A 1,153,433-nucleotide genomic window follows, 5' to 3' on the forward strand; every position below is an offset into this window, starting at 1 on the left:
TGTAAAGGTCTTGAAATAATTTATGTTGGGCTTTATAAGAGTTGTCGTATTTTAAACACAAAACCCATATTTTGGGCTTAGAGTGCCCTCTAAAGATGTGGGCCAAAATTATCCAAAGTGTCTGCCTAAAGTTAGGCTTCTAAATCTAATTGTAGGCAACTAAATTAATGACCTGATAGTTAGAAATGCTGTGAATGAGCCCCCCCCCATCCCCTGCCCAAAAAAACATGACATCTACTGAAGCTTCAAATTCTGTTAGCTGATATTGGTTTGTTTGATCAAAGCCTAAATAAGTGGATGTATCATGGCCAAGATCTTTTAAAATTAGTGTTGAAAGTTAGTCTAGACGCAATAAATCGACCCCCGAGCGTTCTCCTGTCGACTCCTGTACTCCAGCACTGCGAGAGGAGCAGGCAGAGTCCGTGGCAGCAGTCGACTCACCGCGGTGAAGACACCACGGTAAGTCAATCTAAGTACATCGACTTCAGCTATGTTATTCACATAGCTGAAGTTGCGTAACTTAGATCGATCCCCCTTCCCCCCCAGTGCAGACCAGGGCTATGTCTATATTCAGGCACCCAAATATAGGACCTAAATTTCTTTCCTAAGCTGGCCCACCAACATTAAGTTTTAGTGCAGAATTAACGTTTAAAGAAAATTTATAAGCCACTCACAAAAGCTGGTTCATTAGGACACTGAATAAAGAAAAGCAGTGGGTGTAACTACACAGAATATGTGTTATCTCATTATTGTTAGTTAACATAAAGTCCAGACATGCACCCTTTAGATAAACAGCGGTTGGAGTCTAATATTCCACTGCAGGGCATTAAGGCTTGAGGCCAGAATTCCAGAATTTTTCAACTTGTTACTGCACGCAGCTCGCAAACTGGTGGGTAACAACTTCATGCTAGGGAAGACAGGTAGAAGCCTGCATAGGTGTCTCTTACTCAGACAGTGATCTCAGAATTACTCAAGAACTGATAATTGTTGAGGATCTAAACAGTGAGCTGGTTCCTTTCTCTTCTACACACAGACCACCCATGCTTGTACCAAGGGGAGTGAACAGACACCTGTGGGCCACATTTTCTGTGAGAAAGTACCTGCAGTCCTGAATAATTTTATTGTTAACAACTGCTGGGTGTGAACCAAAAGCTTCCCATGGTGGACAACAGATGGCTGTCTATAATATTTCTCTCTGAAAGCTGATGAAATGTGTGAACTAGTTTATAAAATGTAATCAACACAAAACAGTCTCAGGGGTACACATACAATATGTACACAACATACTGTATTTAACAATCAGGACTAATAATAGACTGTCCACAAAGACTATTCCACAGAATGAACTCAATACTAACATCAGTCAGGCAAAAGCATGAGATATGGGCCTTACGCCATAACCTGAAGGTCAACAGGGGGAGTGAGTTCTGGAGCAGAGGGCCCTCCACTGGGAAGTTCAACCAGGAGTCTCAAACCATACAATTCTAGGGAGCACTAGCAAAAGCTATCAGATCTCCAAGTGTTACACTAAAGTCTGTCCTCCTTCTAGTGACCCTACCCCAAAAGGAAAATAACTCTGCAGAACATCTCATTTCTTTTGTGGGAAGAAGATGATACTGAAATAGAGATGGAGAAAGAAGTTTTCCCCAAGTCCATTTGTAAAGAGCATTTTTAGTTTCCATAAGTCAGTATAGGGTTTTAATAACAGGACAGTGGTGCCTTACATTTTTATTACCAACTCTCCCTCCAAAGGATCCCAAGGCATTATATACACTATGGGATTTACATAAAACATTACTGAACTGCAACTGTGTCTGAGATGAAAGGGGCATTGGCGGCTCCTCAGGGTAAGCAGTGTGTAGACATTACTCACCATTACAAAATGGTAGGATACAGATACAGCAGGATTTTTGGCTGCTGCTGTAACTTGACCCAGAGAACATCTTTACATTTCAGTTTAGCCTACTTGATTTCAAAAGTCACCAACAGCCACAGAGCACACACTTCAGTGCACAAGTCAGGGGAAGAGCAAATTTTAGCCAAAGTCACCAAAGTCATCCTATCACTTCCAAAGAGGAACAAGGGATCTTTAGTGTCCACCAAGACCAGATGACATTTCCCCCTTTTTTAGGATTTGTCCAAAGCACCATTACTATAGTAACTGCATGATCTGTTTGCCTACCTCAGAAAGATGAATGGCTGAGTGCACATTGCCAGCATGCAAACCTAGGATTTCTGGGAGCCTACCTATTTTGAAAACCAGGCCTTCACGGTAGTACACCATTATACATTTAGCTCTAAAGCTAGTGGTTATGAGGTGACATACCTAAGATGGAAACTAACTACCAAAACCATCATTCAAAGGAATGTGATGAAAAATGTCTAGATAATAGGACAAAAGTTGGTAAAACCTAATCAACAGCAGCCATTTCAAAGCATTAAAAAAACTAAGTGCAGATGGATGGCTTAGTGCTTCTTAGGAACAGTGTAGCTATCCAGATTCAGGGCTGGGTTTAGCATTCTATTATTGTGTAAAAATTTATGAGAAACAACACTTTCCTGTCACCTCAATGTGCAGCTTCTGCTCCAAAATCTGTCTCTCTAGCCTCACTGCCATCCACAGTTCTTGTGGCTCAGTGACTCCACAGCAAATCAGGTAAGTTTGCAAATAAAAGATGTGCACATATGGTTTTAAACTGCCAGCCTTGCAGAGTCAGTTTGGGATCTGAAAGTCCAGATGGGCTCTTTCTAGTTTCTGCACCACTAGTACTAGTTAGTGACCAGGTCAAATTTGGCCCTCAGTTATACCTACACTATCCATTGTCTCCAAATTATTGCCCAAGTGTAACTTGAAAGAGAATTTGGGCTGCAGTTAGAATTTAGTGAAACAATTCTGTTGCTAATGTACAGCAGGATTACTCCAGTTCATTGTTAGCGCTATAGGAATAGCTGTAGTAAAAACTTTAGCTATTGAAGTGAGCGGATGCTCTGAATACACACAGAACAGATCTGTGTAGTAAGAAGGTACCACTTCAACAAGGATCTCAATCAAGCCTTAATCAAGTTTACTGTCAGCCTGTGATGAAGTGGGGATTTCCCTTGTTATGTTGTATGAGAGTCTTACTGTTGAGCCTATGTGAGTTTTACTGTTTTGCATGAATACTGTGTGTGCCTCAGTTTCCCTGTGTGCTGCACCAATACCTCGGTGATGGGAATAGGGGTGTGCGACTTTGGCTGAGACCTCTGGAGGAGGTGAAGCTGCTCCAGCTGTCTGCACATATGCTATGACTGGTGCCCTTTGTAACCTGAGACCCAGGAGGGGGATGCAACCAACCAGGTGACTGCCCAGAAAGCAAGACAAAGAGAAGGAGGAGCAGCAATGGGGGTGTCTGAAGTCAGGTTGCTGGAAGCTGGCAGTCTGTTTGGGGGGACTGGGAGAAGGGGAGTCCAGGGTGCCTGGCTCAGGACTCCCCAAGACGGACTTGGTTGAAAGTCACTGATTTCTGTGCCAACAAGTTTTGTTCTACACTGTTGACCAATAAACCTTCCATTTTACGCTGGCTGAGAGTCACATCTGACTGCGGAGTTGGGGTGCAGGGCCCTTTGGCTTCCCCAGGAGCCCCACCCAGGCAGACTCGCTGTGGGAAGCACACAGTGTGGAAGGGGATGCTGAATGCTCTGAGGTCAGACCCAGAAAGGTCGAAGCTGTGTAAGCATCTTGCCCTGAAGCCAGTATGCTCAGAGAGAGGAGGCATGCTCCCCCAGAGTCCTGTGTGGCTTTATACGGAGTAGTCCCAGAGCATCACCCTGGTGACTCTATGACAACTGGTGGCAGTGGGGGGATAAACTGCACCCGATGGACAGCGCATCCTGCAGTAAGTGACTGGGGAACAGTAGAACGAAGGGGGATTAGTGAGAGACGGGTGGGACGAAGGCTCTGAGCAGTGTGGTTCCAGGAGGTGGAGGAGCCTACAGCTTAACCCTGAGAGAGAGTGGACCCCGAGAAGGGCTGTCACACTGAAGGGATTTTTGATGCATGGCTAGAAAGGGTTAAACATCCTGCAAAATAATTAACCCACAGAAGACATGTGGGGAGATAATGTTTGTGGTTTTGTGTATTTACATATGTATGAGTAAGGTGGACAATGTAATCAACAAACCCTGTCTACGCTGATACAGCGGGCAAAAGAACATCCTATCATGTAAATGAATTGTAAACACAGGATGTCTCAGTATTCATCGCTCTAGAAATGTACTGTGAATGGTGGAGGAACAAGAAAATGGCCTTAAGTTAATTCATCTAGCTAAGTACAGGTGATGGATCTCCTTCAAAGTCATCCTAATTACCTTCAGTTCCCTGAGGAATTCCAACTTGTTAAAAGACATTAAATTATATAAAAGGTTCTTGGGTTCTGATTCTGTCATTTCAGATCTGCTTAGGCTTCGTCAAGGGAGTCACAAAATATGAGTCACAATTATGCTGGTACGCCCTGAATATGAGATTTGGACATTGGACTATATCCTATGAACTATTTCTAAAATAACTCTTTGCAATTACAAAACTCACCATCTCTGCTATGAATCTGCACCTCAATGGACTGAACTCATGTCTGTATGTATAGTGAACTTTTAAATTTTAGTTTAGTTAATAGGAACTGGCTGTAGCGTGTATTTGGGTAAGATCTGAAACATTCATTAGCTTTTAAGGTAATGTGTCCGATCCTTTGGGATTGGTAGAAGCTTTTCTTTTATATGAAGAAATAAGATTTACAGAAATTTTCATCATATTTAAGGTTGGTATCTGGATGGTGGCCTGAGGCTGGATCACTTTAAGGGAACTGTGTTGTTTGGACTTCTGAGTAACTAGTAAGGTAATAAAAAGCTGTTTTATGCTGGCTTGGTGAATCTAAGTATTGGAATATCCCCCAGCTTTTTGGGGTTTGGCTGCCCCATTCTTTGCAGTTCACCCTAATTGAATGACCAGAGCTGGCTTCCCATTAGGACCCTGGTCACAGTAGCGTAGTTGGCAGGATACACATTACCGCAGGTTAATTGGGTTTTTGGATCAGAACCACATGCTTGTCGAAAAAATTAATTTTGATAGTGGAGAGTTTAAGGATTAAAAATCAGCTACAATAGGTGTGCAACAATCATATGAAGAACTTGATAGAAAAAGCCTTGAAGATTTTTGCTTACAAAGAGGGTTGTCTTTTAAGAAAAAAAACAACAGATCAAGAACTGAAAAATCTGCTAATGGCAAATGATCAAGAAGCAGACCCAGTGAGAATGCTTGCAATAAGAAACAAACAACAACTTAAATTTGAATAGAAGCTTATGGATCTTCGATTACCAAAGAAGCAAAAGATAGCTGATATGGAAAAGGAGGCTAAAGAAAGGATTGATAAAATGGAAAAAGAGGCCCATTTAAGGCATATAGAATGGCTGGCTGCTGAGGAGAAGGCTCACTGGATGCAACAGGAATCTGCCAGACTTCAGCTCCAAGTGTTGGAAGAGCAGAAAAAGCTGCCACAACCTGGAAATCCATCCCCTCTGGACAACAAACATTGGGAAAGAATTTGCCCCGTTTACAAAGATACTGAGGACATAGAGGAATTTCTGTCTATTTTTGAACGGCTTTGTGAAATTCACCATATCCCAGAGCATCAGTGTATGCCTGTCCTGCTGATCAGATTAACTGGGAAAGCCAGGGAAGTGTTCAATGAAATAGATATGGATGAAGCTTTGACTTATGTAAAATATAAATATACTGTGTTAAAACGTTTTAAGGTTACCTCTGAAACATACAGGTTGAAATTTAGAAATTTTAAAATGTCCAATGGTATTTCTTATGTGGAATGTGCTCATAAACTGTTGGATTTTGTCAGTAAGTGGATTACTGGTGAGAAAGCGTGGGGTAATTTTGAACAGTTAATGCAATTAATTACACTTGAACAAATGTTAAATTTGGTGCCAGATGAGGTCTGGGCTGCTATATGCGATGGAAAGCCCAATTGTGTTTTGCAGGCTGCTGAAATTGCACTGAAATTGTCATGAAAGAAGTAAGCTCCTGGGAAAGAATAATCACTATTTACCCCAGTTTAAAAGAAAGGAAGGGTCTAGGCGTAAACCTAAACCCAGTGTGGATAAAAAAGCTCATGGGAGCCCAGAGTTCAAAACCTCTTACCCTAAAGGGAGGCCAGTTACCTGTTACCAATGTGGAATGCCTGGGCACATAAAGCCAAATTGTCCAGAATTCCAAATTACTCCATGACCTGATATCCCTGTGAGTGCCAATGCCATAACTATGAGTGCAGATGCTAACCTTGTAAATGTTAACGTTATCTCCCTAGCCCCAAAGGAGGATGTAGGGGAAGGACAAGGTCTTGTGAATTATGTCAGAACTGAGTCTTGGAGGGGTATGATGAATTTATTAGAAATGCAAAGGTGAATAGTGTGGATTGTTGTGTTTGGCACGACACAGCGTCAGACATTACTTTGGTTAAGAAGTGTTATGTCCAAGAGGAGGACGCATTGGCAGGCAAGAACATAACTCTTCTGGCTTTAGCCAGGTTTCCTGTAACTATTTCTTTAGCTAAGATCCACCTGGAGTGGGGGGATTTTAGTGGTCAACTGACAGTAGGCACTCGAGATAAACTTCCAGCAGATGTTCTTATAGGGAATGACATTATGAGTAAGTTTAATACGGTTAATGTCATAGCAAAGTCTCAAGGGAAGTATGGTGCTGATGCCTCTAGCTTGCCTGATGTCAGTGAATAGAGCTGCGAAGGGGAGGAGATGGCCTCTAGCCCTTCAGCTATACAGTCTGGCAGCCCCAGGCAGGAGGATCAGGTGAAAATATTCCTGATGTATCAGAGATGGTTCTGAATTTAAGTGAAACTCAGAAGGAATTTATTGCACCCCAACAGAGCGATGTTTCATTGGAACAGGCCAGGGCCAGTGCTTAGAGTAATGCCCCACCTGAGAAAGGAAGAGGTACAGTCTTGGTAAGTGATGGATTGTTGGCAAGGTTAGTGGAACATGAATATCCCTATACCTTACCAGTTACCAGTGTGGAGAATTGTGACAGTGAAGGAAATGTTCCTGTGTCTGTTAGGGGTAATGACTTGCTACCCCAGTCTCCAAGCAGTTGTCTGTGAATAGCTATGTGTGCTGAGACAAAGGAAAGGCTATCCCAAGCTGTTTGTCTGTTAAAGGGGAATGTTTCTCCAGCTCTTTTCTGTTTGTAGAGCAGACAGAAAAAGCCTGTCAGCCTATGGTGGTTGAAAATTTATCATTTGACTCAGAGTTGATTATGGATACAACTAAAGCCCAGGAAGGAAGTTGTCTTAAATTTATGTCTGCTAGGAATGATAACATTGCAACTAGGTTGCATCCAGTTAATGTCATAAATAGCTCCTGGAGACCAAGCGATTCTGGTGCTTCTATTTTGCCTGTTGCTAGTGTGTTGCTGGGTAAAGATAAGACAACCTTGTCTGATCAGGGTGATATCATAGCCAGGGCACAAGAAAAGCATGAAGGTGATTTGACTATGTTACTCACTGACAGTGTAGAAATTTGTAATAAGGAAGCGAATACTTCTAATCTTGTGACTATGAAGTCTAGCAGTTTACCTGAAAGGGTTTTTGTGAAAATCCTCCTAATGGGACAGAGGTGATTCTGGATTTAAGTGAAGCCCAGAAAGAGTCTGTTGTTGCTCAGGAAAATGTTCCTTTAGCGCAAGCCCTAGGTGAAAAGGGTAAGGGCAGAATTTCTGTGAAAAATGTGTTGTTGCTTAGAAAGATTCCTGAAGAGAAAAATCTTCAGGGTAATTTTTGCAAGCAGTTTGCTGCAACTGATGGGTGTGGACGTGATTTGACCGAGTAAACTCAGAGTGAATCAATGTATAGAGAAAGCAACAGTTTGTTTGGGAGACTTGTTCCAGTTCCTAACTGCCAGAGTCTTTCTGAGGTGTATAGAGCCACTAACCAGCTTGTTGGGGAGACAATGTTGTTGGAACATGAATGTCTCCACTTTGATTCTTTAAGTAAGCTGTCTGTGACTCAGGTACTGAGGAAAGATCGGGTTACTGGTTACAAGGATGCAGGGGAGAACTTTCATCTCTAGATATTTTGGATATGACTTGTAGTCTCTTAGTGGACTTGACATCTGATTCCATGTGGAAGCAGAGGCTGGTAATGGAAGGACAAAGGAAGCTGGAGTCTAACATGCTAGTGAAAATGGATGGTATCTCTTTAAGACAGAGGCCAGCCTTGGAATTGGTAAAGCTTGAGGATTTGAAAACTAGTAAACAAGCTAGTGTCTGTATTGATGCAAATTGCCTGACTGACTGGGGCGGGGGAAGGACGTGCCCATAGCCATTAGCAAAGAGGACGTACCCAGGCAGCCAATGGATTCTGTTACACACAAGAGTTCAGATTTTGACCCTACTGGACAGGGAGGAAGGGAAGGATTAAAACTTGAAAATAAAAGCCACAGGTTAATCCTAAAATACCAAAACTCCAAAGAAGTGGTTAAACTGAAAGCCTATGTTAAGGAAGACCCGGAGGTCAAGAAAAAGCTACAAAGATTCAAAAGGGATATTGAACAAGATGACCTAAAGAATGATTTGTCTAAACCAAAGGTTTGGCATGACAAAAATGATTGTAAATGTACACGTATGATAAAACTGATGTTACTGCTAATGATTGTAACTAACTTGTTGCTGATACCATGAACTGTAAAAATGTACAATATGCATGTTTTTTTGGAAAAACCCTTGGCCATATTGGGGGTGATACGTAAGAACTCATTACTGTATGTTGTAAAAGCCTTCATGGTTATACTGTTTCATTACACTATGCTAAAAGACCTGGTGATACTGATATTTCACAGTTAGTGCCTGTATCTAATCTTGAAACTTTACACAGCAGAAAAACCACTACAAGCTTGAACTGCTGTGCACAAAGGGAAACTGAGGTACAACATCTCATAGCCTTCATGGCTGAATGCCAGAGTAAGTGCTCTCTAATGAACATTAGCTGCCTGTATGTAACCAGAGCCCTGGAGCTGAGTGGAACAGAGAGATATTTCCTGCCCCCCCTGCACATGGGGGAGGTGGCTCATGCTGGCTCTGATGCTGTGAGCAAAGCAGCGGGCTCACTGCCTGCCCTCACTGGGACAGCAGGGGTAAAGCTGAGCCCAGGGGGATCGGAGACCCCAGCTGAGTGTAGAGAACCACTGCCAGGGCGGGACAGCAGCTGACCGGGGCTGGCTTGTCCAGAGGTGCAAAAGGCCAGGAACAAGGGTAAAGCAGCCTTGAGACACCTACCTCTCATAGAGGAGCCTTTTCAGACGGTGGCCCTGGACTTAGTGTGGGACAAATGGGAGGGGAAGGCCTCCCTTGATGGAGAATCAGTGGTGGAGTATATACTGACTTTCCAGGAAAAGCTCACTGAGTTTATGCGTCCAGCCAGGGAGAAACTAGCCAGGGCCCAAGGGAGGCAGAAGGTCTGGTACGACCACTCAGCCTGTGGCACTGGGGACCAGGTGAGGGTTCTTGTCCCAGTGAGGAAGAATAAGCTGCAAGCTGCCTGGGACAGACCCTTCAAGGTCATTAAGTAGCTGAATGAGAACGATGTGGTGGAACTGCCCAAATGGGCTCACAGACACCAAGGCTACCAGGTCAACATGATGGAGCTGTACTGTGACAGCGAGAGGCTGGTACTGGCCACGTGTGGCCATGGGGAGAAGGGGGAAGATCCCCGGTGGGTCTCTTCCCTGAGACAAGAGCTAGCTCCTTGCTGGAATCAATTCCCCTCTCTGACCAGCTACCCTTTGCCCAGCAGGCAGAGATCAGAGAGGCACTGCATTCATACCAACAGCTGCTTTCCAACTGTCCTGGGCTCACTAACTGAGCTGTCCACTGGGTGGAGCTGGGAGCTGGCCCTCCCATCAGGTGTTACCCCATTCAGAGTAACCGGGAACACAGCCCAGGCCCTGGAGGGAGAGGTCAGAGCCATACTAGCTTTAGAGGTGATCCAGCCATCCACCAGCCCCGGGGCCTCTCCCGTGGTGCTGGTCCCCAGGAAATGTGGGTCAATCCGATTCTATATGGCCTATTGGAAGCTCAATGCCATCACCATGTCTGGTGCCCGCCCCATGCCTAGCCTGATGAGATCCTAGACAAGTTGTGGGGGGGACTCGGTTCCCCCATGACCAGGGATCTCACCAAAGGCTACTGGCAGGCGCCTTTGGATCCAGATGCCAGATTGAAACCTGCTTTTATTACCCCTTTGGGGCTGTACAAATCCCTGGTCCTACCTTTCAGCCTCAAGGAGGCGCCCGTCACCTGCCAGCGCCAGGGGAATCAGTTACTGAGGGGGATGGAGAATTTTATACTAGCAGACATTGATGATATTTGTGTTGTTATCCAGACCTGGGAGGACCATGTATCCCAGGTAAAGAGGGGGCTAGGTTGCCTCCAGGATGCAGGACTGATTGTAAAAGCTGGCAAATGCAAGGTGTGGATGGCAGAGGTGTTGTACCTGAGCCACAGGGTGGGGAGAGGTTGCCTAAAGCCAGAGCCGGCCAAGGTGGAGGAGATCAGAGACTGGCCTGCTCCCCAGGCTAAGAAACAGGCCCAGGCCTTTATTGGGATGGTTTGTGCTCCACTTTAGCTCTGCGTCAGCTCCCATCGCTGAGCTGTGCAATAAGTGTAAGACTCGCTGCACGCTGAAGAAGGATCTGGTCAAGGGCCTGGTGCTGGGAAACCCAGACTTCGACAAACCCTTTATGGTGTTCACTGATGCCTCACACACAGGGCTGGGCGTGGTGCCAAAGCACACTAATGCAAAGGGGGAGAAACACCCCATCATACACCTGATCAGGAAGCTATTGTCCCAGGAGCAGAGCTATGCAGCCATAGAGAAGGAATGCCTAGTCCTGGGGTAAGCTCTTAAAAGCCTGCAGCCGGATCTATTTGGGTGCCACTTCATTGTATGCACTGACCACTCGCCCTGCTGTGGCTGCGCTAGATTCAAGGGGCCAATGTCAAGCTCCTGAGGTGGACTTTGTGCCTCCAAAGTATGAGATGGAGGTGGTCTATGTTAAGGGGAATGCAAATGTTATAGCTGATGCTTTGTCCCGGAGAGGGGGGCCTGAACTTCCCCAGGCCACTGGCTAAAGTGACCCCACTCAGTTCGGTCTCTCGGGGGGGAAAGATGTGCCAAAGCAGGATTTTCCCTTGTTGTTGTATGTGAGTCTTACGGTTAAGCCTATGTGAGTTTTACCGTTTTGCATGAATACTGTGTGTGCCCCAGTTTCCCTGTGTGCTGCACCAATACCTCGGTGGTGGGAATAGGGGTGTGCGACTTTGGCCGAGACCTCTGGGGAAGGTGAAGCTGCTCCAGCTGCCTGCACAGTGTGGAAGGGGATGCTGAATGCTCTGAGGTCAGACCCAGGAAGGTCGAAGCTGTGCAAGCGTCTTGCCCTGAAGCCAATATGCTCAGAGAGAGGAGGCATGCTCCCTCAGAGTCCTGGCTGGCTTCATATGGAGTAGTTCCAGAGCATCACTGCAGTGACCCTGTGACACAGCCATTGACATACTGAAAACCAGTGAAACCAAGGCCAGCAGTGTACTGCATGCTGCAAAAATCCTATACCATGAGGCACAACTAGCTGACAAACCTCTAAACATAATCAATAATACCTTGCTCTAGCTAGTGCCTTCACTACAAATGAAAAACATCAGGTGGGTTTTTCTTGTATTCAAAATTCTTAGCTATTCAAGCAACAACAGCAGATCCTTACTCCATCTGTTGGGGCTGTGTGCGGGGGGTAAGTAGTTGAAATGCAATCATCTTAAGTTGCTCTGATATTGGCCTCATCAGCTCAGGAAGGTGCCAGTCATTGAATCTCAGCTATCTCTAAAGGAGAAGCAGATAATCTCAAGGAATTAGGTACATTAGTATGCTGAGCCTCTCTATTTAGAGAACGATCTGAAATTATTCAACATTTAGGTAGCTTTAGACTGGACTGTAAGAGATGGAAACAAAGCTTACATCATTAACCTATCTACCCAACCCTTCAAGCTAATACAGATGGTAGTCCTTTAGCAGACAGAAATAGCTCTAACTCTTCCTTAAGTCTCATTTAAGCTAGAATTACGCTTGCTTGCTTCTGAGTGCCTCACTTTAGTATATTAATTTGGTTCATAGATCAGGACAGAAGGAAAATACTTTAAACAATACATGCAATTCTTTTGTCAGCATACAGATATATTCCAAGCCCAGAAAGTCAATTCACTACTTTTGGGTGTGGTTTTCTTTTAAACCACCCTCTGTGGGGCAGGCTTGGAACGGAGTTCTAATGACCTGATAAAGAGGGAATTTAGATTATCAGGGAGGAGCAGCCTGCTATACATACACAGGACTTCATGTCTTGACATGGCTATCACTAACTTTCTAGAAGACAACCCAAGTGACTTAAAAGTATCATGAAGAAGAAACTGCAAATTCACTTTGTTGTACATTTTAATGACGGCAAACACCCTTCTAACTTTTTTTAATGAACAATTCCACAAAGCTTAATTGTTGGACTTTACTTTTTTTTTTTTAAAATATCGTCAGGGTTGTGTGTGCCAACTCCCCCTATTGGTACTCAAGTGTGGACTGCAATGTATCTTTTCACCATATGAATCCCTTCTGCGTTCCTTTTCCTCCCATGTTGCAATGGCACTTATTTGTATTTTGCATTGTCATAAGAAGAGGTGCAAAAATTGCTAAGACGAGTAGCAGTAGAAGCAGAGAAGCTAGGTCTAAAGATATCACACGAAAAAGATAGAAAATGGTGACATTTAAGTCTGTTGAAAAGGCAAAGATATTTCCCACCAAAATTTGAGGTGGCATTGGAGTGCATTGAAAACTTCAAATATCTGGTAGTACACCTCTACCTCGATATAACGCTGTCCTCGGAAGCCAAAAAAAAATCTTACCGCGTTATATTGAACTTGCTTTGATCCGCTGGAGTGTGAAGCCCCGCCCCCCGGAGCACTGCTTTACCGCGTTATATCAGAAGTCATGTTATATCGGGTCATGTTATATCGGGATAGAGGTGTATGACTACCAGGGACACTAAACAACTTTTAGAGACCGGACATAGAACTGGACTTGCAATTGCTGTCTAGCAACACTCACCCGATTTGGAGGAGCAAAGGTATTCATGAAGTTAAAATGAAACTACTGCAGTCTCTTATCTTCAGCATCTTGCTTAATGCATGCAAGACATGGATGCTAAGAAATAAGGACATTAAGAGGTTTTCTGCCTTTAAACTGAAATGCTATAGGCGATTGCTCTCCATTAGCTATACCTCCCAAATGAGTAATGAGGAGATAATTTCCCAAATTAAATGCATAACTGGAGTGTTACCAAATATAAAGAATCAGACAAAGAAAACTTCAGTTTGCAGGTCATGTGGGTTAGAGAGCATGTTTTGTAGGGATTGGTGCCAGGTGCAGGGCGGGGCCCCATGGCAAGTGTGGTTTGACGATGTGGCTTTCAGGACGGGATGCGGAATGGCACACTTCTCAAGGCCATGAGAAGACTGTGAACCATGCAGGAAGATTGCTGGCCAATTACTCCTGTGTATTGTGTTTACTGTGGTCTATGGTGATTTACACTAAGAGAGAATGTTTGTATATAGTACCTATAGGGCCCAATCAAGGACCAGGGCCTCATTCTGCTACGTGCAGTACATGCATATAATGAGCCAGGACAGTCTGTTTTGAACAGCTTACAAGACAAAAAAAAAAAAATAGTGGATACAACAGACAATAGGTGCATAAGGTGTAATAGGTAGTGGTCACAGCACACCACCCACCTGCACATTGTTAAAGTGTTTTGTAGGCATCACGGCCAAGGTGGGTTCTATAGAGATTTAAAAGGAAGATAACATAGCAATCTTGCAGATTGCTGGTGAGGGAAATCTTGTTTCTCCATCATCCACCTCCAAGAATCTAAAATGGTCACTTTTAGTGTGCACCAGATTTGGGGCTCACATTTCAGTGATCACTGCAAAGTCCCTCTCAACTCAAGATTTTTATGTGGCAGCGTCCACTCAGGGACAAACAACTAAATCTTAGTTTTAAAGTATGAGCAAAGGAAGATGCCAGCAGCTATGTGTTGTGTCATTCTAGTATGCACACCTCTAGGAGCAAAGTGCAACTATATATCTTTTCTTCATTAACTATATTTATTGAAACGGTAACAAGCTCTGTTCAAAGTTTCCGTTCTCTAAAACAACCTATACAGACAAAAGCAAAGGAAACATCATCCACTGAGCCACATTTGCATTTATAAATTGTATTAAGAAAAATATTTGGATTTCTTTTAAACCAAGGAGATTATACTTCATATATATAAACAAACTGCTTCCATTCCAAAAGAAAACTGAAGTCTCATTGCCCCCTTCAATGCCTCATTCATACTACTATAGAACATGTGACAAGAAAAAAGAAGTCTGAAGTTAAATATCCCAGAAATTTATTGAATATTTGCTTGAATACATTCTGTGTAGAAGTGTTAGGCTCACTTGGTTTTGGTGCTCCCAGGAAACCTCACTGACAAAGGTACTGACCTGAAACAGTTGCCAATCTGGAGTTGTTAGATATGAAAATGTTAAGCAAAGGTCTATGATCCCTCCCTGGCCCACTGGATTTGAGTCTACAGTGAAAGTAGGTACCTTCCTTTTGAAGAACTCAATTTGTGCAAGTTCTATACAAGAACAAATGATGTTTAAGAGATGGTTCCACATGTTGGTCTGTTTAAAACATTCAAATATTTTAAGAAGGTATCTGCTTTTGGAGTTTTTGATACTGGAAACTTTTAGTCCAGGGTGTTTGTATCTGGGTGTCTAATTTATCATATATTCTCCTTAACTGGTACTCATCCCAGGAAATTTAGTCTTCAGCTTTAGCTTCCATTTCCTCAGCATCATCATCACCATCCACTTCAGCATTTTCCCTCTCCAGCCTTTCCAGTTGCCTTGCAAGCTCAGTCTCATCTGTGTCAGTAACCACCTTGGGCTGAAAGACAGGACACGCACATGCCATTAACATTTGGTTTTCTTTAACCTCTTATATTTTGTGCAAAATATCACAGATAGGAAAGAAAATAAACCAAATTATTCTGTTGGTACTCATCTTAAAATGTATAGCAAGAGATCAAACTGATTCAAATTTACACTATGAAAAACAAAAATTACTACTACTCAATATGATTGTGACTTTTTATGGTTTCAATATTCCCTGCAGTATTGGAAACAAACACTTGCAAACCTGGTCTGACTGGAAATGCAAAAAAATTAAACAAACCACTTCTACCTAGCATTTAAAAAGTTTCTAAAAATCTGAATTTTTATAAACAAAGTTTATCAAGTTTATTTTGGTAAATAAAGTTTGTTACTGAGAGTTTATGTTTAATCAGGAACAATATTTGTTCAATTCAAAGAAGGTACCACTTATTTTTTGGTAATGGTAGTTTTCCACTGAGATTTCTTCCTCTGCTCTAAAATAGTTAGGAAAAAAGGTGCATTTTAATACAGAAACAGTTCTCACCTCCATCTGCACATTGAAGACTCCTCTCTTCTCCTCAATCTTTTCTTTAATGACAGCCATGGCTTGGTTCAGAACAGAGAGGCCTTCAGTTCTCTCCAATGTTGTGGTGGTCATCACATAACGAGGAGGAGCTATCAGATTAATCTATAAAAATTGAAGAAAAAAAGGCAGATTCAATGATAAAGAAACAGACAACAAACTGAAGCGACCAATATTGCCCTTTTAAAAAAGGATTGACATATACCACAGTGCAAAGAACATGTATCTGTTATTTCTCAAGTGGCATGAACCACTTATGATAAAACAACTAAGCTTTTGGTTTTAGAAGTATACAGGAGAATGTACAGCCCTGTCTACTTCTCTATATTCATCATTAGAATAGTAATTCTTATATAGTGCCTTCTATTAGGGAATTTATCAAAGTGGGCAAATTTTAGAAATGGGCAAATGGAAGACCAGAGTGACAAAGTAGCACATCATATACTTTTTTCAAACAACTGATGTTTGAAATGCTGAGGTAATGACTACATACTTTTCTGAGTAGATTGGGTAGGTGGAGTTTACTTGCTCTGTTAAAAGAAATTCTAGCTGCTCCCAGAAGATAAAAGGTGATTCAGGGTCTTTGGAAAAGGATTAGCCATGAATGCACCCAGTATACTAAAACTTTTCGGGCAGAAGACTGTGTGTGATTGACTGGGTGCAGTGACCCCTTTGAAATTCAGCATGAGAACCCAAACCCTCTGGGGCTAAAAGTATCCCCTCATTTCCCAAGCTGGTCCTTGGAAATAAATACTGCAGGTATATATCCAGGAACAGCAGGTGTTAAGAAACAGGGTTTTATCTAGAACATGGCCTGCCTTGGTTATCCCTGTCAGCTAATTAATAGAATGGACTCTGAGGTCCCTTCAGAGACAAAGGAATGACTTGTCCACATAGCTGGGAAGAGGGTGAGAAATGCACATAATAAATAGGCACCCTGATAAGACACTAAACTACTTCCTGGCATCAGTCACCTGACATAGGTCAGAGTCACTTACTTTAATTGGCATGTTCTCGGTGGAACAGTTCAAACCAGCTCTCAGAGCTTCTTTCACTGCATCAATACCCTCATAACCATAACAGGCAACTTCAATGTCTAAGACAAAGAAACAATTAATGTAAGGAATAATACAATATTACAAAATCCCCAATTATAGAACACTGTACAATCTTTCAAGGAAAATTATTTTTTTTTAAATTAATCACTACTAGTCAGCTCTCAGGACAGCTTCAGTACCCTTTGAAAATGGGATGCCCAGGAATATTGCAGTTTCCCTATCTATAAAATGATGAAAATACTTACATAACTCATAAGAGTTCTTTGATGATTAACAGTCTTTATAGAGTGCTTTGAAATTGTAAGATACTGAATAATTAATAAAAAAATCTACCAAATTAAGTCAGTAACCATATAATTGCATTTCATAAAGTGGAAAGAGACTTAGCTGCAACTTCAAAATATAAAAAAAGCGATAACAGAAGTCTGCAAAATGAAAGCACTGTCAAAAAATTTCAAACTAAAGGAAATGTCACCTCAAAACCAAGAAATTCTGCCAACATTAACGTCTGAGGCCCCTCCCCAGCAGTACTGGGAGTTTTCATACTATCGTATTAGTTTACAGTAGAAATGATTACCATGTTGGTTTTTTTGTATTGTCTGTTTGAAGAGGACTCAGAACCATGAAGCTTGCATTTGCTAATTATTACCTGATTAGTCACCAGACAAAGGTTTTTGTATGTCTATATCCATATATAATTGCTGCACAAAGCAGTCATTTGTAGATTAGTCTCTGACCCAGGTGATTCACAATACCCCACCATTTTTAGTGGTTGCAATTAAATTTGGATAACAAAGTAAATATCTTAGTCAGCCTTAGATTAACCTCTAAAAGCCCACAGGAAAATTCCTTATTTCCTTACAAGACAAAGAGTTCAAATCCAACGTAAGACTGTCAAAATAACACAACAGGCTATCGAAACTAAATGAGGGAACATTCATTCCAAGTCATTTTATGAGACTCTAGTCAAAGTGCTTTTGTTCTGGTGATTTAATTCAGTATATAAACAGGATCTGGAAATCAAAAATCTATGCAGCTATGTAAAATACTCATTTTAATTCATATGGTGCAATGAAGTAACAGCTTTAGGTATTAGCACAGTTTCACTCCCCCACACGTTGAGCCATCCCCTTCACCTCCCTAAACCCAGATATGGCTTATTCTCTCCACCTCAACCAAAACAATAAAAGCATAATGCTCCATAATGCTTTACTAGAGGCATTTTCTATCCCTTTGTGACACCCTGCCATTTGTTTAGTTGGTAACTGTGCTTGTGGCGTGTTCAATTATATGGCTGAACAGCCAGATTAATGCTTTTAGCAAAGCACACTGGGCTCAATCATCCTGTCAGGGAAGACATAACAAGCAGCAATGAGCTTAACATGCAGTCAGAGAAACTAACATTTTGGGTAATAGGAGAAGCTGTCAAGGGAAGTTGTAAAATCATCATCACTAGACAGGTTCAAAGGTGTAATCCAGGGGTAGGGAACCTTTCAGAAGTGATGTGCCGAGTCTTCATTTCTTCTTCTTCTTCACTCCCTGTGGAGCATAAGGCGCCAACCACTCTCCACCATTCATTTTGTTCTTGAGCGAGACAGCAGAGTTCATCCCACTTCATTCCCATATCTTTCATTTCCTCTTCAATGGTCCTTCGCCACGTCCCCAATGGTCTACCTCTCCTCCTTCTTCCTTGTGGTGTCCATCGTAGGGCAATACGAGGGTGTCTATCAGCATCCATTCTCAACACATGCCCCAGCCACCTCCATCTTCGTTGTTTGGCTTCATCCACTATATTGTTGATGCCTGTTAATCGGCTCACTTCAACATTGGTAATACGCTGCGGCCAATGTATGTTAAGAATTCGCCTAAGACACCTTCCTTCAAAGCCCCGAAGCCGACTTTCTATCTTCTTGTTGGTCCTCCATGTTTCCACCGCATAGAGCAACACAGAGTGGACGTTCGACCTATAGATCTCTACCTTGGTTTTCATTTGCAAGATGGTTGACCTCCAAATATTCTGAAGTCTATAGAATGCATTTGCTGCAAGACCGATTCTGGTAGATATCTCCTTCTGAATATTGCCATCAGCCGATATGTAACTACAAAGATACTTGAAGTCGTTCACCTCCTCCAATTCTACATCACATAACACTGTCTTCATCGAGCTGGCTGTTTTTACTTTCATTATTTTGCTCTTACCGGCATGGATATTAAGTCCTACGCACCTTGCTACTCTACCTACTCTATCAGTCTTCTCTTGGAGGTCCGTCTGAGAGCTCGAAATCAGGGCGATATCATCCGCAAAGTCACAGTCTTCAATATGACCAGAGGGTCCCCATGTGATCGCTCTTGGCCTATCTTCAGTGGTTTTCCGCATCACCCAATCTATGACCACAAGAAATAGGATGGGCGAAATAATGCACCCTTGTCTAACTCCCGTTTTCACATGGAACCACTCGCTCTGCTGTCCTTCATGGCGAACACAACACTTATTGCCGGCATACATATCTTTGAAGATGTTAATCACTTTCGAAGGGAATCCATATATTTTTAAGATATTCCAGAGAGATGGATGGTGGACGCTATCAAATGCCTTCTCAAAGTCGAGGTAATTAATAAACAGTGGCGAGTTCCATTCAAGAGATTGTTCCATTATCGTACGTAGTACAAATATCTGATCAACGCATCCTCTCCCACTCCTAAATCCTGTTTGTTCTTCCCTCAGGATCTCTTCTACTGCTTGTCTTATTCTCTGTAACAGAACTCTGCAGAAAACCTTCCCGAGCACTGGTAGCAAGTTTATACCTCTCCAATTACCACACAAAGACAAATCACCCTTCTTTGGTAATTTCACGATGATACCTTTCTTCCATGCTTCAGGTACCTTCTCTTCTTCCCACACCTTGTTGAATAGCTCCTTTAGAATCCCAGCACTCGTATTCAGGTCGGCTTTTAGCATTTCTGCGGTTATTCTATCTTCACCTGGTGCCCTGTTTGCTTTTGTCTGTCTAATAGCCTCTTCTATCTCTCGCTCTATGATAGGCCCACATTCTACCTCCGTCTGAAAACTCTCTTCCTCTATTTCAACTACCTCTTCAGGATTTGATCTATTTAAAGTCTCTCTAAAATGCTCTGCCCATCGATTGATTTGTTCTCTCTCGTCTATCAATATTCTCCGATTCTTTCCTCTAACCGCTGTTGACCTATTGCTGAACCCTCCTGTCAAAGTCCTCGTGATTCTATACACAGTTCTTGTGTCGCCCCACGCGGCTGCTGACTGTGCCTCTCTTGACAGACTGGTAATATAATCCCTTTTGTCTTTTCGGGCACTTCTCTTCACAGCCTTGTTTTTCTCCCTATATTCTTTGTTCGCAGCTTTCTGTTGTTCATCCCTTCCAGTTAGCATGCGTAGTTTTGCTGTCTTCCTCGCCTCAATAATTTCCATGTGTGATCTGAAATCCATACTTTCCGCTCTCTTCTCTTGTAGCCAAGCACTGTCTTGCTGGTCTCTACATATGCCTTCTCAACATTGTCACAAAAAGTGTTTATATCACCAGTTCGCAAGTCATTTAGAAGTTGAAACTTTTTCGAGAACTCCAATATGAACTGTGCCTTTACCGGCGGTTCTTCCAACTTCCTTGAGTCGAAAATTTGTTGCCCATAAACTTTCTTCGTCTTTCTCAGTTTTATCTGAAGCTTGCTCAATACAAGGTGATGGTCACCACCTACATATGCACTTCTTAATACTCTAGTATCCAGCAGTGACCCTCTCCACTTCCGATTGATTGCAATGTGATCAATTTGGTTCCTGGTTTTCCCATCCGGTGACATCCACGTCAGCTTGTGTATTGTCTTATGTTGGAAGATTGTTCCACCTATCACCAGTCCATTCTCAAGACATAAGTCTACAAATCGTTGACCGTTGTCATTTCTCTCTCCAACTCCTTCCCGCCCCATGCATGCTTCATACCCGGCATTGCTGGAACCGACTTTAGCATTGAAGTCACCCATCAAAATCAGGATGTCGTGGCATGGGGTCTTAAGTATCTCTTCCTGAAGTCTGAAGTCTTTTTCCTCCTCCTCAGCTTGTTCAGTAGATGCATAACATTGGATGATGGTAGTCTTCACATATCTGGAGAAGAATCTTGCTCTTATTATTCTGGAGGTAACAGGACTCCATCCTAACAAACTCTTTCTCGTCTCTTTGTCGACAATGATGCCCACCCCTTCATGGTGATGTCCATCTACGCGTCCTGAATAAAAAATTGTCTCACCAGAGTCCAGTATTAACATACTAGTGTCCGTCCACCTCATCTCACTGATCCCAAGAATGTTAATGCCATATTTTCTCATTTCCTTTGTTACTGATGCTGTTCTCCCTGTTTCATACATTGTTCGAACGTTCCATACCGCTATCTTTATTTGTTTTTTGAGTTTGACCAGAGACTCCATTGAAACAGGGACTTCCTTTCGGCTTCGATCCCTGTTTGTCATATTTGGCATTACTGCCTTTTGAATCTCTGGCTGGCTACCCACAATGTTATGAATTTCTGAAGATTTGGTTGACGTTTCTGTAGCACTTTTTTTTTTACGTGGTGGGTTGCCAGCCCAACGCACAACCCTCCTCCTTTCGCATCTTGGGCTTGGGACCAAGCAATGGCGGAGTCTTCATTTAGTCACTCTAATTTAAGGTTTCACGTGCCAGTAATACATTTTAATGTTTTTAGAAGGTCTCTTTCTCTAAGTCTATAATATATAACTAAACTATTGTTGTATGTAAAGTAAATAAGGCTTTTAAAATGTTTAAGAAGCTTAATTTAAAATTAAATTAAAATGTAGAGCCCCCTGGACTGGTGGCCAGGACCCGGGCAGTGTGAGTGCCACTGAAAATCAGCTCGCGTGCCGACTTCGGCACCCGTGCCATAGGTTGCCTACCCCTGGTGTAATCAATAACAGCTGATGAATATTTTAATCAGTCTTGTGCCAGTTCAAGGAGATGGACTGGATTACTTATCAAGAAGCTGCTTTCAGAGAAGAGGATTCTGTGATTAGCAATACGAACATTCAAATCTCAGAAAGAAGCCTATGGAATACTTAAGGGAGGAGAGCAATGTTTCTTAGATTGGACTAGTAGGTAATCCACTGTTAATGTCATTTCAGCCTGCCTTAGCCACAGTCTCTCTCCTCCAAAAAATATACAAAAGTACTATGGGATTTAGAGGTAGGAGGACATGGACACTAATCTGAAAGTCATTTTATTCAAGGATAGCCAATTCTGAAACAGCAATTTCATTCAAATATTGTCACTATGAGGTAATTATTTTAATTGGGTTTATAATTTTACATTGTGCTTGGTTTCAGTGATTTCAGTGACTGTGTGTTGTGTATAGGGGCTCTGGTCTTCAACTTATTGTCCATTTAGGACTCACCAGCTCGGATTTTGACCGCCTGTGGTGTCAGACGTCTATTTATGTTGTCAATCAGCACACGTCTCTCATCTTCTGTCAAATCTAGTCCATCCAGAATTGCAGGGTCTCTGAGTCAAACAAAGCAATGTTAAACATATCAATGTTAGTGATCTATAAACTATACAAACGAGGACAGGACAAGACACAAGCAGCAATATTAACATGTAGTACTACTCCTATAGTGTTATGTGTAACGACAAAGTGATCTGCTGTGCAAAGAGAAAGGGGAAGCTTCGTTAAGAAACCATTTAAACAATGGAGAGAAATAAAGGCATCCACTTAAATATACCTTTGCTGTGGAAATATTTCTTGGTAAGGGAGGAACACAGTTGCCTCGGCCTTGCATTCAAGTTATGTGGAGGAAATAAGACTGCATGACAAACTCATTTTAATCAAAAGGGGGGAATAACTTCTGTCTGGCATCAAATGTACATTATATTTGCAGTGAAAAATGCCCACACCCACTCAGTATGGCGCTTTGACTCCCTCTTGTGGTAGCTGCACCACACATGGCTAACAGACATAGGTCTTTTTAGCTCAGGCAGTACAGTTGATGCTTTAAGATCCAGAGCTCCAGGGTACAATTGCTGCTTCTGACCTAGACAGGGGTGAGGAGTAACAAGTGGTAGCATTTCCCCTTAGTGCTGCTTTGCTTCCATTCAGCACACTGCTAAAATGCACAGCATAGCCCACTTAGATTGCAAGTTCCTTGGGGCAGGAAGAGTCTTTTTTTGTACAGCACCTAGCACAATGGGGGCCTGCTCCATGACTAGGGCAATAATAAAAATACATAATCGTGTAACTAATAATAACTGATAAGCTCTTCACAGACAAGTTTTCCCCATTAGACCCCCCCATGTTATTTCACTGCTGCATAAGAGCAATCTCCTGAGCAAGTCATCCTCTATTGCCTAAGAAGCCAACATCCTAATAGCTCCCTTTGCAAGCCCTGATTAGTCACACCAAAAACGAATCATGGTTCTCTGAAATGCAACACGAGCCCCACCTGTAACACCACTAGCTAGGACATATTAACTAGAATGCTTTGCACAACAGACTTAATTTTGAACATCTTATGATGCAATCTTTACTGATTTTACATGTAGAAATATAGCATAAGGGCATACATGATCAAACTATAACCAATAGATTTTATGTTATACTGTTTATATCCTGAAAAAGATGAATTTATACGGGGGAATATGGTGCCCTTGTTAAGTCTGAATATCCAGTCTCCTAACTTACAGCCTGATCCTGCACATACTCCAATTAAAACGTCCACAAAATTCAAAAGGCCCTTAATGAGCATACACTTGGGGGTAGATTTAAGTTATTTAGATACTTAAAGATACAGAAAGGCACCTACTGGGATTTTCAAAAGCACGTAGGCACCAATCTGCATCTTTAGGTATCTAAATGGTATGCTATTATGTAAATGATATATTTGTTTTGAGGGTTAATTTGTCCTTGTACACACCAAGAAAGATATGATGCCACAGCCAATCACTTTTCAGTAATCAGAAGAGAAAAAATCAAATTGATTATATGTTCAGCCCTTGAAAATGTAAACCAAAATTTGAGTTTATACACATGAACAGTGCAAAGATTAAAATTTAAGACTACAGTTGATGAGAATGCTTACTGCACCTAGTGCACATACCGATACCAATAACTGTTGTTCCTTCGTTTGCTTTCAGAGTAGTTTGTTTGGAATATATATTCAATTATGCATTTTGGTTGCACAGTTAAACTCTCAAAAAATCAGAAGGCGTCAACTTTGCCTGTAGAATCTTAACTCTGGCCTTTCCACATATGTATTAAGATAAATTACATGATTACATACTGACTTCTCAGATACAATTTTTTTCTTATAACCCTTTTAAAAGTTCTGGGGTGGGTTCCCCTAACCCTAATTCTGAAAATTAGATTTGAGCAATGAGTTTTCCAGGTTTAATCCTCAAAATAGCCCTAGTTATATAAAGGGCTCCAGGTCAATTCCGCAGTGTTTGTCTCTCAGTATGACAGTGAGCTTTGGGGTCCCTTTTGGAGCAATGTGCCCTGATGGTCCATTAATCAGTGAGCTTCTCTTCATTAAACTAAAACTCTCTCTCCATGGGAGCCTTGTTAATCAACTGTATTGATTATTGTATTAATTATTAAGTATTGTCAATTGATCTCAAAACACAATACACAGATACAATTTAAGGAGGATTAAAAACCAGTAATAAAAGCCCTGAATATCCAGCTGGACATAAGAAAACACGCACAGATTGAAATAACCAGTCACTGACACCTAGAGGTAGACTGAAGTTACACTTCTCTAGATTTTGTATTTTAGAATGGGAAGAAAGAAGAGGGGGAAGTATTTTCTGATGAATCTAATTTTGGTTTGCCAATTGAGCCTTTTGTGAAGGCACTATTAAGAGGAACTGCATGTCTTAACAAATCAGTCTGTAAGTGAATGGCGTGCATATCAGTACAAACTATTTCAACTGATGCACAGCTTCTGCTTCCAATCCCTTAGATCAAGTGTTTCTCAACAACCAGCCCATGGACCAGTGCCATCTCAGAGATACCCCTGATACAGTTTAGGAAGGCAGCAAGCCAGTCCCTGGTATCAAAAAGGTCGAGAAATACTGCCTTAGAGGAATGACAATGCAACCTCATTGATACATTTGAAAAGATGGTCTAATCTAACAAACCTGTAAGATTACAGGTAAGCAACATCTACTTCAAACAGATCAACATCAATACACTTGTGTTTTTGTATTACAGGCATATACTTGGGAACACCTAATTTGGAGACAAGTGAAATGAGATCTAGTTGATGCACTAGGGAACAATCTGGCGTATGTAGTTTCTGAAAGTCATTAAAAAAAAAAAATGACAACTTGCAACGACTATAGGGGCCCTACCAAATTGACATAGCATTTTGGTCAATTTCACAGTCACAGGATTTTAAAAATTGTAAATTCATTATTTCAGCTATTTAAATCTGAAATTTCACATTACTGTAATTGTAGGGGTCCTGACCCAAAAAGTAGTTGTGGGGTGAGGGGGAGGGGTTTCGCAAGGTTATTGTAGGGGGGGTTGCGGTACTGTTACCCTTATTTCTGCACTGCCGCTGGTGGCGGCTCTGTGTTCAGAGTGGAGCAGCTGAAGTGGCGGCTGCTGGCCGAAAGCCCAGATCTGAAGGCAGAGCCGCCACCACCAGCAGCGCTGAAGTAAGGATGGCGTGGTATGGTATTGCTACCCTTACTTCTCCGCTGCTGCCTGCAGAACTGGGCGCCCGGCCAATAGCCGCCACTCTCTGGCCACCCAGCTCTGAAGGCAGTGCAGAAGTAAGGGTAGCAATACTGTGGACTCTCCGCCTCCGCCCCCCAACTCCCTTTTGGGTCAGGACTCCCAATTTGAGAAACGCTGGTCTCCCTTGTGAAATCTGTATAGTATAGGATAAAAGCACACAAAAGACTGGATTTCACAGTCCGTGACGCATTTTTCATGGCTGTGAATTTGGTAGGGCCCTAGCAATGACCACAAAAGAAAACAAGTTAATGAGGCGCTTGATTTAAGTGAGCTGGAAATTGACAAAGACAGAAAGGCTAAACCCTTTACTTTTTTTTGGTGCGTGAAAAGTACTGAAAGGCTCCTTAATGATGCCATGTTTCCTCCAGACTGGCAGCACTTATAAACTCATTCTTCTGTGTTCAAACACCTTACTCCATACCAAGGACAATTATTTTTCAAAACAGGCCTGTGCAAAGTGACACGCTCGAGGGAGAATATGGCAGAATCCTTGGAATCTAGTTCCCAATGTTAAAGAGCTCCAATGAGAGAACTACATTGGTGCTGCCTGAAACAGTCGTTATCTAAAATAAGCAGGTGGCAGACAAAAATTGGGAATTGTGAGACTTATTTGACCAGTGTGAGACAAACGCTGCCAGTTGTCCAATGGGCTAAGAGGAAAATCTTGATGGCTCTATTCCGAGACACACTTGTCTGCAGCTATGGAACTAAAACAATAAGAGTAAAAAGGTGCCCTTACGAGACTGCATGCTTGAATGCATCATAAGCACCATATCCTGGTCTTTTGTACTTGTCATCAAATACCCAGGCAGTTCTCTGGAACAGACTCTCCAGCTGCTCATCCTTGGTGTATTCCAACACCTCAGCAACATGGCGAAGGATACTGTAAACCTAGGATAAACAAAAAAAAGAGGGAGGGGATGAAGGACCTCAGTGACGAATATTACTTAAATTGTACTCTCTTCGGCACAGGGATTATCCCCCTTATTATGCGTTTGTACAGCGCACAACAGAGCCTGCTCTTTGTTGGAGCCTCCAGGTGCTACTGTAATACAAATAGTAAGAGTAAAGAATGTTCAAATAAAAGAGAGCAATTCTAAAGAGTTATAAATTGAAAGCTTTAGGGTGCTGACACCATATGATTTTTCCCTACCCAGCACTGCATAGGGCAATTATATACTAAACCCTATGCAATTATTAAGTATCTTAAAGTGCTGTATCAACATTAACCTATACTGCACATGTGAGAGGGTGATATTATTTATACCCATTTGAGGAGTGTTATACTAAACAACATGCTTCAGTCAGTGACGGAGGTGAAAACAGAACCCAGGAGTCCCAGCTCCCAGTCTAAACCCCAGCCATATATTTTGAAGTGTGTTAAAGGAACTAGAATGGCATTTTATTTTCACAACAGTTCAGCTCTCTGTGGTTTTCTTGGCATGGAGCTAGTTGGCAATGTACGTGGTTAGAAGGCAGCAAAGTAACGTAAAGCACAGACAACAACTTACAGTTTTTGATTTGGTGAATTTGTCTTCACATTTGATTGCCTCCTCTGGGGAAACTCTTCTTTTTGACAAGTCAATGTAGCCTAACGGGGGGCAAAACGTTTTGAAAGATTCAATTTCAGTGTAGTTCAGCGTACAGAGTACAAACACTTCACTTATGTTAGTGACAAATGCCAATCCTCACCACCATAGCTGAAAGTTTTTACTATTTCAAGGAAAAAGCTAGCAATATATTTTGCTTTTGGATCAGGGCTTTCCCTTTGCCTTCTCTCCATGCCTTACACATCAGCCACTGAGATCAGTTACAAGTGAAGCAGAACTTTCAGAATAATTTAATCAGAGATGAACAACATCAAGAGTGAACCCGTTTTTGTATATTAAAATTTGTTCTTTTTATTGTAAATCAACTTAAAACAGCTACCTTTCATGTCACCAACATTCTTTAAATAATGCTTTCATTTAAGAGCATTTACGCCAAAATTTAGTACAAGTTTCTCCTTATGCTCTACTTCAGCGATTAACTAGCCACTACTCTTCCAAGAACTGTGCACATTCTTAGTGACAATGACGCCGGCACCCAGAAAAGAAAATTAAAAGGGATATTTTTTGGTGGCATTTCACAAGAAACCATTTGAAGTTGGCATTCTTGGTAGTTTAGATGTGTAAGGCTCTACAGTATGATAGCCAAGATCTGGGTTCAATTTCTGTTGCAGTTCCTTGACCACATCTATATAAGAAATGAGAGCACAGCATGCTCAGATACTACAGGTAGGCATGTCTTTCGTTGCTTAATCCTGTCTGATTAAATAGCAGCACTGATGGGTTCCAAATGGCATACCAACTAGTCCCTCTCAGGAGTTTCTCTGAGGGTTCAATAACGGACACAGATAACCCCAAGAGAGTTTGTTAAAAGGAGGATGAAATCTGAAAAGTAAAACGTATCCTTCAGTGCAGCTTCTCTCATCTGGAACAGACTTTCTGCATCTCTTCAACTCATTTCAAATCTCATCTGAAAATGTTTCCTCTCCCTTAATAACCCTCTTAATTTCTCTCTCTGCTCTTATCTGTGATTCAATTCTGATAAGTATTTTAGAAATACATTTTATATGAAAGACTATATCAGGGTGACCAAACTGTGGCTCTTTTACAGTTAAAGTACAGCTTGTGAACCCCCCCCCCTCCAGACTTGGGGGGTGGAGGAGAGAGAGAGAAGAGAACACAGGACCTTTGCTTTGCAGTGGGGTGGTGGGATAGGGGCTTCTGCCCAGTGGGGAAGAGGTGTCTTGGGGCTTCAGCCCACGGGGTATGCCTGCCAGGGCTTGGGGCTTCAGCAGGAGTGGGGTTGAAGCCCCAAGCCCCAGCAGGTGTGCCCTGACTCTCCAACTTCTGAAGCTTGTTGTACATGGTTCAGAGTGTCAGTAAATCTGTCCACCATTGGACTATACAAATGAAAAAACTATATTTTCCTGTTTCTAAAAGAGGATGCTTGTGTTTCATTAACTACTTAGGTCAGAACACAGATGTCGCACTGTTATCTGAAAATATTCAGTGGATTGCTTGTATGCTGTATCCTATACCAAACGCATTAAAATAACTTTCAAGTTGTAATGCTAATTATTCAAAAATCACGAAATACCAAAGCTAAGGTTGCCTATGTAACCTTACTGTGTGCACTATACGATGCAGTCCAATTACATGATCATATAATATTGTGTACACATTGCCTTTGACTTATTTAGTGCACAGGATGGACTGTGTGGTGTGAATGAGGAAATTGTTCATTATTTACGTTTATTCTCACTGCACCAGTAGTATCGATGGTCACAGTTTTCCTCACTCAGTATCAACAAGCAGAAGCATTATTGAGCTTTCAAAAGAAAATGCCATTTCACTATGGTTTGTTGACCAAGTATGAACTTTAGAAGTCTTAAGGCCTGATCCTGCAAATCTTCCTTGACAGGACTTCTCCTCACTCCTATAAGCAGGCCCTCTGAAGCCAACAGGACTACTTGCCTGAGTAAGGATAACTCACAAGGACAGCAGCTTGCAGGATCAGGCCCTACTTTGTACCACTGTATATTTAAAAAAGCCAATTACAAACTCAGAGTAGCTAGGGTTCCAGGTTTAACAGCATTGTTTTTTACAATTACAATCTTACGTGTCATTCCACCTACTTTCCCAACATACCTTTCTCTTTGTCGACTCTTATGACCACAACACACTCATTCCTGCCTATGCGGATGAGTTTGTTTATGGAGCGGATACGTCTCCTGGATAGTTCACTAAGAAGAATCATGCCTTCAATGTTGTTGTATTCCAGTAGGCTGACATAAGCTCCCATTTCAGCAATGGATCGAACATTGACCATCACTACATCTTCCACCTCTGGAAATTTATGCTGGTAGAATCTACAGCTTAGTCCAGGCATGCTGTGATTTGAGTAAAAAGAAGCAGAGCTTATTATTCATCTCACTGCACTGGCCACCACTAATCCACTATTGTGGCAAATATTGAGATTTCCACTTCTGGTGGAGGATGAAGAGAAATGTTTGCCTGTTTGTCCATAAATTCTGGCATGTAGAACTTATGCTTGAGTATTAGTAGTACTCATTAAGCCGTATAAATTATTAACAATTTTAATATTAAACTACACCTCTACCTCGCTATAACGCTGTCCTTGGGAGCCAAAAAAATCTTATCGTGTTATAGGTGAAACCGTGTTATATTGAATGTGCTTTGATCAACTGGAGTGTGCAGCCTTCCCCCCCCGGCGCACTGCTTTACCACGTTATATCCAAATTTGTGTTATATCGGGTGGCGTTATATCGAGGTACCGGTGTATATCAATCCATTTACCTATCTGGTCATCTATTGCCAGGAAATGTCCAACCAAAAGGGTTTTGGCTATTCAATTAAAAACTGATATCTATGTTAGGAGAATAATATGAAAAACAAAACCATTAAAAAACTGTTAAGGTTGTTCCAGGGTACAACCTGTCCAACCACCCAAAACCCTGAAAGTAAGGAAATACCATGTTGAAGAGAGAAGTCTGCCCTGAGCTTGTCACTCAAGCATCACATTATGTATAAAACACTATGCCTCACCACTGATAGGGAACTTCAAAAGGATAGAGATACAAACTACTCTCCCTGCATTCACCTGATTCACAAAGTGACACAAAATCATAACTCAGATGTTAATAACACTAGCATCAATTAGAGATGAGATAGTCAAGATCAGAATAAGAGATAGAATTCAGAAGGCATCAGAAAAGATATGCTCATCCCATGATTGCACTCCCTGCCCATGCTTGCCCCTGCCCCCCTGCCTTCCCAGGCTGCCTGCCCCTTCCTTCCCCCAAGAAAAAAGGAGCGAACCCAAAATCCAGGAGGGCCAAAACCAATCTTCCCCCCAAATGGAAACCTCAGGCAAACCCTCTGGAAAAAAGCCACAAATACCATTGAAAACCATTGACATATTATTGTACATACAGCCATTGTACTATTGTACTACCATCCTATGTGGCCATATCATCCCTGTAGCTCTTCCTATCATATCCTCTCCATCCAATCTTTCTTAATCTTAGGTCCTTTCATCCAGTCCTCCTTCTGGTCCTTCTCTTCCTTCTGTGTCGGTTCTGATCTCTCCTTTATCACTCCTCCCTGAATTCCAATTATTTTCCCTCTTCTTTGTTGAATGAGTTTACATCCTTCTGTCCCTTTTCTCCCTTTTCAGTTCCTTCTAATTATCCTCCTTCCTATTCCATCCTATATGTAATCTATTTTCCTCTTATTTTCTCATTCTCCCTAATCTCTCTTTTTCTTAAAGGAAAACCTTCCTTTCCTTCCATTCTTCTTTTCAGCCTTCATTCCTCTCTTCTCATTTTAGGCTTCCTTTTCCTCTTTTCCTTTTCATCCTTCCAAACATCCTTCTAAAATCCTTAAACTCCAAATTCCAAACTCACACACAATCATCTCTAACACTCTACTCCCTATCCCTTATACTAATACTAATGCAACCTCGCCTAACCTATAAAATAACTAGACCGCATTAGCATTTTGCATTTTAATTTTTCATCCTACTTCACCACAGTCATCACTTATCACTCCTCCACTTCCCTCCTCCTCCTCCTCTCCTCCTCTTCCTCTTCCCACTCACCCCCTTTTATAATAACTATTCCTACAGTTATAACTTAATCTTCCACTATTCACCTTTTTATCACATCTCAATTTCATACTAATACTCCATCTCTCATCATAATCAATACTCCAATCCCCAGATCAATCCCCATCCCCTTCCGAATTGGCAATACTCTTCAACTCAGCCTCATCCGCAAACCTTCCAACACCCAGGTCTCCAATTCAATCCAAAATAAAAATAAATAGAAAAAATAAAAAAAAAATTGACCAACCAAAAACCAACAACTCCCTCTGAAACCTCCACCCCCTCCTCCAGTCCCCAGCTCCTTCTCCCCCTCCCTCTCCTCCTTCTCCATTTCTTCTTTCCCATTTTTTCTTTTTTTTTTAATCCCCAATTCTTCATGCGGTAAACGTATTTCTTTCAAACAATCCATATATATTAGAGATCTGAAATCCAGATAGATAAAAAAAAAAAAAAATACTTTCTCAAAAGAAGGTTGGTTTCAAGTTTGTTCAATTCATCATCTAAAATCTCCATGCTATGCATCCCCCATTGCCGGCCCATCCTGCTCTCCAACCTCCTCTTTTTTTTTTTTTTTTTTTTTTTTTTTTTTACAGATGTTAGACTTAGACTAACACTAACATACATTCCACTTTTTTTTTTTTTTTTATAGAATTGAATAGGAGAATAGTTAATCTAATCCAGTCTTTAGTCATTTAAATTAATTATTTTTTTTATTTAGATTATTAAGCAATAATATAGCAATATCCTATTCTATTTTAGGAATAAATTAGGATCCTTATTTATCCATTAACCTGTTACTTTGTTAAGCTGTTCAAGTTTGGCTACCTAACTTCTACCCCGTAATGTTCTCCATCCATTCATTCCCTCTATCTATTCCCTATCACTTAGCCATTAGCATTTCATCCCAAAAATACCGAGGCAAATTATAGATTATCCAAGAGATTATCCCCAAGATTATCTCTAATCTCCACTCGTTTTAAAGTTTTTTTCTCTCTTCTTTCTCTTCTTTTTTGGTTTTTTTCCTATTTAAAAAACTAATTGCTATTGGTTTTAATTTTAACTCCGGTCCTCCTCCACCTGCTCCTGCCCTTCTCACTCACCCCTGCACCTCCACCCTCTGACCTCAATAAGGTTTTTTTCTTTTCCCTCCCCTCCCTCCTCTTTTCTTTTCTTTTTTCTTTTTTTCCCCCTCTCCCTGCTTGCTCATCAGCTCAGCTCGCTCTCAAAACTACACCTAGTTTCCCCCTCCTCGGATACATGCCTCTCCCACAACTCCTGCAAACTCAAAGTAACCCCCCCCCCCATGCCCTGCCCTTCCCTCCCCTAAATATGTCTCCACAGTCCACTCCTTACACCTTAATTTTAATAAATTAAAATTTTGAAATTGAAATCCCTAGTCTCAGATGCAGATGCATATATTTATTTTTATATATATTTTTTTTGAATTAGCTCATGATCACATCACAACCCTGTCCCCCCAACACACAATGTCCAACAATGTCCTCAAGTCCAAAATCAAATCAAAAAAAAATGGCCCCCCCCCGTTCAGCAACCACAGCCACCTGATTGAAGAATTCATCATCTATTATCACTAGGAAAAAGATTATTATTATTATTATTATTATTATTTGTTTCCTAATCTATATCCGTTAAGTCCCCCCATGATCAATCAGTCAGTTTTATTGTTTACCCCTTAAAAAAAAATAAAGAAGCTCTATCCATCTCTAAGCTAGAGATCTGTGTCTATAGCACCCCCAATATATCTATCGGGTGAGGCTCTGGTAGTTTTCTTCCCCAATGTGACCATTGCCCAAACAGACTCTGTATTGTCCATTGCAGTGCTAGTTATCTCATTACATTTCACCTCATTATTGATATACAGTGCTACTATAGAATATATGCAGGGAAAACATCTGGAGTCCAGCTTACTGGGCAACACATAAAATGGTGTAGGGAAAGTAGGAGGCTGGAATTAAGGTTTTGCATTACAAGTCAAGGAGGAGGATTCTGGACAATGTAGTGCATCTCTGTATCTCACAGGGGAACATCCCAGGCTCAATACAGAGTCTTTGGAAAGACCCTCTAAAAACATCTCAAAAGTGGCACTTTTGGGGGGTCAGAGCACAAGGATCCAAAGGAGATGTCAATACAGAGGATTACACTAACTGGCCCAGATCTGATGAGGCCCTAGACCGGGGTCGGCAACCTTTCAGAAGTGATGTGCCAAGTCTTCATTTATTCACCCTAATTTAAGCTTTCGTATGCCAGTCATACATTTTAACATTTTTAGAAAGTCTCTTTCTATAAGTCTTTAATATATAACTAAACTATTGTTGTATGTAAAGTAAATAAGGTTTTTAAAATGTTTAAGAAGCTTCATTTAAAATTAAATTAAAATGCAGAGCCCGCCCCCCGGACCAGTGGCCAGAACCCAGGCAGTGTGAGTGCCACTGAAAATCAGCTCGTGTGCCGCCTTTGGCACGCGTGCCATAGGTTGCTTACCGCTGCCCTAGACAAAGAACAGCTGGCTCAAAGAAAGCCTAAGTAAGGAAAGGTGATGCTGATCAGAGAGGGAAATACCAAGAACCAGCTGGGACTCTTTCCTCTCCTTCCCTTGAAGGCAACCATCATCAGCATGGAGCGAAGCACCAAGACCCCATTAGAATCCTCACTAAACCTAGATGATCAGATGGCATCACTGGAAAAGAAAATGCCTTCTACTACCTCTAGCTTGCTAGGAAACTTTGCTCCTTCTTCCTGTATGAAGATCCACATGCTTGTCACCCCTAAACTAGATTACCATAACTCAGTGTCCGGGCCTGAATATTTAATGCAGAGGCTTCAGACCATGCAGAATGCAGCAGGCCACGCCTCTGTTTTTACACCAGGCCTGTACTCGTATCCACTAGCTCTCACTCTGTTTCACCTGTTAGTTCAAAGCTTTGGCCCTGATCTCGAAAGCTGCCCATGGGTCAGGGCCCAGCTAGATCAGTGACCATGCTGCCACTCAGGACCTCCCTTGAGGAAGGAGGAGGCATGTAAAGGAACAAGCCAGCAGGAAGATCCAGAGCCGGGAAAGAAAAGCGAACAGCCTAACGCTGACTGGGCATCTTAACCCGGCGAAACATTTACGCTAAAAATCTCTCTTGACCCACGAGTGACTCTGCGCAGGGACAACCCCACAGCAGCGCTGCAAAGACGCCGCCAGCCGGGGCCCTCGTGCCCCGCCGCCCGCCCCGACACCGGCCTCCCGAGGAGCCAGCGCCGCCCGCAGCGCTCGGGACAGAGGCCGGACGCGGGGGGGGGGCTCCCGGTAGCCGCGTCCCCCGTCGCTGCGCCCCGCCCCCCAGCCTGCTCGCCTCGGACGACATAACGTCGCCCGCGAGCTGGGGGCCCCGGCGATCGCGTTACCTGCTCGGTATCCGGGTCCCGCTCTCCGCTCCGGGGCGCTCGGGTTAGTGCCTCAGCGTGCGCCCAGCCTCCCCCTCACTGCGCAGCCGCGAACCCGCCCCTTCCCACCTCACAGCGCGTGGGACCTGCGGCGCTCGCGCGAGATCTCACACGCCTCACCATAGAGTCTCCGCGGCTGCCGGGCGGAATAGAGGGACCCTGGAGGACCCATCATAGAGTGCGAGATCTCTGGGACGCACAGACCGGCTTAGGAACTTCCAAACCCGATGGAGGACCGGGGGGGGGTCTGAAAGGGACGCACGCAAGAACGCGCACAAACCATAGAGTGGAGGACCTCCGGGCGGTACAAACCGGCCTAGGAACAAGTCATGCATTTTCCTTTCTGTCACACGGTGGCGCTGCGGCGAGTGAAGGGCACGTGACTACCACTGCCCATTGTGCGTCAATCCGCGACATAGGGAGGCGACGGAGTCGGAAAGGGCCCAACATCCGGGTCTTTGCGCCCGGCGTCGCTGCGCTGGGGTGGAGCCAGCTGCGGGAAGCGGAAGCGGAGTCCGCCCCCCCGCCGATTACCGGTCGTGGTGTCACACGTGACCCAGCCGGGTGGCAGCGCAGGCAGCAGCGGGTCGCGAGCGCCCTTAGCCGCGGTCAGGATGTCGGCCAAGGACCGGATCGAGATTTTCCCCTCGCGGATGTGAGTGACCGGCCCGGGCGGCGGCAGCTGCCGGGGCCCCTCCCTTGCCGGAGCCGGGCTCCTGCCCCGGGGGCTCTGGCGCGGCGTCCCGGGCAGAGGCGGCTCCGGGACTGGCGCAGTGACCGGGGAGCGGGCGGGCGGCGTCACGGTGGTAGCTCCGGGCCCGTCAGGGAGCAGCAGGGCCCCTGCTCGGAGCCGCGGCCCCGGGGAGCCCGCCCGTTTGCTTCGCCCAGCGGCCCTGCCCGTCGCTGCTTTGCCGATGGGATTCCGGGGGGTGGGAGCCACGTCGGCTCGAGCGTGTCGCTGTTCCCGGCCCCCTGCCCCACCCGCCCGTCACGCTGCCCCCGGGAACGGCCCAGGCTCTGACACCGGGGTGGGGGATTCCGCAGATGTTGGGTTTGCTGTCTGGGTGCAGGGGCTGCGAGGCGCTGAGGGTGACTCGCCCCAGCTTTGTCACTCCCAGGTTCCAAGGTCGGAAGGGACCGTTGTGATCATCTGGTCCGACCTTCTGTGTAACCCTGGCCTAGGACTTTCCCGTGTCAATTCCTGTTTGAACTGGAGCTTGTCTTTTAGAAAAACATCTAGTCTTGATTACATCTGACTTGGGTCGTACAGGGCAGCTGGAAACTGGGGTCCCTGCATTTATTAGGAAAAGTGCACAGCAAGGAAGGGGTTTGTGACAACCACGATGACGGCTTGTAACATTTGACTTGGTTGGTGAGCCACTTACTCCATATTGAGTAAAACCTCAGCCTTGTTGAGGTATGTCTGAACAGCTGTAAGGGATTGATTTCCTGCAGAAATTGAAACTCATGATACCTGTGCTAAAGGTTTTGAACTGAGATCCTGGCTACTCTTTCATGTCAAATTCTGCTAATTTGTGCCAGAATCTCCAAGCATCTAACATGTTCTTGTAGTTCTCAGGCCAATACTGAAACCTCTCATCCTTAAGCATATCCGATGGAGAACCCTATACCATACAATAGCTTGCTGTCTGGACATCAGCAGTTGTATCAACACAAGTTTCCATTACATCTACTCCATCTTTTGTCAGTTTTGTCAGTAGCATTCCCTCCAAGTATCTTCAATGCATTTGCAATCTTTTTAATGAATCCATTCAACTGAGTATCACCGAGGAACTTACAAGCAAATGGGACTCTACAAATAGTCTCCTACAAAACTCCATCATTAAGGCCAAAATTGTAACTGGGTTCAAAAAGTGGTTAAGAGTGCAACCCAAATGCATTGGTTGTCCTTAGCTTCTAGCACCCAGAAGCTTGAGACTGGACAACAGGATGGATCACTTGATAATTGCCCTGTTCTGTTCATTCTTTCTCAAGCATCTTGCACTAGCTGCTGTTAGCAGACAGGATACTGAGTTAGATGGCCATATTGGGTCAGACCCCTAGTCCATTCTTATGATTTAAAAAATGGCCAGTGATGGAGAATCTTTTATGTTCTCTTTATGGAAACTGTGTTAGGAGAGGAGCATATGGCCAGTGAAGATGTGACTGTAGTTCCCCATCTCTTACAGAGACAAGTGAATTATGACATTGCAAACTAACTTCCCTTTGTCTCCTTATAACCAGAGCTCCAAGTAGCTTGCTTTTTGTAGCGTTTTTATTGAGTGGTACAAATTCCACTGAATGCTACAAACATATAGAAAGAGAATCCTCAGAACCAACAGTTTTCTGGCTGTAAAAAGCTTGGGTCACATTAAGATATCTTCCATTTTATTCCCTTTTTTTATGGCAATCCCTTTTAAAATTAAAGGAAAAAACAGTCCATCACATAATGTACTGGATTGCTCTGGAGTTGATCTCTGCAAACATTTTTCTGTTAAACACACAACAAAAAATACAGACCTCATAAACAGAGAGGTCACATTTTAAGTTTCCTGATTTTGCCCGTGCTCTATTCGTATTTGTGGACTGAGCATGAAGTTGTGAAACTAGATCAATTCTTCCTGGAGAAACCATCTCAGGATTGAGACTAGTAATGAGGCAATCAAGGCATCTTAGAAATTCAGTGACCATACAACTGGAGATTGAGGCCAGGTCTATGCTAGGAATGCTTTGCCTGGCATAGGCAAAATAAGCTATTCTGGACAAAAGTGTAATTTTTCCAGGATAACTGTATTTACAGTAAGGACTCTTGCCAGCACAGCGATGTCTGTCACAAATCACAGCTTATCAGAGACTGTAGTGTAGAGCTGGCTTAAGCTTTTATACAAACAACTGCTAAAGAACCGGATGGGGGGCAGTAGAAGAATGTATTGGTTTTGCTTTTACTTGAAAGAGGATAGCTTTATGTAAGTTGGAAAACAAGGCCTGTGTTGGGGGCAAACTCCATGCTTGGTGTTAAGCAAAGCCATGTATGAAGGCAGAACTTGACATTTACAGTCTTTGATATATAGCTGAGAATGGGGACATTCCCTGACATGCGTTTTTCCTTTAATTTCAGATTGTTAATTTCTATGTCCCAGCTATTGTAACCACTGCAAGTGGGATATGTAGGGTTCACAGCTAATTGTGTTGACAGAGGAAGTCAGCTAAATAGAGTATAATCCCTATTCTCTGTAATTTTCCAGGTGCTGACAGCAAATGATTTGTCATGTAGTCAGATGTCTTTGACAGAGCATGGCATATGGCCATCATTACAGCAGAACGCAAGACAATTGAAAGTTTGAGTTATGAAACTGCTGTCTTGTAATGTTTCTACTCAAACTGTTCAGATTTCCAGGGTAGGAGCAACCAAACTTGGCCATGAGCAGGAGAGGGTCATTCTTAGTCTTGTATAAAATTGTGCTGATGGAGCTTCTGTCAGTGTTAATACGTAGGTGGGTTCCGGCACATTATATTTCATCTTGATCTAAGTGGTCAGTTTGTAGTCTCTGCCTACGTCTCCTTGTTGAAGTTGAGAATAGCTGTGTGTGGTATATGTGGCCCTGGGAGGTTCATTGTTTGTTTGTCTAGATATCTCCTTTTTCTATTGCTCGTCACTCCTGAAGCACAGATCACTAAACGTTCTGCAGATGTGGATGCAGGGACTCCCCAGGTTTACAATAGGTGTGTATCTCCAACATACTTCCAGAAGAATACGACCGATTCTGAACTAGGGATATTTTGATTAAAAAAAAATTCTTTTGAAGTTCCATTATGCAAAGTGAAACATCACTAATCCCTAGGGGCCAGAGAGCAGAACACAGGGTCTTTCCATATAGTATTCTGAGTACAAATCGCTCTGGGAAAGAAGGGTTAATGCTATGGGAAGGCATTTGGGAGTCTGGAGTTCTGGATTCCGTTCTTGACTCTGTGGCTGACTTGCATGAACTTAACTCCTCTGGATTCAGTTTGCCCTTATGTAAAACGGGGATAACATTCATCTTCCTCACAGTAGAATTGTTTTTTAAAAAGCACTTTCTGAGATCCTTGATCAAATTAGTGTGCAATATTAATGTACAACAACTGAGGCATAACTGACTTTTTTTTAAATTTTGAATAAGAGCTGTTGTATTCCAGATCTTTTTTAAAGGAGACATCTCTGATTAAGATATAAAATGCATCCTGTATAGAAAGATTATTATACTTAAACATAGCAGGGCTTGAATTCATAGCTTCATTCATTCAAGCTTCATTCATAGAAATGCAGAATCGTAGATGCTGGACACGAAGATAATCTATTAGGTTATCTGCCTTGTCTGGTTGCTGCTACTGCATTATTCTCTTTACTTTGTTCACTAGTGCTCTTGTTCAGTTAAATTTTAAATGTCCCAAGTGATGGATCTTCCATTACCTTTTTTGTAGGGAGCCTATTAGGTAGGTGATTTTTTTTCACTGTTGTGAGCATTTTTGCAGTCTTTATAGTTGTCTAGAATAATATTTCATCCTGAGAATTATACCTTAGTTTGAGAGCGCACGCTCGCTCTCTAAAAATGATGAGCGGTGACTTGACTGGGGTCTCAGCAGAGAAGTAAACTCAAAGCAACTTCTGTTAATAAATAAAGAGAAACCCTGCCTCTAATCTATCTGTCTTTTCCTCAGTTTAACAGAATTTTTTACTCCATCTTGTTGTTAGTAAAGTTTCTTATTGGCATAAATCTTTTCTACATCAAAGATGCTTGGTGAAGTCTTTTGTTCTAGCTGTTCTGGCTTTTTCTTGATGGTAAACAGGACTGTGTTTAATGCAAACATGGAGTCTGTTAAATCTTGCTTGGACTAGAAAATGAGCCAGCCTTTGATAGTTAGACCTTGGAAAAAGCCAGTTGGTGCACGACTGTTAAATCTCTGAACCTGTGTGAAATTCCAGATATTCAGTTCTTTTAAAAAGCAGGCTTCATTTTTATTCCCTGAATTACAATCTACTGTGAACATTAAGAAGTTTCAGTGCAAGTTGGGTTCTTGTCTGTTTAGGAATTTATATGGCCCATGTTGCTGTGGTATCTCAGTGTCTCACAGACATGAATGAATTTATTGCCCCAACGTGCCTGTGAGGTAGAGAAGTGTTATTTCTTACTTTATAGATGTGGAACTGATGTAAATGGAGATTAATAAGGCCATGTCTACACTACCACTGTTGTCGGCAAAACGTATGTCGCTCAGGGTTATGAAAAAAACACCCCCCTGAGCAACATAAGTTTGGCCGGCATAAGGGGTAGTGTGCACAGCGCTATGTTGGTGGGAGAACTTCTCCCACCAGCGTAGCTACTGCTGCTTGTTGTGGGTGGTTTAATTTTGTTGACGGGTGAGCTCTTTCCCGTTAGCATAGAGCAGCTACACAAGCAATCTTACAGCAGTGCTGCTGCTAGTGTAGACGTGGCCTAAGTGTTTTTCCAAGGTCACACAGGAAGTCTGTGGGCTTGCCTTCACTGCAAAGCTAACTTGAGTTATAACTCAAGTGTGCGTGTTATGCATGCTCTCTCTGTACATAGGCTAGGCCAGAGGTTCTCACAAATTTTTTGGTGGCCTCAGAGTGCGGCCACCAACTCTTGCTGGTGGCTGCTCACACTTCCCCGCCCCACCCTCCTAAAATACTTGATTAGTTTTAGGAAAAACAAATAAATATGCACATATACAGGTCCAAATCATAATGTATTTATTGCTAGCTAGTAAGTCTGCTGTGAACAGTGATATTAACAAACTTACAAGTATCACTGTTCATATCACTGTTCACAGCAGACTTACTAGTTAGCAATAAATAGATTACGAACATACAAGTATCACTTTTCACAGTAGACTTACTCAGCCCCAGCAAGCCTGGGGACAAATTAAGCCCTGGATGGGAGGTCGGGGTAGGCAGCAGGGGCCGGGGTGATGGAAACGGGGGGCAGAGGGAGACAGTGGGGCGCCAGAGACCGAAGCCCTGTGGCTGGGGGATGGGGGCAGAGCCCGAAGCTGCATGGCCTGGGGCCTGCTGCCATGCAGCCGGAGCCTGCCGCCCTGCCACCCCAGGGCTGAAGACCATAGCCTGAGCCCTCCCACCCCTGGGAAGGTGGGGAACTCACCATCTGCCTCCTCCTCCAGCGTTGTGCCCAACTGTCTACAGCAGGGGTTGGCAACCTTTCAGATGTGGTGTGCCAAGTCTTCATTTATTCACTCTGATTTCAGGTTTCGTGTGCCAGTCATACATTTTAACATTTTTAGAAGGTCTCCTTCTATAAGTCTATAATATATAAACAAACTGTTGTATGTAAAGTAAATAAGGTTTTTCAAATATTTAAGATGCTTCATTTAAAATTAAATTAAAATGTAGAGCCCCCCAGACTGGTGGCCAGGACCCAGGCAGTGTGAGTGCCACTGAAAATCAGCTCGCGTGCCGCCTTTGGCACGTGTGCCATAGGTTGCCTGCTCCTGTCTACAGAGATGGGGGGCAGGGCCCAACCCCTGCTTGCAGCCCCAGTAGCCAACATCAAGGCGGTGCATCCAGGAACAACAGGGAAGGGGAGGGGCTGCTACTCACCTCCTCCCCCTCCCCCCCCAATCACTGCCCAAGAGGCTATGGCCACAAGAAAAGTCCCTGGTGTCTGCATTTGAGAAACGCTGGGCTATGCTATAGCCAAGTTAGCACAGCTTGTCAGCTGCTAACACAACCATTCTGAGTAGCTCAAGTGTTCCACGGTGTGGTCCCTCTTGCTTCAGTAAGGCTAACTCAAGAGGTGCTAACTCTGCAGTGAAGAGACAGCTTATAGCACCGATGGAAATGGAACCTGTGACCTTGGTTTCGGTTCTCAAGTCTTCCACAGGACTGAGTTAATTCTCAATCTGGACCTTTCAGAGGTTAGTACTTGCAAATTAGGATCACTTTCACCTGTCTCCACTGACTTGGAAATCTCCTCCCATGGGATTTTCTGGACAGTGTTTGTTCTTTTCCAAAGGGGAGAGTGAGCTGCTGCTGAAAGTCTGGCTGCTGTTTCATCTTACCTGTTGCTGTGGGGTGCGTGTGTGTTTTATAAAAATGTACTTGAGACACTTTAGAAAAGCCAATTCTCATTAGTCTGTCTATTGAAACCAAAGTCTCATGAAGAATTGGGTTTTTTTTGTTTTTTTTTATGGTGTTTGGCATTTGAGAAGCGTGAGAAACCAGAATATTAGAAAGTAGAACATATGTCCTCAGGATGACAATGGGCTAGTTTTGGTTCCTATTGAGTGGCTCTAGAGAAGTTGTATTCCAAAGAATTTTGCTTGCTTATTGTGTGGCTTTCTATAATGGAATGGCTGAGCAATGATCTGAATAACAGTGCGCGTATGCAGCACTTGTCAGCCTATTGAGATCTTCAGCTTTACAAACACTAATTCTGTGACACCCACCCACCCCCATCTGTGAGACAGGCAAGTATAATTCCCATTTTTACAAATGGGGAAATGAACCACACCAAGTGGCTGCTTGTGGTCAAGGAGACCAAGAAGACTAACATGTCTTCAAATAATTCCTAATGTCTCCATCATTTTCCATGACCGAAATGATTTTACTTTCTCCTGATCCTTCTGAGTGACAGAAAAAAATCTTTTTCCCCTGCTTAATAGGGCTCAGACCATCATGAAGGCTCGTTTGAAAGGGGCCCAGACAGGTCGCAACCTCTTAAAGAAAAAATCTGATGCTCTGACTCTTCGATTCCGACAGATACTAAAGAAAATCATTGAGGTAGGTGAATTCAGTTTCTACCATGTCTGCCTTGCTCTGTTAGGAAACTATCTATGTTGTGTAAACCATGCATTTCCATAATGCTTCCATTGAGATCACTTTCACATCGGTTAGAATTTGGTGCAATTTTGCAGGTAGTCTGCAGTATGGTAAACAACACTGAATTGGTTTTAGTTTTTCTATCTGAAGAAGCTGCGCAAGGGGCCTAAGACTCTGTTTAGAAGTTTAAACCCCTCTTTCCAATCAGCCATAAACCTTGCTTCCTTCTGTACCCACGTAGCCGGTTGCCGTGCTTTCCTGAATTTTAGAAAACTGGCCAGTCCTGATGGTGTTAAACATTACGAGACTGACTTTAACCTGCTTCCTTCACTCTGTCTGGCTTGGGGAGGATGCTGTGGACCATCAGGATCAGCTGCATGGTTAAACAAACTGCTAAGTAGGGACAGCAAGCTCTATCCAGCTTGATCTTATCCTTTTTCTGTAAAGGCACAGTGTTAATATGGGTTTATGTGCAATCTGCAGCAGTAGGAGCAAACCCAAGATTTAACCATGGTCAGGTGAAATGACAAACATAATCCATGTTCAGCATCTACTCTTATAACTGAACTGTTAACACTACATTAGCTACAATTGTTGCTGACATCCAGGATTAGCAATGTTTCCATTTTATGGTCTAGATAAGGCCTCTGTATCAGGTTTTGTGCAGACTCAGTAAGGCAGGAGTGCACTGGCTTATACTCAAATTTTTGGCTTCAATAGTCTGTAACTATCTGGGCTAGAAATGCTTAAGTCTTATCTGCACTGAGAAAACTTGGAAAAAACAGATTTCCCGGTAGTTCAGCTGAATCACTGTAAGAAGTTGTTGGAGCCCTCTTGTGCTGTGCCCATTTTTACTACCATGCTAAATCCTGGGATTCTCAGTTTACAATAATATGGTGGTCTTACAGGGGCATGCCATAAGCAGTCTTATATTGTGTATCCATCTTAAAGATAAAGTCACCTTTACATTTTAGTTTTTTGTGCTGCCTCCTTGGTGGGTGTGACCCACAGTTGGGAAACACCGGGACACAGGATTCTTCTTCATTTGTCTTTAACTAGATACAGCAAACAGCTGCCGACCAGTAACATCCCACTCTGAGGTGACTGCATTTCAGCTGTAGGCTGACTGATTTTTGCTAAGTTTTAAAATTGCATCTCTGTTCTCTTTATAGACTAAGATGTTAATGGGTGAGGTGATGAGAGAAGCTGCATTCTCACTTGCTGAGGCAAAATTTACGGCCGGAGACTTCAGGTGAGGACCACTGATTTGTACTGTACTGTACTGCTACATGAAGAATCCCCAACTTTCCTTTTCCCAGGAAGAGAAGACAACCAGCAGGTGGTAGGCTCTACTTTTAGGAGAAGAGCGGAAGAAGGGAAAGTTCTGTAGTAGATGCTAGGAAAGGGAAAGGCAGCCTCATGATAAATTGGGTACCATCAATCAAGGGTGGGAGCATAAGGTGGGTAAAGGAGAGAAACAGTTTGACTTCCAAAGTGATGACTATTTCCTCATCACAAACAAGCACATCAGCTGGTAGAAGCGGCTTTCAGCTAAGTGTAAGTGTACATGTAAATCCTCAGGTGAGCCAGTGGTTGCTTCTGCAGCTTGGAATTTAAAGTGTAGGGAAAGTGTAACAGAAGGCAGGTCTAGTTTCTCTCTTGCTCTGTATTGCTGAGTTGTAGAGGCAGATTCTCCTTTTCCATGGCTTCATCACCTCTCAGTAACTCCCAGGGAGATTTACCATGCTGATGACTGTCTAGGGCAGTGGTCTCCAATCTTTTTACACCCAAAATCACTTTTTGAATTTAAGGGAAACCCAGGATCTACCCCGCCCGACTCACTCCTCCCCCCTTCCTAACTGTCAGGGTGGTTAAGCACTGGAATAAATTGCCTAGGGAGGTTGTGGTCTCCATCACTGGAGATTTTTAAGAGCAGGTTAGACAAACACCTGTCAGGAATGGTCTAGATAATACTTGTCCTGCCATGAGTGCAGGGGACTAGACTAGATGACCTCAAAGTCCTGTCCAGTCCTATGATTCTATGCACAGTCACACAAAATCCAACTTAATGCTGGAACCTTGCCCCAGATTTCACATTTTTTGGGTTCTCATGTAAATTAGAGCCATAATATTACTAGAATATTTTGTGTGGTTTTCTGCCAGATAAATAACTGTTTTCAGGAATTGATTTGAGGTTGGAAAGAGTCTTGATGGGCCAGGTGTGTAATGTGCATTCTAGATACTCAGCGTCTTTACATTTACAAACAGATGCAGTCTCCGCACTTAGTTTCATAGCTCTTTTGTGTTACCTTTTGATTTCTATGTAAAAGCTTGCTTCATTGAACTGCTAGTGTGGGTGAGCTAATCTTCAGAAAACTCATTGCCAGAACTGGAGACTTGTTCCATGAATCCTTGAAGCAGTTTGATTGCTGCTTAACCCTTGCACACAACAATGAATTCATGATTTGATTTTACCCAATTAAGGTGCATTTTCTTCTCTTCAGTACCACTGTGATCCAGAACGTGAACAAAGCTCAAGTCAAGATCAGAGCTAAGAAAGACAACGTAGCAGGTGACTATCTCCCCATCTTAGCAAAGTACAAGTATGTCACAGGCCCATTTATGTTTCCTGGAAAATACATTGATGGTTTGTAAACAGAATGTATGTCTCCTCTTCTGCATTTCTCTTCTCCCCTCCTTTTATTACTAGGGACATTTGCATGTGAAAATAAGAACTTGGTGGACTACAAATTCATTTGGTCTCCGTAATTGTTACAGTAAGAGACTTTGCAGTCAGGGAAATAGGGAGGATGGCCTCGGATTAAGTCATTTAGTCCACTTTTGCAGGTGCCAGGTATAGTTTTCCACTGTAGCCTATTCTTCAGAACTTTGTCGAGTCCAGTTTTAATGTCTCAAGCAGCAGGGCTTCCACTGCTTTCCTCAGGCCAGCTGCACCACGTTCTAGTAGATATCTCCTGTGTGGAAGCTTTTTAGTATATGCAGCTCTAACTTTTGTTTGATTTCATCCCGTTATTCCTAGTTATACAACCTAGACCACATTGAACAGTTTCTTTCAAATACTTGTGCAAATATATTCCCCTCAGACATCTCTTAACCCAACTACACACATTATGTAGCATCTTTTGATGTTTCATCAGATCATTTTCTCAAACCACTTAATTTTTGCTCCTCTTCTCTATGCTTCCTCTAACTTATGACAATATTTTTAGTATCTCATCAGCTGTATGAAGGACTTATCACCAGTTTGTTTTGTAACATGCTTCTGTATACAACCCTTAAAATCTCATTGGCTGTTTTTGCTGCTGTATTCCATTATGGACAGAAGAATGGCCATGCTGGGTCAGACCTATGGTCCATGTAGCCCAATATCCTGTTTTCTGATGGAGGCCAGTGCCAGATGCTTCGGAGGGAATGAACAAAACAGGGCAATTTCGAGTGATCCGGTCCCTGTTGTCCTATCCCAACTTCTGGCATTTGGAGATTGAGGGACACCAAGAAGATGGGATTGTGTTCCCAACTATTTTAGCCATTGGTGGACCTATTAGCCATCTTCCATGAACTTCTCTAATTCTTTTTTGAACCAGCTTATTACTTTTGGTCTTCACAGCATCTCATGGCAATGAGTTCCATGGGTTAACTGAGCACTGTGTGAGGAAATAAACCTGCTGCCTATTAATTTTGTTGGGGGACCCCTAGTTCTTGTGTTATATGAAGGAGTAAATAACACTTTCCTCTTCAAGAACTTGTATTTTATCCCTCTTAAATCTCTCTAAGCATCACTGCTTCCAGATGTCTCAGAATATCCTCAGTTATACTGTGTGTGCATGTTCACCACTTCACAATAACCAGCTGCACCCCAAATGCAGGATTTTCCTTTTAGAAAGGGAAGAAGGATCTATAAATCCAGTCCCTCACCTTGCCTAAATGAAGTGGGAGTACATAAACTGCTGTCTGGTCAACTTTTGATGATCAGACAATGCATAACTATTGGGGTGGGGTGTGTGTGTCTTCTGGACTCTAAAGATACATGGTTATGCCAGAAAATTCCATGCAAAGTGCCAACACAATACATTTACACTGAAAAATTGCCATCGGAGTCAGGAAACAGAGTTGAATGCTCAGTGCATACCTTAAAACGTGGGTCACCATTTATCAACATAATAATCAAATAATATCAAACTGAATCTACATATCTGAATTTCTAATGCAACTTCGGGACTTCTTTTTAAAACGCATTCTACAGCGATGTGCTATGGACACTGCTTATCATAATCTCACCATTTGTGTTCACCCGTTGTTTCATTTGTACTTATCAGCTCTTTGGGACAGAAATCATTTTATGTTTGTCTGGGGCCTAGCACAATGCGGTGTCTGGGGCCTCTGAAGGCTACTGTAAGACAAATAATAAATCCTACTACAAGTCCAAATTCTTAAATTTAAATGCTTGTCTTTAGAACGACTAGACTGATTTTCTTCGAACAGCTATATCCTGGGTCTCAATGAGATCTAAAAACAATACGTGTTTGCAATTTCTATTTTCAGTCATTTGAGTTACCTTTGTTCACAATTTCTGACTGGAAGATAAGAAAATCATCACTTTTCATATGCAAGTGTCTAAGCCAAGTTGGTTCAAACTTTTTTTTTAAATTGACTTCTAGCAGGGAGAGCTCCAGCTCCCAAAGAACTTAATGTTAGGAGCAATTATGGGAGAAGGAATAGACTAGAATTGAAGTTGAAATAACATTAGCTATAGCATGTCCTGCCTTTGTGTGTTTAAAACAAACAAAAAAAAACCTGTAGTCTGAGAACCAAAGAAAACATTGTGATTTTTACACAATCTCTTGTCTTTAACAGGTGTAACCTTACCAGTGTTTGAGCATTACCAAGAAGGAGGGGACAGTAAGTACAAAATGAATGTTTTATGTCTTCAGGTGCTTGTGAAAAATACCTGGGTGTCCTGGAAACCCTTTATCAGTGAAACCCTGACAGCACAGGAACTGATAATTCAAGCTTTCTCCATGTTGCTCTGCCAACGCTGACCTGCAGGGGTTGCCTTCGGGGCCAGAGGGGAGTGTAGCTTTGGTCGTCACTAAATCTTTGGTCTGTGCTGAAATTGCTAATAGGAGGTTGCTCCTGATGCGCAGACACCTGTCTGCAAGCAACTAGGTGGGATTACAGACTTCATAGACCACTGCACAGCCATCCAACAGTAATGATGGTCAGTAACTACTAATGTTTTCTAGATTAGAACTGCTGACTGAGAGGTGAAGGATTCAGCATTCCATTAGCAGTCCCATAAGCATCCCTGTACTTGTAGTGCTCTGGCAATTTTGTTGAGGGGCTTCATTCTTGCTAATGCCACTGTTGTTTGCTGGGTTATTTCAGGTTATGAGTTGACTGGTTTAGCTAGAGGTGGGGAGCAGCTGGCAAAACTGAAGAGGAACTATGCCAAAGCAGTGGAGCTGCTTGTAGAACTGGCCTCGCTCCAGGTAGGTGGGAGCAGAAGATGAGCTAAAGGGGTTCAGTTGTTTAATGGACAGTCTTGGTGGCTAAGGATGATGTAACCCCTTGGTCTCTGAGCTGTGTGTGTGGAGACCAAAGGGCTGCAGGTTTCTCAGTATACTGCACTTCTTTTTCAGTCTGTCTTCTCTCATCGGGGGCTTGAGCTTCTTTCCTTTTTCTACCCTACCTCTCCCACACCTGCAGCTGTTCCTGGCAGGCACAGACACTGATTGCATGTTAATCTCTCCTGTGGATCCGCTTGGTCTTCTGCAGCCTCTCCTCCTGAAAATGTGTGAGAAAGAGACTGAATGGCTGCTTTAGCTACTCACAAGTATAGCTCTGCAGGGGCCTTTTTGTGGCCAGTTTTCTCACTGTTATTTTGAACTCTTAAGATGCCTGGCCAGTAAATGCCCCCCTTTGGGTTACTGACATGTGTAACACTAAGTTAGTTACAGCAAATATTTAGGCACAGCGTACAAACCTGATGTCCATGAGAATGTACCTGTTTGCACAAAGACAGGGCAGAATTCAGCCTTTAAAGCAAGCATGCTTGGCTCCCTGAAGCCATCTATGCTTGTTGGATGGTAAAAATACTGACTTTCATTTGGTTTTGTATTATTTAATCTCGTAGACTTCATTTGTTACGCTGGATGAAGCTATTAAGATAACGAACCGGCGTGTGAATGCTATTGAACATGGTGAGTGAGTTGAAGCCTTTCCTCTTTAAGACACTTAACTGATTTTGAGCCTCCTTAGGAGATGAAGAGCAGCATAGAGTCCTGGCAACTGTTGCTCTTTGGTGGTCTGCTTTGCTGTTATGGGGATTTCTGCCATGATCAAGAGTTGCTATAACAATATTACGTAGGTGGAGAATAAACCAGGAACTATACTGTAATAAAAATGCCAGTGTGGATCAGGAAGGTTGCAGGTCTTGCAAGGACTAGATGAGGGAGCTGTACTGTAATCCATAGAGCGTTTGCTGGTGCTCAATGGATACCTGTCTAGCCCCGCAATGCCGACTCTCCCCCTTGTTTTCAGACATTACATTGAGATGTACAAATATTACCTTTGTCATTTTTCTATATAAGCGATTGCTTTTATTGTCAGAGGGATGTTAAGAGATTTGGAATGGGAGGTGGTCAGTCATAGATCCTAGTAAGATCCCTTTCATGGCCCCCCACTGAGACTTCAGTGAGTGGAATCCAAGCGTCTGTGCTTTAGATCTCCTGGGGTGTGTTAAGCTTCTAGACCCTGAATGGATCCTGGGGTCCTTCTGTTTAGCATCCCCCTTCTGAGTGTTGGAACCCGCGGTCCAACTGTCTCGCCCTGCTGGGCACAGCGCTGACCCTTCAGACTCCCCAGTACTCAAACAGCCCTGTCTCCCAGAACTCCACCCAACAGGTGTGAAGCTTCTGGTTTTACAGTTTAACTCTCTCCAGGGTACACAGTAGTTGTGAAGCAGGCAACACTGTCTCACTTTGTTCAGTCTGTCAACTTCATGCTTTTTATATTTAATCATGTAGAGCACAGGACAGATCACACAAAACAATAAAACCTTAAACATAATGTTCTCACTAGCTCACCCTTCCTTGGGAGATCTGTGTTATATCTGTCAGCAGGCAGAGTCTTTCACCCCCTTGCCTACCTCTCATGGTACTCTGGTGCCAAATGGCTCTCTTACACTTCCCCCCACACACACTCTCACTCTCTCACCCATTCTCCTCTGTGATACCCTTCAGACTCCTGTTGGGATCACCTGTTTCCTTTGTTCTGCCTCTTGGTGATTATTCTATTACTGCCAACTGCTTTTCAAACAAGAAAGGTCCTTGCCTGGTCCTCAGCGTTGAGCTGCCAGGCTCTGCAGAGCTCAAGTAGTTGGTTTTTCATCAGCTGTTTAAAATTCATTTTCACCCGTCTCTCTTCACTATTCCTTTCCTGAAAAACCTGAGACTTTTCTCCCTGCTTTTCCCTTCTGCAGTACTTGCCTTCACTGTTGTGGCACTTACAGCAATTCACACTGTCACCAGATATGTCAGTCAGCACAATTGTCTCATGGACTTTTTTCCTCCCATTACCAATTACTTTGTTACTATGTTCTGAGGAATTTTGAGAATTCCTTATGCAGGAAAGAGAAGACTCTGGAGTTACGATTGGGTTACAACTATCATTAAAGTAATTTTAATGACATGCTTTGTCTCAGCTTCCCTCTGGTAAATCTCTCAGATGTCCAGGGTAATGAGTGCTATAGAAAAGCTTAAGTCAGATTTTGCTTCTCCTAGGAAAGACATGTTTTTTAAACACAATTTCATATCCTCTGTGCCAGTGCATAACTCCTATCTCTCATTTGCCTTTGGTGTCATCCCTGGCTCTGAACTCCTTGTCCTTCCTGTTCCTGATGTTGGCAAATCTGTCTTTTGCCATTCTGCTGTGTTGCCTGTATACAACCCTGCTGCAGGTCCCTCTAGTAAGCCAGCCAGTTTTAACCTCCTGCCACTTAGATGATTTCAAGGGCCTCCTCAAGACGCAGCTCTTCAGACTTCTTTTGCCTTTTCAGATACACAAAGAAGCATGACGTTGAACTCCATCCTCAACTCCTTTGCTGCACTGCTTACTTCAGGATTCAATTCTAAACTGTTCCCTTTGTTAAGCAATGCAGCTTTCCATGGACTTGCTCCGTCAAACTTAAAGATCATGTCTTTTCTTCCCCTCACTGCTCACTCATTTAGCAGTGGCCTCCTCCCTGGTCTTCCAAACAAGCTTGACGCTGTTTGTGAGAGACCCTTCTCCTTTGCAGATCCTATTGTTGGCAGTAGTCTTTCAGAATTGACTAGCTCTCGTGTCAAAGCTGTGCTGAAAATGTCATCTCTTGCTCTTGTCCTTATGACTGAATTTAATTTGCCATACCATGCTGCTGGACCACATACTGTATGACATCCTTGTATCTGTTGGCATACAATTTGTGTGAAAGATACTGCGCAACACTTAAATTTATAGCACCCTTCATCCAGGAATCTTATCATGCACAACTTAAACATGGCACTGCAAAGTTTAACTTCGCGCAGTGATGCTATGCAACCATTCAGGATAGGAAGTAGTGGGCAAAAAAGTCACATCTAACAAACTGCTGAAAGAACCTGTGGTAGAAGAACATATGGCAGAAGAATGCAGTTTCTAAAATTGAAATTTGGCCAATACACTGGGGTTAAGACCTTCATTGTTATGGAAATGGCCTAGGACCTTGACCTCCAAGAGTTCAGGACATTAGCGGTCAAAGATCTTGTTACATCTTATCCAAGAGAACACCTATGGCAGCACAGTACTCCACTCTCAGGGATATTGATTCCATACCTACAGAACTGGGATGGTCTTGCAGGCCTCCTGTGTGAGGGCTGACCAGGCCTGGCCTTTTTCAGCCTCGTCTGAGGAGATCACAGTATAAAATTGTATGGATGTAGAAAGAAAGCAAATCATTGTCTCATTATTGTAGGACAAGGATGTGAAACTGTGGAATGAAAAGTTTAAGTTGGACATGGAGTGCCGGGGGGGGGGGAGTGGTCCACAAAAAATTTGTTACTGATCTCACTACTTAGTTCTCTTCATTCAACCTCCATTGGAAGCCAGTGCAAGCTGGCTCCAATGAATTATTGGTGCAGGTTATGAAACGCTAAGCCCTGTTAAAGAAAAGCGTGTTGTTTGGTTACTCGCTCTTAATGAAACACTGCAGTTCTTTCTGTCAAAATAAGGGAAGCATTTAAACTCTGACAAGCAGATCACTGGGCTGACTTTGAATGTATGTGCTCTCTCCTCACTGTACAGGCTGTGTTTGCATGATTAATGTGGTAATGATTATTTGTATGTCTTAGTGATTATTCCCAGGATTGAGCGCACACTGTCCTACATCATCACGGAGCTGGATGAGAGAGAGCGAGAGGAGTTCTACAGGTAAGTGATGTGAATGGAGGAGGTTGTGCTGGCCCCCTCCCTTTCTTCTCACAAATGGACTCTTTTGAGACATAGAAATAATGATGAGGTAGAGAAGGAGAACTGTGCAATAGGCTAAACTATTGATGTTCTGCTTTTAGAAACGATCCAGTGCTGTCCAAGCACAGGTTCACAGCCACTTCCCTCCTAGATGGGAGTACCTCAGCCACTATGCTGTGGTCCTTGACACCTTGTGCAGAGGCCTTGGGAGGGAATGGTGGAGCACTGCAGTGCATGCTGAATGTCCTGCTTTAAGGACCTTTTTCTGTAGATCTAGTTCCCCTCTCCTCTCAGATGCCATGGGAATTTGTTGCTCTCTGCCACCCTAGCTGGTGTGGCTGCTCCTGTGTATGCTGTTTGCAGAGCCTTGACAAGAGAACTGATGGAGCCACTAAAATCAAACCTTAAGCAAAATGGTGCTTTCCTTGCTTCCAGCTAACAGAAACAGAGCAGGTGCAGGTGTGATTCTTTCAAAAAGATAGTCTAGTGAAAACTTAAAAAAACCTTTAATGTGGGAGGACATTAGTACCAGGTTAAAGGAGGCATAGCTAAACATGAACATCTTTCTGTCCTATGTGAAATTCAGCTTGAAGGAAGCTGGCTCATCCATCTATTGTACTCATTTCTATTTACTTTTATTTTAGCATTAAGCTTTCTCAGATAATAACTTCTGAAAAGGCTCTCTACCTGTCTCATGCTTGCTCTTTCCTGATTTCTGTTCCTTTGCACCTTTATTCTTTCCTTGTGCTGACTCCTTCCCCCAGATCCTGCCTGTTCTCCCATGAATCCCAACTGGTGGCCTGGATAGAATTTCTCCAGTCACTGTGGGAGGGTTCAGAGGTTCTCCAGGCCACATCCCAATCAGTCCACTCTTTTGGTGGCAGAGGGATGGCACTCTTTGTGGGGTAATAAGACTCTTGTTAAGCTGAATCTATAATTGTGTGTGTAGTCCTGGGCTTTGTGCTATGGGAAGGAAATTATTGCCTGTTAGAGGCAGGTGATCTGGTGCCAAGAAGCTGAAGTTTGAGGAAAGGTTAAAAGAACCTGGTCTCTTTCTTGCTGGGGGAAAATGTGGGTTTGGGGGGGGGGGGGGGGAAGAGGTTTTAAGGTTGTAATTGTAGCTTAAAAAATTGGAGGGTAGCTGAAGCCAGTTGCTCAGTTCAGATCTAAGGTTCAAGCTAAGAATAGGAAAGTAAGGCGTAAACTGCAAGCAGGTTGAACTAGTTCACTCCAGAGTAACATGCCTATAGAATACCAAGTGTATACAGGTCAGGTGTCTCTTTTGCTGGAGTAGGAATTGAGGTATCTTCAGACAAGATAGATTTTTACAGGTCAGCATATTGGGGCCCAGAGAGCACTTTGCTGTACCTACATAACAGATGTATTGCATCATCTGTCTTTCCCAGAGGACTGATGGAAAAGCCAAACTGTTGGAGCACATCTTAATTTCTTAGAGGCACCATCAATGCAGACATTAAATATCACCCCAATTCTCTCACTGCAGGTTAAAGAAGATCCAGGAGAAGAAAAAAATATTGAAAGAGAAGAATGAGACAGAGCGGGCCTTACGGAAAGCTGCTGGGGTGGAATATGAACCTGCCAATCTCCTAGCAGAAGAGAAGGATGAAGACCTTCTCTTTGAGTAGCTCCGTTGGAGCAGGAGACCCAGATGGCAGTGTGTTAACTGATCTAATTCTGGACATGCTTTCTGGATACTTAGTGGCTCTTCATTTGGTGTATTAGCCTGTGAGCTCCATTGGTTGTGGTTTTTCCCCAAGATGAGAACTCTGGGAGTGTGTTTTGGTGGGGTGTGGAAGCAGAAAAAGGAGACTAATAGGAGTCTGGTCTCTTTGGCAGTAGGAAGAACCTCTCCCTTACACCAATCTACCACCATCTGTTTGCTTTTTAATGGCTACTGAATCTGTACTGCTGTTGATTAAGGATGTATTTATAGCAATCATACCCCCTTTTCTCCCCTTCCTACCTTTAAAACAGTGGAAAACATTCCTTGTAAGGGAGGGAAAAAACCTATGTGCATGTTAACAGGCATTGCTACAATTAACTTGCAAACTATTAATGATAGAAAAGCTGGATTTGTTCAGGCTAACCTTGTTGCAGAAATCCACACACTTGTTACCACGTGCCTGGAAGACATCTTCCATGTTGTGTAACTGTGAGAAAATGTCTGTGCTGTATGATAGTAAAATAATTTTAAATGTTACTGTCTAAGGTTTTGCTAAGTAGGAGACAGTGTTGCTACTTTCACAACCCTGGAAACTGTGGCATAGTAGGTTCTGTAACAGTGCAAGCTTTGCCCTTGCTTTCTAGCAAATGTACCTTAATCCTGAACCAGAGGGGACCACTTCTCTCATGAGGTGATCGTGAAGGGGGATAAGTACCGTGGATCACATTCTAGTGTAACCTTAACTGAAATGGCAAAGCCATTTTCTATAGGCCACCAAGCAGCTTTATAGAGGATTCTAAAGTCCCTGTTGTGCTAAGTATAGGTAGACAAGGCAAAAACAATCAATAGGTCATTCCTATTATTCTTCTGCTGTTGAGGGGTCAAACACAGCAGTACAATAGCAACATTATTTATGGTATTTAAGTTTGGAATGCATGAGTTTGCAAGCTGAATGTAGGTGGGAGCAGGACTGTACTCAGTCTTCTCCAATATGTGGTACTGTATAGGATTACAGCTAGAGCTCTGGGGAGTTGGAACCTCAAGCCCAGGGGTGTGTGTGTGGCTGCTGCTGGGCTTCAATTCCCACTTGACTATGAGCACAGCCCTAATTTGCAATCTTCACTATCAGCTACATGCATGCCCCTGAGCTGTGCCCACACAGTTAAGACACTTATGTTATTTATTATGAGCTTAAGGGGCACTTAGTGCTTTTAAAAAAAATTACTGAAGAATGGAACTCTTCAATTGAAATACTTCAGCACTTATGTTCACAAAGCCCAAAGCAGCCTTTGCTTATATGCTTGCTGAGCAATGGCAGAAAAGATTCAAGAGTAGCTATGTCAGATAAAAATTGATTTATTTTGTCTAAATATTTTACATTTTTTACATAGTGTGCAGTTCATGAGGTCTCCAAATACAGAGTGCAGATACAGAAGTACAAGTTGGGGCTAACCACGTCACAGTAAAGTTCTTAATTGTCAAGTCCACATCTTATTATACACCTATTCATAATCCTTGTCAATATTTGTGTTCTTTAATTCAGATAGAACAATTTTTTCAATAAATCTGGATTGGTAAAAATGAAGATACCTTCCCCTTTCAGCTGGCTATTAAACAGGTGAAAATGCCTGTGTTTTCTGCCAGTAATCAAGTCTGTTTTAGCCTTTTAGCCCTGAGGGGACTGAAAGGACACTCTTCCTTCATGACAAAATGGTAGAAAATGCTTTCCTTCTTACTCCATGTTCAGGCAATTCAGGGTCAAACTCTAAAACTGGTGCTAGATACAGAGCACAGCTGGGTATCAGTCAGTTCAGTGAGCCTGGTCTGTTCCTCAGTGCTGCTCCAGGATGCCCACATAATTGGCTACAAAGCCAACACTGACTCCTATGGTCTTGATCATTTCACTTCCATAAATGGATCTCTGTGAAATACCACAACAGTCCCTGCATACTTCAAAAACAAAGAGGGTACAACTAAACATCTCACAACCTACTATAAACCTCCTGCATTCCAAAGCCTGTTCAAAGTCTTCTGAGGAAATTCAGGGGAAGGGTAGGACAGAAAAAGGGGGTGAGATTTACCAGTATTCACAGCATTATTTATTAACACAATGTAACATTGATTGTGTCAGAGTTCAGTAATAGAGTGAAATATTGATAATTCACCTGTGACATCTTTAAAGATGCCTCTCTAAAGATTGCACTTTAACAACTTTTCACTCTCTCAACTGATTAGCTTTTTTTTTAAACAACCTAAGAGATGTAATCTAAACTTGGAAGGGCAGAATTGATAGACAATGGTGTAGGCCCCCCCCCCGTCTGGTGTGAGACAGCTACAGAACTCAAGAGTTAATGCACCTGCAATGTGAGGCAGGGAGCCACTACTTTAAATACTTGACTCAGAGCTAATTTAATAACATGCTACCTGTTGGCCCAAATATGATAGTTCATTTCAGTCTTCCAACACCTGCCTTGCTGGAGGTATGTTAGTGAATTATGATTCTTCTGTCATAGCATGTTCAAGATAATATGTACCGTGGTTTTAAAACCCAACTGAACAGCATATAACTTCTCTCCATAGGCAACCAAGTTGCTTGGGGGTCTTCTAGGTTAACTGCAGACAGAGATTGTACTATATTTCACCCTGCAATACAGGAATGTTAGTGTACTAAAAGTGACTTAAAACAACCGTTTATACTCATTCTCTATGTAGCCTAGAGATCTTCATTCAGCTATGGCTGCACAGAAGGCAAAATAGTTTTGCCTGGATTTGTTCTTTGAAGAAAATATATACACAAAACAAGACTGAAAAACTAACTTCGTTCCTCACTGGTACATTGAATTCAGCTACACATTGACATAACTCCAGTGTTTAACTGTAGGAACAAGGAAACACTGTGGCTAAACAAGAAGAGAATCAACATTCAAGACTGTTCATGCTTCCCCCAAAACAAATAAAAGCTAAAGGTAACATTATTTCATTTCAATACTTGGAATAGCCCTGCTGCAGATTTGACAGCTGCACAACTTTCACAGCTCAGGCTAGTCTGTAGGGACATGCTGAACTTAGAACATGCTAGGAGATAGACTTGGCAATACATGTGTTTCCATTTCTCAAGTTCTTTCGGTAAGGTTACTGGTTTACTTACAGTAGCTACATTCAGCAGTTTTAATTCTAGTTAGTTACCTGTAGGACCATTCACCACAAGACATACCAGGGCCAAAAATAAAAAGACACTAACCACAACTGCCCACTCAGTCAGTATCCTTTATGTTATAAACATAACTGTTTACATTATCAGGAAGAATTTTTTAAAAATCTGCATGTTTTATAAGAATTTTTTTTTTTTAAATAAAAATATAACCTCTGCCTTCTAAACATCTCTACAAATCTGTGGGGAGCAATGGCTCCTAAATCAACTGATAAGCTTTAAAGAAAAACAAAATTCCATAAAAATATCACATCTAAAAGATCAGTACATATTCCTTTTTCATTGGACCTAAAGTTAATGTGCAGTCAAATCTGATTTACAAAGTCTGACTAAAAAGACACAAAGGGTTGAAATATTTACATTATACACATTTTCCAAATTACAGTGCTCTCAGAAAGTGGAATGTAAATAATTAAAAAAATAAATTCAAGCCTAACCAGGCAGCTTCAGACCAAAGCGGCACCTTATTCTGTGTATTTTTAAGAGGGGAGAATATCTCATAAACCTTAGTGTCTCATGTAGATTATTTCTCTGCCCAGTGTTTTTGTAAAACTACTATCATGTCCCACAAGGTCATTAAGTTAACAGTGTTAAATAATATTAATATTTATAACTATATGACAACATGGACTATATATATACATTCTTTAAAAACTAAAGATTTTAAATGTAAGGTGATTGTAGATAGAAAAGAAAGCAGTTGCTAGAAAGGCTAGTTAAATTGTTAAAAATTGTACTGGCTTGTTCAGAGCTTCCATTTCTAGTCCAAAGATGAGCAGAAAACCCAGACAATGTTTAATCAGTACATCATTCTGTTCATGAACTGCCTACTGGATTTTCTTCACTAATACACCAACTATCAAGGGGTGCATCCACGGAGGTCTAGAGCTCAAACTGCCATCTACTATTTAAGTTGTATTGATTCATGTGCAATCTCCCTTTGACAGACTGCTGGATAGAAGTCTGCTTGTCCCTTAGAACTGTTTTTTCACCGTAACCAGGTGGATGGCACCCACTGCGGTTCCGTGTCAAGTTTGTTTATTAAACGAAGTAGCTCTTGATATGCCTTATCAAGATCAGAATTCACAATCGCTGTGTCAAAGTAGTGGCCATTGTTCTGTTCCATCTCTCTGGTCTTCTCTATGATATCTCTTAGTTCTTCTGGCTGTAATGAAAACATAGGAGGAATTAATTCATGTGGTATAATTATATGTACATACACACACTCCACCTGAATGTTCACTGTGAAAAAAAAGGTACAAAACTACTTATGAGGGGATTGTAAGGTCTTATACCCAATTTTCATGGCACAGGGAAGTTTGGCCTGGAAACTGCTACAGGGGGCTAGAAAAATGTAATTCCACACACAATGGTTAAAAATGTATGAAACTGTACTACTACAACAAATATTTTTAAAGCAGCCGTGTATTTTAATAAGGGCAAGATACGAGACATTTCTGTGCATTTTAATAACTATCCAAAATTTGGTACTTTTGTTATGTGTGTTCTAAAAGACTTTAAAGTCTTTAGCAGTAGTTGGTCAGGAAATTCCACTGATCATGCCCAGTCTTATTGCATCACTAGATGATGATGCAGTATTGAGTGAAAAAATGTTTACATACACAAAAAGAAAATGATTTATTGCAATTAACTGCCCAGCAAATAAATGCCCTTGAAGGAACCAAATAAGAGGAAAAAAAGAAAATGTTTCATATAAAATAAAGGGTAAGATTTTCAGAAGTGCCAAAGTGATGTATGAGCCAAATTAATTAATTTAAAAAAAAAAACAAAAAAACCAAAAACCAAACCAGTGATGTGAAAGAGATAGTGTTGAGATACTTTATTTAGATTAAAATTTAGATTACATTACAGAACTAGGAAGAGGAGGTTACTCACCCTGAGCAGTAACTGACGTTCTTCGAGATGAGTGTTCCTGTGGGTGCTCCACTCCAGGTGTTGGTACATCCCTGCGCCTTCGCTCCGAGATTTTTGCAGTAATACTCGTACTGGCCACGCATGCGCAGAGCCTGTCTCCCCACTCTGAGTATACCGTAATAGTACGCATGCATGGCCGGTCTCCTCACTTCCTTCTCTACAACAGAGGCTACCCCAACTCTGAAGTAGAGGGGAGGAGGGTGGGTAGTGGAGCACCCACAGGGACACTCATCTTGAAGAATGTCAGTTACTGCACAGGGTGAGTAACCTCCTCTTCTTCTTCGAGAGATGTCCCTGTGGGTGGCTCCACTCCAGGTGACTTAAAAGCAGTGTATATCTCAAGGAGGTAGGGTAGCTACAGATCTAGTGGAATGAGTTCTGATGGAGGCTGGAGGTGTAACTTGTTTTATCTGATAGCACAGTTAGATGCAGTCAGAGATCCAGTTTGAAAGTCTCTGGGTAGAAATAGGTGTCCCTTTGGAATGCTCTGTAATGGAGACAAAAAGTCTAGAAAAGCTTCTAAGAGGTTTGGTTCTATCCAAATAGAAGGACAAGGTCCTGCGTACATCTAACGTATGCATTGTGGCTTCGAAAGAGTTTGAATGTGATTTCAGAAAGAAGGTCGGTAGGTGTATTGGCTCATTAATGTGGAATGAACCTTTGGAAGAAATCTGGGGTGTAATCTAAGGGTAATCTTGTCCTTGAAAAATAGCGTATATGGTGGATCTGCCATAAGGGCTGCTATTTCTCCTGCCCTTCTGGTGGAGGTAATTGCCACTAAAAATGCTGTTTTCATAAAGAGGTGTAAAAGGGAACAGGTGGCTAGTGGCTCAAATGATTGTTGAGTTAGGCAGGATAATACTAAATGAAGGTCACACAGAGGGGTAGGCGGTTTAATGTCTGGGTATAGGGTTTGGAGTCCCTTGAGGAAACGCTTGGTGATCGGATGAGCAAAGACAGAGGGTATTGTTGATTCTGTCATGAAAGGTTGTAACACCTAAGTGGACTCTGACGGAGCTGAAAGAAAGGCCAGATTGCTTAATGTCCAATAGGTAGTATGAGCGGGAGGGGTATGGACGTGGGAGAAAGTTGTTTAGCTGAACACCATTGTGTGAATCGCTTCCACTTTCGGAGTTAGGTGGTGCGAGTAGATTGTGTTCTGCTGTGTAGGAGCACTCTTTGAACTTGGGCAGAGCAAGCTAGCTCGTTTTGGGAGAACCATGTAGGTACCAGGCTTTGAGGTGAAGCATGGACAGATTGAGGTGAAGTAATCGGCCGTGTTGCTGTGATAAGAGGTTCGGAATGAGGGGCAACAAGACTGGTGGTCAGATTGACATTCTGGTGAGGAATGGAAACCATGGTTGTCTGGGCCATGACGGGGCAATCAAGATCACCGTGGCACGATCTGTTCGTATCTTTGTGAGAACGCTGTGGAGAACCAGTATAGGGGGGGAAAAAGCGTAGAGTAAGTCCCATTGCCATGAGACCATAAATGCGTCTCCCAGGGAATGCTTGCCGAGTCTTGCTCTGGAGCAAAATTCGGGACATTTTGTGTTTTTCGCAGTTGCAAAAAGGTCTATGGTTGGGTGACCCCAAATGCAGAATGTGTTGCAGATGATTGACTCATTTATCTCCTATTCATGATCCCAGGGAAAGCGTCTGCTTAATTCGTCCGCTGTGGTATTCATAACTCCAGGAAGATAGGTGGCCAATATGCGGATGTTGTTTGCAAGGCACCAATTCCAGAGCTTCATAGCCTCTGTGCAGAGCGAGTGAGTGTGAGCGAGCTCCTCTCTGCCTGTTTACATAGAACATGCAGGCAATGTTGTCTTATTATGCGTACATGTTGATTCCTGATTAGTAGGAGGAAGTGATGGGAGGCATTGCATATGGCTCCAAGTTCTAGGACATTTATGTGCAGGGAGGTTTTGGTGGAAGACCATAGCCCCTGGACTGTGTGGTGAGACATGTGGGTGCCCCACCCTGTGAGGGATGCATCGGTAGTCATTATCAGGGATGGAGTGTTCTGGAGAAAGGAGACTCCAGAGCAGAGGTTGGAGGGAACTGTCCACCATAGTACAGAGTCTTTGACTCGGAAGGGTATGGAGAGAGGCTTGTTTAGAGAGTGCACGTTTGGTTTGTAAACCGTGGCCAACCAAGCTTGGAAGCACCTCATGTACAGACATACGTTTTGGACCACGAAAGTGCACAAGGCCATGTTGCCTAGTAGTTGTAGGCAGTCTCGGGCAGTGACCTGGGGACTGTTGCGAAGTTTTGTGGCCAGATGTTTTGAATCAGTGTTGAATTGGTCAGGTGGGAGAGATGCCAACCCCGTTCGGGAGTCGAGGTCCACTCCTATAAACTCCAGGTGCTGGGTAGGACGTAATGTGGATTTGTTTTTATTTGTAGGCCAAGAGATAGGAAACAATTGATGGTGAGTTGCATGAATCGGAGAGCTTCGTCAAATGTCAAGGCTTTGAGGAGGCAATCGTCGAGGTAAGGAAATACTATGACCCCTTGTTTCCTGAGGTAGGCAGTGACTACAGCTAGGAGCTTGGAGAAAACCCAGGGGGCGGTGGAAAGTCCGAAGGGTAGAACCCTGTATTGAAAATGTGTCAAGCCGAGGGTAAAACGAAGGAAACGTCTGTGGGCCGGATGTATAGTGACATGAAAATAGGCATCCTGTAGGTCGAGAGCTGAAAACTAATCACCCTGCTCCAGCGCTGGGATTATGGTGGTGAAAGTAACCATCCTGAACTTTTGCTTTTTGATAAATTTGTTGAGCTGCTTGAGATTGAGGATCGGTTGCCATCCCCCAGTTTTCTTTTCTATTAAGAAATAATGGGAATAAAAACCCTTCCCTCTCTGTTGTTCGGGCACAAGTTCCACTACTCCCAACTGAAGGAGATGATTTACTTCTTGGAAGAGTAGTGACTCGTGAGAGGGGTCCCTGAAGAGGGACGGGGAGGGTGGGTGGGAGGCAAGGAGAGGAAGGGAATAGAGTAGCCCATTGTGACGAGCTCTATAACCCACTTGTCGGTGGTAATGCTCTGCCATTGGTGGGAGAATGGCCGTAGGCAGTGTCCAAAAATAGGGACATAGGGTGTAAGCGCTGAAGTGGGAACGTTTCCTAGGTCCTCGACCAAAACTTCAAATCTGCTTATTAGTTGGAGGGGGTTGAGGTGTTACCGAAGAACTGAGATGGCGTTGCTGCTGTTGTTGCTCCTGTGATCTATGGAAGTGCTGTGTATATGCGGGGTAGTGTGGACGGTGGTAAGGTTGAAATCTATATTGTCACCTTCTGGTCATAGTGGTTTGGATTCCTAAGGACCTGAGGACTGCCCTTGAGTCCTTCATTGAATGAAGTACGTCATTCGTGGTAGAAGCAAAGAGTTTGTCGCCATCAAAGGGAAGATCTTCAATGGTACTCTGGACCTCTCGTGGAAAGGAAAAGGAGAGCCATGAACCTTGGTGCATGGACCACTGCTGTGGCGGTGGATCTTGCTGCAGTATTGGCTGCATTGAGGGCCGCTTGAGAGCGGTATGTGATATGATTTGTCCCTCAGACTAAAGCAGTGAATTGTTGGCTTCTTTTAATCTGGAATGTCCTCAATAAAGTCCATGAATTTGTTATAGGTTTTGTGGTTATATTTTGCGAGAACTGCAGTGTAATTAGCAATACGAAACTGTAGCGTTGAAGATACATATACTTTACGTCCAAGGAGGTCCAAGCTTTGGATGGGGTGGAGTGGGAATACTGCTGTTTGGCCACGTCTACCACCAATGAGTTTGGCGCTGGATGGGTAAAAAGGAATTCAGAGCCCTTAGAAGGGATGAAGTACTTGCGATCCGCTCGTTTACAGGTAGGTAGGTTTGTAGCGGGGGTCTGCCAGATGACCTTAGCAGGTTCTAAAAGGGCTGCGTTGATTGTTAATACATCCCTAGAGGAAGAAGAGGGCTGTAGGATGTCTGTTAGCTCATGCTGTTCTGGGACCTCCGCCAACTTAATTCTCAACTCACTAGCAACTCTTTTAAAGACGTCTTGAAATTGAGAGAAGTCATCCGAAGATGTTGTGGGAGGGGGAAGCAAAGCTTCTTCAGGTGGTACCTCCGGAGCAGGATGTGATTGATCCTGCAGTTGTGACAATGCTGCCTGGTGTCTTGTGTCAGTGGCAGGTACATCAGCTGGTGGTGCTAGGCAGGTGTTGCACCTGGTTGAGGTGGAGTAGCGAGTGTGTTCTCGAGCATACGCTGCCCATGGGGCCCAATATTGCCATAGCAGTGGGAAGGGCATAGGTGGTGCCATCCAAGGGTTCACACACCATGGAGCAGGATCTTGAGAGAAGAATGAGGTAATTTTTCTGTGATCTTTGTTGACAGGGGTCTGAGGATGGGAATCTTGATAGGGTGAAAAATCCCCTTGTGGTCCAGCTTCCTCATCACTGGAGGAAGGCTGTGCAGACCCTGAGTCAGCCATTGGAGAGAAGTATGCATTCAGTAGGGGTGACTGCAGGGTAGGTGACACGAGGAGGTCCCCTTGACTGAGTAAATTGCAGTGCTCAGGATTCTGTGTGAGGTGAAGGCTGTGCAGGAGGAATCTGCTGAGAGGAAAAATTCCTCTGCACCGGTGTTTTGAGCCTCAAATCACTGCTGGTCAGCTCAGTGGGTGTCAGTGTCAGAGCCGGTGCCGGGAGATCAATATCAGCTTGCGGGGGGTCAGGCAGGTCCTGATATGTCAGCACCGTGTCCGTCCTGGTGCTGAATGGTGCCAGAAGAGAGGCAGGCAACTGGAAGCCTGAAGCCTCGGCACTGGAACTTTGCGCTGCCGCCGCAGGCGGGTTTCGCATGGTGCCGGAAGAGCCTGGCGTGTGAAATGTACTCAAGCGGGGAAGCAGCGGGAGGGAGGCGGTAGACCGTAGACCTGCCCGGAGACAGCTTATCCTGCAGGGTTTCCTTCATAGATGACTGAAAGTGCCCTCTTTTTGAAGTTTTTTTGTTTTCTTTGAGGCCGAGGGGGGGGGGGTTTGGGGGGGCTGTGGCAGGCAGCGGAGCCGGAGTCAGCGCCTGGGTCTGAAGCTGACCCTAGGGATCTCTGAAGGAGCAGTAGTTTTAGTCTAAGCTCCCTGTCCTTCCGTGCCCTGGAACTAAATTTGCTGCAGTGGGCACATTTTTGGGGGATATGGGTCTCCCCCAAACTTTTTATACATTGTGAGTGCCCATCTGACAGGGGGATAGACTCCTTGCAGCTAGAGCAGCGCTTAAAACCAGGGGAGCCCGGCATGTCAGAAGCCGCTGCTGACAAACGAAGAATTTTTTTTTTTATTTATTTTTTTTAAAGAGAAAAGGGTAACTAACTAACTAGAAGGGTAATTTTAACGAGAGGAAGCTAGTTCTTAGCGAGTCTGCTGAGCTCCGTCTCAGGCCGGGGATGGTAGAGAAGGAACTGAGGAGACCAGCCACACATACATACTATTAAGGTATACTCAGAGTCGGGGGGCAGGCTCTGTGCATGTGTAGCCAGTACGAGTACTGCTGCAAAAATCTCAGAGTGAAGGCGCAGGGACGCACCAACACCTGGAATGGAGCACCCACAGGGACATCTCTCGAAGAAGAACCATGACTTTGAACATGTAACAACACATTACAAGAATTAAAACAGAGTTTAGAAAAACATTTAAAATATGCAAATCTTTACAAAACAAACAAAAAACCTACAGGAAAAGGGACAAGGGACAGAGGCCTCATGATAAGAGTTACCATAAAAAACACACCAGGATAATGAGGAAATGTTAAGAGCCACACAATGCAGAGTTGCTGAAACCAGTTCACCATCTAGTAAATGTTGCAATAGAAACAGAAGAGGAGTTCCAGAGGAATGAGAGAGCAAGTGGCAGAAAAGCAGGAAAATTGCAGATGGGCTGGAAATGAATGTCCAGGTAAGAGAGGCAGAGGGAGAACTGGGAAGGAAGTTAGCAGTGGAATGGGATCATTTTACTTCAGGATCATCATCAGTGTAAACAGATTACAGAAGCATGACAGATTTGTCAAAACTTCCTGTGCTTATTCCAGTGCAGCATTAACTAAGGCAAAAAATATTGTTTCCCTATGATACTTGAGATAAGAAGTAAGGCAAGGATTTTCAAAGGGGCCTAAAAGAGATTTTAGGATTAAACCTGATTTTTGTTAGGCTTTAATTAAAAAAACCCAAAGTATTTTTGAGGAAAGGCTAGAATAGAAGCTTCCACAAAAGACAGGGTTACTCACCCCGTGCAATAATCGAGGTTCTTCAAAATATGACCCCCTATGGGTGCTCCATTGTAGGTGTGGCAGCACCCTGTGCACCTGGGATCAGAGATCATCATCAGCAGTGCCCATCAGATTGCACATGCACACCTTCCGTTTTGCGCCATGAGCGGGATGTATATATAGCGGTGTGGTCCGACTGCCCCCAGTTCCTTTTCTGCAGCAGAGCTAACGTTTCAGCTCTAATGCAGAGGGGAGGAGGGTGGATAGTGGAGTTCCCACAGGGACATATCTTGAAGAAGTTAAGTTACTGCATAGGGGGAGTAATCTGCTCTTCTTCCTCAATTGATGTCCCTCAATTTATGTGCTCCACTGTAGGTGACTAGAAAGCAGGGCCCCCTAATTAGAAGGCTGGGGCTTCGGAGCGGTATTTACTGCAGATGATAGGACACAATCTGCTGAGGCGTCCTGAGTAATGGTATCGGGACTGGCAAAAGTGTCTGCTGATGGCCATGTGGCCGCTTTGCAAATGTCAATAATTGGGACATTACTGAGGAAAACAACAGAGATGAAGAGTGAGCAGGTGGAATGTGCTCTAGTTCCAGGAGGAGGTTGTCAATTATGTAGGTGGGTAGGACTGATGTATACTCAGAGATCCATTTTGAAAGGCCTTCCTTAGAAATGGCTGCGCCTTTGGCCATTGAGAGGAATTAGCACGATGATTTTCAGAAGGGTTTAGTTCTGTCCAAGTAGAAAGCTAATGCTCGTCTGACACAGAGGGTATGCAATCCTGTTGGTTACTGTGAGGCTTTGGGAAGAAGCAAGGAAGGTGGATAGGATTGATTGAGGTGGAAAGAGGATGGTACCTTGGGTAAAAATTTAGGATGTAGACACAGAGTAACCTCGTCTTTGTGAAAAACTGTGTACAGGGAGTATGCCACAAGGGCTCCAATTTCACTGACCCATTGGGCAGAGGTGATTGTGACAAGAAATGCCTTTTTCATAGATAAATGAACCTAGGAACACATTGCTATTGGTTTGAATGGTGGTCTCGTAAGAGAGCACAGAACGAGGCAGGGGTTCCAAGCAGGGGTTGGATCCCATTTGTGAGGGTAAATATTTTGGAAGCCCTTTAGGAAACATTTCATGAGTGGGTGAGTGAAGACAGAGTGGCCATCTATGTGGCAGTGAAAGGTTGTGATAGCTGCCAAATTCACACAGATGGAGCTGGTGGATAATCCTGATCATTTTAGGTGTAAAATATAGTCCAGGATAAGTGGTAATGAGTATTCATTGCGTCAACCTAATGGGAGAGACACCAGCATTAGAACCTAGTCCATTTATGGAGGTAAGTGTGTCTAGCTGTGTCGTGTCTGTTGTTCAAGAGTACTTGTTTAACTGCTTCTGAACAGGTAATTTCTGAATCCTGGAACCATGGAGGAGCGATGCTTTGATGTGGAGCAGCTGTGGATTGGGATTGAAAATGTGATCCACACCCTGAGAAAGGAGTTGCAGAGTCAGGCAAAGAGAGATTGGAGGGCATACTTCCGTAAAGGAGGTAAGCATACCAGACTTGTCATGGCCATGTCAGAGCTATACGGATGACTCAGGACTGGTCCCTCTGTATCTTGTGGAGTACACAGAACAGAAGAGGAAAGGCATAGAGTAGCGGAGCATCCCATGTGAGGAGGAATGAGTCATCCAGGGATCTGTGTCCCAGTCCTGCTCGAGGAAAATTGAGGGCAACAGGGGTTTTTACCACACTGGAAAATATCTATGGTGGGTGATTCTCAGCAGTTGAAGATGTGCTGAAGGGCTTGCATATCCAGTTCCCACTCATGATCGTGGGAGAATTGCCTGCTTAATGAGTCTGCAATGGTGTTCTGGTGTCCAGGGAAATATGCACCTGAGATAGTGATGCTGTGTTGGATACACCAATTCCATAATTTCAGTGCCTCCAAGCATAAAAAGAGCAGGATCTCTCTTCGCCTTGCCTGTTTATGTACAACATGCAGGTGATATTGTCTGTCATGTCTCTGATGGCGCGATGTGCGATCAGTGGGAGAAAGGGTCGGTAGGTATTGCAGATTGCCCGTAGCTCCAGGAGGTTGATGTGCTGGGTGGATTCGGTGAAAGACCATCTGCCTTGGACTGCATGATTGCGAAGGTACGCTCCCCAACCAATCAAGGAGACATCGGTTGTTAGAATCATGGATGGTGCTGGCTACAGGAAAGGAATCCAGACAGAGACATTTTTGGGTTGAGTCTACCAAAGTAATGAGTCCTTGACTGTCATGGGCATGGAAAGGGGTTTGTGTGGACTGTCTGTGAGGGACATGACTGTACATAGCCATGCCTGAAGATATTGCATGTGTAAATGTGCATACTTCACCATGAAGGTGGCTGCCACCATGTGACCGAGCAGCTGGAGACATCTCCTGGCTGAGATCTGGGGGCAGGTTCTGACCTTGGATACAAGATTGACTATCAGTGACAATCTAAGATGGGAGGAAGGCTCTGACTTGTATGGCATCCAGTTATGTCTCATTGAACTCTAGATGTTGCATGGATGTCAGTGTAGATTTCTGTAAGTTTATGCGAAGGCTGAGGCTCGAGAAAAGATCCATTATCATACGGATGGTGTGAAGGGCATTGGTTTCGGATGGGGCCTTGAGACTACAGTCCAAGTATGGAAAGATGATGATGCCCTCTTTTGTGTAGGGAGGCAGCAATTGCTGCAAGGACCTTGGAGAACACACAAGGAGCTGTCGACAGTGGAAAGGGCAGTACCTGGTCCCCATGATGAACTGGAGGAACCATCTATGGGCAGGGAGTATTGTGATATGAAAATATGCATCCTGGAGGTTGAGGGCCAAGAACCAGTCCCCCCTGTTCCAGTGCTGGTATGATGGTGGCGATGATAACCATCTGGAAGCGTTCCAGTTTGACGAACTTGTTTAGGTTTCAAAGATTCAGGCTCTATCCGCTGGATTGTATCAGAAAGTAATGAGTAAAAACCCTTTCCTATGTGCTGGAATGGAACTGGTTCTATGGCTCCTAGTCATTTATTTCTTCTTGTAGGATGGGTTTGTGAGAAGGGTCCCTGAAGAGAGATGGGGTGGGATAAATACAAACTGGATGGAGTATCCTTTCCAGATCTCTACGACTCACTGGTCCGAGGTAGTTAGCCTCTGTGATGGAAAGAACAGGGCTGAATTGGTCGCCAATCAGTGGGATGTTGAAGATGGCTGATGTGACAAACAGAGAAAGGCTTCTCAGTCAACTATGGCACTCTGTACCTTAAAGAAACCGCATGAAACCCCCATATTCACCACCGTCATATAATAATATGTTTTGTACAATGTATGCCTTGTGAGGTATCATTTTGAAAGTCTTGATCTGCTGAACATTAATATCCAATTGGATTGTATGTGCTATCATTGTATGTGAAGTTATGAAGTTCTGCTATGTGTGTGTTTCTGAAATATGTTGGGAGGTTGGGAACACCCACAAACCAGCCTTTCAGGCACAACAATGGAGTAGCCAGACATGCTGATGGCCCATTAAAAATAATCCACTATCCCAGAAACTGTATACAAGGGAAACTTCTCAGAGAGCACGTAGGCAATGGAGAATACTTGACCAATGGGGATGGACCCCCTCCCTCCACCATGTCACAAGCAAAGATCTTTTCAGCAAGCTGGAAGAAACTATAAAGAGAGGAAGTGACACAGTGACTTGGCCTCACTCCCCGCACACCACCACCTGGAAACACAGCTGAAGGACAAAGAGTTCCAGCCCGTGTATTGAGGTTTTGTGACCTGTTTGAATCAAGCAGTATCTCACTCTGATAGATGGTACAAATCCTGTTTAGTTTATAGAACTCAGATTGCGAATTTACTTTTATTTCTTAGATAACCAACTTTGATCTCTACGCTTACTACTTATCACTAAAAATCTAGCTTTCTGTAGTTAATACATCTGTTTTATATTTTACCTAAAACAGTGTATTTTGGTTGAAGTGCTTGGGAAATCTCAACTCAGTTTACAACAGCTAGTGTAAGTCTTCTCCACTTAGAGGGAGGGTAGACTGGGTAATGAACTTACGCTGGTTAGGCTTCTGACCAGGGCAAGATGGTACAGTTCTGAGGTGCAATGCTGGGGGGAAACTGGCTGGAGCCTCTCTATTTTTGATTCATGAATGGCTGGGAGAAGCCTTCATGTAACTCAGTTGGTTGTGTCCCTGCCTGTGGATGTCTATGCACTACCTGCCAGAGGTTTGTAGCTTGCCAACTGCATCACAGAAGAGGGGCTCAGCGGTCCCACAGTTTAGGTTGCACTCTGGGGACCCCGCCACATCAACCACACTTCCAAAATAGCTGTTTGGGTGGAGGTGTGTGACAAATAGCTCTCTGTGGAGTTGTATGTCTGCATTTGGTAGGGGGCTTCTGTCAACGCCGTTGGGTATCATACTGTCGCTGGGGAGTGTATTACAGTGGTTGGGATCATGGAAGGAGTTGGTACTTTCTTGGGCGTCTCTTTGGCGCTGCAGTGTAAATGCCCAGAGAGTGGAGGGTTGCTCGAGAGTCCTTAAGCAAGTTAAGGGAATCATCCGTACTGCATGAATGGTTTGTGGCCCTCAAAAGGGTAGGCATTCAGTGGTGTTTTGTACCTCTTTAGGAAAGCCCGAGAGGAGCAACCATGACGTCCATCTCATTACAACGGCAGTTGCAATGGAGCAGGCAGTGGTATCCGCAGCGTCTAAAGAGGCTTGCAGAACTGTTTGGGCCAAAAGGTGTCCTTGAGCTATGAGTGCCTGGAGTTGTTCTTTATTGTCATCAGGAAGGTCTTGATAGAATTCCTGTATTTTAGAATAGCTGATGTAATCATACTTAGCCATGAGTGCCTCGTAACTGGATATACAGAATTGGAGAGCAGCAGATGAATAAGATTTATGACTGAACAAGTCCAATTGTTTCCAGTCTCTAGCATGGTGTGCTAGTCGAGATTGGTATTGGTGTCCTTTTTCTGGCGTAGGAACCAAGGATTTGGGGTGGGGTGAGTTGGTGGGATGGATGCTGGGGTCTGCCAGAGAACCTTGCCAGGATTGAGAAGGGCCTCATTTATAGGAAGGGCTATTTTGGAGGAGGATGTGTGCAGGATGTTGAGCAGCTTATATTGTTGATCCTTCACCTCCTCCAAAGGACTGGGGAAGGAGTCTGCAATCCTGAGAAATAGCTCCTGGAAATGTTTGAAGTTGTAAGCTGTGGTGGTGGTGGGGGCACATGATAGCCTGATCGGGGAAGAAGTGGAGTGGTAGTGGAATTTTCTCCTCTTGTTCTTCCTCCTCATCTGCTGTAGGGAGAGGCTCAGTCTCTGGTGGATGAGAAACTGGTGGAGAAGCAAAGGTATAGGTCTCCAAGCTTTGCTCCATGAGAGGCTTCCCAAACTGGGCTTTTGTAAATGGCTCAGGGTCCCAGTTTGGCCAATGTGAAGAGAGTGGAACATGGGGCTGCATCCACGGTGTCTATACCAGAGTTCTGGTTCAGGTGTGGATTGTGAATAGTGAGAATGTGTAGAGGAAGTTGTTTGCTCCTGTCTCGAGTAAGAAGGAGTGATGGAGCACTCCTCTTCTTCTTGGTTGTCACTGAGGAAGGAGGGTGCCAACCTCGAAGAGGAAAGGGAAGAACATTGTTAGTCTGGAGAAGAAGGTGGAAGTGGGGGGAAGGTCATGTTTGAGTAATGATGACTCAGGCGTATGAGATACAAGTACATCTTTAGGGTATCTGAATTTTGGGGAGGAGGTAGGAGCATCATCGGTACTGGTGTATGAATTGATGCTGAGAAACAGGGGCGGCTCTAGGCACCAGCAAAACAAGCTGGTGCCTAGGGCGGCAAAATCTAGGGGGCGTCCCCTGCGGCCGGGGCAGGCTGGGCCGGCGGACCTGCCGCAGTCATGCCTGCGGGAGGTCCACCGGAGCCCCGGGACGACTGGACCTGCCGCAGGCATGACTGCGGAGGGGGCGCTCGTCCCGCGGCTCGGCTGGACCTCCCACAGGCATGACTGCGGCAGCTCAAGCGGAGCCGCCGGACCCGCGAACCGTCCGCAGCCGCGGGGGTCCAGCCGAGCCACGCGGGACCAGCGGTCCCTCTGCAGTCATGCCCGCGGGAGGTCCGCTGCTCCCGCGGCTCCGGGGCGCCTCCCGCGCATGACTGCTTGGGGTGGCCAAAAACGTAGAGCCGCCCCTGCTGAGAAAGAGATGCATTCTCCTGAGCAGCCAGCAGGTGGAGCTGAAGAATTGCTCGGTACACAGGGTTGTAGGTCTGCCTGGTTAGGATCTTTAGACCGCTGTTTCATTCATGTACTCTGAAGGGCCCTGGAGCTATGTCCCCTGTCGGAGAACGTTGAGGTGTCTGACCTCGCAGGGGATGATTTTCTTTCTAGTAGGTAGTATCTCAGTGACTGATGAGGGATACCATTTCTTATTGTCAAAGTGGGAAAGAGATGACTCTCTCTTAGAGAGACGTGGGAGATGAGAATCAGCAGATGAACTTGCAGAGCAGGGAAAGCTGAACAGTGGGAGAGTCCAGGCCCAGGTCTGATTCTTGACAGAGTGCTTTCTCCATGAGGAGAAGTCATAACCAAATGTCCCAGTCTTTTCTGGTTCTGGCAGTCAAATTGTGGCAGTGGGAACACTTTTGTGGGATGCGTCCCTCTACCAGATGGTGAATGCACTGAGGGGGCTGTCTCTTATTGGGAAGGCAACCCAGCAAGACACTCACCTCTTGAACCCAGGAGATCTGGGCATAAGGGTGAGGGGAAAAAGCTTCCAGGTCAGGAAGCAGAGAAATGAAAACCTAAGCTATGAAGTAATGAGTACGGTAAAGTGAAAACAATTTGGGGGAGGGGGGGGTTGCAGGAGGAAGGGGATACAGAGGAAAGAAGAAGAAATTACTAAACTAAACTGAACCTAACAGGTAAGGCACTATATCTAAAGGGTCAAAAAGGAGAAGCAGGCTCTGCTGCGGATTCCATCTCAGGCCAAAGGCGGCAGTGAAGGAACTGGGGGGTGGTCGGATTGCACCACACTATATATACATCCCGCTCACAGCACAAGACAGGGAGGTGTGCATACGCAGTCCAACGGACACTTTTGATGAATATCTCCAATCCCAGGCGCAGGGGAAGCTGCTGCACCTACAGTGGAGCACTCAGATTCTTCAGTGGAGCACCTATAGGGACAATACTCGAAGAACTACTAAAATATTCCATCCTGTAACTCCAGTGGGAATAAATCAAAGAAAACAGAGATGGTTTGCAAGAAAAAAATATTTTGATTTATTTTTCCTATCACCAACAGCCAGAGTGGATAAAAATTGATGATTTAAAATTTTTTTTTTTAATTTAAATTAGAAGTTTTTCTTTTGAAAAATAAACCTGTTTGATATTTAGTTTTAAATTCAGATTTAATTTTATTCTTATAGCTCTTTCTGTAACCCGTTCCAAATTTTTAACATCCTTTGAGGCATGGACACCAAGACCTGAACATAGAACTCCAATAATGGTCTCACAAATGCTGAAGAGATAATACCATCTCCCTATTCATATTTGATATTTTGCTACTTATGTATCCCACAGTCACGTACGCCCTCTTAGTTACAGCAAAGCACTGACAGCTCACTGTCAGCTGGTTATCGACCATGACCACCAAGTCCTTTTTCGTATCACTGCATTCCAAGATACAGTCTTCCACATTGTGCAATCTATGGCTTTATTTCTAGATGTGCAACCTCGCATTTGGATCATTAAAATACTTGTTCAAATGAGTCCACTTGTTAACTGAAATCCTGAATCCTATACCCTGAAAATGTACAGAAAATGGAGAGTCCAACCAGAAGACAAGCCATCTTGCATAACTATTTGAACTAGACATAGAATTCTTCCCACTCAAGTTCAAATATTTAACACAGATATAGCATCTGAAATCCCATACATACAGAATATTCTTAATTAAAATCAGTTTATTTTTATTTTTGTATACCCTTCATTACTATTAAAATTAACCAAAACAGATATTAACATGAATTAATGGAGCTTGGGGTTTCTCCCATAATCTTAATTTTACTGAGCTTCCAAAACAAGAAACTGCTAGTAAAACACTTAGTTTGCGCTCTAATTTTAATTCAGGAATGTCATGCAATCGGTGTGCCACACACTGATCCTTTTGTTCAGTGGCATGTGCTGGGTGTTTTCTATTGCAGCTCGGATTCTGAATTAATACATTAAGATACCTCTCAGTGACTGGTGTATTATTGTAGTAAAATTACTGAACAGTCTTTGCCTAAAGTATTTTTGTCTTAACGCAAACTACAAATGCTTTCAAACGTATTTATATTCTACAAAATAGCATCCAGTCTGCATATCTGTTCAGCAAACTACTTCTGCAGTTCAAATATGATCTGACATTTGGATATATGCGGCCGGGAGGTGGGGGGGGCACCCACCTTAGGAAGCTAAGATTAGGTTTGTAATAAAAAAGGATTTCAAACTCAAAACATCTAAGGCATTTTTAACCAATAGGATCGAGGCACACAAATTTTGCAAGTTAATTGTACTTTAAGACTGGGCAAATTACTTCCAATGGCATGAGTCCATCGCTGTAGTGTTCAACTCCATGCCAGCTGCTCTTGGGAAATGTCTGACTCCAGTAATGTTTACTCATGACCCTGATCTACACTGACCAAAACACTGTCTTTAAAACTATATTAGATAACACAACTGCTCGAGGTTGTCTTCTAACACAAGCTGGTTTTCTAGGGAAGACAAACCCACAGAGAAAAGTGGCAGAAGAGCGAACAGTGGCATGAGAAAAGGAGAAGGGTATAGAGGTGGTTAGAACTGAAGCAGGAATGTACACTTGTCCCATATGAGTCATTGTCATATTTTAAATCTTTTCTTGTTTTCCTTTGCACACTTTGCTAGTTTTTTATTCTTTAAATTTTAAGTATGAAAATAATAGTTGAAGCCCGCTTGCTGGCCCATTCAAGTATTTTTAACTGGTGGCTCACCATAGCTCTGGAGTTAAGCACTTCAAAGCTTGACCCTTGACTCTTTGGCATGCATGGAGTAAAAGCACTAAAGCAGCATCTGATCCCAAGTTAAAAAGCAGATCTTCAAGCCCAAAAGAATGTCAGTGTCAGTTGCTCAAAGCCACCAAGTGTTGCAGGCTGGATAGTATGCAGTAAATGAGACATGTAAATGAGATAGTATGCAGTAAAACACCCACTAATTAATTTGTTTTTATTTAGATTTTTGTTTTTAAACGAAAGTGACAGGAAAGAGAAATATACCATAGAACTACATGCTAGACCAGCACCAGATTGCTCTCTTCCCACATAATGCACCACTCAATGAGGCCTAAATTCCTAAAAAATATTTAGATTTAATTCTCTGGGCCTAACATTTTTCATATTACATATTTTAGATTGCATTAGTAATGCTTAATATTTTTTATGCCAAATTCTTTGGAGCTGCCTTTATCAACAGAGCTCCAGACTTGTAAACAAAGCCCACTTACTAAGAAATGTTAAATTACCTTTGGATTTTTACCCTCTTTGGCCAATAAAGCACGTAGCCGCTCTTGCGAAGGTGGTGCAATGAAGATAATATATGGTTTCAAGTCTGAATTGCGTAGGGTCTTCAATGACTGAAGAAGAAAATGTTCCATTTATTATTTCAATCTCATTAATATTTGTAAAGGAAAAGTATAGATGCACTGTTCACATAATGTTCTTAAATGCTAAGGTAACTCAGTATAAATTTAAAGAGTTTATTTAAAGTTGTGACATTCCTTAATAGCAGCATTATTGTCTGGCTATGCGGTATTGTTAATCATCACTAAACTCTGGTGCCATTCACCTTTTCCTATGCAATTGGTATTACAATTTTTTTTTCTTCCTTATGGAACCTCAACATTTACTCTTGCTCAAGAGTTCTCCACAGAAAAATAGGTCAACTGTTCACCAAACTTGACTTGGCAGAAACTAAATATATGAACTCAGACTAATTACACTTCTTTCAGTGTCCAAAGTACAAATAGCCTTAAACTACAGTTGCAATTTCTCCATATACAACTGAGAACCAGTATATAATGTGTCTTGTTACATACTGTCAAAAATTCCATACACAGCATTAACCTTAAAATTAGAAAAACAAACTAGTTATCCTCTCTCAGTACCAAGACACAGCAAGTGCATTAGTGATGTGCTAAGCATCCATTTTGCAGTTTTGTGGTAAGATCACAGGATAGGGAGTCAGGAGAACTGGATTCTATTTCTGGCTCTTCAAAGGACTTCCTTCTTTGTGACCTTGGAGAAGTCATCACCTCTCTGTGACTCAGCTTCCTCATTTTCAAAGTAAGATTACTTACCAGCCTCACAGAGTGTGTTAAGAAGTTTAATTAATTAATTTTTAATTATGTGTTTTGAGATCCTCTCATGGACCATCCTAGAGAAATATGGAATATTACACTACACAGATTGGAATGCACAGTCAGTGTAAATGTGACTTTTTAAACTTCTGAAATAGGGTTAAAGTTCTCCAAATGTATATATTTAAAAGCAAACAATGGAAATCATTTACGTAATTCCTTTGTAACTACACCAATGTGATTTCCCACTATTTGTATTTGATTATCTAATTGCTATTTTACACACGGGCTTAACAAATACAGGGCAATTATATGTGATACTGTAGCTGGCATAACTAGACTATAAAAATGCCCTGGGAAATCTTTTTGTTTTTACTAAAAGTTAAATTCTAATGTGCAGTTTTACCTGTTAAGTACGTACGTGCTCTAGTTATTGTACACAGAGCTGACCAAAAATGGGATTTCTGATTTGCAGAAAGTTTTTCTTTTTCTAAATTTGGATTTGTTCCAAATTGGAATGAATTCAAGTTGTTTCAAAAGTTTCTAATGAATTAGAAATCCCCCAAATATTTCATGAATCAGAAAGACTGATATATGGTGTTTTCTAAATGAAATCTGCTCCCCAGTACCCTGACAGTGGCTGAGTGAAACCAACAAGAATGTCAATTTCACTTAGCACCTGTTAGGGTAGTGGGGTCTGTGCTTCTGGGGCAGCCCTGCCATGTGGATCTCCCCACCCTGGGGCAGTCTGCATGGTGGAGCAGCCCCAGAGATGCACATCCCAGGTATTCCAGGTTCTGCAACAGGGAGCTTGGAAGGCCCGAGAGCCCCAGGATTAATAGGTGTTCTACGGTCTTCCAGGCTCCCTTCAGTAGAGCTGGGGGTCAAGCCCTGGTTAGAGCTGGAGCTCCTATGGGTTTCAGGCTCCCAGCTTCAAGGCAGTGAGCATGGAAGTTCTGGCATGTCTGCCTGCCCCAGAGCTATGGAACCTGCAAGACCAGGTCCTCAGGCTCGTGGCAGACCATAGGCTGGAGCTGTCCCAGAGTCACTGAACTTGTAATACACTGGCTCCCTAGCAGACCAGCAAGCTGGCAGGTTTCCCATGGCCCCATCAGAACCTTGCCTTTGATTCACCAACAACTTACCTGACCTGAGAGGTTTTCACAAAATATTTTGGGTTTGACCAATTGGCATTTTACAATGGAACTATTTCATTGGAAAATTTCCAACCAGCTCTAATTTTACACCACCTTAAATATCCCTTGGTAGATTCTTGAAAAATAAATGTTATTTCTTAAAGTAGTTAATTACTAGACAAGTGAAGTAAGTACTTTGCTAATCATAACTCCTCGGCTATTGCAAGTTAATTTCCCCGCTGAACCAAACCAGCACAAAATATTCAGTCACATTACAGATCAATTATTCTACTCTATACAAGTTCTTATACTGCACTCATCACCGTAGTGAGCACCTTCCCATGTTTGTCTCTCTGAAATAAATCCCACCAGCATATGAACTGCAGGAGTGAAATAAATTCTGAATTTCAAAACCACTAGATTTTTGTTTTAAATAGTTTTTCTTTTAAAGTTATTGTCATTTAATTGGAGGAAACCCCACCTCCTCTTTTCCAAGCATTTGATGAAAGTTTCCCCTCTAAACTGCATGCTGAGTTTCAACTTGAGCTGTAGTTTTACCATATGTTTCAAAATATGTTTAGAATGAAACAAGCTTGATCCCTCAAAGTACAAAACACCCTTCTTTCAACTTTCACTTAAGTCAAGGGTCTCAACTACACAGATTTATTCCACATGCAATTAAAGCACTAGCACTGGCCCATGTTTAGATGGTATGTTATTGAGCATTCACGCTGTCAATCCTATTTCACCTGCATTTATCCCCGGATCAACACACACATACAGTGAAGTGATGCAAACTCATTGCCCTCTGTGGTACAATGGCAGGAGGGCTCATAACATTTTACAGCCTTTGCTGTAATTTTACAAAATAGCAAAGGCTAAAAAGAGGTCATATCAGTAACTAGAGTAGTTTAAAAGTATTGCTATATATTCCACCTGCTAGAGCTGTTCTTTCTGGGGACTGCATGAGCACTCCCTTGCAAATCAGTGCCTTAGGTTGAACAGAGAGGTACCGTCCCCAAACTACTCCACCATCTGCAAGATTTCAGAGTCCAGACAGTAAGAGAATTCCACAGCAGTGGGGGAAGGTGGGCATTATCAACACTCCTTAAAAAAGTTTAAAGTACTTAGGGCTTCAGTTTCCAGAGCACTTTTCACAAGTACTATTTATCTACAGAACAGATATGGATCAGGCTGTAGATATACAAGCTTCCTATACCTTATCTGCCAGAATGCCTGAACAATATATAAAAGGGGCAGCCCTAGGGATTGAACAGGCTACATACAGACGGATTAGTAGGAAATGGATTGTGACCAGGTGTTCGTTTCACACAGGCCACCAGTGTGGTTTTACTAATACCAGATGTAGTTCCTTCATTAACATGTTCAGTTTTCATAACAACTGCTGCAATGAAATGTAATACCTGTGTATGGAGATTTAAAAGGCATATCTTGCCAGAGTTGATTACTTGCCGCACCGAGTCTATGCTGGTACCATACAGATTCTTCTCAAACTCGCCATGCTCAATAAATTTCCCTGCAGCTATGTCAGTCTCAAATGCCTGCCGTGAGATGAAATGGTAATCTCTGCCAGCTACTTCATTCTCTCGCCTACTCCGAGTGGTATCTGAAATTAACAACAGCCAAACTGACGTTGAGAAAAAATGGGTGTACTTCTCAAATTCCAAATGGTTCAGGAGTAACACATCTTTTCAGGCTATAGTACTGAGCAATATCCAATGAGACAAAAGGGCAGCTATTCTCTTTTCAAAAATAAATATCTTTGAACAGATTAGTCTGTGTCAATTGTATGATACTGATCTTGCATTTAGTGATTTTCACCCAGAATGATCTGGAAACTCTTTACCAACTAGAAAAGAAATCCCTTCACTATGCAGCCACTTTGGATGGAAAGCTCCAGCTGTTTAACAACACACAGCAACATAATTCAGGACACGTAGTGGAGAATATCGTATTGAATGGAAACTGCAGGGGGAATTTAGGAAAGCACAGTATAATCATCCCAAATTGGAATTTAGCCAGGACCCCCATGTTAAAATCACTTACTATTGTGAAGTGTTCCATGGGATTTTTGACTACTGTAAGTGTCCCAATTTTATGTCCTATCTGGGAGGAAAAAAAAGGAAAAAAAAAAAAAAAAAAAAAGCACTTCCAGCAGCACCTACCACCATGCTGGGGCACCGTTCCAGTACTGACTTATCAAAGCCACTTTCTGCACACAAAGGTTATCTTTACTGATCCTCTAACTCAGAACTGATCTTACCCTGCTTAACTTGCAATATTCATTAAGATCATAGCCTGAGGTGATCTGGTTGTAGGGTATATTTAGGCTGGTGGTTATACAGTCTGATGGAAAACACCCCTGTAATCACACCCTACAAACTACTGTAATAATCTTTGTACAAGGTATGCCATGTAAGGTATCATTTTAAAACTCAATTTGCTGGTCAGTATTGTCCTGATAAAATATATGCGGCAACACTGTATGTGAAGCTTTAAGACTTTTCTATACAATGATATTAACGTATGTTCCAAATCACACAGCCCTGCCCAAGCAGAAGTTGGCAAGTTAGGTTGGTCCTAAATGAAGGAATGTGTGCTTGCCTTGATTTGCATTTAAGCAGTAAACAGAGTCATCAAGCAGGAAGGGAAAACAAAGGAAGTTCAAACAGGAAAGAAAAGAAAAAAACCCAGCAGGGAATATTCTTCCACACAGAGTCTGTCTCTCCTAGTTCTCAGCTGGAAATATGTTTCAAGAAGGGGACTGGAACTGAAAAGCAGGGACAAACACCCCAAGGGACCTCTCTCCCCCCCCTCCCTGCACATCTCTTTTTCTGCACCTGAGAAGACAAAAGGAAACAGCTGTTGGACTTTGGGGAGGAGCCCTGACCTGAAAACATGGTCAGTAATCTACTGGAGCATGTGGTGAGAAAGTTTGCTTTGCAACTAAGATAAGCATTTTCTCTTTATTTTTCTTGTAACCATTTCTAACTTTTATGTATTACTTATACTCACTTAAAATCTCTTTTTATAGTTAGTAAACTTATTTTATCTAATACCCAGACACTTCAATTTCAATGCACTGTAACTATTTAATAAAATGGCATATTATTTCCTTAAAGGAATAATGGACTTAATGTATTTGTACTGTCCAGGAGAAGGCTAGGCAGTACAGGACATACATTTCTGGAAGTGTGCTGGGGTCAGAATAACAGAGGCTGTTGAGAGCCAGGGTGTAACTGGAAGGCTGCAGTTCCACACTGACATTCAGGGTGTTGCTTGCATGCTAGAAGGCTGTTTGTGAGGGGCCCAGGTGGGAATTACTTCAGCAATGCATTGTAAGGCACCCAAGGTTGCAGAGCAGGGGTGACAGCCCCCCACTAGTCTGAATTGTACCCCATTGTGTCACATCCTCCCTTCAAACTTACGAGGAACTGCAGCTGCAAAGCGATCTACTTCATTATTCATTAGTCTCTGACGTAGTTCATTCTGGCCGCAGTTCTGTGGGCCAATCAGGACAATGGGCCTTTTTCTATTTGCTGGCTGGTGATACAGTGACATTTCCTCATAGGTTAAAATTTCTTCATTGTCATAATCTTCAGAGAAACAAACAAAACAAACCTCATGAAAAACATTATTTAAAACAAAGAGGACAACCAGATATAGACATGACTGATGTTATTACTACATGACAAAGTGGGTGAGATACTATCTTTTATTGAACCAACTCTCACAGGCCTCTTCTTCAGGTGTGGAAAAGGTAACCAGAGTGTCAGAGCTAAATACAAGATGGGACAGATTGTTGAGCGTAAGGGGTTAACACATTGCAGGAGATCACTTAAAATGAAACAAGAAACCCATGGATCATCACACTTACCTCAATTAAACATCCCAGATACAAGGAGGAATCTTATCTGAGTGCCTGGCTGTAGATACTACAGAATATGCTCAAGAGAACCTGCTTCAGTACAGGAAAACAAAACAAAAAAAACAAACAAAAACAAAAAACCCCACACACCTCTACTCCATATGGGGTATCAACTCATACCCCCAGCCTTTTTAAGCTCATCATCAGAAGCAAGCTTTCCACAGACCAGGATACACTAACTCAAAGCAGCACCAGACCCTGCCAGACCAACAGACGCAAAACCTGCGGACCTATTTCTATGGTTACAATGATTAATACCCCCCCGCAACACACCCTTCAAGACCTATGGATCCTAATATGCCAACCACAACACGCAGTGTACCTCATCAGTGCATCAAATGCCCCAGCAACAACTATCTATCCTCTCAAATAAACCAGACAATCTCTATCCCTCTCAAATAAACTCTCATAGAAATATGATAAAAAGACAAACATCCTGTGGTTGAAAACTTTTCACAAAGCAATCACTCCATCTCCGATCTCGCAGTCCTCATCCTCCCAAGAAAACCTATATAACCCCTTCAAAAGAGGAGGCTGGGAATTTGAATTCACAACTCTACTAGACACTAAAAATCATGAACTCAATGGAGACATTGTTTTTATGGCTCACTACAACAATTTTTAACCTAATTTAAAAATTAAATTTTAACCAAATTTTAACCTATGACTGCAGAGATGTTAATTGCCCACTTCATTTTAAGTGGTCTCTGTGGCATTCAAAAGCTTCTTTTTTCCACCAACACAAGTTGGTTCAATGAAAGATACTACCTCACCCATCTTGTCTCTCTCATATCCTGGTACCAACATGGGTATAACAACACTATTACTATATGGCAGTATTAAATGCAGTGTGAGCCTGACACACAATGTATGGAGCTTAGGGAAACCCATATCCCTTCCCTTCTCACTGTGCACCTCTCACTTGAGTCCCTCTGACAGGTGTATCAGCCTTGTGGCTGAGAACTGGAAATATCTCATTGCCTCTGGTTATTTTTCCAGGATTGTGCTATTCAGCGATGAAATACATTCCTCTTCCTGTCAGAAGAAAGTGTGCTGCCAGGCCCTAATGACACGGGCTTAAGGAATAAATTTGCTGATATGTGTATAAATTAGGTTTCTAATAAAGAAACAGTAATTCAGCGATTATTTCTTGGTATTTATATCTATAACCAAAATTAATTTTTTTTCAGACTGTGTCATACATCTAATTTGCATTTACCATGAATCCCAAAGGTACTTTTGTATATAGAACTCCACTGGAAGGAACTTTCTGGGGACACAGTTTCAGTCTCATATTGAATATGCATATAACATTCAATATGAAATAGCAGGGACAAGCTTTATGCAGCACATAAAAAAAATGAGTTTGTCATTGTTGTAGCAAGGCAAAGAATGTTCAGGACATTTTAACTAGATACACCGCTACCTCAATATAACGCTGTCCTTGGGAGCCAAAAAAATCTTACAGCGTTATAGGTGAAACCGTTATATCAAACTTGATTTGATCCGCCAGAGCGAGCTGCTCCACCCCTCCGGAGCACTGCTTTATCACTTTATATCCGAATTTGTGTTATATCAGGTGGCGTTATATCGGGGTAGAGGTGTAATTCTAAATCTGGCATACAGTTCACAGCAGGGTTATTACTACTTACCATCGTTTTTATTGGCATTGTACAAAACTTTTTTCCGTTTCTTTTTATTTTTCTTTGCACACCAGAGTTTTCCTGAAAGTCAAATTAAAAAATCACTAGAATCAGAAATGCACATAAAACCAAAGCTTCTTTTTCCTGACTGTGTACTTAAAGATGGTAGGCTACATTTTGTCTTTCTACATATTTTATCTGTATTTAAGTAAATTAAGAAATAGAAGTTTCTATAGAATACAGATATGTAGTATTTGATTCATATAACTCCTACAACATGATACCAAGAGCCTCCTGCATTGCTCAGACTCGTTACCTGAGATCATCTAACTCTTCTTGCTCTCTTACCTAATACATCCAGTACATCAAATACTCCCACCTTTTCTTCCACATTTCCAAGGGCCACCCTTTCTGTTAGGTCTTTACTGTTAAAAACTCTTGACCATACACTCTTATTTTGTGTCTTGACTATTATAAACTCTTACTCTCTGATTGCCTTAATATCCCTCATCTCCCTGCCAATTCATACAAGACAGTTGATAAGAACCTCCTCTTTGTTGCTTTGACCAGACTTTATCCACCCTTGTCTAGTTAAGGTGGTCTCAGAGTGCACAGATCTTTAGAAGTTTTCTTCTAACCCACCTCTGTCACTATTGTAGCAACTGAGGGGTGGTGGATGAAATTCCTCTCAGAGACAGTGAGAGGCTCATCTCTTGCAGCTCTCTTGAATTACTCCAATGATATCTGCATGTGCTATGAGAACACCATTTGAGTATTAACAAGTTCCTACGCAAACTTCTTGCCTACATTTAGAATTTCAGAGAATTATCCCATCTGTGCTAGATCAACAGGTGGGAGAATTTCCTAAAATTCTGTATGTAGACAAGGCTCCAGAGTCCCTGTGACAATCAGAGTCCAGACTCTCCAAGGAGAGAATGGAAGGTTTAAACCCTAACAATGAGCAGTTGAACCAACTGACTGCATACTGTATTATGGTACTGTAAAAGCGTATCAAGTAAGGTCTTTTATGAAACCTTGTCATGTTCTGAACTTAATGGTCATTAGGACACATCTACAAACTGTGGTTATGAATCTATGTATTTATGTACATAGAAAAATGCATTCATGACCTGTACTACAACTTCAACTATACCCAAGACTGGTCTTAGGGAAAATGGCACCCTGGGCAAACCTGTATTTTGGTGCCCCACATCCATCATCCCTGGCTCCCACAGGCTCCCCACTTCCATCACCTCTGGCCCCCACTTCCTCCCCCAGTATTTAATTTGTATTGAAAGAGATGACTGAGTTCAGCCCTGGCCCAATTTAAGCAGTGGCAGGACAGCCTGATACCGGTGGGTGCTGGCTGGGCGCCCAGCTCTGATAGCAACGCCACCGTCAGCAGCAACGCAGAATTAAGGGTGGCATCTTGCAAGAGCCCATGGCCTTCGTGCAGCCCTCTGGCCACTCCTGGCTCACCTGGGCACCATTCAGATTTTACAGGGTGGGAGGGAACTTTAACCGTGATTCCAGCGACTACTTAGGCATCTGAAAACTGTGTGTGTGTGTGTGTGTGTGTGTGTGTGTGTGTGTGTGTGTGTGTGTGTGTGTGTGTGTGTGTGTATATATAACTTAGGAGTTAGCTGACAGGAGCATTACATCTAACTGCTATATAAAGAAAGAAAAAATAATATAAACTCCAATTAAAGCCACATTGAAAGTTTATATGTAAAAGATCAGGAAATAATACAGCAAAATATTCCCACTCCCAAGCCATGAGGTATCAGTTCTGGAGCTTTCATACATATCAGAAACCCATGGTTGATACTTTGTACACTGTATCTAGTAAAGATAAATAAAAAAATAAAATCTGCTTACTTTCTCAAACGACACACATTGTGTTACTGCCATTATCTACTTTATTTTAGTTAACTGTTTTTCATTCCACTAAAAACATACATAATTTTAACATACATGATTAAGGTCCCCCCCACTCTTTTATTAAGAAAAGGAATTTGTTTTTCTAATGATTTTGGCATTTATGTTTACTGATCATAATATACGTGACTCACCAGCACATGACTCCATCATTGCTATTGGTATCATAATTGGAACTGCATTTACTTTCATGCAAATTTTAAGTTATTTTACGATACAACTAAAAAATAAGCAACCTTCATCTGCCCAGTGTCTAAAGTTATGTTTAGCTTATGTTTTTTAAACTGGCACTACTATGGTTAGTACAAGCTAAATTTACATTATGGAAGGATACTATTATTTGATTGTACCACTTTAAATAATGAATGACAAAGCACAATATGATAATAAAAGTAATAATAATTAATTACTCCAGCCAGGACAGGTTAGACATTTTATAACTCATTACTCAAAGAACTGAATGTAAATATGAGAGAAATAAAATTATGAAATGCACACACCAGTCAAAAAACTGAAAGAATAGCACTCTAATCCTTAACAACTTTGAAAGAATAAAATTAGAGAGACTGCGTGCATTGCAGGAAATACCAAGAAGTAATAATAATAATACAAACATGTATTGGGGAGTGTGTCAGAGAGAGAGAGAGAGAGAGACTCTGTGTGTGTGTGTGTGTGTGTGTGTGTGTGGGAGATGGGGGACCGTATGAGAGACAGCGTGCTGTCCCTTTAAGCAGAGCAGCACTCACCAGTCTGAAGGCTTGTTCAGACAGCAGCACTTCCAGCAGCGCCATCTCACTCCTGAGCCCTGTCTCCCTCCTCCTCCACTCTGTGGAGATGGGGTACACGGGCAAGGGGGGGGGGACACACCCTGACATCAGCATTCCCCCTCTCCCCAGCAGACAGGAAAGCTCCCAGGAGCAGCTGGTTAGGGCTGACTCCAAGGCAGGGAGCAGGAGCAGCACGACAGCAGAGCAGTTGTGGGGGGATACCCCTGCTCATAATGGCATCTCAGGTTTTCACCGCATTGGCCTGCAGCTCAGCCTTTGACCAGGCACTCAGGGCAATTGCCCAGGGCAGTGTACTGAAGCAGGTGCCTTTGATACCTCCCACCTGACCTGACCTGCCGACCAAGAGCCACCTGGGTTTACGGAGGCAGCCAGGCAGCGAGAGAGAGAGAGACATTGCTGGAGAGGGCAGCTCCAAGCTGCAGCTTGACTAGGCACTCAGTCAGGTAACTCCTCCAGTGAGCAGCAGAAGTGGGTGCCCAGGGCTCCCCACTCTCCCCAGACAGAGGGCTCCCTGTGTTAGAAGCCATGACGAGTGGGGCTGGGCTTGAAGAAGCTCCTGATCGGATCTCTGGGATGGGTGGCTGAGGTTGAGTGGAGGGGGAGGGGAAGGGATGGGATGTGTGTCCCAGAAGCTTGCCTCTGTGTCCCAGATTGGGGCTTGGAGCAGCCTTCCTGCTATCTAGGTTGTGGTGGGGGTGGGCCTGCTGTACTAACATTCCTTAAGAGCCTGCCCCACTTGTGCAGAAAAGGGCTTGCGCTTTCCACCACCGCCAGCAGGAGCACACACTTAGCTCTGCACAGGTGAGCACCAGGCTAACCAGGGGTGCTGCATTACCTGTAAAGGGAGAAGCAATCCATAGGGTTGCCATGAACATTATTGGTTCATTCCCTAAGCTGTCCAAAAATGGGAAAAAATATATATTGGTGGTAGCTGACCCCAGATACCCAGAGGCAGTGGCCCTCTCTAATATAGAGGCAGAAACAGTGGCAACTGCACTCATCTTCACAGTTGTTAGAGTGGGTTTTTCCAAAAGAAATACTGCCAGTTCATGGGTCAAATTTCACATCCCACATATTCTCTCAACTGTGCAAAAGGTGTGGGCTAAAACAATTAAAGTCTACCCCATATCACCCAGAAACAAATGGGTTGAAAGATTTAATGGGACACTCAAATTCATGCTAACAGTGTAGGTACATAGGAAGGCAAGGGACTGGGACATGCTATTGCATTACCTATTGTTTGCTTATAGAGAAGTACCTCAAGAATCGACAGGGTTTGCCCCTTCAATTTCTTATACAGAAGAAAGGTCAGAGGGCCCACTAGATTTGGTCTGATTTGTAGGAAGGGAACAATGACTCAGAAGGGCAACCTGTCACTGAACTGGTATCCAAGTTCAGTGCAAAGTTAAAATCCATTATGGAGCTGGTAGAGCATAACCTTGAAAGAAGCCACGCTGTACAAAAAAGTGTGCATATGAAAAAGCATGTGAAAGGGCCTTTGATACCAAAATATTAGAGACACCACTTGAATTAACATTGGTACGATAGTTCAGAAATTTTCTTTAGAATATATATCCAACCTGATTTCTCTGGCTCCTTGTCTTCTTCTATGGTTTGCTTCATTGCTTCTCTTTGCTGTTGAAAGCTCTTTCCTTAATGTACAAAAAAGGTACATAAAAGCAGTTAGCATTGGGAAACAATGCCTATTTCCTTTTACAAGCGAGATGCCAGTTTTCTTTAACTAATTTCTCAGAATTACACAACTACATTATCATCATACCTCTCAATCTGCTAAGGCCCAAGTGATACACACTGCATGACAAAGATCCAAAATGAGGGACAATGTTATACATGACACTTAAATTCTATGGAATTCATTCTTTTAGGGTAAATAACTTTCTATAATCTCAGTTTCATTACTACAGTTAATGTATATAATTTTAAACCATGAAAGTAAGGAGATGGTGAATTTGTGTGGAACGTAGGTAACTGACTAAAGTGTAATCCTTCAAAATAAGGGATATTTGGACATGGACTGGATGATCCAATATGATTTTTCCATCTTTAATGTCTATGATTCTCAAAGAGCTGAATCCTTCCATTTCAGAAGTACCATGAAAACACTTATAAAAGGATAAAGTTATTTAGAAAACTGTCATTCACTGTAGCACAGTGGTTCTCAAACTTTTGTACTGGTGACCCCTTTCACATAGCAAACCTCTGAGCACGTTCCCCCCCCCCCCTATAATTTAAAAACACTTTTTTATACATTTAACACGATCAGAAATGCTGGAGGCAAAGTGGTGCTTGGAGTGGAGGCTGACAGATCACGACACCCTAGGTAATATCCTTACAATCCCCTGGGGGGTCCCAACCCCCAGTTTGAGAACCCGTGCTATAGCGTTCCCAACATACACCTCTCAAGGAAGAGAAGTGTATCCTTAGTATCACTCTGAGCAATTCTGTTTTGAAGAGTGATTATAGAAGAACTTCATTGTTTCTCAATGATTTTCATATTAAATATGCTCAGTTTGCAAGTAAAAAATGTGGGGTTTTTTCCAAATAAATTCCAGCCCTGCAAAATCAGCCTGGACTTAAAGAATCAAACTGGATTCCTTTTCATGTCATGCAAACATCACAAAGTAATGAAGTCACACTTGTGAAACACCTGTCTTCAAAATTATTTCTTGTTCACCATATTGCTGCCAATGGATTTGCATTGCACGGGTGTAACAGATAAGATCTTAATAAATAACACTCTTGCTGATGCTCCACAATGGAAGGTGAACACTGGTTCCAATGATTGACAAACCAATTAATCTGAAGCTCCCAGCAGTTTGAAAGAGGAATTTCTCTATCTACTTCTCTCTGTATTTACTGACCCTAAATTTGCTTTCTCAGAGGATGGCAGAGTAAACTGGGGTTAAAGTGCAAGTGTTGCTGCAGCAGACAGCAGAGGAAATTTGAACTCAAAGGGAAAAAAGAAAAAACTGGTGGAATGATCAGGTCTAATCTGTGATTGGCAGACATACCAGTGGATGCCCATCTATGAGAAAATTAACACCAGCTTGCTAAGAAATAGGTAACTATTTTTGAACATGTAAATTAATTTCTGTATCACAAAACCATCATAGTGGTTCTCTCTGCTCAAAAGAAGTTCAAGCAACAGATGGACATTTAACCAGCCAAACTTCAGGATATAAAAGTCTCTTTCAAGACTTTTCACCTGCTGTAGTGGCTTGTATTCCAAACAATGGCACCTCAAAACTTTTGCACATCTGTGTTTTTGGTTACATTGCACTGTACCTGGGACAAGGCCTGCCAAAGGCTGATTGTCTTCATCTCCATCTCGGTAGGCCTGCCACCAGTTTGGATCTTCTTGGCTGATCACATGGAGTATATCTCCCTTTTGAAAAGACAGACCTAACTCTCGGCAAGGTACGTAAGGATCATCAGAAGGATCATAGTCAAAATGTGCTTTCACGTGTATCTAGGAAACAAGAGATATAAAAATAAAAGGGAAAAATATTTAGTAATTCCAATGATTCATGTCTCCTAAAACATTCTCTCCCTTTGGCTGTGAAACAAAAGCAAAATTGTGACAAGTTGCAATTTCAATATTTCAGTCAGTCTCCTGTATGCAGGTATGGACGGCGTTACTAATGTATCTATAATGATGGGGAAAATAAAACTACCAATTTGGGGGAAGTTTAGAAACTGAAGATGAAGGCATGAAAATTCTTTCAGACAAATGACTATGCACCTAAAACACTGGGGTGAAATAGTTCAATCCAGTTAATCAAGTTAATGGAGACACACGTAGGGGTTTTGGTGGCACTTTTAAACACAAATTCCTAGTTTTGCTACTTAATTTTGGCTAAAAGGGAAGACTACTTATCTGTAGTTCTGCTTCTCTGAAGACATCATTACACTGGACTCTGATTCTCGTGTTAGCACTTCTTATCACAAAGCCTATACAACTTCCTTAGCTCAGATTTTTTCTCTGACCAGATAATGATTTAATTTCTTGAGATCCTGGAAGCGTCAGGGTCCTCCTGGCTTTTTTGCTTATCAGGAAGTACTTAGAATAAAATCCATTTCCTTTTTCACGACGTGGCACAAACTGATGACGGTCTTTGCCAGGAGGGATTGGATTTCCTGAAGCATTTTTCCTGATACTGAGAAGACAGAGATCATTCTTGGGCACTGACAACCTGGAAGTATTCCTGAAAGCCTGATTCAGTTGCTTCACTGAACTTGCACCACATGTCCAAGGTGGCCAGAGACGACTAGGTATAGAAAGCTTTTAAGTTTGCTCCTAGCGGGGATATCCTGGCAGGATAGTGAAAGTAGCACATAGGGTACACATTCTGGAACCCTACAGCTTTTGCTGCTTGTAGGGACTGGGCTTAGAACCAGTCAACTTCTGCAGCTGATGAGGTGACCACCCTGGAGTTGGGATCCTTTGAAATCCGCTGTAGATGGCTTATAAAAAGAGAAACTTTTCGTTTGCATCTTTTAAACGAGGGCCACGAGGGATACGACACAGGCCCAAGACACTAGTGTGCATGTTATTTTTCCCCTCTGTAAAGAGGCTTGCATCTGCTCCCCAAACAGGTTCTCTTTGGCATACAGCAGGTCCTTGAATTTCTTCTGCTGCAAACAGGGCCGGCTCCAGGGTTTTTGCCGCCTCAAGCGGCAAAAAAAAAAAAAAAAAAAAAAGGCAAGATTGCGATCAGCGCCTCCTCCACCACACCACTTTCTTCTTCCGCGGCAATTCGGCGGCAGGTCCTTCCTTCTGAGAGGGACTGAGGGACCCGCCGCTGAATTGCCGCCAAAGAGCCCAATGTGCTGCCCCTTCCCCTTGGCCGCTCCAGGCACCTGCTTGCTGAGCTGGTGCCTGGAGCCGGCCCTGGCTGCAAATTAGATATCTGCAGCCAAGCTGAAGGAATCCACTCAGAGTAACAGCCTTTGCAGCCATACCCTACATTAAAGGATGCTCACACCTGACATAAGGCAAAGTCTACACCCTAATGGATAATTTCTCTGAGTTCCTGGCAATTCTCTTTGGAGGAAAATCAACCAGGGCAAAGGCCTTCTACAGCTGCCACTGGCCTCACAGGCTGTCACATAAGGAATATGTGATAAGGTGAAGTAGGCTAAAGCACAGATGTGTAAAAGCCAGGATACTCAAGGTGGCAGAGAACTGAAATTAAGTGTGCTGAAAAGGTGTGCCAAGAATAAATGTACCAAATCACTAACATTACAGCAACCGAACAACAAGGCCCTCTAAGCAGACAGCCCGAAGCACTGGAAAATGTACTGCAGCACAGAGCTAGGTGTCACAGAGCACAAAACCCAGGTGTCAGCCAAATTAATAAGGAATTTAGCTAACAAGTATAATAGATATGCCTGTTCTTATAATAGCCACACAAGACTAATCACAGTAGGGCATTTCTTCCTTAGGTGTGGTCAAGAAGGAACTGGCCTGGGCAGAGGTATATGTAGTCTGTAGTGGGTAGTACTGCTATTCCTCTGCAGGGCCAAAAATTACTATGCTAAGGGAATTCTGTCAGCTTTCTGCTAAGGAGCACTAAACTTGTGAAAAGCCTAGATCCTGCCCACAGACAAGGCAAAACTCCCCACCAAGACAGTTGAAGGGAGTGGTACAAGAGGCACACATTTTTGCTTTCCCCACCGTGCTGCATTCTATATAGGTAAACAGGGGTTCCAACTGCTACAGTATCTTTGGGAAGGAAGGAATCTATTCCCTTTGCCAAAAAGAGGTAATTCTGGAATACAATTTGAGAATCTGTAGCCAAATTAGTTCCTTAAACAGGAAAAAAGTCTTTTTAAAAAGTCTCTGAAGACAGGAAGGCCTGGAACCATGCACCCACTTCTGTGAAGGCAAAAATGAAACTAGTGGGCTCGTCAGAGGAGGGGCATAGTCACTGGCAGGAAGGCTGACTGGTCTGACTGTGTCTCCAAGCTGCAAACAGTATGAAAGTCCACTGTGATAGACTATGGACTTTAGTATGATGAAAATCATGCCTCTATCTAATTAATGAAGTTTACCAAGTAATATTAGTCAGTTATGTGGCAAAACAAAAAATCTCACTTCACACTGCTGCTGCTGCAGCATCCATCTTCCATTATATAACTGTTTTTCACTACGTAAAAATTTAAATAGGAATTATCATCACAGAATACACGCAGTAGTTCCATACATGGTGAAAAGGTTGGTGAGAAGAACTGAGAACACACACTCCTTTTACAGAACGTGGAAATACAGTCAATTGCCTATTTTTATGAAGGTAAAGAAAATCCTTAGAGGCAGTATTGTATGTGCAGTGGAACCTGCTTATAGTCAAATAATGTTTTTGGGGAAGAGATCACTTCATTAGTAGCAGAGTTTTATTACTGTCTGAATTACAGTTTTCAACACAATGATGGCTATATGTAAGAAACAAATTGACAGATTATAAATCATAAAGCCAGAAGGAACCACTGTGATCATCTAGTTTCCTGCATACCACAGGCCTTCTGTGAATTAATTCCTTTTTGAAAAACATCCAACTTGATTTAAAAATTGCCAGTGATGGAGAATCCACCACAATCCTTGGTAAATTGTTCCAATGGTTGATGTCTTAACTTTTTTTAACCTTATTTCCAGTCTGAATTTGTCTAGCCTCAACTTCTAGCCATTGTATCTTATTATACTTTTCTCTGCTAGATTGAACAGCCCATTATCAAATTTTTGTTCCCCCTGCTGGTACTTACAACATATGATTAAGTCACCCCTGAACCTTCTCTTTGTAAAGCTAAATAGATTGAGCTCACTGAGTCTCTCACTATTAGTTTATAGCACGTTTTCCAATCCTTTAGTAATTTTTGTGGCCCTTCTCTGAACCCTCTCCAGTTTATCGACATCCTTCTTAAATTGTGGATACAACAGTCCAGTAGTGGTCACATCAGTGCCAAATTTACAGATCACTGATCATTTATTTATGATTTCACAAGCTCTCCGATTTTTCTTTAAAAAAAAAACAAAAAAAACAAGAACAACTTTTATTCTTTGTCATTTTTCTGGGTTTTTCTGCTCAACCCCCAGAAAGATGTTTTACTAATATTTTGGAAATTTAAACTGGATTAGAAAGATAATTATAGGTCTCAGGTTACCTTTACTGACCTTCAATGACAGCAAAAAAATCTACAGGCACGAAGAGTAGTGAATGCAGTATTAACTATTCTGCTTGGTCAGCGTCAAATGACCAAAATTCCTTGCAACTAGATTTGTGTTTCATTATAAAAGTAGTACAACTCCATAGGAATGCATTAAAGATAACAGAGATTTAATTTTTACTGAATTATAGGTGAGGTTTCATTGTAAGTGACACTTGCTTATCAGTCTCCCATCATGTCACTGCAATTTAAAGGTTTTGTTCATCTTTGAATAAATGCTGCATAACGCTTTACCTAAGCTGCTATAGTCCAAGTTAAAGATAACTCAAGACACCGTTAGCTAGAGACGGACATTTTAGAAAGATCTTCAATTTACTGCCTTTTTTTTTTTCAGATAAGTTTTGCAAGTTAAGGCACAACCCACCACTTTTTAATTCCACCCCCTATCTGTAATGGACAAATGGATATTCTCAAAAGAAAAAAAAAAAGATATGGAACGTCAGAAAATTTCAGAAGTACAAGCATCTCTAGATTTAGTATTTCTTACTTGTATATGTTTAGTGACTGACAGTAAGCAATGATATATAGGGTAGGTCAACATTTGCAGCAGCATGTAGAGTACAGACACTGGATGCCCAGCTAGCACAGGTATAAACAGCAGTGTAGATGGTGAGACACTGCTTAGGTAAGTAGAGTACAGACATGCCAGAACACTAACCTATATAGCCTGCATAGCTCTCTACATACCCAAGCAGGGCCTCCCAGGTCTGCACTATTTTTAGCAGTGTAGGGTCCTGCTGCTTCCCTGTTGCAGTAAAAGATTCCAGCATCAGGGAGCTGCTGGAGCCTTCCCCTGCCTCAGTGAAAGACTCCCCTGCCTCCTCCCACTAAAGTCTTTCATTGTGGTGTGTAGTTACATGCACTTTACATGTCGCTGCAAGCATAGACAAGGCCATAAACTGAGCACAAATGATCACATTTTGCTGGAATTCCCAAGGCCTTTCCAGACTACTGTACCACTTTCAAGAGTCTGATTTGTCTTGCGTACCCCCAAGTTTCACCTCACTTAAAAATGACTTGCTTACAAACTCAGACACAAAGATACAAAAAAGTGTCACAGTGCACCTATTTATTGAAAAATTACTTACTTTTTCATTTCATTTTGTCTGTATAAAATTTTAGTTTGTACTGACGTCGCTAGTGCTTTTTATGTAGCCTGTTATAGAACTAGGCAAATATCTAGATGAGTTGATGTACTCCCTGGAAGATCTCTGTGTACACGGACCCCTGCTTGAGAACCACTGCCCTAGGCAGTCACCTGTGATTATTTTCAGCAGCGTTACTCAAATCTTTGATGTCTAAATCAATTTCTTTTGTTTCATCCTGTAAAATGACCCACAACAGACCTTTGTAAGCACTAGGTGAAAAACAATGGTTGTAAGATTAACATAGATTTCACTTACAACTGTCTCCTTGGCAGGAGGTGGCTTGCTCTGTTGACTGGGTATCAGCACAAATGTCAGAGTGCCATGCATGTCAGCCTATAACAAAAAACAAGACTCCAGTAATCTACAGCATAAATACCTGACTGATTGTTTGAATTAGGGATTCCAATAAATAACATTTACTGTTTTCAAAGTGCAATACAAACTTCAAGAAAATCCAGGCCCTATAAGCAAATGCATCATTATATCACTACGTGGGTTAAGATTTATAATGATTCCAATATACATGCATTCCTACAGAAAAGTCAAATAGTAGGATCCAACTTTTTTTTTTTTTTTTAAATAGGAGTGGCAACTTTAAGATTCCGGGGGGGGGGGGGGGCCCTTACCAGCAAGTCAAAAACTTCATTAACATCTTTTCCACGAATCTCAATGCCATTAATTTCCAGAACTTCATCCCCTTCATGTAATAACCCACTCTTCTCTGCAGCACCCCCTTTCACTATTCGACTAATGATGACAGAATCCATTTCATTGCGCACTGTAGCGCCCTATACAATTGCAAATAGATAATCTCAATTTAAAACAAATATGAAACTCATGGATATATACTGCATATATTTTAAACCAGTGGATAAAATTTCATATAGTACAAATGAAAAACAAACTTAGATGAACACATCTAAAGCTTTGACTTAAAAATAGATTTTAAGTTCATAAAGCTGAAAGAGGAACTTCTAATCTGCTCAACAGTGATTAATTTTGAGTTGTACATTATGACAGAAATTTTTTAAATTACTTTTTTCCAATATGTTTATGTAGAACATGAAAAACAGAACAAGACAAAGGTAAAACAATGCAGTTGTTGGAACAGCAAGGATTAAAAACTCAGTTTCAGCAAATCCTGAGATACTGCCTTCTTTAGGAAGGCCTTCTTTCAATCCCATTGACTTTTCAACAGATATAGTACTGACTTTGCTCTAAATGGCAGCAATTTAGGTTTCCATATTAGAATAAATTAATATAGCCTCAGTATAAGAAATTTGCATCATCCATAAACATGTTATTTCATGAACCAAAATTACAATTAGCTCTCAAAGTTTAAACCACATATCCATGATAAAATTCCAAAACATTAATAATAACCTGCAAAAGGGGAAAAAAAAGTTTTTTCCCCTACTTCATCTGTAAAGAGAACACACACCTCTCTCTCAATTAAAAAAAAAAAAAAAAAGGTTTGAACACTACTATTAGGACAACTTCCCCCACAAGGGAGTCTGGAAGAATAAAAGTAAATTGGACAGTTCTAGCCTTATTTTCTTCCAGAACAAGGGATCTGCTGTCAAAGTAACAATACTTACCAATGGAATATCTCGAGCCTTCTCAATGCGAACTATTTTCACTGTCTCCCCTCCATACAGGCCAAAGTTCTCATAAACCTTTTCATTTGTCACTGGCTCTGGCTGCATTTCTTGCTCTGCAACCTTATCATGAGCTAATAAAAGTGCCTAGTGTTAAACAAAACAGACAATGCAGTTTAAGGAAATCATGCCTTTCATGCCAACATGAAGCACAACAGAAATTCACTAATTTATACTAAGTAGGATACCCATTGCAAGTTAGAAAATTGTGCAAATTATCTAGTAAACGAATTAAAAAATCCTAAAGATGATCTATCACAATAGCATGGTTAAGTTTTAATTATACTAATTCATAGTGAGATCCAGATATATTCCACAGCTGCAGAATTCACCCTTGCTGCGAAAGTGTGCTTCAGAATCTTAGTTTTTAAAAAGCTAATATTCTAGCCCTTATGATTAAGAACATAAAAAGGGCCATACCGGGTCAGACCAATAGTCAATCTAGCCTAGTATCCTGTCTTTTGACAGTGGCCAATGCCAGGTACTTCAGAGGGAATGAACAGAGCAGTGATTCACCCCCTATTGACCATTCCCAGCTTCTGGAAAACAAGCTACGGACATTTCAGAGTATAGTTTTGCATCTCTGTCCATCCTGGCCAATAGCCATTGATGGATCTATCCTCCATTAACTCATCTAGCTCTTTTTTGAACCCTGTTACAATCTTGGCCTTCACAACACCTTTGGGCAAAGAGTTCCACAGGTTAACAGTGTGTTGTGTGAAGAAATACTTCCTTTTGTTTGTTTTAAACCTGCTGCCTATTAATTTTATTTGGTGACCCCTAGTTCTTGTGTTATGAGGAGTAAATAACACTTCCTTATTTACTTTCTCCACACCAGCCATGGTTTTATAGATCTCTATCATATCCCCCCTAGTTGTCTCTTTTCCAAGCTGAAAAGTCCCAGTGTTATTAATCTCTCCTCATATGGAAGTTGTTCCATACCCCTAATAATTTTTGTTGCCCTTTTCTGAACCTTTTCCAATTCCAATATATCTTTTTTGAGATGGGGCGACCACATCTGCATACAGTGTTCAAGATGTGGGTGTACCATGGATTTATATAGAGGCAATGTGATATTTTCTGTCTTATTATCTATCCCTTTCTTAATAATTCTCAACACTATTAGCTTTTTTGACTGCAGCTGCACATTGAGTGGAAGTTTTCAGAGAACTATCAATGATGACTCCAAGATCTCTTTCTTGAGTGGTAACAGCTAATTTATATGTATAGTTGTGATTATGTTTTCCAACATGCATTACTTTGCATTTATCTACATTGAATTTCATCTGCCATTTTGTTGCCCAGTCACCAGTTTTGTGAGATGATTGCAATGATAACCTGGAAAACATGAAGTGAATATAAACTAATCTTGTGTTGTCCTCCTGAGTTTGCTGACATTCTGAATCAATGGCTCTGAGGGGTCTCAATACCCCATTTTACATCATATGTTAGCCCTGAAACCTAAAGATGACAACATTGTTAATCTGTAGTTTACTGAACATATATGTTGATAACAAAATAAACTGATTTTGTCATTAGAACTAACGCAGGGGCTGCTGTACTGCTTGAATTCATTTTCATATATAATTAAATACAAACCCTCCAATTTTAATGTTTGAAGCAGTAACTGTATTTTGATTATTTCCATTAAAGCACTGCAAAAATTAGGGATTCTGCCACAAAATTTAAGTGCAGCTTGTCAGAGTAAACTTGGCCTTGTTCAGAGTATACTATTAAATACATATATTTTTTTAAATGTAATGAAGTTTTAGTAACAAGGGACCTCACTGTAGCACTCTACTATTAAATCTCTGCCAAGAAGTGCAGTCGAAGCTGTTTTACTTATAAGTTGCAAGCAACGCACATTAACCGCATTCTTCTGTAACCGACAACTGTAAATTTCACTAGTTGTCAATTCTTGTTTGTACAATAGAGATAAATGCTGGAATTTATTCCTGTTGTTTCAGACTCCCCCACACTCCCAGCACACTTTTTTTTAGGGGGAGGAGGGAAGAGTTGGGAAGGAAAAGGAACCCTTTTCCCAATAAGACCACTCTACTCCAGAGTCTCCAAGCTCCAGCAGTCAGCCCAAAGGAACAGCAAAGATTCCCCCGAACAGCCAGAAGTGGCAGAGAATGATTACACTCAGCCAGGGCCCCCTATCCAGTTAATACTTCCACAGCACCTCAATGCCACCAATAGCAGCAAGCCCCCCCCCTTTTTTTTAAAAATCCATCTGAACTCTGGACATTATTTTGCATTTGATGAATGGCTGTTTGCCCTTAATTTATCTTAGCTGCTTCCCATCATAGGTCCTCTGTTGCCAGTCTCACTCTCCCTCCACATAAGCCTTTGTATGCCATACTTTTTTCCCTTCCATTGTTTTTTTGTGTAATTTTGGATAGTAAGCTGTATGGGGCAAACGTCTGTCTTCCTATATGTTTATACAGTGCCTAGCACCATGGAGCCCCAATTCTGATTGAGTTTGGGCAACAATGCGGAGGAAAATAATACTGTATTATACCCAGGCACTCAGTGCAGCTTCGCTCTTCCAATGATTATGTTTGAAGTCAATCTTCTGCTTTGTGCATAAACACTGAAGGTTGGCTTACAACGTATGCAACTAAGTACACCTGAAGACTGGTGGGTGGCACTGAACCTCAAGTGTGCATTTAATTTTAAATAGTAAATTTCATTAGTAGCAGGAAGTTAGAATTTTTTCCCCCATGAAACACATTAAGTTTTCGTTTTTCAATCACATGGAGATTTTCCATATATACTAGGAACACTCAGTTTTTAGCCTTAAGAAACAAGTTTCAAACCAGTGTTTTTAAGGTGTTTGCAGGAAATAAAATACATAAAAACATTTTTAAAATCTACATGGTGTAGATTGCACAGTACCAGCTTTGTCTAATTTTACCTGAATGTGAGGGGCATTCAGCAAAGCACTAAGCTCCTGCCCATCTTTCTGGTGACTGGGTTTCAAAACACACTGTACCTAAAAGAGACCAAACAGTGAAAATCTGCTTTGCACAATGGGCTAATTTAGCTCTGACTAAAGGTATCTTTAAGAAAGAAAACTAAACGTATCTAGCTATTTTACTGAGAGAAACAAAGCAAATCTGTATATTTGTTACTCTCCCTCAATATATTTATACAAAAAACTTAAGAAATAAGACATTTATGCAACGAGAATACATGAACTATTCTAATATGTCAAATCAGAACTGTGCCTCTCTATCTAGGCTGTTATCCAGTCACATTAGAGTGACATGAGCAGAGATTATTGATGGACTAGGTTACAATAGGGAATGAATAAAAGATTAAGATCTGTAAAAGGAGGGCAGTCATTAAAAAAAATGTACACATTCCCACAAAAGGTAGTCTATTTACCAAACAACAGCATACCATTACAGACATGTCTAAGGTATCCATCTGGGTGACTCACGAGTTACAGAACATTCCAAATTATTAATGTATTAAACTGCTTAGACTCCTTTTCCTTAGGAGTGGAAAATGATCTTACTTTGTTCAAACTGCTGTTTCCACTGGCAGCAGAAAAACAATGATTCTGATGCAGGGTTTCAACAGACCAGGTCAAAACCTTCCCTCAGATCCTGATAGAGTCAGACTTCCTCATCTGGTTCTGAAAAATCCCTGTTGACAGGAAGGGCTGCCCTTTTCTTCTGCAACTCAAGATGTCAAAAAGCTTACGAGATTTACTTGGGAAAGCTGCCAAATATGTAAATCTCATGCCATCCTGACTACCAGGTCCTGATCTGCCATTGCTCAGACGGAAAGACAAAGCAGTAAGGATGCCATTATCTGGTGAGGAGGCTGAAGGGGGTTCCATCCAAGGCCCGTATTCCTAGTCTCATGCTCTTCTGAGAACACAAAAATATATGGGTTCAGAAGCACAGATGACATTGAAAAGTCAGGTGAAAGTGACTGGAATGTCATTGCAAGAGCCTTCCCCCTTTTAGGATCAAGAGACTGCTCTCTTCCAACTTTTGGGATATTCTTGCATCCTCCACTCTTGCTGATGATTTATCAAAAGGTGCTGGTAGAGGGTCTGATACCCAGAAGCGCTAAGAAAAAGAGCAAAACAACTGAAGATCCCAGGAAGTTCTAGTGCAAGGTTTGATTATGAAGAGCACCTGCAGCAGTGCTAGGAGCTCCTCTCTCATATCTGGTCCCATGGTAAGGGCCACATGGCTATGCCCTTGGATCTTTGATCAGCCTCGCTGTTTAAAGTCTCCAAGTAGTTAATCCTCCATGGTAGTGAGAGGCAGAGCTGAGATAAGCAGGGATACTTGGTATAAGAAGTAATTTGTTAGGTGTACATGAGAGCAGCTAACAGAGTTACCTAATAGAGTTTCAGAGAGAGTTTAGACAGGGCATGAAAGAGGCTTTCCTTCCAGGTTCAGCTCTGTGTGATTTCAATATGGCCAGCAATGAAATAAACAGAATGTACAAACAGAATAAAGTACAGACCAATTATATACATTATATATATACACACACACACACGGTACTTTGAAAGGGATAATTTCACAAAGCTGAAGAAAATTATGAGCCAAATCAGCTGGGAGGAAGAATTTAATCAGAAAAATGTGAATGATAATTTGGAATTGTTTATAAACACTTTCCTAGATCTTCAAAAAGCCACAAATCTACAAATCAAGGAAGAAAGCCATCTTGGTAAAAAAAACTGACCTGGTTTAGAGGGAAAGTGAAGGCAGCTATAAACGAACAATAAAATAATATATAACAAAAAGAAAAAATTGATAGTAATTAATATAAATCAGAAGCCGGGAATTGTAAAAAAAAAATTGGTAAGGGAAGCCAAGGGCCACAAGGAGAACTTTATGGTCATCAGGGTTAAGGACAATAAGGAGGAGTTTTTTCAGGAATAATATGCTCAAAAAGAATCCTTACAATGGTATCGGTTCATTACTATATGGAAATGGTAGAATTGTAGAAATGTTCAATTAATATTTCTGTTCTGTATTTGAGGGGAAAAATAGATGTAGTCATAAGATATGACAACACTTTCCATTCCGCTAGTATATCAGAAGAATATTGAACGGCATCTACTGAAGTTAGACATTTTAAAATTAGCAGGTCCAAATAATTTGCATCCAAGTTTTAAAAGAGCTGACTGAGGAGTTCGCTGAAACGTGAATGTTGATTTCCAGTGAGTCTTGGAACTCCGGAAGTTATTGTTTTGTCAATATTTAAAAAGGGTAAACAGGATGACCTGAGTAATTACATGCCCCTCAGTCATCATTCCAGGAGAAGGTAATATAGAGGCTGATATGGGACTCGAATGACAAAGAATTAATCATTTTAGAATATGATTATAATTAATGCTAATCAACATAGATTTATGGAAAATAGATCCTGTCAAACTAAATTGATGTAATTATTTGATGAGATTACAAGTTTGTTTGATAAAAAGTAGAGTGTTGATTGGAAATAAAGCATAATTTTTTTTTAACTGTGTGGGTAATTAATCATTGGAATAATTTACCTATGATCATGACAGAGTCTCCATTACTGGCAATTTTAAAATCAAGATTGGATGTTTTTCTAAAATATATGCTCTAGGAATTATTTTCGGGAAGTTCTATGGCCTGTTATACAGAAGGTCAGACTAGATGATCACAATGGTCCCTACTGACTTTGGAATCTATGAAGCTGACATCCCCACAGCAGAGCCAAAAATCCATTAGCACCAAAGCAGAAGCCTCTGGACAGAGATTCCCACAGCACCTAGCTGCCAAGGAGACACTGAGCCCAAAAGGAAGTAATCAGAGTTTGGTACTGAGAACACTGGTGAACCCTTAGAGCATCTCCACTGAGGTGTTTTGGGGAGATCAAGCAAGGGGATCTAACAAAGATCTCAAGAAGGATGGAAATGACACAGCTCAGAGCTGAATATATATATATATTTTAATTCTTTGCAGAGTCCTGAGGTTTGAGGGAAGTCAGCTGCACCATGGCCTGGTGACATCCATCATTTGAGGTAATATAAGACTCCTTCCTGTCAGTGCCATATGATTTCTTAGAGTTGCCAGAAACCTGAAGAACTTCTGCCAGCTTTGTCTGAGGATCTTGAATCTTCAAGAGTCTGTTGCCATGAGGAAACCTCTTTACAGGATGTATTCTCCAGAAAGCAACCTCTCTCCATCTGTTTTGGCTTGACAGATTTTTGCACCCAAACTTCACAGAACCAGTACTTGTTTGAGGTCCCCCCTTTTTCTTTGCCACAGGAGTCTCTGCCAATTCTGAAGTAATCTTTTGTGTATAGATTTATTCTCTATCTTATTTAGTGGTCTATTGTGAACACGTGGCAACAGTAACTTTTTACTGGCCTCTGTTGCAGTGGCTTAGTTTTGTAGTTAATAAATCCACACCATCTGTCACATTATTCTTCTACCCCATAAATGCTTTGCAAAAAGTCTGCCATATTAAAAAAAAATTCATTCTACCAAAAAGATTTAGTTCTGTTTACAAGGTATTAATTTGGAAATGTAAAACAATACCAAAACATCCAATTTTAGCTCAAATAGCTACAGCAGAGCCATGAATGTGCATGGCAAATTATACACCACAATTTGAGACTCAACATTTCAAATGCTGAAGAACAGTTTATAACTGACTGTGAAATCTGGTCTTTTGTGTGCTTTTATCCGATACTACACAAATTTTACGGGGGAGAGCAGCGTCTCTCAAATTGGGGGTTCTGACTCAAAAGAGAGTTACGGGGCAGGGGAGGGGGGCAGGAATGTCACAAGATTATATTAAAAGGTTGCAGTATTGCCACCCTTACTTCTGCTCTGCCTTCAGAGCTGGGCAGCCGCAGAGACGTGGCTCTTGGCTAGATGCCCAGCTCTGAAGGCAGCGCCCCGCCATCAGCAGTGCAGAAGTAAGAGTGGCAATACCATACCATGCCACCCTTACTTCTCCGCTGCTGTCTTCAGAGCTGGGTGGACAGAGAGTGGTGGCTGCTGACCAAGGGACCAGCTCTAAAGGCAGCAATGAACAAGTAAAGGTGGCAACAACATACCATGCCATCCTTACTTCTGCACTGCTGCTGGTGGCGGTTCTGCCTTCAGAGATGGGCTCCTGGCCAGCAGCTGCCACTCTGCGGCCACCCAGCTCTGATGGCAGCACCACCACCAGCAGCAGCGCAAAAGGACAGCAGTACCACAACCTCACCTACAATAACCTTGTGATCTCCCCCCCCACCCGCCAACTCCTTTTTGGGTCAGGACCCCTACAATTACAACACTGTAAATTTCATGATTTCAGCTATTTAAATCTGAAATTTCACAATTTAAATCCTACAATTGTGAAATTGACCAAAATGAACTGTGAATTTGGTAGGGCCCTATTTATAACAGAACCAGCAACTCAGTTTTAATCTTAACTTCCATATTAATGTAATCTTATTTAAAATAGGATGTATGCATAAGTAAGGCTATGATTTAGTCACGGGTATTTTTAGTAAAAGTCATGGACAGGACAATAAACAAAAATTCACAGCACCGCCACCACCAGGGGTTGCCCGGGAACCACTGGGGGGGAGGCGCGGGGGGGGGACAGTGGCAGTGGCTACACCAGCCACCCTGGGACCACTGCTCAGATGGTCCCGGGGGCCAGCTGTCTGGGGCTGCCCCAGCAGCGCCCAAATGTGGCTTTCCCTGGGGCCACCTGAGCAGGTGGTCCCAGAGCCAGATGCTTGGGCGGCCCTGGAGTCAGCCACACTCGCCCCCGCAGAAGTCACAGAGGTAGCAGGAAGTCATGGAACTCGTGACTTCTGCGAACTCCATGACAAACAAGGAGCCCTATACATAAGTAGTAAGTGTTCAGTTAAGACCATTAAAAATATTGGTCTAATTTCATTGTTTACATATATTTGGTCTTGCAAAAAATTAAAACTTTTAAATTTTTGAAACATTTAGAATTCATCCCATATAAACAGGATCAAATTAAGTTTAATTAGTCCAGGTTTAGAGAGAGAGAGTTCTTCCTCATGTTCTTTTTTAGATGCTCTTCTATGCCAAAAATTATGAACTGTATTGAATGTTGTATCAAACGCTGTTACAGCATCAACATTTAGACCATGTTCCCCTAATCCTGGCTCCCATTGTTATCAAGTTTAACTGATTTTAAAATCAATGTAATGACATTTGATTAACACTATTTTTATTCAGGAGTCAGAGTGCACCAAATTATTTTAGGGAGTTAATCTCCAGACAAATTCCTTAAGTTTGCATGCTTTACTCAGCCTTTTAATTAAAGTAAGGTGTCTAGAAAAACAGATAAATCATAAGTTTTTGCTGCCTGCTTATCAGAATTACATATGTGCTCCCACAAACACTCCAGTTGAACTGCTAAAACTAGCATAGTACAACTATGTAAAGAAATTCTAAAATGTTCTAAAAGATAAAGCCAATAATCCATTACAAATTTTGCAAATTTAAAATAAGAGTGAAGAAGCACTAAAAATTCTTACAGCAATTTTAGTTCACCCACATTGCTTATACTGTATGTTAAACTATACATTCAACTACTTAAAGAGTAATCCAAAATATGTACAATGTGGCAGATAAAATAGGAGTGCCAGATCACTTTTTTCTATTTCAAATTTGTGACTAACAATGAATTAATATACGTTTTGTTTTTTACTTGTGTGTTTTCTTTAAAAAAAAAAAAAGAACTGACATTCACACACAGCTGCTACAATTCTAAGTTGGGCAGCCCGAACTCTATAAATTGCAACCTCCTTTTGTTAGATATACAAAAACCTAACCTCCGGAACAATGGAGTTGCACATTTATGTTCTTCTCCCACTCCAAAAAGAATCAGAACTGGCTCTGCCCAATTTTTTCTGGTCCTTAAAGGTTTCAAGTTGGACTTAAAACAGGGAAGGAGGGAAGTGGGAGAATGGCACTATGAAGGGTGAGCTTACACAAGTTTTCCTGCATTAAGAGGGCTCTGTGACTCTCCCATTAAGGATGTGGAAGAAGGTTTTGGCTTGCAAGACAGTAAAACAAGAGCTGGAAAGGAGGTTTTCTTCCCAGAAACTGCATTAGGGTTGAATAAAGAGTATCTCCAAACAGTCTGGATTCCTTGAAGGGAAGAACAGGAACTTCAATTTGAGGACAGGTTTCTTTCCTACGGACACATCCACAGGTCCTTGCATATCATCACAAATACTGGCTTCTATGTGGCTTCTTAGTTGGAATTGCAGACATATTTGTCCTGCAATTAATATTTGGAAGAGGTCCCCAACAATCAGGCACCTTCTCCACTTTCTTCTGAAAAATGGTTTTCCACTCATCTTCTAGCACTGTCTCCCACAGCTCATGAAGCTGAGGCCTATTTGGTGGCGCTTATGGATAAGGCACACTTAGCTTTCCCTCAGCAAGGCAGGCTCTTACAGAGAAGGAGACAGGGGGTGCGGAGACACCTGGATGCCAAAGCTGTTTTTACCCAGTTTTCAAGCAGTGAAGATACGAACATTAGAGGATGGAGATCAAAAAAAGCATCCATGCTGTAAAGCTAAGTAAAAGGATGGGGAAGAGAAAGAAAATTACTAAGCAGCTCCTAAAAGACTAGCCATATCTTTATGGCTAAAATGGTTTAAAGTTTGTGTTCAAATTATTTGTGAACAAAAAATATGAATGTCCTATACTCTCAAAAAATGCAAGTAATTCACCTGTGGCCAAGAGCAAAAGATTCACACCCAAAAGTTGTAGTTAATTGGATCATAGGAAAAAACAAAAACAAAAAACAAACCTTATGAAAATCTGCATTTTTCCAGTCTGCTGGGTCTATCTGACCTTTAACAAATCCTGTTAGCAGGGGACTGAACTAGATGACCTTTCAAGGTCCCTTCCAGTCTTACAATTCTATATGATTTCTAAAACTAGAAAAAAAGTGTCAAAAATTAAACTAGACTGCTGTTCAAGTGCAGTTTGAGAGTTACTTTAAAAATTCCAAAGGAATATCAGGTGCTCACTTGTTCCTAAATGGTATGACTTTGGTAAACATGGTGACTGGGGTACATGGCTCTCAAAATTTAAATTACTCTGTGATGGAGTTGGAAGTTTGTTGCAATCAATTGCAGTATTCATTTATTGGCTCAATATGCATTTTTCCAGTCTCTTGGTTCTGACCTTTAATAGATCCTGCTAGCAAAAATCCTTTCTTCCCAATGAGGCCCCTTAATGACAGCCAAAATTATTTCATTAATGCAAGGACTTCTAACAAATGAATGTAATATATTCTATTGTCTCCAAGCACAATAAATTCAGTCTTGCTTATTTTGTACAATATTTCTTTTGTCTACAGATAAATACTCTTTGCCTAGAACAGGAGGATTGCAGAATTGGCAGAGACCTGATCACAGGGACTATTTTGGGATACCTGGGGGGTGTACCAGGGGTGGGAAGGGATATGACCAGTTTTAAGTTTTATGTCCTGAGTATTCCCTGGTCATTACAAAATCAGAAGGTGAAGGAGGGGAACAACCTGCTCTAACCAGTGCTGGGGGCTGACCTGGTCCCTGGCAGCCCCAGGATCTAAAGAAGCAGGGAACAAATATACATACCACCCCTTTTAAATTCATGTACTGGGCTTTTAGCATAAGGATAACTCAAAACTGTCCTACATTCTTAAACTAAATTAGGAGTCTAAGCAGCTTTCAACCAACTTTTCAGGAAGCCTCTCTTTCTGACCATGCCTTGAAATGAAAGCTATTTGGTGACTGATAGCCATAGGAACTCTGCAACCCTATTTCTCCTGTGATACCTGGGATCTATTAGGATAAAATAATCATCTTGATTTTAAGTGACATTTTTAAATCAGTAGTTAAGGTAGGCATAGACAATATCACCAATCCAGATGACTAAGCAACACTTAACTACTGAGTTATATACACAACAGAATCTTTAGTCCCAAGATGCAAACACCTCAGGATTGGGACAGTTAAAGAACTTTAAATATAGTTAAGTTTACTTTCTTCAGGAATTTCATTTTGATCCACTTTCAGGGGTATCCTCAAAGTACTGTTCAAAACTCAGAAGAATGCCAAATCCACTGGAAGTGAACAATATCTACTGATATGATGCACTGTGAAAAATGTCCCCATTATTGCTGTAGCACCCTTCCTTTTATTGCACTTAAATGGTGTAATATTTTGCACTTAAGTACTGTTCTTTTTTTGCTGTTAAATATCTTACTATGAAAAACTGAGCTATTATCTCAAAGTTTAAAGGTATTTCATTCCTGGATGTAATGCTTAATACTGGAAAAAATGGATGCAGTAATCAGTGACTATTCATATATTAAGATTCATTTTATTTCAACTTTGATTACTAATAACTCAGACAAGCTTGATATACACAGATAAAACTGAATATATTTCCAATGATACAATTACAAGTTATAAAATATATCACGGAGATGTATACTATACATACCTCTTGTGCTAGCTCTTGCGCATTGGAGATAAGAGGATACGGAGGGCTGGCTTTGTTCATGTGCACTGTGACAGCATTGTGTATCTTAAATGCATTCTGAAAATCAGTATTTTGGACAAGTTGTAAAATGAGAGAGATATCCTCTTGGCTCTGGGGGTCTACCAAAGTGTGTTGGATATGTTTAAGAGAAGCTAACAGTTCTTCCACTTCTGGACGGGGGGGGGGGAAAAAAAGATGAGAGAGTTAGGTTAAGCTTATTATGTTATGCACATTCTAAACTTCTAAGATTTGTACAAAAGACAGCAGTTCAACCTTGACTGAATGAGCAATGATGCATGCACAACTGTTCGTTATTTAGTCCACTAATAATAAACCTCACACTGAAGAGCAGATCATAACTAAAGAAAAAGGAAAAATCAATGTAATTAGGAGCAATAAAAAAGCCAATTAAAATCTTTGCAGATAAGTTCCAGATCACAGCAGCAATTCATTCCTCACATTCTTTAGCTTCTCCAAAATAACGGGTTGCTATAAAAGGGTGTGATAATCAAAACCCATTAATAATAGATTGTGAAAGATGGGAATATTTTACAATATGAAAAAGTTAGCAGCTTTGCTAAACTAATCTAGATGCTTTATTGAATATTCATAAATAGGGTTCTCTATTTCAAATACAATCTTCTTCACACATTCACAATATTTGCATTAAAAGCTTTATTTTTGTATTAGGTATATATGTGCCATTTCCTCTTTATAGAGTTTATTTCTGACAAGAGCTAAATTAAAAATTATATTGAGCAATTCTGAACGTAAAGGTTGGAGGACAGGGGGGGAAGAGGAAAAAGCACAAAAAAAACCCTCTTACCATACCGAATTCTGTATGTTTTTAGTGTGTCAGAGAAGGAAAATTCAGACAAGTCACTTTACCTATTAGGTTTTGAATTCTATTTGGAACATACATTTTTAAAAGGGTTTAATAACTTTTAGTATTGCATTTTTATACTTTACTACATTTGCTTTTTGGGGAGAGTTTAAAAGGCCTTAGATTTCTTAGCAGAAAGTAGAATTTTAGGACTGTTGCAATAGTGTGATATTTCAATATACAGTATTTAAAACTAATCTTAATGTTTTCATTTTGAGTGACTATAAAAAGTTAATTAGCTGTGTTACAAACGAAAATGGAACCAATCCTGTAGAACAACTTTCTCTAGCAGGCAGTTGAGGACTGAAGTTGGAAGAAGGATAAATAAGAAGGTGACAATGCAGTATTCTATATTGAACACAGGTTAAACTAAGAGTAATCTGAATAGCATTTGAACCACATGAAGGCAGATTAAGACTATAAAAGCCTCTGTGGAAGACGCCTTCTCTCTTTTGAGATTGAGGATCAGGGAATTTCTGACTATTCCCCATTGGTCATCCCCTGCCTCATGCATTTCTTCATCCTCTGGGGTGTTCTAACTTTACAACTCTTGGTGCTCCTGATAAGTCTCTGAAGGGCAGATCCCAATCTGGTAAGTACGGTCTTGGGCATCAATGTGTGCATGCATATTTATATTTTTGCTCATAAGATGTGCCCATTGCTCAATCATCTTTCTAAAGTGGTAGTTTCTGCTCTCTCTAAAGGCTTTAAAAGCCCTTTTCATCATAAATTCTGAGGAGGATTCTGGGTTGAAGTCCCTCTTGTAGGCTATAGAAAGCATCTGGCACTGTGTGCTGCTTAGAGTGTTTATCCATCACAGAATCAGAGAAAGATAACAAGATATTTCTGGGGTGGAAGGGGTGAGTTATTCTAGCATTAGAGGAAGATAGAACAGGGAAATGCCTTGCATAAGGGTTGGAATTAAATTTGTCGCTTTTCTAATGCTCCTCTGAAGTCTTGTAGAGCAGCAGTGATTGTCTATTTTGTTTAGTCAGACCACTGAGGAAGGAGATGAGTGACACTGAGTATGGAGTGGAGGCAGTAGACCTGGATGAAGGTGTTTTGGGGGAGATGTAGGCAACTGTCCTCCATGTGAAACCGAGGCATGCTGTTGTACCTTTGGACCTTGAGGAACAGTGTCTAGGATTAGGCAAAGGCAGATCCCTGGAGGAAGGGGCACTTTTTTGCAAAGCACAGATCAAAGACTCTGATTGTAATGTCACCATTTTATCCCTTTTCATGACCCTAGTGTCCCCTTTACCATCAGGGAAATTGGGGAAGGGGCATGCTGCAGCAGCTGCACAGGAGTCCAGCACCAGCTGTCCAGTCTCATCCCCATGAGAGAGACCATGGAGTACAGGTGGGTTATAGTATTACTGGGTATTTCATACACAAGGCCAAATGCATATTGGAATAAGGTATCCTAAGGTAATCAGTGTCTCAGCAGAAAACTATAGATGCAGCTATGTAAAAAACCATGCTCCTGATCCCCAGTCCCAGAGTGGTACCTAAAGTTTGTTCTTTACTTTTCCATCCAGATCAGCTGGCAAGAGTATTCACCAACAGAGCACTGTCAAATGGCAAACCTCTTGTAAAGTGAGGGATGTAGATCACCAAAATGGTGACTGGTTCTGAAGAACTAAAAAATTTGGACTCTCACAGAAAAGTGAAAAATTCAGGTGCTATAGCATGCAATTTTTTAGAAATATCTGTCCTATTAGCCTTGTTACATACCTAATTATATTCAGCAATCTGACTTACATTCTGCCAGTGGGACACTAACCAGACAAATACACTAAATGTAACCTAAACATGGTATATCTTTCTCTTTCAAGTTTACTTTGTTCCATTACTCTCCATTCACTCTCCTTGTCTATTATGTACTTTTCCTCCCACTTCTATTTATTCTCTCTAAATGTTCTTTTTCTCTTTACAAACCCCAAAATTCTCCCTCTATACAGGCCACAGCTGTACCCACATCTGCCCACTTCCTGGCTACTTTTACATTCCCTCACCCACTCCAGAAACAGTTGACTGTTTCCATCTCCCCTTTTTCTTCCTACAAAGTCTTGCACACCATGTGTCCATCACACTCTCCTCCTTCGGCAGTTATTTTGCCCTGATCGTGCACATATGTTAAAGGCCAGAGTTCTATTCTGTCTGTGAGACACACAAAAATAACATGGAACAGCGAGGAAATGGTGGGAAGAGACTTCATGGGCAAATAAAGGAGGAATGGGAGTGGAATTAGGTATTCCCACAGGGCAGGCACTTTTAAAAGATAGATGCCTATACATACCAAGTTACCCAATTAATAAGTATTTCAGTCATATACATAAAAATCTATAATGATCTTACTGGAAACTAGGATTCAGAAATATGAGTCTGGGAAAATATTAGATTAAGGGATACATCTGTGTACAGTATACCTAATAAGCTCCAGTTCATTCCCCACTACTGTGTACAGTATACCTAATAAGCTCCAGTTCATTCCCCACTACTCGCCAATGAGAAATCAGTCTATTATATCCACTCCCACCTTTGAACATTTTTCAATTATAAATATTTTCCTTAAGACAAAAAAGTTACTATTACTTAAAGAAAGGTAAACCATCTCTACTCACAGAGAAAGTGAGGCTTCTTTTTGAAACTGCAGGTCCATTATATATCAAAGACTATTTCTCCACCCAAATACTCCTTGTTTTATTCCCCGTTTATGAGAAAAGTTGCAGCCTTTCCTGCTGGTTTAAGAAATGGCAGGGAAAATGTCTGAGCACTATGTAACGTGTGTATTAATCAAAAGCCTGGCAGGAGAAAAGAAATACGCAATTGCAGGGGAGGATTCCTGTTGCAGTTTGACATGTTAGCAGATTAGAAAAGGAGGGAAAGGAAATAATAGCTGTCATTTGTTATTTTAAATATAGGTTAAATACTGCATATACCTCAAAAATACAATATGGATAGGAGCCACGATATTAACTGAGACATGTATTTCTAATCTATGCAAATTGTTTATGTCAATAGATTAATTTATTTCATTTTTTTTTGGGATCTCAAGTTCTCATTAATCCTCTGCAGTACCTAGACATCTGGGTTAAGAAACAGCTATGGTGCTTTCTAATCAGAATATGTTAAAATCCAAATATATTCTCTTGCTTAAATCTCTGTATGTCACCTGGCACTAAAAAGGCATTAGAGTATAAAACGAATTCTTTTCAACAATGAAAAATGAGGACTGTTTATATTAATCGGGCCAGCATTGCTATTTGTGCCCAGCACTTGTTCAGAGTTTCATTAGGGTTTTAAAAAAGCCTATAAAATACTGATCCACTGTTCTTGTAGATTTTTAGTCACTAAATGATAACAGTTTAATATTTTCTTGTATATTAACCCTGACTAAAATCAGTCATAATAATCATTTAAGGATTTTGGTAATACTTCTGTAAGAATTACATGACAGTGACCCACTCCTGGACAACAAGAGTTGAGTCAGGAAGAGGCCAAGCAGCTAATGTAGCATTTTTGGCAGATTACCAGACATGAAGTAATACTGTAGTTCAGTGTTTCTCAAACTGGGGTCCGCAGACCCTGATCAACTCCTTCCCCTCTCTCCAGTGCTGTCTGCATGCCGGGGAACAGCTGTTCAGCGGCATCGAGGCGGCGATGGGAGGGAGGGGGAAGAGTGGGGACAGGGTGCGCATGGGGGATGGACGAGGTGGGGAAAAGGAGGGTCAGGGGTGGAGCGGCAGTAGGGACTTGGGGAGCCGCAAAAAAATTTAAATAAAGACGTGGGTCCTCAGGTTGCTAAAGTTTAAAAACTACAGCAGCAGTTCTCAAACACATCTAATTCTTTTTTGTTGCTGTTTTAAAATCATTGACTATGAACCTCATGGCAACTGAAGCTGTTTATTATTAAAATTAGCATGATGGCCTCTGAAAGGCAGGCATTCAGTATGTTTTCAACAAAAGAGCTGAACTGTTCATAATGGACTCCCACACTCCCCCATCATATCTGATTTTTTTTTAAATGTATTCTTAAACTAGCTTTTTTTCCCCACCCACTAAGCTTCAGAATGAGACAGTCTTATTTTGAAGTTCAGCAAAAGTATCAATTCTTAGATGAATCCAGAATGCGGGGGGGGGGGGAGGGGAGGAGACATGCATACAAGTTAACAAAGCCCTAAGAAAGGACAGTATAATTGTTGTAGAGCCTTTTTGTTGGTTACTTTCTTGTCTTTTCCATTATATTACAACTTGGAGATTCTAGCTGTATTAGTGGTTGAATATGATTCCTCATGGACTATTACAGAGTTGAAGGTTACACCATTTAAACTGAAACTCAGTTTTCCTTAGATTTGCAATAGCACCTCAGATTTGACCTGTGAACTCAATGTCATCCTAAACTGGGTATTAATCATATACAACTACTAACATGTTGTCATTCCTTAAAATCAGGCTGAAATAGTTGCCTATGCAACCTTGATTCAGCCCTTTTCTGTGTGTACATTCTGACAGTCTTTAATAATATGATCACACTTTTTTCCACAAGACTCCACCTCTTTCAAGTGCACAAGACTGTGCTCAATTAATGAGTAACTAATCAATACTTTGTTTTATCCTCTTCAATGTCTGGTCCTAGGCCTTATTTACTGAACACAATTCAAACCCTGCTTTTCTAGAGCACTTATCACTATGGTATCCTAGTGCTCTAGTGCAATATTTCTCAACCTTTTTGATACCAGGGACTGGCTTGCTGTCTTCGCTAGTCCATGGACTGGTCATTGAGAAACATTGCTCTAGTGGACGAGTGCTAGAATGAGACGAGACACACTTAACCAGAGGATTTCACAAACATTTGATGACACCAGAAGAATAGTGAGACTTAGGAAGCTTGGCCTCCATTCCAGTCACTAGAAGTAAGTGTGCTCTTGTGGGCACAAACTCTTCTGCCTGTTTCCTCCAACTCTGACCCCTCTCCCCCATTTCATCTAACTGGTCCCAGTCCTCTCTCTTTTCTGCCCCAGATCCTTGTCCCAGTCCTAATCGCCACTCCTCCGCAGGTTCATCATAGTCCCAGTACCCCTAGCCCAGTCAGTTTATTCCCCTTTCAGCCTAGCTGTCAAAGTCCAAATTCCCCTGGCTCACAGTCTCTTCCCCTCCATGTACCCAGTCCCCTCCCTCCCATTCCAACTTCTTGTGCCCCACTCTCCTTGCCCCCAAATTCCTCCTCCTTGAACCTGATTTGATTCCCCCCCTCCAACTGGTTCCCAGTTCCTCTACCCTCACTGGGCTCCTCATTAACAATCTGTCATTCACACGTTCCTGTCCCAGTCTCTTTGCCCACCGAATACCAATTCTATCCCAGCTCTTCATCTAATCTCAGTATGACCCTTCCCATTTCTCTCACCAGCTCCCAGCCTATTGCTCAATCTCTCCGAGCTTCCCCTTCCCCCCAAGCTCCCAGTCCCCTAGCCAAATGAGTTGCAGCCTGCCCTCAACCACGACCCAGCTCTCAATCTCCTTCCTAGCCAGTCCCAGTCTCTCCATTGCAACTCAGTCACTGTATCTCTTCTTTCTCTCCCCTCCCCACCCGATTCCAGTTGCAGTCTACTTCTTTCCTTTCCTGTTGGTCCTGCTCTTGTCTGCTCTACATTCTAATTAGAGGTTTTCCTCCTCCTATGCTAGCTTGGGGGAGAGGAAGAAGAGAAAGAGAAGGAATTCATTCAGAGCACAAGAGAGACAGGCTCTCTGCTCCCAGTTCCAATGCTTGGCCTCACTGAGGGCCGGATAAAGTCCTTCTGAGCCTCTACAGCCCTGAGTTGGAACATGCTTAGCCACTCTTTAGGGATGGCATATGCAGAGTCTGGTCACACACAGGAACTGGGAGGGAATGGAACATGCTCAGCAATGATGGAATCAGAGATTTTAGCTGTTAAGCCTGAGCAAGTCTCTACTGAGCATGCATGAATTGTGATTTTTCTTATAACAGATTTTCACAGGAACAGCAAAAAAAACCCCTGACAACAGCCACCCTGCCTGACAAATTTCAAATCCCTGCTCCAATGCAGAGAAACCTTCGAGGATTTCAAAGAAAAGGTTGCCAAATGTATTTTTAACATGGACAAAACCTATTTTTCCCCAGCTGTTCTCAGAAATGGCTGAAATTTAAAAATCTGCCTGACGCAGGCAGCCAACATGAAAAATTTCAGCCCAAATTGTTTGTTTTCCAAAGTTAGATGCAACAGAAAACAGGGTCTAAATACGGAGAGTGTCTGGCAACATTAATAATAGCCAGTACTTCCAGCCTTGCCTATAATAAATATTAATGGACTGCCCGCAGATCATGGAAGTGCCCAAACAAGTTTTGGTAGCTCATCTCTAAACTTTGTTGACTCTCAAAATTCTCAGTGGAATACTGTGTGGGATTGTCACTTTCCTAACAACTATAGGCCTCTTCCTATTATATGTGGTTATTGACTGGCAGATATTCAAATTTCCATTGTACTGCAATCAAGAAATGCTTCCAAAACCATAGCACATTACATAAGGGATACCTTACAATGGATGTGCATTTCTGACAAAAACATCCAAATAGTTTAAAGCTAATCTCCCTTTCTCCAAGCAGAAACTGCAAATTGCTACACCAGACTAAAATCTATCAAGTGCACTACAATTAAATCCTGCCTGCATCTCAAAGAAATAGCAATTTATGCTCTTGATATCCAACTATTTACTGTACAGTGTCTTCCTACTCTGTGCTCTGGAAATTCTAATGTCAAAAAGGAGATCTCACTAAGAAACTAGAATGGATTCAAATGACAAAAAGCAAAAGAAGTGGGGAGGTTGTAGTAATTTAAAATGTAGTTTGCTTAAACTTACATAGCCCAATCTCAGTCTTACCTTAATTTGAAGATCCAAAAAAAAAAAAAAAGTACCTCCACATTGAGGACCCAACTCAGTTTTTTTTCCAAATCATATGGAGAAACTGATATGTTCCCATGTGTGAAGATGAAAGATCGTCAAAACCTCTTAATCAGCTCACCATTTTGCCACCCACATCTACAATTCACAGCAGGAGTGTTGCAAATGGCACAACTAACAAAAGCTGAACTTAAATTTGAACCAATAGATAATAGAAGTGAAAATCTAATAAAATTTCATTCTGTGAAACAGACTTTTTATCTTGCTAGAAAGAGAAAACAAAGAAGTTACCTAGCAGTAGATATGATGCAGAATGAACAACTGATTTTCTGTCTCCTTACACTCTTCAATAGCAACCTCTACATCTAATTAAGAATAAATGTACTTTGAAAGGAATCTCTTTACTAGAAGAATGATGGCTGCAATGCAGGGTTTGAAGATATGAATGAGTTAGGCTGGTATCCTATGGATCCCCCACTTTATAGTTATAAGAAATTATAAAATTGCCAGTGATGGACATACCCTGAATATCCAGCCAGACTACTTTGAGGACTTAGCCAGAGATTGATCCAGGTAGCACTTGATGTGCAATGTGGCAACATCCCTTTGGGCTTTGCCACAATGACGACCTGGGTTGGTGGGGAAATAGCTCAGTTGTAGATGTTCAGGATTATTTTCTTTTCTCTGCTCATAAATATGAGCAAAGAGGGAAAGAGTGGTACAAAGAAATGTAAGAGAATCTCTGAACCTGATTTAAAGGGACAAGAATCTATTATGATTAGGATGGTCCCAGAAGCGTTTCTTTAAACACAAGGTTAATCTTTACCTGAACTAGATTGCCACAGCAGCAAAGAGTCCTGTGGCATCTTATAGACTAACAGACGTTTTGGAGCATGAGCTTTCGTGGGTGAATACCCACTTCGTCGGATGAGCCAACGAAGTGGGTATTCACCCACGAAAGCTCATGCTCCAAAACGTCTGTTAGTCTATAAGATGCCACAGGACTCTCTGCTGCTTTTACAGATCCAGACTAACACGGCTACTCCTCTGATACTAGATTGCCACAAACTCCTAATGATTCTTTCTGGCTTGGAAAACACATACAACTAATAGAAGTAGCGGACAAACCTTTTAATGCAAACAAAAACTTTCTGCCCAACAGAAGGAAGGCAGGAAATAGTTATATAAAAGTTTAACAGTTAAGTTCTGGAATGAAATTTATTTTTAGTTATCGCTGGTTAACTATGTTTGCATTGTTCCAGTTTAAAAGCTAAAAACATATTTCAGCAATCTAAAAAATTTCCCCCCATCCACTAATTTAAAAAAACAACGTTCATTAGGAAGTTACACAGGCAAGAGCTAAAAAAAATTACTTATGCAGAGCCTACAAAAGCTCAGCACATCAGCATTTGAACCAGAGGTATCTGGCTGCACATAAGTGACCACACGTCATGGGCTAGAAAGGGTTCAGTAAGAACGCGGGAAGCTTGGGGGAGAGGGGTGGAGGAGAAGAGAGAAAAACAAACGGACACTAGTTTTTGCTAACCTGATTGGGAGACAGGGGGAGCGCCTCTAACCAAGATATGGTCACTTTAATCAAAGTCACCTTTTCAGGGGTGTACTGTTTTCTCTGAATACAATTAAGAGTTAAGGAGCTTCTGTGGTAAAGAATCAATTTGACTTCTAATTTTCCATTGTCAATGTGCAAATACTACTTCCCTCTCCACATGCATCTTATTTTATGCTCACCGTGGCTCTCCTTTTGAAAATGAAAGATTCTGAATAATCTGCAAGAAATTATTGATAACTCAAATAACTCAAAGTGAGCATTAGCTGCAAAAAGTTATATTAATTCAGCATACTATTTACATGTGATTTACTGTCCAGTTGTAACAGTGTGACTCTCAAACTATAGGATTATGGTAGTCTGTATTCTTAATTTACAACAGGATTATGCTTGAAATGTTAAAATAAAATGATTTACTGTCATGAAATATGACCCTGCCTGCATTAATAATATACTTTGATGAGTCTAAAATGGGACTTGTGTGTTTGACTTCTAAGACTGTATGCTAGATTAACAAAAGGGGCTGAAGGAACCCCATATTCTCATATATTTTTCAACACCGTCACCCACAGCGGAGACAGTTCTAAATCCAGTGATTACTGAGTCTGAATGAGTCCAACTGTCCAAACAATGGGACATCTATCAAAGATGTATTCTCCTGGATAGGCACTGTAGGTGCCCTGGTTGACTGGGAAAAAACCTGTCTCAGGCACCAGGAGACACACTGGACCCTGAAAACAAATGCTGCTGAGCAATACAGTATTGGGCTCAGACACCTACATCGAAAGTGAGATCTTCCTTAAACACAGTGTGTGAGACAGAGGGGAACACAGAAAGAAAAAGGGAAGATCAAGAACAGCAGGGCATGCTGTTAGCTGTGACTTCTTGGCCTTCAAGGAGAATGTGAGTTGGGTCACTTCTGTTACTGTAATTTAAGAGGGTAACAATTTTTCTTGTAATGAAGCATAACATCTGATAAAACTAAATATGCACATAAACTGTTTGTTGCTTTAAAACATTTGTTCTCTAATGCTTTGATCCAACTGCTAAATAAACTTTTAAGAAGGCTGTTGGGTCAATATCACTGGTCACAGATTCCTGATGAGAACAAACACAGAGCCTAAAACCCATTCAGGCTTGCAGGGAGACAAGCAATCATGGGGTAGTATACCTGGTTCCCAACAGAAGAGTGAACGGGTCACAAGATTCCACTCTGAGAAAGAAGAGGAGACCCTGTAACTGGAACACTACCCAGACATTAAAAATTGGTTAGGAATGTGTATCTTATTAATGGTCATGAATGGATACTCCAGCAATCAATTGTTTACTACAACTCCATTAGGAGCTATAACTTAAATACAGTAACTCCTCACTTAAAGTCGTCCCGGTTAACAATGTTTCATTGTTACGTTGCTGATTAATTAGGGAACATGCTCATTTAAAGTTAGGCAATGCTCCCTTCTAACGTTGTTTGGCAGCCGCCTGCTTTGTCCACTGCTGGCAGGAAAAGCAGCCCGTTACAGCTAGCTGGTGGGGGCTTGGAACCAGGGTGGACCGGTAGCCTCCCTATCAGCTCCCCGCTCCCCCTAAGTTCCCTGTGCAGCAGCTGCCCAGCAGGCTATCAGTTGCTGGCAGTTCAGCTGTCCCTCCCCCCACTGCCATGTGCTGTCCTGCTCTCTGTCTTGGAGCTGCTCCCAGAGACTCCTGCTTGCGGGGGAAGAGAGGGAGGAAGAGGGGGGCTAATGTCAGAGTGTCCCTCTCCCCCCTGCTCCTGCACCCCACTTACCCCATCTTCCATAGAGCAGGGGGGACACATGACAGGGCTCAGGACAGAGGGAGCTTGCTGGCAGCAGCTGCGGTCACAGCAAGCTGATCTAATTAACAAGGCAGTGTACTTAAGAGTAGGTCAGTGTACTTAAAGGGGAAATGTGCATTTCTCTCTCACACACAACGTGTGTCTCTGTCTGCGATGCTGTCTCCCCTCCCTCCATTCCTGCTGCCTTGTAGAGTGAGAGTTAACCCTTGAGGGCTCAGCCAATTGCTAGTTCATCGTTTAACAGTAAGGGAAATATCCTACCCTCTGACTCCTCCACCTTGACCAAGCTTCACAATCATCATCACTATGTACCAGTATTAAATTGTTTGTTTAAAAAACTTATAGTCTGTCTGGTGAAATCAATTTTCCTGGAACCTAACCCTCTCATTTACATTAATTCTTATGGGGAAATTGGATTAGCTTAAAGTCGCATTTTTCAGGAACATAACTACAACATTAAGTGAGGAGTTACTGTATACATTTGAAGGTAGTCAGACACGGACAAACTCAAAATATTTTCCAGCAGATCCTAAATGATGAGGACAAAAAAAAGTAAAATTAAAATGTGTAATTTATACTACTGATCAAATTTCCATCACTAACAGAATTTTGTTGGATCTGTACTATCTTCAACTTTAACCGGAAAATGCAGGCTGGAATATAAGTGTTTCTTTCCACCAACAGAGGTTGAAAGTTGTGTCTCATCGCTTCAACTCTCTCATAAGCCTAACCAACTAATGTTTTCTGGCCTAAAACAAGTATTTTCCCTCGAGTTTGTGCTTTTCACCTACCTAGTATTTTTACAGCATAATGAGGACTCTCCAGAATGACTCCTTCTTCTGTGTCAAACATAGGATTATCTATTCCAGTTTTGGGAGGAATCTGCGCTAGTTTCTTAAGCCTCATTGAAGCAGTAAGGTCTAGTTCTTGTTTCTTTCCTTCTTCTTCTCGCCTGCGCCTCATGTCCTCCTGTTGCTGGCGAATCCGCTCAAGTTGAGCACTTCGTCGTACTGGCATCATCCTGGACCCCAAATCCCCAGGGCAATCAACAGCCATCTCTCTATGCTTCTGAGGTTCCTCAGGAGATGCAAGCTCCACATTTTTTGTTTCACTGTCAGAATCTTCTGTAACATGTCCATTCATATGAGAAGTTGTCATGGTTATTTATAGTAATCTGTACCACTTCTCACATACAAATTCTGTTACAAGGCCAGTTTTCTTCATGCTCCCACTTAAAACCCATTATAATTTCAAAGGATATTGCATCAGAAGACCAAGGTTGAAGAAATAGCCAGCAAAGAAATCTAGTGAAAAAACTGAAAAACAATGAATAATTGAGTTACTAAACAAGAAAAACAGTAAGTTTTATAACTTCCTGACCCTGACATTTTTCTCTACGGTTATATAGCACACTTTTCCCCAACTCAAGCATTATTCAATGTAGCAGCCACATAATTAACAGTTTAGTAGTCTTCACGCACCACTGTTTATAAAAATTAGAAGACTGTTCTGTTAAAAAATTAAAGTTCATAATATTTCCAGATAAAGTGGTAGAGATTTTGCACTTAATGTACAAGATTGCAAATTGGCAGTTTTGTGAAACTTGCCATTCACAGTTCTTACATTTTTCCTTTCATTCTGAAGGACTGCAAGACATTTCTCAAGCTATTCCACCAATCCTACAAATACTTACATATGAATGTGGTCACAGAGTTTAATGAGGCTATGCACATGTGTAAAGATATTCACGTGTATGTGTTCCAGGGACTGGGGCGTTTCCATACAAGCATTACTTCATCTATCATTAAAGGCCAGGTAGAAGACAGCTGCTGTTTGAAAGGGAACAGCATAAACTACACAACAGTTTTGAACACACAGTAAAGGATACTGTATCCAGCTGAAATGGAAAGGGGAATTAAGTGAACAGAATGAAATTCACTAGGACTGGTGTTTGACCATTACTGATAACCCTGTTTTCATGAAAAGTGTTCTGAGGGATGTAACCATCAGTTGTCAGGACCCATTTTCACACTTCATGTAAAATTTTATATCTATCCTATACAGGTTCTTATACCACACTTATCACTGTGACATCTGAATGCCTCCCAATAGTGTATTAAGTGATACTACTGACATCTGTCATGTGCAGACTGTTCTCTCTCTCTCTCTCATAATTCCCTACAGGGAGAATTATCTGTTCAGTGTAGTGATTTGGTATGACTTTTGTTGTCTCTTACATTTCATTTTGTTTTTCCTTTGTTATGTCTATTGGAGATGGCAAGTCAAAGTGTGCATATCAGTTGGAACAAAAATGATTAGAGATGGGTGAATAAATGAATATTTTGGTTCTCTGGCAATTCTGGAAAAAGTTTCTGAACCAAAAGCAAAAATTTTTGGTGAATCAAAAAAAGTCAGAAATATTTGGGTCGGGTTGAAACAAAGTTTCATTTTGACCTAACTCAATTTTTCATTTTGAAAAGCAAAGGAGAACTGGATTCACAAAACAGCTGGAAGAGGAAAAAGGTGTGTAATGCTCTCCTTATAACTTTTAACTGGCTGGCTAGGGCACTCAGAGGGGATGTGGGAAATCCAGATTCAATTCCCCCTTCTGGCTGATGTGCAAAATGGATCTGAACTTGGGTCTCCCACATTGAAGGAGAGTGCCCTAGCTCCTGGGCTGCCATGGGATATTCTGTTATGGGGCTCTCTCCATTTCGCCTGTTGAAGTCATTCCACTTTGTATAAATAAATAGTCATTAATGCAGAGTCTTGAATTTGGATCTCCATATATTTGTTGAGTGCCCTAACCACCAGGCTGCAGAGTCATTTTTACTCTTTCCTTGATCCAGTGATGAACAGTGAACTCACCAAAGATGTAGGAGACCCAAGATCAAAACCTGCTCCAATGATTACTTATTTATACAAAGAGTAATTGCTTCACCAGGCAAAACGGAGAAAAAACTATTACAGAATATCCCATCACAGCCCAGGAGACAGGGCACTCTCTTGCAATATGGGAGATCCACGCTCAAATTCCTTCTCCACGAAGAGGGGAATTGAATCTGGGTCTCCCACACTCCAGGTGAGTGCCCTAACCACAGGGCTAAAAGCTATAAGGAGGACACCTCTTCCAGCCATTTTGTGAATCTAGTCCTTCTTTGCTTTTGTTAAAATTCCTGAAATCTAAATGAAAAGTTTTGAGTTATGTCAAACTGAAATGTTTGGTTTAGACATTTCCAAAACATTTTGATTTTTTTTTTTGGTTTGGTTGAAACTATTTGGCCAACTTGACATAAATTTGCAAACAGTTTAAGGTTGACTGAAACTGCATTTTTCAGATACTTCTAGCTGTGATAGACCTGAGTTTTAAATATTAGTTTGTTCCACAGTCCCAGACTAGTTCCCAAGAAAACTGTCTCCTGCGCAGACATGCTTTACCTCATGGTAGAAAGTTCCAATCCCTGAGGAATGGAGTTGTCAGCAATGGTCCTATTGCTGGAGCTTTAGGTCTTTTTTAAGACATCCTGGCCTAAACACCTAGAAGATAAAGACTGACAATTCGAATTTCATTGTGCTGCTGGATCAGTTATATGATTAATACATTACATCATATATATTGGTTGGTTGCAAAGTAAAATGATGTTGACTATGACTGGCTGAGTACTACTAATGAGAAGTGAGATGGAGACAATTCTTCCTCTGAAGCTCAGGCTACTTTCTCTGAAGTGCACAGAAGCAGTCAACAATCTTCCACTTCCCCTCATTTACACTTTATGAGCAGTCACTATGGTGCAAGTCCTGGTTCTATTGAGCTCCACAGTCCAGCCTCTCTGTGATCTAACAGTGAAATAAAGTTCTAAAGGGGAACTTCCCAGGAAAGGTGGCTGAGGTAGGGGCAGCACACTGACAAATGGCTATGTGAAACAGGGAAAGCTGGGAGGTAATGACAACAGTAGGCATTCAGAGGTATAAGCTTCCACAGTCTCTGTTGAAAACAGTGCACTGAACCACTCTCATTTCTTCTTTCCTCATGAGCACCTGGTCTCTTTTACATAGTCCCTCTCATTCTCCCCCGGGAATTTTATCTCCCCCCACCTCTAGGCTGGGGAGAGGAGGATGGAGCCCAAGGTTCTCTCCTCCAGCTGGGGTGGGCTCATCTGGATTCCTGAGAGACTAATAGGGCTTTTCTTTCTGGAGCCCTAGGGAGAGGGACCTAGAGGGTCAGCTGGCTGTCATGCAACTTGACATGCAAAACTCTACAGTGCACTTCCTGCACATCTCCAACCAGCCCCAAGCTGGGAGGGAGAAGGAAAGACAGCAAGACCCCAAAAAGCTAGACACATACACTGAGGAGCCAGGCTGGAAGAGAAGCTATGTACATCCTGCTACTGCTCCTGTCATTTTACTGAAGCGTCTCAAAAACTGAGCAGGCAGTTCAGCAGTAGTCCTATGTCAGTTCCAAGCCTAGGCCTGGTGCAACATTCCCTTTTGTACCATTTCTACATGTACAGAGAGTTGCAACTTTACCCTAATATATAACTGCTACACAAAATATCATGTGTTTAATGGCCAGTGTTTATCATAGGTGGAGCTACCACCACCACCTCAGGTTGCCCAATAACTTCATTATACAGCCCTGTTTTCAGTTGCTCATAATCTTTGCCAAACTATCTGGGCTTACTATCACTTGGACATAGGGTGACAAGACGTCCTGATTTTATTGGGACTGTCCCGATATTTACTTGTTTGTCCCGCGTCCTGACCGATGTTCGGTCGAGATGCCAATTGTCCCGATATTTTGCCCTCTGGCGCACAGGCAGAGAGGGCTGGTGCCCCTCCCCCCATTGGATCCCTCCCCAAATCCCCGCCCTGGCCCCGCCTATTCCCCAAGCACGCCGCATTCCTCCTCCTCACCCCTCCCTTCCAGGCTTGCACCAATCAGCTGGAGGGAGCGGGGAGAAGCAGGACGTGGCAGCCAGCTCAGGGGAGGTAGAGGCAGAGCAAAGGCGAGCTGGTGCGGTGTGGGGCGTGGAGCTGCCGGTGGGTGCTCAGCCCCCAATTTTTCCTATGCTCCGGCAGCTCTTGGGTGGTGTTTTTTTTTTTTTTGGGTTGCTCTGCCAGCACCCCCCGCCCCTGATATTTCATGTCTCTCATCAGGTCACCCTACTTGGACATTCCCTGAAACTGCAGTTCCTGGTCACTGTGGTGCAGGGCCAGATGAAGCACCAAAATTGAAAACAATAGGACTGACTGTGCTCTCAATGACCCTCCCACCCGCTTGCTGGTGCCAAGGAAATATGGAAGAGGGAGCTGCCTGACAACTCCAGAGTGGTCAAGAGGGCTAAGTGGGAGGCCATTGACAGGAACATGGAGGGAGGGTGAGTGAAACTAGTAATGGCTGGACAAGGAGACAGTTCCAGTCTTGCTCTCCCCGCTTCCCAGTTTCCTTGCCCAACTAATTCTCAGTGTTCCATCCCAACCCCAACTTCTCCTCTCTCCTTTCCCAGTCTCCCTACCCTAGACATCTAGAATGTGTGGGGAGACTGGGATAAACATCCAGAGTGGGAAGACTGGGAAAGGAGAGTGAGAAATAAGCTGGAGATGGGAGGGAACGCAGAGTGGCGGCGTAAAGAGACTGGTATGAGAAGCGGAGACTGGGACTGGCTAGGTGAGAATAGGAATGGAATGTGGAATCAGAAGAGTGAGGAAGAAACAGGACAGTTTAGAGGGGACAGCAGAAGGGAAGGATCAACCTGGGGGGTGGGGAGGTGGAGGGGGAAGAGAAGAGGGCAGAAAAGCCTGTGCATACTAGAGAGCACTCCCCTACAAAGCCTGGAATGGAACTCAAGATTCTAGAGAGAGTCTCCCCCTCCTTCTGCAGTCAGGAAGTGAACGTAAAACCCACTTGCAAAACATGATTCCCCGCTATTTCGGGTCCACAGAAGATAACAACCTTCTACTGCTATCATTAACTTCATTAGTTCAAGTGGCAGATACATGCAGTAGATCTAAAGGTTCAAACCCTGATGATGAGTTATGCAGGTGTCTCAATATTATTCTACATAGATGGAATTTCTGGTTTTCTAGTTTGCTTTTTTAAAACCGAGAAAATTACACATAAAAATCTACATTACAAGAACACTGAGGTTGCAAAGTCAAGCACCCAAAAGTTAGGAAATGCCAGAATTAAGCGTTCCTGTGCTATCTAGGCTTTAATTACTTGATCACAAAGCGTGAGCACATGGCTAGCAAATTAAGACAACCTTAATTCTGGCATTTCTTAACCTCTGAGTGCTTGACTTTGTAACCTCAGTGTTCTATTAATGTAGTTTTTGTGTGTGGTTGAATTAAATGTCATATCAATAAGAGATTTACTTTTCTGAACATTTAGTTAGTTATTAGTAAACTTCTCAATCCAACTTGACAAATGGTATCTACTTCTGCTTATGTAATTTGCACACTAAAATTACTCTTGATAAATTCCTGCTGCTGAAACAATAAAAATACATTATATTCAACTTTTCATGTTTATGCCCAGTAAAATATGTCTTTTTTTTTTTTAAATAAAAAGAGGTCTGATGGAACAAAAGGAATTAATTTATGTGAGGAAAAATGACTGTCTCAGAACTCCATATTGCAGACAATGATAGCTATTTCTCAAGCCAATACACCACATTTATGAAGCACAATCAAATATCTGCATAAAACAATAACAAAGTTTGAGAAAAAGGTGGCTATAACATGAGCTTACTCTGCGCACATTAAAGGTCTGAGGACACTGTGCCAGCACAATTCCCTGTCATTTGTGGCACTTTCTTAGATCAAGACCACAGCTCTACCTGAGCTTCCTTTTATTGATTTATGTGCATGTGGAAGCCAATGAATTCCACAAAATGTATGAGCAAAGGATACAATGGCACACTGGAGAAGTTTCCCTGTGTTTCCATCCACCCATCCAGAGAGAGGCAGAGCATCTGTGCAGTTAAAAGCAGAGACACCAACAACACTGCAACTCCAGAACGAGCCACGTTGCCAAAGAAGAAAACAACCACAACCACAGGGCTGAAAGTTTGTTGGACTGATAAGATTCAGAAGCCACAAACTGTCACCTTCAATTGAGGGCCGCATTTACAGAAACCCATAAGGTGTAACTACATTTTCCTGGGCCTGTTCCCTCAGCATAGTTTTAACAGGAGATGAACACCACAGTCCCATAGTTACCATTTTACCATTTGGGAAGCCTCTTGCAGATGTCCTGGTGAGCTCAACAAATTGCAATTCTTCAGCAATGAGAAAAGGCAGCCTAACCTATTTCTTACAACTGCCAACATCTGCTCTTCTGCATTCTGATTAAGTCAGGAAAAGTATTTTTTGAGTTCTGATCTTCCTAAAAGGACAACTTGATAAACAGCCACCCCAGTGAAGAACTCAAATTTCTCACTTTCTTTAAAGAATGTTTTAAGGAAATTTGCAGCAATTATACTTTATACAGATAAACATTAAAAATATATATTGAGTAAAACATTAAAAACTGTTTTATGATACAGTAGCTCCTTGCTTAACGTTATAGTTATGTTCCTGAAAAATGCAACTTTAAGCAAAACCATGTTAAGCTAAACCAATTTCCTCATGTCTCTCTCTACACACACAAAGTTTTAAACAAACAATTTAACACTGTACACAGCAATGAGGATTGTGAAACTTGGTTGAGGTGGTCAATGGGATATTTCCCAGGGAATGCCTTACTGCTAATGATGAACTAGCACTCGGCTGAGCCCTTAAGGCTTAACAGTTGTTAATGTAGCCTTACACTCTACAAGGAAGCACAAATGGAGGGAGGGGAGACAGCATGGCAGACAGAGAGCGAGACACACACACACCCTGGTTCCAACCCCTACCAGCTAAACTCCAACGGGCTACTCTTTCTGCAAGCAGTAAACAAAGCAGGCAGCTGCCAAACAACCTTATAAGGAAGCATACTGCAACTTTAAACGAACATGTTCTCTAATTGATCAGCAACGTAACAATGTTAACCGGGATGACTTTAAGTGAGATGTTACTGTAACTATTTCAGTATCTCCCTAACTGAACATTCAGTAACATTTTCCTGATACTTCCGTAGTAGAAGGCCCAGCTGCTAAGGCTACGTCTATACTACCCGCCCGGGTCGGTGGGTAGCGTTCGACTTCTCAGAGTTCGATATATCGCATCTCATCTAGACGCGATATATCGAACTCCGAACGCGCTCCCGTTGACTCCGGAACTCCACCACCGCGAACGGCAGTGGCGGAGTCAACGGGGGAGCCGCGGACTTCGATCCCGCGGTGTCTGGACAGGTGAGTAGTTCGAGTTCAGCTACGCTATTCGCGTAGCTGAACTTGCGTACCTTAGTTCGACCCACCCCCAGTGTAGACCAGGCCTAATAGAAAGTAGGACACTGGAAAAGTCAGAATACCTTTTAAAAAATTGAAAATAAATTCTATTTGCAGTTAAAAATCAATTTTTAAGAATTGATGGTAACTCTGAAAGTCCTTTATGGCCCACATATTCAAATAGTGGACTCCCTCGTCAAGTCCCATTCTATACCGGATTGTCAAGGTAGCAGCTTCTTATTTGAATTGATTCAAATTTTGAATTCCTAAAGAATTATCAACGTATCATACTTATAATATTAGTGATTCATTCTTTTCTGTCATTAAATGTAGTAATTAAAAACATCTTTGATATCACACTGCAGTTTTCCTTCAACTTCTTTTATTGCTAGGCCAATGGGCTGGATACAACATTACTAACACATCTGAGGAGGGAAAAAACAGTAGAAAAGTGACATGGCAATGCCAATTAAGCCTTTCCCCCTTTTTTTTAAATTTTAAAAACCCTCTGGTTTAAACTAGTCAATGCCCTTTGTTCTTAAATAGTTAAATATCAGTACTTGAATCTCAGAGGGTGGGTTTTTTTTTAAATATAGTATGCGTTCAGACTAAAACCCCAGCTTGTGTTTTGTTTTTAAGGAATGTTATGAATTTGGAGGAGGCTACTGAAGTTCTAAATAATGCTGAAAACTAAATGTAAGTAGTACAATAATGGAGGAGTGGCAGTAACGCCTACACAAGTTTCTGCCAGCTTGCACTTCCAAATCTGAAGTGCTGCGTTTCATTTTAATGAAAAGCAATGTACAAATATTCCTGGGGGAAAAAAAATCATCTCTTTAGCTCTCCTGCCTAGCTTTCGCTGCCAGAGTAGTTACTAAAACCATTCAATTAGTAAACAGTTTTGGCACTTGAATAGCAATGAAGATTCATTTCCCTTAAATATCGGGCAACTCTCTTTCAATATCAGAGGGGTAGCCGTGTTAGTCTGGTTCTGTAGAAGCAGCAAAGAATCCTGTGGCACCTTATAGACTAACAGATGTTTTGCAGCATGAGCTTTCGTGGGTGAATACCCACTTCTTCGGATGCAAGCAGTATTCACCCACGAAAGCTCATGCTGCAAAACATCTGTTAGTCTATAAGGTGCCACAGGATTCTTTGCTGCTTCTCTTTCAATAAGTACTAGGGCTGTCGATTAACTGCAGTTAACGCAAAAAAATTAACTGTGATTAAAAGAAATTAATCGTGATTAATCGCACTGTTAAACAATAGAATACCAACGGAAATTTATTAAATGTTTTTGGATGTTTTCTTCTACATTTTCAAATATATTGACTTCTATTACAACACAGACGCCCAGCAGGAAAGCCTGGTCCACTTGGCCAGGTAAGTCAGTCTAGTTGAGGGCTTCCTACTCCCCAGGAAGACCTGTTGGACTCCTTCCGAACAGGTCCATTCCTCTCGGTTCAGCCATACAGCATCCATGCCGAGAGGTGGAGGGATTCAAGGCTGGGGCGTAAGAGCTGACCGTGGTCCTGTGATGGCAGGTCCGGTCATTTGGGCAGGGGCCAGGGAGCTTCACGAGCGTGCTGAACCAATGCTGAGGAGGCCACGCTGGGGCAATCATGACAACCTGCACCATGCCTCTCAATCTTTGCCAGGACCCTGCTGATAAGTGGAATCAGAGGGAACACATACATCAGGTTCCCTGACCATGTCAGGAGGAAGGCGTCAGAGAGGGAGCCGTTGCTCAGACCTTGCTGAGAACAAAACCGGTGGCATTTCCTGTTCTGTCTGGTAGCAAACAGTTCCACTTGAGGAATTTCCCACGTTTGGAAGATCATGCAGGCTATCTCTGGATGGAGCGACCATTCGTTGCAAGAGAAGAAGTCCCTGCTAGGCTGGTCCGCAAACATATTCTTGACGCTGGGATGGTGACAAGCTTCCAGGTGAATTTCGTGGCTGATGCAGAAGTCCTATAGATGGGAGTGCTCTTGACAGAGAGCTGATGAGCGCGCTTCCCCCTTGCCTGTTGATGTAGAACGTTGAGGCTGTATTGTCCATCAGGACTCATACCACCTGGCCCAACAAGTGGGGCAGGAAGACTCCGCACACCAGTCAGGCTGCTTGGAGCTCTTTGATGTTTATGTGTAACTTCACCTCCTCCAGGGACCACATCCGCTGCGTCTGGAGGTTGCCAAGATGCGCACCCCAACTGAGACATCCGACACCAACTTGATGGAGTGAGGAGGGTGTTGTCAAACGGAACCCCCTCCAGGACTGTCCTGCGGTCGGTCCACCATCGCAGTGAGATATGTATCGCCTGGGGAATGGTAACGATCTTTTCCAGGAGGTCTCAGGACTGGGAATAGATCACCCCCAGCCATTGTTGCCGGGGCCACATCTGGAGCTTGCTATAGCGGACCACGTAAGTGCACACTGCCATGTGACCAAGCAGGTGCAGACAGACCCTGGCTGTAGTCAGAGGGAATGCAGAGACTTCTGCAATGAGATTCGTCAATGTGTGGAACCTTTCTAATGGCAGGAACGCTCTGCTGCAGGTCGAGGACCGCGTCGATGAACTCTATCTTCTGTACTGACACTAATGTCTACTTTTTGGCATTTACCAATAGACCCAGAGAGTGGTTCATGGCTTGAAAACCGTGACATCCCTTTGGACTTGAGACCTGGAGCTGCCCTTGACAAGCCAGTCATCGAGGTACGGGTAGATCTGGATACTCCGATGCCTGAGGTAAGCTGCTACCACCAACATGCACCTGGTAAACACTCTTGGTGCTGTCGCCAGGCTGAATGGGAAGACCACAAACTGGTAGTGGTGGGGCCCCACCGTAAACCCAGAAAAAGCATCTGTGTCCTTGAAAGATTGATATGTGGTAGTATGTGTTCTTCAAGTCGAGGGCGGCATACCAGTCTCCCAGACCCAGGGAAGGGATAATAGAAGCCAATGAAACCAGGCAGAACTTTAGCTTCTTTAGGTACTTGTTGAGGTCTTGCAGGTCCAGGATGGGCCTTTGGGATTAAAAAGAGACTGGAAGAGAACCCCTTGTTCCCGTATTCAAGAGGAACTTCTTCCACTGCAACCCTTTTACCTACTGAGCAAGGAGACTCTTGTGAGACGGGTCCCTGAAGGAGGACAGGGAAGGCAGGTGGGAAGGAGGGGTATAAAAGAACTAGAGGATATAACCCTGCTCCACTGTGCTGAAGACCCATCAGTCTGAGGTTATAGCGGTCCAAGTAGGGATGAAAAGGGAAAGGCGGTTGGAGAACACTGGGACAGATGGATTCGGGGAATAGTCTGGTAGGTTGCCCTCAGGCACATCCTCAAAATGTGCGTTTGGCCCCTTGCTTGGTAGGGGTCGAGCCTGACTAGGCAGAGGGTGAAGGCGGGTGGCTCGGATGGTGCTTGTAGCCTTTGGCTCATTTGTGGAGCTGATCCTGCTGAGGCTGGCTCCCTGGCCCTGAGGCTGCTGAGGTTTGAACCGCTTACACACTGGGGCTGGGATGTAAAGACCCAGGGTTTTCAGGGTGGTGTGGGAGTCCTTGAGGCCATGCAATTTGCTGTCTGTTTGCTCCGCAAATAGGGCTCAGCCATCGAAGGGCAAGTCCTGCATTGACTGCTGAGCCTCAGAGGACAACCCAGAAAGGAGTAGCCAGGAGGCTCGTCTGTTGGGGCCTGGATGGCCGCCTTGGCTGTGGTCATGCCCTCATCAAGGATCGCTCAGAACTCCTTCTTGGAAGCCTCAGGAAGCAACCCTTCGACCTTGGCCATAGCTTGCCACATATTAGTCATACTGGCCAAGGAGGGCTTGGTGGTTGGCCACTCTCAGCTGAAGGCTGGAAGACTAATAAATCTTACGTCCAAAAAGATCCAGCCTCCTCAAATCTTCATTTTTTGGGGTGGCCTGGGTTGTCCTCACCTCTCTTTGTGGTTAACCACCTCTACCACAAGGGAATTGAGGGCAAACGGTGAGTATAAGTACTCATGCCTCTTGGTTGGCACAAAGTACTTGTGTTCAGCCCTCTTAGAGATAGAGACCAGGGAAGAGGGGGGGTCTGCTACAGGGCATTAGTGATTTTGGAAAAGCCTTCATGAAGGGGTAGGGCTATTCTGGCAGGAGCCGAGGACGTCAAACAAAATCTGAGGGCTCTTCCAGTTCCTCTGCCTGAAGCCCCAGGTTGGAGGCAACCCTCTTCAAAAGTTCCTGGTGCGCTTTGGCATCATCCTGAGGAACTGGGTGAGGGGGCCCCGTGATAGCTTGGTCTGGCAATGATGAGGACGATGCCAGTGCTGCGGCAACCTCCACTTCCGTTGGCAGAACAGCAGCTTGCTCCCCTGGGTCTTCCTGGACCTGTGGGGTCTTACCCACCAAAGCCACGAGCACCGGAGGGGGACGGGATACCAAAGCCGCTGGCCTCTCTGAGGCTCCCAACACCAACCGGGCAGCCTGGGGAGGTTAGGTGAACCCCCAAGGATTCCACGGGTACCATGATACCATCCACTGCACTTGGGGCCATGGGACAGGTTTCAGTGATGATGGTGTAGACAGCACTGCAGGTACCAGGGCTCGCCCTGCAGTGAGGGAACCTCGCTCCATGCCGGAGGTATAAATGGAGCGGTCAATACTGGGTGACCAAGATCAGGCAGAGAGGTGGCTCTTGTCCGGCCGATGCCAGTCACTGCATCCCAAAGCCAACCTGTCCGAGCGAGACAGGCGTCTTGGTCAGGATCTCAGGGACCGACGGCATTCAGCAGATCTGCATCTGACACCTGGCGATCCATGACTCGCACTACTCGAACGGTACTGGGATGTTGAACGGGACCGGGAGTAAATATGGGCCAGTTGCCAGGAGGATCTTCCTGAATAAGGTGAACTACTACTTGGAGATGGGCGATGACAGTCTGTCGATCTGTGATCTCTGATCCTCGATCAGTCCTGGGCCTTTGGAGATGGTTGGGACCGGTCCGGGAGTTCTTGCCAGGTGGTGCAGGCCTCAGATGGTCTGCACCAATCTACCGGCAAGGTACGCCTCGAGTCCCTCGATCGATGGCCCCTGTGTGGAGACCGCAGAGGGCTCCACTGAGCCTGCTTCTCTAATCCTGAGATGTGATGGCTTTAGGTGAGCAAGCGATGGCGGGATGTCCCTCTTGATGGGGAATGGTGCCTCTGCGGTGGGGACACACGCATAGGTCCCAATGTGGGTATTCCCCAAGACTGGGGTAATGCTGGAGCCAATGTGGGCAGCACCAGGAGCATCAGGATCTCCTGAGCTGCTTGTAGGGCTTCAAGCATCAATAGCACCAGAAACTGGCTGGGGCCTGCACCGCTATCCGGAGCTGCAGGCAAAGTATGGGATGGGCTGCACCACTCTACTTGAGCTGGAGCCAGACTTCCTGAAGGGGGTGTTGAGCTGCCCGACATAGGTCATGGCTTGCCCCCAGCCCTCTTCTTTCCCTTATGGGCGGTAGGAGATCTTCCCTGCACAGTCTTTTTTGTCTTCTTGATCAGAGCTGTAGAGGAAGACCGGTGCCGGCTCGTGGATGGCACCGGCGGAGCACTGCGCAGAGGCTGCGGTGCTCGGTGAGGAGTTGGACCGCTGCCGGAGTGAACGTCAACTCCATTAGAAGCGCTTTCAGATGGATATCGCGCTTCTTCTTCGTCCTAGGTTTAAAGGACTTGCATATATTGCACTTGTCACTTATGTGCCCTTCGCCTAAGCACCTTAGGCAGCTGGTATGTGGATCTCTGATGGGCATAGGCCGTTTGCAGCAATCACTGGGTTTAAAGCCTGGGGACCGGGGTATGTCCCATCCCATGGCTGAGTCCCCTTTCAGATGAACAAAGAGTTTGTGAACTACTACTAAGGGTAACTAAAACTACCAACTATATAAAACTATATTACAGGTTTTCAACGTTTGCAAGAACAGAGAACAAAACAATGCTAGCTGAAGCAGCAAACATTCCAGCACCATCACTGGTGGCAAGAAGGAACTGAGGGAAGGGGGAGCCGGTGGTACCCCTTATACCGCGCCATGGGGGTGCCACTCAGAGGGCGCCAGAGCTGGTCCACTACAGATACTGCTGAGGGAAAAGCTTCCAGCACCGGTGCATGTGGCAAACACACACACCTAATATGGAATGGACACGCACAAGCACTCGAAGAAGAATATCTGTTTCTGGAAGACTTGATTTATAAGGCTAAAGCCCCCAGGCAGTACAGTATTTGCTGTTGGTTTTGGGGGTCTCCCCTGCTGCCTCATTGATTACTTCCAGTTCCAATGTGTCCGGTTGACTGGTAAGTCCGTAACTCTGGTGTTCGTATCTTTGAGGTTCTACTGTACTAGACATTGCATCACGTTTTGGGATTGGGTTGATTGCATTGCAAGAAACAATCCCTGTGCAGCATGCTCTGTACATGCTCAACCTACTCTACCGCCTCATCTCTACATTCCTTACTTATCTTGTCCATAGTTATTTTATTCAAAGTAAATGGTTCCTTGGGTGTTCTACCTCTTATCTCAACTGGTGCAGACATTCTGTCTTTTTAGCCTACTGAGCTATTTACTTACCTTATTTAGCACAAACGCTTTTTTCAGCCTAATGATCTGTTTATCTCCCTAATTCTATCCTCCAAAAAACGAGGCCTCCCTCCATGTGTTAATTGCTCATGTCACTTCAGGCCTCAGCTACAACAAGGAATGGCAGCCCAGTCCCCCACTCGAGTACAAGTACAAGCACTTCCTGTTTCTCGTTGTGGAGAACAGGTCTATTTGTGGGACACCTCAATAATGAAATATGCAATGGAGTACAATGGGATCTATCACCCATTCATGATCCTGAGAGCATCTGCAGCAATGTTTCAGACACCCAGAAAGTAAGCTCCTGAGAGGCTGATCTAAGTTCCCTCTAAGCTGTACGGCTGTATGGCCGGGCCACGCACTTCAGGTGTCCCTCTGCCCACTGCCATGCTGCTCCTGCCTTCTGCCTTGGAGCTGCTGCTGGGAGCCTCCTGCTTGCTATGCAGAGCAGGGAGGAAGGGGGGTGCTGATGTCAGGCTGTCCCCCCTCCCCCCACCCCTGTACTCCATCTCTGCAGAGTGAGGGGGACAGGACACAATAGGGCTCAGGAGTGGTATGGAGGGAGCTTGCTGGTGGCTGCTGCTGCGTCTGCTTTGAGTGCTGATAAACTTAAAATGGCAACATACAGCAGCAAATCATAGGGCTGAAAAGTAATAATAGTGCTCAAGATTTTAGTGAGGCTCCACCATTTGGAGTGATAGTGATCAGGGGACCCCTGAACAAAAATTTGAGAAATGAGAAATCTGCATCACCACCATTTTCAACATTACTTTGTGGTAGTAAAGTGGAGCAGTAGTAGAAAAAGGTGGTGACTCTACGGGTATCAGGTGAATGTCTGCCTAAAGGTCCTTGGTACCAAGGATGGATTATTACTGAACAAGGGGGAGTCAGGCATCTGGCAGCATGAGGTCTCGTAAAACCTGAACTCTTGCAGTACCAACATGGTGGTCAGTACCCAGGTAGCAGTGTGAGCAGAGGTGATTGTGGCAGAGGGAGTCTCTTTCCCCTGTAGGCTTATGTGCACTGAGGACTGTCCACTAGGATAGTCTAGCCTTCTCCTGTACTGAAATGGTAGGTATTGAGAGTCTGGCTGATTCTATCAGTACTGACTTAGAAGGGGCTGTCTTCTCCTTGTTGCCTTGAGGTTGCCTGACGGTACTGATGATCTTCTGGAGCTGGAACCCTTAGATTATTTGGGTATAGTGGTGCTTGGAGTACCTGAGGAACCTGCAGACTTGTGAGTACTGTGTCGAGAACCAGCGGGTGCTGAGGTAGTTGTCTCAATCAGTGACTGGGGTTTCTTTGAATTAGATATCTTAGCTAGGGAACCCAAAACTCTGTTTCCTAAATTCTTTCAGAGAATTCTTGAGTTTTCCTCTTAGGGTATGTCTACACTGGCAAGTTTCTGCCCAACAAGTTATACCACTTTTATTAAAGTGCTGGAATTAAACAGCTGTTGCATGTCCACACTGTGCTCCCTGGGACAGTGGAGCATATCCACAGTAGGAGCTCTTGCAACAGCAGAGAGAGAAGTGCACTGTGGTCAGGGTGAAAGTAACTTACAGGACTTACCAGTACTGCCGGAGTCCTGAGGGGGTGTGGCCTCAACCGGAAGAGACGGGGCCTCTCATGATTTAAAGGCCCTGGGGCACCGGCTATGGCTGGGAGCCCCAGGGCCTTTAAATCAACCTGGGGCTCACGGGCAAATTAAAGGGCCCAGGGCTCCGGACCCCTTGGAGCTCCGGCCCCTTAAATCCCCACCGCAGCTCCAGCTAGGATATATGGGGGGGGGAGGAGGGAGACTGTTTTGGGGGACAGAGTGTGTCAGCATGCTGTCTCATAAGTTCAGACAGCAGCAGGAAGCAACCAGTCCTGAGGCAGGGGGAGGGGGAAACCCCGACATCAGCCCCCGCCCTCCGTCCCCAGCTCTCTGCACTGTGTGTGTACGCACACACACACTCGTTCAACAGCATGAGCATTCCACAATTATGGTTTGCTTTGTGTCCCAGAGCAGATCAGCACAGCATGAAAGGGCCGGCAGTCAGAAACGGAGCATTGAAAAGGGAGGGGTGCATGCCTTCAGGGCAGCCATACGAGTTCAAAACAACAAGCAGAGCTGCCATTTGAGGGATTATGGGACACTTCTGGGGACCAATTGATTGCTTTCTGCGCTGTAACGTGTTTACACTGCCAGTACAGTGCTGGATCCTCTGCGCTGTAAGGTTTATGACTCTCATTGAGGTGGTTTTTTTGCAATGCTGCAACTGAGGAGTTTCTGTGCACAAAGTGACTTGGCAGAGTGTACACTTCAGGAGTTACACTACAGAAATCTGCTTTACTGCATAGAAACTTGCCAGTGTAGACAAGGCCTTAGAAACGCTAGGGGAATGTTGTGCTGAAGTGGCTGAGGCACTCAATTTGCTCGGTGACTGGTGTACAGGGAGGGTCCCCTGGCGTGGGACAGAGGCGAGACATCGGGAACGCTCCATCATCATGAGGTACAATTTAATCTTCAGTTTCTTTATGGCTTTCAATTTTAATGCCAGGCAAAATTATACTTTTGGGGAATGTCTGACTCCCCAAGGAGCGCCTGTCACTCACCAAGATAGCTTCCTAGCACAATAGGCAACATTGAAAGCTCAGACAGTCAGGCATACTCTCCAGCAATCTAAAGTTCCAAAAAAGACAGAAAAAGGACAACAGTCCTTACACTACTATTACTCACTAATAGCACTACTGTAACTAAGGTAAGTAAAACTACATTTGACGTAATCTCAATTCAGACACTGCTGAGGCTCTGTCTTGAATCAAGGAAGTTGAGAAGGAACTGAGAGCAGTTTGCCCATGCAGCTTTATATGGTGCGGAGCACAAGGCAGAGTACAGCATATGCACAGGCCGAATGGGCACCGTGCATACACACCTCAAGTGGAGCACCCATAGGAACATTACTTGAGCAAGAAGGATGCTTCTGCATGCTGTACATGCCAATATGGTTTTTGGGTCTCCTAGTGTCAAAGGAACCTTAGTACTTAGGTCATCTGATACAGAGGTTTTGGTCATTACTATTCACTACTTTATAAAAATGGGACAAATGTGGATTCAAACAAGCACAACTACAAGCTATGCAGATGCAAAGGAAAGATAAGAAGAATAGTAGAGGACCAATATGGCTCCATCAGGGGCTCCATCAGGAGCTCCTTAATGACCTGAATATTAAAAAGAAATTAAAACGAAACCCTACAAAAAGTGGAAAAATGGACAAGTTGCTAAGGAGGAGTACAAAAGCATATAGGAACAAAATCAGAAAAGTTAAGGCACAAAATGAGTTACACATAGCAAGGGACATAAAAACCAAATACAAAGATTCTTTAAATACATTAGGAACAAGAGAAAGATGAAGGAAAGTGTAGGTCCTCTACTTAGCAGGGCTAACAACTGATGATGAAGACTGAGGTGTTTAATGTCTATTTTGCTTAAATCCTCACTAAAAGGGATAATGGTGACTAGATATTCACCAATTCATATTAATAAAGGGAGAACAAATTAAAGCTAAAGTAGGGGGAACAGGATAAAGGCTATTTAGAAGATACAAACGTGTTCAGGTCAGCAGGGCCTGATGAACTTCCTCTTAGGGTACTTAAGGAACTAGCTGAAGTAATCTTGGAACCATTAGCAATTATCTTTGAGAATTCTTGGAAGATGAGTGAGATCCCAGAAGACTACAGAAGAGCAAACATAGTACCTATCTTTAAAAAGGAGAACGAAGACGAAACAGGGAATTATAGATTAGTCAGCCTAACTTCAATACCTGAAAAGATATTGGAACAAATTCTTAAACAACCAATTTGTAAGCATCTGGAGGATATTAGGGTTATAAGGAATAACTAGTTTGGATGTGTCCAGAACAAATGATGTCAAAGCAACCTAATTTTTTTCTTTGCAGGGTGGATAAAAATCAATGATTTAAATTTTTTTTTTTAAAAATTGGATTTTTTTGATAAATTGCTTTTTGAGGAAAAATCTAAAGATAAAGATACATTATAGCTCAAAGATCTCATCATGGAACAGGGATTACAAATTTTGATTCTATAGTATGAGATAATATATTCATATAATGTTTAAGAAAAGTTTTGTAAATGAGTTCCAATAGTTAATGGATTAGTGACCCAATCTTATGGAGGTCCAGGGGCTTCTGTATAGATTATTTAGGTTAATCTTTCTATCTACCCAGTGGGACTCCGTGCTCAGTCTAGAAGATACCATCAGAGATGCTTAGTTTTGCAGTTCTCAAACTGTGGGTTTGTGTCTCCAGAGTTAACAGCAAAAATGCTTTTTAAAAATAAATAAATAATTATATAGAGGTGAGAAATAACAGACCTCAACTCTATTGTCCCTCTGCGAATTTGTGTACACAGAGTCAATGCCTTACCTCTCTCTAAAAGTGCAACATTTCAAAAAGTTCAATGAATAGAAGATTGTTGGGGCCAGAACAGATCTGGATAAGTGAAACTGTTTGAGCAGCATATTCCAGATGTCTTGGGGTCTTTCTGAGTGTAGCCTTCATTGATTTGAGATCTATCATACCATTCTCTCACTAGAAGGGGAAAACCTATAATGGCAGCAGGCTGTAAAAGAGACCCAGATTAGGCATAAGAACCATTCAAGAAATATATGTTTGCTGATGATGTTTTAAAGAAAATTACACCAGTGAACTGGAAGTCACTTAAGCACTTGGATTCAGAGACTGCTGAAGTGATAATCTCACTTTTAACAACAGTAGCTTCTTCTGCTGGTGTAGAAAGAATATTTTCTTCCTTTGGACTAATTCATTCCAAATTGAGAAATCGTTGGGGACCTGAAAAAGCAGGAAAGCTTGTTTTTCCTTTTCCAGATTATGAACAAACAGGAAAATGAAGGTGAAGATGACTGAGTTAGCTGCACAAGCCAATATTTTAAGTTTCTCATGTTGACCTGGCTGACATAGTCGATTTAATTTGTTTTTGTTTAATATTTCATTTAACTATTTTAGTTAAACAATTTAAAAAAACACCTGATTTTAAAAAACTTGAACGTTTAACTAAATTCAAAATTCATAGGCTTGTTTTGTTAAAATATTATGTTGTTTGCTGTTGAATACATAACACAGTTTTAGTTAAATAAAATAATTTAAAATGTGTGTCTGGTGATGTTCTCCTCCTAATACAGCATGGCAAGAAAATCCTCCAAATATTAATGATTAACCTGTTGAACTGGACATAGTTCACCTCCAAATGACTTCAATTACCTTTGGTAAATGAAATAACCAAACAATCATTTTCTGATATACCTGTAAAACGAATCTGAAAAGTTCTCAAAATAAGTCACTTAAAAAATGTATAGGGTGTACCTTCTAAAAATGAAACCAACATCTATCTCTGAGTTGTGAAGAATATGTATTAGGGTTATAACAACCAACAAGAATTCATTTTTATGTAGAAATCCATGATTAAATCAAGTCTTCCTGACTAGTGATTTAAATCAAATCCACCCTGTTTCTTTGGCAGCCCTAGAGGATAGGGAGGAGGTTGTAGATGTGCTATAGCTTCATTTTAGTAAGGCTTTTTACACAGTCCCACATGACATTCTCTTAAGCAAACTAGAGAAATACCAGTCTAAATGAAATAACTAAAAGGTGACTGCACAGCTGGTAGAAAGACTGTACTGAAAGAGCTATCAATGGTCTGCTGTCAGGCTGGGAGAGCACATATAGCGGGGTCTCAGAAGGGTCAGCCCTGGGTCCAGAACTATTCATATGTTCATTAATGACCTGGCTAATGGAGTGCAGAGTATGCTTATAAAATGTACATATGACACCTACAGCTGGATAGAATTAGAATTCAAAACAATCTTGATAAATGGGAGAATTGGACTGAATTCAACAAGATTAAATTCAATAAAGATAAATGCAAACTACTTCATGCAGGAAGGTAAAAATCAAATGCACAATTACAAAATAGGGAATGCATACAAAATCATAGGGTCTTAAATTAGCTGTTACCACTCAATACAAATCTTGGATTCACTGTGGATAGTTCTCTGAAAACATCCATTCAACGTACAGCTGCAATCAAAAAAGCTAACAGTGTTAAGAACCATTAGGAAAAAGATAGATAAGACAGAAAAATATCATAATGCCTCTGTATAAATCCATGGTGTGCCCACATCTTGAATATTGGGTGCAGATCTGGTGGCCCCATCTCAAAGATATATTAGAATTGGAAAAGATTCAGAGAATGGCAACAATAATGATTTGTGGTATGGAACAGTTTCTGTATGAGGAGATATTAAAAAGATGGACTTTTCAGATTGGAAAAGAGACTAAGGGGGGATATGATAGAGGTCTATAAAATCAGGACTGGTGTGGAGAAAGTAAATAAGGAAGTGTTATTTACTCCGTCTCACAAAACAAGAACAAGGGGACACCCAATGAAATTAAATAGGCAGCAGGTTTAAAAACAAACAAATATAGTGCCAATCTATAAAAAGGGAAATAAGGACAGCCCAGAGAATTACAGATCAGTCAGCTTAACTTCTGTACCCGGAGAGATAATGGAATAAATAATTAAGCAATTTGCAAACATCTTGAAGATAATAAGGTGATAAGTTAAAGTTCATTAATGATCTGGATGATAGGATGGATTGCACCCTCAGTAAGTTTGTGGAGGACACTAAGCTGGGGGGGAGAGGTAGATATGCTGTAGGGATAGCGTCCAGAGTAACCTAAACAAATTGGAGGATTGGGCCAAAAGAAATCTGATGAGGTTCAACAAGGACAAGTGCAGAGTCCTGCACTTAGGACGGAAGAATCTCATGCAGTGCTACAGGCTGGGGACCGAATGGCTAAGCAGCAATTCTGTAGAAAAGGACTTGGGGATCATAGTGGAGAAGCTGGATATGAGTCAACAGTGTGTCCTTGTTGCCAAGAAGGACAACGGCATATTGGGCTGCATTAGCAGGAGCACTGCCAGCAGATTGAGGGAAGTGATCATTCTCCTCTGGCACTGGTGAGGCCACATCTGGAGTATTGCGTCCAATTTTGGGCACCCCACTACAGAAAGGATGTGGAAAATTGAGTCCAGCAGAGGGCAACAAAAATGATTTGGGGGCGGGGGCACATGACTTACGAGGAGAGGCGGAGGGAACTGGGGTTATTTAGTCTGCAGAAAAGAAGAGTGTGTGTGTGTGGGGGGGGGAGGATTTGATGGCAACCTTCAACTACCTGAAGGGGGGTTCCAAAGAGGATGGAGCTAGGCTGTTCTCAGTTGTGGCAGATGACAGAACAAGGAGCAATGGTCTCAAGTTGCAGTGCAGGAGGTCTAGGTTGGATATTAGGAAAAACTATTTCACTAGGAGGGTGGTGAAGCACTGGAATGGGTTACGGAGGGAGGTGGTGGAATCTCCATCCTTAGAGGTTTTTAAGGCCTGGCTTGACAAAGCCCTGGCTGGGATGATTTAGTTCAGTTTAGTCCTGCTATGAGCAGGGGGTTAGACTAGATGACCTTCTGAGGTCTCTTCCAACTGTCAGCATGGATTTGTCAAGAAGAAATCGTGTCAAACCAACCTGATAGCTTTCTTTGACAGGGTAACAAGCCTTGTGGATAGTGGGGAAGCGGTAGACATGGTATATCTTGACTTTAGTAAAGCTTTTGATACTGTCTCGCATGACCTTCTCATACACAAACTAGGGAAATGTAACCTAGATGGAGCTACTATAAGATGGGTGCATAACCAGTTGGACCATGGCTCAGATACAGTATGGCAGTCCCTATGTCTCTGTTAGAGCTTTCAATACAAAAAACAGTCCTTTCAACCTACCCACTTTATATCCAAGTTAAAAAAATCAAACTGAAAGCTGCCAACTTAAATTATCTTTGTATCAGTGATTTGTTTTAGAGCCCTGCAGCGGGACTGGGATTCTGCAGGTCCTACTGCCATAATAGCAGGAATGGGTAAAATGTACTTTGTTGCGGGCGGGATTGGGTGAGCAAAAATAAAAACAGACTGCAGTAATTTGCAGGAAAACAAAAACGCAAGTTTAGGAACATCTGCTGTTTAAGTTGACCTTATTGTCCACTTACTTTAAGCCTCTTTTTAAAAATTATTTCTATCAAAAACCTAGTGCTGTGAGCAGTTTTTCTATTAAATGTTTTTTAGAAAGCAATAATACTTCTGATATAAATAACTTGAATGGTATCTTTAAAAGTTCTTAAAAATGGTGATTAAGAGGATTTAAGAAGGTTAAAAAATTCCAGTTTTTATTAAACAGCTTACTTTTTATCATTAAGAAAATCTGCACCTTTTAAGGCAAAATTATGGTGCAATTTAAACATTCTGTGTAATATACAAAAAAGCAGTTTTTCATAAGCAGAATTTCACCAATGTAAAGCATTTTTTTTAAATAAAAGTTTTAATACTTAAATTTAAGTGAGGGATAGAAAGATTTGATGTCTATTATAACAAGAGTTAAAGTATTGTTTTTTACATGGTTTAAGCAAGATTTGTTTATTCTTTTAATAGTAAAAATTGTGTCTGAATTCCATTTTTACATATAAACAGATTTTTTGTGCGTGCACGCTTTTTTTTTTTTTTTTTTAGTAACATGGGTGAATCTACATCCTGCAAATTCTGCAATAAAGGCAAAGTTTTTGCGGGTGGGAGCGGAATAAAAATGCAAGAAACAATGCAGGAGGGGGTGGGAATGGGTATTGCGGGTTGGGACGAGACCAAAAAAAGTCCGGAACAGGGCTCTAATTTGTTCTTTGTAATTAGATGTGATTAGAATATCTTTAATATTGAACTGATTTTTTTTCTTGAATATCCAGTTGACTCTTAGTACCAGTGCTCATTTTAAATCCTTTCAGGCATAGTAACTCAGTTTAAATGTGTAAATATCTCATGGAGCTTTTAGATATACCAAAAGGTTTTAACATTCTGCAGATCTTGCAAATTTTATGGAAAATGAATCTAATTTAAAACAAAGAAGGGTTAACTTGTAAGGAAAGGAAGAAAGGAATTATGAGTGGTGCTATTTTCCAAGAAGTGTCTGTATAAAGAGAAATCAAAGAATTGTAATAAACAGTGTAACAAATTTCACTAATCTCTATGCAAACTGGACATTTCAAATCTTTGCAATAACTATGGCTAGATTGGATATTAGCTCTGTGCAAAAACAGAGGCCAATGTGCAAGATTGGTACTCCCAGGATCACAGATCAGAATAAAATCCAGATTCCTCTGTAATGTTACAGTTTAGTAGAAATCACTAAGCTCTCAGATTTAAGAATCATGAACTACTTTATGTAAACAAACCAAACAGAACTCCAAACGCTTATCTGGAGATTTAGTGATAGTAGCTAAAAAAGTTGCAGGCAAAATGTTGTCAAACCTTCACCAAAAAGACCCAAAGAGCTACAAAATTTACTTGTCTAGTGGAAAAAACTGTAACCAAGACGTTTAATATGGAAAGGATGGTCCCATTAAGACCTATCAAGTCCTATCAAAAGCAATGGCCAGGTCATTTGGATCAATATGCAGCAATTAGTGGTTGTGACTTGTCTCCATGGGCTGTCTCTGTAGTGAAGATGAACAGAGGACACCTTTTAGTTATAGGCTAAATTTGGCTCACGGACAACTTTTTGTGGATCCAGATCTATTTTATTGTAGATTTGGAAGCATAAGAAGTTGCCTTATGAGGCAGTTTAATTAAAAGTTAATTTTATTTTATCAAGTAATTTTCACTTTAATACCACACTATCCATCCATTTTGGTAATTAATGTAACTTAACAAGTTACTGTACTTTTTATTAAATTAATTTTTTTAATAGAGGGCATTGTCAAAGGCTGATCAAATGGCATGCCAGTTTTTTCTTAACCTTAGTTCCCCAACATGACAAAGACAATAGTTTGGCTAAGACATTTTCAGCGCCTTGAAGCAGTGATGGAAGATTTCTAATTACTATCAGCAACTGTAATAGGATCTCAGTCCCAGTTATGTATTTGTCAAGTATCCAAAATTATGACACCAGAACAGATCAGACACATTCATCTAGAACACTGGGATGTTATTTCCTCTTCTTGTTACTCCCTCTTAGAACTACCTTTGGACAAAAGCTGCAACTCCTCGTATCAGATTAGCATTCCATTTGCATTCTCTGGAGCTGGACTATCTGTTTCTATAGCAACAGCTTTGTCAGATAGCATGAAATTCATGCAAAGAGTTGAGGAAAGAACTTGCATCATACAATCAGAAATGTCTTCCCTCAGTTTGCACACTCAGCTGCCCCTCCTCTGGTTTTAGGCAATAGTGGTTAGTCTTCTAAATCTGTTACATAGAAAATTAGACCATTACTCAAATGCAGAGCCATAAAATTCCTTTCTGCTAACTATCAAGCTCAGCTGGCAGATGGCTAAAGCCTCCCAGTAAGCAGCAGTAATTATACCAATAAAACCTCTAAAGAGCAGTGCTTAAACTATCTGCTCTACTTATGTCAATCATTTGAGACTACTTAAAGCCTGAATGACTCAAGTGAGTTAAATCAGTTTAAGAGATATGTAAGATACACAACAGTAGATTCTTTTTAAGAATACACTTCCATTCCATTAAATTCAGCTATGAAACTAATGCTCCTTATTAGCATTTTTTTAAACCTTAAAAAAATAGTTTGTGGTTCCCCTCACAAAATAGACTACAATTACAGATCATTCACACAACAAGGTAAGACCACCACTAAGCTCTATATTCACTTTATATATAATCAGTCCTTACTATGATTTCTGTATAGGATGGGGTAAGCAATGGTATGCATTACACTAGGAAACTGAACCTTCTCTGACAATTGACAGCAATGGGTCCCCTTGAACTGATGCGGAGGTTAGTTTAAATGGTAGAGCTAAGACAAGACTGCTGAAAAGGATTACAGGAAGCATGAGTCTTACACCTGGTCTACACTGGGAGGGGAGGGGGAGGTTGATATAAGATACACAACTGCAGCTATGAGAATAGCGTAGCTGAAGTCGACGTATCTTATTTCGACTTACCTCCCGTCCTCATGGCACGGGATCGACTCCGCTTCCGCCTCTCGCCCTGGTGGAGTTCTGGAGTCGACAAGAAGCATGTTTGGGGATCGATTTATTGCGTTTAGACGAGATGTGATAAATCAATCCCCGATAGATCGATCGCTACCCACCGATCCAGCAGGTAGTGTGGACATACCCTTAGCAATAACTTTCTATTGAAGTGTTGAATAGTTTTGTTCCAGTAACAGTAGCAACTAAACTGTTTTCAAACCTGGTTCAGGGGAATAGCTGATCACGTCAGCAAAGAACAATCTTAATGTCCCAACTCCATCTCTAAATATATTTTAAATATATCTTAAAATTCTTAGACAAGACAAAAAAGGTGTAGGTGTGAGAAAGAGAATATCCTGACAACAGAATTTCAGTAGAGCTGCCTACCATTATAGCTTTAAAAGAAAACTTTTCAATTGCTCAAGTTGTTGACAATATTTTTGAAGTTTAGCTTTTAAAAAACTCACAATTTTGAGACTGAAAATAAAGACTAGTGTCCATGTAATTAAGGCAAATTAGGAATTTAACATTGTAATGCCTTTTGACCTCTGCATTTTATCATCTTGTGCTTCCCCTAACAAAGCTCATCTCTAGCTTAACCCCTTTAGCGTGGCTTCCACACCTTACTAATCATAATGCAGCTAGTGCTCATGAGAACTAATCTCTGTATTAGTGAATAAACAGTGCAGCAGAGGGCAGTCTCCACAGTAATTAAAAGAAAGACTGAAAAGGACAAGTTAGAGATGGAGATGAACATGAAAGGCAAAGAAAAGTCTGTTCAGAGCAAAAAATTTTATATTAACTAAAAGGAGACCATACAAATGAACAATTATAAAGTTTATTAAGCATCAGAAAACCCCCAGGTAGTTCATATATACTCACTTTGGGCTGCTCTGCTAGCTTGCATCATGAGAGAGTAACAGGATAAAAATGTGTGCACATACAACTACATGTCTAATTTCACCACTGAACTCTGCCATACCAGCCCTTTGCTCTGCCATCAATATACTGTAGATTGCACTGGAGAACAAGGACCATTCTAACAATCCAAAATTAAAAAAAAAATGCTCAATTTAATTTTCGGTTTCGTTCATTTTTATAGCATATATCCCAATTTGGAAAGCCTCAGAGCAGAAGGGCACTATATAAACACAGTAAAGAAATTCTTAGAATTCCCACTGGATGTTAACAGACCTCAGAGGAAAACAAGAAGCTTGATAACAGTCAAGTTATTTTCTTATCACTTGTACACAGACAGTTAAGACTTCAAATTTCATTGACTGAAAAGTAAACATGTCTGTCTCAATTTCAAGCTGTGGTGGCATTCTCTCAGAAAAATTAAAATTAAATACCGTTACTGTTCTGGTTATCTAAAGGCATTTCTCTGTATTCTGCTTGTCCTGTTTTGGACTGTTGTGACAAGGTCTTATTTTTATTCCCTTGTTTTTAATGTCTGACTCTCACTTGATCTTATGTAAAGTTTTGTCCTTTCATACAAACCATTTAAAATGTTGTCGGTACACCAATCAGAGATTGTGAGTTGGAACGAAGACTATGCACATTTATTACAAGTTCAATATGAATATTTAATCTAATTTGAAATCTAGAACTAATATAGAAGGGCACTAGTCTAGTCTGGACTAGTATCGTTTACTGTTGAGTGCTGTGATACTGTGCACAAACAGGTTTTGTTCCTTCAAATCAGTAGATGAATCTGGTAAACCAGCTACATTTGGGCCATTTATTCATATCTACATCAAGTCTAGGGAATGTGTTTTGCTGAATGTGCGCGCATGGGCTTATTTTAAAATTTGTTATGGAAATCCATAGTTCTACAAGACAATGAGAACAGCATTTCCACTGAAAGCAATACAGTATATCCTGAATGATACGTGGTTTGGTGTTTTGTTAAACATATGAATAGTCATTTGTCATGAATTTGATGCAATTTAAGTGTAATATTAGAGATTACCACTGCCATACAACACTCTTCTTCTCCTCATTCAATGCCTGTGTAAGGCTGACTAGAAGATTGAGGGAAATCAAGGCACTGAAAACCTGTAAGTGGTGGTTGCTGTAATCTGGTGAGTCTGGCATCCATATCTTTAAGGGCAGCTTCAGGCATATAAATCCGATTTTCCTGCAGCTTTGCCTCCAAAGACCCTGATGTGTTTACTACTTCAAATCTGCAAGCCCATATGAGGAAGAGACAAAAAGAGCTAATATTGTATTTAACGGCTGCAAGTTTCGGCAGCCTTTAACAATAATCCTTGAAAGACATTTGACTCATAATGGTGATTAAGTATATCATGAAACACTATCATGCCCTGATCAAACTGAAAATGCCCCTATCTTGGGATACATCTCCCAACTCAGTTTCTGCAATATGTTCTAAAGGTGTGACAGCCAAGTGATCCATTTTTTAATCCTTATCTTCAGTGCTCTGGCTAGCTAATAATTACACCTATCTCCATATAACTCAGTTTTCTTCAAATTGAATGAGCAAGGGTTTCAAGTTGCCACTGTCTTTTGGGACTTAAATAATAAAATTTGAAGATATCTTTCAGAATAGATTAAAACTCTTTAAAGCTATAATCAATCTTTGAAATCCAAAATAGAAAACTCAAGGTTGCATGATTTACCCCAGGGGGAATTCTGTGCCACTGTGTGCACTCAGAAAACACCCCCCTACCCCCGCTTTCTTTGCTTCTGTGCAGAAAGTGACAGGGAAGCAAAGGGAAACCATGAGCTGGGGGTGGGGGGGGGCGCGGACTGGAGATGCCCATGGGCAAAGTTGGGGGGGGGGCACTGACCTCCCAAACAGAGGCAAGGTGGAGGGCACACAGGGTCATGTGCCACTGCCACCCCTCTTCCCCCCATATTTCTGCGAGCACAGAGCTGCTCAGATGAAGGAGGGTGCCACTTGGCTCTGCTGTTGCTGACTTTGCAACTGGACACCGCCTCCTGCATCCTAGTGCTGGTTGTGCTCCCCTTCTATGTGTTGGGAGCCATCCTGTTTTCTGTATAACAGTGAGTGCCTGAGATGGGGCAGGGCATGGGCGTGGGCGGGAGGAGGTGGGAGGAAGAGGCACTGCGGAAGGGAAGGGAGTGAGGGAATTGGGCGGGGGGGAGTGGGAGCCTGGCATGCAGCATCCCCTTGGCTGCAGCTGGGACTCCCCTGTTAAGAAATCCCATTGGGTGCCCACCCCCAATAAGCCCCCCCTCTCCTGCACCTGGACCACCCCAATGAGCCCCCTTGCACCCAGAACCCCGAGACCCAGTGCATTCAGGGCTGAGCAGGGCTGGAAGCCTGGACCCTGTCTGGCAGGGGGCCTGCGCTGGAACTCCAACTGGAAGCAAGGTGAGTGGGGCTGCGGGGACCCCGGCTGGCAAGGGGCCAGCAGCCAGAACCCCAGAGCCAGTGGCAGGCTGACCGCCACTGCTCTGGGGTTTCCACCACCGGCTCCTGCCAGCTGGGGTCTCAGCCCGCTGCCAGCCTGGGGTTCCTTCCCCCAGGCCAGCAGCGGGTGCTGAGTGGGACCCCAGCTGGCAAGGGGCCAGCAGCGGGAACCCCAGAGCAGCAGCGGACTGAGCAGCTCAGCCCGCCGCCGCTCTGGGGTTTCCACCACCAGCTCCTTGCCAGCTGGGGTCTCAGCCCGCTGCCAGCCTGGGGTTCCTTCCCCCAGGCCAGCAGCTGGCACTGAGTGGGACCAGGCAGGACCCCGGCTGGTAAGGGGCCAGCAGCGGGAACCCCAGAGTGGCGGCGGGCTGAGCAGCTCAGCCTGCCCCATGTGCCATGAAAAATCGGCTCGCGTGCCACCTTTGGCATGCGTGCAGTAAATTGCCGACCCCTGCTCTAACCCCACTCCTGCATCCTCCCACACTAAGCCCCTCTACATTTTGATCCTGCTGGGTTAAGCCTTCCTGCCCAAACCTGGTGCTCCTGGCTCAGAGGGGCAGGCCTGGCCCTTGTGCTGTGTCAAACGCCGAGTCACTGTCCTGGGGAGAGCCCTGCAGGGTGATCTCCCACTTCCATGCAACCAGTGGCCTGTGCTCCCACTGCCATGCTAGAGCCTCCACATTTATTGACAAATAAAATTTGCAGAATTTTAAAATATTATATGCAGAATTCTTATTTTTTGGCACAGAATTCCCTCAGAAGGAATGACTGGTATAGTACCCAAAATGTGAGTATCTTGTTTAAACATGGCTTTACATACTTTATACAGCCCATAGTCACTTCTGCACCATCTACATTCTGACCAGAATTTTATTTGAACTCTTTTGTTTTGATGTCCACAACTATTCTTTCCTGTAAAATAGCATCAATAGCTTCAAATTCCAAGTCTACTATGTCACAGATACAAGTTTTCCCTCCTGCACAAATCTGATGTAAACTGAGAGCTTGTCTACACTTACAGCACTGCACTGGTACAGCTGTGCCACTGTAGCGCTTAGTTCAGATGCTACCTACTGTGATGGGAGAGTTTCTTCCATCAGCATAGGTACAACCACCTCTCTGACACAATCTGGCCCTGAGAATTTGACCTTAAAAATTTGCTGCAAAACAGAAGTAGTGGAAAATAGGGTTGGCAAGTTCTTGGGAAAAACTAGTTTAGGACAGAGCATTGGTAAATACTGGATTAAACTGGGGAAAAAAATAATTGCATGAGTATCCATTCAAAACTCAGGAATAGGCTTGGTTTATCCACTACATCAATGATCGTCTTCTGCTACAAATTGCTGCATGGCCAATTGGGCCTGGATTTGTAGTCTGCAATTCCACATGCTTCCGACTGCTTAATGTTCCAAGACAACAACTCAGGCATTACTGTCTTTCACATAATCAAATGTTTTCAACTTTTGTTTATATAATATTGAAAACTGAAATGTATCATGACATGTATAACTTTCTTGGAGAAAATGTTGTATACAGACTCTGATGTTCACTATTATAATTACATATATTGATATTACACCCACAGCAGTTTTACTTTTTATTTGTACAATGCTAAAAAAAACCAAAAAACCTACTGTCTTATGTAATCCCAATTTGAATATGTAACTAAAACTAAGTGTAATGTAGTGTACATTAATGAAGCAGTTGTTAAAATAAAAATCACCTTAAACTGGGTCTAATTAGTTTTTCCTGGAATGGTTACAACAATGATGTTTTTAACTCGTATAAACTACCTCTGGTAAATACCATGCCATCACTGACAGAAAAACAGCTTAATTAAAGCCATGCACAGATCCATCAAATGCAGGATTTAAAAAAAAAAATAAGCAAACTATAGACCTTCAAGACAGACAGGGAGCAAACCAGGGATGTAACCTTAGCCCAAACTTCAACATTTACATCAATTACCTACCAATCCATATAGGAAAAATTGCCACACCCATACCTCCCCCAAAATGACTCAAATAATGTGTGATGTCTGCTGATTTAGTCATACTATCACCAAAGAAACATACACCTTCTAGAAACTTAACTCTCCCAATAACACAGTTTAATTCTACTTATCCTACTACATGGAAGTGAAGTCTGGGGCCTAACAAACTAATTACACTGACAAGAATAAAACCCTGATAGAAATCTTACATATTCATGTCTGCAAACAAAATACCCCATGTGCAGAAGGAACTCCAGCAACAATGACTGTTGAGCAGAAGATCTGGGCTAATTCCCTTTGCTAATCAACATACAGCAAGAAATATTAAACTTCTAGTGTCATCTCCTCCAAAGCAGCAAATATTATTTCCACTGCAAAGCACTAGAGGATCAAAAACTGGAACCAAATGAGATCATCCACTTTTGTATCATTGCTCATCAGGCATAAATTTTTTTTACCTCCAGTTCTGTGGAACACACAACCCTGCTCAAAGCCAAAAAATGGTCAAGATACTAGACCCAGCACCAAAATCATCAATATAGAAGTCACTGGGAACAGCAAGTAAAAGAACAGCAATAAGCTAGACTGCTGAAGATCCTTGCACAGGACTCATTACCTCACTGCAATGAGATATGCAAATTAGGCAGACTCTCTCCAAATACAGAATCAGTGAACAGAAACAAGAAGTTGGGAGGCACAAAGCAGCAGTCTACACAAAGGCTATGTCTCTACTTACTCTGCTACAGTGGCAGTGTTGCACCTGCACTGCTGCAGGCACTCCCTAGAGCAATGGGAAGGGTTCTCCCATCACTGTTGTTAATCTACCTCCGCAAGAAGCAGTAGCTAGGGCAGTGGTCACCAACCGGTCAATCACGGTTGACTGGTCGATCCTAGAGGATCTCCCAGTCGACCACGATCTCCGGTGGCACAGTGTGGCTGCCACTAAGGCAGGACTCCCTGCCTATCCCGTCCCCACGCTGCCCCCAGAAACAGCCAGTGCAGCGCCAGGGCCGGGGGGCAGGGGTCTCCCTCTGTGTGCTGCTCCTGCCTGCAAGCACTGCCCGCGCAGCTCCCATTGGTCGGAAGAGCTGTGGGGGCAATGCTTGCAGAGAGGGACAGCACATGGGGCTGCAGGAGCGCATTGGCCCTGTTCAGAAGCAGTGTGGGGCCAGGGTAGGCAGGGAGCCTGCCTTAGCCTCGCTGCACCCACCGCTGACTGGGAACCGCTGGAGGTATGGGCTGCCTGGCGGGAGGCCACACCCCAAGCCCCATCTCTGAGCCCCCTCCCAGAGCCAGCACCCCATACCCTCTCCTGCATCCAGAAACCCCTCTGCACCTCAAGCTCCAGCCCAGAGCCAACCCCATTCCCAGAGCCAGCACCCTGTACCCCCTTTGGCACCCTGTACCCAACACTCTGCCCCAGCCCAGAACAGCCTCCTAGAGCCAGCACCCGATACTCCCTCCTACACCCCAACCACCTGCCCCAGCCCAGAGTCCCCTCCTGCACCCAAACTCCCTCCTAGAGCTTGCACCCCTCACCACCTCCTGCACCACAACCCCCTGCCCCACGCTCAGAGTCCCTTCCCACAGTGCAAACCCATTGGCCCCTGCTCCAGCCTGGTGAAAGTGAGTGAGGGTGCGGGAGAGCGAGCGACGAAGACGTAGAGGGATGGAATGAGTGGGATGGGGCTTTGGGGAAGGGGCGGGGAAGATCCTGGGTTGCCCTTAGAGTCAAAAAGTGATCTTGGAAGTAAAAAGGTTGGAGGCCACTGAGCTAGGGTGATGGAAAAATTTTTCTGTGGACCTAGCATTGGCTACATTGGGGTTTAGGCTATCTTAACCATGTTGCTTGGGGCGTGGTTTTTTCCCCACAGCCCTGAGCAACGTAGCTGGGTTGACCTAACTTTTTAGTGTAGACCTGGCCAAGAGAGGACTCACTGATCAGCCAATATAACAGAGACACTTCCTACTCCAGTTTCCAAAAAAGGAGGAAGAGGAATATTTCTTCAAATTATCAGTAGCCACAGAAGACGACAGTGATAATAGAAAAATATAGTTTAACCAAGTTTTTTCCCCTACACTTTAGCAAGGTTCTTATAGCTTATATACTAATTACATCTCAGTGATTTAAAGTTGAAAGTTTTAAATATTGCTTGATTTTTGTTATAAAAATTTAAGTCCTTATCTCTCAGATCCTATGATGGCTGGAGAACCAGTGAAATGATCACTATAAAGAGCAAAAGAGATTTTTAGCCAGACGGCTTAAAATTTAACAGTATTTAATTTCAATGAATAATTGAGAGAAAAGCAGCATGTGTTAATGACTCACCACCACCAAACCTTAAATTAATGAATTAAAATTAATATACAATTTTTGGAACTCTTGACATGTTCCACAGAAAGATCAAAATATTCCCAAATATTTCTAAAAAAAAAAAAAATCTCTTTTCTAAGAATAAGTAATGGAAACCCAAAAGACATGCATGTGGGGATACTGAAACTCTGATCCTTGTCCTTTCTGCCTCATGTAAGAATGGTAGAGGTCTTATATGTTCCCCAACAGATTTTCAACATCTCTTTTTAAGAAGGAACTCCATTCACCCATCTAAAACAAGCAACAGTCCAACTGGCACTAAAGAAACTTTATTCCAGCAACTTTAGAAGCCACAACATAGCTTCCAACTCTTTCCTCTCATCAAACTGATTGAAAACATAACTAAAAAATAGTCTTCAATGCCACCTTTCTGGTGGATTCCTGAGACAACACTGGTCACTCTGATAGAGGACTTCTTTTTCATAGAAGAAAATGTCCATACTTATCTGGCTGAACCCCATTTTTGCTCTTAATGCTGTTGGCCAAACTCTGTCCCCCACCTCCTGGAGGCTGCAGAGGTGAATGGAAATGCCTGCAAACAGTCAGATCTTTCTACCTAGACCAAACCTAAATGAGTTTATTAGAAGTAACTGCAACTATGGATTTTTAGCCTCTATTCTTGACTACTGCAATTGTCTACATCTAGGAATGAAACCACATATCCTGAGAAAGCTCCAGTTGGTTCAGAATGCAGCACTCCTCCTGCTCAGAAACACAGGTTACTCAAATACCCCCTTCTTTGGACTCACTCCCCAGTGAGCTCAGAGTCCAGTTTAAGGTTGTTGTCCCAATTGTCAAAGCCTTGTATGGTCCTAACCATCAGAGAGTCTCTTCACGATACCAGCTACCTACTTTCCACTACAACAATGTCAACCAATAGTAGGGAGACTTGTGACTGCAAGAGAAAGAATCAGGACTACAGAACTCATTGCCAGGGAAAATAAAAATGAATGACTAACCAACTCTCATCACTTTCTGTAAAAGTGCAAAACTCACTTCTTCAGTCAAGTTTTCTTCTCAGGGTACTCCTACTCTAACATATCTAATTTAAAAAACTCAACAAATTTGCCTTTTGCCAGAAAGGAAGGAAGCGATTGATAAAAAAGGTATGAGGTACTCAGAAGCCAGTCCTCCTTCTTGAGAGAAAGCTGGTATCATTGATCAAATTCAATGAAGTTGGAATTGAAAGTGGGAGATAACTATGGCTATGTCTACACTACAGCCAACGTCTGCATAACTTATGTCGCTCAGGGGTGTGAATAAACCACCCCTTTGAGTGACATAAGTTACACTGACATAAGTGCTCGTGAGCGCAGCTTCTGCCATTTGCAGAGGTGATTTTATTATGCCGACAGGAGAATTCTTTCCCGTCAGCATAGCATGTCTTCACCAGACATGCTGCCGTCACCTAATTATACCACCAAGGCACAACTTGCCCCTCCAGTAAAGACTCAAACAAATCTGAACTGCTCTTTTTTTGTATTTTTTCCATTACATATAATGAGATAGGGAAAAATTTCTTGAATTGGTGAATGTAGGATAAATTTGAATTTTAATCGCCCAGTGAAGTAAACAGGATAGATATTTATACCAAGCAGAGGTAATCATAACAATTCCAAAAACGGTTTTACTGAGCAACACTTCATACAAGATATATATACACACACACACGCTCGAACACTTCAAAAGAAATACCTAACGTAGGATAGATGTAAACAAGCTTATTTTCATTAAGCAAATGGTTAAATCTCAATGTTTCCTTAAACAGAACAGTTTATTTCTTTGTACAACTTCCACCAATACTTTAAACTCAATCCTACATATTTCAGAGTTGGGAAGGGGGAATTCCAAAAATAAACCTGTTGACAAACCTAAAAATGTCACCATAAGGCAACACCCACTTGAGGTAGAAGTGCCTTCATTAATCATCTTTTTAGTTTCATGACGAAAGAATCGACATAGTACTGTAGAAGTATAAGCCTCATAAGAACACAATGATGCCATCCATTTGACGATAAACAGCTATTAAATTAAAAAACCTTAGAGCCAGATTTCCTTCAATTAAACTAATCTAATAACATAAGCTGGGTATTTGGCAGTTGTATGTTGGGTTACTGAGTAATGCCTTCAGTAAATAGGACTTTAACAAGTTTAACGAGTTTTACTACATTAATCCTTTGAATGAAAAGGATCATTTTACTGGATTCTCCCTTCCTGGGTCTCATACCTCCAGCATTAATCATGCAGACTGGTGTGCTTTGCACTAGAATTGAGGCCCAAGTGTGGAAATGTTATGACTGTTCAGTGTTGTCATTTTATATTAGTTGTCCTGCATCATGTTATGGATAGTACTCAAATATTTTATTAAACTGTAGCATGCTGTCCCCTGGAAGTTTGATTAGAATATTTACATCCCATGAAGCTACTTCAATGCGTGAAAATTTGTAATATTAACAAAATATGCTGTGGCTCTACACGTTTGTCATCCCGGTAGATACTGCTGTGGACACAAAGGGTCCAAATATTGTCTAATAATTTTAATGAAAAGAAAGCCCCATGAGCTCCAACAGAACATGCAAATTGTTGCTGCAAGAGTACACTTAACAGTTTTAACTTGTTGGTTTGGTTGTGATTTAAAGCACAGTTTATATTTAAGGTAGTGCTGAACTTTGTAACAAACCCTCCAATTTAAAGAATATTAGGCTTATATAAACAGAATTCTACTCAGGCAGATTTTAGGCCATGCTAACAGAGTTTACCCCTGCCGTGGCAGCCAATCCAGATCAAAGATTTTTCATACCCAGTCCCTTATGCAAGCAGGCAAAGTTTTCCCCAGTTGACAGAATCTAGAGCTGGGGGAGGGGAACACATTGGTTAACCTGCCACTGAAAGCCATAAAGGCTCAGCAGAGGGCAGAAAATGGGGACTGGGGACAACATTTGGGGAAAAGCCTGTCAGGACCTCTGGACTAAGCAGGTCCCTCCTTCCTGCAGGAAGCAGCCTTAAGCATGTGGAGAGAGGACACTTCAATATGCTCTACTTGAAGGCTGAGTTGGCTGACAAAATGTAAGACTGAGATGAGAAAACAGGTGTAGAGAAAGTACCAGGTGGCCACCTAGCAGAACATCAATAGTGAGATTTCCACACACTGCCCAGGAGGTTGTCACTGCTCTAATGGTGTGAGCATAGAGATTTTCAAGGCACAGGATTCAACTTAGTAGCAATGCTTGATGCAAACTGCAATCCATAAGGGAAGGACTTATCTAGAAGCCTTTGCCTCTTTGCAAAAGCCCTCAAAGAGGGACCACGATTTTATAAAGATACCTGCCGGGGATAAGTATTTGTTAAGGGCTCACCATATGTCAAGGGAATGCCATCTAATTTCTATTTTGGCTTCAGGATCAGGGCAATAGTGGAGAAAGAACGGTTACTTTTTTCAGAATCACAGGGTTAGAAGGGACCATAAAGGTCATGTAGTCTAAACTCCCTGCCAAGATGCAGGACTTTGTTTCTAAACCATCCAAGACAGATGGCTATCCAGCCTCCTTTTGAAAGCCTCCTGTGAAGGAGCTTCCACAACCTCCCTAGGCAGTCTGTTCCACTGTCTTACTGTTCTTACAGTTAGGAAGTTTTTCCTGAGATTTAATCTAAATCTGCTATGCTGTAGTTTGAACCCATTACCTCTTGTCCTGCCCTCTGTGGCAAGAGAGAACAACTTTTCTCCAACTTTTTTATGGCAGCCTTTCAATTATTTGTCCCCCCCTTAAGCGCCTCTTTTCTAAACTAAACATACCCATTCCTTCAGCTTTTGCTCATATAGCTTGCATTCCATCCCTGATCATTTTTGTTGCTCGCCCCTGGATCCTTTCCAGTTTCTCTACATCCTTTCTATACATTGATAACCAAAACTGGACATAGTACTCCAGCTGAGCCCTAACTAGCGCCGAGCAGAGCAGTACTATCACCTCCTTTGACCTGCATGTTATGCTTGTTAATGCAACCTAAAATTGCATTTGTTTTTTTTTGCAACAGCATAAAACACTGCTGACTCATGTTGAGGTTGTGATCCACCACAACTCCCAGATCCTTCTCAGCCGTGCTGCTGCCAAGCCAGTTATCTCCGATTTGTATTTGTGCATTTGTTTTTTCTTCCCTAAGAGTAGCACCTTATATTTGTCTTTGCTGAATTTCACTTTGTTGTCTATAGCCCAGTTCTCCAATTTATCAAGATCCCTCTGAATTTTAGCTCTATCCTTCAAAGTGCTGGCAGGCCCCTCCCACAAGGTGTGTCTCATCTGCAAATTTGCTGAGTATGCTCTCTATTCCTACATCCAGGTCATTAAAGATGTTTAACACCTGATCAAGAACAGAGTCCTGTGGAACCTTGCTTGATGCCTCCCCTCCAGTCTGACATTTCATTAATAATTACTCTTTGTTTGTGGTTGTTTAACCAATTATGTATCCACTTAATCTTAGTTCTGTTGGGTCTGCATTTCTCCAGGTTACTCATCAAAATGTCATGTGGGACTGTGTCAAAGCCTTGCTGAAGTCCAGGTAGATTATGTCCACCATATTCCTCTTATCCACCAAACTAGTTACCCTGTCAAAGAAGGAAATCAAGCTGGCTTGGCATGGATTTGTTTTTGGTAAGCCCATGCTGGCTGCTAGTGATTACCCCTTCATGTTCCAGGTATTTGCAAATTGAATGCTTTATACATTGCTCTAGTAGTTTCTCAAGTATCAAAGTCTATAGTTTTCCCAGCTCCTTCCCCACCCCCCACTTTTAATGACAGGCACTACGTTAGCCCTTCTCCAGTCTTCCAGTACCTCTCTGGTCATCTGTTAATTTCCAAATATTATTTCCAGTGGCTCTGAGATTTTTTCAGTTAATTCCTTCAGTAAACTCAGGTAAATAGCATCAGACCCCACTGTTTTGAATTCAAATTGGTCAGAAGATCTGACATTTTCTTTACTTATCCCAATCTGCATCCCTTCCCCTTTATTGTCTATAGTAACTTCACTAGTTGTCCCATCACATGTTATTTGAGAGAAGACTGAAGCAAAGCAGGCATTGATCAGTGGACCCACTGTCCTCGATCTTCCTTTTTTTGTGTGATATATTTGAAGAACCCCTTCTTGTTGTCTCTAATATTCCTTAGAGTAATAACTCATTCTTTGCCTTGACTTTCCTGATTTTGTCCCTACACGCTCACGCTATTCCCATGTATACATCCATTATCACATGCCCCTCCTTTCATTTCCTGTATGTATCCCTTTTGGTTTTTAGATAGCTAAAAAGCTCCTTATGCAGCCACACTGACCTCCTGTGGCTCTTCTCATCTTTCCTCTGCAATGGAATATCTTTTTGTTGAGCCTCTAGTATTACATCTTTTAGAAAATGCCAGCCCCTTTTGACGCCTTTTCTTCCTAATTGGTCTTTCCATGGGACCTTGCCTACTATTTCTCTGAGTTAGTTGAAACCTTCCTTTCTGACGTCCAGTGTCCTTGTTTTAGTATTCTCATGTCTTCCTTTCCATAGGATCTTGACTTCTATCAGATTATGATCCCTGTCTCCCAAGTTCTGACCATCTTCATATCTGCCACTAATTCATCCCTGTTAGTCAAAACCAGATCCAAAATTGGTGACCCCATAGTTATTTCTTCAACTTTTTGAATCAGAAAGTTGTCCCCTAGACATGCTAAGAATTTGCAGGACATATTATGTTTTACTCTAAGAGTTTTCCAAGGGATATCAGGGAAACTAAAATCCCCAATAGTACTAGCTCATGTGTGTTAGCTAATCTTGTTACCTGTTTGTAGAATGATTCATTCACCTCCTCGTCCTGATTTGGTGGTCTATAATAGACCCACACAATAACATCGCTACTGTTCCCTTTTTATCCTCACCCAGAGACTCTCAGTAGGTCTGTTGCTCACTTCCTCTTGGTCTGCAGAGAAAGTGTATATATCCTTGATGTACAGCGCAACACCTCCTCCCTTTTCCCCCATACCTTTTTTGGAACAAGCTATGTCCCTCAACATTGGTACTCCAATCATGGGAGTTGTCTCACCAACTTTCTGTAATGTCAATTAAGTCATAATTTTCTTCATATACCATGACTTCCAGTCCATCCTGCTTGTTCCCCAGACTCATCGCATTTGTGTACACGCATTGAAGATATTTTGCAGACTGCCCTGTTGCTTTTCTTCTTGCCTTTCTAATATAGGTGTGATTTCTAGTTCCTTCTCCAGAAATTAGCCTCTTCTCATCTTCAAGCCTAGATGTGCATTGGCCAGATTTGTCTCACTATCCCCCATAGGACCTAGTTTAAAGCTCTCCTTATCAGGTTAGCTAGATGACGTCCAAAGATGCTCTTCCCAGTATTTGATAGATGGAGCCCATCCCAGCAAAGTAATCCTCTTTCCTGGAATATCAGTTTGTTGTCAAAGCCAAAGCCCTCTCGCTAACACCAGTGATAAAGCTGTGCATGAGAGAAGCAGCCAGAAACATAACAGAAGCAGGCAGAAAAGACAGCAGAAAGCCAAGGACAGCTAGAAAAAAAATCACTTATTAATATGACCCTGAGAAAAAGCTAAAAGGTTTTTGGGTAGAGTACTGGTTGGTTTAGAATGGGAGCAAAAAACAAACCACATGCCTCTTGTTTGATTCCTACTATGTTGAAGAAAACAGGACTTTATGTACATTCTTTCTAAATAAACGGGACTGCATCAAACAAACACCTGACTCCATTGTCAATTTCTCCTATTGGAAATGGAAACAATCTGCAAGCAGTGTTTCCTCTAATTTTTCCCACCCATGTGTGGAATGAATTTTGTTATGTGCACCAATATGGAGGTGATGTGTCACATATCACCTCCATATTGGTGCACATAACAAAATTCATGTGGCAGGGTGGGGCCAAGGGGTTTGGAGTGTGGGAGAGGGCTCAGGGCTGGGGTAGAGGGTTGGGATGCGGGGGTGGGGACTCCAGCTGGGGTGCAGACTCTGGGGTGGGCCTGATGGTTTGGGGTGCAGTGGGGCTCCCCAGGGTTACAGTGGGGAAGAGAGGACTCTCCCCTCAGCTCGCTCTCCCTGCGGCAGCACTTGGCCTGGGAGTGGGGGAGAGGCACCTGGTTCAGGGCTGGGCTGGGTCGGGGCCAGGGCGCTGGTCCCCCGGCTACAGCAGGTTTGGGGCACCTGTCCCCGGGCTGTGGCAGGTTTGGCTCTGGGATGGGTCAGGGCCAGAGCGCTGCGGTAGGTCTGGGGCTTGGGGAGAGGCATCTCTCCTCACTACAGCCCTGAGCACCTGTGAGGTGCTTAATAGGCAGCTGCATGGCTGTGCAGCTTAGAGAAGGGGTGGCTCTAGACATTTCGCCGCCCCAAGCAGGGCGGCACGCCGCGGGAGGCACTCTGCCGGTCGCTGGTCCCGCGGCTTCGGTGGACCTCCCGCAGGCACGCCTGCGGAAGCCGCGCGGGACCAGTGGACCCTCCGCAGGCACGCCTGCGGGAGGTCCACCAGAGCCGCCTGCCGCCCTCCCGGCGACCGGCAGAGCACCCCCCGCGGTATGCCGCCCCAAGCACGCGCTTGGTGTGCTGGGGTCTGGAGCCGCCCCTGGCTTAGAGGAAACTTAGCCCGCAAGACCTCATATACTGGCTAACCGCTCAAGTGAAAAACGGTAACTGTATTAAATGTGATTAATTGTATCAGTGATGGTGTAATCTATACAGAGAAGTATATTTATAAGTACCAGTTGCATGATAAAGTACAGTATAATAAATAGTTCATTTGTGCAATATAATTCTATATTAGTACTGACAGTTTTCAACTATTAAAAGGTAGCATAGAACAACTTCTGCAAATTCTAACACAATCATTGATATAAAAGCAGATGGACCTACACTTTTAACATAAATCAGACGACCTTGAGGCAAGCAGGCCCACTATTTTTGGAGCTACTTGTAGTGGTAAGCTTATTTGTCTTGCCTCCATGAAGATGGGTCAGGGAACAGTCATGTCATCTTGTTAACCAGATCGTCTCTGGATCTTGTTCCAGAATACCATCTGCTACTCAAAGACAGGCTGAAGCTCTTCTAATAAATACTAATTAGGAACAGGAACAAAATTTTAGAGACACTACCTTATTTTGTATTATGTAATAATTGAGAAAAGTCAATTGTGCTCTAATTTAAGAACATTTACTAGTCTCTAAAAAGTTTAACCATGCCTTTTGTTAGCAGCTTACAAAACTCTAACCATAGAAAAGCAGACAGGACTCCCTAAAAATTTAAAACTACTCTATTGTAAATAGTTCATTTAAAAAAAAATAACCACAAACTACACATGAACCTAGGAGACAAAGCAGCAGTTTTCAATAAATATCAGACTTTTCTTGGTTCATGCGAGAATTCAGAGAAGAGTAAGGATTCCCAAGATCTTAATATTTCTAATACACAAAGAATACACAAAGATTTTGTGTCTTTTCAATTAGACTCTGAAAGGGAATTTCAGACTGAATCAGATATTTACCTAATGGGACAGTCTCTCTTTCTGGACTCAGACTATTTGGTCCTTTTCTTTTACCATCTCTAGAATCTTGGAGAGACCAGATAGGGAGCTGGCCAAGGTGGCACAAAATTTAGATGATAGATAGGCATCTGCCCTTCTGAACCTGTTAATAGTCTGTCATAACAAGAGTCATACTGGGTCAAACCAATAGTCCATCTAGCCCAGTATTCTTTCTTCCAACAATGACCAGTGCCAGATACTTTGTAGGGAATGAACAGAACAGGGCAATTATCAAGTGATCCATCCTGTCATCCAATCCCAGTTTCTGGGAGTCAGAGGTTTAGGGAAACCCAGGGTAGGGGGTTGTTAATAGCCATTGATGGACCTATCCTCCATCTATACTATAGAAGCTAATTCCTTTTTTAAATCCAGTTATACTTTTGGCCTTCACAACATCCGCTGGCAACGAGTTACACAGGTTAACTGTGCACTGTGTGAAGTATTTCTTTATGTTTCTTTTAAACCTGCTGCCTCCTAATTTCACTGGCTGACCCTTGGTTCTTGTGCTATGCAAAAGGGTAAATACGTATTTACTTTCTCCACACCATTCATGATCCCCTCTTAGTCATCTCTTTTCTAATATGATCAGTCCCAGTTTTTTCAATTTCTCCTGACCTGGAAGCTGTTCCATACCTCAATCATTTATATTGCCCTTCCCTGTACTTTTCCCAATTCTAATATATCATTTTTGAGATGGGACAACCAGAACTGCATTCAGCATTCAAAGTGTGTCTAGATCCATGAGATTGGGTGAAGAGGCTGGGCCCTAAGGAAAGATAAAAGTCCTTTGTGCACGGGTCTTCAATACAAAGAGCCGGCTGAGAATGAAATCTGAGCAGGACAGTGACCTGTATTCCTAGGGATAAACAGACTCAGTTCAAGACCATTCTGGAGCAAGAGTGCATCTGCCCAAGGAGTGCAGGTCAGAAAGAAAGAGAAAGACTGGAAGCTGCAAATATTGAAAAGTGACTTGTTAATTGAGTTCCCTTATTTGGCTGACAGCCCCCACCAGAATCACAGTAGTAACCTGCATCTCCAACTTCAGCTGAATCTCATCTATAGATGTGCTAGGGATGTGCATCTTGGGTCCCATTTACAAAAGATGAGGCTTGGGCTTTGCCTGGAAGACAAGAGCTGTGAAGTAAACTAGAATATTCTGCCTAAATGTAGGCGAAGAATAAAAGTCACTCTCTATACTTAGGTTAAAATGTAACAATTCATATGCTTTGTCGCCATTTGTTTGCGCTCGTGCCCCCCCCCGCCCCCGCCAGCTGCTTGCCTCTAGAAGTCTGGAATACATTTCAGTGGAGCTTCAGGAGTAATGTTAAGTCTGTGCACCTTTTTATACAAAAAAACAGAGTAATATGACCTACTTACAATTAGGAATTTAGAGAGTGAATGGTTGGATCTTTCGTTGTGTAAAAAGGGGGCTCTAAGTCACCGTGTCAGTTTCAGAGACAGATAAATCTGGGAAGGTTTAAAGAAGTGCTGTTTCAGTGCAAACAAATAAAGAGTAATACTAAAATATGCCATTGTATCAGTCAGTGACATTCGCCCCTGTAATACAGAAAAAAATTCTGCTCATCCTGTCTCAAGAGAGATACAAGGGATCAAGAGACTTACAATGAAAATCATTAGAGATATGGCAAGATTCCCAAGTGAAGATACTGGAAATATTGGGGCTGTTAATTTAAAAAGAGGAGACAAAGAAAAGGTTACATAAGTATATAAAACAACAAGGGGTACTGAGAAGTTAAATCAGGCAACTCCAAATACAAAAGCAAAGGACATGCAATTAAACTCAAAGGCAACAAAGCGTTTTGTATATTAGAGGCCAGTAGCTCAGAAGGATTCAAAAATACATTTATAGATAATGGGTACAATCACATTTAATTTTAAAATAGGAATACACAGGGATATAAACCCTCATGCTTCAGGGGATAAGTTAATACCCAACTAAAGGGTTTAGGAAGAAAAATCCCCTAGAAAGAGATTATTCCATAATTCTTGCACTTTTCTCTGAAAGTTCTTATACTGACTAACTAATGTTAACCAAAACACTAACGGCACATCTTCACTAGCAACATTAAAGCTTTAACGTGGCTTGAGTAGTCATGGCAGAGCACTGGAGAGAGAGCTCTCCCAGTGCTATGAAAAAACCACCTCCATGAGGGGAATAGCTACGGTGCTAGGAGCACGGCTAAACTGAGGCCTTGGCTACACTTACAAATTTGCAGTGCTGCAGCAGGGTGTGAAAACACACCCTCTCCAGCGCTGCAAATTGCAGCGCTGCAAAGCGCCAGTATGGTCAAAGTCCCAGCGCTGGGAGCCGCGCTCCCAGCGCTGTACGTTATTTCCCACAGGGAGGTGGAGTACGGACAGCGCTGGGAGAGCTCTCTCCTAGCACTGGCGCTTTGACTACACTTAGCGCTTCAAAGCGCTGCCGCGGCAGCGCTTTGAAGTGCAAGTGTAGCCAAAGCCTGAAACTTGCAGCGCTCAGGGGTGTGTTTTTTCACACCCCTGAGCGAGAAAGTTGCAGCACTGTAAAGTGCCAGTGTAGACAAGCCCTAAAATAGATGGTCTGTTCAGGAGAGAAAACTACTTGCAATTTTACTTTTCTTAAGATATTTTGCAGGATTACTACTGCTGAGGTCTCATTTGCATATTATGATTCATGCAAACATTTGCACATTTAAACCTGTAGGATGACTTGAAGATTCTGTCCTACTAAGCGTACTCCAAACCTTAGTACCTAAGGACTCTTTCCCATGCCACCAACATCTGTCAGTTTCTTTTAAGACCAGGCAAAAACAGCACCACTAATATCCAAAAATATAAAAAGGAAAAGAATTTATCCCTCTCCACTCCACCACTTTTTTTAAATACAAAAAGGAGCCATTCCTGAAAACAAACAGACACCCTCAGGGAGTACCCAGATCATCATTTAAAGCCCAGATCTCTAAAGGGAGGTGGGTGAATGAGCAAGTTATCTTCAGAAAAGCAGAAATACAATGCAAGTAATTTTCTCTTTTCCAAAAATATCACTTATACTGGATTCTCACTCCTGGAGAATAACAGATGTCCCAAGGGAAAATACCAGCAACAGTTACTGAAATTTGGCATAAGATGAACTGAAACCAGCAAAGACCCGGGAAGAGTTTCTAGATTTGACCAACTGAAATGAGATATTGTGAACCCCCTCAACCCCTGCCCCCAAACCAAAAACAAAATACTCCAGGATAGGGAAAGTTTTGGCCCTATGCCTCTGATGCAAACTCAAAACTGTAAGAACAAGACTGAAACATAACCAGGAAACTAAATACAAGCAGTAGAGCTTAAAGAATATATTGGACATGGCCATGTGGTCAGTCAGTCTCTACGTACAGTATGTATGTAAACATGCATGGTGTGCCACTGCCATCCTGCAGTAGGATTGTCAAGTCTCCAGGATTGGCCTGGAGTCTCCTGGAATCAGCACTGATCTCCCGGTGACTACTGAAAGCAATCCAGGACATTTTAATAAGATATTTTAAGAAAATGACATTATGTCATGTTGGGGAGAAAAAAAAATCTCTCAGAATACCTTCAGTCAGAGTTGGTAAACCCTAACCTGCTGGCTGGCAGTACTGGCCACCTCCCCTGGCACCAAAAAAATCTTGACATGATCCTCTACTTTTAGACTAGCCTAGCCAAAGTAGACAGAGCAGATATTAGAATTAGACTCCAAAAGTGAAGACATACAATCCAAGTGTGGGATAATTCCCAACCACTGAACGTTCAAAAAACAAAAAAAAATTCCAGTTAGCTCATTTACTCATATATACCATGCATAGTTGCTGGAACTAGGGGTGCTGCCGCACCCCCCTAGCTTGAAGTGGTTGCCACTATATACATGGTTTACAGTTTGGTTCAATAGCTCTCAGCACCTCCACTATAAAAATTATTCTAGCATCCGATATCATGCTTATGGAGCTCTACCTCATCAAGAATTAATATGCCAGGAAAATGAACCTTGTGTTCTTGAGTTAATCCTGATCAACAATCCAAACTGAGGTCTTCATCTGACAGAAAATACCCTCATTGGCTATCTAGAGGAGATGAGACAAAACTTTCTTTACAAGGCCAGCATGGATTCGTTAAAATACCAGAACTTTTGTCCAAGTTCTGCCAGAAGAACATGCTACCAAAAGGGCTGGTAAGCTGGTATACTGGAGTGTCTACTGTGAATGAGGAAAGAATGTCTCACTAATCAGGTCAATACTCCCGGACAGAGAGATTACTTTTTAAAAGAAGCTTTCAGTCTGTGTGCTAAGCAAATATCTGGCAAGGAATTCGCAGATTCATAGGTTCCAAGGCCAAAAGAGGGCACTGTGATGATCTAGTCTGAACTCCTGTATAATACAGGCCATACAACTTTTCCAAAATAATTCTTAGCACATCTCTTTTAGAAAAAACATCCAATCTTGACCTAAAAACCTGTCAGTGATGTAGAATCCACCACAACTCTTGGTAAACTGTTCCAACCATTAATTCCGCTGCTAAAAAATAAGCCTTATTTCCAGTTTGAATTTGTTTATTTTCAACTTCCAACCTTTGGATTGTGTTATACCATTCTCTGCTATATTGAAGAGCCCATTATTAAATATTTGTTCCTCATGGAGGTACTTACAGACTAGAATAGTTACCTCTTAACCGTCTCTTTGTTAATTTAAGTAGACCGAGCTCCTTGAGTCTAAGGCACATTTTTCTAATCCTTTAATATTTCTTGCGGCTCTTCTTTAAATCTTCTCCAATTTATCAACATTCCTCCTGAACTGTAGACACCAGAACAGGACACAGTATTCCAGCAGTAGTCACACCAGTACCCAACAGAAAGGTAAAATAACCTCTCTGCTCCCCCTATTGGAGATTCTCCTGTTTATTCATCCCAGGATCATACCAGCTCTTCTGGCGACAGCATCACACTGGGAGCTCACACTCAGCTGGTTATCTGACATGACCCCCATATCATTTTCCTGCCTCCCAGGATGGGTGGGGCTGTAAGTGTGGCATATATTCTTTGTTTTTAGAGGTAAAGATTTACATTTAGCCATATCAAAATGAACACTGTTTGCTTATGCCAAGTTTACCAAGCAATCTAGATCACTATGTGACAAGTTCTCTTTATTATTTACCATTCCACCAATCTGTACGTGAGCTGCAAATTTTATTAGTATGATTTTATGTTTTTTTCGAGGTCATTAATAAAAATGTTAAGTAGCATAAGGCTACTGATCCCTGCAGAACCCCACTTGAAACATCCATTCAATTATTATTCCCCCTTACAATTACATTTTGAGCCACCTTTTAATCCAGGTAATTTGTGCATTTTAGTTTTATATCCTTCTAGGTTTTTTTGTTTTTTTTTAAAATCAAGATGTCATATGGTACCAAATCAAATTCCTTCCAGAAATCTAAGTATATTACATCAAAACTATTACTTTTGTCAACTAAACTTTTAAGCTCATTTAAAAAAAAAAAAAGATACCAAGTTAGCTTGACAGGGTCTATTTTCCCTAAACCGGCATTGATTGGCATTAGTGATATTACCCTCCTTTAATTCTGTGTTAAGTGAGTCCCATATCAGCCACTCTATTATCTTGTCTGGGATCTATACCAGACTGACAGGCATGTAATTACAAGTCCTTCTGAAGTTTTAACCCACTCTACAATTTTCTAGTTGACTGACCTTGCAAAGGCCTTACATTGAACTTGATGGCATTTCTGGGTTAGTCTGTCTGTATATAATGTGATAATCGTTAAATGCCAGATCTGATTATTTTCAAAATTTCAGGAAATGTTCTAGACATCAATGGCAAAAACCCTATTGATTTTTGGGAAAAAATAAAAAAAATTGAAAGGAGAAAATAGGGGACACATGGAGCCCCTCCCACAGCTTTAAGCATCTCTGCAATTGTCTATAGATCAAACTGGTTGATGGCACCGATTAATGCCTTCCAGACTAATAATCAATACCTCTGCTCATCCTCCCAATAGAGTTTAACATGTTGACAACCTGAATGACTTATCTCCCAGACAAATAATGGGAGAAAAGGAGAATAGTGCATACAGAGCCTGCGGAGGGGCAGGAATGGGTGAGCATGAAGAACCCCTGGTCAGAGGAGACTGGGGACAGAGACCCTGGCATTTGAGGGGAAAAGGGAATGGAGGGCATGGGGGTGCACATGAAGCCCCTGACATTTGGGGGAAAACAGGAGGCACACAGAACTCATGGCAGGAGGAGAACAGGGGAGTTGCAGGGCATCCCTGAAATAGATGAAGATGAAGAGTGGCACATAAGAATCTTGTGAGGTAGAATGGAGGAATACAGGGAGCCTCTAGTGTGTACAATAAGCTCAGCCTTCAGAAGCTATCAAGTGCGAGACCCCCTTTCATGCAACATTTATTTTAGAATGTTATAGCCTCAATATTTTCCAGGACTCTGTTCCTAAATTTGTATATAGAAGAGTTCTTACTCTAGAAGTGGCCACTGAAGTTGATTAAAGTGAAATTAGTTTTGTATTTTATTTTAAGACAAAAAGTCAGGAAATTCCAGATTGAAACCAATAGATCACTTGTAACAAACCTCTTGAGTTAGGGAGACAGTGTCAGCACTGGCTTTACATTACCATAAAATGACAAAACCTAGGAAAATATTTAAGGTACAGGCTGAAAATATAACTTATTCCAAGAGCATACCAAAATAATGTTTCAGCTGTTAAATATACACTCAGTCATGAAAAATATAGGAGTCTCCTAAACAAGAATTGCAACATTGTTCACATGCCAATTACTCTGAGCAATCAGCTGACAACCCAGGTCACTGAGTTTGATTGCCAAATATCAGTCAACTTCACATATGAGGCAAATCAAAGATTGTAAACCTAACTTTCAGCCTTGACATTTCTAAAGTTTAGCACCATTTCTTTCCATCTATACCTCACCAGCAAGTTGCAACGGGTTTTTTTTTTGGGGGGGGGGGGAGGGGAGATGGAGGCCTTCCTACTGTGTATGATCACTGCTTTTGACAGCTCCAGATTGAATTACTGCAAATGCATTCTACATGGGTTTACACCTGAAAACAATCTGGAAACTTAAGACAGATGCACCACTTAAGGGCTGCTGCATTGTGCATTAAGTGGCAGCAAATGACAATCAGTGGGTATTTAATTTTCTGCACTGTTTGCTGTTTTCCAGAATGAATTTAAGGGGTTTGTTTTAAGCTATTAAGCTTTAAGGGTATGTCTTCACTGCAGAGATAGCCTGGGTATTGCCCTAGCCCTCTTCTATCCACACAGAAAAAACTCTAACTTGTGGGTTTAAGGGTGCTTTAAACCAGAGCTAGCAGACATGGTGAAGGGCATGGGCTGGAGCTCAGATTTCAATAACAACTCACTTATTTTGCAGAGAGAATGCAGACTAATCAACCACAGGTGCAGTCTGCCCTCCTATCCTATCCCCAAATTTTTATCTGGGCTAAGTCCTCTTTTTCTACACTGTGCTTTAACTCTGTATTTGCCTGTTCCATGTCTGTTGCACTTCCACACCATTGGAACAGAGATGCCATCCAAGAAATCCTTCTCACATGCTGCTAGCTGGCCAGTAGCTGACACCAGCCTTATGGTAGAGCTGAGAAGTAATCATCAGAAAGACCCACAAGAGCACTTTCACAAAAGAACCCAAAAAAGGGTAACTAAGTTCTCCCAGAGTACACTGAATGAATTCATAGACAGATGCAGTCTAAAGCACCACTAAAAACTTTGGATATGCTGCCAAAAATCCATTCCAGCACATGTGCTAGTACAGCACCATTGTGGACACAGTCACATAGGTCTGGCAAGGGTAGGGTTCTGCAGTAGGAACACTCCACCCATTCTAAGTTAAGTCAGGCTAACACTGCAGTGAAGACATACCCTAAGCCAGAGGTCCTCAAACTGTGGGGCACTCCCCCCTAAGGGGGCATGGAAGAACATCACTGGGGCACAGCAGGGGTCAGGGCAGCCCCCCAGGGAGGCAGCACCACCCAGTCTCTGGTGCAGCTCCACTCCCAGCCCGGTGCCAGCCCCTAGCCTCAGCCCTGTTCCTGGGTAGGGCAGAGGCTGGAGATGAAGCTGGGAGCAGAGCCCAGCTGCGGCTCTGCCCCACCCCCACCCCCAGCCTTGGCTCCTTTACCCATCCACATCCTGTTTCCCAGCTGCCCCCAGGTGTGGCTTCAAGGGGTGGGACATGACCCTCAGAACTTTGGACTGCTACCCTAAGGTTATGCCTACACTGCAGCTGGGAGAATGCTTCCCACTGCAGATAGACAGACACATGCTAGCTCTATCTAAGCTAGTGCATTAAGAACAGCAGAGTGGCCACAGTGGTACAGGTAATTCCCCTCCTCCCTCCCCCATTGAGTAGGTGCTTAGGTGGCTAGCCACCATCCATACCACCACAGTCACATTACTATTTTTAGCATGCTAACTCAAGCGAGAGTGAGTGTGTCCCCATCCCACCTGCACTGGAAATCACACTCCCACCTGCAGCATAGCCATACCTTAAATGGCTTGGCACCTCCCTACTTGAGAAACTCTCTCCCCTTATGCTTGGTCCTTGGTCAGTCAATAGAGCAACCTGAACTTTTAAATTCCCCTTGTTTTAAAAGACATGGGGCTATTGATAGAGCACTCTCTGTGATGGGCCCTGAAACTCCAGAACAAAAGCACTCTGATCCATAACAGTCCAGTTTTGTCATTCTTCAAAACACATTTATTTGCATGGGCTATGGTAGAGGGTATGGTTTGTTCAAATATGGGAAGTCAGATGTGTTTTGCTGATCATTTAATTTTTTTAAATTTCACAGGGCTGTCTGGTGTATTAGACACACACATACCTTTTTAAAAACAAAACTTTTGTATACTAAAGTAAAATTTAAAAATTGTGAAAAGACTAAGAAAAATCTTTGCTGGAAGTTGACAAAACTAGTATTGCTTATTAGAATGTAAAAGCTCCTTTTGAGTTTTCCCACCTACTGTATTAGGGTAAATATGTATTTTTGATTGTTTACAGGTTTACTTGGGATAAAATTTGAAAGAGTGGTGGTGGTGATGAATTGACTATGTCCAAGACCCATTTTCAAAAATGACTTATGCTGCCAAGTGTCTAAGGCATTTTTGAAAATAGGATTTGGTATAGGTACACTGCTAGTCACCCTAAGTTTTAGAAATAAACCAGGCCCTTGGCACTTTCTAAAATTTTACTCTTGATCTTTTTTGCTAGATTATTAATAGTAAAGTACATCTACTAGTTTTGAAGGTTAAAGTACAACAGACACAATGTGATAAATTATCTCATAATTGCCTTTTCATATACCCGTTCACTCACAGCATCCACTTTTGTTCTTGCTAAATTCTATAATCCACAAGTACCATAAACTGATTACAGGCTTCCCCCTCCCCTTCAGTTTAAACATATTACATGTTTCAGAACCAAAAGTCTACCACAATCCCACTTACTCAAGAAGTTTTAAAGTCACGAAAATGGAATTTATGTGAAGTCAGTTAATGAGATTTTTGTAGATCACAACATTTCATTTTCTAAAAACACCTCTACCCCGATATAACGCTATCCTTGGGAGCCAAAAAAAAAAATCTTACTGCGTTATAGGTGAAACCGCATTATATCGAACTTGCTTTGATCCGCCGGAGTGCACATCCCCACCCCCCCGGAGCACTGCTTTACCGTGTTCTATCCGAATTCACGTTACATCGGGCTGCGTTATATCGGGGTAGAGGTGTATTGTCCCAGGTACATCAGTAGTTTCTGAAGTAGAACAAGTGTACTCTCCATGGACTGTAAAAACCAAGTCTAAAACTTGGAATGTGTCAAAAAGCATCCTACTTGGTGGGGGGTTACTTTTAGTAAATTGAAACCATGAATCTCTGAAGTATGTTCCCTGGTCAATAGCAGTGTAGACAGTTGAGTAATACTTCCATGGTTCAACATCCTGGGGAACTGTCATTTCCCTTCAAGAATCCTTAAAGTCTTCTCTTTTTAGAGAGCCTTTCTAGTAGTCCCTGATCATTCCAGTAGCTCTTCTCCGCACCTGTTCCAGTTTGAATTATTCTTTCAGGAACACAGGTGAACAGAACTCTACCCAGAATATCAGATGAGTTTTTACCAGTGTCTTGTACAACAGCATCAATACTTTCCTCTCACCTCTAGAAATACTTCCTAGAAGCAGATTTGTCTTTTTCATGGCTACACCATGCTGGTGGTTCATAACTGATCATGGGATGACTAATACACCCAGGTCTTCCTCCTCTTCCTGTTGTTTCCAACTGATGAACTCCCAGTTTATAGCAGAAACTCTTGTTATTAGTCCCTGAATGCATAACCTGGCACAGTGTATTATTAAAAGTCATCCCATTTCTATTACTCCAGCCTCAAGGTCATCCAATTCTTCCTGTAAAATATTTTGATCCTCCTCTGTATTGACAATGCCTCCCAACTTTAGGTCATCAGCAAATTTCATTGGCACACCTACTTTTTGTGCCAAGATCATTAATGAAAATATTAAAACCAGTTCCAAGACTGATCCTTGAAGAACTCCAATAATAACCTCTTTCTAGCCCAACAGTTCTCCTTTCAGCTCAACACACTGTTGTCTCCCCTGTTAGACAGTTCCTTACCCATCTTTCAATTCCTGTACTAATCATCCACTTCTCTAGTTTGACTAATAATTTCCCATGTGGTCCTGCAGCCAATGCTTTACTGAAGTCCAGAGAGATTAGATCTAATGCATTGCCTTTGTCTTAAAAAAATCAGTTATCTTATCAAAGATTGATATTTATTAGTCTGGCATGATCTACCTTTAATAAACCCACACCGCACTTTATTCATTTTGCATTTACTTCTCTGGCTTCAGTAATTCTTTCCTTCCAAATGTGTTATAAAGACTTCCATACTACTGAGGTCAGATCAGTGGGTCTGTAGTTGCCCAGATCACGTCCTACCTACCCTTTCTTAAATATAGGTACTATGTTTATTGTTCCCCAGCTATATGGTACCACACTTGCTCTGATAGCAAGGATTTTTAATAAATCTATCAGACTTGCAAGTTCATGTACTAGTTCAATCAGTATTCTGGATGGAGATTATCCAGTCCCTCAGACATCAGTTCTTTAAGTTTTGCTTCCACAATGGATGTGGTAATTACCATTTCTGTACACTCATTCCCATTACCCATCCTACCTTTGCCCCTGTGTTCCATTAGCATCCTTACTGAAAACCAAGGTAAAGAATTCATTTAGTTTTGGGGTCATATCTAGATTATCTTAAATCTCTACCCTGCCCTCTTTACAAGAAAAATAAGGATACTATGGTAAAAGCAACAAAGAGTCCTGTGACACCTTAAAGACTAACAGATGTATTGGAGCATAAGCTTTCGTGGGTGAACACCCACTTTGTAAGATGCAAGCTTATGCTCCAATACATCTGTTAGTCTTTAAGGTGACACAGGACACTTTGTTGCTTTTTACAGATCCAGACTAACACGGCTACCCCTCTGATACTTATTTTTCTTGTTCTCTTTATTTATAAGGTTTAAGTTAAGTTCTTGGTAAGCTGCGCTGCTGTGCAGCAGCCTATTTAGTGCCGCACAGATGCTCAGAGAGCCCACCTTGTGGGGACATACCGCGGCCAGTGGAGGGGTGCCCCACCCCCAGTCCCAACTCGGCTGCGGGAGGGGCGCCTATCCTGTGGCCCCAGCCCTGGGGCTGCCGCAGCAGAGAGGCACCTCTCCCCCGCAGCCCAAGTGCTGCTGTGGGGGGAGAGAGAACTGGGGGGAGTCCTCTCTCCCTGCTGTAGCCCCAGAGCACCCTCCTGCACCCCAAATCCCTCATCCCCGGCCCTACCCCGGAGCCTTCACCCTCTGCATCCCAACCCTCTGCCCCAGCCCTGAGCCCCCCATGCCCCAGCCCCACCCCAGAGCCTTCACTCCTAGCCAGAGACCCCACCCCAGAGCCCACACCCCAACCCTCTGTCCCAGCCCCTCATCCCTGACTTCACACCAGCTGGAGCCACCACCCCAGCACCCCAACGCTCTGCCCCTCCCTCACTCTGAACCCCTTGGCTCCACCACATGAATTTTGTTGTGTGATACATCATCTCCATATTGGTGCACATAACAAAATTCATTCTGCACATGTGTGGTAAAAATAAGAGGGAACACTGGGTTTAAGAACCTTATGTTTTAAAATTTCCTTTGCAAGATCTAACAGTTTGACTTTTGACAATTCTCACTTTATGACCTCCAAGATGTAGCTTTCTCTACTGATCAATCCCTTCTTTCCATTCCTTGTATGCTCTCTGTTTATTCCCAATATCCTTTTTGAGGTGATTATTCATCTAATTTGATCTGGAGCCCTCTCCTACAAGATTCCCCCCCCCCCCCCAGCTTAGGGTACAAATTCCAGATAGCTTTCGTAACTTGGATTTAAAGAAATTTCAAGCCTCCTCTGCATTTCCCTGAGCTCCACTGCAGTCGACTTCATTACCTAGTTCCTTTAATTTTTCAAAGTCTACACTTCTGAAATTAAAAATCTCAGTTTATTGAAGTGTTTTGATTATTATTCCATTCAATTTAAACTGTATCAATTTATGATCGCTCAATCCAAGAGTATTATCTACAACTAGGTCTTCTATAACGTCTTCACTACTTACCAAAAGCAAGTCTAAAACAGCATCACTTCTTGGTGGCTCAGTGACTAATTGGTGAAGAAATCTATTGTTGTTACATCCAGGAACAACTCAGCCTTACAATTATCTGTAGAATTTATTCTCCAATTATATCTGGTAAATTAATGTCTTCCATAATGACTATTTTCAGTATTCTTTACCTTTCTAATAATATTAGAGAGATCTCTATCCATATCCAAAACCAAATCTGGAGGCCTATAGCAAACACTTAACACTGCCCAACAGAACCTCTTTTATAATTCTTACCCAAAGTGATTTTGGACGAGACTATTTTAGCCACTTATTTCTTTACAGTTTACCACATTATTGATGTACAAATGTTACCCCACCATTTTTACCTTTATTTCTTTCTCTCCTGGAAAGCCCATACCCTTCAATATCTGTATTCCAGTCATCACTGCTATCCACCATGTTGCTGTTATCCTTATAATACCCAGTTTCACACCCCGCACCAGTAGTTCTAAAGTTGCTCACATTATAACTTTTAGCACTTTATCTGGCTCGTTCAATAGATTTTTTAACATTTTTAGATGTTTGCTTATCTATTCCCCCACAACACACTATTAACTTTAGTTAGGCTACTAGATTCTATATCCCACCACTGCAGTTTGTAAAAAACAAGGAAATAACCAGTGAAGTCATCAACAAACCATCTTTGCTTTCCTTCCACCTCCCACAATCCTCCCTTTCCTGAAGATTTCAATTATTTCTACACGAAGATTATCAAATTTATAAGTCACTAGTATAGATCACTCATTCATATAATTTTTCCTGAACACTGCAGAAAGACATTTTACATCTAACATGCCTTACTTACACACACAGGCCAAAATAAAAACCACATATAGAACTACATATAATGAAATTTATGAAAGACAGGTGGTCCCTAAATCAATTAATCAACATAAGCATGGTCAGAGTCGTGGCTGAATGTTGGTTGGTGTATTTTCCTGTGCTCTCTTTCTAAGAATGTACTTTTAGTTACAGCTTAAAAGAAGTATTCCTAAGTGAAACATGAATGAAAAATAAATAAATACTGAGTATAAATAAATAAGAACGTTCAAAAGAGTATTGACTGAAGCCTCTTGTATTACGGATCATTTTTATATTCAATTTCCATTGCAGAATTACAGTCTCACCATTTCAAGAACAACCAAAACTGGACATTTTTACAGACGCTTGTAATTTGTATTACAGTAAATGTACAGAGGAAGAGTTTAACATCAAGCTTCACTTCTTGTACTTCAGTGGAAATCAAATCTGAAGCGCCAGGTGACCATCTAATGGTTCCAAATAGGAAAGTTTGCATATTTGGAAGTTTAGTTGGTCTAGTTTGTAACGAGATGATAAGAAATTGTAACTGGAATTTTCTCTATTAGACTGCAAGCTATCCAAAGCAAGACTATTTTCCTGTGTGTGGATAACGCCCATCACTTTGCGGGTGCTGCCGGAATACAAATACAAGTCTTCTTTAGATAGACAACATGAAGATTAAAGAGCCTGATCCAAATCCTAATGCAGTTAATAGGGAGTTTTTCTACTGATTTCAACTGAAGTTGAATTGGCTCTAAGGAGTCAATACAGAGTTATTAATACCCACATATTGAATATATCACAATCTAGAAGAAAGGGATATTAAAAGGCACATATCACCATGGTATCTAAGCATACCTGCTAGAGAAGAAAGATCCTGAAGAAATTAATGGCAAAGAACATTAGAGCTATATCTACGGACACCTTAACAGTCATTTGTATACTTGACAAATTTAGTGATCAAAAACTATGCATACTAAAGAGTAGATTTTCAGAAAGAAAAACATTTCATATTTTGAGAATCACAGTAGTAATGTGAGCTGTAGCAGCGATGTCCATACAGGAATAAACATGTCTATTGGTTAAAGAGGAGACTGGATATTAGGATTCTGTTTTTGTTTACAACTCTGCTTCAGAATTTAGGCCTGGTCTACACATAGAAGTCACGCCAACATAGCTACATCACACAACACAAAATAAAATTGATTTTATTGAACAAAACCCTAAATATTTTGAATACATAAAATTTCTCTTATCAAAAGATGTTTCATGTTTACAGCTAAAATATTTTTTAAACAGTGGGATTAACTGTAGTTAATGAATTAAACTGATTATTTCAGGTAGGCCTGGGAAAATTTTTAAATATGCCTAAGTGAAAGTTACTAGAGCTTAAGTTCCTATTGCCTAAGTTTCTTGACAATTAGACAGTCTTCTAAGTTATTTTGGCTGAGCTACTCTGCCATATTTATTAAGCTTGAACTCAGAAGTTAAAATAAGGAGGAAAACATCTTTCTTTATACAGAAAAGCAGTCTTTAACTCAAAGTTTCTGATAAAGGCTCATGGATTTAACACATTTTTATTTAAATGTTTTAAGAGATCATAAATTTAGGCCTTTACATATTTTGCATTAAATTCAGATTTCATTTTAAAACAGACTTTAAAAAAGAAAAAATATGATTTAAATATCAAAAAATCCAAATTAAATTTAAAAATATTTTTTAAAACCATTGATATTTATCCACCTTGATTTCAGGTGCACAGCATGATACACCTTAAAGAGGTCTGATTTTTAGGAAGTGCGGCAGACCCACCCTCTGAAAAATCAGATCCCTATAAGCTGTCTGAAGTTGCGTACACTACAACTGAGGCACTGAAAAATTACTTGTCACTTTTGAAAACCTTGGTTGATATCACCAACGCAGGAGTAAACAAGATGTAACAGCATCATCACTGGAAATTCATCTATCAAATCCTAGAACGGTACATAAAATTAACTATGAAGGATTGCAGTTATCACACTGAAAGCATTTTCATTTCTAAACGTAAAAAGACTGCCATGTCCAAGTCTCTATGTAATGGTTCTCAAGAAGCAGGACAATAAGAATGGTGTTCCAGGAAGATATTATTTTACTATATTGAAAAAAAAATTCCAATTGGATCAGCTGCCTGTGAGATACATCTGATCATCAGAGTTCAGGCCAAATTCACACCAAAGAAGCTACAATGTGTAACAAAGACCAAAAATTAGACTGACCTAGCCACATTGCTCAGCACTGAAAAATTTCAAGCCCTGTGAGATGTAGTAAGGTAGACCTAATCACCAGCGTAGACACTGGTAGGTCCACAGAAGAATTCTTCCATCAAGCTAGCTACAATCAACATGGTCAACAGTAGTAGAGCTGCAGCACCGTAGCTGCGCCATTGTAGTATAGACATACCGTAATCAAGACCACTAACACCAGGCAGTTGCAATGCATTCATGAAGATCTTTGACTACAACTCAGACTCTTATCATTCCAGAAGTGCTTTCTTTACAAGGCTCTAAACCAGGGGTCTCAAACATGCGGCCCTCGGAGCTCTTCCCTGTGGCCCGCGGAGCTCCCCCAGTTACTTCCTGTCGCCACCAAACTCCCCTCACCCCCGCCCCCCTCCCCGAGTTATTTTCTGTGCCTAAGCTCCCCGCATGCTGCTCCCCAATGTTTGGGGCCGGGTCTCTCCCCTGGCCCCACCTGCCGCCCCCACGCGCCTCCCCCCAGTGTCTCCCGGCCCCCACTTGCTGCCCCCTCACCGCCCGGGAGCCTGCCCGGGAGCTCACGCTGACTCCACTCCTCCGCTATGCCGGCTTCCGGCATCACCTGCTGCCGCAGGGTCCTAGCGCCCCCCTGCACTAGGGCCAGGGCAGGCTGCCCTTCCCCTGCCCTTCTGCCCTAGTCCTGAGACTCTCCAATGCCCCGAGCCTCTCCAATGCCTCAAACCCCTCACCCCTACACCCCACAGCCCTCACCCCTGCACCCCCTCCTATCCCCAAACTCCGTCCCAAAGCCTGCACCCCCACCCCCTGCCGCAGCCTGGAGCCTGCACCGAGCACAGAGCCTGCACTCCAGACCCCCTCCCCCACCCAAACTCCAGCCCAGGGCCTGTACTCCAGACCCCCTCCCCCACCCAAACTCCCTCCCAGAGCCTTAGGCAGTAAATCTAAGTGCGTGTTTTGTCCTTTGAGGTGCATTACTGAGTGTATATATTTATTAAAACTGCTTGGAAATGACTTCGTCAAAAAAAAGAACACTCATGGAAGAAAAGAGAGTTTTCCAAGACAAATGGGAGAATTTATATTTTTTCACAGAGGTAAAAGATAAAATTCAATGCCTTATTTGTCAGCAAACGATTGCTGTTCCCAAGGAGTATAACGTGCGTCGGCACTATGACACGATGCACCGTGAAAAATATGATGCATTCACCGGAAAAAATCCGAGAGGAAAAAGTTCAGCAACTTAAAGCAGCATTTGCCAAGCAAAGACATTTATTTTCAGGGATTAACAAGTCTAGCGAAGATTCAGTAAGAGCAAGTTTTGTGATAAGCGAAATGATAGCTAAATCATCGCGACCTTTTACAGAAGGCTTATTCATAAAAGAATGTCTTATGAAGGCCAGTGAAATTTTATGTCCTGATAGGAAGAAAGTTTTTGAAGGCATAAGCTTGTCTGCAAATACAGTTGCCTGCAGGATAACGGATTTAGCTGATAATGTGCAAAAACAATTGATTCAAATGGCAAAAGACTTTGAAGTATTTTCAATTGCTCTGGATGAGAGTACAGATGTATCAGATACCGCACAGTGTGCAGTGTTCATTAGAGGAGTGGACTGCAATTTGAATATAACTGAAGAATTGCTAGACTTAATGCCACTGAAGGGTACCACAACGGGATGTGACATATTTCAAGGATTGGAAGAGTGCATTGAAAAAGCTGCGCTGCCATGGAACAAACTCGTATCTTTGGCTACGGACGGTGCGCCATCAATGTGCTCTGAAAACATTGGTGTGGTTGGATTATTGAAGACCAAACTGAACAGCCTCAATATACCAGGAATTAGCTTCACCAGTATACATTGTATTTTGCACCAAGAAGCCCTGTGTAGTAAAAGTCTACAAATGAAAGAAGTTATGGATGTAGTTGTTGTTAAAACTGTTAATTTTATACGTGCACGAGGGCTGAATCACAGACAGTTCACTTCTTTTCTAGCAAGTATGGACAGTGAATATGGGGAACTTCTGTATCACACTCAAGTTAGATGGCTGAGTCGTGGAAATGTTTTGAAGCGTTTTTTTGCACTTAAAGAGGAGATTGATTCCTTCATGAAAATGAAAAACAAGGAGGTTCCACAGCTTGCTGATTCCACTTTTATCTGCAACCTTGCTTTTCTAACAGATGTAACTGATCACCTGAATGCACTGAACTTGAAACTTCAGGGTAGAAAACAGGTGATAACACAGATGTATGACAGTATTAAGTCATTCAAAGTCAAGCTTACTTTATGGGGGAAACAGCTGACTGCTGGCAATTTGGTCCATTTCTCAACTCTGAATTCCTTAGGAAAAGTTGAACCCAAATCCTTGAAAGAATATGCAGAGATCATTTCTAACTTACACAAACAGTTTGATGTGCGGTTTAAAGATTTCAAGGCACTTGAACCACATTTTCAACTCTTTTTCACACCATTTGCTGGTGAAATTGACAATGTTGCAGAGGAAATGCAGATGGAGTTAGTGGAGCTTCAGTGTGACACGATTTTGAAGCAGAAGTATACAGATGTTGGAATTCCAGAATTCTACAGGTTTCTTTCACAAGAAAGATTTCCCATGTTATTCTCTGCTTCTGCAAGGATAATGGCAATGTTTGGAAGTCCATATATATGTGAACAGTTTTTCTCTTCCATGAAGATTAACAAATCTGTGTTAAGGTCAAGGCTCACTGATGAACATTTGCAAGCAACACTGAGATTGGTTTCGTCTCAGGATATCAAACCTAATATTGATGCTCTGGTTGATGCAAAACGCTGCCAGCTAAGTGGCCAAAAATGAAATGACTGTCAAAATTAGCACTGACGTTTCACATTACAGTTAATAAAAAAGTTAATAAATTGACTTTTAATAGCATACTATATTTTAATACTATACTATTATATTACTCTTCATTTTTTTTTCTGCCTACCTCCAGGCGCTTCCCGCCGCCAAGCCGCCAAACAGCTGTTGGTGGCGCTTAGCACTTTCCAGGAGGGATGGGGGAGGAGCGGGGAGCCGCGCGCTTAGGGGAGGAGGTGGAGAAGAGACAGGGCAGGGGTGGGGCCTCATGGAAGGGGTGGATTGGGGATGGGGCCAGGGGCAGCAAGGGGGCGTGTCAGTGATGCAGCCCTCGGGCCAATACACTAGTCCTCATGCGGCCCTCGGGGTCATTTGAGTTTGAGACCCCTGTTCTAAACAAAAGATTGCCTAGAACAAAGTTACATAACAAGGCAATAAACAGGGAAGCATGCTTTTATTTCAGAGTTCAAATTAAAAGATAAAACCAACATGTTTTGAGTGCATTTAACAGCAAGATCCTCAAGATTTTGATTAAATATCTTCCGTGGCCCTACAACAAACTCGATTTTTAAATTTACAATAAAAACATACTAAATTTTTAAACTACAGATTATTTTATTTCTTGTGCATTTAGAAGAATTTAAGGGTTTTTCTATGCCTCTGCAACAACTTGAAACTTTCATAGAAACATGCACAAAACATTGTCAGTGGGACCTGGTTCAGCAATCAAAAAATATATTTAGACACACACTGCTCATCACTTGGACAGTATTTTTAAACAGAACATTATAGAAGTCCCCCATTTCAAGGGCACCATTAGATATGAAATCCAACATTTGCTTCTATCACAGAATTCAAAACTACTTTAACTCACACTCTGAAACAGACATTTTAATGTCCCGTTTTAAAATTAAATTGGATTTTACAATTCCTCACATCCCTGTCATTTTGTTTTTATAACCACACTCTCCTATTTTTCCTATTTTGTCTGAGTGAAAACCCACACAAAACAGGGAAACTAACTAGACAAAAAATACAAAATACCCCAAATAAAACTGAATCGCGTCATCCCTCATGCCAATCTATTTCAGATACAGTAATTTTAGAATTTTTGTAAAAAAAAAAATCTGTATATCCAAGACAGTGAGGACACTTTGTAAGAGATTGTTTTGGGTCTGACCAATACCTGTTACCTATTGTGGAACGCTGAGTGTGTTGGTTTCCAAGCCACTTTAACTTAATCCTGCAAAGCCCCATAAATCACTACAGGGCAATCTCTTTACAGGAACATCATTTCCAAACACTGGCTTGCCAATAGATGGTTAAGAAGAGCAGGATTAAGTGCAGTCCATTATTAAAATAAATATATTCAAAAAGTAAAAGACAACACTCAACAGGAGTCCTTATTAATACAACTTTAAGGCCCAAACTTGCAACATTCGCCCAAGCGAGTAAGCCCCGTGTAGGATCATGTGGGCAAAGCTACAGGATGGGGGATCCCTAGTTCGGACAGGAGGGGGACGGATACACAAACTGCAAGGCCGCCACCCCCAAAATACACCCACACACTCCCGACAGCACGGACACGGGCGGGGAGCGGGTCACGCCGCAGGGACCCTGCCAGACAAAGTTCACGCTGAAAGGGGAGGTGGGAAAGCAAAGCCCGCACCGCGCCTGACTCCCCCCCTCCCTCGGGAAGCCAGAGGCCAGAGCGCCCCAAGGAACTCGCCGCACCCCGCCCCGGCCTTCCTCACCCGGGGAGTCGATCACTGGGGTGAGGGTGGACTCACCTTCTACTCCTGCCGCTGCTCCCACCGCTCCCTCCTCCTCGGCACTGACGCACCCAGCAGCACTAAGCCCCTCACGCACGGCCCGGAGACACCGGAGACAGCCCCGGGTCGCTCTCCCCACGGAGCTGCGCAGCCGCCACGGCCACAGACCAGGAGACAAACACCTCACACCGCCGCGCCCGCCCCGCCTCCCAGCGGTGGCCCCGCCCCAACGGCCGCACGCACGCACGCGCTCCACCCGCCTCCCACCGCCGCACGTCCTCATTGGCTGGAGGGCGGTAGTTTGGGTGCGCGCGCTCCGCCCGCTGCCTATGCCGCTGCGGGGGCCGGTTGCCCGCCGGCGGAGCGGCTGAGGGACGCCTGCTCGCTGCGCGGGGGGAACGGGGGTGAAGTGGGGGCTGTGGCGCGTGAGTGGGGGATGACGAAGGGACACGGGGAATGAGGGGCTCCCTTGCTGTCCCCCCGCCCACAGTTATGGCCCCTCTGGACCGTCTCTTCCCTACCCCGCTCATCTCTCATGACCAGCCAAGGCTCCCACTCGCCGGAACGGCAGCTCCCTCAAAACGCCCTTGTCTGGGCTAAGTGCCGCTCCCGCCCTGCTCTCGTAGCGTCTGAGCCCTTCTCTTCAACCACCAGCTTCTTCAGGCTGGACTGGCCGCCGGTTAGCTCCTCCTCTGCGCTGCCCCTCACTCCCGTTGCATCTACCTCCTTTACGCCTCTGCTGCTCTCAGTCTTGCTCCTGCCTGTAGCCTGATCAGTGGAACTGGAGTCAGAGGGCCAGAGTAACCCCAAGCTAGTTTTCACAGCTGATTCTGAGAGACTGTTGCACAAGGCTATTTTCGGGCTCAAAACTCTTGTTAGCATTTTTGACACAGATGCGTACCCCATCATGGTTGTAAAACAGTCCAGCCCAAGCACTGACGGGACAAAAGATCAAAGCACTAATACCAGTTAGGAGAGACCTTTGGCAGCCAGAAGAATGGGGATACTACCAAGAGGAGATCAATCAGAGAAAGCAGGAATTAGCTTATAGGGCAGCCAAGGACCTACCAGCTTTGCAGATAGGCACTACTTTGAAGATCCGGTTATTAGACCCCAGAAGGAAGGGACTAACAGAGTTGTGAGGGATGCAGTGGCATCCAGGTAATACAACTCATTATGCAAGAAGGACAAGTGATTCATAAAAACAGGAGACACTTATGAGCCAGTAGACATAACACCCAGCTCATCACAGAACAGAAACAGAACCATCCAGAGGCCAACCTCAAAGGGAGGAAGAAGACTCCACTAAAAGATAGTTTGCTACAGTCAGTGATAAGTGACGGGGAGACAGAGATAGGTCACTCTTGGTATAGTCACCTGTTGAGAACAGATTATCTCAAAGACTGCATAACCAGTGAAGACAAGACTCCAACTTGGCTATGTGCAGCAATCTCTGGCTAAAAGGACACAGGGTGAGTGTCTAGGCATCAATTATTTGTTTTTAATGTTTATATTAAAATTGCAAAATAGGAAAGATGTATCATGATCAATGGAACTGGAGTCAGAGGGCCCATGTTCTCTGGAGAGACTGTTCTTTGTAGACACAGTACCAGGACCAGGTAGCAACTGAGCCACACAGACAAAGCAGTCCACAGGGTTAAATCCATATGTTCAGTTTAACATGCATTCAGCTTCACTCTTTGCTAATGAAACACTCCTCTTTTCTCCTCCATTAACTATTGGACAATTTCACTCCACTTTCAATGAAGGGATGAGTGTCTAAACAAGATTTGGGACTCCAGGGTCACATTATTTTATAGTCTTCATATTTTGAAGGGCAGGATAGTGATTAGGTAGGAGGTGGGGGAGTAGAGGGTGGCTAAGGACACAATGTCAGCAAGTGTTTCTTGGACCACAAAAAAGTCAGCAAACAGCTGCCTCTTTAAATCTTTTTCCATCTGCTTCAAGTTCACCAAATGCTTCATGTAGTTTGTCATATAAGTGTCCAGCCACTTTTTATCCTCTTGCCTATACTTACCCTGTCTGCCCATATTTCCTTTGTATCTCTGTTTTTCTGAAACCTATATACTCCATTGCTCTTTCAAAGTCAAACAGATCCTCTTTGTTTTTTCTTTTCTTGGCATGTAAACTGCCCAGCTAATCCTCCATTACTGTGGACCATACCAAGCTGTGTGCTTGCCTTTCCACAGAAGCATTAAAAAGCTCTAGTTTCTAGCCTTTTTACATTGAAAATGTTGTGTGCCTTTTAAGGCACCCCTCCCTTTTGTATTCCATTTTTTGTGCAGCCATGTGTTACAGCTGCACGCCAAACCAAGGATTTCCACTCTGATTAGTAACGGGGGTCCATGTGTCAAATGAGCGAGATGGGAAAGACACTTGGGGAATAATGGGATCCAAATTCAGGCAGACAGCAGAACTATTATGCCTTCTGTAGAGGCATAAAAAGGAGGAGTGGCAGAGTGAGGGTGATCAGTTATGGCAGAATAGAAAGAGAGGTGGATACTTCTGCTGGCCTTGTGTGACCTAGATCCATGATTTTATGAGTACTAATGGAAGCGAGTGTAAGAATCCACAAATTACTTCCTCAAACCCTGATGCTTGCATGGAAGTGGCACAATGGCTAACTGGATGCTTTTAGCAATAAAATGCTGCTTACTGGATGCAGAAATTCCATCTTCCTTTGAGTTGTCCTCGTCCAGCTTGATCACCAGCTCTGTATCCAAGATTTACACAGAGAAGTCCTATGAGCCCACAAGCTCTCAGTTCAGGCTTCTGTGTGTGTAGTTTTCCTAGATGGCAGAGACCTTCCTCTCCTTCATAGGGAATCTTGGTGCCTGGGTTTGCTTGCTGTCCAAGAGCAGGTTCAATTGAGTGGAGGGACACTTCTTCAGTATCTGTACAACTTTTCATTGAGAAGGCAAATGTAGATACCAGCCTTCGACTTTGTTTCTGTTTGTTGCTTTCTTATAATTATATCTGAGGGGTTTGATCCTCTGCCAGTATGAGTTGGCAGACCAGGTTAATGCCGAGATCTCTAAGGCTCCAGAATATCTGGTTGAAGACCTGTTTGTTTCTTTGGTAACCATCCATCTCCTTCTGGATCTCAGCCTACTCCATAACGCTAAGAAAGCATTAATGTTGGCCTTTAGCCAGCTAGCAGCACATTCATAAGATGCTTGGCTGAGACATACTTTTTAGTTAAATTATCCAAAAGATGAAAAAGTTTTATCAGTAGAAGGTGTCCCCTACATATATGTCTCACAACAGAGCACAGTGTTAGCAACATTATTTGTATAGGTAGGTGGGTCATAGGCAAGTCAGCCCCTAGATAGTGTAGTGCAAAAAGATGACCAGAGAGGCTACTTCTGCAATGAGCAACTTCTGCAGGATATATCTAGGCAGCAGTGAGAAGACTATTTGCACTTACTGTATTAGCATGATAGGAAACTTGACCACACCGGCATTAAAATAACTGAGGCAGGAATGACTGGGACTCAGTTGTGCTTTAGTTCCCTCAAAAACAGTAGTCCGGAACATTTAACTCCATTAATAATTGATCAAAGTTCTTTTGTGTAAGAATTCAAGATGTATATCAGTCTATATAGGAAGAAAAAATGTTACCTTATCTATTGTAAACACGTCCATAGACATCCAGGAGGCAATGCAGCTACAATATTTGAATCAAGTGCTGCTTGTGGACACAGGACAGAGTTGCACCTGAAACAGGGTGGCTGGTGATGGCACTGCACCGCTGGAGTGTGTGCCAATGCAATTATACAAGTTTAATTAGCATTGGTATAATTCTGTTGTGTCAACAAGGCCCTTGGAATCTGTTGGAAAAGAATTGACTGCCTAACATTTCATAGACATATATTGTGATACATATATGATTTAGCATGATCCCATCAACTCCTGTTACGATATGTAGTCATAGGATATTTCCCTTCTGATCTATAATGTACAAATACAAAGATGTAAAATCCTTCATTGTCTTACAAACACTATATTGTAGCTATTAGTTTTAAAATATCTTCCTATTTGAAATTAGAGAAATTAATCAAAGGTATATATTTTTTCTTCCTGGTACCACAATACATATTTTCTAGTGATTAGAATACATTGTCCATAATAAATTGTTAAACATTTCCAGTTATATTTTCTTTTGTTCCCTTCAAACTGGTAAACATATTAACCCTCTTTGTAGCACTTTTTCAAGCCCTTATTTTGATTATTGCAGCCTTTTGCTGGCCTTGTTTACTGAAGCCTCAGACTGTGCAGGTCAATTCAAATTGCTACTGTTAAAATAATCTTCCCAGACTGTGGTTCTGACCAGATTACCCCCCTGTTTTGGGTCCCTTCGTTGGCTTTCCCTTCTCCACATCAAATACAATCTTCTCATCCTTATGGTTGTGGCCCTAGCTGCTTTATTATTGTCACTTGTCACCTGTCCTTTCTCCAGAAATGTAGGCTATCTGACCCCTCTCTTGCCTCAGGTATTTATCTGCATATACTGTGGATGTAACCCGATTCCTCTTGGAGTCTGACCAGGGAATGTGCCCCCAGCCCCAGCTATTCTATTTGCATTTTGATTGACACCATGCCTTGCCAGTCTGAAGCCACCTGATGATGGCTGATCCAGCCCTTCTATATTCAAAGCCATACATTTTTCCATAAGCAAAGAATATGAACTATAATCTGACAACACACCTACAACCAGCACCCAACCCTTCCAGGGTCTGTATAGAAATCCAAGCTGTATGTAAATCAAAGGCTTTTACACCAGGAACCTTAATTGTCATTTTACACCCTGGGAACATTTGTTGGAGTTTCATGACATGTTGCTTAACTATGGTCTTAGCAGTCCCCATAGCTCTCCAGCCAATAAATGTCTCCCCATTAACCACCAATCTTCTGCTCCCACTGGCAATGTGATATATCTTTACCCAGGAGGGTGCAGCATGACATGTACACTATGGTATGGGCTGTGAATGATACAGCATGAACATTATGTGCCATTGGCAAACTGCCAGTGTGACTCTCTCTCCTGACTGCTGAGTCACAGAGTTAACTTTATGAGTTTGGAGTGCAACTGGCCTTTCCAGCACTGCACTAGGACTCAGTGGGCTTCAGGAAAAGTGACCCCACTGGCTACATATGGCTCACCTCTTCTCCCCCCTCATCCGAGGGCTCCTGAGGGCCATTTCCCAGCTATGGTTACATTTCTGGGCTTTTTTTCTATTACCCATGGTTTGAGGTCAGGGTGGCAGAGTTCGTAGGCTTGTTCTATCTCCATTAACTCATAGGCCTCTTTGACCATGGTAATTCCTCAACCAGTTCCCAGGTTCCTTACATAACCCCTGAGTTGAAACCTCAGCATAGGCCATGACTCCTTTTTTTCTGAACTCCCTGAAATCTTCTCTTATACACTTCAGGGATTAGCTTAAATGTTTGTGTAAGTGGGAGAATAGGCTCGCTGTTGTGGAGCACTTTCCTGGCTTATACACTACCCCGGTGAAATGGGATAGCAAAATAATCTGAGTTCTTGCTCCCACTTCCTTTACCCATAGGCCTGCCTGACCTCGAGGGCTCCCCTTCCACTCTTCGGTGTGGCAGAGTCCTTGTTACCCCGACAAGGCTGGGTCCATTATTCCTGGGGTCTCGACCCCCAATCTTGGGGTCACTTAAGGCAACAGCTAGGGTGTCCCCCCTCAGGGGTGCTTTCTCCACAGTGGATGCTGCCCTGACCTACTGATCATTACATACAGTTCAGAGCAAATACAATTTATTAAACAGCAATCAATTTTTAAAAAAGAAGAAAAAAAAGAGAAAGGTTAAAGGAAAACATATAACCCTGCTCTGTGGCACGGGAACATCACAAACAGCCATCTCTGGAATGTAGGGGGAAGTTCACAGTCTGTTCCTCACATGTCCCAGGCCCCCTTCTCTCGGACACTTGCTCTGGTGGTGGCTACACGTCTTCAGGCTCTAGGTGGCAGGATCCTTCGTACCAGTGTCAGCTCCCCTGTCGGGGTTATGATCCCACTCCAAGTGTAGCCTGCAAGGCCTCTTGGCTGGGGGTGTCTTCCTGCACTAGGCCTGCTGCCCAGGGTCCCCGCTCGCTCTCTCCAGCTGCTCACCACACCCAGCTCCATACTGCTCCAGCTCCACTCTGCCTCAGCATTGCTGCTCTGCCTACAGCCCCCTGGGCTGCTTTTACTGCCCTCTCTCCGGCTGTGGTTGCTGCAGTTCTCCTCCCAGTACAGGTCTACTCTCTGGGCTGCTTCTGTGGCTTTTGTTGCTGCAGCTCTGCTCCCAGCATGGATCTACTCCCCAGGCTGCTTCTCAGGTTCTCTCTGGCCAGCACAGCTCTGCTCCCCAGCTCAGCTCAGGCTCCTGCTCTCTCCTTAGCTTGGCCCCACTCTGTCTGACCCAGGCAATTCCAGCTGACACAGAGGATGGAACCCCCTGGCCTCCTGACTCCCTCATTAGTCTGCCCGCCCTGTCAATCAGGCTGACCTGGAACGTTGGCCTCTCCCCATTGCCCCTGGGACTGTCAGTCTTAGGATCCTGATTTCCCATTGAACCTTCCCCTTTCTTTTGGTACTGGGAGCTAGTCAACCAAAAAACCCCATTGAGTTTTAGTAAGGGGCCAACAGTCCCCTTAAATTTGCAACAAAACTTGTTTACAATCATCCTAATCTTTACAGTCTTCACTTTCCATAAGGGGAAAATGTCCAAGGCCTTTGTCCCAGACAGTAGTGGAGCCAGGTACCTTACCACATCCTCTCTTCCCACTTTATTAAAATCACATCCCATTTTAGAAGCATGTAGGAACACATCCATGTATCTCTACACCAGTGGTTCTCAACCAGGAATCTGGGGCCGCAAGAAGGTTTCAGGGGGTCCGCCAAGCAAGGCCAGCATAAAACTCACTAGGGACTAGGGTAGAAAGCCAAAGCCCTGCTGTGCAGGACTGCAGCCTGGGACCCCGAACCCCAACACTTGTGGCTGAAGCTGAAGCCTGAGCAACTTAGCTTCGCAGTGCCCCCTGTGGTGTGGTGTGGTGCGGTGCCCTGGCTAACTGCCCTGCTTGCTATCCCTTAACGCCGGCACTGGCTTTTATATGGAGAAAAACAGTTGTTGTGGCACAGGTGAGCCATGGATTTTTTATAGCATGTTGGGTGGGCCTCAGAAAGAAAAAGGTTGAGAACCCCTGATCTACACCAACAACTGGGACAGGTAGCTGGGGACTAGCTCCACCTACCAGACTATGGTTCTGCTGGTGCAGTCTCTCCATCACGAGCTGATACTGATGCTCAGTGTCCCGTCCCCCCCATCTACCCCCTACTGCTGCCACTGGTTTTCCTTCTCTTCTCTCTTGTACTGATAGTGCCTTTCCTGAGCTGCTCTCTGCTGGATTTCCAGATGCATTCTGTCCCTCTCCAGCTGCAGCTTCTCCTTCTCCAGCTGTTGAACTGTTCACCACTCCTGTTGCGTTAGTGTGCTTGGTCTGGACAGAACATAGTTACTGTCCCTGTCAGCCTCACCCCTCCAGGGCATTGGCTTCAAGAGTGTTGCTGAACCCTTTGCCAGCAGGCTGGAGGGTCTCTGTGAGCCTGAACCATCATTCCACTACTGGTCATTAGACTATAGTAAATTTACTAGCTATGATTTTGTTCTGTACTGGGCTGATCTGCCTTTCTCTGAATAGTTCACCCAGCTGATTTTTTCTTCAGCTGTTCATAATTCATTTTTCCCTGCTCTCTTTTCACTGTCCATTTCCCAAAAAGGCTATTGAGACTTTTTTTCCCTTTTTTGAGCATTTAAATGAGTGGATCCCAAGGAAATGCCATTAGTACTCTGGGGAATATAGTTCACTGGTATACTGAAGAACACAGTACTGTCAATCAGGTAGATACCAATATTTATCTTTGATAAATACATTTGTATGGAAATCTGAAAGGGATCCTTTGGCTCCTAGTAAATTGCCAATATAGTCTTTAATGTCTCTTAATCCAATTGACCCTAATCTACACAAAAAGGAAACGGTGTCCACAAAACCCATTGCGTGACAAGATAAATAATTTTCTGTGAAACTGCTGCCCTCTAGAGAGGGAATGAAAAATTACAGAATGATTAAATTTCAGAGTGGTAGCCGTGTTAGTCTGTATCAGCAAAAAGAATGAGGAGTACTTGTGGCACCTTAGAGACTAACAAATTTATTTGAGTATAAGCTTTCGTGGGCTAAAACCCACTTCATCAGATGCATGCAGTGGAAAATACAGTAGGAAGATATATATACACAGAGGACATGAAAAAATGGGTGTTGCCAGACTAACTATAACAAGAGTAATCAGTTAAGGTGGGCTATTATCAGCAGGAGAAAAAAAACTTTTGTAGTGATAATCAGGATAGCCATTTCCAACAGTTGACAAGAAGGTGTGAGTAACAGTAGGGGAAAAATTAGCATGGGGAAATAGGTTTTACTTTGTGTAATGACCCATCCACTCCCAGTCTTTATTCAAGCCTAATTTAATGGTGTCCAGTTTGCAAATTAATTCTAATTCTGCAGTTTCTTGTTGGACTCTGTTTCTGAAGTTTTTTTGTTGGAGTATTGCGACTTTGAGGTCTGTAATCGAGTGACCAGGGAGGTTGAAGTGTTCTCCGACTGGTTTTTGAATGTTATAATTCTTAACTTCTGATTTGTGTCCATTTATTCTTTTGCATAGAGACTGTCCAGTTTGGCCAATGTACATGGCAGAGGGGCATTGCTGGCACATGATGGCATATATCACATTGGTAGATGTGAAGGTGAACGATCCTCTGATAATGTGGCTGATGTGAGTAGGTCCTATGATGGTGTCCCCTGAATAGATATGTGGACAGAGTTGGCAACGGGCTTTGTTGCAAGGAGAGGTTCCTGGGTTATGGTCCACAGTAATGGAGGATTAGCGGTCAGTAGGTTTCCAGTATAGGGTTGTGTTTATGTGACCATCACTTATTAGCACTGTAGTTTCCAGGAAGTGGATCTCTTGTGTAGACTGGTCCAGGGTGAGGTTGATGGTGGGATGAAAATTGTTGAAATCATGGTGGAATTCCTCAAGGGCTTCTTTTCCATGAGTCCAGATGATGAAGATGTCATCAATGTAGCGCAAGTAGAGTAGGGGAGTTAGGGGACGAGAGCTAAGGAAGCATTGTTCTAAGTCAGTCATAAAAATGTTGGCATACTGTGGGGCCATGCGGGTACCCATAGCAGTTCCGCTGACTTGAAGGTATACATTGTCCCCAAATGTAAATAGTTGTGGGTGAGGACAAAGTCACAAAGTTCAGTCACCAGGTTTGCTGTGACATTATTGGGGATACTGTTCCAGACGACTTGTAGTCCATCACTGTGTGGAATGTTGGTGTAAAGGGCTTCTACATCCATAGTGGCAAGGATGGTGTTTCTGGAAGATCATCAATGGATTGTAGTTTCCTGAGGAAGTCAGTGGTGTCTCGAAGATAGCTAGGAGTGCTGGTAGCATAGGGCCTGAGGAGAGAGTCTACATCGCCAGACAATCCTGCTATCAGGGTGCCAATTCCTGAGATGATGGGGAGTCCAGGATTTCCAGGTTTATGGATCTTGGGTAGCATATAGAATACCCCTGGTCAGGATTCATGGGGTGTCTCTGTGCAGATTTGTTCTTGTTCTTTTTCAGGGAGTTTCTTGAGCAGATGGTGTAGTTTCTTTTGGTAACTGTAGCGGGGTGGCTACCCGCTCCTGCCCTTTTGGGGCTTTAAAACAGCCCTGGGAAGGGGCTTTAGGCTGGGCTGATTGGAGAAGTGGCTGCAGCTGGGGCCACGCCCCAAACAGAGCTACAGGGCCTTATAAGAAGGCCAGGGAAGCCAGCAGGAAAACAGTCTCTCTCTGTTTCTAGAGGGAGATGGGCCTGGCTGCACAGAGCTAGACAAGGTACCTAGGGTGAAGCAGGGCTGGGGAAAGGCTGAGGAGCTGGGGAAGCTCCAGCCTAGAAAACCCCAGGCTGCGGCCTAGCATAGGGCAAGAGGTACTGGGAGTTGCAGGGGGGCAACCTAGGGGTAGGCAAAGGCAGCAGGTCCAAACCCCCTTTGCCAATGATGAGTGCTGGATACTGCAGTCTGCCCCAGCGAACGGGGGCTAGATAGAGACTGGGCAGTAGCCAACACAGAGGCGAAGTGGGGATAGTGGGGTGGGGGTTCCCCTGGGAGGGGGAAACCCAGTTAAAGGGGCATTGGGGTCCTGGGAGGGACACGGGGGCCAGGAGCAGACAGGGGGATCACCGGCCTGCAGAGGGTGCTCCTGGGCTGGAAAGAGCTAATTCCCCAGAGTCATCAGTAGGAGGCGCCGCAGGGGTGAGTCCAACCCGTTACAGTAACCCTCAGTGGGATCAGAGGGTAAAGGTCTGTAGAATGTATGATTCCTTTAAAATGGTTATAGTGAAGGTTAATCCCAGGACACAGTTTCATCTGTAGAGGCCCTCATGATGGAGGAGAAACAGGACCCAAGTCCTCTAAACAGTACTATCCTCCTGCATCTGTTGAGAGTGTAGCAGAATTGTCATTTTCTAGACTTGTGGAATTTGGGAATGGTCTCATGACACATGACAGAATGTGTATACTGGGACACCCAGAATCACAGTGGAGGTGCTGGGAATGTCAGTATTGTTTGGTGTGAGATTAATTCCCATCTGTCTGCCCCATTAGCCTCTTCACCTTTATCTCTAAACTCTTTATCTCTAAACTCACTGAATAATGCAATCTGCAACAGATGCACTTTCTCCTCCAACTTCATCTTTGATCCCTTCCAATCTGGCTTCAGCCCTCTCATCTGCTGACATTGCTTTCACTAAGGTTTCTACTTACTTCCTTCTCACCATATCACAAGGTCTCTATTCCACCTGCCACCTCCTCAACCTTTCTGCTGTTTCTGACAATGTCCATCATCATCATCATCATCATCTCATTTTCACTGGGTTTTTGAGATTGTTCTCTCCTTGTCTTTCTTTTATCTCTGACCACTCAGTTAGCATCTTTGTAGGTGGGTCCTTCTCCCACTGTCCTTGGGGCTTCCCTGGGGCTCTGTTCTTGGCCCTTTGATATTGGCCATTTGTACCCCATCTTTGGGCAATCTGTATAAGTCTGTTAGATAGCATATGCTTAGTGGTGCCTGGCCTGTTTATTACATTAATGGGACATATCCTGGTAACCATTAGGTGCTGTAAGAAATGGTGTTTGTGTTTCAGTCAATGGCACTCTTCTCCTTGAGTCAATATTGAATTAAAGCCCTGACCTAGAGAGAATGAGCACCGTGTTGCTGGAGGGATCCCTTCACTACTACAGCTCTCTGCCATCCTGCTAACAATGGAATATTGGTACTGTTATGAGCTGGATGAAAACTTGTTATAGGTTGGGTTAAAATCCCTTTGAGGTTGGTAGGTGTGAACTCACCCTTCAAATAACACAGCTGTAAACATAAGCCTTACCTAACACAAAAAGTGTGTGTGAGAGAGTCCTGGCACTTTTGGTCTAAATAGTGTTTTGGGTAGGTGTATGTGTGTGTGAGAGAGAGAGAACACGCAGAAATTGAGGACACAGACAAGAACAGAGAGAGGCAAAGGAAAAAAAACAAGAAAGCCTAAGAGTAGCCACGGAGCACGGTATGACCCTGGAAAAAGCTAGAGAGAGCATTTTGGGTCTGTTGGCTAAAGACACTTGGGGTGTAATCCAAGAAACTGCTTCTTGATTCTTTTCTTTCTGACAAGAAGCACATTTCATCACATAGAAATGTGACATATATTTTGGCATAAGTATTTAAAATGGCCATTTCATATATCATGAGAAAAAATGGTCTCATATATCTCACTGGGAATCTAGAGCCCACCGTCAGGGACCAAAACTAATATCTCTTTTGTTGTTCATATTGAATTAGAAAAATAAAGAGATAGTGTTAGTGTTTCAACAATGTTTAATTTCATAATATTAAAACGTAGGAGACAGTTTTGATGTTTCTAGGGTTTCTTTCCTGCTCCAATTGTATCTCATCTTCAGACTGCTTTGCTTTGTTTTTTTCAATTCTTTCTTGTTGATAAGACCCTTTGACTACTTGCAACAGATTACTCCGGATTTACTGCCACTCTTTTGATTTCCTGTAAAGAAACAGCATGAGCACGAGGAAAATAAAGCCAGGAAAGCAGGGAATCCAAAGAGAGAGAGAAAGAGAGAACACACAAAGATACACACACACAATTCAGGGCTATGACATTTCTCTTTTCATCACCGCCTCTTAAGAGGTCACAGCATTGTGTTCTGGAACACACTGCTTTGTGTTCCATAGTAGCGTGTCCCTACACCTATTACCCTTCAATTTCTCCCACAAGCCACTTCTCAGCTGTTAACTTCACACCAGAAGTAAGTGAGGTTCATTCTCCGTGGAACAGCTGAGAGATGTAAAAAGTCTGTGCATACCTGACACCAGTTGACACCACCTGCAGGGTGCTGTCACATTTTTCAGTTGTTAGGCAGGGTTTGAAGATCATTTCTGTTCCTGCTAAAAACTGACCAATAATTGAGAAATGTGCACAGTTTGCTGGCCACAGCTGGCTCAGGATGAGGAGACACTTCCTCTGCCTGAGAGTGGCCTTAGGAAGGAGAGATGGAAGAATCACAGAACAAATGAAATGAGAGCAGAGCAAGGAAGGAAGAAAAGAAGAAGGGAAAATGGCAGAGGGGGCAACACAGAGAAGGAAAAAAACATTTGGAGGAGGAAACATGAAGGGGAATTCAAAAAAGATGGAAGGGAAGAGAAAGAATATGGAAGGATAAAAGACTTAGAGAGGGAAAGGGGAAAAGGAAATGTTAATTAGAGAGAAAGCTGAAAAACTGTAAATTACTGAGGAAAAGAAGCAATTAGTCACAGGAGGAAAAACAATGATGTGAAAGAAGAGAAAGGGAAGAACCAGGGGAGATAAAGTCAATCATTCTTTATAGTTTATAAAAAGTTTATGCAAAAAACACTACACAAAATACATATAAATGATTGGTTTTATATATCAGGAAATGGAGACATGACTGTTGAGGAGAGATGCTCAGAAAATCTGGTAGTGAAGAGGCAGGTGGACCTGGGAACCCGTTGTTTCAAAATAAAATCTGCTTTGGTTTTTCATGGCTTTTTGCAACATTAATGCTTTTGTGTGTGCAACATTGATACTGTTTTTCTTAAGGCTTTAATGGGTTTGTGTGTGTGTGTGTGTGTGTGTGTGTGTGTGAGAGAGAGAGAGATGCAAAGGTATTTTGGTTCTGGTGGCTTTGGTACATGTTTGTTAGGTATGGTTAAGGCTACGATTTGTCCTGGAGGTCACGGAATCCGTGACTTCTGCCCTGGTGGCTGGGAGCTGCAGTGTCCCGCTGCCTCCAATAGCGGCAGGGAGCTGTGAGGTACCCCCGCTGCTTAAGGCAGTGGGCCCCCAAGCTGCCATGGGCAGGGTGGGTGCCCTGCAGCTCCTGGATGCTGCCGGGGACAGAGGGATCCCCGCAGCACCCCGCCAGCTGTGTTGGCAGGGAGGACCCCCGCAGTTACCCAGCCACCGCTGTGGGGCAGAGGGACCCTAGTAGCTCCCCATAGTCGCCAGGGGGCAGGGGGACCACCACAGCTCCCCGGCCACTGCCGCAGGGCAGGGGGACCCCGCAGCTTCCCATCGCCATGGTGAGGCGGGGGAGCCCTGCAGCTCCCCACCGTAGTGGCGGCAGGGGGAACCTCACAGCTCCTCTCCACTGCAGGGGGCAGGTGGACCCCTGCAGCCCCCAGCCACCATGGGGGACAGGGGGATTCCTGCAGCTCCCCTCTGCTGGGGAGGGAAGGGGGACCCTGGAGCTCTGAGGCTCCATGGGTTCAGCTGCCCAGTCCCTTCCCATTTTATCATGGATATTTTTAGTAAGTCAGAGACAGGTCACGGGCTTCCATGAATTTTTCTTTATTGCCCTGACCTGTCTGTGACTTTTACTAAAAATATCCATGAGAAAATCTTAGCCTTAGATATGGTATCTTATCAGAATATAGTTTACTGTAGACCCAATATTCCAGGATTGAATTCTATTTGCTGCACAATTTATGTCAAAGTTAACATTTTCTGCACAATTTATGCGTGATTGTCTTCAAATCTTCTAAAATGTGGGGAATTGCACTGAAATTAAACAATTTCTAAGAAAGGGTAATCCCAGACCCCTTTTAATTTAATACTTTTCACATAAATGTTAATGCTGGAGAAATGTAAATATTCTATATGTATATATGGTGGAAGGATTGAGATAGTGTGCTGAATATGTGCTGTTTCACATCTGTCCATAGTCCTTGCCCCAAGTGGGCTTGAATGGCTATTGTGAGAGATGGAGGAAAGAGAATCATAGATGAGACAGTCACAAAGATTCACATACTGTACATAACCTTACTGTACATGACTCTTAGCCAGCTAGATGAATGGACAGGAACTAACACATTAAGTGGGTGAAGGAAAAACAGATTTGTACAGGCAGGCAATGTTTTCAGATTATTATAATTTAAAAAAAATTAAATGTGGGTGCATAATAAAACACAATAGGATCCCGAGAGCCATCCATGCCAGGTGAGCCCTTGCAAGATCACCACACAGCAAGTAGGAAAAGGAGTGGCCCATAACCAAAAATCCAGGTAGAAAGAGGTGGACAGAGTAACAGCATAAAATATTCAAAGAGTGACTTCCACTCATTCCAGTTTCTGTGGCTTGGCTGAAGGAGAAAGTTCATGGGGGAGGATCACAAAAACTCTGGTTCAAATCTCTGCTTTACTAGTACACCTCTACCCCGATATAACGCAACCCGATATAAGAGGAATTCAGATATAACGCGGTAAAGCAGTGCTCCGGGGCTGCGCACTCTGGTGGATCAAAGCAAGTTCGATATAATGCGGTTTCACCTATAACACAGTACGATTTTTTGGCTCCCCAGGACAGCGTTATATTGAGGTAGAGGTGTATGCAGGATGCGCACACCGCAAATTCAGCCATGGGTTGGGGGAGTTCAAGAATGTATTAAATTTGCTCTTAGTGTCTTGCTACCATTTGGCAGGCAAAGACTGCACCACTTATCCACTAAAAATATAGGAGAAAATATTAACACAGGGAGTTTTACAGGAGTAAATGCTATGAGACAGCTTATTGTCCAGGTGCCAGATTCTTCCAGAAGGAGGCATTGCTGGGAAGGATGTAGAAGTACAGGGTGTCAGGAAGTTCCCAGTGACTAGATACCCAACTTCACTCTGCACGAGACACTGTATGGCATGGTCTAAGCATCCTGACTATGGGGAACTCTTAGGTGCTCCAGTCCTAGCTTCTCCCAGCAGAAATCACCATAGGCCATGGTGTAGAAATCCTGGCTGTAGGGACTCCCCACTACTCAAGGTTCAGCCTTTCTTGTGCACACTCATTGTAGGAAATAGTGTAGGAACACAGTTGGTGGGGATGGAGAGGGGAATAAATATTAAAACATTTAATTCATACCTGAAGCCTGCAAATTGTTTTCTGTTTTATACTCTGCTACATTTTCCCTGGAAACAGAAAGTTAAGATAAAATCTTGCTCGGTTCTGTCACAAATAGTCACAAGAGGATTACATAATATGTTCTGTTATTTTAAACTCTCTCTGCCAGCAGTTGGAAGGTGCCCTGCTAACTCTGTGTAACAGTGCTGCCCTTGAAATGTAGGTGTAATAGAATTTTCAGGAAATTTAGATGCTATGAACTGCACTTATGTAACATGCATCTGAACTATTTAATCCTGTTAATGTGTGGTTATGGCCTGAAAAGCAACTACATAAAAATCTCCTTCTCACTCCATATATAGGACCAGATTATCCTTGGCCCTTGCATGGGTGCCTACGTGAATGTCACAGTAAGTTTTCACTTCTCTTCCACTTGCCTCCATGCATTCAGGAGTGCAAATAATCTGCTCCTTTCCTATATCCCCAGGGGTGCAATAGCCCCAAAGAGGGTATGGAGGAGATGGGGCTCCTACACCAGATCACAGAGCTGGTCAAGCAGAGAGAGGAAGTGGGCTACACCTACCTAGGATGGTGCATCTTGTATGATTCCCTTGTGTACTGGGAAGGTACAATCCCTCATATTATTGACACCAGACCCCACAATGCCACATTTACAAAGCTACTTTTTTGCTTCTAATCACATGCTAAAGAAGAAGGACTGGCTAAACCCAATTGGCAGAAATGCCAGTGGGACCGTACCCCTGCCTAACTAATGAATATGTTACATAAATGTGCTAATGAGCTGCAAACCATTGTATATAAAATTAAAAACTATCCATTGCAATAATATTATTAAAATATTTGATTATTAAAGTGTGTGTTTGTGTGTCTGAATTTAGTGTTAGTGAAAAGTGCCAGACTGACATCCTCAGAAACTGAAGTCTGTTCATCCACAGGTGCAGCATGAACAGTGGCAATGCAGTCTTCTCCCTCACTGCTGTGACATTTCATCTAATTCCTGACCTAGAGGGATCATCTCTTGGGGTAAGAGGGAAAGTTAATCTCCCTAACTTTATAAATCCTTGGTCTCTGCACTGAAACTACACTCTTGGGAGCTAATCATGGGGGTTGTTTTATGATCTGAACACCTCGCTTCTAGAAATTGGACAAAGACCCAACTCATTTCAGAGAACCAGACTAAATGTGAGGTTTGCAGCATGCTCATTTGAACATATACATTCAGATAGAGTGATGTGCACAAAGCCCTCCACTCCTGCCCCAGGTGATAGGTTTCTGAATGTTCTGAAGATATGGTGCATGCTCATGGCTTTCCATGTATAATTAGATAGTGCTTTATTCTCTAAAAATAGTCTGCTACAGCACCCAGATCTCCTCTATTCTTTATGTGCATTGTATCTGTGTTTGGATAATTGTATAGTTAATAATGGGGGGAAATTTCAAGGGCATGAATGTAATGTCAGTGGGAGCGGGGTAGCTAATTGTTTGTGTGCCTTTGTAAACCTCTCCCAACACTTGTAACTGTCAACACTTAGGTAAAGATAAAGGTAATCAGATTTCACACTTCTGGATGTAAAACACCTGCAGGGTAAAGGCAGGGGATGGGAAGAGGATGGAATTTCCCCAATCAACTTCTTGCCATATGGCACAATTAGGTGCAGTATGGGTGTGTGGGGGGTTGTCTTGCTCTGAACCATAAGTCAGTGGGCACTGCTAGAGGCAGGAAATTAGTTAGACTAGTAGTCTGCTCCAGCACAGAAGGAGGCAGGATACTGAACTCCATAGGCCAGTATGTAGTTCAGGACACAAGATACTGGACCAACTGTATCCCTGGCTTGATCTAGTATGGCAAATAGTATGGTAAAAAATTTCAAACATGGGTCTCTAAAGTTAGGCACCTAAATCGAAGTGGCCTGATTTTCTGATATTCTGAGCATTTGCAGCTTTTTCTGCAGTCAGGGTAAGCAATGGGTGCTCAACATCTTTGACAATCAGGTCAGTTTCATTTAGGTCCTAATTATGGATTTATGGATGGGATTTCCAAAAGTGCCTGTATGACTGAGGAGCCCAAGTCTAGATGCTTTTGCAAATCCCTCTCTATATTCCTAAGCAGCTCAACCTAATACAGCAGCAGAAATATCACAGTAATTCTAAAGTGTTGCTGAAAGAATAACCTCCCTAATGACAGGAACATGCCACTTCTCATTCTCTAAAGTTCAGCTGTGGAGACCCTCTGTCTTAGCATCAATATATCCCCAGCCACACATACCTGGATTTCTTCCTCTCTGTGCTCTTGCTCTTCTTTACCTTCAGGTGATCTTTTCTTTGTTGTTTCTCTGACTGCACGCTGGGATCTCTTTTGGTCTCTTTTATTATGGAGCTGCGTGAGGCAACTGCCAGTCCTCTCTTGCTGCTGCCACACTCTTCAGTAGGACCCACTATGCCAGAGATGGTGACTCGCTTGGAGGATGCTCGCTTAGCAACTTCCTCCTTCTCTGATTCTGAGATATCAATAGAATTCAGAGTCTCTAGCTGGGTGTCTCTCTGTAGGGAATAAGGCAGACACCCAACAAATAAGACAATAGGAATGGGCACAAAGTAAAGGCTCAGGGTGGAGCTGATCAGCACCACTGGGCCTTTGAGTGGAGGTCAGAAAATAATATCATATTTATCAACTCTTTAGTTATATTGAATTTAGTGTTGGTTATGAGTGTCAGACTGCCAGTCCCGAGAAATGGGACTACTTACCCATGAGACCAATACATCAGGGACCATGGCAGTGAAAGCTTCCCCACCCTGGCCATCAGGCACAGCCCCCAGCTAAAACCTCTCCAGCACATCATCAACCATCTACAACCTATCCTGGAAAACGATTCCTCACTCTCACAAACCGTGGGAGGCAAGCCAGTCCTCGCTTTCAGATAGCCCCCCAACCTGAAGCAAATACTCACCAGCAACTACACACCACACCACAGAAACACTAACCCAGGAACCAATCCCTGTAACAAACCCTGTTGGCTACTCTGTCCCCATATCTACTCTAGCAGCACCATCAGAGGACCCAACCACATGAGCCACACCATCAGGGGCTCATTCACCTACACATCTACTAATGTGATATATGCCATCATGTGCCAGCAATGCCCCTCTGCCATGTACATTGGCCAAACTGGACAGTTTCTACGTAAAAGAATAAATGACATAAATCAGACATCAGGAGTGATAACATACAAAAGCCAGTAGGAGAACACTTCAGTCTCTCTGGATATTCTATAACAGTTTTAAAAGTAGCCATACTTCAATAAAAGATCTTCAGAAACAGACTTCAAAGAGAAACTGCAGAGCTACAATTCGTTTGCAAATTTAACACCATTAATTTGGGCTTGAATAGGGACTGGGAGTGGCTGGCTCACTACAAAAGCAATTTTCCCTCTCTTGGTATTGACACTTCTTCATCAATTATTGGGAGTGGACCGCATCCACCCTGATTGAATTGGCCCTGTCAACACTGGTTCTCCACTTGTAAGGTAACTCTCTTCTCTTCATGTATCAGTATATTTATGCCTGCATCTGTAATTTTCACGCCATGCATCTGAAGAAGTGGGTTTTTTACCCACGAAAGCTTACGCCCAAATAAATCTGTTAGTCTTTAAGGTGCCACTGGAATCCTCATTGTTTTTGTGGATACAGACTAACACAGCTACCCCTCTGATACTTCCCCACCCTTTGCCACTGACTATTGACCAATATGGCAGGCCTGGTCCAATACCCTGCCACTTGGTAGGGTCACACTCCGAAAAAGTTATTAAAATAGAAATAGATAAAGATAACTCATGTTGATAATTGCTTTTAGTTTCACCTGGAAGTTTCCTTTTCTTTGACTTGTCAGATTGGCATATCTACTCTCCAGCTGGTGAGTAAGTGCTCCTCAGTGCCATTTTCCCTCACCCGGACAAGTACCAGCAACCACCAGACTCATACGTCTCCAGCCCCTCTTAAATGCAACCAAGTGGTTCTACACTTGTGCATGAGGCTTGCTGGATTGCTGCGCCAGAGTCTGGACTATGGGGGTGTGAATTGTAGAAAGCACCAGTTGCTCTAACTCCCCTGTGTGGACCCTTCTGGTGTGCCCTAAATGTTCCTTAGTGCACATTAATGTAGTCCTGTTTGAAAGAGGACTGCATTAATGCACACTAGCAGAGTCTACATGGTGAATTAGAGCGCAGCACCCTGGAACACTGTATAAATCACACCCCCAAAGTGTGGACTGACTTTGGGGTGATGAAGACAAGCCTGAAGATTCATGGGAAATCCACAGACCAGATCCGGCCCATGGGTCGTACATTTGACACCCCTGAAACCTCTTCTGGGCATGAGTGAGGAGTTCATTCTCCATGGGATAATGGAAGTCAGTGCTGACCAAAATTAACCTTTGAGCACTGTTTAATGACCTACATTGCAAATTTTTTTTCCTTACTTCATCCCATCTATATCCAACAATCATTACCCTGGGTTTTCCTCTGTCTTTGCTCTGATCTGGGAGCAGATAGCAGGTATTTCTCTGATGGCTAAGGTTTAAGGGGTCTGGTTACTTCTCAAGGAGATGATATAAAAGTCACAACTGCAATTGCAAACTATCCCAATGCAAAGAAAGTATAGGAAGAATAGTAAGAGGCCAATATGGCTCCATCAGGAGCTCTTTAATGACCTAGAAATCCAAAAGGATTTCTATAAAAAGAGGGAACATGGACAAATTGCTAAGGACTACAAAAGAATAGCACAGGCATGTGTAGATACAATCAAAAAGCGTAAGACACTGTGATAATGTGTGCACCCCACATAGATCCTGAATGGGTTAATGTGGGCCTGAGAGGCCAGTTAAGTTATATGGCTGCACCTGGAGGGAGAGCCAAGCTTAATGGATCATGAAGCCCAGATGGGCAGCAGGAGCAGGCTGGTTAGTATAAAGAGAGGAAGTTTGTAGCAAAAGGGGTCTGACTGGAGAAGCACTTATAAAAGTAGAGATAAAACTATTAGAGCTAACTTTTTGGGCAAAGGTAAGAGGGAATCATGAAAATGGTAGTACATAACAGATTTATGGGGATTGCTGGGAGTTTAGTAGACAAAATGATATGGATTGCCACAGACTTCCTCATAATATCAGGGTCAAAAATGGGTAAAGGAGATATGTAAAAAAGAGAAATTGAGAGAACAAAACATTTTTAGTCAGGGAAAATCAGCTTATAACTGATCACTTACTCCTCCATATGTGGATTTGGAATTGTATGAAAAAAACAACAACAAATGAAGGACAAAAAACACACATTATGACCAATGACGTTTATGAATGAATGAATGAAAAATGGGGCCAGCTTTGCCAAGTCTATAGAGATAGATCTAAAGATGACAGCAAAGGTAGAGTAGGAACAGCCTTTTGTGCTCCTAGTATTAGAATCCAGAAACTAAAAAGGCTCTGGAATTTCTGATGGCTGAACTAGTGGGGATAATGTTGGCACTAACCTGGATAAGAGATTTCTGACCAGCTGAAGCTGTAATTGTATATGATTTCTTGTCAGACATAATGACAATCAGAACAGGGAATTTGGAAAGCAGAAATGACACAAGAAGTGAAATAACATTCCTATCTATAGAAATAACTCAAATAGATATCTGTGTAACAGTAGCATGGATTCCAGTGCATATCGGAATACCTGGAAATTAGTTGGCTGACAAAGCAGCAAAACATACCCTAAAAAATGAGGAGGTGGATATTAAGATATTCTTAAGTACACAAGAGTTTAGAAGTGTGGTCACGAAGGAGCCTGCAAAGGAAGGGCAAGAACTATAGCCCAAAGAAACAAAAGGATGAAGTTCTATGATGTATGACCAAAAATCAAAGATAATATTACATTCCTTTGACATGACAGAAAAAGTGAAGTAGCCATTTTTAGAATGTTAGCAGGTCATTATGCCTTAAATGAAAAGTTAAACTTATTAAAAAGACATAAAGATGGGCTGTGTAATGTGTGCAAAACTAAAGAAACCGTTGATCATGTTCTATGTCATTGTGGGCAATATTCTATGGAAAGAAAGTTTATTTATGAAAAATTGAGTTGGCTTGGAATTAAAGATTTTTTCCCTAAAGGGACTAGTGAGAATGTCAGGGAAATAGATTAGTGCAAAAAAAGCCTTACTGCATTTCCTTAAGGATACTAGAAAGGAGAAAACCTGACCTCTGAGGAAAGGTTAAACAAACTGGGCATGTGTAGTCCTGAGAAAAGGAGACTAAGAGGGAAGACCTGATAACAGTCTTCAAATATGTTAAAGGCTATTATAAAGAGGACTGTGATAAATTTTTCTCCATATCCACTAAAGGTAGGATAAGAATTAATGGGCTTAATCTGTAGCAAGGGAGATTTAGGTAGATATTAGGAAAACTTTCTAATTGTAGTTAAGCTTTGGCATAGTCTTCCAAGGGAGGTTGTGGAACAGGCTGGACAAAAGCCAGTCACTTGTGTGCATGTGTCTCTCATCTTCTCATGGCCCTCCTTCTGCCAGGCTGAAGTAGGGGCTTGCATGGGTGGGGCAAAAAAGAGAGATGTGGAGGTGCCTATGCCGAAAGTCTCTGTTGCTTGCATGGAGCTTTGGGTAACACCTTTAAAAAGTCTGTTCAGGATCAGCAGCTATCCTGGTCTCCTTGCTAAGTGTGGACCAAGAGCAGTGTTTCCACCAATTTTGCTGATGAAAGCCCAGCGTATGAATATATTGTCTTCAGCTCCTCTACCAAGAGCCCTCTGTCCCTCCCACACCTGCTCCCTCTCTGTCTCTCAGTTGTAGCAAGTGGAGACCTCTGACCTTTCTAGCTCTCCACTAATACATCAACCAAGAGCTGGAACACCCAGCCCCCTCCCAACATGTCAACTGTCTAATGCACCTCACCCATCAGCTACCACCTGTCATGTGAAGAACTCAGCTATGTTATGCCTCTTCTGCTCTGCCCTTTGCCCCCACATCAGAGGAGAAATTCAGAAGGGAAGCATCACTAAAGGCCACAGCAACCCATTCCCCAAAATATCAGGAAAATGAAATCCAGGAGAATGGTGTCAGGTACCCCACTTCTTGACATCCAAATAACCAAGCAGGGCTGCACTACTGGGTGCCACCTGGCTGCCACCACCCTCAGATTCTGTACGGAGCTTATGACAGGCCAGTTATTTTTATATAAGCTCCTTATAAACAGAATCATAACTCCTTTGAATTCTTGTCTATTGCACAAGCTTTGACTTGTGCAATAATAAGGAATGGTGGAACAAGCATGTGAATTTTTTTACAAACCACTGCCAAAGACTCACGCTGTCTGACTGGTTCCTTGTGCCTTCCATTCTCTCAGCTTGCTGCCCATTAAAATTCTCATACACTACATTGACTTGCGTATTGTTGTACTGGTCTTGGGGAAGTTTCAAGAGAGAAATGAGCCGCAACCATTGACGGAAGAGGAGGCACTGCTTGCCTGGTGGGGCACAGAGCTCCAGGTAGAAGGAGCGGCCATTTGCCAGCTTCAGCTTGAGGCGACGCTTCTCAGCATTGTGAACGGTGATCTCCACAAACTTCAAGGGGAAGAACCTACAAGAAAACTCAGGTGTGAGACCAGCTAGAGGGTACGTCTACACTACGGGATTATTCCAATTTTACATAAACCGGTTTAGTAAAACAGATTGTATAAAATCGAGTGCACGCAGCCACACTAAGCACATTAAATCGGTGGTGTGCGTCCACGGTCCGAGGCTAGCATTGATTTCTGGAGTGTTGCACTGTTGGTAGCTATTCCGTAGCTATCCCATAGTTCCCGCAGTCTCCCCCGCCTCTTGGAATTCTGGGTTGAGATCCCAGTGCCTGATGGGGCAAAAATCATTGTCGCGGGTGGTTCTGGGTAAATGTCGTCAGTCATTCCTTCCTTCAGGAAAGCAACCGCAGACAATCATTTCGTGTCCTTTTTCCCTGGATTGCCCTGGCAGACGCCATATCATGGCAACCATGGAGCCTGTTTTGCCTCTTGTCACTGTCACCGTATGTGTACTAGATGCCGCTGACAGAGGCGATTCAGCAGCACTACACAGCAGCATTCATTTGCTTTTGCATGATAGCAGAGATGGTTATCAGCCGTTCTGTACCATCTACCATGCCATTGTAAATTGGCAATGAGATGACGGTTACCAGTCCTTTTGTGCTGTACCATCTGCTGCTGTCATAGGTGCCCCTGGCTGAGATCGGCCGGGGGCGCAAAAGACAAAAATGGGCATGACTCCCCAAGTCAATCCCTCCTTTATGGTATCTAAAAATAGAATCAGTCCTGCCTAGAATATGGGGCAAGTGTACTAGAGAACCAGTGTATCAGAGAACCAGAGAGCACAGCCGCTCCGTGTCAGATCCCGCAGAAATGATGAGCTGTATGCCATTCACAGGGGGTGCCCCTGCAACAACCCCACCTGTTGATTCCCTCCTCCCCCAGCCTTCCTGGGCTACCGTTGCAGTGTCCCCCATTTATGTGATGAAGTAATAAAGAATGCAGGAATAAGAAACAGTGACTTGTTAGTGAGATAAAATGAGGGGAAGGCAGCTTCCAGCTGCTATGATAGTCTAGACAGGATATTAAGCAGTGTGGGGGAGAGGAGCCCAGCATCCCGCTGCTATGATAGTCCAGGCAGAACAGAATCTTTTCTTTACACATGAAAGGCAGGGGCTGATGGAGCTCAGCCCCCTGTTGCTATGATGAAGATGGTTACCAGCCGTTCTGTACCATCTACTGGGAATGATCAGGAGTTTTTTACCCAGGCGCTCCCAGCCGACCTCACCGGAGGCCAGCCAGGAGCACTCACGGGCTGATGATGAGGACGGATACCAGTCCTTTTGTACTGCACCATCTGCCACAAGGCTGATTATGACGATGGATATCAGCCATATTGTACCATCAGCCACCCATGAGGGGGGGCGAGGATGTTGCCGTTGACTGCTGCAGCATCGCGTCTATCAGCAGCATTCACTAAACATAGGGTGACATAGAGAGGATTTTTTTCCCTTTTACTTCTGGAGGTGGGTGAGGGGGGGAAATTGATGTGTTTGACACTACAGGCATTGGGAGCTCAGCCAAGAATGCAAATGCTTTTCGGAGACTGCAGGAACTGTGGGATAGCTTGAGTCCTCAGTCCCCCCTCCCTCCCTCCATGAGCGTCCATTTGATTCTTTGGCTTTCCGTTACGTTTGTCACGCAGCAGTGTGTTGAGTCCCTGCTGTGGCCTCTGTCTGGAGATTTTTTAAAAATGCTTTGGAATTTCGTCTTCTATAACGGAGCTCTGATAGAACAGATTTGCCTGCCCATACAGCGATCACATCCGTACGGTCCATGCTGGAGCTCTTTTTGGATTTTGATTTCGGACTGCATCGCCACCCGTGCTGATCGGAGCTCCATGCTGGGCAAACAGGAAATGATATTCAAAAGTTCGTGGGGCTTTTCCTGTCTACCTGGCCACTGCATCCGAGTTCTGATTGCTGTCCAGAGCGGTCAGTGGTGCACTGTGGGATACCGCCCAGAGGCCATTACCATTGATTTGCAGCCACACTAACCCTAATCCGATATGGTAATACTGATATTAGCGCTACTCCTCTCATTGGGGAGGAGTACAGAAACCGGTTTAAAGAGCCCTTTATATCAATATAAAGGGCCTCTCAGTGTGGACGGGTGTGGCGTTAAATCGGTTTAACTCTCCTAAAACCGATTTAAACACGTAGTGTAGACCAGGCCAGAGTCTCTGCTTACAGAAGGCACTATATCCAGTGCGTGATTCAGAAAATGGGCTGCAGGGGGAGTAGTCTGAAGGGAAATGCACGCAGACTTTTCTCAAAGAAGGCATTGTGTCTGTCTTCTCTGGGGGCACATCCCGGCTACAGGGGAGAAGTCTGTTGGGAACAGGGGTGAAAGTAACTTACAGGACTTACTGGTACTGCCGGAGTCCTGAGGGGGGCGTGGCCTCATCCAGAAGAGGCGTGGCCTCTCAAGATTTAAAGGCCCTGGGGAACCAGCTGTGGCTGGGAGATCCAGAGCCTTTAAATCAACCAGGGGCTCCCAGCTGCAGAGGTGGCTGGGAGCCCCCCGGGGCTCAGGGGCAAATTAAAGAGCCCAGGGCTCTGGCCGCCAGGGGGAACCCTGAGCTTTGCGGGGCTGGGGCAGGGATTTAAAGGGCCCAGAGCTCCTGCCACTGAGGGAAGCCCAGAGCCCTTTAAATCCTGGCCCCAGCCCGGCCGCCAGAGCCGTGGCCGGGATTCAAAGAGCTCTGGGTTGCCCGCAGCGGTGGGGAGCTTTGAGCCCTTTAAATCCCAGCCCAGCCCAGCCCTGGCCTGGCCGCCGGAGCTGCGGCCAGGATTCAAAGGGCTCTGGGCTGCCTGCAGCCACGAGGAGCTCTGAGCCCTTTAAATCCCGGCCCCAGCCTGGCCACCAGAGCCCCAGCCCGGCCACCAGGGCCCGCAGCCGCAGGCAGCCCAGAGCCCTTTCAGTCCCCGCCGTGGAAGTTGATGCGGTCCAGCACAGAGTACTGGCTCTTGCCGGTTCGCCGTACCGGACTGTACCGGCTTACTTTCACCTCTGGTTGGGAATAGGGTGACCAGACAGTAAATGTGAAAAATCGGGACTGGGGGTGGGGGGTAATAGGAGCCTATATAAGAAAAAGACCCCAAAATCGGGACTGTCTCTAGAAAATCGGGACATCTGGTCACCCTAGTTGGGAAAAGCATGGTGAGTGTACCCGGAGACTCTCTTTTCAGAGGCCACTATGCCCTTTGTGGGAGAGGTGCTCTGCAATAGCTCACAGCACCTATGACATTAAAGCCTGATTTTTTAGAAAGGGCACAGTATATTGACTAGGACACTACAATTAACCCCTATTCTTTCTGAAAAGTGCCCTTAAGACTTTAATTTCCAGGTATGACAATTCCTATGTTCCTATGATCAATCAGTAGTCTGTGTATTCACTATTATATCCTACCCCATCCTTTATATGTCCTAACATTTTGTTTGACTTCTTGATTGCTACTTCACATTGAACAGAGATTTTATTGCGCTGCTCACAATGATGTCCAGATCATTTTTCTAGGTGGTTAACAATTAATATATAATCTAGCAATTTGTGAGAGTAGTTTAAATTATTCCTTCCAACAATGAATTTCATCTGTCATCAGATTGCCCATTTAGCTCCTTCCATTAGGTTCCTCTGGAGTTTCTTACAGTCTTCTCTGGTTTTAACTAACCCAAATTATTTTGTGTCAGCTGCAAATTTTGCCACTTTAGTGTTCACTCTTTTACAGATAATCAATAAATATATTAAACAACACTAGTCCGCGTATGAAAACTTAGAGCACCCCAATATTAGCTTTTGGTGATGTTGAAAATTCACTAATTTATTCCTACTTTGTTTTTTGCATTTCAGCCTGTTTCAAAAGCAAGATAATAATTCACCTCCTGCTCCATAACTATTTAGCTTCTTGTGAGAAAATTTGGTAGAGGCTTTTTAAATTCTATCAACCAGTTTTCCTTTATCCACTATTTTTCTGACATGCTCAAAAATTTGAACAGTTTAGAGAAGCATGATCATGTGTTTAATAATTCTATTTTTCATTATTGTTTCAACCAGTTTTCCTAGTACTAAGTTACAGCATCCCTTAATTACCACCCATAGGGCCTTTATTGAACAAATAGCAACAACTTTTGTTACTCTCTGGTCTTTTGGTATGGTTACTGATTTTAATGAGAGATTGTATATTTTATCAGCTCAACCACTTAATTCTTATAGATTCCACAGTCAGAAACTACCATTGTGATCATCTAGTCTTACCTCCTATATAACACAGGCCATAGAACTTCTCAAAAAATAATTCCTAGAGCATTTCTTTTAGAAAAACATCCAGTCTTGATTTAAAAATTGCCAGTGATGGAGAATCCATATGACCGTTGGTAAATTGTTCCAATGGTTAAATACTACCACTGATAAAAATTTATGCCTTATTTCCAGTATCAATTTGTCTAGCTTCAGCTTCCAATCACTGGATTGTGTTATACCTGTCTCTGCTTGATTGAAGAACCATTAAATATTTGTTCCCCATGTAGATACTTATAGACAGCAATCAAATCACCACTTAATCTTCTGTATATTAAGATAAATAGATTGAGCTCTGAGAGTCTTTCACTGTACGGCATGTTTTCTAATCCTTTAATCATTCTTGTGGCTCTTCTCTGAACCCTTTCCAATTTACCACAACTCTTGGATGTATTCCATCCATTCCTGGCGACCTGTTGCTCTTTATCATTTTGTCCCAACACCTCCTCTATTGACACTTCATTTTTATTACCTGAAAAAAGTATATTTTGAGTAGGTGTCTCCCCAGCATCCTTTACGGTAAAAATTCATGCAAACAACATTAGCTTCTCTGATATGCCCTATTCCCCTTGATTGCTCCCAGCAAGTCCACCAATTTTCTTACAGGCTGTCCTGTTTTTAATATTATTTATTATTATTTGTATTCTGGCAGTACCTTGGAGCCTAGACATGGACCAGGAGGCCATTGTGTTAGGCACTGTACAACCACAGAGCAATCTGTGTATAAGACGAGAGACAATTTCTTTGATAAACTTACAGATTTACTTTAATGCCTTTGGCTTGGAATGGCCACTGGAGATTGGCCAAAGGATGCATATTTTAGCTAATGTTTCATCCAAAGGACAACATTACTAAATGGACACTAGTGGAGAGACACCTGGTTACAAACCTTTGTCCAAAATATGACCAAGACTTACAAAAAGCCTTTGTGGAAAGCGTGCTCTGTGAACTGACCTTCATCCCTTCTTATTGTTAACTTACCTGCTGAGTACTAGCTGCTCCATGGAAGATGGCTGCTTTGAGGCCTTCCGGGGCTTTGACACAGCTTCCTGGGAAGATGTAGGCACTGTGTGTGCTAGCAGCATCACATTGGGCAGTGATAGGCTGGGGCTGGATGCACAGATGCCTACAGTCACACAGTTGGGGCGGTTATGAACATAAATTGGTTCACCTCTCCTATTAACCTGCATACAAAAACAAAGTCATTACAGTATATCATGGAGCCATTACATTGATAATACATTACACAGACCTATTGTGGTACCACTTGCCTCGGACTCTCACAAGTCGGGTGATGAGAAGATAAGGGAACATAAAAGAATGAAAGGGGCATGTGTATGAAGAAAGGGAAAGGGAGGAGAAGGAAGTGAGTCAGAATGAAGGGGTTGGAAAGGTGGCATAATCAGCTTGCTGGACATACATTCAGCTATTAGTTCTTATGTTGTGCCCATCATTGTGGTATCTGAGTGCCTAGTATCCTTGGGTGGCAAAGAGCCATCTCTGAATTACCACTTCTCATGGTCCATGGTGAAAGGGGCATGGGAAGGGTGCTGCAATGCTTTGTTGATCCATTATTATTATTAATAATTATTATTTATTTGTTGATTTGTATTACTGTAGCACCTAAGCGCTCCAGTCATGCACCGAGACCTCAATGTTCTAGGTGCTGTACAAACAAAACAAAAAGATGGTCCCTGTCCCAATGAATTACAATCTAAGTATAAAGACAAGAGATAACAAATAGAGACAGACGGACCGGCAGGGTAGTACAAGGAATATATGACACAATATTGGTCAGCATGATAGGCAATGGTTTCAGCACGTCAACAACCTGACGGTTGTCAGTTTTTTTGTACGCATTACAACAAAGGAGAGTTTGAAGGAGAGTTTTGATGGAGGATAATGAAGTAGGTTTTTCGATGTTTATGGGGAGCACCTTGCAAAGATGAGTGGGCAACACGGGAGAAAATACTAAGATGTTTGTTTGAAAATTTAACCAGAGGGTGATAGAGGCTGGTATCAAGGGCTGATTGGGGGCAGAAGTCAACATCTTGATAGCAAATAAGTGATGCAAGATAGGGTGGGGATAGATTGTGAAGACAAGCAGCTTATGTTTGATGTGGGAAAGGGAAGGAAGTGGAGGGATGCAAAGAGATGTGTGACTTGCTTAAAATGATGGGCTAGGAAAATGGTCTTTGCAACAGCATTCTGAATGAATATGAGCAGAGCACGATTGCATTTGTCAAGGCCAAAGAAAAGGTTGTTGCAGTTACTGAGATGCGGGATAATGAGAGCCTGGGTAGGAGTTTCAGCAGTGCTGATGGATAGGAAAGGCTGTATCTTAGGGGTCTTATGGAGAAAGAATTGGCAAGATTTAGACAGCCTGGATGCAAGGACCTAGAGAAAGAGGGCAGAGTCGAAGATGACACTCAGGTTATGGATCTGAGTGACAGGTAGGATGGTGGTGTTTGCCACAGTGATTGAGAAAGGAGGGAGTGGGGAAGGTTTTTGGTGGGGGAGATTAGGAGGTCTGTTTTTGCCATGTTGCTCTTGAGCTGACAGATATTTATGAGGAGATACAGGCCAAGATTTGCTAGAATGATCACTTAGGAGCTGTTGTAATTGGGTGCAACCTTAAGGCTGCTCTAAATTGCACAAGGGGTTGAATCAGCACCCAGTTATTCCCAGACAGAATAAGGGTGTGGAAGAGAGAAAAGGTCTCAAAAAGCCACCTTTGCTCTCCCCTCCAGATGAGCTGCGTGCAGCACTAGCATAGCTAGGTATCTGGCCCAGTGTATATGAGGGGAGAGTAGGATAAGTGTGTATGAGAAGGGGAATATACACATGTTGGCATGAGACAGAGAATGAGAATAGTGGGAATGAACAAAGGAGTGGGCAGCAACCACACTGGGGGATAAAAATGGAAATTCTCTATGTAAGTAATGTCAAACCATCAGTGCCAAACAATTTCATTTAAATGATGTTTACCTGGACAAAGTTGCTCTCAAACATGGGAGCGGATGTGAAGGGGGCATATTCTCCTTTGCTAAGAACTCTCTGAAGATCTCCCATAATGGAGATCTGGCTTCTGGAGGCTGCACACACACTGAAGCTCCTAAAAGAGAAGTAGCTTCTAATGTTGTCTACACACAAAACAGGAAAAAATTAGTAAGTTAAGAGGGGTGGTTCCAGAAAAACACAAATAATCAACTGATGGGGAAATAGCAGAAGATAGAAAAGCCTGTGTCTGTTCAATTTCCTATCACAGGCTGCATCAGGTTATTCGAGAGCAAAAACCCACACAAATGTGCACATCCCTTCAAGGTATGACCTTCCAAAGGCACTCCAGAAGCTGGACAGGATTTGGCGATGGAGAGGGGATCAGCTTGGGGAGCTGATCAGACACAGAGGCAGGCATATAGGCAAGAAAAAAGGAACTATTTTTACAAAGTAACCTCTTGTCAAAGCCCACCCTTCAGTGCCTTTGTTGTTCCGTTTCTCTTACATGACCTACTCTGTTGTCTTCATGCTTTCCTCCTCTTCATCATCAAATCTCACATAGCATAATTCTATGAATAAATATAGATAGTTCATATATGAAACTTGCACAAATACAGTTGAAACACAAACTAGATCACATGTGCTATGCCGTATTTCAGATTGTTCTCCTTGCTTATAATTAAGTGAAGAATCTTAATATAATGGTAGGATTGATCAAAATACTTTTTTGCCATTGTTAGGGTGATGAGGATAACAACAACATTTTACCCTTTCATGTGAGCATACCAATGTATCTTGCAAATAATGGGTTAGATCATTGGGTCTGCTCAGCACAGCTCAAGAGGGATAGGGGAAAGATGACTTGCACAATCTTAGTGCCCCCTGTTCATGTTGCTCCCAGGTGCTGGTCTGGTCTTGAGATGCAATTTAGTACTGCTCTAAATTGAGTCAGTTGTCTAAAACTCAAAAGGGATATTCCAGCAGTCAGGAATCCTTGGGGCAAAGGAACACCCCAACCATGTCTAGTAACCTGTGGACATGCCTCCTGTGCTTGGAATGGGAAGAGGGTGTCCTCTACCAGCTGGCTAAACTGACTTTAAGGCACAAACAGAAGATGGAGCAACATAAAGTGGTCATGCTTCAGGAGAGGCTAATAATTAATTGAACTTCATAAACACAGCACCCCTCCCCCACCATCTTAGGTAGGTAAACATCATTATTCCCATTTATGCTTGTGAATACAGAAGTTACTTATCAGGGGATAAGTTAAATGACTTTTCCAAGGCCACATAAGTCAGTGGCAAGGCCATGAAGAGAAACAAGATGTCTTGTCTCTCCTTTTTTAAATACTGGGTACATTCCCTAAGTAGACGCCTACTTCTAGGAATTCATTCCTCGTTTTACTGAAACGAGTCCATTTCTTACATGGAGGAGTCTACCGAAGAAAGAACAAGATACAAATGCTCTAGCTTGTTCTGAAGAGCTCTCTAGAAGTCTGCTGCACTAGGAACCCATGACTGGCATATTCAAGTAGATTTTTGAATAGCAAGTTCCCCCTCTTGAATTTCCTTAAACAGTGGTGATATGTCAATGCCTACAGGTGAGGCAGCAAATCATGTCATAATAGGAAGACAGAGTCGGGCAGAGGCTGCTGGCATCATAATCCACTGGTATGGTCTGTGTGCTCTCAGAGGACACTGAGACCAATTAAATTGCTTGACTAAATCAGGGAAGCGTGTGGGTGATATGAATTTACCCAGTCCAGACATGTTGTATGTATATAGGTTACTCTATATTAGGGATTTTTGCAGAAGCATAGCTCCCCCAGTGCAAACCCATAGTGATGAGCTGCACTAATATAAAATGGGGCTTGCACTGGTGAGACTGAGGTAAGTCACACTGAGTGCAAACTCCATACTACACTGGTAAACTGCATTTGCACTGGGGGAACTAGACTGATGCAACACCCTGGGTATGAAGCCATTGAACCGGTTGAAATTTTTTTGACAAAACTTGTCTGTCAAAAATGTTGTTTTGTCAAAATCAAAACCTCTCACTGTCACCCAATTAATATTTCATTATTTATACAAAGTGGAATAGTTTCAATAGGAGACACTGAGAGAGACTGACTGTATAGCCCAGTGGCAAGGGCACCCACCTGGGCCATGGTCAGCCCCAGCGAGTGTCCTAACCCTCATGCTAATTGCTATTCTGGGGTCTCACTCTCTTTCTCTCTGTCTAGTTTTTTCACAAACAATTTTAAAAGGTCTAATTTTTGTTTAATTGCCAGGGGTGGGGGGGAACCAAAACTACATTTTGAAACCTCTAATTTTTTGCAAATCAGAATTGTTTTCTAGCCTGACCTAGTCATCAGCCCTTAGGAAACTCTAACTAGTATGAACACAACAGTGCATTTCCTCAGCAACACAGGCTGCCATGAGCACATCAAACCTGTCTTTCGCTCTCTACTCTGGCTCCCTATAAAATATTGAGTCAAATCAGTTGAACTTGGCCAGTGAGGTACAAGTTTCAAAGGGGCCATTATGGAAAACACTCTGCCAGCTCCCCACTTTCTCTTATGTGACCTCAGGTGCCACTGCACACACACAGACAGAAGGTCTGTCTGATAAGTAGGTCAGAACCAACACCTTAAATTTTACCAGTAGCTAACAGCTAGCCAGTGGAGACCCAAAAGCACTGGTATCATGTGCACCAGAAATGCACCCAAACAAACAAGCTGCCAAATTCTGCACCAGCTTCAATTTGCTCTACTATAATTGAGTACCACTGTGCTTACCCCCTTGGCATGCACCAGTTTTTCACCAGATGGCTATTAAGTGCTATATTCTCAGCGGGCTCCCACCAGCCCTTACCATGAAACTGCCTGCGCAAGGAGCTCATCCACAAACATGGAATGTACAGAAGAAGATGAACTTTTTCTTTCATGAACTTTTTCTTTCATGTGTCCATTTTGCCTAGGCTACCACCTTACTGGATTGGTGGCAGTTCAGAGTAATGTAACAGCAGCTCATATCACTAGGCTGCCAGTGGACAATCCAAATGGCTGTAACCGTGCAATAAGAAGTCGGTATTAAGAGAATATCAATGATACCAATGTAGCATAGCTGTAAAGAGGGCCTTTCTGCACAGAGCAGAACTGATCCTCAGCTGATGTAAATCAGGGTTGTTCCACTGACTGAAAATTTGGCGTAATGCATTTCAGAGTAAGAGAAGGTTCCCAAATAGTAGGGGTCTTGCCAAGCTTTGATAGTCTACCATGATTTCAATCTCCACTTCAGCAGATGACATTCCTGTGTTCCTTCAGGGTGGTTATAGTTTGGGTCAGCAGTAAGTAGCTGCCAGTGTGGCAAAGATTTCAACTCCACTCCATCAGTGCCTCCTGAGTGGTGAGGTAATAATACCTCAGTAGAATGCTGGAGTCAACAAGGATGTGGGGACTTATTTACCATTTTTCTGGCATCCTCTTCCACCTTTCGGGCAGGACAAGTAGGAGTTTTGCACAGATTTCTCATGTCTCCCATAAGAGAAGTCAGAAATTTTCTTCTAAGGGAAACATCCAGGCCAAGAGGCCTGCTCCAAGGTAACTGTGGAGAAAAGTAGGAGACCCTGTAGCCCTAAGGAGAAGGAAACTGTTAAATGTATTTCTGAATGATCCATTATTTTCATAATCATCCTTCAAAAGACAGTACAAGTACACATTAATATTTGGAATTAAGTGGTTTAAGATCATGGACATTTTCCTTTGCCCTCAAAAGTGATCCTTCCCATTTAGCCCAGGCCATCAAAAGTTTTTGGGTTGTTTTAGCCACACAAGGTAGCTCTAAATCCATTTAAATTGTCAATTAAGATAGGTTTATGGCTGTTTTGGGTCATCAGAGTAACATGAAGCAGCTAGAGCATACCAGTGAGTCTGGCTGTTTAATTCTATACATGAAGCAGGTATCTCCAATCTTTTAGAAAAATATTAGATTGAGATTTTTTAAAGGAGACTTAGTGATAGGCACTCTTATTGATTAACTCTTTTAGGCTCTTTAGAAAAATCCCAGCCTTGATAAATAATATTTTAAATAGTATTAACTCCTTAAGTAAAGGAGAAGTTTTGGTTTCAGGGGCAATTGACTACATGTGGGCATGTCCGTTTTAAACACTATATTGTGTAATGCTGCTTAGTGCAGGCTACACACACAGTGCTTAAAACACTGGTAGATGATGATACCTTGTCTACACTACACTTTTGGTACCACCCGTAGAACCAGTGGTAGCAATGATGGGCAATTTTAGTGGTGTAAATTTAATGTAGATGAGGTCTTAGATGGGCCAGGATCAGTGTGAATGGACTTTAAAGCCTCCAATAGTACTCCAACTATCCAGAAGAATTGAAAGCCCATTCTGTTTTGTGATAGTTATTTCATCTCCTTGTATGTATTAAAATTTGTAAAGCTGTGATATGCAGTTCACTTCATACCTTTATGAAGCATTACTCTCTCAACTCTGGAGCTAGATCAGATGTGCCAGTTTGGGTAGGGGGCTGTCTTTCAATCTCTCTTCAGGGACCAGCTCTGCTCTCATTTACACAGGTATAAATCCAAAGTACTTTCATAGATTTCAATAGAATTACTACAGAAATACACAGGTGCTACTGAGAAGAGAATTTGGTCTTTAATATTTCTCACCCACCCTCTTAGAACAGCAACACCTACTTAGCCTTCTGCTATGGAGATCTGTGCTGTTGGAGTAAGTGCCCATGTGCCAAACCACTCAGTCTTCTTCAGCCTTTGCCTACCCCATCTCGACCCTGGTCCTCAGTATCTTTGGACTTCATCATAAAGACACCCTACTCCCACAGTTGCATTGTCATCCTTGTTGCTGTCAACATCCTCACTAAGGTGGCACACTTTATTTCCATTCACTCCCTCCCAACTGTCCAGGAAAACAGTCCACCTTTTTTTAGATCATATTTTTCAGTGCCATGAACTGCCAACGGGAGTAGTCTCAGATCAAGGTTCACAATTCACTTCCTGTTATTGCAAACTCTGCAAACTCTTAGAAATGAAATTTCTTACCTTCTCAGCCTATCACCCGCAGACCAACAGGTAGACAAAACAAGCGAACCAGGTCCTTGAGCAACTTCTCTATTGCTTTCTCAGTTATTGTCAAGGCGACTGGATTGTCCTCCTGCCATATGCAGAGTTTGCATATAATAGCTCCACTCATGCATCCACCCAACATAGGTCTTTCTATGCAAACTACAGTTTCCACTATAAACTTACCGGTAATTCAGCTGCACCTCCAGACTCCCAAGTCCCTTCTACAGCAGATCTAGTTGCCCACCTTCACTGGGTCCAACGAGAGCTTAACGAACACCTTGAAGTCATCAAGAAGATATATAAACACCATGCTGACCAAAAACGCCAAGCCACACTGGCCCTGTTTGTTGGAGATAAGGTCTGGTTGTCCTTCAAACAGCTAAAATCCACCTGTCCCTCAGCAAAATTGGATCATCAGTACCTAGGCCCATTTAAGATAGCAGAACCAGTTAACCCTGTAGCATTTAGGCTCCAGTTGCTAGATGGTCCTCCCAGTTTTCCATCTATCTCTTCTGAAATCCAACATGGAGAATCCCTTTCCTGTTCACTCCACTCCACTCCACCACTCCACTCCACCAACAGGAGTATGAGGTCCAGGAAATTCTAGAGTCCAAGTGGCAAACACTATTATCTGGTGGACTGTGTGTGCTATGGATCAGAAGCACAATCATTGGAGTTGGTAGAAAATGTTCATGCTCCAGAACTCATACATGCGTTCCTTCAGAAATACCTCCTGAAGTTAGGTCCTCTGGCACCCTAGCAGGCACCCTTGAAGGAGGGTTACTTTTAATGTCAATACTCAACCATGGCCACCAGAAATTCTGCTGCTCTAGGTCTTAGGTTTTGAAATGGCTGAAATGGCTGGCAATTGGCATCTTTAACACCTTGAGTCTGGGCTGGCTCTCTGGGGTATAAAGGCACCTTCTGCCATACAACAGACCATCCTTCAAATGAAATATTGAGTGGGGCAGAATGTTAGGAGCATCTAGAGTCTGATAGCTCTTAGTAGCTTGGAGGTCTTGGGGAAGCAGGGAACGGAAGAGGGGTATCAGATTACTGTTTGCTGTCCCTTGAAGAAAACTTGATGGGTGTATAATGGTACCAAAGGGAGCTATGTCTTACTCAGCATATTAATCCTTGCAGGACAGAGCATCTGCCTTCCCATTCTGTGATCCAGGGCAGTAGATGTCAACAAAACTGAATCTTGCAAAGAAAAATGACCAGCAGCTGTATCACTAGTTAAAGTTATGAGCAGTTCGAAGATATTCCAGATTTTTGTGGTCAGTAAGGATATGGACCAGGAACCAAGCTCCTTCTGGAAGGTGTCTCCATTCTTCAAAATCTGCCTTTATGGCAAGTAACTCTTTGCTCTAGATATCATAACTCTTCTGAGCAGGGGTTGGGGGCACAGGGATTGAATTAGTTATGTGAGCCAGTATGTTGTGTCAGAATGGCTCAGATGGCAAAGTTCAAAGGATTTGCCTCAATGGCGAAGGGCTGGGCAGGATCCAAGTACACAAGAATGGGAGCTGAGGTAAAAGATCTTTTTAGCTGATCAAATGTGAAGTGTGCTTCTGGCAACCAGACGAAATGAACTCCCTTTCAGAGAAACACAGTTATTGAGGCAACTAGGTGAGAGAATCCTTTGATAAAATGCCTGTAGAAATTGGCAAACCAAAGAAACTACTGAATGCCTCTTATGTTCTTCAGGGCATTCCATCCAGAGATGGCAAATATTTTCCATGGATCCATTGTTAGCCCTTTGGGGAAAATGGTATACCTGAGGAACTTGACTGTGTCTTTGTCAAACTCACATTTCTCCAGTTTGGAGTACAGATGATTTTGGTGGAGTCTGTTAAGCATGTGGAGCACATGTTGATCATACAATGCCTGGTTTTCAGAAAAAGCAAGAATGTCATCCAAATAAATAACCACAAACTGGTCCGATATGTCCCCAAAAATATTATTGATGAAGTTTTGAAACATTGCCAGAGTGCTACACAACCCAAAAGGCATGACTAACTCTTCAAAATGTCCATATTGGGTGTGGAACAGTCTTCCATTCATCACCTTCTCTGATTCAGACCAGGTTGTAGGCCCCATGTAGGTCTGACTTAGTAAAAAATCTTGGCTGAGTAAAGCCTCCCAAAGTAGCAAGGGGTAGCCGTTTCAGACTGTCACCTTGTTCAGAGCTCGATAGTCAACACAAGGGTATAAGGAGCCATCCTTCTTTGCCACAAAGAAGATTGGAGCCCCCACTAGAGATATGTGTGTGGGGGCAAATTAACCCCCTTCTCTAAGGTGTCATGGAGGTACTCCCAGAGCATCTGGAGTTCGGATTCTAAGAGAGATTATATGTGGCCAACAGGAATCTTGGCTATTGGTTGCAGGTCAATTGGACAATCATAATTATGATGGGGTGGCAGAGCATCTGCCCTCTTTTTATCAAAAACATCGCAGTAATCCAGAATTTTCACTGGGATTCCTGAAGCTACCAAAGGAGTTGCAGGGATGGTGGCAGTCCCCTTCAGTGTACCTCCTTTGGTCTCTGAATTCTCAGGTAGCTGGCAAAGATTGCAGGGGGTTTCTGGTCCAGTACATGTGTTTGGGATGCAAAATTGATGGTGGAGTCTTGATGTCAAGTGTACTGTGCCTGGCCCCCAGTGGATGCACGGATTATGGGTGATGAGCCAAGGAATGCAGAAGATGATGGAGGAGTGAGGTGCGTGGATCAGACTGAACTGTAAAATATCCCAGTGACGCTGGAGCATTGTAACCATCAAGGGTGCTGTTTGATGAGTAACCAGGCCAGAGGAGAGAAGGGATCTGTCAATAGACTCCATCAAATTGGGGATGCTTTCCTGCTGAGCTGTAATGTTGTGAACCTGGGCAAAGTTTAAGTCCATGAAATTGTTGGAAGCCCCTAAGCCCGTGTGTGCCCTCAGCTTGAGCTCTGTTATGGTAGCATGTTGTAGCCAAAGGGGGAGTTGGAGGGTACTGGCATGGCATTCGTCCACAGTCAGGATGCTGGTAGACAAGGAGCGATTCAAGGTCCTGGTGTGAGGGAGAGAACACAGGCTCAGCCCAGATCTCCCTTTATTGGAGCTGAGGCCTGGAGTCTTTCTGGTGAAAACACGGCTTGGTTCTCAGTGTGGCATCCGTGGCATAGCATCCAAATTCCCCACAATACAGGCATAAGCCCAAAGCATGACGCCAGTCCTTCTCTGTATCAGAGAGGCAAGGCCAGAACCAGCTGATCTGGCTGGGCCCTCGTGATGAGAACAGGAAGGAGAGCAATGCCTCGACTCTCTCTCCAGCCAGCGTTTGGTCAGGCGGTCATCAATACTGATACACAACTTGACCAACACATCCAGGTTGGGTGGCAGCTCCACCTGTGCCAGCTCATTCTTTATTTCCTTGCTTAGGGCACATTGGATATGGTAGCACTGTGTCACCTTGTTCCATTTAGTGTCTGCTGCCAGGTGCTGGGACTCTGCGGCAAACTCAGTGACTGATCTGTTTCCCTGTCGCAGCCTCTAAAGTGCATTCTTGGCAGATAGTGTGCAATTTGGATAATCAAACACAATTGCCATAAGTTTGGATGAACTCTTCGAACTGCTTCAACAGAGGACTAAAAGTCTCCAGGAGGGGAGATGGCCAGGCCAAGGCATCCTTAGTTAGTAGTCTAGTAATAAGTCCTACTCAGGTCTGGTCAGTGGAGAATGACTGGAGCCAAAGCATGAACAGGACCCCGCAATGGTTCCTGAAACTGCAGATGTTGTTATGGTCCCCATCAAACTTATCTGATATTGGAATCCCTGGCTCCCTAGAAGCCAGGGCAGCAGCTATGGGCAGGACAGTTTGAGCATGTAGGGTTGCAGTTTGTACCTGCAAGGTCATAACCTGGGCCTATAAGGTCTGCAGAATTGCCACGATGTCTAGCAGAGACACAACTGCCTCTGCAGAATCCATCTGAAGGGCAGTCCAATCATTACCCGCACTCGTTCAATCTTTTGAGCTGCTCAAAGTATCAGTGATTGAGCTGTGAGTGGTCTGGCTTAGTGTCTGGAGCAAGAGTCTGGCCTATCAGGTAGAGCTGAATCCAGATGGGGCAGGTCCAGGAGTCAAGCCAAGAGTCGTAACCAGGAGTCAAAGATCAAAGCCTAAGATGAAGGAGTCATAGTCAGAAGGTGGAGATGAAGTTCTGAGCCGGAAGTCAGAGATCAGGAAGGAGCTGGGAGCTGGAGTAGGAGCGGAACTAGAGACAGTGGAGGCAGAGACAGGACCAAGCACAGTTGCAGGGGACAATGTGAGAAGAGGAGCCTTTCGATGTGGGCAGGCCCACACCTGCCCATCCCCAGTGCTTCAATAAATGCAGGCTAGAATGTGTTGAATGGCCATTGGACTGGTGCTGCTACTGAGTGTAAGTGTCAGCCTGGAGCGAATCAGGTGGCGAGGTTAATTAGATAGCTTCTTTCAGGGCCAGCTTTCATTGGATTGCCAGGAGACTGGCTCTGCTGCAGGCTGGCCCCAGACACCAAGTGCCTGAAGATATTCCAGGGAGCGCTGCAGCTCACAGAGCAGCATGGGGCGGCTGCTGTAACTTAGATAGGCACTTGGGGTTGGCAAAGATATGCTGGGGGACTCTCTAGCCTCTGGAACAGCCAAGGATCAGGAGGGAGCAAAGGTAACTTAAAGCTCCCTTAGCCCTCTCTCCCAGGGTCGAGAGTTCCCAGGGTTCATTCTTACGTTCTAAGGCATAGTATCTCAAAACTCACACCATCATATAAACGTTTCATTCTATGAACTTAAGAGGGAAGGAGAAACAACAAACCCCTCCCCTCTCCAAAAACTGTTTTCTTAAATGGTCACATTAACTTCTTATATTCACAATGCACAAAAATCAGTCTCCCCAAGACAAACAAGCACAAAAAGAAATGCAAAAAAGCAGGGGGACGGGAAAAATGCTCTTTTACAGTCAGATGTGGGTTGAAGCTGGTATCTCCTTATTCTTGTCTCAGTCCCTGGTTCATCTGAGATCAGGCTGGAAGACTGATGTAAAGATGAGGCTGGATGTTTGACTAAGTTTCTTCCTCTTTCCTGTGGCCAAAAGCCAGCTGAGCCAGTGTCAGATGAGCAGGCTAATACTAATCCAGGACTGGCTAGGGTTAACATTCTTAAAACCCAAGGAACAGTTTTGACCTGATGTTCAATAAGCTTCATACCACTTAGATCTTATAATATAAATAAGGATAGGAAAGAAAAAAAAAAGATATTGAAATGTCAATAGACCAAAGTTGGCAAAAATGCTACCTTCACTTCAGAATCCTTTAGTTTTTTATAACTGTATAGTCCTTGGAAAACTTCTCAGTCATTGAAAAATTCTGGAAAGAATTTCTATAATCAGTCTTTTAACCCAAATAATTGTAACCCAGAAATATATCAACAGTCCCAGTCTCAAAAAAAAAAAGGCTTAAAACAAAAGTCCCAGTATGTATTAGGTTCCTCTTAGATTTAAGGTCTTTGGACTATGCACCACCTAACAAAAGTCATGCTGTTACAGAGTCTCTCTTGGAGATAGGTCATGTCAGTTGGCCTCATTGTCACATCAGGTTATGAGGATGGTTGGGCACAACAAGGCAGATTGGGAACGACATTCTGTGTGTGAGATGTGGAAGACAGCATAGGAGAAGTGAACCATTGACCAGTCTAGGTGGGCACTATTGGTGGAGTGGAGGAAACTGGGGTGAGGAAAGAAATTGAAATTGCTGGTGATGATTAGAGAGGGAAAATGTGGTTACTCAAAGTAGAATTTGGCCAGGACATGGGGGCTATGATCCCAGCTCATGATAAAGGACATGGAAATATTTAGTAATCATAAGTGTTGAGAACCTTGGTTTGAACCCCCACCTCCCCAAAACCAACCGACCCAAACCTACTATCTGCAGCAGCTTGGCATCATACTGGATTCAGTACTGACTCAGAGTGAAAAGCTTACCTACTCACCAAAATCTCATTATTTTCTGGCAGAAATATTTGGTCCCATCTATCCTCCAGGCATCTCCTCCTTCCATCTCTGCCTTTGTTGTCGAATATCATGCATCCTAGCCTTCAATTAGACATAAAGTATAAAGTCCCCCTCTGGACTCTAACTCACCACTGAAATTCAGTCACTCCTTGGCAATCACTATGGAGGAAAAACTGACAGATTCTGGTCCTGGGCTGCATTGAAGCGAATATGAAAATAACAGGAAAGAAATATCCTGGAACGGAAAGTAAATGCAGTGATGTAACTGCTGGGATACTACAGTTTTTAAAAGTTACTGTATGGCTAGTGAAAGAAGCTAAGCTGACATCTCTGATTTATCTGTGCAAGAACTACATCATAGGCAGCAGCAGAACGAGCTTCTTCACACCACTGTGTGTAGTGGCTCCATCTCTCCCCATAAAAGAGTTAAGTCCTTGGCTTGTTTGCTCATCCTGTCAGTAACAGGGCTTTGGAGCTGTGCTCCGGCTCCGCTCCAGCTCCAGGCAAAAACCTGCAGCTCCACTGCTCCAGAGCTGCTCCGCGCTCCAGCTCCGGGCTCCGCTCCAAAGCCCTGGTCAGTAATGTAGTCAATTAAACTGGTGGTTTCTGTGTTGCTAATATCTGTCCTTTGGGAACTGAGAAGACCCTTCCTCCAATACAGTTCATATAGCCCACCAAGGAGCCTTCAGCTGATAACTTTCAGTCACAAACACTTTAGGCCAGATTTGAACTAGTCACAGAAAGGTTAAAGATTAATTTTCCATTAACAGTCCTCCGAGTCATTCATTTCCCTAAAGGCAGCTGATCTCTTCCATGTAACATGAGGGTTAACATAGTTGAATATCACTCTACAGGATAGAATGAAGGTTGTAATTGTTGTACTTAAAATCTTACAGATTAGTAATGGAAAAGATCTATTAGGTCATCTTATCCTTCCACTTGTCCAATTCAGTGCAGCAAATTTCTATATGTGATATTACCCAGAGTCCCAGTAAAGGTTCTGGTATCAGGACGCTAGTAAGCACATAAGTCACTGTAGGATCCAACTGGATGAATAGGACTCAGAAAGACTCTTGCATAAGCTTCTACTGCCGAGCATCACCTTGTATACATTGCTGAAGAAATCTCCAAACTACAAGACAAGTGGGGAACCAGATCAAAAAAGAAACAGAAAAGCCAAAATACAAGCCCTACCTTCTGTCACTTTATATATTTTCTAGTATTACATTGAGTTATGATGAATGTTACCCTGTTGATAGTCCTGGGACTGAAATACTCTGATTATCCACTGGAGAGGTAAAATTAATGCAAATACCCTTCAAATTGGCCTACCACTTTCTCATTCCTGAGCCTGTATAACCACATAGTGTGAGAGGATTGAGACCCATCATTCCTTGACTTATTTTCTGAAGCTGCCAACAAGACTGTAAGTTATGATGTGAACATCTGTCCACTCGGAACTGTTCTGAGTTTATCAATCTATTTTACAAAGGCCAAGAAATATTGTTCAGATAATAATGCTGTTCAGTCACTATCAATCTAGGCTTGGTAGAAAGTGATTTAAAAGTCTCCGCTGCCCTTTACCAACTTTCCGAGCCACCTACACAACACACCCTGTTGTCCTGGACACTAAGCCACATGTGAGGGGATTCTCAGAAGCTTTGATGGAATAGGGTCTGGCCAAACATGAATAATGTGCCAAACCAGTTACTGTAGCTGCAACATGACTGTTCCCTGGCATTTTTACCTTTAAATATTTTAGTTATACACAATAATGGTTAGCTGGTTGCTGAGATGAGTTGGCTTGTTCTACACTGACTGATACATACATTGCGTTAGTTAACATGCTTGTTCACAGCCATATTCAGATAGAGTGAAATTTTGTAACATAGACCAGGCCTAAGATGGCTACTTGTAAATTTTCTGGAGTCTCGCTATCGTTCTCTGTAACAAAATGCTCCAACACTATGAACAACCTGCCATCAAATTGTTCTTAGTAATGTGGTTAATAAATCTTATTTTCTATGCTGCCTGATATTTGCCTTGTAACTGATATAATAATTATTTGTCTGCATCATATTTAAGAGTCTCCCCTTCCAGAGCATTTTGCAAAGGCTTGTTACTTTAGGTCTCTCTCACTAGGTATTTCTATGGTCCCCATCATTGCAGAACCAGTGTCTCAGCATCTCATAAATGTTAATGTATTTATCCTGGCACCATCCCTGTGAGGCAGATAAATATTATCTCCATTTACAGCGAGGGAACTGTGGCACAGAGCAATTAAGTGTGCCCAAAGTCACACAGTGGCAGAGTCTGTGGCAGTCAGGAACTGAAACCAGATCTCCTGAGTTCCCTTCCAGCACCTTAACTACAAAACTACTAGCCAGAATTGGTCTGACTTCATTAATGGAGCAGGCATGATAGCACCAACTCCACAGTGTAGGATCATTCTAAAGCAGTGGTTCCCAAACTTTAACAACCTGTGAACCCCTTTCTCTAAAATGTTAAGTCTTGCAAACCCGCTCCTAAAAATTAATATTTCCAGGGATTTTCTCCTTTACCTGAGTATAAATTATAAAAGCAGTGATATTGGAAATATAAAATTTGTTTTTATGACATGCTTATTACACACAATTTATTATTATTTATCACTACAGTATTTTTATTACATTATGAAAATGGCAACACTCTTCCAAGATCTCACTTTCGTAGCTTGCATCACTTTGAATAAGCCTGTTATAAGACAAGGCTCCTATGTTTCATCAAGGAGTATCAGATGTGAAACAGCATGAAGGTATTTAAGAAGCCAACTCAAAGAGTTCCACCTACACAAGGATTCAGGTCTTGAGCAGTCCAGGCTAGGGTGACCAGATAGAAAGTGTGAAAAATCGGGACGGGGGGTGGGGGGTAATAGGCGCCTATATAAGAAAAAGCCCAAATATGGGGACTGTCCCTATAAAATCGGGACATCTGGTCACCCTTGTCCAGGCAAACAACACACGTTACAACAAAGCTTAAACTTGTTCTTCATAATAATTTTAAAAACAATACTAGCTGCCTATTTAATTTTAAAAACAGCAAAAAAAAAATCTACCTCCCTTTCCATTGCTTATAAGGAGTCTTGAAGTTTAAGTCTCCTCTGTGTGATAGATATGCTTAGCTCTTGGAAGTCCAGGGGCTCCGGGCCCCATGCTGCCTGGGGTCCCTAAGGACAGCTCTGTCTGCCATTAGGGAATTTTTTCCTGAGAACCCCATGTAACATTTCGCAACCCCCCAGGGGTTCATGAACCCCGGTTTGGGAACCACTGTTCTAAAGGGATGTAATTTATGGACTCTGTAGCTATACATGGAACCCCAGAGCACGTAATTTGGGCAAGTTGTGAATTGACAAGGTATTAATCAAAGATTCATGAAGAGGAGAGAAAGGACCTATAGTACTAGGCCACCTCTAGTACATCTCAGGGGTTAGTGCAGAATTGTCATGCAATTCAACGCAAGCACAGCATATTCTTCAGTGCCTTTTCTAGTTTAGTTTTAAATAACCCAGTCATGGGTTCTTCCACCTCTTCAACTGGGAGACTATTCCACAGATCTTATATATCGATACCTCGATATAACGTGACCCGATATAACACGAATTTGGATATAATGCGGTAAAGCAGTGCTCGAGGGAGTGTGGGGGGGAGGCGGCCGTGCACTCCGGTGGATCAAAGCAAGTTCAATATAACACGGTTTCACCTATAATGCGGTAAGATTTTTTGGCTCCTGAGGACCGCATTATATTGGGCTAGAGGTGTACTTAGAACAGTCTACATTTCCTTTTGGTCTAATTTCAGTTCACTCATTATATCATCCTAGACAATTCCTTTTATCCCAGCCATTCCCCCCCAAAACTGAAAGAAACATTATTCCCTATTTTCAAACAACAAGGCTAAAACGGTGAAATTTTAAATAATGATCAAGGAATTTTTTTTATTCATTTAAGTTTCAATATCATTACAGAAAATGTTATGGTACAGAGTTGTTTAACATTAGTTTTATTTCTTTGCTCATTTGATTTCCACATGAATGCTGGTAACATTAATATCTGTACAAGATCAGTCTTTGATTTTTTTTTTTTAGGTTTTAGTTCTGTACATCTTTAAATGTATTGGTTAAAAAGGCTGTCAGCACTTAAGGAAGCAATTTTTGTTGTTGTTCAAATAAAAGGTATCCAGTTACTGCCCAAGAGTACTGAGCCGGGTGGCTGCTGGGCCGAGAGATATCCCTGAACGCACAGCGAGGGGGGAAACCTCGGGGCTTGGTCGGGTTCCCAGTGCAGCCACTCTGCTTTTGGCACTGTGCACATCAACACGAGATACAAGATAAAGAACAAGCAGAAGCTCTCTGTGAAGCAGTTATGAAGCATACTAATAAGGGAAATCCAAGTGTTGTCTACGCTAGTATAAATAAGCAGACAGCCTTGTTTTAAGAGCATAAGTAGTTGTATCTTAAAGATGAGAAAAAACACAAGTTCTGCAGGCACCTACTGCTGTCTACTAAAAGCTACTGCTATCAGAACTAGCATTGAACACACAAAGCAATTGCAAGAAAGGAAAAAGTTGCTTTGATATAATCAGAATAAATTTCTTTGTTAAGATTTGTTTTTTTAAAGTTTTTTTAAAAGGTATTTATTTAAATTCCATTTGAAATATAGTTCAAGATGTTGACTATACTGATCAACTTTTATCCAATTCAGAAAAACTAGCTGTGCCGTTGCATATTACAGGATACAGTCAATGATATGTGGACATGCATCAAAGCTTCACTCTTGCTGGTGACATCATAGCCTTCCAATGACCATGACATCCACCACCTCGCCCTTGTGAAGCTCCACATACTGCTCTGTCTTTGGAGGTAGCATCAACAGTCCATTGGCACTACGCATACTCATCAGACGACTGCTCATCTGATTTCCTAGAGCAGAGTGAGAGAAAGACTGCGGTTAACAGTACTACTACCACAATACATGAAGATGGAAAAAAGGGCTATTCTTAGGAGGAGAATCATGGAGCTAATTTAGTCATGGAGCATGGAGTCTGGATACTTAACGGACACATGGCAAATACCTACAGAGTACCCAGGAGAGAGAATTTGGCAGCCTACTTTTTCCAGGTTCTCCAAACTTCCATTCACTCACTTGTCCTCCTTGCTATTCGAGCTCCCACATTTCTTCCCCTTACTACCTCACCTTTCCATCAATGTTCTCAAATCTTCCTGTTTTCAGATTGCCTTCCCTCCAGTTTCCACTGACACCATAGTTATCTTACAATGTATAAGTGTGTCTAATCCATTTCGTACAATAACTAAAAACCTAGCACAATCTACATAATTCATCCACTCATAAGAACTCTGAACTCCCACTCCCATTTGACACCCTCAGACTTGCAATATGTTGTGAAAGTGAATAATTTCAGCTCTGCTGGACCAACTGTGAAGCGAAATACAGCGGCAAAAATCCCGACAGAGAATACCCTGCCTTTGGCTTCTTGGTGTTCAAACCTAGGGACTGACAGTGAGAGCATTCCAGTTGGTATCAACTGTCTGCCTGGAACATGAGAGAAGAGGTAGTGCATAAAATAACCAGGAACTAAACGATGTAAAGCTTTACAGATAAAAATCAGCATCTTGAATTGCACCTGTAGAAGTGCCTGTTCAGACTTTGGAATCAAAGGTGTAGAGCTCCATGTGCGAAATCTACCTACGTAAGCAGTGAGACACAATCAGTACTAACAAGTCTCCAGGTAGTCTCCAAGGAAAGCTTCATGTAGGATGTATTGTTTTAAACCAATCTGAAGGTGACAAAAGCACAAGTAGCTGCAGCATGATCTAAATCCATCTGAGAGAGAGGCAAGGTCAACCTACTAGCCACATGCTGATGGAAAAACTACTCAAGTACTGCTTCAACCTAGAAATCTAGGAGCAGCTGAGGATCGAACAGCACCCCAGATTGCAAATCTTGTGTAAAAAGTGGCCATATCCTCTTGATTGAGAGAATAGATACCACCCTCAGCTATCTCTACTGAATGTTTCTCCCATTCAGCTAGCAACATCTCTGTTTATTTGGCATTAAATTAAATCACCCAGCTCCCATCCATGCCCCAACTTGTATTTAGTAAATGTATGAGTGTGGAAGTGAGCATGTGAGGAAGTGCATGTCTATGAGAGAGCACAAACAAGTATGAGTGAATGTTTATGCAAAAGAACATGTAAATAGGCAGGCTGTGTATATGCAAATGAATGTGTGTCAGGGAGCATGAAGGCAAGCAATTGTGTTAAAATTGGCGTAGGCTAGCAAGTCTGTGTTCTACAGCATCAGTGAACTTGCATGTAAGTATGTGCAGGTGTGTGTGTGTGCCTGTGTATGTTGGCAAATGTGCAGTTATAGGCATAAATGTGTAAATATGTGTATGTGTTTGATTGTTTGTATGGTGGATGTTTGGGAGCCTGTTTGTGGGTGTGTCAGTCTACGTAAGTGGCTAACCTGTACTCTGTGCCCAAGGCAGTGGTTCTTGGTGATGCCAAGTCAGTATGCACCGATGGTATTCTGGGCGAGGATCCAATTTTACATCACATGATAACTGCAGGAGAAGCAAAGAGAGAAAGAAGATACAGGCTTTCATTCACATGTCATTCAACAAGCTAGACTTTATTCTGCCTTAGTCATTGGCAATAGGATTGTCAGCTCAGTTCTGACTGTAGAATATTTACTACTGGTGAAGGTTGGGTAAACTCACACAGCTAATACTTTTTATTCCAAGTACCTATCCACCTCTGGGATGGAACACAAAAGATTTTTTAACTGCAGAGCAGCATTATATAACTGTTTAGGACTAGGACTGTAGAGTAATTTATGCAATTGAAATTGTAGGGAGAATTAAGATTGGCAGGAAGTAATTATCTCAACCGGATAAACCCAAGAGATAATATTCCCTACCACTGTCAAAAATTCCATGGGCAAGTCAAGTGGTCAGGACCTCAGGCTTACATCTCATTCGAAAGATGGTGCTTCAAACAGTGCAGCTCCCACTAATGACACTCTGTGGTATTGGTTGGGTATTGACACAGAGGGAAGAGTGGCATCTAGTTAATCACCATCAGCACTTCCTGCAGCCCAATCCTTGTGAGATCTGATAGGATCCCTGGACAGAGTGGCATGACTGGTTAAGAGGCAGAAAGAACAGAGCTTGCTGTTGAGATCGCAGGTAGTGTTTGCAGCACTGACTGTCTACAAGTCCATAGATTTTTTCTAAACTGAGCAAATTTGAAACAGACATCATTAAGAGGAGAGAAACATGGACACAACAGTGATTTTATAGACACTACCTCAAAACCTTCCTATTTTCATTCAACATTCTGATGTGAATAGAGAGGATTCTGATAGGTTAAGTAAGTTGGGTTGACTATATGTTTCCTGCATCTCTAGGTAATCCTTCTACACAAACTTAACAGCTGAGAAAAGCTTAACAGAAATCCCCTTTGCTTTCCCCCTTTTTCTTTTCATCATTTCAGTCCACGTGCTTGAACTCACCACATCCTGTGCCCTCCCATAGGCAGTTCTTCCTGCAATTGTCTGAGCTACTCTTTCAGGCACTGCCTTTCTTATGCTCTTATACTATGTCTCTGACCCTCCTAGATTCTATGTGTACTCAAAATTCTGGTAAAAAAGTCCATCCTCACCCCACCTCACCACCATAGTTCTGGGCTTTGGACAGTCAGTTCTTTCAAATGTAACATCAATATGACTCAGCAGAACATTTCTTGATATCAATGACCTTTAAACATTTTAGTACATTATGTCAGCTGCAAGCTTATGGGTGTCAGCTTGGAACACTAGCTAGGATTGCTTTTCTTATCCTTGTTGGATTAGATATAAATGCAGTACTTTTCGACTTGCTTCAGTACTGCTTAGTGGACCATGTATATCTTCAGTGTTGCCCTATGCAGAGCTGGTACATTCAATGAAATGGCAGCACTTCATAAAAACACTGCCATGTTCTACAATTACACAGCACCAACAGAAAATTCCAGCCTGGAAGAGTTTAGCCCCCTTCCAAATCCAGAAAATGACTGGAGGAATGAGCTAGAGGGAAAGCCAGCTGCTTATGAAATGCATAAGTGTTAAATGGCCTCCTTTGCTCAGTGAGTTGCAACCTGCACTGTCAGGAACATGCATGAATGAGACTGATATTACCCCATATTCAAAGTAAAGGGTCTGGGAAAAATGAAACAGAGATGCAGCAATGTGTAAATGAAAAACAGATCCATCTTGCAGTGAGTTCAGGAGCTAAAATGATCATAAAATTAAGCTAGGAATGATGTTAAATGAGCAAATTTGCAAGTATGTGGATGGGCTGGTTTGATAGGCCTAACAGGACTCTCTGGACTGTTATGCAGGAAACTGGGAATTGCTTGATTCCTTGATCCAGTCTTCTCTTTCCCTGGGCTGACAGTAGCTTGGAAGAGGCATGGTGAAAATTTTACACTCAGCCCTGGGGTTGGGGAGGAGACTGGAGAAAGGGCCTCCAATAGCAACCTCTAAGCCAACCCTAAACTATTCCTGTCCTTTCTCAGTGTAAGCACCCATTACATCTTTTCAAGCAATTGTCTTATGACCTTTAGTTTTTGTTTAATCAAATCCAATCTATATTTAGCTTTTTGCAATCTTTCCAAATCATTCTCCTTTAGTCATCTGATCTATTCTCTGCTGTGAATTCCCTTCAATTTATCATCATATCTCTAGTGCTGAGATATCCAAAGTTAGACAGAGTATGGGTGGTGGTGGCGGGGGCTGTCAGACAGCAGGATCTCAAATATATTTTTCAAATATCCTATATTTGAAAGTCCTTACCCTGGCTTTGATAATGGTGGGCCGAGGATCCAGGATGCCTTGCATTTTCCTCAATGCTGGTACAACAAAGAGATTGCAGGTGACAACAGCTGATACAGGATTTCCTAGAGAGCAAAACACAACAATAGTTCACATGTGAGTAATTCTGAGTTAAGATGTGAAATGATGAAAAATCTCACATTTCCATAGCAACTTTCATCCTAAAGGATTCCAAAGAGCTTTTCACACTATATACACTGGAAAAAATGTCACTTAAATCTGGAGTGGCATATGGCAGTTGTTAAGCAGTAAACAACTATACTACTCAGGAGTTTAGGACAAGAAGTGAAGCAGAATATTGTATTCAACTGAAATTGAAAGGGAAATTTAGGGCCACAGAAAGGACAGTTACCTGTTCTGTAACTGGCGTTCTTTGAGATGTGTTGCTCAGGTGTATTCCACAGTAAGTGTGTGTGCTCGCCATGTGCACTGGTGCCGGAAGTTTTTCCCTTAGTAGTACCCGTAGTGGGGGAGCACCGCTGCGACCCCTAGAATGGCGCCTCTATATCACGCTATAAAGGGAACTGTACACTCCCCCCATCCTCAGTTCCTTCTTGCCAGACAACTCCAACAGAGGGGAAGGAGGGCGGGATGTGGAATACACCTGAGCAACACATCTCGAAGAACGCCAGTTACAGAACAGGTAACTGTCCTTTCTTCTTCGAGTGATTGCTCATGTGTATTCCACAGTAGGTGACTCCAAGCTATATCTGATGGAGGTGGGTAGGAGTTTAAGGGTTTCCGGGATGGAGTATCGCCCTACCAAACCCGGCACCATCTCGTGTTTGGGAGACGATCGCATAGTGCGATGAAAAGGTGTGGACAGAGGACCACGTGGCAGCTCTACAAATGTCCTGAATAGGGATGTGAGCTACATAGGCGGCTGACGAGGCCTGAGCTCTCGTAGAATGTGCCTTCACGATAGGTGGCGGGGAAATCCCTGCCAGCTCGTAACACGTGCGTATGCACGAGGTGATCCAGCAGGAAATTCGCTGGGTAGAAACCGGTTGCCCCCTCATGTGTTCAGCCGATGCAACGAAAAGTTGCAGGGATTTCCGGAATGGCCTGGTTTGGTGTAGGTAAAAGGCCAGTGCCCTACGCACATCTAGCATGTGTAGGTGTTGTTCCTCATCAGAGGAATGGGGCTTGTGACAGAGTATCGGAAGGAAAATGTCCTGATCCATATGAAAAATTGAGACCACCTTCGGCAGAAAAGCAGGGTGTGGGCAAAGCTGGACCTTATCCCTGTGGAAGACCGTATATAGGGGTTCAGAGGTTAGGGCCCTAAGCTCCAAGACACGCCGGTCTGAGGTGATCGCCACCAGGAACGCTACCTTCCATGATAAGTGGGACCAGGAACACATGGCCAAGGGTTCAAAAGGGGGACCCATGAGGCGGGAGAGCACTAGGTTCAGGTCCCATAGTGGGACCGGGGGGCCTGGCGCAAGGGAATGCCCGATCCAGTCCTTTAAAAAACCAGGATGTCATGTGATGGGAAAATACCGAGTGACCATGCACTGGAGGGTGGAAAGCTGAAATGGCCGCTAAGTGTACCCTGACCTTGGCGGGAGCTAGCCCCTGGGTTCTAAGGGACAGGAGGTAATCGAGAATGAGTTGGAGCGACGCGGATGATGGGGAAGTAGCCCTTTCTCTCGCCCACCTAGAAAATCTAGACCATTTGGCCAGGTAGGTCCGTCGTGTGGACAGCTTTCTGCTTTCCAGCAGAACTTGCCTGACATCCTCCGAACACCTCCCTTCCTCCTCGTCTAACCATGGAGCAGCCACGTTGTCAGATGAAGCGTGGCCAGGTTGGGATGGAGGAGGCATCCTCCCTCCTGGGAGAGGAGATCCGGCCAAAGCAGCAGCCTGCGCAGGGGGGCAGCTAGAAGCTGCAGAAGGGTTCTGTACCAATATTGCCAGGCCCAATCTGGGGCTATGAGGATAACCCTCGACTTGTCTGCCTTCACTTTCTGTAAGACCTTGCCTATCAGGGGAAATGGCAGAAAGGCACAGAACAGGTGGCCTGATCACTGAATCAGGAACGCATCCGAGATTGCCCTCCTGCCCAGGAGCAGAACTGCGGGCAGAGACGATTCTGGGCGGTAGCAAAGAGATCTACCTGGGGAGCTCCGCAGTCTCGGAAGAGTTGCTGGGTGACCTCCCAGTGGAGTGACCACTCGTATTGGTGGGAGAAAACCCTGCTGAGGTGATCAGCTTGCGTACTGCGAGTGCCGGATAGGTGAAAAGCCCTCAGAGAGATATTGTGGGCTATGCAGAATTCCCATAGGTCCAGGGCTTCCTGGCACAAGGCTGAGGAGCGCGTGCCCCCTTGCCTGTTGATGTAATACATCACGGCCGTATTGTCCGTGAGGACTCTGACCATCTTTCCCCGTAGGTATGGGCTGAAAGCTATGCACACCAGGCGTACCGCCCTGAGTTCCCTGACGTTTATGTGCAGGGATAATTCCGAGGTCGACCATCTGCCCTGAGTTTGGAAGCTCCCTGTATGGGCTCCCCACCCCAGGTCTGAGGCATCCGACACCAGATCTAGTGAGGGAGGGGTCTCTTGGAAGGGAATCCTTTGTAACATGTTGCTCGGGAGGGACCACAATTGCAGGTCGGCCACTACGTTGGGAGGTAACGTGACCACCTTGTCCAGGTCGTCCCTGGCCTGGGAATGTTGGTAGGCCAGCCAGAGTTGGAGGGGCCTCATTCTGAGCCTGACATGTCGCACCATGGAGGTGCATGCTGCCATGTGGCCTAAGATTTGAAGGCACACCCTTGCCATCGTCACTGAAGCTATGAGACTTTTGAGTGTCTCGAACCTGTCCTGGGGGAGAGAGGTCGTGGCCACCACCGAGTCTAACAGCACCCCTATGAAGTGTATGTGCTGAACCGGCACTAATGTGGACTTGTCCTCTTTCATCACTAGGCCTAGACTCTCACAAGTGGCCAGCAAAAATTCCATCTGGGCCTGCACCTGGTACCGAGACTTGCCCTTGAGGAGCCAATCGTCCAGGTAAGGGAAAATTTGCAGCCCGTTCCTCCTGAGGTGGGCTGCCACTACCGTCATGCATTTGGTAAAAACCCTGGGGGCCGTGGAGAGGCCAAAGGGAAGGACCGTAAACTGATAGTGGTCCTGTCCTACCCAGAAGCGGAGGAAGCGCCTGTGACCCTCGAAAATATGGATGCGGAAATACGCATCCTGGAAGTCCAGGGCTGCGAACCAATCCCCCGGGTCTAGGGATGGAATAATAGAGGCCAGGGAAACCATACGGAACTTGTAATGTACCATACATTGGTTGAGGTTCCGCAGGTTGAGGATGGGCCTGAGCCCGCCCTTTGCCTTCGGAATCAGGAAATACCAGGAGTAAAACCCTCTTCCCTGGAATTCCCGAGGTACCTTCTCCACCGCGCCCAGGGTGAGGAGGCGCATCACTTCCTGGTCTAAAACGAGGGCATGCACTGGGTCCCTGGGGACCTCCAGGGGTGGGGGATGATGGAGGGGGGGCGAAGCAAACTGCAACATGTAGCCCTTGGAAATGGTGCTGATGACCCACTGGTCCGACGTTATACGGGACCATTGCACTAGGAAGGCAGATAAACGGTTGCAGAACACAAACTTTATTAACTGGGGGGCTTCTCTGGCAACAGGCCCAGTGGCCCCCCCGCAAAGAGTCAAAAGCGCCTCTTCCCCTGCCTCTTGCCCTTTGAGGGGCCAGGTTTCCGGGCCGAACGGGACTGGCGCTGGGACCTGCGTTTCTGCTCCCTCAGCCTCTTAGGTAGGGGCTCATATCTGCCTCCAGCTGGAGGGGCCGAGGTCTGTGGCCTGGGTTTGTCCTTTGTGGGCGGGACATATAGGCCCAGAGTTTGCAGAGTGGTGCGGGAGTCTTTCATCCCATGCAGACAGATATCTGTCTGATCTGCAAACAGGGCCTTCCCGTTGAAGAGCAGGTCCTGCATGAGGGACTGGGACTCCGCGGACAGCCCCGACAGTGAGAGCCATGACGCCTTGTGCATGGAAATGGCCAAGGTCATCAAATCGGCTGCTGTATCCGCTGTGTCCGAAGTCGCTTGAAGAGCCGCTTTCGCCGCTGTCGCTCCTTCGTCAACCAAGGCTCTGAACTCCCTCTTGTCCCTTTCCTGGAGAAGAGGTTCAAACTTTGGCAGGGACCCCCATAAGTTAAAATCGTACCGGCTCAGTAGGGCTTGGTGATTTGCCACCCTGAGCTGGAAGCTCGCCGATGAATAAACCCTCCTGCCGAAGGTATCCAGTCTCCTGGCGTCTTTATCCTTAGGGGGTGGGCGCGGGTTGACCATGCCTCTCTCGGTGGTTTACAGACTCCACCACCAGAGAGTTGGGTGCCGGGTGAGAGTACAAGTATTCGTGCCCCTTTGCTGGCACAAAATACTTTCTCTCCGCCTTTTTAGAAATAGGTGTCAAGGAGGCCGGGGTTCGCCAAAGCGAAGTCGATATGTTGGCCACCCCGTGGTGGAGAGGTAGGGCCATACGGCCCGGTGCCAAGGAGGACAACATGTTGAACAGGGTGTCCGACAGCTCCTCCATCTCCTCAACCTGAAGCTGGAGATTCAAGGCCACCCGCTTAAGGAGCTCTTGGTGAGCCTTAAAATCTTCCTGTAGGGCGGGTGGTGGCGCCGCTATGGATTCCTCCGGTGCCGGAGAGGGGACCGGTTCTGCCCCCAGGGCGTCATGCGGTACCAGTGGTTCAACCCAGGTGCGATGCCGTTGGTTCGGTACCAGTTGACTTTTCCCAGTGCCGGGGTGGGGATGTAGAGTGCACCTGTGATGCCCCGGTCACTGAACAGGGTCTCGCCGGTGCAGGTAATTGGGGCCACAGTGCCCACTGACACCACTGCCCTTGCCAAGGCACCCCTTGCCACTGACCCGCTTGGGGACTGAGCAGAGCTGCTTGATCGTGGGGGGTGGCGTGGCCTGGGGATGGGCGGCTGGGTGCCGAAGTTGCTGAGGAACGCCCGGTGCCGTACGAGTGTCAGGAGCATCCACGGCCATGTCAGCACCGACCTCAAGATTTAGACCTTGACGACGAAGACGTGTACCCGTCAGAGGTGCTGCTTCTAGATTCCCCCCGGCGACCATGGCTACGACGCCTGGGTGCCGATGACGGTCAAGGGGCGTTCCGAGCATGACGTCTGTCGGAGCGAACACTCGAATCTGAGCGTCGGTGCCGATGGCGTCGAGACCTGCTCCTATAACTTTGGTGGGAAGAGGAGCGTCAACACCTCTTGTCTCGGTACCTGCGACCTCTGTGGGTAGTGGAGGACCCTTGAGACTCCCTCTCAGGCGAATCGGCCAATGGAGTGGAAGTCTGGTGTGGGCTCCGGGATGGGCCCCTCGGAACGGGTAGGTATCTTGTCCTCGGAGCGGGGGCTATGCCGGACTGGGGAGGGTTGATGAGCTCCCAGTGGTGGCTTCTCTCGGGATCAGGGGCCCGTCTCAGGCGGTGCACCTGGCACCAGAAGGGCGAGGATGTCATGTGCTGCATGTGCTGCCTCCAGCATCGACGGCATTCTCACCGCAGGAGAGGCATGTGTGGACAGGACCGGACTACTCCGCTCAGCATGAGTCGAAGGTCTGGTTCCTGAGGGGGATCGTGGGCTGCTCAACTCGGTTCTGGCCTCACTCCTGTCCTTCTCTTGGCGCCACTGAGTCTTCCCTTGCTTCTTGGCAGGGGAGCGGTGCCGACTGGTGGATGGAGCCTTGCTCTGCACCGATGACGCAGTGCCCAGCGCTGAATAGGGTTGGCGTGCCGGTGCCAATGCCGACTCCATTAGCAGGGCCCGGAGTCGGATATCTCTTTCACGCTTCGTTTGAGGCTTGAATGATCTGCAGATTTTACAACGCTCACTTACATGAGTCTTGCCCAGACAGCGAAGGCACTGAGAGTGTGGGTCGCTCCTGGGCATAGAACTGCAACAGGAGTCGCATGACTTGAAGCCTGGGGCACGGGGCATGCCCTGAGCCAGGCAACTAACTAGAAAAGTAATCTACGAAGAAGAGTTGTACTACTAAGGCTAGAAGCGCTACAACAGAGCTGGAGCACGAAGTTCCGACTACCTTCACTGGCAGCAAGAAGGAACTGAGGGTGGGGGGGAGTGCGCAGCTCCCCTTATAGCGCGATATAGAGACACCAGTCTAGGGGTCACAGCGGTGCTCCCCCACTACGGGTACTGCTAAGGGAAAAACTTCCAGCACCGGTGCACGTGGCGAACACGCACACCTACTGTGGAATACACCTGAGCAATCACTCAAAGAAGAATGTAATTTATCAGATTATAGTTTAGACTAGACATTAGAATAATACCTGTACTCTTGTAAAAAGTGTCATGGGATCTTTAATGACTGCACATGCTCAGATTCTTTAGGTATTCATTGGGAAGTTGGTTTTTGGCAGTATAATGCCCCCTAACATCATGCCAGCAAATTGTTTTAGTACTAATTCAGAGGGACTAGCACCAGCTACTGAGATTTAGTATTGACAGAAAGAAGAGTGCCACCTACTTTTTACAAACAACACTTCTTGCCAACACCTGGGCTGTCCTTGGTGACAACTCTAATAATATACATTATACAATCAGGTAAATGCTCTTCTCATCTCTCTCCTGAAAACAATCAATACAGGAGAGAAAGAAACCCTAAGCACATATCTAAAAAAAAAAATTACTATCTCATGAAGAAGTGCAGTTCTTTTGTGGTCACAAACGCATGCAAGGCAAACAGAGTAAAGCAAGTTCTTCCTAGCTTCAGAATATGCAGCTTCCTGTCCACACTGCTAATGCAACACTGAGGGTAGGTCTATACTACCGCTTAAGTCGATGTGGCTTACATCTCTCAGGGGTATGAAAAAGACACCCCACAGCCATGCAAGATATATCGACCTGAGCACTGTCCACACCGACACTATGTCAGCACATGCAGCTGCACTGATGTAGCACTTCTAGTGTATACCTGCCCTCATTCTGTGCATATTGGTTTTCAAAGAGATACAGTGAAGTGAGTCAATAATGCCCTCTTTTGAGTCACACAGCTTGAGCATGCAGTGTTGTTGTAGCTGTGTTGGTCCCAGGATATTTACTCCTGGAGGAATTCTGAGCCACTGCGCATGTGCAGAATTTATGTCTCCCACAGATTTCTTTGCTTCCCTGCAGAAAAATGACTTTCTGATGGGGAAGCAAAGGGAAGCCACAGGAGCGGTCATATGACCCTCCCCAGCAGTGTGTTTTGGGTGCCCACAGCAGCCGGCAGAGAGGTAAATCACTGTGAGGCAAGGGGTGGGACTGGGGAAGACCCAGCTGATGGCTCCTACTCTGGGCCAGGCTCAGCTGCCAGTCCCTGGACTGGGGAGGATGGGACTTCCTCTTCCCGTGCATGGCATCCAGGGCCATGTCAGACCCACACCCAGATTTCTCCCCTGGCTGTAGGAAGCTCTGCACACTCCTCCCCGCCCCCTGCTTCCTGCATCCATCACTCCTCAGCTGCAGGGGGAGGGATCCCTGTACAGGGAGCTGCTCCCCCATCCACCCAACCCCTGTGCATCCAGACCCTCTGATGAGCCCCACTCCCCCTGCACCACCTCAACAAGCTACTTGCGCCTGAATCCCCACCCTACCGAGCCCCAACCAGATATACCTGGATCCCCACCCCACTGAGCCCCACTCCCCCCCACACCCACACACCCCAGCTAAGTTCTATCCCCAGACCTAGACCCGCCCCCCCCCGCTGAGCACCAACCACCTTCACTTGGACCCCCTGCAGAATCTCATTACTGTTGCATGCAGAAACTCCCCCAACAAGCACCTATGCATCTAGATCCCCCCCACACCCAGATCCCCCACTGAGCCACCCGCTCCCAGACTGCCCCACACAGAACCTTCTCAACCCATATGTGGATCACGCACACTAAGCCTCTTCACACTTGGATCCTGCCTTTCTGAGCCTGTCCACCTGCACCTGGCACAGAGGGGCAGGGTCCTGGGGTGCTTCTGGGGCAGGCCCGGTCCTTGCGTTGTGTCAGGGTTGGGTGCGGCCTCACCGCTGAGTCTGTGTCTCGGGAGGGAGCTGCATAGTGATCTCTCACCTCTGTGCAGCCAGTGGCCTGTGCTCCCCAGTGCCATGCTGGAGCCTCCACATTTATTTGACAAATAACATTTGCAGTATTTTAAAGTATTGTGCATAGGATTTTTATTTTTCTGGTGAAGAATGCCCTCAGGAGTAAATATTAGAGAGACAAGGTGTGTCCAATAAAAGACATTACCTCATGCACCTTGTCACAGCTTGAGAATGACAAATAAGACTACAGTTCTGTGACATATTCTGGGACTGTCTAGTTTTTGTATATATTAGTGGTACGTCAGATTCTGTGATTTAACTAACACAGATATTCCTGCAGAGAATATCCATTGGGAGGGCGGGGAAATAGGAGGAAAGGACAACTGCACTATATTCTTTAAAAAGACAAAGGAAGTCTCTGTACAGAACCACTGTAGGTCCTGTGCTCCATCACATGGTTAGACAGAGGTAAGAACTCTCTAGCATACCCTCAAATAAACCCTTTCCTGAATAAAAATTGGTGGGAAAATCTCAAGTGTTTTGTGCTTAGGAGAGCAAGTGCCAGGCCTCTGACCTTCATGAGGCATCCTGGTTTTATTTTATGGATCTCTGTACCTGTGGAGAGCAACAAAAATCATTACAAAAATATCTTACCTGGCAGTGCAAAGATTATTTTTCGTACACCATCAATATCCAAAGTTGCAAATGTTGTTGGCAGGCTAGGGGGGAAAGAAAGTTGTTTAATAAATACACTGAACTCGTATCTAACGTGGCTGTGCTATTATAATGTACAGATTCCCGTCCATTCCTTTCATAATCTGAAATTTTCCTTCTCTCCTTTATTGTCACTGCCTTTTTAACCCTTAGAGCACTGTGAGCATAATCATCCTCATTACATTGTGTTGAAGAATTTAAGCTGATTAAATTCATCTCCTTGTCCTCATCCCTCCCTCTATCCCAACAATCACCTTAACCTGCTCCTCAAATGCTGATCCTTCTCCCTAGTAACCAAATCTCCTCCCAGTTTCCTGTCCTCGTGCTAATATCCTTTCCTCCTAAATTGTTCTAGTATTATTAATACTTATTCATATTGTAGTAGCCCACAGAATCCCAATAAAGGACTGATTACTCTTAACCATACAACTTCCACTGCCCACTCTGGATCTCTCTCTTCCTGCTGACTCTTGTCTCAATTCCTTGAGCCTCTGGGCAGCCACTCTCAAATGACCCAGCCCCTAGCGTAGTAACTCAAACACAATCTCACTCCCATACTATTAAAACACAGAGTTTCCAGGTGTCATACACCTGGGACCTGCTTAATGTTCCAAGGGTAAAGGACTTGCCAAATGCCTTCATTCTATTTAGAAAAAGTTCTGCTGCTACAACAGGTATTTTCTGTTTTTCATACCTGTTCTTTATTAGTAAGAACTAGCCAACCAACCAGCCCTGCACCAGCTTTAGCCACAATCAGAATTTAGAATCCTGAACAACCTAGTGTGTAAACAAACCACCCTCAATAGTTATTGAGACAAGGACCTGAGAAAAGACTCCATAGTCTTGGATTTGGAGAAAAGAATTCTCTGCTCCCAGAAGACCCACATTTTTCAGTGTCTCCACAGAGCACAGTACTAGCACTACAGTGAAGTAGTGGTGAGGCAGAAGTAGTACATTCTGTGTGTTTATATATAAAACAAGCACATAAAACATCCCGCATCACTTCAGAATTCCTATATGCAACATTTAGATAACAAGGAGCATTACAACCTAGATCCTACTCCACCCTTCTCTTATTTAAAAGCTCCTTGTTGTACCAATATGGGTGATGTGAATTCTGAAGTGAAGTGAAATGCTTAATGAGCATATCAACAGCCAGAATGTCCGTCCATTTCCCAGCTGCTTCGTAGCAAAGCTGGTGTCTGAGCTCTGGCAACATATTTAGGGCTCTGCACATTTTTGAATGTGTTGATTTTTTTCCTGTGAGTTCCAACACATAAATATCTGTTGCTAATCAGCAGTAAGCTTTCAATTCTGGTTAAATTCACTAGCAATGGTAAGGACTGATTTAGTTAGGGTTAATATTACTTCTTTCCCATATCCAACTATCCAATAGTTTATATTAGGTTTTAAAATAGCATCTCTACCAAAACAGAACAAAAACCACATGTAGCAGATTTGGCACAAGGTAAACTCAATCAGGGCCACAAAATGAAAAAATATTTCTTACCCTGGTTTCATAAAAACTCTGCCAAAGTGAATCTGTGCATGAAGGTCAATGTCCAGCACCTGTTTAAGATAGTCCTGTTTACATTAAAAAAAAGAAAAAAAATTAAAGTAACATCAAAGTTGTTTACAGTGGTTTACAGCATCAAAGATGTTGTGTACATGGTGGCCCTGTTTAAAGTGTTATAAACTAGTAGGGAATTTCCAATACTAGAAAGGAGTAACTTGCAGAAAGATGAGTGAGGAAGAGGGAGCTATAACTCTTTTAGACTCTGAACATGCAGTTGACTCAGTGTGGATACAGGGATCCTTGCACAGTCAACTGCAGTACTGGCATCTTCAAAGTGTCCAAAGATATTCACTACAGGAAATTTTTAATGCCAGCTTGTGAAATCTGGTGCATACATTCCAAAGACAAAAACATTTTTCTTTATAAGTCAGGGCCAAGACTCAAATCCAATAAAACTACTTTTCTTTCGAGACTGTAAATTAGCTACTAGTGGAATTCAGTGATCAGCCAGTACCTTTCAGAACTAGGATGCACCGTAGACCTCAAAGTCTCTCAAGAGGTCACTGTAGTTCTTTGCAGTGTTATTGTAGCCACGTTGGTCCCAGGATATCAGAGAGAAAAAGTGGGTGAGGTAGTATCTTCTATTGAACCAACTTCTGCTGGTGAGAGAGACAAGCTTTCAAGCTTAAAGCTTGTCTCTCTCACCAACAGAAGTTGGTCCAATAAAAGATATTACCTCACCCACCTTGTCACTATATTTTCTGTAATTTCTTGGGGACAGCATATAATTCACAGCTATAGGTTATTTAAAGTTTCTGTAAGAGGGAAATTAGTGAGCCTACGTTTTCTATGCATTGTTATAATATAATATAATATAATATAATATAATATAATATAATATAATAATTCAAGTTAAATTATTTTGGATCAACACAATCAATCCATTAGTTCAAGAAGTCCGGAATCCCTTATGCTGTCTCTCTCTTGATAATAGCTGTTCTCACAGATGTGTATCATAACTGAAAATAACAAGCCTGTATAAGTTTATTTCTACTAGACTCCATGCATCTTAAATTAGGTTATCACCTGCAAGAATGGTCAGTAAAGAGAGACTTTAGAAGCAATGAACCTGAGATCCCTACACAGATTTCTGACTTTTATTCTTAAATCTATTTTGTCCAAAGCTGTGACCCTTTTTCTGTCATGACACAAATTCTTGATTGTTGACTCCATTAAGTCCTTGTCTTTAATTTGCCATATAAATTCTCCTTAAGATGTCTTCAGATATTTAATGTACACTACCAAGAGTCCAATAGAAAAAGGATGGATGCGTCAAGGAACTGGTAATGAGATATGGAGCCTTTCAGCTTTAGGCTGCTGTCTCAAATTCAGTCTAGATGGAGAATGACCAAAAATTATAGGCATCCAAAGGCTGTTCAGATGCCTTTGTGAAAAGAGGTGGTGGTCTCAATTCAGTTCTTAGTGGCCATGTGTCTGCATAACACCACTGTTCTAAAAATTCATGGATCAATCAACACTTTCCTTCTGATCACAGTTCCAGGGCCAGTGACTGTGGACTTTACAGAGCCTGAAAGTAATTTTTACTGGTCCAACAAAATGTTTCTAGTTCTCCCTTAATGCAAGATTCTAGACCTTTGAAGAGAGGACCTGCTCAGAAAACTGACTCTAAAAATGGAACCATTGAGCTTACTGTTTATCATCTCTCAGTGACTCCATATAAAATCTGCTCTGTTACACCTAGGTAAATGTTTATTTTAACTGCCTTTCCTGCAAACACAACCTAGGATAAAAAAGTCATTTTGAGTTTTGTCCTTCTCATATGTCACCACAAGTTTTAAAGGTTCTGCAGGCCCATTTATGCCCTTTGTGACATCTGTCTTCACTGATTTTGCACAGGTACTACCAACTGCAATTTAGCAAACAATTCTGTTGATGATTCACAAGAAGGCAAATCATCCACTTCACTGTCTTTTCTGTGTGCTGTCTCTGCAGAGGTAAGAGGAATAAAACACAACAAAAACTATTTTAAGGTCAGCAGATATAGCTCTGATACACTCAGAGAACAAATCTTTCAGTAAGAAGGAACCAGTTTTACACATTCACTTGCAGAGTAGCTTGCACTGCTACTACTCACATTTTAGCTACTCTGTGGATAAAAAGAAGTCTTCAGTCTTCAGATGCTGTCAATCCAGCACCTTTCACAAACACTACATTTATATGATCACTCCTTAAATGAAAACTAGGTACAAGAAGATTTTGGAAAGGGCTGATTCCAACAACACTTAGAATCTTCCCAGCAATATCACACACCCACTATAGTATTGAAACAAAAGCATAAAAAAAGGACAGTATTAAAATTATTTTTTTAATTACTCCACCAGCGCTGGGTCCAGGGACCTGGAATGTTCTGGTAATAATCATGGATACATTAGCAATTGCCATCAGGACCTCCTGATCTCATGCCTGGTATACTTATTGAAATGTAGTAACCATGCTTCAGCTTATACCTTTTCACCCATGGACACGCCTCCTGATGTGATGATAACGTCCGCACGGCTGATACCCTCATTCAATGCATTCAGTAAATCATCTGGGCTGCAAGAAAATCAAAGCAAAGAGATTAATGGCCAGGGAAATATTTTTAGGTACTGCATAAAGTAAAACATAAATAGATCTTTGCACACACAAAATATGAGGTAATCATAGAATCGTAGGACTGAATGGGAGCTCAAATGGTCATCTAGCCCAGGGGTCTCAACCTTTCCAGACTACTGTACCCCTTTAAGGAGTCTGATTTGTCTTGCATACCACAAGTTTCACCTCACTTAAAAACTACTTGCTTACAAACTCAGACATAAAAATACAAAAGTGTCACAGCACACTATTACTGAAAAATTGCTTATTTTCTCATTTTGTCTGTATGAAATTTTAGTTTATACTGACTTTCCTACTGCTTTTTATGTAGCCTGTTGTAAAACTAGGCAAATATCTAGATGAGCTGATGTATTCCCTGGAAGACCTCTGCATACCCCCAGGGGTATGTGTATCCCTGGTTGAGAACCACTGATCTAGTCCCATCCCCTGCATTCATGGCAGGACTAAGTATTATCTAGACCATCTCTGACAGGTGTTTGTCTAACCTGCTCTTAAAAAAATCTCCAGTGATGGAGATTCTACAATCTTCCTAGGCAATTTATTCCAGTGCTTAACCACCCTGATAGGAAGATTTCCTAATGTGCAACCTAAATCGCCATTGCTGTAATTTAAGACCATTGCTGCTTGTCCTATCGTGAGGTTAAGGAGAACAATTTTTCTCCGGCCTTCTTATAACGACCTTTTATGTATTTGAAAACTATTATCATGCCCCTCTCAGTCTTCTCTTCTCCAGACTAAACAAACCCAATTTTCTCAATCTTCCCTCATAGATCATGTTTTCTAGACCTTTAATCATTTTTGTTGCTCTTCTCTGGACTTTCTGCAATTTGTCCACATCTTTCCTGAAATGTGGCACTCAGAAGTGGACACAGTACTACAACTGAGGCCTAATCAGCGCAGAGTAGAGCGGAAGAATTACTTCTTGTGTCTTGCTTACAATATTTCTGCTAATACATCCCAAAATGATGTTTGCTTTTTTTTGCAGTAGTGTTACACCATTCTCTGTTTTCTTTCATAGGACTGCACAGCCTTCTTAAGTAGATAAGCCAGGTTTACTCACGAGCAAGTGATCTAATCAAACACCATGGAATTTGATACAGTTCTAGCTAAGAGGTCTATGAGGATCATTGGTAGAGGTCTATAAATGTGCAGGACTAGAGCAATAGGGGGCACTACAGGTTAGGACTGAGGTGTACTGGCAGAACAGCATAAGGGGATTTGGCACTGGAAAAGCAAAATGACCTTCAGGTTAGGATTTAGGTGCATTGGAACATTGTTTGTGGGAAGTTTGCATAGTGCATGACTACACTTTGCCAGGCTCTAGTCCACGCTATTAGTCTCCCATTGTCATGAGCAATAAATCTATTCATAAAGATTAAAAAGGTGAGAGTGATCCCTTTGCTTGGTCCTCAGCACATTGTCCTCAGCACATTTGGGAATCTTTCTTAAATAATACAATATAGTATAATTAATTTTTTCTACAACATTAGATATACAAAAGTAACACCATCTACTGTACTGTACACCAGACAGAGAGTCCACAGACATCATTTATATAGCAGATATGTAGAGAGTGAGTGACCTGCCAGCACTTTTCCACAAACTTCCATAACTGGTGTGGCATAATGCAGGTGTTGTTCAGCGATGTGGTATTTTCTCTTTAGGAAAATGCAGTGAGAGTAGGGCTGGGTGGAAAATTATTTTCCTAACTTGCAAATATTTTAAAGATTTTGAAATGTTTCTCAAATTGAAGAGACAAAAAGTCAAAATCTAGAAAATATTCACGCATAAAAAATACCCCCTGCCCCCAAAACAACAAAACTTTGGGTCAGTTGAAACACTTTATTTTGATAATTTCAAAATATCTCATTTTGATTTTGAATGTTTAAAAAACTTTTTTCAATCTAATTAGTCTAAGTTTCTAAATGAAAAGTCATTTTGAACCAAAAAACCCCAGATTTTGTCTGAAAATCTCAAAACTAAATGTTTTTCTGTCTAACTTAACTTGGTTTCATGAACAGTTTTTGATTTGTCGAAAAATTCCTGCCCAGCTCTAAGTAAGAACTTTTGCCCCCTGACTCACTGCACTCCTGCAGACAGATTCATGGAGTGGAACTAAGTGCTGGGGTGGAATGGGGTAGAAGAAGAAGAACATGATACATGCTCATTTTCCAATGTGTCAGCTGGAAGGATAAAGGTCTGTAGCAGGGAGAGAGGGATTAGAATGTAAGGAAAGAGAAACCAGCTGTGACAAGAAAAAAAAAAACACACAAAAAGACAAAATCTCTTTCTTTTAGTTAAATAGCATCTGTGTGATTTAAGAAGTGGGAGTGGAGGATTTTGATCTCAATATAAACCACTCTTACTATTTCAGTTTCATATGGTGGCCAAGATTTCAAAAAATAGGAGTCTAAAGTTTGTCTCCTAAATCCATATTTAAGTGCCTAAATAAGAGGCCTGAATTTCAAAAGTGATGAGCTTCCAGCAGCACTCACTGAGATTAATGGAAGTTGCTGAGTTGTCAGAACTTTTGAAAGTCAGATCACATATTTAAGTACTTTAATATGGAATTGGGAGTCTAAATTAAGGTTCCTGTTTTTGAAAATCTTGGTCAGAATGTCTATACTGCTCTCTAGTGGATGTTGTGCTTTGTTTTGATTTATTAATTGAAATATTAATTATGAAATCACACCAAGATTATTTAGCCTGAGTTATTTGCAAACCAGCTAATGAAATTTGTCTATCACAGTTATGAAGCCTTTATTTGTGTAGAATCTAGGCTCTGAATTCAGAATTCCTATTAACATCAATTTTAGGCCATAACAGACCCTCTTCTTGCCATCTTTCTGAGTTAAACATCTGAATCTTTTCCCCCTTTCTTTGCCTCCACCCCCCATATATTATCATTGTAAGAAGACTTCTGCAAAAAAGGCAGGTTTTTAATTAAGCTTAAAAGTGGTCATCCCTGAGCTCATTCTGATTTCCTCTGATAATGTGTTCACATACGAAGATCTGCTAAAAATGCCCTAGACATTGATAAAACTGATAATAGAACAAGATCCCATCTGCAAATACTCATTTCCAGGAGGCTGTGAAGAATAGCGGGCCATTATGGTGGAACTAAGGAATTGCCATACTTTATTATACACATGGTCCATCTAGGTTAGTATTCTGTCTCTAACAGTGACCACTACCAGAAGCTTCAGAGGAAAGTAACAAAACCTTGCAGTAGGCAGATGTGAGAAAATATGCCCCCACATTGCATCTCATTCTGATTTCTAATAGTCAGAGATTGTCTTAAGACGTGAAACATGAGATTTAATATCATCCTTTCCCGAATATTTATCATCATGAAGGAGAGGTTACTTTCCTTGTACAGTAACTGGAGTTCTTTGACATGTTTTGTCCCTATGAGCGGTCCACTTCAAGATGTGCATGCATCCATGCACTCCTGATTGGAGATTTTGTCAGCACTGTCCATCAGTCTGTGCCTGAGCCCTACATAGCGTCATGCCCTTGTAAGAGGATATATAGGGATAGGTGGACCTGCTGCTGCTTCAGTTCTTTTTCAACCATGATGTCCATAGAAAATGACTCAAAAGTAGAGGGGAAGGAAGGCAGGTAGTGGAGCATCTGTAGGATAAACATCTCAAAGAACTCCAGTTTCTGAACAAGTTAAGTAACCTCTTTTTCTTTGAGTTATTGTTCCTATCAGTGTGCCACATCAGGAGATTCCCAAGCAGTACCTCAATTATGAAGAAGGATGTTGAAGAGACAAATTCAGTACAGTCTGTAGAATAGCCTCACCAAAGGCCATATCAGCTCTAGAAGCATGCATGTTTGCATAGTGCTCGGAAAATGTGTGCACTGAAGACTAGGTGGTGGACTTTGAAAATGTCCAAGATGGATATGGTCTTCAATAAAGCCACAGAGGTAGACCGAGCCCTGGTGGAATAGGCAATCACCCTAAATGAAGGATGCGTATCTGAGGCGTTGTGACAGGTTAAGATGCATCTCGAAACCCATTTTCACAGTCTTAGGGTGGACACTGGGTGTCCTTTCACTCTTTCCATGATGGAAATAAAGAGTCTGGGAAAAGCCCTGAAAGGCGTAGTCCTATCAAGTAAAAGGCGAGAGCTCTTCTTACATCCAGTGTGTAGAGACTGGCTTCTCTCTCTAATGTAGTGAGGTTTGGGTCAAAACACTGGTAGATCAATGTCCTAATTAATGTGAAATTATGATGAAACTTTTGGTAGAAAGCGAGTGTGGGGATGTAATGTCACCTTGTTGCAGTAGAACACCCTGTATAGTGGGTCAACCAAAAGTATCCTACCCAACTCTTCTGGCCATGGTGATGGCTATGAGGATTTAAAAGAAAAATGAAGGAGAGAACAACTCCCCATAGGTTCAAATGGCAGTTTTCTCTTTGAGGTCACATTGTGGAGGAGGTTTTTTGATGGGAGGAAAAGGTTAAATAGACCCTTAATGAATCTCACAGTGGTTGTCTGAGCGAAGACTGAAAACCCCTTGATGGGGAGAGGTGAAAGACTGTAGTGGCAGCCAGGTGAACCTTAACTGAGCTCAGAAATAAACCCATGGTTTTTAAATTTTGCAGGAAATCTAGAATGTGTGCGAGGAAAGACTTGAGAGAAGGTATGGATCATTGGGCATACCACACTTGAAAACACTTCCATTTCTGAAGGTAAGTTGTCCTTGTGGCTGGTTTTCTACTGTTCAGCAGAACTATTTGAACCTCTGCAGAGCAAGCCTGTTCTATGCTAGAGAGGCATCAGGGAGCCAGGCTTTGAGGTGCAATGATGGGAGTTTGGGGTGGGTCATGGTGCTTAACCCTTGAGTCAGAAGGTTCACTGTCAGAGGAAGACAAACAGGGAGCTTCAGGGATAGGTGAAGTAGATCTGGGAATCAAACAAATCTTGGCCATGATGGTGCTATAAGAATGCACATCAATCTTTCTTGTTTCAGTTTGTTCAGGAATTTGAGGAGCAGTGGCATGGGGAGTGGGGTAAGCATACAATAGGACACATAAGAAGGGCATCTCCGAGAAAGTTGCGACCATGTCGCCTCCTTGAGCAGAAGTGCCGGCACTTCACATTGAATGGTGTTACGAAGAGATGGAAATGGCTGTTCCGGCAGTCTGCTATGGCATTCTGTAGCCCTGGTAGATAAATCGCTGAGATCTCTATGCAGTAGGATATGCACCAATTCCATAATTTTATGGACTTTGCATATAAAGCCTGGGATCTTGCACCTCCTTGTTATTTATAAAATACATTGCAGCCCTGGTTGTCTAGCACAGGGGTAGGCAACCTATGGCACACGTGCCGAAGGTGGCACGTGAGCTGATTTGCAGTGGCACTCACACTGCCTGGGTCCTGGCCACCGGTCCAGGGGGCTCTGCATTTTAATTTAATCAGGGAGGCGGTGGTGGTGATGATCTTTGTGGGAGAAGAACGTGCGAATGGAATTTCCACACAAACCTTCAGGGGATCCTTCCACTTGCTGAGGCAGTCAAGGAACCTCACAGGTACTGACACCTACTTGGACATGCTGTGCTTGTTGTGCGTGTAGGCAGACCTGAGCTAGGTGTGGAGACATAAGAAGTGTAGTCTTGCCAGGGGTGATACAAACATACACGCTGCCATCTGGACCAGGCGTTGAAGACAAATAAGATAGAAGAGTAACTAGTTGGGTCAGCTAGTAAGCTGACACTGTGACTCTCCATCTCAAGACACAGGTGATGGAGAAGGAACTGGAGTGGTGGTGCAGGTCCGCCCCTCCCTGTTTATCCTTGCATCAGAGTATGAGGGTGTGTTGAGCACAGGCTGGATCTGTGGACATGGCTGACAAAATCTCAGATCAGGCGTGCACAGGCGCATGCATGTCCTGACACGGATCACCCATAGGGAAACTTGAAGAAAAATTACGAGTCTGGATATCCTTGAGATCCATATGAATATACAATCACGTTTGAATCTTGCTAAATTCTTATGGCAATGAGTTCCACAGTCTAGTTATGTGTTATTGAAAAAGTATTTCCTCTGATTAGTTGTGGATTTGCCACCTTTTAATTTCATTGAAAGTCTTCTTGCTCTTGTGGTACAAGACAGGGAGAATAGGTGTTCCTGGTCTACCTTCTCTCTACCATTCATTATATACTTTTAGCATGTCCCCTCTTATTTGTCTCCATGCTGGTGGGAATATTCTCTCTGGGAGACTGGATGGCTCCGATGGAGGGTAATAGGCTACAGTCTCTCATTTTTATTCAATTTAGGTTAGTAATAATCAAAAGTCACCAGTATCTGATGGCTAGTCCAGCCTATAGAAAATTAGCTAAATTAGTTTTGTGCCTCATGGATAGATAGCCACATCACGATACCCACTACATTAGGCACTAACTGGCCATCTTGCTGGTAGTCTCAGCAGACAGACCAAAGAAATCAGATGACAGGCTTCATAATTAGTGATTCACTTACTGTGTTTATGATCTTTAGTATTTCTTAAACATGACATTTCTTTAATCTCAGTATTATTTTCCAGAGACTCACTGTAGTAGGAAGAAACTGTATGGTGCACAAAGCAAACCCATTGATTAAAATATTACATATTGTAATCCTGTTCATCACCAGTCCAATTTGTTCAATATGTACAACAATGGAACCAAAACACGACATAAATAGGCATAGAAAACCCTTCAACTTTATTTTGTCTGAAACTTGCTTCTCATCTCCACTAGAGGACTCTGATAAAGCCATTCACATATCTGCATTCTCTATGATATATACACTTTTACACATTCTGCTACACGTATTTCAAGCCTCTCTGTACTTTTTATGGGAAACAGTGTGGTGGTGGGAAAACATGTTGGTATAAAGACTCTCCATATTTGAGGAGTCTGATGTGCTGCAACTAAAAGACAGATATTGAAAAATGAAAACAAACTCAATTCCTAATTCTCTCTCTAATACACCAGCAATCTTTTTCTTACACACACACTGACATTTTCATTTTTGAAATGTTGATCAGCTAGCTGAGGATAATGACTAACATTAGTTCTGATGCTACTATGTGAATTGGGAGCATGGAGGGGTGAAGCTTCTTACTAATACAGACTGCACACAGCAGAGCAGAAAGAACCATACAGAACTTCCAAAATATTGAAGTTAGCTAATTTATAATCAGTTTACATCTACAGCATTTACATGTGAGTTCCTTTAACATAAAGTAGTGCCCCCACCCCGAAACACATATACGGTGTATTGAACAATCCTGAACCAATAGAAGATTGACTAATTTCTGTGATTGTGTGCTTGGCTCCTCTGCCACAATACTTCTTATTCAGTAGCTACTAACCACAAAGTAACTGCCAGTTTTTGGGTTGAACTTGGATATAGGGAGTTTGGAAACTCATCTCATGGACCAACCACTACCTTGATTCAATATGAGGGATACCTCCCCATCTGAATGAGCATCCTGTTCCAAGAGTCTGCCTTCAGAAACTACTCAAACCTGAATATTTCCAGAAGGTTTGGGAGAAAAAAGTTCCTCTGATAGACCATTCTCTATCAGTGGTGGTGGCAGCATCCTCCACCATCAATCAGGTGGCCCTCATTCACCCTCTCCCCAGGCTTTGGCCTTACAGGTCACCTTGGTTTATAAATAGCTTGCAACAAAGTGAAGCAGGAGGAAAGACAGTTAGAGTGCTGATGGTACCATGTAGGCCACAGTAAATCAACTGTAACAAAGATTTTTTTAAAGGTGGCTGCATGGGCGGTGCATGAACCGCTCGTTGGGGGAGGCTGGCCACCCCCCTTCTGCCCAAGGCCTCGCCCCTCCCCCACCCTTTCTGCCCCCTTTCCGCCACTGGAGCCCAAAGCACTCCCACCATGGCCACCGGCACCCCCATCCCAGCCCCAGGCCACCTGAGCAGCCCCAGCCCTAGAAAGCCAGGAGGCGCAAGCACCGGCCCCAGCTGCTCTGAGTCCTGGCAGCAGGCCAGCCTGCTCCAGCTGTAGCCTGGGCCACAGGGGAAGAGCGGGAACTGGGAGCAGGCAGGAGAGGGCCTGGGACAGAGCATGGGCAGGGACATGCCTGGCTGTTTGGGGAGGCTCAACCTCCCCTGGCCTGTGATATGCACCACCCAGGGGTGGCTGTGTGCGAGGCATGTGATTCCATGACAGCACCTGCAAAATATTGATTAGCAGGTTTGTTTTTACTACTGGGCAGCCTACACTTGGTGGCTAATTTAAGTTCCACTTGTGAAGAAATTTATTTTTAATTTGCATTTAAAATCGCTCAGATTCAAGCAAAACTGTCTCCCTCTGTGTGAAAGTGTGTGTTCTTGAGAAGACAAATGAAAAGGCTTCGCTGATGGGAGTTTTGGCCAGTGTCACCCTCTAGAGTCTAAGGTACTAGGATCACTTTATTCAACAACCTGTGCTTGAGACTCAGGTCTTTCCTGGTTTCTTGAGGCCAATGAGGAAGAACTGTTGATGGAAAATATCAGTGAATCCTTGAGGATGAGTTGAATGCCAGCTTCCCTTGAAAAAGCACACATGCAGTTGCTGTTCATAAAACAACCACGTGATTTTTGGTGATGTGGCCAATTATCACTCTGTATCTAATCTTCCAATTTTGATTAAGATAACTCCCAATATCTAGTTGTCCCAGTTCTTCTTGACCCTTGTCTGCTTGGGTACAGACTGAGATACAGATACAGCATGGAGGTTGTGGGGGTTGCATTCTTGGATGAATCTCCTCCTAGCAACAGATAACTGTCATGTGTCCATGCTGATATTTTCAGATTTAACAGCTGCCTTCAGTACCACTGAGTATGACGTGGTGTCGACTCACCTGCAGACCCAAGTGAGAGTATGTGGAACTATTTTGGGTGGCTTTATTCTTATCTTTCTTCATTTCTCAAAGGCTGGTAGTGGACTGTTCCTCCTTCTGCTTGAAGATATTCTAAATTAGGGTTCTGCAGAATTTTATTTTGTCACCCCTTTTGTTTAATGTGGCTATTTGGCTGTTGGAAGAGTTAATGAGAAGACATGGATTGCTGGGCCTTCTGTGTGCTGATGATACCCAGCTCTGAAAACCAGTCATATCAGACCCAACCAGAGAAGTGAATTGCCTTACCCAATGTCTGGCTGATAGAGGAATGGGAGAGGTCTACCTGGCTGAAACAAGGTCTGTGTAAGACTGGGTTGTTTTTGGTTGGCTGGTGGAGGTGATCAGAAGATATAGTAAGGCTAGTATCTGCCCCATAGTTTGAGGGTTCATGTCCTGTTTTTGTTGTTCATGTCCACGATCTAAGGATTGGGCTAGATTACCAGCTGGGACTAGGTGATCAGGTAGTAGCAACAGCAAAGACAGCTTTTTTTATTTATATATGACCAGGATATTGTGAAGGTTTCTTTTTTATATCTATGTCTCTTCCTATGCTATACCATTGCAGCTGTGGTCAACAGAGGCTTGAGTTAGAACCCTCTTTTTATAAAAGAGAGAGAGTTTTTAGCAGGGTATTCTCATCAGGGGCTCATAAATTTAGAACCCATCTCCACCCTCAGTCTAAAACAGCCCAAATCTATTCTCAAGGGAATGCTGCAAAGCCCATCTATTCTGACTGGCTTTTGGGAAGGAGTAAGGAATTGTAAGCATAGCAAGGTGTGTGGGTTAATAGCAATTTGGTATTTATTAGTTATTGTTGGAGGGAGTTGTAAAAAATGTGTAAATGCATATTTAGTTGTCAAAGTCACTTAGAGCAATGGAATAGGAGCTCTTTTAGTTATTTTTATGTATAAATCAAAATAAATACATAAAGTAACAATGATAAAGGAAGATGAAAAATAACCCCCATTAACAGTTCAATTCACCACTCTTACTTCAGTTTTATGATGGCATGGCCTGGGCTACACTAGCGGGGCGGTTCGAACTAAGGTACTCAACTTCAGCTACGCGAATAGCGTAGCTGAAGTCTACGCTATTCGCATAGCTGAAGTTGAGTACCTTAGTTCGAACCACCCCGCTAGTGTAGCCCAGGCCATGCCATCATAAAACTGAAGTAAGAGTGGTGAATTGAACTGTTAATGGGGGTTATTTTTCATCTTCCTTTATCATTGTTATCAGCGAATAGCGTAGCTGAAGTCGAAGTATCTTAGTTCAACTTACCTGGCCGTCCTCACGGTGGCAAGTCGACTGGCGCGGCTCCCCTGTCGACGCCGCTTACTCCTCCTGCCGAGGTGGAGTATGGGCGTCGATTAGCGGATCGATTTATCCCGTCCAGACGAGACGTGATAAATCGATACCTGATACATCGAACACTACCCGCCGATCCAGCAGGTAGTATAGACGTACCTATAGTGCCACTAATTTCAATGGACTTATGCCATTTTACAACTAGAATAATTCAGGGGTAAATTAAACTTCTCTAAAAATTTGAAAGTTTTTCTGTAACATGAGTCATATAAAAAGTCCTTGACTGTTTGATTTGTGTAAGGGTTTTATTCCAATTCTTTTGGGATGACCTGCATAACTCACCCTTGGCTTCACCAACTGAGCAATATAGGGATCCACAGCTCAGACCTTATAAAATCTTTATAATGACACCATTCCACATTCCTTTTAGCTATGTTTGCAAAATACTTTACAATCCTTGAGGATGAAAAACACTACATAACATATTATATTAATTTATTATTATATTAATTTATTAATTATTATTATTATAAACTGAAGGAGTTTTCTGGCTGAGTTGTCATTATGAAGGCAAAGCTTTAACATTTGAATGGCATTTTAAAAAATATTTAAATCACAGCCAGACAACAGCTGTTAATTTTGTCTCTTGCTTCATCTGCTGTACAAATTATGAACAGCTTCATTCTGGATAGATGGGGAAAGAAAAAGTATTTGGAAAGTACTTGAATTCTAAAATAAAAAGCAAAATAACATTTGTAAGTGGACATATTAAGAACAGCATCAACATCATTCTTCAGGGCATAATACAGCCAATGAGAAGTGCAGGATAAAAACCCTGCTGACACCACTGCTTAATTGGGCAGGTACAGATTGGAGGTTTTAGACTTACTCTGAAAACACCAACTATTGGCCACTGCTGGATTTCCTGGATACTGGATTTAATGGACTAATGATCTGATCTGATCTGGCATGGCAAATCATTTCATGTTTGGCAGAAAATGCCATTCCTGGACATTTCCTTCACTGAGAAATTGACAGGTACTAAGATATTATGGTGAAGAGGAGCAGATAAGTAGCTTACAACTAAAGGAGTTTTCCATGGAAAAGTCTAATCTCCAGGTAACAAAACTACTCACCTTCAGTTGGTGATCTGCACATTGAAGGTGATATTCTTGATTACATAACAGAAAAAAATTCAGCTTTACTGATACAAAAGGACAGTACATTGGTCATACTGATTCACAAATCATACTCTTTGTATTGCTCTTACTCTTATTGCTACTTACAACTTTGTATGTACTGGAGATAGAGCTGATGAGAGTATTTTCTCTGTAAGGAAAATATGAAATTTATGAAGCTGTGTATGTATCTAATTAAGCAGAGATACAAATTTCCCCTGGATAATTAGAAATCCCCACTTTCAGCAGATTGCTTCTGCACTAAGAAGCAGGGATGTGCTTTGTGTACATATTTCGGAAACTGCAGACACTGCGCTTTGTTTAAAGAGTCAGTGTTCTGTTAAGTCTGTTTTAATATTCTCTGCTAACTATGCCAAATTTAACAAGCACATCACCAGGTTTGCTGTGCATTTTATTGCCCCTCCTCTTTCTCTTCTGTAGAGAGCATACATTCTGGTATGGAGATTGAGGATAGGCTATGTGAATTGGCAGCAGCAACATGCAATACAAATCTAACAAGCTGATACATGACTGCAGTAGAAGTGCAACTTGATTTAATCAAATTGGAAAAGGCTAGGAGGCATTTTTCCAGAAGGGGAATCCTTTCTACAATCATGGAAATCTTCCAGCCCTCCAGGTCAGTCTGTAGAAAGCATATATCAACAGTTATGACTACTGAGCTGTCTTTAAGCTGACCCAGAAAAGTACAAAGGAACTCAATAGCTTGAACCAGCAGCCTGACTGGAAAGTGATGCAAACATCAGCAAAACGTACACCACACTTGCAAAAGGTTTTATTTTATCTTGATGAATAAAACTGCACCAAATAATCCTTCAATAAACAATTCAGTATCTAAAAGCACCACTTTAAAGTATCCCCACATTTATAGTACAATTTTATTTGACCTTCAGATAGAGACCAAAGTCGGCTAGACCGCTCATTTTTGCTGATCCTGTTGTTGATTTATGAGATTTTACTGTAACATTTTTTAAAGCAGGTAATCCCTTCTGTGATACAACCCATTATATCAGCAGTTTGAAACTCATGCAGTTAGATCATTCTGTTATGCTACTTAATCTGGAAAACAAGTAACAACACAGACAGCATGCCGCATCACCTACCATTCTGCAACAGGAGTAGTGGAGTTTGCAAAATTGAACTGGAGCATTTAGCAGGGATTTAATTATCAAGGTGCTGTCATTCTACAACTTCCAGAGCTTGTTACAGATTTCCTGGACCATCTCCACAGAATTCTCTTTTGCACTACTCTCAGTATCTGTTGGTTATTTCCTATTCTTTTTGTTAACATGTTGGCAGATTACCATGCTGCTATTTTGGTTGGATGACTAATGAAACCACTTATGACATTCTTACTCCTTTATGCATCAGCCATGGCTTTATACATCCATGTTTCAAACACTGAGGGGACTCTTTTGGAAAACCGTACCAGTAAAATGTGTACATTTACCACTTTTAATTTATTGTGATGGGTGCTTTACAAATTCATGAGAGAGAGAGAGACAGAAGGAGAATTGCATGCAAAATAGGTACTGTAGATGTATGCCTGTGTATACGAAGGCAGAATTGGGTCATCTTTCTTGGCCTCCAGCTACTGTACTTGAAAACAAGACAGTTACAGGTTGAAAAAATTAAATGTTTTTTTCATAAGATCATAGAAAGTAGAGCTGTAGGGCTGGGTACACCCTGGGGGCCGTGAGGAAGCTGGTTGCAGTGATGCCGGAGCTGGTTCTATATCAACTTCAGCATAGATCAGAGTAGCTGGAGGGCTATTCTAAACTTCACCAGCTGGCTATGAGCCCCAATTTGGGGATAGCCAGAGTGTAGTATACTCCAGCCACACCCCTTTTTCACCCCTCCTCACCTCCTGTACTGAGGATTGCAGATAGTTGTCTGACCAGAGAGGTCGGGTGTTTGTGGTATCTCCAAAGGCCCGTCCTAGGCTGCAGGTCAGGTCCAGTGTAAGAATCCAGAGACAGCCTGACATAATCTCATGGTTTCTTTGTGAACCAGGAGATTAAATACTAAGTTATTCCTGGTCTTTGAACTGAATTTGAGATCAGTGACCCTTGAGGATTCCAGCACAATACTTACCAGCAGGTCCCTTAGTTCTTTCAAAAAGTTAGCAGGGTTTTCACCTATGAGTCTCGAGACCATTAAGACTGTTAAGTTCTTTTTTGTCCTTTTCCTCACAGACAATATGGATGCACTCAAATGTTTTCATTTCTGAGGTGGAACATTTTCAGCTGTGGTTGGAAGGGAATGTTACTGATGATTGATACTACACGAAGTAATAACACCAAAGAGGTTGCTGGCACTAAGAAAGATGACAGTGCACAGGTGGGTCTAAGACTAGACATGGTGCCAAAGTTGATGTTCTTCCAGAGCCCTCATGCAAGATGGGATAGATGCCATACATTCAGAGATGGCTGCAAGACAAAAATGGGGCTGATAATTTAATCAGTGCCAAGTTCTTCAAAACAACAGACAACGGCACAGAAGCCTCCTCATAGTCTAATACAGCAACTGCCTGTTGGGCTCTATAGAACAGGATTGGCTGCTCCCTGGGACCCCTGACCCTTAAAGGGGAAGACCATGCTGCTACAGTTTTGAGATATGCACAACATAGTGAGAGATTCTGATAGGGTTGATCTGTTCAGGTAATTTTATGATGGGAACACAGAGCTATGATAATCTTGCCTTAGCAAGTGCAGATACAAGATCAGTGGGTTGTTGAATTCATCCACATCATCTAAGGGCTAAGGATATTATTCTTGAGCCAATTATGGGTGCAGAGAAGATGTGTCTTTTCTGTGAGATTTTTCATATGTTGTGCAGATACCTTGTAATCAGAAGGAATGGCTACTGGCTAATTAATGGCCCAGCCCTGCAGCCTTTACTTATAAAAGTAGTCCCCTTAACTTTCATGAGGCTACTCACAATTAATGGTTTCAGGCCTGGAGTTTTAGTGCTTTTCATGAGTTTTCTAATTATTTCTGGTTTCTTGTCTCTTTAAGTAGAATTTAAAATTATGCTAAAGGTTCTCTTTTGTTAACAGAAGCTATGATAGGTTGCTTTTGCCATCTTTTATCACTGTCTACTGTAAACCCCGTATATGACAAGAGTATAATCATCATTCACCTTGCATTATTTCCTAATCCAGACTCCAAATAAGATCCAATATATGACAGTAGATGTATTTCAGGGCAGAAACCACCCTGGATAGTTCCATGGACTCCATGAGATCTAAAGTTGACCTACTGGAGTAATTATCAGCACAGGCATGATAATGAGTGGCATGATATGGATGTGATTATGACTAAAGAGTTGTAATAATGACTTCAGTGAAGTAGCACCCTTCTGGAATGCCTCCATACCACATCATTTATTCCTAACTTGCACTATCTTTAAAAGGTAGACTCCTGAAGGATAAAGTTGTTTCCTGGTATGGGTGAATAATATCAGCATTCTCAGTACTAGCACAATGTGAAACAGTTGCAATACCATTAACTTTATCAAAGTCTTGGATGCCATAAACATTCAATTTGGTACTAGCAGTCCTCAGCACCACCGTGGCAGCAGTATCTAACTTCTTAACCAGCGAGGATAAAATGTTATTTAGTATAACAATAACTGGTATTTTCCATGCTCAAAGCTTTGCACAAATAGCCTCTAGTTTTCCCTGCCTCTGCTAGCATGCATGTGCCTGAACGTTTCAAGTGTTTTTAAAAATGGTGCTCACCAATCTGGTAGGCCTGTCTCCGCTGTGTTCTGGAAGCTCTGTGTCCCTTCTTCTTTAAAAGCATCTGGCTTCCTGAGGGTAAAGGAAGCAGAAGGGGAGTAAAGAGCCTGGGAAGAGGAGAGGCTCCTGGGGAGAAAGGAATGGTCTAGGCCCAGCCACATTCCCCTGAGTGGCTCAGAATGTTCAAAGGGCTGCTCACATGGATGAAATGTGAAGAAGCCATGGAAGCATTTGAGGACTTTGAGCATGCCCATCTGCTAGCAACAGTGCTGCTGAGCATAATGAGCATGTTTTGTTTTCTTCCAGAGTCTAGGAAGAAACTTCTTCACTCTTGACTTCAAGAGAAATCAAAATGAAGGGTGCTAAGCGCACAGATTTTTGTGAAGGACCTCAGAAAATGGACAATCTTTGGAGAAGGCCTTCAACTAAACAGTTAACTCTCACATGCCTAGTGGAGGCATACAAAGGTAAAGTAAGAGGAAGGGGAAAGCAAACTTTGGGTCAGACCTAAAGTTTTGTGGTTTGTGCATTGAATTGCCATGCAGGAAACCTAACTTGTTCCTCAGGAAATGGGTTCAAAGGCATGTAAATGTCATGTTCTTGATTGCAAGGAAGAAAGGTGCAGTATCCATCCTGCTTCTCTACCTTAGTGATTGATTACAGCACCACTTCATTCTCATAGGAGTCTGTCTGATCTCCTCTACTAAACTATCGGATACAACTGCTGTTATGAGGGAGAAGGACTAATAGAGACAAAAGTATCCAGAATGAAAGGTAGCTGGTTTTAGGACCCAATTTGAACCAGCTGATGTCTTACTTTAAATTGCTACCTTATGGAGATGGTGTTCCTATTACCATGTACCCTGGTCAAGTCAATTTGGCTGGGAGACCCTGTTTTCAGATGCTTGGGGCCCTTTGTGCTACAAATATAAAACAAACCAAAGTCCATTTTTCACTCTGTGGTATCAGATGACAGATGAGTACATTTCATTTCCCTCACAAAGAAGAGTACTTTTAATCTCTCTCTCTCTCTCTCTCTCCCCCTCTTCTTTAAGACAATTAACTTGATAATGAAATCTTTAAAATGCATCTTCTGGAATATTAAAATAAGATGTTTGAAACCAAAATGGACACAGCAACCATAAGAAATTGTTTTGCAACCCTTGAACAACAAGAAGTTTAATACTTTTCAGGGGCCAAGGGATGCTGCAGAAGAATATGGCAGATACAATCCATCTTCTCAAAGATTTTTTCAGGTATATTGATTTAATGATATGTAGCTTGTCCTCATTAGCCATTCCAGCAAAGATTTCTGTTATATGTGATCAGATACTTGCTAAACAATGTCAGCATGCATGAAAAAAATCCCGAAACTAAGCTGTTCTGAAAAACTAGAAGTCTATATATCTAGACTTCAGTTTCTCTTTGACGGGCTTCCTTGGACAGCCATCCTTGAAGAAAGCTTTAGTCTTAGTGTTTTATTTCTTATTCCACTGCTTTTGTCAGAGGGCAACCTGTACCGGTACTTTCATTTCTAGATGTAGGCTCAATGCAGCTCAGGAGGTGTAATAAGCCACCTTCAAAGTTCCCACCTGATCCTGGTCACTGCTCCAGTCTCCAGCATAAAGGAGAGCAGCATCAAGAACCAAATTTATTTTTTTTCAGTTGGGTTGCTAAATTGTCTATAGAATATTCTGTTCACAGTGCTGTAGCTGTGTTGGTCCCAGAATATGCTGTAGTTGTCTTGGTCTCAAAGCAACCATTCTATACCTGATCTTTCAATACTTGTCCTTAAGGGAAACCTGCACAACCCCTCAAAAGGTGAACCTGGGAACTTAAATTCATAACTGTGCTAAACACAAAAAATCATGGACTTAACAGGGACACTGGTTTTATCGCTCACTACAATTTGAGAAACACAAAATTGGTTATAAGGGAATCCAAAGCATCTTTTCATAGGCCAAGAAGTTTTAAATTCATTTGAAACAGAGCATTTCAAAAGAACCAAAGTCTAATATCCAGTATTTAGTATTTAGTATCCTTCTAAATCATTGCCATATTATTCATCAATTGTTAACCCTCTCAGTGCTGATTTTCTTCTGAACCTGGTATACTACTATCTATTATCCATTAACATATGATTGAAATCAATGGAATGTTAGTACATATAGGTACTATATTCCATAATGCAGCAGAAGCATTCTGCCTGGTAGATACAGAAGCAGTCAAATGGTTAAGAAGTTATTTGCTGTTAAAATATCCTAAAGTGATAATTTTTTAAAAAGTAAACTTGCAACATTGCTTTAATATAATAACATTTTTCAACGAGAAGCAAAGGGCTTTGTGTTACTGTCCTCAAAAACAATTTAATACAATGACTGTAATTACGCTACACTATTTAAATAGGTCAAGATTAGAAAAGCTTGACAGAGGTGTTTGGAAACTGATATTTACAGTCTCAGGAAAAAGGAAAGAGAGTGAGAGAGAGGAAAAAAAGAGGAATTTTACTTTGCATTTAGCCCTGTCATCTTTCACCTCATAATCTAAATATGACTGCTTTTTTAATGCAATAGCTGACCCTTGCATAATAGCTACTAGAAGGAAAGAATGTTATTGATTCTCAGATCCTAGAATGAATTTGCAGGGCTGACAGTTAGAAAAACAGCTTTATATTGTAAACAGAACAAATCTGATCTGGAGTCACTGAGAGGGAAAAAACACTGAACCTCACCATACCATTTTGCAGTCACTTTTTGTTAAGAACAAGGCTGTGGGCAGGGAGGCTAGCCTAGTGGTTGGAGCAGAAGTCACCAAGCTTAGTGGTCAGCACCTGAATCAGGAGCCAAGTTATCAAGCCCAGGGAATGAGCTACAGCTGAGAGCCAGGAATCAGGAACCGAATGTCAGAAGCCAAATACCAAGTCCAGGGAGCAAGCCAGAGGCAAGAATCAGGAGTCAAAGGTCAGAGCCAGACTATCAGCCAGAGCAGGGACAGGAGTAGAGACTGGGAGCCAGGGGAGGAAACCAGGACTGTGAGCCAGGAACAAGGAGCATGGGACAGGAGCAAGGAAGGCACTGAGAGCAGGATCAGAAACACAGCTACAGGCATGGAATACTGTTGAACAGCCAGAGACCCAGACCTGCTGCAGTATTTCAAAATGTGCCTGCTAGGGTCTTCCGCCAATCAGAAGTCCAGATTCATTAGCTGAATCAGCTAAGAGCAATGAGCTGGGTCTGGGTTCAGCTGTGGGTTCCTGACACTTTTCATGGGAGAACTTCACTTTCAGTTTTTTGAAGTTGTGAGACAGTATGTTCTGGAGTATAGGTGTGGAAGTCAAGAAGTCTTGAGTTCTAGTCATCAGACTGTCACTGACTTTGTTGAGTGAGGAAAAGAGGTAAAGTGGCTTGTTCAATGCAAAGTTCTACATCTGTGAAATAGTGATAATATTTAGCTATCTCACAGTCAATGTCAATGTCAATACAGGGCTTTGAAGATGTAAGAGCAATAGTTAAATTAAGATATTATTATTTTATAGGGGAATTGTAACCATTGAAAATCAGAGATCTTGGATTTCTCCAGAACTCCCTGAAACATAAACTTTAAGTTATATGAGTGTTATTCTTTTCCTTTTATTTAATAACTGCTGCAGAATCCTTTTTCCCTCCTGCCACTAGGAATTCATCTAATATGATTTTATTAACTCAGAAGAAAGTAGAGAATGCACCACAGTCAGACAGGTCCTTAGATTACTTCTGCCAAACAGGGAGTGGGTGTTATTTTGTATTATGTTGTAATTTCACAATCTTGGACATGAGAAACACTACACTAAAACGGGAAAACTGTGTTATGCTAATTAATTAATTTGTTTTGTTTTTTTATTTGAATTATCAGTACCTGTTTTTAACATTTCAGTGTAGGCTAATAGAGATTCTGGTAATTTCTCAGCAGGCTGCTTTTTCATATTTCTTCTCTACTTTTTGCCAGGTTTTTCAAATTAACCTTTTCTTCTCTACAAGAAGGAAAAGATAATCTCAAGTAATCTTTTCTACTTCAGATGGTTTTGCACCTTCATTCTTGTGAGAAAACCTTTTTAACTGCCCCCTCAAATTCCTACTTATCTACTTTGTTCCATCTAATGGACACCATACATAAAATTTTCAAAAGTGCCTAAACGATTTAGGAGTTTGTCTCATTTTCAAAAGTGAAAGTCAATGGAACTTAGGCTTCTAAGTCCCTAAGTCACTTTTGAAAATGGGACTTAGGCTCCCAAGTAATTTGGTGGCTTATGAAAGTTTTACCCCATGCCTCAAAAGCAGATTGGAGTTGTGTTTTTTTTCCCACCATGGAGGTGTAATAGCTAAAATTGTAAAGATTCATGGTACCATCAAATATAGCAAGAGTGGTACCTTCCTCACTATTTACTTGCTGTTTGTTGCTGTGCTGTGCTCTTCAGAAACAGTTTTCCGAAATGCTAATTCAGGGAGAAATTCATGCCTGTGTGAGGACCATCAAAATGACTGGTCCTCTTTATAGGTGAAAATTTCACCCTCAGTGTGTGCCACATTGGATAGTTTGTTACTTGCTATAGAAGATAACCTGTTGCACAGAAATCTCAGTTTTAGAAGCTCTTTTATTTCTGACCTTTAGATGTTACTCTGTGCTTTCAGGTTCAAGTACACACATTAAAACAAGATGGGTGGTCACATAAACAGAGAGGAAGGGATGACATCAGAGTGACATTTGCACTAAAGTTTGGTCTAATGATCATGAAAAAGTTGTGATATGTACAAAACATTTACGCTTGGAAAGGAAAATATTCTGGTTGACAGGGCTTAATAGAAGAGGGAGCCTCCATGTCTCATAGAATCATAAAATGTAGAGTTGGAAGGTACCTCAAAATATCATCTAGTCCAGCCCCTTGCACTGAGGCAGGACCAAGTATACCTCCTAGACCATCCCTTACAGGTGTTGCTCTAACTTATTGTTAAAAACCTCCAATGACAGGGATTTCACAAACTCCCGTAGACACCTATTCCAGCACTTAACTATTCTTATAGTTAAAAAGATTTTCCTAATATCCAATGTAAATCTCCCTTGCTGCAGATTAAAGTGATTATTTCTTGTCCTATCTTCAACGGACATGGAGAACAACTGATCACCATCCTCTTTGTAACAGCCTTGAACCCTCAACTTTTTTCAAATCATTACTGGGTTTGGGTATCCCTGGATGCTTTAACTTATGACTGAAATCTATAAAAACAATGTTGTTTGAGCAGATCTAGAAGTGAAGACAGTTTTGTAGAAACTAACAACTCAGCACTTGAATTCCTGCCTCTCCACTATGTCTAACAGATAGTAGTAGCCTTTGTTTAATCATACTCATAAATATCATACTATATGGAATACCTATTTAATTTTGTCTTATGTGGACATCAGACTAATATTTAGTGCAGACAAGATCCTACAGTTCTGCTGCCACATTCTGTATGTTTGCTTAACCCCAGGGTGATATATATTCCAGTGACAGGTGCCTTAAAATGTCACACACACCCCTGAGTGATCTTCATGGTCTGTGAATTAAAATTTTGGTAATTACATGCATCAGACATAGCTACAAACATGGCAAACATAACATTCAGATAGACTAAAATCCTGGTATGAGTCAGGCCTTGGTATTCCTTCTAAAACACAGAAGGAGCTTTTTCAAAGCTTTTCGTTCTGGGGATATCATTAAGTGATGCTGTCATAATAGCAACAATGATTTTTAAGATTTAGATGTCCCTTGGGAGCTTTATGTCAAACAATGTGTCATTATAGAACTATATCATCAGTGTGGAAATAATTACTTCTGACACAAAAAAACCCTATATGTTGATTCTTCACACAAAGTAAAAGAGAGGCTGCCTGTGAATTTATGACTATTCTGATAAGAAATATGTGCAATATTTTTTAGCAATTCAACAAGGCGCATTTAATGTAAAGTTTATGAAGTATCTGATGAAATTCTGTAGCAATTCCCTTTCTATCCATTATGAACCTTCATGATTGCAGGATAAAATACAGATGAAAGCAATTAACATTACACAGCTGCTACAGTGTAAATGATCAGGGGAAACAACAGTTAGGGGAAAGAACCCATAGAAGGGGCAAATTTTCTCATGTAAACAGGAGGTAAACAAGAGAGGTAAACAACAGGAAAAGAAATTAAACTCACCAGGCACAGAGGCTAAGATTCAGAGGTCCATCAGTAAACTATTTTAAAGGGGCTCCCTCAGAAGAACTTCTAAAAATGGAGCGTGGTTATGTTAAAAAAACCCTTTGCCACACTGGCCTAATTTATTGCACATTTCCCCAGAGCTAAGCTGTACAACTTTTACAGAAAGTAAATACAAGGAAGGCCACGAACAAAACTTTTAAAAGCAGCAAACACACACACAAATTCCATGATAAATAATTAATGGCAATCAGCTACTCAAAACAAAGATGCACATATTTTTAATAATAGTTTTCCACAGAATCAGATGACAATTTCATAGATTATGAGCAAATTAAATGCAACTATAAGCCTGTTTTGACCCTGTTCATGCAGAAGAAAATAGTCAAAAGTAGCATTTGTATATCACCTTCAGCATGAAGGTCACCCTTAGACTATATTAGCAAGAAGTGGATCTGGGAAACCAGAGGGCTGGAGATGTAGGAAACCAGGTCAAGAACAAAAGATAAAAGATTCTAGGCTTCTGGGCTTTGTTGCTGTGTGCTCTGTTTTTGGGCTTGTCTTGCAGGAGTTTCTTTTCATTCTGCCTCACCTCTTAGAATAACTTTTGAAATGTCTGCTCCTCAAACAATATGGTTTCATATACCGGGAGGGAGGCTTAGTTTTTAGCCTAGGTTCAGTCCCACTTCATTCTCAGGTTGGTTCTTCTTCTCTGGTATTCCAGACCTCCTGAACTTTCACTGCAGATAGACGTGTTTTGTGAATTGATATTTTGATTTTTTTGCATACCAAGTCTTATAAGTAGGCCAAGAGAATGGACACAAACAATGGAGAGAAGCTCAGAAATTGTTTTAATAACACTGAAATAAATAATGAAATAATGAAAATAAATAAAATGTAGGTATAGATTTGAAGTCAAAAGATAGAGTAAGTGGCAAAGTACTCAGCGTGGCTTTATGTCCAATTTTGAGTGGACCATTGAAAACTGCACAAGTGATAAAAATGATTTTAAAGTGCACTGCAGTGACCATCATGATATTCAAGCATCTCCTGATTCTTTCAAATATTTGACTGGAATGTGCATACATTCACCGTACAGTATTGGGCTATGGAGTAGCTGCCAACAGGAATATCCTTAATCTGGATGAGCTATTTTGTTAAATTAACACCTGTGAATGGTTCATAAAATTGAGTTGAAAGAGAAAAATACTTACCTGAAAAACTGTTTCTCTGCAGATATCATTCCAAAAGGATTCTCACTCTTGATTTTTAGCTCCTTAATATGAGGTTGGTAGAACTTCTACAGTCCTTAAAGAATTCTGATCTTGGAGAGCACCATTAAGTTACATTAGGATCTGTGCCCCCTACTGCATGTTACGTGCCAAACCCTGCAGTATATAAATGTTGTCCTCTAAACCTTCCAATCAGTTTGTTCAGTTGCATAGGAAGTGACGCTCCCGTGATGATAAGGTAATTCAAAAATTATTCAAGTTAAAAAAGTATGCCCCAGAAAAAGAAAAAAAATAATAAGTAGGTATAAGCAGGGAAATACTAAAAGAATATAATTCCCAAAATGTGAAGGGAGAATTGTGTCACAATAATCTCTTCAAAGAAGCAGATGGAATTTCCTCTCTCTAAAGATATCTCCCAGGATTTATATAAACCCTAGGCTTTAGATATGAGGGAACCGAGGCTTTAACTATACCAACTAAACACATTAGAGGCGTATTTGCCTTGTCTACATTAGGCTTTTAACATGTGTTAGCTAACTCATCAAAATCCTGCTCTAAACAAGGCCTCTGAGACACAGTAGTCACAATCTTGCCTGGGACCAAATGTGTCTTGATGTGGCCTTCCGGGGTTAAGTCAAATCATGTCATTACAAAAGGAAACACACTCAAATACCCATGTAGACGCTGTCTTCTTGGTAACAGCACTGCACCATGAATTAGCATAAAATGTTAAAAAAAAACAATTGGGTGGTTTTCTAAAGTAAATTGTTTGACCCTAGAAGAACCCCAAGGACATTTTGACAAATATACAGAAAAAGCCTCCCCAAGCATGGGCATTTGGTGTGGAAATAATGTTATAAGGACGATCAGGGCTGGCGCTTCCATTAGGCGACACTAGGCAGTTGCCTAGGGCGCCAGGATTTGGGGGGCAGCATTTTGTGCGCTCCCCACGGGGCGCACGGGAGCTTCCGGTTCTGCTCCTGTTGCACCGCCGAAGAAGGACCTTCTGCCGACGTCCCGCGGAAAACAGCAGCAGGCAATTGAGCAGCTCAATGACTGCTGCTGTTGCCTGCGGCATTTCGGTGGAGGGTCCTTCTTCAGCGGCACGATGGGAGTGGAACCGGAAGCTCCCGCGCACCCCATGAGGAGTGCACAAAATGCCGCCCCCCGAATTCTGCCTAGGGCGCCAGAAACTCTGGCGCAGCTCCTGAGGATGATAGGCTCACTTAAGTGGAATAACGTTATTTGATGAGGAATCTCAGCTGAGTCCACAGCACCAAATAATAAAGTTCAGTAGTCATTCTCTAGATCTGGAAGCTTAGTAATTCTTTAGGCTGTACTAACCGCGTCCAGGGCTGATCAGAGTGGAGAAAAGGGAGAACAACTGTACTGGGGCCCTGCACTCAGGGGCCAACTCAAAATGTCTGTAAGTAGGTTGAAATGGGAGGAGGTGGGGATCCAGCAAACATGATGTACCGGGGCCCCAAATTTCTCTTGATGGGCTTGACTGTCTCCAGAAAAATGACTTTCCAAGTATCAAACTCAGTGGTTGAAACAGATGTTCATCAGCTTAGTCAGGATCATATTATTATCCCAAGACGCAAGGGGCTTTTTAATGGGGGGAGGTCAAGGTCAAGCCCCTCATGAACTTGAGAGTAAGGGGCTGCAGAGACACTTGTTTACCTTTGACTGAGAGGCCTAAAAAGCGGTGAGACATACTTGGATGGAGTTTACTTTGTTTTAAGCTAGGTTCTGACAAACAACTTTTGTGCTTGAAAAGTAAAGAGGTTCCCCAGGGCCAAATTATATCACATTGCAAATTTTCTTTTCTATTTGGAATTGTAGGTCCTTGCAAAAGGTTTCCATGATGGCAGGAGGACATGAATCACCTGCTTAGACACACTGTGTATACGAAGCTCTACCCTGTCAGGACAAGGGCTTCCTGATTGGGATCGCGTGAGGCGCAATGGTTTTGCATGATGATCTGAGGTCAGAATCTCAGTTTGATGGAATCCCCTTTAGCCAATGGCAAAAGATTTTAGAATCAGACCTGTTTGGGACAGTATGGGGCTAAAAGGAAAATTAAGCATTTCTCTCTTCTTAGGTTTGCCAGAGCTGGTGCTGCCAGAGGGACTGATGGGCAGGAGCTTCATTATCAGAGGATGGAATCCACTGCTAATGCAGTTTCTTTTTGGTGCCATGATGAGAACACTGGCAGTTTCTTGTTCAAATGAGTGGCACCTCCAGTATCCCTAGATGGAGGAAGAGCTGATCTGGCACTCCCTGATCCAGAGACCGCTCAGGAGGATCTGTTACAGACTAACTCAGCCTGTGTGTCATTTTCTCCCCTGTCAGGTATGGAATGTGTGATCCTTCTGGCTTGGTTATGTAAAGTATGGTGATGCGATTGTCCATTTGAACAAGTGCCACCTTCTGGGATATTAGGTTTGTGATCTACATGATTCCACTTATGTCCAAATAATTTATGTGCAGTTGTTTCTGTAGAGATCAGCTTCCCTGCTTGTAGAGTCCCTTTGTGTTAGCTCCCTATCTCAGGCTGGAAGCACTGATGGTCACTGTGATTTGAACAGGAGGGTTTTAGAAGCCCATTCCTGTTTGAAAAGTGCCCTGGACTTCCACCAGGCTAGACAGGTTCAAAGGAGATCCATTATCTGGATTTACCTGGATGCAATGTGAAAGTCTTTGTGAGGCGTGCTTCCACTGGGATCTCAAGATCCACTGTGGTTACTGCATATGGAGTTGTCCTATGAATACAGATGTGTTTTCTAGAAACAACATTCATATAGTATGTTTCAAAATGTGACCTGCTGACTTATCCATATCCTTTCTGCCAGACTGGTGATATCCTGGATCCTGTGTTGGGACAGGGAGGTTTTGAGTTGAGTTGTTTCTAGCAGGGTTTCTAGGTACCCCAGTTGTCTGCTGGGGACAAGTTGGGGCTTTGGGTAGTTTATCGTGAACCCTACTAACTCCAAAGCAGTGGTGATAGCTATTAATCTTTTGATACACTAGAGAATGGTGTCCTTCATCAGCCAATCATCCAAGTTGGGGAACACATTAATTCCCATCCTGTGCGATTAGGCCATGACAACTGCCAAAGACCAGCCTATACTGGTCTAAAAGGCAAACACATAAAATAGGTTATGCTGTTTCCTTCAAGAAATATGAGGTACTTCTGTTGCTTGGGAAATATTTCTGTGCACAGGTCAAGGTCCTAAGTACGCTGCTGTTCATGCTCCCATAGAAGAGGCTTTGGGGCTCCCAGGGTGACCATTTCTCTTTGACTACATAGCGATTCAGTTCCTTGAAATTCTGGTTAAGCCAAAGTCCCCAGATTTGACTATCAAGAAGCACTTGGAATAAAACCCCTTATTCCTATCACCTCATGGTGCAAATCTGAAGGCTTTCTCTTTCAGGACAGATTGGATTTCCTGCATCATCTTTTCCTGATCTAAAGGAGCCCAAGAGCATTTTAAGATGGGGCTGCGGGTGGGAAAATCTGATCTTGTAGCCTCAAAGAACAATGCTCATGACCCATGTGTCAGAAGTGACCAGGGCCATCATGGGTAAAAGGCTCCAGGTCAACCTCTGACAAATAGGTCCTGGCAGACTACTGGTAATTGAAGGATTCTGGAGCATTTAGTTAACCTATAAAAACCCTTTGGGTTTTGATGCTTGCTGAAAGAGGCTGCTGAAGCCAAGTGTCCTGTGCAGGTGAAACTAAGCATCCTTGAAGCCATATGTTAATCTGAGACCTGGGTTTTAAAGTGGAGACTTTCCGTTTCCTCCCTTGAACAAGGGACTGAAAGGAGAAGACACGGGTCCAAGAGAACCCAATACAGCCATTGTTTCCTTTGTCTTCTGCAGTGAGGTTCCATTTGATCCCCAAAACAAATTCTCTCTAGTGTATTGTAGATCCTTGGGCTCTCTCTGAACCTTTTGCTGGAATTCAGAGGTCTGCAGCGAAGCAAACTTGTGGGCATCCACCTCTAGGCAGTGGTCTCTGAAATGATGTCACTCACATCAAAAGCTGCCCAAGCTAAATCTACACCTTTCTGGATTAGATTACAGGAAGGATGAAAAGAACTGAACAGCGTAAAGGCTTTCTTTGATAGTTTCATCTGACTGTTGGATATGAAGCCTTGGCAGTACATGATCTGAAGGGTTGTAACCATAGACTGGTAAACATTTATTCTGAATGAATCCAAAGGCACAGCATTGGATTCTGGGGCACAGTACTGTAATTCAACTAAAAATCATCCATCTTGGATTTATGTCAGAAAAACTAGGGAAAGGTAGTATCATCCCATGAAGAGTTACCTTCTTGGTGCTCCTCAATTCAGAATATGTATTTGGCATCAGATGAATCCTCTCATGCATTTGATTTCAGACAGCTCTTTACTGAAATATCCAGATTCTCTAACACCCCCTCCCACATACATATTCATATCCAGAGACCGGGCTGATGATTCCAGAGACTTAGTATATACTCAGCCGCCATGATCAGTCATGATGATCTATGAGGCTGCCACAAAGTGCTGTGTACCAGCTGAGCATTCCTCTTGCCCTGTATCAGCAGGTGTAGGATCTCTTGGCACAGCTGGACCTTTTTTTGTACTGAGGCACAAGCTTGCATCCTGAGAATTGGTGCTCCTGACATGGAAGCTCTGGATTCACATTGACATATCTAGCACCTTTTGCACCAAAGGCTGCTAACATTTCTGCTAGAGCTCTCAAAAGCAGAACTCTCCTAGTTAGAACCAAGGAGAAATTATTGTCAGATGAATAAAAGGACTTGCTCTCAGAAGTGTAACAGCAGTCAAAACAGAGAGCTCACTGGAGGACAGCACTGAAAAACTTTCTGCATACTCAGATGCATTTCTGGAATTCTGTTTTAGCAGTACCCCACAGTCAAGAGTGAGGCCTTGTCCATAAGACAGTAATTCGAGAAGTCTGACAAAAAGTTAACCTTCTAAATTAATCTTAATATGGAAAATAAACTGTGTGACAGACACCTTCTTAAAGATCAGGAACTGGAATTTCTGTAGCATATATTCCCCAGATGCAGGTTCTTGCCTTATTAAATACAGTGTGCTTATATCCATGATAAGGCTGCATCAATAGATACCAAAACACTTCACCATTCAACTGCTGGTGGTGTTATCCTGTCCTAATTTATACTCAGCCCATACTGCAGGGAGTAGAGACAATGCTAGAATTGTACAACAAGAGGAGGACTAAACAAGATAAACATCTCTCACTAAAAACATCCTTATCAGACTATTCCTCTTACTACTAAGATGGGGCTTGTTAAACTCTATACTGGGAAGAAAAATAAAAATACTCCTCCTCCAAAATGAGCACTCTCACAATGCTGTGGCACTTGAAGTGAGCTGCATAGTGAATGCAGCTTCTGCCATATTTTCTTTCCCCACTGCTGCGTTAAACTGCACTACGTGAACATGAAGTGACAACAAATGGTAATCTTTATTAACACGTGGTACTTACTTATCTCCCACAATTCCCAAGTTGATTGTTGGGTAGCCATGTTCTTGAATTGTAGCTAGGAGAGTTGAACGGTTACTGTCTCGGATCTTTCCTGGTAAGAGGTCATCCTCAGGATTCAACAACTATAAAACAGAGCCACATTACCAGTCAATCTCCTCAGAGTGTTATGTGCCTTTGCTCATGGGAAACTTCTTGCTTTTGAAGTAGGATATGGTTCCTGCTGACAGACACCTATGACAAGTCAGAGTGTGTCTGTAAATAGGTTCTGTGAATTCAGACTATGCAGCAATTTAAGCCAAAAAGACGTGGCTGAGACACTGGTAAAGCAAAATAATTAGTTTTTCTAGGATTTTCGCTCTTAAATTGTTTCAGTGCATCCATGTCTGCAAACCCTCTTTTCATGGGGTATCAGGCTTCCAACCCCACGCAGTAAAAATCAAATCACAAACTCTAAATTTGTAACTATTTCCAGGTTGATGGACAGATCTGCTTGTTCTTATCTTACTAAAACTTTAAGGATCTATGTTGATGCTGCAGTGACCAAGAATAATAAAGTCTACTGTCTACTCACTTTGAAAGACACATTTTAAATGTGGAAACATACAGTAGCCTAACAGATGAAAACGTAAGCACAGCTTCAAATGCCAACCATGTAATTCACAACATAACATCTATTTTTAAGGGGTAGAAAGCTGGCAATGATGATAATGATGATCTTCCATTTACATAGCATCTTTCATCTTGAAGGATGCCAAAGCATCTAACAAACATACAGACACGTTTTACACTAGGAATCCTTTCAGCCATGTCTGAAACACCTCGGCCTTTGGGATGGACCGTAGTGCTGATTAACAGCATGCAGCAATGCAGCTGTTGAGGACAGGAGGTGAAGGAGAATGCTATTTCAATTGAAATTACAGTGAAGATGTTAGGTAGAAAGAATACAATAACTCAAGTTTGAACTTGGCTAGGTCACAACACTGTGACTAGCACCCCGTTCTTGTGAAAAGTTCCACAGGATGTTTAAAGAACACAAGCAGGCAGGATCTAGGTATAAAATGTTATATAAAAGATGCTCACAGGAAAGAGTCTCACTTACTAACTCATCACCACTACTCCTTGGGGCACCCTGGACTTTCTCTGGAGGTATCTACTGCCCAGCTTACTCCTGCCTATCTTAGGATATCTGTTAAGATTGCAGCCTAAGGTGGGTTGGCATTCTGCAGTCACAGAATAACTTTCACTGGGGTTGTGTAAGCATTAAGTATTTCAACAGGATGCATCAACCAGAAATGGTTTGGACAAATGTGAACAGAGCTTTATTTTTATGGCTCTATTTTACATATCAAAGATTTAAAACTTAAACACATCAAAGGCTTTCAATAGGATGAGAATACAGCCAGGGGTTTATATTAGTGTTTAGACTTCAAAAGGTTTGCCTCCGAAGAGCATAGTCAAGATGTTAGGTCAAAATGCACGTTTGAGGTAACTGAATTTTTTAAATACAGCACAGTTGCTACAATAATAAAAGTGATCTTCTAATTGGTAAAGATGAAGACTTTTAATTCAATTAAAGATATAAATTGTCCTTTATAGAGATTGGTCCAAATCCATCATCTTCCACACCAGGCTATTGCCCACAAGTACCTAAACCAGGTGTTTAAAAATTCCCCTGGTATTAGTATAAATCCTTTGAATGGAGTGTTGTTGTAGCCGTGTTGGTCCCAGGATATTAGACAGCAAGATGGGTGAGGTAATATCTTTTATTGGACCAACTAAGATACTACCTTACCCACCTTGTCTTTCATAAATCCTTTGACAATCATGTTTCTAATTTTGAAACTTTTGCAAAGAGTATTAGAAATAAGAGAACAATTACAGGCCAATTGGATGCTGTTTATATTTCTGTGAACATACTAGAAGAAATAACATCTAGTTTTACTGAGGATTTGGGTTTTATAGTGCATTTGAAGCCTCTGCAAACAAAACATGTGTAGGACTACAGTTATTGTATCATACGCTAAAAAAGATATTCTGGCAGAGACCAGTCTCATGCACAGCTCCTTCCTACACTATATACCTGCTAAGAGTAGGCATCATCTCTTTTGGGACCTGTGTGTAGAGGGTTAGGGAGCTTTTATACATAAACATGTGAACTGCTTCCCTGATCCTTAGGTGCTCAGCACCACTAAAACAGGCCCAATTGGAATTAGGATGGGAATTACTATCCAAAATACTACTCCTGTGCCTGCAGAAGAAAGTAATTTTAAAAGTCTTGAGTTTAAAGATATTTTTCTTACCTCATTCCCTGTTGACATGACTGCAACGACTGGAAATTTGTTAACTTCTACTTCTGTTACCCCAACAGTCGCTAAGAGACCAATCTCCGATGGACCCATGTGGGTTCCCTTAGCCAGCACACATTCACCTCTTTTAATGTCGTGTCCTATAGGTCTGAAAACCATATCATAAAAAAAGAAAAGAAAAATAGAATATAATTCAAAATTACTCTCGTTACCTGGTCAAGATCCATGCGAGGAGTGTGCATCTGTGCCCTGGTCATAAATTCAAAATTTCAGTGCTATTGTAAAACAATGACTATAAAATGCACTATGCATTATATTCTCTAAAGAGATATTAGAGTATTTTAAAACTAGGTTATTTACAGACCTGATATCTTGACCCGGTCGAGCCTGCACCAGAATTCGTACTTCTAGCTCTTCAGTGCCCTGTTTTAAAAAAAAAAAAAAGTCACACAATTCCAAATGTGTTAACCAAACAAAATTAATCAGCTTTTATTTCTCACCAGTCTTCACTGTTTCTTAATGGTTCACAAAATGGCCATGCCACAGTCTGATCTCTTCACAGCAGCGATTATTCTGTCATATTATGGTTCAAGTATCCTCTTGGTTCTCTTGATCTGCTGATCATGAGTGCATTACAATGTGTGCTCTAATTTAAAGAGTTTAAAATAATAACTTTCCAGCTGAGCTCACTGGAAGGGACCTGCACTGAATACATAGTTTTGCCTTGCTTTTTTATGACTGCTGTTTATGTGTCTTCCCCATACAATATCCTTGGATTGTGTGTTGATCTTTTTTACCACAGGGATTCTTTCCCCTTTTCAGAAGTAGCCTCTTCAGGGAGAAAATCAAGAAGCGTAGTAAAGCATATGGCACTACGCCAACAGATAGGCAATAAGGAAAAACTCACCCTAGCAACCACTCATGGGCCCAAATTTCCGTGGGGTTATTTGGAATTTCTGTAGTGCAGGGACCTTTTCTCATCTTCAGAACATCAGAGAGCAGTTAATATGTCATGTTTATGTACTGCGAACAAGACAGTGGTAGGAAAGCCTGAGCTCTGATTTCTGATAGAACTTTTGTGTTCACATACTCAGGATTTCAATGCTCTGGTGATTTGCTCAATGCCAATAAATCCACTGGGGCAGTTTAATTTAAAGACTACAAGATACGTATAAATATTTAATTTTATAAACTTTGCAAGTGGGTGGATGATAGAAATGCTCAGCTGTGAGAAAGTGGTAGGTTGTCAGCAGCACTGAATTTGTACTGTGCTGAAAATGGAGAAGAATTTTATTTTTGTATTAGCACCTTTTGTACTTGAGGCATCCCAACACCATGAGTTAGACACTTGTTTTACAATGCAGGCAAACATGGCAAGCCATTATGTGTTCAGAAATACCTACCTTGCCATGTGGAACATTAGAACCTGTTTTGTGGAGTAAGCCCACTGTGATTATCCTTTACTTTTCTAAAAAAAAGTGCCAGAGAATCTGGCGTTTTCATCAGGACAGACATCAAAGAGAAGCAGAAAGGATTTTGGTTTAAATTAAACACACCTAAACACTGTTGCAGAGTTAGTTTCCCTGTGATGTCTTGTACTCTCCCAGAATATGGAGATTGGCTAATCGTAAACCTCTGAAAACCAATAAATTAGGAGTTATGATAATGTAATCTTAATCTTCTGACAATGAATAATTACTTACCTCATAGTAACTGTGGTTCTTCAAGATGTGTTGTCCACATGGATTGCACTTTTGGTGTGCATGTGCCCCATGTTTGTGAGATTGGGTTCTTTTGTCTAGCAGTGTTCACTGCGATCATGCTTGCATCCTGGGTGCCCTCAAGTTCCCCCCTAAACTGAAGGCATGAAGGGTGGAGTGAGCCACACTCTCTCTCCATTCTTTTGACAACATAGAATCCCATTTGGGCTAAGACTCCATAGTAGTTGGAAAAGATAACAGATCATGGAAATCCAGGTGGATAATTTATCTCGAAGAACCAGTGACTGTAAGATAAGTAGTCGCTCTTTCTTTGAGTGATTGTCCATAAATATTTCACTCCAGGTGACTTGCAAACAGAGACGCATAATCAGGACATGGGTGCTAAGAGTCTTAAACATTGATTGCAGGACACCTCTGCCAAAGTGGGAATCTGATCTTAAGGCCTCAAATAATGAATAATACGAGATGAAAGACTGATCCCATGTTGCTTCCTTGCAAATTTATGAAACTGCTATGGAGGAGCTGTTGAAGCTTCCTAGCCCTGATGGAGTGAGCTCTAACCTGCACGGGTGGATCACCTCTAGCTAACTCATAACGTGATCTAATATTATTAGATAGACATATCAGCAGTCATTTTGTCTTTACTGAACACTGTTTACAGTGGATTAGCCATGAGAGCCTGAATCTCCCCTAACCTTAGAGCTGATGGTATAGCTACTACAAAGACCATTTTCATAGATAGATGGTATAGACAGAACATAAGAACATCAGAATGGCCATAATGGGTCAGACCAATGGTCCATCTAGCCCAGTATCCTGTCTTCCGACAGTGGCTGGTGCCAGATTCTTCAGAGGGTGTGAATAGAACAGGGCAATTTATCCATCCCCTGTTGTCCAGTCCCAGCTTCTAGCCATCAAAGGTTTAGGAACACCAGAGCATGGGGTTGCATCCCTGAGTATCTTGGCTAATAGCCATTGATGGACCTATCCTCCATGAATTTATCAAATTCTTTTTTGAATTCAGTTATACTTTTTGCCTTCACAACATCTCCCAGCAATGAAATCAACAGGTTTACTGTGTGTTCTGTGAAGTACTTATTTATGTTTGGTTTAAACATCCTGCCTATTAAATTTCATTGGGTGACCCCTGGTTCTTATGTTATGAGAAGGGGTAAATAACATTTCCTCCATACCATTCATGATTTTATAGACCTCTACCATATACCCCCTTAGTCGTCTCTTTTCCAAGCTGAACAGTCCCAGTCTTTTTAATCTTTCCTCATATGAAAGCTGTTCCATACCCCAATCATTTTTGTTGCCCTTCTCTGTACTTTTTCCTATTCTAATATATCTTTTTTGAGATGGGGAAACCAGAACTGCACACAGTATTCAAGGTGTGAGCACACCATGGATTTATGTGATATTTACTGTGTTATTATCAATCCCTTTCCTAATGGTTCCTAACATTCTGTAGGCAAAGGAGGAGGAAACAGCACTCCTTTGCATACCTGGAAAGGGTCTTCCACCAAGATAGCAATTAGAGGACTTCTTGGGGCGATCTGCATTCTCATGTCCACATGCTATTCTGCATGGAACATAGGTCAAGTCCGGCCTGCTGTATTACATAAGTGCATGAGGTCATATGATCCAGAAGGAGAGCTTACTCACCCTGTGCAGTAACTGTAGTTCTTCAAGATGTTGTCCCAATGGGTGCCCCCCTTCAGGTGCCCACACACCCCATGTGCCTTTGATAAGAGATGTCAGGTAGCAGTGCTCATTCGGGCCACGGACATGCTCTATTCCACCTCGTGTTCTACACCATGGCTCTGTAGAGCTGCACAGGTGAACTTCCCTCAGTTTCTTCACTACCACAAAGCTCCACATCAGAGAACTCCGAAGTAGAGGGGAAGGAGGGAAGGTAATGAAGTACCCATAGGGGGACACATCTTGAAGAACTACAGTTACTGCACAGAGTCTGTAACCTCTCCTCCTTCTTTGAGAAGTGTCCCTATGGGTGCTCAATCTGGTTCAAGCAGAACCCTCTAAGTGGGGGGCACTTTGGAGTCAAGTCCAAGATCAAAGACAGCACAGCATCAGAAACTGAGTCATGAATTATTGCATAATGTTCAGAAAAGGTGTGTATGGAGGTCCAAGTTGTGGCTCTACACACCTCAGCAATGGGAATATTCATAAGAAAGGCTACTTAAGTAGCAAGAGAGTTGAATGGGTTAGTACTCAAGAAGGAGGTTGGAGATCATTAGATTGATAACAAAAAGTAATATAGCCAGATATCTATCTAGAGAGTCTTTGCTTTGAAACTGGAGCTCTGTCCACAATAGACAAAGAATCAGGGAAATTTTCTAAATGACTTAGCCTTTTAGTTGGACAGGACTAATACACTTCTGACACTGAGTGTATGTGATACCACATCCTCCTTGTTCAGGTGTGGTTTAGGAAAGAACACTAGAAGATGAATAGACTGTTTAATGTGGAAGTTAGATGACACCTTCAGTAAAAATTTGGGATGTGGTCACGATGTGACCTTGTCCTTGAAGAATACTGTGAAGGGGGGATATGCCATCAGAGCCCCTAACTCTCCAACTCTTTGTGAAGAAGTAATGGCTACCAGGAAGGCCATTTTTCTAGATAAGTTGATAGGTTGCCACTGGATCAAAGGGAGGTCTCATAAAGCATATAATCACCAAGTTAAGGTCCCAAACCTTGGCAGGATGTTTGGCTCGTGGAAAGAGATTCCCCAGACCCTTGAGAAATCTCCCCATCATCAGATGTATGAACACTGAGAAGCCCTCCACTGAGAAATGGAAGGCTGTAATGGCTGCCAAATGTATCCTAATGGAACTCAAAGACAAACCTGGCTTCTTCAGTTCTAGGATGTAATCTAGTATATCTGACAGTGAAGAGGATGCAGGAGAAAGGTTTCTTAGGTCAAACCAGTGACTGAATCTCATTCACTTTTGTAGCTATTACAGATAGACTGCTTCCTATTATGTAACAATAATCTCACTTCTCACTTCCTCCCGCGAACCATTGATCAGCCATGCTCTGAGGTGAAGAATCTTGAGGTTGGGTGAAGAATTTTACTGGCATCCTGAGAGAGAAGATGAGGGATGGTCAGGAGGGTGATCAGTTGGTAGGCAGCCAACTGGATGAGGTAAGAAAACCATGCCTGTCTTGGCCATGTTGGAACCACCAGAAGAACTCTGGCTTTGTCTTTCCCTATCTTGATCAGCAGCTTGGATATTAGGAGTTGGAGGAAACACATACAAGAGACTCAATGTCTAATGAAGGAGAAAAGCATCTCCCAAGGAGTGGTGACCCAGACCCCCTCTTGAGCAGAACTGGAAGCACTTCCGGTTTCTGATCATGGTGAACAGTTCTATCTGTGGGATGCCCCAACATTGAAATCAGTGGTGGGGCAAAAGGGAATCCATCTCCCACTTGTGATCCTGGAGAAGCGTCTGCTAAGGGTATCTGTGGTGATGTTTCAAATGCCCAGAAGGTAAGCTGCTGATGTGATTTCATCTGCACCAATTCCAGAGTCTCATTGCTTCAGTGCAAAGGGAGGGGTGATCTTGCTCCCCCTTGACAACTGCTATAAACCATGCATGACTCTTTATCCGTCATGATCTTAACATATTTGCCCCGATCAATGGCATAAAATGGAGACAGGTATTCCTGACTGCCCTGAGTTCCACCAAGTTGACGTGTAGAGTGAGTTCGTAAGATAACCATCAGCTCTGAGAAGTGTGTGTTCAGATTTGCTCTTCCTACACCAAGAAACAGTTACTCACCTTCTTGTAACTGTTGTTCTTCAAGATGTGTTGCTCATATCCATTCCAATTAGGTGTGTATGTGTCATGTGCACAGTTTGCTGGAACGTTTTTCCCCTAGCAGCATCCACTGGGTCAGCTCTGGAGCCCCCTAGAGTCGCACCTTCATGGTGCTGCATATAGGGCCCTGCCGACCCGCCACCTCTCCAGCTCCTTCTTGCTAAATACTCAAAAAGAGGGGAAGGTGGGTGGGTTTAGAATGGATATGAGCAACACATCTCGAAGAACAACAGTTACGAGAAGGTAAATAACCGTTTCTTCTTCTTCTTCGAGTGCTTGCTCATATCGATTCCAATTAGGTGACTCCCAAGCCTTACCTAGGAGATGAGGTCGGAGTTCATAGAATCACTGATTGAAGCACAGTCCTGCCGAATACTGCATCGTCACTGGGGTAATGTGAACTGAAGGTGTGGATCGAAGACCACGTTGCCACTCTACATATCTCCTGGATCAGTATCTGGGACAGGAAGGCTGCTGAGAATGCCTGAGCTCTGGTGGAGTGCGCAGTCAGAGTGGGGGCAGGGACCTTTGCCAGGTCGTAACAAGGCCAGATACAGGATGTGATCCATGATGATATCCTTTGTGTGGACACTGGGAGGCCTTTCATCCTGTCTGCTACCGCAACAGACGGCTGGTTCGACTTGCAGAACAGCTTAGTTCATTTAATATCAAATGTTAGTGCACGCCGCGCATCCAGGGAGTGGCGCCTCTGCTTGCGGCTATTGGCATGAGGTTTCAGGAAAAAAGACCTTGTGAATCAGCGGTAATAGAAGGGAACGTGTAGAAAAGACAGTCCTTCCATGGAAGCAGAAATATGTCTGCCAACAAACCTGGGCTGTGGTTCAGAAAGAGGCAGAATTGTAGGCATTTCCTGTTGGCCATTGTGGTGAACAGATCGATCTGGGGAACTCCCCACTATTGGCAGCTATTGCTTATTACATCTGGGCAGATAGACCACTTGTGATTTTGAAAAGACCTGCTGAGATAGTCTGCTAATTTGTTCTGTGACCCCGGAAGATAGGACACTTCCAAAAGTACGGAGTGTGCTATGCAGAACTCCCAGAGCTTGAGGGCTTCCTGACACAGGGGAGAGGCACATGCTCCCCCCATCTGTTGATATAAAACATCACTGTTTTATTGTCTGTCAAGACCGATATGCACTTTCCCTCCAGGAGAGGCCGAAAGGTCTGACATGCCAGCTGGACTGCCCTGAGCTTCCTCACATTGATGTAAAGCATCAGTTCCTCTGGAAACCAGAGGCCATGAGTTCTGTATTCTCCAAGGTGAGCTCTCCACCCCATGGCTGAGGCGTCGGTGGTCAGACATAAGGAGAGACGGGGTTTGGAGAATGCAACCTCTGCACACACCAAGTGTGGGTCGAGCCACCAGTAAAGAATACAGAATCCTATCTCTCCTCTGAGGATGTGCAAACAAGTGGGATATTTGGATCAGCATTATCTTCCTTGTGCTAAGAAGACCGAGGCAGGCCCTCAGTGCGAAACCTGTAATTACCTGCCACTAACAGAAATTTATATCAATGCAATAGATGATTGAGGCTCCGAGTGGGCATGCAACTAATATAGAGTCTCAAGTTCTCAGTGCATAAAGAGTTTGCAGCATTTCAAAGCCCAAATCAAGATACTGGAAGAGACTAAATAAGCCTTCAACAGGAATGCATGGACTAGGATACTACGTGAAGCTGGAATATTGAGAGGTTTATGAGATTCCAGGAAGAAGAGTGAGGTATATCGTATTTGACTCCTTCTGGATTTGGTACTCTAATTTTAATAAATAGGGCAAAAAAAGAACGAATGGCATGGCCGCTATGACCCAATGTCCCCCTGGAGGCCACTGTATTGCAGAATGATTCTCTGAAATCCCTAGTGCCATGCTACTGCACACAGAACTACTAGCACAATGAGTTTTTAGTTCTGACTCACATCATCTGATTCCCTGATGAGTTCTGTGTCTTCTACTTGCACCACAGCATCAGCACCACAGGGGATTGGAGCTCCTGTTGTAACCCGCATTACCTGACCAGGCATCACAGTCTGAGTTGGCTGAAAAAAAACCACAACAAATGATGACAACTATTTTACTTTTAACAAGGGAATGGGAAAGCCTGAAAACATTTGAACATTGCAGAAATAGACTGGAGAGTAATAAATCCTTTTCATAGTGTGTCTTATTTTCTTCTTGATACATGTTAGTGGAGTTAATATGGGTAAACCCCATATTAATTAAAGAATAACACAGGTTCAAATCTGACTCAGGTCACTAGTAATTGAAAGCCATTATTATCTGATGACAGTATGAAATAAACTGGTAGTTATTTTTTGTGATGTGGACACCTGTCTTCTGGGAAAATGACTGAAACTATCACAATGGGTAATAAATTGGCGCCCTTGCTGGTAAAGAAGCCAAAGAATGATTAGATCAGGAGAATTAACTCCCCTCTTGTTGTGTATTTAGGTTTACAGCTCTGTGTCTCAAGTGATTTCTTCCTAAAACTGCTGCCCCCAAGGATACAACACCTATCGCACAAAGAGGTGGTCATTCTGAGTTGGGGATGAAGCACACAGGCAAAGAGCCACTGTGGTGGTATACGCTCTTCGAATAGAGGACTGCGGTCTCCAGGGCTGCAGACTTTCACTAGCACTAAAATGCATTTTTGAAAATGAAAGAACTAACAAAACTGGTTAGGAAAAACTCTTCCTGAAAAAACATGTCCCAGTGCTTGACTTTTAAGCAGGTTTCTCCATTACTGTGAGGTGGATCAACTCCAAACATTGAGGTTTGCATGGGGCATCTACCCTCATGTGGATCTATTTGCTGAGGCCTAAAATTTATAATGGAGTTAGAAGTTGCTCTATAATAATCACACAAAACCATGGTACAAGAACAAAGTCCTAGCAGAAACAATCTAACTTCATAAGAAGCATGCATTATGTATTACAGAAAAAATAACCACTAGCAACATGAAAAAATAAATTATGTGAAACAAGTGGTTTTTTAAATTTATCACTAAGAAATTTTTTATAATATAAATTTTCCAAAATCCATAGTAAAATCATCATTTGACCCTAATCATCTGAGAAAAGAATAAATAAAGAAAAAACCTCGCTAATAAAAATCAGCTGGAAGCTAATGGGGATGGATGTGCAAGTTTCCTTGTTCTGTGCAGAGCTCCTCATTTGCTCTGTCCATCCTTCTGCTGTAGTCTCATGTGGTGATATTCCTTAAAGTGCCAACATAAATTTAGAATATCAGTAAGACAAAAGTTGATGTACCTTGTTCATTGGGGCAGTACTGGGGGAGGAGGTGAGATTGACCTGATTTATCAGGCAGCATCAAAGTGGTTAAAATATCTACCAAGATAAAATTGAGAGTTCAGGCTGCATTTAATTTTGCTTATTCTAAGGACAGAGGAGATCAAATGTTTTTCAACAGGGCATAAATAAAATGGTAATGAGAACTAAAAAAGGCACAATTATCATGTACCATCTGGAATTCCACTAACCACAGAATCATAGAAATGTAGGGCTAAAGGGACCTTGAGTAGTCATTTAGTCCACTGATTCTCAGCCTTTTTCCATTTGCGGACCTCTACAAAATTTTGAATGAAGGTGCGAATCCCTTTGGGAAATCTTAGACCTAGTCTGCGGACCCCTATGGGTCCACGGACCACAGGTCGAAAACCACTGTTCTATGGTAATGACAACCTTTTCCTGCCCCTAGACAAAGTCTGCGGACCCCCAGGGTTGAGAACCACTGATCTAGTCCACCTCTCCCTGCGGAGACAGGATCAAATAAACCTAGACCATCCCTGCCCCCAAGGGGCAGAACTGGAGTCAGAAGCCAGTAATTGCAGCCAATGATCAAAGCAGGGCTGGGAAAGACTGGAGAAGAACTGGAACAGGGCAGGAGCAGACTGGAGCAGGACAGGAACAAGGCAGGAGCAAAGCTGGGAACGAGGCAGGCACAGGGAGCAATTGTAGCTGCTGGTGTCAGCACTGAGCAGCTAGTGACCTGCTGGTGAGCTTAAATGCAGACCTGTTGGCTCCTTTCAGCCACTCAGGTGGGCTGGCCAATCAGGTGAGTCTGCTGCAGCCACTGGGTTCATTAACCTGCCTAAAAGCTGAACTGGCTAGCTGCAGACTTAGCTGAGGGTACTCAATCCCTTGGTTCCTGACACTCTGTATTGAATTTCATTGTGCTAGTTTCAGACCAATTCTCCAATTTATCAAGGTCCTTTTGAATTCTAATCCTGTCTTCCAAAGTGCCTGAAATTCCTCCCAGTTTGTTAACATCTGCAAATTTTATAAGCATGCTCTCCACGACATGATCCAAATCATTAACAAAAATATAGAGTAGTACCAGACCCAGGACAGGCCCCTTCAGGACCCCACTAAATAGACCCTTCCAGTTTGATAGTGAACCATTAATAACTACTCTTTGAGTTTGTGTTTTCAACCAATTGTGCATCCACTTTATAGTAATTTCATCTAGACCACATTCCTGAGGTCTAGATGATTATTATAGAGCAACTTTTTACTGTTGATGAGAATGACACAGCCCTACATGACAAAAGCCTGGCTAAAATCAAGATATATCAAGTCTGCAGCTTTCCCTTACCCAGTAGTCATCTGATTCAATCAGTATAGTAATCTTAAGGTTTTAAGTTATTCAAGATTTGAATCCAGAACATTGCTATGCATCTTACAAATTTAGCAAATTCACAGGTGGCTCAGATTAAGACATTTTGTGGGTTCTTCATAGAACTCTTCCATTTTAAGAGATCTTCAGGGAAATATACTGACCCAGGAACATAGGACTTGCCACATATGCTTTATTTGTCAGTAAATGTTATCTGAAAGTCTTTTAAAAATAGTCTTGCCTTCTCCATGCAGACAAATGGTCCATCTAATCTAGTAGCCCAGAAGTTCTCAAATTGTGGTCCATGGACCACCAGTGGTCTGCGAGCTCCATTCAGGTGGTCCGCGAATAGTTCCCTCTAAGGTGCGGACCTGGGTTGACGCACACGAGAGAAGGAAGGTCCACCCACCTAATTAGTGAAGCCACACAGGCGTGGCTCCACTAATTAGGTGCCTGGACCGTGGAGAAGACACACATGTAGGTGAGGTGGTGGCCTTGAGGGGAATAGGGGGTAGGTTGGAGGGAGGAAGTGGGGTGAGAAGAGGGGATGGGAGAATTTGGGACGTGCAGGGCTGTGGTGGCCAGAGAAAGAGGTGACTTTCCCCAGCTCCAGAGCTGTGGCTGCCGGGCAGAGACGGCTTCTTCCCAGCCTCAGCTCTGTGGCTGCTGTGGTGGGGGAGATAGTTCCCTCCTTTCCAGCCCCAGCTTGGGGGCTGCCACGGTGCGGGAGAGAGGGCACATCCATCGCATTAGAAAGGTAAGAGTACTGATATTAAAATATGAGTTGTGTGCTTTTATTTGTAGAACAAAAAGTTAATTATTATTAAGTTTTTTTTTATATATATATAGCACTTTTATCCAAAGCGCTTTACAATAGTTAGCTAACGGTACAAATAACATTTGGAAAGATCATTAAGTGGTCTGCTGAGATCCTCAGCAATTTTCAAGTGGTCCGCAAAAAAAAAAAAAGTTTGAGAACCACTGTAGTAGCCTATATCTGTTTTTCTCCTGGAACAGATGCTTCAAAAGGCTAAACCATTATTTTATGCTTGGAATCATTACAGCCCTTATAACCTTTGTCCTAGCTATACTGTAAAAGTACATACTATTTTTGTTCACATAACTGTCTAATGGTGTTTTAAACTTACTAAGCTATTTGTCTCCTATAGCAGCAGGTTTCACAGGTTAATTGTATATTGCATAAAAAAGAATTTAAATTTCCTCCCAATTTAAACGTATTGCCTTTTGGCCTCATAAGGAACATGTGTATGAAAATGTCAGAATTCAATGATTAGGGTCAATTGTTGTAAAATGTGCTGCATTTTCAGCTTTTTGCCCAGTGAATAAGCATAATTACTCTTTTCTGATTTATAAACCTCCAATGATGTAAAGTATCCAAACACAACTGTGAATGTGATTGGGTGTTTTTTTTTACAGTAAGCACTGTTGCCTGTATATTTATTATCTTCCATTTCTTTCCTTTTTAAAATTGAACATATTCATTTGTTTTTATGTATTTGTATTTGAGAGAGTGGTATTCTATTGTGTTTTATTACATTAGTTTGCCTTTATTCTTTTCTGCACCACCCCAAGTGCATGGGCACTGTAAAACAGAATGAATAAACCTATTGGTACTACACAACATATCATTATTTATTATTATATTTTTGTTATAATGTTGTCTTCACCCTCAGGTAATAGCCCAGATTCTGCAATCATCAATATGAAATATACAACTAAGAAAATGGCAATTAAGATGAAAGACGCTGCTTTAATACAGTGAAGTTGTAAAATACGTAGTAATAATAATATTTGCACTTCTATAATGCCTTTCATTTTAGAACCTCAAAATGGGTTACAAACATCAAAATCCCATTTTACAGATGTAGAGAAACTAAGGTACATAGAAGCTGTGTCTTACCTATGTCAAAAAGTGATTCTGTGGCAGAGATGAAAACAAAACCCAGGAGTCTTGCCCGTGTGTTCCCTGCTCTTGCCATTAGAGAACATAGACCATTAATAATTATTCTAATTAAAATCCTCAGTTGTCTTAGACAATTACAGTAATCAGATCAAGCTAATGCTGAGCTTAGAATGTACCCCACTTTCATTGTGTCCTGGGGCATTTTTAAAACATCATAAGGACCACACCCTTTATTCCCCCCCAACCAAACTTCCTACTGTGATAAATGTACTTCCACTCACAGGGAAACAGATACAAATCCTTTCATAACTTAGCTGCTTTTCTCCTGAACCAAACAAAGGGAGTCACTACAGAATGATATGATGTACTCTTGCTCCTCACTCACACTAAATGTGCTGTTTCCTTAGCAGCCCTTTGTTTGTCCAGCAGCAGGCGATCTAACCAAGTTTTGAAAATGGACACACATTTCTGCTCCTGCCAGAACTAGGGTAGCTTGCACCACATGCTGTCTTTCAGAACCTATCCGAGACTGTAGATGTCCACCAGTATGTTACAAGTGGACCCAATCACTGGATCCCACATGCTCCTAAGCCAGCAGGGTCTGGATAGAGCCAGTCACTATTCCTAGCTTTGGGTCTCTAAGGCATATACCCAGGTGAAGACCTCATATCTGCCACCCTTCCTTAAGACATGAGATTCTGCAGCCCCACTGCCTTAGATTCCAAAACCAGTGCCTCAGCCCACCAGAGCCCCCAGTGGCTTATGCACCTTCCCTCAAAGTTCCACTTCACTGTGGATGCTCTGAGCTTCTTGATTAACCCATTCAAGAACAACATGGCAGGCAAACAAGGAACACAGGCTTAGTCAAGAAACTTCTTACCCACAGTCATTTTGCCCTCAAGACATCACTAGAGAGTTACAAATCTTTGCAATATATCAAATGGTCCTGAAATGCTGTGTGTTATATGATTGAAATATGACTATATATATCAATAATTTTGCCACTATTGAGACAATTGCAATGAATCTTGTACAAAGTATAGCATGTAATGTGTCAGTGGAAAAGTTATAATTTGCTAAATAAGATTATCCTGTTTAAATCCATGTATCATCACTGTATCTGAAGTTATGGATATTGACTATATACCTGTGTCTCAAATGTGTTTGTTCCTGGGGTAACACCCACAAGGTAGTTTACATCCAGTCTAGCCAGCACATTATGAATGGACTATCAAGTTTGATGGCCCATTAAGGACACTTCACTCTAACAATGGGTCACAGAAGAAACTCATTCTGACCAGATAGATCTTCCCGTTGATGCCTCAGCACAGATATGAGCAATGGCTGGCTCTGTGAGTCATCAAAGCATGTAAGGACATGTGATTTGCTCATGTGACCTTGGACTCAGAGCAGTAACTTTCCACAAACTAGGCTGTGAGCTTTGTTTGGAACAGAAAATTTCCAGGCATATGGTAAGGAGTACAAAAGACCCCCGGGATGAGTCAATTTTGCCTCCCCTGATTCTGTGGACCGTAGATTTACAACTAAAAGGAACATACTGAACTATGGAGCGAGGGCCTTCCAATCTTTTGGAAGTTACCAAAGAGACTTTACAAGTCAGAAGTCTATAATATCTATATGCTATAAACCTGATATAAGGACATTACAATTATTGAAGGTATATGATCTATTAACCATTGTAACTCTCTTCTTTTTTTAATTAATAAACCTTTAGATTTTAGTTACTAAAGGATTGGCAGCAGTGTGATTATTGGGTAAGAGCTGAGTTATATATTGACCAGGCTAAATGGCTGGTCTCTTGAGATTAGAAGGATCCTATATGTATTGAATTTGGTTTCAGTAACCACTCTTCATTGAGTCCAGTGTCTGGGTGGTCAGAGAATGCATTTTTGACTTCTTTTTAACCAATGTGGGGAGACAGAAGTTTCCTTTTGTTACTGGCTTGGTATATCTAATGATAGAATAATGACCAATTTGGGGTGAGTCTGCTCTATTTCTCAGCAGTTTGTCCTGAATCTGGTGAATAGTCTCAGCTGGGCCCCACTGAGACACAGTGACAGATGCACCCCCATTAGTCTGATTTCACTCCCAACCCTTATGTAAATCTGACGCTTGGTCTACACTAGGAACTTATGTCAGTATAACTATGTTGCTCAGGGGCCTCGAAAATCCATACCCCTGAGTGACGTAGTTATACCGACCTAATCCCCCGTGTAGACAGCACTATTTTGAAGGGAGGGCTTTGTCCATCGACATAGCTACTGCCTGTCAAGGAGGTGGAGTACCTACACCGATGGGAGAACCGCTCCTGTCAGGTAGGTAGTGTCTTTACTAAGCACTATAGCTCAAGTGCTGTAAGTGTGGACAAGCCTTGAAGTCTGGTCAGCATTTTAGGCTAGGTATAGTGTCCTTCCTGCCTTCTCCTTCTTTCCAGCCAGGGGATGGCACCCGTCCTGAATACCATCTCTGACTCTATTTTGTCATGTCCCCAGGCTGGGAAATTCTAGCTCCAGGCCATGCGAGTCCCATATATAGAAAACCATTGTCGCCTGAGGTGAACCAGTCATTCAGAGTCATACAAAGTTGCATTCCAAAATAAAACAATGTAAAACTTTAGAGCCTACAAGTCCAATCAATCCTACTTGTTCAGCCAATCGCTCAGACAAACAAGTTTGTTTACATTTGCAGGAGATAATGCTTCCTACTTCTTAATTACAATGTCACCTGAAAGTGAGAACAGGCGTTCACATGGCACTATTCTAGCTGGTGTTGCAAGGTATTTATGTGCCAGATGCGCTAAAGATTCATATGTCTGTTCATGCTTTGGCCACCATTCCAGAGGACATGTTTCCATGCTAATGATGCTCATTAAAAAAATGTGTTAATTAAATTAGTGACTGAACCACTTGGGGGCAAACTGTATGTCTCCTGTTCTGTTTTACCCACATTCTGCCACATATTTCATGTTATAGAAGTTTTGGATGATGACCCAGCACATGTTCATTTTAAGAATACTTTCATTGCAAATTTGACAAAATGCAAAGAAGATACCAATGTGAAATTTCTAAAGATAGCTACAGCACGTGACCTATGATTTAAGTATCTGAAGTGCCTTCCAAAATCTGAGAGGGATGAGGTTTGGAGCATGCATTCAGAAGTCTTAAAAGAGCAACACTCTGATGTGGAAACTACAGAACCCAAGCTACCAAAAAGGAAAATCAGCCTTCTGCAGGTGGCATCTGACTCAGATGATGAAAATGAACATGCGTCGGTCCCACTGCTTTGGATCATTATCGAGCAGAACCTGTCATCAGCATGGATGCATGTCCTCTGGAATGGTGCTTGAAGCATTAAGGGACATATGAATCTTTAGCACATCTGGCATGTAAATCTCGTGCAACACCAGCTACCACAGTACCATCCAAACACCTGTTCTTACTTTCAGGTGACATTATAAACAAGACGCAGGCAGCATTATCTCTGCAAATGTAAACAAACTTGTTTGTCTGAGCAATTGGCTGAACAACAAGTAGGACTGATTGAACTTGTAGGCTCTAAAGTTTTACATTGTTTTATTTTGGAATGCAGTTTTTTGTACATAATTCTACATTTGTAAGTTCAACTTTCATGATAGATTGCACTACAGTACTTATATTAGGTGAACTGAAAAATACTCTCTCTTTTGTTTCTTAGAGTGCAAATATTTGTAATAAAAATAAATATAAAGTGAGCACTGTACACTTTGTATTCTGTGTTGTAATTGAAATCAATATATTTGAAAATGTAGAAAACATCCACATATCTTTAAATAAATGGTATTCTGTTACTGTTTAACAGCACGATTAATCGTGATTACTTTTTTTAATCGCTTGACAGCCCTAGGAAAAAGTCATCTACTTCAGGGAGACTGAAGAAGGGAAAATCACTTACATGTAATTCTGCATATTTTAAGACTTCTTGGACAATTTTCATTTCTTGGTTTGCATGTTCATCATATCACTTGCACACACAAGTAACAGCAAAAATTCAATATGCAAGTGATTTGTGCATGTACAAACAGATGCTGGGTAGAGGTCCGTTTGAAAGTTTTCAGTGACAAGTGGTTAGGATTTTGGTTTTCTATCTTTTCTGTAAAATTACACCATCAACAACACAGCAACCCTCAACACCATCCTAAGGCATTGGATCATTGCTTATTCATACATGAGACCACCCATCTACTGAATCACCAACACTACCACCTAAAGTATTCTGGGGTTTCCCTCTGAGTCTCTCATGCAAGTACTGACCTGATCTTACACTACTTAGCATTTGAGATCATGTCCCAAGTTGTATGGCTGCAGGCTAGACAGTGCACACAACTTTGTAATTATTTAGTGTCAACTTCAGTAACAAATACAATCTTTGGGGCACTTTTGAGGATTCCAGAGCACAAATGCAAGGCACAAATTAAAAAAAAAAAGTCAGATCCTTAGTCCTACAAGAGAAGAAAAACAACTTAGCATAAAAAGAGAAAAAGAAGAGGAGAAAAGAAATTGCACTCACCTGCTCACCAGCTTGGGATTCCCCAATGATGAATCGATCCCCAGGGCCATCAGCAGCTGTAGGACAATACAGAAGAAAGAAGATGATAAAATGACTAAACCATTGCAAATGAGAAAATAAGAAATCAAGATTGGGAGAACCTTAGAATAATCCAAGATTTAGTTTAGACTTGCTTCTTTAGAACCTGTATGAGAGGATATGAATATTTTGCAAAACATTTTGGACTTTTAGGTTTAAGATGTATTTATTAATTTCCTAATCACAGGTTATATAATAATATTTTCTACCACAAAATTGCTCAGATATACTCATTGTTCCTAGTTCTTGCAAGGGTATGCAGAAGTCTGGGAGAATGTAAAAGGAAACCATTGAATATTATCTTCATATCAAAGGTTTCCAATTGTACATAAGATTCTTAAGATAAGAGCCTCAACTTCATGAGGTAGAGGTAACAGCAATAGTTGATTATCCTCTCTGTGAAACTGCCACTAGACGGGAGGCCATGATATATATATATTTTGCCAGCATGTTACATAACTGTTTGGAAGACAACAGCAGAATTTTGGATATCAAGATTTCTGGGTTCCCTTCCTAGCTCTGGGAGGAATGTGATTTAATGATTAGTGCAGTGGTTACAGACAGTATAGACAAGCATGTACATCTGACGCATTCACTCTGAAAGACAGTGGGGCTAAGTAGATGTGACTCACACATGCCACGTTAGAGACTTGGGTTCTGTTCCTAGCTGTCAGTGTCAGAGGTGATATTTGAACTCATCATTTCCTCACTCCCAGCCCAGTGCACCTTCATTTAGACAAAAGGGAATTTTGACGGGGGAGAGCAGGTGGGCAAAGGTTTATGAGTACTGCAGTTGGACCAGTCTTAAAATTAAGGAACACATTTTACTGTGTATGTTCAAATAGCAATTTCCCAGGGCTACTCATTTGTCCATATCTGGACAGATTTTCAAGGGGACAGCAAAGATACTTCTGCTAACAAATGCTGAGTTTCTGCTTTGGAGGCACTAGAAAGGTCCGAAGAAACAATTGAGAATAACTACCATATTTTCCCTGCTCTTATTCTCAGAAACTCTTAAACTGTTTTTGCTGAAACTGAATATATAATTCTGAGGCAGAGACCAAATACAGAAATTATTAATGTGAACAGCTGAAGTTTGAAGCAACTGAAATCGTGTAAAGTATTAAGTGTTAGGAGGTGTATAGGTGTCGCTATGTGTTCTGCCTGTAAGAACTGTATTTATGCTTTTATAGCACCTTTCATTTGAGGATCTCTAAGTGCTTAAGGAACGTTAATTAATTAAACCTCACAACAACCTTCTGAGGTAGGTGTTATCAGTATTACAGAAGAAGAATCTGAGGTACAGGAAGAGTAAGTGACTTGCTCAAGGTCTCATAGCTAGAGTCAGGAACAGAATCTGGGAGTACTGACACTTAGTTACCTGCGCTAACCATTTGACCATGCTACACCCCAAAGTGATTATATCTACAGGCAATGTCATCCTAGAGGAAGAGTACAAGATTGGAAGTCAGGAGACTTGGAATCTAATCATCCACCCTCAACGCTGGCTTCTCACAGAATATCAAGTCATGTTCAAGTTGTCTTTCTCTTTATCTTCAAGGCACTCAGTACTTTGAGGCTTGGGCCCAACATAGCTAGAAGATTGCCTAAAGCGCTGATGTGATGACCAGGGCAGTAACTCCACTCCTCAGGCACAATGAAGCTTTCTACCATAAAGGTAAAGTTAATCTGTGCAGGAGAGAGAGTTTTCTTGGGGACCGGTCTGAGACTTGTGGAATGAACTCCCACAGGAACTACGAATCGTCACAAACCTTACCACCTTCTGCTTCAAGTGCCAGGGTATTTCTTTGACCTGCTGCAATGGGGCAGATAGGCCCCCCGCTCTCAGGGAGGGGGTAAATAAGAGCCTGTGGGCACAACTGGCCCAGCCCCACTACGCTTGCAGCAGTTCTCGGGACTCAAGAAGGGTCCTAAAGGAAGAGGCTCAGCTTAGTTAGGGAACTGACCAAGGAGAACAGAGAGCAGCACTGTGGGTCTTCCTGGATGAGGAAGCCTTGTTCTAGCCAAGATCCTGCCTGGATGAGACTCCCAGTGGATGGGATCACTGGACCCACAAAGACTGATAAAAGAGACTGGCCACATGGAGACAAGCCTTGAGTAGAAGGGCAGGGTCTTGCTGACAAATCCTTGGATGACCTTGCTTTTGAGTTGTTTTCCTTTTATTCTGGACTCTAATGCCCTGGAAGGGGTGTGACTCAAGTGTGCCATGGCCAGTGGGCTAAGACACCAAGGCACTGGATCTATGAAGGGTGACACCCGACTGTCAGGGAACCACAGCTGATTGAGTTGTGCCTTGATGGGCCACAAAGGGGTGTCTTGTAGACAACCTGGTTGGCACCTGTCTTCTCTATTCAAAACAAAACAAAAAACCTAGCCTAAACAGAAAACTTACCAAAACAAAACACTATGCTGCATGCAAAATTCTCCCCCTAAGGAGAGGATAAGAGAGAGAACAAACCACCTGTGACAGCTGTTAGTCATGTCACTCAATGCACTATTGGAAGGGGCTCCGAAACTATAGTGATGAGGGTAGCATAAGAACCTATCTAGACTAGACTAGAAATCCTGCTCCCACTGAAATCAGAATTTCATCATTTACATTAACTGGAACAAAATCTAGTCCCTGGGTTCTAATTTGAGCTCTGAAAATAACTTAATTTCTGTTACTCTCAGAGACCCCATCTGAAAAATGGAAGTATTTACCATACCTATGTCCCCAAGGTGTTGTGATGTTTACTCAACTGTGGTCAGTGTCTTTCTCTCTCACACTGAATAATACCTTACTTCATAAGTAGCCTCACTGATTTCACTGACAGTTCACATGGAGTAAAGTACTGCTCATCACAAGTAAGGGCCAAAGAATCAAGTCTTTTACAATGTCACCAACTCATGAGAGTCTATCACGAGTCTCACAATATTTAGTATTCTAGAATGGGGAGGGGGTTTGATAGCAGCCTTCAACTACCTGAAGGGGGGTTCCATAGAGGATGGAGCTAGGCTATTCTCAGTGGTGGCAGATGACAGAACAAGAAGCAGTTGCAGTGGGGGCAGTCTCGGTTGGATATTAGGAAACACTATTTCACTAGGAGGGTGGTGAAGTACTGGAATGGGTTACCTAGGGTGGTGGTGGAATCTCCATCCTTAGAGGTTTTTAAGGCCCAGCTTGACAAAGCCTTGGCTGGGATGATTTAGTTGGTGTTGGTCCTGCTTTGAGCAGGGGATTGGACTAGGTGACCTCCTGAGGTCTCTTCCAACCCTAATATTCTATGATTCTAAAACACTATTGGGTTAAGAAATGTGCTTTAACCCTTAAAACCTATTGGAATCAAGAGATTACATGTAAATGTGATCTCTCATTAAAGAAAAAAAGTAAGTTTTTAGCCTTTTTGATGTATAGAAAAGCTTGAAAATGTGAAATGAGTGCATCCTAAAGAATCAGAAATCAGGAGGCAAATAAAAAGAATTTCAGATTTATAGTTTTAAAAAAATCTCATGATTTTTGACTATTTGAGGCTGGCAATCTTTTTGAGATCCTTAGATGGAAAATACTAAGTATTATTATTATTATTATTATTATTTATTATTACTGTAAGTACCTATTGACCCCAATAAGGGGCATTGGAAGTGCTTTCTGCCAAATCTACAGTCTGTTGCAGTGGTGAATTAATTTCATGAGTCTATCTGTATCTGCTATTTCAGACAAACCTCTTGGGTCTGCATTACATAATAACACTGCCCAGTAAAATCTTCATTTAATTTTAAATGAGTTGTGTTGGCTATTTTCTTAGCTAAATAAAATCATATTAAAAATGTAATCTCAAAATCAAACCAGATTTTTCGTTAACTAACTCCTTTCCTTAAAAAGTGGTACTCAGCTGTTAAATAAATAGCTTTGCCTACCTCTCAGATCTCCTGTATACATATTATCTTGTTCTCCAGGAAAACAGGCAGTTTGTTTCCTAGTTGTTCATCTGCTTCTACTGCTCATTCCTTACCTAATATCCACAAGTGGTTGCTTTGGGACTGATTATGATGTATCTAATGGAGGGTTATAACATAAGATGAGCTGAGGAAAAGATAACAGGAGCAGATGAACAACTAAGAAACAAAAATCTTGTTTTCATGCCAATATTCCTAGCAGGGAAACATGACGTGGGGAAAGAAAGACAGACAATATATGATATAAGCAGATCTGTTTCTAAATAAAATACATTTCAGAGTTTTCCATGTGCCACCAATTACTATTCAGAAGTCACATAACGGATTAGCTCAAAAGTGCACTGGGGAGGACCGGATTTCCAATTGGGCACAGCAGGCATGTCTAGAGGCACTGGCACTCATTGCCAAATATGTGATTTTCTAGCCCAATTGGGCTATTTTAGCTGGAAGTTGCCAAGGTTTTTTAGCCGCTGCGAGTTGCGGTATTTTGGGCTATTTTGCTGCCCTGCTGCTGCTGGCCACACTGCTCAGCTCTCGAGAGGGAGGGAGCCTCCTGATCAGTCCCGCTCCCTGCCGAGATGCCCCACACACCACTTGTCTCACATTGTGCCCCCTCCCCTTAGGTGACATTTGCAGCATGTACAGAATTCTTGTCCAAGGGAGGCAGAATTCTTTTCCCCATGAAAGAAAATGTGCTTTCGCCCACCAGAGGCCACTGTGGCACCAGAACAGCCTGAGCTGGCTAAGGCTAACTGGTCTGGTGGGTGGCAACAAACAGCTAGCAGGTGAGTGGTGTGTGCATTTTTTCCTCAAGTGAAAAGTCACAAAAGCCTTCTTCAAGCCAGGTTAGGAAACAGAGTGGGCCACACAGGGCTGCTGGGGGGCTCCAGGGCCACATGGGAATGCAGGAGGGGAGGAGGTCCAGGCAGGATCATATGGAGAGGTGTGAGGGGGGCTCCAGGCAGGGCCACACGGGGGGAAGGGGGGGGGGCTCGTAAGGTGTAAATCTGGCCCTGCACCAGGGTTTATTGATGAACTGAGAACCATGAGGTGCATTTCACTACTTTTCTGCCAATATGGTAGTAAATGATTTCAAGTTAGCATGAATCAAGATGTACTTCACTTCAAAAGTAGATTTAACTTTTATTCAAACTGAGTGAGTAGCCTTGGTTGATGTGAAACACACTCCGTGCTGCTGAAGTGCATTTCTTCATTATCTCAACAACACAGGGTTCATAGGCACATAGAGATTGCCACATTGAAACAGTAGTCTGGAAATCCATCTTGGACAAGCAGTCAATGCTAGATATTTCAGAAAAAATGCAAAGAAACCATAATGCATCAAATTCTGCAGTACTAGATACCATAAAAGGAAATTTCTACTGGACCCCAGTGGGTAGTTCACAGTCTAGAGCATAAAAATTTATAATCTTTGTAATTGTTCATGTTGTTATTTGTATAAATATCTAATCTTTATGAAAATCTTTGTGAGCTGTTTACTTCTGGAGTTTCCTGTGAAAGTGAGTTGCATAGTTTAATTAAACATTGGATTGAAAATATGTCCTTTTATCCATTTAAATCTGTTGCATTTCAAAATATTCCCAGTAGTGAATATCAATCAATGACAACCTTATCTAGTAACCTTTGTTTCATTTCAATACCCCAAAAAGTCACCTGGAAACATCTAGATTCCCTTACCATTCTGAGACGAATTGCTTTCAGGAAGAATGGCTACTCTGCGGTTGGCTACATTTGTAATGGTTTATTGAGTTCACATTCTGAAACCAGTCTACAAATCTGCCGATGAAAGCCTATTGAATTTACTAATTTTTGAAGGAAAGATTAATTTCACTTTAAAAAAAACTCCAACCAAGTCCCTTAACCCTTGACTCCAAACTCTCAAATACCAAAGGCTGAAAATAACTCAGCAAAGTTGAGCCAAAACTTTCCCTACCTTTGTTCCTAAGAACAGTCACTGATGGCAAGTGGTCCTGGGGCTAAGATATTCAGCTCTGAACAGGTGTTCTCTTGTGTAACAGGGTATTATATAACTGTACATATTTCCTTAAACTTTCAATATTAGATTTTATTTTATTTTTTGGAAATAATTTTCATTTTCTGAAATAATAAAAAAAAAAGTTAAACTACAACATAAGGAATGTGACAACCTTTGTCTCATATATAAGCCTATTTTTAAACAGTCTTACAATAGTGAGGACACATTAGTGAGGCCCATATTCAGTTTGATCAATGTGTACTGCACACTGAAACCAGATTTAACTTTTAAGGAGTGTCATCACTCCTTGTAAATGCTGTCCAGAATTGCAGCTCCCATGTTTTTGGACTGCAAGAGCAGCTACTGAATTGCTCTCCCTCTCTCTGGAAGAAACTTACTGGAAAGGGATCTGAGAGTAACGGAGAGTAGCAAGGGTCATGGTTCTGTTAACTAGCCACCTGTGCAGGAGGGAATTAGGTACCACGTTTAATGAACTAGTCTCTCTGCCCCATGTTACCAAAGACACTGTGCCTCCCTGAGGCAGAATGCCTATTGATCCCTCTCCCCCCCCCCCACCCGGATTGTGCAGTTTTCACCATAGCAACTACAGGACTATGCCTAAATGCCAAAATTTAACTCTTATCTGGGAACAAGAAAAAAATCCATGCATTACACCTCCATTTAAATAGCTGCTAATGCCTCATAGGAAACTCTGTCCTGCTCCTTTACCTTGAACTCTCGTCTCAGGGCTCAGATCTGCGAATCAACCTACCATTTTATCACCTCTGCAACAATGCCTTTAAATTTCACTGCCTGGAATCTACCTCTGCTGAAATCTTCATCCATTCCTTCATCTCCTCTTGCCTCCACTACTGCAGCTCTCTTCACTATAGCCTCCTAAATTTCCAACTCTCCAGAGTTGAGCATGCACAGAATGCTATTGCCCACCCTCTTTCACATAGTGCAACCATATCACTCCCATTCTCAAATATCACCATCTTTTTCTGAAATGGAATGTGAAAAACATTTTACAAATATTAATACTACTACTAATATCTGTATGGCCTTTGACCTGAACACTTGGCCAAAATTCTGGGTCTTGCAGGTTTGTATGTTAGGAGGAAAAACTGATGAAGGAGTCAGGTATTGTCTTGATGCAATCCTGTTTATTTACAAATAATGTACACAATAGTACTGTTTTCTTGGACAGAATAGGAATCAAGCAGCAGGAGATAGTTTTGTTCACAAATCAAAGCCTCTTTCCCAGGGCCGCCCAGAGGGGGGGGCAAAGGGGGCAATTTGCCCCGGGCCCCGGGCTCCGCAGGGGCCCCCAAGAGAAGAGCGGAGGCTCCCGCCTCCGCCCCTCTCCTGGAGCCTCGGCGCATCAAGCGCCGAGACTCCGGCCGAGCCCCTGAGCCCCGCCCCGCTCAGAGCCGCATGGTGAGGGGGCGGGGCTGGGAGCTCCAACGGGGCCTGAGCCCCGCCCCGCTCAGAGCGGCGTGGGGAGGGGGCGGGGCAGCTGCCTCCGCTCGGCGTGGAGTTCACAGCCCCGCCCCCTCACCACGCGGCTCTGAGCGGGACGGAGCTCAGGCCCCGCCGGTGACGCGCTCGGTAAGGGGCCGCGGCCGGGAGGGCGGGAGAAGCCGGGGCCGCGGCCGGGCGGGCGGGCGAAGCCGGGCCGCGCCGCGGCCGGGCGGGCGGGCGGGAGAAGCCGGGGGCGGGGCCGCGGCCGGGAGGGCGGGGGGGAGAAGCCGGGGGCGGGGCCGCGGCCGGGAGGGGCCGGGGCCGCGGTTGGGCGAAGCCGGGGCCGCGGCCAGGCGGGCGGGAGAAGCTGGGGCCTGGCGGGCGGGAGAAGTGGGACCTGCCGCCGAAGCACAGCCCAGTCTTCGGCGGCGGGGGGCCCCATCTGTTCCGGGACCCGCCGCCGAAGTGCCCCAAAGACCCGCAGCGGGGGGCTCCCGCCGCGGGTCTTCGGGGCACTTTGGCGGCGGGTCCCGGAATGGAAGGGCCCCCCGCCGCCGAAGACCCCGGGCCCCCGGAATCCTCTGGGCGGCCCTGCTCTTTCCAGCCAGCACTCTATCGAAAAGCTCCTGCTTTTAATTTTTTTTCAGGGTCACACTACAAGTGTTTCTCTGGGTGCATCTGGGGCTTTCTCGCTGCCTTCTCTGTGTGCTTCTGTCCAGCGGGAGGAACATCCAGTGCTCTATATTAACTGCAAACTATTTCCCTGGGAATTGGCCTATTTTGTTATTGAAAAAAAGGGCTTGACTGTAAAATAGGCAATAGATGCATTTCATTATTACCTGCTTGGAAACCCAGTCATCCTGGTTATGGATCATGCCCCCTAAGATGGCTGAATGTGACAAAAGACCCCAAACTCTGATCGATGAGTTGATATCTGTCCCTTCAGCCATATGCCTCCAGGCTGAGCACGGAAGGGACAGCTGAATGCCAACTTCTTCTCTTGGGAAGGGATGTGGGAGGTGGATTTACATCCAGTCCCCCAGGATCTGGCTTGAGCGGGAGGGTGGGTGTTGGAGTATACTAACGCCGCACTAATCCAGCAAGGGCTAATGTGCTGCTGTGAGCCCACTCAACAAGGACTGTTGCTCAAGAATTGGACTTTTTAGCCACTTGCGATGCTGCAGCATGACACAATAATTGAACTGCTTTGGCGCTCAAACCATTGCCTTTTGAGATAGATGGCTGCCATTCAATACATAAAGACGACTGTAATGTCTGGGACAGGCCTGTGGGGCCTAATGAGACTGTTCCATGGAACCCCTGCCCATGGGACATTTGGGGAACTGTCTCAGTCAATTCAGTGGATTTCTGCCCTTTACTGAAGTCTGCCCTATAGTTTGTCTTGGATCATAAAGAGCGCAGTCACAATGTTGGAAATTAGCCTCCTGAAAAGCATCAGCATTACCATACTTGTGCCCAGGCCTGCATGCAACTATGAAATCGTAGCTCTGTACCTGGGAACTGGCCCCTCAGGATTCCTGAATCTAAACAGCCATTGCAGGGATGCATGGTCTGTCCTGACCACAAATTTCCTCCCATATAAACAGTGGTGAAAATGTCCTATAGATTTTACCACTGCTAGGAGTTCCTTTAGGGTGGTGAAATAATTTCTTTCAGAGAACTTAGATATTTGTTGTAATACCCTCCAATATCAAAGGGGTTTTAAAACATGGGTAGGCTAAGACAAAAGCAGTCTCAAGAGCCTTTTTCAACTCCAAAAATGCTACATCACACTCTGCTGACCTGTGAAATAGTTTCTCTTTCTCACCAAACCTATACAATTGTTTTTCATATTGGCAAACTCACAAATAAACCTTCTGTAATAGGTGCACAACCCTACAAAACTCTGGTCATCTCTGAATGTCTGGGAAGATGGCCAGTTCTGCGTAGCCTCAGTTTTCTCTTTGTCAGTGGAAATTCCCACCTGACTGGGTGCTCAAGGTAAATTACCTCTTTTTGAAACAACTCAAATTTCTTTGGGTTCACTTTCAGATTGGCAGACTTAAGTTTATCACAGACCATTTGTAAATGTATCAGTTCCTGTTCAAATGTTTAGCATGCACCAAGATATCATTATCCCCATTTTACAGATGGGAAAACAGAGGCACAAAGGTGAAGTGACTTGCCCAAGGTCACTCAATAGGCCAATGGCACAACTAGATTGTCTAAGTCCCAGATCAGTGCTCTGTTCTCTAGGTTATACTGCCTAAGGAGTCTTTACAGGAAAGTTCCTAGGAAAACGTTCACTGTAATATAAAAAATATTTTAATTGCTACATCTAATTACTCTGAAGCATGCATTCCCAGACACAATTTTGAAAATGATCAACTGTAATAATAAAAAATAATTAATAAACAAACAGTAAGATGGAATTGTAACAGTCTGATAAAATATTTGATGTATAGGAAACACTCAATAATAAAAATTCTAAAAAACAGGAAACTCTTTGAAATTCTCATGTCTGTCTCATACAAGAACTGCATTTCCTGGGTCTCATCTATATCATGAGGCCAGACTTCCTGCTGGAAGTGGTAGCAAAATGGCAACTTTCATTGAAAGGGCTACCAGACCCAAGAACAGTTATAGAGAGTAAAATATTGAAAGGTTTTACTAAACATGGCTCTGTAAATATGCATTTTCACTCCCCTTCTCCCTGTTCTCCTCATTTAAAGAATCAGATCTCATCACTGCAGTCTTCCTTTAAAGTGGCTGAATTTTACACAGCCATGATTTCAGTGATGATCTAGACATCTACAAATAAAATGTATAACAATAGTTATATCCAAGAAAGAAGTGCTTCTAACTGGAGCATGCAGGTGTACTAACAATCTGGGGTAATGCTGAGTTTTCAAAAGATGCACTGCTTGCCTAGAGTTAAAGCATTTACCTCTGACAGCGTATCCATCTTTTACCGATGCTGGGAAGGGGGGTAGGTTGTCTTTTGCATAAACATCTTGAGCAAGAACTCGGCCCATTCCATCTAAAAGGGAAGAAAGAAAAAAAAAGACCATGTTCCATGTCAGTGAACATACTCAAAGGGAATAGACGGTGACAGCAGTGTGCTCCCATGGATGAAATTCATGTGTATGTGACACATCTTGTAATCAGGTCTGTCAAGCTTTTGATTTCTCTCCAAACCAATAGGGAAATAAATGGAGAGATGCAGCCTGGAAGCAGAGATGAAAGATGTGGTTCAGTCAACCTGCATTTCTGGTTAGAACAAGGTTGTTGGCATTGGATTTGGATGTACAGTATCCAGAACCAGAGCAGTCAGCTGAGATACAGACTGTGGCCTGGTCTACACCACAAAGTTAGGTTGACATAAGCTGCCTTGCATCAACCTAGTTGTGCGTATGTCTACACTTAAATTTGTCTCCCGCTGATTTAAGTGCCCCATTACAGTGATGCAGTAACACCGACCTTCCCAAGTGGCAGTGAGACACATTGATGTACTGAGGTCAATGCAGCATGAATGTAGATACTATGTTACTTATGTTGACTCCAAGAGTCCTCCAGCCACTGCCCCATGATGCCCAACACTGACTGCTCTGCCCAGGGGTCATGGAGACCAGAAGGCCTCCTGCCCCTTTAAAGCCCCAAACATTTTTGAAATGCCTTTTGCTGATTGTCCAGCTTGGCGAGCATACCTATCTGCTTCTCCCATTGGCCCTGACTTCCCTTCGTGGGATCCTGATGCAGTGTAATAATCATAAATGTAAAGAAAGCACCACAATATTGATAGGCGCATTGATGATGTTATTCACAGATGTACAGCAAATACCACACAATTCCTAGCAGACCCCAAATCAGCAGGGCCAGGTACAGTGCAATACACCACAATGCATTACTGTGGCTCACTGTTAAGGTGATCTTTCAAAGCCTCCCTGAGCCATATAGCTCTGGATTCAGATCTTCTAAGAGTCCTTGTGTCTGGCTGTTCAAACTCAGAAGACAGCCGTTCCACCTCTGCGGCAACTTTTCCCCCTTTGATTCACAGATATTTTGCAGGACACAGCAGGCAGCTGTAACCACTGGGATATATTTTTCCACTGATATCCAGTTTTGTGAGTATACAACACTAGTGTCCCTTCAATCTACCAAAAGTGAATTCAACTGTCATTCTGCACCTGCTGAGCCAGTAGCTGAATCTTTCCTTAGTGCTGTTGAGGTGGCTAGAGTACAGTTTCATGAGCCAGAGGAGCAAGGAGTAGCCTGGATCCCCCAGGATCACTACTGGCATTTCAACATTGCCAGTGATACTCTGCTGGTTGGGAAAGTCCCTGCCTGTAGCTTTCTGAACAGTCCTATGTTCTTAAAGATGTGAGCATCATGCACCTTCCCTGACCAGTAAACAATGATGTTGATGAAGCATCTCTGGTGCGCCAATACCGCTTGCATAACCGTAGGAAATTAGTTCTTTCTGTTGATGTACACTGTGGCCATGTGCCAGAATAAGGGCTGGTGTCATCTACCACTCCACTTCAGTTCAGGAACCTCATTGCTGCAAATCCAACCATTATGTCCTGCACATTGCTGAGAGTCACAGTCCTGCATAGCAGGACAATTAATGGCTCTGCACACTTGCATAACAATGGCCCCAGCAGTGGATTTTCCAATTCCAAAAGCATTTCTGACTAGTAGCACTTTGGCATTGCAAGTTTCAATCAGTGCAACTGTTACTCGATTCTCCACTGTCATTGCAGCTCTCATTTTGGTGTTCCTGCACTGGCAGGCTAGGGTAAGCTCAGCTCACAGATCTATGAATGTGGCTTTGGGCATCCAAAAGTTCTGTAACCACTGCTTGTCATCCCAAGCCTCCATTACGATGCAATCCCACCAGTCAGTGCTTGTTTCTTGAGCCCAGAAGTGGCACTCCACCATCTGTAGCAGCTCTGTGAACACCACCAACAAACTTGAATTGGTTCTTGCTATGTCCCACAGCAATCTGTCCTCAAAGAAATCATCATGTTCCTCCCAGTTTGATTCTTTGTATCCTGTACTTGAAATGTTTATCACACTAATGTAGAGTTGTGCAGGCTCCATGCTTCTGTCAGCGATGGCAGACAGTGAGGACGGCTGCTGAGGTTCGTGGGATTTTTTTTTAGAAGGCGTGAAAATTATGGGATATAGATGACATTATGGGATGGAGACATTTGCATGCTGGGAATTCGACTCCTTGCTCCCAGTCACCCCAGCGTGGCTAATTTCTGTCCCACCATGCCTTGCCAGAACTTCCCAAAAGATAGCGCACTGGATGGTGGCAGGCTGCACACTGGGATACTTACCCTGGTGAGTATGCACAGTGCTGACACAAGGAGCCATGTATGCAGGTGCACAAGCGATATACTAACTGTGGCGGCTTTATGCCAGTATAATTTGAATCGACCAAAGTTAGACATGGCCTATGAAACTAAAACAAATGTTTGCATACATTGAGACATCTTAAAGAAACACTATCTTTTTTGTATTTGTAAAGGAAAAATCTTTAACCTTTTTTTTTTAAATAGTATTTTTTAAAGAGAATTCTGCATTGGAGAAAGGTGCTGGATTGAGCCCTGAATACAAACATGATCCATTCCTGAACATATTTTTATGAATTGGTGTAAAAATCATGCTATAAAGTAGCTTTACGTCTAATAATATTTGTTTTATTAGAGGTAGATGGAATTGTTTTGCTCAGTAAGAAAATATGGTTGTTTGGATGTCCATATGCTATGGTCATGGGCATTATAAGAAACTTTAGCTGGATGGAGAGACAGACAGATTTTTCAGGTACTCCTGAATTGCTAATTGAATTTTGTTACAAGGACACAGTTAAAATTGGTTAGGTGCCAGTCTTGCATGTGTGTGTGTGTGACAGAGAACGTTGGTGTCAGAATTGTTTATGTAATCTTAGCTTGTGATTGGAGTTGTTTGCTGGCACATCTCTCAATTGCACTTCGCAACCATAACCAAACTATTGTTTTTGAATATATTAGGTGAAGTTACTGATATGTACTCTCAAATTTGGAAAATATATCTAAAGACAAAAATGACATTAAAACAGAGTGAAAAGAGTACGCATCAGTAATTTAGGAGTAGAAAATGATTACAGGAATGTTCTGATTATCCAAAAATCAAACATTAAAAACCCAGGAAATTCAGAGTTAGGCTTACACTTAAAAGAAATCCAAAAACATTAAGATATGGAAATGCATAGTTAAGGCACCCAAAACAATCTTAACTCTGGCCCTAGTGAGACCATGGAATAATCGTGCAGTGATGATTAATGCATTTTAGTGTTTGTGATTCCAGTATAAACTAATTTTTAAAGATGAATTGGGGTTGTTTTCATATTTTTCCCTCCCCTTGTTGGCAGTAGAGGTGATAGTATTGTTTCATTCTTTCTTTGTGATCTCCCATCTGTTGTATCCAGTCTTATACTTAGATTGTAAACTCTTCAGGGCAGGGAATACCTCTGCTCCAGTTAGCCATGTGAGGAGGGCAGAAGACCCTGCCACCTCCCTTGAGCAGGGAATCCTTTGAGGGAAGGTGGCCCAAAAGGAGGAAGGAGTGAGGAGGACCCAAGTGCTCTCCATTTGGTGCCTTGTAAACAAGGATATGGGGAACCACAGACACTGCCATACTTCATAGCAGCCAGGGGAACAGAATCCCCAGTTTCTACCATCTTAAATGGGGGGCCCCACAACCTGGAGGGGGGGGCATTGCCATAATGTAGAGGGATGGGGCCAGTGTACAGGAAGTCCCCCATGTGGGATATGCTTAAGACCCTGAATATCCTTAATTCAGCCTGAAGTGTCCCCCAGCCTAAACTATTTAGCCCCCAACCCTGGCTCATGTTCTATGTCTGCTTTTGCAAAGGCAGCAGAGGAGAAAGAAGCTCCAGCTTCTGAAAAGCTTATTCTTCTGCTGCTGGAGGCAATGTGGACAATTGGGGAGGCTGCTTAGAGCTACTCCACAGTCAGGTTACTCTAAAAAAGAGTGGGAGAGGGAGAGACAGGAAGGAGGTTCAATGTATGTGAGCGTGGGGGAGAGTGCTGTGTATGGGGTGAGGAGTTACCAAGGGGGTTGGGGTTTGGGTGCCAGCAGTCTGAATTGGGGAGGGGAAGACTCATCTAAGGATGAAGGCTCTGTGTGTGTGTGTGTGTGTGTGTGTGTGCGCGTGTGTGAGTGTTAAATTGCAGAGGGTGCTGTCCTGTACGTGAGTGGGAATCTTAGCACGTGTGTGATTTTGTTGGGAACAACCTTGGCAATGTGGGTAGTTGTAGATGTGGAAATTTAGTGGGGGGACCAAGTGAGAGCCTCAGACAAGACTGTGTGTATGTACGTGTATTTCTTTTTAAGGAAGACCGGAGTATGTGTGTGATTTGGGGATAGGAGGAGAAAGAGAGAGAGAGAGACTGAGTGCGACATTTTTGAAAGGGAAATGGGAAAGTGCAGGTGAGTTTAGTTTTGCACAGCAGCAGGCCAAGCTTTTCAAACCTGTAAGTTAACTAAACCTTGATATGTGTGAATACTGGTGAACTGGACTTCAGTTAAATGGAGTTGTAATGTAAATTACAATTTATATATCCTGGAGCAAATATTTATGGTGCATTTTAGAACTTCTGCTTTTATAGTAGGAATTAGCATGTAAATGCTGACATATTCTTCACTATAGCAGCTAGAAAGGCACCTTTGATACTCATTAAGAGTCTCCACATTGTCTTATGTGGAAGTAACTTCTTTTTATTAGAAAGCTTACTACAAAGCTTGAGTAATTGTAGTGAAGGGGAGAATACGACACACACGACATTTTTATTATAGCTGAGAAATCAGCTTTCAGAGAAATAGTGAATGCCCCCTCTCTTCATACAGGCACAAATCCAATGCAAAAGTAATGCTTCTAATTTTAGCAGGTAAGCTGTCTTCATTTTATTTCTTGTCTGCATGCAAAAATCACACCAATTAGAGAGAGATGGTGGACAGTATGTTCCTGGCATCCTGCCATGTGCTATTTGGGGTGAACAAATGGACAGCCAGCAGCTAGAAAGCATTTCATTAAGGAAAGAGAAAGAAATAGTAGTGTTTGGTGAAGCTTTGGGCATTTAATTCAAAAAAGTAAAGACACTCTCAAATATATTTTTTTACTCTCTTTTGTTTGCACTTTCATCTTGGAAGTCTAAAAATCTTTTTTGCCCTAGTGTTTATGACTAATTTTGATTTTTAAAAATAAAAGTTCTGAAATGTCTTCTGCGTCTTCAGACTCCTCTTCCTTGTGGTGATAGCTTTTTGGTGTTAACAGAAAAGGCCTGTAAATTTTGTTTCTTTGAAAATATCACTGTAATAGGAGTCTTAGTTTTGTGTCTTTGTGAAACTTGCACAGCTGTTAAGAATTTTGATGCCTCAGGGCAGTGGTAATGGGATAAAGTTGTGAGCCAAGCCCCCTAACGGATATCATGCACTACCCCATCCCATGTTATAAATGCTTTCCCTCCCCAACAGTTAAGTGTTTTTCTGCAGTTATGCAGAAGGCAAAGCTAAAATAAGCTAATTAGAATTATTAAAATATTAGAAAAGTATGCCCAAGTAATAAATAAATTAGGTGTAAACAGAGAAACACTAAAAGTATATAATTCCCAAACTGTGAAGGTAGGTGGGTTGGGTTAGTGAACATTGTATAGCAAGGATCGTCTTCAAAGAAGCAAAATTACAGTTAATATTCCCATCTCTAAGGAAACTATCTGTCAGGATTCCAACTCCTGTGGAATGAAAAGTTTGAGGGAAGTCCCCAAAGAAAAAATAGTGAAAGCTGCAATGAGCAGCAACAGCACGGCCATTGCCAACAATGGGCAGACCAAAATGGTCATGCTTGCAAAAGGAAGCAGAGACGTTGGGGGAAAAAATTTTAACGCAAAAACAGGGCCAACTTAAAATAAGGGACAATCTGAAATAAGACTTCATTGAGGTGGTAATGTTTGGCCTTCTTTACCTTGAAAACAACTTCTGGACAAAGGAGAGTCTGAAATGGATTTTCCAGTCAATAATGCTTAGTGTGGAGAGAAAAGGACCATGTCATTGTTTTATAGATGTCTGCTATGGGACATCTCTGGAATAAGCAGCAGAGATAGCTTTTCTTTCCACTGACTGAGCCTTAACGTGGCTTTCCAGCTTCTAGTCAGCCAGATTATCATAAAAAGAAATCCACTTGAATATCCATTTAGACAGTCCTCTTGGTAATAGCTCAGAGATCTAGTTTCAACAGAAACAAAGAGTTGGATGGATTTTCAAAGCATTTCAGTCTACTCCAAAGAGTAGTACCCCTAAGAACTTTTTGTGGAGAAGGGTCCACTGTGAGATGTGGACATGAGATGAAAGTTTATCTTATTTATATGGAACCATGATGTTGTGCTGGGGAGAAAATCTGGTTGAATCCACAGCACTGCCTTATTCTCATAAAGCTTGGTATAGGGTGGATCAGTCACTGTGGCCTGAAGCTCTCACATATTAAGTTGAAGTCATTGACAACAGGAAAATAAACCTCCATGTATGAAATTTCAGATCCCAGGAACTAAGTGGTTCAAAATGAGATTTTTTTCAGCTTTGTCAGAATGAAATCTATATCCCACACCACAGGGGGTATTTTAATATTATTGTTTTTTGAAGTCACTACATGGACCTAACCGACAAGGGACTGCATAGAGCAGGGGTAGCCAACCTGAACCTGAGAGGGAGCCAGAATTTACCAATGTACATTGCCAAAGAGCCACAGTAATACGTCAGCAGCCTCCCATCAACTCCCCGCTAACCCATCAGCAACCCTGCTGATCAGCACCTCCCCCTCCCTCCCTGTACCTCCCGATCAGCTGTTTTGTGGCATGCAGGAGGCTCGGAGAGGGAAGGGGAGAAGTGAGGGCAAAGAAGGCTCAGGGGAGGGGGCAGGAAGGGGTGGAGTTGGGGCAGGGCCTGTGGCAGAGCCAGGGGTTGAGCAGCGAGCACCCCCCAGCACACTGGAAAGTTGGCGCCTGTAGCTCCAGACCCAGAATCGGTGCTTATACAAGGAGCCGAATATTAACTTCTGAAGAGCTGCATGTGACTCCGGAGCCACAGGTTGGCCACCCCTGGCATAGAGAGTGGTTCACCTTCACTTAGAATTGCTGAGAAATTTAGTCTTTATGTAAATTCAGGTGGTTGAAGAAAATAGTCAAGCAGTTTTGAAGTGGGTCAAGTGAAGGGGTCACTTTGGGCTTGACTGAACCAATCTGCAACCCTTTTCTATTTTAGGTCTGTCTGGGATTTCAAGATGAAAGAACACAAGACACCGGCTCAGATGGAAGTTACAGTGCTCCTTTACTGGATGGAGCAAATGGCCCTGGTTCTGAGGTTGAAGCCATATTCTCAACTTGGGTGGACTGGCTTTGCCCATCCACTACCGAGTTGTGAACCAAATCTATCTGGATCAGTTTGAGGATATTAGGATCATCAAACCTTTGTTTCTCCTTAGCATTGACAGGACCTTTGCTACCTGGCTTTCTGAAAACCTGTTCTTATATCCCCATTGAATACTGCTCAGGAACCATGTATCCAAGGTACCAGAGGCCATTGGGGTAAAAGGCTGCCAACTGGCCTCTGACACGAAGAACCATGCAAAATATTGGTAGCGGCAGGCTATCCTATATGCTAAGGATCTACATTCCCTCTAAGCTGCGCGGCCATGCAGCAGGCTATCAAGGCACCTCTCCCCTGACCCCAGCCCTGGAGCTGCTGTGGAGAGGTGCCCCTCCCCCAACACTAGCCCCAGAGTTGCCACGGCTGGGGAGAGACGCCTCTCCCCTCGTCCCCAGAGCTGCCCTGGTGGGCAGAGCCGCTCTCCCCTGGCCCCGGGCTGCTGCAGCAAGAGATGGCTGTGGGGAGTCTTCTTTCCCTGCTGTAGCCCCAGGGTAACCTGTACCTCAAACCCCTCACCCCCAGCCCACCCCATAGCCCGCACCCCCCCAGCTGGAGCCCTCACTCCTCCCCGTACCCTAACCCTGAGCCTCCTCCTGCACCCTGAACCCCTCATCCACAGCATCACCCCAGCGCCCGCACCCCCAGCACCCCAACCCTCTGTCCCAGCCCTCAGCCCCCTCCCACACTCCGAACCCCTTGGCCCCACCCCCGCCACACATCACCTCCATATTGGTGCACATAACAAAATTCATTCCACATATGGATGTAAAAAATTAGAGGGAACCTTTGTTTTCTAGATGCTGAAAGAGGGCTTAGGCTCATTTGGGTTTTGATGTTGAGGCCAAGTAACCTGTGCAGGAAGGTACTGAGTAATCTTGAAATCACTCATCAATCTGAAAGCCATCTTTTGACATAGAGCTTTATCCTTCCCTCCCTCGAAGGAGAGGTCCACGGTGTGAGGTCTGAGAGAATGTAGCATGGACTTTTTTTCCCTTTCCTTTCTGTAAAAAGGCATTTACTTGCTCCCCAAACAAGCTCTCTCTACTGTAAAACAGATTCTTGATCTCTAGCTAGACCTCTTGGTTGCATTTGTATGCCTGCAACCAGGCTGACCTGTGGCAATGCAACCCTAAGGCAGCAGTCCTTGTCACTGTATCTGCACATCACCTGATGCTGCACTATGTCTACCCCATTGTGGATTATCTTTTTGAAGCTTTCTGCATTTTTCTTGGGGAAGAGAATTGACCAGATTGGAGGTTTTCTTCCATTTCTTCCTGACATTTGGTCATGAAGACTCAGTAGTCCACAATGCAAAGGGCTGCAGCCATGGATTAATCCTAATGTGGCGGCTCAGGATTCTGGGAGACAGTACATGAGTATTGCCACATCATAGGGGAGCCAATGTTTTGGTTTCAAACTATCTTCATTTCAGCTTTTCAGGGCTTGCACTACACATGGCTGAGTCAGCTCAAGCAGGAACCACTCAGTAATACATCGCATGAACAGTTTTACTTCAGCTTCAACTCAGACATCATGATATTCCATAAATTCAGTTATAGATGTCCAGCAGCTTTCTAGGCCATGTTCTTTTTTTGGTCTCCATCTTGGATGAATGCCTCATAGCTGAAATCTGTGTACCATGATCATTACTGAGCAAAGGGAAACAATTTAGTGAAGAATAAAGTTAGGGTTGAAATGCTTGAAAAGATCAATTGGGGAACATGATGGAGAGATGTGTGGATTTCAAGCTGGTCTTCAGAATAAGGGCAAGAGCCTGACTGATGCCAAATGTCTGTATGTAGCAACACACTTAGCACTATTACTGTGTATACTGAGATATATTTAGGAATGCGAATCAATTAGATTTGTTTTCTCCTCTTTTATTTTGATGTTTGTACGAGTGTATGCACTTTATTTATAAAATCAACAATAGTCCTTGAACTTTAAAAATTCCACTTGTCCTACAGGCTAGGTGAATTCCAAGAGCTCAGTAGTATTAAATTTAAAAAAAGACACTCCTTTTTTGTGGAACAGGTCAGAATTCAAAGCTTCAGGACTACAGTTGAACTCTCTTCCTGAGGAACAGGTATATCAGCCTAAATAAATGAAGACTTAAATATTAATTAATTTAAACAGAACGCATTCTTATGAATTAATCTAATTCTAGCAAATGTATAGGAAAATTATATGTATGTTTGATTGTGTAGTATTTTTATGGAAATCATTAATCACTTGTGACATAGAGGTCACACCAAAAGATCAAAGTCTACGATCTTATTGCATATCTTGGGGAAATAATATTGCCAGTGAGACTAACATCAACTCCCGCTATGTATAGAAGAACTCCAGTACAATAGTGAGAATCCTCAAATGATGTACTGTATACGATAAGAAAATATTGATAAAGAAGCAACCAGATAAAGGAAATCAAGTACCAGTATTAACATTAATCCTAGGCAATGTATATCAAACGTGAAAACTGAAAGGTAATTAAAATCTTGAAAAGGCTTTACTCTAAAATGATTTGTTAGGTTCTTGCTAACATTTTCAAGCAGGCCACCATTATTCTATTATGCCATAAAGCATCCAGGGCCAGTTCTAGGGACAGCCAAGGAGGGCGGGCAGCTGTAGGTTTTGGGGTTTTTTGCTCCACTCTGATTGCCAGCTTTGCTAATTGGCTGGCCTTTTCCCCTTCTGCCTTAGTCAGCAAAATGGCTAGGGCTGCTCCTGAAAGTGGTCAGGTTGGTTACAAGGCAATAACTCAAAAGAGCTTATGGGTGCCAAAATGTGTTCCTGATTTGTTATAATGAATGTACATTCCCAAAGTACAAGGAAGATAGCAGACTTCCTATTCTACAGTACACCAGTAAAGAAGTGGTATGAGCAGCAGCTCCTTAACATACACCTGAGAAATACACTATTTACCAAGCTAGTCATTTTTGAACAGAAAAATCAGGAAGGTGAAGCAGAAAGGAGTGAGGCTGATGAGAGGACCTCAAACCACACTGCAGAGGCCTACAACCTTTGAGGAAAGGGTCTGGAGCCCTAATCTGCACTCAAAAACAGTTGAGGTATTCTCCAAGGTGTCAGTAGGAACTTGGGAGCCTGCAGTAGTGAAAAAGCAGCATGTCTGAAGTCTTTATGGTTAGAGAAAGATAGACAACTGAGTCCTGTTCAGTTCAAATATCAAATAGATGATAGGAATGAGAATTCATATGTGGGTATACAATCATGTAAACACGTGGAATAAGATCACTGATGTATAGATAAGTAAACAGGATAGAAAGTTTCCATCTAGTGAGAAAGTCCATGAAGAATTCCAACAGCAGTCACTATCTGGTAGGTGAATGTGCCAACAAAAAAGCAATGAATTCCAATACTTTACCAGGCTGGTACCTTTGAAGGAAAAAGGATAGTTTTGACACACAGCTGATCTACTTTATTGTAAGTAGACAACCATTATAATTAGGGCTGTTGATTAATCGCAGTTAACTTACGCGATTCACTAAAAATAATTAATTTTGATTAAAAAAATTAATCGCGACTTCAATCACAGTTTTAATTGCACTGTTAAACAATAGAATACCAGTTAACATTTATTAAATATTTTGGATATTTTCCTACATTTTCATATATATTGTATTCTGTGTTGTAATTGAAATCAAAGTGTTTTTTATTACAAATATTTGCACTGTAAAAATGATAAACAAAAGATATAGTATTTTTCAATTCACCTCAGACAAGTACTGTAGTGCAATCTCTTTCTCGTGAAAGTGCAACTTACAAATGTAGATTTTTTTTTGTTACATAACTGCACTCAAAAACAAAACAATGTAAAACTTCAGAGCCTACAAGTCCACTCAGACCTACTTCTTGTTCAGCCAATCGCTAAGACAAGTTTGTTTACATTTGCAGGAGATAATGCTGCCCTCTTCTTGTTTACAATGTCACCAGAAACTGCGAACAGGCATTTGCATGGCACTTTTGTAGCCAGCATTGCAAAGTATTTACGTGCCAGATATGCTAAACCAGGGGTCGGCAATCTTTCAGAAGTGGTGTGCCGAGTCTTCATTTATTCACTCTGATTTAAGGTTTCATGTGCCAGTAATACATTTTAACATTTTTAGAAGGTCTCTTCCTGTAGGTCTATAATATATAACTAAGCTATTGTTGCACATAAAGTAAATAAGGTTTTAAAATGTTTAAGAAGCTTCATTTAAAATTAAATTAAAATGCAGAGCCCCCTGGACCAGTGGCCAGGACCTGGGCATTGTGAGTGCCACTGAAAATCAGCTCGCATGCCGCCTTCGGCACGTGTGCCATAGGTTGCCTACCCCTGTGCTAAACATTCATATGCCCCTTCATGCTTTGGCCACCATTCTATAAGACATGCTTCCATGCTGATGATGCTCGTTAATAATACACTAATTAAATTTGTAACTGAACTCTTTGGGGGAGAATTGCATGTCTCCTGCTCTGTTTTACCCGTATTCTGCCACAGGGCCGCCCAGAGGATTCAGGGGGCCTGGGGTCTTCGGCGGCAGGGGACTCCCGCTTCGGCGGTAATTCGGCGGTGGGGGGTCCTTCTGCTCTGGGACCCGCCGCCGAAGTGCCCCGAAGACCCGTGGTGGGGGCCCCCTGCCGCCGAATTACCGCTGAAGACCCGGCACTTCGGTGACGGGTCCCACTTCGGCAGTACTGTGGCGGTGGGGGGGGGTCCTTCTGCCCTGGGGTGGAAGGGCCCCCCGCCGCTGAAGACCCAGAGCAGAAGAAACTCTGGGGGCCTGGGCCCCGCGAGAGTTTTCCAGGGCCCCTGGAGCGAGTGAAGGACCCCGCTCCAGGGCCCCCAAAAAACTCTCGTGGGGGCCCCTGCAGGGCCCACGGCCTGGGGCAAATTGCCCCACTTGCCTCCCCCTCTGGGCGGCTCTGTTCTGCCATATATTTCATGTTATAGCAGTCTCAGATGATGACCCAGCACATGTTTATTTTAAGAACACTTTCACTGCAGATTTGACAAAATGCAAAGGAGGTATCAATGTGAGATTTCTAAAGATAGCTACAGCACTCGATCCAAGGTTTGAGAAGCTGAAGTGCCGTCCAAAATCTGAGAGGGATGAGGTGTGGAGCATGCTTTCAGAAGTCTTAAAAGAGCAATACTCCAATGCAGAAATTACAGAACCCGAACCACCAAAAAAGAAAATCAACTTTCTGCTGGTGGCATCTGACTCAGATGATGATAATGAACATGCATCGGTCCGCACTGCTTTGGATTGTTATCAAGAAGAACCTGTCATCAGCATGGATGCCTGTTCCCTGAAATGGTGGTTGAAGCATAAAGGAACATATGAATCTTTAGCGCATCTGGCACGTAAATATCTTGCAATGCCGCTACAACAGTTCCATGAGAATGCCTGTTCTCACTTTCAGGTGACATTGTAAATAAGAAGTAGGACTGAGTGGAGTTGCAGGCTCTAAAATTGTACATTGTTTTATTTTTGAATGCAGGCTTTTTTTAACATAATTCTACATTTGTAAGTTCAACTTTCAAGATAAAGAGACTGCACTACAGTACGTGTATTAGGTGAATTGAAAAATACTATTTCTTTTGGTTTTTTTTCAGTGCAAATACTTGTAATCAAAAGTAAATATAAAGTGAGCACTGTACACTCTGTATTCTGTTTTGTAACTGAAATCAATATATTTGAAAATGTAGAAAGCATCCAAAAATATTTGAATAAATCGTATTCTATTATTAACAGTGCAATTAATGCGATTAATTTTTTTAATCGCTTGTCAGTCCTAATTATAATACCTTAAGAAAGGAGAGGATGTAGTTTCTTAAAACAAGACAGTTGTGATTACTGAAAAGTCTTTAGATTTATTCAGTTAATGCTCTAATGATATAAAACATGAATGATTTACTATCACATGAAAATGTGGGAAAGTTTATCTATGAATTATTATGAGCTATTACCTGTTTCAAAAGGCAGGTTGAGCAAAACATGATAATGAAATCTAGATATTGCTATCTCAGAGTAGGCCAGGATGACACCTTGCAATACAAAGGTGTGCAACACCAAGAAATCAGCTATGCACAGTCAGACCTTAAGGATGAAAGACTTCACTCATCTATGACTCCGTTCCTGATTTGTTTGGTGGACAAGAATACGTGACTATGTACTCACCCTGGCAGAAGCCTGGTGTCTTGGAATTTTGGTAACAATGAGAGGCTTTTAATGAATGCCATGTATTTGAGACCAAGTGAAGACCTGTGTTGATATAACTCAGTTTGATACTGTCTTTCACTGATTAAGTCGCAGTTTTGTACAAACTACACCCTTCAATATGTGCTTACATTTCTTGGCTCAATACCTACAAGTCTCAGATGGAAATGTTTTCTGTGATCTCTCCATGAACAACATGCACTGGTTAATACTTCATTCAAACCTAACTTATTGGTTCGCTGCTATTGTGCTACAAGGGGTAGCTGTGTCTGGACCACATACTTGAAGCATCTCAATCCATTGAAGCTGTTTACCTTATATGAAGGATGACATCCCCCTAAGCCAGCATTTCTCAAACATTTCTAAGCTGCTTGGTCCTTCTAGAAAATAAAACCAGTCAAACTCTCCTTCATCCCCACTTTATTACCAGGGCAGCTTGGGGGAAACGTACACAGTCACTGTTCCAGGTCCCTGACTAGTCCTTTAAACCCTCAAAGTGAGCATGCCCCATATCCTGGGAACTGCTGCCCTAAGCTATGGAACATTGATTTGACCATGAAATACCAATAGGTAATCCATAGTTGACACTCCTGGGTTCAAATTCTTCCAGATACTGATAGCTTTATTTGGGTAAGTGCAATCGTTCCCATATGGGAACAAAACATTGACTCGACTTGCAACTGCTATTTGAGGTGGCATGTATCAAAGGGGAAATGACTGTCTAGGAAGGAGTGCTGCTGAAAGGGATCTGGGGGCATAATGGACCACAAGCTAAATATGAGTCAACCGTGTAAAGCTATTGCAAAAAACACAAACATCCTTCTTGGATGTATTAGAAGGAGTGTTGTACGCAAGACACAAGAAGTAATTCTTCCATTCTACTCTGTGCTGATTAGGCCTCAACTGGAGTATTGTGTCCAGTTCTGGGCGCCACATTTCAGGAAGAATGTGGACAAATTGGAGAGAGTCCAGAGAAGAGTGACGAAATGATGAAAGGTCTAGAAAACATGACCTATGAGGGAAGATTGAAAAAATTGGGTTTGTTAGTCTGGAAAAGAGAAGACTGAGAGGGGACGTGATAACAGTTTTCAAGTATGTAAAAAGTTGTTATAAGGAGAAAGAAGAAAAATTGTTTTTCTTAACTTCTGAGGATAGGACAAGAAGCAATGGGCTTAAATTGCAGCAAGGGAGGTTTAGGTTGGATATTAGGAAAAACTTCCTATCAGGGTGGTTAAGCATTGCAATAAATTGCCTAGAAAGGTTGTGGAATCTCCATAATTGGAGATTTTTAAGAGAAGGTTAGACAAACACTTGTCAGGAATGGTCTAGATAATACTTAGTCCTGCCACAAGTGCAGGGGGCTGGACTTGATGACCTCTTCAGGTCCCTTCCAGTTCTATGATTCTATGAAAGCTACTTGTTTTTATGTAGGCAAGCATAGATAGCTTTGTTCCATGGATGACTGTGCGTGCACTAGACAAACAGGGTCTGAATCATGACTGCTGTTTTGAAGTGTCTGAGGATTGAGGGTCCTGCTTTATGAAGTGGTTCTAAACCAAGGAAACTTAGCAGCATTCAGTGTCTTGGCTACCAAACTTTAAGCAGCCAAACTTGATACTGTAGTCTACTGTTCAGCATATAACAGCTTGCTGTTTCCAAACACAAGCACCGAAGAATGGTACTGGGCCAACAGTACCTGTCTCACACAGAACTAGGGTGACCAGACGTCCCAATTTTATCGGGACTGTCCCGTTATTTGCTTGTTTGTCCCGCGTCCCGACTGATGTTCGGTCGGGACACGGGACAAACAAGCAATTTTGCCTTCCGATCCGGTGCATAGACGGAGCCCGGAGGGGCTTTCACCCCCCACTTCCCCCGACCATCCCCCACCTTCCCCCATTGGACCCCTCCCCAAATCCCTGCCCCGGACCCACCCCAACCCCGCCCCTCACTGCCCCACTGGATCCCTCCCCAACTCCCCGCCCTGGCCCTGCCTCTTCCCCAAGCACGCGGCATTCCTCCTCCCTGCCAGGCTTGTACACGGGCCATGGCCAGGGCTGGGAGCGCAGCACGGAGGCTGCTCCAGCCCTGCAGCCTGCAGGGCAGTGCAGAGCAGGCAAGGCCTGGGTGGAGACACGCGTGGGGCGGACACGCTCCTGCCAGGAGGGGCCGGGCCCAGCTGCCTGGTTCGCCCCCTGCCCGGGGTGGGGGGTCCCCAAGCTCCCTGCAGCCGGAGCGGGGCTGCCCGGGGCGAGTGTCCCGGGCGGGACAGAGTGGAGCAGCCTCTGCTGTGGGGCTGGTGCAATGAAGCCCAGGAGCGGCTGGGCCGGGAGCTGCAAGAGGGGCCCGGAGCGTGGCTCGGCTGCACAGCTCGGAGTCCAGGCTGGGCCCAGGAGTGAGGGGATGGGGGAGCTGGGAGTGTATCGGGGGTCAGAGCCGAGAGTTGGGTGGAGACGGCGCTGTGCCACTGCCGCCTGGTGGTGGGGGGCGCTCCGGCTTTTTTTTTTTTTTGCTCCCCCCCCCCCCGCGTCCCGATATTTCATGTTTGTCATCTGGTCACCCTACACAGAACAGTATAAACATTGTGAGCACAGAAATATTGCAGTATCAATTCCTGCAAACTGAACTTTGGGTCCTGTGGTGCAGCTCTGCTCTGATGCCACTTACTTCAAGTTCCATTACCTTGATCTCTCTTCTGTCAAAGGACTGCTTTGTGCTGATGAACAGACTTGAGGTCTGAACCAATATGCTGAACCAGGTCTTCTGGCATTAAATCCTCTCTGTTAGACAAAGATGCAAGGCCACACTTTGGATACAGGGTCAAATAACTGCTTTGAGGCAGGTGCCTTCAAAAGGCTCGAGGCCAGCATATATGTTGGATTCTAAGGAGTCTGTCCTTCTGGTCGACTCTTGCTCCCATTACAGTCAATGAGAGTTTTAACATTTATTTTAGTGGTACAAGTTTGGTCCCTTAGAGGCTTCTGGATATAAGAGTTAGCTTAAGCTCCATGGCCTTGATATATCCTGTGTCAAAAGGCTGCTTTTGCCCTGACATGTGAATTTCCGGTATGAAGGACAGTTCTGAGTGGATATCCAATACCTTAATGTATTCCTAGGTTGAAGCCTCTCTATGCCCAGAAGAATCCCAGTGAATGAACACTCTGGCCAGCCAGTTTGGAGATATGAATTTAAGATAAAGGCCCAGTTGGCAAATGATCTGGTGTGTGTGTGTGTGGTTTCCCAACAACTGGGATCATCATGAGATTGCATGAAGTGGGAGTGGAGCAGCAGCCACGATGTGAAGGGAGACAGGAGCGCTAGTAAATAGGGGTCAAGTGTTAGGGACAGGGCAGGGCAGAGACCAGGGTGGAGTTGCTTGATTAAGAGAGGAGGAATAGAGTGCTGGAGCGGCCTCTGAGCCAAACAGGAGCTGCAGAGGTAGGCTGAGAGGAGGAGCTGGAGACATGGATGTAGAAAAGTACAGAGTAGACCAATTAATGAAGTGACTGAACTTCTGCACCCCCTTGAGCTTTTAGATTGGAAAAGGTTTTATGAGTCCCACAAGGTGAGAGCACAGGCCAAAAGGATTCAACATAGAGAGGGTCCAGTTGCCCCCTGTTATATCCACCCCTGCTCCCTTAGACAACTGATATTTTTTAATTTTCCTGTTGCTCTTTCCAGAGTATACAGAAGATTTATTTTTTACTTCATTGCAATTGTTCAGGTAAGACCCAGAAGCTGTAATCTATTCTCAGCATTTTTTTTATACTGTGTCTAGGACTATGTCACTTTTCACAAGTGCTAATTTCATTTTCAGAAAAATTTCTATGAGAAAAATAAAAAGCCCTGAATTCAAGTAGGTAAAATGTGGACACCAGCTCTTATGAAGGGAACAGCATCAATTATGTTGAACACTCTTCAGTAGTTGAACCCATCTCTGTGAATTAAATGTTTAGGTCCTGACATCAATTCTAGTTCATACCTGCAACAGAAATTTTCCTATTATCCTTCGCTGATGGGGTATATTAGTCTTTTCTTTCATGGACAGAAACAGAATTGAATCATTTTAAACAGGTGTTCTGAAACTAGGACTCTTTGTTAGCAATGGATTCCAATCATAGGAAGATCATAGTTCCTTCAGGAAGAAGCACTGAGCCCAACGCACACCCTTCTGATTTGGTAAAGAGAGGCCTGCTCTTTGCACTTCCCTTTCTAAAACTAACTCCACTGGAGGAGGATAGAGTGTTGTCCCTGTCCCAAGCACCTCCCAACAATTACTAGAAGTCCCCATGTGCTTAAATTGATTAAAATAAAGGAAGTAATATTCCCTAGCCCTAATTTAAAAGAAAAAAGAGTCCAACTAAATGTGAAGTACCTCGGTAATTGATGATTTCTGTTCCGAGCACTGGGGTCATCTCCAGAACTGTGATGAAGGCTTTGTCCATAGATGTCAATGGGAATGGAGACATGCGATGTCTTCTGGCCACCTTGGTAATGTCGACGGCACTGTGACCTGCAGAGAGGGAGAGCATCCAGTTTAGAAAATATTCCATGGCACTGCCTTCGAAGCCTGACGGGATGACTTACATATATTCAACAACTTTCACTCAGAAGAATAACATAGTGTTTTACAAACTACATAGAGGAATAGCTTCAAGTTCACAGCATTTATAGCTAAAAAGTGAAAGCTACTGTATCCATAAAGTCACAGAGTTAAGGCCAGAAGGGACCACCAGATCATCTAGTTGGACCTCCTGTATATCACAGCCACCAATACAATATCCAGTATCCAATATCCAGCTGTGGCCATCTCTAATGCCTCAGAAAAAGGAGACTAAAAAGCCTTCCAGAGTACACTAAGGGACAAAAAAAATCCCCTCAGCTATCCAGCGGAAGCCTTGAAGCATAAGCTCTGAAATTAACTGAAATTACAGGGGAAATTTAGGGAAACAAAATATAATTTTCAAAACTGAAAATGATTACAGTGGTTAATATCCCTGCTCTTATGAAAAATGCTCTGGGAGATTTAATGATGACAAGGGAACAGTAAATCACTATTATATATCTTTCAAAAGATGGTGCTATATTTGACACCATGGATCATGATGTGAGGCTGATTCACCTACGGGAGCAAGCTAGGGGCAGTGGCAACCCCCTCAGATGGTTCTGTTTCTCCTGGAGAGACTGCCCCCGGAGTGTTGTGGTGAGTAACTGCTCTTCAGGAGTCAGGGCCCTCATCTGTGGAGGAGTTCTACATGTTTCTTTTCTTTCTTCCTCTCTCATTCAACATATATGTTAAAATCCTTGGAGAGATTGTCAAATGCCAACAATATGCAGATAACACTGAAGTATAAATCTACTTGATCTCAAATCACACCTCTTTCCAAGCGATCCTAATGCTTAAATGAGATCAGTGGCTGAATGAGGAACAGCTGGCTAAATTAAATCCAGGGATGACACATGTGATGCTAATGGGTAGAGGGAGATACTCTGAAGCACCAGTCAAAACTGTTCCCTCATCCTCAAAAGAAGGTGTCTGTCCCACCATCATTAAAATGGTATGTAACCAAAAAGTCCTCCTGGACTCTTTTTAAGTCTAGACCAAGTAACAACAGCAGCAAAAACACTTTCTTCCACCTTTGGCTTGCCAGACGATTACTTCTCATCCTGTCAGACACAGACTGGGTGATGGTGATCCATGCATTTGTGACTTCCAGGTTTAATTACTGTAATACAAAGTGTGACAGGTCCCCCAAAGAACTTGCGAATGAATCCATAGTCACTAAAGACAGAGACTCCTCTTCACAGTAGGAATTAGAGGCAGCAATGACTGCAGCAGTGGGGCAGTGGTGTATGGTCCCGTTAGGGCTCCTCTGCTGCTTCTAAATGTGGAGGAAACTGGAGGCATCCTCTCCTACAAGGACACCAGAGCTCAAGTGCCACCTCCCTCTTCAGGAGGAAGGAAAAATAGGAGGAAAAAAAAGAAGGCACTCTAAGGACTCGCCTGGGTGTACTGTTGGCAGCAGAGTGGCAGGGAAAGAGGCCGACCTGGGACTTTCATGCCCTCCTCCTTCCATGCCCTCACAACCTCCTATTTGCCGGTGATAAGTGATCTTACTAGACTATGTTTTTTTCCACTCAGAATGGTCTTACTTTTTGCCGGGTGGCCATTTGCTCAACCGTCCTGTTGCCCCAGTCCCTCAGTCACTCTGTTGTCAGCTTCAATCTCCTTGCCCTCTATGCTCCTTTCCATTCTTTCCTCCCTCCTTTCTCTCCCATCTCACTTTCCCTCTTCAACGTCTCCCATCCACTCCCTTCCTCCTATTAACTCACTCCCACCTGCCTTCCCTTCATTCCATACTTCCTAAAATAGGTTTAAAAAACAAAAGCTGAAGCATAAATACTGAAAAGGAAATTTGATTTTTAAAACCATTTCCCTTGCAATAATGTGTTATCAGTAACACAGATTAGGTATTTTTAAAAATGCCTTATTTTATCTCTGGTGTCTCTATGGCTACCAAGCTCCCTATTTGTTGCTTTACGTATCTTCAGTTCTTTTAAAAAGGTTATTTGAAACAAGAGAGGATGTCTCCATTGTGGTCTGCTGTAAAAGTACTTTATAAGCACACTGCCAAAAACTGCCGTTGCTCAAAGGAGGAGGATGCTGAGTCAGTACAGTAATGACTGAGTGCACAAAACTTCCTTCAATGTCAACACATCCTCACTCACATGACTTATGTAGGACATTATTTATGAACTAATTTCTATAGCTGATGATTACCTAAAGGTATAGCAGCCTCTCAAAAGCTACATGAAGCAATCAAATCTTATTACTAAATCAAAGTCAATATCATTTTTTATAAACAGGCAAAAGCCCCCATTTCCTTCTGACTCCTCTTGTGCTTGGCTCAGAATAGCATAGGAATTAAGTTCCCCCAAGTAATATCTATGTTTTCCAGTTAACCTTTTGTCCTCTTTTCAAAGGGACATTTATTATTTACCACGCCCAAGAGACTGACAACTCTGAAAGGGAAGCAGTTTGAAGAGAGAAAGACTACTTCAGATTCAGAAAATCCTTTAGTGTGTAATTGCCATTAAAAGAAACATTGGTTAAAAGGATGACAGAGGCTCCTGCAGCCCTGGGGGATGCCAGACTGCACATGTTAACAAGTTTAAGTGGACTGTATAAGATGTGCATTCTTTTGCAAAGGAAAACTGAGAAATGTGAATGGGAACACTAGGAAAGAATTGTCCTGGCAGTGACAGCAAAAGGGAAAGTGCAATGTATCAATTTCCCTCTATTCCACTACCATTAGGCTGCTGGAACACCAGCTGCTACTGCATCACTAAATAGAAATCCATTAAAAGAGAACATCAACTGGCTAGTCAAAAGTTGTTCCAAGACATGTATATAAATCTTTACAAGCACATTGCCTGGAACTACTCAATCTTTTTACTGGGCTCACACCAATATGCCCAGGCTTAAAAACAACAACAACCAGGAGCAGTAAAATATTTTCACAGCTGCTGTAATTTTTTAAAAATTATTTTAAATTAATATAGGTCTCCTGGTGATGGTGCCAGGCTGTGACTATCAGGAACTTTCAGTATACTTTAGACTTTTCAACTTGCTGCTCCAGCGCTACTCATAAGCTTTTTGGATTGTATGGGAGTAGCTTGTGCTTAAGATGTGTTTCCTAGAAAATCCAGCATTTGATAGCTCACCCATACAAAATAAATTTTATAAGCAGAATGACTTTGCAATCTTGTGTATAGAGTTTCCAGATCTAGTTCCATATATATCTTTGGACTTCATGTCTCTTAGTATACCTATCATTGGGGACACACTGGTTTTTCATCCTGTTTTTTTTTTAAGGGGTCATGATTTCAATGTTTCTATTTACATATTGCATATGTAATAACAGAACTGAAATGTCATATGATTAAACACTCCAAACAAGATGTAGCATGATGACATTATGTACCACATCATAATGAGATCTCTATCCCAGTCATGTGTGTACAGGTCAGAAGAATATAAGAATGCTCATACTGGATCAGACCAATGATGCATGTAGCCTGGCAGAGGCTGGTGCCAGACACTTCAGAGGGAATGAACAGAACAGTGCAATTACTGAGTGATCCATCCTCTGTTGTCCAGTCCCAACTTCTGGCAGTCAGAGGCTTAGGGATGCCCAGGGCATGGGGTTGCATCCCTGACCATCTTGGCTATTAGTCTTTGATAGACTGATCCTGAATGAACTTATCTAATTATTTTTTGAACGCAGTTACACCTTTAGCCTTAACAGCACCCCTTGATAATGAGTTCCACAGGTTGACTTTGCATTGTGTGAAGAGTACTTCCTTTTGTTTGTTTTAAACCTGCTGCTTATTAATTTCATTGGGTAATCCCTAGTTTTTGTGTTATGTGAAGGAGTAAATAACACTTCCTTATTCACTTTCTCCATACCATTAATGATTTTACTGACCTCTATCATATCCCCCCTTATTTGTCTCTTTTCCAAGCTGAACAGTCCCACTTTTTTTAATTCCTCCTCACATGGAAGCTGTTCCATACCCCTAATCATTTTTGTTGCCCTTCTCTGTACCTTTTCCTGTTCTAATATATCTTTTTTGAGATGGAGCGACCAGAACTGCGTGCAGTTTTTAAGGTGTGGGCATACCAGGGATTTGTACAGTGACATTATGATATTTTCTGTCTTACTATCTATCCCCTTCTTAATTGTTCCTAATATTGTTAGTTTTTGATTCCTGATGCACTATAAGGCAGATGTTTTCAGAGAACTATCTACAATGACTCTGTTTTTTTTCTTGAATGGTAACAGCTAATTTAGACCCCATGAGTTTGTATGTAGTGTTTGGATTATGTTTTCCAATGTACATTACTTTGTATTTATCAACACTGAATTTCATCTGCCATTTTCTTGCCTAGTCACCGAGTTTTGTGAGATCCCTTTGTAACTCTTCACTGTCTTCTTTGGACTTAACTATCCTGAGTAATTTTATATTGTCTGCAATCTTTTCTACCTCACTGTTTACTCCTTTTTTTCCAGATCATTTATGAATTTGTTGAACATCATTGGTCTCAGTACAGATCCTTGTAGGACCCGACTATTCACCACCCTCCATTCTGAAAACTGAACATTTATTCATACCCTTTGTTTCCTGTCTTTTAACTAATTACTGATAGAGAGGATCTTCTCTCTTATTCCATGACAGCTTACTTTGCTTAAGAGCCTTTGGTGAGTGACCTTGTCTGAAAATCCAAGTACACTATATTCACTGGATCACCCTTGTCCACATGTTTTTTTGACAACCCCCCACCCAAGAATTGTAACAGGTTGGTGAGGCATGATTTCCCTTTACTAAAGCAGTGTTGGCTCTTTCCCCCAACAAATCGTGTTCATTTATGTTTCTGCTACGTCCATTTTTCACTATAGGTTCAACCAAATTGCCTAGTACTGAAGTTAGGCTTATTGGCCTGTAATTGCCAGGATCACCTCTGCAGCCTTTTTAAAAAACTGGCGTTACGTTAGCTATCCCCAAGTCATCTGGTATAGAGGATAATTTAAGTGATAGTTTACATACCAGAGTTAGGGCATGGCTACACTTGCAGATGTAGAGCGCTTTGAGTTAAACCAGCCTTCGTAGAGCACAGTAGGGAAAGTGCTGTAGTCTGTCCACGCTGACAGCTGCCAGTGCACTGGCATGGCCATATTAGCAGCTCTTGCAACGGCCACAGAGAGCAGTGCATTGTGGTAGCTATCCCAGCATGCAAGTGGCTGCAATGTGCTTTTCAAATGGGGGGGTGGGGTGGGGTGGAGTGTGTCAGGGAGTGTGTTGTGTGTATGTGGGGGGAGAGAGAGTGGGTTTTTGGGGGGCTGAGAGCATGTCAGCATGCTGTCTTGTACGTTCAGACAGCAGCAGACCTCCCCTCTTTCCCCCCGCCGCCTCTCTCTCACACAGCATTCCACAGTAATGGTTGCTTTGTCTCGGAACAGATAAGCATGCTGGCTGTCAAACAGAGCTTTCAAAGGACATATCCAAAACAATGACAAGGGGATTATGGGACGTTTCCGGAGGCTGATCAGAGTGCAGTAATGCAACACCTCGTTCACATTGACACTGGGAGGCTCCAGCGGGGGTGCATCAAACATTATTCTATTCGCTGAGGTGGAGTACCAGGAGCGCTCTAGCCATGGAGTCAGAGTGCTCTACGTGCCTTGCCAATGTGGATGGGTAGTGAGCTAGTGCACCCGGAGCTCCTTTAATGTGCTGTAACTCACAAGTGTAGCCAAGCGCTTAGTAGTTCTGCAATTTCTTATTTGAGTTCCTTCAGAACTCTTGTGTGAAGACCATCTTATTCTGGTGACTTACTACTGTTTAATGTATTGATTTGTTCAAAAACCTCCTATATCAACACCTCAGTCTGGGACAGTTCCTCAGATGTGTCACCTAAAAAGACTGGCTTGGGTGTGGGATTCTCCCTCACATCCTCTGCAGTGAATACTGATGCAAATAATTCATTTAGCTTCTCTGCAAGGGCCTTGTCTTCCTTGAGTGCTCCTTTACCACCTTGACCATCAGTGCCCCCACTGATTGTTTGTCAGGTTTCCCACTTCAGATGTACTTAAAAAAAATGTTGCTATTTTGTATATCTTTTGCTAGTTGCTCTTAAAATTCTTTTTTGGCCTGCTTAAATATATTATTATTCTTGACTTGCCAGAGTTCATCTTCCTTTCTATTTTCCTCAGTAGGATTTGACTTCCAATTTTTAAAAGATGCCTTTTTGCCTCTAACCGCCTCAGGCCCCCACAAGAGTTTTTTGGAGCCCCTGAAGCAGGGTCCTTCACTCGCTCCGAGGGCCCCGGAAAACTGTTGCGGGGCCCGGGCCCCCAGAGCTTCTTCCGCTCCGGGTCTTCGGCAGCAATTCGGCAGCAGGGGGTCCTTCCGCTCTGGGACCAGCCGCCGAAGTGCCCCGAAGACCCGCGGCGGGAGGTCCTTCCGCCCCGGGACCCGCTGCCGAAGTGCCGGGTCTTCAGCGACAATTCGGCGGCGGGGGGCCCCAAGCCCCCTGAATTCTCTAGGCAGCTCTGTTCTATAGCTCTATTAACTGCAGGGTTAACAGGAGTAAAACATTTTTTCCTCATTGTGATGGGGCAGATAGATCCCACTGACAGGGTTAATGAGGACCCGTGGACTTAGTTAGCCCTGCCCCTCATTTCACCTAGAGCAATGTTAGGCATGGAAAGGGGAAGTTAAAAGGAGATCTACCCCATTTCAGCCCTGTCCAGTCTCCCGATGTGAGAGAAGCCTGTCTGCAGCTCAGAGACTGCTTGGAGGAGCTCCTGTTAGAAGGGATGAACAAACCCTGTGCAATCACAGGAACCATGGACTGTTTGAAGGCAAATCCTGAAAAGAAGGGTTCACCGAACCTTCATTGGATGACTGTTTTGAGTTGTGATTTTCTGTTCCTTTTTTCTTTTAAACCATAAACTAAGGGTAAGATTGAAATGTGCCTCTAAAGAAGGATAACTACTTAACATTGAGAGACAATACAAGCACACCATGTATTTGTTAGACATTCTAGTATACATGTTTTCACGGTTTCTGAGGTTTTCTGTTTTATAAAAGTTATTGATAAATATTTTAGATACCACAATTTCACCTCCTAGACAGGGCCGCCCAGAGGATTCAGGGGGCCTGGGGTCTTCAGTGGCGGGGGACCCCCGCTTTGGCGGTAATTCGGTGGCGGGGGGTCCTTCCGCTCCGGGACCCGCCGCCAAAATGCCCCAAAGACCCGCGGCGGGGGCGCCCCACCGCCGAATTACTGCCGAAGACCCGGCACTTCGGCGGCGGGTCCCGCTTTGGCAGTAATTCGGCGGCGTGGGGGGTCCCTCCACCCCGGGCAGAAGGACACCTCCCCCGCTGCCGAAGACCCGGAGTGGAAGAAGTTCTGGGGGCCCGGGCCCCGCAAGAGTTTTCTGGGGCCGCCGGAGCGAGTGAAGAACCCCGCTCCAGGGCCCCCAAAAACTCTCGTGGGGACTCCTGCGGGGCCTGGGGCAAATTGCCCCACTTGCCCCACCCTCTGGGCAGCCCTGCTCCTAGAACCCCTGGAGTGCCACACTTAATGTATACTCAGTGTCCAATCTTTGAATGGCACCCACATAGCTGTGAGAATTCTCTGGAAATGAAGATATACATGATTTTGTGGAATTCAAACCATGTCAAACAGCTGTCAATTTGCTTTTTTTATGTCAAATATCCAAAACAATCTGTTAAAAATCTAGGGGGGAAATGTCTCTAAATTACAAATATTATTTTTTTTAAAGCAGAAGGAAATCCACCCATCTTGCAAATCTTTAAAATCACAGATGAAACAGCAGTCATTACTTTTGCAACCCTCCCCACCAAAAGACACAAACCAAACCAAAAAATAACCTCTTCTGGATCTACAGCAGCCTCTCATAATGCTAAGGCATAAAAGAGGAAGGAAACATACAGAGCTATCATTCTTTTTCCCCTATTGCTTCTTAGCACTGATTTTTCTTTTTCTTTCAGATATGTCAGATATTTAAAAGCAGAAATCTTAAATTCCTGTTATGTTCGTGGACAAGTCCAACTTATAAAGATTTTGGTTTTTAATTCCCAGTTATGAAATAGTAGATTTCTTTTTTTACAAAATCTAGATGATAAACAAACAAATAAATAAATAAATAAGCTTCAGCCCTCACAATCTTCCACGTGAGTATCGCAAAGTGCTTTTAAAGACAACCATTTATATCTCACAACATTCTACGTGATAAAATAATGCTGTACTCATTCCAGAAATGAATACTTTGAGGCACAGAAGTCAAGTGATTTGCCTAAGGCCACTCAGCTAATCAGATGGAGAGCTGGCAACAGAACTCAGGAGACCGAACTACCCGTCTTCTGTTTTGACCACTAAACCAACTTCCTATGTAGAGTGTAATACGTTTAAGGTAGGTTAAATTTTTGGGGCACATGAAGAGAGGTCTTTAACCTGGAAGGTTACAAACTGTAATTCTAGAAAGAGTTAATTTGTGTAAATCCTTTTTTTAAATCTGACATCTAATTTTTTTTCCTCATCTACCTCAGCATTTCTTAAAACACTTCAAGCTCAAAAGTGAAAATCATGAATATTTACCTTCCCATTATTTGTGTGTTGATTCTTTCCCCCTGTGAAATGTGTACCTGCACTATTAAATGCAGGTACATCGCCCACGATGTGGTGATCAACAGGTGGGCTGGTGACTCCAAAGAAAGAGGATAAAAGCCCAGGCAGGAACTGCACTATGATGCGGTCTCTATCATTTATCACACTATACATAGCTTAGACTCTAATGTCATGAAGAGAAATATCACGTGGAAAAGAATTAAGAGGAAAATACTTATTAACACAGACTCTAACTGCTATTTTAGAAAGGTGAAAGCTGCTAATGTTTTCTTTTTTTCTTCTTTTTGGATTGAATTTCATTGTCCTATTTCTTTTTCTATTCCTGCTGTAAAGTCATATGAACCCTCTCTCATTCTTCTCTTTCCGCACCACCAAAATATTATTCTAACTTGCTCTCCCACTTCCTAACTAAAATGGGGGTCATGATTCAAAAGTACATCAGGGAGGCAGCAATACTTACTGGCTCTGAGGATGTTCTCCTTGCTACTGCACCTGGACTGGACCTGCAGAGAAAGCACAGACTCTATGGGCTACAGTAGATAACAGGCACAGCAAGATGTGGCGATTTAATGGGCAAGCTCCTGGGATCTAGAATCAGAGGCTCTACGTATATGACACCTTAACAGTTTTATATAGTGTATATATAGGATACATATATTCAAGCAGAAAGTTATTGGTTGACAGTCTGAATCTGATATAAGCAATTAAAAAAACACAAACAAGCCAGCATAAAGGACAGATTTTTAGGTTAAGAAATGAATATACAGCTTTCAAAGATACATATTAAACTTTCAATTTTACAATAAATTCCAAGTTCATTGTATATAATTGTGACCGCAGTGATCCTGAACCTAAGTCCTTGTGTTTTATGTGCAGACCAGAATAATAATATGTCTGTATTAATATAATCTGTTTGAAGACTTGATTATTGCTGCTTTCAGTGCAGTCTCTGAGGTTTCTTAGAGAGAAATTCAAAATGCGAACAAGTTAGATTGTGAAAACATTTAGCAATTCTGCTTCACAGCTGCACAAACATCTTATGGCTGGAGACAGATGAATTTGTTCAGCTGCCTAAGTCTAGTTTAGAAAAGTACTATGCCTAATATGCTTTTTATAGTGTAGATCTATTTTGAAAAGTGATTATGTAAAAATAGCATCTTCTTACTCAATAGATCTACTCCTTGTGGGCCCGATTCCCACTGTGTTACTCCAGTTTTTGGTGTAATATTGAAGTAACCGTGCTGAATCATGTCTGAGTATTTAGAGTCATATCTGCTTGCTATGGAGACTAACAGAAGTTTTTGTTTTCAAATACTGTTAGCCCTGCAGAGCCAACACAATATAGGATATGTCTTCACTGCAGAGTTAATTCAAGTTATCTACACTCAAGTTAACTTTTTTCATTCTTGCTTGAATCAGAGCAGTCACACCGCGAAATAACACTTGAGCTGCACAGAATAATTGGATTAGTAGTTGATGTGTTGTCATAATTTGAGCTGTGGCCTATACACCGAGGCCAGCCAGCTGTTAAAAGTTAAAAAGCACATCAAACTTTAGTTCAAGGTTTTTGTGTGTGGATGAGACTCAAGTTAGAGGCAACACTAATTAAAACTTGTTATAACTCAAATTAACTTTGAAGGGCAGATAAGCCCTATGAAAGTGTGAGACGTTTGAGCTGGATTCTTTTCCTTCATGTGCTTCTTCAACAGAATTGTTCATTAAAACTTCAAATACAACACCAATGAATTACACCCGTGCAAACCTATTTACAGCAATAGGGTTGCACAGGTGTCATTGAGGGCATATTTTCCTTGTAAAACCTCTTTTAGTGTTGAAGAAGGAAGGGTAGGAAGGAAAGAGACCAGCTTACCTTTTGGATATGAGGTTGAGTTTGTGGGGGTGGGAGCTAGAAAAATATCTTCCTACAAACTGAGCACACACGATCTGGAAATTATTGATGAGTGATAAATGTGGAACCTCAAAGCACCATTTTTCAGTCTCTTTTCAGACTTCTTCAGCCATCTTTTAAGTCTGAAACTAATCCTTCCTTGTTTTCTAAACCTCTTTCTTTCATTCCACAGCAGCTTGCCCCAAACGCATATTCACACAAGTTGGATACTACAGCGTAACACAGTCTACTCATTGTAATGAAAAAACGTATGACAGTAATGTTGCAACTTAGAGTGGGTTATGGTTGTCCTTCCCTGAAAAAAATGGTTATGTTTAAAAATTAAAACCACCCTCCTCCCCATCAAAAATACTACACAGGTAAACTTCAAAATGTCAGTGATGCCCTGATTTGGCCCAGAGTTGTTTTTCCATTTTTCAAGTACATGATAAAATAAAATCTCATTGGAAGAGGAAAATGTTTCTCTTTGAAGGGCAATTCTGGACCAAAAAGGAAGGTATAATGATGTGTGTGTGTGTGTGTGTGTGTGTGTGTGTGTGTGTGTGTGTGTGTGTGTGTGTGTGTGTGTGTGTGTGTGTGTGTGTGTGAGAGAGAGAGAGAGAGAGAGGGAGGGCTGGAGGAGTGAGTGGGTCACAGTTGGGGAAAACCCAAAATGTGTATGCAAAAGGAGAGATGGGCCTATCTGCATAGGATATTATTTAAAATTGAAGAGGCTCTGCTATTTCTCATTGAAAACCATATGGAAAGAGAGAACAAGGAATGGGCAAGTTGCAAAATAATCAAGACATTCAGCAAACTTTGGAATGAAACCTAGTGAAACAACAACACAGTCTTAAAGAAAAAAACAAACAAAAAAACCCACACAAACACTCAGAAACAATCTAATAAAACAAACTAAGTAAAAATATGATTCAAAGGACACAGATAAAAGCTACTAGGGAGAGGAAAAATGTTAGTGGACAAAGACAGTGCTAAAGAAGTAAAATGGAAGTCAAGAGAGAGTCTTCAACAAAGTGTGGGAACAGGATCCCAAACCCATAGCGCAAAGCAATGTTTGCGAATGGAAAGCTACTCCTTTGAGCAATAATAGTTACTCTCGAGTCGTAGCCTCTATTCCTCCTGAGTTCATCTTTAAGCCCTTCCAATCTATAGTGGAGCTAGTATATGAACAAAAACAAGAAATGTATAATGAACAGAGCAGCTGAGACTTGCCGATCTAATATAAAAAAATGTGCTGAAAGAGTACCACTCTTACAACGTCCAGATGACAATGGCAACAAAAAACAGCTGGCTTCAAACATAGCTCTTGGAGGTATTTTTTTATTCTATGAGCACAGAGGACTTCAGATGACAAAGCTAAATTGTGCTTTGCAGTGTCTCATGGTGACCTAATGTTTATCACTTTATCACTCACCTGATTAGCAACATATGCACTGGGGGAAATAATTTGCTTTCCACAAATTTTAAGAGGAATCCATAATTGTGAAAAAACACTCAACTAGACTTGATCATTTCCCATCCTATGCTCTCAGCTGCAGAATACAAACCGTGCTTCAACACAGCTGAAGGATTAATCAATTAGCCAATACTCCCATTTACTGTATATTGCACATTCATAGCCTGTCTTATTTTTTTAACATTGTTCCATTAAAAATTATTTTAAATTTCAAAAAAAGTAGTGTTTTCTAGCCCAAACATTTAACCTGCTTTAGAGCTTTGTGTAAATTGTCTTTTTCATATTTTATCATTTGTATATATTTTGTACCTGTGATATTTTTAAAATCTGTATGTACATCAGGGTTACATGATTTTTAAAATCATGTAACCCTGAAGTAAATATTCTGGTGTACCATCATACACCATATCATGACTTGCTGGGACAGATGGTTTTGGAACAACTGTAATTCTTCCCTCACTCACAGGCTGCTCCAGAGATGATAACCTGTGCCTGTCTCCCATATCACAGGAAGTCTTACTGTTTCTTCTGTCTACATTCCCCTAGCTGCCAATATATTTTGGCAGAGAAGCTCTGAATACATTGGGATCTCATCCAGTATCATTCCCCAGGGTGGCTCAGGAGGAAACAATCAGAAAGCAGAGCATCCACATTCCACTGCCCTGACCTTTACGTCCATAGGATTTTATTATATTTAAATTATAATTGTATTGCCTTGTAATGCAGAGTAAGCCTTGTTCACATGGGCATAAACACCAAACACTATGTGAAACAAAGCATTTTAAATTAAAATAAACAGAGGGAATGGTAAAAACAAGAAACCTGCTGACAATCTCTATCTATCAATCATGACTGGTCTGAGACATGAAATCACTTGTTGCAACAGATTGGATGTGTTTAAATCAACATGATATGTTTTGCAGCAAATCATAGCATCTATAAGGGTATCTTTACAAGTAAAATAGAAAATGACATGAAGAAAAGCTCATGCTACAAGTGAAGTAAAAGTAAAATAAATAAAAGAGGAAAGAGAAGCCTTTACTACATGACCACAATCTTTAGGAATGGTTAGAGAAATTACTTACCTTTTATACGTCATAACAAGATTTAGCACAGAGTATTAAGTCTGCTCTTCATTATGGGAGGTACAGTTAAAAGCCATAGGTTATAGTAAAATGAATTGCTACACAAACATGAAGAGTTTCCAGCCAAATATGAAAAGCTAAGTCTTATGGGGGAACATTTCAACTGAGGTTTAATGCAACATGAAGAACAATTTGTAACAACATCAAAACACATGATTTTACCACCAGCAGTAGAAAGAACCCATTTCTCAAGAACACACAGGACCATAGGAGGCTAATCCATAATCTAGTTACAGGAAAGCATATTCCATTATTAAGACAGCATGCAAAATGTGGAACCACTAGCAGAAACCCAACAGGGAAGGGAATGGGTTGGCCAAGCTGCAATGAAGGAAGCAGGACATGCGAAGCACAGCAGCAGTTATGAATTTGAGAATTGTCTTCGTTTAACTGCCCTATAAATGTCAGACTCATTTAAGAAGTAAGGAAAAGACTATTTTCAGTGTGTTCTACAAGTCATGACTACAGGTTAGTGTGGAACTCTTATCACCTTTTCCTGAGACTTCAATGCCTGTGTAGAAACCAGTTGTACTCTGTGAAAGATTTGGTGCAGTATACTGTTGCTGCCTTTTCCCATCTGTTTCATGAAATAGGCAGAGTGGATAAATTGTATATAATCCACTTTTGGAATACAAAACCTCCAATACATTCAAAACACTTTTCAGTATAAGACTGTCAGCAGCACATGAGTGAGAAGAACCTTAGCACCACTCAAGCTTTAGTACATACTACTGCTTGGCTGTTCAAATTCTGCTAACTTTCACATTTTTCTCCTCATACTTACCTACAGTTAGTAATTACATGATCTCAGTTCCACAAAATTTACTGTGTGTGGATCTTTTGGATGATCCCTCCAATACTGAAGACCTGTCTACTTTCAATTGGTATTAAATATACCATTATTCTATTTTTAGAAGCAGAGGTATACTCTAGTGCCCCTTGGCAAAAAATTTCTCCTTGCCCCATGGTGAAATGTATACATATTTATAAGTAAGTAACATAAAATCACAGCATTTTATAACAAATATCCCAACTCTATGTTATAACTTTGTAAACTGTAATGTTTTGGACTATTATTGTAGGATATTATGCATAAGGTCATGGAGCATAAAGTCAAATTAAATATATGGAGATATCCTATCTCATAGAACTAGAAGGGACTCTGAAAGGTTGTTGAGTCTAACCCCCTGCCTTCACTAGCAGGACCAAGTACTGATTTTTGCCCCACATCCCTAAGTAGCACCCTCAAGGATTGAACTCACAACCCTGGGTTTAGCAGGCCAATGCTCAAACTACTGAGCTATCCCTTTCCCCCTTAGAGTAATGTACTAGGATTTGATGGTTTTAGAAAATATTGTTTTTTATTTTAAACCTATTCAAAGGAACCCCGAAAACTATAATTGTTTTGGTTGAATTAAAATAAAATATAAAATAATTTTGTCTAAATAGGTTATCCATACACATGGCAAATATATATATATAAAATTGTAACATTTTGGTAACATGGTAACATCACATAATGTGGTCAAGAGATTCAAAAGCCTTGATATTCAGGAAAGCATCCCCATTTAGGAAAGTATTTAAGAATGTACTTAACTTTCTTCCTTAATTGGAGCCAAAGTCAGTACAAAATTAAAGAAAATTCTTTATCTGTATAATGGAAATACATTTAAAAGAGACAAAAGAAAAGTGACTTCAAGGGAATATGGTTGGGGCAAATCTATTATTTTCTAACAAATCTTAAAAAGAGGAATATGCTCTTTTCCAAACACTATACATTTCTAATAATAGATTAATCAATAGCTCTAATTTTTAATTTTAGATTTATTATCCTCAAAGGAGATTTAAATGACAAAAAAGTTACAATCAGCTTAGTGTATCCCCAAATCAAAAATATTTTAAAAATAAATTCTTTAGGATTCCAAAGAGGAGAAATTATTTTAGGATATTATTCTAACATTAAATGCTAGATTGGATAGAGCAGACACTAAACAAAAGAGAGATACAAATCTTGATCATCTTTATAAACACATGATGACAGTTTTATCTGTTCTCATTTTATTCTCATCCACATAAACTTTATATGATGATAGATTTAATTTTGATCACTAACACTGGCCTGGTCTACACTGGGCTGGGGGGGGGGGGACGGGATCGATCTAAGTTACACAACTTCAGCTACTCTGCCAATGTGTCTTGCTCCAGTGGAGTACTGGAGTCGATGGGAGAGCGCTTGGCGGTTGATTTATTGCGTCTTCACTAGACCCGATAAATCAACCCCCACTTGATCAATCGCTCCGGAGGTAAGTGTAGACATGCCCATTGTCTTCCAACAACCTATAAACATAGAATTACATGGTCAGCTCTTGTTCCAACCAAACTAACCTTTAATTTGGAAGGGGGCGGGGGAAATCATTCTCCAAACAGACTGGCAGACTGAATTGTTTCCTGTTACAAGATCCAGACAGAGCAGTCGTTTAAAAAAAGATATTACTCATATTTTGAACATAACAACAAAGATTACATACTAAGGGGGCTATCTTTGCAAATAAAGCAGTTATGAGAGGTCATCTTATTAACAGTCTCTTAGTTGAAAAAGTGAGACTTCAAGATAGATTGCAACTGGTACATGAGATGCAAAACCAAAAATCATATAATTAAAAAATAGTTCAAACAAAATCGTACAAAAATTCATCAACTTAAGTTGCAAGCTAAACACCTTGCTAAATGATAAAACAGAAAAAGCTCTTCAGATATACAAAATACTTATTCAGTGAAAAGAGGGACAAAAGGGAATAAAGGGGATAAACTATTAGATAGAAAGCTAAAAGGAAAGCAAACTACCAACATAATCCTCCATGCACGATTAGGAATGAAGAGAGGCAAAAGAAATAGGAGATGTTTTTTCATATTAAAATATTTACAAAAGTTATTTTTGCATTAGAAAAATAAAAATTATGAGCTAGATTGTGCCTTGAGGTAAAGTCCAGAGTATGAGACAGTGAACAGATGTGCTGCCCCAAGAGGCACGCTGGGAAGGCATAGTTCTCAGAGACACTTGTTAGGGATGGGTGAGGGAATACTGATGGGTGAGGGCAATATTTGTGCTTCCCCTGTATGTTCTGTGCTGTCAATTACAAACTGTAAGATCCATATGGTTGCTTGGGGTTATTGGGAGGGGATTGGGCAGCCTTATTACTTCTTGTACTCCCATACAGCCACAAAGGATGACACATTTTAGTGCTAAGTAACATGAACCTCCTCATATTTCATTTAAACATAGCTCTGCTTGAATAATTCATCAGAGAGGAAAAAATGTAGTATTTATAAATGATATGAAAAAATGGTAAAGTCCTGGATTGAGATGGGTTACCAATAAAAATATTATAAATGTTTATAGGGAAATTGGTAGGTCCTCTTCCAGCTACAACAGCTGTTATTCCCAAACCTGGAAAGAACCTTCCATCATATAACCCAATTTCTTTATTGAACTGAGATGTAAGATTCTCACCAACATATTGGTGAACAGACTACATCACAGAGACAATATTAAGTTATCAGAGACCAAATAGGTTTTATAAACAATGCAGATAATCATATATGGGTACTAGGAACATTACTCTCACTAAGATAAAAAAAGAAGCCTCTACTACTCTTCTAGTTAACTGCTGAAAAGGCCTTTGATAGGGTTGAATGAAGTTACTTTTATAAAACGGAATGACTTGGGAATAAGTTCCCAGTTTAAGAAATGGATAATATAAACGGGAGCAGATCTAATACCTTTTCTTTCCAAAGAGACACAGGAAAAAGATGTACCATTGTTATTCACCATTAACAATGGATCTATTTGCCTAATATATATGCAATAACACAAGGATAAAAGGTGTGGCTGAAGGAAAAGAGGAAGTTAATCACCTTGTGCAGTAATGATGATTCTTCAAGATGTGTGTCCCTGTGGGTGCTCCACTGTAGAGGTATCTGCATCCCTGCCCTGCTGATCGGAGAACTTTAGCAGCTGTCCATTCAGCCCATGCATTTGCTGCCCCGTCGTTCTCTGCCATGAGGCTAACCAGCGCTGCACGGGTGAATGCTCCTCAATTCCTTTTCTACCGCAGTCACTGGCAAGAACTCCGTGGTAGAGGGGAGGAGGGTGGGTCATGGAGCACCATAAAAACACACATCTCGAATAAGCATGGTTACTGCACAAGGTGAGTAACTTCTTCTTCTTCTTTTTTGAGTAGTGTCTCTATGGGTGCTTCACTGTAGATGACTCCCAAGCAGTACCCACCACTGAAGGCTGGGGCTTCAGAGTCAAGTCTGTTATGGATGATAGCCCCAGGGCAATGAATATGGTGTCTGAAGCAGAGTCCCCCAAGATGGCATAGTGCTTTGTAAAGGTATGTGCAGATGCCCAGGTAGCTGCTCTGCAGATTTCTGATATAGGGACACCCTTGGAGAAGGTGATGGATGAGGGGGCTGATCTTATACAGTGTGTGCGTATTGAAGATGGGGGTGTTACGGTGAAAATCTGGTAACAGAGTTTGATACAGTTTGAGACCCTTTTGGAGAGTCTTTGAACAGAAATCGCTGTGCCTTTTGACCTATCAGCAATGAAGAGGAAGAGTCTTGTTCTGTCCAAATAGAAGGCCAAGGCTCTCCTCACATCGAGCATGTGGAGGATGGCTTTCCTATTATCCTGATGAAGTTTGGGATAAAAGGTTGGAAGGTGAATGAATTGGTTCATGTGAAATGCAGAAGTCACCCTGGGAGTGAACTTTGGATGTGGTCTAAGCATGACTTTGTCAGGGAAGAACACTGTGTGTGGGGGGGTGCGCCATCAGAGCTGCTATCTCTTCTATCCTTCTTGCCGAAGTGATGGTGATCAGGAATGCTGTCTTCACGGAGAGGTGAGTTAAAGGACAAGGGGCCATAGGTTCAAATGGCGGTCTGGTCAGTCCTTTTAGTACTAGGTTAAGATCCCACTGTTAGAGCCCTGTGCGGATACAAAATTTATATCCGCAGATGTGGATATCTGTAGAGTTGCATGGCTGTAGCGACAACGAGTGAGATCAGCAGGGCCATAGCCAGTGACCGGGCAAGACCCACAGTGGCAAAAAGCATCAGCATGTTGGGGCACCACTCGCAGGAACCAGCATCCAGCTGTCCCTTCCATGCAGCAATGTGCATCTCCTGTCCGGGAGAGTGCGAGCCGCTTGCACACACTAGTGCAGTGGTTCCCAAACTTTCAGCATCCTGCCCCCTTTTTAATTTTTGAGAAACTCTCACACACCCCCACCTCTCCTTTACCATCATCCAACCCCCCCCCGATCCTTGTCCCCTGACCGCCCCCTCCTGGAACCCCCTGCCCCTAACCACCCCCTCCCGGAACCCCACCTCCTATCCAACCCCCCCTGCTCCTTGTCCCTTGACTGCCCCCTCGGGAACCCACCCCCTAACCAACCCCCCTGGTCCCTGTCTCCTGACTGCCCCAACCCTTGGATCCACACCCCCACCCCGTGACAGGCCCCCCCAGGACTCCATGCCTATCTAACCCCCCCTGCTCCCTGACTGACCCCGGGACCTTCTTCCTCTTATCTACCCACCCCCCACTCCTTTACCAGGCTGCTCAGAGTGGCAGGACTGGCTTATTAGAAAGCCTGAGGGGTGGGCGGGCACAAGCTGCACTACCTGTGTGGCGGCATAACTACGGGGGAGGAGGGACTGGAGGGGAGGGGCTGGGGGCTAGCCTTCACGGCCGGGAGCTGAAGGGCCGGGCAGCCTCACACCCCCCATGGAATTTCTTCACGCCCCACCAGAGGGGCGCACCCCCCAGTTTGGGAACGAATGGACTAGTGTGACCAGGGACAGCTATTTGTGAGCCTGATGCCTGCCCCAGTAGGCAGGGCTGTGAGTGGTACAGACATGCTGGAGGAACTGCCCGGGCTGCATGCTGGCTCCTGCGAGCAATGGCCCAACACTGCTGATGCTTTTGCCACTGCAGTTCCTGACCTGGTAGCTGCAAGCCCTGCTGATCTTGCTTGTTGTCACTAAAGCCCTGCAATTCCAATGATATCCACTTTATATCCATGGATATCCGCATCCGTGGATATACATTTTGTATCTGCGCAGGGCTCTACCCATTGTGGGGTAGGAAGTCTGGGTTGAGGAAAGAGGAAACTTATTCGTAGTTGGGTGGGAGAAAATGGAGTACCCTTCTACCTGCTGGCGGAAGGTTGCAATTGCTGCCAAGTGGACTTTTAGCAAGCTAATAGAGTGTCTCAATTTCTTGAGAGTGAACAGATAGTCTAGGATTACAGGTAGAGTGGCTTCATCCAGGGTGGTGCCTTTGGGCTGTCACCAGATCTGAAATCTAGTCCACTTTTGTAGGTAGGTACGACAGGCAGTCTGTAAACCGAACTGAACTGAATGCTTGGGCATCTCATGCACAGTCTGGCGTGAGCTATAACCTATGTGCCCATGGTCATATGCCCCAGATGCTGGAGGCAGTGTCTGGCTGAAAGTTGGGGGCTGGATTGCACTGGCTCTAGAAGCATGGAGAGGCTTAGGAATCTGGATGTGGGAGGAGCACCCTCGCCCAGATGGAGTTGAGGCTGGCTCCTATGAATTCTAACCTCTATACCAGCATTAATGTCAAATTTTTGTGCATTGATTTATAGGCCTAGACTCTGGAATAGATCCATTGTGGTATGGGTGATTTGTTGAGCTTCAATGAAGGAATTTGTCCCGAAGAGAGAATTGTCCAGCAAGAATAAATCATGATGCCCTGGGAGCGTAAGTGGGCTACCACTACTGAGAGAACCTTGGAGAATATTCTGGGGGCCGATGAGAGGCCAAAAGAGAGTACTCTGTACTGGTAGTGGTCTTGGTCTAACGTAAACCTGAAGCATCATCTGTGACTCGGTATGATCGAGATGTGGAACTATGCAACTTGAAGGTCGAGGGCCAAGAACCAGTCTCCTTTTTACTAATGCTGGAATAACTGTTATGAACATGACCATCTTGAACTTCTGAATCTTGACAAATTTGTTGATCACTCTGAGGTCTAGTATGGGACTCCATCCTCCCTTTTTCTTTGGTATCAGGAAGAAGTAGAAGCCTTTGCCTTTTAGATGTGTGGGCACTGGCTCTATGACTCTTATGCTGTGGAAATGGTTTATCTCCTGTTGTAGCAGGCTCTCGTGAGAAGAGTCAACTGATTATTATAGTGTATTTGTTGTATGGTGTTCATTAGATAAACAAAGTCTAATATCTTCCCTTAATTATCTCATACAGAAAACTTGGGGTGGAGACTAGGGAGTTCTGCATCCTGTGTAACCAGTACACTATGATGCAGTCTTATGCAGTCACTGGTAAGTTGACTGATGAATCACTTGGTTTAAGGACTGTCTTGTTTGTTGTCCTGTCTGACCACTATTAAGACATGTCCAAACACTTTGCCTGTTCTAATTCAATTGCTTTTTAACTTAGTGTCTGTCAGGAAGGCTGAAACTCCAATAGTGATGTAAATAAACTCTTATCTTCTGGCACAGAACGAATTGCTCTCTGACCTTAGCACACATTAACAGGACTAACATTTTTAATAGCGCTCCAGTCATCTTTCTTTCCTCATCCCTTGTTTTTAAATGAGGCTTTCCGCTACTTTCACAGTTCTCTCCCTTGTCCACAGTAATAGTCAAATAAATTATAATACCACAACAACCCAATTCAGACAATATTGCTCGAAATGGAAACTATTTCCTCACCTGTTTTAAAGGGATGACAGTGAAGTATATTTTTAAAAGGGTTTATCAAATTTAATATAAATTCCCTACAAGAATATATATAAAAACATTATTAAGGTTGCAAAGTCAAGTACTCAAAAGTTAGGCAATACCAGAATTCAAGTTATCTGTGCAATCCTATTTTTTCCCATAATGAGTGTATGGATTATGATAAATAAATTACATGATAACATGCATTTTTTTTCACAGGAGACCTGCCAGAGATGGATGATGATAAATGTGGGGCTGGCTGAAAAACAAGAATTCTGCTTTGTGAAAAATTCTGAGATTTGAGAATTTCATTTAATTTTGCATTGGGACAAAACTGAAACTTCCTGATTTTTGTTTTTAAATTAAAAATGAGAGACACTTATCCCAGAATAGCCAATAGTCCAATGGTTAGGCTACTCACCCGAGACAGCAGAGTTCAAGTCTCTACTCTGCCTTATTTAGAGCAGGGACTAGAACATGGGTCTCCCTCATCCAAGGCCTAACCACTGGCTATTCTGAGACAGACCAGTTTCTCTGTCTCTCGTTTTGACCAGGAATCCCACTCTGGACTTTCCCAATGACATTTTCATAGAAACCGATACATTTCTGCAAAAAGTGTCAGGTTTGATGGATTGGCATTTTCTGACAAAAAGCCTTTGTCAAAAAATTCATAACCAGCTCCAGTTAATTTAATGAGGCAGTTGGTCAATATTTCTTTTTATCTCCACAGTTCAATGAGGGGGTCTCATGTTTTGCTTATCGTACAGCATCGTACACCCTGCTCTGAATACGGAATTATTTTATTCCATCATGGGTTTTTCCATTGCATTTAGCATTGAAGCACTAAATACCTTACAAATAGAAAGGCATTTATCTTAACACCATCCCTGCGAGGTAGGGAAGTACTTCCATTTTACAAAATGGGAAAGAAATGTATTTAAACCAAACTTTTCAAGAGTATCTATTAATTAACTTGAGACACCTAGGACTGGATTTTTTTTGGAGGTATTGAGCACCCAGAGCTCCCTTGACTTCAGTTGTTTTTGTGAATGCTCAGCTCATGAAAATCAACCACTATGTGTCTTAGGAAAGACACCCAGAAAATGCTGGTTTAAGTGACTTGCTTGGCATCATGTAGGAAATCTGTACCATAGCAGAGACAGGGATAGAACCCAGTACTCCTTGGAACCAATCCAGTGTCAAACTACAATATCATCTTCTCTCTTGCTGAAGCCCATTACTCATTTGAACCTTCTAACTTCTGCAATTAAGTCATCTGACAACAGCGTCATTCCCCATCCATTTTGCCAATTTTGCAATCTCAATCTAAGATTTTGCCCTGTAACAAATGAATAAAAATATAATTGCAGAAAAATCTGCTTTTTGTTTAGTTAACACTTATTTGTTGTCAATGTCTGAATAAACAGCTGACAGGGAAAGGGAGAGATCTCTTTATTCAAAAAACATTGTTCCGACCACTTCTGTTGGGGTCTGATAAAAGGCCTATAGGAGTCAATAGGAATCTATCTTTCCATTGACTTTAGAGGGTTTGAATCTGATCCTTCATGTCTGAGAAAGCTCACAACCTGCATCTTACATCTTCAACTAGTCCTCCAGTAAAATCAGCACAGACTAGATGTGACATTCCTGACACTTCTGAGGTAAGGGGGTGAAAAACTCTTTAAACCTGAACAACCAACCTTTCAGACCTTTGTCTTATAAGGAAACAAGAAAAGATGCACAACCCCTTTTTTTTTTTATTTTGCAGGTCACCTTTAAGGGCAAATTCCAGCTTCCCTTCTAAGCCTTCTTTTTACAATGCTTTCTCAAACAATTTTGGGGAGAAATTTTGTATGCGTGGTGACAGTCCAAATGAGATTTGTAGACCTTGAGGAAAACTAGTTGGACCATTTTTCAGTTATTTGAGAATGAAAAAACACACTTTTCCCATATAGTCCAATCAGAAATTTTGAACTCAGATAACTTTAAAATAGTTGAAACTACAAGTCTTGAATTTATCTTGTTTTTGCACCTTTCCAAGAGACTTAAAAAACAGCAAAAGAGCTAACACACTGCTCTACTTATATGTTCTGTTTGAAAATCATGGCTCCAGCTTCTGCATTATCACTGCATTGCACTTGTGAGGCATATATATGCTCACCATATTTTTTTCCCAGGGGAATATTTCTACATAGACATTAATTACAACAGAATCTTAGCGATAGGAAATTTCCTACAACCTATGCATAAAACTCAGTTTCCAATCACTTATAACTTCACTATTTAAAAAAAAACAAAAAAAACCCCAACTAGCCTGGAGATCAGTCTTTAGTGAGAACAGGACATAAAAAAAGTTTGTAAACATTCACCTGTTCTGATTCATAAGTCATAATAAATAAATAAATAAATAAGCACTAACAGATATTTGCAATGCGAAAAATCACATTTTTCAACCTTCTATAACTTAATGGATGAATGGATTTTGCTCAGACTTTCTCAACAATATTTTCATTTAGGCTGGGAGGTCTAAGTGTGGGAAATTTCAGGCTATAAAGAAAAACATCCGAGAAAGATTCGAGTGAGTAAAAATAGGATATGAAAATCCCAACTTAATTTTAACTAGAGTGGTCATTACAATGATTGATATATGTAGTACTCTTAAGAGACAAGCACACAGTACATGTACACTGTTAAATATAAGGTGTGATAGCGTCAGGCCAGATGGTTACAGGAGAGTGTTAGAAGGCAGATATATTAGTCCCAGATTAAGTAGATCCCCTTTCCCTGGGTAAGATAACAGGGGCAGTTCCAGAACAAACAGGAACTTGCTGGAACCAACTAAGGCAGGCAGGCTAATTAGGGCACCTGGAGCCAATTAAGAAGAAACTGCTAGACTCAATTAGGACAGGCTGGCTAATCAGGGCACCTGAGTTAAAAAGGACCTCACTTCAGTTTGTAGTGTGCATGTGAGGAGCTGGGAGCAAGAGGCACTAGGAGCTGAGAGTGAGAAGGCATATTGCTGGAGGACTGAGGAGTACAAGCATTATCAGACACCAAGAGAAAGGTCCTGTGGTGAGGATAAAGAAGGTGTTGGGAGGAGGCCGTGGGGAAGTAGCCCAGGGAGTTGTAGCTGTCGCCCAGCTGTACCAGGATGCACTCTAGACAGCTGGGGTCCACATGGCCCTGGGCTGGAACCCGGAGCAGAGGGCAGGCCTGGGTTCCCCACAAACCTTCCAACTCCTGATCAGACACAGGAGGAATTGACCTGGACTGTGGCTTCTCCCAGAGGGGAAGGTCTCTGGGCTGTTTCCTGATCCACATGGTGAATCTCTGAGGTGAGCAAATCTGCCAAAAAGTGCAGGACCCACCAAGGTAGATGAGGAACTTTATCACAAAGGATGAATAAAACTCCTTTCACAAGGAGTAAACAGATTAAACAGAGTAAAGTACATGAATCATCAAGAACTGTTGAGAAAGTAAAAATACATTATGTGAATCTGCTTTGTGTCCAGTATAAAGTATAGTGAATTTTGCTTTATGAAGAGGCAATTATTCATGGAGAGTGCAACAATGGCCGTATTACCTTTGTGGGGGGCGGAATGCTTAAAGTGAAATCAGGATCATCATGGCTGAATAGCTGGTTTATTTCAGAGAGTTTGTAACGGGTACAGGATGAACAGAGGCTGAAATGGAGCAAATGCTGCTCTAAGAACTATATTGTCAAGTGTAAGTTACAATAGCATTCTAAAAGTAATCATTAATAACAATTGCAGGTAACAGGATTTGCATTAGAAGTCTGCCAAAACGAAAGACCTATAGGCAATTTGCCAGGAACTGGAAGCCTGAAGGCTTTGCATAACATTGATCAGAATCCTCTATGACCATCTTGAATATGGCAGTGCAGCCTGCAAAAATCACAAGGCCCAGCATAGATTGCTACAACTTGAGCCAACAGGTGTTCAGACCTGTAGCTAAAGTTAAAGGTGATGGCAACCATAAACTGCACTGTAGAAATCATTGGGCTGACTGATGGACTACATTGAAAACAGAATATAGACTTGGCTGGGTTTCAGGCAACACTGATTCCTAGAATTGATTACAGAAAGAGATATAGAAGACAGGAGTTAACATGCTAGGATTAAGCATATTCCTTTTTTCTTTAAATGCATTTTTTCATGAAATCATAGATATGCAGACAGAGAGGCTTGGGGAAAAATCTTTTTTCCATGTTAGAAAAATTTTCTTTTTTAAATTGCAAAATAGGAAGTTAGTGTAAACATTGATAAGGACAGACTAACATTTGTATTATAAATTACTGACATAGAAAAAGTTGTACAATATAGAAGCTGACAATATGATTTATTAGAAACAGTTTCTATCCGCTACAAACATGAATAAATTAGGTCACATTTGATATCATTTTAAATTGGATGATTGTGCCAAGAAATCTTACAGCAATACAATTAAAGTCGGTTTTAATTTGGTTTAATTATTTGTATTTCAGAGATGGAGCCAACTTCTCAAGGATGCTGCTCTTGAGGCTGACACAATTTGCAGTTTAATACATCTTTTTCCTGGATTCATTTTGGTTTTGGTGTCTAGCACCTCACTTTTCCTCCTTCCTAATCCCCAGAACAGGTGTCCAATGTCTGGTGAAGACATCCACAGCTATAGGTACAGACACAGGTCACAGATCAAGCAACAACTGTATGAATGAAGTGCCAAGATCGTTATGATTTCCTTCTCCTCTCATTCTCAGGAGGAGTCCCTTTGCTTTGCCAGGCTCTGAGAGTTCATGGCTAATTATTGCAGCTGCAAACCTAAATCTAACTAGTTAGATTACAGCTGCATTAACCATTGTTCCTGAACAACTGTGCAGAAGCTGGCACCATGATTTTCAAACAGAACATATAAGTAGAGCAGCCCAAACAAAATCACTGGTAACTGCTGTATGCTGGACAGTAGCAAGGTGCTCAATAAAGAGAAGTTAGTGGCTGGCTAGAATAGAAACCCAGGATACGTGCTTGACCAGGATTATTCTGCCCTGCATGGTGCAAGGCAGGGTAAAGCATAGGGAAATCCTATGAAAATATATAATTTAACTGGATGCAATTATGAGCAAAGGGAGAAACTATGAGACTAGTTGTGGAATCTCCATCATTAGAGATTTTTAAGAGCAGGTTAGACAAACACCTGTCAGAAATGGTCTAGATAATACTTAATCCTGCCATTAGTGCAAGGGACTGAACTAGATGACCTCTCGAGGTCCCTTCCAGTCCTATGACTCTATGACTATGAAATGTGAAGCTAAATCACACCCGAGTCTAAACCATATCCACTGAATCAAAAGAAAAGACAAAAAGGTCATTTTAGATCTTCTAGTCCACCTCTCAGGCAAAGTCAGTGCAGTATTGTTCCCTATAGGGATTGCTAAGAGACACTAGTCTCAACCACAGTTAAGGATGAAATGTCTTCCTGCTCCAAGGAAGGAGAAAAGAGGGAGAAATGTACAGATGAACAATTTTAGTTTAATGATTTGAAAATAACAGAACTTGAGAGTGCCAAGTTGAGTACAGTGGAGAATTCTTCCTCAGTTAAATTATTTTTGATAATGTGGAATATCAATATTAGGTATTATGGTATGATACGATATGCTATATATTTCTCATTAATTTTTTATTGCTTTCTTATTGAATATTCTGAGTTTTTATTTCATCTCTGTTTGATAAATACAGAGCTGGGACATTATGACAAAAATATAAGTATATTACTTTGAATAGATATGACTTCAACAAAAATCTAGATTATGAAGAGACTTCCTTTATAAACCCAGTTTTTACTATCTCCCTAAATCTAAAATTGATCCATATAAATTATCATAGACATTTTATGCCAGGATAGATTTTATTACTCAAGTCAGAGGCAAAATGAACAAGGCATTTGTAAGATGGGTAATTGAAAAAAAAATGGTGTTTTCATTTTTGGGAATTTTCCTAACTTTCTGGAGCATCCACCCAGGAAAAAGGTCTAGTCCAGAAAGATTTGTTTTAATTGGTTGTACCTGGCTAGTACTGCTTCCTTAGACAGAAGTCACAGTAGCTCTCTGAGCAGAGCAGCAGTAGGATTAGGCCCATATTTTCTTTCTGTCTTGAATGTGGGATATGCCAGTGGGTCGAATTAGGGCTTAAGCAGTGGGCACTCTGAAGGGACCATATGAAGCTGAAAAGATATACTAGTACAAACATAAATGCAGGTGTTTTTTTAAATGAATTTTATGGTCCACACCAAATAGATTGCACAAAATCTTTAATGTCAGCAATAATACAATCATTTTCACTTTCAATTTAACATAGGAGAATTTAGATAAATATCCATGCATGAGATAAAGTCAATGCCCTATTTTTGCAATATAGCTAGTTCTTATATCAAGAAAGGCTCTCTATCTGGGTATGCTGAAGTGAATTCCACATGTAGGATTTTCCCTGAGACTATTGATCCTAACATGGAAGTGAAGGTGATAGTGTTAAGCGGTTCTGGTCACTGTTCTAGTCTGTACATTCTCTTGGGTAGGCTGACTGGATCCTAGGTGTGTCATAAACTTTTGCATTTTAGCACGCCATGAAGGGAAACACAAACTTGCCTACAGGTTGCAACTTTGATTTACTTCATCTCTTAAGCTTCCAAAATAAAACAGCAAAGAATCCTGTGGCACCTTATAGACTAACAGACGTTTTGGAGCATGAGCTTTCGTGGGTGAATACCCACTTCGTCGGATGCCGTATTCACCCACGAAAGCTCATGCTCCAAAACGTCTGTTAGTCAATATAAAAGGTGCCACAGGATTCTTTGCTGCTTTTACAGATCCAGACTAACATGGCTACCCCTCTGATACTCAAAATAAAACAGGTGATTTCAACAGCAAAATAAAACATGAACCAACGAAAGAAAAAAAAATCAAGGAAAATATAATGATAAAAATGTAAATCACTATAAAGGGAAACTGTCAAGTAGTTGAGACCCAAACTTGACCTACTGTTTGAAACTGAAAGAGAAATTCCGATGAATTCTAATTTTACTTAAAAATACTCTTATTCTATCAAAAGGTATTTAAAAAACAAAGCAACGAAACAAGAACAGCGAGCATTCACATAATTTCATGCATAACATGTAGTCTCCTTTTGAACTCACACCCCTCATTGCTGAGTCACAGGTGTGTAAAAGCAGGTGTCATTCTTGTTTGCCCTTTTACAAGTTGAAGATGTTGTCAAAGGACAAAATTAGCATGTAAATTACAATACAGTGAGCTCAAAAACAAAGGGAAGAAAAGCAATATTCAGCCAAATGAAAGCAGCACTAGCTTGGAGAAAATAAATGTTATTTTCAAGCTTTGAAGAGCATTTTTACAAAGAGTAAGTATTCACCAGGGCACTCTGGGTGGGCAATGCTGATTTAATGTAACATGTCCAATGATGGATTAGTAGTTCTGTGATGGGGCTTAATCCCCATCACTTGTAAGACAACAGAAAGAACCTGATTAGTTATGCGCTATGCCTGGGAGATTAACTAATTGCCTCTTGGCTAGAAGAGGTGGAGCTAGGCTGAACAAGAAGCTGAGGGAACTCAGATAAGGGGAGATCTAGAAGAGAGGAGCTAGGAGAAGTATTCTATCCCTTGGAAGGTCCTGGAGGCAGGTCTGCTGGTTTGGGACTGGCTCTGGCCAGGATGCAGCACTACAGAGTAGGCTTATCTCCTATGGGGGACCCTAAAGTGGAGATGAATCCCAAGCAAGGATCTGTGAGGACTAAAGAATGAGGCAGGAGGCTGTGAAGGGTGGAAAGCCAGTTTAAGTGGTACTTAGATTCCCAGCAGGAAAATCCTGGGATGTCAGTATCCTGACAAGGGGAGTATTTTAGAGGCAAGGATGTGCATCTACAAGCTCTAGTCATGTTCACAGAATCATAGGGTTAGAAGGGACCACAAGGGTCATCTAATCTAATCCCTTGCCAAGATTCAGGATCATGGGTGGCATGTATAAGAGGTTTGGGGTGCCTAAGCATCCCCAAAAAAGGTTGGCCATGCAGGAGGGCAAATGCCATGGATGTGGCATCTGTCACCTCCATTTGGAGGTGTGCCAGCCTGCCGCTTTTAGAGTGCTGGAAGCCAAGCTCCCTAGAAGTGGGTGTGGGGCTACTGGTGCCTGAATTGTGACTATGCCTGTGTTCCACCCAAGGCCCCAACCCTGCTTGGCCTCTTTCCCCCCTTCCCCTCAAGGCCCTGCCCTCACTCTGCCTCTTCCCCCTAGAACCTCTTGCTGGCTGCTCACTCCTCTCCACCAAGGGGGAGGAAGCAGAGAGAAGTGAGTGGGAGGCTCGAGGGATGGGGTGGAGTGGAGACAGGAAGAGGCAGAGTGGGAGTGAGACCTCAGGAGAAAGAGGCGGAATGCGAGGAGGGGCCATGATTCATGCAGTAGTGGCCCCCGCACTTCTAGGGAGCTTCTGGTGCTTGTGTGTAAGCCTCCCCCAAACAGAAGACTCATGTGCTGCCTATGTGCAGGTTGTGTTAGACATTTAAGACACCCCAACTGAGCTCTGCTTGGGTGCAGCAGAGAAGAGGAACCTCAAAGGAGTTTTTGTCTCATTGATCCTGGGCCGCTTAGCGCAGGCATATGATAGAGCTTCTAAAGAGCATTGGACTGGTGCATGGTCCCTCAATGCTCTTACAGCAACAGAGGATCAGGTGTAGCACTGCTCTGACATGCCACTGAAGCATTCCTTCCCTCCCCCATTGCCAACACAGGGGGTGGGGGAGCAGTTGGCAAAGGAGGTGGCTACACTACCAGCTTTCTGCCAGAGAAGAGCTCATGTGGGCACAGGGAATCCTCCACTGGTTATAAAGACTGAAAAGTTAAAAGCAAATAAATGAATAAAGAAAAACCACTAAAACAAATTACTGCCCTTTTACATGTGACTAATTTTTTGTTTGCACTTTTCCTTTCATCACAGTCAAAGTAATTTCTGTTTGCTTAAGGATTTATTATGTGCCAATCACCATGACAAGTTGGCATGTTACATTATCTAAAAACAATGCATTAATCAAGACAGTCTGCAACAGAGTGCAAAAATTGCCATTCTTTGATAAAATCCCACCCAAGATAGAAACATATAATTTCCTCATTACACATGAAAGCAAAAGACCATGCACATTTTACATTACAGACCCAGTGGAATACTGGGAATGAAGTCCTATTTTCTCATTAGATAGTTTGCTGGTCTTCAAAAAGAGCACTAAAAGCATATCTACGGTAACATGCAATTCAACCTTTAGATTTTATTTTTTGTAATAGCTATTAATTTAGTCTTTGCCTTTATATTTAAAAATATTTTCACGATTTCAAAAACTAATGATTTCATAGATCATACATTTCCTGACAACTAACAACTGGCTGAGGCCTCAACTCCTGCAGTCACCCATTAATTGCCCTAACAATTATCCATATACATTGCTTCTAATATCTGGCAGACAATCATTGAAAAGTTCTACATAATTATAATATCAAAAGGAACCACCACTGACATTAATTTGCCCCCTTGTTGGCAGTATCCCAGAGAGGGCAAGGACTAAATGAGCTATGATGATGAACTCACCCTTAATTTCTAGATAGGGTTTCTTTAGGTCATACCGAAAGCATATTGACATGTAGGGACAATATACAAGAAGCTTGCACTATATTGCTCATGCTGTATCTTCTGTTTATAAACAAAGGACATTAATGTTGTAGTAGTATCCAGGGCTGTTAATCTGGCACCCTTCATTGGTGTTAAAAGTTCACTTGAAAGCCATTTTGCTCAGGAGAAACAGCAAATACCATCAAACATATTGCCCTAGGGGAATGTAGGGGTAATTTTTCACAGGGCAGAGGCCCAGCTTCCTTTTTTTGTGGGGACCACTGGACCCTGTAATCAGAGATGCAAGTACAATCACTTGTGCCCACAATTGAACAAAAGGTGAAGAATGTGAGTGCAAATTTTGCAACCACAGATTGTACCTGCAAAAACTGAGGTCACCCTTTTGATAATTTGCCCCATAGTTATATGAGCAGTTCCTTATTACCCTGTCAATCTTTTGTCTTCAGGCATTTCTCCTCTGGGAAGAGGATGTGCTCACTCCATTCAGAAGCAAATGTGCTAATTGTGTAGTCTCTACTGACATGCAGAGACCAGCACAATCACTTTATTAATGACAGAATCAATGCCCCTCTCCCACCATAAATTAAAAACATTTATGATAAAATGTGGGGTGCAAAGATCAAAAATATATCTCCTACTCTATAGATATTTCATTTGTCCACTCATAGAGCAAGATTAGCAGAGTCTGTTTACCATACAACTTCCCAGGTTTTCAGTTACAGGAACATGTTACTTTATGGCAGCAGAACACTGGTTCATCAATTTCAATATTCTGCTTTAGAAACAGGCCAATATTTGATACTTCAGAGGAAAGGGAAAAAAAACATAATGTGCCTAGCCAGCTGTACAATGCTACATTTGTAGGAGAAACATTTACTCCTACCCCAGCTTAGTTCTAAAAACATAAGATTCAATTATTCACAACTTGGCACATATAACTATAAATGTAATTAAGGGCTATAACTTTATCCAGCCCTTTTAAAAAGCCCCACACTGTATTTGACTGAATGACATTCTGACACAGGAATTCCATAGATTGATTGCATATTCTATGAAATAGTTCTTTTTCATTCTGCTAATCTTACTAGCTCTTAATTCCATCAAATAGCCCCTTTGTTCTTGTTTTGTCAAATAAGGATAACCTATAGTATTTTACTATAAAGGGTAAGCAGACAACCAAATCTAATTAATCAGTTTCACAATCAATATATATTCCATAACTACCCTTGCTTGGGGAGAGGAAGAGCTATACATACCCTTACTGCAGATTTCCCATAACACAGATAATCTTGTCTCCCATCTATGGGACATATCTAACAATACAGAGAACACGTGAGAACAACAGTGCACACTTTAGTGCCTCCCTCTTTGCAACTAGTTTTTCATGCTCCACTGTTTTTGGAAACTGGGGGATGACATTATGATGAATATTTGATTGCTGCTACACTTTCAACAAACATATTGAAAGACTTCCTTCATTACTTTCAGCACACATAGCACATGCAGAAGCGAGAGCAAGAGCAAGAGAGAATGACAGTGATAGTAAAATGGCTGAGATAAAAAGAAAGATAAAATAATGGGGCCATTGAAAAACTAAGTGTTGTTTTATTAATTTAGCAGGCTTAGTTTTATACTTTGGGTACAGTATTTTTAAAGCACAAAACTAAAAGCCAAGTACTTTTAAATGTGTAAGTGCAGCCAATCTGGTCTAATTCTTGAAGTGAATAATTATTACTATTTAAAAAAATAAAATGTTGCTTGTTACATTTTGTAATGACTGTCTAATGAGTCAATGACAGGCACAGTTATACTGGATAACTGCTGAGTCAGCACCATTGTTAGCTAATATATTTCCATCTTTCATACCTAACCAACAAAAAACCCTAGTTAACATTAATAAGAGTTAAAGGCATGAAGCTTGAGGATTTTCACCAATGGGGAAAAACTTTAACAGCAACAAATAAAACATACATTTACATAGTTTGTCATAATATAGTCTTAGAGCATTAAAACTCCACTTCTCCTAAAACAAGGAAATCTCTTTTTTTCAAGGAACTAGAGAACAGAAAAGTCCCACTAGCTAATGTGTATGTGTACTATCACCCTATAATGTCTAGAGACTAACAGACTCTAAAAACCTAGAAATGGCTAAGAGTAAATAGACATTCTGATGAACTGTTCTTTCCATCAGTATGCAACAAATTCTTAGGTTGGCCATGCTTATAGACACTCAGAGGCAAGTCACTGGTGAATAGTTTTTGGCACTGAGGAACTGTGTCACATGTTCAGTTTTCCACCTGTATCTGGCAGAAGCAGCTTGCTGAGCTGTCTTCACTTGGAAAAGGCCACAGACTCTGAGATTTGCAGGTGGTGTTCCTCACTTATCTTTTTTTCTCTCTCCCTCCCTCCTGCGAGACCCTTAACTGACACATGTCAGAGGGCGAGTGGTAGGAATAGGCAAATGCAACTAGTCCTCTATACACCAGTGCCCGTCTTCTCCAGCTGTGAGGGATTGGCTCTCCCTGAACCACCAAGAGGGACAGACCTATCCTGGCCCCTCTTAGGAAGCAGTGTAGTGCATTTTAGGAGACAAAGGAACAAACACCTTCAAGGTGGTCTCTGGCAGAAAGGCGTTTCAGACAGCTCTTTGTATCTTCTACTGGGTGGAGAAACAAAGCCTAACCGTGTCAGTCTCCTGTATACAGGGAAAACTTAACATTCAGGACACCTGGTTGAGTCACAAGGTTTTTTTTTTCAGCAGAGCGGGAACTGAACAATACTGTATTTCTGTGAGTCTCCTGGAGTGGCGGATTCTGTATATTGACTTATTTGTAACAGACCTCAACAAAAAGTTGGCTTCCCTCTGCTCCTGATATTTGGAGATAAGTATATGTATTTGAATTCAGCTGATGAGACCTTCAGACCTTTTCCTGTCTTAGCTTGGGTGGTCAAGAAAATCAAAGTAGATGGGGCATATTCCTAATGGCCTTGTATTGGCCTTACAAGCCCTGCTTCTCCCATCTGTGGGAAAATCAGTTGTCCCTCCCTCTCAGTTATTTCTCATCGAAGATCTTCTAATGTATGTAAAATGCATTCTGTTGTCAAGACATGGACAAGATCAAACTGGTGGCCTGTAACCTGAAAGGCTGGACCATTGAGATTTGGGTTACTCTGATCAATTAGTAGGTATCTTGCTTCAGTCCACTAACAATGCCACTTCTGTCATATTTTAACGTTATAGTGTTATGAGCCCACCTTTAAGTTTACATTAGTATAAACTGATCTTTCTATTACATGGATTCAGTAAAGGATCCATGTGGCTAAGTTGGGAGTCATTGGGTATCCTCTGGGAGATAGAGTCTCGTATCGCACCATGCTATTTAATTAAAGCAATGGCAAATTTTCTTCTTCTAGTCAAAACACCTGTTTCCAGATATAAGCCGAATTTAGTAATGAGACAATTGATAGAACAAAAACTAGGCTACTACTTCATTGTTTTCCTGCTGAATAGAGAGTGACTTTACCTCTGCAAGAAGGAACAGTAAACTGAACGCCGTGGATATCAAGAAACCATTTGTCCAGTGTTTTCTTTGAGTGGACCTACAAACTACATTCTGATTTTACACCCACATAAGCTTCTCCTTAACTCAAATTATTATTCCTGTTCATTCTGCCCCAACCCTTCCCACCCTTAGGAAGTAAAGTGGCATTAGTTGGGTGTCTATTTGGCTATAAAATTTTATTTAACAAATCAGATTTTCATCACACAAGAGGAGGGGTGGTTTGTCCAGAGGTTAGATTGTTAGCCTGGGACATGTGAGATGCAGGTTCATTTCCCTTACTGTGTTATCTTGGGAAAACCAGAGCTTCTCTGTGCTTTAGTTTTCCAGGAGTATAACAGTATTTCCTTAACCCCCAAGGGTATTGTGAGAATAAGTATATTAAAGGATGTGAGCATGAAGAGACTATAATAAAGAGGCCATAAAATACCTAATATAGATAGCATGTGCTTGTAAGAACAAAGACCGTACTGGTGGATACAGGCAGCAATTCCTGAATCATATACATAGACTGGTAAATCACCGTCTTCTGCCTTAAGAGCATTCTATAAGATCATTTTCCACCTCATGAGCACAGAGTAACAGAACATCTTTTGAGAAGGTTGGTGCCATTTGCCTAAGATGATACCTTTGGGTTTTGCAGTTTTATATGCTCCCTTGATTTCTATGTTCACTAATTTTCCCTCCCTTCCTCCCTCTTTTCTCTCTCTGTGTGCGTGTGTATGTCACAAGATTTTAAGTGTTGGGAGTTGTCTCCAGGTCTTGTGGCTCAGTCCCTGAGCATATATGAAGGGAAATTAGATGCCAATACTTCAGACCTGACAGCTACCATGGTGAGTGACTATTAACATGGTCAACCCAATAGTCCCTTCTAGACTGACAAATTACTGATTGCAAGAAAACTAGATTGTAAGCAGTTTGGGGCAAGGACTGTTATTTACCATACGTTTGTACAGTGCTTTGAGCTACAGTGTCCCAACCTGGTTGAGGCCTCTAGGTGCTAATGAAATAAAAATGATCAAAACTAACTATTCTTGTTTAGTTCAAATGGTAGAGGGCTTTGTTTTTGGGGTTAAAGATCTCACTTTCTATGTATGGTTGAGCTGATAAACGTGATGTCAGTACATACTGAACCAGAGGATTCATTTATCAGTATATTATAGAGTCTGGTTTAATCCTAGGATGATGTCCCAGTGGATTAAGCTAGTGACTAAGGCTTTTGTACTGTAATGAGCTTTATGCGGGCACAACGGTCCACTCATGTGGAGCTCACAGAATATTGAGGCCTGTGCTTCTACTAATTATGGCTTTACAACATGAGATAGAGCGAATTCTCTTCTTAGGAATTCTCAAAGGCTCTTTGTAAAATATATAATGATGGCTGCTTTGGCTCTAGATTAACTCAATATGGTGTACAAGATCAAGTCTATCTCCCTGGTCTTCATTAACTTCCTTAATTTACTGTAAGAATTTTTCAGCTTCCCTTGCTTACACCTTACCTCTCTGCCACTCCAAAAAGAATGTGAAGTAAAAGGAGCAAATTTTATACCATCACTTTTCTGACTGTAACTTCAATTTAAAGTATTTTCCTTTTCAGGTTTTACTAAATTGATAGGATCCCTTTAACATATACAAGCTTTACCCTGAAGCAGATGTGAAAAGTAGTGAAAAATAAAGTGTGTTTTGGAGATAAGATGACCTCAGACAGTCTTTGGGGAAATAAGCAGGGCCCTTTTAATGTAAAGATAAACAAACTTTTTTTTTTTAAATGCATTTCGTTAGAGGAACCCAACTCATGACTTTGCATTACTGGACATTTCTTGTTGAGGGAAACTTGCTTAACTGATAGAAAACAGAAGAATTAACTGTATAAGGAGCAAGGAAAGAAATATGTTTAATGAAACAGTCAGTGGTTGTGACACCTGCTTGTGAAAATCTCAGGAAAAGATAAAGACTGCAATATAGTGTAACTGTACATGTTAGCCTCCATTAGTAGCAATGAACTTTAGAAATCCTTAAAGTAATTCATATGTAAAGAGACAATTATTAATCAGAGTGCAACAGCCATTTCTGAATAGCCTTTCAATTACTCAAGTTTCAGCTATACTACTGAGCACAAGGTAAAATGGTTAGAAAGGCTGACAAAAGTGTCTTGCAGTCTGAGCATTTCTGTGTCCATCATGTGAACAGTCTCATTATAAATTAATGGGTAATTAAATAAGTTTTCTTTATATAAGCTTAGATCATATGTAAGTAATAGTTGCTTGGTTGTTCTTTACACCATGGTGGTCTCAGACTGACATGGTGATACTGAAACCATGCTAGACATGGTTGCAGAGTGAGCATGCAGAATCTATCCCCAAAGTGTTTTCTCATTTGTGCACAGTACAAGGCAAAATAAAATAAAATAAAAAAACCCCTCAAACAAGGGTGATAGGTGAGCATGTTGACTGCGTGATAAAACGCGTGCAAAGTATACCTCAGAAACACTATAGGTGGATGAGCACGAAGGGAGTCGAGCCTGGTTGTGCAGCGGGGAAAAGAAAACATTGTTAAAAAGGAAATGGTGGCACAGTAAGGGTCTCAGAAGGTTTCTGTATACGTGGTTCCAGCACTGAGACATTAGAAGGGGGTTCATTTAGTTTCTGAGACCAGAGACTTCTGTGTAAGAATATCCCATAATTTAGTCATTTAAGGTGGAAGCTTCTTTAAAAATATTGTAAAATAATGGTTATAAACTAACAGTGAATTTGAAGTAAGGATTCAATCTTTCCTCCTCCAGAGAGGTGGTAATGTGATAATACCCTCATTAGGATATTCTGGAATGAGGTTTTCCAAATATCTCTCATTTAATCCTATAGGTTTTATTCTAGCTCTGCAAAGCTCACAGTGTGGAACACATTAGAGACTCTCTCCTTTACTGTATAGCCTACTGATGTCATTTGGTTAGGTGCACAGTGCCATTTTTTGATACCATCCACTCCTCCAAAGAATGGGAGATCATTACCATTCGCAAAAGCTATGTCAGTAAAAATAAAATGCAGAAAGAGTCTCAGTTTATTCATAGGAAATGTGGTTTTCCTAGTAATTTGAATCTCAACCCCCCTTCCCAGATGGTAAATATTTCATTTTTCAGATACAGCATAAGAATTCCAAGGGCTACATTCTGTTCTTCCTTACACACCATGTCTTTGGTCATCAGTTAATTTGAATTTCAAGAAGTGTTGCAATGTAGATTTCCCATCAAGTTATGCCAAGAACTGGATGTAAAGATCCAAAACAGTCAAATAAATTAAAAAAATCAAAGAAAGAAGAGAAGGTGGCTTCTACAAGTGAGTTAAAAATATCCTGTTTTGACTTTTATGAAAACCTAGATAAATGAGTGGCCTGATTTTCAGAAGAGCAGAGCATCCAAAAAGTCAATTGATTTCAATAGAATCAGTAAGTGTTTCGCACCTGTTAAAAATCAGACCAGACACATTAAAGATGAGAACTTCTGTGTATGCTACTTGTTCTCATGGAGCACTTGCTGACTTAGGTAGCTTGATGGAGTGAACTGGGAATACAACTCCAATGTGTAAGTAACATGGTGGCTTTCTTCAATATTAGGCATGTAGATCTCATAATTCCATTTACTTTTTTCTTCATCAAAACTATAAAATTCCAGAAAAATCCCACCCTTCATGCTTAGCCATGTTCCCTTATGCCTTGATTACAGAATTCTACAGAGCTGCTCATGAATCTTCTCATGAGCTGCTAGAAATATTTAAAAATTCTGTCCAAACCAATTTTGCTAGCATTCTGCATATCATGTATTTCCCTTGCTCTTCCTACATTCTATTACTAAAGAAATCCATATGGTTAAGGAATATTTTAAGTGTGCATGTCTGCCTGACACTTATTACCTTCACCTGATGTAATAATTCTTTATGACAACATGGAGCAGCAGATTGTTTTGGAAAATGATTATGTCACAAAAAGAAAATAATGACTTCAGATGAATACAAACAGCAGAAGATGCACCCTGAAGATGCAAAACATTCTTCTTCCTACATCCTCTTTTTGCAAAATAATTAGTCAAGAAACAAGTAAAACAGGATACAAAGCAAGATTGTTTCTAAAAGGATTATTTTTCAAAGTTTTCCATGAGAGGTTGAGTGTCTTTTCATTTAATTATAAAGCATGGTATTTGGTTATTCATACAGCTTTTGATGAGTCACAGTCAAGATTTCAATATATATTTTCCAGTCATAGTTTCCATATTTTGGTTTTGGAGGGTAGGGAGAAAGAAGATCCATTAGCTTCAGCTTAGTAAGTGACGATCCAGAGAACGCAGTATTAAAAAGTAACTTCATAGCAGCAGCTTTTCAAACATCAGAAATTAAATAAACAGGAATAGCAGAATGAGGGGTTTTCGAAGTTTACTCATCAGGGCTGGAAAAGATCTCCTGGATCATCCTATCTACTCTATTCCCCATACTACTGCAGGAGTTACAGTTGCATAGAGTCCAAGGCCAGGAGGGACCATTGTGATCATTTAGTCTGACTTCCTGTATAACACAGGCCATAGAAATTCCCCTCATCTCTATACTAAACCAGTGTGTGCTTTATTTAGTCTCTTCTTAAACATCTCTTGTGAGGTGGCCTCCCTTGTCAAATTATCCTATGGCTTAATTCTCCTCACTCAGATATTTTTTCATCAATATATAATTTAAATTTATGCCTTAGCTTCAGGCTCTTATTCCTGCTGATATTTAATCATATTAAAGCATTCCTTATTCTTGCGTTATAACTTTTAAAATATTTACAGGCAGCCAGTAATATTCCCTGTTCTAAAATGTATATGTTAACTTCCCTTAATCTCATTTTATGCACAATTTTTTCATCATTTTATTCAACCATGTTTAGATTTCCTTTAATTTACCTGTGTCATTTTCTTACAATGATGAGCTCTAAATTGTACATAGTGCTCCAAGTGTGGCCTTACTATGGCTTTATGGAAAAAAACTTATTATCTCCCTGCTCTCACATGATCCTCCATATACACATTCCAGTATAACTTCTGCTTTTTTTTTGGAACAGGATCACACTGTGAGCTCATGTGTAATTTGCTGCACACTGATAAACTTCTGGATCCTTTCTGCATCACTGCTCTCTGACTAACCACATCCCATTTTGAACTTATGACTTGTACTAGTATTCTCTTAGGGCATTACTCTGCATTATCTAAATGATATTTCAACCCATTTCTCCATTTTTCTTTAAACTCTCTTGATCATTCAGTAATTTCTCTCTAAAATCAGTAGTGCTTTCAATCCCCTCCTAATTTGGTGTCATCTGTAAATTTGAATGATGGACCTTTATGCATCTCCTTCTGGTTAAAGGGAGGAACTCTCCTCATTTCACATGACACCAAACAGCCCCTGCAAATTACTTGAGGTGAAGCTACCCAGGGTGTACTAAGAATTGAGCTTTGTTATATCACAAACACTCAAATAAGGGGCTAAATCTTCAGTTGCTGAAAACTGGCATAGTTTCAGACTTTAACTAAGCTGTGCCCACTTACAGCAGCTAAAGACATGACTCAATGGCTGCATTAGTAACTTGCCATGAGCCTGATGCATAATATACATATTGCATCTGCTCTAGTCTTTATTAATAAGACACAGTCAAAAGGGACTGAATGACCCATAAGTATAATCCTTCATCATAATCAAAGGCGGCAGCTTACTCAGATCAAGATGAAACACTGCATGTTGGGGCCCCAAGCCCTCATGGGCTACCATTCTATAGGAAAGATTTTTACAGCAGTCCAGGCTTCATTATAGAACATCCATGGGCGATATTTGGCCTCCATGATGCATTTGGGCAACTCCTACCTTGATCCAAAAAAAGGGAATCTTTGAAATGAAATCCATGTTTGTCTAACCTGCACACAGAGGCTGATGGACACATTGTTTCAGGAAATTGTGTATGCAGAATTTCCATGTATTTTCAGATTCAGTATCTCCTTACAGAATTTAAATGTTATCAGTATTTTTCTGAGGAATTTAAACAAATTAAAATAAAATTCTAGCCTGTGTTACAAAGAAAACCTAAATACAAATTGATGCAGTGCTCTTTCTGAGTCTGCATGAATTGTCTGAGCCACCTCAGGCTATCAATTCTGAAAATTAATCATGAGCTTTAAAATAACACTGCTGTTAACTATTTCACTGTCGATCATTTGAGTAGCCAATGTGCTTTTATCCAGTGTAGCTGGATTCATCTGAAAGAACAAAAATAAGGCTGAAAATTTCAAAGTTGGAAATGACTAACTATTCTATGAAATATATAATTTTATTTAAAGAGAAGAGAGAAGATCTAAAGGTAACTGGAATATCTCCAGATGAAGAGAAAAAGACGGTTACTCACCGTTGTAACTGTTGTTCTTCGAGATGTGTTGCTCCTATCCATTCCAGTTAGGTGTGCGCGCCGTGCGTGCACGGCTCTTCGGAAGATTTTTACCCTAGCAACTCCGGCGGGCCGGCTGGGCGCCCCCTGGAGTGGCGCCGCTATAGCGCTAGATATATACCCCAGCCGGCCCGTCCGCTCCTCAGTTCCTTCTTGCCGGCTACTCCGACAGTGGGGAAGGAGGGCGGGTCTGGAATGGATAGGAGCAACACATCTCGAAGAACAACAGTTACAACAGTGAGTAACTGTCTTTTCTTCTTCGAGTGATTGCTCCTATGCATTCCAGTTAGGTGATTCCCAAGCCTTACCTAGGCGGTGGGGTCGGAGTGAGACGTGGCAGAGTGTAAGACTGCTGAGCCGAAGGCTGCATCGTCTCTGGATTGCTGCACCAACGCGTAGTGGGTAGCGAAGGTGTGGACAGAAGACCAGGTGGCCGCTCTACAGATATCCTGGATGGGTACATGGGCCAGAAAGGCGGCAGACGAGGCTTGCGCTCTTGTAGAGTGAGCGGTGAGGCGGCTAGCTGGCACACGAGCAAGCTCGTAACATGTCTGGATACAAGATGTTACCCAGGAGGAAATCCTCTGAGAGGAGACCGGCTCGCCTTTCATGCGATCAGCAACCGCTACGAACAGCTGGGGCGAATGCCGGAAGGGCTTCGTCCGCTCTATATAAAAAGCGAGGGCTCTGCGGACGTCCAGGGTGTGAAGCTGTTGCTCAAGACTTGAGGCGTGTGGCTTCGGGAAAAAGACCGGAAAGAAAATGTCCTGGTTTAGGTGGAAGGCCGACACCACCTTAGGGAAGAAGGCCAGGTGTGGTCGAAGCTGCACCTTGTCGCCGTGGAAGACGGTATACGGTGGACCAACCGTTAAGGCACGGAGCTCGGAAACTCATCTCGCTGAAGTTATAGCGACGAGAAAGGCCGCTTTCCATGAGAGATAGAGCAGGGAACACGTGGCCAAGGGCTCGAAGGGGGCTCCCATCAGCTTGGCCAGAACTAGGTTCAAATCCCAGGACGAGGCAGGACGCCGTACCGGCGGGTACAAGCGGTCTAGGCCCTTAAGGAAGCGGGAAACCATCTGGTTGGAAAAAATGGACCGTCCTCCTATGGATGGACGAAAGGCGGACACGGCTGCCAGGTGTACCTTCAAGGAGGAGACCGCGAGTCCTTGTTCCTTAAGGGACCAGAGGTATTCCAGGATCGTAGGAATAGGGACCAGGAAAGGATTAAGGCCTCTCTGATCGCACCAGAGCGTGAAACGTTTCCATTTCGTGAGGTAGGTTGAGCGAGTGGAAGGCTTTCTGCTTTCCATCAGGACTTGCTGCACCGCCGCCGAACAGTCACGCTCCGCGTGGGTCAACCACGCAGGTACCAAGCTGTAAGATGGAGGGACTGTAGGTCCGGGTGGCGGAGCCTGCTGAAGTCCTGCGTTATGAGGTCCGGCCATAAGGGAAGGGGAATGGGATCCCGAACTGAGAGCTCGAGCAGCAGAGTGTACCAGTGCTGCTGTGGCCAGGCCGGAGCGACGAGTATGAGGCAGGCCCTGTCCCTCCGAAGCTTGAGAAGCACCCGGTGTACGAGTGGGAATGGAGGGAAGGCATACGTCCAGGAGCAGAGGAATGCGTCCGACAGGGAGCCTTGGGAGCGACCCTGGTAAGAACAAAACTGGTGGCACTTCCTGTTCTCCTTGGAGGCAAACAGGTCTATCTGGGGAAACCCCCACCTTCGGAAAATTGTGTGCACCACATCTGGACGAAGGGACCACTCGTGGGAGAGGAACGACCTGCTGGGATGGTCGGCCAGCGTGTTCTGCACTCCTGGAAGAAAGGACGCTGCCAGGTGAATCGAGTGGGTTACGCAGAAGTCCCACAGGAGCATCGCTTCCGTGCAAAGCAGGGAGGAGCGAGCCCCGCCCTGCTTGTTGACATAAAACATCGCCGTCGTGTTGTCCGTGAACACCGCCACACAGCGTCCTTGAAGATGGGCGTGGAATGTCTGACATGCCAATCGGATCGCTCGCAGCTCCCTGACGTTGATATGTAGGGAGAGCTCTCGGGGCAACCAGAGACCCTGGGTGTGTAGGTTACCAAGGTGTGCCCCCCATCCCAATGCCGAGGCATCCGTGGTCAGGGTGACGGATGGGCGAGGAGGGCGGAACGGGATTCCTGCACACACGACCTCTGGGTCCAGCCACCAGCTGAGCGAAGCGAGGATTGGTTTCGTGACCGTGACCACCATGTCCAGGGGGTCGCAGTGCGGACGGTACACCGACGCAAGCCAAGTTTGAAACGGGCGAAGGCGCAGCCTCGCGTACGTGGTCACGAACGTGCAGGACGCCATGTGGCCCAAGAGGCGTAGGCAGGACCGAACCGTTGTTGTGGAAAAGGATTGCAGGTCCCGGATGATGGAGACCATCGTCTGGTGCCGGGGTCGAGGGAGGCAGTCCCTGGCCAAACTGGAGTCCAGGACCGCTCCGATGAACTCCACCCTTTGTGATGGAGCTAAAGTGGACTTCTCGGCATTTATCAGAAGGCCCAGGCACTGAAACAGGGCTAGGATCTCGGCTATTTGACTTGCTACCAGCTGTCGGGATGGCCCACGAACCAGCCAGTCGTCGAGATACGGGTACACGTGCATGCGACGACGGCGGAGGGCTGCGGCAACCACTGCCATGCACTTGGTGAAGACCCTCGGCGCGGTGGAAAGGCCGAAGGGTAGCACCGCAAACAGGTAGTGCGCGTTGTTGACTACGAACCGCAGGTAGCGTCGATGGGGAGGGTAAATCGTGATATGGAAGTACGCGTCCTTCATATCGAGGGCGGCAAACCAGTCTCCCGGATCCAGGGAGGGAATGATGGTCCCCAGGGTTACCATGCGAAACTTGAGCTTGAGCAGGTATCTGTTGAGCTCTCGGAGGTCTAGTATAGGTCGGAGACCTCCCTTCGCCTTGGGGATTAGGAAATATCGGGAATAAAAACCCCTGCCTCGCATGTCGTTTGGCACCTCCCTCTATGGCACCCAAGCTCAACAGAGACTCGACCTCTTGTAAGAGGAATTGCTCGTGAGAGGGGTCCCTGAAGAGGGATGGGGAGGGGGTGAAACAAACTGAAGGCAGTAACCAAACTCGACCGTATGAAGTACCCAGTTGTCCGTTGTTATTTGGGACCACGCCGGGAGGAAGTGGGAAAGACGGTTGCAAAATAACGGGGAAGGATCCGGTAAATAGCCTGATGGGCCGTCCTCGGGCGTCCCATCAAAATGCCTGCTTAGGCCCTTGAGGGGCTTTGGAGGGCGCCTGGGACTGGTTACGCCGGTTGCCCGATGGTCTACGGCAGTTTAGGCGGCCTCTGCGCCCATTATCAGGCCATGCCCTGGCCTAAGTAAATTGCCGGTACGGCTGCTGCCGGAACGACCTCCGCTGGGTAGCCAGTGTGTGCATACCCAGGGTGTGGATGGCGATTCTACCACCTTTGAGGGTCTGAATCCTCGAGTCCGTTTTCTCGGAAAAGAGACTCAGTGTCAAAAGGGAGGTCTTGCAGGGTGTACTGGACCTCTGGCGGCAAGGTGGAGGACTGCAACCAGGCGATTTGTCTCATGGTCACTCCCAAGGCCAGAGTTCTGGCTCCTGAGTCTGCTGAGTCCAGAGCAGCCTGGAGGGAGGACCGGGAGGCTTTCTTGCCCTCCTCAAGGAGGGCTGAGAATTCCTGTCAGGAGGCTGTTGGGATCAGCTCCGTAAATTTGGAAAGGGACACCAAAGTGTCATAGGTGTAACGACCAAGGAGAGCCAGCTGATTTGCAATCCGGAGCTGGAGACCACCGGCCGAATAGACCTTCCGGCCCAACAGATCCATTCTCCGTGCGTCTTTGGATTTTGGCGCTGGAGCGGGTTGCCCATGTCTCTCCCGGTCATTCACGGACTGCACTACGAGGGAGTCCGGAGTTGGGTGCGTATAAAGGTATTCGTACCCGCTGGGAGGGACCGAGTACTTGCGTTCCACCCCTCGAGCGGTGGGAGGGACGGACGCCGGCAACTGCCAGATGGTAGTGGCATTTTTCTGGATGGTCCGAATAAAGGGTAGGGCCACCCGCAACGGGGCCTCAGCTCCAAGCACCCTGGTCACCGGGTCGTCATCCTCAGCGACCTCTTCAACGGGGAGGTCAATAGCCTGTGCCACCCGTCGAAGAAGGTCCTGGTGGGCCCGCAAGTCAATCGGTGGGGGGTCCGATGTAGATGCCCCCGCCACCGCCTCATCCGGCGACGAAGACAAGGACAGGCCCTGGACCATGGCTTCTGGAGGTGGTTCCTCCAGGGGGTGGGAAGCCGCCGCAGCTACGGGATGCTCTGCCGCTACAGGTGGCGGTGGAGCCTCAACCGGTGGTGACGGAGGAGGCCTGCTGACCGAGGCTTCCGGCACCCTGCATTCGGAGCCCCTGGGTCGCTGAGGGAAGGAGAGCCCTTGAGCCTCGTGGTAGGCCCAGGGGGCCCAAAAGCCCCACTGCTGCGGTCCGTGGTCTTGCCCTTGGGGGTCAGCCCGGAGATCTCCACCGCTGTCCGCCAGGGAGGCGACCGAGGGTTGGCGAGAAGGCCATGGGGGGGCAGAGGCGCTCAGGGACTGTGCCGTCGATGCCGCCGGTCTGTCCCTGGACGGTGCCGGGGATCAGTGCCGGTCGTGACGGTGCCGGGAGCGAGAGCGGGACCATCGACCGTGCCGGTGCCGTGAGGTCGACCGCAACCTCGACCGATGTCGGTGGAAGCGGCTTCGTGAGTTGCGGTGCCGGGAACGGTACCGGGATCCGGACCTCCTTCGGTACCAGGATCGTCTCCGGGAGTGTGACCGGTACCGCGATGCGGAGCGGTACCGGGACTGTGACCGGCGCCGAGACGGGGAGCGGTACCGGGATGGTGATCGGTGCCGGGATCTGGATCGGCGCGAAGGCGACCGTCTCCGGGATCGGGATCGGGACCGGGACCTGGAATGCCTTCTATCCCGTCTGTCAGGGGAAGGTGGCCTCATCATAGCCGGCTTGCCCACTGACTGTACAGCCTGCACCGGCGGTGCCGGGGGCCGGAGGCTCGGTGCCTCTGTGAGCTCTATGAGCTCTCTCGCCGTCGAGAAAGTCTCGGGCGTCGACGGGAGAGGCAGCTCGACCGCGGTTTGCACCGGGGAGCAGGGCGGTACCGGACTCAATGGCTCTTGCGGCACCGGAGTCGACGGTACCGTGCCCGGTCTGTGCACCCCCACAATAGGTGCCGGAGGCGGCTGGGCGAGCGGTCCCGGTGCAGGAGGCTTGGAGGCCGTCTGCGCCGCCTTCCGCTTCTTCGTCGGAGAGAGGGAACGGTGCCGGGACGCTGGTGCCGGCTGTAGAGTTTTAACAGTCTCGGTGCCGGACCGGCTCGGGACTGCTGGTGCGCTGCGTGCCGAGGAGGACTTTGGAGCCGCTTGGGTTGGCCCTGCAGGGCTAAGTGCCGACTCCATGAGGAGCTGCTTCAATCTCGAGTCTCTCTCCTTCCTAGTTCTCGGCTTGAATGCCGTGCAAATTGGGCACTTATCTGGTCGATGGGACTCTCTGAGGCAGCACAGGCAGGAGTCGTGAGGGTCACCAATCGGCATGTGCCGCTGGCAAGCCGAACAGGGCTTAAAGCCCGGTGCCTTGGGCATGAGCCCGCACCGGTTGTGGAAAAAGAGGGGCTAGCCCCCCTAATTCCCCTTAATACACTAACTAACTAAATTATTTAACTATCTTAACTAACTATATACACTTATACAAGGAGATAAACTAGGGTTGTGGAGGTCAATGGAGCACTCCACTGTTCCAACGGCCGTCACGAGCGGTAAGAAGGAACTGAGGAGCAGACGGGCCGGCTGGGGTATATATCTAGCGCTATAGTGGTGCCACTCCAGGGGGCGCCCAGCCGGCCCGCCGGAGTTGCTAGGGTAAAAATCTTCCGAAGAGCCGTGCACACACCTAATTGGAATGCATAGGAGCAATCACTCGAAGAAGAATGGGAAGATATCTGATTGATGATCTCAAGGGGGAAAAGAGAGATCTCAATTCAGGATAACTTTTTTTTTTAAAAGAAAAGATATGACTGATTATATAAAACATCATTTTTTAATTAAAACTAACCAATAAATATACAAATGTGTTTAATTTGCTAGTATTTGCATTTATGTTTTGAGTTCATATGCTTTAAAAATATCTGGCAGATTTCCCAACAATTTCAGCAGAATCTGGAGGAAAAAATTCCACAGAATCTGGCAAAGTTTACTACAGATTTCCAGTGGATCTATCAATGTGAAAGACATGTATTTGAAAATCATTATTAATCAAAGGTTCCACCTTAATAGAGTACAGAACTGTGCAATAGCAAGGCCTCTTAGTGAGAAATTAATGCTAGCAGCTACTACCTATTCCCTGTCCCATACCAGTCAATACGTTTGCTCCATCATAGTCATGTGAGCAACTTTTATTTAAATCCCTTTCCAGAAACAGGGTGGAAAATATGAAAATTAATTTGAAAGTGCACTTATAAACTATTCCCTCACAATTTTCTTTTCAGGTGCACAGCATTTACTGAAGGTTTATGCCACTATATGGTCTAAGCACTGACACTGGTCTCTTCTCCCTCAGAAAGTTGCCTCATGCAAAGCATCCATTATTATGACACTCATCAGCATATATAATTAAGGTGGGGAAACTGGCTGCAGATTTTGCCTATTTAATATCTTTCTTGCCAATGATCTCAGTCATTAGAGGAAATTTAGGGGCATCTGTGGCATCTACAGTACATATCTGGGATCAGACTCTGTCCTACCTACTCATCTAAAATAATTGCCCTTCAAATGGTACAGGTCATGATGTGACAGGTAATATGGCATGGAAGAAGAGGGCAACTTAATATTAATCAGTCTCCCAATCTTGAGTTATCTACTCAATCAATTCTCGAGATATCTACGGTTACTGCAGACACATATTTTCACTTTGCACTTGTCCTTGTATGGCATTTTGTGGGCGGATGTATAGTCAAGTACAACTTTTGGTAGTATTCATTTTCAATATGCACTTTTTGCTAGCTATATGTTCACCCACTAATACTGTGGATTTGGGATTGAGAATCCTAAAATAAAAGAACCATCCTCTGCCCTGATAAGACCTAAGAAGTTCAATGTTTCACCAAATTAAAAAAAAATTTGCATGTGCACAATTAGACTGGCTGCTTAGAAATGTATGCCAGTGAAATGACATGAGATGCAAAGTGCTCATCAAACCGATTTTACAGAAAGCTGCTGCCAATCAGCAGCTCAATATCCTTGCATCTCACTTGCTCAGGGACTTGACAATGAGCAGGGATTATCTTTATGTCTGATATTTAGCTGAAAATTGAAATGTTCAGATATACCAAAAGTAATAGGTAAAATGATCAGTCTGAAGCTCTCCCTTCTCTTTCACAGCACCATATTGGATTTTGATAACTGTAAAGCCAGCTGCCTCAGTGTATGGGGGAGACAAACCAGGACAAGGATCTACATATGATGTTTTGCGAAGAAGACTCATGCAACTAGTCTTTTTGCATAAACAAAGACATAATTTGCTATGCCTGTCATGCTCATGTTCTTTCCTTATTTTCATACAATATTGCATGGTGCAATTTGCCCTTCAAATTCTATCATAAAGTCAAGAGGCAGGTCTGAAAATGTCAAGGCGACTTCTCTTTTAGGAATAAGGTACTGTCTGTAATGCTCTACTGGATACTTTGTTGTAGATTTCTTACAGAGGTGTCATGAATTACATCCTGGACACTAATCCTTACTTCATATGATTTTTTGCATTCTAAATTTTTTTTTTTTAATTAGAACACAAATATGATAAAAATCTCAGAAGGTGCTGCACGTTTGTTTATTAAAAGTATTCTACTAACTCAAAAGAAACTGTGAAATTTGATTAGCTGCGCATTCAGCATTAAAATTTCTATTTTTTTTCTTTAGCTCAAATGAGGGCCCAAGAATCTCAAGGACAGAACTATATCTGAGCCAATGCATCTGGATTATCTTAAACCAGCCCATAGTTTTCAATTCAACTACAGCTTTTTTTAGATATATGGCTGCCCTTCAAATAGGGGATACTTACTGGATTTAATTTAACTATAATGTTCAGGAATGACCTACAAATACAAATTTGATTTTGGAAAGGGAGTTTTTGTAGTTGTTTAATCATTTGCTGCCATTAATACCCACCAGAATATGGTCAAAATTAATTAAAAAGGCACTAGGGTTTTCTTTTAAACAAACCCAATAGATACGTTAGAATTCTCTCATACATTACAATGAAACCCCAGCTAGAAAAGAAAGAAACACATAGGGAGAAAGAGAGAGAAAGGAAAAAGATGGAGATGAGAGGACAAAACCAGTCAGATTTGGTTACCAACCAGCGGAAATTTAAAAATAAATATATCACCGAGTGAAATCGTACATTTACTCGGAGAGAGCATCCTTTGACATTGCCTTCTAGGTGATCTCTGAGCTCCTCCAGCTTTCGATGGAGCTACATGTAAACATCAGAAAATGAATTGAAAAAGCAATCTGTTCTCTTTTCACTTTTTTCTTTTTTCTTTCTTTCTTTTTATCTTTTTAAAAAAAATAAGATCATAGCATAACACATTTCTCACTGTCTTTGGCAAAACATTACAAGATGTCAAAGTTCTTTGCACAACAGAAATATACATGCTCAGTAAACTCTGAAGTTGGAAACCAGCTATTTTTCTTGATTAACAATGCTCTTTTTTCAGTATGGGAAAGATAAATACAAGTACATGGACACATCATTCTGAAGATATTTGCTATCAGCAAGATTGTTTACATGTTTTATTTTTGGCAAGGTAGTCTGTTGAAAATTGTCTAATCACAGAAAACTTCTTTTTGGTGAATTTTCAAACTTGGGGATCTCAGGTACAGTGTCCAATTCTATATTTAAATGTTCATATTATACTCTTGTGCCTAAATTAGCATTTTAGGTAGCTAAGTTCCAATTTGAGCAGTCAGATATAGAACTGGGAACTGTAAATTAGGTGTTTACATTTGAAAATTGAGTCCCATGGTTTTTTTTAAATTGACATTTGAGCAACACTCATTTAAAAAAATTGAGTCCCAACCCTAAAAGGCTTTATTTTACTCAAATTATACATACATACATGTTACACCTAAGTATATGCATTAAGCATATACAGTTATAATGCAGGGTTCCACTCACAAGCAGAAATCAGAGGTAGTTATATACATATACAAGTCCCACAACACAGTAGAAACTGTGTTGCTCTCATTTTTTCCCTTCTGTGAATTCATACTGTGTTGCATTGTCTACAGCTGAAACAACAGTGCATCATTAATGTAGTGTTCCCTCACTTGCACTGTAACTGTAACTTCCTCCCAAAACTAAAGAAGGAACACTAAAACCTCACAGAGATTGACAATGAGGAATGCTACAGATGCCTCTAGGTATCACTGGCATTAACAAATAGAAACTGGTTTCTTTTTCTACACTGAAATCAATTTAAATGGTGTCATTACCAGAAATAGATGCATAATTAAACCTTTCCTTTCCCCTCTTTATGCTCAGTGAAATAACATTTTCACAACGAGCAGCTGTATAGCAGTGTTAGAGAACAGAGAGGATGGCTTGTCCTGGAATAAAGGCAACACGCAGACATATAAAAATAAAATAAAAAGCAAAAACCAAAAAGGCCGGAGAGGCGAGTAGAGTGCAGAAGGAAAAAAATAGTGCTTCATAAAGTGCTGAAAAGAAAATAAAGTGAAAAAAGTGAAATATTAAAATGATTTAAAAAAAGGTATTGTTGGGGCTGAATCTTAACAGGGTAGCCTATATTATGTGCCTTCAGCATTTTGGTAAATTTGGATTATTTAGATATGTCTTTTAAATACAATAGCATTAGCAAGAATGTACAATAAAAGAAATTTTAATGTGACACATTGTATAAGAGAGTGCACTGATTTAGATGCTCTTTATATTTACAAAGAAGGCAGAGAAATGGCCTAATACTATTAGCTAAATGGTGGCTCCATTCGTATTAGGCACAGATGGATGGATCTCTCTCTCTCTCGCACACCTTTCTGATTTTCAAGCATATAAATACTAAATAAATTAATCAATTCTCATAACAATGATCTTTTCTGGAATTAATTTCAAACAGTGAGAACACTAAAACAACAAATTAATTACTCTTTAAAGGGGGAAACTATACTCTGAAAATGAGTAAGTCTTTTTCATACATAAGAGGCACTCAACACGCACTGAATGACATCAATCAGAGAAGCCGTGTAATCATGACCCCAAATTATAGGCACCTTAAGAAGGCTATCATCTCCTAGTTGGGGGGGGGGCATTCAAAGCTAACTACTTGGCAACTTGCCTTCAGCTGGTTCTTCTATGTGTAGCACAGAAACAAACAAAATGTGAACCCACAGTGATAAAAATACAGAAATAAAAACAATGGGATGGTGAGAAATGGAAAAGCCCCCTCCCTCCCTCCCCTCCCCTCCAAAAGGAAAAGTGAAGGCTATAGAAGAAAACTTGCAAAATAAATGTTAGAAACATATTTACTTTGAGGGATCCAACTCTACTAGCAACTCCTTTGCTTTCATCCGGCCGTCTAATTTGCTACAATGGGGGAAGATGGGTAAAAAGACAGAAGAATAAAGAAAACGTGAACTTAAAAAAATTTCCACACAATCAATTAGCAGTACATGCAAGACATTAATTTGACTCTCTGAGACATCTCTAGAGGACAAGAACACAGACTCTAGTTTCTGGAATAAGTGATGCTTTAACAAGTCATCTTAAACTTGTTTTTGTTGAGATTTTTTTTCTTTATATTACCAATTTTGCACCAAAATTTTGCATGCTGAATTCACTATCTTCTTCTTCTTCTTCTTCTTCAAGGATAAATATCACTTTGTATTTTGTGATTGTCCGGATTTGGTTCATAGAGAAAGTAAGGTCCTAACACACTGATGGAAAAAAATCCTGTATATTTCACTCCAGTTAATGTTTTAACTTTGTGGTATAAACTGAAGTTAGAAGATGTCAACCATATGATCAGAAACACAGATGTGCTGTAAATGGAACTATCAATCCTGACAAGTATCATTGCTGATACCTGACAGAATAAAATACAGTTGCCCATGACTCAGAAGTAGAGGTTTTAGCCGCTGCCATTAAGATTCCCAATTAAACAATTGTGCTGCCCAACCAGAAAATTTTAATGCCAGACCAACATTAGATTTACTGTAGTACATATATTTTAACTCCATTCCCAACACCTCCTCCTGCCTTGTTCTTTTCCCTTAATTATAGTAATCCTTTTCTAGATTATGTAGAGGATGGAAGAAACAAATCTGCTGCTTCAATCTTTCACATTGCTATTAATATGTAAACACAATTTTCAAATGCCAGATGAACTATGACCTGAAAAAATCCATTTACAGTAAAAGTTTCATCCAGAACTATTGAATCAACTAAAGAACTCTTTCTTTCTGAACTGAAATTAAAACTAAGCTAAATCATTTGAGGAGAGGCGAGAGGAAAGAGGAGAGAGAGTTGGATAGCACAGAGGGTACAGAGTTTTTCACCTCTTAGTGGCTGGTCTGAATCTAGCCTGGGTTGGCAGTTGTTGCCACTTGATGGCTGTTCCATGTAAAACAGATTGTTGTATCCACTACAAACTGGACTGAGACACACCACAAATGGCATTAGCTGGCATCCCTTTTAATAATCTCAGAAGAGAAGCCAAAGACTTAATAAGCCATGGAAACTCAATTCCCTGCTCTGTGTTTGAGGTGATGTTTCCAGGTCAGGGCTCAGGCACAATGGCAGGAGTGCTGATGATGTGTGAACATGGGGGCTGGTCTACATTGAAAAGTTACACTGGCATAGCTACATCTCTTAGAGGTGTGAAAAAATCCACACCCGAGAGATGTAGTTAATCTGACCTAACTCCGGTGTAGACAACACTAGGATGATGGAAGAATTCTTCTATTGACCTAGTCCCATTTCTCTGAATTTTGCCTTCAAGAAATCTGAACTCTGGAGCCTTGCACTTTCTAATTGAAAGGCACCTTCATAAACTGAATCAAGAATGTTCTTTGCTTCAGAAGGGCAAGGTCCATCAGCATAGACAACAAACAGATTACAAATAAATAAAAGAAAATCCTTTGGAATTTTAATATTCTTAAATTGCATTTTAAAATTTTTGATGAGATTGTTTTGGAATTCTTGCATCATTGTCCTCAAGGTTTCATCTGTAGCAACAACACACAATGTGGGAAAGTCAACATTTATTCTGTTAAATCAGTCTGAAAGATTTCAAGATTCTTCTGAAAGGCACACATTTTTTCAAACAAATTCCCTACACTGCTTGCACTGCCTTGGAGCTACATGTTGAGGGGATTCAAGTGACCAGTAATATCGCACAGAAAAGCTACCTGTGACATAGAGGGGACATCATGAATATTGTTGGTCTTGTGGTTTGAAAGAAATTCTATTATTTCTCTTTGAAGTGCACAAAACCTTTCTAACATACACACCCTAATTAACCAGTGAACATCATTGTGCTGCAACATGTCACTGTATTTGGCTGAAATGTCTTGAAAGAAAGCTTTAAAAAGACAATGTTGCAAGCTAGAAGTTGAGCGTATGTTGTTTACTAATCTCATCACAATACCCATTGATTTTTCCAAGTCCCCATACAATTTACCACACAGTGTCCTAGTGAATGATGCAGTGAAGTGTATTTAATGAAGGGTGTAACACTGCAAACCGTGAAGCAATGCCCTTCTCTTTCCCTGTGATGGAGGGACTTCTGTCTGTAGCAAGCAAGTTTACGTTCTGCAGATCTAAACCATTTTTTTCAAAAAAAGCCTTTTGCCTTTGCAAAAACGATCACTCCAGTGGTGTAGGTTTCTAATAGTATTAAGCACAAAAATTCTTCCTTGAAAATTTCACCATTATAAAATCTAACAAACAGTGATACCTTGGCAGGGCCGGCTCCAGGTTTTCTGCAGCCCCAAGTGGGGGGGGGGGGGAAGCTGCGGCAGCGCGATCGTGCCGCTCCACTCTTCTGCGGCAATTCGGCGGCAGGTCCTTCATTCTGAGAGGGAGTGAGGGACCCGCCGCTGAATTGCTGCTGAAGACCCGGATGTGCCACTCCAATAGCGACCGGAATGCCGCCCCTTGGTATTGGCCGCCCGAAGCACCTGCTTCTTTAGCTGGTGCCTGGAGCCGGCCCTGTACCTTGGCAATGTCACTTAAATCACTTGATTCATCCACTGCAAGAGACATTTGGCATTTTTAAGATTGGAAAGCAGTGCTGACAGACAATCCTCGTAAATTACCTCCAATTTTCGCACTGAATCAGACAGGGGAATTTGCTTTACACGGTTTACAATGTCATCTTTGTTTTTATCTCCAGAAAAAAACTCCTCCAGCATATCCAATGTGCACTACTTTAGAAGCTTGGCATCCAGGAAAGGCTTTTTCTTTTTAGTTAGTACCCACATTATCCGAAGAGAAGCAGCTGTTGCTTTTTCCTGTACAGTTGCTGATGTTGTGAGAATGACATTTGAAGTGTGATACGAAGACTTCAGATTTTCAATTTTGTCACATCTTGCAACACTGTCAAGAGGATAGGCTGTGTTGAAGTTACTGTGCTTTGATTCAAAGTGGCGTCTCATGTTGATGACCTCACAGACAGATACAGTGGTTTGGCATATTAAACACAAAGATTTTGCATTTAAACAAGGTGGCATATTAAAAATAAAATCCTCTGTCCAGCTTGGGTTAAAAGTTCAGTTTTTGCTGTTGACTTTGTGATATTTACTCCCACTCATATTCATTTTTTGCTCCATTTCCATCACTAATGAAAAAACAGGTGGTGTCCTAGCTCAATCATAGACGATGCTATTGCGAGAACTTAGACCCAGTAAGTTACTTACTAAGGAAGTAAAGTGACTGAAGAAAAAAACTGCAAAGCCCTTTAAAATGGAAGGGTTTTAAAGTGAAACATATCCAGAAACTGAGGCCAGCCTCTAGGGGGGAGGCTGTCTGTTAAACGCTGGATCCCCCCTATAAAGGGTACACTGTAATAAGGCAATAGGTAGCTTGTATGAAAAAAGAGATTTTATCCAATATACAAGTGTAAAGCCTGAGGTTACCTCTATATGTTTCTTTTCTATGCAACTTGTATATGTTTGCTCTCCCTTACTATTTAATCTTTGAATCTGTGTTTTTCTATTAAATAAACCTTTTGTTTATTTTTACTCCAAGCAGGCCTCTGCCATGCTACTATATGGAGTGTGTGTGTCAAAGGCAGCTGATAACTAGTGGGGTGGTTTCACACTGTCAGGGCGATGAACCAAAGGGGGAAAGTCCAAGTGTCTGGTAGTTAAGATCTCAGGAAGTAGATTTAGGGAGACTTGGAACTGGAAGAACTGTTGATATTACCCTGCAAGGAATGGGCTGGTGAAATCTAGAGTGAGACCTTGTGCTTGTGGGCAGGTTATTGATATCAGGGATCTGAACCAAAGATGTACAGCATTAAGTCATCACAAGGTTACAGGCAGGCAGTGACAGAATCCAGTGTATGATTTCCAAAATGTCACAGTAAGTTGATTTAGGTTGACCTAACTTTGTAATATAGACCAGTCCTGGTTTACTGTATGTCATACACTTATTTCTAAACATATGTCTGTGACTACAGCTCTCAGGTTTAAAGGGCCCAGACCTGTAACACGTGCACTGGGATATGCACATGCATCCCCAAACCAGTGCCCTTACAAAATACTGGCTAATTCACAAACAGTTCAGACATCCTGTTAGATACAGACAAAGTACCCAAAGAAAGCTCTTTGCAATAGTGAATCCATAAAGATTTTAGCCATTTTTTATGGCCAGTGCAGGCAGTCTTAGAGAATAAGAGCACGGCAATCAAGAAGCAGGTGTATACTGCGCATCAACGGAGCTGGTTTAGGGCACATGAGAGAAAGGTGATACTGTAATACTTGACTTCCACAGGCTTTGGATGAGCTGCTCAGAAAGTATTTGTCAAAGTTCCACAGTATAGGTACAGGACAAATCGAAACTGAGCTAAGGACTGAGCACTAATAATGGGTCAGAAACATGGAAGAAACTGTCAGGCTTTTGAACCTGGCAAGAAGTCATTTTAGTTAGCAGAGTGCCTGTTAATACATTCATCTTGGGGGATTCTGATTGCAACATCTAGACAATATAAGGAAAATTATTCAAATAAGCTCTCATCTCCCGCATCCTTGCTTGATTGAGAAACAGCAGCAAATACTGGTAGAGGAACTGAAATGCAGAGACACTGAGAATACGGTTTGTACTCACAATTCTCTTTGAAAAACAATATCTCATACCGATAAGTACTTTTTTAGTATATTAGTATATTATGGCAAATCCATTCCTTTTTTAATTAAAAGCTAAACATATTTCATTAATTGCTATAACTTTTCCATTCATCCATAATAAAAGCAAACTTGTTCCTGAAAAAGCTTTTATTTATACAAGATATAGACCACATAAACACCCATTAGGTGGTGCTTCCTAAATAAATGGTAAGGGTTTTCAAGAAAAGGGGATTGAAAATTCCCATAACAAACATATACACATATACCCATGATAGTGTGGCCTGGCATAAAGGTTTTATTGTCATGAGTTTGGAATTGCTGTATTACAAGTGGTTTACAATTTACAAGTTTTGTAAATTAACCCAACTAAGTGCCAATAAAGCACTGTATCACATCATCATGTATTTTCTTCTTCATGCCATCTATGTTTTTAAACTGTTTTAAAGCTATTTTAAAAGTTGGTAATATTTTTCTTATCACTCTGCCTGTGGCCTCAGGCTTTACTAGTAAATGATTCCAACACTATAATAGGCCTTCTTGGGGAAAAAAGGAATAACTAATAACTTCTAAAAACTTACCTAAAATAGACTCTTTAAAAATAAATAATCAGTATTTTAATTTTAAGGTGAGCTATTTTACAACCTACCAGGACTAGAAAAAAGTGCTATATTATTCCATTGGAAAGGGGGAGGCATGTGCATAAAAATCAAAACATTTTTCATTTCATGATAGTCCATGAAATATGGGGCCTTAAACTTTTCATTGGTCCATATCTGAATATTTTTCATCATATACTCAAACCACTGTAAATTTTAGGGAAATGGAGTTGGAAAGACAAAAACTTTTGTAGTAAGATTTTTAATTTCTTAAAAGGGTGTCTATTTGAAGAAATTTTGAAAGAAAGAAGATGTTATGGTAGAGACGGATTAGTTTACAGAGTGCAGTCAAAGCAATTAAAGGTACAAGATAATGCAATTTATCATGTGAATATTACCACCAGATAGATCCCCTGTTAATATGTAGAATGGAAAACAAAATATAAATATGTCCCTATAAATCATATTATGTAAACGCATTAGTAGTTTACACCTGTTGTGCACTAAACTGTTTTCTTACATATATCTATTGACTTCTCTAGATCAATCAAGCTTAACTATCACAGTCAAGTTCATCAACGTGAAAAGCTCTAATTAGACCAGGGAAAAGTTAACTCACATGGCTGACAGCTTTCTACACCAATCCTTCATTTACATTTTCAAAGCCTGTTCCTCTGCTGCTGTTAGTAATATTTAGTTTGCTCATTTTAAAAAAATATTGTTTTCACTATTTAATAATTTTTGTAGGTGCTTCCTGAAAGTTTTGTTAATTCAAAACTGTTTTCATTTTAGAAGTTCAAAATTGGCAGTTACAGTATGTAGTCAAAAATGTTAAGAAATAAATGAGTTATAAAAGAATAAAAAAGTCACACACTATGTCACTGTTGCTAACAATTTAAGAGCCTGATTTTTTTTTTGCACCAGCCTTAATGGAAATGAAAATAAGACCCTCATTGTACACAGTGTAGTTAATCAGACCTATTTGTTTTATGCAGAAATCCGAAGAAGATATAAAAAATAAGTAGCAGAACTAGATGAGTATTTTTGAAAACATGATATGAAGCCTGATCAGAACAGAACAGAAGACTGAAATGAAATGAAACAGTCCCATTGACTTCAAGGAATATTGGAGTTGGCCCAAACTTTACTGTTTGAATTTTTGTTTACTGCCCATGACCTGTCCATGACTTTTACTAAAAATACCCATGACTAAAATGTAGTCTTAATTATAATTAAAGGAAATTGAGCATCCAAATCCCTTAAGTAGCTCTGAAAATCTCAGCCACAGAGTTTAGAGATTCTCTGAGTGAGACACTGAATTTGGTTTCATCCATTATGTTGTTGATAGTAATAGTTAAATTAACATAATATACTGAAACCTCAGATCCCCGCTTCTTTGAAAATACGATTTGGTAATGAGACAGCAGTTTGGTGAGGATATTTGAGAAAGCTGGCAAGCCATAATATACCATTACCCGAGTCTTTCAACTTCAATGCATCCAATTTGTATGCAGTATATAAGATGCGGATGGACTCCTTTGATGAGACTATCAGTGGACTACATGAAGCAGATGATAAATTGAAACGAATAACATTACTGTAATTCATGGTACTCCCTACCATTTTACTCCATCTATAAATGCAATATCTGAATGGTGCAAATTCAAACTGAGTATACAAATGGTTGATAAATCTATTGACTTATATAAAATACATTAAGGGAATTAGCTAAGTCTTGTGATTTGGATAACTGAATCAGACATGATTTGAGATCAACTTGTGGAGAACCAAGCTCACAGAACAATACATGACAGAATTTTGTAAACAGAATGGTTTAACTCAAAAGAGCAGTTACAATGACATGATTGTATTAGTTAGCATGGGCGGATCTAGATTTATTTCCGTTGTGCCTGCAGAAATGAGCATTTACACAGTTGTCTCACCTTACAGCTAACAGTCATTTCAATCAAAAGATGATGCTTTAGCATAGGAACAAAATTAGAATTCTACCACTGCACATGACAATTGTACCTTTTATCATTGTAGACTATCTACACAAATACAAGATAAATGTGGAATGAGGAACATTAAATGTATGTCCTGTAAAAAAGTGGATGCTATGCTACAGTTTGCAGAAGGAAAGTAAATAATGAAAAAAATGGACAGAAATTCTAAATTAATGCAACATCAAGTAAAAAAGGGAGTAGGAGAGATAATAAGGCCAATTCATAGTCAGAGCAGTGTGTTTATTTTGTTAACTTGGAAGTAAGAAAGACTATCACTGTTAATGGACAAAGGAGATTGTGGCTCCCTGACACATGGAGGCCTGACCCCAGTGGTAGTTACAGCAGCAAGGAATAATTTAACCTCCACCACAGGTATAAGGTCCATAGGATGAGATGCAGTGGAGTTCCACTCCAACATTCCCCCTCCTGCCTATTCCTTGCCTCTGGTGTCTCCCTGATGCAGAGATGCCACTGCCTGCTTTCTGCTATCGAAGTTTCTCTATTGCAAATAGGATTCTCAACCAGACAACTTTGGATTTTTAAAGGCCATTTTACACAACTCAGTGAAATTGCCCTATAATGTGTAGAGCAGGGGTAGTCAACAGACAGACCATGACTCCAAATCTGGACTGCCAGACACTTCTGAACAAACCCCAAAATCTTTTTTTTTATTTATCATAATTATTGCTGTTATTTTTTAAATTATTTTCTCTGGAGTCTGGACCTTGACTGTACCTTGACCAAGAAATCTGGACCTTGACAAAAAATAATTGACTACCTCTACACATTATTGAAGGGTACAGTAAACCCTTTATTACGTTGGAAAATAAGCTTTAATTCACACATACTCTGGTAGGCACATGGTATATAGTAAATTCCAGAAACCTGTTCAATAGATTTGTCCAGGAATATGATTCTTTATTCAAAGACCTCAGGGAAAATAAAATATATTGTCATAAGATTACATAAGTGACAAAGTCACACCAGAACCCTAAAGACTGCAACATGTTCCAAATGCCCTCATAGAAGCTGTGAACCAGGAATTGGATAAAATGCTTGATGACAGAATTAGTAGGAAGCACACAAGGGAACAGAATGAATGTCAAATATATTGATTGTGCCCTAAAAGAGATTGAAGAGCAGAGGTGTTGTATGGGGGAGAAATGCAGGATCATGTGCCCCCCCAGACTGCTTGTTCACATGATGTGGCTGAGCCCCCTCCCTGTGAGGTAGCTGAGCCTGTGAGTTTTATGTTGCACAGGGCAGGGAGAGGCAGAGGCAGGAAGAACAGCTGGAAGTTGCAGAGAGGGCTTCTGCTTTAACTCTGCAGGAAGAGGCAGGAGGAACAGCTGGGAGCTGTAGGGAGTGGCCACTGCTTTCCGAGAGGGGGAAGTTTGTCTGGGGGGGCATGACTCGAGCTGTTTCGGGGTTGTGTCCCCCCTCAGCCCCCCGCCCCTCCCCACACTATCAGCAAGGCATGGGTCATCTCTATTGAAGAGATTAGACTTTATGTAACTCTAACATAATTAAATAAAGCTGTGGTTAGAGAACATTATCTTATATCTACAACTTACAATATTTTTCATGCCATGAAGGCTCAAGCATTTTCACTAAACTTGCCATTAGGAAATGTTTCTGTCAAATAGTGGTATCACCAAAATCCAGGAATTTGACAGCCTTTATTACTCACTATGATATTAGAATCTGTAAAGTTCCTTTTGTACTTTCCAATGTTTCTGAGGCTTATCACCCCCTCCCTACAGTATATTCAATATTCTACTTTATAATTAAACCTTTAAGTTAATATTTTTTCTGGCATTCATTCTACAGTTTCCTATGCTCAGTTCCATCCCATTGTTATTTGTTATACTACCTATCACTCTAAACAATATCTATCTTTCCATTTTGAATCACTGAACTGAGATTATTAAATCATAAATGGGAACAAGTAGATATAATAGTTAAAAGAATATTTCACAAACAAAATATAGTGAAAAATCTCAGACATAATTAAGGAAAGCTTTTCCCATAGAAAGTTCATTCTAAATGAAAGAGGAAGCTATAAAGTGAAAAGGAAAAAAAAGAAAAAAGAAAAATTATAAGAAAATAGTACAGAAGGAATATAATTTAAAAAAAACTCAACCCAACACTGTCGTCTTGACAGCCACTAATGACTTGGATAAAAAAAGAGGAACTTACACCTTTGATTCTCCCCATCCTTAAAGATTTCTGTTTCTTAATGTTTAAAAATCTAGTGAAACATATTACTATTTATAATATATATTGCAATAGCACCTAGGAGCTTCTGTTAGGGATCGAAGCCCCATTGTGGCAGGCACTGTACGCATAACAAAAAGACAATCCATGCACCAAAGAGCTTAAAATCTCAAAAATCATCTATTCCTGCTGCTGTTCTTAAATACCTATTTCCCACATGAGTTTGCTAAGTAGAAATAAAAGGAGAAAAAATAATTAATTTTTCTGTCCTGCAAAGTTAATTCCTGTAGCCACATGAGCTTAATGTACTGCCATTCAAAATTCAGGTTTTGATAATATTTTTAATAAAAATTTTGGCTAACGATGTAAAAAAAATTATTTGTGAAAAACAAAATAATTGAAAAAAAAATCAAGTTTTTCACAAAAATGTCATTAAAAAAGGCTATTAACCTGCAAAAATTGAGCTGGGTTCTGGGAAACTCAGTTGCCCTTTATTAGGAAAGAAAGGGTACTAAATTTGGATCTCCCGGGTGGCACAATTTTTAATAGACTAAGAACTATTAGTGTCCCAATTAGTGCCTGAAATAGAGAAATTCTTGTCACAGAATATTCTAAACGGATCGGAAACAGATATATAAGCCTTTATTTTTTCTTCCAAACAAACAGACTTGTGTACTGTTGAAGTGCACCATTGAGTAAATGTGACTTATCTTATTCAAACCAGGGGTTTCAGAAACAACTAGTGAGAGGGGATAATCTTCATTTTTGACGTTTAAAAATTAAAATAAAATTACCGGTACATACATTTGGTTTAATACCACCTCACCCCAAACAACCAACACTATAACAAAATTAATTTCAGACAGTTAGGAGCACATTTTCAGGGTGTATACAAGGTGATTTAGCCATCTCATTTACATTAACATTAATGTAATATGCTAAATACATATTTATGGCCATATTTACCCTGTGTACCTGTGAATGAGATAATGCCCTCACGGTTATACATTTTTGGAATTACATCCATATTAATACATGGCTGACATAACAGCATCAGAGATATGTCATGGTTTGTTTGGTTTTGGTCAAGTTTGGAGGAACAAAATGTAGATGAACTCAAATAGCTATTTTCTTAGAAAATGTCTTCTAGGATCAGTCATATAAAACTGGTTAGACTGACAGCTGGTGTTCAGAACAGGTCAATTCTCTATAGCTCTAGCACACAACTACTGTGGGGACCAACTATGGGAGCAGTGTTTAACAGAAAGTGGCAATTCTTTAGATGCAGTCATATCACTTCACACAGATAATGTCAAACAGTCACTGCTTGCCTACAATACGAAAAGCTGGAGAAATGTTACCCACATGTTAAGTGGATGAAAAAGTGGTGAGTTTTTGTTACTGAAGTGGGGAAAAACCAGATGGGGACTAGAAGAGTGAGAAAATTTCTATGTAGGAACTATATTTAATTGAGTGGAGAACTTTATTCAGAAATCAAACGGTCATTTATAAGTAAGGCAGACTAGAGAACCTTAAACTGAGCATAAGCTTTCATGGGCTAAAACCCACTTCATCGGATGCATGCAGTGGAAAATACAGTAGGAAGCTATATATACACAGAGAACATGAAAATGGGTGTTGCCATACTAACTATAAGGAGGGTAATCAATTAAGGTGAGCTATTATCAGGAGAAAAAAAACTTTTGTAGTGATAATCAGGATGGCCCATTTCCAATAGTTGACAAGAAGGTGTGAGTAACAGTAGGGGAAAATTAGCATAGGGAATAGTTTTTACTTTGTGTAATGACCCATCCACTCCCAGTCTTTATTCAAGCCTAATTTAATGGTGTCCAGTTTGCAAATTAATTCCAATTCTGCAGTTTCTCATTGGAGTTTTTTTGTTGGAGAATTGAGACTTTGAGGTCTGTAATCGAGTGATCAGGGAGGCTGAAGTATTCTCCAACTGGTTTTTGAATGTTATAATTCTTGACCTCTGATTTGCGTCCATTTATTCTTTTATTCTCAACGCAAGACAGTTTTTGCCTTTTTTAAAATTAAAAGCTTTGTTACAATTACAGATAATTATTTTTGGCTCAGCATGTCTTGTCAGTAAAGCTGATTTTCTACATATCAAATTCCATTTGTAAAAATGGATTTCAGATTGGCAATTGGGTTTTTCAAAACACAATCTGTCTGTATGGTGAGCTTGAATCTCTGAGTATTCAATGGCTGACTCCAGGAAGGATAGATGCTAGCTTGCAAAGTGCAGTAGGAAGGAAGTGGGGAACAGAGAAAATTGCATCTTTTTATTGTATCTCAGCACAGAGGAACCACACCAGTACAGGTACAGCGCGCGCACACACACACACACACACACACACACAATTATATAATACAGCAGAACATTTGCTCTCCTCCCTTCTTACAACCAATAACTAATGGATAGAAATTTGATACGAGAATGTAATTTCTCTTATAGCAAAAGAGAAAACATTCAGTGACACTGTAAATTCATTCTCAAAACCTGTCAAGGGAGGAGGAGAATGGTATATCTCGAGATAAATCCTGAAAGCACTGGAAATATTTGGGTGATGCAGTCTTTCTTCTTTAGATGGGCAAAAAGATGTTATGGCTATGCCCTGGTTTAGATGAACCATGGAGCTGACCTTTAGCTGAAAAGTATGGTATGATTCTGAGCCCTAACTTACTGAAGTGGAGAGAGTTCTCAAGCTTGTCTGATTGACTTACGAAGAACAAAACTTTGATAGAAAGGAGTCAGACTGAAAATTTCCAAATTGATTTGAATGATAGTCTGTGAGGGTATTCAGCACTAGGTTGAAGTCTACAAGTCTTCCATTTCCCGTTATCAGGTTTCTCAGTTGCTCAATGACCATGAAGAAGCTAGAGCTGTCTAGATGTACATTGAGAGGTATAGGGTTTATATAAACTCTGAATCCTGCAACTGCCACTGTTTAAATATTCCAACAAATTATTCTAATAAGAACACATCCATTTCCAGGTTCAGCTTTTCTTTTAGTTAGTTCAGGATAGCCAGTGTGACTACCATGGATTTGATTGTTTCTGTTGTCACACTAGACTGAGAATGTTCTTTATATTTTCATATACATATTAAAGTAGACCAATTGTTTCACTCCAAAGGGTAGATTTCACCTTGTCTGAGAGGTACTTTTAATAGGCATGCCACAAGATTGAAGTAAGAAGGATCCTCATTCATGTGCGATTGGCTCTTGGATCATAAGCTAGCCCCATCTTGACAGACTGGCATTTGTAGCCAGGTTAACCATTGATAGGGTTCTGTGATATTCTTTCAATAGACTCTTGTTGCAGTGCATTCTGATCAGGAGCAAGCAGATAGCTGAAACAGTTTCTTGAAGTCCTTTCACTCTGATTTTCACTGCAGGAAAGAAAGCCGTGCAATGGCCTCAAGTGGAAGTAGACCCAGAAGACTACTTCTATACTTGCCACAGAGCCTAGAATTTGTACGTAATCCTACATCCAGACCAGTGATAAGTGAAGCAGTGCATGTGTTTGATATTGTTGCTTTTCCTCATCTGTCGTGCATCAGGTAGATGCTGTCTGCTACTTTATTGAATTGGTCTTCTACGTACATGAGCTTCTGCAGTGGAATCAATGACAAATTAGCCATATAACTCTAGGAATATGCCCACCTGGGAAAAGGCTTACTTTATCTGAATTTCAGTTTTGGCTCTCTCAAACAAAAATCTGCTGCTAGGACAGCCATCACTTTTGAGAATGTTCTGGGTGCTATATGCACACCAAATGAGATTGGTAGTATTGTTTCAGTATTGTGAATTAATGGATGTCAGAATTGGGATGTGTATCAATCAGTGAATACTCTCCCAAGTACACTGCCTGAATAATCAATTTCAACGGCTCCATCTTGAAAGCCACAACTGAATACAGAACTATTTTTGGAAGGCAGTGAAGCAGATGGTGTGTATTCCCTATCCACTATGATCCTCTGGTAACTGGGATGATGGGTTATTTATAAGATGGTTGAGAGTATCCTGAACACCTTGATGCTTAAAGAGCTCCAGATTGAACTAAGATTCTGCTGTAGGGTTTGGAAAACAATTCTATCTAGAAAAGATGCTATGTAGTCCAGAACTCACAATTCAAGGTTATGTTGGCCTATGCAATTAAGAAGAAATGGAGGCATCCTCTTTTTATGTTTGTGAATAGATAAGCTGACCCTGTCATGCAGTGTGCCTATAGGTAGGTGCTCTGGTCTCTCAGGGTCTTTCTTATCAGACCTCCCTGGCTGAGACAATTTAGGATCTCTGAACTTGCCTCTAGGTGACTGGAATGAAGAATGCCTTCTACGTCGTCTATCCTGCATTAGTCCTGAATTCTATTTGCCTGCAAAGGACTTTGGCAATTTTTGAAGTTCTTCTTCAAGAAAGAGTAAATCCTTAAAAGGGCGTTGTTATTGAAGGACATGTCAATGTTACTTCAGTGAGGTATGGTTGATATGGTATATTACAGGTTCAGTACCTTTGCAGCCAGACATCTCAAGAACATTGAGCCAAATTAATTCTCATTTACATCACTTAATATCACTTTGGCAGTATAAATACACCTTAAAATGGATGCAAACATAATTTACACCTGCTTTACAACTATTTCATATTGCTAGACCAGTGTACATGAGAACCAGGTTCATTTTGTAGAGATTGGAGGAGAAAATGAAGGCAACACTGGCTGAAGTCATGCAGTTCCCAAGCAGCAGGTGATGTGGAGGATTCTTGTATCACTGATGAGCCAAAACCACAGCCAAATGAACCACATGCCTGTACTGATGACTTAGATTAGATCAGCGTCAGGGTGGCTGCTGTTACATACCATGATTTATAGCTACTGAGGGCTAAGAACATGAAGCACATCAGGAAGGACAGGTCTCCTGTAGAGGGTACGTGGACTTATAATTCAGCAGGCAGACGCAATTTTTTTTTCTTTCTAGAAACCTGCATTCATGAATAAACAAAAATAATCCAGGAGGACCAAGGAAATAATATAATGATGCTCTGAGTTCTCCTTAGGAACTAAATATTTTGAGAGAGTGTGCAAGTTTACAAATGTCTTAATTTTACCATAGCATGATATTGATTTTTAATACTTTTTCATTCTTCCTTCTCTGACAACACCCAACTTCTCACATTCTTAGTGCCATTTTCTGAAAATGTCACCAGCATAAAATAAAATTGCAATGTTGGTACAAACTGATCACAATGTTCTAGTTAATTGTGAATACTGCCCACTAGGAACCATACTCAAGAAACAAAGACATCATTTAGCTGTTGCACTTTGGAAGTCTCTGCAAGGCTGGGCATCTTCCAAAGCACTCATCATTTTCAGAAAGGAATTCAGTTCATATTTCTTTGTGCTTTTACTTTACACTGCTCACTCTCTGCAGTCAGAAAACCCTTTGTTTTTTTACGTAGCCATCAAAGCGAGCATTGGCAGGAGAGATTGAGTTTTTATATGGGAAAATTATTCAACAGTAACTCTTTTTGATGTAGTCCTTGTAGTGGGGTGAGCACCCACTCCGGCCCTGGAGGGGTTGGAAAAGCCCTGCAGAGGGCTGGGGCTGGGCAAGGTAAAACCCTGGCTGATTGGGGGAAGTGGCTGCAGCTGGGGCCATGCCCCAAACTGAGCAACAGGGCCTTATAAGAAGGCCAGGGACGCTAGAAGCAGCAGTCTCTCTCTGACTGGAGAGGGAGACAGGCCTGGCTGCTGGGGAACTCACCCAGGTGACTTAGAGTGAGGCAGGGCTGGGGAAAGGCCTTAGGAGCTGGGAAGCCCTAGGCCAGCAACTCCCTCAGGCTGCAGAGCCTAGTTCTAGGCCCACCTAGGTATTGGGCTTGCAGAGGGGCAGCCTGAGGGTGGGTAAAGGCAGCCAGTCCAGACCCCTTTGCCTATGATGAGTGGCTGATACTGCAGTCTGCCCCAGTGAATGGGGGCTAGATGGAGGGTGGGCAATAGCCAAAACTGAGGCGAAGTGGGGATAGTGGGTTGGGGGTTCCTCAGGGAGGGGAGACCCAAATTGGTGGGGTACTGCCAGGAGGCAGCACCCCAGTTAAAGGGGCACCAGGGTACAGGGAGGGACACGAGGCCAGAGGACAGGCGGATCACCGGCCTGCAGAGGGCACTCTGGAGCTGGAATGAGCTAATTCCTGGAACAGACCAGCAGCAGGCGCTGCAGGAGTGAGTCCACGTGTCTACAGTCCTCTTCTCCCACCTACTACAGAGACATTACGGACATTACTACAGTCCTCTTCTCCCATCTACTACAGAGAGTGTTAATGGTTTAATCTACTAGAAAGCAAGGTGACAATACATTTGTGAAGAGGAGCCTATGACAAATAAAACTGTCAAAATTAATTCTTAGTCATACTTCCCTTCTTCCCATAACCTATCTTGGACACAGTAGGATGGTCAGTGAATGTAATAAGAAATACCCAAGGAAGAAGGGATTATATTATTTTGCCATTTCAAGGAATTTAAGACCTAAGGAAGTATCCTAAGATGCAGTGAAATCCAGTTAGTATAGTAATGCCCTATAAACTTGTGAGGGGAAAAATAAGTTGCTGCCTTGCACACTTCAAATCTGAATGACTATGCTCTTACTGCCCAGAAAGTGGAGGCTCCTCTGGAGAAGTGGCATGACTGACTGAGCTGCAACTGAAATAAATTCTCTGGCCCATATGGCCCATTGTGGCAGCTTTGCCTTTGTGAACACAACTGTGTGGCTGTCTCAAACTCTTGTGAAAGAGGTACATAAAATTTCAGAACACATGTAAACATCTAACATCCAACAAATGTTGGTTTTTGTCCTGGGAGAAAACCAAATTAAGACAATGGATGGAAAAAAAATGAGCTAACTGATACGAAATTCTGTATTTACCATTGGGATGAAACCCTGTTGGACGAGTTTGGGGGACAGGAAGCCCTGAGTGTCTGAGAGAGGGCCAGGACCAACCCCCAAGGGCAGCTCTATGTTTTTTGCTGCCCCAAGCACGGCAGTCAGGCAGCCTTCGGTGGTGTTTCTATGGGAGGTCTGCCGCGGTCATGTGGATTCGGCAGTGATTCTGCGGGAGGTCCGCCGGTCCCTCACAGCGACCGGCAGGCCGCCCCCTGCGGCTTGCTGCCTCAGGCACGCGCTTCCTGCGCTGGTGCCTGGAGCCGCCCCTGCCAACCCCGAATTCCTGATGGAAGGGAAGGGGGTAAAAACAGGGAAACACCCAGGGGGCTGTGAATGGTGCAAGGACCTGTGCATTGCAGTGGAGCTGTAGGGCCATCCACCCCCCCATGCAATGTAATTTCAGGGGGGGGAAGGGAGATGAATGAACCCCACATGGCAAACTCTGGAACTGACCCAAAAGAGGGGAAAAGACTCCCACATAGAGCCCCCCCATTAGAGGAAGAAGAGAACACAGAGGGGCGACCCTGGCAGTTGGAGAAGGGGGGGAGGTGTGTGACAGGGTGCTGGGCAAAGGGTTGCTGATTCAAACCTCTGTCATGCCAGCTCCCATTTAGGGGGATAGATCAGAGCTGGCTGGAGATAACCTGGCCCTAATTGGGGGGGGCAGAGACAGCTGCCACCTAATTAGCCTGGGGCTGTATTAAAGCCTCAGGAGAAGAAAGCCGGGAAAGAGCAGAAAGAAAGGGAAAAGGCAGGGAGTGGAAGCAGGGAGGTAGCTCTTCCCTCTCTCCATCCTGCAGATGGTGAAGGGCCAACTGTATGTGGTGAAATGGTGGTGGGAACAAGCCTATGAATAACCTACACCTGTGGTTACTAACCCCAGGGTCTCAGAGTGACTTTGTGGACATAGCAGAGACAGGAGCCAACGGGGGGGTACCGCACTCTGCTGCACATACATATCTGAATTTTTTTTTACACTGGAAATATGGTCTCTCTACCTTTATTCAGGGAATATAAACTTTAACTATCATTAAAAGTGATAAGTGATAAGGAAAATGAAGTTCTTATTAAGCCTACTAAGAACCAATAAGAAAGTTACAGAACCGTCTAGAAACCTTGAGAGGAAGGGGAATGGGTAGCCACCAGTAATGGGAGAGGATGATGTAGTCAGTTGGCAGAATCAATTGTCCTTAGATACTAAAGAGAGGGGAATGGGTGGAGCTGTGAACTGTGTAAAGACTGGATTATGTGGAATCTAAAAACTTCTGTAAGATTAATAGGGCATGATAGTGGGGCTCCATCCAAACCTGGCTTCCTCATCTTATCTTTCAAAGTGGTGAATTCACTGGTTTGTTCTTTCTTGTTATACCTAGTAAAAGTGAAAGTCGCTGCTGACTACTCCAAACAGGAGTGAACATATTACCTAACATCAGCATACAAATATATCTGAGTCAAGGTCCTAAAGATGAAGGACAGGGTAAGCAACAAGAAAAGAAGGGAGTGAAGTAAAGAAAACAGATAATTTTTAAAAAAATAAAATGTAAAAATTGTCAAGAGAAAAGCAAGATAGCAAAAATGTGCTCATCTCAAAAAGTGCAGAAAACTGGTTTCTTTGGATTCTTAATGATTACACATGCCATTGAATGAAACTTTGTTTATTGAAGTGCAAGAGCAAAAAAATTATGAATTTGATGATCCCATAAGTAAGATGTTGTTGATATCATTGCTGTTTCTGGAATGTATTCATGATGATAATTTAAAACCCCTGTCCCTAGTCTTCTTGCAGCTCTTCAACATCTACTTTGTGACTCTGACACACAAAAATGGCAAAAAATGAAATACTGATTCTGTCATTAGAAAAAATGAAAGGGAAAGATTTGAACTTGAAAAGAAAAGTTGTGATTTTCTTTACTGGTAACAGCATAGAACTGTGTGCTCCAAAATTAGCAGCTTAAGGACATAATTTAAGCATTTGCCCTGGATATGCTCTTTGAGATAGTAGATGGCAAATTAAAATCTGTGAGATGCTGCAGATGAAGAAAACGGAGGAAAAACTAAAGAAAAAATGAACATTGACATTTAATTCAAGGTGATTGGTTAAACAAAAGAAATTACTCAATAAAGGCTACAAGCAGTCTCATAGGGGAAAATGCGTTCCTACTTAATGGTATTGCTTCTTTATATGAAAAGGATATTGCATCTAAATTGGCCAAAATGCCATCCAAGAATATAGAGATTATTATGATAAGGAGATCTTGTGATTTGCTCAGCCAGTGAAAGTGATATGGAAAATTTGAGAGAACTGCTTAGGTATTATCATCCTATACTTTTAAGATATGGATATTCAGAACACAATTTAAACCTCTTGAAGTAAGAAGTAATACTTAACACAGGCTTAAAGCACACTCTGAAAAAGTTAAAAAATTATTCTGCACCCTAATGAGGTTCCTGGTTGGCTGATTGAAAAAAGAGGATTGATACCTCAGTTTGCCAATGTTTTTTTGGTGAAACTCTTAGAAATGTTGTCTCCACATCTGCAACCAACTACCATAAATATGTTGACATTTGCACTGAGCCCAAAGAGGGCTTTGTTCAAAACACAGTTTGCATTTTACACAAGGGATTCTATAGAGATGCACCAAAACCTTATCAGAGCAACTAAAGGAGCTTTTTGGGGCCTTGACTGATTACAGGCTGATGACCCTACTCCTGCAGTCTCAGTGAAAATCCAGCTTCATAAACAACCAAGAACTAGATTAACACAGGGACAAAATTTAGGGATAATTTAGGGAAGCAATAGAACTTTTGATGACTGATTCTAAATACATATGTGGAGCTCATTAGTCTATAGTTAGTGCTGTGTTAGTGGCAAAATTTCAGAAAATGTGGGAGAAACTGCAAAAACTGAGAAAATTAATGTTTAAAATATTTTGACTTTTAAAATGTCTGACCACATGCTATACATGCATATATAATATATACATTTTTTCAAAATAAGCTTATGAGAGGTTATACACTTTTCCTTACCCACCTAACCAACCAAGACTATCAACAACCCTACCCCATAATCCTAACATACCTTTCATAACCCATCCCTTCTGAATCTGCATGTATATTAATCCAGCATAGTTGTTACTATAATTGCTGAAGCTTGGTCCTTGACTGAGAGGGTCACATGATCTTTTGCTAAACCAGCAGATTCAGTTAAGAGTTACTGAGGTTGTGGTACATAGGACAAAAATACACTTTTAATGGATATAATAAGATAGACTGGAGTTTGTAGCTCATAAAGAAATCTTTTGTCCCGTACCCTTGAGGAAATAGTTTTCTATGTTAATATGTTGATGGGAGTTGTGATTTATGTGTATAATTATGTGGATTGTGAGCTGCCTTCTGCTAAGGCTTCTCTATTTTACACTACAATCCCTGTATGTGTGTGTTTAAGATTCTCCATAATCTAACGTGAACTTCAAAAACAGGAATATGAAATTATACATATGTTAAACACTTGCAGATTAAAATAAACAGATTCTAACAAATCAATTGCATGTTACAGATTAGAATTTATAGTTAACCCCATTACCTGGGTGAGTCAAGAGCTCTGATATCAGCTCCAGCGAAATTTGCATGCATGTTGTATGATTAGAAATCCAGGTTCCAAAGGAAAAAATAATGAAAATTGTAGAGATACCAAGAAACATGAGTATTCCCTAAGGAACGGGCAAGAACCGTATACTCTATTATATTTGGTAGCTATCCGTTTCTTGAAAATTTAGCAGGATTTAAAAGATGACAAAACATTTATATGGATAACAAGAATAACCTTAATTTTTACGGTAAGGAATAAAAAAAAACCCAAGAGCTTTCTATGGGAAATAAGATATCAAGTTTTTAATCCAACCTCTAAATATTGGGGATTAAGAAAGTTTTCCAGTGTGCAAATTATTCCCAAACTGTCTATTGCTGGGTTTTCCTGAACCTTCCTCTGAAGCAGCTTGTACTGGCTACTGCTGGAAGTACAATACTGGAATAATTGGACAAGTGGTCTGATCTGGCACAGCAATTCTATCTAGAAGGTGCTCAGTGATTTAGCCTGTCTTGAAAATACAGTTGAGTTTCCGGTAAGAAATGACAATTAAACATGGGCTAAATTACGTTTACAAAATGGTGGTCCTTGTATAGTGGGGACTTATTCCAACCAACTTCATATGGAAAAACTTCAATCTCACCATGTGCTTCGCGTTTCCCTCTAGCTTCCTTGTATAACCCCATATCTCATGAAGACTGTCCAATAGTGTGGATTCTGTTTCAGAGTTGGCACACTGTGCTCCTTCCATTTGCCATATATTGCTTTAACTACTTCAATTTCATTGGGAGTCTCTCTATAGTATAATGAATATTGTTTAGGCCTTTTATTGGCCTCCTGTGCTTTTTTTGTGTGTGGCCACTCCTGCTTCAAAATCTTTTCAAAAGGCACAAACTCTGGGTATTGGGCCCACAGTTTCCCTCTCCTGGCTTGTGCATTCCACCTCAGTCCTGGGTATTCCTATTTAATACCCTTCCAGACTGTATTTTAATGAGACCATCCTGTAAGTGACAGTTTATTTTGGAAAGCAAATGCAAGAAACAAAATCAAGCAAAGCTGAAGGTTTCACTGAATCTTGTTTTGAAAGCAATGAACTGCTTAGTGAAGTCCACCACATGCTTGCACCAAAATTCTATTATAGTCAAAGCATGCAGTTCATAAAACTGTCAAAAATGTTAAACTGAGACAGCTCCATGGGTGGCTACAGGTTAATCTAAATTGCTGACAGAAAAGAAATGAGATAGCAAGAAAAATGAATAGTCAGACATCTGCAATCATTTTAGCAAGCAGAATAATCTCTAAGGATCACGATCAATTAGATGAGAAGGAATGCTGTTTGTCATTTGCTACAAGTCTTTTAACATGTTAGTATAACATACATCAAAAAGAGAACTTTGTGATATGAACAACACTAGCTGAACACAAATAGAGAACTCTCCAGCAGAAAGTAATCATGATCATTACTGGTCTTGCAACTAGTTCATTTCCTTAGCTTCCAATTTACTGTCTTTAAGGTCTGATATAAAACATATATAAACGGAGTTCACCTTAATAAATTAAACCAGCATGGAATAATCTGCAAGAATTGAATAACAATCTCAAAAGGTTGGCATTAAAACTTTCTTTCTAGTCAATTTAGAGTTGTTTTCAAATATCAGGCAGCAAGTATCCAAGTTAAAGCAAAACAAGTTGGCTCCAACAAGCAAAACAAGTTGGCTTCATCAGTATTATATTGAGGCAAAGAGCTGCCCCAGCCCAGGTTATAAATATGCACACATCCTTTTAGTGAAAGTACTCTATTAGTTTAATCCTGTTATTCAGTGGCAGAGTTATCTGCAGTATTCAGCAAACAGAGAATTTCAAAGGATTAACATTCTCATACTCATAATCAATATTGCAATAGATAACAGAAGACAAGTGCTTTCATATATGTAATATGCTTCACTGTTGGCAAATAGGAGCTGCAGCAATGGTTCAATACAGGAGCCACAAAATTATACAAGACCTTTCGTAACCTATTGCTAGCCCCACACTGTAATTTGTGTAACAATACACATAGGAATGTACTACACTATTTTTCATTCATTTGTCATTGTCAACAGCATAATCTTGCATGCGATCCTACCTTCACCAGCGGAAGGGAACTATCAATCAGATTATACATCTGAACACTGGGAGATGGCAAGGCACTGCACTTACTTTTGGTGTTGGGCAGGATGCAGTGGAGAGACGAGAGGTGGCCTGGGCACGAGGAGATTCTGAAGGAGTAGTGCTGAGAGAGGCTGTGTCTCGTGGGAGCACCTGAACACCACGAGAAATGATGGAGTCTGGAATCTGAACAGGACAAGAGATGCAGTTAACAGTCCAAAATATATTGTACTTAAAAATTATTCAAAATCTTGCATCTGAATCCAAAACTACTTAAAATACCCCATGTCTCTCTGCCCAGCCTTCTTCAGAATTCTGTTCTGGTGGCAAGAATTGCACCTTTGTAGTTCCAAAACAATCTATCAGCAAATATAAGGTCAGACTCTAACCACAGATGCATGGAACATACCACAATTTGTCTTGAAAAATTCAGGACTGAATTCTGATACACCACAATATAAACAAACAAACAATTCAACGGGGGAGGGGACTAAAAGGGTCAGGGGACTGGCAGCAAGACATGCAACTTTTTGCCTCTAGAACTAAGGTTCAAATCCAACACAAGCCAATAATGACCAAAAGATTACCACCACACAACGGTTCTTTCATGGCCTGTCTAAAGGAGTTAAGACTCCCAATCCAGTTCCTAGTGGACTGTTGTCCCAATCACAAAACCAGTACCACACGAAGCATTAATTGATCCTCCTATTGACAATCTAAGAACAGAGGTCAAGAACTGAATACATATTCCTTTTTATTCCATGTAGTGAAGTTTTTGTTTCTTCTAAAAAAAAAATTAAGTGAATTTGGTGTTGATGAAGGGTGCTGAGTTTATAGCTCTGGAACTTGAAGTATTATATTTATCCAGAGAGAAAACAGAGCAAGGGCAGCAGCACAACAAACTTTATCTTTACCAACCCATTGCTGTGCCTTGGTCTTTTGTTTTCCATATGTCATTTGTTTTCAAATACTCTGGCCTGCCATTTATGAACTGCAATTTAAGGGCCAGATCCTTAGCTGGTGTAAATCAGTGTAGCTCCTTTGAAATAAATGGGACTATGATGATTTATACCAGTTTATGAGCAAACCTAACTATTTAATTACGCATGCTGGGTTATGAAAGTAAATCTAGCCTTTAGTTTTCTCTTTCTAGCTCTTTTGTTCAGTTTTCTATCCAATCCCAAGGACAAGTGGAAACACAGTGAATTTAAGAAACAGATTTTCTTGCTTCTAAAATAGTAAGTTTCAGAAAGCTTCTATCTTCCTATCACTGTAATACTTAGATCCAATCAACCAGAGATACAAAATTGTCTATTATAATTGGACTGCCTGTTCAAATTATTCATTCATTTTTTCATGTTTTTATAGTCTTGTAAGACATATAAAACATGACTTTTGAGTTCCAAAAGTCAGAGAAGTGAGTTCTAAGAGCTGTGAGGGCTGGTTCTACAATATATTCTGTAATATATTTTCCCTATACCGTATAATGTTTTCCCTACAACCGTCTTCAAAGTCGCACTCCATTATTTTAATCTCCTCCTTTTTCTGAGACAACTTGGCTATTTGGCCAAATTGCCCTTATTTAGTGGTATTTATTCCCCAATCACAACTGACAGTATGGTGTAGAGTTGATCATGGAACACCAGCTACAATACATTAGAGCTTTAGAATAATATTTTTTAAATTTCGCTCCTCAATGAGAGTTTCACAGTCTAATCAATACAGTATCCTATTTTCAATTTCCAAAAGAATAATCATCAGTTTCCACTAGCCAGAGTACAAGACCTAAGACTAGCCAAAGGCCAACATGAAAGATGTTTCGGTGGTGGGCACAAGTGAGAACAAGGGGCAAAGCCTTGGTGAGAAGCCAGATCTCTACCTTCAGGTGCTGTGAAAGAGGTGGGCTTGTCAGGGTGCTGCAATCTGGATCCTATTCAGGCATCTTTTTAATGAGCTTCTGGCTACTAGGGGCTGCAGGGCAACCAATGAATACCCCCTTCACAAGAGTTCTTGACATAAAGGGCATCTGAATTTGGAGGAGAAGTGGAAGCAGAGCAGAGAAAGAAGCAGGTAGACTGGGGACAAGAAGCGGCCTGGCCAGGGTATTCTTACTGTACTGGTGACTTTGCATCTGAAATGGAATATAGGGCCCACTGAAATGGGGGTGCAATTTGAGTAGCCTTGATGCCTGTCCTAGCCTCAACAATGGACCTTAATAGGAAAGGCATAAGCTGCCTCCTCTTAGTCCCTGTGCTGGTACATACCCCACAGCAGGAATGAATTTAGCCCTAGGTGTCTGATAACTATGAAGCTTCCCTTTCCACTCCCACCCTCCACTGATGGAAAGTAGAAGGATCTCTCTTTTCCTCACCGTGTTCTTGACAGTCTTCTTGACTATCACAATGGTAGGGAGTTCTTCATGAATGTGTTCCTCCTCTCCTTTCCTGCCTTCTGCAAAGGAATAGTTTTCTCCTACTCTGCCCTTCCACCAGCCACCTTGCGGTTGCAAGGATGAGTTGTTTATGGATATCTCCTCCACTCCTGGTATCCTGGATGTTAGGTATATGGGTTTGTATGTTTGAAGTGATGGCCCCCCAGCTGGCCAGGTTCCTTCTTTGTATCCTCTAATGATTAGCTTGAGTGCCTGTCTTTTCTGTTGCTCACAACTTTCCCAGTCAGCAGGGTGATATGGAGATAATTCTGGCCCGTTTCACTGCTGAACACAGGATTATGAATTGGTGACACTGACTGCAGCTGAGTTAATTTCATTCTGCTGGCATTTGTGAAAGCTATGAGCAGCTAAAGATGCATTGGAACCCTCTGTCTACAGATTGAGAAAGATATTAATGCATCTGTTCACATTCAGAAGATTATTGTCACAGCCCATATGGCAAGATACCTAACTAAAATACCTAATAAAACAGATTCTCTGGAAATTAATGTCTGAGGACCCACTGGTTGGGGAAAGAAATAAATGAAGTAGTGGGTTTTTCAAACCCTGAATTAGGATGAGGGCCAGTGGGCCCAGGAACTACCTTTCATTATCCTAAAAACCTTTTCTTAGACCTTCTTATGTCTATAACACATGCTTTTTGGAAATACATTTTATTCTTATTAAAAATCAGATTGTCATAAATGTGCAAATAGTATATACAGCAACCATATGGACATTAAGGTGATAAGTATCAGTCATCATGGATTTGTCAAAAACAAATCATGTCAAATCAACCTGATAGCTTTCTTTGATAGGGTAACAACCCTTTTGGATAGGAGGGAAGTGGTAGATGTGATAGATCTTGACTTTACTAAAAGCTTTTGATACTGTCTCGCATGACCTTCTCATAAACACACTAGGGAAATGCAATCTAGATGAAGCTACTGTAAGGTGGGTGCAAAACTGGTTGGAAAACCGTTCCCAGAGAGTTATCAGTGGTTCACAAACATTCTGGAAGGGCATAACGAGTGGGGTCCCACAGGGATCAGTTCTGGGTCCAGTTCTGTTCAATATCTTCATCAATGATTTAGATAATGGCATAGAGAGTACACTTATGAAGTGTGCGGACGATACCAAGCTGGGAGGGGTTGCAAGTGCTTTGGAGAATAGGATCAAAATTCAAAATGATCTGGACAAACTGGAGATATGGTCGAAGTAAATAGGATGAAATTCAATAAGAACAAATGCAAAGTACTCCACTTAGAAAGAAACAATCAGTTGCACACGTACAAAATGGGAAATGACTGCCTAGGAAAGAGAACTGCAGAAAGGGATCTGGAGGTCATAGTGGACCACAAGCTAAGCATGAATCAACAGTGTAACACTGTTGCAAAAAAAGTGAACATAATTCTGGGACGTATTAGCAGGAGTGTTATAAGCAAGACACGAGAAGTAATTCTTCCGCTCTACTCTGCGTTGATTAGGCCTCAAATGGAGTATTGTGTCCAGTTCTGGGTGCCACATTTCAGGAAAGATGTGGACAAATTGTAGAAAGCCCAGAAAAGAGCAAGAAAATGATTAAAGGTCTAGAAAACATGACCTATGATGGAAATTGAAAAAATCAGGTTTGTTTAGTTTAGAAAAGAGAAGACGAGAGGGGATGTGATAACCGTTTTCAAATACATAAAAGGTTGTTACAAGGAGGAGGGAGAAAATTTTTTCTTGTTAACCTCTGAGGATAGGACAAGAAGCAATCGGCTTAAATTGCAGCAAGGGAGGTTTAGGTTGGACATTAGGAATAACTTCCTGTCAAGGTGGTTAAACACTGGAATAAATTGCCTAGGGAGGTTATGGAATCTCCATCATTGGAGGTTTTTAAGAGCAGCTTAGACAAACACCTGTCAGGAATGGTCTACATAATACTTAGTCCTGCCATGAGTGCAGGGGACTGGACTAGATGACCTCTTGAGGTCTCTTCCAGTTCTATGATTCTATGATTATTGAACTGATGGCCCCAAAAGTTAGAGATACACCACCTCTCTGATAGTGATACAATCTTGATAAATCAGACACATGGGATCAAAAAGTAACCAATAATTTGTTGAGGCAATGTATTGACTACAGTGGGAACAAAACACTACACAGTGTAATTACATGGAAGAAGACTGAAATGCTAAGAAAAACATTCTTAGGGATGCTTCAGAGGAATGAAAATAAACAGTTTAATAAAAATGAATGGAAAACAAAAAAGTATTAAATTGATGACTTAGAATCAAATGAAATATTAACACAATCATGCAAACTTTATTCAAATGAATAATCCTTACTCACAAGTGTAGTTTACTAAAGTCACTCCCCAAGAGGGCTTTCAGGGTCAGGCCCTAAAATTACAACTATCTTTTCTTTATAATCCCACTTGTGACCCTTCTATCACTAATTTTATCAAAACAAAATCTCTCCACCTGAAATTTCTGATGTGTGAACTCTTGCCAAAGGAGAATTTGGGGGAAAGTTTGAGATTAATTAAGAAACTCATTTGTGAAATATGAGAGTCTGAAAAATAAAGGTAATCCAATTTTACATGTGAAATATAATGGGAAGATGTAAAATAGCAGCTACTAAAGCTATACATTGTAAAAATCAGAAAGTCTGGATAACTTGCATCCAAGAGTTTTAAAAGAGTTGGCTTCAGAGCGCGCTGATTTTCAATAAGTCTTAGAACACTGGGGAAGTCCCAGAATACTGGAAAAAAGCTAATGTTGTGCCAATTTTAAAAAAGGGTAAATGGGATGACCCAGGTAGTTATAGTCCTGTCAGCCTGACATTGATCCCAGACAAGATAATGGAACAACTGGCACAGGATTTGATTAATAAAGAATTAAAGGAGAGTAACATAATTAATGCCAATCAACATGGGTTTATAGAAAACAGATCTTGTCAATCTAATGATATTTTGTTTTCCTGTGATTCCAGATTGGGCTGATATAGGTAGAAGTGTTGATGTAATATACTTGGACTTCTGAAAGACATTTGACTTGGTACCACATGACATTTTGATTAAAAAACTAGAAAGTATGGCTGTTGATTAATCACAGTTAACTCACACAATTAACTCACAAAAATTAAATACGATTAAAAATATTAATTGCGATTAATCACACTGTTAAGCAATAGAATACCAATTGAAATTTATGAAATATTTATGGATTTTTTTCTACATTTAAAATATATTAATTTATATTACAACACAGAATACAAAGTGTACAGTGCTCACCTTATATTATTTTTTATTACAAATATTTGCACTTTAAAAATGATAAATAAAATAAATAGTATTTTTCAATTCACCCCATACAAGTACTGTAGTTCAATCTCTTTATCATAAAAGTGTAACTTACAAATGTAGATTTTTGTTTGTTACATAACTGCACTCAAAAACAAAACAATGTAAAACTAGAGCTTACACGTCCATTCAGTCCTACTTCTTGTTCAGCCAATTGTTAAGACAAACAAGTTTGTTTACATTTACAGGAGATACTGCTGACTGCTTCTTATTTACAATGTCACCTGAAAGTGAGAACAGGCATTCACATGGCACTTTTGGAGCTGGCGTTGCAAGGTATTTACGTGCCAGATATGCTAATCTACATAATTCTACATAAGTTCAACTTCCATTATAAAGAGATTGCACTACAGTACTTGTATTAGGTGAATTAAAATATACTATTTCTTTTGTTTTTTAACAGTTAAATATTTGTAATAAAAATAAATATAAAGTGAGCATTGTACACTTTTGTATTCTGTGTTGTAATTGAAATCAATATATTTGAAAATGTAGAAAACACTCACAAATATTTAAATAAATGGTATTCTATTATTAACAATGCGATTAATTGCGCTTAATTTTTTTAATCATGATTAATTTTTTCAATCACTTGACAGCCCTAGTATAAATTGTTTGGTATTCATTTAAATATTGATATATAGGGTATAAGAGTGTGTTTTTAAAGGGTCTTTGTTTTAAATTCTCCAGAGAGGTGTGCAATTATTATTTAATATTATACTGAATATTGATTAAGTGGAATAATGGAATCCAAACAGGGTTGTGACAGTCTTATGAATATTCCCCTCTGGTTCAAAACTCAGTCTCAAAGAAACCTTAAGAGGGAAGGTTAGAGTCTGGGATGAGTCTCGATAGGGACTGAAAGGCTGCCATAAGGAATTTAATATAAGGAGATAAGGACTTTCCGTCTCTGCATAAATCTTGTCAGTTTCTACAAAGAAAAAAAATCAGACACAGAGCCCCCCCTTCTTTTTATATCCATCCCCCATCACTCTTTCCTCCTTTGCCTCAGTCACAGACATTGGGGCTGCTTCCCAGGTTTTTTCTCTAACCCCTGCACCTGCTTCAGTGACTCCATCCCCTTCCATCTCTTGAGTTCCCTCACCCCACTCTGACTCCTACCTTTACCCTTCTCAACTTTTCATTCTCCTCAGGGTTCTTCCCCTTACAACATAAAACATACCTGGTCTCTTCCATCTTAAAAAAGTCCAGCCTTTACCCCTTATTTCCCATAAATTATTGTTTCATCCCCTTTCACCACTTAGTCTCTAAGCTACTAAGACAATACTCCTTGCATGCTTTTCTATTTCAACTGCCTACATTGGCTCTCCCTTTTCCATAGCACCAAACATGAACTTCTTGTTCTAACTTTTCTAACTCTTGATAATCTAGTTCTGTCTACTTGTTCAACTTTTTATCTTATCACAAGGTAAATTCACATCTTTTCTCTGCCAGTGATATCAGCCATGATAGCCCATTTCTCTGAAAAGCACTTTCACGCTTTCTCCATGCTGCCTCTCACAAGTGGGAAAAGCTCCCAGAAAAATCTGAAGAAACATCACCTTATCCTTAAAACTCACCTGTTCCATGGTGCATACAGTAAACTGCAATCTGAAAATACTTAGCGAGGTGGCAAGTTGTGATTATTGACTTGATTAGTTAAGACTTGTGCACAGAGGAGCAGTGGCACAGGAGCCAGAAAACAGAGCTGAAAACAGAGTTTGATTGGAAGTTTAGGGGAGGGGCTATGCATTGGTCTGCTTTTGGTTTTTGCATTTGTAGGTTTTTTTTGTTTTTTTGACAGGCGCTTAGGAGGGAAGGCCATGACAGCTGCAGAAGTATAAATGGTAGGGTCCTGAAGAAGGGAAGAGACAATGAAGATGACTGGATGTGGCACCTGTGGGATGTACATTATTCTGGAGAGGGTACCGGAAGTGCCACTTGACAGATCTGATGGAAGAGAAGATTTGAGGTATGTAGATGCAGCTAGAAACTAGAGCAGTGGTCCCCAACCTTTTCATCTGGCAGGTGCCAGACAAAGGACCGTGGCGGCGGTTGAGCATCCACCGAAATGCCGCCGAATTTCTGCGGCGTTTCAGCGGCGATGCCTCTCGATGACACCACTTGCCGCCAACAAGTGACATCATCGAGAGGTGTTGCCGCCAAAATGCTGCAGAAATTTGGTGGCATTTCGGCGGATGCTCCACCGCCGGCCAGGACGTGGGCGCATTTAGATGTCCCTGCGGGCGCTCGGGGACCCCTGAACTAGAGTTTCAAAGGGGAGTGGAGCAGATGATGGAGGGAAGGAGATAGAAGGCTAAAAGGAAAACTCAAGACTTGCAGATGCAAGCTGGACCAGAGGACTCTGAGAGCAGACTGCTGGATTAGGAAAGTGGCCAGTGGAAGCGTGTGACTATGAGAACAAGGCAAAGGAAAAGACTGGCTAGCGAAGGAGAAATAGAGTTAAGGAGCAGGTTTGCTGAGTTGGAAAAGGAAGGGGAAAGGAAGACAGTACCAGAACATGAGAGAGCAAAAAAGAAGAGAAGAGCAGCTAGTCTTACAAGAAGAGAGGAAGAGCCAATGGAGATAGCCAGAGTTTGGAGCCCCAGGAGGATAGAAGATGAATTGCAAAGATTGCAAATGACAACAGAAAAAAAGACTTGCAGCCAGAAAGAACAGAAGGGGGAAGGCTGGAAAATTGTACCAACAGGAAGGGGTAGGTTTACACTACTGGAGACTCCCTACTAGGAAGAACAGACAGGCCTGTCACCAGAACTTATCTGGATCACAGAAGGGTATGCTGTCTGCTAGGATCTAAGATACAGGATGTGGACCGGAAGCTGAAGAGGATCCTAATGGGAACAGGTAAGAATCCACTGATTGTCCTTCATATAGGAACAAAAGATACTGCTTGATTCCTGCTGGAATGCATCAAGGAAGACTACACCACGTTGGGGAAGATGCTTAAAGAAATGCTCTTCAGGTGATCTTCAGCGGGATTCTACCTGTCTGTAGAGGAGAGTGAATGTGAGATAAGATTATGATGATCAACAGATGGCTCAGGCTATGGTGTAAGTGAAAGCTTTGGGATAATCAACTGCTGGGAGGCATTCATGGACAGAGAACTGTTCTTTTGTGATGGACTCCACCTGAGTAGGGAGGGAAATAGACATCTGGGATGGGAGATGGCCCATCTGATTAAAAGAGCTTTAAACATGGAAGTTGGGGGAGATGGCTGGGAGATGCTCATGTAATCTTCCCATCTGATTCTAATACAGAGCAGGAGAAAAATCAAATAGGAGAGGATACAGTAATGGAGAAAGGAACAATAGAAGGTAGTAGAAAGAACAACATGAGGAAAGAAAGTGTGAGTACCACTTACAGTAACTGTCAGTTAGGCAATACTGGCAGTAAAATGTACCTGAAGTAAGGAATCTGGGCAAAGCCAAGCAGAAACAACTAAGATGTCTGTACACCAATGCAGGGAGCCTGAGTACCAAAATGGATGAACTAGAATTACTGGTGCAGGAAGTAAAACTAGGTATTGAAGGGATAATAGAAACATAGTGGAATAGTTGTCATGACAGGAATATAGATATTGAAGGATATGTGCTGTCCAAGAAAGACAGAAATAGAGGTAAAGGTGGTGGAGTAGCATTGTATATTAACGATGAGGTAGAGTATAAGGAAATTAGAAGCGATAGAACGGATAAAATAGAATCTTGGTCAACATCACATGGGGAAAGAAAGGTAACAGAGGCTGCACTGCGACACTGTGTGGGGGCTGCTACAGACTTCCAAGATTTGATTTGGATATGGATAGTGACATCTTTATTATTTTTAATGAAAAATATTGGAAATTTTGTGATTATGGGAGACTTTAATATGCCAGATATTGATTGGAGAACAAGTACTACTAATAATGGTAGGGCCCAGATATTTCTGGATGTGGTAGCTCATAAATTTCTTCACCAAATAGCCCTGAAATGAACAAGAGGTGATACCATTTTAGATTTAGTTTTGGTAAGTACCAGGGACCTCATAGAATAACTGGCCGTAGAGGACAATTTTGGTTTAAGTGATCATGAGTTAATTCAGTTTAAACTAAATGGAAAGATGAACAAAAATAGATCTGCAACTAGAGCCCTTGATTTCAAAAGGGAAAACTTAAAAAATATTAAAGGAATTAGTTAGAGAAGTGGACTAGAACTCAAGATCTGAATGTGGAGGTGGCTTGGAATTACTTTAAGTCAAAGTTGCAGAAGCTATCTCAAACCTGCATCCCAAACAATGGGGAAAAATTGTAGGAAAGGGTTGCAGGCCAAATTAGATGAACAAGTATCTCAAAACAGGTTATTAAGAGAAAACAGAAAGCCTGCAAGGAATGGAAGAAGGGATGGATCAGCAAGGAAAGCTACCTCTTGCAGGTCAGAAAGTGTAGAGAAAAAGTGAGAACTGCCAAAAGCCAAGCAGAGCTGGACCTTGCAGAGGAAATGAAAACCAACAGTAAATGTTTCTTTAGCCATATAAATAAAAAAAAACAAAGAAAGAAGAAGTGGAACTGCTAAATACTAAGGATGGGTTGGAGATTAAAGATAATCTAAGCATGGCCCAACACATAAACAAATATTTTGCCTCACTTTTTCATAAGAGTAATGAGAAACTTGGGGGCTGTGGCAGGGTGGCTAATGGGAAAAGGGATATGGAAGTAGAAATTACCACATCTGAGGTGGAAGAGAAACTCAAAGAAGCTTAATGGGACCAAATTGGGGGGCTTGGATAACCTCCATCTAAGAATATTAAAAAACTTGGCACATGAAATTACAAACCAAATAGCAAGGATTTTTAATTAATCCATAAACTCAGAGGTCATACCCTATGATTGGAGAATTGCAAATATAGTACCTATATTTAAGAAAGGGAGGAAAAAGGGATCTGGGAAACAACAGGTCGGTTAGTTTGACCTTAATTGTCTGCAACGTCTTAGAACAAGTATTAAAGAGAGAAAGTATTTAAGGACATAGAGGTAAACAGTAATTTGGATAAAATACAAATGGTTTCATAAAAGGTAGACTGTGCCAGACCAACTTGATCTCTTTATTTGATAAGTGAGTTTCTAGACAAAAGGAATGCAGTAGATCTAATCAACTTGGATTTCAGTAAGGCATTTGAAACAATTCCACATCAGAAATTATTAAATTGGAAAAGATGGGGATTAATATGACACTTGAAAGGTAGCTCAGGACCCTGGTTAAAGGGGAGACTACAACGGGTTGTACTGAAAGATGAACTGTCAGGCTGGAGGAAGGTTACTAGTGGAGTTCCTCAGGGACTGGGATTGGTCTTGGGACCATTCTTATTTAACATTTTCATTCATGACCTTGGCACAAAAAATGAGAGTATGCTAATGCAATTTGCAGATGACACAAAGTTGGGAGGTATTGCCAATACGGAAGAGGGCTGGAATATCATACAAGAAGATTTGGATGACCTGGAAAACTGGAATAATAAAAATGGGATGAAATTTAATAGTGCAAAGTCAGGGACTAAAAAGAAGAATTTTTGGTATAAGCTGGGGGCACATCAGTTGGAAGCAACAGAGGAGGAGAAAGACTTGGTGAATTGGTCAGTCACAGGATGACTATGAGCTGCAAACGTGATGCAGCCATGAAAAAGGCCTAATGTGATCCTATGATGCATCAGGCGAGGTATTTCCAGTAGGGAAGTGTTATTACCATTACTCGACTCACTACTGAGACCTCATTTGGAATACTGTGTGCAATTCTGGTCTCCCATGTTTAAAAAAGATGAATTTAAACTGGAACAGGCGCAGAAGAGGGATACTATGATTGCTCCCTAAATACATCAGAGGGAGAACACCAGGGAGGGAGAGCAGTTATTTAAGTTAACGGCCAATGTTGGCACAAGAACAAATGGATACAAACTGGCCATCAATAAATTTAGGCTTGAAATCAGATGAACCACCCGAGAAGTGAAGTTCTGGAACAGCCTTCTATGGGGAATAGTGAGGGCAAGAAACCTAACATGTTTCAAGACTGGGTTTGATAAATTTATGGCAGGGATGGTAAAATGAGATTGCCTACAATGGCACATGGCCCATCTGCAACAGCTGTTAGCAAATATCTCCAACAGCTGGAGATGGGATACTAGTTGGGGAAGGCTCTCAGTTACAACAGAGAATTATTTCATAAGTGGCTGGCTGGTAGGTCTTGCACACATGCTTAGGGTCTAACTGACCACCTATGTGGTGTCGGGAAGGAATTCTCCCCCAACTGAAATTGGCAGAGACCGTGGGAGGTTTTTGCTTTCCTCAGCAGTGTTGGGTATGGGTCACATGCTGGTTTGAGCTACAGTAAATGGTGGATTCTCTGTAACTTGAAGTCTTTAAATCAAGATGTGAAGATTTCAGTAATTCAGACAGAGGTTGTGGGTCTATTAGAGGAGGGGGTGGGTGAGGTTCAGCGGCTTGCAATGCGTAGGAGGTCAGCCTAGATGATCATGATGGTCCCTTCTGCCCTTAAAGTCTATGAATCTATGAGTCTACGTGCTATTATTTTTGTTACTCTGTCTCCTCCAACTTGACCCACATGTTTGTCTCATCTACCTGCTTTGCCTTGTTTTTAGAGTACAAACTCATTGCGGCTTATATGTTTGCACAGCACCTAGTACAATAGAATTCTGATCTGGTTAGTCTCTAGGCACTACTGCAACATAATGTTAAATAATATTAAATTATTAATTATTATTTACATGATATCCAAATAGTGCTAGATACTTTACAGATGTAGAATAAGGCTCCTGTCTTGAAAAACATAATTAACTGAAAACATTCCAACTAAATACAGCCAAAGGAGTAGGGGAAGGAAGCAAACAATTGACAAAGGGATACAGAGGGGAAGAAGGAATATATGGAGGGTCAGAAATTAAATACTTGAGTACAAAGACATGAGGCAGGCATAGAAAAAACACTTGGATAAGGGAATGTCTGTGGTGTAGAAAATGAAACAGCAGTGGTGTGGGTGAGTAGAAAATGAGATGCTGATCAGTGGGAAGGATTTTAAATGGTGGTGGGGGTTGGCAACAAGCTTATTGAAGAAGAAATGTTTAGAGGGAAGGGGAAGGGAAACAAATTCAACTGGAATGGTGGGCAGAGCAAAAATTAATTATGGAAGAGTAGAACAATTGAAATGAAGGGGCTGTGAACTGATTAACTGGGGAGTGGTTCTCCCCTTGGCCAGGGGAGAACTCCTACCCCTTTCCCTTATCCTCTTTCTCTCTCATTCCTTTCCTTTCCATCCATCCAGCTCACTATCCATCATTTTACTACGCACATTTATTCTGATTCTGAAGGACATCTAACACCACCTTTTCTGGAAGTGGTTTTATACCTATCTTCTTACAATTTCTCTTGTTAATTTTGAGATCAAAGAACCAAGTGATGACAAGAGAGGAAAAAAGGCAAAGGGAAAAGCTCCTTAGTCTCTTTCCTCCAAGAGGATCTGAAGAGAGATTGACAGTAGTAGCAAAGTGTTAGTCAAGTGTATAAACTGCTGATTGCAATTGTCATGATTGTCCAAAATGAATAAAAAGAGCAGAAGCATCTTGTAGACAGAAAAGACAAAAGGCATACACACTAAAAAAGTTCTTATAAACTAGCCAATTCGTATCCTGACCCACAAAGATCAAATTAAGGGGGGGGATGACGATATCATCACGAGAGTTTAAAACAAGCTAGCCAAAAACCCTGGAACTAAGTTTAGATGACAAATTGTTAGTGTATTGCTGAGAGAGGTTGAATTCATTATTTTAATAATAATGAAGAGTGTACACTGGGGATGATAATGATATAGATGCTTATTACAGTAGCATCAAGCAGAGTGTCAGTACCCATACAAGTTCATATATTGGACATGGATTCATCATCTGCTGTGTTAACTCCAAAAGAGTCCTTTCTTCATTTTATAAATTACATTTTTTAACATATCATGTCATGTCTGAAATACAGACAAATTAGACTATTTGATTAATGGTTTGGCTTATCATTTGTCTGAGGAGACACCAAAAAGTGAAAAATTAAGTGCAACACTGTGCAGTCTTTGCCAACAAGACTAATGTTATGATGTCCAGAGAATTTTTACCGATAATAAATGAGAAAACAGCTTGCTGTTTGATCAGATCAGCTAGTCCAAGTCTCTCCAAACCAATTGTTTTTCTTTGGGCTCACTAATCTCTGGCTATGAAATATGATAAATTATATTTTTCTGATGCCATCTTAGCTCAATCTTTTACCTTGGAATCTAGTCTGAATTTTTTTGGGGTAAGAAAAACAGCAAATTGTATTGCCAGACTCTTAAATATGGCCTTCCGATCTAAACTGTCAGAGCAGCTGTCTATCCTAAATGTGGACTTGTCATGTCACATCCTTCCTCACTTTTGCCTGTTGTTCATTGAAATTCAGCAATAGCTATAGTAAAAGTCCTTTTTATCCTGCATCCTCAATTTTTGCCCCTACATTCTGGGAAATCCTGACTCTAAACACAAAATATTAGAATTTAGTAGAATCTATAAATGATTAAAGCATAAACAAGCAAAATATGAATGGCTAATACAAATGACACACTAATTTAATACACTCACCAATGAAAAAAGTATTTAAAGAGGCAATGCAACTTGATGGGGAAAAAGCCACCAAGATTCCAAGACTCCAAAGCAATAATTTTAAGAGATAATTTTAATGAGGTTGGATAATTTATTAAATATATGAGATGATGAAACAGACACAGGTTTCATAGCAATGAACATCTTGGCATCCAAATGAGGATACTCATTGACACAACCCACAATATCTTAATCCTCAACTGAATATTTTGATATTTTGGCTATAGGATAGATCTTATTAAACTCTGTGTCCTTGATAGAATAGGCTCAGTGGCTTTTCATATATTTAATTTTTTTTTTAAAGAACCACTGTATGTCTGCTAGAATAAAACAAATAACATCTCCTCTTTACACGCTAGGAGAGGAGGCAGGCAGTATACTTGCAGATACTATTAATGCAAAAGCCTCTTGTAGGTGTGTCTTACCGGTTCTCCTGCACTGCCTGCTGCGTGATGGTAATAACAGATGAGACCCGGGATGGGCTGTTCACCTTTTGCCATGATAACAGCAGAACTGGTGTAGGATGGATGCTTCTAATGTACAATACATAACAGCTATGAATACAGTGACAGGAAAACATGAAACTATACAAGCAAAATGACTGAGAGGGAACAAGGGTGAATACAGGTGGGACACCGAAATGCCAAGTGCTTAGAAATTTATATGAGCACAATCAGTTTAGATCTCAGGTATTTTCTGCCCTTAAAAAATTGCACTAAATACTTAAGTCTTTGGCGATTTCAAAAGAACTATTTGACTTAATTAGACATTACATTTAAATTAATATTAACAAAAATTGCAACTTACAGTTGATAATTTACATCCCTTTTCGCTTTTAGTCCTGCAAACCTATATGTAATCAGGATTTTTTTATTTATGAGAAAATGATATTAGGTTGGAGGCATCATGGAAACATAATGGCTCAGTCCTGAACTTCATCTTTTGGGAGCAGGAATGCTGCTATTGTGTTTTAAATAAAAAGTGGTATACTGTCTTTTTGATTTACTTAAAATTAATTCCTTATCTGGATACACTTGTCAACAGCAACTGAAAAACAGCAGTTTAGCCAGTTGTAGGGTGGATGAACTTAAATAACCTTTCACAAGCATCTAGAAACATACAAAACTTAAATATGTATAAATTGAAGGCATGAAACAAAGGTAAAAGATACAGTGCTGCAACTAAAACAATACTATTGATTTGGAAAAAACAAAATTATAGAGAAAATAGTATTGTAACCATTTTTGACATATTGAAATAATAAATTCTTCCAAGTACTATTTTAACAAATTATTGTAAGTCATTTTTCTTTTATACTCCAAAATTTCTAATCCTAGTCTTGGTAACATTTGCCTAATCAAACTGGCTAAAATAATGAAATCTAAATAGTAATGAGACCTATTTGTCGCAGCAGAATTCCACATCACTATGCCCCCATAACATGGATGTATATGGGGGGGAATACCAGTAGCCTGGGTAGAATATTAGCTATTCTACAACCTTCTTGTCATATTTTTTTCCATTTTAGCTTCGGCAAAATCAATATTGTCCTTTTTAACAGAACTTTGTGATAGCAGGAAATGAAGTACCACCTACTGGAGGTAATACAGTCAGGCAGGGCAGGTGTTTTAAGTAAAAAAAAATAACAATTCTAGGACTTCAGAAAATGGTATTGTAAAGTCCACAAAAGCATTAAGATAAAAGCAGGGTATGTGTGGTACCTTACAAAGTTTGTGATAACTACCAAAACAGGGCTCGCATATTGTTGTGGAGCTGGATGGTACTGATTTTTAGGCTAAAATCCACCAGTTTGTAAAAACCAAAAAACAAACATGTTCCTAAAATGCAATTGGATGTTGGTGGAAAGTACCTGAGATAGAAACCTAAGTGCCCCTTATGCATATGGCTTAGACTCACCTTAGCTGCAATGGCTGCAGCAGTTATATGTGAAGAGGAACTGTCCTCTGTTGAGGCAACTCCACTATCCTTCTTCTCTTCCTCCTCTTCCTCGCACTGTACACCTTTGTCTTCTGTCTGTTTGTGTGGGCTGGTGGTTGGAGGAGGAGAAAGAGGAGGTGGCGGTGAAGGTAGGTCTTCAAGTTCGTCGTGTACCTCCTTTACTTTTACAATGGCATCCCGCAAAAGGTCAATGGCATGAGGTAGGGCTGGCAGTATAAACTGAAAACATTCCTATGTACAAGAAGAGAAATGACAATGAAGAGTTACCTACAGACGAAAATAGGGATTTGACTTCTCTTTCAGTAAGGAGTATTTGGGGTTTAGATCAGATTTTCCATCCGATCAAAAATTAACACCCAATTTCTGATGGGAGAAGAATCAAGTGAAAAATCTAATAGATTAATCAAAGGTGAAGTGGGCGCTATACAGTATTATTTTTCATAGGATCATACACAAGAACACTTTGTTGTGCAACAGTTAAAACTGCTAAAATTAACCAACCAATATTACAAACATAAAAATCTAGGATATCAACAGTTCAGTCATTGTACACACCATCCAGTAACCAATCCACAACAGTTTATAGAATGAACAATCATTAGCCAAACCACAGAACACATATCACAAATATAATATTTAAACAGAGATTAAAAACATAAACAATGTTTATTGTACCCCTATAGTGACTCTAGACTCAAACTGTCCCCATTTTGTTCCTTTCATACCTAGAGAAAGATTCTTCAAATCCTTATTCACACCATTAGGGGTTTCTATAATCATGCTTTCACATTAATTTTTATTCTTGGACTTTTCCTATGGGCTGGTAGAATGACAGACTATCATTAATGTCATCATAATTTTTTATAACTTAGGATAATTTTACAGTGACCATATAAAATCTTTCCTCTAAACCTCCCATTGTCCTATGTTTTTCTAAAAGATTGTAAGAAGTTTCCATCCCATGATTGGAGAAATTGAAAAACTGCAGAGACCCTGTAACTGTACTCCTTGTACCTGTAATACCAGTCATAAGTGTGATGCATTGCAACAACACATATACAAACAATACCTATGTATTTAGGAATATTTTAATAAAATTAAAACTATCTAGTTGTCTCAGATCCACAGGACTGGTGCTTTGGCCCAAGCTTTGGAACAGTCTCGAGGAGGAACCCTTTCAGCATTCCAGGCCCTCACTTGTCCTCCAGGCTCAGCCACATGGCTTCACTGCCTCCTTAGACTGGGCCTCCTGGGCTTCAGCACTCCTGCTTTACACCGTAAGCTCTGTTCAGCAAGTCCACCTGAGATAGACTCCTGGTACAGACTTGTATGCTCTTCGGGGATTAATGCACCTCAGCAAGCATTTGCAGTGACACTCAAAGAGCTTTGTCAAAACAGTACAGTTTCTTAGTCAACTGGAACATAGCATAGTAAGTCTTTAGGTTAGCACAGAGAACTGAAGGTTAAAGCATAGACCATTCTGGTTAGCCCAGCAAAGCTGTATAGAACCCCATTATTCAAGCTGTGTGTGTGTCTGCGGCCTGGTCTACACTAAGTTATGCAACTTCAGCTACATGAACAACGTAGCTGAAGTCGATGTACTTAGATCTACTTACCGTGCGGTAAGTCGATGGCTGACACTGTCCCATCGACTCTGTCTGTGCCTCTCGCCCTAGTGGACTACTGGAGTCGACAGGAGAATGCTTGGCGGTCGATTTATCGCCTCTAGACTAGACACGATAAATCGATCCTCACTGGATCGATTGCTGCCTGTTGATGTAGACAAGCCCTGAGGTTTGGTCTACACTACTTACTTACTTCAGTATAACTACATTGCTCAAGAGTGTGAAAAATTCACATTCCTGAGTGATATAGTAATACCGACTTTAACTGCCCTTGTAGACAGTGCTATGTCAGCAGAAGAGCTTCTCCTGCTGACACAGCTACTGCCTCTCACGGCGGTGGAGTTATTAAGCTGATGGGAGAGCTCTCTCCTGTCAGCTTAGAGCATCTTCACCAGATGCACTACAGTGGCACAGCTGCACCAATGCAGCTGTGCTGATACAAATCTGTAGTAAAGACCTGTCCTTAGTCTGACCTCCTTGGTCAGACTCCAAGTGAGAACCCTGACTCTTTCCAGCAGCTAACTCTTATTGCCTGCCTCACACCTCCTAGCCCTTTGTTTTCAAGCTGGGGAATGTTGCTCAACTTCCCTGCTGAGAAATGGGGAAATCTATATTCCTCTGGATCAATGGTTGCTAGGTGTCAGTGTTCTGATATTGTCTTCTCAAATGTTCCATTGATATGGGGACTAAGGGCCAGACAGCTAGATAACATCCATACCCATGTCTCTTAGAACATAAGAACATAAGAACATAAGAAAGGCCGTACCGGGTCAGACCAAAGGTCCATCTAGCCCAGTATCTGTCTACCGACAGTGGCCAATGCCAGGTGCCCCTGAGGGAGTGAACCTAACAGGCAATGATCAAGTGATCTCTCTCCTGCCATCCATCTCCATCCTCTGACGAATAGAGGCTAGGGACACCATTCTTACCCATCCTGGCTAATAGCCATTTATGGACTTAGCCACCATGAATTTATCCAGTCCCCTTTTAAACATTGTTATAGTCCTAGCCTTCACAACCTCCTCAGGTAAGGAGTTCCACAAGTTGACTGTGCGCTGCGTGAAGAAGAACTTCCTTTATTTGTTTTAAACCTGCTGCCTATTAATTTCATTTGGTGACCCCTAGTTCTTGTATTATGGGAATAAGTAAATAACTTTTCCTTATCCACTTTCTCAACATCACTCATGATTTTATATACCTCTATCATGTCCCCCCTTAGTCTCCTCTTTTCCAAACTGAAGAGTCCTAGCCTCTTTAATCTTTCCTCATATGGGACCCTCTCTAAACCCCTAATCATTTTAGTTGCTCTTTTCTGAACCTTTTCTAGTGCTAGAATATCTTTTTTGAGGTGAGGAGACCACATCTGTACACAGTATTCGAGATGTGGGCGTACCATGGATTTATATAAGGGCAATAATATATTCTCAGTCTTATTCTCTATCCCCTTTTTAATGATTCCTAACATCCTGTTTGCTTTTTTGACCGCCTCTGCACACTGCGTGGACATCTTCAGAGAACTATCCACGATAACTCCAAGATCTTTTTCCTGACTCGTTGTAGCTAAATTAGCCCCCATCATGTTGTATGTATAGTTGGGGTTATTTTTTCCAATGTGCATTACTTTACATTTATCCACATTAAATTTCATTTGCCATTTTGTTGCCCAATCACTTAGTTTTGTGAGATCTTTTTGAAGTTCTTCACAATCTGCTTTGGTCTTAACTACCTTGAGTAGTTTAGTATCATCTGCAAACTTTGCCACCTCGCTGTTTACCCCTTGCTCCAGATCATTTATGAATAAATTGAATAGGATTGGTCCCAGGACTGACCCTTGGGGAACACCACTAGTTACCCCTCTCCATTCTGAGAATTTACCATTAATTCCTACCCTTTGTTCCCTGTCCTTTAACCAGTTCTCAATCCATGAAAGGACCTTTCCTTTTATCCCATGACAGCTTAATTTACGTAAGAGCCTTTGGTGAGGGACCTTGTCAAAGGCTTTCTGGAAATCTAAGTACACTATATCCACCGGATCCCCCCTGTCCACATGTTTGTTGACCCCTTCAAAGAACTCTAATAGATTAGTAAGACACGATTTCCCTTTACAGAAACCATGTTGACTATTGCTCAAGAGTTTATGTTTTTCTATGTGTCTGACAATTTTATTCTTTACTATTGTTTCAACTAATTTGCCCGGTACCGACGTTAGACTTACCGGTCTGTAATTGCCAGGATCACCCCTAGAGCCCTTTTTAAATATTGGCGTTACATTAGCTTAGGCTCTGTCTACACTACAAAATTAAATCAACTTAAGTTACGTTGATGTACAGCCACTACAGTAATTAAACTGCTGCTACATGTACACACTCCTTGTGGCGTTGGTGTGCATCCACCGTAGCAGCACTTGCATTGATGCAGAGAGCAATGCATCGTGGGTAGTTTCCCACTGTGCACCTTGCCACCATCTAGCACAGGGTGGTTTGTGAATGGTTTCCAATGCCTCATGGGTGCAAACGAATTGCATACTCAGCACCCAACGTTCCAAGGTGATGAGGAACCACAAAGGGCTGAAGTAGGAGAGTCAGTCTGAAAACAAAAGGGGGCAAGATCTGGTATGGGAACTGATATAACACTCTTGGATGCCCCTTCAAAAGTTCTGCTTGGGGCCTCCCAGGTATCTGTGTGGACCTAGTAGTGGGGATGATGAAGAAGATGGCGGCTGCCTGTGATTATAACTCCAGCTTTGTTTCTTAAACAGGTCTTGGCACAGTGGTGGAGCTGAGAAGTAGACCTGTTATTGAGGTCTGAAGTACTTCCTCAAAGGTACCGGGGCATAGAGGCCCAGGGACTTGAGAGTGGCCCTAGAATCCTTCAGGCCATGGAATTTTGTGTCCATCTGTTCTGAGAAGAGAGATGTTCCCTCAAATGGAAGGCTCTGAATTGACTGCTGAACCTCTGGTGGTAGGCCCGAAGATTGGAGCCAAGAGCACCTTCGCATGATTACTGCCAATGCCAGGTTCTAGCAGCTGTGTCAGCTGCATCCAGGGCAGACTGGAAGGAGGCCCTGGCTATAGTCTGTCCTACCTTCACCTGAGAGGAGAATTCCTTTCTGGACTTCTGAGAGCAGCGAGTCCTTGAATATAGACACAAGGTCTCAGATGTTATAGTCATACTGCTCATGCGAGGCCTGCTAGTTGGAGATGTGGAGCTGTAATCCACCAGTAGAATAAATTTTTCTGCCAAATAGGTCCAGCTTCTTTGAGTCCATCACCTTCGGGGTCACACCCTGCAGCCCTTGCCTGTCTCTTTTGTGTGTTGCTGCGACCACAAGGAACCTGGGAGGGCGATGGGAATAAAGGTATTCATACCCTTTGTTGAGGACAAAGTACTTTTTCTCTGCTCTTTTTGAAGTAGTGGGGGGCCGAGAGGACAGAATCTGCCATAGGGATCTAACTGGACCCATAATAGCCTGGTTGAGGGGTAGGGCCACCTTTGAGAGGGCTGCTCCGGCCAAGATGTCAATCAGGCTGTGGGAGGATTTTTTAAGCACCTCCACTTCCAGCTGTAGGTTAGACACCATCCTTTTCAGTAGCTCCTGGTGAGCTTCAAAGTCATCCTGAGGCGCCGAGCCACTCAACTCCAGCACAGCTTTGTCTAGGAAGGGGGAGGAAGCCTGAACCAGCAGGGGAGCTTCCTCCTTTTCTTCTGCCCCAACCATAACATGTAGCCCCAAATCCTGAGTATCAGTACCATGTTTGGTACTGGAGTCCGGGTTGGGTGCCAGACAGTGCAGTGGAAGGGCCCTTCTCTTGGACCCCACTGAGTATGAACAGCTGGAAGATGTCCCAGTACTGGGGGAAAACCCCATGGATTCCAAAAAGGCCATTGGACCTGCACAGGCCACTGCCCACTGGACCAAGCACTTGGAGGGGCACCTCCACTGGGATCCAACGGAACATAGGCCAGGTACTGGTATCGGCCCCTTGGCTGGGTGCATAGCTCCACCTCCAACTCTGATGACAAGTTGGCTTGCGGGGATCATGGGTGGAGGTACCCCTTGCTTCCACCGACCGATGCCGAGGGTCTGGGGAACGGTGCCAGAGCAGGGAAGCCTTTGCCGACATCAGCAGAGTCTGTTTCCTTCTGGTCAGTACCAGATGACCCCATGCTGGATAGGAGCTTGGGGCACCATGCCCCCCTTCTGCTTGATATCCTCGCCAGTGCCGGATCTTGCTCCGCAGGGGTCAGCGGTACCAAGACTGCCATCAGGTTCCTGGCTGCAGCGAATGCCTCTGGGGCGGACAGCACCATGAAGCCGCTTGTGCTACGATATCCCCCCAGTGTCAAGTGGTTGGTCCTGCACCAGACTCAACAGCACCTGTGAGCATGGAAGAGTTGATGGTGCTGCTTGCAGGGTGGAGGTAGAGAAGTGGCCTTATGCAAGTCACACACCGCTGCACTCCCCGTGTTTGTCCTTTCTCAGATCTGGGGAACATCCCCTCTTGGACTGTAGCTTTTTGTGTTTCTTCCTCAACACTAATAAAGGGGAACAGTGCTGAGAGATGTGCCGCCAGAGGAGCACTCCACACTCATGGCGAGGTATTTGGTGCCAAGTCTGACTAGCTTGGCTCCAACGCCAGTGTGAGTGCGGCTTCCATCAGGATGGACCTTGGTCTAGCTTCCCTGTCCTTCTTCATACGAGGCTTGAACTGGCAGTAGACCTGGCAATGCTCTTGTACGTGAGCTTCCACCAGACACTTCAGACAGCTGGAATGTGGGTTGCTCACCGGCATTGGCTTGCCACAGGAGGTACAGGGTTTGAAGCAGCATATAGGGGAACCCAAGGCACACATGGGATTCATAAAAATATTACAGAAAATTCCCACTTTGTCACACTAGTACTTTGTGTAATTTGAAAAGAATGGGTGGGTGTGGGTATGTATTTGATTGGCAGTGTGATGGGGTGGCCACAGAGGAGAGCAGCCATGTGGCAGGATGGCCATAGGAGCAGGGTAGGGAGGGAAGAAGACAACACTGCATTTGTTATATTTGGTGCTCATTTTCCAAGTTTTCTTTGTAAACAGAAATGCAAAAGCAAATCTTTTTAAAATGAAATCTCCAAATCTGAAGCATCCATTCAACAACAAATAGTTGCCAGGAAAAATGGTTATAATAAATATTGCCAGGAAATAAAAAATGATCACATTAACAAAATAAAAAGTAGCCTATCCTTTTAGATGATGCTAGACTCTACACATGAATCAATTTGCCAGAAAGATTAAAAAAGTCTCAAATGGTGCATTTGAATTACAATTCAAGCTAATTAACAGGTTTACTTCTAAATTCTTTGAAAATTAATTCTGTACTCAATGTAAGTGCTTTAAGTTAGGCGAGAATACAGATACACTACATTAAACATATATACTAAAAATAATCTTTAAACTCTTGCTACTGTTTCTCCAAAAGTATTATTTTTTGAAAAACAGCCTTGGAAATACCAAAGCACACAACTCTCTTTATTTAAATAAACTCTAAACCTCAAAAAGTGAAACAGGATATAAGTGGTGAACAAGGACAGGAAGTTGTAAGCTGACCAAAAATGAAAAGCAGTGAATCTTTGAGGAAGTACACAAAGAATTATTAACACATTAGAAAAGTAAACAGGCTGTTTTGGGGAAAACAAAGCAAGCAAACAACCAAACAAAACCCTGTTTGGTTTAAGTATTGACAAATAGGTTCCAAAAGAGAGTTCTAAATCCCACACTATTTGTAGTATTCAGAACTTTTACTGGCAAACATTAAAAACACTAGAGGGCAGAATCTCTGCTAGTGTAAATTGTCATAGGCCCAGTGACATCAGTGGGCCTATGACAATTTACACCGAGTGTGTACCTCAGGGTGATCTGTCCTTCTGTAGCTGATACAATGGTTTAAGTTAAGAAATAAGCTGAAATTAGGTTTTGGGCCTAAGTTAGCCTAAGTGTAGAGGAGTATGGGAAATTGAATTTGCTAGTGTGAGAGTTAAAGATAAGTTGGACACAGAATATAATAGGAAAGTAAGAGTTAGCAAGGACATGACCCAGGGTTATTTTGCTCATTACGTTTAGGCTATAACTAAGCAAGGCTTTAATGAGTTTTTTTGAGAATTGTGAATGTTTATTAAAATGCTATCTATACTGATAGTATGGGAAGGACTTTGGTGCAGATGTTAATTGAAATAATGTGTAATGTAAAGAGCCAATAAGAAGGTGGTCAAAGTACAATTATAGGAAAGATCAGTTTAATGTTAATTAATATTATAATAGCTTATAAAAGGAGTAGTTTTGCTAAATTGTCAGTGAGCTCCAATTAATATAAAAAAGTTACCATTAGGTTCTAAGATTATAAGTATTTGGTGTCAGTGGACTGATCATCCATCAATACAATATTTAATCTTTGGGCGCAGGTGTAATTGTTGTACAGTGTAAGTAGCAATTGCATGACTGTTTGCTTAACTAATCATTTTTTTAAATAGTTTGGTTGTATCATTCGAAGTGTCACTGCATGGTCCTCTACTAAATACATTTTCTGCAACCAGCCTAGTGGCTCGAACCTGAATACTAAGATGGATTTTATTGCATCCTTATCTTTAACAACTTAACGCTAACTGAGAACATTTCAACATAAAGGTTATAAAAGATTATATCTCTTTCTTTTGTTGAGGCCATATTAAATAAAGGAATGGGGCAGGCAAAAAGTAGGCGAAATCTCCCACAAATCTTAATTGTGAGGCACACTGTAAAAAAGTTTTCTGAACAGTACATCCCAGCACCACTTATATCTTTCCTTTTGCTCCCAGACCTTATACACCATCACTGCAGAGAAGAGTGCTCTCTAAAGCCAAGTGAAATATTCAGTGTGCCTACCATTACTTAGAGTGTTCACAACCACAGCACAGAAATACTGGGTAAAGTACAGCTTCTTGTGGGTACAAGTGTTTGTTTCTTCCCCCACTATATTGCTAAGGCAAACATACAGTTGCCAATTTTGGTTGGACATATTCCTGGGGGTTTCATCACATGACATAATCTTTTATTTCTGAAAACTCCTGAACAATCCTGGAGGTTTGGCAACCCTGGTACAATAGAGTTTACCAAACAAATTGCTCCTCTTAAAAGATGACTAGAGCCATTTTATTGCACTAACAGTTTAATCTCTTTTAAAAAATATCTTTTGAAATATCACACTTCTTTTCATTTATCTACCGAAAAGTAACAATCAGTATAGTCGGAAAAGTGAATATAAAATACCATGGGAGGTCTGCTATTTATTTTCTCTTCATGATTTATTCTCCTTCCATGATAAATATGCAGAGTTTAAAAGTAAAAAAATGATTCTGTCTAATTGTCAGGGATATAAAATAAATAACAGGATCTAAAAATCCAGCTGGGTACTTTTTCTGTCTCATATCGTTACCAGTAATAAAGATTCTGCATTTGGAATTTAGCTGCTCATTCTGTTGACAGTGAGACTTAAATTTACAGCTCTTTATATTGCTGTCCTGGTCAGAGCTAAGTACATTGTCAGTGCTTAAATAATTTATTAACTAAACCCAAGGTTAATTTATTAAAATAGACTCCAGGGTCCTCTCCTGTAGCTGTGCAACAGAGCTGAGAGGAATAAACACTTCCTTGCACAAGAAGTTGGCAGTTGTGAATCATAAAATATGAAGGAAACATATACAGAATAAGAATGAATGATTTTTACACATTTACTTTTTTGACCATGATGGCATTTTAACTTCTCCCGTTATTAGGGAAATTGCAGTCTTGCATGTTTTCCAGATCTGAATGTTAACAACCACACACCCTCTTTTTACCTTCCAGTGATATTTAGTAAGGTTATTTTAATGAAATTAAAAGGGAAGTAACAGTTCATAAGACAAAGTAAATCCTCATTTGATATCTCTGTAACAAACTCATTCAATTTGGTTCTTCAGGTTCCTACATCCCAGAAGTATATCCTCTCTATCATGGGTCTTAATAACCTTTGCTGAAATCTAAGAGATCTTGACTTCTTAAACTACATTAATTGAGGGGGGGGGGAACAGAAAGACAAAGAAAGCACATCAGGTTACAAAAACACTTCCTTTATGAAATTTCACTACATATTTTTTCCTTTATTTTTCAGTAGATCTCATACTTTATCACTTGCACATATTTCAGGTATTTGTTAAAATAACTATTTCTCAGTATGTTGTACCCCTTTTCATCATCCTTTGTCTATTTATTTGCCTATCTTTACATTGTGAGTAACTCAGGGCAGAGATCGTGCCTTCTTTTTGTTTGCATAACACCTAGTACATTGTGAGTCTACTGGAAATAGTAAATAAAAGTTATCAAAAAAACAATCCCACTCTATCTCCCCCATAGTTTAACACATGGGACATCAATCTCTAGAATCTAAAAAAGGGGCAATATAATATGTTGAAATAATGTTGTCTCTTTGGGATTACCATCTATAAATTGTCCAAACTTCTTAATATTCATTTTTTAATTTTGCTTAAACAATGGAGGGAAAGGATAGCTCAGTGGTTTGAGCATTGGCCTGATAAACCCAGGGTTGTGAGTTCAATCCTTGAGGGGGCCACTTAGGGATCTAGAGCAAAAATCAGTACTTGGTCCTGCTAGTAAAGCCAGGGGTCTGGACTCAATGACCCTTCAGGGTCCCTTCTAGATCTGAGATAGGTATATCTCCATATATTTATTTCATAGTAAATGTGGGTTAAAATTCTTATTTTGATGTGAATCTTTCACAGCTGTGACAGAAACTCTAAAATATAACATAATTAGGGTAGTGTATTAGAATCAGGAAATGAAAACAACTTAAAATAGAAAACTGACCAGCTAGTTTCACTGTCCAAGCTGAGTGAAAGGCAAAAAGAAAACAAAATGCATGAAGGGTGAAAAGTAACTTTGAGTTTTAAAATTCTTTCAGTTGTAATAACTCTGAAATTCAATAACGAAAGAAGAGATTGTTTGGAATATATTTATCTTCATAACAGTTTAAAAACTGTTGCCCTACATCTTTTTTTCCCCTTTCCTGACCAAAATTGGTAGTAAGAAAGAAATGAATTCCTCGTACACAAGACTGAGCTGGATCTCCTATTTCACCCTGAGAATCAGAATGTAGAGTCTTGTGGCTGCAGAGAGCAATGCGCTTGATCCTGTTTTTGGCTATATTAACACATATATACATGGACTTTTGTAAAATTGGTTGTACAGCTAATTTTCTGCCATGTCAAGCAATGTGAAGTCCTTCTTATAGGATGGCAGCAAGCTCTAAAGGTAGACTCAATATAAACACTTCTTACCTGTGACCCTTTCTTGCTGCCTGGCAGGTTAATTATGAGAGTTTTTCCTCTGATTCCACATACAGGTCTGAAAAGAAAGAGAAACAGGGTGAAATGTATGCAAGTGCCATCTTTCATGGGAAAACCCCATCGTGAAAGGGCAATTATAACTAGTCACCAGTGCCTGCCAGTTCAGTTTGCCTGCTCTCCAAATGCCTCATGGTCACATTCTAATCAAGGATTGAATTAGGACAGGGGTTGAGATGTGCTCAGAAGAAACAGGACCAGAAGCAGCATCAGGTAAGGCAGACAATCAGATTTCCACATTTGATCAAGTGTAATATAAAGACATTGATTGGGCCAGAGCCCCATTTGGCATAAATCTGTTTAGTGCCATTAACTTCATTGTTTAGCTACATCAAATAAGGATCTGGCCTATTTGCTCAAATGCTTTGGTTTGTGTACAACTTGAGTAATGGTTCCGGAAAATTATTTTGACTAGGAGCTAAAAATAACAATAGGTCACTCCAAGTTCCATTTGTTCTATTTTATGTTTTTTTAATTACAGTATAAGAAAAGAACAAAAGGAAATAATAATAATTCTCATATATAAAAATTTAATCAGGAGGACTGTTAGAACAGCACCCTGGATAGAATGGTATCATATTCATTTCAAACCTAAAGGGCAATTTTCAAATCTTATTCTCCCCATGAGTCTGCTTTGCACTCCCAAGAGGCATATTCAGCAGTGAAAAAGCCAAAATGAAGTGATGATTTGCAGCAGAGAATTTGAGATTAGAGCCTATCTCATCAGCATGGAAGATCAAAAATGAATAATACTACTATTGCTAAGCAGTTATGTAGATGACTTAACATTTTCAAAGAGCTTCACAACTTTAACCATTTATTCCTCTGGCATCCCAGATTACAGCTCCATTTTAAAGATGGGGGAAAAAGGAAAAGAGATAAGTGATTTGCAAAAAGACAAAGAAAAAGTTGGTTTCCAGACCTCGGAATCAGCCTGGATCAGGCTCTCAATCCTGTTCTCAGACAATGTCTCTACCGTACAATATAAAATATGGGATATATAATAAATATTACTTTTATATTTCAGTACCACATTCGGTATGTCTACACTGCATTGTAATCCTGGGTCTGTGGGACCAGTGCATGTGGACTTGGTGTTTCCAAGCTCATGCTTGAAAAAACCTGGGTTTACAGTTGCTGGACCTGGGTCTCACAACTGTGCTAATGCATGCATATTGCACTATGCAGTCCTTCTGACTTGAATCTGTGGCTTGAGTTGTGTCCACACTGCAAAATGACAGGGCTCGGATGTGAGTCTCAGCAGTACTCAGGATCCAATCCCCAGGTGGGTCCTGGGATCAGGGTCCTGAGTGCTTGCTGACCCAAGCCAGACAGATTGTGTGTGGACAGTAGGGGGAGTTGGGCTAAAAACTGAGACTAAGCCTGGGTTTACAATGCAGTGTACACATACCTCTAGATGCCTGAAGTCAGGATTGAGGCCCTGTAGTGTATCTCTTTGCAGAAAGAGGTAGGCAGAATACCTACCCCTAAGAAAACAAATGATATATAAAGGGAAGAAGAGATGAATACATCAAAATATATATAGGTAATTATATACAATGTACAATTCCTTTTTAAAAACATATCCTGCATTATATCTATATCTATTCATTAGATATTCCTAACTGTCCCAAACCCTAACTATAATTTACAGGTGAACATATGTAGGCATTTATGTCAAAAGTGGGTTCTGAGAGGTATTTGAAAACGGAGGGTAGTGGCCTTAAGGATCAGTTCAGGAAGGATGTTCCATGTGTAAGTGGTGTCATGGAAGAAAGTGATAAGGTGTTTTGGGCAGTAGGTAAGTGGGTGGTCAATGATGACATTATTAGCAGAGCAAGGGAACTACTCATGTTTGTACATATTTACAGGATCAGCCCCTAAATTCAAAATTTTACCCACAGGTATCTATGAGTGGAGACAGTGAATACATCATAGGATGGAGTTTGCCTTGACACTGAAAGTAAAGAAACATTGTGAGCCTTGCACAAATGATGCCCCAGATGTACATCTGTAGCCCAATACAAAGTCCATTAGCATCACCAGAGTGCACTACAACCTATGGGACTATGAAGCGTTATCAGGAGAGGTTTTTTCCCAGAACTCAGCTAAAGAACATTTAGTCAAAACCAAGAGAAGAGGGAGAAAAGTTGCAAGTCCTAGAAGGTACCTGCCCTTCACCAGGCAACTCCAACATAGTGCAAATCAGTCTACTAGCAATTTAGATGCAGTGATGTTATGTATTTGTGGCACAATTTGTCCTTATTTATGCATTAGGGAATCCCATCAGATACGAACAGATGCATATTTTCCTCATGACTTCCTTTCAATATAATAAGGTGCCATGGGGTATCCTGAGAGTCCTTTCCAACCTCAGTCACTGACTACAGCTGATACAGGTCTGCTTAACCACCACTGTGCTGTATTATATATTACATTTACAATCATTGCCAGCTTCCCCACTAGCTGCTGAGGAAGGGTACAGTAGCAGCAGCCAGTCCTGTTTACTTTTGTCTTCCTCTCCTCCCAGCACTTCCATCCTGTTTACTTATATAGTCCTAGCCTCTGGATATTTCTATCCAGCTAGCCTCTCAGCTGTATCTTCTCTCATTTAATTGGTTTTAGAGTAGCAGCCATGTTAGTCTGTATCCGCAAAAAGAACAGGAGTACTTGTGGCACCTTAGAGACTAACACATTTATTTCAGCATAAGCTTTCGTGGGCTACAGCCCACTTCATCAGATGCATAGAATGGAACATATACTAAGAAGATATATACACATACAGAGAACATGAAAAAGTGGAAGTAGCCATACCAACTGTAAGAGGATAATTAATTAAGATGAGCTATTGTCAGCAGGAGAAAAAAAAACACTTTTGCAGTGATAATCAAGATGGCCCATTTTAGACAGTTGACAAGAAGGTCTGAGGATACTTAACACGGTGAAATAGATTCAATATGTGTAATGACCTAGCCACTCCCAGTGAATTAATAATTTGCAAAGAATTTATACCACAAGTTTTGTTTTTTTTCTATTTGTTAAATATTTGAGAAGAGATTGAAAACTTCTTGTAATTTTAGATTACATTGTTTACAAATAACATTTATTCTATGGCTTGATATGCAACATCTTAAATTTTCAGCTACACAGCCGGGTTGTGATTGGTTTCTCTCCAGAGCGTATAAATCTTGTTTCTCTTCTCCGACTGAAAGATTGAATTTTGGTATAAATGCTTTCAAAAAGTAAATCTAAGTGAGTACTCAAGCATGTGAACCTAAAGTTCACTTCCTACAGACATTCATACTAGTAAAACTGTTTTGCAGGAAAGTCTGCAGAAAACAAAGACAAAAGCGGCATGAAAATAGCAAAAGCCAACTCATGTAAAAAAAGTAGGTGAATTGTATTGACTGCCTGATTGCAGCACTTACCCAGCTCTGAACATTGTTCATTAAAAGAATTGGACATATGATGTTTGCTTTTTACAATTTAGTTGTCTAAAATGTTAGTGGTAGCTAAAGGGCAAAAGTGAAGCCACCGTGAAAACTGCACACTGTAAATGCACCAGGAGTCCGGTGGCACCTTAAAGACTAACAGATTTATTTGGGCATAAGCTTTCGTGACTAAAAAAACACTTCTTCAGATGCACATGAAGAAGTGTTTTTTAGCCACGAAAGCTTATGCCCAAATAAATCTGTTAGTCTTTAAGGTGCTACTGGACTCCTTCTTGTTTTTGGGGATACAAACTAACACAGCTACGCCCGATACTATCTCCAAAATGGAAGCACATAGTCAACCAATATGTGAGTAGTTTTAATTGTTCCTGTAATTAAGAATCACTGCTGTAGGCCTTGAGTCAGGACAGCCCTTACGTGTTGTTCTGAATAGGGATGTTTTCTTGAATCAGCGCCATAGGGAGGAGTTTGCCTGTTCTTCTTTTTAGTAAAACATTTAAAAAAAAATACAATGATTAGATGTTGCCATGGAGTCATAAGAGTACCTTCCAATTTTATATAGCAAACTGAACACATTTTTAGTGAAAATCCTAGGGTGTGGTGGGAGGGAGCAAAAAACAAACACACCTAGGTAAAAGCATCATTCTGGAAAAAATAAGGTGTCACAATTTTTTAGCAAATGAAAAGGTAAGCCACAGAAAATGAGAGGAGGAAGGGGAAAATATATTTCTTCGTGGGATGTTACTGAACATTTAGAGCCAAGGACCATAGCTGATTTATGAGGGAGGGAATTTCCCTGGCTTTCTTCCTACACAAATAATTCACTGTCTTAATGGCACTTCGAGGCTGCACTGCATTTTCTGGCAGGGTTACAAATTTCCTAATGACAGGTGTCAAAATGTTCAGCATTAAAGGGCACAGTAGCTTTTCAGAGCCTCAGAATGAGCCTTTCATGTCATTGCTAACTTGACTCACAGAGAACACGAGTCTTGCTGTGCAGTTCAATTGTGTTTTATCTTATAGTCTCTGTACTGCCTCATGCATTAGCATATTTCAGGTGCAATATTGCTCAGTTTAGAAATCTCTTCCAAGGGAACTGAGTAACAGCTTAAGGTTACTAGATATCTTGCAAAGAATCAAGTGGCAATTTGTCCACTTGACAACGTGAATTGCATGTTTAACAAGAGATAACAATATTTCCTTCCTCATCCCTTTCCCCTTCCTAGTCTGTCACAGGAAATGGCATGGCATGAAAAATGAAGATTACATTGTGCATGTAAAATTACAACATTGTCAACTCTTGCATTTTTTCATGAATGATAGCATTTTGGGTGGAGGTGGAGCCAGTCTTACAATGAGTGAGAAAATATCCAGCCCTCTTTGAGCAGTGGTTCTCAACCTGCAGCCCAACAACCACACAGCTGCTGCCCATGTGATATCCTCAGGGCCATACAGGTAGTGTATATATGTATATGCCATATATGCAGCTCTCTATGTGTTATGTGAGCTGCATCCACATCATATATAGGATGCATGCCACAGCAGTAGATTTTAGAGGGCTTCCAAACAATAAGCCATACATCTCCACCTGGCAAGGCCTAGGTGGGATACAATGTATAACAAAACTCCACATCACGCAGGAAATTTAAACTGTTGTGGACTCATTCCTTTCGTGCACATAACTCTTTCTACAACCTCAATTTCATAATTCTTGAATTTTGATCTAAATAATTTCAACAATGAAAGTGAGATGATCAACACTGCCAACCTCACAAGTTCAAAAGCAGACTAAAGCAGCAGGCAGCAAGAACTGCAGTGGCCTCTATTGGTGACAAATGGAACAGCAGCCCAAAGCTTAAAGTTTAGGTTGCCAAGCGTGGCTTCTAGCTGGTGAAGCCAGATCTGGACATCAATTCCAGCTCAGCCTGAAGTCCTGAGCTACCCATAAACTTCCAGTGAGACCATGCAACGCAAATAAAAGTGCTCCAAAATTGTAGGACCACAAAAATACTGTGATAGTTGGCAACTCTAAAGCATACCAAATTTCTATGGATACTTGGTCGTTTTGGTGATAAATGAGTAATATCCCTCAATGAGGTACACTTGAAAGATATGCAGTGGGCTACAGGCTACCTTCAGCTGCATGAAGAGGATAGCAAATTGTTGCAAAAAAGGAGACACGCTGAGAAGGGGATGTCCAGATACTGGGACTAGAATCTAGTGGTGGAGCCGGGGTGGACGGGTGGGTGAGAAGAAACAGCAGTACTGAGGATTGACTGGAAGCTGTAGGGAAGGGAGAGACAAATCATATGAGAGCCATGGAGGTCTGAGACTAGCTGGAGAAGGAGAATGGGAACAAACAAATCAGGGTGGGGAGAATTGTGACTGCTTGGACAAGGAGACGGACTGGGATGAGAAGTCTGAGTGGAGACTGGAACTGTGTATGTACCTAGCCAATAATACTTGGTGATTACCTATACAAAATCGTAACCCAGATGTTGGGTACATCTTTTCCCCAACTAAATGAAGTTTTTTAGTGTCCCTGTTTGGATGTTGATTTTATATGGCCCTGGTTTAGGGTGACCATACGTCCTGTTTTGGCCAGGAGAAGTCTCCTTTTTCAGCTCTGCCCCAGCCGTTCCTACTTTTTCACCAAAACTGGGCGTTTGGCCCAGCTGCAAGGCAGAGTGGAGAGTGGCAGCTGCTGCTCAGGGGTCAGCTGAAGGCAGCACTGCCCACCAGCAGCACCGGATAAATTTGCTGCTCGTGGGCAGCACTGCCTTCAGAACTGACCCCCACATGTGGCCCAGAGCTCGGGCGCTCAGCACCATCTGCAAGCGGTGTGGGAGGGTTGTTCTGGTGAGCCTTGTGCACAGTGGAGGGGGAGGAGGGGAGGATGCATGATATCCATTGGAATGGTACGTGGTAAAACTGTGTCCCTACAAAGTGATCTGAATCTCAGAGGGTTGGGGGGAAGTGACTTAGAGGCAGGAGGGATGCCCCAGGAATTCCAATAAGGCACTGCAGGAATGGATATGGCACTGGGGCCCAATTATGCTGACTCCACTAAGTTCTCTTGACCTGGTTCTGTACCCATTTTCATGGCAAGTTTGAGAGGATGTCCGCAAAGATTCCCAGCCCAGAACAGCAGATGACATTAGTCTCAGTGGTTTTGTTGACAGTACCAGAGTTGATGGTACCAGGGAACTTCAATCCAGGGCTCAAGCTCTATCTTTGGTACCCAAGCAATTCTGAGAGGGCTCTGATAAGGGTTGACAATGGTCTGAGACCTTCTTGCTGGAAGAGGAGCTCTTTTTAGCTTTCGATGGCCAAGGTGGAGTTTTATCTGTATTGCTCTGCATCAACCTTCCAAGTTCAGAGGCAGGTCTCAAAGCACACTCTATAAGAAAATCCCACAGCCTCACCTCTCTAGATTGTTCAGTCCTATTTTTGAAGGATCTCACATCTGGCACTTTCTCTCTCCCAGACACTTTAAGAACTAGGAATGAGGGCTGCTAACAGGTGCTAACAGGCATTGTTACTCTGAAGATGGAATAGTGCTTAAAACTGGGTGACTTCAGCATGTTGAAGCCCTGGTACCAAGCTACTGCTCAGAACAGAAACCAAGACAAATTTTAAGTAAATTATTCTAAATGGGACAACAATAGTACTAGCTAACTAACAATTATATACAACTAACTATACACAACTAGAAAAATACTTCTTGATAGAGGTAAAAACTCTGTGAGCAAGAGCACATGTGAGGCTCCAACTACCAGCCCTGGGTGTCGAGAAGAACTGAAAGTGACTCCCTCTTTATAACCTTGGCTGGGGGTGCAAGGAGGATCAGAGTGAATTCACTGCCCCAATGGGCATTACTGTGGCTTCAGTGCACAAAGTATGCATGCATTTAATGTGGAATAGACGTGTAATCACTCGAAGAAGAATGGGCTTTTGGTATAAAGGTGGAGGCTGAACTGACTTAGGGGCCCTCTGTTGATCCGCAGATTAACATAAGACTGTTACTAAGACGGAAAAACCCTGCTGCAAGAGTTGAAGGACTGGAGACATACCAGGGTCTTGATGTGGAAGATAGTGACACCTGGTAAGCCTAACGTGTGCAGACTGTATATTGTTTTGCTGTATGTTTTCCCTGCAATGCTTTTGTAAATAAATGTATTGTGCTTTTGAAAGCTGGCTGGTCATCAGTAAAGACTGTCACAGACCCTTAAGACAGCAGAATGGGAGGTTCTGCTAAAACAGAATGGGATGAGCACAATGAATGGCAGGGGGACTGCAAGACTAAATCCTCGGCCTTGAGGAAGAGGGATGTGGGTTCTGACCCACAGAGAGGTGATGGCTGGGATGCCCTTGAGCAAATCACAGAGGGGACCAAGAGTGCAGTTAACCCTGGAACTGACAAGAGGCATCTCAAATTGGGCACCCAGAATTAGTGTATACCTTTGAACTTCATTTCAATATGCCTCAGTTCCCCATCTGTAAAATGAGGATAAAAATACCCCTTTATCTCACAAGTATTGTGAAAATAAATTCATTATTTGTGAAAAACTCAGATATAATAGCAATGAGCACCCCTAAAAAGCCCATGAAGAAATTAATCATTTTGTATTCGGAGCAGGGTTTGAATAGTGTGCAGTACGGCCTGGGGCCATACACTGAATAAGGAAAAAACAAAAAAATAAATAGTTGTTCATTAGGTGATCATCCTTTATTGTGTGCACTGAATGAACCTGAGTCAGCTGGAAAAAATAGTATGTGATCATGTAATTAATGACTGTATCATCATAATGCATACACAGAAGGGAGCCAAATTAAGGTTGCATGCACAACCTTAATTCTGGCATCTTCTAACTTCTGAGTGCTTGATTTTGCAACCTTTATATTCCTTTAATATCATTTTTTCTGTGTAGTAATATTAAAGGAAAACTGCAGATGAATTTTAGGGGGGAAACAGATTGAAAAACCTAATATGACTGCAAGTAATGCTATCTTAGTGTAAAACATTTTGATGAAAAAATTATTTTTGGATTTCAACATTCCCTACACAGTGCTGGAGAGCCAAACCCAATCATGCTAGTGGATGAGAATCAGAGTGTGAAAGTGACTAGACCCAAAGTGAAATTAAACAGTCTCTTTCACAGTCCAAGCTGAGTCAAAGAGACAATACATTACATTGTAAAAACTAACCTTGATATTTAAAATTATCCATCTTAATAATCCCATGCGTCATAAGTAACTCAAAGAAATATTTTTAAACAAAGAATATAATTCTTATATTGACAGTAGTCCAGGGGCTTGTAAAATTCAGTGCACAATTTCAAAGCTTCTCTGTATTAATGTGAACCACTGCATGCTTTTTAGATTCTGCCTTAGTTTATGTTCTTTCACTGAGCAAGATATTTTGTATGGAGAAGCTTTATAAATTATTCCTGATATGTATTCATATTACAGTTTTGCCAACCCCAAGACTTCAAAAATCCTCAGTCAGGCCCCAAAAAATCATGAGACTGACTTAAAAATAATTTTTTTTATTTGCCTTCTGGCTTTTGATCCTTTAGAGTACACATTGCCAAGCTTTCCTCTGCAACCAGGAAGTCTAGAAACTTTTATTTTTAAAAATGAAAGCTCAGATTCTGACATAATCATATGATTTCAGGAGGACGAGATTCCAGAAAACAACAAATATTGCAAGACTTGCAATAAAACTGCAAGAGCTGGCAACAATGTGTTTAAATAGGCAATTAAACACACTGGGGGCAGGCCTGTAAATGAGAAGATACAGTGATAGACTAGCACACAGGAACAGCAAGTTACCCAATGGAGCTCCTGCTTGGCAATCTACTTCGTTCCTCATTTATAGATATGGAAAAAAAGACACAAAACTCTGCTGATCTTCTTTTCCATGAGACAACTATACCATAATAATCATATCTTACATTTATTTAGCATCGCAAAGGATCCCAAGTAGGAATCACTTTTTACATGGTACTTAAATGCAGCCAAGTCTAGGGTGGAATTCAGTAGCCAATTAACAGTACATGGAACCATTACACTACAGTTTATAAGGGAACATGAAAAATAATACCATAGCCAGTTGGAATGAGAGAGAATTATTTAGAATTGGCCAGAACATGATGTTAAACATTTGTTATTATACAAAACAGTGCCATGCAATTCTTTATTTACAAAAATGGTGAGCATCTTTGTGCTTCCTAGCATAATGCTGGAGCATTTGTGCAGCACTAACACATAAGAAAATGACCTACTGATTCACTAATACAATTTTCTGCAGCACCTGTGGTTTTCCTGAGACTTGATGGTGTACATGGCCTGGAGTTAATCTAGCTGGGAACTAGAGGGGCTAAGAGAAACCATTTGCTGCCTCAAAGGGTTGGTGTGTCTTTTGGCAGACCTGGGGCATCAGTGCCTGTAACCAGTATCACCAACCAAGCCAAAGGTAAGTATTGTAGCATGTGAAAGTAGCATGTAAAAAGTGATTCCTACTTAGGATCCTTTGCGATGCTATCTAAATGTAAGGTATGATTATTATGGTGTAGTTGTAAAGAAGTGTACCAGCTGCATGGACATTCTATTAATGTTTTGAAAAAGGTCTAATTTCAAAGGCCTGTATAATAAAGCTCTGTTTCTCAAGATAATGTGAAAGACTTTAAGATCAATGTCCCAGCCAATTTCCTGCTTGTCTGCTAATTTCTGTATTTAGTGCTTGAATTGGGGGAGGGGGGAAAGGAAAGGGTTGAGGGGGAATTGTCTGGAGCAAGAGAGAACTGGTATTCTCTTTGAAACAACCAAGTACAATAACTGTATTTGAGACACCTAGGGATGTGTTAGTACGGAAGGGGCATTCCACCCTTCTCCCCCACAACACTTGGGAATGGCTGAAGTTAAGGGACACTTTCTCCTCTTCCACTCCATGTACACAGGAGAAAGGACAGCATGATGCATTCTCTCTGATCAACATTAAACATTATATCCCTGCTTTTAGCCATGTTGTCCATGTGACTCACCAAAGCCTGACAAGCTGTGCAAAGTCAGCCCCACTGTAATCCCCACCTTACTGGTCAGAGCTGACAACAAAGGAGCTAAATTATCCCCTTCCTCTGCTGAAATCCGTGTGAATCCAAAAAAAGAAAATTATTTCTCCCAACAATATACAATAGCAGATATAACAGATATGGAAATGAAAACACTGGGTGCAGTGGACAGAATCTAATTATGCTAATATCGTGTTGCCTTTTCGGATACCCACAATGGGACAAAGGTTTAAATGGAAACTCTCAAATCACTTGAGCCCTCACAATTGCAAGCATCTGAGTAAGAATTATCCTCAGATTTTAAAATCACTTTATTATTCATGATTACAAGACTTGTTTTATCCATCACTGTAATTGAGAATTAAATAAAATAAAAAACATTGCAGTCATTGTTTCGGAGTTACCCTGACATATTTTTGCTTTGCTGTTTCAGAGACATATAAACAGCAATCACATGTTAACTAAGGCTTTGTCCACACCACACAGCTTTTAGCAACAAGGCTGTGCTGCTAAAAGCCGCGCAGTGTAGCTGCTGTTTGTCAGCAGGAGAAAGTTCTCCTGCAGACAAAAAACTTCCACGCCCCAAGAGTGGCACCAGCGCTTTTCGTCCGTAAAAGGTAAAACTTTTGTCGCTCAGGTGTGTGTATGTTTTTTAAGACCCCTGAATGACAAAAGTTTTGCCAACGAAGTTACAGTGTAGACAAAGCCTAACAAAAACTTGTTGATTCTATTCAAGCTCTGCCATTATAGAAAAAGATCAGTCATGATACTGAGAACCTCAAGAGAATAAATGGTAAAACCTATGTTTCTTTTAGGGCACACATGCAAACATAGGATTGTGGGAGAAGTTGTTGTTTGAAGGAAAACACCAACAGGGAAAGAAAAATTATCAAGCATCAGATAGTAAATTCCAAAATTTAACAGTTAAATGACTAAAAACTAAGCACATGTGACAGTGCCACTTTTAACTTTCTGTATTTTCATACAGATGTTCTTTGCTTATGCTGGAACATGCTGGATTGTCAAAATAATACTTTTAAATTTATTGTACTAAAGGAAGTGCTTTGGTGCTTTACAAGCTACATATACAGGAATTACTTCACTCATCCCTGAAATGCAATTGCACTGGGTTGGAATCAAGCAGCTGTTTAACAATACAGTTTGGAACAGGATGTACAGGAGGATACATTAACCAGCAGAAACTACAGGGGGAATTTAAGGAGGCAGAATGCAACTACCAGACATGGACTTGAGACCCCCTTTTCTTAAGATATGTGCCAAGCATCAGTTCTTTTCTGTGCAGTCATTCCACCACCTTGAATATTTCTAGGGAAATAGTTCACTTTGTATTTTGTTGGTAACATTCTTACCTAGAGAGCATGCCCAGAGGAGTAACATTAAGTGATCCCATCAGCATTGCCAGGGCCATCCCTGGGGCCTCTCGCTCTATTACTTCTTTAGTGGCCTGTAATCAAAGATTAAACAGCAGACTGAGTGAAAACAACGAAAAGAAATGAAAAGAAATGTGAAACTAACTAAAGTTTGTATAAGAACATTCCCCTTTTTTCTTAAATGTGATCAGCATGAAAGTTTCAGCTGTGAGTGTTACAAACTCAGAGCAGAGACAGTCAGCTTTCCTGAGGTCTTCCCCTCTTGCGATATAGAAGATGTCCATGACAAAGACTGGATTCTGAAATTCATCCCCTAAAGAATATTTTCTTGCTCGTGTAAAGAAAATAAACATAACATGGAAAATACAAAATCACTGTTAGATTCAGTGTAACAAATTATTGTGAGAATACTGAAAGCCTTGTGCTCTGGGATCTTCATGTTTGCAGGGACTATTAAATTCCACTGCATGAATAATGACAACTTCCTCTATTAGGAATGAAATAGCATTTGGCAACTAAGCAAGAAGACTAGTTCTAAATGCCCCCTCATTATCATCATGTGAATTTTCCTGTTGGCTTTTTTCAGGGGAATAGGAGGGGGAAGTATAAAGCAATCTGAACAGGAGCAGGGAAAAGAACCTGCTAAATGAAGCCCATGTAGCAGACAAACAGGAAAAATAGTGAAAATGAAAATGATAATGGCCAGGGGATGGCAGAAAGCTGCAGCCTTCCCTATCAATTACATCAGCAAAGTGGTGGTTCCAAACAAGCCAGTGGCATTTGTTCAAAGGCAGCCCATATGTATTAGGCATCAGAGGATAGTGGTACAGTCACAAAATTTTCACAATGTTTTGCATGTAAGGAAATAGGTGAGAAATTATTTTTAAGGGATATGCATACTTTTCTGCTGCCACTTCATAATTCAGGATTTGTCATATAGGATTAGATTTATCTATTCTAGTCTCGAACATCTAGCACTGGCCAATACCTGATACTTCCAAAGAAGTTTCCTTTCTCTCATTCCTTATACGTGGGGGATAAAAATCTCCCGATCCTTGCAGAGACCCGTTTATGATCTGAATCATGTTACTGGATTACCCTTTTCTTACCATAAATAGTTATGAATGTTACTAACTCTCATAAAATGATCAAACCCATTTTTTAAAAATGCAACAAAACTTCTTTGTGCAGTGATCAGTAGAAGGGACAAGGAAGCAAGAAACTCCTTGTTAGGAAGGTCATTGTCAATATACTAAATATTCTTTGCATAAGACTTTGCATTTTGACACACTGAAAGAATTAAAATAAAAAATAATAGGTAAACGATTGCATGGAAAAGTAATATATTACAAATCAATTACATTTACCCAGCATGTTTCATTCAGAAGCGGCAGACCACAAATTGCTTTGCAGGCTGTGGGGTAAAATCTCTCTTTAAGTCCCATAAGAGAACATGTTACAGGGCAAACCCTAAAAAAAAGAATATGCCTATTGCATATTGCTTACGCAACAGGCATTACCACTAGCAACATCTTCCAAAGGTAAATATAATGTCAACAGACATAACATATAACCACAAAGAAAAGACCCCAATCTCTCATCAAGATGCAAACTGGTATGTGCACTCAGTCCTGGAAACTAGAAGCTTAGGCTTATGCTAAACTAAAGAATTTGAATGCAATAATAGAAACAACATTTCCCTTCAATTCATGCATATAGTATACGTTGTACAATATCTGCCATCTTCCCTTCAGAAACAGAAAAGGCATAAAAATGCAGCTTCATGTTTTCATTGCCGCAAAAAGGAAATGGGAAGACATGAGTTGGAAACAATAGAAACAAAGCTCAGATCTCTATGTTAAATAAGATGTTCTGCCAAAAAATATACCTGGTTTCAATCACTCACTGAAAATCTAAAAGATTTGGTGCGTTTTACAGTATGGAAGAAATATACATTACAGTGTTGGGACAAGTTACTTAAAGTGCACCTTACTAAGAATGAAGAAAGTAGGCCCTCTACTGAATTGTGTATATATGTGTATATAAAATCACATACACCTGTATATATTATACACACATATGCCTTTTACCTTCAAGTAATAGATATTTTCTAAGTTATTGAAAATTAGTTTTAAACATAATTTATATATTGAGATCCCTTTTCTTTGCCCTTGAGCACAGTGACACTTTGAAGATGTCATTAGTTAACATTTGAAAGAGGCTTCAAAGATAGTGCAAGATACAAAAGAACGCCACAAACAACGACCTTGCGGTCCAGGGAATCCTTCAGTGAATTCAAGCACATTCTTTAACTTCATAAGAAAAATTATCTTGACAAAAAGTTATTGCTAGCAGGCAGACTGATTATTAAATATGCATCGTCTACACAACGCTAAAATCTGAAAGGGCAACAAGCCCAGATAAACCATCTGACCTTTGTACAAGCCACTAAATATACTTCATTCTTAGTATGTATGCCTTCATCTATTATTACAGGCATACTTCTGCTAACAGGAGAACATTGCCTGTTCTCACAGCATAGCTAGATGGATTTAATGAAAATGCCTGCCACTAACATTCCTCCCATCTGCTGTTTAAATCAGCCACCTGAGACTCCACTCTTGGGATGTCTTTAAATAAAACATAGATACGATATGTACAAATCAGTGAGCAAGAAGAATTGCAATCTTCCTGAAACTGAGACGCATGCAAGTTAAGTAGTTGTACATATGACTGAAATAACTGGGCCTGAGATAGTTTGCAGACCATTTTGTGTTCATCTGTAACACTCTCTTTGTTGTTATTTTCAACTAGTTATTTTATTAGAGAGCTTTTAGCCACCTTTCCTAATCCTTCCTCTGTGGACTGGGGCAGGAGGAGGAATGTCAATATAACATTTACATCTGTGTCCAGCTTAAGAGTTAACAGGCAGATATATTTACTCTCTTGCATACAAATCACTAACAAAATAAGGTGACTCAGCATCTTGATATTACACCAATACTCTGGGAGTTGCAGTGAGGCAGTAAAACTCTGTTTGATAAACTACTTTAGATAATTTCCTGAAAAGATAAGCAACCAAATATTAGGCCTAATGAAGCCCACCCCTTTATTTTACATCACAATTCATCATTTTCCTTCTTAACCTGACAGGATTGAAGGGCACTGGTTTTGGGACAATCTGCCAGAGGCAGAACATGAAGACATATTTACACTAGAAAAATTAGTATCTATAGTACAGCAACAGCCAGAAATAGTGCAGTGGCACTGGCACTAAGCCACTCATGTAGATGGACTTTAGGTGTTTTTACAACATCAGAATTGTCAACTATCATGGTTTTAGTGTGTGTCTTGCAATATTTACTTTTTGAAATTTTAGTATCACATTTTCTCATGACTGCAGGCATTAAATTTGTGAATTTTACTTCATTCAGAAGGCCAATGTCTCTCATTACTTTCATTGGGGCTGAACCTCAGTCAAGGCAGCTATCGTTTCCTTCGTTCTCTGTCCATGGAAGTGAGTATGTTTGTTATGGTCACAGTTGGGCTTCTGCGGTTGTGGCAGTACCGGGGCACTCACCAGGAGGAAGACAGGGAGTATGAGGTGCTCACTGGAGGAGACAGGCACCATTCCAGCAGATCCGCTGATCCCCGCGTCTGACTGCGCATGTGGGCGCATAGCCTCCTCCATCAGATACTTGCAGAGGAGAAGTTCTCTAGCTTCCCAAGTCCAAGGTGGGAACCAGAGGCAGATGGAGCTGCGGGAGATGATGTGGGCTTTGCTGAGGCAGCAGAGACAATGTTGGTGCTCGTCACTCACAGAAAAGCTCACAACTTTTGAAGCCGGCTTGCTAGGGCATAATTCCCAGCAGCTTTGGTGGGGGAGGAACAAGTCCTAGAGGGGAGCCTAACTAAGAACGTAGCAAAGCCAACTATATACAACTAAAACACAACTATATACAATAAGTAGGAATGGGCAAGAGTTCTCTTAGCAAGCTAAGAGCACCAAGGAACAGGGGTTCTGACTCTGGCCATGCAGCAGTAAGAGGGATCTAGAACAGCGTTGACCCACATAGCCTTGGACGCAACATGTGGACTATGCATGATGCATGTGTGGGTCAATGGACACTACTGCAAACAGTTCCAGCTCTGGTGCATGGCAACACATGTGCACCCATGACTGGAATACATATAGGGACCATACTCAAAGAAGAACTGAGAGGAGACAGTGGAATGTGGGCTGCAGGTAAGATTGCCACCTGTCTTGAATTTCACAGAACAGTTTCAAAATTGTAGTGACTGTCACACATCCCACAAGGCTGTCAATCAGGCATGTTAAAGTTCCAATTTTGAGTGACAGCAGCCTCTCAAGATTTCAGACCCTGTTAGACCAGTATGGAGCTAGCAGAAGGCCTGGAATGAGCTCAAATAAAGTAATACACAGGGCGGTAAACATTGAGTGAGAGAGGAGGTTTTGGGTGGCCTTACCTTCAGATAGTCTGCCTGCAGTAGCTGCCACTGATTGAAAATGTGTCAGGAGTTGAGTTTGTTCATCCCCAACTCCCATGTAACAATAATGGTGGCAATTCCTTGGGGACACAGAGTGGCAGGATAGGGGGAACAGAATAAGGAATGCAGAATGGTGTAGGGACTTCATTCACAGAGCTATCAAGTTGAGGCCTTCAGTAGCATTACATCTATACTTCTATTTAAAGTATTGAAAATCACTGGCAAATACAAAATTTAGTCAATTTGCATAAAATGTTCATACAATAGGATCGTACGTCTTCCTAATTTCCCCACCTAAAAGGTGGCAATGCTAGGTGCACAGGAGAAACAGAGGGAATGCAGGATGCAGGCAGGAGACAGAAAGGCCCAGGAAATGGGTTGTTTGCAGGCTAATATAGGGTTCATGGGAGACACTGAGGGGCACAAGAATGTGGAGTGCAGGGAGGTAAGCTTAGAGGTTTCAGTGGAATGTGGGGGCTGCAGACTAAGAGGGATCGGAATATGAGCAGGAGGGAGACTGAAGAGGTGCAGGGGAATGGAGAGTGGCAGAGGGGAAACATAAGGACTAAGATACTGTAAAGGGAAAAGGTTGGAATATGTGAATTAAGGGTTTGGTCTGGGAACAGAACACTATGAGGGAGCATGGAGGTGAAATGGGAGTGGGAAGGAGACTGGGTGGAATAGGGAGGGACATGAAGAAGGGAGAGAGACAGGATATTGATAGGAGAGGAGGGAATGGACATAGATAAAATGATAGCTTCTCCTAACCCAGGGACTAGGAGGGGTTAAGTGGAGGCCAGTAATGTTTATTTCAGAAAATGGGTTTTTTTTATTTCAGTAATGGGTTCCCTAAAAGCAGGGGTGCCATTTAGGGAGGGGCAGCCCACCCCCAGTTTCGTACAGGTCTACTCACCCTAGCCCCAGATGGAGCTTTTAACTACAACATATCTTGAGCGTAATAAGTGATGAGTTCGGAAGCTGGGAGCAGCACAGCCTTTGGGGCAGGGAGTTTGTTTAGAAACAGAGTCAGGGTGATTAAGATAACAAAAGGCTTGTCATTAAAGTACATTAATGATCCTTAGATGATCCTGAAAGCACTGGCAGGCACTCCAGTTAAAAGATAGGAAACAAAGGGTAGGAATAAATGGTGAGAATGGAGAGAGGTAAATAGTGGTGTCCCCCAGGGGTCTGTACTGGGACCAGTGCTGTTCAACATATTCATAAATGATCTGGAAAAAGGGATATGCAGTGAGGTGGTAAAATTTGCAGATGATACAAAACTACTCAAGACAGTTAAATCCAAAGCAGACTGCAAAGAGTTACAAAGGAATCTCACAAAACTGGATGACTGGGCAACACAATGGCAGATGAAATTCAATGTTGATAAATGCAAAGTAATGCACATGGCAAAATCTAATCCCAACTACACATACAAAATGATGGGGTCCAAATTAGCCGAACCCATCAAGAAAGAGATCTTAGAGTCATTGTGGATAACATCTGCTCAATCAAAAAAGCTAACAGAATATTGGGAATCATTAGGAAAGGGATAGATAGATAATAAGACAGAAAATATCATATTGCTTCTATATAAATCAATGGTACGCCCACATATTGAACACTGCGTACAGATGTGGTTGCCCCATCTCAGAAAAGCTATATTGGATTTGGAAAAGGTAACGAGAAGGGCAACAGTTTTTCATGAACCCTAGTGATACCAACACTCTGATGGTGAAAAAGACCTATAGTCAGATGTACTCAAAAGTGGTGTCCTTTATAAACCAATTGTCCAACTGTCAAAACACTCTAAGCCTGCATAGGCAGGCCACAACTACTGGCAGGCATTTCATGAAAACATCAGGCACCAATATCATCCCAAAAGGCAAAACATGAAATCGATAGTGCTGTTTCTGTATAATAAATCTGAGATACTCCCCAAGCACCAGAAGTATTCCTATGTAAGTGTAGGCATCTTCAAAACCCAAAGGACAAAACCCAGTCACTTTCCCCTGAAGAGGCATGATGAATCCCAAAAAAGCCACTTTGAACTTTTTTTTTAACCAAATATTAATTCCAAAAGTGCTTGAGATCCCAGATAGGCCAGAGACTGCTAGATTATCAAGAAGTATCTAGGATACTTTTTAATCCAATGACATTGAATGATGACCCTCTTTGCCAGGAGTGTCTGGATTTTCTGCAACATCTCTTTGTGATCAGAATGTGTCTGAAATCATTTTCAAGCCAGGAGTAGCAGAGAGGAGCAATTTGGAGGGGTTTCTGAAATGTTCAGTACTCTTTGCTACTATCCCAGTGTGATACAAGCAGTCTTGCATCTTAACATTTTCATCTGCATGAACTACAGTCACCTATGAAAGCCTTCAGCAGAAAGGTCTGGCTACATCACTTTTACTATTACTGAAAGAACCCTGTTCACTGTTATATCAAGATCAGAAATAGCTGGGTTTTCAGTTCCAGTGTAGTAAGGAAGAAGTTCATTCAGCAGCTTGATCTTAGGGAACTGGGACTTGGGGATCTAAATTTGAATGACCTAGTACTTTTAGTGTGTAGGACTGACAGTTACCAATTAAAGTAGAACTAAGGGTATGGCTACACTTGAGATTTGCAGCGCTGGGAGTACAGCTGTGTAGGGAAAGCGCGGGTGTGTGGCCACACTCACAGCTACCAGCGCTGCAGTGTGGCCATATTTGCAGCGCTGTATTGAGAGGTGCATTGTGGGCAGCTATCCCACAGAGCACCTCGTCCCATTTTGGCGCTGAGTATTGTGGGAAGGGGAACGAAGGGTGCGGGTCATTCCGCTTCCTGTCCCAACGCCCCATGGTGCATCGCTTCACATCCCAGCAGTCACAGTTTTCCTGTCCACGTTTCTTGCCATTGTGAGTGCAGCGCGATTTCTGTGTGAAATGGAGCCTGAGCTGCTGAGGACTTTGCTCATGAGTGTCGCCAGCACATCACATTTGGCAGTTGAGCTATTCCTTCAGCTCCAAAGTGACAGTGAGGAGTCCGACGATGATCTGGACTCACCTGACGCGTGTGACATGAAATTGCTTGTGGCGGTAACGGAAATGCTCAGCACCGTGGAACGCCGCTTTTGGGCTCGGGAAACAAGCACTGAGTGGTGGGATCACATCGTCATGGAAGTCTGGGATGACGAGCTGTGGCTGCAGAACTTTCGCATGAGAAAAGCCACTTTCATGGGACTGTGTGCTGAGCTCGCCCCCACCCTGTGACGCAAGGACACGAGATTGAGAGCTGCCCTGACGGTGGAGAAGCGGGTGGCTATTACAATCTGGAAGCTGACAACTCCAGACAGCTACCGATCGGTCGCGAACCAGTTTGGAGTGGAAAAGTCGACCGCTGGAATCGTTTTGATGCAAGTTTGCAGGGCCATTAATCGCATCCTGCTAAGGAGAACCGTGACTCTGGGGAACGTGCAGGACATTGTGGATGGCTTTGCAGAAATGGGTTTCCCTAACTGTGGAGGGGCGATAGATGGGACGCATATTCCTATTCTGGCACCACCCCACCTAGCTTCCGAGTACATTAATCGGAAGGGGTATTTCTCTATGGTTCTCCAGGCGCTTGTGGATCACCGTGGGCGTTTCATTGACATTTACACAGGCTGGCCTGGAAAGGTGCATGATGCACGCATCTTTCGGAACAGTGGCCTGTTCAGGAAGCTGCAGGACGGGACATTTTTCCCAGACCGGAAGATCACAGTAGGGGACATTGAAATGCCCATTGTGATCCTTGGGGACCCCGCTTACCCATTAATGCCTTGGCTCATGAAACCCTATACAGGGAAGCTGGACAGGAGCAAGGACCATTTCAACTACAGGCTGAGCCGGTGCCGAATGACTGTGGAGTGTGCTTTCAGCCGTTTAAAAGGGCGCTGGCGAGTGCTTTATGGGAAGCTAGACTTGGGGGAAAGCAGCATCCCTGCGGTTATATCCGCGTGCTGTACCCTCCATAATATTTGTGAAGGGAAGGGTGAAACATACAGCCAGGCATGGACCAACAAGGTACAAGTCCTGGAGGCTGAATTTGCACAGCCAGAGAGCAGGGCTACTAGAGAGGCCCACCACAGGGCTACAAAGATTAGGGATGCCTTGAGGGAGGAATTTGAGGGTGAAAGCCAACAGTAATGGTTTTTGCCTTAAACGGGAGTGAAGTGCAGTGGTTACAGTGATTTTAAGTGCCTGTGTTTTCCTTGGGGTTTGTTATCTTTCACTTTATGCAATAATAAAAACTGTTTCATAAGCCAATAAATCATTTATTAAAAAAAAAAGTCAGTAAAAGGGCAGGGGGGTTGGTTGTTGAACTGTACATTCATAGGTTTGCATATGTACTGCCAGGAGTGCTGTGCACTTCAGGATTATAATGCTGCATGGTGATGGGGGTTGAGTGCAGAGGGTAAGGGTCGTAGTTCTCTGGGCTGATAGGTGACCGTACAGGTGTCGGGGGCAGCTGGTGGTGGTGTAGGTAAGAACCTGGATGCTGGGGAACGGGGTTTGGAGCTGACATTGGTGCACAAGGGCAAGAGGTTTGGGGGTGGGGGGGTTGGCACGGTAGTGCTCTGCCTGCATGGCTACCAGTGACTGGATACATAAGCCATGAGGCTTATCAGCTGACTCGTGGTTTTCTTCAGCGACAACTCCTTTCTCTTCACACTGGTTTGTGTTTCCTTCCAGTGCTGAATTTTGTCTCTCCATTCCTGCGTAGTTTTACTGTCTCTGGCACACTGATTCATAACTGCCTTCACCAAATCTTCCTTGCTTTTTTTAGGTTTCCTTCTTAGGTTTTGTAGCTTTTTTTCAGTCTCTGATAAGGCCGGTCCATTTCTAGGACTAGTCAAGGACACTAAAAAATACAACAAATGATACATTTTAAGAGAGCCAGCATTGTGTATAATCACAGTGAGGTAGTTTCCAGTCTCACACTGTAGCATTCCTCACACATTCCAAACACAACTCAGAGAATTCACAGCCTCGCAGACATGGTGAGTAAGGGTAAATTAGTGTAGAAGTTTATAAATCCTGGAAGATATCTTCCTGCCGCGGGTTGCCTGGGAAGGGGGGCTGATTGGTTCAGGGCTGCACTGGTGTTTCTGTGCTTTGGGAAAAGCAGAAAGCTGCTGGTGGGACCTGCAATGAACACTGTCCCTCCATTTCCCACAGGAGTTAATCCTTGAAGATATCTCCCTGCTGCGGGTTACCTGGGAAGCAAGGGAGGGTCTTCTACAACAATGCGGATTCCGCCCTGGCCCCTATGCAGCTTGCCTGTGTGCAGCAATGGCCCCCCCACCCCTCCTGGAGCAGTGGCGCGGACGCGTTAGCCTGACTGGGACAAAGACCACACTGGCTCTCCCTTTAAACTTGCTCAAGCGCATTGCCCATGCTCTTGCTGAAACTTTTGAAGAGATTACCGAGGCCGATTACCGCGACGTGATAGACCACATCAATGGGATATTCCACGTCTAGGCATGCATGCATGCAGCCATACCCCCCCCCCCCTCCCAAAACATTTCCATTGCAATAAAAGCTGCTTACCTGGAACCTGCTCCTGTGATTCTTCTTCACCAAGTTCCAGGTGCTGCGACTGGCTAGCTTCCTCCTGGCTTGAGAAGAGCTCCTGACTGCATGCCTCCTGGGACTCCGGGGTGTCTCCCCCCACCCCAGTACCCTCACTGTCTTTTTCCATCCCCCCCTCCATCTCCCTCTCCTCTCCCTGCTCTGAACTGTCCATCGTGGTCCTCGGATTTACAGTGGGGTCATCCCCATAAATTGCGTCCAGCTCCTTGTAAAAACGGCAGGTCGTGGGGGCAGCGCCAGAGCGGCAGTTTCCCTCGTGTGCTTTGCAATAGGCACTCCGCAGCTCCTTTACTTTAACCCTGCACTGCAGTGCGTACCGGTCATGGCCCCTTTCCAGCATGGCCTTTGATACCTGGGCAAAGGTATCATAATTCTTACGGCTAGAGCGCAGCTGTGCCTGCACAGATTCCTCACCAAAAACACTGATGAGGTCCATCAGCTCACCATTGCTCCATGCTGGGGCTCGTTTGGCACGTGGAGGCATGGTCACCTGGAAAGATTCACTGATTGCACTCCAAACCTGGCTGAGCAAACAGGAAGGGGATTTTTAAAATTCCCGGGGCATTTAAAGGGCGGGTCACCTGAGGCCAGGGCAGTAGAGTCCGAGCTGATGAGCAGAGTGGCTGAACAGGCATTCTGGGATATATCCTTATACCCTGGAGGCCAATAACAGCGCTGGTGTGTGGCCACACTTTACGACCAGCGCTGCAATCCTTATACCCCAAGCAGACCCAGGTGTACGGCCAGCGCTGCAGCCAGGGAGTTGCAGCGCTGGATGTGCCCTGCAGGTGTGGACAGTTACTAATTGCAGCGCTGGAAAGCCTCCACCAGCGCTGCAAATCTCAAGTGTAGCCATACCCTAATGTAATGTGTAATGTAATGTAATGTGAAGAAGACAGGTTTGGGAAAATAATATCACATTTTAAAGAAATTCAGTTATATTTTAACCCAGTAATCATTCTCTCAGATTATTTAAATTTTCGTTAAAATCAGTAAATGGAAAAGCCAGCTAACAATGTTGTTCTTGCAAAACAGCCAAAACCACTCAAGCTAGCTAAAAACTCTCACCTCCACCTTGTAATCAATCAAATCAAATCAAATCAAATCAAATCAAAGGCTTTCCAACAGTGAAAAGATCTTTCCCCCCTTTATGCTGCTTCATATAGAACACTGTATTGCATCTCTATTATTCTTCCAATGTAGTGTATGTGTAAAAGTCAGTTATTGTGTGCCCTATAGGAACAGAGCAATAGAAGTTTGCAGATTATGCTGTCTGAAGCCAACAATTATCATCCACCTACAATCAGACCATGAAAGGAGATCTGTTCTTTTTTCTTCTTTCACTTCTCCTCTTCTCTTTTATCTATGTTGTATGTCGTTTTGCTAGGGAAACTGACTTCATAAAACCTGCAGTTTTGTAAGTAAGCTGTGAACAATTTGGTTGTAACTACACTAACATTTTCATCATTTAAGAAAAGGATTATGAAACAAACTTGCTTTTTACCATTTGATATTCCGCACACTTAGGGCCTAAATTCACTTAGGCACACTTTAGTTGGCTAAATACTAGGGCTGTTAGTGATTAAAAAAATTAATCGCGATTAATCATGCTGTTAAACAATAATAGAATACGATTTAGTCAAATATTTTTGGGTGCTTTCTACATTTTCAAATATATTTGTTTCAATTACAACAGAATATAAAGTGTACAGTGCTCACTTTGTATTTATTTTTATTACAAATATGTGCACTGTAAAAAACAAAAGAAATAGTATATTTCAATTAATCTAATACAAGTACTGTAGTGCAATCTCTTTATAATGAAAGTTGAACTTACAAATGTAGAATTATGTACAAAAAATAACTGCATTCAAAAATAAAACAATGTAAAACTTTAGAATCTACAAGTCCACTCAGTTCTACTTCAGCCAATGGCTCAGACAAATAAGTTTGGTTACAATTTGCAGGAGATAATGCTCCCCACGTCTTGTTTACAATGTCACCTGAAAAGGAGGACAGGCATTTGCATGGCACTGTTGCAGCCAGCACTGTAAGATATTTATGTGCCAGATACACTAAATATTCATATGTCCATTCATGCTTCAACCACCATTCCAGAAGATGTGTGTCCATGCTGATGACAGGTTCTGCTCAATAACAATCCAAAGCAGAGCAGACCGATGCATTTTCATTTTCATCATCTGAGTCAGATGCCACCAGCAGAAAGTTGATTTTCTTTTTTCGTGGTTCGGGTTCTGTAGTTTCCGCATCAGAGTGTTGCTCTTTTAAGACATCTGAAAGCATGCTCCACACGTCATCCATCTCAGATTTTGGAAGGCACTTCAGATTCTTAAACCTTGGGTTGAGCCCTTAGAAATCTCACATTGGTACTTTCTTTGCATTTTGTCAAATCTGCTGTGAAAGTGTTCTTAAAATGAACAACATGTGCTGGGTCATCATCAGAGACTGCTATAACATGAAACACATGGCAGAATGTGGGTAAAACAGAACAGAAGACATACAATTCTCCCCCAAGTTCAGTCACAAATTTTATTAATGCATTATTTTTTTAACAAGCATCACCAGCAGGGAAGCATGTCCTCTGGAATGGTGGCTGAAGCATGAAGGGGCATATGAATGTTTAGTATATCTGGCACGCAAATACCTTGCAACGCCAGCTTCAAAAGTGCCATGGGAACACCTGCTCTCACTTTCAGGTGACACTGTAAATAAGAAGCAGTCAGCAGTATCTCCCATAAATGTAAACAAACTTGTTTGTCTTAGCAATTGGCTGAACAAAAAGTAGGACGGAGTGGACTCGTAGGTGCTAAACAGGGGCGGCTCTACATATTCCGCCGCCCCAAGCAGTCATGCGCGGGAGGCGCCCCGGAGCCCCGGGAGCAGCAGACCTCCCGCGGGCTTGACTGGTGAGGGTCCGCTAGTCGCGCGGCTCGGTTGGACCTCCCGCAGCTGCGGGCGGTTCGCTGGTCCGGCGGCTGCGGTTGAGCTGCCGCAGGCATGCCTGCGGGAGGTCCAGCCGAGCCGCGCGACCAGCGAACCGTCCGCAGTGACGCCTGCGGGAGGTCCACTGTAGCCGCGGGAGGAGCGCCTCCTCCGCAGTCATGCCTGCGGCAGGTCCGGTCGTCCCGGGGCTCCGGTGGACCTCCCGCAGGCGTGACTGCGGCAGGTCCGCCGGCCCAATCTGCCGCCCTGCCAGCAAGTGCCGCCCCACGCGCGTGCTTGTCGCGCTGGGGTCTGGAGCCGGCCCTGGTGCTAAAGTTTTAAAATGTTTTGTTTTTGAGTGTAGTTATGTAAAAAAAAATCTACATTTGTAAGTTACACTTTCACAATAAAGAGATTGCACTACAGTACCTGTACGAGGTGAACTGAAAAATACTATTTATTTTGTTTATCATTTTTACAGTGCAAATATTTGTAATAAAAATAATATAAAGTGAGCACTATACACTTTGTATTCTGTGTTGTAATAGAAATCAATACATTTGAAAATGTAGAAAAACATCCAAAAATATTTAATAAATTTCAATTGGTATTCTATTGTTTAACAGTGTGATTAAACATGGGATGCTTCGGGGAATGAAAATAAAGTTTAATAAAAATGAATCAAAAACAAAAAAGTAGTAAATTGATGACTCAGAATCAAATGAAATATTAACACACACAACCCAGTTTCCAAAACTTCAACATTTCTCAAATAGATATTTAAGAATTTTCAGTTGGAACCATTGCCAACATGCAAACATTCATCCCAGAAATTACAGCAGATTGCCAACCACCTGCTTCTCTGCTATATTACAAAGCATTTAATATTCTGCTGAATTTACTGACTCTAGTCTGTCAAAGTGGCAGGAAAAGGTGATAAGTCTGAGATTAGAGGGAAAAAATGTTAGTTTACTACAGCCATGGAGGGAAAAAAATCACATGGATTCTGTAATTTAGAGGGCAAAACAAGCTATTAGAAAGATCCCTCTGTTTCTCCTTATTAATTTAATGTCTTAGTATCTCTGTTAGATTTTAGTGGTGGCTTCTATTTCAGGAACCATGGGAGATGAAAGCATTATATTGGTGAATAGCTTGACAAGTAGTTTTTAAAAGAAATTGTGTCACTAGGCATGGCTTTATATTTATTTAGCCGTACTGTACAGTAAAGAGCTCAGCCTGACTCTGGTGATGTGTCATCCTGATCCTTATAGAAATGCCTTTGTTCCTATTGACACTAAATAGTGCTATCTGTGCATTCTGCTTAAAGAAACAACTATTGTGAGCGAGCTCTAGTCTATATATACACACAAGGAAATTCAAAGACTGGTAATTCAGTTCAGCACCAACACCATGTTTCCACTGTCACAAACCATGGCATATCTGAATGCAGTTGGGAATTTCCCATGTCTTTGACGCGTGCACACTGAAGACCAGATTTCCATGGTTGTAGAGTGGTGTTCAGACCACATTAATATCAGGGGTCCGTATTGATCTTATCCATGTAGGGAACAAAAGTATCATAGCAGTGACCATTGTTTGATAAATTGGAATGTGGGAAAAAATGCACTAGTATTCTTCTGCCTTCTCTTTCTCTTCCTGCATCCGTCACCCCCTGCTCTCCTGACAAGCATCCCCATAATCCTCCTCACTCTGCCATATCTATTCATCACCTCATACACCCCTCCCTTAGGCCTCGTGCATCAGACCCAAAAGCAGGGAGCCAATCCAATGTCCTTCTTGTTTGTGAACTGAGAACTTTTGACATACGAGTACAATTCCCCTCACTTTGTCTACTCATTTCAATCAAATTATAACATGTAAATTAATTGGAGAAAAAATGTGATGACTTGTTGAGTTACCACTGGTGTCATAATGACAATACTTGAGAATGACTTGAGCTCTGACCCAGTTCTGACTATAATCATAACAGTTAGAAACAATTATTAATAACTTTTCTTAATTAACTTTAATTTCTCCAAATGTATCCTATTAATAAGTTGTCAATTAATATTAACTAAATGGAAAGTGTGAAGAATTTAGGGGGAATTAAAGGGAAGAAATAAGACTCAGAGCAACATTTTTTAAAGAGCCTGTTTTTAAAACTAATTATTCACTTGATAATCTTCAAAAAAAGAAAAACAATCTTTACTCAGATTAAGATCACATGCTATAAATTTGAAGAAGATACACTGTATTCTTTATACAAAAGAAGGAGGCTGAATACTTGTTTTATGGGACAATGTCAAAAGAAGTTTAACTATGACACTGTGACCAGAGTCTCTGATTCTCCTTGATAAGTTTTGGTTTAAATTCTTAGGTAGCCATGCTTGTGGATATTTGATTTGTATGCATTTCAAGGACTGAAGTCATGTCTGTTTCCTTTGTGTAATACAAGCATTACTGGAATAACTACAATCAGCTATCACAGTGATATTCACCTTATAAGTATTATGAATAATAAATATTAAAATCAACAAAGAATCCTGTGGCACCTTATAGACTAACAGACGTTTTGCAGCATGAGCTATCGTGGGTGAATATTCACCCACGATAGCTCATGCTGCAAAACGTCTGTTAGTCTATAAGGTGCCACAGGATTCTTTGTTGATTTTACAGATCCAGACTAACACGGCTACCCCTCTGAAATATTAAAATGAATTTTAATACTCATAACATTTGTCTCATTACTCCCAGTAAATTTGTCAGATTGTAAAATGTATATAACGTCTACACAAATTGTACATAATTTGATTGTATCCCGCACTCCCATCCTTTGTCATATAAAATAATAAAATTGTAATTCTCTTCATCAGAAAAAAATCAAGCAAAACACTTAATAAATGCTTTTATCCACTTGAAGGGTTGAATAAAGTGCATGCAGGCATTAGGAAGATCTATACCGCTTGCCAGATGCACTACATTACAGATCTGTGGGAATGTAATATACAGCTTGATGATGATGTGCACTAAGCTAGTGTCAAGAGACTTGGTATTTGCACAGGGAGAGACGTTAAGAGGATTTGCTTATTACACAGTTAAAATAATGGTTGGAATCTAGCTACCACAGTTGGCTCAAACAAACAGATCAAATAAAAATATTATTTTCATAGTCATATTTTCCCACTCACAAATTGCTGTGCTTCCCACCTCAGCCCCATTTTATGGCAGACTGTATCAACAAGCCCCTAACTTTTAAAAAACTTATTCCACTTAAGGGAGATTGAAAGGATAAAGGCAGTGGTGCAAGTATAATATCGTACAAACTCATCTTCAAAATGTTATTTTATCTTTACTTTCTTACCCTCTCCATCCTTCCACAATAGCTTTATACTGATCACAATTTTACCCAAAATGTTTATTCATTTCAACTTTTGAAAGATTCTTTTCAGTCTTTCTTTTAACGTCTGAATTGTTAAAGAGCAAATACAATTCACTTCAGGGAAACTTCCCTACCATTTAGTAGAGGAGGTAGAGAAACTGGTAAAAATCATAGAGAGTCTCTGCTTCCAGGCATGTATCCTGCTTTCCCTTAAAGCATATTGTTAACTGTGATAAATACAGAGTGGGGAGGAGAAATAGGACAGTGCAGTTTACAGGATTCAAAATATTGAAGGATTTTTTTTTTTAGAGGAAGAACAGAACATAAGAATGGCTATACTGGGTTAGACCAAAGAACCATCTAGCCCAGTATCCTGTCTTTCAACAGTGGCCAATGCCAGATTCATTCAGAGGGAATGAACAGAACAGGTAATCAAGTGATCCATCCCGTTGCCCCTTCCCAGCTTCTGACAAATAGAGGCTAGGGACACCATCCCTGTCAATCCTGCCTAATAGCCACTGATGGACCTATCCTCCATGAATTTATCTAGTTCATTTTTGAACCATGTTAATATAATCTTGGCCTTCACAACATCCTCTGGCAAAGAGTTCCACAGGTTGACTGTGCATTGTATGAAGAAATACTTCATTTGTTTTAAACCTCCTGCCTATTAATTTCATTTGGTGACCCCTAGTTCTTGTGTTATGAGAAAGAGTAAATAACATTCCTTATTTACTTGTTCCACACCAGTCATAATTTTATAGACCTCTATCATATCCCACCTTAGTTGTCTCTTTTCCAAGCTGAAACGTCCCAGTGTTATTAATCTCTCCTCATATGGAAACTGTTCCATATCCATAATCATTTTTGTTGCCTTTTTCTGAACTTTTTCCCAATTCCAATATATATTTTTTGAGATGGGGTGACCAGATCTGCACACAGTATTTAAGATGTGGGCGTACCATGGATTTATATAGGGGCAACATGATATTTTCTGTCTTATTATCTATCCCTTTCTTAATGATTCCCAACATTTTGTTTGCTTTTTTCACTGCCGCTGCACATTGAATGGATGTTATCAGAGAACTATCAACAATGATTCCAAGATCTCTTTCTTGAGTGGTAACAGCTAATTTTGACTCCATCATTTTATATGTATAGTTGGGATTATGTTTTCCAATGTGCATTACTTTGCATTAACAACATTGAATTTCATCTGCCATTTTGCTGTCCAGTCACCCAGTTTTGTGAGATCCCTTTGTAGCTCTTTGCAGTGCAAAAAGCAACCAGAAGGCATGTAAACAATGGTGTGGAATGAGCATAGATCAGATTCTTGCAGGCGAGGAAAAGGAGACAAAGGGAGAAGAGAGCAACTCAAGATTAACAGGTATTTATTTTTTCCTTTGCAGTGTTACAAAGAAATACAGTAAAATCAGAGATTGGAAATTAGATATATCAATACACTATTTTAGTGAAGTTGAATGAAAGTCCCAAATTGTTTCAAACATGTGCAATTTATAGTTTCAATTAGGATGAAACTTCTCTTACAGTGAAGTCATTTTCAGGGTGTGGGGATGAAAGTGAGGCTCTTGAATATATAATGTATATTTCATCTCTGTTAGTCCAACACAACAGCGAAAGACGTGTAGATCATGCTGTGAAACATCACTCATAATATCAATTTAACACCTAGTGAAGAGATGGTTCTCTCACCCAAGGTTTTCAGAGATAGTAACGCTATGTAAATTAGGTGAAATAGTGGCTCCATTGAGGTTCATGGCAATATCCTGACTGCCTTCAGTGGAGCCAGGATTTCATTCATTTTGTTTATTATTGGAGTTGTTAGATGATAACCACAGACTATCAGTTGATTGTTTCTTGTTTGTTTTTTCCCTTTGGAAATAATTGCAAGTTCAACAACTCCAAACAATTTGTTACTATCTCTGAAAATCTTGGGTAACAGAATCTTCACTAGGTGTTAAATTGATGTTATAAGTGATATTTCACAGCATGATCTACACCATACTGACTTTCTTTCACTGTTGTGCAACAGAGGTGAAGTATACAGTAGACATTGAAGAGGCACTGCCAAATTCGAGAATAGAGAACAGTAGAAGTCTTTTTAGGTGTTTTGTTTGTTTGTTTGTTTTTTAACCTTCTGTGTTGTTACTATTTCATGGAATCGTATGATAGGATTAAAGATGTAGGGGCTAAATAAAGTCCTTCTGAAATGTGTCATTCACAATTCTACAATGAGTGTGACTGGTTTAATAATGAGTGGTAGCTCTGAAAAAAATGCACACCCTAATACGGGGTGTTCCATCTTAATTTGGTGAGTTTATAGTCTGTTCAGACTACATTTACGTATTAGAGATAAGTCTGGCTAGTTTGCTTCATTTTATACAAAATAAGTCCCACTCTTGGACTCCTGGATAATTACCAAAAGGGACCTCAGATAGATAAAAAGTGGGGACCCTGAGCCACATATTCCAGCTACCTTAACAAGAAACAGGACTGTCATTTTTGCTCAGTAGTGGCCTTAATTCTCATGAAAGGAAAGGACCTTGTTTTTTTGGAGCCTCACCCCTACATCCACCAGTCAAGAGCGCTATACCAAAATATCCTTTCACGGTGGACACAGAAAAAATTAAAAATCTTTCCCTGTAATTATTCCTCTCTGAAGATATCTTGCAGGATTCTTACTCCTGGGCATTAGCTCCTTAGTTTCAGTTATAAGTCCCTTAGTTCATAATGTTTTTCTAAGGCCACGTCTATACTTACCGTCTGGGTCGACGCGGCGAGTTCGACTTCTCGGAGTTCGAACTATCGCGTCTGATCTAGACGCGATAGTTCGAACCCCGGAAGCGCTAGTTCGAACTCCGGTACTCCACCGCGGCAGGAGGAGTTGCCGGAGTTGACCTTGGAGCCGCGGAGTTCGCTTCCGCGGCGTCTGGACGGGTAAGTTATTCGAACTAGGGTAGTTTGAATTCAGCTACGTTATTCACGTAGCTGAATTCGCGTACCCTAGTTCGAATTAGGGGCTGTGTGTAGACCAGGGCTAACTTTTAAGGGCAGCAGTAACATGGTAGATAGCAAGCTTGGTACCCTACCCCTACTGCCTGTTGTTTGCTAACCTCTGCCAAGTACAAATGTTGCCTATGAATGTTCCAGTCATTTCCTTCCATTACATTGGTAGGGAAGCTCCCTCAAAGAAAGGGGCATTCAAAATTTCAAGATGACCAACATAAGATGAAAAATATGGCTTGGGCGGTGGCACTCAAAACTCTGAGGGGATGTGGGCAGGTGAGTGAGTACTCTGCAAGATAGTATCTTCAGAGAAACAGAATCATGCTTAAGTAATTTTCTCTTCTCTAGAGATTCCACTTGTGTAGGATTCTCACTCCTGGGGTCAAGAAGTATTTAATAATAATGGCTTTATAGTAATAATGGTAATAGACAACTTTGCCTCTCCCTGCAACCCCATAGTCACCACTCCTCAGCCAGATCCAAGGATCTGATCTATTTGCTAAGAGATTAAAGAGCTTGTCCCCTTTATCTCTAAGAGGAGTTACAATGGCTTTTATATCCTGGGGCTTGTCTACACTACTACGTCGACTCCCAAATGTCGACAAAACAAAAATCGCCAAAGGGTGTTCACACTTGCTCCCTCTGTTGACAGATCATGTACATATTGGGGACACCATCATTGACAGGGTGAGCAATGCACTGTGGGTATGTATCCCACAGTGCAATGTTGTGGGAAGGAAGAGCTGATCGCTGCACATCTTGGGATTCTCTCCCAGTTCTCCCACAGCCCCATAGCTGCTGAGAGCAGCATCATGAGCAGCTCTATGAGCTCTCCATGCTGAGGAATGGCAAAGCAGCACAGCAGTCTGTCCCCCTTCCCCTGCAGCAGCAGTGTGCTTGCTGCTATGTTCATAGTGCAGGGCAGAACAGGAGCATTCCAATGATTTGCTCTTTGTTTGTTCCCTGGAGCTTTGAAAGGGGAGGGGCATATGCCTGCAGGGCAGCAGAGATCAAAACACTGAGCGCAGCAATCAGGGCAGGCATTGTGGGATACTGGTGGAAGCCAGTTCTGTCAACAAAACAATCAGCAGCTTCTACACTGGCTCTTTGTTGACAATAAAGGGAGGGGAAAAGACAAAAGTCTCTCTTACGGGTAGAAGTTTTTTGTCGCCAAAACTGGGCGTTTTTCGCTACAAAAGTCCCATTGTAGTGTGTACACTCCTGCTCTTTTGTCTCCAAAAAACAGTTTTTTGGCAACAAAACTTGCCCCTGTAGAAAAGCCCCTCGTTGAAACTAAATTCAATCCACTTGTTATTGCACTTTTAGGCCAATGCAATTTTGAGCTGCAGACACAAGCTTAATTCTGGCATTTTAACTTTTGAGTGCTTGACTTTGCAACCTTAATGTTCTTTTAATTTTTTTTATATAATACATATAAATACCATAATTATCATTAACATAGTTACAATAATGCAGTTTCCAAGTGTATAAGTAAGGCCTTGTGTGCTGTGAGGCAAGTTGGACCTAACTTCAGTAGTAAGGTTCCTGGATACTGGAGTGCTGTGGTGCAACAGACTGCAAACTGTACAGCAGCTGCATTTATATTTAAAAATGTTACCTTTTTAATTAATGAAATATCCCCCCATTTTCACTTTTCAGTATGATAATGATTTTTATTCTGAAGGAGCGTAACTACATCATTGAAGCTGTCAGGAGAAAGTGGTGCTTTTAACCCTTAAGGAGGAAGTACAGGATTGTGGGATAAGCACAGAGCAAAGAGATAGTCCTTCTCTCCATATACCTTGGATGTAAACACTTCTGGAATATTGCATTAAATTTTGGGGATCTTATTAACAGAAAGCTATTGACAATCTGAGGGAATTTCAGAGAACAACTGCAATGATCAGGGGTCTGGAAGGATTAATTCATGACCAAAATTAAAAGAGCAAAATATGTATGTGTGTGTGGGGGGGGGGGCGGGGGGGGGGGAAATGAGGGCGATACCTGCATTATTTTGTATGAATACTATATGTACCTTAGTTTACCAGCCTGATATTATTCAGTCTGACCACACAGAGTTAAATCAAAGAAGGCAATAAGAGAAAACCAAGAAGGAAACAAAATAACAGAGATGTTATCTCTGAGGAAAATACCAAGGGGTCTACAGAGAACAATGGGGGAACTATTAATTGGAAAATGCCCACAAGCCTGGCTCCAGCCAGATTAACAGGTTTACTTTTCCCAGGCCAGAGCCAAAGATCACAAGGAAACTTAATTGTTAAAAACTCCTGCTTAGAGAGGGATGATGGGAGTGAGGCACTGCAGGAGAGACACTGACAGAGAGAGAGAAAATATTGTGGGGTTTTTTTCGTCTTTCCCATAAGTTAGGGGTGTTTGGGCTGAGCAGAACTTATGAAAACTTGCGAGAAAAAGACTCAGGTGGATAGACCTTTTGTTGTTTCAAACCTCTTCTCTGAGTGCTTTGTACCTTTGGGTGAATGAATAATACTTTATTTTGAAGAAGCTGTTTTGAGTCCCTCTATTCAGCTGCTGGTCACATGTTCCCACAGAAAAGGTCTTGGAGGTGCTAAATGCATGGGCCTGTTGTTTTTTCATGGGTATTAAACAGAGGGGCTGCAGCCCAGAGACTGAGACATATTAGATGATAGGACTATGTGGTTCCACCCAGAATGGCTAAAGGTAGCAAAACCTTTCATCAGAGGCATGCACTTGAGAGGGACTGCAAAGGGGTCTGTAACTGTGAGAATTTGTCTAAGTAACCATTAAAGGAAAACATAACAATATTTACAAATATTTGAAGAGTATACAAAACAAGCATGGAGAGGATTAATTAAGGTGGCTATAAAGCACTATAACTAGCAGTAAAACAATTAAATTAAGCAAAAATTCAGGAAGAATATCAGATAAATCTTCCTGATCATGAATTCTATTAGGCTGTTTTCAGTCTTCCAAGAAAAATGGTAGAAGTCTCATCAAATTGAAAATGTAAAATTTGACTGGACAAAACAACTGAAAAATGTGCTGTAGGGAACAATCCTATATTGGCCACTGGAGGTTAGACTAAATGACTATTAGGTCTTCTTCATTTCTGACTTCTCTAAGTCTGTTGTTTTAATTACCTGAGGCATCTCACCTACCTGAAGCCTCAGGTTTTATTTCAGGGGAAGGGAATCAACTCAAGACTGTACTATGATTATACTTCTTTCACACTTACAAATGTGAAAAAAACTTCACTTACTGTTCTAGCTACACTCAAAGAAGAGACATCTTTTATGAAAGGGAGACTGAGAGTGTGTAAGGTTTTTGATTTTTTTAAACCCTAATGTACAGTATATGTAATAGCTAAAAAGTAAAAGAAACAGTTGGTGATAAAATGTGATGCTGATCAGAAAAGTAGTTATGTAAATATGGCACCTTCTTACTCAACAGATCTACCCACTAACTGTGTTAAGAGGTATTTGCTCATTTTTTTCAGACAAAAATAGATTTGTATTCCTTTTTGTCCCACAGAATCAACAGAGGTGACAGAGAGAACTAGAGTCTATTCTATCTGGTAGATCAGCAACAGAATTGTTAAATAAGTTCTGATTGGAAAAAAAATTTACTACTGGTGATAATGCACGAGTTATAGTTAACATTTTAGGTGGAGACCGAGGCACCAGCATTTAGAAAAAACATCTCTCAAATTTGATCTGCAAGCCATTGAGACATGGAATTCTATAATGCAACTTTTACAGAGTCAGTTTGCAGAGTATACAGTGACTTCTCTTCAAAAAAGGAGAGATTCTAGTGAAGGGGTCGGCAACCTTTCAGAAGTGTTGTGTCAAGTCTTCATTTATTCACTCTAATTTAAGGTTTCACGTGCCAGTAATACATTTTAACGTTTTTTAGAAGGGCTCTTTCTATAAGTCTATAATATATAACTATTGTTGTAAACTATTGTTGTATGTGTAGTAAATAAGGCTTTTAAAATGTTTAAGAAGCTTCATTTAAAATTAAATTAAAATGCAGAGCCCCCCGGACCAGTGGCCAGGACCTGGGCAGTGTGAGTGCCACTGAAAATCAGCTCACGTGCCACCTTTGGCACGCGTGCCAAAGGTTGCCTACCCCTGTTCTAGAGAGACTGAAAGCAGTGAATTTCCATGAAGGGGATCAGGATAGTGTTGTGCTTTCATTTCAGGTTCAAGAGGAAACATAAGTGACAAATAGTTACTTTATTTAGAGAGAAACAGGGTGCTGGTCTGCATTAGTCTGGAATCAGTTTTGCAGGAATGACAGTTAAAGAAGCCAGGTGTTCAGATATTACAATGATGAATGCAGTATAAATGCCTAGATACCTATGATTCCCTTAAAATAGACAAATCACGGGAGATTACAGGAAGTGAACAAAGCAACCAGAAAAGCAAGAATGTAATTTAAAATTGTTGCTAGCTTTGGGAAAGATTGTGGAGTACTGCAAAGTAACAAGAGACCCTTTATTTAAAATTATGGAAGTAAGAGACAAACAGGAAAGCTACCAATCCAAAAAGTTTAAAATCTTTTACTGTACGGAAACTCTCTGAGGATGTGTAGTACGAAAACACATGGAAAAAACCTTGCTGGATGACTGATAGAAGTACTCAGGCATGCAAAGGACATTTCAGTGGATGATGTACATTAGATATTCAAAAATCATTTGACAAGATTCCATTTCAGAAATAAGTGGTGAAGGCAAAGAGTTCATTAATAGGAAATACAATAGGGAGAAAAGTTGACTGAGTTAGGAAACACAGAGGTGCTACACAGGGAAAGTTTACAAGTTTGAAAGACGGTGAGCTAAACATCTCAAAAATTAATTTTAAGACTCTTCTTGTTGCAAAGTGTACAGCTGCTCTAAAGAAGCTAACTCATATAGGGGTCACTTTATCAGAGGGGCAGAATGCCAAAGCGCAAAGATGATGATAGGACTTGATAAATAGGATTTCTGCTTTCGTGCTTTTCATTGCTTTTGGTATTTTTATTGGCTCTTTAATCAAATTATAACTCAACTGTAGATGTGAAAATGACTGGATAAATATCTCTCTGAAATGAACACAAAATCTTTTAAAATAAATTGGTTAGAATTTTTGTTAATTTGAACATCACACCTGCAAGACTGACTTGCCTTGATAGCTTGTTAAGAAGCTGCCTGGGGCAGTTTTGTCCTAGTTTTCTTGCTAATTAAAATTTTCAGTTGAAAAAACATATAAAGCTCTTAACACTGAAAAAAATAGCAAATTCTGTGGCCTCTCAGTGAGTTGCTTTGGTGGCATTCTATTGGTATTTGATTGATTTAGAAGTTAGAAAATCTGAATAACATTTGAGAGACAGCTGTTTTCGAAGGGGTAATGGAGAGCCACTAGTATGCTATGCTAGAAGGAAGATTTCTGGTTTATTGGGTAGGAAATGAGTTCTAGATGCATCCAACAGTCCCTCTACTTTATTGGAGGAAACCGTCTCTCCACCATTCTAATGTTATGTCTCCTTTTGATACCCATTCCCAACACCAGGCTAGGAACCAGCAAAGGGAGAAATGTCAAACTGGGAGCTGAGACTGGGAGTTGGGATAGAACTGGAATGAAAGCTGGCATTGAGATCAGACAGCCCTGTTACTAGGACCTCCAGCAACGCAAGGTTGATGGGGAGTGAGATGACATCAGCCTTCTACGATTGTGAGCTTGCAGAGTAAGTTTGGGTACTTGATAAAAGAGGTGGAAGGACTCTTGTGTTTGGAGAAGGGAGAGCAGGTGGAAGGACAGAGGGTAGAGGAGGAGCAAGATTACTGTGTGGGAGTGGAAGTAATAGTAATAGTAGTGGTCAGTTTCTCAGTGTAGAACAGTTTCTCAGTTTTCTAAGGGTCAAAGTGAAAACCAGAAAACTCACAGGGAAAGTCCTGGTTTGACATTATCCGAAATACTGTTTGTAATGTTGAGAACTATCCTACAAAAGGGAAGTGAATGTCTTGAAAAATCTGATATTATAAAAATTGTTTGCTTGATCCCATACTGTGCTGGGCTCTATCCCAGAGGACAGAGATTGTTGCCTTGAGGAATGTTATCCTCTGACTTTATAAAGCAATTGTTAGACCTTTTCTATAATAATTAGGCACTCTTCAAAATAGCACAAGTCAACACAGGTAACATCAAATCTGAAGAATCTAAGTTATTAGGAAAAGTTATGGGAGATCAGTTGTTTTAATTGTAAGAAGGACGACTTTAACGCAACATAATTATTTTCTATGAAATTATGACAGAGATGAAAGGAGTGCATAGAGACAGAATGTTCACTCTGGTACTGGGTTCAAAAAGCATGATCCAAAACCAAGAAAATCAGGAGTAACTGAGTCCAGGAGAAGGAAGCAGGATATCCTTATTTCTATTCTAGGCTCTGACAATGACTTGTCTCATTGAGCAAATCACACAGGATTAGATCCTGGTCCCTGCTCTATGCAAATAGGCCAAAAAGCTGCCATAAATGGGCAGCTGAAGATTCTCTCAGCATTGAGGATGTGTTAGGGGCACGTCTGAGTGAGAGGGAATATGCTGCACTCTGACAATTTCCCACTGCTACAAAGGCATCTTTCAGCCAGTTGCATGCAGCATTGTTTAGAGCATCAACCTCAGAATCAGGGAGCTGTAAAAGAATCTTTTTTTAGCTTCTTTCCTCCATTGTAAATGGGGAATCATTGAGTGGGGGTCTTTCTAGTGGGGTCCCACATGGATCAATTCTTGGGCTCCACACTATATAACATTTTTATGAATTACCTGGAAGAAAACTTAAAATCATCACAGATAAAATTTGCAGATGACACAAAAACTGGAGGAGTAGTAAATAATTAAGAGGACAGGTCATTGATACTAGGTGATCTAGATTTCTTGGTAAATTGGGTGCAAACAAACAATATGTGTTTTAATATGGCTAAATGTAAAAATGTAAATACATCTAGGAACAAAAAACATAGGCCATACTTACAGGATGGGGACCTCTATCCTGGGAAGCAGTGACTGAACATGAGCTCCCAATGTGACAGTGGCTAAAAGGGCTAATGCGATCCCTGGATAAACAGGGGACTCTTGAGCAGGAGCAGAGAAGTTTTTTACCTTTGTGTTTTGCATTAGTATGACTGCGTCTGGAATACTGTGTCCAGTTCTGGTGTCCATCATTCAAGAAGAATTTTGATAAACTGGAGAATGTTCAGAGATGAGCCATGAGACTGATTAAAGGATTAAAAAACATGCCTTATAGTGATGGACTCAAGGAGCTCAATCTATTTAGCTTAACAAAGAGAGGGCTTGGGGTGACTTGATTACAGGTTATAGGTACCTGCCTAGGGGACAGGCAGGTACCTTTGATAATGGGTTCTTCAATCTAGGTATGACACGATCCAATGGTTGGAAGCTGAACCTAAACAAATTCAGATAGGAAATTAGGTGTAAATATTTAATAGTGAGGGTAACTAACCATTGGAACAATTTACCAAGGGTCTCGGTGGATTCTCCATTATTGGCAATTTTAAAATCAAGATTGGATGTTTTTTTCTAAAAGATATAGTGTAGAAATTATTGTGGGGAAGTTCTATGGTCTGTGTTTTGCAGGAAGTCAGACTAGATTATCATAATGGTTCCTACTACACTTGGAATCCATAAACTGTGCCAAGTGCCTACTGGGCACAGCTGAGCATTCAGCCCTTAATGTCTCTGAGCCTCAGCAATATGTGGCTAATAGTTAATTACCTACCTTACAGTGGTACTGCAAGAATTTCTGTAGATGTTAGTAAAGTGATTTTAGACTGAATAGCATTGTATAAATGCTATGTCCTGCAAACTGTAATATACCTACAGAATAAGTTCCCAGATGAGGAGATTGCAGCAAAGAGTTTAAATGAGATTACTGCATCTCTCAATCTTTTCTAGGAGGAGAAGGGATTGAGTAATCCTATGACAAAGCAGGATGAAGATAGAGAGGTCAATATTAAAGTGCTGGTATGTTGGGTTGAAGCAGGGCACACTGGAGCCAGATAATAGCCCTTTCCTGTTCCTCACATTTCCTATGATTTTTTTTTCAAATTGTGCTTATTTGGAAGTGAAATCTAAGCAGGTAGGCAGGACCGCAGGAGAGAAATGCTAGGAAAATAAGCAAGTGGACAGCGCAGCAAAAGGACAATGTCAGTATATAATCAGACTCAAGGGTATAATGTAAGCTAGAAAGCAGGTGGAAAAGCAGAAGGGAAATGCCAGACACTCAGCAAGTCAATAAAGCAGTATCAATCAATCAGCAGATGCACAAAGCAGCAGGACAGCAATTGCAGGAAGTCAACAGCTGCACACAACGGAAGGAGGGCAATACCAGGCACTCAAGAAAGGAGGCAGGACAACAGGAAGTCAATACCCATGTGCAATCTGATGTAAAGAGCAAGAAAGCAATGCAAGACACTCAACAGATGGATAAGGCAAAAGATAGTCAATGTCAGGGAATCAGGTGGTCAAGAGGGCATAGCCATACACTCAAGCAAAATGCCAGGACCTCAGGGAGCCAATGCTGAGCTGCCAGCAAGTAGACATAGCAGAAAGAGAGCAATGAATGCCAGGCAATCCCTAGGTGGACAGGGCTAGCAAGAGGGCAATGTCCATTAATAATCAAATACAACTGCCGGCATGGAGAAAATGGAAGCCTGATAATAGGTTGGCAGCAGGATGACAATGCTTTTCAGATACTGGAGAACAGTCTGAGCAAAACACTCTCTAATAACACCATTAGATTAACATAGTAAACCATGAAAATCCAATAGAGAACAGTACATAAATGGAAATAGCAGATGAATCTGAGCCCTAGTGCCTGGGGAGGCCACAGGACTCTCCTATTAACAGAACTGTGTGAATCCACAAGGAAATCAAACAAATGGGAAAAATGAGCCTGAAAGCTGTTTCTGATGATTTAAAAAAACAAACAAACAAACAAACAAAAAAAACAGCAAAGAATTAGTTTGGAAATGATTGGCTGGAATTGAAGATGTTGCTTACCCCTCTCTGGAGCCCACAAAATGGGAATGTTGGGAATTTCTGCAGCAGAAAAACAGAAGAGAAAAGGGATTTCTGACTCCCTGTATGAGGAAAAGCAGGTCAATTTAGGGCTGGGTGAATTGTTTTGGGCAAAATAAGAACTGGTCTGAATCTCTGCCTCTCTCTGGAACCAAGCCTTTACTGAGGTCTGAGAAAGGTTTAAGAAGTCCACACCACTTTCATCTCATGATATCCCACCTCTACTTCCAAGAACCATACTTACCTCTAGGGTAGGCTGTGCAAGCGGAGATAGGAGACAGCATCAAGAGCTCACTCCCATATCCACTGGAAGACTGCTAGTGAGGACAGACACCAGCGCCCCAAGGCTGATGCAGGTCATTTTATGGGATACATTAAAGAGGTTCATTAACCCCAACTCACCTCTAGCAAAGGCTGGTATTTGAAGTTCTCCAGATAATCACTTCCCAGTATTTGTGGGAATGGCCCTTTTCTTCTCCAAAAGCAGTTGCTATATTTGGGGAGATTCAGCAACGCCTTCACTGTACCTTGATGCTGCTATTCTCTTGCAACTCAAGGGCTCTCTGGGGCCTCCCTTATATTTACATCTCAAAGTATGTTTCAGATATCTCACCAGCTGTTTGGTTTCAAAAACACACTTTAAAATCTGAGACGTAAGTGCTAAGAAAGTCACAGAAGCAACCAGAACCAGTGGAAATACAACTGCATCTTTTGATCTAGTTGGTGTTGTTGCTTGCCAGATTGGAGTGGGGATTTGACTGAGAATTATGAGGACCTGCCTGGGGAGGGATGAAGGGGACCACAAATGTCAACCTGAAGACTGATCTACACTTCAGCAGGACACCTACATCCCCTTAAGGGTGAGCAGGCAAGTTGGGGTGAGGGAGAGGCTTTACCTGAGGGGACCTAGGAAAATTCTCACTATAGGCTTGAAGGTTCAAAGAAGTATCCAAACTTTCATATATTTATCCAAACCTCCAAAAAAGACAATTACCTTTTCCGTAACTGGTGTTCTTCGAGATGTGTTGCTCATGTTCATTCCACATTATGTGTGTTTGCTTGCCACATGCACTGGTGCCGGAAGTTTTCCCCCTCAGCATTATCTGTAATGGAGCTTCTCTGGCACTCTCTGGAGTGGTGCCCATATGGAGCAGTATAAGGGGCGCCGCTGGCTCCCCCCAGCTCAGTTCCTTCTTGCCAGAAATGCCAACAGTGGGGAAGGAGGGCGGGTCATGGAATGGACATGAGCAACACATTTTGAAGAACACCAGTTATGGAAAAGGTAACTGTCTTTTCTTCTTTGAGTGCTTGCTCGTGTCCATTCCACATTAGGTGACTCCCAGCAGTTCCTGTGGAGGCAAGTAGGAGATCCTAGCTGGGCAGATTGTAATATAGTTCTGCCAAACCCAGTGTCATCTCTGGCCTGCTGAGTGATGGCATAATGAGACGTGAACGTGTGGACTAAGGACTACATCGCAGCTCTACAGATGTCCTGGATTGGGATGTGCGCCAGGAAGGCCGCCGAAGACACCTGCACTCTAGTCAAATGGGCTCTAACGAATGGGTTGTGGGACCTTTGCTAGCACGTAACAGGTCTTTATGCAAGAGGTGATCCAGTTGGAAATCCTTGCAAAGAAACCGGAAGGCCCTTCATCCTATCCACCATAGCGATGAAGGGCTGGGTCGATTTACGGAAAGGCTTGGTATGCTCCAAGTAAAAAGCCAAGGCCCTCTGGACGTCCAGCACATGCAGATGCCTCTCCTCGGCAGTCTTGTGCGGCTTGGGACAGAATACTGGCAGGAATATGTCCTGGCTCATGTGGAAGGAAGACACCACCTTTGGCAGGAAGGCTGGGTGGGGCCACAGCTGGGCCTTGTCCTTACAAAACACTGTGTAAGGTGGTTTCGAGGTCAAGGCCTTAATCTCTGAGACTTGTCTCATCGACATCACCATGACCAGGAAAGTGACTTTCCAGGACAAGTAGGAAAGCGAGCAGGAGCCCAGCGGCTAAAAAGGCAGGCCGGTGAGCCTTGAGAGGACCAGGTTAAGGTCCCACTATGGGACAGGGGCCCGTACCTGTGGGTAAAGCCTCTTGAGGACCCTCAGGAACCTGACAGTCATGTCATGAGAAAAGACCGTCTGACCTTGGATCGGCTGGTGGAACACGGAGATGGCCGCAAGGTGCACTCTGATGCAAGAATGTGCCAGACCCCGGGTCCTGAGCTGCAGTAAGTAGTCCAGGATGGACTGCACTGAAGAACGCGAAGGAGAAATGCTGCGCTCTGACACCCAGTGGGAAAACCTTGTCCTCTTGGCCTGGTAAATTAGTCTCGTGGATGGCTTCCTACTTCCGAAGAGAACCTGCTGGACCTCCTCTGAGCAGGTATGCTCCTCCAGGTTCAACTACTGAGCATCCACACCAAGAGGTGTAGAGACTCGAGGCTGAGGTGTTGGAGCCAACCGTGATCCTGTGACAGCAGATCTGGATGGTAGAGAAGGGGCCAAGGAGGGGCCAACGCCATGTTCGTGAGCATGCCGAACCTGTGCTGATGAGGCCATGCAGGGATAATCACGATAACCTGTGCCTTGTCCGTCTTGATCTTTACTAGGACCCAGCTGACCAGAGGGATCGTGTACATCAGACCCTTGGCCCATGACACGAGGAAGGCATTGGAGAGGGAGCCCTGCTGGGAGCAAAACTGATGGCACTTTGTTTCACCTGGTGGCAAATAGATCTACTTGGGGAGTTCCCCATCTCTGGAAGATTATGCAGGCCACTTCCGGGTGGAGCAACCATTCGTGGTGAGAGGAGAAGTTCCTGCTGAGGTGATCTGCTAGGGCATTCCTGATGCTGGGGAGGTGACCAGCTTTCAGATGCAGAAGTCCCAGAGATGAAGAGCCTCTTGGCAGAGAGCCAATGAGCGTGCTCCTCCTTGCCTGCTGATGTAGAACATCAAGGCCGTATTGTCCGTCAGGACTCTCACCACTTTGCTGTGGAGAAGAGGACACCAGAGGATGCCAGAGCCACTCCCCTATGGATACTGCTGAGGGAAAAACTTCTGGCACTGGTGCATGTGGCGAGCACACACCCCTAATGTGGAATGGACATGAGCAAGCACTCAAAGAACGTATAAAATTCACCCTTCACTGGTTCCAGAGTCCCTACTTTGACAAGATCTGCGTTGTGCTCCAATTTTCTGGGTCATGTCAGAGGCAGTAAATTCAAAGGAATGGACAAAAAGCCTCTGAAAAGACCCCAATGGATGCCAGTCTTTGGAATTCCATCCTCCTCCTTGAAGTGGTCTTTGTCACTCTGCATTATTTCTTCTATCCTTCCTTCTATTAGCCAAATTATCTTCTGCTCTCAATCTCCACCCCACTAATGGAACCAGAGTCCTCTCCTTCAACTTCAATCCAAATCACAGAATAAGCACTCTCCTTCTTTCTCAACCTCTGCTGGGATCAGGACTCTATTTCCAGCTATCAAACTTGCACTCACCTCCACAGTTTCCAAACTCCTTCACAACGATGGAGTAAAGCTCTCTCCCTGGTTCCCAATGTCTGTCCTCCACATCCCACAGTCCTGTAGTCCAGGACTTCTCCAAGCCTCCTAACCTCCATTACCAGACCCTAAGCAGATTTGGTGCTTTCTTGAAGGCTCCTAACCTCAATTCTTGAAATATAATTGTTGCCTTTGCTTGACTTCCAGCTTGCATCCCATTCTCACCAACTGAATTAGGGTCTTTTCTCCTGACTGTCAGCTTTCATCTCCTTTTATTAAGTCAGCACTCTCTCCCTAGTGTCATGGCTTCCCTGGCTTTCTACTTTATAATATCTCTTCTGGCCAAGTATTATAGCCATTGTTTTATCCTGGTCATTGTAAATTCCAGTTCAACTGCTTCTAATACAAAGCAAAGTATTTTTTTAACATGTAGTCAGCCACCTATGCATCAATTTTATACAGCAAGATTGAAAAATACCTACACCCCATTTTGGATAGGTAATATAATCCAATAAGGGGGCAATCTTTATCTCTTCCCCAAACTGCAGAGAAGTTCAGACACAGGAGAAAGATGCACTAGTTGTATTGTGTGGTGCTGAGCCAAGATTTGGGAAACTCAGAAAAGTCACAAAGCCAGCATCCACAGGGATTTGCTGTGCATCCTTGTGCAGCAGGGTTTGTGAGCACGGTAAGACAGTGACAGGCTGTAGCAGATGGATCAGGGTCTAATGGCCATAGAAGTGGAATGTCTTTCTTATCCTCCCCAAAACAAGTCCCCCATATCAAGCACTGTTACTTGGGTTTGGAAAAGTGTAGAGGAAAATTTAGCCCTAAGAAAGGAACCAAGAGTAACCAGTAATATGATATGATAAGTAAGTGGCAAAAACTAGTCAATTATAGTTTATTGTAAGAGTGGCCGTTAATATTGTACAGTAAAAAAAGATACTCAGACTAACTGTTGGCAGCTTCAGCAGCTCATGTGATATTATGAGGAGATGTGGCCAGAGTTAGTTGCATTGCATCACAAACACAATGGCTAGCATCTTTTCTTTAGGGGGGAGATTCTACATAAGACTTCAGTGGGAATGAGCTAGAACAAATGACTCTCAGGAAACAATAAATGAACTTTCATATATGAAGCAACTGAACAGGGTTAAACAATGAAATGTAAGAAATGGAAAGAGGTTTGAAATGTGGATAATATAATAATAAAAAGAGTAATTTAGGATTATATACATCATGCTTAGATAATCTTATTACTAAATATATGGGACAGAGTTAGGCTTTGATGGAAAAAGCCTGGAAGCTATCGGTCAGATCACAAGATGTAATAATGGGCACAAATGGTTTGAAGGTTTTATAAAATATTTATTTTCTTGCCCACTATCAACAAGAGTTTCACAATTTGAGAAGGAAAAAACAGTCCCTGTGAGCACAACCACAAGTGCCTAATTAGCAGGAAACATTTTAACACATGAATTATTTTAGTATAATATTTATAGGGATTAATAAAGGCAGGGCGATTAATGACCTACAACTGAGATGCTAATATTTCCTAGAACACAAATAGAAGCAAACTACTGTCTGTTCCCTGCCTAGTCCCTCTCCTCACTGTGGTGGGAAGAGAGTTCTGATGTGGCAAAGGGAAGGATTACATGAGCAAACAATAGTCTGATGCTGTAATTCTCCCCAAGGCTCAAAATAACAACAAAATACACAACCGAGGAGACATTTTGTAAAGGGTTTGGTTCAAAACGATTCACTTCTGTATTTTGTTTACCTTTCAAGTAAACTTTTGTCTCCTAGTCCTTATCTTTTTAATCTTCCCTCATATGGAAGTCTTCTATGTCTCTGCTCTTTTTTGCTTCCTTTCTCTAGACTATTTCTATTTCTGTTGTATCCTTTTTGAGAAGGTGTGATGAGAACTGAACACAGTACAAGGGTGACATTTAATTACTTAGCAGGTTTTTTAGTATTATTCTCTATGTTTTTCTTAACACGATGTAATATCTTGTTCACGTCTTTGGCCACTGCTGTGCAATGAGCAGATGTTTTGACTGAACTATCCACAATGATGTTAAGAACAAAGATCCAAAAGACCCGTTCAAGATGAAAAGTCCAGCAATATGGTCTTTGTGGTAAACATCTTGTTCTTCCCCTTCTCCATTTAACTGTAAGAATCCTATCAAAGAGCTTTTAAAGTCAATATATATAAAAATGAAATAGATGGATTACTTTGCATGTATTGTACTTGGTACTAAAATAAGAGAATAGTAAGTGAGGAGTAAATAGATTGTAAAATAGATTGTACTTGAATACACAGAGTAACAAATAATGTTATTCACAATCATAGAAACTAGAGAAGGAAAATTCTTGTCCATTCCCTTTGCCAGTACATATTGTTCCCTATAACATAGTTTTCAGCGCTTTCTCTAATCCAGTTGTAAAAGAGGAAAATAAAGAGGTTTCTAACATTTCCCATGGGAGACTATTCACAGTCTAACAGAGAAGGTTTCCTGATACGCAGTCCACATTTTCTTTTAATTTCATCCATTATTGTTGACAATGTCCTAGCTAATGACTATATATATCATGCTGAGGCTGCACAATCTACCAGGTATAGCATACTAGGTAAAATACCTCCAGTGCTGTCCATTGTAGCTGATATTGCTCTCTGAAGCACCAACATTCCAATACGAGGAATCACAACATTTTGTTATAAAAGAATAATAGAGAATAATAGAGAATAGAAAAAAAGGTCTCCTGGAGTTCCACCATCTGGATTAACAGGATCCAAGCTCCTAATGTCAACTCCTCTACATTCTAGTCCTTCCCTTTTTGATAAGTAAGGAGGAAGACAATGTGAGGAATATTCCCAAAATGCCACCTCAGGAGTTCAATGCAGCTGGGCAGTGTAGAAGCACTGGCTGCCGGCATGGTGAGAAGTGCCCAGGAAACTTTGTTTTGGTTATTATTAGCAGTAAATATGCCCAATGGCCTGTGATGGGATGTTAGATGGGGTGGGATCTGAGTTACTACAGAGAATTCTTACCTGGGCGTCTGGTTGGTAAGTCTTGCCCACATGCTCAGGGTTTAGCTGATCGCCATATCTGGGGCTGGGAAGGAATTTTCCTCCAGGGCAGATTGGCAGAGGCCCTGGGGGGTTTTCACCTTCCTCTGCAGCTTGGGGCATGGGTCACTTGCTGGAGAAGTCTCTGCACCTTGAAGTCTTTAAACCAATTATTGAGGACTTCAATAGCTCAGACATAGGTTAGGGGTTATTACAGGAGTGGGTGGGTGAGATTCTGTCGCCTGTGTTGTGCAGGTCAGACTAGATGGTCACGATGGTCCCTTAAAGTCTATGACTCTATGAACATGAAAATTCACAGCTTCATTAGTGGTAGCAGTTGCCAGAGCATACAGAGCATGGGCCTATTCCTTCTGGGCTGGATAGTAACAGCAGAGACAGTATGAAGAGCTGGAATCGGTGAGTCTGCATTCTGCTGCAGTATGTCTAGGGTGACCATATTTCCTTATACTGAATATCGGACACCTGGTAAAATTACTTGCATTCAAGTGAATTCAACAGCAATCCATCAGAACTACGCAGTACAAATGTTCAAATTAACATCAAGTTTATTGAGCCCTTGTTAAAAAGAAATACTGCTTAGTTGGATTCTTTTTATTTACATTCTTATCTTTAAGGTTTTAGGGTTCACACGAGGAGAAGTCACACACACGCACACTCCTGTACACCTCTCTCACACAGGGGGTGACTGACCAACCCAACCCTCCCTGCTGGGCGCTCTCTGCCCTCCATGCCTAGCTGGGCCCCTGGGATGGATCCACCTCTCCTGGTAGCTGGAACTGCATCTTCCTGAGGCAACACATGAGGTGGGGGCATACAGGGTCACATGTTCTTCCCAGATTCATGCCAGGATTCACCCCAGAATGTGGCCAGCGGCAGCCTTTCAGCACTGTGCGGGAGGGAAGGGTCAGGAGCTGCTTCCACCCGCAGGGGAGGAGGATGGGGTGAAGGGATGACCTGGCCCATGTCTTTGCAGAGGTTCAGGCTGCTGCTGGCCACCGACATAACCCAGCCACCTCTGTCCCCTGGCTACAGCACGGGTAGGAAAGGGTTAAGCCCTAAGAATGCATTGTGCACCAGGGCCCAGGGAACCTGACTGCAGGGCTTCAGCGTGGCTCAGCAGGGGAGGGTGCCTAGGGGACGGAGCAATCCCGCGATCCCTGGGGGCAGGACCCAGGGCAGGGGGCCGGGTGAAAAAGGTGCTAAGCCCTTGCCTGGGGGGTTACTGTGGAGCCTGCAGGACTGGGGCATGAACAGGCTGGAAATCGCTTCCCCTCCACACCATTCCATAGCTTAGCAGAGGGGCAGAGAGGCTTCCCTGTGCCAGTGCTGTGTGGAGCTTTGGCACATTCAGGGGTTGGTGCCTCCTGGCCAGTGCCCCTTGGGCTTTCCTGGGGTGTCAGCCCAGCCAGAGGCAGTGGGGGAAGGAAGGAGCCTGACGGCCAGGCTGTTGATGAGCTGAGTGCACCGACCAGGGGCTGGTTCTCCGCACAGCGCTGAGAGTGGGGCACGCCCCACTGGGGGAGGGGGGAAATATGGAGGAACAGCGGTGCTAGAAGGGACAAAGCAGAGAGAGGACAGGGAGAGGGGGAGCATGTAAAAGGCTGATGGATGGGCAGCAGAGGCAAAACAACTGGCTGCTGCCTGGTGCCTGCCTGCACTTACCAACCACTGCAACTCTTAGCGCGCAGCCAGTGCCAGGCGGAAACGGGACTGGGGGGCAGGGCCCTGCTGGCCAAGAGCCGGCATGCAGCAGGGTCTGCACTGACAGACCAGCCAAGGGAGCGGTTGGCCCCACGTGCTGCATCTTTGCCCCGCCACCAGCCTTGCACACCCATCCCCATCGTTGGCCACTGGACCCCCAAACTCACCACTGGTGGGCAAGCAGCTGATGAGCTGGGATCCGGCCAGCAGCAGGACCCACCAGTACTGGGAGTGGGGGGAAAGACAGAAAAAATGGGACACGAGACACCTGCAGGAGAGCTTAAATACGGGACTGTCCCTTTAAAAATGGGGCATCTGGTCACCTTGAGTATGTCCCCCTTCACATTTGATTGCAGCAAAAGAAAGAACTCCTGGCAGCAAGACCCTGTAGCCGAGCAGTTTGATTCAAACTCTCCTGCACAATAGAACATCCACTAGTTTTGATGCTCCAGAAGGCACTGCTGGGATTCAGAAGCACAGTGCACTCTTACGGCACAAATACGAGGATAGCCTCAGATAGCAAGTAAGTATGAATGGAGGCAAAACTTACCCAAAATGACTGCTTCCAGACAACAATGGCCATTTTAGTTATTCTTTTATTCATGTATGTGAATACCTCAAAATAAACACTATAAATACCTCGGAATTTCAGGCTTTCAGTTAAGAAACAAATACAAGCAGAATAGCCCTGGTTCTCCATTGCACTGCATCTTGTGTAGTCGTTTACACCTTTGCTATGTGATTGCAAAGAGGGAGTGAGACACAACCAAATAAAATAGTAGCATTTTACACCGCTTTGCATTCTTGCAAGAGGCTGCACAAGGTGTAAAGCAGTGAAAAATCAAGCCCAATATTTTAATCTCCCTAATTCCAAAACAGCGTCACCACTTAAAGAATGTGGCTAAATCACCAGTGCTTTGCACTGCAAGAACACCTTGAGAACACCTGCAAGCTGGTTTCAACAAGCCCATTAAATCCTGGGTTTCAACAAACCCATTAAATCCTATGCTAACCTACACATTTTATACGTGAACACTGCAAGATCCTATCCCTTTTTCTATAATGTGCAAGCTTTTATGCAGGGTTTTACTCCCACATCCTCCCCCCAAATCAATTATTTATATTCTAATCCCTAAACATTCAGAGTTATGTGGAGATTTTAGCCTGACAACTGACACTGACTTTTGCAGTACACAAAATTTGCAGTGTACATGTTGATTAGACTCCCATCCAGCACTGTGTTTTCCTGCAGACACACAATCTCTTTGTGCATAAACAAAGAAACTCACCTAGAGTCCCCCTTTTGTCTTTAATATTTCAGTAAAATGCAATCATTAACATAACTCTGAAGTGCACAGTGAACTGAGTTTTATGTTTTTCATTTATTCATGACATAGCTATGAACGTTATATAATGAAAGTATCAACATATATCCATATTGTGGCAGAGCTCTGACCTTGCCCCCTTGGGTCCTGCGCTTCTAGGCGGTTTATGCTAGCCTCAGAGGCTCACTGTGACCCTCCACGTAGCCCTTCTCTCTCTAGGGCCAGGGTTACAGTCTACTGAGCCCTTTTCATCATAGGCCAGCAAGGAGGTTGGTGAGAGAACTCCCACAATCTCTACTGTCAATATTTAAATAGGGCTTTAGGGGTGATCCCAGCAATTACAGACCAGTAAGTCTAACGTCGGTACCGGGCAAATTAGTTGAAACAATAGTAAAGAATAAAATTGTCAGACACATAGAAAAACATAAACTCTTGAGCAATAGTCAACATGGTTTCTGTAAAGGGAAATCGTGTCTTACTAATCTATTAGAGTTCTTTGAAGGGATCAACAAACATGTGGACAAGGGGGATCCGGTGGACATAGTGTACTTAGATTTCCAGAAAGCCTTTGACAAAGTCCCTCACCAAAGGCTCTTACGTAAATTAAGCTGTCATGGGATAAAAGGAAAGGTCCTTTCATGGATTGAGAACTGGTTAAAGGGCAGGGAACAAAGGGTAGGAATTAATGGTAAATTCTCAGAATGGAGAGGGGTAACTAGTGGTGTTCCCCAAGGGTCAGTCCTAGGACCAATCCTATTCAATTTATTCATAAATGATCTGGAGAAAGGGGTAAACAGTGAGGTGGCAAAGTTTGCAGATGATACTAAACTACTCAAGATAGTTAAGACCAAAGCAGATTGTGAAGAACTTCAAAAAGATCTCACAAAACTAAGTGACTGGGCAACAAAATGACAAATGAAATTTAATGTGGATAAATGTAAAGTAATGCACATTGGAAAAAATAACCCCAACTATACATACAACATGATGGGGGCTAATTTAGCTACAACGAGTCAGGAAAAAGATCTTGGAGTCATCGTGGATAGTTCTCTGAAGATGTCCACACAGTGTGCAGAGGCGGTCAAAAAAGCAAACAGGATGTTAGGAATCATTAAAAAGGGGATAGAGAATAAGACTGAGAATATATTATTGCCCTTATATAAATCCATGGTACGCCCACATCTTGAATACTGTGTACAGATGTGGTCTCCTCACCTCAAAAAAGATATTCTAGCACTAGAAAAGGTTCAGAAAAGAGCAACTAAAAAGATTAGGGGTTTAGAGAGGGTCCCATATGAGGAAAGATTAAAGAGGCTAGGACTCTTCAGTTTGGAAAAGAGAAGAATAAGGGGAGACATGATAGAGGTATATAAAATCATGAGTGATGTTGAGAAAGTGGATAAGGAAAAGTTATTTACTTATTCCCATAATACAAGAACTAGGGGTCACCAAATGAAATTAATAGGCAGCAGGTTTAAAACAAATAAAAGGAAGTTCTTCTTCACGCAGCGCACAGTCAACTTGTGGAACTCCTTACCTGAGGAGGTTGTGAAGGCTAGGACTATAACAATGTTTAAAAGGGGACTGGATAAATTCATGGTGGCTAAGTCCATAAATGGCTATTAGCCAGGATGGGTAAGAATGGTGTCCCTAGCCTCTGTTCATCAGAGGATGGAGATGGATGGCAGGAGAGAGATCACTTGATCATTGCCTGTTAGGTTCACTCCCTCAGGGGCACCTGGCATTGGCCACTGTCGGTAGACAGATACTGGGCTAGATGGACCTTTGGTCTGACCCGGTACGGCCTTTCTTATGTTCTTATGTTTGTCCCTGGGGGCTTATTTCAGAACAGTTTAGCTTCCTGTCCTGACAGGGGCCTGACTTCCCCTCCCAGAAGATGTTCCTGTAGTGGTGGGTTGGGGGGAACCTGAGTCCGCCCTATACTCCAGGTTCCGGCCCAGGGACCCTAATGGTAGCAGCCCTTGGCAGCCAACCTTTCAGTCCCAGAGTTGCTACATTTCCTTGGGCCACTTCCCCACAGCTCTCCTGCTTCTCCCTTCTTCACCCTTACCTTAGGGCGCCCTTACCGATGGTTTGAGGGTGTCTTCATTAACCAGCCCTTCAGCCGCACTTCCTCTCCCCTGGCTCCCTGGCTCTCCTCTCCCTGACTGGAGTGAGCCCTTTTTATAGTATCAGCGGGGCTTTAATTAGAGTCAGGTGTTCTCATTAGCCTGGAGCAGCCCCTGCTCTGGTCAGTCAGGGAAAGGAAAACTGTTAATCCAGTGGCCAGTATATCTGCCTTCTGCTATACCGAACTGGCCTGGGTCTATCACAATATGTGCAAGTGTCCTTTTCCCATTGCATTGAAGGGTGTCATTTCCATTTTTAAGTAGTTGTTTTCTCCATATTTCTTGATTTTGCATAGTAGTTATAGTAATAGTCCCTCCATGCATTCATTTTCCCTCTCTCTGCAGAAATCACTTGAAGATGGGACTGGAGGAGTCAGATGACCTTGGAAGCTTGTGTATATACATTTCTGCCAAGTCCCATACATATTAATTGCTGGCATCTTATTATGCTAATAGTGCCTAATCTTTTTCCAGTCAACAGCATGGGAAACTTTTCTAAATACATTATTTTTCTGAGGTTTTAAAACTTTCATGCCAAAGATGTATTCAGAAATTCTGGAGATAGGAACTTTAAACACTATTCATGTTATAAAAAGAAAAAATATTCCTAAGGCCAGACTACTGGATGGTTCAAGAGATTGGTAGTGGGCTGTATGGCTTTTCACTGCTAAATTGCTAGTTCAAATCCCAGGCAGATCAATAATGATTGAAAGATACTAGCACCTCCTGACTAGTTGATGGACTATTAGCAATAAGCTCAGTATTTATACACAAGAATCATATATGTATTTATTTCCATATAGAGAGACTTCAGAATTTTCAGCATTGCATTTTGGTACTAATAGTGATCACTACATTCTGTGGAGCAGCAGCAGAGACAGGAATGCTAGGGCAGCAGTGAGTGAGTGCCTTGGGGAGCATCTCATGGCAGTTGGGCACCATGGGCGGCGCCAGCCAGAGCAAGGCTCCTTCAGGAGAGAGGCAAGAGCGTGTCAGGGGTAGTTTGGAGCTGTGCTGCCTGCCCTGCCTGGGGAACGCCAGCCATACAGAGGTAGCCCAGCTCGGCTCGGGGACCAGGACAGGGAGGGCTGCAGAAAAGCAAGCCAGCGCCCTGGCTCCCACAGCATAGAGAGCCAGGGGCTCAAGTGGGCTGGGCAGTTCTCACCAGCTTCTGATCTGCTGGGTCCTGGCAGGAGGCGATGCTTTTCAAATTGTAGGGCGCACTCCCTTCTGGGTCACACCCCCATTTGAAAAACTTGCTGCTAAATGGAAGGCAGAAATATGGGGAGGCACATGGACACTTGCTGAGAATCAAAAAGTTAAAATTTTATAACCATTAAAACACAAATTGTCAACATCACATGTGAAAATACTAATGCTTACATCAAACGCTAATAAGTTTTCAAGCAGCATTTTTCTTACTTTGCCTGTCTTTGGGGAATGGAATGTGACATGTGCATAATGTTTGAAAGGGGCCTCGTCCCCATAGAGCAAAAGTACAGAATGGGATCTGGCTCCAACACTAATTAAAATACAAGGGAAGGTTTTTTTGTTCTCACATGTAGTTTTTCAAAAAATTCCACGGCACATCTGTTCAAGCCTGATGGCACAACAGTGTGCCACGTTATACCAGTTGGGAAACTCTGAGTTAACACATTTTTCAAGAGACTATTCAAGGTGAAGTGGTCGATTCATACCCCTCCAGTCATAGGGAGGAAAGGAAGGGGGGGCTGGAAGCAGTTTGGAGGGTTTGTTAGTGAGTTACAGATTGTTGTTATACAGGGGCGGCTCCAGGCACCAGCGCTTCAAGTGCGTGCCTGGGGCAGCAAGCCACTGGGGGCGCTCTGCCGGTCGCCGCTAGGGCGGCAGGCAAGATGCCTTCGGCGGCTTGCCTGCGGAGGGTCCGCTGGTCCCGCGGCTTCGGCGGACCTCCCTCAGGCCTGTGGGAGGTCTGCTGAAGCCGCGGGACCAGCGGACCCTCCGCAGGCGTGCCTGTGGGAGGTCTGCTGAAGCCGCGGGACCAGCGGACCCTCCGCAGGCGTGCCTGTGGGAGGTCTGCTGAAGCCGCGGGACCAGCGGACCCTCCGCAGGCGTGCCTGTGGGAGGTCTGCTGAAGCCGTGGGACCAGCGGACCCTCCGTGCTTGGGGTGGCAAAATGTCTAGAGCCGCCCCTGTTGTTATAGCGGGTTCTATATTTTAACACACTAACAACCTTGCCAGCTGCTTCCCCTCTTCCCTTCCCAGACCTGAAGAAGAGCTCTGTGTAAACCTGAAAGCTTGTCTTTCTCACGAACGGAAGTTGGTTCAATAAAAGATATTACCTCTCTCACCTTGTTTCTCTAATACCCTGGGACTGACATGGCTACAACAACACTGCATATATTAACCCATGATTGTCAATTAAGCCAACAACAGCAATAACACAGGTAGCAGGGGAACCATTCTTTTTCCTTTTCTGTAGAAATAAGTCAATTATAACCACATTACTCTTTCAGTATTAGCCTGGAAATGACCAATTATCTATTTATGGGATATGCAGAGTCTTCTTCCCACTTCCATTTTCTGGTGTTACCATGGAATAAAAATCTTATTCATAGAAGTCAAATTAAATCTATTACAGGCCAGAAAAATAGGATATCTCATGCTTTTATCTTTCAATGTACATGAAACATTCAAATCTTTGTAGTTTTATTCTAATTTGAGCAGAGGATTGTGAATATCTTAAATACAATGGGAAGACAGAGGTGCGAATTATTAGCTTGCTTTTTAATGTACCAGGGAAAGCTGTGGTAAAGCAAACAAAACTATTTATCAAAGGGGCAAAAATAAAATAAGCAACTGGACTGGTGGAGGATTCTAACCTAGGCAAAAAATGGTACTATAAATATTCAGAATCTGGTATTCTGTATCTTTTAACCTCCTCATATTAATAGGTTCACAGAACTGATTAAAGATTTGAAAGGTATTTTCATCATCACATCCTGTGCAGATATTATCAGCTTTCTCACATATCCAAGAGAAAAGGTTTGTGACCATGTCAACCTCTCATCCTCAAACAATTCCACTGGCTATCCAAAAGTCAGGATGCAGTTAAAAATTGCCCCTGTGGATTTACTGCAACTGACCTCATAGATTTTGATTAATAGATTCATATGAGTTTAAGACCAGAAAGGACCATTATATCATCTAGTCTGTCTTGTATGTCACAGGCCATTAAATTTCACCCAGTTATTTCTTCATTTATCCCAATTATTTCTGTTTGGTTAGAGCATATCTTCCTGAAAGGCATCCAGTCATGATATAAAGACACCAAGAGATGCAGACTCCACCAGTCCTGTTGGCAGTTTATTTTGGTGATTAATCACCTTCACTGTTCATTTGAATTTGTATGGCTTCACTTTTTAGCTACTGATTCTTGTTGTGTCGTTCTCCGCTAGATTAAAAAACACTTTAATACCCAGTAGTTTCTCTCTGTGGAGGTACTAATACACTATACCCAAGTTACTTCTCAATCTTCTTTTGGCTAAGTTAAACAGATTGAGCTTTTAAGTTTGACTTTACAAGTTATTTTCTCCAGCCTTGGAATCATTTTTGTGCCTCTCTTCTGCACCCTCTCCAAATTTTCAACATCCTTTTAAAAACATGGACACCACAACTCTACATGGTATTCAAGTATCTGTCTCATCAATGCTGTATACAGAGGTAAAATCACCTCAGTACTCTTACTTACTACACCCTTGTTTATTTGTCATATTCAGACTTGTCCATGTCTGGAAATCTGTAGAGAAGCTACTTGGAGTCATATGCACACCTTTCTATAGCATTACTCTCTCAATCTGGCCTCTCAGTCAGATATTCAGTTTGGGAGGGCAGTTTTACAATTGCTGTTTAACTGCAAGCTTTCAGCTTGCCTTCCCGGGGTTTTATTGCTTGCTAAATTCCCAGCAGCAAGAATACGTGAGCCCATCTTGAAGAAGAAAGGTTGTTTACCAATAACTGGAGTTCTTCAAGAGTATTGTCTCTGCATATTCATTTTCCCTCTTCCTCAGAGTCCTGCCACTCTCTGGTCAATGTCATTTCAATCAATGGAACTGAGGCAGAACCTCCCTCCCTAATCTCATATCCTGCTACAGCTGCTTTGGAGCTCATAGGTGTCCCCAGTGCAGTGTCTGCTGCTGCTCTGATGGCAGCAGGGCAAAGTTTTTTAGATGTTCAGTGATTCTGGCATGCTGCCAAAATTCTCCTGAGGAACATAAATAAGAGAAGGGAAATTGCTATTTTTAAGCTTTACAATTTAGCTAAATCTGACTGGAGTTTCACAGGACAAAGAAAAGGCACTTCTTTAGCCTGAGGAAATACCAAATAGCAAAGGTTTGCTGCAAAGAATGGAGCAAAAAGCATTGGCAAGAATTCTTTATCATGAAAAGTATTAAGTAAACTAAATATAGCAGTCACTATCAGTTCCCCATAAAAAAATCTTGCCTTACAATTTTTTAAAAAGAATTACAAAATTGGTGGACTAAAGGAACACAGTATACATATCATATTTGGATTTTTGATACAGTATATATAAAGTTTTTGATCAGTATCTCAAACTCCTAATTGAATTGAATTTAAAAAACCCAGAAAATTAGCTTGGATAAAAATCTATTCATAGTGATTGAAAACTGTCTACCAGTACTGATAATTACTGATGGGCTATAACAGGGTACTGTACGCATTAGGATTAGTCTTTGTAACAGGATTGTCTGTGCCCTTTAAGCTAGTAATCATTTGCGGCAAAGTGACCATGTTTGCAGGCTTGGGCCCTTTAAGGGCAGGCATGAGGAGGGATGTACTTTGTTGGGGGATCTGGTTAACTGTTGCTCCCTAAGGGCCAAGTGACAGTCATGTGACCAGCTGTGATATATAAGGGTAGCCTGTGGATCAATCACAAGAGGGACATTCACAGAGAGTGGAATAGTTGGCTACAGCGAGTGAGAAATTTTGGAGAGAGGCAGGAAAATTTTGTCTTTTTTTTTAAGGTATGCAGGAACATGTATATTTGCTATTTTAGGTGTATTTTGCAAGATAGTCTATGACAAAGAAGGTACATGGAGGTGGGGGGAGTACATAGAGGATATGTCTATACTAGCACTTTTAACCTTAAGTTATTTGATTGCCATAAGCAAAATATGTTTTTATATCGGAATGAACTATAATGATCTACAACAAATTATCACATCAATGTTTTAAAATAATTTCTAAAAAGTCTAAGGCAAAATATCATTAACTTTCTGTTAAGATTTTATCTGCATATCAATTAAATAAAAACATTATTATCTTGCAGTTCTAGAAAAAAAGGATTACAAGGCTGGAAATGTAAAACTGAGGTTCCACAAATAACCTTAACTCTCAACCATCCCCTAACATCAAGCCACCATAAAGCCAAATAACAATTTCACACCACATTTCTAATATGCACCCAAACCCTAGTATCCCAGTGAACACAGTAAAGATATCAACAACCAGAGTTACATGATTATCTCAGCAATGCAATTCCTGGCTTTTGGCTCCAGTTCATATCCAGGCTGTAGATAAGAAACTACCACCCTCACCACCACCATTCAGGATCACCTACAAAGACAGACTGCTTCAAATTTAACCACCCAGTGGCAGTAAGAAACATCTAACCTTTGATCTCTCCATATGCAGTCCATAATTACTGTCTCATAGCCACTATTCCTTATAAGGCAATGAGCACAATCTTCATCCTTCAAAATATATATTGATTGGGTTACCTCTGATAATTGCAATGACCTGATGTGATTAAGATACTGCTCCAAAAAATATGTGGACCATAGGTGGGATACAATGTCACAGTAAAGGTTGTTTGTGAACCTTAATTATGAATTTCCTATGTCACAAACTTTTATTTTTAATAACTCCAATATTCTAGTAAAATTATTTTAATTTAGTTGAAATTTATTTACAAAATTAAATACATCTTAACAACTGGTTTTTCTATTATGCATTTGCCTTCCAGTTATCTTCAAAGGAAAATAATTCATTCTGGGGCTAAGTACTCTTTTTTTAAACATGCTGATATCACTTAAATGCCAACAGACAGGGTTTTTTCCCTTCAACATTTGCTAAAAAGAACCCTTAGAAATGACAATATTATGGAGGTGATGGCAACAATTTCATAGTTAAGGCAGTTTCATTTTGCAATTAAAGTAGGGATTCAGCCTTTTTGTTATATATGAAAAATACAACGTATCCTTCCCAAATGTAAAGCTCTTTCTCTTTGATTATAGAATTTTCTGAGAATTTATAAGGAAATGTTAAATATCAGGGGGTAGCCATGTTAGTCTATATCCACAAAAACAACAAGGAGTCCGGTGGCACCTTAAAGACTAACAGATTTATTTGGGCATAAGCTTTCATGGGTAAAAAACCTCACTTCTTCAGATGCATGGAGTAAATAAATGTTAGTTTGAGTTAAAATTAATTAAAAACTGGGCCCTTTGAGAAATGTAAGGCAGTCTTTTCTTTTTTCATAGACTCACGGAATCATAGGAAAGAAAGGGACCTCGAGAGGTCACCAAGTCCAGTTCCCTGCACTCATGGGCAGGACTAAGTATTATCTAGACCATCCCTGATAGAGGTATATCTAACCTGCTCTTAAAAATCTCCAGTGATGGAGATTCCACAACCCCTCCGTGGCAACTTATTCCAGTGCTTAACCATTCTGACATTAGTTATTTTTTCCTAATGCCCAGCCTAAACTGCCCTTGCTGTAATTCAAGTCCATTGCTTCTTGTCCTATCCTCAGGGGTTAAGGAGAACAATTTTTCTCCTTCCTCCTTGTAACAACCGTTTATGTATTTGAATACTGTTATCATGCCCCCTCTCAATCTTCTTGTCTCCAGATTAAGCAACCCCAATTTTTTGATCTTCCCTCCTGGGTCATGTTTTCTAGACCTTTAAACATTTTTGTTGCTCTTCTCTGGACTTTCTTCAGTTTCTCCATATCTTTCCTGAAATGTGGCACCCAGAACTGGACACAATACTCAAGCTGAGGCCTAATCAGCACAGAGTACAGCAGAAGAATTACTTCTCGTGTCTTACTTACAACACTCCTGCTAATACATCCCAGAATGTTTGCTTTTATTTGGAACTGTCTTACCCTGTTGACTCATATTTACCTTGTGATCCATTATGACCCCCCAGATCCCCTTCTGCAGTACTCCTTCCTAGGCAGTCATTTCCCATTTTGTATGTGTGCAACTGATTGTTCCTTCCTAAATGGAATACTTTTTATTTATCCTTATTGATTTTTTCCCAAATGATTTTTAATAACAATAATGCAGACACTTAAAACTTTCCATATAGTTATAATCAAATGAAATCTTGTGAATAAGTTATGTTAGAAGAAATTAAGTTGCAATCATTCTAAATTGTTAATGATTTTTGTATCTAGCTGTCATGATTACATAGGATCAGGGACAGTCAGTTCAACATCTCCGATAAAGGGCCATTGTGGTCTCAGCGTAACTCAATCAATCGTCATCGCCATTCTATAACTAATTTAAATGTAATAATTCTTTTGGTTTTAATGACTCTGTGGTATGAGGGAGACTGTACATTTGTGTGAAGAGTTTTCATTGGTAGATTACTTGGCACAACTGCCACTGCCCTTTGAGATTCCATAGCTCATTGTGGGCGACATTGCTTGAAAGGCTCCATGTGACTCTGCTGCCTCTACTCCACTGTGCACCAAGGCAGTATTGACTAGGGAACTAGGCAGGAGCAGAGGTTAAGCCCTTAAAGTTCAGCAATATCAGAACCTGGGAATTGGGCTCTCCCCTGCCCATCTTTTCACAAAGAGTTATCTGTAATACAGTCCTCTAAACCGATAAGTCAATTGCAAAATGATGGCCAGATTCACCAGTACATTTTGGCTACTTTGTGGTGCTCTGACAATGCAAAGCAGGTGTAACTGGCCAGCACTCTCTGGTTGCTTTGCAGTGCTCTCATGTCCCAGTGAATCTGCCTTAAAAGTTTTAAGAATATATTTAAGTTGATACTACATATCTGAATAATCAGAAATAGCACATAACATTTTCTTTGGGATTCTTGTTTAGTTTTCTGACATTTTTAATGACCTTTAGCCCCCCCCCCCCAAGGACATTTCCAGACAAACAACTATGTTAAGATGGAGTTGAGGTTGAGAGTACTTAACATCTATTTCAGAGTAAAAAGCATTATGGAGATGTTATAATCAATCCAAAATCAAGTGTTACAAACCCAGGAAATTCAGAGTTAAATTAGCACTTAAAAGAAATCCAGACATGCTAAATTACAGAATTACATATTTAAGGCACTTAAGCAACCTTAACTCTGTTCTCTAGTGACACCGTGAAGGGAAAAAGTGCAACCTCTCTCCCCCCACAGCCGCCAGTGATTAAAAATATCAGGTTAATTTAACTCTAACACTAAAATACCTTAATCATAATCATATAGTTATTGCATGGTGTCACTAGAATGCAGAGTTAAAGGGTTTTTTTTGTTGCCTTTATTGTGACTTTCTTACCTTAACATATTTGGATGTCTTTTAAATGTAGCCTTAACTCTGAATTTCTTGGGTTTGTAATGCTTGGTCTGGAGTCAATTACCACTTCTCTGTAATGTTTTTCCATTTAAATTACTGAACTATACTCTCAACCCTAACTCTATTTTAATCTCCATATCTGACTGGGAATTATATTATATGATTCAAAACACTGGAGTAGATTGTGGTTTTACCATAAGCCCCAAGCAAGAGCCAGTATGTAGTTGCGCTTTCCTGGGAGTAGAAGAGAAACCACATCGTGAATGTCATAGTATAGTTCCTGATTCCTCACTTGCTCCAGGAGAGAAGGAAACGGTGCCAGCTTTTTACCTGGTGCAGATTCCTTCCACCTCTCCCTTCTCAACACAGCGGAGCAGGCATAGTGTCAAAGTTCTGGCCAACAGTGTAGGAAGGGCAGTACCAGCCTTGCAGAGGCTTCTCTTCCCTCTATATCACACATATTGTGACCTGTAATGTGTGTATCCAATATTGGAGAATAAAAGGGATGTCTTATATCTCCTTTCTCCCTTTTACAGGCACATAGTGCAGGTCACATTGTGCCCTTTATTAGCACTAGGGTAACTGTATAGTGGAATAATTAAATGTAGAGTTTAGGAATATTACTCCCGAATACTATAGTATTTTTTATTTTTGTATGAGGGATGGAACTCTATTCTGTACAATGACAAGTTTTAGTCAAAAAGCCTTTTTTTTGGTCCTCTGAAGACAGGGCTTCACAATGTAAGCTATGAGAGACATTCATCTGTACTTGTTCCCTATTGCTGCTACTGCTCCTTTGCTGGGTATCACCCAATCTGTCCAGAGATACTGCACAATCAGGTCAATGAAGGAAATTTCTAGAAGTCAGGAAGTTTATGTGCTAAAGGGCAGACTGTTGTGCATCCAGGATATCTCACCTCTGGAGTGACGTCTCGTGGTGCAAACCCTGTTCCTCCAGTTGTCAAAATCAAGTTAAGTTCCTTTTCATCACACCAGTCTATCAGTGTCTCCTGAAAGAGAATATCAGCACTGTCAGATTTGGCATATAATGTTAATACAGAAATCTGAAAAATGCCTAAGACTTAAAAATCTTCAAGTACTAATAATTAAACTCAGCTTCATATATTCAATGAAGAGAATTTTTAAGACGTTCCACATGACAATTTATACGGATACTTTTCTCTCTCTCTCTTTTTGAGTTTATGACCAATATATGACAGAGTAATTTGGGCACCAATACCAATGTGTTTTGTAAATGAAAATTGATATTGATTCTCAATGAAAATTGAGAATTCTTCCCGAGTCCCAAACGAAAATAATTTTTTAAAATTTTAACACTTTAATAACTTTTCATTACAATACTGAACTACACACACATATTTCAACATAGGTCTGAATAGAAGTTAGGAATCTAGATACCTTTGAGGATCTGGGCCTAAATTCCCCAGCATATGTCAATATACTATTCCTTGCGGTGACTGTGGTTTCCATGCTCTAATTTCAACTGGAATGGCCTGATGATTATCAGAGCAACACTGCTGTAAGCTTCTCGGTGGAAAGATTCAAGAATACAAATTAAGTGAATGCTGTATGCCTAAAAGAGCAGCAGAAAGGTGATCACTGCTTCTCACTCACCTTTTCTCTGCTCCCTACTACACATCAGCACTTTCAAGGACCCAGTATGGTTCCAAGACTGGACTGAGAAAACTCATAGCTCCATGATGAAAATTCAATACTGACTTTTAGCACTGGATGAAAATTTCATTCAAATAAAACAGAATTTGTATTTTCTATCAAAACTGCATTTTAAACCAACACATGGACTGTACCACAAACTCAATATAGGCAGGAAATGGTTCAGGCATGACCATACTGATATCCTTCAAAACCTGCAATAGGCACAGTAGGGAGCAAAATGAACCCTTTAACATGGTGTCTTCTTAGAACTAGGTATTACATGACATGTTTTCATGGGGTGTTCCCATCTAAACTGGTCTTTATAGGTTCATATTGTCCCTTTAATAAAACTTGTTAGTGTAGTTTTTTAAAGTGAATTTCTAGGCCAGCAGAGATGGTTTTATTTGTTATCAAATATTATTCAGATATTTCTTCTCAAATTAAGTTGGACTGGGGGGCCAGTACTTAGTAATAAATCCAGATGCTGCTACAGTAATCACACCAGACTTCTATGCAAGAAGTGGCAAAATATTCCCCCCCCCAAATAACATTATGCATCTATTTATCTTCAGTATGTCTAATGTGCCCATCATCATAGTATCTAGAAACTATTCAGACTAGCATTTCATTTAGTCAGATATCCCTACCCTAGCAGTTGGACTTGATTCTTCAGAAAAAGGTGAATGCATTGTCATTTTTCTATAATGTTATATGGGGAAAGGAAGAACTATTTTTTGTGACTGCTGGCGACAGATAAGGTGATGACTTGAAACATGAGATTAGATGTGAATACTGTCTTGAGTCTGAAAAAGGCTAAAAGAGTATTGATGGTCATGAAACTAACCATAATGTTTTGAAAGAATGCCATCAATTTAGCTTAAGCCCCAGATATATGTTTAATATAACTTTTTTAATAAAGGATTTTACAAATCCTATGGTTATTTTTTCATGAAACTTCTTTTCCCCCAATTAAATGAAAATAGTTTCATTTGAACCTTTCCCTGTAATACTGGAAACCCAAATATAATATTACTATTAGAGCTGACTGGAAAAGTTCAGCAAAACATTTTCTCATCAAAATTTGCCTATTTGTCAAAATTGAAAAATTTTGCACAGATGTTTCGATTTCACCAGAGTTCCAGTAGAACCCAGGTAAGGGTCCAATGGAATCCCACCTACCTGGTTTTCTGCCAGATCGCCTGACCAGTTCCTCAGCAGCCATGCAGACTGCCTCAAAGTTGGTAACTCTACAGTTTCCAGGGTCTGAGGTAGCCTGCCATGTGGACTGCCTCTGATACCATTCCAAATCAGAAGGAAACCAAATTAAAAAAAGAATTAAATCCTCCACAAAATGGAATTACCTTTCTCTTCACAGCTCTAATTGTCATGGATTTGCCTGAAAATCAGAGAGTGAAAGTGAACAATCTAGTTTCAGACCTTCAAAGTGTCATTCCCCATGCATGATCCTTGCATTTGGCAGATCTGTCAAACCTGCCCTCATCTCAGGTAACATAGAGACAGAGAGAGACTCTCTTACACAACACCCTTTGGCCTATAGGAAGACACATTAGACTGGCAGCCAGGAGACCATGGAATATGATCTAATCTCTTTGATTAAGTGCTGTTAATATTTCTGTGCAGCTCACAACCCTTATTACTGATCTAGGCCATGAGGCAGGCAACTATGATTTCTCCTGTTTTACAACCAAGGTAATTGGGAGGTTGTACAAGGCTACTTCATCCCTATATTGAAAACTTCTTCCATTTTGGAGAATAAATGTGTCTGTTGGAATCCTTTTTGCTGTGAATGAGAATGTTTTTAACCCCTGAGGAACATATTCTTTCTGATGAAACCAGTCAGCTAGCGTTCATGCTGTGAGATGAAGTGTGTATGTATCAGAATGCAGGACTTGGCCACAATTCTGATGTACCAGGTCTGGTTTTAGAGATAAGTGTATCAGAGATTGAATGGAGAGATTTCAGAGATATAGGTACCAAAATTGCCTTGGACAGGCTGGGGCTATCATGATCATTTTGTCAGATTCCTGCTTGAGCTTTCTGAGAATCCTGGGTATTAATGGAATCAGGGGATATGCATAACAGAAGGCCTAAGGACCATGCAATCAGGAATGCATTGAAAACAGATGGCTCTGACCCTTTCTGAAGCAGAAGCGAAGACGCTTCTAGTTCTCTCTGTTAGCAAACAGGTCTATGGTCAGGAGATTCCACTTGAGGAATATAGTTTACAGAATCACTGTCATATATGGACTACTTGTGGTCATCTACAATTTCTCTGCCAAAGTGATCTACCAGTATGTTCTGTATTCCTGGTAGATGAACTTCCCTCAGTTGCCCTCATGGTGGATGCAGAAGTTCCAAAGTCATACAGCCTCTTGACATAGTGGAGTGGATTTTGCGCCATCCTGATTATTTATATAAGACACGATCATAGTGCTATTCATCATGACTTGTATAGTAAGACCCTTGATGGCTGGGAGGAAAACTGAGCATGTTTAATAAGTGGCTTTTAAATCCAGGATCTTTATGTGAAGCTTTTCCTCTTGAGCAGTCCATAACCCCTGTATTTTCATTCAAATGGCATTCATCTCCAGTCTTAGATGGAAGTGTGTGTAGGAGAATGGAATCTACTGCAAACTTTTGTGGGGTCTACCACCACTTTAACGATAAGATTAATGGTGGAATATGAACTAGCATTTCCAATTGATGTCTACTTGGCTGATATACAGCCTTCAACCACCCTTCCATGCAGCACATATGAGGTTTGGCATGCTGAATCATGGAGGTGCATGATGCCATGTGGCCTAGCAGTCTGTGGCACACTCTAATTGATGTTCTGGAGTCTGGGGAGGGGTACATAGATCCAGAATGGCTTGAAATCTTTCTGAAGATAGATAAGACATCCCTATCATGGAGTCCAGAATCGCTCCTATGAATTCTGTTTTTCATGTTGGAGCCATCTGCACTGTTGGTTAGACAGACTGATCTTTTTTTAAGCAGAAGTTTATAGTTATATGCAAATTATTTCCATATAAGAATATTAAATAATGTGCATAACATGTCACACATGGAGCAGCACATAACTGGGCAGTTACGAAATTTGATCTTCCAAACTGAGTGAAATGTCGTCCGTCTCTCCCCCCGTCCCCGAAAAAAAAAAGCCCCAAAAATCAATAGTGACAGCAGATTAAACCTTAAAATTCCTTAAATTTTAATAATCTAAGATGTTCATCAGCAAAACAGATAGGAACAATTTGGTTTTTAAAAAAAAGATGACATTTTGTCAGAGCTTCTTTATCACCTAGCAACAGTATTTGTCTCAATTACTTTCAATAGTATTAAGTCTCATATGATGACTCAACAGGACTTCAGTGGAGTAATGTTTTTTTTGCAAAGTTTTATATTGCACATTTTCAAAAAAAGTCTATCATGAGCAAAATCTGTCAGTGTCAGAATAGCAGGAAGAGGAGTTTATATTAGTTTTCTTAACACAGCATCTCCATTTCATCATCTTATTTAGACAAAAAAAAAACTACAATCAGCTTTATAGAATACATATTTAATGTGCTTCAGTTTTGCCATCATTCAGTGACACATTAGCTATGTCTATACTTGGAACTGGGGATATGATTCTCAGTTTAAGTAAACATATGCTACCCCAATGACAGCAAGGGTGCTAAAAATAATAGTATACCCACGGCAGCATATACAGAGGTGAGCAGCAGCACTAGGTAGCCACCCAAGTATGTACCCACAGGATCTAGGTAGGTTTGTAATCAAGGTGGCTAGCCCATACTACCATTCACCACTGCCCATTGATATAGTGATTACACTTCTATTTTTAGCCTGTTAGCTCAATGAGATCTAGTGTGTGTATCTCTATTCAAGCTGAGAATCACACCTCCAGTTCCAAGAGTAAGCGTAGCCACTGACCACATTTTAAGGCATTGCTAAAAAAGAAAATAATACATTTAATGTGACATCATACAATGTAGCCAAAGATAAATATTTTTTTTTAAAGCGGTTCTTTATATAAACTAAACGGTAAGTAACTAGATATTATAGCTGTTCCATAAATATGCTGAGGTACAGTTATAATTCTTAACTACTGCCTACACTAAAGAAAAATCAGTTCCTTTATATCAGGCAGCAAACCAGAATTTCATTCTACTTTAGAAGCTTTAATTGGACCACATAGATCTTTAAAACCACAAGGAAATGTATCCTATGTTGATTTTAAATGTATTTATTTTCTCATTTCCAAAATACTGAGAGAAATGATAACAGGTTGTAATTATGTGTTCATCCAAATTACAGTAAAAACACTTCATAGAATCATAGACTTTAAGGTCAGAAGGGACAATTATGATTGTATGGTCTGACCTCCCGCACAACGCATGCAACAGAATCTCACCCACCCACTATCAAACCCCTAACATATGTCTGAGCTACTGAAGTCCTCAAATCGTGGTTTAAAGACATCAAGGTGCAGAGAATCCTCCAGTAAGTGACCCATTGGCCCCATGCTGCAGAGGAAGGCAAAACCCCCCCAGGGCCTCTGCCAATCTGCCTTGGAGGAAAATTCCTTCCTGACCTCAGATATGGCAATCAGCTAAACTCTGAGCATGTGGGCAAGACTTGCCAGCCAGACACCCAGGTAAGAATTCTCTGTAGTAACTTAGATCCCACCCCATCTAACATCCCATCACAGGCCATTTGGCATATTTACTGCTAATAGACAAAGATCAATTAATTGCCAAAATTAGGCTATCCCATCATGCCATCCGCTCCATAAACTTATCAAGATTAGTCTTGAAGCCAGATATGTCTTTTGCCCCCACTGCTGCCTTTGGAAGGCTGTTCCAGAACTTCACTCCTCTGAGGGTTAGAAACCTTCATCTAATTTCAAGTCTAAACTTCCTGATGGCCATTTTATATCCATTTGTTCTTGTGTCCACATTGGTACTGAGCTTAAATAATTTCTCTCTCTCTCCCTGATATTTATTCCTCTGATATATTTATAGAGAGCAATCATATCTCCCCAGCCTTCTTTTGGTTAGGCTAAACAAGCCAAGCTCTTTGAGTCTCCTTTCATAAGACAGGTTTTCCATTCCTCGGACCATCCTAGTAGCCCTTCTGCGCACCTGTTCCAGTTTGAATTCATCCTTCTTAAACATGGGAGACCAGAACTGCACACAGTATTCCAGATGAGGTCTCACCAGTGCCTTGTATAACGGTACTAACACCTCCTTATCTCTACTGGAAATACCTCACCTGATGCATCCCAAGACCACATTAGCTTTCTTCATGGCCATATCACATTGGCGGCTCAGTCATCCTGTGATCAACCAATACTCCGAGGTTCTTCTCCTCCTCTGTTACTTCCAACTGATGCGTCCCCAACTTATAACAAAAATTCTTGTTATTAATCCCTAAATGCATGACCTTGCACTTTTCACTATTAAATTTTATCCTATTACTATTACTCCAGTTTACAAGGTCATCCTGGTCCTTCTCTGTATTGGCAATACCTCCCAGCTTTGTGTCATCCAAAAACTTTATTAGCACATTCTCACCTATTATCCTGGTATCTACACTACCCTTCCTCCTTATGTCCATTCTCCTACCCACAGCTGTATCCTTTCTTACTTCATTTTCTTCCCTCTCAATGTTAAAAATTTGGCGTGGAGATTACCTGGACATCTCCCAACCATCTCCTCCCAATTCCTAGTTTAAAGCTCTCTTAATCAGTTTGTGCCAGCCTCCATCCTAAGAAGTCTATTCCCTCCCTACTCGGGTGAAGTCCATACTGAGAGAGCAGTCCTCTGTCCATGAATGCCTCCCAGTGGCCATACATCCCAAAGCCCTCCTTATAGCACCACTGCCTGAGCCATCTGTTGATCATCATAACCTTGTCACACCTTTGTTGCCCTTCTCTAGGAACAGTCAGAATCCCACTGAAGATCACCTGAGCCTCAATTTCCTTAAGCATCTTTCCCAGCCTGGCATAGTCTCCCTTGATACACTCCAGTGAGTATCTAGCCATATCATTTGTTCCCACATGAAGGACAATCAGTGGATTTTTTCCTGCTCCCATTTGGATCCTCTTCAGCCTCAGGTCCACATCCCATATCTTAGCACCCAGCACATCCTTCTGTTCTCTGGATCAGCTCTGGTTACAGGTCTGTCTATTCTTCTCAGTAAGGAGTCCCCAATCATGTAGACCTGCCTTTTCATGGTGATGGTGCGATTCTCTGGTCTATCCCCTGTTCCCTCTGGCTGCAAGTCCTCTCGATTCCTATTCTCCCTTGCAATCCTCTGCAACCCATCCTGTAACCTCCTGGGGCTCATATTTGGTGTTATTATCTCCACTGACTCTTCCCCTCTTCCTTTAGGACTAGCTGCTCTTCTCTTCTTCCTTGCCCTCTCACCTTCAGCGACCACCTTCTGTGCCCCTTCTTCATTTTGCAACTCCGCAAACCTGTTCCTGAGCTCTATTTCTCCTTCACTAGCATGTCTTTTCTTCTGCCTGGTTCTCTTAGTCACATGCTTCCACTGTCCACTTTCCTCACCCAGCAGTCTCCCCTCATAGTTCTTTGGTTCTGCTTCCATCTGCAAGTCTGAGCTTTTCCATTCAGACTCCTCATGTCTTTGCTCCATCATCTGCTCGAACCCCCTTCTAAACTCAACCAGAGTTTAACCTGCATCTCCAATCCTCGGATCTTTTCTTCCATCAGCTCTATCAGGTGGCACTTCATCCAGATGAAACTCTTTTCAGGTACCCCCTCCAGGATCATGTACATGCCACAGCTTCCACATCCAGTCATCTTCATTGTGTCTTCCACTGCCACTGCTACCTCTGTATCTGTCATAGGCTTCCCGCCTAAATCCTGTAAATCCGAGAAACACAAACCAAACCACACCTCCACCACCCACAGCAAAACAAACCCCCAACGAGCACCAAAACACTGTCAGAACACCACACACTCCTTTCACTAGCCTGTCTGTTCCTCTGCCTGCCTCTTAGGCCTGGTCTACACTACACGTTTAAACCGATTTTAGGAGCGTTAAACCAATTTAACGCCACACCCGTCCACACTAAGAGGCCCTTTAAACTGATATAAAGGGCTCTTTAAACTGGTTTCTGTACTCCTCCCCAACGAGAGGAGTAGCGCTAATATCGGTATTACCATATCGGATTAGGGTTAGTGTGGCCGCAAATCGACGGTATTGGCCTCCGGGCGGTATCCCACAGTGCACCACTGTGACCGCTCTGGACAGCAATCTGAACTCGGATGCAGTGGCCAGGTAGACAGCAAAAGCCCCGCGAACTTTTGAATATCATTTCCTGTTTGCCCAGCGTGGAGCTCCGATCAACACGGGTGGCGATGCAGTCCCAAATCCAAAAAGAGCTCCAGCATGGACCATATGGATGTGATCGCTGTATGGGCAGACAAATCTGTTCTATCAGAGCTCCGTTACAGAAGACGAAATTCCAAAGCATTTTTAAAAAATCTCCAGACAGAGGCCACAGCAGGGACTCAGCACACTGCTGCATGACAAGCGTAACGGAAAGCCAAGGAATCAAATGGACGCTCATGGAGGGAGGGAGGGGGGGACTGAGGACTCAAGCTATCCCACAGTTCCTGCAGTCTCTGAAAAGCATTTGCATTCTTGACTGAGCTCCCAATGCCTGTAGGGTCAAACACATTGTCCGTGGTGGTTCAGGGCATAGCTCATCAATTTACCACCCCCCACCCCCAGAAGTAAAAGGGAAAAAAATCGTCTCTTGACTCTTTTAAATGTCACCCTATATCTACTGAATGCTGCTGGTAGACGCGATGCTGCAGCAGTGAATTGTAGTATCCTCTTTCCCCCTCCCTGGTGGCAGATGGTGCAGTATGACTGATATCTGTCATCATCATCAGCCTTGTGGCAGATGGTGCAGTGCAGAAGGACTGGTATCCGTCCTCATCATCAGCCCATGAGTGCTACTACTTCCCAGTAGATGGTACAGAACGGCTGGTAACCGTCTTCATCATAGCAACAGGGGGCTGAGCTCCATCAGCCCCCGCCTTTCACGTGTAAAGAAAAGATTCTGTTCTGCCTAGACTATCATAGCAGCGGGATGCTAGGCTCCTCTCCCCCACACTGCTTAATGTCCTGTCTGGACTATCATAGCAGCTGGAGGCTGCCTTCCCCTCATTTTATCTCACTAACAAGTCACTGTTTCTTATTCCTGCATTCTTTATTACTTCATCACACAAATGGGGGGACACTGCAACGGTAGCCCAGGAAGGCTGGGGGAGGAGGGAATCAACAGGTGGGATTGTTGCAGGGGCACCCCCTGTGAATGGCATGCAGCTCATCATTTCTGCGGGATCTGACACGGAGCAGCTGTGCTTTCTGGTTCTCTGATACACTGGTTCTCTAGTACACTTGCCCCATACTCTCGGCAGGACTGATTCTATTTTTAGATACCATAAAGGAGGGATTGACTCGGGGAGCATTCCCATTTTTGTCTTTTGCGCCCCCGGCCGACCTCAGCCAGGGGCACCCATGATAGCAGCAGAGAGTACAGTACAGAAGGACTGGTAACCATCATCTCATTGTCAATTTACAATGGAAGCAGATGGTACAGAACGGCTGATAACCATCTCTGCTATCATGCAAAAGCAAATGAATGCTGCTGTGTAGCGCTGCTGAATCACCTCTGTCAGCGGCATCTAGTACACATACAGTGACAGTGACAAAAGGCAAAACAGGCTCCACGGTTGCCATGCTATGGCGTCTGCCAGGGCAATCCAGGGAAAAAGGGCGCGAAATGATTGTCTGCCGTTGCTTTCCCAGAGGAAGGAGTGACTGACGACATTTACCCAGAACCACCCGCGACAATGATTTTTGCCCCATCAGGCACTGGGATCTCAACCCAGAATTCCAAGGGGCGGGGGAGACTGCGGGAACTATGGGATAGCTACGGAATAGCTACCCACAGTGCAACGCTCCAGAAATCGATGCTAGCCTCGGACCGTGGACGCACACCACCGAATTAATGTGCTTAGTGTGGCCGCGTGCATTCGATTTTATACAATCTGTTTTACTAAACCGGTTTATGTAAAATCGGAATAATCCCGTAGTGTAGACGTACCCTTAGTCTTCCCCCCAAACTCCCCTTGCAAACTCCCACTGTTAAACTCCCCTGTTTATAGCTCTGTTTGCTGATTCTTGTGCCGCTGCAGCTGTCTTTATACACTCACAGAACACTAGGGTTTAGCCAGCTAACCCTGGAACACTGAGAACTGGAAATTCTCATCCAAGAAGCACTTTAACCCTTCCCCCCAAACTGTTGATTTTACTGGTACTATGTTTAATATCCCTCTGCCTGTAAAGTAGGCTCCTTTAGTACCAAGCCCACTGCTGAGACCTTAGAGAGGGAGAAAAACAAGAAATCCTTTTTAGAAATCTCTAAAAATTATTCAGAATAGTATTTCCAATTTAAAATTATAGCCCCCCCACCAAATAATATTTAAAGAAAAGTTGTAATCACTTGAAAACAAGATTCTCAATCTGCAGTGCAACTAAGGGCAGGAGAGACAAAGGGACTTACAGCCTCCTTTTTGCCTGCCCTGCATAGAATTGTACCTGCTGTGTTTTCAGACTATAGTCCCTCCAGGTCAGGAACATGGTATTTGGCAGAACTCTTTAGTGGTGCTATAAAAACAATTTTATAAACCTCAAACAAACAAGACTCCTTGGAATAATATTTGTACATCTTTCATTTATGTCGTTTGACTTTGTTTACAATTCAGATGTTCCATACAAACTAAAATTGAGGGGTAAATTCACATATTATGTAAATCAATGTTGTTCCTTAGAAGTCAATGCAATTATGATTTTTCATACTAGTGGAGGATCTTGCTCTAGAAACATAATTGTAAAAATGACTATTACATTCAAAAACTGCAGCACATGTAGAAAAATGAATCCAATAAAAATCTTTGTCCTTTGTAACAATTATGAATAACAAATCTATTTTTAATACTCATCTCTCCCCTGCTTCTGTGGTGAAAGGGTCAGGCAAAGAGAAATGTGGTTTATGTTTAATTCCTCTAGACTAATTTTCACTCCAGAAAATCAAATCACAATTGTACTTCTGACCTGTTTAGTACTTCACTGATGTGCTTGAATCACTAATTGTTGCTATATTTTTGTGCTACACAGAAATAAAGCATCTACCCAGTTGTCCTTTTACGCTTCAGCTCAGAACTGGTGTATAATTTTATCAGTCCATTTCTTAGGGCTGCTTCCTCCACTTCAGTAGCTACGTTGTGTGTCTTAGGTCTACCATTCCATTTTATTTCCACCTCACCTCTTACTCCTTTTGAACATACTGCTTGATTTCTTTGATTTCTCCTACATCTAGAGTACAATTTTTTTTCTCTTTTTTCGATGGCATTTCAAGAAACTGTTGATACTTTTCTACAGCTCAGTTTTGATCAATGGCATACGGAACTCCTGTGAGCATCGCTGCTAAATGTATTCTGCTTTTTGAGAGAATTCCCTATTCCAAGGGCTCTTGATGTATAGGCATGATATAGATCAGTTTAATATTTAATTGGCACATGTTCATTAGTCATGCTTTCTGGCTTTTTTACATAATTTTCTCTGTGTGCTTAGCCATCAGATAACAATTCACTTTGCTCCCTTCATAACCTGAAATGACTTGCTCCCTTCATAACCTGAAATGACTTGCTGGGCTATCCATTCATTGTCCAGAGCTGAACTGATTTCAGTTTTATATTGGTTACGTAGGACTTCGCAACTCATCTATGGTAGAATTTTCTCATGACCAAGTTGCTGATTTCACCAATGCAAAAATATCTTCCTACATTCTTTGCTCCTCTTCTTCATGATTATAAGTCACCAACCTGCTTTCACACCTATATTTACATTAATAGATTCACAGATTTTAAGGGCAGAAGGGATCAGTAGGTCATCTAATCTGACTTCCTGTATAATATAGACTATAGATTTTACCCAGTTTCCTCTGCATCGAGCCCAGTAACTTGTGTTTGGCTACTGCAGAACTAGATGATGGGTGTGTATGAAAATATCAAAACTCTCCTTGATACAGAGTTTGTCCACTTTTTTGGATCAGGTTGGACTGAAGAAGGATTTGCCCAGATTGATCTTTTATGTTGTAGAAGTCACCCATGAAAGGTGATGATATTCTACCTGAAGATTGATTACCCAAGATGTCAAAAATTGGGTGGGCTGTTACCTCCTCAGTGGAGGTAAGTAGCTTCAAAGTAGCAGCCATTCTCTGCATTAGCTCTTGGAAAGCTACGGTATCCTGCAAAAGAGAAGTGGCTGAAGAAATCCCCACATTCCTGTCTGGTGATGTTTACACATCCGTTTCAGGATCTAATTCTGGGAATTCCTGAATGACTACTTGCTCTTCATCATCTGAAAATGATTCTTGGTGAATTGCCAGAGATTTTTCACTTTGTCTGGTTAATAATATTGGATCACTGATCATGGTGATCATCAGCAAACTTAATCAGTGATGATTTTATGTCTCCTTCCATTGATAAAAATGTTAAATAATTCATAGCCAAGAACCAATCCCTGAAGGCCACCACTGGAAAAAGATCCACTTGATGATGGTTCCCTGTTAACAGTTACATTTGGAGACCTACCAGCCAGTTTTTAATCCATTTAATGTGTGCCATGTTAGTTTTATATTATTCTAGTTTTTAATCAAAATGTTATGTAGTACTAAGTCAAATGCCTTGCAGAAGTTTAAATATATTATATCAACATTACCTTTATCAACCAAACTTGTAATCTAATAAAAAAAATCAAGTTAGATTGAGAGGCTCTATTTTCCATAAACTTCTGTTGAGTTGCATTAATTATATTATCTTCCTTTAATTCTTTATTGAGTCCTGTATCAGCTGCTCCATTATCTTGATCAATGTCAGGCTGACAGGCCTGTAATTACTGGGTCATCCAGTTTACCCGGTTTTAAAACCTGGCACATTAGCTTTCTTCCAGTCTTCTGGAACTTCCGAGTGCTCCAAGACTTACTGAAATATCTAGCTGGGCAACTGGATGGCATCATTGCTGGAGGCAAAAATTTTGTTCCTCCACTTTTCTGCTCTTCTTCATAGAAACAGCGTCACTGGAACAGTGTTACTAGAAGACACTTTCCTTTTCCCAGAGTCAATATTTCCTGGATCCAACATGGAAAACTTTTCTGTCAGTATTGAAGATAAACACAGCTATACTAAGACTAAAATATCAAATATATTTACAACTATGAAATCTATTCTGTATAAAACTATTTAAAACTCACATAGTAACCATGGGTCACTACCCTATAGAAGGGATTCGGGTTCTTTCTGGAGTAGTTGCTGATTCATCATGGCTGGTATTTGGAAGGAACCAAGGCAGCTGAAATGCTCTCTCCCTTACCCCTTTTATAGCTATACTGCTAGAATAATTTGGAACAGTTAGGGGAGATGCAGAAGGGCATGTGGAGGCTTCGACAAGTTCTGCTAACATAAGTTCCACTGTTTGAGCTGCATGCAGCTGGTGCATCTGAAGAAGGGAAATATGCAGAGGCCACTATAAGAAGAACTGAAATGTTTTGCAAAACATTTTCATTTCAGTGAACTGGCATTTCCCAATGAAAAGCCATTTGGTCAAAAAATTCCCAACTAACACTATTTAAGACAGTGGTGTTGCACAGATATCACTGATGGCATAACTAGGCTTCCAGAATCTTTATTACTGGTGCTGATACAGAAGAACAAAAGAACCTACTTAACTCTCAGATCCCAGGTTGATTTTGCATGGCTCAATGTTAGAAAAACAAACCTTTTAATTTATAAATTGACCAACACGTGCTATTTTCAGTCTCCTGTAACTTTCAAAGATGCAACTTTCGGGATGAAATTTTCCAGACCTGGTCTTTCCTTTAAGGTGAATATTTACAGAGCAATGAATTATTGCCTCATTTATCTTTGTAATGGTGCATAGTGAGGATCTTGATAAGGCACCCTTCACTCATTCACTTTGCTTATTGTATGTGTTTAAAAATGACTTGATAATTCTGTCTGGTGTTTAAAGATACTATAAATAGTATATTTGTATCTGAGGTTATAGAAAAGTGTATGAGATTATACTGTATTTTTAAAATAGTTTTGTGATCATGTAATTAAAGTTCATTTACAATTACTATGCACAAAAGATCCAATTTAAGGTTGTGCATGCAATCATTATATTTCTATTTCCTGACTTTTGAGTACTTAATCATACTCCTTAAAAATTTTCTAGCATAGTTTTTGATTGAATATAGCAATCATTAAGGGTGAAATCCTGGCCACACTGAAGTCAATGAGATTTCATCTTAAGAGAAAAACGAAACTCGACAATGTCATTTTTAGGTGGGTGAGGTAATAACGCTTTTTAGTCACTTTTCAGAGTAATATCACATTACATTGTAAATGATAAAATGATAAAATTATCTGCAAAAGTCACTGATGTCTGTAAGGGACAGGGGTCCTCTCAAGTTCCATCCACACCCCGCTTCCAGTCCTTATATTTTCTTTCTCTTTCCCACCCCCTACCCCAGTGGATGAGAAGTCCTCTCCCCTCTTTCTTCCCTTGTGAAAGAGCAGAGTCCATAGGAAAATAAAGAGAGGTAAGGATAACCTGGATCTCAGGCAGTCTTCCTGGGTCAGCCCTTTGGGCTTAGTAAAATGGGGTCTACTTCCAGCCCCTCCTCATGGGGCATACTGCTCTGAGCTTGGGTTTTGCAGCTTCAGGAGAGGTGAGGTTTGCTGCTGTCTCTCTCTCAGTGAACTTGTCTCAGCTGTCTGAGGTGGAGCAGTCCTCTTCCAGTTCACCGCCCCTTTCTGTGGCAGGTTTTCCCTTTAGGCTCCCATCCCCACTACCCCAGGCAAAACAAGCCTTGCGGAGCACTGTGTTGGCGCTGAGCAAACATAAAGGAGCTCATTAATGTCCTTTCCACCAGTGAGAGGGCATGCCTTAAACTGGACAGGCCATCCTGGGGTGGTTTGTCACCATTCCCAATCTCCTGTGAAAATAAATCATTGTTAGCATGCTTCTTTTCTGCCCAGTGTAGTATTCTGAAACTGCAGGGTTGTAGTGCAGGGTACCATCCCCTTATGCATGGCTTTGTGTCTTTCATGGTGTGAATCCAGCAGAGAGGAGTGTGATCTGTGACCAGGAAGAAGGGGCTACTCAACAGGTAATACCTAAGGGAATCCATAGCCTATTTAATTACTAATGCCTCCTTTTCAATAACTGAGTAAACCTTTTCTCTAGGAAAGAGCTTCCTACTCAGGTAGAGGAATGGGTGTTTTCTCCCAAAGTCTTGTGAGAGTACGGTGCCAAGTTGGATGTCTGAGGCATCTATCTGCAGTATAAACTCCTGAAAAAAATTAGGGCTGAGAAGCACCTGCACCCGGCATAGTCGTGTTTTCAGTTCATTAAAAGCATCTTCATTTTCTCATCCCACTAGATCTTCTTAGAGTTGTGACACGTTAGGACATGTACCTTTGACCACTAGTTTCATCAGGCTGCCTCTTATGCGGTACCCCACGCAGGTTCCTTCACCTATGGCTAACTTACACTTTGCAGGGTTGGCTGTAAGTCCCACATCCTGTAGGGCTTTCAATATTGCCTTTAAGTGCTGTAGGTAGTCTTCCCAGGGAGAACTATGGATGACAGTGTTGTCTATGTAGTCTGCAGCATATTCATGGTGGGGGCTGAGGATTCTATTCACAAGCTGTTGGAAAGTAATGGCAGCTCTGTGGAGGTCAAAAAGTATAGCCTTGAATAGGGGGCGTGCCCAAAAGGGGTGGAGAAAGCTGTTTTCTCTTGTAAAAAAGGGGATAAAAGGACCAGCAAATACTCTTTTGTTAAGGTTAGAGTGCTCAGGTGTTTTGCAGGTCCCAGTCACTCTAGAAACTTGTCTACCCCTGGCATTGGGTAGGCATAGAATTTGGAGATGGCATTAAGCTTTCTAAAGTTGATGCAGAACCAAACAGAATAATCTGGTTTGGAACAAGAACTATGGGGCTTCTCCATTCTCTTTTGGATTCCAGAATTACCCCCATATCCAGCATTGACCACACTTCTCCTCAGGCTGTATTTCACATCCAACATGGCAATGGCCTAGTGCTCTCCCTGACCAGCTGGCCCAGGGTGATTTCCAGATCTTGTTGGATCAACTATGTTCTCTCTGAGTGGGTGGAGAATAACACTGCAAAGTCCTTGATCAATTGGAGCGGCTTCCTTTGTGCAGGGTAGAGCCCTCCCTGGTATACTATTGTTGGTTCTTGGCTGCTGGATACTTGGAGTCCTAAATCAGGTTCTGGCAGAGAGGCTGTTATCATCAGGACCTCCTGCGTCTTCTAAGGCTTGAGAAGATTTATATAATAGATCTTGGTTTCTTTTCTCCTCCCTGGTAGTCCTATTTCATAGTCTACTGGCCCGATCTGCCTCACCACTTCAAACACATCCTGCCATCAGACTTGGCTGAGGGTAGTAGCAGCAGGCCACAGTCAACGAGGATGAAAGTCTGTAGTTGTGCCCCTCAATTATAATTTATTTCCTGAGTGTGTTGAGCCATTCTCAAATTTTCTCTATGTTTCTGAGTTGTTCCCTTAATTGCAAGATATACTGGGTCGTGCTTAAGAACCCTACATCTTGTTCCTCCCAACCTGCGCATAGCAAGTCCAACATTTCCCCTGGTTGATGACCACAAAGCAATTCTAACAGAGAGAACCCCATAGAGGCTTGCAGAACCTCCCTTATGGCAAACAGGAGAAGCCGGTCCAATTGTTTGGGGTTGTCACTGACAAAGCTTTTCAGCATTTTATTAAATTGCTCAGTCTGTGAGTAGTATGCCAAAGGTATCAGGGACACGGCCTTCAGAAGGGAGAACAGTTCACTCATCACCTTGGAGGTGAAGTTGGTCCCTTGATCTGCTAATATTTCACAGGGAAGTCCCACATATTAGAAGAGCTTCAAGAGTTCCGGAGCTATCACTGTAGCTTTCACTCAATGCAGAGGAACAGCCCCCAGGTACCTGGCTGCATAGTTAATGATCACTAATATATATTGATGCCATGAGGCAGTTTTTTCTAGGGGGTCTGACCATTTCCACACTGATTCTCTCAAAGGATGTCTTGATCAAGGGAAGAGGGACCAAGGGTGACTTAGGGGCTGCTTTGATGCTGGCTAGCTGACATTCTGGGCAGGAGGAATAGTATTCCCTTACCTCAGTATGCACACCTAGCCAGTAGAACTGGCTAATACCCGACACAATGTCTTCTCCCTTCCCAGGTGTCTAGCACATGGGATATGGTGTGCAAGTAGCAACTTCACCCTGTGGTTCCTGTGTAGCACCAGCAACTGGGCCCTCACCACCTCCATTTGTTGATCCTTTTCAATTCGATACAAGCGTTCCTTGAGCACAAAGTGTGGGTACTGCTCACCCTGCTGAGGCTCACTTTTTATAGTTGTTCATATACATGGCTCAGTATAGGGTTGTTCCTCTGTTCTTGCATGAAATTCCTGCTCTGTAGGATGGTTTCCAGGTCCCGACTAATTACCTCTTCTTTCCCCGAGGGTGTTGGCAGCTGAGTATCTGGTTGTAGCCTGGATCCTCACCTGCTATCCACGCTTATGCCCTAATGACTTGCCAGAAAAAGGGCCAGTCTTGGTCTATGATTATGGAGTAGGTCAATTTTCAGCTAAGGCTACTGTTTGTTACCTCTGCAGTATGGGCTCCCATTGTCAGTTGTAGTTGCTGGCTGGGATATGTTTTGACATCACCATGTATACACTGCAGGTGGATCATATGTTGGGGAGTCATGGTATCCCACTACAGAGGCCTGAACCACTGTCTGACCGCAACTGGAGTCCAAGAGTCCTTCTCTTGGACCACCACCAGGACCATCAACTTAAGGGGAGTCTTTTTTCCATGCCAGGGTTTCTGCCATCCAGCCCTGGGCATATTTGCATTCCATAAGAGGACATTTCCTCTTTGTGTGTCCAGTCTGCCCACAGCATGTTAACGGGCTGGCACTACCAGCATCTTTCCTAGGTGAGGATGGGCCCGATTATGGGATGGCAGCTGGATTCTGGTCTGTGAATTCTGCTCCTGTTGTCTGAGGTGCCTGGCAGTCCCTCTGCACCAGACCACCTTGCCTTCCTGGAACTTCCCCGGTCCAATGGGTGGTCTGACCATCTGGAAGGACCTCTTCACAGCTAGGCCTCTCAGGGAGATTGTTGCTGATTCTGCCCCTAATGATCCTTTGGCTCCTACAAAGTCCTTCATTAGCTTTACCATTTCTGGTAATGTCCCTGGCCAATGTTATAGCACTCACTCCTTGGCTTTCATGAATAATATCTTTATGAACTGTTCTATCACAACGGCCTCAGCCACCTGGGCTCCTGATTGCTCCTCCAGATGGAGCCACTTCCAACACTGTTGTCTCAATCTTTGCACTACTATCCAGGGTCTTGCCCCCTGGGGATAGCTCTCAGTTCTAAACCGTTGCTGGAGGGTTTTCTTGGAAATATTCAAGTAATCCAAAATGTTGGACTTTACTTGTTTGTAGTCTTTTGTCCTCTCTAAGTCCAGCTATGATAGGGTCGCCTGGGCCAGACTTGTAAAGTATGGGGCCAGGATCAAAGCCCACTGTCCTGCGGGCCACTAGGCTGCTAGTGTCACCCTCTCAAATATAACTCAAATATAGGAAGGCTTCAGGGTCATCGTCCAGACCCATCTCAATTAGCTTTACTGATACTGGCAGAGAAATCCCCTTGGCAGACAGATGACCTCCTGGGACTTCCAGGGGGCATGGGGCTGGTACTATCTGCTGCATCATCTCCTTTTGAAATGCCTGCTGCTGGGCTATCAGTTCCTTCAGCAACTGTTGTTGTGGTCTGAACTTGTTTCTGGGTAGTCCACTGCTGCAGCAATTTGCTGTTGGAATTGCTGTTGCTGAGCAGCTTGCTGCTGCTGTATCTCTGCTAACCACTTATACCACTGCTCTGGTTCCAGCTTGCATGGAGCATCTGAACTGTATTCCCTCTAATGCTTTTTTTTTTAACCCCTTGTATCAGATGTAGTTATGTCTGCATTCTCCACCATTTGTGGGGGGCAGCATTCCCCTCAAGTCCCATCCACACCCTGCTTCAGGTCCTTATACTGTCTTTATCCCCATCCCACCCCCCAGGCAGATGCCCAAGGAGATTCTTGGACAAAACAAACAAAAGAAAAGTCCTCTCCCCCTTTTCTTCCCTTATGAGACAGCTGAGTCCGTAGGGAAATAGAGAGAAGTAAGGGTGACCTGGATCTCAGGCAGTCTTCCTGGGTCAGCCCTTTGGTCTTAGTCTAAATGGGGTCTATCTCAAGCCCTCCTCATGGGGTATACTGCTCTGAGGCAGAGGGCTTGGCTATACTTGCAAGTTAGACCTCATTAAAGCAGCCCCAGGCGCCCTAACTCCTGAAGTGTCCACAATGGCAAGGTACTTAGAGCAGCTGGACTCTGCAGCTGGAGCACTCCTGGTAATCCACCTCCACGAGAAGCATAAAAGGGTGTCTGCTGCTGTCTGAACTTACAAGCATCCATGCTGACATACTCTCTGCCCCCCAAAACACACTGTCTCTCCCCCTACATACACACAACACACTCCCTGTCACACTCCACCCTCTTACCCCACATTTGAAAAGCACGTTGCAGTCACTTGCACACTGGGATAGCTACCACAATGCACTGCTCTTTGTGGTGTTGCAAGAGCTGAAAATGTGGCCACGCCAGTGCGCTTGCAGCCGACAGTGTAAACACACGGCAGTGTTTTCCCTGCTGCGGTTTAACTCCCAGCGCTCTACATCTGCAAGTGTAGCCAATCCCTTAGTGTTGCAGCTGCTGGAGCGGTGAGGCTTGTAGGCTTGCTGAGAGGGAGACAGCAACATCAGCTGAGCTGGAGCAGCTCTCTTCCTGTGGCAGGCATAGGTGCTGGAACTTAGAGGTGCCGGGCGGGAAGGGGAGGAGGGGAGGGTCAGGGTGCTGCCACACCTCCTGTTTTGAAGTGGTTTCCAGTATATACTGTGATGGAGCAAGGCCGGATGGCTACAGGAAAGTACTGAGGAACAGGTATGTTAGTCCCAGGCTAAACAAATCCCTAGTACCATGGGAACCAAAATGGCAGTTGCTCCACGGTTATCAAGGCACCTGGGGCCAATTAAGAACTTTCTAGAAGGCACCGGAGAGAGCTACATTGATTGGAGCACCTGCAGCCAATCAGGACAGGCTAATCAAGGCACCTGGTATAAAAAGGGGGAGCTCACTCCAGTCTAGGGAGGAGGAGCCAGAGGAAAGAAGTGCGCATGAGGAGCTGGGAGCAAGAGACACAAGGGACTAAGAACTGAGAGGGGGTACTACTGGAGGATTGAGGAAAACACCATACAATCAAGCAACATCAGACACCAGGAGGATCCTGTGGTGAGGATCAAGAAGGTGTTTAAAGGAGGCTATGGGGAAGTAGCCCAGGGAGCTGTAGCAGTCAAGTAGCGGTTACAAGTAGCACTATAGAGACTGCTGCAATTCACAGGGCCCTGGGCTGGAACCCGGAGTAGAGGGCGGGCCCAGGTTCCCCCCTAGCCCCACTACTCCTAATCAGACATAGGAGTAGTTGATCCAGACTATGGGTTTCATCCAAGGGGAAAACCACTGAGGGGAAGAAATCCGCCAATAAGCGCAGGATCTACTAGAGGAGAGGAGGAACTTTGCCACAATACAGGGTTTAAGTTTGGTTCAATGGCTCTCAGCACCCCCAGTATAAAAACTGTTCCAACACCCCTGGTGGCGGGTTTTCCCTTTTAAGCTCCGCTCCCTCCAGGTAGAATGAGCCTTGCACATGCGCTTCTTTGCTGTTCAACTGGCTCAGAGGACCTTGTTAGTCTCTGTGAGGCCATGCCCCCTCACACAGTCTGATAACTTCTTGCCAACAGGTACTTCTAGTATTTTGACATTTCATGACCAAAATGGATTTTCAAACTGCTCTAGAGTATATTCAGGGATCAATTTTGTAAAATCAGTAACTGGCTGAGTCTTGGTTACAACATATGTTAGCTATAAATAAGTCTCAAGTGAGTTCTTTTTTGGTATGTTTCACACACTTATCTAGCTTCTAGCTTGTCAATTTTAATAAATATTTTCCAGCATAATCAATACATTATGCAAATGTTCTGTTCTGAGCAGTGTTTCAGAGATCATTTCTTAAATGTTTCTTAAGACTGCCTTGATTTCTTTTACCTGGGATTCCTATGGAGCCTTTGTACCTATTTGGGAAGTAGTTTGCATCCCACAAGTAAATTAAGATATATGTATTGCTTTTATTCATCACAGTCCGAAGTTACTTTTTTCCACAGAAAGAGAGAATCTATGGACTAACATCTTACTGCCTTTTGAAGATTTCTGAAGAGGGCTAAGCATGGAGTATGACGGGATCCCTGGGGTTCAGCCTGGCACTGTGAGACCGCTGTGCCTCCTTAATTTTCGAGCCTGGGCTGTCTCTCACAATGCTTTGCTAGTGATAAGCAGCAAACCCCATGCACACGCTGTTATCACTCAGCACAACTGCATGTGGAGCCCCACATCCAGCTAGATTGCATGAATGCTTCCAGAGCCACTTATGAATCACACAGAAAAAGCCACCAGCCAAATCTGCCCTGCTCCCAGCACTGTACCTCAGGAATATACCATCAAGATGAGAGGTGCAAATTTATTAATTGGTTCACCAATTCATCAATGGAAAGTGAATATACAGTAGCCTTTGCAAACCTGAGCAGATTTACCACAAGATTCAGGCAAACCCACTCGTAAAGATAAACAGTAAAAGAAGTTTATTGACTAAAAAGATAGATTTTAAGTGATAGGCAAAAAATCAGAGTTAGTTTCCAAAAGAAAAGAAAAAAGAAACATGCAGTCTAAACTCTCAATCCTATTAGACTGAGCAACATCTAGATTAAGCAGTTTTTCTCATGCCACTGGATATTACAGTCTTTAATATACAGGTTTGTCCCTTAAACCTTGGCCAGTCTCCTCTGTTGGAGTCTTCAGTCTTCTGAGTGTCTTTGTTGCTTGCAGCATAGGTGGGGGCAGGAGAAAGGTCAAGCATGAGCCTCCTGCGTTCTGTTACAAGTCCAGGCATGTCTGGGAGGGCATTGTTGAGTCCCCAGGCAAGGTTGAACAATTCCCCTGGTGTGTCCATATGCAGGTGAGTCATTGAATTGTATCTCCCTTGCTGGACAATGACTGTTGATGGCTGTTTGACACCCCGCCCGGGCGCTGGTTACTCTCCTTGCTGTTCTCTCTGGGGATTCTGTGGCCTGCGTTGTGCAGGAGGTCAGACTAGATGATCGTAATGGTCCCTTCTGACCTTAAAGTCTATGAGTCTATGAGCTAATATCCGGCTGATTCTCCAATGTACAGCATGTTTTAGTGACAACCATACAACACAATCTGATAACGTCATATACACTAAAGATATACATATTTAGATAGAACTGTGACTTTCAGCTGATCATAAGCTTTTCCCTGATATCTCACATAGCATGCTTTATACGCAATATCACAATTATATATAGATGAAGAATGTGGGGGTTACAAGACGCTCCCCCAAGGCACAGTATGTCACAGGGAGGTTCAGTAGTTTTAGCACTATGCAGGTTAAAATGAACAGTAAGTCGTAGGTACAAAGGTTCCAGCCAAAACAAGCATCTTCCCATTGTTGTTGCTGTGTTTGAATCAGAGAGTAAAGTTCAGCTGAGTGTCTGAAATTTCTGATGCTTCACAAGAATAGAAAGTTCCCTGCTCAAGCTTGAGTTAGTTTTAGAGATGTGAAACCATGGAAAGCCCTCTGGGCTAGGAAGTGCTCTTTCTTTCTCTCTGTCTTTAAGAGAAAAATACACACAGTAACCTTTAAAAGAATCCTAAACTATTTATATACCTTAAATAACACCAGTTTTAGAAGTGGTGAGGCCTTTTCTCTATATGTCATGCCATGCCATCTAATTTTCTATTATTGCCTCTCATTTGTGTTCTGTTAGGTGAACATGTTCACCTACGTAAGTATCTCTAAAACTGGTAACAAAAACGCCCTCACTAAATATATTACAATCTCATTATTTTTATATATATTTGCAAAATCATGCATTCATGTGGTTCAGAAGCAATACATCTGGGTAATAATTAAAAATATAATCCTATAAGTTGTATAATGCCTTTCATCCCAAAGCACTTCATATATTATATAGTGTATATCAAGTATTACTTCACCCACTAGGGAAATGCAACATTTTGAGGTGGAAGAGATTCTTGTAGTTTTGCTGCCATTGGGTGAAATCACAATGTTCAGTACAGACATTGAAAAAGTATACATTATTCCTATTGGGAAGGTGGTCTATTGACTGCATCTTTAAACTAGTAAGGATATAGATTAAACAATATTGAAAGGACCATGCAACAACCATGTAGAGAGGAATGGGAAGTGCTAATGTACCTTTGCTATCGCAAGTTAGTGTAAAGCTTTTTTTTTTTATTTAAATGCACCCACCATTTCAATATTTAGAAGTATGTTACCTTTCAGATAAGATGCAAAACTGAGGTCCTGACCATCTATTGTCATTAACAATCCTATGGTACTTTTTGTAAGACTAAGGTATTAGCTCCAGTGTCCTACACAACTTCCAACTTGTTTTCTTTAAACATGGCCTCTCCCCCTGTACAGCTTCATCTGGAGTACAGTATTCTTAACTTCCTACCCTAAACTGTTGTGCAGTGTTGCTCTGCTTCCCTATGAAAGAGAGCTAAGATTTTAAAAACTGTCATCTTTTGTACCCTATTCAAAAGTGGTAAGTATCCAACTGCTCCCATTGACTTCAACTCTTATCCTTACTTGTTCAATACATAACCAACAGACCACCGTCATGAACAGGAAGAAGCCAAAAGAAGTTTTTCTGATGGCGTATTGAACATTACAAATTATTCTAGTGGAATGGTACATAGGAAGTAAGGATAATTGCTTCTCTCACTGTAAAATGTTCGTGGAACACAGTGAAGCTGTTACAATATTTGATAGTCTAAAAATTCAAGGCAACCCAAAGAAGTTATGGACAAAGAGGTTAACAGCAGTAAAACAGAAAAAAACAACCCTAGAAGTGTCAGTCTAAGGGCTGGTCTACACTAGTGGGGGGAATCGATCTAAGATACGCAACTTCAGCTACGTGAATTGCGTAGCTGAAGTCGAAGTACCTTAGATCGAATTACCTACCGTTCTCACGGCGGGGGATCGACGTCCGCGGCTCCCCATGTCGACTCCGTTACCGCCGTTCGCGTTGGTGGAGTTCCGGAGTCGACAGGAGCGCGTTCGGGGATCGATATATCGCGTCTAGATGAGACGCAATATATCGATCCCTGAGAAATCGATTGCTACCCGCCGATATGGCCGGTAGTGAAGACATACCCTAAGTGCAAATAGTGAAAGCTAATATAAATATCACCTTTACAGAGTTACTAACAAAGTTGAAGACATTTCATCTACCCTTATTATCAATGAAGACAGAGTAGGCACCTGAGACTGAATGCAAAAGTTTCTGATGGAACAAACCTAAATATCCTTGTATATCCTGTATCAGAGGGGTAGCCATGTTAGTCTGGATCTGTAAAAGCAGCAAAGAGTCCTGTGGCACCTTACAGACTAACAGACGTATTGGAGCATGAGCTTTCGTGAGTGAATACCCACTTTGTCGGATGCATGTCATATGCATCCGACGAAGTGGGTATTCACTCACAAAAGCTCATGCTCCAATACGTCTGTTAGTCTATAAGGTGCCACTGGACTCTTTGCTGCCTGTATATTCTGTGAGTCAACTATTTAAAAAGTAAAACTCAGCCACCACTGCACCTCTATTGATCTCTGATGACTCACTGGCATTATCTCCTCATACATTTCTCCAAGGATTATTAAGCCAAATCATTTCTGAAGTCCTACTGGTAATTCAAAGGTACACATAAAAACATGGCCACAAGAAATCAAATAAAAAATCTAGTTTTTTTACCATTTTATCACCAAGATAGTTTGTCTCAGTATCCAAAAAAAAAAAAAAAAAAAAATTGAATGCACAAATATCAGAATGCTGAAAATTAGGAGCATTGTATTCTAATCCAGTATTGTTGCTCCATGTGAAAGGAGGCTGTGATGGAATATACAAACCCTGCACTGGAAAGCAAGGGATTAAGGAACAGCTCTAGGCCCAGGCAGCCCCATTCAGCCCCACCTGCAAAGCCTGCACAAGCTGGAGGCAGGGCTTTAAAAAAGGGAGCAGAGCAGTTCAGAGGCAGGTGGTAGAAGGGAGCTGATTGCTGCTCTGAGGGGAAAGTACTGCCTAGGAACTCACTGCCTGATGCCTGACACCACAAACCTGTGCAAACCCACAAAGAAGAGGTACATGACTGAGTGCGCATATCAGAAACTTGATTGGAGTGACTTACTCTGGGAAGCTAAAGGAGACTGTGGAAGGAAGTGACTGGAGAGGGGGAAAGGGGGACACAGTGGCTTAGCACCGCAAGGTGTCAAGTGTAACTGCCCACCATTGGGCCCTAGACCACAGCCTGTTGGAGATGGTGGTCCTGGGCTCTGCTACCTGCTCCAGAAGGATGTTATGATTGCAACAGCCTCCAGCTAGGGTGAGGGGCCAACTGGAAAAGACCTCGACTGTTCACGGGCTCAGTCGCCAAAAATCCCTGTGCTAAAGGGGAAAACTGGAAACCATTGGGGTGGAGGTGCTGAAGGACGAGACTGTGTTTCAACAGGAAGATGACCTGTCAATCCCTGCCTGATCTGTCAATGATTGTGCATCTTATATAGAGCCATATTGGGAAGAGAGGCTTCCCCTAACTGGATAATTCCATGCATACCAGGAATTATTTTTCTGGCTCAAAGTTATTGCAGAAGTGCAAATATTTTGCCTTTGTCTGTACCACATTTCAACAAATGTCATCTAAGTTCTCCCAGGTGAGAGTACCTTGAATACCTGTGGTCTTCATGTCTGCAAATTACTCAATTTGATTACAGTCCAAGAGTGAATTATTGCCTTATTCCAAATAATGTGGGAAGACTTGTTACTTACCTTACAGCAGGGGTCTCAAACATGTGGTCTGCGAAGCCCTTCCCTGCCGCCCCCCAAGCTCCCTGTGCCCCCCCAGTTACTTCCTCTCACTGCCAAACTCCCCTCACCCCCGCCCCCTCAGAGTTATTTTCTGTGGACGCTAAGCTCCCCGCGCGCTGCTCCCCAATGTTTGGGGCCACGTCTCTCCCCCTGCCCCGCTTTCCGCCCCCACGCACCTCCCCCCAAGTGTCCCCCAGCCCCCACTTGCTGCCCCCTCACTGCCCCGGAGCTGCAGCTCACGCTGACTCCACTCCCTCTGCTGACTTCCAGCATCACCTGCTGCTGCAGGGTCCTAGTGCCCCCTCCACTAGGGCCAGGGCAGGCTGCCCTTCCCCTGCCCTTCTGCCCTAGTCCTGAGCCTCGCCAATGACCCGAACCCCTCATCCCCAGCCCCACAGCCCTCACCCTTGCACCTCCTCCTATCCCCAAACTCCATCCCAGAACCTGCACCCCTCACCCCCTCCTGCACCCCCACCCCCTGCCCCAGGCTGGAGCCTGCATCCAGCACCCAAACTCCATCCCAGAGCCTGCACCCCAGACCCCCTCCCCCACCCAAACTCTCTCCCAGAGCCTTAGGCAGGTGGGGGCGGAGTTTGGAGGGGGCAGGTTCTGAGCACCACCAAAATTCTACAAACCTGCCACCCCTGGACGAGGCAGGGCAGGGGTGGACTGGTGGTGCAGCCCAGTGCAGGGGGCTTTAACAGAAGTAAATATAACTAAGTGCGTGTTTTGTCCTTTGAGTGAGGTGCATTACTGAGTGTATATCTTTTCTTAAAACTGCTTGGAAATGACTTAGTCGAAAAAAAGAACACTCATGGAAGAAAAGAGTTTTCCAAGACAAATGGGAGAATTTATATTTTTTCACAGAGATAAAAGATAAAATTCAATGCCTTATTTGTCAGCAAATGATTGCTGTTCCCAAGAAGCATAACATGCGTCGGCACTACGACATGATGCACCATGAAAAATATGATGCATTCACCGGAAAAATCCGAGTGGAAAATTAAAGTAGCATTTGCCAAGCAAAGAAATTTCTTTTTGGGGATTAACAAGTCTAGCGAAGATTCAGTAAGAGCAAGTTTTGTGATAAGCGAAATGATAGCAAAATCATCGCGACCTTTTACAGAAGGCTTATTCGTAAAAGAATGTCTTATGAAGGCCAGCGAAATTTTATGTCCTGATAGGAAAAAAGTTTTTCAAGACATAAGCTTGTCTGCCAATACAGTTGCCTGCAGGATAACGGATTTAGCTGATAACGTGCAAAAACAATTGATTCAAATGGCAAAAGACTTCAAAGCATTTTCAGTTGCTCTTGATGAGAGTACAGATATATCAGATACCGCACAGTGTGCAGAGTACCACAACGGGACGTGACATATTTCAAGGACTGGAAGAGTGCACTGAAAAAAACTACGCTGCCATGGAACAAACTTGTATCTTTGGCTACAGACAGTGCGCCATCAATGTGCTCTGAAAACGTTGGTGTGGTTGGATTATTGAAGATCAAACTGAACAGCCTCAACATACCAGGAATTAGCTTCACCAGTATACATTGTATTTTGCACCAAGAAGCCCTGTGTAGTAAAAGTCTACAAATGAAGGAAGTTATGGATGTAGTCGTTAAAACTGTTAATTTTATACGTGCACGAGGGCTGAATCACAGACAGTTCACTTCTTTTCTAGCAAGTATGGACAGTGAATATGGGGAACTTCTGTATCACACTCAAGTTAGATGGCTGAGTCGTGGAAATGGTTTGAAGTGTTTTTTTGCACTTAGAGAGGGGATTGATTCCTTCATGAAAATGAAAAACAAGGAGGTTCCACAGCTTGCTGATTCCACTTTTATCTGCAACCTTGCTTTTCTTGCAGATGTAACTGATCACCTGAATGCACTGAACTTGAAACTTCAGGGTAGAAAACAGGTGATAACACAGATGTATGACAGTGTTAAGTCATTCAAAGTCAAGCTTACTTTGTGGGGGAAACAGCTGACTTCTGGCAATTTGGTCCATTTCTCGACTCTGAATTCCTCAGGAAAAGTTGAACGCAAATCCTTGAAAGAATATGCAGAGATCATTTCTAACTTACACAGTTTGATGTGCAGTTTAAAGATTTCAAGGCACTTGAACCACATTTTCAACTTTTTTCCACACCATTTGCTGTTGAAATTGACAATGTTGCAGAGGAAATACAGATGGAGTTAGTGGAGCTTCAGTGTGACACCATTTTGAAGCAGAAGTATACAGATGTTGGAATTCCAGAATTCTACAGGTTTCTTTCACAAGAAATATTTCCCATGTTATTTCTCTGCTTCCGCAAGGATAATGGCAATGTTTGGAAGTACATATATATATGAAGTTTTTCTTTTCCAGGAAGATTAACAAATCTGTGTTAAGGTCAAGGCTCATTAATGAACATTTGAAAGCAACACTGAGATTGGTTTCGTCTCAGGATATCAAACCTAATAGTGATGCTCTGGTTGATGCAAAACACTGCCAGCTAAGTGGCCAAAATGAAATTACTGTCAAAATTAGCACTGACTTTTCACATTACAGTTAAAGAAGTTAATAACAAAGTTAATAAATTGACTTTTAATAGCATACTATATTTTAATACTATACTACATCACTCATCATTTTTTTTCTACCTACCACCGCCAAGCCGCCAAACAGCTGTTGGTGGCGCTTAGCACTTTCCCGGAGGAAGGGGGGAGGAATGGGGAGCCGCACGCTCAGAGGAGGAGGTGGAGACGAGACGGGGCAGGGCCTCATGGAAGGGGTGGAGTGGGGGCAGTGAGGGGGTGTGTGTCAGTGATGTGGCCCTCGGGCCAATGTATTAGTCCTCATATGGCCCTCGTGGTCATTTGAGTTTGAGACCCCTGCCTTACAATAACGGCGGGTTTTTTAGGTATTTTGTCCATGTTGATCCCACTTATGGTGCTCATGAGCCTCATGGGCCAGTTTTTCTTAGAGCAACACCTAAGTCCTGCATGTCCACATGCCCCCACACTCAAGGACATAAAGGGCAGCGCAGCCCCAAGTGCCTCAATTGCCTCACTAATACATAATCCCAGTAAAGATGGACTCTGAGGTATGGAATACGGGTTGTGAGAGTCTCAGAGAAAAAACAATTCAAAGAATAGGAGTTAAGTAATCATTCTTTCTTCTTCAAGTCTTTATCTGTATAGATCCCATTTATGGTGACTAGCTAGTAGTTCCCAGATTAATATGTGGAAAAACTGAGTCATCCTAGCTGCAGCTAGTTAAATAAGATGGCAGAACTGCTCTCCCAAATTTGGCATCTGATGTAGTCACCAAATCCAGGCTGTAACGTTTGGTAAAGGTATGGTTTGGTTCAGATCCAAGTGACTGCCCTGCAGAGCTTTGGTATAAGCATTTTCTTAGGCAAGCAGAAGAGTTTCCTTTCGCTCTAGCTCGGTGGACCCTAATACCCAAGGGAAGGGGATATCTGTTTGTTGGTAACAGATTGTACTGCACTTAATGATCTACATGAATAATTACTGGGAAGAGATGACCTGACCTCCCAGTCTTCTGCAATGCCACAAATAAACACAGTGATTTCCTAAATGATTTTTCCCTGACTAAATAATAATTACGAGCTTTGGAAATATCTAAAATATGGAGCATAGTTTATTCTGGTTTTGACTGTGGTTTGGCGAAAAGAATGGGGAAGTTGATGGTTTCATTTAAGTGAAAATCAGATACCATCTATGTGAGGGACTTAGAGTGGGGTCTCAGCACCACCTTATCCCTGCAGAAGAAAACGTAGGGAGGATCTGTGGTTAGTGCTGTAGTATGAAGAGAGGCTGAGACATAAGCCCTTGTATCAGAGGCCTGGTATGAGGCCTGAGTTAAAGGCAGTAGTCAAAAAACTTTACTGATATAAAACAAAGATAAGCTGTAAGCAAAAGGCAAGCCCTGCTCACAGAATCTGACAAGAACAGGGCTATATTGCAAAACACACATTCCTAAGAGGTGCTAGGCACAGAGCACTCATGCAAACACATTCCAGAAGGATGGTACCAGAACACCTCTATACCAACACATTTCCTAAAGGGAATAGGAACACGCTGACCCATCCTAAAGGTAAGGTCAGGATGACAGTGTAATGGATAAAGATATACAAGGTGATGGGTGGTAACCAGCTATGTCAGAGGGTGTCAACTAACTATGTCAGAGGGGCAGTACATAACTTATTTGTATTAATGTATAAAATGGAGTCTCAGAGGGAGTGTCTTTGTCTAGCCTAGGGAGGAACGGAAAGTCCTGCTGTTCACTGAGCTGGTCCATTATTACAGGCATACACATATTGGTGGTCCGGTAGAGTCTGCGGGATGCTAGTACCGTGCTTCGTCAACAATAAACCTGGCCTGCTGCCTTCGTTCCTTGACAAATCTTGTGGTCATTGGGTGGTTTTCTCGAGGTCTGCTGTGCTGTCTGTCTGCGCAGAGATGGGGCAGCACACAGGAAAAATTCACACATGCAGCCAAACATCTAATCACAAGTGCTTGAATCTAGTTTATTCTCCTGGCTAAGGTGATAGCTATCAGCAAGGTGAGATGGTGAAGAGAGCATTTGGGTAAGGGTTCAAAGAGGAGTTCCATAAGGCTCATAGGAACTACACAAAAGTCTCAGGACAGCGACGCTCCTGAATGGGAGATAAGCATGAACCAGACTTTTTAGAAAAAATCCTTTGAAAGAACTGTTTGTTTGTATTTCTCTGGGAATCCCACAAGATTGTAACCTGGGTGCCCTTCTGATGGTGATATCTGTTATTATGGAAGAGGGTGCTGTATCTGAAGTACCCAGGGCTGCTTGGAGTGAAGTCTTGGTTACTAGTTATCTCTCCAAGCGAGGCAAAGAATTGGCCCTGTTAGCCTGTCCAGGATGATCATGTCTCCAGGATCATGGTTTAGCAAAGTAAAGTGGACTCTGACTCTTAAAATTTCTTTGATATTTCCTTTTCCAAGGAAGAGGAACAATTTTATGAGTTGCCCTTAGAGGGGAGCTCAGTGCCTTGAGGTGGTGAAGGCAGTCCTGGGCTTTGGAACTAAACTCCTAGCCAGTGCTGAATTCTGTTTGGAGGATCAAGGATGGCTGAGTAAAGGGGTTGCAGATTCCTTTTCAGTACCAGTAACAGAAATCTTCAAGACAAATTCCCAATTTACACGGGTGCTGAACGAGTGGGGTCTTTGAGAGGAGAGTTCTTTTCAGAGTTGAAAGAACTTTTTTCTGAATCTGATACACCCCACATAGATCACTCCAGCAGGCAGAACTTTAGTGAAATAATAATGGAGCAGAAAGTTCTGGTGGAGAAGGGCTATCAGAGAGTACAATGGTCACACACAAGGCCCGAAGGGAATAAGATGGCTAAATACCTGAATAGAGAGCCCTGCGTAGTGGGGAGCCAGGGATTAAATATGCTGTTCCTGCTCCCTGGCTATGGAAGTCACAAAAGAAAAAAAATTGTGGGCTCTTGGGCCCCTTACTGGCCGTTGTCTCAAGTATCTTAGCTTTCCTTGGTTTTGGAGTGGTGTTTGGAATGGATGGGTGGGGACTCAAGTTGAGGAGTTTATAGGGTGATGGCATCTTCCAGCAAGAGCTGGAGCCATTAGCCCAGATGCCTTGGAGCCTTTTTTCTCTGAGCTGGGGGAAGGCTTCTTTTTGGTCTTCTGCTCTTTCCTGTAGCCTGCTGCTGGTGGAGTGGGGAGTAGTGATTGCCTGCCTTGGCACAGCATTATTGACTATGACCCCTTGCTAAGTCTGATAAGCAGAGGGCTATTCCCCACAGAACATACAAAGGTCCCAGTTCAAACATTCCAAGAGAAGAGGTGTACCCGTGGCAGAATTTTTGCCCCTATTTCTGCTTCTATGCCATAGAGTAGACACATGGCTGGGAGGGGAGATGCTCGGTCCCCTGATTAAAAAAATCACTGAGGAGGATAGGTAAAATTCTCCTATAGATCTTCCCTTGACTAAGATTCTGCACAGGATAGACCCAAAAGCCACATTTAATGATTTCTTCTTCTTGCTGTTCTGAGCAGGACATCTGGTGGAGCTTGCCTGCCACTGCCTGAGGAAGAGTGAAAACCATCAGAGTCTTCAACTCTTCAATGAGTTGGCCACGCCCATCCTGCCCTGAGTGACAAGTCTGCTTCTGCTTATCAGCAAGCTGCAATGGGAGACCCACTGCAGGATCTGCGGATTTTCCTTGTGCAGAAGAAAAATCTAGGCAGTGTGATGGTTTCTCGTGTAAAGTTGGTTCTTGTCTGATGAAGTCTTTTTTTTTTCCCTTGGGAGAATGACTAGCATGCCCATTGCCGTGTTCACCAACTTCAGATACGATGGATGAACTGAACAATTTAAGCCTATGCTTACAGAACCCCATCCTGAAGACCTGACAATTTTCTTCACTGGTCTTCAAGGTAAGGGAATACCTACTCCAGTCTAAAACCTATTTGTGCAATAAAGGAACTGTCCTTTGGTCCTGCTGAAAGAGACGGAGGTTCATCACACCATAAGTACATCTCATTGGACATTTCTAACTCATCTCTGCCCCATTCCCCAGGTTTCCAAATAAAATTAGTTCAGCCTATCTATTGTATGTTTTTTGTTGCCAGAGATATATATGGCTCAAATTATATGCCATATCTCTGTTAACATAAACCTAACATTCTCTGTAAGCAGATGAGTAAGATTTATGGCTGAGAGCCCCATTATGTTTATCTTTGTTTATGGTTGAAGTAGATTGGAGTCCTGATATTATCCTGTTGCTGCTGTCTCCATACATGTTGATATTTGTGGCAGGTGTCATGTTGCCTAGCTGTACCTTGACTGCCTTCCTCTAGAGAATGGACTGAACATCTAACTGAGCTCATTGCATTTGTTTCTAAGTTGCTGAACAGAATAGGTGAGGTACCCAAAGATAAATGCATGCATCTGTGGTCATAATTTTTCACTTCAGTGGCACTAGAGGACAAACACTAGGGGAAAACTTCAGAAGGCCACTTAAGCCAACTTCAGTGCTACCAGAGCAGGACCAAGGATCTTGCCCACATACTTAATAAAATGTAAAGTCCACTGTCTTCTATCCTATTCTATATAGTTCTTATACCATGCTCCTCATTGTGATATCTCATTTAGCTAGATCTCTGTGTCTCTACCGATCAAGGCACCAGGGCAGTCAAAAGGCCTCCAACCACATGATTTGACTTATCTTTTTATATTTTCAGTCTCTCCCTTACTTTTTTACTTTCTTTGGGAAGCTCAAACCAAATAGGGTTTTCTGTTTGCTTTCTATTGGAAGTATCATGTATTACCTACTTTGTTTTGTTTAGCTGACTCTATGGATGACTGGACAGTTGGGATGATATCATAAAAGCAAGCAAGCTAGAGATAACGTTATCTCTAGCTTGCTTCTTGCTTGCATATATATACCTGCCCCTGGAAATTTCCACTACTTGCATCCGAAGAAGTGGGTATTCACCCACGAAAGCTCATGCTGCAAAACGTCTGTTAGTCTATAAGGTGCCACAGGATTCTTTGCTGCTTTTACAGATCCAGGCTAACATGGCTACCCCTCTGTTATAATCAGAGTATGTTTCAGCTTATCTTCCTATAGTAAATGTTTTCTGTTTCTACGTGATTGTGAATTTAATTTTTCTTACATCAGTAGATAAGAAAGCAATCAATGTAAATCCAAAGCCCCAGTGCCAATCTCCCAATTATTGTACATTTCCTATGAGTGTATTTAAAACTTGCAGTAAAAAATATGAAAATACATTGCTGGAATTCAGCCAAACTCCTGAACATCTCTATCAAACTTCCAGAGTCTGAAGCTCCATTATTGGCAGAAGCTACACAATGAAGTAATATTTCACTGTTGTAATTTATAGTCAGAGCTTGTCTACCTGGCATGGCAAAGAGCTCTTACAGGGTGTGATTTATAGGGTGTGCTAACATGCTGCACTGTAAGGGAACGTCTACACTACAATAAAAGACCCACAGCACAACTGTGGCTGGTCCAGGTCAGATGACTTGGGCGCATGGGGCTCAGGCTACAGGGCTAAAAATGGCAGTGTAGACATTTGGGCTTGGGCTGATGTCTGAGCTCTGAAATCCCACAACAGGGGGTGGGTCTCAGAGCCTTGTATCCAGCTTCAGCCTAAACATCTACACTGCAATTTTTAGCCCACAGCCCGAGCCCCACTCGCCAGACCCAGGCTCTGAGAGTTAGTGCTGTGGTTTTTTTATTGCAATATAGACATCCCTAACTGCCCATGTAGACCCTGCTGGTATGAACTAAACGATACCTAGGTTGCTTATGTTAATCCAAATTAGGTGCCCTTTTGTTCGTTTCAGCAGGGACTAAATAGAGCAGTTAAAGCATAGCACATTAGTGTGTGCCACAATACACACCCATCTAAAGCACTTTGCCAGCCATATAGATAAGCCCTCAGTGTGTGAAATAGAAATGCAAAATAAAAATAGAGAGGGAAAACTGGAAATGACCTCCAATCATAATTTTAAATCAGACAAAAGTTTCTAGGGATGGAATTGTCCATAAGCTTTGCTCGCTTAGGGCTCAATGCTGTTAGGTGCCAATCATTCTGACTCTGATTCAGTAAAGTATGGAAGCCTGTGAGTAGTCTGAGGGCTTGGCTACACTGGAGAGTTGCAGCACTGGTGGTGGCTTTACAGCACTGCAACTCACTCACCGTACACACTTCCAAGGCACATACAGCGCTGTATCTCCCTGGCTACAGCGCTGGCTGTACTCCACATCGGCCTGGGGAATAACGACTGCAGCGCTTGTGATGCAGCGCTGCTCCGCCAGTGTGGCCACCAAAAGCGCTGTTATTGGCCACCAGAGGTATTTGGAGGTATCCCAGAATGCCTGTTCAGCCACTCTGCTCATCAGTTCGAACTCTACTGCCCTGGCCTCAGGTGACCCGCCCTTTAAATGCCCCGGGAATTTTAAAAATCCCCTTCCTGTTTGCTCAGCCAGGTGTGGAGTGCAATCAGTGAATCTTTCCAGGTGACCATGCCTCCACGCGCCAAACGAGCCCCAGCATGGAGCAATGGCGAATTGCTGGACCTCATCAGTGTTTTGGGGGAGGAATCTGTGCAGTCCCAGCTGTGCTTCAGCCGTAGGACTTACGATACCTTTGGCCAGGTATCAAAGGCCATGCTGGAAAGGGGCCATGACCGGGACACGCTGCAGTGCAGGGTTAAAGTGAAGGAGCTGTGGAGTGCCTATTGTAAAGTCTGTGAGGGAAACCGCCGCTCCGGCGCTGCCCCCACGACCTGCCATTTTTACAAAGAGCAGGACGCGATACTTGGGGGTGACCCCACCGCCAATCCAAGGACCACGATGGACACTTCAGAGCAGGGGGGGGCAGGGGGAGGAGGAGGGGGGGAGGAGGAAACCGAGAGTGTGGGTACTGGGTTGTGGGGAAGACACCCCGGAGTCCCTGGAGGCATGCAGCCAGGAGCTCTTTCAAGCGAGGAGGAAGGTAGCCAGTCGCAGCAGCCAGTACTTGGTGGAGGACAAACAGAGGAGCGGGTTCCCGGTAAGCGGCTTTTTATTTTCAGGATGGAAATTTTTCGGGAGAGGATGGAGGGTTAGGGCTGCATGCATGCATGCCTAGTGGAATAACGCATTGATGTGGTCTATCACGTCGCGGTAATCGGCCTCTGTAATCTCTTCAAAAGTTTCAGCCAGAGCATGGGCAATGCGCTTGCGCAAGTTTATTGGGAGAGCCACCGTGGTCCTTGTCCCGGTCAGGCTAACACGTCCGCGCCACTGTGCCGCGAGGGGTGGGGAGACCATTGCTGCACACAGGCAAGCTGCATAGGGGCCAGGGCGGAATCTGCATTGCTGTAGATGACCTTCCTGCTCTTCCCAGGTGACCCGCAGCAGCGAGATATCTTCCAGGATCAACTCCTGTGGAAAATGTTGGGAGAGTGTTCAGTGTAGGTGCCCCCTGCAGCTGTTTGCTTTTCCCAATGCCCAGAAACCCCAGTACAGCCCTGAAGCAATCAGTCCCCCTTACTCACCATTTCGGGGCTCCTGTGGGTTCTGTGCGCTCTCTTTGGTATGGGAAAATTATGCTATTGTGAAGAATGTTACTCCTTCACTGTGTGGGAATAACTATCTGAGATATAAACAATGCTGCCTCTGTTAAGTGTATTCTTTTTTGCCTTTCCACAAGCAACCTTGAATTCTCGGCTGCCCGTGTTATCAACAGCTCAAAGGCTCCAAAACCTCTGGAAGAAGCCGCGAAAAAGCAAAGACGACCTGCTGCAAGCAGTTATGGATCACTCTGCCAGAGAGAATAAAAAAGTGCAGGACTGGAGGGAAAGGGAAAGCAGGATCCGCCGGAAAAACGCAGCGGCCAGAAAGAAAAGCACAAAGCAGCTGATAAGCATCCTGGCGCGCCAAGCAGACTCTATCGAGGCGCTCGTAGCCATGCAGGAAGAGCACTACCGCGCCGCCCCCCACCCGTCCCAAAGCTCTTTCCCTTGTGCCCCAATGTCAGCTCAAAACCCCTTTCCCCAGCATACAGTTTCTTACCACCACCAGCTGCCTCCAACACCTGTACGTTCACCAACCAGCCTTGAGAATTACGACCCTTACCCTCTGCACTCATCCCCCAATACCATGCAGTATAGGCATCCTGAAGTGCAGCAGGCATTGACAGGACATATTCAAACCTGTGACTGCACAGTTCCCCACCCCACCCCCCTGCCCTATTAGGTTCCCAAAATGTTGGGTGTCTGTCAATAAAGTTATTTTCTTTTCAATAAATGAATTCTTGGCTTTGAAAACAGTCTTTATTATTGCAGAAAGTCAAAGATACCTTAGCCCAGGAAAGAAACAGGCACTGCAAATCAGCTTAGGAAACACAGATTCCTACTAACATTGTAACCACTGCACTTCACTCCCATACAAGGCACCAAACATTACTGTTGGTTTTCAGCCTCAAATTCCTCCCTCAAGGCATCCCTAATCCTTGCAGCCCTGTGCTGGGCCTCTCTAGTAGCCCTGCTCTCTGGCTGTGCAAATTCAGCCTCCAGGCGTTGAACCTCAGAGGTCCATGCCTGACTGAATCTTTCACCCTTCCCTTCACAAATATTATGGAGGGTACAGCACGCGGATATAACCGCGGGGATGCTGCTTTCCCCCAAGTCTAGCTTCCCATACAGAGATCGCCAGCGCCCCTTTAAACGGCCAAAAGCACACTCCACAGTCATTCGGCACCATCTCAGCCTGTAGTTGAACCGGTCCTTGCTCCTGTCAAGCTTCCCTGTATACGGTTTCATGAGCCACAGCATTAACAGGTAAGCGGGGTCTCCAAGGATCACAATGGGCATTTCAACATCCCCTACTGTGATCTTCCGGTCTGGGAAAAAAGTCCCTGCCTGCAGCTTCCTGAACAGGCCACTGTTCCGAAAGATACGTGCGTCATGCACCTTTCCAGGCCAGCCTGTGTTAATGACAATGAAACGCCCACAGTAATCCACAAGCGCCTGGAGAACCACAGAGAAATACCCCTTCCGATTAATGTACTCGGATGCTAGGAGGGGTGGTGCCAGAATAGGAATATGCGTCCCATCTATCGCCCCTCCACAGTTAGGGAAACCCATTTCTGCAAAGCCATCCACAATGTCCTGCATGTTCCCCAGAGTTACGGTTCTTCTTAGCAGGATGCGATTAATGGCCCTGCAAACTTGCATCAACACGATTCCAATGGTCGACTTTCCCACTCCAAACTGGTTCCCGACCGACCGGTAGCTGTCTGGAGTTGCCAGCTTCCAGATTGCAATAGCCACCCGCTTCTCCACCGTCAGGGCAGCTCTCAATCTCGTGTCCTTGCGTCGCAGGGTGGGGGCGAGCTCAGCACACAGTCCCATGAAAGTGGCTTTTCTCATCCGAAAGTTCTGCAGCCACAGCTCGTCATCCCAGACTTCCATGACGATGTGATCCCACCACTCAGTGCTTGTTTCCCGAGCCCAAAAGCAGCGTTCCACGGTGCTGAGCATTTCCGTGAATGCCAGAAGCAATTTAGTGTCATATGCGTCAGGCGACTCGCTATCATTGTCAGACTCCTCATCACTTTGTATCTTAAGGAATAGTCAACTGCCAAACGTGATGTGCTGGCGAGACTCGTCAGCATACTCCTCAGCAGTTCGGGCTCCATTTCCCACAGAAATCACGCTGCACAGAAACCGTTGAGAGAGTCAAGATGGCGCCAAACGTGGACAGAAAAACAGGGATTGCTGGGATGTGAAGCGATGCATCACGGGGCACTGGGACAGGAAGCAGAATGACCCGCACCCTCCACCCCCTTCCCACAACCCACGGCGCCAAAATGGGTCACCTTTCTGTTTTTTAAAATACAGGATCATGTGAACCTGTTGAACTAGTTGGACAGTACTTTTTATTGCCTAAAACTTTATTAAATGCCCCACAACTTCAATAATGCAGAGTTAAGTAAAGTTGCCCAGTGATGCTTCATGGCATTCCAGAATGTGGAGAGTGGGTATAAACCCCTGAAGACCAGGATATACAAAGTTAAGACACATGCTATCCCTAAAACAAACCTTAACTTTGTCCCCTGGAGCTGGCAATAGCCACTGATAGTGGGTCAGGGAGGAGGGCCAGAATAAGGATACTTGAAGAAACTCTAGGAGAATGTGCCATTATTTGTGTTGTACCCCACAGATTTGAATCCAGCGTTTATCTACATGCACTCCAGCAGCCTTCACTGCGTTAGGTGTATCTGTATTGAATAGTGAAGGGATTAGTTGAAGCAGTTTGGAGAGCTATGATTGTGTATGACAAGAGTTGCATTTGTACTCCAAAGGCTAAAGTATGGATCATTTCGGCACTGAGTTTTGTAAGTTGAGTCCACAGAGGTGTACAAGGGTGCCATGGGGACTGTCAGCAGTCTGGTGGGATATGTCATAGTGATCTCCAGGGCTTACTGAGGGGTTAGTGAAGGGAATATTTCAGAAGGAATCCTTTGGCTAAGATAGAAGGGGAGGTAACATTTAGCAAGTCTATCGTGGTTTGAGTGGAGGAGGATCAATGCTTGAGTGAAGGCAGCTCTTGTTTGCTACACCTGACGTAAACTTGAGTTTCACTGTAGCAAAAAGAATGTTAGACTTTGTCCTATAGTGTTCATATGTTCTGTTTCCAGTGTTTTATAGCATGTGTGAGGGTAGTGTGCTAATACTGGGGCACTGCTCAAAGATGGCAGAGTTAAAGTACCTTGAGGGGATAGCATATACTTTAACATTGATTTTTTTGGCTTTCATAGGTTTATGTTTGTATTACCTTAATTCTTGAGTGCCTTCGTTTCCAGTGGTTTAAGTTTAGCCATTCTTCATGTTCTGGAAGAGCACAAGCAACTACTGGGCAATCTTAACTCTGTGTTAAAGTTTTCGTATCAGAGGGGTAGCCGTGTCAGTCTGTATCCACACAAACAATGAGGACTCTGGTGGCACCTTAAAAACTAACAGATTTATTTGGGCATAAGCTTTCGTGGGTAAAAAAACCACTTCTTCAGATGCATGAAGTGCAAATTACAGATACAAGCATAAATATATTGGCACAAAAAGAGAAGGGAGTTACCGTACAAGTGGAAAATCAGTGATGACAAGGCCAATTCAGTTAGGGTGGATGTGGTCCACTCCCAATAATTGATGAGGAGGTGTATCAAGAGAGGGAAAAATGCTTTTGTAGTGAGCCAGCCACTCCCAGTCCCTATTCAAGCCCAAATTAATGGTGTTAAGTTTGCAAAAGCCAGTAGGAGAACACTTCAATCTCCCTGGACATTTGCAAACTTAACACCATTAATTTGAGCTTGAATAGGGACTGAAAGTGGCTGGTTCACTACACAAGCAATTTTCCCGCTCTCCTCTTGGGTGAATACCATCTGGTCCTGGTGACTTATTACTGTTTAGTTTATCGATTTGTTCTAAAACCTCCTTTAATGACACCAATCTGGGGCAGTTCCTCAGATCTGTCACCTAAAAAGAATGGCTCAGGTTTGGGAATTTCCCTCACATCCTCAGCTGTGAAGACCGATGCTAGGAATTCATTTAGTTTCTCCGCAATGGCCTTATCGTCCTTGAGTGCTCCTTTAGCATCTCAATAGCCCAGTGGCCATACTGGTTGTTTAGCAGGCTTCCTGCTTCTGATGTACTTAAACATTTTTTTGCTATTACTCTATGAGTCTTTGGCTAACTATTCTTCAAGTTCTCTTTTGGCCTTCCTCTATGGACTCACTACCTTGCCCAAAATCTCTTTTATGCAGTTTTATTCCCAAACTTAAAACAACAAACAGTTTCTCCTTTCACCGATTGTATCTCAGGCTTTTACTGCCTCCACTCCCGGTCTTTGGCAGTCCTGCCTCTCTCTGATTCACTCTGAGCCAGTTCCTTCTTGCAGCCTGTCCTCCCTCACTCAAACTCCATCTAATGCCTCAGGTCCAGCCCTGCCCCCTTACCTGGCCCAAGTGGGAGCACAGAGGAGCTGGAGCTACTTAAGTAACAGGGGCCAGACACCCTGTGACAGAATTGTAAATATATTATTGCTAAAACTGATTCTACAACACAGAACAGACCAGCAACTTTGTAGACTTAGAATTTAAATAGTGCACTCCACGTGAATACTTTTTTCCACTTTCAAAATGAAAATACAAAACTTTATTTTTTGGCGGGGGGAGGGTTGAGTGGATATTTAAATATATATAATACATATAAGGGAAAAACCTAAGACCAGTAAACAGCCAATGAAACTAAAGCAATTTGAATTAATTAATCCATCACAAACTTCATTCCAGGAGATGAGAGAGTCCTATCTAATATCATCACTGTCTCTTCTTGTGGAACATGATTAAATGAAAATCTGCTAAAACTGATATTTTTTATTAATTTTTATTTATTCTTGAGAAGTTAAAGGATAATCCTGTTCTGCAGAAGGATTTTCTCATTTTTTTATTCTAAGTGCTGGACAAACAGGTAAATAATCTTGGCTGGTAGAAGAAATTGGGATTTGAGAGAAGCTAGCACATTTTAAATAAAATATTATGTTTTTTTTTAATCTATCTTGGAGAAAATTGCATAATACATACTGCTGCTGGCAAAGCAAAATTAACTGAACCATGTTTGATTGTATTACAATTGAAATCTGATAACTGACAGTCAACTAAAGTTATAAATGTGTTTCCAAACAGAACCATCCAAGCCTATTGAAGCTGATGATTTCAGGGAAGGACTCAGCACACATTCTCTCCCAGGAATACTAAAAGTACTTTTAGAAGGTGCATTTTCATGCTGTCATTCCATTACATGCTGAATGAGGTAGGCCTTCATAAAATGATACATACAGGAACCCTGTGCTAAACAATAAGCTATTTCCTTAATAAGTCTGCTCCTTCCTATGGTCCCATATAGCATTAGCATGCAGCAAACTGAATTTGCACAACCTATTTAATGGATTGATAATCATGTGCACATTTCTACTGATATGGTGAGCAGATTTTACTCTTTTAACAGGTTTGTATATTATATATATAAAACATTACTCATACAGGTTTAATAGGTACTTGTCAGACATGTTTCACCTGAATACCTTTCCCAGACCTGAAGAAGAGCTCTGGGTAGCTCAAAAGCTTGTCTCTTTCACCAGCAGAGGGTAGTCCAATCAAATATATTACCTCACCCACCTTGTCCTGGGACCAACACGCCTACAACAACACTGCAAACAATAAATCATCTATCACGTTCAGGTTCCTTCCTCTCCCAATGTGGTAGGAAGCAGACATTAGAGATTTTGGTTATCTCTAGTTGAGGATGTTAACTGCCATAGCCTTGTGGTTCCTTCTCCTACAGAAGAAATTTAGAGTTTTATTGCTGTTGAACCTCAAAATTAACAGATTAGGTATGGTCTACCCTGAGATTTCAACAGCAAATCAAAAACCTCAACACACAGGCCCAACTTGCCTGATTTATTGACTGCTTATCTTGTGTGCTTAGACTTACAACTTTCCATTTACATTGTGAACATACAGGGATGACATCTTGTTCTCTGACCAAGAGAGCGGAAGGCTGGAATCCCACTGTTGTGTCAGTGACCTGGTTCTTTTCTGACCAATAATGTAGGCTGTGAGTGCAGTATTATCAATCATCACCAACATATTCCTGTAGTGCATCGATGCAGTCAGCTCCCTGAGGGCCATACTAACGATTTATACTGTCTGCTTTCTAATTTGACCACCCCAGACTCCTGCCACGCGGCTGCCCTGGGGGCCTCGTGGGGCCACCAGGCTTCCCTAGGCCCCCCATACATACACACTCACAGAAGAACAGGAGTACTTGTGGCACCTTAAAGACTAACAAATTTATTTTAGCATGAGCTTTCGTGAGCTACAGCTCACTTCTTCGGATGCATAGAATGGAACACACAGACAGGAGATATTTATACATACAGAGAACATGAAAAGGTGAAAGTATGCATAACAACAGGAAAAGTCTAATCAATTGAGATGAGCTATCATCAGCAGGAGGAAAAAAAACTTTTTGAAGTGATAATTAAGATGGCCCATAGAAGGTGTGAGGAGAACTTAACATAGGGAAATAGATTCAATTAGTGTAATGACCCAACCATTCCCAGTCTCTGTTTAGGCCAGTGTTAATTGTATCTAATTTGCATATTAATTTGAGTTCAGCAGTTTCTCTTTGGAGTCTGTTTTTGAAGTTTTTTTGTTGCAAAATTGCCACCTTCAAGTCTTTCACTGAGCGGTTAGAGAGGTTGAAGTGTTCTCCCACTGGTTTTTTAATGTTATGATTCCTGATGTCAGATTTGTGTCCATTTATTCTTTTGCGTAGAGACTGTCTGGTTTGGCCAATGTACATGGCAGAGGGGCATTGCTGGCACATGATGGCATATATCACGTTGGTAGATGTGCAGGTGTACGAGCCCCTGATGGCGTGTCTGATGTGATTAAGTCCTATGATGGTGACACTTGAATGGATATGCACGAATATGCATGCAAGCCAGGAGTGGAACCAGCCTCATCCTGGTAGGGGGCTGAGGTGGGCCTTAGCCCCTTCCCCTGTGGTCCTGCCTCTGCTCCTCTTTTCCCGCCAAGGTCCAGCCCCCTGGCCCTGTCGGATGCTGGAAGCAGGGGCCAGGTAAGAGCTGCCCGGGCAGAGGACTGGGCTCCAGGGCCAGCAGAGCCTTCGGGGAGCAGTGACCACAGGGGTGGGGGGGGGGGAGAGGCGGACAGGAGCCTGGGCTAGACTGGGTCAGTCTGGGCCACTGTGGGGATCCCCAGATCCACCACCTGCACTGGGTGGCACGTCCCAGCAAGCAGGAACACAGAACAGGGGCTAGCACCCTTGCCCCCCTGCCTAGGCTTACTTCTCTGTTGCTGCTGGAGCTGGGCACCTGGCCAGCAGCTGCCACTCTTTCCATTCCACCTTCAGAGCTGGGTGGCTGGAGAGTGGCAGCTGCTATGGGGTGGCTACAGGGGGACCAAGGCAAATTTTGGGGTGGCTATAGCGCTCGCAATCCCCCACCCACCGAGTGCAACTGCAATGCAGACACACACAGTACATGGGAACTCAAATTATACACACATAGAGAGATGGGTATACAGCAGTGATTCTCAGACTTTTGTACTGGTGACTCCTTTCACATAGAAAGCCTCTGAGTGCGACCCCCTTTATAAATTAAAAACACCTTTTAATATATTTAACACCATTATAACTGCTGGAGGCAAAGCGGGGTTTATGGTGGAGGCTGACAGTCCGTGACTCCCCATGCAATTACCTTGCGACCCCGAGGGGTCCCGACCCCCACGTTTGAGAACCTCTGGTATACAGCATATAACATGCACACTGTACACACACACAAAGTATATGCACACACTAGATGGCCATTCATATACACCCCCACAAAAGAGGATATGCAGCATAAATGCACTGTAAACACTCAAGGTCAGGCACAAACTATAAGCACACATGGGTACACAGTAAGCACAAACTTCATACATACACACTTTGTGAATTCTTTTACACTTCTACCCCATATTAACACTTCTAGAAAAAGACGGTTACTCATCGCTGTAACTGTTGTTCTTCGAGATGTGTTGCTCCTATCCATTCCAGTTAGGTGTGCGCGCGCTGCGTGCACGCTCGTCGAAAGATTTTTACCCTAGCAACACTCGGTGGGTCGGCTGGGTGCCCCCTGGAGTGGCGCCGCTATAGCGCTAGATATATACCCCTGCCGACCCGTCTGCCCCTCAGTTCCTTCTTGCCGGCTACTCCGACAGTGTGGTAGGAGGGCGGGTCTGGAATGGATATGAGCAACACATCTCGAAGAACAACAGTTACAACGGTGAGTAACCATCTTTTCTTCTTCGAGTGATTGCTCATATGCATTCCAGTTAGGTGATTCCCAAGCCTTACCTAGGCGGTGGGGTCGGAGTGAGACGTGGCAGAATGCAAGACTGCTGAGCCAAAGGCGGCATCGTCTCTGGATTGTTGCACCAATGCATAGTGGGAAGCAAAGGTGTGAACGGAAGACCAGATAGCCGCTCGACAGATGTCCTGGATGGGGACATGGGCCAGGAAGGCAGCAGAAGAGGCGTGTGCTCTTGTAGAGTGAGCGGTGAGATGGCTAGCTGGAACCTGAGCAAGCTCATAGCATGTCCTGATACATGACGTCACCCAGGACGAAATTCGCTGAGAAGAGACTGGCTTGCCTTTCATGCGATCTGCTACCGCTACAAAGAGCTGGGGAGAACGCCTGAAGGGTTTCGTTCGCTCTATATAGAAAGCGAGGACCCTACGCACGTCGAGGCTATGAAGCTGTTGTTCCCGATGTGATGCGTGTGGCTTCGGGAAGAAAACCGGGAGGAAGATATCCTGGTTTACATGAAAGGCCGACACCACCTTAGGAAGGAAGGCGGGGTGTGGCCGAAGCTGCACTTTGTCCTTATGGAAGATGGTATACGGCGGGTCAGCCGTTAGGGCATGAAGCTCAGAGACTCGTCTTGCTGAAGTAATAGCAACGAGGAAGGCCGTTTTCCAGGACAAATAGAGAAGGGAACACGTGGCCAAGGGCTCAAAGGGGGCTCCTATAAGCTTGGCTAAGACCAAGTTCAAATCCGAGGTAGGTGTTGGGCGCCGTACCTGTGGGTACAATCATTCTAGTCCCTTCAGGAAGCGGGAAACCATCTGATTAGAGAAGATGGATCGTTCCCCTACGCTGGGCCTAAAGGCGGAAATGGCCGCTAGGTGCACCTTCAAGGAGGAGACCGCGAGGCCTTGCTCCTTGAGGGACCAGAGATAGTCCAAGATCTTGGGAATAGGCACCAGGAGAGGGTTCAGATCTTTCTGATCGCACCAGTGTGCGAAACGCTTCCACTTGGCAAGGTAAGTTGACCGAGTGGAGGGTTTCCTGCTTTCCAGCAGCACCTGCTGCACTGCAGCGGAACAGTCACGCTCCGCTCGGGTCAGCCTCGCAGGAGCCAAGCTGTAAGGTGGAGGGACTGCAGGTCTGGGTGGCGAAGCCTGCCGAAGTCCTGTGTTATGAGGTCCGGCCATAACGGGAGGGGAATGGGATCCCACACTGAGAGGTCGAACAGCAGGGTGTACCAGTGCTGTCTCGGCCACGCCGGAGCAATGAGAATGAGGTGGGCCCTGTCCCTCCGGAGCTTGAGCAGCACCCGGTGTATGAGGGGGAACGGCGGGAAGGCATACAGCAGTTGATCCGTCCATGGCAGGAGAAACGCGTCCGATAGGGAGCCCTGGGAGCGTCCCTGGTAAGAGCAGAACCGGTGGCATTTCCTGTTCTCTCTGGAGGCAAATAGGTCTATTTGGGGAAAGCCCCACCTCTGGAAAACTGTGTGGATAACATCGGGATGAATCGACCACTCGTGGGAGAGGAATGACCTGCTGAGATGGTCTGCCAGCGTGTTGTGTACTCCCAGAAGAAACGATGCTACTAAATGTACGGAGTGGGCTATGCAGAAGTCCCACAGTTGCATCGCTTCTGTGCAAAGCAGGGAGGAACGTGCCCCACCCTGCTTGTTTATGTAGAACATCGCTGTTGTGTTGTCTGTGAAGACGGACACGCAGCGACCTTGGAGGTGGGAGCAAAAAGTTTGGCACGCCAAGCAAACCGCTCTCAGTTCCCTAATGTTGATATGCAGGGTCAGCTCGCGGGGTGACCAGCGGCCCTGGGTGTGTAGGCTGCCGAGGTGCGCACCCCACCCCATGGCCGAAGCGTCTGTGGTCAGAGTGATGGAGGGGTGGGGAGGGCGGAATGGGACTCCAGCACACACCACCTCTGGGTCCAACCACCAGTTCAGAGAGTCGAGGGCTGACCTCGGGATCGTGACCACTGTGTCTATAGAGTCCCTGTGCGGGCGGTAAACCGACGCTAGCCAAGTTTGAAAGGTGCGAAGGCGGAGCTTCGCATATAGGGTCACGAAAGTGCACGCTGCCATGTGGCCTAGGAGGCTGAGGCATGTGCACACCGTTGTTGTCGGGAAGGACTGCAGGCTTCGGATGATGGAAGCCATGGACTGGTGCAGAGGGAGGCAAGCTCTGGCCAGATTGGAGTCCAGGACTGCGCCAATGAACTCTATCCTCTGCACTGGAGTCAAGATAGACTTCTCGGAGTTGATAATTAGGCCTAGCTTGTGAAAAAGACCTATGACCACGGACATTTGCTGCGTTATGATCTGCTGGGACGTTCCGCGGACCAGCCAGTCGTCGAGATACGGGTAGACATGTATCCGACAACGGTGGAGGGCCGCGGTGACCACCGCCATGCACTTGGTGAAGACCCTCGGTGCCGTGGAGAGGCCAAAGGGGAGCACCGTGAACTGGTAGTGCTGGTGGTTGACGACAAAGCGAAGGTAGCGTCGATGAGGAGGGTAAATGGCGATATAAGTACGCGTCCTTCATATCGAGGGTGGCAAACCAGTCTCCCGGATCCAGGGAGGGGATAATGGTCCCCCAGGTCACCATGCGGAACTTGAGCTTCACCAGAAATCTGTTGAGCTCTCTGAGGTCTAGGATTGGACGCAGACCTCCCTTCGCCTTGGGGATCAGGAAGTAGCGGGAGTAAAAACCCCTGCCCCTCATGCCTTCTGGCACTTCCTCTATGGCACCCAAACTCAACAGAGTCTCGACCTCTTGCAAGAGCACTTGCTCGTGAGAGGGGTCCCTGAAGAGGGACGGGTAGGGTGGGTGGGAGGGAGGGGGTGAAACAAACTGGAGGCAGTAACCAGATTGCACCGTGCGAAGTACCCAGCTGTCTGATGTTATCTGGGACCAAGCCGGTAGGAATTGGGAGAGACGGTTGTAAAATAACGGGGAAGGATCCGGTAACGAAACTGGTGGGCCGTCCTCGGGCGTCCCATCAAATGTTCTGCTTAGGCCCTGAAGCAGGTTTCGAGGGTAGTTGGGACTGGTTCCCCTGATTGCCTGACTGTCTGTGCCGGTTCACTCTGCCCCTGCGCCTATTGTCCGGTCGCGGCCTGGGCTGGTTGTAAGGACGGTATGGTTGGGGCCAGAAGGACCTCCTCTGGGTCACCGGGGTGTGCATGCCCAGGGAACGGATCATGACGCAACCATCCTTAAGGGTCTGCAGCCTTGGGTCAGTCTTCTCCGAAAAGAGACCTTGGCCGTCAAAAGGCAAGTCCTGAATTGTCTGCTGTACCTCCGGCGGGAGCGTCGAGGCCTGGAGCCACGAAATGCGCCTCATGGTTACCCCAGAGGCCAAGGTCCTGGCTCCTGAATCTGCCGAGTCCAGAGAGGCTTGGAGGGCCGACCGGGACGCTTTCTTACCCTCCTCCAAAAGGGCCGTGAACTCAGGACGGGATTCCTGTGGCACAAGCTCGGTGAATTTAGACAGAGACACCAAGGTGTTAAAGGTGTATCTGCTCAGGAGAGCCAGTTGACTGGCAACCCGTAACTGAAGGCCACCGGCTGAGTAGACCTTGCGGCCTAAAAGGTCCATGCGCCGCGCCTCCTTGGACTTAGGCGCCGGCGCTTGTTGGCCATGGCGTTCACGGTCCTTGACCGATTGGACCACCAACGAGCATGGAGCAGGGTGAGTGTAGAGTTACTCATAGCTCTTGGATGGGACCATGTACTTCCTTTCCACTCCCCAGGCGGTCGGAGGGATGGAAGCCGGCGACTGCCATATGGTATCCGCAGTCCGCTGAATAGTGCGGATAAACGGCAGGGCTACCCGAAGAGGCGCATCCGCCGAGATTATATTCACGACTGGGTCGTCGTCTTCCGCCACCTCCTCAATCGGCAGGTTTATGTTCTCGGCCACCCGCCGCAACAAGTCCTGATGGGCCCGAAGGTCAATCGGAGGAGGGCCCGAGGCGGATGTCCCTGCCACAGCTTCATCCGGGGAGGAAGAGGATGACAGGCCGGGGACCAAAGTGTCCTGCGGAGGCTCAGAGAGCTGCTGAGGAGCTTCATCAACAGGAGGAGGCTCAGCATCCGCGGACGTCAGTAGCACCTCTTCCTCAGCAGTGGGAGGAGGTCTGCTGACCGTGGCCTCAGGCGCTCGGTGGTCGGCGGGCCTGGAGCGCTGAGTGGCAAAGGGGGCTCCTTGTGTCTCGTGGTATGCCCACGGAGTCCAGAAGGCCCATTGAGGAGGATCTTGGTCCTGACCTTGAGGCTCGGTGCGCTGGCCAGCTGCACTGTCGGCCTGGGAGGAGACGGATGGCTGTCTCGAAGGCCAAGGCGGTGCCGAGAGACTGTGCGACTGAGCCGCCGACGCTGCCGTTCTGTCCCTGGACGGTGCCGGGGAGCGGTGCCGCTCTTCACGGAGCCGGGAGTGAGACCGGGACCATCTACCGTGCCGGTGCCGGGAGGTCGACTGGGATCTCAAGTCCCGACGGTGAGAGCGGCTGCAGGAGCAGTGGTACCGAGAGCAGTACCGAGAACCGGATCGGTGCCGATATCGCCTGTCCAGAGACCGGGACCGTCTCCGCGAGTACGACCGGTACCGCGAAGGAGAGCGGTACCGGGACTGCGAGTGGTGTCGAGATCGGGAGCGGCGTGAACGGGAACGTCTCTGGGACCGAGACCTGGAGTAACGTCTGTCCTGTCACCCAGGGGAAGGAGGCCTCATTATGGCCGGCTTGCCCGCTGATTTAATAACCCGCACTGGCGGCGCCGGGGGTTGAGGTTGCGTTGGCTCCGTCAATGCTATAAGCTCTCTTGCCGTCGAAAAAGTCTCAGGCATCGACGGGAGAGCGAGCTCGACCACGGTGTGCACCGGGGAGCAAGTTGGTACCGGACTCGACAGCCCTCGCGGTGCCAGAGTCAATGGTACAGCGCTAGGAAGTTGCGCTGTCGGTGCCGGAGGCGTAGGTGCCGGTGCCGGAGGTCGGGCGACAGGCCCAGGTGCAGAGACCTTCTTGGTCGAGGTCGGTGCCGCCTTGCGTTTTCCTGACGGAGAAAGGGAATGGTGCCAGGGAGCCGGTGCCGGCTGTTGTTTCCGCTGGACCTCGGTACCGGAACGAACTGGAACCGCAGGCGCACTCCGCACCGAAGCTGACTGTGGAGCGGCCGGTGCTGGCACCGCAGGGCTAAGTGCCGACTCCATTAGGAGCTGCTTCAAGCAAGAGTCCCGCTCCTTTTTTGTCCTCGGCTTGAAAGACTTGCAAATGCGGCACTTATCTGGAAGGTGAGACTCTCCTAAGCACCGCAGGCAAGAATCGTGAGGGTCTCCAACCGGCATCGGCTTCTGGCAGGCCGAGCACGGCTTAAATCCCGGTGCCTTGGGCATGGGCCCACACCGGGCTGGGGGAAAAAGAAGGGGCTAGCCCCCCAATTTCCCTGAGTAACTATATACTAACTACAACTAAACTATTAACTAAATCTAACTATACTAATCAAACTATATACAACAACTATGTAGAGAAAACAAGTGAGAAGCTAGGGCTGTGGAGGTCAGCAGTGCCGCACTCCACTGTTCCAATGACCGTCACGGGTGGTAAGAAGGAACTGAGGGGCGGATGGGTCGGCAGGGGTATATATCTAGCGCTATAGCGGCGCCACTCCAGGGGGCGCCCAGCCGACCCACCGAGTGTTGCTAGGGTAAAAATCTTCCGACGAGCGTGCACGCGGCGCGCGCACACCTAACTGGAATGCATATGAGCAATCACTCGAAGAAGAACATATATTATTACTAATCTCATAAAGATACTTTTCAACCTTGAGGATAATCAAGGCTGAGATGGCTTCTCTTCCTCCATGAAGTCAGTGACATAGTGGAGGTCTCTGTTTACCATATCTGATATTCAAGTTATTGAATTCAAAAGTCAATAGGATGGTATTTTCCTCACAAACTACTTTGAGCTGTGTAAGAGGTCAACCTAACACTTATACTGGAAAACCTGGAGAAGCTTTCAAGCTTGAGGCACGCCTTCTGTAAGTTTTGTCCCCAATTTTCTTCTTCATTTTTCATAATTAGTATTGTTACTGAGAAAACCCGCTTCTTTTGCCCATCAGGGAGCAGGGATCACTCTATAAGGCTAGTAAAGGGCAATCTGATTATTGTTCAATTGCCCACCCTTCCCCCATCCCAGAACAGTCAATGGAAAACCATCAAAACACCTGCAAACAATCAAAACCACTTGGAGGTAAAAAAAGGAACATTAGAGCAGACTAGGGATCACCCAATCTATGAATAAAGACAAAGAACTATTTCAGCATAACACTGAGCAGGGAGAGGCACTCTGGATCTGTTCACTGATAGACAGCCTATTGAGCAGGGGTGTTTTTTCATGAAAGATTGGACCCTGGTTTCTCTGAAGCCAGCCAGCTCTGAACTTTGGGGGGGGAACTACTTTATTATGTAGGAAAGGTAAATATTAATAAGTGTAGGCCCTAGTTCATGTCTTCTTATTTTGTTTTGTATTGTAACCACTTTTTCCCATCACCCTCTCTTGTTTCTAGTGGAATCGCTACTCTTTCTTAAATAAACCTTCTTTTGTTTCTTTACAATTGTTGTGTGTTATACAGGAGGAGTGATTTAAGGTAAATCTGGTAAAATGGGGTTACACTGCTTTTAGGATTCAGTGTCAGGGGATGGAAATCACAGGGGACTGATTTGAGGGGACTTGGGGAGTGGGTCCACCTCTTGTTAACCTGCAAGGCAAAGAAAGGGCTGGCATAGCCCACAAGAGAGTGCTTAAGTGACTGAAAAGCTGGTGGTTTTAGGGAGCCTACATCCAGTTACCTCAAGCAGGACTTTGTGACGCTGGAAGCAGGGATAGCAAGGGGTGTCACAGACCCAAGTACTTGGAGAACCATCACAACCCTTTATATGTTTAATCACTTCTGTTTTTCTGTTTATCCTCTCTTCTTTCTCCTGTTTTCTTCTCCCATTACCCTCTGTTTTCTGCCTCCTTTTATAGGAGGACTTCAGAGAGAATAAATTTCCTCTCTTTACTGCAAGAACACTCAAGCTATCAGTTTCAATGCTGATAGTGAACCGGTGAAAGAAAAGCGCTGATTTATGTACTCACTTCCACAGGCATCGGAGTGTATTCACATTTGCAGCACTTCCATCACCGATGAGAGCAGCGCACTGAGGATAGCTATCCCACAGTGCAGCCCTCTCCATTTTGACAATAGGTCTTGTGGGAAGGGGTGGGGGTGATCGTTTATTTTAATTATTGAATGGAAGTGGATGTCAAGATTAAAAATTAAAGTTTTATAGCCATTAAATCAGAAACTGTCAACATCGCATGTCAAAATATACAAAATAAATATCCTTAAATCAAACTCCAATAAGTTCTCAAGCTGCATTTTTCTCACCTTTCCAATCTGTAAATTTTGATTATCAATGGAAATATTTTTCTTTGGTTTGGGTGTGTACAGTGAAATCAATGCTTACCGAATTTACTGATAAAAAACTAATCCTTCCAAGCCTACGTATTTCTAAAATGTTAAAAAAATTAGGCCAACATTTTCAAAGTCAGATGTCTAAAGTTAGGCTCCGGAATCTGTAAACATAAATGGCGTGAATTATATAGGTGCTATTGCTAAGCATCAACACATCCTGCTAAAGTCAATGAGAGCTGAAGGTGCTCAGCACCTTTCAAAACCAGGTCAGTTCTATTAAGGTGCCTAAATATGGATTTCGGAACCTAACTTTAGGCAGTCATGTTTTAAAATTCTGGCCACAAACTATAAAGCCTGATTAAAATTGTTGTACTATAAAATACCCCAATCAGTTTCAATAAAGGTATCAAGTCAGAAATTAGAAGGGAAAAACCTTATTGAGTCTTTTAGATTCTGTCAGGTTGATTAAAACTATGTTTTTGCCCTGTGGCGATATAGATAGATGAATATAGCAAATATAATCTGTCATGCTCAGTGACAAAAAAGGACTTTAAAATGTATAAAAAGGACAAAAATGCATTTTTATTTTCATGCTGTTTTTAATTTTAGAGACTGCTCCAAATGGCAGTCAGGTCATCTATTCAATATTTAAAATTATTTTTTACCATTTCCAGTATTTATCAGGTAGGGTATTAAGAGAAGGCCATACACACACTATGCATTCCAAAGCACAAAAGAAGGGAGGAGGGCTTTTTCATGTAACACCTTAGGAATTCTCCCCAGCAAAACACTTCCAGTGTTGAAAGACAATAGTAATACTGTACCTTGATTTCTTCAATTTCGTCTGGCACTATCTTGTATGCAGATATAGTCCCACCCAACCTGAAATTGGGAGAAGAAAATATTCTCATAACCAGTATCACAAAGCATGGAATGTTGTTCATGTTGTCACTGTTATTTCTTAGTATATTAGTTCTGAGTGTTAACTTGGTATTTGAGCAGTTCAGAAAACCTTTAAGTAGTTAAAATGAGTATCAGAAGTAAGGTGTGCTTGGCCAGCCTTAAAGGTAAGATTAGGTCAACCAAGCAGGAATTACCATCATTAGGGCTTTATTCTTTACTTCAACTGTCATTAATTACCGGATTCTACAATTTTTTTTAAATTATAAAAAATAAAATATAATATACCCTGGGGAGTTGGCAAACTAATTTCAAACCAGACCTAAAAACGGGGATAACAAGCTAGTAGGGAGGGGCTGGGAGGAAGGACCTAGGAGATATCAACAGGAATATGCAGTTATTCAGCAAAGAGAAGTACACAGCATGATGGAGCAGATTTTTTGGGGGGTAAAAATAGTTAAATAAAATGGACATGTAGAAGATCTAAGGCTATGTTTTAGTCACAGATATTTTTAGCAAAAGTCATGGACAGGTCATGGGCAGTAAACAAAAATTCGCTGCCTGTGATCTGTCCATGACTTTTACTATATACCCCTGACTAAAACTTGGGGGGAGGGGAGACAGCTCGGGGGGGGGGGAGGGGACGCAGACCAGAGGGGGCTGCAGGTGCTTGGGGTGGGGTCCGCTGCAGGTGCTCATGGTGGGGGATGCGCCACGGGTGCTCAGCGTGGGGAGGGCAGCCTGAGGGGCACCACGGGTTCTTGGGGAGTGGGAGGGGAGTTTGGCGGGGCTGGGACAGGTTCCCTACCTGGCTCCTGGGAAGCAGCAACCTCCAGCCCCAAGCTCTATGTGTTACCTCTGTTCCGCCCCAAACCCCAGTTCTGCAGCTCCCATTTGCTGGGAACCACGGCCAATGGGAGCGGTAGGCGCAGTGTCTGTGGGTTGAGGCAGCACATGGAGCTAGGAGCTGAGGGAAGGGAGTTCCTGTCGTCCGTCCAGGGAGCCCCCCACAGGTAAGCATTACCCCAATCCCCAGTCCTGAGCCTCCCCACACAGAAACTCCTGCTGCTGGGGGGGCTCGAGACTGCCCCAGCAGCAGCCGGTGTGACTGCTCAGACAGCCCCTGGGCCAGGCACACCGGCTGCTGCAGAAGTCACGGAAAGTCATGGAATCCATGATTTCTGTAACCTCCATGACAAACACGGAGCCTTATTAATTAGTAAGTTTCTTATAGGTATTGTGGAAGACATGGATCTTCAGGAGGTATTGAAGAGCCTGATCCAAAGCCCTTTGAAGTTGGAAAGACAACCATTGACTTCAATGGACTTTGGCTGGTATCCCATATGAAGAGAGAGGGTAGCGGCTTTATGGACCAACTCAGGAAGGGCATTCCATATACAGGGACCAACATGGAAGAAAGTCTAGAGATAATTGTGGAAGAAAGAGACAAACAGAACAACTCATTCCTCATAGACCATCAAGAACTACTGGATAGTAAAGCCTACAGAAGGTAAAAACTTCTGGCTGCTATAACTCTGAGCTAGATTTGAAAAAGCAAACAAATATTGAACATGCCACAAAAAAAGCCCCTCAGCCATACACTCCTAAGGTAGCATTGTTTTATGATGGCACTTCCGTGTTGATGTACATTACCAAATATGTGAGGCGGCAGTAGAGATTCATTTTGCTCCACATACCTAGCATACAATTTGGCAGTAAAGGAGTTATAGCAATTCATTTAATTGCCATGGTCATGTAGTTATGTTTTTTTTAATAGTTCACATTTTTAAAAATCCTCCAAAGTTTGAAATCTCCACTTAGAAAATTGCAAATTAAATTTCATCTCCTTAATGATTCTGTGATTTCTTTTATAACTACTTATTTGGGAAGCTTTAATAGATCTACATGTAAATATTAAAAATGAAAAAATTAATAATTACAACACTGAACTTATCATTTTGTTTAGAGAAACATCATATAGTAATATAATCATAACATTTCTCTATTTAGCAGGGCCTTCCAATATTACAGAGTGACCCTCTTTACATCACCTGGGAATGTTGTTTTTGGTTATTTTATTAAATGGAATGAAACTATTGACTCTACTCATATTTCTCAAACCAGGGGTATCTATCAAATGTTAATATTCAAAAAAATTGTACAGGTCTGCTGTTTTTCAGGAGAAGATATTTTGAGTATTAATAAATGGTAACCAAAGACCTGAGTATCTATTTGTCCTTTATTTTGCTGGGTACATAAATGTTGTGGCTTTTTTTTTTTTTTAAACAACATGTCCACTGCATATGCATACAATCTTTTTTTCACAACAATTTCTCCAATATTTATCCTCATTCAGTCTCTATTTTTTAACTAGACTGGTGTGAGGTACCACTGAAAAAATATCTTAAAGAAATTTTATTTTTTTATACTACAAACTAAGGTTGATGGTCCTCATCTCCAGATCAAAGCCCATTTCTCTGGCATAATTTGCCTGTCCAAATTCTTTCCCACCATATCATGCATTGCCATTTTTTTTAAAAAAGAAAGTTGTCTGGAAAGATTGATATGTTGGTTTTAACTTTTGTGTTTCTTAATCAAAGCTTCTAATAAAAATATCATTCTGTATAAAAGATACTTTTTTTAAAAGTTGAGAAACATCATGCCTAAGTAGAAGGTACTGGTACAAGGGGAGAGCGAGCCAGTTATAGTTTTAGTTTCTAAATAAATTAGAAAAGTTTCTTTGGTAAACAGCTGGCCAACTGTACATAGTCTATGGCTTTCCCTACCCAAAGCCCCTGGAGTAGCCTTTGTAAAGGATGTGTATTTGAAGAACATAAGAAAGGCCGTACCGGGTCAGACCAAAGGTCCATCTAGCCCAGTATCTGTCTACCGACAGTGGCCAATGCCAGGTGCCCCTGAGGGAGTAAACCTAACAGGCAATGATCAAGTGATCTCTCTCCTGCCATCCATCTCTATCCTCTGACAAACAGAGGCTAGGGACACCATTCTTACCCATCCTGGCTAATAGCCATTTATGGACTTAGCCACCATGAATTTATCCAGTCCCCTTTTAAACATTGTTATAGTCCTAGCCTTCACAACCTCCTCAGGTAAGGAGTTCCACAAGTTGACTGTGCGCTGCGTGAAGAAGAACTTCCTTTTATTTGTTTTAAACCTGCTGCCTATTAATTTCATTTGGTGACCCTAGTTCTTGTATTATGGGAATAAGTAAATAACTTTTCCTTATCCACTTTCTCAACATCACTCATGATTTTATATACCTCTATCATGTCCCCCCTTAGTCTCCTCTTTTCCAAACTGAAGAGTCCTAGCCTCTTTAATCTTTCCTCATATGGGACCCTCTCTAAACCCCTAATCTTTTTAGTTGCTCTTTTCTGAACCTTTTCTAGTGCTAGAATATCTTTTTTGAGGTGAGGAGACCACATCTGTACACAGTATTCAAGATGTGGGCGTACCATGGATTTATATAAGGGCAATAATATATTCTCAGTCTTATTCTCTATCCCCTTTTTAATGATTCCTAACATCCTGTTTGCTTTTTTGACCGCCTCTGCACACTGTGTGGACATCTTCAGAGAACTATCCACGATAACTCCAAGATCTTTTTCCTGACTCGTTGTAGCTAAATTAGCCCCCATCATGTTGTATGTATAGTTGGGGTTATTTTTTCCAATGTGCATTACTTTACATTTATCCACATTAAATTTCATTTGCCATTTTGTTGCCCAGTCACCTAGTTTTGTGAGATCTTTTTGAAGTTCTTCACAATCTGCTTTGGTCTTAACTATCTTGAGTAGTTTAGTATCATCTGCAAACTTTGCCACCTCACTGTTTACCCCTTTCTCCAGATCATTTATGAATAAATTGAATAGGATTGGTCCTAGGACTGACCCTTGGGGAACACCACTAGTTACCCCTCTCCATTCTGAGAATTTACCATTAATTCCTACCCTTTGTTCCCTGTCCTTTAACCAGTTCTCAATCCATGAAAGGACCTTTCCTTTTATACCATGACAGCTTAATTTACATAAGAGCCTTTGGTGAGGGACCTTGTCAAAGGCTTTCTGGAAATCTAAGTACACTATGTCCACCGGATCCCCCTTGTCCACATGTTTGTTGACCCCTTCAAAGAACTCTAATAGATTAGTAAGACACGATTTCCCTTTACAGAAACCATGTTGACTATTGAATGTATACTGCAAGACCTTACTGTCATTTGCTGTTCCTGTTGAAGCAACTGGACTAAAACTCACAATAATAAGTACTGAGGCTGGTGATATGCATTTGCAAGATTAGGTCTCTATTTTACAGGCACTGATATTCTCCCCCAAGGACATGCTACCCTGGTTCTGTTCATATCATGAAGCACCATCACTGATAATGACAGTACAGCTCTAAGAATATAATTAATTAATATTCCCCCTGCTGGCTCAGCTGTAGACAGAACTAATTATTTTCTAGGTCCTACAGAAGTGAAACCCATTTAGAAAAAAATGCAATGACAAAGCAGTGGAGAATTATCAAATATTTATACAGTTAAATTCTCTCTCTTTTACTTGGCAGAGATGTTTTTTTCTTTCAGCTAGAAAGATACACATGCAGTTAAAATATAATGAAATAGAGCTTTAATTTATTATACATTTGCTTTTTTAATAAAAACATTTTTTTTAAACCAAACAAGATTTGGCTTGTGTGTTCTGGCTATACATCTCTCTACAAGCAGGTCACCTTTAAAAATGATTTGTTTCATGTGGAGTGAAACTGCTTTATGAAAAAGATGTAGGCTATGTCACGGTAGGAAAAATTATTCCTATAATTCACCACTGGTGCACGTTCACTGGTGGTAGCAAAAGTGGATACTGAGGCATAGACAGGATACAGGCATTTTCACCATCATGGTATTTATCTTATGAGCAGTTAGATGACATAGAGTATGTCTACACTGAAAAAAAAAATCGGCTTGCCGTAGGTTGCCGACCCCTGCTACAGCTAAACATTACCAATTCTGTCTGCAAAACATTTCTTAGATATGACCTTTCATAGAATCATAGAATATCAGGGTTGGAAGGGACCTCAGGAGGTCATCTAGTCCAAGATGACCAATTGGTCCTCAAAGCAGGACCAATTCCCAACTAAATCATCCTATCCTATCCATCCACACAGCTAAAACTCTATCACACCTTGAATACTGCAACAGCCTTCTCTCTGACTGTGCCAAATACAAACTTGCTCTGCTCTTTTCCATTCAGAAAAGAATGCTGCAAAGATCATTTTCCTGGTCAACCATAACCCCTTTATTTCAATCCCTCCACTGGGTCCCCTTTCCCTACTGCATCAAACATAAACTTCTTGTATTTACTTTCAAGACCTTTCATAGTCTGCCGCTTCTGGAGGTGACTCTCTCCAGGTTATCAGTAAGTCACATAGGGGGTGGGGGAATAGTAGAGGGATTTACTCTTTTACTGTATTGTAATGTATCTGTTATACAAATAAAGAATGAATTTTGGTTTCCAGGACTGTCTACTTGGCACCTTTCACCAGTGTAAAATTAACATACACCGAAAATTAAAACGGTATCACTAGTTACTAGCCCTTTCTTGAGTGCACTTTCACATAGAGTATGAGTCACTACTGGGCAAAATGCAATACACAATTCTGTGGCCATAATGACTTTGCAAGAAATGGGCAGAACCAATCATTAAAATTCTGTGCACTTCACACAAGAGTAGTAAAAACCTGCCTAGTCTGATCTGATAAGTGCTCCGAACAGGAAGTTAAAGCAGAACAGAAATTGTTCACTTTTATTGGTGTTAGTTTAGCTGTCTTACAAACCTCCCCCAAACAGACAGCCCCACCATGTGAGAATTGGGGGGAAAAGAGGGGCTACACAATGTCACACACATACAGACAGAGGATAATTAAAATGTCAAGAGGAGTGATAAGAAAACAGCATGTCTGAAGAACATGAAAGGCAAACCAAGACTGCAGGCCAGCCCAAGAATCTGTGCATCTGATGTGAACGAAATTGAAAGATATGATTTTAAGATTTCTCTGAAGTACTTTCAACTGTCACTGCCAGCACAACCTCTGTCTGGCAGTGTATTTATATTTTTTAAAACACTAATATTCTGAAAATAAGCCAAAACATGTCAGAATCTCTTTGTATACACCAAATTATTTTCTGTGTAGTTTGCAAGTTAGAATTGTGATGGGCTTTCCCTGTCATTATCACCCTTTTCAAATATCATTTAGAAATACATTTATTCTTCGATGAAATACATATACATTTTTAAACTTCTTAGGTGGCCTTGGACTGAGGCAGTGTTGTTTTGCTTTCATAATCTTAGCTCTGACCAAATATGTCCTTATATGCAGTTCTATGTTTAGGGAGTGTCATGAGAAGCTAAGCTATTGATTCATCTGTTAAACCTTAATAAATGAGTCATGCTCAATGCAATGTAGTGTTCTAAAAATAACTGCAGACAGCTTGGCTGCTGTCATTTGCAGAAGTTCTCAGATGCCACTTTAATTAACATTAATCTTTTCTCAGCAGATCATGCTGTCGAAATGATGCCAAGGCTTTCACAGCTATTAGAAAGCTACATGTCATCAGTGAAATTGTGCTTTCCTCTTTAAAAAAAACAAACAAAAATCCCTCTGCTCATGTTTTTCCAGACCTATTTTACAATTACATTCATGCTATTTACCAAAAGGGAACTCTCTCTTTTGATGTATTTATAAACGAGTCAGACTATTAAAGACCTGAAATGTTATTGGAGAATGAATGTGTGATTGTAAGCAGATCAGAGGACTGGGAATCAGCATTCTTAGGCTTTATTTCCAACTCTAACACTGACTTGTGCAACCTGAGGCAAACTTCCTTAGCCAAATCTTCAAGTCTAGCTGAGCCACATACAATGCAGGACTTAAGGGGGTTAGGCAGCAAACGTACCCTAAAGAAAGGAAGCTGTGCTCTTCCCCAATCCTGGGGGCAGAGATTAAAGCAGACTCAGACTGATCTAATTTATGCAATCTTGTAACGGCCCCCTAGTAACTGTTAAACCTTCCAGAAATTGTCATAGCACATTGTTTTGGCCATGCCACCTACACAACTGAATGTTGGAAGGTACAGAGCTCATATAGATGGCTATATGCCAAGCCAGAATTTCCCTATGCAAAGGAAATGCCCACCTGCCCTGGGAAGGCAGTTTTACATCCACTTTGAGTTGCAGGATGTATCGGATGCTAAGGATCTTCCCTAGCTTCACTCTAAGATGGCTATAATAATTAGGCATGTGACAACAATTTTCTTCTAATTTTGAGCCCACAGGAACATTTGGGAATCTAAATTAGGTTAAGAAATTAAATGATTTGAAGTTCATGTTCTATCAGTTCCTGTCTGTTGCTGACAATAGCAGACAGAGTTAGCTAGAAAATATGATTTTTTCCCTCATGAATGTTCATGGGAAAAATCATAATACAAAAGTTTCCAGTTGGGAAAAAATGGTTTTCCTTTGAAAACAAATGAAAATTAAGAAAGTGTGGAAAAACCTATATTTTCTCCCACCTTTCTACTTTTTTTCAATTTTTGATCATGGTAAAACAATAACAACGTGTGAAAATGGGTTTCCCCCCACTTTCTGACAGTTTTCCAACTGGAAAAAATGCCAGTAATACTTTGTTACTTTCACTCACTTAAAGAAAAGATTAAAAGTAAAAGATTCCCCACTTTTCTAAGGGAAAAAGAAAAAAAAAGTTAAAAAAAGAAGAGGTGGGTATTTTCCCACAATTTCAAAATGGAATAGTTTAAAAGTACTGAAAAATGATGTTTTCCCTCCCTTCAGAAGGGGAAAGGAGCGTTTGATATCCTGCTCTTACTTCCTCCCATAGGGAGAGATCATGGAGATACAATCAACTCCACTTAGTTCCTTCTAACTCTAGAAACCTGCCCATTATACATCTTTGATATCTTCTGCAGTGACGGTGGGAGGCTGATAATAAAATAATAATAATAATTGGAGATATACCTATCGCCTTGAACTGGAAGGGATCATGAAAGGTCATTGAGTCCAGCCCCCTGCCTTCACTAGCAGGACCAAGTACTGATTTTTGCCCCAGATCCCTAAGTGGCCCCCTCAAAGACTGAACTCACAACCCTGGGTTTAGCAGGCTAATGCTCAAACCACTGAGCTATCCCTCCCCCTTCTCTACTTTGGGGTAAGAGGCTGCTCCCTCCCTAATCCTGCATCCTTGGTAAAGATGTCAAGGAGGCCATTGTTCTCCTCCTAATGCAAACAACAGTGTATAGGGGGCAGGTCGCCTTTGCTGCCCTGCATTTGGCAGCACTAAGACTAGGAATAACTCTTTCCTGTCTTGCTGCAATGACCCTTTAAGCACATGGACCAGGGAGGACCCAAACTACACTAAGATAAAAGTCACTTTTACCTGGCTAAGGGAAACCCCACTTCTGTACAGGCCTGAGTGTGGTTTTCCTATGTATGGATGATACCAGAGCAGAGTTTTCCTTAAGAGAGGGTTACTCACCTTATGCAGTAACCGAGGTTCTTCGAGATGTGTCCCCGCCATGGGTGCTCCACTGTAGGTGCGGCAGCGCCTTTGTGTCTGGAGTCGGAGATCTTCAATAGCAGTGCCCATCGAACCGTACATACACAGCTCCCCTCCTTCACGCTGTGCGCAGGATGTATAATATAGCGCTCTGTGGTCCAACTGCCCTCAGTTCCTTCTCTACCAGAGCTTCATGTTACGCTCCGAAGCAGAGGGGAGGACGGCATGTAGTGGAGCACCCATGGGGACACACATCTCGAAGAACCTCAGTTACTGCACAAGGTGAGTAACCCTCTCCTTCTTTGAGTGGTGTCCCCATGGGCGCTCCACTGTAGGTGACTACAAACAGTGCCCCTTGCTGGAAGGTTGAAGTGTCAGAGCTGCTGGTATGACTGAGGATAGGACCTTACGTACAAGGACAGTGTCCATGGAGGAATCTTGCATGATGGCATAGTGTTGGGCGAATGTATCTGAGGACGCCCAGGTGGCAGCCTTGCATAGATCTATGATGGGAGCATTACTGAAGAATGCAATGGAGGTGGAAAGAGCTTGTGTGACGTGTGACCTGATAGAGGTAGTTGGTTGCTTATTGTGAAGTTCATAAGCTAGACACATGCACTGTAAGATACATTTAGAGAGGCATTGTTTCAATATAGCTGTACCCTTAGACCATTTGGCGGTGGATATAAAGAGACGCTGAGGTTTTCCAAATGGCTTGGTTCTATCCCAGTAGAATGATAATGCACATCTCATGTCTAAGGTGTGGAGAGCCACTTGAAAAATAATAATAATAATTGGAGATATATCTATCCCCTAGAACTGGAAGGGACCTTGAAAGGTCATTGAGTCCAGCCCCCTGCCTTCACTAGCAGGACCAAGTATTGATTTTTGCCCCAGATTCCTAGGTGGCCCCCTCAAGGATTGAACTCGCAACCCTGGGGTTAGCAGGCCAATGCTCAAACCACTGAGCTATCCATCCCTCCCCCCACTTCCTGTTGATTTTTGTGCAGTTTGGGAAAAAGGGAGGGGAGATGTATGGGTTGATTCAGATGGAAGGATGTTATAACTTTTGGCAGAAATTTAGACTGTGGACGAAGAGTTACTTTGTTTCTATAAAACACCATATATGGTGGGTATGCCATAAGGGCCGAGATTTCTCCCACACGTTGTGGGCTACAAGAAAGGCCATTTTCATTGCTAGATGTAGATGTGAATATGTTGCCATTGGTTTGAACAGAGGCCTAGGGAAAGGGAAGAGAACTAGGTTGGGGTTCCAGGGCGGGATAGGGACATGTATGTGTGGGTATAGATTTTGAACACTCTTTAGAAATGCTTAACTAGAGGGTGTACGAAAACTGAGCATCCTTCCACAGAGTAGTGGAATGCAGTAATTGCAGCCAAGTGTATGCACAGACTATTAGTTAATCCATTCTGTTTCAGCTGAAGGAGATAGTCCAGTATGAGAAACAATGGGGCATGAGCCACGTCGACCTGCCTTGCAACACACTAAAGGTGGAACCTGGTCCACTTATGTGCATAGGTTCACCTGGTAGTGTTGCGCCTGCTATTTGTTAGTATGTGTCTTACTGACTCTGAACAGGCTATTTCCGGACCCCAGAGCCATGAAGGAGACACACTTTTAGGTTGAGCAGTTGCAGATTGGGGTGGCAAATGTGCCCCATGTCTTGTGAGAAGAACCAGGATGTTGGAGCAAGGATGATAGGCCAACATAGTGTCATCTGAAGCAGGCAAGTGAATCAGATTTGTCGTGGCCATGCTGGGGCTATTAGTATAACCCGAGCATGGTCTTCCTGTATCTTGCATAAGACTCTGAACAGAAGGGGAAAAGGAGGGAAAGCGTAGAGAACTGGTGCATTCCAGGTTATGAGAAATGCATCCCTAAGTGAGCCACGTCCCAGACGTGCTCAGGAGAAAAATTGAGGGCAACAGGTATTGCACTGAGTGGCAAAAAGGTCTATAGTAGGGTGACCCCATTGATGGAATATGAGTTGGAGCACTCTTGTATCTAGCTCCTATTCATGCTTGTGTGAAATAGTCCTGCTCAGGGTGTCCGCGGTAATGTTTGGGGAGATATGCAGCCAACATGGAGATTTTGTTGCGGATACACCAATTCCATAATTTGATTGCTTCTGAGCATAGGGAATGGTATCTCGCTCCTCCCTGCCTGTTGATGTAGTACATGCAAGCGAGACTGTCTGTCATGACTCATAGAGTCTGATGTTTTAAGAGTGGTAAGAAATGACGGCTGGCATTTCAGATTGCCCTCTGTTCTAAGAGGTTGATGCGCAGGCTGTATTCAGTGGGTGTCCATCTGCCCTCTATGGTGTGTTTGCCGAAGTGTGCTCCCCAGCCAATGAGGGAGGTATCAGTGTTTAGCATCATGATACTTGAGGGCTGGAGAAAGGGGAGTCCGGCACAAACGTTTTTGGGATGTGTCCATCACAGCAGAGAGTCCTTGACCTGACATAGCATGGACAGAAGTTTTAGTATGCTGTGTTTTGGGGGGAGGTATAAAGTATGAAGCCAGCCCTGAAGACATCCCATATGGAGCCTTGCATGCTTGACAACAAACATAGCTGCAGCCATATATCCCAGGAGGTGAAGATTTGGAGATATGCGTGCTGAGATTTGGGGGCATATTTGAGTGCTGGGTATCAGTTCTGTTCTGGCTCTGACCCTGTGAGGTGGGATAAAAGCCCCTGCTTGTATGGCATCGAGTAGATCACCAATGCACTCTAGCTTCTGCACATGTCACTGTGGATTTTTCAAGGTTGATGAGGAGACCTAATCTTGTGAAGAGAGTCATTGTTGTATGGACTGCTTAGAGCACTTCGGCCTCTGAAGGAGCTTTGACAAGGCAATCATCTAGGTACAGAAAGATGGTGATGCCTTTTTTCCTTAAGAAGGACACGGCCATTCCGAATACCTTGGGAAAAACTCGCAGTGCTGTGGATAGTCCAAAGGGTAGCACCCGGTATTGATAATGGCCATTGCTGATGACAAATCGTAGGAAGCATCTCTGGGCGGGATGGATGGCGATGTGAAAATATGCATCCTCCAGATTGAGGGCTGAGAACCAATCCCCCTGTTCCAGTACTGGGATTATGGTGGAGAAAGAGACCATCTTGAATCGTTGCAGCTTGACAAACGTATTCAGATAGCAACGGTCCAGGATAGGATGCCAACTACCAGATTTCTTCTGAATAAGGAAGTAGTGGGAGTAGAAACAATGTCCCCTGTGTTGTAAGGGACAGGTTCTATGGCTCCCAGTTGAAGAAAATGTTTCACCTCCCCATCAAGGATGGAGATGTGAGAGTGGCCCCTGAAGAGGGAGGGGGGTGGCAGGGTGGCGTAGCTGGGAATGGGATAGAATATCCATGATGGACTATTTCCAGGACCCATCTGTCTGAAGTGATGAGCATCCATGATGGTAAAAATGGAGCTAGCAGGTTACCAAACTGTTGATGTACTAGAGATGTTACAGATGGGAGGGATGGTAGGTTTGACTGGAGCTGATGAGAGGTTCTCAGGACCTTGACCACATCTTCAAAATTGTTGTTTAGCGGAAGATGTATGAGATGGTGCTCTTTGTGCGGATGGTTGTTTGCGCCTGGTGTGGAGTCTTTCGTGACAACGTTGGTTATCAAACAGTTGTTGTGGATAGTATGGTTGGGGTCGCAATTGTGGGGGAAGCTGGTATTTCCATGATTTCTGTTTTGGCTGTGGGATGTATATTCTGAGAAATCGTAAGGTGGCACGGGAGTCTTTTAAGTAATGTAAGGCATTGTCGGTACATTTGTAGAAGAGTTTTTGTCCCTCAAAAGGCACCTCCTTAGAGAATCCCGAAAGGTGTACCAGGATACACATCTCATTACTACTGAGGTAGCAATGGATCGAGCTGCCATGTCTGCTGAATCTAGGGAGGTCTGCAGAGCTGTATGGGTTATTAGGTGGCCTTCAGCTAACAGGGGAAGGAATTGCTCTTTTTTTTGCCTCTGGTAGGTCTCAAGAACTGATCAAAACTGGAGGAGCTTTGTTATAGTTCTACTTGGCCATGAGGGCCTCATAATTAGAAATTCAAAATTGGAGGGTAGTGGACAAATAAGATTTCCTGCCAAATAAATAAAACCGCTTAATTTTTTTTTCACTCTGGCAGACAATCTGGCATCCAAAATACTGTATAAAATATAGCCATATGAAACACCATCTGAAAATAGTCATTCTAGGACAGGGGTCAGCAACCTGCGGCACGCATGCCAAAGGCAGCACACGAGCTGATTTTTACTAGCACGATACTGCCAGCTGGGGTCCCAGCAGCCAGCTCTGCTCAGCCCACTGCCGGCCTGGGTGAATGGAACCCCCAGCTGGCAGCAGGCAGAGCAGGGCCGGCGGCCAGGACCCCAGCTGGCAGGAGCTGGCTGCTCAGCCTGCCGCCGGTCTGGGGTTCTGTCCGCCGGCCATGCTCAGCCCACTGACGGTCTGGAGTTTGGGCCGCTGGCCCCTTGCCAGCCAGATCTTGGCCGATAGCCCCACTCAGCCCACTGCCGGCCTGAGTGAACAGAACCCCCGGCCAACAGCAGCTGAGCGGGGCCGGCGTCCAGGACCCTGGCTGGCAGGAGCTGGCAGCCAGAACCCCAGACCAGCAGCAGGCTGAGCAGCTCAGCCCGCTGCCAGTCTGGGGTTCCAGCTGCTGGCCCCATGCCAGCCGGGGTCCCGGCCATCAGCCCCGCTCACCTCACTGCTTGTCTGGGGTTCCAGCCGCCCAGTCCCCTGCCAGCTGAGGTCCGGGCCTCCGGCCCTGCTCAGCTCTCCTGCCAGCCTGGGGTATCGGCAGACAGCCTAGGGCTCTGTTCCTGGCCTGGTCTCAGCGCTCTACAGTGCTTATCAAAAATTACTCTACAATTAGTTTAAAAACTTAAAAACTTTGTATATTACAGTAATCGTTAAAAATGTATAATGTTAATAAATACGTAAGTTTGATTAAACAAAGTAGTTGTACTTATGTGCCTGTGCTTAATTTGTGTTTTTTAAGATTTATCTTCTAACAAAATCTCAGATGTCTCGCACCCCCAGAAAGGGCATTTTGCACCCCCAGTGGATGCGTGCACCTCAGGTTAAGAACCACTGCACTAAACTGATAAGATCTGCATTTTAATTTAATTTTAAGTGAAGCTTCTTAAACATTTTAAAAACCTTGTTTACATGCAACAATAGTTTAGTTATATAATATAGACTTATAGAGAGAGACCTTCTAAAACCATTACAATGTATTACTGGCACGTGAAACCTTAAATGAGTGAATAAATGAAGACTTGGCACACCATTTCTGAAAGGTTGATGACCCCTGTTCTAGGATAAGAACACCATACATAAACTGCTCTTCAAATGTTTTCTTAGAGGGAAGATCAGTATTTCATGGTTTCTAGTGCCATGGTTCCAGTAGATTACAAAAAGAGAGGGTGGTACTGCATCTGAACTGGGCTGCAAGGATAGCTCTTTGCTCAGAGTTTCCAGTTTCTAAACAAAATATCATTTTAATCTGCTTTCAAATGCAGAAAGAATCTTAAAAATGTACTGCCATATAGAAGAAACAATTTGTGTGTTGGATAACTACATGTTTACAGAAGCGAGTAAGGATTTTAGACTGTTCCATCTGATTGGTAATTTAACTATGGAAGTCATACATTAAATCAGACAGACAGGAATGTCAACTAGGTTTAAGGAAAAATGTGCTCAGTGACTTTGAAAGTTCCCACTAGGGCATCACATACTTGACTGGCCAGCTCATTAAACAACATGAGTAGGATTTTAAGCTTCATGAAAGAAAAAATATGCAGAACCAGACAAATCATCCTCATAAAAACAGCCATAAATTCACATGGTTTAGACAAAGAAGAAAAGCCTTTCAAAAGCCATTAGAGATTTAGGCCATGTCCACATAGGGATAAAAACCCAAAGCTGGCCTGCGTCAGTTGACGCAGGCTCATGGGGCTCCAGCTCCAGGGCTGGAAAACTGCTGTGCAGACATTCAGGTTTGGGCTGGAGCCTGAGCTCTGGGACCCTGCAAGGGTGAAGGGTCCAGCAATTTTTAGCCCTGAAGCCTGTGACCGTGAGCCCATGACAGCTGACCTAGGCCAGCCACAGTTGTGCTGCAGGGTTTTTAATCCCTGTGTAGATATACCCTTAGTTTGTAGGCTGAAGACTCCAGAAAGCACAGTGGACTATTACAATAGGGGCAAAGGTAATACATTCTTCTTTCTTATTTTGCCTTACAGGAGGCACTTTTTCATTGGGTTGGGTATTTTTAAAGTAAGTACATTTCTATGAGGGGCACAGAGAATCTGCAGCAATACAGTCAGTACTGGATCATCATGGGGCAGTCACACATTGCCCAAGTGAAGGGAATTTGTTGGGTGTCTGACAGTAAAATGAAGAGTACTTGAGGCACACCTTAGAGACTAACAAATTTATTTGAGCATAAGCCCTGGCTACACTACTATTTTTAGTACGCTAGATCGAGGAAGAGGGTAAATTTTGTTCAAAGAAAGGTAAAAAAATAAAGGTGTGTGTGTGTGGTATACTGGAAGTATAGGCTTCTGAGATAAAAAGTCACAGGTACTGTTGGTGTTGGAGGACAATCTGGAATGAATCATAATATTTAGATGGAAAAGATGTAGTCTATTCCTCATTCATGCCAGGCAGGTTTGCGCCCAATAAATCTATCAATGCAACATAACATCAATGATAGTAAGATGACAGAACAAGATGACTAACTTAGGAGAGTGTGTGGAGGGCATGTGCAAACAGTTTAGGGTCCAGATTTAAAATGAATAAGACACAGGGTTCATAAGCGGCAAAGAGTTCTGTGGCACCTTATAGACTAACAAAGGTATTGGAGCATGAGCTTTCGTGGGTGAATACCCACTTCATCGGACGCATGTCGTGGCACAACATGTCGGATGCATGTAGTGGCACTATATGCATCCAACAAAGTGGGTATTCACCCACGAAAGCTCATGCTCCAATACCTTTTTAGTCTATAAGGTGCCACAGAACTCTTTGCCGCTTTTACAGATCCAGACTAACAAAGCTACCCCTCTGATATAAGGTTCATAAGGTACTCTGTATCAGAAGCTGTTTAAGGGTATGTCTTCACTACCAATGTTAAAGCGCTGTCATGGCAGCGTTTTAACATGGCTATGTAGTCGTGGCTCCAGCTCTCCCAGCACTCTAAAAAACCCACCCCCATGAGGGGAGTAGCTCCCAGCTCCCAGCACTGGTGCACTGCCACTTTACAGCGCTGAAACTTGCATCACTCGGGGAGATGTTATTTCACACCCCTGAGTGAGAAAGTTTCAGTGTTGTAAAGTGGCAGTGTAGACAAGGCCTTAGGTAGTTCCTCTTTAAAACACTTCCACACCTCAGTAATTACAAGAAGGATCTTGGACTCTCTTAAAGACTGGCAGCATAGCAATGATTTGGGGGATTTAACCCCTGGATGCTAATCCCAGCTCTGAGACTGACTTGCTGCGTGCTCTTGAGCAAGTTAGGTTCACGTCTGGTTGCCCTCTTTATTCTCTGCTCCCCATCTCCAGCCAAAAGTCAATCATCTGGAGTGTACTCACACACAATCCAAAACTATATGTGTACTTTACATGCAAAGTTAGTTTTTCTGCCTTGTCACTTCAACCATATAATCTCCTTTTTCTCTTTGCATCCTTCTACTGGTTCCCCCTTTCCCACTGTATCAAATAAAAACTACCTGCCTTCATTTTTAAGGTTCTTCATAGTCTATGTTCACCCTACCTATTGCTTCTTTGTACACAGTTGAAATGTTGACTCCCACCTCCATACTGCCAACAATGCTAGTCTTCATTATCTATCTGTAAATTTTCTAACCATCACACTTTCTCCCCCTGCTTCTCTTCTGCACAGGAAGAGCTCCCCATAAAACTCTACAAAGCCACCACACTGTTCTCCTCCAAATTCTTCCTTAAAACACATTTCTGCCACAATGATCACCAAAAGCTTAACACCACAAAATTCTGAGAAACTCCATTAAATGAAGATTTGTTCAGTTTGTCTCACTCAGGTATTTAAAGATGTAACTGTGACAGACTGACTACCTGAATAAACTATACTGAATTAAGTTAAGCGTTAGTGAATTGAGTTTGTCCTTGATGGCCACTGTATTGAAAATGCAACTGTTTATGTGTTATTGTAGGATTGTATGTGACTCTTTAAAGGACTTGACTAACTTAAAAGTCAAGAACTTCAAAAGACTTTTTGGGATAATGCATGTAAAGTGGATTTCCTAGGAAATACCTGGGGAGTGAGGGGAATGCAAATAACCCACTTCAAACCCACACTTTTGAAGCTAAGCCCTGGGGAAGAAAACCCATTGTCTATTAATTACCTCCTCCAGGAAGCTCCACATCAAAGACCCCTGAACTGTACAAAGGATGGATTAAACATGTTAGGAGTGTGCGTGTTCTGAGCTGAAGCTGGAATGAACTTGTGACTACATAGGAAACCCTGAAGATGGGGTGCTGAAGGACTGCTTTTGCAAGAGCCCATGTTAGGATTGGGGGGGTTCTCTGGTAAGCTTATTAGTATGTGTGTAGGTTCTTTTATTGTTTTTAATCTGTTTTCTCTATAGTGTTTTTTCCTTATTCAAACCTGTTTTATTCTTAAGAAGTTCTGTGCAGGTAACTTATAATTGTAGCAATGATACCTGTTAGCCATCTCTAAGAAAAAGCAAGCAAGTGTGCTGAGGCAGACTGTCTCTGCTGGGAATAACACAGTGAAGGGAAGGAACTGTGCAGCCTGGGAATATCCTGGTCAGAAAGGAGTGAAATGTGGGTTTGCACTCAGGAAAGCCAATTAAAAGGGGAGCTAGAAGTTTGAGAGAGTATGCGCCCTTGCTGGTCCACTAAGGGGAAACACAGGTGCAGTTGCCCTGTACTGAGAGAGTAACTACTTCTCATTTGTAAGTAATGTGGATTTTGTGTGAACAGTGTCAGAAAGAAAACAAGATATCTTACTTGTAGTTATAAATCACACACCTTCCATATCAGCTACTTTCACATGTCAGTTAGTTAGTGGGAAAGAAGTGAAAATGAGACATTCAGAAATGAGAGGTAACCTAGGTGATCCTTCTCTAGCTCCATTTTATCTATGTTTTTTCTTTCTTTTAAATGGTTATTATCTGTATTATTTGCATTTTTAGAAAAGAACAATTACTCACCTTACAGTAATTATGGTTCTTGGAGATGTGTTCTCCACATGGATTCCACTCTTTCTGCGCATGTGCTCATGCACACCACACTGGGATTCTTTTTTGTTACCAATGTCTGTTGAGGCCACACCTGTGCTCTACATGCCCACATGCTCCCCCTTCCCAACACCCACTCCTGAGAGCATAAATGGCAGAGAAGGCCCAAATGTTCCTCAGTTCCTTCATCAGAATTTGAAAGCTGCACGACTCTGTAATAGCAGGGAAGAAGACACGATCCCAGGTTGTCCACCGTGCAACTGCATTCTCCAGTCAAGCTCTTAGTAAATCTTTAACTACATGTGACTTGTGTAATCCAAGTAAAAGCTATATAAATGTAATGTTTTGAGCTGTTTATGTTGGACAGAATATAGAAAAAACCTTATTTATTTTGTAAAAAACAAGCTGCAATATGTCAAGTTTAATTCTCACAAGTACAATGGTGTGTTTCACTGCAAAGTAACCTAGCAATGTATACACAGTCCGCCATTTACAACTGTAAAAAACGGTAAGCAGTATTTCAATCTGACGTGGATCAATTTATTTTTAGAAAAAAAGAAGGGCGCACTGGTGGAGAAGATAATGGAAGTCCTGGACCATCAACAGCTACACAAAATGAGCCAGTAAGAAAATATGACAGATACTTGAAGTTTAGATTCCCCTTTACCGGACTGGATGATCACCCGTTGCTTAAGGGTGTTATAATATAACTGTTATTTTATATTTTTATTTGCAATATTTTATTCTTTTCTAATTAGTAGAGTGTAGAGTTGGGTCTTTACTTACATAGCACAGAAATTCAGATTTTATATTTCTTTAAAAAATGAAATCACAATATAGTGTTAAAAGTTGGACAACTGTTTTGTTTTAAAATCAATTAACACCACCACAATGGTTTTTCTTAACAATTTTGTTAACTTTGTTGCTTATTGTTCAGTTTTGTACATTGTAGATTTATATAGTGTGTTTTCCCTGGTTGAACACCACATTTTGCTCTTAACGTTTTTTTAAAGTGTAGTTTTACTAAAACTGTTTTGTTTCAAAGCATTGAAGCATTTCTTTGAGCGCATATTGCTAGGGATTTCTATCATTATAATTGTTTACAATAAAATGAAAAGGAAACATACATTGTTTATTTACAGTATTATAGTTTATAGCTATGCAATCATTAAAATTATTAACACTTCTTGAAGAAAGTTATTAGTGGTTCGCACTGCCTATTGCAGCTGCAGAGGTGGACCTCAGGGAAAAAGTTTGGGAACCCCTGCTGTAAGGTATGTAACCATTCTTTCTTGTTTGAGTGATTGTCTATATGGATTCCACTTTGGTGACTTATCAGCAGTTATCTGCATGGAGATTAGTAATAGGAATACAACTTAAAATAATGACTAGAAGACAGCCCTACTAAAATGGGCATCTGATCTGTCTCCCTTAGCTCATCCAGTTCAGCCCATATACGGTCTCTGAGGACTAGGAGCTCCTTGCATCGAATGCATACACATGCCATCTGCCCATAGGGCAGGTAATCATACATGATGCACTGGGTGCAACAAACTCCGTTGCTGGACTTCTGCCTGCATTATCTTATTACTCCTCAAGATTTTTCCTTTGTTGTTGTTTTGTTTTTATCAGGGGGTGTTTTTGGTTGTAAGTTTAAAGAAGTTTAAGGAATGTCAAGTGCATCTAGGCCCCTCTGCACAAAACTTCCTCGCAACCCTTCCCTGTTCACAATCTTGCAGCATTGCTCTGTCAAAGCCAGCATCGTCTCAAGCCTGCTGGGTAGTGTGATGAGAATGTGTGGACGGACGACCAGGTGGCAGCCCGACAAATTTCTTGGATTGGCACTGGCACCAAGAAGGCTGCCGATGACGCCTGCGCCCTAGTCAAATGAGCCGTCATGATCGCTGGCAGGGACACCTGTGCCAGCTCACAGCAGTAGCGGATGCAGGCCATGATCCAAGACGAGATTCTCTGGTCTGACACTGGGCAACCTTTCATCCTGTGAGTGACAACTGTATTGACTTATAGAACAGCTTTGTTCTATCAATGTACAAGGCCAGTGCCCATCTGATGTCCAGGGTACGCAGCATGTGTTCTTCCTCCATCAAATGAGGCTTTGGACAAAGGATCGGTAACTAAATCTCTTGACTAGTCTGGAACTGGGAGATGACCTTGGGCAGAAAAGCCAGGTGCGGACGCAGCTGGACCTTGTCCTTATAGAAGACCATATAGGGTGGCTCCGATGTGAGCGCCCTGATCTCAGACACCCTACGGGCCCAAGTTATAGTGACCAAGAAGGAAACCTTCCAGGAGAGAAGCAGGAGGGAGTAGGAAGCCAAGGGTTTGAAGGGGGGAACACATGAGCCTCGAAAGCAGAACATTCAGGTCCCAAGGGGGACCAGGGCCCAGACATGCAGGTAAAGGCACTCCAGACCTTTCAGGAACCATGGCATCATGGGATGGATGAAGACCGACCAGCCTTGAAATGGAGGGTGGAATGCCAAAATGGCTGCCAGGTGTACCTTAATCGAAGATAGCAACAGTCCCTGGAGCGTAAGGTGCTGGAAATAGTCCAGGATGTCCTGCAGCAGTGCCTCTTCTGCACAAATATGTCGGTCCGAGGCCTAACATATGAACCGCTTCCACTTTGCCACATATGTAGCTCTGGTGGATGGTTTTCTGCTGCCCAGCAGGACACCAGCAGAGCACTCCCGTTCGTCCATACTTAGCCACACAGCAGCCAGGCTGTCAAGTACAGCAACGCCAGGTTCGGGTGCAGCAGGTTGCCATGGTTCTGAGACAGCAGATCCAGCCAAAGAGGTAGCTGCCGAAAGACTCAGCAGCATGCAAAACCAGTGATGGCGAGGCCACACTGGGGTTATGAGGATAACAGACGCTCTGTCTTGCTTCACCTTCAGCAGTACTTTGAGGATCAACAGTATTGGTGGGAAGGCATACACCATTGCTCCCAACCGCGGAATCAGGAAGGCATCTGACAGGGAGCCTTTGTCCCTGCCCTGTAGAGACAGAACATGTGGCACTTTCTGTTCTGCTTGGACATAAGCAGGTCCACCTGGGGAGTCCCCCACTTGCAGAATATTAGGGTGACCACCTCCGGATGAAGCAACCATTAGTGGCGAGACGAGAAGGTCCTGCTGAGGTGATCTACCAGGACGTTCCTGGTTCCAGGCAGGTGGGCGGCCACCAAACAAATGCCATGACACACACAAAAGTCCCAGAGACTGAGCGCCTCCCGATAAAGGGCCGAAGACCTGGCGCCACCCTGCCTGTTGATATAATACATTGCAGCTGTATTGCACCACCCTGCCCTTCAGGTGGGGCAAGAATTCCTGGCATGCCAGGCGAACTGCTCCGAGCTCCCTGATGTTGATATGAAGGGCCAGATCAGTGTGTAGCCAGTGGCCCTGGGTGTTGACCTCGACATATGGGCTCCCCAGCCCAGGTCCAACATGTCTGAGACCAGGGTAAGAAACAGAGATGGAGTCCGTAAGGGAACCCCCTGCATCACCGATTCGGGATCCAGCCACCAGTCCAAAGACAAGAGGATGTGGCTCGGCACCATGACCACTCGGTCCAGGGTGTGCCTGCTGGGGAAACAGACTGAGGCCAGCCACACCTGCAGAGGCCGTAGACAAAGTTGGGCATGGCTGACCACATATATGCACCAGCCATGTGGCCCATTAGTCACAGGCATGTGCAGGCTGTGGCGAGTGGATGGCACTTTATGTGGGAGATCAAGTCCAATGTGGCCTGAAAGTGTGCTTCTGGAAGGAAGGCCCTGGCTCATGCTGAGTCGAGAACTGCTCTGATAAACTCTGTGTGTTGGACTGGTGTTAATGTGGACTTCTCTGTGTTTATTAACAGGCCCAGATCATTGCAGATGGACTGCACCAGATCAAAGCTTCATTGCACCTGCTCCAGAGACCTGCCCTTGATGAGCCAGTCGTCAAGATATGGGAAGATCTGGATCCCTTGACGTCTCAGGTAAGCCACTACCAGTGCCATACTTTTCGTGAACACCCAGGGGGCCGAGGACAGGCCAAAAGATAGCGCTGTGAACTGGAAGTGGCACCTGGACGCTATGAAATGCAGGAAACAATTGTGGCCCGGGAATTTGGAGACATGAAGGTAAGCGTCCTTTAAGTCGAGAGTGGCATACCAGTCCCCTGGATCCAGGGAAGGAATGGTGGAGGCCAGGGAGACCATGCGGAACTTCAACTTCTGGAGAGACTTGTTGAGGCTATTCAGGTCTAGGATGTGTCTGAGGCCCCCTTTGGACTTCGAGATTAAGAAGTAACAGGAGTAGAATCCTCTTCCCTCCCTGTCCTGAGGAACCTCCTCCACAGCCCCAATCTCAGGAGCTTCTCAACCTCCTGAATGAGGAGCTGCTAGTGAGAAGGGTCCCTGAAGAGGGATGGGAAAATGGGAGGGGGGGGGGTCAGGAAGGAGGGTCAGCCAAGAAGTGTAGGGTATAGCCCCAAGCTACTATGTCCAGGACCCAGCGGTCTGACGTAACCCATGACCAGGCTGAGCAGTAGCCAGAGAGACAGTTGAAGAAAAGGCAGGTAGGATCTGGTCAATTGACTGGGGCATTGCTCTCAGGTGCATCCTCAAAACTATCGCTTCTGGCCTCCTGGGCTGGAGAGTGAGAGGAAGAAGGGCGATGATTACTAAAATTAGCGTCCCTTCTCCTTGTAGATCCCTGATGGGGTTGCCAGGTCTTGGAGACATTGGTGGCTGGGCTGCTTGCGGCATGTGCGTGCCCAACAAGAAAAGGGTAGCTCTAGCGTCCTTCAGTCCATGATGTCTGGTGTCTGACTGATCCAAGAACAGATCAACTCCATCAAAGGGGAGGTCCTGGATTGAGGCCTGCATCTTCTGGGAGAGGCCCGCCATTTGGAGCCAGGAGCTGTGTCGCATGACCACCGCCAATGCAACCACCCTTGCTGCCGATTCTGCCACTTCCCATGCCATCCCCAGGGAACATCTGGCTACTACAGTACCTCCTTCACCAGGGTGCCAAACTCTTGGGCCAAACCATGAGGAAGGGATTCCTGGAACTTTCTAAGACCATCCCAGAGATTAAAATTGTACCGGTCCAACAGGGCCTGATGGTTTGCCACTGCAAATTGCAGACTGGCGGTTGAATAAATTTTTCTCCCAAATAAATCAAGTTTTTTGGCCTCTTTGTTCTTGGGAGTTGAGGAGGTGGGGACCTGCTTGTCTTTCTTGCTGGCTGCAGACACAACCAGTGAGCCCGGGGGCGGGGGGTATAAAAGTATTTGAAACCTCTGGCCAGCACAAAGTACTTTTTCTTGGCCTGTTTCGAGGTGGGAGGGATGGAGCACGGGGTCTGCCAGAAGGCCTTGGCTATTTTGAGGCTGATAGAACATTGAAGAGGGTGTACTCTGAAGAGGATGTCCTCCTGCTTTGCCATCTCCTGCACCTCGAGCCCAAAGTTCTCAGCCACACACCAGAGAAGGGTTTGATTTTCCCTAAAGTCAGGCTAGCTCTGGAAGGTCCTGCAACCATGTTGTCCAGGGATGACGAGGAAGGAGGTGGTTTAGGGGTGGGCACAGATTCCTCCACCCCAACCTCAGAATGGGCTTCCAGTATCAGGCCCAGTGGGGCTGCTGACCAATGCTCCGCCACGGCCACCAAAGAGTGCTGCAAAGGAGGCATCGTCACAACCGGTATGCCCCACGTGCTCCAATAAGGCCACTGTGCTGGCTGCTGGCCACTGGCAGTGTTGCCATTGCAGTGCCGTAGATGAGGGAGCAGGCTCTAGAGCCCAGTCATGCCAATGAGACCTTGGCAATGGGCTGGACTGGCCCTCCATACTGGAGGAACCACCTTCCAGTCACCAGGGAGAAGCTGTCAATGCCTGCATTTGCTTACTGCTCGTGGCTAATGGAGACAGTTGCCCAGGCGTAACTGACCAGTAACTGTACCATGGAGAGTGGTACCGGTGCCGGGGAGACAGGTGCTGGGAACGTTCCCACTGCTCCAATGATAGAGACCAACACCTAGAGGACGACTGGTGAGAGAGTGAGTGGCGCCAGGAATAACGTCAACTGCATGCCAGTGAGTAGCACTGAGGGGATATGGAAGTTTGCCTGGGTGACTGATGACGTGACTGGGACCTGCCCCGGGATCCCAACATGGTAGAGAAGATCGACGTCTTCTGTCCAGTGACCGGTGGTGTTCCTCTCTCCCCTGAGGAGTCTTAACGGTGGGCTTTCCCTTTTGGGGTGCCTTAGCTGGGTCCTGCAGCTCTGGGGTCGTCATCAGAGCAGGTGGAGACCTGTGGTCTCTCTGCACTTGGGGAGCCTGGGATGGCTAAGGTGCAGGCAGGAGTGTGGGGCCCATACAGCTCCCAGGATTCGGTGCCGGGCCTTTAAGGGGGCTGGGAGTCCCAACCAGGGAAGAATGATCACGTGGCTCTGGAGTAGCCTGGCGGCCAGGCCCAGGTCCCTTGGTAGAGGACCCCTGGGCCTTCTTGCTCAGTGCCAGGGAGCACTTTTTGGCCTTCTTCTTTGGCACTGGTCAAGGTGAACGGTGCCGGGAGGAGCCAGGTGTCGGCGGTGCACTGTGCACAGAGGCCAAGTGCTTGTTGCAACCTGCCTCAACAGCTCAGAAGCTGGGTGGAGGGTGGACTCCATCAGGAGAGCCCTAAGGCAGATATCCCGCTCCTTTTGGGTACAGGGCTGAAAGTTTTTGCAGATCCGTCACTGCTCCTTAACATGTGACTCCCTTAAGCACTTACGGCAGCTGCTGTGGGGATCACTCTCAGGCATGAGCCTGCTGAAGTCTTACAACTACTTAAAACTTAAAACTATTAAACACAAACTATGTACAAAGGCCCCAAGGTATGACGTTCAGAATGGAAAAACCGTTAGCTCTTGCTAAGCTAGAAAGGCACTCCAACTGACCACCATAGGTGGTAAGAAGGAACTGAGAGGAGATAGGACTGGTAGCGCCTGATATATTGTGGCATGAGCGTGGCACTCCAGAGAGCGCCACAGCCGGCTCTATTGGTACCACTAAGGCAAAAATCTCTGACACCTGCACACGTGGGTACACGCACACTTAGAATGGAATCGATATGAGCCAAGTACTCAATGAAGAAGAGCAGTTCCAGTGGCAATTTTGGGCAGTAAGAAGGAACTGAAGGGGTTTGGGGTCAGCTAGGCCATTTATATCGGTGACAACAATGTGAAGCAGCAGAAGGCACTCAAGTTTCCCTGATGGGTACCACTGAAGGAAAAATTTCTGGCAACTGTGTGCAGGGTGTGTGCACACCAAGAGTGGAATGCACATGTGCAATCATTCAAAGAATAATAATTAAATAGTCATTGGAGCAGGGGCTTGAACGTGGGCCTCCCACATGCTAGACGAGAGTCCTAACTGCCTGGCTATAGAGTCATTCTTACACTTTCCCTGACCCAATGACTATTCATTGTCATTCATAGTGGCAATTCATAATCAAATTTCTACCAGAAAAAATCTGTTTTTGGGTCAAATGCAACATGTTTTGTTTGACCCAAAATTGATTTTTTTTCAATTCACTTAAATTTTTCACAATTTTTGGATTCGGTTCGACCTGAACCCATTTTTTGTGCCGATTTTTTAGAACTGCCAGCAAACTGAAAAATCAGTTATTTACCCATCTCTACTACTGAAGTATTTACTTTGTATTGGGGTTCCCCCTTCACTCAGCAGCTCTGCTCCTACCTGATCTACTTTTAAAGAAAGAACAAGAAATATAATGGGATGAAAAATCAATAATATGCAAGACACTCAAGCTACTGTTTAATTGAGATAATTGATAGCATTAATAATGATGAAGCATATGAAGTTCTATTAGCCTTCATTCATATCCCACACCACCAATTTAAGAGTCTTAATGCTATAAAAATATTTTTAAAAGTATGACTGAAATAAGCCCATTATACAACTTTCCTTGTTTTTCAATGCTCATTTCTGAAATTAGAACAAATCGCCTTTAAGAAAGAGTAAAAAAATTCAAGTAGGGGTTTTGTTTACTTTTAAACATCTGAAGATTTTATCTGCCATTCTCATAATTATAAACTTTAAGTTTTTACTATTATTCACTAGATATGAATTTTGCAGCAAATACATTCTGAATGAACACCTGCTATAAGCTGTAAAGATATTAAAGGTATGAGACATTTCTGGATGGAACAGCTCCAGATGGCATGTTTTATTAGTAACATTTGACATTTCAAAACCATGTAAACTTTTCTATTTTATGCATATGTCCCATATGTTTACTATTTATATTTTCTAAACAAACCTCACACACACCATAATGGTGAGGGATTTAAGGCAGGAATATTAGTTCTTGAGACCTTTTCAATATTTTAAATATAAAACTCTGTAATGTTCAGTCTATTCAGGATGACATAATTTTAAGGAAGGGTGGATATGCCAGGCAGCAAAGAAGTTTACCAGAAACAATGCTTCTCGTATAGACTGTTGGTATAAATCCACACTTAAAATGAGAGAAATATAAAAACCAGTGACCATCAGGATTTTGCACATGCTGCTTCATACACGCAAACATTCAGTGCAAGGTTATCTTAGGATCCATGGTCCCAAGTACCCTCAGTTCCTTCCACATAATCAGAATCCATATAAATACATGGAAGAAGTAGGGCCAGAATGTGGGGGAGTGTGGATTTAATCAAAGAACCACAGTTACGGATAAGTAAACATTCTTTTTCCTTCAAATACTGTCAATATCCATCCCAACTCTTGGAAGATTCATTAGTTAAAATAAACCTCTAAAAAAGGTAAGTCTGAAGAAACCCTAGTTAAAGAAACAGGATTATCCTGAATAGACATCAGACCTAGCTACTAGGTCAAAAGAGTAATGGTTGTATGTAGGAACTAAGCTACACTACAGCATTGCACAGAAGACACACTGAAGGCTGCTTTAGATCTGGTGGAATGTGTGCTAAAACTTCAGGCACTGATTCACCTGCAAGGTCATACTTGGAATACAACCATTTGATTGGCTTAGCCAAACTATGAGCAGAGATTACATCCCTCCACTCCAAGACTTTTCTCCACATACCACAAAATATGTGCATTACATTAGATCTCGAAGGCCCCTAATCAGGATTGTTGGCTGTACATACAGGTAGACACAGTCCTTGCCCTGAACTATTTACAGTCTAAAGATAAAACGCAACAAGAGAATGTAACAAGGGACAGGATGGGGGAGAAATGAAAAGTATATAGCTACAAGCCAAACAATATGAAAAACTTGATGATTCTCAATTATTTAATATTTTTAATTAAGATTTTAAAAATTCTCTACCAATCCAGGCAGACTTTTCTTTGGCTAAGATCTGATTAACTAAATTGTATGCACTATGTCCAGAAACCAGTCCTCTGAAAGGTATTTGGGATAGGAAATTGATGGTAACTCCTGTGAAAGTTACCACCTGACTTGGTATAAATGTTTCTTTTTTGTTGTTGATCCACTGCCCTAACAACTGAGGGCGTCTTCACTACTGGGAGATCGACGCTGCTGCAATCGAGGCAGCGGGTGTCGATTTAGTGGGTCTAGTGAAGACTTGCTAAATTGACGGCAGCGCGCTCTCCAGTCTACTCCAGTACTCCAGCTCCCCAAGAAGAGTAAGGTAAGTTGACCAGAGAGCGTCTCCTGTTGATGCAGCACAGTAAAGACACTGGGGTAAGTCAACATAAGCGACATCGACTCCAGCTATGTTATTCACGTAGCTGAAGTAGTGTAACTTAGGTCAACTTACCCTGGTAGTGACAACAAGCCCTGAAACAGAAAGCAGATTCCCCGAAGGCAGTGTGCTCCTGTGCCCTTATCAGCCAGTCAATCAAATAGGTGTAGACATTTATCCACTGGTATCTTAGATTAACTGCTACTACAGCCAAGCATTTGATGTGCTGATCAGATGGGTACGTTTGGGGAAGTACACATTGTTGAGGCTGGAAGCCCCAAACAGCATTCCATAGACTTGAACAGCAATTCTACAACCTGCTCAAATTGTAAGTAATTTTTTCCCAACTGCCAGCCCTGCAAATTCTCTTTAGGTACTGAAAGCTGGTTTGCTTGTTTCCCATGCATTATCACCATCACCAAAGGTTCTGACGGCCAAATACCTTCCTCATTTATACTTGTGCATCCTCACTGGATATGTCTAGATTAACTTAAAAAGAGTTTTTTAAGAACATGTTAGCTGTTATGTTTAATAAGGCAAGCTGTGCTTCAGCACTTACTAGCTGGTTGAGTTGAAGTCTATGATGGGGAGAAAATATTGGTAATAGAAATCTTTTCTCCTGTATACCTATGAAACTTACTGTATTACTCCCAACTGAAGGAGAGAAGCCACTTTTGTCCATCTAGACTTTCTCACGAAACAGTTTCTAGGAAATGGATAGGGAAAAGCATTTGGGTGATGATTTCACTTTTTAACATTAAAACCACATGGTAGTCTCTTTTTAGCCTGGCCTGGGGTTGGGGGTGCAGTGCTGCATGTCCACAGATCATCAAAACACTGTGCCTCTACCCCGCCAGAATCCTGAATTCCTTCCAAATAGGTCAGAGCCCTGTAAGTCTCAGCGTATGTCTATAATACCGGCCGGATCGGCGGGTAGTGTTCGATGTATCAGGGATCGATTTATCATGTCTCATCTGGAAGCGATAAATCAATCCCCAAATCGACGCCTATACTCCACCTTGGCAGGAGGAGTAAGCAGAGTCGACAGGAGAGCCACGGCAGTCGACTCGCCACTGTGAGGACGGCCAGGTAAATCGAACTAAGATACATCGACTTCAGCTACGCAAATAGCTGCGTATCTTAGTTCAAACGCCCCCGCTAGTGTAGCCCAGGCCTCAGATAGCCCACCTCCAGAGCCCCACCTCTCCTAAATGACTTAATGTGTCACACCCACCCATACAGGTGCTGACTTTCTCTCTACCTGGGGGGTGCTCAAGCCCCACTCAGTTCCAGGCCTGCCTCCACTCTATCCCTTCCTCCAACCCCACCCTGCCTCTTCCCACCCCAGGCCCTGCCCCATCTCTTCCCCCCCCCAGGCCCTGCCCCATCTCTTCCCCCCCAATCCCTGTCCCGCCCCTTCCCCCACTCCACCCCTTCCTCTAAGGCCCTGCCTCTTCCTGCCCCTGCTGCATCGCTGCCCCTCTTCTTCCTGCCCCCTCCCCTGGGTTTGCCCTGTCCACATTCCTCCCCCACCCTCCCAGCGCCTTAGAACAGCTATTCACGGCATACAGGAGATGCTTGGAAGGGAAGGGGAGGAGCTGATCAGAAGGGCCTCTGGCGGGCAGGAAGCACTGGGGGAGGAGGGGAAGCTTGTCTGCCGGTGGGTGCTAAGCACCTGCTAAATTTTTGGCGCATATGCTCACCTATGTTCCAACCTGTCTGATCCTCCCTGCAATCCTCTAACCTCACCATAATCCACTGTTTACCACAGTCCTTCTACAGTCCCATTGTGAGTTTGACAGAAGATGCCCATAGATCAATGACATCTGCAGACCCATGCTTACTGTACAGCCTCTGCATGGATCTGGCTACCTGACAGTAGTCTTCTTCAAGGTGGAGGAGAGCATAGGAATACCTTTTTCACAGAGCAGACAAAGAGAATACTAGGCAAATGGCCAACTTCTGGTGCAGAATTTTGATTATTGTGTTTGTCAACAATTTTCTCTGCTGCAGAGTGAGAAACAAAGACACATTAAGCCTATTCTTTTTCCTCATTGTCACACATGGATGGATATTTGGAGACCAATATAATTGGAGATATACCAATCTCCTAGAACTGGAAGGGACCTTGAAAGGTCATTGAGTCCAGCCCCCTGCCTTCACTAGCAGGACCAATTTTTGCCCCAGATCCCTAGGTGGCCCCCTCAAGGATTGAACTCACAACCCTGGGTTTAGCAGGCCAATGCTCAAACCACTGAGCTATCCTTCTCCCCCAATATAAAATCATCAAAGTTAAATGTTAGATCCAAATTGGAAAAAGTGCAAAGGCCATTTCTGCTCTCTAAGCTCTGAGGCAAGCTAGGAAGTTTGAAACCCAGGTTTGAGGCTGAACATTTTGCTGAGTCTTTGTTAGGCTGGGCATAGACCTTAGCCTCAGTGCAGCAGATCTAGCTTTGCACCTATCAGAACAGAGAGTTAGAAAGCCCATTGTAAGGCCTGAGAAAGTGCAGGAGAACATGAACTGTGATGCATAAAGTAGGAAGATAACAGAAGTAATGTTAATCAAGGAGGATTACAGCAGACTATAAGAAAATTATTTTAGCAAAATTATATGTACTGAATTCCTTGGGAATATCCAAAAGCAAATTTAAGTATAATTAATACATTTCTGCTTAACTTACATAGTAATAGACAATGAGAATAAGATTCAGTAGAATAAATTGCAGCAAAAAAGTACAAAATACACTATTTTTCTTAAGTAAGAGAATGAAAAAGAATCAGAAATCATGTTTACAAGGATACTACCATATTATAGGGATTCTTTATATTTTCTATTTTCTCTTACCAAGATATTGTTTTTGTTCTTCGTAACATACAGTGTGTGTTAGGGTGACATCATCAGTGCAAATTTCAAAGAGAGCCATCTGCAGACAGATATTTGGGGAGATAGAGGGACAAGAGAACCATGGAAAGCAAACAGAATATTTGGAGATAGAAAACTGAAACTGCAGAAATGGACTATTTCCAGGAAATGGACTATTTCCGTGATCGCAAGGCATATTATAACCAAGTGGCGGATGATGATGTATTTGGCTTAGCCAGGGGCAACTTAAAGCCAGAATTCCGTGCGATCCACAACCTCAGTGGTCAAGAGGTAGCTGCTACGAACGGCATCCTGAACGACAGATAAGGCCATCCATGTAAATCAGATAATGACATCCTCTCACACTCAGTGGAACATTATCACAGTGCCCTAAACCACCCTCCAGCTGCTGCTTGCTCAGAGCTGGATGATCTGGTAGCCACTGCAGTTCTGGACCCAGACACTTATACTGATGCACCAACACTGGATGAAGTGAAGTGAGTCATCCATAAACTGAAAAATGGATGCCCAGCTGGTGCTAATGGCATCACCCCAGAGCTGCTAAAATGTGCTATTGACTCTATAGCAGAATCACTTCTGGCCATCTTTCATCTTCTCTGGAGAACTGGAACCTTGCCAACTGCCTGGAAGGATGGTACTGTGATCTCACTTTCTAAGGGCAAGGGACTGTGCAGTGAATGTAAGAGCCATAGGCCGATCACCTTGCTGTCCGTTACAGGGAAGGTGTTTGCACATGTTCTGCTGGAATACTTAGAATCTCTGCTACATCAGAAGCGTTGCCCCCAACAGTCAGGCTTTACGACGAACAGGTCCACATTAGATGCCATTTTGGCACTCCACTTGTTGTCTGAGATACACCTTGAGTTCAGGAAGCCCCTGCATGTAGTTTGTGTTGATCTTAAGGCTGCATTTGATTCAGTTGACTGTATCGTACTATGGAAGCCCTTAAAGGCCACAGGTGTCCCTATTACTGTGCTGGACTGATTAGAGAGCTGCATAATGGAACCACTGCTCATGTACATGTGAAGAATTGGATGTCAGCACCTTTTAAATCAGTGTCTGATGTCAGGCAGGACTGCATCTTGGACTCTGCACTCTTTTGTAAAACAATGGATTTAATAATGCAGCATTCCATCAGGCCCATAGGCATTAAGATTGGTGATCTCTCACTCTCAGACCTTGGCTATGCTGATTACATTGTTCTGCTAGTTCAGAGCCCTGACAGGTTTCATCAGGCACTCCAGCAAATGGAGGAGGAGTCGGCTAAGATTGGCCTCCATGTTTCATGGTCAAAGACAAAGCTGCAAAATCTAGGACAGGTCTACTCGTGACCCCAATCTCTTTGAATAAAGAAACTGTCGAAGTAGACTCCAGCTTTTGCTACTTGGGTTCTATTCTCAACAGTTCCTCCAACTCTCACATGGAGGTTCTCCATCGGACTGGCATCACAGCATCTGCCAGGGGTCGTTTACAATTAAATGGAATCAATATCATCTCAGCACAATAACCAATTTCAGGACCTATTTGAGCTGTATCCTCCCCATACTATTGTATGGCTGCAAAAAACGGACACTACGCCGCTCAGACTGGGCAAAGCTGGCGACTTTCCAAACAAAATGTCAATGTCATATATTGGGCATAAAGTGGAATCACTTCACCTGTAATGCAGATGTTTATGGTCACTCTGGTTTACAGACTACCGGGGCCATTGTCCACAGATCACGCCTTACGCTTTTCGGACATGTCACAAGAATGCCACAAGACGTTTCAGAGAACACCGTTCTCTGGGTGGCTTGTAACATTCGGGATAAGATTCCACCAACTGAGGGGTGGGCGCACAGGCAGACCCCCTATTACATGGGTTCATTAAGTCTGTTCCAATGTTGGACTCTCTGGCCGTCAAGCCCTTGCAGCCACGCATGAATGGTCCAAATGGTGAACAATTTCTATGGCCGACTGTTCGGCTAAGCGTGAAAGAAAGAAAGAAAGAAAGAAAGAAAGAAAGAAAGAAAGAAAGAAAGAAAGAAAGGAGAAGCCTGTGGTAAAATGGAAAAGAGAGTGGGAGTCTGGGAATAGGGTGGACAGATTCAAGAAATTAGAGGGAAGAAACCATGGATGTTTATAGGGGGACAGTGATGAGGGAAAAGAAAGAGAAAGAGAGAAAGAAAGAAAGAAAAGATAGCTAGTTTTTGAAAGGAGAGATTCAGGAAACCTTTATACCCCTTGATTTTCAGGCCATCAGGCCAATCCCGAGAAGTAATTTAGAGGAGCCTTCAAGTACTTTGCCCATATTCCTTTTCCCCAAGCAACAACTCCTACACTTGGAGGGGACAGGATACGGTAGCAATGAGTTGTCACATGAGTTGTCACACTGGCACTTCACCATTTGGATATTTCCCCCTTGCCACAATATCCCCAAATGGTTATGTATGCTGGATTTCACGCTGCTTTATGGCACTGGACCAAACTACAACATCCTTAATGTAGATGAGTATGTGGCCCACTGTCTCCCAATGACTAGATATCAAACTTGCTCAGTTTACAGTACAATAAAAATAGTTTTTTTTCAATCAGACAGCTAATGTTAGGATCTGAAAGTTAAGTTTTATTCTTTTTGGCTCAATCACCACCTCCAGTAATAAAGATTGTACCTTTAATCACATCTTTGCAACTCTATTATTTCAAAATATATTCTCAGTGACACCTATATAACCTAGTTCCTTCAGTGATATTGCACAGGTATAACTGAGGACTTAAATTTTAGACAATGAGGTTTCACATTGGAACTTAGTTAATAAATTCTGTTGATGATGTATGAGCCAGGAAAGAATTCAGCTCACTCACAAAGACCGGCATTGGTTCTGCAAGACTACTCAGAATAACAGACAATGAAAACTTGGGGGGTTTTTTCCACAGGAGTAATAAAATATGACTATGATCACACAGGTAACAATTTTGTTTAGTGGGAGGATGTCATCTTTACATAGTTACTTTTCTGAGCAGAAACACATTTTAAGGTATTTTTCTGCACAACCACTCAATGCAATTCAGATAAAGTGTCAACAACTGTAAGCTAATTTATATTACTTAAGGTTTGAATGTTAATGATGAACTTGAAGTCTGAGAATACACAGTGGAAGATTATGTGCCAATATACTTCCACAGGACAAAGTTATCTGGAGTACCGGGGTCCATGGACCCCAGTTTGAGAGATGCTGTCCTAAGTAACCTGCTTTGATCTGTTTGCTATCACTTATAATCACTTAAAATTAGGGCTGTCAAGTGATTAAAAAAATTAATCGCGATTAATCACACTGTTCAACAACAGAATACCATTTATTCAAATATTTTTAGATGTTTCCTACATTTTCAAATATATTGATTTCAATTACAACACAGAATACAAAGTGTACAGTGCTCACTTTATTTTTATTACAAATATTTGCACTCTAAAAAATAAAAATAGTATATTTCAATTTGCCTAATCCAAGTACCCCCGTAGTGCAATCTCTTTATGATGAAAGTTGAACTTACAAATGTAGAATTATGTACAAAAAATAACTGCATTCAAAAATAAAACAACGTAAAACTTTAGAACCTACAAGCCCACTCAGTCCTACTTCAGCCAATCGCTCAGACAAACAATTTGCAGGACATAATGTTGCCCACGTCTTGTTTACAATGTCACCTGGCACTGTTGTAGCTGGCATTGCAAGATATTTACATGCCAGATATGCTAAAGATTCATATATCCCTTCATGCTTCAACCACCATTCCAGAATATATGCATCCATGCTGATGACGGGTTCTGCTCGATAATGATCCATAGCGGAGCGGACCGATGCATGTTCATTTTCATCATCTGAATCAGATGCAACCAGCAGAAAGGTTGATTTTCTTTTTTGGTGGTTTGGGTTCTGTAGTTTCCACATCGGAGTGTTGCTCTTTTAAGACATCTGAAAGCACTCTCCACACCTCCTCCCTCTCTAATTTTGGAAGGCACTTCAGATTCTTAAACCTTGGGTTGAGTGGTGTATCTATCCTTAGAAATCTCACATTGGTACCTTCTTTGCGTTTTGTCAAATCTGTAGTGAAAGTGTTCTTAAAATGAACAAGTGCTCGGTCATCATCCGAGACTGCTGTAACATGAAACATATGGCAAAAGACATACAATTCTTCCCTAAGGAGTTCAGTCACAAATTTATTAGCACATTATTATTTTTTTTTAACACGCATCATCAGCATGGAAGCATGTCCTCTGGAATGGTGGCTGAAGAATGAAGGTGCATATGAATGTTTAGCATATCTAGCACGTAAATACCTTGCGATGCCGGCTACAAAAGTGCCAGGCAAATGCCTATTTTCACTTTCAGGTGACACTGTAAATAAGAAGCAGTCAGCAGTATTTTCCACAAACGTAAACAAACTTCTTTGTCTTAGCACTTGGCTGAACAAGAAGTAGGACTGAGTGGACTTGTAGGTTCTAAAGTTTTACATTGTTTTGTTTTTGAGTACAGTTATGTAACAAAAAAATCTACATTTGTAAGTTATGCTTTCACGATAACAGTACTTGTATGTGGTGAATTGAAAAATACTATTTCTTCTATCATTTTTTACAGTGCAACTATTTGTAATAAAAATAATATAAAGTGAGCACTGTACACTTTGTATTCTGTGTTGTAATAGAAATCAATATATTTGAAAATGCAGAAAAACATCCAAAATATTTAATAAATTTCAATTGGTATTCTATTGTTTAACAGTGCAATTAACCACTGTTAATTTTTTTAATCATAGGGGTTTTTTTTTAGTTAATCGCATGAGTTCACTGTGATTAATCAATAGCCCTACTTAAAATCTATCTATCTGTAGTTAACAAACCTGTGTGTGTCTTTGAGTGAAGTGTTTGGAAATCAGCTCTGGTAACAAAGGCTGTTGCATATCTTCCCCACATTGAGGGAGAAGTGGACTAATTTAAAGAGCTTGCACCGTGCAGACTCCTGTGTAGTACAAGACAGTATAATTTGGGGGTTATACTCCAGTAGGCGTGCAAGACTGGGGAGCTGGGAAATTGGCTGGTGCCTCTATTGTTGGTCCATGAGTGGCTTAGGTAAAGCACTCAGATGACTCAGTTGGGGGTATGGCGCCACCTGCTGTCATGTTGGGTAATAACAGTCCCTGGATGGGCTGTCTGAGAGTCACCAGTAGAGCAGACAGATAGGCCAACCCTGAATTGTATAGCTTCCAGGCTTCACCCCAGGGATGACAACCCGTCACAGATTCTTCACTCAGAATGCCATGTCTTCAAGCCTCATACATATTAACCTAGTTATTGTCACCTTGTGCACGCCGGCCGATCTTCATTATTGGAGTGTAACATGAAGAAAGGAGCAGTCTCTGATATTCACAACATCCATATCTCAATAAGTATTATACAGTATGTTAAAATCAGCAACTTGAATGGCACACTGAAATGGAATGTAAGTTAGCACAGTTTAAGGAACCCTAATGTGACTGACTCCCACAACGAAGCGCCGATGAGTAAGGAGGTAGTTCCATCCCTCACTAGTTGAAGTTTTTGAGTATCTTTCAAGTTCTAAATAGAGCAGATTGCAATAATTCTGTCCAAAGGAGACAAAACAAGGACGACTATAGTGATACACAAGAGGAACACTCACAAAATCAATGCCAAGAAAAGATAAAAAAGCACTCTTGGCCACTGTCACTATGCAGTCAACCAGAAGACCCTCGGATTATGAAAACTTGTTTTAAAAGTGGGCAAATCATGCTTCTAGTAGCTATGAAAATGACTTTGACCATTAATACTTTGCACTTCAAAACCACTTTTGCACTTCAAAACCAATCCTTAAAACCTTTTGGTTCAACACAAAAGAGAACTGGAACAAGTTCAAACCCTTTCCCAACCTCATTTGGGACTTCATCACAATTTTTTTTTCCATTTGAAGAGAAAATAAACATGCAAATTATATATTGTGAATTATTGTACTTTTTGGCTATTATATAAACCTGAAAACTGTCATAATATATTAAACCTACTACTAAAAAAAATTGACCCAGACCATAATAAATCCTCTACCGAGGACCCAACCTTCATTAGGTATCCCAATATCTTTAGCAACCACCTCAAAGTACCTCCCAGGTTTTCGGTATAATTCTGTTCACCCTTTAATGACTAACCCTTGACTGGGGAACTGAATTTAGCTGGTCCCTTCAATTCTTAAAACTGATTTAACCGTGTTATAGTTTTATCTGTCCAGCCTCCCCATTTCCCAGAGATTAGTTAATCTAGTGGGTTGCTGCTCCCACTTAAATCAGTGGCATTTGCCATTCATTTCAGTAGTAGAAGAACTGGGACCATAGTTAGCAACAACTGACTGCACAGTGAACACGAGTAAGGAGTCTGGTGGCACCTTAAAGACTAATGGAAGTGAAGAAGTGGCTTTTTACCAACAAAATCTTATGCCCAAATAAATCTGTTAGTCTTTAAGGTGCCACCGGACTCCTTGTTGTTTTTGTGGATACAGACTAACACGGCTACCCTCTGATACTTGACACTATGCAAGTGAAAACAGTGTGCTAAGCCATTTAGGGATGGGGAAGAAAATACTCATTATTCATTACCCTTGCTGATTAAAGAGAATAATTTATGGATTATAGGCTACTCAAGGGGGTTTACAGCTGCATAAGTGGGGATCCTTAGGACACGGATGCAGGTGACTCACTTCGGGTAGCTGGAGACTCAATATCATTAACCATCAATTAGGCTGCCTACTCCTATGGTAAAACCCAAAGGATGGAGTCTAGGGTGGGGAGTGAGAGGAGTTTTTCAAGCAAAAAGTAAATTTTATATTTTCTGACTTTATGAATTATTTTAGGTACAGTATCTTTGACTAGAGATTTTAATACAAATTACATTAATGACATCGAAACAGACAGCTGTATTTTAATCTAAGATATTTTATGCAGGCCATAAACAGTAATGTTATCACCTTGTAGCAGCAATCAAAGCCTGAGCTGCTGGTTCTCTAAGCCACCTCACCCTACCTGAAATGCTCACTGGTTCATAGCACTATCCTGGATAAATGTCAAGATATGTTTCATAGAATCATAGAATCATAGAACTTAAGATCAGAAGGGACCATTATGATCATCTAGTCTGACCTCCCGCAAGATGCAGGCCACAAAAGCTGACCCACCCACTCCTGAAATAATTTTCTCCCTTGACTCAGCTGTTGAAGTCCCCAAACCCTGATTTAAAGACTTCAAGTAGCAGATAATCCTCCAGCAAGCGACCCCTGCCCCATGCTGCGGAGGAAGGCGAAAAACCTCCAGGGCCACCGCCAATCTACCCTGGAGGAAAATTCCTTCCCGACCCCAAATATGGCGATCAGCTGAACCCCGAGCATGCGGGCAAGACTCTCCAGCCAGACACTCAGGAAAAAGACTTTCAATATCCCAACAATGACCCTCGGTACTAATTACCAGTGGTCGCACGTTATTGACCTATTGACATTCATAGCTGTACTCTTTCCATACCTTAAGCTGCTAAGAGTGAATGTTTCGCCAAACACAGTATGGCTCTTCAAAGATGGCAAAAATGGTTATCAAGACAGATTTTTTTGGTCTGTGTAAACCAGAGGATGCAATTACAATACGTCTTATCCAAAAAAACAACAACAAACAAACAAAATCCTCACACATTTGGATGTTATATTCCAGATGTTCTAGTCTTATGGATAGAATGCTCCCACCTCCCCTTTTTTGTCTTAATTAACAAAAATTATACAATTCTACGCATTCAGTGGAAAAAATATGCTCTCACAGTTTCTTTCATCTTTACAGAGCTGTCATTTATAATTTATTAAAAACAAATTCTAGCCAATTCGGAACTACTTGTGACAAATGAAAAGGTATATGAATATCAGTGGCAAAAGCCTATAGTGTGTGTAAGATGCAGTGGTAGTTGGCATAGTTGCATATAGCATTCCTGACATATGCCTTCCATGGTCTACTAAACTAAACCAAACCACATTTTTACTCTTGTTGACTGTAGAAAAGCCAATTCACACAGGGGGGAGTAAAACGGATTCTGTTTTGCCTCATCCATAAAAAATAATTGCCAGTTTAATTCTCATTGCAGAATCTATAGTACTGACTATGATGTCAGAGGCTGAAACACCACAGGTGGACTTTCAAATCCAGGTTGAATTTACAGTGGTGGCAGCTAGAGAATTTGTATTTTGATTTGTAAAATGGGCAAAATGACTGTGTATGAGAATATAAGGATTAGGAAACTGAATGAGTCAGTCTCTCTCTCTCGAGTGTACAGTGACATGGAGCGTTTCCCATTCAGGCTGCCTGAATTTGTCCCAGTGGTGGCAGTGACTAAGAGTTTTTCTACATGAACAATTAGTTCACGAAAAGCCAGAGTGTGACTCTACCCTGAGCTAGCCTGCCTGGACTAACTATCCCTGTGGACTCTGCTGCTGTGCATTAACAGTTTGTTAATGTGTTTTGACCTAGTCCCGTTTCTTTTATTACTGGATTTGGTAAGATTCTCTGAGCTTCTGTAAATCACTGAACAGTTAAGTGTACTGTACTATAGAGTATTTTGTGAATTGAGTGGAAGATATTTGAGTCAGAACAGAATTAACAATGTATATATACAGTTATTGATTAAAGAGTTTTACATTTCAACAGTACAAAAACATGCTGCATGCCCCAGCAGTTAAAATTGAGCCACTGCAGATAGTAGGCTAAATTGTCTTCTGGCAGAACTTTCAGTGAAGCCAATGGAGTTTTGGCAGTTTGAGATCTCCTGTATTTGGAAATTCTATGGAGTTGGATTATTAAGCTAGATACAAATCTATTACCTTTACCCTTTAGCCCCTCTGCATTACTAAACACATTTTAATGGGGAAAACCTGAGGGAATGCTACAATGGACAGGACGAAGAACATATGCCATTGGGCTATAGAAGATCTCTTGGATACAAACTCCCTGCCTGTTCTGCACTTGGGCAAACCTCACCTACACACAGAGAATAATCCTCCTATCGCAGTTTCCCTTCCCCTTGACATCTATCCCGGGGTTTTACACAAGAGAGGGCAATTTGACTTATGGTTAATGATACTGATCCTTCAGCCACATCCCCAGCTGATTATCATCACAATCCTAGAAATCAGAAATGGAAAAGACCATTCAAATAAAATCGACACCATTGTCCAGGGGCAGTGCAGGATTATTTCCTACAGTATATTTTAAGGTATTTTATTCAGCCTAAATGTCTGAGTTCTGGGGCTTCTGTCACTAATAATCCCATGGATTTTGATGGAATCTCATTAAGGAGTAGGTGTGACATTATTGACATAAACTGTGACCATATAGATCATTGTTGCAACCAGGGTCCTATGGTTGCACCGGTTCTTGTACAGAGGAGGCCAAGTGGCGTGTCTATGGAAAGGTGGTTGTTTGCTGGTTGTGACTGTGCTGTCTCTATGTGTGTATTATTTTTGTATTTGAAGTTGTGAATATTGACCATGTACTTGTTTGATTCTAAATAGCCTCAGTGAAGCATTTGGTCAGCTTCTTGAGAAAGGACTATTCTCAGTAAGTGTCCAATCAAGAAACAATTAACTGACAATGGACTTTGGGAGATGCCCAAGCCACATCTGAGCTTTCCTGGCAATGTTCAAACTAACATGTAAACAATGGCATCGGCCTGCAAAAAGTTGAATCATTCATAGACCTGTGACTTGCCCAGGTGGCTACAGACTCCATCTTGTTGCTGTGATTTTGCACAGGAGAACAAAGGGGTTTCCACCCACAAGAGAAAGAATATAAAGGCCCTGGAAACACCTCCATGTTGTCTTCAGCTAGCTCAAAAGATTGGGCTGGAGAGGCTAAGACATGCCTGAAAGAAACTGGAACAAAGGATAGTAACTATGGGAGTGTGAGTGATTGCTGGACCCAGACTAGGAAGGAGTCTAGTCTGTGAAAGAAGCTTATTGGAACATCTCTGAGGGTGAGATTTACCTGCATTTAGTTTCCTACTGTATTAGGCTTAGACTTGTATGGTTTTGTTTTATTTTGCTTGGTAATTTACTTTGTTCTGTCTGTTATTACTTGGAACCACTTAACTCCTACTTTTTTATACTTAATAAAATCACTTTTTGCTTAATAGTTAACCCAGAGCAAGTAATTAATATCTGGGGGAGCAAACAGCTGTGCATATCTCTCTATCAGTGTTACAGAGGGTGAACAATGTATGAGTTTACCCTGTATAAGCTTTATACAGAGTGAAACATTTATTTGGGGTTGGGATCCCACTGGGTGTGTGGGTGCTAGAGACACGAGCACTTCTTAAGCTGTTTTCAGTTAAGTCTGCAGCTTGTGGGGGACATGGTTCAGGTCTGGGTCTGTGTTTGTAGCAGGCTAGCATGTCTGGCTCAACAAGACAGGGTACTGAAGTCCCAAGGAAAACGGGCTCAGAGGTAGTCTCAGCACATCAGGTGGCAGTCCCAAGGGGGTCTCTGTAAACCAACCCGTTACAGTAGGGAACTGATTTAAATGACACTGACTCTTGTTTTGACTTTCATCCTGATCATTCCAAAGTACTCAAACCTTGTTTACTGTGTCAGGCATCAAACTCCTACAGATTTTTGGGAAAAAAACAACCCTAAATTTAAAAGAAAACTGTTCCAATGGGTATATATCATACTATAATACACCAGTTCATGCAGCTTTTAAGCTCCCTCTAGCAGATGGTTTCTAGGAAAACACCATCCCCAGAAGAGGTGAGCACTCTCTTCTTATGATTCAAGCTATATAATGCAAATATGGATGGGTAGACAGAAAAGTTCAGGATTCTTAACACAAATGATGTAAAGTATTATTGGTACTTCCAACTGGCATCTATAACACTCAGAGGTACTCATCTCAACAGATGGCTTGTTTAGCTGAACAGTTGTAGCTGTATACTTTAAACAGAATGCCTCTGCAACAGAATGGCTTCTGTGATAACAGAGTAGTCTACTAAAGCTATTTTGGTGGGTGGGAATGATTTGGTGCTTTTTATATGCAAAATTTAAAAAGTTCTACCACTATTTCCAATTAGGCTCCCCATTCTTCTCCTGGCCCTTTCAGGCCCTGACCATTATGTCTCCCCATCAGCCATTGTCCATCTCTCTATTAGCCTATCTACTGTGTCCCACACCACTCGCGTACTGGGGAAGCACTGAAGCAGCTAGCCATTATTATTTCTATTACAGTAGTGTAATATTATTTCTATTACAGTATAGTGCAGGACACTATATATACACATAAGAGACAATCCCTGTCCTAAAGAACTTACATTGTAAATACACAAAACAGATAAAGGGCAAGAAGGAAAATGGAGGCACAGAGAGGTGAAGTGTAGCCAACCTGACTGTCAGTAGTCAGGCCTGGTAGTTGAAACGGGTGTCCAGGAACAAGTCAAGGTTCAGTACCAGAGGGACAGAAACTAAATGCCAGAGCCAGAGAGCAAACCTGAGTCATAGACCAGAGGTAGGGTTGCCAGGTGCCCAGTTTTTGACTGGAACACCCCGGTTGAAAAGGGACCCTGGCACCGCTGACCAGACCATTAAAAGTCTGGTTGGCAGGGCTCCCAGAAGTGGTGATATGTCCCTCGGCTCCTAGACGTAGGGGCAGCTGGGGGGCTACACGCCACGGCCACTGGGAGCTGCGGGGGTAGGGGAGAGCAAGCAACACAGGGAGGGGGAATGGAGTGAGCAGGGGGTACTTGGGCAGGGGCGGGGCAAGGGTGATCAGTTTTGTGTGATTTGAAAGTTGGCAACCCTAACCAGAGGCGGAGCTAAGGATCAGTAGTGGAGAGACAGAAGCCAAATGCCAGAGCATCAACCAGAGTCATAAGCCAGAGGTGGAGTCAGGGATTGAAGCCAGAGGGAAACAGGGGCTGGAGCAGAGTTAGAGCAGGGACTGGAAGGAGGCTGGAACAGAGCAGGAGCAGGGACTGGAAAAAGAGCAAGTCCAACTGTAGGCAAAGTACATGTTAAGGCACCACTGATCTGCTGAGGGGGCCAGACTTATTAGCAGGGTTGCTAAACCAGCAGCCAATCAGGGACTGTGACTACTCTGTCAGTTCCAAGGCAATGCAGCTGGGCTCATAAAGTTTCTTAGAAGCGAAGTTAGTCAGAGACCAGGCCAGAAGCTGGTCCTAGCTGGTCTGGCCCCTGACATGAACTGACTTGCCCAAGTTGCCAGAACAGGTCAGTGGCTAAGTCACCCTGTACTTTTAAGAAACAATATGGTATCCTAGCTACTATCCTCTTTCAAAGTCTTCTCTCCAGTTCTGGCTGTCTTCTCTCTCATGCTAGCTTAGGATCAACTGGGGGAAACTGTGAGAACAAGAGACAAGCAGCCTGGCTGCATGAAATCTGGTCACATAGCAACCCTCAGGGACCAAGAGGAAGAACTGCAGGGTAATCACTGGTGTAGTTCAACAGACCTGCTGGATGTATGAGAATGCAAGAATGCATGACAGAACTGAACAACCTCCATGATTTTATGAGGGACTTCCCATGCAACTAGCACTGAGCTCTGGCCCCATAGAAAGACTCATGAAGCCATTTCCTTAAAAACAATTTAAATACAATTTCAGTTTTTGCAACTCCAGTATTTGCACCACAGGAATGCAAAAATAATAGGATAAACTATACAAATAGAGAGAGGAGGGAGGGAGGGGAGGAGTTCTGAAGTGCTAAGATTCATAAACAGTTTCACAAGTTTAAACGTTTTTTCTAAACAGAAATTTGTCTACATGGTGTTTGACAATGTGTAGGAAGATTTCAAGGTGACAATCAGAAGTACCTGAGATCTGAATTTTGGAAAATTAGTTGTTGTAATGGAAATATTGGCAGAGTCTTAACTCTAGGAACACATCATTAAATAACTTCTAGATACCAACTCAACAGGGCAGTTGAATGACTGGATGACCATTCCCCACATGCAAGATCACTGGATATGATATTGCATACACAGGTGAGCAGCATAACTACATTAGACTGGGAGTTTGCACAGTCTAGCTACACTCACTTTGCATTTGTATTGTAATTGTCAAAATTCTTTGAGATTATAGTGATCGAGATTAGTGTTAAGATTCCTTATTTTATTTTGTCTGTTGTAGTTTGTGCTATTTACAAAATAGGCAAATGAACGAAATATTCACCTTTTAAAGTCAGTCCCAGTCTGTTTTGCAATTGAACCCTCACAAAAGCATAACAATTTTTTTATATGCAAGTTAATGGTATTTTTAAACAAGGGGCTGGGAGAAAGCCAAAAGATACAGAAGAGCACAGGGATCAGACAGAGACATCCCATAGGGGAGGATTTATTATAGAGGATACTCTTTATCCTAGTAAAGAGGAGAGGATAAAAGTTGATAAAGCACAAATAGAAACTGAAGAGAAACAGACAAACAGAAAAGAGTTCAATTCAATTACATCACATGAAGACAGTCAACTAAATATTGAAATTTTATGAGTACTTGTATACAAATGCTAGAAGTCTAAATACTAAGATGGGTGAACATGAGTGCCTGGTATTAAACAAGAATATTGATATAATAGGCATCACAGAAACTTGGTAGAATGATGATATTCAATGGGACACTAACATTAGGGTATAAAATATACAGGAATGACAGAGTAGGTCGTGCTGATCAGGGAGTGGCAACGCAATAAGATTTTTAATGAAACAAACTGTACCATAGAAATTCTATGGATAGAAATTCCATGCTTGAATAATAAGAGCATAACAGCAGGACTATATGAGCGACCCATCTGACCCAAATGGTAACAGTGACTGTGAACTGCATAGGAAGTTAGAGAGACTACAAAACCAGAAAACCAAATTATAATGGGGGATTTCAATTATCCTCACATTGACTGGGTATATGCCACCTCAGAGAAGGATGCAAAGATAAAATCTCTAGACACCATAAACGACTGCTTTTTGGAGCAGCTAGTCCTGGAACCCACAAGGGGAGAGACAATTCTTGATTTAGTCAAAAGTGGAGCATAGAGGTGAATATAGCTGAACCACTCAGTAACAGCAACCATAATGTAATTAAATTTAACATCCTTGCAGGGAGGAAAATTCCAAAGAAAGCCACCGCAGTAGCATTTAACTTCAAAAAGGGGAACTACACAAAAAAGAGAAAGCTAGTTAAATGGAAATGAAAAGGAACAGTCACAAGAGTGAAATGTCTGCAAGCTGCATGGAAACTATTTAACACCACCATAACAGAGAGACAAAGTAAATATACACCTCAAATTACAAAACAGAAAAAGAAAACAGTAAAAGGATCAAAAAAATGCCACAATGGCTAAACAGCAGAGTAAAAGAGGCAGTTAAAGGCCAAAAGGAATCCTTTAAAAACTGGAAGTCAAATCCTACTCAGGAAAATAGAAAAAAAGCATAAATTCTGGCAAGTCAAATGCACAGCCAGTGATGGGACATTAGATGGGGAGGGCTCTGAATTACTACAGAGAATTCTTTCCTAGGTGTCTGGCTGGTGGGTCTTATCTACATGCACTGGGTCTAACTGATTGACATATTTGGGGTCAGGAAGGAATTTTTCCCTGGCTCAGATTGGCAGAGACCCTGAGGGTTTTTCACCTTCATCAGCAGAATGGGATACAGGTCACTTGCAAGTTTAAACTGGTGTAAAGGATGGATTCTCTGTAACTTGAAGTCTTTAAATCATGATTTGAGGACTTCAGTAACTGAACCAGAGGTTAGGGGTCTATTATTGGAGTGGGTGGATGAGGTTCTATGGCCTGCAATGTGCAGGAGGTCAGACTAGATGATCATGATGGTCCCTTCTGACCCTAAAGCTTATGAGTCTTGAAGTATAATTAAGCAAGCCAAAAAAGAATTTGAAAAGCAACTAGCAAAAGACCCAAACACTAACAGCAATTTTTAAAAATACATCAGAAGCAGAAAGCTGCCAATCGATCAGTTGGGCCACTGGATGATCAAGGTGCTAAAGGAGCACTCAAGGAAGAAATGTCATTGCAAGAAGCTAAATTAATTCTTTGCATCAGTCTTCACTGAAGAGGATGTGAGGGAGATTCCCACACCTGAGCCATTCTTTTTAGTTGACAAATCTGAGGAACTGTCCCAGATTGAGATGTTAATAAAGAAGGTTTGGGAACAAATGGGTAAGTTAAACAGTAGTAATAAGCCACCAGGACCAGATGGTCTTCACCAATGTTCCTTCTAATTTTTTCCATCCATGTGCGGAACAAATTGTATGTGCACTGAGGTATGTGTGGATGTGCACCACCAGTAGAAACAAAAAACTCAGATCTAATATATATTTTTAAAAATTTACCATAGGGATAATTATTCCAGCCAGGACAGGTTAGGCATTTTAGAACTCACTACTGAAAGAATTAAATTTAAGTGTAAGAGAGAATTAAAAATTAAGAAATGCACAGACCAATCAAAAAACTAAAATCACACACTTTGAAAGAATAAAATTACAGAGAATATATGTTCACTGCAGGAAGTACCAAGAAGTAACAACAACAATAATACAAGTATGTGTTGGGAAGTGAGTGAGAAAGATTGTGTGTGTGTGTGTGTGTGTGTGTGAGAGAGTGTGAGTGTGAGTGTGTGTGAGTGTGTGAGAGAGAGAGAGACAGACAGACATATACACACACACACACACAAATAGTGTGTGTGCTGGCTGCTGGGGAAGTTTCTGACAGATGCGATGCACTGTCTCTATAAGGCACTCACTGAAAGCTCTCCTGCTCTGTCCTGAGCCCTTGTCTCCTCTCCCCCACTCTGCGGAGACGGGGTACATGGGCAGGGGGAGAGACAGAGAGAGAGATTGTGTGAATTGGCTGCTTGGGAAGTCCCAGAGACTGTGCACTGTCTCCCTCAAGCACTCACTCATTGGGAAGGGAAGGCTGGTTCAGACCTCAGAAGCTCTCTTCTGCTCCGAGTCCTGAGCCAGGCTGTCCCCTCTCCCCTGCTCTGTGGAGATGGGGTACAGGGGCAGGGGAAGGGGGACACGCAGACATCAGCACCTCCCTCCTTCCTCCCGCTCTGCACAGCCAGCAGGAGGGTCTTGGGAGCGAGCTGCAGGAACAACATGGCTGCACAGTGGGGTGGGGTGAGGGGGACACCTGGCCACACACTGCCAGCTGTGCACGGCTCTGCTAATCAAGTGCATGGCACTTGAATCACTCCTGGGTGCCCGCCCCACCGTGCGGCTTAGAGGGAACACAGGTCTTTACCCAAGAGTTATGAAGGAACTCAAATGTGAAACTGCAGAACTACTAACTGTGGTATGTAATGTACTGCTTAAATCAGCCTCTGTACCATATGACTGGAGGGTGGCTAATTTTATTACTATTTTTTAAAAAGGCTCCAGAGGCAATCCTGGCAATTACAGGCAAGTAAGTCTAATTTCAGTACCAGGCAAATTGGTTGAAACTATAGTAAAGAACAGAATTATCAGACACACAGATGAACACGATATGTTGGCGAAGAGACAATATGGCTTTTATAAAGGGAAATCACGATTCACCAATCTATTAGAATTCTCTGGGAGTATTAATAACAAGCATGTGGACAAGGGTGAACACATTTGTCTGGAGTGGTACAAACTAAAGAGGCGAGCAAGTCCTTCACAGCCTTCTTCCAGGAGGAATGGGCTTCCAAACCAGCAGATCATTTTTGCTTGCAAGAGTGATCGGACCACCCTGGTGGTATTTGGAAAGAAGTTTCTTGCCACAAAGGAGTCAAAGTGCAGAAAGGACTGATTCTGGTGCAGCTGAAAGTTTTATAAAGTCAAAGTTTAAGGCCAGAAGGAACCACTAGATCATCTAGTTTGACCTCTTGTATGTCACAGGCCACCAATACCACTGAACACTCCCACACTAAACCCAACAATGGAAAGGAGACTAAAGTAAATGAGACCCACAGAAGACTACACTATTATGTGCCACAGGAAGAGAATAGGTGGAACCCAAGGTGCACCAGTGCTCAAGTCCACTGAAATGGCACGGAAATGATTAAATGAGATATACCCAGATAACCTTACTTGCATGCTGCAGAGGAAAGTGAAAACCCCCCTAGGTTACTGGCAATCTGACCTGCAATTAAAGTGCCTGAAGATCACTTGAGAGTCTCTGGAAGAAGATTGGTTGGGTGTGCTCTTGTTAAGGTCTGAGGAATCTTTTAAAGCCTTCTTGAAAGGTGCTCTAAACAGCTTTACTCCACTGAAAGTTGCTCCTAAAAGGGGTGGCAGTGTCCAAGGCCCTACACCAGTTATTGCACTTGGCTAAGGTATTGCTGTGGAGGGATGTGGCAGAAAACTTTATATCATCACAAGTGGTGTCGTACAAGAATGCTAATGCTAATATGATAGATTTTGGCTTCTTCTTCAAATCTCTGTCCAGAACCCTGCACAATGTCTTCAGTTTCTAGTGTAGCAATAAGCAAACAATAGACAGCAGCTCAAGCTGAGACATCAGAAGACATGGTTGCTTGTAAGGTGATAGAGGAAGATTTGAAGCCTCTTTTTAGAGAGCTCTCAATTTTCTGGTCCACAAATGTCTTGGGAGCTTGTCCCCAATAACTAAAAAAATATATAGTACTTGTATCAGTTAGGTTCAATTATGCAAAATCAAGAAATATACACAATGCAGAAAAAATGATAGAGTCTAAGTAAAACCACAATTAGGGGAAATATGGTGAAGAGTGGGACATACAACACATCCTCCATTGCATGTGCAGGTCTGTAGGATACAGGAGCACTAACAATATCCAATGTAGTTTAACTACAAATAGGCTGCATGTCACATATTACTAATTCATTGATGTAAAAAACAAGTTATAACAGAAGGATAATTTACAGCTAGAGTGGGGAAAACATGCCAGTTCTTATGTACAGAAATAATAAGGGTATAATAAAAATATTTTTCATTTAAAATTGGCTCAAAACTAAGATCAGAGCATTCTTATCCAGGACATCATCTAGTGCCTGAAGTCAATCTCATTTTGAAAAACTGGTTAAGGATAGAGTACAAAAAGGCACCAACTCCATGAAGAAGGAAGAGCCTAATTGATCATATGGCACAAGTTTCTCTTTTCTAAAGTTTTAGTTGACAACTTGAAACAATTCTGTTTTCCAATGTAATAAATGTAACCTGAACTAAATGAACTCCAGGGCTGAAAGCGGATGTATTTATTAGTCTATGGCACAGTTATTTATAAGTTAACCGGAAGTATCCTGAAGTCATCACTACACTGAAATGTCTGCTTAAATATTTTAAACATAATTAACATATACATTACATATGTAAATATATAAATAGCAAATTCTGAGAGCAGCAGAACATCAGCTTTCAGAGATTTTTATTTTGTACAGTTACTGAACACTACCATACACATAGAAGTAAGTAACCTAACCATACAACATCCCTGTATTGAGACTGGCTGCGACCACACCAAGTAAATAGCATTAAGGTTAACTTGAACATGTTCCATGGAGAGTTTTAAGTTCTAACTTCCAATTTCAAACTAGAAAGGCAAAAAAAAAAAGTATTTAGAACTGTTTTTTTATTTACTGATCAAAACAACTTCTCATGAGGGCTGCTCATAACTGAAGTCTCTTATGTAATCCACCATTGGTACTCAGACTCATGCCACTGCAAATATTATCTGATTTAAAACTGCGATGGTTTTAATTAAATTTTAGATTTTATTAAATCCTAGATGTTTGCCTGAAATGACAGTTTATATTCTTTCTGGAAAAAAAACTAATATGATAACTAAGAGCAAGGAAACCAGAAGAAAAGATCTTTAATTGGTACCAGAGCGTATACATACTACTGTCAGTTGAATCTGAAGAGTCATATTCATATTTTTGCTTGTATTATGCCATTCTGGGCAGAATTGATTCGTATTTTAACCAAGTTTTTACTTTTTGATAACCCTTTAATAAATGTTATCATTTTATAAAAAGAAGGTTACTCACCTTGTGCAGTAAGTGAGGTTCTTTGAGATGGTTGTCCCTGTCGGTGCTACACTTTAGGTGTCTTGGCGCCCTGTGCTTGTAATCAGAGATTTGTAGTAGCAGTGCCACAGTTGGTTGTGCATGCGCAACAGCCGTCTCCGCCACTCTGAGTGGCTACTTGGCATGAGCAGCCAACCGTTCCCCAGTTCCTTCTCTACCCCAGAGGACTGGCCTGAAACTCCGAAGTAGAGAAGAAAGGGGCGGGTCGTGGAGCACCACCAAGGACAACCATCTCGAAGAACCTGAGTTACTGCACAAGGTGAGTAATTCTTCTCCTTCTTCAAGGAGTATCCCTGTGGGTGCTCCACTTTAGGTGACTGTTGAGCAGTGGCCCTCAGTGGAGGGGAGGGTCTCTGAAGTTGATTTATTAACAGTTGATAACACCGTGAGTCCGAATTAGATAACGCTTTGGTGGAGTGTGTGTGAACTTGTGACGGAGCTAGAGGATTGCTGTTTTAATAAAATAAATGGATACAGCCAGATATCCATATGGATAGTCTCTATTTCGAGATTGTTTGACCCTTTGAACGTTCAGTTGTAGATACGGAGAGGTGAGATAATTTTCTGAATGTTTTTGTTCTTTCTAGATAGAAAGCTAGCGCTTTGTGGACGTCTAGCATGTGAAAGGCGGCCTCCCTTTTGTTGGCATCCAACTTCGTGAAAAATACAGGTAAGCAGATGGATTGATTTAAATGAAATGGGGAGGCAATTTTAGGCAGGAACTTAGCATGTGGCCATAGGACCACTTTGTCCTTAAAGAATGTAGTATAAGGTGGGTATGCCATTAGGGCACCCACATCTTGCTGACGTGATGGCAATGAGGAAGGCTGCCTTCACTGACAAGTGCAACAAGGAACAAGTTGTGAGGGGTTCAAACAGTTTGCCCATGAGACTGAGGCACAAGGCTGAGATCTCACATGGGGGAGAGGGTCTCTTAGTGTGGGATAAGTGTTTTCTATAACTTTAAGGAAGTGTTTAGACATGGGATGAGTGAAGATAGTGACTCTGTCCACCTTGCCATGGAAGGATGTTATGGCAGAGAGATGCCCTCTGAGTGAGATGGTGGATAGACCCAATTTTTAAACTGTTAATATGTAATCAAGGATTCTAGGTAATGGGGTTGACTGTGGAACAGTGAATGATAACGTGAAAATAAGCGTCTTGAAGGTTGAGGGCTGAGAGCCAATTTCCTTTCTCTAATGCTGAAATTATTGTGGATACAGTCACCATCTTGAAACGTTGTGTTCTTACAAATTTGTTGAGCTTTCGTAAGTCCAGGATGGGTCTCCACCCGCCAGTCTTTTTCTGAGTAAGAAAGTAATGGGAGTAAAACCCTCTCCCCCTGTGTTGAGCTGGTATGGGTTCAACAGCACCTACTTGAACAAGATGGTTTACTTCCTGCTAACAGCTGCTCGTGAGAGGGGTCCCTGAAGAGGGATGGTGTAGGGAGGATAGGGTAGGCGGAACAGAAATAAAGGGGATGGAGTAACCCTTCTGGATGGTTTTCAGCACCCATTTGTCTGTAGTGATGTTGTTCCAGACTGGGTAATATGGTGACAGGTGATCTCCGAATGGTCTGGAGACTGGTTCTAGTTCTGGAAGTAAGGAACTAGACCACACCTCCAAAATGATTGTCTGGAGGTGGATGGCTGAGACGTGGAAGATTGATCTTGGTTCTGCCGGCACCTCACCTGTCTCTGATTTCGTTGTTGGTCGTAATGTCTTTGGGCCTGGGAGTATGGGGCAGCCCGGAATCTTTGGTTGTAAAATCTGCCTTGTTTCTTTGTTTGCAGGTACACAGATGCCCAGAGTTTTCAAGGTGGCCCGTGAGTCCTTTAAAGAGTGTAAGGACACATCGGTGCTTTCTGCAAACAATTTTTGGCCTTCAAAGGGCAGGTCAACGGTGGCCTGAACCTCCCATTGGGAACCCTGAGAAGTGGAGCTCGGATGCCCAACACATGACTAAAGATGTAGCGCTGTACTGTGCTGTCGTGTCTGCAGAGTTGAAGGAGGCCTGGAGGGCTCTCCTGGTGATGAGAGACCCTTCAGAAATGTTTGCTTTGTACATTTCTCTTTTGTCATCTGGTAGATGTTCAATAAAGGTTGACATTTTAGAAAACAGGTTTTGTGTGTATTTGGCCAGCAGGGCCAAGTAGTTTGCGATGCAGAATTGTAGCGCAGCAAAAGAATAGGCTTTCCGCCTGAAAGCGTCCAGTCTTTTCCAGTCCTTATCACAGGGGGTGGTTTTGGACTGATGTTTTTCCCCTTTGACTGACCGCCTCTATCACAAGCAAATTTGGTGAGGGGTGGGTAAATAGAAACTCAGCCCCTTTAGCTGGCAAATAATACTTTTTGTCTGACCTCTTGCAAGAGGGAGGGGCTGTGGCAAGTGTCTGCCAGATTGTTTTCGCAGGGTCCATTATGGCAGCATTAATAAGCAGCACTATCTTTGCTGTTGGGAACGCCTGGAGTATTTCTGGTTTCAGAGTGGTAGCTGTGTTAGTCTGTATCAGCAAAAAGAACGAGGTGTACTTGTGGCACCTTAGAGACTAACAAATTTAATTGAGCATAAGCTTTCGTGGGCTAAAGCCCATAAATTTGTTAGTCTCTAAGGCGCCACAAATACTCCTTGTTCTTTTTGGAGTATGTCTGTGAGTTTATGTTGTGTCTCTGGTAGCACTGATAATGAAATATCCAGGGATTTGGCTACCCCCTTAAAGAGATCCTGAAAAGATTTAAAATCATCTCCCACCATGGGGTGTGGAGGCATTATTGTTTCTTCCAGAGACGAAGGCGAAATATGTATGGGCGGCAGTGTATCACCTTCAGGTGCATCCTCAGGCTCTTCAGCCTCTTCATCCTGTGCCTCAGAGAGTGCTGGATCCGTTGGCGATGTTGAGTCTGCCAGCCTCGCACTTCCACATGTGGTTGGTGATGAGAGGGGAGGTGCTAAGCCACCAGGAGTAGTCATTCTGCTTGGTCCCAGTCTTGCTGGGGTACCATCAGTACTGAACAGAGGAGTTCCTGGTGTCGAAGTAACTGTCAGATCCGCCTGTCTCATGAACTGGTGCGGCACCATGAAGCTCAGTGCTGGGGACAGCAGCGTGCTCTGACTAGGAATCAGGGCCAGAGCTGTTGGTGCGATGACTTGCTCTGTTGTGCAGGTACTGCAGCTGGTGTCACTGCACTACTTGGTGCTGAGGTTTTCTTCGGCTCTGTCGGTGCCAAGCTGGGAGGTTTGGCTTTCGGGCGCATACCTCCATGACAGCTTGCTCACATCAGGTCCTTAGCTCCTTGGGAAGTCTCGGTACCAGACGTTCTCAGTGCCTCACGGTCTGACGCTCTCAGTGTCGTTTGTACGGGGGCAGATTTTTCACTCAGAGATCACTTTATTTTGGGCAAATCTTGTTGTGGGGAAAAGCGAGACCGCTTTTTAGTAGCCTTTTTGGGAGCAGGTTCTTTAGCAGACGTTTATGAGGTAGAACCTGTCAGATGCTGGCGACCGTTGGCCAGGAGATACCCTGGACTCAGGGTCAGACGCTAGCCTGAGGAATTTCTCCATCATTAGGAGTTGCAGCTGAAGATCCCTGGCTATCCTTCTCCAAGCAGTTAATTTTTGTAGTGTGGACACTTTTGAGCAATGTCTCTCACCGAGGCAGTGGACACACATTGCATGGCCATCTGAGATGGGTATCAAAAGTCTGCAGGTCAGGCAGCATTTAAAGCCAGGAGACCTGGGCATGCCTGAGAGGATACTTGTTTTGGAGAATGAAACGGGATAAGCCCATTTATATTTCTCTCATCGTTTTTCAAGCCAGGGACCCGCCGGCATGGCAGGTGGAGGGAAAGGTAAAAATGAAGGAAAAGGGATTTTTTTGGGAGAAAAATTTAAGTAAATATAAAATATAGGGTCTATAAATAACAAAATGGATAGGCTATTGCTATCAGGAAAAACAGAAAATATTAAGCTATCTGAAGTTAGAGAGGCGCTACTGTCACTCCGACTCAAGACAAAGGCGGTAGAGAAGGAATTGGGGGATGGTTGGCTGCGCAGGCCAAGTAGCCACTTGGAGCAGTGCGAGACGGCCGTTGCGCATGCGCAGCCATCCGGGGCACTGCTACTAAAAATCTCTGATTAGAAGCGCAGGGTGCCAAGACATCTAAAGTGGACCAGCCACAGGGATACTCCTCGAAGAACTATTAAATTCAGTGCTTTAACTATTATCTCAAATTTTCTCTTTGAATAATGATTATCATTAAAAGCAGCAAAGAGTTCTGTGGCACCTTATAGACTTTCAGACGTATTGGAGCACGAGTTTTCGTGGGTGAATACACACTTTGTTGGATGCATGTAGTGGAAATATCCATTAAATATTCATTAAATATCCCATCAACAAAATGTCATCACACTTTCACACGATTACACTGCTTCAAGTAGAAAGTGAGGAAAGATCCATAGCCTGGAAAATATAATTGTTAGCATCCTTAACTTCACTTGATTTCTTTGCTACATTTACTTCAGCCACTATATGTTAACATTTTCACAATTTGAACACCAACACGTTGGGCATTGTGAAACCTCATGACTTCATTTTGGAGTTTTTCTACCATATTTTGCTTCTCCCTACAATTCTCAGTGGAAGGTAACATGTTGTCCACTCTCTGCTTCTGTTAAAAATACATTGAGTGAAATCTTGGAACCATTCAAGTCAGTGAGTTTTGCCAGGATTTTATTCATTGATTGTTGCTAAGAAAGTGGGAGCAGCAGTGCACACATTTCTTTGATATATGGAAATTACTGCAAGACTATACATTAATATTAATTGCCTCTACTAAAGTACACTATTAAGAGCTTATAGCACTGTCAAATTCTGAGGTTCAATCCAGACCAATGGGGTTTTTTCTCATAGCCTGCCCAGTCAGATTGGGTGACTTAAATGCTCTGCTGCTACGGTTCACAGTGTGCACACCAACAGCTAGCAGACGAACAAGCACTGAGTGTCTGTGTGTTAAATAGCTCTGGTTCAGCAATTCTGATTCCAGCAATCTGCTTGCTAAATCTCAGCCACACTCTAGGATCCACCGGCTTTGGTTACACATGGCAAGATGACCCCAACACTCTCCAGTCCCAAATTTTCGCAAAATCATGTGTTCTGCAATATCCAATCCTTTCCTGGATCATTCAGAGGAATAATGTTAGTTTTCTCCTCCAAAAAGACAAAAATGCACAGCTTATCACTTTAAATTATCAATTACTTCAATTCAAACAGAGCACTGGGTTGGGTTTAGATTAAAAGTAGAACAGGTTTATTAAGAAAAAGAGAGGATTTTTAGTGATACCAAGTAGAAGGAATAAAGTTTGAAAGAGTTGCAAACAAAAGTAAAAATACACTTTCTAATGCTAAGACTTTAACAAGCTATTGTCCAAATATTAGGTAATGTTCTTACCACACACTTCTTTGAGCAAGATGGCTGACCACCTCTCTAGTCAGGATCTCTCTCCAAAGACGAAATGCTTTCTTTGCCTTCTTAGGTGACAAGATAACTTGGGGTTCTTTGCCCCTCTCTTTTATAGTCCACTGAACCTCTGAAATGGATTCTTCTGAAGGCTACCCCCCTCCTCCCCAAATAAAGTTTATTCAAGCTGGGAAGGAGCAGACATGGCATCTGGTTTCTTCCTCCACTGGTGTTTGCTAAAATGCAAAGTGATCTGTTCCTGCCTTCTCCAATGCAAATGAATGGGCCCTTGACATGTGAATACTAATAGATTCTGACACATGCTTGGCGGCAATGGCTTGTCCTTTGTCTGGGAGAAACCTGCTTATCCTCTCCCCAGACTTTTCCTTCATATTTGTATGGTCCCTTGGGCATTTATCATATACATATCATGCAAAAATATTATGTGTTATTTTGTTTTCCAGTTTTACATGACACATTTCGGATAAAGTTTAGGACATTAATGAATTGTGGTACACTGAACCGGCCAGGCCAGCTGAAATGCACTACCAGATACCAGTTAGTCCCTGGCCCTCTTGCACTTGGATGCTGTTAGTCACAAGCCCTACTACAAAATCAGATTAACAGAAACTATGATTATACTCTTATGTCTGCACACATGCATGTGTGGATTCAATTATTTATATCTAAGAAATGACTTTGCATAGACAATTTACTTAGAAATTAAGAGCAGACAAATGAAAAATAACTTGAGTTTAAGTAGGTCTTACAAATCCAGCTTTAAAATTCAAGGAAATCCATAACGCAATCTTCATGTGACAAATCACTGACAAACTTGTAGCAAAGTCATATGCAAACAAGCACCCTGGCAAAGCCTCAGGAGTTGATGCAGACCTAAAATTAGCCCGCAACAACGTAACAGGTTTGGCAAAAGAATTCTAATTTGGTTCTCAATGGTCATCCCATCTACAACTAAGACAGACCAGGAAATCATTGCACCAGGAAATCATTTTAGGGTTCTCTATGCACCTAAGTAGAAAGGTAACTTGTTGATGTACTGCCAATAAGGCTGAGTGATTTTTAGAAGACTATTTCTTCCACCTTACCAAAAAACAACCTGTGCATATTTTAAATTATTAGCTTAAAGACATCAAGATGGAATGTTCTGCAAGTAACTTATATCTGCAGTATTTCATCTTCACTTATTCATCTTTCTGTTCTAAGGTGACTGCCATTAAAATATACAATAATTCACAAAAATACAACTATATTCAAGGTCACCAATTAGCCCTTGCTAAGGATCCAACTTTGCAAGATAAATAGCTTCCTTTTAGTAAGATGAAATGCTTTATTCATTTTATAACTGCAGTATGTCACTTAATATGAACTAAACCAAAAGAAATAAAACTCCACAAATGCAACTTAATGAGTCTAAGTAGGTTAAAAAGTCCTTCAAGAGCTTTGGTAGCACCTCTGCCCAAATGGAAACACTAGTCTTAAAAACATGAGTTTTCCTTTCATTTACACACAGAGAAAGGATAACTGCTCTTTTTAAATGTGCATGTCTATACATTCAAATGTTTGATTTTTTAAAAAGTATTACATTAACTCTGAATTTCCTGGGTTTCTAATGCTTGGTTTTTTTATTACAACATTCTTATAAGGAGTTTTACCATTATGACAATCATATATACTCCCCATCTTAATGAATTTTCGTGTGTGGAGATCTCCTTACTTTTTTTAAAGTTTGAAATATTTATAGGGAACAGAACACCTTACCCTAAGGTGCAGATTGCAGTGGGGCAAGGGAGCTTCATAACACACTACAAACTATGCAGAAACAGAGAGCAAGAAAGCACATGGAACTTAGGAGCCCCACATAATTATGGATCCATTGCCAGTTTCTGTAAGTCAGCTTCCTACTACTACCATTCCTAGTATCACGCTGTCTGGAGTGGTTCACAACTGTGAGTGCCTACCTCAGGACAGATTATCATAAAACAGGGCAGATAGCCCCAGCTTGTATTCTATCATTAGATTTCACCAAGCCAGTAACAAATTTGAAGTCTTGGATCACTATACCAGTCTTAAGATGGAGTTACAGAGAGTCCCCTAACGGTCTCCAGCCTACTTTGTCACCCAGACAAATTGGACTTTGTGATAAAAGGTCACTTAAACCAAAAAATCACACCACATCAGGTTGCTCCCAGTTCCAAGAGACCAGCACTTGCCCCAGATCAACTGGTACTCTAGATCAGAGGTGGGCAAATTATGGCCCGCGGGCATGTCCTGCCCAGCCCTTGAACTCTTGGCTGGGAGGCTAGCCCCTGGCCCCTCCCCTGCAGCCTCAGCTCTCCGTGCCGCCAGCACTCTGTGAGGTGGGGCTGCGAGCTCCTGCTGGGCAGCACGGCTGCAAGAGCCGCCGGGTGTAGTGTATTAAATTGTTCCCCATAGGAATGTGCTATTTACAGAGCACCTAGACTGGCAGCCGTACGTAAGTAGCACATTCCTATGGGGAGCAATTTAATATGCTATACCCAGGTAGGGAAGGCTGTGGCTCCCCAAACAGCCTGGCCCTGCCCCCTATCCACCTTCTCCCACTTCCCGCCCCCCTCAGAACCTCCGACCCATCCAACTCCCCCTGCTCCTTGTCCCCTTATTGCTCCCCCGGGACCCCACCCCCATCCAATCCCCCTGCTCCCTGTCCTGACAGGCCCCCTGGGACTCCCACGCCTACCCAACTGCCCCGTTCCCTCTCCCTTGACTGCCCCCTGGGACCTCCTGCCCCTTATCCACTTCCCACCCCCTTACCATGCTGCTCAGAGCACTAGGACTGGCAGCCGTAAGTAGTACACCATAAGTAGCACATTCCTATGGGGAGCAATTTAATACACTACACCAGCCCTCCATACACTTTCAGAACCCCGATGTGGCCCTTAGGCCAAAAAGTTTGCTCACCCCTGCTCTAGATCTTAACATCAAAGACAACACTGGTAGCCAATTCTATAGTAAAATAACTAAAGAATTATTAGCTAAGAAAAGGAAATTACAGTTGTTGAGATGTTAAAGCAAGTAAAGCATATGCACTTGTGAGTCACAGTTTATAATTCCAAATGGTGGCAGTGATGTAATAAACTGCCAGCTTCCCAAAAGTCTTTTCAGAGTACCCAGATTCTCTGTCGATTTCCGCTTTGCATCTGGTACACTTCCCTGTAACAGTCCATACAGTCCAGAGATCAAGGGTCTTTCCTTGAATCCATATTTATAACTTCTGACAGAAAACAAGCTGATAGTGTCTCTACCCAGATGGGCTTTTCTTTGATGACAGTGAACGAGGAATGCACTTTGAATCTTTGACCTCTAGTCATCACACACAATGGTCACTTGCTTTGAAATTAGCACTATTCTGTTAAAATCCTTCATTAGCATTCCACAAGGCTTCTTTGATGGGTTATTTAGTAACATGGATATACACAATGTAAATGTTTGCTGTTGCATTGTAACAGGATTCAAATAAGTGAAAACAATGCAAGTAACATCCCGTTAGTTTTATGAAGTTTAAACACCAAATACATTCTTATACCTTTAACAATCACTTTGATCTAGGCTAATACACAAGTGAATTAGCCTGAATACACTCTAGCACAGGGGTTCTCAAACTGGGGGTCGGGACCCCTCAGGGAGTCAGGAGGTTATTACATGGTGGGTCGCGAGCTGTCAGCCTCCACCCCAAACCCTACTTTTCCTCCAGCACTTATAATAGTATTAAATATATTAAAATGTGTTTTTAATTTATAAGGGGAGTCGCACTCAGAGGCTTGCTATGTGAAAGGGGTCACCAGTACAAAAGTTTGGCCTGGTCTGCCAGCATCACATCCTGCTTTGCATTTTTCTGAATTCTGCAAGACTTTCTGTAGACCTTATTCAGTTAACAGGAACAACAAACACAATGTACACTCTACTAAAGAAGTCTGTGTTAGGTTTTGCTGATGCACTACTGTTGCCTCTCACCAATTCAACTGTACACATAGTGGCACTTTGTAATGATGCTTACGGAAGTAATAAATTTAATGATTCACCATCTTTTTCTTTAGCCTCATCATTTTCCCTTTCCCTCAATTAAATCAAAGTGGTTCTATTACTATGGGGTAAGATGCCACCACATGTATCACTGCGGTTTTCAGTGTGAGAGAGAGAGAAGATTCTGCAACATATCGCCCTGGATAGGAGAGATATGGAAAGATTTTACTGCAACCTGTCTTTCTTATAGGATGCTGAAGACTATACAATCACATGCTCTCTGCATGAAAGAGGCTGAAGACTCTACCACTGGAGAAATACAGTAGTATCTGTACACGGTTGCCTCTGAAGTGACTGACTGAGACAAGACTGCAGCTAAGAAGCAAATATGGGCTCAGCATTTCTAAAAATCAGAAACATCTTTAGGATGTCTTGAATTGAGGACCCAAAAACTGAAACACCCAAAATCACTGGGAGTTAGGCACTTAAACATATGGTATACAGTGACACTGAAAAGGACTTAAGAGTCATGATAGACAATCAACTAATCATGAGCTCCCAGTGCAATGGTGTAGCTAAGAGGGTGAATGCAACCCTTGGATGAATAAGCAGGGAGATATCAGCAAGAAGTAGGGAGGTGGTATTCTATATTCAGCCAAGACTATTACTGAAGTATTGTGTCTAGTTGTGGTGCCCATTCTTCAAAAAGTATTATGAAAAATTGGAAAGGATTTTGCAAAGAGCTACAACAATAAATTGCGGTCTGGGAAACATGCCTTAAAATGAGAAAAAAAAGTTCAGTCTATGTAGTTTTAGTTTATCCAAGAGAAGGTTAAGCTCTTTAATCTAGCAGAAAACACACAAGAACGATGGTTGGAAGCTGAAACTAGACAAATTCATACTAGAAATAAGATGCAATTTTTAAATAGTGATGGTAATTCACCATCTTTAAACTCTAAGGACATGAATAACTCAATTTATAAGAAAACATTACTAAAAAAATTGAAATAAACTATGTCAACATTAAAAACACCTAAATCTAAAAGAACTAAGACCCTTTCCACTCAATCTATCCCTCAGAGAAAATGTAGATAAATATACAGGCCTTGCAATATGCCATAACAGTCAAACGAGAACTCTGTCAGAACAAGTTAAGGAGGTAATAAGTTCCAAAGAAGAGGGTCCTCCACTGAGAATGTCCTTTCTGAACACATCTAAGCTAGGGAGAACAGATGGTTCTGTGGTCAAGGCAGCAGAATGGGACACAAGAACTCCAAATCCAGCTCCGTGCTCTGTACACACTTCCTGTATGAATTTGGGCAATTCACTTCACGTCTTTGTGCCTCAGCTTCTCATCAGTTATATGGGCATTAATGTTAGTGAGGTGCTCAGATACTATCATGATGGGGGAAATTTCTATATAAATACCGAGATAAATAGCAGGAGCGTGCCAGCTGTTATCAACAGATAGGTTAAAATTGGAGGAGAAAGGCAGATTCCGATATTTTCTGTAAATTACAGAGCTTTGCCTACTTTTGTTTAGAAGGACAGAAACAATGGGAATTGTATCACTTCCCTTGGGAAATTATTCTGCAGTCTAATAGAGCTTACCACTAGGGAAACATTTTCTTGATAATGAACTTCATTTTTCTATTTCTTAATGCTGGAAACCTAAATCTGTTTGCTTCCATGACCACAACTCAACCGAACAATATCAGAATTACAGAGCCAAGTTTTTAATTTTATTAAAGTGCCCATAAACCATTGATGCATAAGAGATACTCACTCCTGGCTTAGAAAGAGAGTCTGTCTCTGGAAAAATCACACAAATCAAATATATAGAAATACTGGCCCCAATGCACACTGTTCTCTAGCAAAGTCTGGCGGCTCATAGTGAAGGTGTCTTGATCCCACAAGTGAGAAATGGCAGATCCAACCCAAGAAATAATTATGACAACCCTATTAGCAGATTTAATCCCAGAAGAAGTGTCATACACTATGGCTTTGTGCCAGGTCCTGTTAAACGGTGGATCTCTGAGTAATAAGTATATTCCTTGGAAGATATAGATGGAAATCTACTCTTTATCGTACCTACTTCTCTGCCCCTATTAGCATGGGATCCCTTCCAAAGGGTAAAAGACTCATCCAAAAAGGGTAGAATTGTAGGACAAAGCTCCCACCTTCTTATATTTTACTATCTTAATGCTCAAAGCATGTAATTTTGTTCTCTGGAATTAATTCTTCTATGCAATGAAGCTATAAGTTCACAGCACAGAGAGTCATATTTCTTTTATTTATTATCTCATATAGTACTTATAATAAAAATATCTAATTCCAGTAGAGTGAACCATAATAAATTGAAAATGACTATGTCACACTTCTATAAAAGCTCATTCAACACAATGCATCCAATAAAAGCAAAAGAAAAATATTTTGGATAAAGTTTGAACACTATAAATCTTTACCCCAAATTCAACCAAAACTTGTGCAGGTTCACAAGATTTTGGGAGAGACAAAACTTCAAAACAACAAGAGTATTTCAGTAACATTCAGTGTGACTTAGATAATTTACTTTTAAAAGAGTTGTATTTGCTAATTATGGATGTAAATTACGGGGGGGGGGGGTTTAATACAATTTCATCTGTTGAATTGGGAACTGCAAGGACAATCGTAAATGGATTGACAATTTTTTAAATCTGCTTTCACTATAGTTAACTATGACAGCCTTTCTATTCTCTGCTGAAATGGAGTTTAACTTCCTATAAATGACACTGTTGAGTGTACACTTCTTACAGTAACAAGATTGTCACAGAGTGACTGGCTCTCTGAGATGGGCCCAATCCCTTATCTTGCCTCTTCAGATGGAGAAAATGAGCAAAGTCATATGACAGGTGGGTTATGTGGCTAAAGCAGGCCTTTGGGGGTGAGTATAAGACAGAAACCTGTGAAAAACCAAAAAGAGAAGAGACACACTGGTTAGGAAGCCCAGGGAGCTGGTGCTTGGTGGAGCCTCAAAGGAGCCCAGAAGGGGCTGAGAAGAGAAGAAGGACCTTCAGGAAGGAGAGACTGGGCCCAGCTTGAGACTAGGGCTGAAGAGCATTTGAAGTCTGAAATGGAAACAGACCCTTAAGAAGAAGGGGCTGATCCCCACCTGAGACTGGGGTGGAAGTTTCTTGTGTTTGTTTTGGATGCCCTGGAATTTGATGACATTTGCATTAATCATTTAGACAGACAGCCAAGTCACTGCAAAAGTCCCTGCAGCATGTAAACCAGAGCTCCAACCTGAGTGAAAACTGAGACATCAGCTAGCCTGAAGCCAGATCAGGTAGACAGTGCTGAAACAAGGAGACTAGAGTTCACTATTTTTCCTCTGCCTTCAGTAGTGAAATAACAGTATTCCTATAGCAAATGTGCTCAATAAGGTCACTATCTCTCTGTAAATACATCTCTACCCCAATATAACTGTCCTCGGGAGCCAAAAATCTTACCGCGTTATAGCTGAAACCGCATTATATAGAACTTGCTTTGATCCGCCAGAGTGCACAGCCCTGCCCCAGCCCCCAAGAACACCGCTTTACCGTGTTATATCTGAATTTGTGTTATATCAGGTTGCATTATATCGGGGTAGAGATGTAGATACAAAGAAGTCCTGCACATGAAGTTCAGACTTATAAAGGCAAACACAATACTTGATATTTCAGCCTCTCGAAAGTCTAGTTTTTTCCTTGATGAAGGCTATAATTCACTTCTTAGATAGTTCATGACAAATCTTAGTGAAAATGATGGGATTCTTGAAAAACTTGAGAGGTAAAAGGGTTGAAGCAATTACAATTTATTTGGAAAGGCATCAGTAAAAATGAACTACAAAACAAACCTCATTTGCACTTTTGGTCCTTGCTACAACTAAAGGTGATGCAAAGTACAGTCAGACTGATATTGAAACTGAAAGCTAGGAACTGTTCGTGCCGGGGGAAAATATGAATTCTTCAAGAGTATTTTACTTGTGGAAATCCCTGACCCTTATTTCTCACTTTCCAGTGTTATATATACATATTTCAGTATGTACTTTTGTCTTTCTGGTTTATTTTTAACAGTTTCTTTAGTACAATGCATCATGTTATATAACACACACAAGGAGAGCACTCACGACATTTTTTAACAATTCAAGCTACAATATATTTGGAGACTAATCTCGGTTAATGCATGGAAGAAGGCCTCTGGTTCATACCTCCAAAACTAGAAATCAAGGGCTTATCTACACCTGGAAGCTTACCAGCAAAACCACAGCAGAATAATTATACCACTATAGCTATAACTCTCCAGCTGGATACTCTATTCTGGAATAAAAGTGATTCTATTCCAGTATAATTACTCCAATTTAGATGTAGTTAGGAAGATCTGGGTTCCGTTCTTGACACTGCCATAGTCTTGCTCTGGTACTTCTGCAAGACATTTAACACCTCTCTATCTTAGACACTGTCTACACTTAAACTGCTAAAGTGGCACAGCTGTAACTGTGCTGCTGTACTGCTTCAGTGTAGAAGACATTCATTACAGCTGAAAGGTGGTAGCTAGGTCACCAAAGAACTCTTCTATCAACATGCACTGTCTACAATCTTGTCTAAACTACAGGTTACTTCAGTATAATTTATGTCGCTCAGGGTTGTGAATAATCCACACCCCTGAGCAATGTAAATTACACTGACCTAAAGGCTGGTCTAGACAGTGCTATATCGGCGGGAGAGAGTCTCTTATCACCTCTTGCAGAGGCAGGAGTTATTAAGCCAATAAGACAGCTCTCGCTAAGAGCTCCTGTCAACTTAGAGCGTCTTCACCAGAAGTGCTTCAGGGCCACTGTAAGTGCTGTAGTGTAGATGTAGCCTATGTGGAAGGTTAAGTCAGTTTAACTATGTCTCTCAGGGATTTTTCACACCCCTGAGCAACAGAGCTGGATCAATTTAACTGTTTAGTGTAGACCTGGCCTTAGTGCCTTAATGTGTAAAATGCAGATAATAATAATAATAATGTTATACTGAAAAAGTGCTAATGGTCATAATCAGGGGATCTTGGATCCAAAAACAATTACAGAGCTCATTAAGGCCAATAGTTGTGCTAAGCCCTCTTTCAGGATCAACAGAAAGTGTAATCAAGCCCCTTTATATAGTAGAAACAATTGCATACAAATAGGGGCTATGGCTCAAGAAACTAGGTTGCATGATCAGAGCAGAGCTAAACCAGATGAATGAACAATGTAGACTGTGTGTGTTGGAAGGATAGGCCAGCAGGGATTATGAGCACGACCCCGAAAGGAAGTGAAAATACAGAACTTCTTGGGCACAGTGCTTGTGAGAGGGGTGCATTTGAGATCTCTGAGCAAGGAAATTGCTTGCTGTTTGTTTCTACTGTTTTCATGGAAACAGGATTTTGTGTAAATTTTTTGTGAATAAAAAGATTATACTAGGACTATATCTGACTCTTTTCACTGATTTCTCATCCATAAGGAAACAACCCTTTACAAAACATAGCCCAAACAAGGCTTTAGCAAAGCTTTTGATACAGTCTCCCACAGTATTTTTGCCAGCAAGTTAAAGAAATATGGATTGGATGAATGGACTATAAGATGGATAGAAAGCTGGCTAGATCATCAGGCTCAACAGGCTTGATGTCTAGTTGGCAGCTGGTATCATGTGGCGTGCCCCAGGGGTCAGTCCTGGGTCCAGTTTTGTTCAACATCTTCATTAATGATCTGGATGATGGGATGGATTGCACCCTCAGCAAGTTCTATTTCATCCTTACCCATAACAATTTTATATTCAACAATCACTTTGTCCAAACAATGGGAACAGCCATGGGTACTAGGGTAGTTCCCCAATATGCCAATCATTTCATGGGCCACCTTGAAGAATTTCTAGACAAATACATCATAAAATCAATGATATACCTGAGATACATCAATGATATTTTCATCCTCTGGACAGACGACTTCAGCTACCTCATAGATTTTCACCACAACTTCAACAACCACCACCCATACATTAACTCACTCAGGAACACTCCCACACTAGCACCATCTTCCTGATCATGATCAGCTTCAACAATGGAACTCTATAGACAACTATATACAAGAAACCCTTGGATCACCACACCTATCTTCATAGATCCAGTAAACACCCCAAACGCACCAAAAAATCTGTTTTCTACAGCGAGGCACTCAGATACCACAGAATATGTTCCACGCTCAAAACCGCCTTTACCAAACAAAGACACTCCACCAGAGAAGTAGATCGCATCATGGAATGGTCCACCGAAATACCTCTGCTTCTATTCAGAAATAAACCCTCCTGCAACCACATACCCCTAGCTGATACCTACCACCCCACATGGGAACCCATACAGAGTATCACTGAAGAACTACAACCTATACTCGATGGGGACCCCATCTTGAAGGAAGTCTTTCCTGAACCCACTCTTCTGGCCTTCAAACAACCCCCCGAGCAATCCAAGCTCATCATCTGAAGCAAGCTCCCCACAGACCAAGACACACCAGCTCTAAGGGGCACCAACCCTGCCAAAACCACAGATGCAAAATATGCAAACATATCTCCACAGCTACAATGATCAACACCCCCATAATACATCTTTGAAGATCCATGGGTCCTACACATGCTTATCACATGTTATAAACCTCACTGAGTGCACTAAATGCTCCAACAACAACTATATGGGTGAAACCAGACAATCACTACACTCTCGAATGAACTCACACAGGAAAATGATGACAAAAACTCTATCACCTGCAGCTGAACGCTTTTCACAAAGCACTATCTGAACTTTCAGTTCTCATGCTCAAAGGAAAACTGCACAGCTCTTTCAAAAGACGAGCATGGGAGCTTAAATTCATAACTGTTAGACACTAAAAAGCATGGTCTTAATAAAGACACTGGATTTACAATTCATTAACAACGATCTGTAACCCACTAGCCCCCCGTTTTAGTCCTATGACTGCAGGGGTGTTAGTTTAACATAAGAAGTGAGCATGTATTCTATCTGTTTGATCTTGTATTTAGTTGTGACACTCTAAGTACCTTTCTGAGACCTGAGGAAGAGCTGTGTGTGGCCGGAAAGCTTGTCTTTCTCATCAACAGAAGTTGGTCCAATAAAAGATATTACCTCACCCACCTTGTCTCTCTAAGATCCTGGTAATGACAAGGCTACAACTATACTGCATATTTAGATGTAGAAACAGTCCCATCAGAAAATTATTAATGTACAACAGAAATTCCCAAATTGTTGCCTGTGGACAGCAGGGCTGTTGGCTCTGCCCACTTAATTCAACTCCAGCCAGGAGCTCTGTGGAAGGGAAGAGCTGTCACTATAAAAAGCTGCTGTTTGATAAAACAGATGGTAATTGGGCCAGAAGCTACAGAGCATGGAGCTGGGGACCAGACTGGGAGCGAAGAGTGTTGAGCTGGTCCAGGAGGCAACAGTGTAGTCCATGAAAAAGCAAGGAGTTAGGGGACAGAGTCAGAAGGCAGGAGTGGGAAGCTCAGAGAGAATATGAGCTGGGAAGACAGCAAGTGGGAGTAAAGAAGGAACAAATCATATAAGCGTAGGACTGGAAGGGACATCAATTGGTCATCTAATCCAGTCCCCTGCAGTCAAGGCCTGATCCCATTCTAATATCTTGCAAGAATGGGATCAGGCAGGAGGCAATCCAGGAAAATTAAAGAGGACAACAAATCGGGAAAAGGGAATGGTTTAGGAATGTCCGAAATTAAACTGGTTGTGTACATGAATATGGGGTGAGGTGGAAACAGATTTTTTTTTCTTTTTGTTTCGGCTCCTGCGCCCCCTGAAGTTGCGCACTCATGGTGCAGTATATAGGGGCCTGTTGGACCCCCCGCCCCTGAAGTTCCTTCTTGCCGGCAACTCCAACAGAGGGGTAGGTGGGCAGGTCTTGGAATGGACATGAGCAACACATCTCTAAGAACAACAGTTAGAGAAAAGTTAGTAACCGTTTTTTCTTCGAGTGTTTGCCCATGTCCGTTTCATTATAGGTGACTCCCAAGCAGTTACTTTGGAGGAGGGCTTGGAGTTCATTTGCATGCTGACTGAAGCACCGCTCTGCCAAAGCCCGCATCATCTCTGGCTTGTTGAGTGATAGCATAGCACATCACAAACACGTGGCCCAACGACCATGTCGTTGCACTGCAGATGTCCTGTATCGGGACCTGTGCCACAAACGCAGCTGATGACACTTTTGCTCATGTAGAGTGTGCCATTAGTTTAGGAGCTTGAACTCCCACCAAGTCACAGCAAGTATGGATACATGTTGTGATCCGCCACAAGATTCTCTGTGTTGAGACTGAACTGCCTTTCATTCTGTCTGTGATGGCAACACAGAATTGTGTGGTCTTCCAAAAGGGCTTGGTCCTCTCTAAATAGAAAGTTAGCACTTGTGAGATGTCCAATGAGTGAAGCCTGTTTCTCCTTACTTGCATGGGGCTTTGGATAGAAGACTGGGAGGAATATGTCTTGATTACTATGGAATTGAGAGATCACCTTTGGCAATAAGGATGGGTGGGGTTGTAGCTGCACCTTTTCCTTGAAAAGGACTGTGTATGGTGGTCCACAGGTAAGTGCCTGAATCTCCGAGACACTCCTAGCTGAGGTGATAGCCACCAGGAATGCCACCTTCCATGACAGATAAAGTAAAAAGCAGGACACTAGTGGCTTGAACGAAGGGCCTGTCAGTCTTGCCAGTACTGGATTAAGGTCCCAACGAGGCAGGGGTTGGCAAACTTGTGGGTACAGTCACTCCAGTCCTTTGAGGAACCAGCCACAAATCTGGTTTGAGAATATTGACCGGCTGTTCACCCAGGGGTGAACCACAGAGATCGCTGACAGATAGACTCTTATAGATGATATTGCTAACCCTCCATGTTTCAGATGGAGCAGGTAATCCAAGATAAGGAGCAGTGAGACCACAGCGAGAGAGATCCCTTTTGAAGCAACCAGGTAGAGAATCTTTTCCATTTAACCAAGTAAATGGCTCTAGTCGATGGTTTTCTGCTCCCCAAGAACATTTCCTGCTCTCATTTCGAACACAATCATTCCATCTGGTTCAACAACTGAGCTTCCACATTGGCAGGTGAAGGGATTCGAGGTTTGGACAGAGCAGGTGACCATGGTCTTGTGAGATCAAGTCCAGGAGCAGTGGTAAGGTGATAGGTCTGTCCACTGAGAGGTCCAGTAAGGCTGTGAACCAGGTGTAGCCAAGCCGGTGCTATGAAGGTCAGCTGTGCTTGGTCCTTCTTGACTCTGAATAGGACTCTGTGAATCAGGGGAGTAGGAGGGAACATGTACAGAAGCCTTCCCAGCCAGGGGAGGAAAAAGGCACCCGTGAGAGAGCTTGGGTTGCGTCCCTGAAAAGAGAGGAACTGGGGGAATCTCCTGTTGAGTCTCCTCGCAAACAAATCCACCAGGGGAAATCCCCACTTCTGGAAAATCGTGTTTAAGATGTCTGGGTGAATGGACCACTTGTGATGGTTGGTAAAGGATCTGCTGAGATGGTCCGCCAACTCATTCTGCAATCCTGGCAGTTAGGCTGCTTCGAGGTGAACAGAATGGGTTATACAAAAATCCCACAAACTCAGAGCCTCCTGACATAGGGGAGAGGAGCGAGCTCTCCATTATCTGTTTATGTTGTACATCGCTGTTGTGATATCCATGAACGCTGATACCTGGTTTCCTGCCAAATGAGTTCTGAAAGCCAGGCAGGCCAGCATACCTTAGCTCCCTCGCATTGATGTTACTGAGTTCCAATATGACCCAGGAAGCTCCTAATACATTGAGAGCTGACAATATCTAGAAAACCAATTATTCTGTATCCATTTGGTGGCTGGTGGGCTCTCTACCCAAGCTTCCAGACTGGTATGATTGAACAGAAGAACTGGATTTTAAAACAATTCATCTTTGATTCTACAGAAATTGATTACACTCACCTGGAAAAGATTCCTTCTTACTATAGGTGAGTGATTTTTCATACAGACAGTTGCTTTAACAGTTGCATCAGAATACTGTACACTAATTTCTGAGGAAGAAAATGTAATGCACATACTTAAATATCACTAAAATGTGCACCAATTCTAAAGATAGATAGATAGATAGATAGATAGATAGATAGATAGATAGATAGATAGATAGATAGATAGATAGATAGATAGATAGATAGATAGATATAATGGAACTTGTTTGCTCTAAACTCCGCTACAGAGCGAACTCCATTTACAGTTAAGTCCTTCAATATACAAAAGGCAATTGTGCTTGTAGTAAATCCCTCTTTCAAAGTTGCTCTATAAAATAAATGGCTTCACTGTTAGAGGACCCAAGGGCAATTCTGACCATTAAAAATTGTTAAACATTATGTGATAATAACTCAGAGTTAATTGAACAAAATAGGATATGCCATTATGTGGAGTTATTGCAAATGTTACACTGTTTGGGGGAAAATTATTAATCCTCTGTTGCCTGGAATTTTAAAAAAATCCATTTCACCATAACAGCCTGCCTTAACACCAACAGATAAATGCAAGCTACCTATAGCTATGACTGCTTTCCATGTTTCTCCCCGCCCTCTTCTACATAGTTTGTGATCCAAGAGACCACAACATTGCTCAATCAAGCACACTAACTGGTAAATGCTACTGCAATCCCCAGAGTATTGAGGGATTTCAGCTCTACCAATAAGGTCGGGTAGTTTCAGTCACTATCAGCAAACTGACTTGGGGGCAAAGAATCAGGGAAATTAGAATAAAATTGACTCAGATTTATATTTAGATGCAAATGTGTTCTCTTTTGTTGTCTTTCATTCCCTAATTCCAACCGACCAAAATATATTTCAGTCAATCCCATGTAATCTGCACTAGCAGCAAGTGTATGAATTAAGCAAATTCCTCCCTTCAGAAACCTGTCTCCTCCCCCAGGCCCCATATGTAAAATTAGCAAAGAGTCCTGTGGCATCTTATAGACTAACAGATGTTTTGGAGCATGAGCTTTCGTGGGTGAATACCCACTTCATCGGATGCACGTCATGCTCCAAAACGTCTGTTAGTCTATAAGATGCCACAGAACTCTTTGCTGCTTTTACAGATCCAGACTAACACGGCTACCCCTCTGATATGTAAAATTGTATGTCAAGGCTGGTTTCTGCTCAAGTCTTTGAACAAACATCTATAAACCTTAGTGTAAAACCTATCAGCCTTAGTCCAGTGAAAAAGAAATCTCAAAGATTAAAGTTTTGGCAGTAACTAAAAGAGGAACACATGATATGCACTTATCAAGTATTTTGTTTTAAATGGATATATTCCTAAACTGTAAGCCTTTTGGAATAGAAATGTGTCTGTACAGTGCCTAGTATGAGGGAGTCTCCTGATCCTGATGGGGCCTCAATAGCTGGATCAAAAACTTGCCAAAGAGTAAATGGGAACAGGGAGCCATCATGAAATGGGGTGTTTCCAGTGGAGGTTCTGCAGGTATCAGTACTAGGCCCAATGCTATTCAATATTTTTATCAATGATCTGGAAATAAATATAAAACCACTGATGATAAAATTTGTGGCTGACAAAGATTTGGGGAATGATAAATAACGATAAGGACCGGACAGTCAGATGAAGCGATCTGGATCACACATAAGCTGAGCCCATTGAAACAAAATGTGTTTTAATACAGCCAAATGCAATGTCATTCACCTAGAAACAATGAATGTATGAGGACTATATCCTGGAAAGCAGTGATTGAAAAGGATTTAAGGGTCAGAGTGGACAAGCAACTCAACATGAGCTACTAGAGCTGTGGAGAAAAGGGCTATCCCTTGAATATTTAACCTGGGTATTACTGAAGTGCTTTTACCACTATATATTCGGCACTGGGATAATAAATACTGCATACTGTTATAGGATGTACATTTTCTAAAGGATATTGAAAAATTGGAGAGGATACAGAAAAAAGCCTAAAAAATAATTAGAGGGCTGGAGAAAAGGCCTTGCAGTGAGAGATTTGAAGAGCTAGATATATTTAGCTTCTCAGAAAGAAGACTGAGGTGTGACTTGATTTAAGTGTATAAATACCTTCACAGGGAGAAAATACCAAGTACAAAAGGGCTCTTTAATCTAGTGAAGAAAAGTGTAACAAGCACCAAAGGATGGATGCTGAATCCAGACAAATTAAAATTAGAATTAAGGAAGAATTTTTTTTTAAACAGTGAGGGTGATTAACCACTCAAACAATATTACCAGAGAAGTGGTGTATTCTACAACTGTTGATGTCTTCAAATAAAGACTGGATGCCTTTCTAGAAGATATGCTCTAGTCAAACACAAGTCATTGGTCTAAATGAAGAGGTAAATGTGTGAAATTCTATGGCCTGTGTTATACAGGAGGTCAGATTAGTTGATCTAATGGTCCTTTCTGATTTCATTCTATCAAATGTTCCAGGACTAAATTAAACTTCCAGTTGGCCACCAGAATTGATACAAGAACAGATCTTTGCCACTATTTTGTTAAATCTGACAACATGAGGATGAGCAACTAAATTCTCTTTTCTGGAAGAAGCCCAGAGAGCTTAAAATTCAATCACTTGAGGCCTTAAGGACTGAGGCTCAGTCCTTCAAAGCAGCCATTGAGCAAAAGGTGAAGATAATCTTGACCAATACTGATTTTTCTCTGAGACTGTGTCATCCCAGGGTTTGAAAACATGACAGATGCAGTAGTAAGCCTTTGGATGGCGAATCCTGTAGAATCCTCTCTAGCTTGAAGGAGGTCATTCACCAACTGGTCAGGATAACTGAAGTCACAATGGTTCACCCGTTTCTGTCTGCCAATTGAAAGGTAGCAGCATGTCCTGGCTCCATGACAGATTACCAACCTATGCTGTTGCAGCAACTGGTTTGCTCTCAGGGTGAGCCAAATAACTTTTTGTCTATATTAGAACATGATCAGAAGGTTTCCTAAATAGTGGAATACATTAATTCACTCCTTTCTCAGGCACTTTTAGCACCACCAAAATTGTGACAGTTACTGTATTCGAAAAGGTGCTTCCCAAGTAATTGGTTGTACTCCCACTCTCTTTAGAAAACAGTCTCCAAGAATAGGATCCATGAGTAGGATCTCAGTCCTGTGGGGAAATGGCTCCATCTCACTACAACAGCTACAAAAAAAACCAAGAAGTAAAGTTCAGCTGAAAACGAGGCCTCTTGAAGTTGTCTCAAATTGGACACCCAAAACTGAGGCACCTAAAATCTCTAGTCATGTTTGAAAATTTAGCCTCCTGTTTCTAACCATTCAATAACTTCTCAGGCAATGAATGTATGCCTCCCCAATTCTTCTTTTTATTTTTCTGTGGTATGAATGATCATACACTAAATACGTTATGAGCTAGTTCCCTCAGTTTGAAACTTCAGGACCTTGATGTCGCTTTTTCGCTCTAGCAATGTGACAAATTAATTGGCGTGCTTGCATCTATCATTAAAAATCTTCCATGTTTGAAATAAGGTTTCAAACATGGCCTCTTCTTTGCTGCTTCTCAACCAATATTGAAAACTTTTTACCTGTTTATGTTGATAGGGCCAATCATGGTCAATACCTATTATAAAAGGAACAACCAACTCTGCTAGAAAGAGAGAGGACCACATTTTGTTACAACAAACACTTGGGCGTTTATCTATAGCAATGGAAAAAGCATTTTTTAATATTACTTCAGGAGGAACCTGGGAAAAGCCATGTTTGACACAATATTAAACATGGCTTCACTTCCTAGTGACAGGGCTTGCAAGGGGGAAATATGATTTATAGAAACAGGCAGACAGTCCTATATTGGACTATGGCTGAATGGGAGGATGTGTGCATTGGTCTGGTCACTAAACAAGTAAGATTAGAAAGGATGACCACATAGTTTTGTGCTTCTTTGGCCTCTTGTCTTAGACTTTCAAATTTGGTGTCTGTGTTATGGGATGAAGAAGGGACTGTAACTGACCTGTTTTAGTATGAAGTGAAGTTGCAAAAAATTTGTTTGGCATAAATAAAAAGTACTGAAAGAAACAGGAGTTTTAAAAAAAATCAGCTGGAAGAAAATCAGATCAGATATAAAGAAAACAAAGACTTCCAAGGTAAAGAAAACTCAGAAGTAAATTCAAAATCAGGAGATTAAAATCTAGTTATATAATGTTTTGTGCCTATAAAAAATGAAGGAAGAGGACATGGGTACAATGTGTCTTCCTTTACAACAAGAACCCTGCTGCTGACAAAGTGTTCCATTTATTATCTGTGCTCCTTGGGAGTTAAATCAATGATGCCATTCTTTTTCCTCTGTCTCCTCAGAGAAAGACACAATGTGGTTCCAGTCATATCTGTCTGTATTATAGACTCCGCACATGGTATACAGACTGCTACAAAAGCAAAGTGTGCTTCATCATATCTAAATCTGTCCTAATTACAATCACATACACAGGATATAATAACATAGCTTTTCTATGCTCAGCTGTAGCAGCCAGATACTCACAAAGATGGGTCTTGGACCAGATCTTTAAGGTTTATCCCACTGCGGTCTTCAGCAAGGTTCCTGAAGCAACTGTCGCTCACTAAAAAAGAGAAACACAAGAAATGAAAATTTGAGAACAGTGTACAGTTTTTGTTAGACAAATAATATTTGTTTGGCAGACTCTTTGGGTACGTCTACACTACGGGATTATTCCGAATTTACATAAACCGGTTTAGTAAAACAGATTGTATAAAATCGAGTGCACGCGGCCACACTAAGCACATTAAATCGGTGGTGTGCGTCCATGGTCCGAGGCTAGCGTCGATTTCTGGAGCGTTGCACTGTGGGTAGCTATCCCATAGTTCCCGCAGTCTCCCCCGCCCCTTGGAATTCTGGGTTGAGATACCAGTGCCTGATGGGGCAAAAATCATGGTTGCGGGTGGTTCTGGGTAAATGTCGTCAGTCATTTCTTCCTCCGGGGAAGCAACGGCAGACAATCATTTCGCGCCCTTTTTTGCCTGGATTGCCCTGGCAGACGCCATATCATGGCAACCATGGAGCCTGTTTTGCCTCTTGTCACTGTCACCGTATGTGTACTAGATGCCACTGACAGAGGCGATTCAGCAGCGCTACACAGCAGCATTCATTTGCTTTTGCATGATAGCAGAGATGGTTATCAGCCGTACTGTACCATCTACCATGCCATTGTAAATTGGCAATGAGATGACGGTTACCAGTCCTTTTGTGCTGCACCATCTGCTGCTGTCATAGGTGCCCCTGGCTGAGATCAGCCGGGGGCACAAAAGACAAAAATGGGAATGACTCCCCGAGTCAATCCCTCCTTTACATTATCTAAAAATAGAATCAGTCCTGCCTAGAATATGGGGTAAGTGTACTAGAGAACCAGTGTATCAGAGAACCAGAGAGCACAACCGCTCCGTGTCAGATCCCGCAGAAATGATGAGCTGTATGCCATTCACAGGGGGTGCCCCTGCAACAACCTCACCTGTTCATTCCCTCCTCCCCCAGCCTTCCTGGGCTACCGTTGCAGTGTCCCCCCATTTGTGTGATGAAGTAATAAAGAATGCAGGAATAAGAAACAGTGACTTGTTAGTGAGATATGAGGGGAAGGCAGCCTCCAGCTGCTATGATAGTCCAGACAGGACATTAAGCAGTGTTGGGGAGAGGAGCCCAGCATCCCGCTGCTATGATAGTCCAGGCAGAACAGAATCTTTTCTTTACACATGAAGGGCGGGGGCTGATGGAGCTCAGCCCCCTGTTGCTATGAAGATGGTTACCAGTCGTACTGCACCATCTACCAGGAATGATCAGGAGTTTTTTTACCCAGGCGCCCCCGGCCGACCTCACCGGAGGCCAGCCAGGAGCACTCACGGGCTGATGATGAGGACAGATACCAGTCTTTTTGCACTGCACCATCTGCCACAAGGCTGATGATGACGATGGATATCAGCCATATTGTACCATCAGCCACCCATGGGGGGGGGCGAGGATGCTGCCGTTGACTGCTACAGCATCGCGTCTATCAGCAGCATTCAGTAAACATAGGGTGACATTTAAAAGAGTCGAGAGGATTTTTTTCCCTTTTACTTCTGGAGGTGGGTGAGGGGGGTAAATTGACGAGCTATGCCCTGAACCACCGCGGACAATGTGTTTGACACTACAGCCATTGGGAGCTGAGCCAAGAATGCAAATGCTTTTCGGAGACTGCAGGAACTGTGGGATAGCTTAAGTCCTCAGTCCTCCCTCCCTCCCTCCATGAGCGTCCATTTGATTCTTTGGCTTTCCGTTACGTTTGTCTTGCAGCAGCGTGCTGAGTCCCTGCTGTGGCCTCTGTCTGGAGATTTTTAAAAAATGCTTTGGAATTTCGTCTTCTGTAACGGAGCTCTGATAGAACAGATTTGCCTGCCCATACAGCGATCACATCTGTACGGTCCATGCTGGAGCTCTTTTTGGATTTGGATTTCGGACTGCATCGCCACCCGTGCTGATCGGAGCTCCACGCTGGGCAAACAGGAAATGATATTCAAAAGTTCACGGGGCTTTTCCTGTCTACCTGGCCACTGCATCCGAGTTCTGATCTGATTGCTGTCCAGAGCGGTCAGTGGTGCACTGTGGGATACTGCCCGGAGGCCAATACCGTCGATTTGCGGCCACACTAACCCTAATCCAATATGGCAATACCGATATTAGCGCTACTCCTCTCATTGGGGAGGAGTACAGAAACCAGTTTAAAGAGCCCTTCATAACGCTATAAAGGGCCTCTTAGTGTGGACGGGTGTGGCATTAAATCGGTTTAACACTCCTAAAACCAGTTTAAACGCGTAGTGTAGACCAGGCCTTTATTTAAAGGAAAGCACAGAGCTCATCTATTAAATTACTTTTCAGTGACATTTCACCTAATTTAGATATGTTGACTAAAACACAAAAAGGTCAAAAAACTTGTCATGAGGCGGATCATTAAGTGCCTCAGCTAGGTCCCTCAATACTCCTAAATCCCTTGTTCTGACAAGCCAACCACATAATCTCATCAAAAGTGACATTGGAGGTGTTAATATACACAAATAGGACAAATTATAGTGCACTTGTGTCAATCACACAATTCAATATGCTAAAGGGTTGGAAATATTGAGAATTGCTATATTTTAACATTTCATTTTAAGTTTTCAGTAGTTTACAGTATAAAGTTTACTTGAATTGCAGTTAAACATACAATAATTTAGACAGTATAATTATTAATACAACTTATAAATGATAATAAAATTGTGTTTAAAACAGTTCCAGTAGAATAATCCACCTAGGAGATTTACCATAATAATTCAAGACACAACGAATTACACAGGAGATTAAGTTTAAAAGAACATTATTCATGTATTTTTGTTTTGTTTTCCGAAAAACATGTTTGTTGTTTGAGCCTGGAGCCCAAAAGCTACTGTTTGCATAATTCCCTCCTCACATACACACCCTCAGTACTCTTTGTAGCATTGTTATAGTGTAGTACTTTGCATTTGTACTTACTGAATTTCATCCCATGTATCTCAGACCATTTCTTCAATTTGATTATTTTGAATTCTAATCCTGCCCTCCAAAATGCTCCCAACTTGGTATCATCCACAAACTTTATAACTGTACTCTCTGTGCCATTATCTAAATCATTTATGAATACATTAAACAATACTGGACCTAGGACAGATCCCTGTGGGACCCCACTCAATATGCTCTTCCAGCAGTTGTGCACTCACCTTATAGTAACTTTGTCTAGGCTATATTTTCCTAGTTTGCTTATGAGGGGATCATGTGAGACAGCATCAAAAGCCTTACTAAAGTCAAGATATATCACATCTACTGCTTCCACCCCCAGTGTTGTTACCCTGTCAGAGAAGGATATTAAGTTGGTTTGACAGGAGTTGTTCTTGACAAATCTAAGGCATTACTTATTAACTTTTAGATGCTTACAAATTGATTATTTATTCATTATCTTTCTGGGTACCAAAGTTAAACTGACTGGTCTATAATTCCCTGGGTGAGCCTTATTCCCCTTTTTATAGATAAGTGGTATATTTGCCCTTTTCCAGTCCACCAGGATCTCTCCTGCCCTTTATGAGTTCTCAAAGACAATCACGAATGGTTCAGAGATCTCTTCAGTCAGTTTCTTAAGTATTCTAGGTTGTATTTCATCAGATGATACTTGGAATCATCTAACCTGTCTAAATAATTCTTAGCTAGTTCTTTCCCTATTTTAGCCTCAGATGCTACACCACTTACACCGATGTTCAGTATGTTAGTCATCCGTTCACTGCTAACCTTTTTGGTGAAAACTGAAACAAAAAGGCATTTAACCCTTAAGCCATTGTTGCATTTTCTGTTATTGTTTTTCCCTACTCATTGAATAACGGGCCTACTCTATCCTTGATCTTCCTCTTGCTTCTCATGTATTTGTTAAAAAAAAAAAAAAGTTTAACCCTTAATGCCCTAGCAAGTTTAATCTCATTTTGTGCCTTGGCCTTTTTAATTTTGTCCCTATAAACTTGGCTTTTGTTTTTTGTTTTTTTCTAATTCAAAACCAGTTTATTGTGCTAGAAATTACTAAGTGAAATTATATCCTCTGTGTTATGCAGGAGGTCAGACTAGATGATCATTACAGTCCTTTCTGGCCTGAAAAATCTATAACTATCACACTGGTCTCTTAGGGCTATTGGTAGCCGATGCAAGTTAGAGCAATCCTGAATGCAGACAGACAGCCTAAGATCCTTGTGTTTAGAGTCAAGTTCTCAGAGACTTTGAACAGGATATTTATGGAAATGAATTCCCCAGGAGAATATTTGCTATCTTGATTCAAAACAGGGCTTTGGAGCTGTGCTCCGGCTCCGCAAAAACCTGCGGCTCCACTGCTCCGGAGCTGCTCCGCGCTCCAGCTCTGGGCTCCGCTCCAAAGCCCTGATTCAAAATGTAATGTTTATTGAAAGATGCTGATTTTTGTTACAAGTGCATGTAGAGTTTTAACTTAAGTGTTCTACAATGCATGTTTTATGGAGTATCACAGGATTATTAAGCTGCATCTCTCAAATCACTAATAGAGTAATTAGCTAGGCTTCTGATCTGAACACAGCATAAAAAAACACTTCCTTGTACATCTGGAGAAAGCAAAACAAAGATAAATAATTAAAATGTACTTGTGCCACTGAATATTGCACGCACATTAACCAATCAAAAGATGCTATAGAATATAAAAACAAAATAAATGCATAAAATAAACATGCAAAAATGAAATACCTACATAAATATTGTGAGCATAGATTAAATTTGTTAATCTTAACTAGGAAGGAACTACATAAAAACTTCACATTCATATACAGATTATCGGCCAAGGGTTTGTATGCTTACAAATCCTATCAAATGAAGCAATGAAACCTGCAAAGCAGAAACACCACCACACAACAAGGCACCTGGAGTATAAAGATAAATCTAGACTTTTTTCAATGAAAGAAGAATACAACTGACAGAAAACTCAAATGACAAACATAACATCGGTTCTGGAAAAGGCTCTGAAAGCATCTTTCTTAACAGTGCTTCGGACTGCAAAGAGTAAAAATCCCATACCATTGGAAAAGTACCGATTCTTCCAGCTGCTGTAGAAACATGCAAAGAGATAGTAAGTGAAGATGCAGCACAGAAACTTAAGGTTATAAAGTGGTATAGCAATACAGTTTGTAGGAGAATTGAAGAGCTTTCAAATGATGTAAAATGCCAACTAACTGAAAGTCTACGTACATGTGAAGAGTTTGCAATTCAGTTTCATAAGACAACCGATGGTAATGCAGCATAATTATTAGTTTTTGTTTGTTAGGTTTGGCTGGGGGGGAATTTTAGATGATTTTCATTTTTGTCAGGAATTACCAGAACAGACAACAGGTCAGGAAATAGTCAAATTATCGGATATTTCAAGAAAGCTGAATTGCTGAATTGGGAGAAGTGTGTTGCTGTTTGCATGGACGGTGATGCTGCTACAGCAGGCAATAAGAGTCATGTTGTTACAAGAATATGAGCCATAAACCCACAGGTAATTGTAACACACTATATGTTGCATTGCCAGGCCCTTGCATCAAAGAAAATGGAACCCGAATTACAAGATGTGCTAAATGCTGCTGTGACAGTTGTGAATTTTGTAAAGCCCTGGCCTTTGAATTCATGCCTTTTTGCAAAGCTGTGTTTAGAAATGGGTGTAGGACATGACAAATTATTGTTTCATTCAGAAGTGTGTTGGCTATCTCACAGCAGAGTGTTGGAAAGAGTTTTTGAGCTTCACAAAGAGCCACTGGGTTTTCTTTCTGTGCACAATCCCAAGATCGCCACAAACTTTTCTGACCCGATATGGATCATGAAGCTGGCATACATCACAGACATTTTTAACTAGTTGAATGCACTAAACCTGTCCACACAAAGGGGGTGATACAACCATACTTGAGGTGAGTGACAAGACTGCAGCTTTGCAGAAAGAAATGGAGATTTGGAAAACTAGGCTGAGCAGTGGAATCTCAGAGATGTTTCCACTATTGACAAAATTTCTGGATACTAATAGCATCACAACTGTCTGCATGAGAGACAGAATCATTGCTCAACTTTCAATAATATAAGCATGGAGGAATATAATTGAGTTCGGGATCCATTCTCAACTTTTGCTATGTCATCTTGCCATTGGAGTGGGAAAGCAGGACATGAGCTGCTCGAACTATCCTGTGACTGCACAGTGAAAATTAAGTTTCAGGAACAGACAACTTGACAGTTTGGGCCAACTGTTGCTGCAGAGTACCCAATTTTAGTTACAGAAGCAATGAAAGTGTCACTACCTTTCCCAATAACATATATATATGAAGCATCATTCTGTGCCATGACAGCTATGAAGACAAAGTTCAGGTCCCGACTGGAAATGGAGAACGATTTATGAGTTTACTTGTCAATCATCACACCAGGAATAGACAGACTGCAGTAAGACGTAGGCACACCCATCTTACTGATTATCTATAAGTACTCCTATACTCTTTTTCTTAAAGCATTACTAATAGAACATGTTTATATGAAGTAAACATATAATTTTGTCAATCAGTTTCTCAGTTGGGGGGTCCATGATTAACACTGCATTTGAAAAGGGTACGTCAACAAAAAAAGTATCAGAACTTCAGCCTTAGTATAAAGACTTTCCTTACAATAAACAGTATTTTATGATGATTAAATTTTTCTTATAAATTACTTTTTTTTTTAAATGTCAAGTACTTTAAATCATATTCTTTTTAGGAAATTCTATCTTAAGAAAATTTCTTGATCTTTTTTGATCTAGCTGTCTCCATGGTGTTCTTCTGTGAACGTTCCACAGCAGAATTTGATTTATTTTGCCTTTATATAGAATTTTCTCTTAGAATCATCATTTGTATTACACTATTGCCCAGAAGTCCCAATTCAGATTCAGGTCCCATTGTTCTGGGCACTATTCACATATACAGTAAGAGAGAGTCCCTGACCAAATAAGCTTACAGTCTAAAGTCCTGATCCAGTAAATGCTTGTGTACATGAGCAGCTCCTCTTTAAGATGCATCCTTTTGTAACAAGAAGTAACTGCTTTTGGAACCCAGATCTTAGGCGCTAAACAGAGATAGCAGTAGGTTTCTTTTCCAAATTACAAAATGCCTCTTCCAGAAAGGCTACTCTTCATCAGCAATAGCATTCCTTGTCTTATAGGTATGTCTTTACAAAAGAATAGCCTGGGACTGGATAGTACGGGTAGCTGAGGACTCCTTCACCAGCCTTAAAGGATCAGTATATCCCATTATAGCAGCTTTAAATTAACTTTGCTGACACATTTGTGTGACCAGTGGATGCTAATCTGGCACCTGAAGGCTGCTTCTACATCAGATCAGCTAACTGCCCCACAGACAGTTTTGTCAGCCAGAGTTCATGCCCTGTCTATGTTCCCTTTCCTGTGGCATATACAGGAGTCATTATGCAAGCCTTATCCCATAGAGGACTGTCCCACATTCTTCACTGAATGTGGTCCAGGGACATTAAAGTCAACAAAACCTGTTTTGAAAATTGCGCTGAACTACCTGTACAAGCAATCACAATGCATCTCTTTAGATCCATGGAAGTACAAAGGAATTGCAATGCTAAGCATTGCGGTACTTAACTTTTAGGTGCCTAGAGAGAGTCACAGAAACAACACTGCAATTCACAAAGCCTAAGTTCGACACCGCAGCTCCCTAATACTATGAATGGGGAGAAGTAGGCACCTAAGAATGCTATCAAAAAAGCCACCCAGCTGGGTGCTGACTAAACTAGCCAACGGGAAACACTGGTCAGAGATGTTTTTGCTGGTCAGAGGGATGTGTGCCAAACCCTCTCTTGGCAACATGTGCATAAGTCCAGGCTGCAGGCGGGGCACGTAGCTTCCCTAGTGATCCATGAACCAGGGGAAGATAGGAGTTCAGCCACCTAAGTTGCAGATGGAGACCAAAACAAAACAGAAGGGGGATGCGCGCAGTGAAACAAAACCGGGGGGAAGGAGGAAGAGCAGCAGCTATAACTTTTAGTCTAAAAGACAGGATACTCACCAATCCCACTTGAATCCCCAATTCAAGTTCCCCCTCATCCTGAGGGGGAGAAGAGATTTGAACAGGGGTCTGCTACCTCTCAGGTAGCATACCCTAGCTACTGGGCTATGGGATATTCTGATATGGGGCTCCCTCAATTTCTCCTATTAAAGTTGTTCCACTTTAAACAACTGAATAATTAAATATTAATTGGGTCACAGAAAGTTAGAATGACTCTAGAGTAATGGCTACGGCACTCACCTGAGAGATGCGATCCCTGGTTAAGATCCCTTCCCCCACTCAGGTGGAGGGATGACTTGAATCAGGGGTCTCCCACAACCTGGCTGAGTACCCTATTCATTAGGCTAAAGGTTCTAAGGAAAGTCCTCCATCTTCCCGCCCTGCATATAACTTAGGTGATCAAATGCCTATCTTTCCCAGTTTGTGAATTGCTCTTGGGCTTTGGTGGGAGATAGATATCTCCAGATGCCTATCATGAGGCAGTAGTGCACATGCTCAGGCAGGAGATTGGCACCTCAGCACCTAGAGAGAAGCTGCAGGCACATATCCATAGAGGAAAAAACCAACAACAAAAAACCACCCTTAGGCACTTAGTGAGTGTAAGTGCCTACCTGGTTAGGCCGTAGCTGAGTGGAGGTTTAGTGGATCATGGTGGTGCCTAAAAACAGAACGTAGGTGCTGAAGTACTTTTGTGGATCCCACCCTGACAGACTTAATCAGAGAAATGTAGGGCTGAAAGGGCTCAGAGAAATGTAGGGCTGAAAGGGCTCTTGAGAGGTCATCAAGTTCAGCCCTCTGCACTGAGGCAGGAACAAATATACCTGGACCATCCCTGACAGGTGTTTGTCCAGCTGCTCTTAAAAACCTGAAAAGAACTAATGTGCAAGATCGTCATGCAATTTTCAAATGTTCAGAATGGTTAAAGAAAACCAATTATTTTCAAACAAATGCTCTATTTATTTACTTTTGCTACAGGCCTGTCTAAAAAAAAAAAAAAGTTTGGCTCACATTTTTCAAATGGGAAAAAGCAATTTATTTTAATCTCACTCTACTAAAAATTGTTGTGTGAAAACGGAGTTAAAATGGAAACTTTTGCATCTTGAGGATACCAAACACCTGCCATAACAGAATTTGTCGCATCATCTCAAAATATATTAATTAAATAGGCACTGTCTGTAATATCTGATGGAAAACATTTCATAGCATACCACAGCCAATTCAGAAAAACAGTTTAGTAACAGAAAGGTGTGATAGCTACAGTAATTAATCAGGCATTTTATAAAAGCTGTTTAGGTGTGCACATAGTCAATTATAGAAGACATAGTACTATCTTGGCTTCTTCCAAGGGTTTACATATTCTGACATGAAAGCTGTAGGAAACAGGACCAACTAAGATGTGTTTTCCTTAATTGGACCCATTAGGGAGAATTATCCCTTTGCTGACATAGATATTAGATCACATTTATATGACTCTATCCCTCTTTTTCCAACATGGTTTGGGTAAAGATGAAATCTTTGTAATCAGTGATAAAAAAAGAAAATGATTACTTTGGAGTTCAAACAATGTCTAAGCAATATGCATGCACAAACTCTTGGTGACAAGACAGAACTAAAAATGCATGAGATATTTTGCTTCTGCAACAAAAAGTTGCTTAAATATTTTTGTTAATAGAATTACAAATATTCACTATAGAAATTCTTGCTAAATTTACTTGCACTTCATATGCAGCAAAAACTCTGACAGGGAAAGTTTATGGCTCATTATATCAAAAACAGGCTCAAGCAACAAAGATAAATGTTCATAAATGTTAATGAATGTTTTAAACTGAAAAGAAAATGTTTAAAATTCAAATAATACAATACAGTGCTATTAAAAGGATAATATTGTGATATTAAGTAAAAAAATTATATTGTTTCTATTCAGATATTCACTTCATCTTGATTGTCAGAACATGTACAGCGAGCTGCAGTAATTCCAGGAAATTGAAAGCCTCTGGGGCAATGTTCTTGGTGAGTTCTCATTTGTCCATAGCTGGCAACAAGCCACTGGGCATAGTTTTCTTCCAGAATTAGCATTTTCAAGTCCATACTGATCTCAGAAGCACTGCTGGCCTTTGCCAAATTGAGAGGAAATTTAGTACTCATTTTTCATTTCATCTTTGAAAAGTTTGTCATGTGAGAATTTTAGAGCCTGAAGTCTGTGAAAGAAGGTGGAACAAAGACTAGCATAATCTCACATTGCTAGAGTTTTGTGAATAACTAATCCATAGTGCAACCTCTAAAAAGATCAAGTATTAGCAATGCCTCATTTTCCTTAGGAATGTACTGCTTAATATTTATAAAAGAAAAATACTCATTGTACTCCATAGAACCATAGTTTTAACATCAGAAAGCAACACTATGATCTTCTAGTCTGACTTCCTACAAAACAAAGAGCACAGAATTTCATCCAGTAATTTTTGTAATAGAGAGGAATTTTTCATCCCTACAATATAAATGAAAAATAAATCAACACAACTATTTTACCCAAATGGTTTGTGTTATGTAAAATCTGATGGACCTACACAAAGTAAGGAAGAGAAATCACTGTTCTGCCTCTGTAAATTACCTGAGGACCAAATTAGCTCCCAGCAAGTGTGCAGGGAAGGATGAGGGGCACTCATCATTTAACACCAAGCCAATGACTTCCACTTGCTTAGTCTTGTTTATTTTCATTGATCATTCTGAAGACATGATACTGAGAAGAGTTTTGTTTTAATATTTTTTTAAATGAGCTCTGAGCTGAAAATAACATTCAGATTTAAAAACTTCATCCTCAGCAATGGAAATTTTGGTTCCCTTTTTTTAGATTAGTGCATTTGTCTTAAAAATATCCAAGCCCATTATATAGAAAGAAATATACTGTACTACCAATAATTCTATTGACAGTGAGCCTTACTCAAATCAAGAGCCACAACAAGAACTCAGATACTAAAATTTCTTTAAGAGCACAAATTGCACATAATTTTCTTCAATTAAAAATTGCCTCCTCCATAAATATTACTGGACATCACCTTTACTGGGAGAAGTGTGGAGTGAGTGGAGTTTGGAGGCTAATTAGTGAGGTTAGGAGTAATTTTGTAGCTTGTTTAGGAGGTCCAGTTTAAATTTACTGCCAATAAATACATTAACAGTTCATAGCAGAACATAACCCATCTCAAACCTAAGTTCAGCTGAATATTTATGGCCTGACTGTCAAAAGATCCTGAGTAACCTAATGCCACTGACTCAATGAGAACTGAAGCTGTTCAACATCTTTGAAAAATTAATGTATTCCCTTCTGTATTTTTTCTTGGTAATAGAGGTAGAGCGAGTAGTAGATTATAGTTTATTTACAGAAGACTCAGCTACTTAAATGGAAATGTCAGATGTATAAGAAAAATTACTGAGATCCACATCTTCTACAAATGAACTTCCTGATTTAAGCTAATGTAACCACTTCAGAAGAGACATTTCTGAACAGCAGCAAGGTGATTGCAATTAACTCATCTCAAACACCAGCCTCTCCTCCTACACCCAGTGCAAGTGCTTCTGTGTTGCTACTGACATTTCAGTGTCAGATCAGGCTATGCATGCTACCATAATGATAGTAGACAGTAATACCTGTGGCTCATCAAACCCACTGCCTTGTGGGTAGCCCGGGAGGATGTAAGGCTAAGGGAGCAACCCCTGACAGAAAAGCCCCACTGTCTTGTGGGTGAATTCGGGAGAATGTAAGGCTATGAGAGTAAACTCAGATAGAAAATCTGGAGTGGAGCCTCAAAGGCAGTTAGGTACTAAGATCTTAGTATCTTTCCGGGCAACTCCTGCAGCAGATCAGGAACCAGATTTATTGGTTCTTCCTCTCTTCTGGATTTTACCAGTGACACCGAGAGGGGGGTCCTGATGCATGGGTATCTCAGGACCTCCATATCATCTGCCCAGGCTTGCCCCCTGGAGAGGTACTCCAGCTTCACCTCAAGCGTCAACACAACACAGGAGGCAGCAGTCACCAGTTCTAAGTTCTTACTCAACTGGTGTAGAGTTGGGCGGCGCGGGCTGTCTCCGACAGTGGGATAGATCATCATATCTCACGGGACAACCACCGGCCACCATAAAACTGGGCAGCCCCCAGATAATAGGGTGTTGTCCCGCCACAGTCTGCCCGCTTCAGTGGGTGCTCGGAGCTTAGAGTTCTATAACTTGACAAGTGGACTGTAACCAACACATCAGGCAAATCAAGTAAAAGAAAGAAAACATCCTTAAAGACAGGGTTCTGGAATGTTCTCACTGTGACAACCGGATTATTAGAGGACCTTCAAGAAATCAACTATGTATGTAAAATGGCCGTAATCAATAACAAGCTGAAATGACTCAATGAGGATATTGCATCCTTCCAAGAAACACAGCTAGCATCAAGTGGATCTCTCAGGGAAAAAGACTACACATTTTGTCTGGCAGGGAAAAAAGCGCTGAAGAAACAAGAGAGCACGGAGTGAGATTTGCCATCAAGAACTCACTTATGGGGATGACTGAGGCACCTATAAATGGATCTGAGAGAATTTTGGCACTACACTTGTTCACATCTGATTGACCAATCAACCTTGTGAGTGTGTATGTCCCAACACTCTCCTTGTCTTTTGACATCAAGGACCAGTTCTATGACCAGCTGAACACCACTATCAGCAGGATTCCAAATTACAAATATATTTTCCTGCATGGAGCAGGTCCTCAAGGAATCAATTCTGAAGCACTTAGAGGAGAGGAAAGTGATCAGAAACAGTCAGCATGGATTCACCAAGGGCAAGTCATACCTGACTAACCTAATTGCCTTCTATGAGGAGATAACTGGGTCTGTGGATGAGGGGAATGCAGTGGATGTGTTATTCCTTGACTTTAGCAAAGCTAATGATACAGTCTCCCACAGTATTCTTGCCAGCAAGTTAAAGAAGTATTGGCTGGATGAATGGACTATAAAGTGGATAGAAAGCTGGCTAGATGATAGGGCTCAACGGGTAGTGATCAATGGCTCCATGTCTAGTTGGCAGCCGGTTTGAAGCGGAGTGCCCCAAGGGTGGGTCCTGGGGCCAGTTTTGTTCAATATCTTTGTTAATGATCTGGAGGATGGCGTGGACTGCACTCTCAGCAAGTTTGCAGATGACACTAAACTGGGAGGAGTAGTAGATACGCTGGAGGGTAGGTATAGGATACAGAAGGATCTAGAAAAATTAGAGGATTGGGCCAAAAGAAACCTGATGAGGTTCAGCAAGAACAAGTGCAAAGTCCTGAACTTAGGACAGAAGAATCCCATGCATTGCTACCGACTAGGGACTGAATGGCTAGGCAGCAGTTCTTCAGAAAAGGACCTAGGGGTTACAGTGGACAAGAAGCTGGATATGAATCGACACTGTGCCCTTGTTGCCAAGAAGGCTAACAGCATCTTGGGCTGTATAAGTAGGGGCATTGCCAGCAGATCGAGGGATGTGATCATTCCCCTTTATTCAGCATTGGTGAGGCCTCATCTGGAGTACTATGTCCAGTTTTGGGCCTCACACTACAAGAAGGATGTGGAAAAATTGGAAAGAGTCCAGTGGAGGGCAACAAAAATGATTAGGGGGCTGGAACACATGACTTATGAGGAGAGGCTGAGGGAACTGGGATTGTTTAGTTTGCAGAAGAGAAGAATGAGGGGGGATTTGATAGCTGCTTTCAACTACCTGAAAGGGGGTTCCAAAGAGGATGGATCTAGACTGTTCTCAGTGGTACCAGATGACAAAACAAGGAGTAATGGTCTCAAATTGTAGTGGGGGAGGTTTAGGTTGGATATTAGGAAAAGCTTTTTCACTAGGAAGGTGGTAAAGCACTGGAATGGGTTACCTAGAGAGGTGGTGGAATCTCCTTCCTTAAGAGGTTTTTTAGGTCAGGCTTGACAAAGCCCTGGCTGGGATGACTTAGTTGGGAATTGGTCCTGCTTTGAGCAGGGGGTTGGACTAGATGACCTCCCGAGGTCCCTTCCAACCCTGATATTCTATGATTCTATGAGACGTCAATGCAAGGGTGGGAGCTGATCATGAAGCATGGACCAACTGTCTTAGTCAACATGGAACTGGTAAGATGAACGGAAGCCATCAGAGACTGCTAGAACTTTGTTCATATTACAACCTCCCTGTAACAAACTCATTCTTCCAGACAAATCCACAACGCAAAGTGTCTTGGAAACATCCCAGATCTGGCCACGGACATCAACTGGATCTTATCATCACAAGGCATCCCAACCTTAATACTGTCCTCATTACCTGCAGCTATCAAAGTGCAACATAGATCACTCTCTGGTATGCAGCAAGGTCAAACTTACAGCAAAGAAAATACAGCCAGTTTTCATATGCGTTGGTTTGTCAAATCTTTGGCATCTCCTGGAGGGACAGAGTCACCAACGCTGAGGTGCTCAAGTGGGCCAGCATACCCAGCATGCAAACAGTCTTTAAACAGAGATGCCTTTGCCAGCTTTGGCATGTGTGCCAAATGAATGATGGGCACATCCCAAAGGACACATCCTCTATGGTGAATTGGCATCTGGAACAAGACCCAAGGGGAGCCCAAAATTGCATTTCAAGGATGAGTGCAAGTGAGACCTCAAAGAAATGGACATGGATGTGGACAATTGGGAAGATCACACTCAAGACCTCAGCCTTTGGAAACAAGAGCTTAACAAAAGGTCTCCAGAGTTACGAGAGGAAAAGGAGAACAGAGGAGAAAAGAGCTCGCAGAAGGCAGAGCCCAAAAGGTCAAAACATCACCTTTAAATGTAATAGATATGGCAGAGACTGTCTCTCTCGAATAGTCTCTTGAGCCATAGCCGCAGCTGCCATAAAATCAACTGAGTAAATTCTTTACCTCTCAGGGGTGCATACCCATGGTCTCTCGAGACTGAAGGATGCCTACTATTCTACTGACATGTCAATCAAAAGCATCACCATGCATACCTTCCACCAGTTATTTCCAACAAATAAAGTTAGCCCATAGGGCTAAACTATTCATAAATTGCATAGACTTTGGGTATGTCTACACTACAAAACAAAAAGCAAAAAAAAAACAACCCAGACCCATAGCAGCACATCTCAACTGCTACAAGGCTAAAATTAGCAATGTAGATTATCCCAGGCAGGAATGTCTACATTGCTATTTTTAGCCCCATAACATGAAGCCTGTGAGCTTGAATTATTTGTCCTAGGCTCTGATACTCACTGCCATGAGCCAGATTGGGATGGGATGATTATTTGAAGTTTCAAAAATGTTCCCAGGAGGGAAAAACATTTCCTACTCAGCTCTAATTTTCCAACTATGTGCAGCTTCGTTTAGGTCTCATTTGCTTCTACAAAATGAAAAGAAAACACCCAGGCAAAAAATACCACAGGTTTAGTGGGCCAGCAGCTCAGTGCTCTCAGACAACAACAATATGAAAATAAATAAATAAAAATCAAACATTGCTGACATTAAGTTACTTCCTCATTCATCTGTGCCTACGTAGCCTTAACTGAAAGGGTTACAAATCAAATGGGCAAGGTATTGCAACAGGTGAGACAGACATAGAAAGTCACAAAAGAGTTAGACGCAAATCTAAACAACTCTCTCACTTCACCAGAAAAAAACAAAAATAAGTATTGTAAGTCAACAGAAAAAGAAGCAGAGGTAAGATTAGAAGAGAGGGAGATGGAGGAAGAGCAGGTCTGAAGAAGAGTTCACACTTCCAAAGTGATTGAGGCACTTAAAGGGGAGAGGATTGACTGGGGCCTATACAGAAATCACCAATCACCTACCAAATCACGAATTATTTGCTTCCTTACTTCCTAGTAGGGGGAAGCACAGTGTCATCTCTCCAGAAAGTCTCTCTCTGACAGTACTTGAAAGTAGGGACATATATCAACAAGGCATTAAAAAAAAATCAAAACCAACAAGATGTGTCCATGGCAAACAAAGGAAATAAGAGCTCTTATAATGTCACAACCTTCAACCTCTCTTCTCCCTAACCTTGCTTACTACCACTCATGGTGCTACGTCTAAATTTAAACTGTTAGTTCTTTGGGTCAAGGACCATCTTTCGTATGTTTGTAAAGTACCATGCACTCTTGTGGCATTGTATAATAAAATATTCTCTTTTGGACTTTTCTGTTTATAGTTTAGGATCTCTGAAGAACGTATGTGACATCTGTATTCATTTTCCAATATCATGTATACCTCTGTTTATGTGATTGTTGTGTTTCAATATGATGGGGACACAGATGACGTGTCTGCAGGGTAGCAGAATGAAAACCAGTTCCCATAGGCAGGAATTCCAGGAATAAGTAGGACCTACCTAAGCTTTGATGGAAACAAAGCTTAGGCTAAGACATGTGTTATGTCATATGGGCCTTTTATTGTTTTAATCTTTTCTCTCTGAATGCTATGTTCCTATGTTTAAATAAATACTTTGTTCTGAAGGGACTGCTTTGAGTCACTGCATTAACCTATTAGACATAGCTCCCAAAAGGAAGTCTCTTAAAGGTGCCAAACCCAATTGGACCCACTGAGGAAACACTGTTGGTAAAGAGAGATGCTGTAGTCCATCAGTGCGATAATCACAAGATTCCAGTAGGGTTGCCAACTTTCTAATCGCACAAAACTGAACACCCTTGCACCGTCCCTTCTCTTAGCCCCTGCCCCTTCTCCAAGGCCCTGCCCCCATTCACTCCATTTCCCCCCCCTCGTTGCTTGCTCTCCCTCATCCTCACTCACTTGCTCATTTTTACTGGGCTGGGGAAGGGATATAGGAGGGGGTGAGGGTCCCGGCTAGGGGTGTGGGCTCTGGGATGGGGCAAGAAATGAGGGGTTCAGAGTGTGAGTGCGAGAGGGGGCTTGGGGCTGGGGCACAGGGTTGGGGGGAGGATATGGGCTCTGGGAGGGAGTTTGGGTACAGGAGGGGGCTCAGGGCTTCCAAACCCACCAACTGGAATTTTAATGGCCCGGTCAGCATTGCTGACCGGAGCCACCAGGATCCCTTTTGTTCCAATCAAAAATTGGACATCTGGCAACCCTATATTCCACCCTGAGAGGAGTGAAGGCCCAGCGCTTGTCACTGCGCTAAGGGTACATTTCAGAAAGTCTGAAGAGGTTTCAAAGGTGCAGATTACCCTGTATCTATGACAGTCTCATTCATAATTCTGCTTCTAGAGCTATAAGTTAGAGAAATAAATCTAAGGAACTACTCTGTACAAAATTATGGTTATCCATTATTACAGAGGAGCCCTCAGGTCATCATACAGATTTTTTACAAAACACTTACAATAAGAACAAAAATAACTTATGAAATAACTTTTATTGAAATTTAGATATCTTCTCCCTCAGTGTAACCTGAAAATGGGAAAAAACCCAACTGTTATCATGGGACAGATTCAAAACAGATAGCTGCCCAGTGGGAGACAACTTTTAGATGCAAAGTCACAAAAAGTTCTGAATGGTCAGACAGTTTTATTTACCACACAATCCCCTAAATGCTGTTGAATATATTTAGAAAGACATAGTCTGCACATTCTGAAACTCTTAAAAAATACTCCCAGACTTCTTACATTCTAACATTAATTAAATGAGACATTTATCCTTTGTGTTCACTGACCCCATAGATTACAACTGTTTCTAATGATGTATGTCAAACCTTACAATGTTTATGTGGCCCATGGCCACTGAACTTATTTGGTATTTCAAATCTCATATTCATTTAATGCATAATTCTCATTTGTGCTTCAATTCAACTGTACTATCCTCTTAATAGTGGTCAGGCTAGAGTTTGAAAGGATAATTCAAGGCTATGAAGAACATCCAAACCTTAAAGAGATTTAATAGTAATGATACTTATAATAGACTTCATGCCACTGTAAATTCCCAGTGCATTCTTATTGGACTTTGTCAGTTTTTAAAAAAATTCAATATTCTTATTTCAACATGTATTTCCATTTAAAAGGTCTCCTATGCTACAGATACCTGGAGACCTAAAAGAGAAAGGCTGAGCATCACACAAGCATTCCCTGAGGCCTGGTCCACACTAGGACTTTAATTCGAATTTAGCAGCGTTAATTCGAATTAACCGTGCACCCCTCCACACCAGGAAGCCATTTAATTCGACCTAGAGGGCTCTTTAGTTCGAATTCGGTACTCCACCCCGACGAGGGGAGTAGCGCTAAATTCGACATGGCTATGTCGAATTAGGCTAGGTGTGGATGCAAATCGAACTTACTAGCTCCGGGAGCTGTCCCACACTGCACCACTCTGTTGACACTCTGGACAGCAGTCCGAGCTTCGATGCTCTGACCAGCCACACAGGAAAAGTCCCGGGAAAATTTTAATTCCTTTTCCTGTCTGGACAGTTAGAATCTCATTTCGTGGTTGGACATCGGGGCGAGCTCAGCAGCACCGGCAGCGATGCAGAGCTCTCCAGCAGAGGAGTTCATGTAATCTCTGAATAGAAAGAGGGACCCAGCATAGACTGACCGGGAACTCTTGGATCTGATCGGTGTGTGGGGCGAGGAGTCTGTGCTTTCAGAGCTGCGCTCCAAAAAACGGAATGCAAAGACCTACGAGAAGGTCTCCAAAGCCATGAGAGACAGAGGATACAGCCGGGATGCCACGCAGCGCCGTGTGAAAATCAAGGACCCCAGACAAGGCTACCAAAAAATCAAAGCGGCAAACGGACGCTACGGAGCCTGCCACCACTGCCCCACCAGTGACCATGGACTCTGACGATGGGACAGTGTCGACGGCCAGTTCCTCGGCAATGTTCGCGGACGGGGAAGATGAGGAAAGGTTTGTGGAGGACGAGGCAGGCGACAGCGCTTACAACGCTGGTTTCCCCGACAGCCAGGATCTCTTCATCACCGTCACGGAGATCCCCTACCAACCGTCCCCGGCCATTAACCCGGACCCTGAATCAGGGGAAGGATCACTCGGTAAGTGCTTTAACCATGTAAACTTTTATTCTTAATATAACAGGAATCTGAAGTATGTGAAAAGGAGGTCTCTCTATATATGGGGATAGAACAGAAATCCTCCTGGGAGATCTCCACAAAGCTCTCCTGGAGGTAATCGAAAAGCCTCCGCAGGAGGTTCCTGGGGAGAACTGCCTTATTGGGTGCTCCGTGGCAGCACACTTTTCTGCGCGAGGCTTTCATGAGGTACTCAGGGAGCATTGCCTCCCTGAGCATGGCTGCATAGGCCCTGGTTTGTGCTGGCTTTCACGCAGCATGCGCTCTCTATCTCCTTCAGTGACCGTCCTCAGGGTGATCTCGCTCGGAGAGTCCTGCATCTAATTAGGGGAATTACTGTAATGTTACGCCTGGTCCAAAGTATTTTTCAAAAAACTCCGGACAGACGGCATAGCACAGACTCAGCACGCTGCTGCGTGACGAGCGTAACAGAAAGCCAAAGAATCAAATGGACGCTCATGGAGGGAGGGGGGACTGAGGACGCAAGGTATCCCACAGTTCCTGCTGTCTCCGAAAAGCATTTGCATTCTTGGCTGAGATCCAAATGCTTCTAGGGTCAAACACAGTGTCCGCGGTGGGTCAGGGCATAGCTCGGCAATTTACGCACCCCCCGACCCCCAGAAGTGAAAGGGAAAATAATCCTCTGTTGACTCTTTTACATGTCACCGTATCTTTACTGAATGCTGAAGATAGATGCAATGCTGCAGCACTAAACACCGACATCCTCACTCCCACCCCGCCATGGGTGGCTGACGGTACAGTATGACTGATATCCATCGTCATCATCAGCCTATTGGCACATGGGGCAGTGCAAAAGGACTGGTAACCATGCGTACTAGCATCAGTGAGGTCGATCAAGGGCGCCTGGCCCTAATTTTTCCTGGTAGATGGTGCAGTATGGCTGGTAACTGTCCTCATCATAGCAACAGGGGGCTGAGCTTCATCAGCCCCCACCCTTCATGTGTAAAGAAAATATTCAATTGCCCCTGGACTAGCAGCAGGATGCTGGGCTCCTCTCCTCCACACTCCTTAATGTCCTATCTGGACTATCATAGCAACTGGAGGCTGCCTTCCACTCATTTCTCACTAACAAGGCACTGTGTCTTATTCCTGCATTCTTTATTACTTCATCACACAAGTGGGGGGACAATGCTATGGTAGCCCAGGAAGGCTGGGGAAGAATGGAATGAACAGGTGGGGTTGTTGCAGGAGCACCCCCTGTGAATAGCATTCAGCTCATAATCTATGCAGGATCTGACACAGAGCAGCTGTGCTCTCTGGTTCTCTGATACAGTGGTTCTCTAGTACACTTGCCCATATTCTAGGCAGGACTGATTCTATTTTTACATACCAAAAAGGAGGGATTGACTCAGGGAGTCATTCCCAATTTTGGCTTTTGCGCCCTTGGCTAAGAGCAGCCAGGGGCACTTATGACAGCAGCAAATGGTGCAGTGCAAAAGGACTGGTAACCATGCCCATCTTATTACCAATTTATGGTATGGTAGATGGTACAGTATGGCTGGTAACCATCTCTGCTATCATGCAAAAGCAAAAGCATGCTGCTGTGTAGCGCTGCTGGACCGCCTCTGTCAGCGGCATCTAGTACACATACGGTGACAGGCACAAAAGGCAAAATAGGCTCCATGGTTTCTACGCTGTGGCGTCTGCCAGGGCAATCCAGGGAAAACGGGCTTGAAATGATTGTCTGCTGTAGCTTTCCCGTAGGAAGGGATGACTGACGACATTTACCCAGAACCACACGCGAAAATGGTTTTTGCCCCATCAGGCACTGGGATCTCAACCCAGAATTCACAGAGACAGACTAGACTGTGTTCATTGTTCGCAAAAATTTATCTTTGCAAGTAATTCACTCCCTTTTTCCCATCACACAGCTTTGACTGTCTCCAGACCTGCCACAGCATCCCCCTCACAGAGGCTGGCAAAGATTAGGCGGCGAAAGAAAAAGACAGGGGACGAGATGTTCGCTGAACTTATGGGGTGCTCCCGAGACGAGGCGGACCAGCAGAGCCAGTGGAGGGAGACCCTCTCTCTGTACAAGCGCTCACACAGCGAACGGGAGGAGAGGAGGCGTGAGGAAGACAAGCAGTCGACTCAAACGCTGCTTGGACTAATGAGGGAGCAAACGGACATGCTCCTGCGCCTTGTGCATGTTCTGCAGGACCTCAGGCAGGAGGACAGAGCCCCCCTGCAGTGTATCTGCAACCGCCCTCCCCCGCCACAAAGTCCCATACCCCCCTCACCCAAAATAACCAGAAGGAGGGGCGCCAGAGGCCGTGTAAACTGTCACTGCACCCCAGCAGAGTGCTCAAGTACCGAAAAGCTCTCATAGCCTAAATTTTGAGAAGTCCTTTCCTTCCCGCCTCACCCAAGCCCCCATCCCAGTTTCATCCCCTAACTGTCTAGTTGATAATAAAAAATACTTTTCTGTTAATTACAGTTTCCGTCATGTTCTTTTAGACGAGACTGTGTTTGAAGGGGGAGAAGGGGGTTGGTAATTTGACAGGACAATCACCTTTACCAGGGTACAGACATGGGGGCAGGATCAGCAGCAGGTCACACACACACTGCAGTCAGTATGCACCCTGGTCGGTATGGGAGGTGGTTTGCAGGTTCTGTGTGGGTGGGGGGGTACGTGACTTTGTAGCGGGGGAGGGGGGTTACAGATCTCATGCAACGGTCCCTGTCCTGGACCACAGAGCCACGCAGCAGAGGAATCTGTATCCGTCCTCCCCCGCCAAAAGGCCACATAGCCCCCGCACACACAGTCCCAAAAAGGAGGGATGGCAGGCTCCGTTGAAACATCCAGTACGGCACTGCAGACCGCTCTGGGAGCAGGAGCCTGTCATTCCTCGAGTTTACAGGCAGTCTTTACATCACTGCACACCCTACCCAGCACAGTCCGTGTCCCAGTTTCAACCCTGTAACGCAAAGTCATCAATAAAGAAACCTTTGTAAAGTTACAGTGGAACATGTATTTTATTTTTAAATGTGTGTTGGAAGTTGGGGAAGCGGGGTGGGCGGGGTATGTAACTGCAGATGCTAGTCAACAGTAACTTGGTAAAGAAACAGGGGCAGGTTCAGCTTCTCTGTAAAGAAACTGAACAGTCACAGGTCACGCTGCTCACTGCTCGCTGGTACTTGAAGAGTTCCTTGTCGCTGTGCAAGGCGCCTGCACAGAGCTTCACGAGCCAGGGCATTAGTGGGTAGGCTGGGTCCCCAACGATCACTATAGGCATCTGCACATCCCCAAGACTTATTTTGTGGTCTGGGAAGAAACTACCTTCCTGCAGGCGTCTAAACAGACCAGAGTTCCTGAAAACACGCACGTCAGGAACTTTGCCTGGCCACCCGACGTTGATGTTGGTAAAACGTTCCCCATGGTCCACCAGTGCTCACAGCACCATTGAAAAGTAGCCCGATTTCTCAGCAGCTGACTGTGGAAGAGGTGGACGATAAGGTGCGAGGAGTTGACCATGGCCATAACTGCAGCGGGATCCGTGCTCAAAGTGCTGTGGCGCCCGCGCTGTCACTGAGCAGAAAAGTGCACGAACAGATTGCCCGCAGGCGCTTTCAGGGAGGGAGGGAGGGAGGGCATGATTGACGGTTCAATGATGACAGTTACCCAAAACCACCCTCGACACATTTTTCCCCCCAGCATGCATTGGGGGGAAATCCCAGAATTCAAATGGGCAGCGGGGAGTGCGGGAACTGTGGGATAGCTTCCCACAGTGCACTGCTTCCAAAGTCGACACTGGCCCCGTTACTGTGGACTCACACAGTCGAACTAGTGTATTTAGTGTGGATACACAACTTCGACTTCATAAGGTCGATTCCACAAATTCGAATTAAGTTGATTCGAAATAGTCTTGTAGTGGAGACATACCCTGAGTTATCAATATAACAGACCAAAACATTTGTTTGTAAGTGAGCAATTAATAGCACACCAAGGAAACTGGTCATGGAGGAGATCTTATACGTTTATCCCCATTCTGCCTCACAACACACACCCAGGGCAAACATGAACTTATTACAACTTAAAGTCAGCGTGTGCTGTATTTCAATTGGTCTACCTACCCCCAGATCTCCGGAGTTCCAACTACACAATATCTCTTTTCCCCTCCCTCCAAAAATAAATAAATAATTGTGCATTTCATCTTTTTTTTTGATCTAAAGTAAACCATTCACTCTACTTTGTCTCTGTCTTCTCTTCCTGTGTAATGTAACTTGCTGGAGTATTTCCTTCAGACAGCATGAATAAAATTTGTTTGATTCAAACATAAGAACCAAATGTGTTGTGGATTTCAGCAAAAGAAACACTTTAATGAGAAAAAAGGTTGGGGAGCTGTTAATCAGAGATGACAAGTAAGGCATGAATAGCTTGCAAATTTGAATGCTGAAATACCAAGTATTTCCGGGGGGGACGAGGAGGGGGACACAACACCAAGAAAACCAACACAGTACAATGACTCTTGCATTTTTACACTTGACAATAAAATGTTCTGGACAAGACAAAAGACCATCTCTTTCACATCTGTTTCAATGGATAGTGCAACAGCTATGGTGGCTCCAAGTATAGAATATTCTTAATGAGAGCTTAAGGGTTTCTATGGTTCAGTTGGGATAAACACCTAGGGTAAACTCCTGACCTCATTGAATTTAAAAGCAAAACTACTGTTGACTATAATGGAGTAAGGATTTCGCCTCTAAACCTGACAAATTGGGATGAAAATCACACAAGAACAGTTTTCCATTCTTCCTACTTAACAGGCTGGAAGTTTTCTGAGAATAGCTTGAGGTAGTTTGCAACTTTCACATTTGGGAAGACGCAGAAGAGCTGTGGAATTCAGAAATAAAAACAGATATAATAAAGTCGGCGGTTTTGTTGATTGGTAGTAGTTTTTAAGACTAGATCAAGTTTGGAATCCTTGCAGTGAGAGCTAAAATATAGCAAAAAAGCCAAGGTATATTTTCAGGTCCAGTACCCTTAAATCACCACCTTTTTTGTTTATCTATATGTAATAATTCTACCGTTAAACTGCACAGCTTTATGTCATGTTAATACTTAATTACTAACTACTGTTTTGTTAACTATTGAATATTGTTTTGTCAATTAAGAAAACAACAGCCCACTTTTAACCCCTACTTTTCCCTCATAATTACCATTTGGTAGCTTGAAATAGATGCCTGTTTCCTTACTGAAATGCTTTTCCACCCTGATTTCCATGCACTCATTTTTTACAGAGCTCCTCCTGAGCACTGAGTAGCTGACTTTAAAAAAAAAAAAAAGTGAATTTACCCCACACCAAGCAAAATGGCACTCTGTAGCCAAGAAAGGGGAGAGACAGATCAAGTGTTGGCATTCAGACCTAAAATTGTGTCTATGTTAAGAGTTAAAATTGTTAGACAAGAGATCATGTAAAACTGGCATATTCATGTGATCCTTGTGTCTCGAAGTCACAGCTACTGACTTCACTAAGAGAAATAAGTTTCTAATCCTATCAGCCTTGCAAGACAACGCAGGTGTGGAATAATGTGCTAGAGTCTATTCTGCTCATTTATCATCAACAGAATTATCTGTTAAATTCAAATTGTAGGATCTTCATTACCGGAGATTATATAAGAAACAGAAAGAGCCTCTTAACTTGACCAATTGTGACGCAGACACCATTTTAGGGTATATAAATAAGAACCCACATCGTCATTTACAGAGTCAAGTTTCTGAGTATAATATTTTAGCTATTTCATTATGATGAGAAAGATAAAAATATTAAAGACTAAAATATTAATTTTATATTTTTAGTTTTATTATCTAATTATACCATGAACAATGAATATACATATATAGAAAATTATGCATATTGCAGTAAAAAAACTAAGTTATAAGAATGTTTAGGTTGCAAAGTGAAGCACTCAGCAGTTAGAAACTGCTAGAATTAAAGTTGCCCACCTGTTTACGCATTATTATGATAAGGTCTTTAATTACACAACAAGGTATTTTTTTTTTGCAAAGGACCCTTCTCTCATTCAGTGCTCAAACAATAAGGCACATGGTTCAATATTTTTTATTCTTCTCATTCAATGTATAGACCTATCCTTTATTTACTACACACCATTCACAGCCTGCTCTGAATACAAAATTATTCCTTTCCTCAGTCTCTTCTATCACACTTATCACAGTGGTATATAAGTCTAACAAAAAATTAATCTTCAACATACCCCTGTGAAGTAGGGATGATTTTTCACAGCTGGAGATCTGAGGCACAAGGAGATTAAGGCTGAAATTTGCAAAATTCTTAATTTTTGATGCCTCAATGATCAGACATTCAATCTGAGACACACAAGGTCTGCTTTTTCTGAGTACTTAAAGGGGACACTCTACCTTGTCATAGAGACTTTACTCAACAGTAAGGATTGTGAATTAACAACGGTCAGGAGAAATAGTGAGTTTTGAATTCCTCATATCCTGATTCAAAGCAAGAGGATCCATTTTGTCTATGTTCCATTTGGATGTCCTGTGTGTATAGCATACTGAAGTGAGGCAGTGCATGAACAGTGTGTGACATACTATACCTTGGAGGAGCATCTTGTTTTTAAGGTCAGGCTTGATAAAGCCCTCGCTGGGATGATTTAGTTGGGAATTGGTCCTGCTTTGAGCAGGGGGTTAGACTAGATGACCTCTTGAAGTCCCTTCCAACCTTGATATTCTATGATTCTATGATATTCCTCATCTGTATATAATTGTGATATTACATATAAAGCATGCCTTTTAAGGTATCAGGGGGAAGGTTATGATGTAATTAAAGTCATCTCGCTATCCATGTATGTATATCATTAATACATATGAAGTTACAAGAATTGTGTTGTATGGTTTTCACTAAAACATGCTGTAAGTTGGGGAATCAGCCAGATATTAGCTCCCTAGAGGCAACGGCAAGGAAAGTAACCAATGCCCGGACGCAGTGTCAATCAACCCATCAACGCTCATTGTCCAGCAAGGGATCTACAATGCAATGACTCAACTGCACTAGGGGAATTGCTCAGCCTTGCCTGGAGACTCAGAAATGCCCTCCAGACATGCCCAGACTTGTGTTCCCCAAGCACATGGGACTGACGGTATAAAACAGAACACCAGGGCCCCCTGCTTGGCCTTTTCCCCTTTCCCCACCTACACTCTGAAGACTCCAACTGAGGGGACTGGCCCAGGTTTCAAGGGTAAAATCTGCGTACTATGTATTGCAATATCCAGTGGCATGAGAAAAAGTGCTTAATCTAGATGTTGTCCAGTCTAGTAGAATTGAGAGTTTAGACCGCGTGCTTATATTTTATTTTATTTTGGTAACTAACTCTGACCTTCTGCCTATCATTTAGTATCACTTAAAATCTATCTTTTGTAGTCAATAAATTTGTTATACAGCTAATCTTTACCAGTGAGTTTGCCTGAAGTGTTTGGTAATCTGTTCAAGTTACAAAGACTAGTGTATATCCACTTTGCATTGATGAAGCGGTGAACCAATTAATAAATCTGCACTGTCCATCTCGAGCAGTGCAAGACCGTGTATTCCAGAGGTACAGTGCTGGGACGATTTGACTCTGGTGCCTTTCTGTGTAAGATTCATGAGTGGCTCTGGGAGCATTCATGCAATCTAGCTGGGTATTGGGTCTCCACATGCGGTTGTCCTGAGTGATAGCACCTGGACGGGTTTGCTGCTGGTCACTAGCAAGGCATGGTGAGAGACCGCCCAGGCTGGAGAGAGTTAAGGGGGCACAGCGGTTGCACAGTCCCAGGCTACACCCTGGGGATCCCATCACATAGTGCTAACTGAATATTCAGTTTTGGCAGCTATTTTGGAACAAACTGTAGTAAGCAAAACATACAGAAAATTGTGAGTATCAATAGCTCATGAACCTGCCAAATCTGTCTGAATTTACAGAAATTTACGCAGCAAAAGGCTGCTCACAGATCCCAGGACTATCCCTCTGTAAACTTTGAATTCCTCCTTGTAGCGAGGCATAAGATGGGCTCTTCTGGTTTCTGCCCCTGCTTCCCTCGCAAATCAGTCAGGACACCTCAGGTTTATGCAAACACCAGTGCTCTTTATTACAGCTGTTTCCCACCTTACTATCTATGTACAGGTTTTTCACAGCCAAACTTTGCCAGCAGCAGACTAGAGGACTGGGATCTACCCCCCTTGTGCCTGGCCTTTCTCTTCTCCCCTCCTCCTCTGGCTTCCTTCCTCCCAGCCTTTATAGCCCCTGGCTGATTAGGCTGGCAGCTGTTTCTCACTGCCTGGCAGGCACAGGACTGTTCAACCAGCCCCAATCCATTCCCCTTGATTGGGGCTGGCATGACAGGGGTCTGATTAAGTCCTCCTTACTCAGCACCCTGTCACACTCCTGCAAAGAATGAAGTGCTAGAGTTGTGAAAAAAAAGTGTGAACAATGTTCACAATAGAATGTGCTAGGTAAACTAAATGGGGGCTGCAGCTGCTTCCTCTATAATAGATAAGTTATATATGATGGTGTAGTATAGCACAAAGGCCATAAATAAATGACTTTGGTATGGCCATATTACTCACAAGTGGTAATGCCATGAGTGAATTATACAAGTTATCCTATCAAGTACAAATAAAACTTTTATACGACACCATACAGTCACAGTTCATGGCTAGCTGTATCTCTAGCCCCTCTCAGTCTCTCATTAACTGCAAGCCCCTTAGGTGACAGGCCTCTTGCCTTCACCTTCAGAGGGTGGAATCTTGTGATTCTCCCACTATCAGAACAGGATATTAGTCTACCACCTCCTGTATACAACTTGTGTTTGTTCAGCAGGCTCAACTAGATTCAGCTGCCCTTCAAGCCTTCCCTTTGGGAGCTGACAGCAGAGTGTACATAGTGACCCCAAAACAGCCTTTTCATACCAGAGTATAATTTAATCTGAGTAGAAGGAATGAAAACATAACAAGAAAAGATTTTTTTAGCACAAATACTATACATGCATAACTGTCTTACCCTAAAGTTTAAATAGGTTTAGTTTATCCAAACATGCCCTCACATTGGTTTGGGAGGACAGTCTGCTTCCCAGAGCATACTCAGTGAGAACCACTGCTACATTGTCTTTTATGTACTGACAAATGAGGGGATGAAGGGACATAAGAGGTGTCTGTTTGCCTACCTGTCTATCTGACAGTCAGCACATGGCTGAATTGACCCTTGGTAATCATATAGCAACCAACACAAAAATAATCAAACCAATATTTGAATAAAGAATATTCATAAAATAATACACATCCTTCACACATACTATTGTGTATTCTATATGTGCCACAAGTGACACAAAAACTATTTCAGAAGTGTTTGACAGTTTTTAAAACATTTTGGAACTATTTTTCATGTACCTCTGCCTGTAAATCAGAACATTCAAGACAATGAGTCCAAATATCAAGGAGAGAAAAATGCATAACTAATTAATGTCAGAAACATAAAAATAACCCAAATTTTTATTTTTTTATACACACACACACACACGTATTGTCATGGAGCAAGGCCAGATGGCTACAGGAAAGTACTGAGGAACAGGTATGTTAGCCCCAGGCTAAGCAAATCCCTAGTACCATGGGAACCAAAATGGCAGTTGCTCCAGGGTAATCAAGGCACCTGGGACCAATTAAGAACTTTCTAGAAGGCACCGGAGAGAGCTACATTGATTGGAGCACCAGCAGCCAATCAGGGCAGGCTAATCAGGGCACCTGGTATAAAAAGGGGAGCTCACTCCAGTCAAGGGGGGAGGAGCTAGAGGAAGGAAGTGCGTATGAGCCAGAGACACAAGGAACTAAGAACTGAGAGGGTGTACTACTGGAGGATTGAGGAAACACCATACAATCAAGCAGTATCAGACACCAGGAGGATCCTATGGTGAGGATAAAGAAGGTGTTTGAAGGAGGCTATGGGGAAGTAGCCCAGGGAGCTGTAGCGGTCAAGCAGCGGTTACAAATAGCACTATAGAGACTGCTGCAATTCACAGGGCCCTGGGCTGGAACCCAGAGTAGAGGGCGGGCCCGGGTTCCCCCCAAGCCTCGCTACTCCTAATCAGACATAGGAGGAGTTGATCCAGACTGTGGGTTTCATCCAAGGGGAAGACCACTGAGGGGAGGAAATCCGCCAATAAGCGCAGGACCTACTAGAGGAGAGGAGGAACTTTGCCACAGTATCTACGTAAACTATGAAGTTTAAAAGCTTAGGATCTACCAAAACTAGAAGCGGCCAGGGATGGCGTCCCTCTGGCTGGCTGGCCCAATGCGGCCGACTGCCGGAGTTAACGGTTAAGGTCCGGTTAACCGTAACCCTAATGCTTACTGGTTAATCGGTTAACCTTTTACGTCTCTAGAAGCGAGTGCTATATCCCATTGAAAAGCTTGGAAAAGACAGTTACTCACCTTTGTAACTGTTGCTCTTTGAGATGTGTTGCTCATATCCATTCCAATTAGGTACGCGCGCGCAGCATGCACATTCGTCGGAAGATTTTTACCCTAGCAACACTCGGTGGGTCGACTGGGTCGCCCCCTGGAGTGGCGCCGCTATAGCGCCAAATATATAACCTTGCCAACCCAACGGCCCTTCAGTTCCTTCTTGCCGGCTACTCCGACAGAGGGGAAGGAGGGCGGGTTTGGAATGGATATGAGCAACACATCTCGAAGAACAACAGTTACAAAGGTGAGTAGCCGTCTTTTCTTCTTCGAGTGCTTTCTCATATCGATTCCAATTAGGTGATTCCCAAGCCTTACCTAGGCGGTGGGGTCGGAGTGAGATGTTGCAGAATGCAAAACTGCTGAGCCAAAGGCTGCATCATCTCTGGACTGTTGGACCAGTGCATAACGTGAGGCAAAGGTGTGGACCGAGGACCAGGTAGGCTGCGCGACATATCTCCTGGATGGGTACATGAGCCAGGAAGGCAGCAGAAGAAGCCTGAGACCTGGTGGAATGTGCAGTGAGGTGGCTCGATGGAACATGGGCCAAGTCATAGCAGGTGCGGATGCATGACGTCACCCAAGATGAAATCCTCTGGGAGGAGACAGGTAGGCCCTTCATTCGGTCTGTCACTGCGACGAAGAGTTGGGGCGTTTTACGAAAGGGCTTTGTCCGCTCGATATAAAATGCGAGCGCCCTATGGACGTCTAGGGAGTGCAATTGTTGCTCCCTTCGCGATGAGTGTGGCTTCGGAAAGAAGACCGGAAGGAAAATATTCTGGTTGATATGAAAGGCCGACACCACCTTAGGGAGGAAGGCCGGATGTGGTCACAACTGCACCTTGTCCTTGTGAAACACAGTATATGGTGGGTCCACCGTGAGAGCCCGAAGCTCGGAGACTCACCTAGCCGATGTAATGGCTACGAGGAAAACTGTCTTCCAGGACAGGTATAGCAGCGAGCAGGTTGCCAGCGGCTCGAATGGGGCAGTCATAAGTCTGGTTAGAACCAGGTTGAGGTCCCAGGTTTGGGTGGGGCGGCGAACTTGGGGGTATAAGCGCTCCAAGCCCTTGAGGAACCTAGAAACCATAGGGTGCAAGAATACAGAGTGGCCACTCTCCCCTGGGTGGAAGGTAGAGATGGCTGCCAAGTGCACTCTCAATGATGACACCGCCAGGCCCTGCTGTTTGAGAGACCAGAGGTAGTCCAAGATGGAATGGATCGGGACCTCGGTGGGAGTAACATTGTGCGCTTCGCACCAGCAGGAGAAACGCTTCCACTTGGCCAGATATGTTAACCGAGTGGAAGGTTTCCTACTATCCAGGAGTACCTGTTGTACCGAGGCAGAGCAACGTAACTCGGATCGGTTTAGCCATGAAGCAGCCATGCTGTGAGGTGCAGGGATTGCAGGTCTGGTTGGTGAAGTCTGCCGTGATCCTGCATTATGAGGTCTGGGCGAAGAGGCAGGGGAATCGGGTTGGCTATCAACAGGTCTAGCAACATGGTGTACCAGTGCTGCCTGGCCCACGCTGGAGCAATCATGATCAGGTGCGCTCTGTCCCTGCAGAGTTTTAGCAGGACCCTGTGAACCAGCGGGAATGGTGGAAAAGTGTACAGCAGATGGCTCGTCCACGGCATCAGAAAAGCGTCTGAGATCGAGCCCGGGGAGAGGCCTTGGAATGAGCAGAATGTCTGGCAATTCCTGTTCTTGTGAGAATCGAAGAGGTCTATGCGGGGAAAACCCCACTTCCGGAAAACAGAATGGATAACGTCCGGACGAATCGACCACTCGTGAGACAGGAAGGATCTGCTGAGGCGATCCGCCAGAGTGTTCTGAACCCCTGGCAGAAAGGACGCTACCAGGTCTATCGAGTGGGCTATGCAGAAGTCCCAGAGCTGGATGGCTTCCTGACAAAGAGGGGAGGACCGTGCTCCTCCCTGCTTGTTTATGTAATACATGGCCGTTGTGTTGTCTGTGAACACTGAGACACAACGGCCTTGTAGGTGCTGCTGAAATGCCTGGCATGCAAGGCGGACTGCTCTCAGCTCTCGGACATTGATGTGCAAGGCCAGCTCTTGAACTGACCAAAGGCCCTGAGTGCGAAGCTGACCAAGGTGAGCACCCCAGCCAAGAGATGAGGCGTCCGTCATCAGGGACACCGAGGGGTGAGGTGGATGGAACGGCATCCCTGCATACACCAGGGAGGGCATCAACCACCAGAGAAGGGAGCCTAGGATGCTCGGGGGGATTGTGATGATCATGTCTATGCTGTCTCTGCCCGGTTGGTATACCGAGGCGAGCCACGATTGGAGGGGACGGAGGCGTAGCCTGGCATGTTTGGTCATGAACGTGCAGGCAGCCATGTGACCCAGGAGACCGAGGCAAGTGCGAGCCGAAGTTGTTGGGAAGTTCCGTAGACCTTGTATAATTGTTACCATCGCTTGAAACCAAGGCTGAGGTAAGCAGGCTCTGGCGAGACTGGAGTCCAGGATGGCCCCAATGAATTCTATTCTCTGTGTGGGAATCAGAGTGGATTTCTCTATATTGATCATCAGGCCTAGACACAGGAATAGGTCCTTGACGATGCCCACATGACAGGTGACTTGGGCCTCGGAGGTCCCTAGAATGAGCCAATCGTCTAGATACGGAAAAACGTGTATCCGGCGGCGGAGGGAGGCGGCGACTACAGCCATGCACTTTGTGAGTACTCTTGGGGCTGTAGAGAGGCCAAACGGAAGGACCGTAAACTGGAAATGTTGACGGTTGGCCACAAACCGGAGGTACCTTCTGTGTGGAGGGTAAATGGCGACGTGAAAATATGCATCCTTCCTATCGAGGGTGTCATATGACCGCCTCGGCCACGCCTTCTGCCAAAGTCCTCTCTTTGTCTAGGCGCAGGGTAAGGGCGGTGAGGTTGGGGACGGAAAGGCCTGCGCAGAGTTACCGGCGTGTGCACGCCGAGAGAGCGCATAATGACCCTGTTGTCCTTTAGGCTTTGTAGCCTAGGGTCAGTCTTTTCAGAAAACAGGCCTCTACCGTCAAAAGGCAAGTCCTGTATGGTATGCTGTAGCTCCGGCGGGAGGCCTGACACCTGAAGCCATGAAATGCGTCTCATGGCAACACCCGAGGCCAGAATCCTGGCTGCGGAGTCAGCTGCATCCAACGAGGCCTGGAGGGAAGTTCTCGCCACTTTCTTCCCCTCCTCCAAGAGGGCGGCAAACTCTTGACGGGAGTCTTGAGGGACTAACTCCGTAAATTTACCCACTGCTGCCGAGGTGTTATAATTGTAGCGGCTAAGTAGGGCTTGTTGGTTTGCCACCCGGAGTTGTAGGGCCCCTGCCGAGTACACCTTACGGCCCAGTAGGTCCATACGCCCAGCCTCCTTCGATTTTGGAGCTGGCACTTGCTGGCCATGGCGTTCCCTCTCATTGACAGACTACGAGGATGCAGGGAGGAGGATGCACATACAAGTACTCGTACCCCTTAGAGGGCACCATGTACTTGCGCTCAACACCCCTGGCAGCGGGTGGTATAGAGGCTGGAGACTGCCAGATGGTATCAGCATTAGCCTGGATCGTCCAGATAAACGGTAAAGCCACTCTTGTGGGTGCGTCAGCCGATAGGATATCTACTGCCAGGTCCTCTATCTCCGGGACTTCCTCCACCTGGAGGTTCATATTGAGTGCCATCCATCTCAGGAGGTCCTGATGGGCCCTCAGGTCGATTGGAGAAGGGCCCGAGGAGGATGTTCCTGCCACCGCCTCATCTGGGGAGGAGGAAGAAGAAAGGCCGGGGACAAGCGGGTCCTGTGTGGGCTCTTGTTCCTGGACGACCTCCTGCTCCAGGTGGAGCTGGGAGTCTGGTGGCTGAATTGGAGCGTCCACCGTACCGGTCGGAGGGGAACGGCTAACAGTAGCCTCTGGCACTCGGTGCTCTGATGAGACAGAGCGAGACGGAACTACCGGTACACCTTGGGCCTGGTGGTACGCCCAAGGTGTCCAGAATGACCACTGATGGGGGCCTTGGTCTTGGGCCTGGGTCTCCTGGAAGACTCTGGTGGGCACATCGGAATCACGGTCCTGAGCATAGGAACTGTCCGCATGAGACGACACCGATGTGTGTCGAGATGGCCATGGAGGGGCTGAAAAGCCCTGGGCAGAGTCTCCCTCTCTGACCAATCTCGCTCTACTCGGCACCGGGGATCGGTACCGGGAGCCATACCAGTACCGGGAACGAGATTGGGACCTGCGACCGGAACGGTGCCGGGAGGTCGACCAAGATCTCGAGGCTCAACGATGGGAGCGGCTGTGAGAGTCACGATGCCTGGAGCTGGATCGGTGCCGAGAGTATCGGGCCGGCGAACGGGACACTGATCGATGCCGCGAGTGCGACCGGTACCGAGAAGGAGAACAGTGCCGGGACTGCGAGCGGCGTCGGGACCGGGATCGGTGAAAGGACAGAGAACGTCTGCGGGACCGCGATCATGAACGGTGCCGCTCTGCGGTGCCGACAGAGGGTGGTCTGATCAAGGCAGGCTTGCCGATCGACTATGACCCGCACCGGCGGTGCCGGGGGTTGAGGCAGCGCAGACTCTGTCATTGCGATCAGCTCCCTCGCCGTGGAAAATGTCTCCGGCGCGGAGGGGACAGTGAGCTCAACCACGGCTCTCGCCGGGGAGCTTTCAGGCACCGGATTCGACGGCCCTTGCGGGACCGGAATCGATGGTGCCGACGTTGTCGGTGCCGGGCGGTCCGACCTAGTTGAGTGCTCTGGCTGCGGTGCAGGTGTCACAGAAGCAGCCGGAGTCTTCTGTCTCTTCACCCTCGGGCAGAGGGAGCGGTGCCGAACAGACATTGGTGCCGGCGACGGTCGGTGCCGAGAGGCCTTAGTGGTACCGGTGCGGTCTGGTGCCGAGGAAGCGCTTCTGGTTGTAGACTGTCCAGCGCTCGGTGCCGAAGGTGGAGCAGTAAGAGCCGCCTCCATCAGGAGCTGCTTGAGTCCCGCTCCTTTTTTGTCCTCAGCTTAAAGGCCTTGCAAATACGGCACTTATCTGCGAGGTGAGATTCCCTGAGGCACTTAAGGCAGGAGTCATGGGGATCTCCTGTTGGCATCGGCTTGTGACAGGCCAAGCACGGTTTGAAACCCGGTGAACCGGGCATGGGCCCCGGCACCGGGTGCGGGGAAGGGGATAATCCCCGAACCCCTCTTAACTATATACACTAACTATGTTAAGAACTAATAAAATTAACTACAACTATAGAAATTTGAACTATATACACAAGAATTAACAAGATAACTACGAGTAGCTAGGGAAGTGGAGATCAGCTAAGCCGCGCTCCACTGTTCCAACGACCGACATGGGCGGCAAGAAGGAACTGAAGGGCCGTTGGGTCGGCAGGGGTATATATCCGGCGCCATTGCGGTGCCACTCTAGGGGGCGACCCAGCCGACCCACCGAGTGTTGCTAGGGTAAAAATCTTCCAACAAACGTGCACGCAATGCGCGCGCGCACCTAATTGGAATTGATATGAGCAAGCACTCGAAGAAGAATCTCTGCTACTCAAGTTATAAACCTCCTTCTAATTCTTGTCACTAAAGGTTTCTGAGACATTAAATCTGTCACTAATCCAAGAGTGAATAGTGCCAATCCTAGGTCTTAGGTCGATGTAAATTATGGATGGGGAAAAAAGGAAACATTTCTCCATCAAACTATTTTTTTAAATAGTGTCTGTTTGAAGCTATTTCAGATTTAGAATATTAATAGTGGTCTTCCTGGAAATGCATTAGTGAACAGAGTGCAGGCTGAGTGTATTACACAGTCTACTACATGGTCCTGCTATTTTCACACTGATATCACTATCAGATGTGTGTATGTTATATACACATAGGTATATATACAAATATAACATACACATAATGTATGTCAAACATGCATACATTTATAATATTAACTGAAGTAATTTATTCAGCTAGTGATTTTTGTATTCTATTAAAACACCATCAGATATATTCTGAATTAATTCTGCTGCACCTTCCATTAATTATGCCCATTCTCCTTAAAGGGAGCCAGGCAGATAGGAGTTATAGAATATACGAAGAGTGGAATATATTTCAGCTTGGAAAATATGACATTTGATATTTTAGGAATTATTCATCAAAAGATAGGTAGTGGTTTGTCATCAGTAGAAAATATGTACATTTTCCATTAAACATGTTTTTCATATTGTAGATAGAACAAAGCCCCAAAATAGCAATTAAGTTTAAATTGTATTAATTATAATTTAACCTTTATCTTACACAAAACACAAAAGCATACTTTTTCTCTGAAATAAAAGATATTAACTTTGTATTGCATTTTTTTTTCAAAATTATAAAAAGGTTTCTGTTTCATACATGGCTTAAGTATTAATGTGAAAACTTACTTCCACACAAGGAAAAAGTGAGGCCATTCAAGCTACATAGGATAATCAAACCTCAAATTACACTGCCCTGGAAAAGGAGGAAGCAGAAAATTCAATTATATTAATTCAATTGAATCTTCTTATAGATTTGCTAAAAATCTATCTTTCTTTTATGATTGCCAACTTTTCATCAACACCCAAATGCTGGGTTTTGCCTGCAGCCACACTAATAGGTGCTGTGATTTTTTTTAAGATAAGAGTGGCCATATTGAGTCAGACCAAAGGTCCATCTAGCTCAGTATCCTGTCTTCCGACAGTGGCCAACGCTACGTGCCCCACAGGGAATGAATAGACTAGGTAATCATCAAGTGATCCATCCCCTGTCACCCATTCTCAGCTTCTGGCAAACAGAGGCTAGGGACACCATCCCTGCCCATCCGGGCTAACAGCCATTGATGGACCTATCCTCCATGAATTTATCTAATTCTTTTTTGAACCCTGTTATAGTTCTGGCCTTCACAACACCCTCTGGCATCCTTTTGTTTGTTTAAGACCTGCTGTCTATTAATTTAATTTGATGACCCCCTAATTCTTGTGTTCCGAGGAGTAATTTTTACTTATTTACTTTCTCCACATCTGTCATGATTTTATAGACCTTTATCATATTCCTCCTTAGTCGTCTCTTTTCCAAGCTGAAAAATCCCAGTCTTATTAATCTCTCCTCATATGAAAGCTGTTCCATACCCCTAATCATTTTTGTTGCCCTTTTCTGAACCTTTTCCAATTCCAATATATCTTTTTTGAGATGAGGCAACAACATCTGAACACAGTATTCAAGATGTGGGCGTACCATAGATTTATATAGAGGCAATATGATATTTTCGGTCTTATTATCTGTCCCTTTCTTAATGGTTCCCAACACTGTTAGCTCTTTTGACTGCCGCTGCACATTGAGTGGATGTTTTCAGAGAACTATCCATAATGACTCCAAGATCTCCTTCTTGAGTGGAAATAGCTAATTTAGACCCCATAATTGTATATGTATAGTTGGGATTATGTTTTCTAATGTACACTACTTTGCATTTATCAACACTGAATTTCATCTGCCATTTTATTGCCTGAAAGCAGGGGTAGCAACCTATGGCATGCATGCCACAGGCAGTACGCGAGATGACTTTCAGTGGCACTCACACCGCCTGAGTCCTGGCCACCGGTCCACGGGGCTCTGCATTTTAACTTAATTTTAAATGAAGTTTCTTAAACATTTTAAAAACCTTATTTACTTTACATACAACCATAGTTTAGTTATATATTATAGACTTATAGAAAGAGACCTTCTAAAACATTAAAATGTATTACTTGCACGCGAAACCTTACATTAGAGTGAATAAATGAAGACTCGGCACACCACTTCTGAAAGGTTGCCAATCTGCCCTAAAGGATGTGAAATCAAAGAAAATATGGACTATGTTCACTAGATTTAAAAGTCGTCAGAGACTAGGATGTGGGCACTCTGGCCTAATGACTAGAGCAGTAATTGATAACCAAGAATAGGAGCCAAGAGTAAGATCCAGAGGCCAGAAACCAGAGCAAGGACCAGAGCTCCAATCAGAGGTCAGCAATCAGAGCTGACTGTCAAAACCAGGTTACCTGGAGTGAGGCAAGGCTGGAGCATGGCTTGAAACTAGGCTGGAACATGAGCTATCACAACCATGGGCAATATTTCAAACAGCTGCTTCTGCTGGGTTTAAGAGATTAGCTGCTGACTCTTCCCACCAATCAGGCAGTGCAGCCACTAAGGCAGCCTACTAAAGGCCAACTGCGCTCATCAGGTTGCCCAGAGCCTGCCTCTGCTGCAGGCCCTGATAGCTGACAAAAAGACTAAGAGAGATTTGCTAGTTTTCTTTCTAAAACAATTGTTGCACTACAGAAGTGGTATGAGTCATATGACACATGGAAAAAGAATATTGAACAATATAATTACCTAACCAGAGTATAAGTGAATTTTTAAAAGAAATTGCTTAAAAAGAGAGGCATTCCAATTAATAGTTTGGCTAATACTCAAATACAGTCCTTGAAATAAATCAAACATAAAAACCCTCTGATAAGAGAAGGACTGAAAAAAACTTATTTACCACCACCACCATCTACTGGTACTGATGAAAGCAGAAGAAAAACTGAGAGCTGAAATCAGTTGGCCAGGGTCTAATAGAAAAGAGAATTGCCTTCTTCCAATAGCCTCTGAAACGGGGTATATAAACCTGATGTCACAGTGTGGTATCCCAAAGCTTTGCTGAACCCCTGTGGACAGCCTCTTCCGTTCCCCTCTGGACGAAGCAGAGTTAAGTGAATGCACAAAAAAGCTGCAGAATCCCGAAGTGCTACTAATGCTCATGCCAGTCATGTGAAAAGGACTCTTCTCTATTCCACGGTTAACAGGGCTGTGAAAAAGGAGTAAGATTTCATTTCAAAGTCTATTTCTCTTTCTGTTCTTTAAATATAAGTAACAAAAAGATATCTTGTTGATTTCTACTCTTTTTAACAATGCTTCAAGTAAACATATTTTTTATTTTAACTAACTCATGCTATATATGCATACTCTCCTTTGTATGCCCAAGCAAATTGGCCTAAGAGAAATTTAAACAACAGCTTTAAGCAGTTGCTTTTGATAGTTTAAACTTGTCTCTTTCATACCACACTATTCAAATAGCAGGGACCACATACTTCAGAGTGCTTTTAGGACAAGTACATCTTTACTCCTTGGAAAGGTACTAGAAGTGCAATAAACATATTAAAAATACTAAAGAATTGATAACTATTATTATAATGAAATGTAAGGAGAAATGTTGTTAATTTCTATTGTTATATGGTGTAACTGCTGAGCCTTAGCCCTAGTCTATGACAACTGACAATTTGCGTATTCAGTTACATGCCTAGAACCTTTGTTGCATATACACTTGATTGATGAACAGTTCATTGCATACTCATGAGGTCCTAATCTTGTACCTTAACCATTAAATCATCCTTTCACAGACAGAGAACCATGAGCTTAATTTGCCTTTTACTTAACTATTATATCTAGGAATTTTGTTCTACAATTTGCAAGAGAATGCTACACTTTTCGGATAGTAACTTCCTAGCTTTACAAGACTATCAGAGTGCTTGATACTCTCTCAATATCCCGCATGCTGACAAGTTACTTATGAATAATTAACAAAAAAACCCAACACTTTGGTAAAGTAATAATGAGATTTTTTTTCAGTGGGAAAGCCATTAAGTCATACATTATGTTTAACATACTGTTTCCTTATTTGGTTGTTGTTATTTTGTGAATTTAATTTAAATTGTGATTTAAGTACAATTATTAAATTTAGCAAGTCTAAAATTTAACTTATTTACTTTGTAACTTTGGAAGGAGGGTCCAGCACCCACCGCTGCTGGGGCTCCAGGGTTCCCCTCACCCCTGGTGTCTGAGAGTGAGGGTCTGAGCGCCAGAAGCAGCCTGGAGCTATGGGATCTGCCCATGGTGGCTGGGAGCTGCACAGACCTGCCTGCGTCCTGCTGCAGCAGCAGCTTGGGGCTAACAGGGGGGCCCAGCACCCATGGTCACAGATTCTGTGACTTCCATGACTGCCGTGACAAAATGTTAGCCTTACCTATAACTAACATTAAGGATCTGGAAAGTTCATGAAAGCTAGAAAATTCAAACATGAGTCTGAAACAACTTTTATTCTAGATGTTTAGGTACAGGAAAGTCCTCAGTGATATATCAGATATAAATCTTATATGACACTACCATATTAAAAACAAACAAGCAGTACAAGTTTACATAAATATTATTCAGAGAAGACAACTTGACTCCTATTTCATCTTTTTACCCAGTAGTTGAATAGAATCAGCTACAGTAGAACAGCTGTATTCTCTCAAACAATATTCATGAAATTCACATTCTCATTAATGTCCTTTGGCTCTGTTTGATGTTCTCTTGGATTACTTGCTATATAGGGATTTCACCCAAAGGGCAGTAAGACTCTCTTTTGTTTTTTACCTATAAAGGCAAAGCCTCGCTGAAATGTCAGGACCAAAAGCAGTCAACGTATCATCCAGAGCATTAAGCTTCAAATTTAACCAATGAATTAATCTTGTGAAAGCAAGCATGCAATTTCCTATTCAGCTGTTAGAACAGGGGTGGGCAAACTACGGCCCGCGGGCCACATCCGGCCCGCAGGACTGTCCTGACCGGCCCCCGAGCTCCTGACCCAGGAGGCTCACCCTTGGCCCCTCCCTTGCTATCCCCCGTCCCCCGCAGCCTCAGCTCGCTCGCTCCGCCGCTGGCGCAATGCTCTGGGCGGCGGGGCTGCGAGCTCCTGGGGCAGCGAGCTGCGGAGCCCGGCCTGACCCAGTCTCTGTGCTGCACGGTGGCGGCGGCTGCGTGGCTGTAGCGCCGCCAGCCAGCGGTGCTCCAGGCAGTGTGGTAAGGGGGCAGGAGACAGGGGGGGTTGGATAGAGGGTAGAGGAGTTCGGGGTGGTGGTCAGAGGGTGGGGGTGTGGATAGGGCAGAGGTGGGCAAATTACGGACCGTGAGCCACATCTGGCCTGCGGGGCCATCCTGCCCAGCCCCTGAGCTCCCAGCTGGCCCCGGCCACTCCCCGGCTGTCCTTCCTCCCCCGCAGCCTCAGCTTGCTGTGCTGGCAGCGCGGCATCCTGGCTGGCTCCGGGGCTGGGCGGCGCAGTGCAGGGGCAGATTTACAAGTGAACACAGGGTGCCCTGGCAAAGGCCCCCCAACAACAGGGGGACCCAGGGCCGGGCACTCGGGCAACTCAACACTGGCTGCACTGAAATCATATGCAGGCGGGCGGTGCAGACGGCGGGAGCGCAAGGAACGCAGGCGGAGGACTCAGGGGGAGCACTGGGAGGCCACGCAGCCGGCCAGAGAGAAGCGGCCCTTTGAAGGGGAAACCACCGCTTCTCTCTGGCTGTGCGGCTGCCCCTGCTCCTGTTGAGTCCTCCGCCCATGTTTGCGGGGCCACATTCCGAAAGGGGCTGGGGGGGGGAAGATGGATAAGGGGTAGGGTCCTGGAATGGGGCGGTCAGGGGGTGGGGGGGTGGATGGAGGGGGGTCGGTTGGGGACAAGGAGCAGAGGGGTTGGATGGGTTTGGAGGTTCTTAGGGGGGCAGTCAGGGGGCAGGAAGTGGGAGGGGGTGGATAAGGGGTGGGGGGCAGGCTGTTTGGGAGGGGGCACAGTCTTCCCTACCTGGCCCTCCATACTGTTTTGCAACCCCAATGTGGCCCTTGGGCCAAAAAGTTTGCCCACCCCTGTGTTAGAACATACCTTTTCTAAACCTTACAAGATCTGAACAAGGTATTTCTAGAATTTAATTTGAAATCCACCCCAACAAGTTACAAAGACGGACAACTGCTCTTACAGCTGTTCATTGTGGTAGGTGAAAGAGCTGCTTGCCAGATCTCTCGAAATTACATTCATTGTCAATTCAGAGGATTGGATTGAGACACGGACAACGTTTGCAAGAAAAAAAAATATAAATACAGTCTGAGTATGTAGAAAAAAAGGAAGGGTTCTTTTGTAGACTTCCTATTTTCTCCTTATTACTTACTTCCCTCCCTCTTTCAAAAGATACCATGTCACAGAAATCTTCTCATTTCGTTTGGCCAAGGACAGGACAAAACTTCCTTCAGAACTAGTCTACTGCTCAAAGGGTGGGTCAAAGTGACCTGCAGCACACCCGCAAAGACTGAATGCACAGCCTAATGAGTTTCTAAGACACAAACAACATTTTTCAACACAGGCTTTGATGTTTATCAAGTTTCCATTTAAAATTGATTTTCTTTTTATATAATCCCATAATGCAAGATGGCAAAATAGATGTACGTGTTTCTTAAAATGTCATTGAAGTGACTCTTATAAGAAAATGGTAGTGCGTGCTCAACATCTCTGAAAGTCAAGCAACTTATTTAGGTGGCTTAATATGTCTTTTGGTCCTTAACTTTAGGCTCATAGGTTTGAAAATACTGGCCCTAATGCATACTGCCAAAGGTCAGTAGCCACAATATAATCCCACAGGTGCAAAAACAAACTACAAAAGGAATGAATTGTTTGAAGCAATAGAGATTAAGAGCCCAGAAGAGAGTTCAAAAGTAACAAATGAGTTTAATAAGAATTTAATTAAAATTGTATTAGTTCTTGATTTTCATAGAATTCCATAGAACTCTGCATAATATCCAGTGATAAATGCAATCAGTGAAGAACCCGTTTGAAGCATTACATCAGCTGAATGAATTCCCACTGTCTGATCGTATACTGAGGGCAGAACACTCTGTCTGAAAGCGGTCTTTCCCAAATTATTAACAATTTACTGGATGTTACATAAGAGAAAAAGTTTTAATTTTCCCCATAACATCACTGCTGAAGTATTATATGTAAAAAGGTGGGCATTCAAGGGTGCATTTAAGAAGCTTAAATATTGCACCTTGAAATTTACACTGAGGTGCCCTGCAGTTCTGGAAGTTTTCTGAGAGAATCAAACATGTTTCTTTAGTGAAAAAAAGGCAGGAGAGACTTACTTTCACAAACAAGACGACAATTGAAAACAGCAGAATTGATACAGATCTGCCTATCTTTCAGCATCTTGAATCAAACATGTTGAGTTGCAGTTTTATAAAACGTGTATACTGCAAATCTGGTTTTTAGGCTAAGCAGCATGGGAGAAATTATAGTTATGCAGCATATGCAACAATGTAAGGAGTACAACAATTTACCAATGTTCACTGCCTGAATGACTGACTATAAAGACTCCATCCTAAGGCTCGGGAACCTGAGAAAAGCACTGACCATTTTCAGTACAAGTTATAGCTCTCCTGGTGAAATAAAAAAAAAATTATTGGGCTCCTCCAATACATTATGTTGAAGACCTAATTGCCTGACATTTTTTGGGCCCAAATACAATCTTACCATGATTATTATACTTATTTATGGTGTGTATTAATATAGCCCCATTAACTTGAAGCCCTAGTCATGGACCAGGACCCCACTGTGCTAGAAGCTGCATGAACAAAAACAATTTGCAATCTAAGTATAAGACAAGAGACAACACATAGATACAGACAGACAGACTGGGTAGTACAAGGAAACAATGGTCAGCATGACAGGTTGTGGTATCACCCAGCAGCCTAACCGTTGGCAAGTATTTTGTAAGCATCCTGGAAAAGGAGAGTTTTAAGGAGAGATTTGAAGGAGAATAATAAGATGTTTGTGAGGAGCTTCTCCCAAGCGTGAAGAGCAGCATGAGAAAAAGCACAAAGGTGCTTGTTTGAAAAGTTAACAAGTATCATTAGCTGATCAGAGACATGTGTCAACAGCTTGGTAATGAACAAGATGATAGGTAGGGAGGGGACAGGATATGAAGGGCCTTGAAAATAAGACAAGCTTAACCAACAGGTATGTATACCTTCAAGCCAATTGTTTCACGTTTTCAGGCATTCCCTGTGTTTTGTTACCTCTTCTTTGGTGCAGAAAGGAACTAATGCTGTGGAACCATCCTATGCTTATTTTGAGTCCCGTTGCCTGATCAGTAGAAACCTATAGCTCTGAATCTGCTCTTTTCTAGCTCCTCTTCAAACAAGGTTTGAAGGGTAAAGCAGGTAGCCTAGAGGAGTTATCTGATACCTACTGCTTCACCCACATGGACTTCTTAGGTGAGTCCAATGAGGCAATGCAGTGGGACATCAATCTAAACACGACAAAAGTGGCACAAAAGATTAAATGAATTCAGATTACTCATCTGTAATTTATGTGAGCATTCACTCTAGAGTTCTTAGTCAAAACACCCGTTTATGCAAGTCTGAGATGGTACAAGGCCATTAAAGTCCTTAGACGGAATCTTTGGGAAGAGGGGGTATGAAACTATTTTAAACACAGCCAAAGATTACTGCTACTAATCAGTCTGAAAAGTGACAGTCCACTGGCCTGAAAACTGAAGGAGACTGCCCTCTGAAGACCTATGCTCCTCAAAGAAATGGAAAGGGGAGCCAGATGTTCTTGATGGAGGTCATGATGCAAGATTACCCTAAATTGTTTCTGGCTCTTCTTCCCTTTCTTTTGAGAAGTTAATCTGCAGAAACTGGTATACAAATAGCCTTAAAAAGACAGCTGAGATTTTGATGAAAGACTTCAGTCCTTCCCTCTGTTGCATGTATGATGGCAGGTTTTGGGGACTTATCCCTTGCCTTAAGTATTTTTTTTTTTGGTCCAGGAGCTCTCCAAACACAGTTTGGGACATTACTTGTCTACACATTGGAACTTTGTTGGCAAAACTTTTGTCGTTCAGAGATGTTAAGAAAAACACACACACACACACACCCCGAATGACAAAAGGTTTACTGATGAAAAGCACCAGTGTGAACAGTGCTTTGTTGGCAGGAGCACTCTCCTGCCAACAAAGCCGCTGCTGCTTGTGTGGGGTGGAAGTTTTTTTTGTTGGCAGGAGTATATTATGTCAACACTTTATTAACCAAACTACTGAAGTCACTTATTGTGAAAGCAGGCTTTTGAAGCAGAGCCTTTCCTTTCCCTCTGTTGAAAGAAAGGCCTGAAAGGATGAAAGATGAAACCCAGAAGAGCAAAATTAACAGGTCTATGTCCCCTTCTCACTTTGTAAAGAGGATTCTACCTACTCCTCCAAAAATGCATCTCTCCTGTTAGGCAGCTCGTTGAGCTTTTTCTGGCCCTCTTTTTGGAATCTGGATGTCTGAAGCCTAGAATATTTGTAGACATCCACCTCTGGCACAGCATCCCTCACCACAGTATCAACAACACCGAAGACACTTCGGTGTCTGATAGCAGACCAGGCCAATGAACCTGTAGTCTGACTTCCAAAACTTCATAAGCGCCCGTCATTTCTCTTGGGGAAGGGGACTGATCAAGGTGTCTCCCTCTTTTGCTTGAAAGCTTGTCTCTCTCACCAATAGTCCAATAAATCTTCACAGACCTTGTGTCTCTTTTGCCATAAAATCTGGTAATCCAGGATTTAACAGGTTATGGCAATAAAATGGGTAAACTCTTTTTCCAAATGAATCCTATTGCCACAGTTCAGGATTCTAGGATACAGTACCATAGGCATGCCCAATCTTCCCTTTAGCCATTGCTAACTTCACCCTTACGCTCTCCTGATAAGGTGTAATGTCTTACAGGGAGATCCTTTGCTGACCAGTGAAGAAGGAACTGCTTGGAAAATTCAGAACACAGCATCTTTGGCAGCAGATTGCACATGATGACCAGCAGCATGTCTTGTATACATTCTACTATACCACTGTAACCCCTTAGGGGTTTAGAGAGCATGGCTCCTTTAAATCTTTTTCCTAGGTGGGAGGGGGAGAGTGAGAAAAAAGGAGGAAAACTCTAGGGAGCTCTCTGGAGCTGGGGGAGGGAGAGAGAGGGAGCAGCCCGCAGGCCCTCAAAAAGGAAGAAGGAGAGAACCTGCCTGAGGCCTGGGAAGGTCAGGGCGGCCGATCGAGGACACCCCAAGACAGGAGCCAGGAGGAGCACTGTGCCAGGGAGGAATTGCCCAAGAAGGACAGGCTGGAGCTGGAACCAGTATCACGGCTGGCCAGAGCTGCATGGGGCTGTGAGTACTAGGGCTCTTGACTCTGCACTGGGAACAAGGAGGGAAGTTGCTAGGTAGTTAAGTGGGGAGGTGGTTGCTCTGTGTGGCTTTGCAGAGAGCGGCAGAAGAGGGCACTGGATGGGTTTGTTGGGGGAAAGTTCACTGGCGCCGAAGACTACCAGGAACACCCAAGACTCACCACTGGACTGGAACTTTGCTCAGGACTCCTGAACTCTGTGTGCAGACACATTGTTCAATGTCTGCCCTGTCAGACTGTGCTACCATTGGGCCTGTGGGGCCTTGTTTTGGAGGCACCCCTGTTTTACGGCTCCCCCTATACTTCCCCTTGTTGTTTTTCTCCTCTCATCCCTCTGTAAATAAATATCTCCCTTTGTTATAGCCATTGTACTTTTCCTGTGGGTGTGTGTATTCACTCTGGGGGGTTTGGAACAGGTGCCCCTGGGATGGAAGGGATTTCTCCTGCTGCATTCCTGCGCGCGCCTTTTCTTGGCCAGAGCTGCCTGCAGAGCAGACTCTATCTTGGCCACGAGGGCGCTAAAGTTACACTTGGTGGCCCGTATGGGGAACTTTGCAGTACACACACACACACACACACCACGTTGCACATCCTGGGCTCTCCTTCACAGAGCAAAGAAACTCCTGAGTGACTTTCATCTCTGTTTAAAAATAAAAAAATGGAGATAGGATTATTAGAAGACCTGTGCCGAAGGGCACGAATCCCAGTAACCAAAGCTGTGCTGGTGGTGGGGTTCCCAGAAGAGATGGAACCAAATGAAATTGAGGAGAGCCTAGATGCAGCTGAAATACTGGGGAGGGTAAAGGTCCACACCCATATTTACAACCGCAAAGTGAAGGGCATGGTAGCATTATGTACTCACTACAAGGAAGCAGATCTTGATAAAGTGCCCAAAAAGGTGCAAGTAGAAGGTATCCCCTGGACAATTCTGGGGGCAGAGCAGTCCCCTCCTAGTGTGCCTGTGTCACTTGAGGTGGATTCTTTAGCACAGAAATTGCAAGCTCTGATGGTGGATGAGAAGCGGACAAGAGAAGAATTAATTTTGGCATTAGGAGGGGCTCCAACACCTGCAGCACTCAGCCTGGTGGGATGGGCCAAAGAGCTGGGAAACACTCTCAAAGGTGCATTGAAGCCAGTATATGACAGTGCTCCATACAAGTGGTTACGCTCTTTCTCGGGGGTGTCACCTGTACCCTCAGGGGAGGATGATTACGAGACCAGGAGGGATTTTACGGTGCCACTTGTCCAAGAGTGGGAATGCTCTGATGCTGAGAAGCGGAAGCATGTGCTTGAGAGTCTGAGGGGACCTGCCATGCGACTTATCCGAGCCCTGAAAGACTCCCAACCAGCTGACACAGTGCAAGACTATTTAACCACTCTTGAGAGTGTCTACGGTGCTACTGATAGCAGTGAAGACCTGTATTATCGTTTCCGCCATACCTATCAAGAGCCCCACGAATGATTGTTGCATTTCATCAAGAGACTAGAGGATTTGCTACAGCAGGTAGTGTGGAAGGAGGGCATCCCCATCAAGTGCATTGATTCTGCTAGGTTGGACCAAATCCTTCAGGGCACTCGACAAGATGGGTTGATGTTGTGGCGACTGCAGCTGAGGGAGCGGGCCCAAAACCCACCCCCATTCCACAAGCTCATTCAAGAGATACGTGAAGAGGAGGAGCAACTGTTGCAAGTGGATGCAGTGATGCAGCCGAAGATGGCAGGGAATTACACCACCACAGTGCTTGGAGAGATGGAAGACGCCCCGTCAGTGGCCGCAGCACTGAGAAGTGGCCATGATGAAGGCTCAGGGACATACTGTGCCATCCTCAAGAGGGGAGAGTAGCAGGAGGGGTGATAGCCGGCGAGAAGGTTTCTGTTATACCTGTGGAAGAGATGGTCACTATGCCTTGGACTGCCAAAACAAGACAGATCATGCAAGGGTATCTCAGAGATTGAAGCAAACCATTAGGACGTTTCAGGGAAACACCAACAGGGCTTGGGAAAGGAGCAAGCCAAGATCCTTGAAATTCCAAGGCTCCCCAGAAAAAAACACAAACAGGGGTTACACCACCACTGCCACGAGTAAAAAAAAAAAAAAACCATAAAAGTGAGAGGAGTTCCACCAATTTCACTCTAAGAATCCAAGAACCAGAGTAAAAAAGCCTGCACAAATGGTATCTTTATAGAAATATTTTTGTTCATTTGTTCGATTTTGAAAATGCTATGGTATTTCATCCAGCATTGCTCTCAGACTTTGTGTAACGGTCCAGAGTGTTTTAAAATTCAATGACAAACTTAAAGCATGGACTGATTTGAAATGAAGGATGTGATCTACAGATAGCATGTTAATTTTTAATTACTTTTGTCAGGGGTCAATTTTCTTTTTCTAAGTTGCAATGGGATGATGTTATCTTTGTCTATATAGCAATACTGTGAAAAGGAAGAACAAGTTATCATTTAAGTATGCACATGCCTCAGATGTGCTGTAGGATCACAAGTCAAAACAAAGTCTGAATAGAAACAAATGCATTGCTAATATTATGACAAAGTAATGAATGGAGGGTTTTTTGTAGCAAACTGATATTGCATCCAAATCTCATCTCCAATAACTGGTTCCACAACTGCTTGAAAAAAATATACTCAAAAGAGTATGCATCAATAGTTTGCTGTCAAACTGAAGGACATATCTAGTGGGATCCTAATACTATTCATTATTTTGATTAATTACTTGGATAAGGGTGTGAAGAATATGCTTATAAAATTTGCAACTGATACCAAACTTGGTGAGGGTTCACTTTGTGTGACAGGATTAGAATTCAAAAGGACCTTACAGAATTGGCCTGAAATCAACATGATGAAATTCAGTACAAACAAGTGCAAAGTACAACAGTTAGGAACAAAAAATCAAATGCACTATTATAAAATGGGGAATAACTGGTTATGTTGTAGTACTGCAGAAAAGAATCTGGAGGAATACACTCCATCACAAGCTGAATATGAATTAACGATGTGATGCAGTTGCGAAAAAGGCTGATGGCATTCTGGGGCACATTAACAGGTGTGCTATATGTAAGCCCCAGGAGCTAACTGTCTCACTCTACTCCGCGTTGGGTGAGGCCTCAGCTGGAATACTGTGTTCAGTTTTGGATGCCACGCTTTAAGAAAGAAGTGGAAAAAATGGAGAGAGTCCAGAGGAGAGCAACAAAAATGATAAAGGTTTCGATCTGACCTACGAAGACAGATTTAAAAAAAATTGGGCAAGTTTAGTCTTGAGAAAAGAAGACTGAAGGTGAACCTGATAAGAGCCTTCAAGTATCTTAAGGTCTGTTATAAAAAGGATGATGATAAGACGGTTACTCACCTTTGTAACTGTTGCTCTTTGAGATGTGTTGCTCATATCCATTCCAATTAGGTGTGTGCGCGCGCCGCGTGCATGTTCATTGGAAGATTTTTACCCTAGCAACACTCGGTGGGTCGGCTGGGTCGCCCCCTGGAGTGGCGCCGCTATAGCGCCAAATATATACTCCTGCCGACCCAACGGCCCTTCAGTTCCTTCTTGCCGGCTACTCCGACAGAGGGGAAGGAGGGCGGGAATGGAATGGATATGAGCAACACATCTCGAAGAACAACAGTTACAAAGGTGAGTAGCCATCTTTTCTTCTTCGAGTGCTTGCTCATATCAATTCCAATTAGGTGATTCCCAAGCCTTACCTAGGTGGTGGGGTCGGAGTGAGATGTTGCAGAATGCAAAACTGCTGAGCCAAAGGCTGCATCATCTCTGGACTGTTGAACCAGTGCATAACGTGAGGCAAAAGTGTGGACCGAGGACCAGGTAGGCTGCGCGACATATCTCCTGGATGGGTACATGAGCCAGGAAGGCAGCAGAAGAAGCCTGAGACCTGGTGGAATGTGCAGTGAGGTGGCTCGATGGAACATGGGCCAAGTCATAGCAGGTGCGGATGCACAACGTCACCCAAGATGAAATCCTCTGGGAGGAGACAGGTAGGCCCTTCATTCGGTCTGTCACTGCGACGAAGAGTTGGGGCGTTTTACGAAAGGGCTTTGTCCGCTCGATATAAAATGCGAGCGCCCTATGGACGTCTAGGGAGTGCAATTGTTGCTCCCTTCGCGATGAGTGTGGCTTCGGAAAGAAGACCGGAAGGAAAATATCCTGGTTGATATGAAAGGCCGACACCACCTTAGGGAGGAAGGCCGGATGTGGTCACAACTGCACCTTGTCCTTGTGAAACACAGTATACGGTGGGTCCACCGTGAGAGCCCGAAGCTCGGAGACTCACCTAGCCGATGTAATGGCTACGAGGAAAACTGTCTTCCAGGACAGGTATAGCAGCGAGCAGGTTGCCAGTGGCTCGAATGGGGCAGTCATAAGTCTGGTTAGAACCAGGTTGAGGTCCTAGGTTGGGGCGGGGCGGTGAACTTGGGGGTATAAACGCTCCAAGCCCTTGAGGAACCTAGAAACCATAGGGTGCGAGAATACGGAGTGGCCACTCTCCCCCGGGTGGAAGGTAGAGATGGCTGCCAAGTGTACCCTCAATGATGTCACCGCCAGGCCCTGCTGTTTGAGAGACCAGAGGTAGTCCAAGATGGAATGGATCGGGACCTCGGTGGGAGTAACATTGTGCGCTTCGCACCAGCAGGAGAAATGCTTCCACTTGGCCAGATATGTTAACCGAGTGGAAGGTTTTCTACTATCCAGGCGTACCAGTTGTACCGAGGCAGAGCAACGTAACTCGGATCGGTTTAGCCATGAAGCAGCCATGCTGTGAGGTGCAGGGATTGCAGGTCTGGTTGGTGAAGTCTGCCGTGATCCTGCATTATGAGGTCTGGGCGAAGAGGCAGGGGAATCAGGTTGGCTATCGACAGGTCTAGCAACATGGTGTACCAGTGCTGCCTGGCCCACGCTGGAGCGATCATGATCAGGTGCGCTCTGTCCCTGCGGAGTTTTAGCAGGACCCTGTGAACCAGAGGGAACGGTGGAAAAGCATACAGCAGATGGCTCATCCATGGCATCAGAAAAGCGTCCGAGATCGAGCCCGGGGAGAGGCCTTGAAATGAGTAGAATGTCTGGCACTTCTTGCCAGAAGCGAAGAGGTCCATGTGGGGAAAGCCCCACTTCTGGAAAACAGAATGAATAACGTCCGGACGAATCGACCACTCGTGAGACAGGAAGGATCTGCTGAGGCGATCCGCCAGAGTGTTCCGAACCCCTGGCAGAAAGGACGCTACCAGGTCTATCGAGTGGGCTATGCAGAAGTCCCAGAGCTGGATGGCTTCCTGGCAAAGAGGGGAGGACCGTGCTCCTCCCTGCTTGTTTATGTAATACATGGCCGTTGTGTTGTCTGTGAACACTGAGACACAACAGCCTTGTAGGTGCTGCTGAAACACCTGGCACGCAAGGCGGACTGCTCTCAGCTCTTGGACATTGATGTGCAAGGCCAGCTCTTGAGCTGACCAAAGGCCCTGAGTGCGAAACTGACCAAGGTGAGCACCCCAGCCAAGAGATGAGGCGTCCGTCATCAGGGACACCGAGGGGTGAGGTGGATGGAATGGCATCCCTGCACACACCAGGGAGGGCGTCGACCACCAGTCGAGGGAGCCTAGGATGCTCGGGGGAATCGTGACGACCATGTCTATGCTGTCTCTGCTCAGGTGGTACACCGAGGTAAGCCACGATTGGAGTGGACGGAGGCGAAGCCTGGCATGTTTGGTTACGATCGTGCAGGCAGCCATGTGACCCAGGAGACATAGGCAAGTGCAAGCCGAAGTTGTTGGGAAGTTCCGTAGACCTTGTATAATTGTTACCATCGCCTGAAACCAAGGCTGAGGTAAGCAGGCTCTGGCGAGATTGGAGTCCAGGATGCCCCAATGAATTCTATTCTCTGTGTGGGAATCAGAGTGGATTTCTCTATATTGATCATCAGGCCTAGACACAGGAATAGGTCCTTGACGATGCCCACATGACGGGTAACTTGGGCCTCGGAGGTCCCTCGAATGAGCCAATCGTCTAGATACGGAAAAACGTGTATCCAACGGCGGCGGAGGGAGGCGGCGACTACAGCCATGCACTTTGTGAATACTCTTGGGGCTGTAGAGAGGCCAAACGGAAGGACCGTAAACTGGAAATGTTGATGGTTGGCCACAAACCGGAGGTACCTTCTGTGTGGAGGATAAATGTCGACATGAAAATACACGTCCTTCCTATCGAGGGCGGCATACCAGTCTCCAGGATCGGATGATGGTCCCCAGGGATACTATGCGGAACTTCAGCTTTATCATGAACTTGTTGAGTTCCCGCAGGTCTAGGATAGGTCTGAGACCTCCCTTCGCCTTGGGGATTAGGAAATAGCAGGAGTAGAACCCCTTGCCCCTTTCATCCTTTGGTACCTCCTCTATAGCTCCGATGGCGAGGAGCGTCCGCACCTCTTGCAAGAGGAATTGCTCGTGAGGGGGGTCCCTGAAGAGGGAGAAGGATGGAGGGTGGGAGGCGAAATGAACTGGAGGCGGTACCCAAGTTCCACCGTGCGTAGGACCCAACGATCTGAGGTTAGATGGGACCACGCAGGGAGGAAAAAGGAGAGGCGGTTGTAAAAGGGAGGGAACGGATCCTGGGTAATAACTGGTACGCCGTCCTCGGGCGTGCCTTCAAAAGTTTGGCTTTTGCCCCGCTGGTGGTTTAGAGGGCCCCTGATTTTGGCCCCCTTGGGGCCCTGACTGACACCTACGACCGCCTCGGCCACACCTTCTGCCAAAGTCCTCTCTTTGTCTAGGCGCAGGGTAAGGGCGGTGAGGCTGGGGACGGAAAGGCCGGCGCTGAGTCACTGGCGTGTGCATGCCGAGAGAGCGCATAGTGACCCTGCTGTCCTTTAGGCTTTGCAGCATAGGGTCAGTTTTTTCAGAGAACAGACCTTTGCCATCGAAGGGCAAGTCCTGTATAGTATGCTGCAGCTCCGGGGAAAGGCCCAACACCTGGAGCCATGAAATGCGCCTCATGGCAACACCCGAGGCCAGAGTCCTGGCAGCGGAGTCAGCTGCATCCAACGAGGCCTGGAGGGAAGTTCTTGCCAGTTTCTTCCCTTCTTCCAGGAGGGCAGCAAAATCTTGACGGGAGTCCTGAGGAACCAACTCCGTAAATTTGCCCACCGCCGCCCAGGTGTTGTAATTGTAGCGGCTAAGCAGAGCTTGCTGGTTTGCTACGCGGAGTTGCAGGGCCCCTGCTGAGTACACCTTACGGCCCAGTAAGTCCATTCGCCTAGCCTCCTTTGATTTAGGGGCTGGTGCCTGCTGGCGATGGTGTTCCCTCTCATTGACGGACTGGACGACAAGGGAGCAAGGGGGAGGATGTACATATAGGTACTTGTACCCCCTGGAGGGTACCATGTACTTGCGTTCGACTCCCCTGGCCGTGGGCGGGATAGAGGCTGGAGACTGCCAGATGGTATCCGCATTGGCTTGGATCGTCTGAATGAACAGTAGGGCCACTCTAGTGGGGGCGTCAGCCGACAGAATGTCTATGACCGGATCCTCTATCTCCGAGACTTCCTCCACTTGGAGGTTTATATTGAGTGTCACCCGTCTCAGGAGGTCCTGATGGGCCCTCAAGTCGATTGGAGGAGGGCCCGAGGAGGATGTTCCTGCCACCGCCTCATCTGGGGAGGAGGAAGAAGAAAGGCCGGGGACAAGTGGGTCATGCATGGGCTCGTGCTCCTGGACGATCTCGTGTTCCAGAGGGATCTGGGAGTCCGGTGGCTGAACCGGGGCTTCCTCCGTACCGGTCGGAGGGGGACGGCTAACTGTCGCCTCTGGCACCCGGTGCTCGTACGCTCCAGAATGACCACTGATGGGGGCCAGGGACCTGGGCCTGGGGCTCCTGGAAGACTCTGGTGGGCACATCCGAATCACGGTCCTGCGCGTATGAACTGCCCACGTGGGACGATGCATGTCTGGATGGCCATGGAGGAGCTGAAAAGCCCTGGGCAGAGTCTCCCTCTCTAGCTGACGTCGCTTGACGCGGCACCGGGGATTGGTACCGGGAGGCATACCGGTACCGGGAGCGAGATCAGGACCTGCGACCGGAGTGGTGCCGGGAGGTCGACCGAGATCTCGAGGCTCGATGTCAGGAGTGGCTATGAGAATCACGGTGTCTGGAGTGGTGCCGGGAGCTGGATCGGTACTGAGTGTACCGGGCCAGCGAATGGGACACTGACCGGTGCCGCGAGTACGACCGGTACCGAAACGGAGAACGGTGCCGGGACTGCGAGCGGCGTCGGGACCGGGATCGGCGACGGGACCGAGAACATCTGCGGGACCGTGATTGTGAACGGTGCCGCTCTGCGGTGCCGATGGAGGGTGGTCTGATCAAGGCAGGCTTGCCGATCGACTGTATAACCCGCACCGGCGGTGCCGGGGGTTGAGGCAGTGCAGACTCCGTCATTGCAATCAACTCCCTCCCCGTGGAAAATGTCTCCGGCGTGGAGGGAATAGTGAGCTCAACCATGGCTCACACCAGGGAGCTTTCAGGCACCGGACTCGATGGCTCTTGCGTAGCCGGAATCGACGGTGCCGCTGTTGTCGGTGCCACGGCAGGTATCGGTGCCAGGTGGTCCGACTTAGTGGAGCACTCGGGCTGCAGAGCAGGCAGCGCGCACGCAGCAGGAGTCTTGTGCCTCTTCACCCTCGGGGAGAAGGATCGGTGCCAAGCGGATGTCGGTGCCGGTGCCGGCCGGTGCCGAGAGGCCTTGGCGGTACCGGCACGATCTGGTGCCGAGGGAGCGCTTCTTGAAGACTGTCCAGCGCTCGGTGCCAAGGGCGAAGGAGTGAGAGCTGCCTCCATCAGGAGCTGCTTGAGACGAAAGTCCCGCTCCTTTTTTGTTCTCGGCTTAAAGGCCTTACAAATGCGGCACTTATCTGTTAGGTGAGATTCCCCGAGGCACTTAAGACAGGAGTCGTGGGGATCTCCTGTCGGCATCGGCTTGTGGCAGGCCGAGCACGGTTTGAAACCCGGTGAACCGGGCATAGGCCCCGGCACTGGGTGCGGGGAAGGGGATAATCCCCGAACCCCTCTGAACTATATACACTAACTATACTATAAACGAATAAAGTTAACTACAATTATATAAATCTGAACTATATATACAAGAATTAACGAGAGAACTACGAGTAGCTAGGGAAGTGGAGGTCAGCTAAGCCGCGCTCCACTGTTCCAACGACCGACACGGGCGGTAAGAAGGAACTGAAGGGCCGTTGGGTCGGCAGGGGTATATATTCGGCGCTATAGCGGCGTCACTCCAGGGGGCGACCCAGCCGACCCACCGAGTGTTGCTAGGCTAAAAATCTTCCGACTAACGTGCACGCGGCGCGCACACACCTAATTGGAATCGATATGAGCAAGCACTCGAAGAAGAAGAATTGTTCTCCATGTCCACTGGTGGTAGGAAAAGTAGTAATCAGCTTAACCTGCAGCAAGGAAGATTTAGGTTGCATATTAGGAAAACCTTTCTAAGTAAGGATAGTTAAGCAATGGAACAGGTTAGTTACAAAGGGAGGTGGTGGAATCCTCATAATTGGTGGTTTCAAAGAACAGGTTAATCAACAATTTTATTTTAAATTTCTAATTCCTGTCCTTTCACTTTTTAATGCCCTTATAGACGATCCTTGTGATCGTTGATGGCTCTAGTCATGTATGAATAATGTTATTTAATTTGTTTTTATAACTAGTTTTTTTTTATCTGAATGTTTCCAATTTGAAAAATTCAGATTATTTATTATTTGGCCCATAAAGGACTACCATGTAAATGATCTAATTCTGTTTTTTTAAAAACATTTTTATTATGATGAATCATACTGCCAGGTAATACATAATCAGACATAATGCTCAAATTCACACAGTATTCCAGCAAATTTCTACAAAAGCCATGCTAGTTTGTTGGCTTTAGAAAACAAACAAACCCCCTTTTTTTCACATCCAGGCTCTGTTTAAATCTTCTTAGTGCCAGTATCCAGAAAGAAGCAGCAAGGTCTGGCCTTTCCACGCCATCACATAACTAAAACTCTTATCCATGCCCTCATCATCTTAATAAACGGCATCTTACTACACTTACATCTATTCAAAACATTGGTGCAAAGAGCACTTTCCTGGTTCCTCTCTCTTTGTTTCCCTCCACTGGCCACTCCTTCTCCACCACATCAAACTCAAATTTCTTTTTTTCATTTTCAGCGCCCTTCACAACCTGCCATACTCTACCTATCATCTCTTATATGCTGACTCTCATCTCAACTCTTCCAACACCACCACCTGTTTTTATCACTTATTTGTTAAATTTTTTAAACAAGTACCTTCACTCTTCTTTCACATGATGCTCCTCATGCATGGGAAGAGCTTCCTATGAATATCCACAAAGCCACCTCACTTTCCTACTTCAAATCCCTCCTTAGCAGTAATGCCAACAAATATACAACAGCTGGTGTGCTGTGACCACTGCTTGTAGTTTTTCGGTTTCACAGTCCCCCTAATGCTTAATAACGTGCGTTATAGCCACTATTCTTCCAGATCAAAGGATGAGAACTCTCTCAAAAGCTTAACACTGGTGCTCCTTATATAAGCTATTGGTATCTGGACAATGTGCGACATTTTCTCTCTCATTTTGGGAGCTAAGTCACCATCTGTCAAACAGTTAGTTAAGGGTTAAGGTTTTTGTCTACCTGTAAAGGGTTAACAAGCAGTACCTGTGGACACCTGACCAGAGGACCAATGAGGGACAAGATTATTTTCAAATCCGTGTGGAGGGAAGTTTTTTTCCCTTTTCTTTGTTTTCTTAGAGAGTCTCTTTTGGGAATTAAGAGAGTCCAGACATCTTAATCAAGTCCTCCCAGGTTTCTGCAATAAATTCTTCTATTTAAGCTAGTGAGTATTAGCAAGGAACTAGTATTCTTATACTTTTATTTCTGTATTTGCAATTCTGTGTTTTGCTATAGAATTCCTTTAAGTCTGTACTGTGATTGCTTTTACTGAGAAAGAAAGGAGGGGGAATTCTCTCCAGAGATTAATAAGTTGAGACCCTGTATTGTTCCATCTTGGTTACAGAGACAGTGACTTTTCTTTTTTTATTCTTTAATAAATTCTTTTCTATTAAGGACTTGGTTGGTCTTTCCTTGAGTGGATTCTCAGGGAAAGAGGAGGGGGAGGTATCCCTCTGTAGTTAGATCCCGGTATCTCTCCTAGGAAAAAGGGAGTGGGGAGGAAGCAGGGGGAAATGGTTTATTTCTCCTGGGTATAAGAACTCCATGGATTTGGGGCTCTTGGGATCCCCTAGGAGTTTGGGGAAGGATTGTGTCCCAATCCACGTAACTGATTGGGTGGTGGCAGTTTTACCAGATCTAAACTAGGATTTTAGTTTAGAGGGAAACCAAGGCAGGTCCCCACATTGGAACCCAACAGCTCTAAGTGGGGGTGAGACCTATGACATGGTGGCAGAGGTGGGAACCTGGCAAGGCATTTCTACCAAAAGGCAGTTTTGAAGCAGTTTTCAGGGTTAGAAGGAGTTTCAACTACATTGGCTGAAGGGAATACAGTTTTTCTAACCAGGCTTTTGATACAAGGAACTCCCTGCTAAGAGGGTACTTAGCAATTGCAAGAGAGAGTTACAAGACAGGTTTCCACCTTCTTGGGAGCAAGGAGTGGGAGATTGTTTTTGGAGCTGGTTTTTTCTTTTCGTTTTCTTTCTGGTGGCTTAGAAAAGCATCTTGGAGGAAAAGGAGGGGTAAGGTTTTCTGACAAGTCTTTGCTTCAGGAGACCCCATACTGAGAGCTACTTAGCAAGGGCGAGAGACACTGGTTAAACCGGTTTGTCTTGCTCTTGGGAGGAGGGGGAAAAAATTTTTTTTCTTTCTCGATCAAAAGCACAGTCATCCCCACAGAACACAATTTGCAAAACAAAAGATTTGATTTCTCTTTGTTTAGTCAATAATAGACAGGGTTAGGAACTGAAGTAAGCAACACAAAAGTTCACTGACTGCAGAGGGGTGTGGCCAGCACCAGGACACAAACACAATGAGTGCCAAGGCCGCATCTAAACTGGAAACAAGACAAAAAAAACTGCAATTACAAGAACAGGAATTACAATTAAAACTCAAGGAGATGGAAATAAATGAAAAAGCCAAAGAGGCTGACCACAAGAGAGAAATGGAGAAACTACAAGCCAAAGAAGCTAACCAAAAAGCCACAGAGGCAGCCAGAGAGGCTGAGCACCTAAGACAAATGCAGTTAAAAGACAGAGAACTGGAGATCCAAAGGGAGGCCCACCAGCAGGCTCTGGAATTAGCAAAGACTAAGCAGCAGGATCCAACCAATCCAACCCCTCTTCCAACTACTGATCAACCTTCTCGGAAAAAATTTCCCGCCTACAGGACAGGTGATGACGTTGAGGCCTTCTTAGAAAACTTTGAAAGGGTCTGCATTGGGTACAGGATCCCTGAAGACCAATACATGGTAGAGCTGAGGTCACAGCTCTGCGGAAAATTATTACTGGTGGCAACTGAAATGCCTAGGAACAAAATGAACGACTATAGACTGTTTCTAACCAAGGCCAGATACAGAATGGGCATAACCCCTGATCACGCCCGTCAGCGTTTCAGAGCCCAGAAATGGAAACCAGAGGTGTCATTTCCAAAACATGCCTCCTACCTTGAAAAGGATTATTTTTCCTGGTTATCAGGAGCCAATGTTAAATCCATAGAGAACCTAAACCTCCTGATAATGATGGAGCAGTTCTTGGATGGTGTTCCTGAGGACATTACACGCTACATACAAGATGGAAAACCAAAAAATCTCACTAAGGCAGGGGAGATTGGAGCCAAATGGATGGCAGTTGCAGAAAACAAGAAAGCTACTGTCAAGGGGAGCGAATCCCACAGGGTACACACCAACACTAAACCCTACCATCGAGGACCAATCAAGCCCACACCTACAACCCAAGGACAGCCACAACCTACTTCTTCTTCTACCTCACCAGTCTCCAGTAATCCTCATCGGCCCAGTGACCCGTCAACTGGGCGATGTTTTAAATGTAATGAACTGGGGCATATCAAAGCCAAATGCCCAAAGAACCTAAACTGAGTGCAACTCATTGCACCTTCACACCAAAGAAACCCAGACCTAAATGTCTCTCAAATACCCTCACACCGTAGAGAAACTTTGAGAGTGGACGGAAAGGAGGTTATCGCATGGAGAGACACTGGAGCACATGTGTCAGCTATCCACCGAGCCTTCGTGACCCCAAAATTCATCAACCCAGAGGTCAAAATCAAAATTTCTCCATTCCTGTCAAAATCGGTAAGCTTACCTACAGCTGAATTGCCTGTCCAGTACAAGGGCTGGTCAGGAAAGTGAACTTTTGCTGTCTATGACAATTATTCTATCCCCATGCTACTAGGGGAAGACTTAGCCACCCACGTTGAGCACCCCAACACAGTGGGAGTGGTTACATGCAGCCAAGCCAGACGAGCTGCTGAACCCATCCCTGTTCCTAAGCCATCCACCAAGACCCCGTCTGTGTTACCAGAGACCCAGACAGAGGTGGTGCAACCGAATCCCATGCCAACAACACAACTACAGCAGCCATAGTACCTCCAGTCCCAGAACCGGAACTGGAAGAACAACCAGTGTCAGCACTAACTCCAGCACTTGCAACTCCACCACCAGAGGGCACCAACGAGCCTGAACTGGCAGAAGCAGCAGACAACTCTACCCAAGAGGCTCAGCCAGAGCCTGAAATATCACCTTGTGCACCAGCGGAGAGCGGTCCACAGTCAACAGAAACAACCGCTTCACCTACATCGCTTCCAGAGGGATCAAGCCCAAGTCCACAGTCTATGGAGAAACTGGTGTCTCCAGTCTCAAGGGAACAGTTCCAGACTGAGCAGGAAGCCGATGACAGCCTTAAAAAAGCTTGGGCGGCGGCACAGAGCAACCCACCACCTCTCAGCTCTTCTAACCGATCCCGGTTTGTTGTAGAACAAGGACTTTTATATAAAGAGCTTCTTTCTGGTGGACACCAGGAAGGCTGGCATCCTCAAAAACGGTTGGTGGTTCCAACTAAATACCGGGAAAAGCTCTTAAGCTTAGCCCATGATCATCCCAGTGGCCATTCTGGGGTGAACCGAAGCAAAGACTCAACATAATTCCCTCCCCAATGTGAACCTGGACTAGTACAGCTACATTCCAGCCTCTCTCTAGATTGTGAAATTACAATCTAGCCCTCAACAAAGAGATTATATTTTATCTGCCACAGTTGTTCTTATAGAATGTTGCAAAGATAAGTACTCAAAAAGTCAAGACATTTCAAAGTTAAGGGGGCATGCACAACTTTTGTATTAACTGTTATCAGCAATGGATCAATTTACCAACATACATGGGGCCAGAGAGACAGGAGGGCTTCAGAGTGAAAATTCCTTTGAAATTAAGAGAGGCAACTCAAACCTTTCTTTGCTGGAACAGTGGCAGCAGAGTAGCTCCACTGCTGAAAGCTTCAAATATTTATAAGGATTCCTTCCCCACTTTCAGTACCCCCCAACACCTCCCTGCCACAGAGTCAAAATGTTTTACCTATGGACTGGGTCCAGCATTTGGGCCTTAAGCACTCCACACCTCTATTGCTCCAAGCAGATTCAAGAAGATTACAGTGGGTCAGGTCATATTTGGAAACTTATCTTCCAAAGTGCAAGAGCTAGAATATATATTTTTTCTCAAATGAAAGTTTATATTTTGCAGACGCTAATGGTGAAGCCAGCTACTTGCCTGGAAAAATTTCAACATGCCGTTGTGGAGTAATATTTTTCAACCCCTAATCTACTGCAAAATATTTGTAGCACTGTCTCAATTTTTATCGCAAATATGCATATTAATAGCCTTCAACTGTTAGTATCTATGATATGACTCTCTGTCATAACACACAGAAACATTCTTAAACAATTTGCATGCCAATAAATCATTAGTCTAATATTAGATGTGCATACATATGGAAGAGAAAATGGTATGGCAATATTGCTAAAAAAGGTAGAGTAAGTTAAAATAATGTATCGTGTGTGTGTGTGTGTGTGTGTGTGTGTGTGTGTGTGTGTGTGTGTGTGTGTGTGTGTGTGTGTGTGTGTAATCAGCACTTTCCTTGCTCAGCCATCCGATGTTCATTATGAAGGAGAGTTTTCACACTTAGGTTACTTGCTTCCTTTCCTTCCCCCCAGGACTGACAACTTTCTAACTGCACAAAATCGAACATCCTAGCCCCGCCCCTACCCCGAGGCCTCACCCACTGCCGCGCCACTTAGCCAAGGCCCCACCCTCCGCTCACTGCGTTCTCCCTCCCTCAGTGGCTCGCTCTCCCCCACCCTCACTCACTTTCACTGGGCTGGGGCAGGAGGTTGGGGTACAGGAGGGGGTGAGGGCTCCGGCTGGGGATACAGGCTCTGGGGTGGGGCCAGGGACGAGGGGCATGGGATGCAGGAGGGGGCTCCAGGGTGGGGGGGTTCGGCCAAGGAATTCAGAATGCAGGAGGGGACTGCGGGTTGAGGTGGGGTTTCAGGTGCAGGAAGGGGTACGGGGTCTGGGCTGGGGCCAGGAATGAGGGGTTTGGGCTGCAGGAGGGGGGTCCAGGCTGGAGGGGTGGGGCTGAGGGATCTGGACTGCAGGAGGGTGCTGTGGGTTGAGACAGGGGCAGGGGGTTGGAGTGCACGAGAGGATACAGGCTCTGGGCTGGGGATGCAGGAACTGGGGTGGGGAGGGGATGAGGGGTTTGGGGTACAGTAGGGGACTCGGTTGCGGGAGCTCAGGGCTGGGGCAGGGGGTTGGGGCTCGGGGGTCTGCCACGGGCTTTCCTCGGGCGGCTCCTGGTCAGCAGTGAAACGGGGCTAAGGCAGGCTCCCTGCCTGTCCTGGCTCTGTGCTGTGCCCCAGCAGTGGCCAGCAGGTCCGGCTCCTAGGCAGGAGGTCCAGGAGGCTCTGCACACTGCTCTCGCCCAAAGGTGCTGCACCCCAAGCTCCCATTGGCTGTGGTTCCTGACCAGTCGGAGTGCACAGCCAGTGCTCAGAGCGGGGGTAGCGCGTGGAGCCCCGTGACCCCCCAACCTAGGAGCCAGACCTGCTGGCCACTTCCGGAGCGCAGCGCGGTGCCAGAACAGGTAAGGACTAACCTGCCTTAGCCCTGCAGCACCACCGACCAGACTTTTAATGGCCCGGTTGACAGGGGTCCTGGCACCTGGCAACCCTACCTTCCCCCTCAAAACATCATAACAGGCTGACGTCTACACCAGCACTGACTTTACAAGATTTTTACAGTTCATGTGAAAGAAAGTTAAATTAACAATTCAGGACAAAAGCAAGTGGCAATTTTTGTAGAATATTTTAAAAGCTGAATCATTAAAAGCGGAAGTATAATAGCTGACCAATATATCTCCAGCTAGAAGAATCCTAGGCTTTTTCATTCACTTAAAAAAATACAGTGAAAAAATGATACTAAAAGAATACTAAATTTACATGTATCAGAGGGGTAGCCGTGTTAGTCTGGATCTGTAAAAGCAGCAAAGAGTCCTGTGGCACCTTATAGACTAACAGATGTTTTGGAGCATGAGCTTTCGTGGAGGAATACCCACTTCATCGGATGCATGTAGTGGAAATTGCCAGGGGCAGGTATATATATGCAAGCAAGAAGCAGGCTAGAGATAACGAGGTTAGTTCAATCAGGGAGGATGAGACCCTCTTCTAGCAGCTGGAGGTGTGAAAACCACGGGAGGAGAAACTGGTTTTGTAGTTGGCAAGCCATTCACAGTCTTTGTTTAATCCTGAGCTGATTGTGTCAAATTTGCAGATGAACTGAAGCTCAGCAGTTTCTCTTTGAAGTCTGGTCCTGAAGTTTTTTTGCTGCAGGATGGCCACCTTAAGATCTGCTATCGTGTGGCCAGGGAGGTTGAAGTGTTCTCCTACAGGTTTTTGTATATTGCCATTCCTAATATCTGATTTGTGTCCATTTATCCTTTTCCGTAGAGACTGTCCAGTTTGGCCGATGTACATAGCAGAGGGGCATTGCTGGCATATAATGGTACATGAGTTTCTACCAGAGCACTGCAGAATCTAAGCACCCTAATTATGTCTTAATTATATTTTTAAAAACCTACATTAAAATAATTTTATTTAGATTGCAAAGTCAATCACTTGAAAATTAGGAAATGCCAAAATTTAGGTTGCCTGTGCAATATTAATTCCATCCCTTTGTGCATTTGCATTACAATACTATCATTAATGTTCAATATACCTTTTTTCTACCAGACCCCTGCCTCATTCAGTGCATTAATTGGATGTTGCTCATTGAGTGTGTAGCAGTATTTATTTTATGCTCATTTAATGTGAAGCTCAAAGCTTAATTTACCAGCCCGATCATTCATTAAATACACAATTATTAATGTCCTCATGGGCTTTTCAAAGGCAGTCATCACTCTAGCATCTAACTGCTTCACAAACAGCAATGAATTTTCTTTTCCATGAAATAGGCAGGTATTACTATTCCCAATTTACTGATAGGAAACTGAGGTACAGGGAGAACAAGGCCTCAGATGTCAAAAGCATCCACTAATGTTGGATGCCTAATTTGAGACAACTAGATTTTCAGAGTTGTGACACTTTGTACCTCAAAGCAGCATATGGAAACCCCCATATTCACCACTGTTATATAATTACATGTTTTGTACAAAGTATGAATTCTGAGGTATCATTGAACATTATCCTGTCAGATTGCTGTGCTATCGTTGTATGTGAGGTTATGAAGTATTGCTGTAAATATTACTGAAATATGTTGTGAGGTTGGGAACACCCACAACCAGCCTTTCAGGTACAACAACAGAGTAGTCAGACAGTGTTAATGGCTCATCAGACCCGATCAAGGAAAGAATCACTATCCTATAGACTACAGGCAATGGAGACTGCTTGACCAATGGGGATTGCCTGATGGCCATGTCACAGCAAAGATCTTTCCAGCAAGTCTGGCCTCTCTTCTCTCCTCTCTCCCTGCCCCCCAACTCAACACCTGAAGGAATGTCTGGAAGACAAAGACTTTGAACTCTATGCTTGCTACTTATAATCACTTAAAATCTATCTTTCTGTAGTTAATAAACCTGTTTTATATTTCATCTAAAACACTGTGTTTTGTTTGAAGTGCTCGGGAAATCTGCTCAGGTTGCAAAGGCTGGTACACGTCCACTTTCCCTTGAAGAAGTGGCAAACTGGATAATCAACTTACACTGGCCAGGCTTCTGAGCAGTGCAAGACAGTATAATTCTGGGGTGCAAGACTGGGGGAATTGGCTTGAGCCTCTCAATTGTTGGTTCATGAGTGGGTGGGACAGCATTCATGTAACTCAGCCGGATGTGTCCCTGCCTGTGGATGGACCACAGCATCACAGTGTGAGGGTCAGCCCAGGTTGGTGGGTTCAGGGGACTCAGTGGTTCCCACAGGTTGCACCCCGGGGATCCCTTCACAAGATTACTTAATATTTTATATCACTACATATTCAATCATTGTGTGGTCAACGATGTAGCGAAAATAAGAGATTGAATCATTTGAACAGGCTCAGATCATCATATGTTGTCAACGTATAGTTTTGAGCACAGTGCCTACAAAGACCGTGTCAAGAGATGCCAGAAAACAAAGGGAAAATGGCACTTCAACAAAGAGGCATTTGTACAGGAAGTGAAATGAACCTCGCGTATAAAGTCAACAAGGGCATCGATGAAGACTACGAGGAATTTATCTTGCAGATAATCTCAGGGGCTAAGAAGGCAAAGGCATAAAAAATGCTGGGACGCAGACAGAGGATCAGCAAGGAAATTGTGAATCTGATGGCAAGAAGGGCACACATGAAATTAGAAGGAAAAATGGGCAAAGAATATAGAACACTGTGCAAAGAAATTTACGTGAAGATCAAAGAAGACTACGAAGACTTCAGAAAGAAGAAATTCAGAGAGGCAGCTGAAAAGAATGAGAGTCTGAAAAAGGTAGAAAGAGATGTTAGGCTGAAACAGGTTACCCCAGCAGTGCTGAAAGATGATAATGGTGAAAGGACATCAGAAAGAGCAAGATGTATGAAATATGTACAAAATTCTACAATAATCTGTACTCCTTGCATGTCAATATCCAGTGTACACCATTAAGGCAGCAGGCTACAGAAGAAGTTCCCAACGTTATGTGGGAAGAAATCGAATACACAGTTCGTAACATAAAGAGAAGGACGAGCCCAGGAGTAGAAGATATTTGGCTGGAATATCTCAAAGCAGGGGAAGATACTCTCTTCAAAGCGTTGGCGCAATGGTTCACCATCTACATCAATAGCAAGCACGTTCTAGATGCATGGAAAAAATCTAAAACAATACTATTGAAGAAAGGCAATCCAGAAGAATTGAGCAACTACCGTCCAATCAGACTCTTCTCACAAGTATATAAAGTCTTCACCCGCGTTATACTCAATTGGATTAAGAAGGATCTTGGAATGAACGAAAGCAGAGAACACACTGGTTTCTGCTCAGGGTATTCGACAATTGATCATCCACTCAGTTCAGCATCTCATTGAAAAATGCAAGGAATACAAAGCACCATTGTGTCTTGCATCTGTCGACTACAAAAAGTCATTCGACTTGGTGGAGATTAATGCTATACTCAATGTGATCAACAAAATCGGAATCAACCAAAAGTACATTGACCTGCTGGAAGAAATTAACTGCAATTGTTTGACAGAGATAACATTATTCAATGTCCCATGTGTTATTATTATACATAGAGGAGTCAAACAAGGCGAAACAATCTCACCAAAGCTGTCCATAGCAGTACTGGAGTTGCCGTTCAAGAAATGGAACTGGGAAGAAGGAATCAGAATTGATGGAAAACAGTCCATCAGTCTTCGCTGATGACTGTGTAATATTTGCAAAGGACACAGCAGAACCGGAGAACAAATTGCAGCAACTGCAAACACTTTGCCATGATATCTGGTTGGAAGTGAACATGTCGAAGTGGATGTGGAATGAACATTGTGCAGCAGGAATCATCGCTGTAAATGGAAAAGTAATCAAAGAGGTAGACAAATATATTTATGTGGGTCAGCAGCTGAACAGAGACAACTCCTTTGAAGGGGAATGCAGTAGGAAGGGAGAAAGGTGGGGTGGGCAAGTTTCAACAAAATAAAGACTTCTCTAACAGAGGATGAAGTGTCCATGAATAAAAGGAAAGAACTGTTTAACTCCACTGTTCTGCTAGCAATGATATACAGAGCAGAAAGCTGGTCCATGACGAAAGCGGAGAAAGAAAAATTAGCTGTCACCCAAAGAGCAACGGAAAGGCGAATGTGTAAGATATCACTCCATTATCACATACCTAATGAGGAGATCAGAAGGCATACAGAGGTGATAGATATAGTGCAGGCGATGTATGACAGAAAGCAGAGATGGACAGGTCGTGTAGTCCACAGGCAAGACAATAGGTGGACAACCCGCATCAGTGACTGGATCCCCAGGGACCACAAGTGACCACTGGGCAGACCGAAAATGCGCTGGGCCGATTCTATGACAAAACTCTTTGCCCAGAAATGGAAATAATGTGATTGCAACAAAACGGAATGGTGTGGTGTTGACTTGCATTTGTGGAGGGATGGAAGAGGACAAGCTCAGACCAAGGTGATGTATTCAATGCCATGCTCTCACTGACTTCAGCTGCAGTTGTGAGTGATCTGCATTTTTCCAGATCAGGCCCCAAGGGTCTGAAGTGGGTGCTCAGAAAACAAAGAACATCGTTGGTGATCCCTCAGAGTTTGAGGATGATTGTCTTCCATAAAATGATTGCTGGTGGACCTGCAGGTGCCTAATGAGACCAAACCGGGATCCACAGATCTTGTAACAGTTGGGGAAGATATTTCCTGGTGGAAAGGGTGTATCTGAATTGTTGAGTCAGGCTGCAACACATTCCTTTCTCCTTCCCCATTTCTCAGTTTCCTGTTGTCTTTGTTGGCTCTTGAAATACTGGGATCCCTGCCACAAGGTGTTTTTCCATTTTGGTTGGTCAAGGGCCTGAAGAGGTTGGCTCCATCTCTGGAACTAAAGCAGGTTAGCCCTTGGGCCATGGGTCCGTAGAGGGCTTTGATGGCATTGAAGAATCTACATCTCGGGAATGTCAGCAAGTTGTTGGATCTCCTTTGCTTTGTTCTCCCACCACTTGTTCTTCATTTTGTGGGTTTTCCTTCAAACCTCAGCTTTGAGTTGATGGTGGACATATTGCTTCTGCTTGGAACTGATGTTATTTTGACAAGCACAGAAGGCTTTGCACTTACTGTCATTTGTATTAAAATTAAAAAGGAGTATGAGCTTGTCCTCTTTGGGGATGGTGGAGAGAACCTGGTCATAGTTGGTATAGCATCTTCTTTGGTTTCATCATCAGTATCAAGGGTTGGAGTGTATGCACTAATGAGTGTTGCATGCTAGTTCTTGGCAAGTTTAAGATGGAGGTTCATGAGTCATTCATTGATGCTGCCAGGTAGTTCCAAGAGTTAGCTGACCATTTCACTTTTGATGGCGAAACCAATACCATGAATTTTCATTCATCATCTCCTAGTTCTTTCCAAAAAAAAGTGTAACCACCACCTTGTTCTTTGAGCTGTATCTCTCCTGCACGTCAGGTCTCAGTGCAGCAATGTTAACATCATGTCTCCAGAGTTCTCTAGCTGTTCTTTGCCCTGGCAGGTTACTTTTCGGGTTGCCCATCATGAACGTTCCAGGTTCCAAATTTCATTGTTCAGTTTCGACTGCAGTAAGGTGATCCCTCTGGATGCAGTTATCCAGTTGGGGGGAGGTGAAGTAGACTATGTTTAGGGCACCTTTTCTAGCCCTCTCCCCATGTGGGTGAGCAGAGTGAGTCTTAAAATGGGCTGCTCAGTCACAGTTGCAGCTGCCGAGTTGCATGCCTGCCTCCATCCAAAATGATCACCTGACAGCCGCCGCCTGCAAGTTGGTCCATGACTAGAGGCTTCTGGTCATCTCTGTTCTGCTCCTGTCACCAAGTGTCAATCCGCACAGGACTTGGACAGCTATATGGAAGACACCTATACATGATTTCTTTTAACATGGAGGCACCATTACACACCAGTGTCCACAGAGTGCTTGACATAACGAGAATCATAATCCAACGTCAAGGAAACCAAGACAATTGGAGACCTTTATCCTGCTGCATCCTTCATTCGCCTTCACAGCCATTGAGAGAAATTGTCTCTTTGTCCACCTCCTCTTCTGTTGAAGACCTGAGGGGGGAAAATTGGATTTTTTGGTCTGGAACCTCACTTTGCCACCTTGGATGACCCTGCCAGGAGTGCGAGATTCCCAATGGCATCCTTTCTCTCCCCACCCCCACACACAAACAAGGAATTCACAGTGGACAGATGTGAAAAAATTTGGTTTAAGTCATGAGTTCTCAACCTTTTTCTCTGAGGCGCCCCTCGACATTCTATAAAAAGTCCAGGGCCTAGCGGGGGTGCCTCAGGGCAGGGGCCTTGGGCAGAGGTGTAGTTTGACTTCTATTTTGGGGGAGCAGGAGCCACCTCTGTATGGTGGGATCCAGAGAGGGAGTGCCACCTCCAGCCCCTGACTCACCTCAGCAAGCCACCCAGCCTGTCTGGGGTGGGGGCAGGGCACCACCAAAAATTATAACTCAAAAGTGTGGGGCTTAGCTCAAAAAGTTTGAAAACAGCTTAGGGTGCAGGGAGGGGATAGCTAGGGGCTATGTGCACACAGTGAAGTAGCTCAGGGTGCAGGGAGGGGAATAGCTGGGGCTGTGTGCTGACAGGGGTAGCTCAGGGTGCAGAGAGGAGGGCATTAGGGGCTGTGTGCTGGGAGGACTCCCCTGTGGTCCTTGTTCCCAGAGGGGTCTGCCAGCCATGAAGCCAGGTCTCCCCACCCGGGCGGCTCTTACCAGCTGCCTTTGCAGGAGCAAAGGGGGCTGGGAGCTGAGGAGCAGCTTCAACCCATGGGAGGTGGGGCGGGCGCTAGCAGGAGAGGGGGGAATGCTGAGGCTACCTGCTCCATGGCACCAGCCAGAGCAGCAGCTGCCTGCACTCCCCAGTGTAACACCAAAAACAGCAGACAGCACATTTTCCCACCAATAGCAGTTACCTACTGAGCCTGCTCAGTTCAGGTGAGCATGCTCAGTACAACCTAGATAGGAAATTCTTCTGCCTGGGCGCTGTTTGTGCCACTACACCTCAGCCCCACACCTCCTAGCATTGGCAGGGATCGGGGCTTCAGCCAGCAGGGATTGGGACTTCAGACGTGGGGCCCCACGGCCCCCTTGAAAGGGTTCGCAGACACCCAAGGAGCCACAGACCCCCAGTTGAGAACCGCTGATTTAAGTCATTTGTCCAGCATCACATAGAAAGTCTGCTGCGGGGATAGAATCAAATTCTCTAGGCTTGCACTCAACTTTCTTCACCAGGAGCACACCCCTTCTTTTCCTACAGTTCCCTGCCTCATTCACTACATACATCATCTGTAACAAAGACTGATGCAGGGGTCTGGTGGAAAAAACAGTAAGTGATCATGTAATTAAAGACTATCATAGTGCATAGGCACACAGGAGTTGAACTAAGATTGCTTGGTCAACCTTAATTCTGGCATTTCCTAACTTTTAAATGTTTGATTTTGAATCTTCAATTTTCATTTGATATAGCTTTAAAAACATAACTAGGAATTATATACAAAAAATTAACTGAAAGAGTAGAAATTCTATCACGTGGAACTATACTGACCCCCACATGGATCATAAGCAGAACTGGAACCTTTAGATTTATTGCACAGGCCTCCACCTCTCGAACTAGCAGAGTAACTGGTAGTAATAATACTAGCCTGCAGGTTAGACACTAGGGGGGGGATGAAACAGAGTGGGTTTGTCAGTGGGTTTCACAGATATTTCCTGACAGCAGAGGCACATTTGGACTCAGGGATCCTGAGTTCTAGCCCAGGTGGTGCCAGGGAGTGTTTTCTAGTGATTTGCAGGCCTTTCTGCTCCTGATCCCTTCAGTCCCTGTCCCCACTATTTCTATCCCCTCAGCTGTCCATCCTAGCCTATCCTATTCACCCTCTGTTTCTGACATTCCAACTTCTGGACTGTCCCATTCTCCACCTGCTCATGTACCTCCTCACCAGCTTGTCCCATTCTCCCTACGCTCTAGCTCCAGTCAGTCCTATTCCCCCTTTTTATATTTCAGCCTGCTCATGCCTATTCTTGGTCCTGGCCCCTATGAATCTGAGTCTGGCTGCTTCCTCCTTTACCTCCAAGCCACCTGGGTGCCAACAGGGAGAGAAAAAAAGTCTCCCTGCTCTCAGTTATGGTGCTTGGTGCCACAAATGTCAATTACAGAGACAAGATGGATGAGGTAATAGCTTTTATTGGACCAACTTCTGTTGGTGAGAGAGACAAGCTTTTGAGCTTACACCCGTCTCTCTCAACAACAGATGTTGGTCCAATAAAAGATATCACCTCATCCACCTTGTCTCTCTAAGATCTTGGGACTGACACAGCTACAACAATGCTGCATATAAATGTAATTATCAGCAACGGCAGGAAAAATTCTGTTCGCCCTCTGGTTACTTGAATGTTTAATGAACTATGTGGGGGGGGAGGGTAAAGCATGTTCAGTGTGGTTAGTACAGAGCTATGTGGAGGTGGAGCATACTCATAGGAGATGAAGTGTTGAGAATTTTTCTGCCAGCCTCTAACAATCCTCTATGGACCATGTGCAAATAATGATTTTCAGAGATTTAAAATCTGGCCAAATTTAGGTGAATTTTCACAAGGATAGCAAAAAGGCTGCTCTCTAACCTCATTTCTTTAGCTTCAAGTCCTTGCTTCAAAACATGTAGACATACTAGAACCTCTCAAAGAAACAGCTGTAAAACATTTTTATCATTGGCAAAATAACATTTTATCCTAATCTCATTCTCAGAAACAGATGAACCATTTTTGCTTAAACTTCCAAAATAAAAATTTAGCCTGAGGCAGACAAATATTAAAAATTTCAGTCTGGAATGATTAAAGTTTGTAAAAATTATAGCAACTGACTGGAATGGAAAGGAAATCTAAAGTTAAAAAAATATTTCTAGGCAGGTTGGACAAATGACCTATAAAGCAGTAAGGCACTATGGAAGTCACTGCCTCAAACTAAAAGGAAATTGTTTTCTCTATAACTTACAAATATTGTTCTACATATGTTATCATACTTTTAAAGATATATTTTTGTCCTGAATATTAACAGATTTAATTATCCCCTGATAAGGTATCTATTTTACCTGAGAGCGACTTTCAACCAATCACAGACTTCCAGCAACAATAACTGCAGCCATATTACATAAAAGAGAAAAAATGTACTCTGCTTTTACAGTGTCACTAGCTCCACAGTAACTATGAAATTGTTTTAATTTTACAAATTGCAGGACTCCTTCAGTGGTCTAGGAATGTTTAACAGTATATATTCTCACTTACTGTCACACTAATTTTTGCTTATTTTTCCCCCAGGATTTATGTTTCTAACAATGTGTCTAATGCTATGTCTTCACTGCCCTGTAGTTCACATTATGGGGTGTGAATAGTAATGTTCACCAAAGTGCTGCCTGTATGGACACTGTGGGCACAAAATAAAGAGTCCTTGTTCACATTAAATTTAGCCCTGTTTTAAGGGGACTACATTAATATGAGTTAGGAACCTTTTAGTTCGTGCTCTCAAGGGGGTGTTACAGCACAGTGTGCACACTGCTATTCATGCTCCTTTAGTCTCAGCTGTGGGGCAGTGTAGACAAGCACTAAGAAGCCTAAAAAATAGGGCACAAGCTTTTAAGTACAGCACTAAACCTGTCCTGGACTCAGGCTTTTTTGATTCACAGAGTCATATGAATCAGCTCAGCAAACAGGCGGTCAGTTGGTTTGAATAATCTAGCAGAGTTAATCCATTTTTTTGGAAAACTGGCTACGAGAAACCTTGATCTTTTACCTCACTCCAATGTATTTATAGCGTACAGAGAAAATAAGAACAGGATCTGATGCAGTATTGCACATATAGGCAGTGCAGTGCAGATATATATTTGGGGCACAGCAAGAAAAGGTATTTGAAGTGCTCAGTAAGATTATGCTAAATAAAGACTTTTCAGGAAGAATTATTTTGACAGTATAACCTTTTCCTTTCTTCTCTATGAACACTTTAAAGTAAGTTTCTTAACAGCTTTACCAAAAACTGATATTCCTCAATATTATTCCTACATTCCTCCTCAATAATGTAGCATTAAGGGAGAGATGCAAGAGAACTCATTATATCAGAGTTTGCAGAGCCAGTTTCAAAGCTCTTCATACCAAAGATGGTATATGGTTAAAAAAGAATTTGCTGGGCTATAGTAAGTATTCTCATAGATTGTAGAATAAATAAAAGTAAATCTCTTTCCTTTCTTAAACCATTTTCCAAACAAAGAAAACATATTAATCAAAACATTACTGTTCAACGGAGTATTATTCATATTCTACAATCTCAGAACAGACACCAGTCTAGAGCTGATGGAATGAAGGGTTTAGTGACAAAAATACCAAATCCCTTCAAAATTGACAAAAATAGAATCTACACTTACAAGACAGAAACTACAAATAACTGGAATGTATTGTGACAAACTCCCTCCTCTGCCTTGGTGGGTCCTGTGCTTATTGGCGGATTTGCTCGCCTCAGAGATTCACGGCAGCCCTCAGTTTGGCCACTTTTGCTAGTGGTTCAAACCTGCCATTCACTCAGCTAACCTCATCTCTGGCCAGCATGGGGAAAAGGAAGGAGAACAATCCCCGAGTTTCTGCTGATCCACCTAGTGGGTCGGCGGACAGGCCAGGGACCTTCCACTCTGGTGGGACCTACAGTCCCGGTCAACTCCTCTTATATCCAATGGGGTGAGGGGAATGGGGGGAACCCGGACCCACCCTCTACTCCGGGTTCCAGCCCAAGGCACTGTGGATCACAGCTGTCTATAGCGTTTCTTGTAACAACTGTGTGACAGCTAAGACTCCCTGGGCTACTTCCCCATGGCCTCCTCCCAACACCTTCTTTATCCTCGCCACAGGACCTTCCTCCTGATGCCAGATAGCATTTGTACTCCTCAGTCCTCCAGCAGCACACCCTCTCACTCTCAGCTCCTTGCGCACCCCTCACTGACTGAAGTGAGGTCCTTTTTAAACCAGTTGCCCTGATTAGCCTGCCTGTCTTAACTGATTCTAGCAGCTTCTTAATTGGCTCCAGGTGTCCTAATTAGCCTGCCTGCCTTAATCGGTTCCAGCAAGTTCCTGATTGTTCTGGAACCGCCCGTTACTTTAGCCAGGGAAAAGGGACCTGCTTAATCTGAGGCTAATATATCTGCCTTCTATCATTCTCCTGTACTCATCTGGCCCAACCCTGTCACAGTATATACATTTTTCTTGCATTATCATTAGTAATCATGAATATTTAAACACTTCTGTGTTAATTTGAGTAAGTCAAACTGGTGGCTAGGGCAGGCTAAGGGTTTCTGTTCAGCTGGCCTCTTTTCTTCCTCCCACTCACAACATGAATTGATATGAGAGTTGGGTGAGAAGATAGTGTTAAACCTACACCTCCCTGGGTCAGTTTTTATTTTCAGCTGTCAGTGCTGGACTGTGTTGCCTTTAAAGGGACACTGTCTACTTGAATGTCCTTTTTTTCGTGTGTGTGTGTTAATTTTAGGTCTTCCTGACACTAACTTCTTCTGCCAGTATTTTTGGATTTACAAACATTTTCTATTTTGTTTTTAAATACTTTTTCCCCTTTCCTGTTCCTATCTAAAACAAACAAACAACCCCCCACCCCAAAAATCACCAGGGGGATGATTATTTACAAAATGCCATCAAATGGTCAAAGTAATCAAACTGACAAAGTTACATTTTGTTTGAGAGTGGGATGATTTAATTCAAAGCCATTTAAATTAAGGGATTTAATAATGATTTAAATCAGGAAGCAGGAAACCTTGATTTAAATAACTGATTTTAATCTTGTTCTGCATTTGTACTTTTTAGTTATTTTCCTGAAGAAAGGTTGACTCCCACTGATCAGTAACCATTAAAACATGTTGATTTTCAACAAAAATATAGCTTTCACACTAAATGTAGTGCTTCTTTTTGCTAATCAAATGGATGGACTACACACATACATTTAAACAATTATACACTTTAATTTACATTTTATTCGGATTCTTACTTTTTAGCTTTTTAATTATGTTCGAAAATGGTAAATGGTGAATGATGCCTTTTTTATTTTCACTAGTTGATTACTTTTTTACTTGTGATTTGTTTCAAGGTCTAACTGGATGGAAATTTAAATTTAATTAAAAATGCACAAAAACAGCCTTTAATTTTTTTTTTATTAAATAAAACTACCTTAAACATGTTTGATACATATAAACAAGTTTCCCAAAACAAGTTTTGTATGTAAAACTAACTGATTTATTAAACAAAGGAAATATTACCTTTAGCAAAATGAACTGATCGCTTCTGGTCACCATGTCCTTCAAGATATGAGAAGTACTGGAACTCATCCTGTCACATCTAGTTCTTATTCATACATTGGAAGAGGAAAACAAGCCTTCTTACTTTTTCAACTCTCAGCTGGTTTCTTAACTTTGAACTGAACTAATCTCTCTGCACCTGATCTCAAAAGTTGATTTAGCTCTTCAACACACTGGTTTCAGGTGATTAGCCAGTGACCTTTCACTAGTTCAGCGGTTTGACTTTCTCCAAAATTTTAGCAGCAAATTGGTATTACTTAATACCTTTTATGTATTTAATTTAAACACATTTAATAGATTATAATAAATGTAGGCCTTAACACAGGTTATTATAATTTCAAATTTAATATTAAAAAGGTTTAATTTAAATAGAAACATATGATTTACATCCACCCTGTTCTGTTTTCTATATCTTCCAGTTACAGAACTCTTACATGTTTCTTGTAATAAACGTTGGGGGAGGGGGAGGGGCGGAATTCTGATAGAAATGTGATTCTGAAATTCACTCTGTCGCTTTAATACTATAGATATCTCAAGGGATGTCAGCATGGCCAAACATTTTCAAAGCTGATCAAGTTTATCTCCACCCAATGTTGTTTGATTCCATCATGCTGTACTGTAACAATGTCAGGTAAGCATAATCATTTTATTTGGGATTAGAATTATTGGGACACAGTACTGTTTTATTTATTGAACATTTCAGATTTGTCATTGTTTATTATTTTGACTGTTTAACATCATTAATCATTTGTGGTACTGTAGGTGCCTCCCTCTTTTTTTTTTTTTCTTTACCATTTATGTTTTGTGAAGCTCTCACTTAAACACTACAAGTAGAGTATTTAAAGAGATTTAAGCGCTCCCTATAAAATAGTATAATTAATGTCAGAACCTCCCTAGGTGTGTGGTGCGATGTTTTATGGAGGAGGTATGATGTAGGATTAATGGGTGATTAGATTAGATTAGATAAAATAAATAAATATGCCCACTAGGATTAACAGAAACAACACATTCCCCAGTAACTCTAGCAATCCCAGCAGTTAAAGGATAGGTTCTTGCACACCACTTGTAACACACGAGACCTGGGCCAAAAAAAAAAAATAAAAATCCCAGCACCACTAGATCTTCTGAAGAATCTCATGATAAAATACGGGGCTCTGGAAGGTGCGGCCATTCAAAACTCAGCTAAAGAAATTAGTAATCAATGTATTTGATATGGAGTATCAAAGGCTTAAATGTTAATATAATGATTAGGATCACCTGGAGGTCACCATGGGTATATCTACACTGCAATGTAAGCTCAGGGTTAGTCGGACTTGAGTCAGCTGACCTGTTTAAGAAACCCCTGGGCTTAAACATCTATGTTGTATTTTTCGAACCTAGGGCTCAGGCATACACACTGCACAAACCTAAGTCAAAGTAACCATATCCCAGAGTCCCCATATCCCTTCCCCCACCCCTCACCCCAGTGTGGTCACTCTAGCCCTCTTCAAACAGGATTGCATTAATGTGAACTAGGAACATTTTTGTTCACGCTGGCAGAGTCTGAAATAGAGGAGTTACAGCGCACACTGCAGTTCACACCTCTGTAGTCTGGACTGCAGGGAAGTGTAGACATGCCCTACACAAAATACAAAGTATCCTCCCCAAACAGATGGCACTTTGGGCAGAGAATGGATTTTCTGAGAATTTACATGTGTTAATTAGCTTAAATTAAATTTAACTGAAAAATAGGTGCTTTAAAAAACTTAGTATCCATGTCTTTTTAATTTGTCCCAAATGACCTTAACAAAACAATACAAACTCTTCAAACTTTCCACGTAAAGTTAACTGAAATCTTACGCATAGACTATATTTCAAGAAATTAGGTTGCAATAAGCTACATTATATTTAATTGTTAGATTACATACACTACAGATAGAGTCAGGAAATTCTTTAAGAGGAGTCATTATGACATCAGAGTAATTAAACAAACCCTCTCTCCATGCTAATCTGCATGCAACAATACTATGGGTTGTAAAGAATCCATAGTATAAGGGAGATTGGACAAGTATCAAGAATTCGCATAGACAGATTACTTAGTCAACTGTCAGTGCCCTTTAGATTCCATGGCTGCTTTCTATCTTGAATATCAGTGCTTGGAAGTCTCCAAATGACACTGGTACTTCAGCTCCACTGTGCACCAACATATTCCAGAAACATGGGAAGTTCTTAAAGTACAGAAATATTGAGATTCAGAGGACTGGGATCCCCACATCCACGTCACATAGGGTTGGTCTCACTAACACAACTCTCAGAGTAGCAGCCGTGTTAGTCTGTATCCGCAAAAAGAACAGGAGTACTTGTGGCACCTTAGAGGCTAACAAATGTATCTGAGCATAAGCTTTTGTGGGCTACAGCCCACTTCATCGGATGCATGCAGTGGAAAATACAGTAGGAAGATTTTATATATATATATATATATATATATATACATATATATATACACACACACACACACACACAGAACATGAAACAATGGGTGTTACCATACACACTCTAATGAGAGTGATCAGTTAAGGTGAGCTATTACCACTATTGTAGTGGTAATCAAAATGGTCCACTTGCAGCAATTGACAAGAAGGTGTGAGGTGTGGGGGAATAAACATGGGGAAATATTTTTACTTTGTGTAATGATCCATCCACTCCCAGTCTTTATTCAAGCCTAATTTAATGGCATCCATTTTGCAAATTAATTCCAATTCAGCAGTCTCTCAGAGTCTGTTTTCGAATTTTTTTTGTTGCAATATTGAGACTTTTAGGTCTGTAATCGAGTGACCAGGGAGATTGAAGTGTTCTCCGACTGGTTTTTTAATGTTATAATTCTTAACGTCTGATTTGTGTCCATTTATTCTTTTATATAGAGACTGTCCGGTTTGGCCAATGTACATGGCAGAGGGACATTGCTGGCACATGATGGCATATATCACATTGCTAGATGTGCAGGTGAACGAGCCTCCGATAGTGTGGCTGATGTGATTAGGTCCTATGATGGTGCTGCCTGAATAGATATGTGGACAGAGTTGGCAACGGGCTTTGTTGCAAGGATAAGATTCTGAGTTAGTGTTTTTGTTGTGTGGTGTGTGGTTGCTGGTGAGTATTTGCTTCAGGTTGGCGGGCTGTCTGTAAGCGAGGACTGGCCTGTCTCCCAAGATCTGTGAGAGTGATGGATCGTCCTTCAGGATAGGTTGTAGATCCTTGATGATGTGCTGGAGAGGTTTTAGTTGGGGGCTGAAGGTGACGGCTAGTGGCGTTCTGTTACTTTCTTTGTTGGATCTGTCCTGTAGTAGGTGACTTCTGGGTACTCTTCTGGCTCTGTCAATCTGTTTCTTCACTTCAGCAGGTGGGTATTGTAGTTGTAAGAATGCTTGATAGAGATCTTGTAGGTGTCTGTCTCTGTCTGAGGGGTTGGAGCAAATGTGACTGTATCGTAGAGCTTGGCTGTAGACAATGGATCATGTGGTGTGGTCTGGATGAAAGCTGGAAGCATGTAGATAAAGTATAGTGGTCAGTAGGTTTCCAGTGTAGGGTGGTGTTTGTGTGACCATCGCTTATTAGCACTGTAGCGTCCAGGAAGTGGCTCTCTTGTGTGGACTGGTCCAGGCTGAGGTTGATGGTGGGATGGAAATTGTTGAAATCATGGTGGAATTCCTCAAGGGCTTCTTTCCCATGGGTCCAGATGATGAAGATGTCATCAATGTAGTGCAAGTAGAGCAGAGGCGTTAAATCAATGGATCACAATAAGGGTCACATTTCCCCACTATACTTCAGCTGTACTGCATTGCGCTGGTCATGCAAAGCAACAGTAAACCCAGCTTAACTGGCCAATGTGCTCTAAGTGCTTTATGTTGCTCTGGCATGCCAATGAACTTGCCCTTAACTTTTAAAATACATTTTTAAAAAAGCTGATACTGCACAATTTCAAATCATTTCAAATATCACATGATAGCCTTCTACTTGGGTTACTTATTTAGTGTTAGTATTTAAAGTTTAATTATTTTTAAAAAAAACAACAAAAAGCGGCCACTTCCAAGACACAAAACTACATTAAAATGGCCTTAAGGTTGAGAGCACATATCCGTGTCTTTAGAGTTAAATTTACACTTTAAAGAAATCCAAACATGTTATGGTATGGAAATGAACATTATAGTACCTAACAACCTTAACTCGGTCCTGCACTGATATCATCGGGGAAGAAATGGGAAGAAATGTGAAAAAACCTTGAATACGTCTTTAAAAAGCAATTTAATCTAATCTAGAACCACAAACACTAAAATGCCTTAATTATATTTGTATTATTATTTTATTATTATATTAATATTATTATTATTATCATATGCTGTCATTACAGGTCAGAAGCACAATGGAGGTCAACCAGAACTCAATGTGGTGATGCCTCAATGGTATAGATAAAACAATGTGCAATATCTAACTTCTCTTGTTGTCCAGTTATATTTGGAGAAACCAGCAACCAAAGAAGGCAACCAAAGAAGGAATGAGCAGAGAAGACATGGAAAAGAAGAATCATTAGCCTACCAAAGCATCATGAGCTGGGTGGGCTGAAATATTTTTCTAGAGTTCCAGTACCAGTTATAGTAACAACAAAACTGACATCCCAATGTTGAGGAACAGTGGAGGCTAACAGAGGGAGTTTGCCTGGGATCTGTCCGAGAGGAGGTATGCTAAGTGCTGCACTGGGGGGCTGTGTTGGTCAGTATCTGAGTGTCTGTTGCAGGGACAGTATGTCAGTTGACTGTGTGCTTGATTGTTTGAAAAGTGTGAATTGGGAGTGCTTTGTTCCAGGTGGGCGTTGAGTGGGCCTGACAGTTAAAAAAAGGCAGTCAGCAGCGAACCAGCTGAGCAGCGAACAGCGGAGGCTAACAGAGAGAGTTTGCCTGGGAGTTCACTTAGGGAGAGCACCCTGAGGCTTTTATCTCGCAGGCTTCTCTGAGTAGTTACTGCAATAGCTGAGGAAGCTCTTAGAAGGAAGGAAATATGGATGGTGAGCATTCAGCTGTTGTTACCTGCACAGGACGTGCCATGTTTGTCTTTCTTCCACAGGACAGAAGCGACTTTGTCTGTACAAAGTGCAAGCTGGTCTCCATATTGGAAGAGAAGGTTCGAATTCTGGAGAAACAAGTATCAACCCTGCGTTGCATAAGAGAAAATGAAGATTTCCTGGACAGACATCAGCATATGCTTCTAAGGGCACAACATTCTCAAGAATCAGAGCAGGCTGCGCAGCGGGGATAGAAGAAAATTTGGCAGCATGTAACCTCCAGAAGAAGAAAGAGGAGCGTCCATGTACCAGCAATGCAGATACAGGTGAGCAACCGTTTTCATGTTCTCTCCACAGGTACCAATGTGGAGAGTGGACTAGATGATACATCCAAGGGAAGGGAGCAGAAGGAGACTCCACCGTTTGGAAGGCATAAGATGCACTGTCCTAGGGTGGGGGTTCCACAACCACCGCTCCCAAGAGAAGGAGATGGGTGCTAGTGGCTGGGGACTCCCTCCTCAGGGGACTGAACTGGGGGTGGTGTGTGTAGACCAGTAGACCAGGGACCAGACCAGGGGGCAGGAACCAACAGGCCTTCAACTAACAACTAACAACAGATACTGGCCCTGGTTCCCCCTTTCAATCACTGCTGATCCTGCAATACAGCGGTGCACAGACACACCAGGACAGACAATCCAGAGACAGAGGAAGTTTTTGGAAAGTTTGGTGCAAGTGCTGCTGGTGTGGAGGGCAGAACTAGGGGCTAGGGGCTGATCTCTCTGAAACCTGCTGACAACCGGGAGGGAAGGAAGGGAAAAAGTGGGGGGGTGGGAAGGAGTGATGGGATGAGAGATGATGAGATGAGGAGGTGAGAAAGGAGAAGGAAGAGCAGCAGGGGGAGGAACCAGTTCAGAAAGAAAGCAGACTTGACTCTCAGGGAACTGATGGGGGGGAGGATGGGGGGAACACAAGGGGGGAGGGAGTCCAGGAGAGGAGGCTGTATTTTATTGAAAAGAATGAGTTTGAATTGAAAAAAATCCCCATGAAAAAAAAAGAAACAAATAGAAATAATGCAGACCAGCTGGCAGCAGAAGAAGTGAGTGAAATCCTGATCTGCAATAAATGCACAAAAAGAAAAAAAAGAAATTGGACAAATGACCATGGAAGAGTATAAAAATAAAAATCAGGCATGCAGGAGGAAAGCAGGAATCAGGAATCACATCACACTTGGAGTTACAGCTAGCAAGAGCGAAGTAAAGAAGAAAAAAGTTCTTCATGTTACGTACAAGAAGAAGAAAAGAAAAAAGTGTGTGCCTTTACCCCCTTGAGGAATGAGAACTGACAGAGGAGGTGGAAAAAAAAAAAACACTCTCTCAATGCTTTTTGCCTCTGTCTTCACAACAACAAGGTCAGCTCCCAACTTTTTTGCTGGGCAGCAGCATGGGGGGAGGAGGTGACCAGCTCTGTGAAGAAAGAAGAAAAGGCTAATGTAGTGCCCATCTTTAAAAAAGGGAAGGAGGAGGATCTGGGGAACTACAGGCCAGTCACCCTCACCTCAGTGCCTGGAAAAATCATTGAGCAGGTCCTCAGGGAATCAATTCTGAAGCATTTAGAGGAGAGGAAAGTGATCAGGAACGGTCAGCATGGATTCACCAAGGGCAAGTCATGCCTGACTAACCTAATTGCCTTCTATGAGGAGATAACTGGGTCTGTGGATGAGGGGAATGCAGTGGATGTGTTATTCCTTGACTTTAGCAAAGCTTTTGATATGGTCTCCCACAGTATTGTTGCCAGCAAGTTAAAGAAGTATGGGCTGGATGAATGGACTATAAGGTGGACAGAAAGCTGTCTAGATCGTCCAGCTCAACGGGTAGTGATCAATGGCTCCATGTCTAGTTGGCAGCCAGTATCAAGCAGCGTGCCCCAAGGGTAGGTCCTGGGGCCGGTTTCGTTCAATATCTTCATTAATGATCAGGAGGATGGCGTGGACTGCACTCTCAATAAGTTTGCAGATGACACTAAACTGGGAGGTGTGGTAGATACGCTGGAGGGTAGGGATAGAATACAGAGGGACCTAGACAAATTAGAGGATTGGGCCAAAAGAAACCTGATGAGGTTCAACAAGGACAAGTGCAGAGTCCTGCACTTAGGACGGAAGAATCCCACGCACTGCTACAGACTAGGGACTGAATGCCTAGGCAGCAATTCTACAGAACAGGACCTAGGGTTTACAGTGGACGAGAAGCTGGATATGAGTCAACAGTGTGCCCTTGTTGCCAAGAAGGCTAACGGCAGGCTGTATATGTAGGGGCATTGCCAGAAGATCAAGGGACATGATCATTCCCCTCTATTTGGCATTGGTGAGGCCTCATCTGGAGTACTGTGTCCAGTTTTGGGCCCCACACTACAAGAAGGATGTGGAAAAATTGGAAAGAGTCCAGCAGAGGGCAACAAAAATGATTAGGAGGCTGGAACACATGACTTATGAGGAGAGGCTGAGGGAACTGGGATTGTTTAGTCTGCAGAAGAGAAGAAAGGGGGGATTTGATAGCTGCTTTCAACTACCTGAAAGGGGGTTCCAAAGAGGATGGATCTAGACTGTTCTCAGTGGTACCTGATGTCAGAACAAGGAGTAATGGTCTCAAGTTGCAGTGGGGGAGGTTTAGGTTGGATATTAGGAAAAACTTTTTCACTAGGAGGGTGGTGAAGTACTGGAATGGGTTACCTAGGGAGGTGGTGGAATCTCCTTCCTTAAAGATTTTTAAAGTCAGGCTTGACAAAGCCCTGGCTGGGATGATTTACTTGGGGATTGGTCCCGCTTTGAGCAAGGGGTTAGACTAGATGACCTCCTGAAGTCCTTTCCAACCCTGATATTCTATGATTCTATGAACATTGTTGGTATTGCCTTTACTAAAGTGCAAGAAGGTGCTACAAGTACTCAAAAGGTCAAAATTCTTCAGGGCTGGAAGAAGAGGTCCAAGAATGAGAACCTTATGAAAGTATTTTTAAAGATGACAACCGTCCTGATAGTATTACTTGTTCCAAGACAATATGAGCTACTAATTCAAAGAAAAGTGCCTCCCAGCACCATGAAAGCCTATGACATCAGCCAAGCCTGTAGGAGCAACCAGAGACATCTAAGAACTGTATGGTTCATCCAGACTGCTAATGGCAAACATAATGTCTTTATCTATTGACTCACTCAGAATGAAAAGTACAAACACATTTAGTACACAAAATCTTTTTAATTCTCTTGAATATAAGCAAAAAAAAATACTATGTTAAAGTATAGTTATTTTTAACCCTCACGACACTATTACTTTTGGAGGCATCTGAATGGTCCCAATTCCTCCCAGGAGTGGAAAGTGTCTACTTCCTAGGAGCAAGCCCCCAACCCCCATTTGAAATATGCATAAAAATGTAAAAGTAAAGTATTTTAAAAAATTCTATATATTTTAAAAGCAGCAAAGAGTCCTGTGGCACCTTATAGACTAACAGACGTATTGGAGCATGAGCTTTCGTGGGTGAATACCCACTTGGTCGGATGCATGACTACCCCTCTGATACTATTTATTTTGAGGTCCTAAATTATTTTAGTAGCCAGAAGCCTCCCAAAATTTAAGAGTGTAGCTCTGGAAAATTACTACACTTTAAAGTTAAATTTGTTCTTACCTGGTGTGACGCATGGCCAGAAAGGTTAAGCATCCTACAGGATAAATTATCCACATTCAACCTTTAGGGACATATTGGTAGATAATGTTTGTGTTTTTGTGTGTTTACATATATATTGTTAAGAGGTTAACAATGTAATCAAACAGTTCCTGTCTATGTTGTATTCTGTTAATTGAGAGATCAAAAGGAGATCTTAACATTTAAATGAACTGTAAATATAGTGATATCACTGTATTGATCTCTCTGACATGTATAGCAAATCATCTGCGAATGGTGGAAAACAAGCAATTGCCTTATGTTAATCCGTGCAGTTAATTACTGGTGATACTTAGGAATTTGGTCTACTTCAAAGTCTTCATGATTGCTTGTTGTTCACCTAAAGACTCCGACTGCCAGGAGAAGGCCTGGAACTGTATTAAAAACCCTTGGGTCCTGATCCTTTTTATCTCAGATCTGCTTGATGATTTACGCAGGGGAAGCCTAAGTCGTAAGACTGAGATCTTCAGTCCCATGTGGATCACTCTGGATATGAACATTGGATTGAATCTATGGACTAGTTCTAAGAACTTTTTGTAACTCCAAAGCTCACCATCTCTATTATGAAACTGATCTCAGAACTATACTCATGTCTGTAATGTATACTGATCTTTTAAACAATACTCTCTCTCTCTCTTCTTTTTTAATAAATTTTAGTTTAGTTAATAAGGATTGTCTATAAGTATGTATTTGGGTAAGACCTGAACTATTCATTAACATGGGAGGTGATGTGTCCGATCCTTTGGGATTGGTAGAACTTTCATATTTGACTTGGGTGTCTGGGCAGAAGCCCAAGGCTGGGTTGCTATAAGGCAGGGGTCCCCAACCTTTCCCGTGGGGGGAGGGGGGGCACCAGATGACTAGCCACTGAGGACCATGGCCGCCGGAGAAGCAGCCACTGAAATGCCACCGTGAAGCTGCAACGTCAAGAGGCACTGCCGCCGAAATGCCGCTGTGAAGGAGTGTCATCAAGAGGCATCACCACCGAAATTCGGCAGGATTTCGGCGGTAGTGCTTCTTGACATTGCCACTTCTCGGCGGCATTTCAGCGGATGCTTGTCCAGCGGCCAGTAGGCGGGTGCACATGGATGGCCCAGCAGGCGCCACGGCGCCCGCGGTCACCGCGTTGGGGACCCCTACTATAAGGGAACAATGTATTGGCTTCTGTGCAAACCAATAAGGTATTGTAGAAGCTGTTTTGTGCTGGCTTGGTAAATCTAAGTATTAGAATATCCACCAGCTTTGGGGATTGCTTGCCCCATTCTTTGCAGTTTTCCCTAACTGAGTAAGCTCAGTGTGGCTCCCTGGTCACACCTGGTCATTTCTTTTCTCTGAACAAAAAAGTCCACTATTCCAAGTTTGCAATTTAGGAAGCAGAACCACACCACACCGGGAATAAGACTTAGGCCTTAGGGATAGCTCAGTGGTTTGAGCCTTGGCCTGCTAAACCCCAGGTTGTGAGTTCAATCGTGGAGGGGGCCACTTAGGGATCTGGGGCAAAATCAGTACTTGGTCCTGCTAGTGAAGGAAGGGGGCTCGACTCGATGACCTTTTGGGGTCCCTTCCAGCTCTATGAGATAAAATAAAATATGGAGATATATCTATTTGCCTACACTACAGGGAAAATTCGATCTAAGCTATGCAATTTGAGTTACATGAATAGCGTAACTCAAAATAACGTAGCTTAGATCTACTTATCGCAGGGTCCACACTATGCAATGTCAACGGGAGACACTCTCCTGTCGACTCCCCCTACTTGTCTCGATCCAGTGGAGTACAGGAGTCGATGGGAGAGTGATCTGCGGTCAATTTAGCGGGTCTTCAGTAGACCCGCTAAATCAACCGCCAATGCATTGATTGCCACCCGTCAATCCCCCGGTAAGTATAGACAAGCCTTTAGATCCACACTTGTTGTAGAAGTTGCCTAATGAGATTTACTTCAGTGAATCAACATAAGCAGTCCCCAGACTTCCTGCCTGCTGCAATACATAAGGAAATATTTTTAAAATATATCTTTAATTTTATAAATTTAAGCCTTTTTGTCCTGGGTGAAAAAGCTCTTTGGTTTTTAAGATCCTGTTCTTCTCACACTGTTCTGCTCAGCTTCTGCAGAAAATCCTTCTTTCAGAATTACAAAACGGCTGCGATTCTTACTCAGTCTCCAAACCACTTCCTTTCTCAATAAGATTCTAGTTCCTCTTTTCGCTCCCACTCATAATATAATATATAATATAAATCATATTATATAATTTATACCACTACTGAAATAACAAGTGTGTGTATGTTCTCAAATTCATATTTGTTCCAATAAAACATTTATACATGTCACTGTATATGCATAAAAAGGAATGAAATTCATATGATAAATTTATTCACTCATCTCGGACAACCTCATCAGCACCATGTCCACTAATCCATCTCCCTGAGACCATTTTCAATCCTCCAAACATTTGAGCCTCTACATATAGACTCCCTTTGGGGAACCCCTCACCCCCAAAAAGCAGATAGATAAATTTTTCTTTCCTCCCCATAACATTTCACTGGCCCAAGGTGAAGGATGGTCAATATTCAGTCTTAGTCCAGTGAAAAGATTTAATGTATGATATTTTGCAATCCATTATATCTAGAAATTGGCTGAATACTGCACCATTATGGGTTCTGCATATTTTTGACACATACACACACACATATAAAGGTGCTTTTAGATAGCTTCAAATGCCACAAGAAAAGATCAAACTCCAACACATAGAATCATAGAATCAAGGCTGATGGTGACTAAAATTGCCTCTTCTTCGCTGAGAAATGGGAAGGGACTCTGCTTTGTGACCTGTGAGAGGGTGGGCCCCAACAGGGCCAGTACAGGCATGGCAGCAGGTTGTATTGGTACTTGCCTGACCACACAGTGCCCACTCATTACTGTGCTGTTGCTTGCTGAACTCAACCAATTGCTGTTGACATTCCTACATCCCCTGTGACAAGCAAGATTCTCCCCACAATCTCTTTGCCTATTGAGGAGTTCCAAATGAATCAGCAGGACTAGTCCTGCCCCATGAGTTAGGAGCCATGAAGATACCCACATCAGTCAGTGGAGCTTTATTAAACAGGTTTGGTCATGCAGGTGTTCTGGTACACTACCCTCCAACTCAGGAGGTGCTGAGACATCCCTACACCTGGGATCTGAATGATGAAAGAAGGGCCAACTAGAAATGACGGTTGGCACATCACCTGGAGGACAGAGTCAGAGAGATACTAAATGAATGAAGATCTAAACCAGAAATCCCTTATAGCAGTGCTTCTCAAAGTCTGGCCGCCGCTTGTTCAGGGAAAGCCCCTGGTGGTCCGGGCCGGTTTGTTTACCTGCCATATCCACAGGTTTGGCCGATCATGGCTCCCACTGGCTGCGGTTTGCCACTCCAGGCCAATGGAGGCTGCAGGAAGCAACATGGGCCGAGGGATGTGCTGGTCGCCCTTCCCGCAGCTCCCACTGGCCTGGAGCCACGATCGGCCGAACCTGCGGACGCGGCAGGTAAACAAACCAGCTCAGACCGCCAGGGGCTTTCCCTGAACAAGCGGCGGACCGGCTTTGAGAAGCACAGCCTTACAGCATCCAGTGTGCTGTCAAGGGTACACCACACAGGGCATCACGGTGAGCAGCAGCAGCAATGATGGAAGCCCAAAGAACTTCATGCCCACTCCAGCTGAGCTAGCTGTGTTGTGCTTTAGGTAGCTTACCATGTGAGGAGGAAGGGTATGAGTAACCTCTGGATGCTGTTTAAAGCAACTGCTTGTTTGGCTCTGCTCCTGCCTGGCCTGAGGTGTCTTCAGGGATAGTTGGCTGGTGGAGCTTCAGAGGATGGGTCTAGATGCCCAAACAAAGAGAGCTCTATTCCCAAATTCCACAAAGGGGTGGGGGGGAGGAGAAACAGGAGATACAGACCTTTCCTTTCTCCTTTCTCTTTGTTTGTCTGCTATGTTTGCACTTACAGGGGTGCTTCAAGGGAAATAGCTGCTGCAGTGTTCAGTGGAAGAAAACAAAAAATAGGATTCAAGAAATGCCCTCAGAGAAACCTGGCCACACAGCTCTAAAGAGACACAACTGATTGAATTAAATGTTCCTCACCACTCTTGTTTTCAATTTCTGTTCTGCAAAAGGGAGGTCTGGGGGAGAGAAAAAAAAAGAAAAAAAAGCTTGCCTCTAAGGAGGCAGAAGAAAAAAAAAAAAAAAAACTGCTGGGCTCTTCAGCAGGTAGATCTCTCCCATCCTACTCCATAGTGACTACCAGGTCTGGTTCTGGATAAAGACTCACTTTCAAAGACACATGGAACAGATGTTTCATAGACATTCCAGATTCCATACTGGAGTAATGGGAGTCACTGGAGCCCCCTCTATGCCGCCGCCACACAAGGGGAAGCTGCTAGGATTACTAACTCCCATGTCCTGGCTTCTGGGGGTGGCAGGAGAGAAGGGAGTCTATGACTTTGGCTGCCAGTACTTGAATTGTGGAGTAACTGAGGGTTGAGTCCTATTGCATAAAGGTGAACTGCTGGCAAGCCTGATGACTCTCCTTCTCAGCACCTGAAAGCATAGGCAAATTGTCCAAGCAGTGGTGTAGCGCAAAACCAGACACAATTTCTTTGCCCCCTCCTCCTCACCTTGGTTTTTTTTTTCCCCCATTCATTTTTGGGTGAAGATGACCCGTGTGCTGATGTTTTGTTTTTTTAAAAACAACTAAGGCAAAGAAGCTGCTATTGCTATATAACATGGGCAGAGCTAGGCCAAAAGGCATCCAAATCATCAAGCCAGTAGCTGCATGCTACATACTAGGGTCCGAGAAAGAACCCAGACATTATAATTTAGTGTCTGTAGCTACATAATTAATACTTATCTATTTTCAGAATATGAATATTTGTACAGCATTTTCAAGTTATAAAGCATGACCTAAATGTTAAGAATTATACAATTCTAATTAAATGTAACTTATGTCTGAATTCTTTATCATTTGCACTTAATACAAATACATTACATGGAGGGAACAGCATAGTTCAGAACAACAAAGTAAAATAGCAGTTTTTCATTTTCAGACCATTCTCAGTGAAAAGTTAACAGTGAATTCATGTGACTTGCAAGGTCACCTCTATCTCCTGATCATAAATTCTATAGCCCAGCTCCTGCCCTACCTTTGGGGAGCTTTGAGCCAATCAATGAGTGCAATGCTGGTGAGGATTCTCTCACTATACATGGAGCTGCCATAATGGTTCCTACAGCACCATTACTCCCTCTGACCAGTATAGGAAGCTTGTCTGGAGAAGTAAAGAACAACAGTAAAGACTACTGGAGTAGTCAAGACATTATGCTGTCCCCAGATACTGGAACAGTCTCTCTGGTCTTGAGCATCTGGCATAAATTAGAGCAGCCTTACGTTGCTCCAAGTTATATCTGAGTTTTGATGAGGTTTAGGTTCCTCATCCTATCCCAAACCTATACCAAGTACTGCTTGGCCATCACTCAGGGTCTGGCCCCATATCTTCAGTAGAAAGAGAGAGGGGAAGACTACATGATAGTGTGATGTGGTGTAAAGGTTTTATCTGGAATTTGGGATTTCAACATTACTCCCAATACTGAAACCAAAAGTGAATAATTCATATAATTTCGAGTGCTAATGACATTTTATGCCTAAGCACACCGTCATGCATTCTGTGCATGCCACACATATTACAGAGAAAATATTTTAGGAATTTAAAGCTAATTGGGAACTATTTACAGCCTTCTACCTGTAAAGCTAAGTACCTTTCGCATCATGCTTCTAACTGTTCAGGGCTCATAAGGAGAGTAAAATTGCAGGTATTAAGTGTCAGGAACCCATAAAAATAACTTTTGTATAAATAAAAGCACCACAATACTAAGCTCTGTTATCCCAGGACTCTATGGAGCTAGAAACATGTCTTGTGATTCCCCACTTCCTCCCAGTGAAAAGTTATGAATCTCCCTTTTCCAATCATATAAAGCTTCTAGTTGAGAATTTCAAAGCAGCATAGGGGATGGTTGAACGGGAACATGGTAGGTGAGTTGCTCCGAAGTGCGTAAGTTAATTTATCACATGGCTTGCAATTTATCATTACTCTACAAATCAATCACTTGACTATCACCTCCAGATATGTGGGATGTGTCTGTACATACAAGCGCTTATATTTTTGTACAAACATTTAAAAAATAAAGATACAATGAATGTCATATTAGATAGTCCAGGTGGTGGATCTGGCCCACATTCTGAGACAGGAGATGTGGTGGTAGAAGAAGAGTGTGTGGTTGGCACACAGCCAGCTTTGAGAGGTAAGAAAATCATGTTTGTCTGGGCCATGTGGGGACTACCAAGAGGACTCTGGAGTTGCAGAAGAGTGGGCACTTGGTATTTTCAGTTGTCGTCAAGAGGTCTATAGTTGGGAACCCCCAGTATCTGAATATGTTCTGTAGTACTCTGGTGTTCATTTCCCACTTGTGGTCCTGGGAGAATTTTCTGCTCAGTGCATCTTTGGTGGTGTTTTGGCATCCTGGTAGGTTGGAGGCTGAGAAGCCTGTATTGTGGCTGAGGCATCAATTCCATAGTAGCATGGCATCTATGCATAGGGAGTGTGACTGTGTCCCCTCCCTTGTCAGTTTATATATAAGACATACAAGCGACGTTGTTTGTCATAACTTTTATGGCCTTGTCCCTGATCATGGGAAGTGTGAGCATGCACTGCAGACTGAACACAGATCTAGCAGATTTATCTGTAGCTGTGATTGCAATGGGGACCAGTGGCCTTGAATCATGTAGTTGTGTAGGTTTTCTCTCCAACCTACCAGAGAGGCGTCCATTGTATCATTAATGGAAGGTTCTGTGTGAAAGGGACTCCCACACAAACATTGTTTGGTTGAGTGCACCAATGTAGAGAGTTCTTTAATTTGGTTGACATCGTAAGATGTTTACTTATGCTGTATCTGCATGGAATATATACTGTTCCAAGCCAGTCTTGCAGTCTGGCATATTTTACGACAAACATCGTTGCTGACATGGGACCTAACAGTTGGAGGCAGATCCTGGCCAATGTCTGGGGGCTGGCTTGCGTTGTGGTGATTAGATTGACTAGAGTGGTAAACCTGTGTTAGGGCAGTGAGGCTATAGCCTCCAGAGAGTCAAGGTGGGCCTTAATGAATTCCAGTCTCTGCACCAGTGTGAGTGTTGATTTTTGTTCGTTTATTTGAAGACCCAGATGTGTGAAGAGAGCTACTTTCTTTTGGGTAGCTTCTAGTATCTCTTCTCAAGTCGATGCTTTGAGTAAGCAATCGTCCAAATAGGGGAATATTACAACTCCTTGTCTGCGGAGATGGGTGACGACCACTGCAAGAACTTTAGAAAATACCTGTGGAGCCGTGGATAATCTGAAAGGAAGTACTTTGTACTGGAAATGATCTGAGAACAAACCTGAGAAACCTCCTGTGTAAGGGATGTATCGTTACCTGGAAAGATGTATCCTGGAGATTGAGGGCCGAGAACCAATCTCCTCTTTCTAGTGCAGAATTATCGTTGTTAGCATGAACATTGTCAATTGTTGGGTCTTCACGAACATGCTGAGTCTTCTTAAATCAAGAATGGGCCTTCATCCTCCAGTTTTCTTCCGGGTTTGAAAACTGTGGGAGTAGAAACCCTTCCTCTGTGTTGTATTGGTACTGGTTCTATTGTGCCTAGGTGTTGGTTTACCTCCTGTCGCAGTAGGTGTTCTTGAGAAAGGTCCCTGAAGAGGGACGAGGAGGGAAGAGGGGGAGAAAGGGAAGTAATCTGGATGGAATAGCCAGTCTCAATGATCTCTAATGCCCATCTGTGTGACATGATAGTCTGCAAAGCTGGGTGGAATGGTGTCAGATGGTCTCCGAATAGATAGGTGACTGTGGATAGTTTCAGCACTTGAAAATGTGGGAGGTATCTCAGGCCCTTGACCAAACCCTCAAAGTTGTTGTTTGGAGGAAGGTTGCTGGGATGTCACAGGCTGGGAAGGGAGTGGTTGCCGTTCTGCAGGACTCTGCTTCCACCTTTGACAGTCATATTGCCTCTGGGTTTGTGTATAAGGCATAGATCTAGATTTTTGTGTCAAGTAATACTTCCCCTGTTTTTTCTTCTGCGTAGGTGTGTATATGCCCGGGAATATCTAAGATTCGCCCTGGAGTCCTTCAAGGTGTGAAGGGACTCATCTGTTTTAGCTATGAACTGCTTGGGGCCTTCAAATGGAAGATCCTCCACAACTGATTGCACCTCCTTGGGAAAACCGGAGAGATGGAGCCAGGAAACTCGTCACACTACTATAGCTGTAACGATGGAATGTGCCACCGTGTCAGCAGACTCCAGTGAAGCTTGTAAAGCTGTGCAAGCTAGGAGCTGACCCTCAGATATAAAAGCATTAGGCCTGGTCTACACTGGGGGGGGGGCGCGCGCGCACAGGATCGATCTAAGATATGCAACTTCAGCTACGGGAATAGCATAGCTGAAGTCGACGTATCTTAGATCGACTTACCTCCCCTCCTCCTGGCACGGGAAGGGCGCCCAGCATATCCCTCGGCCCGTGATACTTCCCGCAGCCCCCATTGGCCTGGAGCGGCGAACCGCAGCCAGTGGGAGCCACGATCGGCCGAACCTGCAGCCATGGCAGGTAAACAAACCGGCCTGGACTGCCAGGGGCTTTCCCTGAACAAGTGGCAGCCCGACTTTGAGAAGCACTGCATTAGAGCCTTGTTTACTGGGAGGCTGTCCAGCAACTTACGTTGGGATTCTGCCACTTCTTCAAGGGAATCCACAATCTTCTTAAACAGTTCCAGGAACTGTTTAAAGTCATCCCCTGTGGTGGGGGCATGACAGCTTTGTCCAAGGATGAGGATGAAAAGTTGGCAGCTGATGCAACGTTCTGATCTGAAGTCTCCTCTAATTCCTCTACTGGAGGTTCAGAGGGTCCGGGTACAGAGCGTGAAGGAGAATGTCTCGGCCTTACCCTGGGTGGAGTGGAGGCTTAGGATAGTGTTGGTGGTACGCTGCTCATGGGTCCCAGTAAGGCAATTTGGTGGAAAGACTTTAACTGATATATTAAAGAAGACAAGTCAAAAGAGAAATATCACGGAGTACCGCATATACTCAATCATAAGCCAGTTTGTTTATAAGCTGACCCCCCAAAGATGGGTAAGTAAAAATGGAAAAATTTTATAACCTATTCATAAGCCGACCCTATAATTCAGGAGTCAGCAAACTTTGGCTCCCGGGCCTTCAGGATAAGCTGCTGGTGTGCCAAGATGGTTTGTTTACCTCGAGCATCCGCAAGCACGGAGGTAAACCTAAGTAAATAAAGTGTCCTGGCATGCCAGCTGCTTACCCTGATGTGCCGGAAAAGCAACTGGTGGATAAAGTTTTTGGGAGGGAGAAGCTGGGAGTCAGGAGAGTAACCCTTGTGACCACGCCCCCCCCCCATGACCCCACCCTTAGCTCAGGACCCCCACACTCTCCCCATACCAGCACTTCAGGACCCCCACACTCTCCCCATCCCATCCCTTCCCACCTTATCTGGGGAGAGCCAGGGGAGGATGTCTCTGACCTGGCTGGAGCTGCTCCGGCAGGCTGGGCAGCGCAGCCGCAGCCTGCTCCTGTGGGCCAGACCGGGTGGCACGGCAGCAGCATGTTCCAGCGCCCGGGTGGCGCGGCCACAGCCTGCTCTGGGGGGCAGGGCCGAGCAGCACAGCTGCAGCCTGCCAGCCCCGGAGCTGCAGCTGCTTCGGAGGCTGGAGGGAGAGCAGCGTGGCCAGAAGTGGAGAGACTCTGGCCCTGTCTCTTTCCTTCTGGCTGAGCTGCCTCTCCTTGCTCCCTCTTTTGTGGGGAGAGGCTGTGTCCCACCTCTCCCTCTCTATACCCGTTCATAAGCCGACCCCCTTATCTGGTGCTTCCCTTTTTTACTAAAAAAATTCAGTTTACGAACGAGTATATATGGTAATTTTGAGAACTGGTATACATGTAATCTAATGATATAATAAGCAGTTTGATTTTTAACAAAATCTCTTCAGATCTTTCCCTTACACTGAGATTTCTGTTGTGAGCAAAGCATTCTAATATGGGCACTACTGGTATTGTGACAGTTTATAGAAAATGGATGGGGCACAGATTACAGAAGTGTCCTCTCACTGAAACCTTCCCCTGGTCTTTCAGTCTCCAATGTCTATACCTCCACTTACTTGCTATACAACATTCTGATCCTATAGTTTTTGCCGAGTCACTGCTACACTAAAAGATAAAATGGAAATCCAGATGAGTTCAGCTCCTCTCCATTAAATTCTAAGATAACTACAAGTTATTTATATATGTCCATTGATTTCTAGGTCACCATGTTAGTGCTCATTTTACATAGGTTAAATATGAAAATAACTAGCCACCAGGTTCACCAATACTTGGTGGTATGCTGAAATGGAATTCTCAGCTAGCAAATGACCAGGAATGCTTTACAGTTTCTGAAGCATAATTCTACTTTTTTGCTTGCATTCTTATTGGTTGAAGGTGTCTACCTTGCATAATCACTGTATATTTATTTCTGAATAACCACATATCATGGAAATCCCTGTATTCCACTTGGCTTATAATGGATGTCAGCCAACCAGAATCCAGGTATTTACATAATCACTACAGCTATTTCACAATACTCAAACTGTGAATATGCAGCTCTCTGTTTAATCACTATACTTCTCTACTAAACATTTGGACAGCACATTAGGTTTTTCAGCCTGAAGCCAATATAGTGTGCTGGCTAACAGGTACTGGGTAAATGTTTCAAGCCTTGTTTATAGGTACCTTCCTGTTAACTTGATGGTGAAAATATCCTTTGCTAATGGACAGACTAGATCTTGGCTTCAATTTATTCAGCCAAGGATACAATTGTTACCTCAAAAGAGGAAGCAGCCTTAAAGTATTATCACAATACACAATAACTTCATCATTCCAATCCCCTCTCCATCAAGTATATAAATAAGAAAGGGGAAAGGAAAGTAACAGTAACAGGAAATGCATGCATGTGCTTCCTGCTGTTCTAAGAGGAGACGGGGCCAGAAGTACTGGTGAGTGCTTTGCACTGCCCATGCAACAGCTGAGAGGATATAATCTGTGTAAATATCATGGTCATTGAAAGGATATGAGATATTTGCACATACCAGCAGCTGACAGTCATCTGTGGTGTGGAGCTTCCATCTTGTCAAAATTTGCATTCTACACCACATCAACCGTGGGTTGTGGGTTTTTTTGCCTTCCTCTGACATTACCACACTCAAGTGTGTCAAAGCTGAAGTATGTGGGTACAGGGCAGTTGCCAGAATTATTTGGCTATATCCCATTTAATAATTTCCCTGCCATTGCAGGCCTCAGGCATTGATGTACCTTGGTCCCTCCTATTCTCTGCATGTGGCACACAGATTCATAGATTCCAAGGACAGAAGGGACCACTGTAATCATCTAGTCTGACCTTGTGTATAAGACAGGTCAAAGAACTTCCCCAAAATAATTCCTAGAGCATATCTTTTTGAAAAAAAAAATCCAATCCTGATTTATACATTGTCAGTCATGTAGAATCCACCACGATTCTCGGTAAATTGTTCCGATGCTTAATTGCTATCACCATTATGAATTTATACCTTATTTCCAGTTTGAATTTGTCTAGCTTCAATTTCCAGCCTCAAATTTTAGCTCAGCCATGTCATAACCCGATTCTTGTTTACCTGAAAGTGAGAACAGGCATTCACATGGCACTGTTGTAGCCGGCACTGAAAGATATTTACATGCCAGATGCGCTAAAGATTCATATGTCCCTTCATGCTTCAACCACTATTCCAGGGGACATGCATCCATGCTGATGACAAGTTCGCCTCGATAACAATCCAATGCAATGCGGACCAACGCATGTTCATTTTCATTATCTGAGTCAGATGCCACCAGCAGATTGTTGATTTTCTTTTTTGGTGGTTAGGGTTCTGCAGTTTCTGTTCTTTTAAGTGTTGCTTCTTTTAAGACTTCTGAAAGCATGATCTACACCTCATCCCTCTCAGATTTTGGAAGGCACTTCAGATTCTTAAACCTTGGGTCGAGTGCTGTAGCTATCTTTAGAAATCTCACATTGGTACCTTCTTTGCCTTTTGTCAAATCTGCAGTGAAAGCATTTTTAAAATGAACAACATGCTGGGTCATCTTCCGAGACTGCTATAACATGAAATATATAGCAGAATGTGGGTAAAACAGAGCAGGGGACATACAATTATCCCCCAAGGAGTAAAGTCACAAATTTAATTAACGCATTATTTTTTTAATGAGCATCATCAGCATGTCCTCTGGAATGGTGGCCAAAGCATTAAAGGGCATATGAATATTTAGCATATCTGGCACATAAATACTTGCAATGCCAGCTAAAAAAATGCCATATGAATGCTTATTCTCACTTTCTGGTGACACTGTAAATAAGAAGAGGGCAGCATTATCTCCTGTAAATGTAAACAAACTTGTCTGTCTTACTGATTGGCTGAACAAGAAGTAGGACTGAGTGGCCTTGTAGTCTCTGAAGTTTTCCATTTTTTTGTTTTTGAGTGCAGTTATGTAACAAAAAAATCTGCATTTGTAAGTTGCATTTTCATGACAAAGATTGCACTATAGTACTTGTACAATACTTTCATGGTGCTCAATAAAGAGCCCTGCGGACCTGACACTCCCTCAGCTCCTTCTTGCCAGCTACTCCGACTGCAGGGTATGTGAGAGGGTATTGGAATGGACATAAGCAACACATCTCGAAGAACAACAATTACGAGAAGGTGAGTAACCGTTTTTCTTCTTCAAGTGCTTGCTCATTTCAATTCCAATCAGGTGATTCCCAAGCCTAAATTCTGGAGGTGGGGGTCAGAATTTAAATATCCACTAATTGAAGCACCACTCTACCAAAGGTTGCACTGTCTCTGGCCTGCTTGGTGATTGCATAATGCAATGTGAAAGTATGTATCAAGGACCACATCACCACTTTGCATATTTCCTGGGTTGGAACCAAAAAAGGAATGCTGCTGATGAAGCCTGCATCCTGGTGGAGTGCATGGTTAGCAGAGGGAGAAGCACATCTGCCAAAGTGTAGCACTCTTGGACGCAGGATGTGAGTCATGACGAAATTCTTTGGGAGGATTTCTTCATCCTGTCTGCTACAGCAACAGACAGCTGGATGACTTTGGGAATGGTTTCGTTCAGTCGATGCAAAAGGCTAACACCCTATGAACGTTCAATGAGTGAAGTCTCTGTTCCCTGCCGCTTGAGTGCAGCTTAGGATAGAAAACTGGGAGGAAGATGTCCTGGTTGATGTGAAACTGGGAGACAATCTTAGGGAGGAAAGCTGGATGTGGCCTGAGCTGAACCTTGTCCTTATAGACCACAGTGTAAGGAGGTTCTGATGTTAAGGCCCTGAGCTCAGATACCCTTCTGGCTGAAGTTATTGCTACCAGAAACGCCACCTTGTATGAGAGATAGAGCAGGGAGCATGTCGTCAGTGGTTCGAAAGGTGGCCCTGTTAGCCTGGAAAGGACCAGGCTGAGGTCCCATGTCAGGACTGGCTGATGGACGTTCAGATATATCCTGTCAAGGCCTTTCAAGGAACAACTGGCATGAGGTTGGCAAAGACCAACCGGCCCCCTACACCTGGATGGACGACTGAAATAGCAGCCAGATGAGCCTTTATTGATTACATGCACAGCCCCTACTGTTTGAGGTGGAGAATGTAATCCGATATGAGAGGTATGGATACGAGTGATGGCGACAGATGGTATAGCTCAGACCAGCTTAAAAATCTCTTCCACTTAGCCAGGTAGGTAGCCCTAGTGGAGGGCTTCCTACTGCCCAGGATGACTTGTCTGACTAGGTCTGAACAAGCAAGCTCCATCAGGTTCAGCCATGGACCTTCCACGCCATGAGGTGCAGCAACTCGAGGTTTAGGTGCTGGAGGCGGCCATGATCCTGAGTTATCAAGTCTGGGAAGAGCAGCAAGGTGATTGGGGCTTCCATGGACATTTCCAGGAGAGATGTGTACCAGTGCTGACGGGGCCAGACTGGAGCTATCAGTATCACCGAGGCCTTGTCCCTCTGCACCTTGGGGAGCACCTTGTGAACAAGAGGAATGGGAGAAATGCGTAGAGGAGGTGACCCTCCCAGGGGATGAGGAACGCATCCGTGATGGAGCTCAGACTGTGATTCAGGAAGGAGCAAAACTGTTGGCACTTCCTTTTGCGTTGCGTGGCGAACAGGTCTATCTGGGGAAACCCCCACTGTTGGAATATGGGGACTGGAAACTTCTGCTCCTACTAGAGCAGATGACTCCACTTCCAACTCCGAAGACTCCATATAGGAGGACCACAGAGGAGCGGAGTTCATCAGTGCCGGAGATTGATGCCGTGGGCTGGAGGACCAGTGCATCTCCACTGCGAGGGCGGCGGGTGCCGGGGGACGGTGCCTGGGGGTGGTGAGCATGGTCCCATCATCACTAGCTTGCCCCTTGACTGCACTGAGGGTCGAACCAGCACCAGTGACTTCTCCCACCTCGGAAGGGAGGATGGCGCCGTGAGTGCCAGAAAGTCTGTTGCTGCCTCAAACACCTCCAGCATGGAGGGGAGCTGCAGCTCTCTACCGTGGTGGGTCGGTGAGCGGTGGCAGTCCGGACTTGACTGACCCCCCGTGAGGGCAGGAGTCAATGCAACCCTTGGTAACTGGACTGAGGTGGCTTGGCCTGACGGGGGTTTCTGTCCTTGGACTTGGTCCTTATACTTGGCTAGAGAACAACCCCTCTCTGGTCTCCTCTTTTTCTAGGGCACCAGGGATTGAGACCGGTGCCTCACAGAGGTGTGTGCCGGGACTCTGTGGGCGGAGCCATGGCCATGCCTAGGGTTTCCGTATGAGTCCTTCCTTGGCGCCGGTGCATTGAGGAGGAGCTGCTTGAGGCTGGCTCCACCGAGCCAGGGTCCGATTGTGGATGGAGCGTTGCCTCCATCAGCAGGATATGAAGGCGCTGATCCCAGTCCTTTATGGTTCTGAGGCAGAACCCTCTACAAATTTTGCAGCGCTCTTTGAGATGACTCTCTCCCAGACACTTCAAATACGAAGTGTGGGTCGCTCTTGGGCACAGACTTGCCACATACCTCAGAAGCTCTCAATCCAGGGACCGAGGCATGCCCTTGTGCCGGGAGAGAATGGGGCGAGTGAGGACCCCCAACTGAAACCTGTAGACAACTAAATAACTAATACTAACTGCTAACTACTACATATAGAAACAGAAAAAAACCTCACTGCCAAAAGTGCAGACACTTGCCGAAGCAAGAGAATGAACGTTCCGGCTAACTGTCACTGGTGGTAAGGAGGAACTGTGGGAATGGCGGGTCGGCAGGGCTCTTTATTGAGTGCCATGAAGGCGTGACTGCAGGGGGCACCCAGGACAACCCAACCAATACTGCTAGGGGAAAAGTTTTCCTGCTATCATCCACGCAGCATGCGCATACCTGATTGGAATTGACATGAGCAAGCACTCAAAGGAGAATAGTATTCGTTTTGTTTATCATTTTTACAGTGCAAATATTTGTAATAAAAAATAATATACACTTTGATTTCAATTACAACACAGAATACAATATATATGAAAATGTAGAAAGCATGCAAAATATTTAATAAATTTCATTTGGTATTCTATTAACAGGGCGATTAAAACGGCAATTAATCATGATTAATTTTTTTTAATCGTGATTAATTTTTTGAGTTAATTGCTTGCATTAACTGCAATTGACAGCCCTACATCTATACCAATGCTAGGAATATGAGTAATTAGCAAAAGGAATGGAAATTTTTGTTGACTATATGAAATGAGATAACTGGTATTACTGAAATCTGGTGGGATGCATCTCATGACTGGAATATTAAAATCACTGGTTACAACTTTTTAAGGAAGGATCGAGCAGATAAAAAAGTCAGGGAGTGGCACTCTGCATTAGAGATGATAAATCAGAGCCACAGGCTCATGAAAGCATATGGATCAACATGCTAACTAACAAAGCCCAAAATGGGATACTGGTGGGGAGGCTTTTACAGACCACCAAATCAAGCTAGAGTTGCTCCTTAAACACATATCTGTAACATGTGGAATAAGGAATTTGTTATCACAGGGAACTTCAACTGGAAGACATATACTAGAAGTCACACGCAACCAGCACTGTACAACCACATAACAAGAAAACAGTCCCTGGTCCCACCTCCCACAAACAACTTACAGTTAAGTATGACTGTGACTGCACTGAATGAAAATGCAGTGGGGAAAGGGCAAGCTTTCTATACAGTAAGTTGTCACAACTGAAGGCAGTTGAAAGCAGAAGCAGAGTAAAAGTGGAGGGGCACTTCTTGCCCCTCTTTCCTGACCTCATGTTTTCTCTTCTGGATTCTTTTGGAAGCACCAATCCTTTAAGATAGTGGAGAACAAGGTGTCAGCTGCCTTTGCCCCAGCTGAGCCAGGAGAAGAACTGGAGAGATGAGAAAGACAGCTTGCAGAGGGAGAAGGAGCTAGCATCAAAAAAGCACATCCAGTTTTGATGCCACCTGGGCATCCACAGCACACACACTGATGGGCAGTCATATTTTTTTTAAAAGTATTCCTTATAGTTTTTCTTTATGAGACAGAGAGACCTTCCTCAATGCTACCTAAATTCCCTGGATATGTCAGGTGATTAAAACTATACACAGTATTTCAATTGTAACCTTAATATCTTCTATTAAAGTATTTTTTCTGTTGATCCTAATTTACCTCCTTATTTATACAACCTAGCATTCCACTCATTCTTTTCTGCAGTCATGCACTATGACCCTACCTGTTGCTGTGCAACCCACCATTCTGAAATAGGACATGCTTAAAGCTAGGTGGGACTTTCCCCTAATAATCTGTCTTCATAGTTTGACAAAAACAAGTTTTAATTATGATTACTTATGCAAAACTGACACAGTCACAGAAAATCAAGTAGGATTCTCTTCAGCTTCATGAACTATCAAAAAATGGCCAGCTACGTTCCAATTCCTAAGTCTTTATTTTTGGTAGTGAAGTATGAAGCAGAAACGGGTTTATTTTTCAATGCAAGCTCACACTGCAGTTAGAAATATCTGTCTTTGATATGTAAGCAGAGCAAAATGGACGTGGAAGTCACTGCGGAGGAATCAATATTCAAAGCAGATGTTATTTTTATTGAGTCATGATTCTGACAGTTACCACATTGTAATATAGCAAAATACAACCCAAGTTCAACTATCTCTGTTCACTGTAAAATAATCCAAAGTCCATCAGTGCTGGTGGCAGTTTCTTAGTACACAGGGAATTTATGAAATTGTATGTCACTGTTACTAAAACATCCAAAATGTCACTAGTAATTGGTTTCCTACAAAAGCTTGTCTCAAAGTCAGAAGACGAGTGAAAGCAGTTCTTTCAGAAGGCTCTTTCTCACCTAAATTTCAGCTCCTCTAAGCAAAAAGAATTTTTACAAAAAAAATGAAGGGAATGGCCTAAAAGGGAGTTCAGGTGCAAATTCAACAAAAGTTTCCACTTGTATATGTCTTAAATGTTTTTTTAATTAGCTCACATTCTAGCCATTTTTAATGAACCTTTTATTATTTATCTATTGCTTGAGTTAATGCCATGCTGTCAGATGAAGAACAACAACAACAAAAGGAAGGTGATGTCAAGGGCCACAGGTCTTGAACCCTGATCCAAAGGACTCTGGAGCCAGTATGTTGTAACCCACTCCTTGTTAACAAGTTGCCAGAATGTGAAGCTCAACTTTAACAGAGAACACCAGTCCTGCTTGATTGGTTCCTTGATTCTATTTTTTCCCTGCTTGTGGCTGCCTCCCCTGCACTACCTTCTCCGGCTGCCTGATCCTGACTTCCTGCTATACTGAACCTGATACCCAGTCTGCCCTCTGGCCTGCCTCCTAACTCCCAAGTCCTGCACCAACCACTAGGTCAGATCGCCCATGTCTCAGTCATGACAGGCACAAATTAATTAAATTGCAAAGAAACATTACATAAAACAAGGAGCTACCTTAGCAACTAATGACCTAAGTTCCCTCTAAGCTGCATGGCCACGCAGCAGCCTACCAAGGGCTGCACAGGTGCTCAGGGCTGCAGTGGGGAGAAGTGTATGAAGGCGCCTCTCTCGCGGCTGCCAGTCCAGGTGCTGTTGCAGTGAGAGAGGGCTGGGGGGAGTCCTCTCTCCCTGCTGTGGCCCTGGGGCAGTCTGCACCCCAAACCCCTCAGCCCTGGCCCCAGCCCAGAGCCCACACCCTCAGCGGGAGCCCTCACCCCCTTGCACCCCAACCCTTTGCCCTAGCCCTGAGCCACCTCCCACTCTTCAAACCCCTTGGCCCCACACCCACCACACATCACCTCTATATTGGTGCACATAACAAAATTCATTCTGCACATGCATTGGGAAAATTTGAGGGAACATTTCACAACTGTCATAGCATATAAACAGTCATATATATTTTCTGTAAAAAAAAAGAAAAAAGAAAAAAAGAAATTTATTATGTGGATTCTGGTTAACTTTTGATTGTTTTGCCTCCATTAGGCTGTTTTATTGGAAAACTTGGAAGGAAAGCTGCTGTTATTCTAAGTGAATCCAAATAAGCCTGCAGAGGAATTCAAAGGATCTTTTAAATATTAGGCAGTGTCAAATACAAACTCCTCCACTAGTATTCTGACAGATGATTAAAATTGAGGAGGGAAATCTGTCTAATGAAGTCCAATTTGCAAAGAACTACTTCCCTTTATTCTTTCTTCTAATTTTCATACAGAATGATTATAGATAAATGCTTCAGTGTCCAATTACAGCATTTCATGTCTGATAAAAAGACTATCAAGAATGTTGTTTTAGTTATTTTCATAAACTTGAGAAGTTCAAAACAATGTATATCATATGTAAACACATACTATATTATTATACAGGCTGGTGCCAAAATAACTACTTACCTACTTCCAATTGTGTCCAGTTTGGGCACTGTACTTTCCAATTTGCCCACATCATTTCTAGACAGCCCAGGAGAGCTACAAAAATGATGAAAGGCTTAGAAAAGAGGAGGTTACTTACCCTGTAACTGGAGGTTCTTTGAGATGTGTGGTCCCTATCTGTATTACATTCAGGGTTATATGCATACACCATGTGTCCGGAGCCAGAGATTTGAAAGTAATAATGTCAGTTGGTCTGCACATGCATCCTTGCTCTGCCTCATGGTTTCGTCCAAGGCGATAAAAAGCAGGTGAGACTGACCACGGCCTCAGTTCCTTGCCACCGCAAACCAAAAAATCCACAGCACAGGAAAAGGAGGGACATATTAGAATATGGATATGGACCACACATCTCAAAGAACTCCCAGTTACAGGTAAATAACCTCCTTCTCTTCTTCAAGTGCTGGTCTCCACTGTATTTCACTGAGGGTGATTAACAAGCAGTACCTAGCTAGGAGGAGGGTGAGAGGAAGATGATGGAACTATGGAATGAAGAACAGCCACACTAAACAAGGCATCCATCGCAGAGTCTTGCACCAAGGAGTAATGGGAAGAGAAGGTATATACCAAACTCCACCTGACTACATATGTCCGTAAGTGGTACGTCGTGAAGCACAGCCTTGGTCAATGCTTGCACTCTTGTGGAGCGGGCTCATACACCAAGGGATGGAGATAACTGATAACATAGTGTAACGCACCCCGAAACCCACTTAGAAATCCTCTGAGTGGCGGTCACTTGCCCTTTAACACTTTTCACTATAGCAATAAAAAGTCTCAGCGACTTCCTAAATGATCTCATCCTCGGCAAGTAAAAAGCCAGGGCCAAGCAGACGTCAAGGAGATGAAGGTGCCATTCTTTTGGAAATAAATCAGGTAAGTGTATGGATTGTTTGAGATGAAATCAGGATACAACCATTGGCAGAAACTTGGGGTGCAAGCACAGTGAAACTTTGTGTTTATGGAATGTAGTTAAGGGGCGGGGGGGCTGCCATCATGACCCTCAGTTCACTAACCCTTCTTGCAGAAGTAATAGCTATCAAGAAGGCGACCTTCATGCACAGGAGAGACAGGGAACAGGAAGCCAGAGGTTCAAAGGGCGATTTCATCAATGCCATGAGGCCAAGGTTGAGATCCCCTTGGGGAGCGAAGGATTGAATGGGAGGGTAAGTCCACAGGAGACTTGCTCTTCCAAAACCTCGTAGTCAAGGGATGAGTAAAGAGGAGGAAAGGAGATAGTCCAAAAGAGGAGGGATGTCCATATCTTCAAGGGCAAGACCCCTCTGTTGGCCCCATATTATATATATATATATAGTGAAACACTTCCAGTTGGCCCTATAGGACCACCTTGTGGTCTCTTTTCTGCTACTCGAGACAATGTCTTGTACTTCTCATGAACATTCCCACTCAAGCGAAGAAACCCATCCAAAAAACAAACTAGAAGGTGAAGAGTCTGTGGATCGGGATGCCAGATCCTTGCCACTGCGTTGCATGAGGAGTTCCGAGAAAGCTGGCAGTGGAAGCAGGGAACATGCTGACACACACAGAAGAAGGGGAAACCAGAACTGGCAAGACCAGAATGGGGTGATCAGAATGACCGTTGCTCTCTCCCATCCGATCTTCGATAGGACACGCAGCAGGAGCAGTAGGAAGGAAAGCTGTAATTGATCTGGATTGACCAGTGGATGACTAGGGGTTCATGTTGAGAAAGGGCACCGAGCCTCCCCTCTCCCCAAAGCAGTACTGGATGCATTTGCTGTTGGCATCGGATGTGAAGAGGTCCCTGACTGGAGTCCCCCAGTGGTCAAAAATGTTGGTGACCACAGTATCATGGAGATCTCATTCGTGGTCAGTCATGAATTTCCTGCTGAGAGAGTCTGAAATTACATTCTGAGGGCCGGGAAGGTATGCTGCCGACAACAGGATCTTGTGGGCAATGCACCAATCCCAAAGATGAACGGTCTCCGCACAAAGCGCAAGCGACCTCATGCACCCTTATTTGTTGATGTAGTAAACAGTGGTGAAATTATGAGACCATGTCAGGTCTGAAGGGATGGGAAAAATGCATGACATGCTCTCTGCACCACCCAAAGTTCCAAGTTTGCCCATGTTGATGGGCATCCGGGATTCCCAACCGGTCCATGTGCTCGCCCATGTGAGTGCCCCATCCAACAAGCAACGTGTCTGTTATGCTCATTATGCTTGGGAAGGACAGAAGAAATGGCATCCCGGTGCAGACTTGACCTGGGTCCATCCACCACTGGAGGGAGGAGAGAACCTTATGGGGAACCGTCAAGTAGGAAGTCCATGGTGTGGCATGTAGAAGAATAGGTCCCCTGGCATCATAGCAGCGAAAGCAGAGATGAGCAAAGGCAGTAATGTAGGTGCAAGCCACCATGTGGCCAAGAAGAGAAAGACAAATCCTGGCCGGAACAGGAGGACTAGAAATCCCCTTGAAAATCAGCTCTTGTAAGGTCTGGAACCTGGTAGGTAGGTACATGCCAACATCATGTCAATGAAGGCCCCAATGAATTCTAGGGACTGTGTGAGAGTCAGAGTCAATTTTCAAAGTTTACACTGACCCCCAAGGAGGAGAGGAGTGTGAGCAGCATAAAGGTCGAGGCGTGAGCCTCCCCTTTTCCCCTGCTGCTAGCAGCCAATTGTCAAGATAAGGTAATATAAGGACCCCTTGGCACTGGAGGTGGGCCACCACTATCAAGAAAACTTTGGTGAAGACCCATGGAGCAGTGGTGAGTCCAAATGACAGAACACTATATTGGAAGTGATGAAGGGACACCATGAATCTCAGAAAATGTCTGTGGGTAGGATAGATATCCATGTGGAAGTAAGCTTCTTACATATTGAGAGCCGTAAACCACATGCCTCTTTCTAATGAAGGAATGATAGCTGCTAGGGTGACCATATGAAACTTTGGCTTGCGTATGAAGCAGCTGCGACAGCAGAGGTCTAAGATTGATCTCCACCCACCCTTCTTCTTGGGGACTAGAAAATGGGTGGAATAGAATCCTAAGCCTTGGTAGGTTGTAGGAACAGATTCTATCATTCCCCTGTGCAGTAGGGAGTCTACTTCTAGTGAGAAGATACTGACATGAGAGTGGTCTCTGAGGCAGGGCCAGGGCAGAGAACATGGATGAGGTAACCTCATGAACTCATATAGCCATGTCCAATGACATTCAGAACCCATTCCTCCATTGTTATCAAACTCCAAGCTGGTAAAAAGAGTGTTCGATGCCCCCAAAGATGTTGGGTGTACAGCATGATCCAAGATGGATGGCAGCTCTCTAGGTGCACTCAGAAATATCCTTTCTGCAAAGACTGATGCTGAAGGTTGTGACAATAAACCCAGAGGGCTGGCCTGTTACGTCTTCTGCCGTTCGCGAGGAGGATCATAGGACCGCTGATGGAAGAATTGGGGAACTCTAAAACATTGTGCCAGTAGTGAGCAATAAAACTTGTGCTTGGGTGCTGGTGTGTAGATACCCAGTGACTGCAGAGTGGCTCTGGAGTCTTTGAGGGAGTGGAATGAATCGTCAGTTTCTAACTGAAGAGATAAGACTCATTGAAAGGGACATTCTCTATGGTATTCTAGACTTCGCTTGGAAAACCTGACTGGATGGAGCCATAACTCCCTCCAAAAGATGATCCCCATAGCCATTGTGCATGAAGAAGTATGCCACATCCACTGTGGCCTAAAGTGTTGTCCTCGCTACTAGTTTCACCTCCTGTAGGATAGCCTGGAAGCGGGCTTGATCCTGCTGGAGAAGTTTGTCTGCAAAGAATAGATTTAGCTGCCAAAAGTTACAGCATGCCCAAGACAGTATTAAGTTTTGAACACCTGTCTTAGGACTCTGGCATTAGGTGGGCAACTCAACCTCTACTCTCCCATACCAGAAAATGTCCCAACCCACCACTCACAGCTCCAGTGGACTTCACATCCAGGTAAGCGCCCCCCAGGTAAGCACCGCCCAAATCCCACCTCACCCCATCCCATGCCCCAACCCTCTGCCCCCTCTCAAACTCAATCTTTGCTGCTGCTGGGTAGGGGAGGCACCGAGCCAGGTAGGGAGCCTGCTGGCCCCACCAATCACCCCCCCCAGCGTGGGTCCCAGTCCACGCGCCACCACTTGTGCCTCCCCAGCACGAGCAGGGATCTCAGGCCAAGCACCGCCACCCGCCCCCAACCCCAAGCAGCCAGGCTACCCTCTCGCAGCACTCCCAGGAAACACCTCCCACCCAAGTTTTATTCACTGGTATTTTTAGTAAAAGTCAGGTCACGGGCCTTGAATTTTTGTTTACTGCCCGTGACCTGGCCATGACATTTACTAAAAATACATGCAACTAAAATGTAGTCTTAGTTATGAGCCTATCTGAATATCCTTCCTCTTTTCCTGATTCATCTCAAATACTATCATATACGTTCAACTTTTGAGATTTCTGGGGACCACTGGGCTCAGACAAGAAGCTCTATCCTACATAGTAGAGAGTTGGGCAGGAGGACCCCAAGACTAACCAGACCCAAAAGCCACGGGCCCCATAGCCAGCAGCCTTGTCTCCCTGTCTCCATACTACCTATATTGTTACAAACAGTATGGCTACAAACCAATCAATTGTTGTAGCTCAGCATTAAACCCTTTCCAATTTACCATAATCTTTTTAAAGTATGTACACTTGAACTGAAATCATTATTCCAGTTATAGTCTCATTAATACTCTATACAGTATAAAACTTCCCTACTTCTACTTGATATTCCCTTCCACATAGGATAGCATATGCTCTCTTAGCCACTGCATCACACTGCAAGCTCGTGTTCATCTACTTATTCACCATGACCTTTAAGTAGTTTTCTGAGTCAATTTTCCAAAACGCAGTACTCCATCCTATGTTTTAGCTCCTAGATCTATGAACTTTCATTTTGCTGTATAAAAGTATGATGTTCAAGTGTTCCCAGCTTATTGTGCAATTCAGATCACTTTGTAGAATCAACCTTTCCTCATCTATCAATTTGTGTGTTGTCTGCAAACTTTACCAAGATTGATTTTAAGCTTCCTTCCAGATATTAATCAAGATATTGAATAGCACTGGGTTCAGAACAGTGTGTGTACCCCCCTAGAAATGCCTCTACTGGATACAAAAATATTTACTTTTTTAGTAAAAACATCTGGGGTGGCAACAAGTGTAAAGGGTGAGGAGACGTACTTGAAAAGTCACCATTTTTAGGCAACACAAAGAAACTCTCGCGGGATGATTTTATAGAAATGTGTAGGCCTCCTTCAGGTCAATTAGTGTTAGAAGATCTCCTTGAAATAAAAAGGCTAGTGTGGAATTGAGGGTTTCCATTCCCAACTCTGGCTTTCAGAGGACTCTGTTCAGGATCTAGTTCATCTGTCTTCCTTTGACCACCTGGGAATCAAGGAAAAGATGGAGTATAAAACCCTATCTGTTGTGTGAAAGCTGTCTGAGGAAGGTATAACTGTTTTCATGAGCTTTCTGATTTCATTTTGTGTTTTTTATTGTTCAGGGGAAGAAGTAGTGAGGGTAAGATATTGTTTGAAGTTGGGAATGTTACACACCTGCATCTCAGAGCCAAGATTACACTTGAAACAATACTATCATGTAGCCTTGGCATCGTAGGCACAACACCCGTCTGTCCATCATGGTACAAATCAATTTTCTTGTAGTATTCAGTAATCTGCCTCCTAGGAGAAGCTCCATTTTGGACTAGTCTGACCTAGAATTATGTTGACTGCCAAGGTAAGGTCAAAATTCTCCCCAAACTGTCCTCTATTCCACCAGCCCCAACAAGCTTTTTTGTCTCACTTATATGCCTTAGGAGAACAAGTAGAACAGTGTAGGCACTGCCTTATTATAAATCAAGTATTACATTCCCTTTTAAATCCTGATAGTGGTCAAGGTTGTCTTCAATTTTTCCAAGGATTCTCCTATGACCTTACCCTTAGGATTCAGGCTCTTTCCTCCATGGCTGTTGATGGAGAAAAAGGCTGGAGTCGTTAAGTGGTAAACTATGGCATTCCAGAGAGGCTGCAAGAACCAACCTCTGGAATATATAACCACATATACAACATCCCATTTCCCAAGAACAGCAAACAAGCAGTACTTTCCCACAGCAATGAGACAAGCAAATTTTGACAACAGAAACTTGTTCCACGGCTGCTAAACACAAGTGCTAGGAATCCCCATCTCCCAAGTAGAGTAAGTCATGAATGTAGATCATAAGTTAGAGAGCTCCCAGTAAGAAGTGGAGTGGAGAGGGCATAGGATCAGGTGATAGAAAACTGCCACTCCCAGAATGAGAGAAATTGGTGCCTTAGAATATAAGTCTCTTTCCTCAAAACTGATCCCTCACAAGCAACAAAGTGTGCAACCTTCTAGTCAGCTTAATCAGAAAAATGGTATTAAGAGACACTGTGTGAAATCCAGGCCCCATTCAAATCAATGGTAAAATTTCCATTGACTTGAATGGGGGACAGGATTTAACCCCATCTGCTGCTGCTGCAGTCAATAATAGAGAGTCTTGTACCTGCTCTACAAAACTTTAAAGTACAGTATTAAAAATGTGTATTTATATGCACAAAGTATTCTCTCCTTTACAAATGTAAATTGCTACATAAACTATATATATGCTAAGCTGCTGGGATCCATCACTATAAGTGAATGGAACTGGAGATCAAAAGATGGAAAACAGAGGAAGGGAAGAAAAGAAAAAGTGTGGGAAAACCAGAGACATTTCCAATCCTCCCTGCTCTACAGTCTCATTTATTGAAATGGAAGTTTATGATAGGCTGCCAAATTTCAGATCTATACGCACCATCAGACTTTCCTCTTACAACATTCACAAAACCCTTGCTGGCGCACTCTAACACTTAATTGACCTTAGAATTACTTCTTTTTAAAAGTCTATCTTCTAGGCAGGGTATGGTGAAGGAAATAACAGTTCATAAAGTGTAGAAAAGCAACTTGACATATTTAGAAAAGATTTTCTACTATTTATAACAGACAGTTGAAAATGCTGCCTGATGTTTTCTGAAAATAATGTCAGTTTGTTTACAAGCAACTTAGAGGCAGGTATTATTTTTACTGCTCAGAAAGTTAACAACTGTAGTTATTATTTATATTACATTAATATCAAGAGGCCCCATCAGGGTCTGGGCATGACTGTGTTAAAGTAAAAACACAAGGTAGATAAGGTCCCTGTCTTGATCTTGAAACCTAATTTTAAAAAGTATATAGTTCTGTCTCAAATAAATGTAAGGAAATTATACAAGTGGAAACAACACATTTTGTACAATTTATCAAACTACCATTCATCTTTTTTAAAAAACAGTGTTTGTTAGTTGATGTTTAATATTATGTCCTGTCAAGTTTCTTCAAGCCCCTTTAGAAATATTTCATATGTTAAGAAAAGACCTTGCAAAATGACTAGACATTTACAAAGAATAGTTTTCCAAAAGTAAGGTGGTTCAAGAAGTTCAAATATAACAAAATCAAGGTGTGCACACTAGCATAAGAAAAAATTACATATTGCATGCATGCAGGTGGTCTTAGGTTGCCTTTAAATATCAGCTTCCTGGGTCAATTATGAAATACTTCAGCATAACACCAACCTGCCAGCAGAATACAGTGATTTGTAACCAACACCATTATTATCTGCAGTACAAAGCATATCATAAAACTTAGAAATCTGTGTTAAATGAGGTACATGCTTCCACAATTAGGATTCATTTGTGTTCTACAGTGGTTGTTAAATGGAAAAAAAGAAAATGTAGTGACAGCTTCAACTTTTATCTTTTAAAAAAATGTATGTCATTAAGATATCTAAAGAGCCACTTTGCAGATTTTTAAAAGGGCTGAGAGGGGTGCAACTCCAAGGAAATGAAATACTATATATTTTAGAGAATGTCCTTAAAGTGAAGATTTACTCTGAAAAATTACTGTAAAAATAGCACCTTCTCACTCAGCAAATCTGCGCAGTGTGTATTCATGGACTATTTACCTTCATAACAAGGTATGGCATTTTCAAAGGAACCTAAGAAAGTTAGGAACCCAACTCTGAAATTCTTTGGGAGCTGGATTCCTAACTCCCTCAGGCTCCTTTGAAAGTCTTAGCAAGAGTAATATTTTTCCACAGTCAGCCCTGCAAAAATAAACAGAGTTTTAGGAGAGTGAATAGGATTCTTTTCCAGCATGTGCATCATCCTTAAAATTGTTAAATATGAACCAACTGCAGAGGCATCAGAGCAACCCCATTGTCTTCAAATGATGCCCTACTGTTCAACCTCAAGTGTAATTAAGGGGAGAAGATGAAGATAGTTGTGTTATATAGATAAAACTGATGGCATCATTTGGCCTGAATCTTCATTACTGTTGAGGATGTGCAAGCTAGAAGGAACAAAGGTAGGTTTTCAGAATCCATGCTGAGTTTGCAGGCTGGCAGTTAGAAGAAATATATTTTTTTTATCAATTGATTATATCAGATATTAAGTCATTGAGACACAAATGTAGAACTCTGATGCCATATTTACCAAGTCATTGTCAGAGCTAAAACTGATTTTAATACTATGCTCCCACCAAATACACTTCACTCAATTCTAGAAAATAATGGAAGTCTTATAGCAGTTTGTCTTATTCCAAAAGTATAGCCAGACAAGGCTGAGGGCAGAGGGCAAGAAGAGAACATGAGCGTTTGTTACCTACAGAATTGCATATATTGTTGCTTCTGCAGGTCGACTTCACTGCAGATATTAAGGGCTACTTGCATCACTCCATAAGCTCCCTGTGCGCTACCTTCCCATCTGCCTTTATTCCAAGGACTCCCTGTACCCCATTCCTCAAACAAGGGGTTCTGTGTCCTGACAGTTTACAGTCAATTATTTATCAAATACCTTTAAACCAAAGCTATTCTTCTTTTAAACTGATTACTGTAGTACAAAGAACTTTAAATAATTTCATTAATTATACAGTAAAGCTAGACACTGTTTGACAGATACCAACTACAATGCAAAAAATACTGATGCTATAGAGTTTTCGTTAACATCAGGAACTCCAAATCACAAGGTCTGAAAATCTAGAAGTTCAGCAAAATGCCAGGTATGAATTCACATACCACTAGTTGTCCTCAGTGATTTGTTTCATAGAAATTAATCATTAGCATTTTTTCTCTTTCTAAACTTGTTAGAACATTTTAGTACCCAGTCATATACCACAATTCTAGCACAGAAGCAGTTGATTAAGCACTACACAATTAGAACAGCAACTTTCAAGACTACGCTGGAATATTTTTCTTAATAAACTGGAAATGCCTTGCACTAAAATGAAACAAATTATTTTTTCTAATAGAAAACTTCTTGAAGTATCTTATCACAACTAACAAACTCTGCTAATTTCATGCAGGGGAAAGTGGAACACAGTAACATAGGTGTCATGGTCAGACTTTTCAAAACCAAAATTGATAGCTTGGACATCTAACTTCTTCCTTTTTTGGCATGGGGGAGGGGAGTCTCCTGGTATGCATAGTATTTTCAAAATATAGTACACCCTCGCTATAACACTCTTCATTATTACGAATCTTTGGCTATAACAAACCCGGTCCCTGGGTCCCAATTACATGTACAGTACAGCCTGGAGCCCCGCCTGGGGCTGACAGACCCTGGGCAACGGGGCTGGGACTTGGGGTGCAGGAAAAGGAGAGGGATGTGCAGCAGATGTTTGTGCCTCTCAGACAGCAAACTGAGATGCTGCACACTCTGGTAGACCTGCAGGTTTAACAATTCCATGCTCGCCTCCCTCTCCATCCCATAGAGAACTCAGTATCAGGACCTCCCTATACAGCCTCCCTCCCCAACATTCCACGTGGCATCAATACCCTTACCACTCCACCCAGTGGGACATTAAGAACAATCACAGCTTCATATACGCTGACCTGTGAAAGTTATGGTTGGTGTACATGTACCTGAAATGCCAAGTTCTCCCCCCCTTCATAAATTCTGTTCCATTAATTTATTAAGTTTTAAATATTTTTTTTTAGTTGCCTGGTTCACGTTTCAGATTAAAATTCTATTTTTTGGAACAAAACTCATCTTTATTAGTTCACAGCATATGCTATCTGTTGCTGAGCAGGTCTGATGCTAACCAATTTCCTATTACTTCACTTTGTCACAGAATGGATAATATCATTCACAGACAATATTAATAGGTGCACTGACAATGTTGTATTCCTACCTACAGAGCAATCACTACGAGATTGATGCCAGGCTGCAAAGGAGCAAGGCCAGGAAGACCACACTGCAGCAACACACGCTACTCCGGCTCATTATTAAAATGGTCTTTCAAAGCCTCCCTGAGCCTTATAACTCCCCATTGAGCTCTTCCAATAGCCCCTGTATCTTGCAGTTCAAAATTCAGTAGACAGCCACTCTACCTCTATGCTGGTGAAAATTTTTCTCTCTTTGCTTCACAGATATTACGCAGGACACAGAAGGCAGATATATCACTGGGACATTTTTCTCACAGGGGGGCAATCTTGTAAGTGAACAATGCCAGCTTCATGAGCCATGGAAACAAGGGGTTGGCTGGATCTCCCAGGATCACTAATGGCACTTCAACATCCCAAATGGCAATCCACTGGTCTGAAAAGAAAGTCCCGTGTTCTTAATGATGTATGTGTCATTGACCTTCCCTGACCAGTCAACACTGATGTTGGTAAAGCACCCCAGGTGATCCACCAGTGCTTACAGTACCACAGAAAAGTAGACTTTTCTGTTAACGTACTCTGTGGCAAGGTGGTCTGGTGCTAAAATAGGATGTGTGTGCCATTTATCATCCCACTGCAGTTTGGGAAGCCCACTGTTCCAAACCATTCACTGTGTCCTTTACATTGCCCAGAGTCATAGTCCTCTGTAGCAGGAGACAATTAATGCCATAGTTTTGTAATGCAGACATGGACTTGGAGGGAGAGTGGACAGACACTCTAGGCAAAGATGTGCAACTGATCAGTCACACAGTAATGGCTCCAAGTGCCATGCAGTGATTGTAATCACTATGAAAGGATTTGTTTGGGCAAGTCACTAGATCAAGCATATTATCAAGTATTTTTATGCTTTTTTTTCTTTTTTGTACCCACATAACTGCCCCTACTCCCATGCTGAAAAGAGGATTGAGTAAAGAAAATAGGAAGTCAGTAGGAACCAGTTTGTTTAGATAGAATCTTTATTCCCTTGGGTAATTATCTTTTATCAGTGAATTGCAAATTAAATACAGGCATAAGGGCTGGAATGGTAAACATATAACCAGGGTAACTCCTCTTCCTGTCTTCTGTTCTCCCTATATTTGTTAAACAAACGACTGTCCGAAAAAATAAAATAACACCCCATCATATCATCAGTTCAAACCCAGAGATGTATGCTATGACATATCAATAAAAGAGCAAATAATGAAAAGATTAGCAATGATTTTACAGATGCTGTCTGCAGTGGTGTATATGCTCACATAATACTGTAAAAGAGCTGTGATTTGTATATTATAGATAGACTGGGGGAATAGAGGAACCACTTAAGAGACCCTAATATGTCCCAGTGAATTAGAAAGAGAAGTTACATTACTATATTGACACTGAGGAAGGATTCAGCCTCTTCTTCAGGAATATATAACTGGTGAAATACATGGACCCCTTCCTGTCTGAGAACTGCTACACCAACAGCATTTTATAAATATTTGCAGTGATTTTACAAAACTAATTGGGCAAGGGCCTTTACTGGTAGTGTCGTGATCTGAAAAGAAAGCTTAGCAAGCACCTGTTTGACTGTCAAACTGGGATACACAGATAAGTGGCCTAAAATCTACTGATGAATGGAGTTTGTTGTTTTGACAGCGACTAGTGTGGATTTTAAGGTCTCCATTTTGAATTTTGATTTTTTCATATACCTACTGAGGTACTTGAAGCAGAGAACTGCACTGTAGCCTTCTGAACTTTTTTTTTTTTAAACTCAATACAATATGAAGTAAAGGGCTTGTTCTGTAGAAGAGGGACAAGTTCTGTTGCTCCCACTTGTAAATCTAGGACAGCTGTCTGCATGCCTTGATTGTTCTTACTTAGGGAAAAGGCCTTATACCATGTGATTTTTCATTTTTGGTAGGATAAGGGACAATATTTGCAATACTGTCCACCTATGACAACACTGCTTGTGAAAGCAAATGGAGCATTTAGGATGACAGATAGCTCATATTTGTTGGTTTGTTTATTCTTGTTGGCCTAATGCTCCCCAGTAGTTTTCATGACCAACAGAGGGGGCTAAGACCAAGACTGCCTCTGAAGGACCTGTATAATGAGGAAGTCACTCTTTCTAACTAGGAGAGATTTTTATATGAAACAAGCACATTTATCTTTGTTTAATGATACAAGGATAAATTTTGATTGGTGCCTGCTAAAATACCTTCTGGCCCTATAAAACAGAGAGGTGGGGTGGGAGGGAATAGAAAGAAAGAAATGATGGGCCAAGAAGCCTCTTACTTCCGGCCAATTCTTCCATTTCTGGACCGCTATCCCTCTTATCACTCCATAGCCATCTGCTGGGGGCAGGAGATGGTAGCAAGACATGTAAGCCTGCAACAGAGCTGGGAGCAATAACCTGGATTTGAGGGCATAGTGACCCACAGCGACAGCAGGAAATGACAACCTGATATTTTCTCACAGTCTTTTAGGTGAGGCAGGAAAATATCTATCCTATTATTACACTCCCAGGGTGCTTGAGGAAGAATAATTAGCTATAATTTGTCTAGGAAATCTGCAGGAATCATAACAGTTTCCAATACTCAATACACTCTCTATTCTCTATATCATATTCTGGTCTTTTTGGTTAAAGTATTTTACTATTTGATTCTCTAACTCTGATTTGGAGTGCTGGCTTTACTATGCTAACAGGGAAGAATTCACGGAGGGCGGGAGGGAGAAGAATATGTACACCCATAAGAATCAGCACATGTCCATGGCCTGGGTTTTTGTGTTTTGTTGGGGTTGTTTTGCATTGATTTTCCATGCTGCATTCCAGGAAGGTGAACAGGTGACCCAAGCACTGAAGATTACCTGCCCTGCTGCACTCTGCAGATTCACGCAGATTCAGAAAAACAGATTTCACTTTATGCCTCTTTAGAGAGACTCCTAGAGGAATTCCCTTAATCAGAGTCTTCTGAAGATGAAGGGAATAAGGGGGTTCTTTTTCTTCCCTCAGTGTTTTTGTTCAGGCAACTAGATAGCTCTGAACATCTGTGGGACCTCTTCTTATGCCTTCCTGGATCTTCCTCTTCCTCCCCAGAAAGGAAGACAGAAAATTTAGACTAAATTATCTTGGGAGGGGGAAACCTTATGGTTACTCTTCTGGGAAGCTATTTTGCCCTAAGAGTAGGTTCAGGCTGGAGATTTGTACTGGACTGGATTCAGGAGGGGACTTCCCAGTATCCCACTTTTTGTTCAAGGGAGATTCATGGACGTGGCCTGGAAATAGGCTGACCCAATGCTTGGGGTGCCATGCTCCAAGCCAGGAAGTTCAAAGGGGTTTCTTAGACCACCTGCTGTGCTGGAAGACAGAGTGTGACAGGCTGACATTGGTGCCAGAGAGTAGCCCTGAGCCACTGAAAGACTGAGAATGGGGGAGGCATGCTAAGGAATGGAGGGTCCCTTACCAGGTTCTCCCTGCTCTGTCTACTGTGGATCCCTGTCAGTGACATCACTGAATACATCTCTACTGCACGATGGAAGGCTGTTATAGCTTCTAGGTGGACTCCGAGATCTTAGGGACAGTTCCAATCTTTTTAGGGCCAGAGTATAAACTAAGATGTGTGGAAGAGTCACAGATGACAGGGAGATCTGTTGGGAAGTATACCAAATTTGAAACCTGGACAATTTTTGCAGGTAAGTACATCATGTTGAGGACTTTCTACTGTGTAACAATACCCTCTCACATGTCCTTTAAACAGGCGCTTTATAGGTGTTTGAACTAAGAAGGAGCTATGACTTGAGGCAGAGAACCCCCAAGTTGGCATTTAGGGTATCTTGAGTATTAGGAAATAATGAGCGTAGAATCCTTTGCCTTGTAAATACTGAGTTACTGGTTCTATAGTTCCTAATTGGAGGAGACGATCTACTTCTTTTAGTAAACTCTCATGAGAATTGTCCCTGAAGAGGGACAAGGAAGGGTGTTGTGGAGGGGGGTAGGGAAGTAAAATGGACAGAGTACTCATTAACAATCTCTAGGTCCCATCAGTCCAATGTTATGTATTCCCAGGTGCTGCGGAACACTGCGAACTGATGGCCAAATGGGTAGGTAGTGGTGCTCGGTTGTAGCAGTTGAGGGGAATGGTCTATTGGCACCTCAACCAACACATGAAAACTGGTGCTTGGACATGAATGGCTATGATGAGGAAGATTGCGGACTAGATGGTTTATGCCTCAAAAATTTAGATCTCTTCCTCTGTGGCTCACAGTAGCGTTGAGCTGGGTATTGGGCGGTGCGTGGCTTATGCTGGGGCTGCGAACTAAATTTTCTCTTCTGTCCTGGCGTGTAGATGCCCAGCAAATGGAGAGTGGTCTGAGAATCCTTCAGGGTGTGAAGAGACACATTGGTCTTTTCTGCAAAGAGCTTAGTGCCCTCAAAGGGAAGATCTTCAATGGTTGACTGTACCACCTTCTGAAAACCTGACAGATGGAGCTAAGATGCATGTCACATCACCACCACCGTGGAGATGGACCAGGCCACAATGTCAGCTGCATCGAGGGCAGATTGTAGCATTGTCTTTGCTACTAACTGTCTCTCCTGAATGATGGCCTTAAATTGGTCATGATATGACTGGAGAAGCTGTTCAATAAAATCATTCAGCTTTGAATAATTTACATAGTCATATTTCGCTGTGAGGGCTTGGCAGTTGTCAATTTTGAAACTGAAGCATGGCTGAGAAGTACGCTTTCCTCTCAAAAAGATCCAAACGCTTCCAGTCCATCATAGAGAGTGGACCTCATCTGATGTTGATGGCTGCAGGAATTAATGGCATCCACCTCGAGGGAGTTGGTTGGAGGATGGAAGAAGAGGGATTCAGTCTCCCTTGCTGGGACATATATTTTGTCTGTCTACTTGCAAGTAGGGGTCTGCCAGATGGCTCTTGCCAGGTCTACAATGGCCTCATTTTTTAGGAAGAGGATGAGTGGAATATGTCAAGGAGACAATGGTGAGTGTCTTTGACTTCTTGTAGCAGTACTTGGAGAGCATCTGCCACTCTCTTTGCTAGGTCCTGGAAGAGGCGAAAGTCACCTGCCAGAGATGTCAGGGAAGGCATAACAGCCTCATCGGGGGGAAGAAGGAGGAAATGGTCCTTGGGGTCACTTCTTCCTCAACACCACCCTCCTGTTCCTCCACAATTTATTCAGGATGTTCTGAAGCCCGGGACACTGTGGCCAAAGGGGTGTGTTTCAAGGGCTCTTGAGTGGGGCCAGAGGCTCAAGAGGCATGATAGTGAAATATAGAGCATGCCAGAGAACGTTTATGGCTACCTCTTGGCTCATTGTGGGGACGTCTTACTGTCTTTTTTGATGATTTGTGAGACAGGTCAGCGACTTGTTTCTTCAATTCACAGCCTTCAGATGTTGAAGATTGTGGGGAAGACTCACATATACCAGGTGACTTGTGGTGCAAGTCTGGAGCGGGTCGTAAAACCGCCTCCATGAAGATAATCTTCTGCCTGAGCTCTCTATCCTTACGAGACATGGGCCTGAGTTGCAGCCAAAGACCAACTTTTGTTGAACATGGCCTTCCCGAAGCAGCAAATGCACTGTAAGTGCTTGTCTGCAACAGGGACTGCCTATTTGCAAGAGAGGCACTATTTGAAGTCCGGTGTGCCAGGCATACTCCATTGGGGGAAAGGTCCCCAACAAGCAAATAAGCAGGAAAAGAAACTAAAGGGTATTTTTATTATTTATTTTTAAGGGGAAAAATAAGAAGAAAAATACCCTACAATTAGGACTACAACAAATACTCCTGGGGGAATTCTGCACAACTGCGCATGTGCAGAATTTATGCCCCCTGCAGATTTCACTGCTTCCCAGCAAAAAAATGACTTTCTGACAGGGAAGCAAAGGGAAGCCACAAGAGCAGTCATATGACTCTCCCCAGCAGTATGTTTTGGGTGCCCAGGGCGGCCGTCAGAGAGGTAAATCACCGTGGGGCAGAGGGAGGGACTTGGGGAAGACTCGGCGGCTTCTACACTGTGCCAGGGTCAGCTGCTAGTCCCAGCTGGGCTGGGGAGGATGGGACTTCCTTTTCCTCTGCATGGCATCCAGGGCTGGGTGAAACCCTCCCCCAAATTTCTCCCCAGCTGCAGGAATCTCTGCAAACTCCTGCCTCCCACACTTCCTGCACTCATTGCTCCTCAGTTTCAGGGGGAGAGATTACTGTACAGGAAGCTGCTCCCCCACCCGCCGAACCCCCGTGCACTCGGACCACCTCATACCCAGACCCTCCCACCGAGCATCACCCCCCGCACCCAGACCCCATGAGCCCCATTCCCCTGAACCTGGACCATCCTGTTGAGCCACCCACCCACCCACCCACAGATCCCGACCCCACTGAGCCCCAACCTGCTGCACCTGGATCCCCACTCCGCTGAGGCCCACTCTCCCAGCATCTAAACCCCACCACTGAGCCCTCCACATCCAGATCCCCACACTGAGCCCCAACCACCTCCACCGGAACCCCCCTGCAGAGTCCCATTACCGCTGCACCCAGAAGCCCCCAACAATCCCCTGTGCATCCAGATCCCCCATTAAGCCACCCACACCCAGATTGCCCCACACAGAACCCTCTTAACCCACACCTGTATCCCCCCACACTAAGCCCCTCCTGCCTTGCTGAGCCTGCCTTCCCACCCACACCTGCTGCACCTACCATGGAGGGGCAGGGCCCTGGGGTGTTTCTGGGGCAGGCCCAATCCTTGCATTGTGTCACAGTTGGTTGCAGCCTCACTGCTGAGTCCGTGTCCAGGGGGGAAAATGCACAGTGATCCCTCTTTCTGCAGCTAGTGGCCTGTGCTCCCCAATGCCATGCTGGAGCCTCCATATTTATTTGGCAAATAACGTTTGCAAAATTTTGCAATATTGTGCACAGAAATTTTATTTTTTTGGTGCAGAATACTCTCAGGAGTAAGCAAAGAACTAAGTGGTTAACTGAATTCAAATTGAAGTAATGATCCTAACAGACTGTGAACAGCTCCATCTCTAGCCAGGGGCAGTTGAGAAGGAACTGAGCGGGGTTAGTCCGTGCGCACTGACTAACCTCGTGGTATAGCACAAGGAGAGACAGAGCATGCTGCCCTCACCCCAAGAGCCACTCCACAGCTCCCACTGGTCAGGAACAGTGGCCAGTGGGAGCTGTGGGTGTGGCACCTGGGGACAGGGCAGTGCGCAGAGCCGCACCTCTGCGTAGGAGCTGGAAGAGGGACATGCTGCTTCTTCCGGGAGCTGCTTGAGGTAAGCACCACTCGGAGCCTGCACCCCAACCCCCTCCCATGCCCCAACCCCCTGCCCCAGCCCTGATCACCCTCCTGCCCACCGAACCCCTCAGTCCCACCCAGGAGCATCCTCCTACACCCTAAGCTCCTCATCCCCAGCTCCACCCCAGAGTCTGCACCCCAGCCGGAGCCCTCACACACCCATGCACTCCAGCCCCCTACCGCAGCCCCCTCTCGCACTCTGAAACCCTCAGCCCCAGCCCAGAGCCCCCTTCCTGCACCCCAAATCCCTTATCCCCAACCCCACCCCGGAGCCCTCACCACCGCCCCCTGGAAACCCAACCCCCACCCCAGAGCCCCCTCCCACACCCTGAACCCCTTATTTTTGGCCCCACCCTGGAACCCACACCCCCAGCCCAGAGCCCGTACCCTCTCCCACACCCCAACCCCCTGCCTCAGCCTGGAGCCTCCTCCCATACTCCGGAGCCCCCTCCTGCATTTCAAACTGTTCATCCCTGGCCCCAGCCCAGAGCCCACACCCCCATCCGGAGCCCTCCCCCCTCCCCTCAACTCCCTAAACCAGCATGGTGAAAATGAGCAAGAGAGGTAGGGTGGGGAGAGCAAGCAACAGAGGGAGGGGTGATAGAGTGAACGGGGTTGGGAGTGGGGCCAGGATGGGGCCTTGGAGGAGAGGCAGGACAAGGATGTTCAGTTTTTTGCGACCAGGGACTGCTAACAGGGAGTTTCCCAAGGGACTTCTCCAGGTGAAGGAGGAGCAAATACAGCATCTGTGGGGTAAGTGACTGTCTGTAGTGTGTGTTTGTTTGTGTTTGGGGGTTACTTGCTGTGTGCCGAGCTTGTGTTTGTCAGTCTGTTTGTTTGTTTGCAGGACCGTGTGCTGTGGCTGGCAGTTGGAGGCTGTGAGCTTCAAAGGAAGGTTTGAAAGCTAGAAGCCTCTGGTAATTGGCTGAGCCTTAATCAGTGGGTGGGGCATTCGCACGGGCCAGGGCTTTATAAAGCCGCGCACAAGCAACCAGGGAGCTTTGCGACCAGGGGCTGCTAACAGGGAGTTTCACAAGGGAGTTTGGAAATGGAGTGGGAAGGGAGCGGAGGTCCCTTGTCGGTTCTATCCGTGCCCCTTTAGTCCCCTTAAAACCTATAAACTAAACTCCATTCAAAACTTCTTCCTTTTTGAACATCCCTTTCATTAACTAGGAGGCAATGCAGGCAGAAGCCCAGCAGCAGAGTGGGGGCTATCCAGTTTATTGCACTGAGTGTAGCATGTATGATTACCTGCCCTGTGGGCGGGTGGCGTATATGTGCAGTCGGCGCAAGAAGCTCCTGGCCCTCAGAGACCACGTACGGACTTTGGAGGCCAGGGTGGCGGAACTGGAGGAACTAAGAGAGGCAGAGAGGTATGTTGATGAGGCTTTCCGGGACACTGTAGAATTGTCCCACCTCCAGTCAGACAGCCCCTGCGCTGTTGAGGAGGATGAAAGGTCCAGGGAAGCAGAGCAGTCAATGGGAGCAGAGGGAAACCTTCCCATAGTTGGGACCCTCCTTCCAGATGGTGCTGGGGTTGCCTCTCGCACTGAGGTTACCTCTCTGGGGAAGGGAACTCCAGTTGCTAGCAAAAGGCAGGTGTTAGTAATGGGAGATTCGATCATTAGAAACGTAGATAGCTGGGTTTGTGATGACCGGGAGAACCGTATGGTGACTTGCCTGCCTGGTGCAAACGTTGTGGATCTCTCGAGGCATCTAGACAGACTTATGTGTAGTGCTGGGGAGGAGCCGGTGGTTGTGGTACATGTAGGTACCAGTGACATAGGGAAGGGTAGGAGAGATGTCCTGGAAGCCAAATTTAGGCTGCTAGGGAAGAGACTGAAATCCAGGATCTCTATGGTGGCATTCTCAGAAATGCTCCCAGTTCCATGCGCAGGGCCAGGTAGGCAGGCAGAGCTTCAGAGTCTCAATGCGTGGATGAGACGATGGTGTAGAGAGGAGGGGTTTACGTTCATTAGGAACTGGGGAAACTTTTGGGATGGGGGGAGCCTATACAGGAGAGATGGGCTCCACCTAAACCGAAGTGGAACCAGACTGCTGGCAGTAAACATTAAAAAGGTTGTAGAGCAGTTTTTAAACTAGGAGATGGGGGAAAAGCCGACTGCTGCAGATGAGCATGTGGATCGGACAGAGACTTCTCTTAGGGGAGAGTCTAATGATAGAGAATCTCCAGGTTATAGTCAGGAGCAGAGGATGGAAGAGGCTAATGTAAGGGCCAGATCAGATGATAAACAGTCACATAAAAAAGAATCTGACACATCAGAAATGGGCAGACAAATAAACAGGGACAAGTTTTTAAAGTGCTTGTACACAAATGCCAGAAGTCTAAATAATAAGATGGGTGAACTAGAGTGCCTTGTGATAAAGGAGGATATTGATATAATAGGCATCACAGAAACCTGGTGGACTGAGAGCAATCAATAGGACACAATCATTCTGGGGTACAAAATATATCGGAAGGACAGAACAGGTCATGGGGGGGGGGGAGTGGCACTATATGTGAAAGAAAATGTAGATTCAAATGAAGTAAAAATCTTAAGCGAATCCACATGTTCCATAGAATCTCTATGGATAGAAATTTCATGCTCTAGTAAAAATATAACAGTAGGGATCTATTATCGACCACCTGACCAGGACAGTAATAGTGATGATGAAATGCTAAGGGAAATTAGAGAGGCTATCAAAATTAAGAACCCAATAATAGTGGGGGATTTCGATTATCCCCATATTGACTGGGAACATTTCACTTCAGGACGAAATGCAAAGATAAAATTTCTCAATACTTTAAATGACTGCTTCATGGAGCAGCTGGTACGGGAACCCACAAGGGGAGAGGCAACTCTAGATTTAATCCTGAGTGCAGCGCAGGAGCTGGTCCAAGAGGTAACTATAGCAGGACCGCTTGGAAATAGTGACCATAATACAATAGCATTCAACATCCCTGTGGTGGGAAGAACATCTCAACAACCCAACACTGTGGCATTTAATTTCAAAAGAGGAAACTATGCAAAAATGAGGGGGTTAGTTAAACAGAAGTTAAAAGGTACAGTGACTAAAGTGAAATCCCTGCAAGCTACATGGGCGCTTTTTAAAGACACCATAAAAGAGGCCCAACTTCAATGTATACCCCAAATTAAGAAACACAGTAAAATAACTAAAAAAGAGCCACCGTGGCTTAACAACCATGTAAAAGAAGCAGTGAGAGATAAAAAGACTTCCTTTAAAAAGTGGAAGTCAAATCCTAGTGAGGCAAATAGAAAGGAGCATAAACACTGCCAAATTAAGTGCAAGAGTATAATAAGAAAAGCCAAAGAGGAGTTTGAAGAACGGCTAGCCAAAAACTCCAAAAGTAATAACAAAATGTTTTTTAAGTACATCAGAAGCAGAAAGCCTGCTAAACAACCAGTGGAGCCCCTGGATGATCGAGATACAAAAAGGAGCGCTTAAAGATGATATAGTCATTGCGGAGAAACTAAATGGATTCTTTGCTTCAGTCTTCACGGCTGAGGATGTTAGGGAGATTCCCAAACCTGAGCTGGCTTTTGTAGGTGACAAATCTGAGGAACTGTCACAGATTAAAGTGTCACTAGAGGAGGTTTTGGAATTAATTGATAAACTCAACATTAACAAGTCACCGGGACCAGATGGCATTCATCCAAGAGTTCTGAAAGAACTCAAATGTGAAGTTGCGGACCTATTAACTAAGGTTTGTAACCTGTCCTTTAAATCAGCTTAGGTACCCAATGACTGGAAGTTAGCTAATGTAACGCCAATATTTAAAAAGGGCTCTAGAGGTAATCCCAGCAATTACAGATCGGAAAGTCTAACGTTGGTACCAGGCAAATTAGTCAAAACAATAATTAAGAATAAAATTGTCAGACACATAGAACAACAAACTGTTGAGCAATAGTCAACATGGTTTCTGTAAAGGGAAATCATGTCTTACCAATCTATTAGAGTTCTTTGAAGGGGTCAACAAACATGTGGACAAGGGGGATCCAGTGGAGATAGTATACTTAGATTTCCAGAAAGCCTTTGACAAGGTCCCTCACCAAAGGCTGTTACGTAAATTAAGCTGTCATGAGATAAAATGGAAGGTCCTTTCATGGATTGAGAACTGGTTAAAAGATAGGGAACAAAGAGTAGGAATTAATGGTAAATTCTCAGAATGGAGAGGAGTAACTAGTGGTGTTCCCCAAGGGTCAGTCCTAGGACCAATCCTATTCAATTTATTCATAAATGATCTGGAGAAAGGGGTAAAAAGTGAGGTGGCAAAGTTTGCAGATGATACTAAACTGCTCAAGCAGCCAAGAGTCTTGTGGCATCTTATAGACTAACAGACGTTTTGGAGCATGAGCTTTCGTGGGTGAATGCATCCGACGAAGTGGGTATTCACCCACGAAAGCTCATGCTCCAAAACGTCTGTTAGTCTATAAGGTGCCACAAGACTGCTGCTTTTACAGATCCAGACTAACACGGCTACCCCTCTGATACTAAACTGCTCAAGACAGTTAAGACCAAAGCAGACTGTGAAGAACTTCAAAAAAATCTCACAAAACTAAGTGATTGGGCAACAAAATGGCAAATGAAATTTAATGTGGATAAATGTAAAGTAATGCACATTAGAAAATATAACCGCAACTATGCATACAATATGATGGGGGCTAATTTAGCTACAACGAGTCAGGAAAAACATCTTGGAGTCATCGTGGACAGTTCTCTGAAGATGTCCACGCAGTGTGCAGAGGCGGTCAAAAAAGCAAACAGGATGTTAGGAATCATTAAAAAGGGGATAGAGAAGAAGACTGAGAATATATTATTGCCCTTATATAAATCCATGGTACGCCCACATCTCGAATACTGTGTACAGATGTGGTCTCCTCACCTCAAAAAAGATATACTGGCACTAGAAAAGGTTCAGAAAAGGGCAACTAAAATGATTGGGGTTTGGAGAGGGTCCCATATGAGGAAAGATTAAAGAGGCTAGGACTCTTCAGCTTGGAAAAGAGGAGACTAAGGGGGGATATGATAGAGGTATATAAAATCATGAGTGGTGCGGAGAAAGTGGATAAGGAAAAGTTATTTATTTATTCCCATAATACAAGAACTAGAGGTCATCAAATGAAATTAATAGGCAGCAGGTTTAAAATAAATAAAAGGAAGTTCTTCTTCACGCAGCGCAGTCAACTTGTGGAACTACTTACCTGAGGAGGTTGTGAAGGCTAGGACTATAACAGCGTTTAAAAGAGAACTGAATAAATTCATGGTGGTTAAGTCCATAAATGGCTATTAGCCAGGATGGGTAAGGAATGGTGTCTCTAGCCTCTGTTTGTCAGAGGATGGAGATGGATGGCAGGAGAGTGATCACTTGATCATTGCCTGTTAGGTTCACTCCCTCTGGGGCACCTGGCATTGGCCACTGTCAGAAGACAAGATACTGGGCTAGATGGACCTTTGGTCTGACCCGGTATGGCCGTTCTTTATGTTTTGTGGGAGTAGGAAGTTGGCAACCCTAGTCTCAAATGTGTTTGTTACTGGGGTAACACCCACAAGATAGTTTACATCCAGTCTAGCAAGCCATTGTGCATGGATTAACCAAGCTTCATGGCCTATTAAAGACACTTAGCTCTCACAATGGGTTATAGAAGAAACTCATTCCATGCAGATATCAATTCCTGCTGACACCTCAGCCTCCAAGCAGCCAATGATGCCTCTGAGGCATCAAGCCTTGTAAGGACATGTGATATGTTCATGTGACCGTGGACTCCATCTTCTGCCATTAACTTTTCACAAACTGGGCTGTACACTTTGTACGAAACATAAAATTTCCAGGCACATGGCAAAGGATATAAAAGACCCCTGGAATGACTACATTTTGCCTCTTTCCTGCCCTGATTTTCTGGACTGTGGATTTACAACTAAAAGGAATATATTGAACTATGGACTGAGGATCTTCCAATCTTTTGGAAGTTACCACAGAGACTTTACAACTCAGCAGTCTATAACATCACTGCTATAAACCTGATATAAAGACACTGCAATTATTGTAAGTAAATGATCTATTAACCACTTTAATTCCCTTCTTTTCTTTTATTAATAAAACTTTAGATTTTAGTTACTAAAGGATTGGCAGCAGCATGATTATTGGTAAGATAAAAGTTATATATTGACCTGGCTAAGTGGCTGGTCTCTTGGAATTAGAAGGACCCTATATTTGATTAAATTGGTTTTCAATAATCACTTATCATAAAGTATAGTGTCTGCCTGATAAGATAAGAGCTAGAATGCCTAAGGAGACTGGTTAATAAGAAGTCAAAAATGCAATGTGGTGAGAGAGTTTATATTGGTACTGGCTTGGTATAACCTAATGATGGAATAACCACCAGTTTGGAGTGAGTCTGCTCTATTTCTCAGCAGTTTTTCCCAAACCTGGTATTCTCAGCTGTGATTCACTGAGGCATGGTGACACCTTCATGGAGAGAAAAGACCAGGTACTAAAGAAGAATCTAGAGAAAAGTATAATAAGAACCAATCACTGGAACATGAAGCCAGACAAATTCAAATTGGAAATAAGACACACTTAACAGTGACAGTAATTAACCATTTGAACTACCACAGGAAGTGATGGATTCTCCATAACTTGATGTCTTCAAATGAAGACTGGATGACCTGGAGTCATGCATAGTCCTTTATTGCACCCAATAACTAATAGTGTAAAATGTAATGGCCTGTGATGTACAAAAAGCCAGACTAGATAATCTAATGGTGCCTCCTGGTATTAATTAAAGTCTGTGACTGGACACTGCTTTTCAAGGTATTTCTACAGCTCAACATCGGGGGCACCATATCCCACAAGAGGGAATGAACAGAAACCCTTGAAGTGGCATCTCAACCACTTGAACATCCACGAGAGGAGTTTTGAACAAATTATTTAACTACAGGATTAGGGACAAACTATGAAAACAATTATGGGAAAAAAATAGGTGATATCACTGCCAAAGTAGTAAAGATAGAAGTAAAGAGAATATACTGAAACCTACTTCCATTGCCTAAGTTAAACTACAAACAGATAGCTCTGACACTGTTTAAATTTTGAAGAAATTTCATGAAACACCACAGGAGTTTATTTTAGGATAAGGTTAAATTGCAGGCACTGAAGAAACAGATTAAACAAAATTATTCTCTCTTTACTTGCAGAAGAGGTTACTGCTATCAAAAACTTCTTTAATACTTCAATAAACTCTAGTTACAGGTGCACAGCCAGTGACATCCACCAGTTCTGTGGACTGACTTTCTTTAAGACTTTGACTGCAAACATGTACTGCTTCAATATTATTTTTTATGGAATCTAAACTATTTGACAGTTGAGAAATGAACAGGTAGTTTAAAAACAGGGAAAAAATGTTTTCCAATCTATTAATAAAAGCTAGGTGTGACAGGGTAAGATCTACCAGTTACAAAATCTTGAAGGATATGGTGATCAGAAACAATCAGTTCAAAATACTTTTTGGTTAATAAATCAGTCAATTTTAAATAAAACTATTTTGATAAGAAAAAAGTAACTTTATGTACCCAATTAATTTAAGATTGTTTTATTTAACTAATAAAACTATGTAAAATGGTGTGTTTTTAATTCAATTCCAATTTCCATCTCAATGCAGCCTGACTCAAATCACGAGTAAAAATTATTTTGTCATTCTCTATTTTCTAACATAATAAAAATGTAAAAATGAACAATCTGAATAAATGTTAAGATAATTATTTAAATAAGAGTATAGATGTAGTGTATCGTCCTGGCTAGCAAAAAGTACAATCAAATTATACCAAACAATGAGAATCAGCCTTTTTGGGGGAAACTAACTAAAAAGTACAAATGCAAAACAAATATAGGCTCTCTCTTTGCTGATATAAGTCAAGACTAAAATAAGTGATTTACATCACTCTGATTTAAATCAATCTACATCCTGCCCCTCCCTCCCCCCCCCCCCCACTGGTCCAGGGATAAGACAGGCACTATTTCATGTCCCTTTAGGACTAGGAAAAGGTGTTATTCACAACTGGAGAGACTTTTAGCTTTCCAATTACACAAAGCCCTTATTTATATGTCATAGTATATCCTGAGTCAGCAAACCTTAAAGGTGACATTACTACGTATGAAAAAACTATTTTAGGTAGATTTTAGGTTTCTAAATATTTTTCCTCTCTCTCACAGGTTGGTACAGCTGGACTCTGATTCTCATGAGTGGCAAATGCAGTCATTCCAAAGTCATCATAGTAAAATATTTAAATACGCATTCATCTCCTGACCCACATTAAACAGGGTATATGTGTATGTATAAGAGTCCCAAATCTGCAGCAAAAGAATGTGAAGACCTAAGGATTCCCTCTCCGCACATTTTCTAAAAGTGCAAAATGAGTCAGTTTATCTGTGGTGTATTCACACAAAAAAATCTTGCTAACCCACCCCAAAAGTCTTAGGCTGGCACTGCCCTTAGTAGTGTGATAGTGATGGACAGGAATCACTTACCTTTTGTGGGGGGTTCTGAGAGTTGGGTGGATAGGGTGACCATATTTCACAAAGTGAAAATGAAACGCCATGCAGGGCTGACCCGAGCCCCTCCTCCCACGCCTCCACATAGGGTGGCCTGAGCCACCTGGCATCGCCACTTGTGCCCCAAAATGTTCCTCCATGCCCCCTAGGGTGCACCACCCATCTTCTGTCAAACAAGTGGGGATGTCTGGGACAGGGCTTAAAAAGGGGACCGTCCTGGCCAAAACAGGATGAATGGTCACCCTATGGGTGCAAGATGAGGGGTATAAAATTTAGTGACCTGCACAAAAATGCTACTGCTTTTAATACATTTAGCCATCTCTGAGGCTTGTCTTCTATCATTTTTTTTACTGCAGTAGTGCAGAGGCACAGCAGTATACAGCAGCCCCAGCGCTAAAACACTGTATGAAAATGTAACAATACGGTCTTTACCACAAAGAATTTACAATCTAAGGGCTTGTCTACACTGGCAATTTACAGCGCTGCAACTTTCTCGCTCAGGGGTGTGAAAAAACACCCCCCCCAAGCACAGCAAGTTTCAGCACTGTACAGTGCCAGTGTAGACAGTGCACCAGCACTGAGAGCTACACCCCTGGTGAAGTTGGTATTTTTAGAGCCTTCGGAGAGCTCTCTCCCAGCGCTCTGCTGCGACCACACAAGCTACGTTAAAGTGCTGCCGCAGCAGCGCTTTAACATTGCCAGTGTAGACTAGCCCTCAATGAGTACATAACTGTCACTAGACTTTCGTACTTTGAGTTGATTGCCAATTAACTTGAGGTATTTAACACAGGCTACCTTCCCTGTTAGTTCCATGCTACAAATGTTTGTTCTTTAGGGATCAGCCTAAGTACAAAAGTGTAGGTGTAGACATACCCTCTGAGACTCGGACTGAGGTGATCACCATTCCAGTAGGCTGCTCCAGTGGGTATGCCCAGCATTGCTGAAGCCACATGGCTGCTCAAAAGGCAGCTCCTGTCTTCTGTCATCCACCAACAACATAGTCCCCACAACCCATCACTAGTGTTCCAACAATGCAGGAGGAAAGAGGAAAGGTGGCTGGGCCAAGTTGCTGCTGATGTACTGAGTGAGTGGGGAATTCTGTCACTGCTGTAACCTGCTTCTCTGTAGGCCACTAGCTAAATTTCCACTCTAGTGTTTGAAAAACTGATTCTAGGAGACAGACTATATAGCCCAGTTTTGCTCTGCTAACACCCAGAGGGGATTTTTCTTGCCTCCCAAAACCACCACCCCTCCATGTACACCAAGCAAAGGATGATCTATTCCAAGAAAAAATAGAAAAGAAACAGGCACTGGAGTTATTCACATGGAAGGTGGATTCAAAGTCATAGGCTTGGGAAGCATTGCCACTTCTAACAGTAAATCATGAGTTTCATGATACTTAGTCTTTTTCCTTCAGGAGTCATTTGTTTACATAAGAATCTCAGCTCTCATTTAAAAAAAAAGTTTCAAGCCCTCATGGTTGTGGAGAAAAGTTTGAAAACGTGACCTCTGTGGTCCATAATATCCATTTCCATAGAAGCTTGGTAAAACTCTGAAAGTTGGACTAATTTCATAGCATGTCCATAAACCTCACAGCACATTTTGAGTACTGTATAAACAACAGGAAAAACATATGGAAAGATGACCAAATTTAAAAGATTTTTTTCTGAACCTATCATTTTATTTTCTTTGAGCTCTTCTATGCCTGTCAGACATCTGGGACCTCCCAAAGTAATGCAGTGCAGTAAGCAGTAACTTCTACCCCTCAGCTACCTGCAACATCCTTTTACCAATGCCCAAACATTGAACTGTTGTGTTTTAAAATTAAAATGGTAGAGAATATGTAAACCAAGGTGGCTACCTTGCACATCTCCAGCAGCAATTCAGAAAAACTCTCAAGCCCACGTAACAGCTAGCATTTCAGCATAGTGGGCTTTGGAAGTATCTTAAAAAACTTCTTTGCTACACTAAAGCAAACGTACCTAACTACCTGGTTAGATTGATTTAACTTACAGCAATTTAAAATCACACTGTACATTTGCATGCAGGATTTAAATCACTGATTTTAATCTTATTTTGTATTAGTACTTTTTAGTTATTTTCCTAAAGAAAGGTTGATAACCGTTAAAACATGTTGATTTGCAACTACACAGTAGAACCTCAGAGTTACGAGCACCTTGGGAATGGAGGTTTTTTGTAATTCTAAAATGTTTGTAACTGAACAAAATGTTATGGTTGTTCTTTCAAAAGTTTACAACTGAACATTGACTTAATACAGCTTTGAAACTTCACTATACAGAAAAAAATACTGCATTTAACCATCTTAATGTACATGAAACATGCACAGAAACAGTTGGGTTTTTTTTTTTTTTAAAGATTTGACAAGGTAAGACACTTTCCCCTTTTTTTTAAGTAGTTTATGTTCAACACAGTACTGTACTCTTTCTTGTCTCTTCTGCTGCCTGATTGCATAATTCCGCTTCCAGTTCATAACTGGAAGCGGAATTATGCAATCAGGCATAATTCCGCTTCCAGTTATGCAATCAGGCATAATTCCGCTTCCGGAATTATTTCATGGCAGAAAAAATATTAAAGACTTCTTGAAAGAAATAAGTCTGTTACATGGAACAAAACTATATTATAAGTATGATCAATACCATTGTCTCAAAGAGAGATTGTGAAATGGTATTGTTTTCCTTCTCTCTCTCTGACACTTTATCTTAGAGAACGTCACAGAAAAATTAATTCTATTTTTGAACTCCAGAGACTGTTGGTTTCTTTGTATATTTTCCTTGCTACATTCCAGTACTTTTTGTTCAAAAGATTAATTATAAGAAAGTGTTTGTCATTTCTGAAAATAAATTCCGAGTGGGAATACTTGCCATCATGATGCTGTAACTCACCAGAAAGGTGTGAAATAGCACTGTTTTATTCTAATAGCACCCACTAGCCTAGATATTGTCAAGTATATGTCAGCATCTCTGTGAAATACTCTTTGTAATTTCAGAGCTATCTTACTCTTAGCTACAAAATTCCACTCAGGTTTCTGATTTAGTTCATAGGGTCTCCGTTTGGAAATAATTTTCTTAAATAGCAATAGTTGGTGGGTTTTTTTTTTTAATAAAAGTATCAGAATACTTATCACCTACATAGCACCTTTCAATTTTAAATCTTCTATAGAAGTCTCACTGCCAAGATTAAGATACAAATTAAGTTCCATGCAAAATTCAAGTGGAACTACTTATAAAGACACAACCAACAATTCACCATATAAATATGAGGGTGAGAGAAGAGAATAAACTACAAGAGGGAAGTGAAAGTGGCTTTTTACCCATTTTTGTTTGTTTGTATCATTACAAGAAGGCTTTAAAGATTGTTGTGTTTTTGTTTGTTTAGTTAGGGGTGACGGGCGGGATTTTATCCAGATTAGAAATTCAGGTTCTACCTAGCCTGTTTTTCCTGGAAAACAAAATTTATTAAATCTGAGATAATCATGCAAATGAAACCTGATTAAATGAAATGGAGATTTTTTTTTCCAAACTTTGAAATATGCTGTTTGTTTGAAGTGTTAAAAATTGAAAGAAAGTCTGTCTTTGTTAAATTATCAGCAACTCCACCCTTTCAAGGATGCACTGATAAATCCACAGTCATCCAAACATTTCTAAAGAGTTAAAATATTGAAGAAGTTTAAAAACCCACAAAATCCCATCATTAGGCCTTTCAAACACATCATAAAGTAGTACAAAAAGTGTAAGTTCTTTGGAGCAGAGACCATCTTTTTGCTCTGTTTGTACAATGGAGTTCTGGTCTATGTCTGGGCACTCTAAGTGCTACGGTACTAAGGGAGAGAGACAGACAGACAGACATCCATTTTTCCTCTTTTAATAGGAATAGAAGTTATGCACTACAGTTCTGTAACAGCACTTGAGGAGGCTCACACAATTCCCTTGTCAGACTCAGCCTTCTGGCCCCATGAGGAATTATATCAGTTTTCATTTTTAAAAACAGTTTCAAGTCCTCTCCTTCTGAATATAATCTTAGAACTGTAAACCAGTATAAACTGATTCCTTAAGATTGAAATAAAGCAAGAGGCTGAACAGACGTAAAGACTCCTTGCCTCTCCTAAAGGGCTTCTAACGGTAGAGAACAACAGAGACACAGATGGGGTAGGCTATTTATACCTTTGTTTCAGGAGCAGAATAGTTCAAGAGACTTTGTGCACTCCCACAACCACTCAATGTTTCTAAATAGTTCCAGACTTGTGTAGCTAGACATACAACTCAAAGCTGGATTCTGTGGAGTCAATGTCAAAACAGATAACAGAAACAAGATTTGCCTTAAAAAATTTAAAAAAAATATAATTGCTTCTACTGTTATGTTTAATGAACAAATCATAACATTCCAAAACAAATACTTCCAAAACTGATGAAACAATTTTTTTCTTACTATAGAGTTCTCGTCTCATAACATGAAGTCCACTACTCTGGAATACTCTGATGGCATTCAGAATGCTATGAATATACAGAGGCAACTCACTAGTGAAGAATTTTGGTACCATCTAACTCTCTGGAAAGGATCCAAGCACGGGGAAGCCAAAACAAATATGTCCCCTTTAAAAAGGTCTCAGAGACAGAGCAGTTTAACTAAATTCATAAGTCCCTCAGGACCCTGGTTCAGAGCTCCCAAACTTAGCAAATGAAGTCTCTAGGCTAGTCCCCTAGAGTCTGAAAGACTGACCACAACCCATAGCAGCCTGCATGGCTTATAGTCTCCTCTCTCTTTCTCAGCTTCCTCTTCCTATTTAAATAACCCAGCCCAAAGCAAGGACAAAGGGATCCTTCACTATGCCCAGGCTTGCTTTGGCTGTAAGCTACAGATGATTCCTTAAAGCAGGGGTTGGCAACCTTTCAGAAGTGGTGTGCCAAGTCTTCATCTATTCACTCTAACTTAAGGTTTCGCGTGCCAGTAATACATTTTAACCTTTTTAGAAGGTCTCTTTCTGTAAGTCTATAATATATAACTAAACTATTGTTGTATGTAAAGTAAATAAGGTTTTTAAAATGTTTAAGAAGCTTCATTTAAAATTAAATTAAAATGCAGAGCCCCCCGGACCAGTGGCCAAGATCCAGACAGTGTGAGTGCCACTGAAAATCAGCTCGCGTGCCACCTTTGGCACACGTGCCATAGGTTGCCTACCCCTGCCTTAAAGGAATAGTACACTCCACCACATTCTTCCTAGTATCCCTTCTGCTATAGCCACTACAATCCACTGCAGCACAGGAAGCATGCAAGGAGTGAGAGAGGGCAGATTAATGTACAAACTGGTTGTTGAGCAATTGTGGCTAGCACCACCCCCATAAGAACATAAGAACGGCCGTACCGGGTCAGACCAAAGGTCCATCTAGCCCAGTATCTGTCTACCGACAGTGGCCAATGCCAGGTGCCCCAGAGGGAGTGAACCTAACAGGCAATGATCAAGTGATCTCTCTCCTGCCATCTATCTGTTACAGCTCCATTTTGTTCTTACAGCTGTCCTGTCCCCTTACTCCATTTTGTTCTTGTTTTCCTCCTGTGGCCGCCCCTCCCTGGCTGTTAAGTTGTTTACCAGGGCCTCTGCCCTTCTCAAAGGGTTAGTCTTGTTATCACCTTGTTAAAACCTGGGCTTGGTGTAGGGTGGCCACTGTCCAGAGCTGCAAGACCTATTGTGTTTTTAGGATCCTGGGCATGAGTCATACCTCTGGGCTCAGGGCTAGTCCAAACATGCCTCTGTGGCTGCCTGCAGTTTTTTCTCTGCCTCTCTCCTCCCTGTAAGAGGGGGAGCCAATCAGAGTTACTGGTGGGAAGCTGCCAGGGTTTGCCTTTAAAAACAGACATTTTTTGAACAGACTTCAGAAAGGTTCTTGCATTGCTGCCTGGTCTGATCAACCAGGGGTTCTGGGGGTCCTTTCTCTGCTCTCGTTTTATTTTTGAGCGTACCCCCATTTTTGAACCCCCCCCCCACGAAGAACGAATTGCTGCCTGAGAGATCTCCTGATTATCAAGACTGTACCGAGCCTTCTGATGTGCTTGCTGTTTCTGCCTCTGCTGCTGCCTTGGGGGATGGTAAGAATCCCTCTGTGAAACTTTCTATACTTTTATTTTATTATTTTAGCTGCTGGCTCTGTCTCCCCAGCACACAGACTCAAGCTAAACCTTGGTCTGTGTCCTAAAACCTCTCTTACAACCCCCCCGCCCCATCCTGGCTGCTGGCTCTGTCTCCCCAGCACACAGACTCAAGCTAAACCTTGGTCTGCGTTTTAAAACCTCTCTCTTAAACCCTGTGGCACTCTGCCACTGAAAATAAGTTTGTGCTGCTGCTAAGTTCTGCTCCTGTGGGCTTTGCCTTGGACTGTTTTCAGCTGTATCCACTGCTGCAGTCACCCCCCACTCTTTGGAGCTGTGTCCTGGACACACACCACTCAGCCCTCTGGAACTATCCTTAGCATAAGGTGCACCCATTAAGTTAAGTTTAGCATTATACTTTGTAAGTTAGGCTTAGAGAATTGTTGCATTGTGTTTTAATTTGTGTAGTCTTGGTTAAGTTAGCTCATAGATAAGATTTTGCTGTGTTCTGTATAATTGTAATTGTCTGTCTTCCCACTGCAAACACACCCCCCCCCCCCCAGCTTCTCTGTGTCTTTCTACCTTGTTGCACTCTCTCTGCTGCTTAAGCTTGCAGCCTGTTTGCTCTGTCTCACCAAGTTTAAATCTCTAGCATAAAACCCCATTGGTTACTTTCTTCCTTTCCGATACCCCTCACATTCTACATTTACACCACTGTGACACATTTTTACCTAATATTGTTTGTTATTTAACACATTTTATCCATAACTGTTAGTTGGTTATATGCTGCTGTGACACACCTTTTTACATAGAAATCGCTAGCTACCTGTTACATTTATACCTCAGTGTTAACTGATTACCCACTGTATTGTATCCTACTGTGTTGTACCCCACTATTGAAACCACCTTACTGTTCACCATAAAGAAACCCCTCCCCAATTGTCTACCTTAACTTAATTTTCCCTGTTTTTGTATTTTCTTAATAAAGTTTATTTTGCACCCCACCCGTGTGGTAATTGCTCCCCAAGATCCCATATACCTGCTGGCAGGGACACCATCCATCTCCATCCTCTGACGAACAGAGGCTAGGGACACCATTCTTACCCATCCTAGCCATTTGTGGACTTAGCCACCATGAATTTATCCAGTTCCCTTTTAAACATTTTTATAGTCCTAGCCTTCACAACCTCCTCAGGTAAGGAGTTCCACAAGTTGACTGTGCGCTGCGTGAAGAAGAACTTCCTTTTATTTGTTTTAAACCTGCTGCCTATTAATTTCATTTGGTGACCCCTAGTTCTTGTATTATGGGAATAAGTAAATAACTTTTCCTTATCCACTTTCTCCGCACCACTCATGATTTTATATACCTCTATCATATCCCCCCTTAGTCTCCTCTTTTCCAAGCTGAAGAGTCCTAGCCTCTTTAATCTTTCCTCATATGGGACCCTCTCCAAACCCCAATCATTTTAGTTGCCCTTTTCTGAACCTTTTCTAGTGCTAGAATATCTTTTTTGAGGTGAGGAGACCACATCTGTACACAGTATTCGAGATGTGGGCGTACCATGGATTTATATAAGGGCAATAATATATTCTCAGTCTTATTCTCTATCCCCTTTTTAATGATTCCTAACATCCTGTTTGCTTTTTTGACCGCCTCTGCACACTGCGTGGACATCTTCAGAGAACTATCCACAATGACTACAAGATCTTTTTCCTGACTCGTTGTAGCTAAATTAGCCCCCATCATATTGTATGTATAGTTGAGGTTATTTTTTCCAATGTGCATTACTTTACATTTATCCACATTAAATTTCATTTGCCATTTTGTTGCCCAATCACTTAGTTTTGGGAGATCTTTTTGACAGTCCCACAACTCACTTCAGTTAGCAAATCCAACTGCTACCTCAATCCTGCCCATTTTAAGTAAAAATTATGTTAAATGACTACCCATATTCCCCAAATGCATTCAGCGTTGTACCTCAACAAAACAAAGAGCATGGAAATGAGATATAACTGTGCTTCCTGATATACAACTATTAAAAGGGCTTACTTTTAATTTTTTGTTTTTAAACATCAAGTTGTATGTTGTAAAATAACAGAAAAGCTGAAACAGTCTGCTTAATCCATTTGGAAATAGTTTATTTAGAAACTTTACAGCATTTATGCCTCTCCCACATGGAATACTTATTGATTCTATTTTTCTCCTCGTATTGGCTCTGTGTAAATAAAACGTTAGTAGCTCATACCACATTGAACATATGTGGATCTCTGGCAGAGGGAATAATGAGATTGTTCCCAAGAAGAATACAGCATCCCATCTGAAACAAAAACCAGAACCAGTTTATCACAGGGAAAAACTACATAGTAGAAAGTCTCCACCTGAGAAACCCACCTTTATTCTCAGATAATATAAAGAAGAGTCTGTTTAGGGTTTGAAAAGAAGATTTTATAAAACCTTGAAGAATCAGGTGAACACACCATGTTCCACTGGATTTCACTGAGGACTGGTCTTCATTGTCGGATCAGCGGGTAGTGATCAATCTATCGCATTTCGTGTAGACACGGATATATTGATCCCCAAACACGCTCCCTGTCAACTCTGGAACTCCAGCTCACGAGAGGTGGAAGCGGAGTTGACGGGGGAGCGGCAGCAGTTGACTCGCCACCGTCCTCACGGCCAGGTAATTCAACCTAAGATACGCTGACTTCAGCTACGCTATTCACATTGCTGAAGTTGCGTATCTTAGGTCAACCCCCCGCTCCCAGTGTAGACCAGGGCTGAATATCTGAAATGTAAAGCTGAATGCCAGATCTATCAGAAAGGGACCTTGGAGAGTCCCTATTCATTTTGTAGTAAGAGTTTGTGCAACACTTGCAAGAGATGAAGGATAAAGAGGTCAATCAGCTCACTTACCTGCTCCAGTGGTGCTGGTGCAGAAAAAAATGTGGAGGTATGCAAGTCTGCATGGATTATCATAAACTGAATGATGTCACTGTAAAAAATGCCCATCACTTGCCCTGGATTGACAACACATTGAATCTCCTGGATAAAACTTGATGGTTCTCCATTCTTGACCTGGCAAATGAGTACTGGCAAGTGGAAGTGCATCCAGAGGACAAAGCTAAAACATCATTCTACACTAAACAGGAATTTTGTGAGTTCAACATAAATGTTGTTTGGTCTGTGTAATATGCCTGGTACAGTCAAAAGGCTCATAGATACCTTCTTAGCAAACTTTCAGGGAACATCCTGCCTAGTGTACCTGGTGATATGTTAGGCCAAACCTTTGAAGAACACCTGAAGAAACTGAAATGAGTACTCAAAAAGTAGAATGGTGACAATTTGAAAGTTAAGCCTGCTAAGTGTCATTTTTTCTGCGGGGAGGTGAAATATTTGAGGCATGTGATTTCTACAATGGGAGTAGGCCCAGATCCAGAAAAGGTGGAGGCCATACATGGCTAGTACCTTCACACATGACTGAAGTACGCTGTTTCTTGGGTTTGGCCTTTTACTACAAAAGAGTCATAGAATACTTTGCTTTACACAGAATTTTGGAGAAGGTAAAGTGCCTCTGGATTGAGGAGTGTCAAGACGCCTTCACGGAGCTGAAGCAGTGGCTGATGTCAGCTTCCATCCCAGTGTATATAAATCCTCAAGTGCCTTTCTTGCTGGATACTGACGTAAATGAGGTTGGTATTGGGGAAGTTCTGTAACAAATGGAAGACGGCCAATAGAAGGTGATAGCTTATGGTAGCTGAGCCCAAAGTAGAGCGCAATTCAAGTATGTGATGATAAAGAAGGAGCTGCTCACTGTGGTGACCTTTATCAAACAAACACTTTCAGCATTTTCTTCTAGGGAGACGGTTCACATTGAGAACAGATCACAGTTCTCTCCTACACAATTTCCATTACCTGGAGGGCAATTAGCCAGACTGTTGGAACAGCTGACTCAGTTTGACTATCAGATTATATACTGCTCAGGGAAGCAACACCCGAATGCCAATGCCTTTTCCCAGAGGCCTGATTTGGAAGAAGTTGAACCAAAGACTGAGGTGGTGGAGATGCTGCGTGCGTGTCAACCAGGGTTGTAGCACTCAGAGATTCATAAAAGATCAGTGGGTCAGTAAATTGGCATTGGAGCCAGAAGGAAGATACTGATATTAAAAAAATGATTAAAAAGAAATGGTAACAGGGAGCTCCCAGAGGAAATTCAGCATCCTCCCCGACTCAAAAGGTATCAGACCGTGTGGCCTGAGCTGAGAGTTAGACAGGGGATACTAGTGTGGACACTGTCAAGATCTGAGCAAAGGTCAGAACTTGTTCAAGTAGTGATGCCAAAGGAGAAAGTGCCAGGAATTTTGAGGACTCTTCATAATGTAAATATGGGGGGGGGACATTTGGATATAAAAAAAGTTACTCATAAGGTTGTGTCCCAGTATTTCTTGCTGGGATGGAGGAAGTCCATAAGGAACTGGTGTAGGTTGTGCAAGGTGTTGGGGTCTCAAAAAGAAACAGGAAGTAAACAGAGGGCTCTAATGACCTCCACTCAGGCCAAGCAGCCCCCTGAACAGGTAGAATAGGATATCCTGGGTCCTCTTCCCATTAGACCTCGAGGAAACAAATATGTGCTGGTAGTGGATGACAGTTTTTCAAAATGGGCAGAGGCATACCCCATTCCTGATGAAGTTCAGACAGTAGCAAGGGCATTTGTCAAGAGGTTTGTGTGCTACCATTGGGTGCCTCAGTCTTTGCATACTGATGAGGGGAAAAAATCTTAAATCCCGATTGTTCCAACAGTTGCATAACCTTTTGGAGACCCCAAAAAAAAAAATCCACACTACTCCTTATCACCACCAATCAAATGGGTTCGTCAGGTGATTCAACTGCACGTTTGTTAATATGTCTTCTCTGATCAGACAATCAAAGTAAGTGGGACAAAATTATCCCCCTGCATTATGATGGCACATTGGATCAGTGTCCAGTCTTCTATGGGATATATACCCAATAATACAGTGTTATTTGGGCAGAACTGCCTACCTGTTAAGCTTATATCTGGGATAGATATATAAGAAAAGTTCAGTAATCTATCCGAGTATGGCACATAGGTAGCAAGGTAACTGAGTACCATGAGACAGACTGTTAAGAGGCATCAGGCTAGAGCCACATGCAAAAGGAAGGAATACTATGACCTCAGGGTTGTCAGGACGTGTACAAGCCAGAAAAGCTGGTGTGGGTACAGGACCAGACTAGAAGAAACAGGCAATGTAAAAAATTTACACAAAATATTTAATGGTCCCTATATAGTCCTTGGAAACTGTCCAGAGTGGTGTATGAGTTGTAAGTTGAGCCAAGTGGACAATCTTCTGTGGTACACTACAACTGGCTGAAGGCTTATGTGAATTCACAATTCAGGGACAATGATCCTACACTGGAGCCCTGGGTGGTACCACTCAACCTCAGCCAACATATTCTCGGGGATCCCGTATTACATCCTCCTGCAATTCTAATACGCAACCCGCACGGAATGTTCCTGGGTCAGAAAGCTTAGCTTGGGTACCCTGGCATGATGAAGATGGTAATGGTAAGGGCAAGTAAATGCTCAATGTGGTGGCAAAGCAAGCTATGGCAGAGGAGCATTCCTGAAATTCACCTCTGCCATCTTTGGTTCCAGTCTCAGAACCCCAGGGCAGATCACAGTGCATGCACAAACAGGCCAGGTGACTTAAGGACTATCTGAAGTAACTACAATAGGATGTGGGGATGCAACCTCAGAGAGAGGATAATATAATAAGCCAGCAGATGGCACCTAAGTCCTGGATCAAGCAATCAAGTCCTGGAGGATCAACTGCCTAGAGGGGCAAAAAGGAGGAGGATTCCATGACAGTTGGGAGGACCAGAAGGGTAGGTGCCATCTTGGCCGCAGTAGTGTGTATATGGGACCTCTGTGAAACAAAAAGCTGAATGCAAGTGTGCGTGAGCCCAGAGGATGAACTTGTGATGGACACTGCTAGACAGGCTTGTGAGCATTTTGGATTTAGACTCACCTGTGTCCCAAAGGAAGATAAAGGCAGAGGAGCAGAGAAGCAACATAACCAACAAGGCTAGAGATCCAGACTGAGCAGCCACCAGAGGAGCAGCTCACCAGGCTAGTGCATCTCAGTTTTATGTGCTGGTGCGATTAAAGGCCTCAGGTGGGGACTAAAGATTTTGCTCACCTCCAGAGGTGGTGGAAGGGACTGTGCTATTGTTCTTTTCTCAAGACTAAATATGCCCAGTTTTTTTAAATCTGTCCTTATAGATCAGGTTTTCTAAACCTCTGTTTGTTGTTGCTTTCCTCTGGATTCTCTCCAGTTTACCCACATCTTTCCTCAGGGGGCTGCTTGGCCTGAGTGGAGGTCATTAGAGCCCTCTGTTTACTTCCTGTTTCTTTTTGAGACCCCAACACCTTGCACAACCTACACCAGTTCCTCATGGACTTCCTCCATCCCAGCAAGAAAGTGTGGCACCCAGAATTGGACAGTGTACTCCAGCTGAAGCCTCACGAGTGCCAAGTAGAGTGGAAAAATTACCTCCCATGTTTTAAATATGATATTCCCGTTAATACACTCCAGAATGATATTAGACTTTTAGTGGACATTTAATCTGAGATCCACTAAAACTCCCAAATCCTTTTCATCAGTACTATTGCTTAGCTAGTTATTCTCCATTTTATATTTATGCATTTGGTATCTAAGTATTGTACTTTGCAGTTGTCTCTACTGAATTTCATATTGTTGATTTCAGACCAATTCTCCAATTTATCAATGTCCTTCTGAATTCTAATCCTGTTCTCCAAAGTGCTTGCAACCCTGCCCAACTTGATGTCATCCACAAACTGTATAAGCCTACTCTCCACTCCATTATATGAATCATTAATGAAAATGTTGAGTAGTACAAAACCAAGGACAGACCCCATGTGGGACTCCACTTTGACAGCAAATCACTGGTAACTAATATTTTATCATGATCTTTCAACCAGTTATACACCCATCTCATAGCAATTTCATCTAGACCCCATTTCCCTAGTTTGCTTTTAAGAATGTCATGGGGGACTATGTATTAAGCCTCACTTACGTCAAGCTATATCATGTGTACTGCTTACCCTCATCCACTAGGCCAGTTACCCTGGAAATTGGATTGGTTTAGTGTGATTTATCAAAAGCTATTGAACAAGTTACTTTAAACTGTGCATTGGTCCATTAATTGTGCCTTGCAATACCATGAGGAAAACCAAAATTCAATTTCCAGTCCCAGACTCCTACTTCCTGAGGCCAGAAATGCTGTAGATAGTATAATTAGCTCCCCTAATGGTAAGGAACAGAGGAGGAGGAAATATACCTCTACCCCGATATAATGCTGTCCTCGGGAGCCAAAAAAAAATCTTACCGCATTATAGGTGAAACCGCATTCTATCGAACTTGCTTTGATCCGCCGGAGAGCGCAGCCCCCTCCCAGAGCACTGCTTTACCACATTATATCCGAATTCGTGTTATATCGGGTCGCGTTATATTGGGTTAGAGGTGTACCTTACATTACTCAATGACACTTATCGCTGACTACAGAGAGAAAAGTACCCCAAAATGTCAAGAAGTTGTGGGCCTAATCTTAGAAGGCATTAAAATCATCATGAGGAGGAAGACATAGAATACATATTTGAGTAGACACTGGATTCTTTGAAGAAGAAAGAAGGGTTGGATCACATGAGCATTGAAGGAAATAAGGCATATATGTTTAACCGTGAGAGGAATTAACCACTGGAACAACTTACTAAGGGTCGTGGTGGATTCTCCATCATTGACAATTTCTAAATCAAGATTAGATATTTGTCTAAAAGATATCCTCTAAGAATTATTTGGGGAAAGTTCTATAGTCTGTGCTATACAAGAGGTCAGACTAGATTATCACAATGGTCACTTCTGGCCTTGGACTCTATCAATCTTAGAATCTATGAAAAGGGTAAGGGCCAAGATCTGAGGACTGATTTGAAGATGACAAAACATGACTGCTTGTGTCCTGAATTCCCAGAGATAACAAGAAATCCTGTTACAGATCCAGGACCAAATGTGTGGTGATACTGACCACAAAATCTAATTAGTCATCCCTCCCTTCTCCAAAAAGCCCATAAGCACCATATACAAATATTTATACAAATCTCTGACCTTTTAACCCACTGCATAATTAATTCCATGTGCCTGTGAAGATTCTCAGCACCCAGAGCCAATAAGCACAAATCTAAGATTTTCTACTTTATTCCCCTACATTAGGATCAGGGAAGTGTACTTTTTTTAGACCTGAACTGCCTGATTTCCTTCAATGCCAATGGGCGCACCAAATAAGGTCTGCGTCAGGATGATTACTGTCAGCCTACTATTTTTACTAGAAGCAAGTGCTTGGGTTGAGTGAATGTGATAGATGAATAAATGTCAGGGAGAACAACAGCCTTTGCTCAGGAAGGAGAGACATGGATGTGTTGATCATGATAAGTCCTTTTTATTCATAATAGCTTTTTGATACCAGAGCACTTTTTAAAAATGTAAATATTAACTCTGTTAAAGATAGAACTGTACAATCCAAAGCACAATGTTACATGTTTGTGATACATCCGAAGAAGTGGGTATTCACCCACGAAAGCTCATGCTGCAAAACGTCTGTTAGTCTATAAGGTGCCACAGGATTCTTTGCTGCTTCATAGGAACTAAGTACAGACAATACTGTTTTTGTCACCAGAGTATTTCTTTGAATTAGCTCACATGAATAGGCTGATGAATTAGCATAAACCGTTCTGCAATAAACTATAAAACTTTACCTACAACTAATACAGAATCAGCAATAGAGAAAACTAATAAAAAATGCTAAACAATCCAATAGTATGAGAATCTGCTGTGACGATACTATATAAACAATTCATAAAAGCACTATGTTGTAATTCAGTTAAGGACGGACTACGCATGACATACAAAATTGAAATCAAGAAAATGAAAACTTAATACAACCAACAATAGATTCACTCTACTCTCCCCCTCCCACAACATCCAATTTTACCAGCACAACCACTACAGACACCAGAAAAAATACAAGAGCCTTAACTCTGTACCAGTGTGTATGCCAAGATTCCAACATACCCTTCCACAAATTCAACCATCCCCACCACTACAGACAGACTTCTTCCCATCCTCGCCAAATCCCTTTTGCAGTTATGTGAAACTGTGTGCACTAAGGCCTAAGAGGGTGCACAAGGAACAGGAAAAGTTACTGTGTTAAAAAGAGTCTGTTCCTCATGAAACTGTTCAGCAGCTCAAGAGCTTCACTCCAAAATTGGCTGAACAGCAAAATCTTACATTTTCTAAGAAAAATGGGGGCTAGGAGTGGTTATGATTTAAAAAAGGCTTAAAAACAAAATAATTTTGCAGTAACAATTAGATTTTTCTGCAGTTTCTGGTTCTGATAATATTGGACTAAAAATTTAGCTTGTTTTTCATTTTGGTAGTGTTTTGGGCTTCATAGTGAGATATTGTCTTTCTATTTGATTGTCATTTGTTAGGGACCATCACAGGAACTAGTTAGCCTGTGTCCATTTTTTGACCATGTCCCTAGAGTAGCAAAACCCATTTTCCATATACTGTGTTAGCCCTCAGTTTCAAACACTGGGAACATTACTGAGGACATGTAACAAAAAACCATGTTCTATGCCTCTTCTAAATGATTCAGAAAGATTTCTGTACACAGCACAGAACATAAGTAGCTTACAAATCATATTCTCCAATGTTTAGGTAACGTGCATAAGGATTTAGTTATGGTGACTAATACTAATAAACCAAAAATTACCACACTAAACAACAAACTCCCACTATGTGGAAAGTATTATAGTTTGTAAGTTTTTAAGATGCTGGAAATCCCAAAAAATCATGAGTCTCACAATATGAACTTTTTTTAAAAGGACAGTTTTTCCATTGATTAGTACTAGTTAAAATTCCTTGAAAATCCTCAGAAAATTCAAGTTTTACTTAGAGACTGTGTGGAAAATTTCAGACAGTTTCACTGTGCTGTTCATACAAAACAAAGTGATTGAACTCCTGTCTTAACTATTTTTGCATTTAACTATTCTGAAACTACCACCCTCTCATAAGAGGAGAGCCAACACCTTCTTAAACTAGGGCTTGTCTATAAACAGACTTTGTGCACAGCAAGCCAAGGCTGAACTTTGCAACCACCAGCTCACCGTGCACCGGCCAGCCACACGGACTCTACTACCTCACACCAAGTACACGATACAGAACTTTTAGTACACAGCAGCAGGGTCCATACAACCAGAAGTGTGTGGCAAGCTAGTATGTTGCAAATTCACATCCTGACATGCCACATACCAAGTCTCCATCCAGACAAGCCCTTTGACAGTTTCTAGTCAATGATAAACCTTTTACTTGAGACCACTAATATTCATCAAAAAGTTATAATCAAGTAAAATTCCAAAGACCTTAAGGCCAGTTTCAGATGCAGTGACTGAGGCTACGTCTACACTGCGTGCCTTACAAGGGCGCATCTCTGCCACTGCAGACTCACCATTGTAAGGTGTGCTGTGTGGCTGCTCTTTATCGCTGGGAGAGAGCTCTCCTGGCGACAAAATAAAACCACCCCCAACAAGGTAGCTTCATCAACTGGAGCGCGGTTTCTGCCAATGAAGCGCTGTACACACTAGCTCTTTTCGTCACTAAAACTTTTGTCATTTGGGGCAGGGGTGTTTTTTCACACCCCAGAGCGACACGTTTTAGCAACGAAAGTGCCAGTGTAGACATGGCCTGAATAACTGGGATCTAGGTCACTATGGATGGTAACAACTCCTTTCTCAGATCATTAGCAATTATTGGTTTTGCTGTTGCTCCTAGGTTTTATCACTTGGGTGCAGGGCAAATGCATATTGCTTTTGTCCTATGCACCATCTCATTTTTTGAAAGGAAATAAAACAGCAGCTTTTTGCATGAATGGCTGGGGACAGTATAATTATGTTGTTGTTTCACTAATTGCAAGTCAAAAATACATTGATAAACACTGTCAGATTTAATCTTTTAAAGTGTGTGGGGGGGTAATTATTTTGATTGATTCTGTGAAAAACTCTTAATTTGTCCTATATTTTTTAATGTTCAGGTTAGAACTGCTTTATGCACACCGGATTACATGGATATATATCTAGGGCTTGGCCTGATATTTGTATATGTTGCTCAGTTATATTTTAACTGAAAGGGACTCAAAGTGGGTATTTAATATTTAAAGCAATTGGAAAGTAATCTTCCAGAATCAGCGGTCCTATTAGTACTGCAACTGATTTTCTTGTTTAAAAGCTTCCTGTTGTAACCCAACCAAACTTCACACTACCACCACTTTACACCCTCCCCGCCACGTTTAATCCCAGATAGCTAGAAAAAATACTCTTCCTCTTCCACGCACAAAGAGAGCTGTGTTAAAACTTCAAGTACTTGGATTAGGGTGAATTTGCCTTATACAAAATTGACCAATGATATATAAACAACCTTTTGGTCAGACACATCAGCCAAACTAAGAGGCAACATGATGTTTGGATGTCTGTATAGTGGCAATACTGTTACAGAAAATGGATAGTCCCTTTTTATACCATATTAGTGAGGCCATTCCAGGAATGCGATGTATACTTCTTGGCACCTCGATACCAGCAATGGGTCAATGAATTAGACGGAGATCAGAGCATGTAGGAAAATGTACCTCTGAAGTGAGCACCTGGTGCTTTTGACCCATTATCACTGGGTGCTTCACCCAGCTCTTCAATGTCATGTCAGCAAGAGGAACTGTTGATAATTGTAGCAAGATTAGAGTTGCCCAAAGAGCATTAGGCAGGCCAAATTCAGCCCGTGGATTTTGAAAATGTGATCTACAACTATCTTTGTATTTTTTGTTTTTAATATGGAGATGTGGGCCACATAAAATTGCAAGTCCCAGCATGTACTGTTCTATCTTGATCTAAGCTGCCCAACAAGACAGAATAGTATATGCTGTGTCCCCATAGTCTCCACAGGTCATAATACTGTATTAAAAGGAAAATGGCTGCAAACTGATCAACTTTATGAAAATTAGGTGATTACTGGGCAAGTTGCTTATATAGATTTCAGTTATGCAAAAGTCTAGGTCTCCCTGTATTAGAGCAAAACAAGAGAGGGTTATTCATCTTGTGCAGTAAATGAGGCTCTTCGAGATGTTAGTCCCTATGGGTGCTCCACTTCAGGTGATTTGCCCCTGTGCCTCTAGTTGGAGAATTTCGACATCAGTACCTGACTGGGCTGCACATGCACTCTCCCCATTACACACCTGCAGCGGCAATTAATTAGTGCTGTGCACCTCCCCCCTCCAACTCTGATAGTGCAAGGATCATGCCTGCCCCAGAAACACCCCAGGGCCCAGTGCTTCCATGCCAGGTGCACCAGGTATGGGCAGGCAGGCTCGCTCAGCAAGGAAGGATCCAAGTGTGGAGGGGCTTGGTGTGGGGGGAATCTAGGTGTGGGTTGAGAGGATTCTGCGTGGGGCAATGTGGGTGTGGGCAGCTCAGTAGGATATCTGGGTGTGGAGGGTATCTGGATGCATAGGAGCTTGTTGTTGTTTTTTGGGTGCAATGGTAATGAGACTGTGCAGGGGGATCCAAGTGAGGGGGGTTGGGGCTTAGTGGGGAGGGCGGGTCTGGGTGTGGGGGGACAGAGCTCAGCAGAGGGGTCTGGGTGCCGGGGGCTCAGTGTGGGGTCCAGATGCTGGGGAAGTGGGACTCAGTGGGGTGGAGATCCATGTACAGGTGGCTCGTTGGGGTGGTTCAGGTGCAGGGGGGTGGGGGATCAGCAGGGGGTGAGGCTCAGCAGGAGGGTCTGGGCATCAGGGAGTATGGATACATGGGGGTTGGCTGGATGGCGGAGCAGCTCCCTGTACAGGGATCCCTCCCCCTGCAGGTGAGGAGTGATGGGTGCAGGAAATGTGGGGGAGAGTTTGCAAAGCTTCCTGCAGCCGGGGGAGAAATCTGGGGGTGGGTCTGACCCAGACCCAGATGCTATGCAGGGGAAGAGGAAGTCCCATCCTCCCCAGCCCAGCCTGGACTACCAACTGAGCCTGAAACAGGGTAGGAGCCACCAGCCAGGTCTTTCCCAGTCCCACCTCCTGCCCAACTCCTGCGGGCTGCCCGAAACATACTTCTGGAGAGGGTCGCATGACACCTCTTCTGACTTCCCTTTGCTTCCCCATCAAAAAGTCATTTTTCTGCGGGGAAGCAAAGAAATTTGTAGGGGGCATAAATTCTGCTCATGCGCAGTGGCAGAGAATTCCTCCAGTAACGTTTTAGGAAAGAAAGTGGGGAGGTGAATGGGTTGATTAATGCAGAATGAAGAAGGGACTTGAGGTAGAAACTTTGGGTGTGGCTTTAGAGTGACTTTATTCTTAAGAAAGATTGTATATGGTGGGTGTTCCATAAGGGCCCTGAGTTCTCCTACACACCTTGTAGACATGATGGCAATGAGACAAGCAACTTTCATGGACAGGTGTAGTAGTGAGCAGGTAGTCAAAGGTTTGAAAGGGGAAGCTGTGAGAGATCGAAGCACTAAAGTGAGGTCCCATGGAGGAGCTGGGGCTCTGGGTTCCATGTAGATTCCCTGTAGGAATCTTTTGGTAATTGGATGTGGAAAGACCAAGACTGCATCTACTTTGTGGTGGAAGATTGTGATTGCTGTCAGGTGAACTTGTATCAAGCTCACCAAGAGGCCTGATTTCTTAAATTGTAGTAAGTAATCCAGGATTAACAACAGGGTAGAGGTAATGACTTCTATTTGTTTGTTTAGACACCACATGTGGAATTTCTTCCATTTGTGGAGGTATGCTGAGCGTGTCGTTCACCGTCTGCTGTTTAACAAGAGGTCTTTAACTTCCTCAGAACAGATCATCTACTTGCCTTGGAACCACTGAGGAGCCAAGCTCTCAGGTGGTGTCTCCATGTTCAGGTGCAAGGTAGGGCCTGTATCCTGTGATAAGCGGTTTGGAAAAAGTGGGAGGACATGAGGTGGACAGGCAGACATCTGTTGTAGGTTAGGATACCAGGTTTGCCTGGGCCAGGCTGGGGCTATCAGGATGACTTTGGTGTGGTCGGTTCTGATCTTGTGGAATAACCCTGGCCAATAACAGGGTACAGGGAAAGGCATACAGGAGATGAAGAAGGCATCACCCCTGGATCTTGGTCCCAGGCCTGCTTTGGAACAGAACATTGGACATTTGCTGTTCAGACTCGTGGCAAATAGCTCTATTTGGGGGAAGACACACTGTTGGAATGTGTTGTGAATCACTGAGGTGTTTATTTCCCACTCATGGTCATGGGAGAAATTTCAGCTTAACATATCTGCAGCGATGTTCTGAGATCCCAGTAAGTAAGTGGCTGATATGGAGCTGTTGTGTTGAATACACCATGTCCACAGCCTTATGGCCAATATACATAGGGAATGTGACCTTGCACCTCCTTGTTTGTTTATGTGGAACATGCAGGCCACATTGTCCATCATGATCTGTATAGCCTTGTTTATTTTATCAGAGACAGGAAATGTGCTCAAGCATTGCAAACTGCTTAGAGTTCCAGAACATTTAGTGTTGATTCCGAAGAAGACCATCTGCCCTGGATGGTGAGATTGTCTAAGTGGGAGTCCCACTCCAGTAGGGAGGCATCTGTTCTGATTATCAGTTCAGGGGGAATCTGCAGAAAAGGGACATCTGCACACACACTATGCAAGTGGGTCCACCACTGAATGGAGTCCTTGACTTTTGTTGGCATGTTTAAAAGTTTTTTCAGACAGTGTTTGTGTGGAAGGTACACTATCCTGAGCCACCCTTGCAGGCAGCACGTGCGCAGTTTGGCTTGTCAGATGATGTAAGTGGTTGCCACCATATGTCCTAGTAGTCGGAAGCAAGTCCTGGCAGATGTTTGTGGGCTGCTCATCATGGTATTGATCAGGTTCACTAGGGTAACAAATCTCTGAAATGGTAAAGAGGATTTTGCTTCTAACAACTGACGTTAACATTGACTTTTGAAGGTTTATTTGCAGGCTGAGGCTTGTGAAGAGTGACATGGTGGCTTTGATGGCTTCTTTCTGACTGGGAGCCTTGAGGAGGCAGTTGTCTAAATATGGGTATATTATGACCCCTTGCTTGTGTACGTGGGCTGCTGCCATTGCTAGAACTTTGGAAAACACTCAGGGAGCCGTGGAGAGGCCAAAGGGCAGTACCATGTATTGATAGTGCCCAAAGACAAATCCGAGGAATTATTTGTGTACTGGATGAATAGTGAGGTGAAAATAAGCATCTTGCAGATCAAGGGCTGCAAATCAATCCTCTCGTTCTGGAACTGGAACAATTGTTGCTAAATTAACCATCTGTAATTGTTGCGTTTTGCCAAATTTGTTTAGGCTCCTGAGATCAAGAATAGGTCTCCATCCCCCAGACTTTTTCAGGGTTACAAAGTAACGGGAATACCCATTCCCTCTGTGTTGTAGTGCCACTAGTTCCACTGCACTGAGTTGTAGAAGGTGCTCTACTTCCTGTCTCAGGAGGAGCTCATGAGAGGGGTCCCTAAGGAGGGACATGGAGGGAAGGTGGGTAGAGGGGATGGAGAAGAACTGGATGGAGTATCCTGTTTTGATGATTTCCAGTACCCATTTGGCAGAAGTGATAGTTTGCCATATTGGGTAGGATGGTATTAGACAATCTGTAAATGGATGGTTGAAGGAGAGTGGTTTCAGCACTGGTAATTGGGGAAGTCTCCAAGCCCTTGACCAAACCTTCAAATTTTGATGTTTAGGGGTAGGTTGTTGTGGTGCAGTGGGTTGAGTAGAGTTTTTTCTACGCTTGGGTGGTCTTTGTCTGCGCCTCTGGGGATCGTACTGCCTCTGGGGATCGTACTGCTGGTGTATATATGCCAAGAGATCTGAGAGTGGCTCTCAAATCCTTTAGTGAGTGGAGGGATTAATTGGTTTTACCTGCAAAAAGTTTTGCACCTTTGAAGGGGAGGACCTCTACTGTGGATTGCACCTCCCTTGGAACCCCGACAGGTGAAGCCAGGAGGCTTGGTGCATTACAATGGTGGTAGTGAGGGACCTAGTTGCCGTGTCAGTGGAATCCAAATATGCCTGATTGGCCATATGGGCCAAGAGGTGTCCTTCTGAGATGAGTGATATAAATTCTTCTTCTTCTTCTTCAGGTATGCAGTCAATAAATTCAGATACTTTGGAATAATTTGCTGTTTTTCCATTAGGGCTTCATAATTGGTGATTCTAAATTGTAATCTTGCTGATGAATAGGGCCTTGCAGCCAAGTAGATCCAGTCTCTTCCACTCTTTGTCATATGGGCTGGTCCTGGAATAATGTTGCCTGCCCCAGTCATTAACTGTGTTTACCACCAGAGAGTTTGGCTGGGGTGAGAGAATGAAAAGTCCAGCCCTTTCAAAGGGACATGGTATTTTTTTATCTGTCTCTTACAGGTAGGTGGGATTGGGTGGGGGAGACAACACTGCCAAATGGTTGTGGCAGGCTCTATGATTGCAGCATTTATCGGCAGGGTGATCTTGGAGGAGGTCGTTGCGTGGAGTACGTCCAAGAGCTTGTGCTATGATTCAGTGACTTCCTCGAGGGGTATTTGGAGCATGTCAGCTATCCTTTTAAATAGATCTTGAAACTGTTTGAAGTCATCTCCAGTAGTAGGCGGCAGAGGCATGATGGTCTCATCAGAGGAGGAAGGATGGTTGGTGGCAGGAATAGCCTCCTGGTGCACAGCCTCCTCTGTTTCCTCAAAAGATTGTGTGTGGGAAACGTTGGGAAAAGCACTAGTGGACGTCCCCACGGATATCTGGTCTGGGGGTGATGACTAAGCTTCACTTGTGGTTCAGATCTGAGACTGCCTTGCAGAGTGGCTGGGATGAAAAAACTTCCCCTTCCTTATCCTCCTCACTGGAGAAGAGAGGGGCAGATGCAGCCAGTGGCAAGTGTGGTGGTGAAAACACCAAGGAGAGGCAACTCAGGTGCCAGGGCCAGTCAGGTCTGTAGGTATAAGGAACTGTTGCAAGTTTGGTACTGGCAGAGATGCTTGCATTTCTGCGGTGGCAAGAGTTGCTGCCATACCGGGAGATATTGCAGCACCTGGGGAATAGGTGCCAACATCAACTGCACAGAGGAGGACACAGCAAGCTTCAGTGCCGATGCATCCTTGCTATGCAGCAAGAAGGAGGTGACGTCAGTGCCTTAGAAACTGCAGAGGCACGCGGCACCAAGTCTTCATTTGTTGCTGCCAGTGCCATGGTGGAATGGGCAGTCTTTTCTGCCCGCTTAGAGTCTGTGGCTTTAACAGTACCGAGTACCGGAAGTCCCTTCCGACTTGTAGGTTCTTTGCTGCAGTGCCCAAGTCGGGGAACACTGCCTCTTAGACATGGACTTGGTAAGAGAAGTAGTAGCTCTCCTCTTTCCACATCCTTTAGGAGTCAGGTCCTTCCCATGCAGGGTTGAGAAAGAGGGAGCTCTGTCAGAAGCTGTATTCAGCAGTCAGCCACCGGGAGAAGCTTGTGGCCCTGGGTCCAAGGCTGGACAGAGGGACTTCTCCATAAACTTTAATTTAAGGTCCCTTGCCTTTCTTATGCAAGCCTTGAGGCTGTAGAAATGGGTGTACCTTTGGGGTACATGTTTCCCTGAGGCACCGGACACATTGAGAGTGTCCATCCGAAAGTGGAATTGCCTCGCAGCAGGAGAGGCAACCTTTAAAGTCTGGAGATCCTGGCATTTTGAAGAAAATATGCCAAGTAGGATGAAATAATAAAAGGTTTTGTTTTGTTTTTTAAATGGGGAAGAAAAACAGAGAAAGGGTTTTATTAAACTAACCTATTATAAACTAATACTACTCTAGCTGTTATGTACTGCTAACATTAAGGTCTGAGGTAAATCAAGTGGGGCACAACCGGAGCGCCAACTTGGACCAACAGCGGTTGAGAAGGAACTGAGGGGAGGGCGCATGGCCGCATAGCGCTAATTAATCACCACTGCAGGCATGAGACGGGGAGAGCACATGTGCAGCCTAGCGAGGTACCACTGTCAGAATTCTCCAAATAGCGGCACAGATGCACACAATCACCTGAAGTGGAGCACCTATGGACTCCACGCAAAGAAGGAAATAAACTTCCACTTACTTCAACTAGTACAGCATAAGTTTCAGAAACCTTGATGTGACATACCAGGATACAATCCAGACTAATAAGTAGCTGTGTCCCTCTGGCCCTGTAACCGGAGTACCCTTTACAATGCCTTGCTGCTGTATTCTCCAACCTGGATTGCTCACAAACAGCCTCCAGCATGCAAGTCATTCCCAGCTATGTTTGGGCATGTGCTGCAGCCAGCCAGCCACACCTTGGCTCTTACCAGCCTTAAAAATTACCAAAGGGTGACCTCAACACACTCCAAGTCCCAGATTTTCCCTCAGAAACATATGTCCTGTACTGCCCAGCCCTCTCCTGGACAGTACAAATATACGGAATCTGTTATTCCTTTAAAGGGGAAATGCACACAACTTGTTACCCAAAATGGAGTTACCCAGACACTTCAGCTTGAACACACTGGATTAGATAAAACAATAAAACAAGTTTATTAACTTTAAAGAGGTAGATTTTAAGTATGAGAAACGAGACATAAAAGTCAGAATTGGTTACAAGAAAAATAAAGATAACATGTTTACTAATGCCTAAAACTATAGCAGATTCAAGCAAAGTTTCTCACCACATGCTTTCAGCAGTCTTACTGATCAAACTTTTTAAGTCAGGACACCTCTCTCAGAGTCCAACAGCTGCTTTCTTTGTCTCTTCAGGTGCAGTGAATGCAATGGGTGGGAGGAGGGTCCTTTCGGGTGTTTGTCCCTCCTTTTTAAAGTTTCAGTCCCCCTCTTGAGAAATATTTCCAGCTGAGACCCAGGAGACAAAAAGTCCATGAGGAAGGATATTCTGTTAGTTTTTATTTTGAACTTCCTTTGTTTTTCATTTCTGCTTGATGACTCTGTTTATTGCTTAAATGCAAATTAAGGTAAGCACACATTCCTTCTTTTGCTTAGGACAAACCTGACTTCTGCCTGGGCAGGGCTGTGACGTATGAAACATGTGTAAACATCATCATACAGGGGAATCTTAAAACTTCACATACAATGTTGCCACACATTTTACCAGGACAATACTAACCAGCAAATTATGAGTTTCAAATTATACCTTACAAGGCATGCTTTGGACAAAGATTATTACAATAGTGTGTAGCATCTCAGATTTCCTTTCACAGTCCCAAGGAGTGTCACAATTTTTCCTTCTTTGTGCAGACAATTCTGAAGGCCCTGCTTCACAGCTGACAACCTTCTAGTCAAGGACTCCTGCTGTTCCTTTAGTGTAAATGTAACAGGGTGAAACTCACCTCTTGCGAGAGCCTCCCCGCCACAGTCAGGTGTGTATGAGGTCTTTAAAAGAGTCCCAGGCCTGGTACTGGGCTGTACCCCCAGGGCTTCCTCCCTGGAGGCAATGATTTTGCCCTCTTGCTCTGTTCTGGCCCCAGTTCAGAGCAAGAGGGCAAAATCAGCTGGGCCTCTTAACAGTTCAGTTCCCCTTCCAGGGGTTTATCACTGTCTGATTGTAGGCCTATGGAGGGGACCTGGGCCCGCCCACTACTCCAGGTCCCAGTGCAGGGACCTTAAGAATAGCAGCCACGTGCCACCATGCTCCTTTAATAAAACTGCCTTCAGTTACCTGGGCGACTTCCCCATGGACCCAATGTTCACTGATGCTTCACCCTTAGCTCAGGGCTCTTCTGTGTTCAGGCCCAGAAGCCAGCCAGGAGCTTTTACTCGCTCCCCTGGTACCTGCTAGCACTGAGCTGTCCGTGGTGCTGCAGTCCCCTTTAGCCAACCAGGAGGACCAGCTGTACTCCTCTGGCTCTAGCAAGGACCTGCCTGTCTCTAGCTCTGCAGCTCCTTTTATTTTGGCTCTCCCTGGCCCTGACAGGCTGCTCTCTGCAGCTTCTCTAGGTCACTCAGAGTACTTAGCTCCACTGCTCCTCTCCTGGGACAGTATGGCAGGACCTGAGGGCTTCAGCAGGGAGCCCCTGGTTCTAGTCCACTCCATCACAGTAATACTTTAATTCATTTAGCTTTTTTTGGCCCCTTGTGATGTTGTATAATTGAATAGGACCGATTGTATCATTGTAGCTACCCCGTTATACAATTGCAACAAATCTTATACAAAGTATATCATGTAAGGTATCAATGGAAAAGTTATGATTTTCTAAGTATGATTATCCTGTTTATATGCATATATCATCTTTGTATCTGAAGTTATAAATCTTGGCTATACACTGGTATCTTACATGTGTTATATTCCTTGGTAATACCACCAGATGGAATGTGCATTAAGGCCAGACAGCTATGTACTGACGGCTCATTAAGGACACAGCATTCACAGTGGGCCATAGAAGAAACTCATTCTGCCCAGATAACTCTTCCTGTGGACGCCTTAGCAAATATGGACAATGGCTGCCCCTGTGAGTCAAAGCATGTATGGACACAGGATATACTCATGTGACCCTGGACTCCATCATGGGCCAGTAACGTTCCACAAACTAAGGCTGACACTGAGGGCACCTATTTTAATTTTCTTTCCCCACCTCTATCCTGCCCAGTGAACACCGCTCTCCCACTCAAAACCCCATTTGCCTGCTCAGAATGACAGCCAGCAGCATGGTACAGCTCCAACCGCAGCTCCAACCTCAGCCCCACCTCCTCTCCCGCAGCATAGTGAAACAATGAAAACATTCAGTTGTACAAAATTTACTCGGACAGTGGTCACAAGAAAAAAGCTTTGGTTGGTATTCTCAGTTTATGTGAGGTAGACATGGGCACTGAATGCCATTAAGGTAATAAGACTACAGCTCCCTACATGCTTCCATAAAAAAAAAAAAGACTGTTTGAAACCTTAACTGCTCCCAATCAGCGCAAAACCAAATCTGTTTTTCTCTACACTTTCAGAATGTCAACAGCTAACCGGGGGGGGGGGGGGGGGGGGAGACAGAAATCAGAATAAGATGTTTTCGGAAACCACACCGAAGACTCAAAAAACCTCACCAAAAATCAACAGATGGCTAGAGGTTGTTTTTGAAGTGAGAGAAGGAAAAAGACAGACAGATATCCAGAGAGAGCACTGAAGTGGCCAGAGACAGTCATGGCCAAAGACATTGTAGAGAAATGCAAGGACATGAAAAGGCAGCTACTGAATGCAATACAGAAGCAGATGTTCTTCTGGAGTGCCTGTTGCAAGCTGGCCTACCAACTATCCTGTCCTCTTAAATGGGACCCAACCATATTCTGCAATAGCAGATGCCCCCCAAATGTACCCCACAACTGTGCTCCAACATGCCATTTCCCTCCTTGGCCCCAACTCAGGGCAGCAAGAACAACCACACCTGAAAACCTAGCTCTTTTGAGCTATCAAAAGCCCCTGGTAACTCTGAGCCATGACACAACACCAGAAGGCAGAAAAAGGAATGCAGAGACAAGGCACATACTTGCCTGTAAATTGGAGCTTCCTCCCCCACTATTGTGTGCTGTCATCCACTGCACTGTTTTACTTTACACCTGTGTTTCATTATTGTTTTAATCAAATATTTATTTCTGGTTGATTTATTTTAAAAAATTTTAAAAGACAAAATCCATTAGAAATACATTCATAAAGAATCTGTAAGGCATGACGTGACAGGTTCGCCTCGGAGTACCACCTGGAACTGGGGTACCACTGAGCCCCCCGACCCACCAGCCTGGGCTCCCTATACACTGTACTGCTGTGACCAGCCTGCCAAACCCTCTCCCAGACTCCAGCACACACATACAGGTAGGGACACACCCAGCTGCAGTTACATATACACAGCCCTTGCATAGGAAGACACAGCTAAGGCACCTCCCAGTTCCTAAGGCACACCTCCACCCCTGGACTGTAAACCCAAAATTATACCATCTTGCACTGCACAGTGATCTGTAATGCGTAAGCTCATGAAATTCGCCCCCTCCCTCAATGTAGAGAGGAAATGTACAATAGCTTTTTGCCCCAAGTTATGACTCTCACACACTGGTTTGTGATAAAGCAAAAACAAAATTTAGTAACTACAAAAGATAGATTTTAAGTGATTATAAGGGACAGAAAATGGATCAAAGCAGATTATCTAGCAAACAAACAAAACACACAAACTAAGCTTAATATACTAAAGAGATTGCATATGAGTAGCAAATTCTCACCCTAAATGATGATTTGAGCAGGCTGCAAAAATTCTTAAGGGGCAAGCTGCACTTACAGCTTAAAAACCCCAGGTGTTCCTTTCACAAGCTAAAAATCCTTTCAGCCTGGGTCCAGCACTTCTCCCCAGTTCAGTCCTTGTTCCTCAGGAGTCTTCTTTGGGAGGAGAGTCAGAAGAATCTTCATGATATCATTCCCTTGCCTTAAATAGCTTTTGCATATGGCGGGAAGCCTTTGTCTCCAAGCTTCGTTCCCATGCCAGTCAATGAAAAAACAATGGTATTCCAAGATGGAGTCCAGTACCAGGTGACTTGGTCGCCAGCTCCTGTAGGGTCCTAGAAGCCAGGTGTCAGAGGCTGTTTACAGCTTCCTCAGGAAGGCTCCCTGGTGGGAGATTATTTTCTTCTAAAACCTATTGTTTTCTCCTAATGACCTTGTAATTTGAATGGGCCCTTCCCAGCCAACGATCTAGACTGATAGTCTTTTGCCTAATGGGCGTTCCCCAGCTGTAAACACATTTATGATACAGATACATAGTCAATATTCCTAACTTCGGATACAAAAATGATATATGCATACAAATAGGATAATCATTTCAGTAAATCATAACCTTTCCAATGATATCTCACATAACTTGCATGAAATACATTATGGTTATGTCATATCATAATATTACTGTGAAAAATATGGGTTGCAGTGTCACACATGGTACACACAAAAACCATGAATTTTCATAAAGCAGATTTCTACGAAGAAAAAAAAATACATACACACACAGACAAAATAAGGACTCCCATCCCATAACATGCCACTTCTACAGTCCACAAAAAAAACCTGCACTGTTCACAGTCTGTCTCCCTCCCCTGCATTTTCATGCCCCAGAGTCAAAATGAGGACATTTAGGCACCCCTGACGGTACTGCCCTAGTCATTTATAATTTCTAGTGGATGCCTTGCTGGCTTCTCAAATGGCTGGGCAAATCTCAACACCACACCCTCCAACCCATGATTAAAGCTTTGTTCCTTACTCTCACAAATCTTGTGGAAAATATAACAATCAGCTATCATCTTAGGCAATTATTTTTCTGTGGCTTCCAACCTAGCTCATAAAACACCAACTTCCTTTAAGATGTCCAAAGGCACATTCCACTGTCATTTTGCAACTATTGATGCAACAGTTAAACAATTCCTTCTTTTTATTCAAGTGGCCTATGAATAACTTCATTAGCCAAGGAAGCAGAAGATAAGCCAGGTCTCCCAGGATAACTGGACTATTGCCATAACATTAATGACCATAGTGATCCTGAGGGCAAAGTCTCCTTTATTCATTAAGGTTAACCAAGCTGAGTTCCAAAAGATCCTAGTATTGTAGGCCTTTCAAGACCACTCTGTATTTATGTTTGTGAAATCTGCTACAGCAGTCTGCCACACCTTGGAGAACCATGGAGAAATACATTTCTGTTTACAAATTCCAAGCCTGGTGCAGGGAGCACACCATAGGCACATAGGTTCCATTAACTGGAATCCCGCATGTGCAAAGTCATCAATAACCTACCTCCAGAGCATTACCAAGCTTTATAAACCATTGTATCAGTACCTTCCGCATGTCATCACACATCTCCATGACAATGGCATCAACAATCAATTTCCCTTTGCCAAACTGGTTGGCTATGGATTTGTAACATTAAGGAGTGGACAGATTCCAGATGACAATGGTGATTGGCTTCTCAATAGCTACAGGACACCACATGTTAGTATGTTGCCACTGCACCTCTGGGGCTAGTTCAGAACCAATTTCAAAAAAGGTTGCCTTCACCATCCTGAAACTCTGTTGCCTCTGCTGTCTGCTGAACAGTCCTTTCCCCCTAATCAGCACTGGTTTCCTAAGCCCCAAAATGACACTGCACTGTATAAAGATGCTCCACGAACAACTCGTTTAAGGGAGCAGTTGCTTGATGTTGCCCTCCTCTTCCTTGTCCTCCCACCTCTGCTGCTGCTGCAGGAGCAGGAGCCACTACTGCAACCATGTCATTTGCTACAGAGTGAAGTCCAAAACCAAAGTCACCTGGCTCAGAGAGCTCAAATGAAACGCAAACGGCCTCTGCATATTCATGGTTGCCAACAGAGTGGTGCACAGAATTGTTGGATCCATGCTGGTCAACAACAGTTCAAAAATAGCACTAGCCTGCCAAGATAGAGAGGATCCATGGGGCAGAGGGAGTGGAATCATGGGATTTTTTGAGTTTGACCCCAAATTCCAGAATTAAGATGGTTTTTGCCTGGCTTCTACTATGCATCCCACAATATGCAGCTCAACAGCAAAGCAAAGGACCATGGGATACCCTCCCATAATGCAATTTGCTTAGAGTGCACCAAGCCCCCGCCATCTGTACACAATCATGAGAACTGAAAGAGGGCACAGCCGTCCTGTGTGCAGCTTGCACATTGTGCACCAACTAGTACATATCAATTCAGTGCAGACTAAACTCTCTGTATAGACAGAGCCTATATCTAGCAAACTCACTTATATTATCACCTCAAAAAAACAAAACTAACAGGTTTTCATTCCAAGCTAGAAAGTAGTTTTATCTGTTGTTACAAATCAGATAGTTGGGCTTTCTGTACCCATACATTCTATTTCATTTGAGTAATTCTATGTATTTTATTCTAACATAAAGATCAGAAGTTATTAACTAAATCTTTAGATGTAATTTAACTCAGCGAATGTATGGAACATTGCCACCAAACATGAGAACTATACGTTTTTGAAAAGTTGTTGCATTTTGGAAATAATAATCTTCTAATAGTGTGAACTGCATTATACAGAGAAGGAAGGAAATATTGTAAGATATAAACACCCAACCTGGATGCAGTTTTAGGACATTAAAAGAAATTGAGTAAAGAATTCTTGATTAATAATATGGGTTAACAAAGAAAGCAGTCTTGAAATGGATAAAACCTAAAATCATCTGGAAATAAAGAAAAAAAATCATAGAAGATTTTAGATATACTGACACTATATAATGGACATCAACAGAAGCAGAACAAAAACCTGAGGATCAGAAATCTGAGAGCCAATATCCAATAGAAACAAGGGTAAGTCCCCGCTCCAGCCTCTCTCCCAAAAAGGCTATAAAAGCTGAGGTGCCAAGAAAGAGCCTCAAGGGATGCTGAATCCACCAAGAGCAACAAAATCTATGCAAAATTTAACACTACACTGAGAGCAGCCTCATCCCTCATCCACGGATTGCCAGGAACCAGAAAAAGTTGTGAGATTTCATTTAAAAGATTGGCTCTCTTTTTGTTTTATTTATTATCTCAAAGTTACCTTGCTGGATCTTCACTCCTTCCAGCAAGATCCTAAGGATATGAATGTTGGGTTTTACTAAGGCTTTGTCTACACTCCAGACCTTACAGAGGCACAACTGTACCACTGCAGCTGCGCCGCTGTAAGGTCTTCCCTGTAGTCGCTCTCTGCCAGCGGGAGAGAGCTCTCCCACCGGCATAATTAAATCACCCCTAACGAGCAGCAGTCTCATGCCAACATAGCGCTGTCCACACTGGCGTTATTGTAACTAAAACTTTTTTCGGTTGGGGTTTTTTTTTTACACCCCTGACCAACAAAAGTTTTACTGACAAAAGTACTAGTGCACACAAAGCCTAAGTAATTTAATATACAAGTTTATTCTTTATAAATCCAAGCAAGGTGGCTTAAGAAAAATCCTAAAAATATATGTTAGAGGATAGCTGCCCCTCCAAAGAAGTCAGGGGTTCTGCCTACCTGACAGGCTCCACGAGGGGGGGGGGGGAAATGAGGCAACTCAGGTTCACCTAGGACTAATTACCTCAGAGAGTAATTGGGAGGCAGTAAATTAGGCAGGGAAACACACAGACATGATCTCCCTGGGAAGGGTGCGGGAGTGTTGGTTAGAGAACAGAGGTTCCTGAGAAGAGGAACAGTTTTCAGAACAAAGAAAGAGAAAGTTTCCAAGGGGAGGTCTTCTCAGGGGGAACCTGATGAAGGGAGTTCACCAGGGAAGAAAACCAAGGAAAATGCTCCTAGGTGGGAGGGGCACTGAAAGGGAAGAGATAAGACTGCCAAGTCTCAGTGGAACCTAGCCCCCCATAGAAGGACTTCATCTGGTAGCAGCAGATGCCCCAGATCAGAGGAATTATATGCTGTTCCAAGGAAGGGCTGTTGTGGTTTGACTGCTGTGAGCATCTTAACACAGGAGTAGACCCTTCCTCATCTGATAAGAGACCCTGGCTCCAGAAGAGAATTCTGGGTCAGGAGGGCCTTTCTAGTAAGGGATCTAGGCATAAGTGGAGTTGATGAAGTACGGTTAACTCAACCCCCTCCCACTCCAGATAGAGACGGTCGGGTGGATACCTATTGTATGCTATTCCACATCAGAACATTAGAATGGCCATACTGGGTCAGACCAATGGTTCATCTAGCCTAGTATCCTGTCTTCTAACAGTGGCCAATGCCAGGTACTTCAGAAGGAATAAACAGAACAGGCAACCATCGAATGATCCATCCCCTGTCATCCACTCCCAGCTTCTGGCAATCAGAGGCTAGACACACCTAGAGCATGAGGTTGCATCCCTGACCATTTGGCTAATACCCATTGATACGCCTATCTTCCATGAACTTATCTAATTCTTTGTTGAACCCTGTTATAGTTTTGGCCTTCACAACATCTCCCGGTTGACTGTGCATTGTGTGAAGAAGTACTTCCTTTTGTTTGTTTTAAACCTGCTGCCTATTAATTTAATTGGATTTAACCTTTGGGTTAAATAAACAAGACTTCTGAAGAGCTACTGTTCAATATACATCAGCCTCACCAGGCATACTGAAAAGTTCACTAGGGAAAACGGAGGCACAGATGTAATGGCCACTGAAGAGCATTCCTTACAGCAAGTTCTTTTGCTATTATAAAAATTGTGCTTTCAAAACAAAGTAATAGAAAATCTCAGGAACAACATTTATATAATATGGTCAGTCAAAATGTAACCTTTTCTCCTTTGAGAGTTATTTTGGTGTGTGTTCAGAGTATTTAAAATACTATAGAAATTTAGTAACTCATTTTATAAAATTTTATAAGAAATTAGCGGCGATTAATTTTCCTGTATAAGTGCTCAGCCTCAACACTAGTCTATGTAGAATACCTGAAAGACGGTACGTTGTGAACTTATATGCCTAGAATATCTTGTGCATTCAGACTTGATTTATAGATCTTTTCCAACTGTTGAATACATATAAAATTGCCTGTGGTGAATGCATAAAAACAGCCATTAAGAATAATTAAATGTCCGCATGCAAGAGTGCTGTCCAAAGAAAAAATTACTCAGTGTAAAGAACCCAGTATTAAAATTAGTAAACTAATGCTCCATAAACTCAAACCAAAACAAGGTTATAATACTGCCAGACAATATTGGATATTAGTATTCATCAAACTTGTTAAATCGTGTTTGTGAAATTTGAGCTAATCTAACAGGCACCATGGCAAATAAATAAATTTGAACCCCATTCACGCTTACACTATGGAAGAAAGGTAAAGCGTCCTATTTTCTGACACTACCTACTATTTTGGTAAAGTAAAGCACACTGGCATTGGTATACAGTATCTGTTACAAAGAGCGGAGACTTTCTCCATCATGAATCTGTACAATTGGTTAGCATATATCCAGAGAATACACCAATTTTTTTCCATTTTATAGCATAAAATCTATATAACTACATGCTCTTTCTAAATTTAATTTATAATTGTCAGCATGACTTACAGTTCTATAGTTTTAATCATTATCAAACTGCTTATTATAGGTTTTAATATTTCTAGAGAGTTATCGATTAGCATTACAGTAAAATTCCTGGCTACAGTCTGGTCCTGCTTTGCCAAGCAGTCTAACATTCACAAAGTAATGTTACAGAAAATAAGTGAGACAGCAGACTGAGTTCCCTACATACCACTTGTTTCAGATAACTTTTAGAAATTTTCTATGATACATTAGCAACTCAAAAAAAATGTGCTTTGAAATTGTAAATGATCGATTGCTTTTATTAATGGCTAGCAGAAGCCAGTCTCCCAATGTTTATTAATATTGTTTCATTCTAATTGAACATTTATTAAGGGGAATTAGTATTGAAACAAGACACCAAGAAAGCATCTGAACAGCCAAATCAAGTTTTAGGTTATAAATACTCCATGTCTATGTACTCCCAAGCACAGATAGGATTCAAAATGTTTTGTTTTCTGAGTTGGGGGCAGGGGCAGGACATGTACATGTGTTTCTTTCAGTTACTTGAATTTATAGCCAAAAAATAAAAATCCTCACTTTAAATCATGTTTTCTCTAGTCCACTGTTTGTCTCCTCACCTATGTTGGTGTCACCAGGCATGGCCCAGTGTTGACAGAGGGGTGGAAAACAACAGTGCCAACGAAGGCTCCCTGTATCGGGCCTCTGCTTGCCCGAACCGCTTCCATGTTTAGACTTTAATTAACCCCACAGGCCAGATGGAAAGAATGGAATGTGTGGCAACTAGTTATCAGTACCAGGAGGCAATTATACAGCCTGCTTGCACCTGGCTGAAGGGAGTGAAACAGAATGACCGGTCAAGAAAAGTTACTAACGAGATAATATGTTTGCTGCCAAGTCTTTATAATGTGCTTGCTGTATGGGAACGCGAGGCGGATGGGGGGGGTGAGTAGAGGGAGGGGTAGGTAGTGGGGGGTAATAGAGATGCTTAAAGAGAGAGAGCTGTTTGTATCTGTGTGCAGGATTTGAGATTGCTATGTCTCCCTTGCACCACCTTATTTGGGCTCAAATAAACCTTTTTTTTTCTTCTCCACCCTGGTGTGTCTATTGGAGCGAGGCACTCCGGGCAACGAACCACTGTTGCTGTCGCCTCGGGCCTTTGTGCCGGCAACAGTTTTGGCGTCCCTGGGTGGGCTCGAGGCAAAATTGTGCCTTGCCCGGACTCCTCCAATGGCCGGTGGATGATGGTCACAGCCGACGCCCAGCGCGCACCGGTGCCTTTACCGGGGGCCTCGGCAGAGACGCGACAGGCTGACCTTGGAGGACACAACGGTGCAACGCGCTCAGATAGTGGAGAAGCAGCTGCGGGCGACGGTGAGGAACCGGTCCTGCAGATAAGGTAGGAACAGTCCAGTGGTGTGGACTTTTGCCTGAGGCTGGGGATGCCCTAACCCTAACCCTAACCCTAACCCTAACCCTAGTGTTTGGATACATCAGGAAAAATGTGATATACTAAAGTCTAGTACATTTCCTTAAGAGAAAGAAAAACTTTATTGGCCAAATCTGTTAATTGAAAGTTTTTAAATTGATTGTTTAATTGAAGTTATTAAAATTTGCATATTAACAGTCTTTGGAAGCAAGGACATGAAGAGTTAACCCACTCCCCATATTGTGCAAGGGATCCTTCTGGCTACCTCAGACTTCTAGCCAGCGGGCTGGGGATGGTGGGAAACTATTGGACTAGAGTTTGTATTGAATGAACTCCTCAAAGTGGGTGTGCTTGTCCTGACTTGTTGTTCCAAAGCTCTGTAATAAGGTTAATTTAGTAAAAGGGTATATGTGGCATACATTAAATAATAAGTGTATGTGTTCATTGTTAACAAAAGGTGTATAAATAAAAAGTAAAAGTTTCCTTTGTAGGTTAAAAGAAGCCAAAAAGGGGAAAAGGAAAAAGAACGAGTTAACTGAGGAAATAAATAGTTAACATACTCCGTTTCAAGATGAGACACTGACTCCGTTCAAGGACACTTCTCACAGCTAAGACTTGGCTAACAACCAAGAAGGGGGGGGGCTTGAATATACCCAAGCAGCTGTAAAATCTGCAAAGACACTAATGCAATGTGTTAGGTTTCTTTTCTCACAGGTAAAGAAGCACTATCCGAAGACCCTAGCAGCCCTGCTACTCCTTGGAACCAGGATCAATGTAAAGGTCCACCAGCGAAAGACTGCTTTGGCTCCATGCTGGAAAGGCCCTTATTAAGTCCTGCTGACTACCAACACCGCTGTGATGTGCCAAAGACTGACTGCCTAGACCCAGGATTCTCACTGCAAAAAGACCCCTCCACCTCAGAAGAATTCTCCTCCTATTCCTTTTTCTAGTTTTACTGTGTCTTCTGGACAGCAGGGAAAAAAGGACAAGGTGACGTCCTGGTTAAACCTCTCCCTTGTCCACGGACAAATTTACTGTGCTTTTGAACTTTTCTAGAAAAAGTGAAACCATTACAGGGTGATGTCCTGGTAATCTCCCCTGTAGGGTGCTGAACTACAACTGTTTCGGGAAAGGAGAAGAAACACTCATTTCACTGACATTGCCAAAGTCCAGGAATTCCTGACCAGAAAGGACATTGAGAACTGACCCTGGTGAAGAAACCCAAGGAATTATACACTGGCAGGAAGAAACTTGTGGGACCCATGTTTGGGAATGTGGTATTAATTGGATTTTGGGGTTTATTCTACAGGCTGCGCCCTGTGTTTTGGATAAATCCTTCAGTATGTATTGCCCTCCCTAATTGGATTTTAAATGACATTGCCTTTATCCAGTTTTCAGATCACTTTTACGTACCCAGATTGCTCACAAGGGGCTGCCATTCAATTAGCACAACAAAGAGCCTGGGTTATTTCCTCGGAAAAAGAGGAAATTGGGCAGATCCCTGTGGGCTGGGGCTAACAGTGTAACAGCCATTTGGAATATTCTTAAAGGCCAAGAAAATGATGAGAAATTGGGCCAACTAGAAGAGGCCACTAGACTTATTTTTGAAGCTCAGCTATCTTAAGTATAGGCTGGAGTTGGTGAGTTACATGTCATTTTCACCATTAGTCCTATGACCCAGAAGTTACTGACAGAGATGGTATTAAATATCACTGAGGCTGGGAAGGCATTGCAGTGGGATCTAGTATGTTTAGAAATTTCAGGATTTCCTCAATGACCAGCTGATGGCCATTTGGAGTGATCTTGAGCACCAGACTTGACCCACTGCCCTTACAGACGCATCAGGAGTACCATCTGATCTGTGGTCATGAAGACATACTTGAACACTTTCTGGGTGGAAGTGTGTACATTTACAGTGCTCCTTCCAAGCATTTGGACCGGTTAGGGTGGGTGTGGGCTCCCACATACCGAATCCTGCTGGGTCCATGGGGAGCATGCATATGGGACTGAATTATTCACCGAGACATCTGGGAAATTAAACCACTTGGTATACCTACCTGATTTATAGTCAGTGCCCCAATCCCTTAGTTGTTAAATGAACATTCCACTCTTTTGTCCATGCGTTCATTCTTGGGTTGGGGGTGACTAAGCTCAAAAGAGCAGTTGTACATATTTCTGCAAAGCTTCATTGCTTTTTGTCTTTAAAATTTGAGAAAACTCAGCCAAAAGTTTGTTGAGTATTCTCAAAGGGGGGAGTTGTTGGTGTCACCAGGCATGGCCCAGTGTTGACAGAGGGGTGGAAAACAACAGTGCCAACGAAGGCTCCCTGTATCGGGCCTCTGCTTGCCCGAACCGCTTCCATGTTTAGACTTTAATTAACCCCACAGGCCAGATGGAAAGAATGGAATGTGTGGCAACTAGTTATCAGTACCAGGAGGCAATTATACAGCCTGCTTGCACCTGGCTGAAGGGAGTGAAACAGAATGACCGGTCAAGAAAAGTTACTAACGAGATAATATGTTTGCTGCCAAGTCTTTATAATGTGCTTGCTGTATGGGAACGCAAGGGGGAGGAGGGGGGGTGAGTAGAGGGAGGGGTAGGTAGTGGGGGGTAATAGAGATGCTTAGCTAAAATCATGTATAAAGAGAGAGAGCTGTTTGTATCTGTGTGCAGGATTTGAGATTGCTATGTCTCCCTTGCACCACCTTATTTGGGCTCAAATAAACCTTTTTTTTTTCTTCTCCACCCTGGTGTGTCTATTGGAGCGAGGCACTCCGGGCAACGAACCACTGTTGCTGTCGCCTTGGGCCTTTGTGCTGGCAACACCTACATACATTTTGCACATTTTCTTTGCTGTCCCACAATCTTACTTGACCTCTCCCCACCCATAGCCATTAGAATGGGTTTTCTGACAATGAAAGGAAGAATGCTGTCTCTCTTAAGGCACTCAATTAGCACTCCAGAAATCTCACTGCTGTTCCCAGCTGCGCCACATACTTCCTGTATGAAATCTCTGTTTTTCAGTTCCCCATCTGTAAGCAATGACTCTCCTTCTTCACAGGGGTGTCCTGACATGCCTTAAAGACAGGGACAAATAGCTTGAATTTGATACAGTGGAAAACAAGAAGACAATAGATGCAGAGCTATGTAAAATCCTCATCACCCAGCTCCTCTAGCGAAAATAACTCCAAATAACCTCTTGTATACAATTTTGAACTCACTCTATCTCAAGTATTCTGTACTCTTTGCACTCAAATATTTTCATGAAGATAGAATATTTGAAAGGTTAAAACAACTAGAAGAACCATTAGGCTTAGGGCTGATTGGAAAAAAGATATCAAATAAATTTATGAGTTTTCACAGAAAATATTCCAATTTTTCGACTACCAGTTCTTATTACGTTATCCTTTAAATTACCTAAAAAGTTTAAAAGGATGCAATAAGAACATCAAGGTTATGCCTCTTACAAAACAAGAAGAAAGGTATATAGGTCTAATGTTCAGAAGTGACCAGAGACTTTGTATGGCTCAATTTCTGGGTACCCAACTTGAGATACCTTACAAGGTGCTAAATTTTTAGAGAGTGGGTATACTTTTTGAACATTTAGTCCTTTTTAAAGTTATCTCACAATGGGCACCAAAAAAGGTGAGCGACCCAAAATCTCTCATCGCTATTAAAAATCTAGGTAATAAAACAGTCTGTACACCTAAAGAGAAAAGGTGGAGTTAGTGGTGACTGGGGTGGGGGGGGGGTGTAATTAGTGACTGGAATCAACTGTCATTGGATGACTAAAAGAAGGGAGTAGATGGACTTGTGAACTCTTAGTGGGCTTGGTTTGCTCAAATCCAGCAGATGCTCTAGCTAAAGGAGGCTACTTCATCTTATCTTTGTCTTCACAATGTTAAATTCCATTAGTTAGTAAATGTCTATGATCAATATTACAAATGGGCAATTGGTGTTTGAGTATCAAGCATCAGTATTAATGTATCTGACTCAACATGATAAAGCTTAAGGAAGTGGAAGGAGCAAGCGATTTAAATAATAAAAATGGATAATTCTTCTAAAGAAGTAAACAGCAAGAAAAATTAAAGTAGCAAGACTGAATAGGTTACTATTCATCTCCAGAAATGCAGAAAGTCAGTTTCTTCAGTCTTTAAAAACAAATATACCATTAAATTAAACTTTACTGATGTAGAAAAAATCAAGACATTGAAGAGTTTGATAATTCTGCTGATCCTGCGAGAGACATTTTTGATATTGTGTTGATTATTTAAGTCGCTGTTCCAAGCTTTCCAGCAGCTCCTTCACCATCAGATTCATTCAGGAAAATTCTCTATTTTTGACTCCCAAAAAATGGCAGAGATCAATTGGTGATTATACCATTAAGAAAAAGTGAAAGGCAAAGACTTGAACTTGACAAGACAGTTATAACCTTCTTTTATGCCAACATCTCCTTCAAACATTTCTTTCAATTTCTCATTTTGTTCTACATTAAAGCACTTCTCTCTGGATATACTCCTCCAGACAGTAGGTAGCTTGTAAGTCCACTAGTAGATGCTGCAAAATGAACAAAAGGACAAACTGAAGAAATATTTAGAAGAATCAAAACTGACAATATGTTCAAAACACAATAATGCTTTAAAACAGCCATACAGGGAAAAATATATTCCTTTTTAATGCTATTGGGTCTATGCCTGAAAAGAAAAAAGTCACAGACTATTCTATCCAAGTTGCTGATGATGCCATTCAAGAATGCAGAGAAAAATATGACAAGGAGGTCTTGTCATTGGTACAGACAAGAAAAACAAGAACACTTCAAAAGCAACCATGGAAGTTTAAAAGTTCCATAACCACTATCAGCCTCAAAGTTAGTTGACTGAAAAAAGGACTGATGCCCTAATTTCCCAATGATATGCAGTAGGAACTCTGAAAGAAAATTTCATACCTATTTGCATCCAGTATTGTTGTAATTTGCACTGAGCACCACAACTCGATCAAAACACAGCATGCATTTCACACAAGGGACTCTACAGAAAGGCACAAAAAAGTTAGAAAAGCAAATGAAGATTTGTAGGTCCTGTCAGATTACAAGCTCATGACACTCATGTCATAGTTTCAATGGACATTTGGCTTGAGCTAATTAAAAAAGAACTGAAATTGCACAATGAAAAGAAATTGAGAAGGTATGGAACCTTTCCAATACTTAACCAACATGGGTGAGCCTGAATGCAAAAATGTTAAATTGAGCCTAAAACTGGAAAGAGACTGTGTGTGGCTAATGAAACATAATCCTGAAATTTGTTTATTCTTTTCTATTATTTAGAATGGGAGAACCAGATTTCTATCCCCAAACTTACAATTGCGAACTTTCCCTCAGGTCAGTGTGTAAAATTATGGAAGTAAAATGCATGGAAGAGAAAATAATTTAACTCAGAATTTTGCCAGTTTTTATGACGCCCATAACTCTCTCTCTGCCAGTTCAAAAATCTGTCAATTATTTGTTTTTAACTGCATTCATATTAGTTTGATCAAAAAGCAAGATACTGAAAAAAATAGGTTGGTAAAAGTATATTGGTAGCTAAAGATAGATAAGAGTGGTAGATCTAACTAATTAGTAGACTGATGCATTCAATTATGGATTTTTTATTTACTTAAGAATTGCAAGCTTTTCATTTTTGACAGTAGCTCTGCCTTTTTATGTTTTGGGAATAAATATACTTACAAAGCAAAGTATACAGTACACATTTTATGGTTCACTTTGTAAAACTTTTGAGTATTTTCCAGGTTTTTTCCCCTGGAGGTGAGGGTTTTCAAGTGTGGAGAAAAAAATATTAGCCACACTAAATAACGTGATCTAAAGGCACAAAATAAGTAGCTATTTTACTCCCTTAAGCTAGAGATTGTTAGAAGCTCCACTTAGTGGGACTCCAACCACACAATCTGCCAATGTAGATTTGGGGGAGTTAAAAACAAGAGCCACACATGCTTGATCCCAATGCTTCTTTTTTAAAATCTGATATGCAGAATTCAATGTAGTACTCCAAAAGAGGTCTAATTAATCTGCAGCAAAATCGACTAGTTAGCTTAATTTTACTAGGAGTTCTTCTGTTAAAACAACTCAATATAGCATTTGACTATTTGAGATAGTGTTGCATTACTGATTCACGCAACTTATCCATTATAATAAAGTCCATTTTTGTACTTGTAACAAACATTCTTATCTAACCCAGTGTTGCTTCAATTTTCATATTCTACAGACCACTTTTCAAGAAATCCTCTATGAATTCACCTCTCCTTCCAACACACGCTTGGCTCTCAAAAAGTTTAATTTTGTAGACCAGCAATGGACACAGATCAGTTTGAGATATACAGAAGCTAGCCAATATTCCTCTAGTCTGTATTTGTACTTTTGATTATTCCTTCTCTAAAATAATTATTTACTCACTGAAGTTTTAGTAAATTATTTTGGTTTCAGCCCAGTATTCTCAGTTCATCAATGCTGACCTGAATTTTAAATAAAATTGTTCAAGAATGTGATTTCTTCCAGGTTTATATCATACTAAAATTTCATTTGCAATTTCACATAATCTCCCCTACTCCCTCCTGCAAGTCATTCACTAATAGTGAAACTCATCAATAATCTTTAAGTAACGTTGGATCCAGAATAGACCCTACATGACTCACTCAACATAAAACCTTTATTAATCACTTTGTGTCAGACTTTTGAGGCCAACTGTATAAACAGTTTTAGCTAATCCCCATTACTTGTTTCCCCTATGAAAGTGTTGTGCAGAACCAGATCAGTGACCTTACTAAAAATCAAGATATACCAAGACTACTGCATTTCCTTTATCAACCAAGCTTGTTATCCTAACCAAAGAAAAAAATTAAGTTTGGCATGAAGAACTCAAAAATGTCAGTTTGACATTCTTTGTTTTTGATAAATCCATGTTGTCTATTATTTAGCACCTTATTTTCTTCTAGATGCTTACAGTTACTGAAAAAGTCAGCAGTCAGTTTTTTCCAGCATTTTACCACACACTGAAGATAAAAAAAAATATTGGCCCTTAGGAAGTCCTTTTTTAATTCTCTACCTAATTATATGTGATGTGTATTCTTGACCAGTATTCTGGAATCTCACTTGTCCTCCAACAGTTATCAAAAATAAATAGTTAATGGTTCTGATCAGGCAGCATGGTCAGGTGGACTGAGCAGAACTGGAATTCAGGCACTGCTACTTTTACTTAAGGCAGATGACAATTTTTGCACACCTAAGGGTAGGTCTACATTTCAAGCTGAGAGGGTGATTCTCAGCTTCAGAAGATACACTCGCATTAGCTTTCACAGAGTTAGTGAGCTAAAAGTAGAACATGGCTCAGTTCATCTGAGACACAAGCGGTGTACTCAGGGCAACTAGCCCTTCCATTGTTCACGCTACCATGGCTACAGTCTATTTTTAGTGCAACAGTTAGCACCAGTATGTCTCCTGGACCTGAGATCCACACTCCAAGTTTGAAGAGTAGACATACCCTTAATTTCACCATCTGCAAAATATTTACCGCAGAGAGTTGTCAGGATCAGTGTTCATAAAGCATTTGGAAGATGAAAAGCTCAATATATTAAATATTAAGGAGAGCTGACTATGACTAGTTGCTTTTACTACATTCAGTTTACTTCAGCCTTTCTTTCACCTGTTCCTTCCTCACTTTGTCTTTTTGGTTACTTAGTGCATCACATTAACTATCCTGCTACTAGACTTCCTAGTGAAGGCTGTGTAAACACTAAGCATACCAACCTCCTTTTCATTTTCAGAAAATCTGTACTTTTCAATATCATACTCTTGCTTCATTTTTATAAATGTGTGTCCCTTTATATTCTTTGTTAAAACTACTTTATGCTACATCTTTGCACTTACATAGCATTACTATAAGCCTAGACTCTCCTGTAATTTCTCCATTTCATTTTCTATTATTCCCTTTTTATTTATCTTAAAAAGTCCCTGTGCAATCACACTAACCTTTTACATTTCCTATTTTTCATTTGCATGTGACTATTACGTGCATCAAAATTCCAAATATCCCGAACTGCATGTTCTCCTTACTTTTGCTTCATGCTGGGCCTTTGGAATTAAGATTCCATCTTCACTACACCTTTATCATTAATTTTAAACCAGATCATGACCTGGTTACCTCCATACACTATTTGTGTCCACACACAAGATGGTTAATACATAATTAGAAACCATGGAAGCTAACTGTGTACCACATTTGTCTGCAGGCTATGATGGCACACAGTTGTCTTCTGGTAAATGCATCTAACATTTTGTTTGGAAGACAGGACCCTCTAACTGTACCAGTGTAACCAAGCTGCCAATGATCCTTACCCCTATCTTTTATCCCCCCTCTTTTTTTTGCAGGCCACCTCAAGCATACCAGTGTTCTATTTACCTGATTAGGGGAAGCCTGTGGCTGGGTGTGCCATCCACATCTATCTCAAAGGTATAACCCTAGAATGTATCCAGAGAGAGATCAGGACTCTGCTCAGTATCAACAGTGAGGAAAGTATTCAGGCCACAAGGATTTTGCAAAAAGAAAAATTAAAAATTGGGATAAAAAGTCCAAACAATTTGCTAACATGATGCTAACTATGACTTTCTGGTCAGTGCATACAAGGACAAATCAAGTTCAATATAGCACATCAGCTAGCATATGCTAGAAGACAACTGTATGCCAGCCTAGCTTCCAAAAGGTTACTCATTCTCTTCTATGCAGACCAAAAACTCATAGTCTGCATCATCCTACCTAATTTGATTGATGAAACCCAATTAACAATTCCCAATGTAAACAAGGCCACAGAGTGTGTGACTGGCATGTGGTCTGTGGAAAGAGTGAAAACAAGGGAGACCAGAGCTGGTAGTGTTAAGTAACAGAACAGGGAAGAGCACTTCTTTCCCAGTATCCCTTAAAAACAACAACGGAAGCAGTTTTTGTGATAGCATAAGTTTCCTGACATCATCTTCAGTCCATCCCACTATTAGCCACATTTGCAGAGACACATAATCCCAAATGTGGTGAAACAGGTTTCCTGACCTTGATGTTCAAAGTACACCTCTACCCCGATATAAGGCAGCCCGATATAACACGAATTCGGATATAACACGGTAAAGCAGTGCTCCGGGGGGGAGGGGAAGAGGGGGAGGCTGCGCACTCCAGCGGATCAAAGCAAGTTCGAACGTGGTTTCATCTATAACACGGTAAGATTTTTTGGCTCCCAAGGACAGTGTTATATCGAGGTAGAGGTGTATAAGTTCCTAGGCCAAATTTCCCATCCCTAACAAATGTGCATTTTGGTTTGCACCATAAACCTTTCTTAAGGCAGAAGCAGTTGCCATTTTGAGCAACGCTGACAATATACCCTGAAGCAAACCTATTTAGTTCCCAGAGTGGCACCTGAACACTGAAGGTTTCTAAAATTCTAAAAACAACAGAAACAATAAAGCGAATCACTGGACTAGAGCAGATGTCACCACTATAAGCAATTAGTACTGCATATCTCTGTTCTTTATCATGGTTCAATTTAGCTGAAGTGAGAGAGATTGTCTTAATCTAGATCTTTTTATGTTATTCTATTTAAATTGACAAACATTTAATTGTGGTATACAAATCTACAAGACTCATTCATACATTCTCCACAAATGCTAGATCCAGTACTCACTTCTCCCCATTCCAAGACAGTTTACCTAGCCAGACCAAGTATTTTTATCTCAGTTTTTAGCATAAATTTAAATATTTCTATAGTATATCATGCAGCTTTTCCAGCTGCTTACACCTAGATAAGATCCTGGATTCTTGGCTCTATGCTGGGCACAAACGTCTGGAAGAGACTATATGCTGACCTAGCTATTATGTATGTGAATCAGAAAATATACATGTGATAACACAAAAATGTATCTTGAATTACCCAGAAAATTTCTTTTCTTCTAGCAGTAAAGTCTGTAGATACTTCACAGTGGATTTCCCCTTCTTACAATTCACTGAAAGCAGAGCCCTAACTTGTCAATCACAGCAGGCTGCGAATGGCCACATCCTAGGGTACCCAGCCAGTTTGAGATTCTTCTAGAGTTGCTACATAGAGTTCAATTCTGCTAAAACTCCACTAACAGGTAATTAACATAGCAAAAATAATCACAGAAGAAATGTACTGTAATTTTATATCTGCTTCAAGCATCAGCAGAGTATAGAAAGAAACTGCACTTAAGAGGGAGAAGAAAAAAAGCAACAAAAGGTACAACCGATCCCTCTAAACTGCAAACTTGCATCATATGGGATGGATCTGCGAACTGTTCCATGAGAAGGAAGGAAGTTTTCAGGTAGGTTAAGATATATTATCCTATTCCGTGCAAGGAAATTCTACAGAACCATTAGAATGGGATTTCCAATAAAAGTGTATAGCCGGAGAGGGAACCAAAAGTGCATTAAACAACTATATACAATCTGAGCTTTATTTACATGGCTAACAAGTGACCAAAGTATGCAGAAACGGTCAAATGCAATGTCAGCTGAGGCTAAAAAAATCTAACCTATAGCAGTTAATGTATGTGGATGGACAACCAGGCAGCCACCTTACATATCTTTCAGCACAGGATGCTTCTGAGCAAGTAAGCACAAATGTTTGAGGGGGGGAAGGCAGGCTTCTGGTCTTATACATCTCAGCAATACACCATTTTACACCTTTAGAAATGAAAGCCTTAAAAGGTTTTTCCCCCCTTAACTCTTTGATGGGTTGTACAGAATGATCAGGGCCAAAAACTTTCTGAAGGGGTTAGTGCATGTGATACTGGTTTTTAACATTCTCCTGATGTTCAAGGGGTACCATAGTTTCCCAAGGAATGTTTCAAATGAGAGCACAAAGGTGGAAAGATAGTTTCCTGTGACCTGACTGAACTTACTTTATGTATGAAGGCCACATTAATTCTCAGCACAAACTTTATTCTTATGAAAGGTACAGTACTGCAGTTCTACTGATAATGCCCCAAGCTCTAAAACCTTTCAATGATGGAGAGTTCCAACTTCACACTGGCCCAGAAGGGGTTAGTGGGAGCCTGGGGCCTTAATCAGCCTGCAGTAGGTGTCAAGTCTGGAAGGAGGAGTTAAAAGGACTGAACTGGGCACAGTTGGGGGCTGCTCAGGAGGGAGAGCATTGCTGGCTCTTTCTCAGTGAAAGATGTCTTTCTGGAGTCCAGAAGCTGAGCTGGCAGAAGTAAGGTCTCTCTTCAACAGGGAGCCCAAGGTAGTTGTGAAGGAAAGCAAGGGGAAACAAGTAGGCTCTGGAATCTCTATGCTGGTGGAGGGGCCTGCAGGGAATAGGAAGACTCCAACAAAGTTAGGGACTGCCCTGCTAGGAGAGTAGAGAAAACTCTTCAGCAGCAGAACTAGCTGGATGGCAGAAAGTGCTAGAAAGCTCTGCATCAAGCCTGTGCAAGAAGTTTAGAGAGGGAAGAGTCAATATACTGTGAGCCTGCTATGACAAAAAGGCTCAAGAGAGTGCAAGGTAGGACGTGATCCAAGGAAGTGGCAAGGGGTCTGTGCCAACAGGCCTTGACCGCTTAATAAAGGGTCCTTGGACCAGAATCCAGTGGAGAGGGAGGGTCTGGGTTCCCCTACTGGCCCACTGAAAAAAGTGGAGTGGAACCCCCCTGGCAAGGCATAAACACTGAGTCCAGAGTTGGACAGAAGGCCCAATATGAGGGAGATGGACTGTTATTTGTTGGAATATTGATTTACCTCAGAAGGTGCAGGACTACATGTGACCTGGCCCACCAGGAGAGGTTGTCAGCAGGTGGTGCTAAAGGAGAAAAGCCTGCTATGCAATACTGTGCCACCAGGGGCACACTGGTCAGTTAGATACATGCTTACACCTTCCTAGCTGGATGACTCATAGAATCATAGAAATGTAGGTCTGGAAGGGGCCATCTAGTCCATCCCCGCATGTTGAGCCAAGATTAAATATGTCTAGACTAGGGCTGTCAATTAATCGCAGTTAACTCACACGATTACCTCAAAAAATTTAATCACGATTAATCGCACTTATAACTATAGAATACCAATTGAAATGTATTAAATATTTTGGATGTTTTTCTATGATTTCAATATTGATTTCAATTACAACAATATAAAGTGCACAGTGCTCACTTTATATTATTTTTGGTTACAAATATATGCAATGCAAAAATGATAAACAAAAGAAATAGTATTTTTCAATTCACCTCATAAAGTTACTGAAGTGCAATCTCTTTATCGTGAAAGTGTAACTTATAAATGTAGATTTTTTTATAGTTACATAACTTCACTCAAAACCAAAACAGTGTAAAACTTTAGCGCCTGCAAGTCCACTCAGTCCTACTTCTTATTCTGCCAATCGCTAAGACAAACAAGTTTGTTTACACTGACAGGACATACTGCTGACTGCTTCTTATTTACAATGTCACCTGAAAGTGGGAACAGGCACTTTTGTAGCCAGCGTTGCACGGTATTTACATGCCAGATATGTTAAACATTCATATGCCCCTTCATGCTTCGGCCACTATTCCAAAGGATGATGCTTGTTAAAAAAATGTGTCAATTAAATTTGTGACTGTACTCCTTGGGGGGAGAACTGTATGTTTCCTGCTCTGTTTTACCCGCATTCTGCATATATTTCATGTTATAGCAGTCTCTGATGATGACCCAGCATATGTTCATTTTAAAAACACTTTCACAGCAGATTTGACAAAATGCAAAGAATGTACCAATGTGAGATTTCTAAAAATAGCTACAGCACTCGACCCAAGGTTTAAGAATCTGAAGTGGACATAGACAGATATATGGATCTGATTTTGATCCTGAGCAGAAATATATATTTGACCATGCCCTTGTTGCACACCTTCTCCACCTCCTCCAATGTTTCCTTTTTTGGCTGAAATCATCCAGCAGAATACCTAGTCCCTTGACTAGCTTCTTAAGAATAGTTTCAAAATACTCCTCCTTGCGACACTTATTTTGGGGCTCGTCTTTCTCTGAAACAGATTTTGAAAAACCCTGTTTCTTAGACTCTTTTTGTCCCTTTTGGGATTCTTATGCGACTTGCAATCAAGGGAATCAGAGATGGAGGAAAGAAAGGAAAATGAGACATGCCTACACTGCTTGCTCCTGGCTTTTCTGGAGACTAGTTTTAGGAACACCCTTGGTAGAAGAAGGGATCTCTCTCACACACACCACCATTTCCTCCTCTTATTAGTTGTGGATGCAGAAGAAACATTTTTATTTCCTGAAAGTGGGAAGTAATGGACAATATGGGCCTTTTGGTCTGTTAGCAACTGCCTGGCTTTGGGGGGCTGGTCTGGCTCTCTGTTCTCACAGTAGAAATCCTGTGAGAGGAAGAGAATATTGAGTAGTATAGGTAGAAAGGGACTTGTTTTCCACAGCCTCAGCTACAGCCATTTATCCAGATGATTTGATGCCCTTTCAAGAGGCTATGCAGGGAGGCTTCTTACCCTTGCGGTTCTTGTCCTTGTGCCTTGCCTCAATCCACTCCTGTGCAGCCTAGCTGAGGAGCCACCTGTTCCACCTGGCCTCTGCCCACACCCCAACTTGTTCCTGTGTCATTCTGGGGACCCTCCTGGGTCAGTTCTGCAGCAGGAGATAAAATGTGATCCTCAAAGGTGCACAGCTGTTCATCCATACACTCCCCTAAGGTGTGCAGCACTGCAAGTAGAGCCTTCCTCCTATCTCCTACTGTACCAGAATTAAGCTGATCCAGTTCTAGTTGGACACCACTGCTCCTACTAAGCCACAGAAGCAGCACTATTTCTAAGAAACATCAGTCACACAGCTGTGAGCCTCTGCTGCCACATGGGCACAATATGGGAAGAATGCAGGGAGGGATAGTAAAGGTCACTTCCCCATCCTTCTACCAACAAAGTATCATGGCGGTGATACACCAACCCAAAAGACTTCTGGGCACAGTCAAATTAACCACAATGACTTTACTGCTATTGCTGACAAATGGGAAAGCCCTGTAAGGACAAGAAAGTAGTCATACTGTAATTCTACTTGCTTAAATAACCTAGCTGCCTATTGGTCAATAAAATAGCCCTGAAGTTACCATTTTGGAGGTAACTTTTTAAATGTTTCTAACTTAAATTAGTATGTTTGCATGACATGACCCTGATACTAGCAAATTACTTAGTGGTACAAGCAAGTTAGTCATGCAAGTGTTTTTCCACCCTCCCATTTCATAAAACTACTTTTTAAAATATGGCAATTTAAGAACATAAGAATGGCCATAGTGGGTCAGACCAAAGGTCCATCCAGCTCAGTATCCTGTCTACCGACAGTGACCAAGGCCAGGTGTCCCAGAGGGAGGGAACCTAACCGATAATGATCAAGTAATCTCTCTCCTGCCATCCATCTCCACCTTCTGACAAACAGAGGCTAGGGACACCATTCCGTACCCATCCTGGCTAATAGCCATTAATGGACTTAACCTCCATGAATTTATCTAGTTCTCTTTTAAACCCTGTTATAGTCCTAGCCTTCACAACCTCCTCAGGCAAGGAGTTCCACAGGTTGACTGTGTGCTGTATGAAGCTATTTGTTTTAAACCTGCTGCCCATTAATTTCATTTGGTGTCCCCTAGTTCTTATATTATGGGAATAAGTAAATAACTTTACCTTATTCAATTTCCCCACACCACGCATGATTTTATATACCTCTATCATATCCCCCCTTAGTCTCCTCTTTTCCAAGATGAAAAGTCCTAACCTCTTTAATCTCTCCTCATATGGGACCCATTCCAACCCCCTAAATTTTTTAGTGCCTTCTTCTGAACCTTTTCTAATGCCAGTATATCTTTTTTGAGATGAGGAGACCACATCTGTATGCAGTATTCAAGATGTGGGCATACCATGAATTTATATAAGAACAATAAGATATTCTGTCTTATTCTCTATCACTTTTTGAATGATTCCTAACATCCTGTTTGCTTTTTTGACTGCTGCTGCACACTGTATGGACGTCTTCAGAGAACTATCCACGATGACTCCAAGATCTCTTTCCTGATTAGCTGTAGCTAAATTAGCCCCCATCATACTGTATGTATAGTTGGGGTTATTTTTTTCCCAATGTGCATTACTTTACATTTATCCACATTAATTTCATTTGCCATTTTGTTGCCCAATCACTTAGTTTTGTGAGATCTTTTTGAAGTTCTTCACAGTCTGCTTTGGTCTTAACTATCTAGAGCAGTTTAGTATCATATGCAAACTTTGCCACCTCACTGTTTACCCCTTTCTCCATCTCACTTATGAATAAGTTGAATAGGATTGGTCCGAGGACTGACCCTTGGGGAACACCACTAGTTACCCCTCTCCATTCTGAAAATTTACCATTTATTCCTACCTTTTGTTCCCTGACTTTTAACCAGTTCTCAATCCATGAAAGGATTTTCCCTCTTGGAAATGACAACATAATTTACATAAGAGCCTTTCGTGAGGGATCTTGTCAAAAGCTTTCTGGAAATCTAAGTATACTATCTCCACTGGATCCCCCTTGTCCACGTTTGTTGACCTCTTCAGAGAGCTCTAATAGATTAATAAGACATGATTTCCCTTTACAGAAACCATCTTGACTTTTGCCCAACAATTTATGTTCTTCTACGTGTCTGACAATTTTATTCTTTACTGATGTTTGACCTAATTTGCCCCGTACTGACGTCAGACTTACCAGTCTGTAATTTCCGGGATCGCATCTAGAGCCCTTTTTAAATATTGGCGTTAAATTAGCTATCTTCCAGTCACTGGGTACAAAGGCCAATTTAAAGGACAGGTTACAAACCATAGTTAATGGTTCCGCAATTTCACATTTGAGTTCTTTCAGAACTCTTGGGTGAATGCCATCTGGTCCTGGTGACTTGTTACTGTTAAGTTTATCAATTAAATTCCAAAACGTCCTCTAGTGACACTTCAATCTGTGACAATTCCTCAGATTTGTCATCTACAAAGGACGGCTCAGGTTTGTGAATCTCTCTAACATCCTCAGCCGTGAAGACTGAAGCAAAGAATTAATTTAGTTTCTCCGCAATGACTTTATCGTCTTTAAGTGCTCCTTTTGTATCTCGATCATCCAGGGGCCCCACTGGTTGTTTAGCAGGCTTCCTGCTTCTGATGTACTTAAAAAACATTTTGATTTACCTTTTGAGTTTTTGGCTAGCTGTTCTTCAAAACTCCTTTTTGGCTTTTCTTATTACATTTTTACACTTAATTTGGCAGTGTTTATGCTCCTTTCTATTTACCTTACTAGGATTTGACTTCCACTTTATAAAAGATGCCTTTTTATCTCTGACTGCTTCTTTTACATAGTTGTTAAGCCAGGGCGGCTCTTTTTTAGTTCTTTTACTGTGTTTTTTAATTTAAAATGCTGCTTAATATACATGCATACTTTTTCCTCAATCAGTACAAGCGCAGAAAGTACATTATATTGTCTGTATTGCATAGTATACACTGAAACAGTAATCTTTAATCAGTGGACCAATAGTTTTAACTATTAAAACACAGACCACAACTGAATCACCCTGAAATAGTACCTTATGGTTCTACTTCCCTTGCCTTTTGTCATCAGCTACATTTGTACACCTGTTTAATTTAGTCACATTCTAGTCTCGTCAAAATAAGATCACAAATAAAATTTTAAAAATCTGTATTTCAAAGTAATGTATAGTTTTCAAAATTCTAAAAAAATACAACCATCATTTAACAAAATATTAGAATATTAAAATCATGCAGTTAAGTACCTAAAAGTCAAGGAAATGCCGAAGTTAAGGTTTCATGCGCCTCCTTGCCACTGCCCTCTTCTGCATAATCACGATACACTCTAAAAAAGTCTAAACAATCACATTCTATTTCTGAAATATACAATTTTTCTTCAACCTAAGATACATATACAGCATGCTGTAGTAGTGTACTACATGTTTGCTAAATACTTCAATGTTATTTGTATATGAAATATATTTACACATTTCGTAGAACACCAGAGAGCAACACTGAAGTTTGCTGGCATACATAGGCCACTTACATTTGCAGCTAAATTAGGTTTGTAGTTAGTCACTCCAACCCCTGGACTGCAACTACAAATGTCTTGCTGCTGCTCTCTGAAAATAAATTTTATAGTATGTAACTAAGCCTATGTCTACACTATGCTACAGTGCAGATTATGAGTGTGTGAACTGCAGAGTGCACCGAAGTATTGCACTATAACTAGCCCATGTGGATGTTGCTGGCATGAACCTAATGTGAACTAGATACCTTTAATGTAGTCCTCTTTCAAACAGGATTACGTTAACATGAATTAGGTATCTTTTAGTTCGTGCCAGCTGTGTCCACGCGGGGCAGATAGAGTACAACACTTTGGTGCACTCTGCAATTAACACCCCTGTAGTCCACACTATAGTGCAGTGCCAACAAGACCTATGAGGTCCATGGAAGTTTTTCCCTTTATCCCAATAGCAATAGGAACAGGCCCTAAAACACATACTTTTAAGAGAAGAGAACTTTAGTCTAAGTCAATCATAATAAACCATTACGACAATAAAATATTTTTTCACTCTTACTTTACTTGGACTTTTCAGTGATTAATCATGAAACCTAAGACTCCATGTATGGGAGGGGCAGAGTGAGAGGAGTTACGTGAAAGTATTTCACTACTTGAGTAGATACCGGATATGTCTACACTACCCGCCGGATCAGCAGATAGTGGTCTATCTATCAGGGATCAATGTATCGTGTCTCATCTAGACGCAATACATCAATCCCCGAACGCGCTCCCCATCGATTCCGGAACTCCATCACGACAAGAGGTGGAAGCAAAGTCAACGGACGAGCAGCGGCCGTCGATCCCGCACCGCGAGGACGCAAAGTAAGTCAATCTAAGTCGATCTAAGATACGTCAACTTCAGCTACGCTATTCAAGTAGCTGAAGTTGCGTATCTTAGATCGATCCCCATTCCCCAGTGTAGACCAGGCCATCATGGCATCACTTAAACCCACATTCTTCACAAGTTCCATAGAAGGGAGCACTTCTTTTGCAAACCTTTGAAGATGTTCAGTTTTTATCTTGCAAAATGCATAGTGAATAAGGCAAGGCCTATGGGCTTTTGTTAACTTTCTCACTTCACAACTGAACTTAGCAGTACATTCCATGAATTTAGCAAGACCCCTCTGCAAAAATGAAGAAGGGCCTAAATCCTACTCTTTTAGCGGAAAAGATGGATACAAAGAGCATTCTTTTAAAGATCTGTAAGTCCATGGAAATCTAGACAATTAGTTCAGGGGAGAACAAAGAGCTTTCAAGACTAATCTGAGGCCCTGGGAGGAGCCACTGACTTGAATCTAGGTTTCAGATAAGTGGCAGCTCAAATGCATCTTTTTGATAACAAGAGGGACCATAATGAGAAGCCACCAATTTTACCTTTGACAGTAACTAAGGCTGCAACTTGAAACTGAAGAGAAGACTGGAGAGACAAACCAGAGTCCAGGCGTGCTCTTTTTGTCAGAAATATTTCTAAGAGAAAAATCAATGTGAAAAAAGTTTACCATACCATACCATAAGCTGCTGAAATGAAGGTGAACCTGTCTTTGAGAGAAAAGGGTATAATTAAGGACTCAATGGGTTAGTCAGAGCAATAACTGTTTCTCAATCTTCAGGTTTCTAGGGATAGTATTCCAGGGTGGTAATGAGGATTTGGCCACTATAGTAAAAAAGATGGGGGCAGAGCAGCTGAATCTTTAGCTCCAAAACCAGTAGCATGAGATTTATGTCTGAAACAGCTGCAAAATTTGGAGATGTTCTGGTTGGCACAGGTATTAGACAACTCCAGTGTCTGTGTTACCCATTTGTTGCACAGAGGTTGAAATGCAGCTTGATTTAAATAGCACTTAGCACTTACTTCAGTGAAGCTGACTCTTGCTCAGATACTCTGCTTGAAGGCTGAGGGTTCCTGCACCAAGTGAAGAGATGGAATTTTGCTCATTGACTAAGGATTCCTACTTCAAAGTAACAGCCCCAGCCATGGTACCACTTTTTGTTAGGTCACAGGATATGACTGCCATTGCCAAATACAATGCAGAATGGGCTAATACTGATTAGAGACTTCAGAACATGAACACATTCTCTCTAGGCACTGTGTGTATTGTTTTCTTTCCTTTTTCAATCAAGATTCTTGCATTCAAAAATTTTCCTAGGATTGATGCCCAGAATGACATTCTGGCATCATTGGTAACTGATCTACTACTTATATCAGGCATGAAGATCAGGAAGATGAAGGTGAAAACTTTGGTCTATGCTGATCTTTTGAGGGGGGTGCGGAAAGGAGCACATTTTCAAATAAGTAGTTCTATTAAAAATACATAAATGCAATCTTTGCCTAAAATTGATCAATTTCACTCCATCTCTCCTACATATTATTTTTATTTTTCCAAGGGAAGCCACCTGGTGCGCTGAATGTTAGTGAAGCCAAAGCTCATGATCAACAGAACTATACTAGCCCATTCTCCCTGAAAAGGATTCTCCTGCTTGGACAAAGTTAGAATCATTCCAGAACACTGGAAAAGGCCAAATATAGTGCCCATCTATAAAAAGGGAAATATGGACAACCCAGGAAATTACAGACCAGTCAGCTTAACTTCTGTATCCAGAAAGATAATGGAGCAAATAATTAAAAAATCAATTTGCAAACACCTAGAAGATAATAAGGTGATAAATAACAGTCAGCATGGATTTCTAAGTACAAATTGTGTCAAACCAACCTGATAGCTTTCTTTGACAGGGTAACAAGCCTTGTGGATAGGGGGGAAGCGCTAGATGTGGTATATCTTGACTTTAGTAAGGCTTTTGATACTGTCTCGCATGACCTTCTCATAAACAAACGAAGGAAATACAACCTAGATGGAGTTACTTTAAGGTAGGTGCATAACTGGTTGGAAAATCATTCCCAGAGAGTAGTTATCAGTGGTTCAGTCATGCTGGAAGGGCATAACAAGTGGGGTCCCACAGGGATCAATTCTGGGTCCGGTTCTGTTCAATATCTTCATCAATTATTTAGATAATGGCATATAGAGTATACTTATACAGTTTGCGGACGATACCAAGCTGGGAGGGGTTGCAAGTGCTTTGCAAGATAGGATTAAAATTCAAAATGATCTGGATGAACTGGAGAAATGGTCTGAAGTAAATAGGATGAAATTCAATCACGACAAATGCAAAGTACTCCATTTAGGAAGGAACAATCAGTTGCACACATACAAAATGGGAAATGACTGCCTAGGAAGGAGTACTGTGGAAAGGGATCTGGGGGTCATATGAGTCAACAGTGTAACACTGTTGCAAAAAAAGCAAACGTTATTCTGGGATGTATTAGCAAGAGTATTGTAAGCAGACACGAGAAGTAATTCTTCCGCTCTACTCCACACTGATTAGGCTTCTGAAGTATTGTGTTCTGTTCTGGGCCTCACATTTCAGGAAAGATGTGGACAAATTGGAGACAATCCAGAGAAGAGCAACAACAATTATTAAAGATCTAGAAAACATGAGCTATGCGGGAAGATTGAAAAAATTGGGTTTACTTAGTCTGGAGAAGAGAAGACTGAGAGGGGACATGATAACAGTTTTCAAGTACATAAAAGGTTGTTACAAGGAGGATGGAGAAAAATTATTGTTCTTAACCTCTGAGGATAGGACAAGAAGCAGTGGGTTTAAATTACAGCAAGGGCAGTTTAGGTTGGACATTAGGAAAAACTTCCTGTCAGAGTTGTTAAGGACTGGAATAAATTGCCTAGGGAGGTTCTGAAATCTCCATCATCAGGGATTTTTAAGAGCAGGTTGGACAAACACCTGTCAGGGATGGTCTAGACAATACTTAGTCCTGCCTTGAGTACAGGAGACTGGACTAGATGAATTCTCGAGGTCCTTCCAGTTCTGTCTCTATGATTCTATGAGGACCTTTTAATTGCTGTATTATCCCCATGAGAACACAGCCAATATAAAGACTTATTGTTCAATGTGTACCATAAATACATAGACATAAATACATAGATGAAGTAGGAAACAGAAATTTTGAAATTAATCTGTGAGATCACTTTCTTTAACTTCAACACTGCATTAACAGTAGCACACTATTTGATATTTTCAAAGTTGCATACTTTTACACTGAGAAACATCTTGGAATGCATACTATACAAAAACTTGAAAGCAATTATCTAGCCATTAGCTAATGAGGTTTCCTATCCATATAGGAAATACTGCCCTAGTTTATTAGTTCTGTATTTTATCAATAGTCTTTAGACTTGTCCATATTTCTGTGAGTAGGGTCAAGGCTGTAGCTTTTTGAATAAAAATATAGCAATAAATGTGAATGAAAATATGAAAGTCAGCTTTCGAATATTGTACAATGCACAGTACACTTCTACATTTCAAAGAGACTCTTCCTGGATTTTGAGACAGTGGCTTCTGTATACACCCACTTCTTAGTGACCCCAGCTAACAAAACGTTTGACAACTCTGGTATATGCTGCACTAACTACAATGAATAAAACTCAGATATCAAGACATCATTTTCTGTATATTTTTTAATGTCAATGTGAAATATGCTTTGACATATACAGACAGTAGAATCTTTTTACATTATAAATTTCTGTTGTAATAAATTGTTGCAGTACTCAAACTAAGAACAGAGAGGTGAAAAGTAACATTTATTTTTAAATAGCAAACTGTTAAAAGTAGCAATACACACTCTTGAAGATATACAAACCATGATCACTTTCAGAAGTTATTCTAAAAGCCTATTTGAACATAACCGATTCACGTTACAAGGCAGAAAATATTCACTTGAGATTAATAATTTATTATTGAACAACCATCGGTATCTACAATAAGCAAAACAGGTAGCACACATGTAAAATACATCTATTAGTAACTACTACATAAAAATCAACCACTGAAATAGATGTAACCTTTTTTCCTGACAAATCAATAAAGACCAGTTACTTTTTACAGTACGTTTAAATTTTATTCGATTACCATTTTAAAGGAACAATAATGATTTATTCTTTATGCAATATAGCATTTCTGAATGTACAGTTCAAAGTGTGGCAGGAATATAAGTCTATATGCCTGTACTGATAAGACATACACATATGTACTTTTACTACTTCAGTGATAATGAAACAAATATATAGATATATAATCTTAATTAGAAAGCTAAAAAGCCCAAGCTTAATTAATTATCTGATTTCTAATTCCTGAATGAATTTGAAAGACTAAGCCAGAAAAATACTGCTTATGTTTAACGTTTCTCTTCCTACTCTTATTATTTCAGAAATTAGCCAACATACAATTATTAGTTCATTTTTATGAGAAATTTCAATAGACCGCATACCATATTTGCTGAATTCACAGCTGGAGAGAAGATAACAAAAACATCCAGAGGACAAAAACCCTCATAGTGAAAATATTAGCTTTCAATGGATACACAGAAACACCACAGAGAAGAGAATGAAGCTCAGCCAATGATATTATTTTCAAATAATATATCTGTATAAATTCTGACTGGAAGTCTGTAAAAAGTCCACTGGCTAAACTACAAAGGGCTATTAAAAATTATTAAGTACAGAAACCATCTCATCACTGGAAAGAACACTTTAGTGCAACCTTCAATATTTTAATTCAAAATCATGAATTTAAGGAACAAAGACAGGTGTGTTTGCTTTTTAAAGACAGTCCTTGTACTCTTCTCAATGGATCCACAATTTATGGTAACAAGGGTACAAGAATTTAATAATCAGACAGGAATTATAATCACAGATATGTAACAGAGAACAGATCTTAGTGATATCAGATGGTTATTTCAAGCCACTGAAACAATTGTAAACCATAAGTGATGCAACAATCTCTTAAACATTGCATTTCTTTAAAATGTACAAGAACTAAAAACTTTTAGACTTTTAGTTCCTAAAAGAAATATGCCAGCTACCAGAAATCTCCAATCAACATGGAGAAAAATCCAAGTACAAAACATGCAATTAATATTCTGTAATTGCCATACTTCTCCCCCCATACTTTAAGTTTTATAAAATTAAATTGTGTTTGTGACCTAGGGTACATAAACTCCTGCAATTTGACTTTCACACTTTGTCAAACCACTTATGCCATTATGAATGATCTGACTGTTAAATTTTAAAACCAACACTACAGATTTACTTTTCTATTACTATTACTGTGGCATTTTCTAGAGGTTTATATTCTGTCACAATAATCTTGCAGTAAGGCTTGAAATTCCTGTCTCTGTTCTAACCCTTTCATTCTATTGGTGGGTACTTCTGGTGAAAAAGTCAGTGGGCTGGTAATTTCAGCACCAGGAGGAAAGAACAGCGCACCATCAGACTCGAGGGTTTCCCTCTGCATGTCACATTCAGTCTCACTTCCCTACCCAAGGGAGCTTCCAGTAGGACATTCATAGGCAGAACACACGCTCATCCAATATCTGGGACCGACAAGAACACAGACAAATATAATCCATTTTTAAAAAGAGATGAGGTAGGGTTGTTCTTATTTAACATCACCAAGCTCAATAAATAACTCTAATTTATCCCTTTCCATCCTGAACACCTATGGACTCGTCAATGTGGTCATAAAATGGTTTTTCATTAACATCTATCCCTTCTCGAACTCCTGCTAAAAGCTTTCTGAACTGGACCTGAAATAAATGTCTCAAGTATCTTTGCACCACAAATCCAGATTTATTCTCCGTAAAGAGGCATACCCCATGAGCTATAGGCGTGTGTCTCCCACTCAGGAGCCTGAATCTCCACACTACATCAGAACAACCATACAACCTCAAAAGGCGAATAAACCCCGAAGCTGCAACACATACTATGGATCTAGAAGTCATTCTTTACAGCAATAGCATGTCATGTGCCATGAGTTTACTAAAGGATCATCCGTGCGCTATAGCAGTGGCACCATACATGCCCACACACAGGCGCGCTCCCCCTTCCTGGAAGTAAAGGACACAGGAGGGAAGGGAGAGAGTCACTGCAAAGGTGCCTCCTGTGCCGTGCGTGCCACGCTCAGAGGCATTTCCCCGGGGGCGTAAGCTTAGCTGAGCTCGTCTCCCACCCGGGTGAGACCTGCAGGTCCGCCTCCCCTGAGCTCGGCTTGGCCGAAGAGACACTTAGCCCAGGCACCGCTGCACCTGCAGCAATCCCGGGGCCCGGCCATCTCCGGCTCTTCCCCCTCCCCCACCCCACGGCTCAGGTTATTTACGGGCCAGTTCCCAGTGCAGCGCGGAGCAGCCTGCCCGCATGCGGCAGCGGCGCCCAAACCAGTCCCCCGGTCTCACGCGCACGGCGGCGGCAGCCGGGGCCGCCCTTCTGGCCGGAGCCCCCAAGCCCAGGCCTGGGCCCAGAAACACTGGCGAGCGGCTGTGGCGCCCCGCGCGGCGGCGCAGTCACGGGAGGCGACAGCCGTTGGGACGCCCCGCAGGGCGGCCTAACAGCGAGCGCCGACCCTCTGCCGGCTCTTCCCCCCACACACACCGGGCCCGGCCGCAGCCCGTTACCTGTGAGGACCCCGACGCGGATTTGATGGTCGTGGTTGGTTAAAATCATTCCCTCCGACGCCATGTTTCCCAGCGCAGCCACCGCACTGACAGGGAGGCGAGAGGGGGGAGGGGGACAGGGAGCGCGAGAGCGGCGCGAGCGCGAGGAGGAGGAGGGGGAAGGAGCGCGAGGCAGAGCCCGCGCGGGGGAGGGGCGGAGCGCGCCTGAGGAGACGGGAGCCAGCGTGAAAAGGAGGAGCGAAGCTAGCGTGAGGCGGAGCCAACGTAAAGAGTAAGCGCGGGGGGCGGGGCGGGGTAAAGGGGGTGAGCCGAGAAGCGGGGATCGGAGTAAACGCGGGCGAAGGAGCTCGAGACAAGCAACCCGCGGTGCCGGACACAAGCAGCATTAATCTGCCGCCGAGGCTTAGATTGGCAGCGAGGTGTTGTCAGCGGGCTGGCTTGACTCGGCGCTGCCCAGGCAGAGACCGATTTCATGCGTGTGCCCGCTCACTCAGGGCAGCCAGAAAGCGCCGCTGTTTACATGTTTGCAGAGTATCGGTGTATATTGGCTGACCTGTGCAAATAATACACTCAAGCACTCGCCTGTATTGTACTCACCGACGTTCCGCCACATACACCTGCGCTTCAGCTGCACATGCAATGCTAACCATAATGCACCACGCTCACCGGCACGCCACTGCCACACACAAGCTGCACCGGTCTGTACTGCCGTCGCCTGCATTGCACCCATGCAAATTCAGTTTAGGTTAATTCACTGAGATTTTATTTGCATGCCAACCGATACTGGTTTTTCCAAACGGTAAAAAAAGAGAGACTCCCATGTCTGTTTACTTCCTTTGACCTAGCTGCATCTACACCAAGGGCTAGATCAAACTAACTCCAGCACTTGGCTTTAATTTTTTTACAGCCCTGAGCAATGTAGCTAGGTTGATCTAAATCAGGGGTTGGCAACCTTTCAGAAGTGATGTGCCAAGTCATCATTTATTCACTCTAATTTAAGGTTTTGCGTGCCAGTAATACATTTTAACATTTTTAGAAGGTCTCTTTCTATAAGTCTATAATATATAACTAAACTATTGTTGTATGTAAAGTAAGTAAGGTTTTTAAAATGTTTAAGAAGCTTCATTTAAAATTAAATTAAAATGCAGAGCCCACCCGGACCGGTGGCCAGGACCCGGGCAGTGTGAGTGCCACTGGAAATCAGCTTGCGTGCCGCCTTCGGCACCCGTGCCATAGGTTGCCTACCCCTGATCTAAATTTTAAATGTAGACCAGGCCTTGGAAAGCAATACCTAACCATCCAGGGCTGACAAAAATGAGGCACAGCTATGTATGATCCACAGCCAAAATTGTCTCACTGTTTCCCCTAGCATACACACACATCAGCACAATATTAACTTTATAAATAAAACTAAACTTTATTTTTATAAAATTCAGTCTAATTACATAAGGAAAGACACTAACATCCATATGCAGCTGAAATGTGGCACACCATATACTTTGACTAGTGACTTGACTACAAAGCCAAATCCTCTAGCTCTTTTTCCAGATTCTTATTTCGTCTAAGTGTGAATGCTGAGAGATCACCAGTTTCAGTTCCATGGCCTTAAGAAGGTCAAGCTACAATCATATAAATTAATAATGATCTAAAATTAATATGGGCATAACTATCTTTATGCCTGTATTAAAGCTCTGAATCTATCCAGGGTTTCCAGAAGCTTGACCCCCACAGACTGAGCTGTGTACTCATGCAGTTAATAAAATGTTTTACCTACCTTCCTGACAAACCTGAATCCAGAGTGTACATTAAGTCTTTCTGTTTTGTTACTGCCAATTCTTTTTCTATATGTAAGCCAGTTTTATGTGAACATTTCCCAGAATGCTGGGCTGCCATTTTCTCATGCTGCCTTCTCCGCCTCTTCTGCTTCCGATGCCACTCCAGAAGGAGAGATGGTAGCTCAGTCAGGAAATGCACGGTAATAAAAAGGAAGGAAAAGGGAAACCCCTTACATGCAAATGCCTCTCGGAATGCAATGCATTCATAAGGGGGGATCCCACTAACCTCTGCTACCTGGCAGGTAACCTAGGCCCCTTCCTTAGGGAAATTCTTGTTGTCCCCTTTTGTATGAATATTCTGTCCATTAATCTTGAAACACTACATCTGCTCCATGTCAACTGAAGGCACTCTCTTGAAGTGGAAGAACCCAAAAGGTATTGAGAAGACTGATTTTTCTTGTGACACAGGCGACAAGGGAACCTGCCAGGACCCTTTTGTAAGATCTAAAGTACTGATATATACTTGAAAGATCCTAAATGTTCCCATATCTTATCCCCTGGAACTGGGTACATGTCAAGCTGTATATGTAACACTGACAGACCCTGGTCTCTGGCAGGCAGGATCAAACCTGGGATCTCTAGAACTAAATGCATGAGCCGAAAGCCATATGGCTGTTAGCTAAGGTTGTAGCAGACTCAATCTTGCTCTAAGTCAGTGGTTCTCAAACTTTTGTACTGGTGACCCCTTTCACATAGCAAGTCTCTGAGTGCAACCCCCCCTTATCTAACACCATTATAAATGCTGGAAGCAAAGCAGGGTTAGGGGTGGAGGCTGAAAGTTCACAACCCCCCATGTAATAACCTCGCGACCCCGTCAGGGGTCCCAACCTTCAGTTTCAGAACCCCTGCTCTAAGTGGTCTTGGTGCCACTAGATGGGACAGAGCACCACACCCAGGAGGTGTGTGGATTATACATAGACTTCTAAAAAGTTAGTTCAATGCGCTTCTGTGAGATTGCATTATCAGGCTTTTGGATGGAACAGATAATTATCAAGTGATCCATCCTGTCGACCATTCCCAGCTTCTGGCAACAGAGGCTAGGAGCATGGTTTTGCATCCCTTCCCATCCTGGCTAATAGCCATTGATGGACCTATCCTCCCTGAAATTATCTAGTTCTTTTTTTAACTCTGTTATAGTCTTGGCCTTCACAACATCCCCTGGCAATGAGTTTCACAGTTAGACTGTGTGTTGTGTGAAGACATACTTCCTTTTGTTTGTTTTAAACCTGCTGCCTATTAATTTAATTTAGTGACCCCTTGTTCTTGTGTTATGTGAAGGAGTCAATAACACTTCCGTATTTACTTTCTCCACACCAGTCATGATTTTATAGACCTCTATCATATCCCTGCCTTAGTTGTCTCTTTTCTAAGCTGAAAAGTGTGTCTTCTTAATCTCTCTTCTTAATCTCTTCTTAAGCTGTTCCATAATCCTAATAATTTTTGTTGCCTTTTCTGTACCTTTTCCAATTCCAATATATCTTTTTTGAGATGGGGTGACCAGATCCGCACGCAGTATTAAATCTATGGTACACCCACAGCTTGATATAGAAGCAGTATGATATTTTCTGTCTTATCTATCCCTTTCTTAATGATTGTTAGCTTTTTTGACTGCTGCTGCACATTGAGTAGATATTTTCAGAGAACTATTCACAATAACTCCAATAACTTGAGGTAACAGCTAATTTAAACCCCATCATTTTAGATGCATAGTTGGGATTATGTTTTCCAATGTGCATTGCTTTGCATTTATCAACATGGAATTTCATCTGCCACTTTGTTGCCCAGTCACCCAGTTTTTTGAGATCCCTTTGTATCTATTCATAGACTGCTTTGGCTGCAGTCCTCTGAACATAAGCATTTATCATCTGTTTAGCAATTTGAAGGTGAAATACTGGCTCCACTGAAGTTAATAGCAAAATTCCCATTGATTAACCTTGATTGTATAAAGACTATGAGTCCAGAACTATGCATTACCTTAATGACTGTAGTATAGTTGGCTGCAGTGGAGTGTGAGGGTCAGTAATTTGGCCATTTCCATTACAGTGTTTTCCCCTTCCTACCAAAATCACTTCCAGTTTTGCCTGGATTCAGTTTTAGCCAACCGTTTATCCTTATGCTGATTTCATGCAGGCACAGAGAGACATCTGAACGATAGCATGGATTGCACTTTTGAGATTAAAGCTGGGTGTCAGAAACCCATTGTGGCTCATTAACTTAATAGTTTTTGCATGGAGAGGGGATAGGATGGAATTTTTAAAGATTTCCTATAGGAAGGTTTTCAAGGAAGGATCACTGTTGTCCATCATAATTTTCAAGGATCTGCCAAAGAAGGCCGAGCAAAGCAAGTTTAGTGTTATACCACCCACTTCTACTAGATCTTATATCCGTGATCTTCCTATCAGGCCTGGTCTACACTAGGACTTTAAGTCGAATTTAGCAGCGTTAATTCGAACTAGCTGCTCAACCGTCCACACCAGGAAGCCATTTAATTCGAACTAGAGGGCTCTTTAGTTCGAATTTGGTACTCCACCCCGACAGGTGGAGTAGCGCTAAATTCGACATGGCTAGCTCGAATTAGGCTAGGTGTGGATGCTAATCGAACTTAGTAGCTCCGGGAGCTATCCCACACTGCACCACTCTGTTGACGCTCTGGACAGCAGTCCGAGCTTGGATGCTCTGACCAGCCACACAGGAAACGACCCGGGAAAATTTGAATTCCTTTTCCTGTCTGGGCACTTTGAATCTGACGTCCTGGTTGGACATCGGGGCGAGCTCCGCAGCACCTGCAACGATGCAGAGCTCTCCAGCAGAGGAGTCCGGGCAATCCAAGAATAGAAAGAGGTCCCCAGCATGGACTGACCGGGAAGTCATGGATCTGATCGCTGTGTGGGGCGAGGAGTCTGTGCTCTCGGAGCTGCGCTTCAACAAGCGGAATGCAAAGACCTTCGAGAAGGTCTCCAAAGCCATGATAGACAAAGGATACAGCCGGGATGCGATGCAGTGCCGCGTGAAAGTCAAGGACCTGAGACAAGGTTACCAAAAAGTCAGAGCGGCAAACGGACGCTCCGGAGCACAGCCCCAGACATGCCGCTTCTACGAGGCACTGCATGCCATTCTCGGTGGGTCTGCCACCACTGCCCCACCAGTGACCGTGGACTCTGAGGATGGCATAGTGGACCTGGACAGTTCCTCGGCGATGTTCGCCGATGGGGAAGATGAGGAAGGGTTTGTGGAGGACGGCGCAGGCGACAGCGAACACAATACCACTTGCCCTGACAGCCAGGATCTCTTCATCACCCTCACAGAGATCCCCTACCAACCGTCCCCGCCCGTTAACCCGGACTCAGAATCAGGGGAAGGATCAGGCGGTAAGTGCTATAAACATGGAAATATTTATTTTTTAAAAAACAGGTATAGAAAAAATAGAAATACTATATAAAAATTTTTAAATGTCAAACTATATAAATAGTAGGTCCACACATATAGGGATTGAATAATAATCCTCTTGGGACAGTTCAACAAAGCTCTCAGAGAGCTGCTCGAAAAGCCTCCGCAGGAGGTTCCTGGGGAGAGATGCCTTATTGGGTGCTCCGTGGAAGCACACTCTTCCGCGCCAGGACATCCTAATGTAGAGAGGAATCATCGCCTCCACCAGCATTGCTGCATATGGTCCTGGTCTGTGCAGGGCTTCCCTTAGCATCCACTCTCTCTGACTCCGAGTGACCCGCCTCAGGGTGATGTCGTTCTGGACAGGCTGCATCTAAGTAGGGCAATTAGTGTATTGTTACTATTGTTAATGGTTTAAAATTAGGTTGCATAACAACGACCCTCGCTTAACAGCCACGTGCTGGAGGCCACAGAGAACAAGCATACATTGATCTTTCCCGTGCACTGGCGGGAGGGGCTGGAAAAGGCTCAGCCTTTCTGCTTTCCAGATTGCCTTTAGCAGGAGAGCACAGCTATCCACTAACTGATAAGCATTATCTACTTTAAGGCTTACCAGGACTGTCTGCAAGACGGATTCAGCTGTCTCTCCCCGCTTGTCTGCTCTCCTGTGCCATGGCGCCGCCAATGAGAGCGTATTCCGAAATCTCGAACTTGTCCTGAGATCTCGTGGAACTTGGTGCCCTGTATGGTCTTGTTCAGAGAAACTGACTACACTGTGTTCACTGTTCGCAAACATGTATCTGTTCAAGGAAATCACTTACTGTTTCCCATCACACAGCTTCTGCTCTTTCCCGGACTGCCCCGGCATCCCCCTCGCAGAGGCTGGCTCAGATTAGGCGGCGAAAGAGAAAGACTAGGGACGAGATGTTCGCGGAACTGATGGCCTGCTCCAGAGCCGAGGCGGCCCAGCAGAGCCAGTGGAGGGAGACCCTCTCTCAGCAGCAGCGCTCACACAGTGAACGGGAGGACAGGTGGCGGCAGGAAGACCAGCAGGCGACTCAAACGCTGCTTGGGCTAATGAGGGAGCAAACGGACACGCTCCGGCGCCTTGTTGATGTTCTGCAGGACCGCAGGCAGGAGGAGAGAGCCCCCCTGCACTGTATCTGCAACCACCCTCCAACGCCAAGAAGTCCTGTCCCCCCCTCACCGAAAATTACAAGACGGAGGGGCGGTAGGGGCCGTGAGAACTGTCACTGCACCACAGCTGAGCGCTAATGTACCACACACCTCTGACGCTATAACTGTGTAGAAGCGCTTCCCTTACAGGATCACCCAGTCCCAAATCCAAGTTTCATCACCCCACTATGTAGTAGATTAATAAAAGCTGTTTGCTGTTGTTCACTCTTTCCGTCACGTCTTTCGTGTCAGAAGACTGTGTATGTAGGGGGGGGGCAGGGGATTTATAATTGCACGGGATAGCCTACATTAGCAGGGTACAGACTATCGGGGGCAGGATCAACTGCAGGGCACACACAGACTGCAGTCAGTAGTCACCAGGGTCACTCTGTGTGGTGTATGCTGCCCCGGGTCATTCTGTGATGCGTACGCTTGTCCACGGTCCTAGCGCCTGCCACCCCCTAATGTTAAGGCATGCTGCCCTTACCATGCACTTCCACCGTAGGCGCGATCCTCTCCACTGCCCTGAGCCCCAACAAGAGCCCTCATCCATGGACAGATACTCACCCTTCCCCCACACCCCTCACCCCTTCCTACGCCCAAACCCACAGCCCAGAGCCTGCATCCAAATCCCTATCCAAAGACGGCACCACTCACCCCTTCCTGCAAACCCACCCCTACATGCACAACCACTTGAAACCGTCCCCCACCCCAGAGACCTATGTAGGAGCAGGAGGCTGTCCGTCCTGTATTGTACAAGCGGTCTGTACATCAGTGCACACCGTACCCAGCACAGTATGCGTCCATGTTTCAAACCCTGAACAGAAATGCAAAGTAAAAGAAAGATTTATTAACAATAACTGTTCCATTTAATTTGTTTTAAAACGTGTTTTGGAAGTGGGGGAAACTTGGAGAACGGGGTATGTAACCACAGATCTCACTCAACACATAGAGACACAGGCCCAGGATCAGCTTCTCTTAAAATCAAGTGGAGAGTCATAGGTTACCCTGCTCTCCGAGGAAACTTGCTTTCAAAGCCTCCCGGATACACAGCGCTTCCCGCTGGGATATTCTTTCGGCACGGGTGTCTGGCTGAGCGTAAACAGCAGCCAGGCGATTTGCCTCAACCTCCCATCCGGCCAAAAAGGTCTCGCCCTTGCTCTCACAGACATTGTGGAGCACACAGCAAGCAGCAATAACTACGGGGATATTCTTTTCGCTGATGTCCGAGCGAGTCAGTAAGCTCCGCCACCTCCCCTTAAGACGTCCGAAAGCACACCCCACCACCATTCTGCACTTGCTCAGCCGGTAGTTGAAGAGTTCCTTCTCACTGTCCAAGGCGCCTGTATAGGGCTTCATGAGCCAGGGCATTAGCGGGTAGGCTGGGTCCCCGAGGATCACTGTAGGCATCTGCACATCCCCAACCGTTATTTTGTGGTCCGGGAAGAAAGTTCCTGCCTGGAGGCGTCTAAACAGACCAGAGTTCCTGAACACACGCGCGTCATGAACCTTGCCCGCCCACCCGACGAAGATGTTGGTAAAACGTCCCCTATGGTCCACCAGTGCTTGCAGCACCATTGAAAAGTAGCCCTTTCGGTTAATATACTGGCTGGCCTGGTGGGCTGGTGCCAGGATAGGGATGTGAGTCCCATCTATAGCCCCACCGCAGTTTGGGAATCCCATCGCAGCGAAGCCATCTATGACGACCTGGACGTTTCCTAGAGTCACTACCTTTGAGAGCAGTTGCTCAACGATTGCGTGGGCTACTTGAATCACAGCAACCCCCACGGTAGATTTGCCCACGCCAAAGTGGTTCGCTACTGACCGGTAGCTGTCTGGCGTTGCAAGTTTTCAGAGGGCTATGGCCACTCGCTTCTGCACACTCAGGGCTGCTCGCATCCGTGTGTCCTGGCGCTTCAGGGCAGGGGCCAGCAAGTCACAGAGTTCAAGGAAAGTGCCCTTACGCATCCTGAAGTTTCGCAGCCACTCTGTTTCATCCCAGACCTGCAGCACTATGCGGTCCCACCAGTCCGTGCTTGTTTCCCGGGCCCAGAATCGCCGTTCCACACCATGAACTTGACCCATTGCCACCATGATCTCCACTGCGCGGCGTACCCTGCTTTCTGAGAGGTCTGCGCTACTCTCCTCACCGCGCTGCCGGAGCCTCCTCGCCCGATTTCTCAGCAGCTGATTGTGGAAGAGGTGGACGATAAGGTGCGAGGAGTTGACAACGGCCATAAGTGCAGCGATGATCGCAGCGGGCTCCATGCTCGCAGTGCTGTGGCGTCCGCGCTGTAACCGACCAGAGAAGGGCGCGATCAGATTTCCCGCCGGCGCTTTCATGGAGGGAGGGCGTGATTGACAGTTCGATGACGACAGTTACCCAAAACCACCCTCGACACATTTTTTCCCCCAGCAGGCATTGGGAGCTCTACCCAGCATTCCAATGGGCAGCGGGGACTGCGGGAACTGTGGGATAGCTTCCCACAGTGCACCGCTTCGAAAGTCGATGCCGGCCCTGTTAATGTGGACTCAGAAATTCGAATTAGTGTATTTACTGTGGATACACAAATTTGACTTCATAAGGTCGAATCCACAAATTCGACTTAAGTAGATTCGAAATAGTCTTGTATGTAGACAAGGCCTCACTGAACTAGGGATTGTCAGCATTCTAGGCAAATGCAGGCATGCAATACCTTCCTCCTTGATGGTAAATACTTAATTACTAAGGGAAACTCATCAGGCATGCTAGTGAAACAGAGACCCAAGACTGCCAATGCCATAATTGTACACCTTCTGCGAACAAGAATGACAGGAATATATATTTTTTGTAGATAGAAATAGTGTACAATGTAACAGCTTCTTCAGGAAGTGAATTTTTTATTATTATTCTTTATCTAATACAGCATACGTCATGGTGCTTCTTTTTATTTGGTGCCAGTTTCATTACTACATCAATGCACAACCATATCATCATATATATAGATCAGTGAAGAAACATAAGGTATACTTCTGAGTTTTTGTCTGTAATTTAAAGAGAAAAAAAGAAATTTTAAAGAAGATTGAAAGCAAAAGGAAGCCTCTGGTTTTAAATCTGATAACCACATTTAGCAATTCCTCAAGTACTTTTTAGTCAATAAGGGTGGCACTTTTTTTTTTCTTGATCTATATAACATGTCAGTTTATAATAGTGCATGATCCATCTGATTGCGTCTTAAAGCTCACTTGAGTCACAGTTCAGCCAGAACTGGAACAAAGAACCCAGTGTGCTCCACATCTGATCTCTATGGGTATGTCTACATTGCAATGTAAGCCCAGGGTTCAAACTCAGATTCAAGCCTAACTCTGTGCTTACTCAGGGTACCAGTATCCATCTGGGGGTGGAGGGTCTGAGCCTGAATCAAGCCAGGATCCAGGTTTCAAGCTCTGTTCTTTTGCAGTATGGCACAGTCCCACTGAACTCATCCTTTAGAAGTCCACCAGAAGTATCCCACAATCCCATGGCCTGACTTTCATTGTCCTCTGGACAGCCAGGCTTGGTTACTCCTGGGGGAATTCTGTGCTAAAAAAAATAAAAGTTGTGCACAGAATAATTTTTTGTTGCAGAATATTTTAAAATTCTGCAAAATTCTGCATATTTTATTTGTCAAAACAACAATATAATCACACCAGTTTCAATTATTTTTGATCATTTATTTTAAAATATCTGTCAGCAAGTCTCTTCTGTAACAATACAGACAACAAAAAGTTTCAGGAAATGTTTTTTGACAAATAGATTCCTTACTAGGCATATTAATACAAAACACTGAGTAATAATTAATTTACACTACAATACAGAACCGTATTTCCCACACGCCTCAGAAGCAGTACAAAGGTGTGGGGAAGTCAGGGGTAACAGTAGAGCTAAGGAGAGGAAAGTAAATTGCTGGGAAGGAGCCTTTGTGTGAACTTGGAGGGTTGTTGGGTATGGGTGGGAAAAATATGGAACAGTTTGTTTTTTTTGGGGGGTGGGCAGGGAGGGATTGTTAGGGAGCTTCCCCCATGCAGATCCTGGCTGGCCCCTCACCTCTCCCATTCAGTCAGGCACATATGTCCCTGCACCCCTCCCTCTGTGGCTCTGTACCACCTCCCCCATTCCCATGTGTCTCTATGCCCTCACCCAGCCACTCCCCTGTCCCTATGTGTCCCTGTACCCCCTGCCCCTGTCCCCATGTGGCCCTGCACCTCCCTCCACCCTGTGGTTCTGTGCCTTCACTCCCATTCAGCCCCTGCCCCAGTCTGTCCTCCCCCACTATTACTTATGAGCCCCTGTCTGACAAACACCCACCCCCAGCATCCCATGCTGTCTGTCTCCCCATAGCCTCTGTCTCCTGATCTCCTCTTCCCTCACTTGTGGGGAGTTGCTGCTGTTCTTGCACCACAACACCCTCTGGTGTTTGGACTCAATCCTGTATAATGCGATTTAGACACTGGAGCCCCACATTGGGAACCAGGGTTCAATAATTCCTAACATGGGTTACAAATGACTGTAGACACTCAAGCTGTAGATTACCAAACCCATAATCTGCTAACTCAAGTTCTCCTAAACCTGGGATTACATTGCAGTGTAGACATACTTTGCAAGATTGTAAAAAAAGAAATTCCATAGCATCTGGATGGTTATTTTTCCTCATTTATGAAAGATCTCAAAGAGTTATACAAACATTAATTAATTAATCCTCAAACATTGCTGTGTGGTATGCATACCTAGTGAAAAATGGGGGAAATTATGCAGATTTTTCCTTATTTGTAATTGAATTTTTCAAATGTTCAGATTCACCAACCAACTCTAGTGAAAGGTAAGCATTATTACTCCCATTTTACAGATGAGGAAACTGAGGCACAGAGGAATCAAGTGACTGTGCAAGGTCATAGAATGAGGATATGTCAGAACTGAGTATACACCATCAAAATCTTGATGGTTAAAGCCCTGTTCTCACCATACACTGTTACAAGGAGAAAGAAAGGTCTGTAGGATCAGAGCTTCAACTGAGGAAGATGGGCGGTGGAAGCATGTGACCGTGAGAAGCAGGCCGAGAAAAAGGAGAGCCAGTGAGGGAGAAATAGAGCTAAGGAACAGGTTCGAAGGTCTGGAGAATGAGGAAGGGGTAAAGCAGGTGGTAGCTGACGGTGGGAGGCCAAGGAAAAAGAGAAGAGAGGCTAGTCCGATAGAAAGAGGGGAGGAGTCTATGGAGGCAGCACCAAGTGTGGGCCAAGGGAGGATATAGGATGGCTTAACGGGAACCACAAGGAATGATAGGAATGGAAAGAGCTTGCAACCAGGGGGGTTAGAGGACCGCACTGTCCCCAGGCAAAGGCAGGTCTACGTGATTGGGGATTCCATACTGAGAAGGTTGGACAGGCCTGTGACCAGGGCCGATCCGGAGAACAGAAGGGTGTGCTGTCTACCGGGTGCTAAAATACGGGATGTGGACCTGAGGTTGAAAAGGATCCTAAGAGGAGCAGGTAAGAACCCGTTGATCATCCTTCATGTAGGAACGAATGACACGGCTAGATTCTCGCTAGAGAGGATCAAGGGAGACTATGCCAGGTTGGGTAAGACGCTCAAGGAAATTGAGGCTCAGGTGATCTTCAGTGGGATCCTACCTGTCCCTAGGGAAGGGCACCAAAGGGGTGACAGGATCGTGACGATTAATAGTTGGCTGAGGGAGTGGTGTTACAAGGAGGGCTTTGGGATGTATGGGCACTGGGAGGCTTTTGGGGACAGACAACTGTTCTCACGGGATGGGCTCCACCTAAGTAGGGAAGGAAGTAGACTTCTAGGAGGGAGGCTGGCTCATCTGATTAAAAGAGCTTTAAACTAGACACTGGGGGGAGACGGTTGGGAGAGGTCCAGGTGCTCTCCACACCAAATTTATACATTGGGAGTGAGAACAACAGGATAACAACAGATATAGCCAGAGGGGGACGGTTAGGTGTAAGGAAGAGGGGGGGGGGACGGATACTAGATCGACAGGTCATACTGGTAGTACTGTGTCCCTACCGAGTTGGGTGAAAAGGGTGAGAGGAGCCAAACAGCAAAAATTAGGATGTTTGTTCACCAATGCGAGAAGCTTAGGTAACAAAATGGAGGAACTGGAGCTCCTGGTCCGAGAATTGAAACCGGATATCGTAGGAATAACCGAAACATGGTGGAACGGTAGCCATGACTGGAGTACAGGTATGGAAGGGTATGTGCTGTTTAGGAAAGACCGATGCAAAGGTAAAGGTGGGGGAGTAGCATTGTATATCAATAATGAGGTGAAATGTAACGAAATAACTAGCAATGCAATGGATAATACGGAGTCTGTTTGGGCAATGGTCACATTGGGGAAGAAAACTACTAGAGCCTCCCCTGGGATAGTGATTGGGGTGTGCTATAGACCGCCGGGATCTAGCCTGGATATGGATAGAGAGCTCTTTAATGTTTTTAAGGAGGTAAATACTAATAGGAACTGTTTGATCATGGGGGACTTTAACTTCCCGGATATAGATTGGGAAACAAATGCTAGTAATAATAATAGGGCTCAGCTTTTCCTAGACGTGATAGCTGATGAATTCCTTCATCAAGTAGTTGCTGAACCGATGAGGGGGGATGCCATTTTAGATCTGATTTTGGTGAGTAACGAGGACCTTGTTGAGGAAATAGTTGTAGGGGACAACCTTGGCTCGAGTGATCATGAGCTAATTCGTTTCAAAATAAATGGGAGGATAATCAAAATTGCATCTGAGACTAAGGTATACGATTTCAAAAGGGCTAACTTTACTAAATTAAGGCGACTAGTTAGGGAAGTGGATTGGACTAACATATTTAGGGATCTAAAGGCAGATGACGCCTGGGGTTACTTCAGGTTGAAGTTGCAGGAGTTGTCAGAGGCATGTATCCCGAGAAAGGGAAAACGGCTCGTAGGTAGCAGTTTTAGACCAAGCTGGATGAGCAAGCGTCTCAGAGGGGTGATTAAGAAAAAACAGAAAGCGTACAAGGAGTGGAAAATGGGAGGGATCAGCAAAGAAACCTACCTTATTGAGGTCAGAGGGTGTAGGGAAGCAGTGAGAAAGGCAAAGAGCCGGGTGGAGATGGACCTAGCGAAGGGGATTAAAACCAATAGCAAAAGGTTTTTTAGCCATATAAATAGGAAGAAAACCAAGAAGGAAGAAGTGGGACCGCTTAAAACTTTAAACGGAGTGGAGATTAGGGATAATCTTGGAATGGCACAATATCTGAACGAATATTTTGCCTCGGTCTTTAATAAGGCTAATGAAGGGCTAAGGAATAGTGATAGAGGGACTGATGGGAATGAAGATATGGGGGTAGACATTATGGTATCTGAGGTAGAAGCCAAACTTGAACAGCTAAACGGAAGTAAATTGGGGGGCCCGGATAATCTACATCCTAGAATATTAAGGGAATTGGAGAGTGAAATTGCAAGCCCGTTAGCGATGATTTTTAATAAATCTCTAAACTCGGGGGTGGTACCGTTTGACTGGAGATTAGCTAATATAGTTCCTATATTCAAGAAGGGGAAAAAAAGTGACCCGGGTAACTACAGGCCTCTTAGTTTAACATCTGTAGTATGCAAAGTCATGGAAAAATTTTTAAAGGAGAGAGTGGTTACGGACCTTGAGGCCGATGGCAACTGGGACAAATTTCAGCATGGATGAGCCCCACAAAGCCATAGTATGCTCATCCTTCCTCCTACCGCTCCATAAACAAGAAAAAAAAGTTTCAACATATTCCAGCTATTTCTAAATACAGTTTTAACCTATTTTCTCCTAATCAGTAGCAGTGAAAAATGGTGGTGTGTCATAACCACTTGTTTTCCCCATCAATTTAAGCATAGTATAGTACTGCATAGAGTACCAAAACCATCTTCAAGAGCTTCTATACTTTTGTGTGTGATTTAATTTTCCAGATATTGTAGTCTCTTCTGCAGCCACGTTCCTTTTCAGTTTTATTATGAACAAGGTTATTTGATTCACCATTTTAAACTCTCAAGTGCTGGTTTTCGGCTTTAGCTTCTAATATTAGCAGTCTATTTTCTATATATTTGTCAGCATATCTGTCATGCATTTAATTTTCTTTTATAAGGTATTACACACAATGTCACTTTTCTCCATTAAGACTTCAAACATCACTTGTATTATTGGGGTGTCTCCAAATTTTCTTTCTAGTGATGCTGGAAGACCCATGTTCCCACATGGCTGAAGAAAAATTTGTTTTCTTTATTTTTTCTGTATTTTTAGGCATTTTGCCAGCATTTCAACTCACTGTCAGCAGTTAATAGCACACACGTAGGTACTGATTTTGAAAATAAAAGAGAATTTGTAACACTTCCAGAATGGAACTTGGCGGAGCTGTCACCAGTCTGTACAGGATCTGGCTCTATCCACCTCATACAGTATTTCTGACAGTTGTACAATTTTGAAACTGTTTCTGTAAATTGGCAGATTGTCCTATTCTGCATTGGGATGCTCTTGCCCAAATCAGTTCTCCTTTATAAGTGTGAGGAGTTACCTTTAAATCACAGTGAGCTTTCTGTGTCTCTCCCCAGCTCACTCTAAATGAGTCTTTACAGCCTTAGATCTTACATATCCCAACACCTGATATACACTGATAAAATGTTATACAGTGGAAGGAGGACTGTATAGTCTAGTAAATTTACTTCATTACCAAAAATGTTTGTACGGTGCCTAGTACAATGTGTTCACAACGGGGGCTCCTAGGCAGTATGATGATACAAATAATAAATATAAAACAATATGGAAAAGTATAAACCCCAAAGAAGCTTGCACACTGCTTTGGTACGTCAACTTGACAAAAGGTCAATGCTAGTTCCAGTCTTCTTGATCAGACCTCATAACATTAGACAGACTATCTAAGAGTGTTCTAGTAAACTGTTCAACTAGTCCCTCTGACCATTAGGTGGTTTGGGATCATCCATGTTTTGTTCACTTGCAACAGGCCACAGAACTCTGAAGTACGAAGTTCTCCATCCTGGTCCATAGAACTGGGTTAATGCTTTAGCTATGAGATTCTTTCCTCAAGTTTCTCATAACGGAGCATTTGCAACATCAGGGGCACTAATGCAAGGACAATGGACTCTCCTTGTCTGCTGGAGTGGAGTGCAGGTGTTGCTGCTGTGCCCATCCCATCACTGCCTGAATGATGAGGGAACTAGGTGGGGGGTGAGAGAAGAGAAACTCAGACCCCTTCAGAGGCACATAATACCTCTTCTCTGCCCCCTTGGGGGTGGGTGTGCAGGTAGCTGGTGTGTGCTGTACTGTCCATGCCGGTTAAAGAATAGCATTGTTGATCGGTAGAGCCACTCTGGCTGGTACCGAGGCATGTAAGATGGGAGCCAGAACAGAGGTCTGCCTCTGAACTGAAGGTTACCTTGACTTTGGTGGTGCCGACCTGGAAGGAGTTCATAGCTCAGTGGACAAAACTGAAGGATCTGCTGGTCTGTGTGGCTTCCTTATCATGCTTGTGAGCCTTGAAATGTATCATTTCTTCATGGCTGGAACTGGTGGACGGAGCAGTATCCTTCTAGGGTTTGGAAGAAGGGTCTGGAGGAAGACTTACTGCCATCTTTATGGATATGCTTCCTTGCCTCACGATAAGGCCCTGGCACAGGATCCATAGCACTGGTACCAGCAGAACTGAACTGATGCTCCAGAGTAGGAGGCATGCTCCTTGATTGTGTGTGTGTGTGTTTTTTCTCTCTCCAGGATCCAACTGCAGCCCATGGTGACCTCCATGAGATTCATCTTGAGGAGGACAGCCCGGCTTCCCTCAAGCAGTAAAGGCGGTACTGGTGCTCACCGCTGATCGAGAATGAATGAGGGCAGGAGGCACAGATCTTGAACCCTGGCATCTTCAGCACAATCCTGTACCAACATGCGTGTGTGCGTGCGTGTGTGTGTGGAGGGGGGCACGCAGTGGGAGCGGGGGGGCAGGAGGAGTGACTGGTAAAATGTTGTCACAAAGTCCTTTAAATCCTAAAAACTGCTGCTACTAACACTAAAATTATAACAATAATAAAATATTAACTATATACAGGAATAAAACTGACTTTTTTCTGTTTGTAGAAAAGTGCCTCACAAGAGAAGAGAAAACAGAAGAGGCTCCGACTCAGACAGTGAGAAGGTACTGAGAGCGCAGTTGGTCCACCCCGCCCTTTACTGCCTCAGACGAAATCATGAGGCAGAGCAAGGGCATGTGCATGGATCAATGGACACTACTAATTTCAAAATCTCCAACTCCAGACGCATGGCACATTCGTACAACTCTCAATGGAATATAATAGGGATCATCACTCGAAGAACTATATGGTTATTTTTTGTATATGGGAAACTATAACAACTCCTTTAGCTGGTGTGATAGAGGCCTGTGTTTTTGGCGCTGAAAGGTAAAGTTTTAACTGCAGCTCTCCAGGTTTACAGATAGAACAAGCCCCACATACTTTTAGTCTAGTAGTTCTGTATCATCTGCAGTACAGGGACTTGTTACATGTGCCTGGACTGGGGGATTGTCTGCTGTAAGTAATAGTAAAGTCAGAGTGTGCCTGAGATGGGAATAATTTCCCTTAGCTGTAGTTAGTCAAGAATATAATGGGATAGGGGAGCCTTTTCCATAGGAAAGAGTAAATACAGACAGCACCTGGGATGAGGGATTCCCAGATTCAGGATGGAGCAATTGCAGAAAGTGCCTGGGTTGGTGATTCCTTACCAGAAGAAGGACTTTTGACATGGATATCAAGCTGTTTGAAGCTGAAAAGTTTTAATTGCTAGAATAGCCTTGTTCTCTCACTGAGCTCCAGAATTGTTCTGTAATGATGTATTCAGTATTCTATATTTAGTAACCAGGGGACTTGATCAATCTGATGGCCTCAATTCATCATTCTTACTATCCAAGCCTAAGTGAGATAAAGCTGTCCATGGCAGAGATGAGGTTCCTACTCCCTCTAGTGCAGCAACTGTGCATGCAGGCATTTCATCAGACACAGTTTAAACAGGAACTCAGTGGTCAGTCACTTGGTGAATAAAATTTATTAGAGAATAGCACAGTTCATAAAAAGATATCAGAGTGCATCTGTGTGCTGTGTTAGCAACTGTGTTCAAACAGGAACTGAAAGAACCCGACCTTTGAATGAGATGTAAAACAAAGCTATTAAATGCACACATGGTCACTAAGGATACCATGGCACTTCTCTAAAGAATGTGTTAACTCTACTATCCTAGCTAAATTATTAATTTATAACATTCTCCTTTGCTGTGGTGGGACAAATGACTCCTCCCCCAACACCAAGCTAGGCAAGGATTAAAGAACTGTGGTCACAATCAGCAGTAAACCACTGCACCCATGGGGTTTGTCAGGCTTTCTAGGTAAAAATTAGTCATCTCATCTTGCTCCTCATTTTATTTCTTCCTACCATCTCATCTATTCCTTTCCCACACTCCCTAGCACATATTTTCCTCCAACCAGGTCCTTCTTTTTTCTGCTCCCCTTCACACTTCTCTCCCACTTGAATTTCCTCATAGTAACTGGCAGTTGCAGTCATGCTGGTGTTTGGTAGCTCTGGTCTTGCTGTTGGCTCTGGTTTTCAAGTGTGGCTACTCTCTCTTTTTCTCTCTGTTCCTTTAATAACAATCACTTAGTGGAGGTAATTAGCCTGGCTCCTCCTCCTCATTTCCAGTTGCTTTTACAGGCATCCAGGCTTGTCTTTTCAAAGAAGTGCCTGGACACTTGGAGTGCCTGGAAGCATCTGCTCATTTCCAGTTGCTATCACTCTGTGACCCATCATATCTCTGCTGAGCATTAGTAATTTATACATGGGCTATAATAATTTGCAAGCCACAGTTTTATGTTAGGTATAGGGTCACTTCACCCACCACTGAAATTCAACTACTTTTGGGGTGGCACAGGACAGCCAATATAAAGGAAAGAGAAGTGAAGGGAAACTAAAAACTACTTAAATTTATCCAACTGAAACTGCACAGCGAATTTTGGTGGGTAGAATTTTTCCTCTGAGATGGCAAGTAAATTCTTTATCTCCTGAGTCACCTGAAAATTGCACATTTTCATATGTGATGATTATCATGATTTCTTTTAATCACTTGAACAACCATTTAGGGGAAAAAAAAATTAGCCCTTTGCATAATTAACTAAGAACATCAACACCATCCATGATTAGTTTAAAAATCCCTCTGATTAGCAGCAGATTCCACAGCACAGAACTGGACCCTTAATAACTTGCACTTTGAGAGCATTATACTTAGTTTAGATATTAATCTGTTTGTGCCATTTTTTGTCAAAGCAGGAAAGGGCAGTGTTTTTAATTAGGGCTGTTGATTAATCAGTTAACTCATGCAATTAACTCAAAAATTAATCTAAATTAAAAAAATTAATCATGCTTAATTGCAGTTTTAATTGCACAGTTAAACAATAGAATACCGATTGAAAATGTAGAAAAACATCCAAAATATTTAATAAATTTCAAATACATTAATTTCTGTTACAACAGAATACAAATTCTACAGTGCTTACTTTATATTATTTTTATTAGAAATATTTGCACTGTAAAATGATAAAAGAAATTGTATTTTTCAGTTCACCTCATGCAAGTACTGTAGTGCAATCTTTTTATCACAGAAGTGCAACTTACAAATGTAGATTTTTTTTGGTTACATAACTGCACTCAAAAACAAAACAATGTAAAACTTTGGAAACAAGTCCACTCAGTCCTACTTCTTGTTCAGCCAATTGCTAAGACAAACAAGTTTATTTACATTTACAGGAGATAATGCTGCCCACTTATTTACAATGTCATCTGAAAGTGAGAATAGGCGTCTGCATGGCACTTTTGTAGCTGGCATTGCAAGGTATTTACATGCCAGGTATGCTAAACATTTGTATGCCCTTTCATGCTTTGGCCACCATTCCAGAGGACTCGCTTCCATGCTGCTGATGTTCATTAAAAAAAGATGTGTTAATTAAATTTGTGACTGAACTCCTTGGGGGAGAATTGTACATCTCCTGCTCTATTTTACCCACATTCTGACATATATTTCATGTTATAGCAGTCTCGGCTGATGACCCAGCACATTGTTCATTTTAAGAGCACTTTCTCTGCAGATTTGGCAAAAGACAAAGAAGGTACCAATGTAAGATTTCTAAAGATAGCTATAGCACTCGACCCAGAGTTTAAGAATATGAAGTGCCTTCCAAAATCTGAGAGGGATAAGGTGTGGAGCATGCTTTCAGAAGTCTTAAAAGAGCAGCACTCAGATACAGAAACTACAGAACCTGAACCACCAAAAAAGAAAAGCAACTTTCTGCTGGTGGCATCTGACTCAGATGATGAAAATGAACATGCATCAGTCCACACTGCTTTGGATTGTTATCGAGCAGAATCCGTCATCAGCATGGATACACATCCTCTAGAATAGTGGTTAAAGCATGTAGGGACATATGAATCTTTAATGCATCTGGCACTTAAATATTTCGTGATGCTGGCTACAACAGTTGCATGCAAATGCCTGTTCTCACTTTCAGGTGACAAGAAGCAGGCAGCATTATCTCCTGCAAATGTAAACAAACTTTGTTTGTCTAAGGCCTGGTCTACACTTGGGGGGAGGAAATCGATCTAAATTTCACAATTTCAGCTACGTGAATAACGTAGCTGAAGTAGACGTACTTGGATCTACTTACCGCGGTGTCTTCACTGTGGTAAGTCGACAGCTAATGCTCCCCCTTCGACTCTGTCTGTGCCTCTCGCTCCGGTGGAGTACTGGAGTTGGCAGGAGAGCACTCAGCGGTTGATTTATCGCGTCTAGACTAGATGTGATAATCGACCCCTGCTGGATCAATCGCTGCCCATTGCTCCAGCGGGTAATGTAGACAAGCCCTAAGTGATTGGCTTAACAAGAAGTAGGACTGAGTAGGCTTGTAGGCTCTAAAGTTTACATTGTTTTATTTTTGAATGCAGGTTTTTTGGTACATAATTCTACATTTGTAAGTTCAACTTTCATGATAAAGAGATTGCACTACAGTACTTGTATTAGGTGAATTGAAAAACTTTTTTTTAACTGTGCAAATATTTTTAATAAAAAATAATCAAGTGTGTACTGTACACTTCGTATTCTGGTGTAATTGAAATCAATATAGTTGAAAAATGTAGAAAGCATCCAAAATATTTAAATAAATGATATTTTATTATTTAACAGTGTAAATTTTTTTAAATCGCTTGACAGCCCTATTTTTAATTAAAACAGCTAAAGCCAAATTGTGACCTGGCCAGCACAGGTCTGGAAAGCCAAGATGTTGCCCACCATTTCCTCTGCTAATGGATCCCTGGCTAGCTAGAGCAGGAGTCCACAGAGACAACTGGGAAGATGTGCTGCTCTCTTTTAGCAGTATCAGAGTGCCACTAGCTAGTTCTCACTAACTACAATATACCTGCAGAGGGGCTAGACATATCCATACAATCTACAGACTATGACGTACAATACAGCTTTGATTTATAGAGCGTGACTTGCTGTGTCCTATAGGAATCTCAGTCTTCCTGTACAAATTACCACTTCCACATGCTCAAAGCTTAAGCAACTGTCTTCCTGACCATCTGGAATCACCTTTTTCACCTTGCACGTTCTAATCTTGTAGTGGTGCAATTGTAGCTAATAGGTCAGAAGTAACCATGGAAATATCGCTCCATGAACTGGATAACAGTTGGTGTCCTGAGAAGGACACGGCTTGAATGAGTTTTCTCCTCTCAGATAAAAACAATCACCCAGACACCCTTATCACTATAATCTATCTAGGCTTTAATATCACATGAATCACCACAGAATGCATGCTTTACAGAGTAGAAAAATAAGACTGAATGACACTCTTGATATGGGGGCTCAGCAGCCTGAGTAGTCAGGTGAACTTATCTTCTGAGAGATGTAAACATAAAAATTCACCTTGTGAAACTAAAGAGGAGATCTGTGGCATTGGGTCTGACACACTTTTAAGGGAACAAATCAATAGGGCGCTTTAAAAGACAAACTATCAAATCACAGCAATAGTGTCAGAGGGCAAAGTGGTGTTTAATGTTCATCAGGTGTGCCTTACCTGGTTCATCCAATGACTTGGTGGCAGGTGAGTGAGCCCATTTCCACCTGCTAAGGTAGTCATCTCCCTGACACAATCAGGGCAGTAATACTGCTAGGCATGTGGGCAGCCTTTGCACCCATCTGAAAAATCAGTGTGAACACTCTGCCCTCCACCACCCATCCAACCCACTCATTACCCAGCATGTTTAGGGGATCTGCCTTATCATCCCTTTCTGGAAATGCCATTTGTTCCTCTGGTGTCTTTTTTCAAATTTTGGCCACAGAGCATAAAAAGTATAAGAAAATGATTATCCTCAATTTCCAGATGTCAACAGGAATTGTAGGTAGTCATTATCTTTCACAATTTGGCCCATCGTTTATCCATTTGTAAAGCTTCTCAGACAAAACTAGTTTGACAGTAAAACACATTTGATTTTGTCATCAGAATCCACTGAGATAGAGACATTTGATAAAGCATTAGAAAGTTTCTTTGTGTATCAATATTGTTTGTAAACAAGTGTGCAGTTCATTATAATTGACAGGAGGAGATTGACACAAATTTAGATCCTCTGTCCCGATGGAGAAGTACTACTTGCTTGTGAGAATAAGAGTTTAAGGACAGAAAGAACCACCAGATCACCTTGTCTGACTTTTTGTATATCAGAGGCCACCGAAAGCACAGAGCACCTGGACACTAAATCCAATAACCAACATTACACTGAAGTACTACAGCCCACAGGAGACTACATTATTATGTGCCGCACATAGAGAATAGGAGGGATGGAAGTGCACCCATGCCTCAGGGCCCTGCAGTGGCAGGGAAATGATTAAATGAAATATACCCAGGTAATCCTGGCAAGTGATCTGCACCCACATGCTACACAGGAAAGTAAAACCCACCCCTAGGTCACTACCAGGAAACTGCTTCCTGACCCCACATATGGAGATCAGACCCTGAGCATGTGAGTAAGAATTGGCCAGCTAAGCAGATGAGAGAGAGAGAGAGAGAGAGAATGTTCAGTTGCTACCATAGAGCACTGGCCCACCCCATCCACTGTCCCATCTCCACCTGTGGCCATCTCTGAAGCTTCAGAGGAAAGAGACAAAACAAAACACCCAGAATATGATGGAGGGGAAATCCCTTCCTGACCCGTGAAAGTATGGAAAGTATCCCTTCCTGAAGCATGAACTTTAGGAACATAAAACACAAGCCAGAAGGGATCTCCAGGGCAGCCAAGCCTGCCTCTCCTCCATTGGAAGCAACCTCAAACAATCCCACTCAAATTTGTCCATCTCTCTCTTAAAATTAATTAAGTTGTTTCCCCTCACAGTTCTATTGGGAGGCTGTTCCAGAACCCATTTCCTCTGATGGTTAGAAACCTTCTAATTTCCATCTTAAATTTGTTCATGACCAGTTTATAACCATTTGCTCTTGTGCCAATATTGTTCTTTAGCTTAAATAGCTCTCCCCCCCGCGATGTTCAACCCCCCTTACCCTTGCCTCTGCCCGTGTATTTAATTGCAGATAAATCTTAGCCCTGCATTGTTTACCTGCTGAGTCAACAGGGTTGTCTCCAACTCCTTATTTATAAACTTCCCCCCACTGAGCTCTGATTGATTCAGCTCTCAGATGATGAATGTGCAGAACCCACTAGGTTGTTTTGCCCTTAATTAGAACCCTGTGCTTAGCTTCAGTGAGAGCTACTGGGCATATGTCCAGTAACTTACCACCCCCACCCCCTTTAGATTTCTGTGGGCCTTTCTAAGTAGGTGCCCTCTGCATATGTGATGAGACACACAGGATTCAAGAAAGAAATCCATGTCTTCCCCATTACTTCTCTCCCACAGAACTAACATAAGTAACAGTCCCTGCCCTGAGGAAACTGCTTGTTAGGATTTGTCAGTGCTTAGATAATAATGACAGACAATAGAAGAGTAAGACAATGGAAATGATAATCATATGCTGTAGTTAATTATGCATGTTTCATGGTTGCTATCCCAACTTCTTTTCCATATTTTGGATCCTCTTTTCCTTCCTCAGCATTGTATTCATTAATCAAAAAAATGCCTTTCAAAATCTCAGATTTTCCCCAACTCTTGCTTTGATTCTTTTTAGTTTCCTTGCTATCAGTTTCCAGGTTACCTTCGAAAGAGTGCTCTATATTCATTAATTGTGGATGCACTATAAATAGTTCCTTCTTATTCAAGTTCTCTGTATGTCAAGTAAAGTTACAAATTCCAACTTTGCTGATACAAATAATTTTTCTTGTTAGCCCTGCAGAGCCAATATAGTTACAGTGTTTCAGGTGTCCTGCACTGGACAACAAGAAAGGACTCCAATGGCTCTTTTATTAAGATAATTCTATTTACAAAGATGCTGCAACTGCAGCTAGCATTCAAGTCATGTGCACACAGATAGACTTCCTGGCACCTCCTCCAAACTCTTCCCTTTTGCAACCTGTGTTCCTCCCTCTAAGTTCCATGCATGTTGCTAAAGCTTTCTTTTTAACAGTGTCTGTTGTTGTCTCTTTTGTGAAAGTGTTTGCTGGCTTGTAATGGCTGGAGGTTACTGGTACACAGCTCACCCGAGGGACATGGCATTTACCACTGGCCCATTACAGCCGGTTAGGCCTCATAGTGTTTCAGCATGCTAGTCTTTCAATCAGTCTCCCATTTAATGTTTGTGTTTTCACTGGTGAGGTAGGACTGGCTTCCACCTGTTGCTGCTTTCTGTCTGTTGGGTGATATCCTGTTCGCCCTCTGTATTGCTTATACACTTGTTTCTTACAGATCTTCTATGTGAAGCCATCTAATAACTGAGGCTCTTCCTAAGCTTTCCTGGTCTTGGCTTTGGTCCTGTCTGTCCATGTGTGCTGGTTCTCAGTTGCATCTCCACTGCTGTCCTGAGCAGGGGCGGCTCTACAGTTTTGGCCGCCCCAAGCAGTCATCTTGCGAGCGCCCGCGGGGGGGCATGGCAGCGGCAGTCCCGCGTGTGTCCCGTGGCCCCGCCCTGCTGGCCGCTTGCGCTGCCTGCTGCGACTGCGCGTCAGTCGTCCGCGGTCTCCGGGGCCCGGACCCCCCCAGGCATGACTGCGGCAGGTCCGCCGGCGCAGCCTGCCGCCCCCTAGATTTGGCCGCCCTAGGCACCAGCTTGTTTTGCTGGTGCCTAGAGCCGCCCCTGGTCCTGAGTCTGTAGTTATCTCACATGACCTGTGTTCCACTGCAGCTTGGAATGTTGCCTTATGCCATTGTTTTGTTTACCTATTTGTGAGTTGAACCCAGACCTGGTCATCCGTGAGCAGTGATCTTAGATTAGGGATTCTCAAACTTGTGGTTGAGATCCCTCAGGGGGTCGCGGGGTTATTACATGGGGGGTGACGAGCTGTCAGCCTCCACCCCAAAACCAGCTTTAACACCATAATAAATGCTGGAGGCAAATATATAAAAAGGTGTTTTTAATTTACAATGGGGTCACACTCAGAGGCTTGCTATATGAAAGAGGTCACCAGTATAAAAGTTTGAGGACCACTGCCTTAGATTCTTGGTTCTATTGTGGTAGTGAGCTGCCTAGCTTGGTGTTCTCTTAATTGCTTCTGTGTCCAGTCCACTGTTCCTCTGTTGGGCAGTAGCAGACTGCCCCTCATGGGAAGTAGTCTTAATTCGCTGGCTGATCAGTCTCTGTGCTGGGTTTCTACCTCATCCCTGGGATGGCATATTGCTATGGTCCAACATTGCCAGTAGTGATTGCTTCCTGTCTGTTTTGTTGTTGCCATCAGTCTCTTGGCTGTCTTAACTGCTGACTCTGCCTTCCTATTGCTTTGTGGGTACCTATGGGAAGATGTCTTGTGCTTATTTGGAACTGAATCATTTGAATTGTGCTGTGCTGTAGTCAATTGTCTGAGCATAGCATTTCAGGTATACCATACCTTGCAAAATGCACCTTCAATTCCCTGAACATAGATTTTGCTTACCTCACACAGTTCCATTTACTCGCTCACGGTTGAGCATTCATGCTTGGCTGTTTCTTGATTTCAGCTTTTAAGTCTACTGGAATTATTGCTTGGTCCCCTTTAAACAAAATCCCATCTTGCACACACAGCTCATCCCTCAGCTGGCAGTAGGGTATAACCTCATGTGGCACTTGCTCCTGGCAGTTTGGCCAACCCTGGAGTAAGAATAATTTTACTGCTTGTAATACTCCATCCTATTCAGTGCTTTGTTGGATTGCCTGGAGTCTCCTATCAGAGATATGAAGGCATTGTAACATGCTGATAGTCTATCTTCTGTTCCTCAGGAAGGTATGGCTTGCCAAGCATATGCCATCAATAGTGACTTTCTTGGGCAGTATCTTATCCTCATATCATTGTGCTGGAGTCTCAGTAACGTTGTAGTCACATGTGAGCATTCAGCAGTGTCTTCTTCATGCTGCTCTCTAGTAGCTTGTGATCGGACTGCAAGTCCACCTTGTGGCCAATGGTTAATAGATGGAATAGTTCATTCCAAGGAGCACAGCCAGGAGCTCCTTTTATCTGAGCATGTCCCATCTCTCTGTCTGTCAGGGCTCTACTAGCAAGTTCTATGGACTGCTGGTCATAGGCCTTCTAAAACCTCATACTGTAGCCCTAGCTGCTCCACAGGGTTGTTATACTTTAGGATTGGTGCCATCCATGCGTGTGCAAGGTTTTTCAACTGCCTGTTCTTGGGTCTCTGACTGCTTCCATGCTGCATCATTCAGAATCTTCTAACAGGCATGCATAGAATCTGGAAAGATAGTTGGCCATCTCCATAAATCTCTGGACTCCCTTCACATCCTTTGGTCTAGACATTTCCTTAATGGCTCTCAGTTTCCTAGGGTCTGGCTAGGGTGCCTCAGAAGTCAACAGATGTCCAGCATAGGGGACCACAGTTCTCAGCTTCACTTTGTTTGTATTCAGCCTAATAGTCCACTCCCAGCAACCAGGAGCTGTTGTTGCTTGATATTGTGGTTCTGTATCACTTCTTCCTTATCCTCTCTTCCTACAATAGGAATGTCATCAGTCTCAGTCTTGTTGTCCTGGAGTCCCCTTAGTCCCTCTGGGGTCTGGGTGATGCATTTTGGTAATCTCATGTGCTGCACATGGGAGTCTATTTTTAACTTAGCTTGCCTTCTGGATGTCAATCTCTTTGAAATATATCCTTTCGTTGTTAGATTGCTGGACAGAGCCAATGGTGACTATTCACCTTCCTCTTTCATGCAGAAGATGTTCTGGTCATGTACGACAACCAAATCCATGGCTTGCACTGCCCTCTTGACCAGCAATGGGTGGTACTCCAGTATGTCTACTACTAGGAACTCCAAGTGACAACATCTCATTTCATGGGTTTCTTATTGACAGCCTGCATTTGCCCACTGGCCTCAGAATGGATCTATTGTACATCACCAGCACTTGGTCACATTTTTCCAGTCCAATATTGTTGCTTAACAGTGTTGCTGGGATTACCATGCAGCTGGCTCCACAGTCCAGTTGGAATAGAAATAGTCAATGATCTAATAGCATAGTTGCAAATATGGCAGTTGAAAGGCTGGCAGCTTTCGTATGCAGTATGTGTTCATTGAAGGTGTCTGAATCTGCTAAAAATCACACTGCAGATATGCTTCTCTTCATTAAAAGTCTCTATGTCCTCCAAACAGTGCATGCACAGCTGCACTTTTTCTTCCTAGGGTAGTTGCAGGATTGGGACAAAGTGGTTCTGTTTCCTATGCTCCTTGCACCAGTGCTTATAGGCTGGACATTTTTCTTTCTGCCTTTTGTGTTGCTTTCCAAGGTACATACTCTGGACAATGATGTCTGCATTCTCAGTCCATCTGTCTCCCTCCTGTTTCCTGGATTCCTTTCACTTGAGGCTGTAACTGATATTGTTTTGATCCTTTCCCTGAAGAATTCAGCTGTCCTTGCTATTTGGAGGCATTTCTCTAGGGTTACATCTGTTTGTCAACAATCTCTCCCATAAACTGGAATCATGTTTCCACCAACAATTAATTAGGGAATTTTTAATCTCTCCAAAGTTAGATGTGGATGTCAGAGTTCTCATTTCTGTAATGTAAGAATCTATTCCCTCTTCTACTTCTTGGTTTCAGGTAAATAAACTGTCTCATTCTGTCTTGAAGTCGCAACACTTGAACACTTATCAGCTGTTCCAGTATTTCAGGCATTATCAGGCAACAGTGCTTCTCTGACTTCTCATCCTTTCGCTTCAATCAGATAGTAAAAAAAAATTGCCTTCATTGTCTCATCTTTATCCCTTGATCAGCCCTGTATACAGACTCAGTTCTTCCTTCCATGCTTGTGCAAGACTTTGTCTGGAAGTCTAGAATTCCTGATTACCACAGTCTCTCCATGCTGACTGCTTTGCTCTGTTTCTAGGCGCTGCTTTGTTTGCCTGTTAATCACACCCTCTTCCTTGTTGTGGGTCTGACTAGGTTGTCTGCTGCCACTATGTTTCATGTGCTGTGTGCTGGATAATAATATGAGAGGACTCCATGCCTATAGAATTAAACACACTTTTTATTAAGAGAATTATTTACACAGATACTGCCACGGGAGCTAGCATTCAAGCCATATGCACACAGACTGACTTCTAGGTGCCTTCCAAACACTTTCTTCTCCTACAGCCTGTGCTCCTCTCTCCAAGTTCCGTGAGGTTGCTCCATCTAAGAGAATGAGTAGGGCTCTATTCTGCTTTGTGTGCAATTGAGAGCAGAATTTAGCCCTTCATCTAAATTCTGAATACAGAATATTTGAGACTGATCACCCAGTTCTCACTCATGTTACACTGACAAATCATAAAGAATCTATTGTCATAAATTAGACTACTTATGTAAGTAAGGGCTGCAGGATCAGGTTCTTTATTGCTGATGATATAAAAGTCAGAAAGGACATAGCTAGAGTCTCCAGTGCCAGGTAGAATTTGTGCAATGGGCAATTAAAAAAATAATCTTTTGACATGTAAACTGTCATTTTGAACTGGAATCTGTGAAAGAATAAAAATGGGCCCCACTGTGACATTTTTACAAAAAGTTATATTTTTGATTTCTGCATGTTAAGATTTCATTTCCATTCTACATAACTGTCCTGCTTTGGATTTGGTAGTTCCCCAGAAGCCTGAGACTTGGGATTAGCAACAAGGGCCCATAAAAACATGATACTTTGGACACTCAGAATAGCTAATGTCTTTTATTGAAATGAGTTTCACATTGCTCTTTAAACTCCTGCACTTCTAAATCACACACAACAGGATTCTCCATGGCCTTGTATGGTTATTTACATCTGTGCAATGTGCATGTGAATGCTGCTATTCAGATTTGCTAGCACTTTACACAAACAAGGTCAAGGCAGTGGAGAATCAGGCATACAGAATTGTAAGTTTATGATTATAGAGCTCAGGGGAGGCCAGGTAGTTGGTGGACTTTTACTTTTAGAAATGTGATTGCAAAACCTAAAGTTTTATTACAAGGTCAGGATTGTGGTGCAGGACTATAATAAAAAGAGATGCTGCAAGACAAAGGAGATTTAGATGCAGAGGCATAGCTCTGTGGGAGTCCAAGTCAGGGTACTGCAAGTCAGGGCTGAGATACATTGGCAAGACTGAGTGGAAGTCCAGGACTGTAAAGAGTAGGCGTACCACAGATAAGGATTGAAGAGCATGGGCACTGAGGTATGGAATGATGAAAATTATAATAGCAAGGGGGGAGGGTGCAGCTGAGGACAGAAGTGCTTTGTCAGAGCAGTACAAGAAGTAGTACTGGAATACCTGGGTTGCTAGTACTGGAAAAACAGGACTGAGGTGCTTTCAGAGCCTAGGATTGGCATATTGGGGGTTGCTTCAAGTTCTGAGTGAGACCCATTGGTAAAGCCATGTAGAAAGCCCAAAAGTGAAAAATCATGGCTGCAACAGGCTAGACCCAGATTTTCAAACTTAGGCTCTTAAAACCATATTTAGACACCTACTAAGAGGTGGCCTGATTTTCAAAATTGTTAAACAGTTGCAGCTCCCATTGAGTTGAATGGGAACTGGAGTTGCTCAGAACTTCTGCAAATCAGTCCCTTTCCATTTAGTTGCCAAAAATGGATTTAGAAAACCTGACTTTAGGTACCTAGGTCTGAAGATTTTAGCTGAAGGCCCTAGGTAGAACTTCATGAGTGGCCCTGAATTAGAACATCTATAGGTCAGAATGTAGTTCTATTGACAAAGCTTACACAGTTCCTTTCTGTACTATATCTGCCTTATCTCAGTGTTGGCTTTCATCAACAGTAAAATCATCCGTAACATTTTATTTTTAAAACAAAATAAGCCACTTGTTAAATTAAATCTATTTTAAAATATGCCCTCCTTTAACAATAAAAAAAACTGGCAAGATATTTTGGCAGATTTTTTTACACTAACCATATCTAATTTGATAATATGCAGGGCTCCTTTTTGACTTGCTTGCAAAAAAGGACATATTCCAGAGATTTTTTGTTGTGGTGTTTTTTGAGCAAAAAATTCACAATTATCATGAATCCGGAATTCCTAATTCCCCTCCTCCCTTTTTTAAAGAAAGCAATAAATAGATCTCAACAGATGGGCAGGCAACTCTAGTCAAAAGCATTCCTAAGGCTGTTCCTGCTTGTAAAGTTTGTTATAGATATCCATGGGAAGTAAAATACTTACAGATAAGTACCCTACATACCCCACAGAAATTCATATATAAAACACTTTACTTGTATTATATTAATGGGATTTATTTATAATATATTATCAGAATTAAACAATATTGAAATGTTTTTGAATTAAAGTAAAATAAAGCACCCCACTAACACTGGTTGTCAGAGGTGGCATGTGTGTGTGTCTCCTATCTGTGTGCTGTCCCAGCTCTGCACAGGTAGCTGGTTCAGCAAACCTTGATAGAATTGCCCAGAAAGACCACAGACTTGTTTCAGTGGCAAAGGTGCTTGACTTATTGCCGACAAAGCATAGTACTAGCACAGCTGTGAATGCCAATTCAGAACAAATTGCTTAAAGCAGGGCAGTTGCAGCCCAAGGCTGGAGTTCCTTTATTATTAGGGCAAACCAAACCAGCCAGAGAAGCTTCGGTTTTACCCCACTGGCTAACCACAAGTCACACAAGCAAGTCCCTTAGACACTCCAGTTTCCCAGTATCACCACCAGTGCCACTCGTTATGGGGACAAATGGTTATGAAAACCAATACCCCAGTAAAAGAAAAAAGGTTCTCTAGATCCCAAAGGACCAAGCCCCAGACCCAGGTCAATATACAAATCAGATCGTACCCACAAATCACGCTGTTGCCAATCCTTTAGAATCTAAAATCTAAAAGGTTTCTTCATAAAAGGAAAAAAAAAAGATATAAATGAGAGCTCGACTTGGTTAAATGGAATCAATTACATACAGTAATGGCAAAGTTCTTGATTCAGACTCGTAGCCATGATGGAATAAGCTGCAGGTTCAAATCAAGTCTCTGGGATACATCCGCAGCTGGGATGGGTCATTCAGTTCTTTGTTTAAAGCTTCAGTGTAGCAAAGTCCCCCTAGAGGTATGAAGCAGGATTGAAGACAAGATAGAGGTGAGGCAGCTGCCTTTTATAGTCTCTTCCAGGTGTAATAGCACCTCTTTGTTCTTACTGTGGAAAATTACAGCAAAATGGAGTTTGGAGTCACATGGGCAAATCACATGTCCATGCATGACTCAGTTCTCTACAGGTGGCAGCCATTGCTCACATGCTATCTTGCACGTTCCCAAGAAGACTTCTTATGTGTATTGGAGTCTTCCAAGATCCATTGTCAGTTAAGTGTTTCTTGATCGGCACATAATTTGCACATTCCTTTCTTAAGAAGCTGACCAAATGCTTTATTAAAGCTATTTCAGAATCAAAACACATGGATATACAAGTACATAGCCAATATTCATAACTTTAACTACGAAAGTGATACACACGGATAGTATAATCATACCCAGAAAATCATAACCTTCCCATAGACACTTCACACGACAACCCATGTACAATATTTGCTGCAAATATAACAGTGGTTGCAACAGTGATCTATACGTTACAGATTATGTCAATAACATCACAGCAAGGTATCCCAACATTTATAGACTGAGAAACAATATGGGATAAACAACTTACACATCTCATGACAATTGTTACCTCCTCTTATACCTTTCCCCTGATATTACAGACAAAAATATTCATCGTATCTTGTGCTAGGTTGGGATGTACTGGTGTTAGCCTGCTGGAATGTGTTTACATATTCAGTGTATTTTAGCAATGCTAGAGGTACCTATGCCAAATTCATGTACCAGACATTGAACTTATAGGCATTTGCTTTAATGCATGGCCTGACTTTGGTTCACAGTCTCTGGTTCAGGCCTCAGACCTTGAACCAGGCCTAATGATCTAGGCTCTCTCTACTACAGCTTGATGCTCAATTTTATTGTGTACTCTAAATATTACAATATTATTCCAAAAGCAGTTTTACATAACCAAACATTTTGATTAGTTATAAAGCTTGAAATTGGCTTCCATTTCCATCACTCTATTTTGGCTTGACCTCATACATTAAAAGAAGGAGGGTGATCAATATTTCAATGGTAGCAAGCATGTGTTATCACCCAGAATATGCCAGGAACTGTCCAAACACAGCAGAAGACATCCCCTGCCCTGAAGAACATACAATCTAAGGTGGTCAAACATTTTGTGTCAGTACTGTCCCAGTGTGAAGGGTAACATTTGTTTAGGTGAATACTATCGCAGTGCAGTGGTAGGGATGGTATTCAATTAATTAAATGAGGCTGGGGTGCTGTACTGTGCTGATTTTTAGATTAACTGATATTTCAGTTCAAAACAATTGCAGAAGTGAGATGCTAATATTTGTGGTTAAGGATCCCATAATGTTTTCTAGAAGAAAAAGGTTGTTATCCCTTGTATTCTAGCTAGTTTCAAGGTTGTATAATCAGAAGATAAAAATGAACTAACTATTCCTAATAGGTAATGGCTTCAATACATTCCTTCCCTTTTTCTGTTCACAAAATGTCCAGAATAATTCTCATTTTGATATGAAATTTGTGAATTTCTTTGGAAAAATGTTTTCACTATATGTAGCTCATCAACAGTTTGTTGTGAATATTCATTATTCATATTTTTAAATTTATTCTGTGTTAATTACATAAGCGGTAAATTTTCTGTATCATGACTGGGTGACTTATGTAACTAACCACCACACTGCAAGTTTCAAATATTACATGTAAATATACAATTTCAAATATATTTGGTGACCATTTAAGTTTTCATATTTAAACTCACTTTTTGCAAGTATCAGTAAAGCTTGACTGTTTTTGACTTTGAATTAATATCAGTGGAAAATTTTTCCACTGCTCACTCAGCTCTAGTAATTACATTCTGCTGACCTAGATTCTCCCTGCAGTTTCAGTTGAATACAATATTCTTCACTTCATTTTCTAAACTGTTTTGTGAGCTGTGAAACAGCTGTTACAATCCACCCCAGAGATGGCTACATTTCAGTAGCGGTTGAAGTGATTGTACAGCTTATAAATCAATCACTTTGCGACCTTTGATGAAAGGTGCTGCTGAAATGTAAGATTTTCATATTCTTTCTAATGCTAAACAAAAGTCAATCACAGTTAAGCCCAAACTGTCAACATTCAGGGTTTAAAGTTAGGCATCTATGTTTATAGTAATGTACCAAAACATAAGTGATTTGATTCTTCAAAAATACAGAGACTCTGCTAACTCCCATTGAAGTTAGTGAAATTTCAACACATTTTAAAATCAGGCCACTTATTTAGGTGCCTAAATATGTATTCAGATTCCTAACTTTAGGCACCCATTTGGCAATTTGGCCCTGGCTTCTCGGTGCCCACGTTTTTTTTTTTTTTTTAAATCTGTAAAGTCTGCATCATCTTCCTTATGGGATTTTGTGAGGTTTAATAGTGGTTTATAAGGTCCTCAGATACTCAGATGAAAGGCATTTACAAAGGCAACATAATTTAGCATGATTTCTGTAAACACTGATATGTATGACTTTGAGCAGACATATTAGTCCAGAAAAGCAGACTTTGACTCCCTCAGGGAACTGATGGGCAGGATCCCCTAGGAGAATGACATGAGGGGCAAAGGAGCCCAGGAGAGCTGGCTGTATGTTAAAGAATCCTTATTGAGGTTGCAGGAACAAACCATCCCGATATATAGAAAGAATAGTAAATATGGCAGGCGACTAGCTTGGCTTAACAGTGAAATCCTTGCTGATCTTAAATGCACAAAAGAAGCTTAAAAGAAGTGGAAGATTGGACAAATGACCAGGGAGGAGTATAAAAATATTGCTCAGGCATGCAGGAGTGAAATCAGGAAGGCAAAAATCACACTTGGAGTTACAGCTAGCAAGAGATTGTTAAGAGTAACAAGAAGGGTTTCTTCAGGTATGTTAGCAACAAGAAGAAAGTCAAGGAAAGTGTGGGCCCCTTACTGAATGAGGGAGGCAACCTAGTGACAGAGGATGTGGAAAAAGCTCATGTACTCAATGCTATTTTTTGCCTCTGTCTTCACAAACAAGGTCAGCTCCCAGACTGCTGCACTGGGCAGCACAGCATGGGGAGGAGGTGACCAGCCCTCTGTGAAGAAAGAAGTGGTTTGGGAATATCTAGAAAAGTTGGATGAGCACAAATCCATGGGGCTGGATGCGCTGCATCCAAGGGTGCTAGAGGAGTTGGCGGATGTGACTGCGGAGCCATTGTCCATTATCTTTGAAAACTCACGGCGATCGGGGGAGGTCCCGGATGACTGGAAAAAGGCTAATGTAGTGCCCATCTTTAAAAAAGGGAAGGAGGAGGATCTGGGGAACTACAGGCCAGTCACCCTCACCTCAGTGCCTGGAAAAAAATAATGGAGCAGTCCTCAGGGAATCAATTCTGAAGCACTTAGTGGAGAGGAAAGTGATCAGGAACAGTCAGCAAGGATTCACCAAGGGCAAGTCATGCCTGACTAACCTAATTGCCTTCTATGAGGAGATAACTGGGTCTGTGGATGAGGGGGAATGCAGTGGATGTGTTATTCTTTGACTTTAGCAAAGCTTTTGATACGGTCTCCCATAGTATTCTTGCCGGCAAGTTAAAGAAGTATGGGCTGGATGAATGGACTATAAGGTGGATAGAAAGCTGGCTAGTTTGTTGGGCTCAACGGGTAGTGATCAATGGCTCCGTGTCTAGTTGGCAGCCGGTTTCAAGCAGAGTGCCCCACGGGTCAGTCCTGGGGCCGGTTTTGTTCAATATCTTCATTAATGATATGGAGGATGGTGTGGGGCTGCACTCTCAGCAAGTTTGCAGATGACACTAAACTGGGAGGAGTGGTAGATACACTGGAGGGTAGGGATAGAATACAGAGGGACCTAGACAAATTAGAGGATTGGGCCAAAAGAAACCTGATGAGGTTCAACAAGGACAAGTGCAGAGTCCTGCACTTAGGATGGAAGAATCCCATGCACTGCTACCGACTAGGGAACGAATGCTTAGGCAGCAGTTCTGCAGAAAAGGACCTAGGGGTTACAATGGACAAGAAGCTGGATATGAGTCGACACTGCCCTTGTTGCCAAGAAGGCTAATGGCATTTTGGGCTGTATACGTAGGGGCATTGCCAGCAGATCGAGGGATGTGATCATTCCCCTGTATTTGACATTGGTGAGGCCTCATCTGGAGTACTGTGTCCAGTTTTGGGCCCCACACTACAAGGATGTCGAAAAATTGGAAAGAGTCCAGTGGAGGGCAACAAAAATGATTAGGGGGCTGGAACACATGACGTATGAGGAGAGGCTGAGGGAACTGGGATTGTTTAGTCTGCAGAAGAGAAGAATGAGGGGGGATTTGATAGCTGCTTTCAACTACCTGAAAGGGGGTTCCAAAGAGGATGGATCTAGACTGTTCTCAGTGGTACCAGATGACAGAACAAGGAGTAATGGTCTCAAGTTGCAGTGGAGGAGGTTTAGGTTGGATATTAGGAAAAACTTTCACTAGAAGGGTGGTGAAGCACTGGAATGGGTTACCTAGGGAGGTGATGGAATCTCCTTCTTCAGAGGTTTTTAAGGTCAGGCTTGATAAAGCCCTGGCTGGGATGATTTAGTTGGGAATTGGTCCTGCTTTGAGCAGGGGGTTGGACTAGATGACCTCCTGAGGTCCCTTTCAACCCTGATATTCTATGATTAATTACTTTGAAATAGTTTTCCACAATGAGCTGTTTTAAAAAGCCTTAGTGACCTAGTGGATTCCTAGGAGTATAGGGAGGAAAGGCAGGATGAGCAGTAGGTAGCAAGAGGTCAGGGATGTTCTCCATCACAGCAGTGGTGGGGCAAGATAGGACTCTAGCGATGAACCATCCTGCATCCCAACTACCTGAAACCTTCACTGATCTCTGATTTAACATGTTTTCCTGCAACTAGGAAACCCAAGTCTTTGGACAAGGTGTGCTTGGTGCATGTCTCCTGCAAGTGGAGAGGGAACCAATATAAGCCACAGTCGGTAGTACAAGACAAGTGAGCAGCAATGGGTGGGTAGTCAGAGAAAGGAAGAAATTCATGGGGGAAAAAAAAAAGAAAAAAAAGAGTCTGGGTTGTCATATTTTAAAGGGAGGAATGCTGTGAAAGTACTAGGGAAGCGGATGGTAGTCTGGAACATTGTTTTGAGGGGAGAAGATGACTTCTGGAATTAAGGGAAAGCCTGAAGTACCCTAGTGGGGAGAGAAAGGGCTAAGGAACTATAATTAATTTAATAATATCTGAATTTATTGATTACCTTATTTGAAATGTCAGTAAAAACACTGGAGTGTATATTGCCAGCATCACTTTTGAGACTAGAGAGTAAGTGTTTTGCATCCCTGATCAACTTCTCTTCTTCATCTGCCATCTCTATTTTATGTATTTACTGCCTCTTCTTGTTTTGGAAGATTATAGAATTTTGATGAAATATCCCTTTATGAATCAATCTGCATCTCACACATCTACTGGAGAACAGGGTATTTGACCAAACTGTTTTCCACATGAATGTGTGATTTCACCCCTTTGAGTTGGCTTAGTATTTTTCAACTTCAGCAGTGATTTCTCTCTCCTAATTCATTCTGCCTACACAGTAGGTATATAGACACTCCTTTTGGCCTCCATTGCCAGCAATTTGCTGATGACACCCAGCTGTATACTTTTTTTTCCAGAGACACAACCAACATCACCAGGATGCCACAATGTCTGCAGGAGGTCAACACCAGGATGAAAACCAGCTGGCTCAAACACAACTTACACAAGACAGAAAAGATGCTAATCATTAACCTCACCTCACATCAAAGGTACTTGTCTCCCATTTGTCAAAATGATGCAAAGGTGAGGAGGGGTCCTGTTCAACTTAGACCTTTGCAATTATCCTGTGAGACCAGGTAGCATGAGTTTATGAATTATGTCTTCTTCCCCCTTCAAGTTGCTCCAGAAAACTTCTCTCCCAAGTAAAGATCTGCCCATGGTGATCCAGAGTCTGATTGCCTCCAAGCCGTATTACAAAACCCTCCTCTTTGACAACTTTTTCCCAACACAGCTATATTTAATGGTGGAGAGGTGAAAAAACAAACAACCTCTTTGCTTGTTCATACATGTATATCCTAAGCACCACCTGTTCTGCCAGGGCAGAGGGCATAGCAGAAGATTCTCAAAATCTACCATAGACCTTATCAGAGTAACCTTATCTGGGAAATGCTACAGTGATGGACTTCTATAGCTTCCAGATGATGGCTCCCTACCTAATTTTTCTATGTAACTATGTAACTATTATGTTAACACCAAAAGAACTCTTCTGCCTGCTTATTGGAAGGGCATCCATAATCCTTTAAGAGAAGCTATTCAAGGGGATAGTTTTTACTTCGTAGCAAATACAAAGTAATTTTGCAGAGTTCCTTACAGGTGAAGTTTGAGCATTAAGTTCTCAACCTGTATCCTTTTATGATTCTAGTTTTCCATTCACAACTCGTCCTCACATGTTGTCCAGAATCCGCTGGTCTAGGTCTCAATGCTCTTTGTAAGAGCCACATGGAAATTGGTGTAAAGGTTTATGAGGAACTCCTGACATCTAATAAGAGACTAATAAATCTGAGGATATCACCTTAGTTGCTAGTGTGCAGTGCATCTATGTCTCAGATAGATACTCATGTTGGATGAATCAATTTTCATGATTGGAATGCCCGAGACTTACTGAGTGTGGAGATTAGGTCAATTCTTAGTCCTGAAGTTGGTGATTCCTAACATGACCAAGAGGATAGAGGTTGCACCGTGGACACTGGAACCATATTTGACTCGTGCGTTAATATCTGAAGGGATCTTTATCTTAGTTTTTCACCATACTTTTCCCCAGAGATTTCAGTCTATGGGCATAACTTGGGTATATTGCATGGTTTTATGTTGGGACTGTAATTATTTTTATTTCTTACCCTCTAGTTTCAGTAGAAATTTATCCAAATACTCGTCATTGCTTGCTGATAGAGACTGATTCAAACTGGAGATTCAGTTTCTCACCTGGCTGAATCGGTTTCCTGTTATGTACCAACTGTAAACTCTTCTTAGATCATGATACCTTGTAGACCAAGGGTGAACTGATAAACAGTCCAACAACAAAGGTTTGGATCTACAAAACATTTCCATGATCTGAACAGGATCTGTACTGTGTCTAACATTTGGAATGTGTTTAAGCCAGACCTCAAGCAACAAATGACACATGCTCACCCACGATTTGATCATTGGAAAGCTTTTTATATCATCAAGCCTGAAAGCCAGAATATCATTCAACTAAGTATATAGAATGATAGAAATTAGCAATGGTAAAGTCTTATTTAGTCATTAGTGAAAGGCCAGGTCTTGTATTCTGTACACAGCACTTTCTTGGCTCTGATATTAACTTCCTCTGTTAATTTCCCTGCCTTCATTCCCTCCTGTGAATAAAAATAGTTCCCTACCTCACAGTTTTTAGTATTAGGGCTTGTCTATACTAGACTTAAAATGCGACAATGGTGCTTCAGTGTAGACACTACCTATGTTGATGGGAGGGATTCTTCTGTTGGCATAGGTAATCCACTTCCCTGAGAGGCAGTGGCTAGGGCTTAGTGCTGTCTACACAGGGACTTTGGTTGCCTTAATTACGCTGCTCAGAGGTGTGGATTTTTCACATCCCTGACTGACCTAGCTAAACCAACCTGATTTTCCAGTCTAGACCAGGCCTAAGTGTTTGTAGAACACCATGAAAATGAGAAGCATGATACAGTCCACCTCTTTTAGGGGGCAGATATAGGATTGTTTGCTCCAGCATATTCTCCACTGTTTTTTCAAATCCAGTTTTGAATGTCTGTTATGAAGCCTTCATCACTTTCTTTGAGAAACTATTCCAAAACCTAGTAGTTTTCTCCATTTGAAAGGGTTTTCTGATACTCAAACTAAATTTTCCTTTTCTTAATTTCATTCTATTATTCCTGTGCAAATCTGCCTCCCTCCTGCCCTTTGAAAACTGAAGGCCCGGAATGAGGGCTCAAGGAGTTTCCTGCTTCATTTTGTCCTGAGGCAATCCCATCCTGATGCCTGACTTCACAGGGCAAATTGGCTCTGTGGAATTTGAGAGCAACCCTCTGATTTCTCAAGAGGCTGGAGAAAAGATTCTAGACTTTCCCATCTGTCTTTGTTTAGGAAATAAATTGAGGTCTAAATGAGAGAGGTTGCAGCTGATTAGCACGTATCTTGTTAGCAATTGAGAGCTGGACGAATAATTGATTTTTAGGTTTGCTGGCCAAACAAAAAAACCTGTACAAAATATTTGGTTTGGTTCCAAAAATCTTTGGGTTTTATCAGCAAATTGGGAAAGTCCATTTTGCACCAGTGTAAGTTTTGTCTTTATCTGTCCCAGTTAGAACCTTTAGCCAAGGGGTTAGGGCACTTGCCTGAGATGTAGGAGACCTAGATTTGGAGCAGGGATTCAAACCCAGATATCCCACATCCCTGGACTGATAGCTGAACAGAGTTTGCTGACCTGAAACTATTGGGCGAGCTGAAACTTCATTTTTTGGCGAATAAGCTATTCATCTGAAAATTTCATCCAGCTCTAGTAGTTACCATTGTGGGAATGGATGGATGACACATGGTGCACGGGGACATAAGCTGCTCAACAATTAAATGTACAAAAGACAACATGTAAAATGTAAGATGACGTTTCCTTATTTATGTTTAGCCTCTTGACTCTACTGTTCATTTTTCTCAATCTAGTCCCTGGCAGGGCAGATGTAGCATATTTTGAAATAGTTAATCTTACAAATATTCAATCAATAAAAAATTAAGTTAGGAAAAGTCAGTGGGGCAAGCCAAGAAACAATAAAAATTGTGGCCATTAACAAAACGAAAAAAAAGGAAGTAACCATGGAGATAACGTGATGTGGGCCACTCACCTCTGTTTGGACTGTAACGGCATGCACTCACCACTGCAGCGCCTCCTGCTTGTCAGTCTGGGAATTAGCTCTTTCCAGCCTCGGTGCACCTCCTGCTGGTTGGTTTCTCTTCCTTGGTTACTGGCCCTGTTGTCTCCACCACTTCTGGCCCTGTGTCCCTCCCAGACCCCGGTGCCCCTTACCTTAGGGTGCTACCCCACAGCAATGCCCCCACACTCAGGGTCTCCCCTCCCAGGGGAACCCCTTCCCCGTATGCCTACCTTGCCTCAGTGGCTACTGCCAGTCATCATCTAGCCCCCTTTCTCTGGTGCAAACTGCAGTCTGTAATGGCCACTCATCATTGGCCAGGAGGTTGGACCTGCTGCCTTTCCCTGCAGCCCTAGTACCTCCTTCAGCCTTCCTGCCAGGCCTCAGCCTGGGAGGTAGCCAGGCCTGAGCTCCCCCACTCAGCCTGCCCCTTCCCCAGCACTGCTCTGTCTAAGGTACCCTGTCTCTCCCAGGCAGCTAGGTACTTCTCACTCCAGGGATGGAGTGAGACTCTTGGCTCCTGACTCACAGCCCTCTGTGGCCAGCTACTCAGCCAGCCTCCCTCAGCTGCTCTCACTCCTTTTATCCCAGGAGTGGGGTAACTTCCCTGCTACATGCAGGGCTGGCTCCAGGCACCAGCTTATCAAGCAGGTGCTTGGGGCGGCCACTCCGGAGAGGGGCGGGTATTCGGCGGCGGGTCCTTCACTCCTGGTCGGAGTGAAGGACTTCCCGCTGAATTGCCGCAGATCGCGGCTTTTTTTTTTTTTTTTTTTGGCGCGCGCACTGCTTGGGGCAGCAAACCCCCTGGAGCCGGCCCTGGCTACATGTACCTTGTATCACTTTCTTCCCCTCTCCTTTCCTCTGTCTTTGTTTTATAGTGTCAGCTCATCAGGGCAGGGACTATGTTCTCTTTTCTTCTTTGGAAACGGCTGTAATAAATAACATCAACACTGTACAAAGTGTAAAATTAAGACCATCTTTGCCCCAAAGGTCCTACAGCTTAAATTCCTGTCATTTTTACTGAGATACAGAAACATTGTTTCACGGAGTTTTAATTATTATTTTTTAAAAAGTGACCACCTGTATAGTTATTGACGCTTGGCATCATCTGTGCAGTTCCCATTGGAGTTCATGGGAATTGTGCCTATTCATCAAGGGGTAGAACAGACTTCAAGCTACTGGCAATGAAACAAACAAAAAGAGTTCCTTTCAGGTTGTTAACTTTACAGATTGCATCCATTCATTCGTTACATCTTAATTATTGCCCCTGGGCCTGTAGCAGCACATGTCCGGCAAAGAGACCCTCATTTCACCCTATGGAAGCGCTGCACGTTGTACAGCTCACTGCTCAATGGAAGGGAAAGCAGAGACTATTTATAGGTGTGGCCTAAGGCACACACAGAGGCTGCACGCAAGCACAGTGATGCTAATCAGAAGCCAAATAAAGCTGCTGTCTGAGTGAATCAGTTGGTGAGTCAGCAAAGCATCTGCAGAAGCAGCAGCAGACACAGCTGTTGCTAGGATACAATGGTTGCAATACAGAAATATAGCCCACTTTGCTTTCTCCTAATTGATAAATTTTTGTTGCATTTTTATCAGGTCTAAAAAAAGTGAAGAAATTATATATTTAAATTGCTTAAGTGAATTTATATTCTACCAGGTGGGAAATCTTCGAGGACTTAAAAAAAATCCTTATAAAAATATTATAGCACAACTAGTGCCTGAGCAGTTCCTTTATTTTTAAAAAAAATCACAGTAAGATGAGAGATCAACACAATTTATTCAGAATTTGAGCTTAATAATGGAGACATTTGAACAAGCTCAAGATTTTATAATGTCAGAGGGACTAGATCTTTTAAACTAGTGACAACAAGGTGTGGGAAAAATTAAAAGCTGGAAGGGAGGGATTGGGAGTGTATGTAACATTCAAAAACCAGTAGGAGAGCACTTCAGTCTCCCTGAACACTCACTCAATAACAGACTTAAAAGTGGCAATTATTTAACAAAAAACCTTCAAAAACAGACTTCAACAAGAAACTGCAGAACTGGAATTAATTTGCAAACTGGACACCATCAAATTAGGCCTGAATAAAGACTGGGAGTTGATGGGTCTCTACAAAAAGAGAATTTCCCTCTGCGTCTGACGAAGTGGGTATTCACCCACGAAAGCTTATGCTCCAATATTTCTGTTAGTCTGTAAGGTGCCACAGAACTCTGTGTTGCTTTTTACAGATCCAGACTAACATGGCTATCCCTCTGATACTTTCCCTCTGCTGATACTCACACCTTCTTGTCAACTGTTGGAAAAGGGTGATGTCCACCTTGATTGCATTGGCTTCATTAGCACTACAAAAATAATCAGCTGTTGAGAATAGGCCGCTATCACCTTAAAGGAATTGGCCTTGTTAGCACTGACCCCCCATTTGGTAAGGCAATTCCCATCTTTTCATCTGTATACTGCTTACTGTATTTTTCCCTCCATGCATTTGATGAAGTGGGTTTTAGCCCACGAAAGCTTATGCCCAAATAAATTTATTATTCTCTAAGGTGCCACAAGGACTCCTCATTGTTTTCGCTGATACAGCTAACATGGCTACCACTCAAAGCAGAAAGGAGTCACTGACAGGTTGAAGTAGGTTGAGATGGAGGTGCTGGTCTTTGAGGGTATAATGCGATCCTGGAGTGGAGGGTTCATTATCCTGACACTGAGCAGTGGCTAGTACCTAATGCTTCAGAAGAAAGTGAAACTCCCCCATAGTGCACCTAACCATTCTGCAAATCTGTGCCAGCACATGGAATCCTGCCACTACAGCAGGGGTCGGCAACCTTTCAGAAGTGGTGTGCCGAGTCTTCATTTATTCACTCTAGTTTAAGGTTTCGCGTGCCGGTAATACATTTTAACGTTTTTAGAAGGTCTCTTTCTATAAGTCTATAATATATAACTAAACTATTGTTGTACGTAAAGTAAATAAGGTTTTAAAAAAGTGTTTAAGAAGCTTCATTTAAAATTAAATTAAAATGCAGAGCCCCCCAGACTGGTGGCCAGGACCCAGGCAGTGCAAGTGCCACTGAAAATCAGCTTGTGTGCTGCCTTTGGCATGTGTACCATAGGTTGCCTACCGCTGATCTAAATGGACGGTCCATATAGATTTAGCCTTTTCTGGCTCCCATCTCTCCTTGCAATATTGATCCACACAAACACCCCAGATACTTTTCAAGTTCAGAAGATGGTAGCATGTGCATTTAAGAGGAAAAGCAGCGACTGTACCAGTAACAGGGTGGGGTGTGTATGTGGGGGGGAAGCGGGACACTGCTACCAAATAAAGGAGCTTTAGGAGGCTCTTTCAAATGAACCTGTGCACTGAATACTCTTATTGACATAGTGCCCAGGGGAGTTTCAGCTTCTCCCTTTTGATGATGCCAGTGGCTCAGAGAAGCAGCTCAGCTGCAACTCTTGACATGAAACTGACAGAGCAGGGACTGGAGCCCTCAGAAGTGGCCCTTAAGACCCGGGTCCCTGCTGCCCAAAAAACTCATATGGCTGCTTCTAGGGACCACTGCGCTCCCCACTGCCTTCCCCTTTGAGATGCAGATCCCCTGCGATGCAAGACCTACCCAGATCACTCCGCAGTTTGCGCATTTTAAACCTGAACTCTCCTAGGGGCTGAAAGCTGCCCAGACAGGGGGCCACTCTTGCCCGAGCTTAAGTGCCACTGTATTAGGATGCACAGACACAGCAAGAGCCTCCCTGTCGCCATCTGCTCTTTCCAGAGGCTGCAAAACCCATCCAACCCCACTGCTGCCTAGCCGGCTCAGGGGCGCCGGGGGCATGGCCCCCTCCTGGGCTGATGCAGTGCCAGAGAAGGGGAGAGAAGAGTGGGAGCATGAGGCGGCAGCGGGGCCATGCAAAGAAAGGGGCCAGTTGAGACTCGCGGCACCTTGCACCAGTCCAGGCTCCCGCTTTAAAGTCCAGGGGCCAGGAGAGAATTGCACAAGCTGCTCATGCAGCATCTGGGAGTCGTAACGCAGCTGCTTCCCAGAGCCTAGTTCCCCCAGTGCTCCCCAAGCCCCATGGGCAGGGACAGTTCTGGCTTTTTTGCCAACTCAAGCACACACACCCCCACCCCAAACAATACAAAACCACAAAACCCCAAAAAAATGCAAAGTGCAAACTTTCGGTGCCACTTACTTGGTGGCTTGCAGCTGCCTCCCCTGGCTGTGCTGGCAAGCCTCTGGGCGGGTGGCGGCTAAAGTTTACCATGGGGAAACCTCTCTAGTTGACCTAATATACAGTGCCTTGCAGTGCCTATAGGCCAACTTGCTCCAGTTTTCACAAGAAGCAGAGTTTACTGGGGATGGAATCTGAATGCATTTTATTTGTAAAAATACTTTGTAAATGTAAAGTTGTTTTGCTTCCATCTCTTTTAGTTACCAACACTGCTTTGATACACTCCATTCTTTCTATATGGAAGAATAAAGAATGCATTAATGTAAAGTTTGTTGGTATGATAAATATTTATAATCATGAATTTAAAGGACCTTAGAACACCAAAGCCACACACTGGTGCTATGCACAAGTCACATGCAGTGTTGGCAATCTGTTTTGCCCTATCAATGGCCTCAGGCTTGGTCTACACTAGGAACTCATGTTGGTATAACTACATCTCTAAGGGGTGTGGAAAATCCACCCTGCTGAGTGACAGTTATACCAATCTAACCCCGGTATAGACAGTGCTATGTCAACAGGAGGGCTTCTCTCATTTACGTAGCTACTGACTCTGGGGGTGGTGGAGTACCTTCACTGACAGGAGAGTTTTGTAGGTAGCATCTTCACTAAGCTTTACAATGGCACAGCTGCACCTGTGCTGCTGCAGTACTATAAATGTAGACAAGCCCTTATATATGGAGGGCAGAGAGAACAATATTCTAGTGGAGTGTGATGAGGTATACATGTTCCCTTGCTGGATGAACTGTGAAGGAATTAAACACTGTCACAGGGCTAAGAAGAAAAGCTTAGCCCTTAGGTACTGCTGGAGTTGCTAGACCTGAAGAAAGCAGCTCATTGCTGTGGCCTATTAGGAGGCTGTCACACTACAAAGATAGTAAAATAAATGTGGATCAGACTCAAATACAGGGAAGAAAGGTAGGACAGAAAGTAGTCCTGAGTCCCTTATAAATATATTAAAAAAGGATTAAGATCCTAGAAAAAGTATATTTTAAGTTAATGTTCCAGTAACAGCAGCCACATGAAAAATTGGCAAAACATCTATTTTTAAGGGCAAGAAGACATCTAGCTAAAAAACATTAGCTGAGATCTAAGCAGTACTGCATTCTAATCTGAGCAAAGTTTCTAAACTAGACTGTACTTCTTATCTGAACCTAGCTTCTACACTGGAAGTGTACCCTAACTAGTATAAATTGTCATATAACCATTGAAGTTAATGAATCTATGACAGTTTCCCCCAGCTGAGGATCTGTCCAGAGCTTTATAGTTTCTTGGTTTCAACACTTTGGGTACGTCCACACTACCCACCAGATTGGCGGGTAGCGATCTATCGGGGATTGATTTATCGCATCTAGATGAGATGCGATAAATCAATTCCTGAATGCGCTCCCATCGACTCCGGAACTCCACCAGGGCGAGAGGCGGAAGCGGAGTCGAAGGGGGAGCCGCGGCTGTCGATACCGCGCCGTGAGGACGGGAGGTAAGTCGAAATAGAATACATCAACTTCAGCTACGCTATTCCTGTAGCTGAAGTTGCGTATCTTACATCGACACTTCCCCCCCAGTGTAGACCATGCCTTACTGTTTTAGCCAATCAGTTTCTCACTCCCAAAGCAACTAATACTCATCAGTTTTCTTCTCTTCAAAGAGTAACTGTTGTGCTGCCTTATTTATAAACACACACCACATAATGCTGTACAAAGATACAAATAGCAGAATGTATAAGCCCCACTTCTCCACCATGACCCTAAATGAAGTCCAATACTCAGTCTGTGGTTTTTCCCAGCTCTAGAGAAAGCTCCACCAAAAATATTGCTTCAAGGTAAAAATGCCTAGGCCTCTACGCTCTAAAATCAGGGTAATTAGAAGAATGAAAGTAGAGGACAACTCTGCAGTGTGTACTCTGAAGCTGCATTCTCCTTCCCTAGCTCTTCCTTACAACTTTAAATATAACTCAGTATAAATAATATACTGTTGAATGAACCCTTTCACAGATACTTTTTGGGTTTTTGCTCTCTGGGGGATTGAACTGTTACAGCTGCTGAGAGAGAGCGCGCGCGCTAATAAGTGTGCCTCCAAAGGAGGGAAACTATAACAAGAAATGGAGTCCTTCCCTGTACATACATGTGTAGTCTCTCTCCTGAGTTGTGGCTTAAGTCTCCTACCTTTTTTCTCCCTGGTGCTTGCTATTATCAATATCTGGAGTAGCTTTTCCTCTCTCCTCACATGGGTCAGGTATTGAGCGGGTAGGTTTTGGCCTCCAATCAAAGTGACTCCTCACTATCTCAAACACAGGGGTGCTATCTCTTGAGAAAAATCCATAAGACTTCTACCTGGCAAGAAATGTAATACCCAATACACAGGGGACAATAAAGTAAATAAAATAAAGCTCAGCAAAGGAATGGCACACCAAATATAACGACATAACAAAATGGGTGACTTTACTGGGAACAGGAAAACAGGATCTGGATAAGAAAAGGGTTAAGGCTAACTAACAAGTAATAAAAACATTAATAAATAATCCAGATACCCACCTGCTAACACTCTCAAACTCCTGCTCCATCCATTGCACATTCCCAAAGCAGATGGCTCAGCCAAAGTGGCATGTCCTGAGATGGAGCATTGCAATGCTGTGGGATTAGCTACCTTAAACAAAAATATCACCTTACTTCTTCACTTTTGGATGAGACAGGGCCCTCTTCTGACTGCAAGCAGGTTTGTTCATTCTTCTGGTCTAGAATGCTGGTGGGGTCTTGGCTGGCACTCAGTAGCCTGTGCTGAGTTGAATCTCTCGCTGTCTGGATGCTGGTCGCTGCAGTAGTGGGTGCCCAAATCCATGAAGCTAGAGTCTCAGACCAGAGCAAGAACTCCCTGAACTGTACTCTTTTGCCCGGCTTCCAAACTCAAAGTGAAACTATACTAAATTATCTGGGTATGAATCAGACTCTCTCTTGGCTGTGGCCATTCAGCCCTGCCTTGTCCATGTTCCAGTGAACTGCTCATCCAGATCACCCTGTTGACCTCAGCAAGGGTTTCTGATTCCTCTGCCTCCACCTCTGACTCCAAGCAGGCTGCGAAATAGGGTCAGAGGGCAGTGGCAGCCATCTTAGCTGTGGTCCTTTTGGCACGGCCTCCTAGAGCCTCAGTCTGGAGCTGGAACCTGGAAAACTGCAAGTGGGGGTTACATATGTAATCCTGGGCCCCTAGGAAGAGGGAGAAATGCTCCCTTATCTGTCTGGTGCTAGAGGCTCTTGAAATCAGAAAATAAGAAAAAATTGAAGAATTAACTACCTTGTTTATACAAGATGACTATCCTGTTCCCAGAAATTCAAAGCATGGTAAGAACTGTCTGCTTTTGTTTGAGCTTTTGCCTGCAAGAAGCTGCCCTGTATGTGTTTGTTCCCATTTGGTCTAGGTTGACAAAAGCCACCCTATGTTTTGTTTTGCTTTTCCTGTGGGATGTGGCTGCAGGAAGCTGCTACTGAGGTTTGCTGAAAAATTATGTTATGTGGAAATATTTGAACGTTGATGTTTGTCCATTGGGAAGCTCCCAAGCCCCCCCCCCCCCATCAAGCTGCACCTGGGCCTAGAGTAAACAACTGCATTTACAGAAAACTGCAGAAATTCTGGTTAAATGAAGAAGTGGTGAGTGGTCACAAAGTTGGAAACACTTCAGCCTACAGAAGTTGTGAATTGTATTTGAAAATAATGTTTTAAAATTTCTGTTTTAAACTTTGAGCCTATGGCATAGTGTTGCATTTGCAGAAAAGATTGACTTGGAGTCAGAAAGCCTGCCTGAGAAGAAAAAGAAAGTGATTCCTGCTTGAAATAGACTTGCTTTCTCAGTACTACACCCAAAACATGGAAAGAACTCTTTTCCCTTGGGAAGCTCCAAGCACTGGAAGTAAATGTGTGACTTACATCATCAACAGAAACTGTTGTTGAGTAATCTAGGAGTTGGTGGACAAGAGGCAGACGGCTAAAGCATTTGAACACCTTGAATCAGGTAGCATTGTGCTCCTGTCAATTCTGCTACCTAGCTTTAGTGTCAGGTACAGAACAATGGTTGCTATTTAAACAAAATGCTTAATGTTGTGAAGTTCTCCTGACTCTTGAATTTGTAAAATGGATGATGCTTTAATTTGGATAGGAACCCAATGAGTTTTAGACAAATTCTGCGGACAGCAAGAGAGATGCTTACTGCTCAACTAAAAAAAATGTTAAATTAATATAACAGAATGAGTATACAGTGGATGTAAGTTGAATAAAGAGGTCTTATTTGCCAATTTATATAAAATTACATACACAAAAATCATGTTAACAGAACATTATTATGCTTGAAAAGTTGAGCACTTAAAAATTAGGAGATACCAGAAATAAGATTGCCCAGGGAATGTTATTTTGACTCTTTTGTATATATGCATTAAGATGGTCTTTAATTATATGATCACACACTACTTTCTCAATAGGACCCCTTAAAAACTGAGCAGTTCTTTAATAGTTCAAAGTAAAAATCAGACAGCAATCTGCAAATAAATTCAACAGTATTTCATTGCAGGAATAACATGAACAACTATGTACTAGTAGTTAATGGCCATCATGCTGCTGCTTACATTACTGCTCAGATAATGAAGAATGGTTTCAAAGAAAGAATTATTACAAATTGTAATAACCTAATCCTCAAGATTTCACAGAAGCATTTTTTACATTTATTTAAGGAAAAGAAATTCACTACCAACCACAATCCCTCAGTTTTTCCACATGCTCTTCTGTAATTTCTGCTTGGTTCTACTTTGGATAGTCTGCTACTTGTTAGGTATGTGTCAGAACTTTATATATTAGCTCCCTTGGCTTCTAGAAAACGGTGTGTTCCAGCAGTCTCAGCACAGGTGTGGGAGCCACAAATTCTTGTGTTCTAATTCTGTTACTGACTCACTGTGTGATCTTGGGTTGGGAGGATGAGTTCACGTTAAAAAAAGCTTGCAAGGTTCTCAATGATGGAAGGTTTTAGAAAAAGGCATAAAACTATTCTCATAAATGAAGATCTCATTTATTCACTAGTTTACTAGACATTCTCCCCCATGGATATTAATCCTAACTGGTCACCTTCATTTTGGCATCAATGTTAGAGATACAAACATTTTTTTACAATTTGCCAGACTCCAACCTGCTGGAGTTTGGAGATCCAGTAGTGAGTCACCTACTCCTCCTCCAGTCCTGCTTTCAGAGGGAAGAAGGGCAAAGATGTGTCTCATTCTTTCATCCCATTGTTATGGGGGAGCTATGAATTTTAAATCTAAATGGGGAACGGCATTTGCAATGCTTATGTTTTAAGATCAACCTTACAAATATCTGAGAACCTGTGTGCATTCTATACACTGCTAAACTCCTGAAAAAATTCTGCTGCCAAAACAACAGCTGATGGAATAAGAGTTTCAACTTCTTACAACTCTATTTAACTGTATGATTAGGAGTGACTGATTAAACAGCAAGCAGCCATGAAGGGGTATGTCAAGGATTAAAGGAGTCTTATGTTGAGACATGCTTTGCTTGTTATCATCCAATTGACAGTTCTCTCCCAGCTTGGTAGGAAGTCAGTGACAACTCAGCAATAGCCACAGCAATTTAAACAGGTGATTGTTAGAAGTAGGGCCTGATTTGAAAACAAAAAACTCTGCTCTAGTAGTGATTGTAATCTGTGAACCCTTTCACAGGCTGCAGAATATTATCCAAATGAATACTATATATTAATATATACAAATTAAGATAATTCTAACCATATATGTATGGTTTTCTACAGATATAGATACAAATGAAAAAAAAGAGAGGTTGCTGCTGTTGGCTGCCACAGAGCTCAGTGCAGGCAGCTGGACTCCCAATGAAGTTCCTAAGATCTTCAGAAATTCCCTGTGTACCCCAAGCTTAGTGTGCCTTCAGAGCATCTAATACGAGCAGATCCTGCAGCAATCCTGGATCCTTAGCTCCCACCTGGCTTCCCCAAAATATATGATATGACCCACTATATCCCAAGCTTTGGTGTCTTTCCATATTGTTATGCTGGAGGGTGCTGGTGGCTGCCAGCAATCACGTCTTTGTTTTATGGGCAATCACAGACCTTGCTGAAGCTGGTGGGTGTACTAGCCACCTTTCATCCAGGCTAAATGAGGGATCAATTAAATTCCCCTTTGTTTAGCTGAAACAATACAAGCTACCACCCAAGGCACAGACCAGCATGGGAAGGCCTAAATAAAAACCAAGGGGTTTCCTTGGAGACTGATAGCAAACATAGGGCCAGGGCATTGACTAGTGGAGCTTTGTGCATCTGACAGAAACAGATAGAAAGCCAGAAGAAAGCAATAGAAGCTGGTAGGGTGGCCATAGGAGAAAGCCAAGAGAGCAAGCGTCTTTAGGGCAGAGTACTAAGTGGAAGACTGGCTTGGATTTTTGAACAAGGAGACTGCCTCCTATTGTTAGTTCCTATTGTGTTCAAGGAAAAAGAACTTTGTGTACAGTCTTTGTAAATAAACAGGCCTGCACCCAAGAAATACCTATCATAAATTTCTCCTCCTAATGGAAACAACCTAGCAAGGTCTCAAACACTGGCTAACTGCTCGGGCCAAAGGGCAACAATACTTTGATTCCTGTTCTCAGTTCAGGTAGACATACTTACATGTTATTTAAAGTCCACAGGAGCTGTTGTGGAACCCAGGCTCCAGATCTTAAAAAAAAAAAAAATGCTAGAATGCACTCCCAGGACTTGCTGTAAGTGATAGTAAATAATAATAAAAAAAGATAGTCAAAGTGCTGGAAAGGTGTTCTGGAGCAGTCCAGCACCACTTGACCCCTGTGTGCAACTTAATGAGAGTCCACATTAAGCTTAGTATCTCTAATGACTTGCTAACCCCACAGCAGGTTATGTGGACTGTAGATCAGAGAGGCACAGCTGGGAGGAGAAGCAGAAATCAAGGTATGGAACCTGACATAGTAGAGAAGGCTGGAGCATACTAGGGATTTGAGAAGCTAGGAACCATGCAGAACTCCTAAGCCCCCATAAATTCCCTGCTTCTTCACACCTTGTGCCCTGTACAGATCATTGCTCCCAGTGCTGTGGGGAACTTAGGAGCCCCACAAAATATCCTGCTTCCTGGGCTCCCAATTAATTTAATTAACATTTAAATGAAACAGACAAAAGTATGGCTAATCTGGAGTTCAGGCTGAAAATGTGTATCAAGTACTTAAGAGTAAAGCCTTGCTAGACTTACAATTTAATAAATACAACAAAACCCAAAGCATTAGAAATCTAGGAAAGTTGAGTTAAGATTAAATTTAAACTAACCCTAAATGCTCTATAGTTATGAAAATGTATGGTTAAGACAGGGAAGCACCCTTAACTCTGCCTCCATAGTGTCAATCTGAAAGGAGTGAAAAATAGAACCCTGTCTCACTGGTTGTGTCTAGTGCTCAAAACATGGTAAATAGTAGGACTATGGGAACCAGAGCCACTCCACATCTTTCTCTGTTTCTAATTTTCCCTAACCTCCCCATTCAGTTAACCAGACTTTCAAAGCAAAAGCCTGGGTCACTGTGCTAGATGCCACTGGGCTGGGGGAGTTTAGGGGAACTAGTATCCCCAATCCTAGACTCCTGCAACACTCAACCTTCCTCTTTCAATAATTTCCAGAGCCCTCCATGTTATTTTCCACACACTGTAAAACACAAGGTTAGAGCCTTAGATTACTTTTATTTTAGTTTAAAGAATACAAGCAAAGACCAAATGTCTCCCGCAAGAAAGAATTTTTACAGTGGGAACATTAGGGTAAACAAAGTATTTAGATGGGAAACTTCCAAGGAAGCCCAAAGGTCCTACTGGAAATAGTTTTAGTTGCTCAATAGAGGTCACTCATCCCTTTGAGTCAGGACAGAACTAATGTCCCAACCTGAGTCTACAGAGCAATGTACTGCTCAATGTGAGAGCCTGTGCATCTTTTAGATGAGATGTAAAACTGATCCTGATTGCACGTGATCATTAAAGATTCTCACTTTTTTTGTAATAGGGTGTTAGTTCTGCTATCCTTGCCAAACTCTGATGTGGATACTTACATTTTGTCTCTCTAGATTCCCCAGTATTGTTCACCATTTGCCATAAACTATTATGCACTGTTAAACCACTACCACCATCCATCTGAGCACTAGTTGCACTTCAGTGATGGTCATCATTTCTAATTGGCACTGTCACCGGGGCAAGTGTGCCCCACTCACTTTTGGAGTGGGCTAAAGGTTGTTATAACAACGTGGCTAAGTGTGCCCAATCACCTTTAGTCTCCAGATAGTGTGGCCAAAGGGCCAAAATCAAGATGGCTGCCCTCTCCCTCAGTGCTGTGTGGTGTAGTGGCCAGTCGGGGAAGTGGGCTGTCACCTAGGTGTAGGTTGTGGCCAGGGTAGGGGGATCTGGATCCTCCTTATTCCACCAGGTCTCAGCCCAGGGCCCTGGCAGTGGCAATTGTGCTCGTTACTGAGTCAGCAGTGATCTGACCAAAACATGCTAATGCCACCTGGCACAATGGCTAGTCCCCTGGATTACTTCCTACTGTGTACCCAGTGCAGTGGTCCAGGCATCTCTGGGCAATTTTGGCCTGTGCAGTTTCCAGCAGTTCCAACCTTCCTTGGGTGACTGCAGATGCTTGGATGTCTGCCTGGGTCCTGGCACCTCTGGATTCCACAGTTTGGGGCTTAAGCAGTTCTTGGGCTGGAGGCTGCAACATGCATCCTCCCTCCTCGGTAGTCAGTGCCAGCTGAGCTGAGCTGCTCACTTTTATACCTGGTTTCCAGCTGGAGCATGCCCAGCAGAGCCAAGGCAGCATGGGTGGAGTTAACCCCAGCAAGACGAGTGAGGGGCAAGTATTGTCTGCTTGCAGCACTTCCAGTAGGAGTTGAGCACACAGAATGACTGCAGGATCAGGATATATACAATGTACAGGCCTAATTCTTCAGAAACATCCTCCATTATTCTGAGTGCAATCTCGAACTACCTGTCTGCACCTGGAAATCAAGTAGGTAGGCATTTAACTGGGTTCAGTGGCAAGCACAAATAATTGTACCCTCAGGCTCGTGCCCACATTTCATTGTTGGAGCAAAATTGGGTCTGCAGTATTTGAGGCCCAGGTAAAAGATAAAACACTGTTTGTAAAGCACTTGGGCATCCTTTAGGATGAAGACACAAAAACACCGCTGTCAGGGCTGTCCTTATCCATATGCAACGTATGCAGCTGCGTAGGGCACCAGGAAGTTTGGGGCACCAAATTTCCTGGTGCCCTGCACAGCTGTGTGCTGCTCCAGCCCCTACCCTCCCTCTTCCCCAGGGCTCCAGCCCTGCCTCTTCCCACCCCTACTCTGCCCTGACTCCACCCCTTCCCCAAAGCCCCTGCCCTGCTCCGCCCCCACCCCTTTCCACCCCTGAGGACTGCAGCAGGGCTGGGCCTGCACTCACCAACGGTGGGAAGTGCAGTGACCCGTCCCCAGCTGCGCCCCCGGTGAGTGCTGGGGGGCGGTTCCGCCCTGCCTCCCAAGCCAGCCCAGCCCTACTGCGGGGCCTGGGGCCAGCCTCTCCTCCCCGCGGAAGCCTTGCCCCACCCCAGTGGGGGGCTGCATAGGGATCCAGAATAGCTAGAGATGGCTCTGACCGCTGTGCTTATTTCACATCATTTAAGAGCTTTACCTGCCTCATTCCTATTAAAATCAGGAGAACACGTTTGAGGAAGGATTCTGAGATTTGCTGTAACTCCAGTTTTACTCAGAGAATTCAAAGCTACAGTGGCTAATGACTGTCTCAAAAATATAAAGCTGGAAATTATATTTTAACACCAATTTCTTATCCTGTTTGTTTTCAAATCCTACTCACCGACAAAGTCTGCCAGTCACAAATTGCTGTTATTTATAAAATTAGACTACTTTAAAATAAGAGGCAAAACACGGTTACAGAATAACACAAATTTGGGAGTGATAATTGCTTTGTAGTCTTGGCATCAGTTCATTTAAAGGAAAATCTTTTTCCATCCATCTTAAATATTTCATTTCCTTGGATGCGAGAATGCTTTTGCACTGTGTACACAATGGAGAGAGAAACCTGCCAAAATCATTATAAAAGGAGACAAAATGACCAGAAACTGAACTCTGAGACAGAAATAAATCTGTTAGATGCCAAAGATAAGTCAGAATCTAGGGAGAGTCACCAGTTAATTTGTCTAGATTCCTTTTATTTTACAGGACAGGAAAGGATAAAATTGAAGAATGTAGATAGAATTATTTTCATTCAGTCTCTACAAAGGCAATGTGACTTATCTCCATACCTTTCACTCCACTCACAAAATACATATATAGTGGGGTCATGCCTGAAACTCTCAAACCCCGGGATTTGACTTCATTATTTTTAATTCTAGTAACAAAGCCCTAGAATAGCTCTGATAAACAAATCTTCCTGAGTGGGGTAGTCCCAGGACTTCTCCTGTCAGAATTTCCTTTTCTTCCTTTAGTTATTTTGTTTCAGAAATGCTGAGCCTTTTATATTCCAGAGTTGTAGCTAATGAGACCCACCTGGTCTGGTGGCCTGTATGAGTCAACAGAATAGGTTTGTACTTTGTCCTAGAGTCCTAAAGCCTGACACCTTGTTACAGGGCTCCATTTATGCATAAAACATACTGTCCAGCCTTAAGTGTCCACCATCCTCTTTCCCCTCTGTTTCTATCACCTTTCCCTCTCTGTTGCATGTGCCTTATGTACCCATCCAGCCTCATATCACTCCTCGAGTCCTCACAAGATCACAACTCCCTTTGGCTCCAGTCTTGGGCCTGTGTGACCCATCTGATTGTACAGTAATCAATAGTGATCACATCTGGTCCCACGCATCCTCAATGTGTAGCCTCATTCACAGGGTGGACCTATACACTCTTATATCAGGCCTACATGCCCCCATGAAATGCACCCTATTTCCCCCATCCTGAATTAATTCCTACTTTATTCATTATCTGATGTATTCTCTATAAAAATAGAAGTTTGGCATATAGGCACCTGAGCATTTATAAGGTCAGTATTGAATGCGACTGCAGGATGTTCCCATGCTGTGAAGCAATCACATCTCTCATTGTATAGTAGAAGTTCCAGAAACAAATTTGTTTCTGGATCAGATTTACAAAACATGTACTTTGGGCTAGTTTGATCTTGTTTTGTAATACTAGAATTATGCTAGCAGGAAGTGCATAAACTATCAAGAGGCAATTGTTAGCTAGGGTGAATGGTAGTGCTGATCACACAGACTATGCCATACTGTCCAGGAATATGTATTTTCAGATTGATTTTACAAAGTGCTAAGTCTTCTGGCCCTAATCCAGTAAAGTATCTGCGTAATGCCCTTACCTTCAAGGGAATGATTCTGAAAAGGATCTGGGGTTATAGTGGATCACAAATTGAATACAAGTCAACAATGTGATGCAGTTGCCAAGACGACTAATATTATGGGGTATATGTAAGACATGGGAGGTAATTTTTCTGCTTTGTTGGGTATTGGTGAGCCTCAGCTGGAGTCCTGTGTCCAATTGTGAGTGCCACAATTTAAGAAAGATGTGGACAAATTGGAGGGGATCCACAGGAAAACAACAAAAATGCATGAGGAAATATTAAAAAAAAAAAGGAGCATGTTTAGTCTTGAGAAAGAAGGCTAAGGAGGGACCCACTAGCAGTCTTCACATTTGCTAAGGGCTGTTATAAAGAGAATTGTGATCGATTATTCTTCATGTCCATTTAAAGTAGGATAAGAAGTAATCAGTTTAAGCAAGGGAGATTTAGGTTAGCTATTAGGAAAACTAACTACAAGGGTAGTTAAGTTATGAAATAGGCTTTCAAGGGAAGTTGTGGAATCCCCATCACTGGAGGTTTAAGTACAGTTTGGACAAACACCTGTCAAGGATAGTCTAGGTTTACTCAGTCCTGTCTCATTGCAGGGGGCTGGACTATATGACCTCTCCCTTCCAGCCTTCCATGTCTATGATTCTAGTGAAATTGCCATATATTGTGCCAAATTCATTCCTGATGGTATTCCATTGACTTCAGTGGAGTTACACCATGAATAAATTTGTCCTATTGGGTCTATATGTGGATGGGACATTTGCAAATGCCATTACAGACTCTGACACATTGTGATTTCTGATGCATAAGTTACAGATGTGTTTCCTGCTTTTAACAAGCTCAGCAATAAAGCATGAAAATGACATTAAGATGAGGCCCTGCAGATGGCAGCAGTACTTTAAATTTCAGCAGTGCAACACAGGACTTTGATTCTGGCTCAGTTAATACACATAGTGAAAATACTATGGATTACCAAAGACTTTTAAAGTGGCATGTTTTTAGCTAGAAATCTAACCAGATAACCAGTCAGATCCACACTTTGTTACTGAGCCTTTTCCAATTTAGAGTTAAGAGAAAAGTTTCAGTATTTTGTTTAAGTCTAAATGCTTCCTAAACATCTTACCATGTAGCAGGACAGTTGTTCTGAACCTTGTGGAATCCCACCCAGTTCCTGGAGTATCCTACTCCCTCCTGCTCTGTTTCTAATACCAGAAGTGCTATTTTTTCAAAACACTGCTCACTCTTCATGTCTAAAACAGGGATTGGGTTTGTGTCAGTATGATACAGCAGCACTTCTACAATAGCCAAGTCAGCTGCTGCAAAATTTAAATGGTCCTTTAAAAAAAAGTTTCTAGTCCTTTTTGGTAGCTTAGATCTCATTCTGAATAAGGCTTAGTGTAGAGCTGACTCTGGTTCTTAGGGTCATTCTCTCCATCTACAAATGCCTCCTCTGCCTGAATGGACCAGAAAAGGCTCTAAATGACACATACCTATAAAGGCACCTCTTGTTACTATTATCCAGTCTGCAGCAGGCACAGAGGGGAGCAAGCCTTCACAGCACAGGTGACTCCTGAAGGCATTGGTCCTAATTCTGTGCACCTTAGATTTTGCTAAATTTAACAATTATCTTATTGGCAGTGCAGAACTGCTTACCACACCTGCTGCCAGCTCTGTTGCTCTGCCTTGCCTACCATGCCTCATACCCTCAAGCTTGGCCTCATGACTTTCCCTGCTTTCCCCTCTTAAACTCCCAGGAATCCCACTTCTTCCCGTTATCCAGTATATTACCTTTATCTCTCTAACATCCCTACTTTGTGCAGCCCCGAGCAAATACATAACCCACATCTGTAATGTATAGATGCATGTGTACCAAAAGAAAAATTAATCAGAACCATCGTGACTCAAGAAAACCTACCCAATAAAGCCTCCATTTCTACTGTGGTAGCTCAGATGCACTTCAAACAGGGATTAGGACCCCATATGCCAGGAACTGTATATCTCTTGTCTGGCCTTCCTCTCCCCACTTAAAGAGCTGCTGTCTTGACTAGTACTGTTATGTAGATGAATATATTATAGTGGCACAGCTGTGCCACTGAAGTTAAAGGTACATCATGCCTTCTGTTTAATGGTCTACCTTTATAAAAAAAATAAAAAACAAAGTTTTCAAAGAAATCTAACTACATATATTGGTGTGCCTCAGGACAGTGCAGCATAGGGTTTGTGGAAGTAGAGAAAGAACTGACAGGGATTTGAAGGGGATTTCAATGCATGACAGTCTCTGTTAGAGTCAGGCTAACTGTAACCCTAATAACGAGAGATTTATAGAAGCGAGGATTGTGAGAGGTGAGTGGGAAAGAACTGTGTGAGAAGTTGTTGCGACCTTGTGTAGATAAATATGGAATGTAGACTAGAGTCTAAATAAGTGAGGAAAATAAGATATCAAGATGACCTATGTATAAACAAAATGCAGCTGTTGCTTATTATTGCATGTAACAAAAGGTATAAATGCTTGCTGTAATTGTTTACCTGTAGCGAGACCTACCCGGGGGGGGGGAGGGGAGGGGAGGGGACACGACGGACAACCCTGTGTCTTAGTGCACTCTCTCCCTCTATGCAATTGCTTGAGAATAAAGTATCTGACTTCTGCACCCAACCAGAGAGAGAGAGAGAGAACTATATTTTTCTCCAACAGGTTATTGACCCAAACGTAGGGTAATTTGAACTTGAGGTTGAGGAGATGTTAGATTGGAAAAAATAGCCAATTTTTCAAAAAAATGGCTACTTTTTTTTTGGCACAGAGCTAGAGATGAAATTATTGATGCAGTGCGGGTCAAAATGGTCTCAATCTGTTAAGTTTTACCCAAGGTAGTGCATGACACCTACTAAATCCAAACCTGAGAATGCTATTTAAGCACCTTTTGCCAGTGGTAAAATTCACTCAAATAAAAAACAAACACACACCCACAATCCAGTTTAGTTTGAATATTGGATTCTTTGTGTTCCATGTCCTGTCCTATACTATTAGGAAACGTACTCTTACTACTCACCTCTCCAGCACCGAGTGGAGGAGGGGGTGGTATCTGGCTCACAATCTGTCAGAGACCAGACAACACTTCGTTGATCAACAGGCTCACATATTTAGCTAAAGGCTTCGAAGTGTAAGTGTGGCAGGTTGAGCATCAATATTTATACATTATACACAACAAAAAGAAAAGTGATAATTAATATCATATCATGGTCATCAAATCAATCAAGACAGGATAAAATAAAAAAAAAAAAAAAAAAAAAAAAAAGACAAAAGGGGAGATGGCTACTTAAGGAGAGGCGGGGTGTCATGAGTAGTTCGCAGGTCAGAGCTTTGATTAAAAGTTTCAGACAGAGACATCAAATCTGGGTTAAGTTTAAGTTCATCAAAAGTTCAGACTCAACATTACTGTGCATTTTTTAAAGAATTCTATATTTCATTGGCAGGGGAAATTATTCCCACACTCATGTAACTTGTAAAACATTTTGGGATCTGTTAGAAAGATAGGATATCATACAAACCTTAGATAAGCAGCTGCTTAACTGATTACCTGTTCTTAGGGTTCTTTTATTTTCTATTGTTTAATTAACGAAAAAGGATCAGAGAGCTGAAATGAGTTTTATAGAGTTTACTAAAAATATCCTTAACAATAGGAACACATAGTACCAGATATAAGGCAGCAAAATATGTTATTGGACTATGATTTGGCTACATAAATTAAAAAAAAATTGTTGATATAACCAATCAGGTCCGCAGAATCAAATCACACAACCACAATAGGAAGTAATACTTACACTCTATTGTTTAAGGAAGGTGACTTTGTTTACATTTTGGACTAAGAGTCTCTCAGACTAGGGCCTCACTTGCGCCAACTGGTTATCAACTGCAGCATTGCTAACACCACACAGGAAAAACAATCCAAAGCTAGATCACAAGACAGTTTGGTCAATTACTTACATGCCAGTTTACCAAGGTCTTCTTTCCAATGGATCTATAGTAGTCAATCCCCGTTACTTATTTCCCAAGGAATATTAGCCCCAGGATCTGACTGACACTTCTAACTATCTAACATGAATGCCTACGCTATGTTTATGACAGACTGAGTGCAAAAACCTTGCACGCTTAGTCTCACTTTGTCTATGTACATCTTGAACTTGAAAGGCAGGGTGAAAATTATTAACTATGATAGACACATACATGTAGTATCCTTAATCCTAGTTAACAAGAGCAGCTTGTTCAGTTTAAAGCTACTTTACAGCAATCTTGATTGGAATTGGTTAACAAAAAAAAAGGGACATACAAACTGTGACAATCTTTAAAGTACTTACACAGACATGTACATTTCCTTGCTAATTAGGTAACTAGTTTCAGGAAGTGGTCAATTGATTGATTTGGGTAGTTACCCAAGAGAAAGTCTGTGTTACTTATTACCAGATCTTTGCTCAGCTTTCAGCTCCCACAGCAGGAGTCAACACTGCAAACACATTAGTGGAAAATAGAAAGACAGTTAAAAGTTGCCTATCTAAATTAGCTACTTGATGTCACCAGGAGGGTTCCAAGGTGGCCAGCCCCGGACTTCAGTTTTCTCCCTTTCAAGTGTCTTTGGTTATCAGGAAGCAATGTGCTGAAGCATACAGCCTATTTTATCCTGTTTCTGCCAGGTGATCCAACTTGGTTCATTTTCTTGGAGGTGCTGGTGTGGGCTAATCAGATGGTGACTCATTCTTCTGAAGATTCAAAATGTCCAACCAAAATGAGAGTTATTCTCTCTCACCATCCAATTGGGGAATGAGACATCAGCGTTTGTGTTCTTGCCACTGAGACTGGAATTTACCAGTCTTTGTGCAACACATCTTGTTACACCAGCTTGTATAAGATTAGTTAGGCCATAACTGTTGGTGTAACCATCTTGGTACACATCTTGAACACCAGCTGGTTTGCTCCAGTCATCAGCTTATCTCTGCAAATCACTTTCCATGGGCCTCTTTATGGAGCTAGCTGCTGAAATGTCCAGTTTAAAGTTCATATAATTTATACAAAGTCTCTCCAGATTCTTTGATGCTCTTTAAAACTTGTTTTAAAGAGTCCATTATACAATGCAAAGTCATTTCAAGAATTCTTGTTCTCCAGCAGTACAGCCATTATAAATCTTCTATTTCTGTTCCCCTTGTTTTAACAACAGTGGTGGGACCTTGGTATGTATGGCTGAGCTGAGTCTGCACATTAACCAATCACATTTCTAATTTTGCCACTCTGTGGTCAGGTGTCCTTATAAACATATTTAGGTTCAGTTCCTTTTATTTATTGCCTCTTTCAGCACAGGTGTATTTCACTAACTAGATTGCATAAACATACTTAATTGAAAACATTAACCTTCTTCACTTTATCTCAGACCAAAAGAAATCAATGTGAATGCAATCTCTCTTTTCAAACAGGATTACCATAAGGTAAATCCTGTCATTAAAGTTTGCAATGTCTTGTCCAAAGCTGTATAACTTATAGTTGATTTTCCTTTTATACACATTTTAATAATTAGATTCCATCAAGATCCCTATTTTAGTGCTGTATGTGGCAGCTCATATATCATCAATATTTGTTATTAATTTAATATTCTTTTAAATTCATTTACTTATTCATAGACAGGGAATTCTCTTTAGCTGCCCAAGCAGTATGCTCTTGCAAAAGGCTGCAGCAACTCTGCATTTCTTCAGACTGTTGAACAAAACTAGCTATTAGACTTTGGGTTTTTAATCTCTCAGCCCTCTCTTCTTTCTAAAAGGCATTTATGCCTGGGCAAGTCTTAAATATTAACAACTCGTAATGGTGGGGTTTTAGTTACTGTAGATCCTTCAGGATATAGGTGCTATGTAAATGTAAATTATTACTTATTTTACTATTTAATCTACTGTGAATTGGTGCTGGAAAGCAGAGGAGTGGCAGTTATGCCTCAACACAATATAAAATTTGCCATAAATGGAAACACCACTTACTGAACACTCCATTCTCTCCCAGTGGAAAACCCAGGATGGCAGCTTTTATTTTCATAAACTGAAGAGAATGTTCTGACTGACAGACTGGTTACACCCTGATGGCTAAGTAACCAAGGAGAAGTAATGTGAGAAGCAAGTCTGATGAAAATAACTCCAGCCATCATCACTGAACCCTATGGATTTGTTCCCGCTATAGAGGTCTATTCCCCCTTCAGCAACTCCACCTTTCCTCACATCCCACCGTGGTGGAAGTCAGCCTGAGCTCTCTCGTGCACTCCTGGGATGTTTTTGTATGTGTTTTGTTTCATGTTTTCCTCTCCACCAGATGGGTAAATGAGGGAGAGAGAAGGCAGGAGGAAAGAGGTGGGAGCTAGAAAACATGACCAAAACAGCCTCCAGCTCTGGGACTGAGCTGCATTTTAACTGGGATAGTAATAAGGAAAAATCAGAAATCAGGATCCTGGAATGCTTGAGTTCTAGGATTCAAAGAATATGAACACTGGTGTGTGTGTGTGTGTGTGTGTGTGTGTGTGTGTGTGTGTGTGTGTGTGTGTGTGTGTGAGAGAGAGATATATATCCTGACCTTGGAAAATAAAAATCACTTGATTTTAAGCTTTTTTAAAGCTCTAAAGTGTTTGCTTTATATAATTTCAAAGGAAATCCACAATATCCTGGGTTCATCCACTGTCCTTTTGAAACTATGCACAGGGTTAGCCTTTGCTAACTGTTCTCCACTCAAAATTCACTACTGTGGCATTCCAGGGATCCCCACGGAATCAGGTAAATTACAGAATAAAAGATGCTACAATAGGTCACATGTAGTCCATTCTCAACCCTCCTGGAGACAGTGCAAGATAGTTCCCTCCAGTGATCCCTGCCCCCCGTGCTTTATCCAGGCCAATTGATGGGGGTCTCAGCTGCTTCCTTTATATGAAATTGGAGATGTCAGGATGAGTAACTGATGTGCTTGGAAGTGAAGGAAGTTGTTTTATCAGGTATATTTGGTCAAAGTTTCATGCTGATTAGGAACCATAGGTCTTGCTAGCTCTATTGGAGGGGGGAGGAGGTGAAGGGCTCTCTTTTAGCCAGTCATCAGCTGCTTGTAAAATCTGCAAAGGATACCTACCAGCTGAGATGAGAGCACAGCACCTATTAGCTCATCCAGAAAAGGGACTTCTTGGATTACCTAATGGAGCTGCTGCTTAAGGAACCCATCAGGCTCTGGGTTTGATTCTTGGCTTGAGTAACACGCAGGATGCACAGAGTGAGTGAGTCCAGGCACTGAATGGGGGCTCCTGTAGGGAGAATGTTACAAGATGTGTATTATCATCCAGTGTGTGGAGCCACCAGTGGGCATTACAGATTACACCGTTTATTTCGGTTCCATATTCAAAATTGTTGTTTGAAAAGATCTGCTGAAATATGTTGCCAGAAGTGTTGTGTGGACTTTTATATATTTGAAAGCACAGAATCGCACTCCCACCTAGTAAAAACTGATCAGCTTTTGGGCTTGAAGATTCAGTAAAGGTGAAGAGAGGTTGAACTTGCTGTATGAGAGCTTGAGTGGGAGTTGGGGCAGTGGTGGTGGGAAATGGGAAAATGGCTGCTAACAACTTTCCAGACTGCTCTCTCCCCGCTCCCACCCCACCCGGAATGCAAGGGAGATCTGACCGCTAGTGGTTTTATTTCAAAATAGGCAGACTACAAAGCTACAACTGAGCTGAAATAGAAATATCCTAAAGTATGGAGAGCTTCCTTACATTCAGTAGTGGTTAACAGACTGCTGCCAGTATCTCTCACTACCTGAGGCAGAAAAAACACAGGATGTTACAAGGACCCATGAAGAACTGGAGAAACTTCAGCTGTCCACACTTTACCAAACTTTGCAAACTCAGTGCTAGTAATCAGTGGGAGTTTGAGTAGCTACCCTCATCACTATAACACAATCCGACAAATACCGAGCCAGCAGTCAAAATAGCAAAAATATTTAAAAAGGTATGAACAATAGTAAAGATCTCAAAAAAGCAATAGTTGACTGGCAGAATTGCCCACCACAAGGAACCATCAGCAGCTCTGTACAACAGCTATTGTCCAGGAAAACCTGACCATTGCTCCAAACAGCCAGTAAACTACATCTGAAATAATAAACCACAATTCAATATCATTGCAAAACCAGAGTATTTTGTGATCAAGGAACCAAAGAACTGCCAGAGTGGAAAACCTGGTCAGAGAAAGGATAAAGGCATTTCCAACTGAAAGAGATGGAAAGCAGAGAAAGGGAACCTGCTTGGATCAGGGAGCTCCATATTAATTCATGCACTGTGGAGGTGGATAGACAGAGGTTCCTAAGGTAACAGACAATTCCTGAGATGTATCAAAGAAACAGGCCACAGCAGGGCCGGCTCCAGGCACCAGCCCAGCAAGCAGGTGCTTGGGGTGGCCAATGGAGAGGGGCAGCACGTCCGGCTCTTTGGTGGCAATTTTGCAGCGGGTCCCTCACTCCCTCTCTGAGTGGAGGACCAGCCGCCAAATTGCCGCTGAAGATTGAAGCAGTGGCAGTAGAGCTGCAGATCGCGATTGTGGCTTTTTTTTTTGGACTGCTTGGGGCGGCAAAAACCCCAGAGCTCCCACTGTATCTTCTCCTAATCCTGAGCCAATGGAAAAACAGGCAAGTGGGCTGAACAAAGATGCAACATCTGAAGACATACGCATGCACCGCAAGGTGGTTTGATGAGTAAGAGTGATTAAAACACCAACAAGATTTGAGACAAACTGTTCAATAGCTTACCCAGTCATATCTAAATGTGGGCCATCTGTTGGCATTCATGGTATTTTTGAAAAGTAGCCTTTAGTAGCCACAAAGGGCCCTGAGCTATCTGTTGAGATCAGGGAATATATAGGCAGGACAAGAGCATGGTTTACCTGCTTACATGTCATTTTCAAAATCCCCAATAGGGCACTCATATGCCAAAATAGGGGTTGCTCTAACTAGCTCAGCAGGCACATGTTAACACACTTATTTCACACACACTGATTTTGTTGAGTGAGTGCATTTGGGGGAGGAGAGTGGCATTAACTGTTTAAAAATGTGTTTGTGTATTGAAGTTTGATTTTTAATTGGCTGGGAAACTGTATGTGAAGTCAATTTTCATCTTGTGAGGTGGCCTACGTCAGTAAGAGTGGGAATCCCTGGCCTAAACTGCCTTGAGGGTGTGTCACAAAGAGACAGAGACTTGGAAAACTAGAGCCTGTCTAGAATGCTACAGAATCTGTAAATATAAAAAAGGCAATGGTGGGTCTGAATAGCAGTTCTGCAGGGCCATGTGACTTCTCTAAGTGCAGAATGTTACCAACTATACATTTTACCAACTGGTTAGAAGGAGAGAAGCCCAAGCCACACTGCTGGAATCGGAACCTGATCAGCATTTGAATTTTTTCAAAATTTGAGGTGTTGAGTCCAGGGTTTTGGTCTGGTTCACTACTGAGATGGAAGCACCTGTAAAGTCTGGATTCAAACTCCCTCAAGGTTTGTGGGTGCTCAGATTTGGAGTTTTGGTTCAGGGCCAATCTGTATGTAGAAGTGAATACCTACGACTTGTGAGCCAGCAAGATTTGTCCAAACCACATGGCTGAACTGCTTCCTTATTGCCATTATGGCAGTTTACATCCTCTACATTCCACCCCTCCTGGGCCTTCACAGGGTATCTTAAATATCAACTAGAAAAAGCAACACATTATGCTGTCCTCTCTGGAGGAAAATATGGGGAGGGCAGGTAGAATAAAGTGAAGAGATTGGAAAATAATTTCTGCTCAGTCATTCATTTTCTTTAAATTAACTCAAAGAAAACACACTCAGGATATCAAAGTGACAGCTAATACCAAGTTAGCCTGAAAATTATTTAAGAGAAGTCTGGTGGGAGGAAAAAGGTTTCCAATACCTGGAAAGCCAAATCTGATACAGAAATATTTGAAGATGGAAAAAAAACTGAAGAACCTAGGCCTGATTGCCCACTGTCACTGCCTTATACCTTGTCTACCATTTATGCTAGTGCAACGAGGGCATAAAATGTTACCAAATCAGAATAGTTTGTTAGACCCGCAAGGGAGGTCTCCCTATGGGATGGGGAGCAAGTGGATACCGGACACAGTGCTGGTATATATTAGTTTAAATGCTCTTTATTGATTACAAAACAAACCTTACTCACTCCACATTCACACCCCAAACATACTATACCAGAGTCAGAATGGTCCTGATGGCCAGTCGAGATTTCTTCCATTGGGATAAAATCATAAGATGCGGGGAGCTGGCGAAAACCACATCTATAGCCACATGGGACTCTGGATCAATAAATGACTGACTTGCAGAAATCATAGGCAACCATTTATAGTTCATTCTGTCACATCATTGGTTCTTTGCCTTTGTTCACTAGACTTTCTACCCACACAATTCCGAAGACACAATCCTGGGCGTGCCATTTCCTCTAATTCTTATACAATTTTATATCAGTCCAGCTGGTGTTATTTCCTTGTCTGATGATTCTGTATTTTTCTCGGAACACAAGATTATTTTTGCACAAATAGTTCTAATAGTCCTTGACACTAAGTTCTTGCTTCAGTTGCTAACTTGCAATGCACACATTCATGTCAAGCATGCATCATTCATACCAGGCCTCAATGACCATAACATATTACATGGATGTATGAATCATTATACATCTTCCAACAAGTTGCGTTTTACATCAACTTCACACTCAGTTTGTACAGGTTATAGTGACTACAAGGTGCAATGCAGCAAAGAATCTTTTTATGCAAAACTGTACAATGGCTATTAATTACAGAAATCCTTATATATCGGACCAGAGTGTTACTGATCCCTGCATGTGTGTACAAGAAGGGATTTGGGAGAGGGTGGGGGGCAGCAATAGGGAACAAGGAGACATCTCCTTGTGGACCTTCACAGCCATCAGCCAAAATACCAATCTTCTGACTCCCGAAGTACAACCGCCATGGAAGTCTGGATGCGCTAGACTTCACACACAGCAGAGCCATGGGCTGTCCCCAAGCTGCCTCTCTTTGCCACCAGTCAGCCAAAAGAAACCAGTGCAGTGGGGAGCAGGCAGTTGTAACTTCCAGAATTTGACAACTTCACTTTTCAACCTTAATATTTCTTTAGTTGCTTTTTTTGTGTTGAATTATAATAGAGCCGCCACGAAGTCTCAGTGACACAATCTCAGAGTTGTATATAAAGCTCCTTTCGCACAGAACAAACTGGAGAATTTGTCTCTGTCAGCTTTATGAAAGCACTGACACTCTGAAATGCTGGCATTTTGTCACCTCTATGAAATGAGTTAGTCCCTCCAATGTTTGATAGCCATTCAGTTAATTAAAACGTTATGTTGCATAATGATAGACACTACAGCGAATCCTTGGACAAAGATGCATCCTTTCTCTGATGACATTTTATTCTCACTGACATGTTCATAGAAAAATCCAGAGAACAGCTAATTACACGTCTCAGCACTCTCATGCTCTCATTTTCAGGGATATAGCCTCCTTAGTTGAACAGGACTTTGGAATAATCATAAGAACCAGGCCCATGAAGAATTCCAGGTTTACAATATATCCAGTGCAGGCCTAAACAAGACACTGAGTTATATAGTTAGTTTATGGAGATCCCCTGTAAAGCTGCATTTGTAAAGAACTAGCAGTTTTATCTTATGTTTGAGTCTTAGTATTTAATTTGAGCTGAAGGTGTGATATGCCCCTCAATTCCTTATTCACAAACAGGCAGCACAGAGTTGCTTTGTGTAGTGAGGGTAGAATTTTTTTGCCCTGCCAGGTTTGCTTTTGCTTGTTTATGTCCCATTAGAAACCATTTAGCTGCAAAGCTCTCTCTCCATTTCTATTACTTCAGGCTCAGTTATGCTCAGTGAAATAGAAATTGTGCCTAACTAAAATATGAAAGCAAGTCACCTCAGGCACAATGCAAATTTAAGCTCAATGAATTCATTGTATGAGAAACCAGTTAGCCCTGAAAAGGTGGTTAATCAATGTGCTTTCGCCTCTCTCACTTGGCACTTTGCATCAAACAAACAAAAGCCACAACCCCAACCTGAGGTTTGAAAGCAGAATCTAGGGGCTTTTCTATACTTACAGTGCTGCAGTGAAGACACTACTACTTATGCTTACTGGAGAGCTTCTCCCATTGGTGCAGGCACTCCATCTCCCAGAGAGGTGGTAGCGCTGTTGATGGGAGAAGCCCTTCCGTCAACATAGTGCTGTCTACACCGGGGGTTAGGTTGGTATAACTCAGAGATGGGCAAACTATGGCCTGCAGGCCACATCCAGCCCGTGGGACCATCCTGCCCGGCCCCTGAGCTCCCGCCTGGGGAAGCTGTCCCCCCTCCCCGACAGCCTCACCTGTCTGTGCCATCAGTGCTCTGGCCTGCCACTCCTGCCGGGATCAGTGGGCAGCGTGGCTGGATGTGGCGAGGCTGCGAGGTTCTGCTGCTCTGAGCAGCATGGTAAGAGGGTGGGGGATGGATAAGGGGCAGGGAGTCTCCGGGGGCAGTCAGGGGACAGGGAGTGGTTGGATGGGATGAAGGTTTGGGGTGGGGGTGGGGAGACAGTCAGGGGACAAGGAGCAGGGAGGTTGGATAGACCAGGGTTTCTGAGGGGGGCAGGCAGGGGGCAGGAAGTGGGAGGGGGCAGATAGGGGGCAGGGACCAGGCTGTTTGGAGAGGCACAGCCTTCCCTACCCAGCCCTCCATACAGTTTCACAACCCCAGTGTGGCCCTTGGGCCAAGAAGTTTGCCCAGCACTGGTATAATTGCATGATTCAGGGGTGTAGATTTTCTACACTCCTGAGTGACATAGTTAGACCAGCATGACTCGGTAGTGCAGACTAAGCCTAGGTCTAAGGCAAGTTACTGCTCCCCACAAGCAGCATTTATTTCACAGGGTGGTTACAGAATGCCCTCTGGTGGCACAAAAGAGCCCTAAAGCCTGTATCACTCTATGATCTAATCAGTGAGTTAATGACTTGCTTGCTAGAAACTAGAGAGGTCCCTATCATTGCCCAGAACTGTGCCTAGTTATAAACACTCTGGTGCTCCAGAAATTATTATAAATGTGATGTTGCGCTCCATATGATTTTATGAAAATATGCTAATGAGTGTGAATATAATGTAACTAGAATATGCTTCATGCAGAAGGTCTCTTGTAAGGTATCATTACAAAGCTTATAATCTACTGAGTATGGTCATCCTGTTTGTATAATATATCATTCTTGTATCTGAAACTAGAAATATGAAATATAACTAATATATATAACTGAAATATAATATAATATTTCTATATATATTTCATATATAAATATGAAATATATATAGAAATATAACTCTGAGGTCCTATTGTAATTATGCAAAGTGTGGGCCATTAATGGTAGTTTAGAATCTTGATGGCTCCCATCAACTAGGACAATTGACATAGATGGCTCTGTTTACCTGCAAGGCCTTCCTGTGAGTCAGGCTGGGAAGAATGAAGGCTTGGGGTCGCACAGGACATGTGACCATGTCACCTGGCACCGGAATCCATCTTTAACTTGGTGCTTTTCCATTTAGAAGGAGGGGTGGAGACCCAGAAACACAAAAGATTCCTGCCTGGTGCCAAAGCTATGTAAGGGGGTGGAACAGAACAAAGGAGGCTGCAGTCATGAGAAATCCCCTAGCTACCACCTGAGCTGGAACGAGGACTGTAATGGGGAAAGGATTGGGCCCAAAATAGACCAGAGTCTAGTCTGTGAAAGAAGCTTATTGGAACATCTCTGAGGGTGAGATTTACGTGCATTCAGTTTCCTATTGTATTAGGCATAGACTTGTGTGTTTGTTTTATTTTGCTTGGTAATTTACTTTGTTCTGTCTGTTATTAACTGAAAGCACTTAAATCCTACTTTTTATATTTAATAAAATCACTTTTTGCTCATTAATTGACCCAGAGCAAGTAATTAGTTCCTGGGGGGGCAAACAACTGTGCATATATCTCTATCAGTGTTATTGAGAGCAATTTATGAGTTTACCTTGTATAAGTTTTATACAGAGTAAACCGAATTATTTGCGTTTGGGTCCCATTGGGAACTGGGCATCTGGGTTCTAGAGACAGGAGCACTTTCTAAGCCATTTTCAGTTCAGTTTGCAGGTTTTGGGGGACGTGGTTCAGACCTAGGTCTTTGTCTGCAGCAGGTTAGTGTGTCTGGGTCAACAAGGCAGGGTACTGAAGTCCCAAGCTGCCAGGGAAAACAGGCTCAGAGGTAGTCTCAGCACATCAGGTGGCAGTGCCAAGATGGTCTCTGTGTGTTGTTTTTTTTTGTGTGTGTGTGTGTATATATATATATATATATATGTATACATACATATATATATATGTATACATACATATATATATGTATACATACACACACACACACACACACACACACACACACACACACACACAGTGTGTGCCTGTATAAATGTGTGTGTATGTGTATGTGTGTTATACTGTAATAATTATTCTGGAATAGGTATTTTGGTAAATTTCATGGGACTTAAACTCAGGTCTGGAAGGCTAGAGGTCATGTGGTACTTCCATGCTGCCACCAGGCAGCCATGGCAGAGCCATGGTCAACACCATACATCCTGGGAGACCAGTCACTTCAGGAAGTGCTGCCCGCAGTAGAGATGAATGGCAGCTCCCCCTGTAACCTCTGACTGGCACAGGCCTACTATGTAAGCCTGGAGAGAGCATCAGGTAGTTGTCTGTGCAACAAGGCAGATCACTAACCTGCTGCTGAAACTGACCCTGCCTTGTTTCTGTTCCCTTGTCTCACTCATGGTTCCTACTCCCTTAGCCGGCTCCCCAGGCTGGCTATTGACTTCATCTTGACCCTTGGCTCTGGTTCCTGGCTATTGACTCTGGTTTGACTCCTGGCTATCATCTCTGGCTTGATCCCCTCTGACCTAACAGTCTACAGCTCTAACCACTGGTCCTGCCTGCCCAAGCCCCAGTCACTGAAACAGTGGAGTGCTGGCTATGGAATTCAGTGGTGAATTCTACAGCCACGTCAACATTTCTGTAGAAGATTCAAGTAAATTCAAAAACAGAAGTTTATAATTAAATATGAAAATGAACAACCCAGTGTAATATTACTTGTTATTTATTTTAATATTAAATGTGAGACAAAGCTTAACTGATTGTTTCTTATTTTTGCTTTACCTCCAGTGTACTGTAAAATTTTGTATCAGCAACTGCTTTGCTAGAAACTCTAGCAGTTGAGCAGGGGGAATTTGGGGCTTTTGGCATCCAGGAACAGGCAAAAGGTGGCTTGGGGTTTAGATAGCCAGGAAGCTGTTCAGGCTTTTGGCACTTGGGAGAAATCAGAGAATTTCAACCCCACCCTCCATGGTCTCCAAAACACCACCTGCCCTATGGGGTTGAATGTCTCATGGCAGAAGACCAAGGTCCAGAACCTCGGAGCTGTGGTGTAGGTGTGGTCGAGTACTGTGGAGAGTGCTGACAAGTTAATCTACCTAGGTTGCAAGTAGAGTTCAAACAGTCCCAGCAAACTGGACATTCTTCAACAAATAGGTCTCATTATCTCCTGCATTAAGTTCATGTTTTGCTTATGGATGCAAAAAAGTGTCTTTGCACTGATACAAAGTTCAGGATCTATCAAACCTATGTACTGCCTGTATTGCTATATGAGTCAGAAACCTGGACCCTCCTATAGGCAGACTTGGAGCAGCTAGAGACATTCCATATGTGCTGTCAGCACCAAATCCTGAGCATAAAGTGATTTGACTTTGTGTGAAATGTCAGAGTCTCACGAAGATCTAGCCTTCCTTCAGTTGCTCATTATATTTGAGAGAGGAGTTGTGTGCTCTTTGGCCATGTTACAAGGATGGACAAAAATTCAGAGCACAGTGTGCTCTGAAACTCTCCAAAGATGGACAAAAGGGTGCATGCCCTGACCCTATCTGGTGCTGCTTATGGGCAGCTCCAGAGATTTGTGAATTTGCAGGATTGAGCCAGATCTGGGAACCTCATTACACAATGCCTGGTGCGACGCCATCAACTGTGGTAATTCTGGCTGGTACAATGCACCTTAGTAACTATTCATATTTGAGGAGGAATGGGGTGTATTTTTTATTACTTACCCTGAAACTGAGAAGGACTGAAGTGATTCCAAATTTTTGTGAGTGCTTGAGTTCTTAATTCCCACACCAGCAATCTTTGACAACATTCAGTTACTCCCTCCCACCTCCCAATATCTGCCACTGCATGCAACAGCAATAAACACATTCACGACATTATTTTGCTTTGATTATCAATGAAATAGTTAATAAAATTATCAGGATTAGAAGAACTCTGTGTAGCTCGAAAGCTTGTCACTCTCACCAACAGAAGTTTGTCCAATAAAAGAAATTACCCCACCCACCTTGTCTTTCTAATATCTTGGGACCGACGTGGCTACAACAACCCTGCCTACAGTATTAGGTTTGACAGTTAACCCTCCTATTGAGATTGATTGGAAACAGTTCATGCCTCTTACAGCTGTTTCAGGCTGCCTAAAGAGTGGAAAAACCAACAATGTATTGGTTTACTTTCAGCTCACATTAGGAAGCAAACTGTTTTTAAACCAAATCAATATTAGCCACTCTATACCAATTTAAGAGAGCTCACGCAAGGGGGATTGCACCGAACCAACTAAATCAATTCAGAAAATAACGTAGTTACTCACAGAAATTGCACTGGATTTACAATGGGCCTAATTAGATGTGAGGCAAAAAACGGGGAGAGGGTAATTGAAGAAAAAAGGACTGAGGAAACATCCATGTGATTCTGCCATCATTCAGCAAGTGCTGGCCCAGAGTAAGAGGTGACTTGATCATGGCGTACAAGCACCTCATGGGGAGAAGATTTCTGATGATAGAGGGCTCCTCAATCTAGCAGGCCGAGGTCCAATGGCTAGAAGCTGAAGCTAGACACATTCAGACTAGAAATAAGGTTTTAGCAGTGAAGGTAAAAACCATTAGAACAATTTATCTAGGCACGTGATGGATTCTCCATTGCTTGAAATCTTTAAACCAAGACTGGATGTATTTTAAAAAGATGCTCTAGCTCAATTAGAATGTATGGGTTTGATGCAGGAACCACTTGGTGAAATTCAACGGCAAGTTATCCAGGAAGTCTGACTACATTATCATGGTCCCTCTGAAAACAAATCAGATTTGCTGTATCATCGTAAGGTATTATGATCTCAGAAACTGTATTTAAATTCATTTTGCTTAAAAACAGTCATACTGGGTCAGAACAATGACCTATCTAGCCCAGTATCTAGTCTTCTGACATTGGCCCATGCCAGATGCTTCTTAGGGAATGAACAGAACAAGTCATTTTCAGTGATCTATCCCCCATTGTCCAGTGCCAGCCTCTGGCAGTCAGAGATTTAGGGTCTCCCCAAGCATGGGGTTGCATCCCTGACCATCTTGGCTAATAGTCATTGATGGACTGATCTATCCATTAATTTATCTAAATTATTTTTGTACCCAGTTATATTTTTGGCCTGTACGATATCCCATGGCAGTGAGTTTTATAGGTTGACTACTGTTGTGTGAAGCAGTACTTCCTTTTGCTTTAAACCTGCTGCCTATTAATTTCATTGGGTGACCCTTAGTCCTGTGTTATGTGAAGGGGTTAATAATACTTCCTTATTCTCTTTCTCCATAGAATTCATTATTTTATAGACCTCTATCATATCTCCACTTTTCCATCTCTTTTTTAAGATGACCAGTGCTAGTTTTTTTAGTCTCTTCTCATATGAAAGCTGGTCCATATCATACCATAATCCTCTTTGTACCTTTTCTAATTTTATTAATCTTTTTTTGCAATGGGGCGATCAGAACTGCATGTAGTATTCAAGGTGTGGGCATACCATGGATTTATATAGTGGCATTATATTTTCTATTTTATTATATATTCCTTTCGTAATGGTTCCTAACATTGTTCGCTTTTTTGACTGCTACTGCACACTGGGCAGATGTTTTCAGAGAACTAACCACAATGGCTCCAAGATATATCTTTCCTGAGTGGTTACTATTAATTTAGATCCCCATTATTTTCTATGTGCATTACTTTGTACTTAACACTGAATTTCATCTGCCATTTTGTTGCCCAGTCATCTAGTTTAGTGAGATCTCTTTGTAACTCTTCACATTCACCTTAGAACTTAACTATCTTGAGTAACTTTGTAGTCTTCACATTCCACCCCCCTCACTCTTCACCCACTTTTTCAGATCATGTATTAATATGTCGAACAACACTGGTCCCAGCACACATCCTTGGTGAACCCTGCTATTTACTTCTCTCCATTGTGAAAATGGACCAATTAGTCCTACCCTTTATTTCCTATCTTTTAAACAGTTAATGATTCATTACAGGATCTTCCCTATTATCCCATGACTGCTTACTTTGCTTAAGAGCCTTTGGAGAGGGCCCTTGTCAAAGGTTTTCTGAAAGTTCAAGTATGCTATATCCACTGGATCACCCTTGTCCCCATGCTTGTTGACTCTCTCAAAAGAACTGTAGCAGATTGGTGAGGCATGATTTCCCTTTACACAACCTATGTTGACTCTTCATCAAGATATCATGTTCCTCTGTGTGCCTGATCATTCTGATATTTACTATAGTTTCAACCAAATAGCCTAATTTCAGTCCCAGGCATACTGGCTCGTAATTGCCAGGATTGCCTCTGGAGTCTATTTAAATAAATAAATAAATCAGCATTACATTAGCTACCCTCCAGTCATCTAGTACAGATAATGATTTAAGTGATAAGTTACATACTGCAGTTTCATATTTGAGTTACTTCAGAACTCTTGGGTGAAGACCATCTGGTCCTGGTGACTTATTGTTTATCAATTTGTTTCAAAAACCTCCTCAATTGACACCTCAATCTGGGACAGTTCCTCAAAATTTGTCACCTAAAAAGAATGGCTTGGGTATGGGGAATCTCCCCCACATCCTCTGCAGTGAAGAGTAATGGAAAGAATTCATTTAGCTTTTCTGCAACACCCTTGTCTCCCTCAAGAGCTCCTTTGGTCCCAGTGACTGTTTGGCAGGCATCCTGCATCTGATGGACTTAATTGTTTTGCTGTTAGATTTTGAAAAGCAACTAGCTAAAGATACACATTTTCTTGGCCTGCCTCATTATACTTTTACACTTGACTTACCAGAATTTATGTTCCTTTCTATTTTCCTTACTAGGATTTGACTTCCAATTTTTAAAGGATGCCTTTTTGCCTCTATCAGTCTCTTTTACTCTGCTATTTAGCCATGGTGGCACAGTTGTCAGGCAGCTGCTTATTTCAGTTATATTTTATATACACCATGTGCTCAAGTCAAGACTATAAACCATGGTTTTCACTCTAAAATTATTTGTTCTGAGTAAAATGTAGCCTCGTTCTTTCAGTTGTGTAGGAGGTTCATGCCTTTAGTTCTATAATAAGCTCTGTGTTTTATTACAGCAGAGAGAGACACTCCTGGAAATCAACTTGTGTAGAGCTCTCAAAACAAAATATTGAGACTAAATTTTTGATGAGGCAACAGGGAAACAAATATTTAAATCATAACTAGGTATGATGATCCTAATAAGATAATGAGAAACTATATTAACAAAGAAAACAGAACAAAGATGTTGAAATGAAGTCTATTAGTAAATGGCAAACCTCTGAGTTATATACTATACTGCAACCAGTGCTCCAAAAATGAACACAATTTGAAACTACAGTACTAATTTTTTTTTATGACTATGCTTCACTGGAAAATCTCAGAAAAGACCCAGAAACTTAGATTTGTGTATTCCATCCAACACAAACCTGGATGCCTTCTTCCATGATACTACCCATCCACTGTTAGAAAAACAAAATATCTGCCACATCACTGGAGGAACAGAATCTAACAAACTTTAGCAAAGATCAAAAGCATAAATTGTAATGAATTGACTAGAGATAAAGAAGTTGTCCCACAAAAATCACATAAACAGACACTCTGGCCTTCCGCTAACTGCATACAGTACCTAAAGGGGACTGAGTGGCCCAAGAGATCAGCAATAGAATACTGGATGTTTTTATCTCTAGGATATAGATTTCAATCCATTTCAGCTCAGTAGTATTACGTATAAATAAAAGATGATGGCCCTATGGCCTGCCTGAGGTATCTACAATGGACAACACTCAGATATCCACCCCAAACACATTGCTAAACTCATCCATTTCATCCTCACCCATAACAATTTTACTTTCAACAAACACTTTGTTAAAACCTTGGGAACAACCTGGGTACTAGGATGGCTCCCCAACATGCCAACCTCTACATAGGCCACCCTGGGGAAGATTTTCTGGACAAATGCACCACAAACCAAGGATGTACCTGAGATACATAGATATTTTCACCCTCTGGTCAGATGACCTGAACTCCTGCATCGATTTCCACCACAACTTCAACCACTACCACCCATCTAGCCAACTCTCTAGAACACTCCTGCACTAGCATCAGCTTTCTGGACACCACAATCAGCTTCAACAACTATATACAAGAAACCTGTGGAGGTAAATGTGATGATCCATGGATCTAGTAAACACCCCAAACACACCAAGATATCTTATCTATAGCCAGACCTGTAGATACCACAGAATATGCTCCAAGGATAAAGCCCGGGATACATATCTTAACACAATCAAAACCACTCTCACCAAGCATGGACACTCCAGAGAAGTCAATCGCATCATGGAACAGGCCATTCAAATAACCTGAGAGAGTCTGCTTCACTACAGGGGGAAGAAAACCCTCTGACTGCACACCTTTAGTTGTCATCTACCACCCCAGAGTGGAACCCTTAGGGGATATCATTAAACTGTTACAACTCATAATCAATGGTGACCACATCATGAAAAATCATTCCTCAACCCCCTCTTCTGGCCTTCAAACAATCCCGCAACTTCTTTGTTCTTGTTGATTTTGGTTTTGATGTACATGCTTCTAGGTTACAGCCAGGCGCAGGAAACACTACATTCTGTCAGAAAAGCTCTTCTCTTGACTTCCGTTCCACTCCTGATAAATGTGAAGTTTGGAGAAGCATCTGGACTGCTAGATGTTTATATTTGATCAGACACCACAAGCCTTTTAACATTCATCCATCTCTAACATGCACATATGCAGGTGCAAGTACAGCATCCAATAGGTGACTCCCCACATTAAATTTTTGACCATTGGTTTGGAGACAGACTTAAAGTGTTCCCAGTGTACACATAACCTATCAGTATATAAATACCAGTATACTATACCAGCAAAGCACTTCTAATGTGGATGCAGCTTATGCCAGCAAAGCTGCACTTTGTACCAGTGTAGTAAAAATACCCCTCACAAGCAAAAGAAGTTATGCCAGTAAGTGTAGTTTTGCCAGTATAATTGCATTCTCCCCCTAGAAACTTCTACCAGCACTGCCATGTCAGTCAGGGGTCAGCGGTGTAAAGAAGACTGATCATTATAGCTATGCCAGCAAGAGTCTGTAGTGTAAACATAGATAAAACTATGTCCTGTTTTATCTGCTCAATCTTTCCTTGGATGGTGAGTAGTTTAGTAGAGTAGGTAAAGGTGTGATTTTGCCAATATGAACTGCATCTTTAGTAAGGACACGTGTCAGTCAAAGATTATACCTTAATACACCCCTGCCTGTCACAGTGGTGCTGGCAAAAGTTTATAATATAGACCTGGCCATTGTTTCACTTAATGAAGCTTTTTAATAAACTAAAATTGGGTTGTACTAGAATATCAAATCACAGATTCAGTCACTTTTCTTACCAAGGTTTTACACACGCCATAGTCATTTCAATGGAATTTGGATTGGAGTTAGTGGAAGCCTCCTTCCCCCCACCCCGGTAACTTTAAAAAACAAACAAACAACTTTGTACATCCCTTAAAAATTGCTTGCAGGCTTGATACACTTAGTTTTCTGTTTATACAAGAGCTTGAATCTGTCAGAAGAGGACTTAATGGTTCAAATTTGCAATGCTTAAAACCAGTAAAGGCCAGTCTCCCTTGTGAATGCATTAATCCTTTTTGAAAACTTGACCTGAAATCTCACATATCCCACTGTTTCTTCAATGGCATTTGCAGCATCTGTTGCCAAAACTATCCATGCTCACTGTTGTGGAATGTGTAGTAGATGGTTGAAAATGACAGCCCCAGAGGTCAGCTGCACTTCTCTGGCACTGTATAGCATGTGTTGTAGTATGTCGAGTAATTTGGAAATTTGAGAGGAAAAGTGATATATAAATAGCAAATACTTTAATCCAGGCCTGATAAAAATATGCAGCATCTGAAAATAGTATATAAATAACTGATCAATATTTAGCTTGTCTTGCTTTGTTAGTGACCAATTATTTTTTTACTAGCTACTTCAGGTGTTTTCAAATGTCACAGATTTGGAGAAAAGTGTAAAGATTCTTCATTATGTTATGTTCACTTTATACTTCTCTATTGGCATAAATGTAGTGCAAAGCCAGCAGATGTGGTCATCAGGGATTCCCTAGGTTGCATACATCTGGAGTAATGGTTCTACCATAATGCTTTGCATCCCATTGTACAGAGGGTTCATGGAGGTGTGACTGGGAATGAAACTGGAGCACTGCTGTGTTCCAATTATTCTCTTCCGCTTGGGGCCACAGGTAGGCAAGTGTAAGTTACATGTAAGGATGCTCTGATTTATATGGGGCTGGGCCAAGAATATCAGATGCACAAAGGTGACTTTAAGGCACCATTGCTGCTACCCTTTTGTTTCTGTGCTGCACATAGTTTGGCTGGAGCAGAATCAGAGCCAAGAACTCTCCTCTTGCTGCACTATATCAAAATCTCTATACTGAATAAGTTTCATCCCTCACTGTCACTGCTCAAAGATCTCAGATACTCAATGGAGAAGAGAATTCTTAGCCAGGAGGCAAGAAGGATCCAAAAGATTCTTAGTAATGAGAAATATTTCCCTTCTTGTAGGATATTTTCCTTACAATCTTCTACATGACCATGGTTATGTATAAGGGTGAGTGGCAGACTGGAGGCAACAGGTAGCATTAGACCTGGGCAAGGGGGTTTCAGTGAAAGCTGAGAGTCTGGCGGCAAAGGTGGCTGTTGCTGGCAGGGAGCTAACAGTAGCAGCATCAGGATACAGGCAAAGGATGAAACAGGAGGTGACTGCACACGTGAATGACAGAAGGACAGCATAGACTGCTGGTGAGGTTGTTTTTACATTAGCATGCCCAGATAACTTGCACCCAGGAGTTGGCCGAGGAACTCTCCAGTCCATTTGTTAACCTTGAATTAATATTGGAAAATTGGGGATGTTCCTGAGGGTTTGAAGAAAGCCCAATATCATGTCAATATTTAAAAGGCGCAAATGGATGATCTAGGTAATTATAGGACAGTTAGCCTAAAGCTGATTCAGGGAAAGATAATACAATAGTTGATACAAGACTATCAATAAAGGATGCAAATATAATTAATGTCAACAGTTTTATAGGAAACAGGTCTTCTTAAATGAACTTTATTTCATTCTTTGAGATCACAAGCTGGTTAATAAAGATAACTATGTTGATATGGAACAGCCTACCGAGGGAAACCGTGGGGGCGAAGGACCTCTCTGGCTTTAAGATTAAGCTTGATAAGTTTATGGAGGGAATGGTTTGATAGGATAACGTGATTTAGTCAATAGGTCAATAACGTGTGACCACTGGTAATTAGTACCGAGGGTCAATGTTGGGATATTGAAAGTCTTTTTCCTGAGTGTCTGGCTGGAGAGTCTTGCCCGCATGCTCGGGGTTCAGCTGATCGCCATATTTGGGGTCGGGAAGGAATTTTCCTCCAGGGTAGATTGGCAGTGGCCCTGGAGGTTTTTAGCCTTCCTCCGCAGCATGGGGCAGGGGTCGCTTGCTGGAGGATTATCTGCTACTTGAAGTCCCCAAATCCTGATTTAAAGACTTCAACAGCTGAGTCAAGGGAGAGAATTATTTCAGGAGTGGGTGGGTCAGCTTTTGTGGCCTGCATCTTGCGGGAGGTCAGACTAGATTATCATAATGGTCCCTTCTGATCTTAAGTTCTATGATTCTATGATATACTTAGGACCTGATTCTCATTTACACCAAGGCCCTGTTTACATAGCCAGAGTGGTGTAATAGGGCCTTGGTGTAAATGAAAATCAGGCCTTTAGCCTCTGTGAGGCTTTTGACTTAGTACCTCCTGATATTATGATTAAAAAATTAGCAATATAAACAAATGCCAATACAGCACATATTAAACAAGTGAAAAACTGGATAACTGATAGATCTTAGAAGGTAATTATTCCTGAGGAAGCATCAGCTAGTGGGTCCACTCAATATTTTTAGCAGTGATCTGGAAGAAAATATAAAATCATTGCTGATAAGTTTTTAAATGACACATGTGGTGTGGTGAATATTGACAAGAACAGGACACTGACAGAAAATGATCTGGATCGCTTGGTAAGCTGGATGTAAATGCAAGTAGAAACAGACTCTCTCTCATATTCATGAGATGCTATTAGCTGATCACAAAGCTATTGGCTATTCTATGGTGGGTGTCTCAATTTCTCCTGTTGAAGTTGTTCCACTTTAAAATAGTCAGTGGAGCAGGGACTAGAACCCCAGTCTGTGAGCAGGTTGTGCTAACCACTAGGCTACAGAGTCATTTTCACTTCCTCTCTGGCCCAGTGACTAGCTATCTGCTACACAGTAGAACAGCTTCAACAGGAGAGACTGAGGCAGGCCTCACCCTAGAATAGCCACTAGCCCAGCAGTTAGGGTACTTACCTGGGTTCCAGTCCCTGTTCCAATGACTATTTAATTATTTATACAGAGAGATTGAGAAAGACCTAGACCAGAATACCCTGTAGTCTGGTGGTCAGGACACTTACCTAGGAGGAGAGAGGTGGGTTCACATCTCTACTCCAGAGCAGGGACTCAAATAAGGGTTGCACACCTCCCAGGTGAGAGTTTAACCATGGAATAAAGATTATAAAGGGCTCCTCCTCCATTTTTATGAATCTAGCCCTTCATTTCTTTTGCTTTTATTAAAAATACACTAAACACATACTTTCACCCACATGGGTGTTTTTAAAAACTATTATATTTTTTGGAACTGCCAGTGAATTGAAAAATCAGTTATTTGAAAAGCTCCACTCATGGATCATGGTAGATAACAAATGAACATGAGGTCCCAGTGCAATGCTGTGGCTAAAAGGGTTGACACAGGCTTTGCACATATAAACAGGGGAATATCAAACAGGAGCAGGAAAGTGATTATTTACCTCTGTATATGGCTTTTGGTGAGTTCTCTTCTGGAATACTGTGTGCAGTTTTGGTGACAATTTTAAAAGAATGTTTTTTTAAAAGGGCAGGGATTCAGAGAAGAGCAACAAGAATGATTTAAAGTCTGGAAAATATGCCTTAGAGAGAGAGCGACTTAAAGGAGATCATTTGTTAGCTTGCTGAAGAAAGGCTAAGAGACAACTTAATGTCTATGTACCTACACAGGAAGAATATATCTGATACACTGGGTCTATGTAATCCAGCAGACAAAGCCATAATAAGACCCAGTATGGGGAGTTGAAACTAGAAAAGTTCAAACGAGAAATAAGGTGTAAATTTTTAACTGAGTGTATTTAATCACTGGAATAGCTTACTAAGGATTCTCTATCACTTGGAGTCTTTAAATCAAGATTGGACATCTTTCTAAAAGATCAGTCTATAGTTCACGGTTTTGAAACGTATGTTTTTATAACTTGTACCAATATAACCGTCTTCTGAATAAACTATATATGCAGAATAATTAATCCACTCTCTGAAACTGTCTCCTCCAGCATTTTCCTTGTAAGAAAAGAGGTGACCAAATTGCAAAAGACTCCAGAACAAAGCCCGTTGGACTAAGTATTATTGAAACTCCCAGGAGAGAATGACAAGTTTGACAAACTGCAGTGTCCTCGAAGAAGCAAGAAATGCCTTATGTTGCCGAGTCATTGACTATTTCAGGTATTGATTGCCAGAAAGTGAATTGGCTTTTGACAGCTTCCCTTCATCTGAACATATGATGGCCTGGATTTTACAGAAGCACAGATTGCTTTCTAATTGACCATTGAGAATGCTAGCCCAGATATCTGAAATGCCTCTCTGTATCAGCAATAAAAGAATTGTCCAGAATTGTATTTTCTTGGCTCTATCTTTGAAGTGAGTTATATATAGTGTGGCAAAGCTCTGTACTTGTCTCTGTTGGTCCCATGTTTCCTGGCAGATTTTGCTAGCCTCAGAGGCTCACTGTGACCCTCCACATAGCCCTTCTTTCTCTAGAGGCAAGGGTCACAGACTACTGAGCCATTTTCATCATAAGCCAGCAAGGGAGATGAGGAGAAGCTAACCTCCCTTGCACAGTCTCTGTTGTCTCCCAGTCTCAATGATTAATCAAGGAGAAGGGAAAGGGCAGAGCCTGGACCCACCATCTACTCCAGGCTCCAGCCCAGGGACCCTAATAGTATCAGCTATAGTAACTAACTTTTTAGAAACAGGATGCATACAATTCCCTAGGCCACTTCCCCACAGCCGTTCCCACTCCCTCAAGATCCACTTCACCCTTACCTCAGGGCCTCTTTCCTTGTGCCTGATATGGTTTATACTCCTCAGTCTCTCCAACAGCTTCCTTCTACAGCTCCTGACACACCCACCCACCTGATTAACTGGGAGGCTTTTCACTAGTTTCAGCCAGCCCCTGATTAGCTTCAGGTGTTCCAATCAACCTAGCTGTCCTCCCTGCCTTCTGGAAAGATCTTAATTGGCCCCAGGTGTCTTAATTGACTGGGAGCAGCTACTATTTGCTTATCCTGGTAACAGGAATTTGTTTAGCCTGTGGCTAATATATCTGTCTCCAATTACTTTATGATAGCCATCTGCCCTTGCCCCATCACAATAAGTGACTGTAGCAAGGCAGTCTGGCTCCCCACCACCCCGGAGGAGGACAAGCCACTCTGGACACCAAAGTGGGCAAAGCTAGCAAACCCTGTGCCTGCCCCTCAGAGGTCAAGGCTCAGGACAGGAAGTATAAAAGCCCAGAGCTCACTTGAAGCTCAACCACCAGAGAGACCAGATACCTGTGGTGTAGTGCCCAGTGGGGGAGACCATGGTGATTGGCGACCAAACCAAGGACTAGCCAGGCCAGGCCAGACCAGGCAATGCCTGATGCTAGCTCTAGCCCAGAGATGCTACCAAGCCTACTGCTTGCCCATTACCCTGAGGAACTGCCAAGCCTACTGTTTGCCAGTTACCCTGAGGAGCTGCCAAACCAACTGCTCGCTAGCTACCCTGAGGAGCCCATGGTGTGTGATCCTGTGGAGGATGCCATCTGGACCCAGGTACCTCTAGAGGGGGAGGTAGGAAGTAGCCTGGGGGCAGCTGACCTGAGTCTGGCTGCAACACTGCCAGAGCCAATGTCAGTGTGTTGCAGTCAGGATCCCCACTGACACAGCAGTGGGACTTCTGCTGCTGTTAGGGCCCCGGGCTGGGATGCAGTGGAGTGGGTGGGCCTGCGTCCTGCCCTGCCACCCACCTCACAGGTGGCAGTCTCCCCTTCTCCCCGGCTGCTCAGAGCCAGGAGCCTGGGGATTTGCAGTTGAACCTGTTTGCTCAGCCCCTACCTGAGGGCCTGAGCTACTGACTGTTTGTTGCTCCATCCTGACCCAGGGCCTGGGCCTGCTCATATTGAACTGTTTGCTCAGCCCCTGCCTGTGGGCCAGAGCTTCTGACTGTTTACCGCACAGCCAAGCTAATTCCCTGACACACCTGACCCAAGCAGTGAGGTGTTCTGGTTCCCTGCAGCCCTGGAGGGGGAGAAGCCCTGACCAAACCTTCCTACAGTGACAGAACCTTGAAATAGCAATTTCTCAGATTTAGAAGCCAACAGAGCATTGGTGGCAAATTTTGTTCCTACTAAATCACCCACATTATAAAGACAGGGTTGCACAAAAAATGAGCAGCAGTTATTAAATGTTTGTATTGCAGTTGCCCAAATAAGCCTCAGTTAAGATCAGAACCACATTACATTAGGTTCTCTACAAACACATAGTAAATCCTTGTCCAGGAAAGTTTATAATCTAAGCCATGGGTGTCAAATTCTTGGCCCATGGGCTCGATCTTGCACACTTGATATATTTGTCACTGACATGACATTCAGAACTAAACTTTCATTGAAAGATTGGGGGGGGGGGAAGCTAAATTTTTCATCCTCATCATTGAAAGGACAACCTTTTAAATGTTAATTAAGTGTAAATTGATGCAGTGTTGTCTTTCTGAATCTGCAGTCTGCTTGAAACGATGACTGAGAGCTGTGAATCCCTTCAGTCCCCTATTTATATAATTGGAATGTTAATGCTAAAGCCTAGTAATAACACATTAACATTACATAAAAAACAAATAAGACCCCACTTATGTTAAAAGAACATTACAGTTAGAAAGTGAAGTACTCAAAAGTTAAGAAATTGAGAATTAAGGTCCCCTTTCTGTGTATGCATTATAGATGCATAGACTCTAGGACTGGAAGGGACCTCGAGAGGTCATCAAGTCCAGTCCCCTGCACTCATGGCAGGACCAAATATTGTCTAGACCATCCCGGACAGACATTTATCTAACCTACTCTTAAATATCTCCAGAGATGGAGATTCCACAACCTTCCTAGGCAAGTTATTCCAGTGTTTAACCACCCTGACAGTTAGGAACTTTTTCCTAACGTCCAACCTAAAACTCTTGCTGCAGTTTAAGCCCATTGCTTCTTGTTCTATCATTAGAGGCTAAGGTGAACAAGTTTTCTCCTTCCTCCTGATGACACCCTTTTAGATACCTGAAAACTGCTATCATGTCCCCTCTCAGTCTTCTCTTTTCCAAACTAAACAAACCCAATTCTTTCAGCCTTCCTTCGTAGGTCATGTTCTCAAGACCTTTAATCATTCTTGTTGCTCTTCTCTGGACCCTCTCCAATTTCTCCACATCTTTCTTGAAATGCGGTGCCCAGAACTGGACACAATACTCCAGTTGAGGCCTAACCAGCGCAGAGTAGAGCAGAAGAATGACTTCTCGTGTCTTGCTCATAACACACCTGTTAATGCATCCCAGAATCACGTTTGCTTTTTTTGCAACAGCATCACACTGACTCATATTTAGCTTGTGGTCCACTATAACCCCTAGATCCCTTTCTGCCGTACTCCTTCCTAGACAGTCTCTTCCCATTCTGTATGTGTGAAACTGATTGTTCCTTCCTAAGTGGAGCACTTTGCATTTGTCTTTATTAAACTTCATCCAGTTTACCTCAGACCATTTCTCCAATTTGTCCAGATCATTTTGAATTATGACCCTGTCCTCCAATGCAGTTGCAATCCCTCCCAGTTTGGTATCATCTGCAAACTTAATAAGTGTACTTTCTATGCCAACATCTAAGTCGTTGATGAAGATATTGAATAGAGCCGGTCCCAAAACAGACCCCTGCAGAACCCCACTTGTTATACCTTTCCAGCAGGATTGGGAACCATTAACAACTACTCTCTGAGTACGGTTATCCAGCCAGTTATGCACCTTATAGTAGCCCCATCTAAATTGTATTTGCCTAGTTTATCAATAAGAATATCATGCGAGACTGTATCAAATGCCTTACTAAAGTCTAGGTATACCACATCCACTGCTTCTCCCTTATCCACAAGACTCATTATCCTAGCAAAGAAAGCGATCAGATTGGTTTGACACGATTTGTTCTTTACAAATTTGTTCTTTATGATATAGTCATTAATTACATGACCACATTTTTTTCCCACTGCCTCATTCAGGCACAGGATAGATGGGAAGAAAATGAAGAAAGAAAAGGGGATGAGGTGGGATAACAGGAAGCAGAAGGGAGTGAAACAGAAATATTGTTGGTCCCAAAGGGAAGCTCATTTTCCCACTGAGTGATGTTGTTTGAGAATAAGGGCATGTCTATACTAGAGAGCTTACAGCAGCATAGCTGTATTGATGTAGCTTCACCGCTATAAGATCGCTCGTGTAGCCACTCTATGCTGACGGGAGAGAGCTCTCCTGTCGACATAATTAAACCACCCCCAAGAAGCAGCGGTAGAAGTAGCTATGTTGGTGTGAGAGCATCTCCCACCCATGTAGCGCTGCCCACTCTGGTGCTTCTGTTGCAGTCACTTATGTTGCTGGGATGTGTTTGTTTTTTTCACACCCCGAGCAACATAAGTTATACTGACAAAAGTGCTAGTGTAGATATAGACTTAGAGCACTGATTAAAATAAGTATCTAAAAGTTTAGCTTCCATGTGAAGACCCAGATTCACTCCTGAACTCTACAGATATGCTGTGGATTCAGGGCCTTAAATTGATGCCACATCCAACAGACCATAATTAAAAATGGGATTTGACATACCTGGTGTAAGGGCTAGATTGTGCTCTAAGGCACTGCCCTGAGTAAAGGGCATTGCATCAGTGCCAATAGGAGTGGGAAGCACAATTCACTACCTGCTTCCCTCTTTTTAGTGATTTGCTACCACAAAATGCAATGCCCTGGCCAAGATCACACAAAACAATCATTACCCACTGGATCAGATTCCTACTCTGAGAAATTCAAGACAGCCTTACAAAGGGCCAACAAACTAAGTGTCTCTGACCAGCTTCAGCAACCAAATCTTGGAGCTGTTAAGGTCCATTCCCATCTATTAAGGAGGCAGAAGAGAATCCCTGGATCAGCATGATTTACATGCTAAAGTGAGACTACAGACAGGCTCACTGGCTGCCCTGATTTTACTTATGCACAGAGGATCACACAGTGCCCTTAATTTGCATTCATGTCTCCTACTGATATCAGCAACAGCAGTGATCATTTTATTTATAAAGCACTAAAACACCTCCTCTCCACCACTGTGCAAGGGCACTGCACACCATCATAAAAACAAAACAACAACAATTAATACCTAGCTGCTCTTCTATAATGCTTTTCATCCACAGATCTCAAACTACTTTTAAAAAAGGTCGGTATCATCCAAATGAAACCAAACAAGGTACAAAATAAGGGGAAAATGAAATAAATAGGGGGTAAGAGGGGATAAAATAAAATTTCTGGAAAAAGAAATCCTAGAGTTGTTGCTAGTGGAGAGAGGTGGACATAGATGGATGTCAGCAAGGAGTGAGTCATACCTTGGGGCCACACAGCAAACGCTCAATCACCTGTCTCAGCATGAAAAATACCCCTCCTTTCCCCCTTCCTAAATAAATAAAGAAAGAAAATTGCAGGTGTGGGGGATGTTTTACATTTGCCAAATGGATTTGAGACCTCAGCATGTCTACTGTACTCCATTGTTATGGCCTCTGGCAATCTAAAAATGTGTACAATAATTTGGGGAAAATATCAGTATTGCATCCATGCTAATATTGCTCTAATGCCCTTATATAATTCATCTGCAAGCTCTTCTGACTCTGATAGAATGAAAGGGCTTTGCAATTTCCCCTCTTTGATTTAATTAAATACTAATTTTTAAGATGAGAATTTTACACTCTGAACACTCTGCTCTATTTTCACTTTATTTATTCCACTGATACTTCTCTCTCCCCTGCTCCCCCTTACTTATTCCTTTTCCATAATCTCACCTAAATGGAATGCAAACCCAATAATATTCACCCTGATATTCATCTTTAATTTCTATCCTTTGTTTTTAGGCTGGGTATTCAATAATTCAATCCCTACCCACAAAAAGATGCCATTTAATTAACAGGGATAGGGATAAAATTCCAGCTGTGACAGAAGATTACCATAGAGCAGAGTAGTATTGGCCAGAGTAGTATTGGCCAGACATTACCACCACTGCTAGGTGGGGTGGTCTATAAATAATGAAATGGCCATTATGGCCATATCGATAACAATATCACTTCCTACAATGAAGAAGGTGGCACTTAATTTTAAGATTTAAATATTTTGTTTTATAAACAGGTTTAAGATTGGTCTTTAGCTGACTGTCATGTTTTTGAAAAGTAAGCTCCCTGAGTACAAACATGCTCCCTTCACTTCAAGCAAAATAAACAGTCTAATAAGTTATTGGTTTTCATAAATACCAAATACACAAGTATATAATATATAAACTAAATAAATATGTGACTCTAATGCAGTTGCAACACCAACAGACCCTGGTTGTCAGCAGGCAGGATTGAACCTGAGACCTCTAGAGCTAAATGCATGAACCTCTACTGTATGAGCTAAGAGCCACATGGGTCTTAGGTAAGGCTGTAGCAGACTCATTAATTTCTAAATGGTCTTGGTATCACTAGAGGGGACAGAACACCACACCCAGGAGGTGTGTGGGTTACACGGGTGTGCAAGATAAGTACACTGCTTAAGCAATATCATCCTTAATGGCTAGTAATAAAGATGCAGTTACCAGGTTCTATACTATGCTATGATTTTTGCATCTATTTTCTCATATGCATAATTAAGTGTGCCTCATCTAATGTAAAGTCTAATGCTTTTTTTAAATGAACAAAATTGTCTCGATCCTGAATATATATTAATTGCTTGCAAGTCAACTCTTGGACATTTTCAGCATTAGAAAACAATTCCTAATTGTGAGGATTCTTGAAGATTACTCAAGGAAACTGTACAAGCCCAATTTCTTGAATAATTTAAAATTGGATCAGACAAGACACTAAACTATCATAGGGAACAACCCTGGGTTGGTTGGGTGGAGGGATTAGCTGTTACCCAAAATATCTTTGTCATCTCTAACTTTTGTGAGCCATCATTTGGATTGTCTGAAATGCCTAAATGCTGAGAAGGGGAACACTTTACTTCAGAATGTGTTTTAAAGACTAAATAATGTAAAGCCCCCAGAGGGGAAGATTGTCTGTTAGTGATATAGAAAGTGTTTTAATTCCACAGACACAGAATTCTGAGATCTTACTGCTCTGTTTATTCTTGTATCCTTCGTTATGTTCTAGTGCCACAGGTCCTGTTCACACTGCTCAGAGGATTCCCTGTTCTATAGAAATACATGCACTGACTAGATCATGCAGGCTAATGTCAGGCGAATGATTTATTAGCTAAGACAGGAGTTTAAATTATAAAACAACCAAACATGACAAGCTATTAGGAAATTATTCTTCCCAAACTGAACACATGACAAACAAAATCAGCCTTGTGTGTGGTTTTTTGTCTGTTCTCTTATTATATCCCAGACTGAGTATTATTAAACTGGGCAGATATCCTCAGAAAGCCCACCTACAGTTTAAGCAAACTCTGGCCTTGCCAGGAGGAGTCTCATATGGTGAAGCTTGATGCCTTCTTTAAGAGGTTAAAGTCTGCCATCTAGTGACGACCATCTGCATCTTCATTATACTTAGGGTTATCTCTGTTTTTAGTTTTATTTTATTTAAGTTTTCCTGGGAATTTATCAGTATTTATTACCACAACAAAAACAGGTGAAAATCAGTGCAAAAACTATTAATTTTTCTGGATAAATATTGGGGGGGGAGCGGGAGGAAATATTCACTAGATTAATGCTTTGAATTCCCTTCATCAATGTGGTTTGCTGCAGAACTAAAACAGAACTCAAAACACAATGCCACCTCTGAGTTCAAGAAAACAATACATCTCTAATCCCCAAATAAAACTTTTCATTTGAATAAACAGTTTACTGCTGTAGACTTAGAAATATTAGCCTATAAATATTTACATTTAATAATTGGGACACACCATTTGCAGTGCATACACTCAACTCCATCCTTTTCTCCTATTTTTTAAAAAACTTTTGAATACTTTCTTGCGTTCTGAAATGTATTCTGATACAAATTTTTGTTTTCTTCCCATTTTAATGTGTCAAATTTTTAACTATTACCTGCTAACAGCCTGAAATCTGTACATGGTAGGCGTGAGATTAATCAGTACATTCAGACATGCACGCACTTCAGAGCTTGAGTAGGTGCCTGTTTGTTTAATGTGTGTATCTTCGACTAATACATAGCCTTACTTCAACAGGCAGCTTTGCGTATACACACAGACTAATGTATTCTTGTAATACATAAATCTCACATAACGGATTGTGCTTTCCTAATAAAATAAGTTTATTTTTTATATATTTACATGATCTAAAAGTAGGATGAAAATAAAAAAAACCTGAATAATAGTTTTTGTAAATCCCAGGAATTTTTCAGTAAAACTTGGTTTAAACTGAAAATAAAGGGTCTTAATAATACTGAAGCAGAGACAGTCTTTTACGGTTACCATAGAAGACTTGGGATCTGCCAGGATTTGACATAGAATCTTCTTAAGGAAAGGGTTATATATTGTTATGTGATGGTTCCTTCATATAGCCTTAGGTGAATAAATGATCTGTTTCTGATTAGTTTCAAATTTGAAAATCTAGGGGAAAAGAGAGACAACTACAGCAAACCCAACTGTTTCATCCAGGGCTGAGCTGTGCTTTGAAACAAAACCTCTGGCAGCCATTTATCTTCAAGGCAAACTGATGTTGCTAGTGCCTTTGAGAATATATTATTGTAATGCTGCTATTCTCAAAGCTCTGTCAGTATTTCCTATTGTGTGTGGCCCCAGGCTGAGTCCACCCTAAACATTTGCAAACATGGTGGCTGAGAGGCTTTGCTCAGCCTCTGAGCACAATTGGATTTAACAGAATATGCAAGGCAGCACCACTGGGGGAAATCAGACATTTGGCGGACACTTCCGATCAATTGTAGAAAACTATTCTGTAGCTACTCAGATTGTAATGTGTCTAGTTTTGTTTGAGAAAATTAGAAAACTTGCAGCAACTGCAGTAGGTGGTGGTGTTCTTCTGCTTCAAATGACTAGTCATAGTGGGTAAGTACAAGTGATAGGAAAAGTTGAAAAAGATGTAAAAAAAGCAAAAAGATAACAAAACAAACAAATAAGGTTTAATGAAACCAACACTTATTGCAGAATCAACAGCATTTATCAAAGAGAACATAGTATCTGGTGGGTTTATTGGGGGCTTTTTGTTAGGCCTTGCATCTTAAAGACATTGATTTTGGCAGGAAGACACAATTCATCGCAGCAAAGCATAGTAGTAGTGATGCCCTCTCTTAAAGCTGAACGGCATGGGTAAAAAAATCCATCGAGAGCAAGGAGAATGGACCAGACAGACACATTTTGCATGTTTGCCTGCTGAAGCTGAAAACCCCCCAAAATAACTGTGCAGCATATTTATAACATTTCTGGACAAAACTAGTTAATTTCATTGTGACTCTAGTCTATGACTATTTACAAGTTAGCATTTTAAAAATCTTGCATCTGAAGAAGTGGGTATTCACCCACGAAAGCTCATGCTGCAGAACGTCTGTTAGTCTATAAGGTGCCACAGGATTCTTTGTTGCTTTTACAGATCCAGACTAACACGGCTACTCCTCTGATACATTTTAAAAATGTAATTCTAGATATATGAATTTTGGTTAACCTTTTCTATTCTATTATTTTTATTGTATTTTATTTTGGCAGTTGCTTCTGCATTTCCTGTATTTGGAAGGGTTGGGAGTGCCAAAATACCAGCAAGGTGTGGGCAGCTGCTCTCATGGTCCTTCCAGTTAGTCTGGAAGCAGAAAATACTAGAGCTCTCATTCATTTGACCAATGCAACACTGTTCCCTACAGAACATTCTCCAGTGCTGTGTCTAGTTCACTTTTCAATGTCTTGTACAAGGGCGTTTCCAACACTTCCCTTGACAATCCAGTAATTTCACTGTCAGGAAATTTTTTCCTTACTTGTAACCAAAATTCTCTCTTAATATCATACCATCCCCTTACAAAATCCTTTCTCCTTCTCGGTGTCAAATATTAGTCAAATACTTGGAAAGGAGAGGGGGCAGAAAAGATGTGGAGATGGAAAAAAGAGGAAATTAAAAGAGAAATAGTTAATATGTCCATTTAGGCTAGTTTAGGTGGAACTAATGGGGAGATGGAAAGGTAGGAAAAACTAAAAAAAAAAGTACAAGAGGAACATAAGGTGGAGAAAGGGGAGCAATCTTTGGGTTAATTTTAAACTAGTTTCAGATGAAATCTCGAAGTATTAATTTTTTTAAACTGTATTCAAAGCAGAACATGTGATGCAGGAGGTGGGGGAGATGGCAGCTTCATGTTAAGCAGCACCGTTCTTGCTCCCAGTGAGTATTTTACACAATAAAAGTTGGCCCACTTTTCTTTGTAAGCAACAAGACTTTCACCTGAACCTCTCTTTCCCCCTGCTTATGTTTTTTCCTCACAAAGATTTTATCTGTGACTGTTTGTTTGTGTCTGTTGTACCAGGCTGACACGAAAAATGTCTCCACCTGGCTGCTCCACATAAGGGCAGGAATTTAAAAAAAAAAAAAGTTTTCCCCACTTCCTAGAAGCTGCCTAGGGGATGAATATAGGAAACGGACAGAACTTGAAACATATGAAAGGATCTGTTGGACAATGTTGCAAATCCATAGGCTGCAGCCATCATGATTGCCAGTGAAGATAGGGCTGTAGGACCTTCATCCCCCAAATGTAGGTCTGTGCTATTTTTGCTCAAAGAGACTCTTCCTCCCATGTGAGTAGTAGCAGGGCCTGTACCTTCTGGGGACTGCAGTTAAAACAGGGCAACATACACTTATGGCCAGACTGTGAGATTTAGCCACTGTCTCCCACAGGGAATGGTATGGAGTCACACCTCGGCAGGTGGAACTCAGGAGGTAACATCCTTCCCTGTAGGTAGGAGATGCACAAAAGCAGCACTATCCCTTTGAATGGGGCAGCCTCTTCATTCTCATGGCTTAACCAGCTCTGTAAGTGGGTGGAGAACCCAGCCATCCCTCTTCTGGAGCAGTTTGTACTTCTGGGGCTGTGAGGGGGAGCAGCTACCCAGGCTCCTTCCATTCACCCCACATTCTGGCCCTGGCCATTGTATGGGTGTAATCTAGTCCTTAGCTAACAGAGCGTCCACAGACTCAGATAACCACCCAGCCTAAACAAAACATATGCCTGAGTTAAATGAGAAAAGGTGTATGGAAAATAATCTGTATGGAAAATTTCTTTCCCTCTCACTCTTCTTCCATAGAAGGTTGACTGAGGCCTAGGCTCCTCTTGTTGCTAGGTAAAACATCAGTGAGGCTAATGACATCAAAAAATGTGTCCTGTCTTTTGCATCTCATACAATAATCACATGGAGGGACCACACACACAGCTGGATCCCAAATAACTGTATTTACTAACTACACACACAGGCAGGGACAACCTGTGTACATACGCTTGCTCTGACTGGTTTCTGGCAGCTTCTAAAACACAGAACATAGTGAGCATGAGCAGGAGTCTCTCGAATTATTTAAAGAGATTACTATTTCATTCTTATATGCAACAGAGACACTAAAAGAAAAACAAGATTTGCTTTTTTGGAGAAGTTCCTGTGCTAAGAATCTAAACATGTAACAATATGATGCAGGGGAGGGAATAAAGTTGGGGGAATTCAGAGGAGAGATTCTGTCTGTATTGCACACTGGATGGTGAGACTGGTGGAACAGTGAGTGATTCAGCACCTTTGGAAGAGATCCTGCTACTTTCCTTCCATTTTTAGAAACAAGTTATTAATAAACTCAGTTCGGATATCCAGCATTTCATTCATCAATCCCAAAGTGCTTTGCAAAGAAGAGTATCATGTCATCTCCATTTTACAGATTGGGGAAACAGAGGCAGGAAAGGTGATACCCCAGGTTTACACAATAGATCTTTCTAGCTAGATGTTACACGTGGGAGGGCTTCAAATACTGTGCTGATGGGAGCCAAACAATAGCAGTGGGACTTCTTCCTTCCCTGCCAGCAGGCCTGTTCCCCTCACTTTTTTTTTTTTTTAAATCTTTAGAGGGCACCTAACATTAAATCTGGACATTACAAAAGCATGGGTCAGGGTAGGACTTCAGATTTTTAGGTCAATGCCTTTTCATATATCTAGAATTACTGTACTTGACTGCCTTCAGTAGAGCTCTTAAGCTAAAATTTGCAGCAAAAATAGATGTCTATGGACCTCCTGTCACTAATTTAGATTAAGAAATGGAAACTGTTGAGGCTATTTAGCTCTCAGGCCAAACAAATGGATGCATGTAGCCTCAAGGGTTTATCTGTTGTGCTTATGAAATATAATGCCATTCTGCAGTACAAAATGGAATGTATTTGTTTATGTAGTACTGTAAATGTACATGGCACGGTACAGTAAATACACTGTACAAAATAGATTCTTCTCAAAAGATCTTACAGCACAGTATATCTAACTTCTAACTCCAGCTATTTCAAGTTCAGCAGAGCCCAGCCTTTGTATAACATATCACTGGTTTAACTAATTTGCAACAACTGACCCAGTGCCACTAACTTGATAATCCCTGCATGCAGGTTACACAGCTGGGGTCTTGCATGTATTAAGGGAGGATAGGTGAGAGGAGGATTTTTTTTTTCCTTCAGGTCTCTAGATGGGAAGGCTGAAGTATGTGGTGTTGCAAGACCATTGGAGAGAGGCCTGGGTTATGAGGGTCCTATATTTCAGTTTAAACCATCTCAATTTAATGAAATAGGACAACTTTCTTGTGGGAGCTTGGGTGCAGGATTCATCATGCTGTTCATTTAATTATTTCAATTCCCCATTTTGTTAGCTACATTTATTTTGGCAAGTGAAACAAATCTCAGGATTATGGGGCCCCCACTTAGAAAAATAGCCTGGCTCCAACCCCTCCTCCCATTCAAATCAGGGGACTTAACTAGAAGGACATTACAGATTGTCTTAACTGTTGTGGTGACATACAAGGAGAGAGGGGATGAAGTGGAGGCAGATTTTCAGTTGGTGTAGCTCATTTGAAGTCAATGGAGCTATTCTAACTTCATGCCATCTGAGAATCTGTGTCCTGCAGTCTCTATCCTCACCAGGACCCAAATCATAAGGCTTTACAGAAGGAAAAAACAATAAGGAACCACATCTAAGGATTTGTGGGGTTAACATAGGAGATCTTTTTCTCTTGGCTTTTCAGTTTCTGGATGGTGGAAATACTAGCAGAAGGGAAGCTCCTGTTACTTTAGCCCCATCAATGGTTCCCTAGAGACAGATAATAAAAATACATAAATATAAATGTCAAGGTATTTGGAGTTTAGTTTAATTTACCTAAATGCTGAGATTTAGAATTTATTCAGATGCCTGTGGACCTTAAATGTGTTACTGCAGGACATACCTTAGGCCCCAATTCTATATTAGCTCCTTTAGGCATGAACAGAATGTCTTCATAAATCTTTTCTAGCCTCTTTAATCTCTGTGAATCCAAACCAGGTCCCACGGGGTGGTGGAGCACTGCTCTAGTTTTACCAGAGAGTGGACAGATTTGAATGAGATTCCTGGGCTTTCCTGCCACCAATCCTTTCAGAAGAGTATCGTTCTGTTCTTAAATACTAATACTTTCCTGGGTAATGAGGCACCACATGGGAGCCTCCAGGTGACAGCCAGTAGAAACCCTCCCATCTTTGTTAAAAAACAACCTATCTTTATCCTCACTTGCCCCCTGGAAGGAAGGGTAAGGCAAAAGAATTGCATTACTCTTTAATATACTCTCTCTGTAGCTACAGTGTCGCTTTAGATCTCTTTTCATTGAACATCCCTAAGAAGTTTAAGATTAAAGTGTTCCAAGCAAGCATTTTATTTCACTATAATGAGGTAGTTCAAGTATATTAATTTGCTATCCACCGGGCTCTTCAAAGAGCTCAGCATGGCGGTTAAGTACAGAAGACATACCTCAAGCTGCTATATAATTAACTCAGAAATTATAAAGGCAAATGCATGATTGCTCTTTTTATTAACACATTAAAAAGGAGATGTGTAATTGGCATTTTAACAAGTTGGCAGAAGCAAATTAGATATTAGCATGATTATGAAATGACAATTACTGTTGGCAATTAATTGGCATCACCTTTCTGAAGGCCCATTCACTGGACTTTTGAGAGCCTTATATCAATGGCAATGTAATTAGTTTTTAAATGTTTGGAAATGGAAGTTATTCGTAAAACACTGTACAGTACCTCTTTATCTTCTGAACAATGCACTTGGATGTTTTTATTAAGTAACAATTAATAGCCTACATTGCTACAGCACCTTTCATCCTAAAAGATCCCAAAGAGCTTCCTTCACAAACACTAGAATATACAGGGATTGCTGCACCCGCCACTGAAATGCAACCACATCTAGGATAAAATGGGACAGCTGTTTAAGAGTGCACCACTACAGAACAGTTTAGGGCAGGAACTGAAGAACAATTTAAACCGAAATTGGGGGAGAGGGGAAGAAGAGGAAGATCTTTAGGTTAGCTGAAGGCAGTTACTGCAATAGGAATTTTGGCCAAGACACTGAAGGTGACATGCCTACTTTTGTCATCTTTAATTACCAGAGATAACCAGGAGCTCAGTTTTACATGAAATTTAATAGACTTCCAGCACCAAGTGCATCCTAGTACTACACTGGGGCATTAGTTCAGTGACAAAAATGTCACTTCTTGAAGCACTCTTGTTCCTGGGGCTACAAATACTGGCCAGTATAGACCCATGGGTCCAAAACTTTTTACCAAGACAACCCACCAACTGCACTGTGTCATTTTTTGTGACCTCCTATTAGGTATGTGCACCCTCCACCCTGGCACCACAACCCTCATCCTGGCCCAGTGCAGAGGGGAGGCCTCAGGGGTGGCAGGCTGGAGAGAGAGACCTGCCCCACATTCACCTTGCAGCAGTGACTCTTGTCCTGCAATGCTGGGCCCAGCAAAGTGTTCTGGCAGTTGCAACCTGGCATTTGGGAATCACAGCACTACTCAAGTTAGACCCCACCACCCCTCCATCAAGACAGAGGTGCGGCTGGGCCAAACCAGAATGGTGCTGTGACCCAGTGCTCCAGGTTGCACTGCCTGGATTGGGGAGCCAAACTCATCCCGTGAGGACAGAAACTGCTGCTCTGGGGTGAATTAGAGATGGGCTTGCTCTGCAACTCTTTTCCCACCTCTCCACTCCCAGGGTCTCCTTCCCACCACAGGCTAGGAAAAATGTATGTTTGATTAGGACACTGTGACTCATCAAAAGCCTTTCTGCAAGGTGGTTCAGGACCCACCATTTGAGAAACACTGGTCTAGACCATGCTTAGCTGGTGAGCGTAGCAACCTGCGTGGATCTTGGAGTCCTCATGTTGTTACCTAGTATGTGGTAGATGAAAAGGTGATATTGGATATAATCACAGCCCAAGCTACTAGCCAGATTGGGATGCTGGGCAGCAGGGTATTTGCGCGATGGGCTGATCTCTAAAATGGCCTGAGAGTCTCATGTAATCACTTATTTCCAGGAGCTGGAGCTCTGAGTCACACACCATCTATCTCAAGGTTCATGATAAAGTCATGAGAATTGGTAATACTGAGGACAAGTGTCCATGAAGGGGCAGGTGTGTGTAAATGTGTACAGAGTGAGTGGAGATGATTGGACAAAAAGGAGGAGAGGCTTAAAAATGTACATTGGAACAAAACAAAAATTTGGGAAATCAATGGGAGTCAGGTGCCTATGTATCTTTGAGGATCTGGGCCACGCATTTTGAAAGTTAATCCTACCAGTAGACCCTCCCTAAACCAGTGTTTAATAAAGGTTTGAGTCTCTGTGAATCTTTTGACACTCTAAATAGGACAATCTGATGATATTGCCTGGGCTGGCTGTGGCCATCAGTCCAGCTCTGCAAGGTGGCATGTTTGCAGAAAGTTGGTTAGCGTAGACCCTAGTAATAGAAGTCTTTCATGAAGCATAATTGTAAACTTCTCTACTCTGTGCTGCAGAAGTATTTCTTTGGGCTTTTACTTTTCTTCTTTCCTCCATAGAACTAGACAGACCTTCACCCAATAGTATTAGCCATGGAGGGATAACTTGGCACACTCCAAGGAGCTCACTTATATTCTCACTGCAACAAAAAGATATGGGGGTCAATTGACAGTGGACTTTCGGGGGGGGGGGGGTGAATTAAAAATTAGCACCTTTCCAATGAAGGATAACAGAGGCCCTTTGGGGAAAAGGGAAGGAGTAAAATGAGACTGTTTCAGGGGGAGAAGAGATTAATGGCCCCAAGGAATGGATTGATGCCTTTTCTGATCAAAGTCCTTAATGGCTGCCATGGAAAACCGTACAATATCAGGATATCCCAAATATATTCTGTAAGGCCAGAGGTGCATGTTCAATAGATAACTTTGTCAGACACACCTGCTGGGCTAACTAGTTAATCATCAACTCCTTTACAACAATCAATTAACACCATATTCATCAACCTGAAATTGGTGAATTCAGGAGAGGTTTCTAGAAATGTCTGTTGGATTTGGACAGGCTAGCAAGTCCTACTTCCTTCTACTTCTCAGTTTAATCACCTAGCAAACCTGAGAATCTTCCGTGTGTTACATAAGAGGATGCTGGTTCCCATCTGATCTGCTGGTTAATTGCTTCAGTTCGCTGCCCTTTTTCTAATATTTTCTACCTTACTAGAGGCAGAAGGCAGGATACCATGAAAACCCTTCTGACAGTTTATCCTCCAGGTGTTTAATTTTTTCCCAGACAGTTTCTTGCTCCTGACTTTTTTTTATTATTCTGAAGGACAAATGTCACATTCCTGTTTCTTATTTCTAATACTCAGTAATGGTGTGGTAACAGGATAAAGGAGCAATATTAATTTCTTATAAGTACACTAATATTCTTGGACAAAAACCTTTTAAAGATAGATGTAAAATTGCAAATACAAATCCATTAAAAAGTGGGGGAGAGGGCAGGGAGGGGAAAGTATTTAAAAGTGAAAAAATATCAGGAGTTTCATAGTTAGGATTCCACAAACAGCCTTAACTCTAACTTGTGCCTATCCACCAACCATCCCTTTACTCCTAATGGAGCTAGTTGAAACATTGAAAGTTTCTCAGTAAAATTTCAAATTTTGAAATCAGCTCTACCTAACAACTCTACTGCAATACCATCTGTGTATCCTATAGGGACCACAAACCTTCTTCAGACACACTCTAATTACATATTGTGACAGACCCAGACCAGTGGGGTACAGGAGTCTGGTCCTATTAGTATCCAGGAAGTGGGCGGGCGAAGCCCGCCCACTGCTAAAGGACCTCCCCCCAGCCTAAGGAGAGGATCCACAGGTCCGGGACACTAACTAAGTACGTGGGACAACTAATGAAAAAAACAGGAGCGGGAGTGAGGTCACAGGGCTAAACGAAGGGAACCAGATGGGGACACCGAGCAGAGAACCCCGGACAACGCCCACTGCTCTTCGAAGGCGTCAAGGGAGCCAGTGGACGCCGCCCAGAGGAACTCCGCCCGGATGCGTGAACGGACGGAGGAGCGGAAATAGGCCCCACAGTCGCAGGAAATCCCATCGGCCAACCTCCTCTCCCTGGTTTTATAGATGGCCAGTTTGGCCAGGACTAAGAGGAGGTTGACAAGGAGATCCCGCGACTTCGTGGGGCCACGGATAGGGAGTGCATAGACAAACAGGTGAGGGGAAAAGTGCAACCAAAAACGCAATAGGAGATCCAAGAGGAGCCGGAACAGGGGCTGCAACCTGGCGCACTCTAAATAAACATGCGCCAGGGTCTCCTTCACGCCGCAAAAGGGGCAGGTGTTGGGGACGGGGGTAAACCGCGCCAAGTACACTCCCGTGCTCACGGCCCCGTGAAGGAGCCGCCAACTGACATCCCCGGCGGGCCTCGGGACTAGGGCAGAATACAGGCTGGCCCACCAGGGCTCCTCACCCTCGAGAGGTGGCAGGAGGTCCCGCCATTCCGTATCGGGCGGGACGCGAGGTGAGGTAGTGAAGCGTGTGGAGCACGCGCGTGTACTGATGTTTCCTTGGCGCGGTCTGGAACAAAACCGGCTGCAGATCGGGCAGCCGGCTTGCAGTGAAAGGGCGAGGGGGGTGAGTGGGGCCACGGGGCAGGGGCCCGATAAAAAGATCCACAGGGCCCGGGGTGGAAGGTGGGCGGGGCGTGCCCTCTCGCAGGACCCGGTCGAGGTAAACCCGAGCAGCGGGCAGTAAAGCGGCCTTCACCTCCTGAAGTACGCGCCAGGGGGTACGAAGGCTGGAGAGCCCCATGCGCTGAGCGGCGTCAGGGGATCCAGCCAGTCCCCGGTTGTAGTCCAGGAGGTCTCCGACCCTGGTGACTCCTGCCAAGACCAGCCTCTGGCGCACCGCGGGGGACTCCGCCACCTGCACACGGAGCTGGGGGTTGTGTAGCAGGGGCTCCGCGAGGAGATCGACCCCCACGGTGGCCGCCACGGACCTGGTCGTTGAAAAGAGCTTCCAGGTCCGGAGGAGGTCTTGGTAGAAGACCGGCAGCCCAGAGAGGTCTCGCGGAAGACCTCTCGGATGGAGAGAAAAGAGCTGCCGGTCGTATCGGAGCCCTCGAAGCGGCGGAGGAAGGTGTGTGCCAATACGCTCCACGCCGGACTACCCACACTGTATAGGAGCCTCTGCAGGGCCTGGAGGCGGAAGACGTGGACCTGAGTGCGCAGGCACTTCAGGCCCTGCCCCCCCTCCTCCAGGGGCAGGTGGAGGACCCTGCAGAGACCCAGTGCGTCCTGGCCAGAAGAACTCCAGAACCGCCGTCCGGAGGTTGGCCAGGAAATCGGGGCCGGGACCAGGGTGTTGAGCGGTACCAGAGCATGGACAGGACTAATTGATTCAGCACCAGCGCCCTCCCCCGGAGAGAGAGGCACCGGAGTAGTCCTGTCCATTTCCGGAGCCGTACCCTCACCCCGCCCTCTAAACCATGCCAGTTCTCCGGCGGAGACGGATGCGTGGCAGAAAGGTAAACGCCGAGATAGAGCAGCGGACCCGCGCTCCACCGGATGGCCTGAAGCGCGGGTGGGAGGGAGCTCGCCTGCCACCCGTCCCCTACCACCAGGCCAGAGCTCTTGACCCAGTTGACCCGGGCGGAGGAGGCCGCCGAATAAATGGCCTGGCAAGCCTCCACCCGCGCCAAGTCGCCCGGGTCCTGGACCACGAGGAGCACATCGTCGGCGTACGCCGACAGGACCAGCCGCAGCTCTGGCTCCCGGAGCACCAACCCCGTCAACCTCCGACGGAGGAGACAGAGGAAGGGCTCGATCGCCAGAGCGTACAGCTGACCCGAGAGGGGACACCCCTGCCGTACTCCGCGCCCGAAGCTGACCGGCTTGGTCAGGGTCCAGTTGAGCCTGACCAGACACTCCGTGGAAGCGTACAGCACCTGGAGAAAACCCACAAACTGGGGTCCGAAGCCTAACGCTTGCAGAGTGCCCAGGAGATACCCGTGATCCACCCTGTCGAACGCCTTCTCCTGATCCAGGGACAGGAGGGCGAACGACAGACCATCCCTACACCCTAATTCCAGAAGGTCCCGGACTAGATACAAGTTATCAAAGATCATGCGGCCCGGGACGGTGTAGGTCTGGTCCGGGTGGACCACGTCCGCCAGCACGGACCCTAGCCGAATCGAAATGGCCTTCGCAACGATTTTATAGTCCGTGCTGAGGAGCGAGATGGGACGCCAATTCCGTAAATCGCGGAGGTCCCCCCTCTTCGGCAATAAGGCGAGCACGGCTCGCCTGCACGAAAGAGGGAGGACCCCGCTCCGCAAAGACTCGGCCCAGACGGTGACTAGGTCTGGCCGAGGACGTCCCAGAACACGCGGTAGAACTCCACGGTCAGCCCGTCCATGCCCGGAGATTTATTGGTGGGCATGCGACGGAGGGCTTCCGAGAACTCGGCCAGAGTGAGAGGCAGCTCTAGCCGGTCCCGGTTGCCCGCGCTGACCGTCGGGAGTCCGTCCCAGAGCACTTTGCAAGCGTTAGGATCGGTCGGATCCGGGGAGAAAAGAGCCGCGTAGAAGGCCCTGGCCCTCCCGCAGATCTCCGCCGGATCCGTGAGGGGGGTGCCGTCCTCCGCCAGGAGGCAGGTGACGTGCTTTTTGGCCCCCCTCCTTTTCTCCAGGGTGTAGAAGAAGCGGGAGCCGCGATCCATCTCCCGAAGGAGGCGGATGCGGGATCGAACAAAGGCACCCCGGGCTCGATGATCCTTGAGGGCCCGGAGCTCCTCCCGCTTCTCCCGGCACGCTCCGCAGAGGGACGGATCCTCGGGGCTGGCGGCCAGACGCCTCTCTAGCTTCAAAACCTCCCGTTCCAACTGCTCTATCGCCGCATCCCTCCGTTGGCTGGCGCCCCGGGTGTAGTCGCGGCAGAAGAGCCGGGCGCGCACCTTCCCCAGGTCCCACCATCGCCGCGCCGAGGGAAAGGCGCGTCTCTTCCCTCGCCAGGCCAGCCAGAACTCCCAGAAGGACGCCACGAAGCCCACGTCCTCCAGCAAACTATTATTAAAATGCCAGTAGGCCGGCCCCGGCCTCTCCGCGCAGAGAGAGGCCGTCACGGTGGCAAGGTGGTGATCAGAAAAGGGGGCTGGCCGAACGCTGGAGGAGTGGGCTCGTGAAAGGTGGAAACGTGACAGATAAATGCGGTCCAGCCGGGAGTGGCGCGACCGATGGGCCTCCACCCGGACGAAGGTGAAAGTCGAGACGTCGTCCGGGTGGTGGTCGCGCCAGACGTCCACCAGGGAGTGGTGTTCGACGATCTCCCGGAGGACGTCCGCTGCGGCTGGGCACTGCTCGGTCCCCGAGCGGTCCCGTTCCTCGAGGGTGGTGTTAAAGTCCCCGCCCAGGACCAGGCACTCACGAGGATCCAGGGAGCCGAGGAAGGCGGACGCCTGCCGATAAAAACGCAACCTCTCCGGGCCCGATGTCGGGGCATAGACATTGACGAGATTAACCACAAGCCCCTCCATGCGGACCCGGAGGTGCAGCAGGCGGCCCGGCACAGCCTCGGCGACCCCCAGCACCTCGGGCCGTAGGTCGGGGGAGAACAGGGTCGCCACTCCCGCCGAGCGAACCGAGAGGTGGCTAAAGTAGACCCTGTCCCCCCACTCCAGCCGCCAGCTAGCTTCAGCGGCCGGATCCGTATGGGTCTCCTGCAGGAAAACCACAGAGTACCCCCCGACCCGAAGGAAGGAGAGCACCTGGCTCCTGCGGAGACCCATCCTACAGCCCCGGGCGTTCAAAGTGGCAAAGATGATCGTCGCCATGAGGAGTGCTGGGGGGGATCCTCGCTGGCAGACACGCCCACGGCCTCCGTCGGGCCGCGCAGCAATCCGTGACCAAACCCGTGGGTGAGGAGAGAGTCACGGAAGAGGCAGACCCGCCGGTAGGTCGCGGCGGCCTGCTTCCCGGTCCCCTTACCCTCCCCTATGAGGGCCTTTGCGGCCCGGAGGATTAGATGGAAATCCCCCCACCGCTGGAGCGCGAGTTGGACTTTGTTACGGTAGCCACGGACGTCCTCAAGGAATGCCTGCAGCTCCTCCCTCAGCGCATGGGGGGGCGGGGTAACGGACCGATGACCGTCCCCCAGCGGGGCCCCCGTCACAGCCCCGTGGCCCACCAAGGCGGGCAGGCAGGGGGCAGACCCTCGACGTGGCGTCCGATGGGCCGACGCCACGCGGCCTGCCCCGCTCCCCAGTTCAACAGGGGGCGGCGGAAGGAGAGCAGCAGCCCCTGATGGGTCAGAGCAGGGAAGAACAACTAAGGCCGCACCCTGGGGAGTATCCCGAGGGGCGGCAATGGCATCACGGGAGGTGGAGGGGACAAGAGTAGGGCAAGGGGTCGGTTGGCCCACACCCAAGAGGGACACCCCCTGGGAATCGGGTCCGGGCAGCGGGGCATCGGCCGTCGCCTCGATGGGCTCGGCGGCCGTCAGCGGGGTGCCACCCGCAGCCGGGATGATGGAGGATCCCAGGGGACCCTCAGAGGCAGGAGCAGAAGCGGCAGTCAGGGGAGGGGAAACCGGGGACAGGGGGACCGAGGTGAGGTCACTCAGATCGAGGCCCGCTAGTAAAGGGTCGTCCTCCCCCTGCGTAACCGGGGTCAGACCCAGGGCCTCGATCTCCTCGTAGATGGAGGGGAGATCGCCGTCCGCCACCCCGGGGCCCTCCCCGCCAACACCCGAAGCGACGCCCACCTCAGTCCTCGCGGAGGCTGCGGATGGCAAGCGGGCAAGGGGGGCTCCCTCGAGGGCTTCCTCAGGAAGGGACCCTGGAGGAGGGGCAGCGTCACCGTCCGGTGCTGCCACGTCGCGCCCAGCCGGCACCACAAAACGGGCGTCGTCGGGGGGCAAGGCGGAAGGCTCGTCATCAGAGACCCCCTTCCTGCTCTTCCGGGGGGCCTCCGAATCCGAAAGATGTAATGGGACCGGAGCCTTCCGCTTGCCCCGCTTCCCCTGCACTAAGGACCAGCCCTCCATGGCATCATCCAGGGGCTGGCTAACAGGGGTCAGGTCTGGGGGCAAGGGCAGCGGCTTAGGGACTCGGGGAGGCAACGGAGGGGCAACAGGAACGAGGGAGGAGTCTCCCTGGGGCGGGCCCTCTCCCACGCTCGGCGTTATCTCCGCCGCACCCTCCTCCACAGCGGTGGACTGAGAAGGAGGAGGGGCAGCTTCAGGTGCTGGGCAGCTAGGGGCACTGGCGGTGACGGGCCGGCGCCATCCCGGGGCTCGGGGGTCCCGGACGCTCCTCCGTGCCGGGCCAAGGGGCAGTCCCTCCGGACGTGCCCCATCGCCCGGCAGAGGTAGCACTGGGCCTCCCCCGTAGAATAATGCACCCAGTAGCGGGCTCCCTGGTAGGGGACCACAAAGGACCCCTCGAGCGCCTCTCCGTCACGTGCCGCCGGCGGCAGTTGAAGCTGCACTTGCCGGCAGAACGAGAGGACGTGACGGAGGGCGGGGTCCTTGCAGCCCAACGGGAGAGGGCTGATGACAGAAATAGGGTGCCCCAGGGCAGAAAGGGCGGGCAGCAGGGTGGCATTGGGCAGGAAGGGAGGGACGGAGGTCAGGACCAAGCGGACCCCCAGGTCTTCCAAGGGCTCCAGGGGCACAAACACGCCCCCCACTGCCAGACCCGTCTCTACCGCTTCCTGGGCGGCGGCCTCCGACGCCAGGAAGAAGACCACCTTCCCGTACATTTTGGAGGCCGCCACAATGGCCGTGGGCCCCACTACCCTCGCCAATGCCCTCACATAGGTTTCGACGTGGGGCGAGGCGGGCACCAGGAGGCAACGGACGCCGTGCTTCCTAGTCAAGGTGGGAAAGGGGCCCCGGCCGCTAGAGATGGTAGTGGAAGCGGCAGGCGGAGGAGTAGCGGCAGGCGGGGGGCCGCCGCCACCTGGGCATATGCCCTGGGGGCCGGGGGAGGGACACCTGTGGAGCTGGTAGAGGGAACAGCGGGGAGGGATGCCGCGGCCGGTACCGGGACCACGGCAGCGGGGGTAGTCCCCGCCATGGAGGGCCTGGTCTTTATAGCTGGGCCCTTACCCTTCTTCCCACCCCGACCTTTCCGACCGGCTGGGGGGGCTCCCTCCAAATCGGAAGGGGCGAAGGACGTGGCAGCAGCGGACGTTTCCCTGATACTCACCGTTGCCGGTGCCCCAGCGGGGGCAGTGGCAGGTAAACCGGCAGCGGCGGTCGAGGTAGAGGCTTGGGGATTGGACACGGGGGTTTCGGGAGGAGGGGCGGTGGGAGCATCGCGAGGTCTCCCCACCGCGTCCCCGCCATAACGAGGCGGGAAGGGGACAAACAGCGAGGAGGGGAGGAAAGGAGGCGACCACCCCTCCCGCTAGGCTGCAGGCAGGGAGGAGGGTGCCAAAAGGGAAGGCTAAAGGGGCGTGGGGAGCAAGCAAGGACCCAGGGGCGGGTGGGTGGCGGGCCACCGCCCCCGAGCGGCAGTCCGGCTCCTCTAGTTGCACTAGGGGACCAGGGGGGCTAACAACAGTGTGTGGGGGGGTGCAGTGAACAAGGGCAAACTCAAATGGGGGAAGGGCACAAGCGCATGGGAGGGGGCATGGGCGCACGAGGGGAGGGGCCAATCAGGGCTGGGGGATCACAGGGCCGGGGGGAAAATCAAACTAGGAACAGGGCAGTGGGACCACGGGGCTAGCTGCAGGGCTGGGGCAGGACAGTCAGGGCCACAGAGGAAATGGGCGGGGCAGACAAATGTGGCAAAGGAGAGGGGGTCAGGCCAAGGGGGTGGGGGTGGGGGGTGCGCCCACGGGCACTTGTGCAAAAAGTCAATGCAGCTGGCTGCTGCTGCAGGCCCAAATGGTGGAGGTGGGCGTAGCAAGCCAGGTGAGCAGCTCAGTCCCAGAGGCAGGAGAATGAGGCAGATGGAAAGACGCCAGCGGGGGTGGTGGAGGGGGCAACGACGGTGGTGGGGGCGAAGGGGGACACAGATGGACCGGGGGCAGGCTCCACGCCACACCCCCAGTGTCCCAACAGACACAGTCCAAGCCCCCACCACAAGAGCACAGTCTGAAAAATACTCAGTCCTTAGGTGCCCCCGCCACAGTGGCCTTCAGAGTCTCTACGAGGTCCTCCAGCAGCAGCAGGCAGCACTCTCCTTCTCCTCGGGGCTCCAGCAGCTCCCCAGCAGCTAACACAGCAGCTCCAGCAGCTCCAGGTGGTGGTCTGGTGGCTAGGCAGGAGGGACCCCGCCCAGAAGATGGTGGTGGTGGCTTCCTCAGCAACAAGGCCTGGAGCTGGGGTCCCTCACTCCCCTCCTCTGGGGAGCGGGCCAGCAGCCCCCCCCCAAAGGGGCTGTGGGTGGAGCAACAGCAGCAACTGGGTGGTGGGGGGGGAAATCTACTAGCCAGCCAGCAAGCAGATAGCAGAGAAAGGGGGTGGGTGGTGGTGTCTAGCCCAGCCAGGGGAGCAGCCGGAGCCAGAGCAGTAGCAGCAGTGAGGGCCCAGCAGGAACAGCAGCAGCAGCAGCAGCCCTCTCCCTCCTACCCTCTACAGCAGAGGAGCAGAAAGGAGGTCTTCTGGCCACTGGAGAAAGAGTTGTCTGTTCCCTGAGTGACCAGAGCAGGGGCTGCACTAGAGTAATCAGGAACCTGCTGGAACCAATTAAGGCAGACACGCTGATTAGATCACCTGCAGCCAATCAAGGCAGACTAATCAGGGCACCTGGGTTTAAAAAGGAGCTCACTCTAGCCAGGTGAGGAGGAGCCAGAGGAGAGGAAGTGCGTGTGAGGAGCTGGGAAGCAAGAGGCACAAGGAGCTGAGAGTGAGAGGGTGTGCTGCTGGAGGACTAAGGAGTACAAGCGTTATCAGACACCAGGAGGAAGGTCCTGTGGTGAGGATAAAGAAGGTGTTTGGAGGAGGCCTTGGGGAAGTATCCCAGGGAGTTGTAGCTGTCATGCAGCTGTTACAAGAAGCACTATAGACAGCTGCAATCCACAGGGCCCTGGGCTGGAACCCGGAGTACAGGGTGGGCCTGCGTTCCCCCCCAAACCTCCTAACTCCTGATCAGACACAGGAGAAGTTGACCCAGACTATGGGGAAGATAACTGAGGTGAGCAAATCTGCCAAATAAGCGCAGGACCCACCAAGGTAGAGGAGGAACTTAGTCACAATATCTATAAACCACATTTCACTCATCTCATGTGGGTTAATAATCCAAACACACCCTCCTCTGCTTTTCCTGGCCATATATTGAGATTCTCTCCCTACTCCTCTGTAAATATCCCACAAACCACAATATCCAGATATGCACTTTCACTTGGACAGCCCAATTGCTCATTCACTCTCCAAAGTATGTTATAGTTCCTGACTCTCCAGAATGTCTCTGATACAAGCTCCTGACTCTTTGTGACACCTTCCCAGGAAGTTCTCTGTGTTGATAAAAAATCACAGACCCCAGCATGATTCTGATTTTCCATGCTCTGGAGGTTCTTTTGTCAGGAGAGCCTCCCTGTGCGTTGTAACACATTAACTATTGAATACCCAAGGCTGGGCAGAAGGCTGTTATGACTGCTGGAAACCCACAACTTTATCAAAACAGGCAAATATTAAGGTTCAACTTTTCACCCTGCCAGTAGGCATAAGGGATCTTCTCCTGTTGGAACCAATCTAAACTTTAAGATTTGCATTTAGTTGGATAAAGAATTGGACTGCTATATGGACCAGTTTTGACTCAGACTGGTTAAGCCCATTGCCAAATATGGCTCAAAAAATTTTCCTATCAGCCCTGGGAGCTTTTCTGTAGAGAAATTCCAACCAACACATCCCAGTAAAATACCATTTGTGATTAAGCTGGGTTCTACAGGTCTAGGATATTCTAAAGGTGACATGCAGAGGTGGTGGTTGCAAGTCTCCAGAACACATTGCTGAAATCTTTTGGGCTGAGTTTTCGAATGGGGATTAGCAGATAATTGGAATGGATTGCTTGGAAAAGCAGATGGAAGTAAAGATAGCCAGTATACTGGAGGTTGGATTTGGGCTTTTAGTTAGGGAGATAAGCTCTAGAAAAAGGGTGGAAAACTCTGGGAATACATAAATTCCGCAAGGTGATTTTTCACCTCAGAAAAGAATTGTAAGGAAGGTCTGTATGTCGGGTATAATTATCATTTTACATTCTTATTTTATGTGGCCAAAACCATCTTAGGCACTTCACAAAACAAATGAAGATATGATTCTTCTGTGAGGAGCAGGTTGCACACCTTTGTAAATATGGAAGCCGTGTGGGAGGTTTATTCATAATAACTTGGTATTAGGCTAAAGTTTCCATCTATGATTAATTGGACATTGGTATTTGTTTCCTGTACATATTTCAATTCTTTTGAAATGTTCAGTAGCGTGTGTAAATAAATTAATCTTTTCTGCTTTGAAATCCAGTTAGAATGTTATATATTGTGAAAGGATACCAAAGAGGATAAATAGCGTAAAAAAAGTCTGCTCTCAAAACATGCTTTTTGTTAAAACAATAGGGTGGAACTCAGATTCCTGTTCTCTGAAAAGCCATGAACACACTGTATGGGGGCAGTGGTAATACAAGAATTTGAAAAAGAAACCCTCTTGATTATTGAAGGATTCAGCAGTTGTGGAGACATCTGTATTAGCTAAAGCCAGCAGGGCACTTCATTCCCGCAATATGCCATCGCTGCCTCTTAGAGCTGTACAGACAAGCTGATGCACACCCATAGCAAACTGAAATGCAGTACTGTGGGAGAACGTACTTATCTATGATGATACTTACTGATCTCCTTCTGGCAATAGACAAAAATCAAGTGTTCATGCTGATTTTATTAGTTCTTTCAGCAACCTTTGATACCATTGTCCACAAAGTGCAGATTGATAAGATGTGGACACTGGCAGGGATAGACAGTTATGCTTGACTGGCTCCCTTCTCTTACCTCTGAGAGTTCCCAGCAGATTATACTGGGGAACTGTTCGTCTACTCTGAGCTCTTGCATGTGCAATTCTGTTACCCGCAACTTCCCCACTCTGTTTGGCTGTTAGAGGACAGTTTGAGATTCTTTGGGCTATGACTTCAGCAACAGAGCTGGTCAGAACTTCATTTCCAGTTTGTGGGACTTTCACATTTTGAAAGTTGGTTTAATTCTGATTTGGAACAAATCTAAATTTTTCAGAATTTCCCCACAAACTAGAAATTAAAAAGAAATTGTTTAGGAAACAGACACAGCGTTCCTGAAGTGAATGTGTTTCACCACTGCTATTAAGTGATAGGCAATGACAGAGACAAAAATAATGTAAATACCAGTGAGCTGCCCAGGCTTCCACAGACTTCAGGTTTTACCAACCATGTGAACTACACCCAAGGCTGTTGATCCCAGGGCTTCCAGACTCCTAGACCAGCTGCCTGGGCTGCCAGACTCTATGGTCAGGTGGCACCTAAGCTTCTGGTTCTGAGGCAGGAAACCTGGAATCTCTAGGGACTCTGGACTTGGGGCAGTTTGCACAATGAAATTCAAGTAACAGACCTCAGAAGCCCAGAGTCCCCAGCCTCAAGGCAGCCACATGGTGGGGCTCTCCCAGAGCTGTGGACCCTGGGGTCCCTGGGTCATTTCACATAGCAGATCTGCTCTGAAATCGCACACTCTAGATGCTTAGGTTCCCCAGAAGCCTGCCAAGCCAGATGGCAGGAATCTGCCTGTGGTTCATCGGAAGTGCATTGAACTTGACATTTTTCTTCCCTCCCCAAAAAGTTGGGTTTCATGAATTTTCTGACAAAACACGGTTTTATCAGAAAATTCCTACCCAACTTTAGTCATTGGTCTTATGACCTTGCTCAGCTGTATGCTATTATTTCACTGGACCCATTTGATTTAGTAATTTGGCTCTCACTGCCTACCAGAGATGTGGGACTTCATGAGAGCTTCTTGACAGAATCTCAGTCCAGGTCAATTACAAGCAGGGCTAGTGGGTTGGCAAAGAAAACAAGCTGAGGAAATGGCAGAATTAGTTTTGTCCCCTGCTGCTAATTTTGCCCTCCTTTTGCTGTCAAGTTTCATAATCTAGGGACACTATTGGATCATTCTGAAGACACCACTGAAAGAATGTTTCTTTTCATCTGCACCTGGGTAGAAGTTTCTTACTATTTGTAGCAAGACCCACAGCTTTTATCACTTCCAAACTGAACTGCTGTAATAATGTCTACATGCTCCTAGAGCACAGTGGACTTCTCTCTTCTTACTCAGCAAAAACTTCCCAAAGGAAGCATATTATGGCTGTGTTCCAGAATTTGCACGGGCTTCCTACTATCCCTTGATAAATGACTCAACTTTTCTCTTAACTGCTTGAATAATTGTGAACCTCCTGCCAACTGTGCCCTAACCAGAGTCCCTTCCTGCTCCCAATCCTCCTAGTTACCTCTACGAGCACCACAGATCCTTCCAGTTACCTAATGTTCTCTGCAACATATCCTCTGATTCTCCAACCTGTATTTTCTCCCTGGTGTGCCATTACAAATTCCAAGTAGTTACCTAATATCCCATTAAAACCTTGTCAAACTATTGCCACCCAAGCAGCTGCCAAAACCACCTCCTACCCTGGCTCTCTCCCTCAGCTGCTGAACTTCAATACCCACCCTTGACAAAATACTCTTGCTCAGTGGTTCCTAAACTTTATTATTTTACGTACCACTTTCTTAAAAAAACCTGATGTATGAAGTACCACATGTAAACATCTCCTTTTTGTATGCATTTTAGACCTTAGGTTTAACTTCGGTATTTCTGTACTCTGAGGCATTTATTTTACTAAAGAATCCTAAAATGTTTGATTCTTATACCATTTGTAAACATCTCAGGTTATTATATTGTGTTTTTTGATTCTTTTGATTTAAAGTAGCCATTATTATTAGTCTTGTGTTACCCAGATTACAAGAAAAAGAGTTATAAATGACATCTTGATATATTTTTGTATGCTACTGAACTATATCAATGGCCTGGCTTGTTAGTTTGTCAAATTTAAATTAAAGTTCTTGCTAATTCTTATCTGGTTTATTATTGAAAATGAGCTAAGGTCACTTAACTTACCATTTAACAAAATTTAAATTGAAAAAAATTGATACATTTTGATTAGCTTTTGAAGAAAAACTAAGTGTGCCAGTAGTGAGGAGGATGTGCTTCCTTCAGAGAACAGTTACTTTACGACAAGTGAGATATTGGTGAGCTTCAGTCAAATGTCTGGTTCAATACTGAGATTCATCCTATGCTTGTTTTTAATGCTGATCAGAGAAAAAGCAAAAATAAAACCAAAAAACTAGTCTTCTCATCAACCAAAAGTGGCAGAGCTGCACATTGTTGAATTTGAGCTCAAGTCCACCATCACATGACAAGCCAATTAGCTTCTCTGCAAAGTGAAAGGAAAAGCTATCTGGCAAAGTATATTCTATTGAAAATGGGTCCCTGATCAGCTCTGTTTTTAACACCATCAGGAAAATATTTTTTAAGCTTGGTGACCAAAGTCAGGCAGTGTTCTTTTTATGTCAGCAATGAGGTCAGGATGAATTTTCAATGGGAAATTTTTCAAAGGTTGGGAGTGATTTGCAATTTCCCTTCTCTTTGTTGTGCTATAAACTGCAATTTCTTTATCATTGCCCTTGTTTCATCATGTAAGAAGGGCATAGTTTTTAGTCCCTGTAAACTGGCAGTTCACTGAGGCGCAAAAACCAAGTCTGCTAAATAGGCTATTCTTGACAGCCATAACTCATCCACAAAAAATCAATCAATACACACATTCAAAAATAAAATCACTAAGGAAAACTTGTACCTCAGAATGGAGTTCAAAGAGACTAGTCAAAATCTTCCATGCAACAGCCATCTCACTTCTGTATGGAGAAGCTTTTGATGATCATTGCCTATTTCATTGCACAAAACTGAAAACAAAAATGTTCAATGCCTGTGCTTTAGTACAGCTGACCATCTTCACAGTAGGATATAAAACTACATTCAGATTGACAGCCATTCTTTGGTAACTAGTGCCTCTCAATGAATCCTGCAGTAAGTAAAGTTAGTATTAGGTGCCACCATTTTAATTTTTTCCAAAACACTGCAAATTTCCCAGTCATTGCTTGTGCACTGTCAAAGTGCACACTGATGTGGTTATGCCACTCCACACCATTTGCTGTGATACTCATTTAATCTGCTAAAAATTTCTTCTGCCATTGTATATCTTGATAGACCTTCACAAAACAAGAACTCTTCTTTAACTGTCATTTCTGATTCAAACCTTATATACATAAAGAAGCTGGAGAAAAATTTGTAATATCCAATACTTTAGTCTATGCATTGAACTTACTCTGTTTTACACATTTTTATGAGCTTTTCCTTTACTTGAGACACCAGGTCTTGAATTCTTCTTGATACACTGTTAATTAAAGAAACAACATCAAGTGGTTCTGAAACTATCTCTAAGAATCAATGACTGTCTCTTGCCACAAGTAACACAATTGGTGAAACTTTTGTATCAGGGTTTCCAATTTGAGCAGTCCTCAAGCTTATGTGGTGTGATGTTTCTAACGCCTTCACATTAGTGCCAGAGAGACGTGTTGTTGTTGTTTTTTGGATGTCTTGCTGTACATTTATCTTCCTCCTTAAAAAAAAGTTTGTCTATGTAAAAGGCTGTGCATTGTATGAAGGTGATGTGGGAGTAGTGAAGGCTTTACTGAATGATGGTCCATAGAAAATAGAGCACTGAAGCACTGGTCACGGTCATCACTCAAAGTAAATCCAAATGATAAGTAACTGGGATCATACTATCGAACAATCTTACACTTATTACTTGGAACAGGAAACCAACCAACAATAAAATCTGTTTTTTTTCCCCACTAGGTCTTGATTTACACTCCTGCCTATATCCTCAAGAGGCCCTGGTTGAGTTTTTGTGGGTTTTTTTGAAGCTACAGCTAGTTAGCCACTTATCTGTAGCTGAACATCACAATTATATTTACAAATCCAAACAACTTCCACAATTGAGTGAAAACTGAAACAAGTGATACCAAAGCACTCAGATGAGTGGGTCAAAGGGGGAGGATTTCTGAGTACACACAAACTCATTGAGCCAAGGCCTAAGCCATGTCCCCGGAACATGCCTGCCTGGCTAAAGGAGGCCTGACTGTAGGAGAGCTGTACAGGGGAAGTTAGAAGAGAAGGAAGGTTGACTGGGGGAGTACGGTTGGGAAGGTAAAAGGACATGGGTCTAGAGGATAGGGGTTCTGGCTACAGTGCCAGCATGCTCTGTGGCATGTATACCAGCTGGCAGAGGGCTTTACCTGGGGATCAGGCAGCTTCAGCTACAGGAGGCCTCTTGCTCCTCAGCAGCTCCAGCCCCCTCCTAAGTAAGGGCCCTGGATGCTTTTAAATGCTGGGGAAACTGCACAGGGGATCCTTCCCCACTTCTAGGAAGAGGTTCTGATTGCAGCCAGTCATTGTTCTGCTGCTGTAGGGCCAGGTGGTTCTCCTTAGTCCTATAACCAGGCTTTTATCCTCTGGATCCAACTGACCACCCCACCCACCAACTTCCCTTCAGAGAAAGGAATGTATTCCCCAGGTGACCCCTGCCTCCCAACCCTGCAGGGGCCAGGCTGTAGCCTCTGTGGGGTAGGGAGAGCAAGCGGTGCTCCTGCTCTGCAGCAACTTCCTTGGATGAGGGGAGGGACTTTGATCTTGGGGTTCCCCGGGGCTGCAGATTTTTCAGGCACTCTGAAGCAACCCTGTATGCATGTATCTTTTTTTGAATGAGAAGTGCTCTGGTGCAGCGATATGGAGCTTTGTGATTCCTTCAGTGTTCAAGCTGTGCAGCTTGGGCCAGGCTGAAGGCTAGGCCTAGCATAGAGCCAGCTAGCTGTGCACCAGCTGAGAGTACAGTGCCCATCTACATAGCCACAGTGCATGACACACCACTAAATAAAACTACTATGCCACCATGACTGAGTGTTATTCATCATTATAGCTGACAGTGGCCAGAAGAGTGCATTTTGGTTCTTGTACATTTTCTGGTGCACTACTGTGCACATAACTGTTCATTTGAAACTGAATTTTTTTTGGCATATCACTTCCAACAAGCTCATATGCCACCACTGGCACATGTACAATTTGGAAACCCTTGCTCTAGCTGCAACAGCCACCTACAACCATACTGACTAAGAATCTGCTACACCAATGAGCTGTTTAATGCTTCTATCTAGCTCTGACTAAAGCAAAGCAAAAAAGCTTGAAGAAACTGTCTCTTCTCGTTATATTTCTAGTATGTCCTACTTCTGGGTTTTTTCCTATTGAAGCCCAGACAAAAATAGTGCTCAACAAAAGTTGAGATGAAAAGCTTCCGTATTGCACAGAACAATTGGTGACAGCCAGGATGTAACATGCTCTCAGCGTTTAAAGTATTTGCACTACAGTTAATTACTTACTGTGCTATTCACTTTGCATGAAACTCTTGTCTCAGTAATTGGACACATCACTGGGTGAGTTGAAGTTGTAATTTGCTGCTGCTGACTATATTTGCTATGTGTAGTCTGTTAGACTCAGTCTATGACTCATTGGGATCCAGATTGGTTTCTTCTATTCAGAAAATTTTCTCTGCCTTTGTCCCTTCTCAGCATGGATGTTTCTGATTTTGCACCCTGTATTTTTAGTTTGAACACTTTGCTCTTACTCTGCAGCTTCATTACCTTTTTAAATGACTATGGGCAGGGTTCAGAGAGATTTTGATGGTTTAACAATTTTGGGGTCTAGCCTGCTGTTGATGATGGGTGTGTAACTCATGTTACTGTTAATAATGAAAGTGAACTTACATTTCTATAGCACCTTTCATCTTGAAGGATCCCAGAGCTCCTTAGGAATTATGGACCAGATCTTCAGCTGGGGCAGACCAGCATTGATCTGTTGAATTCAACAGAGCTACACCAACTTACAGCAGAGGAGGCCCTAGCCCTATATGATGTAGACAGGAATAATTTCACGTACCATTATAATACAACCACCCTGGAGCAAAATGCAGAAGCTGTTTGACAGCACATAGCAACATAACATAACAATTTAGGACAGACAGTGCAGAGGAAGCCCATATGTAATTAAGGGGAAATTAGAGATGCATGATGATTGTTTGGCCCATAAGAAATGAGGTGATGGTCTCAGTCAGAGGAATTTTGGGAGAAGGCAATGTAGGGGAAAGGTGCATAGCTGCAGCTCATGCTTGACCTGCTCTGTGATTAGATAGAGAACTTCATTCTTCAGGGCTGACCAGCTGGCACCCTTGATGAGCAGTAAAGTTTCTTCAGAAATAAAAAAGCTGTCTAGTTCTGTTTTATTCTTCCTGGAATAATCAGGTGGTGCCATATTTTGGGGCATGTTGGATTTAATCCATAACGTTATCTTTAATAAGTCCTTCGTGGATGGCAGGCTAGTACAGTAGTTTTTTTTTCTGGGTCAAGAAATAAAATTTGAATAGTTTAAAAAAAAAAGAGAGAGAGAGTGTACTGCAGCAGAAATATAATCAGGCTTCCAGCCAAATGGCTTAGTAGACTTGAAATGCTTATACCACATATGCATACTTATTCTTCAACTCCTGTTAACAGTAAATGGAACAGTTGCTACTGATCATTTTTTGTTTGCAAGAGATTTGCAGTGAGTATTTGTACTCTAGAAAAGGCAAACAGCTGAAAGGGCTTTTGGGGTTTCAGGATTCTTTTGCCATTCTAGGAATAGACAGATAGTCTGTAACTCCTTCAAGAGAGCCATCTTCTGGACCCTTGTCCCCTGATTTTGCAAAATCAGCCTGATTTTGGATTGAGTGATGCTTCCACCTGGAGGGTAGTTCCCTACCTAGACACTTGTTAAGCAGGGACTGCCCACTGTGCCAGGCTAGAAACAGAAAACATCTAAATATTAAGGTCTACCACTGCCCCTTCCCCTTAGAAGCTTAGCATGTGTGATAAAACCACCTAATCTTATCAGATAAGCTCTGGTAAAAACTCCAGAGGAAGAAGAAAACACTCAGAGTCCTTGCCAGTATAATCTGAAAGATGAAGTGCTTCTTGCCCCCATATCTGCTAATCAGTTTAGCCTAGCGATTCTGAATAACAATCACTATAATTAAAGCACCAAATCCAATTTATACCACAGATATACAGACTGGTTTTATTATAGAAGCCAAACTCTTTCCACCCCCCCTTTTATTTTTGGTAAAAATTAAACTAGTGACCTAAGATGAAAGTGATTAAGGAACACAGTTGGTGTTCAGCCTTGCATGGGTGAGCGAGAGCATAAGGAACCTTCCCAATAAGCCCTGACTTGCAGTCCTTGTACTCTCCTGAGTGCAAGGACTGCTGAAAACCTATATTCCATGCCCCTCCTCTTCTAGCCAACACTTCCAGTTTGGGGGACTTCACTGGCAGAGGGTAGGTCCTCTCCTCCCTGAACCCCCACACGACTGAGGGTTTCAGGGTGCCTTGTGTTGCTGCAATGCCTTATGAGCAGACTTCTTGCCACCACAAGTTGTGGGCTGATCATTGACATAATCCAAAATCAAATCTAGTCAAAAAATTTCTTTCATGTCATTCTCCCACTAATAATCTTCACTTGTCCCAGGTACCTCAAGTATGGTTTATTACTTAGAGAGCACAAACTGGAAGAAAATGTTCATTGGTTCTGAGTCTGCAATTCTGAGCAGTGTTCTAAGCTACTTTTGATATCAACATCTGATGCTTCTCCCTCAAAGAAAACTGCCAAGTTTGTGTAGGGTATAAATGCCAAAGCGAGGAATTGCTGAGTTGTCTCAAAGGAGAGCTGCAAAGACAGGGGCGGCTCCAGGCCCCAGCATGCCTAGCGCGTGCTTGGGGCGGCAAGCCGCGGGGGGCGCTCTGCCAGCGCCGCGAGGGTGGCAGGCAGGCTGCCTTCAGCGGCTTGCCTGTGGAGGGTCCGCTGGACCCGTGGCTTCAGCGGACCCTCTGCAGGCAAGCCACCGAAGGCAGCCTGCCTGCCGTGCTTCGGGCAGCAAAATGCCTAGAGCCGCCTCTGTGCAAAGAGCAGAGAGAAGAAAGTGATCAAATGAAAACTGAGGAATTTTGTCCTGATATTCAACCTAACAATGAGGTCTGCTAGCCTATGGAATAACCCTTGAGAGAGGACTTGTGGAAGGCCCTTCACTTGGGTCATTTAAAATTGCACTGCATAAAATAAATGCTGCACTCAAGCCTTCACTGGGCTTTAGTGCAGTGAAATGACTGATTCCATAGATATTTTCCACCATTAACATCTACAGACAAGGCTTGGAAACAGCCACTGTGCACATGTATGTCAGAATGGCACTTCTCTAAACAGCAGTGTTTTGCACCACTCCTTTTTTTCTGCTCCTTGTCACACAACTGACCAATCAGCCACTGGTGTATTCAGAAGTGCAGCTTCCTGAGACTGGTATAAGAGCCCAAGCTTTGGCAGCTGTTTCCTTACCAGCTGGCAGCAGAGGAAACACACCCAGAGAAGGAGTTGCAACCACAGGAGAGCTGCTGTGGGTGCCATTCCCTGCCAGCAGCTTCTGAGTACCTGGGAATAGCAGCAGCTGCCCAAGAAGGGTAGTCCACCCTATTGCATGACTCCAGACCCCAACAAGGTATGCTAGCGTGCCTCAGTGACAGCCTAGTAAGAGACCCCAAGATCCCACTACAAGGCCCCTGACCCTAGTGCACACCACTGCATGGAATCCCAGAGAGGGATATGAAGCCCAGTGAGTAACCCTAGTACACGGTCACTGGTATCTATGAGTTCTGACGTTCCTTTTCTATTTTGTCTAGATGCTGTGCCCACAATAGTATCTGCCCACTGCTACAGTATCTTGAGCATGCTGGTGGTGAGTGGGCAGAACACGATCACCTATTTTTTTCCTTAATTTAGTCTCTGTTGACCTGGTGACTATCTCAATATAGTTAGTCGGACTGAAAGTACTCCAGCAAAGAGGATGAGAAATAGCTATTCCAGAGACATTGGAAATTAGTTTCCTACAATAAAGAAAGCAGAACACAAAATGCTTTGGCTAGACCAGTGAGAAAGCACACATCCTTAGAAGCTTTAACTTTAGGGCCATACACTGGATTGCTTCCATAAGAGGAGTATATTGCACTGTGGTGGGGCAACTGCCCCACCCCCATGGGAGAGGGAGGCTAGAGTAGGCCAGAGAGGCTATGCAGGCCGGCAGCCAATCAGAGAAGGGCTTATTGAGAGCCAATCAGGGCCAAGATTAGAGCCAGCCAATGAGGGCTAGGCTAGGCCCTATATAAAGACTGCCTAAGCACACAGCAGGCAGTCTGTCCCAGGCCTTTGATAGGGGAAGGTCTGTTTCCAGAGCTGGGAGACTAGCATCTGGGATTGTGCAGTGCAGTGCTGGGCAGGGCTGGGGGAGCAGAAGGTAACTCTAGCCCAGTGTCTGCCAGACTGCAGGCCCTGAGTGGAAGGGCCTAGCTGGTGCAAGGGGCCAAAGGGGAAGTGGCCCAGGAATGTGGACAGCTGGAGAGAGAGAAGGATGCCACTAGAGGGTCCCTGGGTTGGGACCCAGAGTGGTGGGCAGGCCTGGGTCCCCCCACTTGCCTTACACCCGGCTGATGGGAATAGCTGTCTAGGGCTGCACCAATCCCCTGCCAAGAGGGTGTGACTTTGGGGGTGCAGTTGCCCACATTGGCTGGGGTGCAGAGAGACAGCTGATTGACACACCTCCCTGCCCCCTCCCCCAAAGGGGGTGAGGATGGACTAAGATATACTGCCGGAGGGCAGTGGCTTGAAGAGGATGCTGCAAGTTTGGAGCAATGTGAGTTCACGCACCAACTGAGGGTGAGACAATGGACTGGACCCCACCAGGAGGGGGTGCTCCACTGGACTGAGCTAATTCCTGGAGTCACCAGCGGGAGGTGCTGTGGTGGTGAGTCCCAACCCTGTCATATGCACACACCAGGGGCTCCCCATATTCCCCTCACAAGCTTCCTATGTGCCACTTTCCCATCCCCTCTATTTCAGTATTCCCTGAAACTTCCCCCACTGTCTCCATTGAGTGGATCGGGGCTTAAGTTTTGCTGCTTTCAGCATATTGTGTTCTGGGATAAGTGAAGGGGTCTTTTTTTATTTAAATGCATATTTTAAGAGATTATCCAGGATGCCCACAGGTAGGAGAAGAACTCATTTTAGTAGCAGTATAAATCTAAATAAGGATGAGGTTGGAGACAGTGAAAACTTCTCTTCTACAGCGTCAGCTGCTGTTGTCACTTGGCAAGTCTACAGCAGTGGTGTTAAATGCCTGTGCTGTGGGCTAGATCTACCATGCCTGATCAAGACTTCCTTTCAGTAGGATTTAGCCTACATTGTTGTAAAGAAAACCTTCCCAACATGAATGGAGTGTGAATTAATGGCTGTGATGTTGCACTCCATATGATTTATGAAAATATGCTTATGAATGTGAATATGATGTAACTGGAATATGCTTTATGGAAAAGGTCTCTTGTAAAGTATCATTACAAAGCTTATCTACTGAGTGTATTCATCCTATTTGTATGCGTGTATCATTCTTGTATCTGAAGCTAGAAATATGAAGTATTACTCTGAGGTCCCATTGTAATTATGCAAAGTGCAAGCCCTTAATGGTGGTTTAGAATCTTGATGGCTCCCATTGACTAGGACAATTGGTTGTGGATGGTTAATTTACCTGTAAGCCTTCCTGTGTACATGAGGGCCAGCCTGTGGGTAACACAAAAATGAGGTCTTACAGTGACAGGTGACCATGTCACCTGATAATGAAATCCATCTTAAATCTGGTACTTCTCCATTTAGAAGGAGGGGGTGGGGACCCAGAGCGACAAGAGTCCTGCCTTGTGCCAAAGCTATAAGAGGAGGTGGAGCAGAACAAAAGGGGCTGCCGGTCATGAGAGAGCCCCTGTTTTCCACCTAAGATGTCTGCTAGAACTAACAAGGACTGTACTAGGGGAAAAGATTGGGCCCACACTAGGAAGGAGTCAAGTTTGTGAAAGAAGTTTATCAGACCATCTCTGAGGGTGAGATTACCTGTAATCTGTTGCCTAATTTATTAGGCTTAGACTTGCGTGTTTCTTGCTTTATTTTGCTCTGTTTGGGATTACTTTGAACTACTTAAATCCTACTTTTTAGACTTAATAAAATCACTTGTTTGTTAATAAACCCAGAGTAAGTGGTTACTACTTGGGGGCGCAAACAGATATGCACAGCTATCTGTGTTAGAGAGGACAGACAATTGATGAGCTTACCCTGTATAAGCTTTATACAGAGTAAAATGGATTTATTTGGGGGTTTGGATCCCATTGGGGAACTAGGTGTCTGGGTGCTGGAGTCAGGTAACCTGCAGAGCTGTCTTCATTTAAAGCCTGCAGTTTTGGGTGCATGGCCCAGACCCTGGGTCTGTCTTGCAGTAGACTAGTGTGTCTGGCTCAACAAGGCAGGATTCTGGAAGTCCCAGGCTGGCAGGGAAGATGGGCTCAGAGGTAACTTGAGCACATCAGGTGACAGTCCCAAGGGGATCTCTCTGGCTGAACCCATCACAGTGGCATCTGTCACAAGCAGCCTGAAACAGCAGCTCAGGACTGCTAAACTTCCCTTCCTCTCCATTTCTTTCTTTGTGGTATCATCACTACTTGTGACACGTTACATTTAAACATTAACAATCTAGTTGCCAGAAACTTTAGGAGATGGAGGAGGGAACTGGGATTTGCTGCCAGGAGGGAAATGCAGAGGGAAGACTAGAAGAGGTAGTGAGACAGGGACTAGAGAGGGGAAACAAAATAAACCAAAGAAAGGAGAATGGGGAAAGAGGAAAAACAAAGGGGAGAAGTAGAGAGAGGTCATAAAGGGGAGCACATTCTGAGTGCAAGAACTAAATGTGTACTTTCATATTTTTTTAAGTTGCTACATACAAGGCATTCATTCTTAGAATTATTTAAACCTCCCATTAACATCAGTAGGAGACTTGCTATGGACTCAAGGTAGTCTGTAGTCCTAAATTTTATATCACAGCCCATAGAATATAAGTATATGAAACTTGGCCTGATCAACTCAATGACTTGAATTCTGGCATCTGCTTTGGCTGAAGAGTTTGTCTCCTGTTGCTTTCCAAGCAGCTCCCACTGAAAATATTAAAGGACTTGGGCATTTCACTTGGACTGGGAGTCTTTAATTATAGTGAGGAATGAAACTACAACATGGCTAACTAGAAGGTCAAGAAGTGCCCCGTAGAAACATGGCCTATGTGACTGTTATACACAGTGTTAAGCACCCTGGATGCCAGAACAGAGATCTTGTCAGTGCCCACAGTCAGGCATTAAGTATTGTTTTCCTGATTACAATCCAGGCTAGAGTCTTTCTCCACTACAGCATCTTAGTGCAAAGCTGTAAATTAAAATGGGAGGGAAAGGGGAGAAATTGGCTGAGTTCAAATCTTCTGTAAACAAGACCTGGTGAGATCATTTTGACATTCAAAAGATTAACATTTTCAGTTTGTGTAGTGATGTGTCACACTGGTATCATGCAAGTATCCCATCATCTCAAGCAGAGACTCAGGCTCTTCCCCATGTACAGCTTGGGGCCCTTGTCTACTGAGACTAGATAAGAGAAGAAAGCCAGTTGCTGGTAAGTTTATGGTCAATAACATAATCCTAGCATTCTCCAGGCCAATGCATCTGTACTTCAGAATGAAGGGAGAACCAGCCAAATCCTCTGCATGGCTGAGGATTACTGACAACTGGCTCCACTGATGTACTGAAGGCAGAAACTGCAATGCACAACTGCTTGAAAGTAATTGGACATTTCTAAAAATGTTTGATCATGTCCCTGAAGGTGATACCCATAGCTGTATTGGAAGTGGAAGAAATACATGAAAACATGAGACTGGTGCTTAGGGGACTTCTATAGATGAGCTTTTTTGGGGGCAGGGGAGGCAGTCTCATTTATAGGGCTTTTCTGCCACAGACTGACTTGTTGGATCTCACAAACATGCAGCTGGGTAGGGCCTGGTCAGTGTTGGTTGGGAATCTCCAAGGAAATCCAATTGTCCTGCAAAACATGGTGCTGGGGAGTCAGTAGAGGGACCTCTTTACTGCAGCTTCAGCCAGGAGTTACAGGACCTGGAGAATAAATAGAAGCAGGGCCCCTGTGACTTCAAATTTGCATGTGCCGCTTTGCACTGTAATTATTCGTGAGCTAAATTAACAAAACAGCATTCAGACACCTAACTACCTGTAATTCATTGTGGGTGCAAAACTGAAGGTCTTGTTAAGATTCTGGCCTTATGTATCTAGCCTTCCTTAGTGTGAGGGAGAATCACTAGGAGGCATTAAAAGTGAACAGTAAGAAAATTAAAATAGGGAATCCCGTAAGACTTCTCTCCACCTAAATTCCTATCCAGAGCAGGAACGTAAAGGGAAAGTCTGCCAACCAAGTATTTCCAGGAGTGGAGTAAACTGATCAAAATGCTAACTCCCTTGATGTGGGTCTCAAGCCTTGCAGATTACAAGCCACAGAAGGATGGACAGACGGAATAATGCTTATTCTGAATGCTTCACTGGTCTGATGCCTTCAGCTAAACCCCCAGGAAGTCAGAAACCCCTCTGTCATAAGACAGTGCCATAATAATTCAACTTAAATGACTTACCACCCTAAAAAAGGGAACTGCAGAACACAGGAGCTTTGGAAAAATGCACTTCCCTGTTACAGTTTGACTTCATTCTGTTAACAGTAAATGCAGTGTACAACTACAAGTGCAGGCTTAGCCTATGTAACAGGATGCCTGACTGAAGCATACCATGCTAGTACAGGAATAGGAAAGCCAGAGGGTGAAATAGAATGATTTTTATTTTACTGAGTGTAGTGGTCTGGAAAATCAACATAATTAGTTTTCTTTAGGAAGCCTAGTAATTTGGGGTCACCTTGATAGGACAATGGTTTGTGTTGTGTGGTTTTTTTCCTTGATAGGAGTTTTAGGCACAACTAGAGATTCTAAGAATAGAAGAGACAAAGAAGAAAACGTATGGAAGCTGCAGAATGTACATTTATTTTGGGGAGGGTACCTGAAAGGTACATTGTTTGATGTCACCTGATCAATTTCTTCCATAAAGAGATTGCAGGTTTGGAGATGCAGCTAGAAACTATGGTTGGATTTAGAAAAAATGGGATTTGAGCAGATAGAGGGAAGGAGAGTGAAGGCTGAAGGAAAATATCAAGACATGCAGATGCATGCTGGGCAAGAGTACTGTGAGGGTAGACTTCTGGATGAAGTAAGGGGCCCGTAGAACCACGTGACTACAAGAACAGGGTGGTGGAGGGGGAGAACTTGCTAGCAAAGGAGAAATAAGAGCTGAGGAACAGGTTTGCTGAGGAGGAAAATGAAGGTGAGAGGCAGGCAGTAAGGAGATGATGGCGATAGCCAGAGTTGAGAGCCTTAGGAGGATAGAAGATGACTAACAGGACATTGCAAGTGACAACAGAAAAGACAACTTACAGCTAGAAAATGAAGGGGGAAGGCTGGAGAATCATACCAACACCAGGAAGTGAGTGGGGACATTTAAGAAAAGCAGAGACCTGTCACCAGAGTTGATTTGGAAAATAGAAAGGTATGTTGTCTGCTGGGAGCTAAGATATGGACTGGACCAGAGGCTGAAGAGGATCCTAATGGGAGCAAGAAAGAATCCATTGATTAAGAGATGGAAGCTCAGGTGATCTCTAGGGACAAGTAGAATCCCACTGAAGAAGGACTGCAAAGGCAAACCAAGATTAGGCTGATCAACAAATGGCTCAGGCAATGGGTGTCAAGGAGAGCTTCGGGATGTTTGACCACTGGGAGGCATTCACAGATGAAGGACTGTTCTCATGGGATGGAGGTTGGTACAACAGATTAAAACAGCTTTAAACTAGGAATTCAGGGGAGATGGGTGGGCGAGTCTCATGTAGTCTCCATGCCTGGTTCTAATATTGAGCAGGATCAAACAAAACACACACCCCAAGTAAAAAAGATATAGTCCTACAGGCCTGCTAGTTTGACCTCAGTTGTATACAAGCTTTTACAATGAATTTTGAGATGAGTAATTAAAAACCAAAATAAACAGTAATCAGGATAAAATGTACCATGGTTTTACTAAAGATAGCTCTAAGACTTCATTGATTTTTCTAGACAAGGAAAATGAAGTAGATTTAGTCTACCTGTCAAGTATCAGAGGGGTAGCCGTGTTAGTCTGGATCTGTAAAAGCAACAAAGAATCCTGTGGCACCTTATAGACTAACAGACGTTCTGCAGCATGAGCTTTCGTGGGTGAATACCCACTTCTTCAGATGCATCTGAAGAAGTGGGTATTCACCCACGAAAGCTCATGCTGCAGAACATCTGTTAGTCTATAAGGTGCCACAGGATTCTTTGTTGCTTTTAGTCTACCTGGATTTCAATAAAACATTGCTCCAGTTCCCCCAATATGATCCATGGGCCACTGAGCATTGGATTAATAATGAGGTGCAATTTAGAACAGCCTCTGTGCATTGAAGCATAGAATGGACCCCTGGAAACAAGCCTTTTCTCCATGGTAGTTCAGTATAGTCCCTTTTACAGATGGCTAATTGTGCAAAATAGTTTTCAACAGAGAAGAGCCAATAGCTGATGAGTCATTCTGTGATTGAGATACCCGCCTACTTCATGTACCTTCTCCTGGAAGCTTGGTTTCAGTGGTCTCTGCCAGGCCAGAAGGAAGACAGACTGGAAAATGAGAACTCTAATCGTTGTGCATACATACACACTAGCTTGCAGATTTCCTTTAACAGGAAGAATTGCTCCCCATGAAATTGGAGGAATAAGGCTTGTTGTCATGCCAGCACAGCATCATAGTGCTATAACTGCTTCCTGGTGTTCCTCCGTTCCAGGAGAACGGGTCAATTTTTTTCTGATTTTGAAGGTTCTTAAAGAGCTGAGGCAACATGAGATCACAGTGGTGCTACTGATGAAAAGCTGAAGTACACAGCCCTACTGGATCCACCATCTGCCTCCACAACTCAGTTTTCCCTGTTTCCCCTCAGACTCTTTCCATGCCCCCACATCTTCTCTACCATCACTTTGTGACCTCTGCCACCATGTTTCATGTATTTCCCTCACCCACCCAAATGCTCTCTGTGCATCTGCCTGGAGCACCCTGTACCACCAACCCTCTCCATGTCTATTGCACTTGCCCTGGCCCCTGCATTCCTGGCATCCACAGCACAGTCACACTTCTATTTTCAACTCCATGGTTCATATTTTGCTGAGTTCAGAAGTACAAAGTACAGTCAGGGATGGATAAAATCCCTGAAAAGGTCAGGGTGGGATTAATAAAGAGCTGTTGCTAGAATTTTTGACAACCCTGCATAAGAAATAAACGACAGTCTGGCTAAACACCAGCATGAGTACCTCTGAACTTGCATTCCTTACACCAGAATATCACAACTCAAGGTCTCATGATGAGAAATACAAGTAGTATAGGGCTCTTGGTTCCACTTCTCTTGACATACAAATCACTTTTCTGCTGCTTAAGTCAGTAAGTAGTGACCTTTTCCTGTCTTTGTTCCCATCTACAGACCAGAAGAACTGCTAGTTTGATTACTGCTTCAGAGTTTTACTGTAGGCATTCCCCAAGGAGAATTTCAAGCAGTGTACAAGGGTGCAGCAAGCAACTGTACCAAACCATCTATGTGGATACACACCAGGCTAGGATTCTACCATGATGTAACCTGTTTACAAATTTTCTTAAATTCTGTAATATAGATGCCCCCCTTCTTTTTATGGGCCTGTCTCTTGTCTACCTTGCTTATTTGTGTCTCCAGGTCTCCTGCCCCATCTCCTTTCCTTCCATCTGTCAGTTTTTCTCTCTTTATCTGCTGCATTCTGTTTCTATCTTGTCTTTTAGGGCTCATCTACATATGGAGTTATTCCACAACACGTATTGTGCTTTAAAATTCATGTCATCTCAATCCCAACCATCTATAAGTGCAGACAAGTCTGCTTCTCCCTAAAGACATTACAGAGCACAATGACTTACATGACTTGAAACAGCTTCATACAAGCATTCTTTCTCTCTCTCTCTGTGCTGTGAAAGGCAATGAGATGGATTGGTTTTGGTTGAAACATTTCCCCCCACCCTCTTCTTGCTCCATCATTGAAAGCAGGACATAACCCACTACACATCTTTCAAAGGAGAAGCAGACAGCTTCATCTGTGCACCAGTAATTGTTTTCTTTTGTTCACCATCAAAGTGAGGCCAAGGAAAATGCAGGGTGCTGCAGGCAGTGGTGTGAGGCAACAGAGCACTCTCTCCTCACGGCTTGCCTACAGGGAAGTTAGTCCTCAGCAAGCTACAGCGTGCTAGCTACTCTGCAACAACACTGTACATGATTAAACTCAAGTGCACAAAGTCACTCTTAGCACACAGTAAGTGTCCCCATAGAAGAGTCAATGCAGAATAGCTAGCACACTGTGGCTTGCTGAACTCATCTGTGATCCCTCAATTTGAGGATGATCTCTACCACTGACTTACATTGGGTCCCAAGATGACTCAGCAGTCTGATCTTGGAACCACAGATCCACCCACTGCCTGCTGGCAGAAAGCTTTTTCCTTCCTTCTCCCTCTTTTCAGCTTTAAGGGCTTCCTTTGGGAAACTGTTCCCATGCATTTTTATGGACCACGATCTATGGAAGGACACACAGATCCAGGTCTATAAGACAATTGTTGTTCTCACACGCCTTAATGGATGTAAAACCTAGGTGACCTATGGACAGCACCTGAAGAGTCTGGAGAGGTACCACCAATGATGCTTCTGAAAGATCCTTTGCTTCAAGTGGGAAGATCAATGCTCTAATGCAAGCATCCTCATTGAAGCCAGTATTACCAGCATTGCTGAACTCTAACTTCCTTGTGTACAAAAGCAGGGCTTTGGAGCAGAGCCCAGAGCAGCTCTGGAGCAGTGGAGCTGCAGGTTTTTGCCTCCAGGGGCGGCTCTAGGTATTTTGCTGCCCCAAGCACGGCAGGCAGGCTGCCTTCAGCGGCTTGCCTGCGGGAGGTCCCCGGTCCTGCGGATTCGGCAGCTTGCCCGCGGGAGGTCCGCTGAAGCTGCGGGACCAGCAAACCCTCTGCAGGCATGCTGCCGAAGGCAACCTGCCTGCCGCCCTCGCGGTGACTGGCAGAGTGCCCCCCCGTGGCTTGCTGCCCCAAACACGTGCTTGGCATGCTGGTGCCTGGAGCTGCCCTTGTTTGCCTGGAGCTGGAGTACAACTCCAAAGCCCTGTACACAAGCCTGGTCGCTCCTTGCCATGAGTGATCCTATGGCAGGGATGGGCAAACTCTTTTTGGCCTGAGGGCCACATATGAGTGGGGAAATTGTATGTAGGGCTGGGGCAGGGGGTTGGAGTGTGGGAGGGGGTCCAGTGTACAGGAAGGGACTCAGGGCAAGAGGTTGTAGGGCAGGGAGTTAGGATGCAGGATGGGTTTGGGGTGCAGGCTCTGGTCTGGCACCACTTACCTTGAGTGGCTCTGGAGTGGCATTGGTGTGCAGTGGGGCTAAGGCAGGTTCACTGCCTGCCCTGGCCCTGCGCTGCTCCCAGAAGTGTCCAGCATGTCTGGCAGTGGCTCCTGGGGGTGGGGCGGGGCAGGCGGCTCTGCCACACGCTGCTCTCGCTTGCAGGTACCACCCCTGAAGTGCCCATTGGCCACAGTTCCCCATTCCAAGCCAATGGGAGCTCTGGGGGGTGGTGCCTGCTGGCAAGGGCAGCACACTGAACCCTCTGCGCCACCCCCCGGGGCCTGCAGGGACATGGTGCCAGCTGCTTCTGAGAGTGGCGTGGGAGCCTGCCTTAGCCTCGCTGCACCACGGGGCTGGCAATCCCGCAGGCTGGATCAAAAGCCATGATGGACCGGATCTGGCCCGTGGTAGTTTGCTCTCACCTGTCCTATGGGCATTTCTGCAAGATACAGTGTGATCATGGAGGGGCACTCCACCTCTAACTCCCTCCCATCACAGCTAGCTCACGTAGGGTGTCCAGTGCACATGCTGTCAGGGCTTTGGAGCTGTGCTCCTGCTCTGCTCCAGGCAAAACCCTGCAGCTCCACTGCTCTGGAGCTGCTCTGCGCTCCAGATCCAGGCTCTGCTCCAAAGTCTTGCATGCTGCTGAGATCACTCCTCAGACACAGATCTAAAAAATCCTCCTGGGTCGAGTCCAGTCCCTCGCTATTGCAGGCAACCATATCAGACAATCCTGTTCATAAATTTATCGAGTTCTATTTTACCATTACATATGTCCTGCTGTATCCTAATGTGAACAGAAACACCTGATCCCAAATGGGGGCAAAAGGTCAAAGTTAATGGGGAGCCATTCCAGGGCTGGAGGGACACAGGCATGGCCTGCACTCTAAGCAAATCCCATTTGGTGAAGCTACATCAGATGTGAGTAAAAGCCCAGATCCCTGTAAAACCAAGAAGGGTCTGAGGATGCTGGTGGTGGAAGTGTTAGTGTCTGATATTTTATTGGGAAGTGATGTAACAAGGTTGAGCCAGAACTCTGTTCTGCTACCTAAACAAGCTAAGGGGAGGACAGACATAAGAGGCTCTAGTCTGTGGCAAAAATAAATGAAGTAGCTGGGAAAAGGGAGGGGGCTCTTCTCACCCCTGACCATGACAAGGCAAAGCACAGGACACCTTCCAGGTGTGACAGAGAATATAACTGGATCTGACTTGGGAGGAATTCTGCCTAATTCCCCTCAGGTTGTTTGAATCAAAACTGTCTCAAGTGCAAACCCACAGAGGCCAGATTCAGTATAGAGAGGCAAGCCCCCAGCCTGTCCTTACCATGGAGTGGACCACTGCTGTGGACCCTGACTCCCAACCAATCAGGTGGTAGGTTAGAGAGAGGAAACAGTCCTGGGGGGAAAAGAATGAAGGATTGTCCTTTGAAGAGGGAAGTGGTTCCTCCCATATAGCTTAGCCCAGGGGTGGGGACAGACACAGAGAAGGCACCAGAGGTGGGATGGGGTACCCAAATCCTTTCCCCACTTAACAGTGGGTAACTGGAGTCCAAGAATTATTGCTTGGCTCAGACCAGCTTTTGCAAGGGGCCAGGCCTGATGACCCAAACTATTCAAGAAGGTGCTGATGACACCACCCCCCTGGCACACAGCCATGTGACCAGCACATTAAGAAATAAGGGATCACTACCCTTCTCACTCCCTAGAAGTGAAATGGGAAAAGGGGGTAAGTTCAGGTCCCACAAGGTCTGGGTTAATGGAGGCATATGAAAGCTTCCCAGGTACAACTGTGAGCATACCCATCCTGGTTGATCTAAAGTGGGGAGATGGCAGATTTGGAGCTGCTCAGTGATAATTTGTGAATACGGTATTCTGGCCTGGGTATTCGTATTTTCTGTGTGACTGTTATACTTGTAACTCAGTCTGGAAAAAAGACAGGCAGGAAGAAGAGGAATGGCTCAAGATTGACGAGGGGTGGCTAACGCTTACAATGCCAGAACAATTAGCTTGGATGATTTCAGCTCTGTCTTGAGCCAACCTGCAAAGTGGTTTGGACCAGGAAGGGTCAAAACCTAGGAACAAGAGCAGAGTTTAAAAGGGGGACACATTCTCAAGGCAGTAGTTGTTTGGGGAAACCTTATAGATTTATGGAGAAGCTAGGGCTGCCTAGCTCACCAGAAGACGGTAGGGCTTCATGTATGTTTACATTACCTAAAGATTTAAAATCCTTTCCCTCTAAAAGCTTTGTTCCTATGCTAAAAATAAAAAAACAATAAGAAGGCTGTCCAGTCACTCTATACCTCTGATCATAAACTCCCAAAGGGAAGAACAGCAGGTGTCCAAACTCTGTTGGATCTGCAAGGTAGAAGTGGTTGATACACAGGCGCTGTAGCCCGGGTCCTGCTCTAGGAGTGAGGGAATTGCAGAATTCCACTCTAGGCTAGGTAAATGCACGAGGCTTGGCATCTGAGGGGTTCTACTGAGGACAACCAGAAAGGGGGTAGAGGTGCAAGTAGCCCTGTAATGAGGACACTTCATCTTGCCAAGGTGCCTTCTGACTCAGAGGTACATATATGGTTGAAGCTGATTAGTCACTTTGAAGTGGACTTGGGGCAGACAAAACTACAGTCTTTGCTAGTGGCAGTATATTTATAGACTGTGGGCCTGATTTTTCTGAGGTCTTGCACCTTCTGTCATTTATACCAATGCAAAGTGGGCATAGAACTATCAAATCAGAATGGAGAATCTGACTTTCCATCTTCAACCCACACAGTGAGTTTTACTGTTTTAATAGGGACAGGAACCCCTACTCCCCCATCCTTTCAAACAATGACTTCTTACACATTTGCACTGACCTTCTCTCAGATGGATCCTGGCATTCTATCAATTTTAATTCCTCATGATCTTCCTGTAACTTTCTGATACTGCCAACTGTAGGATTTTTCTGCTGCAATGCTTGAAGCACATCACGGCCTTTCAGACATAGCTCTCTGCTGCTTTTTTACTCCTAGCTGTCTCAACAGTGTCAGGTTGTCACCATGAATAAGGGCTTTTGTAACACCTCACTGAGGAGGTGGTTTCTGCCTTTAAGTTTCAGTTTTAAAATTTTTTTTTACAGGAGGTTAAATCGGGTAACAACTTCAATAGGAAAACAATTTAACAAATGGTTACACAACTGTGTTTTCCAGCATGCTTGCAAGATGTCAACTGGCTCCATACTGGTCTTTTAATTGATCTCCGTACATATAGCCACCCCCAGACCAGCTGGAAAAGATACTACACTTTGCATATGATTTGGTTCTATGACTCTTTGCCTTCAAATAAAGCCATTAGAATTACAGAGGCACCAGAGTTCCTTTCTGTGCACTAAACTGAAGCAGTTGCATCATTCCTGTTTACTTGTGATGAATATTTTGAAACTGTATGTGAGATTCTCATTGTTACACCCTAACTCTTCTAATCTCCCTTTACCAGATGAATGACAACTCCATTACCTCTCCCAGCTTTAGGCCAGCTGGATACTGGCTCTCCAATTAGAGACACTTCTCAAGGGCAGGTCTTCCTTTCAGTCTTACCTCAGTTTATATAACGTGGGCCTGGATCTAATTCATGGCTCTTCTGATCTTCAATTCTCTTGTCAAACTGGTTACACAACAGATCCTCATCCAGCACAGGCACTGAGAAGAGGTGGCTTGTGACCTTGCTATTCGGGGGGTTCCAGAAGCCACCCTCACAGCCTTCCAGACTGCTTTATCTTGCACTTTTATTGTAATGACTTCCATGGATCTTTGCAGCAGCACAGAAATCAGGTGCCACAAGTACTCCTGTTCTTTTTACTGATAGAGAGAAATAAACAGCTGTTTGCTCCCCCAAGTATTAATCATTTACTCTGGGTTCAATAATAAACAAAAGTGATTTTATTAAGAATAAGTAGAATTTAAGTGGTTCCAAGTAATAACGGACAGAACAAAGTAAGTCACCAAGTGAAATAAAGCAAAAACACGCAAGTCTAAGCCTAATACAGTAGGCAACTGAATACAGGTAAATCTCACCCTCAGAGATGTTCCAATAAGCTTCTTTCACAGACTAGACTCTTTTTCTTTTTTTTTTAAGTGTGGGCCCGATCCTTTCCCCTGGTACAGTCCTTGTTCCAGCTCAGGTGGTAATTCGGGGATTTCTCATAACTGGCAGCCCCCTTTGTTCTTTTCCACTCCCTTTTATAGCTTTGGCACAAGGAGGGACTCCTTTGTCTCTCTCTGGGTTCCCACCCTTCCTTCTAAATGGAAAAGCACCAGGTTTAAGATGGATTCCAGTTCAGGTGACATGATCACATGTCACTGTAAGACCTCCTTCCTAGCCTAGTAGCTGGAAGACCCCTACATAGGAAGGCTTGCATGTAAACAAACCCATTCACAGTTCATTGATTCTGAAGCACCCTTAATGGCATCCACTTAATATGTTTACATTAGTAATATAAGTTTATCTTATTCTCCTAACTCCAGACATAGAAATAATACATGCAAACAAATAGGATGAACACACTCAATAAATAAGTTTGTAATGATACCTTACAAGAGACCTTTTGCATAGAGCATATTCCAGTGACATTATATTTACTCATAAACATATGTGCAATGTCACATATACCAAGAGGAAAATAAAGATGAAACTGTCCAAAGCATTGGTGTAGATTGTGTTCTCCTGCACATAACCTGATTTAAGATTGTACTGTATTGGCTCTTTCCTGTACTTAGAGAGAACCTTCCTTTTCAAAGAGCATATAGAACATTTTGTTTTAACATACAAGAAAAATCAAGCTTTCTGAGAAGCATCATTGGGCAGAAAAATAAAAATTCAATATCAATTGAAGTTTGCTTGCACAAATCCTAGAGATTCCTCCTCTATATTCTATTTTATTTACAAAATTTATTTCCAGGCAACATAGAAAGCCCATTCATTTCTATCTTTACTGGTGTGTAAAAATTGCTGCAGTACCTCATATTGCCAAATAAATTTACTGTTGAAATTGGAAGGTAACTGGTACTTCAGGCAGATCGTAAATCTATGCTGGCAGCAGTGTATATCACTCACAGTACATTGATTGCAAAAATTAGTTAATTCAGAATGAATATTATATTCCTTAAATCCTGGCATAAATCTCTCCAAATCTTGCATTACTGCCAACCGTTAAAAGATAAGATATCCATCAGCCGTGTTGACTCTGTGTTCCTGATTTAGATGCTCATCATTCCGGAGCCTCCAATAAAATGGATATGTATTGCCTATTAAACCTGCCAAAAGACACTCTAAATGGCAGCTTTCAATAATATTGGGGTAATCTGTTGCTTTTATTTACTGATCCTCTTCTTAGGGTCATAAATCCTCAATTACATGGTTTTGCTTACTTCATTATCTATGTGAATGAAAACTAAGGAGGCTATCTACAGGTGATATTCTATCTAGGTACTTATAGTACATTCATCATGGTGGTTCCTGTTAGGGTAGTGAAATTCAAAACTTTAAAAAAATAGAGAACATCTGCCCTCTCAGGGAGTGAGGGATGCTCTTTGAAGCTGCTATCAGATCCCCTGATGGACTGGCCCTATCAGATTGTATAATAGATACTGCCAACTTTTTGCACTGCAAGTATCACTGCAAGCGCCTATGCTTGTAACACACCTCATGTTAAAACAAAAATTCTTGCAGGATGCACAGGTATCCCCAGTGCTAATGCAATTTCAATTTGGGGCTGAGGGGCCAGTGAGATTGCTGTTGAGGTGGTGATGTATAAGCCAATACATGGTGTTTTGCAGGGGTTTGTGCTCCAGGAGGCTAATATGTCAGAGATGCATTTAAGCAGTTGTTGATGTATGTTTCTCTTTGATATTGTTGTGCTTTAACAAGTTTGTTTCTCTTTAACATGGAAGGAGTGAGAAGAAATATTTTTGTGGTTAAGGTTGTGGGTTTATTGCTTTTGATACTGAATTTTGTCACATTGAAGAGGGAGTGCATACCTGGAGGAAAAGTAATTGTGTACTTCACACATCAAAACCAGTTTATATTATAACGGGAGTTTTGCAAGGGAGTTCTCCAAGTGAAGGAGTAGCGACTCTATGACCCTTGGGGTGAGTTTGTGGTCTTTGGTGTGTGTTTGTGGTGTGCTTGCTGCTTGACTGAAGTATTTAGTGTGGTCTCTTTGTTTGGGGGAAGGATGGGTGCTGAGTTTAGCAGCCTGTTGGGTAAGGCTCAGAGCTTCTTAAGGCTCTTTAACACCCATTAACCCTCAACTTGGGGGTGGGGCTACTCTGGGAGCACAGGAGTTTAAAAAGCCAGCTCCTAAGTGACCATTGGAATTGGCAAACAGGAGCAGCTAATGGGAGTTTTGCAAGGGAGTCTTTAGAGAGGGAATAGAAGAGCTACCTGATTAACATTTCTAAACTTAAGGCATTTCTAACCCTGTCCCCCAATTAAACAAAACAGAAAAACAAAACACAACAATAAAAAAGATGCAGGGTTTTAAAGAGAATGCAGGCAGAAGTCCAGCAACAGAGTGGGAGCTATCCAGGTTATTGCACTGAATGCAGAATGTATGATTACCTACCTTATGGGCAGGTGGCATGTGCATTTATGGCCCTCAGAGACTGACTACATGCTCTGGAGACCAGAGTAGCTGAACTGGAGAAGCTAAGGGAGACAGAGGTACATAGATGAGATTTTGCAGGACACAGTGTAATTGAAAAACATAGTAAGAAGACCAAAAGATTGCCACTGTTGCTAAACAACTAAGTAAAATGGGAGTTAGATGCAAAAAGGCATCCTTTAATAATTGGAAGTTAAATCCTACTGTGGAAAATAGAAAGGAGCATAAGCTCTGGCAAGTCAAATGTAAAAATAGTTAGGCAGGCCAAAAAAAAAAACTTGAAGAACAATTAGCTAAAGACTCAAACTAATAGCAATTTTTGTAAAGTACATCACAAACAGGAAGCCTGCTAAACTGGATGATTGAGGTACTAAAAGAGCACTCAAGGAAGATAAGGCCATTGAGGAAAAAGTAAATAAATCCTTTGCATCAGTCTTCACTGCAGAGAATGTGAGGGAGATTCCCACATCTGAGTCATTCTTTTTAGGTGACAGATCTGAGGAATTTACTGTCTCAGATTGAGGTGTCAATAGAGGAGGTTTTGGAACAAATTGAAAAATTAAACAATAAGTCACCAGGACCAGATGGTATTCACCCAAGAGTTCTGAAGGAACTCAAATGCGAAATTGCAGAATTACTAACTGTGGTATGTAACTTATCACTTAAATCAACTTATGTACCAGATAACTGGAGGATAGTTAATGTGATACCAATTTTTACAAAAGGCTCCAGAGGCGATCCTTGTAATCACAGGTGGGTAAGCCTCGTTTCAGCACCAGGCAATCTAGTTGAAACTAGAATAAAGAATAGAATTATCAGACACATAGAGGAGCACAGTTTGTTGGAGAAGAGTGAACATGGCTTTTGTAATGGGAAATCATGTCTCACCAATCTGAGAATTCTTTGAGAGGGTCGATGAACATGTGAGCAAGGGTGATCCACTGGACTTTACTTGGACTTTCAGAAAGCCTTTGACAAGGTCCCTCACCAAAGGCTCATAAGCAAAGTAAGTAGTCATGGGTTAAGAGGGAAGGTCCTCTCATGGATGAGTAACTGGTTAAAAGACAGGAAACAAAGGATAGGAATAAATGGTCTGCTCTCAGAATGGAGAGAGGTAAATAGTGGTGTCCCACCAGGGGTCTGTACTGGGACCAATGCTGTTCAACATATTAATAAATGATCTGGAAAAAAGGGTAAACGTTGAGGTGGCAAAATTTGCTGATGATACAAAATTATTCAAGATGCTTAAATCCAAAGCAGACTAAGAGTTCCAAAGGGATGTCACAGAACTGTGCGACTGGGCAACAAAATGGCAGATGAAATTCAATGTTGATAAAGGCAAAGTAATACACATTGGAAAACATAATCCTAACTATACATACAAAATGATCCCTACACCTGCAAGTGGATTGGTGTTCTTGAGGAAGACTGAGAGCTCGATGGGGTTTTAATTAAATACATTGTTGTGAGCTCAAAGGGGAGGGAGCAGGAGCTGTAATTTTGCTTAGCAACAACTGGTGTTGGAACACTCTGTGGAGTGCAGAAAGGAGACTGGACAGGCCAACATGGCAGTGAGTAGTGCATTGTGAAATAGCAGTGAGAAGAATATTAGCACCATTTGTGCCAGCATGCCATTAGTCTCCATACACACTGGCACCAAAACAATTGAGGCTCACTCTATATTACACCCTGAAAAATAATAAGACTGAAGAGATTTTTGTGCCGTTCAGGTGTCTTTTACAACAGTGCTAGAGGGAGCAAATGTTGTTTAACATCATAAATTTTATCAGAGATTAAGATTCTTAATCATAGAAGTTAGAGACTGGAAAGACCTATTAGGTCACAAAGCCAGTCCATCCATCCAGGGACTAGCGAATGATTGTTTGCTACAGTAAGATTTCTAGTGCTATGGCTGGTTCAGTTTTTAATGGTCCCTGTGACCCAGTCTTAGTTTCATCATTTGAAATGGTTTGCTGATAAGCAACCTAAACTTCATCCCCTTAATTCCAGTTCTACCCCTCTGGAATACCCTAATGTTCAATTTCCTGAAATTTGGCAAAAGTTCTTCCAGTTCCTCATTCCTGAAACCTGTTCAGACAGTGCAGATAACATGTACACACCCAGCATGAAGTAACTGTCTCTGTGCTCCTGTAGACAGACCCTGTTCACACATGTAGACTCCTCAGGGCAGTTGAGGAATGGTCAACAGACCTGTGTGAAATTGGATTGGTATATGCCTCTGTCTCTCTACTCTCAGATCTGTCTTGTTGTTGTGTGGACTGTGGCTCAGTGGAGTGAGAGGAATGCCCTTGTGACTGGCGTTCTACAACACAGAGAGTTTTCCTGTGGCTCAGATTAAGCCAGTGAGCAAACATGTACTTCAGGGTAAACAGCATCTCAGCAAAGATATGTCAGGTTTTTCTCTTTCATTTGCAGAAACCAGAATGAAGTGATAGATTAGCTAGACATTCAAAATGCACTGAATTTCTCAGCAACCTGAAACATCAGGGTCAGGCAGAAGGAAGAGAGGAGCCAGTCAGGTAGGTCCATCATGTGTCTCCATTAGGACTATGTCACGTTAATTTTAAACATACACCCCCTCAATGTAATAATGAATCAATAGTATCGTACACTTCACTAGTGCTTTTCATCTCTAAAGGTCTCATAACACCCTTTACATTCAGGAACCACTTTACCAAATGCTGGAATACTCCCTTTTCTGGAGGGGAAAACAGCTTATGGCAAGTGGAAAGTGCTGTATCTAACTGAAACTGCAAGGGATATTTAGTACTTATAAACAACCCTACAATAACAAATGTGCATTTGTATGAAGGAGAAAAATAGTAGAAAAATACACTTTACTTTCAAGAAACTATTATCAACAGTGAGGGAATTATGCTTAGACAGATGTTAAGATTCTGCTGAGAGAGGCCTTTTCCAGAAGACATTCCAGAGGAATTTTGCTTGGGTTTTGGTAGATCCGGGGTTATTTCCAACCACTTGTAACTATCAAGACTGGGAGAGTCTGGCTGATCTGGACAAGGGGAGTAAACAGTGAGGAATAAAAATTTATAGAGAATACAAAATTATTCAAGATAGATAGTTAAGTCCAAAGCTGACTATGGAGAGTTACAAAGGGATCTCACTAAACTGTGTGACTGGGTGACAAAATGACAGATGAAATTCAATGCTGAGACGTGTGAAATTATGCACATTAGAAAACAATCCCAATTATACACACACAATGATGGGGTCCAAGTTAGGAGTTACCACTCAGGAAAGAGATCTTGGAGTCATTTTGGATAGTTCTCTGAAAACATCTGCTCAATGAGCAGTGGCAGTCAAAAAAGCTAACAATGTTAGGACTGGATGCATCTGAAGTGGGTTTTTACCCACTAAAGCTTATGCCCAAATAAATTCCTTAGCCTTTAAGGTGCCACCATTGTTTTTGTGGATACAGACTAACACAGCTACCCCTCTGATACTCACCTCCCTATTGTTGACTGTTCATGCAGGCCATAAATGGGCAGACAGGTGGAGGTAAGGCTGGGTTTGAAAAGAACTGGCTTGGGGCCTAAAGTGCCTTGTTTTGGGGGATGTAGCAGCACCAATGCTTTTCAGTGGACTGAAGACATGAGGCTTTCTGCTTCACCCCAACCTTGTCTAAAAAGCACATGTGTGCACACACCCATTTTTCCTAGTTAGCAACTTGCATAGACAATGTTTCACACTGTTATGATCTGGGTGAAACCTTGTTATGGATTGAGTTAAAATACCATTGAGATGGACAGGCATGAACTCACCCTTCAATTAGCATAACTGTAAGCATAACCCCCCACCTAAGACAAAAGGTGTGTGTGAACCTGCCCAGGAGCTTTTGCTGAGTATTGTGTTGAGTAGAGGTGTGGGTGTGTGTGTATAGGAAGAGAGATCTCATGGAAATTGAGGTCAGACAAGAACAGAAGAGACGGAGTGAGAGACTGCCTGGAGGAACAGCTAAAAGCATGTGGCTGACTCTGGAAGAAACCTAGGAGAGGTTTTTGGTCAGACATGCAGGGTGAGAGGAGTGCTCTTGCTGCTGTGAGCAAAAGGAGCTGTTTTCTGCTATTTGATTCCTTCTGTGTTTAGAGACACAAGATTGTACATTCTTTTGTAAATAAACAAAACTGCATCAAAGAAATACTTGACTACCACCGATTTCTACTTCCAACTGGAAGACCCACGGGACTTCAAATGTTGAGAAGCTGTGTGGGTTGAAAAGTGATAACACTTTTATACACGTGTGATCTGGTCACAATCAGCTCTGGGCTCCTCCAGTAAGAGCCACTTGTAGAAGCTGAGCTCTTTAAAGAAGTGATTTTTAGTTACTGTTCAAATATTTTGCATTGGAGTTGTTTAAATCCAACAAGTTATTTAATTTCAATAATTGTAGCAAGGGGGCATGGTCTTCATCCTTGATGGGGAGAGAACTGCAACTGCTCCCTGGTGGGCAGAGCTGGGATACCCACGATCGCCCTGCCGGAAGCAGCAGGGCGGGACAGGAATCGGAAATATAAAAGACAGGCACTCCAGATCAGTTGGAGGAGAGCTGCCGGACGATCAGGATGTCTCCCCACCCCAGCTACTGGAGCTTGGACCCGACAGAGGCCACTACTGCCCCAGAGACCTGGAGGGATTGCTGGCACTGCCAGGCACTGGGGACACCGAGGAGCTATTAGGGTTGTCACTAGCTGTTTACCCCAGTGAGATGATTGACAACCCCGGAACCCAGGTACTCCTTGAATGGGAGTGCAGAAAGGAGCCCAGGGAAGCCGAATAGGGTTCGGCTGCATTACTGACTGCAAGCGTGTTGCAGCTGGATTCCCCACTGACCTGGTGGCAGCCCATTCTGCCACTGTTAGGGGCTCGTACGCAGTGGAGTCAGATGGGCCTGCATCCCCATACCCCCTGCCCAGGGCCACCCAGAGGATTCCGGGGGCCTGGGGTCTTTGGCAGTGGGGGGACCCCCGCTTCGGCGGTAATTCGGTGTGTGTGAGGGGTCCTTCCGCTCCGGGACCCGCTGCCGAAGTACCCTGAAGACCCGTGGCGGGACCCCCCCCCGCTGCTGAATTACCGCCAAAGCAGGACCCGCCGCCAAAGTGCAGCCGGGTCTTCGGGGCACTTTGGCAGCGGGTCCCGGAAAGGAAGGATCCCTCGCCACTGAATTACCGCAGAAGACCTGTCTGTACTTTGGCGGTGGGTCCCGCTTCGGCGGCGGGGGGCCCCCGCCGTGGGTCTTCAGGGTCTCCGGCGAAGACCGGGAGCAGAAGAAGCTCCAGGGGCCCGGGATCTGCGACTGAAGGACCCTGCTCCAGGGGCCCTGAAAAACTCTCATGGGGGGGGGGGCCCTGCGGGGCCCAGGGCCTGGGGCAAATTGCTCCACTTGCCCCCCACTCTGGGTGGCCCCGCCCCTGCCACCCTAACTCTGGGGTGGAAGCCTCCCCAAATTTAGGCCAAGAGACCTGCATTGGTCTGTCATCCACCTGAGCTAGGACGCCAGATGGTTTTGCTGTCTGCCCTTCCAGAGAGCTGATCCCCTAGACTGCTGTGTTGCTCGGCCTGACTGCAGGTCAGAGCCATTAACTGTTTGCTGACCTGCCTTGATTGAGGGCTGTGGCTCATAGATTCAATTGCTGCCTGGTCTGGACTGCAGGCTTGGGCCTACTAACTGCTGGTCGCTCCAGAGGCATTGTAGTGAGGGGGCGTGGTCTCCCTCACTCTCTGACAGGGAGAGAGCTGTAGCCACCTTACAACTATGAACATTTTATATACAAGAAAACTTTGTTAAAGTCTTAACAGCCCCACTTCTTCTGAAGCCCCAAAACCTTCAGGAAATCAGAATATCTAATGAGGTTATCTCTATGGTAAAATACAGAGGGGGAAAAAAACAAACCTTTTCATACCTCCTTCCCCCATTATAAAGAAGCACAGAAACTGCACCGGACACTTTTAAATTCATTTGCAGATTACTTTTAAACTGTCTTAATATTCATATAAAAACAGCTGCAGTATTCTGAGAACCAGTTCAATTGTTCTTTGTGTGATACATGAACTCAAGGAACAAGGTAAGATAATACGTTATGACTACTGATCCTGGCATTGGGTGGCTTATTAATTAAAGCGGCCACAAAAACTCAACCTTGAAAAGACCCAGTGACAGTCTGTCAGTGAATGGAGCTACACAAATAACAGCATGACAACTGGCATTGTGTTGCAGTACTGACATCAGTGTCTCACAATCAAAGCTCAATCTACTAACATTGTTCACCATATCACAAAGAAAACACTGCCACGAAATGTCAGGCTCTTCCTCTGCAGATCCATTTGACCACCTCCTTGTTTCCCCTTCTGCTCCATACCTTCTTGGTTTTCTGGTGGGATGAAGGTGGATCCTGGTAGCCCATAGCACGTGCTCATTGTGACTCATGCTACCTCCCATGGTGAGCATTCCCGTGATCACCACTCCACTGAAACCATGCAGAGCATTTAGAGCTCCACACAGATGGCTAGAATCCAGTTGAGCTGCATTTGGCTGTAGAACTACAAGCTGAGTTATCGCTGAAGTAAGGTGTTATTAAGGGCATTGATGGCTAAGTGTGATTAATAGTTGGGGGTTTTGTAATGGCCTGGGGTTCCTCTTCCAAGCTTTAAAGATACTTAATTCTGATTACAATCTATTGCCGCCTAACTCTGTGCAAGTGGAAACATTCTACCCTCTTGTGGGATGTGGGTTTCAGTTAATTGGAAGCCTCTAATGGTGCTCTCTTACTCATTCCCAAGGCCTAACCTTTGTCTAGTATGCGGTCTTTATCACTGTGTCCTGGTTATTCATAGCCAGATTATATTCAGATGAAATATACAGTACAGATTAAAAACACACACACACATAGTCCACTACCATTCTTTGAATGGCTTTTGGGTACTTTATAAGGGTATGTCTACACTACAAGAGTAGTTCGATTTAACTTAGGTCGAATTTGTGGATTCGACCTTATGAAGTCGAATTTGTGTATCCACACTAAGGACACTAATTCGACTTTGTGAGTCCACACTAACGGGGCAAGCGTCGACATTGGAAGCGGTGCATTCTGGGCAGCTATCCCGCAGTCCCCGCTTCCCATTGGAATGCTGGGTAGAGCCCCCAATGCCTGCTGGGGGAAAAATGTGTCGAGGGTGGTTTTGGGTAACTGTCGTCATTCAACCGTCACTCCCGTCCTCCCTCCCTGAAAGCGCTGTCGGGAAATCTGTTAGCGCACTTTTCTGGTCAGTGACAGCGCGGACGCCACAGCACTGTGAGCATGGAGCCCGCTGCGATCATCACTGCACTTATGGCCGTTGTCAACTCCTCGCACCTTATCGTCCACCTCTTCCACAGTCAGCTGCAGAGAAATCGGGCTAGGAGGCTCCGGCAGCGCAGTGAGGCCATGAAGTGTCAGAGTGGCACAGACCTCTCACAAAGCACGGGATCCCGCGTCGCAGAGATCATGGTGGCAATGGGTCACGTTCATGCTATGGGACGGCGATTCTGGGCCCGGGAAACAAGCACGGACTGGTGGGACCGCATAGTGCTGCAGGTCTGGGATGAATCACAGTGGCTGCGAAACTTCAGGATGCATAAGGGCACTTTCCTTGAACTGTGTGACTTGCTGTCCCCTGCCCTGAAGCGCCAGGACACCCGGATGCGAGCAGCCCTGAGTGTGCAGAAGCGAGTGGCCATAGCCCTCTGGAAACTTGCAACGCCAGACAGCTACCGGTCAGTAGCGAACCACTTTGGTGTGGGCAAATCTACCATGGGGGTTGCTGTGATGCAAATAGCCCACGCAATCGTTGACCTACTGCTCTCAAAGGTAGTGACCCTGGGAAACGTCCAGGTCGACATAGATGGCTTCGCCGCGATGGGATTCCCAAACTGCGGTGGGGCTATAGATGGGACTCACATCCCTATCCTGGGACCGGCCCACCAGGCCAGCCAGTATATTAACCGAAAGGGCTACTTTTCAATGGTGCTGCAAGCACTGGTGGACCATAGGGGACGTTTTACCAACATCTATGTCGGGTGGCCGGGCAAGGTTCATGACGCGTGTGTTTTCAGGAACTCTTGTCTGTTTAGACGCCTGCAGGAAGGTAGTTTCTTCCCGGACCACAAAATAACTGTTGGGGATGTGGAGATGCCTACAGTGATCCTCGGGGACCCAGCCTACCCGCGAATGCCCTGGCTCATGAAGCCCTATACAGGCGCCCTGGACAGTGACAAAGAACTCTTCAACTACCGGCTGAGCAAGTGCAGAATGGTGGTGGAGTGTGCTTTCGGACATCTCAAGGGGAGATGGAGGAGCTTACTGACTCGCTCGGATCTCAGCGAAACCAATATCCCCATTGTTGTTGCAGCTTGCTGTGTGGTCTGTTATATCCTTGGGGGGGCAGCCGGTTTAGGAAGAAATCGCTTGAGGCCAGAGAGCTGACAGCTAACAAACCACCATTTTATTTACAGACACAAAGAGCTCACTCGGCCGGCTGAAGCTGGCTGAGCTAACCCATAATAATCTAACTCAGTTGCCATAGCAACAAAAACCATGACAACCAAATACACAACATATTCCTCCCCCCTAATAAGAACATCCCCTAAATAAAAAACACACACTAGACTAGAGAAGGAGGGTAGACTGCCTCCATTCCCGGCTAAACCCTGGGGATTATTTTGCCCCATAACCGTGGGTTCGCCCTAGCTAGAGATTCAGCCGATGAGGAGGCCTTCTGTCTGTAGGTGGATTACGGCGAACTTCTGGTGTTATTGCACCTGAAAGCACTAGGGGCTCAGGGTCCGCAGCACGAACGGGTGAGGAGGTGGTATCAGCTCATGCTGGGCAAAGGGGTATCTCAGCCGCCGGCAGTAATGGAGGAGAACAGTCGGGAACAGGTGACTCGTGATTCGGTGCCTCACCAGAAGAGATGAAGTCAGAACCCTCAACTGCAGATGGGTCCTGAGGACTGGCATGACCCGGCAACAGCTGATCTACATGTCGCCGCCAGGTAAGATTCTCTGCAGTCCGGACTGTGTAGGAAACAGGTCCTGTTTGAGTGATGACTGTGGCCGGGACCCATTTAGCTCTGGAAGTATAATTCCGAGCCAAAACTGGCTGTCCCGGGCTAAAGGTTCGGTCTTTTGCTCTGGGTGCCCGTCTGATGACTTGATATTGCTGCTGATGTTGCACAGTTTGTCGGGGTTCAGAAGGTTTCAGCAGATCAAAGCAAGTGCGCAACTGTCGTCCCAACATTAGAAAGGCTGGGGATGCCTGGGTCGTAGCATGAGGTGTGTTTCTGTAGGAAAGTAAGAAGATATCCAGACATTTTTGAATGGAGTGTTGTCCCCTTGCTGATTTCAAAGCGTTTTTCATTGTCTGCACAAATCTTTCAGCTAATCCGTTGGTGGACGGATGATATGGTGCTGACGTGATGTGGTGTATCCCATTTGCCTTCATAAAATTTTGAAACTCCTGAGAAATGAACTGCGGTCTGTTGTCGCTCACAAGTTGTTCTGGCAGACCAAAATGACTAAAGAGTCCTCGTAGTTTTTGGATAGTACTCTCTGCAGAAGTGGACTGCATTATAGAGACTTCTGGCCATTTAGAATGGGCATCTATTGCCACCAAGAACATGCTTCCTTCAAGGGGGCCAGCAAAGTCAACGTGAATACGTTGCCACGGGTTTTCAGGCCAGTCCCATGGGTGTAGGGGTGCCCACTGGGGTGCATTCCTCACACCCTGACATGACATACAAGCTTTTGCCTTCTCTTCAATAGCACTGTCCAATCCAGGCCACCAAAAATAGCTTCGTGCAATTTCCTTCATGCGCACTATTCCACAGTGACCGGAATGTAGCTGTTCTAACGTCTGTGATCTCAGTGGTGGTGGAATAATGACACGTCTCCCCCACAACAAACAACCAGATTGGACCGATAACTCCATCCGTTTGGACATGTAGGGAACAAGGTCGGATGAGACTGGAGAGGTTTGTCGAGATTTTCCATGCATCACCAGGTCCATAACTTGGGACAATACTGGGTCAACGCGAGTTGCCTTCTTTATCTGAGTAGCAGTGATGGGTGTATTCTCTACCTGTTCAAAGTAGATGATTTCCTTTTGGGCACTATCTTGATGTTTGACCGGCAAAGGCAACCTCGAGAGGCCATCTGCATTGCCGTGCAGAGTGGATTTCCGATATTTGATTTCATATGTGTGTGCTGAAAGTAACAATGCCCAACGTTGCATACGACTAGCAGCTAATGGGGGAATGCCTGTGTAGGGTCCAAAAATTGACGTCAGAGGTCGATGGTCTGTAAGAAGAGTAAACTTTTGCCCAAACAGGTACTGATGAAACTTCCGAATTCCAAAAACAATTCCTAATGCCTCACGTTCGATTTGGGCATAGTTAGTTTCTGCTTTGCTTAGAGTGCGTGAAGCAAAAGCAATAGGTCTCTCTTCTCCTGAAGGCATAATGTGTGACACGACTGCTCCCACTCCATAAGGGGAGGCATCGCAGGCCAATTGCAGGGGTAAGGATGGATCAAAGTGCGTTAGAACTTCAGAATTTAACAATGCATCCTTAGCTTTGTTAAATGCAACATCACAGGCTTCAGTCCACTTCCAGGCCTTGTTCTGCCCAAGGAGCTCGTGAAGTGGTTTTAGCAGTGTGGCTAACTGTGAGATGAACTTTCCATAATAGTTCAGTAGTCCTAGAAACGAGCGCAGCTGGCTTACATTTCGTGGTGGGGGAGCCTCCACAATAGCTTTAACTTTTGCAGGGGCCTTATGAAGACCTGTAGAATCGATGATGTGTCCCAAATATTCAACAGAGGGCTTGAAGAATTCACACTTGTCTTTGCGAACTCGTAGGCCCTACTCTTCCAATCTTTGTAGGGTAGCCTCTAAATTCTTTAAGTGATCCTCTTCATTTCTTCCAGTGACCAGGATATCATCCAGATAGCACTGAACTCCTGACAAGCCACACAAGATCTGGTCCATAGCTCTCTGGAACAGGGCGGGAGCCAATGTTATTCCGAAGGGTAGGCGACAGTATCGATAAAGCCCCTTATGAGTCACAATAGTCAACAGCTCTTGGGACTTTTCATCGACGTGCATCTGTAAATATGCTTGACTCAGATCAATCTTACTGAACTTTTGTCCTCCAGCCAGGCCTGCGAAGAGGTCATCGATGCGGGGAAGCGGGTATTGCTCTGCACACAACACTGGGTTGACAGTGACTTTAAAATCACCGCAAATCCGGAGAGAGCCATCTTTCTTCACTATTGGAATGATAGGAGTGGCCCATGAGCTATGGGTAACTGGTATTAGGACTCCATTGGTGACCAGGCGCTCCAGGTCTGCTTCAACCTTTGGCCTGATGGCATATGGCACAGTTCGGGCTTTCAGATATTTTGGTGGACTGCCAGGTTTAATGTTCAATGTCACAGTGATTCCCTTCATACTTCCCAAATCATCTCCAAAAACAGCAGCATGTTTCCTTAGTATAGGGGTTAGACTAGTTTCTTCTTTAGTCATCCGGTGCACTTCTGCCCAGTTCAGTTGAATCTTCCCAAGCCAAGACCTACCCATTAAGGCTGGGTAGTCACCTCTCACCACAAACAGTGGCAATCTAGCCGCCTGTCCATTGAGCTCCACCTTAACATCAGTAGTGCCCACCATGGGCACAGCTTCTCCCGTATACGTCTTCAGAACAGTTTTTGTTGCCTTAAGCGGAAGATGCTGTAGCTTTTTTTATACACAGTCTCAAGGACCAGCGAGACAGCTGCACCGGTGTCCAGTTCCATGTGTATAGGTTTGCCCTCCAATAAGGGGGTTACCCAGTAGTCATGTGAGCCCGCTGCCAAAGACAAAACATGCAGTGGCAGTTCCTCTTGTGATGAGGTGTCTCCTTGATCATCCTGGGTCTGCTCTAGAGTATGCAAGGTTCCTCTTTTTGTCGGCCAGACCACAGGCCTCTTTTTCTTTTGTTTACAGGCACACTCAATATGTCCCTTTTTGCCACAGTGTCGACACACCAGGTCCTTACACCAGCATTCTGATGCCTGGTGTCCTGGCTTACCACAGTGGTAACATTCTTGACTCTGCACAGTTTTGTGGGTCGGTTCTTGTGACACTTTTTGCACCCTAGGGGGTGCACCGATGTATTGTGCCTCCCTTGTAGCCAGTTCCATGGAGACAGCAATATCAACAGCCTTCTGTAAGGTAAGCTGAGCCTCTGTCAGTAGGCGCTTCCGTATAGCTTCACTGCAGAGGCCACACACTAACCTGTCACGCAGGGCATCATTTAACATTTCTTTAAATTCAGTGTTCTGCTAGCGTTTTTAGAATGGCTACAAATTGTACAACTGTTTCATCTTCCTTTTGGTCTCTTTTGTGGAACCTACATCTTTCAACAATTACTAGTGGTTTTGGGGAAAAATGGGACCCCAGGATTTCCACAATGTCACTGTAAGATTTAGCTGCTGGCTTAACAGGGTGTAGTAAGCTGCGTAGCAGGGAGTAGGTTTTAGCCCCTACAACACTTAAGAATATTGGCACCTTCTTCGCTTCTGTAATGTCATTTGCAATTAAAAAAGCTCAAAACACTCAGTATACACATGCCACTGCTCTATATTCTCATCGAAAGGTTCCAGAGGCCTGGTCAGAGTAGCCATGATTTTAGTTTCACATTCACAGTCAGTGCAAACAAGCAGCTTGTTTGTTTTTGTTCTTTACCTTGACTTCTACTTCCTTCTGTTACTGGAGCAGCACCGGAATCCCATCCTCGTCGCCACTTGTTATATCCTTGGGGGGGCAGCCGGTTTAGGAAGAAATCGCTTGAGGCCAGAGAGCTGACAGCTAACAAAGCACCATTTTATTTACAGACACAAAGAGCTCACTCGGCCGGCTGAAGCTGGCTGAGCTAACCCATAATAATCTAACTCAGTTGCCATAGCAACAAAAACCATGACAACCAAATACACAACATGCTCCACAATTTCTGTGAGCAAGGGGGAGACCTTTATGGCGGGATGGGAGGTTGAGGCAAATCGCCTGGCTGCTGATTACGCTCAGCCAGACACCCGTGCGATTAGAAGAGCCCAGCGGGAAGCCCTGTGCATCCGGGAGGCTTTGAAAGCAAGGTTCCTCAGAGAGCAGGGTAACCTATGACTGTCCAGTTTCTTTACAGAGAAGCTGAACCTGCCCGTTTCAGTTCTGTTGACTTTTTTCTACGGTTACATACCCCGTTCACCAGGTTTCCCCCCCTTCCAACACACGTTTAAAAATAAAGTTAATGGAACATTGTTAATTCACAAAGTTTTCTTTACTAATGAATTCGTGTTAAAGGGTTCAAACAGGGACACAGACTGTGGTGGGTACGGTGTGCAGTGATGTACAGACTGCTTCTACACTTGAGGAATGACAGGCTCCTGCTCCTACAGCAGTCTCTGGGGGGAGGACGGTTACAGGAGGGTGTGCAGGAAGGGGTGGGTTTGCAGGAAGGGGTGAGGGGTGTGTGGGAAGGGTGAGTAGGTGTAGGGGGATGATGGCTCTGGCTGGGGCTCAGGGCATCGGAGAGGCTCATGGCTAGGGTGGAAGGGCATGGTAAGGGCAGCCTGCCTTGCCATTTATGGATGGCAGGCGCTAGGACCCTGGGGCAGCATACACCTCCCAGAGTGACCCGGGTGCCTAGTGACTGCACTCTGTGTGTGACCTGCTGTTGATCCTGCCCCCATGTCTGTACCCTGGTAATGGTGGCTGTCCTATGCAATTAACAAACCCCTCCCCCCCTTCACATAAAGTCTTCTGCAAAGAAACATAACGGAAACAGTAATTAACAGCAAACTATTTTTAATACTCAACTACACAATTGGGGGATGAAACTGGGATTTGGGATTGGGTGAGCCAGGAAGGGAAGCACTTCTCAAAATTTAGGGAATGAGAGCTGTTTGGTACATGAGCGCTCTGCTGGGGTGGAGTGACAGTTTTCACAGCCCCTAGCGCCCCTCCTTCTTGTTATTTTGGGTGGGGGGGGACAGGATTTTGTGGCGGGGGAGGGCGGTTGCAGATACAGTGCAGGGGGGCTCTCTCCTCCTGCCTGCGGTCCTGCAGAACATCCACAAGGCGCCGGAGCGTGTCCGTTTGCTCCCTCATTAGCCCAAGCAGCGTTTGAGTTGCCTGCTGGTCTTCCTGCCGCCACCTGTCCTCCTGTTCGCTGTGTGAGCGCTGGTACTGAGAGAGGGTCTCCCTCCACTGGCTCTGCTGGGCCACCTCGGCTCTGGAGCAGGCCATCAGTTCAGCGAACATCTCGTCCCGAGTCTTTTTCTTTCGCCGCCTAATCTGCGCCAGCCTCTGTGAGGGGGATGCTGGGGCAAGTCGGGAAACAGCTGCAGCTGTGTGATGGGGAAAAAGGAAGTGATTTCCTTGCAAAGATACATGTTTGCGAACACTGAACACAGTCTAGTCTGTCTCTGAACAAGACCATACACGGCACCTATCTCATGCGCTCTCAGGACAAGTTCGAATTTTCGGCCTTTGCTTTCATTGCCTGGGGTCTTGCACTGGAGATCAGACAAGCGGGGCAGGACAGCAGAATCCGTGTAGCAGCCAGGCATGGTAAGCCGTAAACTTTAGGCTGCTTAAAAGTTAATGTATAGCAGTGCCCTCCTGCTGTAGGCAATCCGGAAAGCATAAACTCTGACCCTGTTCCTCCCCCTCGCGGCTGTTCCCGGGAAAGATCCCTGTATGCTTCCCCTCTGCAGCCTCCACCACGTGGCTGTTAAATGACGCTTATTGTTATGCAAAGGAAAAGTGAAGCATTCCCAATAGTAACATTACACTAATTCCCCTAATTAGATGCAGCAGTGGCCGAGCGAGATCACCCTGAGGCGGGTCACTAAGAGAGACAGAGAGCGCATGCTGCATGAAACCCTGCACAAACCAGGGCCCTATGCTGCCATGCTCATGGAGGCAATGCTCCCACAGTACCTGAGGATAGCCTGGCGCGGAAGAGTGTGCTTCCACGGAGCACCCAATAAGGCACCTCTTCCCCAGGAACCTCCTGCGGAGGCTTTTCGAGTACCTCTATGAGAGCTTTGTGGAACTCTCCCAAGAGGATTTCTCTTCTATTCCCATATGCATTGACCTTCTTTTCATATAGTTTTTATTCCTGTTTTTTAAAAAATAAATGTTTACATGTTGATAGCACTTACCGACTGATCCTTCCCCTGATTCAGAGTCCGGGTTAACGGCCGGGGAGGGTTGGTAGGGGATCTCTGTGAGGGTGATGAAGAGATCCTGGCTGTCGGGGAAATCAGTATTGTAAGTGCTGTCGCCTGCCTCGTCCTCCACAAACCCTTCCTCATCTTCCCCATCCGCGAACATCGCCAAAGAAACTGCCCGTCGACACTATCCCATCCTCAGAGTCCACGGTCACTGGTGGGGCAGTGGTGGCAGACCCACTGAGAATGGCATGCAGTGCCTCGTACAAGCGGCATGTCTGGGGCTGGGCTCCGGAGCGTCCGTTTGCCGCTTTGATTTTTTGGTAGCCTTGTCTCAGGTCCTTGATTTTTCACAGCACTGTGTTGCATCCCGGCTGTATCCTCTGAGTGCCATGGCTTTGGAGACCTTCTCGTAGGTCTTTGCATTCCGTTTTTTGGAGCGCAGCTCCGAAAGCACAGACTGATCGCCCCACACAGCGATCAGATCCAAGACTTCCCAGTCAGTCCATGCTGGGGCCCTCTTTCTACTCTGAGATTGCATGGACCTCTCTGCTGGAGAGCTCTGCATCGTTGCCGGTGCTGCTGAGCTCGCCCCAATGTCCAACCAGGAATTGAGATTCAAACTGGCCAGACAGGAAAAGGAATTCAAATTTTCCCGGGGCTTTTCCTGTATGGCTGATCAGAACATCTGAGCTCGGACCGCTGTCCAGAGCGTCAACACAGTGGTGCACTGTGGGATAGCTCCCGGAGCTACTAAGGTCGATTTCCGTCCACACATAGGCTAACTCGACATAGCCATGTCGAATTTAGCGCTACTCCCCTCGTCGGGGTGGAGTACCAAATTCGAACTAAAGAGCCCTCTAGGTCGAACTAATTGGCTTCCTGGTGTGGACGGTTGCACGGTTAAATCGAATTAACGCTGCTAAATTCGACAAACTCCTAATGTAGACCAGGCCTAAGTGAACCATCATTTAGCCAGTATTTATTTAGTTGTCTCTCCTATTTCTTCTCTCTGGTCTTTGCGGAGATGGATTTGCTCTGTCACTTAGAAGTGTTCCCCTTTAGATGCTAGAAAAACCCTATAAAATATTGCTTTGATTCCCATTGTACTGGCTGTGAAGCACTGTGTTATGTAGTGCAAAGGGTTCTGGGGCATGTCTGAAGAGGACTGAGTCTGAGGTGTTAAATATAATCACATTGGGAAAGAGGTTGAAAAACCTCAGATAAACAATCTCAGTTAGAAATGGCAAGGATCTATTAGATCACTGAGGCCAACCCTTGAAAGTGCAATAGTTGAATCAACAGAGGACCCTAACAGATATTAATCTGGTGCTACAGGTGGATTTAGCCAAAAAGCTGAGAAAAAAACATTACTGTCATAGCAGAAAGGGGTCATTCTTCAATGTTTTCTTATAGCTATGTAGTTTTATTAATATGCTGCCCTATGAAGATACTATAGAATCGCAGGCACTAGAGTAGGAAGAGATTACAGGATTGATTCTGACTATATATCATCCTTTGCATTGTCTAGGCACGTGGATTATTTAAATCTGGAAATCACTTCTCTTGAGGGCTATTTCACAGTCAAAAGCTTTCACAATCAAGATGCTTTTTCTCAATATTCAATCTCAAATTTCCTTTGTTTTAGAATAGAGGGTTTTGAATAAATTTTAATCTGGAGAAAAACAATTGGAGTCTAATTACGTGATTCCACATCATTTGCTAATTGAACTAACCTTTTGAAGAAACCTTTAAAAATTTATTATTTCTGTATTTTTACTTGTGCTAAAACAATTAAGTACTTAGCAATAAATTGCAGGAGAGACATAAGTTTTTCTTAGAATAAATAAATAGTCTATCACATTTCCCCTCTTAGCATGTACTCCATAGTCATTCATGTGCTCCAAATCATGTTAACCTTGCCAAATTCCTTTTGCAGTACAAAGAATGCACTCATATGAAATGGCTTAATTAGTCAAAGTATTCAAGGTAAAGCCATTACAAAAGAGCTAACTGCTCTGTGGGTGAGGGGGATGAAAGCTGTTATCCTGACTGCTGGGATTCAGCTTATTTTTCTTTTGTCTCTGCTGCCATATCACACTACACACAGCTGCTGAAGTTCCATTTGAGTCAATGTTGAAATGAATAGAACCACATTTTTTCGCATTTGGCACACACAATGTCATTAGGACAGTTACCTCACATAGCTGTCTGTAGGAGACCCCAAAATGGTTGGAGTTCCAGCTAAGAATCTGGGGTGACTGGCCTTAACGTGCAAAATGTTTCTAATCTGAACAGGCAAAATCCCCCTACCTTGGGGTTTTATCACAAAGCTGGAATGTGGGTCAGGTCCACAGAACTGGGATAGGTGAATATAGGGATAGGTGAAAGCTGGGATAGGTAAAATACTAGTGTGGTGTTTCATGCTTATGCTCCTGACGTGGTGACATATGAGCTGTCCATGTTGACATATGGGCTGTCCTGTGGTGATAACTTGAGCAGAGGAGAATCAAGATGTCTGCCTTCTTATTGCAGCCCATGATAAGGCACAGTCCAGGTTCCTCCTTCTTCCTGTTTAACAGGAAATCTCCTTTCACAATCTTTAACTTCCTCTGCAAACATATACTTCAATTCGGGGTGCAGTTCTTACTTTGCTACACACCTCTGAGGGAATGAACATCTGACAGGAGTTTTTGTGAAGGGGGGGAAAAGTTGTACACTGAATCTTGGGCCCTAGTGTTGGGGGAGACAAGAGATGTCCCAATGAATGAAGTCATCGGGGACTCAGGTTTCCTTGATCTGTTCATTTAGTTTTGCCAGTGTTTGTGAACCTTCTGAGCAAATCTGGGCTGAGTCTTATGTGAGCCTGGGATAAGTTGTAGTTTAGGATAGGATCCACATGAACAAAAACTAATAACTTAGAATGAAACTTAACACACGAAGTGCAACCCCCATCCTGCCCATTCCCAGAAGAAAATGTTTTCCAGGAATCCCTGTGACCAAAAATTATGGCTTTATTAATCATTTGGCAAATGCCACTATTCCTGGATAAGGCATTCTTTCTGAGGGTCCCCAACTCTGGAATTCTCCCCCTTCCCGCATCCTTACTCTGAAATAAATTTCTAGGACATATTGCAAAAGCATCAATTTGACAGGCTTCTGAAGAGGGCTGAGGGTGTGGGGCTTTGGGTTGATTAGAATGGGGGAGTGTTTGGCTGCTGCATTTGTTGGCAGAATATTGATTTTTATGTTTCACTACAGGGCGATCTCTGTGGGGATATGATTTTAATTGCTGCCAGCTAGTCTAGAACTCTATATAGGTATTTTATTTTATATTAAATCTAAATGAATGCATAACAAATATTCCTCAGCAAAGACCAGTGTTTCAGGGGGCACATGCGCACACACACATACACGTCTGATTTACATCAAACAGGAGACAATACTGATCAGATTTAAATTTCAATAGAGGAGCAGGTATAATTTCTATCCAGTTAAAGGCAGTGGTGACACAGAGAGGACTAGTGTGACGTTCTGTACCTCGGCAGAACACCAACACTTCCATGTTTATTCTTATAATATGATTGTGTGGTATCTAATGCAAAGTTTGTCATGTCGGGTGTCTTCGGAAGGCTCATAATGCACTGACCATTGTTATGGTAATTGTTATAGTAATACTATAGGTTGTAATTTCATGTACATAGTTATGAGGCTGAAAATATGTCCTTACCAGGGCATGTATGGGACAAACCCAGCCCAGCCTCACAGGAACAAAGGACAACGGCCTAGGCAACAACAAAGGATTTGTTGGACTCTCGAGTGAGTCACCCCCCTTCCTTTGGTCAGTTTGGGACTGCAATGAGGTAATGCTCACCTGAGTCTGAAGGGGCGGGGCAAAGCCAAGAGGGAAGAAAAGACATGATAAAAGGGAGAGATGTTCCTCTCTCTCTCCCACTTCCATCTACAGACATCACCACCAAGCGATTGAAGCACTGATCAAAGGGGAGAGCCTGGCTGAAGGGCAGCCAGCCAGCCTGTGGTGAGAAGCATCTAAGTTTTTGTAAGGGCATTGAAAGTATTAAGATCAGCTTAGAATGCATTTTGATTTTATTTCATTTGAACAAACCTGACTTGTTATGCTTTGACTTACAATCACTTAAAATCTATCTTTGTAGTTAATAAAGTTGTTTGCTTATTCTACCTGAAGCAGTGCGTTTGGTTTAAAGCATGTCAGAGACTCCCCTTGGGATAACAAGCCTGGTACATATCAATTTCTTTGTTAAATTGATGAACTCATATAAGCTTGCAGTGTCCAGCGGGCATAACTGGACACTGCAAGATGGAGGTTCCTAGGGTTGTGTCCGGGACCGGAGATATTGGCTGGTGTCATTTGGTTGCACAATCCAAGGAGCAGCTTACATGCCAGAGGCTGTGTGTCAACAGCCCAGGAGATGGGGGGGGGGGGGTTCTCACAGCAGTTAAGGATTGGAGTGACCTAGCAGATCACCGGTCCGGCTAACACCAGGGGAATGTCACAACTAGGTCTGATTCCATCCATATCAGGTTATATTTAACATCTATCTCGACATTCTGATAGATTCTTATGAGCAGGGGGGTAAATGGTGCTGCAAGAATATTTAAATGAAAGAGCCTGAAGCCCAGCCATAGAACAGTGCATCTTAGAAAAGAGATGACTAAGATGGGATATGATGTATGTCTATTAAATCACAAATAGTGTGGCGAAAGCAAATATGTGAAGGGGTAAATAACGCTTCCTTAACACAAGAATTTCACTCAATAAAATTAATAGGCAGCAAGTTTACAAACAAACAGAAGTACTTCTTCACAGAACGTACAGTCAACCTGTGGAAATTGTTGCCAGAGGATGTTCAGGCTAAAAGTATAACTTAGTTCAAAAAAGAATGGGATAAGTTTCTGGAGGATGGGTCCATCAATCGCTATTAGCCAAGATGGTCAGGGATGCAACCTCATGCTCTGGGTGTCTCTAGACTGTGATTGCCAGAAGCTGGGAGTGGATAATAGGGGATGGATCACTCTGTGATTGCCTGTTTTGTTCATTCCCTCTGAAGCACCTGGCATTGGCCACTGTCAGAAGACAGAATACTGGGCTAGATGGACCAGAATGGCGGTTCTTATCTACAGACACCTATCTCCTGCTTAAGCCTCAGAACAAGTCATGAACCAGCAGAAGGCAGACATTCTGCCCCCTAAGTTGCATGCAAGGCCTGATCCAGTAAGCATGCTTAGAAGCTGCCTACTGGTTTGGAGTCCATTCTAAATCTGGCCGGAGGAGGAGGAGGAGGTGGGGGTGGGGCCTATCTTATAATTTTTAACCCAATTGATAGAGCACTCAACTGTAATGTGGGAGACCCAGGTTCAGAAGGGAGAGAGGATTTGATACCTCTGAGTGTCCTAACCATTGGGCTATTCTGATGTGGGCCTTCCTTAATCTCTCCTGTTGAAGCTGCCCCAACTGAGGACCATAGCCAGCTAGCAGGGTTACCAATTTTGGTTGGATGTATTCCTGGAGATTTCATCACATAACATAATCTTTAATTAAAGACTAATCTTTAATTCCTGGAGACTCCAGGCCAATCCTGGAGCGTTGGTAACCCTACCAGCTGGCACAAATTAGAGTGCACCCCAAGCAGAGTATACACCTAAAAGAACATCTCATGCCCACAACACTACCCAATAAGTCATGCTAAAGAATAGCACTAGGCCTATATGAAGAAAAGTGGCATGTCTACCTGAAAAAGCAGCGAAGAGTCCTGTGGCACCTTATAGACTAACAGACGTATTGGAGCATGAGCTTCGTGGGTGAATACCCACTTCGTCGGATGCATCTGACGAAGTGGGTATTCACCCACAAAAGCTCATGCTCCAATACGTCTGTTAGTCTATAAGGTGCCACAGGACTCTTTTCTGCTTTTACAGATCCAGACTAACACGGCTACCCCTCTGATACATGTCTATCTGACTATTTTTCTAGATTAGTAGAAATACTTATTAAACCCATGAGTCATCAGGTCACAAAAGTTGAAGACAACTTTGCTTGTTTTGGAAGAAATAGACACTGTCAACAAGCTGCAGTTTGCCACCCACAAATACTGAAATTTTGCAATACAATATGAGTCCAAACATCTTACTTCCAGCACCCAGAACACATGAGAGAATGAAATGAGCATTACAGATGGCCCAGAGAATTTTACAACATTCGCTCTGGTGAGCTATAGGGCAACCCCTACATTAGTCAAAGAAAACCTATCTCAGCTATGTATAGGTCCACTCATTAGAAGAACAGGTAGCATGGCGAGCATTCCCGTGATCGCCACTCCACTAAAACCAAGCAGTGCATTTAAAGCTCCACACAGATTAGATGAACACAGTTAAGCCCTGGAACAGGTGACCTATGGAGGAGATAGAATCCCTGTCCCAGGAGGTTTTTAAGAACAGGTTAGACAAACATCTGTTGGGGATGACCTAGCCATACTTAATCCTGCTTCAGCACAGGAGGATGGACTAGATGACCTCCTGAGGTCCTCTCTTGCCCTTCATTTCTATGACTCTGTGATTTTCTTTATTAGAATAAAGTCCCCTGTTCAGTATTAAGAAAGAGCCACTTTCTTCTGACTCTTTACTATCATCGCAATTGAGAACAGAGGCCAGAAGTGACAAGAACGGGAGACTAAGACGTCACAAACTGCAGACCCCTTCTCCGCTCCTCAGTCACACATGGAAGGAGAAATGGATAGAGAGAACTTATGGAGAAGAAAGAGGAGTAGGAAAATGAAGTCTCAGGAGACAGCGAGAGATAATGGACACCTGGGAGGTATATGTTGGCAGATCAAAGTTTGATATCATGAAACTAGGGTTGGATCAAAGCATGAAAACCAGGGAGGGTTTGAACCTTGAAATGATAGAAGCTGGGGGAGGAGAGGAGATGAGAGCTCCTTCCCATTACCAACATGATTCTCCTTAGATTTGTAGTTGCTATTAATAGAAGTGGGAACCAAACCAAATTACTTGCCCTGTCTTTTCTGACATGTAATATACTGAGTAGTTTATATGTATGATCACTGCTTTCTATTTGGACCAAATGTCTCATACCTGCTCAACCCATTTTAATTGTCTCTCCTCAGTGGCTGAAGCTCACAGAGGCTATAAACCCCAAATAATACTGACAGATAATGCAGATTTTCCTTTGTTTCTCTGTCTGTCTTAGACCTCTGGCACCTTGGTATCTAAGGCACTGATCACAATTATGTGAAAAAATATCAAGAATATAAAAAGATGTGTTCCTCTCACTGCTGCCCCTTTAGCTCAGTGCATAGTATACTGTAGTTTTGGAACAGGAGGTCCTGGCTTCTCTTCCTTGTACCATATATATGCATCGGAGATCTGTTTTTATACACCCACATGCCCCTTCACGTGCCAATAGAAAGTTTTCCATGGAACACAGACAAAGGAAAGCTTTTTTAGTTAGCAGTGTGACAGCTAACTGGAGGAAACCCTGTTGGTTTGTGTCCTTCTGACAGAAAAAACAATGTCCTAACATATCTCTCTGATGCTTCATTTATAGCTGAAAATTTTGTCTTTCTTCTAAACTCCTCCCCCAAAAACATTTATTATTGTTTGAAAGTGTTTAATATCTATTTATTTGAATTTTAGGTTTTACAGCATTTGACATTTCATCGGCATCTTTGTCACCCATTATTGTTTTTTCCCTAACAGTTTTATTCGTTTAAAACAATTTCGTTGGTACTTTCCTTGATCTTCAGGGGGTATCTCCTTTGATCAAGGATCTTTCTGAGATCAACCATTAGATTTTTTGACAGGATTCATGCATATCTTTTAATTTACCAGCCAAGTAATGAGCTACCCTTCTTAATTATTTTTTTAAAAAAGCAAACCCGAAGGGGGAAAAAATCCCTGAGCATTTTGGTTAAAATTGCTGCAGGATAAATTGGAAAACAAAATCTCTGTGGATGGTTGGGCAAAACTTATTAATCATAACTGCGGCAGTCTACAGATCTCTAATACAAATATTTGCACTTCTGTCACAGCAGCTTGTCTGATCTATGCCAAAAGCTGACAGATTTTAAAGACAATCACATTAAGTATTAATCAAGCTTGAAAGATGCAGCTGAGTAACAGCATACTAAAGAGACACCCATCTCCAAAGACAACTTCACACTCCAAATTCTGAGACTCCTGTCATCCTGAATCAATGCTTAAAATCTGTCTCAATCCTGCACTGTTTTCTAGAATCTTTTTTTCCTTTTCTTTCTGATTTATCCTCCCAAAGCTTTAGCAATCCTATGCTTTGTGACATGATTAATTCCTCAGAGTGTGACTTCTGTTTCAGGGGTTCCACTTAGTTTACGCTGTCACTGTGTCCCTTAAATTAACTGGAAGTGTTCTATTGAAACATCTCTCTGCCCCTGCCTATATCATTGACCTAATTTCCTCCTATACACCCTTCTCACACCTCCATTCCCCCAGCCCCTTGATCCTATGTATCTTTTCTTCTTATTGCTCTCTTGGTGTATTTCTGACTCGCAATTTCACGTTTTTCTTCTGAGCATCTCTTATGCTAGGAACAGCCTTCTATAACCTGTATACCAGCACCAATGCTCTTCTCTTTCAAGTCCCTCCTTAAAACTCCTTTTATGAAGCCTTCCTAAATTGAGCTCCTCATCAATGATGTCTCTGAACTAATTACCACCCAAACTGTTGTCTTGGTTTTATTGTCAAAGTAAGACTGAACCTTCTTAGGGAAGGATCCTATGTCTTCTTTGGGCCTGGCTTTGCCACTCTTACTCTCAGTGAGTAGTATCTTACTTTTCAAGTAGTCCATTGATTTCAATGAGACTAAATGAGAAATTAAGTACTAAACATGAATAAGGGTGTCAGAATCTGGCCTATTTGTTTTAATAAGGTTACAACTGTAGTAAGGAGTGTATGAGCCTTTTTTTGTTTAAGTATCCTACATTGTTATGGCATAAATTAAATGATTAAAAAAACAGTTAACAGACCATTCTTGACAGGACTCTACAGATTATAAGAGAAAGTGTCCAGGGGTGTGGAATCGCAGCAGATGGGAAGGAAAAGAGACAGTGACTATGTAAAGTCTAAAACAATCTTAAGAACAGCACACTAGACTTTGAGGGCCAAAGGAAAAAAAGGGGCACCACAGTGGCGCACAAAGTATATACACGACTGTGTAAACAGGTTCATACTTTTACAAAATGGATAACTGCGCACATGCAGGTATTTGTATGCTAGCCCCTATCTGCACACTAGTACAAACTATTTTGCTATGCAATTACCTGATTGTGTGCACATGTGCATATCTCACAGGCAAAACTTTGGTAGCTACTATTCTTGAGATGGAGCAGTAGTGACATCTAGATTAGGACTGCCTAACATTACCCAGTCTAACACCCTGCTTTCAATTGCATTTAACTACTAAAGCTGAAGCTTTCTGTTTAGTGTTTGCATCAGGTTGATTTTCTTTAAAGTTTAAGAGGAGAATATTGGAACTGCTTTCAGTGAGATGGTTGGAGAAAAACAGGTAGTTTTGACAACAGTAAATATTTTTCTGGATTTGGAACAACTTGAATGTCTGAGTGGCTTGGAGCAAGAACTTGAAATGTAGTTGGAGTCAGTTGTGGGGCCAGAAAAATGTGTATCAGTTTAGTTGGGGGGCCAGAAAAGTACCTCTTGCTATATCTGTGAAAATCTGTCTAGAATGGGTCAAATTATAATTCTCTGAAATTGTGCCTATGCACGGTTGACTGGAGGGGCTTGAGTTTGTTTTGCATTGCACATATTTCCAATCCCTCTACATCATTTTAAGGCCAGGCAGAATTAAGCCTATGGATAGCTTAAATTAAAAAACTCCTGCTGCTACTTTCCCCCATCAATATAATCTTTGGTTTATGGGACAGTGCACTATGTGCTAGGAACCAGGAGACCATGAGCTGTAGTCTTAACCCTCTACTGACTGACATAATAATTCTATGTTCATCACAGTCCTTGCTATGCAGAAAGATCTACCACTCTCTTCTAAAAAGGGGACAAGTATCAGCCTATCTCCTCATTTTACAAGAGTGACAGAGAGATTGCACAAAGTTACTTCTGTCAGAGCTGGGAAACCCACTCTTTATTATGGAAGATCCAAACCACTTTCTCTTAGTGCCTTTCAGAAAGAATTGGTCAAACTATCTGCTTTGCTGAACTGTCAGTCCATAAGGTAGGGCTACTGCTGCATTTGTAACCAACTATTTCACTATTCCTTTCTAGTGGCTGGTCCATAGAGGAGGACAACCTACTACTGCTGCCTGCTGATGGAGTTACTCCTTTAGCTCAAATGGTGGAGGTTTCTTGAACTGGACACCTTTTGAAAGTTCTCCCAAAATTACGAGGCAAGAACGGCCTTTTTTGGTTTTAATAAGAGTCTATTCTCCTGTTTAGTAGCAACTAATTTGCTAAACTAGAAATATCTCCTTAGTATTTAAAAAGTCTGCAAAAATGATTTAGTATTTGCTTTTTTCTCTAGCATTCATCATCAAACCAGAGTTGTGAATTATTAATAGGTCTGGTATTAGCTGTTGATTTAATGGAAAGATCTGCTTGTAGTTCACATAAAATAGCTTCAAAATGACTGACTGTATCCAAATCACTGGAAGTCAAAAGGTGATTCCTTAAAAAATGAATGTGAGATGTTTCTAGTTGCTAGGATAATCAATGGGATACAGTAATACCAGGGTACAAAATATATCGGAAGGACAGAACAGGTCATGCTGGTGGGGGAATGGCATTATATGTGAAAGAAAGCGTAGAATCAAATGAAGTAAAAATCATAAATGAATCAAACTGTACCATAGAATCTCCATGGATAGAAATTCCATGCTCTAATAATAAGAATATAGCAGCAGGGATATATTACCGACCCCCTGACCAGGATGGTTATAGTGACTGAGGCCTGGTCTACACTAGGACTTTAATTTGAATTTAGCAGCGTTAATTCGAACTAACCGCTCAACCGTCCATACCAGGAAGCCATTTAATTCGAACTAGAGGGCTCTTTAGTTCGAATTTGGTACTCCACCCCGACAGGTGGAGTAACGCTAAATTCGACATGGCTAGCTCGAATTAGGCTTGGTGTGGATACTAATCGAACTTAGTAGCTCTGGGAGCTATCCCACACTGCACCACTCTGTTGACGCTCTGGACAGCAGTCCGAGCTTGGATTCTCTGGCCAGCCACACAGGAAATGACCCGGGAAAATTTGAATTCATTTTCCTGTCTGGGCACTTTGAATCTGACGTCCTGGTTGGACATCAGGGCGAGCTCCGCAGCACCTGCAACGATGCAGAGCTCTCCAGCAGAGGAGTCCGGGCAATCCCAGAATAGAAAGAGGTCCCCAGCATGGACAGACCGGGAAGTCATGGATCTGATCGCTGTGTGGGGCGAGGAGTCTGTGCTCTCGGAGCTGCACTCCAGCAAGCGGAATGCAAAGACCTTCGAGAAGCTCTCGAAAGCCATGAAAGACAAAGGATACAGCCGGGATGCGATGCAGTGCCGCGTGAAAGTCAAGGACCTAAGACAAGGGTATCAAAAAGTCAGAGCGGCAAACGGACGCTCCGGAGCACAGCCCCAGACATGCCGCTTCTACGAGGCACTGCATGCCATTCTAAGTGGGTCTGCCACCACTGCCCCACCAGTGACGGTGGACTCCGAGGACGGAATAGTGTACTGGGACAGTTCCTCCTCGATGTTCGCCGATGGGGAAGATGAGGAATGGTCTTTGGAGGACGGCGCAGGCGACAGCGAACCCACTCCCGCTTTCTCTGACAGCCAGGATCTCTTCATCACCCTCACAGAGATCCCCTACCAACCATCCCCGCCCGTTAACCCGGACTCAGAATCAGGGGAAGGATCAGGCAGTAAGTGCTATAAACATGGAAACATTTATTTTTTAAAAAACAGGTATATAAAAAATAGAAATACTATATAAAAATTTTTAAATCTCAAACTATACAAAAAGTAGGTCCACACATATAGGAATAGAGCAATAATCCTCTTGGGACAGTTCAAAAAAGCTCTCAGAGAGCAGCTCGAAAAGCCTCCGCAGGAGGTTCCTGGGGAGAGGTGCCTTATTGGGTGCTCCGTGGAAGCACACTCTTCCGCGCCAGGACATCCTAATGTACATAGGAACCATCGCCTCCACCAGCATTGCTGCATATGGTCCTGGTCTGTGCAGGGCTTCCCTTAGCATCCGCTCTCTCTGACTCCGAGTGACACGCCTCAGGGTAATGTCGTTCTGGAAGTGCTGCATCTAATTAGGGCAATTAGTGTACTGTTACTATTGTGAATGGTAGACTTTTACTTTGCATAAGAATGACCCTCGCTTAACAGCCACGTGTTGGAGGCCACAGAGGAAAAGCATACAGTGATCTTTCCCGTGCACTGCCGGGAGGGGCTGGAAAAGGCTCAGACTTTATGCTTTCCAGATTGCCTTTAGCGGGAGGGCACAGCTATCCATTAACTGTTAAGCAGACTCTACTGTAAGGCTTACCAGGACTGGCTGCTAGACGGATTCAGCTGTCCCTCCCCGCTTGGTGTCTCTCCTGTGCAAGACCGCAACCACTGAAAGCGTATTCCAAAATCTCGAACTTGTCCTGAGATCTCGTGAGACTAGGTGCCCTGTATGGTCTTGTTCACAGAAACTGACTAGACTGTGTTCACTGTTCGCAAACATGTATCTGTTCAAGGAAATCACTTACTTTTTCCCATCACACAGCTTCGGCTCTTTCCCGGACTGCCCCGTCATCCACCTCGCAGAGGCTGGCTAACATTAGGCGGCGAAAGAAAAAGACTAGGGACGAGATGTTCGCGGAACTGATGGCCTGCTCCACAGCTGAGGCGGCAGAGCAGAGACAGTGAAGGGAGACCCTGTGTCAGCAGCATCGCACACACATCGAACGGGAGGATAGGTGGCGGCAGGAAGACCAGCAAGCGACTCAAACGCTGCTTGGTCTAATGAGGGAGCAAACGGACACGCTCCGGCGCCTTGTAGATGTTCTGCAGGACCGCAGGCAGGAGGAGAGAGTCCCCCTGCACTGCATCTGCAACCGCCCTCCAACGCCAAGAAGTCCTGTCCCCCCCTCACCCAAAGTTACAAGAAGGAGGGGCGGTAGGGGCCGTGAGAACTGTCACTGCACCGCAGCAGAGCGCTAATGTACAAGACACCTTTCGCGCTCTAAATTTGTAGAAGTTCTTCCCTTACAGGATCACCCAGTCCCAAATCCAAGTTTCAACCCCCCACTGTGTATAACATTATTAAAAGCAGTTTGCTGTTACTCTCTGTTTCCGTCACGTTTCTCGTGTCAGAAGACTTTGTGTGTAGGGGGGGAGATTTTTAATTGCAGTGCATAGCCCACATTGCCAGGGTACAGACTTGGGGGCAGGGTCAACTGCAGGGCACACACAGACTGCAGTCACTAGGCACAAGGGTCAGTCTGTGTGGTGTATGCTGCCCCGGGTCATTCGTTGATGTGTATGTTTGTCCAGTGTCCTGGCGCCTGCCATCCCCGAATGTAAAGGCAGGCTTCCCTTACCATGCACTTCGACCGTAGCCACGAGCCTCTCCGCTGCCCTGAGCCCCAAAAAGAGCCCTCATCCAGGGACAGATACTCACCCGTCCCCCACACCCCTCACCCCTTCCAACGCCCAAACCCACAGCCCACAGCCATCATGCAAACCCCTATCCAAAGACGGCACCCCTCGCCCCTTCCTGCAAACCCACCCATTCCTGCAAACCTACCCCTACATGCACAATCACTGTAAACCGTCCCCCACCCCACAGACCTATGTAGGAGCAGAAGGCTGTCCGTCCTGTATTGGACAAGCGGTCTGTACATCAGTGCACACCGAACCCAGCACAGTATGCTTCCATGTTTCAACCCAGGAACAGAAATGCAAAGTCAACGAAAGATTTATTATTAATTACTGTTACATGTCATTAGTTTTAAAATGTGCTTTGGAAGTGGGGGAAACTTGGAGAACCGGGTTTGTGAGCTCAGATCTAACTCGACACATACAGACACAGGCCCATGATCAGGCTCTCTTAAAATCAAGTGGACAGTCACAGGTTACCCTGCTCTGCGAGGAAACTAGCTTTCAAAGCTTCCCGGATGCACAGCGCTTCCCGCTGGGATATTCTCTCGGCACGGGTGTCTGGCTGATCGTAAACAGCAGCCAGGCGATTTGCCTCAACCTCCCATCCGGCCAAAAAGGTCTCGCCCTTGCTCTCACACAGATTGTGGAGCACACAGCAAGCAGCAATAACTACGGGGATATTCTTTTCGCTGATGTCCGAGCGAGTGAGTAAGCTCCGCCATCTCCCCTTGAGACGTCCGAAAGCACACTCCACGACCATTCTGCACTTGCTCAGCTGGTAGTTGAAGAGTTCCTTCTCACTGTCCAAGGCGCCTGTATAGGGCTTCATGAGCCAGGGCATTAGCGGGTAGGCTGGGTCCCCGAGGATCACTGTAGGCATCTGCACATCCCCAACCGTTATTTTGTGGTCCGGGAAGAAAGTACCTGCCTGGAGGCGTTTGAAGAGACCAGAGTTCCTGAACACACACGCGTCATGAACCTTGCCCGCCCACCCGACGAAGATGTTGGTAAAACGTCCCCTATGGTCCACCAGTGCTTGCAGCACCATTGAAAAGTAGCCCTTTCGGTTAATGTACTCGCTGGCCTGGTGGGCTGGTGCCAGGATAGGGATGTGAGTCCCATCTATGGCCCCACCACAGTTTGGGAATCCCATCGCGGCGAAGCCATCTATGACGACCTGGACGTTTCGAGTCACTACCTTTGAGAGCAGGTGCTCAACGATTGCGTGGGCTACTTGAATCACAGCAACCCCCACGGTAGATTTGCCCACGCCAAAGTGGTTCGCTACTGACCGGTAGCTGTCTGGCGTGGCAAGTTTCCAGAGGGCTATGGCCACTCGCTTCTGCACACTCAGGGCTGCTCGCATCCGTGTGTCCTGGCGCTTCAGGGCAGGGGACAGCAAGTCACACAGTTCAAGGAAAGTGCCCTTACGCATCCTGAAGTTACGCAGCCACTCTGTTTCATCCCAGACCTGCAGCACTATGCGGTCCCACCAGTCCGTGCTTGTTTCCCGGGCCCAGAATCGCCGTTCCACACCATGAACTTGACCCATTGCCACCATGATCTCCACGGCGCGGCATACCCTGCTTTCTGAGAGGTCTGCGCCACTCTCCTCACCATGCTGCCGGAGCCTCCTCGCCCGATTTCTCAGCATCTGACTGTGGAAGAGGTGGACGATAAGGTGCGAGGAGTTGACAACGGCCATAAGTGCAGCGATGATCGCAGCGGGCTCCATGCTCGCAGTGCTGTGGCGTCCGCGCTGTAACCGACCAGAGAAGGGCGCGATCAGATTTCCCGCCGGCGCTTTCAGGGAGGGAGGGAGTGATTGACGGTTCGATGACGACAGTTACCCAAAACCGCCCTCGACACATTTTTTCCCCCAGCAGGCATTGCGAGCTCTACCCAGCATTCCAATGGGCAGCGGGGACTGCGGGAACTGTGGGATAGCTTCCCACAGTGCACCGCTTTGAAAGTCGACGCCGGCCCCGTTAATGTGGACTCAGAAGTTCGAATTAGTGTATTTAGTGTGGATACACAAATTCGACTTCATAAGGTCGAATCCACAAATTCGACTTAAGTAGATTCGAAATAGTCTTGTAGTGTAGACAAGGCCTGAGAAATGCTCAGGGAGATTAGAGAGGCTATTAAAATATAAAACTCAATAATAATAATAATAATGATGGGGGATTTCAATTATCCCCATATTGACACCTTAAATGACTACTTCTTGGAGTAACTGGTTCTGGAACCCACCAGAGGAGAGGCAATTCTTGATTCAGTCCTAAGTGGAGCACAGGATCTGGTCCAAGAGGTGAATATAGCTGGACCGCTTGGTACTAGTGACCATAATATAATTAAATTTAATATCCCTGTGGTAGGAAAAACACCACAGCGGCCCAACATTGTAGCATTTAATTTCAGAAAGGGGAACTACACAAAAATGAGGAAGTTAGTTAAACAGAAATTAAAGGTTACAGTGCCAAAAGTGAAATCTCTGTCAGCTGTGTGGAAACTTTTTAAAGACACCATAATAGAGGCTCAACTTAAATGTATACCTCAAATTAAAAAACACAGTAAGAGAACCAAAAAAGAACCACCGTGGCTAAACAACAAAGTAAAAGAAACAGTGAGAAGCAAAAAGGCATCCTTTAAAAAGCGGAAGTTAAATCCTAGTGAGGAAAATTGAAAAGAACATAAACACTGGCAAATAAAGTGTAAAATACAATTAGGAGGGCCAAAAAAGAATTTGAGGAACAGTTAGCCAAAAAGTAATAGCAATTTTTTTTAAAGTACATCAGAAGCAGGAAGTCTGCTAAACAACCAGTGGGGCCACTAGATGATTGAGGTGCTAAAGGAGCACTCAAGGACTATAAGGCCATTGCGGAGAAACTAAATGAATTATTTGCATCAGTCTTCACGGCTGAGGATGTGAGGGAGATTCCCAAACCCGAGCCATTCTTTTTAGGTCACAGATCTGAGGAACTGTTCCAGATTGAGGTATCATTAGAGGAGGTTTTCAAACAAATTGATAAATTAAACAGCAATAAGTCACCAGGACCAGATGGTATTCGCCCAAGAGTTCTGAAGGATTGCAGAACTACTAACTATGGTCTGTAACCTATCATTTAAATCAGATTCTGTACCAGATGACTGGAGGATAGCTAATGTGATGCCAATTTTTAAAAAGGGCTCCAGAGATGATCCCAGCAATTACAGGCCTGTAAGCCTGACTTCAGTACCAGCTATTGCAGGTCTCTGGGCATCAGTCCCATTGCAGAAAGCATTTTCAGAAGGTTAGTAACAAGTTAATTTTTTTAGTCATATCTTTCTGCTCTGAATTATATACATCTTTAGTAATCTAATCAACTAGCCAAGAATTAGCCAGCAAGGATAAAAATGAAGACAATGACTTAGTTTCAGGTTCAGCCCTTTCAAACACTGTTGCACAAACTCCCCCATGCGAACCTTTGCAGCTGAGAGCAGTAACAGACCCATATCCTCTGTGCACTGGACACACACAGGGGTCATGTAACACGCACTGAACAGGGGGTTATACATTAGATCTCGAGACTCTGTACTCGCAGCGCTTAATGCTTTGGGATGACTCACCGAAATAAGCATTGCTACTTGGAAATGTTGAAGTTACATTTGAAGGCAAATAAAAAGTTATTTTATACACATTATAAATTGTTTATGAACGCTTGTTCATAGCAAGCTTTGACTGAGCGCAGCTATCACTGTCTGGATGGCAGTGGCATTGGAGTGAGACTTTGTTAGGAAAGGGAAGCTTGAAACTATCACCAACTACCAGGTGGTCACCTTCCTCCTCCTCATCTGCTTCATGGAGAAGAGTCCCTGCTAGAGCCTGGGAGGATGTGGAAAAGGAAGCATTGGTGGATTTGGGGCCTGAAATGTCTGATAACTGAGAAGCACCAACAAACCAATCATGCGAGAGACCTGTAGCCCAGTTTCTGGCTCCTGATGAAGACTATGCCTCTCACTTGTACACAGTCCCTGTATTCATGAGATTTTCAGACGCCAGAAGTCTGGCTAAGACTAAACTTAAGCTTTTTGTGGTTTTCCCATATATTGGATCCAGGCCAGCATGTCAAGGAGAATCTTGGGAAACCTTGGTAGAGCCTCTAGATTTAAAATATATAAAAAATTGTGGTGAGGAAATGGTACTAATGATCATGTTAAGTTGAAGGTAAATGCCCAGAATGATCCAACTTCCCACTTGGATACAATGAACTGCAACTGGAAGTGAATTGTCTCAAAGACCAAAACTTTGTCTTTTAATACCAGATAAACTCATGGTAAATGCGTTACTTATCTTACAGCTGCAACAGGTGCAGCAGTTGGGGCAATAAATATTTGCTGGATGTCAGACATGGAAAAAAGTTCATATGCAGCACCCTCCACCCCACTTTCTCCCCCTTACAAACAGACCAACCCAGAAACCCTCACCACTCTTGATCACCAGCCATTAATAACATCAGAATGGCACCCTCCCTGTTCAATATTCCTCATTAAAATCCATGGTTGGTAGAGCAGCTGTTCACAAATCACAAAATCCAGCACACAGAAATGAAGTGTAAAGAGTATTGATGGCAAATATACACAGTTTGTTAATGACGTAATGAGACAATGTGGCACCCTTCCCCCCGCCTATAGAGAGCCGTGCACTTTTGTTGCACATATGTTCCTTCTCAGACTATCGTTTGACAGTTTTTAGAATCCTTTTTGGCTGGCCCTCTTTGGGGGGTTTCTGAAGCAAGATGCACTTACCTCCTCTGATTAATTGTGCATTGCTCTGATAAATATATAATTTCACACCTGCACTAAGTCTTATTTCTCCACAGAACAGATGCAGTGAAGTTCAAGCTTCTCCACTGTAACTTGCCTATCTGCTTCAGCCCTGACATGGAGGAATTCTAGTCTATGTAGGTTCTTATCACTTCCAGTAGTGCATTAATATCTGCAAATTTGTTCTCTCATCCTCTCCCCAGGAGGAGAACTCTGTTCAGTAGAGTGGTTTAATTTTAGATTTTTTTATAGTATAAATTATATAGATACATTGCTATGTGTTCATGTTAGAGAAGGCAGGTCAAAGAAATGCACCTTGAGCTTAGAGCAGAAAGTAGTGAGGCTTGTGATGATTCTTTATTCCTGGTGCTGTTCATTGCAGTCTTGGACCAGCCCCAAGAAAGCTCTGCACAGAACGGCTTTATCCTTATTGTAATGAGTGCCTTTGCGCCAGAGGAGTAGAGTTGTTGACCAGAGTTTCTTCTCCGAGTTTTAGTCTGAGTGTTGCTCATCATTTGCCAGGATGGGACAGAGTCTCCTAGCCAATCAGAAAGAGTAGAAAGCATTACTCACGAATGTTGCTAATGAGAGCTTAGTGTTGGTTTCTATGGCTCCAGTCCTCTTAGCCTCTGTGGCCTCTCTGCTAGACTGATAACAGTACTTCCAAATATATATGAATTACACCACTGTCTTTCAAGATGGACAGTTGCCAATGCCAGAGAAGTTCAGTTTCTGTGTGTCATGCTGCAGCATTGTAAGTAGCTAAAAAGTTCAATTCCTGAGGGACAGTCCTTGCCACAGATAGTGCAGGCATAGGCACAGGAACAGAGGATGAAACAAGTGCACTAGTAGTACTTGAGGCCTGTAGCACTTTCCTCTTTGCTCTCTTTGCTTTCCTGTCTCTCCACCACCTCTCTTCAGCCAATCTGACTGCCTAGTGCAGCACAGCCCTTCAGTGTATCCTATCGCTAGTTGCATCTTCCCAGCTTGTGGTGCAATATTGAAAGTTTAAGTTCCTCTTGCAAGCAATCTTGAACCTGAGCATTGTTCGGCCCAAAGGTTTTGGTGCACTCACAAGTTGTCCATACAGGAGATCCTTTTAGGAATGCATTCATCGTTCAGCCAGTAAAGATGACCAGGCCATTGGAGATATCTGTGCTTGAGGATAGTGCTTAGACTTGGTAATTTTGCTTTCTTGAGTACTTTGGTGTCAAGAACTTTGGTTTCCCACTTGAAGTTTAGCAAGTGGTGAAGACAGCAGGTATGGAAGATGTTTAACATTTCTCGTGCCTGCTATAGGCATCCAGGTCTCACCATCATGCAGCAGCATGCTCAGAATGCACATCTTGTGAACCTGTAGCTTGGCTTCATTGTTTGTTATACCACACACATTTGGCCAGGTGGCAGAATGTGGCAGCTGCTTTTCTGATGTGAGAATTAAGCTTTTTATCTAGACATAAATTATGCGATACAGTTGATACACCAGTGAGGTACTAGCTATTAAAACTTCTGATGCAGTCAAGCACAGCTTGTATCATAATCATTGTCTTCTTTAGGGGCTGTTTAGTCCAAATTAATCACAAACTAGCACAAAGCTATTGCAAAGTTGCTGAAGTTCCTCTTCACTATGTTCAATGAGCACTGTGTCACTGACAAAAATAAGTCCTCCTCTCAGCAGGTATATTTGACTTTGCGCACCTGAGAACAAAAAGCAATGTTGAAGACTTGTCTATCTGATCTTGTGTGGCAAAGAACATCTTCAGAGCTAGATGAGAAAGCAGTCGATACAAGGCTATACTAAAGAGTGTTGGTGCCAAAACACATTCCTGTTTGACACCACTCTGGATTTCAAAGCTGTCAGAGTGATCACCAACATGCTGGATTGTAGCCTTCATGCCATCATGGAAGAATCGAATCAGATTGAGGAGGATGGGGGTGTACAATCAATTCTCTCTAGCAATTGGAAAAGGCCCTTTATGCTGACCAAGTCTAAAACCTTTTTAAGATCTATGAAGGCAATGTAGAGAGATTTTTCTTGTTCTTTAAACTTTTTGTGCAGTTGCCTTAGTGTGAAGACCATATTGATAATTGATCTGCCATTACAGAAACTGCACTGACTCTCTCCATATACATGGTCTGCAAGAACTTGAAATCTTTTGAGAATGAGCCATGCAAATGCCTTGCCAGCAATATCAAGGACAGAAATTCCTCTGTAGTTGTTGTTTTGTTTTCTATGATGTGGCATTTTTCATGTCTTTGGGTACCCTCCAGCTGGTGAGGGAGACATTGTGCAGATGTCTAAGCATAACCTGCCCTTGTTTCAGTACATCATCTGGAATTCCATCTTTTCCTGTAGCCTTTCCTGGTGCTAGGGAAGGTGCTTGCCTTTTCAAGCTCATTTACAATTGATTCTATATCAAACTCTTCAATAATCTGGAGCTTGAGGGTCACATTTAACACTGTTTTCTGAAACACTGGTTTCACATGAATAGAGCTTCTTATAGCTCAGTGTTGCATCTGTTTGTTGCTGTCACTAATGATGTCTCCATTAAGAGACTTGAGTGAAGCAACCTTGTTGGCTGCAGGACATTTGGCTCTCTTGATTCCATCATACATACTTCCTAGATCTCCATTCTCAAAGGACATTCATATCTCCTAACACAGATCAAGCCAATGTGATTGAGCACATTGCCTTGCTGTTTGTTGCAATAGACACTTGGCTTGACCAATCTGAGGTGAAAGCTCATGACTCAGGAGAGGAGTTCATGTTGTAGTGGAGACAGGCTATGTGTTTTGCTTCATTAACTGGAAGCAATTTTTCAGAATATGCTGCAAGCTAGTCTTTATCTTGTTCAGTCTTTTTACCAAATGCTAAGGTTGCAGATATATGGATATTTATTCTGAGTGTGTTCCTTGCTGCATCAGCATTCAGGGAAGGTGCAATCGATGACACAGATTCCCTGAGATTTGTAATAAATTGGAGACCCTTTCCTTGGCCTTTTGTGTTGTTGATGTTAATGTGTGGGCAATAACTTTGTTTGGCACCATGGAATTTCCATAGTGAGAGCCTTATTTTGAATCATACAACCACATGGTCTGGGTCACAGTCTGCACTGTGAAAACTGTGAGTATGGGGAACATCCTGTAGGGTTTTTTTTTTTTTTGTGGATGGCAATTAAATAAACACTATATATTATAGTTCACTAGATTGAACCACCAATTCATTCCTATAGGCAACTGAACAGCTATCAAATGGTAGGTAATGCCTTTTGGTCACATCTAACCTGGTACAATTTAGAACTGGTACCTAGGAATGATAATGGGCTGCATTTCTTACTCTTCTGAAGCACCTATTCCACATCTGAGTAAAGCCTCCACATCCATGCACTCTGGTAGCATTTCTCCCTGTAATTTCATAAAATAAGGGCTAAACTGTGCCATGTAGAGACAGCTTTGAATAGAAAGTGTGTGAAACAGCTGAGGATCTTAGGGATAGATTGTGCCTCAGGGAGGAGTGCACAGGCTCATGCTGGTAGTAAGCCCAATGGGGCAGAGACTGTTTCTTACTGTGTGTTTAAACAGAGCCTAGCACGATGGGCCCTAATTTTGGTTGGGGCTTCTTGCTGCAAATTGTACTAAAAAGTAATAAATAATGATAATAGTATCCTACTCTGCCAGCCGTTCCATTGATTTAAAATGGACTAAAGGTGGAATGAAGTACTATTTTGTGTGTGGGTGGTAAATCCAGGTTCTAAGGGCCAGATCTTCAAAAGGTATTTAGGAGCCTAATTCTCATTGATTTCAGTGGGAATTAAGTTCCTAAATACCTTTGAGGATCTGGGCTTTTGAGGATCAATGGGAGTTAGGCCCAGATTCTCATAGAAGCTTAAGCAGCTTGATCTAGTTGCTTTATTAATAATAAACTTTGAGTCTAGTTTTGGTGGGTGTGGGGCAATTACACATTGAATGTTGAGGCTAATAGTGAATATTAAACAGCTACATCCTGCACTGAGCACCACTCATCTTTTGCACTAAATGAGGCAGGGGTCTGTGACTAGTCAGTCTGCCCCACAACTTGCCATGGCTCTTTAAGAGTTGAAAGGTCTGCTATAGACACAAGGACCTGGGAAATATTAGGTGAGAGGGAGTGGTCCTGAGAGTAAGTAGGGTTAGGAAGGAAAGCCTGGTACTGTTTTTTTAAGGGCTCAAGGCCAGGAGCCTTGCACAGGGTGGGGCCAAGGCTCCCCTCTCTCGCAATCAATTGGAGATCAGCTGGGAGAAGGGGACCAGTATAAATGCTGCCTCCCTCCTCCTAGCAGGGCAGATGCATGCAGACAATGAAGGGAGTAACCAGGCTTCTGCAGTGCCCCGAGTTAACAGGGAATGGATATCAACAGGAAAAGGCTGCTAAACCCTCTGATCTTGAGGACTAGTCATGGCAAGCTCAGGGAGACAAATTGCAGCTCAGCTCCAGCAGGAGAGCTGGGGGCTTCAATCTTAAGCTGAAGACAGACTGAGGAGTAAACAATAATTGCTTGAATTACCCAGCTCCAGAAGGAGGACTGGGGCTCATGCCATAAGTTTACAGAGACTGAGAAGGTAACCCTGAGGAGACTGGAACAGAGCTTAGAGGGAAGGCTTCAGAGGAACCTTAGAAACCAGAAGCACATTTTGTTTATTTGGGACTTTTGTTATAGACCCTTTTGTAAGAGGTTTTGTAATAAACAAGCCCCAAGGATGGTATTAAGTCAAATGTTGAGAGTGCTTCAAATAGAGTTATTGGCTTCCTGAGAAGGACGACCCAAGGCAGGAAATATGTCTAGTGCCTACTAACTTATCAAGGGGTGCTACAGGCCAGGTATGTCCTATCACAGGGTCCTGTGGAGAAAATGTTATGGGGAGAATAAGCTTTGGCATGATGTCTTCAAACTGAAAAGCATAGCCCAGTTAATAACATTTAGGACCCACTAGTCTCGCCATGCCTGTAAAAATTGGACCAAATAGTCTCCAGAAAGAGGGATAAGAATAGAGGAAGAACTTAGGACAGGCTGTAGGTCCTATACCAAAACTCAGTAGACCAAAAGCAATCTGAGAAGAATGCCAGGTGGCTGAATTTTTTTCCCTAGTGCTGAGAAACTTGTTTGGTTTGAAAATACATTGAAGCAGCATAGGGTGGAAATATTGGTCTTTTTTATAATGGATAGAGGATTTGTAACAGGGTGGCTTGCCCTTGAGCTGGAGAGCCTGAGGCCAAGCCAACCCTGATTACACAGTGACCACCACCTCAGGGGAATCGTGCAATTTCCTAGAAAAAGTAGAAAGTGGCTGCAGTAAGGGGGAAGCTCAGGCGGCAGTAGTGAGGCTGCAGATAGTGAGGGATCATAGAATCATAGGACTGACAGGGACCTTGAGAGGTCATCTAGTCCAGTTCCCTGCACTCATGGCAGGACTATATTATCTTGACCATTCCTGACAGGTGTTTGTCTAATTTGCTCTTAAAAATCTCCAGTGATGGAGATTCCACAACCTCCCTAGGCAATTTATGCTCTTGCAAGCAAGACCTGATACGTGGGTGTAGCGAGGGGGTGTGGCCTCCCTCCCTGACAGATGGGGAGAGAGCTGTGACCACACCCTGGTAGGCAGATCCAGGACACCCAGAACCACCCTGCTGGAAGCAGAGGGGCGGGACAGGAACCAGAAATATAAAATGCAGGCCCTCCAGCTCAGCTGGAGAAAAGACATCCAGAGAAGCAGGATGTCTTCTCCCCCTCCCCCACCCGCTGCTGGAGCTCAGACCCAATGGAGGCCACTACAGCACCAGAGACCCAGAGGGACTGCTGGAGCTGGCAGGCACCAGGGACACCAAGGAGCTGTTGGGGCTGCCACTAGCCATTTACCCTAGCAAGACAAACTACAACCCCAGAACACCCCCTGAATGGGAGTGTAGGAAGGAGCCCAGGGAAGCTGAATATGGTTTGGCTGTGTTACTGACTGCAAACTGGTCAGCATGTTGCAGCCGTATTCCCCACTGACCCAGTGGAAGACCACTCTGACATTGTTAGGGTTCTGGGCTGGAACGCAGTGGAGTCGAGTGGGTCTTCATCCCCCTACCTCCTGCCACCCCACCCTTAGGCCAAGAGGCCTGCATTGGTCTGTCGCCTACCTGAGCTGGAAAGCCAGATGATTTTACTGTCTGCTTCATCAGAGAGCTGATCCCCCTAGACTGCTGTGTTGCTCTGCCTGACTGCAGGCCAGAGCCATTAACTATTTGCTGCCCTGGCTGAGAGTCGGGACTCACAGACCCAATTGCTGCCCGGCCTGGACTGCAGGCTGGGGCCTACTAACTGTCGGCTAATTTCCCCCTGAACTGAGTTGCTCCAGAAGCATTGTAGTGAGGGGGTGTGGTCTACCTCCCTGATGGACAGGGAGAGAGCCGCAACTGCGTAACAGGGGAGAATTGCTCCTGCTGGGAGTGGCGTACTAAGGCAGGAAGGACTCTTATGAGATCAAGGGATTTTAGACTGTACACAGCAGAAGGCTGGAAGGGAGACTTTTGTGTTTAGTTTTGAACTCAATGGCTGTTGTGACTGGATTAGAAAAATCTTCTGAGGAGCTTATTTGGGGATCCAAGAAGGGAAACAGAAGTGAAGGGCTGTGAGCAGGGCTGCTCTGAGGCCACCAGGAAGTGCCATGGGGCAGCCACTTGGCTACAGGACTTCTTCTCATGCTCACACTGACCAACCCCAGAGAGGAGTTAATCTAGTAACTTTTGTGGATTCATAGATGCTGAGGCCAATAGGGACCATCTCCTCTGGGGTATGCTCCAACCATAACAGGATTTAGTCCAGAGACTAGTAATAATATGTTGTAACCCATGGTACTTACATGGCTAGGACCAAAGAAGAATATGCTTTTCAAACTGATCCAGTCACTTTGGCACCATATCAGCATGAGAAGATGGAAAAAAGCCTTTCCTGAACAGAACCCTTGGGTGCTGCTATGATTGGAGTGAGACGTTCCTTCCACAGCTATCTGGGAAAGGAAGTCTAATTTTCTGTCCAGTGAGGAAACTGTAACAGGATGCTTCCACCACTGAGCAGTCTCAAGAAATCCCTTATTAACCAGAAAGGTTACCTTCTCTCTTTCCTTTAGTTCCAGTATGTCAGACAACTTGCGTAACTGGGACTGGACAAAAGCTAAGGGAATTTGAACACAGATGCCATTCTGTCTACCATGTCCTTAAAGGCCCTGATGTCACCAGGAGAAAAGGAAGCCAGGAGGGAGTGTTCAGTATAGGAGGATGCTGAAAAATGGACTCCACCTTCTACTCTTGTCTCAGTCCCTCAACTTCCATGGATGTGACAATGATTCTGCTGGTCTAGGAGAATGAAACCTGGATCTTAAAACAGCCGGGTGCTTTTTAACTCAGTAGGTTCTTCCCTGATAGAACCTAACTGGAGAGACTGATGAGTGCAGGCCCATAGACCACATTTCACAGGAGAGCTCTAAGGCCTTAAATTCCAGAGGCCTGTTATATTGGGAAGGGTTTAAGCTTGTGGCTTTTTTTCATGACAGGCCTTTGCAGAGAGAGAGCCAAATCTCTTAAACCTTGACTTCCTTTCCTCATATGCTATAGCAATGGCAACATAATAGTGTGACTTTAAAGATGACTAAATAATGAGACAAAAATTCTAACTGAGGGCCCAAACCTGACTTACTTATATTAAGCAATACCATACTCTGAACAGCTCCATTGAAATGAATGGGACTACTTTTGCAGTAGAGTACAGCTCATTAGAAGGATGACAGAATTAGGCTCTAAGCAAACAAAACATACAAAAAACTAATCACATTTTTAAAAACATGAACTAGTATTGAACTCCATTCTCAACACTAAAGATGGTTGGACTTTGAATCTGCTAGGTTAGCAGAAAGAGAGGAACTGAAGGGTGGTTTGGAAGTATGAGCTTTCATTGCATTGGTTCTAAGATACCAAATCCAAGAGGTGTGTGTATTCCTTAGCTGTTGAATGCTCCAAGAGGTTCAGTGGTCACATAGTAAGGTACATATCTCCTATGGGGGAGGGATCTCTGCAAAGGTATTTTCATAAAGAAGAAATACTACTTATTGCATTTCATCTTTATTTAATCATTTCTACTATTTGTTGGTTTGTTTGTTCTCTCATGGATTGGTAACTGGTTAAGATAGGAAACAAAGGGTAGGAATAAATGGTCAGTATTCAGAATGGAGAGAGGTAAATGTGGGTCCCCCAGGTATCTGTACTGGGCCTACTCCTAATTAACATATTCATAAACGATCTAGAAAAAGGGGTAAACAGTGAGGTGGCAAAATTTGCAGCTGATATAAAACTACTCAAGATAGTTAAGTCCCAGGCAGACTGTGAAGAGCTACAAAAGGATCTCACAAAACTGGGTGACTGGGCAACAAAATGGCAGATGAAATTTAATGTTGATAAATGCAAAGTAATGCACGTTGGAAAACATAATCCTAACTATAGATATACAATGATGGGGTCTAAATTAGCTGTTACCACTCGAGAGAGCTCTTGGAGTCATTGTGGATAGTTCTCTGAAATCATCCACTCAATGTACAGCGGCAGTCAAGAAAGCGAGCGGAATGTTGGGAATCATCCAGAAAGGGATAGATAATAAGACAGAAAATATCATATTGCCTCTATTTAAATCCATGGTACGCCCACACCTTGAATGCTGCATGCAGATGTGGTTGCCCCATCTCAAAAAATATATTGAAATTGGAAAAGGTTCAGAAAAGGGCAACAAAAACGATTAGGGGTATAGAATGGCTTCTGCATAAGGAAAGATTAATAAGACTGGAACTTTTCAGCTTGGAAAAGAGGTGACTAAAGGGGGATACGATAGAGGTGTATAAAATCATGAGTGGTGTAGAGAAAGTAAATAAGGAAGTGTTATTTACTCTGTCTCATAATACAAGAACAAGGGGCCACCAAATGAAATTAATAGGCAGGAGGTTTAAAACAAACACAAGAATGTATTTTTTCATGCAACACACTGTCAACCTCTGGAACTCCTTGCCAGAGGGTGTTGTGAAGGCCAGTACTATAACGGGGTTCAAAAGGGAGCTAGATAGATTATTGGAAGATAGGTCCATCAATGGCTATTAGCCAGGATGGGCAGGAATGGTGGCCCTAGCCTCTGTTTGCCAGAAGCTGGGATTGGGTGACAGGGCATGGATTACTTGATGATAACGTGTCTGTTCATTCCCTTTGAGGCACCTTCCATTGGCCACTGTCAGAGGACAGGATACTGGGCTTGATGGACCTTTGGTCTGACCCAGTATGGCTGTTCTTATGTTCTCTTGATAATCTGTATTTGGCATCTCCTCTATTAAATGACCAGACCTTAGAATATCATGCTTAATTAATACATACTTTGGTATTACAGTCACTTGACACTAGCATAATGTATTTTTCTCTTCTCCTTCCCTCCATTAAGCAAAATTTACACTTAATACTCTTCTAATTAGGCAGTGCCATTTACTGTCATTAGGCTAAATTGGTTCCATGGGAGACATCCCAATAAAGTGACTAGCCCAGTTAGGTGGCATAGACTGTACAATGAAGGGAATGCACACTTCCATTCAACAGCTTCCTCTCATCTGAATTACTGTCCAGTACTTGGTGTGCACTGGTTCATGACTTCCAGCAGTATTTATATTAAACCGTTCCTTTCATTAGAAAAATCGTAACAATTACTTCTTACATTAAAAAAGTATACACAAGGGGGGGCTCTTACACCTGTATCCAAGATTTATAAGGTCTTCTTTCCTCAGCAAGTCTATTATTATGATTACACAAATGTGCAACAGATGTTAACTCTCCAGCTCTGATTAGAGTAAACCCCTTAAAATGCAGCCTTGCTTCAAAGACTCCCTATAGTTTTAAATGGTGTGTTCCTGAACCAATCACTTTGCTTTCCTGAATATTATCAGGAAAAAAATTCTTATTTATTCAGAACCCACAAAAATAACCATGGCAGCAGAAATCTACCCAAAACAAAGTGGTACAAGAGAAAGATAAGAAAAAACCCCAGGCAACTAGAAGAGAACACGCACACGCACGCACACACACACAAAAGGCAAAGCAGTATCGTGGGGGTGAATAGGATACTGGACTGAAAGTTGGGAGATTTGGGCTCTGTTCCCTCATCTGCCATTTAGTCACAGTGTGATCTTGTGGGATTCCCTTCACCTTTCTCTGCTTCAGTTTCCCTGTCTGTAAAATGGAGATAATGAGACTCACTTTCCCTTGTAAAGTGCTTTGAGATCTGGTGAAAGTGCTTTATAAGAGCCACGTATTATTATAATGGCAATAAACATGTCAACTGCACTGTAATACAGCACAAACACAAAGGAAATAAATACCAGAGTAATGCAGGCAAAGTAGTAGAGGCCAACAAATACCTAAATACATAACATTCTAACTCAAAACAGCTTAAAAAAACAAAAAATCCAGACTTGTTTCTGTTCCAAGGATCACCCTAGGCCAGGGGTGGGCAAACCTTTTGGCCCGAGGGCCACAGCTGGATGGGGAAATTGCATGCAGGGCCATGAATGTAGGGCTGGGGCAGGGGATGGGGGTGTGGGAGGAAGTGCGGGGTGTGGAAAGGGGTGCGATGTGCAGGAAGGGGCTCAGGGCAGGGGGTTGGAGTGCAGAAGGGCTGCAGAATGCAGGAGGGGAATCAGGGCAGAGGATTTGGGTACAGGGTGCAGGAAGGGTGTGGCGGGGGCTCAGGGTAGGGGGTTGGGGTGTAGGGTGCAGGAGGGCTTTGGGGTGCAGGCTCCAGCCTGGCGCCCCTTACCTGGAGCAGGTCCTGGGCAGCGGCACCCAGCAGGGCTAAGACGGGCTCACTGCCTGCCTTGGCCCTATGCTGTGCCGCTCCTGGAAATGGCTGGCACCACATCCCTGCGGCCCCTGGGGGTGGGGAAGCAGAGGGCTCTGCAGGTTGCCCTCATCTGTGGGTACCTCCCCTGAAGCTCCCATTGGCCACGGTTCCCCGTTCCCGGCCAATGGGAGCTGCGGGGGGTGGTGCCTGGAGGTGAGGGCAGCGCATGGAGCCCTCTGCCCCCCATTTCCGCAGGGGCCTCAGGGACGTGGTGCTGGCCGCTTCCTGCAGCGGTGCGGGGCCCGTGGCATCACAGGGGTGGCAATCCCGCAGGCCAGATCCAAAGCCCTGATGGGCTGGATCCAGCCCGCGGGCCGTAGTTTGCCCATCCCTGCCCTAGGCTATAGCTCCCATAGCTCTGCTTCTCCACATGAGGCAGTCATCTTGCCTCCTTACTTGGTCCCATAGGAGGGCAAAGGAACAGTATAGAGACTTCCCCAGCAGACTGTGTAAGGGTCTTCCAAGGAAAATAGTGGAAACCCCATTGCAGGAGGCATTTAAAACAAGACTAAGCAAAGCACTGGCAGAAGACTGTTGGGAAGAATCTTGCACTGACCCCTGAGAGGAAGATGAGAAAGGGTGGCCAAATGACTAAGATTTTTTCCCTTCTGTAATTTCTATAAGTAACAATAATGATAAACCTGACTTTCCTGTTGTCACATCTGAGATACCACATGTCACTCATAAGTACAATTTGAAAGAGCAATGAAGCTTACTGAACAGTCCCTTCAGGTCAATGTTTACCTCTCAGGCCTTAACAGTCTCATCAATAGCAATGGGTATTTTCTTATTATCCTCAGCTTATTCATTAATAAAGTAAGATATAAAGAAGTTAAATGACTTGTCCGAGGTCATACAGTGAGTTGGTGGCACAGACAAGAATAGAACCCAGAAATCTTATTGTGCATCCCCCCTGCTACAAATCACTAGACTATACATGCACATATATAAAGATTTTTTTCTAAAAATATACAAAATTAAGGAAAACATGCACAAGGCATATTTCTTTGTGGGATTATGTTGATTATCTGTTTAAGTATTTTGTAATGGAGAAGTGTTGCTTAATATAATAGGTTGTAAAACTAAAGAAATCCCCTGGAGAGTGTGCTATTTCTGGATAAATCCAGATTGACTAGAGTTTAGGAAATGATAATTATATACCCTTTCAGACATTGCTGTAAATCCTCACTTTGTTAACAAGTGAGCAATTACAATATCACAGTGAAATTCTATGGAAGCAACATATACAGTGGATGTTAGTTGAAGAGTGTGGCTAATGAATACCACATTGGCTCCACACGAAGAACACAGCACAGATGATTTGGAGGTTTGGTTCAGATAAGCACCCAAAACTTTAGGTCCTTATCCAGAGCTAGCAGAAGTCTGTATTCTTGATATTGGCAGATGGAAGTTAAAGGGAATAGTTCAAATTAAAAAAAAAGGGAGTCAGAGAGAGACTGATCTTAAAATTAGAAATGAATCTGAATTAAGGACGACATTTTGTCCCCATTTATGCCTAAGCAACCAAGTTAAAATTAAGACAACTAGGAGCAAAATTAGTCCCCAAATATTCTTTGGAGATTTTTTTAATTGAACTCTGTTTTCATTATTTTTTGCAGCTGCACTTCCAGGTTCAAGCTAGAACTTGAGGTGGAATTGCTGAAATACTGCAAGAACAATTGTTCTTGCATAAGACACTCTGATCTCATGTATTTTTCCTACTTAGGTTCTAGAGAGTCAGGAGATTAGCCTGGGGAAAAAAGCTTGAATAAGTATCCAAACTTTGACGTACTTTTCCAAACCAAACATTATGGGGTTCAGCAATCACTGGAAATCCAGCCAGAAATCTCCTATGAAAAGGGTGTCTTTCAAGAATTTCATTAATCTCTAGTTCTTCTATGTGAAGAACTTCTGGACTTCAGTATGACTACCTGTGGTGGTATAAGGTACTATTTATTCAGTATAAGAAGAGACTCCAGTCTAGCCCTCTAGCTGGCCAGAAGTACTGTCAGCTGAGTTGTTCTTTTTGATCTTTTTACCTCTTGTGACAACTGAAAACAGAATATGAAAGGAAGCAAAAGTTTTTGTTGAAAATATCACTGACTTTTTATGAACTTCAAAATGAGTTCAGCATTTTAATTCAAGTTTTGAGCAAATATTTGGAAGAACTGTTCTTAGCTAAATTAGTTTACCCAGCTCTAGTTTTAATAATCAATCTTAATAATTCTCAGGATTCCTAGTGTAGTAATATTTTGCATGTCTATAGCACCTTTAATTCAAGGATCTGATAGTTCTTTAAAATGTTAATTAATCTTCACAACTCTCCTGTGAGTTACTGTTTGTTTATGCATGTTCATGAATCAGGTTTTAAGGTTGCCGTTAAACCAATTTATGAAACTTTAGCTTGTGGTTTCCTCAGTTTTTAATGTTTGGAGCTTTTTAAATTGTGTGTGTCATGATTATTCTTTATTTTTGAATTGCACTTAACCTCAGCTAAAGTCAAAGTGGTTTAGTTTGGGGGGGGGCGCGGGCATAGAGAGAATTTCCAACGTTTTAAAAAAAGGAAACATAGGGAATTGTTAAACGTTTAGCCAGGCTGTGCAATGAAAGAGAGAATAAGTGTGTATGTGTAAGTAAAAAACAAACAAAAAAACCCCAACCCTCTGTAGGGTAGGAGAATGGGCAGGTCTGTTTTAGCAAGGGATCTCCTGTCCTTGCCCATCCCATTCAGTCCCCTCTTACACACTGCCACACAACAAACTACAAAGGTCCTGAATTCTACATAGCATGGTGCCTGGTGGGCACACCCTACAATCCTTCCCCACATTTGCCTCTGCTTGGGCAGTGGAATTACACAGACCAGGGTTTCCCTTAATGCCTGATCCTAGCCTATTGAAGTTAGTGGTAGATTTGCAATGGATTTAGTTAGGAACAGGATTGGGTCTAGAGTTTTTTTCCCAAGGGTTGGGGTGCACAGAGTTGTGCTACTGCACTCCTGTGTGCAGGAAAAGAGATATAGTAAACACTGTGCAGTTTGACCTTCGAAAATTTAATTCTGAACATTATTACTGTTAGAGAGAGAAGATGGGTGAGGTAATATTGTTTACTGGACCAACTTCTGTTGGTGAGAGAGCAAGAGAGCCTTTTGAGCAATAAAGAGCTCTTCTTCAGGTCTGGGAAAGGTACTAAGGCCTGGTCTATGCTACAGAGTTAGGTCCATGTAAAGCAGCTTATGTTGACCTAACCATGTAAGCATCTACACTATAACATTTCTTCCACCAATTTAACTCACCCACTAAGATGACCTAATAACTCAAACACATACAGGTAGTCACAGTACTTGTTAGGAAGGCTGAGGTTCTGGCCTGGAGCCACTCCTGTCTGGCTAGCCACCCATGGTTCCACTTCCAGGGGTTTCCTCCCATCCTTGGGCCCTGAGTCTGGGTCACTTAGGGTTTGGTTGTTTGTTGGAGGCTCGCTTGCTGACAACAATCAGAGGGGAAGCTAATGCTCCTTTGTTGCCAGGGGATACATGGGTCATGCTGCACCAACCAAGGAATGCCAAGAATGATCACATCAAAGCATATTGTTTATCGGTGCTCTTCTGTGATAGCCTCTAAGGGCACAGTCTCTTGAGTAACCAGTCCTGACGATAGGGGCGACCCATCAATCGTCTTCACCAGGTCTGGTGTAGGTTTTGGCTGAAAAGGAATCTGGAGGGTTTTGTCTGCCTCAACATCTGTAAAGTTGGCAGGAGACTCAGAGTCTATTACTAGTTATGGTTGTGAGGGTGGGGTGGGTGGATCTGCTGTGCCTGCTCCAATACCTGCAACAGCAACTGGAAATGCAGGGAGACATCCTGGGTCCCAGGTCAGGATCTTCTTGAGGCCAGAGGGTGGTTCTGAAGCATGCAGCTCTAGTTGTGCACAGGCTGAACCCCTTACTGGGCCTGGACTGGTCTGTTTTCTGAGTTCTTCTGAGCTGGGCAGGAGGCAAGGACATGACCCCCATAGTAAAAACAGAGGTTCAGCTGTTGTTGACACTCTATCTCCTCCATTGGCCCTGGTTGATCTGCATGGGTTCAGGACTTACTTCTACAGGCTGTGGTGCAGAGGTCATGCTACCTCTCCTTTTCCTCCTTCTGCTCATAGAGCCAAGAGTAGATGCACGGGGTGAGGTCAACAAAGCCATCTATGCAGGTGTGGTTTTCAGCATGGAATAGCTCATCTTTTACCTCATCATTGAGTCCCCACTGGAACTGGTGAAGTTGGGCTGACTCATTCCATTCAGCATCAGCCACAAGCCATCAGAAATGGGCAGCACAGGCGGTGTCTGGCCCTTGTTCCAGTGAAGGTTCTGGAGAGCAGCTTCTGCAGAGTGGACATGATGTGGGCCATCAAAGATGGTTGTGAAGGCTAGCAGGAAGGCATCCCAGTTGGAGAGCACTGGGCTGCTTTGCTCCAACAGTGGGGAGGCCCAATTGAGTATTTCACTAGAGAGTAGGCTGACTACTAGCCCCACCTTAGTTTGGTCTGTGGGGTATGCTTGGGGGCAGAGCAGCCTGCATTGGTTCAGGAAACCCTGGAATTTCTGACAATCTGCATTGAACCATTCGGACAGTGGAACTATGGCACTGTGGGGGCTGGTTCAGGTGATGCGTGGTCTGTTCAGGCACATAGTGCCACTGCTTCTTCCTAGCAGTGAGCTGTGCCACCTGAAATATGACTGGGTTAGTTGCTCATGCAGGGTCTGTGCTTTGAATGCACACTGCATAGCATGGGCCTGTAGTGCAAGGTTCTCTGCCTGTACACAGCTGACTTGGTCCTCCAGGTCCCGGGCCCTAGAGAAGCCACTAGCTGGAGGGCGTGGTGTCTCTCCCCTTCCATCACTGGTGGAGAGGTTGGATGGATTGAGGTGGGCTGGTGCAAAGGTGGTCTGAGGAAACTGTCATGATGAGGGCTGTCAGAACTTGTGGTCAAATCCAAGTTGGGTATTGGGAGGTCAGAGTCCAAGACAGGCCAGAGGGCAGACTGAGAGTCAGGTATCAAGCAGGCAGGCAGGGTCAGGTTACCAGGAGTCTGAGACTGGCCAGAGGGAAAATCAAGAATCAGGTGTCAGGAGGCAGGCAGGGGTAGGTTGCCAGGAGACTGGGGTCAGACACCAGATTACAGTCAGCAGTTGAAGAGCAAAATCAAGGACAAGTTAGGGTCAGAAGCGAGAGTCTAAGGTCTATTACAAGCAGGGGCGGCTCTAGGAATTTGGCCGCCCCAAGCACGCTGGTCCCACGGCTCCGGGGGACCTCTCGCAGACGTGCCTGCGGAGGGTCCGCTGGTCCCGCGGCTCCGGTGGAGCATCCGCAGGCATGCCTGCGGGAGGTCCACCGGAGCCGCGGGACCAGTGGACCTCCTGCAGGCATGACTGCGGAAGGTCTGCCGGAGCCACCTGCCACCCTCCCGGCAAAATGCCTCCCCAAGCGCGCGCTTGGCACGCTGGGGTCTGGAGCCGGCCCTGATTACAAGCAGGGTGTGGACCAGAGACCAGCAGGCAGTCTATGTTGTTACTCAACTCCTTATCATGGCTTCCTGGTTTAAGTATTAGTACTGACCAATCAATGGGCTGTGAGGGGTTGCCATTTAGGTCCTACTGGGTGGTACTTCCTGCCAAGCCTAGCCTCCTCGGGGAGCTTAATTTAGCTTCTGGTTGTGATATGGTGGCATCAGCAGGCTTGAACCCCTGTGGTCCTAGGTTCTAGCTCTGTAGGTTCTTACAGCGCATGTCCAAGTCTTTTCAGGATTGGGGCCCAGAAAATATTTATCAGCTGTCAATGAATAATCCATTATTTCACCGTCTCTGTCATAAACTGAAGCAGATATTAATAATAATAATATGTAGCTCTTATATAGTGCTTGTCATCCATAGAGGTCAAAGAACTTTAGAAAAGAGGTCAGTATTTTTATCCCCATTATAGAAATGGGGAAATTGAAGCACAGAGAGGCGAAGAGGCTTGTCCAAACACAAGTAATTTTTTGTCAGATTATTGTATTAAAAAAAGTGGGAAGCCTTAGATTTAAGTTAAAAATCAACCAGCGAGTCAACTCTCAGAATTCAGTTACTTCTTAGTTTGAGAGATTAAGAGAAATCGGTAATTAAAAATATATCTAACTCCTGAATTAAATTATATACATACTTTTTAAATTAAAAAAAAATTGTTTACCTATGAATAAGTGCTGCAAGTTTGGGGAGGATATGGCCTGCTATGTTGTAAAAATAAATGTAATCCTTGCTTTAAATGACAATCGGAACGCAATTATAACTATGAAGCTACCACAATGCCTTCTTGAGCGTGATAATACTACCATAACTCACTGGGTTGTGATGATTAGTTAGTTGGTGTCAGACAATGTGACAGTACTTCTGAGTTCAAATATTGAACACAGTGAGTAGAGCGTTCGCTACCCTCATGCTGTTTTCCGAGAAATCTGGGTAAGCAAGCAGCAGAAGAGAAAGAGACCCTGCGTCTTGTTGACAAGTGAGAAAAGTCTTTTACATCTAGGTCATGATAGAAATAATTTAAACTGAATATACATATTTAATATACACATACATAATATACTCTATTCACACATCTATTTCATCTTCCCTCTGGATAAAGTATAGGAAAAATCAATGATACTGTTTAATCTCATTTTACTGATGTTGAAAGGCTCAAGTGACCTGCTTTTCCTCTGAAATGTTTGCATTAAGGAGCATATTTGAATCTGCTTAAGATTCCCATGAAGTGCGTATTTTAATTGTGTTGCCTCCCTGCATTTTTCACTCAAAAAGCTGTAGCATTTTGGCAGTGATTCCATTTCACTGTTTGTAGGAATGAATTTGAATGTAAAGGAGAAGAGTGAGAACTGAATAAGCAAGATGTAGAGCAAAATTCTTCCGTATCCTAAAGGTTCATCTCCAGTCAAACATCTACTCTCCTAAACTGGGAATTTCAGGATGTAGGGAGAGCAAAATATTATCTGTCATCTAAATGGTGGTCGTCATCCTGGTATCTAAGTACCTACTAGATCTGGATTTTGCTCCGATTTTGGAAGCTATACAAACCCTTTTAAAAAAGGTTGTGGGTTGTATGCAGAAACACTGGATGTGCAGGTGTCCGGGGAGAATATAAACCCTTTGCATAATCCATTCACTATCCTCAAGAATCTTTATAGAATTCTCTTACTTTTTCTGCAGGATTAAAGCAAAAAAAAATTGATGTTCTTCACAAGACTGATGGCCACTGCTGCATCACTAAGAGGTTGACTATTGTAGGATGGGTCTCTCTCAGTCTCTCCTGTTGGAGCTTTTCCACTGTGTGTAATTAATTAAATATTTATTAGATGAGCTAGAGTGATTGACTGACTGATTGTTAGAGGACTCACCTAAACTATGGAAGAATTGGAGTCAAGCCCCTTTTCCAGTGTGTAGAAGTAGTTAAATATTCAGTGGAAAAGCTAACAGGAGACAGAGAGCTACACCCCTCCATCCCAATTCCCTGGTGGTGAGGGCACTCACTTGGGAGGTGGAAGACCTGCATTTAAGGCCTTCTTCCCAATCCAACAGAGCAAGAACTTGAACCTGGGTCTCCTACTACCCTGAGGAGTCCTGCAACCACCAGGCTCTTGGCTGACCTGGGGTGGGGGGTGGCTCTCATTTTTCTTGAAAACATTTTGAAAGGTTTCAGTTTCATCTTGGTACAGAACAGGAAAGCTTTAGAAATTGCAACTGTTTTTTGCAGGATGGGAAAGCCATTTCATGCCCGGCTCTCACTGCAAGCAATAGTTGCTGCAGCCCCCCTATCCTATCCTATCCTATCCTGGAGCTCTGCCCTTCTCCTGTCATCCACCTCTTGACTTGCTTCTCCTCAAAGCCCAGTAACAAGTGATGGTTGTTTCCATCTTTGTCTCTTAAAATCTTGCTGTCCTGTGTGTTCATTAATTTAGGAGTATGCGTTCCTTATGTAATTTATCAGATACAACCAATGGTGTGTCTAGTGGGTAAGTCTATTAACTTGCACCTCCTGATTTAGTCATGCCTCTACCAGAACTAAATGTGCAGCACCTAGATGAGGGTATGAGGTTTTTTTTGGGGGGGAGGGGGGGCATTGAGCACTTCTGAAAATTCCAACAGACCAATTGTTCCTTTGGCCATGCACTGGAGTTGTCCATTTAGGCCATTTGCTCCTGGCGCATTTGGCCATAACTAGCAAGTCTTTTCTGAAAATTTCTTCAGTGGCCAAAGAGATGCTGCTTAGTCCCGTTTGGGCTGCTACCTGGCCAGTTTCACCCATTCAAGCTTTCTGAAATTTCCAGCAACAGAGTCTGAATTGAAAGATTAAACTTTAGGAAAGTCTCAGTTAAGATTTGAACACCAGTCTAAGCTCAGCTTTCCACCCTCACCCCCTCTGCCTTCCAGATACAAGCTAGAGACCCTCTCAGGACTTGATGGCTCCCTCTTTGTGGCTTGGCCCCTACTGCCAGGTCACTGTAGCTTTCCCTTCTGAGGGTGCGGTGTGTGTGTGTTGTGTACCATAGTTTCTCTGTATAAACTGGCCCAGGCAGTCTCCTAGTTCATTGCCCCTCAGTTGGTGCCACTTCCCCAGTGGCTGGTATGGGAACCCAGGACCACCCTCTATAGTGGGTTCCAGGCCAGGGACCCTACAACCAGCAGCTAAGGTCTGCATGGTCCCACACCTTGTTGCTGTTTCCCTGGACTGCTTCTTATTTTGCTTCTGCCAGGCTCCTTTTCCATCCTCTTTCGGGTATGCCCATTCCTCCAGATCAAGCTCTCTTTTCTCCTTAACCTCAGAGACAGTGACTGCAGATCTCCTCATTGTAGCCCCTTTCTTCCCTCAGCTACCTGGCTCAATACAAGCCCTTGTTCAGGTGAGCTTCATCCTTTTATTAGTCCTCATTGCTCCCTGGCTCCTCTTCCAGGTGCACCCTAGGCAGTTAATTGGCCCACTTAGCCACCTTAACCCCTTCAGGGGCTGGTGTGGGGTGAACACCACATCACAGACCACCACAAACCTTAACTGTGTCCCCATAATCCAGTCCACCCTCAACTAGCCAGAGCATCCTTTGTATTCCAGCCTACTTATCTCGTAACAACTAAAGATGATCTGATATAGAATCATAGAATCCTAGAATATCAGGGTTGGCAGGGACCTCAAGAGGTCATCTAGTCCAACCCCCTGCTCAAAGCAGGACCAATTCCCAACTCTATATATCAGTCAGAAACTCCCATTTCTACCTCTAGCCTCCCGATATGAACTACTGGCCCCCGCCTTTCCTAGCTGCATTCCTACTACCACCACTCTCATGTGCCCTCACTGAAGACTAAAGTCCCTCTGCCTCTTTATACCTTCTGCATAAGGTTCTGTTTTGAAATACATGTATTTGAAAGAAATACAGTATATGGAGAAGAGAAATTATTCTTTGAAATGCCATGCAGGAGCATAAAGGTTTGTAAGAGAAAAAGGTTCACAGAATATTTTTTAATAAAATATAATAGTCACATCATGTTTCTTCTATTTAAATGCAATGAGGATAAGATCCTTATAGGGAATTGGTGTGTGTATTTTCAGTGCACCAGGAAAAGAGAGGGAAAAAATAAAAGTTACAAATATTCCAAGTATCCCACTGCCCTTATTGTCCTCAATAATCATGGAACAGCTGGAGAACTATCCCATTAAAAGCCAGAGGACGACAATTTCCTGATCCAGCATGGGGCATAAATGCACTTTCCCTGCCTGGCTGCCTGATTGTAGCAACCTCCTCATGTTAAACAGAAGGAGCTCTTGCTGGGGAGCTCGGATTGAAGAAAAAAGCCCCGCAAAACTCCTTCTCGAGCTGCACAGAGAAGAGAAAAAAATCTCTGCAGAGCCATGGGATGGCAATTAAACTGTGGGAGGACAATTACTTGGCAAATGCTTTTTGTATAGCAAACACAGGACATGTCACAGTCTGTGTTATACTGCCTGTCCTCCCTCACCTACTGCTCAAGGATACCTGTCAGCGTATTGGAGAAACAATGAACACATGATTTGTACAGTTAATGAGACTTTCTGGACCTTCTGACTATAGTCGATAGTGTTAGCGTAATGTTCAGGCTTTTTTGGTACTGTGTCAGTGGGAAGTTCTTGGAACCATAAAGCATCATCAACATTTCTCAAGAGATGCCATAACAAATGGACAATCAAAGAATTATCTGACCTTAGGGAAGTTTCTTCCAAACCCCTGATGATCAGGTGGCGACTTATGTCTTGAACCATGGGATTTTATATCCCTTCTACTTTTTTATCCTGTCTGCTGTGATTTGGAATCACATCTGATGCTCTGTGCCTGGCAATTGCATGCACTCTCCATCCACACCCAAATGTATCTGGTGAAAGCGATGCCCCATGGCTCTCAAACATGCTAAGTGCTATGTGTCTGGCAGAGGTCCCCCCCGTGCCTCTAAATAGGCTAGGTGATATGTGCTTTGCTGTCATGGGTCTCCATTCCCAAAATAAGTTGAATGGTGTGTAACTGGTAGATAAGAATGTACTGAGCTTCCCAGTGTGCAGGGTATTCTGTGATTGGCAGCTGTCCTTTCAATAACCTTGAATGTAGTAAACAGTGCATGCCAGGTGGACATGCTCCCACCAGGCCCCTGCACAGACTGGATGCTGTGTACTTAGTGGTCTGCCTCCAGCTTTCCAGAGGCTAGGTGCTGGGTATCCAGAGGACAGATCTGGGAATTTGCTGGGTGCCAGGAAGAGATTCACCCTCATTCCCCAAATCTGCTGGGTGCTCTGTTCAGTGAAAATGAACAGTCTAGATCCATGAGTCCAGATGATTATCCCCTCCTTGCCCTGGACACAGAGGAGGCTGTGTATTTGCTCTATTTTATCCGAGTGGTGCAGCTGGAGTTACAGTAGCTGGAGATCTGCCCCCAAGTCTTTTAAGTGTCAGCAGAAAAGTGTGAACTTTGGTCCAGCATCAAAAGGATTAACTACAGCAGCTTATCCCAAAGACAAATAGCCAATACAGAGAGCATTAATTTGTGCATTTCCTAGCAAAATTAGGAAATTGCATCGATGCAGTATTGGCTGCAAAAGCTGCCTCTCGGTATTTTTGCTCCTTTAAATTAGGGGCAGAATAAAATTCCCAGAAAATACGGTGATCTTGCCCACTAGGGTTTAACAATGAAGGGGAAGTAGCGGTGAGTAACCTCCATGGGTGCTTTGTTCCCTCAATAATTAATCTTGGCACTCCATCCCAATGGTGATGCATAGAAAGGCAGCACTTGGAATCCATTAGTAAGCTTCTACTATGTTTACAAAAATGTGGCAGAATCAGTTCCTTTCCCTCTGTGAAGTCATTCAGTGCAACTCAATTTTTCATTTAAATTAAACAATTTTAATTAAACTGAACATATATGCTGTGTAAAATGAAACGGGATGATTCCCAGATATACTACACAGATATCTTTTATTGCTGAGCAAAAAAAAGTGTAATATCACAAGTGTGTATCACAGCTGTTGCCCTGTAAACTTATTCCAGAGAAAACGTGGATTAGCCACAACTTTCACTAGCCCTTGCCTGGCCAGGGGCAGAAGTGAAAGTGGGCCAAGATTGGCTGGTACAGTGTACCGGTAAGAAGTGGCCACCAGTACGGGCCCATACACAGCTGACATTAAAGCGCTGCTCCTTTTGTCCCGCCATTGGTGGCCCTGCCTCCAGGGCTGCTGAGAAGGGGAGCAAAAGGGGCAGCTGCCCTGGGGTCCAGTGATTTAATAGATTACAGGGCTCCCAGCTGCTACTGTGGCAGTGGCCGGAGCCCCGAGCCCTTTAAATAGCTGCCGGAGCCCCAGGCGGTGCTGACATGGACTAGATTCAAACTAATGACTTAGCAATGATTTTTATAATGTTGATACTCAGCTATGCATATCTTTTGACACCTTTCATGATTTCTAGCTGTCCATTCTCTCTCTTGTTGTTTTCAGTCTCTTTCAGCTATATGTCTCAAAGACAAAAGTGCTTCTCCTCAGCAAGAGGAGTACCCACCAGTACCACTCCGTCACATCTATTTCCCTTTTTGACCCAGATTTCCTGTTTGGCTGCTACTGTTTCTAATTTAGGTGTCAATCTAAATACTCTGCTTATCCTTTCACAGCTCCTGAATCCCTTACTCCAACTGCATAACAATATTTGTGTATACTACTGCCTAGATTTCACCTCTGCTGAAATCCTTCTCCAAGCCTCCATCTTGTCTTCTATGTTGTATCCCCCTTCTCAATGGCTTTCCTCACTTCCAACTCTTCTGACTCTGGAAGGTACATAATTTTGCTGCTGGCCTTTTTATAGATAACAAAAGGCACTACCCCTGCCCCAGACAATTCTAGTAGCTCCCCATTTATTTTAGTTCAAAACAGGCACCTGTGTTTTATAACCCTTCATGAACTTGCTTCAGATGATTTCACTCCCTCCTTTCATCCAGTGCTTGCATCCTCTCTGACCCTTCATATAATATAATTTTTCCACTCTTGGTTCTCCCTTGCAGTGTCTGCCATTTGTTACACCCTTCCTGTCTCTCTCTGCCTCATTGACTCGCTATCTCATTTTAAATTTCATCTCAGAACAAAGCCTTTCTCTCTTTCCTATGCCTCTTAATTTCTCTCTCCCATTGTTAATGAGCCTTTTGACTGAATATTTTAACTTATTCAGCAGTGTCTTTAAACCACTGATTTCTATAATTTAAACTCTAGACACAGTACTTTCTTGTATATTTTGAATTGTTAGGCATTTTGCAATAAAGATTTATAAAATACTTTTTTAGGCCTTGTCTACACTTGTGGCAGTGTTCAGGGCACGTATAGCCACATGCCACAGTGAAAACCAGGCTGCATCCACGCTCACTGTGGTGTACAGCTACACGAGACAGCGAAAGGCCCTGGCAAGGAGGAGGCAACAGGGAAAGGTTCTGGCAGCAGGGAGGCAGAGGGACACTACACTGCTAAAACTAGCAGTGTAGCTATGGGAGGCATTGCTTGGGCACGTAGAGAGTTGTGTAGGACACATCTTCTACTATATGCTAAGGTTCAGGCATGTAGGGCACTCTAATCTACTCTAGTCACGTGAGCCATTCCTCACTATTGCTGTTATTTATACCCGAGCTAGTTCGTGCGGGGTCTGTACTCTACATGCCATCCCAAGTATAAACCTATCCTTATATAGGGCTGTATTGTAGTGTATTATTGTTTTGTAAACTTCTTTATCCTATTCCCAATTCCCAGAATCATCCATTCTGTCTTCCTCTTATGTTTGATTTGGCATAGTATAATGAATCACCAAGGAGTTCTTATATGTATTTATTTAGAAGTTAGGTTGATAAAGCTAATAGTGTTGATGTAATATTCTTACATTTCTGGAAGGCATTTGACTTGGTACTGCATGGCATTTTGACTAAAAAAATCTAGAAAGATATAAAATTAATATGGCACACATTAAATGGATTAAAAATGGCTAACTGATAAATCTCAAAATGTAATTAATTGTAAATGGGGAATCATCGAACAGGTGTGTTTCTAGTGGGGTCCCACAAGGATCAGTTCTTGGCCTTACGATATTTAAAACTTTCATTAATGATCTGGAAGAAAACATAAAATCTGAATAATCACTGATAAAGTTTGCAGACAACTCAAAAATCAAGGGAGTGCTAAATAAGGAAGAGGACATGTCACTGGTACAGAGCAATCGGAATTTCACGTAGGAGTAGAAAGGTCATTTTCTACTGGAAATAATCGTTGCTGGAACACTGTGTCCAGTTCTGGTGTCCACAATTCAAGAAGGATGTTGATAAATTGAAGAAAGTTCAGAGAAGAGCCACAAGAATGATTAAAGGATTAGAAAACATGTCTCACAGTGATTGATTGAGCTCATAAAGTCTATTTAACTTAACAAAATTAAGGTTAAGGGGTGACTTGATTACAGTCTATAAAGTACCTGCCTGGGGAGCAAACATTTAATAATGGGCTCTTCAACCTTGTAGAGAAATGAATAACACAATCCAATGGCTGGAAGTTAAAGCTAAACAGACTGGAAATAAGGCATACATTTTTAACACTGAGAGTAATTAACCATTGGAACAACTTACCAGGGGTCATGTTGGATTTTCCATCACTGACCCTTTTAAAATCAAGATTGGGTGTCTTTTTAAAAGATATGCTCTAGGTCCAGGAATTATTTTGGGAAGTTCTATGACCTGTGTTATACAGGAAGTCAGACTAGATGATCACAGTCGTCCCTTCTGGCCTTGAAATCTACGAATCTATCATAAAATTAAGACACTCCCTTTAAATAGATAGCTCCCTCCTGAATAGTTTCTTGTAGAAGAAAATTCAATATTTTCAATATTCTGACTGCCCATTTGCACAAATGCTAAAGGCATCAAACAAAGAGCCAAACAGAGCAGAACCACTACAATGACTCATCTTTTTTAACCTCTCAAGGAAACCCCTTGCCTCTTTGCTAACAGTATAGACACTCCATATTGGGTCTAGTTTATTTGAATTCTGGTGAGGGAAACTACAGACTCCAAGTGATTAGTGAATACTCAACCTTTCTGCACCCATCTCTAGCTCTTCCTCCTTCTCACCCCCCTCACTTGAGGTACTAATATCCTCTCTAAAAGGATAAAAACAAATCAGCTTCTCATCTATTTGCTCAACCATCAAACTCATGTGACCTGAGGCAGTAGCTGAACCCAGCCCTCCAGAAACAAGAGATCCGATAAAAAATTTGCTCTGCCATTCAGCCCCTCCACCCATTTACCTAATTTCCACAGGTACCTCACCCTTCTGAAACGGTTTTATCTGCTGGTAACTGAGCTTCTCATTGCTGACTCAGTGAAGTGAGGCCCTGGCCTACACTAAACTTGATGGCATTTCTCGGCCTGTCTGTGTGTATGTAGCATGATAACTTTTCAACACCAGATCTGATCAATTCCAAAATTTCAGGAAATGCTCAAGGCATCAATGGGCAGAATACTATTAATTAGGGTGAAGATCTGGAAAGGGGGAACAGGAAACACAGGGACCCTTTTGCAGCTGGTTAGCAGAGCCCGCAGCTTTAACCATCTCTCCAGTTATCTATAGGTCAAAAAAACTGGTTGAAGACAGCCATTAACACCTGCAGCATAATAACCTCCCCCGTCTCAGCCCAGTCTTTTGTCCCAATTGAGTTTAAAATGTTGACACCTTGAATGACTTCTCTCCCAGTCTATTTCTACACTAGGAGTGCTTTACTGAGGGCTAGTCTACACTGGCAATGCTAAAGTGCTGCCGCAGCAGTGCTTTAACGTGGCTTGTGTAGTCACAGCAGAGCGCTGGGAGAAAGATCTCCCAGTGGTCTAAAAAACCACCTCCACGAGAGGTGTCGCTCCCAGCACTTGTGCACTGTTTACGCTGGCGCTTTACAGCGCTGAAACTAGCTGCCCTTAGTGGGGTGTTTTTTCACACCCCTGAGTGAGAAAGTTGCAGTGCCGTAAATTGCCAGTATAGACAAGCCTTTATGTAGGAATACAAGTATACTCTACCAGCAAAGTACTCCCAGTATGGACGCAAAGCTGTACCACGACCCCACAAGTGAAACAGGCTATACTTAAAAAAGCAGCCCAGTTTTGCCAATATAGTTGTATTTATACTATAGACTTCTGCTGGCATTTCTATGTTAGTCTGGGATCACACCTCTCATTCACATAGCTATGCTAGCAGAAGTCTGCAGTGCAGAGACACACCCAAACAAAAAGAAAACAAATATTTTAACAAATTATACAAGCTAAACTATTATACATGTTCCTGAAATAGACAGGGAAGGGGAGTGGGGTTGGCACATGGAGTTTGTGGGTGAATGGAGGACTGCTAGGAGTCCATGGTGTTTGCAATGAGTTTGGCCTACAAAAGCAATTAAGGCGTGTGGCCCTGTAGTTGTGTTTTCATTTAAAAAACACTGTTCCATCTGTAACCCAGATCTTTACATGATCTGACAACAAGACAGACCATTAAACACACATTCTCCATGCTCAGGGAGGTTAGTCTTCCAGTTAATGGAAAAACAATTAAATCAATTTGTCATAGAATCATCTTCCAGAAAAACTGCACTTCACCCATTGGTGTAAACCAGGGGTAGACAACCTATGGCGCGCGTGCCAAAGGTGGCACGCGAGCTGATTTTCAGTGGCACTCACACTGCCCGGGTCCTGGCCTCCAGTCCAGGGGGCTCTGCATTTTAATTTAAAGGAAGCTTCCTAAACATTTTAAAAACCTTATTTATTTTACATACAACAATAGTTTAGTTATATATTATAGACTTATAGAAAGAGACCTTCTGAAAACATTAAAATGTATTACTGGCACGCAAAACCTTAAATTAGAATGAATAAATGAAGACTTGGCACATCACTTCTGAAAGGTTGCCGACCTCTGGTGTAAACTCTCAGTATCTGGACAATGCAAAGGGAAGAGAATGGAAGACCAATAACGTAGTAGAACAATCATTATTACAAGTATTTACAGTCAGGAGATCTGAGTTCTAGACATGGGTCTGTCACTGACCTGTTGTGTGACTGGGCAGATCACTTCATTTCTCTGTGCCCCGCTCTTTCCATGCTTTCTCTGTGTTTTCTGTTTAAACTGTAAGGTCTTCCAGGCATAGACAGCCTCTAACTGTTTGTACAGCACCTAGCACAATGGAGCTTCAGTCTCATTTGAGAACCTCTAAACAGAAAAACAAAATAAATTACAGTGACATGGCAACCCAATGTGTCGGGGAGGTGGGGTGGTGAATGAGTTTCATTTATAGTAGTGGGGAGGCATTAAATGCTCTTGAAAACTGTGAAGGACATTACAAAATATAACGAGATACACTGGAAGGATTCCTGGAATTTCCAGTTCTTGAATCCCAAGGTAAAGGAAAGATATTTAGGGGGGAGAAATTCCTAAAATAAGGACTGAGAATTAAGTCAATAGCCTGTCATTTCAACTCTCATTAACTCTGGAGTAATTCCATAAGTGTTTTTTTTCTTCATTCTAATGTCTCCAGATAGCAGGAGTAAAATCCTGTATGTTTTTCATATTACCTCTTTAGATAAATGCACATTAGCTCTCTGCCTATTTAACTTTAATACTTGAAAACTGTGAGGAAGAAAATTACAACTCAGAGAGCTTGGGGAAAAAAAACTACTTGATGAGCTAGTGCTTAGTCTCTTCCCACCCTTCCATGCCCTTTTTCTCTCTGCGTCTCCTCATCTTTCCTCTTTCTTTTTACCGTCCTTATGATGGTTCATCAAATGCCAATCAGGATAGAGGTATGGGGAGAATGGATGCCTTGTGCCATTAGTATATTGCTAAGACTCACCATGAATTACTGAACAGTGGCTGTAAGCTAATTATCTCCAATGGAAGAAGAAACAATATGCATGTGACTGGTGCTCAGAAGCACCACCCTGGGTCCAAAATTAACCAATATTACTCTGTATTTTTATAAGTAAAGCATCTGTGATATTTTTATCTTTATCTTTAGCATACAATGTTCTAACAAAAGAAAAAAGGCCAGATTATATCTATGAACAGGAATTGGCATAATGGATCACACCAGTGAGTCATCTGTCTGGTATTCTGTCATGGATAGTGACCAGTACCAGATGCTTCAGAAGATGATGTAAGAAATCCAAAAGTGGACATTTATGGAATAACCTGCCCACATGGAAAGTTTCTTCCTAACTCTCATCAGTTAGTGATTGACTTGTCCCTGATGCATTAAAGTTTATAAATCACCTAAACATTTTTCTTATTATGTATGTTTCGATATTTTCCGTGTAAATGTAATGCCCTTTTCTGCATCCTACTAAGAGGTTGGCCTCAATAATTTCTTGTGGGAATGAGTTCCACCGTTTAATCATACATTGTGTAAAAAAAAATGCTTTTGTTACCTTTCACTTTCATTGATTGAACTCTTGGTCTCATATTCTGAGAGAGATTATTGGTAGTCCATCACTGACAATAATGACGATATTGTCACAGGTCTCATCTTTGGCTACACATATCACTCTGAAGTCCGAACCCTAAAGCACAGAGTCAGCTGCACTGAGGGCATGGGAAGTCTGTATCTATGATGTTTGATGATACAACTTTATGGCATCTTTTACGTGCAGCCTGGAGATCAGGGCCGGCTCTACCTTTTTTGCCTCCCCAAGCGGCGAAGCAAATTAAAAAAAAAAAACCAGCCACAGCAGTGCTGCTGAAGAAGAAATGAAAAAGCTGCCGTTAAGCTGCCGCCGAAGAAGAAAAAAAGAAAAAGCTGCTGCTGAAGAAGAAAAAAAATTGGAGTGCCGCCCCAAGAACGGATGGAGTGCCGCCCCTTCAGATTTGCCACCCAAGGCACCTGCTTCCTTAGCTGGTGCCTAGAGCTGGTCCAGCTGGAGATGATTTTGTCGATCCTGCTCAAACTTGATTTTGTCAGAGTGAGTCCTATTCTGAGCCATTTTCTAGAGTTCTTTGATATTGATGCCAGCATACTGCAGACTGCTCTTCAGATCATCTCTGAAGCACTTATATGGACAACCCTTCTTTCTTTTGCCCTGTTTCAGCTCCCCATACAAGATCTGTTTTGGGAGATGGTGGTCTTCCATTCTGGGGACATGTCCGGTCCACCTAAGTTATGCTCTCAGTAGCATTTCCTCAATGCTGGTTATGTTTCCTCTTTCAAGGACCTTAATATTGGTCTCTGTCCTGCCAGTGAATGCTCATTATTGAGCGGAGGGAGCACATGTGAAATTGCTCAAGCTGTTTAATGTGACATCTAGAAAGAGTCCACATCTCAGATCCATTCAGGAGAGATGTTAGAACCACTGCACTGTAGATCTTCAATTTGGTGGAGACACGAATATTGTGTTGGTTAAGGACTTTTGTTCAGAGTTGGCCAAGGGCCTGGCTCGCTTTACTAATTCTGGAGGAAATTTCCTTATCAAGGAAACCGTCACTTGAGATGCTGCTGCCCAAATTCTTGAACTGATCCACATTTTTCAGCTATGAGAGAGATTAAGAAAAATGTTATTGTATTAATTTTGATGGAAAAAATGGACCCCAAGAATCAAAGATGTTACTATGACCCTGTTACTGCACAACATTAACAGTTTTAAACAAGGTTTGGGTGTTTGCATACAGAGACCTTGGCCTGCTTAGTACCATGGCAAACACACCCAAACCATTTTAACACCCCAGCTATTTAAACTTTGATTAAAGATACAGAAAAGAAATAAAATCAGCTAAAGCATTTGAAATATAAAGTAGTAAGGCTTTCAGTTTAATAATATTCCTTAGTCTCTTTCCTTTAACTGTAGAGTTTTTAGAAGGAAAAAAAACCCTGTCTCACAGTCTCTTAGACAGACAAGATGGGTGAGGTAATATCTTTTATTGGACCAACTTCTGTTGGTGAAAGAGACAAGCTTTCAAGCTACATACAGTTCCTCTTCAGCTCTGTGTAGCTCAAAAACTTGTCTCTTTCACCAACTGAAGTTGGTCCAGTAAAAGATATTTACTCATCGACTTTATCTCTTTATCTCCTAGGACCAACATGAATACAACAACAGTCAGGTAGATGGTATTACATATGGCAATAACTATCCTTTTTTGGGAAAAGAAAATGTTAGTTGAGATGATCTGGAGCTGTCGTGTTAAAGTTCAATCCTGTTGTCTAGAAGGCAAAACAAGCTAAATGCACGCAAGGGGAGAGAAAAGAACAGCAAAGAAAGAAGATGCAACTTTTATTTGTGGTATTAACACTCACTTGCAACCTTACTGCAGGCACAGGCATAGCATAAGGTCTTACCAGCCACTCTGAGACTGGGCAAACTTGTACTAGTTTTGGGCTATTGAGGGTATTGCTTTTAGCTGCCTCACTGGTCAAAGGCTTGCAGCAGTACTGCAAAACATGCAGTCTTAGGCATAAAGAGAGAGAGATAGGAAAAAGGAGAAATAAGGTCAGGAAAGTAAAAGGACACATGAAAGAAGAGGTGACAACATGAACCAAAGTACCACATCCCAGGTGGTATTCAGGAGTTAGCCAGAACTGCTGGAGGTGGTGATGTCATCTGGGTCCCTCTCTCTGGCCCAGTCTGGTCAAGACATTCCTCAGGATCAGGATGTCAAAGACCCAGTGGTGTCCTGGTGAATCCCAGAGTCCCAGGAAATGGTGGGGGTGGCAGCCACAATGGTGAAGCTCACTCCTTCTAGTGCGTCTATCTCACAGCCAGTCAGCAGCTGTCTCCCCGATCCCCACTTTTTTTAAAGACTCCAGAAGGAAGTGATAGATGGAATATTATTTTGTTCACCAGTTAGGGATAATTTTTGACACACCAGTATTGGTCCTTTGGAATCAAGAAGCAGAATCCTGTTGAATCCTCAGACCTGCACTTTCACCTATAAACTATTCTTTTCTCCCCTCTCTAATATAAAATAACATTACTGAAGTGTTTTGGATCATTACTGTAGTATCCCTTTTTTAAAAAGAGGTTGGAAGTTAATTTTCATTTTAATTAAAATAGATAAAAAGGTTTTACTCCAGGCCAAACAGCCAGTCCTGTTGAGCAGCTAGTCTGGAAACAATTTCCCTGCACTTAAGCAATGCTTAGGTCTCCTCTGTTCAATCATAGGATCCAGAGATGAGGGGAAAATATGAAATTACATAACCATCTAATGCAAGATTGTTCATTCATGTATTTAGAAATGCTTTGTCCAGTCTAGTTTTAAATTTGTGCAGTGATGGGACTTCCCTAGGGAGATTCTTCCATAGCCTAATTAATCTAATTTTTTTTTTAAAATCCCTGCTATTCAAACTAAATTTTTCCTTTCTTATTTTCATCCCATTGCTTATAGTTGTACCTTATTATACAAAGTATTTTTTCCTTCATTGTTCCTATTTGCATAGCCCCCAGTTGTCACACTGAGGTTATTAATAGCGTTGGATGAACTGAATCAATGAAATAACTGGTCTATACAGTCAAGATAAATCCAAACCAGTTTTAAGGGTCACAGAAAAGTTTGATCAACTTCCATTTTTACAATAACCTCAAGCCTTTTGCCTCTCAGTTCCTGTCTGTAATACAGTGGAGTTTGGTTATGACTAGCAGTTGTTTCTACCCAAATCATGTCTTGGATTGGCCCTTGTGAGACTGGGTGGTGGGAAGGCAGGACAGCAGAAAATGACAGCAGAGAAATCTAATGTACACGGGGTGTTCAAACATCTTCAGTTTTGCCTGAAATTGGTTTTCCTTCACAAAGCTTAACAGTTCTTTTGCAGGAACCCTGCCCCCAACTTCCTTTTCCGTCAGAATAAAAGGGCTGTGTGAGCTCCCCTTCCACTTAACACTTTTTGCAAAGGCACTTCAGGTTTGGTCATCAGGGACATGTGAGCAACACTCAGCACTCTTGCTCCTTTCCTCACCCTATGAAATAAAGAATATAAAGTAACATTGAAAGAACAGAAAATATCTCTAAGCTCTCAAAAAAAGCCCGGAACACATTATATCCAAAGACGGAGAATTTCTCAAAATCACCTTTGTTCTTTTCATTGACAAGAATATGGAAAAACCATCCTGATGCCAGTGACATGCATGACACAAAATAGTCTTATTTCTGGAGACTGCAATTTGTGACTTGTTGAAACAAAATGACAACAACAGCACTCTGTGAGGATGGGGTGAAGACAGGCAAATGGGTGTGTGAGGGGCTGCAGGAGAAAAACTGATGGCTTTAAACTGTCCCACCCGCAACGTGCCAGTCTACAGCATGTAACCCTTTCCACCACTTAATTTTCTAGTGCAAAAGCTAAACTTGGAGCTCTTCAACATTCCACATTTAAAAGCTGCTGAGCGCACCCATATTCTGCACCAAGGGCTAGATGCGCAAAAGGACATAGGTGCCTAACTGCCACTTTCTGTACCTAAATCCCAGAATCAGGCCCCAGTGAGATTTGCAAAACTTTTGCTCAGCTGCCCCTGAACTCTGTAAGTGACTAAAATTGCTCAGTGGCTAAATTTTTGCAGTAGAAGTTCTCTGGGTGCTTATGTTTCTGACTCTGGGCATGCACACTGCAGCCCCACACCAGGTATCTGGGCACCTATGCCGCAGCGCAATGCACAAACTGAGAGGAGATAGGCATTTCTCCATCTAACTTGCTGTGGGGCCCAATCCAGTAATCATGCTCAGACCTCACCTGCTGGATTGGGCCTCTATAGACAAGCTTATGTGTTGCTGAGTGTCACCACACATAGATTTCTTTGTAAATGTATCCCCAATAGTCTACTCACACCCTAGTTAGCTCTCTGTCTGAATGGTCAGTGATTGAATGGATCCTATGGACTGAACTGCTCTAATTCCCAAAAATGATTCAGCCAGGCCTGGTTTGAGGGATGACACTATTGTGCCTTTCCATGGGTTTTGCCAGTCTATTTGGGTAGACAGTAACTCCTCGCTTAACGTTGTAGTTATGTTCCTGAAAAATGTGACTTTAAGTGAAATGATGTTAAGCGAATCCAATTTTCCCATAAGAATTAATGTAAATGGGGGCGGAGGTTAGGTTCCAGGGAAATTTTTTTCACCAGACAAAAGACACACACGCACACACAGTATAAATTTTAAACAAACAATTGAATACTGTACACAGCAATGATGATTGTGAAGATTGGTTGAGGTGGTGAAGTCAGAGGGTGGAAGAGGCAGGGGCGGCTCCAGGCCCCAGCACGCTAAGCGCGTGCTTGGGGCAGCATGCCACGGGGGGGCACTCTGCCGGTTGCTGGGAGGGCGGCAGGCAGGCCGCCTTCGGTGGCGTGCCTGCGGAGGGTCCGCTGGTCCCGCGGCTTCGGTGGCGCCGCGGGACCAGCGGACCCTCCACAGGCACGCCTGCGGGAGGTCCTCCGGAGCCGCGGGACCGGCGACCAGCAGAGCTCCCCCCGCAGCATGCCGCCGTGCTTGGGGCGGCGAAATGTCTAGAGTCGCCCCTGGGAAGAGAGTGGGATATTTCCCAGGGAATGCCTTACTGCTAAATCTAGCACTCTGCTGAGCCCTCAAGGATTAGCACATTGTTGTTAATGTAGCCTCACACTCTACAAGGCAGCACAAATGGAGGGAGGGGAGACAGCATGGCAGACAGAGACAGAAAGACACACCTTGTGTTTGAGAGAGAGAGAGAGAGATGTGCATTGCCCCTATAAGTACACTGACCCCACTCTAAGTACACTGCCTTTTTAAAAAACAGGAGTACTTGTGGCACCTTAAAGACTAACAAATTTATTTAAGCATGAGCTTTCGTGAGCTACAGCTCACTTCTTCGGCTCATGCTTAAATAAATTTGTTAGTCTTTAAGGTGCCACAAGTACTCCTGTTTTTTTTGCGGATACAGACTAACACGGCTGCTACTCTGAAACCTGCCTTTTTAAGTAGATCAGCAAGTTGAGACAGCAGCTACTGCCCGCAAGCTCCCTCTGTCCTGAGCCCTGTTGTGCCCCCCCCCGCTCTGTGGGGATGGGGTACGCGGGGGGGGGGCAAGAGCAGGGGGGAGGGGAACACCCTGACATTAGTCCCGCTCACTCCCCCCTCCCCCCCGCACAGCAAGCGGGAGGCTCCGGGGAGCAGCTCCAAGGCAGAGGGCAGGAGCAGTACATGACAGTGAGGGGAGGGACAGCTGAACTGACAGCAATTGATAGCCTGCAGGGTGGCTGCTGCACAGGGAACTTAGGGGAGTTGGGAGCTGATAGGGGGGCTGCTGGTCCACCCTGGTTCCAAGCCCCCACCAGCTAGCTGCAACGGGCTGCTCTTCCTGCAAGCAGTGGACAAAGCAGGCAGCTGCCAAACAACGTTATAAGGGAGCATTGCACAACTTTAAACGAGCATGTTCTCTAATTGATCAGCAACATAACAACAAAACAACATTAACCAGGATGACTTTAAGTGAGGAGTTACTGTATCTGCAGCACAGAGTCTTAGAGCCTGGGTCAGTTGACTTGGGCTTGAAATGCGGGGCTAAAAATGGCAGTGGAGATGTTCCCACCCAAGCTGGAGCCTGGGCTCTGAAACCCATCAAGGCGGAAGGATCTTGGAGCCTGGACCCCAGCGTGAGTGGGAATGTCCACACTGCTATTTTTAGCCTCACAAGCCCAAGTCAGTTGGCCTGGGATCTGAGACTTGGTGCCATAGATTTTTCTTGGCACCTGTCAGTAGCATTCAATTGACTAAACTAAATTACTAGCACCAGAGTAAATTATGTTTCCATGTTCTTCCTAATACAGTGGCATTGCGGAAGAGCTGTTGCTCTAGCATTAAGTCTGAGTGGGCTGAAAGAAGGAAGCACCAGAAGTGCCATGAGAGATGCAGCTTTCATGACACTTCCAGACACATTTTGCAAACTCGGGTGGTTCTGAGAGTATGAGTTAACTCCCATGTCAGCTGGAACCTGCCAGTTCCCAGGTCTTGCTATTATTGAGCTTGTGCTGGAGGTCTGTTCTGCTCAGTGCTATACTGCAACTGGTATTGATGCTGTGCTAAGGGGCCCTAGTGGGTCAGAGAACTTTTGCTGAATGCTTTACTACCTTGCCAATAAATCTAGCAACAATTCAGCTTTTCACATATATACATCTCTTAGCCTCATCTCTGTCCCATCGGGATAGATTACCCCTCTGATCCATCATTCAGACACAGAATCACAGCTGCATACATCACCTGGGAAAATTGGATCAAGCTGGAATCAAATTCATTGCACACATTAAGGAGAGTTTTCACCTGATAAAATACATAACATGTCAAAGTTGATATAACATTCATGGAGACAAACACTCCAGCCTATCCATTTACTAAATGGAATAAATCAGCAGAGGGAAGAGAGAACCAAACAGGCACTTGCAGTATGTTTAATGGAACCAAAGTGCTCTAAATGTTAGACCTCTGACAGAGAGAAGAATGCCACCACTCCTCCTGGCTGCTAGTGCAAGAGGTATGGACAGGTTTTCCCCTCTGCCTTGGTGATCCCTGGCTGCTAGAACAGCCTATTGTGCCAGCTGTCAGTGGCCCAAATTAGAGAGGTCTTAAGCCTGCTCTAACCACTGGTAGCAGAAGGGCAGAACAGCCCCAGAAGGAGATTCTTTATTCTTCTCCAGGACCAGTGTTTCTTGTATGGAACAAACTACTATCTTTCTGTCTCCTTGAAGCAGGATAAGGAGATAAGGACATATGACCCTGTACTATGTTTCCACTTCTGCAACTGACATGATTCCACTCTTGCTTTGTAACTCTCACCTGAACTACATCTGTTAACATTCAAGTTTTCACCGATTGCCCATGTCCACTGACTTTAAATGAGTTTGACACTTGATTACATTGCTTCCCCAAACAACTGATTTATTCATTTAAATCACTTCCCCTACTGAGTATTAGATTACCTTGTCACTTTTGACTGACACCTGGTCCAAATGCCTAATTTACTAAATACCTATTCTCCTCTAAATGCTTTAGATATTTGATGGTGTTTCACTTTGCCTAGTTGATTGAACTTTTGGATTATCCTGAACCATTTTATCTGTCTATCCACTCCTTTTACCCCAGCACACCACTCACCGAAATCCTAGCCACCAGTTCTAGTCTTTCCTCCACATAACTGTCAAATATGGCTTACATTTACTCCTCTGCCCACCTCTTTGAATGATCATCTCCTCTCCCCTTTTCCATCCATTCCTCCCTCCTCCACATCCCCTTTCCTCTTACCCTCCTCACATCAGCTGTTCCCATCCCCTGTTTGAGGGCCTGACCCTGTGAGTTGCTGAGCCTCCCCAACTCCTACTTGAATGAGCCTTGAGCACCTGGCAGGATCAGTTCCTGGTGCGGGGACTGTCTCTTAGTTCATATTTGAAAAGCTCCCAGCTCAATGGGGACCTGATCTTGATTGGAGCCTCTAGCAGCTATCGTAGCACAAATAGTAATTAAGTCACTTTCGTACTCCCTCTCTTCAACTGAGCTGAACACTCCTTGGCTGTGGCTGAGGAACCGAGCCTGTAACTCTATGCCCAGAATTGCTACAATGCACTTTAGGGGATGTAATTACAACTGGTAGAATTATTGGATGCAAATAAATTATCCGAAATCACTCCATTTCTATTTGCGAACTGTTCACTAAAAGATCCTGATTTCCCCAAAAGTGTTTGTTTTCAGGTATTCATCACATAATTTATGCAAACAAATTTCTGTTTCTGGAGTATCTTCAAACTGCTCACTTCAACGAATCATGGTGTACAACTGGGCACTTAAATCACATGGTATTCTATCTGCTCCCTCATTAGAAGACTGAAACTTTATAAACAGGGAAAAATTATAATGAATGACAAGTATCTAATAATGAATGCTCTTGTTTGTGCATGAATAATGCCCCTTCAATTTCTCAAACAGGCATTCCCCAAATAGTCATACAAATAAAAACCATTTGCAAGAATGTTTGTGACTAGCAAATAAAAAGGGTACTGTTGAAAGCTGTGCTGACCCCTTACAGGCAGCCCAAGTTCAGCACATTTTTGTTTCCAGCTCTAGCTCACAATAGAAAGATTCTGGAGAGTGTAGTCCAGAAGAGGTCTAGGAGCTGGAGCCTGGGTCAGCAAGGAATGCTGGGAAGTTTGACAGGGTAAAACAAACAGCTTTCCCTTATAACAGAGAGACATGAAGGGAATAGTAAAAGCTTCTGGGTTTCTCCAGGCAAAGGGACTGGGAGGAGATTATATTGAAAGATTCCTGGAAGGAGGCCCAGAAGAAGGCTATAGAAGGCCCTTAGAGATGGTACATTTCATTTGATCAAGACGTTGGGACCCATGGATCAAGAGTGGTAAACCCTGCATCAAAGGATAAAGGGGCTTGGACCTTTATTAAGCTATCTGTTCTGTAGGACTCTTATTTGCCTCAGAGAGGTTTATAGACTGGCAGATCCTCTAGAAAGATCTGCATTTTGGACTTGACATTTAAATGTTTGGTTTTCCTTGGGATTATTATTTGGAAGGGGAGGATTTTGCAGAATTTGCTGGAGGGCTAAACTTCCTTAACATACCAACAGGGGAGGGAAATTGAGGCAGCAGTCACCCCTGATGATGGAGAGGTGAGATGCTAACATAGGCATAGACATGGACAAAGTACCCAGTCAGAGTCTAGCGATGTGTTCTGAATGGGGAGAGGAGGATGAAGAAAGATTCCTTCCTGTTTGATGGCACAGTGAGTTCACAAGCCCAAGAATCAGACTGCTCTGAAAAGTTTGTGATTTGATTCCTGGGAATCATTCCATATATTACATGGGTCTGCAGAATTTTGTGCAGGAAAAAGAGATAGTAAAGAAAGTAAGAAGGAACTAAATACTGCCCTTCTACTGTCCCAGTAAGGTCAACATAAATGGATGTCACATAGCTTGGATGATTACCCATCCTGGGGAGCCATTATAGACAGCAGCCTGGTTTAGTCTTTCAGCTGAGACACTACTTCTCAGAATGGGAAAATGAGGGATTATTTAGGTGAAAAGATTATGGCTGTAAATGCATTATGAAACCTAAGAGAGGTAGGAAAGAGACTAGGGCTAGAGAGAGGGAACTGAATAGATTAAAAGAACAGGTAAAATATAATAAAATAATCCTTACCTGTGTTATTAAAAGCATATTAAACTATTTAAACTGAATGCATCTTAAAATATAATTTACTCTTTCATTCAGCTTGGATAGTTTAACTTTCTGTTTTTCAAGCAATAGAACAAGGTTCCTGTATTTCACTTTACAGAACAGGGCAGCATATAAATATTTTCTTAAACTGCTTCCATTTAAACTTCCTAAATTTTTAAAAAATATTTCCTTTAACACATTTAAAACATATTTTCTGATCAGACCTAAAATCTGTGCATCAATTAAACCGAGTGTCCCTTTAAACAAAAGCCTCTGCGGATAAATTGTGAGTGTATTGGAGGGCAGGAATTTGCATATGTCACTGGCACTGAAGATGGAAATGAGATGATTCTCTTCCTCCTTCTTGTGTGTTTGCTCCTTTTTCTGACTAGCTCATTAAGTGACTTTACAGAGGGGATTTTAAAAAATTATTTCTGCAAGATATAAAAGTACTAGTCTTAATGTACACCATAAGATTAAATCAATTATTTTTCAGGGCTAGCAGTGATAAAAGAAGAAAGCTGAGTTGAAATTGAAGAGAGAAAAGTCATGTCTAATCTCACACCAGGCAAAGACATTTTGTTCCCAAGCCTTCTCTCCTATATATAGGAATGGTACTTACTGAAGCCAAAGGGAGTCAGATCTGAATGTCTGAGGGCAAGACCAAGCTCCTTAGGAATCAAAAGTGCTAGAGACAGGGAGGGATGGAAACATTAGACTTGCTCTCAGTTGTAATAATGTATAATAGTCCCATACATTTCATTTGTGTCATAGAAGAGAATGTCCCTCACTGGCTTGTAAAGGACACTCCATGGGGTCCAGGATGGGGCCATGGAGGTAGCTAATCCCATCCCATCTAGGGACTGGATGTCTGTCACCTTATGAGTCTTTTTCTTGACATCATTGTTCCTGGTTTTTGGTGATCTTTCTTCTAGGTTTGACTAATTGTCAATCTTTATTTTGGTTTGCTGATTCAATGTCTGTGTCCTCATAGGAGTCTGGATTGCCTTTTATTAGGTTTAATTTTTTGAGGGTCCTAATCCCCTCTCTTTTTTACTTTGATATCATAGGTTTGTCCCTGGTGGGTAAAGAGCAGCTTAAAGGGGAAACTCCATCTGTATCTTATATTAGCTTCCTTTAATGATGGGGTGACATCAGCTAGTCCCCCCCCCCTTTTTTTAAGAGTGGTGGCCCTGGATCCTGGAAGATCAGTATCCCCCAGCATTACATTAGAGAGCTCCCTGGCTCATCTTAAAATGTGCTCTTTTTGCACAAAATAATGAAGTCGCAAAATCATGTCTATTAGAATTTAAGGGGAAAGCATACAGGGCTTTGTGGGCTTGGTCTATCTCAATCTCATGGTCTTCTTAGCACTAAGAAGGTATATAGAGCCTGCTTTAGAAATTGCACCTGATGTCCTTTCTCCACTCCTTCACGGATACCCCTGAGCCATAGGTTATTTCTCCTTTCACGATTCTTCATGTTTTCCACTTTCTTTCCTTATTCTAGGATTTGGATTCTATTCTGCAGCTTAGCCTCTGTCTCCACTCTCTCCCCCATGTCTGTTTCCAGACCAGTCACTCTCACCCCCATTTCGCTGACATTGGCCTTAATTTCATCCAGTTTGGAATCTAGGGAGAACTTTCGGGATGTAAACTTGTAAATTAGCTGATCAAAATCTTCTTTAGTGACAGGGATCCCTGTTTCCTGCTCCATTCCTCCCCTGAGGGACCTGAGCACGTCAGCCACCTTCTTGGATTTTTCAAGTTCAGCCTGTTCTAAAATCTCACTGCCTTGTGAGTTCCTTTTCTGCAAATAATTCTTCAGATTCATCTCTATGGAAAAGATAGAGTATATGGAGTACCTATCTAAGAAGTAGGAGAGGCTTTTTTGGGAACTCACAGAGGGCTGGGGTGCAGCAATGTCCATGGATTGTGTCATGTTCAATACACAGCTAAAGGATCAAACAGCTATTCAGCTCTGGTGCTATCACTTCTCCCTGCAACACCTACCTTTTAGGTGTCCAGCTGCCTAGTGGAATTCACAACCCCAAGTTTGATGCCCAAGCTCCATATACAACGTATTGGGAGACTTAGATGCCTAATAAAGGTATTGAAAGAGCCAGCACATTGAGCAGGTTGATTCCTAACCTCGCTGGTAGGAAATGTTGAGAAGGAGCTCCCTCAAAGGGATTTAGGCATTTAACTCTGGGCTGGAGGAAGGCACCTTTCTCCACTTGGATTCACAACTGTGAGTCTTCTTGAGTTAGGCACCTAATCCAGGTCAGCCCTTTCAGAAGAGGAGGTTGTGCTGCTGCTGTTGTGTACCCAATAGTCCAGTAGTTAGTACAGTCACCCAGGCTATGGAAAGCCCAGGTTCAAATCTTCACTCTTCCTCATTCAGAGCAGGGAATTGAACCCAGGTCTCCACATCCTCAGGGAGGGCCCTAACCCCCCTGAGCTACAGAGTCATTCTCTCCCAATGAATAATTAATTATTTCTTACGAAGTGCAACAGCTTTAACACGAGAAGGACCCACCCAAGACTACCCAATATCCTGGCTGTAGCACTCCCCTGGGTGATAGGAGGCTGGGTTCAAGTTGCTGATCCAAATCATGCCAAGGAGTATCCACAGATGGCCACTAGAGCACCCAAGAGCCTCAAGTGTTTATGGATACTTGCCTATGCCCACATGCACATAAGCTTGTTCACCTAAACCTGTGTGCCCACAAATGCTAATCCAATTCCATCCAACATGGAGCAGCAGTGATATTCATACCTAATTTATTCCATCTAGTAGGGATGGTGAGCTGGACTGCAGAGGGTATAAAGTGTATTCCTTGTCCTGTGTAACATTTATTGGACATCAGTGGTGCAGACTCATGAAATATATCACCTTAGCCTTGGAAATGGTTTGTGGAGGGCAATGCAACTGACTCCACAGCAGAATGCGATTCTGTGAGCTATGAAGAATCTTTATAGCCCAGAAAGAAGACAACAAAGAGGCAATTTCATTGAAGTATGTAGACTTAATGGCATCTCTATTGTCAGCCTGAGTTATTAGGGCTATTCCGGCCCTGACGGCAGTGCAGGAGTTAGTAGGCGAGCGGGGGATAGGAATGTAAAATGAATTAAAAAACAAGATCTGGGGAGCCTATCCATCACAGAGTGACAGACGTATGGAAATGCCACTCTGGCACGTGAACATTTGCCAGAGTCCTGAAAAAAACCATAATTAGACAATTAAGAGCAAGAGCAAAATGGCATTTTGGAAATGGGAGAATAGGAGTAATATTTCTCCCAAAGACGGCTGCCTGTTTGGCAGCCTTAGATTAAATACTGCTACTGTGCATGTTGGGATTCCTGGAGAAAAGACTGGTATGAGATGTTACTCAAGTGCTCTTGGATAAGTCATCTGTAAGTCTGAGTACATGATCTGCAGATCCCTTGGGATTTATGAAGCTAAGTATTTCCATCTCCTTCCTACAGATGAGGGAACAGAGGCAGAGAATGGTGACATGACTTGTCCATGATCCCATAGTAAGTCAGTGGTAGCACTGGGAATAGAAGTCAAGAGCTAGAACTAACAAACCTCTGCTATAACCACTAGATAATGCTTCCATTTACAAATTAGAAATTATGACATTAAGTGCTGGAATGGAGGAATTAAAGAAGAGTCTTCTAGCATTTACTGTTCATTTGACATCTTTAAAGCTGCCAGGAAGGAGAAAAAAATGATGATGGTGATTTACATACAGCAGCATTATCAGGAAACACGTGGGAATTTTTACTTGCATAGAGCTGGGAAGGATTTCTGCCCCATTTCACACTGATAGGGATGTTGCAAGATTTTTTCCCTTCCTCTGGAGAACTGACCAGGAATGAATTAGTAAAATCAATTGGGCCTATCTTACATGTTCTATTTCTTGCAATGGCTGATGGCAGGGACAATAATAGTATTGGAAATTGGTCCTTCCTGTCATCCACTATATTTCTGGGATTAGATGCTATCTAGGTGATTGAATGGGGGCAACAATATGTTAAAAGTAAAAACATAAAGGACTCATCTGCAGACTCAAAGTCAGATTGCATGCAGTGCTCCGTGAAACATCTTTCTGCTTTTGCCATGGAAGTGCAGGCTGTTGGACATTTCACCAATATACTATAGGAATTAAGTTTTAAACAAAACATCCATGCCCAAAATGTTGAGAATAAATAGATTTTACCTGATCCCCAGTATAAATATTTTGACAATAAAAGTTAATGTTTAGGGAGAGGTGGATCAGATAAGTATAAATCACAATGGTCCCCTAACGTTCTTACAAACTGTTTGTACTTTCCTTATATAATCCATGGTATCATAGTCACCATCGAATTGATTTATATCTGGGTAATCAATCTGTCCACAGTAATTACCATGCATAAACAATATGCTGAGAAACATTAATTACATGGATACAGAAATTCTATAAAAATGTTCCAAGCAATTTGATTTTACCTCAGAAAGCCTGGGAACTGGCTTCTTAATTTAGGGCAGGTTCCAGACCTATGGACAGGCCACTAAGACTACTCTCAGGGAAGAAGACATTCTATCATCTTAAATCTTAAACAAGACAAAACCCTTCTCTGATGTCACAAGAAACGTCAAGAAGAAGGAAATCTCCAACAAGGGTGTCCTGGAGGTTTTAGATAAAGTGCTATAGTAAGCAGAAAATGCCAGATTGGTGAAAGCAATTAGAGACCAGACCATTGCATTCAGGTTAGTTTGAATGTGATTCAAAGTAACGTTTATTAAAGTTGGTGAGCTTTGACAACCAGGGCCTATATGTTTTATGTGAAGTGTAGGGAGTGTGGGCAGGAAAAATCACTGAAATCTTTTTTTTAAATGTCAGTCTGTAAGACACTTCTGTGGCATCTGTTCTTGCCTTAATTCAAGTTCTGGCAAAGCCATGGCTATAGTGGACATGATTGGGAAGAGGTACCACAGTAAAATTATTGTAAAAGATCTCTGCTGTAATGCCTACCTCTGCTGTCATTTTATAGTAGCTGCTGCTGCTGAATATACACTTGCACTTCTGAGAACCAAAAGGGAAAAAACAAATTTAAAATAATCAAAGGGCAGCTCTTATGGGTACTGTATACTCATAGGAATCTACTGGGTCATCCATTAGTGTCATAGTTTTTCTGTGAACTCTCTCCAAATTGGTAGGTATCTTTCTTGTAATTTGGTGCCCAAAACTGAATGTAGTTTTACAGGGATGGGCTATTATCTCCTGGCTCGATGACCTTATGCCTATATGTATGTATAGCCCAGAATTGCCTTAGCCTGTTTTGCAGGTTACAAACCATTTGGACATTTTTCTTGAAAATGATAAAAGTTTTGAGTTCTAAGAAAGGGTTCACATCAGTTCTTATTTTCTCCAAATTAATTTCCCCCATTCTCTGCAATATACTAATCAATTTCATCTAAAGTTCTGGAGGAGGCTTACTGATATATACTACATTTGTAACCATGGAACAACTTGAGGGTTCTCTCAGGGGTGTACACAGTGCCCACTCAGAACTTCACAATTAACTCTGATCCCCTAACTCTAAAATAACAGATTCCCAACATTTAAATTAAAGAAGAACCCTATTATTCCATTATTTACCTTAACTATCTATTAATAATACACCCAGGTATAAGGTTTATATCAAACAGTTTGAGTTCTGATTTTATCCAGTAGAGGGCAATAGTACATATACACTAGCCACTTTGAAGGGAGAGGTGAAGGAATTCTGCAAACTACCAACAATAGAATTAATGTCTAGAACTGACTGAAACTGTTACACTTCTTTTTCTTTTTTTTTTAAATGGCTTTGCAACTCAAACAAATTTTCAGTTAGATAAAAATGTTCCGAACTTTCAATAACAACAAAAAGAAAACTATTCATTTTTTGTAAAAGCAGCAAAGAGTCCTGTGGCACCTTATAGACTAACAGACGTATTGGAGCACGAACTTTCATGGGTGAAGTGGGTATTCACCCACGAAAGCTCATGCTCCAATACGTCTGTTAGTCTATAGGACTCTTTGCTGCTTTTACAGATCCAGACTAACCCCTCTGATACTATTCATTTTTTTGGTTCAGTTGTCAGTAAAAAAAATTGGTTGTGGGTTTTCCAAAATCATTTTTGGTACAATTTGGTACTTAAAAAATGGGATCTTCATAATTTTTTTCACAGGGAATTTTTAAAAAATAACTGGCATTTTTTTCAACAGCTCTAATAGTTTCTCAGATTATGCTGCTTGACACAAAAGGAAACATTGGCCTAATTTGTCAAAAGTGAATAGTGATGTTGGTGCCTAATCTTTTGGGTGCTCAGCTTTGAATACCTTAGAGGGGGGCATCTTTCACAAAGTGCTCTGCACCAACTCTCTATAAATCATATCCCCATACTATGTTAATTTGGGCACTCAAAAACAGAGGCTCCCTAATCACCAGTCATTTTTAAGCATTTGGTCATTAAATATTGAAGGAAAAAGGTTAGTGCCCTTTCACTCAAGTATATGAAAATCTTCTTTAGTGTTTATAATGCTAGCTGATAGCTGGTACATAGAATATGCCTCTCAGGTGCCAACCAACGAGTTTAGAGAACGCAAACACCTTTTGGTAGGTATGGTATATTGTACACCTGTGGGTTTTGGGGTAAGGAAAAACTTGTATAAGAGATTTACTGCCAAGAATCACTTTATTTTTAATGTCCAAAAAGAGACACACAACTTCCTCCTAAGGATTTTGGGCATTTCATGTAATATAATTAGTAATATAATTATGAATACTATGAGAGGGCATTCCTAGCAGTGGGGGAAGGGGGTATACTGTGATAAGGTGCTTGGAGGTGCCAGGAAGCCTAGCTGTTAGCATACCTGATTTCCAGCCCTTTGCTTCACTGGCAGAGGTACCTAGTTCTTGACCTTAGGCCAGGAACCTTTTGGCCTGCAGTTGCATCGGGACCTCAGCCCTCAAGGGACGTGGCAGGGGGACACAGGCCCTCCCTCTCCACCAGGTCCCATTCTCAGCCCAGGGCCCTGTGTGAAGCAAAGCCATCAGGGTCCTCCCAGCAGAGAGTCTAAGTCCATTGCTCTGGTCTACTTCCTGCCTATGTTCCTTCAGGTTGGGGCATGGCACTGAAAGTCCAAGCAGTTGGCAGTGTCTCACCTGGAGTTGTGCCCTCTTGTGCATCTTTTGCAGCATCCTGCCAATGCCTCAGGTGGGCAGGGGTGGATGTCAGGTTGGAGGGGCCTAGTCTCACAATGTTCTTATAGTCAAATAGTAAAGTTCACTCACTGCTGGGTACTCCCCAGTCTCCTCAGCAGTGTCTCTCTGTCAGGGAAACCACACTTGTCCCCCCATGGCTGTCCCAGCTGTCAGGCTTTTGGAGACGCTCCCCCTCCCCCCCCACACATAGAGAGACGCAGCTGCCTCTTCACCGGTCAGCCTTGCGCTGAGCCAGATTCTCTCCTTTTCTTCTCCCTCCAGGTCTGGCATTGGCTGCACGTATAGTGGGGCAGGTCTAGCTGGGCCCATACATTCTCTTTAACTCCTCTCCTGCTGGTGTGAGGTTTCTCTGCTCTCTCTCTCTCTCTCACACACACACATATTATAGGTCATCAGGATTAAAGGAGTCATTAATGTGTAAGAAGTTCAACAGGATGGACAATGTCCTAAAGCCGGTCAAGTCCAAAATCTGTTGTTGATGGTGACAAAGCTGTTAGTAGCAACAGCAGTCATGGATATGACAGAAATAATGTCTGAGGTAATGATTGTTATGATGGTGATTTTGATTATAGATTATAGTGATGCTATTTGCAGGAGTGAAATGGAGTCTGATGGTGGGAGGTTTCTGTGGGGCATATTGTTTGTGGAAATGATGAGTTATGATAGTAGGGAAGGTGGATGTACCATCAGTGGTGCTTTTGAATGCAGTGGATGTTGGTTGTGGTGGCAATGGTGATTATGATGGATTCCAATAATGGATCTGGTTACTGAGATTGTGACCGATTTGGGTAATTATGGCATAAATGCTGTGACTGGTGGTATTGATGGTGGCCATGGCAGTGATGGTGATCAGGATGCTTGTTGTGGTACTGATGGTTGCTTTGGCACTAACTGTGCTTAGGACAGTGCAGACTGTGATGTGAGGGCTACTGCTTCTTTTTCTTTCTTTCATTCTTTCTTTCTTTCATTTTTTTTTTTGCCGCACTCTCCTCCACCTGCCCCCTAATGTCACTGGAGGAGGTTCTCTTTACTTTTCTCATTAATCACCTCTGATGTGCACTTGGCTTCTTATCTGAGAGAATGGATTTCTTAGGGGACTTGCTGACTCCTGCCTGCAGTAGATTTCAAAGCATATTCACCAAATATCTCTTAGACAAGAGGGAAATTTGACAGCCTAAAACTATAACCATTTTTCTTTGCCACTTGAAGCCTTTAATCTTTACAATGGGGAAAATGTTTAAAACATTTTAATGATCAATGTGATCCTCCTTTTATCAGCTTTTCATCCCCATTCTGAACTTATACTACAGAGAGATTCCACTAAAACAAACCAGACTCTTCCCACATAGTATTATTTTTCCTTTAAGGAGATTAGTTTAAAAAGATGATTCATCTTATTTGACTAATGCAAAATATCTCATTGCCTTCCTGTGTGTACTAGAATACCAAAATAACTAGCACCAGAAAACCATTACAACTGTGCTGGGTACCCACTTACAAAATAGGTGTGCCTCAACCTTTCTGATTACAAGGGTTCATTTTGGCTGTGTATATGGGACCAAATTAGATTAAGAAAAAATCAAAACTTGATCTCAAAACTAAATGACCAATCTGAATTTTAAATATATCAATGGAATTTTATGCTACCAACACATTTAACATTTAAATAAGTTTGTGTAATTTTGAAAAAGAAAACCAGTACAACAACAATTATAACAGGGTTAGGTTTTCACAGCGTTTTGTAAGGGAGATCTTTGAGGAACCCACAAGCCCTGTAAAAACTAATACAGTGCTGCAAGCTCTAGCAGTATTTGTCTTAAAGCTTTCATTAAAAAAAAAGTTTTGGGGTCTCAATGTTGTGGAGAAAAGCTTAGCGATGTGTACCCTAAAGTCACCAAAAAAAAAAAAAGTAAATAAAAAATCCAATTTTTAAAATTTATTTTAAGTCTCTTGATTTTAAAGCAAACCTCATGATTTTTGGGGCCTGATTCATGATGCTTCCTGCAGTGGGGACATTTTGGTGTTTCTGAAATGAAATATGCTCCCTGGGTTCTTAGGCTGTTGGCAGCCTCTGCTGCACAGTAGTTGATGGGCTGCCAAGGAGCTGGGAATCTGGAACCTGTCCACATGTGTTGCCAAGGAGCCAGGGAGTCTAGGCGCCTGGGGAGAAAGGTAGGAAATGAGGCAGTTTCTGGTGGAAGTTTTGTATCGACATCCCGACAACATACTGATTTAAATGAATCAGCATTTTCCAACAGAAAAAATATTTTTGGAAAATTTCTGATCACCTCTAGTTCCGATCACTTGTGGTCATTAGCAATCCAGTGGTCATTCCTGTGAAAGCTGGTATGTCTGTCCTGGTCTCCTGACTGAATTCCAACATTCAGCCTCTGCTAAATCTCCCTGCTGACAGTACTTCCCATAAATCCCATAAATCCCCAGCTTCTTATTCTTTCTCAGGTTACATTCTCTGTCCTTTATTGTACTGGCTGTAGCCTGCATACAGGAGATGGGAGGATGCAGTCCAAGAAATGTGTTAACACCTAGAAGTAGTTTTGATTGATTTATCCTTCTCGTTGTACTTTTATACAAGATGAGTCCCAAGACAGGTTGTTAATTGGTTTGCCCTTCACTTTGGGATAGCTGGATAAATGATGTTATATAAATGTCAGTCATTCAATATTTATCAAATAGTGATGCAATGAATTTTAGGATCAAACAATTCCTGACTCTGATTGTATGAAAAACCTGTTCTCATTTTAAAATTGAAGTCAGTCTGATTTCTTCCCTTCATCAATCTTACATCAAAAACTGTTTTTTGTTAGACTCTGATGGCCAAATTATGAATCTCAGAGGCAGTGTGACATTAGGGTCAGGGAGGAACTACAGCAACTGAGTAATGTAGCAGGTGGCTTTATGCCCATGTAACTTACTGGTCAGTGTGTTAAATGTCCCCTTCTGTGCCTGATCCACAGAGCATGTGAATCTGTTACAGCCCCAGATACAGAGTCTGGCTCTTTGAATCAAGCTATAAAGATTTATGCTTACAGCTCTGGATGTCTCCAATACAGTGTTGGCCACACCTGCCTAAGGGATAGGGTGCTTGTATTCTTACTGTAGTCACTTATAATCAAGTAAGGGAAAATGCTACCAAATCACAAAGTTCTCACTCCTACTCTACATTCTCTTTGCACTGGTGTAACTGGCTACATAAGGTGCAAGGCAGTGAAAAATCAGGCCCAGTGCTGCTAGGGGCACTGAGAGGAACATTTGCCACAGCAGCGCTTTCTACACGTAAAAAGCGTGTAATGAATATTCCCTTGCACTGACCTCCTAGTATGAACTGGTCTACAGGTGGATGGGACTGTGGCCACACCTTCAGCTGCAACATATCTGCTCCTTTTGGGCTATGCAGTATCTCCAGTAGTTGTAATGGATCAGATACTCAGCTGGAAGAAATTGCCACAGCTCAGTTCTTCAGTGGAGCTATATCAAATTACACCAGCTGAGGATCTTGCCCATAGTGTTATCGGGTATATTACAGCTGCCTCCTGTCTTAAAGTGCTGATGGGAAGAGACTCCCCGTTCTTTGGGTACGTCTACACTACGGGATTATTCCAAATTTGCATAAACCGGTTTTGTAAAACAGAATTTATAAAATCGGGTGGAGCGCGGCCATACTAAGCACATTAAATCGGTGGTGTGCGTCCATGGTCCATGGCTAGCGTCGATTTCTGGAGCATTGCACTGTGGGTAGCTATTCCCTAGCTATCCCATAGTTCCCGCAGCCTCCCCCGCCCCTTGGAACTTCCGGGTTGAGATCCCAGTGCCTGATGGGGCAAAAATCATTGTCGCGGGTGGTTCTGGGTAAATGTCGTCAGTCACTCCTTCGTCTGGGAAAGCAACGGCAGACAAGCATTTCGCGCCTTTTTCCCCTGGATTGCCCTGGCAGATGCCATAGCATGGCAATCATGGAGCTTGTTTTGCCGTTTGTGACTCTCACCGTATGTGTACTAGATGCCGCTCACAGAGGCGATTCAGCAGCGCTACACAGAAGCATGCTTTTGCTTTTGCATGACAGCAGAGATGGTTACTAGCCATATTGCACCATCCAAACCCTTCCATAAATTGGAACTGAGGATGATCATGGCTACCAGTCCTTTTGTACCATTTGCTGCTAGTGCCCCTGGCCGATCAGCCAGGAGCGCAAAAGCCAAGATTGGTTACTAGCCATATTGCACCTTCCATCGTTTTGTACCATTTGCTGCTGTCATAAGTGCCCCTGGCCGATCAGCCAGGGGCGCAAAGCAAAAATTGGGAATGACTCCCTGAGTCAATCCCTCCTTTTTGGTATCTAAAAATAGAATCAGTGCTGCCTAATATAGGCAAGTGTACTAGAGAACCACCGTATCATAGAACCAGAGAGCACAGCTGCTCTGTGTCAGAGCCTGCAGAAATTATGATCTGTATGCTATTCACAGGGGTGCTCCTGTAACAACCCCACCTGTTGATTCCGTTCTTCCCCAGCCTTTCTTGGCTACCGTAGCATTGTCCCCACTTGTGTGATGAATTAATAAAGAATGCAGGAATAAGACACACTGACTTGTTAGTGAGAAATGAGTGGAAGGCAGCCTCCAGCTGCTATGATAGTCCAGACAGGACATTAAGCAGTGTGTAGGAGAGAAGCCCAGCATCCCACTGCTAGTCCAGGGGCAACTGAATCTTTTCTTTACACATGAAGGGTGGGGCTGATGGAGCTCAGCCCCTGTTGCTATGATGAGGATGGTTACCAGCCATATTGCATCATCCATCAACCAGAAACAATTAGGGCCAATAGGCTGATGACGAGGACGGTTACCAGTCCTTTGGTACCATCGGCTGAGGCTGAGGGTGGGGATGGATTTCCATCTTTGTGTCCCATCAGCCACCCATGGCGGGAGCACGGATGTTGGTGTTGAGTGCTGCACTATCGCGTCTATCTGCAGCATTCAGTAAAGATAGGGTGACATGTAAAAGAGTCAGAGGATTGTTTTACCTTTCGCTTCTGGGGTGGGTGGGGGTGGGTGAGTAGAGTGCCAAGCTATGCCCTGACCCGCGGACACTGTGTTTGACCCTAGAAGCATTTGGAGCTCAGCCAAGAATGCAAATACTTTCGGAGGCTGCAGGAACTGTGGGATAGCTTCAGTCCTCCAGTCCATGAGCATCCATTTGATTCTTTGGCTTTCCGTTACGCTTGTCACGCTGCAGTGCGCTGAGTCCCTGCTATGGCGTCTGTCTGGAGATTTTTAAAAAAGGATTCTGAATTTCATCTTCTGTAACGGAGCGCTGATAGAACAGATTTGCCTGCCCTTACAGCGATCACATCCGCATGGTCCATGCGGGAGCTCTTTTTTTATTTTGATTTCGGACTGCATCGCCACCCGTGCTGATCGGAGCTCCACGCTGGGCAAACAGGAAATATTCAAAAGTTCGCGGGGCTTTTCCTGTTTACCTGACCACTGCATCCGAGTTCAGACTGTGGTCCAGAGCGGTCACTGGTGCACTGTGGGATAGCTCCCGGAGGCCAATACCGTCGATCAGCGTCCACACTAACCCTAATCCGATATGTTAATACCGATACTAGCGTTACTCCTCTCGTTAGGGAGGAGTACAGAAACCGGTTTAAAGAGCCATTAAAATCGATATAAGGTGCCTCCTAGTGTGGACGGTTTTGGCGTTAAATCGGTTTTACGCTCCTAAAACCAATTTAAACGCCTAGTGTAGACCAGGCTCTTCTCACCACCCATTGCACAGCCATTGATGGGCTGCAGTCATTTAGAGTCCTAGGTATTTCAGAAAGCTGCATACTGTAGAAGTTGTTCCATTTTATTACCATCTTTGTTCAATGCACAATTATTGATCTTCCCTTCTGGCCAAGGTAATTCCTGGCGCCTTCATTTAAAGTTGCACAATTACAGGAAATAGATACATTCCCTACTCTGCAGTAATGGCAGGATAATTTGTCAATTAAGAGAGATCAGTTCTAGAATGCCTTTTATGTCTGAATTATTTCTGAAGTCTTTTAATTAGATCCAAGCCCCTCCATATGTCTTCTGAGGCAAAGGATATTAACCTGACTATGTCTGTATGTAAGGTTTAGATGAAATACAAATTGTACCAGAGTTTAGGCACTGGGAAATTCTGATTTTCGTGGCCAACATGTGTATCTCTGTGTTATTTTTGGTTGTTAAGCTAGTATTTGAAAGTGAATTAGGTGCTGGACTGCCAGCCCTGGATACTGCAGCCCTCTCTTTACTTGTTAAACAGGCACAAAATGAATTCACAGCCTGACAGTCTGTGCCCCTTGCCAATATCCCTCAGACCTGGCCTGGAAGGACCACATCTGGGAGAGGTAAAGGGAAGGAGGAAGTTCATGTTCAATGTTCATTCAGGCCTTAGCTTCTATGCTTAACAAAAGCCTCTCTAATAGACCTGGCCAAAGAATGGGAATTTTTGCAGGAACACTTTGCATTCAAAATTTTCCCATTAAGAACATTTCAAATGGGGATTGTTCCTCAAATATTTGAAAAAATAAAGTGTAGAAAATCTTATTTTCTAACTGTTTCCAAATGGAAAATTTCAAAGTGTAACTTTCTCTCACTCTTCAAGTGAAAAGTAACATTTTAATGTTTTTTTAACTTTCTCCTCACTTCTTGAGGGGTGATTTTTTTTTTTTTTAAAAGTGAGCATTTACCCACAATTGTAAAACAAACTATGTTGAGAATATTGGAAAAAAATATTTTTCCCCCAAAATTTTCATTTTGAATTTGTCTTTAAAATAAAAGTAAAAAAATGATTTTTTTCATAGAAAGTTTAATTTTCTATGAAACCCCATTTTTTACGTAAAAATTGCCAATATTTTGACCAGCTTTATCCTACAACAATAAAGCCAATCACAATAAAGACCATTTAAAGCAGTTCTTGTGGATAATGAAGGACTGGAAGATAGGCGATTTGGGTTCTCTTTTTAGCTGCCATGTATCTCTTTTGTCAAGAGTGGGCAAGTCATTTCTCTTCTGCTTCAGTTTCCTCATCTCTAAAATAGGGTTGATCATATTTGCCTACCTCTAAGGTGTGGTGAGAGGCTTAATTAATGCTTCTGCCTCTATCTAGGCTGTTGTACCATACCCATCAACATGGTATCTGAATGTCTTTAAAATCCTAAAATGTAAGTTGTTATTATTATGGAAAATAACATGTAGCAGGATTTTCAAAGGAGGCCTTAAGAGTGAGCAATAGGCAAGACGAATGTATCACAGTGGGTTAATTTCTATATATTCCCAGTAAAAAATGAATTATTTCCTTCTACTGCCACGATCCTGCCATTGGGCACATGATATTGCAATATAATCTGGATATTATTAGAACATTGGGAATGCACTAGGATTTACAAGGAATTTTGTAAGACTAATTTGGATAAGATGCCCTTGATCCTTCTGGTTATTGGTCTACTAAGAGTCAGGACTGCTACGTTCTATTTCCTGCTCTCAGCTGACTTACTATACAGCCTTGGTCAAGTTATTCAACTCTCCCTTTACCTATCTGTTTAACGTAGATAATAATTACCTACTTTTTATTTGAGTGACTGGGATTATGATACTTGCAGTAATTAATCTTTGTAGACCACTTTGAGATTATTGATGAAACGTAGTACAGAAGAACTGTATTAACAACTCTACAATCACTTCCCCACAGAAAGAACTCTTAAAATCTGATCTGTTGATTCAGTGGCTTGGTGCTTTGTTTCAGCATTGGCTTCCAGTTTTACTCCTGGCGGAATTCTGCGCCACTTCACAATGCAGAATTTGTGCAGAATTAATGTTCTGTACAGAATTTTTCCCCACAGAATTGGTGCTACAGAGCTGCTGGCTACCACTGGGGCCACTGGACCCAGCAGAGCCTGGCTCACCAGCTCGCAAATACAGGACACTCGTGAGTGGGGGGAGAAGAGGAGGAGCGGGAGCTGGAGCATTCCGTGCAGCTGTGGTTCCCAGCATGTTCTGAAGGAAGGAGGTGGCATGCAGGAAATGGTACAAATCTGGGACCCAGCATCAAGCTGTCTCTGGATCCCTGGGCTCTGGGGAGGGTGGGGGTAGGGGGTGCAGGCGCCTGTGCTGGGGGGTTGCCCCATGGCTAGGCACTGTGGGAAGGGGGTGCGGGTGTCTTGGCTTGTGGGGAGCACCCCATGGCTGGGTTCTGGTGTGCGTGTGTCTGAGACTGAAGGGGAAGAGTTTTCCTCCAAGATGTGTCCATCTAGCATGTGTGACACCCAGAGTGAGGTGCTCAACAAAAGCATAACAGAGAAACAGGAACTGGCTTGTTGTAGGGGTTTCCTTAACTCTCTACTTCTGGGGGAATCTTTTTCCTTGTCTTTATTGTTACAGACATACTTGCTGACAACAATTTTTAAATAAATTACCAAACTAATTGAAACTGGTGTGATTATATTGTGTTATTTTGACAAATAAAAATGCTGAATTTTAAAATATTTTGTGTAGAATTTTTAATTTTTTAGTGCAGAATTCCTCCAGGAGTACAGTTTGGAAACTTAGGATCTGATTCTCTTGTCAGGGTGATGTAACACCATTGACTTCATTGGAGTTCCACTGATGTAAATCTGAGTAAGTAAAAGGCAAATAAAGGCCATAGTCTTGTCAACTCATACTAGGATATCAGGGGGGATTACTGCGTTTTTGCAGGCTACTGTTCTAACATATGGGGCCTTAATATATTTAACTTTAAAATTAATATTTTATACAACTCTCTAAACCCCATCCTTTTCCCTTCTCTGTGCACCAAGCCCTCTTTGTTTGTGCATTGCTTCCTTTTTTGTGTGTGGTTTTTTCCCTCCCCCTGTAGCCTGAGCATTTTCTCACCCTTTGCTTGAAGCACTGCTTCTGGTTCACCCTGTGGCCTTTCCCAACCAAGGATTTGTGAAGCCACCATGCATTCTGGGAAGATGGTCATGTCACAAATGAAATTCTTATGAGGTTATATAAGGTAGTGTGTAAAAACTGGGGCAGGGATGTCTATGCTCTGCACCACGACTGATATGAGAGGAAAGGAAGCTTTGCCTGTAAAAATGCAATTACACAATACCTCGGCAGAATTGAAGAGATGCTGCTAGGGAGAAACTTGTTTGTCTGGGAATGGAAGGTGCTAAAATCTGAGGGCTTTGTTTGCTTTCTCCTGAATGACTGACTGACCTCCTAAATCCCCAGTGCTTCCCTTCAATCTCTTCAGCCTCCCAACTCAATCTCCTCAATCTGTCCCTGAAAATAAAAATGTGGATATTGTTGATGATTCTTTATTTTCTCAGAACTTTCTGCATGTATCAGGTCCTCTCAATTGTGAGTTCATAGTCTATTAAAATGTGGGACTCCGTGCTTCTGACGGCTGGAGATGGGAGGTTTCTCCTCTCTTTCTGTCCTTTACCTGAAGGAACATGTCTCCTCAGAAGGGAGCATTTTCTTTCTTGGGAAGTAGGGTTCCCTTCCCCCACATCTTCCAGCTCCCACACTGCTGGACCTAGTTGAGACCTATTCTAATTTGGTCAGGACTACCACCCACTCTCCTTATTTTGGAGATTTTCAGAAAGTGGTACCTGTTTTATTATAGTTACATCTACATTGATCAATCATAATGCTCCCTCTTCATTGCTCCTCTACAAAACCTCACACCCTCTCTTCTTGTTGCAAGGTCCCAATAACATGAAGGAAGGAGTTTGGTTCTGTATGCAGGTAGGAGAAAATAACTCTGTGCAAACTAATCCAGCTCTGATTTTATTCATATTAGTATATACTGCCCAACATGTCAAGGGGCTAAAGCAGGATATAGGTGGAGATGGGCCAAGCTGGAGCAGTGCTTTGTGTCAAGTCATAACACTTGGTTTGGGGCAAATGGCCCTTCAGTGGGGCTAGCTCAGTGGTTTGAGCACTGGCCTGCTAAACTCAGGGTTGTAAGTTCAGTCCTTGAGGGGGCCACTTAGGAATCTGGGGCAAAAATCAGTACTTGGTCCTGCTAGTGAAGGCAGGGGACTGGACTCAATGACTTTTCAAGGTCCCTTCCAGTTCCAGGAGATAGGTACATCTCCTATTATTATTGGGCAGCGGCTCTTGGGGGTCAAAATGGACAAGTCTTGTGAAACCTGGAACTGTGGGGAGATGTGTTACCATGCAACTATGTTCCCAGGACATTGCCCCAAATGTCTTTCTTTACTGTACTATACAACATTCATACTTTGTATTCATCATGCTTTCTTAACACTCGCTGCTTGTAAAGTGGTGGGTAAATTTTTTAAGTTGTTTTTGTGGATGATAGAACTAGCCACATTTGAGACCTCCATCTTGAACCTGGTCCTGCCAGGTGACTTATCTTCTAGGGTTACACCATAATACTAGTATAAGTCAAAAGCTTTGTCTCTAGAATGTGGCTGTTGTTCCCCCTTCACCTACATATCAGCACCTGGTTTTTCATGTTTTATTAAGCATTGTACAGTTTTGACTATGTGGTGATACTCTGTTTTACTCATGACTGTATTTGTCATTAAGGCAGCACACTGAGCTGCCCTTCTGTGGAGTAGGGAAGTGAGATGGAACAGCTTAGAAATACTAAATAAACTTGGTTAACTTACAGTTAAGGTTGCTTTTAAAAATACAAAACAAGACATTCCCGTACTATTGAAGAGCTGCTCTAAGATGCCCTCTATGTGCTGGCTGATAATAGCCATGTAAGAGTTGCTGTGATGCCACAAAATAGCTCAAGTGCAGTACATAGTATCCACACCTCCTTCCTCCCCAAAAAGGCACCCTTCTGAGGGGGGGCAGAAAGGGGGCTGATGCAGAGATGTTATAACAGCTCTGTGCTGGCTGGAGAACAACTCCCTTTACATCACCAGAGAAGTGTAAAAGAGCCACATCATGAGGCAGAATCTGGGTAATTGTGTTTTGATGTCTGCTAGTGATAATTTTATTGCATTACTTCTTAATACTATGCAGGAAATATTTATTGGACTATACTACTCAGAATCCTTAGCAGGAATCTGAGTGTGTGTTTGCAAAGTGACAATCATAATGGATTGTTAGTAGAAAACCTCAATGTAGCTGTCTCTCTCTATCATAAGTCCCACATATATACAAAATTTTGCAGATGGTGCCTGTTACACACTACAGTTCCGTTTTGGGTATTAGCCCAAATACCGTGGTACAACCTGGCTCAGCCACAAGAGTACTACAGATTGAATGCTACACATTGCAACATCAGAAAGATTTAGATATGGCAACTAAAAACTGTTTGGGTTGGGAGGTGGTGACAACTGAACCCAGAAATTCTAGGTGTAAGAAAGCCCCTTAAGAGTACATTCTCTGTGTGATCTTAAGGAATTGGACTACACAATGTCCAGTAATGACAATTGCAGCCAGACTGCTAAAGCTTCATATCAAGTTTTGAAAATGTTTCCCTGGGAGATTACGTGTAAGGTCAGATTGTGCTTAGCTTAATTCTTTCAGCTCTGATGGCTGAAGTGCTCAGGGTAAAGGCAGAGAGAAAGAGGATTGATTCCAGCTGTGACCAGAAGCCCAGGAGAGCCAGCTGAGGTCACTCAATTAGGGTGAACTGCAAAGAATGGGGCAGGCAATCCCCAAAGCTGGTGGATATTCCAATACTTAAATTTACCAAGGCAGCACAAAAAAGCTTCTGTTATACTTCACTGGTTACTCAGAAGTCAACAACACAGTTCCCTTAAAGTAATCCAGCCTCAGGCCTCCACCTAGACACCCAAGTCAAAATGATGAGGATTACTGAAAAATCTTAATCATCATATTAAAAAAAGTCTACCAATCCCAAAGGACTTTGGGATTCATTCATTAATCCCAGGTTGATGAATATTCCAGACCTTTCCCAAATACACACTTACAGCCAATTCTTATTAACTAAACTAAAATTTATTAAAAAAAGAAGAGAGTGTATAGGTTAAAAGGTCAGTATACATACAGACATTAGTACAATCTTGAGCTTCAGATTCATAGCAGAGATGGTAAGCTTTGTAGTTGCAAAGAGTTCTTTTAGAATTTAGTCCACAGGTTATAGTTCACTGTCCAATATCATATTCAGGGTGTTCCATTTTAGGACTGGGATCTCAATCTTGTGACTCAAACTTCCCCTGATGACGCGTAAGCAGATCTGAGATAAAAAAGGATTGGGACCCAAGGGTCTTTTATACAGTTTTCTAGCATCCACTTGACCATACAGTCCTGGGTAAACAATAGGCTTTTGATGTAACCTTCTGTTTCCTAAACCTCACCGGTAATCAACTACATGGATTAACATAAGATAATGTATCCATTAAGCAGTTTATCACAGACTTTAAAGAGACATATAGACAACGACATTATTGCATTCAAGATTAATCTTAATGTTAATATTCCCCTTTTGATCTCTGAATCCATAGCTGTAGTGAGAGACAGGAACTGTCTGTTTACATGGCTCCCATCTAAGATGCACACAATTAGTATCACCTCTAATTCTCTAACAATACAGGTTTGCACTTCAAAGTTCTAGTCTATTTACCACAGAATGGCCCTAATTACCAATCACATATTTTCCTAACATGACTTTAAAGGTTGGCTTTGGGTTAGTTAGACTGCAAGCTGTTTAACCCTTTCTGGCCATGTTTCACACCAAATAAGTGGAAAGATGAGTTACAGGGGGAGAGGTTAAGAATGTTAACCTATTTGTGTTGGAAAGTCAGGTAATGAAGGGGGATTCTAACTGAAATATACAGAATCTTAAATGGTATAGATAATGTCAGTGCAAGATGCTTTATTGAAAATAGCATAAGATGATTAGTGCCCAAGGCAAAGAGGGAGTAAAGACAAAGCTAATGAAGAAGGAAGTGAAAGAAGACACTTTTCTATGTATAATAAACATTAGCAAAGGGCCTTTTTGGAGGACATTAAAGAGATAAAGATGTTGTGGCCGTTCAAGAAGAAATGACATATTGTCCTAGGAAAGAGTCTTCAGGAAAAAGGATGTACTCAGAATGGCTTTGGTGACACTCAGTATCTGCAAGATGCAGGGCATGTCTACACTTACTTCTGGAGCGATCGATCCAGCGAGGGTCGATTTATCATGTCTAGTGAAGATGCGATAAATTGGCCACCGAGCGCTCTCTCGTTGACTCCTGTACTCTCCACCAGAGCGAGAAGTGTAGGCGGAGTCAGCAGTCAACCCACCGCAGCAAGTAGATCTAAGTACATTGACTTCAACTATGTTATTCACGTAGCCGAAGTTGCGTAACATAGATTGATTTCCCCCGTATTGTAGGCCAGGCCGCAGAGTCCTAAAGAGCATCTGCTATGATTTGGCTTTATAAGGAATTTGAGTGTACAGCAGGAGAGCTCAAAGGACATCCTAAAATGCAACTATCCTCTCTCTGGGGATTTAGCATGCAGGCTATTTCTGATTAAGTTGTAAAAAGGCCAATTTTTATTTGCTTTTGCACTTATTTCTGCAAGCTGAGTGGGGTCACCACTAGTTAGTACGTTTTGTTTCTTTGGAGTCAGAGAGAATGAAAGGTGCTGCAAAAACTATTTTTTTAAAAAAAAAATTCTATTTCTCTCCCTTGTAATATTATCCCATCTCTTTCTCAGTATGTCCTCCTATCACTTTCCTCTCCTCTTACCCATCTATGTCTCTCCTCCATTCCCTCCCACCCTCCCACTTCTGTTTCTCTCTTCCCCCACTATCTCCCCCTCTACCATTCCTTCCCCAATCTCTTTGTTCCCTAGCCTCTTTTCCCTTCTCTTCCAGCTCTCCTGTTTTTCATTATCTCTCAATAGCCTCTGGCTCTCTCATCACTTTCTTTCTATAGATCTTTCTCCTCAGCTTTTTTTACTAGATGTAGACACCCCCATTTGATTTCTTTAAAACACTGTCTGGCTTAAGCTTGCCTCTTCTCCTATTGCTGCATGAGGTGGAAAAAAAGCTCCTCAATGTGGCTCTTCAGCTGGCCTACCACCATCATAACATGTGTTTTGCACTAAGATATGGAGTCTCACAGTGCCATCATCCTCTGAAAAGAGGCTGTGTAGAAATGACACCTTCTGATTCAGCAAATCTTCTTCCATTGTATCTCACTCGTTGATTTTAATGATAGAATGAATTTCCTACATTTACATGTTAGCCTTTCAGAGCTAACAAAACAGACAGTGAGATAGATTTTATTTCTTCTTGTGTAGCATCAACAGAATTGTTTACTAAGTCTTAGCTACAGGGCTTATCAGGTACATCTGTGCAAAAACACTGAAGGCAGTCAGAATACACACATTACTGAGGGCATTACTGAGGGCATCACCCTGGTAATAATTTGACTTATAGAATGTTTATTACCGGGGTGATGCAAGAGAAGGAAATAACTTGTCTTAATGAGATTTAAATTGCATGGAAGCTGGTTAGGGAAAAAAATCTTTCTAGCTGTAAATTGAGTACATCTGATCTGGTGCTAATGGGTACAGGAGTTTCTGGAGGCTAACCGTTCACTCATGGGCTAACTCACATGGAGCATGAACAGAAAAGTCCTCTCCCATTAAGGTATAATGCAAAAGGCAAACTTGGGAAAAGCTGAAAGGCCAATGAGGGACGTGAGCTGGGGTTGTAGAGGACACAGCCACTCTGAGCTGGCTGCATTACTGCTGTGATGTAACTGTACAAATGCTATCATGCCATAATTGGCTCAATTAAAGAAATATATCTATAAAGTATGAAGCTTTCTTCATTTCTGTGGTATAAGAATAAATACATAAAATATGTTTGGGGCAAATATTACCCCCAGTTACAACTGTGAAACCTATATGACAATCATTCTTTAGAAATGTCCAGTATAAACAAATATTCACTGTGATGGAGGTAGCATGGATTACACACACACACACACAGTGATAAGGGACCACTCAAACCATAAAAAACTTCTCTTCCTTGCTGCCACAAGTCCTCGCTCCTCTCTCCAGAGCTCTGAAACTTCATAGGCTACATATAGTGCCAAATGTGTGACTCAGCACTATCTCTGCATTTTGCATCTGGTGCCTGCCCTTCACTTATGTTTGACTGGGTTAAGTCTTCTCCGATTCTGTAGGTTCAATCAAGACTTTGCTTGGGGCAGATCTTTGTCAGCTGAAAGCCTTTGGTTGTCAGACTGCTTCCCAAAGAGGATCTGCTGGAGTCTCTTGTTGGTAGATTTTAGGGCATATTGCAAGTTGAGCACATGACTTATGAGGAGAGGCTGAGGGAACTGGGATTGTTTAGTCTGCAGAAGAGAAGAATGAGGGGGGATTTGATAGCTGCTTTCAACTACCTGAAAGGGGGTTCCAAAGAGGATGGATCTAGACTGTTCTCAGTGGTAGAAGATGACAGAACAAGGAGTAGTGGTCTCAAGTTGCAGAGGGGGAGGTTTAGGTTGGATATTAGGAAAAACTTTTTCACTAGTAGGGTGGTGAAGAACTGGAATGGGTTACCTAGGGAGGTAGTGGAATCTCCTTCCTTAGAGGTTTTTAAGGTCAGGCTTGACAAAGCCCTGGCTGGGATGATTTAGTTGGGTTTGGTCCTGCTTTGAGCAGGGGGTTGGACTAGATGACCTCCTGAGGTCCCTTCCAACCCTGAGATTCTATGATTCTAAGTTGCATTAACGGCAGAGGTACATTTTTTATCATGTTTAGGCTCTTCCTTTGCTTTTATATCCACTGCCCTTTGTTCTTCTCATTGCTTTGTGGGTGGGGTTTACCAGGCAGCAAATGATGTCCTGGTGCAAAATATCTTTCTTTGTACCATGTGGCTGGCTCTTTAAATTTTTAATGTCATGTTTTTAGTTTTGATTGTATGGCACTTAGATGACTTTATAAATGGAATAAATGAATAAATAATCAAGAGAAATTTCATATGGGCAGAAACATTGATGGAGGGTGTTGGGAGGAATATTGACTTTCTGGGGTTATGCCTAAGGCCCTTAGTTCCTTCCAGACAATTATTAACCTCCAGGGTGTGCCCTGCATGTTAACAGTTATAGGAAAAACAGAATGCATTTGCTATGCTCTAAAAACACCACTCCAAAATAGTCTGGTGCTGTCAACAGATGCTAGCTGTAATTATGGAGGGGAGCAGAACTCTAAGAAAAGTCACCCCTCTGGGTAGTGTAGAATAAAAAATACTGTGACAAAGTTCTATCCTTGACTCTGTGGGTCCTGCATTTCCTGGCAGATTTCACTAGCTTCAGAGGCTCACTGTGACCCTCCATGTAGCCTCTCTCTCTCTAGAGGCAAGAGTCACAGCTTACTGAGCCATTTTCATCATAAGCCAACAACAGAGGTGAGGAGAAGCTATCTTCCCCCACACAGTCTCTATTGTCTCCCAGTCTCAGTGATTAATCAGGGACAGGAGGGGGGACCCCAGGCCTATCCTCCAGGCTTCAGCCCAGGGACCCTAAAATTAGGAGCTATGGTAGCTGACTTTTTGGAAATAGGATCTGTACAATTCCCTGGGCCACTTCCCTACAGCAACCCCAACTCAAGATCTCCTTCACCATTACCTCAGGGCCTCCTTCCTTACACCTGGTATGGATTCCTACTGCTTCATTCCTCCAGCAACACAGCTCACTCCTCGCACCCACCCCTCATTGACTAACTGGGAGGCTTTTAACTAGTTCCAGCCAGCCCTTGATTGGCTTCAGGTGTCCCAATCAATCTAGCTGTCTCCACTGCCTTCTAGAAGGATCTTAATTGGCCCCGGGTGCAGGGCCGGGGCAAGGATGTTTTGCGCCCTAGGCAAAACTTCCACCTTGCGCCCTCCCGACTGTGCCCGTGCCCCCGCCCTGAGGCGCCCCCCTGTGGCAGCTCCCAACCTCCCACCCTCCACCCTGAGGCACCCACCCGCAGCCCAGCTCACCCCTGCTCTGCCTCCTCCCTGAGCACGCTGTCGCTGCTTCACTTCTCCTGCCTCCCAAGCTTGCGGCGCCTAAGCTGATTGGCGCTGCAAGCCTGGGAGGCGGGAGAAGTGAAGCGGCAACAGCATGCTCGGGGAGGAGGCGGGGCAGGGGTGAGCTGGGGCGGGGAGTTCCCCTGCGTGCCGCCCCCCCTTACTTGCTGCAGGCGGCCCTCCCCGTGCTCCCCTGCCCCAGCTCCCTCTGCCTAAATGCCGATGGCAACCAGGATGGCCGAAGATCCGGCCGCCGTGGTCGCTGCTGAAGAAAATGGCGCCTCCCAAATCCTAGCGCCCTAGGTGACTGCCTAGGTCACCTAAATGGTTGCACCGGCCCTGCCCAGGTGTCTTGATTAACCTGGAACAACTGCCATTTGGTTACCATGGTACCACGGATTTGTTTAGCCTGGGGCTAACATACCTGTTCCTAACTACTTTACTGTAGCCATCTGGCCTTGCCCCATCACAATCATACACTCAGAAGCACTAAACTATAACTCTTGGTAGCTTATTCTCAGAGATGACCAGCTGCAGTACTTTAAACAGTTATACAGACAAATCACTCCATGTATTATTCAATTTACAGAACAAATTTATTGTAACATACATGGGGTAAGTATCTGGCTCAGTATTTGCATGGAGAAAAACAGCAAATCATTACAGGCACTAATGCAGACTGCACAGAATTTTACAGTGGCTGTGATGTGGGTGCAATACCGGCTCAGGAGAGGTATCTTGCTTCTGTAGATTTATTCAACATTCACCTATTTCACACACAATCCTTTTCCATTTGTGCAACTCTCCAGATTCTCCAACCAGCAGTGATAGGACCACCAGTTTGCATAGGTGCTGGAACTAGGGGTGCCATACCCCCTAACTTGAAGTGGTTTCCATTATATACAGGGTTTACAGTTTGGTTCAGTGACTCTCAGCACCCACACTTACAAGTTGTTCCAGCACCCCTGCCAGTTTGGGGACTATAGTACCCGTGTAAGCTGTTGCTGCAGATGTAAGGGAGTGAACCAAGAAGGAAAGTGTGGATGCAAGGCCCAAAAATCTGTTTTCTCTCATTACCCAAAGGAGCTTCTGTCTCCACTGGTGCATTTATGATGTAAAAGTTATTGGAGAATAAAGATGGTATAATTTAGTTATGCTAGCACTGTTGTGACACATGCAACCAAGAATGAAGCCCCTAATAATCATAGACTCATAAATTTTAAAGTCAGAAGAGACCATCATGATAATCTAATCTGACCTCCTGCATATTGCAGGCCACAGAACCTTGCTTACCCACTCCTGTAATAGACCCATGACCTCAGGCTGAGTTAATAAAGTCCTCAAATCATGATTTAAAATGTCAAGTTACAGAGAATCTACCATTTACATTAGATTAAACCTGCAAGTGACCTGTGCACTATGCTGCTCTCTTGATTAGGAGCTCAGCCTAATGTGCCCACAACCACCAGGGTCAGCTGACTTTGGAGCGTTGCTGGGCCTCAGTCCCCCATGTGCTCACTTCCATTAATGACTGTCATGGATCCACAGAATTGGTGCTATGGTCCCAATTTTGGAATGATCTCCAGGAGGAATGGTGCTCACTGTTCCTCCAGGTTAAGTCATGCAGCTTCACCGCCTCCTTAGACTGGACCTCTGGGCCTGCAGCGCTCCTGCTTCACACCGTGAGCACCATTCAGTGAGTCCACCTGAGAGACCCCAATGCAGATTTGTACACTCTTCAGGCATTAATGCACCTCTCCAAGTATTGGCAGTGACACTCACATGACATTGCCAGACAGTAGGGTTTATTAGTCAACTGGAACACAACACAGGGAGTCCTTAGGGTAACATAAAGAAATGAAGATTAAAGCATAATCCATTCTGGTTAGCCCAGAGCCCAGTCAAGCTGTAGTGAACCCCTTGGTTTAAGCTCTGTCTGTCTCCTTCTGACCTCCTTGGTAAACTCCAGATGAGAGCTCCAGCTCCTTCCAGCCACCCACTCTTATCCCCCACTCATACCCCTTCAGTCCTTTGATCTCCTGCTGGGATATTGTTGTTCAGTTTCCCTACAGAGAGGCAGGGAAGTCCATATCTCTCTGGGTTTTTGGTTGCTAGGTGCCAATGTCCTGGTGATTGGATTCACCATTGCCTTCTCAGATGCTCCATTGATATGGAGGCTAAGGCCCAGACAGTTAGGCAACACCCATACAGATGTCTTTGCCTGCCTTGAGAGCAAACAGTCCCTGTCCACTCACTGGGTAACAATGCAGCACATAGGGGAAACTGAGGCATAAAGATAACTCATAAAATATTACAAAATATTCCCACTTTGTCACCATGACAAGCTCTCATGGCAGCACACGCTGCTCCTTTAAGAATAGTAATTATATGTGTGAAAGTACATGTTGTCCTCAGGGCCCCCTAAGTCATTTTATTCTCCTCTCAGCCGATATCACTTCTCCCACTCCAACAATCTCTCTCTATTGTGATGGCAGAATCTTGCACTAATTGTGGGAGGGTTACCTGGGATTGCATATTATTTGTATTACAGTAAGCATCTTCCATCTCTGTGCTGAGTCCTGAAGTTCCTCAGCACACTTGAGGTCAGAGCTGGCTTCAGGGGTTTTGCTGCCTCAAGCAGCCAAAAAAAAAAAAAAAAGAAAAAAGCCGCAATCGCGATCTGCAGCAATTCAGCGGGAGGTCCTTCGCTCCAAGCGGGAATGAGGGACCCTCCGCCGAATTGCCGCCGAATACCTGAACATGCCGCCCTGCTCCGGAGTGGCCGCCCCAAACACCTGCTTGATAAGCTGGTGCTTGGAGCCGGCCCTGCTTGAGGTAAAAGTCTAGGGCTTAGTGGACATATTTATTCAACAAACAATAGGAATGTTAAAAAGTATAATCCCCAATTTATCACAGTGGGACTATCAATAATTCAATCTTTCTATTTTATTTCATGTTTTATTCTGCTGTTCATAAGCCACAGAAGGAGTGACCATAGACCCCCCAAAAGGGCCAAAACAAGGGAAATCTGCAAAGAAATTAGGTGACTTGTCACACACTCATCAAGGAGAGGAAAGGGGCTTGGGCACATGACCTTCTCTCTGAATGTTTGGCATTTTTAACACATTGGACCTAATTCTTATCTCAGTTACACGAGGGTAAATATGAAGATTCCAACCTCTGCCTTTTTCTTCCCAGCTTCTCTCTATATCAACACGTTCCTATCTCTCATTTACATGGATTCGTCTACACCCTGCTCTCATCTCTATGGGCCACTGTATGCTTGGCCCTGCATGGGTGTGCAAGGTCGTGAAAGCACAAGGAGCTTCATTTCAGTGTGCAAGCACCAGTCAGAATTGCAGTCCCTGTAATTTGCTAGCAAACTGTTCTGTACAAGTCACCCCAGAGAGGGTAGGGGGATGAGGAGAATGCAGGACAGTGTTCTCTAGTTGTTGATGGCCAGTCATGAAGGGGGATTGCATATTATATTCAACTACCATAAATTTCAATGGGCATAGTGTCCTTTCATTCTAGGAAGCTCTTGGAGACATTATGTCTTCCTGAAGTACAATGGACCGGATTCCTTTGTGCCCTATAAACTTTTGCACCAGCTAGACAGCCACAAAGAGGCAGATGTAAGGCCTACAGCTGTAAACTGTCAGACTCTGCCAACTCATGAATAGAGGAGATACATGCCACCCCCACCATCTCTCCTTGTGCTGGGGAGTGTGTGTGTGTGGGGGGCTTCACACTGCTTCCAATGTGGGCATGTGGCTTAATAGCACAGTCTGCTTCCATATAGATTAGCCTTCCCCAGTACATGTTCACTCCTTCTCATTCCTTCAGTTTGTATTCACAGTCATCTTGCTCTCTTATTTACATTACCCACGTTTCTCTCTCTCTTTCCCAATATCAAAGCTCTATTCATCATCTCCGACTCATACTCTCATATGTGATGTGGAAAGTCTGAGCCCTCATTCCACAGTATGAGGAGCTGTCTGCCTGCACAACACAGTAAGGTATTTAAGAGTCGTTACTCTCCCTGAACTTCCTTACTTCTCACTAATTAATGGAAATGCAAATGAATGAGTAAATTACAAGCAAGAGAGATTTTATTCTGAGTCTATGCTTTAAAACTGTCCCAACGGCAATAAAATCAAAAGGGAATAGCAGATCACATGCATCCCAAAAGCAACTCAGAGGTGTGCAGTGCAAGTGGTGATAAGAGAAACAGGAAAAGCTGCTGTCTTCAGCCATATCATTGTCAGATGTAAAATAAAAATGATACCATTGGCCCTGGGAGATTTTCACTGTGTGAGCCAATTTTGAACAATTTGTTTTAAGGGAACCTTCCACTTCTGCATATAATGTCTACTGAACAGAAGTAGCATAAATCTCTCTGCCTAGTACTTTAGCAAACACAGTGTCATATCTCATGGCTATTGGGATTGGTATAAGGGACAGCAAGCAAGTGAATGAGATCATGGTTGGATTAACATATAAGTGCTACAGGTTTAGGGCTCCTGTTCCTGAAATCATGGGATTACATCACAATCTCAATTTACTTTCTTTACATTAAAATTTCTAATCTTCATAGTTATGAGGAGGGGGAAAAAGCCTTGAAAATGTGACCCAAGTTGTACCTGAGTCTGCAGACAGCCTGAAATAACAGCTCTGAGAGATGTGAACTGACTCAGACACTTCAGTATGGTGTTAACTCCAAAACCCACTGTGCTGGAGGGCCCTGCCATCACCACTGCATCAGGGGACTCTGGGTGGCAGCAGGAGAAGAGTGCAGCAGGGCTTGCCGCGCCACCCAAGCAAATGCACCTTGATGGTTGGATAAGTAATGAGAAGCCCCCTTCCTGCCACTCCTGCTTCCCCTGGGGACTGAATGGATCACTGCTGTTATCTCTGCTGCCCCCAAGGGGAACAGGATCCCTTATGCCATTCTGGAGAGGGAAAGAATGGGGTCCCTTGCCTCTCTGTGAATGGAGGGGGCTTCCTGCTATAACTTCTCCATGTTGGGGCAGGGCCATGGCATGCAGGTGGATCCACAGTATGTATCATATTGTGCTTGGAGCCACACATTGCCATAATCCAGCCCTGGAAGTGAGCGGTATCCAGTGTGAAGGTGTACCATCATTTTTTTTAATGGCCATCAGAGAATTATCTTTCACCCCTTTTCACTATGACACAGCTTAGTCATCCTTTGGACTGCAGTTCCACATTGTGCCAACATCTTCACTGACTTGCCCATGATAACATACAAGACCATTTTTTCTGAAAGGTAACAACTAATTCCCATGCCATGTAACTTTTCTAGTCTCAGAGTGCCTTCACTCTCCTTCTAAAAATTGCTCTTGTGACCTTGTAACACTCCCTCCATTTCTACCCACGTGGTTTGTTTAATTGATGTTGGGAAAGGGATTAATTCTGCAATGGAGGCCCCTCAGGGAAAGGGTAGGTTGGCTTTGTCCACCTTGAACTGAGTCAGATAAAATGAGATCTTTACCTGCTACTAAGAGATGACTGAGTGCACCTTTCTTAGGCAGTTTCACCTGCATGCCATCAGATGTCACCAGACTTCACTGGTGTTTCTACATGGACAGGGTAATAGTCTCAGCTTGCAGATTAGCCAGAGAAAAGGCAATTTTGAGAATCTAAAAAAGACATGAGGAGATGAAAGGAGAGAAACAGCAGGATTAGGATCACAAATTAAATGGTCAAAGCCAGATGCAGAAGATTATCCCAAAAGCTTCATTAGAGGATTTACAAGCCAGAGCAAGCCTGCAATGGAAAAAATAGACAAAGCAGAAGCAGCTAATAGCAAGGCAACTATTAAAAAACAGACAAAGTGAAGTGTCTCAGATGAGTAGTAAATCATAAAATCAATTTACATGTGTGTACACACAGACACACACACAAAATGTCACTGTGGGGGGGGGGCGGGATTACTGGGTAGTTCAGGGGTTATGGAGAAGGCTACAAAACCTTTCAAATGTAGGTATCTGCTGTGAGTCTAGCTCAGGCCTGGACATGGAAATTCTGAAATACAATGAGAAAGGCTGTTCTTGTTTTCCTAGCCCAGCAGGAAATACTGGGATGTTGTTAGCTTTCTAGCCAAACTTTATAGTCAAGCAATCTATATGAGGGTTCATCAAGCAGCCAGACTTTCAGATGCTTATGCAGTCTCCAAACCTTTTGAGATTTGCTTATCACCAGACAAAGTTCTCCCTGTCACCCAAACTGGGGATGGGTCACCATTTTTGTAGGTTCAACAAAAAGTTAGATGGTTTTAATTCTCACTGGCAAGTTTCTTCTTGTGGGAAATTCATAGGTCTCTCCCAGCCTCCACTCGATTGTTTCCCCCCTTTCCAGTTTGGTTCTAGGTTTGTCTTCTCACCCAGCCCTACAAAGGCTGCTCTTCCTCATTCCAGCTCTCATGAATTCTGAGACTGCCATCTAGAATCATAGAATCATAGACTTTAAGGTCAGACGGGACCATTATGATCAACTAGTCTGACCTCAAAGAATCCTGTGGCACCTTATAGACTAACAGACGTTCTGCAGCATGAGCTTTCGTGGGTGAATACCCACTTCTTCAGATGCAAGTCTTGCATCTGAAGAAGTGGGTATTCACCCACGAAAGCTCATGCTGCAGAACGTCTGTTAGTCTATAAGGTGCCACAGGATTCTTTGTTGCTTTTACAGATCCAGACTAACACGGCTACCCCTCTGATACTAGTCTGACCTCCTGCACAATGCAGGCCACAGAATCTCACCCACCCACTCCTGTATCAAACCTGTGTCTGAGCCATTGAAGTCCTCAAATCATGGTTTAAAGCAGGTGTAGGCAACCAAAGGCAGCACGCAAGCTGATTTTCAGCGGCACTCACAATGCCGGGGTCCTGGCCACTAGTCCGGGGGGCTTTGCATTTTAATTTAATTTTAAATCAAGCTTCTTAAACATTTTAAAAACCTTATTTACTTTACATACAACAATAGTTTAGTTATATAATATAGGCTTATAGAGAGAGACCTTCTAAACATGTTAAAATGTGTTACTGGCATGCGAAACCTTAAATTAGAGTGAATAAATGAAGACTCGGCACATCACTTCTGAAAGGTTGCCGGCCCCTGGTTTAAAGACTTCAAGGTGCAGAGAACCTTCCAGAAAATGACCCATGCCCCACGCTGCAGAGGAAGGTGAAAACCCCCCAGGGCTTCTGCCAATCTGCCCTGGAGGAAAATTCCTTCCCGACCCCAAATATGGTGATCAGCTAAACCTTGAGCATGTGGGCAAGACTCACCAGCCAGAATTCTCTGTAGTAACTCAAATCCCACCCAATCTAACATCCCATCACAAGCCATTGGGCATATTTACTGCTAGTAGTCAAAGACAAATTAATTGCCAAAATTAGGCTATCCCATTATACCATCCCTCCATAAAGTTATCAAGCTTAGTCTTGAAGCCAGATATGTCTTTTGCCCCCACTACTCCCCTTGGAAGGCTGTTCCAGAACTTCACTCCTCTGATGGTTAGAAACCTTCGTCTAATTTCAAGTCTAAACTTCCTGATAGACAGTTTAGATCAGTTTATATATAGCCCTACTACCTGGCCCTTTGTCCTTATCCGGCTCCCAAGCTGTTTCTTCTAGCCTGCTGCTCACATCCAATAGACCTCTATCTCTCTAGCTGCATGTAAAATAAATAAAATCCCTTTTAACTCAGAAGCCCTGGGAAGAGCTGAGCACAATGTACAAGAGTTTGTGTGACAACTTTGCTTTGGTTCCATAGGATTTGCTTATCTTGAGCTTCACCTTGAGTTTAGGATTGAGATGAACACAAGGAGTGAAATCTTGGCCCCTGTGAGCTGATAGAATCATAGAATCATAGCATATTAGGGTTGGAAGAGACCTCAGGAGGTCATGTAGTCCAACCCCGTGCTCAAAGTGAAGACAGGATTTCACCCAGGTACTCAAAGGAAAACTCATCCAAAACTGCTAGGCTTTTTTTTGGTTTCACATTGAAACCAATAGAATTTACTAGATGCCTGATGGCTTCCATCCAAATACATAAGTTAGATTAGGGGTGCTTTTAACAGCCCGAGTTTTGTGCAAAATTTAGACCCAGTTTGTTAAAAGATTTGTAATCATTTCAGCACACCAGGGCTGAGTTTTGGGATTCTAACATATTCCATTGCATTATAAAAGCCTTTCAGAGCTCTAGCTAACCAGTCAGATCAAACCAGAAAATAAAACCACTCCCCTAAAACATACTGGACCTGGGCTCAATATTCCAATAGCCTCCTCTCCTAAGCATGTGTGGAAGATGTGTTACTAACATCAAGTAGGTGGAGAGGACATACAGCGGGAGAGGAAATTATCCAACGAGGAAGATTGGTTCACATGATCTCTGATCACTCCAGGTAACTTTCATCTTAAAACCGCATTAGATCTGAGACTATAGACTGTCAGATGCCTTGAGATAATTTGAAAAGTAGTAAGGTAGCCAGAGAGATTTCTAATGAAGTTTACCCCACCACCAACTTCCTCCACTCAACTGACACGTCACTCACTTCCTCATGACCTTTCCCGACCGCATTTTACTGGATTTTTGATCAGACCTCAACAAAAAGACACTTTTTCATCATCTGTTTAAAAAAAACCCCCCACAAAACAAAACACAGTTGTTCCTTAATTAACTGAAAGGCAAGCCTTCAAATATAGACTCATTCAGCCTGCAGTGAAGAGTCTTTCTGATTTGCCTGGAAAGGGGAGAGAGAGAGAGAGAGAGAGTGTGTGTGTGTGTGTGTGTGTGAAATCTCTGGAATATGAGGGGGATGGATCTGCAAAACACAGAGGGTCAAACCTTGTTCTTGGTTCAGTCTGCTTTGTGCTGCTCCAGTGGTGCAAAGCAGAGACTTAAAGAGCTGGCTAAATAGCTGGCTAAGGATTCCTCATTCAAACCAGTGGGACTGGCCATATGCCAATCTCTCTCCCACAGCCTTGCTGAAGGAGTTGTGGTTTATACAGTCATAAATAGTTTTAAAGGCCAGTGTAGTTTGACCTCCTTCAGAACACAGGCCATAGAATTTTATCCTACATTAAGCCCAATAACTTCTGGTTGAGCTAGTTAATATATTTTAAAAAGACATCTAATCTCAATTAAAGATTTCAGGTGACTGAGAATAAACTACAACTGTAGGTAAATTGTTGCAATGGTTAATTACTCTGACTGTTAAAAAAATTGCACGTTATTTCCAGCCTGAATTTGTCTAGCTTCAATTTCCGGTCATTGGATCTTAGTGGTAATGATTCTCTATAATCAGTAATATTCTCCTCAATTGATACCTACTGATGGTGACCAAGTAACCTTCTCTTTGTTAAATTAAATAGATTGATCTTCCTAAGTTTCTCACCATCGGCCTGTTTTCAGACCTCTAATCATTCTTGTGTTTTAATTAATTAAAATTAAATTAAATAATAACTAAAAATAAGTGGATACATTCCACTGTCCCTACTAACCCTCCCCAAATCAGGCAACATGTGGTGGGGAAGGACTGTAGCCAGAGTGCTGCTGTGCTCCAGTGATCCACAGAACTGCCCTTGGCAGAGGGCTTTTCTAAAGTATGCTGCCTGGCTGTGGCCCCAAAGAGGCCATTTTGGCTGTGGAGAATAGCCAGAGATAAGTAATGTGCTAATATCTCAACATGCCTATATGCCAGGGAGATCATGTACAGTTGAATGAGATGGCTCTGCACCAGTTAGGGACTTTTACTATCTGGGGGAGTCCCAAGAGGGGAGGTCTGGTGTCTCTCCAGACTCCTTGTGCCATTAGAGCAGTACAAAAGGGTTGCATTATAGGACAGAATTTGGTCCTCTGTATTTACAGATTTTACCACATTAAAATTCAAAAGGTAAACACAGGGGCAGCACTAGACTAGCTGCCAGCAACTGGCACCCTAGGTGAACCATGCAATCGGTGCCCCCACCCCCAAGCCCCAAGGGCAGATCTAGGCTGAGGTTTTTGGTAAACTGGGAAACATTTTGCCCCTTTTTTTCCTTTTAATTTTTTTTACGCTTTTTTTTTTAAACAGAGACTTAATTATTCAGTTTGTCCATCCGTCCATCTGTCCAACCAATGTTTCTGACATCAGATAACATAGAGACACGAAATTTTCAGAACAGATTCGTACATGACGGCTAGATGATATTTCAGTCCTATTTAAAAAAATGCATTAAAATGTTAATTATAATTTTTATTATTACAAATCCAAAATCATACATTATGCTATCCTGCTTTAACTGCTATTACCACCACATCCAATATAGAAAGAAATAAGAAAACTCTTCAATGAACTTTAACCTGTATTTACAAAACACTCTGAATAAAAAACACTCTGTGCTCTTAAAACATGCCTTTTCTTGCTTGAAGTTTTGAAAATTCAGTCACTAGTTCTTTTAGATCCAGTTTTCCAGCTATTTCATGCTCTATTGACATTTTGGCAAGTCCAACAAGTCTCTCTTGCGCCATTGTTGCATGCAGATATGTTTTTATCAATTTTAACTTTGAGAAGCTACGTTCCTCACTAGCTACAGAAACTGGCGAAGTTAAAAGAATGCGTAGAGCTATAAAAATGTTTGGAAAACTACCTGTGAGTTTATTTTCACCAACTAACTTCAGTACTTCTTCGGGAATAGAATGTTTCTTAAGTCGTCTTGAAAAAGCCTGAACCTCACTACACAAATTTGTAGCATCAATGTCTTTTGAATTTTCATGAGTCAACACCAACTCCAGTTTTATACAAAAAATTCTCTTATCTGTTTTGTTGTTTTCTTTTGCAAGCTGTGGATATCATGTAGAAAGCCAAATACTGACTCTAGCTGCTGCATCTGTTGAAATCTTTTGTCAACCGAGCGAATAACAGTATCAAGGACTGTGAAGTAGAAATTCACTTGTAACCTTTGTTTTGAGTTCTGAATGGGTGTGTCTCGTCCTTCATACAAACACTGCTGTTTCTTTTGCTGAATGTGAACTAGGTCTGGTTCAAATTCTGTCAGAAAGTCTATTTCTTCAGCAAGCTTGAGAGAATCTACCAGTGTTCTTTCGAACCCTTCATCACTTCGGAATTCCTCCAGAATAATTTTAGTTTGCTGCAGTTTTTGAATAGCAGAATGTATGTTCAAGTTCTTTTCCTGAAGCTGCTTACTAGTGAGGTTAATCTCAAAAAAGGATATTATACCACAAAATGAGTGAAGTCACAAATTTGAACTTGGAAAGGCCATTTGCAAGAGCTTCTGCATCTGAATGTGCCTTATTGCCAGATGATCCAGTAAAGGTAGTATCATCAGAAATTTCAGTTAAGACATCATAAATGTTTCCAAGTTCATAGCGAAGAGGCTTCAAAGCATCAATGCAACTCTCCCATATTGTTTGACTAAGTAGTTTCACAGTTAGAGAATTCACATGGCAAGTCAGAATCTCCCAATGGCATGTTGAGCCTGAGAAAAACATATAAACACATTGCACCAGGTCAAAGAAACTGCTTGCCTCCAAAAAGCATCTAGCAGCTGTCATCAGATGCTCCTGGTGTGGTGCTCTGTTCTAGTCAATGTTGACATCAATCAGCTGCATGCTTGTGTTCCCTCTGTGTGCTGCCCCAGCTCTGCACAGGTAGCTGACCCAGCAGACCCCAAGAGAACCCCCAATGACCACAGACTCTAGTAAGGTACAAAGGCACCCGGGCCAGGTTTATTGTCAAAGAGAAACAGTCTCCAGCTTTCCCTGGCATAGAAGTCCAAGGTGCTGCTAAGGTGCTGCTAGCTAGTACTTATGTGCTCCCTGACAATGGACCAGCTCAGTCAGTGGTGGGACTTTCCACTGCCCCTTTAGGCCAGACAAAGACATCCATTCAGGGGTGCATTCTTATACAGAGGTACAAACAAGTTACACATCACTCCTGACATATTGAGGTGTAACCCCTCTACGTAGCAAGGTACAACCCCTCTATATAGTAAGGTGCCACCTCTCACCTTGTACATGTTGGTTCAAACAAAACAACTCTATCCATCCTATTACCCTTTTGGCCCTGTCATTGGGATAGGTCAGCTTGTTCCTTGTTAACTGTGTGGAGTGTACAAGTATGCGAATGTTCTGATATCTGGTGTCCAGTACTTTTTAGGTATGTCTCTTTTTGCAGCATCAGCCCTTTCCTTGCCAGCTTCTGTGAGCAGGGCCTGCTTCTGACTCACAGCTTAACTTTGCTTTATGTTAGCAAAGTCTTGACCATTACTTTAGTTCAGGCCTTAGGCCTCATACTGGGCCTCAGATAAGGGTTTATGTTTCAGGGCCTCATCTTACTACAGCAGCATCACTGACAACGAAATTCAGAGAATGCACACTGCAAGGAACGAAAAAGTCCCTAGGATTGATTTCCATCATTCTCTTTTGCACACCATTGTCTTTACCCTTCATATTACTCCCATTATCATAGCCTTGGCCACATAAATTTTCAACAGATAATGACATTGTTTCAAACTCTTGTAGAATAGTTTCAGTCATAAATGCTCCAGTCGTCTCCTTCAGTGGTACGAAACCCAAAAAATGTTCCTTTATGAGCACTTCAACATTATCTTCATCTGCAGACTTTTCCATATCCACAAAACAAATGATCATCGTAATTTGTTCAACGTGACTCACATCTGGTGTACAGTCCAGTATTATTGAAAAATATTTTGCAGAATGGCAACTTCTACAATTTTCTTTTTAATGGCATTTACTAGGATTTGAATCAGTTCATTTTGCTTATTTTTTCCTAACTAATGAACCTATGTTTCATGATCAGTTATTTTACATAGATGCTCCTTCATGACTGGATCAAACAAAGCTAGGTATTCAACAAATTTTAAAAAAGGTTCCATTATCTGGAGTGTATAATTTTTCATTTCTACCGCAGCTGCAGAATGCTAAATGTTGGCCACCGAGAACTCTCACTAAAGCAGTCAGATGCTCTAACATTCGTTGCCAATATTATTCTTTTTCCTTGATCACATGTAAATTTTCTTCATAGATAGTTTTTTCTTTTTTTCAAGTAATTCAAGTTCTTTCCAATTTTGAAAACATTCCAAATGTTCTGTACTTCTTTCATGTGAAGAGAGAATTGAAGATACGTTTTTCCAGTCCTTTGAATCATTTTCAGTAAGTGACGTATCAATTGCTTGATTTCTAAACAACTTGCAGCAAAAGCAAAACACAGAGTCCTTCGACACTGAATATTGTAACCAGTTTTGATGAATTTCTTCCCCATTAATGAGTTTCCTCTTGTAATACTGAGCTGAGAATTTTATTTTATTTCCATCCGTAGGGAAGGGAAATTCATGAACTTTTTTGGGTCCATGTTCCATGAGAATTTGCCACACACTGTCATCACATCTGGGACATGAAGCTGGGTCTGTATACTGTAACTTGTTTGTAACTTCCTCATCCTTTCTTCCTTCTACTTCATTTACTTCAATTTCTGCATGTGTCTTTGAAGGTGAATAAATTTTCTCCACTTCCATATCAGCCTGATGCTGTGAGCTGCCTTCATCTAGAAGTAAGTTTCCATCATCATGAGTTTCCAAACTGCTTTTTTGTGGATGTGAGCTACCCTCATATCGAAGTAATATACCTTCATCTTGATTTTCCAAACTGCTTCCATGCGAATGTGAGCTAAGCTCCTCACGAAGTAAAATTCCTTATTCTGGATTCTGTGAACTGCTTCCATCTTTATTTGGATTAAAGAGAAGATATTTCAGGAAGGATCTCTGACGTTTTGCTTGGTCCTTTTCCTTCTCAGCCTTTCATTTAGGATACTCAGCTCCTGAAGCTTTTCTTTTTCCTCTTTCTGCCATGGAGCATTTCAATATTGTTATGTACTGTGCTCCCGACTGCAAGCATTATAGCGTTAAGGATGGCTGACACACCCACAACCATATGGTTGGTGATTTAAACCACATTGCAGCCATCCCAACATGTCTTTTCACTGCTTAAAGGTTCAATGATTAGTAACATACACTCACTTACCTATTAAAACAGTTAGTTACAGTGTTTACACGGGCAAAATGACCTTTTTTGACATTGTAACCCGACACCGGTTGTCTGGAAAGTAATCCCCTTCCTCAGGGTTACCCGCTTGGAGTGTGACGTCATCGCTTTTATAGTCTATTAAGCGTTAACACTGTTACTTTTCTTTTATGGACCTTATTTATTACATATGAACCAGTTATAACAAAGAAAAGTTCATAATTATACAGCCTGAAAATAATGCTATGGTTTAATAACGCTTAAAGATACTTACATTTTGGATTTATAATGCTGAAAGATGTTATTCTTTATTCTTTGGCACCAAGAAAAACAATTTTCCACAGTATTCGCTTGATTCTTAACCATCTACCTGCAATGTGTGTTAAAATGACCGTTTGACATGTATCAACTCGTGATATCTCCGCTCTACATGAATTTCCAGCTATGCGACCTTGATGTATATTTGAGTTAGGTGTCACTAGCATTGCAGCTCTTGCCGCTAGCGGATGTGTTTCATTGTGGCTGAGTTATTGCTTATCAAAAGTGCGGAATGGGTCATTTTGACCCTACATCACAAATTGAAAAAGAAATTGCTAAAATATTATTTATTTTTGCAGTAAATAAAAGATTTGACATCTTAATAAATTCTCAGAAATGTAGAGAAATGAATTATAATTCATATTCCCTCCATACATGCACAGGAATTGAAATAATGACATCTTCATTATTTTATTTGTATTTTTTCCATCTTTTTCATTTTTTTCTTTTTTTTTTTTTAAATTTGATTTTTTTCCTCAAATTTGGTGCCCCATTTAACTTGGCACCCTATGCGACTGCCTAATTCACCTATATGAATGGGCCGCCCCTGAGTAAACAAAAGAAAATTACAGAAAAAAGACAGATGGTTATTAGACAGAATAGCAAGAATGTAATGTATTTACCTACAATGTTCAATGTTTATTAAAAAAACAAACAAATATAACCCATCAAATGTAAGTATTATACTAAAGTGTCAATTTTACTCAATCCTAGTCTAGGAAGATTTTTTTTATCTTAACATAAAAGTCTATAATATAGATCCTTTCAGGTCAATCGATTTTATTCCAAGTCGGTGTCAGTGGCAGTTGTATTGTAGTTTTAAGAATGCTTGATAGAGATCTTGTAGATGTTTATCTCTGTCTAAGGGATTGGAGCAAATACGGTTGTATCTTAGAGCTTGGCTCCTGATGATGATAGCTCATCTCAATTGATTAGTTTCTTCCTGTTGGTATGCATACTTCCACCTTTTCATGTTCTCTGTATGTATAAATATCTCCTGTCTGTGTGTTCCATTCTATGCATCCGAAGAAGTGAGCTGTAGCTCACGAAAGCTCATGCTGAAATAAATTTGTTAGTCTCTAAGGTGCCACAAGTACTCCTGTTCTTTTTGCTCATCAAATATGTTCATAATGGCTTCTGGGAAGAGCCTGACCCTCTGGACAGCCTGTGCCTGTTAGAATAAGAAATGTCCTTCCTTCATTTGTTTGTTTATAGATTCTGTAAGGAGGTCAGGGAAAGACGGTTATTAAGGGCTAATAGGACTAATTGACATCAATAATGTTATGCCTGTGTAGGATGGCTGGTGTAGGCTAGGAGAAATTACTATAAAGTAGATGTGTAATGGTTGAAAGACCATATTTAAATAGCAGTTTATTAATGATTTGCTGTCAAACTGGGAGGACATATATAGTGGGGTCCCATATGGTTCAGTCCTGGGAACAGTAGTAGTCAATATTTTCTTTAATGACTTAGATAGCAGAGCAGGGAGTATACTTAAATAATTTGCAGATGACACCAAGTTGACATGGGTTGCAAGCATTTGAAGAACACAATTAAAATTCAAAATAATCTTAACAAATTGGAGAATTGGTCTGAAATCAACAAGATGAAATTCAAATAAAGAAAAGTGCAAAGAACTGCATTTAGGAAGGAAAAAACAGATGCACCAATACAAAATGGGGAATAGCTGGTGAGGCAATAGTACTGTAGAAAAGGAACTGGGGGTTATAGTGGATCACAAATTGAATATGAGCTAACAAGGTGATCCAGTTGCTAAAAAGACTGATATTTCTGAGGTGTGTTAACAGGAGTATTGTCTGTAAAACTTGGGAGGTATACTCCTGGTGGAATTCTGCACCAAAAAATTAAAAATTCTTCAACAAAAAATTCTGCACACAATATTTTAAAATTCTGCAAAAATTTGCATATTTTATTTGTCAAAATAACACAATATAATCACACCAGTTTCAATTATTTTGGGTCATTTATTTCAAAAGAAATGTCAGCAAGTATGTCTGTAACAATACAGACAACAAATAAAGATTCAGGAAATATTTGACAAATAGATTCCTTACTAGGCATATTAATACAGAACTCTGAGTTATAATTCATTTAAACTACAATACAGAACCTGTAATAGTCCAAGGTTGGGGCCGTGCCCTCTCAGGGGCCGTCGGGAGCCAGGCCGCCTCACTACACAGTCCCAATCAGTCTCCGGGTTCTGAAGGTTTTGGGGTTCTGCCCCTCAAGCAGGGGCGGAACAGAAGGCACACGGTTAATGCAATGAGTCCCAGCCCTCAGTCAGGGCGGGACAGCAAACACTAGGTCTAGGCTCAGACCCTTTCCGCAGGCTGAGCACCCACAAAGTCAATAAGCCACGACCCTCCTTCAGGGCGGGCCAGCGAACCAGTTCTAAGCTCCGGTCCTGGCAGCCGGAGCTGAGCAGTTACAAAGTCAGTAAGCCCCAAGCCCTAGCTCAGGGCGGGGCAGCACACAAGAATCCAGGGAGCTCAGATCCCACTGCAGGCTGAGCAGCAAAAAAGTTAACAAGCTAAGCCCAGGCCCTCAATCAGGGCGGGGCACCAAACACAGCAGTTCTAGGCTCAGCTCCTTACAGCAGGAGCTGAGCAACAATAATAGTTCAGGGCTCAGGTCCTTGCATCAGGAGCTGAGCAACAATGGTCAGTAAGCCCCAGCCCTAGGTCAGGGTGGGGCAACAAACAATAGTCCCAGGGGCTCAGGTCCTTGCATCAGGGGCTGAGCAACAATGGTCAGTAAGCCCCAGCCCTAGGTCAGGGTGGGGCAACAAACAATAGTCCCAGGGGCTCAGGTCCTTGTCTCAGGGGCTGAGCAACAATAGTCAGTAAGCCCCAGGGTGGGGCAATAAACAATAGTCCAAGGCTCAGGTCCTTGTAGCAGGAGCTGAGCAACAATAGTCAGTAAGCCCCAGGGTGGGGCAATAAACTATAGTTCAAGGCTCAGGTCCTTGTATTAGGCACTGAGCCACAGCAGGTAAGTGCAGGCTTCTCTGCCTGACCACTGGTAGGAGGGGGAGTCTGCCACCCGTGAGTGGGGTGGCAGGGGGGACACAGGCCCACCCACTCCACTGTGTCCCAGCCCGGGTCCCTAACAGCAGCGTGGATCCGCTGCAGTCAGTGGGGATCCTGGCCGCAACACACTGACATGGGCACGTCAGTGCCCTCAGCCGGACAGGGGTCGGCTACCCCCGGGCTACACTCCATCTCCCCCTCCATGGGTACCTGCTCCTCGCTGGGCTCTGCAGCGGGGTCCCACACCATGGGCTCCTCGTCGTGCTGAGGGCTCTCTAGGTCGGGCTGCTCCTCCGGACTCGGGTCACGGGAACGCTCGGGCAGCTCCTCGGGGTACCGGGCTCGGGGCAGGCTCGGCCAGTCCACCTCGGGGTACCTGGCTCGAGGGAGGCTTGGTCGGTCCACGTCCGGGTACCTTGCTCGAGGGAGGCTCGGTCCGTCCGCGTCAGGGTACCTGGCTCGAGGGAGGCTCGGTCCGTCCGCGTCAGGGTACCTGGCTCGAGGGAGGCTCGGTCCGTCCGCGTCAGGGTACCTGGCTCTGGGCAGGCTCGGTCCAGCAGGTGCCTGAACAGGAGCGTCCGTCCTCTCCGGCCGCTGGGCTCCAACTGAGTGTTGAGGCCGGGCTTTTATACTTCCTGTCCCGCCCCTTGACTTCCGGGGGGCGGGAACAGGCGGCGGTGGCTCCGCCCACTGAGGTGGCTGTTCTGGTTCCTCTCTCTCAGGGGCCGTCGGGAGCCAGGCCGCCTCACTACACGGCCCCCCCCTCAAGGCTGGTTCCCGAGCAGCGGGGCCAGCCCATTCCACACCCCCCAGCCGAGAGAGGAAGTCCGCGTTCGCATGGTCCTTACCGGCTCTATGGTGGACCGTGAAGGCAAATGGCTGGAGGGCCAGGTACCAGCGCTGCACCCGCATGTTGTGGTCCTTCATCCGGGCCAACCACTGAAGGGCGGAATGGTCGGTGACCAAGGTGAAGGGGACTCCCAGGATGTAGTATCGGAGCGCTTCACAAGCCCACTTCACGGCGAGGGCTTCCTTCTCGACCACCGCATAGTTTTTTTCGCGGGGAAACAGCTTCCGGCTAATGTACAGAACCGGATGCTCCTCACCCCCTACGTCTTGGGACAAGACAGCCCCGAGTCCCACTTCTGAGGCGTCGGTCTGTAAGATAAACGGCTGGTTAAAGTCGGGGCTATACAAGACCGGCTCGCTGCAGAGGCACGTCTTAAGAGTCCGAAAGGCCCTGTCGCACTCAGTAGTCCAGTTCACCTGCCGTGGGCTGTCCTTTGTTAGGAGCCCCGTTAAGGGGGCTGTAATCGTCGCAAATTGGGGGATGAACCGCCTATAATAACCGGCCAAGCCTAGAAACTGCCGCACCTGGCGCTTCGTGGTCGGCGGGGGGCAGTTTGCGATGGCCTGGACCTTGCCGATCAGGGGTTTTACCTGCCCATGCCCGATAGCATACCCCAAGTACTTAGTCTCTTGCCAACCGATGCGACATTTTTTCGGGTTGGCGGTTAAGCCGGCCTTCCTCAGGGACCTCAGGACAGCGGCGACTCTCTCCAGGTGATGCTCCCACTGTGGACTGTAGATCACAACGTCGTCGAGATAGGCGGCGGCATAGTCCTGATGGGGCTGGAGGAGGCGGTCCATTAGGCGCTGAAAGGTGGCCGGGGCCCCGTGGAGGCCGAAGGGCATCCTGGTGAAGTGGTAGAGACCGGAGGGAGTGGCAAAGGCAGTTTTCTCGCGGGAGGCGGGCTCCAGAGGGATCTGCCAATATCCCTTACTTAGGTCTAGGGTGGTGATGTAGTGGGCCCTCCCCAGGCGGGCCAACAGCTCATCTATCCGGGGCATGGGATAGGCGTCGAATTTGGAGATGGCGTTAACGCGTCGGAAGTCGATACAGAAGCGCTGCGAGCCGTCGGGTTTGGGTACCAACACTACCGGGCTGCGCCACTCACTCTGCGACGGCTCTATCACCCCCAAATCCAACATTGCTCGTACCTCCTTCTCCACGACCTGCTTCCTATGGTAGGGCAGGGGCCGGGTCGTCCCCCGGATCACCACCCCCGGCTCTGTCTGGATCCGATGGTATACCAGGGAGGTGTGTCCCGGTTGGTCCGTAAAGGTGTGGGAAAAAGCTCGCAGGAGGCACCGGGTCTGTTGGAGCTGTTCCTCGGTTAAGGTCTCCCCGAGCTGGGGTTCCTCGGCGTCTCCGGGTTGGGGAACCTGGGGCCCCAGTTCTGGTTCTGGCGGGTAGGGGTTAATCAACAGCCCTTCTCGCTCCTTCCAGGGTTTGAGGAGGTTGACGTGGTAGCGTTGAATCTTCTTCTTCCGGTCCGGCTGATTGATTTCATACGTGACCGGGCCCACCTTTCTGACCACCTCATATGGCCCTTGCCACCGGGCCAGGATTTTTGATTCACTGGACGGGAGGAGGAGTAATACCCGGTCCCCGGGTTGGAAGTCCCGAGTCTGGGCGCCTCGGTTATAGGTCTGGGCTTGCGTGTCCTGGGCGGCTTTCAAGTTTTCCCGTGCCAGATCCCCCGCCTGCTTTAGGCGCTCCTGAAGTTGAAGCACATACTGTAAGAGACCCTGGGCCGGGGAGGGAGCCTGTTCCCAGGTTTCTCTCATGAGATCCAAGAGGCCCCGGGGTCGCCGCCCATACAATAATTCGAAGGGGGAGAACTTCGTCGACGCCTGGGGGACTTCTCGTATGGCTAGGAGCAGGGGCGGAAGGAGCTGGTCCCACCGGCGAAGGTCCTCTTGGGGAAACCGACGCAGCATCCCTTTCAGCGTCCGGTTAAACCTCTCCACTAATCCATCAGTCTGGGGATGGTAGACAGAGGTGCGGAGTTGCTTGACCCCCAGGATTTCGCAAACTTGTTTGAGCAGCGGGGACGTGAAATTGGTTCCTTGGTCCGTGAGGAGCTCCCGGGGTAGGCCGACCCGGGCGAAGACCTTCACCAGTTCCATGGCAATGGTGCGGGCTGAGATGTTTCGAAGAGGAATGGCTTCGGGGAACCTGGTGGCATAGTCCATCATCACTAAAATATACTGGAACCCCGCGCTGCTCTTCGGGAGGGGTCCTACCAGGTCCACGGCCACGCGTTCAAAGGGGGTTTCCATTAAAGGCATCGGTATCAATGGTGCCTTAGGGGTCCGGGCAGGGGCGGCCAACTGGCAGTCCGGACACGAATTGCAATAGTCCTTTACTTCTTGGTACACCCCGGGCCAGAAGAAACGCCCCAGGATCCGGGCCAGCGTCTTGTCATGCCCGAGGTGCCCAGCCGCTGGGACATCGTGGGCCAGTTTCATGACCGCCCGGCGGTGACACCGCGGCACGAGCAGCTGTGTCCGTGTTTCCCCGGTGCGGGGGTCCTTCTCCATGCGATAAAGGCGCTCTTGTCGTAGCTCAAAGTGCGGCCACTGCGCCGCTCGCTGGGAGTCGAGAATATTCCCCTCCACGGAGGCCAGCTGCTCGTAGATCTGTTTGAGTGTGGGGTCGGCCCGTTGGTCCCGGCAAAAATCTGTGGTTGTCGAGGGATCCCCTCTTCCCCCTCGGGGAGGGTCTTCACGTCCTCCCGTGGAACTGGTAGGGACGGGGGTCTCCCCTTCTAGTGCCGGCGTGGCCTGCGGGCTACCCTCAAGGTGGCGGCGCAATACGGTGGTGAAGTCGGGCCAGTCCCGCCCCAGGATCACCGGGTACGCCAGCCGGGGTGCAAGCCCCACCTTCATCCGCCGGGTGATCCCATCGATGGTCAGTTGGGTCTGGGCGCTGGGGTAGGCTTGTATATCTCCGTGGATACACTGCAGTGGAATCTTCTCCAGGTGGCCGTCCGCCGGCGGGCCTAAGTCCTGGCAGACCAGCGTTTGGCCACAGCCTGAGTCGAGGAGTGCCACCACCTGGCGTCCCTCAATGACCACGGGCACGGTGATCTTGGCCACTTGCGGACGTCGGGCACGGCCTTCCCCTGAGTAGACTTGGCCAAATGCACACTCCAGTTCAGGGCAATCCCGCTGCAAATGGCCGTAGTTTCCGCAGGAGAAACAGGGCCCCAAGGTGGCTCGCTCTGTCCGCTCCCGGGCCCCAGGGTCACCCCCGGGGGGTTTCCGGCTGTACTCTCTGGCTGTGGGCGCTGGGGTCCGTGTGGGTCTTCCGGAGGGCGCGGCCATCCGGGCCCGGCCCTCTACGCCGCGGGAGGGAACACTTATGGCTGCCCGGGGGGGCGTCCCCCTCTTTTCCGGGTTGGGGCGCTCCGTCCGGCCCGGGACCGCCTGGCCAGCTGACCCCGACGGGGTCTCAGCCGCGAGGAAGTCCTCCATTAAGGCAACGGCCGCTGACACCATCGTCGGCCTGTGGCGTAGGACCCAGGATCTTCCCCTCGGCGGAAGTACATGGGCAAATTGTTCCAATACAATTTGTTCCATCAGCTCTTCTGGTGTCCGGCGTTCGGGCTGTAGCCACTTTTTGCAGGTCTCCCGTAGTTCCTGAGCCACCATCCGCGGCCGGGCCCCCGGGGGATAGGACAGGCTCCTAAACCGTTGTCGGTAGGTCTCGGGGCTCACGTCCAGTGCGTCCAGAATAGCGGCCTTCACTAAGTTGTAGTCCTGGGCCGCTTCCACCGACAGACCTCGGTAGATCGTCTGGGCAGTCCCCGTTAAGTATGGGGCCAGGATGGTGGCCCACTGTTCCTGGTTCCAGCCTGCGACAACAGCCACCCTCTCAAAGGTGACAAGAAAAGCCTCCAGATCATCCTCGGGCCCCATCTTTGTCAACCGAATTGGGGGGCTGGGTCGCGGAGCTCCTGCGGTGCCCCCGGGTAGGGGTTCCCCCGGTCGGGCTAGAGCCGCTGCAAGCTGCTGAACACATTTCTGCTGGAAGTCCTGGTGTTGGGTAACCAGGTCCGCAATCAGCTGCCGTTGTTGGACCCCCAGCTGCTCTACGAGCTGCTGCTGCTGCAGCTGGTGGGCGGCCTGGTGCTCCTGTTGGTGTCGCGCCTGGGCCGCCTGCTGTCGTTCCTGGCTCTCAGTGATGAGGGTCAGGAGCTGGGATAGGTCCATCTCTCTTGCGGGAGATCTCTCTCCTGTTGCCCCCTTTTCACCGGTGTCTAGAGTTCGTGCCCACATTCTGGGCAAAAAGGTCCTCAGAGAAGGCACCACGTGTAATAGTCCAAGGTTGGGGCCGTGCCCTCTCAGGGGCCGTCGGGAGCCAGGCCGCCTCACTACACGGTCCCAATCAGTCTCCGGGTTCTGAAGGTTTTGGGGTTCTGCCCCTCAAGCAGGGGCGGAACAGAAGGCACACGGTTAATGCAATGAGTCCCAGCCCTCAGTCAGGGCGGGACAGCAGACACTAGGTCTAGGCTCAGACCCTTTCCGCAGGCTGAGCACCCACAAAGTCAATAAGCCATGACCCTCCTTCAGGGCGGGCCAGCGAACCAGTTCTAAGCTCCGGTCCTGGCAGCCGGAGCTGAGCAGTTACAAAGTCAGTAAGCCCCAAGCCCTAGCTCAGGGCGGGGCAGCACACAAGAATCCAGGGAGCTCAGATCCCACTGCAGGCTGAGCAGCAAGAAAGTTAACAAGCTAAGCCCAGGCCCTCAATCAGGGCGGGGCACCAAACACAGCAGTTCTAGGCTCAGCTCCTTACAGCAGGAGCTGAGCAACAATAATAGTTCAGGGCTCAGGTCCTTGCATCAGGAGCTGAGTAGCAATAACAGTTCAGGGCTCAGGTCCTTGCATCAGGAGCTGAGTAGCAATAACAGTTCAGGGCTCAGGTCCTTGCATCAGGAGCTGAGCAATAATAATAGTTCAGGGCTCAGGTCCTTGCATCAGGGGCTGAGCAACAATGGTCAGTAAGCCCCAGCCCTAGGTCAGGGTGGGGCAACAAACAATAGTCCCAGGGGCTCAGGTCCTTGTCTCAGGGGCTGAGCAACAATAGTCAGCAATCCCCAGCCCTAGGTCAGGGTGGGGCAACAAACAATAGTCCCAGGGGCTCAGGTCCTTGTCTCAGGAGCTGAGCAACAATAGTCAGCAATCCCTAGCCCTAGGTCAGGGTGGGGCAATAAACAATAGTCCAAGGCTCAGGTCCTTGTAGCAGGAGCTGAGCAACAATAGTCAGTAAGCCCCAGGGTGGGGCAATAAACTATAGTTCAAGGCTCAGGTCCTTGTATTAGGCACTGAGCCACAGCAGGTAAGTGCAGGCTTCTCTGCCTGACCGCTGGTAGGAGGGGGAGTCTGCCACCCGTGAGTGGGGTGGCAGGGGGGACACAGGCCCACTCACTCCACTGTGTCCCAGCCCGGGTCCCTAACAGCGGCGTGGATCCGCTGCAGTCAGTGGGGATCCTGGCCGCAACACACTGACATGGGCACGTCAGTGCCCTCAGCCGGACAGGGGTCGGCTACCCCCGGGCTACACTCCATCTCCCCCTCCATGGGTACCTGCTCCTCGCTGGGCTCTGCAGCGGGGTCCCACACCATGGGCTCCTCGTCGTGCTGAGGGCTCTCTAGGTCGGGCTGCTCCTCCGGACTCGGGTCACGGGAACGCTCGGGCAGCTCCTCGGGGTACCGGGCTCGGGGCAGGCTCGGCCGGTCCACCTCGGGGTACCTGGCTCGAGGGAGGCTCGGTCCGTCCGCGTCAGGGTACCTGGCTCGAGGGAGGCTCGGTCCGTCCGCGTCAGGGTACCTGGCTCGAGGGAGGCTCGGTCCGTCCGCGTCAGGGTACCTGGCTCGAGGGAGGCTCGGTCCGGCAGGAGCCTGAACAGGAGCGTCCGTCCTCTCCGGCCGCTGGGCTCCAACTGAGTGTTGAGGCCGGGCTTTTATACTTCCTGTCCCGCCCCTTGACTTCCGGGGGGCGGGAACAGGCGGCGGTGGCTCCGCCCACTGAGGTGGCTGTTCTGGTTCCTCTCTCTCAGGGGCCGTTGGGAGCCAGGCCGCCTCACTACAGAACCATATTTCCCGCACTCATCAGAAGCAGAGCAAAGGCTTGGGGGAGTCAGGGGAAATGGAGGAGCTGAGGGAGAGGAAAGTAAATTGCTGGGAAGGAGCCTGGTGTGAACTTGGAGGGTTGTTGGGTATGGGTGGGAAAAGTATGGAACAGGGTTTTTTTGGGAGGAGGGGGGAGGTGGGGAGGGATTGTTAGGAAGCTTTCCCCATGCAGACTCTGGCTGACCCCTAGCCTCTTCCAATTAGTCAGGAACATTTGCCCCTGTCCCCATGTGTCTCTGTGCCCTCACCCAGCCACTCCCCTGTCCCTATGTAGCTCTGTACCCCCCCCCATCCCCATGTGTCTCTGCACCTCCCTCCCCCCTGTGACCCTGTGCCTCTACTCCCATTCAGCCCCTGCTCCAGTCTGTCCTTCCCCACTAGCCCTTATGACCCCCCCAGCTCCCCACGCTGTCTGTCTCCTCATAGCCCCTGTCTCCTGACCTGGCCTGAGAGTCACTGCAAAGAAGGCAGCTCTCTCTTTCTTCCTTCCCTGGTGGGAGCTGCAGCTTTGTTCTATTGCCACAGCACCCTCTGGTGGGCAAAAGGCATAACCACAGCAACATTTTAGCAGAAGCTTTTTTCTGCGCAAAAAAATAGAAATCTGCAGGGCTCATTAATTATGCACATGCGCAGTAGTGCAGAATTCCCTCAGGAGTAGAGGTAACTGTCCTGCTCTACATGGCACTGGTGAGGCTTCAGCAGGAGCATTAAGTCCAGTTTTGTCCACCACACTTTAGGAAAGATGTGGATAAATTGGAGAGAGTCCAGAAGAGAGCTACAAAAATGATAAAAGATTTAGAGAACCTGACCTCTGAGGAAAGTTAAAAGAACTGGGCATGTTTGGTCCTGAGAAAAGGAAACTAAGGGGCGGTGGACCAGATAATATTTTTCAAATATGTTAAGGGCTGTTATAGAGAGGACAGTGATTGATTGTTCTCTATATCCATTGAAGGCAGGACAAGCAGTAATCGGACTTAATCTGAAGCAAGGAAGATTTAGGTTAGACATTAGGTAAACTTTTAACTATAAGGGTAGTTAAACTCTGGAATAGGCTTCTAAGAGAGGTTTGGAGAATCCCTCTGACTGGAGGGATTTTTTTACAGAACAGGTCAGACAAACACCTGCCAGGGATGGTCTAGGTATACTTGGTCTTGCCTCAGTGCAGGGGGCTGGATTTGCTGACCTCCCATTGTCCCTTCCAGCCCTACATTCCTATCATTCTGTGTACTGCAGTGTGCAGCACCTTCTGTTGCCACTCAAGGACACCAAGTGAAGGGGGCTGGTCCAGTCCTTGAAGGTGCAGGGTATCCGAGTACTTGTGTGTGTGTGTGGGCGGGGCGGGGGGGGGGCTTCTGGCCCTGGAGCACAGACTGTTAGTAGCAGAGCAAGGAGGCACAGAGCAAGGAACACAGAATCCAAGTGTAGCATGGTGTGATGGGGTGCTGAAGCCCCTAACTGATATGAAAACCCCCCCAAACCTCCTCAGATGCCCTGGACTTACCCCATGCGCTATGCCATGTAATTCTGTTTTTCCTCTCCCATGCTTTCCTACATGTGTTTGATTTTTTTTAAAGCTTCATTTGAGAGCACCGTGTCTGGGAGCTATGATTTGAACAATGAAAGAGTGAGTGGTGGCTTAATTTGTATCGCTGGTTTAGTATGGAGACCACAAAATGCTTTCGAAATCTCAATTGAGTGGTCCCTCCCTTAACCACATCCCAGAACTGCCCTCCTAGACTATTTACCTCATTGGAGTGCTCAGGAGACTAAACACTTGTGTTGAAAGCCCAAGTGGCCAACCATATTCTGAAGCAAGATATATGGTACAATATCGACTTGTACTTGCACAGACTTTTGAAAATTCCAGCATAAATCACTGTTAAGTTATTGCTTTTCTTTCTCTGAGCATCAGATGGTATCAGGCCACTAAAGTATTCAAATTTTTAGAGCAATGTTTCTGCTTTGGATGTGCTTCCTTCTATTTTAATCTGCAGGTTGGCTACAGATTCCTGCTTAAGCTATGCTCAATTAGTATCAGTTGTTGCACATTGAATGCAATAAGTTTCAATGTCTCAGCTTTCTTAACAACCACTCACTTAAGAATGAATCTGTATCTCTACGTACCTGACAGGGAGATTTGGTATCATATGGCAAGGGCTATGGTATGTAAGTGACCAACAATTAGGAAGAAAACACTTTCATTGGTATAGTATACGCCCAATTATCTGAATAGCATGGGGGGACATGGATTTTATTTGGGCAATTGGGAGTTCTGATAATCAGGAGGGCAGGAGCCTTTCAGCAGCGGGGTGGCCTTTCCCGAAGCTGGGGGCTCATCCTCCTTGCACTCTGGGTTTGGGCCTCTGCTCTACCCTGCTCACTCACTCCCATGGCAGCAGGGCTGCAGAAGGCTCCCTGCATTGCCACAGGGCTGGTGACACCCGATCCATGCAGGTGCAAGGGTCAGGGAGAGCAGAGACCCAAAGCCAGGACTCTGCTTTGCCCCCCCTCCGAATGGCAGCCTTCCCTGCACCTTGCACCTCTGCTGTCATGGCCCCGCTCTCTTGCTCCCATGACAGTGGGGCTGCAGATGCTCCCTGCACTGCCGCAGGAGCCATTCAACAGCAGGGTGCCCTCCCCCATGGCCGGGGGCTCATCCTCCTTTTTGCAGTCCTGGCCCGAGGGTCTCTGCTCTATTATCCAAACTTCCCTGCTATCCAAACCTATTTGTTGTCCCCCCAGCAGGAGATAATGTGTATTATAGGGTTTTGGATAAATGGGAGTATACCATACTCTATGGCAGTGGCTCGCAAACAGGGGCCACTGCTTGTGTAGGGAAAGCCCCTGGCAGGCTGAGCCAGTTTGTTTACCTGCTGGGTCCGCAGGTTCAGCCGATCGCAGCTCCCACTGGCCGCAGTTCACCGCTCCAGGCCAATGGGGGCTGCAGGAAGCGGCGCGGGACAAGGGATTTGCTGGCCACAGCTTCCCACAGGCCCCATTGGTCTGGAGCAGCAAACTGCGGCCAGTGGGAGCCGCGATCGGCCGAACCTGCAGACCCAGCAGGTAAACAAACCAGCCTGATCCACCAGGGACTTTCCCTACACAAGCGGCGGCCTCAGTTTGAGAACCACTGCTTTATGGGCACTAAGTCTATATTATACGCTAAAAGGAATCCTAAGGATGTAACAAGTGGGACAGTAAGATAACACTATAGTACAATGAGGGTTCTGGTCCATGAGCAGGGCTCTTAGGCATTACAGTAATACAAATAATAATGGCCCAGTTAATACAGCTGAACTAATGAATCAGATTATCATCCTCATTTATGTTTGCTTTTTAATCTGAGAGATGTGGGTTGAGATTTTCCATTTTTAAAAAACTCTCTTTAGCAGAGAATGATTTTGCAACTTTAAGTGATTGAAGCAATTATTTAATAACTGAGGAACTTTCTAGTATGAATACTTATAAATGAAAAGACAGCAATGCTACACAGAATTTTAAGCAACAAACAGTATGGCCTTCAAGTTCTTTCTCTGAGGACTTGCTGGTGATAAACTGCATGTGTTAGGAAAACATCTAAGCAGGCTTTCACTCTGCCTGTGGCTTACTTCAGCTGAGCTGCCAGCCAAAGGCTTACTACAGGCATAGCAAAAGCCTGCCTAGATACTTTTATAATGCATTCAGTAAGTAATTTTGAGGACTTAGAAACATAACTGTCTATAGTGAAACTGTCGTTGGCTGCTCAGCAGCAAGCCATAGCCACAAGGCTGTTTATTTATATATGTATGCATATACATCTGCAGTTGTTTTTCATATAACTAATTTATATTCATTGTCTTCAAAAATCCTTTCAGATACAAACAAGGTATGTAAAGCACACCCAGGAAACACTGATTGCACAACACTCATCATAGTCTGGGCCGGCGTGCTCCGGTGGACCTCCGCAGGCACGTCTGCAGGAGGTCCACCGGAGCCGCGGGACCGGCGACCGCCAGAGTGACCCCCGCGGCGCAATTCCTAGAGCCGCCCCGATCATAGTTAATGTGGAACTTGTTATTCAGATACAGGCAAACCCGCAGTTAAGTTGTTACACATATGTTTTCATTAGTACAAATACACTTTTCTGGTTAGTTTACAATTAGCAGATCATCACCTGGATAATACACATATATAAACGTCTTTGATAAGTATCAAGTTAAAATTGGCATTAGATGTGAATTCTTCAGCTCTGTTTGAGTCCTCAAGCTCTATTAACAGTTTGTGTCTGGCTGATATCTCAAGAAATAATTAGAATCTTCAGGTCAGGATACTATGATAACTTTAGTCTTTTGTAGTAATGCAAGTGGTCTCCTCCTTCATGAAATGAAAGAAAGCGAGAGTTATAGACTGTACTTCTTTTCCAACAGGATTGATCTTGTGGCTGAAAGGGACTTTGGGCCCAGGCCGGAGGGTCCTAATCCTTCAGGGAGGCAGGTAGAGCAACTCTCAGCATTGGCTACTGCAACTCTTGAGGGAACTGAGTTGACCTGATGGCCAATAGGGACTTTGGGCCCAGGGCTGGAGGATCCTAATACTCTGGAGGAAGCATTAAGGTTGTGGGAAAGGGTTCTGGCTACCTCCCCATCTTGTGGGGGAATGGGTTGACCAGGTAGCCAAAAGGGACTTTGGGCCCAGGGCCAGAGGGCCCTTATCAATGCTGGCCAACCTTGTTTGCTCTTCAGTCATTTGATCCGCCCAACCAAGATATTGGTTATCTGGGTGCCAGGGAATGTGAGGCTGTAAAAGAGCATGCCTGCCCTGTAGCATCCCCTGCTGGCCAAATATGGCTCTGCAGCACCATTCCTCAATTTCCCTTCTTTCAGGGCCCCTTAAGAACTCCTGGTGCTCTACTATATTAAGCCCAAATAAATCTGAACTAAAATTTCCCTGACCTGTGGTCTCTCCCCTGGGGTTCAGGAGGATGCCCAGCCCTCCTTCCTTGGGCCTGTGTTTTTGGACTTTGAGCAGCTGGTCTATCAATTTTCCCATCCACTTTCTTCAAGAACCCTTTCAGCAGCAATCTCTGTCATTCTTTCCCAGAGCTGTGAGAGGTCCACAGATTATAAAAGTCCTCCCCCATTCTGAAGGAAGAGACAAAATATATACTGCCTTCTTCCCAGACCTTGTCCCAATTGGCTGCCCTGCCTACTCTATAAGGCTTCTGGTCCCAGGTCCTTAAAGAAACTGTATCCTGGGTTTTCCCCAAGCCTTAACTGTTCCCCTGGGACCATCTTCCTCTCTGCCAGCCCCTAGCTCTGCCTTCTCTAGATCTTCATCCACTCGAAAAATCTCAGGACTTAAAGGGACACACCACAGAACAGGTGTTGACTGACCTCTAGTGATTACTACTGTTGAGGGGACAGGCACCAGGGCTGGCTCCAGGCACCAACATTCCAAGCAGGTGCTTGGGGCGGTAATCTGCAAGGGGCGGCCGTCCACATGTTTTTGCCCCCAAGCAGCGTGCTGAATTGCTGCCGCAGACGGCGGGGGCAGTCCGTGTGCCGTTAGGGCGGCAGGCGCATTTCCGTGGTGGCGGCAATTCAGCGGCAGCTTCTATGTTCAGCTGTCCGCAGCAGCGCAGCTTCTGTCTTCTGGCTGAAGACAGAAACTGCCGTCAAATTGCCTGACAGGCACCCTGTTACAAAGGCATTTTTCTGTAAGATGTACTCGTTGTTGTGCAGTGTGTTTGACATAATTGGCAATTTTCTAGTTTTTTAATGGTTAGTGTTTGCTCTACCTCAGCAACCTATTCTGTTGCACAACCTAGGGGAAGATTTTGCAAAGAGACAAATGCAAATCAACAGGACTTGGGCATCTAACTGCCATTGAAAATTTTCCCCATCGTGAATTTGTATTGGATATTATTAAATAGTTATATATAGAATGGCCCATTTTAAGTAAAATTGGATGCACAAACCTTTGATTACACTGTTGTGTTTTTAGTTTCAAGAACAGCCTTTTTATGGCCTACTTATATTCTTGGGAGCTAATGTTTCCCAGTGTTACAAAAAGGATGCCACTTCTGAGAAACATGATGAACTTCTGTGTCACTGGGAGCCAAAAGAAAACAGTGAAGGGACAGAAAACCTTGTACCACTGTACTGATTTTGAAATGCTGTGGAGCCCTCTGTATGATGCTGAACTTAATATAGCAATTCAAGTTGAAGCTAAATGCTGCTCAGCTTTCCAAGATTCTGTCAGTCTTTGAATTCTCATTCTCAGATCTCTAAGCTCCCACTTTCCCAAGTGAGTGTGCTAATCAAAATTGAGAGCATTTTTGGTGTTCCCCTATGCAGCCTTCCAGAAGGATCTGAACAGTGGTGAGCTGGAGCTGGTTCGCACCTGTTCTCAAGAACCGGTTGTTAAATTTAGAAGCCGGTGTAGAACCGGTTGTTAAAAGGGCCGGCGGGTGGGCAAACTCCAGTCCGCGGGCCACATCCGGCCCACAGGGCCATCCTGTCCAGCCCGCCTGAGCTCCCCTGGCCCCTCCCCTGCTTCCCCTCCCCCCGTCACAGAGCCTCAGCATGCTGAGCCGCCGGCGCCAGCGCTCTGGCCAGCTCTGCAGCTCCTGCTGCTTTGAGCGGCATGGTAAGGGGGTGGGGCTGCGAGCTCCAGTGGGCCGCGGGGCATCCATACACGGTGCCCTGAGCAGCATGGTAAGGGGGCTGGGCCGAGGCTGGGAGGAGGGGTTGGATAAGGGGGCAGGGAGCGGTTGGAGGGGGAGGAGGTTCTGGGGGGGGCGCGGTCAGGGGAAGGGGAACGGGGGGGTTGGGTAGGTGTGGGAGTTCTGGGGGTCTGTCGGGGTGGTGGTGGATGGGGTTAGGGCAGTCAGGGGACAGGGAGCGGGGCGAGTTAGGTAGGGGGTGGGTCCTGGGGGTCAGTTAGGGTGGAGGGTCTTGGAAGGGGGTGGTCAGGGGACAAGGAGTGGGGTGGGTTGATGGGGGACAAGGAGAGTGGGGGTTGATGGGTTGTGGGTTCTGAGGGGGGCAGTCGGAAGCAGGACGTGGGTTGGGGTCAGATGGGTGGGTGGTGGTGGGGAGACAGGCATGTGGGGCTTGTACTCACCGTGCGGTTCCCTACTGGATCTTCGGCGGCACTTCGGCGGCGGGTCCTTCACTCGCTCTGGATGTTAGCTGTGGCTCTTCAAGACTGCCATATCCTTCAGTATTCAGGATGCCTACAGCCAAACATGACAGATACTAGTCATGTTACTTAATGCACTTCGGAAACGTGCTCAGACACTCTGATAAAGAGGGCTGTATAAGACCTTTGAACAGAATAGAATAGAATAGAATCAAAGCCTTCTTGACCTTTTGCCTCCTCCTCATGTCTCATTCTCAATCAGTACATTCCCCAGGCAGCCTGAACCTCTTGGGCTTATATGGAACCAGGGCTCCAAGTTAAAGCTTCCTTCTTGAGTGGCCCTCAATGCTGCAGGGAGGGACCTTATGCATTTTGCTGCACATGCAGAGATTAATCAAGCCCAGGATATGAAGATCAAGTTGAAATTTCAAGAGATTTGAGGGTGGCATAATACTGTAGATCTGTGCAAGTTGTATTTTGGCCAGGAAACCAGTCCCAAAAAATGTTGTGGGATAATTAAGAATTTTGCATCTCATCTAAAAAATCACATCTCCGGTGTTACAGCACCCTAGTACTTTATTGGTGCACTGATTCAGTCCTGACTCAGAGGAAGGAATATAATCTACTATACCACCGACATGATATCTGCTGCTCTGCTAGATTGAAACTATATCACAAGAGATAAATGATGGGAGTTGCTTCTCTCAAGTAATTAAAAAACGAATTGGACAAAGAATAGGAATATATTTCGTAAGAAACAATCCTGCATAGGTTTTCCCCCAAAGGGTGAACTAGATGACCCATATGTATTTTTAATCTCTAATTTCTATATTCTTTCATACAAATAATGTTAATAGCTGTACGTTGGGAGTACGGACCATTGTTGCAGGTGGGAGTCTTAGAGACTGAGAGGGCAGATGGAGGACTGGTAGGGAGAAGGTGGCAAAATGGGTGCAGGATTATGAGGCTAGAGAGAGGACTGATCCCCAAAAGAATCTTACTGCTCTGCAAAATAAAATGTTGGAGAAGCATAATTCAAAGGGACCAAATCTTTAAGTGGACAGCAGTACCTACTACAGTAGAACCTCAGAGTTATGAACACCTTGGGAATGGAGGTTATGTATAACTCTGAAATGTTCATAACTCTGAACAAAACGTTATACTTGTTCTTTAAAAAATTTATAACTGAACATTGACTTAATATAACTTTGAAACTTTACTATGCAGAAGAAAAACGCTTCTAACCATCTTAATTTAAATGAAATAAGGACAGAAAAAGTTACCTTACCTTGTCCAATCTTTTTTTAAAACTTTCTATTTATTTTTTAGTAGTTAACATTTAACACAGTATTGCACCGTATTTGCACTTTTTTGGGGTCTCTGCTGCAGCCTGATTTAGTATTTCTGGTTGCAAATGAGGTTTGTGCTTGATTAGTCAGTTCGTAATTCTGGTGTTTGTAACTCTGAGGTTCTACTAATAGTATTCCAAAGCTTAAATGCACTCATTGTGTAATGAGTTGTCTGGCGGGCAAGGCACCTGTAGTGGAGAGACTGTGGTGCATTTTCTTTGGAATCAGCTATGCCTTGTGCAACAGATACAGTCGTTATTTTGTTAACCATGAAATATGGGCATCATTTTAACACAATTTTCCTTACTCTCTGCCTCTGGGGAAACTACAGCCCAGTATCAAACAAGTTGTCTTCTAATGTGTACCATTCTCATTGTTAATGTTTCCACTGTTTAATTTGAAAACTTTCTAAAGAAAACTTTGGAGGAGAGGCACACGATGTACCCAAGTGAAAGCTCTACTTTCCTCTCACTTTCCTCATGCCCTTCCTTTCATCTTTCCTCTCTCTTTCTCTCATATGTTTAACATTCTTTGTCTAAATCTATTGGACCAAATTCCCATCCTGGTTTCACATAGTGCAACTCCACTGAGTAAATGAAGTTGCTCCTGATTTATCAATGTGAGAACAGAATCTGGCCCCATGTCATTAAAGCAACCAGAGTCTTCATGATGCGTTTCTATGGTTCCAGAGACAGCATCTCATGAAGAAAATGAAAATATTGATAAGCGATTAATAGCTAATTCAGACTAATATGAATAACCCAAATAACAAAAAAGCCAGTAGAAAAATAAATTTACAAGATCTGTGGGGACAAATTACTTCTCAATGTCTTTCAGGAGTGCTGAGAGCATTAGACCTACTTTTAGTAAGATTTACTAGATGAAGATGAAGTATAGATTAAGTTTCCATTAGAACTTCTATTTAGCCTCTTATATAACATTTACTTTTTTGTATGCAATTATGATTATGTTGTTCATTGACATGCAAGGCATGGAATTTTCAATTGTTTCCAATATCTAATTTTAATTTTAAAAATTGGATGTTTTCAATCTGCTGGTGATAAAATAATGTTTTCAGTGTAAATTGAATTGTTGGTCTTTTAGCATGGAATCAGAGACAGACGAGAGCCAGAAAAAGCTTCCCAAATTTTTGGGTGTTTATCCAAATTAAAACAGTGCAACATTTGTGGCTCCACCTATCACTAATTATTAAAGGCCAGCTTTCTTTGGAAAAGAGATTTGTAGGGATTCTGTACTGCTCAGGAGATTGATAGAATATGGAGTCTTTCATGCTTAAGTCACTGGTTCAGATTTAGCTCCAGTTGGTAGTGATCAGAAATCATTTCCCTCTGGTTTTCTGGCCCATTTAAAATGATGGGGGCTGGATCAAAACGGTGGTCCATCTAGTCCAACAGTGGCTACCAGTGGCCATCACCAAATGCTTCAGAGGAAGGAGCCAGTTCCCAATGAACAGATGTCTATATCGCAAAAGCCACTACCATAATTGACACTTTGTGGCATCTTTACCCCATTGGCTCTCAGGATTATAGATTGAATGGACCTGATTTTCAAAAAGTGTAAGAAAATGATTGAAGGATTCCCTAAAGCAGGAGTGGGCAAACTTTTTGGACCAAGGGCCACATCTGGGTGGGGAAATTGTATGCAGGGCCAGGGCAGGGGGTTGGGATGTGGGAGGGAGTGTGGGATGTGGGATGGGGTGCAGCATGCAGGAAGGGGCTCAGGGCAAGGGATTGGGGCAGAGGAGGGGTGCAGGGTGTATGAGGGGGCTCAAGGAAGGGGTTTGGGGTGCAGGAGGGGTGCGGAGTGCAAGAGGGGGCTCAGGGCAGGGGTGCAGAAGGGGTGCAGACTGTGGGAGGGGCTCAGGGCAGGCGGTTGGGGTGCATTGGAGTTGGGGTGCAGCAGGGAGCTCAGGGCAGGGAGTTGGGGTGCAGGAGGGGTGCAGAGTGTATGAGGGGGCTCAGAGCAGGGGGTTGGGGTGTGAGGTACAGGCAGGGGGCTTAGGGCAGGGAGTTGTGGGGAGGGGTGAAGGAGGGGTTCGGACTCCGACACGGTGCTGCTTATGTAAAGTGGCTCCGGGGTGGCAGCAGCGTGCACCAGGCCAGGGCAGGCTCCCTGCATGCCTGCCCTGTCCCTGGTCCACGTCGCTCCAGGAAGCGCTGTGGCCCCTGGGGGAGAGGGGGGCCGAGGGCGCCGCGTGTGCTGCCCTTGCCGCGCCTCCAGGTACCTCCCCCAAAGCTCCCATTGGCCACGGTTCCCCGGTCCCTGTCAATGGGAGCTGCGGGGGGTGATGCCTGGAGGCAAGGGCAATGCACGGAGCCCTCTGCCCCCCTACCTGGGGGCCACAGGGACATGGTGCCGGCTGCTTCTGAGAGTGGTGCAGGGCCCACAGCACCACGGGGGCAATCCTGTGGGCTGGATCCAAAGCCCTGAGGGGCTGGATCTGGCCCGCGGGCCGTAGTTTCCATAAGGCATCCATCTATATCCACCATACACAGTATAAAAAGGAAACAATTATCAGCTGCATGTTTACATTTTGGACAGTTTTTCATTCCTACAGTTGACACCCATGAAAAACCTCACTGTTTGTCTTCAGCAATTCTGCTGTATTATTCAACCATTTCTTTCCCATCAGAAAAAAAAATCAGTTATTCCTCTAAATCCCATGAGCAATTCAGCCCCATATAACCAATTCAGTCTTCATCCTTATCAAATCAATTTAGACACCCATCATAAAATCAATTCAACACTGCCAATATCAGCCTCCCAGTTTTCAGATTAATTCAACCCTTCCATCATCACTGAATGAAGGGCTAGAGAGAATGAGGGAAGGAATAGAACAAGAAGGAGTGGGGCTGGGAGTGGGAGAGATCACCTTTGTCAGTTTTAACTTTGAACTCTGGCAGTAATTTATTACACACATACAAAAGGGGCAGAAGGAACATTGGTCTCGCACAACCACACATGTCATTGGAACAAGTGTTCCTGTGTATGGTGGTAGTGACACAACCTCTCCCATGCTAGCAGAGAACTAGGTCTCACTGCTACAACCACATAGTGGTTCTTCTGAGGTCATGTCAGCCTCCCCCCTTGTCCCACCAACACACACACCAAGCCCTCTGATGGGGGAAGAGACAAGGGGAAATCTAGGTGTGGGGGAGGGAGAGAGAGAGGGAGGGAGGGAAAGGTGATGATGATCGTGAAGACATTAGGGAAGCAGGCTTGCCATGCATTCTGGTGAAGGTGACACAGAGAGAGTAAGCATCCTGACGATACTCAGTCACACTGAATGATCCTCGCCTCAAGAAGATGTCAGATACTGGAAGCCAAAGACTCCTATTGTATGGGAGGAGGGAGGTTGTCTATCACAGTTCGGGTGAGAACTTCCACAAGTTTGCATAAGTATCCATGTGTTAGGATTCTTCTTCAGACTACAAACCCTGGGGGAAGGGGGTTCCTTTCACTGGTTTTATATGTAATTTTGCATTGTTTTTGATGTTTTGTCACAACAAGTAATCACTGTGCAGTGAATGTAGGGTTTAGAGGGTGTGGTCTGGCAGGAGAAAGATCTTTGATGATAGCCTGAAAGCTGAATTGGTTTTTAGGCCTTGATAAATAAGATATGAATACAAGAATAATCTAAAATTCAACAGAATGTGCACACAGGCCTCCAGCAGTTCAGGGCTTAGCAGCCCCAGTACCTCACTCTTATTTCTGGAATTATCCCTGAGGGAAATATCCACTAGCACTGTCACAGTGATGCAGACAGATGCAAAGACAAACTTTTCACTTACCCAAAGAATCAGTGCAGAGCCTTTCCCCTTATAGTCTTTCCAGACAAGTACAAAAAGTATATAGTAGGTCCCCTATTTCTGATTTCTTTTAAAGGTGACTGAAATCCAGGAGAAAATGTCATCATGTACTGTATGCACAAATGTGTCAGAGCAGTCATTGTTACAAATGTAACAATATGGAACAAATATGAGTTTAGGAACCATCTGAGCTGCAATTTTCTCACTTCCAATAATAGGCAAATGTCAATTTCAATTGAAGTGGAAAAACAAACTTATAGACGCTGTCTTTTCTAATGGAGCAATTTCACAGGTAATACATTCTGATAATCATTTTAAGATTTGAACATCTTTGTCCTCTAACTTCCTTCTTCCCTGGCTCCCTGTTCCTACAGCCTCCCTGCAAAAAATCCTGCCAAGTGCCTTGTGAAGACTCTGCTGATCAGTGGACTGCTGTGCTGCTAGGTGATGGCTTCCCATGCCAATCTTATATAGGAGCAGTCATGTCAGATCAGGCCATTGTTTCATCTTACCTGATTTCTTGGCTTTAGCAATGGCAAGCCCCACTCACAATTAATGACTCAGCCCTAGTAATTAACCAAACTGGAATTTTCCCAGAATACTAAAGTTAATATTCATCTGGCAGAAAGTGCCATGAGCCAATCGGATCAGTTGGACCTACTGTTCTGTGCTAAGCTCCGTCCCCATTGGTAGAGGGGTTGGGTCTGGGAGGGCCAATGCCTGAGGTGCCAGTTCTGGTTCTTGTGGGTATAGTGCTATCAACAAACTCTCCAGGGCTTTAGGAAGTTCATGTGATAGATCTGCGTCTCTTTCCATCTCCGCAACTGCTGGATTTTGTAGTTCATGGGTCATAGAATATCAGGGTTGGAAGAGACCTCAGGAGGTCATCTAGTCCAACCCCCTGCTCAAAGCAGGACCACACCAACTAAATCATCCCAGCCAGGGCTTTGTCAAGCTAGGCCATAAAAACCTCTAAGGATGGAGATTCCATTACCTCCCTAGGTAACCCATTCCAGTGCTTCACCACCCTCCTAATGAAATAGTATTTCCTAATATCCACCCTAGACCTCCCCCACTGCAACTTGAGAGCATTGCTTCTTGTTCTGTCATCTGCCACCACTGAGAACAGCCTAGCTCCATCCTCTTTGGAACCCCCCCCCATTCAGGTAGTTGAAGGCTGCTATCAAATCCCCCCTCATACGTCTCTTCTGCAGACTAAACCCCAGTTCTCTCATCCTCTCCTCATAAGTCATTCATTTGCTTCAGTATGTTGAGATCTGTATTTTTTCACCTCTCTCAAAACCCATAATCTCTTAAATTTACCCTTTGGACCTGTCTCTCTCTTTAATAATTCCAGTATGAACTCCACAAGTGACATGGGCTGTCAGCTTAGCTCTCATTCTGGCCTGTTGAACAAACAACACTATCTAGTTCATTCCACAGTGTGAAGATTCTGTAAGCACAGAGACAAGAAAATATTAGGCAAGAACATATTTGCCCAATTCATGTGGAATTCACTCAATATAGAGACAAATGGCAAATACTGATGGCAAATAAGGGTAATACCTACGTTCCTTTTAATGTCTAAGTTCCTTGAATATACATGAGCCACAGCTTCTCCCATACCAAGATCTTTAAAAGATATTTAATAGAATTGACTAGCAATATCTAATTTTGTGGTTCTGAAAAAAACAAACTGGTTCTAGGCTATGCTCATCTGTTTTTATTGTTTAAAAACACTTCCTTTTTCACTGTGTACTTCACCTCTCTTTAATGATCTCCTATCTCACTCACTTATATGATACAGGAATCTCCAGGTCCATAAACTGTTAGTACAGGCTCTTGGATAACCTAGAAATAGCCATGAGTAAATGCTGCACAAATAAGATATTCAGCACTTTAAATTTAGCCTCTGCAGATCCTATGAATGAGATGAGAGCTTCATCTGCTGAATAGTGATGCGAGGGGTAAGGTGGGATTGTTGGTCTAGGCAAAATGGAATATCTTACCATTCCAAATTGGATAGGACACTTCTCAGTTTCCCTCTCTGCTCTTGATCCCTTTGTTAGCCCTGACCAGCTGGGCCTCTCCAGGGAAACCCTTTCTCCCCCTGAGGTTCTCTCATTTTGCCACAAGAGACAGATGCCCCACCATAGCTGTGGCTGCCAGAGGTTACCACTCTTGTTCCTTTTCCTGCCACTTCCTTTCTCTCCCAGCTAGGTTTCTTACTGCTGGGAAGAGGCAGTCGTTCATCTCTTTTTGCTATTCTGAATAGTGAAGATGTCTCTGTGTCTGTTACATTTTCCACTTACAGTAATGGCTGGAATAAATCCAGCACTTCATCCTATTGTAAATTATTTCACTGTAAAATATATTCCCTTGTGTTCTATTCAGGAAAGAGCCACTTTTAGCATTAGAATGACACAGCCAGTAGAGTTTCAATGCACTACTAGAGGGAGCAGTTACACTAAATTATAGAACGTTGCTTTAAAAGAAACAAATGTGACAACTAATTATTTTTAACCATTCTGTCAGGTGGTTAATGGCTTCAAAAAGGCCCAGGTTCACTATATCTACAGTGCCTCTTGACAAATAACTAAACCAGCTTAAGCCCCTACTCAGAAACCTGGGGAAACTAAATGGTCCCCCTGCCCTCCCTTCCCCTGGGTGCCATTAGGTGGCAGAACTGCCCCCAATCACAAAGCATTATGAGACACAGTACAAACAAGAAAAAGGAACACAGAGATAAACCTGGAAAAGCACAGCACAAAATATGTATGCAAATAAAGAGTAAAATACCTCCCTTCCAATAACTTTGGCAGTAGTCATTCTAAGTCCCTTCCCAGCCACTGTGGAGAATGTCCCACATCTTATAGTCCTGCGACTGCTCCCATCCACCAAACCCCACTCACAGTTTGGATCAGCAAGTAGCAGTTACCCAAGGGTCTTGCTGTGGATCTATCTCCAGTGCCAAAGGAGGGAGTTACACGCCTTGTCCCACCTGGGGTTGGGGGGAGGGGAATGGAGAGAGAGATGTTTCTTTACATCCTGAACCATGAGGATTGATAGCCCTTGAAATTTATCCACTTTATTTTAAGTGAGGATGATATTCTTATTATTCTCATAAAATTTAGTCATTTTTGAGTCCCATGAAGTTCTTTCTTCAATAATTCACGGTAGTGAGTTCCATATGTTGTTTATGTGTGTTATGAACAAGTATTCTCGTGTAGCGTTTTCTAACAGAATCCTTTGCATTGCTTCCAGTAGGGGGTCTAAAGAGGGAATAAAGAAGCTGATGCAGGGGTCTGTTGGGAAGACCTCGTTGCAAGTAGCTAAGCAACTCCATTTCAATAATTGACCAGAGAGTGAATGTCAGAAAGGTTTTTGACGTCCTGAACCCATACTAGACAACTACACCTACAGGTTGAGATCTGCTGAAGCTTAGTACAAGAGAAAATATCATGCAGTAGGTTGCTCTGCCCTCAGGCAAGGTTGGCTTGGCTACTGCTCTCTTACACAGGATTAATAGAATAAATACAACTTTAAGGACCAGGAAGCCCAGGGCTGGCCAACCCCGTTTAATCAGCCCTACCCTGCCACAGTTGTGCTGGATGTAGGACTTAAAAAGAGAGAGAGCCCAGCAGTTTGGTGCTGTGTGTGGAGGCAAGCAGTCAGCGAGCTGAGCCACGGGCATGGAGCAACTCCTGTGGTAGGCCCCTGGAATGCAGTCTTGGAGCTAGTGTTGCACAAGGAACCAGGAGCTGAAGAGCAGCCCAAGAGGGATGAGAGGCTCAAGTTTGGAGCGGGGCAGAAGATGCTTCAGTAGTGTTTGATTGTGTTGTAGTTTTGAGCTCTACTGAGGGACCCAGAGAGAAGCCATATGACCTGCTGCTTTGGAAAGAAGAATGTGACTTTTATTAATTTCTAAGGCCTTTTCTGCTAGCCCAGGATGGAACTGGGCAAAGGGACTTTGAAGAGGCCAGCTGGGGACCTGACCAGTTACAGCTGGACTTGGATATCTTGAAAGGGGATTGAACTTTTAAGTGACTTGGCTGGAGGGCTAGGCCACAGAAGACTCAGCCGGAGGTGATCAACAGGAGAAGGCAACCATAGGAGAGACCAAGCAATCCCACATTCAGCCACAAGGAGGCGCCAGCTGCTGAGAGGCCTCTGTGTTCATGAGGATCACTCTGGGGTGGGATCCTATAACAGGGCCATATATATATATACTCTGTGTACCTTCACAAAAGTCCTATACAAAAGGTAAAGGAACAAATTAGAATAATTTCTTGCATTCAGAGGGTACTTTACATCATGGCCAGCCCTACCCAGGTGCACCAGGGAGAGAAAGAGAGGGAAAAGCCTTCCCATTGGAACCCTGCACAAGAGCAAGGTCCAGAGCTAGTGTCTAGAATGGTGGTAACTTCCTGAAAGTCAGAGTGTTGGGGAAGAGTTGGAGGCATGGCCCCACTACTTTTCCATTTTATCCAGGGGAGCTGGACTCCCACATTATGATACAGTTTTCCATATATGATCACTGTGACGTTGCACTCTATATGATTTTATGAAAGTATGCTAATGAGTCTGAATATAATGTAACTAAAATATGCTTCATGCAAAAGGTCTCTTGTAAGATATTGTTACAAAGCTTATAATCTACTGAGTGTGGTCATCCTATTTGTATAAATGTATCACTCTTGTATCTGAAACTAGAAATATGAAATATAATGCTGAGGGCCTATTGTAATTATACAAAGTGTGCGCCATTAATGGTGGTTTGGAATCTTGGTGGCTCCCTTTAACCAGAACAATTGACTATAGATGGCTCTGTTTTACTTGTAAATCTACCTGTATATGTGTGTGCCGGCAAGTGGTAATGAAGTCTTACAGTGACATGTGATCATGTCACCTGCACTGGAATCCATCTTTAACCTGGTGCTTTTCCATTGAAAAGGAGGGGTGGGAACCCAGACAGAGACACAGGATTCCCGCCTTATGCAAAAGATATATAAGTGGGTGGAACAGAACAAAGGGGGCAGCCATCATGAGAAATCCCCTAGCTACCACCTGAGCTGGAACAAGAGCTGTACCAGGGGAAAGGATTGTGCCCAGACTAGGAAGGCATCCAGTCTGTGAAAGAGACTTATTGAAACATCTCTGAGGGTGAGATTTTATCTGTATTCAATTTTAATACTGTATTAGGCTTAGATTTGCGTGTTTTATTTTATTTTACTTGGTAATTCACTTTGTTCTGTCTGTTACTACTTGGAACCACTTAAATCCTACTTTCTGTATTTAATAAAATCACCTTTTTACTTATTTATTAACCCAGAGTATGTATTAATACCGGAGGAGAGGGGGCAAACAGCTGTGCATATCTCTCTATCAGTGTTATAGAGGGCGAACAATTTATGAGTTTACCCTGTATAAGCTTTATACAGGGTAAAACAGATTTATTTGGGGTTTGGACCTGATTGGGAGTTGGGCATCTGAGTGTTAAAGACAGGAACACTTCTGCTAGCTGCTTTTAGTTAAGTCTGCAGCTTTGTGGCACATGGTTCAGACCCTGGGTCAGTGTTGGAGCAGACTGACGTGTCTGGCTCAACAAGACAGGGTGCTGGAGTCCCAAGCTGGCAGGGAAAGTAGGGGCAGAGATAGTCTTGGCACATCAGTTGGCAGTTCCCAAGGGGGTTTCTGTGATCAACCTGCCACAATCACATACTAATGTTTCCCCACAGGAAGCCTCTCTTATACAGTACACAGGTTTGACGGGGGGACAGTGAATGAAGCAGCTGTTTTAATATTTATTTTTATCCTCACTGTTCCATTCCGTGAATGGACCTCTGTTTTCATACGCTACATACCATCTGTTCCCTGAGGGACTAAACCTGCAGCCCTTACTCTCCTGTGGAGTCTCCCTGAAGTCAGTGGGACTATTCACATGAGTAAGAGCTGCAAGATCTTCACTTATCCCATAACACATCAGATCTTACTCTTCTAGAAAGGATACATTGGTAGGAGAGGAGGCAGGGTGGCCCCCAAGGTAAAAAATTTCAAGTAGGGCATTTAGATAGAACGTTTTTGATTGTGAAGATGGGGAGGGGGAGATGATGGGCTGGACTGTAGGAATCCTGCATGACTCCACACAAATGTTCTGTTCATTTACCAAGTCATTAAACTGGAGCTGATTTTATTATCATAATTTCTTCCGCTGGCATGGGAGAAAGTTTTATGGCCATCAATAAAGCCTTGTCTCTACTTAGAATCCAGTTTGATTTTTATAATAGCATCTTCTGCTAAGATTTATGTTCTTGTTTTGCTTAATATTCACATTTTAATGTAGTCATAAAAACAAGTTAGATTTGCTTATTTCAGGGAATCTTATTCGTTAATTATTGGACACCAAATGGCAAACCATTTTATTTGGCTTCTATTATATGACTATAATTATTTATTTTCTTGGCTCACTTCACAATGGGGAGAACAAACATAACCCAAAATGCTGTGGAAATCATTGAACAACAAAGGGACCTCCCTTGCATTGTCTGGAAGATATATGTATTGTGATAGACTCAGGCCAGTTGGGTACAGCAGAATAGCTGAAGGCAGATATACTGGCCACTGGATTAACAGTTTTCTGTTCCCTGACTGACCAGAGCAGGGGCTGCTCCAGGCTAATGAGAACACCTGACTCTAATTAACCTGTAAAGAGTCAGGTGAGGCCATTCAGTTAATGTGACCACCTGACTCTAATTAAGGCCCTGCTGTTACTATAAAGAGGGCTCACTCCAGTCAGGCAGAGGAGCCAGAGGAGAGGAAGTGTGGCTGAAGGGCTGGTTACTGAAGACACCCTAAAACATCATTAAAGGAGCCCTAAGGTAAGGGTGAAGAAGGGAGAAGCAGGAGAGCTGTGGGGAAGTGGCCCAGGGAAATGTAGCAACTCTGGCAGTGAAAGGTTGGCTGCCAACAACTGCTACCATTAGGGTCCCTGGGCTGGAACCCGGAGTAGAGGGTGGGCCCGGGTTCCCCCCAACCCACCACTACAGGAACAGCTCCTGGAAGGGGAAGTCAGGTCCCTGTCAGGACAGGAGGCTGAACAGAGACTGTGGGAATTCTCTCTCCAACCTCCTTGCAGCCTATGATGAAAAGGGCTCAGTAGACTGTCACCCTGGCCCTAGAGAGAGAAGGGCTACGTGGAGGGTCACAGTGAGCCACTGAGGCTAAGCATAAACCGCCTAGAAGCGCAGGACCCACAGGAGCAAGGTCAGAGCTCTGCCACAGTATATATATTTTAGTGATTGGTGGGGAAAATTCTTTTGGATAAAATAAGGACACTCCCTCAAATCCAAGCATGAAATGAACCCTGAAGCCCTGGATCTCTTTTTACAGTTAACTTTTGTCATTATGTTCTCTTGTTGTTTGCCACTGTTCTGCATTTCTTGTTCCATTTGGAACTAGAATAATGAATGACAAATAATGGGTGATAAGATGTTTTTATGACATTACCAACCCAAAGAGTGGTAGTAAATACTGTGACTCTCTATGGAGAAAGCTTGATTATCTGAGTTTCCTTCCAGACGCACTTTGAAGAGCCTAAATGTTTGAAAAGTTGGAGTAAAGTTATAACAAACTCTTGGATGACACCAAAGCTCTAAACCTAGTATTTTTGCAGTATGAAACTTCTTCTGTGGTCTCAGTGGGTCCTGCTTCAAAGCAGGTGGCAGTATTAGTAAATATTCCAGTGAGTGACTTCCTGACAATTACCTCTTCTGGCTGCTGGAAAGAAATCTTTGACTTGTAGTTTAAACAAAGATGGATATAAAACAGTCCTTAATCCTTTCTTCTCTCCCTTCAGCATTGAGTCATTCTCAGAAAAGAGCCTTTTCATATTATACAAGAACTCTGGGCCCTCAGTATTCTCCTGCCTCAGGCTGCCTCATCCATTCATAGAACATTAGGGCGGAGCTATAATTTTGGGGGGCTGGGGAAATGCAAGTGTTTGTGTAATGCCCTTACATAGTCTAGAAAGGAGATTAGAGAGGTGAGGCCTGAACACCAGATTGGTAGGGAAAAGATAGGGTGAGGGTATTATAACAAATAAATGGTGGCTAGAAAGACTAGCTGGAGATAAAGGTGCAGAAAAAAATCTTTTCTCCAGTGGCAGAAACTGCATTGTGGATAGATGGGAGCTGCCACATCTTCCCTCCCCCAACTACACCCCAGGATTCAAAGACCCCTTTTGTGAAAGTGTATTCTGAACATAGTTCAGTAGTGAAACAGGTATAACTATTTCTGCAGGGCATTAATTTTCTCCACTTTTCATGTACATTCCCCTGTCTACAAGCTCTAGGAAAGTGCACTGTGGTATTCGTCTGGGGACGGATAGGCTTGTGGATAAATCAAGGCCTGGGAGCCAGTAGATCTGGGTTAGTTTGTCTCAGTTACCCCTCTTATGTGATCATGAGCAAGTAATTTAACCTCCCTATGCATCAGCTCTCCCATTTTTAAAATGAGGATAATAATAATGCCGTCCCACCTGTTATGGAGGTGGTGAGAATTACTTCAGTAATGTTTCCAAAGTGCTTTGAGGTCCTTGAATGGAAGGCTCCTTTAAAATGTAAGTGCAAGGTCTTATTTCCTGACAATCTCACACATAGGAATTGCCACAGTAGCACCGACCAATTGCCTATTTAATCTGTTCTCATATCTCTGACAGAGGCCAATGTCAAATGCTTCAGAGGAAGAAATTGCATAATGCACCTAACTGAAATAATATCCCATGAGAGAAATGACTTTTGGACCCTGGCTTGCAATCAGCAAATGCCTCGATGAATGAGGATTGACAGCTCTTAGTTTTTTATAAATAGCACAACACCACACAGACTCTCTCCTCCCCACTATGTGGATTTATTGCAGTTCTCTCTCACTCCTTTTCCAGAGAAAATATACTGCTCACATCTTACACTCACCTCAAGGTCTTCAGAAAAAACAGAAGGATGTAGGAGAAGGAAATGTCAGGGCATGAAATATCAGTCCATGAAACACACAGTCCAGGCTGCAGCTTTTCAATATTTGTTAAAATGGAATCAAACTGTTGCTGAATGTTTTCCTAAAGTCTTCCCCATAGCAGTGATATGACCAGCAGTATCTCACACATGTCATTGAACCTGTACTAATGAGAGAGGAAGTGCTGACCAAAACATGAAGGCTACTATGATAGGTGTACCTACCCCACACTGGGCCAACACGGCCTGGCCATGCCCCCTGACCTCTGCTGTGCATGCTTCAGGTGGAAGGGACAGATAAAAGGAAGCAGCCCAGCTCAGTTTGAGCTGGCTGAGGAAGAGGAAGGACATGTGCGGCAGGCTCCTACAGAGACACCTGCAACTCCCCAAGAGGTGGGAAGCATGGAACAAGACTGAGGACAATCAGGCAATTCAGAGACTGACTGGGACACTGAGATGCTGCCAGTTGAGGAGGTGCCTGAGATGAGCCTTGTGGTAGGAAGTGACCCGGGAATGTAATAAAAGCTGATGCTTAAACCCTTAACTGGGAATTTCTGGGATTGTTTTTTGGCCAAAAAATGTAGATTTGGTTTGACCGAAACAATTAGTTAGTTCAGGTTAATTTTGGCTAATTGTTTTGGTTGGAGAGAAAAAAAAATTGAAAATGTCAAAACAGTTTCTTTCAGCATTTCTGAAACAAAATCTTTTGACTTTTTTGTTTTGGAATTTCCCTCAATTGTATTTATATTTTAAAAAAATGTTTAAAATCTTTAATCAAAGTTTAATTTTGGATCAACATCAATGTTTTGGTCGACATGAAACAACACTTTGACATTTCAGTTCGCCAAAATTTTTGAAATGTTTCTGGCTGACCCAAACCAAAAGTAATTTGTTTCCATTTTTTGGACCTGCACACAAACTGAATATTGAGTTATTTTGACATCTCTAGTGGAAGGTGGTATACTAGTAATCCCTGAAGTCAATAGATGATGATTTCTGACATGTTCCTAGGGGAGGTGCCTTTGGAATTTTGCACCAAGTCATGTACTGGAGCCAGGAAACAAAAGTTCTATTTTATGATACCATTCCTTCATGTTAGGCATTTCTTACATGGTGTTGGAGGTAAACCAAATCTTTCACAAAAATGGAACAAGAGGTGCATCCTAAATCCCTTCAATTTTAAAATGAAGCCATGCAAAGAACTGGAAGAGGGAGTTACAAAAATTCCTAATATTCCTGGAGGCAGGTGGTAGAGAAGCTGGAGAGAGTGAAATCCACCACACTGGTATATGTGACAGGCCCAGAGTGACTGCAAATCTACAATATGTTCCAGTGGGAGCATGACAGGTATTGTAAACTACCAGACAAAAGGCAAAATTTTCAAAAGTGCCCAAGTCCATTTTTCAAACATGACTTGCGACTCTAACTTTCACTGATTTCCACCCCCATGAGACATGGGCTTCCAAACGTCAAGTCACATTTGAAAAACAGGACTTAGGCTCCTAAATCACTTAGGCACGTTTGAAAGCTGTACCTAAAGTTATTTTAAAAATTCAAGAATACTGTGATGCACACAAGAATGCCACTTGGAAACAGCACATTTTCTTTACAGGAAATCAGCTGCCAGGTGAGATGATTGACCCCTCATTTTACATATCTAGGACTTAACTATTCAAATTCACATGTAATAAAGCTAACAGATGGAGTAATTAGAGACAATTATTTGCAGTGTAACTGATAATTAGGTCAAAGAAGATTATTGCTAGAGAAGACCTTGACATTGCAAAGGACAGTGAATATTTGCAAGGATACTGAAAACTGTTATCCAGATGAAAGCACTAACAAGCAGGGGGAAGACCTGCCATGTACATCACATCTAAACTGCATACCTAGGCATAATGGGCTTGATGCAAAGCCCACTGAGGTCAGTGGGAGTTTTTCTATTGATGTCTGTAGGCTCTGATCAGGGCCAAAGACAGACTACAATAGGAAACAAATGACACAAACCAGACTTATTTGCAGTAAATATGTAAGCACATTGTGCATATGCAACATAATGCAGAGGTGTCCAGCACAAGTGGTCTCTCACTTTCAATAAAACAACTATTTTAAGAGTGTTTTTCAGCATAAATTGCAAAGAAATACAAATGCAAAAATGCATTCAGGAACATACAGCTGCAGGTCAAATGCTCTGCTGATGATAATACAGAAATGGGTTTGTCACAGGCACAGGCTAGCTGCACCTTTGACTCCTCTTTTGGTCTCTTAGACCCCCCCCTCGCCCCCACGGGAAATATAAAAGCTACATTTATGGATTTGTATATTTGTTTTGTGCTTTGAAGTTTGCTTTCTGAAGTGCTGCATGGAAGCAATACAGCCGGCAACATTTGCCACGCTTGTATTATTTGGGTCAAACCATAACTCCTGAAACATACCCAAAACTGCATACCCACAGACGGATTATATTTTTAAATTTAGACTCCCCTGAGCTTTCTCTAGTCACTCAGACCCTGGCCCAGCCCTAGACCACAGGTTATCCATCCAAATCTATCATGTCCAAAATGATGAATACCTAGATCAGCAGAGTGTGTTCTGGCACTGCGGTAAGGAATTAATTCAGAGAGAGGGTGCTGCTTGTTTTGTCACTTTCTGTAGCATCCTCAGCTTTTCTCCAAGAACTGACCCCTGCCTGATCTTATTCAGCTTGTGGTATGATCTAGCCACGCTTACACCCCAAGGCTGCTTGACTGCAGACATAAATGTCCGACCTGAATCTTGTTGCTCTTATAGTGAACAATGTTCCTATTACCATTTAAATTTAACAAGAGTGGTTCACTGCTTCGTGGGTTCATCATCACTGCCTGAAAACTTAACACTATCTCAGCCAAGGAATATTTTATTCATTGTACTGACCCAAATTTCTTTTTGCTACAAAATGGTTATTTAAATATTCCAAGAGTAAGTGCTTTCAAGAATCAAACCTTGACAATGCATCAATTGTGACAATATCAGGAAAATGACCAAATCTATGCAGGGGTTTTAGACTTTTTTTTTAAAGACACTTCAATGTACTGATAGGAAATCATTGTCCTGAGCATATAGCTTTCTAGTATCTCTTTCACTGGCAAGATTCCATTGGTTTCTTCTTAAGAAAAGAAAAATAATTCTCTCCAGCACTAAAAAGGATCAATTCCAGCAAAGAATGACACTTTGACAAGGAGAAATAAGATGAGTTAGGAATCGGGAATGTGATACTGGCTAAAAATCCTTACTTGAACAATCATTAAGTGAAATAAATATCTCAGCCCCTTCAGAGTGGGGAGTCTTTTCATTAGTATGAAGAGTGTGAGTGTGAGAGAGAGTTTGCTATTGAAATATGCAGTTAACAATTATAATTTTTTAAGTTTTGGTTTAGCAGGGCTGTTTGCTTTATCTTTATTTCTAATGTATTGTTTACAGTTCCTCAAACTGAAGTCATGTTACTTTATTCTGTTAAATACAAAAAAGAACCTACATTGATACAGTATTAATTTTGCACAGTGAAATGACCCCCCTCCTCCAGACACACAGGGAAATACAAAAACTAAGGTTTCAACAGCAACATTAATGTAGCCACATTTCTACTCCTCAATATTTTATTGCAGGGGTGGACAAACCATGGCTTGTGAGCCACATGTGGCTCTTTTACAGTTAAAGTGTGGCTCATGGAGCTCCCTAGGCCCCCCACATTCTCCACTTACCAGACTGGGGGTGCGGGGAGAGCTTGGGACCTCTGCCTTGCAGCCGAGTGATGGGGTAGGGGCTTCTGCCCAGCGGGGAGGGAGGTCTTGGGTCTTCAGCACCGCAGGACACACCTGTTGGGGCTTGAGGTTTCAGCTGGAGCAGGGCTGAAGCCCCAAACCCCAGCAGGTGAGCCCCATCTCTCAAACTTCTGAAGACTGTTGTATGTGGCTTGGAGTGTCAGTAAGTTTTGCCACCCTTGTTTTATTGTATACATGTTATGGCATGAATCATATATTAACTAGGGCTGAGTGGAAAAAGTCCATTGCAAGAACTTAAACTCTTATAATGTTTGTGGAATGTCCTTGAATAAACTGAGTTACCTGCACTTTTTCAGCAATATTTTTTTATTATTATTCACGATCAGTTTGCCATGACTATTCAAAATTTGAGCAGCATTAGCTAGTTGTGATTGGTCACATATATCCCATGGTATTTGTTATGCTAGAAGGTCTTAATGACTGCTATCAAGAAGGTCTTTGAGCTATAATCTTGTCTACACTACAGAATTTTGTCAATACAAGTTACTCCGATAATCAAACATCAGTATAATTACATCGCTTCTGCATGTTCACACAATGCAGGGCCGGCTCCATGCACCAGTGGGGCAAGCGCGTGCCTGGGGGGGCGGCACATGCTAAGGGGCAGCATTCTGTCCATTCTTGGGGAGGCAGAGTCCGGGCAGCTTTTTCTTTTTCTTTTTCTTTTTTTTTTTTTTGCGCTTTGGCAGTTCGGGTGGTGGCAGTCCGAGTGTTTTTTGGTTTTTTTTGCTTGTGGGGGGCAAAAATGGTAGAGCCGGCCCTGACACAATGCTCCTTCTCTTGGCAGAATGCATCTACAGTTGATGCTAGAGCATCAACTGTGAGAGCCGTGTACTGTGGGTAGCTATCCCACTGTGATACTCGCCACCTTCTGCAGCTAGGAGTTGTAGGACGGTGGAATGGATCACAGTGCATCATGGGTGTGGGCTCAACATTCCATGATGCAGTTCTTTCCGTCCTAGCATTCCATGGGCTTGCAGCTGCCTTTTGTGGCATTTTCAATGACTCCTATTTACTGTGTGCCCACCATATCTGTCTGAAAGGATGGATCCCGCATTGCTCTCTACTGTTATGGTCACAGGTATGAGCACATTGTGGATGATCATGCAAGTATATCATGAGTTCCGAATCCAAACAGGAATCCGAGGTGCCTGACCTGCTGTGTGCCATGGAAAGAAACAACACCAGATTACTTTTGGTATTTATGGAGCAGCTGAACACAGTGGACTGTCACTTTTGGCTACAGGAAACAAGCACTGAGTGGTGGGATCACATCCTTATGCAGGTCTGGGATGATGAGCAGTGGCTGCAGAACTTTTGGATGTGGAAAGCCACCTTCTAGGAACTGTGTGGAGCTTGCCTCAGCACTGCGGAGCAAAGACACCAAAATGAGAGCTGCCCTCTCGGTGAAAAAGTGCATGGCAATTGCTGTGTGGAAGCTGACAAATCCGGACTGCTACTGCTGAGTTGCGAATCAGTTTTGAGTCAGGAAGTCAACTAATGGAGCTGCATGAATACAAGTGTGCAGGGTCATAAATCGCATCCTGCTATAAAGGACTGTGATTCTTGGCAATATGCATGAAATAGTGGATGGTTTTGCAGAAATGGGATTCCTAACTGCATCGGGGCGATAGATGGCATGCATATTCCAATTTTGGTCCTGGATCATCTTGTGACGGAGTACATCAATAGAAAGGGGTAATTCTCTATGGTATTGTAGGTGCTTGTGGATCACCATGAGCATTTCACTGACGTCAATGCAGGGTGGTCCAGGAAGGTGCATGACACATGCATCTTCAGGAACACTGGCCTGTACCGAAAACTCCAAGCAGGGACTTTCTTTCCAGACCAGAAGATTCCAGTAGGGGATGTTGAAATGCCCATAGTGATCCTGGGAGACCCAGTTCCCTTGCTTATGAAGCCTTACACAGGAAACCTGGACAACAGCAAGGAGTGCTTCAACAGTCAGCTGAGCAAGTGCATAGTGACCATAGATGTGCCTTTGACAGATTAAAAGCACACTAGCGCTGCCTTTATGGCTGGTTACAACTAAATGAGGAAAATATTCCTATGTCATAGCAGCCTGCTGCAAGCTGCATAATATTTGTGAGGCTAAGAGTGAGACGTTTCCCCTGCGGTGGAGTGTGGAGGTGGATCACCTGGCTGCTGAATTTGAGCAGCCAGATACCATGGCTATTGGAGGGGCACAATGCGGAGGGAAGGGGGGCTATTCGAACCAGGGAGGGTTTGAGGCAACATTTTGATAATGAGCATTAGTAATGTGTCTTTCTATATTGCACTTTGCCATGCTTTGTTAACTTGCCGCCTTGCGTGAAAATTGTGATGATTCCTGACTGGGATTTGTAGTCAGCAAATGATGAAATTGCCCCTATGTACTACTACCAGCAGCAACCACCACATGTAGGAGACAAATAAAGATTACTTATCTTCATTAAATATCAGTTGAATACCAATGCAGTACAGATGGCAGTTCCTGCTCTTTACTGTGCTCTCTCTTGTCTCAGTATCAGCTTGATTTCTCATCTCCTGGCATGGGTATTTTGATGTTGGGCCCTCGGGAAATAAGATGTTAGCAACACATCAGTAGGAGCCCCTCTGGGCGCCCTACTGCCATCTGGGACTTTAAAACAGCCCTCTCTGTCTCATCCACCACTTCCTCAGAAATAAGGGACTCAACTGCAACACTCATCTATTTCATAAAACTGGAACTGTCACATGCACCCTGAAATGAGCCCTTCTCTCCAGGTCATAGTTCACTGAGATCATTTGCATCAGCATCTGACAGGATGACTTGCACTACATCCTCTGGGTTCAAAAGGTAGCCCCTGCAGTCACAGCAGACAAGACGGATTGATATTTCTCTTATGCAGCTTGCTGTATTTGAACTAGCAGAAATATCAGGTTGTGAAGGTGATGCTATCCTGATGATGATGTTAGAAGTGGCCCCTTGTATCTGCCTAGAGTCTAAAGGTGTTGGAAGACAAATTCCCTCCATCCTCTACTGCTTTGACTATTTTTCTTCATTGTGTGCTGATGACTAATACAAGAAGTTAGCATATCTTATATGGGAAGCTATTTAACACAGCGCAGGGACAGAATCTGGCCACAGAGGCAATTAAACAAGCCAGGCAATGATCTGACTGCACTGTTTGCAGATAAGACTCGACCCACACACGCAGTAAATGTAACGAGAAAATTAAATTTAAACCTTGCACCTAGCCAATAAGTCATACAATAGCCTGCCTTTTATTGTGGAAGCATGGGTAGTAATTCCATAGCTGAGGTTGCATTGATTTCTACTTAAACAGGATTTCAGTCTCTCTATTTCATACTTTAATTATTGAATTTAGTCTCCAAATTTGTCACAAGTCACCAGTGGACAACTGAATTTTCTGCATAAAAACTTGCTGTGTTGCTAGCAAAAGCATTTTAAAATCTCTTACTTAAATTTACGCCAGAGTGTCTCACCTATTGTTGCTCCTCTGTGACCTCTATAATGTGTTTTTTGGGGGAAATCTCAAATTGACATTTGGCCCACTTGTTTCTTTTTTGTTCAGATTTATGTTACATTCATTAACATTCTTGTATTCCAAGGAAAGCCAACGGAAACATCAAGTACAGAACTACGCCTTCTCTCTTTCAATCCACAGTGAAAACTCCATGGACTTTTAGTCATTGACTCACCACTACATGCACTTAGTTTACCTCACATTAATGTGCTGTGAGCAAGTTAAGGAAGCAGCAGAGATGTTGCAGTTGATGTTGTTATGTAACATACTGTCAAAATGAGCAGCTTTCTCCCAGGGGCGGCTCTAGATATTTTGCCGCCCCAAGCATGGCAGGCAGGCTGCCTTAGGCGGCTTGACTGCAGGAGGTCCCCAGTCCCGCGGATTCGGCGGCACGCCTGCGGGAGGTCCTCTGAAGCCGCGGGACCAGCGGACCCTCTGCGGACATGCCACCAAAGGCAACCTGCCTGCTGCCCTCACGGCGACCGGCAGAGCGCCCCCCCAGGCACGCACTTGGCGTGTTGGTGCCTGGAGCCGCCCCTGCTTTCTCCACAGGATAGGAAAATATGTCCTCAGTCAAATGCCATTTACTTTACTTAATGAGGTCACCATGGGTAGAAATGCATACAGACACCTTCCCTGTTCCCAAACGGGATGTGTTCAGCGGTTTTAGCAGCACACCAAGAGCTGGGAGAGATTTATTCATGAGGCTAGATTAAAAGAATTAAATGGGTATAGCATAGCTGCAAGCCAATGAAGTGGGGGGAGGGGCAGGGAGGCATGAAATCTGCCTACAAATATCAAAAGTGTGATATTAAGGAGATGAAGGGTGTTATTTGGGAATGCTCTGGGGGAAATAGCTGTAAATATTAGGAATGAAACTGAGAAAGGGGAAGTTACAGCTGGAAAGTAAGAATTATTTGCCTAACATAAAGATAAATTACACTATAGTAACCTCCTAAGGGAAGTAGCAGAAGCCCCTTTGCTAGAGTTTCACATTCAGGCTTAGGTAAGGCACTGGGGGGTGTTCTATAGGGAACAATGCTTCACTGACCAGTTGAATGGGCAGAAGGAACTAATATTAATACAATTAGAGTTTGAGATGGCGTAACCCATGTGCCTAACAGGGAGATATCTCTTTAAAAGACCCATTGGGGGGAAGGTAGAAGTGAGTTGTCTGGGTCATTGTTGCTAGGCAGATTTAGCACTCCACACCCAGCTTCTGGAATTGGGTGTGGTAGTTTTGGGTATGATCTAACAGGTTCCCTATTTTCTCTAATTGCCTCCCATGAGGGTAAGCAGTCAGGACAGCTGCTTTATGAAGGGCTATCTGCCTTGTGTGAGTTGGAAGAAGCTGAGCTCTGGAGCAGAAAGTATTTCCTAACTCTGAAGCATTTTGCATCAGATTGGTGATATTGTTAACCTTCTAACAGGGAAGCTTGAGCAATGTTAATTATAGCAAGGGGAAACTGGGAGGGGGAAAATAATTTATTCTATTTTAATTGTATGCTTTGAATGTTTTTGTTAAATGGTCTCAACTAGTATGATTCACCAACTTTTCTTTAAATGTAGTAATTTGTTATTCTCAATTTTGTATTTTCTTGTAAGTGTGGTTTTTTTTAAATCTATACACCTAACTCAGTGATCTGGTTAATCAGATGGGTGATTGGCTAACAGTGATTTCAGCAGAGGAAGAGTCTGTATGGATTCCAACAAGCAAATGGAGGGAAGATGTTTTAGACTCAGCAAACCCTATAGATTTGGTGATCAAAGATTCTAACTGAGACTTAGGTGAACTCAACCTAAGCTTTTGGGAACTCTCAGTATCTTCTCACTGTGTTTCTGTGAGGACTGAACTGTTCAAATTTTAATTTTTCTTTATATTTGTGAAGATAATATCTGTGGATTATAAAATAACCATGTTCTGCTGTAAAAAAATGGATTTGTTCCTTTATTGTAAGATTTTTATAAAGTTATTTTAATTAAATTCATTCTTTAGTTCCTTTTGGGACTTGAATGTGGGGAGGTATTTTTAGGCACTGGAGAAAGGCAATGAAGTAAACTCCATCCCACCCAAAGGTTACACTGGGATGAGGTTAGCAAGTGAGACCAGGGAAACACTGAGGCCAAGGCAAGGCAGTTGTATTTGAAGGGATTACAGACCATTATTGGTGCCAAAACTTGAACACTCTTGCTGATATTCTACAGAACCAGAGAAACTGGAATCTTCTAAAGCTTTGGAATTTTTACTCCTTTCTTGGCAGCCTTTTCTAAGTTTACTGTGACTGATTTAAAAAAAATTGATCCTAGTCTCTGAGCAGCATTAGACTGTGAACCTTCACACCACCTGAGGATCAGGCCCACTACCTCTCAGCAGTCCGACACAGGCCTCATGACCTACAGTACTTCTCTCCCAGAGAATGAGAGGTATCTCCTTCACCATTCATTCAACTCACCAGAGGAGTCTGATATTTTGTATCTGCTCTCAGCCAGAGTCCACTGCCTGGGGGAGGGATCACTCAGTGGTTTGAGTATTGCCCTACTGAAGCCAGGGTTGTGAGTTCAATCCTTAAGGGGGCCACCTAGGGTTCTGGGGCAAAATCAGTACATGATCCTGCTAGTGAAGACAGGGGGCTGGACTTGATGACCTTTCTAGGTTCCTTCCAGCTCCATGAGATAAGTATATCTCCATATATAGAATAGGGGAAAGGCCAAAAAATTCAGTCTGAACAATTAAAAATTGTTACTGAATGATCCAGGATGTGATGAACAATGTGCTATGTGTGGCCCATCTTCACAGGTACTCTGTCAGTGTGGTAGATTTAAATAAAGGGAGAATTGATGCTCCTCATTTAAGAAAATGGGAACAAGACTATCCATGCCCCTTTAAGGGCTCAGTTGCAGCTCTGTCATGAGCCTAGATTAAAGGACTGCAAGTTGGCACAAACATCTGTTTTCCCTTGCCTCTGTCTCTAAACTTCTCCTTCCCTCTATTATTTATCTACCTTTGTTAACCCTAAAGGCATTTGGGGATATGCAGTTTGCATTAGATAGAACATTAAGAGTTGATAGTAAAAATAATCCAATCTCTCGCCTTTTTTTTCCTTTTGATTTTTCCAGGCAGAAATAACCTGTATGGTTTCATAAGGTGACTTTTAGCCTAAACTATGTTTACTTGGTTTAGTTTTACAGCTCTGAAAAACAAGAGGTTTTTAATGGCTAGGCTGACCACATCTTAATTATTGCAATCCAAGTGCCACCCCGAGTCCTACAAAAAGTGGAAACTTGGTCAAATTACAAAGGAGGAATGTAAATGAATAACACAAGTATGTAGGAACAGAATTAGAAAGGCCAAAACACAAAATGAGATTAAACTAGCTACAGGCATAAAGGGTAACAAGAAAACATTCTACAAATACATTAGAAGCAAGAGGAAGACCAAGGACATGGGAGGCCTGTTACTCAATGGGGGAGGATAACAGAAAATGTACTAAATGCAGAAATACTAAATGACTTTTTTGTTTGTTTTCACCAAAAAGGTTAGTAATGATTGGATGTCTAACATAGTGATTGCCAGTGAAAATGAGGTAGGAACAGAGGCTAAAATAGGGAAAGAACAAGTTAGAGGTTTTCAAGTCACCAAGACCTCATGAAATACATCCTAGAATACTCAAGTCACTCACTGAGGAGATATCGGAGCCATTCATAATTATCTTCAAAAAGTCATGGAGACGGGAGAGATTCCAGAGGATTAGAAAAAGGCAAATATAGTACCAATCTATAAAAAGGGGAATAAGAACAACCCCAGGAATTACAGACAAGTCATCTTAACTTCAGTACCTAGAAAGATAATGGAGCAAATAATTAAGCAATCAATTTACAAACATCTAGAAAATAATAAGGTGATAAGTAATAGCATGGATTTGTCAAGAACAAATTATGTCAAACCAACCTAATAGCTTTCTTTGACAGGGTAACAAGCCTTGTGGATAGGGGAAGACAGCAGTAGATATGGTACATCTTGACTTCTGATATTGTCTTGCAAGGAGGAGGGAGAGATATTGTTCTCATTAACCTCTGAGGATAGGACAAGAAGCAATGGATTTAAATTGCAGCGAGGGCAGGTCAGGTTGGACACTGGGAAAAAATTCCTAACTGTCAGGGTGGTTAAGCACTGGAATAAATTGCCTAGGGTGGTTGTGGAATCTCTGTCATTGGAGATTTTTAAGAGCAGGTTAGACAAACACCTGTCAGGGATGATCTAGATAATACTTAGTCCTGCCAAGAGCACAGGGGACCGGACTAGATGACCTCTTGAGGTCCTTTCCAGTCCTACAATTCTATAGCCAGGTCCTGGGCTAATTAAATGCCCTCTTTTCACTTGTCTTGTTTATCTTCAATAAATCTGGTTAACAGTGGCACCTAGTCTTAAGTAGATGTATGGGGAGGGGAGTATATTAATAAAAATATAATTAATCAATACCCATGTAATATGTTTTCTCCCCATGTGTTTGGGCACAAACAATGGCAACTTATTTCATACCTACTGTAATTCAGAATCAGTTCCTTGCTACACAGTGTCCATAGCTCTGTGTTTAAATATTCCTTAAGGAGCTAGAGCTGAAAGATTGTGCCCATATTACAAAATGGATACAAAATTAAATTACTCAATCTCGTTGGCTTTGAGGATAATTGTTTTTGGTTTATTTTAAACAGCAATCCACTCCTCCTAGTAAAACATCACATATAACTAAAATGTTGATCCTTTTACGAATGTTGTCAACAACACAGCTGAATAAGCAAACAGAGTCTGGATCCAAATTTACCACCTTATGCCTGGGGGAAGAGGGTAGGATAACAATGGTCAAGTATACAGATACCAAGAATAATATAATTTATTTATGAGAATCCAAAGGGGGTATAACTGGAAGTAATGACCAAAATCAGCAACAGAAAATTGAAGGTAGATATCTGGTTCTGTATTCAATCAGCTGCCACTGGGGGGTGGGGGGAACCACTCACACTTTGGATCCTTTTATTAAAGGGTTAGATAGTTTCAGTTTTCACTGCCACCAAATTGACCCTTAATTTAATTGTGTTAAATACTTCAGGGTTAAATATAGCCCCCTTGGAATTTCTCTTTGAATAATGAATAGTGTTTTGTTGAAGGAAGTCATTTTAGATGCTATCCTTTCCTTTATGATGTCTGTATAGTTGTCTGAACTAAAGCAATCTCCACAAGGTAAAGGAAAATAGATAAAGTGTATTTACAGAGTTTAACGCTATTACTGGACTACAGTGCCTACAAGGACAAAACATAGAAACTTGAAACTGGTTGGGAAAATACAGGCCTGGAAGGGACCTTGAGAAGTCATTTAGTTCAGCTCCCCCTGTGCTGAGGCAGGACCAAGTAAACCTAAAAAATCCCGAACAGGCATTTGTCCAACCAGTTCTTTAAAATCTCCAATGATGGAGATTCCACAACTTCCCTTAGAAGCCTATTCCAGAGCTTAACTATTCTTATAGTTAGAAAGTTTTTCCTAATATCTAACCTAAATTTCTCTTGCTGCAGATTAAGCCCATTACTTCTTGTCCTACCTTCAGTGGACATGAAGAGTAATTGATCACAGTCCTCTTTCTAACAGCCCTTATCAGATTCCCCCCATCAGTCTTCTTTTCTCAAGACTAAATATGCCCATTTAAAAAAACTTTCCCTCATAGGTCAGGTATAGCCATAGCAACATAAAACAATAATACATCTATGAAAAGACCCAACACATGCTAATATCAAAATAAACTTACATGGAGCTAGAAGTCTTAGCTATTTTCTTAGGGCTAGACTCTAATGACCTTACTCACACTTATTAATATCTTACTTGGTGAGTAGTCCCATTGATTTAGGTGGGATAATTTGAGGAGCAAAGTGACCCTTGACAGGAGTAAGGGTGGCAGATGTGGCCCTCTTTTTAAGATCCTTGGGTTATTTTACTCTCAGTTCTTGGACTAGAAACCTAAAGATGATGGGCCAGATCCTCAGCAGGTGTAAATCAGTATAGCTCTGATTTCAATGTACACCTCCTGAGGATCTGGGGTGCACTACCTGTCAGCAATCCAACACAGGCCTCTGGCCTACCTTTCATCCTCTGAGAGGGACAACTGAGCTGTACTTGAGGTCAAGTACTGTACCCAGTAAGCCATTTATTCCACTCACCTGAGGAGTCAGAGTGTATTGGAAACTCCTTTATTGGTCTTTATTTTTATATCTAAACTAAGTATTTTCCCAAGCATTTCACAGCAATGTGCCTTTAGACAGGATTCAGAGCTGGGAGAAACAGCTATTTTCCAAATGACTAGCTGTTCAGTTAAGCTTATCGTATTTTTAAAACCGCTCAGACACATTAATATACCTCAAACCATAATATCACATGGATGGCACAATTTAAATCACAACATCATTAAGAAACAGAATTAATGTATGAATGATAGTCTCCTGCCACCATTAGGGGTTCCTTAAATCAGTTGAAGGGAATGTGGTGGGTTTGAGGATGAAGTATTAGAAGTTCCTGAAATGAGCTGGGAGATGATAGCTCTGGGTTGCAGAGATGTGCAAGGTGCCAAATGTGAGTGGGCAAGTTATTGGGGTACACAGTCCCATCCCCAATCACTCAAAATACTGCCCCAAAACTTTTAGGGACTAATTCTGCCCTGCTTTGTATCTTGGGCAGTCAGTTACACTTGAGCAAAATTGGTGTAAATGCAATTGTCCTGATTTGGTAATCTTTTATACTTTCTTTGCATTCATTTTGCAGAGGTGTAAATGACTCTACAAGGTACAAGGCAGTGAGGAATAAAGCCCAGGGAATGTCTGCTTAAAAGTATAGGAATCCTTGATCTATATAAGGACATAGATCATTGAAAATTTTGATCATATAGCACCACAAACCCTCAAATTGAACAGTAGGTAGGTAGGATTAGGGGATTTCCAAGGCTATGGAATGCAGTCTTGATATTTTGTCAGGTGTGTGACAAAGAGGCAGTTTAGCAAACTGGGAAAAGAGAGGCAAATTAAAGACATGGGCATTTCAGCATCTCTTTTGCCGTCTAAGATGTTTCCTTAATTATTTATGACTTGAAAGGTTAACATGCTTAATGGTTTTGTGGTTAATGAATAAAGAAGCTTATGTCATAATCCTTCACTGGGAGGTTAGCATTGTCTGATAAACTGTAACAATCGCAAATTCAGACTTTAGTCTAAGAAAAAAACTCTGCTGTGTGAATGCTATGGTAACATGACTGTCTCCAAGATCAAAATGTTTAGAAACATGCATGGCAGAGGTTGGCATTTAAATGTATCGGGGAAAATGTGTTTCGGTTTTGGGTTTTTTTTTTTGGCGCAGTGGGAGCTCCTCTGGGAACACAAAGCATTTTAAAAAGGAGTCTGCTACTTGATCCCACTACTTCTGCATGCCCAGGGGATGGGATGGGCAAAGGGCCAGGTCTGGTTTGGGTTGAGAACTCTTGTGGGATTTTCAGATGCATGCACTGGTCCCAACATGCACAATAAGGTACCTCTGAAACAATTGTGCCGCAGCCCTGACTAACTCAGTATGTACAAACAGCCACTCTCTGTCCCTTTCCCAAGCCACTCCTACAACCAGACAGACAAGACACAGGGATAACAAACGTAAAACTTGGGGGGGGGGTAAAGGGGGAAGTTGGAAACTTTCCCACAGAGGTTTGTCTGCAAAACAAATACTTACAAAATTACTTAGTGGACAAACTGAAAGACACAAGCACACATACATGCATGTGCAGGAGCCCCTCAGAAAGACACTAACTTCAGCCTGGGGAGAAATGGTTGGGTGTGGCCCTCTGGAGGAGCCTCTCTAGATGAAACAGGAAAGATAGAAAGAGCCACCAGTGAAATGACAAAGTGTTGTCCCCTCTTCCTTGTTCCCCTCTCAGTCATCCCCAAGGAAGGACACTATCTTCCCTTAAATCCTCAACAAATCATTATCATCATCCTTTTCCCCCTAATCCCAGCAAGGATTAATTTGTTCCTCCACATCCCAAGGATTATTAATAATGCTCCTGGAAACATGTAGGAACATGATAGGAAGAAGTGTATGGGGACCTATGGGTAGCGTTACCACCTGGCTGGTATTTATACTAGATATCTATACTGCAAAGGCTCTGTGCATTATGCAATGGACCAAGAAAGCGCTCTGGGGCAGTGATGAATGGGCTTTGTTTCAAGATAGATGTGCTAGATATCTAAAGACAATGTAGAGATTGTATGATGTGGAGTTTGGGGAGTAGCAAGAGGACTAGCATTAGGAAAGTTGATGCTATATGGATTGCCAGGATGATAGAGCAAATCCTGCAGTCATGATACACCCTCATTCGCAATAGCTATCCAGGTGCTCCTACAAGTTGCCCATAGATCTGCATCTTGGAGGGCTGAGTTAAGGTTATTTAAGTGTTTTAGCAAAAACATTTCCTGCTGGCAAAATTCTCTCTAAAATGGCTGAATCATTTTGTTCAAGCATATTTTAAAAATATCAACTGTAGGAAGGGATGAAGCATGGAAAATGTCAGCCCAAACAGTTACAACTTGCCAAAGTTATATGCAACTGAAAATAGGGAGTTATAATAGACAATGTTAGGCATCCTCAATTATAGGCAGCACTAGTGGTCTCCCTATAACAAGAGCATATAAAAAATGCATATAAGCAAAATTGGGGATGGCTCTGTGACAGGGTGTACCAAACCTGCACTGGGCCAACAGGGCCTGATCCATCACTGTGGACCCAGGAGACCACACCCCTCATCCCTGCAGTGCATGCTCTAGGTGGAAGGGACAGATAAAGGGAGGCAGCCCAGCTAAATCTGGGCTGGCTGAGGAGGAGGAAGGATGTGTGTTGCAGGTTCCTGCAGGGGCACCTGCGACTCTCTGAGTGGTGAAGCCAGACTATCCTGTGAACAATCAGCCAAACGTGGAGACTGACTGGGATGCTGAGCCACTGGCAGCCGAGGAGGTGCCTGAGATGAGCCTTGCAGTAGGAAGTGACCTAGTGAATGTATTAGAAGCTGATGCTTGAATCCTTAAGTGGGGATTTCCTGGCTTCATAGGGCCCTGGGTCAGAACCTGGTAGAGTAGGGTGGGGCTGGGTTCCCCTACCCCTCTGCACATGCTGCTGGGTGTGGCTACTGGGGACTCCAGCTACAGACTGGTTTGCTCTGCCCTGCCCAGAGGATCAGAGCCCACTAACTGCCATTGTTTGCCTTAGCCAGGAGTCTTGGAAGACTAGACACTGAGCATTTGTTCTGCCCTGCCCCAAGAGCTGCTGACTGTTTGTTTGCTTTGCCCTGCCCAGGGACTGCAGACTATTTGTTGGTTTTACCCTGCCCAGCAGGTCTGAGCCTCAGCTGCAATTGTTTGCACTACTCAGGAGGCTCAGGAGGCATAGACCAAGTGTTTACCGGTGCCCACCAGGGGTCCCGAATCCCCCTAACTGCAATTGCTTAATGCAACAGGGAGTCCCGAAGATTGTGACAGGGTATACCAACCATGCCCTGGGCCACCTGACACGCTGGGCCCCCTGTGACTGGCTCAATCTTGAGTGTGTTCCTTTTTTAACATATCTTAAATTACAGAACTTAGCACTGAGTTGCTTACCCTGAGGTTTGTGCATTGTTCACCAGATGTTATCAGACATGTATAATAACAAAACACTGCCTGCTTTAGCATTAGACAATCAAGTCATGTCAACCTTTTCAGCTTCCTGTAGTTCCCCCACATCAACGATTGCTACATGACTGGGAAAGCATCTTTTGATGGGCAGGTGCAAACTGTTGGAAGGACTGTCTTACCAACTGGACTTTCGCAGCTTGGCAACAAGTTTCCCATTTCTGGGAAGTCTCCAGAAGAATGACTGATAACTAGAAAACACTAACAAAGGAAAGAACCATATTCTTTGTCTGGACCTGACTGTCCGTCTTTCTGAGGCAGCAGATAGCTAAGAGCTGCAATCTGCGCAGTTTCGCCAATCACAATGGGCCAAAATCACCCCTGTTGTAACTGTCCTTAAGCCAATGGTTGAATTTGGTCCAATATGATGTGTAAGCGAGAAAAGCAAAGTCCTAAAACAAATCTTCCACCTTGCACTGCCAGTATAATCTCTATTGCGGAGATCAGAGTCAGTTAGCTTCCTATGTTGGAGAAAAGAAAGGTAGTTAAGAATGGCAATAAAAATATAAAATTAGAAAGATGTCCAATTACATACAGCCAGAGTCTCATATAGCTAGTTTCTGCTAGGAATACAAATGATTTGCTATTGACCAGTTCTACTCAGTACTTTGTGCCAACCTCAAGCATATTATATACTATTTTGTCTTCTGTTCTCCTTTTTAAAAGAGCCCAGGATCTTCCCTGAAGTAATGGGGCTGCAGATGCAGATAGAGTCAATGCCAGATTAAATATTCACAGACAAGCAGATTTCCTCCCCAAGTTGAAAAGATGGTTTTAAACTGAATAATTAACATATGACAAAAAGTCAGCCTGATTTCAGCCACGTTCATACATTAGGTCTGTCTATCTGTCTCTCTCTCTGCCCAATTGTCTCTTCTGCTATAACTGAGGAGGGGAGCCAGATCAGGTAGGTGGAGGCCATGCAAGGAGAGGAGCAGCAGCTCCATGGTATGCTGTTCCCTTTCCTCTGATCCTGGAGAAGTTTCCTTGGAGGTGCATTCTGGGGTCAAAGCTTTGCACAGCAGAAGAGTGTGTGTTGGGGGACAGCCACTGTCCATAGATTCATCCTGCCCCCAACCCCACAGGGTTTGTGAAGTGTGAGACTCTGTTAGTGTTATCTTATATGATGTTTCCCTCCTTGAAGGGGATTTGGGAGCTAGGGCTAGTGGGGACAGTAAAGGAACACAGCTGAAAAGGAAGAAGGAGGTGACCTGGGGAGTGTTCAGACAGTCTCAAGACAGCTGTGATTTCGAGGGCTGAACCCACTGCCTATGCCAAGGGGTGAAGGGGAAACAATTCTGTCCATTAATACTTCAAGTTTCTTGTCCTTGTCCTCCCCATGCAAGTTTTCCCTTCTGCCTTCTGGTCCAAATTCATGTCTGGAGGAACAGGCACAATTCCTACTGAAATCAATGCAGATTTTGTGAACACTACTGGCAGGATAGCCAGACATGAATTGCTTAAAGGGGAGTTTTCAAAGCAGGAGAAGTGTTTGGGAGAAAAGAATGATCTGTTTGGACTGCACTGAATAAAATATGAATTTTCACCGGGCAGTGAAGGTGAAAGAGGGGAGTTGAATGCTCCCAACCAGCACTGCCTGCTCCAGCTAATTATTGTCGCCCTCTTCAGATTTCAGAAAGAGCAAGTCTGGCAAGAAAGTGGTGCCCACATCCAAGAATGTGCCCAAGGGAGGTTACTGTACACAGCATTCTTATTGTCATATGCTGAAATATAGCAGCTCATGCCCCTGGGCAGTGTACACACTGTAATGAATGTAAAGTGAAATAGATGAACTACAGAGAAGTCATGAGCGAAGTAGCTGGCCCTGACACTAAACAACGACTACCTGGTCTCATATGGATGGTCATGCTGCAGATGCCAGAAGTCAATTACACACTTCTGCCTCTGCCATTATCAGCAGCAAAATTATGTTATGGCACCATGCTCAAGTGGACTGGCCTTAGGATTTGGCAGTAGCAGCAAATCAACACAGGAGAAGCCATTAGCTCTGAATTATACTCAGTTCATCACTGGAAAAGTCTGGGCTGCAATTTTAAAGTGGAAGAGCTCCCTATGTGTTGTTGCTGAGCCAACACTGTGGCTCCCGCCCAACGGTCAGCATATAGCATGGGCAGTGAGGGTGGGACTGGGAACGGCCTGCACTGAGCACATGTCATTTTCAGAACAAATGCTGCTACTTACTGCATGGTGCAGGAGTGTGTGACCTCACCCTTACCTTCCTTAATGCCATTTTAAAATTACATATTAATTGTGATTTATTTTTTCACCTGGAGATGTATGCAAAATAGCCATATTTTGAGTTATGTGCTCAGCATCACATCCTAGCCATGATGAGGTCTTCATCTGTGCTGTATGGGGGTATAGGGCACTGGCAAGAGGCAAGGTGAGGAAAAGATAAGAAACCCATGAAAAAAATACTGAATGAAAGGGCTAGAAAAAGGAAGGGTAGGAAAAGAAAGAGTAACTTTTCAGACAGGAAGGCTGATGGGCTAATTATGGAGCCAGTCTCAGGGGAAGCCTCCAGAAACACCTGCCTCAGTAGTAACAAAGATTGTGGCTGGAATGATGATATTCTGGGCAAAGTGAAAGAATTTATGTGCTGGCCATGAATATGATTCTTTTTAAATGGTGACTGCAGCCATTTGCACCTGCAGCTTTACAGCCCACATGTAGAGGGGTTGGTTCACTGTCTTCTGAATTTCCCTTCTATCTCAACCTTCAACAGCTACATCTAGTGCCCAGTAAATGTCAGGGGGGAGATCCTAACTCCCTCCAAGAATCCAACACACGAGTTGCCTTTGAAGAAGAAAGAACATTTTTACTTTTCCTTGAGGCTCTTGGCCTTCCAAAGACTTCTCCACAAAATGCAATTCTTCCTATGGGCATCTTTAGAGGTGATAATCTAGTATGGTAAACCCACATGCCCCCCTCATCCTTTTCCCTATGGATGCCCTATTTCATGCCAAGTGTATTTGAGGGTCTTTGTCATCAATGTGTAATGAGGTCCCTTAACCATGCCCTCTTCCCAACTTCTACTAAGGCACTCAGGGGCCTTAGGGTCATTTACACACACTTTTTGAAAACACTGTGAGTGCCCAGAGGGGCTAAGAACCTCTTATAGCCACCCAAACAGTCATTTTTGGGTGTGCAAAGTTTTGAGAATACTGGCCTTAGCAGTAAAACTTACTTTTTAAAGAGAAAATTAAATCTATTCTTGTCCCAGGGTGTTGTCTCTCTTGTACAGGATTTCTTAAAGTCATCCGATGGCTCCAAACCTTCAGGAGGATGATTCCATACTAGGTCCCTATTGCTCAAAGCAGGGGGTCTGGAACAATTTTTATAGTGGGGGTGCTGAGAGCCATTGAACCAAACTGTAAACCCTGTATATGATGGAAATCACTGCAGCCAGGGGGTGAGGCAGCACTCCTAGTACCCCTAGTTCCAGCACTTATAGCTCAAAGACCCTAAAAGCCAAACCAGATAGCTCCCAGAACCCCAGCTGCCCTTTCAGAAACGCAATCCCATGGCAGCTGATGGTTACAAGCTGAGTACCTCTTGCTTTTCCCTGTAACCAATGAACAGAACTGTCTTTAAAGAATACCTGTGCCAGTCAAGCTAACTGATTTCTATTTTATCTGAAACATATCTGGAGGCAGAAGAAAAGAATCTCTTGGACATTAAACACTTTTTTTTAAGATTAATTACTTTTGCAAAGTCAGAATGGGAAATATTTCTTACCTGTTGCTCTCTAGTGAATGTCTCTCTGGACTTCAAATGCAGGGCTTTTTGTTTGTTTGTTAGAAGAATTTGTTTTGATTGGCATGTAAGTGCCTCAGAGCAGCCCAAGGTCTCTGATAGCTGGGAAAAACTGAGAGAAACCAACTGAATCAGCCTATATATGTAAACTGTTGTGGGACAGCCGCTGCACGATATTTCTTTCTTCTCTTCCCCCCACCTCCCACCCTCTGTTTCATTGGACTAACTCTCCAAGCACTGCAATGAGAAGATGAGTGAGCTGCGTTTCTGGCCTCTCATAGTTACATGGCATAAAAGGGCCCACAGGTATTTTGTGAAAAGTGAGAAAGATGAAATGATCTCCCTGTGTGACTTCTTTTGTGTGGGGGAAAAAAAAAACCCTTGATGTTAATTCCAGATAGGCTGGCTCATTATAATATTGTTCCCCTTTCTTTCTGAGAAGTAGCAGATGCTACACTGTCTGTCTGTGCAGGGACTTACATGACCCTCATCACTGTAAACCCCTGCACCAGAAGAAATCATTGCATCTTTCATTTAAGGGTCTGAAAAGTATTTTTCAGAAGTTAATTAGTGAAGCATCATGACACCCCAGTGGGGCAGATAAATATTATTATCCCTGTGTCACTGATATGGAAACTGGGGTGCTGATAATTTAAGTGATTTGCCCAATGCCACACACAGAGTCCATGGTAAAACTGGGACTAGAATCCAGGCTAGTGTATGCTTGACAGCACTCCCGCTCTCTGCCTGTAAGCTGTTCAAATAACCACTGTGGGAGAGAAACATCAGTTTAAGAAGCATAATAGACCTATCCAGTAACCTATAGAGGTGCAGCCACTATTCCAGCCTATTGGTTGGTGCATCAGCTGTGTAGTCCTGCATGGCAGCCCCACTCTTTGGCCTTCTGGTGAATTTCACCTTTCAAATATACCACATAAAAGTCTGAATACTCTGGCTTTACGCAAGTGCAGTGAATTTGGTCCACTGAATAGAGCAAGGGATTCCAGTGGTGTCTATTGCATAAAATTATTTCCATGGGCTTTCTTTGTCTGAGATCCAGTAGTACACATTAGAAGAAGATACTAAATATGCATATATGTCATAGGAAAAATATATAAGGTATATTTTACTGTATTTTAAAAAAATAATGTGATCATGTACTTAAAGGCACCATGTACTTGAAGGCACCAAGCAGCGGAGTTAAGGTTGCAGAGGCCAGTTTAACTTCAGCATTTCTTGACTTTTTGAGTGCCTAACTGTGCAGCCCTGATATTGTCTTAATGTAGGTTTTTATGTAGCTATATAAAGGGCTCTGAGAACCATGCTGCAGAGAAAATCAAGTAGTCCTACAGTAAATGTATAGATAATGTAAATGTACATTACAGTTAATACTCATTGGCAATCACCACCTTGCTCATTTTTCTTGTATGGTGAACACTTTTCCCCTATACTCAGTCTTTCTGTCTGTCTTGTATTTTTCAATAATAAGCTTTTTGTGACAAAGATGTCTTTTTTGTTTGTACAGCACCTGGTACATTGTGGGTATCACTGGAAAAAAGAGAAAAATTAGAATAAGAATAACGAAGCTTAGAATCCTTTGAAGTTCATCCATCATTACTTATATCTGGTCTGTGTTTCACAGATGTAAAATGTAAGTCAAAATTTTCTGAGGCAGAGATGAATAATTTGGGCCTTTTGGTCCAAGGTGTTGTGTCTGCCCCAGCTTGTCAGGATGAGGAGAAATGGTTCACAGTTGAATGGCAGCAATTTATGTGAGAGAAAATCCAAAGTCAAATGTCACTGTCACTGTATATAAATATTCACCAGGTCTACAGTCTCTTCCAGGCAAGCTGTGTTTCTATTGCAGGGCATTTGCTTGCCACATATTTCTCAACAATTACAAAAAAATAAAAATAAAACAAATAGAAATTGGATAAATGGTTCCAAAAACCCAATCATGACATTCACACCATGTTTTCCCAGCTGAAGATTTAGTGGTGTTTGTCACAGTTCAGGGTAACCACACCTGTATTTTCCCTTAGTGGTCCAGCAAGGGTGCTCACTCTCAGGCTTCCAGGTCCTCTGCCATTGCCTTTCAGGGTGGAGACCTGAACTTCTCTCCCCTCTGATCAGGGTGTTTCCAGGTTGCACAGTTCCCTGCCTTCCTGTGTTATTCCCAGCAGACAGGCTGACAAGGACACCTGCTTGCTTTCTCTTCAGAGATGGTTAACAAGTGTAATTGCTACAGTTATAAGTTACCACACAGCATTTCCTATGCAAGCCTACTTTATTTTTTATTCTTAAGGTTAAAAAGCATTACAGTGAAAACACATTTAAAAACAATAAAAAAATCTACATGCATGCTAATAAACTCAACCCTAACATAGTTTCTAGCAGGAGCAATCCTTCAAACCCCCGCCCACAGGGGATTCCTTGTAGGTGCTGGAACTAGAAGTGCTGCCACACCACGAGGCTTGTAGTGGTTTCCATTGTATGCAGGGTTTACAGTCTGATTCAATTGCTCTCAGCACCCCCCACTATACAAATTGTTCCAGTGCCCCTGCCTGGTAGTTACAAGTTCATCAGCTTCAGCTCAGAACAAGCACTCAGTCTTTTGTGGCCTTATCAGACCCAGTTCTTTCAACCCTTCTGAAAGGACTGGGGCCTCCATGGATCAGGGGTCCTGTCCATTCACTGGATCAGGAAGAAGGCCATGAGCCAGTTTAAAATGAGGCTATTTATTCAACAGACAAATAAAGCTTTTTGGTCCTTGAAGAATCCAGTTTGAACTTTCCTGGGGGTGGCTTCTCTGTGAAGTTACAACTTGTATGAATTTGCCTAATCACCCCCTGCTGTTCCCAGGGAGTAGGTGCTTCTGGAGAGATGGGGCTCATGAAGAGAGGAGCAGTCCCAGAGAGCAAGTGTTCCCAGGGAAGGGATAGAAGCAACCCAGGAGAACAAATAGTGCATGGGACTTTCCAGGAAGCTATTATGGGCTTACTCAGCAAAGAGCGATGTACTGGGGAAGAGTGACAGCTGGCAGAACACCCTGCAGAGGCCCAATTCTAGACAAGAAATTCAGCTAGAGGTGAAGCATGGTGGGGGGCATGCGTGGTCACATGTCCTCCCCCCCCCCCCCCCCCGATTTGCTGCATGGCTTGTCCTGAGTATGCTAACATGGACTGAGCATGCTCAGTAACACTGCTGAAGCTGGCTGCCCTCACTCTGCCCCCTCCCCCTCATCAGCAGGCACGGAGCCTCTCTGAGAATAGCCTGTAGCTAAAGGGCCAAGATGTAAGACTGACTAACCCAGAGGTGGAGGGTTTTCTGGTGGAGTAGCTTATGTTTTTTGTTCAATAAATGAGACTCTCCACAGAGCCTGAAGGCCTGCTTGGACTTGTTTATACCTTGCCTGAGAGGAAACTGCGGCAGGGTTCACTTGAAGCACCATGCCTGACTGGGTGCTCTGGAAAGACATGCACTATGACAGACTATCTATGAATATATCAGTAAAGAACTCTTTCATGAATGAAAGATTCCTATATTTTTTATGCTTATTGCAGTTTATCACCAAGTATGAAGTGCAAATATAAGCACGTCCCTTTTTTTTTTCAGTCTATTTTGCATTTGAAGAGGCAGACAATTTTTAGTCATTATCCCAATTCTTGGTCTGTAATGACAGAGCAGAAGTGTGTGTCCATTTTTCAGTTGTTTTGAAGAAACACTGTTATCATCTTGGGCAAATCAGTTAACCTTTCTGTGCCTGAGTAACCTCATCTATAGAATGGTGATATTTCTTACTCATAGAAGTGATCTGAGGATGCATTTATTAATATATGTGATGCACTTAGAAGCTGTGATGGGGGACATCTAAGACCCCAGTTAGAAGCTAGTCTTTATTTCATCAGCAGGAGAGGAGACCTTGGGAATCCACACAGCTTCTTGGTAACATTTTAATGAGAATGTGCCATTGTTCCCATTAGCCAGGATCTTTACTACTTCTGAATTCTTCCTTCGTCTTTGAAAGAGTCTTTTAAACCACTTTTAACTGTATACATCTTATTATGTTCTTTTATGTTATTAATACTGAATTCCTTATTAGGAATTCAAAACACTGCTTTTGTGATTATTTTACTATCGTAGATGGTTGTTGTAAGACTATTTCCCTATGATGTATCAGAGGATTGTTATTTTTACTTTTCAAACATAATGTCATTGAAATGTATTATTATCATTATTAATACTCACACTTTTGTGACTGCCTCACAACCTGTGTGTTCAATTGGCCAACCCCTCCTGAGTCAGTCATGAGACTTGGGAAGGCAGATGAGAAGGGGAAAGTCTACTGAGACCATTAATAACCTCTCTGGAACTAGCATTCAATCAGCAGCCACAGTAATTGACTGGTGCAATGGAATCTCTCCCGGAAATAGTGTTTTAACTGCAGTGCTGTCCAATATGAGGGCAGAGAGAATGGCATTCACGGTCAAGTTTTTTGGATCTCTGCACATAGTTTCATGTTCTAGTGTATCCCATGTTGGTCCTGCCTCCTGTGAGCACCCAAAAATCACATTAGGGTTCTGTTCTTCACTACAAGATGCTAGTAACTTGCACTGAAATGAAAGGAAGTTGGATTCTGCAGCAAGACGATAGATATTAACAGATTAGAAACTAATAAAAATGAATTTTACATAGTGGAGTGCCATGCATATTTTTCAGCTCCTGTGCAGTTTAAAAAGTTTATCCTAAATGTAACAGTGCAGATTTCCTTTATAAACAGCCTGCCTGTAATTTCAATCACATCCTCTCCTGTGGCTCACCCAGTGGACAATCTGTACAAGTTGGTGCCCACAGAATCTAGCTTTTGCATGCTGGTGCAGCCTGGGTGCAAAAGCTATACTTGAGGATGCATTCAGCTGACTTTTCAAGCTGGTGTGTCTGGTGCAGAAACTGCCTGCATGCTAGTCAGAATGCTCATCCAAGGGAGTACTGTGAACATTACACTGCGGTGATCTTGAGCATCAAATATTGATACTTAGATGTAACCCAGCTCTGTTTGAATTATTCAGCACTAACAAGCAGCAAGGAGAGAACTAGGCAAGTCAGACATCTCTTCCAAATGCCCTTTAAACTCTCATGTAAGACTAAAGAAGTTTAAAAGAGGAATCCAGGTGCTAACTACTGCCAGGTCCCTTCTTCCTTCTCTCCAAAGTCATTAGTAAACTTTAGATCTTGTTTTCCAGCCATATTTCTGAAGCTGGACAATATAAGGACTATTTAATAATGTTTTTCCAAACCAATAGGTGTGTAAGCTCTTGACCGTTGAATTGTTGGGTCCTTTGGTTTAATAAGGTGAAATATTTTCCCCTCCAAAAAAAAAAAAACCCACCCCAAAACAAAAAACCCTTCCCAACCATCCTTGCATTGCTCTAAAACACAATGAAATTAGATCATAAACTAGAGAAAAGACACCAGGGAATTTAATCAGGGAGCAATTAAAATAGAGATTATTAGAGAGTTCAAAGTCTGCTAATAACTATTTCTCCGCTTTCCACTTTACTCTAAGAGTTCACATACCATTGTAGGCAGACCTTCATTGTTGCATACACATCAGAAAGACAGCACGAGAACTTGGTTGTGGGAATCTGAATTGCATGATTGTCCATTATGGCGTTTTACACCTCCTGTGAAGCGTCTAATAATAGCAACTATTAGAGACTAGCTACTGGATTAGATGGAGCAAGTGCTATGAATGTGATCTCGTACCCCTTTTATCCTCTGAAGAAGATTATGAAAGCAACAGTTTTTCCTTTAATCAGACCTCTTCATGGATCAACAACCTGGGACAAAGAACAATTTAATTTTCACCATATTACTTTTGCCTGTCCTTCAGGTGTTTATTATCATTGTAAAATTCAGCCTTGAGAAACTATTGCCTTATCTTATTAAATGTATCAATACCTATTTGTTATGCTGCTCAAAGACTGACCTCTTTGCAATAAAGGTACTTGAAAAAAATCATTTCCATGGATGTTTAAGTATCACCTATTGGGGGCACCAGCTTCTTGGTGCAGCGGCCAGTGAGCAATGCATTTATGACTGAAGTGAGTTGCATGCAAGTGTCATATGGAACTCCATGTATAGCTTAAACCTAAGTCTGGTCGGGCTAAAATATCATTTTTTGGAACCAAGATCTGACTGTGACTGGGTAATTGGACTGCTCCATAGTTGACAGTGGGAGGATAAAAAATTAAAAGCTCCTTTGAGCAGAAAATCTACCATAGGTGCCTGACCTCATTACAGGGAATGTCAAACACAGCAGCTGATGCATCAGGGGCTGAGGAGAGGAATGTGGCTCAGCTGCAGCTAATTGCTCCATCAGAGAGAAAAACCAGGAAGGGATAGTTCTGGCCAACCAATCTTCGGCAAGACCAAACTCAGTCGATGCAAAGGTAAGAGAGAGGCTCCAGAGCTCTTCTGCCTTTGTTTATTGAACTCTGGCTGTGAGAAGCCCAAATGCCTGGGCCATTTGAACGAGCTCTGGAGCCCAGAACTTTGAATTGTTTCCCCTGCACCTACCTTGGTCTCCCTGACTGGTTGCGATGACCTAACAGCAACCAATCCTACAATGCATAGTTAACACACAAGTCAATGAGAATGACTGACTTTCTACTGAGAAATTGTTTAGTTACCTCTCGCATGTTCACAGCAATTGCTCAGAGAAAAATGTCACTCCAAATGGACAACTGCTCCATAAAATGCTCCCCATTTATCAGACATTAAAAAGGCCATATTGTTCTTCAAAAAATGAACCATGATTACCCATAGTGCAGAATGTACCTTGTAGTTACACGGTGTGCTCAAGTAATTAAACATCAACTAGGAGTGTCTACTTTTTGCTCAGCCAAGAGTCTATGTTCAACCAGTTTGACAGGAATCCAAATATTGTATGATGGTAACACAAAGACCCTGTTGTAGATCCTTGCTCGATTGGGTTGGGTGCTGAACAGACAAAATAAAGATGTCCCTGGCCTGAAGAGCTTACAGTCTACATTTAAGACAAGAAAGAACAAATGAATTTAAACAAATTGATGGAGAAAAGGGAAGAATGCCAAGGGCAAGAATGTTAACATAGTTACACACGGTACCTAGAGTACAGCCTGATGATCACTGATTCAATTAGTCTTTTAAAAACAAACACAGAAATTACCTCTGTCTATGATTTATTCCCAGTTTCAAGTGTGTGTGTGTGTGTGTGTGTGTGTGTATATAAAGTTACAAAGTTGCAGAGGGGGTGTGTGTGTATATACACACACATGCTCTCACACATATACTTAAACCCCTGCAACTTCATAACTTTGTAGGATAAAGTAAAAACATCAGCCCAACAATTCCCTAGCACCCGCCCCCCTTTTTTTTTTGCTGCTCAGGGTCTGAGGTGTTGCCATCTTCCCCAAAGTCAGATGATTCTCCTTTAAGGAAAACACCCCTAATGCACAATGGCAATATCACAGGTCAGTCAAGGCCTCTAGCTGTTTCCTTTCTCACCTTAGTCACCTCTAAGCAAACTATTTCTAAGTCAACAGCAAAAGCCCACAGATGATACGCTCCAATGATGTCACAGGGTAGTAAAGGTACTGTTCAAGTCCAAAGGAATAGCATTAGGGGAGGTACTGACTGAAATGCCCATCATCATGGCACTGTGGCCCTGCAGCCATTCCAGTCTCCTCCTCAGATGTGCAGGAAATAAACACCATTAAAATTACAGGAGTACTTTATCTCTGTAAATATTTAATAGAGTAGGTGCCAGGAGATGGCACTCAAGAATATGTAACTTAGTTTATGGGATTTGTAGGACCAATAAAACTTCCTTTTATGTACTACAAATTGCTTCTCCTGGCAGCTATTTACATCTGCTGTTAACACAAAGGTGAAAGAGAGGCATAGTTTAGTGGTCTGTGCATAGGGCTAACAGTCTGGAATTTCTGAGTGGCCATAGACAAGGAATTTGCAGCCAAATTTTCAAATGTGGTCACTGATTTTGAGTACCTCCATTTCTGGTTTTCCAGCATGAGACACCTTAAGGTGAAAGCTTTCTGTTTGTATTCATTTTGTTGTTGTTTTTATTGAGTTGGCTTTCCACACATGGCACATAAAGAATATATTTGGTTACGGATAGACACATCCATTACAGCATAACCAGAGGAGGAATTATGTCATTTCATGTTCCAATATCTTGGTCATGAAACCTGCAGAATGTTGATATTTTTACTTTGAGGAAAGGTACCCTGAAGGCAAGAGGCTGGCCTTTGCTTCATTTTTCTGCCTCTGCTAGGTTATTTGGGAACATTTTCTCTGAGCATGCTGAGAGCCATGTGAGAAGTTCCCTTTAGTCATGCCAAGTCTGTGCTCACAGACACAAGTCCATTATTTGTGCTGGATGTTATTACTTCAAGCAGGGTATACAGCTGCACAGCAGGAATATTTAATCAGGAACAAGACAAACTTTTGTAAGCTGCTTATTCTGATTTGGGATTGCTCCTCCATGTCAATTGATATTGGAAATAATTACTTTTTAGGACCTTTAGAGGAAAAGATGTGTAAAGAAAAATTAAAATCTAATTAAACTGAGGCAGAAAGTCATGTCTGAGTTGACAAATCATAAGCTTTCTCAGTGTTCAAAGGTTACAGTATCCTTTCATCCGTGGAAGTCGTTCATTCTTTCTTGCTCTTGGTCTTGTATATTTAGTTCTTCAGTGGCAGGAGAAAGCGAAGCATGTAGATTTATCACACAAAAATAATTGAGCTACAGAGACAGTGCCAATGAGTGCGCAAGACAAGGGCATCGTTGCAGATCCCAAGGCAGTATTCTCAAGAGTAAGGATCTTAGTTTCAGAGATTTAGTGAAATTCTAGTTTGGATAACTACCTTCTGCTTCCATTAAATCCTTCTACATAAACTGTTTAGCAGTCCTCCTCACTATTAAACTGCTGCTGCATTACACCACAAAGGCAGTGGGATTTTGATGGTTGGTGAAGTGATTCTTGAATGTGTCAGGCCAGGTTCCCCATCCCATTATACCAGTTTTGTGTCAACTGGTATAATGGGATGGGGAACCTGGCCCGACACATTTTGTGTTCCAACATTGACCTTGATGGAATTACATCAGTGTATTGGAGTGGACAATCAGACGCATGATATTCCCTGACAAAAGCTTTAATATCAGTTAAGAGTACCTATTAGTCATTTAAGGGTGAAAATACTTACAAGAACATCAAAATTATACAAAAACACAAAACAAAACAAAAAACCCAGCCACTAAAAAGGCATTGTTAATTGTCAACTTAAAAGAAATTGAACCACTTGTAAATATGGAAAATTGCTGTTCCATAATATAAAGCATTTTGGGATCCTTCAGTGTGAAAAGCACTACTATAAATAAACTATTATTATTGCTAATGTAAAAATAGCCTTATCAGATCCATAAGGATGAAGTCAGAGATCTATGGCAGAACTGACAACTTACCTGGTTTCTAAGCAGAATCTTTTTTCAGGTGCTCCTGTGCTCCAAACAGGACCTGGTACCAGCTGCCCATCACATTTATGTCACTACTGGAAAAAAAGATACAGTTTGGTCAAAAAGGAGTGATTTTTGCCTTAATGTTAGTTGTGGGCAAGACAGTGTCATATTAAAAAACGTCTTAATTTTACTTTTTTAAAGGATTTTTGTTGTGATTTCACTGAAATGCCCAGATTCTGCAAAATAACATCAATTTTGTGGGGCAGAGTTTTCTTGCTCAAGGATAAGACTAGATTGGGGTGAAAAAATAACCCATTTTTACTCCTGAATGTCCAATTTTTGAATGAAACTCACATGTCCCCACAAATTCCAATATGTTGAAGTTAGCAGCACTGCTAAAATGTTATAATTTTACATAGTCCTACACCATGCATCCCTATACTGAATTCTACTGTCCCAAGCCTACATGAAAATTAAAATCATGTTGGGGTAAAATAAACTCCAAGCATGGGAGTGAATATCTGATGCATAACACCTACTGAAAAGGGAGAAATCCTCAGGAAATCTAATGGGCAGATATGGTCATATACAGACAGATCTTCATCTGATGCGTACCAGCATAGCTCCACTGACTTGAATGGAATTATACTGATTTACACGAGCTGAGGATTTGGTCCATCGCAAACATATCTTCTAGTAGAAAAGTTACAAAGCACAGATGTGGCAATCAAGGGGCTAGAGCCTTGCAGCATTTAGAGAGATTTGGTCCATTCTAGCAGTGCTGGAGGCTAGAACGGGAGGTAGGCCAGAGGCATTCCTATCCTCTGATGAGCTCCATTATTTGGAACAGCCTTTAGGCAAGCAGGAATTTTATGTTGCATGATCTTAAATTTACAAGCTGATTTTGCAATCTGGGTGAAGAATGGGGTCCACCAGCTGCCTTTGATATACTGAAAAAAAAATCTAAGAGATAGTGAGTGGAAGAGGAATGAGGGATGAAACATCTTGACAGGTATTTAGCCACCTATTATGATATCTTTTTGCACCTGCAAGTAGAGGGCAGTTAGGTGATGTTTAGAACTAGTTATAGATTTAACAATGATTCTGGAATTTCTAAAGTCCTCCCACACAAAGATTCAAGATGGAGTCACTGGTGGATTCCAAAAGAGAATCACTGGATTGCTAGAGTGCAGAGATTCATGGGAAATTGAGATATACTTGAGTAGAATTCTTTGTGAGGAAGATTTCACACATAGGGAGGTGGCAAGGCTAACCTTAATGTGTTAAAGTCCCCCCTCACAGCATACATGGTTGCATGAAGGGATTAGTGGGGTAGATTTTCACTAATTGAAAGGTTTCTGATTTTTCTTCAGAAATCTTAAAAGATGCTCAATTAAAACCCAACCTCTCTGTGTTGTGTTGAGGTAAAGAGAAGCTAGTAATATCACTGACTTGGATGCGGAAGAATCTAAGTCTGGAACTCTGCCTTTGTTTAAAGCTTTAGACACATAGACCATTCTGTTTTAAATGTAAAAGGGCAAGAGCAAGTCATGATTTGTTTTGTGGGAGATGAACAGCTATGATTTCCCCTTCTCCCTTGATATTAGTGGCCCATGAAACCTCTTCCTTCAAGTGTCCCTGATACTGGTCCTAGAGAAGTGTAGGAGTGTTGTTCTTTATAAAAGAGGTTGTTTCTCAATGGGGTGCCAGCTGGTAATTGGTTGGTTTTACAGTTAAGGGGACAGTCTAGGAATTATAAAGTGTTGTCAGCAGTGGGAAATCAGGGTGGTGTGATAATTTTGGTGGGAGTAAGTCCCCCCACCAACTTGTGCCTCCTCATATGGGCTGAGCACAGTTGCTGCCTCTGCATTAAGATGAGCTGAAGGGTATGTCTACACTACAAGACTATTTCGAATCAACTTAAGTTGAATTTGTGGAATCGACCTTATGAAGTCGAATTTGTGTATCCACACTAAAAACACTAATTTGACTGTCTGAGTCCACAGTAACGGGGTCAGCATCGAATTTGGAAGCGGTGCACTGTGGGAAGCTATCCCACAGTTCCCGCACTCCCCGCTGCCTATTGGAATTCTGGGATTTCCCCCCAATGCATGCTGGGGGAAAAAATGTGTCGAGGGTGGTTTTGGGTAACTGTCATCATTGAACCGTCAATCACGCCCTCCCTCCCTCCCTCCCTCCCCGAAAGCGCCTGCGGGCAATCTGTTCGTGCACTTTTCTGCTCAGTGACAGTGCGGGCGCCACAGCACTGCGAGCACGGAGCCCATGGCAGTTATGGCCGTTGTCAACTCCTCGCACTTTATCGTCCACCTCTTCCACAGTCAGCTGCTGAGAAATCGCGCTAATTTTCAATGGTGCTGCGAGCACTGGTGGACCATGGGGGACGTTTTACCAACATCAACGTTAGGTGGCCGGACAAGGTTCATGACGCGCGTGTTTTCAGGAAATCTCGTCTGTTTAGACGCATGCAGGAAGGTAGTTTCTTCCCAGACCACAAAATAACTCTTGGGGATGTGCAGATGCCTATAGTGATCCTCGGGGACCCAGCCTACCCGCTAATGCCCTGGCTCATGAAGCTCTGTGCAGGCGCCTTGCACAGCGACAAGCAACTCTTCAAGTACCAGCGAGCAGCGAGCCGCGTGACCTGTGACTGTTCAGTTTCTTTACAGAGAAGCTGAACCTGCCCCTGTTTCTTTACCAAGTTACTGTTGACTAGCATCTGCAGTTACATACCCCGTCCACCCCACTTCCCCCACTTCCAACACATGTTTAAAAATAAAACAGATGGTCCACTGTGACTTTACAAAGGTTTCTTTATTGATGACTTTGCGTTAAAGGGTTGAAACTGGCACGCAGACTGTGCTGGGTAGGGTGTGCGGTGATGTAAAAACCGCCTCTAAACTCGAGGAATGACAGGCTCCTGCTCCCAGAGTGGTCCACAGTGCTGGACTGGTTGTTTCAACGGAGCCTGCCATCCCTCCTTTTTGGGACTCTGTGTGCGGGGGCTATGTGGCCTTGCGGCGGGGGAGGACGGATACAGATTCCTCTGCTGCGTGGCTCTGTGGTCCAGGACAGGGACCGTTGCATGAGATCTGTAACCCCTCCCGCTACAAAGTCACGGACCCTGCACCCACACAGAACCTGCAAACCACCTCCCATACCGACCAGGGTGCCTACTGACTGCACTGTGTGTGTGACCTGCTGCTGATCCTGCCCCTGTCTCTGTACCCTGCTAAAGGTGACTGTCCTATGCAATACCCTACCCCCTTCCCCACCCACCCCTTCAAACGCAGCGTTGTGTAAAAAAGCACTACACCTTCTGCTGCTGTCATAAGTGCCCCTGGCCGAGATCGTCCGGGGGCGCAAAAGACAAAACTGGGAATGACTCCCCGAGTCAATCCCTCCTTTAGACCGGGCGTAACATTACGGTAATTTTCCTAATTAGATGCAGGAGTCGCCAAGCGAGATCGCCCTGAGGAGGGTCACTGAAGGAGATAGAGAGCGCATGTTGCGTGAAAGCCAGCACAAACCAGGGCCCTATGCAGCCGTGCTCGGGGAGGCAATGCTCCCTGAGTACCTCATGAAAGCCTGGCATGGAAAGGTGTGCTACCACGGAGCACCCAATAAGGCAGCTCTCCCCAGGAACCTCCTGCGGAGGCTTTTCGATTACCTCTAGGAGAGCTTCGTGGAGATCTCCCAGGAGGATTTCTTTATGGTATCTAAAAATAGAAACAGTCCCGCCTAGAATATGGGGCAACTGTACTAGGGTTTTACTGTATCAGAGAACTACAGAGCACAGCCGCTCTGTGTCAGATCCCACAGGAATGACGAGCTGTGTGCCATTCACAGGGGGTGCCCCTGCAACAACCCTACCTGTTGCTTCCCTCCTCCTCCAGCCTTCCTGGGCTACCGTTGTAGTGTCCCCCCATTGTATGCTGAAGTAATAAGGAATGCAGGAATAAGAAACAGTGACTTGTTAGGGAAATGAAATGAGGGTAAGGCAGCCTCCAGCTGCTATGATAGTCCAGGCATTACAGAATCTTTTCTTTACACATGAAGGGCGGGAGCTGATGGAGCTCAGCCCCCTGTTGCTATGATGAAGATGGTTAGCAGGCCGTCTACTTATGGGCTGATGATGAGGACAGGTAGCAGTCCTATTGCACTACATCATCTACCGCAAGGCTGATGATGAGGACGGGTACCAGTCATTTTGCACCATCAGTCACCCATGAGGCGGGGGAGGGGGGGTGAGGATGCTACCGTAGCGTGCCACAGCATCGCGTCTACCAGCAGCATTCAGTACACATAGGGTGACATTTACAAGAGTCAAGAGATGATTTCTTTCCCTTTTCCTTCTGGGGGTGGGGGGTGGCTGTACATTGACGAGCTATGCCCTGAACCACCGCGGACCCTGTGTTTGACCCTAGAAGCATTTGGAGCTCAGCCAAGAATGCAAATGATTTTTGGACACAGCGGGAACTGTGGGATAGCTTGCATCCTCAGCCCCCCCCCTTCCCTCCATGAGCGTCCATTTGATTCTTTGGCTTCCCGTTACGCTTGTCACGCTGCAGCGTGCTGACTCTCTGCTACGCCGTCTGTCCGTTTTTTGGAGCGCAGCTCCGAAAGCACAGACTCCTCGCCCCACACACCAATCAGATCCAAGAGTTCCCGGTCAGTCTATGCTGGGGCCCTCTTTCTATTCAGAGATTACATGAACTCCTCTGCTGGAGAGCTCTGCATTGCTGCTGGTGCTGCTGAGCTCGCCCCAATGTCCAACCATGAAATGAGATTCTAACTGTCCAGACAGGAAAAGGAATTCAAATTTTCCCGGGACTTTTCCTGTGTGGCTGGTCAGAGCATCCAAGCTCGGACTGCTGTCCAGAGCGTCAACAGAGTGGTGCAGTGTGGGATAGCTCCCGGAGCTACTAAGTTCGATTTGCATCCACACCTAGCCTAATTCGACATAGCCATGTCGAATTTAGCGCTACTCCCCTTGTCGGGGTGGAGTACCGAATTCGAACTAAAGAGCCCTCTAGGTCGAATTAAATGGCTTCCTGGTGTGGACGGGTGCGCGGTTAATTCGAATTAACGCTGCTAAATTCGAATTAAAGTCCTAGTGTAGACCAGGCCAAAGACTGAACAGGTCTAGCATCACCAAAATACTAATGGCTGCAAATGCTATGTGGCCTACTCCCACTGCACCACACAGAAACCCTGAGTACACGCTGCATCCTTTTACATGTGGTATGAGAGGCCAGAGAGCTCAGAAGGTATTATTTTGCTTCATGGAAGGACATTGCTTTCTGGAACTCCATTATGGCTGAGCAGCACCAACCCCAATACCTGGGCAGTGCATAAAAGGTACCTTTATCTTTATCCTGCCCTTTATCTTTATCTAGCCCATAATGTGTCTTACAGTGGGTTCATGATGCCCACAGTTAGAGCACACAGCTCCCCAGGACCCTATGAAGAGAAATCAAGCAGGATAAGGGTGTATGTTCTTCTTTTGGTTTTGGTGGCAATAGTCAGCTTCTCTTCTAGTGCAACTGGTACATGTAACAGTCAGCCTATACTCTCTGTTACCTCAGGATGCATGAGCTTCCTTGTGGAACATACAAATGGACAATGATGCGTATCACTCCAATTCTCCCTCTGCTTCACCGAGTCTGCCCCCTCCCAAGCTGTGGATCAATTAGCCTATGTTAGGGCTTTGCATGGGGCCCAACGAAAAGGGGACCACACTGTGGAGGCAGCTGATTTCCTATCCTCTGCATGTGGGGGACCCAAGCATGGATAGTTTCCTGTCTATGCAGAACCAGAAGGCATAATCTTGTCCCAATTAATCCTAGCGTATAAGGTTTTTTATTAGATTATACCTAACATCACCCTCTCTAGGATAATAATCACCTTCCTTTGGGATGGCAACCAACTAAGCACACAATACTGCAGATAGGGTAACAAACACCTTATATAGTAAAAATATACAGCACTGTTCTCTGTAATGATCACAAGGGAAAATTATGCAGCAGCAATTTCAAGCAGGCTGTGCTTTAGTACAAAACTGTACTCCTACTTCAGTCTTTTAAACCCTTACTTACAGAACATCCTTATCTGTGTATCATTTAAAAACAGCAGAACCAATTACTTGAAAGTGTTATCCTCTAAAGGAGGCTCACTGAGGTCAGGAAATGGCTAGGAGAACTTGGCAAGGTGATCTGTTACTTTTGGGCAGCAATGACTAATCCATTGGTCTATATGGATGTATTTAAATTAGATATATACAGGCAATGCATTATTTATAACCAAAGGCATGAATAATTCAACATGCCCACGTTTAGCAGGTATCCAGTCTGTACCAAAAGTCTAAACTAAATACTCGCTCTCAGAATTATAGAGAGACTATCAGATGACAGTCTTGTATTTATACTTTCCCCCTTATGTTCTGTCATCTTTACCTTGGTGTATCTCAAACTCAGCTGTGTCTCTTGTTTTGGAAAGTGGATCTGGCCAATAAACTCTGCAATGTTCTCTTTCTCACTCCCTTCATCTGAAGAACCCAAAGCATATTACAAACACTAATTAAGCCCCCTAACACACCTGTTGCTATCATGTCTATTTTAGAGTTATGGAAACGAGGCATAGGGCAGATATGGTACTTGCCCCAGGTTATACAGCAAGTAAGTAACAGAAAGGGGTAGTAGAATACCCTTGGCCTAACACACAGTCCCTTGCTCTCCACTAGATGATGTTCTCTTCTATACATTAATGGAATTAGGGCTCATTTGTGGTAGTACCTTAAAGTCTGTGATAGATGGTGGTGTAGATGCTCAATATCCTAACATCTACCTACTCCTGCATGTCTGACCCCAAGGCCCAGGTAGCCTGTGGGGGTGGGGAGAGGGAGAGTGTCCTTGCTCTCTGATTAAGTGTGTAGTCCAAATCCCAACCTAACTGTTGTGGTTATTTAGGAAAATCATGGTTGTCTCCTTATTCTGGCTTTTCACTCACTTCTCTGGCCACAGCTGCCAGCCTCTATTCTATTTTATTCTATTCTATATAGGATCTTATGCTGCCTTCACCACTGAGGTATCTAAGTGTAGCACATTAAGCAATGTGCCTGTCATCTGGTATGAATGGTTTGTTCTTTTTCTCCTCCTCGGCCCAAGCAGAGAATTGTGTGTGCAGTGAAGTGTTTTGGTAAGGTTTTTTTTAATGTACATGGTGCTCTGTGCTCATGTTAGAGAAAGCAGGTTGAAGAAGTGACCCTTGCATTTAGAGCGGAAGGTGGTAAGGTTTGTGATGCTCTTTAATTCCTGTGGAGTTCCAACAGCTGGGACCAGCTTTCTAGAAAGTTTTGTCTCCTTCATGGATGAGCTTTACCCTTATTGTAGAGAGTTCCATTGTGCCTGAGGAGTGAAGTTATTGCCCATGTCTTCATCCTAGAGCTTTAATTGATCTTTTAGCTATTCTGGGCTCAGATCTTGGAGCACCTTGAACCTGACTCAGTAGTTTATGAGGAGCGCAGTGTAAAGAGCGTCAGACAAGGCTGATGTGTCATCATAGCTCATGTTGCTGAGGAAACATGCTGCAGTGTTCTGTAGTAGTTGGAGTTTTCTAATGACTTATGTGTTCATGCTCAGGTCAACTGCATTGCTGTAATCTAGATGGGAGGGGACAAAGGCATGCATAATCATGGCCAGGTCATTGTCCACCAGGATGAGACAGAGTCTCCTAGCCAACCAGAGACAGAGGATCCGTTTTACCAGATCCTGTTTCTCAGAATCATTAACATTGTTCCAGGCCACACTGGAGAAATTCAAGGGACTCACTGAAGAATGAACACATATACATACATCTGCCAACAGTCCCAATTTTGCTTGGACATTCCTGGGTTTTTAAGGGAAGCTGGTGTCCTGGACTCCTGGACTCTTAGTACATACAGGGAGCTTCTCTTCCCCTCCAGGAAAACAACCAGCAGCTCCTTTGCTAGAACTGAACTGCTAGTTGTTTTCTTGGAGGTGAAGAGGCTGCTGCTACAAAACAGCTCCTTCTCCAGCTTCCAACTGGGCCTTCCAGGCTGGGACGAATAGTTCCTCCATCGTATCTCTAACAGAGCTTCCCAATCTAGCAATTCTCCTCCTGACACTCACCAAACCTCTCTCTCTGCCACCTGCAGATCCCCCCAAACCCACTGAACACACTTATATCTTCCCCATACTTTCTCCTGCCTAGTGACACCCACTCATCCTCCCCCAACACGTCCCTAGACCAACCAAAGCCCCGTCATGTCCTATCAAAATCCTTCTCCTCAGCAGTCTCCAAAACCCTGGCCTCTTCACAGAATTGTCCCAGGATAAAATGTTTAAAGGATATAATGTTGGCAGCTTAGTCCTTGTTTACACTAGGGGACTGTTACAAAAAACCTCTACCATTGCTAATACTGGTACAGCTGCAGCGTACGCTGCTCTCCAGCTCTGGCAGCTGTTTTCAGCACCATGTCAGTTAAACCTGTTCAGAGCAAGTCTAATTGACAAGGTGCAGAAAAGAGCTGCCAGACACAGTGAGCCATCTTCATGAGAGCTCCCAATGCTGCTAACACTGGTGCAGCTGGTGACAATTTCTGTAAAAATTCCTTAGCAGAGAGACAGCCTATGTGTGCAATGGAGGCAGACTGAACTTGGAACATTGCCAGAAAAGTGATAACACTCATACCAAACATGCTGCAAAGGCACAAAGTGCAGTTTTCAAAAGCTTCGAGCTCAGTCAAATCAAAATCAATTTTCACCCAGACATTGAAAGTCACTTCGGTTCAATGCAGACTAGTTCCCCTCCAAACTTTATCTTTCTTTCCCCAGTCCCTGAACTGTTCAAGATTCAGACAGTCCTAGCATTTTTGGGTGCACTTGTGAAATATTATTTATTGCTACCCCAACCACAAGTGTAATCAATTGAATCTGATTACACCTGTAAGCACGGGACATTCTGAAGATTTTGGAGAGGGTAATGAATCTTTGGGGTACATCCCATACTGGATGCACAATCATTTTATATGAAGTGTATGCAGGGGAGATCTTTTGTTTCCCTACAAACTATGAAAGTGAAAGTGGAACCCATTTCCACAAGCCTTTCAACATTAAAAGTTTCCAGAGGAAATTAGATTAATCCAGAATCCCACAACTTTAACAAGAGGAAGGATAGCTGAGGGTGCTAGCCTGGGGCTTGAGAGACACGGGTTCAACTCCCTGCTTATCCACAGACTTCCTTTGTGACCTTGGGCAAGTCACTTAGGCCCAGGTTCACAAAGTTATTTAGTCTCCCAACTTCTACTGATTTCAGTGGAAGTTAGGTGCCTAAATACTTTTGATCTGGGCCTTAGTTTCTCCATCCTACAGGTCTCAATCTGTAAAATGGGAATAATAGCACTGCCCTACCTCACTGGGCTATTATGAGTACAGATACATTTAAGATTGTGGGGCACTCAGATACAATGGTAATGGCAGCTAAATAAATAGGATAGATAGATATGACACCTTTCATCCTAAAGCACCTTACAAATATGTATTATTACAGAGCTCACTGCCGTAAGACTGAAACTCAGCAGCTGTGTTACACAGCCACGGTATAATGGTGCACAGCAACACTACACAACAATTTAAAGTAGGAATGGGAGTAAAAACCATCCTACAGAAACTACAGATAAATCGTAGGTAAAAAGAATGTAACTTCTCAAGTTGGAATTTTGGAATTTGGCAAGGACATGAGGAGCCTTCCTGTATGAAAAGTGACAAGAGATTGTAATGGCCACCAAGCAGCAGATCCTAGTTTTATATCTCTGCTAAAAGATGGTTTTTATGAGGGAAGAGGTCAGTGCACTTGTGACTGGTCAGCTGACCCCCATTTGGGCTATAAGAGAGGTACGTAGGCCCTGCATGAGCTAGGCCTGAGAATCAGTCAGGAAAGGGGCAGAGAGAGCAGACAAGGGGCTCTCATTGCCTGCTTCCTTGGAATAGAAGACAGGCCAGGTAGTGGGAGCAGGAGCAGCCAGAAGTTCCCTGAGTGTGGTGCCAGCGTCACCTGGGAGGCAAAGCAAAGGGAATCTTCTGGGGAAATGAGTGTCCAGGGAGAGAGCCATGGGAGGCAGTGCTCAGTTAACAGAGTATGGGAGAATCTTGAAATAGGCCCTGAAGCAGGAGGAATTGAGAGAGGCAAGGAAGAAAATCCCCTGGGAGCTATAGCCCAGAGTGGACTGAGGAATTGTGTTTATTTTTTGCATGTTTGATAAATAAAACTGTCTGGAAAAGACACTCTGAGTGTAGGATTGGATCCTTTGTGGGCTGGGGACAAGCCAGCACCCTACAAGTGGCCCTTCAAATGACACAGTCCTTCCTAACACCATTCTGGGGTATTGCTTCAGGACAGATTAAGAGGGAAAACATCATCTACTAAGTTACCTACTAAGTCTTGCCTGCATATTTATACTTGCCTCTGGAAATTTCTACCACATGCATCTGATGAAGTGAGTATTCACCAACAAAAGCTTATGCTCCAATGCTTCTGTTAGTCTATAAGGTGCCACAGGACTCTTTGTCGCTTTTTACAGATCCAGACTAACAGGGCTACCCCTCTGATACTAAGTCACCAAAACATTTCCTGATGAACCCTGGATTTTCCTGAAGATATCTTATCCAAGTATTGATCCAGCCTGACCTGACTTAGGAAGAGAAATCTGACAAAAAAAAAAAAAATCACAGCATGAGGTGGCATGTGCAGATGAAAGAAGCATTTCTCTGGTAGTACAGCAGTGTGTGTCCTTAATGAGGGATTAAGGGATAAGAACTGTTTCAAATCCTAGGTAAAAGTTCCAGAGAAAACAGCATGAATTGAGGCCTAAGTCATATGTCTCATGATCAATTTTTCCTGTTTCGGCATCCTAATGACCGCCCATAATTCCTTAGTTAATATACACTCAATCAACCATAGAATCATTTAATGATCTCTCATTGTGTGCTCCATCAAGAAAGACAGTTTCTGAGTGCCGGTGTGAGAGTTAAGCTCATTAGCAAAGGAGGCAGGCAATAAGATGCTTGGCGATTTCTGTGTGATCTCTGGATCAGGTCTCTAGCTCTCTTCCTGATAATGTTATTGAGCTGAGAATGGAAAAACTCTCCCAGATGCAGAAAGCTGAGAGTCAAAGAATTTGTGTCATTCCAACATGTTATGTGATATTATGAGGATGTGCTGTCACATAGTGATAGGAATTTTTCTTATGACATGGTAACAGTTGTCATAACATATGACCTTGAATCATTATACGATGATAAATAATAAGGCATCATAGTGTGGTCAATTTTGGGTAGTGATACAAACACATTGCTTGACACAACAATGTTTAAAAAGTGATGACTACAGTGGTTCTGCTGTCTTTGTGATGGGGATGACTTCTATATCAAGAAGGTGTTCAGCAACTCAGTAGGGGGATCCTGATAAACAAGAGGAATCTAAATCAAGTGTTATTTAAAATATTGGATTGAAAAAGATAGTTCTGAAATCCCTCTAGAAAAAAGAACACATCGTATTTAGTGAAAAGTGAAGAAATCACTGTGTGAGCTCCAGGCAAGCAACTCAGAGTAAAAAAATCAAGTAAAAAATCAGAGGCAGATTCTCAGCTGATATGGAACTACACTGATGTCAACTGTAGAGGCAGGGCCGGCTCCAGACCCCAGCGCGCCAAGCGCGCGCTTGGGGCGGCATTTTGCCAGGAGGGCAGCAGGCGGCTCTGGCGGTCCTCCCGCAGGCATGACTGCGGAGGGTCCGCTGGTCCTGTGGCTCCGGTGGAGCATCCGCAGGCATGCCTGCGGGAGGTCCACCAGAGCCGCGGGACCAGCGGACCCTCCGCAGGCACGTCTGCAAGAGGTCCCCCGGAGCCGCGGGACCGGTGACTGCCAGAGCGTGCCCTGCGGCGTGCCATCCTCCTTGGGGCAGCGGAATTCCTAGAGCCGCCCCTGTGTAGAGGCCAGATTTCAGCTAGTAAACCAAGCTAGTTCTCAGCCCCTTGTTTTGGTTTCTGTTCCTTTCAGGCACCTCTAGATTAAAACATAAAATGCAACAAAGTGTGTCATCCAAAATGATTGTGAAATCCCCACTTCATTACTTGTTTGTAAGGGGAGAATTTCTTTCAGAGCTATCTCCAGACAAGATGTTCATCTCTGATAGATTAAACTGCTTCTAATTCTGAAGCCACTTGGATCCTACCAACGCATTTTATGATGGAGTTGTGTGGGAATATTAGCACCATAAATCCAAACACAAACAGAATAGAAAGAGCTTTTCAAAGAGAAATGTGGCAGAAAGGGGAGATAGGAAGGAGTATGTATCTTTCCACTATATCTAAGTTACATATACTTATTTGTCTTGCCATCTCCAATGAATCACAGTGTCTTCCTATTGATGATAAATATCCAAAAGCATACAACACCCCAATTAATCAGAGAAGTATTATTATCTCTCTTTTACAGATGGGGAACTGAGGCACAAGGTGATTAATGCCAGATGTTGCAAAATGTTGCATGCCTCAAGAGGCCAATTGTACAGCTCAGATAGGTCTTGGCACATGTTTACTATCTCAGATTTCCAGATTTCCAGACAGTCCTTTAGACATGAACAAATCCCCAAGTGCCTTCAGGGGTAAGCAGTGCAAGGGGCTGTTCTAAGGGGGGGAGTCACTCAGTCAGGATTTTCAAAAGTGCTCGGTGATTTCCACATATTCACTTAAGTGCGACTGGTCTAGACATGTTAGGGACATGGACAAATCAGAAGGTACTAGATAAGCCTCTCACTCCCAAGCAGTGGGAACTCCAGAAAAAGCACACTCAGTGACCTCACTCTTAAATGAATAAAACTCCTCAGACACACAAGGCAGCACAAGTTTGAGAGAACGAGAGCAATTCAAATGATAGTGAGGGGTGACAGAAGGAGGAGACTTCTGGAGTTTTCCACAGTGGAGGGGAGCTGCAGCAGTAGCTCATTGCAGAAACTATCATGCATCTATGTGGTAAGCAAAGGGGATGCACAAAACCACATCCGCTCTGTCCCAGTTACAGTGACCATTGTCCTGCGCATTCTAGCCACTGGGTACTTCCATGGGATTACAGCGGAGAGCACCAATCTCAATTCATGCTGTGTCAGACTTCCTATGCGACTTCCAGAATGCCATGGTGAGGTGGGTTACCGTGCTCATAGAATCATAGAATCTCAGGGTTGGAAGGGACCTCAGGAGGTCATCTAGTCCAATCCCCTGCTCAAAGCAGGACCAAACCCAACTAAATCATCCCAGCCAGGGCTTTGTCAAGCCTGACCTTAAAAACCTCTAAGGAAGGAGATTCCACCACCTCCCTAGGTAACCCATTCCAGTGCTTCACCACCCTACTAGTGAAAAAGTTTTTCCTAATGTCCAACCTAAACCTCCCCCTCTGCAACTTGAGACCATTACTCCTTGTTCTGTCATCTTCTACCACTGAGAACAGTCTAGATCCATCCTCTTTGGAACCCCCTTTCAGGTAGTTGAAAGCAGCTATCAAATCCCCTCTCATTCTTCTCTTCTGCAGGTTAAACAATCTCAGTTCCCGCAGCCTCTCCTCATAAGTCATGTGCTCCAGCCCCCTAATCATTTTTGTTGCCCTCCGCTGGACTCTCTCCAATTTATCCACATCCTTCTTGTAGTGTGGGGCCCAAAACTGGCACAGTACTCCAAATGAGGCCTCACCAGTGCTGAATAGAGGGGAATGATCACATCCCTCGATCTGCTGGAAATGCCCCTACTTATACAACCCAAAATGCCATTAGCCTTCTTGGCAACAAGGGCACACTGTTGACTCATATTCAGCTTTTTGTCCACTGTAACCCCTAGGTCCCTTTCTGCAGAACTGCTGCCCAGCCATTCGGTCCCTAGTCTATAGCAGTGCATGGGATTCTTCCGTCCTAAATGCAGGACTCTGCACTTGTCCTTGTTGAACCTCATCATATTTCTTTTGGCCCAATCCTCTAATTTGTCTAGGTCCCTCTGTATCCTATCCCTACCCTCCAGTGTATCAACCACTCCTCCCAGTTTAGTGTCATCTGCAAACTTGCTAAGGGTGCAGTCCACACCATCCTCCAGATCGTTAATGAAGATAGTGAACAAAACCGGCCCCAGCACCGACCCTTGGGGCACTCCATTTGATACGGGCTGCCAACTAGACATGGAACCATTGATCACTACCCGTTGAGCCCGACCATCTAGCCAGTTTTCTATCCACCTTACCGTCCATTCATCCAGCCCAGACTTCTTTAACTTGCTGGCAAGAATACTGTGGGAGACTGTATCAAAAGCTTTGCTAAAGTCCAGAAATAGCACATCCACTGCTTTCCCCTCATCCACAGAGCCGGTTATCTCATCATAGAAGGCAATTAGGTTAGTCAGGCATGACTTGCCCTTGGTGAATCCATGCTGACTGTTCCTGATCACTTTCCCCTTCTTTAAGTGGTTCAGAATTGATTCCTTGAGGACCTGTTCCATGATTTTTCCAGGGACTGAGGTGAGACTGACTGGCCTGTAGTTCCCTGGATCTTCCTTCTTCCCTTTTTTAAAGATGGGCACTACATTAGCTTTTTTCCAGTCATCCGGGACCTCCCCCGATCGCCATGATTTTTCAAAGATAATGGCCAATGGCTCTGCAATCTCATCGGCCATCTCCTTTAGCACCCTTGGATGCAGCGCATCCGGCCCCATGGACTTGTGCTCGTCCAGCTTTTCTAAATAGTCCCGAACTACTTCTTTCTCCACAGAGAGCTGGTCATCTCCTCCCCATACCGTGCTGCAGAGTGCAGCTGTCTGGGAGCTGACCTTGTCTGTGAAGACAGAGGCAAAAAAAGCATTGAGTACACTAGCTTTCTCCACATCCTCTGTCACTAGGTTCCCTCCCTCATTCAGCAAGGGGCCCACACTTTCCTTGAGTTTCTTCTTGTTGCTAACATACCTGAAGAAACCCTTCTTGTTACTCCTAACATCTCCGGCTAGCTGCAACTCCAAGTGTGATTTGGCCTTCCTAATTTCACTCCTGCATGCCTGAGCAATACTTTTATACTCCTCCCTGGTTATTTGTCCAATCTTCCACTTCTTGTAAGCTGTTTTTTTGTGTTTAAGATGAGCAAGGATTTCACTGTTAAGCCAAGCTGGTCGTCTGCCATATTTACTTTTCTTCCTACACATCGGGATGGTTTGTTCCTGCAACCTCAATAAGGATTCTTTAAAATACAGCCAGCTTTCCTCGACTCCTTTCCCCGTCATGTTATTCTCCCAGGGGACCTTGCCCATCAGTTCCCTGAGGGAGTCGAAGTCTGCTTTTCTGAAGTCCAGGTCTCTGTTCTACTGCTCTCCTTTCTTCCTTGTATCAGGATCCTGAACTCGACCGTCTCATGGTCACTGCCTCCCAGGTTCCCATCCACTATTGCTTCCTCTACTATTTCTTCCCTGTTTGTGAGCAGCAGGTCAAGAAGAGCTTTTCCCCTAGTTGGTTCCTCCAGCACTTGCACCAGGAAATTGTCCCCTACACTTTCCAGAAACTTCCTGGATTGTCTGTGCACTGCTGTATTGCTCTCCCAGCAGATATCAGGGTGATTAAAGTCACCCATGAGAACCAGGGCCTGTGATCTAGCAACTTCTGTTAGTTGCTGGAAGAAAGCCTCGTCCTCCTCATCCTTATGGTCTGGTGGTCTGTAGCAGACTCCCACCACGACATCACCCTTGTTGTTCATACTTCTAAATTTAATCCAGAGACTCTCAGGTTTTTCTGCAGTTTCATACTGGAGCTCTGAGCCGTCATACTGCTCTCTTACATACAACGCAACTCCCCAACCTTTTCTGCCCTGCCTATCCTTCCTGAACAGTTTATATCCATCCATGACAGTACTCCAATCAGGTGAGTTATCCCACCAAGTCTCTATTATTCCAATTACATCATAATTCCTTGACTGTGCCAGGACTTCTAGTTCCCCCTGCTTGTTCCCTAGGCTTCTTGCATTTGTGTATAGGCATGTAAGATAACTCACTGATCGTCCTGGTGTCCCAGTATGGGGCTGGAGCCCTCCCCTCTTGCACTCACCTACTTGTGCTTTCTCCCGATATCCCACTTCCCCACTTACCTCGGGGCTTTGGTCTCCTTCCCCTGGTGAACCTAGTTTAAAGCCCTCCTCACTAGGTTAGCCAGCCTGCTTGCAAAGATGCTCTTCCCTCTCTTCGTGAGGTGGAGCCCGTCTCTGCCTAGCAATCCTTCTTCTTGGAAGACCATCCCATGGTCAAAGAATCCAAACCCTTCTCTCCGACATCATCTGCGTAGCCATTCATTGATTTCCACGATTCGACGGTCTCTACCCTGGCCTTTTCCTGCCACAGGGAGGATAGACGAGAACACCACTTGCGCCTCAAACTCCTTTATCCTTCTTCCCAGAGCCACGTAGTCTGCAGTGATACGCTCAAGGTCATTCTTGGCAGTATCAAGAAATGAACAGGGAACTCCAGATTAATTCCTTCAGTTTGGGGAAATAATGGATAGGACTCTGGGACGGGGTGCACTCGCCCCGCACTGGATGGGAAAGGGGGCTGTGGAAACATTGTGAGCTGAGGAAACCACCCCCCTACACTCTACTGAGCATGTTCCAAGTGCACCAGTATAAAAGGGAGCAGCTCAGCTCAGTTGGGGCTGAGTGCTGGGAAGGAAGGATGTATGCCGCTGGCTCCAGCCAAAGATCAGCTGAAGCCTGAGGCCATGGGTGCTGGAGACTCTGCAACCCAGGCAGACGCCAAGGTACCCATGGAGGCCCCGCAGAGTCCAGATTTGCTGGGGACAGCGGAGACCAGGGACAGCAGAGACACCCAGACTACAGCAGTGGGAACTATGGTAGGAAGTAGCCCAGGTGAATTAGATAGTGGCACAGTTACTGAACTGGAATTTTGAGTCAGCATGTTTTGGTTGGAACCCCCCCAACCTCGCTGACTCAGTGGCATGTGCTCTAGCCATTACCAGGCCCTGGACTGGTGTCCAGTGGAGAGGGAGGGCCTGGACTCTTCTACTTGGGCCACCCCCCGTTTTGTGCGTGATGGCCCCCATCCTGACTGACCCTGGCCACTAGGCCTTACTGCCCTGCTGACAAGGGTGAATATACTGACTGTGGCCACTTACTGCCCCACTATGAGGGGTGATTCTATGGACTCTTGCCGCTATGCCTTATTGCCCTGTCTCCCTGGGGGTGAATTTACTGACTGTGGCCACTAGGCCTTACTGCCCTGCTAAAAGGGGTGAAGCTGTAGACTGTGACCACTAGCCCGTACTGCCCTTCAGAGAGGGGCAAACCTATTGACTTTGGCCATTGGGCGGCACTGCTCAGCTGTTAGAGGCAAGTACATTGACTTTAGCCAATAGGCCTCAGTATCCTGCTAAGAAGTGTGAGTATATTGACTGGGGTTTAGGAGGCCATGTGGGGAGCACTTGCCCCATAGTAGATGGGGTTTTCCCACAGCCCTGTCACAGACTCATAATTCCCTGAGGACTAGGGTTTCCAGTCCTCCCAGTTTCGCTGCAAGTCTCCTGGAATCGGGCTTGATCTCCCAGAGGCTCCTGAAGCCAAGCTGGGAGATCAGCCCCTAAAAGTCTAGCGGTGCAGTGGAGCTAAGGCAGGCTGGGAACTGCGGCCAATGGGAGCTGTGGGGGCAGTGCCTGCAGGCAGGAGCTGTGCGCGGAGCCACCTGGTCCCCCCGCCTAGGGGCCGCAGGGACGGGCTGGCTGCTTCTGGAAGTGGCGTGGAGTCAGGCCAGGCAGGGAGCCTGCGCCACCAAACAGGACTTGGAGTTGCCCACCCTGACCCCCTCTTGCACCCCAATCTGCTGCCTGAGTCCCCCCTATACACCCAAACTCCCTCCCAGAGCCTGCACCCCTCACCCCCTCGTGCATCCCAACCCCATGCCCCAGCCCTGAACCCCTGCCACATCCAAACTCCCTCCCAGATCCTGCACCCCCTCCTGCACTCTAAACCCCTGCCCCAGGCTCAACCCAGAGCCACCTCCCACACTCCAAACCCCTCAGCCCCAGCCCAGTGCCTGCACCCCCACCCCAACCTGGTGAAAGTGAGTTTGGGTGGAGGAGAGCAAGCGATGGAGGGAGGGGGGATGGAGTGAACAGGAGCAGGCCTTCAGAGAAGGGGCAGGGCAAGGGTGTTTGGGTTTGTGTGATTAGACAGTTGGCATCCCTACTGAGGACTCCCAAGGTAGATAATACTACCTGCAGAAAAAGGAAGTATTTCTATTAATTGAATATGCTGTGATCCCCGCGAGGATACAGTTCTCAGAAGTGTGGGCAGATTTCTAGGAAAGACATGAAGAGGCAGGGGCCTGCTGGAGGAGAGGAGGACTGAGGCAGAGAGATTGAAGTTCACCTGTACATCTACCAATGTGCCATATGCTATCATGTGCATACATGGCCCCTCTGCCATGTACATTGGCCAAACCAGACAGTCTCTACGCAAAAGAATAAATGGACACAAATCTGACATCAGGAATCATAACATTCTAAAAACCAGTAGGAGAAAACTTCAATCTCTCTGGTCACTCAATAACAGACTTAAAAGTGGCAATTCTTCAACAAAAAAACTTCAAAAACAGACTCCAACATGAAACTGCAGAACTGGAATTAATTTGCAAACTGGATATCATCAGATTAGACCTGAATAAAGACTGGGGGCTTGGCTACACTGGAGAGTTGCAGCGCTGTAAAGCCACCACCAGTGCTGCAACTCACTTCAAAAAGATCTCACAAAACTAAGTGATTGGGCAACAAAATGGCAAATGAAATTTAATGTGGATAAATGTAAAGTAATGCACATTGGAAAAAATAACCCCAACTATACATACAACATGATGGGGGCTAATTTAGCTACAACGAGTCAGGGAAAAGATCTTGGAGTCATCGTGGATAGTTCTCTGAAGATGTCCACGCAGTGTGCAGAGGCGGTCAAAAAACCAAACAGGATGTTAGGAATCATTAAAAAGGGGATAGAAAATAAGACTGAGAATATATTATTGCCCTTATATAAATCCATGGTACGCCCACATCTCGAATACTGTGTACAGATGTGGTCTCCTCACCTCAAAAAAGATATTCTAGCACTAGAAAAGGTTCAGAAAAGGGCAACTAAAATGATTAGGGGTTTGGAGAGGGTCCCATACGAGGAAAGGTTAAAGAGGCTAGGACTCTTCAGCTTGGAAAAGAGAAGACTAAGGGGGGATATGATAGAGGTATATAAAATCATGAGTGATGTCGAGAAAGTGGATAAGGAAAAGTTATTTACTTATTCCCATAATACAGGAACTAGGGGTCACCAAATGAAATTAATAGGCAGCAGGTTTAAAACAAATAAAAGGAAGTTCTTCTTCACGCAGCGCACAGTCAACTTGTGGAACTCCTTACCTGAGGAGGTTGTGAAGGCTAGGACTATAACAATGTTTAAAAGGGGACTGGATAAATTCATGGTGGCTAAGTCCATAAATGGCTATTAGCTAGGATGGGTAAGAATGGTGTCCCTAGCCTCTGTTCGTCAGAGATGGATGGCAGGAGAGAGATCACTTGATCATTGCCTGTTAGGTTCACTCCCTCTGGGGCACCTGGCGTTGGCCACTGTCAGTATACAGATACTGGGCTAGATGGACCTTTGGTCTGACCTGGTACGGACATTCTTATGTTCTTATGTTATGTTCTCACCGTCCACACTTGCAAGGCACATACAGTGCTGTATCTCCCTGGCTACAGCGCTGGCTGTACTCCACCTCTGCCTGGGGAATAACGACTGCAGCGCTGGTGCTGCAGTGCTGGAGTGCCAGTGTAAACAGTGATTAATCTTACTATGCTGTAACTGACCTCTGGAATTTTCCCATAATGCTTTTAACTAAAGAACTCTCTTTGTTTTGTTATGATGCCTCTCTTTGTTTTGTTGTGAACTCGGGGCTCCTGGAGCTGCTTATCTAAAAAACAAACACAGCTACTGTTTGCTGTGAATGAGGCAGGCAGGGGGATGAATGTCCACAGCTAGTGTTTGCTTGAAGAGAGAAACAGCACGGTGGGGGGGGGAGGGAGGGAGTCCATAGGAGCAGCTGCTTATCTGGTCTGAAGGCTATTTGCATTTAAGAGTGAATGAGATGTCGGGGAAGTGGTTGGAATTTGCAAGGCAGGGAGCTGACAGTGTCGGCTCCAAAAATCCACTATCTCTCTCTCCCCCACACTCCCTGTCACACTCCACCCCACCCCACTCTTTTGAAAAGCACGTTGCAGCTACTTGAACGCTGGGATAGATGCCCATAACGCACCACTCCCAACACCGCTGCAAATGCTGCAAATGTGACCACACTGCAGCGCTGGTAGCTGTCAGTGTGGCCACACTCCAGCGCTTTCCCTACACAGCTGTACGAAGACAGCTGTAACTCCCAGCGCTGCACAGCTGCAAGTGTAGCCAAGCCCCTGGGAGTGGTTGGGTCATTACAAAACCTAAACTTAATTTCCCCAATGCTAATTTCTCCCTATTGTTACTCACACCTTCTTGTCAACTGTCTGTAATGGGCCACTCTCTACCACTTCAAGAGTCATTTTTCCTCCCTTGGTATCCTGCTGTTAATTGATTTACCTCATTAGACTGACCTCACACTTGGTAAAGCAACCCCCATCCTTTCATGTATTTATACTTGCTCCTGTATTTTTCACTTCATGCATCTGATGAAGTGGGTTCTAGCCCACAAAAGCTTATGCCCAAGTAAATTTGTGTGTCTCTAATGTGCCACAAGGACTCCTCATTATTTTTGCTGTTACAGACTAACACGGCTATCACTCTGAAATTCATTATTGTCTGATAGCTGGTTAGGGGCCTACCTGAAATAATTTGGGAGTCTCAGTCCAATTTCTAGAGGAGAGGTGTCTCCTTCAGAACAAAAAGCACAGCCACATTTGATACTAATTGCTCATCTTTTAGCAGTCTCAGCAAAGATGCCAAGGACACAGTGGGTCCTGGACAGAACTGGGTGAATAACAGATTATTCAGTTTGCTGGCAATTACAAAAACATGGGAAAAGATTATTTTGGGTCAAACCAAAAAGTAAAAAAAAAAATCATTTTGGGTCAAAAAAAAAAAGGTTTTGTTTGACCCAAAATGAAACATTTTGTTTCAACTTTGAGCATTGTAGTACATTCTTAAAGTTTAAAAAAAAAAGGAAATTTTGAAATGAAGTCATTTAGATTTGAAAAATATAAGAATTCCATTTCAGAAATATCAAAACAAAACTTTTCAATTTTTCAGGTTTTTATTTTCAAAATAAATAAGTGAAATTGACATGATTTGAAAAACATTTCAGTGTTGCCAAATCTTCATTTTTTGCTTAAAAAAAGATTTGGTCAAAACATTTCAGGATCAGACTGCAGCACATTAGTAGAGTGGTGTAGGGAAGTTTGCATTGCCATGGTCCATGCTTTACCTGCCTTTGGGATTAATAAAGGGTTTCATTTCTCAAGGCTTTCAATTTGGCACCTTTCACCACCACTAAATTCACTGAAGGTTGAAGGAAAGTGATAAAGATAATTCTTAAATAGACTCTCCCTCTGGTGAGACTTCTTTTTGTTGAATGTTTTTTGCACTAGGATATAAGTTAGAGACGTTATGATCATGCAACACATCAAGCCTGATCTTGTGGTATAAGGTCTCTCTTTATTAAAAGTGCATGTACCAGAATAACTCTTACCTTGGGCAATTACACTGAAGCTTTTTAAAGTTCAATATTCTAGTCCTTCTCCACACATTCCTCTTCCCTCCAATCCCCACATCTCTGTTCCTTCCAGTCCTCACAGTTCTCTCACCTAATTACTCCCTTTTACTCCTTTTGACACTATAAACTTTATTCCTTATTTCATGCCACCATATGATTAACAACCTTCCATTTCCCATGTGCCAAGCATCTTCTCTCTTTCCAGTCAGAGCCTTCTATAAAATGTACCTCTTTGGCAAAGCATACCCAGTCTAATCATTACACCGGGGATTCTCAAACTGGGGGTTGGGACCCCTCAGGGGGTCACGAGGTTATGACCTGGGGAGGGTTGCGAGCTGTCAGCCTCCACACCAAACCCCACTTCGCCTCCAGCATTTATAATAGTGTTAAATATAAAAAAGTGTTCTTAATTTATAAGGGCGGGGTTGCACTCAGAGGCTTGCTGTGTGAAAGGGGTCATCACTACAAAAATTTGACAACCACTGCTCTGCACTGACAATTAGAGGTAGGCAGCAAACTGCTTTCCTGCGTGGAAAAGTTTTTCAGATTTTGAAAATTTTTCCTGTCCTGAACTGGGATTAAAAAGTTGAAAAAAATATATAAATTTGGGTCAGTTGACAGATTTTGTTATCATTTAAAAATGTTTCATTTGGACTTTGTCCCATTATTTAATTTTTTAAACTAGAATTAGCTTAAATTTCAAAACAAAAAGTAGTTTGAACAAGTGTCATAACATTTATACAACTTGTATAAAATCTTTTACAGTAGGAGCTCTCAAAAAGTATTTTGAGTCAAACAATTGGTTTAAATCAACCCTTATATGCAAAAAGTTTGTTTTGACGAATCCACATTTTCTGATGGAAAAACTTTTCATTAAAAAGATTCCCAGCCAGCTGTGCTAACAATATTGTTGACTGCCAGTATAAACCTGTAGTACAGATGGGTCTGAACCAAAAACCCACTCTATCTTGCCAAATAGTTGAGTTCATATCTGGATCCAAACTTTGCTTTTCAGGGTCCCCCTCACCCCCACATTAGGGCTGATTAGAAACTTGGATTGAAACACCTCGACATGTACAGGAAATTTGGATTGGAATCCAAACTTTGTTGTTCAGGCATATCTCTTGTTTAAAATGTTATTCTAAATGTCACATTTTCAGAGTTTCATTGTCAGCTTTTCAAGGCAATGACCATTTTTGTGTGTGTACTCTTACAGTAATATCCAAGTACTAACATCATAAGATTGATGCAAACTTCTTTTTAAGTGAAGCAACTGTCTCACATTTCAATTTGAGATAAATGCCAGAAAAGCATTACAAGTATGCAGGGGATATTAAAGCGCAAGCAGAATAGCAGGGAACGATTGTCCAGGAAAAGCCAACAGCAGTAAGACTAAGGGTAGGTTTACACTTACCTTCCGGGTCGACGGGGTGAGTTCGACTTCTCGGACTTCGAACTATCGCGTCTGATCTAGACGCGATAGTTCGAACTCCGGAAGCGCTGCGGTCGACTCCAGTACTCCACCACTGCAAATGGCGGTGGCGGAGTCGACGGGGGAGCCGCGGAGTTCGACCCCGCCGCGTCTGGACGGATGAGTAGGTCGAACCAGGGTACTTCGAATTCAGCTACGCTATTCACGTAGCTGAATTTGCATACCCTAGTTCGACCCCCCTTCTTAGTGTAGACCAGGCCTAATATGCCAATAGCAACAGAACAAGAGGAATGCCCAAGAACCTGTCAGCACAGCATCTTTGGAGGGGTGATAAACTGCTTAGTATGATGGTACTCATTCCAATCTGACTTTTTCAGCAGCAAAATGAATGAACGCTGAGTTGGGGGGGGGAATATTCCTTTTGCACTAAGTGGATTTCAGGCCCAATTCGTGCCGTGAATCATTATTTTCCCATCTTTCTTCTACAAGACACAGCGCAACAGCCTTTTCAAACTACATAAGAAAGTTTTAGTTGCCGGGATTCACAAGGCACAGAAGGGATTCATGACAGACGGAAACAAAGCCAAAAGGAGTGTGATTAACAGTGAAATAAAAATGTTTATATTCTTAGTCGGTGTTCTCCACACAGCAGACATCTTGGTCGGGTCACACTAAAATATCTTAGGAGAATCATGAAGAGTGAGGAGAGCTCCTACTGTAAAAGATTAACGTGGCCCCATTGTGGGCTTGTTGAGCATACACTGTTAGGAGCATGTATCTGGATCCCTACCAGCATTGTGCAAAGTTTTCTTTAAGGTACAGTTCTGTACAAAGGGGTTCTCTGGCCAATCATCTTATCTAGCTGCTGCCTTTTGGTATCATCTAATGGACTTTGTGTGCACACAAGGAGATGTTGTGTGGGTCTGCTTATGTGTGTGTTTGTTGGTGTTATCTGTGTGGGAGAGAAAGGGGAAGGGATCTGGAAAAAATATAGTTTTCAAATTATTTACAAATAGATTTAGGCCACATATACTGGGCCTAATTTTCCATCACATTATTCCAGTTTTATACATTTGTAATTCTACTGGAGTCAATGGATTTATACTAGCATAAAACCGATGTAAAGCAATGTATAGTCAGGCCCACTGATTCTCCATTTGTATGTAAAATCTGCAAACATGAGAGATTCTCACACGCACACACATTAGCAGATATTGTTGCCAGTGCAGGCTCCTTGGGATACTCCAGAAACCTGAAAGAGGTACTAGTGATTAATAGGATTCATTTGTTATATGGATGTTGTACTAGTCTTATACTGACATGGACCTTTATGCCTGGGGTCTGATTCTACATCATGCTGAGCTCAATCAGACCTGAGTAGATTTTTTTTTTAGTAGGTGCTTAGCATCTTTCAGGATTGGGTCCATAAGGGAATATGGAGACTGACTCCTGATGCTGGATTGAAATAACCTTGGCAGAACTGGGGTGTTCACAGAATGTCACCCTTTTCCCTGACATTCACCAGATCTGTCCATGACCCCTGCACCTGGTAACACAGCTCAATCTGGATTAAGAAATTTATGAAATGTAAAAAAACACCAGTGATCTCCGTGGCTTGAGCCAAGGATTTCTGCTGATTCCTGGCACCTTCTAGTTTTCCAAATGTCATCCTTCCTGCCAGGCCCAAGTGTGAAGGGAGAATTCACTTCATCTCTTCAGAAGATACAGGGCTCCTGGACAAATTTACTTCCTTGAACATATTTGCAGAGGAAGGAGGCGCAAAGCCCTATGTTGATGTTTCTGTGATGAACGTATAGATTAGCTGACTCCAAATGATGTCATTTCATGCCTAGGACTTTGCTATTCTCTGAGCCATGGCTTCATGCACTGATGCTCTGGAATGTATCCTCATCCTTTCTGAGTTAATACCCTGGTATCAGTGTTCCTGGAAATATCATGACTGTCTCAATATGTCACTTCACAATGGTATCTCTATTCAAGGCGACCACTTGTCTCAGAAAAGGCACAATAATTTGTGTCAGCTCATTAATCCACATGCTGCTGATTCAGGTATTGAGCTCTTTAATGGCCCCGCTCGTTAATGGCCTTTCTACTTTATCCTCAGGGGACATTAATAATAAGAACCTGGAGGGAAAGGTCAGAGAATCGAGGTTGATGTTAATTTGAATGAAAATTACAATTGGAAATAAATGATTTGAATAAAACTAAGGTAAGTTTAAAAATTTGGAGAAAAGGGCATATACCACTGAGAGCACAATGAATATTAGCCGGAGTATCCTGCTTAGGTAGTTTCATACAGCCATTGCCTAGGTATATTTCCCATTCCCCATGGTGGGAAGGTTTAGTGGGTTAGGAATGGAACTCATTCGTGGTTGTGAGTGGAAATCTTTCTCTAAAAGTTCATAAAAAGGAAATGGCATGTGGCCAACATGTTGAGTGCCCAATGCAGAAGTATTAGGACAAAAATAATTTTTAAGGAACGAGGGGAGTAGAGAGCGAGTATGCGATGGCAGCTGGAACAAGTCAATAGAAGGTTTTAAAACAGGGGGCAGTTTTCAATCACATTCTGAAGTGAGCATCTAGTGGAGGTGTTTGAGGATTGTGAGTGATGTGGCTGTGTGTCACCATATGAGTGAGAAGGCAGGTAGCAGCATTCTGCATGTTCTTTGTATCGAAAATAGCTATTTAGGGTCTTCTTATATGCACACTTATCAAGCTTTGGAATCTGGAGAGCTGAGACTTGAGAAAGGTCAGAGAAGAGGGAGTTCGTTCTTCCTGGGCTATTCAAGAGCTAAGAAATTTGCAGTGGGGTGTTCAATTTGCACAGAGATCACAGACTGTCACAGCAACATTCCCTTTGATCTGTTAGTGTTAAACAAACTAACTTATCTGGATGGAAACTGGAGCATTATGTGCATGGAGCATGGAGCATTATGCTTAATTGGATGAAGGACTGTTATAAGGCTGTACATTTTACTTCCTATCTCTGCCGCACACACTTCACCTCCTTTTCCTCCTCATTTTAAATGGTTACAAACACTGCTAAACAAGCTTAAAAAAATCATTGAGCTTTCCTGCTAACTGGAAGAGAAAATTCCTTGTACTGAGTGCTGCATTTCTGCTGAATGCTTACTTCAATTTGGCAAATTAAAAACATTATATGAAACCTTCCAATCAGTAATATAGGTAGTAATTAGTTAGTCACACCTGTATTTCTAATCTCAACAACAGATAGGGTGTTTTGAGCTATAATTGTATGCAGGCTTATGCAAGGTGTTTTCTTTCATGATCCACAGACAATAAGATGGACTCTTTTGGGGAAATTAAAAACAAACTATCACAAAACCTTGCAAAATGTAGTGGTCACTCTAAATATAGGCATACTCATGATACAAAGGATAATATTTTATTTATCACACTTCTATCAATTCAGATAAAGTAAGAACTGACCCTTTGTCCCAAATGCAAAATGAATCCTAACTAAACCTTTTTTGAAATTCAAAAGAAAGTGGATAACAGCTCTTCCCCATAACAATTATTTTCATTTCATATTTCACACTGCCTAGTTCATTCTGGGACTGGAAGTGCCACAATAAGAAAGGCTGATCCTGCGATACTTCCAGCTTTATTAGAAGAAGGATGGATTAGAAGCTTAATGAAGGAGTTATATGATTTCCAGTGCAATTTTGCAGACTAAAGTGGTCCAAAGGAGGTTCAACTAAGTACTTAGGGGCAGATTTTCCAAAGTACAAATTGAAGTTAGTTACCCAACTCCCACTGACATTAAATAGGTGCCTAACTGCCCTTGCATGGCTTTGGGAAAAAAATTGGGAACTTATACAAAGTGAATGTTTTGATCATTTTCTATAGATACCTATTACACCACCAGTCACAAAAGATTCCTTGGATTATTTCTGACAGTGACATGAAATATTGGAGGGTCTCCAGCTGTTGTAGATTTTCTCAGACTACCTGTGAGAAGCTGACCATTGACCAAATATAGTGCAGTAGGCAGGATGTCTTGGTTCAGTTCCTACCACTATCATCTCTCTTTTTCCAGCTCCTGTCACAACAGCAAGGCAAGAATTTGGGCAGGTGTGCTTTGTTTTCTTATTAAAAATGAATGGGCAAATCCTGAGGATCCTATTCAGTTTTTAATTTAGTCATTGCTTGTCTTCAATTAGTTTTTCCTTAGTTGAGTCAAAATATAAACAAAGAGGAGTTGGAACCCAGTATTTGGGGTGCTTTCTACAAAGTGAACTTCTAAGCACATTAGCAACATAGGACAAAGAAAAAGCCAATTAGATCATCAGTTTGGAAATCTCTGCCCAGGCAGTATAGAGTCTCCCCTTCCCAATGGAGGATGTACAAATGCCTAATAAAGATGAGCAAAGAAGGTGGTGTTCAAACCCAGATCAGGCTTGGGCAGGGGAGGTATTTGGATTTCAGGGCTGAAGCTAAAGCAGTGCTAAATTTGGGCTCATGTTTGGCAGCATTAAATGTAATGAGCTGTACTCGCAAGATTTTGTCCTAAAATGGCACAACTCCTTAGAGCAGCTCATCTTGTGGGATATTTCTGCTTTTCCAGAAACTAGAATTCTGAGATCAAGGAAACAGTTTGTTTGTGGGTTTTGGATCTGGCCCAGCGCTAAAAACATTAAGAATGGGTTTGGATCCTTGGTTCTGAAACACACTATCCCTGCAACTTATGTTTGGGGAAGGAGTTAGATTTGACGTGGTTTGGGCCCATCGCTAGTGTCTATGAAATAGCATATGGTCATGTGGAGTATATAATTCAGTTACATTTTCAGCACTGCTTTGTTGAATCAATTCCCTTCCTTAAGTCATAACACTATGCTGTTCCCTATTTTTATTTGCAGATGTCCATAAAACTATTCAAGTTACATTCAGTTCCGGAATCAATTTATAATAGTAAGGAACAGACTTCTATCTTTTTTGTGTTTATATGATTTAAGGAATGGAAATTGCCCCAACAAGGGAGTGCTGGGAATAGCTATAAAAGTAACTTGATAATAGAGTCTTGTGATGTAGTTCCTACTTTGCAAATCTAACTCCTATCAGTCCCCTTCCCACTATAGGTCCTTAGGCCTTAGAACTCACAATGGCGGCAGAGGATAGAATTTCTTTTTTTCAGTTGTCTTTTTAAATAACTGGTTCATTTAATTAACACATTGGCAAAAACATCCTTTAAGCAGGTATTACAGTTAAAAAACCATAATCCAGGGGTTGGCCACCTACAGCACACGTGCCAAAGGTGGCACGGGAGCTGATTTTTGATGGCACGCAGGGCGGGCTGAGCTGCTCAGCCCACCGCCGCTCTGGGCTTTCCACCACCAGCTCCCGCCAGCTCCTGTCCCATCGCCGGTCCCACTCAGTGCCCGCTGCCAGCCTGGGGTTCCTTCCCCCAGGCTGGCAGCAGGCTGAGACCCCAACTGGCAGGAGCCGGTGGTGGAAACCCCAGAGTGGCGGCAGGCTGAGCTGCTCAGCCCGCTGCCGCTCTGGGGTTCCCGCTGCTGGCCCCTTGCCAGCCGGGGTCCTGCTGCTGGTCCCCATTCAGCACCTGCTGTTCACCTGGGGGAAGGAACCCCAGACTGGCAGCAGGCTGTGACCCCAGATGGCAGGAGCCAGCAGCCGAAACCCCAGAGCGGTGGCAGGCTGGGCCGCTCAGCCCACCACCACTCTGGTGTTTCCATCGCCAGCTCCTGCCAGCCGGGGTCCCATCGCCGATCCCACCCAGCACCCGCTGCTGGCCTGGGGTTCCTTCACCTCACAATCTAACCAGCTTTCTATCCCTCTTATAGTCCATTCATCCAGCCCATACTTCTTTAAATTGCCAGCAAGAATACTGTGGGAAACCATACTAAAAGCTTCGCTAAAGTCAAGGAATAATACATCCAGTGCTTTCCCCTCATCCACAGACCCAGTTATCTCCTCATAGAAGGCTATTAGGTTAGTCAGGCATGACTTGCCCTTGGTGAATCCATGTTGACTGTTCCTGATCACTTTCCTCTCCTGTAAGTGCTTCAGAATTGATTCCTTGAGGACCTGCTCCATGATTTTTCCAGGGACTGAGATGAGGCTGACTTGCCTGTAGTTCCCCAGATCCTCCTTCTTCCCTTTTTTAAAGATGGGCACTACATTAGCCTTTTTCCAGTCATTCGGGACTTCCCCCGATCGCCATCAGTTTTCAAAGATAATGGCCACTGGCTCCTCAATCACATCCGCCAACTCTTTTAGCACCCTTGGATGCAGCGCATCTGACCCCATTGGACTTGTGCTCATCCAGTTTTTCTAAATAGTCCCGAACCACTTCTTTCTCCACAGACAGCTGGTCACCTCCTCCTCATACTGTGCTGCCCAGTGCAGCAGTCTTGGAGCTGACCTTGTTTGTGAAGACAGAGGCAAAAAAAGCATTGAGTACATTAGCTTTTTCCACATCCTCTGTCACTAGGTTGCCTCCCTCATTCAGTAAGGGGCCCACACTTTCCTTGACTTTCTTCTTGTTGCTAACATACCTGAAGAAACCCTTCTTGTTACTCTTAACATCTCTTGCTAGCTGCAACTCCAAGTGTGATTTGGCCTTCCTGATTTCACTCCTGCATGCCTGAGCAATATTTTTATACTCCTCCCTGGTCATTTGTCCAATCTTCCACTTCTTGTAAGCTTCTTTTTTGTGTTTAAAATCAGCAAGGATTTCACTGTTAAGCCAAGCTGCCATATTTACTATTCTTTCTACACATCGGGATGGTTTGTTCCTGCAACCTCAATAAGGATTCTTTAAAATACAGCCAGCTCTCCTGGACTCCTTTCCCCCTCATGTTATTCTCCCAGGGGATCCTGCCCATCAGTTTCCTGAGGGAGTCAAAGTCTGCTTTTCTGAAGTCCAGGGTCCATATTCTGCTGCTCTCCTTTCTTCCTTGTGCCAGGATCCTGAACTCAACCATCTCATGGTCACTGCCTCCCAGGTTCCCATCCACTTTTGCTTGCCCTACTAATTCTTTCTGGTTTGTGAGCAGCAGGTCTAGAAGAGCTCTTCCCCTGGTTGGTTTCTCCAGCACTTGCACCAGGGAATTGTCCCCTACACTTTGCAAAAACTTCCTGGATTGTCTGTGCACCACTGTATTGCTCTCCCAGCAGATATCAGGGTGATTCAAGTCTCCCATGAGAACCAGGACCTGCGATCTAGTAACTTCTGCTAGTTGCCGGAAGAAAGCCTCGTTCACCTCATCCCCCTGGTCTGGTGGTCTATAGCAGAACTCCCACCACGACATCACCCTTGTTGCTCACACTTCTAAACTTAATCCAGAGACTCTCAGGTTTTTCTGCAGTTTCATACTGGAGCTCTGAGCAATTGTACTCCTCTCTTACATACAATGCAACTCCCCCAACTTTTCTGCCTTGCCTGTCCTTCCTGAACAGTTTATATCCATCCATGACAGTTCTCCAGTCATATGAGTTATCCCACCAAATCTCTGTTATTCCAATAACATCATAGTTCCTTGACTGTGCCAGGACTTCCAGTTCTCCCTGCTTGTTTCCCAGGCTTCTTGCATTTGTGTATAGGCACTTAAGATAACTCGCTGATTGTCCCCCTTTCTCAGTCTGAGACAGGAGTCAAAGTCTGTAGTGTCTCTGGATTTGTTACATTTGAAGTATTTAAGGGAATGGGCTGCAGTCACAAAATTTGGATTTGGATCCAGACTTCAAGCAGTCCAACATCTGAGAGTGTTTAGATCTGAAATTTTGCTTCATTCAAATGTAGAGAAAGGCACCAACCAGGAACTCTGTATTTGAATCACATTAAGATTCTGTCCTCACCATAATTCAGGGTGTTCACATATGGGGTTTGTTTTGGACCAAGCTCTGTATTAACAAACAAAAAGTCATGCTGAGAGCTAGTTTACTTAGCCTATAATTTATTTTTTTTAAAATCCTTATTCTTAATACTAAAACATTGCTATCTTTACTTTTTAAATATCTATTTTATAACCACACATAGGGTAGGTCTATACTCACCGTCCGGGTCGACGCGGTGAGTTCCACTTCTCGGAGTTCGAACTATCGCATCTAATCAAGACGCGATAGTTCGAATTCCCCGCACGCTCCGGTCGACTCCGGAACTCCTCCACCGCGAATGGTGGTGGCGGAGTCGACCTTGGAGCCATGGAGTTCGACCCCACCGCGTCTGGACGGGTAAGTCAGTCGAACTAGGGTACTTCGAGTTCAGCTACGCTATTCGCGTAGCTGAACTTGTGTACCCTAGTTCGACCCCCCCCCCCTTAGTGTAGACCAGGCCTAAGATACTTGCAACTGTGTAGTGATGCTGATCAATTCATGTACCACTTAGCTTTACCCTGTGGCTTGTTATCCAAGATGAGCATTAGTCAGCACTGGCACACGGTTTGTCATATCTTATTGCTTACACAGAGATTCATTTCAAAGAATAAAACAAAGCCATAATAGCTTTAAAAATGTAGTATTTTGGCCTATAGATTGTAAAATTTCCAGATAGATTAACAACATGATTAACAGCTAATACACTTTTAAAATATCTATAGAGCTCTAAAAAATCTTGATCACTGAAATGCATTCCCACCCCCATCCTCACTAACTGTGCTGGAAGCCTTAAAACAACACTTCCTTAACTCTCATCCCCTAACGCCCCTACTCTACTTGCGCTACATTGATGACATCTTCATCATCTGGAACCATGGAAAAGAAACCCTTGAGGAATTCCACCATGATTTCAACAATTTCCATCCCACCATTAACCTCAGCCTGGACCAATCCATACAAGCCGTCCATTTCCTGGACACTACTGTGCTAATTACCGATGGTCCCATAAACACCACCCTATACCGGAAACCTACTGACCGCTATACTTACCTACATGCCTCCAGCTTCCATCCAGGACACACCACATAATCCATTGTCTACAGCCAAGCTCTAAGATACAGCCGCATCTGTTCCAATCCCTCAGAGACAAATACCTTCAAGATCTCTATCAAGCATTCTTAAAACTACAGTATCCACCTGCTGAAGTGAAAAAATAGATTGACAAAGCCAGAAGAGTATCCAGAAGTCACCTACTACAGGACAGGCCCAACAAAGAAAATAACAGAACGCCACTAGCCATCACCTTCAGCTCCCAACTAAAACCTCTCCAGCACATCATCAAAGATCTACAACCTATCCTGAAAGAAGATCCTGCACTCTCACAGATCTTGGGAGACAGACCAGTCCATGCTTACAGACAGCAAATACTCACCAGCAACCACACAACAAAAACACTAACCCAGGAACCTATCCTTGCAACAAAGCCCAGTGCCAACTCTGTCCACATATCTATTCAAGTGACACCATCATAGGACCTAATCACATCAGCCACGCCATCAGGGGCCTGTTCACGTGCACATATACCAACGTGCCAGCAATGCCCCTCTGCCACGTACATTGGCCAAACCGGCAAGTCTCCATGCAAAAGAATAAATGGACACAAATCTGACATTAGGAATTGTAACATTCACAAACCAGTAGGATAACACTTCAACCTCTCTGGTCACTCAGTAACAGACTTAAAGGTGGCAATTTTGCAACAGAAAAGCTTCAAAAACAGACTCCAAGAGAAACTGCTGAACTAGAATTAATTTGCAAACTAGATACCATTAACTTGAGCTTGAATAGAGACTGGGAGTAGTGGGGGTCATTACATAGATTGAATCTATTTCCCTATGTTAAGTATCCTCACACCTTGTTGTCAACTGTCTGGAATGGGCCATCTTGATTATCACTACAAAATTTTTTTTTCTCCTGCTGATAATTAAGATTAATGTTAATTAATTAGCCTCTTAGAGTTGGTATCACAACTTCCAGCTTTTCATGTTCTCTGTATGTATATATATCTTCTTACTAAATGTTCCATTCTATGCATCTGATGAAGTGGGCTGTAGCCCACGAAAGCTTATGCTCAAATACATTTGTTAGTTTCTGGTCTTTCTGCGGATACAGACTAACATGGCTGCTACTCTGAAACCTGTGCTGGAAGTAGACATGCCAAACCCATGAAAAAAATGCAGAAATTGGGCTTGTTTTTGGCTTAATTGGCTTATGAGTTGCTTATTGGCTAGTTTTTGGCTTGTAGCTTGTTTGGCTTGTAGCTTGTTGCTTGTTGCTGCTTTTTTTTGATCGGCTCCCAGCAAGGGGGGACAAGCGGGGAGCAGTGGGCGGGGGGGGGGAGAGGGCCAGGGATGCACAGCGAGCCCACCACAGTCCCAGACTGCAAGCCAGGGGGATCTAGTCACATAAAGTGTTGGGGTTCTTAGGGATTGGCTTGTTTTGGCCTTGTTTTGGAATCAGATTAGCTTGATTTTTGGCTTATTGTGAAAGTCGATTTGCTTATTTATCACATGAAACTTGGCAACTGTGGTTGGAAGGTACTTAAATAGTTAATGTTGGAGGTCTCATTAGACCCTGAGGTAGTACTAACTATCATTAATAATGCCTGGTTTGGAACCATACTTGCCCCTCTATGCTCCTTACTACTGCCCCCACCACTGCAAAACACAAAGTGAACCCTGCCAATATTTCCCATCTAACTGAAGTCCAGGGCCGGCTCCAGACCCCAGCGCGCCAAGCGTGTGCTTGGGGCAGCATGCCGCAGGGGGCGCTCTGCCTGTCGCCGGGAGGGCGGCAGGCGGCTCCGGTGGACCTCCCACAGGCGTGCCTGCGGAGGGTCCGCTGGTCCTGCGGCTCGGGTGGACCTCCCGCAGGCATGCCTGCGGATGCTCCACCGGAGCCGCGGGACCAGCGGACCCTCCGCAGGCACGTCTGCAGGAGGTCCACCAGAGCCGTGGGACCGGCGACCGCCAGAGCGCCCCCCGCGGCGTGCCGCAGTGCTTGGGGTGGCGAAATTGCTAGAGCCGCCCCTGCTGAAGTCTATTCCCCACTGAAGTGTGCCCTTATTCCTATTAAAATGGTCCTTTCATTATACCCACTAAAATGTACTCTTCAGCTGAAATATTCTTCATGCCAAAGTTGTTCACATCAAAATTTGTCCCCACAATTAAATGTACCTCACTATTGTTTCCCTACCCACCAAAATAATCACCACACACTAAGATAGCTTTCATGTTGAAGTGTCTTCCCCAGACTGAAATCTCACACTGCACCAAAAATCCTCCCCTAAAAGAAAATCAATCAGTCTCTCTCTCTCTCTCTCTTTCTGTCTCTTGGTAAGAATCCCTTCTCAGACATGTAGATTATATTTTTTAAAAATAACATTCTTGTTTAAGGAATTGAAGATTTATTGACACAATCCAGACATTAATTAGCTGTTAATTTCTAATCCTGTTTTATTTTTCACTATCCAAATTATCACTGTAAATTATATACAAATATTTGTGTGAGGACCAGAGGCAATCAAGAGTTACAGTTTCCTTTGTGTGAGACTGCCATGCGGGCAGCTCCATGGAAGTACAGACTACCTCTGCTCTTTTTGCTGACCAAATAAATCAGTAGGGTTCTGTATCTTATTGAGTTCTGCAGTGTATTGGGTTACTGCTGGGCTGCTTCTCAGCTACAGAATCTTGGTCACCAGAGCCGGATTTACAACTTGCACACCCCTCAACACAGCATCTTCAGCCCCCCTCTGCCTACAGCTGACCTTCGTGTTGCACACAGTTTTAAAGAGGTAAGGTGCCCCTAAAACGCTGGCACTCCTAGGCCCATGCCTACTGTGCCTAATTGGAAATCCGGCCTTGTTGGTCACCAGGAATCAAGTTCACCCCTGTAGTCTCTGTACTGAGTACAATGGAGTCATACTGGGGGGAGGGGGGTGTGAATTTGGCCATGAGTCTTCAGTGATAAAATATAACAAAGATGAGGACACCATTTTATGAGCCCTCTTCTAATAAAGTGAAATTCACCCCATTGCAGAGCACAAGTATAAAGTCTTTACATCACTTAAGTCTGTTCACCCTCTGGACTGGAGCAGATTTCACCCCCATGAGGAAGCATACTGGTTTATATAGTAAGGGAGACTGCATTGCCACATCTCTGAGCCTGCCAGTGTGTGACAAAACCTCACCCAGAGAAAATATTAAAGAAAAAAAGGCATGGAGGAGAGACACCACTTACCTAATCCCCTCTAAACTAATCCCAGCTCCAGTTGATTTTCATGATAGCTGTGATGGAGTGTGTATGCAGGGATGACTCAGAGAGCTAGTGATCTGTCACTTCAGACAAAGGCTGTAAACAAAAGTATGTTTAAAACAGAATTAAAAGGGTCACTCTCTAATTTGTATGCTGAATGCCCCATTTACACTCCGCTATTTGGGGAGTTACTCATGTACTCCACACAGTTCCTGCAGTTCATTTACAAAAAATAGTTCTATGTATCATTTAAAAAGATTTGGGAATATTTGTCCCCTACTTTAGGCCAAACAGAATTAATCTTTTGAAAGGAAGACATGTTTTATAGCAGGGTGGGAAATATAAAAAATTCCAAATGAAGTTGAAGAAATGCACTATGGACAGTTTGCAGATTAGTAGAGGGCTATGGATCCTCTCTCTGCTAGGTCACTGGCTCAAATGTAGCCCAGCAAAATAGTGACAAAAAGCTGTTACCATCTCTGAAGGGTGTTCAGAGATTAATTTGGGGGTTTCAGTCCAATTCCCAGTGGACAACTGGGAATTGGACTGCAACTGCAGAAAATCATCCTTGTGATTGGCACTAATTGGTAACTTTGGGCTCCATTCACCCCTGTGAGGGAATACACTATATAGGGGACAAGAAACTGCAAGTTTTCTGCAAATTCCTCTGACAAGGTGAGGGGATGGGAGTTCTTCCCCAACAAGAAGGAGCAAGAGGTACAGCCAGAGACCCAATGAGTTCTCCCCAAGAGCAACAGAGATCTCAGCGATCCACTGGATGCCAGAGCAATCTATGCCTCTTCACTGCTCCCAGGGACTCTTGCTCCATCTCCCAGTTCTTTGGAAACATGAAGATGCTCTTCCTTCCTACAACCACTGGAATCTCTTTTAAAGCAGGCGTTCCACTGCCTGGGGGAAGCAAAGTATTTGCAGTTAATACAGCCTAACCTTGGATCTCAAATCATGGTGCCCAAATCTACATTCAGATCAGAACTTTAGTAACTTATACCAGGGGTAGGCAACCTATGGCACACGTGCCAAAGGCGGAACATGAGCTGATTTTCAGTGGCACTCACACTGTCCGGGTCCTGGCCACCAGTCTGAGGGGCTCAGCATTTTAATTTAATTTTAAATGAAGCTTCTTAAACATTTTCAAAACCTTATTTACTTTACATAGAACAATAGTTTCGTTATATATTATAGACAGGGGCGGCTCCAGGCATCAGCACGCCAAGCGTGTGCTTGGGGTGGCAAGCCACTGGGGGCGCTCTGCTGGTCGCTGCGAGGGCGGCAGGCAGGCTGCCTTCGGCAGCTTGCCTGCGGAGGGTCCGCTGGTCCCACGGCTTCGGAGGACCTCCTGCAGGTGAAGCTGTGGGACCAGCGGACCCTCCGCAGGCAAGCCGCCGAAGGCAGCCTGCCTGCCATGCTTGGGGCAGCAAAATACCTAGAGCCGCCCCTGATTATAGACTTATAGAAAGAGGCCTTCTAAAAATGTTAAAATGTATTACTGGCACGTGAAACCTTAAATTAGAGTGAATAAATGAAGACTCAGCACACCACTTCTGAAAGGTTGCCGACCCCTGCCTTATACTGTACAGGCTGTATTATCTTCTGCTGTTTTCCTAGTGGATTTGGGTGGGGAGAATCTGCAGGAGCCTACCCCACTACTCCTCCCATCCTTTCCAACTCCACGAATCCTATCTGTTGAGCCCTAGAATGCAATACACCCACTTTCCCAGGCCCAGACTGTATGATCTTGGAGGAGACCTTTTATGGGCAGGCTTGGTAGAGTGGCCTAGGGCAAAATGGATTATTGAGTATGCACTCTACTCTTTCTCCTATAGAGAGTCCCTCCAGGATAGGGCTGTGTGGCAGATTGCTGGGGCATGGGATGAGCTTGTGCATCTGCTGCCTCTGCTGTACCTGATCTAGGACTATAGAGAAGGTTTCAGTCTCTAGCACTAGATACACACACAGAAAATCTGAATACAGCTTATTTTTAAAAGAATTGAAAAAATCTTGAATTGACCGTGTTTCACTTCTGGCATCAATTTGAACCTGAAGACTACAGTGCTGGGAAGACTGGAATTATTATTAGCAAGAACATATGCCACTAGTACTGACATTGTGCATTAAATGAGCTTTCTAACCCATGTCTGCCTTTATTAAATAAATAGGCTTGGGCCCCACTGCCACATTCCTCATTTTTTTTAGTGTGAAATCAAATAGATTAAGACTTATAAATAAGACTCCAGAGAAAGGAATGATCAATTTTGTTAGCAGAAATTAGTTCAGGAGTAAAGAGCTGCTGCCATTCTGTTTGCTGGTTAAGGAGGCCTGTTTGATTTAATCTGTTCAGGGAAAAATCATTTCCCTGAGACAAAGGCCTAATATTACTTTAGGATTTTAAAAAAAGAGACTGCTGTGTCTATTACATTTTGGATCTATAGCTAATGTTCAAGTCAAGAGAGGGAAGGGGAACTGCGTGATTAAATCAAATGTTTGCGGAGATTAAGAGGAAAATATGTACCACGTACAGGAGCAGAATTACGGGGTTTGCTTCTAAATGGAGGGATCTTGTTAGTCCAAACGGAGAATTCTTAAGGGATGCTCATGACTTTGGGAAACTGCATCTATTGCGCGAAATGACAAACTGAAGCTTCTCAGACTCTCCTGAGGCAGCAGTGATCTCTGGTTTAATGCTTTGCCAAGTTGGAAGTTGAACAGATTCAGTGACAGTCTAATGCACAGCTCTCTGCATTTATCCTTCTCACCTTGACAAAGGGGTAAATTTATCATCTCCATGGTTCTAACAATCAGGGTGGTATCATATCTACAATGATCTCTTATGTCCCTTCTACAGTTCAACACAACTACAAAATCAGTGGACCCAGAGAAAACTTGGCAGTTCCCTGATCCAATTAATGATCTGCACTGCCAGACTGAACTGTATTTTAAACATGCTTAGATATTTCTATGTTGTTACTGGGTTACCCACAATGACAGTTATAATATTGTAGCCTTTTAACTTCAGAAAAGGTGGGGAACTAAAACATGCTCAGCAACTGTGTTCAGTTCAGCTAAACATTCGAAAGTTCAGGAGCCAGATCCTCAGCTGATGTAAATTAACATTCATCTCAATGAAGCTCCACCAATTTACACCAATGGAGGATCTTGATCCATTGCTTTTCCAAACTGAGTCTCTTGGAGCTGAAAAATTGGACTGGATATTTTATAACAATGTCCCATTAGATTTCCAGTCTTATGACTTCCAGCTTCTAGTCAGGCCAGAAACAGTATGAGAACACCCTCTTGCAGTATTTTGGTGTTTTTGCTTCCGGGCCCAGACAGGTTCTAGAGCAACAAACAAAACCCAGACAAATAACTTGACTTAAGCCCAAAATCTGGAGTGATTTTGTATCTCAAAATAGCTTCAATGTTTATGCTGTGTTGGATTTTTTTTGGCCAAGGTTTGGAAGCTTCTTATTTTTCTCTCATTTGATTTACCCATCTCTTAGTCTCAGGTATCAGAGTGATCAACAGACTGGCCTGCTGGGCAGTAGCATATCAGCTGTTTTGCAATGGGGATGGGTGATTAGGGCCTTGGGTGTAACTTGATATGCAAATTAGTATACACATTTAGCGTATATATATCATTATAAATAAGATGTCACACTGTTTGGAGCCAAAGAATCCATTTTTAAATAAACAAGCCAATTTTCAATGAAGCTATATGAGAGAGTTGTAACTTTTTTTAAAAAAAGCTTTAAATAAAGCTAGCTATATATAATATTTAAGATCTTTTCTAGCCTTATAGTTTTCTTAAAATATGTTTCTTCCCATTCCCTTGACTTCATCCTGTTTTGTCTTCTCTTGTCATATATATATATATGTATGTATATAAGTTTTATGCTTTTTGGGGCAGGCACCATATCTTTCTATTGGGCCAGGAAGCACCAGGCATACTCTCTGATGTCCAAATAGGAACATGATTTCCTCCCACCAGGTGCCTATCTCACCGAACTCAAAAATCCTAGTCCTTATGTACTATTCTTTTTGATGCAAAGCTCCAAGAGAGAGAGCCCAACAGGATTATATAGATTGGATCAGATTTTAAGTCAAACAGCAATACCAGCCATTCACAAGGTGACACCATTCATAGTCTCTGAGATGCTGAATTTCCTCAGCTCCATCAGTGTTTCCACATGTGCACATACTGCTCCACAATGCTTTGCTTGGCCCATATTAGGGCTAACAGAGTGAAGCCAGCAGAGCAGAAAAAGATGAAGCAGGTACTGCTGAACTGAAGAGAGATGGAGTAAGCAGGGGTCCAGCTAGGGCTACCCCTTCCTCACAGCACTCACCAAGGGCCAGAACTGTGCAGGTTGAGTCTTCCCATCTGGGGATGCTAGGACCTATGCCATGCCCCCACTTCCCCAGCCATGTGTCCTTGAGGAAAGAAACCACAGGGAGGAGTCAGCCATAGATCAAGGCTTCCTGCACTTTTCACTCAGAATATTCTCTTCCCTCTGCTGAATGGCTGTTCACTCCAATTATGCCTCCAGTCTTCACCTCTTCCCTTCCTTTGTTTTACTCTCTTGCTAATCCCCCTCCTAACAAACCCCACCTAAAGTCTTTAAATAACAAAAACAAAGTTACACCAATGTGATGTTTCCAAACTATCACTCTTCCCTCTACTTGGGCATTATATCCCTTTCCCTTACACTTTGTCTTGTCTATTTAAATTCTGAACTCTTCTCAGCAGAGACAGTCTCTCTTGCCCTGTCCACACAGGGACACTTCGGCTATGTCTATATTGCAATTGAGCTAGCAGTGTAGTCATGGCAGCATGGGGTGCACGACAGGCTATCTGCCCAAGCACAGTCTCATCTGGGACCTTAGGTAGCTAACTGATGGCTAGCCTGTGCTGCAGCAAGCTATTTTTGGAAATGTAGCTTGATCAAAATATAGGTGCACTTATCCAGAAAAACTTTGTTGCTGGTGTAGCTTAGGCCTGGTCTACACTTAAAACTTTTGCTGGCAAAGCTATATTTCCCAGAGATGTGATTTTTTTATTGACTAGCTGTGCCAGCAAAAAAGTGCTTGCATAGGTGCAGTTATACTAGCAGAAGAGTCCTTCTGCCAGCTGAGCTTATTTTGTTTAGCAAATTGATTATAAGCTATATTGGCAAGAGTTCTTTTGCAACTATAAACTGTCTCTCCACTCAGAGAGTTTGCTGCTATAGTTATACTGGCATATTTATACCAACAAATCTCTTCTAGTATAAAGAAGGCATTGGTTCACTAGGGAGGCTGCAGGGGGGAGGAAGAGTTAGAATAAGCTATACAGAAAAAGCACAGTTTTGCTGATATAAACTGCGGTACAGTGTAGTGTACTGTTCTAGTTATAAGGGCAAAGCCTTCCAGGTTAGACCTGGCCTTAGTTAAAGCACATTAAAACCCTGGGTAGACACTTTTCATTCTGAACTAAACTAGCCTTAACTCACTTTAGTTTAAGTAATTAAGCTAAAGCAAACTAAATCCATTTTACTTCTGAAGTAGAGCATCTACACAGGGGTTTAACATGCTTTAAATTCACACCTTCAGTTTAATCTTCCTGAGTATCCCCCTGCACGCACACTGGCGTTTGCACACTGGAGGCCCATTGTACGTTGGCTCTGAGGCAACTAACATCATAAACAGCAGAGGACAGCAGAGTTCTGGGCTCTTGAGGATGCTGAACTAATTAGAAATCCATACTCATTTATCTCCTTCCCCATCAGGCAGACACTGCATGGACAATAGACTCAGGATGCATACTCAACAAGACTTAAATCTCATAGTAGAAAACAAGATACTCTCTACACAGGTTTTATTAACTATTCTGTTGATTGGGCTATTGTGTCAGGTAATTTCTCTGGGAGTTCTCTTGCCTGGAGCTGTTATACCAGGGAATGTATGTGTTTGTGGACGAGGGAAGGGAAACATGGTTGAGTGCATGCAATCCAACTGAAGTTTCATTTAGTTATGTTTCACTCTAGTCACTTAATTATTGTAACCTCAGGCCTTCTCTAATAAATGTGTTTTTGTAACCTACAGCCTCTGAGGTATCAGTCTACTCATATTTATTATGACTGAATAGCTACTTGGGAACACTGTGACCTTTCTATAGCTTTCACTTCAAGAAGGGCATACTAAGAACGTGCTTTCATCTTCGCAAAGTGTGAGAAAGATGAGACGCTTTGTTGACAGTCCACAGTCAATTCAAAAAAACATTAACAAGCTGAAACAATCTCAATCTGAAATGTTCACACAGCAGTGGGCATGAAATGTGTGAGGTGCATGACAGCTATCAATAAAGGACACAATACCATCTAAAGATTAACTATTAAAGCAATTCAGAAAGGCTTGTCCATCATGATCCATCATTTGTTTCTTCTTCGAAAAATTGGAAAAGTACTGAAGCAATAGTTCGCAAATAAAGCCAGCTACCCCTCGGGGTGATTTCATTTCTGACTTCTACGAACACCATCATAGTCTGTATCATTTAGAAAGATATTTCAGTGCATGAACACAGGGTTTGTTTCTCGCTTTAGAACCCTAAAAATAGTAAATTGTCATTCAAGATAGATACCACTCTGAATGCTGTAATTAAAAAGCTTTCCATTGTCAGATAATCAGAATTGGACATAGATATTAAACTGTAAAAAACTGATTACTGTAACATTAAGGATGAGAAAACAAAGAAAAAAAATTAGAAAATTTTAAGTGTTACTGATTCCACCACAATTAACTCAATCATATTGCAAACCCTGTATGCCTGATGATATTACCTATTATATGTTTACATTTAACAAGGTTAAATAGGAATAGAGAATTCCATGTATGTGTAACTTGGCCAACTTAGTTTGCTATTGGCACCTTAACAGATGGAATTTCCTGACTTGAGTGCTTGATTTCAAAACCTTTATATTACAATAAATAAAAAAATCTGGAGGTATTCCATTGCAGAGTTCACAAGCTCTTATGGCTTCAATATCAAAGCTTTAGATTTTTCAGGCTGGAACTATCTGCCTTTTCAGGTGGATCTTAAGAGTTTCTTAAACTGGAGCAAGGTTGCTGTCCTGTTTTATTAAGTCTTGTGTTTATTCCACGGAACTGAGAGTCCAAAGAACTGGGTTAAATTCCTGGCTCTGTTCCAGACTTCCATTTAACCTTGAGCAAGTCATGTAGGGCCTGATCCAAAGATTCCCATTGACTTCAGTGAGCAATGGCTTATTTTTAATAATTTATTATGGTAGTGCCCAAGGGCCAAGCAAGATTGGGCCCCCATTGTTTCAGGCACTGCACAAACAGTAGTAGATGGTCTCTGCCCTGAAGTACTTGCAGTCTAAAGAGACAAGACAGATACAGGGTGGGGAAGGGATATAACAATGTGATGGTAACAAACATTAGTTCCATGAATTTTTTTGTGGTGGGGGCAAAACATCCTTTCTCTTGTCTATATAGACTGTTAGCTCTTTGGGGAGTGAATGTCTCTAAACAGCATCTAGCCCAATGGGCCTTTCATCTCATTTGGGATCTTTGCAACGCTAAGTTAAATATAATATTTGGCTTTCCCTAGTGGACTTTTAAAATGTTCCTTGAATTATCTGGACTTCTGTCCTGCGTAGTTTAGGAGCACTAGACCAAATTGTATTAAAAATATATCCTTCAGCCATCATTAACTAATGTCTGTTACTGAGACTTTCCAAATCTCATGATTTTGTCCTAAGTCAGGCAGCATGGTGGCGTTCCTTAAGGCGCTGATTTCACAATACTTTGTCAACATCCAAAATATCTTAAGTAAGTATCCCAGAAAAGAGACTAAGAAAACATCTCTCAACTGTACTCACAGACTCCTTGTCCAGGATCTACAGTCTGCAGGAGAGGAATGGCTTCTTTCAGGCCCAACTGCCTTGACCTTGCTGTCTCCTTTGCTCCTGGTACTAGCCAGCTGCTGTATGGATATTATGGCATCTCCCTATATTCTTCAAGATATAGCTAGCAGAGATGCTGCATGCACTACATAGGAGCTGGCTGGTGTTAGGAGGAGGTAGCAGAACAGTGGCAGCCATGCCTGCAGAGAGCTGTTTCTCCCATGCAGGCTCAAGAATGGGGATCAAGGTGATTACAGTTATGTGGGTAAGCGTAGACAAAAAAAAGGGAGGGGAGTGCTAGCAGTAAAGCATAGCTGCCAAGTTGTATGCTGGTCCATATGACATGCAAATTATTTAATAGAGCTAATATTAGAATATATTAAAATAGTTTGCATAAACCCAAAACTTCAAAATTAAAAAGTTGTTTGGATTTAATGCTGATGAAAGGTACTGACTGTAGAGCTCTGGTGAATGAAGGATGCTGTTGTCAGGAAGACAAGCTCTCCAGCACACTGCCATGGCACCAGGCCTCAAATCTGATCTGGAGAAACTTCCTGTAGGTTTACCAGTGTAATTCAGTTTCCAAGGCCCAGGCAATTCTTAGCCTCTCTCTTGAGTTTGCCAGTTAGTATAAAGAGTGGTGATGAGTTTGTGCTGTGGAAGCTGGAACCCAGACTCAAACTCATCTCATGTAAAGGCTACTGAACATTCATTAGTGGGACCAACTTTTACTCCTTACTGACCTGGGCTGAATTCATACTGGTAACTGGATACCCATAGGTGAAAGTCTCTGTAGCTCATTCTGGCTTATTACTCATCACCTGGAAGTCCAGATGCTGCAGACTCCAGGGAAGATTCAGATCTTTAAAAATATATATATATTACCCCCCTCATCCCAAATATAATAAAAGTTATGAAACAAACTTTATTTGAAATACATATTCTATACATCAAACATGTAAAGCTTAATACAAAAAAAGCATTTACAAAATTCAAGCTATTACCAGGACTGTATAGATTTAGCTGTTAAATCTTATGCTGTATACTTGGTTTTAAGATTACACAGAAGGTTAACCCCTTCATCCCTGAGCTGTTTACTATCATATGTAACATACACCTTAAATAGTATATGGTTTTTAGAGCTTATATATAGTAGAAAATGTTACCTAAATTGCATATTAAGTTGACAGTGATGTGTCCCACCAAATAAGTGATGTGTATATTGGGTCAAATAATAGGCATGGACCTTTTGTCACCTAGAAGGGATATATGTTTAATAAGTAAAATTTTAGAAACTAATAGAATTCTAAATAGTTTATTGAAAAGCTAGCATATATTTAGTGCTTTACACATGCTTAATTTAGCCTCACAAAAAGCCTTTTGAAGTAGGAACTGTAAGTAGTAGTAGGCCCATTACTAAATGAGGATGGAAAGACAATAACAGAAAACCAGGAATGGCCAAAGCGTTAAATACCTTTTTGTTTCAGTTTTCACCAACAAAGTTAGCAGTGATCATAGAATATCAGGGTTAGAAGGGACCTCAGGAAGTCATCTAGTCCAACCCCCTGCTCAAAGCAGGACTAACCCCCAGACAGATTTTTACCCTAGTTCCCTAAATGGCCCTCTCAAAGATTGAACTCACAACCCTGGGTTTAAGCAGGTCAATATTCAAACCACTGAGCTATCCCCCCTGATTGTTCTCTGTTAGTCGTCCATCACTGTAAATGGGGTTGAATCTAAGAGCTAAAATAGGGAAAGAACAAGCTAAGAATTACTTAGACAAGTTAGATGTCTTCAAGTCATCAGGACCTGATGAAATACATCAAAAAATAATAAAGTAACTAGCTGCAAAGACCTGAGCCATTAGCTATTATCTTTGAGAACTCATGGAGGACAAGAGAGATCCCAGATGACCGAAAAGGGGGGCAAACATAATACCTATCTATTAAAATAGGAATAAGGACAACTCAGAGAATTATAGACCAGTAATCTCGACTTCCATACCGGTAAAGATAATGGAGCAAATAACCAAACAATCAAATTGGAAGCACTTAAAATAAAATAAGGTAATAAGCAACAGTCAACATGGATTTGTCATGAACAAATCATGACAGGCCAACCTAATATCCTTCTCTGACAAGGTAACAAGCCTTGTAGATGGGAGGGAAGCAATAGAATTCTTTGAGAGGGACAACAAACATGTTGGGTGATGCAATGGAAATAGTGTACTTAGATTTTCAGAAAGTGTTTGACAACGTCTCTCAGCAAATGCTCTTAAGCAAAGTAAGCTGTTGTGAAATAAGATGGAAGGTCCTTTCATGGCTCAGTAACTGGTTAAAAGATAGGAAACAAAGGGTAGGAATAAATGGTCAGTTTTCAAAATGGAGAGAGGTAAATAGTGGTGGACCCCAGGGGTCTGTACTGGGACCAGTATTGTTCGCCATATTCATAAACGATCTGGAAAAAGGGTAAACAGTGAGTTGGCAAAATTTGCAGATGATACAAAACTACTCAAGATAGTTAAGTCCAAAGCAGAATGGAAGAGTTACAAAGGGATCTCACAAGACTGGGTGACTGGGCAACAAAATGGCAGATGAAATTCAGTGTTGATAAATGCACAGTAATTCACATTATAAAACATAATCCCAGCTATACATATAAAATGATGGGGTCTAAATTAGTTCTTACCACTCAAGAAAGAGATCTTGGAGTCATTGTGAATAGTTCTCTGAAAACATACACTTAATGTGCAGTGGCAGTCAAAAAAGCTAACAGAATGTTGGAAATCATTAAGAAAGAGATAATAAGACAGAAAATATCATATTGACTCTATATAAATCCATGGTATGCCCACGTCTTGAATATTGCATGCAGATCTGGTCACCCCATCTCAAAAAAGATATATTGGATTTGGAAAATAGCAACAACAATGATCAGGGGTATGGAACAGCTTCCATATGAGGAGAGATTAATACGACTGGGACTCTTCAGCTTGCAAAGGAGATGACTAAGGGGGATATGATAGAAGTCTACAAAATCATGACTGGTGTGGAGAAAGTAAATAAGGAAGTGTTATTTACTCCTTCTCATAACACAAGAACTATGAAATTAGTAGGCAGCAGGTTTAAAACAAACAAAAGGAAGTATTTCTTCACACAAGGCCAAGACTATAACAGCATTCACAAAAACAAAACAAAACAAAACTTAAAAAGCCCTAGGTAAGTTCATGGGGGATAGATCCATCAATGGCTATTAGCTAGGATGGGCAGGGATGCCCTGAAGTGTAACTAGCATCTGTTTGCCAGAAGCTGGGAATGGGTGATAGGGGATGGACCACTTGATGATTACCTGTATTGTTCATTCCCGCTGAAGCACCTGGCACTGGCCACTGTCAGGGCCAGCTTTAGGAAGTGTGGGGCCCGATTCGATGGGGCCCCAGCAGGGATGACTCACCGACAGCGCTCAGGGTCTTCACTCCGGGTCTTCCGCGGCACTGAAGGACCCGCCGCTGAAGACCCAATAGGGAACCACCTGGTGAGTACATGCCCCCCACATCCGACCCCCACCCATGACCTGCCCCCCGACTGCTCCCCTCAGAAACCGCAACCCATCAACCTCCCCCCCATTCCTTGTCCCCTGACCACTCCTTCCCAAGACCCCGCACCCTAACTGCCCTCCAGGTCCCCACCCCCTACCCAACTCACCCTGCTCCCTGTCCCCTGACTGCCCCGACCCCATCCACCACCACCCCGACAGACCCGGGAACTCCCACGCCTACCCAACGCCCCCTTCCCCATCCCCAACCGCCCCCACAGAACCTCTGCTTGTTCCAACCTCCGCCTCGCTCCCTGTCCCCGGGACTCCCTGCTCCTGCCTTATCCAACCCCCTCCCCCCCCCAGCCCCAGTCTCTTACCATGCCGCTTACCCCTGCCGGAGCCGGGCCGGGGCCGGGGCTGCGCCACCCGGCCAGAGTCGGGGCTGGGGCCGGGCCAGAGGGAGCTGCTTGGCCGGGGCCAGGGCACTCGGCTGGAGCCGGGCCAGGGCTGCACTGGGCCATGCTGGGCCTCCCTGGAGCCCTGCTCATGCCCCCGCCCCGCCCCAGATTACCTGCCGCTGCTTGTTTCCAGGCTTCCCACGCAAACATCTGATTCACGGGAAGCAGGGGAGGGGGAGGAGAAGGGGGTGGAGTGTTCAGGGGAGGAGGGAGAGAGGAGGGGAGCTGGGGCTGGGAGTGGGGCGGACAGTTGCTGGAGCTTGGGAACCGGCTCCATCTCACCATTGGGCGCGGGGCCCTCTTAGACACGGGGCCCGATTCAGGGGAATCAGGGGACTTGGCCTAAAGCCGGCCCTGAAGACAGTATACTGCGCTAGATGGACCACTGGTCTGACCCAATATGGCCGTTCTTAACTCTCAACTTTAGTATGTTTTTTTTATACTATCTCATATGACCTTATCAAACAAACTAGAAAAAATATAGTCTAGACAAGTCTCCTATAAGATGGGTGCACAACTGGTTAGAAAAACATTTGGAGAGTAGTTATAAAAGGTTCACAATAAACTTGAAAGGCATATTGTGTGAGGTCCCACAGAGATGTGCCCTACGTCTGATTATATTTGATATCTTCATAAATTATTTGGATAATGGCATAGAAAGTACACTTATAAAGTTTGCAGATGACACCAAGCTCTGAGGTGTTGCAAGTGTTTTGAAGGACAGAATTAGAATTCAAAATGATCTTCACAAACTGGAGAAATGGTCTGAAATAAATAGGATGAAATTCAATATGGGCAAATGCGAAGTACTACACCGAGGCAAGAATACTCAACTGCACAAATACAAA

General features: G+C 43.3%; 6 protein-coding genes and 5 long non-coding RNA genes across 44 annotated transcripts; 4 read left to right on the top strand and 7 right to left on the bottom strand.

Moving 5' to 3' along the window:
• Window positions 1-14,521: 14,521 nt before the first annotated feature.
• Window positions 14,522-35,024, bottom strand: EIF2S1 (eukaryotic translation initiation factor 2 subunit alpha). 3 transcript variants are annotated; one of them, XM_039537312.1, is made up of 8 exons: window positions 34,886-35,024; window positions 29,178-29,419; window positions 26,994-27,073; window positions 26,222-26,373; window positions 22,138-22,244; window positions 16,649-16,746; window positions 15,612-15,755; window positions 14,522-15,080 (listed from the first exon to the last, which is right to left on the bottom strand). In XM_039537312.1, the coding sequence occupies exons 2-8, from the start codon at window positions 29,416-29,418 to the stop codon at window positions 14,955-14,957; spliced, it is 948 nt and encodes a 315-aa protein (XP_039393246.1). In that variant the 5' UTR covers window position 29,419; window positions 34,886-35,024; the 3' UTR covers window positions 14,522-14,954. The 3 variants fall into 3 exon arrangements, with proteins under 3 accessions (XP_039393246.1, XP_039393245.1, XP_039393244.1); XM_039537311.1 differs by lacking the exon at window positions 34,886-35,024 and adding an exon at window positions 34,726-34,858; XM_039537310.1 differs by lacking the exon at window positions 34,886-35,024 and adding an exon at window positions 34,567-34,711.
• A 55-nt stretch (window positions 35,025-35,079) lies between these two features.
• On the top strand, window positions 35,080-54,164 carry ATP6V1D (ATPase H+ transporting V1 subunit D). Its single transcript, XM_039537313.1, has 9 exons — window positions 35,080-35,260; window positions 42,283-42,400; window positions 43,612-43,691; window positions 44,944-45,011; window positions 47,315-47,359; window positions 47,846-47,949; window positions 48,594-48,660; window positions 51,826-51,904; window positions 53,448-54,164. Exons 1-9 carry the CDS (start codon window positions 35,220-35,222, stop codon window positions 53,587-53,589), a joined length of 744 nt encoding a protein of 247 aa, XP_039393247.1. The 5' UTR covers window positions 35,080-35,219; the 3' UTR covers window positions 53,590-54,164.
• Window positions 54,165-54,967: 803 nt separating this feature from the next.
• On the bottom strand, window positions 54,968-180,723 carry MPP5 (membrane palmitoylated protein 5). Of its 2 annotated transcripts, XM_039537309.1 has the most exons (15): window positions 180,541-180,723; window positions 121,108-121,206; window positions 118,461-118,985; window positions 106,444-106,652; window positions 97,869-97,946; window positions 94,889-95,035; window positions 93,917-94,078; window positions 93,546-93,623; window positions 88,207-88,390; window positions 86,481-86,552; window positions 82,184-82,255; window positions 80,032-80,199; window positions 78,007-78,209; window positions 74,613-74,723; window positions 54,968-58,003 (listed from the first exon to the last, which is right to left on the bottom strand). In XM_039537309.1, the coding sequence occupies exons 3-15, from the start codon at window positions 118,825-118,827 to the stop codon at window positions 57,827-57,829; spliced, it is 2,028 nt and encodes a 675-aa protein (XP_039393243.1). In that variant the 5' UTR covers window positions 118,828-118,985; window positions 121,108-121,206; window positions 180,541-180,723; the 3' UTR covers window positions 54,968-57,826. The 2 variants fall into 2 exon arrangements, with proteins under 2 accessions (XP_039393243.1, XP_039393242.1); XM_039537308.1 differs by lacking the exon at window positions 121,108-121,206.
• A 213-nt stretch (window positions 180,724-180,936) lies between these two features.
• Window positions 180,937-259,703, top strand: LOC120402870. Of its 2 annotated transcripts, XR_005597336.1 has the most exons (6): window positions 180,937-181,994; window positions 197,027-197,114; window positions 234,010-234,096; window positions 248,688-248,774; window positions 257,679-257,823; window positions 259,532-259,703. It is a non-coding gene; the product is annotated as an uncharacterized LOC120402870 (long non-coding RNA). The 2 variants fall into 2 exon arrangements; XR_005597337.1 differs by lacking the exons at window positions 248,688-248,774; window positions 257,679-257,823; window positions 259,532-259,703 and adding an exon at window positions 235,011-235,328 and having other exon boundaries at window positions 180,938-181,994.
• FAM71D (family with sequence similarity 71 member D) lies at window positions 192,509-214,408 on the bottom strand. Of its 13 annotated transcripts, none has more exons than XM_039533345.1 (8): window positions 214,289-214,408; window positions 211,527-211,581; window positions 211,001-211,127; window positions 208,994-209,196; window positions 203,441-203,711; window positions 198,358-198,632; window positions 196,092-196,138; window positions 192,509-192,707 (listed from the first exon to the last, which is right to left on the bottom strand). In XM_039533345.1, the coding sequence occupies exons 2-8, from the start codon at window positions 211,538-211,540 to the stop codon at window positions 192,661-192,663; spliced, it is 984 nt and encodes a 327-aa protein (XP_039389279.1). In that variant the 5' UTR covers window positions 211,541-211,581; window positions 214,289-214,408; the 3' UTR covers window positions 192,509-192,660. The 13 variants fall into 13 exon arrangements, with proteins under 13 accessions (XP_039389279.1, XP_039389282.1, XP_039389288.1 ...); XM_039533348.1 differs by having other exon boundaries at window positions 211,001-211,155; window positions 214,289-214,382; XM_039533354.1 differs by having other exon boundaries at window positions 211,485-211,581; window positions 214,289-214,379.
• On the bottom strand, window positions 226,141-798,519 carry GPHN (gephyrin). Of its 18 annotated transcripts, none has more exons than XM_039533323.1 (25): window positions 798,489-798,519; window positions 609,310-609,388; window positions 535,573-535,630; window positions 482,767-482,859; window positions 432,943-433,037; window positions 420,982-421,048; window positions 409,963-410,235; window positions 408,471-408,578; window positions 393,641-393,775; window positions 371,253-371,309; window positions 329,114-329,156; window positions 319,810-319,947; window positions 301,670-301,762; window positions 291,225-291,280; window positions 282,019-282,138; window positions 274,871-274,929; window positions 274,501-274,654; window positions 272,201-272,322; window positions 259,226-259,297; window positions 243,925-244,012; window positions 241,391-241,464; window positions 239,821-239,885; window positions 231,039-231,142; window positions 228,672-228,768; window positions 226,141-227,104 (listed from the first exon to the last, which is right to left on the bottom strand). In XM_039533323.1, exons 1-25 carry the CDS (start codon window positions 798,502-798,504, stop codon window positions 226,971-226,973), a joined length of 2,400 nt encoding a protein of 799 aa, XP_039389257.1. In that variant the 5' UTR covers window positions 798,505-798,519; the 3' UTR covers window positions 226,141-226,970. The 18 variants fall into 18 exon arrangements, 17 of the variants coding, with proteins under 17 accessions (XP_039389257.1, XP_039389256.1, XP_039389261.1 ...); XM_039533322.1 differs by lacking the exon at window positions 798,489-798,519 and adding an exon at window positions 797,892-798,039; XM_039533327.1 differs by lacking the exons at window positions 274,501-274,654; window positions 798,489-798,519 and adding exons at window positions 274,719-274,755; window positions 797,892-798,039.
• On the top strand, window positions 262,485-283,041 carry LOC120402871. The gene is made up of 4 exons (XR_005597338.1): window positions 262,485-262,619; window positions 268,517-268,660; window positions 268,776-269,026; window positions 282,551-283,041. It is a non-coding gene; the product is annotated as an uncharacterized LOC120402871 (long non-coding RNA).
• LOC120403489 (modulator of apoptosis 1-like) lies at window positions 655,642-656,445 on the top strand. Its single transcript, XM_039534559.1, has one exon. The coding sequence runs from the start codon at window positions 655,642-655,644 to the stop codon at window positions 656,443-656,445; it is 804 nt and encodes a 267-aa protein (XP_039390493.1).
• A 46,077-nt stretch (window positions 798,520-844,596) lies between the features above and the next one.
• LOC120402872 lies at window positions 844,597-880,444 on the bottom strand. The gene is made up of 3 exons (XR_005597339.1): window positions 880,322-880,444; window positions 848,851-848,898; window positions 844,597-845,348 (listed from the first exon to the last, which is right to left on the bottom strand). It is a non-coding gene; the product is annotated as an uncharacterized LOC120402872 (long non-coding RNA).
• An 11,727-nt stretch (window positions 880,445-892,171) lies between these two features.
• On the bottom strand, window positions 892,172-911,476 carry LOC120402873. The gene is made up of 3 exons (XR_005597340.1): window positions 911,426-911,476; window positions 909,925-910,030; window positions 892,172-892,825 (listed from the first exon to the last, which is right to left on the bottom strand). It is a non-coding gene; the product is annotated as an uncharacterized LOC120402873 (long non-coding RNA).
• A 146,088-nt stretch (window positions 911,477-1,057,564) lies between these two features.
• On the bottom strand, window positions 1,057,565-1,078,638 carry LOC120402961. Its single transcript, XR_005597388.1, has 3 exons — window positions 1,078,542-1,078,638; window positions 1,060,600-1,060,711; window positions 1,057,565-1,057,848 (listed from the first exon to the last, which is right to left on the bottom strand). It is a non-coding gene; the product is annotated as an uncharacterized LOC120402961 (long non-coding RNA).
• Between the last annotated feature and the right edge of the window lie 74,795 nt (window positions 1,078,639-1,153,433).

This window comes from Mauremys reevesii, linkage group 4 (assembly GCF_016161935.1).
Source record: "Mauremys reevesii isolate NIE-2019 linkage group 4, ASM1616193v1, whole genome shotgun sequence".
Classification (NCBI taxonomy): Eukaryota; Metazoa; Chordata; order Testudines; family Geoemydidae; genus Mauremys; species Mauremys reevesii.

Excerpts from the sequence above, each read along its gene's own strand:
- MPP5 (XM_039537308.1), bottom strand. The coding sequence starts at position 118,827 with ATGACAACTTCTCATATGAATGGACATGTTACAGAAGATTCTGACAGT. Across the intron at positions 93,624-93,916 it reads ATGAAGTTTTTGACTTGCTG|GCTGACATGCATGGCACTCT; the intron begins GTAAGGGCCCCC and ends TTTTTGTTATAG. Across the intron at positions 74,724-78,006 it reads TTTTAAATCTCCATACACAG|TCATTGAAGACCCTACGCAA; the intron begins GTATTACATTTC and ends TTTCTTCTTCAG.
- EIF2S1 (XM_039537312.1), bottom strand. The coding sequence starts at position 29,418 with ATGCCTGGACTAAGCTGTAGATTCTACCAGCATAAATTTCCAGAGGTG. Across the intron at positions 22,245-26,221 it reads GCATTCAAGCATGCAGTCTC|AGACCCTGCAATTCTGGATG; the intron begins GTAAGGGCACCT and ends TGTTTGACTCAG. Across the intron at positions 15,756-16,648 it reads CCGAGAACATGCCAATTAAA|ATTAATCTGATAGCTCCTCC; the intron begins GTAAGTGACTCT and ends CAATTTTTATAG.
- GPHN (XM_039533322.1), bottom strand. The coding sequence starts at position 797,955 with ATGGCGTCGGAGGGAATGATTTTAACCAACCACGACCATCAAATCCGC. Across the intron at positions 408,579-409,962 it reads CTGCAGCCATTGCAGCTAAG|AAGCATCCATCCTACACCAG; the intron begins GTGAGTCTAAGC and ends ATTGTACATTAG. Across the intron at positions 259,298-272,200 it reads TTGGGAATTGTGGGAGATAA|GAAGCCAGATGCTTTTAAAG; the intron begins GTAAGTACCACG and ends CTTTACCCTCAG.
- LOC120403489 (XM_039534559.1), top strand. The coding sequence starts at position 655,642 with ATGGAGATAGGATTATTAGAAGACCTGTGCCGAAGGGCACGAATCCCA.
- ATP6V1D (XM_039537313.1), top strand. The coding sequence starts at position 35,220 with ATGTCGGCCAAGGACCGGATCGAGATTTTCCCCTCGCGGAT. Across the intron at positions 47,950-48,593 it reads TAGAACTGGCCTCGCTCCAG|ACTTCATTTGTTACGCTGGA; the intron begins GTAGGTGGGAGC and ends TTAATCTCGTAG. Across the intron at positions 51,905-53,447 it reads GAGCGAGAGGAGTTCTACAG|GTTAAAGAAGATCCAGGAGA; the intron begins GTAAGTGATGTG and ends CTCTCACTGCAG.
- FAM71D (XM_039533340.1), bottom strand. The coding sequence starts at position 213,958 with ATGAAAGAAAAAGTTCATCTTCTTCTGTACATTCCATGTTTGTGGATG. Across the intron at positions 198,633-203,440 it reads CAAGGAACCAGTCAGACAGC|AGAGACACCCAGCTAGAGAC; the intron begins GTGAGTCTTTGG and ends TATTCCCTACAG. Across the intron at positions 192,708-196,091 it reads AAACAATTTGCAGGCTTCAG|GAAATCAAAAGAGTGGCAGT; the intron begins GTATGAATTAAA and ends GTTTCTTTACAG.